Genomic DNA, 1,153,433 nt, shown 5'->3' on the forward strand with positions numbered 1-1,153,433 from the left:
AATGGCATTAATATAAGCACTGAAGGGCAGTTTGTATCTGGATTTCCAGTCAGATACAAACTGTAGACAATATCATTTTCTTCCAAGGGTACTTACGCAGTTTGTTATTATTGTGCTTTATCAAATTCCATGGTTTGCACTTTGGAAAGATTCACAACCTTACGTACTCTCTAGTTCTGTTTTGGAGTCCAAAAATCCCATACTTGCCAACCACATAGTTTTTTTTTTTTTTAATTCCTTCTTTTCCTACTGCATTATGTTCTTGGTCATTATATAACCTTGCAATACAGGATGTGTCGTCTGTTCAGAGCTCGTCTAAATTGTTAGAGTTATCAACTTGACACTGTACCCAAGTCTTTCATCATGCGCATCCCCCACCTATATTTGTCAAGGTCAAATGCAGCACTCACAAGACCAGTGTCATTATAATGTCCCACCTACCTGGCTGTCCCATCGACCTGGCCAGCTGGCAGATTATTTGTTTCCTGGCACCCCTGTGTTTTGTAATTATAAATTTAACATGAGTATTGAGACCTCAACCTCATTGTCTCTAGCAAATCCCACACCAAGACACTATGTAGTTTAATATGTCACAGGGAAAATGTTGATTGCTATATTCCACCACTTTGCAGTGGCTCCCATTGTGTTGTGCATTTCATGAGTTTGGTCACTCGCAGTGTTCTCACATCATACCTACCAGCCTGCTGCGTTCTTGTCTCAGCTGTGCATTCTTATATCTACCTCATAGCCTTGTAAACATCACACTATTACCAGGAACTTTATGTGATTGTTATAATGGTCTGTCAGTGCTGCAGTCAACTCCCTACAACTACAGAATGGCAACTGGTGCTCAATACCCACAGCAAACAACTCTGTAGCTATTCCCACACTGATATACTTAATACATTTCTGCCAGTACCCACAACAACCTTTCATTACTCCATTGTGTGACAGCTGCATATTTTCATTCCAGTAAGCAACCAACCACTTCCTCCAATTTTCTGATGACCAATATTCCTTCAGAAATTTATCACAAAACTCTTTTAAACTTGCACAAGTATTTGCAGTTTAATTTGCTCAGAAAAATGCATCCCCTTCTAGATGTCCTACCATAAAAGAAATTTGTTCCTGCACTGATCAAGATACTGGCAGCACATCCATATATTCCTGGATGAAAAATTTTGGGTGTTTGTGAATCAAAACAATTAAACTTGATATATCTAATAAAGGCTGCTTCTGTTGACATACCAGGCAAATGTTGTGTAACACTTTGAGACAACTTTAAATTGCTTGCTCAGTTGTGACAAATTTCTCGTCAACAATGTTATTATACTGTAATAGTCCCTGCTGAAATGACTGATGTGATTTTCACATAGTGCCCAGTGTGTGGTACATCTCTGTTACATAATTACTAAAATTATGGTGATCAAGCATTATAGTATCACTTATATTAGATAATTATTTACACACAGCCTCCTCATCTATAGTTTGCAGTAACTCTATCTATTCAATGAAAGTCCATAGATTGTTTTCATTTGCTTCTAACCTTTTTGTTACCTGTAGTTCAGATTCTTCTGCAAGTTTCACAGTTTTTGTGGACAGTACTGCATTTCACGGGGACCTTTAAAGCAGTTGTTATCAGCTATGAATCAAAATGGTCCTCCAACTGTACTCTGTATAAGGCAAACCATTTTTCATTGTCTTGCTTCAACATGGATTTCAATTTAAAAATTTATGTAGGGATGTGAGTTTGTACATTCCAATTTCAGATGCTAGACTGGAAATTACTTAATCAACATTGGAATTTACTCTGTTAGGAAAAGGACAGATCCACACTCACCATAAAGATGACCCACTGAGTTGCAAACAGACACAAAGCATTGGTACGATGATAGAGACAATAAAAAACACACAAACACACACACAGATTTCAAGCTTTCGCAACCCAAGGTTGCTTCATCAGGAAAAAGGGAAGGAGAGGGAAAGATGAAAGGATATGGGTTTTAAGGGAGAGGGTAAGGATCATTCCAATCCCGGGAGCGGAAAGACTTACCTTGGGGGAAAAAAGGACAGGTATACACTCACGCACACACACACATCCATCTGCACATATACAGACACAGGCAGACATATGTAAATGCAAAGAGGTTGGGCAGAGATGTCATTCAAGGTGGAAGTACAGAGGCAAAGATGTTGGTGAATGACAGGCGAGGTACAAGCGGCAGCAACTTGAAATTTGCGGAGGTTGAGGCCTGGTGGGTAATGGGAAGAGAGGATATATTGAAGAGCAAGTTCCCATCTCCGGAGTTCTGATAGGTTGGTACCAGTGGGAAGTACCCAGATAACCCGGACAGTGTAACACTGTGCCAAGATGTGCTGGCCATGCACCAAGGCATGTTTAGCCACAGGGTGTTCCTCATTACCAACAAACACTGTCTGCATGTGTCCATTCATGCAAATGGACAGTTTGTTGCTGGTCATTTCCACATAGAAAGCTTCACAGTGTAGGCAGGACAGTTGGTAAATCACGTGAGTGCTTTCACATGTGGCTTTGCCTTTGATCATGTACACCTACCACGTTACAGGACCATAGTAGGTGGTGATGGGAGAGTGCATGGGACAGGTCTTACACCGGGAGTGGTTACAATTGTAGGAGTCAGAGGGTAGGGAAGGTGGCTTGTGGATTTCATAGGGATGAACCAAGAGGTTACGAAGTTTAGGTGGACGGCGGAAAGACACTCTTGGTGGAGTGGAGAGGATTTCATGAAGGATGGATCTCATTTAAGGCCGGATTTGAGGAAGTCGTTTCCCTACTGGAGAGCCACATTCAGAGTCTGATCCAGTCCCGGAAAATATCCTGTCTCAATCCTGTCTCAAGTGGGGCACTTTTGGGGTCCTTCTGTGGGAGGTTCTGGGTTTGAGGGGATGAGGAAGTGGTACTAGCTATTTGCTTCTGTACCAGGTCGGGAGGGTAGTTGCGGGATGCAAAAGCTGTTTTCAGGTCATTGGTGTAATGGTTTAGGGATTCAGGACTGGAGTAGATTTGTTTGCCACGAAGACCTAAGCTGTAAGGAAGGGACCGTTTGATATGGAATGGGTGGCAGCTGTCAAAATGGAGGTACTGTTGCTTGTTAGTGGGTTTGATGTGGATGCATGTGTGAAGCTGGCCATTGGACAGATGGAGGTCAATGTCAAGGAAAGTGGCATGGGATTTGGAGTAGGACCAGGTGAATCTGATGGAACCTTAGTGGCACTTGTGATCTGGATGTAGGAACAAGTTATAATGCACCTAGTATATCCTCAGATATAACTTGTTCCTACATCCAAATCACAAGTGTCACTAATGTATCCTATGTATGATACTTCTGTTTTAGATACTTGAAAATGACCTAAGACCAAAATAAAGAAAATGGCAGCTGAAGGCTTCAAGAAATCTTTCAAAAAATAAAAAGACTGTTGTGACTGGTGAGCTTTTGGAGCCAGTGGCTCCTTCTTCAGGCAGAAGGGCTGAAGGAGAAGGAAGAGGGGTGACGGAAAAGGAAAGTCACCCAGAACTGTGGGTCAGGGGAGAGAGACTTACCATACATGATGAGAAGGAAAGACTGACTGTTGGGCACTGCATCGGATGAGATTTGGAAACCTGAGCTCATTCCGTATGGTAAGTCTCCCCTGACCCACGGTTCTGGGTGACTTTCCCAAAATCTGCCCCTTTTCCTAGACCTCTCCAGCCCTTTTCCTTCACCCTTCTCCCTTCCCCTTCAACCCATATACCTAAAGAAGGAACCACTGGCTTTGAAAGCTTGCCAGACACAACAGTCTTTTATGTGTATGTGTTCTGTCGCCCCTTGGTGAGTAGATTTTTTATCATCCAGTTAAATAATTTTATCAATAATTGTTTGTTTTCATTGTTATATTAGCCCAGTGGTAACAATTTGGAGCATGAGATGCTGCACCAACAATTTGTGTGGTCACATAACTGTGTGTTGTGCATAGATTGTTGATAAAGTGGTGCTCAGAAATCAGACCATGTGCAGTTCAAAAGCTGATGAAAAAACACAGAAAGGAAGATAAAGAAGGGACACTGAGGATAATAATGCTTTAGAGAATAGTAACAAAGGAAAACAATGCACGGACATAGATGGAAGAAAAGGCATTAAGCTAAATCAAACAGTTGAAACTTCTGGTTGGAATATAAAGTCTTGGAATCTTTGTTTTTAATATATTTTTCCCATGTGGAAGTTTCGTTCTATTTTATTTACATTATTGGGAAAAGGATAGATTGCTATTCACTGTAGAACTGACCTACTGAGTAGCAAACAGGCACAACAACAGGAATGTTATTCATTACAGCTTTCCAGCCAATTCCTTCTTCAGCAAAGAAAACACACACACACACACACACACACACACACACACACACACACATTCACACAAGGAAGCACACCTCATGTGAATAGCAATCTGGAGTGAGTGGGGAAGGGGGGGGGGGGGGGCAGCAGGATATGGGTGGGGGAGACAAGAGTGCTGTCTGTTGGCTCATGCACGAATCAGATGACAGCCTGATGAGACTGGCAGGCACAGCATTGGGAGGCGGAGTGTGGTAGAAAATATAGGGAGCGGAAATAGAACCATTGAAGGGGAAGGGATGGGTGTGTGCATTGGGAGAGGGCATCACTCTATGAGGGTGAGGGGCCATGAAAAGGGAGGAGCTGATAGAACAGATGGGGTGGAAACCGTTGGGTGGTGGATGTGGAGACAGCATGTTACCATAGGTTGTGGCTAGGATAATTTTGGGAGCAGAAAATGTGCTGTAAGGATAACTCGCATCTGTGCAAGTCAGAAAAGCTAGTGGTGATGATGGCGGGGGGATTCAGATGGCCTGCACTTTGAAGCAGCCTTTGAGATCAAGCATTTTATGGTCAGCTGCATACTGCTGTTGGCCACAGTTTGGTAGTGGCTGTTCATTCTGGTGGGCACCTGGTTGGTAGTCATACCAATATAAAAAGTTGTGCAATGGTTGCAACAGAGCTGGTATATGACATGGGTGCTTTCATGGGTGGCATGGCCTTTATGGGGTAAGATAACCCTGTGAAAGGACTGAATAGGAAGTGCTGTGTGGTTGGATTAGGCAGATCTTCCACCTGGGTCTTCCACAGGGGCTGATCCTTGCGGCAAGAGGTTGGAATTGGGAAAGGAATGTGGATAGACTTAGGATGTTGTGTAGGTTGCTTAGGCAATGAAACATCAATATAAGAGGGGTGCCAAGGATCCTGGGTAGGATCTCCCTCATTTCAGGGCATGATGATGGATAATCAAAGCCCTGACAAAGGATGTAGTTAAGTTTTTCCCATCTGGGATGGTATTCAGTGACAAAGGGGGCATTCTTTTGTAGCTAGCAGTTGGAGGTGGTGGCAAGTTTGGGGGTTTGTGGGGAAATGGTAGGGAAAAACTGTTTGCAGGCTAGATCCAGAGGATGGTGCCTGTCTGTGAAGACTTTGGTGAGACTTTCAGCATACCGGGAAAGGAAGTTCTTGTCATTGCAGATACAGTGTCCACAGGTAGCCAGGCTATATGGGAGGGAGATTTTGGTGTGGAAGGTACAGTAGCTGTCAAAATGCAGGTACAGTTGGTGGTTGATGGGTTTCATGTGGAGAGGAATGTGAATGGAGCCATCAGAGAGGAGGAGGTCAACATCAAGGAAGGTGATATGCTGGGTTGAGGAAGACCAGCGCAAGTGGACGGGAAAGAAGTTTCTGAGGTTGTGAAGGAATGATCATAGGCTGTCTTGGCCATGAGTCCAGATTATGAAGATATCGTCAATGAATCTGAAGCAGACCAGGGGTTTGGGGAGGCTAGTAAGATTTCCTCTAGGTGGCCCATAAACAAGTCTGTGCCATGGATTTGTTCTTATACCTTCACTTCAAATGAGAAACGGGATACAGTTAATTAGGTGAATGAGGAATGACTTAGTGGGTTTGGAGTATGAAGGATGTTGGGTAAGGTAGTGTTCAATGAAGCAAGACCATAGGCAGGAGGGATACTGGTGTATAGGGAAGATGTACTAACAGCGACTAGCAGGTAAAGGGGTGGAGGTGTTGGAGAGATGATGGAGGAAGCAGTTCTTATCTTTGACATGGGAGGCCAGATTATGGGCAGCTGGTTGGAGACATTGGTCAATGAAGGCCAAAATCCTTTCAGCGGGGGCACAATAACCAGCTACAATTGGGCATTCAGGATTGTTGGATTAGTGAATTTTAGGGAGCATGTAGAAGGTGGGTGCGTGGGTTGTCATAGTGATGATGACAGTAATGGAGGTTCTGGGAAGGGCCCAAGACTTTAGGCACAAATGGGAGGTTATGCTGGGCTCCTGGGTTGGATAACGCCTGCAGATTTTACAGGTGAACAAGTCAGACAACTGGCAGAGGCCTTCTGCCAGGCAGTCACTGACACTCATGACAACAGGATGATTAGATTAGGTTCTGTTTTAAGACTGTGTATGGTTGTCCTTTTCTTTGTTGAAAGTGTGTCGTTCTTAAGAAGTGACCTGGGATGAGGATGGTGAAGCCAAGCTGGAAGTAAGGAATTCCTGGAAGGTGACCAGGGGTTGGTTGGATAGGAGGGAAGGGGGGAGGGGGGCAACATCACAGTTGGATGGTGGTATGAACCGGGAGAGGAAGGGTTCAGTGTTGGGATGAAATTGGTTGAAGGGATTGGTGGCAAAGAAGTGTTTCCATTCCAGGGATCAGGAGAAGGAGAGTAGGCCTTTGACAATTCCAAAATGGTTAAATTTGGGTGTAGGGCTAAAAGCAAGGTCTTTGGATAGAACTGAAACTTCTGTAGAGCTGAGGGTTTTGGTGGAAAAGTTAGCAACAGTGTTCTGGGACTGTGTAGGCTCCGGGTTTGGATTTGGAGTGTTGGTAGGGAGTTTTGGGGGATGTGGTAAGTTGAGAAGGTCCACTAGGCAGGATGTGGTTGTTATGAGTGGTTGACATGGATGAACACTGTGGGTAGGATAAGGATTAGACAATGGTGCCCCGGAGTGGAAGTAGGATGTCAGCAGGTTGGATATCTTCCAGAGGTGGTGTCTGAAATGCTCTTCCAGGTGCTGGAGAGCAAGGGATTCAATATGAGTGATGAGTGTCATACGTAGTAGGGATTACACCGTAGTAGTATCTCACAGAGGGAGTGGGGATGCTACTGTGATGCCTGTGTCAGGCAGTATCAAATAGGTGAGGGACAGGGACTGGTGCAATCTAAGAAGGTGAAGGACACTGTGAAAGGATGAGTGGGATCTAGATAAAAGAATTTTATGGCTAGGACATTGGGGGCGAGGGTGGGGGAAGGGGTTTCATGCTTAGGCAGCATTTAAGGAACACTATGTGAGGCTGGGTTTTAGCCAGGGAAAGGGACAGTTTTTTTAACTGGTGCAAAAAATGGAGCAGGTGTCTGTTGTGGCAGGGATGGTGTTGGAAAACACGAAATAAAGTAGGAAATGGGCAAATGAAAGTCTTGGGTGATTGTGAGGAGAGTTGGATAACAGAAAAAGATGCATAAAAGTATCCACAGGCCCACAAAAACACACATAAATACACACAAAGAGGTGAAAAAACATAGAAACATGCACAAATATGTAAAAACCATACAAAAACGTGGGATCAAAAGAATATATGAGATATGGGAATTCATGTGGCGCAGGCAGGTGTGAAAATTAGAACTCTAAAATAAGCGATGATGAGGGAGGAAATATGATCAATACGAATAATTATAAATACTATTATTGGAGCATGAGATGCTGCACCAACAATTTGCAAAAAAGCACAACAAGAAGAATGTCACACATTACAACTTTTGGGCAATCCCTTCTTCAGCAAAGAAAACCCACACACACCTTCACACAAGGAAGCACACCTCATGCATGGAACTGTTACCACTGGCAGCTCCAATCAAAATGTGACTGTCATGTGAACAACAATTTGGGGTGGGTGGGAAAGAGGAGGGATAATAGGTTACAGTGGCGGGGGTAGGGGGGGCGGGGGATGCGGGAGAGAAGAACACTGTCTGGCAGGGTGTGCGGGGACTAGATAACAGCCTGACAAGAGTGCCAGGTGCAGCTTCAGGAGGTGGGGTGTGGGGGAAAAAATAGGGAGTGGAAATAGAGAAGAGCAGGGAAGGGTAAATTACTGGTAGGCATATTGGCAGAGAGCAGCACACAATGAGGGTGAGAGGTCTTGAAAAAGGAGTAGGTGACAGGTCACAGGGGGCAGAAACTGTTGGTGGTGGATGTGGGGAAAACAGGTTACTATAGATTGAGGCCAGGATAATTTAGTGAGTGGAGAATATCTCGTAAGGGTAATTCCCATCTGTGATGGAATGTAACAATATGAGAGATGGAAAGTTGCTACTCACCATATAGTGGAGATGCTGAGCTGCGATAGCACAATAAAAAGATTCACACAATCATAGCTTTCGGTGATTAAGGCTTTTGTCAGCAGTAGACAAACATGCAAACACACATACACACACACTCTCATGCAAGCGCAACTTACACACACATCTGCAGTCCCAGAGAGCTGAAACTAGACTGCGATCAGCAGCACTAGTGCATGATGGGAGTGGCGACTGGGCGGGGTTAGTTGGTGGCTGGGGCGGGGAGGGGGAGGGATACTATGGTGGGAGTGGCGGACAGTGAAGTGTTGCAGTTTAGATGGAGGGTAGGAGAGAAGGTGCAGAGAAGGGAGGGGGTAAGTAGTGGAAAGGAGAGAAATAAAAATAAAAATAAAAGAAATTAAAAGACTGGGTGTGGTGGTGAAATGACGGCTGTGTAGTGCTGGAATGGGAACAGGGAGGAGGCTGGATGGGTGAGGACAGTGACTAATAAAGATTGAGGCCAGGAGGGTTATGGGAATGTAGGATGTATTGTAGGGAAAGTTCCCACCTGTGCAATTCAGAAAAGCTGGTGTTGGTGGGAAGGATCCATATGGCACAGGCTGTGAAGCAGTCATTGAGATGAGGGGTGTTCAGCTACAGGGTGGTCCACTTGTTTTTTGAGGACAGTTTGTCGGTGGCCGTTCATGTGGACAGACAGCTTGTTGGTTGTCATGCCTACATAGAATGCAGCACATTAGTTGCAGCTTAGCTTGTAGATCACATGACTGGTTTCACAGGTAGCCCTGCCTTTGATGTGATAGGTAATGTTAGTGACCGGACTGGAGTAGGTGGCGGTAGGAGGATGTATGGGACAAGTCTTGCATCTAGGTATATTACCGGGGTATGAGCCATGAGGTAAGGGATTGGGAGCAGGGGTTGTGTAAGGATGGATGAGTATATTGTGTAGGTTCGGTGGACGGCGGAATACCATGGTAGGAGGGATGGAAAGGATAGTGGGTAGGACACTTCTAATTTCAGGGCACGACGTGAGGTAGTCGAAACCCTGGCGGAGAATGGAATTCAGTTGCTCCAGTCCCGGATGGTACTGAGTTATGAGGGGAATGCTTCTCTGTGGCTGGACTGCGGGACTTTGGGAGGTGGTGGGAGACTGGGAAGATAAGGTACGGGAGATTTGTCTTTGTGCAAGGATGGGAGGATAATTACGATCAGTGAAGGCTTCAGTGAGACCCTCGGTATATTTAGAGAGGGACTGCATGTCACTGCAGATGCGATGACCATGGGTAGCAAGGCTGTACGGAAGGGACTTCTCGGTACGAAATGGGTGGCAGCTGTCGAAGTGGAAGTATTGCTGTTGGTTATTAGGTTTGATATGGATCGAGGTACTGATGTAGCCAACTCTAAGGTGGGGGTCAACATCTAGAAAAGTGGCTTGTTGGGTTGAGTAGGACCAGGTGAAGCAAATGGGGGAGAAGTTGTTGAGGTTTTGGAGGAATGTGAATAAGGTGTCCTCACTTTCAATCCAGATAGCAAAGACATCATCAATGAATCTGAACCAGGTGAGGGGTTTAGGATTCTGGGTTTTTAGGAAGGATTCCTCTAGATGGCCCATGAATAGGTTAGCATAGGATCGTGCCATGTGGGTGCCCATACCCATAATGTGGATTTGTTTGTAGGTAATGCCTTCAAAGAAGTAATTGTGGGTGAGGATATAGTTGGTCATGGAGACTGGGAAGGAGATTATTGGTTTGGAATCCACAGGGCTTCTGGAAAGGTAGTATTCGATAGCAGTAAGGCCATGGGCTTTAGGAATGTTAGTGTACAGGGAGGTGGCATCGATAGTGACGAACAGGGCAGCGTGTGGTAAAGGGAGAGGAACTGTGGTGAGTCGATCGAGGAAATGGTTGGTATCTTTTATATAGGAGGATAGGTTCCAGGTAATAGGTTGAAGGTGTTGGTCTACAAGAGCAGAGTGGGGGCACAGTAACCGGCCACAATGGGGCGTCCCTAAATAATGAGGAGATACACTTTAGATAAATTGGTGGAAAGAAAAAAGAACAATGAGATTTTCTAAGTTTACTGCACCAAAATGTAAACCAACATACAGCTACAATTTGAATTTACAATTTTTTTGCGTTTTCTGGAATAATAATAATATGCACAGAAAAATAAAACCATTAATAGCAATGAAATGCAGCACAACAAATGAGCTTCTAACCTGTATAAATAGCCATCATCAATTTTAGCAGAGAAATACCTCTGCTAAAATTGACCATTATTTATATGAGGCCAGCTGTTGACTGAATTGTCAAGACGAAGTCTGTCACATTTGATGTTGGACACTATGCTACCTCTGTTATTTCAATTGACCATGTGATGGCTAAGACTTCTTCTGAGGTAGGACCTGATAAACTGATGATAAACACATCTTGGACCAATCTGTCTTGTATGAGGCTCTTCACATAAGACATAGCATAACCCTCTGCTGTGCAACGGAATGTACAGCATCTGATAATGCCTTGGAGTTTAGTGCCCCATTGTAAGCATGTCTGCCCTACAGTGGTAAAAAGTAGTTTGGACTTTTTTTGCCAGCCACAGAGAGTAACATTTTGTCTTAAACATCAATGTTACAATCTTTTAAAGACTTCAGTATTGACAATGAAACATCAATGTTTAAATCTAAGGCATCGATATTTTGTAAATATCGATGATCGTCGTACATTTCAAATACAAGCACATAATTTATATTAAAAACAAAGATTCCAAGACTTACCAAGCAGGAAAGTGCTGGTAGACAGGTACAATAAAATAACACACGAACACACACACAAAATTACGAGCTTTTGCAACCAGCAGTGGCTTCGTCAGGAAAGAGGGAAAGAAAAGGAAAGATAAAAGGATGTGGGTTTTAAGCGAGAGGGTAAGGAGTCATTCCAATCCCGGGAGCAGAAAGACTTACATTAGGGGGAAAAAAGGATAGGTATATACTCTCTCTCTCTCTCTCTCTCTCACACACACACACACATATATATATATATATATATATATATATATATATATATATATATATATATATATATATATATATATATATATATATATACAAATTAATGACGATGTAAATAAAACAGAAAGAAACTTCCACATGGGAAAAATATATTAAAAATAAAGATTCCAAGACTTACCAAGCGGGAAAGCGCCGGCAGACAGGCACATGAACAAAACACACAAACACACACACAGAATTACAAGCTTTCGCAACTGGCAGTTGCTTCGTCAGGAAGGAAGGAAGGAGAGGGAAAAATGAAAGGGTGTGGGTTTTAAGGGAGAGGGTAAGGAGTCATTCCAATCCCGGGAGCGGAAAGACTTCCCTTAGGGGAAAAAAAAGGACAGGTATACACTCGCACACACACACACACACATATCCATCCGCACTGTCTGTGTATGTGCGGATGGATATGTGTGTGTGTGTGTGTGCGAGTGTATACCTGTCCTTTTTTTTCCCCTAAGGGAAGTCTTTCCGCTCCCGGGATTGGAATGACTCCTTACCCTCTCCCTTAAAACCCACACCCTTTCATTTTTCCCTCTCCTTCCTTCCTTCCTGACGAAGCAACTGCCAGTTGCGAAAGCTTGTAATTCTGTGTGTGTGTTTGTGTGTTTTGTTCATGTGCCTGTCTGCCGGCGCTTTCCCGCTTGGTAAGTCTTGGAATCTTTATTTTTAATATATATATATATACACATATACAGACACAAGCAGACATCTGCAGTCAACTTCAAATGCCAGTTGCTTAAATTTTCTAAATAGTGTTCCTTAAAAAGAATGTCACCTTCCCTCCAGGGATTCCCGTTTGAGTTCCCGAAGCAGTTCTGTAACACTTGTATGTGGTTCGAATCTACCAGTAACAAATCTAGCAGCCTCTCCCTGAATTGTTTCAATGTCTTCCTTTAAACCAGCCTGTCCAAAGAACTCAGGCATAGGTCACACTAGCATCCTACACATAGTCTCTTTTACAGATGAACCACACTTTCTCAAAATTTTTCCAATAAACCAAAGTCAACTATTCCCTTTCTCTACCACGATCCTCATATGCTCTTTCCATTTCATATAGCTTTGCAAGATTTGTGCCCAGATATTTAAATGATGTGACTGTGTCAAGCAGGACACTACCAATGCTGTATCCGAATATTATGGGTTTGTTTTTCCTACTCATTTGCATTAACTTACATTTTTCTACATTTAGAACTAGCTGCCACTCATCACACCAACTAGAAATTTTGTCTAAGTCATCTTGTGTCCTCCTAGGGTCACTCAACTTAGACACCTTCCTGTACACCACAGCATCATCAGCGAATAACTGCAGATTGCTGCCAACCCTGTCTGCCAGATCATAGAGACAATAAAAAACACACAAACACACACACAAGTTTCAAGCTTTCCACTTGGAATGTTTCTATATATAATAGAGGGAGACATTTCACATGGGAAAAATATATATAAAAAACAAAGATGCTGTAACTTACCAAACCAGAAAGCACTGGTAGATAGACACAATAAAAAACACACAAACACACACACAAATTTCGCAACCCAAGATTTCGCAACCCAAGGTTGCTCCATCAGGAAAGACGAAAGGATGTGGGTTTTAAGGGAGAGGGTAAGGAGTCATTCCAATCCCTTACCCTCTCCCTTAAAACACACATCCTTTCGTCTTTCCCTCTCTTTCCCTTTTTCCTGATGAAGTAACCTTGGGTTGTGAAAGGTTGACATTTGTGTGTATGTTTGTGTGTTTTTTATTGTGTCTATCTACCAGCACTTTCTCGTTTGGTACGTTACAGCATCTTTGTTTTTTATTAGAGAGAAACATTCCATATGGTAAAAATATATATCAAAAACAAAGATGCTTTAACTTACCACACAAAAAAGTGTTGGTGTGTTGATAGACACAATAAAATAAAAAAACACACACACAAATATTAAAGCTTTTGCAACCCATGGTTGCTTCATCAGGAAAGAGGGAAGGAGAGGGAAAGATGAAAGGATGTGAGTCTTAAAGGAGAGGGTAAGGAGTCATTCGAATCCTGGGAGCGGAAAGACTTACCTTAGGGGGAAAAAAAAGACATGTATACACTCGCGCGCGCGCGCGCACACACACACACACACACACACACACACACACACACACACACACACACATATGTGGACACAGGCAAATGCAAATGCAAAGAGGTTGGGCAGAGATGTCAGCCAAGGTGGAAGTACAGAGGCAAAGATGATGTTGAATGACAGGTGAGGTACAAGGAGCGGCAACTTGAAATTAGCGAAGGTTGAGGCCTGGTGGGTAACGGGAAGAGAGAATATATTGAAGAGCAAGTTCCCATCTCCGGAGTTCTGATAGGTTGGTGTCAGTGGGAAGTATTCAGATAACCCGGATAGTGTAACACTGTGCCAAGATGTGCTGCCCACGCACCAAGGCATGTTTAGCCACAGGGTGATCCTAATTACCAACAAACACTGTCTGCCTGTGTCCATTCATGCAAATGGACAGTTTGTTGCTGGTCATTCCCACATAGAAGGCTTCACAGTGTAGGCATGTCAGTTGGTAAATCACATGGGCGCTTTCACATGTGGCTCTGCCTTTGATTGTGTACACCTTCCGGGTTAGAGGACTGGTGTAGGTGGTGGTGGGAGGGTGCATGGGACAGGTTTTACACCGGGGGCGGTTATATATATTTATTTTCATTTTAGCCTCGTGTTACACTTTCCACCTTCTAAATACCATGTCACCCTCACAACATCCCCACAATGTCCCCATAAAGATTTATTTCCGTTCCCTCCACAAACATGCCTTCACCCTAGCCAGATTACACTCCCATATTTTATTTACTCAGGCTTGTCTGACATTGGCATTACCCCCAAAGGCCTCATACTTACCGTTCCCATCTCTGACTGTAACCCTTCTTTCCATCAGTTCCTAAACCAGTTCCAAACTAAACTATCCATAGCCCTCACCCGCTTAATCCTTTACCTACACATCAACTCAGCCAATGAACACAACTGTCAACTCTTATCCCTAATGAAATTCATCAATCTTTCCTCTCCCACATCCATACCGGCTGTTCAGAGCATCCTCCTACAGGCCAACCGCAAATTAGAACAGCATGCCACACTCCACATCAAAAAACTATCCAATCTCCTGGTTTCCTGCCTCTGGAAAGGCAACTCACTCACCCTCCACAACCTTTCCAACAAACCACAACCTCCTCTCACTGCATACAGACCCAGTCTGTCCCATCTACTCAATCTCCCACTTGCAGCTCCACTCCCCCCAAAACCTCAAAATTCTAATCAACACAATCTGGAACCACAACACCCTAATTCAGTAGTTAATCTTTCCTCCAAACATCTCTTCCAATCCGAAACCTCTGTCCTATCCAAAGGCCTCACCTTCAGCCCTACTCCCAGATTCAACCAAACAGACCTCGCCACAGATTTACTGTCCTACACTCGTACTCTCTGCTGGAAATATCACTTTGCCATGAAGAAAAATAATTCTAATCCTACTCCTAATGATCCAACTCCCCAAGACACTATCCAAATTGAAACCTGCCTGGAACAGTTCCGTCCTCCACCACAGCCACCTCCTCTTCCTCAAAATCACCCTCTCCAAACCTTCCAGGAATTTCTCACTTCCAGCATTGCCTCACAATCTTTCTTGAAAAACCTTAATCCTACTCCCAACATCACCACAGCTGAAGCCCAGGCTATCCATGATCTGAAGGCTGACTGATCCTTCGTCATTCTTCCGGCTAACAAGCTTTCCATGACCATGGTACTTGATCGTCAGGAGTATGTGGCTGAGGGACTGTGTCAGCTTTCAGACAACACTACATACAAAATTTATCAAGGTAATCCCATTCCTGATATCCAGGCAGAGCTTCAAGGAATCCTCAGAAGATTAGACCCCTACAAAACCTTTCACCTGACTCCATCAACCTCCTGACCCCACCGACACCCTGCTCGCCTACCTTCTACCTACTTTCTAAAGTTCACAAACCCAAACATCCCAGCCGCCCCATTGTAGCTGGTTACCAAGCCCCCACAGAACATATCTCTGTCTACATAGATCAACACCTTCAACCCATACTATGCAGTCTCCCATCCGTCATCAAAGACACCAACCACTTTCTCGAACACCTGGTATCCTTACCCAATCTGTTACCCCCGGAAACCATCCTTGTAACCACTGATGCCACTTCATTATACACAACTATCCCACACGTCCAGGGCCTTGCTGCGATGGATCGCTTCCTTTCACGCCAATCACCTGGTACCCTACCTATAACCTCTTTCCTCATTACCTCAGCGAGCTTCATCCTAATCCACATCTTCTTCACTTTTGAAGACCAGACATACCAACAATTAAAGGGAACAGCCATGGGTACCAGGATGGCCCACTCGTATGCAAACCTATTTATGGGTCGCTTAGACGAAGCCTTCTTGGTTACCCAAGCCTGACAACCCAAAGTTTGGTATAGATTTATTGATGACATCTTCATGATCTGGACTCACAGTGAAGAGGAACTCCAGAATTTCCTCTCCAACCTCAACTCCTTTGGTCCCATCAGATTCACCTGGTCCTACTCCAAACCCCATGCCACTTTCCTTGACATTGACCTCCATCTGTCCAATGGCCAGCTTCACACATCCGTCCACATCAAACCCACTAACAAGCAACAGTACCTCCATTATTACAGCTGCCACCCATTCCATGTCAAACAGACCCTTCCCTTCAGCTTAGGCCTTCATGGCAAACAAATTTGCTCCAGTCCTGAATCCCTGAACCATTACACCAATAACCTAAAAACAGCTTTCGCATCCCGCAACTACCCTCCCGACCTGGTACAGAAGCAAATAGCTAGAACCACTTCCTCATACCCTCAAACCCAGAACCTCTCACAGGAGAATCCCAAAAGAGCCCCACTTGTGACAGAATAATTTCCGGGACTGGATCAGACTCTGAATGTGGCTCTCCAGCAGGGATACTACTTGCTCAAATCCTGCCCTGAAATGAGATCCATCCTTCATGAAATCCTCCCCACTCCACCAAGAGTCTCTTTCCCCCGTCCACCTAACCTTCGTACCCTCTTTGTTCACCCCTATGAAATCCCCAAACCACCTTCCCTACCCTCTGGCTCCTACCCTTGTAACCGCCCCCAGAGTCAAACCTGTCCCCTGCACCCTCCCACCACCACCTACCCCAGTCCTGTAACCCGGTAGGTGTACACAATCAAAGGCAGAGCCATGTGTGAAAGCACCCACGTGATTTGTCAACTGACATGCTTACACTGTGAAGCCTTCTATGTGGGAATGGCCAGCAACAAACTGTCCATTTGCATGAACAGACACAGGCAGACAGTGTTTGTTGGTAATGAGGACCATCCTGTGGCTCAACATGCCTTGGTGCATGGCCAGCGCATCTTGGCACAGTGTTACACCATCCGGGTTATCTGGATACTTCCCACTGACACCAACCTATCAGAACTTCAGAGATGGGAACTTGCTCTTCAATATATTCTCTCTTCCCGTTACCCACCAGATCTCAACCTTCACTAATTTCAAGTTGCCACCGCTCGTACCTCACCTGTCATTCAACAACATCTTTGCCTCTGTACTTCCACCTCGACTGACATCTCTGCTCAACCTCTTTGCATTTATATATGTCTGCCTGTGTCTGTATATGTGTGGATGGATGTGTGTGTGTGTGTGTGTGTGTACCTGTCCTTTTCCCCCCCTAAGGCCGTAAGGTAAGTCTTTCTGCTCCCAGGATTCGAATGACTCCTAACCCTCTCCCTTAAAACCCACATCTACATCTACATTCATACTCCGCAAGCCACCTGCAGGTGTGTGGCGGACGGTACCCTGAGTACCTCCATCGGTTCTCCCTTCTATTCCAGTCTCGTATTGTTCGTGGAAAGGATTGTCGGTATGCTTCTGTGTGGACTCTAATCTCTCTGATTTTATCCTCATGGTCTCTTCGCGAGATATACATAGGAGGGAGCAATATACTGCTTGACTCTTCGGTGAAAGTATGTTCTCGAAACTTTAACAAAAGCCCGTACCGAGCTACTGAGCGTCTCTCCTGCAGAGTCTTCCACTGGAGTTTATCTATCATCTCCGTAACGCTTTTGCGATTACTAAATGATCCTGTAACGAAGCACGCTGCTCTCTGTTGGATCTTCTCTATCTCTTCTATCAACCCTATCTGGTACAGATCCCACACTGTTGAGCAGTATTTAAGCAGTGGGCGAACAAGCATACTGTAGCCTACTTCCTTTGTTTTCGGATTGCATTTCCTTAGGATTCTTCCAATGAATCTCAGTCTGGCATCTGCTTTACTGAAGATCAACTTTATATGATCATTCCATTTTAAATCACTCCTAATGCGTACTCCCAGATAATTTATGAAATTAACTGCTTCCAGTTGCTGGCCTGCTATTTTGTAGCTAAATGATAAGGGATCTATTTTTCAATGTGTTCGCAGCACATTACACTTGTCTACATTGAGATTCAATTGCCATTCCCTGCACCATGCGTCAATTCGCCGCAGATCCTCCTGCATTTCAGTACAATTTTTCATTGTTGCAACCTCTCGATACACCACAGCATCATCTGCAAAAAGCCTCAGTGAACTTCCGATGTCATCCACCAGGTCATTTATGTATATTGTGAATAGCAACGGTCCTATGACACTCCCCTGCGGCACACCTGAAATCACTCTTACTTCGGAAGACTTCTCTCCATTGAGAATGACATGCCGCATTCTGTTATCTAGGAACTCCTCAATCCAATCACACAATTGGGCTGATAGTCCGTATGCTCTTACTTAGTTCATTAAACAACTGTGGGGATCTGTGTCAAACGCCTTGCGGAAGTCAAGAAACACGCCATCTACCTGTGAACCCGTGTCTATGGCCCTCTGAGTCTCGTGGATGAATAGTGCGAGCTGCGTTTCACACGACCATCTTTTTCAAAACCCATGCTGATTCCTGTAGAGTAGATTTTTAGTCTCCAGAAAAGTCATTATACTCGAACATAATACGTGTTCCAAAATTCTACAACTGATCGACGTTAGAGATATAGGTCTATAGTTCTGCACATCTGTTTGACGTCCTTTCGTCTTTCCCCCTCCTTCCCTCTTTCCTGATGAAGCAACCATGGGTTGCGAAAGTTTGAATATTTGTGTGTGTTTTTTATTTTATTGTATCTATCAACATACCAGCACTTTCCTGTTTGTTTGGTAAGTTAAAGCATCTTTGTTTTATATATATATATATATATATATATATATATATATATATATATATATATAGAGAGAGAGAGAGAGAGAGAGAGAGAGAGAGAGTAATAGCGGTCCTATCACACATCCCTGGGGTACTCCTTATGATACCCTTGTCTCTGATGAACACTTGCCTTTAAGGAGAACAAACTCAGTTGAAAGACTTTAGAAGTCTTTGAGATACTCGCACATCTAGGAACCTATTCCATATACTTGTACGTTCATTAATAGTTTTCAGTGGGGCACTATGTCAAATGCTTTCCAGAAATCTAGAAATATGGAATTTACCTGTTGCCCTTCATCCATAATTCACAGCATATCATGTGAGGAAAAGGCAAGGTGTGTTTTGAACAAGTGCTGCTTTCTAAAAGCATGCTGATTCATGGAATAAGCTTCTTGGTTTCAATAAAATTTATTACATTCAGACTGAGAATATGTTCCAGGATTCTACAGCAAACCAATGTTACAGATGTTGATATGTAATTTTGCAGATACATTCTTTTACCCTTCTTATATACAGGAGTCATGTCCACTTTTTTCCAGTCACTTGGGGACTTTGCAATGGGTGAGAGCTATGCGATAAATGTAAGCTAAGTAAGGCGTCAATGCTGTAGAGTACTCTCTGTAAAAATGACCTGGGATTCCTTTCGGACGTAGTGACTTTTTTATTTTCAACACTTTCACTTGTTTCTCTAAGCAAGGGATGCTTATTAATGTGTTTTCCATATGGTAGTCTGGTGGTCAAACAATGACACGTTTGTAAGATTCTCCTGAACAAATGATTTCTTAAATGTGAAATTCAAAACTTTGTCTTTTATTTTAGTAACTTCAATTGCCTCACCAAATTGGTCAGTGGGTCACTGGATAGAAGCCTTAGAACCCTCTTAGTGATTTTACATACGACCAGAATTTTTCCAGGTTTTCAGTCAAATGTGCTAAGGCATAATGGTAGTAGTTGCATCTCTCGTGCATAGATCTTTTCACAGATGCACAAATCTCTAATAGCCTTTTCTGTCATCATTTGCTTATTCTCTTTTGAGTCACTGGCCATTTGCTCGATATAAAAATATGGATTTCACGGGGCCCAGCAGACAGTTATGCCTGTTTACTGTGCCATTTAATTTACACCATACCTCAAGGACCACACCACCTTGGGAAAAAAATAAAAAAAATAAAAAATAAAAAAAATAGCATTATGTTCAACATGTGTGAAGAATTATTCACTAAACTGCCTTCTTCTGTCTTACTCATCCTTATTCAATGTGTGTAATAATTTCAGAACCTGAACTGTCCATTCTAGTCTGTGCAAAATACAACTTAAGCTTGTTTCATGTGTAAATCATTGTATTGATTTCTGTGGTGAGCATAAGAATACAGGTAACACCTGAGCAGAAAACTCTTCACCTGTTGCTGTGCATGGCTGGCCCAATCTTCCCTTATGCATATCCATAACTGTTCCAGCTGTTGTGAACTGATCATGAAGATGAGCAATGCCTATGCACATTGGTGGTTCGCTTCCGTAATCCTGCCTCCAATGTTGCTGCATTTCACTGATGTTCTTAAACCTCCAGTACCATTTGACAATCATGTTTGCTGCTTGAATATCAGTCATGTTTGTGCCATGTTGCTACTCACCATATAGAGGTGGTGTTTACTCCTTAACATATGTGCATACTTTCCTTAAAAATTAGCATCCAGGGGACAAGGTATAAAAGTGAAACTCCCTAGCAGAATAAAACTGTGTCCTGGACCAGGACTCAAACCCAGTATAGCTGTGAGAAAGGGTCATGGTCATGCTTGGGCAGCTGTCAGTAGAGTACTTGCCTAGGAAGAGTTATGGTCCTGGGTTTGAGTCACAGTCTGACATATAACTTTATTCTGCCAGTAAGTTTCATATCAGCACACACACCGCTGCAGAGTGAAAAATTCCTTCTGGATGGTGCAAAAGTCATCCCTGCACTAAGAGCTTCATTTATTTCACAAGTCCTGCTTGAATATCCTACAGGATTACAGTAGTAGTTTTTTGTCTATCTGATGTTCTGGAGGATTGTCCTTAATGAGGTTTTTGTTTTTTCTACACTCCTGTCTTTTCTTGGGAGAGAGAGAGTGGGTTGAAGTGAAGACACTCTGCTTCCATTTGATGCATACTCCTGGACAGATGTTCTTTTAACTGCCTTTGAACTGAGTAGCGGTGGTCTTTGAAATACATTACTTTTCAGGAATATTTGCTTATGTAGAAGGTATTTGCAGCAGTTATGCTTTGGGATGTGCCAAGTACTTATGTGACGGGTTTTCAAGGTTGAGGAAAAAACTGGGATCTGTATTGCTTTAAATTCCTTCCTTGCCTCACCACAATATTTTTGTTTACTGACCAACTCGCTTTTCAAAATTTGAAATAAATAAAAGATTGCTCTTATTCCACTCCAAGCGTCACGAGAAATTGATGCCAACAAGAGAAGATGGAACATGGTATCTCTGAGTCACGTTCAGCTGGTACAGATTGCTTTGCCTTTACATTAAATCATAATGTGTTCAAACTCCAAACAAATACAGCAACAGTTACGATTGCACCTTGACAGATACAACCCACTTTTAATGTAATCAGCCAATTTGGAGTGCCAAAGGTAAGAATGACACCGTTGTTCCTTCTTTTCATATTGTTGCATACGTTTTGGAAACACCCACTCCTTCCACTCTTCCTAGAGTTCTGATATTGAGATTTGCAACAGATCTTAACATATTACAATACCAGTCCTAAAATAAAAGAGAGTTGTGTAATCACACTACAATGAGCCTATCAGTTCTCATGATATCAAATATAACAGTGAATACTCATTTGTAGCTGTAAAAACAACAGTCCAATGCTTGGTGTCTTTTTTAACATGATTTCCATTCAAAACCATGTGCTATTGAACTGCCACAAGTTTTCAAAATACTTTATTTCTGGCTATTCTTTTTATATTGCAAGAACAAGAAACACAAAGGAAAACAAATCATATAATAACTGGGAAAAAACATGTGACGGAACTTATTAAGAATTAGGAAAAACTAATAGAAACTCTACAGTCATTACTTTCTGCAGCAGAAAATCCAGGCCTATGCGCAGGCTGTCGGCCTATAGCTAAAAGAAATATCAGATTTTGGACATTTTACGGCAGAGAAACTAATTTATTATGTGATATTTTAAACTAAGATGAGAAAGTTGACAGCATAGTCTTCAATAATTAACATAGCTTATATTACACTAATAACCTCACTGTTACTTTTATACAGGATTAGAAGTATTTAATTGTCTAAACAGTACTTTGTGGTGCCATTCATATCCAATGTACACATTACGCTGCAGCAATAAGAAGCACAACCTCAAGAACAGCATACTCAGTGAAAGAATTTGTTAATTTTAGACTGTACACAGAGATCTTTTCACATTGAGCAAAGGATTCACTTTTCAGAATGTGTTTTCCTTTGCTATATGTAGGGATCTTCAATAATTATTGGTGAAAGTATTAGAAAAGAAATTCCATGCTGTGTTTTAGATCTGGATGTTCTCCTCCAGCAGTCAAAACCCTTTACTAAATGTTATCTAGTCTTTCCTCTGAAGTAATGTCTGTTCCCACGTCACTGTTTTGCCTCACTGTTCCTAGAGTCACCAATGAATGAAATTGTTCAGTCAATTTCAGATAATTGCAAAAACTGTCACCATACAGTTCTTTTAATACCAAATGGTTTCAGAAACCATTTTATACCTTTCATCTATTCTTTTTTCTCATTACAAGTATGTACCATGCTACCAGAGTAATACTAGTTTTCTTCAGTTTTGAAAGAACAGGAAGCATAGGAAATTCATGCATATATTGTTGAAAGAATCCAAGAGTTAAATGATAAAATCAGGTGCCACCTCAGACTATCTAGATGCTGTAACTAACTCTCTCAGATTGGGCATTGGGTTGACAAAATCAAATCATCTGTTAGGAGCTTAAGCCCCAACGCATTGTATGTGTCATACATGACTGGGACATGAAGAACCAAAAAATAATCATCATGAAATGACTTAAATGCATGGAAATGAACGGAACGGATCGATGGGCATGAAACGATGTAAGTGTAAACTGTTCGGATGTGCTTTACTGTTTTACCTGCAATATAATGAGTGTATCATGACAATTAAAAATTTGTGCCAGCTTTGGGCCTTGAACCCAGATTTTCTGTTTTTCAAAAAACTGGGAGTATTACATTGTTCTTGAAGTTCGAGGCAGAGGCACCCACAGGTTTTCATGTCAGTAGGGCCAAAACATTTTCTCCATACATATGACTTAGAAACTTTACAGACATTGTCATCTGCACATAATTTTCTCCAGTTGGTTTGTACAGTTCACTTGAAGTACTTGGTCAATGTTATAAACATAAACAAGCTACCAGTGCAATTACAGTAAAGCCTGGTTTTACATTCTCAGATTTTACATTATTTTTGACTGACACCTTCGTAAGAGCTACTCTCACAATTAATTGTCTTCCTACCATTAAAAATTTTATTTGAATAGCATTTCCACACTTTTGCATTTTTTTAACCACTACCAGAATATTCAACATCGATTTTCAGATTGATTTGTGTGAAAACTACTTAGTGTTCCCTATAAGGCACAATCTATAAGACAAACTGTAGACTTTCATTCTGGGTCCAGAAAGAAGCAAAATTGGCATTTATGGAGGTATTTTCAAAATGTTTCCATAATGCTTCGTCACCTGACTGTACTCTAAACTGCAATACATCATCAAAAACAGCACCTCAGTTCGCTTTTGCCCTTAGAGGGCAGTCATGTAACTTCAACTTAACAAAATTAGTTTATACTAATTTCACACAATTCTCAAGGACAATTTCTTCTCCAGTCCTAGTCTGTTTTGTTATAATATTGTAATAACAAAAATATTTAGCTTTTCAATTTTTCTTTATGCTATTCAGAATTCATATACATTTTTGCAGATTGAGGAACGTTTTTGAAATTGGTGAATGGGCTCAAAAATATGCCTTGGCAACTGTCGTGCATTATTGTGACTGGCAGGCACAGTCAACTGCTTGAGAATAAACCATCCATGGACATAATGACAGTCAGTCCAATTTAAAGGTTCTCTTTATGTCATCTATGTCAATCCTAAAAATATCATTTTTTGTCATGTTGCTGCAGATTGAATAAAATTTTATATTTTAGGCATCATCAGTCTAATTTTTTTCAGCTTAATCAACAATGGAAGTACTAACCAGAAGACTACTTTTCTTATCATAAAAGCACTTGAAACCAGCTGTGGTACTGGCTAGGTCAATACAGAGAGTATTACAGAATTACTTTTTAAACATTTGGGAGATTGCAGAAGACAAAATTTAGAATATTTTGGAATGAGGATCCAACAGTTGGAAATGTGAAATAAGCTCTTTCTACGCATTCAGTAGGCTAAATGAATATTGTAGTTTGGAAAACGTTTATTGACATTAGAGTACAATCAAATATTCTAACATGAATCTGAGGCTTCACTGATGTGGCATACATGTTCAATGTGACGATCATCAATTTCATTACATGACGTGCAAAGATGAAATATGTTTGGTCTGATTCCCCACTCTCCTCTAACAATATTTGATGTTATAAAGATGCGCTCAGATACTGTTACTACTGATGCTGAGTACACAAGGAACTTGACATAACCGCAGAGCAAAAGGTCAAGAGGTGTGAGGTCAGGGGAGTGCACAGGCCAAGTGATTGGACATCCCCTTCCAATTACTCTCTGTCTGGAGTTGTCTGTGAGACATGTCCTCGCCCGACAATCTAAGTGCACTGGGCTACCATCATTCTGAAACCATGAACTAGCACACAATTGCACGGAAGATCCTCAATAAGTTCAGGCAAGGCACTTTCCAGAAATTTCAAATACCATGCACCATCAAACAATCGGTAAGATATGCAGTCCAGTAAGGTGATCTCTAGGAATTTCAGCCCAAATGTTCACTGAGAATCTCACCTGGTAACTTTTAGTACATGGATTTTCAGCAGCCCAGTGATGGATGTGGAAACTTCATTTCACATTTCCAGCTAAAGCTTCTGCATATCAAAAAGTTCCGTATTTCATCCTCTACAACCCCCCGAAATTTTTTAAATGCTGTAACGCCCTGTATATCCTCCATCAGTCCAACAGGATTTTTAATAGAGATATTCGATTTGGCTCACCATTTTCTTTTGATATTTCATCGTAAACAGCATATTCTGTTGTTCCCTCGCTTTTCATTCGTTTATGACGTAAAATAAACTTAAAGAATGTTGGTCATTTTTTCACTCTATTCATTATACTTTTACACCTCACAGCACACAAAATTCTAAGTGAACCACACTCATGCACCACTGCTCATTTACCACTCACTGTTGGCTGTGAAAAAATTGAGAGATAATGCCATCAACTGCCACCAACTCTCTCATATCATATCAGCGGCCAGTGCAAATGAACACCTATTCAACACATGAAAAGAAATATGATATGCTACTTTAAATTAGTACCTGACTGTGGTTAACTGTTATTTGAATTTTGCAGGAGTACACTTTTGTCAATTTTTTCCCCACCAATAGCCATATTTGAGGTTCACAAAAACGACTTTGTTCCCTAGAAATGAAACGTTTCTGAGACTGAACTTTCACCATGGATAACATTATTAATATGAGGAGAATGTGCCAAACAAGTGGTTTGAAGACAGATAAGACCCGCCATTGTTTAATAAGAAAATGTTGAGGAAACAGACTGTTGCATCCCCATTTCAAAGAACAACTCAGAAATGTCAACAGGCAAAAGTGAGTAGACATTTTTGCATTTATAAATAGATCAATGCAAGAACCTACAACCACTTCCACTGTATTCATATCTAGTTAGCAAAATATCTTGCTGAGAACTTGAGAAAACTCTGGTTCTACATAAAATAACTAAGCTACTCCATGACTTCTCTCTCACCGCTCATCAACTGGTGTGGTGTGGCAATAGAATACAAGGAAAGCTGATATCTGAATTTCACATTGAAAAATAATCGCTCATGCAGGAGGATCACGCATATGCACCATCTTTTGACAGTCACACAGATTCCTTATGGAGATCACAGAAGTGGGCATCTGCAGTGTAGAGAAACAACAGAAAGATGTGAAAACAAAAAAGTTCCCAATTCTGGATGGAACCCCAACATGGTTTTAAATACAATATGATTTGGCACTGGCCCCTAATTTACCTTGCACTTATCATGAATCTCTTGCCTAGCATGAAGTCCCAACTTACTGGGAAAAAAAGAGCAGGTGACTCCTGAATATGAGAAAGGTAAAAGAACATGTATCCTAAATGTCATTTGCTGCAGAATTCTTCAGCATTTTCTATGTTTGAGTAATATAAGAGGTTCATTCAAATGAAACCTGGTCAGTGTGTCTTCCTTTGCCTTACACGTAAGGTGGCACCAAGTAACTGCAGGTGTGGTGGTGCCATCTATGGTAGAGAGACTGATGCGTCTGCATCGTATGATGTTGCATAGCGCCAGTGTGGTTTCACACCGAAGAGAAAGTGAGCCCACCAGTTATCGCCCACTACTGAACATGCAGGCGAGTAAGCAGGAACAAAGAGGAGTGATTCGATAAAAGAAGACACATTAAGTTGCAGATAAGCACAATTAAAAGACATAAGGCTTTCGATCACAGCCTTCATCAGCAAAAGAGAAACACACACCATTCATACACACAAGCAAGCACACAAACCCCATGCACATATGACTTTCAACTCCAGTAGCTCAGCCCGAGTTGCCGTGAATGGTGTACGTTTTTCTTTTGCTCATGAAGGCTGTGACCGAAAGCTTTATCCAAGTGTCTTTTAGTTGTTCCTGTCTGGAACTTAATGAATCTTCTTTATGGTAAGTAGCACTCTATCTTTTTCAACATTTTTGGTATTCCTCATCTATTTGGTGAAATGTCTGGAAGCTTGCTCTAAATGTGGAAAAATGTAAGTTAATGCACCGATGAGTAAAACAATCCAGTAATGTTCAAATACAACGTTAGTAGTGCACTGTTTGACACAGTCATGTCGATTAAATATCTAAGCATAACACCGCAAAACAATATGAAATCGAAGGTGAATTATTGGTTTCAGTATATTTGAAAGTTTCCAGAAAGTGTAGTAAATCTATAGAGGAGACCACTTATAGGATGATAGTGCGACTTATACTTGATTACAGCTTGAGTGTTTGGGATTTGCATTATGTCAGATTAAAAGAAGACATCTAAGCAGTTCAGAGGTGGGCTGCAAGATTTGTTATTGGTGAGTTCAAACAACATGCAAATATTATGGAGATCTCTTGGGAACTTAAATGGGAATCCCTGGATGGATACTAGTAGTGATACGAGGTAACCTCCACCATGCACCATATGGTGGCTTTCGCAATATGCTATGTACATAGTTAGTAGTACATATTTAGTAATTTTATCAGTAAGTCAATTGGTAATTTAAATTCATTTTATTATAACTTACTAAAAGAACCATAGTTTGTTAACATGTAATCATTCTTCCCTTATGATCAATGCATTGTTCACAAAGTACTAAAGTCCTGAATATTCTTGCTATTGATATGTAAATTTAATTTTGCGTTTTTTACCATACAATTACTGCACTTAATTTTTCAAGGATGGTGTCATTTCTAAGATTTTTACAGGTCTGTGTTTAACGCTGATTTACAACAGAACAATTCATTCTTTTAATGTCGCAAGAACGAACAATGCTGCTTGTTCCTATAGGATAAACAGTATAATGTTGTCACGAATGTATTTGTACATGTCGGAAATAAATTGATAGTTCATCTGCTTATTGTCATTGTCAAATTGCTTGTTGTTGTTAACTTGGACCAACTATGGTATGAAAAAATAAAAATATCAGTACTGTACCAAACATAATGTCCATTTGTGAAATACTGAGGGCTGTCTGTCAATTTTTTAGATTTGTTTTTGAAAGTAAAGAAAAATATCTAAGTGCACACTCCCGTCATTTAAGTAAATGTTGAAAGATCTTCTAACTACAAGCTCATGTTGTTGTCAACAGATTTTCCCTCACTGTCGAAAACCTACGATAGCTCTAAGATGGTTATATAACCATTTTCATACATCTTGAATGGATGAATTTTTTTTTTTTTTGAGGAAAAACATAGTGATTTTAAATGAATTGCACTTTTTGTAATTCCAGTTCCAACATCCAATAAAGTTTTTCATCGTTACAGTTAATTTTATACCCTAATTTATGAGTGTTTTATATCATTTTTCTGTGTTTTACTGGAATTTTCAGGTTATTTTAGTGATAGTTCACCAGGTGTTTTAGCTCATAAAATACCAAGCCCTATGGTTAGACGCCTTTTTTCATATTCATAAACTAAATGAATTCTCACTAGGGATGCTGTCCCCATTGCCCCCCCCCCCCCCCCTCCCATGAGTGCCCCCCTGGTTTGAAGGTATTTCATCTGTCCCATATTCCTTACACACCAGGTAGAATAATTTCGCCATTGCTCTTTGACAGATAGTTACTATATACTTAAAATTTGACTAACGTGAAACAGAAAACAAATCATAAATTCTAATGGCAAACTGCAAAAAGCTAAATCTGTTAGCACAGGAGAGTCACTAATTTTCATCAGGAGCTGTTAACAATTGGGAGTTCCTGCTGGTATGCATGAATTAGGTATTACAGAACAATAAATATAACCAAAAAAAGAATATTCCTAATAATTACCATTAGATTCTTAAACATTAGAACTAGTTTTTGGTTAGATGATACATCCATTTCATTCATCCACTCATGCACTGTTCCATAGGTCCCACCACAAAAAGAGGAAAATACCTGCAGCAATGTGGTATGATCAAACGCTACTACTTTGAAAAAACTGCTGCCTCCTCAGTTTCACAATGTAAAAGCCATTCACCTGCTATTGACAGCTCAACATTATTTCATCACAACTGTATTTTCAAAGAAAATAAGTCTTATTATTATAGTACATTACTACTTGTCATGCAGTTTTACAACTAACACTGCTACTTGCCATTTAGCTAATAGTACTTTTCACTCTCTGTTCCTAGATATTCAGATAATTTGTAGAAAGAGCGGCTTTCTTGCTTTGCTTTAGATCGGAGTTTGTTGAATATTTTTTCACCATAGTACATAATTGGACTCAGAGCCCTGGAGCTGAAATATACATGACTATTATTTTTGTGTCCTGTATTGTGACTGCATACATCACAGTTCAGCTCAAACAGTTGCTTTATTACTACTCATCAGAAGCACAAAATAGCAATGTTCTACCAATTTTAATTTACTGCATTAACTAGTTTTCAACTTATAAGCCATCATCAAATTATAACTAATTTTCTTTGTCAAAGAGGTTTCAGTACTGGAGGATAACATTGAAAAAGATATTATGCTTGGGAGAAGAGGTGGAGGTGGAGGAGGAGGAGGAGGAGGAGGAAGTGTTTAATGTCCTGTTGACAGCGAGGTCATTAGATTAGATTAGGGAAGGATGAAGAATGAAAGCAACCGCAGGCTTCCTAAGCAATCATTACAGCATTTTCCTTAAGCAATTTAGGGAAACTATTGAAAACCTATATCTGTGTGCTCAGACATGGGTTTGAACTATCATCCTCCTGAATAAAAGTACAGTGCACTAACCACAGGGCCACCTAGCTCGATATTATCTGTGGAGAGTAAGATGCGAATAAAGTGTAAATGTCATCGTTGAATGAACAATGGTAAAAGGGTACAAACCAGAACACATTAAGACTAAACATTGTACAAGGTGTGTGTGTGTGTGTGTGTGTGTGTGTGTGTGTGTGAGAGAGAGAGAGAGAGAGAGAGAGAGAGAGAGAGAGAGAGAGAGAGATGAGGTGGAAACAAAGGATGATGAAATAAGCAAATAATTATGTTCTCTTCTGTTGAGTGTAGATCTTTGCTCATTGCCCCCCCCCCCCCCCCCCCCCCTCTCTCTCTCTCTCTCTCTCACACACACACACACACACACACACACACACACAGGTTGTAAGATGTTTATTTTTCATGTTTTTCTGGTTTGTACCCTTTGCATTTAAATAATGTTTAACTTTAATATTTTGGGCTACAGTACTATTGCTCCATCAAAGATGGCATTTACTCTGTGTTTGAGCCTGACTCCCCGTTGTGTAAAATCTTTATCAATATCTCTAATACCTTATTCTCTTGGACGACAATAGTCAGTTAATCTATAATACGGCCTTCTAAGCCAAAAATCAATTAACAAAACAAATTAGTACAGTAGAACACTGACAACTGTATGCTTTTTCTTTATAATAATTACAAAGTATAAAACTTTCAATAGTCAATATCACATAAATACATCTTTATTTTCAACAATTGGTTTTGACAGATTTTGCTGTCATCTTCTGGTCTGTAAAACTGTGCACATGCAGGGAAAAATCTCTCATCATGACCTACGAGATAATATTTGAGAAAAATGTTTTTTTTTTCTGACATGATAAGAAACAGAAATGGAAACTGTACATTTACATACGTTCAAAATTTTTTGACGTTACGTAAATGTTCTGCTTCTCGTAATATATATATATATATATGGCATAAATCATGATAGAAGATATTTTCCATGTATATGCACTATGTTACAGACCAGAAGGTGACAGCAAAATCTGTTAAAACTGGTAGCTGAAAATAGATAAATCTTTATGTGATCTTGGCTATAGAACATATTTGCTTAGTGAAACAGATCACTCCTCCTCATTTCTCAGCATGAGGAAATTCAATAACATGGTTATCATCTTTGTCATCCTTAAGGAGTTAATGTCCTGAAGAGTGAGTATAAGAATTCTAAGATCCTTAAAAATGCTTCTGCAAGATGTGTAGCTACCTGTTTCACATGGTATTTTCACTGCTCACACCTAGTGAATAAACATTTTATTCACTTTATGTGCACTGCACCGATGTAAGTTAACAAGGAGTGAAAATACACAAAATAAACAAACATTCTTGTCTTTAGGTGATCACAATGAGAGATGCTGAGCTCTTTGAGTAGAGTATCTAAATGTTGATTCCATTTTAACATTTAACCAATTGGACACAAAGGAATTTCACACACAGTTTTCCATTTAGTGTATGAACTTAATGTATGTTTCTGGCGCTGAGATGTCATTATCATTTGTCTGAAATTGCATTATATAAGTGTTTGTGTGCAAAGTTATCTTCACTCATATTTAACACAAGGAACTTATAAAATCACAGGTCAAGAGGAGGTTATTAATAATATTGCAAATTTTAAAAACTGTCAACCTGGTGATGATATAAAGTGTGATCACATCATGTTTACAAGGAGATGGGATGAAATGTTTAGGTGCAGATGAACTAAATAATAGTTTCCTAAATTCTGGGGAATTAGCTATAACAGATGAAAGAAATTTAGAGGACAATACAGTTAGTCTTTCCAATTTGTGGGAAACAGAGTTGCCAGTAGACTTGGCAAAATATGGATGGAGAACTATTTATCCTAAGGATATACTGAATTTAGTCAAATCACTGGGCAACTCCAGAACTGAGGACATCTATAGTTTTTCTAATTTTATCAGAAAGAAAATAATAGACACTATATACAGTCCACTGTCTAATCTAATCAATAGGATGTTTACAGAAGGAACATTTCCAGACTGCCTTAAACTGACAATTGTATGGTTCCACAAAATTTCTGGCAAACTGCCGGATGTTTGCAACTTCCTGACACAATATTTTGGCGCAGAGTCTTTTGGCCATCTTCAGGTGATACTGGCGAAAACTCCCTGATCTCTGGTATTTACGGCCCCTCCGGCACATGCGTGGTGGATTCACTTGCCATTACGCGTGCGCTATTTGAGCGCGTAAGATTCTGATGCGCTGCGTGCCCTCCGTGGTAAAAACTCGCTGCATCGATATCAATTTGATTGTCATCCTGCGATCAAATTGATATTAATGCGGTGAGTTGTCACCACGGAGGGCGTGCGTCACAGCAGAATCGAACACGCTCAAGTAGCACACACGCAACGCCAAGTGAATCCACCATGCATGTGCCGGAGGGGCCTTAAATACCAGAGATCAGAGAGTTTTCGCCAGTATCACCTGAAGATGGCCAGAAGACTCTGCGCCAAAACATTGTGGCAGGAATTGCAAACACCCGGCAGTTCGCCAGAAATTTTGTGGAACAATATGTACCCCGAGAAAGTTTTAAATCTCATGATAATTGTATTGCCTGAATTGAAAATAGGAGGCAGAAATTCACCCCAAAATTATGGTCCCATTGCAATAGTACCTATACTAGCCAAAATTATTGAAACATCAATGAAAGACCTTTTTTTTGTCAGTCTTACAACCTCTTAAATAGGGGCCAATATGGATTCTGAAGTAGGCCATCAACGATAAAGGCATTTCAGGAAGTTTTATGATCAATATTACATGGTTTTGAAAATAGGGAACACACCTATGCAACTTTAGTAGCTTTAACCAAAGCATTTGACACTGTCGCAGAGAGTATTTTAATTAAAAAAATTGAAAAACATGGAATAACTGGTAATGTATGCCGATGACACAACTTTTATCATGTCACATAGTGATGTGAATGTTGTCAAACAAATGAACAACTAAATCATGGAAAAGGACACTCAGTGGTTCCATGAAAATAGACTGTCATTACATAAAAACAAAACTGATCACATCCTCTTTTCCCTTAGAGAAATTAATAATGGACCAAATGAACTCAGACATTCAGTAAAATTGTTAGGCATATATCTAGATACTAAATTATGCTGGAATACCCACACAGAAGAGCTGTGCAGAAAGTTGGCATGGATTGTGTCACTAACAAGTGCGTGACCCTGGCATATTATGCCTTTTTTCATGCACATTTGCATTATGGAATGCTTCTTTGGGGTAACTCTGTTGGGACAAAATATGTCTTCTTCTGGCAGAAGAAGCCATAGATGTATTTTTGGTCTGAGCAAATTACCTTCTTGCGGACACTACTTTATTGAGCACAAAATACTTACAGTGCCCAGTCCATACATACTCAAAGCACTTATGCAAGCCAAACACGTATGAAAGCAGATCAGATGTGTACTCATATGAAACAAGAAACAGAAACTTATTAGACATTCGTTGGTCGCGTTTGAGTAAAGCCCAAAATTATTTTGTACATGCTGGCTAAACTTTTTTAACACTATATCACATGGCACAACGGAATAGCATGAAAATAAATTTAAAATGGTGGTAGAGATATGGCTGAAAGACAAAGCATTCTACAGTACAAGTGAATGCATACATAATGAAAAAATATGATGCTCTTTCATATAGTGAAAATATATTACTATTTTATATAATGAAAAATATGATGCTCCTTTATTATAAATGTGATTGTGAACTAACAAAATTGTAACTTATGACACACAACAAAATTTGTCTGTGCAACCAGTGTAACAAAACTAATTATGGATGAGCACAAGATATGCAATATTTATGTAATAATATCTATATACGTCAACCTTTTGTATAATCATTTGTATAACCATCTATAGAATTATGTATCTACCTTTTGTATAATTTGTGTAAGCAACTGTATAATTATGTAACAAATTACGATGCCTTATACAACACAACAATCGTCAACAGGCAAATAAATCCAATTCACTTCTGTTCAAGAATAGCACATCATCTATTAATAGGTACAAATTTATCCATAGCAATGTCTTGTATTGGTCGGGTGGTCTACTTTCATATTGAATGCTCTGAGATGACGGATCTTTGTACAGAAAATTATAATAATCAAGGTATATTATTGGTTCTCATAAACCAAAGTTAACAAGTTTTGAAATTTTTATGGCAGTTCAATAAAAAATTGAAAATAAAAACAAATCCAGATTTAAAAAAGTTGTCAGTACTACGCTAACAGTTTCACTGCTGACATCTCATTTCCAATCTTCTCTAGCACATTTCACAACTTCCTAAAAGTTATTGTAATCCTGAGTAAACTCTTGTTTTTAACTAAAAATTCAAACGATATTTTTTTCTGTTTAAAATTGAATAATATGTAACCAAAGCTAATTTCTGCCCTGTAAAGAGGAGATTTGATACTACAACATCAGATCTTTCATAAAACAATAGCACTGCAGGGGTGGAGCAGTGTTAATGTGGTAATAAAAAGAAGTACAACAATAAATATGAAACTGATTTTAGGTATTATAAATTCTATTATTAAAAATATATAAAACTGTACATGCAATATGAACAAAATAAATACAGTAATTGTATTTTTTATGAAATTTGAGTTGTTCAAATTAAACGTTAGGAACTACAGTCTTATAAGGACATCACATGCCAATTGGATTTTTGTAAATTTTTATATTTATAGTAGGTGAAGCTTGGAACTCAAATATCAATTGATCAAAGCAGTTCAAAAAAATAATTTGTAATGTCTTTTTTAAATCTAAACATTGCTGATTATCAATTTTTATAAAAGATTGGTAATAAGAATTTATGTTTGCTATAAAAACTGGATTTTTGAGTGATATGTCATTAGCAATAAGAAAAACATGCATTTTTCATAAAAATGATATATATATATATATATATAAACCAGCATATATCTGACAACTTTTGTATTTAAATGACATAGGTATTTGAACTAAATGGAAAAAAAAAAATGAAAAAGAATTACAAATGAGAGCCGATCAAGCAATTAATGTTATTGATTGTTTCCCTATCTTTATGTATTTTACACTTCATGGAAGTTTTTGAAGAACACACAACTTCGTTTAAAAATTTGAAACTGTTGGGAATCGAACCCAGGTCCCCTACACAGCAGGCAAGCACACTACCGTGCTTCCTGTAAAAAACTGACCTTAATTTAGCATATTAATGATGATCAGAAAACTTCAAAGTCAATTTTCTTGACCATTTTTGTGTGTGATTGTGTGAGTGTGGGGGGAGGGGGGAGGGGGAGGGGGAGGGGGGAGGGGAGGAGGGAGGGTTTGCACTGAACTGCTTTGGCAAATTGATATTTGAGTTCTGAACTTCATGTACCACAAATATAAAAAGTTATAAAAATCCGATTGGCATGAGGTCTCCTTGTCAGTGATTCTTCCAATAAATATTACACTCCAAGTAGACATTTTAACTCCACAACTAACTAATTAACTGATGTTGAGGGTAATAGCCACATCAATAAACTGGCAGTGTCTTTTATATTTTAATTAAAAATATGGTCTTGAGAGGTGGGAGGGGAATGGGGACTGCACAGGGCACTAGGCAAAAGTCCTGGTTCCTGAGTAGATAAATACTGAGCTAAACAGGACAGAAGAAATTTAAAGAAATGGAAAGCACATGGGAAAATTTGTCATTCAGTGTCACAGCAATTTGAATTTTGATTGTAATGTTTCACTAATTAAATCTATTTCATCCCATGTATCTTTTCCATAATGCGGAAGAAAGTATATTACTGAGTAGATTTTCTTTTTATTTTCATATATTTTTGTCTGCTCTCTGAACCATAAGAGGCAACCACTCACTTTGAAACCTTGATATTGTCAACTTTTCCATGTGGTGTCCATTCCAAACGACAAACAATTTATCTAAAGACTTTACACATCTTTTATGCGCTTTTTAGTTTCTTTTTTCACTTCAATATGTGTCTGAACAGAATTTAACTTATCCATTATCTTTCATCAAATACTGCACTATAAGTTGCATGTAATACAGGTAGGCCTAATTATAAAGTGGCTGTACCTTAACAGAAAATTTTAAAGTAACTTACTGTAACGTTTGTTCATGAGGATATATTTGTTAATGAACACATCCATTCAAAATAACGTACATGTCAGAGTCCAAGAATTTCATTCACACTTCATAATTACATAAAAGAAAAATATGAAACAACTGTTCTTCATGATCTTTTGATCAACTATGATACTTGAGGATCAATATCAATTAGTTACTAGAGTTACATGTACGATTTAACCTAATTTTCAACTTTTAAATTTTATTTATATTTGGCTTTAGTATAAGTTAGCAAATTAAGTATAAAAATTGTTGCCTGTTGTAATATACATATGTAAGTTCCATCTCTAGCTACTGAGTTTCAGATATATCAAGCCGCCAAAAATTATGGTAACAAAGACAAGTGAATGCAACAGTTTCATTATCACAGACTATAGATCAGTTTGCAAGGTCTGGTGACAGAGGTTCCATCCAAGTAAGCAACACTCTCAAGCTGCTTTCAGCATCTGTCAGACCACATCCAAACAATTACTTAAAGAGGTGAATATGGTAAAGACCTGTGAAAATAACAATAGTTTAGTTCACTTGAAAAGAGAAACAAAATACATATTTTGTAATAAATCAGTATAACAACTAAAGAAAAGAAAGTGTTGTTGTAAAGCTAAGAATCATCATATAGGTTAACTGTTAAACAGAAGATAACAGCAACCAACCACTTTTTATAATGCTATTTATTTATTTAAATAGCGCTGTTAGTGTTTTCAAACTGAAAGGTTCATCATCAGACGGCTTGTTCAGGTTAAGATACATTTTACATTAGTTTTCTCTTTTAGTTCTCCCAAATGATGAAATTTCCTTGGGGCAATGGTGCCTTACAACCAAAACAAGATATGAGAAAATGTCTATTTCACTGTAATTGTGCCTCACAACAATTTAAAATGATGTGAACATATTATTGAAGTGAAGATGTCTTGGCCACTCTCATTGAAAAATCTGCACCATTACATTCTAGTACTGATTGCTTGTGTTCATGCAGTGCAGACTGTATGAAGCACTTTCTTTATATATGGTGCTTCATGCAGGCTTTGCAGCTGTATGAACACAAGCAGTCAGCACTGGAATCTAATGGCACTGATTTCAACGTAAGTGACCAAAACATCTTCCCTTCGATAATTTGTTTGGATCATTTAAAATCATTCTTAGGCATAATTACAGTTAAATAGACACTGGCTCATATCTTGTTTTGGTTGTAGGGCACCACTACCCCCCAAAAAATTCATGTTTTAGGAGAACAAAAAGTGAAAACTAATGTAAAATGAATCTTAATGTGAACAGGTCGTCTGATGAGCCTGTCAGTTTGAAACCGGTAATGGCATTATTTAAATAAATAACATTAGAAAAAGTGATTGGTTGCAGTTATCTTCTCTGTAAGAGTCAACTTATATTTTTTACACAGCCACGGACTCAGGCTGTCAGTTTTCGACAAAATAGCCCAAAGAATCACCATTTTGGTAACTTTTACAAGTAGTCTTCATTGGTATAACTACTTGGGGTTTGTCACTGCAGTTGTATATGTGCCCTTTCTCTCCAGTTGTAACAAGGCAAAGCTGTGATATACAGCTGAATTATTTGTTATACCAAAATATCAACACACATTTAGTAAAGTTTTATAGAATCAAATGCTGATCACATTAGCTTAAGATCATATATTTTAAAACAAGACAACTGCCAATACAACAAATGTCAAAACATCAGATCTTGCTCTTGCAGAAATGGCAGATAAGGGAACATGAACAAATTTTGGGATCAGTAATTATGGAAAAACAAAATGGCTGACACCTACAGATGAAGAGTGTCACATGCAGTATGACAGCAACAGCTGAACTTCAAATCTTAGCTTACCAATAAGCTTGTACAAGCATCTGTTCGTACCTGAAATAGGTTGAGCTCACATGACGTATGTTCACATGATCGGTCCAAGATAGTGAATGATTTGCATAGAGGTGAAATTTTATGCACTTTGCATGCTGCACTGATAGAAAACAACGCGAATATTATTCCTACAGCTGCAATTTGGTCATTTTATTTTAAATACGAACCTGTCCACCCAATGTTTTTATGTACTTTCCACAGCGGATGCAAATTATGGATTCAATGGAATTGGTTTTAGTACAATGGCAGAATATCAGGTGGAGCTGTTCTTCAGCACATAAATTTTTTTTAGGAGATTTGCAAGTCACTGAATATTTGAGAGAGTCAAATGCCACAGCCAGTTTGCAAGAACTGCCTTATGTATTTATACAACATGACATGTTTTCCTTTGATGACTGATATGCTAAAACCATCTGGTGTATCCTCCTTCATCTTTGTCTACCCTCCCCCTCATTACAGGTGGATCTTTCTCATTCTGGAATCTGAGTAACCTTCCTTCTCAACTTTTCCCAACACACCCCTCTCTCCTCCCTGACAAAGGAACTACTAATTCCATTCCATTTTCCATTGGTAGTAATATATATTTCACTTCCTGAAAGGTAAGTTTATCTCATAATATATCCTGCCTGCAAAAAAAAAAAAAAAAAAAAAAAAAAAAAAAAAAAAAAAAAAAAAAAAAAAAAAAGCAACCAGAACATACGGTGGAAATAAAATGAAACCTCATGGGTTGAGAGGGTATATGGTGATTACAAAATTGAGTCAAATTTACAAAGAACTTGGCAATATGACTCCCACTTATCAGTATGATACTGCACCCTCTCTGTCTTGGACATATGCACTGATCTGGTTGAGAAGAGTTTAATTAAGCTGTTGTATCCTCCCATGAGGTGAGTTCATTCACAACAGTTGTAATTGGTCCTTGATATCCTAAATACTGGCACTGGTACAGAGCTGATGTCTGAGCTGGTCCATCACTTTTTAATGGGGGGCAGATCTGGAGATCTTACTGGCCATGGGAGTACTTCAACATCATGCAGATGTTTCGTAAACACATGTGCCATGTGTGGTCAAGTACTGTTCTGTTGACTAATGACACCATGATATTTCCAGATGGGAGGTAACACATAAGGACACAGGATGTCTGTCACGTACCACTGTGCCTTCAGAGTTCCCTCAATCACTACAAGCCATGACCTGAAGTCATGATCAATGGTTACCCACAACACAACACCAGGAGTAACACCACTATGTCTCTCCACAGCAAAGGAAGAATTGGACCACTCTCCGGGTCATCGCCATACTTGCTGATGATGTGGGGTAGTGCAGAGTCGCAATTCACCACTGAGCACAATGCGACATCATTCTTTCACTGTCCTTGCCTCCCAGTTTCAGCATCACCCCAAACACAGCCATTTCTGTTATGGCGATAACAACAACCTACACATGGGATGGTAATTCCCTAGTCTGACTGCTGCTAGTCTCCAACCAATGGTATGGGATGACTCAGAATGCTCAGGCAAGTTCATTACTTTTTCTCAGATGGCAGTCACAGACACGAGGGAGTTACAACGCGCTTGGTGCACAATATGGTGATCCTCCATTGTGGCAGTCAGACATGGCCGACCAGAACCTTGAAAACAAGTATGTCTGCCATCACACTCTTACACAGTCTAACACTGGCTGGGCCACAGTCTCACTGATTGCCCCACAAATCTGGGTATTGTAAGATTTGACCAACCACCAACAACGGGTCTCATTTCAGATTCTTTTAGGTGTCCCTAAATATGTCTCACAGGAGTATGTGGCACATCACTCATATACCACACCTAGCATGGCCTGCTGTAGTTCTGCAGCTTGACTGGGGTAAGGCATAGTGTCAGGTGTAGGAAGAAGGCAGGTGTGGTGGGGAATGTGGTTTTGGGGAAGGGCGAGGGTGGCTAACAGTTGATACATCTATGGAAACCAATTGAAAATGTTATGGCATCTTGAAACCATCAGTAAATGAATATAGTGAATGTGGTTCATATTCCATAAAATCTTCCTAATGAAAAATAATAAATTGGTTTTACAAAAAGATGACACTTACCTGTGGACTAAATAAACACCTGCTCACTGGCCAGACTATCAGCAAATGGTTTGACAATTTCTCGTGTTGTAAAATAAAAAACTAAACCAAATGTAATAGAAATTGGAAGAGCAGGCAATGCCTTCTTGAAAATTGCAAGCAGCAACAGTGTGAGACAGAGGCCCTGCAAAATGACAAAAAATGAGCACATTTAATCAAATAAGTTGATAAGTATGCAGTACACAATAAAAAGTTTTGTTTCTACCCATTTCACCTGCATAAGGAGCACAAGATGAATGACTGCTTAAATTTATCTGAGCATTAGTCTAATTTTACCTCTGCACTTCCCACTGATGCCTGTATGTAATCTATTACTAGAATCCTCACTTAAGATCATCCCTGTAAATCATTATATGAGATACTGAGTACATGAATTTGTTTGTGAAACTTCACATTTGTACATGTATGTTAAGTGAACTACTAGGTATCAAGCCATAAAATGGAAAACAGGCAACCGCTCATCTAAATAAATATGCCTCGAAAGCTACACACACACAACCTCTGGACTGCCAGAATCCTTGATCATAGGTCATTAAAGTTTGACATCTGACATTAAAGTTTGACTAACTTTGCTGTTTCAGAACCACAGTCTAAGGTTTCACACTTTCTCAGAAAGATAATTTTAATTGTAGTAATTGTGACTGATGCCTTTTGACACAGCCACCAACCACACAGCAGAGTGCTGCAGGTTGCTGTACTGCCAAAGGCACCTGCAACTTGACTGCAGCACATCACACCTGCAGCAGCTGTTGCGGTATATCTGGCTTGGGTGGCCGAGCAGTTCTAGGCGCTACAGTCTGGCACCGCGCGAGCGCTACGGTCGCAGGTTCGAATCCTGCCTCGGGCATGGATATGTGTGATGTCCTTAGGTTAGTTAGGTTTAAGTAGTTCTAAGTTCTAGGGGACTGATGACCTCAGAAGTTAAGTCCCACAGTGCTCAGAGCCATTTGTTACGGTATATGGTGGTGCCACATCTGCAGGGTACAGTGCTTTTATCACTGGCACTAGCTCACATCCGCAAGTCACTTGACATTATCTAAGTATCCTGGTATTCTTCTGCCACATGGATTCATAGCATGCAGCCCAACTGCTCACAAACAGTCAATGTCGGGAGTTCACAGCTAATGTTCTCTGGACAAGGAACTGACTGCGTAAGTGGCCCCACAATCCGAGTTCTATTCACCACAGCACAGCGCACACTACTCAGAGCCTACAGCCTCACATACACATCCGAACTGCTGAGTCTTTGCAAGTGCTTCAACCACAGACTACACTCACATGAGGGCATTTCTGAGCTATTTAATGCTACCCAATTTAGGATTGACAGTATACTTAACTCAGTGGCTACTTTAGCATAATGGTGCAACAGACATTCAAGAAACTGTCACTGTGTTTGGATGTGAACCTGTATCAGATCCAGACAATCTTTAGTGGTATTACTTTCACAGCTGTTAGCTGTTTTACATCTTAAGGTACTGTGCAATACAGCTCTATTGTTCTTTTGGCTACGTGGGCACATCTATTCAATGCATCATGCACATCCCACAATGGGATTCAATAGTGGGATGAGGATAAGCTTGTTTTCCGTAATGCTCTAAACAGTTGTGATGAGGGTACAGTTTTTAGTAACAACTGTTTTGGTTACGGAAATTCAATCTGTGTGTCTTCGTACTCAACTGGGTAGCCTTCCTCTCTGTTTTCATGCCTCCTCCATGTGATTTTTTGTGGTTCTGGTAGACCAGTTGCTGTTGGGTGTTTTCTTTGTCTTACTTGCTTTTTTGGTGTCCCTTTCTTAAATTCTGTGGCACTGCGTCCAGTTGATTTCACTATCGGTTGTTTTTGAGGTACACGTGAGCACTGCATCTTTTGTACTTTCCAGTCTTTTGTTAACACAGTTTTCTGTGAGAGACATTGCTATTTGTGAATTACCTGTTATTTAATAGTTTCTATTATGTCAGAAAGAACAGCTCTTCTTTAGGTGTGCCCAATTTTTACTCTATCATATTCCATGATTAAATGTCACATTATTACTTATTTTGCTTGTTCCTGTATCATGATGGTGTATATTATTTCCATTTCTTAAGGTGTTTTGTTCAGTTAGATGCTAGTACTGTTAACATGGGGATCATCATGCCCCTACACGCTCCCACAGGCAGCACATCATGTTCCCCTCCACTTCCAGCATCTTCCCCATGCCTATCATGCTATGCCTCCTCCTCCCCACCCCATGCGTCCTCCTTACCCCTATCACTCATCCCAACAGACTGATACCCACATCAGATACAGCCACAGAAGGGCCCGAGTGGCCAGAGACAGTGGCCATGTGTGCAAGAGTTGTTTTTGTGTGACTGTGACTGTGTATGTGTATGTGTATGTGTATGTTCTCTATTTCAGAAAAAGGACTTTGTCTGAAAGCTTATACACTGAGGGTGACAAAAGTCACAGGTTACATCCCAATATTGTGTTGGACTTCCTTTTGCCTAGTGTAGTGCAGCAACTCAATGTGGCATTGACTCAAGTCATTGGATGTCCCCTGCAGAAATATTGAGCCGTCCATAATTGCAAAAGTGTTGCTGGTGCAGGATTTTGTGGATGAACTGACATCTCAATTATGTGCCTTAAATGTTTGATGGGATTCATGTCAGGCAATTGGGTGGCTAAATCATTTGCTCGAATTGTCCAGAATGTTCTTCAAACCAATCGTGAACAATTGTGGGCTGCTGACATGGTGCATTGTCACTCATAAAAATTCCATCGCTGTTTGGCTGCAAATAGTCTCCAAGTAACCAAACATAGCCATTTCCACCCAGTGGTCAGTCCAGCTGGACCAGAGGACCCAGTCTGTTCCATGCAAACACAGCCCACATCATTATGAATCCACCACTAGTGTGCACAGTGCCTTGTTGACGAATTGGTTCCATGGCTTTGTGAGGTCTCGGCCACACTTGAGCCCTACCATCAGCTCTTATCAACAGAAATCAGGACTCATCTGACCAGGCCATGGCTAATCCACTCATCTAGGGTCCAACTGAAACAGTCACTAGCTGAGAAGAGGCACTGTAGGTGATGATGTGTCATCACAAAAGGCACTCGCATTGGTTGTCTGCTTCCAAAGTCCATTTAAGCCAAATTTCGCTACACTGCCCAAGGATACATTCATCATACAGCCCACATTGATTTATGCAGTTATTTCATGCAATGTTGCTTTTATGTAAGCACTAGCAACTCTATGCAAATGCCGCTGCTCTCATCATTGAGGGAAGGCTGTTGGCCACTGCACTGTCCATGGTGAGAGGTAATGCTTGAAATTTGGTATTCTCGGCACACTATTGGCACTGTAGATCTCAGAATATTGAATTCCCTAATGATCTCTGAAATGGAAAGTCCCTTGTGTCTAGCTCCAACTACCATTCCAAATCAAGTCTTACCCGTCATGCAGCCATAATCATGTCAGAAACCTTTTCACATGAATACCTGAGTATAAATGATAGCTCCACCAATCCACTGCCTTTTATACAGGGTGTTACAAAAAGGTACAGCCAAACTTCCAGGAAACATTCCTCACACACAAAGAAAGAAAATATGTTATGTGGACATGTGTCCGGAAACGCTTACTTTCCATGTTAGAGCTCATTTTGTTACTTCTCTTCAAATCACATTAATCATGGAATGGAAACACACAGCAACAGAATGTACCAGCGTGTCTTCAAACAATTTGTTACAGGAAATGTTCAAAATGTCCTCCATTAGCGAGGATACATGCATCCACCCTCCGTCGCATGGAATCCCTGATGAGCTGAGGCAGCCCTGGAGAATGGCGTATTGTATCACAGCCGTCCACAATACGAGCACGAACAGTCTCTACATTTGGTACCGGGGTTGCGTAGACAAGAGCTTTCAAATGCCCCCATAAATGAAAGTCAAGAGGGTTGAGGTCAGGAGAGTGTGGAGGCCATGGAATTGTTCCGCCTCTACCAACCCACTGGTCACCAAATCTGTTGTTGTGATGCGTACGAACACTTCAACTGAAATGTGCAGGAGCTCCAATGTGTATGAACCACATGTTGTGTCTTACTTGTAAAAGCACATGTTCTAGCAGTACAGGTAGAGTATCCCGTATGAAATCATGGCGGTGAATCGAGGAAGTACAGTACATACTGACGAAACTAGAAAGAGCTTTAACATGGAAATTAAGTGTTTCCGGACACATGTCCAGATAACATCTTTTCTTTATTTGTGTGTGAGGAATGTTTCCTGAAAGTTTGGCTGTACCTTTTTGTAACACCCTGTATATAGCGTATGCGATACCAACCCAATCTATATATGTGCATATTGATGTCCCATGACTTTTGTCATCTCAGTGTACATTTTAGCACTCTTCTCATTGTGCCTGTCAGCAACTCAATGCCTTCTCTATGTGGTGAGTAGCAATCTATCGTTTCCATACTCTTGTCAAATAATACACCCTGATATGGCAAATGAAAATAGAGGAATTATTGCCCAGGCTAAGAAAACAATAAGAACGTTCTTAAGCAGAAGGTAGTGGTACTGAAAGACTTTTTCAAAGTAATATCAAAACTGACCTCAGAATAAGTTACAACACATCTGAAAATAGAAATCTCTGCATAATCCAGTCACCTGGAGAAGTTAAAAAAACTACAGATGAGATGCATCAGTGACCACAGACCACGTACTGCAATTATGTTACAGAAACTTTAAATGAATGTATTAACAATCTGCAAAAAATTGTCGGAGTTCATAATAAAGAAATTACATATCTCAAGAAAGAAAATAAAGAGCTGCGATCAAAGAGTAGCACATGCGCACATGCGGAAATTTGTTAGCTACAAAAGGAAACATAGGCCTTGAAAGTAGATCAAAATTAAATGGAAATATGACCTTGCTAAACAATTCATTCCAAAAGCAGGGCAATAAGTGGAAACAACAAAGAAAGTTTAGTGAATTTTGCTTATCCAATCAAGTTTACACTGTTTTGTCCAACTGTGAACAATGAACATATTACAAAAGCAAACGAAATTTGTGAACAACGTAGAAAATGAGCAACATTCTCCGCAAAACAAAGTACCACTAAAAAGCCAAGAAATCTTCCAATCCTGTTGAAATAGATACAAAGTAGTGTGTAACTCAATAAATGTTATGCAAGAACATTAATGCTGCTATAATGAGTTACAGTCAATGACACATTCAAGTATTCTGAAAATAAATAAATAAATACCATGTGTGTAGGATATCTTACAGAATGTGGGTACCAGCCTCAGTACAATATCCAATTCAAATATTGTCATTATAATCACAGGAACGAATGACAGCTAAAAATAACAGCCAGAAAATAATAATTGATTTAAGAAGGATATTATCAGGCATTATGCCAAAGAAGGTGTTTACAGTTGACACACCAGTTACACATCACTTCTCAAATTGGTCATGTGTAAATCTAGAAGTAATGAAGGCAAATAAATGTCTGCACAACTTGTGCTCGAAATTAAAAATTCCACCATTATAAAAGCAACAGAATTTTGTAGGGAGTGTTATATTCACGTGAATAACTTCCGACGAACAAAACTATCAGAACTCATCTCCAATCCAACAAGAAGCGATGGTCAGTCTCCTAGTCTTACCTCTCAGATATAGCAAAAATTTCAATGTTACACCGTGTTTTGCTGCAGCCTCGAACAAAAATTCCACCATTTCATGAGCAGACCTAACACTGTTGAAAGTAAGGATAGCGTCAGTAGCAAGAGTCCCATTGCTAACAAAAACTATAGATCGAAGTGTAAAATTACAGCAACCATAAATGAAATCAGCTCCTTACCTGTCCTAGAAACTTCTAACTATCCACCAAACAGCTCTAAATCAAGAAATACCCTGGACTGTCATCTAACCAACTTCAACTATACACTAAGGAATTACAGACCTTTGATGCGAGCGGGCATTGATTGAAATCAATGCGGAAAGTTGAAAATTTGTGCTAGACCACTATTTGAAACTAGGTGTCTTGCTTACTAGGCAGATGCTCTCACCACTGAGCCATCCAGATACAGTGGTCATGGCAACTGCATTGACTACCCTAGTAAGCCTCCCGTCAGACCCAAATTCTCCATGTTGATTTAAGTGTTTGTAATGCTAAGTTGGCATATTTGGCAGTTTTGTCTTCATACTCACGTCCTACACAAACACGCAGTTTAAATGTTACACCACATTGACTGAAATCAATGCGGAAGGTTGAAAATTTGTGCTGGACCACTATTTGAAACTAGGTGTCTTGCTTACTAGGCAGATGCTCTCACCACTGAGCCATCCAGATACAGTGGTCATGGCAACTGCATTGACTACCCTAGTAAGCCTCCCGTCAGACCCAAATTCTCCATGTTGATTTAAGTGTTTGTAATGCTAAGTTGGCATATTTGGCAGTTTTGTCTTCATACTCATGTCCTACACAAACACGCAGTTTAAATGTTACACCACATTGACTGAAATCAATGCGGAAGGTTGAAAATTTGTGCTGGACCACTATTTGAAACTAGGTGTCTTGCTTACTAGGCAGATGCTCTCACCACTGAGCCATCCAGATACAGTGGTCATGGCAACTGCATTGACTACCCTAGTAAGCCTCCCGTTAGACCCAAATTCTCAACTTATCCACGCACTACAAATGTGGTCCCCCTTTGTCATTATCCTCATTACTCATTGTGTTCAACTATCATTAACATATTAGTGTGAAGCAGGACAATATGTAAAGCTTGCTGGACAATCTGACAGAGTGCTACAGCATCACTACTTGCAATTCACATCCAAGTGTTTGGCAGAGGGTTCACAGAACCAGTTTCAGACTATTTCTTGCCCATTCCACTCTCAAAAGAGCACACTGGAAAAATGAATACCTAAACCTTGCTCTTATTTTTCTATGATTCCCATTTCTTCCTACACAGGGGGGGAAGTGAATACAATATTTCTACATACAGAGGAGAAAGATGGTGACTGAAATTTTGTGAAATGATCTCGCCACAAGGAAAAATGTCTTTTTTTAGTGATTGCCACGTCAGCTCGCATATCATATGTATGACCCTTCTCTCCCCTATTTTGTAATAATAAAAAATGAGCTGTCCTTCTCTGAACTTTTTCAATGTATGTTATTGATTATGAGTTTTCGTGATAAAACACAGTCTTTGGTTCACCTTCTCCACATTTTCCATGTAATGGTTCCAATAAAAGTCTACAGAAACCATCCAACAATACCATTTCAGCTTTACGATTTTCCACCAAACTTTAGAAACCTATGAAATAAACACAATGATTTGGACACAACAATATGTATCAATAAACTGGATGTTTTAGTTATTACTGAAAATGGCATTCTGAAGAAAAAATTATCACTGCACACCCAATAACAATAAACCTTTGTTCTGTTGGTTAGTCTAACTATGATAATTTCAGAAACCTAAATATAACTTTAAGGCTAATGCTTCTACATACAGCACGTACTTCACCCCAACTGACAATGAAATGAAATGCGTAGTGAAGGCATTATGCAATTCTATGTCTTCAGGATGAGATGGGCTTAATAGAAACATTTTGAAGTCTTGCATTGAAAACATATCCGGGCCTCTTTCCATTACACTTCATCATTTGCATTGGGCCTTTGTCTCACTTCAACGCAAGGTCAGCCTTGTTACTATGGATTTGGCGATGTTAGTGTCAGAGGATGGCCGGATGCCCTTCCTGTTGCCACCCCATACCCTCTGGGACAGAATTAGTGTACCCCAGCTGTCTGCGTCCAGTGTAAGCCATGAAATAGTACGCACATGTTTCAAAGGTCTGCAAGTCGTGTAACTGAAGCAGGATGTGGGGACCAGCCCGGTATTCACCTAGTGGGATGTTGGAAACTGCACAAAAACCACATAAGAAGCATAAATATTATGATCAATTAGAAACATTATGCAGTCATATTAAAACTGAAATAATTCAATATTTCAATGAAACTCACTTTGTCTTCACAAAGAAAGCACTGAACACTCGGTTAAGATTTTGACACCAAAAGACAAAAAAATTCTGAAATACATTGGAACTGATATTGCCACTAAAGAGAACTATGTTAAATTCCTGGAAATAACAATACAAGACACACTTCAGTGGACAGGCTTGTTTATTCTGTGGCAGCAAGCAAATTGGCTGAAAATATATTTGCCATAAATACACTTAGCAAATGTGGCAATGATACCCCTGTACTAGAGACTGTTTATCATGTAGTAGTCTTGTCCAGTATAAAATACGGAATACAAGAACGAAGTGTCGCAACACAAGCAAACCTTAAAAAGTTTCTAAAGTTACAGAACAGGGCTGTAAGAATTATTTGCCGTGCAAAGCAAAGACACTCATGGTGTGGTTTATTCCCAAAAGCTGGAACATTAACGATCACAAATACGTATATTTTTAAATTGATCGTGCTGGCTCAAACAAATATTGAAAATGTGAATTCTGACCTGCTAAAACACAATACTAGAAACAAAGATCAGCCACAGGACCACACTGTATCAAAGAAATACACTGCATGCAGGACTGAGGCTTGCCAATGCCTTGTTGAGTTCAGTCACATCTCTCCCAACTGCAAAATTTAAACTCAGATCAAAAGGAATATTGACTGTAGACTCACACTGCTCATTATATGAGTAACTCAGCTTTGCACAGAATAAAGAAAATTTTATAGAGACTTTATACATGTATACGTTTCGGCGGAGTGGACGAAGACAGAGGCCATATGTGTATGAGTTGTGCTTGTGTGAATGTGTTTGTTGTCTTTTTGCAAAGAGAGACTTTTTTGTCTGAAAGTTTACATGTTTAGTAGTCTTTTCATTGTGTCTGTCTGTACCTCAATGTCTCCTCTATGTGGTTAGTAGCAATCTATCCTTTTCATAATAGTGTTGTTACATTTTTGAATTGTCTCTCTGAATAAAAAATAATCAACATATTACTGAAAACAAAAGAAGAAAGTAAGTTAAAATTTATTTATCATGATATACCATAGTGGAATATTTAACTTGAAAATGAAAGTTTGGAAAAAAATGTTTCCTGTACAGTATATCTTCTCTGTAGCCTTATGCACTGAAGGTAATAAAACTGATATTTTAATTAGAAAATGAAGAAATTTACTGTTGGAAATTTAACATGGTCAGCATAGCCTGCCACAGATGAATCAACTGGATGTTTGCAGTATTATAAATATGTAAGGTACATGTTTGCTGGTAGTCTTACCTTCAAACAGTTATGCACAATCGGCACTTTTGAAAGAATCAGAGGACTATAGCCTTGCAATAGAGTGCAATACAGCTACAAATGGATGTCACTGTTGCTATGAATAACAACTAACAATAGTATATCACTAGAAGTAGATAGCTTAAGGGCAGTAAAATTCAGGCAACCTAGAAGACTGGAACCAACCACTCAGTATTGCTGGGAAAATGAATATCACATGATAGTGGGAACTTACAATCTGTTGAAAACACTTATTTGTGTACAAACAATATTTATTTACATTCTGTAATGTTCATACTTGTACAATGCTAAATACTTACAATGAGAATTGCGACAAAACAAGCAAGTGTTGTATTCCAGTCTCCATATGATGAGGCTTTCCCAACAAGAACACTGTAGAAAATGAAGTCTCCTAAGCCCAGCTTAACACCTCCTGCAAACAGAAACCAGAACTTCCAACTTTGTCTCTCACTAAACATGTATACAAAAATGAACAATCATATAAGATAACTAGTAGGTAGTTAATATAGCAGCCCTTCCATAAGCAATAATGAGGAACTGGGAAGAGGGGCGAATTTCTTTGGCAGGAAGACATGGCTAAAAAATATTTAGTGGAACTGGAAAATTCGTCATCTTCCTTGCAGTGTCTTACAAGAAACTGTAATATTTATGAAAGCCCCTCCCTTTTATTTGAGGCTTTTTGTGGACTTCTTGTGGTAAATATGAAATCCAATGAATATACAGTTTCATGATAGAATGTGTGGGGAAATTTGTGGAAATGCCGAAACAGAGTTTCCATGGTGAATTGTTAGTTCTCTTTCATCTTCTTTTCCACAGGGTGAATATATTTCACCAAATACAAATGCCCTTTGTGTTTCTCATCTTGTAGTAGTTGTGTTCTTTGTTCAACTGCCAAATCCATGTTTTTCCCAGCAGGAAACAAACAAATATGATGGTGAACATCAGCAACTGTCATATTCTGTGCATTTAAGATAAATATGATTAGGTGCCCTTACCCAAAGCACTGCATATATATTTTTTGCATATGTGCAGAAATTCTTCAACATCATAATAAACCAATACCATGCATCATTACTGCTGTTGTCTCAAACAATGGCACCTTTGCTCTGCTAATGAGTAACACTAGTTTGAGCTAACTGACATCAACATTAGAAGAAATATCGAAAGAACTGCACCTCCAAGCTACCTGGAAAAACACAAACCATGACAGGTGGAGAGGGGAAATGATGATATGTGACAATGGGAGGAAGGGGAAAAAACTGTACCCCAGAGGGGGATAAAGAGCCTAAATGTTGATATAATTTTTAAAAAATGCTGTCACGCTTTTACTGCTGAATATACTCTTGGAAATGCGTGTGTTCATGGAAGGAAGAGAGGTGGCACCTGTGCTTGCATGTGGATGAATGTATGCACCTCAAACAAAGACTTTGAAATCATAAGACTAAGTGGCCTACTTGAAATATGATAATAATACTCCCGTAGTGGGGTGACGATGAAGACATACAAAATCTTGTATGCGCTGAAATTTTGCAAAGAATGTTAATGAAGACATTATTAATATTTATAAAGATAGATTAGGGGGAGAGGGGAAGGGGATCGGAAAGGGGGAGGAGAAATGGTACCACACAAAAAAGGAGTCAGAAATAAATAAAGACAAAAAACAAATGTTATGACTGAAACAGGAACACTGTGAAAGGAGTACTGTTAAATACCACTTTTATACTTTTCAAGGGACTTCAAAAACTGTGTAAAATGTGGGGAAACATGAAAGGTGGAAATTACTATTTAAGCAGCAACATTTTCATGTATAACTCCTCCTCCCCACGTTTTCTTATTTTATGCATCAAAGTACCCGTATGAGACTTGTTTATTGTTTAACAAACGTGTACCTAATTTGGTACTATGTTTAGCCACCAGCATGGCATTTCCTGATATTTTAGCACAACAACTCATGTTAATAATCACACACTATAAAATGTAATTTGCTGAAGATGCTGGACAAAAGCAATCGGATAAAAGGCACACTCACTGGCGGGACAGTCACTGCCCCCTTATTGCAAAGCTGATTACAGATTTATAGATTACAAAAGAAACAAGCATTTAATGTTAACGCTGTGAAGAACATATCAGATGTGTGCGACTGAGTCACACACAAAAATCAGCCATAGCAGAACACAGCATAAATGAAGAACACACCTTTAACTTCAAAAACACAAAGGTACTGTGCTGAGCATCTGGCTTCTGGGAAAGTGTTATCAAAGAATCCAAAGAAATAAGGGTTCACGACAATCTGGTCAACAGATATGAGAGATACCAACTCAGCACAGCATGGAACACTGCGAAAGCGGCAATCCGTCGGGAGGGCGCCCGTCAATGTCCTCTGCTGCGGACGCAGACAGAAGGCTTACACTGAGAACTGAATGCGGCCGCTGGGGGCAACCGCCATACCTACCACTGCGCGCATGCCGGTGGTCCACCGTAGCCACCAGAGGTCCAATGGAGGGGGGCGACCGCACATCTAAATAGCCCACTCTCCACGAATCTCGACACTTTGCCAGAAGATGGGTAGTATGACACTTCCCGAAACGTCGCAAGATATCAACACTATCACCCGGCAGGAGACCTGAGAAACCTTCATCAATATGACTCCTTACCCTTTCATTTTTCCTTCCTTCCTGACGAAGCAACTGCCAGTTGCGAAAGCTCGTAATTCTGTGTGTGTGTTTGTGTGTTTTGTTCATGTGCCTGTCTGCCGGCGCTTTCCCGCTTGGTAAGTCTTGGAATCTTTGTTTTTAATATATTTTTCCCATGTGGAAGATTCTTTCTGTTTTATTTACATTTTAGATTTTACAATGACAAGTGCATGAAGTATTGCAAAGTGCATTAAATATCATACACTAACATAAGAGACTGGGCTATGCTACGGATCAGTCTGTCACCTAGCCTTTATTTCACATTCATAGTCGGAGGCTTCACCAAATAGCAACCAAACTAACACTTTACAAACTGAAAATTAACTCTGACCTCTGGCTTTGCTACAGATCAATCTGTCACCATCATCAAGATTTTGGGGTAGGAGGTAGGGGGAGGCAGTTGTACATATCACAATGTAGCCTTTTAAGCACTTATTTTATACAACACCAATAAGGCATTAACAACTGGTACAGCCATTCATATGTTTTACAAAAAATACAAAATTGTTTATTGTTTTAAGTTTTTGTCATTTTTCAATATGGTTTTCCAGTTCATAAACACAATGGAGAGCTTAGACATCTATATCTGCAACACAATTGTACTTTTTACTGTCTTCGCTGCTGCATTTACATAGGCAACAGAGAGAATCCCACTGTCATCAACTCTATCTCTTATCATTTTACTGTATATGGAAGCCAGTTATATCTTAAAACAATACAAATGGTTTAGAAGTAAAGGAGGCAAGTTACCAGATGAAAGAAGCATTGAGTTATCAAAAGGCACAATGCACAATGACTACAGTTCATCAAGTAGACTGTTGCGAGATGTTGTGTCAGGCGGAGTGAATAGAGGGAGAAAGGATGCAGGAGGGAGGGTTGACAAGAGATGGCTGAAGGCTCAGAGGGAGGCAGCAGGTGTGTAGTATGGGAAGACAGGAGGGAGAGGCATCAGTTGTACAGGATAGGGGTATGACATACAGGCACGGGAGACGACGTTTTCGTGTGCAGCATAATGACACTGATGTGGCAGAGTGAACTGGAGGAGGGTGCAGGGCAGAGGATGGGGAGACTGTTGGATAGTGGGTGTGGGTGTGGTGGGTTGGTGGAGATGAGGCCAGGATGATTGTGGGAGTGAAGAATGTGTTGATGTGTTACAACTCCTACTCACATAGTTTGTAAAAGCAGGATTTTTTTTTTGAGGGGGAGGGGGGGGGGGGGGGGTTAAGTCTGCAGATGGCATAGTTTGTGAAGCAGCCACTGAACTCAAGCATATTGTGTTTAGCAGCATATTCCGCCACTGGGTGGTCAACTCTGGTCTTGGCCACAGTTTGCAGTGGCCATTCATTCTGATGTACAATTGTTTGGTGGCCATACCTACATAAAACGCTTTACAGAAATTGCAGCAGATCTGGTACATGACACACCTACTTTCGTAGGTGCTCTGATGGGATTAGATAAACCTGTGACAGGAAGCTAGCAAAGTAGGAGGTTGTCTCTTGCTCCTAAATTATCTCTATCTTCATCACATATATTTTCAACGGTGTAAACATTATCATCAGTATGTAGGAAATCTCACACTGGATGCTCTGGCGCCAGCTTTTCCCATAATGAACAATGGAGAGTTCCAGTGTCATCAATATTACTCAGTCTTGGTAAGTCAAATCAATTTGCTTCACCTGCCTGAAAGAACCCAGCTTTTCAGAAGCAGTTGGAGACCATAGACACTCTAACCTATGTCCATGCCTTGGCAATACAGTACAAAGCATCTAAAATTGATAGTTTAAAGGAGGCCAGATGTTTTCTAGCTTCCATCAAACTTGATGCCTTCTGCACTATGGCTTCCTTGTAATAAGTTTTGAAGGTATGGATAATATCAGCATCCAAGGGCTGCACCAATATGCAGTGCAGTTTGGTGACAGAAACTTTAACTGCACAATTTATATGTTTTGGATGAGCATGGCAACAATCCATAAACAGGAGAATTTTCATATTACAGATACCCATTTTTGAATCAACTGCTTCTTGAATAATTACAATGTCATCCACACCTTGCCATTGGCACTATGGTCCATAAGTAATGTTTTTACATTTTAAAACCAATGTACTTTTTAGCCATGAGCATTTGTACCTAGCATTACTGGATTTGCCTGTGTTCCCTTAATGGAAATTTCCTCCTATAAATGCAAGTGTTTTATTTAGAAGCATATTTAAAAAAAAAAGAGACCATTTTCATCTATGTTGAAGGTGGCTTTCAGTTTACATTGTTTTATAAGTTTTTGTAATCTACCACTCTGCCATTCACAAACAGTTTTCATGTTTATGTTCCTACAAGAATTCCAGATAAAATATATCACATGAAGGGTTCTCAGAACAAAGTTCCCAAAGCTTTACTAAGATTATCTTTGAGTATCAATTAAATGAAACGTACCAAGGGACCTGGTGTCATTGTTGTGATTAACTTTCTAACTATAAGTTACACCAATACGGAGCTTAACCTTAAAAATAAACAATGAATAAAGACTGGTGAATATTTAGCATTAAATTTCAGCAATGCGCACAGGCAAGATTGTCACCATTTGAAGAGAAATTATGGATAATTATTGATCATATTTTGTTCTGGAGACTAAACTATTGGGAAATTATAAGAGAGGGGTCAAAAAGTTTCTAGCCAAACAAATAAACAATTGTAAAATTTCAAAATACCAATTTATTTTTCAATATAATACCTGTGTACACAAATACATTTGTGGGCATACTCAGATAACTTCTGCAAAGCATTCAAATAAAACGTCTTCGATTTCGAGTCCAACCAAGCATTCGCAGCATCAATCACTGCATCATCACTGTCAAATAGCCCTCTTTTGAGGTCTTTTTTTAGGTTTGGGAAAAGAAAAAAAGTCTGATGGAGCCAAATCTGAAGAATATGCCAGACGATGTAACAATTCGAACCCACAGTCATGAAGAGTTTCCAGTGTTGCAAGGGTTTTGTGCAGCAGTGCGTTGTCCTGATGCAAGCAACTTTTTTGCTCCTTCTTTCTCTCTCTCTTCTCTCGAATGGCGCAGGAGGGTACAATAAAACAATGCATTGATAGTTACGCCCTTTTGCAAGTAATCTACCATAATTACCCCTTCCGCATCCCAGAAGACTGATGCCATCACCTTACTTGCTGATTTTTGCACCTGGAATTTATTCGGGGTAGGGGATGAAGTATGTTTCCATTGTTGTGACTGTTTTTTTGTCTCAGGATCAAAGTGGTGAACCCACGTTTCGTCCATTTTCACATACCTTGCAAGAAACCCATCTTCACTCACTTCAAATTGGCAAACAATTTCTTTACAACACTGCACATTTTCCCGTCTCTGATCTGCATGCAAGTCTTTCGGGATCCACTAAGATGAAACTTTCCGCATTCCCAAAATATCCACAACAATGTCATGAGCATGCCCATGGAAGATTCCATATATCATTTCAATGTGCAGCAATGTTGTTTGACGACCACAGAAAATTGTATCATAAATTGCAGTCACTGTTTTATCAGTGGCAATGGTGTCAGGTCTTCTGCTCCTTGGTGCATCTTCCACACTTGTTCTTCCACATTTGAAGTCAGACACTCAGTTTTTCACTGTTGCATGAGATGGAGTATTGTCCTTAAGTGTATTCCACATGTCTCCACAATTTCTTTGGGAATCCTTCCATTCAAATGAAAATATTCAATCACAGCACTGTTCTTAATTTTTTCGATATTCACCATTTTGATTACACAACAATATACAACGCATCCTAGTGACAGAACAAACAAAGCTGGAGCCGCGAAATTTGACTTGCATACCCACAAAGGGTCACTATAAAAGTTGGTGGTGGTGTTTGTGCGAGATATTATGGTACCTATCTTGGGGTAGAAACTTTTCAACCGTCCTTTGTACATAACTCAAAATGTGGAAAAAAGATATAATATGGTTTACCCATAATGGATAGAGACATTTTGGTTCTCATAAGTGTATTAGGCACATTAATAAATTTTATTACTTTAAAAACTTATGTAGGTAAATAATATAGCTATTAACATGTTGTGAAGTGTGGGAAGGCTAAAAATGAAAACCGTCACCTACAATATGAACTACAGTGGAACTTCGATTTTATATTTTCCGATTTAACGTTTTTTTGCAATTCTACACAATAAATTTGTAGCCCCTGTGTAAAACCCATAAGATCAATGCTAAGAATTCCCCAGTTTTACATTTACTCCTAGTAAGCTTTACCAAGATTCTGAGTTATCACTTGACTTCATCCCATTTTCTTCCTATTGAAATTTGATGTGACTGAACACTTAATAAGTGGCTTGGAAGACAGACGGTTTGTACCATGAGTAGTGGGGGAACTAAGAAAATATTTTAGGCCATTGGGGAGAGGAAATGCTGATGTAATCTACAATCACAACTTGCAACATTTACCTTTGTTGCACAATTATGATAGAACTACTGCAAGGTTGCAGTGGTAATGCAAAAACAAGACAGTTGACGTGAATTGTTCTGGACCAAGCCAATACGTGACGAAGTGGCCCAGCCACCACCTTTTCTAATAACACTTTTAACTCAGTCTCTTCTTTTTGCATGTATTTTAAATGTATAAGGGGCATTCAAATGAAACCCAGTCACTAGCAGAAACTAACAGTAATGATTTTATTAACTCAAAAATGTAGCTATACACAATACACATACTCAAAAAAAAGTCACCAAAACTGTTGGCATATTTATCCCACTGTGACACCAGCCAGTCAATTCCATCGTTGAAGAAGCTAGTAGCTGCTGGACACAGTCACACACTTTGTCGTCCATTGCAAATTGATGTTCACAAATAGCTTGTTTTGGAGGTCCAAACACATGACAGTCACACGGTGAAAGGTTGGGACTGAACGGTGGATATTCCAGTGTTTCCCACCGAAACTGCTGCAATGTTGCCTTCACTGCATAGGCCATGTGTGGACGGGCATTATCATGCAGGAGGATAATACCATTGGACAACATGCCTTGGCATTTCAACTTGATGGCTCATCTAAGGTTCTGTAAAGTGGCTTGATAATGCTGGGCATTGATGGAGTTCCCCATTCAAGAAACATGACAAGCAGTGAGCCCTTGTGTCAGAAAAGGAGGACATCATGACCTCACCAGAACTGGTGTGCACGGCCTTTGTTTTCTTTGCAAGTGGTGAAGTCACATGTTCCCATTGCTTGCACTGACACTTGCTTAACAATTCAAAATGGTAACAACTTTTCGTCACCTGTGACAATAAACGAAAGAAAGCCGTATTCCTCCGCATCATAATGTTGCAGATGACTCAAAGACAGCACCATTCAAGTATTGTGCTGTTCGGCAGTCAGTCGGTGGGCAGCTCACTGCGCACAGATTTTTCAAAAGTTCAAATGTTGATGCATTATGATGTGGCTGGTGCTTAAGCTAATACCCAGCAACCAATGGATCTCATCCATAATGATCTGCAGTTGTCCAAAACCAAAGCATTCACTTCCGCAACAATTTCTGGTGTGATTACATGATGAGCCTGTCCAGGATGAGCATCGTCTTCCAGTGACTCGTGCCCCTCAAGGAATCGTTTGTGCCATTACACATTGCTTGAATAACTCAGACTGTACTCACCATACACAGCCTTCACAACTCGATTCATTTCATGGCCTCCAACTCCCTCCGCCGCCAAAAATCGAATCACTTCTCATATGTTTGCTTACTCGCCTGCATGTTCGGTAGTGGAAGATTACTTGTGTGACCACCTTCTCTTCAGCATGAAACCACACTGGCGCTATGCAACATCAAACGGTGCGCACACGTCAGTCTCTACCAATAGATGGCGCAACCGTACCCACAGTTACATGGTGCTACCTTACATCTAACACAAAGGTAGATATAATGACCAGGTTTCATTTGAATGAAGCTCATACAATATTCAGCAACAATATCAATCATCAACCTTTTAAATCCAAACACTGAGTCTCAAAGAATATGCTTGGTTGTAATCGAGAAAACATTGCCCGTTTCCAGCTAGCGAGCTCTTATTGGTTGGTGATTTGTTAAGTAACCCAACAGCCAGCACAGCCATCACACCACACTAATAAACGTAAAATGAGCTCACCTATTGGATGTGTGGGGAGAGTGGGTTGGTTGGTTGTTTGGGGGAAGAGACCAAACAGCAAGGTCATTGTTCTCATTGGATTAGGGAAGGAAGTTGGCCATGCTCTTTCAAAGGAACCATCCCGGCATTTGCTTTGAGCAATTTAGGGAAATCACAGAAAACCTAAATCAGGGTGGCCGGACGTGGGATTGAGCCGTCGTCCTCCCGAATGCGAGTCCAGTGTGCTAACCACTGCGCCACCTCACTCGGTTGGGGAGAGTGGGAATGGCAGTTCAGCAGTGGGGTGCTGGTAGGGGTGAAATCATTTTGTGAAGTGCTAAAAATACACTTTTCATGCAGATTATGTGCTATGACAGAGATGTCACACAGAAATAGAACAAAGGTTTTTAGGTAATACATTTTAGAGGCTTTAGTATCCAATTCTGACATGATACAGTTGCAACAACTACATACATTACTCGTGTATATACTTTGCACACTGTAGATTGTAGAGATTGGTAGCAGTGACAGAGGACATGAATCGAAACTGAAGCACCTGAATTGTCTTTCAAACTTTCATTTTACACAGTGTACAGAAATTCACTGAGCCAACTTCTAATAAGCTTGCAACATAAATTGGGAAAGTAAACTCATTTTTTCACATCTCTGTTTCTCTCATTAAGCCTAAAATAACATTTTAACAGTGGTGAGCATATGAAGTGCAGCTCATAAGAAAAGTATTAAACAATAACAGCAAAGGTGACAAAAAATGTCATTAAGCAGATGTATGCAATTATGCTTATGGTTTAACCACTTAGCTACTGTGATGTTTTTGGTTTAATTCAACATGTTCATCAATTTTTGCTTTTTTTCTGGGAGAGTACAAATGATGGACTCTCAAAAACATGTGTTTTGAATGTATAATTTGTAGTCATAGCATGTTGGAAGGCAGCTTGATTGCTTTGTACTCAGATACTAGTTTTAATTTTTTGATGATAATGGTCGAAGTAGAGAGGATATAAAATGTAGAGTCAGGTACTCTTTTCGGAAAGTATTTGTATGGAGTGTAGCCTTGTATGGATGTAAAACATTGAAGATAAATAATTTAGACAAGAAGAGAACAGAAGCTTTTGACATGTGGTGCTACAGAAGAATGCTGAAGATTAGATAGGCAGATCACATAACTAATGAGGCGGTATTGAACAGGATTGGGGAGAAGAGAAATTTGTGGCACAACTCGACTAGGAGAAAGGATCGCTTTGTAGGACGTATTCTGAGGCATCAAGGGATCACCAATTTGGTATAGGAGGGCTGCGTGGAGGGTAGAAACCATAGAAGGAGACCAAGAGATGAATACACTAAACAGAGTCAGAAGGTTGTAGGGTGCAGTAGGTACTGGGATATGAAGAAGCATGCACAGGCTAGAGTAGCATGGAGAGCTGCATCAAACCAGTCTCTGGACTAAAGACCACAACAACCCAAAGGATTACACGATTTAACTGCAACCGTTTTTTTTTTTTTTTTAACAGCTACCTTCAAACAGAGGAGGGGTAACCACTATCTTAGTACTGATAGAATGTTGGTCAAAGTACACAAAATTTTATTCTTTTAAACAAGCTAATGTAGATACAGTAACGAAGTGTTTAAGAGACTGTTTTAAAGACATAGGTAAGCTTTGCAGGCTCCCACAGTTTACAAGTAATAACTTCAAAGAATTTTTAGCAAAAAATTATGATATCTGTAGCTATTTTGAAATGTCACCCACAATCCAATCCTTGTGGCTGGATTATGAAGAAGATTGAATGTTTGTGTAGAACATAATGATCTAACAGGCACTGGCTTAGTTAATCCTTGAATTTCATACCATCTCGAATGAACTACTCAATATGTTTACAGATTCATCACCAGTAAAAATAATCAATAAAACTGTTAATGGTGAACCACTGATACAGTTACACTTGTTTTGTAAATAAAACAGACTTTTCTTGGTGCAACTTTTCCCTGATGCATTTCGCCTTTTTCTTGCTTGAATGCATCTTCAGTAGGATAGTTTGATGTGATCTGCATTTCCTCTGATCTAGTCTGGAGGTTGCACTACCATTTTATTTTCAAAACATAAGCACACTTTTGTATTCCAAACTTTCTCATACTGTTCACCATGTTTCTCCTTGTTAGGGAAAAATAAAATAAGTTGCAGCAAGAAAAGGCGGTTTTATTTACAAAACAAGTATATGTGTGCTTCCTGTGAAGGGTGGCCATGCAAACAAACTTGTGCTGTTGATGTTGTTTAAGTGCTGCCTTCTGTGCCCACTAAATCTGAAGAACTACAAAATACAGTGAAGGATAATTTGCAAAAACAATTCAAAAGTAGAGTAAGGAAATATAACAAAAAAGCAATTGCATCAGCATTCTAGGTTGATGACTTAGTATTAGCCAAGGACTTCCATCCTAGTTCTAACTTAAAGAGAGAAACAAGTAATTCTTTCCGAAAATATAGGGGATCTTTAAAGATGCTTGGCCTTCCTCATTTAAAAGCAGTATACTTAGTAGACCCAGACACTACTCAAGAGAAGGGCTTAGATAACACTGATATGTTAAAGAAACTTAAACCCTTAGGACAATCTGCCATCTCTGCATATTTGGCAGAGTGATGACCGCCAGCTTTCACATTAGCTGCTTTACATTTTCATACTTCCATTTTCCCCAGAGCAGTTTCTTCTACTCTTACTACCCTGTGATTTTTGACTTGAATTTATCTTTCTCTGTCCTATATTAATTTTAGTCATAGAATGACCCGTCTTGTTACAGAGAGACTTATTACAGTTCTCTCATACGGAAAAGAAATAAATACAAAAAATACAAACAAAAACCATTACAGCTACAGTAAAAGATGTTGCAAAATAAAAACGATGTATTGTATACGTTCTGTATAGTAGGAGTTTCATACTTTTCCTATACAGCATATAGATAAAGAACCCATCAAGAAGGGATCCTGGAATGTGGGGGTGGTGTGGGATTCTTTCTATGGGACTCTTATCTTCTTTCTTTGATTGTAGCAAGCTTGTAATTAATTTTCATTTTCTTTCTTTTCTGAGAGGAATAGGCCGTACAAATTCTATCCTACCCCTTCCCACATTCATATATTTCTATTGTCACATAGAAGAAGGTGTAATTAGAAGAATGATGAACACTAACTTCACTTAACAAAGGTTTATTCAGCACTTGCACATACAAGAGAGCGGAGCGAACTGCCTCCGGCCAGAACACATACAGAATATATATACAGCTACAGAAAATTCCAGTACAATGTTTCTTGTCATTTGTGGATACTTCTAGAATGTACTCGAACCGAATATAAAAATTAAAACTGTTCAGTCTAGGTGAGTTTTGAACTCACGACCCTCTATCCATCAGTTTAGTATCATAACCACTACACCACAGCGCTACTCAGCTTCTTCTGCAACACTGCTCCCTCCTTAAGAGAAGAGCGTCTCCATGTTGCCTCCTCTTAGTCTGGGAACAAGTCATCAGTCCTGCATACTCCGACTCCCAATGACTGATGCTCACCCTGGGAGTGATATTCTTTGCACTTCTTTGGCCGCTACACTCTTCATCATCCTTTCACTTGTTGCCTGTCGCTGGAGCTTCGAATTTACCCTGGATGGCAGGATCCTTGTAGGGCTTCATTAGAAGGATGTGGACCGTATCTCTGATCTTTCGTTGTCTTGTGCCGTGGTCGAAATCTTCAACTTCATAAGTAACATCAGACAACTGTCTTACAACCTTATACGGTTCAAAGTAGCGCCTGAGGAGCTTCTCAGAAACACTGACCTTCAGAATAGGAGTGAAGATCCAGAAGAGGTCACCAGGCTGTTAGACAACAGGACGATGGCTCGGGTCATACCTTCGCAGATCGTTTTCTTCAGCCTGCAGCATGCGGAGTCAAGCTAACTGCCGAGCTTCCTCAGCTCTGGTTAACACCTGGCCGATGTAGTCTTCGTCCACGTCATCAGGATGTAACAGAAACACAGTGTCCATCGTCGTAGTTACCTCACGCCCATGCACCAGGAGAAATGGCATAAATCCTGTGGTGTCTTGTTTGGAGGTGTTGTAGGCAAATGTCATGAAAGGTTGCACCTCCTCCCAATTGCTCTGCTCAACATTGAAGAACATTGATAGCATGTCGGCCAAGGTCTTATTAAGGCGTTAAGTAAGCCCGTTGGTTTGTGGATGGTAGGCAGTCATCATGTGATGAGTAATGGTGCACCGACAGTTTATCTCTGTCACAAGAATCGATTGAAAAACTTTCCCGCGATCTGTAATTAACGACCTTGGGGCACCGTGTTTTAATACAATGTCTTCCACAATGAATTTGGCTACCTTGGATGCTTCAGCTGTTTTCACGGCTTTTGTAATGGCATAGCGTGTCAGATAATCAGTGCAAACAATAATCCATCTATTGCCACAAGCAGACGTTGGAAATCGTCTGAGGAGGTCAATCCCAACATGCAGGAAAGGAGTTACGGCTGGAGAAATTGGTATGAGTCGGCCAGATGGTTTCTGAGGAAATGCTTTTCTCCTCTGGCACACTCTACAGTGCGACACATAGTGACGGACACTCCTAAATAAACCTGGATGGAAGAATCTCTTGCAGATTCTATCGTTGGTCTTAATAAATCCAAAATGTCTAACCTCAGGTGTCTCATGGAATTTCTGTAGAACATCTAAGTGCATGTGTTTAGGGATCACTGGTAGCCACCTCTTTCCAAACAGATCAAAGTTTTTCTTGCAAAGTAATCCATTAACTACCTTAAAAAATTGTCCTTTCACATCCTCTGACCGATTTAAGGCAAGCATAATTTGAGATATCTTGGCGTCCTCCTTCTGCTCAGCAGAGAGACCCTGGAGTGCAGTGAGACAGTCACTATCTTTATCAGTCTTTATGGTTTTGCAAAGGGTTTCTTGAGAGGCAGTCGGCATCTTGGTGTTTTCTTCCACTTTTGTACACTATGGTAATGTCATACTCTTGAAGACATAGTGCCCAACTGGCGAGTCGTACTGTTGGGTCCTTAAGACCTGTCAGCCACCAAAGTAAACGATGGTCGTTCTGTCGGGTCCTTAAGACCTGTCAGCCAACAAAGTGAACGATGGTCTGTAACAACTGTGAATGGCCTTCCATAGAGATACTGTCGAAATTTGCACGTGGCCCAGATCACAGCAAGACATTCTCTTTCTGTAGTTGAGTAATTTATCTCGGCTTTTGTAAGTGTCGTAGAAGCATAGGCTATAACCTTCTCTTTTCCATCTTAAATTTGCATCTTGATCCCATACCCACTGGCATCTGTGTGTAGTTCTGTAGGTGCTCTCTCATCATACAGACCAAGTACAGGGTCAGTCAGCAGAGCTTTTTGCAGCACATCAAAAGAGTCTTGTTGAACACCACCCCAGATAAATTAGGCATCAGCTTTTAACAACTCTTGGAGTGGTCTAACTTTAATACAAAAGTCTTTTATAAAATGACGGTAATAGGAACATAATCTGAGGAAGCTTCTCACATCTCTAATACTTTTAGGAATAGCGAATTCCATTATAGATCTCACCTTATCTGTGTCTGGCCGCACACCTTCGCTTGACACAAGGTGTCCAAGTACTCTGATATCTTTTGCACCAAAGAGACACTTTCTTGGATTAAGTTTCAGTCCGCCTTGTTGGAGACACTCAAGAACGGCCCTCAGTCATTTTATATGTTCATCAAATGTCTCTGAGAACACTATAATGTAATCTAAATAACAAAGACACATCGTCCACTTCAGGTGACGTAGAAGATTATCCATCATCTGTTCAAAAGTTGCTGGTCCATTACACAAACCAAACGGCATTACCTTAAACTCAACAGGCCCTCAGGAGTGATGAATGGAGTTTTTTCACGATCAGCCTCATCTACTTCGATTTGCCAGTATCCCGAGTACATGTCCATGGTAGAGAAAATATTAGCCCCCTCCAGACAATCTAGTGTATCGTCAATGCGTGGAAGAGGACGAGTGCCAACTGCCATCCTTCTTCCTGACGAGGACCCCTGGTGACCACCGTGGGCTCTGCGAAGGCTGAATGATGTCATTCTTCATCATATAAGCTACATCGTCGCGAATTATTCGATGTACCGTTGCTGACACACAGTATGCTCTGTGCCTTATTGGTTGATCGTCTCCAGTGCTAATCTGTTGCTTCACTGTCAATTTGTCTAATTTGCTCTTCCTCTTGAAGAATGGCAAGTAGCTTCTTCTGTTGTTCCTTTGCGATATCTGGTGATAGTCGAGCTAGAAGATCTTGACTCGTAGGAGTAGCGCTAATTTTGCCCACAGACTCGGCATGGGAGGTTTCTCTGATGCTCAGCTGTTCTTCAAGTAATGGCTCTGTCGCGGACTGATGGGAGCCACTGTGTCGTCGATAATGTGCGCACCTGGCGTCACCACAAGAATAATGTCACGTAGAAGAAGGTGTAATTAGATGAATGATGAACACTAACTTCATTTAACAAAGGTTTATTCAGCACTTGTACATACAAGAGTGCGGAGCAAACTGCCTCCGGCCAGATCACAGACAGTATATACATATACAGCTACAGAACATTCCAGTACAATGATTCTTGCCATTTGTGGATACTTCTAGAATGAACTCGAACTGAATATAGAAATTAAAATTGGACAGTCCAGTTGAGTTTTGAACTCACAAACCCTCCATCCAACAGTTTTGTATCATAACCATTACACCACGGTGCTATTCAGCTCCTTCTGCGACATTATTACCGGAACACGTCTTTTGCAGACTACATTGTGTTGATCGCAACCTACTAGCATAGAGCAGTGAGACACATTCACCACTGACACAATTACACAGTTAATCAATGCAGACATTATGTTTGATGATAATATACATGTTATTCACACTACAAAAACTGGGGGAAGTGGACAGGAAAGGAAACCATTCCCTAAGGGAAATCAATTACTACATGCTAACATAAGCACTTTGGAGATTTCAAGTTATTAAGTATCTTATTATCGAGAAGACTAAACACAGTTTAGGAGAAAAGTAGAATTATTCTAATTAGAACTTGGGAACAGGCTTTTAATATAGTGCAAGCAAGCATTTCAAGAAGTGAAGAATGGAGTATGTTATCTGTCACTGCAAAATTCACTTTTGCATGATTTTTAGTGCGCGCAGAATGTGACCACTGTTATAGTTAAGAAAAATAAATCATATAATCGAGTAGTAGTGAATATAATCCAGGCAAATAGTAATTAACAAATGCTATTTATAGAAAGGTAATATATAACATTGCAAGAAGTACAGGTAGAAATTATAAAAGAATGAGTTATGAAACATCTGCCAGGGAAGCCAGGTAGAGTCACCAGCTTACATGGAAACTTAGCCTTTGGGAGGCATAAAGTGTCAGAGGCTCTGGAAGCTGTTTAAGTTTTAAGATGGGGTGTACCCAATTTTAGACAGATACTGGACTCGTAGAAGGTGTGGCATATGCCTAGATCAGGTGAGTCCATAGATGGAATTACCTGACTTACGTAGTGAATGTGTAAGAGAGTAAAGGATAAGCAGATCCATGGAAAGCATGGCATATTCCTAGGTTAGGTGAATCCACAGAAGTGAGATCAATAGAAGTACACTCACACTGAAAATATAAAAAGGTAATTGCACAGCATCTGCCAACAGAATAAGCTTTAACAGCAGCTCATATAGAGATAGGAAGCCATACAGTAACAGTCACACTGTTGAAATGTTCTCCAAAATAGAAGCTAATAGACTTAGATGAGCACTGATGATTCTTTGCATCCATATGCCTGCAAATGTTTGATTTACTACAAATATAAGATTTGTAGAGAGTCCAGAATGAGATTTTCACTCTGCAGTGGAGTGTGCACTGATATGAAACTTCCTGGCAGATTAAAACTGTGTGCCCGACCATGACTCGAACTCGGGACCTTTGCCCTTTGCGGGCAAGTGCTCTACCATCTGAGCTACCGAAGCACGACTCACGCCCGGTCCTCACAGCTTTACTTCTGCCAGTATCTCGTCTCCTACCTTCCAAACTTTACAGAAGTTCTTCTGCAAACCATGCAGAACTAGCACTCCTGAAAGAAAGGATATTGCGGGGACATGGCTTAGCCACAGCCTGGGGGATGTTTCCAGAATGAGATTTTCACTCTGCAGCAGAGTGTGCGCTAATATGAAACTTCCTGGCAGATTAAAACTGTGTGCCTGACCGAGACTCGAACTCGGGACCTTTGCCTTTTGCGGGCAAGTGCTCTACCAGTTTTAATCTGGCATGCCAGAGGGGAGTGTTATGGGACCATTGATTTTCACAATATATATAAATGACCTAGTAGATAGTGTCAGAAGTCCCATGCGGCTTTTCACGGATGATGCTGTAGTATACAGAGAAGTTGCAGCATTAGAAAATTGTAGCGAAATGCAGGAAGATCTGCAGCGGATAGGCACTTGGTGCAGGGAGTGGCAACTGACTCTTAACATAGACAAATGTAATGTACTGCGAATACAAAGAAAGAAGGATCCTTTATTGTATGATTATATGATAGTGGAACAAACACTGGTAGCAGTTACTTCTGTAAAATATCTGGGAGTATGCATGCGGAACGATTTGAAGTGGAATTATCATATAAAATTAATTATTGGTAAGGCGGGTACCAGGTTGAGATTTGGGAAAGTCCTTAGAAAATGTAGTCCATCAGCAAAGGAGGTGGCTTACAAAACACTTGTTCGACCTGTACTTGAGTATTGCTCATCAGTGTGGGATCCGTACCAAATCGGGTTGACGGAGGAGATAGAGAAGATCCAAAGAAGAGCGGCGCGTTTCATCACAGGGTTATTTGGTAACCGTGATAGCGTTACAGAGATGTTTAACAAACTCAAGTGGCAGTCTCTGCAAGAGAGACACTCTGCATCGCGGTGTAGCTTGCTCGCCAGGTTTCGAGAGGGTGCGTTTCTGGATGAGGTATCGAATATATTGCTTCCCCCTGCTTATACCTCCCGAGGAGATCACGAATGTAAAATTAGAGAGATTAGACCGCGCACGGAGGCTTTCAGACAGTCGTTCTTCCCGCGAACCATACAGGACTGGAACAGGAAAGGGAGGTAATGACAGTGGCACGTAAAGTGCCCTCCGCCACACACCGTTGGGTGGCTTGTGGAGTATAAATGTAGATGTAGATGTAGATGTAGAATGCCATCCACCGACTGATTGTCACCATATCAACAGCTTATTGGCAAGGCATTCGTCTTCATGGACAACAATTCGCACTGCCATCGTGCACATCTTGCGAATGACTTCCTTCAGGATAATGACATCACTTGACTAGAGTGGCCAGCATGTTCTCCAGACAGGAACCCTATCGAACATGCATGGGATAGATTGAACAGGGCTGTTTATGGACAATGTGACCCATCACCCAATCTGAGGGATCTACGCTGAATCACCATCGAGGAGTGGGACAATCTGGACTTGTGGATAGTATGCCATGTTGAACACATGCATGCATAAACACAAGAGAAAGTCTACTAGGTATTAGAGGTATTGGTGTGTACAGCAATCTGGACCACCACCTCCGAAGGTTCTCGCTGTATGGCGGTACAACATGCAATCTGTGGTTTTTATGGGCAATAACAAGTGCGGAAATGATGTTTATCTTGATCTCCATTCCAAGTTTCTGTACAGGGTACAGAACTCTCGGAACCGAGGTGATGAAAAACTTTTTTTTTTATGTGTGTACTTTTCATCTTAAAACTGCAACAGAAAACATTACAACTTGTACTTTAAAGAAACAGCTAACAAAGTAACATGATGATCACTTATGCAAGGCTGTGAACAACACTGGATGCTCAAGTAACTCATGGAATGGTGGGTGACAGGAGTAGATGAGTCAACTGAAATCAACTCGCCTCAGTCTGTGACAGCTTTACTGGTGCCATCAGCGTAGTCAACTTAAGATAGCAAACAATACTGTGTTCAATGCATATACAAGCCAAAAATGAAACTATATTCTTAGTTGCAAATACTGAAGAGTGGGTAACCTCTGCATATGATCATAATCAGAGGGTGAAGTTAACACTGAAGCAAAATCTCTTAAATAATGTCAGCATACCACTTTTGTAAAGCACACAATATTGGAAGCTAAGGTTGGTAGTGACAAGAAACAAGTGAATGTCACACATACTTCTATTGAAACAGTTACTCCCATCAGCCACCAAACCGAGAAGCACTTGGCAACAGCAGGAGGGAGAAATTCGTTGCACTCGACTCTTGCTGAGAATTGATGTCAAAATGACATGTCTTCCATAAAACTCAACTCAAGCATGAAACTGAACAGTAGTTGACAAATGAAGAATTTGGGAGACACCATATTGGATTTACATATTTCATTGTTTTCTTATTTTACTTTGCATGTCATGACAGTATGCCATTTCAATGCAATGGTGCATTGAAGGTTTATTGCAAGTTTGTCACTCTTAGTACAGTCTGTTACAATTAAATAGCAAATAATGACATCAGTGATATTAGCTTTCAGGATAACGTAAAACTAAAGATAATGTCAAAAGTTGAATCAGTTCACCATTGCGTAGTGAACAGAGGAGAGGTATGGAGTTATGAAGTAGAAGGTAGTAGGTTCGCACTGTGCTGTATTCTACTTTTTCCTTTCACTTTTGCACTAAATTGCTGTTAGTGAAATGAGCAACAATGGATCGCAATCAAAGTTCTGTAGCTGCTGGATGAAATGTACCCAATTCCATATGTTGGTTTTGGCATTTGCCTGCAAAGGGGCTGAGCATAACTATCAGATATTTTCTTAATTCATGTGTTGGTGCACCTATGTTGCTAACAACTGGGTGGAGTGGCATTTCTTCCTTGGGTATTTTAGGAAGCCCATAAAGTCTAGGCAGCGTGGCTGACTGCAGACGAACTCTCTTTACCATTTTCTTGTCTTGGAATTTGTGCTGGAGCAGTTTGGTGGCCATACTCTTCACACCTCATTGGTAGGATCATCATCTACCCTCCTATAGGTGTCATGCTCTAGTAGGTTGTACATGCTCTTTTTGTGGACACAATAGCAGTACTGGACAACTTCCTTTGTCAAGTTGGAGGATGACTGTCTCAGAAGCTTCTCAGAGGCATTTAAACACATTCCTCTCTTTGTTAGAGATGTTTGATTTCGATGGAACAGCTCTGGTACATGTACACCATGATTCATGTCTATACTCCACAGCATTCCATAGACGTGCAAGAGCAATTTGTTCCTCCATGCTGATAAATTCAACTGTTTCGAGGTCATCGGTGTTTGTGCAAAATTTTTCCCCTTTTCTAGTACAAATAAGGAAGCACTGTCAATTATTTTCTCTGTGCAGTTATTACAGCTCTCCGAGGTTGGTCTTGAGGTTGTTTAGTCACAAAGCTTTTGTATTCAATGGCTGACTGCCATTCTCTGTTGCCTTGAGACCAGATAACTGTGTCTATTGACTCCCATAAGTCAGGGGAGAGTGCTGAAGCCAACTGCCACCGAGGGCCCCAATTTGGTGCTCCAGTGAGACGCTTTCCCCACCACTGTGCCAGGTATGTGCCTGCAACCAGCTGGCCAGAGGCTGTGGGCAGGGTAGGGGATATTAAGACGACACCCAGTAGAAGGCAGTCAGTCATCAGGAATTCCCAATGATGGCAAGGAGTCAGCTTGCTGAAACATCGTGCCTTCTGGATAACACCATCTGGCTGAATACCCAAGAAATATTCTAATTCTTTCTACACAAGGAAAATTAAAATTCTCATTAATTAAAACCCATCTTTTGGATGAGGTATTTTGACCTTGTACATTAACTGTAATACAGCAATTGCTTCAAAGTAATTTAAAAATAAAGTGTCAGAAAGTAGGATGAGGACTGCTCTTGCACCATACTTTGCAAAATTAGTTCATGGGAACTATTCTCCACAAAACCTATTGTGTCCAGTGAATAACAGATGTTCTACATTCTAATAAATATTAGTAATGTGGGGGAAATTTCTACAAGAGGAATCATACACAAAAGCACCTATCACATGAGAAAACAGATAGACTAAATATAAGTAAAAACATCAATATGGAAAGAGAGTGATAGTTTCAAGCAATTTTACTTAGCAGCCAAAAGTTTCTTACGTTAAATCAGATCCGAATTTTATTATGCAAAAATTTAGATTATGTTAAACAAAGGGCCTTCCATCTGAAGCTTTCAATTAGTTATAGATCAAATGCTCACAATTAACCACTGATTTGCCGACACAGTGAAGAATTCAATAGAAATATATAACACAGTGTAGTACTGAATGATATTTTTAAGCAAAACTCGAACTACAGCTAGACAAAAGGTTCCCTTACACAAACTGCAGTTGGATGAAGTAAACAGACAAAAAAGTACTCACGCTCCTCCTCTTCCGCAGATTCTTGTTGAGTGTCTGCAGGTTGTGTTATGGCTTGGTAGTCTGGTATTCTCCCTCCTGACGTTTCTCTCATTTCACGTTGCCTTTGCTGGATTCGCTGCTCTCTCGTTTCAGCCCATTCTCTTGAAAAACCATCAGCTGAGTCATTTCCTGTATGGAAGTAGTTAGTGCAATGATTGTTTTTATTTTTCACAGAAGCTACAGTCTAACACTGTTTTCAGAGGAGTTTAATGAATAATCAGATACAAATGCGAAAAAAAGGAAGTAATTTAGTTTTGATAAGGACAGGGAAAGGAACTGATTGTAGCCTCATGAAAGAATCATCATCATTACAATTATCGATTTTATTAGTCAATTCTTAACTACTTAAATCACACACTCGGAGTCAAAACTAGAACCATACTCCTCCTAGAAATGCTTTATCATTGTATCAACTAATCCAGTAGTAAAGAGAGAGAGCAATAACCCCTTTAGGTTAAAATACAAACATTTTAAAAAAGGAGAAGAGGAGGAAGAGGAGGAGGAGGAGGAAGAAGAAGAAGCAGATAGAGATAGATAGATAGAGATAGAGATAGATAGATAGATAGAGAGAGAGAGAGAGAGAGAGAGAGAGAGAGAGAGAGCTACTATAGTGAATTGTTTTTAATTGTGTATTTCCAAGATGAATAAGCTTGTTTCCAACATAGGAAATGCAGGTAGAGCATAATACAGGCTATTCCAAGTCTGTCTGATTGGGCACGGGTCCCCGTGAGTGCCCATCAGCTCACTCGCAGGCAGGTACAGACAACAGGCTATACAAAGGCGAACATTTCACCCTGTTTGAACACTATTCTGTAGTGTGCCCAAAGCTGTAATTTTTTGGCACACACGATATTTGGTAACACTTCTGTTACTAAAGCATTGCATTTCGTAGCCAAGGTAGCTGTAATGATGACTTCCTGAAGACAGGCACGTCACTCAGACCCCAGGATAAAAGGGACCCATCTGTTTTGCTACAGACTGATCGCTGTCATCCTGGAACACGAGTAACCTGCCCTTAATTTCTGACCTTCCCCACTCCCACTCCCACCCCTCTGAGTAAGTAATTATTAGTTTTGAAAGCTAGGATAGTGTATAAATTTTTATATAAGTCTCTTGCCAATATTTAAATTTCAGCTCCTGAAAATAGGTACTGATCAACAATTCTGTCTCATTATTTCAACATTTATAAACATACAGTTCTGCAAAGCAGTTGCTGCTTGTAATTTTTTTTTCTTTTATAACACACAATAGCTAACCATAAATACCAGGAATATCATATATTTTTTTAGAGGTGAAATGCAAGACTGACAAAAAAATGTGAAAATTTAAGGGGTGCCTCTATGCTGTTACATCAAAATTGGCATTGTTTCTTACTGAAGTTTAAAATAAAGATGATTCAAAACATATCCACGTAACAAAGTTTCATATATTCCAAGGGAACACGTAAATACATTAGTTTTAAACATACAGTCTGTGTGAAAACTGTCATAACCAGAATAGCGAAGTGCAGCTTTCCAGACTAGAGAAAGTAAATCATGCACTTCCAATAATGAAAATGTGTTTTACCAGATGTAGATATTGTAAGTTGGCACTAAGCAATTAAGGAATGACAAATGTATAATATTGCTCCCAGTAACACTGGCCTCAAACTTACAACTTGTTTCTCATAACCAGGTGAAGTTTCACAAGTGAATGGAATATAAGAACAGCTTCATTCAAGTACCAAATGGAAAACTTCTCTCACAATATAGGATAAGCCAAATTAATTTATTGACTGTTTATTTTTGCATAATAATGGCACCACCATTGAAAACTGAATATTTAAAAGATATCTTGAACACAATGTCAATTCTCTCACCCTCAGGTGTTGCTTGTCTCCGTCTGTGTGGTAAACTAGACTTATCACTTGAAGATGTCCGCTGTTGCTGTTGCTGTTGCTGAGGCTGGTGAGTTGTAGGTTCCTGAGCATCTCCGCCATCAGCAACACCCACATAACTGTACAGTATGGTTGCTAATTTGGAAACAGCAAAAAATACAATCTGAAGTTAAGGTATAGACTAAAAGCATTTTTAAAAGTGATTGACTATACAATAAGCTACAGCATTCAATATAGAAACATTATAAGAGGAATAAATGCAGATATACAATTACTTTTTGAATAAATTTGTGTGTGTATTCAGATAATAACCTATACTGTGATAAGCATACACAGCACCAGGAGAACTGCTGGGGGAGGGGGTTGAGGAAAAAATGGCACAAGATTACTACATGTGGAAAAATTGTAGTGCTTAAATTTTACATGTAGTCCAACAACAGAACAAAAGCATACTGCTATGATGAAAGCAATGTGTGAAGGAAAGTCTACTTTCACCTGAAGCACAGTATGAATTTTATGTGATGAAACTGGAAAGCCTGTCTGTTTTCACTAATTGGTATTATACCTTGAAGCATCACAAGACAATAGCAAATTATGCAAAACAGAACACAATGTTCAAAATTTCATAACATTTCACAAAAAAGTTTACTCATGGATTTGACCATTTCATTAAAGACAGAGAGCAGGGGAAAGCTGGTTGTCAAAAAAATTAAAGAACTGGGATTAAAATAAATATTTACATTTGATTTCACAACGTTAGAGAAATGGTCAGTACTTAGTGACAAAGTATCAGCTGTAGCAGAATAAAATGTAAATGTACTCTAACACACTAAGGACTAGCACAAAAATGACATGAAAGAATGAGAGTCAATAAACAAAATGATTAAAAAGTAAAAGAAAGTAAGTTCGAATAGGAAAGTAATGCACAACAGAGAAATAATTATAAACATGAAGTAAATAAATAAATAGTAATGAGCCAGAAAACAATATAAATGTACATTAAGACTCAGCAATTCACTTGATGGTTTTCCCCTTCCCGTAATATATGGAACAGGAAAAGAATTACTGTTTTTATTACTATCTAAGAGCCATTACTATACTAATTTTATTGTTAATGTCTGTATAGGAAATGGTACATGGGAAGCAACAAAACTGAGAACCGAACTACAAGGGAAGTTCAAGAAGAAATGAGCCAGAGGCATAATTACAGAAACCAGTACCTGTATGTTGGAAGTATTGATCCTGGCTGTTGAGACACTTGTCCCACTGTGCCACAAGGCAGTGAATGGCTGTCTCATAAAATTCCCAGGGCTGCAATGTTAACCAGTTCCGCACGTACAGCTGGACACTGTCATCTGAGCTAAATTGGTTGCCCTCATCCGAGGTAAATTGTTTGCCCATCAGAGCCTTTTAAAGGGACAAAAAAATGGCGTAATCACAAGGAGAGAGGTCTGGACTGTATGGAGGGTGGCCGAGAACCTCCCATTTCAATTTCTGCAGGAGTGCCGCAACTCTGTTGGCCATATGAAGCTTTGCATTTTCGTGGAGCAGAATGACCCCACAGGTGAGATTGCCTGGTCGTTTTGATTTGATCACTTGGTGAAGAGTGGTCAAGCTTTGGCGAGTAATGTTGGGCGTTCACTGTTGTCACGTGCTGCAGGAACTGAATCAGAATAAGACCATCTTGGTTAAAGAAGAACGTCAGCATAACTTGCCCTGAAGGGTAAACAATTCACCTCGGATGATGACGTCCAACTGTATGAGCGGAACCGGTAAACATTGCAGCCCTGGGAATTTTATGAGACAGCCATTCACTGCCTTGTGGCAGTGGGACAAGTGTCTCAACAGCCAGTGTCAATACTTCTAACACACAGGTACTGTTTTCTGTAATTATGCCTCCAGCTCATTTCTTTTTGAACACCCCTTATAGAATTCTGCTATAGATAGACGTAACTGATGTAAAATGATAGTTTTACTGGACTATTTCGAGCTGCGCTCTCTTACCATAACTTGGAATAGTTTTCTGCTCAAGGGGTCAGAAGGAAGCAATGGCTGAGCATGAAGAAAACTTTCTTAGGAATCCAACATAAATCCCAAAAAGGGTTTCATTAGTTGACAGAATATTGTTGAGTTTAAGCAAATTCAAATTTTATACATTACCTTTATCACTGGGTCAGTATATTCATCTCTGCAGTGGTACAGAAACTGAATGAAAATGAAGTTTTCTCACTTTTTTCTTAGAGAAGAAGTGTTTGACTGCAGGATTTTCCATGTCAGATTTTGTTTTCCTGTTATGTATTTCATCCTCATCTTACCAACAGGAAGCGAGGTGGAATGAAGAGTGGAAGCATATTGACTTAGTGAGACATTAATAAAATGGCAGTGGAGAGACAATAATGACTGGATATTACTGCCACAGGGAATGTTGTGTAATAAGGCTGATGCAAAGGAAGATAAAGGTACTTTGAGGGGAAGCATTAAAATTGTGGGTGGCTTGGTGTTTTATCGGAGAAAATGTTAACTGTTTTTATGCAATTCTATGATTTAGTGATGCTTACAACTGTTCTTTTGTCTGAAACTAGTCTGCTCACTAAGTGTCCAGCTACTGAATCACCTATGCTTCCCATTCAACAGTAGAAGCACATACAGTTGGAGATGAGACATGAAAAATACTGGAAAAAGACATTTTCCTCTATGATAACCCACTGTAGGCGCCTTTCAGTTGCCTTGCCTAAAAACTGCAACCTTTCCAACACAGTAGTTTTACCAAAATAAAGTGATTAGATAGATAAAAAATCTACTTAACGACTGGTGGCAGAACACACACATAAAAGAAGGTTATAATTAGGCAAGTTTTTGGAGACAGTGGCTCTTTCTTCAGGTAGAAGAGTTCAGGGGGTCAGGGGTCAGAAGGGGGGGGGGGGGGGGTGAAGGAAAAGGATTGGAGGTGCCTAGGAAAAGGGGTAGATTTTGGAAAATTCATCCAGAAACATTGGTCAGGGGAGACTTCTGGATGCATCATTAAGATGTTCCTCCTCATCCTGCCTGACAAGGCACCTTTGAGCCTTTTTTGTGTGTTGACTTTTCTGAAATCTACTCCTTTTCCTAGACCTCCCCAGTCCTTTTCCTTCACCCCTCTTCCTACCCCCTCTACCCTTCTGCCTAAAGAAAGAGCCACTGGCTCTGAAAGCTTACCTAATTATAAGCTTCTTTTATGTGTGTGTTCTGCCACCTCTTTGAGAGTAGATTTTTTATATATCCAATTGCATTACATTGTCAAAAAATGATTGTTTTAATTGTTCTACCGAATATTCTAACACACTCCTTAACTTAGATGGGTTATATTCTTAAAATGATTCAGTCACATTCACAATGACCAGTCTTTAAAAATACGATAACTGGTTTAAAACTGATATAATACAAAAATTCTTCCTGGTGCTTGTCTTTCAGGACTCACTAATGTCACAGAACAAGTAACTTGGAAAAATTTCCACCCACAAATTTCTGTCATTACTGCCATTACAAACTCAATCAGTTCTTTGTATGTACATAATCCAATTTGTCATGTGACATTGAACACAGATGGCATTGTGAGTAACAGCTAACAGCAATTCAAACTACCTCACTTAACTGTTATAACATTGTTCAGGAATCAGTCTCACACTTCTCATAACAAAAATTTTACAAAGTTTAACATATACAGGGCAGAGTGTAGAGAGGATCAACCTGCAGACCCAACTCCTCCTCTAGCAGTCCAAAAGGAAAGATTTCAGTCATGGACGTGGCCTATCTATGGAACACCTCGATCACAACAGCTAGTGCCCACAGCTGCCTCCAGTAACCATACCTGTTCTGATTATTAAAATTGATCATTGCCTTCCAATTTGAGATGTTGAAGTTACATAATAATTTTATGCCATAAAGGATCTTTTCCTAAGTGAAATCCAGTAAAAAGTACCACCTTACCTTGCAAAATAAAATAAACAACATTTTTATACACAATAGCAAATGGCTGTGCACTCAAATGTGGATTGTGGCTAAAATATTTCAAGTACAATATGCAAAAGCCACATCACACCATTAAATGCTAAATTTTCAACATACTAGAATTTTAGATCTTTAAGTGACAAACCAAGACGTAGATAATTTACACAGTCTATGAAATTTTGATCATTGTTAGTTTTTACCAAAACCATTCATTCAATCCTGTAAATACAGAAAAACTGACCCAATAAATGTACACTGCACATAAAATTGCAAGTGTCTTCCAAATATAGATTTTCTAACTATCTTCATTTTTATTTCTTCTCCATGGATTTTAATACCTACTCCGAACTTTTCTTTTGTTTCCTTTATTGCTGGCTCAATATACAGATTGAATAACATCGGGGATAGGTTACAACCCTGTCCCACTCTCTTCCCAACCACTGGTTCCCTTTCATACCCCTCAACTCCTATAACTGCCATGTGCTTTCTGTACAAATTGTAAATAGCCTTTCGCTCCCTGTATTTTACCCCTGCCACCTTCAGAATTTGAAAGAGAGTATTCCAATCAACATTGTCGAAAGCTTTCTCTAAGTCTACTAATGCTAGAAATGTAGGTTTGCCTTTTCTTAATCTTTCTTCTAAGATAAGTCATAAGGTTAGTATTGCCTCACTTGTTCCAACATTTCTACGGAAGTCAAACTGATCTTCCCCGAGGTCCGCTTCTACCAGTTTTTCCATTCGTCTGTAAAGAATTCACGTTAGTATTTTGCAGCTGTGACTGATTGTTCGGTAATTTTCACATCTGTCAACACCTGCTTTATTTGGGATTGGAATTATTATATTCTTCTTGAAATCTGAGGGTATTTAGCCTGTTTCATACATCTTGCTCACCAGATGGTAGAGTTTTGTCAGGACTGGCTCTCCAAGGCTGACAGTAGTTCCAATTGAACGTTGTCTACTCCAGGGGCCTTGTTTCGACTTAGGTCTTTCAGTGGTCTGTCAAACTCTTCACACAGTATCATATCTCCCATTTCATCTTCATCTACATCCTCTTTCATTTCCATAATATTGTCCTCAAGTACATCACCCTTGTATAGACCATCTATATTCTCCTTCCACCTTTCTGCTTTCCCTTCTTTGCTAAGAACTGGGTTTCCATCTGAGCTCTTGATATTCATACAAGTGGTTCTCTTTTCTCCAAAGGCCTCTTTAATTTTCCTGTAGGCAGTATCTATCTTACCCCTAGTGAGAGCCTCTATGTCCTTACATTTGTCCTCTACACATCCCAGCTTAGCCATTTTGCAAATCCTGTCGATATCATTTTTGAGATGTTTGTATTCCTTTTTGCCTGCTTCATTTAGTGCATTTTTATATTTTCTCCTTTCATCAATTAAATTCAATATTTCTTCTGTTACCCAAGGATTTCTACTAGCCCTCGTCATTTTACCTATTTGATCCTCTGCTGCCTTCACTATTTTATCCCTCAAAGCTACCCATTCATCTTCTACTATATTTCTTTCCCCTATTCCTGTGAATTGTTCCCTTATGGTTTCCCTGGAACTCTGTACAACCGCTGGTTCTTTCGGTTTATCCAGGTCCCACCTCCTTAAATTCCTACCTTTTTGCAGTTTCTTCAGTTTTAATCTACAGTTCATAACCAATAGATTGTGGTCAGGGTCCACATCTGCACCTGGTAATGTCTTACAATTTAAAACCTGGTTCCTAAATCTCTGTCTTACCATTATATAATCTATCTGATATGTTTTAGTATCTTCAGGATTCTTCCATGTATACAACCTTCTTTCATGATACTTGAACCAAGTGTTAGCTATGATTAAGTTATGCTCTGTGCAAAATTCTACCAGGCGGCATCCTCTTTCATTTCTTAGCCCCAAACCATATTCACCTACTATGTTTCCTTCTTACCTTTTCCTACTCTCGATTTCCAGTCACCCATGACTATTAAATTTTCGTCCCCCTTCACTACCTGAATAATTTATTTTATCTCATCATACATTTCATCAATTTCTTCATCATCTGCAGAGCTAGTTGGCACATAAACTTGTACTACTGTAGTAGGCGTGGGCTTCATGTCTATCTTGGCCACAATAATGCGTTCACTATGCTGTTTGTAGTAGCTTACCCGTACTCCTATTTTTTTATTCATTATTAAACCTACTCCTGCATTACCCCTATTTGATTTTGTATTTATAACGCTGTATTCACCTGACCAAAAGTCTTGTTCCTCCTACCACCGAATTTCACTAATTCCCACTATATCTAACTTTAACCTATCCATTTCCCTTTTTAAATTTTCTAACCGACCTGCCCGATTAAGGGATCTGACATTCCACACTCCAATCTGTAGAACGCCAGTTTTCTTTCTCTTGATAACAACGTCCTCTTGAGTATTCCCCGCCTGGAGATCCGAATGGGGGACTATTTTACCTCGGGAATATTTTACCCAAGAGGACGCCATCATCATTTAATCATACAGTAAAGCTGCATGTCCTCGGGAAAAATTACGGCTGTAGTTTCCCCTTGCTTTCAGCAGTTCGCAGTACCAGAACAGCAAGGCCATTTTGGTTAGTGTTACAAGACCAGATCAGTCAATCATCCAGACTGTTGCCCCTGCTACTACTGAAAAGGCTGCTGCCCCTCTTCAGGAACCACACGTTTGACTGGCCTCTCAACAGATACCCCTCTGTTGTGGTTGCACCTACGGTATGGCTATCTGTATCATTGAGGCACGCAAGCCTCCCCACCAACAGCAAGGTCCATGGTTCATGGGGGGTGGTGTGGGTTGAGGGGGGGGGGGGGGGGAGGGGTGGCGATGAAAGTTAGTATACAACCAATCATTCAAAAATAATAATGAAAGTTAGTATATAAGCAATTATTTTGAATGATTAAGCAATGGATGTGATGTCGTACAAGAGTGCTGGGTGAGGATGTCATGAGGGCGTGCTTTTTTTTACAGAATCATGAAAACCACTCAGTGGCATAGACAGCACCTTACTATATTAGCATGTGAAGTAGGGAAGACTACACTTGCTTCCCCCAATTTGAATAAATTGAATAACCGAAAGCACAAAATGCCAATCTCCGTATCATTCATTACTCATAGTTGGCTACACACGTATAAAGAACTTTACTTTCACAACAACAGTTATTTTCTTTTCATTTTTTAAACCAATTTACTTCACAATGTGACATATGCAGTTATGTTCTGTATCTACAGCAATGAAAGAATTAAACTGGTTAAGGACTTGATTTACATAAGCCATTTCATCTTATGGGGACTGTGGTGTCACCGCCAGACACCAGACTTGCTAGGTGGTAGCCTTTAAATCGGCCGCGGTCCGGTAGTATACGTCGGACCCGCGTGTCGCCACTATCAGTGATTGCAGACCGAGCGCCACCACACGGCAGGTCTAGAGAGACTTCCAGGCACTCGCCCCAGTTGTACAGCCGACTTTGCTAGCGGTGGTTCACTGACTTCTATGCTCTCATTTGCCGAGAAGATAGGTAGCATAGCCTTCAGCTACGTTATTTGCTACGACCTAGCAAGGCGCCATGGTCAGTTTCTATTGATATTGTAAATCATGTACCATCAAGGGCGATGTTCATGATTAATGGATTAAAGTTAAGTATACCACCAGCTACGTCCGTTTTTCTCAATTCTAATTCCCTCGTCATGTTCCAGACCAAACGCCAGCCTGCGTGAGCTAAAACGCGTGCATTTCGGCCTCCTTTAGTAACCCTATGTTGGCTCTCCTGCAATCACAACAGGGACAATATAAGATTTTAAAGGATTTAGCTTCACACTCATTTTCTTGTACTCATTATTATTTTGACTACTTATCGTCTTCTTGAGATTCCTCCATAAATGAGAAGCTTCAGAGATACAGAATGAGTAAACATACATATTAACATCAATAAACAGCTGTCTGAAACTACACAGTCCAGTCACATTAATGTGGCAACCGCCAATGTTGGATATCGATGTGCAATAACTACTAACAGATGGTTGGTGGCAGCACTATAGTTCAATTCTTTTATCTTGGCAGTTTGCACATGCCCGCCCAGACGCGGGAGACTGCTGCGTTGCCAGTTGTACGCGCCAAGGAAAGCAACGCCATAGTAAAGTTCGCAAACTTACGTTTAGGGGGGAGCACGCAGTTTGTGAAGTAAAGCCACCACGGCTGCATTAACCCTTTCGCTGCTACAGAGATGTGCTCCCCGAATTCCGTGATGTGAGAGATTTTGTCATCATTGCACTGCTCACCTGTGCAGACACATGGTGTTTTGACTGCTTTGACACACTTTATCATTCGATTTCAGAAAAACTATTTGGCCCAGAAATTTGATTTTTACACATCATCTTGACTGATACCTTCCCCCCATAAATACACTAGTGGAAATGGAAAAAAGAACACATTGACACCGGTGTGTCAGACCCACCATACTTGCTCCGGACACTGCGAGAGGGCTGTACAAGCAATGATCACACGCACGCCACAGCGGACACACCAGGAACCGCGGTGTTGGCCGTCGAATGGCGCTAGCTGCGCAGCGTTTGTGCACCGCCGCCGTCAGTGTCAGCCAGTTTGCCGTGGCATACGGAGCTCCATCGCAGTCTTTAACACTGGTAGCATGCCGCGACAGCGTGGACGTGAATCGTATGTGCAGTTGACGGACTTTGAGCGAGGGCGTATAGTGGGCATGCGCGAGGCCGGGTGGCCGTACCGCCGAATTGCTCAACACGTGGGGCGTGAGGTCTCCACAGTACATTGATGTTGTCGCCAGTGGTCGGCGGAAGGTGCACGTGCCCGTCGACCTGGGACCGGACCGCAGCGACGCACGGATGCACGCCAAGACCGTAGGATCCTACGCAGTGCCGTAGGGGACCGCACCGCCACTTCCCAGCAAATTAGGGACACTGTTGCTCCTGGGGTATCGGCGAGGACCATTCGCAACCGTCTCCATGAAGCTGGGCTACGGTCCCGCACACCGTTAGGCCGTCTTCCACTCACGCCCCAACATCGTGCAGCCCGCCTCCAGTAGTGTCGCGACAGGCGTGAATGGAGGGACGAATGGAGACGTGTCGTCTTCAGTGATGAGAGTCGCTTCTGCCTTGGTGCCAATGATGGTCGTATGCGTGTTTGGCGCCGTGCAGGTGAGCGCCACAATCAGGACTGCATACGACCGAGGCACACAGGGCCAACACCCGGCATCACGGTGTGGGGAGCGATCTCCTACACTGGCCGTACACCTCTGGTGATCATCGAGGGGACACTGAATAGTGCACGGTACATCCAAACCATCATCGAACCCATCGTTCTACCATTCCTAGACCGGCAAGGAACTTGCTGTTCCAACAGGACAATGCACGTTCGCATGTATCCCGTGCCACCCAACGTGCTCTAGAAGTTGTAAGTCAACTACCCTGGCCAGCAAGATCTGAGGATCTGTCCCCCATTGAGCATGTTTGGGACTGGATGAAGCGTCGTCTCACGCGGTCTGCATGTCCAGCACGAACGCTGGTACAACTGAGGCGCCAGGTGGAAATGGCATGGCAAGCCGTTCCACAGGACTACATCCAGCATCTCTATGATCGTCTCCATAGGAGAATAGCAGCCTGCATTGCTGCGAAAGGTGGATATACACTGTACTAGTGCCGACATTGTGCATGCTCTGTTGCCTGTGTCTATGTGCCTATGGTTCTGTCAGTGTGATCATGTGATGTATCTGACCCCAGGAATGTGTCAATAAAGTTTCCCCTTCCTGGGACAATTAATTCACGGTGTTCTTATTTCAATTTCCAGGAGTGTAGCTGCATTGAACATCGAAACAAAATTGTCATTGTGCAGCATTAGATGTAGAAAACCATTTCGCGAAATTTTGGAGAGTTTGCAGAGGTAAAAGTCTATAACGTATACTTTACATATGGTCTATTTTAGTTGCTACTAGAAATTTCAAAAAATTACATTCAAACGAATAAAATTCATGAAATAAGACACTTCGATATTGTTTTTAAATAAAGAAAATTTTAAGCACTGAACAAGGTTTGAACTCGCAACTTTTTGCTTAGCAGCCATACACTTTACCCATTACGCTAACGTAACTCGTCATTTGATGTATCTCCCGGAGGTCTGTAAAATATCAAGCAAAATACCGACAAACACTGTTGGTATGATTATGAATTACTCACGTTTCGTCGAAGTACAATAGGAAAGAAACAATTGCCGCTGTTCTTTATTGCGAAAAAGCGGTTAGTGAGAATGATACAAACAGCTTTCCTTGCTATCTCCTGAATTAGGGGGCTTATTGCTTGTTTGATTTAATTAATTAATAGAATATGAAGCAATTGGTATAAAGAATGCTTTTTCCAAACTTTCTATAAAAGAAAGTCTGCTATCAAGACATTGCTTTTGTTCAATTACTTTATTTATTACTGAACGTTTCTAAAACTGAAGACACTCATCTGTGCTATGCAATGCACTGGAGCTCTGGCAACGTCGTTCCCTGTTCATTGGCTGACTGTGTTTTATGACGTCAGATGCGCAGAACGAACCTAAACATGGCCACCGTCATAAATGACGCACACTTAGCAATGGGCGGTATACAAAGTGTGTCATGGGAACACGGGAAACTGTACAAAAGTTGTTGTATTGTGGAAACAGAAAGATTTATCTAGGCATGATCTTTGGCATTTCTGAAATGGCAAGTGTGGTGTCTGGTGGTGACACCACAGTCCCCATAAGATGAAATGGATTATGTAAATTAAGTCCTTAACCAGTTTAATTCTTTCATTGCTGTAGATACAGAACTGCATCATGGTTGAAGTACACAGTGTATGGAAAAATAGTGCTATCCAAAACTGGTGCAGAGACAACTGTAGTGCATCATGGTCCATAGATGACAGCAGTGAACAACAGCTTTGGAGACATGTACGGGCAAATAAACATGCAACTGTTGAGTAAATGACAGCCAAGATGAACCTAGGGGCAACCAACAGTGTCTCCTCAATGACCGTTCAGCAAACATGGGATTGTATGTGGCATGTTGCAAAAGCCATTAGGTGCCGATGCCACACTGCAACGCATCACTGTCGGGTTGACTGCCAGCTCAGCACCTGCGACTACACAACATTTCAGCTCCGCCATTTGCAATGCAACCTGAAGAGGTCCTTTGTGAACACTGGACCAAAGCACAGGGGGAGTGTAAATCAGCAAGATAGGTCGCTCCTGCCACAAACTTTTTGCTGCACCTGCCAGTGTCACATACAGCCCATCAGGTGGACGTGTGGCTCTGCTGCGCAGGCATTTTGGACCGTGCCTATGCAGATTGTGGCAGCTACGACACAGCCAGACAAGAGAAGAAGCCTACCCGGATCCAGCGCTGCCTCGATTGCACACCCCCTTCACTGCCAAGGCACCCCAGCAACATGCTCACAGACCTGTTTGTATAGTCAGACTCATATGGCAAGATTGTAGAAACTGTTAACTCATACAGATTGTAAGTTATGTGTTAGTCTGTTCCAATGTGTTTGACTCAAGGAGAATGAAGACTTAAACAACTGATAATCAAACCAGTGCAGAATGAAACACTCATTGTAAAAGCTTTCATTGCATTGTTTCCTCAACCATGATTCACATTCAAAGTACTTGCATTTAATCATGAACCTATTTTCCTGTTAGGAACAAGTTACAAAGTTTGTTACTTGTTTGTGATGGTCAACGAAGACCCTTTTGTGTTGAATTAATTGTGTTCTTATATATAAAGGGTGAACTACATGCACATGTGTCTCTTAGCACAGCACAACTGGACGTCTCCATCTGCAACAGCTAGCTACTTTCACCACCTTCCCGGGAATTTGATCATAAGGTAGAACATTGGTCGTCAGTCACAAGTACCAGCAATGTCACTACTGATGGGCAAAAAATGAGCCGCTTGTGGTAATTCGGGCCACAAAGTGGAAGTCTGGCAGTCCTCCAAGGCGATGCAGGGGCACTGGATGCAGGTTGAGACACTCGACTTGGGGTGGACAGAAGATGCTGCTAACCCCATTGACATCTCTTTGGTACAGCTCATTATTACACCCTTCAAGAAGCTGATGTCTATTTCTGCCCTAATTGAGAGAGTACAAGTGGACCTGCAGATAGACACCTCCTCTACCACAATTATTGACTGGGCTACATATCAGAAGCTGGGAGTATCTCCCCCCCCCCCCCCCCTCCCTGTAAAATTTTTGATACCCCTTCCGTAGTTTCAGTAATGACCTTGTCTCTGTTATGGGAATGTTTTCAGCCCAGATCCAGTACGAATCCAAGACACTCATGGCTTGTATATTGGTCGTAGCCCACCCTGGCGCTTGCAACCTCCTGGGCTTGGACCTCTTTCGTGCCTTGGTCTTACAGACCTGCAACCCTATACCCACCATTAATGCTGTGGATGGTGGCCCTTACACGGAAGAGCTTTTTGACAAATATCTATTGGCATTCTCAAGACTTCCTCTTGAGTAAACAATTTAGAAGCACACATCACCTTTTTGCCGTCGGTGGTTCTGAAGTTCTAATGGCCAGTTCCATACTGTTTGCTCTATAAGACAGGTTCCACAAGGAACTGCAATGGCTTCAAGATGAGCGAATTTTAACGCCAGTTTCCAACAGCAGATCGGCTACTCTCTCAATAATTGTGGAAAAACCAAACGGTCTTTCATGATTTTAGTGCCACAGTTAATTCCTGAGCAGTGATAGATTCATACCCAATCCCCAAATTGGATGACATCCTAACTAAACTTGATGATGATAAAGTGCTTGCCAAGACTGAGCTACAGGAGGCCTACTACAGCTGCCACCAGATGCAGCTTCTCAGGAAGTGCTTATCATCAACATGCCTTTTGGGTTGTTTCAATAACATTGGCTGCCATTTGTCATTTTGAGATTGCCTGCCATTTTTTCAAAGATATCTTGAACAGTTAATCCATGACATCCCTGGTACAGCTAATTATCTGGATGATATCTTGGTCACTGGCATATTTATTGAGAACATCGCACGCAACTTTGATGCTCTTTTTTCCCCTTTTCAATAAAGTTCAGCTGCACTGTAACAATGACAAATGTACCCTCTTCATTCAACAAATGGAATACTTAGGACATGTGCTTCCTGCTACTGGGTCATCCTACCCCTAAGTATGCAGAGACAAAGGCTGCCTCTGTCCAAAGATAAACCTCAACTAAAGTCAGTGCGTGGACAACTCTTACAAGAGATTTATTCCAAATGCCACAGCACTAGCCAAACCTTTGCACCAGCTGCTCTGCAAAAATGTTCCATGAAACTGGTTGCCACAATGTGACAGAGCATTTTGTGCCCTATGGCTCACACTCCTGCAACTCTCTCACAAGTGATGGATGGGAGAGAATGGGCCAGTTGCTTTTGTTTTGAAGAGCTTGAATGCTGCACAGTGCCGCAACAGTCAGATTGAAAAGTAGATTCTAGTGATCGTCTTTGGAATTAAGAAGTTTCACAACACCCTCTACAGTCGACAGTTCATCCTTCTCACTGACCATAAGCTGCTGCTTCCACTGCTCCAGTCCACTGCCACCGTCCCCACGATGATGGCATGATGCTTACAACACTGGGCCTCTTTCTATCGAGCTACACATAAGAGATCAAGTTCTGCTCCACAGCACGCCATGCCAATGCTGACTTACTTTCCAGGCTGCCCATTGGACAAGACCTGGCCTTTGGTGCAGATCCAGATATTTGTTTCTGCATGGATGCAGTGGCAAAGGAGATGGTTGCCCAGCTTCCACCTGATGTAAACCTCGTCGGACAGCACACAACCAGTGACCCCATACTCTGAGAAGTTCTACACTATATCCACCAGGGCTGGGCTTCCAACTATAACATGTTGGCACATCCTGACCTGCAGTCATTCTGAGGGCACCAGCAGGAACTGTTTACACTGCAAGGCTTCACTACTCATGCAGGGTCAAAATGGCCAGACATGGAGGGTTATTCCGCGTGCCCTCGACCTTTTCCAAGAGTGCCATGGGGGCGGTCCCCACCAAGTGGCTGGCACAGTGACACGTCTACTAGAGGGACGTGGACACTGCAATAACCAACATGGTCGCTGCCTGCTCCAAGTGTCAAAGCAAGCAAGCTGACCCAGCTCGATGATACTCCCCTTGCCCACTACAACACCACCTTTGTCCCGCATCAATCTCGATTTTGTGGGTCTATTCCTTGGAGCATCCTAGCTTATCATTACTGATGCTGGTGTGGTGTTTCCATTTGCAATTAAGATGACATCTACCTCTGCAAGAAAGACGATCAAAGCCCTCACACATATTTTTGCCTTGGAACGTCTCCCTGAAATGGACCTCAGTTCACCTCTTCCTTTTATGCCATGAATGGAATCTCTCTCATTCATATGACACCGGTCCATCTGGCATCCAGTGGCATCACTGACCAGTTTGTCCACACAGCAAGACCCAAATGGCAAAACTGTGTCATCATCACTCCTTGGATGACGCATTCATTTGCTTTTTGGCATCATACCGGATCAATACGCAGGAGGGGATCTCTCCAGTGGGATGCTTACACAGTCAACCAAATCGCTCCTCTCTTTGCATACTTCACCCCAAGGAACAGCAGGGCCACCCACCCCATTCCAGACAGCACCACTTCTCCTTGCAGGACCCAGTGTGGGCAACAAACTGTGTATGAGGTCAATACCACTGGCTCCCTGCTACAGTGCTCCGCATCCTTGCCTGTGCAATGCTCGAAGTTATTGTACAAGATGACTCCTGTGGTCACAAACACATCAATCAGGTCTGACAACAGCATAGCTTTATTCCACTGACAGAAAATGTACCTCAATTTTCTGTTCCAGACACCCAGCACGACGATGGCCTTCCTCGGAGTGCCAACATCGGTGCGTCTCTCCAATGGGACAGGAGCTGTCTGATGACACAGCCTGACAACCCAATGGAAGTCGATCCCACTCCACCCTTATTCACCTCCCAGACTGAGCCAGCAGGACACGAGTAACCTTACCTCTGTCACTTTGAGAGAAATGGCATGTCACAAAAGAGGTCAGGAGCCAACAAGGGGGTGTAGATCGGCAAGATAGGTCGCTCCCCTCACGAACCCGTTGCTGCACCCGCCAATGTCACATACAGGCAATCAGGTGGCCGTGTATCTTTACCCTGCTAGTATTTAGGATGGTGCCCATGCTGATCACAGCAGTTACAACATAGCCAGACAAGAGAAGAAGTCTACTCTGGATTCAGCACTGCCTCAACCGCACTCTGCCTTTGCCACCAAGGGAGCTCGGCAACGTGCTCACGGGCCTTTCGGTATTCTATCAGATTCACTTGGCAAGACAATAGAAATTGTGAAGTCATACAGCTCGTAAGTTATGTATTAGTTTGTTCCAATGTTTTTGCTCAAGTAGAGTAGTCAACGTAGTGGAGGATGAATTCTGACTGTAGAAGATTTCATTGTTTTGTTTTCTCAACTATGACTTGTACTCCAAGTACTTACATTTAGCTGTGAACTTATTTTCCTGTTAGGAACTTATTACAAAGTTTGTTACTTGTTTATGATGGTCTACAAAGACCATATGGTTTAATTAATTGTGTTCTTAAACACAGAGGATGAACTAAATGCCAGTGTGTGTCTAGTGAAGTGTTCCAAGTCCTGGATACTTCAGTATGGGGTTTCGCAGCAGTTACCTGGTTCATACACTCAAACTGACAGCTGTTCATCAGCAATGAAGGCTGGAATTTGAACACAAATACTGCCACTGGACGTTTACTGAATGGTGGCATATGACCGATGAATCAAGTTTTACGCTCCATCAGACTGAAAGTAAACAACCCACAACAACTGTCAGAATGGTCCGGGGCAGAGAAGGAAGTATTATGGTCTGAGGAATGTTGGAAGCATTATAGTCCGAGGAGTGTTTTCATGGCATCCCTGGTAATCTCGTTATTCTGAAAGAGACAATAGATTAACAAAAGTATGCATCTATCCTTGCATACCATGTCCACCCCTCTACACAGTCTGTTTTTCCTTGGTACAATGGCCTCTACTAGCAGGACAGTGCTACGTATCGCACAGCTTTTGTGTACATGCATGGTTCAGAGAGCCCCAGGAAGAGTTTACTGTACTTTCCTGGGCAGCAAACTTCACTGATTTAAGCCATATTGAAAATTTGTGGGACTATCTTGATCAAGTTGTTCATGCCGTGGACTTCAAGTGAGAAATCTAGCACAACTGGCTACGGCACTGGAGTTGGCATGGTTCCACATCCCAGTCGGTATCTTCCAGAACCTCACTGACAATCTGCCTGCACATCTCACAGGCATTTGACAGGTGATCATGTCAATGTGACTGGACAGTGTAATTCTCTGGCATTTTCCACAGCATATGGCACCACATCTGTTTCAAAAGCTACCATCAATTCTTAGTTCCAAATGGTGTGTTACCAGACAGAGGGTAATGCCACATCTGACTGCAAGGAACAGTGCCATCACAGAGTCCAAAATTATCAGTCAGTCACCCAACATGAAAAATAACATGGCAGTTCACTAAATAACAAGCTTTCTGAGTTAACACTTCGCAGCTGAAAGACAGTGCCGTTCACCACAAACATCGCATGATATTTTCTGTACTATATGAGAGCTAGACATCTCCCACTTACTTCATCCATGAGGCCATGAGCAAAACCATCACTATGCGCCACTTTCCATGGCATCTAACCGGGCATCTTCCTGATTGCAGCAGTCACTAAAATTCCTGTAAACTTGGTTCTTGTGCCGCATCATCATATAGTGCTCAAACCTGGTCCACTAGGATTGTCAACAATATTCTATGTTCCATAAAAACACGGGAGAACTGCCGGATATCAGTAACTTCCTGCCATGATATTTCGGCGCAGAGTCTTCTGGCGTCATCCGAAGTTTTCTCTGTCAAATTAACAACAGATCGTAGAGTCTGTGCTAGCAAAAGGGCTGAATTTTGCTCCTACACCTGTTGCACTGCCACTAGTGGATTTCATCAGTGCCATCGAAGAAGCTGTACGCCGTCTTGATACAAATGAAGAGGAGGAAGTTCATAGAGAGTCTTGCCGTGTATTGACCAGGGGTGCACCAATGAAGAATAACATCTCCCCCATAGAGAGGATAGCCCTCCGTAACTTACGAGCAGATGTAGATACAGTAGTCTTAAAATCTGCCAAAGGAAATGCTACTGTCCTCATGCCAAGGGATGAATATATTAATAAGATCAATGTTTTATTATGTGATTCAACGTATCGCAAAATCGATAAGGATCCCATGAGCCGAGTAGTGCGAAAAACAGCAGAACTTTTATCAAATAGTTCTCTACCGAAGGAGGTCATCGAGAGACTGAAACCAAACAGTTCAGTTCCACCTAGGCTATATGGACTGCCCAAGATCCACAAGGAAAATGTGCCATTATGTCCAATTGTGAGTAACATTGGAGTAGCCACCTACGACCTAGCAAAATTCTTGGCATCTTAGCTCAAACCAATGATAGGAAAGTGTGCACATCACATAAAGAATTCTGGTGATTTTATCAGTTGACTTCAGTCACTACAACTGCAAAGTAGTGATTTATTGGTCAGTTTTGATGTGGTTTCACTGTTCACAAAGGTGCCTCTGGTGCACTCACTACACCTCATTGGCAATATGTTTGGTGCAGACATTACAGGGTTGTTTGAGCACAGTCTCTCCTCTACATATTTTATATTTAACAACGAATTTTACAAACAATCTGATGGTGTCACCATGGGGAGTCCTTTGTCTTCCCTGGTAGCCAATCTTTTTATGGAGGATTTTGAGGAGAGAGCACTCGACTCTGCCACTTTTAAACCGACAGTATTTTGGCGGTACGTTGATGACACTTTTTTAGTGTGGCCTCATGGTCTGCACTGTCTCCAAGAATTTTTACGTCACATGAACTCCATACATGAAAACAAAGTTTACCATGGAGATAGAGAGAGATGGTTGTCTGCCATTTTTAGACATCTTGGTGCGACGGAAGAGTGACGGCACACTTGGTCACTCGGTGTACAGAAAGCCCACTCATACAGACCTGTATCTACAAGCTACAAGTTGCCACCATCCAGCACAAACAATGGGCATTCTCAAAACCTTGGTCCACCGTGCCCATACTATCTCTGACGCTGACCGTCTTCAAGTGGAACTGGAACACCTGCAAAAAGTATTTTTGAAGAATGGCTTTTCACCTAAGCAAGTGAACAGAGTGATGAAGACCTACAAACGACGGAAAAAGGAAGAGGAAGAGGCTTTCAGGTCGACTGTTTATCTACCATTTATTGGGAATATTTCTTCACAGATAGGCAGAATATTGAGAAAGTATCAAGTGAGAGTCATCTTTCATCCTCCTTCCAAAATTTCATCACTGGTGGGATCTGTTAAAGACGATCTGGGCCACGTAAACCAGGTGTTTACAAAATTCCGTGTAAATGCGGCAAATCATATATAGGGCAAATAACACGAACTGTGCAGGAACGCACTGTGGAACACCAACGGCATTACGAAGACACAAAAATTTTGGCCCATACATCAAACTTTTGGAGCTCGATTATCAATGAATCTGTGGAAATAAGATTGTCTGACAACGAGACTCTCATCAATCGAGATAGCGGTTATCAGCTGAACTCTGCTTGGAATCCTGTTATAGAGAAACTTCGTAGTCGATGAACATCGACCTGACACTGATACGCAAGGCTTTCACAGTGGAGGGCGTGAGGTGCAGTGCACGGAGCCGTTATGAATGCGCACGCTGAGCAGCGCATGCACAGTGTCACCTCAGAAGGCTATATATAGCGGAGCTCAGTGCGTACTCGACGGTACTACTACAGGGCACTCACCTGAAGATGGCCAGAAGACTCTGCACCAAAATATCGTGGCAGGAAGTTACTGATATCCGGCACTTCTCCCGTGTTTTTATGGAACAATCAGTACGCCGGGAAAGCTTTAAACATCACAATATCCTATGTCTTTTGTCACAGCACTAAGGTCACTTAATTTTGGGAACCACAACATTACATATCTACCACCAGGCCTCACTGCTCGAGAATGCACCAGTTACCAAGTTTGTCAGGCCACACCACATCTATGAGGGTTGTTCAAAAAGTAAGGTGACTTTTCAAATTACGAGGGGCAATGTACATTCGATTAATCATCTTTTTTTTCTTATGTTGGTACACATGTCCTGAACATATGTTCACAGTTTCAAGTGTACAGCATACTTTGTTTGTTTTTTGACAGATAGAAAGGTTAGACGCATTTTAATGTGCTCGGTAAATTTTGATTATTATAAAAAAATGGAGCAAAGAATTTGCATCACATTTTGTATGAAAATTGGAAATGTTGACATTGGCATATGGTGAGTCTGCTCTAAGTAAAATAAATGTTTACAGGTGGTACAAGCTCTTCCAAGATGGCCGATAAGATGCCAATGATGAATCTCGCTTTGGACGCCCCAGCACACCAACAACAGATGATAACGTTGAAGCTGTGAAGAAAATTGTTTTGGAAAATCATCGAATTACCGTAAGGAAAGTTGCTGAGGACATTGGCATATCGTTTGGCTCATGTCATGCAATTTTTTCTGATGTTTTGGGCACGAGATATGTGTCACCTAAGTTTGTTCCAAAACTTCTCAATTTTGATCAGAAGAACCATCGCGAGTGCATAACTCAGGAGCTCTTGAATGACGTCAACGATGATCCTGATTTACTCAAAAGGGTCATCGTAATTGACAATGAAACATGGGTTTACAGTTCTGACGTCGAAACCACAGCCCGATAGTCCCAATGGAAGCATCCTGGAGAGCCAAGACCGAAAAAAGCAAGTCAAGTTGCTCACAATTTTTTTCAATTACTGTGACATAGTGCATCATGAATTTTTGCCTCATGGTCATACGCTCAATAAGGAGTCTCACCTTGAGATTATGCAGCATTTGTGAGAAGCAATACACAAAAAACATCTGGAATTGTGCAAAAACAATTCATGGCTTTTGTATCATGACAATGCACCTGCTCATTCGTCGTTGCCTGTGAGAGATTTTTTGGCTGAAAACAACACAACAATCATGCCTCAGCCACCATATTCACTGGATTTGCCCCCCTGCGATGTTTTCCTGTTCCCAAAAGTGAAGAGACCTATGAAAGGACGAAGATTTTCAATGACTGAGGAAATAAAAACTGCATCGCTGGAAGGACTCAAGGCTGCACCAAAAAGTGCTTACAAGAAGTACTTCAAGGATTGGAAGAAGTGTTGGCACAAGTGTATTGTATCTGAGGGGGATTACTATGAAGGGGACAACATGAATATTGATGAATAAATAAATATTTTTTCATAAAAATATAAAGTCACCTTACTTTTTTAACACATCCCGTATATAAAGCCATTTGCTTAGCAGAAACCTTTTCAGTGTTATTTACATGCCCAATGAATAGTGAAACAATAAATAGATTAATTTAGTCACACATTATTCTCATATAAACAGGAATGACAAAAAAAGTAAATTAGTGACAAGTTTTGTTAGGAGTTCAGGTGTTACAGGGCTCAGTTAGACAACATGAATTTAACTGTGTATAAGCTGCCAGCATGCATCAGATCCTACAGTGCAAGCAGCAGCATTATGATCCAACTTTTAGCAGCACACAAGGCATGAGACTAGCATTAGCAGTGTTACTTGTCTCTGCCGAAGGCACGACCAGAAATTTCACTAGAGGTTGTTCGACAACTTTGGCCAACATCTTTGTCACAGTATGCTCCTCTGGCAGTTTTTGGTGGGATCATGGAGGTTAGACTATTTCACTGAGGAGACTAGATAGAACCTATTCTAACATGTTGAGTACTGTACACTTTTAACTCAGTTATTGGAATAGCCAGACAACTTTTATGAATATGTGAGATGGTGAGAGAACTGTTCTTTTAAATACTTGAAATGATTTGTAGTGTCACTGAAAAGCTAGATACAAACATTCTGGACAACTTCAAATAAATTCATCGAAACAGAAAAACATTAATCTTCAATGACTATCATTTAGCATGTGAGTGAAAGATGAATACAAATTTTGGAATAAGATACTCGGAACACTTAAAGCACTGAAAAGGAGGAACACATACACCACTTTTGGAAATGATCTCACATTAAAGAATCACTATCCTACTTGCATAAATATGTTGGTAAGCTGTAAAGATAATCTGTAGACAGCCTCTGTCCAGCTACTGCAATCCAAAAAAGATCCACTACAGTAACTTTAAGCATAAAAATTAACATAAACCACCTTTCTCACTTGCACAGATAATTTTTGAGATTATAACCAAGGTTTAGAGTTTCCAATAACGATTTTGTCTGCATGAGATGCTGCATTTTAAGTACAAACATGAGATAGGAATGACTAGACAGCCACACAACATGTATAATGCAGTATACTTACTTACTATAAAACTCTTAAGTTGTTCAAAACCTTTAGTTTCCAATAGAGTAGCAATTTTAGACGATAGATTCTGAGATATATCAGTGTTGCTATATATCTTGCCTTCACGATGCTACTAACTCCTCCTTTCTTGTATTAAACTTAAAAATTTCTCATGCTCCACATTGTGTGTGTGCGAATGTTGTCCAGTTCCACAGAAGAAAACAAACTGAGATGAATTCCACTGACCATTATCTGAAGCCTGTAAGTAGGGCATTGAGATTGGGTGCACTGAGACTGAACATGTAATGGCATACTGATGTGAAAAGATTGGCCATACTCAGCCACTGCCAGTGGAATGCTCCAGTGTCAGGCCCACTGTGGCTGCAGCCTGCATATTAGCAAAACATTGTTCAGTATTTTTTGAAGAAATTTAATAATTTAATACTGTATTGCCTCATTTAGTTTTCCTTCTCAGACCACATAACTGCCAAAGTGGTAACATAAACAGCATGTCACTGAAATGCATAGTCTCATCAAATGGTACCAGCTCAAATGTAAAAAAGCAGACAGTGGTACTTCATATGTAAATACCTTGATACGACACATATTGATTCAGCATGTTCCACATGAAGTTGCCTATATGAAAGCATCAAACTTTGAAACCACCGCTGAAAGAAGTGTTGACTACAGCAAACACATTCAAAACCATTCTGTAGGTTGATGTTGAAATACAATGGATCCAGGCAGGAGGAAAAAAAACAAAGCAATGACAGGTTTCTTCAAGCACATGGCTCAGCAGAGTCCAAGTCACTCTTCAGATGTTTACATTGTGTTTATATTCAAAAATGGTATTAAATTATGCCAAAATTGCTATTCAGTGCACAGCTTCCAGACTACTTGTACACTTTGTGACAAATGGGGGCATTTGGAATCCATCTGCCTAGAGAACAGTGCAGACTGTTTCACTTGTGTAACATCAAACCAATGAAAGTGATTGTTATTCAGCTTGAAGCTAGATGCATTCACATGCTCCCTCTACTTTCAGAAAACAATTGGGACTTTTTAGCAAACATGGGAGTTGTAAGTCATACTGTCATACACCGAACATTAAGCATCTTTTAGATTTCTGTTACATGACCAAGTACATTTGGTATCATAGATCACACATTATGAGATTTAGTAAGCTTATGGCTAGCTCTTCTTCCATATGACCTGAGCTGCTAAAGCCATTTTCAGATTCATATTTTCCTGAAGGCAGATATAAAACTGATATATTACTGCACAATGCCCATTTGTTCCACCTTAAGTGACACTGCAATGTTAGGAATGGATCAGCTGGCAGACAAAATAATAATATTGCTGATAACTTCCACCCAATAAATTCCACTCTCATTACCACCAAGAAGAAGCAGTCACCACAGACCCTAATTGTTCCAACAATTAGGATCTGTGGTGACTGTAAGGCAGCAATCAGTGCCCAGCAGCAATCAGTGCCCAAAGTGAAACTGGTACGTACCCATTTCCACTGCGGACAAAAGGACTGTTGATTAAACTCACAGATGAATAATGTTTTTACTCAGTTGTCAGCTGTAAGCCAAATACATGAAATATTTCATGGACGGCGCCACCCCAGAACGAACCACATCATTAATCTATAAAGAAAATTACCTCAGCACAAAATGTGCAGGATTCCAGAAATTTCAGCTGCAAGCTCAACTATTACGTTAAGTTTACTCCAGATGCCATAAAATTATTTGCATCGCTATGCCACATCTGCCAGAGAGACGTCCCTTACTGTTGATTTTAGGATTGTAAATAGTTATCACTGTGAGCTGCATGCCTTGCGCATTTTGACTAGTAAATTGACATGTGATTGCCCTGAATGATTTCAAAATGATACTAGGTCCATCATCTTCCACTGGAAGGCAATGGTAAAATTTGACAATATCTCACTTGCCTCTCTGAGCACAATGTGATTATTTTCAGATCGAGAAACTGTTGGCCATATTGTTCACCTTCTCTTGGCATAATGCATGACTAACAAGTTCATGGGTGAATGGCTGGATATCAGTGTCCAATGGGCACAATATTTCCCAAAGTGACCAAACTGCCATCATCAGATGCAGTTTTTCACTAAACCTGATGACGACAACATGACCACCTGGCAAAAAATTGTACCCTTTAGACACTGACATCCAGCCATACACATGCGAACTATTTTGTCATATTGTTCATGTTAAGGAAATTTCAGTAATATCTATGCAGCATGATATTCCATCTAATTAAGGACCATATGCCACTGCCTGACATTTTAATCACACATGAGGCTGCTTAGCTTATACAGCTCTGCATCTGTAACAACGGGTGTGCACCCTGACAATTTACAAATATGAAACATTCCCCCACCCTCCCCTACAAAACATGTAAAAGCTGATGCCTTGTTCTGTCTATTCTAGTAGCATATTTTGTATTAAGGAAAATGGGTATTTTGCCTTGGACACAGCCAACTCTAACAGGACACCAGATTTTCTCATGTATGACTTCTACATTGCTCAAAAAGCAGAACACAACCCAATCTCATGGAATCTTCAAGTGTTCATACCTTCAAAGTGGCAGATGGTTGATGCAGCCATCAGAAAATATTATCATGTACAACATTCTCTAGTGGCACAACACAGTGTTATTCTCCTTCATACACCCACAGACATAACTGGAAAGGTCCTTTGCATATTACACTGCCATCACTGTGGTGTAACATGGATGAGTGAATATTGTTATTGCCCCTGCAACAATGAGGACATCAAGCACCTCAACAGGTTTGTAAAGTCTGTTTTAAGCCTTTGGTTGTACCCAAAACAGACTTCAGCCCCTGGCTGACACCATCAGAGCCACAAGTATTGATGTATGTTGTTTTTGTTGCTCCTTTCTACAATTCTGGAGGATCTCAACATTTCTTGAATTTTCCACATATGATACTCATTATTATGGATAACTTTCTGTGAGTTCTAAGAATAGTTCTCACATGCACATATAATAGTCACAGATGACAGACTCTCTTTTGATTAACATTGGTGATTTATCAGGAATTATCTGCTAGAAACTAGATTACAAATCTGAGTATGCCCCCCAAAACATTCACAGACAAATGGGGAAGTATGATGATGGTTCAGATTTTTCAGGTGCATGACTGTCCTGGTAAAGAAAAAGGATGATGCATTAACATTTTTTCTAAGCACATAGCGGACAATTCCAATAACAGCAAGAGACAGATTGAAATATTACGTGACCATCAACAGTGAACAGTACAACAACTATTCTATGCTTGGGACCATTGGCAGGTAATTCAGCATTAGCCTGAGTTCCATCCTAGGAAGACAGTAACTCACATCTTCAAAATCCAATGAAAATGGACACTGGGAATCACTATTCAGAGAGACAGTGTTTAAAGATGAACACCTACATGTCATCAAACATGGTCATCTGACACCAAACTCAAGTGATATAGTGACATTTCAGTTTATATGGTAAGATGCAGCCTGTCCCACTGACAACAGACTCTAGCTTGTCTCCTGTATATGAAACAACTTTCTATCTGTGTTTCTGCCAGAAATAAATTGGGCAGTTCTTACTATGAACACTTGGGGCCTCTTGCATTGCAACTCCTAGATGTCAAGATGCATGACTTTAGCACCCCAAAACCTTCACACATAATCTGCCATGACACGTAGTTGACCTTGCCTGGCACTACTCAACCAACAAGGGATGGTGTTTGAAGGGGGGTGGGATTTGGTAACAGTCAAAGTTTGCAAGTCTTCTATTTCCCATATTTCCGATAGTTTATACAGACTCTGAGTTCCAAATGGGATGTCAATAGGCAGACAACTATGCTATGACCAAGTGGAAGGAGTAGTATGATCCACAGAAGATAAGAATAGCAACCAACCATTATTAGGTTACACATCTCTGATGACAAAGCATTTACTCTTATAAGCTTTTTGGATAATTGTTTCGAAGCCTAAAGCTATTGCTGTTCACTGTAAGCACTGTGCAATTTCCATGTATCAAGTAGCACTGATACTGACAATTTTCATTGTCCCTTATTTCTGCATACTACCACTGCAATGTGATGAATTCCACGCCAGTTTGGCAGCCCTTTTCCTGTTAATTGCCAGCAGTCTTCATTCTGCCTGTGTGCTTGGTCCCACTGTCCCTGCACCATGTCTACATATGCATCTATCTTCTTCAAATCACCCCTATGGTGTATGGTAGAGGGTACTTCATGTACCAGTGTCACTTCTCTCCTTTCCTGTTCCAGTTGTGAATGGCATGGATAGGGAGAATAATTGTTGATAAGAGTTATGCCAACTTGAATCTTTCTAATTTTACCTTGGTGGACATTTTGTGAGACACACAATATTTAGTAGGAAGCAATAATTGGTCGCCTTTTCTATGAATGTACACTCTTGAAATTTTAAGAATAAACCACTCAGTGATACACATCGTCTCTCTTGGAGCATCTGCCAGAAGAGACGGAAGAACATCTCCAGGTCAGACTCAGGGAGTAGCTACAACGCCATGCGGGGTGCCATCCCACTATGCCAAGGTTGCTTACCTCTGAGTAAAGGCTCTGATATCTGCTAATGAGTCTCAATTTTCAGTAATCCAACATCTGCTGAGTTTCTAGTTTGCTGACACCACACCACTATCACGCCACCCGCACTGCAGCAGCCCTTCCCATGCTGCTATGCCAGCTATGTGGCCGGCATATGAATAAAGAAGTGAAGCCAACCTTGCATTCTTCCAGTAACATCAACGTATTCTGTAGACTGCATTAATAATCAACTACCACTAAAATGCTACAAAGAAAGTTACACCATATTTGTACCTGTATCTGTGAATGACAACTGATTATCTAGCTACTAAAGCTCTTTGTGAATATATCTTGATGTACTTTCACTAATGTTTTTTCAAGGTTTCACAATGTTCCACACACTTGAACAAACAGAAAACATTTATGTTAGGCAGTATTTTTGTCCAATATTTTTCCAGGTAGATTCCTTTCCTGAAGTGTGATTCTAAAAGGTCTGCAAAACACCCACCTATACTTCACATGGTCATAAGATTCAAACATTTTCAAGCCAAAAATTTCTTTGTATGTGAGCACAGGTGAATGCCAGAGGATGCAAAGTCTGGGGAGTATGATGTATATTCTAACACTTAGTACTCAAATCACAATGCCAAAACTCTTTTACAGTCAAAGACAAAAACAGGAAAATTTGGATTTAATGTCCCACCAACAATTCTGTTGAAGACAACGTGGAAGTTTGGTTACAGCAAGGATGGCATGTGATTTGGGCCATGTACTTTTCGAAGGATCCATTCTGTCACTCATTTTAATTAATTTAGAAAAAAACAAGGAAACCTAAAATACTGATGATGACAACGAAATCTGAAAACCAGTCCTCCTGCATGTGAGTCTAATGTGCTAACCACTTTATCGCCTCATTCAGTACCATTGTGGGCAGGTCCATTGTCCTGAAAAAGGTATTTATTTTTCTTTTACTACCCAGGCCTCTTCAAACATAATTTTTCATCCAGTGGGTCTTGAAGACTTGCCGAAAAACACTGCCCTCGAGCCTTCAAATGGCTGGAATCAACTTCACATTTTTAGTGCACGTCCACTGACTCCCACCCACTGCCTTGACTGTTCCTTGATTTCTAATGTAGACCTACATCTTATCTACAGCAAAAAATCAACATTAAAAAATGTTCTATTATATTTAAAGAGGCCAAACATTTTCAACAAATGCAGCATAATTACCATACAAAGCTTTTCTTCACATAAAATACAGGGTGTTTGGAAATTCCTGTTACGGGCTTCTAGGGCATGTAGAGGAGAGTGGGTAGATAATGTTTTGAATAGGAACCCATGTCTGGAAACTTTGTTTCCATGCTACACACATTTGAAAGCAGGTTTGCTAGATAGGTATGCAACAGGGTAGTCATGGTGGGGTGGGGGGTTACAGTGGATTGACTGATGTCATCTGACATCTATCCTACGTCTCTGACCAGGTTCGAGTCTCATTTACAGGTCTGTGAGTGTTAGAGCAACATAGCCGATTACACATTTGCAGAATACACTGATATGATCCTTCTGAATGGCGAAGCTCACAGTTGTTCTCCACACTGTCTGACTCCACTGCATACCCTTTATGCCACAATTACGCAATGGCTTAGAGATAGGATACCTTCACTATCAGCAGGCATGACTGTGATCCTCCAAGCAGATGCCACACACCCTAACTGGAAGAAGCCATACTGCATCATGTTGAAGAGAACTCAGTAAACTACCAATTTCTTTAATATTAATGAGTGGAATTGTAAAACAAATGACATACTCAGTCACACTTAATCAATTACTTGTAAAAGTGGTCACCTTACCAACGTGTTTTCAAATAATTGTAGCATGGAAACTGTATATTATCAGACAGGGGTTCCAAATCAAAATATTATCTGCTCACTTCCCTCTACAAGTCCTAGAAGTCTTAAAGGGAATTCCTGAACACACTGTATACCACATCCTTTTTTATGATATGCTTATGAAATCAATTACTTCAGACACCTTTGATTGCTCATTTTCAGTCATCAATTTTTTGATATTTTCGCTTGGTTGTTGGAGGTTTAGGACATCTTTCACGCACATTATTTTCAAAAGAAGTATGGTCATGTCTCAATTTGGTCATCAATTCTTTAACTGTTGAAAATGGAGAAGCAGACTCCTTACAAACCTTCATCAACTTTGGATAAATTTCTGTTCAGGATAAGTCACCTAGACCATCTAATTTCATAATGACATGTGAATTTACAGCTATCACCATAATGTACACATACACCAAATATATTTCACATGGTAAAATATACTTACAAGAGTAAATCAGTGCAGGAAAAATTTGCTCATTTCTCTCTTGTGCTGTTTCAACCAGTATGCGGAGTGGTCCTTTTGGGCTCAAAACTGCTATCAGATCTGTTAAGTAATAACATTAAGAAGAATAATTGAGAACAGTACAAAAAACTTAACACATCAATAAAATAAGTCAATACTATTCTGTAATATGAACTTGCATGTTTTCAAAGATAAAAGTTGTATTTCCAAATAAATGCCTCACTTTGCAAAAGTAGGAGCAGTAGAAGGGCTACATGCCCATAAGCTCCACCTCCCTCACTCAATGCTGCCACAATATTTATGCTACGCACTTCATGCATAACATTTACCCACACTGACTTCTCCTACCCAAGAAAGGGATATCATAAACTGCTTCATCACTTGTTCTAATATGAAGAGCCCAGATACAAAGCAAAGTGAAACATGACTGTCAAAAATGGTTATTACTGTGTTATGCACATGGTACTGATAGAGCACCAAGATTTTTCTCTGATTCAGTAATTGAGCCCAGTGTTCAAGGAAAATTTTACCAACCGTTTGTTTCCTTTTGCTAAGTGCTGAGCTGTGTGTTGAAATGGGAAGTGGACAGTGGCTGAAAAATTACAAAATAGTCCAGGACAGCATCAAAAAATGCATCCAGTAAAACATAACACCACTGACCATGATTCACATTTAAGTCAGCAAAAAGCATTTTAAAACAATTGGATGACCACACTCTTTCACAATGATTGAACTGTTTAGGTCTAAGGGAGACCATTCAAACTTGCTAGCTTTTGGATTTATCCTTTGACAAGCTAGAGTAAACACACACACACACACACACACACACACACACACACCTGTGCCCCCAATATGGTGACAGATAGTGCCAATGCTATTTTGTGGCAGATGGACTGGTTGTGATGGGGGTAGTGTCAGGTTGGATGGGGAGAGGGAGTTGGGAGTCAGGGAGAGAGACTGGGAATGGGTGGATAGCAGCTCAGAGAGAGGCAGCTGGCTTGCTGGCTAGGAATGTAGGCGGGAGGAGTGGCAGGTATATGGGCTGGCAAGACTGTAGTGACCCGTGGGAAGCAGCACATGCTGAGGGCGATGTGAGGTCATGAGCTGGGAGGAGTGACAGGACACAGGAAGGGGAAACTTTTGGGGACAGCAGATTACCTGCTCCACCAAACAGTTTCCCCTTCCGCCGTCCTGTTATCCCCTCGCACTTCCCGTCCTTGTTTTTTTTTTTTTATTACTCTAACTCGTCAAAGGATAAATCCAAAAGCTAGCTGGTTTTCTGTCTTTTGTTTGTTCCTATCAACAACTAAACACATCTGCTTGTCGGTGAGTGGTCTCCTTTAACCCTAAAGTATTTACAATCAAAAAGAACTTTTCTACAACATAGACCGAAGTCTGAGTGCCAACACACTTACCTATTAACTAAGTTGTCTTTGTCTTAGAGTTTTCTTATGTACAGAGACACTAGATTTTTCTAGTTAACCCTTAACATGATAGCAAAAAAATGACATTGGCAACAATGTAACACCAATTTCTAACTGCTGTATAACCACCCTCTTCACTGTCTAACAAAGTAACATGGACAGACTGCAGCAAAAAGCTATAAACAATGTAGGACATATGAGGTCTGTTCAAAAAATTATGGAACATTCATAATTTTGCATCAATGGTGTGTTGGAGCGAGATGTGGTTGACATCCCTGTACGTGCCTGTGTATAATGTGTAACTGCTGGAAGTTTCATTGTTATATGTCTGTTAATTATTGTTCAGTGCTACACTGAGTAGAGCATTGTGTCACACAGTTTGCAAATTTCGAGATGGCAGAGTTAGAGGAGCAATGCGTCTGCATTAAAATTTGTGTGAAACTCAAGGAAACCTTTAGACACACACCAAATTATGCAGGAAGTGTATGGTGATGAGTGCTTAAGCTGTATACGGTCTTACGAATGGTTCACGTGGTTTAAACATGGCTGGACGAAAGTTGATGATGACCCTCGTTCAAGATGCCTTTTGACATCTACTGACGACACTCATGTCAGGAATGTCAACAAAACTGTGCATGCCAATTGAAGACTGACTGTCCGAGAGATTGAAGAAGAATGTAATATTTCAGTTGGATTATGTCATGAAATCCTTACGGCATCTTGGAATGCAACATGTTGCTGCCAAGTTCGTCCCAAGGCTCATGAGTCAAGACCAGAAAATCCTTCACCTCGCAGTCTGTGAAGAGCTTTTGGATAGTGCACATGAGAGAAGTTCCTTAAGAGAATCATAATTGGTGTGTTACTATTGCACAAGAAACAAAATCACTGTGCGCCTCATCCTCCACCGAAAGATGAAAATCCTGTTGAAAGGACGAAGATTTGCAACAATAGCCAAGTAAAAGAAAATTCGCAGAAAGCGCTTCGCATGATCCAATAAGAGGCAAACCAAGAGTCCTTCTGGAAGTGGAGATGGTGTTGGGGGCAGTGTATAAATTGTGGAGGAGAGTATTTTGAAGGAGAGAATGCACAATGAGTAAAACATAAGTACAAAACAATTCTGTAAACAAAGTTCCGGAATTCTTTGAACAGATCTCTTATACAGCACTAGGCTTTCTTCAGATATTATCCTTTTCACTGATCCAACTAGTAGCTCCTAAGAGTGTTATTCTTGTTCACAGATAGTTACAGTTATAAGTTTAAACTATCCAATGTTACTAGAAATGTTTCACAGTTCATATATAAGGAGAAAGAGACAGGCAGATAATTATGAATGTTCCACTTTGATATTTGTTTCATAAGTGACCGACACTGAACTTGATTAACAAATCCTAAGTTTGGATCTTATGCGATGACTTTAACCAAAATATGAGAATAACGTAACAGATAAATAGAAAAATAAGATAAAAGTATTATTCGCAACTGTCAATACAAATATAGACAATTTGTGGTAAACTAACCTTATTCTTAATCACTAAAGGTTAACTAGCTTTGGTCTTGTAGGAAGCTTTTTTCAGCTGATATCAAGTACATGTTTGACTGGGAGAATAGTGTAGCAGGAATCACTTGTAAATGTCCTTGTATGCTTGAAACAAGGTTTTTTTAATTTTTTTTAAATAAAACTTCTTACAACCGAAGTTTCTGCTGTTGCCATAAGAAATGGAATGACCTATTATGTCTGTTCATGGATAAAGCAGGTGGTAGATGTCGGTTTACTGGTAGAATACTACAGATGTGCAATCGATCTACAAAGGAGATTGCTTACAAATCACTTGAGTGACTGGCTCTAGAATATTGCTCAAGAGTGTGGGACCCAAACCAGATATGATTAATGGGAGATATTGAACATATGCAGAGATGGACAGCATAAATGGAATATTTGTTTAATCCATGGGAGAATGTCACAGAGATATTGAAGGAACTGAACTGGCAGACTCTTCTACATCTACATCTACATCTACATCCATACTCCGCAAGCCACCTGACGGTGTGTGGCGGAGGGTACCCTGAGTACCTCTATCGGTTCTCCCTTCTATTCCAGTCTCGTATTGTACGTGGAAAGAAGGATTGTCGGTATGCTTCTGTGTGGGCTCTAATCTCTCTGATTTTATCCTCATGGTCTCTTCGCGAGATATACGTAGGAGGGAGCAATATACTGCTTGACTCTTCGGTGAAGGTATGTTCTCGAAACTTTAACAAAAGCCCGTACCGAGCTACTGAGTGTCTCTCCTGCAGAGTCTTCCACTGGAGTTTATCTATCATCTCCGTAACGCTTTCGCAATTACTAAATGATCCTGTAACGAAGCGCGCTGCTCTCCGTTGGATCTTCTCTATCTCTTCTATCTACCCTACCTGGTGCGGATCCCACACTGCTGAGCAGTATTCAAGCATTGGGCGAACAAGCGTACTGTAACCTACTTCCTTTGTTGTCGGATTGCATTTCCTTAGGATTCTTCCAATGAATCTCAGTCTGACATCTGCTTTACCGACAATCAACTTTATATGATTATTCCATTTTAAATCACTCCTAATGAGTACTCCCAGATAATTTATGGAATTAACTACTTCCAGTTGCTGACCTGCTATTTTGTAGCTAAATGATAAGGGACCTATCTTTCTATGTATTCGCATCACATTACACTTGTCTACATTGAGATTCAATTGCCATTCCGTGCACCATGCGTCAATTCGCTGCAGATCCTCCTGCATTTCAGTACAATTTTCCATTGTTGCAACCTCTCGATACACCACAGCATCATCTGCAAAAAGCCTCAGTGAACTTCCGATGTCATCCACCAGGTCATTTATGTATATTGTGAATAGCAACGGTCCTATGACACTCCCCTGCGGCACACCTGAAATCACTCTTACTTCGGAAGACTTCTCTTGAAGATAGATGTAAAATATCCCAAGAAAGTCTACTAGCAGACTTTCAAGAACCATCTTTAAATGATGACTCTAGGAATGTACTGCAATACCCTCTGTATCGCTCACATAGGGATTGTGATGATAAGATCACACTAATTACTGCACGCACAGAGACATTCAAACAATCATTCTTACTGCACTCCATATCTAAATAGAACATGAAGAAACCCTAATAAATGGTAAGTGGGGTGTACCCTCTGCTATACACCTCACAGTTGTTGTAGATGTAGGTGTAAATACTTACAATGCTTTGGAACAATGCTATGAAAATATAAGTAAGAAACACTAAGAGTTACATGAAATCTGTACCTACCCCAGATTGAAATTACTGCCAATACAACCCAAGTTGTCCACTCCGGTAGGTATTTGATGAACACCAGTGCCATAAGAGCAGCAACAAATATGAGATATGCTTGCTGAAGACGCAGAGGACCTCGCCAGTGGATGCATATCATCCCAACAACACCAAAGTTCCACATAAGGAAAACAAGAGTAATGTAATCCATTGGCACATTGAAAGCTCTAAGAACTTCCCTGAAATCATATTTAATACTAATCAAAAATCCAAACATACAAACAAAACTTTAAAATAATGTTACTCACATAGTTCAAAAGAATACAGAAAAAAAGTGGCTGAAAGCCTACCAAATATTCATTTTTTCACTGGAGTTTTCAAGATGACAATGAGTTCATTAGTAGCTAAAAATTTTACAGTTAACAGCAAGTTACTGAAAATGCATGTTCCCGAATAACAAATGCTTTTTCAAAATAAAGTGATTTTAAAGCCTTTTTCTCCTAGTATTTATTTTGTGACATGGAATATTGCTCTGAAAGAGATTAACAGGATGTATCATAACAGCAAAAACTGATACAGGTGAAAGCATAAAAGACAAAAATGTTCCAGTAAATATGGGTCTGCTTATGAGCTGTCTGCAAGATAGTTGCTAATGTGTGGTTACAAGCCACAACTGATTTCACAGTGAAATGTTGCCTACTTAATAAAATAAATGTGAAATGCATGTTTCTGGATATAGACGCCAACTAAGTTATCTCAAATTTCACCCGAAGACCATGGTCAACAAGAAATAGAGTAATCAGGTTACTTTCCATTTGGAAAGCATTTGCACTCATTGACTGTGTATATTGCAGCAATCAGTTGTCCTTTTTAAATTTTATTATGTAGGGCTAGATTTTGGCTAGAAGCTAGCCATTCTCAATGCTAAGAATACAAGAAGTACATACTCAGATGATGTCATAAAAAGTTACAAGTAATGGCTTAACGCATATTGTTTGTATATTACATACCATTATTATTTTCACTCAAAGCATTTAATTCCCTGTTGATCAGGCTTCACCCACAGTTCATTGCGGAAGGCAGGCTGTATGGAGAACACAAGGCACCATCTACATGAACTACATATATAAAATTGAAGGGAAGTAAACCACTTCAAATTTGCATAAGAATTACATAAAATGAAACATCTGTAAAATTCTTTACATTGTAGTCCTACTTATTTTGTAGTTGCCGGCAAGTAATAAAATTTCCATGTTAACTCCTTGTGAGTGTGTTGTTATTATTAAAACATCTAAATTATGTCAGATGGGTAAAACTTTTTAAATTAAAAAAAAATTATAAGAAACAAGAAGAGACATGCTGTATACACCTATTAGTTGATATGGCTTAAATATTTTTATCTTTATATTTTATCTCCCTTTATTAAAATATAATAAGTATATTGTTCATCATATTTACTAAATAGTTCATAGATGGCGCTAAATGTCAGTCAGATGCATGGTTGGTGCAATTTGGCCATTCCGCTATAGATATAGAGGGTACTAACTTCATTATACCTTAAAACCAATTTTCCTTGTAAATGCAAAATAACCAATATACTGAATTGCTGTTAATAATACTGTATATACATCTGAGCTATATCATGGAAGAAGTTCTGTTGGTTTAGAATTATAATCATCGTACTCGTATAGTATTATGAAAATGGCTGCTACATATTGGCAAGACAGCAAGTGTTAACTTGTTCCCCCTGGGTCAAACCCTACACTGTTTCCCAGCAACAAATCTTTGAATAATTCCCAGAACTGTGCATTTTTCATAACAACCTGATCATTAATCAGGTTGCTGTAGGTACTTTTGTGATGGCAGAAGATGTCGAGCTCTTCTAGGAGTTTGAGGAACCTGATCTTCTCGCACTTATGGAGCAACCTCATATTGGATGTCGAAGTTGGCACCTTATGTTTTGTTGTAAGCAAATGTGCAGCCATACTCGATTTCTCCATGATATCTTTTCTTCCCAATGCGACATGTTCCCCAAACCTGATTTCCAGCCTCCTTCCTGTTTGGCCAATGTAACAGGCCCTACAATCTGGGCAATCGATTGTATAACTCCAGAAGCATGAAATATGTTTTTTACATCTACAGAGTGTTGCAAAGTACATCCTAAGTTATTTTTAGTACCAAAAGACACTATCATATTGTACCTTCTAAGGATAGTTGCAATCCTAGTGCTCATTTTTCTGTGGTAAGGTAAGCTGACAAACTTAGTATGTTCTTTAGAAGCTGTATTTTTATTGTAAAGCATCATCCTATTTTTGTATTTATTAGCTATGTTCTTGTAGCATGCCGAAACAAGTGACAAGGGAAATGAATAACTATAAGCTTGATATCCTGGGATTGAGTGAAGTGAGATGGCCAGAGTTTGGTGAAATGCAGACATCATATGGAATTATGTTTTTATATTCAGAATGTGAAGAGGAACACCAGGATGGAGTTGGGCTATTGTTGACCAAGGCAGCAAAGGAGAGCCTTCTAGTATAGAGATCTGTGTCCAGTAGGATCATGACTGCCAGATTTACGACGAAGGTCCGAAACGTGACACTTATCCAATGCTATGCTCCCACAGAGACATCAGAGACTTAGAAGGAGGAGGAGTTCTATTACCTGCTACGAGAGATTGTAAGGAAACAAGCTGATAACGGACTTAGACAAAAAAGATATCCTCATTGCTATGGGAGACATAAATGCCAAGGTGGGAGATAACAATGAGGGTTTGGAACAGATAATGGGGGTACATGGCTTCTGTGAAATGAATGACAATGGGGAAAGATTTAGTGACTTCTGCGCAAGCCATGACTTTGTAATAAGAATGACCTTGTTTCCTCATCGGAGATGTTGTAAGATAACATGGGTATCCCAAGATTATAATACACAAAATCAAATTGACCACATCACAGAATCCAGGAAATTCAAGAGGAGCCTGGAAGATATGCGAATAGAAGAGGAGCAGACACAGGTAGCGGCCACCTTCTTATTACTGCCTGTTTCTGAATTAAGATTGTGGCTTCCAGAAAGAAATTCAAGCCATGGTATAGCAGATTTGATGTAGATAAACTGAAAGATCCACAGATAACTGAGGGGTTCCAACTGGAGCTCTGGAATAGATTCCAGGTGCTGGAACTGGAGAAGGCTGAGGATAAGGACATGGAGGAAATGTGGATAGAAGTTAAGAATACGTTTGTGCAAGTGAGTGAAAGACAACTTGGCTTTAAAAATTGCATGTAGAGAGATTGGATGTCCAGACATACCTGGAGGAAAATCACCCATAGAATGGAGGCCAAGGGAAGAGTAAATCAGAGCAGGACAAGGCAACAAAAAGCACAGGCACAAGCTGATTATAGAGCAGCAGATAAGGAAGTGAAAAGGAGTGTGAGAAGAAACCACAGAAGATGGATAGATGAACAGACTGATAGAGCAGAACAGGCAGCACAGAGAGGGGGTGTGAAAGAACTATATGACGTCACTAAATTGCTCTCCAAGAAAAGCTTCCAGAAGAACCGAACAGTAAGGAGAGATACTAATTACACATGAAGAACAATCATTTAGGTGGAAGGAACATTTTAAAGAATGTTCTAAATAGAGACCTCACAGTGGAGGTAGAAGAACAAGAACAAACGGAATACAATGATCCTAATCCCAGCATTGGTGTAAATGCACCCACAAAAGCAGAAATTCGGACGGCACTGAAGCAGATCAAGAATGGGAAGGCACCAGGACCAGATAATATAACATCTGAGATGTTGAAAACAGACTTGGACACCACTGTCGAGTTATTGTACATCCTCTTAGAGAAGATATGGAGAGAGCAGAAACTGCCAACAGATTGGAAACGAAGTATTATCGTGAAAATACTCAAAAAAGGAGATGTTACCAACTGCAACAACTGGCAGGCATTACCCTATTGTCAGTACCGAGTAAGGATCATTTTAAACCGCATTAAGAAAGGAACAACTGAGGAGAGAGCAGACAGGTTTTAGCTGTGCAGACCTTATCAATACACTCAGAATTATTCTGCAACAAAGTGTGGAGCGGCAACACACCCTCTACCTTACCTTCATTGACTTTGAAAAGTCAAAGAGCCGTGGGATACTCTTGCAAAATATGGCATTCCAACAAAAATCATCATCATCATCATCATCATCATCAAGGAAATGTATGAAGACTATGAATGCCAAGTACTACATAATGGAGAACTAACAGAGCCTTTCCAAGTTAATTCGGAGTACGGCAAGGGTGTATTCTTTCGCCAACACTATTTCTTTTGGTGCTGGACCATGTGGTGAAGAGAGTGATGGGGAGACAGAAGAGAGGTGTACAATGGGGCATGCAGGATAGGCTCAAAGATCTAGATTTCGCATACGACATTTGCTTAATGGCACAATGATATCGAGACATCGAAGAGAAACTGGCCAGGTTACAGAGAGAGGAGGAAGTTGTAGGCCTCAAGATATAAATATTCGCAGCACCAAAGAAATGCGGATAAATTCGACCATCAGGAATAGGCTGGCCATTAATGGAGAGGACGTAGAACAGGCCCAATCTTTCCTCTATCTCAGAAGTATAGTCACGACTACAGAAGGTGCTGAGGAGGACGTCCGTAGCTGCATCCACAAATCAAATGGTGCATTTGTACAACTGTAACCTGTCTGGAGAAATGGGCACATCTCAAAGAAGACCAAACTCTGGATTTTCAATAGCAATGTGAAGGCTAGTCTTTTGCATGGTTGTGAAACTTGGAAGGTGAATAACCACATAAAAAATCAGCTCCAAGTTTTTATCAACCACTGTCTCTGGCGTATTTTAAATGTAAGATGGCCAGATATAATGACAAATGAAGATCTTTGGAGGGAGACAAATCAGCAACCAATCAATTTACAAATCAAAGAAAGAAAATGGAACTGGATTGAGCATACATTGAGGAAACCAGAAGGAGCTGTTGGAAGGATGGCATTGGTTTGGAACCCTCAAGGAGTTAGAAAATGTGGGCATCCCAAATAGACGTGGAAAAGGACGATCGAGAGAGAAGCTGCACAGGATGGGAAAGCCTGGAGTGAAGTGAAGTACCAGGTGGAGGAACTTTGTCATGGCCCCTATGTTCCAGAGGGAATGAGAGAAACTAAGCAAGCTATGTTCTTATATATAGTACCTACAAAGTCAAATGGATAGTTCTTTACTTTTGAAATGTGAATTATTGTTGCCATTTCCTCATCTTGTTCGTCCTTTGACAGCGGAATTTTAAACAACCAATTGATATCAAAATTGAAAAATGTCTTTTTATGTTGAACAGGATGGTCTGAAGCAAAATCCAAAATGCCATTGGTTCAAGTCTCTTTACGAAATATACCAAATGTGTGCCTGCCATTTTCATTTCGAGTTGATAGATCTAGAAAAGTAACAGATTTATTTATTTCAGTTTCAGAAAAAAAGGTATTTTTCAATTTTGCTGTCAATCGATTGTTTAAAATTCTGCTGTCGAAAGACGAACATGATAAGGAAATGGCAACAATAAGGTAAAATTGGAAAAGTAAATAACTATCCATGTGACTTTGTAGATGCTATATATAAGAACATAGCTAATAAATACAAAAATAGGATGTTGCTTTACAATAATAATACGGCTTCTAAAGAACATACTAAGTTTGTCAGCTTACCTTACCACGGAAAAATGAGCACAAGGATTGCAACTATCCTTAGAAAGTACAATATGATAGTGTCTTTTGGTACTAAAAATAACTTAGGATGTATTTTGCAACACTCTGTAGACATAAAATACATATTTCATGCTTCTGGAGTTTATAAAATTGATTGCCCAGACTGTAGGGCCTGTTATGTTGGGCAAACAGGACGGAGGCTGGAAATCAGGTTTGGAGAACATGTCACATTGTGAAGAAAAGATAACATGGAGAAATCAAGTATGGCTGCACATTTACTTACAACAAAATATAACGTGCTGACTGCAACATCCAATGTGAGGTCATTCCATAAGTGCAAGAAGAGCAGGTTCCTTAACCTCCTAGAAGAGATCGACAACTTCTGCCATCACAAAAATACCGACAGCAACCTGATTAATGATCAGGTTGTTACGATGATTATAATTCTGAACCAACAGAACTTCTTCCATGATATGTTAGTTCATATGCATATACAGTATTATTAACAGCAATTCAGTTTACTGGTTGTTCTGCATTTACAAGGGAAATCGGTTATAAGGGATAATGAGGTTAGTACCCTCTATATCTATAGCAGAATAGCCAAATTGCACCAACCATGCATTTGACTGACATTTGGTAGCATCTATGAACTATTTAGTAAATATGATGAACAATATACTTATTATGTTTTAATAAAGGGAGATATAATATAAAGATAACAATATTTAAGCCATATCAACTAATAGGTGTGTACAGCATGTCACTTCTTGTATCTTATAATTTTTTTAAAAAATTTAAAAAGTTTTACCCATCTGACATAATTTAGATGTTTTAATAATAATAACAGATTCACAAGGAGTGAACATGGAAATTTTATTACTTGCCGGCAACTACAAAATAAGTAGGACTACAATGTACAGAATTTTACAGATGTTTCATTTTATGTAATTCTCATGCAAATGTGAAGTGGTTTACTTCCCTTGAATTTTATATATGTAGTTCATGTAGATGGCGCCAAGTTAGCAACGGATGTGTTCTCCATACAGCCTACCTTCTGCAAACAGTAGTATTCAATGAAATGTGGGTGAAGCCTGATCAACAGGGACTTAAATGCTTTGAGCAAAAATAATAGTGGTATGTAATATACAAACCATGTACATCAAGTCATTACTTGTAACTTTTCATGACTATGTACTTCTTGTATTCTTAGCATCGAGAATGGCTAGCATCTAGCCGAAATTTAGATCTGAATAATAAAATTTAAAAAGGGCGACTGATTGCTGCAATTTATAATTTACAATAAATACAATAGTAATTTAGCACCTTAAAATTTACTTCACTCTCAAAACCTGTTAAAGGTGTTCCACATGTTGCGATGGCTTTTAAATGCAATACTGCACCCATTTCTGAAGTGAGTTACAAATTCTTTCAACTACCAGCAGATCATCTCACCAATCTTGATAAGATTCGCTATTGCAGTCCTTCTACTGTATCATTGCAGTAAATTTCACTTCTGATACAACCCTAGACAGAAAAATCCATAGGACTGAGGTAGGCGATCTCAAAAGCCAAGGTACAGGCTGTACTTGACCTACTTATCTCAGACTTTCTTGGCACGTAAGATATCTTACATTAGTAGGAAAATGAGCTGGTGGAACATTACGCATTTATGGCATTCCTCAACCATGAGCAAAATTTGAGCCCAATTAGAGGGGGAGCTAATCGAAAAGGTTATATTTCAATAGCATTTTTATAAACTAGGACAATATTTCACACTGAAGTCAGTGATGGCTTGTAACCACAGATTTGCAATTATCTCACAAAATATATCATTTATGGACCCATGTCACTAGAATGTTTTTCTTCTGTCATCATACACTTTCACTATTTAGTGTTTTTCCAATGTGAAATTTTAGTTACATGTATTTGTGAAAAAGATGAGTTTACATTTATTGAAACCATGGACAAGTGTTGAACAAAACCAAGTTTAGTTTCAGGTGGTTGGCTGCTTTGGATTGATTTATGACTGTTATGAATCTGCTACTCATAACTGTGTGTTACGCAGTATGGTTTCCTCAGGGGCTTGTGCTTCTGTTGTATTTACATTAATTAACAACTGTACACAAATTCAATCTTACAGATAAATGACCTCGATGAGTGGTAGAAAGATTCATAACAATTATAAACGATTAAGGTGAATCCAAAGCAGCCAACCAGTTGCAACGAAAGGTGATTTTATTCAACCTGACCATGGTTTCAAAAGATGTAAACCTAACTTCTTGAGAAATACATGTAACTAAAATTTCACATTGGAAAAACACTAAATAATGAAGCACTCTGACATTTGTCCAATGAAAATCTGCCATCGGCACACATCATTATATAACTTATTAAATATGCTGGACCCTATAATCAGGGCTTGTCAAGTAAGAATAGTTAAAAATCCAGAAATAAAACGAATCAAATAAAATGTAAAGCCATCTTATGAACTGTGCACCAACTCAACTGGTTGGCTGCTTTGGATTCATTTATTAATCTCTAACCACAGCTGAAGTGCAGCCACGTTCAAAATGTTGAAGTCATAAATGAGATATTATTTGGCAAACAGCAAAACTGAACAGAATGTGTACTTAAAAAGGGCAACACGTGGACATGCTACATCATTTCGGGTATATTCACATTGAAGTAGTCCAACACCAAGAGTCACGGCAATCACGTTATTCAGATCTTTGCCACGAACTGCTCCATTCCACTGTGATTAAATCATTTCACTGAAACTCCACTTTTACACTCTGTTGACAAATAAGGAAACATACAAGAGCAACACAACTTCTATTTTGGGAAATATCACCTGCAAATATGGTAGTGCTACGTGATAACATATACAGTCACCAGCAAATGGTTAGGTTTTTGCCAAATAAAACATCATTTATGACTCTTGTGAATCTGCTGCAGGTTTTAATGGCTTCAATCACAATACAATATAATATCAACTAGACAATAACTGGTTTTGGTTGATTAGCAGCCATCCTCAGATCATGCTTACACTGTAACTGGCAACTATATACAGTATTAACCACCACAGCATCATTACTAACAAGTGCAACTTGCTGAAATATCTGCACTAGCAGAACAGAAATGTGGAAAACCCAAGTCCAAAAACAATTTATAGGACTCAGGGAAGAGATCACAATAAAACAGTTCTACAATGTCAAAATGTTCGTCAGCTATACCAAATCCATCTGGAAGAGATTGGCAAGCTAGAAGAGACATCTGGCCACGGTTGATGGGGTGACAGCTCTGTATACTTCCAAGCGGTACATCAAACTGCCCTCTGCCGGCAGTGCACTGCCCTATAAAGCCCATTTGGCAGATGTATCTGCTGGAACTATTTGCAATCACGTGCTTGGCATATCAAAGTAGTTCCTGGACTGGCTGCGATATCCGGTGAAGCTGTTCTGCAGACTCTGCGAACGAGTAGTGGCGGCCTTTGGTGGAGACAGGGAGCTGTGTTGTGTTGTGGCCGCCGGTAAATATTTGTGTTGACAACACAGATGACATAGTTGTTTCTGGTGAATATATGCCCTGCGATACAGGCATCCCGTTGGTTGGACATGAAGTGGGATGTCGATGCAGTAGGTGCTACAATGTACGCAGCGCGCAGCCACAGCACTTGCCAGTATCCCAAGGCATGTCAGAGAATTACTGTTATCATATAAAACCAGTAGGAGACTAATTGCTGCATGTGCTTGTCTGTAATCATCATACTTTGCCAATTAGAGCTGTATACGGCAACCAATGACTGCGTGAGCAGGATCAAACGATGGTTGTTAATCAACTGCAACCAGTTAGCATCTAGTTGATATTACATTATATTACGATCAAGACAGTCGAAATTTATAATAAATAATAAGACACTGCTGTGGCTCACAGAACTGCCAATGTCAGGAATTAAGAATCTTGTGAAACTGCTGGTCATAACTGCTTGTAACATGGTACTGTGTCTTGAGCTATTTGCACTTCTGTAATCTTGTTTATTAACCGTCAAACATTGATTGTACGGAAATGTAAAAGCTTACAGATGAATGACCTTGGTGAGCGGTAGAACAGTATTTTAAAATAATTTTTATTCAGTTTTAGCCATCTGAGTTGGAGTACTTCCCTTATAAGGAGTGGTAGTAGTTTAAAACAGTTCCCTGAACAGGCTTCAACACGAGTCCATAGCACACTAATTCATATTACACCATTCTGGACTCCTAAAAATTAGCCTGAGTTAACATGCTACTCATCCCAAAATATTATAGTATAGGACATTACGAAGTGAGAGAAACTGAAGGAGGTCAGATTTATTATCTTTTATCACCCATGTCTCACAACATGCAAATTGCACATAAAGATTTGTTTAGTGATTTTAACAGTTTTTTGGTATGCTTGCTTCAACTGGATTTATCACCAAGTCATAATATAATGAAATTAACATGGTTAACTGTTTCCATCTGCAGAGCCTCATATTTTATGCATGTGCCTCTTGTATTTTCTGAACTGCATATGAGTTTTCCACTCTTTAATGACAATGGGATGCCTAGAAATGTTCCAGCGATAAATTACAGATTATGTAAACAACTTAAAATCGGTAAATTAAGAGAAACACTGTTTTATGGAAATGTTTATTTTCTGCATAAGTGTAGGTTATCTTCAGTCTACAAATTTTACGATGGACATTACGTTGTTTGGTTTAGTGAAGTATATAAGAGGTGGAATCCAAAATTTTCGGGACTGGTGCTGCCATCTGAAAAGTAGAAGTAGTAGATCTTTGCACCGCCAGGTGGCGAGAGCTGCATATCTGATGAGTCAGTGTGCAGAGTGGTATTCAGCTGGAAGGATGTGTTGCATGTCCACAGTGATTTCTGTAATACTCTGTGTTTAGTGTGTGGCGATTTTACGATGGATTGGCGAACAGAACAGCGCATGTGTATCAAATTCTTTGCAGATCTCAGGAAAATTGCTACGGAGACCCTTGCAATGATTCAACAAGTATTTGGGGACAGAGCATGAGCCATCCGTGTGTGTGTGTCAGTTAAAGAGCCCGGGCTCTCCATGACCCAAAAAAGCGAGACAGGTGAAGAGCAAAGTGAAGAGCATGATCATTGTTTTCTTTGATACCAAGGGAATTGGGCACAAAGAACTCGTCCCAACCACCCAAACAGTGAATTCTGCATATTACTGTGATGTTTTGCGACGGCTCCATGAAAACATGTGGTGACGACAGCCCAAACTTTGGCATCAAAGGAACTGGCTGCTGCATCACAACAACGCGCCCTGTCGCACATCCTTGCTCACCAGGACCTTTTTGGAAAAAAACAACATGGCAGTTGTACCCCACCCACCATACTAGCCAGATTTGGCACCTTGTGACTTTGCGCTATTTCCAAAACTGAAACTCAAGTTCAAAGGCCATCAGTTTGACACTCTAGAGAGGATTCAAGAAGCATCGCTGGCTGTGATAAAAACACTCAAAGAACAGGATTTCCAGAAAATGTTTGGCCAGTGGCAGAAACGCTGGGACCACTGTGTACGTGCGGATGGGAGCTACTTAGTGGGTGATGGTGACCATTAGTCCAAAGGTAAGGTTTTCAACAGATGGCAGCACCAGTCCCAAAAATTTTGGATAGTACCTCGCATGCACATGACTGGAGTTACTTGGAAAGGATGACCTCAGTTATTCCAAGGTTGCACTTACTGAGCCTGATGACGCCAACTTTTCAGTAACAAATATTAAATGGGAACTTTTCAGTAACAAATATTAAATGAGAATTTAAGCTTTCTCAGTGAATTTCACTGATGAAATAATCTCAAATTGTCAGCTGAGTGTGGTGTCACATTATCACAACATTTCGACAAGTTTTCTATGCATAACCTTCAGATGAAGTGTTGCATTCGTGTCCAGTTCGTTCCTTTATAGTTGCTGGACCATAGACTTCTCTGTTGAGTGCTCAATGGGTTGCCTCCAGCAGAAATGTCACAGACAGTGGTGGGGGGAGGTACCCTGGAGGGGTGGAGGGGAATGAGAAGGTCCTGGCTTTGAACCCTGGTGCTGCCAGTCTGTTCTGCCCACTGCCTCTGTCATTTTCACATCAGAATGTTCCTGGCATATTTTTGCTAACAACCCAAGCACAGCTCAGCTGGAATCTGCTGCTGCAGTTGAGAAGATTGTCAATAAATCTTAATTTCACTGTCTCAAAGAGTTGGTTAAAAACAGACAAGGAAAGGTCCTCAGGGGTGGGATAGACTTTTTGAAATCATCTATGATGATGTAGGTTATGGTCTCCTCAGCTGATTTGAAACATTTTATTTTCAAATCTCTATCAAGATGACTTTGGTCATTATGTTTATTCAATTGGATTAAAGGTATTTTTTTTTAATTTCTAATCTTTGTCATATCATTTTAAATATCATATTAACTATTTCAACTACTCTTATTCTGTCTTCAAATCATTCTTGCTTTTCATTTGGAATCTCTGTGCATGAGATTTTATGTATTTTTGTGTATTAATTTCTACCCTGTTACCACTTTATATGTTTGTTCATGTTATTGCATTCGTTATTTCTATTTCTCAAGCTGCTTGAATTTCTGTTTTATTTATTGTACTTTCTTTTGTTTAAATCTTCATTTGCATTATTTTGTCCACAATTCAATAAGAATTTGTATTTTAAAGGTTTGTATAACTATTACCATCCAAAATGTGTACATCTTGTATTAAAAAATACATTTTTGACATCATTGCAAAGCCAACATACATATATTACTTTGTCTTTTGTTTTCTAAACAATAGAATAGTATTTTCAAATGATTAAATATTGTGATAGATAGTTAAACACAATTAATATCACATGGCACAAAGGTTCATACCTTTCTTTTTCAAGACAAAATTAGAAAAAATGAAATATTTAATACAATGATTAAAATATTGTAACAAAGGACTTGAAATTGAAAAAAAAATTACATTTAAATCAACGAATTGAATAAAAATAATGATCAAAGTCATTTTGATAAGGATTTCAAAATGAAAACTTTTGAAGCACATAATAAGATTTGAACCCACAATCTTCTGCATGTAAGGGACATACCATAATCCCAACATCACACCTCTGTGTACTATTAATATTTTTAAAGCTCTCTAATATAATGCAAAACTATGATTTTTTCCCCTGCAGCAATTAGTTGCTGACAAGGGTGACCAGGGTGAATGGCTGCAGAGTGTGATACCTGGGACTCTCACCTACGGCACCATATAGATGGACCTCTCCTTGTGAGCTCCACATGGGATGTGACGTTAGCAAAAATATATCAAGAATGCTCTGACTGACATGAAAGTGACAGAGGCAATTAGCAGAATCAATGGGCAGCACCACAACTTGATATCTGGACCCCTCTCCACCCTTTTAGGACAGGTCTCTAATCGACTACAACATCTCTTCCAAAGGCATATGACTGGCCCACTTTTAGGGTTCTGAATGGAGACGTCTGCAGTACAGTAACTATAAAGGAACAAACTTGTCATGAACCTGACACTTCGTCAGAAGATGATAAGCAGAATACTCATCAAAATGTTGTGACACTAAATGCTTGTTAAAAAGTTTTGCCACGCTACACAAATCTGATTCCAGTGTATAATTTAACCCTCAAAGCCATCTACTAGTTCCTATTTATGAGGCTACTAGTTTTCTTCTTTCCTATGTTTCATATTGTCTTTATTTTACACGATGCTGTGGCTATCCTCTTCACAAAATGGGTTTGATTAGATATTCTGATAGTATATTTGGAAAGGAAAGGACCAATTTCCTTCCCCAAATTAAGAAAATTCAATTTGTGAAAGCTAGCAAATAGTCATGTTTGGTTTGTATGTAATTCTACTACCAACAGATAAGTAGAAGAATTTTTTATGGTATCTGATTCCAATTTAAAATGTAAGAGTCAGATAAAAATATACTATTTGAAATCAATGTTACACATGATAATTAATACCTTTTGCGTATACTTACTCAAGATAAATGTATGAAAAAATGAACAGCAGCATTAATGAAGACACTATCAACCATCCATGTATGACCTGCAAACAGAATTAAGAATGAAGTGTAGAGATAATACATCAACAAAAATAATCAATTTTTGAAAATATAATGCAAATGGCTAGATAAAAAAATCTACTCACCAAGCCGCTGCAAAACAATAACACACAAATAGCACACACACCAATAGCTCTTTCTTCTGGAAGAAAAACTGGATGAGAAGGAAGAGGTATGAAGAAAAAGGACTGGTGAGTTTTAGGAAATGGGGGGAATTAGAAAAAGTTGCCCATAACCCCAGGTCAGGGGAGACTTATTAGACGAGATGAGAAGGAAAGACCATTTCCATCCCATCTGTTAAGTCTCCCCTGACCCAGGTTTCTGCTGAATTTTCCCAACTCTTCCCATCTCCTGAATCTCGTCAGTCCTTTCTCTTCATCCCTTTTCTTTCCCCTTCAATAGTTCTGCAAGAAGAGGGAGCCACTGGCTCCAAAATTCCTTAACATTTATACTGTGTGTTCTCCTGATGCCACGTGGCAAATAGATTTTTTATCTAACCAGTTAAACAAGGTAGAGAAGATTACAAAAAATTATTGTAATCACATTACTTTTTCCCATTAAAAGCAATGGTGCAACAGATTAGTGTCAAACGAAAGGGGGGAAAATAACACTGCCATGTAGTACTGAAATACCTCTCTACACTTATGAATGGAATTTTAAAGTTATTTATTGCATGACAGTGTGGAGTGGGGCAAACAATATAAATCCTCACCTTGTAACAACGATTCTTGTATAGAACAATCAGAAGAACTGTCATCACCACAATAACAGCCATCAATATTAAAGAGTTTGCAACAGCATTCCATGCTTTGGTACTCGCATGAGGACTATCTTCATGAAATGGGGTATAAAGCCTGAAAAGAAAATTATAGGTACATTAGTCAGTACCATTAATTTTAAACCACTACTTCTTATTACAATAAACCACACATAATTAAATTAATGCACTAAAGTCAAGATCAGGGCTAGCGTAAGTCATGGCAGTATTTCTCTACTGCTCATGGGTTGTCAAATTGTCAGTTTCGCATAGCCAATGGGATGACACTTCCACATAACCAATGAGAGGCGAGAAAAAAAACATTAGATATCTGGTGCCAAAATAGAAACCATTCTATTCTTCATTGTTGTCACAAATATTTTACTATTTTTTTTCTGAATATGTGATAAAATACAAGGTTAATGTTAGGTTTAGAACTGATAGAACAGCTTAAATTGCTGCAAGTGAAATGAGTAGTAATTACATTTATAATCTGTGTTGTCACAAACATCTGACCTTTTTTCAAGTGTGTCATGAATTACGACACAGTGGTTACGCTGGAATGTGAGAGTTTGGTTTGAGTTGGTGAAGCCAAAAAAAAGACCTGTTTGTGCAGTAAGATTGACCTGTAGCTTAGTCCGATGTTTAAGTTAGGTTGGAATGTGAGAGTTTGGTTGTGAGATGCCAAAGCCAGTCAATGTGAAAGTTAAAATACCGGCAGCTTAGCCCAAGGCCTTGGTTAGATTTAAATATGTCAGATTTATTCACAAATATTAAATTAATAATCTTTGTTGTCATATGTTTGTTTCTTCCAAATGCGTCAAGAGTTATGAGGTTGTGGTTAGATTGAGACCTAATAGCACAACATACATTAAATTCATAATCTTCAATGTCAAAACATTTGCCTTTTCCTTCCACATTTGTTGGCACTTTGGAGGTTGTGATGAACTAATGTTAGTATGTGACAATATTTCTTTGAAACATGTCATCTGCCTGTTGCTCTCTCACTGACTGTGTAGACCTAGCAGCTGATGCATCCTTTTTCCCACCCATCATACCATATAGTGTGTGGTGATAACACTGCTGTATGAAACACGTAAGTACACCACTGGCCCTGATGTAGACTTTTAAATATTTAATGAATAAAATATTTTTTCGCAGACCGCTCTACTTTTCACATCTTTCAGTCTGCCATTTTTTATTAATCCCTTATAAAACTACTGTGGATTGTTATACAGACCTCACTGTAATCAGAATGATTTTGTTCTAATATAGGACAATTTATGAAATTTCAATGGCAGATGTGTCTCCCTCGTAAAATTATAGTGAGAAAAAAATTACAAGTTTAGATATGATTTTATGAATGCTGCAAAGAACAACAAAATGCTAGAGTAGAACAAACAGGCATATTTTTAATAAATATTTGACTGAAGTAATATATAAGAAGCTCTGAACTCTTGTAAATATGGAAAATGTGTGAACTTTCAGCTTAGCATATGCTTCAACAAACAAATATTTCGTGTTACCAGGCATTTAAGATCGGTTAATTGGTAGCTCTCCCCAACCACCTCATGTGTTCATTCTTCTATTTACATGAAACACTAACTCCGTGAATTTGACATCTTAAACTCTAAAAAAGTTGACAGGACAAACAAAAGAATGTTTAAAAATAAACAAACATTGAAGACGTAGCAGAAAATAATCAGTTTGATTGCAGAGGAAGTGAAGGAGCCGAGCAAGCAATTTAGAAATAACAACAGAAGTTAGGTTTCACTGAAACCAGTTTTTTTTTTTTTTTTTTTTTTTTTTTTTTTTTTTTTTTTTTTTTTTTTTTTTTTTTTTTTTGCATAACAGATGTCAGTACATTTTCCCGTGTGGCAAATATTCATCTGAGAGAAAGCCAACCTCAATAGTTCCCAGTGAACTGTGATAGGACCACTCCTGTTCTACATGTATATTCACTTTCTGACAGACAGGGTGCACAGCACTTGCCCGGATAGCCTAGTATGTTAAAGTACATGCTTCCAGAACATGGGAACATGTGCTGCCCTGAATCAAATCAGCCTTATGGATTAATGATAAAAGCTGGTGAACTATCAAGTCTACATGTCACTTTTAGGCAGTTTTCCACATCCACCTAGGTAAATACAATGCCGGTTCCCATGCTCTGCCTCACACACACGGTGTATACACACTTTGAAGGAACAATGTGACATTTGACCATGCAATTGCAGTAGACACAGACATAAGGTGCTTGTAGCTTTAAAATACTTCTGGGAGTGGTGACCTCACCTTGACAACAGCCTATACAAGGATGTCAGTCCAAGCTGTCGGAGATGGTGGTCATGTGTGCATGAGGTGTGCTTGTTTGTGTGAATGTGAATTTGAGTGTGTGTGTGTGTGTGTGTGTGTGTGTGTGTGTGTGTGTGTGTGCGCGCGCGAGTGTGTGGGCGCGCGTGCAGTTATGCATGTGTGTGTTTTCTTTTCTGATAAAGGCTTTGGACGAAAGCTAAGTGTGTAACCGTCTTTTTGAGGTGCCTGTCTGAACTCAATGTGCCATCTTTACAATGAGTAGCATTTTACCTTTTCCTCATATTGTTGATATTCTAACCTGGAGTTTCCACTATTTGAAATATTTAGATGTAGTCTTCCAAAATGACATGATGTGGAATGAACATCCAGCATCAGATGTAAGGAAGGCAAATGGCTGACTGCTGTGTATTGGGAAGGTTGTGTGTAAGTACAGTTCATATACATGTACATATTCCTGTACAAAATGTTTGTTTGGCTGATTCTTGAGTACCTCTTGACTGTTTGGATTCTCCACCAGATGAAATTAAAAGAAGACATTGAATTAATTCAAAAGTGTGCTGCTAGATTTGTTACCAATTGGTTCCATCAATACAAGTATGTTACAGAAGTGATTCATGAACTTAGATAGAAAACTGTGAAGGGAAGAAGAAGAAGAATTTTTCTTGAGACACTACTGAAAAAGTATACAATTGTCTGAAGGGACTTCAATATAAACCTTGTGAACGAAACTGCATGACAGGAGCAATTTCTGAATGTATTGCATAACTGCAACGTGATTCCTCTTATAAATAAATAACAATTGGGACAGAAAGTCTTACAGACAATGTATTTTCAAATATGTGACAGCTCATACATAGAACTTATTAGTAATGATTTGGGAATATCTAATCATAATGCCATGTCTTTACAATTCCAGTTGTAACTGTGAAAGAGAGAGATTACAGCTGCCTACAGATGAAATTTCTATGTGGAAAACTGCAAATTTTGTAAATATTCTAAGTGAAGAACCCTGGTCAGAAGCACTTTCACAATCAGGTGTTAACAATGCTTATAATGTTTTCCCTTTGATATTCATGACAAATTTGGAAATGTGCTTTCCAATGAAACTGATCACATTTCATTCATGTAGAGACACTAAATCTAGTAACTGGATTACAATAGGCACTCAAAATTCTCTTAGCACCCTAAAAAAGCAGTTCTCAAATGAAGATTTCTGCTGATCCATAGTGTATGGAATATGTAAAGAGCCACAAGAAAATATAATGAAAGGTAATAGTAAAAGTAGAACTGCTGAGAGATGGTAGCTAGTAAGAATTACTACTAATAAATAAAAATCTGTGGTAAACTGTAAAAAGTAAAACAAAGAACAGGCATGAGAAACAGGAAACCACACTTGAAAACACTAGCAACATTAGTATTGGCACTAATGACCTGCTGAATTATATAAATGATTACTTTATAAATGCTTGAAAGCATGACACTACTTCCAATTAGTGAACATGAAGGAGTAAATGTGATTAAATGTATCTAACTATATCAGCAGACATAGATGAAGTACCAGGGTCACATATAATGCAAACTGCTTCAAGGAACGAAGATTAGTGTTTAATGTCCTGTCGACCATGAGGTCATCAGAGACAGAGCACATACTTGGATTAAAGAAGAATGGGGATGGTAATGACCCTGCTCTTTCAAAGGACCCATCCCAGCATTCACCTTATGTGACTTAGGCAAATCAGAGAAAATCCATGGGAAGCAGTGGTTGGGAAGGGAGTGAGACAGGGTTGTAGCCTCTCCCCGATACTATTGAATCTGTATATTGAGCAAACAGTAAAGGAAACAAAAGAAAAATTTTGAGTAGGTATTACAATCCATGGAGAAGAAATAAAAACTTTGAGGATAGCCGAGGACATTGTAATTATTTCAGAGACAGCAAAGGACCTGGAAGAGCAGCTGAACAGAATAGACAGTATCTTGAAAGGATGGTATAAGATGAACATCAACAAAAGCAAAACGAGGATAATGGAATGTAGTCTAATTAAGTCGGGTGATGCTGAGGGAATTAGATTAGGAAATGAGACACTTCAAGTAGTAAAGGAGTTTTGTTATTTGGGGAGCAAAATAACTGATGATGGTCGAAGTAGAGGGGATATAAAATGTAGACTGGCAATGGCAAGGAAAGCGTTTCTGAAGAAGAGAAATTTGTTAATATTGAGTATTGATTTAAGTGTCAGGAAGTCGTTTCTGAAAGTATTTGTATGGAGTGTAGCCATGTATGGAAATGAAACATGGACGATAAATAGTTTAGACAAGAAGAGAATAGAAGCTTTTGAAATGTGGTGCTACAGAAGAATGCTGAAGATGAGATGGGTAGATCACATTACTAATGAGGAGGTATTGAATAGAATTGGAGAGACGACGAGTTTGTGGCACAACTTGACTAGAAGAAGGGATCAAGGGATCACCAATTTAGTAGTGGAGGGCAGTGTGGAGGGTAAAAATCATAGAGGGAGACCAAGAGATGAATACACAAAGCAGATTCAGAAGGATGTAGGCCGCAGTAGGTACTGAGAGATGAAGAAGCTTGCACAGGATACAGTAGCATGGAGAGCTGCATCAAACCAGTCTTAGGACTGAAGACAACAACAACAACAACAACAACAACAACAACAACAAAGAAAATCCAAACTTCTTCACAAATAGATAATCTATCATTTATTGAGTGACTGTTACCAAAGAGATTACAAATATTGGAAGTGGCACGATTATTCAAAAGCAGTAACAGCTGTGAAGATTTTGGAAGTGATACCATTATTCAAAAGCGTAACAGCTCTGGAGTTGAAAATAATGGGTCTGTTTCACTTATCTCAGCAGTCTCTAAAGTATTCCACAGATTAATGAAATAATAAATCATCAAATACTGAAACACCACAAACTGCTGTATAGTAACCAAATGGCATTTGGACAGGTAGATTGGATTACACAGATGAAGTAATTAAAAACTTAGAAAACAAAATAATGTTGTTGGAATTAACTCAGCTCTTTCTAGAGCTTTTGCTACTCAAGTCATGAAATACTTTTACATAAGCTGAAAGCGATAGGAATGACAAGAGAAGAAAATAATCTGCATAATAGGACACAGATTGTGGAACACACATCATCTCATTCTAATCATAAAGTCAGTCAAAATTGGATTGAAAGAAAGGTAGTGTGTTAGTCTCCCTTCCATCCCTCATTTATGAAAATGACTCACAGCCTTCAGACACTGCTGCTAAGACATATAGTTTTCAGATGACACTAGTGTTATAGTGAGGAATGTCAAGAAATTTCAGTTCACAACAACTTATCAGTTTCTTAAGTCCATGTGTTCATGGCTCAGTATCAATAGCTTGATTCTTAATGTGAACAAAACAAGTTACATACAACACGGAAAAGTGACTCAAAAGCTATAATCTACATCTACATCCATACTCCGCAAGCCACCTGACGGTGTGTGGCGGAGGTGTGTGTGGAGATAATACATTGGTTTATACAAATACTAGGCCTCTGTTAATTGTTGAGTACTTTTATGACCAAATAACAAGTGTCCTATCTTTATTGTGTATGTCTCTCCAGAAATATGTTTGTGTTACTGGTTTCCCATTTTCTCTGTTCTTGTAAAACACCACCTCAGTTAAGGGAATCATTTAAGAGAGAGGTGGATAGGAAAAAGTGTTACCAGATGCTTGTGTGTTTAATATAACAAAGGTTCATGCTCGCTAAACCCCTCAGGTATTGAGCCAGGTGGTGTAATCCAGAAGATGGAATATTTAGGCTATCTTGAGGTGTTCCTCATGACCGACTTCTTCTGGGTTCCACCTTTTTCTGGTGTGCAGCTTTGTATGGAAGAGAAAAGCAGGTGATTAGCAATTCAGACAAGAGGAGAATAGAAGCTTTTGAAATGTGATGCTCAACAAGAATGCTGTAGATAAGACAGGTAAATCACATAGCTAATGAAAACGTACTGCATTGAACTGGAGAAAAAAGAAATCTGTAGGTATAACTTAACAAAAAGAAGGTATGGGTTGATAGTACACATCGTGGGGCATCAGAATAGTCCGTTTGTTAATGGGGGGGGGGGTTAGGGGGGGGGGGGAAGGGAGGGAGATTAGATTAGATTAGATTAATACTTGTTCCATAGATCATGAATACGACACTTCGTAATGATGTGGAACATGTCAGGTTAATAAAAGATGTCTGTTTAAGAAATTACATTACACAAAATATTGCATGACACTAATGATTAAGTTTTTTTTTTTTTTTAAGTTTATATCTAAAAATTCAGCCAATGAGTAGAAGGAGTTGTCATCTAGAAATTCTTTTAATTTATTTTTAAATGTTAGTTGGCTATCTGTCAGGCTTTTGATGCTGTTTGGTAGGTGCCCAAAGACTTTTGTGGCAGCATAATTTACCCATTTCTGTGCCAAAGTCAGATTTAACCCTGCATAGTGAAGATCATCCTTTCTCCTGGTGTTATAGGTATGCACACTGCTATTACTTTTGAATTGGGTTGGATTATTATCAACAAATTTCATAAGGGAATATATATACTGTGAGGTTACTGTGAGGATCCCTAGATCCTTAAATAGATGTCTGCAGGATGACCGTGGGTGGGCTCCAGCAATTATTCTAATTACACGTTTTTGTGCAATGAATACTTTTCTACTCAACGATGAATTACCCCAGAATATGATGCCATACGAAAGCAGTGAATGAAAGTAGGCATAGTAAGCTAATTTACTGAGATTCTTATCACCAAAATTTGCAATAACCCTAATAGCATACGTAGCTGAACTCAGACGTTTCAGCAGACCATCAATGTGTTGCTTCCAGTTTAACCTCTCATCAATGGACACACCTAAAAATTTTGAAAATTCTACCTTAGCTACAGACTTCTGTTCAAATTCTATATTTATTACTGGAGTTGTGCCATTTACTGTACGGAACTGTATATACTGTGTTTTATCAAAATTTAAAGAGAGTCCGTTTGCTGAGAACCACTTAATAATTTTGTGAAAAACATCATTTACAATTACATCACTTAGTTCTTGGTTCTTGGATGTTATTACTATACTTGTATCATCAGCAAAAAGAACTAACTTTGCATCTTCATCAATGTGGAATGGTAAGTCATTAATGTATATCAAGAACAGTAAAGGACCTAAGACCGAACCCTGTGGGACCCCGTGCTTGATAGCACCCCAGTTTGAGGAATCAGCTGTTGTTTTAACATTACACGAACCACTTATTTCAACTTTCTGCATTCTTCCAGTTAAGTATGAATTAAACCATTTGTGCACTGCCCAACTCAAACCATAATGATTTAGCTTATCTAAAAGAATTCCATGATTTACACAATCAAAGGCCTTTGAGAGATTACAAAAAATACCAATGGGTGATGTCCGGTTATTCAGAGCATTTAATATTTGATCAGTGAAAGCATATATAGCATTTTCTGTTGAAAAGCCTTTCTGAAAACCAAACTGACATTTTGTTAGTACTTTATTTTTACAAATATGGGAGGCTACTCTTGAATACATTACTTTCTCAAAAATTTTTGATAGTGCTGTCAGAAGAGAGATTGGGCGGCAGTTGTTGACATCCGACGTATCCCCCTTTTTATGCAATGGTTTTACAATGGCATATTTCAGTCTATCAGGGAAAACACCCTGCTCCAAAGAGCTATTACATACGTGGCTGAGAATCCTACTTATCTGTGGGGAACAAGCTTTAAGTACTTTGCTGGAAATGCCATCAATTCCGTAAGAGCTTTTACTTTTCAGTGAGTTTATTATTTTACTGATTTCAGAGGGAGAGGTTGGTGGAATTACAGTTGTTTCAAACTGCGCAGGTATGGCCTCTTCTATTAATAGCCTGGCCTCTTCTAGTGAAGATCTAGATCCTATTTTCTCCACAACATTTAAAAAATGATTATTCAAAATATTTTCAATTTCTGATTGTTTGTTAGTGCACTTGTCATTCAGTTTTATTGCACTAAAGTCTTCCTGTGCTCTTGGTTGCCCTGTTTCCCTTTCAATAATATTCCAAATTGCTTTAATTTTATTATCAGAGTTACTGATCTCAGACATGATACATATGCTTCTGGACTTTTTAATAACTTTTCTTAGTACCGCACAATAGTTTTTTATAATATTGAACAATTTCAGGGTCAGTACTCCCTCTTGCTGTTAGATACAGTTCTCTTTTACGGTTGCAAGATATTCTTATTCCTTTAGTTAGCCAAGGTTTTTTATATGTTTTCTTGGAATTATGTTTAACTATTTTCTTGGGAAAACAATTTTCAAATACCCTTAAAAATGTATTGTGAAATAAGTTATATTTCAAGTTTGCATCGGGTTCCTTATACACTTCATCCCAGTCTAGCTGCTGTAGGCTTTCCCTAAAGTTTCAATATTTATATTGTTAATTGAACGCACTGCTTTGAAAGTCTGATTTATTATACTGCATGGAGCTATGTCATGTACTGTAACAAGCTGTGCACTATGATCTGAAAGACCATTCTCAACAGGATAAGCATTTATGTCCTAAAGGGGGAAGGGAGGGAGGGAGGGAGGGAGGGAGGGAGGGAGACTGTGTGTGTGTGTGTGTGTGTGTGTGTGTGTGTGTGTGTGTGTGTGGTGTGGTGTGGTGTGGTGTGGTGTGTGTGTGTGTGTGTGTGTGTGTGTGTGTGTTTGGTTTGCGTGTGAGGGGGTAAAATTTATACATGGGGACCCAGGCAGGAATACAATAAGCAGTTTCAAATGGATATAGTTTGTGGTAGCCGTGCAGGCCTCAAGAGCATACACAGCAAAGAGTGACATGCACAGCTGCATCAAACCAGCCTTTGGATTGAAGACCAGAATAACAACAACTAAATAAATGAAAATAGACGATGTTTTGGGACACACACATGATCATATCTTCTCTTGCACCATTTGTGAGAGGAACAAGGAAGGGAATGGCTAGCAGTGGTACAAATTACTTTCTACCATACACTATACAGCAGTATGCAGAGTATGGAAATGTGTTACATGGGAGCTTCAAACAATGGACAATCCAGGATGGAATTTAACAATATAATGAAAAGGGTAGATGCTGAGTTGCAGATGGGCACAACCACAAGAATGTCAGAAAATGAGCTTTCAGCCAACAAGGCCTCCATAAAAAATAAACACACACACACATATATACACACACACACCAGTCTCCGGCAATGGAAGCCAGATTACTGTGTGTGTGTGTGTGTGTGTGTGTGTGTGTGTGTGTCTCGTCTATTTTTGACAAAGGCCTTGTTGGTCAAAAGCTTACTGTGTGTTGTCTGTATCTGCAACTCAGCATCTCCGCTATATGACGAGAAGCAACTATCCTTTTCATAATATTGTTATGTGGGAGCTTGTTGCACTTATTTGCACTATTGAATGTTAGTCCACTGTGAACCCAAGGCAAGGAAACAACGTTATTTTGGCGTCTCTTATTATGTTATTCTTGAAGAATCAAGTCTGCCAAAATCACTAGCAATTCTTTTTATTCTTATGACCAGTTTCAGCAGATCTATGCTGCGATCATTGGATCTATGTGTCTTTCAGTGATGTAACAAGCAAGTGCATCTAATAATGTTGGTTTGTTGGTTGGTTGGTTTGTTTAAAAGAGGGGCAAGGGACCAAACTGCTAGGTCATTGGCCCCTTGTTCTGATTAAGATAATTAAAATAATCAAGACATACAAAACACAGCTGGAAGAAAGGAGAACACCACAAGAATGACAGTAGGTCAACAAACACTTAAATGGACAGAATTGGACAAGAAAACCACAGAGAGATGCAAGAAACATGTAGAAGAGATCAAAACGAAAGAGCAGATTATCAAGGCTGGCTGACCATGAGAATAAAAAGGAGAAACCAGCCACTCTGCAACACATTAAAACCTCCACCCTATAAGCACTAGTGCGGAGGACACAGAGGGACAAAGGACATGCGCTAAAACTTAGATCAAATGATAAAACCCTCACGAATAAAACATAAAACTAAAGCTGCTTTTGAAGCATTGCCGCCCAACACCGAAGTTAGGGTGCTCGGAAAGTTAAAAGTATGCCGCAGAGCGGCTAAAGGTGGGCAGTCCAGCAAGAAATAGACAACCGTCATTTGTGAGCCACAGCGACACTGAGGTGGGTCCTCATGACAGAGGAGGCAACCAAGCGTTAGCCACGTATGGTCAATGCGGAACCAGCAGAGGACAACTGATTCCCTGCGAGAGAACCATGTGGAAGACTTCCACACATTCGTAGTCTCCTTCATGACATGCGGTTTGTTGTGCACACTGTTATGCCATTCCATCTCCCAAGCCGAAAGACCCTGCAGCGTAAGACAGAACGCAGGTCAGTTTCGGAGATGCCCATCTCCAGAAGTGGTTTCTGCATAGCCTGTTTGGCCAGCCTGTTGGCAAGTTCATTGCCTGCGATTCCGATATGTCCTGGGGTCCACACAAACACCACTGAATGACAGGACCATTGCAAGGCATAAATGGACTCCTGGATGGACACTACCAAAGGACGGCAAGGGTAGCATTGGTTGACAGCTTGTAGGCTGCTCAAGAAGTCAGTACACAGGAGAAATGACTCACCATGGCATGAGCAGATGTGTTCAAGAGCAAGAGATAGGGCCGCCAGCTCTGCAGTGAAAACACTGCAGCCTCTAGCAAGAAGTGCTGTTCAATATGTTCTCCATGAACATACGCAATGCCTACATGACTATCAGCCATGGAGCCGTCATTGTAAACCACTTCATGGCTACGGTACATGTCGAGAATCGAGAGGAAGTGACAGTGGAGAGCTGCAGAGTTAACGGAGACCGTAGGCCCATGCAAAAGGTCCAGAAGAATCTGCGGCCTAGGTGTCCACCTCGAAGGTGTATGTGAATGGACCTTGAGGGGAGTTGATAACAGGAAGGACTCCAGTTCAGACAAAAGGGATCAGATACAAACCACAATTGTAAGCCCTGACCTGGGCCACCGATGCAGAAGATGAACTGCCATGGTTGGGAAAAGAATTTGGATGCGGAGGAGAACTACGAACATGTGCAATGTAACTGGTGTGCAGTTGTGCACACCTAACCTTCAACAGAGGGACTCCGGCCTCCAACAGGACAGTGGTCAGTGGACTCATTCTAAAAGCTCCTGTCACTAGGCGAACACCACAGTGGTGCACTGGGTCGAGTAAATGCAACACTGAGGCTGCTGCCGAACTGTAAACCAGACTCCCATAGTCAAGGCGGGATTGAACAAGGACTCTGTAGAGCTGCAGCAAGGTAGAGCGACCTGCACCCCAGTTTGTGTTACTCAGGCAGCGGAAGGCATTGAGGTGCTGCCAGCACTTCCGCTTAAGCTGACAAAGGTGAGGTAGCCAAGTCAACTGGGTGTCGAAAACCAGTCCTAAGAATCAATAAGTCTCCACTAGAACAAGTGGATCGTCATTAAGGTAATGTTCTAGGTCTGGATGAATGGTGCAATGCCGACAGAAGTGCATGACACATGACTTCGCAGCCGAAAACTGGAAGCTGTGGGCTAGAGCCCATGACTGCACCTTGTGAATGACTCCCTGTAGGCACCACTCAGCAACACCAGTACTGGAGGAGCAGTATGAAATGCAGAAGTCATCTGCATACAGAGACGATGAGACCGATGGCCCTATGGCTGCTGCTAGACTGTTAATAGCCACTAAAAATAGACAGACACGCAAAACAATGAACCCCGCAGAATGCCATTCTCCTGAATTTGGGGGGGAACTATGAGAGGCACCAACTTGGGCATGGAAAGTACGGAGTGACAAAAAGTTTTGGATAAAAATCAGGAGCGGGCCTTGGAGACCCCACTTATACAATGTGGCAAGGATATGATGTCGCCAGGTCGTGTTGTATGCTTTACGTAAGTCAAAAAAAGACGGCAACCAAATGTTGGCATCTGGAAAAAGCTGTTCAGATGGTAGACTCAAGGAACACAAGATTATCAGTGGTAGAGCAACCCTGGCGGAAGCCGCCCTAACATGGAGCCAGTAGGCCACGTGACTCCAGGACCCAACCCAACCGCCAACACACCATACGTTCCAGCAGCTTACAAAGACAGTTGGTGAGGCTGATGGGCCAGTAGCTGTCCACATGAAGTGGGTTTTGACCAGGTTTTGGCACTGAAATGATGGTGCTCTCCCGTCATTACGATGGAAAGGCGCCATTGCACCACATCCAGCTGAAGATGATGAGGAGATTTCACTTGTAATCAGGCGAGAGATGTTTACTCATTTGACTGGATTTGATCCAGCCCAGGAGCTGTGTCAGCTCCCACTCAGTAAATGGGGTGTTATAAGGTTCACTGTGGCGTGTAGTGGAAGAGAAGTATTTCCTTTCCATGTGCTGTTTGAGGGTGCAAAAGGCTGGGGGAGGGGTAATTCTCTTACGCAGAGGCTCGAGCAAAGTGCTCAGGCAATCGTGTTTGCATCAGTAGATAACACGCCATTGATGTTAATGCCAGGGACACCTGTTGGGGTCTGGTACCCAAAAAGATGTCTGATCTTTGTCCAAACTTTGGGAAGGTGACGTAAAGCACCCAATGGTCGAAAAGTATCTCTTTCAACACTCCTGTTTCCATTGCTTTATAAGCTGGCGAATGCAGGCACGGAGCCACATAAAGGCTAAAAGGTGCTATAGGGAAGGGTGCCGCTTATGTCACTGTAGAGCTCGCCGATGCTCTTTAATTGCCTCAGCAACTTCTGGCGATCACCAAGGGACTGTCTTTCACCGGGGGCACCCTACAGAATGAGGGATTGCGTGTTCCACCACAGAAAAAATTGTCGTCGTGTCCTAGTCAATGACAACATCGACGGCACCATGTGGGGCTGATTGAATGGTGACTGCAGACGTAAAGGCTTCCCAGTCTGCCTTGTTTAAAGCTCGTCTCGGTAGACATCCATGAGCATGACGCTCGGGGAGTGACAGGAAGATGGGGAAGTGGCCACTACCGCACAGGTCAACATGTTCTATCCAGTGGATATATGGGAGAAGGCCAGGACTGCAAACCGAGAAATCAATAGCCGAATATGTGGTATGTGCCACACTGAAATGTGGGGGGGGGGGGGGGGGGGGGGGGGAGGGGGGGGGGGACCTGTATTTAAGAGGCAGAGGTCGAGTTGTCACAGTAAATTTTCGACCTCCCTACCTAGGCCAGTAAGCATGGTGCCATCCCACAAGGGGTTATGCACGTTAAAATCTCCCATAAATAGGAAAGGTTTAAGGAATTGATCAATCAGTGTAGCCAATATATTCAAGGGTACTGCACCATCTGGAGAAAGATATACATTGCAGACAATTATTTTCTGTGTCGTCCTTATGAATGGTTTGAAGGGGCATAGGTTCACTAGATATTGAGTCCAGGACATAGACGCAAACTCCACCTGACACTCTATTACAGTCGCTACAGTTCCTGTAATTTCCCTTACAGCAGCGGAGGGCAGGGATCTAAATTGCCGGGAACCAGGTTTCCTGGAGGGCAATGCAGAAAGTAGGTGTAAAGCTTACCAGTTGCAGTAGCTCAGCCAGGTGGTGGAAAAAACGGCCGCAATTCCACTGGAGGATTATGTGATCGTGAGACTGGGCAGGCATGAAACACTCAATGAGGCAATCTATGCCTCAGGGTCACCTGCGGCCACCAGATGAATACCCGGGCAATCAACATCCGTTGTGTCTGAGGGCCCAGAGAGATCTAGGCCCTCAGCGGATACCAGAATCTCCACCTCATCCTCAGACACAGAGCTTGTAGGTAGTGGTGGTGTGGGTGCCATTGTAGTGCCTCAGTTCTTGGGGGTTCTTTTTCTTTTTAGGTTTCTCTCACTGCTCCTTAGATTTGTACGGCTGGGAGGGCTTCACTGATTCAGTGTCACGGACTGAGGAGGAGTATGAAGCCCTATGACCAGCTATCTGTGGTTGCTTCAGCCCCTGGTGGGTGTCAGCTTTGTCACTGGTAGGAACCTGGGAAGGGAGTGATCCAAGGGATCCCTTCCTCGTGAGAGGAGCCGAAGAAGACTTACACTTCTCTGGCTGAGAAGTGGGGACTGACGTCATCAATGGTTGGAGGGGGAGGAGGGGGTGTTTCTCTTGAAGTAGGTTGTCCAGAAGCAACAGGGAGGGAAGTGCCCCCACCATCAAGGGAACAGGTAGCGTCTGACGGCTCTGAGAGCCAACTGTATGCAGCAGATGAAGACGGTAGAACCACTGTCATAGCGGCAGCGTAGGTTGACGTCATATGCACAGGATGTATTTAGCCTCAGTGTAGGTCAGTCAGTCCAGGGTCTTGTATTCCATTATTTTTCTTTCTTTCTGGTGAATCCTGCAGTCTGGAGAGCAAGGTGAATGGTGCTCTCTGCAGTTGACACTGATGGGAGGCAGGGCACAGAGAGTATTAGGATGTGAAGGACGTCCACAATCCCAAAAGGTAACACTGGAAGTACAGCGTGAAGACATATGGCCGAACTTCAAGCACTTAAAGCACCACATCAGGAGAGGGATATATGGCTTTACATCACAGCGATAGTCAATCAACTTGACCTCGGGTAATGTGTCACCCTCAAAGGCCAAGTTGAAGGAACCTGACTATCCCTCGGACCGCAGTGGATGCACTGGGCAAAATGGACACCTCACCGCTCTAAATTGGCATGCAACTCATCTTCAGACTACAAAATAAGATCCCTGTGAAATATGATACCCTGGACCATATTTAAGCTCTTATGAGGCATCATGGAAATAGGAACATCCCCCAGCTTCTCACAGGCAAATAGTACCCGTGGCTGGGCGGAGGATACTGTTTTAATCAAGAGTCACCCTGACCACATTTTGGACAAACCCTCCACCTCCCCAAACTTGTCCTCTAAATGCTCCACAAAAAATTGAGGTTTCATTGACAAGATATATTCCCAATCAACTCTCTTACATACAAGGTACCGGGGTGGATAAGCTTTGCTGCCATTCTTAGCCTGGCATTCCTCCCATGGTGTGGCCAGTCTTGACCACAGTAAAATCCAATGGGTGGTGGGAACATTCTAACTGTTCAAGTCACCTGGCCCAGATGGAATTTTTCCAGCACTCCTGCAACAAGCAGGAGTGAACTTCATTTATTCCTTCCTATGCAGTTTATGTAGGGTTAGCCTAGCAGCAGGAATCATTCCTAACATCTGGAGGGCAGAAGGTTGCCTTCATTCCAAATCCAGGGAGAATTCATCATACCAAGGTCAAAGATATGAGTTTGTGCTCCATTCTTCTTAAAACATTAGAAAAACTGGTCAACGTGCATGTTAAGGAGAGGAGGTTAACTAGGGTCCCTCTACACATAAACCAACATGCACACCAACCAGAAAAATCATGTGAAACTGCACTCCACCAACTTGTTGGGAAAATAGAGAAAGCACTACACTTTCAGGAAATAGCCCTCCACATTTTCTTGGACATCGAAGGGGCTTTTATCAACACCAACCTTTGAATCCATGGTTAAGGCAGCAGAGATGCATGGTTTGAAGACTACCATTTGCAGGTGGATTAGAGCCATGCTTAGTGCTAGAAAGGTAGAAGCCACAGTGATGGAAGAAAAAATGGTAATCAACACCACCAGAGGCTGTCCACAAGGATGGATCCTGTCCCTTCTACTGTGGAACCTTGTAGTGAATGAACTCATTATAGAATTAAACTCTAGACAGTACTTATGCCAGGGATATGCAGATGATCATGTCATAGTAATACTTGGCAAATTTTCAAGTACTGTCAGAGCTATGGCACAAGGAGCACTGAACATTGTGCAAAATTGGTGCATGAAGCAGGAACTATGGGTCATTCCTAAGAAAACTGTTGTAGTACCATTTACGAGGAAGCACATCCAACAAACATATTGGAATCTCAAGCTTCTCAATGAAACAGTACCAGTGAAGGGGATAGTGAAATACCTAGAGGTAACACTGAATGAGAAACTATCATGGACCTCTCACATAAGGAGCACCTGTCCCAAGGCAAAAGGTACTCTAATGAGTACCAGAAGAGCTTGTGGTAAAAACTGAGGCTTAAGCCCCAAGAGTATGTACTGGATATATACCACAGTAGTAAGACCTATGATCACTTATGGGGCTATAGTGCGGAGGAAAAAGTTAGAACAGGAGATAGCTGCTACGGAGCTTGCTAAGGTAAAGAGATTGGCCTGCTTAGCAATTGCAGGAGGAATTAGCAACACACCCAATGCTGGGATGGAAACCATGCGGTACATGCCCCCATTACACCTGTGGGTAAGGATGATTACACCTGTGGGTAAGGATGGGGGCAGCAGCTGGAGCACACAGGTTAAAGACTGGCAAAAACTCGAACTCATTGAGGTAACCAAGATCTCACAATAAAATACTGAGTGAGGTAACCATAGGTATGGTTGAGGAAATGCCAGCCAACTATTTAACAACTCCCAATTGCTTCAACAAGTCTTTCATTGTATTAATTGGAAGTAGAGAGCTCTAGGAGAACAAATTTTTACACCATACTGAGGATATAGTCTGCTTCACTGATGGTTCGAAAACAGACCAAGGTGTTGGGGCCGGGGTATACGGGGTGCAGCCAAGGCTGGAGGGCATCATCTCTCTTGGGAAGATGGCCACTGTGTTTCAAGCAGAAATACCTGTTATCAGGGAGAGCATGGAGGAGAATTTGCAGAGGTGCTACAGAGGTCGTAGCATTTTCATTTATTCAGACTGCCAAGCAGCCCTGAAAGCACTGGCAGCCTCTGCAACAAGATCAAAGATTGTGGCAGAATGTCAAAAAGTCCTTGTGGAGCTAGGGGAAAGCAATAGGGTAAACCTATTGTGGGTCCCTGGTCACTCAGAGATTAGTGGTAATGAGCAAACCGATAGGTTGGCCAGGATATGGGCAATGACACCATTTATTGGAGCAGAACCTGTGCTGACAATCTCCAAGGTGATGATCAAAATAAAACTTCAAGACTGGGGAAGGAGACAGCATGTAGAATATTGGGCTAAGGTCCAAAAGCAAAAACATGGCAAGGTATTAAGGCCAAAGCCAAGAATTCTCTCAATCCTGGATTTGAACAGGAGAGAAATGAAACTCATGGCTGGACTATTGACAGGCCACAGTAATTTCAGAATACACCTACATACAATGCGAATAATAGAAGACCCCAAATGTAGGATATGTGCTGCGGGCGAGGAAACCGCATCACATTCGATCTTCAAATGCGAGGCATTAGTGATTAAAAGACACAGAATATTCGGATCAACCTGACCTGAAGAAATTGTGTCTAGCAAAGCACTGGTAAAGTATATCCTTGTACTGTTCAAGGGCACTGGTTGGCTTTACTAGAGACAGACTTCCATGACACCATTCTGGGTGTTGGTGTCCTGGGGCCAGCTGTCAAGAAGCCAATCCAGTTTGACTGAAATCCACACTGTCAATGCACAATGCTGATTACGTCAGGGCCTGGCTCTTGCCATGTTCCAGATGATTCATGGTGACCCATAAACACACATCCCTTACACAGACTCATTACTAAGAACTAGCATTTACATCTGACCCAGCTGAGTACATGACATATGGCACGTCAAGGCCATCCACAGCACTTGCCACGTGTCAGCTGTAGCTACAATTGTGCTGATGCAGCCCTGGAGTCTTCACTATAAACTCTGCCGCTATCGGGCCACAGTCCACGAACTTCTGCCTGTCTGCCCAAACCAGAAGGCCCACCACTGCTTGTCAGCCGTTGGTCCAGACTTCCATACAGGGCAGCGCTATTGCCGCGGCACTGGGACGATATGTCCTATTGCTAAATATAAGATGTCGCTGCCTTGCTCCACACCGCAACCAAGCCACATATGGTGTCTGCACCATCACCATCAAGTCAGTGTGCTGTGTCAGGATTCCTCTGTGTAAGCAGCTCGCAATCCTGTACCTTTGCCCATTACCTTGCCTGCCGCTACAGCACCACAGTATTACAGGGAGGCCTCATGGCTGTCCACGGCCACTTCGGATCAGTTACATGGTGGAGTCCAGGCTATATAATTAGTAGAACAGTAATCAAGAAGTTATTGTACCCTCACCAGGACCACCTCCTGATGCTGCACATGTCCATCCCATCTTCGGCAGAGAACCACCATGCCAACACCCCATCAATGAACCAACTTTTTTCTTAGCAACAGTACTCAATAAACATGTTACTGTACAGCATTTGAACCAACAAGAAGAATTCATGAATATTTGAACATACAAAGGAACTATTCGCACGGCTTGCCACAACAGGAGTATATAACATACCTTGCACTTTCAGTCAAGTGTACATATGAATTACAAGAAGCATTAACATCTGCCTTAAGGAACACAAGAGCAATTGTTGCCTGTGCAATATGAATAAATTAGCAGTAGAAGATCATGCACTGGGACCAGGGAGAGACCATAGAAATTCTAAAGAACAAAAACGACTTTAATAGAAATGAATAAATACTTAAATTGGACAAGTTGTGGACCTTAGTAGCAAATAAAACAAACAACTTAGAATCTTCCCCACTACAACTTATGTAACATAAATCAGTGTGCCTCTGCAATCTTAGGCAGTGGTCTGACGACAACATGAACTGACTGTCACATCAATATATATAAACAGTTCAGCCTGCTCAGCTTGTTTGAGACTGTAATTGCTTTCTGAGCCATTAAAGCCTCTGATGATGTCTCCAGCATCAGAAGACAGAATATTAAGCAGAGACTTATGAGTTGGACCATGGCCTAGTGCCCATAAAACAAATATCACTAATAACCTTTACAGAGGTCTCTGCAAGTAATGGTTATCTACCTAACTTAGTATTTCTACTGCTTACTTTTGCTCAATACGCTACCTATTTTAGGTGTACTGCCCAACATAAGTATTCTGTAAGATGAAAAATTGCAAAATAATACAATATCATTATTTTCAGGACAACAAAGATATTTCTACCTATAAAACATAACAAACAGAACTCTGAGCCTCTACATCAGTTTTTCAGTCTGTGGACTCCACCTTCCTTGTTATTCAGCTAGACTCCAAAGAATTTTAGACACATGCGTTTCATTCAGTGTATGACCATTAATGTATATTTCTTACACCAGTAGACCAGTCTTTATTTATTTATTTATTCATTCATATACCATGATTTATAAATTATATCGTGAAGGAGAGTCTCAGGAGTAGCATGGAGAGCTGCATCAAACCAGTCTCAGGACTGAAGACAACAACAACAACATGAACAGGCAAAAACAGCTACCACAGAATGTATGTAATCATGAAAATGTTGAGCAAATATGGAAATCAGACAGCCTCTACAATGATGACAGACTAAGATTGATCTAAGAATGGCTACTTGGAATGTATTATTGACTTTTAATAGAGCAGGGGCACTCAGAAACATGACAAATGCCCAAAGCATTACACAATGTTTTGCAGCATTGGTGGCACAGCTAATCTTGGAACCGGTTTCCTGGTACGCACAGTTTGGCAATATCAAATTTTGAGTCAATATACAGTAGGCTATTTGGACTGAGAATGAAAATCTTCAATGTCACATTGATTTGCACCCATGTTCCAGCACAGTACATGAATGATGAAGCTAAAGACACCTTTTATGAACAGCTCAAAGGCACATCTGATGCTATAGTGGAAAATGATGTGAAAGTTATTATACGGGATATGAATGCCAAGGTTGGAAGGGAAACCATGTTTACACCAAATGCGAGCTGAAACTGTTGGATCCTGTGCACAATAATCATTATCATGTGGAATGGTTCTGCATGGCAAATTTTTTTTAAGAAAGCACACCCCTTACTGCTTCTTAACTTGTCAATTATCAGTGTCAGTTGTTGCTCTTACAGTGTAGGGGTATCGCCACGGGCCGAGCGGTTCCAGGCGCTTCAGTCTGAAACCGCGCAACCGCTACGGTCGCAGGTTCGAATCGTGCCTCAGGCATAGATGTGTGTGATGTCCTTAGGTTAGTTAGGAGGCATTTGAACCATTTGTATCGCCACGTCCGTTGCTATGGTCTAGTGGGATGTTAAATTACTCTTGGGCAATATGAAAACCTATTTAAACGAAATCAACATCATAACAGTATTTCTTACAAGTATAAATCCTTGATTGTGTAGAAGTTGACAAAACTGATGGTAGCAACGACAACCAACATGCATAGTGAAACCGGGACAAATAATTTAATGACATGTTTTGCCCCATATTTTAGCTCTTCTTCTTCTTCGCTAGGCCATTCGCCATTAGACGGACTCCCTGCTGAACTAGAGGCTATGACGACTTCGGGAATTGCACCATTCTCGTCCTGCAACAAAAAATGCTGGTGAAATAGCATATATTACGGCCACTTAGTGGGGTACTCATTGATGTGTAAATATCACTTCATTGGGTTTGAAACGGAAACCCGTAATTGCTTACTTCGTTAGCAGTCCGACGTTCTGTGCTCCGTCTTCTCTTTTGTCGTCTGCCAGGTCTTTCACCAGAAATCTCGCTTCTGCTCTGACCAACATGTGCATCCATTAAACCGGTGGTTTCTGTGGCTGATTCAAATTCGCTATCAGACATTCAAAAGAAAATTCACAGTACAGTTAAAGAACATGAACGTATTTACAAACACACACACACGAAAAGTCAAAACATATGATTTACTAACGATGTCCTACCGTCAAAGATGGTCGTTTAAATTTGTAGTTACAACTTTGGGTAAGCGATCGATGAATGATAAGCAGTGATAGATATCGTATCTATGATAAGACAATATACTTCATTCTATTTCTGGTTTGTAAGCTATTTTTCTTCTGCGCCATGCTGTGCCCTGACCTGGACGACTCTACGCTCCAAGTACAATTTCCCATACGTGCTTTATGGTGTCTGACAGTTTATTGCATCACATCGACTAACTGATAAGTGGGCTATTTCTTTCACACTGGTTCTCAGTTTTGAATAAGTTTGATTAGTTTTAGTGTTTTAGTTATGTGCTCCTCAGCACTTTCATAAATAACTTTGTTATTTTATGAAATTTTTTTGCATTGTGTTTTTATTGGACCTTTAGGTCATACTTCGTACTGAAAGAAGATCATGGTATCGTACAAATCAGAGTAGGTAATATGATGGTATATGACGGTTACATTTAAAACACAGAGTAGGTTGCTTCTTATAAGTATTTATCTGAGAGAGCATGTCTACTAAAGACATTAATTCATTTCTGTGTCCGGTCAGCATTTCCAAAAAATAGCTGTGATAGCTTTGTCATTTCCTTCATAATCATCTTCTATTGTGCACGGGTTGTCCAATAGGGGGCATAAAAGTAGCTGGCTTAGATCTTCTTCAGCCCCACAATCGCAAGAGGTGTCTGCGCTCGCTGGAAGGATTCCCCATTTCTTCAGGTTGGTCTTGCATTGGGGGGCGCCCACTCTTAGGCGGTTGTGGGACCTCTATACAGGTATAGTAGGTTTGTGCCAGGAGCTAGTTCTTTTTTGGGTGATACACCCAGAGGCAGTGAGCTCTTCCCTGGTGCAAAATGAATTGCCTTTGGTAGTCCCTCCAGTGGCACAGTCACAGCAAGGAAACTCTTGCGGGATTTAAGGCGGGATCTTGCTGTCTGGTGACCATACAGAGGATGTCGGCTATCATACTCCTGCTTTGTTCTCTCGTTGTCTGCAGCAGTGGGCTTTCAGATATTGGGTGTTGGCTTCAAGTATCCTGAGATGATCCTTGCAGTATCTTTGACCGCAATATCGACTTGCTTAGCATGAGCTGAAGCGTTCCACACAGGAGCAGCATACTCAGCGGCTGATACACAAAGTACAAGTGCAGAAATCCTTAGGAGGTGCGGGTTGGCTCCCCAGCTGTTGCCATTCATCCTCTCAAGTATGCCATTGCGAGCAATGACTTTCTGCTTCGCGTTTACACATTGCTGCCTATACGTTAGAAACCTGTCCAGTGTGACACCTAGGTAGACTGGTGTTAGGCAGGGTTTCAGTTGCTCTCCTCGCCATGTGATGTCCAGCTTTTGCTGAACTTCCCTGTTTCGTAAGTGGAAGGCGCTCACTTGAGTTTTACTGGGATTGAGCTTCAGGTGGTTGGCATCACAGTACTTGGAGAGTTCATCCATTGCTAGAGACAGTTTTCCTTCTACTTCTTTAAAGGTTGGGCCCTGAACAGCTACTGCTGTGTCATCTGCATAGATGAAGAGCCTAGTACTTGCTGGTATTGATTGATCATTTGTGTAGATATTGTACAGTGCTGGAGCAAGCACAGTGCTTTGGAGAAGATCATTTTTCTGCGTTCGCCACCTACTCCTCTTACTCTGTAATGAAACTTGGAATCTTCTGTTCTGAAGGAAGGTGCTAATAAGGGATGTTAGTTGGTAGTCCTTAGTAAGGTCATACATTTTCTTTAACAGTTTCCTATGATTCACAGTACCGTATGTTGCTGTTAGATCAACAAAAGTGACTCCAAGTAATCTCACCACGCTCAAAACCGTCCTTGATATGTTTGGTTATATTCAAGATCTGACTACAACACGATTAGACAGCACAAAAGCCTGCTTGTTGTGGGATGAACTTCATTTCGAGGGCGGCACTGATTCGGTTAAGTACCAGTCGTTCTAATATCTTGAAGGTGTGGTATAAAAGGGAGACAGGTCGACAACTTTTTGGATCACTTGGTTTCTTCCCAGGCTAAAGTATTGCAATGACTCGAGACTTCTGCCACATTTTGGGGATGTGTAGCTTGGCGACACGTGTGTTCATTAGGCTTAGTAGCCACTCCATCGTTTTACAGCCAAAGTTACTTATCTGTTCAACTCTAAAGTCATCGACACTTGGAGCCTTATGATCTTCAAAGTGGAGATGGCAGCTTTTAGTTCAGCCATGGAGAAGAAAATAATGCTCTGTTTCTGGGTCGCTCTGAAGAGCTTCTTTGGGCGTCCTTCCTTTTATTTTGCCGTTTTGCAGGAGCTGGGTTGCCACTTCGTCAGGAATCACACTCATAAAATTGTCTTCTGATTTTACAGGGTCACCACTCAGGTTTTTAAGCAGTTTCGAGGCTTGTCTACTGTTCAGCTTCATGTCAAGGTTCTCTATCAGGTTACTCCACTTGGCCTTGCAAGTTGGTGAAATGGCTTGCAGCACTATTTCACCAACTTGAATCGTTTCTTCAGCAAATGGATCCTCTTCATAGAGTGTTAGGTATCTTTCTAATAACAGCTTGTCGTCACTGGGCATGCCTGGAACATACTGAGTTCTGCATCCTCTCGGAATAGTTTTCCTCGAAACTTGTTGGCCGCATTTGATGAACGTTTCATACATTTCAGGTTGCAGTAGAATTGTTTATCACTTTTGAGTCAAGCTCTTCACTAAACGTCTGCCAGTTAGCTTTCTTGAAGTTAAACCTCTTATTGAATGGTACCTCTTCAGGGTCTACTATGGGATTCACAGTGCATGTGAAAGGTCTATGTTGGGTATGGAGGATGGACTCTCCTACAGTCTTCATACATTTTGCAGCTACCTTTGAAGAAACAAAGATGATGTCTGGGTTGTACCCTCTTTTCCACCTGCCACTGTTAAAAGAAGGTGGGAGCTTCGGATCATGGATCAGATGTAGGACATGAGCCTCAGCCCATGTTTCTAGACCCGTACTGTTTGTATCGGTATTTGGGTATCCCCATGAAGTGTTTCTGCAATTGAAATCGCCTATGACAAAGATCCTCATCATTGAAGGTGACTGGTGTTTTAAGACATCAAAAAACACATTAATGGTACATTGCTTAGTACAAAGGGTATTCATCTGATCTGTTATTTTGACCACTTAACATTTCTTTCCACAATATTGTGTTTAGAGTAGGTCAGTCCACGATGCAACAGAATAACACATGTTTTAAACATGAGAAAAATAGCAGGGAGATTCCACACTGAAGAATTACAGGGAGCGTACCGGATGTATTCCTTGTTCAGCATGTTCTGAGATCTTGAGATCTTGGGGGAACAATGCACTGGTTCGATGGCTGGGGTTTCTGCCTTGACAAAACAGCTGGATGGATGCCGAACCTCTCAAACGCATGTAGTACCATAGCAGACACAATGGCAAGCATGCTGTATACGGCAGTGGTGGTCTTCTAGCCAATCTGCCTGAAGTATACATCCAAACTTTAAATTTGTAGATCAGCAAGTAAACCGGAAAAGCGTCTACCATGTGGTGATAAAGGAAGTAATCGACATGTACATCACTACTTCCCAATCCACACGTCAGTGTTTGGCAGATTGTTTCTAGAACTGCTTTCAGATTACTTCTCAACCATTCCAGTCTCGAACACCATGTGGACAAATGAAAAAAAAAAGTTTCTGTGTGAGCTCGCATTTCTCTTATCTTGTCTCAATGGTCATTTCTCCCTAAGGATGTAGGAGTCAACTAAATATTTTCGCCTTCAGAGCCAAAAATTTATTATTGTAAATGCGCAAAAATATCTGTACACAAAGGAAAACACCTTTATTTTAAAGACTGGCACACCAACTCACCTATCGTATTCAATGTACTCTCTCCCTATTTCGCGATAAAACTAAACGCCCTGACCCGTCTTCGAATTTCTTCAATGTTTTCTCGCAGTTCTACCTAGTAAAGGTTCCATACCGCGCAGAAACCCTCCAAAAAAGAACAGACAAGTGTAGTATAGGCAAATTGTTGCTTCTTCAAAGCGTTCTGTCCATGAAATCCAGTGTCTGGTTTACCTTCTCTACAACATTATCTATGTGATGGTTTCAATTTAAGCTGGTCATAACTGTGATACTCAAGTATTTAGCTGGATCGATATCCTTTAAATCTAAGTGAATTATCAAATAACAGAAATATAACGGATTTAAATACGCATGAAGATGACATCGAGCCTTTTATTATTTAGGATCAGTTGCCTCTTTTTGCACCATATGGTTATCTTGTCTGAAATACTTTGACATTCTTTCTGATCTCTGAGGACTCTACCAGAAGGTAAACGACAGCATCATCTGTCATAATACGCTGTGCCAAGTGAAGCTGACAGTTGCAGTTTCTCTCATTTATAGCTGAAATCAAGCATCGAGTTTGACAATTCAGCGAACTATAGTACTACTCTTACACATGTAGAAGTGCAGTTAACCTAGTTTTTTCCGAAATTCCTGATAATAAAGCAGTGGTTATTATGTTTACATGTGGTCAAGTTGGAACGTATTGACAGTGCTTCTGACAAGCGACAGAATGACTGTTCTTTAGTGAATACTTGTTTTTTTTTTCTTTTTTGCTCTGTGAATTCTTGTAGTCCGCTGCTTCCACAGAAATGGAATACAAAATAACAATTTCGAACATACCATTAGTTTTCTCACTGTTTCAGAAGGATATGAGTAAAATGCTTTAGTAAGCTTTTGTAAGAAAGGAAATTCATATATATGCACAATGTCAAGCATTTACACAAAATAAGCACGTATATTTCTGACTTTTGCTTAATCCAGTACAGTTACCGAAACGATATCAAGACAGAAAGCGTAATACATTGCAAAATGTTGATTATACTGGTGTAGTGAGCTCGATATTAACGATATGTCGCCTTAAAATCTTAGTCATTCACGAAGTTTTAAATCCAAGGACCAACATCCATGCAACCTTTCAACTTATGGAAATACCTCTGCAAGCTTTTTAAAATAATTCATTTATACAACTGACATTTTCGTCACTTTATCTAATCTGTAGGATACAAAACAACTATCTAATGAGAGCATATGTGAAGGTCTCTACTTCTGCATCTAGTAGTAGTAGTAGTAGTAGTAGTAGTAGTAGACTATAGCTTTATTCATCCGTATATCTCTTTTTACAAGGATATAGGACTTATTTACAAGTTTAGACTAATTTAAAGTAAGCTAATTCGTGTACACATACATTTACAGACTTCTATTTAGAGACAATAATTAGATTTACTCCTGGTATACAATAATTTTTTCTTATACAAATAACATATTAAATAATGTAATGCCCCACTGTTCACTCATATCTCACTATCAGTCACTGCACACACTATACACACATTGTTTCATAACGCTTCACTCACTACAAACACAAACAGACACACTCCGGTGATCTCTGGGCCATTTTCTGTACTACAACTTCACATTTGCTATCCTGAAAAATTGAGTCAGCATCCCTCTATAATGAGAAAGATGTTGAGCTCAGAAAGAGGAAGAGGTGTATTGTACAATGCATGCAATGCATAGCTTGGAAGTAAGTTTTTCTAGAAAAGGAAAAAGAAGGATAAAACGTATTGTGAAGGTGTTATGTGGAAAAAGAAGGATAAAACGTATTGTGAAGGTGTTATGTGGAATGTTGGATGTTTCATAAGCATTATTATTATTTATTTGTGTAATTTTTTTTACCAAACCCCTACTTTGTTTTATGTAAGTAATCCTTCAATGTAAAAAATGTATTGCACAACAGGTTTTCTATTTGCCTTTTTTTATAAGTGTATTTTTGCAATTTCTTTTATCTCTTTTGGTAATTTATTGTACTGTTTTATTCCTTGGCAGAAAATACTGTTTTGAGTTTTATGTTTATTTTTTCTTGGCAAATTTAAGTTCTGTGGTCATGGACAGAACTGATTGTGCAGTAATTACCAATGTTATTTTCCATGTGTACAACTGACTGGTAAAAGTATTCACATGGAGTCGTTAAAATCCCCAGTGTTTTGAACAAATCTTTACTATGGGCTTGTCTACCATTTTGTTACGATCCCTATGGCTCTTTTCTGGAGTTTGAAAACTGTGTTCATATTTATTGCTTTGTTAGTCATAGCTAAGAACTAAGTTTACATATGAATAATATTTAACTAAAAGACACTGCATGTTACACACTGTTGATAGGATTCTAAAAGTGTAACATGCAGATGTCATTCTGTTTGCTATTACCTTTGTGTATTCACATCACTTAAACTGAGAATCAGTATTCATTCCTAGACATTTTGCATTTGTTACACAGTCTGTAGAGGTGCCATCTACATTTAATTTAACATTGTCATTTTCCACTTCAAACTGAAATTCATGACATTAGTTGTCTTTATGTTCAATGTCACTTTATTGCTTATTGACCATTCGTAAACTTCTTTGAGAGCTTCATTTGCTTTCTCTGCAAGGAATTCTCTTGTTTTCTCAGTGACTATAATATTGCTGTCATCAGCGAAGAAAATTTTTTCACCGTAAGTAACACTACTGCGAAAGTCATTGATGTATATGAGGAATAGTATTGGTCCTAATATGCTACCTTGTGGAACCCCTATATTAATGTATTTTGGTCCTGATAAGTATTTTAATAAATGTTCAGATATATTTGAAATATGTATTATCTCTACTACTTGTACCCTATCTGCTAGGTATGATCGAAACGAGTCATTAGCTACCCCTCTTATTCCTAATCCTTCTAATTTATTTAATAGAATCTTGTGGTGAACTGTATCAAAGGCCTTAGAAAGATCTAAAAATATGCTGTGACACGCTCATCTTTGTCAAGAGCATCAAGTACAACCTTTGCGAATTCTACTATGGCTGACTCCATATTTTTGCCACTTCGTAAACCAAACTGTGATTCACTTAAAAGATTGTATTTATTCAGGTAATGCATTAATCAGTCTTTCATAATTGCTTCTATTATTTTTGAGAATGGTGACAGCATAGAAATGGGCCAGTAATTTTCTATGTCTTCTGCAATATCTTTCTTAAGCAAAGATGCAACACTTGGCTGTTTTAACTGCTCTGGAAATGCCCCTGATGTGAGAGATTCATTTATTATATTTGCTAAGGGATATTGTATAATCTCTATGCATTGTTTCAGTACACACATTGGTACTTCATCTAAGCCCACTGACCTTTTATTTTTTAGTTTTTGAACAATTTTATTGACTTCATCCTCTGTGGTTGGAAGGAATATCATTGTATTTAGTGCATTATTTACAGGTGTTATATTTGTTTTGGGGACTTTTTGCTCTAATGTCTCTGCAATACCTGAAAAATGCCAATTTACATAGTTTGCTATGTGTTGTGGATCATTTATTACCTCATCCCCCTCCGTTATCGTTATGTTATTCTGCATTTCTTTACCTCTCCCCATATCCTTTTTTGTAACATACCAGACTGCTTTGCTTTTATTCTCTGCATTATTTATTGTTTTGTCACTAAATGACTTTTTTGCAGCAATCAGCACCTTCCTATAGATCTTTTTGTATCTATGATAGAAATTTAAGAATTCTGGATCATTAGAAATCTTTTTCTTGGAGCTTAGGTATTTAAGTGTTTGGGAGGACCTGCTGTTATCCATCTGTTTTGTGAGATGTTGATACAGGCATGCATACTTTTGGAAATGTCTTTTCAAAGTTCAGTTTAAATAATATGGAGAATTTAGGGAATTTCATATTTACATTGGTCATTGGTTTCCTTATACACTTCATCCCAGCTTTGTTTTGCTAGTCCCTTTGAAAAATCTTTCATTTTGATGTCTCATAGATGTCGTTTGTTGGCTTGTAGTTTAGGGAATGATTCGATGCCTGATTTTACTGTTGTTATTTGACAGAGATGGTCTGATAGTCAGAGATCTTTTACAGCTACATCACATCTTTACCTGTCTGTATTTGTGGTCATATGGTCAATTACTGATGCAATCATTGCAGCAACCGTTGTTGTACTATTGACTAATAACTACATGCCAAAAACTTTAAAAGATATTTATGAGGGTGCTGCTGGATTCATTTATGATATTAGTGTTGATGTTAATGCCCCCATAAAGAATTATGTTGACCTTTGTACTAGAGACTTTATCTAGAACTGCTGTTAATGTATTGAAAAAAGTGTTCAAACTACCGCTGGGAGACCTATAAAAACATAAAATAATTAATTTCTTGGGGATATCAAACCCTGTTAATTCAATAGCTGATATTTCAAAATGTTTGTCTTCACTTGCTGTACTGAGGTCATGTCTTGATTTGAACTATGTTCCTTTTCTGATAAAATACATGATCTTCCACCCCTTGAAGCAGTCTACAGTAAGAGTTCGCCCTTTCATGCTATGATAACACTGCATGTTGGATTTCTCTCTCTCAACAACAGTGCTCAGTAACACAAACTACTGTGCTGTTTAAAGATTGGAGCTCAACTTCTAATATTCTAATAGTTGTATTTTATTCTTTATTGATTGCATGTTTTGAAGGAGGATTGTTAAGTCTGTGAAATTCCCCATGTTTGTTTTTCCAATTCTTTGTTTCCCTTTGTGGCATTTGCTATGTGTGATATTCGAAGTGTTGAAAATATCCTTTAGGATGTCAAAAAACTGTGCGCTATAAATCCGTAATGATATGCTCGGCTTTGTGCACCGAGTGACGTGACTTAGCTATTGGTTTCAGTAAAATGACATCATGCACGGTCTATGTTGTCTGTGGTCTATGGGCGCGGGAAACAAAATATGTATAGCTGGTTTTGCACAGAGAGTTTTCTATCGAAGTAGAGTTTTGTCCATTATTCTTTGTTATGATTTAGTGTCTTATAAAGTTATGTATTGAGTAATCACCGTGTTTGCATTTTATAAGGGAATTATTTCTTGTCGACGAGTTAGCCATGTTGGTGACCTCATCGTGATACCTTGAAAAGGGCATTTGGAACTAAGATTTATCTTCTTTTTTGCGATAATGACACACATTACATCGCAGTCTCGCCAGAAGCTGAAGTCATTGTGGAACAAACCACATCATCTCCAGCTACATCACAATGTTCAGCCACCGACATAACTCAGCAAGACGTATATCCCACAACCCGCTTTGGTCATGTGAAACTTGTTCGCGCACATAGAATGAATCGTTCAGTAACACGGAGTGTGCACCAATGATGACAAGTGTGTGGTCGTAATTGCACATTTAGAAGGAGAAATGATAGAAGAAACAGAAGACGTTCTACAGGCTGCAAATCACTAGGCTAAGCGCAAACTGAGATGCGTATAGTACGCGTGACGTGATACGACACTGGCGCGACGCGCACGTTCCTCACGTGTTTCGCGGGTCCAACGCATAATGAGACGCGTATACTTATTTCGCGCGCGCGCCGGTTGGCGACGCTCTGCACTGATAGAAACTATTGATACGTAATCAGCATGGTTTCAGAAAACATCGTTCTTGTGCAATGCAGCTAGGTCTTTATTCGCACGAAGTAATGGCCGCTATCGACAGGGGATCTCAGGTTGATTCCATATTTCTGGACTTCCGGAAAGCTTTTGTCACCAGTCCTCACAAGCGACTTCTAATCAAGCTGCTGGCCTATGGGGTATTGTCTCAGTTGTGCGACTGGATTCGTGATTTCCTGTCAGGAAGGTCGCAGTTCGTACTAATAGACGGCAAATCATCGAGTAAAACTGAAGTGATATCACGTGTTCCCCAGGGAAGCGTCCTGGGACCACTGCTGTTCCTGATCTATATAAGTGACCTAGGTGACAATCTGAGCAGTTCTCTTACGTTGTTCGCAGATGATGCTGTAATGTACCGTCTAGTAAGGTCATCCGAAGACCAGTATCAGTTGCAAAGCGATTTAGAAAAGATTGCTGTATGGTGTGCCAGGTGGCAGTTGACGCTAAATAACGAAAAGTGTGAGGTGATCCACATGAGTTCCAAAAGAAATCCGTTGGAATTCGATTACTCGATAAATAGTACAATTCTCAGGGCTGTCAATTCAGCTAAGTACCTGGGTGTTAAAACTACGAAAAACTTTAGTTGGAAAGACCACATAGATAATATTGTAGGGAAGGCGAGCCAAAGGTTGCGTTTCATTGGCAGGACACTTAGAAAATGCAACAACTCCACTAAAGAGACAGCTTACACTACACTCGTTCGTCCTCTGTTAGAATATTGCTGCACTGTGTGGGATCCTTACCAGGTGGGATTGACGGAAGACATCGAAAGGGTGCAAAAAAGGGTAGCTCGTTTTGTATTATCACGTAATAGGGGAGAGAGTGTGGCAGATATGATACACAAGTTGGGATGGAAGTCATTAAAGCATAGACGTTTTTCGTCGCGGCGAGATCTATTTACGAAATTTCAGTCACCAACTTTCTCTTCCGAATGCGAAAATTTTTTGTTGAGCCCAACCCTCATAGGTAGGAATGATCATCAAAATAAAATAAGAGAAATCAGAGCTCGAACAGAAAGGTTTAGGTGTTCGTTTTTCCCGCGCGCTGTTCGGCAATGAAATGGTAGTGAGATAGTATGATTGTTGTTCGATGAACCCTCTGCCAAGCACTTAAATGTGAATTGCAGAGTAGTCATGTAGATGTAGATGTAGATCTCGCTAATGGTCATACTTACTGTGGAATGCACATTTTAGTAACAAGCTACGCAAAATTCGAAAAATCTGCAATGAAAACTAGGAAAACTTTAGCTAACATGTTGAATTTTTCTTTAGACTAGGGAGGGGGTCTCTATCTGCCTCCGATCTCGAGAAAATGGATCCTATGTAGCACGTTCACTACCGATCTCACGCCCGCAGAATGAAATATTCACAACTTCCCTCATATCTCCTAAACCGCTCGAGACGTCGAGAAGAGAGTTTGGCGAATGATAGCACACAAGGAAGAGAGTACTTTGCCAGTTCGTAAACACAGGGAACTTTCTTATGTTCGGCCATATATCAGTAGTTATACTTCCTTTTTATTTTTATGTTTTTTCACTCCACTAAGTGTAATGTTTTTAAGAGTTATCGACAGCTAATGAAGTAAGAGTTTCCTATTATGAAAGTAAACATGAAACTTCTTCTGTTATTTTACTGCGAGGAGACACTGTGAGGTTTTTCTTAAGCTATTGAGCTCTCTGATTGCCAATTACTTGTTTAATGAGGCACTCTGTTTCAGGATTCTGCCGCAATAGTTCTGTGAGATGAAATTGTGCAAACTACACAGTGTTTTGGCAGTTGAAGTGCAGTCAAACCTGTCAACAAAAAAATGTGGCCCTCCCTCATAAATGACGATGTTCCTTCGAATGAGGAAAGGTTAACAACTCACACAAAAATAAACTGCCAGTTCTGTTGGAATTTTGGTTGAATCCCTGTAATCCACCGTATTTTTAACACTGAACGACTGAAATGGAAACTTACCAAAAGATTTTATTCCTTCTCTTGATCTGAGCATTATTAAATAATGATGAGCATTTCCGACAGTCGGAATGATAGGCACATGCCAGATGCTGTTTAGTCAGCTACGGCCTGCCAAACTGACAATGTGTGATTCGCTAATAAAATAGTTGTTATTGAGAAAAATAAGCAATTGACCTGTCGCACAACACAATGGTCAGTGTGTCGTCAGCAGATGAGAATAATGGACGTGACAGAATGTGAACGATAACCACTTGTGCCTTGTGAGCAGGAGTTCGAAAAATATTGTCATGATAGCAGATCTGCCTCTCTCAGCAATATATTTCAACAAATCAAATATATAATCACCACATCGTTTCAGAATACTTCTACTTTCGTAATAATACCGACCACTTTTTCTCATTTGCAGAGCCTGTTGTATAATTAGATTATTAATGCTGAAATGTGTATGCAACAACTGAAATGCTTCTTCTCAACACCGTGAGCAATTAAAACATTGTTATGTGTGACTGCTTTTCGACTGTTTCTAGCTTGAAGTGGAAATGTGATGTCCACATGTACAAAGTAAAATGTCTCGTAATACATCCATATCCAAGTAACGATAGTGAAACTTATTAACTTCATTCCTTGACGCTTTTTACCAGATGCATGTTATTGTTGTTGTGGTCTTCAGTCCTGAGACTGGTTTGATGCAGCTCTCCATGCTACTCTATCCTGTGCAAGATTCTTCATCTCCCAGTACCTACTGCAACCTACATCCTTCTGAATCTGTTTAGTGTACTCATCTCTTGATCTCCCTCTACGACTTTTACCCTCCACGCTGCCCTCCAATACTAAATTAGTGATCCCTTGATGCTTCAGAATGTGCCCTACCAATCGATCCCTTCTTCTAGTCAAGTTGTGCCACAAATTTCTCTTCTCTTCAATTCTATTCAATACTTCCTCATTAGTTATGTGATCTACCCATCCCATCTTAAGCATTCTTCTGTAGCACCACATTTCGAAAGATTTTATTCTCTGCCTGTCTAAACTATTTATCGTCCATGTTTCACTTCCATACAAGGCTACACTCCATACAAATACTTTCAGAAATTACTTCCTGACACTTAAATCTATACTCGATGTTAACAATTTTCTCTTCTTCACAAACACCTTTGTTGCCATTGCCAGTCTACATATTATATCCTCTCTCCTTCGACCATCATCAGTTATTTTGCTCCCCAAGTAGCAAAACTCCTTTACTACTTTAAGTGTCTCATTTCCTAATCTAATGCCGGCAGCATCACCCGATTTAATTCGACTACATTCCATTATCCTCGTTTTGCTTTTGTTGATGTTCATCTTATATCCTCCTTTCAAGTCACTGTCCATTCCGTTCAACTGCTCTTCCAGGTCTTTCGAAGTCTCTGACAGAATTACAATGTCATCGGCGAACCTCAAAGTTTTTATTACTTCTCCATGGATTTTAATTCCTACTCCGAATTTTTCTTTTGTTTCCTTTACTGCTTGTTCAATATACAGATCGAATAACATCGGGGATAGGCTACAAGCGTGTCTCGCTCCCATCCTAACCACTGCTTCCCTTTCATGCCCCTCGACTCTTACAAATGCCATCTGGTTTCTGTACAAATTGGAAATAGCTTTTCACTCCCTGTATTTGACCTCTGCCACCTTCAGAATTTGAAAGAGAGTATTCCAGTCAACATTGCCAAAAGCTTTCTCTAAGTCTACAAATGCTAGAAATGTAGGTTTGATTTTCCTTAATCTATTTTCTCATATCTGTGGAAATTACGCCTTCTCGATTTTTTGCAAAAGATCATAGAGATGCGTCAGCATAACAGGCAGCAAGTAGATAAACTTGTTTTACTTTCCTGCCTTGCTTCTAAATCATGTGATTGTGTAATATTCCTTACTCCCTTATTCACTGCCTTCACGATGAATCGTCTATTTCTTCTTACGATCTGAAATCATTGTAGAGACAAAAGATATAATCCCAGTGGCTAATGGCTCACCAGTTATTGATGTGTGCATTGTTCTTGACAAAAGAATAAACAAACAAAAGAACTGTACAGATATATGTAACTGAAAACTATTATGTACTAACGAAAAGAGATGGAGAACTTAAATGGCGAAAAACTAAACACTACTCAGTGATAATAAAATTCAATATACAGTAAGGCCGTATTTTTCGGACGGGTAATACTTCCACTGCCCATATGCGCCATGCAGAAGTGAACATCTGGCAGGACTCCCTTCCCACTACCCGCCTCATCCCTCCCGCAGTACTCGTGTGGCGTGCGGCACTAGAAACTGTGTTACAACCACAACGCCGCGCGACCTGATGCAGGTGCCTGTCGCGTCCCAGTCGCATCGCGTCGCAATTTGCGCGGTCCCACTTGAACGTGAGAAGTTTCAAAAAAGCGCGCTGCGCTGTGCCGCACCACACGCGCTATACGCGACTCAAATTGCACATAGCCTAAAGAACGCACTTACGCGACGCTACACATTGTTCCAGAGCTTAGGCTGCAGAAGGTTTTTAAGGATTAGCAGCTAGGCGTCAAGTGCCCATTTCAAATGTTGCGAGCTTTACATACTTAATCTGGCGTTAATCTGCTGCCTGAACAGTAGCTATGTGTGCTGTGCCTCTGTAAGTTACCAATTGGTATTCGCAAGTCGTGGAAACATATCAAGATTTGCCATTGCAGGCGCTGGCAGGAATGGTTGATGCAGTAGTGAACATTGAGATCTTACGATAGTCACAGAACGAAAAGTGAAGTAGCAAGTGCCACCACTAGCACCAAAACACATAAATGCAGATGTGCCAATGCAGGGGAAAGAGTGGAGCAGTTTGAAGATCAAATTGCATGCCTGAACCTGAAGCTATCAGCAAAGCCGTGCAAATTACACACCGCTATCAGCATACTCCCGAGCAGCGTACAGTGCGCTGGAAAGATGATCATAGTAGATTGGATACGACTACTGACCAATGGCGCTGGTATTACAGGCGATTTGGAGATAAGGCTCACCAATGCACCTGGCTCTACTGTTATCCAAATGCTGTGGAAGGACGTTAGATGACTCTGACGTTCACCATGAACAATGTAGGCGTCTGCAATTGAAGGTAGAAAAGCAGCATGTAAATGCAACGCTGTTAGCACTGAACCAGTCACAGTGATTATTCATGCACGATGGAATCCTCAGAAAAAAAATTCTTTGTGTATTCCAGTTATGAAGTGAATGTTTACCCTAAACAGGGTGAGTGTTGTTCCTGCCCCACCGACACACATACAAGTTTACTCATCACAGTGAATGACTTGTGCATCGAAACACAGTGAACATAGAATGACATTCTATTTGGGTCTTCAGTATGAACAGACTTCGACATTTAATTATCACCATTGCCGTCAATCCTATACTTGGTACGGATTTTTTGTCTCATTTCCATCTGGTGCTGGATCTAGTGAACTGTCGTTTAACTATAGTCAGTAACAGTGCCAATCTGTCAAATGTGCCATCTATGGTGGTAAATGAGGAGTAGGTAGCGCCAGTTCAACAGCATGGAAAACATCTGAGAGTCTTACATGAGACTGACTATGGGGCAAAATGTTTTAAGGCCAATGGGAACCTTAATACAATAAATGCTGTCAATCGTTGGCTACATACTTCAAAAATTATTTTACAGTGTTCACACATCTGGCCACCACTCATGGGAAGTGTAGCCTCCTGACAATGCGCCATATCCACACCTCAACGGGTCAACCTGTTGCAGCTTATCCAAGGGGGTTTCCATCTCACAAGCTCTTGGCTGTTCAAGCAGTGCTCTAGGAACCGTTAAAAGCAGGTATTGTGAATAGCTCAGATAATACTTTAGCATCTCCACGATACATAGTGCGCAAAAAAGACGGCTCCTGGCGATAAGCAGTGATTGCAGAGCACTCAATGCCCACACAGTTCGCTATTGTTATCGTGTTCCTCGTGTGACTGACTTTAACAATGCCATTGCTTAAACTCAGGTGTTTAATGTGGTTCGTTGCACGAAGGTATTTTTGCAAATTCTGAGAGTGTTAGAGGATGTTCAAAAACTGTTGTATAACAACTTTTAGGCTTTTTTTATAGAAAAGATGCATGTCTTTTGGATTGTAAAACGACATGCAGATGTTGCAGCATTTTGTGTATGAAATGTTGTGTGAGTTACCATTCCCATTCTGTTACGTGGCAGATTTCATCATATTTTCATCTACAGCTGGAAGAATGTGACTCACCTGCGCCTATAGGAGCATGGCATATTACTAATACAACAAAGAGTGTTTTCAGCAAAAGAGAGGTGTAATTTTTGGGATATGTAGTCTCATCAGCCGGTCTGTCACCTATTCCTGGATGTGTGGCAGCAGTGCAAGATATGGCTTTGGCAACATGATTGCACAGATTTTTGGGAATGTTAAATTACTGCCAGCGACATGTTCCAGGGCTGGTAAAACAGCTGGAACCATTTACTATGCTGCTTTCAGGTAAGCATACAACTGGTAATTGGAAGATACCTTGGACCTAAGCGAGTGAAGCGGTATTTCATAAAGTCGAGCAAAGTCTGGCATAAGCAGCATGGCTGGCTCACCCACACATTAGTGCCCCATTGGCTCTATTGGTGGACGTGAACGAAAATGCAATAAGTGCAGCACCTGAACAGGGAATGGATGGTCAGTGGCAAACACTTGCCTTTTACTCACGGAACTTTACACCAAAGTAGAAGAAATAAAGTGTTATCGATCGTGAGTTTCTGGAAATCCAAACAGACATTAAACATTTTCGATTGTCTGTGGAACGAAGACTTTTAAAATTTTTACTGACCACAGACCACTAAATAATTTCATCCAACACACAATGTATCGTGCTTCTCTGCAACAGTGTAGACAATTGGACTATATAGTCAAATTTGCAACTGGTGGGCATGACGTTTCATGTAGAAACAAACTGTTGCTGATTGCCTATCATGAAATTATGCCGAGATAGCGGCCAAGCAACAAGAGGACACTGTGCTGCATGACTTGCTCCAAAGTGAACACACAACCCTGGTGCTGCGAAGCATTGCATGCTAAAGGTTGCATTAATGTGTTACTGATCAACGTGGATGGACACCTCGCTGCTAATATTGTTAGGCATGTGTACATCAGTTGATGAGTACCTGCAATGTTTGCCAGCCAAACTGGTCTACGGCAACCAGTTGTGTGCACCAAGTGAACAGGTGAGCAGTCGACCACTTCAGAAACAGTGACAGAGTTTGCATGACAGTTCAGCTCCCAGGTGAAACATCTGCATGCGGGCCCACCTCTCACGCATGGAGAGAGAAACGTTTTTGTCGACAAAGATCTGCTTGCAGCATCACATGTTTGACTCAGAGCTGATCATGCGTGCCCACCACTGCATCCAACATATAGTGGTCCTACAGGGTGCTTTCGAAAAAGAAAAACATATTCAAGATTGACCAGAATGGCAGGCATGTGACATACTACCAAACAGACTGTTTACCACTACCGACCTATTTAATTTCTTCAAAAACTTCTGCATCCTGAGATCACACTGAGTGTTCATGCAAAATACTTCACCTAAGACAATGTGGAAACCAGAATGTAAAATTGTTAATTTAGATCTTGAGGAAGGGTCAGGAACACGCTTGGTGGCACAAGTTTAAGAAAAACTGAAATAGCATCTACTACTTTGTTTCGTTTAGAGACCTATGACCGTCTGACTGTTTTGCCAACAACTATGTGTTCTACAATTTTCAAAACTTACAAAAATTCGATACATACATATGCAGACATTTGGGTCTCATTTTCATACTCCTAGAAAATGTGAAAAATGATCTCATTTACCAGAAGTGCTTTAGGTGTGATATCATACACATTGCTCATCAGTTCTACCTCCAATGTACTTTCTGCCTATTGGTTTAAGCAGAGGGGATTAGAGTGCAACACCATAGTGCTCATTACATCATCAAATTGTGAACTGGATCCAGCAGACAATAAAATTGTACAAATACGCGATGTTGCACGAAATATTGATGATTTAAATGATATTTAAAACAGTTGGTAGAGGGGATAAAGATACATTCAGCCATCAGTTAGTTTAAACTGAAATAAGAGCAACAAAAGAGATAGACTTTGAACAAGAATGTTCTATGGGATCACTGTTTAAGCTTAAGAAAGGTACAGCGTTTGAGATAAACATATTAGTGAGTTGGATCAGCCATTAGAGATTAAAAGGCTTTATTTGAGTTGAATACTGTCGACCACGATAGACATCTCATTGACTTTCACGGTGAAGAAATCGTAGTACACCTATATTTTATGTAACACTTGCAGAATTGAAGAGAAGTTTAAAACAGACTTATGAAGCCAAAAATGTGTCATTTGCAGCGAAAAAACATTGCACTAACACAGAAAAACTACAAGTTCTTAAATTGCTACTATTGAAACCACACAATAAATGGATTATACAACAAAGATAGGACTTGCACAAACCTTGTGCTTTGGCAGTATTTAATAACAATGATGAGGTCAGAATTCGCATTCAGCACCAGGATGCTTTAACAGTTCTGTGGAACAGTTTCCTCTTTCTGGAAGGAAAAATTTCGTGAAAATGCATTTGAATTCCTGTTTCATTTAATGTTGTTAAAATCACTCACATGAGAAATGTTGACCCCTTACTTAGCTTGCATTTATCGTGAATCTCTAGTACAGCACAATGTCACAAGCGACTGCAGAAAAAGCGCAGGTGTCTCCTGTGTGAAAGAAGGGCAACAGAACAGATCTGCAAAATTGCAGACCAATATCCCTAACGTCGGTTTGTTGCAGAATCCTTGGAACATATTCTCAGTTCATTATAACAAAATTTTCTTGAGGCTAAGAAGCTTATGTCCACGATTCAACAAGTCTTTAGAAAGCATCGCTTGTATAAAACTCAGCTTTTCTCAAAGATATTTGCAAACTATGGACGAAGGGCAACAGGCAGAGTCCGTATTTATAGATTTCCGGAAAGGTTTGACATGGTGCCCCATTAGAGGCTGTTAAAGATAGTACAAGCATATGGAACAGGTTTACAGATTTGTGAATGGCTCAAAGTCTTCTTAAGCTATAGAACACAGGTTGTTGTACTCGACGGCGAGTGCTCACCAGAAACGGGGCTATTGTCAGCAGTATCTCAGAGAAGTGTAACTGCACCACTATTCATCTTTATATACATACAGAAATGATTTGGTGGCTAGGGTGGCCAGCAATGTGTGGTTGTCTGCTAGACAAGGTGTAGAAATTAAGTGACTGTGGGAGGATACAAGTTAACTGAGACAAAATTTATGGTTGATGCGATGAATGGCAGCTAGTTCTAAATGTAGAAAAATGTAAGTTAATCGGGTGTGTAGGAAAAACAGACCCATAATATTCAGATTCATCGTTAGTAGTGTTCTGCTTTATACAGTCACGTCATTTAAATATCTGAGTGTAATGTTTCAATGCATTATGAGATGGGGAGATGGGGCGAGCATGTGATGATTGCAGTAGGAAAGAGAATGCATATAGGATGCTAGTGCAAGCAGTTCTTGAGTATTGTTTAACTGTTTGGGATCCGTACTAGGTCGGATAAAAAGAAGACATTGAGGCAGTTCAAAGGCCGATTTGCTAGACTCTTCACTGATATGTTCAAACAACACACAAGTGTTATGGAGTTGCTTCGAGAACTCAAATGGGAATCCGTGGGAGGAAAGCGACGTTATTTTCGAGGAACACTATTGAGAAAATTTAGAGAACTGGCATTTGAAGCTGGCTGCAGAACAATTCTGTTGCCTCCAACATACATTGTGCGTAAGGACTACGAAGAGAAGATATGAGAAATTAGGGCTCCTACAGAGGCACATAGACAGTAGTTTTTCTCTCGTTCCATTTGCGAGTGGAACAGGAACAGAAATCACTAGTAATGGTATAGGGTACCCTCCACCACACTCTGTAAGGTGGACTGCAGAGTATCGATGCAACTGTAGAATGTCGACAGACAAATGCCAAGGGATTGACACATGCATCCTGTTGAAACTGCTAATGGAATATTTTGAGGGCATGAAACACCTCTCATCAATGTAAAACAAGAACTTACGAGTATTTTAGTAGGAAATGCAACAGACATTACACTCAAGGATCGAGTAATGTGCAAGATAATAAGATTGTGATCGATAACCGTGTATGGAAGACACCTTACTTCTCATTATTTAATGGGAAGCAGTTAACATATTACATATAATGAGCATGTGCTTTCAATTGCCTCTAAGTTTCTGTTCAAGGGAACTGATTACATACGCTGTAGTTTATACTGCTCCACAACAAACATGGCTTATTAAAACAGCAGTTCAACTAAAAATGCCTTATTTCGTCATGCTCATGCTGCATACAGACAGAATCTCTCTCTCTCTCTCTCTCTCTCTCTCTCTCTCTCTCTCTCTCTGTATTCGTTTAGTCGGTTCCGAATCTCTGTACCCCATGAACCAAGGCACGCCAGTTTGTTCTGTCCTGCATTTTACTTCTGTACGTTTTCGAGGTTGAATCACATTACTTTTGTGAAGCCATCGATCCATCTCATCCTCTGACGTGCTTTTCTTCCAAAGCCTTCGATTTTCCCCAGCATTAGTGTTTTTTTCCAGTGAAACATGTCTTCTCATGATGTGTCGAAGGTGGGTCAGCTTTTGTTTTAGTATCAGACCTTCCAGGGAGCACTCTGGTTTTATATGCTCTAATATTGTCGTATTCGTTCTCTTGGAGTCCGTGGGACGCTAAGAACTTTCCTCCAACACTACAGTTCAAAGAAGTGTATTCTTCGCAATTCCGCCTTTCTAACGGTCCAGGTCTTACACCTATATATCACTACTGAAAAGGCCATAGCCTATACAATAAGAATCTTTGTTCTAATATTATATCTCTTCTCCTTAAAACCTTGTCATGGTTTGACATTGCCTTTCTACCTAGCAGCAAACGGCTCCTGATTTCGTGGCTGCAGTAACCATCAGCAGAAATCTGGGAACTGAGGTAACTGAATGTAGACACTACCTCTGTTGTTTCTCCTCCTGTATGCCATGAAATGAAAGGTGCAGTTCCCATAGGTTTCGTTTTCTGATCATTCAACCTAAGACCAGCTTTTTCACTTCGTCTTTCACCTTCAGCAAGAGTGTCTTTATCTCTTCTTCACTTTCTGCCAACAGTATAGTATCATCTGCGTATCTCAGGTTGTTTAATTATCCCAGTTGCTTTAATTCCAGTTTCCTCTTCATCTAGCCCAGCATTGCTCATAATGTGCTCTGCATACAGACTGAATAAGTAAGTTGATAATACGCAGCCTTGCCGTACACCTTTCTGAATCTTGATCCATTTAGTTGTTCCATACATGGTTCCCAGTGTGGCTTCTTGGTCAGAGTATAAGCTCCTTATTAGATGACTGGGGTGATTTGGCACTACCAGATTTTTTAGTACTCCCAGACTGACAGAATACCGAACCCAAAATGTTATTTGTCAATTTTTAACTAACACCAAAGTATACAAAAATTCGGATATCTCACCCTATCAAAATATGCAGCAGGATTGCAGTTATAACGTTTACAGTTTGCTGTTAGATATATGAGGACCATAAAAAAGATTCTGGATGCATGTGCACTGTTACACAGTTATTAATTTACTAGTTTTCAACGGTATCTCGTGCGGTTTGTGGCAAAATAACGGTTTAATAAATTTTTGGAAACATTCGTTCACTGTGTTTTTTAGAGTTTTCTGTCTGTGCATGTAAGTAAAATTGATCATTTTATTTCACATAATTTGTTACCAAATATACAGTTCGGCTTTATAATTCGTTTAACAACTGAAAATGCTATATCCTTTTCGCTCTGTGCGATACTGGATGGATTAAACAAAGGGTTTCGAACACCAGAAATATTTTTTGATTTAACTAAGGCCTTTGATTGTGTTTATCACAAAATACTGCTCTGAAAGTTGGACCGTTACAGAATTCGGGCAGTATCTCACAAATGGATCACCTCTCACTTTAACAACACACAGAAAAAAGGTAATTATTCGCAGTGTTGAGGATGACTGTGAATTGGGGGGTGAGTGGGGTACAGTCAAATTTGGGGGTGGGGCGAGGGGTGCCTCAGGGATCAGTGTTGGGACCACTCTGATCCTCATTTATATAAATGATATGCCCCCTAGTATTACAGGTAATTCTAAAATATTTCTGTTTGCTGATGACACTAGCTTGGTAGTGAAGGATGTTGTGTGTGACATTGACTTGGTTTAAAATATTGCAGTTTATGACTTAAGTTCATGGCTTGTAAGAACTAAAGTAATGGTAAATCACAGTAAGACTCAGTTTTTACAGTTTTTAATACACAATTCAACAAAATCAGACATTTTAATTTCACAGAATGGACATATGATAAGTAAAACTGATTGGTTAAATTTCTACATATTCAGATAGATAGTAATCTGTCATACAAAGACCACATTCAGGGTCTTGTTCAAAGACGTAATGCTGCCAATTTTACTATTTGAATGGTATCTGAAGTAAATGATCGTTTGACACAAAAATTAGTCTACTTTGCTTATTTTCATTGGCTTAAGTCATAAGGTATTATATTTTGGGATAACACTTTCCATTCTAAAAGAATATTTTTGACTCAGGAATGGGGAATTTGGGTGTAAGTTCGCGAACCTCTTGTCGACCTCTGTTCACTAGTATGGGTGTTCTGACACTGGCCTCTCAATATATATATTCTTTACTATCGTTTCTGGTTGACAGCATCAGCTTATTCCCAATAATTAGCAGATTTCACTCAGTTGATATTCGGCAGAAATCCAATCTGGATTTGGATCACACTTCCCTAACTCTTGTGCAAAAGCTGTGCAATATACTGCTGCATCCATTTTCAATAAGCTACCACAAAATTTCAAAAATGTTAGCAGTAACGCATGCGCTTTCAAATCGAAACAGAAAATTTTTCTCATAGGTCACTTCTTCTATTCTGTTGAGGAGTTCTAGAAAAACTAAGTTGATTCTTATGTTAGATTACTCATTGCGTTTACTTGAACTTATGGCTTGACTTTTTTGGGTTCATAAGCATTTTATTTTATCTGTTATTACTGTTACGTTGTAATTTCAAGTACTGACACGTTCTATGACTTTGGAGATTTGCTCCTCAAATTTTTTCCTGCTGAATGAGACTTGTAAATAAATAAATAAATGATCAGTCCACTGGAATTTAAAAAGTTTGCACCCATTGTTGTCATACGTTTGAAACAGAATGAACCTGCAAAATTTACATACGGAATTCAAAGCTGTGCAAAACTTCTCACAAAAACAACAGCTTATGATTTAATTCTGCATTCCTGCACAGTAATGTGTACACCACACACAAGAATTGCACAAAAAACTTTTAAGTGTGTGGCTAAAACTGCACCATCAAAGCTTTCAAGATGGCACTTCGCTGTGCAAACACAGGTATTATTATTCAAGATCTCCAGATGAAGATGGACAACCGACAGTGAAGGATACAGCGTCTACTGCATTCAGAAATAGCTGGTGAGTTAATACAACTTTCACAACTAACGCTACATTACAGAAACAGTCAGGTATACAAATCCGGCAAGACATGGAAAACGGTCTTTGGTTAATATGTAAGTAACACAAAATACATTAGAACAATTTGAGAATAATCTGTGTAGATACAGCAACAACATTCTGGACCATGGACCATAAGGATACAATTGTAATGCAAGAGGTTGCAAATTTGTGAACTGACGCTCTAACCCACCAACTGTGCAAAATATGACACGATAGCCGTCAGGAAGACATCCAACAAGTCTCTCAATCAATACCAAGCTGAATAACTGTTTGATAAGGCCCAGTAACAATGTGTTATTTACTTGTTCAATCTGTGAAGCGCTTTCGCTTGAGTAAATCACTCATTTTCTCTGAAACTGTAATCGTCAAAATTTGGCTTTGTTGGTAATTCAGGAATTAATATCGGCACGTTACAGCATAGTCTGGAAATGTGGCATTCAGTGTGAGCATTCAGTTACACAGGATTGATCTTCTGTCGTCAACCTAGATTGCCCAATATGGTTGCATGATCTAGGTGTATGATATAGGTTTGTTCATAATGCATCCTATAAGTTGTGAATGTCGTCATATCGTTAATACAGACAAATCCCCTTCATAGGTGTTGTAGATTTGGTATAGGCATTTTATAAACAGCATAACAATTTGCATTTGCTATCTGGAACAAGCTGGGCTCGTAGCTTTGATGAGTAAAATCAGCTTACATCATGACAAGGCACCATCGCCTTAGCATGTATTCTCACTGTCCATCATGTCATGTCACATCACATCCCTTAGCTCAGTACTGAAAGGCTAAAGTGAGGTTATGACCTATCATTTTTAATACTAAATATCACAGTATAGTACCAGAATTGAGGAACTAATAATGACAAATATTATTAATGGCCACATCCCAGGAAACTACTATGCTGTGACAGTAGGAGGAGAGGTGATTCTCCTACATGGCGCGTCCCAGGTGGCAGATTGGGAGGGGGGGTGGACCTATCTCGCTTACCAGCAGACTTTATTAAATAAAATAGCTCTCATGGACAAAGACACCCACTGCATTTAACAGTCTTATTTGTAAATTGGGGCTTGCTCCACCTAAGGTTGATTACCTATGAAAGTGAAATATGAAAAGGTCATTTGGGAAAAAGACACCACTGTCTTGTCCAAATCGGCAGGCAAATGCTGCATCAGGTTTGATGGATAGCGAACTGGATGGAGCAATGAATTGAAGCATTTGCAGTCACCAAAATGCGTACTGACACATAAAAATAAGATCCAAAGTAAGCAAATAAATCTTCTAGCAACATACAACATACACTCAATACTTAAGACTGCAAAACTCAATAATGTCTCAGATGCATTAAACAAACAAAAAATTTTAATATCGATGCTCCAAGAAATGAGAAACATGATAAAGGGTCCATTTGAATCACAAGGATATAATTTTTATAATAGGTCGCCAGGACAGAGGTTTATGTAGCAATGTTCCCAGTTTGTAACAAGATTTATAGTGATCATAAAAATAATACATTCAATAAGTCATTTTCAAACAGTATGGCCAAGAATTGCAACTCTGACTTTTAAAACAATGAATAAAACCTACACAATTAGAAATGCACATGCTCATATAAATGAAAAAAAAAGTTCTAAGAAAAATGAAGGAAAAAGGAGATTTGGGACCTTCTCGAACAAACTGTGGACAGAATAAATAAAAGGAATGCAAAACCTTACTGGGAGCCTTCAATGCCCAGCTGCGAAAAGAAAAGATATATAAAGGTATAATTGTAAAATGGAGTCCACATAAATTTACAAACAAGAATGGTCAAAGTCTTGTAGAAGTTTGCACAGAACACAACAGTATATATAATCAACATACTTGAAGAGGAAGCCAAATAAACTTAAAACTGGAAATATCCAGACTGAATGAAGGGTGAATGGTAGCTAGACCATACCTGTATAGACAAAAACTTTAATAAGGAAATACACAACATTAAAGAATTGAGAGGAGTAGAAACAGGCTCAGACCAGTACTTCGTTAACATGAAATCAAATTCACTCCATTAAAGAAGAAGAATGAAAAAGAAATAAAACAAGAAGGAGGTGTGTCCCACACCAGTTAATTAAAAATGACAAATACCAACAAATCATTAAAGTAACAGACAATGTAGAAGAATTGGTATCAAATCTCAAGAACCAAGCCATGACTCTAGCTCCCTTGAACCCACAAAGAAAACATGCAAGGTGGACTCCAGAATGTGAAAAATTCCTTAAAGAAAGATCCCAAGCATGGTTAAGGTTGCAAACAAACAAAACAGAAGTAAATGCCATCAACCTCAAAAATGTATGGGAAAATTCACAAAAAAGTCAGGAGAATTAAGAGAGGATTCCATAAAGAAATAATAACTCTACAGAAAATAATTAGCACAAAATCAAGGAACTACTACAATATCTTTGGGAAACAACTACAATGGTATGAGCCCCTGACGCTAATATTAAAAGGTGAAGAGAGAAGACTGGCACACAGCAACAAAGAAAATGCTGAAATCATGGCAAATGCATTTATTAAATTTTTGAATTGTGAAGAACCCAAAGAACTCTTACACATTGACTTAAATACCCCAATTAAAACCGAACCTAAAAATTAGAACCTCCAACTTTCCAAGAACAAAAAAAATATAAGGCATGTGGAGAAGATCACATTTTTTTGAAATGAAGAAACATTCAGGAGACACTGTCAAGACCTCCTTACACAAGTCTCTTAACAAAAATTTGGGTAATAGAATAATTCCCTGAACACTGGACCACAGTCACCATCCACCCACTACACAGGAAGGGGGATAAGAGCAATCCAGAGAACTACAAAGGAATCTATCTTAGACCACACATGCAAGATTTTATCCATGGTCCGATAAGGAAGAATCAAGGAACGAGTAGAACAGGAGTTAGGGGAATGCCAGGGAGGTTTCAGACCATAGAGAAGCTGTGCAGAGCAGAACATTAGTTTAAAATTGATTATGGCATACTACATGAAACAGAACAAACATTTGTAGATTTTAAGAAAGCATATGAGTACGTCCTTAGACAATCAATACTAAAAATTTTAAGGAATCTGGGACTTCATCTAAAACTAAGTAAATTAATAGGACTTACTCCAACCAACACCATACCGAAAGTGAAGTTTACAGGAGAAATTTCTGATCCATTCCTTATAACAATAGGCATAAGACAAGGTCACTGTCTATCAGCATTGCTGTTCAACTCTTCCCTGAAATACATATTAATAGAGTAGTACGAAGATAACCCAAAGACCATAAGAATTGAAACTGCTAAAAATAATATAACAGTAGAAAATCCGACATGGAATGTAACAATATTATGAAAAGGGAAGTTGCGGAGATGCTGGGTCACAGATAGGCACAATAAAAGATTGTCACTATATAAGCTTTCAGCGATCAAAGCCTTTGTCAAAAATAGATGACAGACACACAAACACACATACATGCAAACACAATGCACACACACATGACTGTAGCCTTTGGCAGCTGAGCGCTTCAGTCTGAAACCGCGCGACCGCTACGGTCGTAGGTTCGAATCGTGCCTTGGGCATGGTTATGTGTGATGTCCTTAGGTTAGTTATGTTTAAGTAGTTCTAAGTTCTAAGGGACTGATGAACTCAGATGTTAAATCCCATAGTGCTCAGAGTCATTTTTTTGGCTGTTGCAGCCGCACTGTGAGCAACAGCATGATGGGAGTGGCAACTGGGTGAGGGTAAGGAAGAGCCTGGGGTGGGGAGAGTGAGAGAGAGCATGGTAGGGGTGGGGTAGAATGAAGTGCTACTGGGGAGCGTGCAAGGATGAGGCTGAGAGAGGGTAGGGCAGCTAGGTGCAGTCAGGAGGTTAGATGGAGGGCAGGTGAGAAGTAGGAGTGAGGATGGTTCCAAAAAAGGAGAGAAGCAAAAAAAACAGGGTGCATTGGTAGAATGAGGGTTGTGTAGCGCTGGAATGGGAACAGGGAAAGGGATGGATGGGTGAGAAAAATGACTAAATAAGGTTGAGGCCAGGAGAGTGACAGGAGTGTAGGATATAGTGCAAGGAGAGTTCCTGCCTAAGCAATTCAGAAAAGCTGGTGTTGGTGGAAAGGATCCATATGGCAGTGGCTGTGAAAGAGCCATTGAAATGAAGAAAGTCATGTTGGGCAGAGTGCTCAGCAACAGGGTGGTCCAGCTGTTTCCTGGCCACAGTTTGTTGATGGCCATTCAAGCAGACATACAGTTTGTCGGTTGTCATGCCCACATAGAATGCAGCACAGTGGTTGCGGCTTAGGTTGTAAATTACATGACTGGTTTCACAGGTAACCCCACCTTTGATGGAAGGTGATGTTTGTGACCAGACTGGAGTAGGTGTTGGTGGGAGGATGAATGGGACAGGTCGATACTGAGTTACGAGGGGAATGCTCCTCTGTGGCCAGGCGGCGAGATTTTGGGAGGTTGTGGGAGACTGGAAAGATAAGGCATGGGCGATTTTTTTTGTGCAAGGTTGGGAGGATAATTACAATCTGCAAAGGCGTCAGAGAAACCCCCAGTATATTTCGAGAGGACCCGCTCATCACTGCAGATGCGAGAACCATGAGTGGATAGACAGTATAGAAGGAACTTCTTGGTATGGAACAGGTGGCAGTGGAGATATCGCATATGGTTGGTAGGTCTGATATGGGCAGAAGTACTGATCTACCATCTTTGAATTGTTCAGAATGACATCCAGAAAGAGAATTCCAATGTTCTCGAGTTGCACAGTAGTACAAGTTCACTGACAGACTCAGTTGTGGAACCACAGCGCGGCACTTGATCCAAACTCAATGCTCGAGACTCAAGGGAATAGGGATTACACAGTAAGTATAAACCTGCATGGGAACAGTGTCACCACAACTCGAATGCAGGTCCCAGAGCTGAAACGGACAAGCCTGGTGGCACGAAGGCGATGTCCAGAGCTTGATAGGAATGTGAGTATGAAAACCATCATTGGCGTCTATCTGGCCTCAACTTTTGATGTGGTGGAGGCACGAGTACACGACCCAGGTGCAGGAGCTATGACAGAAACGCAGCCATTGATAGGGGAGGTGGTGTCTGGATCTCGACTGGTGAGCTAGCTGCAGATGTGGCCAGCTGGAGATAGAGTCTCTACAGCAGATGCTGGCTGCAATGTGCTAGATTCTAATGATGCATGGTGGCTGGGGCATTGCTTGCTGCATTGTGTGACATGGCGTTTTGATGATGCAGCACAGGTGCTTGAAGAGTATGTCGTGGGTGGTACACATGAAGTACTCTGCTGGCAGCTGTGGTGGGGGTGACCCAGGTGCCTGTGTTGTACGCAGTCCAGGCGGCAGCGCCGGCTGCGTGGATGAGATGATGAGAGGCGCACATGGCAAGACAATGAAGCTGGCTTCAGCTTTGGATCACTGGCGGTTAAAGGTGCACGCTCTGTCTGACCGATGGTGGAGGGTGTGTCATCTGTAGTCAGATCTTCTGCTGCATTGAAGAAATGGGTGGCTGCTGGACGTAAGCCAGGCTGATGCGTTCCATTGACACTCTAGATGGCTTCCTATTGCACTCTATGTCCAGAATTTTTTCTTCGTGGGCAATCACATGGTGCCCTCTGGAGAAGGGTGGCTGAAGAGGTGCCATGATGGGCGTGCAACGCTGTGGGCTGGCGTCTATGAAAGCTTTCCTGCTGATGTGCTACATTGGTGCAACTGTTCAGAGGACAGCTATGTTAGTGTACAGATATTCTGCCACAGTGGGACTGTGGTGTCATGTGGGAGTGGTACTTTCTTTACAAAGCCACCTGGTGTTGCGAGGGATTGGCCGTAAATGAGGTCAGCAGGTGTCACATCGATCTCCTCCTTCAGCATTACGAGCCCTGAAACTCTTGCCCTCCAGGACCTCAACAGGAACAATGATACCTCAAAAAACCCTCCTCCCTGTTCACTTTGTACTCCCACTCAGGAGCACCACTGTCCACCACCTCAACAACAACCTCCAAACCTCCCCCACTTCCCCTCATAGCTGACAAACCCTGTTTTGCAAACCTACTACATCCACCCCACCCTCCAAAACTCCCTGACACCACCATGCAGAATCCAGAACCTAAACAGACCTGAAACACAGTCATGAACCATTCCTCCAGAAGCCTTAGCCCCACAGATATATCAGTCCCTTTCCAAAGGCCTCACCTTTTGCCACACACCCCACTGTTGTTAAAGACCTTCTCTCCCTCTCCCAGTCCCTACAGTGGAAAAACTTTTTCAGTACCAACCGTACCAGTGAGACTCAACCAAAGACCAATGTAGAACCCTGACTGACTCAGTTCACTCCTCCATCCAACCATGAGCCACCCCTACTGTAACCAAATCACCCCTATTCACTTTCCAGAATTTCTTAATCTTGGACCTTGCCTCACCATATTTCCCCAGATCCTTCAACAGGCAAACTAACCTTACATCTGCAGAACGAACTGCAGTCCCTCGTCTAAAAATTGATCCTGACATTATGATCTTACCTGCAGACAAAGGCTCCACCACTGTTGTTTTGAACTGCAAGGATTACCTGGCAGAAGAACTCTGCCAGCTGTCAGTTAAACCATATAAAAACCTCGCCACATTGACCCTATTCCAAAAATCCAGCAGGATCTCCAGTTTCCCTTCAAATCCTTAGGCCCATCCCACAACCTTTCCTCAGAGTCCATCTCTCTTCTCACCCCTACCACTCCCTGTACTCCCACCTACATGCTTCCTACAGTCCATAAACCCAACCACCCAAGATGGCCCATCCTGGCCGGTTATTGTGCCCCCACTGAGATAATCTCTGCTGTCATAGACCAACACCTTCTGCATATTACTTGGACCCTACCCTGCTACATAAAAGATACCAACTATTTCCTCCATTCCCCCCCCCCCCTAGTTCCTGTCCCTTTACCACACAGGGCCCTGCTCACCATTATTGACGACACCTCCATTTACACTAACATCCCTAATGCCCATGGCCTTATCACTTTTGAACACTACCTTTCCCAGCGCCTGATGGATTCCAAACCAACAATCTCCTTCATAGTCGCCATGACCAACTATATTCTGACCAAAAATTACTTCTCCTTTGAAGGCATTACCGACAAACAAATCCAGTGTACAGATACAGGCAACCACATGGCACCATCCTATGCCAACCTATTCATGGGCCATCTAGAGGAATCCTTCCTAAACACCCAGAATCCTAAACCCCTCCCTGGTTCAGATTCATTAATGAAAGCTTTGTGATCTGGATCAAGGTTGAGGACACCCTATCCACATTCCTCCAGAATCTCAACACCTTCTCCCATGTTTGATTCACCTGGTCCAAGTCAGCCCCACAAACCATGTACCTCAAAGACGGTAGATCAGTACCTCTGCCCATATCAGACCTACTAACCATATGCAATATATCCACTGCCACCTGTTCCATACCAAGAAGTCCCTTCTATACTGTCTATCCACTCATGGTTCTCGCATCTGCAGTGATGAGCGGGTCCTCTCGAAATATACTGGGAGTTTCTCTGACGCCTTTGCAGATTGTAATTATCCTCCCAACCTTGCACAAAAAAAAATCGCCCATGCCTTATCTTTCCAGTCTCCCACAACCACCCAAAATCTCGCCGCCTGGCCACAGAGGAGCATTCCCCTCGTAACTCAGTACCGACGTGTTTCATTCATCCTCCCACCAACACCTACTCCAGTCTGGTCACAAACATCACCTCCCATCAAAGGTGGGGTTACCTGTGAAACCACTCATGTAATCTACAACCTAAGCCGCAACCACTGTGCTGCATTCGACGTGTGGGCATGACAACTGACAAACTGTCTGTCTGCATGAATGGCCATCGACAAATTGTGGCCAGGAAACAGCTGGACCACCCTGTTGCTCAGCACGCTGCCCAACATCACTTCCTTCATTTCAATGACGCTTTCAGAGCCACTGTCATATGGATTCTTCCCACCAACACCAGCTTTTCTGAATTGCTTAGACAGGAACTCTCCTGCACTACATCCTACACTCCTGTCACTCTCCTGGCCTCAACCTTTGTTAGTCATTTTTCTCGTTCTATTGTACTGCATTAACTGTAGCACTAGTGAAAACTCTGTGTCGTTATTAAGCTACCAGTGCGTCGACCTTCGAGACATCTTTCCAAGTGACTCGCAGCTATGGAGCCTTCGCTACACATTGCTATGGAGATTTCGTAGCCAGCACTGACTGTTGCTACTGTCAGTAGGCGATCGCACAGGGACACACGCCCCTGCACTCTCGTCAAGTCCCTCGCACTGACGTCACGGGCCGTCGCCCTTCCACTGCTGACCGACCCACCCCCATCACGATAGTACTAAAGTCACCACGCACAGCACTAACTAAACACATCTACTCCACAGACTCATCGCCGCCCCTTTCTCGCGGCTGCGGAGCTCCGCCTTTTAAGGGGGGGATCCGTGAGGCGGCTGTACCACAGAAATGCGAGAACGAGAGAACTATGGTCACATCCGACACAGGCAAACTGTGCCTGGTATTTACTGGCCCGCGAGGGGAGGTTTACCGTTACACAAAATTTTTGCAACAGTGCTACACGTACTGGCCAACCCGCATGAGACAAAGCATGCAGTGAGTGTGAGCTGGACAATTCGACGTGACACACGTCTCCGATCTTCTTTGCCACGGGCCGTGTGGGTCGAGTTGATGCAACTCCACACAAGCACGTAGCAAAGTCTCGTTAACTAGGTCGTTTCACAGTGCTTGTCATCCATTCGCGAAAGACACGACGCTCCACGCGTCGCGCTGAAAACCGACCTTTCGGTGGCGCGACCTTTGTTTTGCACGGTTCGCACAGTCGCTCAACATGCTTTTCAAGGAGAGTGTACCATCCAGGATCAATTATGGAACCATACCACGAGTGCAAGGCACCAGTACGGACGTTAAAAGCCACGTGTTTGCTTGCTACATTTAGCGAGGTACAGCAAAATGAACGTATGTCACTGAAAAAACAACTCTTGTCAATTTCCTCGCTTCAGGAAAATGCCGGGATGGTTCCTTTGAAAGGGCAAGGCCGATTTCCTTCCCCATCCTTCCCTCACCCGAGCTTGCGCTCCGTCTCTAATGAGCTCGTTGTCGACGGGACGTTAAACACTAATCTCCTCCTTCTCCTTTTGTCAATTTCCGTCACGTTCCCGTCCCCAAGCCTCTTCCTTGGGCATTGTCGTGGGTTCTGACCTCCCAACCTACAGCTTTTCTGATAATTCAAATTCTTCATCAACACTTCAGCTAAATTTCATCTTTTCTATGCAGTGTCTGACTGTTTTAATTTGCTATCATTTTCTCACTACATCCATTCACTCTATCGTTAGATCTCCTATTGTAATCTGGATATGCCCAACTAATTTTCATTCCATCGCTCTGTCATCAAACCAGTACACATCAAATAATTCTGTGGTACATTCTTGAAAATATTTGTACCTCTCTGGAGCATATGCCTCTTTTCAATATTTTTTAAGCTAACACAAAACCTTCTCTACTTTTTATTTTCTGAGCTGTCAAATGTAGATTGAGTCCTAACAGTACTTGTGACAGAAACTGAATTCACATCTACACTGAGATCAACAGCTATGTTGTCAGCGTTATTACCACCCTGTACCTGCATTACTGAAGATGTCTGCAATACAATTTTGTCCCCAATGCTCTCTTCTAAGCCATCTACCTCATTCTCATTATTAGAAGTGGTCTCCCTAGTCTCTTCCACGTCTGTCTCATTCTTCCTACTAAATTCCTGGAAAATTTGATCATAGTCACTCTCTACTTCAGCTTTCTCTTGTTCATCCTCAACAACTTGGCCACAATGCTTTAGTCCAAGCATTCTACCTTTTCATTTCTAATACTTTGTGACTCATCTCTTTTTGTAAACATTGTACTTTTAACTTCTTTAAATGTCTGATCTATTGTTTTACCTAACTAATCTGACATTCTCTTTCATAGTTCATCTACCTTGTTGCTAAGAGTTTCTGTTTGCCTCCTCAGTTCTTTCTCCCCTTCTTCCACTTTTCTCCTGTGATCTGCTAACAGCTTTTATCTGGCCACTCAGTTCTTTGTGCCCTTCTTCCATTTTTGCTTATAGTAATGCAAACATCTTTACTGGTCCTCCCTTTCCATCTATTTCTCTGTTCATTCCTGGCTCAAATATAATGGATAATCCTTTTTCTACATTTGCCATAACAGGCCCTGTATCTTTATCTACCACTTGTTCACATCCCCATGTCAGAGAACTAGCTACTCTTTCATCTTCTTTATTTGTCATTTTGTATACTCAGTGAAAAGAATATGAAACAAAACAAGTCATTTCCTACCACATTTTAAACTGCAATCCTATGCTTAACAGGTTAGCCAGGACAGTATTAGTATTAGTATTAGTATTAGTATTAGTATTAGTAGTAGTAGTAGTAGTAGTAGTAGTAGTAGTAGTAGCTTAAATAACACTTTCCTGTAACGATCGCCACACGTGGGGAAAACGGTTTTCAGGGGTGCTTACCGGCCTTACCTTTACATGAAATTTTATTAGAAATAGTCTTCATTCCAGAAGAACTAATTTTACTTTAGAATTGTGTGGATGTGGAGAATATGTTTCAGTCCAGTCACTAAATTATGTAAATCACGCACAGTTCTGTTACTAATCCCAAAGATATGGCAAAACTGGTCGAATGTGACATGCCACTGTCATGAGCAACTACGGAAAGAGATGGGAGGACAGTGAAACTACCGCTAGGCGCTAAGTGACTGGAAGTCCACGACTCTTCACAGAACAAAGGACTCGGTGGCTTGTCTGCTGTGTAAAGTGGAAGAGATGGTGATCTGTGTTATCTGTGCCGGAAGAGCAAAATGCTAGTGAACACAAAAATGTTTCCAGAGCACACCGTTCATTGAACATTGTTGAACAGGGAGCCCTGCAGCAGACCACACCTACATGTTCATATGTTGACCTAACGGCATCAGCAGTTACGATTACAGTGGGCATGGGACCATCAGGTTTCGACCGTCGATCAATGGAAACGTGTCAGGTCTTCGGTTGAATCACATATCTGCTACAATAGATCGATGGTTTTCTCCACAAAACCCATCATGGAGGTGAACGGCGGCTCGAAACGAGCAGCGCACCATGGATGCAGCCTGGTGGGAGCAATACTACGCTATGAGAGACATTCTTCTGCGCTTGCATTGGACCTGTGATAATAATCGAAGACACGCTGACACATGCGAACCACGTGCATCCCTTCATGCTTGATGTCTTTTATGATGGTGATGTCATCTTTTACCAGTATAATTATCCGTGTCTCAGAGGCAGAACCTTGCTGCAGTGATCTGAGGAGAATGGTAGCGAACTCATGTTGACGTCTCGACGACGAAAGTCACCTGATGTATATCCTATGTGTCGCTATCGGCGCCATCACCGCGTATGCAAATCAACATCCCGTTATATACGCGAATTACATGATCAGGGCGTAGACATTTAATGCCACATACCTCTGTAAGCGTACCAACAAACTGTTGGATACCTCATAAGCAGAATTAGAGATGTATTTCGTTCGAAAAACGAACAAACAAGCTATTAAGCAGATGGTCAAATTGTTATTGCTCATCAGTGCAAATACATCAATCTCTTCAGAAACACACCCGTCAGTGAGTCAAAATGCCTACTATAGTCTCATTGTCAACAGAGTATAAATAATATCAGCTTTGGAAGTTATTCAGGATTATCTCAAATCGGTTCACTATGACGGAAGGTGACTGGAATGCTGAGGAGTCTCCAGGGTCTGGAAACTGTGATAATTACAGCTTTTTGGGCAGTGATATTGAAGAGATTAATTGCTACAAATAGATACAGAGTGTTGATACCGACATTAGGATTAACAAAGGTGTACGATCCTTTACTGGAATACTTTCGAGAGAATCGTTCCATGTACGCCACACATGAAGACGCTGGCATCGAAAAGAATAAGATAAATATGTACAACACAGCCACAAGAAAGGAAAAGTTAAGAAAATTGAAAGTGGACGAAACAGCCGAGCTTGATGCTACTTTTGAAGGAAAGGAAGATTTTCCTGTGAATATATTTCTGGTTATTATAAAGAGACTGATATCTGAACCAGCGAAAAGAAAAAAAATGTTGGCAGAGTTTTATAGTAATTTTGAGCTCCTGAGTAATTTTTCAAGATAGCAGTGAACTATTGAAATGTGCTAGAGAATTGTAACAGCATGCCAAAGACGACTTAGAGAAATTTTGAATGATGAGGTTATTCATTTTAAAGCATACGTAAGAGAAACGAAATAAAAACCTCCTCCCTTATATATATTGTATAAACTGTTGCATGCAAACGATGTTCAATTTGGAGATTTCATTACGGATATTTTTGTCATCCACTGCAACCAACTGTCCAGCTGATTGCTCTTTCTCGCACCTCAAAAGACTCCAGAATTATTAGAGGTCATCCATGTCGCAGGACTGAGTCAACAGTCTTGCTGTCCTCTCCATGAATTCTGCAATAACACAACAAATGTACTATGACGAAGTAATCGATGAATTTGGTCCCTCAGCAAGGCTAACCATAGCAACAGGGCACAATCTAAGAAATACTTCACTGCATACAAAAGAACTGCTAAAAAACTACAAAATGACATCATTCTGAAGTCTTCATATAATTAAAGGAAATGCATATGGCAATTAATCAATTCAGAAACAGGTAGAAAAAGGAAAAGTGAAAGTAACACTAAACTTAAATAAATTCAGCATTAATTACTGACCAAGAGGAAGTAACTCAAGAATTTAGCTCATACTTTATCGAAACTGTAGAAAAACTAACAGAATATATAAAAAGTAATTGTGTCTCTCAATCAGTCCTCAATACCTTCATTAACACAACTATCTACTTCAGGAGCAGAGAAGAAAATATAATCAGTAGTAAAATAAAGAAAGCCTCATGAGCAGGAGGAGACATGATCTCCTGCTTCCTTCTCCATAGATGATGTAAAGTTACTGGTAAGCCACAGTCTCACGTAATAAATGCCTCATTTTCCGACACAATATTTCCAAGGAAACTTAAAACAGTAAAAATCATACCCATATATAAAAAGGTTTCTAAAGAAAATCCTGGCAACTACCATCCAGTTGCAGTGCTCTCATTTATACAATATTTTGGTATGCAACGTCTCCCAGACTAAACTAATTTCTTAGAAAAAATAACATTCTGTCTTCTGCTCAGTATGCTGTCAAAGAAAATAAAACAACTATTGATGCAATACATGATTCTACCTAGACATAGTTGACAAGAAATGCCAACCTTTTTTGGTCTTTCTTGACATCGCAATGGCTTTTGACATGGTGACCCACAACATAGTTTTGCAAAAGTTGGATTTGTGTGGGATGAGGGAAACTGCCTGTGGCTGGATCAGTAGTTACATTAAAGACTGAATGCAGTATGTTCATATAAATAAAGTAAATCATGTATGTGTCCTAAATGTGGTGAACTCTTGTGCACAAATCATAAAATTTTACGTCTTTTGTTATTGCTTCTTTAGATTAGATTAGATTAGATTAATACTTGTTCCATAGATCATGAATACGACACTTCGTAATGATGTGGAACGTGTCAGGTTAATGAAAGATGTCTGTACAAGACATTACATTACACAAAATATTGCATGATACTAATGCTTAAGTTAGTTTTTATCCCTCCCTTAATTTATATCTAAAAATTCAGCAAATGAGTAGAAAGCGTTGTCATCTAGAAATTCTTTTAATTTATTTTTAAATGTTGGTTGACTATCTGTCAGGCTTTTGATGCTGTTTGGTAGGTGACCAAAGACTTTTGTGACAGCATAATTTACCCCCTTCTGTGCCAAAGTCAGATTTAACCCTGCATAGTGAAGATCATCCTTTCTCCTGGTGTTATAGCTATGCACACTGCTATTACTTTTGAACTGAGTTGGATTATTAACAACAAATTTCATAAGTGAATATATATACTGTGAGGTTACTGTGAGGATCCCTAGATCCTTAAATAGATGTCTGCAAGATGACTGTGGGTGGACTCCAGCAATTATTCTGATTACACGTTTTTGAGCAATGAATACTTTTCTACTCAACGATGAATTACCCCAGAATATGATACCATATGAAAGCAGTGAATGAAAGTAGGCATAGTAAGCTAATTTACTGAGATTCTTATCACCAAAATTTGCAATAACCCTAATAGCATACGTAGCCGAACTCAGACGTTTCAGCAGACCATCAATGTGTTGCTTCCAGTTTAACCTCTCATCAATGGACACACCTAAAAATTTTGAAAATTCTACCTTAGCTACAGACTTCTGTTCAAACTCTATATTTATTACTGGAGTTGTGCCATTTACTGTACGGAACTGTATATACTGTGTTTTATCAAAATTTAAAGAGAGTCCATTTGCTGAGAACCACTTAATAATTTTGTGAAAAACATCATTTACAATTACATCACTTAGTTCTTGGTTTTTGGATGTTATTACTATACTTGTATCGTCAGCAAAAAGAACTAACTTTGCATCTTCATCAATATGGAATGGTAAGTCATTAATGTATATCAAGAACAGTAAAGGACCTAAGACCGAACCCTGTGGGACCCCGTGCTTGATAGCCCCCCAGTTTGAGGAATCAGCTGTTGTATTAACATTACATGAACCACTTATTTTAACTTTCTGCATTCTTCCAGTTAAGTATGAATTAAACCATTTGTGCACTGCCCCCCTCAAACCATAATGATTTGGCTTATCTAAAAGAATTCCATTATTTACACAGTCAAAGGCCTTTGAGAGATCACAAAAAATACCAATGGGTGATGTCCGGTTATTCGAGCATTTAATATTTGATCAGTGAAAGCGTATATAGCATTTTCTGTTGAAAAGCCTTTCTGAAAACCAAACTGACATTTTGTTAGTACATTATTTTTACATATATGGGAGGCTACTCTTGAATACATTACTTTCTCAAAAATTTTTGATAGAGCTGTCAGAAGAGAGATTGGGCGATAGTTGTTGACATCCGACGTATCCCCCTTTTTATGCAATGGTTTTACAATGGCATATTTCAGTCTATTGGGGAAAACACCCTGCTCCAAAGAGGCTGAGAATCCTACTTATCTGTGGAGAACAAGCTTTAAGTATCTTGATGGAAATGCCATCAATTCCGTAAGAGCTTTTACTTTTCAGTGAGTTTATTATTTTACTGATTTCAGAGGGAGAGGTTCGTGGAAATACAGTTGTTTCAAACTGCACAGGTATGGCCTCTTCTATTAGTAGCCTTGCCTCTTCTAGTGAAGTTCAGTGGCACATACTTCCATATGTTGCTCTACACAAATTTTTTTAGTTTCTAAATGTTTTGCTCTGTGGAAGCTTTTGACATATATGGCAACTCCTCGTCTCATCATATTATCTCTACTTACATGTGCAGCTAATTTGTACCCATTGATGCTAACCTTTTGCATATCAGTGACAATGTGATGCTCAGACAGGCATAGTACATCTATTACATTCTCAGTTTCTATACCTTCTAAACAAGCAGAACCTCATCAATTTTATTCTTCAATACCCCAATATTTTGATGAAATATACTAACATTTTTCATTTTACTTTTGTGAGTATGTTGAACTTTTTTAACATCTTTAGTACTCGCCTGGCTGAGTTTCCTACTGGACACGGATCTTACACTAAAAAAGAGTTACCACCATGAGATGTAGTTTCTCCCCCCTTTAAATTTCCTGCTATCAGCCCAGCCAGTTTACCCTTCCCCTTCTTGTTTATATAAATGACCTCCCCACCCTACCAACCAGTAAGGCATTTTTCTTTGTCCATTATGCTAATGCCCTTACCTCCAATACAGCTGAATTTCTCGAGTCAGCAACAACAGAAATGCAGCTGAAACTGACTCAAGACTAGTGTCAAACAGAGGCTCCTCAATACAAAAAAGGCAGTATGTCTAACCTTTCACACCATTCAGAACTGAGGTCCCCAGCCTCCAACAGTAACATTATGTGACAGGAATACTAAATTTGCTTAGGAGGCAAAATTCTTAAAGATCCACATCATGGACACACTCATTGATACGATTAGTTGTAGGCTAAGCAAAGTCTGTTTTATGCTTCATTCAGTGAGGGATGAGCTAAATACTAGCACACTGACTTGTATGTATCATGTTCTTTTCCATTCACCAGTAAATTTTGGGATCATTTCTTGGGGTCGTAATATTGAATCAAACTGCAAAAAAAAAAGGAATTAGAACAATCATGCACAAGAATAAAATACAAACATGTAAACTACTCTTTAAAAAATTAAACATACTGCCTCTCCCTAATCAATACATTGTTGAACATCTATGCTTTGTTAAACAAAACATCAGTAGGCTGGTCTGGAACATGGATAGTCGCCACACAAGGCCGAAGAGGTTGTTAAGGTTAGTTCCACATTCAACTAAATTGTACAGTAACAAGTTTAGTGTATGTGAATCAACTTTATAACCATCTTCTGGAAGAAACAGAGATTCTTCAAGAAGTAACTAAATGAAAAATAAACTTTTAGAGCACTATGAACAAAGCATTGCTTCTAAGGTATACAAGACTTTATTCAGCGTGATCTATAAACCAATGTGGAGCAAACTAAGTGAACTAGTTTCATGTGTATTTATATTCTTTTTATGTTGCACATTACTGTACATTGAATGACAGAATAATAATACATGTGTAATATATCTCCCCCCCCTTCCATGAACCATGGACCTTGCCATTGGTGGGGAGGCTTGCGTGCCTCAGCAATACAGATAGCCGTACCACAGGTGCAACCCCAATGGAGGGGTATCTGCTGAGAGGCCAGACAAACATGTGGTTCCTGAGGAGGGGCAGGTGCCTTTTCAGTAGTTGCAGTGGCAAGAGTCTGGATGATTGACTCATCTGAAAGCAGGAAGGTGGACAGAGTATATAGAGGGTCTATACAAGAGTGATGTACTTGAAGACAATATTATGGAAATGGAAGAGATTGTAGATGAAGATGAAATGGGGATATGATACTGCATGAAGAGTTTGACAGACCACTGAAAGACCTGAGTCGAAACAAGGCCCCAGGAGTAGACAACATTCTATTAGAACTACTGACAGCCTTGGGAGAGCCAGTCCTGACATAACTCTACCATCTGGTGAGCAAAATGTATGAGACAGGCGAAATACCCTCAGACTTCAAGAAAAATATAATAATTCCAATCCCAAAGAAAGCAGGTGTTGACGGATGTGAAAATTACCGAACACCAGTTTAATAAGTCACAGCTGCAAAATACTAACGCGAATTGTTTACAGACGAATGAAAAAACTGATAGAAGCTGACCTCAGGGAAGATCAGTTTGGATACCGTAGACATATTGGAACATATGAGGCAATACTGGCCCTGCGACTTATCTTAGAAGAAAGATTAAGGAAAGGCAAACCTACATTTCAAGCATTTGTAGACATAGAGAAAGCTTTTGACAATGTTGACTGGAATACTCTCTTTCAAATTGTGAAGGTGGCAGGGGTAAAATACAGGGAGCAAAGGGCTATTTACAATTTCTACAGAAACCAGATGGCAGTTAAAAGAGTCGAGGGGTATGAAGGGGAAGCAGTGGTTGGGAAGGGAGTGAGACAGGGTTGTAGCCTATCCACGATGTTATTCAATCTGTATATTGAGCAAGCAGTAAAGAAAACAAAAGAAAAATTCGGAGTAGGTATTAAAATCCATGGAGAAGAAATAAAAACTTTGAGGTTCGCCGATGACATTGTAATTCTGGCAGACAGCAAAGGATTTGGAAGAACAGTTGAACGGAATGGACAGTGTCTTGAAAGGAGGGTATAAGATGAACATCAAAAAAAGCAAAACGAGGATAATGGAATGTAGTCGAATTAAGTTGGGTGATGCTGATGGAATTAGATTTGGAAATGAGACACCTAAAGTAGTAAAGGATGATGGTCGAAGTAGAGAGGATATAAAATGTAGACTGGCAATTGCGAGGAAGGCATTTCTGAAGAAGAAAAATTTGTTAACATCGAGTATAGATTTAAATGTCGGGAAGTCGTTTCTGAAAGTATTTGTATGGAGTGTAGCCTTGTATGGAAGTGAAACATAGACGATAATTAGTTTAGAACATAAGAGAATAGAAGGTTTCAAAATGTGGTGCTACAGAAGAATGCTGAAGATTAGTTGGGTAGACCACATAACTAATCAGGAGGTATTGAATAGAATTGGGGAGAAGAGGAGCTCGTGGCACAACTTGGCTAGAAGAAGGGATCGGTTGGTAGGACATGTTCTGAGACATCGAGGGATCACCAATTTAGTATTGGAGGGCAGCGTGGAGGGTAAAAATCGTAGAGGGAGACCAAGAGATGAATACACTAAGCAGATTCAGTAGGATGTAGGCTGCAGTAGGCACTGGGAGATGAAGAAGCTCGCACAGGATAGAGTAGCATGGAGAGCTGCATCAAACCAGTCTCAGGACTGAAGACCACCATGACAACAATATATTTTCTTTGTGATGTATGCTCTGTGTATCAATGTTGTATTTATATGCGTGTTTCATTATGTGCTTGATTTGTCCCATATCATGTAGTGCACTTAAGAACATTGAATGATTGCATTGATCAACAAAAAGATACAGTAAAATACAGAAAGCATGCCGTAAACAACTTTGGCTGATTGGAGTGGATTAAGTGTAACATGTATTTATTATTATAGTTGTTATTATTATCAGCAACAACAGCAGCAGTCATAGTTCTCAGTTACGTACAGGTGTAAGTTACTTGGTGGTACATTTATGTCAAAAATGAGGAGCGGAATTATTTTTCTCCGCCTGTGACAGCAGATAGGAAGTTCGACCCAGGCAGCTAATGTTGTAGATTCCAAGTGTCCATGGTCCTAGTTTTGTCTTTCATTAGGCCAACAAGCAGAAAACAGTTTTTAATTTTGTTCTTCTCCAATATACTTTCGATCTTGGCGGTGGGCAGCCCAGCATATGGAAGGAACAGTGGATGCTTTATGTCTTATTACAGATTATATTCTTCCTTTCTCCTTCTTACTCAGCTGAAGAACACATCTCATCTGTGCCTCTGAGTAACCGTTCTTCCTAAAGGTTTCCCTCAGATGCTGACATGTATGCAGTTTTTCTATGCCATGTGGCCAGGCATCAAATGTATTGTGTGCATATTGGTATAATTCCTTTAGTTTCAGATACATTGTTTTGAGCGCCACTCAGAATAAGTGAGAAGCATTTACCTTGGCCAAAAAGTCAAATTTGCAGTGGCAGAGTACAGCCTCAATGAAGGTCATATTATGTCATTATTTTGAACAGAGGTGTTGTGCTGGACGAATGGGTTCTGGGACTCGGTCATGAAAGACAAATCTTTGGTGACCCTTCCCTGAAGTGAGTGGATTGCCCAGGGGCTACAGATGAGTCAGAGGTGCTTACGGCCCAGCGTCTGTAAAGACACAAATCATACATGAATCCATCACTTTGTTTGAAGGTGACTTGTAGGAAACTTGTCGAGATGTTGCCCTAGATGTTGACTTATCTCGTAGTCTGAGAAGACTTCATAATAGAAATTCGCCGAGAAAGCCTGATTTCCCATATATCTTTTATACATTTCTCAACTACAGCTCTTGAAATAACATGTGATCCTGGCGAGAATTTCTTCTTTAACAAGCTAACTGTTTCTTAAACTTCATCTTATTTCATCCCTTGAAGTATGGAGTCCACTTCCTGTATGACACAACAGGGTATCTGTCGATATTACGATGTACCATGTGCTGCCCTGCTTGTTGGGGAGGTGAAATATTTCTTCAAAGAGTTACATATTGTGTTTATGGTCTTTCATGATTTTCCCTTCATATCTAATGCATGATGATTCAATGTCTCTGGTAACAAAAGATTGCTATACATACGAAATGCTTGTACTTTCCATCAAACATGGCTTATGATAGAAGATCATGCTGCTTCATTGCTATTAAGCTGTTTTTTTTTTTAATTCACAAGTTCTGTCTTTTCTGCTGACTTATTTATTCCTTGAGAAGCTGTATCTTTGCTGCCTTTACAGCACATTCAGATTGCAAATGGATCTTCAATATCAGTCTGGCGGTACTTCAATGTTCACTACAATTTAGTGCTCCCAAAGCCCCTTTAGCAACTAATGTCTGTAATTGTGTTTGGCAGAAAATTACAGAGTGAAATACTGTATATTGGAGAAAAAATAACTTATTGATCCATTCTTTATTGCAACTAACTATTACACCATAACTATAACAACAGAACAAAAAAAAACAAAGATATAATTTTATAATGTCAAGGAACACGGCTGCACACAGAATGAACATAAGTATCTGGAGCACTCACACCATGAAAACAGAAAATGAAGCCATAAATAAGCCAATACAACAAACTCATTGCTGTCAACACTCACACTCTTGTTTTATTGAGTTTGTTTGAGACCATTGACAGAGCTTTTCTGTTTGATATGAAATTGTCTCTAGTTAACCAACTGTTTATCAGAATTAACATAATAGACTTCAATCTCATTATTTTCAACATGTTCACGCATATAATGCTACAAATCTTTAATGTCAATGTGCCTGGTGTGGTTGTGATGTTCTGTGTTTTTAATCAGGCAAATAGCACATTGATTTTCAACATTAAGTGGTGTTGGTTTGTCTAACTGAAAACCAATTTCACTGAGAAAACCACACAACAAAAAAACTTCAGTTCCAGCATCTGACGCTGCTATGTACTCGGCCTTCATTGTTGATTACACGTTTCTGCCGACGTGAACACCGTGTCACAGGTCCACCTGCTAACAAGCTCATATAGACTGTTGTTGACCGACGAGTGTCATAGTCACCAGAGATGCCGGCATCTGAGTACACCACCAGCCCAGTAGAGTCATCTTTGTACCTTATGGTCATGTCCCTGGCCCCCTGTAGATACTTCATAATCCTTTTAACAGCTTGCCAATGATCGAGACCCGGATTATGTAAAAACCTACTCACCATACTCACAGTGAACATGATGTCTGACCATGAGACAGTTGCTGCAAACATTAAGCTGCCAACTGCCTGCTGATAAGGTTTGCTCTCCATCTCCTTTACCTCATGTTGGTTTGCAGGAGACTGCCCACTGTGCAACATGGTTCCAACATCAAACTGAGTGGAGTTCGGTTTTGAATCATCCATGTTGAACTTCTAAAGTAAACAATTGATATATCTTTGCTGGCCTATAGAGATTTATTTTGTTGAAGGGCAGTATTAGATTTACAATCCACAGAAGTATTTCCCATTGCCCACAGTAATTTCAAACATTGATTCCAGTGCTATTAAAACATTTTACTGTATTTTTGGAGACTTACAAATAAGCAAGCCATCGTCCACATAAAGTGTCAAGTAAACACCAGTGTCATCTGTTAAAGCACGGAAAGCACATTTGTCTGCATTCCGTTGCACAAGGCCAAACATTGTCAGAAAATGAACAAATTTTGGATTCCAACAATGTGGTGATTGTTTGTGTCCATATAGACTCTTCTTCAGTTTGCAAATATTGTTTGGGGCTTCTACAACAAAACCTTTTGGTTGCTCCATGTAAACTTCTTCTTTCAAATCCCCATTCAGAAATGCAGTCTTAACATCAAACTGCCTAATTTCCATATCTTGTGAAGCTGCTAAGGCTAATAAAACTCTGGTTGAATCATATCAGATCACAGGAGAGAATGTATCTTCATAATCAATGCCATTTCATTGTGAATAACCTTTCACACATAATCTGGCTTTAAACCGTTCAATTTTCCCTCAGAATTCTGATTCACATGATAAACCCACTTACATCCAGCTGCCTAGCGGTTGTATGGTAATGGTACTAGATCCCAAGTTTTGCTCTTCTTCAGGGATTTCATTTTCTCTTCCATTGCTTGTTTCCACTTTGATGACTCTTTCGATGCCGTTGCTTCTTCAAAAGTTTGAGGTTCAAAGATAATTTCAGGGCAAGCTATATCTTGGTACAAGCAGGTGCTCACAGATTAGATCGATCTCTCAGATTCATCCTTTGATTTTCTTTCATTTGTTCACCAGTATCATCCTCTTCAGATTGCTCTTGAAAGTCTTCTGCAGCATAGTCTCCCAGGTAAAATTCAGTATATCTTTGTTCTATGTTGAAGCTATGGGTTTGCCCTTCATTGAAAGAGACATTGCAGGAGATGGTAATTTTCTTTAACTCGGGATTGTAGACGCAAGAATTGGTGGCAGGGGTAAAATACAGGGAGCGAAAGGCTATTTACAATTTGTACAGAAACCAGATGGCAGTCACAAGAGTCGAAGGGCATGAAAGGGAAGCAGTGGTTGGGAAAGGAGTGAGACAGGGTTGTAGCCTCTCCCCGATGTTATTCAATCTGTACATTGAGCAAGCAGTAAAGGAAACAAAAGAAAAATTTGGAGTAGGTATTAAAATTCATGGAGAAGAAGTAAAAACTTTGAGGTTCGCCGATGACATTGTAATTCTGTCAGAGACGGCAAAGGACTTGGAAGAGCAGTTGAACGGAATGGACAGTGTCGTGAAAAGAGGATATAAGATGAACATCAACAAAAGCAAAACGAGGATAATGGAAAGTAGTCAAATTAAATCGGGTGATGCTGAGGGCATTAGATTAGGAAATAAGACACTTAAAGTAGTAAAGGAGTTTTGCTATTTAGGAAGTAAAATAACTGATGATGGTCGAAGTAGAGAGGATATAAAATGTAGACTGGCAATGGCAAGGAAAGTGTTTCTCAAGAAGAGAAATTTGTTAACATCGAATATAGATTTATGTATCAGGAACTCGTTTATGAAAGTATTTGTTTGGAGTGTAGCCATGTATGGAAGTGAAACATGGACGATAAATAGTTTGGAGAAGAAGAGAATAGAAGCTTTCGAAATGTGGTGCTACAGAAGAATGCTGAAGATTAGATGGGTAGATCACGTAACTAATGAGGAGGTATTGAATAGGATTGGGGAGAAGAGAAGTTTGTGGCACAACTTGACTAGAAGAAGGGATCGGTTGGTAGGACATGTTTTGAGGCATCAAGGGATCACCAATTTAGCATTGGAGGGCAGCGTGGAGGGTAAAAATCGTAGAGGGAGACCAAGAGATGAATACACTAAGCAGATTCAGAAGGATGTAGGTTGCAGTAGGTACTGGGAGATGAAGCAGCTTGCACAGGATAGAGTAGCATGGAGAGCTGCATCAAACCAGTCTCAGGACTGAAGACAACAACAACAACAACAATAATTGGTACTATACCCACCATAGCCAATGATAATCAATTTTTTTGATTTACTATCCCATTTTGACCTAAATTTATCAGGAACGTGAACATATGTCGCTGATCCAAACATCCTCGTGTGTTCTGAAGAAGGAGGTTTTCCAAACCATTTTTCATATGGCGTAACACTGTCGTTTGCTTTACACGGTCGGCGATTTAGGGTAATGTATGCAGCACAGTTGTGAGACAAATCAGCACTTAATAACATAGTGTGTGTACACTCAACAATGGATCTGTTTTCTCATTTAATTCGGCCGGTCTACTGTGGTGTATACGGACTTGTTTTCTCATGTATTATACCAATTTCCTTTAAATAATCTTCAAATTGCTTATTTATGAATTCGGTTCCATTGTCACTTCTCAGAACTTTGATTTTGTTTCCAGTTTGTGTTTCCAGAAACACAGGGAAAATATCATGCTTACTTTTAAGAAAATACACTAACCTGTATGAAGTGCAATCATCCTTGAAACCTATGTACAATTGTGCACCTGCAAGAGACGGTTTTCTCATCCATCCACTCAAATATACATGAATAAATTCGCCAGGAACTTTCGATGTTGATTCCAAATCTGAATTAAAAGATTTTATTTTGATATTGCCATACTAACGTGGTTTACAAGGAAGATTTTCAACTTTATACATATTGAAACCAGGTATTAAGTTCAGATCATCCATATTCTTGAGACCACTGAAATTAATGTGCTCAAGTCTCTCATGCTAGATCATGGTGGAATTTAGGGAAGCAGGATTTACCTGTAGTACGTCTGGATGTTTAAACAACATTTGATAACACTGATTGTCCACTTTAATTCCTGCTGCAATTAGACCTGAACTGAGAACTTCCATTCCCTTGTCGTCAAAAATAACTTTAATTCGTCTTTTTGTGACTGCTCCCATTGAAAATAAATTTTTCTTCAGCTTAAGAATATATACTGTGTTTTCAAAAAAATGGTTCAAATGGCTCTGAGCGCTATGGGACTTAACATCGGTGGTCATCAGTTCCATAGAACTTAGAACTACTTAAACCTAACTAACCTAAGGACATCACAAACATCCATGCCCGAGGCAAGATTCGAACCTGCGAACGTAGCGGTCACGCGGTTCCACACTGAAGCGCCTAGAACCGCACGGCCACACTGGCCAGCTTACTGTGTTTTCCAAAGTGCGCGGTTGCCATTTGCTCTCAACTAATGACTATACCGCAATTAATCCAATGCCTTCTGCTTTGACGATCGAGTTGACGTCAATTTGAACAAATGAGTCATCCGAACGAATTGGCTTGAATGTGTTGAACCGCTCTTTGTGTGACGTCATATGTTTACACATAGTACTCTCAGCTAACCAAATGTTGTCAAAACCTCGAGCGAAAAGATATGCATGTTTTGCACGCGAAGATTGGCGCTCAGATGTATCAGTTTTCGTATTAAGTTTTGTTAAAAGTTTTCTGCACCAAGATTTAAAATGTCCCTTTTTGTGACAGCTATAACATTCAGCGTCTTTTCTACTGACCATGATAAACGGACTGTTGTTACTGGTATTGGAACTGAACTTGCATGTTTTGTCCACATTAACTGCTGCGAAGGCTGTAGAGTTTCCGTCACATTATAAAAGTTTTTGTTCTTGTTTCAATAACCTTAAAGCCAAATCATAGAACGTTTTTTGGTCTTCAGCACACGAGTCTCGTACAGTTGAAAAAACTGCGAACTTTGCTGACAGACTTCCCAAAATTTTAGACATTTTGTCAGCTTCTGTAACAGCTTCTGCAACACCAGCTAATGCTCGTGCCAAGGACTCGACTTGACTGATGTGTTGTACAATTATGTCTGTTGGCGACATTCTGTAATCAAATACTTTCTGCTTCAAGGCCATTTTATTAACTGCAGTCGCTGTTCAGAATAGTCATTAATCTGGTCCACATTTCCGCTTCATTTGTGCACGTCATAACAGATAGCAACTTGGTCAAATTACATCACAGTAGATACAATGAGCATCGCCTTCACATTTAGGTCGTCCCAAGCGGTTTGACTCTCACCAGCTTCATTTGGCCTCGGTTTCCCCTCAACGATATCGAGCACTTTTTCATCAGGAAAAATAATTTGCAACTGATATTTTCACAGCTGGAAATTTTTACTGTCAAATTTCTAGGTGCTGTATGTTTTCATTTTATCCATCTTCGTGTAGGCTGAATGTAAGACAAATTTATAATACTCAGTTTAAAACGAAAACGAAGGTTTTCCACAATAGACCAATGGAATACGACGGTTGCAGAACTTGAGCGTCACAGTTCACGTGAATAAAAGTCCGATAAAAGCAATGAATTCACAGAACAGAAACAAATACTGTATGTATGCGTTTGCCTGGGCCCATAACAGGATGTCTTTAACTGTGTTTGTCAGAAAATTGCAGAGGGAAATACTGTATATTGGAGTAAAAATAACTTATTGCTCCTTTCTTTACTACAACCAACAATTACACCGCAACTGTAACAACAGAAAAAAAGAAACAAAGATATAATTCTATAATGTCACAGAATGAACATAGAACATAAATATGTAGTGCATTCACACCTCACAACAGCAGATGAAGAGACAAAAACAAAAAACTGTGCAACAAGCTCTCTGCTGTCAACAGCAACAATATTTCAAGTATGTCGTCACAGTTCTGCTTGTAAATCTACATTCATAAGATGCAAACTGATGTCAAGTTCTTGGCAGAGGATAGTTTCCTTCGGACAAGTTATTAGATCTACTTTCTGTTTCATTCATGTATGGAGTGGGGAAAGGGAGATTGCTTAAACTCCTCTGGGTACACTGTAATTAATTGATACGCAAACGTAGATATGAAAGTAACTTTAGCATCATGTGTGACAGCTAAGTAACAGAAATCGATGAAAACTGGATCACAATTAGAAATAACTACTACATTATAGTACAGAACTTTACTGAAGCAAGTGCACAGTGAGATGAATAGAAATGACACTTCTATTCAAATACAGTAATTACTGGTAACCTGAAGTCACCACGATTTATTATGGTCTCCTGAACATTACAAGAGGTGGGTTATGGTTTTTAATAGGGTGTGTGATCGCCATGGACAGCAATGTGCTCCCGTGTAGGCCACAAGTGCAGTAAGGAATTCTTCTGGTAGGGCGTTCAACTCTTCCACCAGAAGAGTTGAGAACAGCTGGATGGTTGTTGGCGAATGTGGACATGCCTGCAATATGTGCCCCCAACAAGTTCTTCGCGTCCTTGATGGGATTTAAGTCCGGGGAATGTGCAGGTCAGTCCATTCGCCAAATATCCTCTCACTCCATGTGCTCTTCCACCAGTGCTGTTCGATGTGGTCGCGCATTGTCATCCATGAAAATGAAGTGGGAGCCGATTGCACCCACATACAATGCGATGGAGTATAGTTTCACAATAACATTGAGTTTACCATGTTCAAATATTTGGAGGTCAGTACACCTGTGCAACAATATGGCTCATTAACATCTGGCCCATCAAATGATGATGTTCGACAGTGTTCCCGGTTAAGTTAGGTATTCTCATGTGGTGATAGGTGGCAACATGCTTTCAAGTATAATGGACAATGTATGGGGTGCACGTATGTAACACGTTTGTAGGGCGACTGAAAAATTTTATTTAATTAATAATACTACATATTCGCTATAAGTAACACATTTTTACTAATCTCTTACATCTACGCTATTTATCCTGTGTCTTCATGCTCTCATGATATTTCTTAATGTCGTTTCTGTAATAACAAATCAGGAAGATAACTCACTTTTACAGGGAGATCAGCGGTCTTTGGACTGCTGGGCAATCATTTTGCCACACTTTGCACATCTTACAACAATTAAAGGCAAGACGATCACAGCTCGTATTTTCCTCAATACAGTACTGCATCAGTAGTACACCACTTACACAAAGCTGCCATTGGTCATGACTCCGACTTACGTGAAGTGGGTCCTCTCTGCTGTCTATGTACATCTTTGGTAATTGGTGACGAGCTTCGGAGGCATGTAGAAATTCTTTGGGGTGTATCGACAGGTTTGAAAACAAGTGTATTGTACGCATGAAGACATAAACAGTCCACCGTTTTTAAATTTTCTTCAGGTTGTAAAACCGAAGTGGGACCATGGGAGTGCCAGCATTTTTTCGGTGGTTGAGCAGAAAATATGCATCAGTCATTGTGACATGTATTGAAGAGAAGGTAAATTCTTTTTCTGTCATTGTACAAATGTTTGTTTGGTGTGACTACTCAAGACATCACCTAATATGCATACATTTCTCTGTGAACAGGCTAAAGAAATAGACGGACTGAAAGTTGAAGCGGATTCGAGTCAGCCGAATCCAAATGGCGTTGAATTTGATAACCTTTATCTAGATATGAATGGAATTATTCATCCTTGTACGCATCCTGAAGACAAGTAAGTTGCCATTGACCGATTACATTCACTTACAGGACTTTGCTACAATACGTGTTATAGTAAACAGTCGTGTAATTAGTATGTTAAGTGCCGTCATATTCGTCAACTTAAAAATTTTGAAGGTGAGAAACAAATCAAAAACAGTTTTAAATGGTAGGATCATTGTGAAAAAGATAGCAAGTGTCGGAGATAAAGTGTTAAACTAATATGCCATTTTGTTACTGACAAGAAAAGAAAATTAATAGGGATCTGCCTTGAGAATTTACTGTCATCTAGATGCAACACACAAGAGGAACATGTCTCTTTCGATGTGATAGGGGTTTAATTCGTTGTTAGAAATGAAGCAGTTTTGTAATGTAACAATTAGTGGTTTGTACGTAGGGCTGTAGAAATAAAATATTGAAACTCTGCATCTTTATTTAGTGTGTCAATCCGTATATATTCGTCATGTACTAATAAATGGCAATAGAACAGTTTTACACAACATGTTACTAATTTTTTTGTTTCTGTGTCTTCATTATGTTTTGGAACGCAGGTTGTGGTGTGACGTATTGATCTGTAGTGTAGCTTGAGGCTTAGATTATGTTAAATAGATACAGTTTGATTGAGAGTAGGATAAGCAGTATCAAAGACTTTTAGTAATGTGTCTGCAGTTAAAACACATTTATTAGATTTCTTTTACTGCTCTTGTTGGGTTAATCATGGATTAATTCTATTTGGGTATGCTGTAACTTCAGTTTTAGACGCTTTTTCCAAGTTTATAATTCTGAGAATTATGGTAAATTGTTTTCAAATATATTATATATGAATATTGTACATACTAAATATTTTTAAAGTTTTATCAGTATCGGTAGTTTTCTAATCCTGAGGCTGTTCTGTATGAGGAAGCTTAACTATTTCAAAGTCAGCAGCAACACTTGCGGCTAGCTTGTTCATCTACAACTCTTGCAGAACAAGTGTTGAGTTAGATGTAGTGACTCCCTTTTTTTATTAAAAAAGAAATTACGTGTGTTCCATGTCAATCACTGTTTTTATTTTGTCTATTTCTGTGGACACTATGCATTTTGGAAGTGTGTATGTGTCAGACACCTTCTACAGCAAAAACTAAGCACTTTGTTTACTGTTCTTGCAGCTGTATACTCCTTCTTAAGAAGAAAACTTTTCGGGGGAGGTGGACACTGCACTTTTAATTGTGCATAAACAAAAAAAGGAAACAGAATTGGTGTTTTACATACTCGTTACACCTGGAAATAACTCCCATGATGCATATATATACTTGTAATGTAATGCCCAAGTGCTGCAGATACAGACTGATAAGTCAGATGTGACTCATGAGTTTTGAATTAGTTACACAGCAGTCGGGCTACATGTTATGAGTTGGAGGAAGTAACTTTTAATCATGCAATGATAAATGTATGAATTATAGTTGATGCATTTAGAGATTGTGCTTCTGAAGTGCCACAGTTGTCTTTGACATAGTTGAACTTAGTTATCAACTTTTTCATACAGAACTTCTTTAGTCTTTATAACTATTATAATTTCTTTGTATATTGTCTTTTTATCTCTTCCTGTCTGATGTGTATATGAATCACATTATCAGCAAAGTTACTACAATAATTCATGCTGATGTTATGTTATAACATGGATTTTTATTATGACTCGACTGTGACTACACAAAAATGAGGCAGCATGCTATTGTTTTCATATTGCTAGATAGTGTTTAATATTGCGGAATTGTTTATATATGTATAAATGTTGTTTTTCTTTTAATAGACCAGCACCAAAGGATGAGGATGAGATGATGGTTGCTATCTTTGAATGTATTGATCGATTATTCAACATTGTGCGCCCACGCAAACTGTTGTACATGGCCATTGATGGTGTGGTAAGTTTACCGGATGTTATTTACTGTGTGGTGCAAACATTGGGTTGAGAACTGGAATGCAGTCTTATAAATTAAAGTACTCTGTCAAGCAGACCATTATCAAATACCGAAATTTCGGACTGAAACTGAATTGATCTTACTATAATGCACTATGAAAAAAAAAAAAAAATTAAGCCCACAGTGTCTTATTTGCAGTAATGTTTCAGATACCTTAGGCATTTTGATGGTTATCAGTGATAATTAATATTAAAATCCCTACTGAAAAGAAATGGAGAAATAGTAGATGAAAGTATGAACTTGTTGGAAGTGAAATAAGAGTTGTGTAAGTGATACAGGGGGGGGGGGGGGGGGGGCAATCACAAGGAAATTGGAATTCCTCAGATATACCAGTGCTTCAGTAAATGGATTGAAAACCACTTACTTTTATGCTAATAAATGACGTGCAACGAACAACCAGTATCATGACTGAGGAACAGACATATTTGGGTGTGGAACAATAGAATGGCTTCTGTTCTATGTTTGTGGTAGGCCTTCTTAAAAATATTGAGTGTTTCTAAGTAGGTCAGTGGCAGTATGTATGTTTCACTTCCAGTAGATTTTATTTATTTCAATTAGGAATCCAGATTGAAAATGTACTGAGTTAAGAAATGATTCTGAAAGACATGTAGCTATTTTTCTGAAAGAGATGTCGCTATTTTACCATTTTTGTTGTTCATTTTGTGTCCCTCTTTTTTATTGATATGTTTAATTCTTCCTGCCTATTCCTCTGACCCATTTTCTTCATTCCTGTTTACTTCCCTTTGACAGGCAGACATATTGGATGTCAAGAGCCTTTGGATTAGTAATGAAATTGTTAAAAAAAAGAAATTACTATAGCCGTATCACCATAGTGACTAATAGTAAGGACGAGCTTAAAGACTTAGAATTCCAGCATAAAAGTTTTAAGGAATCAACAGAAGCATCCGATTCCACTCATCTGCTTTGACCCGTGACATTATGGTTTGTGACGTCACTATGAAGCAGAGTTTTTGAGTTGGTTGTGTTTAATGGTGCCTTCTGGTGGTTTATGTGCTGAGTGTAATGTGTTGTATAGGGTTCATTTGAGGTTTGGTTGTGGCAGTTGCAATGCTATTGAGAGTGTACGTAGTTGGTGGCATAATGTGGTTTGGAAGCGTTTCCCGTGAGTTAAGGTTTTTTGTGTTTATTAGTTTGGCATTTTTGTTAGGTCTTAGTCGTTTCATGTTTGTTGTGTGGGACGAAGTTTAATTTGTTGTATAGTTTCTGTTGTTAGGTATGGATGTGACAGTGGCATTCAATAGTGCATCATTGCATGCGGAGATGGGGAGGACATGATGTTTATTATTAAATTTATGCAGTTATGTGGGCTCATAATATGAGGCTTGTAAGAGTTTCAGCGTCTCAAACCAGGGACGCTTATATGTCGCAGTGTCAGCAGGATAACCTCTGGCGGTCGATAGGACTCGGTGCCTGGTTCGAGAAATGTAGGTTGACCATGAGGGCTTATTACTTTTGTTATAGGTCCTCTACCAGTTTTTGTGCACCCAAGACTGGTGCGAGCGAGAAAACAGTGTTGGGGGTGGTTTCCTTTTTGTCGAGAGGTTTGTTCTGAGTATAAGTATAGGGGGAAGTTGGGTTGGTGGGGGCTGGCTTTTGAGTTCAGTAAGGGTAAGTATTGGAGTGGTAATTCTTGGGTTGGTTTGTGGCTGGGGGGGGGGGGGGTTGTTATTTTGAGAGTTGGATATACTGATTGTGTTTTTAGGATTTTGGAGGGCCATACCAAGAGGGAATTGGTAGGTTTGATCGTAGAATATATTGAGGAGGGAAGCATTATAGTTTGATGGATTTTTGTCCTGTTAGGGCTTAGGGAAGAGAGGTTATGAGCAATTTGTTGGTAATCATAACATTGAGTATAAAGAGTATGAAACTGGGGACTGAACTAATACGATACAGGTTTTTTTGGGGGGAGGGGGCTATTAAATCAGTTATAGGGAGGGGGAAGAGGCACTCGTCCAACCTACAATGAGTACTGCTGGCGGAAGAGCGTCCCTGGGGATTATTGTAGCTTTTTTAAAGGGTTGTGGGTGAGATGTATAGGCCGAGGGTGATATGTTGAGGGGTTGGATTTGTTTGGGTGTTGGATGGGGTGGGGGGGGGGGGGGGGGTTGTGGGTATTGGTTGTAGAATTAATGGGGCAGGTTGTGGGTGGGGGGTTGCTTTATGATTATGTTGCAAAGGACCATTTTGGTTGCAGTTTTCGTTGTTTTGTAAGATGTGCTTCATTTTGGTTTATTTTGTGTTTATTTGTTGTTGGTGTGTAGGTGTGTGTGTGTGTGTGTTTATGGTGGCCATTCCAGATTCTGTTGTTGGTAAATAATTTTTGTTTTGGATTTAATCTGTAGTAATTGTGATGTTTTGTGTATTTATGGTGGGTTGATTGTGTTTTAATTCGTGTAGTGATGATGTCCGATTTTTAGGTTGTTGAGGTTTTGGGGTTTTGGTTCTTTTTTTCGTAGTTGTAGGTGTTGGGTTTTTGGTGTTCACAGCTGCGGTTGAGCTTTATAAGTCAATGGAATTGTCTGATTCCAGTTTTTGTAGTTGCAGGTGATGGTTTTTTTGGTATCTGCAGCTGCAGTTGAGCTATTTAGGTCAAGGGAAACGTCCGTTTCCATTTTCCGTGGTACAGCTATGGTTCGGCTATATAGGTCAATGGAGATATCCAATTCCTGTGGTTTTTGTTGGTGTTGCGGAATGCTGTAAATTTATTTGTTGGTATTTTCTATTTTGGGATCATGCAGTGTTTTTTTATTGCTTTGTTGTATATTATTTAGCTCGTCCCCCCCCCCCCCCCCCCCCTCGCTTTCTCCCCGTAAATCCCCAGCTTCCTGCAGTTGTCCCATTAGTTCCTTTTTATTTTTGGAGTGACACATTATTGTGTAATTTATGAGTGTTTTGCTTTTATTGCCAGTTGTATGTAGTGATGTCACAGTCGCCATATTGGATACAGTGAAAGGAATGGGTCATAAAAGGCAGGTCGAATCAGACGCTTCTATAATGCCATCTTAAGAACTATTTGACGCAAAAGTGCACTCATTTTCCATAAAGAAAAAGAGAACTGTAATACTTTAGAAGGGTGTGTCTATTATGTATCCACAATGTTGTTGTTGGTGACACTATCGTGAGCATTCATTGGAAGTTATGTTGGTGAAACAATTGGTTTGTATAGCCAGTGACATATTGTATTTTTTCTTTGGATTGCAGGAAAAATATTTTAAGTGTTTAATGTACTAAGAACTTTAAGAGGTTGGAGACTGTTCACTTAGAAAAATCCTGGGGCTAGAAAGCTGGCCATTTATGCCATTATTTAACCCTTTGGTGGGCACGCCTTTCATACTTCCATGAGTGGGTGCATTGTGGCTTTTACACCGCAATTAGTATTACATTTTTAACGTAAGGAAAGATAATCTTTATATAATCTCCAGTTTCATTTTATTGGAGAAAACATAATATTACGTGGCTCTATAAACATAATCTTTTATTTATTTGTTGCCTTCGCAATTGTCTATTATTGTCATTGCAATTTATAACAAACCGATATTTTTTATTGCCTTAAGGTTCTTTTAATTATATCACTTAATTGCACTGATTCATGTGAAAAGATAGCAACAAGGGAACACATTATGAAATGGAGCATTCATAAACTCCCTCTCTTCTTTATGATTGTGAATAAACTATTCAACTTCCATCTCCAGCTCACTTTCTCATTGCACATATTTTGTATGTATGACACTGTTTCTTGCATACATTTTCCTTGCATTTCTTATATACTGTTTTGGTTCTGTTGTTTTAAATACCTGCTACATATGTAATAAATTCCAGGTTTTGTTGGCTCCTTGGTCTTCTCTTCTTCGTGCCTATACTTGATCTAGAAGGCGTGAATATCCTTGGGAAGTGTCTCAAGTAACGCTCATCGATTCAAATGTTCTTCCATTAGATCCAGAGCAAGACGTTTCAAAAAAATTCGTCTTCTTTCTTTGTTATCAGGATTGTTGAATTGGAAAATAATGTTTGCATTTATCCCAGCAATATCTAGATGTCTGTAGAAAAGTGCAAGTAACCATCATCGCATTATTCTGTGAAGTACTGTAGGATGAGCACATCTGATCTACAGTCTACTCCGCCTTCGGTAGCATTGTAGTCCAAAGTCACTCTCAATTTATTAGTCTCTTGATACGTTTCATTTGTGCTGTACATTGGTGAGACCATACAAAAATCAGTTTTGAAAACTGAAGAGACATGACTGTACTTTTTCGGGTTTTATTTGCTTGGAATTCTTGAAGTATTTCCTTCTTGTTTTTTTCATGGTTCCCAAGGAAATCAAACCTTTGCCAAGGAGATTTTCAGCCAGAGGGTAGCTATTGTAGTAATTGTCAGTCTCCTTTGCCAAGGAGATTTTCAGCCAGAGGGTAGCTATTGTAGTAATTGTCAGTAGTAAGATTTCTGCTTGTTTCCTCAATTAGTGTCACTAATCTTTGCATAGTGTCATCAGGCTTGTTAACTTCAGATAGGGTCCTGGCATCTGCTTGCCACAGTAAATTTCGAAGTTCAGGGTGTAAAATGTTTTGGCATCACACGAGGCACAAATCTTGATCCCATATTTTGCAGGCTTATTAGGGATATACTGTACAAATCCGCAGCGTCCTCTGAAAGGATGCAACATCTCGTCAATAGTGACAGACTCTCTGACATTGTAGTGAGCAGGCAGTTGTTGACAAACTCTTGATGGAAGTCCCGAATAGGTGGTAGTTTGTCACTTTGTTTTCTTTTATTCCAGGTACCCAGGTCGTTCTAAGCAGAAAGCGAAAGCTCTTATAGCTGAAGAGTGTTTGTAAAATAATCATTCCTGTACCATCTGCATCCCACACATCACAGCAATTCATGTGTCCTCCTTTCTTAATACCTATTAGATACAATGCACGTAAAAGAGCCTTTATGTCTGGTTTTGTGATGTCTCTGCAGTCTCGTTCTCTTGAATATTGAACTTCAGCTCTTTTACTATTCTGGATGTATTGGTTTGTATTTTCTACAATGTTTTCAATCATCCCATCAGTAATAAATGGTTAAAATGTATTTTTCACTTATGCAAATAGTTTCTGTATCTTTTCCTACGTAAAATTGGTAATCATCTGTTTGTTGTCTCCCCTCTTGAACCATGTGGTCATCTGTTTCCTCTGTTGATTGTTCAGAGTCGCTGCTGTGGTTTTCTTCTTTGATAACTTCCTCTTCCGACTCAGATTCACTTGAACCTGACAATTCTTGTAATTCTTCTTCTGACAATTCTTGCAATTCTCTCTCATAGTCTTCTGGACATACAGTTAGACGGTGCCTGTCAAGTGCTGTCTTTTTCTCAATTTCCACACTTTTATGACACCTAATGAAACACGTTTTTAAATTCGTTATATACTAATATAAAAGAAAGAATGCCTTGAGGTGAAAGAAAAGCCCAAATATAGAAAATACTTACATCACAAGGCGCTTAGCGGCAAACACACTGCAAATGCAACACTCATGTTTCAAAGAACAATAGTAACCAAACTGCTGAAAGGATGAATTGCACAAATGTAGTAAGTGGTGACATCGTTGAGAATAACAAATACATATCTGGACATGGACACAACTGTAACACTATTTGTGATACCAACAGAAAACGAAATCTCGTGGCTAACTGCCACAGGCGCGCCCAGGGATGGGTTAAAGCATTACTGGCACATTTTTTGGACCATATTTTGATAAGTAATGAGTAGCTTCACTCATATCTGGTAATAAAGGGTAGCCAGTAGAATTGTGCTATAACACATCACTAGTTTTTTCTTCCTGTCCATAATTGAGGTAATCTGCTGATCTCTTGATGCTTAAGGTTGAATTGCAGAGTAGTCACGGAGATATGAGTATTGTACATGGCTGGCCATAAGGCCGTGGGGTGGCACAGTTTCTACTCAGTAGTTTAGGGGAATAAATCTGCAACTATCATCATCTTCAGAATTGTTGGTTCTCTGGTTTAAACCCCTTCCCCTCTCAGACTATAGTACTGTGTGAACTGTGATTGTTTCTGGGAATGATTCATGTTTCCACCCATCAAGCGAGGTTAGACTATCTAAAGTAACTCTGTATTACTTCCGAACTTGGGCAACAGTTGTCATTGGTGTTGACACTTTCTGCTGGCACATAGGATTCCAAAGCTTTTGCCCCAGACACCCAATTGCTCTTCGAGGGCAGTTGCTAAATGTAGAACCAAGGAAAGAAAATGAGCCATTGTGGCATTAAAACAGTGTTTAAACTGACAAAACAGTGACTGAAGCTGACGGCATGATAGAAAGTAAGCCATGAGCACATCTGCACTGCACACTGAGAAGCACCAAAGTTCCGGCGGTATGGTGCAGTTGGCACTGGAAATGATATGGTTACAGTTTATGCTGCACTGGCTGACTGTGGGAGGATATCTGTAACAGTGCTTAGAGATTATTCCAACACCCAGGGTATAAAACTGTATGGTCTGTCGTGCCCCAGCATGATGGAGTGTAATCCCTTGCTGACATCATACCTCATCCATTGTCTTTCACATGAGATCAGTGTCATAGCAATTTACCCCACAATATGTTGCAGTGTAATAATATAAGAAGTCTTATTCACAAATGCCTCTTCTCAAAGTATTTACTTGTCCAGATGATGATGATGACATTCAGTGTTGGTAAGGCACAGTGATCTCTACTGTTGGCAGTAGTAGGTAACATTCGGAGTTTCTCTACATCACTTTGTACTAAAAAAATGAGATTTGTAAGTGTAATAAAACTCTAGCAAAGAATAGTAATTTGTGAAAGTTTTGTTTTTGAATGTAATGTACATTGTGTTTGCCACAGTGAAGCAATTTTTTACTCCACCATAAATGAGCTATCATAAGAGCCATTTACAATGAAAGTAAATGCTTGATTTGATTTTGGTAGGGAAGCTAAAACAGCTTTGGTCTAACCCGTCACTGCATGTACCGAAACCGAGTTTATTGTGCAGTGTTGCTCCCTGTATATCTAGTAAAGCCAACCAATGCCCTTAGATAGTGCAAGGAGTCGCTTTACCAGTTTTTTGCTAGACAATTTCTTGAGGTCTAGTTGTCTGAAAAATTCTGTGTCTCTTGCTCTCCAATGTCATGCATTTGAAGATTAGGTGTGACACAGTTTCTTCACTCTCATCACAGATCCTACATTTCTTCCATTATACCCATTGTATGCAGGTGTTTTTTGAAATTCCCATGGCCAGTCATCAGTCCAACCGTGAGTTTAATCTCTTTCCTGTTCAAGCCCAGGATTACAGAGCTTCTTTTAAAACACAGCTTTGGTATCATTACCTTACCATGTTTTTGTTTATAGACCTTGGTCCAGTATTCTGCATGCAGTCTTCTAAGCCAGTTCTGTAGTTCTTGTTTGATCATTGGCAGGACAGGTTCTGGTCCAATGAATGGAGTCTTCTTCCCATCCTGATCAGTCTGTCAGCCTGTTCATTGCCACTGATCCCTGAGTGGCCAGGGACCCACACTAGGTATACCCTATTGCTCCCCCCCCCCCCCCCCAAGCTCCACCAGACCCCTGTGACATTCTGCAACAATCTGAGACCTTGTTGCAGGAGCTGCCAATGATTTCAGGGCTGTCAGGTTATCTGAATAGATGTAGATGCTACGGTCCTTGTAACACCTACACCCATTCTCCTCCACACACGCCCTGGTTGCAGTAATTTCAGCTTGGCATATCAAGGCCAGTTTTTGTAGAGAGCTGGTGCCCTAACTGTTTTTGTCCCCACTGCTCCCTGCTTCCAATTATTATATTGTAAGACTTGTTGAAGCAGTTGGGAGTTGTTATATAGTCGGCCTGCATTTCCCCATCCATTCCTATATTTACCTAACTCACTATTTTAGTGTGTGATTGTGGATATCCCAGTGACATTCAGTTATTACCAGTTTTGAGTGTGTATGTATGCACCAGCTGCTGCCTTCATCTTGATCCAAAGGTGTAGTGGAGGCATGTCCAGCATGGCATCCATCCCAGCAGTTGGTGTGCTGCTAATTCCGCTTGTTACGTCTAAGCAGGCCAGTCTCTGCACCTTAGCAAGCTCCTTATCTGCAGCTTGCTGTTCTACCTTCTTCCACCACACTAAGGCCTCATAGGAAATACCTGTTGGGGCTTAGGCCCCAGTTTTAGCCACAAGCCCTTTGGGTACTCACTAGAGTACCTTTCACCTTGGAGCAGATGCTCCTAATGTGAGGGGTCCATATTAGTTTCTTATCTAAGGTTACCCCTAGATATTTCTCTATCCCCTTAACTGGTAGAGTTTCATTGAAGAGCCTTAGATTCCAACTTGAGTGTTGGATATGCTTCTTCGTGAATGGTACCACAACAGTCTTATTAGGATTAACCCTTAGATCCTGTTTAGTGCACCAGCCTTGCACAGTGTCCAATGCACCTTGTGTCGTATTCCTAACAGTGTCAGTAAATTTGCCAAGTATTACTATGACAAGGTAGTCTGTGCATCCCTGGTAAAAGCATTGTTTGGAATTTAGTTCCTCAATGAGTTTGTTCACCACTAGATTCCATGATAAAGGGGACATAACTCCTCCTTGGGGACAACCTCTAGTGGTGTCAATTACCATCTTTTCATTCATCATGGTAGCCTCTACCTTCCTTCCACTAAGCATGGCCCTAGTCCACCTACATAACCTCTGCTGCCCTAACCATGGAATCGAAGTTTGTGTTACTAAAAGTGTATTCCCCGTCCTCCTTCCTCAACATACCTATTTGGCACTCTAGTGAGGATTTTGTGAAGTCTGGCTTGAGCAGCTATGCCTCCACTTCCTCAGAGAATGCCTTCCAGGATGCCTTCTTTGCTTGTCTAATTGCAGGGTTGCAGTTGACAAGGGCTTCATTATATTGTGCTCATCGTCCTTTACGTCTTGCAAGGTTAAACAGTCTTCGTACCTGTTTTCTTTGCATTTCCAAGTTATTGTTCCACCAAGGTACACTCTTGTTTGTACACTTCTTGGTGGTTGCGAAGTTGTACTGGTATGAGGTCACTGTGGCAGAGGTGACAGCCTCTGCTACTTCCTCAAACTCTACTGGATTCCTCATCGAGTTTTTAATTTCCGGTAAGCTTAAGTCAAGGTCCCTCCTATATGTCTCTGTCTGTTTTCTTGGGATTCCTATGGACTGTGGTATGTCAACCTTGAATTTAATATACATGTGGTCCAATGAGTATGGCTCTAACGCCACATGCCATTGTTTGGCATAGCTGCCCATCATCATGGAACTAGAGGTTAAGTCAGTTACTTCTTCCCTTCTGCTATTCCTGAATGTAGGTTCATGACTTCTGTTCAGGACCTCCAAGTTGTTAGAAAAGAGAAATTCAAGAAGGTACTCACCTCTACTGTTGGTGTCCTTGCTGCCCCACACTAGGCTGTGAGCGTTGGCATCACATCCAACCAACAGTTGGTTGCCTTGCTGATGGCAAGCTTCTGTCAGTCGCCTCACCTCCAAAGGAGGAAGAGAGCTGTCTTCTGAAGAAAGGTATGCTGAGGCCAAAACTGTTTCTCTCGTGATATCTTCCTCACTTTGCTGCATCCTGATAGTCACCAGGTCCCTGGAGCAGAAATCCATCAATGGCATGAAAGAAATTCCATTTTTCACATAGATGCATGTTCTTGAGTTTCTTAGATTTCTAGCGTAAATCAACTTACATGCAGTGCCACCGAGCCTCGATATGCCCCCTTTATATAAGTAGGGTTCTTGTATCAGTGCCATGTCCACTTCCTGTCTCCCCAGACAATGGCTCAGGTCAGCAGTGACACCTTTACTCTGCTGTAGATTAATCTGCAGTACCTCCCGTCTCCCTCTTGCTGTCATAATTGACTTTTAGATCTTTGATTACTCTGAAGCTGACATGTGAGAACCCTCAAAACAATTTCAGATCTTGCTCTCGCATTGCCTTCAGGGACTTCTCTCCGATCACCACCTTCCAGTACAGCCTTCTGGTTGATTACTCTCCAGCCCTCTGTTGAGACGTTTGGGTTCTGGACCCCTATTTTCTCGAACAAAGTCTTTGGAGAGACATCCTTAAGGATCTTTGGTACCTATATTGATACCTTTGCCATCTTAAGCAGCTCAGCTGCAATCTTGACCAGCAACTTCGCATCTCCCACGGGGATATTATAGACACTTTGTCCTTGAGCCATTCCACCGTATGCACCCCCTTACAGACAAAAATGAGGGCACTGCAATCTTGATAGACCCTCCTGAAATTGGGTCCTGGACCAGCACCACCCCCCTCCCCCCCACCCCCACCTAATCTTCTCAAAGATGCCCATCTGTATGAGCTCCTCCTGCTGCGAGGTGATGCCTACCAGTGGATAACCTTCCTGTATAATTGCCATCTTAAAAACCGAGACTGCAGTATATAGGTCTGTTTCCCTATTTCTTGCCTCGGCTTTTTCGGGGCTCGCGTATCCAGAGAGGAGGGAGTTTTGATTCCTCCCTTATCATCTTGTTACCTGTATTTGATGTTGTGGGGGGTCTGCTTATACCCTTCAAACTGAGACATTTTTTTGTTGGAGGTCTTGAGCTTGACAACTTTTAATTCCCCTCACTTATGTTTGGGAAGCCATTCTTTTCCTTTATTTTGTTTCTGTTCCCAAAGAAGTTTCCTCATCTGGGCCCCAGACAAGGCATTAATGTTGATTTGGTCCAACTTCTCAGTTACAGTTCCCACTTCTTGCTCAGGTCTAGACCCTGATTCAGTAGTGGGCGTGCATTCCATCGGCCCTGACCCCGATGTTTGGGTGTCTGAGGTCTCAGTTTGCCCCTACGTTTGCTTCAATTTATTTTCGTTTGTCGTACCCATCTTGGTCCCAAAAGATTTGGGGATCTACATGGTCCACACCATGTAAACCCCGCACAGTGTAAGGCTACTTACTCAGGGAGATCGCCTGGTATCCCTGAGGCTCCATTTGTGACACATCTTCTCATCTGCAATGCACCCCTCGGGACAGATTGCATTACACCTTGGGTTGGGGAAGGGAATTTGGTAAGGACTAGGAGTGGATAAGGAAGACAGGATGTTGTGGGTCACTCTTAGTCTGATCCATCAGCTAAGGCATTTCCAGCAGTAGGTCCTCTACCTTCGGCATTGCCCTCAGCTTCACACGAATACGCAAGCCTCTACGACCACACGGACAGTGCTTTGCCAATGTGGTGTCCCCTGGAGAGGAAGTAAATGCTTAATTTAACAAAGATTTCTTTCCTTTAAAGTCAATTTTTGAAGTTAGCAAATGGAAGAAGTGACATGAGGGTAAATTTAGAAAATTTTATTGTCATATGTGCCATGATGATACATAGCAGTAGATTCATATCTATTTAAGTATAAAAATTTGTTAAAGCATTATATTTTCGTATTTGTGTTGCTGTTATCTGACATCAGAATGCTATTTTCATGATTTGGCCAATTATAGTGGCATATTTTCTACTTTATCATTATTTTTATCTTTCCTGCTATGCCATATGGCTTTCAAAAATTGATACCCAGTGATTGTAAATGGACGCAGTTGTTAGTGACAAATTTGTCTGAAAACTGTAGTCATCATAGTAAATACAAAATATGTAACATCATTGTTTTGAAAATAGTGGATACAAAGTAGGGAAAGATACAGTGGTCATAAGTTTAATGGTCTTGTGTTATATTCGCCAGTTGCCTTTTCGGATTGATGTATTGTTGGATTTCTCTCAACTGTTGTCTTCTCAGAGTATTCATTCCTAACACTCATTTTATAGTCTCCTTCAGCACAGGGCTGAAAGGAAATGATCATAATACTGTCAATCCCAAATCTTAAGATGGGAAGCAGAATTACTGAAACTGTACTAAGAATAATGTTGAATATCTGCAAATTAAGAAAATAGTTTCCAAAACAAGAAAATTAGCTGTTGCAGTTCTTTGAGACAACTTGACAGCTAATCTGGATTTTTTGCACTCATGCTATTCTGATAATATACTTTAATGTTTTGGAAGCAGTGCAGTTGATATTTATGCTTTTATGCAAAGGTTTTTGTACTGCTGTTTTTCTAAGTCACAGGAATTTTATTGCTAACCTTGTAATAATCTGTTACTAAGTAGTTTCCCTGCAATTTAAATTTCAGGCACCCCGGGCTAAAATGAATCAACAACGGTCACGGCGTTTCAGAGCTTCTAAGGAAAGTGTTGAGAAAGTTCAAGAAATGGCTCGTATTCGATCAGAATTGGCAGCAAAGGGTTGTTTCCTGCCACCAGAGAAACCAAAGGAGAGCCACTTTGACAGCAATTGCATTACTCCTGTAAGTCACTTTGGAAATGTGTTTTTCATGTTGTAATGAATTTATTTCTAATGTTCAGGCTTATGCTTTTGGGAAAAAGGTACATTATTGTTAATCTAAAGCTCAAGAATCTTTGCTTACTGTTAGGTTGATGCGAAGAGAATTCACAATTTAGATGAAAAATTAAACCATTCTCTTCCACAGTTGTGTGAGGAAAAGTATGATTTCTCCTGGCTGCAGAATAATGTCATATGAAATTGGATTACTAAGAGAAACACAGCAATTATTTTGTGCAACATTGTTGTGGCTGGAACATTTAGCTTTTATAGAAATGGTGTCATGCAACAATTGCCATGTGTAAAGGCGTCTGGACATTAGAACAGAAATGTGAACTACTGAATAAACATGTTGCACTTGTTATTGTCACTTTTGAACAACAGAAAGATGTAGTTTATTTATTCTGTGTATAAGGGCAAATCCCAAGTGAGCTACCCCTGGATATGTCAGATATTTATAGAGAAGACTGTATCAATAGTAGCAACATCTCCAAGTGGTGCAAATTCTTTGAAGGCAGCATATGTCTGTGCCTTGGCGAAGAAGGAATGTTTGCCTTGCTGGTTTGCTGTGTTGTGTGTAACTAGTAACAGCTCTAACACCACTAAATGTCACTATCATTGTGCAGTTCTTCAGAATAATGAATAAATGTTCAATAATGATTAAGTAAATTTAGGATGTTTTATTCCAGTCTATTCCAACTTCTTTAATCACTGCTAAAAGTCTAGATCAGGCCCAGTGGTGTATTTGTGTTTCTGATGCAGCAGTGTTGTCAGTGCTTGCCATAAACTATAAAGGGAATGAAAAGAGGTGTGTCAGATGCTGGTTCTATGCAGTCAGTGAGAGAGAAGCAGACAGACAATATAGTTCAAAGTAAAGGTTGAAGGAATAGTGTCACAGTCTCCAGTCAGCATACTGTAGGCTCTGAAATCAAAATGCATTTGAAAGAAATGGGCAAAGATTTCTAGAGTCAAAACTATTGATTTAAGTTAAGCAATACTAGTAGGTCTCAAACTAACCACACCTCATAATCTGTGAGATATTTGGCAAAAATTAAACATTTGTTACAGTCACAATTATAAATTTAATTGCTGCTCAATTCACTCGTGGAAATTTAAGCTCTTGTGTTACGTCCTAGCCTCACCACAACATTGTAATTCATGACACTTTTTTAAAAAAAAGCTGTCAAATATTTGTGACAGCAGTGAAGAAGGTAATGGATTAAATTTCTGCCTCTAGTTGTTTAAGTGCAAATAATGTTTGGGTCAGGATGTAACCACAGGGCAGCAGAAAACGCTGCCATTCATAGGTCAGGGAAAGGTGCTACTTCCTTGCCGGGACATTGGGGGGGGGGGGGGGGGGGGGGGGGTGACACATGCTATTGGGTTTGGGCAGGCCATTAATGAAACATCCCTCTTTACAAAAGCTCTTTATCCATTTTAGTGCAGGTAGGACATTACAGCATGCAGGGCGTTGTTGTCCCTTGATGAAATTGGTGATACCGTGGGTGCCAAGTGCTGTAGTCAGCAACTACTAGTTCACGAGCGAGTACAGCGTGTGCTAGGGACGACAGGCAGTAGTGTCAGTGAAGCTGCCCCCGAAGCACAGCTCTTAGCAGGCAGACTCACTCATGGTCACCGCGTACCACACCTGGATAAGTGGTGCTCAAATTGTAATATTCAGCTCAGACATAGTCGAAGAGTATGCCGGCACTGGGCTGTGATCAGCAAAGATACAAGCCTTCAGAAATCTGTCTACAATAACGTAGTGACCAGGCCCATCCCAGCCCAGACTCAAATGTGCGTATTACTAGGGAAGTGGCCACAAGCAGGTGGTAGTCACTCAGCAGGTGATTCAGCATCAAGTTACCTGCTTATGGTCTCCAGCTCAGGCAGTTGCCTTTCCCTACTGGAGACAAGGTCTTTGGTAGGTGACTGGATACCTTATATGGCACTGCATGGTCTCCACCTCGAGCTCAGTACCTGATGGAGATGGCAGTGGTCAGTATCACATACACACCTTGATACGATCATGTACAGAGAACACTGACAAGCATTGGAAAATGTCTGAGAATGATGATCTGATTTGGGGGGAGGGAGGGTTATCTATGAGAGTTTACTCACCAGTATTACTCTAACAGCAGCATCCTCAGCCCCAAGGAGATAACATTGTAGCAGTTGGGTACCATCATTGTGTGGTGGTGACTTCATTCGTTCTACTATTCTTGTTTAGTCAGTTCCTGAACAAGCTCAGCCGGACCAGTAGTACTGTCGAACTTCACCCCTTCAGAGGTGCTAGTTAGCTTTTTCCATTTTATCAGCTTCCTCAATAAGCTTTCTTTGGTTCTGAATATATCATCCTGTGAAATGGTGTCTGGGCTTCAGAGCTCTGCATTTATGTTACAATAACATTTGCTTTCTGACAAATGTATTTATTCATACTGAGTATCCCATGTTATGTTTTGCTGTTTCTCATTTACTTGGGGTTGTCTTAACAGTTGGCTGTTTGATCTGTTCTAGAGTTTTTTTATGTTCTTTGTTCAGTGATGTAAACTCCTTTCCTAAGAACCCATCTTCAACCTCAGCATCATCTGTTTCAATGACGTAATAATGTGGCGAACTGCTTTTTTTCTTCACATCTATATCTGCATATGTTCATTATCCATATTGTATCACTTTCTTAACACTGGAAGATCTCTCAGCTGAGAACTTGTTTCATAATGATATTTTTTGCTTAATCTATTTTTTCTCATATATAAGAATTTTTTTGTGTCTGGCACTTTTGGTTCCAACTGATTCCTGTACCAGTTGTACCACTGAAAGTACCTGTGGAAGGCAAAGTTGCATTGTAAAATTCTGTAGTTATCAATATTTTTACGACTCAATTACTTTTATCCCAGCTTTGATGAAAGCATTGCTTTTCAAAAATTTTGGTCAAGTTGTTAAGATTGCATTCTTTCAAAAGCTGTGTAAGTAATGGTCTAAAATGAGTCGTATTGTAACTCACCACTTCGGCTGGTGGTTTATGACAATGTGGAAATGTAAACTTAAAATATTTGACAATGTTGGACATGTGTTAAATTACAGCAGCCCAAATTCTGGATGAGAACAGGAATCAGTTGTTAATAAATTCCATTTGTTGGTTTACTTGAATAAATCAGCTCTAACTTATGACCATGGTCATTTTGAAAATTCTGATGAGATGAAAGTCTCATGGAAATCCCTTGCCTCCATGATACACTGAGGGCATTGCTATCAGTTTTTCTGTAGGAGTTAAAATACTTGGCCATTATATTGACTGCTGTTTTAGTGTTCTGGATTTTGCAATTTCTGGGGGCAATGATGGATTCCTGTTTCCTCTCCATTTCTAATGGTCAAACGATTATAAAGCCACACTGCTTTCATAAGTAAATTGAGCTCTATTGAAATTTCAACTTTGTATAGTAAAGTAGACCTTCAGTTACGTGTAACAGGGTTTTGATAACTGATTTTGCCAATAATTAGTCTTTTATGAAATTATGTTGTACCAGTGTCCATAGGAATATGAAACAGACCAGCACTTAGTGATTGGCCGTTTCATAATCATCACCACATTTGAGCCACTCGTGAATATTTTCTTGATAACATTCTGCTGAAAATTCTTTAATGAATTTAGTCAGCTCAGATACAGATTGGCTGTTTCGTAGCTCTTCCACATCTACATTTATACTCCGCAAGCCACCCAACGGTGTGTGGCGGAGTGCACTTTACGTGCCACTGTCATTACCTCCCTTTTCTGTTGCAGTCGCGTATGGTTTGCGTGAAGAATGACTGCCGGAAAGCCTCCGTGCGCGCTCGAATATCTCTAATTTTACATTCGTGATCTCCTCGGGAGGTGTAAGTAGGGGGAAGCAATATATTCGATACCTTATCCAGAAATGCACCCTCTCGAAACCTGGACAGCAAGCTACACCGCGATTCAGAGCGCCTCTCTTGCAGAGTCTGCCACTTAACTGTGCCTAACATCTCTGCAATGCTATCACACTTAACAAATAACCCTGTGACGAAACACAGCGCTCTTCTTTGGATCTTTTCTATCTCCTCCGTCAACCCGACCTGGTACAGATCGAACACTGATGAGCAATACTAAACAATTAATATTGTATGATCATTCCACTTCAAATCGTTCTGTGCTCATACTCCCAGATATTTGACAGAAGTAACTGCTACCAGTTTTTGTTCTGCTATCATATAATCATACAATACATCCTTCTTTCTATGTATTTGCAATACATTACATTTGTCTATGTTAAGGGTCAGTTGCCACTCCCTGCACCAAGTGCCTATCCACTGCAGATCTTCCTGCATTTCGCTTCAATTTTCTAATGCTGCAACTTCTCTGTATACTATAGCATCATCCACAAAAAGCTGCATGGAACTTCCGTCACCATCTACTTGGTCATTTATATATATTGTGAAAAGCAATGTTCCCATAACACTTCCCTGTGGCACGTCAGAAGTTACTTTTAACGTCTGTAGACGTATCTCCATTGAGAACAACATGCTGTGTTCTGTTTGCTAAAAACTCTTCAATCCAGCCACATAGTTGGTCTGATATTCCGTAGGCTCTTACTTTATCAGGCGACAGTGCGGAACTGTATTGAAAGCCTTTCGGAAGTCAAGGAAAATGGCATCAATCTGGGAGCCTGTATCTAGTATTTTCTGGGTCTCATGAACAAATAAAGCGAGTTGGGCCTCACACGACTGTTGTTGCCGGAATCCATGTTGATTCCTACAGAGTAGATTCTGGGTTTCCAGAAATGATACGATACGCGAGCAAAAAACATGTTCCAAAATTCTACAATAGATTGATGTCAGAGATAGAGGCCTATAGTTTTGCGCATCTGCTCGACGACCCTTCTTGAAAACTGGGACTACCGGTGCTCTTTTCCAATCATTTGGAACCTTCCGTTCCTCTAGAGACTTGCGGTACACGGCTGTTAGAAGGGGGCAAGTTCTTTCGCGTACTCTGTGTAGAATCGAATTGGTATCCCTTCAGGCCCAGTGGACTTTCCTCTGTTGAGCGATTCCAGTTGCTTTTCTGTTCCTTGGACACTTATTTTGATGTCAGCCATTTTTTGGTTCGTGGGACGATTTAAAAAAGGAATTGCAGTATGGTATTCCTCTGTGAAACAGCTTTGGAAAAAGGTGTTTAGTATTTCAGCTTTACGCGTGTCATCCTCTGTTTCAATGCCATCATCATCCCAGAGAGTCTGATATGCTGTTTGGATCCACTTACTGATTTAACGTAAGACCAGAACTTCCTAGGATTTTCTGTCAAGTCGGTACATAGAATTTTACTTTCGAATTCACTGAACGCTTCATGCATAGCCCTCCTTACACTAACTTTGACATTGTTTAGCGTCTGTTTGTCTGAGAGGTTTTGGCTGCATTTAAACTTGGAGTGAAGCTCTCTTTGTTTTCACAATAGTTTCCTACCTTTGTTGTTGAACCACAGTGGGTTTTTGCTGTCCCTCACAGTTTTACTCGGCACGTAGCTGTCTAAAACGCATTTTACAATTGCCTTGCACTTTTCCCATAAACACTCAACATTGTCAGTGTCGGGACAGAAATTTTCGATTTGATCTGTTAGATAGTCTGAAATCTGCCTCCTATTACTCTTGCTAAACAGATAAACCTTCCTCCCTTTTTTTTATATTCCTATTTTCTTCCATATTCAGGGATGCTGCAATGGCCTTATGATCACTGATTCCCTGTTCTGCATTCACAGTGTCGAAAAGTTTGGGTCTGTTTGTTATTAATAGGTCCAAGATGTTATCTCCACGAGTTGGTTCTCTGTTTAATTGCTCAAGGTAATTTTCGGATAGTGCACTCAGTATAATGTCACTCAATGCTCTGTCCCTACCACCCATCCTAAACATCTGTGTGTACCAGTCTATATCTGGTAAATTGAAATCTCCACCTAAGACTATAACATGCTGAGGAAATTTATGTGAAATGTATTCCAGATTTTCTCTCAGTTGTTCTGCCACTAATGCTGCTGAGTCGAGAGGTTGGTAAAAGGAGCCAATTATTAACCTAGCTCGGTTGTTGAGTATAACCTCCACCCATAATAATTCACAGGAACTATCCACTTCTGTTTCACTACAGGATAAACTACTCTAACAGCGACAAACATGCCACCATCGCTTGCATGCAATCTATCCTTCCTAAACACAGTCTGTGCGTTTGTAAAAATTTTGGCAGAATTTGTGTCTGGCTTCAGCCAGCTTTCCGTACCTATAACGATATCAGCTTCAGTGCTTTCTATCAGTGCTGAAGTTCTGGTACTTTACCAATGCAGCTTCGACAGTTTACAATTACAAAACCGAATGCTGCTTGGTCGACGCATGCCCTGACTTTTCCCCACGCCCTTTGAGGCTGTTGCCCTTTCTGTATTTGCTCGAGGCCATCTAACCTAAAAAAACTGCACAGTCCACGCCACACAATCCCTGCTACCTGTGTAGCCGCCTGCTGGGTGTAGTGGACTCCTGACATATCCAACGGAACCCGAAACTCCATCACCCTATGGCGCAAGTCGAGAAATCTGCAGCCCACATGGTCGCACAACCGTCTCAGCCTGTGATTCAGACCCTCCACTCAGCTCTGTACCACAGGTCCGCAATTAGTCCTGTCGACGATGCTGCAGATGGTGAGCTCTGTTTTCATCCCGCTAGCGACACTGGCAGCCTTCACCAAATCAGATAGTTGCCGGAAGCCAGAGAGGATTTCCTCCAATCCGTAGCGACAAACATCAATGGTGCTGACATGAGCGACCACCTGCAGGTGGGTGCACCCTGTACCCTTCATGGCATCCGGAAGGACCCTTTCCACATCTGGAATGACCCCTCCCCCCCCCCCCCCCCTCTCCCTGGTATGTACCGGGAGTGCACAGTGGTTTTCTTCCCCTCCCTTGCAGCCATATCCCTATATCCCTAAGGGGCCCCATTACGCGCCTGACGTTGGAGCTCCCAATTACCAGTAAGCCCACCCACTGTGACTGCTCGGATCTTGCAGACTGAAGGGCAACCTCTGGAACAGGACAAGCAGCCAAGTCCAGCCGAAGATTAGTATCATCCGGAGACAGAGCCTGAAACCGGTTTGTCAGACAAACTGGAGAGGCCTTGTGTTCAGCCCTCCGGAATGTCTTTCGCCCCTTGCCACACCTCGAGACAATCTCCACTCCATCACGGGTGAGGGGTCAGCCTCAATGTAGGCAGTATCCTGGGCAGCCACAGCTGTAGCCCGATCGGGGGATGTGTGGGACAAGCTGGCCGGCCCCGACAAATCCCCATCTGGACCCCCACAGTGATGCCCATTGGCAACAGCCTCAAGCTGTGTGACCAAAGCCAACACTGCCTGAAGCTGGGAGCAAAGGAATGACAACTCAGCCCGCATCTGAACATAGCAGTCGCAGTCCCTATCCGTGCTAAATACTGTTGTGCAAAGAATTCTGAACTAATCTACAGAGAGTACAAACAATTCGACACAAAATTTAAACGGTTATTAAAATACAAGATTGCCTAGTAAATGCAGTAATGCTACTACTTGCATACTGCTGACACACTGCTCGGCAGCAGAAGGCTAACTGTACTGTCAGTAACGTACAAAGACTAATTGAAAGAAATAAACAAATGACAGACCACTATGCAACTTTATACATCACAGACACTAAAATGCAAATCTGCCCCTGCTAATTACGAGACTACACAATGATTTGACGGGTTTAACTAAACAAGTGCGCTAAGAACACTCAAAAAAATTCTCAACTTGACTACTACATTTATATGAATGCTAAATAAGCCACCTGCTGCTGTTGAGCACTGCTGACACACTATTCGACAGCAGAAGGAGACTACGTGATTTTACACTATTCAGATACTAAAATGCGATGTTACAACTCTCAAATACTATAATATGCTCGAAATTTGTGAATTAAACAATGCAAGTACCCAAAAACATGCAAAGAAATTAGAATTAAACTGTAAAAAATAAGTGAGCTAAGAGTATATGACTTGCTGCTGGCAGCTGCTTATCCAGCTGTGGCAGGGAGCACAGTCATGCTCTTTATGTGCAGTGATACATCCCTCAGAAGGAAGAAGCTTATTCCAAGCTATTGTTCATGTAGTGTACTTGATAGTATCTCAAGCTTCTGCAGCCATATATACAGCAATCTGTAGACTATTTCTTCAGACAGTTGCTGAACTATTTTCATATTCGCCCCTGACTAATACCGCACTAAACAATGCTTTTCTTTAATAATATTGGAATGTTCCAATGACATTTTTTTCCATCAGTTGGAGGAATGAAGTAATGTTAGAAAAAAGAAAAAAAAAAGCTTTCCATTTTCTTTTTTAAGTATATAGTTCTGAAGGATGACTGGAGTATTATCAGTCAACAGCAAAACATTTGTATAATTTCAACTTGCGAGTTATCACACCATTCTATAAAAGTTCCTGTCTGCATCCAGGAATTCTTTTGGTCCTTCTAGGTGACTGGCAGCTTTATATTCCATTAAAGCACCACAGATTAGTGGGCTTCTTCTGATCAGTAAAGATTGCCTGAACTTCATGTGCAAGTACCATAGCAATATTGCACGATTTATTTACCTTAAAACCAGGTACTGATATTCTTCAAAACTAGGAACATTGTTGATGTTTTGTTCCAGTATAAATCAATGTCCGTCTATTATGTGAACAAATTTCTTTCTAAAGCCTGGTAGAGTGAAAAAAAGTGATTGCATGATAAAAAAAAAAGTGTTCAATTATGTTAACACTAAACATGTGTACATATCCTGTAAACTTGACGTGTACCATATTTCGACAATAGAATTGTTCAAATGCTCTACGGAATGTGTAACTAATTAACTAATACATTTACTTGTAACTGGCATTGTGAATGGTACAACAGCACAATATGTCACAAGGGAAGTTTCAGATATCAACACAGAACAAAAACAATGATGTGTCATGGGAGGCTTTCCCGGCGTATGTGTTGTTTCCAGGACTATTGGGTGTCCAGCAAGATGTGATCGTTGAAGTCCTACGATATTTTGGTGAATAACCTTTCCGCCATCATCAGGTGGTTCTGATGGAATTCCATCAGAACCACCTGATGGTGGCGGAAAGGTTATTCGTCGAAATATCGTGGGACTTCAACAATCGCATCTGGCTGGACACAGGAGAGCCTTGGAAACAAAACAATGATTCCAGTATGAGATTTTCACTTGCAGCGGAGTGTGCGCTGATATGAAACTTCCTGGCAGATTAAAACTGTGTGCCGAACCGAGACTCGAACTTGGGACCTTTGCCTTTCGTGGGCAAGTGCTCTACGATCTGAGCTACCCAAGCACGACTCGCGCCCCGTCCTCACAGCTTTACTTCTGCCAGTACCTCGTCTCCTATCTTCCAAACTTTACAGAAGCTCTCCTGCGAACCTGTCTTGGGTAGCTCAGACGGTAGGGCACTTGCCCGTGAAAGGCAAAGGTCCCGAGTTCTAGTCTGTCTGGCACACAGTTTTAATCTGCCAGGAAGTTTTAAAAAACAATGATGTTTGTCTTTGAGGGGGAAACAGTTGAAGTGAAGTGGCCAGTGAATTTGCTGACTACAACTCTTTCAGCTACAGTTGCTTGTTATTTGGGTAGTAACACTTAGCGTATTTGTTCAAACTGCTCTGTGACTTTCTCTTTTCCAGAAACTTTTTTTGCTATAGTTTTGTAAATGCTTGTTGATTGGGTCTCTTAAAGTCTCCTATCCACTGCAGGAATGTTACTGATTATGAAGCCCTCATAAGCCATCATTATTTCCAAATCATCACTGTCTTCAGTTCTTTGTTATGGGCCAGCACCTCTGATGGGTGAAGTTGGGCAGCACTACAGTATATCAGTAATTCTGGGGGATATCGCCTATTCCAGTGTTGTGTTTCAACTTTGGTCTTTCAGTGCAGTGTGAAATTCATCTTGCGATATTGCATCCTGTATCCCATCTTCATCCACTTTTCTCTACCTGTAACAACTATTCTATATATTCTTTCCATCTTTTAGTTCACCTTAGTTCTGAGCAAGGTGGTACAGTGGTTAGCACACTGGACTCTCATTTGGGAGGAAGACGGTTCAAACACGGGTGCAGCCATCCTGATTTAGGTTTCCTGTGTTTTTTCTAAATTGCTTCAGGCAAATTCTGGGATGGTTCCTTTGAAAGAGCACAGCTGACTTCCTTCCCCATCCTTCACTAATCCAAAGGGCAAGGCTAATTTCCTCCTCCATTCTTCCCCAAACTGATGGGACCGATGACCTCGGTGTTTGGTCTCTTTCGCCGAATCAACCAGTCCTACTTAGTTTAAAAATTGGGTGTATGGGTTCTGCTTGCTGTAAGTCAAAATCATAAAAATCAGAGGGTTGCCATGTGTGCGTGACTGCTTGCTCGTCACCAATTGGCTCATGAATGACACCGACCAGTCCTATCCTGTATCGTCGCTAGTGGTGAGAAATGTGTCTTTATGCTAACATAAGGGGGAAAAAACGAATGGTTGAGCCCAAACAAAGCAGCAACTCTGTATAAAAATATCTGTGCGAATCCCCAAAAGATAATGCTATGCATTTGGTGGAACAGGGATGGTGCAGTGTACTACAAATTGCTTCTCTGAGGGGATTTAAAAGTGATTTCAATCCTGCTTTGTCAACAAAGTGGCTGTACAAAGTTCTCTTGCTTTCTCTCTTAGCCCTTCAGAAAAAACCATACAGGTAGGGTTAAAAATGTTAAGAGGAAAAGCCTTGTGAATCCCAAAAAGGTGTTACTTCCACCACTTCACACTAAAATGGGGCTGATGAAACAGTTTGTTAAGGCATTACAAAAAGAAGGAGTGTTTCAGATATCTTTGTGGACAGTTTCCTGGTTTATCCTAGGCAAAGCTAAAGGAAGGAATTTTTGTCGGACCAGACATTAGAAAACCAATAACAGGTCCCAACTTTGTGGACAAAATGGAAACAAAAGAAAAGGGAGCCTGGATATCTTTTAAATTAGTTGTTACCAATTTCCGAGGAAACAAAAGAGAGACAAACTACAAGACAATGATCACAGACATGCTCGACAATTTTAAGAAGATGGGCTGTAACATGAGCATTAAAGTTCATTTTCTCCACTAACATCGTGACTACTTCCTTGCAAACCTTAGTGATGTAAGTGAAGAGCAGGGCAAAAGATTCCACTAAGACATCAAAGAAATGGAGAGAATGAAAAGAAGATATCAGGGAAGATCAAACATAAACGTGATAGCAGACCACTGCTGGATGATAAAAAGAGGTGATCCTCAATGAGTCCACAGTTGGAAAAGCAATAAAAGATGCTTCGACAGAAAGCTAAAGCGTTATTATTAGAATTTATGAACTTGAAGAGAAATGGAGGTGTACTGGAAATGTAGTTTAGAACATGACTTATAAATAAGATAAAATTTTATGTTGTTGTTCTGGTCTTCAGTCCAGAGACTGGTTTGATGCAGCTCTCCATGCTACTCTATCCTTTGCAAGCTGCTTCATCTGTCAGTACCTACTGCAACCTTCTGAATCTGCTTAGTGTATTCAACTCTTGGTCTCCCTCTACGATTTGTACCCTCCACGCTGCCCTCCAGTACTAAATTGGTGATGCCTCAGAACATGTCCTACCAACCGATCCCTTCTTCTAGTAAAGTTGTGCCACAAATTTCTCTTCTCCTCAATTCTGTTCAATACCTCCTCATTAGTTGTATGATCTACCCATCTAATCGTCAGCGTTCTCCTGTAGCACCACATTTCGAAAGCTTCTATTCTCTTCTTGTCTAAACTATTTATCATCCACATTTCACTTTCATACGTGTCTACACTCCATACAAATACTTTCAGAAACAACTTCCTGACACTTAAATCTATACTTGATGTTAACAAATTTCTCTTCTTCAGAAATACTTTCCTTACCATTGCCAGTCTACATTTTATATCCTTTTTACTTCGACCATCATCAGTTATTTTGCTCCTCAAAGGCAAAACTCATTTACTGCTTTAAGTGCCTCATTTCCTTATCTAATTCCCTCAGCATCATCCAACTTAATTTGACTATATTCCATTATCCTCGTTTTGATTTTGTTGATGCTCATCTTATATTCTCCTTTCAAGACAGTGTCCATTCCGTTCAAACTGCTCTTCCAAGTCCTTTACTGAATCCGACAGAATTACAGTGTCATCGGCAAACCTCAAAGTTTTAATCTCTTCTCCATGGATTTTAATTCCTACTCTGTCAATTGTTCCCTTATGCTCTCCCTGAAACTATCTACAACCTATGGCTCTTTTAGTTTAACCAGGTCCCATCTCCTTCAATTCCCACCTTTTGCAGTTTCTTCGGTTTTAATCTACAGTTCATAACCAATAGATTTTGGTCAGAGTCCACATCTGCCCCTCGGAATGTCTTCCTAAATCTCTGTTTTACCATTATGTAATCTATCTGAAACCTTCCAGTATCACCAGACCTCTTCCATGTATATAACCTTCTTTCATGATTCTTGAGCGAAGTGTTAGCTATGATTAAGTTAAGCTCTGTGAAAAATTTTACCAGGCGGCTTCCTCTTTCATTCCTACCCCCCCCCCCCCCCCCCATTCCTTATTTACCTGCTACATTTCCTTCTCTTCCTTTTCCTACTATCGAATTCCAGTCACCCATGACTATTAAATTTTAATCTCCTTTCATTATCTGAATAATTTCTTTTATCTCATCATACATTTCACCAATCTCTTCTACTGTGGAGCTAGTTGGCATATAAACTTGTACTACTGTGGTAGGCATGGGCTTCGTATCTGTCTTGGTCACAATAATGCGTTCACGATGCTGTTTGTAGTAGCTTACCCGCATTCCTAGTTTTTATTCATTATTAAACCTACTCCTGCATTGCCCCTATTTGATTTTGTATTTATAACCCTGTATTCACCTGACCAAAAGTCTTGTTCCTCCTGCTACCGAACTTCACTAATCCCCACTATATCTAACTTTAATCTATTCATTTCCCTTTTTAAATTTTCTAACTTACCTGCCCGATTAAGGGATCTGACATTCCACGCTCTTATCCGTAGAATGCCAGTTTTCTTTCTCCTGATAATGACGTCCTCCTGAGTAGTCCCTGCTTGGAGATCCGATTGTGGGACTATTTTACCTCCGGAATATTTTACTCAAGAGGATGCCATCATCATTTGATCATACAGTAAAACTTCATACCCTCGAGAAAAATTACGGCTGTAGTTTCCCCTTGTTTTCAGCCGTTTGCAGTACCAGCACACCAAGGCCATTTTGGTTAGTGTTACAAGGCCGGATGAGTCAATCATCCAGACTCTTGCCCCTGCAACTACTGAAAAGGCTGCTGCCCCTCCTCAGGAACCACATGTTTGTCTGGCCTCTCAGCAGATACCCCTCCATTGTGGTTGCACCTGTGGTACGGCTATCTGTATTGCTGAGGCACGCAAGCCTCCCCACCAACGGCAAGGTCCATGGTTCATGGACGTTGAAAAAAAGTCATAAATTGCTTAAATGTTGTTAATATACCCAAAAATACTCCCTTTTTTGTGAGGAAAAAATGGATTGCATTTTTGAAATCAGCGCTGAAAAGTACATAAGTCATTTATCAAATTTCAAACAACTTTCAAAAAATACTTTTTTGCAGACCTGTGTTATTGTGAGCAACTGAGACATCTTGCAGATGCAGTCCAAGAATGACGACCAGGAATACTGTGTGAAGTGATGCTACTCTGCAATAACACCTGCTTGCTTGCTACTAGGCAGACAAAAAAAAAACATTATATGGAAGTTGGGTTGGGAAATCATTCCACACCCATCCTATTCACCTGATCTTGCATGCTCAGATTTTTACCTTTTCTTCTTGCTATTGAACAGCCTTGGTGGAACTTCCTTTCCAGATAAAATGTGCTCCGAATGCGGCTCGACAAGTTCTTCACCTCAAAATCATAGGATCTCTACAATTGCAGAATTGAAAAGTTCCCCAGTGGAGGCAGACTGTTATAAATAATGAAGGAGAATATATTATTGTTTACTAAAGCCTCTGTTGTGTGTTTTTGTTGTGTGTGTGTGAAACTTATGGAAAAACACTACAAGCTTATGCACCAACCCAATATTAACTTACCATTTTAGCTCAGGATGGTCATAAAAGCTCTTCCCTCTTCTCGAAAGGTTTCTTTAACTGTCATATGAGTAACATGAATTTCCCAAGTCGTGTGTGCTTCTGCAGCTTTGGATATCTCCACCAGCCATTCCAGATTTGACATTTTGCACATCATCAATCTCATTTTTGAGGCATCTGTATTTCCTTATGGCAGCTTTTTATTTTTCTTCTTTTGTAAATTATTCAATGTAATAAATAGTGGAAACTCCAGGTTGGAATATTAACAATGCTAGGAAAAGGATATATACTCACCATAAAGATGAGTCATTGAGTTGCAGACTGACTTCCTTCCCTAATCCAGTGGGACTGTTGACCTTGCTGTTTGGTCCTCTTCCCTAGATCAAAGTCTGTAGTCTACATATGAGGATTGTTCAAAAAGTAAGGTTACTTTTGAAATTGCGTGGGCAGCGTACATTCGATTATCGATCTGTTTTTTTTTTTTTTTCTTTTTCTTTTTTTCTTATGTTGGTACGCATGTCCCGGACATATGTTCACAGTTTCAAGTGTACAGCATACTTAGTTTGTTTTTGACAAATAGAAAGGTTAGATGTGTTTTAGTGTGCTTTGTAATATTTGATTGTTATAAAAAATGGAGCAAAGAATGTGCATCAAATTTTGTGTAAAAAATGGAATCAAGTGCTCTAAAGCACTTGAAATGTTGACAGTGGCATAAAGTGAATCTGCTCCGAGTAAAAAAAAAAAAAAAAAAAAGTTTAAAAGTGGTACAAGTTCCTCCTAAATGGCCGAGAAGATGCCAATGATGAACCTCGCTCTGGACGCTCTAGCACACCAACAACAGATGACAATGTCGAAGCTGTAAAGAAAATTGTGTTGAAAAATTGTTGAATTACCGTAAGAGAAGTTGCTGAGAACGTTGGCATATTGGTCGGCTCGTGCCATGCAATTTTTTCAGATGTGTTGGGCATGAGAGACATGTGTCAGCAAAGTTTGTTCCAAAACTTCTCAATTTTGATCGAAGCATTGCTCAGGAGCTCTTGAATGACGTCATTGGTGATCCTTATTTGCTCCAAATGGTCATAATTGGTGATGAAACATGAACATACAGTTATTATGTTGAAACCAAAGCCCAGTCATCCCAATGGAAGCATCTCTGAGAGCCAAGACTGAAAAAAGCACACTAAATTTGATCAGATGTCAAAGTTTTGCTCACTGTTTTTTTTTCTCCCCCCTCTTCAGTTACCGTGGTATAGTGCGTCATGAATTTTTGCCTCAAGGCCTTACGTTCAATAAGGAATATTACCTTGATGTTATGCGCCGTTTGCAAGAAGCAATACACGAAAAAGTCCAGAATTGTAAAATCCATAGCGTTTGCATCACGACAATGCACCTGCTCATTCATCATTGCTTGTGAGAAGGTGTTTGGCCAAAAAGAACACAGCAATCATGCCTCAGCCATCACATCCAACACATTTGGCAGCTCCGATCGCAATTTAAGTAGGAGCTGGTGGTGGTAACGGCCATGTGTGTGTTAGGTGTGCTTGCTTGTGTAAATGTTTGTGTGTTTTCTTTGCTGAAGAAGGCTTTGGCCAAAAGCTATAATGTGTAACAGTTTCTTCATTGTGACTGTCTGCAACTCGTTGGGCCATCTGTACAGTAGTAGCAATCTTTGATTTTCATAATATTGCTTTTATTCCAACCTGGAGTTTAAATTGTTTGATTTTGCTTCCAGAATACGGGATGAACATTAATAAAACTGACAAACTGCAGGGATGGATTCATAGTGAAGGGAAAAAAAAATTCCTATGAACATGTGTCTGGAAATGAACAGTGTGCATGCAACAACAAAAAATCATCCCAGAACCCAATATAGAGTTGTATTGAATCCACATCACAATAGATGTTCAAAATGGCCACCATGGAACTCAATAAGTGTGTTCACACATAATTGCACTTTGGATTACAGCATGTTGGTGAGCCACTTGCCCGGAGCTTGTAGTAGGGTTCGTCTCAATGTCCTGTACAACCTGGTCCTCCAAATCTGGTGTACACGCAGTCTGTTGCTTTCCTGCATGTTTGTCTTTCTGAAAGGACCCGTGATCACACAAATGCTCAAAAAGGGCTTGAAATTTTGTGTGATGTGCTTGGTCTCTGTGAGGGTACTTGCTTTGGCGTAGCTGTGCCGCCTCTCGACCATTTCCATGTGCTTGACCGGACATGAAAACTATCTTGGCTTGTCCTGAGATGAATGCCATACAGTAAAGCTGCTTGCCCTCAGGAAATATAATAGCTTTAGTTTCTCTTTTCTTCTAGCCATTTTTAGTCCCAGTGTAGGAAGGCCATGTTGGCTAAAGTTATTGTGCAAGTCAGTCAGTCATCCACTGTGCCCCTGCGTTATTGAAAAGGCTGCTGCTCCTGTTCAGCAACCATGTCTTACCTTTCTGAAAATGTACCTCTGATAGTGCTGCACAAAATTTACGTGTTTTGAACAGGTGACTTTTAGGTAGTCTATGTATGGAGTGTAGCCATGTACGGAAGTGAAACATGGACGATAAATAGTTTGGACAAGAAGAGAATAGAAACTTTCGAAATGTGGTGCTACAGAAGAATGCTGAAGATTACATGGGTAGATCACATAACTAATGAGGAACTATTGAATAGGATTGGGGAGAAGAGAAGTTTGTGGCACAACTTGACCAGAAGAAGGGATCGGTTGGTAGGACATGTCCTGAGGCATCAAGGATCACCAATTTAGTATTGGAGGGCAGCGTGGAGGGTAAAAATCGTAGAGGGAGACCAAGAGATGAATACACTAAGCAGATTCAGAAAGATGTAGGTTGCAGTAGGTACTGGGAGATGAAGAAACTTGCACAGGATAGAGTAGCTTGGAGAGCTGAATCAAACCAGTCTCTGGACTAAAGACCACAACAACCCAAAGGACCACAACAACAACATGTAAAACTATCATTTGTTGATCATTGCAGGCTATTGAGCATTGAAAAATTTGCAGATATACACTGAAAGCAATTTTATTGCTTCTTATTTGAGTGTGCTCTGTAACTTATCTCTCAAGAGTACCAACCCACCTACTCTGCATAAAGCTTTTTACATTTCCTGTGTAATTTTGTAGCCACCAGAGTATGTGGATTTTATTGTATTGGTTTAGTACCTTACCTTGAATCTTAAAAGGTTGTTTGTCTGATAACTAATCATTACATTTGTATTCTGGAAACATCAGCTGATCTGATTGGAAACTTTCTCTTCGTATGGCAGTAAGATATACAGTACTTAAAAGAATTAGGAGAACATGGCTTGGGGCACCTGCCATACTCCATTGAGCAATAATTGAGAACTGGATGTGTTACCAAATTATATATTTACCTTTCACAAATGAAGTACACAACAAAACGTAATTATGTCCTCCTTCATTTACATAACAAGAACTGAAATATCCAAACAGGTGTTGAAACCATACTGAAATCAATCATTCATCCCATCATCCTGGGAGCTTTTTATTGTACTTTCAGATCTTCAGTACTGTATATGGCTTCTATGGGCATTTATCTCCAGCTGTCATATACATGTCAAGCTCTGTATAAGTCTGTGAAGGCCATCCTGTGGTATCCATCATTATTCTTCAGTGAGAGCTCTTGGAAAGTCAGTAGTGTAAGAGGATGTCCACAACGCATACATTGAGCATGTTCCACACGTGGTCAATGGCGTTTAGGTCAAACTTACCTCTGGTATTTCCATTACTTCAGTGTACTGGCTTTGAAAAACTTTCACGGTGACACCTGCTGCATGGGCAATGGCATTATTGTGCATGAGGAGGAAATCAGTGCCATCACCATATGCATAAGTACCATGTATTCAAAAAGTCTGTTTGATGTACTACTACCATGAATGACAACAAGATACGTATGGCTGTGAAGACTAATGGTTCGCCACATCATCACAGGACCTTGGCCAAATCTGGACAACAAGATGTTGGGATACTGGAACAGGACATATGACTCGTAAGATCCTTTCTCGTAATCTGCCCGTTACAGTCCAATCTGACACAGTGGCTTCAGTGACCCTTCTGAGATCATCTTTCAGTGCTCTGGCATCAGCCGTACAATGCTGCAACAGAGATATTGCCAGATATTGGTCTTCACAAGGGGTCGTAATGCGTCAACAACTTCGTCCAACTCGCCTTGTGTACTGATCTGTCTACCCATAGTGTGTCCACAACCTGTGGATTACAGATGGAGAAACATTGGCATCTGCAGCAACATGACAGAAAAGTCCATCCTTCTTGGATCAAACTGACTGACCTTGCAACTTGTACTGCATTTTGATGTCTCATTTCATATGCTTGATTGAATACAATGTCCACAAATGACAACAGTCACCTATGCTCTTCATTAAAGTACACTGCAACACTGTTACTCATTTCCTTCTGACTGATCATTTGATACTGTAAGGCCCAACATCTGATAGATGGAGATGTGTTCAGGTGTTGTATACATTGAAAGTGAAGATCTCAAGATACATAGTAAGACCACAGGTAACACCAGTATCAAAACAGATGTAATATACCAAATGTTGATACATACACATGTTGCCCTAATTCTTTTGGCAGCGTATTTGTTTAATATTATGTTCGAAGCACTTCTTAATGTTTTGGTATTGTCACATGAAGAGGGCCTAAGAAACTGAAAGTCAATCCATGACCAAATAAATGTAATTTTGCAGAACATATATATATTTTTAAATTGCTGACGCCCAATAGGAATCTCAGCTCTGTTATATAGGAAACGGAAATGAGTATGGTTGAGCTGCTGCAGACAGCGTGATTTCTCATTGGTGCTAATATTTATACACATTCAGTCTCTCGTGGATCTGCCAGGTGTTGAAACTGAAGACGACAGTCCGAAAGCAGAAATATTGAATTCCAGATTTAAAAACTATTTAAAGCGAACAAGACCCCCACCAGTCGCTGATGATATTTTAGCTAGCTTTTATATTGAATATGTTGTGGTATGAGCTCCTCCATCTCTTATTTGTTGAGAAGCTCTTGTATAGTGAATATTAGTGTGAAGGAGAAAAGCCTGAATATTCCCATTTTGAAAAAAAGGTAAAAGATTGGATGCACAGAATCGTAGATAAATATGATTGATACCAGTCTGTTTTGTAGGATCCTAGAGCATATTCTTAACTAAAACATAATGAAGTTTCTGGAGGAAAAAGAGTCTCTTGAAAATTCTCATGGGTTCAGGAGAAAAAGCACTCTTCTGAATAACTGTTTGTTTTCAGAATGAGATTTTCACTCTGCAGCTGAGTGTGCGCTGATATGAAACTTCGACGCAGATTAAAACTGTGTGCCCGACTGAGACTCGAACTCGGGACCTTTGCCTTTCGCGGGCAAGTGCTCTACCATCTGAGCTACCGAAGCACGACTCACGCCCGGTACTCACAGTTTTACTTCTGCCAGTATCTTGTCTCCTACCTTCCAAACTTTACAGAAGCTCTCCTGCGAACCATGCAGAAATAGCACTCCTGAAAGAAAGGATATTGCGGAGACATGGCAAAGGTCCCGAGTTCGAGTCTCGGTCGGGCACACAGTTTTAATCTTCCGGGAAGTAACTATTTGTGTATTATGTCTTGCAAACAATGGACTCAAAGAACAGGTAGAAGACATTTTCCCAGATTTCCAAAAGGTGTTAGACGCTGTACCATAACATCAACCACTAACCAAGACACAATGATGTCAGGGTTGCCACAAGTTCTGGAAATCAGGGAATTTCAAATATGTCAGGGAAATTTTAAAAAACTGCTAAAAAAAAATTTGTTTTGTCAGATAAAATCGTTTGTTTACTGGGATGTCATGCATTGTTGCTGGCTGGGCACAGCTTACATGCGCCACTTCCCTACGCCCTCATTCTTACCGCTTCTCACATTCGTAACACTCCCCTTCGCTTGCAGTCAGTGCTGCCACCACTTCTTGCTGCTAGCCTAGCAATTGCCGATGAGAAACAGGGAGAAGTGAGGAGTGGTTTGTTTGGATGTGATCCTCAGATATTCTTGATGCAGTGGCTAGAGATGGTGGTCATGTGTGCATGAGTTGTGTCTTAGTGATTGTGTGAATGTGTGTGTGCTCTCGTTTTCTGACAAAGGTTATGGCTGAAAAGTTAGAAAAGACAAACACACCCTTACAACTATGTGCCTGTCTGCAGCTCAGTGATAATCTTTACTGTGAGTTGCTACGTATCCTCATCCACATGTGAGTAGCTGGCGACACTAATGGACTTACACGACAAGCCAAAACCGCAGGCCATTTCTATGGGTATATCTCTAACAGATCAGGGCTGCCGATCTGAAGCTCATTATTTCCACTAATGTGCAAGCCCTGCCCATTCTATCTAGTCTCACTGATCTGCCTGCAATCCAGGCTCGTTTATGTATGGCATAATGTGGTGGATTTTCCCGATGTGTCCGTGGGCCCAGGACTATATTGCTCCTCAGCAGGTCAGAGGCCACGGGCAATGGATTTCAGGAATTGCAACTTTCACTGCAAGTACATTGTACAATGTGGTGCTCTGTAGGCATTTTATTGATTGTAGTACATTTTGGCACTTCGAAAGTAAATTATATATTAGAAAGTATGGACGATAAGAAGGAGAAAATTGTGGCAGTCGCTGGCAGTTTGTATGCTATGTGCTCATTGATTGTAGTACATTTTGGCACTTTGAAAGTAAATTATATATTAGAAAGTATGGACGATAAGAAGAAGAAAATTGTGGCAATCGCTGGCAGTTTGTATGCTATGTGCTTATATATTTCTCAAGGAAAAAATCACACAATACCTGTAAAATAATAGACGTAACACAGTGGGTAAGAGCCGACAATAATGAACATAGTAGAACCAACATTTTATTGGTTGTCACCTATAGTGTTGGTTTACACAACTCTTACCTACCTTATACACGTCTTTCAAGAGGCTTACTTTTTTCGGAGGTTATTTGTGAAATTATTGAAGATATTTTAAATCTGTCTTGTGAATCCAAGGAAATGCATATTTTGTCACCAAATGTGTTTCATTTTATTGAAATAAAGTAACAACAATTGTTTTAATGAAACATGTGTATGATTTGGTGCGATCTAAATACAATTTATTACAAAAGATGTTGATGTTACTACTTAAGATTCTGCACTTAAATTTGTTTGTCTACAAATGTCTTTACTTATCCTTGAGATCTCAGAATTTGTCAGGGGAAAGTGTTAAAACTTGTCCGAAAATCAGGGAAATATCAGGGAATTTCACTTAGGGAAACTTGCAACCCTGGGTGTGACACACCTTTGCAAATACATGAAGGGGCTGATGAGATAATGAATATTTGACACTAGTACAATGTGTTAACTGTGTGTTGGCGATGGCCAAAGGAGGGGTTGCAGGCAGCAAATGAAGCCACATAGACCACCACAACCACAGGGTGTAGAGCTGTGCACGAAGAACAAGCTGCGCATACCTCCCACAGTGTGGGCACCTCAATTCGTGGTTCATGTTTTAGCAAAAGTGGAACTCGTGCACAAAGGTGAAGATCACATAAACATTGTTCATAACAAAAACTGAAATTGTCTTATCTTGGAGCAGATTGTGCTTGTTTTGTTAAATATTTAATTTATTTCACTTTTGTTCACTTTGAAGAGCATGACAGCATCTGTAATAGTAAGTGATCTCTCAATTTTTTTAGCTTCTAAATAGTTAATAAAAGTGTCTGCCGTTTAGTCAACAGAGCACTCTCCCATAACAAATCTTCCTTTTCAGGGCACACCATTTATGGCTAGACTATCCACATGCCTTCATTACTACATACATGATCGTCTTAACAATAATCCAGGCTGGAAGGGCATTAAAGTAATTTTGTCTGATGCTAATGTTCCTGGTGAAGGTGAACACAAAATCATGGATTATATAAGAAGACAAAGAGGTAAGCAAACTTGTGAGCCTCACATTTAGTATATCAGCAACAGTTAATAAATGTATTTACATGCACAAACTAATTCTCACAGATATTGTATTATGCAAGTTTTTATTTTGTGACTGCTGAATCAATTTTTGTGAACTGTTGGATGTATTTCAGCAAAGTTCAAAATACCTGCTCTTTCCTTCCTGGATTACTTTTGTTGTTGCCATAAACTTTACACTTCAATATCTGTATGTTACTCAGTTAATCATTTCATAGGTTTTGTCTGTAGTTTGTCTGTTCATAATTAACTCAGTACCTTTTGCAAATCAGTATTGCCTCCTTGTGGCAGTGTCTGGTAAATGTGTACTGCAAACATTTATCCTCACAATCTGCTTTATTTTCTTTTCAGAGGTTTTTAGATTTTCATCTGTCACTGGTACATACAGTAATTTTAACATGGAAATAAAATGTTGGATTTGTGATGTAGAAACCAGAAGTGTGTCTACATTATAAATCCAACATTTTACCTATATCCTTTAACAGAATCTTTTAAAAAACCCAAACTGAGTGGCAGTTAACAATACCTCTTTACAAATTATTTGACAATTATACCAATTACTTTGCTAAAATGATTTTAGTCATTTCAAAAATGTTAAGTAATGTTGAAAGAAAGTCTTTTAAACTGCCACTAAGTTTGGGGTAAGTAAAAGAGTCTTTACAGAGTATCTGCACAGCCATGGCAATGCTGCTGGACTACACTGTTGCCCTAAGCACTTCATGCACCAACCAACAGTGGCTCGAAAATGACTGAGGAACAGAACCCCGTTAGAGGAAAATCGAAACTCGTCATGTGAGTCAATCTTCGGGAAGCAAAACCTTGTAGACATATGAATGGGGATAAACTCCACATGCGGCTTATGCGGGTGGCTGTTGACTGAACATTCGGCATGTAGTGCAAAGTGAGGCCTGGGCTAGTCGAACTTAGCATAAGCGCTGACTCGCATGGCTTATTTCTGCACACAGGCAAACGTCTCTTTCAGCAAATCTGTTCATACTATGCGCCACATGCATTCTCCGTGGCAGTTTTCCACACAATTCTGCTGTGCTACCCATGCCAGCTCATCTGCCTCCATTGTGATGTCCGATGGTGGGGATACTAAATTCCTCCCAACTGAAAAGGCCACATATGGCCCAAGTGGCCAGGCTTCGGTCGCGACCTCTGGCACAGATTCTGAGGGTCTGCTGAAGAACCTGGCAGCAGATTGAGGATGAATGGAGGCGGCACTGATGCTGTCGGCTCTGCTGGAAGGGCATGGAGGTTGAGGCATCTGGGGGCCACCAGCAGCAATGAAGGTGAGACCACCTCTGTTGGTGACGGAGGGGGGGGACAAACCAGAGGAGGAAGAGTCCAGATCAGAATCCATGGGCCCTGCATCAGCAGGGGCAGGTGTGAGCCCCAGTGGGGCAAGAGGCTGCAAGTGACAAAAGGACAGTGCAGGGCATTAAGGGGGCGGCAATGGGGAAACATGCTGCTGCAAGTGTGGGACCTGCACTAAGAACCACATTGTGTCCAACCCTGCTGCCTAGCTGATCAGAAGGCAACGGTTTTGATATTTCAACACAGTACAGGCACAACTGTTTGGCATGTTCCATGGCGTGTGACCCCACGCAAAAACCCATGCAAATGTTCTGCCAGACTGCACTTGTTGACCGGTGTTGCCTGGTATGCAGCCAGAAAACTCGACAATGCATCATTGCGATAAGAGGCAGGTAATGGCTTCTTCATCTGAGTCATGAAGGTATGCAAAAAGCGCTTCACCTCTGAGTTATAAGCGGGGTGAAATGGGATGGTAGTGATATGCTGGGTACTGTTGTGAATGCAAAAGTTTACAAACTCCCACAACTCATGTTGCTTACTATTTTCGGACACAAGTGTCCCTCGGTGGCAAAAATAATGGAAAATGCGTGACCAGTGGCAGCTGATGACGGCTTGGTTATGTATGGAAAATTGGACAATGAGTCGACCATCAACAACCACATGCTGCTCAAAAACAGATCCTTGAAATTGACGTGCACAATATTGAATCAATGTTGTAGGACAAAAAATGTATGTTGCGCCAGATCTTCACTGAAAGAGCCGTGTCGTATAAGGGAGCAGTCTTGTGGCTAAGGCACCATGCCACAGTTCGCACAGCTCCCTTGGGCATGGACGTGTGTTGTCCTTAGTGTAAGTTAGTTTAAGATAGATTAAATAGTGTGTAAGCCTCGGATCCGATGACCTCAGCAGTTTGGTCCCACAGAACTTACCACAAATTTCCAATTTTCACTGAAAGACTTTCACCCTGGCCAAACCAGCTATACCGCTGAAATGAATTTCTGGAAAAGTGGATCAGTGACTGTGGCCATTTTGGCCTCTTGTTCCCTTAATGGAAAATCTGATAACAACACTAGAGTCTCATGCTAATCGAACTGTGAATCTGATCTCGCTGATACCTGCAAGAACCCAACAGCATTGGCATGTTGGGTGGTAGAGCAGTAATGAATGTCATACTGAGAAAAATGGTCCACTGCTGCAGTCGGTGGGCAGTGCTCTCGGTTAGTTTGTAACAAGGGCCAAATAAGGAAACCAGGAGCTTGTGGTCAGTGATGAGGAGGAATCTTGCTGCCGTACAATAAAATGTTGTAACCTTTCCGTATAAGTAAAAAAAATATAAAATAATGATGTGTAATCTTCCCAGACAGAAAAATAAAAAAATAAAAATAATTATATTTGGCTAGTTAAATTCTGATGTATGAAAACTGACAAATCTTAACTCCTGAAAAACTGATAAAATTTGGCGTAAGCAGCGCTACGCCATGGCCCTGTGAAATCAGTCTGAATCTGCCCATGAGAAATAAACTGAAAAATTCTTACCTTGTGATGGTGTCGCCAGATAACACTGTCTATATATTTGATCGTAAACGGCACAGCTTAGTGCAATGCTGGCCTATCTACCAACACTAGATAACACTCATCTGAGATCTGAATTACTAGAAAAACTGCCTTTACTTAGTGACAGCTGCACAGCTGGTCGTCTGATTACAAAAGAACACGTGACTGTGATCTGACAAAAATTCTGAAATATTTTAATTTAGATAAATGACTGGATTGAGACTGGCAATGACTCAAAGGAAATTTTACTTTTATAGTTGACTGGTGAAAACAATTATATTCTTAAAATTTTTTATGTTATTGATAAAGATCTACAATCCATTACGCGGGAAAATAGAATATATTAAAAATCCTGGTCAAGTGGTGGTGATGAATCACAAAATAAAGGTTGAAACAAATTCATATTAAAATCTCAGACAAGTGACTTAACTGTGTGCATGCCAATTAAAAAAAAAATTACCCTACAGTAGATGGTTGACTTAATTACACTGTTGATTTTTCATTATATTAACAACTATTCATTTGTTCATCATCATCTCATTCCATGGTATCGTTTAGCTCTGTGGCTGATTGCAATTATTATTCAGTTCCATATAATAAAATTTTACAATTTGTTTTGCACTGTGACTTTAACAACTACTAACTGTAAACTGTGCTGTACCAGCGACAGACTACAACTACACTGTAGCAGCGAGCGACTGCAACTGCGCCAAAGACTGCTTTGACCTGCGACTCTATTGCAGCTCTCTTTTAACAGGGGCAAAGATATTTTATGTCTCGGGCAGCACCTGTGAATTGTCGTTCTAGCAAGTGAGCCATACATCGAGATTACATTTGCTTCAGCAGGGTGGTGAATCCCTTACAATGTGAAACTTTTTAATCTTGAAAATAATAGGTAGCACTTCCTTTTCCACCTGTGAGTCATTATGCTGTGCACTGGGAAAGTATCTCCGTAGCATAACCAAAGGGCTGTTTGGTGTCGTCCAGGTTCTTATAGGACAGGACTGCAGCTCAGGGTTAAAGGTTTACCTGATGTAAAACAATCCAGACAGGAAGCAGAGCACAAACATTCTTTACGAGATCAAGATGCCTGTTGCCAATCTGTAGACCGGACAAGGCCAGTTCAGAGGATGGACTCGGCATAATACGAAACCTTATCTACAACAGACTGGAGCTCCTTTAGATACTTTTGTGCTGGAAAGTTGCTGATGGTTTTCATGTGTTCATCTGTCAGGATGAGGCCTTCTTTACTAAGCACAAGTCACAGAAAATGCATCTTTGGGGGGAAAAAACTGCACTGTCCCAGCTTGCAACAAAGGCCATTCTCCAGGAGGCATTGGAAAACCAACTGAACCAACAAGCATTTGCTCCTCACTTGTAGGGCCGATGATCCAGATGTCTTCAAGGTAACTGACACTACAGGGAATGACCAGAATTCACTATTCCAAATACCATTGATACATTCCTGGTGCAGATGAGATTCCTGAAGACAAGTGATTAAACTGGTAAAGGCCTAAGGGGGTTGAGGACTAAGAAAGTCCAAGAGACTTCGTACAGTGGTAATTGCAGATAGTAATCATGCATGTCGATGCATGAAAAATATGGCAATCTCCCCCCCCCCCCCCCTCCACTGCCGCCCCTCAACAACTTTGCAACAATTCTACTGGCTGTGGAATTGGATACGAATCTGTGACTGATTGCTTGTTGATAATCTGTCTGAAATTGTTGCAAAGGCACAAAGCGCTGTTGGGCTTCTGAGTCACCAACAAGACGTGATCCAGTGGCTCAACAAAATAGGAGAGACACTGCATAGATCCTGCCAATGCTGCAACTCAGCCCTTACCTTGTCATGTATGGAAGAGGGAATGGGGTGGTGGAAACAAAATTGAGGTACTGCTGACAGTGTGGTTTCAAAATTTTCTGCTTGACCCAAGATATTTTCAAACAGTGGGCTGTATGACTGCAGTAAAGAGTCCCGACTGTGAAAAAGAGCAGATTACTATAATAAATGCACTTCGTCAACTATCTGAAATCCAAAAAGAGGAAAGGTGTCTAGCCCAAAAAATTTTGCGCTAGTGGTGAATTGTCTACTAACAATGTAAGTTGCCATTCCACATTCTTATAACATGTGCAGACGGGAAATTGCCCCCCCCCCCCTTCCCCCACTTCCCCCCCCCTTCCCCCCCCCCCCCCCCCCTCCGCAAAGGAATGCACTGTTAACTATAAAACCCTACCTAATATACTGGACATTGGAACTCCGGGTATGCAAGAGCCTATATGTATCTAAATTAACGAGACGTACTGTCAATCCTATGTAACCTTGAAATTTGACCATCCATCCATAAACAACCAACATCAGCAAAAATATGATGGGGCTTATGTAAGGCATTCAGGATGGCCCCAGAGTCCAATGAAAACACAAGGGTATCCAACGACTGACTTGTGGGTTGCCTCGTCGAACATGCAACAAATGACAGTAAGGACAGGACCACTGGCTCGCCCAACAAGTGGGAGGAGAGTGAAACTGAGGACCCAAAAATCAGTGCATGCTGGAATTATGACATTGCGACTGATGTGAGCCCACTGAGATTGGTATGGGTGAAGATGGGCAGTGCGGTGACACTGGTGCACTGGAATTGTGAACAGTGCCAACCCACGGCCAATCGGTGGTGAGCGAGGCCACCTGGGTTACCCCATGGGGTACCGGGATCTGTTTAGCATGCACACCTAATTGAGCCACCTACCAATTATCAGTAGACACACCTTTTGCCACCACAGACAGCTCATGCTGGTCTGTGATCTGTGCAACAACGGCCAAAGAATGGTCGGACATCAGTGCCATAGTCTGAATGTTGGGCTCAGGCACTAACCAGCCAGTCACATCCCCAATTAATATGTCTCATTAAGTGGTAGCATATTTGGGACACTCAAAATGACACTTGTGCAATAGGACATGCAAGTAGATGATCAAAGCTGTATATGACTGCCCACGGCACTTGTGGCAAAACTGCAGCCATGTTGCCACCATATGGGTTTGATGTCCAAAATACTGCATCCGATACCGACAGAGCTGATCAAAGCGATTTTCTTGGGCTTAACCAAGAGCTTCAAATTTTAGATAATTTCATGTAAACCTACGCTGCTGAATAACTAGGTGGTCTTATCAACTATATTGATGATGCTCCTTACCTGGCAGTGCAACTAGGAACGTCACAGGTAATTCAGCCACCTCTCTGTAGACCCATTGAAACTGGTAAATGCATCAGCAGCAATGGAGAAGAAAATTGGACAATGGGTGCCTGGCCTGCTGACGGCGGGCAAGTGTGTGAAGAAACTCCGCAGTCTGGTTTATTAGCACCTGCACTTGCTGGTGCAGGTGCTGTTGTGTGATCCTTTTGGGGTGCAACTGTTCTTACCAGCACTGAATAAATGTCGGGCCCATAGTGATCCAAAATTAGCACTAGGAAAAGGGAAACAAAAAATAGATGTGTCACAAGTGTAAGAATGTTCTTTGGTGCCATTTTTGTGCCTGTACAGGCATGATAGTGCTGCTGCACTACACTATCGTCATCGTTTCTTCATGGGATATTGGTGGCTTGATAAAAGCCTGGGAACAGAACTCCATGAGAGGAAAATGAAAGCTCACCATATGAGTCAATCTACGGGAAGCAGGAAGTCTGAAACCTTGTAGCGACTCGTATGGAGGATGCGGGTGGCTTTTGGCTGAGTACTTGGCAACAACACTTGGCATGTAGTGCAATGGGAAGTTTCACTGGCCCGTCTTACCTAATACCAGTTGCAGTGAAACACCTCCACCACCAGGTCTGCCCCTAGGGTATGCGCCTTCCGTGGCAAATTTCCGCACAATTTCGCTGCGCTATACTTGTCAGCTTGTGTGCCTCCATCTTGAGGTTTGCTGGTGGTGGTACTAAAAAGCTGATTATGGTAATGCAAGTTAAGTCATGGAAAAGCTAAACAACAAAATCAGTGTGCTGGCCTATTGTGTGACATTGTCAAAGCTATTTGAAGTTGAAGAGCCTAACTTCGTCTTCACCAATTTTTGTCTTTGGCTGCAGGTACAGGTAAATGAATAAAACTTAATATAAAGTGATCATAAGAATACAATATGCTGTGGAAGAATACACAAAAATCACTTTAAAGTTGCATGCTTATGCTGAGGTTTTGATTGTTTTCTGAAGACAAATCCAGGCCACAGTGGAACAGCCATTGACATTGTGTTTTTAAACCTTAATAACTTCCTTGATATAGATATAAAAACATCAGTAAATGGTTTATTTGACTGTGAGGGTCAAATGTTTGCAATAACAGGACCAGAAAGGGACATAAGATACTACTGAGTATTCGAGGATGACAGGTTAAAGAGTGCTAGAAGGTAATAGGGTTTGTTTTTGGTGACCTTAAGAGATGTAGTTGCAGGCACAAAGAACAGAATACTTTTAAAGGAACAGTAAATGAGACAGAAAGTTGTAGTTTGGATTGGCACAGAGGAAACAGGAGGGGCAGATATTGGGAAGAGGAGTTAAAGAGAGCTGTTTGTCACTAAACTTTTTCAGTGTTTATTCTGGAGAACTGACAGACAAGGCATCAGAAAAAGCAAGAGGCATATTAGTAGGAGGAGAATGGATGGAGACAATTAAATATGCTGATGATCAAACAGTATTGGCTGAATCAGAGGAAGACCTACAATTAATGATGCCAAGGGTCATAGAAATGGGAAAGGTTTCATATGGAGGTTTATCGACAGTCATCATTCCCATGCACCATTTGTGAATGGAACACAAAAGGGGGAAAATTGTTTTGGTAAGCAAACTGTAATGTGGCTTGTGGATTATAGATGTAGATGTGCAGAATGACAGTAATTAAAGCAACAGCAAACATGGTTCTGTCAAAATATCATTGGAAGGAAAGCCTTCAGAAAAGTGAAATCTTCTGAATACTGGGGAAAGGACATAGCCAGGGTTTTGCTAAAAGGGAGGGGGGATCTGACTTGCTAAAAAGGAACACACTAAAAAGAAATTATCTGAATGGGACAGAAATTGTTTGATGTTTTATGTACATATACAGACAAACAAATTATTAAAATTTAAGAAAAATTGGATGATTTATTCAAGAGAAAGAGCTTCACAAATCGAGCATGTCAGTAATGCATTGATCCATATTTGGCCCTCAGGCAAGCTGTTATTTGGCTTGGCACTGTTGGATGTCCTCCTGAGGGATATTGCGCCAAATTCTGTTCAATTGGTGCATTAGATTGTCAAAATCTCAAGATAACTGGAAGGCCTTGCCCATGAAGCTCTGAACATTCTCAAGTGGGAAGTGTCCCAGCTACACTACTGGCCAAAGTAGTGTTGCCAAGCACAAAGGCAAGCAGTAGAAACCCTTCCCGTGTGCAGGCAGGCGGGCATTACGTTGCTGAAATTTAAGCAGTCAATACCTTCGCTGCGCAGTGCCAATGGTACTGTTATCGACGACTGTGCCGCTAAAGCGGAGTTATTGAACGCAGTTTTCCGAAATTCCTTCAGCAGGGAAGACGAATGGAATATTCCTGAATTTGAAACACGAACATCTGCTAGCATGAGTTTCTTAGAAGTAGATACCTTAGGGGTTGCGAAGCAACTCAAATCACTTGATGCGGGCAAGTCTTCAGGTCCAGATTGTATACCGATTAGGTTCCTTTCAGATTACGCTGATACTATAGCTCCCTACTTAGCACTCATATACAACCGCTCGCTCACCGATAGATCTGTACCTACAGATTGGAAAACTGCGCAGGTCGCACCAGTGTTCAAGAAGGGTAGTAGGAGTAATCCATTTAACTACAGACCTATATCATTGACATCGGTTTGCAGTAGGGTTTTGGAGCATATACTGTATTCAAACATTATGAATCACCTCGAAGGGAACGATCTATTGACACGTAATCAGCATGGCTTCAGAAAACATCGCTCTTGTGCAACGCAGCTAGCTCTTTATTCGCACGAAGTAATGGCCGCTATCGACAGGGGATCTCAAGTTGATTCCGCATTTCTAGATTTCCGGAAAGCTTTTGACACCGTTCCTCATAAGCGACTTCTAATCAAGCTGCGGAGCTATGGGGTATCGTCTCAGTTGTGCGACTGGATTCGTGATTTCCTGTCAGGAAGGTCGCAGTTCGTAGTAATAGACGGCAAATCATCGAGTAAAACTGAAGTGATATCAGGTGTTCCCCAGGGAAGAGTCCTGGGACCTCTACTGTTCCTGATCTATATAAATGACCTGGGTGACAATCTGAGCAGTTCTCTTAGACTGTTCGCAGATGATGCTGTAATTTACTGTCTAGTAAGGTCATCCGAAGACCAGTATCAGTTGCAAAGCGATTTAGAAAAGATTGCTGTATGGTGTGTCAGGTGGCAATTGACGCTAAATAACGAAAAGTGTGAGATGATCCACATGAGTTCCAAAAGAAATCCGTTGGAATTCGATTACTCGATAAATAGTACAATTCTCAGGGCTGTCAATTCAACTAAGTACCTGGGTGTTAAAATTACGTACAACTTCAGTTAGAAGGACCACATTGATAATATTGTCGGGAAGGCGAGCCAAAGGTTGTGTTTCATTGGCAGGACACTTAGAAGATGCAACAAGTCCACTAAAGAGACAGCTTACACTACACTCGTTCGTCCTCTGTTAGAATATTGCTGCGCGGTGTGGGATCCTTACTAGGTGGGATTGACGGAGGACATCGAAAGGGTGCAAAAAAGGGCAGCTCGTTTTGTATTATCGCGTTATAGGGGAGAGAGTGTAAGGGATTTGCCTAAATTGTGAAGTGAACCAGGGAAAACCATTTGCAAGGTTTCTGGTGGATGGATTCGAACTATCTGGCCTTCCGAATTCATAGACTGCTTGTTCAGCTGCTCAAGGAGCAGAGGTACCCCAATCGGTGGAGAATTTTGAAAAGCTGGTTGCTTCACAATAAAAGATTGATTTCTGATATTGTGTGTTTTTCCTTTAATTGTGCATGTTTCATTATTTGTTTGTGCAGGGAATGTGTGGCTTCAGTTACTGTAGTACTATAAAAGCATAATATGAAAATGGGGGGGGGGATACATGGCACAGTCAGCTCAGTCGAGTTCAAGTAGCCCGATGAAAAATCTTTAAGAAATGAGCAAACTACAGAATGTGCTGTCATCACATACCCCTTCTGCTCTCCACAAACCCTACCCATCTTTCCGTATTGGAATGGGTTTTTGTAATTGAGTACTTCTTTAATGACCAGGTTGAGAGGTATTTTAAATTTAGGCTACTAATGATAGAATTTGGAGCAAATTTTTAAAGAAATGCTATCATCACCATTTGGGCAGTAATTTTGGTCTCTAGTGCAAATTCTGGGTGATACAGGCAGTTCCAAATGTATTTTTATGCATTGATTTTAATTTCATGTGTTTGTAATGATGTTTACCACTCCACTGCCTTGTAAAATACTGAATTATTGCAACCCTTATGTTCTGACAGTCTTCAAAATGATGACTCCAGCGTTAACATTAAACTGTTATAGATAGACTATTATAATAGTGAATACATATTTTATTTTTAACTTACCATATTGCTAGTGAACGAATCAAAATACATCGCCCCCTTTTTCAAACTTATCCATAATTAGAAACTATCACTATGGTATAAATTTAAAATAAATAATAAATGGCAGCACTTAGTGGCTGCCTTGATCCAAGGTTTTCACGTGACGTACTCAAAGCTTTGACAGTGTGGTAGATACAGTATTTCATGATTTCCGAGAAGCACTTGACTCAGCACAACACACCTCTGCTGGTTGTCAAAAGTTCAGTCACGTGCAGTATCAAGTGAAAGTTGTGACTGGATTGGGGACTTTTTGACAGAGATCACACAGCATGTTATCTTGGCTGGAGAGTCATCTTCAGATATAGCAGTAACAACTTCAGGTGGGCCGCAGGGAAATGTATTGGGACTGTTGCTGTTGATGTTGTATATTAATGACCTTGCAGACAGTATTAATAGTAAGCTCAGATTGTTTGCAGACAATGCAGTTATATATAATGAAGCACTGCCTGAAAGAAGCTGCATAAATATTCAGTCAGATATTGATAAGATTTGAAAGTGGTGCAAATATTGGCAACTTGCTTTAAAAGTTCAGAAATGTAAAGTTGTGCCCTTCACAAAAAAATGTAATATCCTATGACTATAATATCAATGAATCAGCTAACTGGTACAAATAACTGAGTGTAGCACATTGTAGGCAATTCCAAATGTCTCAGTTATGGTAAAGCAGGTGGTAGACTTCAGTTTATTGGTAGAATACTGGGGAAGTGCAATCATTCTACAAAGGAGATTTCGAAAAAAATCACTCATGTGACCCATCCTAGAAAACTGCTCAATTGTGTGGGACTCCTACCAGATAGGACTAACAGTGGATATTGAACGTGTACATAGAAAGGCAGCAACGAATGGTCAGAGGTTTGTTTGACCGGTGGGAGAGTGTTACAGTGATGGTGAAGAAACTGAACTGGCAGACTCTTGAAGATAGAAGTAAACTATCCTGAGAAAGTCTACTAACAAAGTTTCAAGAACTGGCTGTTAATGATGACTCCAGAAATATACTACAGCCCCATACGTATTGCAGCAAACACATGGAGATTGTGGGGACAAGATTAGAATAATTACAACACACACAGACACATTCAAACGATAATTTTTCTTGTGCTCCATACATGAATGGAACGGGAAGAAACCCTAATAACTGGTACAATGGAATGTACCCTCTGCCCTGCACATCACGCGTGGTTTGTAGAGTATGGATGTAGATGTAGAAATTCAGCTGGAGTTGAGAATTGTACTGAGGAACAAAAAACTGAACTCAATTAAGGCCAACAATGTACGATAGCTGATCTAGACTAAAGTATGTGTAGGTGATAGCCGATGGTGCTATTGTGAGATGTTGATAATTTAATTCCTCATGACCTTGTTGACTATCGTGCTGTGTGAAGAAGTCTGTAACTGCCTCTGCGGCAGTTATCATGTAGCAGCAGCACTCCTTGTTGCACAGTTCCACTTTTGACAGGCATGCAGCTCGATACACACTCTTTATTCTCAGATGGATGGTTGTCTACCAGTGCTTGTCCTTCAGCAGCCAAGAAAAGAATAACAGCACACATTGGTCCTGTTCGGTCGCATTTGGTAATAAGGTCGCAATAGTTCACATTTCTGCGTTTACTGTAAGCACATCGGGAAGACACTAATGTCACCCCAATACCTTGCCCACATGTTGGTACTTACCCCCACCCCGACCCCCACCCCACCCCCTCCATGACTTGGTAAGTTTGGTGACAGAAAGAAGAAAAATATCAGAAGAAAGACAGAAAGAAGTAAAATATCTGTGTGTTTGAAAATGTGAAAGGTTTGTTGCATCAAAAAGAATGATCTGGTCTGCTTGTGTCTGTGTATGTGCGGATGGATATGTGTGCGTGTGTGTGTGTGTGCGCGAGTGTACACCTGTCCTTTTTTTCCCCCTAAGGGAAGTCGTTCCGCTCCCGGGATTGGAATGACTCCTTACCCTCTCCCTTAAAACCCACATCCTTTCGTCTTTCCCTCTCCTTCCTGAAGAAGCAACCATCGGTTGCGAAAGCTAGTAATTCTGTTTGTGTGTTTTGTTCTTGTGCCTGTCTGCCGGCGTTTTCCCGCTTGCTAAGTCTTGGAATCTTTGTTTTTAATATATTTTTCCCATGTGGAAGTTTGTTTCTATTTTATTTACAAAAAGAATTCTTATTAGAATTAAGAGTGTCAACGTGTGTTTGATCTCTACATCTACATGATTACTCTGCAATTCACATTTAAGTGCTTGGCAGAGCGTTCATCGAACCACAATCATATTATCTCTCTACCATTCCACTCCCGAACAGCGCGCGGGAAAAACGAACACCTAAACCTTTCTGTTCGAGCTCTGATTTCTCTTATTTTATTTTGATGATCGTTCCTACCTATGTAGGTTGGGCTCAACAAAATATTTTTGCATTCGGAAGAGAAAGTTGGTGACTGAAATTTCGTAAATAGATCTCGCTGCAACGAAAAAGTCTTTGCTTTAATGACTTCCATCCCAGCTTGCATATCATATCTGCCCCACTCTCTCCCCTATTACATGATAATACCAAACGAGCTGCCCTTTTTTGCACTCTTTCGATGTCCTCCATCAATCCCACACCGCGCAGCAATATTCTAACAGAGAACGAGCGAGTGTAGTGTAAGCTGTCTCTTTAGTGGACTTGTTGCATCTTCTAAGTGTCCTGCCAATGAAACGCAACCTTTTTAGCTCGCCTGCCCCACATTATTACCTATGTGGTCTTTCCAACTGAAGTTGTTTGTAATTTTAACACCCAGGTACTTAGCTGAATTGAGAGCCTTGAGAATTGTAGTATTTATTGAGTAATCGAACTACAACGGATTTCTTTTGGAACTCATGTGGATCACCTCACACTTTTCGTTATTTAGCGTCAACTGCCATCTGCCACACCATACAGCAATCTTTTTTAAATTGCTTTGCAACTGATACTGGTCTTCGGATGACCTTACTAGATGGTAAATTACAGCATCATCTGTGAACAACCTAAGAGAATTGCTCAGATTGTCACCCAGGTCATTTATATAGATGAGCAACAACAGAGGTCCCAGGACGCTTCACTGGGGAACACCTGATATCACTTCAGTTTTACTCGATGATTTGCTGTCTATTAGTACAAACGGTGACCTTCCTGACAGGAAATCACTAATCCAGTCGCACAACTGATTAGAAGCTTGATTAGAAGTCGCTTGTGAGAAACGGTGTCAAAAGTTTTCCGGAAATCTAGAAATACGGAATCAACTTGAGATCCCCTGTCGATATCGTGCGAATAAAGAGCTAGCTGCATTGCACAAGAACGATGTTTTCTGAAACCATGCTGATTACGTATCAATAGATCGTTCCCTTCAAGGTGATTCATAACGTTTGAATACAGTATATGCTCCAGAACCCTACTGCAAACCGACGTCAATGATATAGGTCTGTAGTTAAATGGATTACTCCTACTACCCTTCTTAAACACTGGTGCGACCTGCGCAATTTTCCAATCTGTAGGTACAGATCTATCGGTGAGCGAGCGTTTATATGATTGCTAAGTAGGGAGCTATTCTATCAGTGTAATCTGAAAGGAACCTAATTGGTATACAATTTGGACCTGAAGACTTGCCCGTATCAAGTGATTTGAGTTGCTTCGCAACCCCTAAGGTATCTACTTCTAAGAAAGCTGTTTGTGTTTCAGATTCTGAAATATTCCATTTGTCTTCCCTGGTGAAGGAATTTCGGAAAACTGCGTTGAATAACTCCGCTTTAGCGGCACAGTCGTCGGTAACAGTACCATCAGCACTGTGCAGCGAAGGTATTGACTGCGTCTTGCCGCTTGTGTACTTTACATACAACCAGAATTTCTTCATTTTTTCTACCAGTGTAGTGTTTTGGCAGCATATCATGGATAGCAAAAACAAAAAAAAGGATTATTTATGAAATGTGATTATGTAGAAAAATGCTAAAAGTGAAATGGACTGATGGACAAAAAGAATGAAATAGTATGTCTTAAGAAGAGGAGAGGAAATAATTAGAATGAGAAAATCATCTTGGCTAGGACATAAGAAATTGCCTGCAATGAAAAGTCACCAAAGAAAAAACTGCAGGGAATAGAGAGAGAGAGAGAGAGAGAGAGAGAGAGAGAGAGAGAGAGAGAGAGAGGTGGGGGGGGGGGGATGAAAACAACATGGAGTTCTTGATGACATTAAGAAATGACAGAGTTACAAGGAGAGTAAGGAAGAAGCACATAATGGAGGAAGGAGGGAGGGGGGTAGTGGAGAGCATACAGTCGACACCAAAGAAAAAATATATAATCTAGATACCCACTGTTAATTAACAATAGTTACTTATTAATGTACTTTTTAGAAACACCTATTCTTTTGTTGATGTTACCTTCACTCACTCCAAATTCCTGAAGTTTTATATCATGAAGAGTAATGGATTGATTTAGGGCTCAATGAAATAATTTTAAATTGAGCAGAGAGAAGCCGTGGTGTGACAGCTATCCTTTCTGACACTTCTAATGTCTGTATTTAATTTTTAGCTCATTCATTTCATTATTGACTCATCTCCTCTCTCTCTCTCTTGGCTGTGGAATCTAAGTGTCGTCCTCAATTAACTGCTGAATATTTCCATTTACTCAGACCTATTCCCTTCTTTGGGTTGATGAAGGGTGCTCCTCCATAAAAGAAAGCTAATGTGAATGTCACCATTTAGTTCTTTTTCTGTCAGTGCGTCATTTATTTGCACAGCTGTAGAGCTCTGTAATATTTTGTGGATACAGCTTGAAACAGTTTACTTCACATATGGGCTGTAAAATATCGTGAATTATTTTTCTCCTTTATTTTGTTGGGGAGGGCAGCAAATGGGGGGGGGGGGCATAGTTTTAATTATCACATAAAAAATAATGTACTTCTTTTTCTTTATTTCCAGTTACATATCCTAAATAAAAAAACATTAATTATGTAACTTCATTTTTTAAAAGTGATATAAACTTTGACTATCCTTTGTAAAGGATTGCAGGAAGTCTTCGGGAATTGTAGGAGCTGTATACATACTAGTCGGCTCCGAGTTTCTCTGTCATAAAAAATAGAAAAATATGTAATTTACTTGAATTATTTGATAAGTGCTACCTCTGTCATTCTCCTTCCCTCCTCCCTCCTCCCTTTTAATATGCTTGCTCATTGTTGAATCTGAGTCAATAGTAAGATATAAAAACAGTTTATTACAAAATCCACCAGAATTACTCTGCTCATTTACCTTAAGTGATCCATGGTTGCTGTGTTACTCAGTTAACATGTTGTTTATTAAATTTGAGTCAGAAACCCTGTAAATTAAAAAGTTGAATGCTTATTTTCTTTTATTACAGCTCAACCTGACCACGATCCAAACACTCAACATGTGCTATGTGGTGCAGATGCTGATCTTATCATGTTGGGATTAGCCACACATGAACCCAATTTTACAATCATCCGTGAAGAATTCAAACCTAATAAGCCTAAACCCTGTGATATATGCAGTCAGATGGGTGAGCAGATTAAAATTGTTTTTAGTTATCATTAGGACCACACAATTGGTCAAATGATTGTTTTGAAATCTTGTCTGTGTGAGTACAGTTACTTTTTTTAACTATTTAACAGAGTTCAGTAAAAACATTTACAGACCTGCAACTATACTCAAACTACACTCATTGCTTATATTTATGACTATATACCCAGAATTGTGGCAACAGTTATTTTGATGACTTAACATTTTTTTGCACGCCAGTTTGCCTGAGAGTCCTGCAAATGCTCAGTAGCATTGAATGTGTTTGTGACATGATGCTATAATGTACACTATAGCTTCTAAACTGAGGGTACCATCTCTTTAGTCCTAGGGTGCTTGGTTTTATGTACCTTGTAATATGAATACTGAAAATGACTTGTGAGATGGTAGGTAAGGAAGTTGGGAACCTCTGCAGAGAGTTTGAGTGAGGGTCCTATGGTAATGAAACTGAAAGACAGGTGGAAACTAGTTGTAATGATTATATTTCAGAAAATGCTGACACAACTGTGAGTATTTGTCTCTTGATAAGTAACACCACTGGCTGTTTCAAAATTCTTCCAGCATATCATTCAAAAGGCAACATTTAATGCAGCAGAGTAGGTGAGGGAGGAATAGGTAGGTGTCAATTAAAATTACCAATTTGTGTGTGCCATTCAGAATTCAGAAAAGACAGGATACAATGGGAGATTTTGCACTGTTTCTTGAATGAACCTGTAATACAACAAAAGCAAAATGTGTTGCACTGGACTACATGACCAGTGCCACATGCAAGGAAACATCAAAATTCACACTGTTGCTGGAATTGGTGATTGTTTGTAGGAGATACAAGGCTGGAACACACATAACTGTGCACAGAGACAGAAGCCCATAGGCAGCTTGAAAACAGCGGTTGGAGTGTTACTACTTTTGAGCAAGGCGCAGTTGTTGCAGTTTTGTGCTCACATGGTGATTTTGTCTCAGGGAATCAAACTCGATAGCCAGTTGCCAGAAACTTGGAGGACACAGTTCTTTCACCATGCAGTTTTAAAGACATTTTGAAAATTTTGTGCTTCGATATCAGAAAACGAAGGTCAACAAGACTCAGAACAGGCAAATTGGCTTTGGTGTCAGAAGTTTGCAATTATTTCATTGGAAATTGTTACATGCTTTACAGCCTGGATACAGAACATCCCAACTGAAGAACAGCTCTTTATAACTAAAGCAGATGCATATTTACACAATGCATGGCTATTAAGCTAAGTAAACTTACCATCAATTGTGGTTAGTGGATATAAATACTAAATATCTTCAAATAACTTACGGGTTTGCTGCCGGGTGACGTCATCGACCACCGCCGATATTTCGACAGGAGCACACCCTGCCATTCTCAAGGCACAAATGCAAAAACGAAGCAATGTGCAAGGAAATGTAATACCTCGGTTCACAGAGGAGAAACAAGGAAGATACCACACACAGTAACCGCAAAGTAAACAAATCAAAGATAACCAACATCAGAAATGTTGATAGTTACTATTGTTCAACAGGTGAGGTAGCCCTAATTCTGTCCCTCTGTTTTTTATGAGAGACAGAGCCGGATTCCAAGCAGCATTTAGACAAAATCCACTCTCTCTGTTTATGAGGTTGCTTGATAGTTTGATTTCAACTGTTTCCTTAGTAACACTATCCCAATAGCTGGACGTGCAAGCCAGAATCTCCGTGTTGTTGTATTCCATAGGATGACCGGTGTCGAGGCAATGTTCTGCAATAGCGGATTTGATCGGCTGTTGTAAGCGTGTGTGACGGTCTGAGATAACGTGGGCACTGTGAACCAAGGTACGACGTACCCCTTCACGCTGAGCTGGATGGTGACAACTATCAGCTCGCAGATACAAGTCAGTGTGGGTGGGCTTCCTATAAACAGAATGTCCAAACGCACCTTTCGTCAGAATGGTTCTAGTGAGAGGCAGATCAAACGTGCGTTGCGCTATCAGCCTTCTGTGCAACGGATGAGTGATGATAGCAACGAAGTGGCACATAAATCTATGGCCTTTTTGCCTTACGCAGGAAGCATTTCTAACAGGATTGGCCGTATTTTGTCGGAAATTTGATGTGAAATGTATTTTTCGACCACCTTTTAGATTAAGGCCCTGTTGGCGTCCGTAAAAGATGATCTTGGTTTGCGTAAGGCTGGTGTCTATCGGATTCCTTGCAGTTGTGGCATGTCATATATTGGTCAGACAATCAGGACTGTGTACTGAACATAAGCGTCACACACGCTTACAACAGCCGAGCAAATCCGCTATTGCAGAACATTGCCTCGACACCGGTCATCCTATGGAATACAACAACACGGAGATTCTGGCTTGCACGTCCAGCTATTGGGATAGTGTTATTAAGGAAGTGGTTGAAATCAAACTATCAAGCAACCTTACAAACAGAGATAGTGGATTTTGTCTAAATGCTGCTTGGAATCCGGCTCTGTCTCTCATCAAAAAACAGAGGGACAGAATTAGGGCTACCTCACCTATTGAACAATAGTAACTATCGACATTTCTGATGTTGGTTATCTTTGATTAGTTTACTTTGTAGTTACTGTGTGTGGCATCTTCCTTGTTTCTCCTCTGTGAACCGAGGTATTAAATTTCCTTGCACATTGCTTCCTTTTTGCATTTGTGCCTTGAGAATGGCAGGGTGTGCTCCTGTCGAAATATCGGCGGTGGTCGATGACATTACCCGGCAGCAAACCCTTAAGTTATTTGAGCATTCAATTCGCCGGGAAAAGTTAAGGTCTCACTGAATATCTTGTCAATAGGTGTCAATATTTGGGGAGGATGCACATCAGCCAGAGAGTCAAAGCCTTTTTGAATGCATTGCCTTGAAACTTTTGACACCATTTCTTAGATGCAGAAGACACGTATGAACAGGTAATTTTTCATATCAGTACCAAAAGAAGACAGTGGTGATGATGCATTACTGTACAAAAAGTATTAACTACTTAAAGCCAGTGCACAAAACTGAGATTAAGATGCTGAGAGGGATACATAGAATCACCAGAATGGACCAGATTTCAAATGAGAAAAACTGAGGAAGTTTAAACGTTATTGAAATTTCCGTCGGAGTGTAACAGAGAGAATGAGAGGAGCGCTACTTGCATGAACATGTCATGAGAAAAGGTTAAACTCACATTGCAAAAATAGTGATAGGGATGGCAGTAAAAGAATTCCAGGAGAGAGATGTCTTCCAAGGAAGAGATGGATCAGAAGCGTTCAAAATGACGGGAAAAGGAGAAACAACTGATGGAGTGCGACATACAGAACTGGCCTAAATGGAAAAAAAATTGCCGAAAATGTCACTCCTGTATAATGTAAGTGATAGCAGAAGATTGTTACAAAACCTAGCTTTCTGCAACAGATACTATTTTGTACTGCGTACAGTATTATTTGATTTATAAAGTTGGTAAAAGCTGGACAGAAAACAATTATAGTCTTCAGATTTGTACTTATTCAGTGTTACGGAACCCAGATACCAAGTAAAAGTGTGTGAATGCTACTACCTGCATTGAGGCACGGAGGACAAAAATGAAATTACTTGAAATGAAATGTGATGTTGGGTAGTAGTTGGTATTAGTTTCAGGTTTTATTTTCATCTTTCTGATAGTCAAGCATTAATTGCCTTGCAGAACAATGAAGTTATTTTTGTGTGTTTGCTAAAAGAGACTTGGCTTTCATTAATCTTTTGCGCTGAGGCAGTCAGTTTATTTGAAACGAAGTGTTTAATTTCACGCTGTTTGCTAGTTTCAAGTGTTCGCTGCATTTCAGTGCATGTTTTCCATCTTCTAGCCCATATGGCATTATGCCATAATAAAGAACCAAACATGAGATAATACAGTACTGGTACTCAAGAAAATTTACATCTGAATCTGGACATGCGAATGTGCACTTTAAGCTGAATTATGCATTTTAGTATGGTTCATGAAATTCTGATGTTCTTGAAGTATCCTCTGATGTCTTGTTTCTTTTATGACGTAATGCAAGATCTTTTAATGTTTTACACGTAGGATCATGTGGGCTTCCTGCATCATCAAAGCTGCGCCTGTTATCTGATGCTCTCTGGCAACTGCTGAAATGAACCAATTTCTTACAGGTCACGAGAAAATATTGTGGATGGTGGTTTGAAAAACGTTACTTTCAAAGTAAATTTCCTTTTACGCAAGATGAACTATGTGCGAGAATGTACGATGAATTTCGTAAATCACAGAGCATTTAACTCTCATTTAAAAATAAACTCTTTGAGGTCGACCATCTAGAAGAATTTTGAGCCCAAAAGATCAGATATTTACATCGTTATTAAAAACTTTTCTGGCACATTTGTGTGATGTCTTAAAGCGTAACACGCACAAAAAAGATCAACATTATATGTGGAAGCTTAGCTGCTATTGCAGCTTATTAATCTTAGAGACCAATATTATATGTGAAAGCTTTGTTTCTCTTGTAACAACACTATGTGTATTAATTTAATCCATTAACTTTTCTTATTTGTGTGTTCGCGCTACTTAAGAGTGATCTTGCTATAGGCTGACTTCACCACATGTCCTATGCTGTCATCAGCTGGAGAGATCACTTTACACAAGCTAAGACTGGCTTACAAAAGCGCGTCGCAATCTCAATTTCTATGCTTCGGAAAGTAACATGCGGTGTTTGGTGGAATTCGAAATTGTACATTGGTAACATGAAAATATGCAGTGTACATGTTGCTGCACATTAAAGATCTTTCCAAAGCGTGTTTTTTTCCCCTCCGAGTTTATTTCTCTAAAGTGGTGGGAAATTCTATGTCAATATAAAAACCAAAAACATTCAAAGGATTGATAAGTTTTACAGTGCCGAGGAAAAGTATACTGTTACTTAACATGGAAAAAGTGTATTTTTATCCGAGAGAAAGTGTTTTTTCAACCAATAAATCTCGTAGCTTTTTTTTCTTGTCAATGTGTACACCCTGTAATATAAACAGTAAAACAAATTGAACAATAGGTTTGTTTGTGACAGTTGAGGCCAGTTCTGATTCAGTGTTATTTTCTGTTGTTACAGTTACCACAAAAATCAGGTTTCATTAAATATTTTGGAATATATTTTAAAATACTTCACTTGTTTGAAAGAACACAGTTCCAATTCTCGTCAGGCCATCAAGTTTTCCATGGTTCCCCAAAGCCACAAATAGTACAATACTGAAGTTATATCTTCAACAGTTCATTGGCTGATCTATGTCTAATGTCTGCACTGTTGACAGAATCTTAATCCTTAAAAAAACCTGGTAAGGAGTTCCAGTGGTAAGTAGTATTCTTCCTCATGTCGGTTGGAGCTTGTAAACCAAATGCACATCCTGTCACCTCAATTAATTAAACACTTAATTTCAAAAAATCCTCTTTTTGTTATGATTGTGGTCAAGTAGCATAGCCTTGAAATGGTTATATTGAAGTGTGTACACAGAGCAGAACAGAAGATACTATAAAAATCCTCTACTGTACTCAATTCATCATACAAATATTCTACTTAGTTCTGCTCCAAATCTTTTAGCTTCCATCCCTTTTCAAAGGAAGGCGCTCTGTGGCCCTGTTGTTGTTGGCTGTTTCTATGCTTGGATGCTGCCTTCAACTTGCTTATGGCGGTTTTTGCAGTGTGTTTTTTTCCATAATAGCTAAAGAAACTATCGACAAATTGTCTGTGTTTCGATTAAAATAATTTTGTGATTGATATTCCAGTGAGTGAGTGGTAAGTGGCAGCTAATGTAGTTCTATCTTATGCTTGCTATATTGTCAGTTTTGTAGGTACAAGCAGTGGCTTATCAAACATGGCTGACTGCTTGTTGGGAACATAGCAATCTGTCCCTCATACATTTGCATTATTTGAGGTATAGAAGCAGAGTCAGGTTATTCTTGTTTTCCATGATTTATTTTCACTAATTGCACTGGCACCAGTACAGACTTAATCTTCTTCATTCCAGTAACAGAAAAAGAAAACGTAACATTGTTTTTGTTTTTGGCTGTATTCTGCAGTGCATGCTTCGAAATTCTTTGATCACCTCACCTAAATCGTTAGTGCCACAACTATCATGCACTACAGTGAACACAGCAGAAGTTGAACAACAATATGTAAATTTATTTGTGTTGCAAGTTATTGTTTACTGAATTTCACATTGTCTTACAAAAGTTTTTCAATAGAAAGAAAAATGTCAGGGGTATATGATAATGAAGGGTTTTTGGAAACATGAACCATTCAGAACGAAAGTGACATTAAGAACTTTGAGTTTTCCATCATGTGCGGTCGCATTGTGGTTAAGACATAAGGTTCGTGTTTGGGAGGATAGCAGTTGAAATTGGCATCTGACCTTCCAGATTTAGGTTTCCAGTGGTTTCTCGTAAATCACTTAAGGCAAATGCAAAAGTGCTTTCCTTAAAATTGACACAGCAGGTTAACCCCTGTCCTGAGCTCTTGTTCTATCTCTAATGGCAGTGGGATGTTAAATCCTAACCTTGTGTTTCTTTCGTAGGATTTCTGCTTTGTTGACATTTTTGATTTTAGATGTACAAAGGAGCCTGAAAACATATTTGTCACTGTCAAAAGAGGCAAGTGAAGAGATAAAAGGAATAATATGATATAAAGGAATAATAGAATATGTGCAGGGGAGTGGAAATAATGGTTGTGATGCCCTCCTTCTACAACCTTTCAACTGATCCTTTATCAGAATGATTTTTATGTAGAAAGTAAGACTTTTGAAGAAAAATTGTATCAAGTAAAGACTACAATGATTGTGAAAGATATTTATATTTTCAGAACACCTGAAACTTAGTTCAGGAATAGTGTAATTTTTAAGCAAATAATGTAATTTCATTCCACGTAGTCACCATAATGTAATTATTCATTACTGTAAATTTGATGTTGCAATCTTTGAATGTACTCCTAAATAGTACCTCTTTCAATGATTATGAAAACAATACTTCCTTTAAAATGAAGTTATTTTCCTCAGCATTTCTACTGCCCTTGTGAATTTAATTGTGTATCAGGTACAGAAGGTAAAACAGCTCAGTGAAGTACTAACACCAGTTTTCAATCATAATATTGACTGGAAACTTTGAGTTACATCAAATCTGTGTCCCCTATGAACCTGTGTGCGAATTCAAATATGAAACAATGACTTGTTGTGGGTGTCAAATCATGAAGATGTAGTGGTACGATTTTATATAAATGCAAACAGAGAATAAAGCAGTGGAAAATTTTGTACAGTTGACGACATTTATAAATCCTGTTTCAGAATACCTTACGTTAACACTGTCACTCGTGTTAGTAAGATTTTGTGCATGTGTGTGTGTTTTATTAATTAACAGACTAGTTGGTTTATCGAAATTTTATTGAAATTAAAAAGGCCAGGCACGACACCAGTATCATGTAAGGTTATCAGTACGCAAAAAAAAAAAAAAAATCATTTTATTCAACTTAAAACCTGAAAAGACCATCAAAATGATGGAAGCAGGTCTTCACTTGAAGTAACTGGAGCCTATATCAGATCTCCACCTTTTAAGAGAAAAAATTATTCAACCATTGATACACAATACAAGGACCATCACTATACTCAAGAAAATGCACAGAAGGCACACTTCAATATGCAAACCGATCTCCCTCCCCCCCCCCCCCCCCCCCTCCCTCCATTCTATATGATACATATTTCGCCCCGAGTCCATTAATAATATATCTAGCTTTATCTTATGAAACCAAAAGTTTCATATATTCTTTGCATTGTGAACATTGGTCTGTAGCCATCTGTATACTTTCAGATGTGAATATGGCCATTTAACTCATCAAAACAAGTAATCAATGTATTTTTCCTTGCAGTTTTGGCAGATAAAAAGTTTTCCTTAAGAACAACAAACAACTAAATTATTGCATGCTTAGGATGAGGTTTTGCGAACAAGGTGGATATGAAGTCTCATAATGTAAGCTGTATAGTTTTTACATTGATTGTTCTGACATATGGAGGTTTAATGTTGTGTATAGGTTCATCCACAGTGGTAAAGAGAAATGTTCTACTGAGTGGTGCAGCAGCTGTTGCCGTAGGAAACCTGGACAGGAGCTGAAATGCTAAGCTAACGTGTAAATATAGTTAAGAGAAGTTTTACTTATCTGGTAGCATTCTTCAAGTGTTGTGAAGAAACTTTACAAAAGAACAAACAACAATAAAGTCCACCTATTACAAAAAGCAAACTAAAGAGCATCATGCAGTGTGAAGTTCCTGCTATTAATGCATGAGTGAAATGTTGAAGGTTGACAAAGACTGAAGACTAGCAAAAACTGCAAATGAGACTGGGACGCGTAGCTGCCACCAGCCATTCTATATCGCGGTGGTAGAAGACGTTCTTAATCGGAGCTGCTGAAGGTGTGGCTTAACAGGGGCACGTAATTGGGTTCTCTGGCTTCCCACGGGACCACTATCAGCATCTGTCAGAAATGTTTGTTTCCTTTGCCGTCTTTGAGAAACCGGTGAGGGTGGTATGATATACAATACCACATCCCTCCCTCTCAAACCTTCTCACCATCGTGGTGTGGGAGGGGTGGATACAGGTGGCAACAAGGAGATGGGAGCTGAAATGAAGGCTCGTGCTGATCTCCTGCCGACACGCTGGTATATCTCCTGAATGCGCTCGTGAACACCAACCAAAAAACTGGGCAGACGGCATTCACCCACATCCGGAGGACAGAGACATCTCCACGTCTGCAGAGGGTTCTGAGGCAGCATGTGGAATAGCCACCAGGAAGAAGGGCCCACCCCCAGGTATTGGTGGCTGTTGAGACAGTGGCAACCGTTAAAGGGCGTTTATTTTCATTGGCTCCGGGACTGGTACAGACGGGGCGGGTCCCGTGGGACCTGGATGCAGTGAAAGCTGCTGTGTCCAGACAGGCACAGAATCTGACAGTACAGAGCCTGTGGCAGGATCATGCAATTCATACGGGCAAACTGATTTTGGGACGTCTCTGCACTCATTTTGGTCCTTGAATTAAAAACATAGTGTCCAAAGAGTCTTAGAACAGTCCCTCACTCTCAACACCTCTGCCTGGCCTCCAATCTGTTAGAAATTGAATAGTTGTGATTCTTAGCTTTACTGCTGTTGCTTAGAAGTTCATACAAAGAATTCAGTTTTGCTGTTGGATTGTCGGTGGACTGGTATTCTCATGTTGTGGTTGATGCTGGAAGTGATGCAAAACTGTTCAAACTCGGGGGCAACATATTGAGGTCCATTGTCAGTGTAAATTAATGCAGGCAACCCATCAAGGCAAAAGATCAATGACAAGGCCCGGATTGTGGAACGAGCCATAGTAGTGTGCCTAGGAACCATAAAGGTAAATTTGCTGATAGTGTCAACGACTGTTGGCCAACACATATTTCAATAAGGAGCCACAAATTGCAAGTGCAAACATTTTCAAGGTGTCAAGGTGCTTGATGCTTAGGTCATTCAGAGGACAGCTGAGGTGGGTGTGACTGATGTTCAACACAAGCTTGGCACTGAGAAGTCAGCTGTTCAGTTTGCGCGTCCAGACTGTGCCAAGTTCAATGATGTCACACCAACTGCTTGCTGCGAACAGTGTCCCAGTGACTGTGGTGTAGAAAATGAAGCTTGTCAGGCTGGAGGGCATGGGGAACCACAACACATGACAGGTCATCATCAGTGCAAAGCAAAATGAAATTTTGATGAACTGCAAGAATGTGCCAACAGAACACAAGGGTTTGCCGACGGACAAATTACTGGCGAACCACAGAGCTATGAATCTGAAAGTGGCCAGCCAATACGGATATAATGTACTAGAACCTGAGAATCAGAATCTGCTGTTGTTGCCTGGGCAGTTTTCTGCTGATTAAGTGGAAAGCTATCTTTGTCTTGTGCATCAGTGTAGCAACAAGAAGTAAGGGTCTCATTGAATGATGAATCTGGGCCAGCAGGGAGGTGAGAAAGAGCATCTATGTTGGCATTCTTAGGCATGGGCTGATACACAATTTCATATTGGAAATTTGACAGAAGAAGAGCCCCCTGCTTCTGTGCTGCACAAGTTGGGACTGGCTGATGTGCTAAACAAAAATTGAAGCAATTACTGTTCAGCCAGCAAGTAAAATTTTTTGCCATAGAGCTACTGGTGAAACTTAGTTGCACCATATACAATGGCAAGAGGCTCCTCTTCAGCTTGTGAATAATTACATTGAACCTACATTGAATTTTGGCCAACAACTTTTAAGCAAAGACAGTTGGTATATCAACAGAAACAAATTTATGCAGCAAAACTCCACCAGTGCCATACGAGGAAGCATCCATAGCCAAGACCACTAGTTTGGCTGGATCAAAAGGATCAAAGCATGAATCGCTAAGCAAAACATCTTTCAAGTTCTGGAAAGCAGACTGACACTCTTCTGACCAAGTGCAAGTGATACAAGGGGGCAGTGATGTGTGTGGCATTAGGAATGAATCAGATGTAGTACATGAGCTACCCTAACACAGATTGCAATTCCCACACATTGCATGGGTTGGAAGGTCACCGATAGTAAGCAAATGTGATTGCAGTGAGTGATCATCCTGGCTATTAATGTCATGGCTTAAGTACACACACACACACACACACACACACACACACACACACCCACACACACACACATGTTACATGTGACGACAATTTCATCTAAATAATTCTACTAAAAAGGAACTTTTGCAGTCAGCTGCTCCAAAACTGCTGAAATAAGGCCAGTGTGGAAGCACTTCCAAACAGCAATATCAAAAATTTGAAGAGACCCAGATGAGTATTAATGAAAAAGATCTTTTGTGGCTGCTCATCCACAGGTATGCAAGTAAGTGTCGTGCAAGTCAGTTTTGGAAAAGTAATGCCTTCCATCCAATTTGTCCATCAGTTCTTTTGGATGCAGCAAGGGATAACTCTCAGTGACTGTTAGAGGAAGCACAGTTTTCTTTAAATTGATGCACCACTGGAATCTGAGACAGCTTCTTCAGAATAACAAGAAGGGACACCCACTGACTAGCTGCACCAGGTGCTATGGCACCATTATCTTGCAAAGCAGTAAATTCCTGAGCCACCTGTTCATGAAGTGCATCAGATCAGGATGAACCTTAACAAAACTTGGCTTTGCCTCCTCCATTGCGACATGGGCAACAAAATTATTGGCTTCGTCTAAACCATTAGAAAGCAAATCCAGAAATTCTGCACACAACTTAGCAACACTGTCCTGAGGATCAAAGGAAGAAACAGAAAGTACATATTCCTGGAGATGCTTAATCCAAACAGATCAAAAGCATGTAGACTAAAAATGTTCCCGATTTATTGGGAGCAAAGTAATGTAAATATCAGTGTCTTTGTGTCAGATTTTGGAAAGTTTCAGGAAGGCTACAAGTGCTCAAACAGAAATGTTGTGGCTGTTATATGTCGCCAGTGTGTGGCATGATTTGCCAAGAAATTCATAAGTTCTACGGTTCAGCAAAGTCACTGAAACTCCAGTGTCAAGTTGCAAATGGACTGATTGACCAGTAATGGTAAGAGAAGCAGATAATTTCTTTTCCTCACGTAGCACTGCAGATGAGTCGGGAGCCTTTCTTGAATGGTCATTACACCATTATTTTGCACTGATGACACTGTGGGGCTTTGAAAGCACACTACACACAGTTTGTGGCTTAGATTTGCATGGAGGAGCAGCAGAAGGAGAGCCTTAAGTAAGCACACGGTCTGTATATGTCCCTGTTTGCCACCGTATATGATGCACTGTGATTTGGGCATTGAACTGTGTGGGCTATTTATGACAGTCTTCCTTTGTCTTGTCAAAACCTGACGGCACACACCCAGGACATGTGGGCGGTGGTGCTGCCATTGGTTCTGGAAGTTTCAGAAGCCATCTACGCTGTTATGAAGTGGTTCATCACTTCAAGCAGTTGTGCCATTTGTTTACTCTGATACTGAATAAACTGAGTTAGATCAACTGTAGGCAGCCCAGCATTCGATAGCAACATGGTAGTCATTTTGAAAAAAGCAATGTGCAAAGATGCAAAACTAATACAAAATACCACAGAAAAAAGGGGATGCAAAAGCAACAACCTCAGAACCTAAAACATAAGTAGCACAAGCAAAACAAACACAAGGGACACAGAGTACAAGCCCACAACAGAAAAAACATGTAAAAGAATGAAAGTGAAGTAAGAAGCAACTAGCCTTGAATATTGCCACGTGTGGAAATGAAAACATTGTGTAGCCAGTCTGGCCTATAAAAATATTGGCCGCACATTGTAAATATACCACTGGTTTTGAAGCTGAATATTTATGTACTGATTTATTATCAGATATTCTGTACATTAGCAAGCTAGCAGCCTGCTTATCCCCCTTACAGCAAGAATGGAAAGGAAAACAATACACATTGACACTAGGCAATAAGCACTTTGCTAACAATGGTAACTGTAAGTAAGTAGGACAATATGAAGTATTGGATGAGTTATTCATTCAGTTTCGTCACATCAGATTTGTCTGGAACATTTCATGTCGACATCTCTGTTTTTCCATTTCTGCTAAAGCCAGCGATGTAGCAGTTGTAGTATCAAGATTACATGATGAACATTGCAGTTTCTGTTAGTAGTGCCAAGCACCAATTACGTCAGCATTGTCCCACACAAATCTCTGTCTACTGCAAAGACCAGTCTTGTCATTCAGATTTTTGTTCATGTTTTCAGCAACAGGTTTTGAACGGTGACAATGTGAAGAAATAGCACACTAGTTGCTTTTAAAAATTGTTTTTTAATGCAGCTGGTGTGCTGTTTCCTCACATCTGAAATCTTGTTATTCCGTTAACCCCCCCCCCCCCCCTCCCTCCATCGGGCATGGGTGTGTGTGTGTGTGTGTCCTTAGGATAATTTAGGTTAAGTAGTGTGTAAGCTTAGGGACTGATGACCTTAGCTGTTAAGTCTCATAAGATTTCACACACATTTGAACATTTTTCAACATTCACCCCCCCCCCCCCACCCCCCCCAGTGCAATCAGACTTCTTCTTTGGGCCTCCTATACTTGCTTTACACAGTCAAAGCAATATTTTATCAACAGTCATAGTTCCCTCTACTAATGAGTGAATTGTTGAAGGTTGACTAAGACTTAAGACTATTGAAGACTGCGAGTGAGACTGGGATATGTTGCAGCCACCAACCATCCTATATTGTGGTGGTAGATGGCACTCATAGTTGGAGACACTGAAGGCATGGCTCGTTGGGCGCACATCATTGGATCTGCTGGGTCCCCATGCGACCATTATTGGCATCTGTCAGAATTTTTGCTTCTGTTGTCAACTGTGAGACGCTGTTGTGGGTTGTATCGACCTGTGATCCCTCATTTAAATTGTCATTGACTATTTAAAATCATTTTTATTGACCTATTGGGCTGTTTAAGTGCTGATTTTTGTGTGTTTAGTTCATCAGGCAGCAGTGCTTCTTGGCATAGATTCTCTCATCTCACTTCTAATTGAGAAGAACAGTGTTGAAACCCAAGTCTGCACTCCCAGTTGTATGTGTTTTACTTTTTCCATAAATCGTTTCATCTACATCTACACAGATATTCCGCAGTCCACCGTACAGTGTGTGATGGAGTACCACTATTAGTCATTTCCTTTTATGTTCCACTCACAAATAGAGCAAGGGAAAAATGACTGACTGTATGCCTCTGTTTTAGTCCTAATCTCTCTTATCTTTGTGGCCCTTACACCCAGTGTATGTTGGAGGCAGTAGAATTGTTCTGCTGTTAGCATCAAATGCTGGTTCTCTAATTTTCTCAGTAGTGTTCCTTGAAAAGTGTGTCCTTTCCCCTCCAGGTACCCCCATTGGAGTTCCCGAAGCATGTCTGTAACACTTGTGTGTTGTTTGAATCCACCAGTAAGAAATCTAGCACCTCACCTCTGAATTGATGCTTTGATATTTTCCTTTAATCCACCTGGTACAGATCCCAAACACTCGAGCAGACCTCAAGAACAAGTTGCACTGTATGTCCTGTATGTGGCCCTCTTTACAGACGAACCGCAATTTCCTTGACTTCCTCCAATAAGCCAAAGTTAACTGTTCACCTTCCCTACCAGAATCCTCACAGGCACATTCCATTTCATATCACTTTGCAACGTTACATCTATACATTTAAACAAAGTGATTGTGTCAAGCAGGACACTACTAATGCTGTATCTAAACATACATGTTCGTTTTTTTCGATTCGCCTGCATTAACTTACATTTTTTCTACATTCATCACACCAATTAGAAATCTTGTCTAAATCATCTTGTATCCTCCTACATTCACTCAACTTCGACACCTTACCATTCACCACAGCATCATTAGCAAATAACAGCAGATTGTTGCTTCCACCCATCAAATCATTTGTGTACATAGAGAATAATAGTGGTCCAATCACACTTTCCTGGGGCACTCCTGACGATACCCTTGTCTCTTATGAACATGCAACATACTGGGTTCTGTAACTTAAGAAGTCTTTGAGCCACTCACATATCTGTGAACCGATTCCATATGCTCGTGCCCGCATCTCGTAGTCGTGCGGTAGCGTTCTCGCTTCCCACGCCCGGGTTTCCGGGTTCGATTCGTGGCGGAGTCAGGGATTTTCTCTGCCTCGTGATGGCTGGGTGTTGTGTGATGTGCTTATGTTAGTTAGGTTTAAGTAGTACTAAGTTCTAGGGGACTGATGACGATAGATGTTAAGTCCCATAGTGCTCAGAGCCATTTGAACCATATGCTCGTACCTTAATTAACAGCCTGCATTGGGGCACCGTATAAAATGCTTTCTGGAAATCTAGAAATATGAAATCTACGTGTTGCCCTTCATCCATAGTCCACAGTATATAATGTAAGTAAAGGGCAAGTTGAGTTTCTCATGATCGATGCTTTCTAAAACCATGCTTGTTTGTGGACATAAGATTCTTGATCTTAAGAAGCTTTATTATATTTGAACTGAGAATGTGTTAAAGGATTTTGCAGCTGACCGATGTTAGGCATATTGGCCTGTAATTTTATGGGCCTGTTCTTTTGCCCTTCTTATGTATAAGAAGGACCTGTCCTTTTTTCCAGTTGCTTGGGACTACATTCTGGGCAAGAGATTTGTGTTAAATGCAAGCTAGGTTTCTGGGGAATGTTTGAATAGTTCCTTCAAAGTGCCCGCTGTCTTCTTCTTACTGTCCCTAATACCCTCAACATTGACGGAACATGTGAGCATCTTCCCTTTTTCAGTGATATATAGCCATCTTGAACCAAACGTAAACTCATGGTGACAGCCATTTTTCATTGAAAACGATTTGAATTTAATGTAGCAGCTTACTTAATGAAAACTGTGTGCTGGACTGAGACTTGAACTCAAGACCTGTGCCTTTCGCGGGCTAGTGCTCTACCAGCTGAGCTACCCAAGTACACAGTTCTCACAGCTTCAATTCTGCCAGTGCCTCATCTCCAGCCTTCCAAACTTCATAGAATCTCTTCCGCGGAACTTGCAGAACTAGCAGTGCTAGGTTCTGAGTTTGACTCTCAGTCTAGCCAGGAAGATTCATATCAGTGCACGCTCCACTGCAGAGTGAAAATCTGATTCTGGAAACATCCTCCAGGCTGTGGCTAAGCCATGTCTTTGCAATATCCTTTCTTCCAGGATTACTAGTTCTGCATGTTTCACAGAAGAGCTTGTGTGAAGTTTGGAAGGTAAGAGTTGAGTTACGGGCAGAATTGAAGCTGTGAGGATAGGTCGAGAGTCATGCTTGGGTAGCTCAGTTGTTAAAGCATTTATCTGCAAAAGGCAAAGGTCGCAAGATAGAGTCTTGGTCTAGCACACAGCTTTAATCTGCCAGGGAGTTTCATATCAGCTCATGCTACGCTGCAGAGTGAAATTCTCATTCTAGCTTACTTAATGTTGAAATACCACAATAAGTATGTCAGTCAGTATTGTGTGAAATCTTATTGGTGTTAACTGCTAAGGTCATCAGTTCCTAAGCTTACACAGTACTTAACCTAAATTATCCTAAGGACAAACATACACACCCATGTCCGAGGGAAGACTCGAACCTCCGCCGGGACCAGCCACACAGTCCACGACTGCAGCGCCCTAGACCGCTCAGCTAATCCCATGCGGCCAATAAGTATGACTTAAAAAAATGATAGGCAGTTCATCATGAAGCTGAATAATGAGACTGTAAAATGCAAGAAAATCAAATGTTATTATCAAATAGATTCTTTAAAATTGTATAAGAAAAATCACAGGCAGCCGCCATGCGCACATCTCAACTCCTGCAGTGTAGTGACTCGGCCACTGGCTGTGCCAAAGTAAGCACAGAATTTTTCTTGAAGAATGGATGAAGTGCATGGCTCAGTAGGTAGTAGCAAACTGAGATGGCCACGCCTTTGGAACAGTGTGTTGGGCTTGGCCCATGTGCAGAAACACATTATTGTTCTCAATGCTGGGCAAGTTCTGACAGATGTTATCAACAGCATAACAACAGTCAGCAGTATTTATATTGAATGATGTGTCAGTTATGCAGGGTGTCCCACCTAAACTTTTCACAGAAAACTTTCACGGGTATGATTGTAGGGTAGAGCCATAGGAAAGTAAATATCAAACATTGTAAACTGTATACAAACTTTGGTTTCAACACAAACTTATGTTTGTTTTAAATGGCCACCCCATGTTACTCCATAGGCAATCAACAAGATGAGAAACCACACTAATAATGGTGTTTATTGCTTCAAAATACATCAATTACAGCCCAAGAGATTGGAACGTAAAGTTGATGTTTGAAATGGATGAAATGTGGCGCTATTGCGTATCCTTAGATGCAAGCACGACCCGCACGTTGCTTGTAATCGCAATGTCGTTGACATACTATGATGCAAAAAACACTATACTTACATAGCAGTATGTAAGTACAGTGTTTACCGCATCGTAATGTGTCAATCACATCATGATTACAAGCAATGTGTGGGTCATGCTTGCATCACTGTATGTGCAATAGTGGCACATTTCATTCATTTCACTCGTTAACTTTGTTTTCAAATTTATCTGGATGTAATTGATGTATTATGATGCAACCAACACCATTATTATTATGATTTTTTATGCTACTGATGGCGTATGCAATAATATGGGGTGTAAAAAAAAAGTAAATTGTGTTTAAACCAATATTTACTCACAGTTTAACATCTGATAGTATTTACTTTCGTGAGCCTCTACTGTACATTCATATCCATACAACCCATTTGTCAATATCTATTGTGCTTCTGGAGAAATTGGCATGAAATGTTTAGGTGGACCTCCTGTGTATAGCAGAACAAAGCATGGATTCACGTAATGGGTGAAGTGTTGCTCTCCAGACTCTAAAAGTTAACATTTTGATTTTGTTCTGCTATGCCATATCCCATCTACTTATTATGAAGTGTTCATACTCAATACTTCCCTTGTCATTGTATGTGTTTGTTTATGTGGGAGGGAAAGGGAGTGCAGGTATATAAAATTCCGAAATGTTATTGATGTTGACTGAATCAGCATTATGAGTATCACACTATAGAAAGTCTTATAATGTGCAGTAAATGTTAATTCTGCTACAAATTGCAATTATAGTCTACCATATGGAATTAAGTTTTTTGTTTACAATAGAACTGTAACAACTTATGAAAATACTCTCCATGACCACTGATTTTCCAGTCTTTGAAACCACTCCAAAAATGCGTCTGCCCCAACTTCTTTAGCGAAGTTCACTAGAGCACAGTTGTATTCTACAGTAGCCTTTTCAACAGATGAAAACAGCTGCCCACATGAAAAAAACTACCCACAAATTCTTTGCTTTTTCTTTGGGGCTGGGAAGAAGTTACACAGACCCAGATCAGGTGAATATGATGAGTACAGGAACACTTGGACTACTTCCTTTCTCCAAGAAGTTCATTGTTCTGACACCTGTGTAAGCTGAGGTTTTATGGCTCATATTGGTTGAGAAAGATGGTTCCTCAACTGGAAAGCACCATACAGAAGACTGTCTCTTCATTTTGGGGTCATAATTGTGCATCCATGCTTCATCATCTGTGATGACATGCCTTTTTAATGCCCTTTGTCAAATTTTTTTAGCATAAAATGTCACCAACCCATTTTTGTAAGTTTTTGCACTTCTGTCACGGAATGTGACAACCAATGGACACATCTTTTGGTTAGCCTAATTGGTGGTGAACAAAGGTGTGCACCAGATTTGATCCAATATGCAGTGCATAAAATTTGAAACCAGGATAATCTTTGCTCATTTTCATCACAGCTTCAATGTTTTCTCGGGCCACACACATTGTTGGGTGACCGGATGAGGTTCATCTTCGAAAGGCTCCTGCCCACTTGAAAATTCATGAAACCATTTCTAACTGCTGCTCTAAAAGGGGCAGATAACCAAAAACATGTAGCGGAGAAGGCTTGCGTTTTTCATTCTTCTGCATTTAACTTCTTTTCTTATTCATATTATATTATCACACAAAAATTGCGACACGATAGATCTGTCTTGCACTGTGTTCGACTCGGCACTGCCATCACTATTCACAGCATGGTTTGAAATCCAGCAGTGGTGGAACTGTTGTGCACATGCTCTAAGGGTGAAAAAACAATGCTTGTTCAAAGTGAAATAATCTCATTGTGAGGCTTAAGAGCTGTTAAACTTTTGGCACAGCTCTGGTATGCAGTACATACGTCCTATACCTTCCACTCTTTGGACATGTGGCATACTCTAAACTGTTTGCTTTCACCTCACATAGATGGCAGTTACCTGTTTGTAAGCAGATTCAATATTTTTAAAGAAATATTGTGAAGTTGAAACCAATCAGTGTAAGAATTTACATTATTTCAATGGTGAATCATGTGCACAGTGAGAGAGCTGAAACAGAAATCACCGATGGTGCCTTTGCTGGACCCACAATCAACACAATATCATTCCTGTGTTTCTTACAGTTCAGCCAGGATTGTACGCAACTAATGTGTAGAATATGCATTGTAAACACTGTGTGTTCCATATTCATACGATTAACTTTTGGCGATTGTGTTGCAGGTTCAGAATTACGAGCTTTTTTGTGTGATTGGTTTCTTCTCAGTGTATGGTGCTAACGAAATCATCGTGTTTGTATTTTGTGTGTTATGTTTATGTGATTGTGTTAGATTCTTCAATTATGTGTTTAAAAAATGGACTGTTGTAGTTGTTTGCACTGAGGGGAGAAAAGTCATGGGTTATTGCCTAATATCCTGTCAGACCTGCATAGTGCAGCAACTCACCATAGCATGGACTGAACAAGTCATTGGTTGTCCCCTGCAGAAATACTGAGCCGTGCTGTCTTTGTAGCCACTCATAATTGTGATAGTGATGTCGGTGCAGGATTTTGTGCACGAACTGACTTTTTGATTATGTCCCATAAATGTTCGATGGGAGTCATGTTGGGCAATCTGGATGTACAGATCACATGCTTGAATTGTCCAGAATGTTATTCAAACCGATTGCTAACAATTGTGGCCTAGTGGTGACATGGTGCATTGTTATTCTAAAAATTCAGTTGTTGTTTGGGAACATGTAGTCCATGAAAGGCTGCAAATGGTCTCACAGTAGCTGTACATAACCATTTCCAGTCAATTATGAAACCAACACCATCTTGCACAGTACCTTGTTAACAGCTTGGCTTTGTGGGGTCTGTGCCACATTTGAGTCCTATCAGCTGTCACAAACTGAAAACAGAACTCATCTGACCAGGTCACGGTCTTCCAGTCATCTTCCAACACAAATGGTCATAAGCCCAGGAAAGGCACTGCAGGTGATGTAGTGCTGTAGGCAAAAGCTCTTACATTGGTCGGTTGTCTGCCGCTATAGCCCATTAACACCAAATTTCAGCCCACTGCCCTAATGGATACATTTGTTGTTCATCCCACATTGATTTATGGGGTTATTTCACACAGTGCTGCTTGTTTGTTGGCAGTGGCAACTCTACGCAAATGCCACTTCTCTCGGTCATTAAGTGAAGGCCGTTGGCTACTGCATTGTTCGTGATGAGAGATAATGCGTGAAATTTGGTATTCTCGGCACATTCTTGACACTGTGTTGTTGTCGTTGTTGTTGTGGTCTTCAGTTCTGAGACTGGTTTGATGCAGCTCTCCATGCTACCCTATCTAATGCAAGCTTCTTCATCTCCCAGTACCTGCTGCAACCTACATCCTTCTGAATCTGCTTAGTGTATTCATCTCTTGGTCTCCCTCTACGATTTTTACCCTCCACGCTGCCCTCCAGTACTAAATTGGTGATCCCTTGATGCCTCAGAACATGTCCTACCAACCAATCCCTTCTTCTGGTCAAGTTGTGCCACAAACTTCCTTCTCCCCAATCTTATTCAATACCTCCTCATTAGTTATGTGATCTACCCATCTATCTTCAGCATTCTTCTGTAGCACCACATTTCGAAAGCTTCTATTCTCTTCTTGTCCAAACTATTTATCGTCCATGTTTCACTTCCATACATGGCTACACTCCATACAAATACTTTCAGAAATGACTTCCTGACACTTAAATATATACTCGATGTTAACAAATTTCTCTTCTTCAGAAATGCTTTCCTTGCCATTGCTAGTCTACATTTTATATCGTCTCTACTTCGACCATCATCAGTTATTTTGCTCCCCAAATAGCAAAACTCCTTTACTACTTTAAGTGTCTCATTTCCTAATCTAATTCCCTCAGCATCACCTGACTTAATTAGACCACATTCCATTATCCTTGTTTTGCTTTTGTTGATGTTCATCTTATATCCTCCTTTCAAGACACTGTCCATTCTGTTCAACTGCTCCTCCAAGTCTTTTGCTGTCTCTGACAGAATTACAATGTCATCGGCGAACCTCAACATTTTTATTTCTTCTCCATGGATTTTAATAACTACTCTGAATTTTTCTTTTGTTTCTGTCACTGCTTGCTCAATATACAGATTGAATAACATCGGGGAGAGACTACAACCCTCTCACTCCCTTCCCAACCACTGCTTCCCTTTCATGTCCCTCGACTCTTATAACTGCCATCTGGTTTCTGTACAAATTGTAAATAGCATTTCGCTCCCCGTATTTTACTCCTGCTACCTTCAGAATTTGAAAGAGAGTATTCCAATCAACATTGTCAAAAGCTTTCTCTAAGTCTACAAATGCTAGAAATATAGGTTTGCTTTTCCTTAATCTTTCTTCTAAGATAAGTCGTAAGGTCAGTATTGCCTCACGTGTTCCAATATTTCTACGGATTCCAAACCGATCTTCCCCGAGGTCGGCTTCTACTAGTTTTTCCATTCGTCTGTAAAGAATTCATGTTTCATGTTAGTATTTTGCAGCTGTGACTAATTAAACTGATAGTCCGGTAATTTTCACATCTGTCAACATCTGTTTTCTTTATGATTGGAATTATTATATTCTTCTTGAAGTCTGAGGGTGTTTTGCCTGTCTCCTACATCTTGCTCACCAGATGGTAGAGTTTTGTCAGGATTGACTCTCCCAAGGTTGTCAGTAGTTTTAATGGAATGTTGTCTACTCCCGGGGCCTTGTTTCGACTCAGGTCTTTCAGTGCTCTGTCAAACTCTTCACGCAGTATCGTATCTCCCATTTCATCTTCATCTACATCCTCTTCTATTTCCATAATATTGTCCTCAAGTACATCGCCCTTGTATAGACCCTCTATATACTCCTTCCATCTTTCTGCTTTCCTTTCTTTGCTTAGAACCGGGGTTCCATCTTAGCTCTTGATATTCATACAAGTGGTTCTCTTATCTCCAAAGGTCTCTCTAATTTTCCTGTGGGCAGTATCTACCTTACCCCTAGTGAGATAAGCCTCTACATCCTTACATTTGTCCTCTAGCCATCCCTGTTTAGCCATTTTGCACTTCCTGTCGATCTAATTTTTGAGACGTCTGTATTCCTTTTTGCCTGCTTCATTTACTGCATTTTTATGTTTTGTCCTTTCATCAATTAAATACAATATTTCTTCTGTTACCCAAGGATTTCTACTAGCCCTCGTCTTTTTACCTACTTGATCCTCTGCTGCCTTCACTACATCTACATCTACATCTACATCTACATGACTACTCTGCAATTCACATTTAAGTGCTTGGCAGAGGGTTCATCGAACCACAATCATACTATCTCTCTACTATTCCACTCCCGAACAGCGAGCGGGAAAAACGAACACCTAAACCTTTCTGTTTGAGCTCTGATTTCTCTTATTTTATTTTGATGATCATTCCTACCTATGTAGGTTGGGCTCAACAAAATATTTTCGCATTCGGAAGAGAAAGTTGGTGACTGAAATTTCGTAAAAAGGTCTCGCCGCGACGAAAAACGTCTATGCTGTAATGACTTCCATCCCAACTCGTGTATCATATCTGCCACACTCTCTCCCCTATAACGCGATAATACAAAACGAGCTGCCCTTTTTTGCACCCTTTCGATGTCCTCCGTCAATCCCACCTGGTAAGGATCCCACACCTCGCAGCAATATTCTAACAGAGGACGAACGAGTGTAGTGTAAGCTGTCTCTTTAGTGGACTTGTTGCATCTTCTAAGTGTCCTGCCAATGAAACGCAACCTTTGGCTCGCCTTCCCGACAATATTATCTATGTGGTCCTTCCAACTGAAGTCATTCGTAATTTTAACACCCAGGTACTTAGTTGAATTGACAGCCTTGAGAAATGTACTATTTATCGAGTAATCAAATTCCAACGGATTTCTTTTGGAACTCATGTGGATCATCTCACACTTTTCGTTATTTAGCGTCAACTGCCACCTGACACACCATACAGCAATCTTTTCTAAATCGCTTTGCAGCTGATACTGGTCTTCGGATGACCTTACTAGACGGTAAATTACAGCATCATCTGCGAACAGTCTAAGAGAACTGCTCAGATTGTCACCCAGGTCATTTATATAGATCAGGAACAGTAGAAGTCCCAGGACGCTTCCCTGGGGAACACCTGATATCACTTCAGTTTTACTCGATGATTTGCCGTCTATTACTACGAACTGCGACCTTCCTGACAGGATTACGTATCAATAGATCGTTCCCTTCGAGGTGATTCATAATGTTTGAATACAGTATATGCTCCAAAACCCTACTGCAAACCGATGTCAATGATATAGGTCTGTAGTTAAATGGATTACTCCTACTACCCTTCTTGAACACTGGTGCGACCTGCGCAGTTTTCCAATCTGTAGGTACAGATCTATCGGTGAGCGAGCGGTTGTATATGAGTGCTAAGTAGGGAGCTATAGTATCAGCATAATCTGAAAGGAACCTAATCGGTATACAATCTGGACCTGAAGACTTGCCCGTATCAAGCGATTTGAGTTGCTTCGCAACCCCTAAGGTATCTACTTCTAAGAAACTCATGCTAGCAGATGTTCGTGTTTCAAATTCAGGAATATTCCATTCGTCTTCCCTGGTGAAGGAATTTCGGAAAACTGTGTTCAATAACTCCGCTTTAGCGGCACAGTCGTCGATAACAGTACCATCGGCACTGCGCAGCGAAGGTATTGACTGCGTCTTGCCGCTTGTGTACTTTACATACGACCAGAATTTCTTCGGATTTTCTACCAAATTTCGAGACAATGTTTCGTTGTGGAACCTATTAAAGGCATCTCGCATCGAAGTACATGCCAAATTTCGCGCGTCTGTAAATTTTAGCCCATCTTCAGGATTTCGCGTTCTTCTGAACTTCGCATGCTTTTTCCGTTGCCACTACTTCATCCCTCAAAGCTACCCATTCTTCTTCCACCATATTTCTTTCCCTCATTCCTGTCAATTGCTCCCTTATGCTCTCCCTGAAACTCTGTACAACCTCTGGTTCTTTTAGTTTATTCAGGTCCCATCTCCTTAAATTCCCACCTTTTTGCAGTTTCTTTAGTTTTAATCTATAGGTCATAACCAATAGATTGTGGTCTGAGTCCACATCTGCCCCTGGAAATGTCTTACAATTTAAAACCTGGTTCCTAATTTTACCATTATATAATTGACACTGTAGATCTCGTAATATTGAATTTCATAATGATTTCTGAAATGGAATGTCCCATGTGTCTAGCTCCAACTACCATTCCTCGTTCAAAGTATGTTAATTCCCATTGTGTGGCCTTAATCATGTTCAAAACTTTTTCACATGAATAACCTGAGTACAAATGACAGCTCTGCCAATGTACTGCCCTTTTATACCTCGTGTATGTGACACTACCACCATCTGTGAACGTGCATATTGGCCTCCTATGGCTCTTGTCACCTCAGTGTATTTTCTTTAGTGTCTTTATATGTTATCAGGAATTTGTACACATTCCATATTTTAATACTGTTTTTCACATCACCCCATAAAATTATACACTTCCTGCTGTTGTTTAGTGCAAGATAAACCACAGCACTACCTTTCATACTTTGTCTCATGTGCTATATACCAGATAAATTTCTGAAATAACCAACTACCAAATTCTTTATGCAGTACTGATGGTTTCAGCCACTGTATTATGCAAACATATCTGATTATTTAACAGTCACCTTTTATCATATTTACTTACCTGTAAATATGGAAAGGATAGTGGAGGTGTTGAGCTTTGTGAACAGTAGACAGCATAAATACATGCACACATGTAAATGCAAGTCTCACGCACATGACCACAGTCCGTGAGTGTGGTTAATCCCCCCCCCCCCCCCCCCCCCTCTGTTGCTTTTGATAAAGACCTTGATGGGCGAAAGCTAACTTTCTGATAGTCTTTTTGCTGTGTTCTGTGAGTCAGCATCTCTGCTATATGGTTAGTAGCAACTATCTTTTTCATTGTATTGTTATATTTTGTCCTGGATATTCCATTTTTTGATTTTGTAGTTACATATACCTGTCTTTTCCCTTTAAACTGTTCAGTTTTCAGTCTGCTTTGATTTCACATTCAGTATTAATAAAATGTTGATTATTTTTGTGTAAAATAGAAATAGAAAGGCTGGCCAGGACTTAAAATTATGAAGATGAAAGTCCAATTCTGCTGATAAATATTTAAAAATGAACAGACTATTTATAGCTTTTCAAACTATTGCTTAATTCCTAATGGAGGAAACATAGATAAATTGAGGAGATTGGGAAGGGAGAGGTAGATCACTCAGAGCTCGGGATGAGAGAGATGCACTTTTTTATATAATGCATTCTTATCACAGTTTATGCATCTCTGCACTTTTATTACATGCGATTTTAAATAATTAAACATTAGAACTCACTGTACATAATAACAAATATTTTAATGTTACATTGTAATGCCTCTTTTTGTAGGTCACGAGATGAAAGACTGTCAGGGACTGGAAAGGGAACTTGCAGATGGTGAAGTAGAGCCTGCATTTTCTGCTGAAGTGGAGTTCATATTTGTGCGTCTGAGCATCTTGCGGGAATACCTGCAACGCGAGCTGGAGATGCCTGGTCTTCCATTTCCATATGATTTTGAGCGTGCTGTAGATGATTGGGTCTTCATGTGTTTTTTTGTGGGAAATGATTTTCTTCCTCATTTACCTTCACTTGAGATCCGTGAGAATGCTATTGACCGTCTAGTTAATTTGTACAAGAAAGCAGTGTATAAAACTGGGGTAAGTATTTATCATGTATTTGTATAATGCGAGGAATGGTGTAGTAAAGGTTGACGATAGTTTATTTCAGCTTTGAAAGAATGCACTAATAATAAAGATATTTCTTACAAAAATTATAATGGTGGTGGTGGTGGTGGTGGTATGTGAACATTAGCCCTGTTGTAATATTGGACACAAGTGTTATTGCAAAACAGATTGTGAAGAGCCTACAGGGTCTAAAACTTCACACTGTTGGCAACTGTAGAAGGCAGTTGTCTGAAACACCTGCAGATCATTTTGTTGACTTCTTGAAGAACATAGTTAACTTGCTGATTACTTTTGATTTAAACTATTGTCAATAGTGTTTAAAATGAGAGAGCAAATAAATAATGTAAAGAGATACAGGACTTACCAATTTGAAGGGTCATTTGTAATTAGAATATTTTTTAGGCACAGTCCTATTGAAGGTGGTGTACTGTTGCATTCCTTCTTCATTTGAACTGACTTACTAATCTGATTATAAATGACGAAGTGATAGGTGACATCTAAAGATCCGAGGACTAATGGGGATCAATCCCAAGACCTGTGGATCCATATTCTGACACTTAATCACTCATTCACCAAGCCACACATTGAGGAAATGAGGATGAAGTAGTATAAATTTTCCACTCTACAGCAGAATATGTGATATAACTGAATGTAATAATGTGAAGACCTTGGCCATAACAGTGTTCAGGGACAAGTTTGTTGTTTGAGAAATAATGCATAAAGTTTCAACAAAATCTCATAAATAAAATATTTCAAGTACACAATTTGTTTTTTCTTTCAGATATGTCATTCCGTGAAGTTTTGGGATTGCAACTGCATGACGACTTCCTGCCAGGATATTTTAGCTGCCAACCATTCAGCCAACTTCAGGTGAATGTTTTGCACTGCAGGTTGCTGGTTCACATTGCTAACTTTATACCAGAAATTGGTGTGGAGGTGCATACAAAAGGCAGCTGCTGCATGAGCGACCTCTGTCGAGTTTTGCGCCCTCTTCATATACTGCTCTGTCTATGGTGTGCAGGAGAGTGCATAATGGTGATACTACTTGCACACACTCTCGGATTGCAGTTCATGGAGTTAAAATTCAGATGTAAAATTATTAGTCATGAAATTAACGCTTATTTTATTTTTTTTAGATATAAGCTACTGCCACAATTAGTAAGATTTTCCACCAAACGTATTTCCACCGATTCCTTAATAATTGAATCCCAGAAGTATTTCATGAAGGCCAAGATTTCTGTGGCAGAATAGTCCACGGCATGTCCTATGGAAATACAATGCTTGGCTGTGACTGACTGGGCTGTGTGTGATGATCATGTCGGTGCACCTTTCACACACTGTGCATGTTGTTCGAACAGTTCATATACTTTGTCTCTTTGGTACGGTATTCTATAGACTCTAGCTATCTACAGTCCCAGATCACCCTTTGCTGAACCAAGAAGAGCACAGATCTTTGCAGGTTTCCCTAGGAATCTGCCTAATTTGGCAAAATATTGTTTGCATATGGGAAGTTATGAAGATTTTAGGGCTCTGTTGTGCTAGAATTTTATGGTCTTCCAAAGATTCACAAAGAAGGTGTTGCATTACACCCTCTTGTGAGGAATATCAGTGTTCTGATGTATGACTTAGCTTGACATTTAGCATCTGCACCGAGACCTACTGTGGGGAATTGCTTTCACTGTATTTGTAACACTGATGAACTTTTAAATAGACCTAAATCACTTCGGACTCAGTAAGACGACTTATTAGTAAGCATCGACATTCTCCCCCTCTCTCCCCCTCTCTCCCCCTCTCTCCCCCTCTCTCCCCCTCTCTCCCCCTCTCTCCCCCTCTCTCCCCCTCTCTCCCCCTCTCTCCCCCTCTCTCCCCCTCTCTCCCCCTCTCTCCCCCTCTCTCCCCCTCTCTCCCCCTCTCTCCCCCTCTCTCCCCCTCTCTCCCCCTCTCTCCCCCTCTCTCCCCCTCTCTCCCCCTCTCTCCCCCTCTCTCCCCCTCTCTCCCCCTCTCTCCCCCTCTCTCCCCCTCTCTCCCCCTCTCTCCCCCTCTCTCCCCCTCTCTCCCCCTCTCTCCCCCTCTCTCCCCCCTCTCCCCCCCTCTCCCCCCTCTCCCCCCTCTCCCCCCTCTCCCCCCTCTCCCCCCCTCTCCCCCCCTCTCCCCCCTCTCTCCCCCTCTCCCCCCTCTCCCCCCTCTCCCCCCTCTCCCCCCTCTCTCCCCCCACTCTCCCCCTTCCCTCTCAAGCCTCCCCCCCCCCGCACCTCCACACCTCCACAAGGATCCCTGTCACAGTTCATTGCCACGTACCAGCAGTAAGTTCAAACCCAATAAAACAGCGCTATTTCATCATGCCCTTTCCTCAACCTACTTCTTATTCAGCAGTGAATTTTTTGAGCAAATTGACTGTGCCACGAGTAGTCCTCTCTCCCCTACAGAAGCAAACTTTATTGTGGAAGTGTGTAAGGAGAGGGCACTTGATATGACTGAATTTAAACCAAAAGTCTTCTGGCGATAATGTAGACCATCTACTTCTACATCTACATCATATGGTGTGTGGCAGATCCTCCCTACCCTGTTCCACTTACGAATGGCACAGGTGAAGAATGACTGCCAGTAAGCATCTATATTAGCTCTGATTTCTTGAAATGTTTATTGCACAAGATGTATGTGGGAGTATGTAATATGTTATCTGACTAATACCGGAAAGAGGTCTCTTGAAATTTCAATAGTAAACCTCTACATGATGCATATCACCTCTCCAGTAATGTCTGCCACAGGAGTTTGTTGAGCATCTTGATAATGCTCTCAGGCCAATTAAATGGTCCTGTGGTGAAATGCGCCACTATTCATTGGATCTTCCCCGCCCCCCCTCTCCCCCTCCCTCCTCCCCCTCGACCCCTCTTCCCTCCTCCCCCTCGACCCCTCTTCCCTCCCCTCTTGTATTAGTCCTATCTGGTTAGGATAACATAATGATGAGCAAAACACAAGAATTGGTCAAACAAGTGACTTATTATAAGCCATTCCCTTTGTGGATGAGTTGAATTTCCTTAAGACTCTTCCTATGACTCTTTATGGCATCTGCTTTTGCTAATTATTTGTGTGATCATTCTACTTAAGGTTGCTCTGGATAGTTATTTCTAGATATTTTACAACTGATGCTGTTTTGAGCAGTTCCTTATCAGTAGTGCAGCTGTACGTCTGTTTCAGTAGCTGAGTGGTCAGCGTGACAGACTGTCAATCCTAAAGGGCCTGGGTTTGATCCCTGGCTGGGTCGGAGATTTTCTCCGCTCGGGGACTGGGTGTTGTGTTGTCTTAATCATCATCGTCATTTCATCCCCATCAATGCGCAAGTCGCTGACGTGACGTAAAATCGAAAGACTTGCAGCCGGCGAACGGTCTACCCGACGGGAGGCCCTAGTCACACGACATTTATTTAGTTCAGTTGTACAGTAGTGGCTTTCTTTTCCCAAGCATGCTCAATATGTTAAATTTATTTATGTTTATGGCTAACTGCCAGAGCCTACACCATTTATCAATCCTTTGCAGGTCATTCTGCAATTGATACTATCTTCTGGCATTGCTGTTTTGTTACATAGAATTGTGTCATCTGCAAATAGTCTTAAGGAGCATCCAAAGTTTTCTGTTAGACCATTTACACACATTGTAAACAACAACAGTCCTATCACACTTCCTTACAGTGGTCTGGAAATTAGCTTTACATCTGTTGATTTTGTTCTCTTAAGAGTGACGTGTTGATTCTGTCAGCAAGGACTCCCCCGTCTCCCCCCTGTAACCCCCTCTGAATCTCACTTCCCCCCTCCTCAACCACTACCTCAGAGTGCTCACTGGCATTCATTCTTTCTCTGTGTACTATGTCTGTGAGGGGCTCCATGAGGGGCTCCATCACCTCTCTAACCCTCACCACTTGTTTGGACTGGGAAGGAGAATAGGCCAATGGCCCGATAGGAGAGATGAGCCATGTAATGCTGGCCCAGAACTATTATCAGCACTGGGTAGCATCTCATACCTGTTGCTACGGTGTAGGGATCCAGCTGGGCAGCCCTTTCCCTCTTTTGCTTTTTGGCCAATGACACGCCAACTGCCCACTATCTGCCACTCACTCTCATGTGAGGGCAGACTAGTCAGATGTTGTGTATCAGAAAACACAGTGACGACAAGGTCACTAGGGGATTCTATAGGTGCCCCAATGTCGCCAAGCCTTTGAGCGTTAGACAGAAGCCTGTTGATCATAGCCAACACAGCTTCCAGCTGTTTATTGGCAGCAGTCAGTTCCCCTTGTATGTTCACAAGAAGTACAGTTTCTAGCTATATCCTATACTCTATAAAAATGGATATTAGATTTCAAAAAATACCAAGAATGCTGCCAAGATTAACTTAGAAATTACTAGCAAAAGAGAAAATTGGGCAATTGTGGTATTTCTGAGTTTTCAATGTACACAAATTGAATGAGGAGAATAAAAAATAAACACTATAGCCTGAGACAGCAAGATCCATGAGTTCTTAAAAACAGATCCAAATTTCTGCACTGAAAATGGATGTATCAATAGTTACTTTTTACTAGTGACTTTGTTTATCCAAAAGCTACTGTAGGAAATAAATAAGCTAACTCCAGTGCACTGATCTAAACTACATGCTATGTATTAACACAAAATTTAGAAATAGAGATGTGATGTGGCACTTTTGATGGCAGAATCCAACTTGATAAACACTAGTCCACACAATAAAATACACTGATATAGTTCACTTCTTTGCAGAAATATGTGAAAAAATCACAAAGTAAACTTAATTACTCTCTTGTCAGACAACTGCTGCTGCTATTGCTACCACTATGGCTGCATTCACACACGTCTGCCTCTGCCACTGAACAATACTTTTGTAGTGTGAGCCCACAATGAAGAACAACTGTCGTGCTTTCTGCAGCACCTGAATTCAGTCCATGAGAATATCAAATTTATGATGATGGAAGGGGATAAGGATGTCTGTCTATCTGTGGTGGCTGTTGCTGTTTCTAGATGTATTGATCGTTCAGAAAGTAGATGGATCATTGGGGCATTGTGTTTATGGTAAACTCACAGACCTGTATTTGCAGGTGTCTTGCTGGCACCAACCATCATAATCTATGGGCTTCTTTCAAACATTGGTGCACAGGACACATGCTTTGTCTGATGGAGACAGCATTGCGAAGGACCTGGAACACCTACAATCTTTGTTCAAAGATAATGGATATTCCCCACATCAGACCAGCTCAGCTCTTAAGGAGGAAGAAACATGACCACCCGCAAGATCAAGAAGAAAAGATGCACTTCAAATACAGCTTGCTCCTCCCATATGCTGACAATATTTCGTTGAAATTAGGTAGAATACTAAGGAAACATTATGTCATAGCAATCCTTCCGCCCACCTTCAAAGACTTATGCTCATCTCGATTCAGCAAAGGGCAATCTGGGATTGTGTAGGACTTGAATCTACAGAATACCATGTGGCAAAGCCTGCATTGGTCAGGCAATGCGCAGAGTGCACGAAAGGTGCATTGAATGTGATCACAATACTCACTTTTCGCAGCCCAGTATGTCAGCCATGAGAATTGTATTTTCACAGGACATTCCATAATTATTCTTCCACGGAAATCGTGAGCTCAACAAGATTCTTCTGGGATTCAATTATCAAGGAATTATTTGGTGGAAGATCTTACTGTGGAACTGGGTGAATTCTTTGATGTCTTCAGAAAGAAACCATTTTATGACTAATTACACATCTAGCAGCAGTTAATTTTACATCTGAATTTGAACTTTGTGATCCACATTCTGACAGGGCGCGTATGGTACACCATTATACATGCACCTGCTCATTGTAGGGGGTAGATCAATATTCGGAGAGGGTGAGAACCTTGGGGTCACTCATGTAGCGACTGCCTTTGCACATGTTTCCACACCATTTTCTGATACAAAGTTAGTGATTTGAATAAGCAGTCTCCAGTACAAAACACGCACCTGAAGATGGCTGAATGGTGGTTAACGAAAATATCATGGCAAGAAGCTGACATCATCCAGTTGCAATCCCAAAACTTCATGAAATGCTCATTACAACTGAAAATTTTTAAGAATAATGGTATGTCATAGAAATGTCTCTACAGTGATGATGTATTTTTAAAATGGTAAATTGTAGCAAACATTTTATTCATAGACTTCTTCAGTGGGTATAGAATTCTTCAGTGGGTACTTGTTTCCTTGCAAACTGATTGAACTTAACAGTTTAGCATTGGCTTACCACTGCTTACTTGCTGGAAGAATAGACAAAACATTACTGTGAAATCCTCAAAAATCCAAACTTAAAAGGTCTGAATGGTTTGTTTGGATTTAGATTAACAAGTTTTGCAGTAATGAAGTATAACAGCCTAAGATATTAATATATGATTCACTACGGTATAAAATTAATTTTAGCTAGCACGTAAAAAATGTTAAGCACGGTTTGTAACACTATACCATCATCCTTTCATGTAAATTCATATAAATTATGGTGAGGGACACAACAATGTTTACTTACTTAAATAAATATTCACATTTACGTGATTAGCAACAACCTATGAAGCGCAGTTGCTTATGCACAAATCCCAATGAAGTTGCCATTAAAGAGAATATTAGAGCTGCCATCTCTCAGCTTATTGTGGAACTATGAACTAATATTATCCTTTTCACTGCACATTTTGTCCACACACACACACACACACACACACACACACACACACACACACACACACACCTGTGGCAATCTATCATTATTATTGAGATAAAATTAGGATGAAAAATATGGTATTATTGTGTTAAATTGTTTATATCTTTAATGTTTATAGAAAAATACCTATTTTTGAAAAGGTACTTCATTAGGAGAAAAATACACGTTATTAGATTAGTAAAACTTCAGAGAGTAGCACACTTTGAAACAAAAGTTCAAACATAAAAGTGCATAAAATTTTACACAAATATATCTAGTATAAGTTTGCCATGTTTTGCACATGCAAGCCGCCTTCTTTGATACTCCTAGGTTTAGCGAGATAAAGTGCCACTCTGGTCGGTGTAAGTGATTATCACCATCAGCCATTCTTCTTCCACAATGGCCCTCTGTTTGTGGTCGGTAGTGAATCTCTAGAAACTCCTTGATGAGTTTCTTCTGAAAATCGTATATTGGACTGATTCTTCCTCGTTGGGTTTTATACAATGCCTGTGTTTTCAGCAGAGACAGGCCCACTAAATGAAAATTACTTTTTTTTGTACATTTTTACAGTGTTTTGTACACATTCTAATGAAATTAGCATCATGTCGCTCCTGTTGTGGCTCCTGTACTTTCTGTGTAGCTTATGGTTTTATTTGTGCTTCTTTTAACTTTCTCAGTTGTTATAATTTGTGTTTTACAGAGAGTTGAAAAAATCTTCACTTCCTACTTTGTCCTGCCACTTGAGAGCAAGAATTTAATTTGTGGACATAAACTGGATCTCATCTGTTATTTATTTATTTTATTTTATGGTTTTTCCTTGCACTATCACAAGCATTAGTCACTCTGTCAATCAGATAAGACAATAATGTTGAGCTAGTGTATCAGTTGTCAGCTTATAGTGCACTAACATCAGTTCCTTTTGTTAAGTCCGTTGCTGGACACTAAAATTTTGTCAATGCACAAATTTTTAGAAGGATAGAAAGCATTTAGAAATACTTTTCTTAGGTGATCCACAATTCACCTTATTTTCCAGAATTAGTAACCTCCAGAGTCCTAATTGTTATCAACAAAGTGCCACATTCTTAGTAACAGAAGGTCCTATCTCTTGGAATAATTTGCAGAAACATTGGAGTAGACAAGAATGGATTGTTGATCTATTAACAGTTTCTTTCATTTTTTTCTCACTTGAGCCATCAGAAAACAGTAAATTTTAGTAGTGTTTGTGTTTTTCTATGGTTACAGTTATGATTTTTCACTGGAATCATTGCAAAGAGGCTCTTAATAAAGCACCATTTGAAAATTTCTTGGCCTGATGAGTTTAAATGACAATTTATGCTTTCAAAGAAGTTTTATTTTTCAATATCAATACAATTCGTCTAGCATTGTTTCAGTACCATTGTCTCCTCTCTGTAGTGTTCCTCCGAATGTGCTGCAAAGAACCCGTCTACAACTGAAATGGCTTCTTGATTGGACAAAAAGTGCTGACCAACAAGGAATTTCTTCAGTTTTGAGAATAGATGGAAGTCCGAGGGAGCCAAACCTGTGGAATAGGCTGTATGTTCCAGCACTTTATAGTTGAAATCCCTTGATTTCCCAGTAGCAAGACATTTTTGTAGGAAGATGTATTGTCCTGTTGGAAGATAATTTTCTTCTCTAAGCCACGTCTGTTTTCATGAATGTTTGCATCCAGTTTCATGAGAAGTTGAGAGTAATATTCTTCAGTTATGATTTTGTCTTTTTCAAGATAGTTAATCAATAACATTCCCTTTGCATCTCAAAACACTGATCTTTTCTGTTGATGGCACCATCCTGGTCTTCTTTGGAGCTGAAGAACCTACTGCTGTTTGATTTTGGATGTGTAATGGTAAATCCATGTTTCATCCACTGTCACATATCAACTCAAAAAGTCACTTCTGTTTTTCTTAAAATGCGTTGGGCACTTTTTGGGAAGTTTTTGTGAATGTGTTTGTGATCCACAGTGAGCATATGCGGCACACATCTTGTGCAAAGCTATCTCAAGTTCAATTCCTGGTGCAAAATGTTACCAACATGTTCCTTTGATATCCCTATAACTTTAGCAGTTTCATGCTCATTTATTGGCCAATCTTCAAAAATTCTATCATGCACTTTTTTGACAATTTCCAGTGTGCTTGCAGTTTTTGGATATCCTGTGCATGGTTCATCTTGGACACTTTCATGGCCATATTTAAACTCAGCCACCCATTTCTTCATGGTGTAAAATGAAGGTGAAGAGCTGCCATGCACATTTACAAGCCAAAAATGAATTTTGGTTGGTGTTAATTCTTTATTTATGAACAATTTAATCACTGCATGATAATCTCTTTTTTCCATTTTTTTGCACCATGCACACCACAACTGCTTCAAATGACTACCTACAGTCAGCTGCGACATGGAATGAATTGCAATAGCTTTTCAGACAGCTCTTGTGTAAATTATATTGTTCAGCTATATAATGTACAATTTATTGGGGGAGGGGGGGGGGGGGGGCCCTTGGAAGCAGTCACACACAGTAGGGGAATCATCTAAATTGACCATTGTGCAACTGGAATCACTGTCATTGAAAGTATACACTTTGGGTTCCAAATCACAGTCTTTCCATCTGAAGTCATTTGTTTTGTGTCTTTTAAGAGATTTGTCAGGTATATGCTCAGGCTCTTCTTCGGAGTCTGAGGAAGAAGCAGTGGCAACATCAAAATCTGGATCTGAATTTACTGGTTCAGTGTTTGCAGGTGCACTAATATTATGTATATTTGTGGTGTCCGATTCAACTATAGGCTCATAGGCATCACTACCTGTCCAACCATAATCAGCTGGATTGGACATGATGAAGTTCTTGTTGTCACTTTGATTTAGAAGACTCAGTAGCTCATCATCTGTAAACAGTCGCTAAAGTCATGTCATTTTATTCAATAAAATGGAAAGCACAGCACACAAAGTAGGTAATGTTATGGTACAAATGAACTCTAAAGAGAATTCAGCATTCCATAAGTCATTCAAGTTATTTCCAGTATTCCAGATATTAGACACATACTTGTGCAGTAATTATCTCGTGACTCGGTGCCTGGATGGTAGATGTTATACACATCTATATGATTGTAGCATGGAAACACTGTAAGTATTTTTCGTAGCAAGTAGTGTGGAACATTGAAACAGCTAGCATATATGTATACATGTGCAGCAGTGGAAGGGTTAATATTACGATGTTTTAAATGCAGTAACTCTGTTTCTTATGACTGCCCCTTACCATTGTTTACAGCTCAGGTCTTCATATATTGGAACAGTGGTAATATAACTTTAACCGCAGCATTGAGTCCACTGGTGTGTAAAAGATCTTCTGAAAATGACATAATGCACCATCTAAACCATTCACCACACGTGTCACCGTGGGTGCTAATTCAGTGAGAGAAGTGTCCATGGAATGAGAAAAAAGTGTGAAATGGGCAGTGGCAGAAGTTTCATAGAACAGAGAATATCTGCCTCGAAATATGAACTGTCTAGTTCATTAATTCCATAAGAATATGAAGGGCAAGTTATAATTGAAGGGAGTCAGACATGTAGCCTATCCTTGATGTTATTCAAGCTGTGCATTGATGAAGCTGTTGGGGAAACCAAGGAGAAATTCAGAAAGGGAATTAGTTCAGGGAAAAGAAATAAAAACTTTCCAGTTTGCTGATGATGTAATTCTGTCAGACTACCAAGTACTTGGGAAAGCATTTGAATGGAATGGACTGTGTCTTGAAAATAAATTGTGAGGTGAACATCTACAAAAGTAAACAAGGGTAACTGAATGTAGTTGAAATGAATCAGGTGATGCTGAGGGTACTAGATCAGGAAACCAGGTCCTAAACGTCTTAGATGAGTTCTGCTATTTGCACAGCAAAATAATTGATGGCCAAAGTAGGGAAGATGATAGAAGACAAGCTGGCAATAGCAAAAAAAGCACTTCTGAAAAACAGGAATTTGTTTACATCTAATGAAAATTTAAGGATTAGGAAGTCTGTTTTGAAGGTATTTGTCTGGAAGTGAAATGTGGATTATAGGCAATTCAGACTAGAAGAGAATAGAACAGTAGGCAGCTTCATATGGATGTAGGTTGCTGTATATATGCAGCAACAAAGAGGCTTGCACAGGAGAGATCAGTATGCAGTGTTGAATCATGCCAGTCTTTGGGGGAAAAAATTATGGTAACATGATAATAGGGAACAGCAAAAATGGCAGCTAGAGGGACGAGTAACAACATATTCATCTTTTTTTGTGCTTTCTTATTGTACTTGTGGTCTTGCATTCGTCCTCAGTTAGCAGCAATCTGCGGTCCTCAGGCCTGTATGTCTAGGTGCCATGCTGACGTATGATCACTTGCACACTATTGATTAATCCACAAACAAAACCTAAAGATCATATATATTTGAAAGGACATTGAAAGAAGAAAACTAAATCCAGCAACTACAGGAAAAATACATTTCTGTTGAATCTTCACAAAATCTGTACCTCAAAGTCAGGAATGAAAAGAAGAGACAAAGACTGAAGTTCTCTGGTAAATAATTATTTAATTTAACATCTGTCAAATTTTACCTTCAAATAGTATGATATTGAAATAACATCAACAGCTCAACTGTTGAATTTTTTTTCCTGTGAGAAGATAATAAAGATTGTAGCCAAAAGTACAGTTACTGTGCATGTGGCAGAGTGTAAAACAGTTGGTTTCAATTGAAGGAACAGTTAAACATTGAGCTATTCAACAAGAAGCATTTGCTGACAGTTTCCAAAGTGCTGTGTTCATGTGTTTCTTGGATGTCAGAATCATTACAGAAGATGAGACGTGGTTCTACCTTTATGATCGAAAGACCAGATAACAGTCAGTGGTATAGTGTCATCATCTTCCCCACCTCCCAAAAAAAGTCAGCTGGCAAAATCCAAGATTAGAATGATGTTGATTACCTTCTTTTACAACAAGAGCTTGATCCATCATGAATTACTGCCCGAGGGAGTCGGGGAAGAGGATGATCACCATGCCATTGACTGTCACTTGGTCTTCGGTTCACATGGTACCACCATTTCTCATGTTCTGTAATGGCGTGGATATCCAACAATGCATGGCCGTAGAGCTTTGAGCGGTTCCACAAGGTGTGTTTTCGGGCAGTTTCCAACAGATTTACAATTAATGTCAGAAGTGTGTTGTAACTAATGGTGATTAATTTGATGGGCAGTAAAGATATTTTGTTTCTGTTCACCAAACTTACCGGACATACTTCATACAACAGCATAATTTATTGATTTTGTAATTAAGTATTCAGGAGAACTGTGGTATGTACTTGAAAATTCATTATGAGACCATATGTTTGTAGCCTACAGTGCTGTCTCTGTAACTCACTCAAATGCCTTTCTTCTAAAACGCATCTTAGAAATTTTCATTTATTACTTTTGCAAACTTCTGCCATTTGGGATACTGATCATATTCTTAGAATTCCAAAGCCATGTTGAAATTGTCTAAATATGTTCATCATTACAGGTCTCCATTTGGTGTGCTACTGCACATTTACGTTGTACTGTTTGAAGTAAAACAATTTAGGCTTTTATTGTTACGACTATAAGTTCCTCTAGTATTTTGTTTCTTCTAGAAATGTCTATCTCACAAAAAAGTTATCATCTTTAAAAACTGAGCCTTTTTGTCTCTAAAACCAAGAAATCGCCACATAACAGGTAAATGTATGATGATTAATTACATTGCTGAAAACAAACATAACCTACAAGTGATGATTTCACAAACAATTTAATAAATCATAACAGTGACAAAGTTGTGTCAGTGACAGACATGCAATTTGAGAATCAAATGCAGTTTCGTCACAAAAACCATGACAACAATAGTTTCTATCCGGGAGGGGGGTGTACATGTTTGTATACGACTGTGAGGTTTGTTTACAGTCACCATAATTGCAGTTTAAGCTGCAAAGCCAATTTTGTGCTTAGGTGTGTATAAAAAAATATTGAGCAATCTCTGGCATGAACAAACATTTCATGGGGTAATATGAAATCATGATGATGATAGAAAATAATGCTAACTGTCAAGCGCAAAAATGTTGTCTTACCAAAAATAAAATAAAAAATTAAAAAAGATAATTTTTGGTAGTAATCGTTTTCTTTTGGTGCTTCTGTGAGGATGACCTCGATAGACATGACACTGTGACAACAGTGTGCATTTACCGTTGTTGGTTGAGCTAAAAACATATAATAGGCATACACAGAAGAAGGGACATGAAACCAGCTACCACTTTTTCCACTCACACAAAAGAACTTCTTTTGTGTTCTCATTTCATTTTTGCATAACTAATTCATAAACTGTGTCATTAGATGATGCAAATCACCTGCTGTAGTAATTCTAGATGGTAACGCAAGAAACTGCGGTTGCGTTAAACAAGGAACTTTGACACACTGTCAGTGGATAATGAGACCAAGTTATAGTAATAGGCTGATTGCGTTTCACTGTTTGGGGCTTATTGATGTTGCACAGGGTGATTGTGTTGTTTGCCACTAATGTCAAATGTGGTCTATTTCCATTACTGCCTCAAAGTAATTATGCCATTCAGTCTTTCTTTCTTTTTTATCTCTAATTTGGAACACACATGATCGCCCCTCAAGTGTTTCTCAGTGTACAGTAATTATATTTGCATTTTGGATTCATTTTCCTGAGATTGTTTCAGCCAGCTTTAAAAAATTGGACATATTTAATAATTAAATTTTATTAGTAGTTCATTTCCACTGAAAGCCAAAGCATATTCTGTCCTGTGACTTGGCTTTGCAAAAGCATGCTAAATCTAGAGAAATCATATTCAGAATACAGTTATAGGGTGAACAAAATTGTTGCCTTTCTTTGATTTTTAGTGATGCAATTTGCAATAAAAGGTGGATTACACTTTGTACACGTTGATAAAAGTGTGTTCTTTTACTAACATGTTTTTGCAGCATGTTGTTGATCATTTGCTAATATCATAAATCATACACAACAGAGTATACCACTGTATAGTAAGTAACTAAAGACAGATATATGTATTTCGTCCTACTGTGACACAAATATTAGCCCTTGCAATCAAACATTGTATTGTCTGAATGTATGTCTAAAGATAAAAATTATATTAGAGTGAAGTATGAGCATTGCGCCTCAGATGTCATGAAAATTGACTGGGTGACCATTTATTGAGATAATTGTATGGGCAATGCTATTGTTGACTGAAAATAAAATTAGCCTTGTGCCATAGCTTGTATGGTTAATTTGTTACAAGGCTTTTCCTTGTCAGTTCTGTATGCCTGTTTTCATGGGATTTATAAATTCATTTACAATGGAGTATCTTCTGTTTATTTGTATATGGCACATTTCTTCAACATTTTCCCAGTTTTTGTTAGGAGCTGTACAACCCTCACAAGATCGATGGTAATCTTTTTTCTCAATCCACAAATACTGGAGTCGTAGTGTAATTTTAATTTTATAGTTCATTTTGTTTTGAAAGCAAAATGTTTACAAATGCAGGATGTCATAAAAAATTATATCACATGCAGATATTGCATATTGAAGATTCTTGTTACAAAGTAAACTGGAAAACATAAAAATACCCAGGAAACGGAGACCATATTCATAAGCAGAATTATAATCTGTTAGTGTGCAGTCTCTGTTATGAAGTAAAAAGTTTGTTGTACTTTATATACTAAGATTGTCAGATGTAAGGCAACTGTGTGTATTTATGGATAGTTCTGTGATTGACATTGTGGAGGGCATAAATTATGAGGTGAGAGTTGTAATGTAAAAAGCTTACTGTCACATAAAAGTAGAAAATTATGTGGAGGGTGGTGGTGAATAGGAACTTGAACTGGAAGGTAGCAACTTCACTTTGCAAGGAAAGTAAAACACTACTTCTTTAATTGATTTGGAAATAAGAAACTATACAGAATAAGGAAGCTGAATAACTACAAAGTAATGCAGTCTCAACTTGCAGACAGGACAATAATAAAGAAAACATTCGTTTTATTAGTAACTTAGCACAGCACAATGAAATACTAGGTTCTGCCTCCATAAATTTACCAACTAGTAAAGTAAGAATCATATTGATTTGATGGTGTTTAACATTGTATGGGAATGTGGTTTTGATTGAAGGAAGCACCTGAAACAGCTATAGTTTCATGCTGATTTAACGACAATAATCATCTTTATATTTTTATTATATTCATTCTGTGACATGATATGATACAGCTGAAATCACTGTTACACTGCATTGCTAATTGATGCATGCCAATGATTGCATTGTTTTGTGGTATTCAAAAACAATTTCAATACAAAATAACTGGTACAACATATGTGAATTATGAAGTAATACGTTGTTTTTTTAAATAATATGTAGTTTTTACCAAGCATTATTGTACAAGTAGAGATGTAAACGTAAATGTAGTAATGATTTAGTTATTTTTAATGCTTTCTAGAAATCATTTTACAGCAATATAAAGACATTTGAATTTTACCATTTCCTCTCTTCATTTGTTATTTGTTGAACTGCTTTTTAATGTGTTTGCATTCTTCCAAATCATAAATTGTGTTAGCATTTTTTCATCAGTGCATTAACATACACAGTGTTTTTGTCTGTTTTGTGTTTATAAGAAATCTCAGTATATGATGTAAAACTTTGCAGGGTTTTCTGACTGACAGTGGTAATGTAAACCTTGATCGGGTGCAGCTGATCATGTCTGATCTTGGAGAAGTAGAAGATGAAATTTTCAAGAGCAGACAGGAAAAAGAAGTTAGATTTAAAGAACGAAACAAGGCACAAAGGAAGAGGCAGAAACTACTTAGAGATTTTAAACCAGCGTGGACACCTGTTGGACAGTATGCACCCACAGTAAGGCTAATTTCTTTTCTCTCTGTGTTGCTCTTTTATTAGAAAGTTCCAACTTTTATATACTTAATTGATGGGACTTGAATTCCAAGGAGATGGAATAGCTAAACAGTTCTGACGTGAAGAAGGAGAAAAAAGTCCTAAAATCTAAGATTGCAAAATTCTATTTTAAGTGTTTATAATGACAGTAAAAGGAATTTGACCTCCTGAAAGTAAGTACAGGGCCTCTGGTCTCCTTGTCTTAATTAGTTTTCTGAAATAAATTGCTCCATAGATGGGACATTTATGTTAATAGCAATGTAATAAGTTTGATTTTTTGGTAAAACAACAAACAGATGTTATTCCTCCATCTTTTCATGTAATCTGAGGTACTGGGTTGTATTTCAGTATATGTACCTGTATAAATCTGAAAGTATTTTGGAATATTGAACTGCACAGAACTGCCACATATAACAACATTGACATAAATGTAACAATTGCCCCTAAGTGTCCTCTTTTTCCTTCATTCAGGAGCTCTTTTCTTTCTCCCTGGAGACTAAAAAGTTCCACGAGATTTAGACAGCATCAGCAGAGTATTTAAAACTGGCAGTTTAATTTAATGAACTGTCTGCATCTTTGAAAATACTCAATAAGTTACAGTAAAATATATTATTTATGCTAAAAAGTGTAACGTCATTCAACAACACACATAATGCGACCCATTATTAAATAATTAGCGTTAGAGTCATCCTTTACCCACATAAATTAATAGTTTTATAGGCAATTAAATTAAAATTTTTGGCTGAATTTTTGAATCTTTGAATAAGTGTTCTTACTAGATTTATCTTTAATTTTACCACACTGGCCTACAGGGCAGTTCAGTTAAATCTTTGCGTAGTAGTGTTGTGAGAGTGCGTGTCTGGTGTGATGTTATTCTGCATCTGTGTTTATCTACTGGGGGAAACAGGCGTTGAAACTTAGATTGAAGAGCTAATATTTCCACAGTGGTGGTCTCACGTTTTAATGCATCCTGTTATCAAAATGTTGTAATATTGTCCAGATAGATGACAACATAAATGTCATAGATGATTTGTACATGAAGATAAGGTGTTTTGTTTCAAAGTGTGTCAGGCGATACAATAATATCCCGTACATACAACAAACAAGCACCAAAGTTCTCGAACACAAAATATGGAAAAATAAAAAGGTTTTCTATGTTTAAATACTTAGGGGAAATGATACAAGAAAACAGTCTCTGAAAATCTGCAAATGAAGTTCGCTGTCAAAAAATGACAACCACATTGAGATTAACCCAAAATATTTATAATAAAAAATCTCTAACTTCAGTAAACTTAGGCGTTAGAGCACTGTAATCAAACTTAGAATGTCTTTATGGAGCAGAAACTTTAATTTTAAATAGAAATAGTGGTATTGGAAGAAATTCAACAGAAAGAATGAAGGATAATTAGGAAAACATTAAGCCCCAACATTACTGATGGAGGAACTTACAGGTTGAGAAGTAATAAGGAAATAGAAGAATACAGACATACATGGTGACATGAGAAAACGAAGACTTAAATTTTAAGGGCGCATTAAAAGAATGGCACCCATTAGGTTGACAAAACTAGTAGAAGAATTCTATGAAAACAGAAGTAAGGTCAAAGCTGAGCCTATTGAATGGATCAGTGTTATTAATGAGGATCTCAAAGTAGTTGGTATAACTCAGACAGATGTTACAGATAGAAAAACATTCAGATAAAAAATATTTGATTGGAAAATTGGTCAGAGGGAAATTAGAAAACAGACTGGAACACCGTGGTCTGATGAGAAAAAGGAGACTTTATTCTGAAAGGATGAAACAAATTCGGGCGCAAAGGAAGGCCAACCATCAAGAGTGACATTGATTGATTGTACCTTGCGTGATCTTATTGGGCCATATGTGAATAATAGTAATAATAATAGTAGTAGTAATAATAATAATAATAATAATAATAATAATAATAATAATAATAATAATACATAAAAAACCTACATTATGGACAGGTAGAAAATTTAAGAAAATTCTTTATAGAAGGAGCAGAAACTAGCAAAATACACAAAGCAATCACTCATATAAATACGTCGGCTACTCCATTGCAATTTCATAACCACTTCTACAACCCTTTAGATCACCAAACATCAACAGATACAAAGAAAGTAAATTGGAAAAAGAAAACACTACATGGTAAGCACCCGTATCATCTAACACAGCCACACATCGGTCAAGTCACATCCAACGCATGGCTAAGAAAAGGCAATATATACAGTGAGACGGAAGGATTCATGATTGCAAAACAATAAACACTAGATATTACAGCAAGTATAATAATATACCCAATACCACAACAGATAAATGCAGACTTTGCAAACAACAAATAGAAACAGTAGACCACATCACAAGCAGATGTACAATACTAGCAAATACAGAATACCCCAGAAGACATGACAATGTAGCGAAAATAATACATCAACAGCTTGCCTTACAACATAAACTAATAAAACAACATGTTCCCACATACAAGTATGCACCACAAAATGTACTGGAGAATGATGAATACAAATTATACTGGAACAGAACCATTATAACAGATACACTCCTGGAAATGGAAAAAAGAACACATTGACACCGGTGTGTCAGACCCACCATACTTGCTCCGGACACTGCGAGAGGGCTGTACAAGCAATGATCACACGCACGCCACAGCGGACACACCAGGAACCGTGGTGTCGAATGGCGCTAGCTGCGCAGCATTTGTGCACCGCCGCCGTCAGTGTCAGCCAGTTTGCCGTGGCATACGGAGCTCCATCGCAGTCTTTAACACTGGTAGCATGCCGCGACAGTGTGGACGTGAACCGTATGTGCAGTTGACGGACTTTGAGCGAGGGCGTATAATGGGCATGCGGGAGGCCGGGTGGACGTACCGCCGAATTGCTCAACACGTGGGGCGTGAGGTCTCCACAGTACATCGATGTTGTCGCCAGTGGTCGGCGGAAGGTGCACGTGCCCGTCGACCTGGGACCGGACCGCAACGACGCACGGATGCACGCCAAGACCTTAGGATCCTACACAGTGCCGTAGGGGACCGCACCGCCACTTCCCAGCAAATTAGGGACACTGTTGCTCCTGGGGTATCGGCGAGGACCTTTCGCAACCGTCTCCATGAAGCTGGGCTACGGTCCCGCACACCGTTAGGCCGTCTTCCGCTCACGCCCCAACATCGTGCAGCCCGCCTCCAGTGGTGTCGCGACAGGCGTGAATGGAGGGACGAATGGAGACGTGTCGTCTTCAGCGATGAGAGTCGCTTCTGCCTTGGTGCCAATGATGGTCGTATGCGTGTTTGGCGCCGTGCAGGTGAGCGCCACAATCATGACTGCATACGACCGAGGCACACAGGGCCAACACCCGGCATCATGGTGTGGGGAGCGATCTCCTACACTTGCTGTACACCTCTGGTGATCGTCGAGGGGACACTGAATAGTGCATGGTACATCCAAACCGTCATCGAACCCATCGTTCTACCATTCCTAGACCGGCAAGGGAACTTGCTGTTCCAACAGGACAATGCACGTCCACATGTATCCCGTGCCACCCAACGTGCTCTAGAAGGTGTTAGTCAACTACCCTGGCCAGCAAGATCTCCGGATCTGTCCCCCATTGAGCATGTTTGGGACTGGATGAAGCGTCGTCTCACGCGGTCTGCACGTCCAGCACGAACGCTGGTCCAACTGAGGCGCCAGGTGTAAATGGCATGGCAAGCCGTTCCACAAGACAACATCCAGCATCTCTATGATCGTCTCCATGGGAGAATAGCAGCCTGCATTGCTGCGAAAGGTGGATATAAACTGTACTAGTGCCGACATTGTGCATGTTCTGTTGCCTGTGTCTATGTGCCTGTGGTTCTGTCAGTGTGATCATGTGATGTATCTGACCCCAGGAATGTGTCAATAAAGTTTCCCCTTCCTGGGACAATGAATTCACGGTGTTCTTATTTCAATTTCCAGGAGTGTAAAACACCACCACATAACAAACCTGACATCATACTCACCAATAAAAAAAGAAGAAATTAACACAACTAATCGAAATACCCATACCCAATACAACAAATATACATAAGAAAACAGGAGAAAAAATTGAAAAATACATCCAACTGGCTGAGGAAGTCAAGGACATGTGACATCAGGGTGAAGTTGACATTATACCAATTACACTATCAACTACAGGAGTCATACCACACAGTATCCACCAGTACATCTACGCAATACAGCTACATCCAAACATATATATACAATTACAGAAATCTGTAATTATTGATACATGTTCAATTACCCGAAAGTTCCTAAATGCAATGTAACATATATCGTACAGTTAAAAGGAAGTCACGCTTGATTAAGGTCCACATCACTTTCCATTTTTAACCAGTCATAACATCTGAGAAAGGAAAGAAATAATAATAATAATAATAATAATATCTCATCAGTATGCACCTGTCTGAAGTACTTTTCTTTGTAAAACTTTCATTAACTGCAACTTCACATAAAACTTCATTTCCACTGGTGGAAACCTGGGTCTGTAACTTATTAGGCAGATGCTCTGAACACTAAGACATGTGTACACAGTGATTATTGCAGCTGCACAGAGTACCCTAGCATGCCTCCTGTCAAGACCCTAATTCTCAGTTTATTCATACGGTACTAATGTAGTGCCCCTTCTCCATTATCCTCATTACTCATGGCATGTAGCCAATTCCCATAAGAATGTGTGTGTGTGTGTGTGTGTGTGTGTGTGTGTGTGTGTGTGTGTGTGTGTGTGTGTGTGTGTGTGTTTTTTGTATCACCGATGAAGGCCTTGTTGACTGAATGCTCATTTCCTGACAGGCTTTGTTGTGCCTATCTGTGACTCAGCATCTCCACTGTATGGTGAGTAGCAACTGTTCTTTTGTGTCTGTTCTGTCAGAAGTATCTTGGGTTGAACTTTTAGAGGAATTGGCAAAATGCCACAAGTAATGAGGATAAAGGGCATGGGACTTACGTTAGTGGTGTGTGGATAAGTTGAGAATTTGGGTCTGACGGGAGGTGTGCTAGGGTAATCCGTGCAACTAATGACCATTGTGTTCGGATGGCTTAGTGGTCAGAGAATTTGGCGAGCAAGCAGGAGACCTGGGTTCGAATTCCAGTCTGTCACAAATTTTCATCTTTCCCCATTGATCTCAATCAGTGCTGCCTCACTGCCAATGTCTGAAATTCCTTTGTGTCTTGTTTCATAATGGCTACTGTATCGAAATGGTGTCTGTTCTTTCGGTTGTGTCCAGACAGTATATAGTAAGAAAGCTCTTTCTATAGCCAAGAAATTGAAAATGATAGGAAACTGTGATGAAAACAATATACTTTCAGAAAAGGATTTGCGCAGTCTCTTGGGATGCCATGTTTAACTGTGCACCACATAGTTGGCAAATGGAAAGAATTTGAATAAATTGCAGGAGAAGGGCAACAAATTACCAGAATGCGAAGACTGGGGCATGTGCTGGGTTGTAAGATGTTTTACTGTAGTGGCTATACCAAGCTAGGGATGTGTCAGACCTTCTAAGTGGATCAATAATTGAAGCATAGGTTCTAGAAATTTGGAAGGAAGATGAAAATGGAAAATGTTACTGTGGCCATCGGTTGGCTTGATAGTTTAAGGGACGTGTAGAAAATGGTTGCCAAACAATTGGAGTGGCTGAATCTATGATTGGAGATAATGGTTCTGCCTGGAATATTGATATATGATATATGAAAAGTGTGATAGATTTAATGCATAAAAACTTTTGACTGTTTTCCAAACTGTTGCCGAAAAAGTCTTAAGTTGTACTGGGTGATGGTCCTCACTTGCATCAGTGTTGCAGAGAAATGGAAGTTGCTATAATTGGTAAAGCCGCATATCACTGTTGCTTTAGAAATGTTTGTAAACTGCAATGTTTGGTGACTAAGCTAGATGGCAACCTGCATGATTGTGCTTTTTATAGATAAATGTGCTGCCAACCTGAAAAATATTTTGCTGCAAAATATTGGACTTGCTTCCCTTCCTTCACTACAACCATTTATCAAAGACTAACAAAAGATAAGACAACGGTTCCACTGAGAGTGACTTATTCAACATTATCTACCACACAATGTACCAGACTCTGCAAAGCAAATCATTCTCCTGGATGTACACAGTTTTATTTCAGATGTGTGGAATACTGTGGAAGCTCATGTTGTCAGAAACAGTTTCCAGAAAGCCAGAATTTTTGGGGTGAGTTTATCAATCTCTTGAAATTATTGGGGAAATGTTTTTTGTAGTCTACGCAATTGACAGGATTAAATTTCTTGTAGACATGTGGAGGAGCAAATGTCAATGTTGACATTCCTGAAGACATCTCAGATGCTTGATGTACAGGAGATAATAAAAAGTTGAAGCAGGGTTGGAATACCAATAATATGTTGTCCCTTTAAAGCACAGAGTTCAGAAGACAATCTGACTTGCAGATACTTCTTTGCAGGAAATGGTGAATCACATGTTTTCACTGTTAGTTTGAATGTCTGTATATCAGCAGCCTAAAGGAACCTGTTTTATGACTCTTTGAAACTTAGTAATCCTCTATATTACAAACAGCTTCTGTGGTACAGTTTTTTTAAATTGTTTTTATCAGAATAGAATATTTTTATTAGCGTTTCAGTATTTTTCATACAGTTGGCTTTGTCAAAGTTTACAGAGGGTTTTAGCTTCCGTACGATATTCAAATTGTTACAGAAAGGGGAGAAAAGGAACTAAAGACCTTTTCTTCAGCATTATGTAAAACAATGTTTTATACAATAATTAAATACACACATAAGTAAAGAATCACAGTAAATAACTAGCTTATATAATATTAAAATATTTTCTTCATAACTTAGGTAAAACATATATTTTGATGATTAGTTTCTAAGAATTCTTCAGTTGTATAGAATTCGTTGTTTTTTAGCCAGGTTTGCAATGTCTTCTTATATTTATTTAGTGGTACTGTACGAGCTGAGCATGGTAACTTATTTAAAAATTTTATGCGTAAATACTTATAGTTATTATGGACTACAGCAAGTCTTGTGGAAGGCAAGTCCAGCAGGTGACTGTTTCTTGTACTGTGTGCATGCACATCACATCTCATGTTCAATTTTTTCAGATTTTCTCTGACATATATTAGACAGTTATATATGTACATGCTTGGCACTGTCATTACGCCAAGAGATTTAAAATAATTTCTGCAGAACTCTCTGGGTGTGAACCCCTCCATGCACCTGATTGCTTTCTTCTGCCATCTGAAAATACATTCAGCCCCTGGGGAGTTACCCCAAAGCGATATTCCATATTGCAGTTGGGAATGGAAAAAAAACATAGTATGAGTGGAGTAGCAATTGCTTGCTCGCACTGTTTCTTAATTTGTACAATAAGAAAAGTACTCATGCTAGTTTACTACATAGATAATTGGTGTGTCCTTCCCATGAGAGCTTTTGGTCTATGATTAGTCCAAGTAAAGTCACTGTTTTGTTTTTAGCCATTTGCATCATTTCTCTATTTTTGTCCAGTACACTCTGTAAGTTCTCTCCTGTACTTATTAATGTCATATTGTCAGCATATAGTATGTTCTTATGCGGTATGTAATTTGAGAAGTCATTAACATAGACAATGAACAGTAAAGGTTCAAGAACAGAGCCTTGGGGTATTCCTCTTTCTATAGGGAGTATTTCTGACCGCTGCTTATTTGCATATACAAGTTATAACCCATCTACTACCTGTATATCTGCTTATGCACACAATTTTCTACTAACTTGGATATGATTGGTACTATTGAAATAGGTCTGTAGTTATTTGGGAGGTTTCTTTCACCTTTTTTATACACAGGCAATGTAGCTGTGAGCTTAAGACAGTTGGGAAATATTCCTTCATCAAGTACTCTGTTTGATAGTGAGAGAAGTAGCATTTTAATTTCTTTTTTTATACATTTTATGATGAGATTACTGAGTCCATAATAGTCTTCTGTTTTGGAATTAATTAATTTGTTTATTGACTTATGAAGATCCTTTAATGTGATTCGGGTCCGAGTGAACTTCTCACTTCTTGTCTGTTTTGCACAAGTGAGCAATGCTTTTGCATCAGGGGCAGAGCTGATGGGTGGGGTGGTGACGCTATTTACAAAATATTCATTGAGAATATTGTTGTCAATAGGGATACTCCTTTCTTTATTGGTATTATTAATTTCCCTTTTCATGACAGTCCAGGCAGCTTTACATTTATTTTTAGAATTTAAAATATAGTCATCATTTGCACAGCACTCAGCATTTATTATTTCTAATCTGTAAAGGTTTCTCATTTTAGTGTAATTTTCCTTGTCCCTGTCACTGTTATGAGATTTGTCTTTCATAATCATCAGTAGTATTCTGAGTTTTAAGTTGTGGGGTGTACCACTTGTTAGTATTTTGTTGCTTATGAGTAATATTAATCTGGTACCTTTTGGTTGCCAAGGGGCATGTCATTTCTACTATATGCTTGATCTCTGTCAGGAAGATGGAAAAACATTTATTAATAGTTATCTTGTTATCCATTACATGAGTCCAATCCATTTCTTTTAACTCGTTTATCATTTTGTTTACATTGGATTCACCTAGAATTCTGTGTGTCACTTCTCTCTCTCTCTGTAGAACTGAAGGCTGACTTTTCTATTTGAAGCCATAGCCCTGCGTGAACTGATATTCCTAACTCTTATTACATCACATTGTGTGGAGTCTCTTTGGACATTGCTAATTATGTTATCAAGGCATGCATTCAGTCTAGTGGGTTTTTCATTGAGACAGTAATAGTTTAATGACTTCAGAGTGTTAATCATATTAATTACATTTTTTCTCTTTGCCCTTAGATCTATGTTAATATCACCTACAATTACAATTCTATGCTGTTTATATTTTGACAACAGCAATATTAAAGTATTAAATTTTTCTATAACTACTATCTCACCAGAGCCTGGGATTTGATAGATTGAGACAATTACAGTTTTCTGTTCATGCATTACCACACCAGCTATTTCTGTTGTAGCTTCAAGACATATTCTACTGAGATCTATAACTGAGTAATGCAATTCAAGGTTACTTTTGACATATATTGAGACCCCACTATGTGTAATACTTTTTCTGCAGTAGCTTGTAACTAACAAGTATCCAAAAGGAACACACAAGTATATTTCAGTGCCTTTCATCCAGTGTTCATTGATGCATAGAATACTGCAGTTGATTTTATCAAGCCAGTATTGTAATTCATTGATTTTACACCTAAGAGATTGTAGATTTATATGAAGGAGGAGGAAACTGTCACTGCTACGTAATGGTATTCTACTTTCACACAACCTTCTGTATTCATTTATTTTCGCTACATTATCTAGGGTTGCACCATTATCTGAATGAATTAGACTGCTGCAGTTACCACTTAATGTGGTTTCTAACTTTCCTTCATCTGTAATGTCGTTTTCTCTAAAAAAATGTGTACAGTCATGTTCTGTGGGACTGTCTTTCAAGACAAGGCTGCTGCGTGCTCGTATTTCATTTACTTTGTTTCTCTCCTGACACAAAAATATTTACCCATGGTAATTTAGATGCTCATCATGTTCAGTGTGCACATTTCTTTCAAGTCTGCTAATATCCACTACATTGCATTTAGCATAAACGGAACATAGTTGTTGATTTTAATATTTGTTTTACAAATCTCTTTGTTAACACAAGAATTATAGATCAAGTCATGTCTATGAGGTGTCGTCACAACAACAGTGTTTTCCACCTTACTTACATCTAAAAAAAATTTCAAACCTGTTATATACTATTTGGCTTCCTTATGGGCTACATCATTTGCAGAAACTGATGGCTCAAGAATCCCCCTGCACCTCAATTCATAGGATGTTAGAAAAAGGCCTGTGTGGAAAGCAATTACTCCGTCGGGTTCATACAGTCAATTTAATTTTGCAGAAAGCAGTTGTCAATGAGACATGTCTTTATTTTGATTATTTCTGTGAGGTGGTGGTGGTGGTGGTGGTGGTGGTGGTGTGATTTGCATTATAAATTATTGAAAATGCAACTACAAACACTGATGGTGCATGACACCACCTAAGGAAATACTGTTGATATTGGTAAAGCTTACACAGTTTATGGTGATGGAAGTATTGAAAGCCATTCTATATCTTCGAGAGTGTCGCGTTTGCAGTGTCTTGCCTCAAAGCAATGAACACTTCATATGAACTGTTGTTAATACTGTACATAAAAATTCCTGACGGTGTATGAATATTTGTTGGAATAAGTTACTGAAGTCACTTTTCTGAAAGTACCTGCATTTTTACAAGAAATGTGGAAAATATAAAAATATGGTTATAGTTACAAAAACTTATTTAGAGGAAGAGAAAGACAAAGGAAACCACTTATGCTACCCGTCATATGAGCTCAAAATGTTTCGCTTAATTGGCTGCAGATACAGAACCATCCCATTGACTTCATTCCTTTGTGGTAAAATATGCTGGTTATGTGACTCCTGTTCTTAACCTATGTAAGTGATCTTCTAATTATTTTAAAGGAGTTCTAAAACTTTAATGTTTATCTTTGTCACTAGGCTTATAATTAAGGTTCAAAGTCATCCTTACCAGATGGAGCTCAGATGATAACTGAAGAGACCTAAAATTGATCCACAGCAAACACTTTCCCTTAATCTCAAAGAGACTTGTGTTGTGATAGTTTGAAAAAAGTTTTTTCCTAGGTAGCATCTCGCTTTGTGTTGAGCTAAAGCAAGGTTCTTGGTTTAGAGTATTTTTACTTCCCGTTGTTTTATGGAATTACATTCTCAGGCAATTTGTCTAACAGAAAATAAAGTATTTGTTCATCAAAAGTGATTGGCAAAAATATTATCTAAAGTAAATTGCCACAAGTCTTGCAGAAGCTTGTGTGAGGATCTTGGAATTCTTACTCACTTTCCAATACATTTACTCCTTAACCCTTGAGCAGGCACTCCTGTGTATAGTGTGTGCCAACCACAAATAAAAATGTTTTGCACTGTTCCATTGTTATTTCACAGTATGAACCCATATCTGTTCCTTTATTATTGTTTTAGCTAACACAGTGATAAATTGTGTCATATGTCCAAGTAAGCAGTAGTAATATAAGATAAACAGTGAGTTAGGTGAGCAAACACTTGCAATCCTTGCAAGAAATTGACCCAGATTATGAGCTAACAGCACAATCCGAGAATGAGGGAATTGTCTGCGAGATAATTAGTAATCGAATAAGCGTTTGGTTGGAATCTGATACACTGCACTGTTTGATGCCTCAAGTGGGTCACTGGAGTGGGGTAACACCTGTCTGTGGTAACAGAGTGATATAATGAAAGTTTACTTCATTATTGTTTGACTAAAAAAGATTAAACTGTGGTTTTGCTCATACATTTTTACCTTGGTCTTACATATATACAAAGTAGGCCGCATGCACGCTTGTGTTATGAAAAATTACATAACTACTCATGGGTTAACAGTTTTTTTGCTGATAATAAAAATAAATTTCTTTGATTCCTACAATCACAATACCATATCCAAAAATGATAAACGTGTAGAACTCCTTGTAAGTTGTTCAGAGAAGAATTACAGACTCTTACACAAATCTATTAAACTTTCAATTTACATAAAGTAATAACTGGGAATCCCTGACAATTAACAATAAAAGTATGTACATACCTCATTGGAGATTAATCTTCCAAATTATCTGATTGGCTAAATATGATGAATTAAACATTCTATTAGCTACATGGTAAAGAGCGCTATTAATTGTAAACCTCCACGTCAAGTATTAGTGTACTGTAAGCAAAACTCGTTGCTTCAAATGTAGGTATCTTTTTTGAACATATTTTTCTAGTAAAGTAAGTATTAAGTTACTGAAAGAAAATAAAGAGAACCTATTTAATATACATTAACTGATAAAACTTCATTTTTTAAGTAGTAGCTTTTGTGATAATTTACATGGTTCCTGTTATCTGGCAGAAGTGGAAGTTGTATTGAATGTGAAGTCCTAATTTACTGATAATACAGTGTAAATATTAAGTTTCCAAGAGTTACTGCTTTATCTTATGGTAACATATTCAATAAAGTTATCCTTCCAGCTTACTGTTATTGCATAATCCACTCTGCTGTTGTATTGGTAATATTTAGTTCACATTATCAATTTCATAATTGTGCAGTGACAGACTTGCTTGTGGCAGTCCAACACAACTGAAACACGTAAAGTGATCTAAAACATAACTACATCAAAAATGTGATGTATGTGCTAATTCTTGTGTACAGAGAGTAACAGAAGTTTTATACCTCCCACCCCCAAATAACATGTAGTTTGTTTTCATATAGCAGGCATGAAATTTAGTAACTGTATCTTTGGTGGCCAAATTGGGTGCAGGCAGAACAGGCATATTTTATGCATACGGTAGCATTGACTCTCCATGTGATTGCAGTTTGGATCACTTTATGTACTCTAATGTCTTGGTTGAGTTGAAGTGCCACAAACAGGACTGAAGATGAAATGGTAAAGTGTTGAAATTGATCATGTAAGTTAAAGACCCTCAGTAAAACAGGTGAATAGGTTACCAGTAACAGTAGACTAATGAAATATAGGTGCACACATCCATGAGACTAAAGCACAATGAAGTATGATTATTGTGATTTAATTTAATTTCTCTTGCATATCTACCCAGCACAATTTGGTACTAAAGTTTTAAATATATGATGCTGAACTGTGTTCTAATTGATAACAACATATAAGATATTGTCACATTTGGATGGAAGTAAAAATCAAAACTGTTATGGCATCACGGCAAAACAGGTATTGTACAGAGATCAAATATATAATGTATAAATAGTAAAATGAGAACAGGAATTTTTTAATAAAGAGTGGATAATTTCTAAGTACTTAATTTCATAATTAAAACAGAGAGAATACAGAGGTAAAGAAACTATGGTGGAGGATAGAAGGATTAACAGACAATTATATACGAGCAATGTACCAACTTTTCAAAAATCTCAAGACAGAAATTTATATTAGATTTAAATCCATTGTATAAGTCATTATTGTCTTGTTCACTGCACTTATTCTAAAGAAATAACTTTCAAAGTTTTTGCCACATCTTGAATGATAGCCAAAAACTTCAAACAGTGAACCGCCAACTGTACAGTAAAAAGCTTGTTCCTCATTTGTTTCTGCCAGATAGATAATGTTATAATGGATAATTTATTTGTAATGATTGCTTTAGAATATCAATGGGGAAACTGTCAAGTGATTACGCTAAATGCGTGACCACTTTGTAAATTTTATGTAGCTATTGGGCTGTTCAGGGAAGTAGTTGTACCCAAGTTTTGAAGAAATTACTTATGGTGTGACATTATCGTGTTGGAAGATAGTTCCATGAAAAGTGCTGATGAAGATATATTGCATCATGAACAATAACAATGTATGTAGTTCCATGAAAATGCTGATGAAGAGATGTTGCATCATGAACAATAACAATGTATTTTACATAAAGTTGATGAGAATTTGGGCAAGGTATTTGTAGGTGAAACTTACGTTAGACTGAACTTGCAGTGATGATTAAGAAGACCGAGTGCAGCTGCTGTACTCATTATCAGTGAATCAGTGCAAAGGGAATCTCTGTGACTAGTGACATGGAGACATGATGCTAACGGGGCCTGATCATCCACTTGCATGCTCAACTCAAACTGAAGTGGTCAGAGTGTTTACTCAACTAGAACTGCTCTGGTGAACTACAGCAGTGTCAATTTCTTCTGTAAATGTTTGGAAATCTTTGGCTGCTTATAAATATCAATTTGAATGTCAGTTATTCCATGAATTTACAAGTTTACCAAATTTCTACGTACTTCAACAATAACAGTTATAGGATTTCCTCTCAGTCCTTGTTCCTCATTTGCAGTATTTTAAAATCTTTATTTAAAAAAATAGCTTACAGTCGGCCATATTCAGGACATATGTTCAGTTCTCTCTTGAAATCCATTTCCTTTCCCATGAGTAATCTGCATCTCAGAGGGAGCGTCTAACATAGTTCTGCCACCTAACCCAAAGAAAAACTTCTCCAATTTAATGTATCATTTATATCAAAGCACAAAAGTGCATTCATTAAGACCTGAAATGCCACAAGTTCCCATTCACAAATTATTTTTCAGACTGTAAGTTTTCAAATAAAAAAAATTCAGTTTGAGGAAAGATAAACTTTAATATATTAATCCATAAACCACCTCTCCATGATGTATTATTTCTTCTTGGCCATAAGTGAAAGAAATCACTTAGTGTGAATGTTTCATCTGCATAACAAGCTTATCATGTCACTGTAGAAACGAAGTAATAATTTCAACATAACAGATACTGAAACATCGCAACACTTTATAAACAACATTCCTTCATTTAATAACATTTATAAACCTCCACCTATTCTATGAACCAAATAATGTGGTCACTACCTCACTCTTCAACCAGCATAGAAGTTTTAACAGCCACCTTGGATGATGGAGAGTAGTGAGCCTGGATGAAGGAGAGGTTTCTAGCAAACTTGGCTGAAGAAGAAAAAATCTCATTTTGCTTTTCATGTCAAAGATCAAAACTCTTTTGTCAGTAGTTTTGAGAACTGAAAGCAATTCAGATACATCACTTCAAATGACAGTCTACCTCTGGTAACATTGTGTAAAATACTCTTTAATTTCCCTCTCTTTCAGTGTGCTCAGAAGTACTGGATTTGAGGATTGGTATTCTCCTTCCAACATCATGCCACCAGCTTGAATGGAATTTTGGCTAGGCTAACTGGTCTCTTTTTGCAGAAAGATTTGATAGGCAACTTGGTAGATTTCTCCAACCTACCAGAGCTACAATGGGTTTTCTGGTTTAGTAATAAGCTCTGTGGAAGACAGCATACCAAGGCACTTTACATGGGAATAAATCCCAGACTGGGATGAATATGATGAAGAAATGTATACCTGTAACCAGAATTTAAGAGACTAAAATCATAATCTGATGAGAACTCTCTAATTGCATTATTTTTACTGACAAAATTGCTGCCACCATGAAATAAAAAACGAAAATGAGAAAATCTCGCAGTTTCAGTAGTAGCTGCCCAGAGTTGTTGCTCAACTGGGGGGGGGGGAAACAAAAAAAAAAAAAAAAAAAAAAAAAAACACACACACACACACACACACACACACACACACACCAGGCAATTAAGTGACACTCGAGATGTATCATCAGTATAATGAGATCAGGAGCAACGCGCTACCTCTTTGTGAGAATAAAAATAGTTGCCAACCTTAAATCAGGTAGACTAAATAATATTACCTCATCACTCAGCAAGGTGTATAAAGTGCTGAAGGTTGTGATTTGTGATTGTATAATCTCTCTCATATTAAATAAAATCCCTGTTGAGTAATTAGATTTCTGACCGAAATAACACTGACCACCTACATAGGAGGTTTCCAGAAATAACTAAAAGCATTTGATGTGTTTATTGATCTGACTGTGGCATATCACACTCTCTGGAGGCAGGGCTTAAGCTGTAAGTTTCTTCAGTCATACCCTGTGCAAAAAAAGTTTGCCTACCAAATAAGACCTTTCAAAGTCACCATAAGTAATGAAAGGAGCAAACAAATGAAAATTAACAATGATCTCCCTCAGAGATCTGACGTAGTAGTATTAGTTTTTTTTTGGTATATTGCTGACATACCTAAACGAAAGTGTCCATAAAATTCACATACGCTGATGAATGGGCAGTAGCTGTTCAACATAAAGGCATAGAAACAGGAGAGGCAGTATTGTTAAAGTATTTAAAAACGTTTCCTCAGTAGTTTCACATTTTAAGGCTCCAGCCTGTTCCAACCAAAATTTATACAAGATACTGGTCAACTTACAGAACATTTTGAGAAAACTGTTCTTTTCTACAATGAAACACCCACATACCTAGGTATAGACCACCTTCTACAAAGCTCTGTAGTTCAGTATAGTTTTCCTCAACCTTTACTCAGTGTAATTCATCACCAAAGCTGCTGTATTCTACTGTGTGTCTCAATAGTGACCATGTTAAGATTGGAGTAGAGCTAAACTGCACCAAGTGGATAATATCTGGAACAACGTCTGTGCCCTTATATCGGATGCCAGTGCTCAGCCATGCCAGTTGTGGTGAAACAATACTGTTGTACAGGACACACTAAAATACAAAAGAATCCTTCATGAATTCAGAAAAAAAAAAACTGGCTGTGTTCTAGAGGTGCCCACCTCCCCCCTGAAAAAACTAATAGATAGTTCTTACCCCCTTATTCTGTGTTTCATAGGAAAAAATTGGGTAGGAATTGTCTTGGAAGTACCAGTGGAGCCTTAGTTCTATTATTTAAAATTTTCAACATAATATCTCTTAATTATTACCCTTATTTATTTATTTATGGAAATGGTCTTAAAAGTCATACCCATGTGTTTATTTGTCTCTATATTCAGACCATTAGTGGGTTCCAGTTTCAGTACACTTTTTCTATTTTCCTTGTCCATGTGGTAGCCTTTGATTGTTGACAAATGCCACTCCTGGCTACTCACTATCAGCAGCAACTTGTTATTGCTGTATCGGGTCATTAGTACCTCTGTGCTCCTATCTCTTTTACTACTGGGTACTGTAATGTTTTCCTGACGACTGGAGACTTTGTGGTACTGGGGTGAAAGACTCGCATATCTCTCTCTGGTGATTTACACCTCGTATGCGGTCAATCTTCTTCTCGGGACAAATGTTTGCGTCAGTCTTCACAATGCTCCTTCTCCGAAGACTTCGTGCTGGTTAGGGAAATATTATTGAACTACTTCTCTACCCTTGAAATGATTTCTTACTATCAGAATACTTGCATATCAACTCCACCATATTTTCTTTTGTACAATAAGACTATTACACAAGTTTCACATGCACTTACAAGTATCGTAAATCAACCTCGTCTGGAAAACATTAGTACTTAACATATATTATTAAAGTCTCTCTTGCTTTTAATAACCCTTGTCAAAACATTCAAGATAAGACACTACATCAGTTGCACATGAAGCAGTGGACAACTTTCCTCCTTCAGTGCTGGCATGCTGTTTGTGACATGCTGATAAGTTTCAGAAAGAAATCTTTGATAGAGAGATAAATATAGATATAAACCTTGAACTGATCATCCTGTATTTACAATCAGATGGTTTGGACATGGACTCAGATGGCAGTGGCACTGATATTATGATGTAGATTTTGGAACAAAGTAAAGTAGTAATATTTCTTGATTTTAAAAAATGTGTTTGTCAACATATCAGTTGCATACATAGAATAATGATAACTTCGTAGCCTTTATTGCTTAAGAATTTGTTTCGTATGAAGTATACAAACTATAGTTTTCTACATACTGCATCTTGTGCGATCTAATTACTCGCGAGAATGTGACTGGATAAATTTCCCCCAATCTCTGATAATTTGACATTTTCAAGGCATGAATTGGAAAATGGCTTAAAATGACAGGAAGGATTACCTGTCATGATATCCATGGTTTTCGACAGTATCAGTCAGCATTTTCTTGAGTTATACACAGAAGGCTGTTAATTGTTTGCTTGTTCAGTGGATCATAAATGCTGTCTCTAATGTAATGTGGAACAAGTTCGTTTACGCTCATAATACCCATTGACACCAAAAAATGTGATAACATTCTGACAATGTTTTATGATAGTCTTTTGCACTAGTCTTTGCCACCAGTAATACTTTCTGTGCACAGTGATTTACAATTAACTGCATGCAAACTCACCAACACACACATGCACTTAAAAAAGTGTGGAGTAATAGCAGTTGTAGAGCAACTATGTTTTTGGCTTAAGTATGAAGTTAATTTTGTTGTGTACTAAATTTCAACTTACAGTTCAAATTGCAATAAGTAACAATTATTTCAACCAGTCTGAGTGATCTTGTTGTTCGCCAATTGTCATTTTGAGAAAAATTGTTCTTGTTATTTTCGCAAAGCTATGTTAGCTGTTCTTGCCTTCAAACATCACAAGGACTGTAGCTGTGGAGCAGCGGACACAATGTTAAGACGTGAAGGAAGATCTCTCTCACATATTCGATTGATCAAAACCAGTTTTAAAATGTATTATTATCCTCATAGATTTGAATGTGTAATATGGTGTACTACAGGCAAATGAGCCTGATTGTTGTCCTCAGCAACCAAGTTCGGTAACATGGACTTTGTTTGCCTGCACTCTGCTTCCACACATGCACAGATCTCATCCCCTCCATGGTTCCACATCACTCTGCCTCTCTGTGCGGAAGCACCTTCCTACATGGTGTGGTCTATAGTGGACCATATACATCTTAAAACAATAAAATAGGCCTTAATGAAAAGTATTTTTGCGTAATAAATTTCAAGCTTTTCCAGCAAGTTGAGAGCATGCCATTTTTGCACCATGTGTGAGAACCAGCAAGTGTGCTCAAAGTGCAGAAAGATTTTGTACGGAAAGCCTACTTTGCTTCATTTGACAATGTTCCGCTTTAATCCTTGGATACCTCTCTTACACATGTTTGGTTGCTGTCTTTACCTAGTATAGAGTGGATTACATATTTTCTTTTACTTTCTTTCGTTGAACATATCTCTCTCTTGCTGACTTGTCCCTTCTCAGTTTTATAATACATTTCATTAACTACGCAAGACTGGTACAGTCTTGTAATGGCATGTTACACGGTATGAGAGACCCCTCTAGCGGTTAAAAACCTCCGACCATTTCTTGCCTTTGCGGCATTCAGGTAGCGATATCGACCAAGGGTGCTGATTCCTTACTACAGTTGTTTCTCAATTTGGCTTCTTTCTTTACTTATTTTATCATTTTTATGCTATTCTGTTAGCTCCGTAAGCTTGTTCTGATGCATGTCATTATGTTTTTGTCAAAATCATCACAGGAGTATCTCAGAATTACATATCATTACTTAAAGGTTTCCTTTTAACAATCTGAATTTAACTTAAATCGTTTTTTTTTAATTTATTGCAGTTTATCACTGTAATAACGTATAAAATTGGTAAGCCCACCATAGACTTTTACATGTTGCACACTTTTTTAAATGGATTTTGTGTATTATTATTATTATTATTATTATTATTATTATTGGTGAATTCTTACCAGAAATGGAAGATGTTTAGCAAATAACTCGATCAGTCTTTCTTTGAGTTGTTCTTTTTTTTCCCCCCCAATAGGCTTCCCTTCTTTCCAAAAAGGCTTGTTTATGTTCATCCAACCACTTAGGTCTGTACTGTTTTTCTTTTGGTAGCTCTGATGTAACTTCCCATTTGTCTACTTTGTGTCTGAAGGTGTGTTTTTCCAGGATGTCGGCTGGTCTTATGTTTGCATTATTTAGGTCCTTTCGAATTTCATGTAGCCAAGGTGTGGAATTCTTAAGCGAGGTTACATAATCTATTATTCTCTTTGTCAGTTGATTTTCTGGTAGTCGGCTGAGATGGCCAACAAAATTTCTTTCTCCTTTTCCTAACATTAGTTTTGATGTTTGAATACTTTTCTGTTGTTTTAATTGATTGTAGCCTATAACCGTCATGGGTATGTCTTCCTCCTATAATTTTCCTGATGATATTTCTTTCTTCTTTTTTTATATCTTTATGTTGTTGTTTTCTTTTAAGTGTTAGTGTTTCACTTATGTAGAGGATTGCTGGTTTTATGACACTATTGTAGTGTCGAATTTTTGCCCATCTTGACATTGATTTTTTCGTTGTAGAGGTTTTGCATTAACCCTAATCCTGTTTTAATTTTTTAGAGGCGGTGTTGCTGTAAGATTTTTTTAATACCTGTCAGTTCGATGAATTCTCCAAGATATTTAAAGTATGGGACCCTGTTAATTTTACCATATTTTGTTTTCAAGCTTGCAATTTCTGTTTTGGAACAAAAGAATTAAGTTTTCTCAAATGAAATTTGTAAACCTATATTTTCTGCACATTCTTAGAGTATTTCCAGCTGCTTGACTGCAGTCTGCTCATCCTCTGTTAGTATCAGCAGATTGTCCTGAAATGCAAGATATGCTATGTAGAGGTTGTTTTTGGCAACACCCAATCAGATTTTCTTCCAAACCCCACATTTCTTGAGTTCTTTCTCCCATTCTTGCATAACTTCATCTAGAACTACATTGAACAGAATAGGAGAGAGTCCATCACCTTGTTTCACACCTGTTTGAATGAGATCTTCCTCATAAATTTTACTTCAGATTTTGTGCCAGTTACTCTTTGTTTTATGATTTCTCGTGTTTTGGGATCTAATCCTCTCTCTTCTAAAATTTTGAATACTGTAGACCCATCTATTGAAACTTATGCTTTTCTGAAATCTACAAATGTGCATACTACAAGTTTTTGTCTGAGAGCTCGCATTTTGAGTATGATTTTGAGGTTGAAGATTGGCTTTGGACATGATCTGTTTGGTCTGAATCCTGCTTGATGTTCTGCTACTTTGAGTTCTAATTATTGTTGTGTTCTATTCAATGGACAAGCTCACAGAATTTTGTAGGTGACTGGCAGTAGAGAAATCTTAATTTATTACCTTTTTTATATAGTGGATGAATCATAGCAATCTTCCAGTCATCTGGGATTTTTTCGATTGGCCAGATGTTTTGGATTATTTCAGTAATTTCTTTGAGTGAATTTGGGCCTAAATTCTTCAAGAGTTCTGCTACAGTTCCGTCCTCCCCGATGCTTAATTACTTTTAAGTTCATTGATTTGCTTATAAATTTCTTCTCGTGTTGGTGGTGACGAGTTCTGTGGTGAGATTTCTGGTTGCACATTCAGGAATCTGTCTTTTGAGTTCTTGACAGTTTAAAAGCTGTGAAAAATATGTGGCTAGTACTTGGCAATTTTCTTTATTTGTCACGGCCAATTTACCATCTTGTTTTCGAAAGCAAATGTTTTGTGGTGCATACTCTTTGGTCTAGTTTGTGAAGCTCGTATAGAAATTGTGTGCATTGGAAGTGTGTTTGTGTATTTCGAAAAATTTCTTATGTCTTCCTTCTGATTTGCTACAATCGTAATTTTGAAATGCCTTTCGTTTTTCTAGTGCATTCTCGAATTCTTGTTCCACCAAGAGTGTTTTGGTGTTTTGTGAAGAGGCATCAGATCTTTTGATGATTTTGGTTTGAAATTTCTCCTAATCTTCTGCGTATTGTTCTTCCCATTTTTCAGTGATTTTGGAGTCTTTGATTTTGTATAATTCAAATTTTGGGATCAATAGTGTTTTTCTTTTGAATTTCCTCTTGGGTATGAATTTAATTTTTATTCTGGTTAAATAATGACCCGAATTGATATCTGCACCCCTGCATACTTTCACATCGTGAATTTGTTTTTGGTAGTCATATGATATTGCAACATGATTATGGAGTTCTCCCAAGTGGTGGATGGGTGATGCCATGTTTTTTTGTTTTTTTTTGGGATCTTTCTTTAGTAAGGTTGACTTTGTTTAGGTTTTTTGTTGGCATAATTCAATGAGTCATGCACCATTTCTAAGGTAAATTTGTGTGCTGGATAGTTTCCTATGGTCTTCTTGTATCTGTGTTCTCTGCCAATTTGTGCATTTAAGTCACAGAGTAGTATTTTCACATATCTTTTGGAATTTTGGCCATCACTGTTTCACGTTCTTCCCTGAATCTTTCTGTTTTTTCAGGCTCTTTTTTTATCACCACCATTTGTTGCATGTACATTAATAAAGGTGTAGTTTTTGTTTGTGTGTTTGATTCTTAGGGTCATTAGTTGATTGTTGATGTGTTTCCCATCTGTTACTGAGTCCAACACTGTTTTGTCTACAATAAAGGCTATTCCAAATAGTGCTGTTCCTTTGCCAATTTTCTTGTCTGTTACACTTTTGAAGATTCTGTGATTATTGTAGTCTCTCATTTCTAAATCTGTATAGTGTGTTTCTTGCAAGGCGAGAATTTGAATTTCTGCTTCCTGAGTTGCGAGATTTTGTAATTTTTCTGCTTCAATAAGTTGCGAGATTTTGTAATTTTTCTGCTTCAATAAGTTGAATATTGAAATTGCACATACATGTGTTTTTCTTGAAAGTTTAGCAGAGCACTCCGGTTCGCTTTCTCGTATAAGCCCAAGCTCCTCAGAGTCAGATTGCTTGGTTGCCACTTTGGAGTGGGTGGATTGTCCACCTGGGGTAAATTTGTCATTACTTGTGTATGAGTCATCAATTGTCTAGCTTTGCTAGTTGTGTAGAACAGGGATTGTGAGTCCCTGGAGCATGTTTGCAGCCTCACATACCAGTGAGGAGACCATACTGCCAGCTCCAAGTCAGACGCAGCATGGATCTTGGTTGTCATATTGGTCCATGGGTGGTACATTTTGTATAATTATATAATAGATGAATACATGTAGGCTTACAGCATACGACACAAACATGTGGCTGCTGGAGTGATTTTGTCCTAAACAGTAGCCCATCTAACAAGATGATTCTGATGACACTTTGACCTAGTTTATACCATATTTAAAATGTGTGATGATGCTACGTTGATTTTGTATGTATCTTTTGATGATGTCGCTGTGGATTTGTTACATTAGGCCATGTTTTAAAACTGATATGCCTTGTCATATTCAAGTGCATGTTTTCCACATATATGTTGGTAATACTTTTCATTATAGCTTATTTTGTTGTTTTAAAATGCAATCAGTCCACTAGTGTATTTGTTTTTCCCTTGTTTTGGTAGACAGAAATAAATTTATTGTAGTATGTCTGGTTTTCCTGGCCATTGTTCTAGACATAACTTTCTGTACAGCACTCTCTCTCTTCTCTTCAATATTTAGGCTGTTATGTTCCAAGAATGGGAACAATTTTTCTGTAGTATTCTGGGCTCAGCCAAGGTCATCAACTTACGAACAAAACTTCAGTTGACATGTGAGGAGACTCATGTGAAATACTCAGAAAATCTTTAATATAGATATTTCATATGCTGTCTTGCTTATTGCAGTGTGACTTACAGAACAGTTATAATTAAACTTTGAGAGGGACGCCATGAAAAATCAAGTGATCGTAGTACAATAAAAATTTGTGGAAATATTTGTGAAGCCATGCAGAAAAGAAATAATGAATAAACCAATGAAACGCATTTTAATTTCTGCATGAGAGGGGTAACATTTGTCATTTATGTACCATGTCTATGTTCCAGGTTATAAATATTGCTCAGTGTAACAACCATCTGCATCCGTGACAGCCTAGAACCACACTATAGACACCATTTCAAAATTGTTTGAAGCACTTTTTGAATGTTGAACCATGAAATGTTTAGCTGTCATGACAACTCGTGCACTGGTTAAAAATCACACATTGTGTCCAACATTCTCAGCATTGCATCAGTAACTTCTTCAACAATTTTTGGCATGATTGGCAGTCAGCCTCCCCCATGGGTATTTCCCAAATTGCCAGTTAATTTGAACTTTCCAATTGTGTTCTTCAGTCTCTGTGTGGGAAGAGGACTCTTCCGCATTCCTTTAATGTGTTAATACTCACAAAGAGCAGCAGCACTGCTGCTGTTGATTCAATAAAACGGCTTCATGAGTAAAGCTGTGTTCATATTGTTCAGACACCTGTCGACTCTGTGCAACTGTAATGCACGTTGATGCTTGAGTTTCAACCCTCTATTGCAGTGTCAGTAGTGGTGACTAATGGCAAGTCGTGACACTAACACTACTAATTACACAAATCCTGCTGTGGACAGTTTGAACATCTTTCTTATAAACTTGTGTACCCAAAATATGGTAAATAGTTTTCTGTCCACACTAGCTCAAGTAACATTGATGCCCCATTTCCTTCATTATTCTTTTGCCTGGGTTTGAAATGAGATGATATTGTAGATGTAGTTAGTTGTTCTAGTGCTTCCTCCCATTGCTTAACAAATATTGGGGCTAATTATCACTGTACACAGAAAAATTTCCTAATAACGCTTCTAATGTTAGGTGAATTAAAATTATTCCTATTTTATGATTATTTTTGCCTTAAAAATGAAGATAACTTCTTCCATAAAATTAATATTTTCATCCTTGTAATACTCCAAATAGTGATTCTTTTACGTCATCAAGAAGAAGGAAAAAATCTTTATGGATAAGTTGTTATACTTACAGAAAATAGAAACTGAAGGCGAATAAAAAGTTCTTGAATTACTATGAAAATGCATCGTAAGACACAAATGAATGAGCTTCATTAAATAATTCAAGAAATCATATGAAAGAGTGGCTAAAAGCATGCATATGACTTCCAGTTTGAGGAGCATTCTGGGACCCATTCGGAAAATTGTCAACAATCTCTGACCAGTTTGAAGTTGCTGTTCAAATAGGTCACTGTTAATCTGAAACACTGAAAATAGTTGTCACTGCTCGAATAATATTTTGGCATGTGATGGTTTTAGACTGCTGCTCGAACAAAGCCAGTAATAATATACCAGATGTCATGGAAAATAATATTGTGAAGGGCTACAGAAGAAAGTCAAGTTGTAGAACAATTGAAATTGATAGAGGCTAAAAGTTTTTGTTTGTGCACATTGTATATTAAATGTCTACATTGGATAATCAGTGGAAATACAGTGGTGATTTTTTCATGTAACATTCTTATTCTTACAGCCTGTGGGACAGCCTGTCAACCCTATCCAGAATCCACGTCAAGAAGCCTACAGAATGCGCATGCAAGCAATGAATGCCTCAAATACTGGGCTCAATGCCCTAATTGTGCCAGAGGTGAGCTTGCAAAGATAATTGCTATTATAATTTTTGCAGTAGTATCAATTAGTGAAATTCTGCTAGAAACTATGCACACCCTGAACTTCACAGTAAATATTTTGAATCAATCACAAGCACAAGCAGCACACTGATTTTTTAAATCTATATTAGTAAGCTTCTTCTTTAATTAATGTCATCTAGAACAAAAATGACACTGACTTGAATTCCACACATCTATTCTGAGCTGCATGATTGCTGAACTTTTTGTCTTGTTCAGAATTGCTTGTGTTGATTGTCTACTGCACTGTAGTTTCAGGCAGATCATAACTGCTGTATAGATAGATAACTGTTTCATCAAATAAAAATTGTTCTTCCCATCCATCTTTGAAATCCATTTGTGGTAACTAAATACACATTGATGTGCAAAACTTAAGGACAGAAGTAATTTTTAAATGCTGTGGCCAAGTAAAAGAGCTAGATGAAACTTGACTCATACATAAAAAGAACTGCTTCAGTATAGTACAGAAGTTTTGCACACCAGTCTATTTTTCTTAAAGGTTGTTGTTACTTTTCTTTTATCTCCATGGAAGCTTCTGCCTGTAGTATATAGGTTACAATTTCATAAAAAAGGAGGTTGCTACCCACCATATAGCAAAGATGTTGAGTTGCAGATAGGCACAACAAAAAGACTGTCACTGTCCCCCCCTCCCCCCCCCCCCCCTTTTTTAAAAATCTGTGACTCTGCATCTCCGCTATATGGTGAGTATCAACTTTTCTTTTCATAGTATTGTTACATTTCATCATGGATTCGGCATAGGTCACAATTTTGTATATAAAACAACAAAGTACTTGTGTCATTTAAATGTGTGTTATCAGAAGAAGACAGTGCTAAACTCGTGCTGTTTTAGGGTGCAAACCGTGGTGTTAAAAGGAAATCAAATGAAATCGAAGATAACTCAGACTCGGAGGAAGAAGAGGTTAATGATGAAGTTCGCTTGTGGGAAGATGGTTTCAAGGACCGCTATTATGAATCTAAATTTGATGTGGGACCTGATAACGTTGAATTCCGTGTCCGTGTGGCACATGAATATGTCCGTGGCCTCTGTTGGGTGTTGCGGTATTATTATCAGGTTTGTGATGACTCTACTAATGGCTATTAATTTATCTCTTGCGTACAGTATTTTTTGAATAGATATTAAAATTTTATAATGACACAAATCTTGTTGATCAGTGTTCTTGATGCTTGATTTTTACACTAAATAGGTCAATACTGCTTGGTAATTACTATTAATGAAAGTGCATTTTTATACCAGTGCTATTAAGAATTTATTGAAAACTCAACAATTAGTTGAGCTAATGGCTAACTTTAAACATCCTTTTGCTATGAAATAACAGATGTAGTAGTCCTCTGGACCAAATGAATGTATTACAAACTGCAATAATGGTCTATTCAACTGGGAAATGTATACCTCTAATAATTTATATTTTCAAGCTAGTGTCCTCATTGACTACTATAGAGGAGGTCAAACACTAATAAGAACATGTTAAATGACTTGTTAAAGTGTTTGTGTAAAGAGCTGTCGAAATTTTTTTAAATAATATTTTATGTAAGAAGTTCACAAATCAATTGTCATGATTTATAGCATCATTTACCCAATTCCCCACTTGTACCCAGGTGATGCTGCCCTTAGGGGCAGGGTTGCTGCAGTGGGAGCTGGTATGTGTCGCCAGTCCTCTTGTCACCTAAGCTCTGGCCATACATCAGTGACAAACGTATGGCACAACAGTAATCATTGTGTGTCACAGGAAATGATCATCATCGTGTGACCACCTGGATTGTAAGGATGTATTTAAAAAAAAAAAAAAAAAAAAAAAAAAAAAAAAAAAACTCAATTTCATGGTGTGATGCTCATTGATGAAATGCATGGCTATTGAGGTGGGACAGTTGTTAGCGGGCAACCTTTGGGGAACCTGTTGCACCTCAGTTTTATAAGGTGTACCTAGACACAGAGGGCTCTGTTTAGGTAGACTTTTATTTCCCTAGCTGATCGTGGGACCGAGATGCATTCTGCAAAATATTCTCTTCCACTTGCCAGCAGAATGGGTCAGCCACTGGTAGGTACCAACGTCCAATCAAATACAAGGGTTCGTGTATTTAGTCCACCAGACTTGGGTATGTTTCAGAATCTTAGTGTCTGTAGTAATGGAATGCATGCTGCCAGTCAGCGTGTTTTTTTATTAGTTAAAAGGAAAGAAGGAAGCTTTGAAAAATGGGTTAGAGGGAAATGCAGGTACGTTAAAATCTATTAAGTGATTGTGGAAAGAGATGCTTGTAGTCAAAACCTCAAGTTCCCAATATGTGACTAACCTGTAGAAGGGCTAAAATCCTTGGGGGTTATGCTATTGAGACTAAGCTCCATACCACCTTAAATTACAGTAAATATGTTGTAATTAGCAGGATCCTGGTAGACATCCCTAAAGATGATCTGAAGTTTGAGGGGGCCCAGAAAGGCATTGTAGGCAAGCAGAATATCATGAAAAGGGTGGAAGGTGATATGATCAAATCAAACTTGTTCATCTTCACTTTTAATAGTATGAAACTCCCTGTGCATATTAACGCGAGTTTTCTTCACTTAACCATACAGCCCTAAGACCCCGACCCAATGCACTGTTTTAAACGCCAGCTCTTTGGGCACATCACTCTTGGGTGTAAGAGATAAGCCACTTCTGGCAATTATTGTAAGGCTGCCTATGAAGGAGTTGGATGTTTATCTCCTCCAAAGAGTGTGAATTGTTCTGGCTATCACCTGTCTATAGTAGGGGCAGCTGTGTCTTCCTTGAAAAATGGAAGATACAAGAGATCAAAATGTTAAAAACGGATTTCCTATGGTGAGGCCAAGAAGATTTATAATGCCATGTAGGCCCCCACATTCATTACTGCCTTGGCATCAGTTGTCAAACAGCCTGCTGCACAAACAGAGCTTACTAGTGTCAGCACTAGAACCTGCCTTTGTCATTACACTTGTGCTGCTACAGTTACTTTGAAGCCTACATTTCACCCCAGAACATCATACAGGGCTGTGGTAGCCAACTTTGTGGGGCTATGTGCTCCTCCAAAGTTTCAGTCTGTTACATTGCCCAGAGCTACCACTACCAGTGCTGCAGTTGTGGCTCCGAAGCCTGCCCAGGGCAAAAAATCAAAGACAAATGTAAAGACTTAACCGCTGATGCAGACTGGAGGTAAGTATTCTCACAGTTTCGATATTGCTCTCTCCAACATTTTTCATGCTTTGTTTTTGGAACCGATGGAGCTTGATGTTGGCCTAGGGCATTCATCTCGCCTCAAGATTTAGCCTCCACCCACTATGGGTTCCTCTTCCCAGTGGAAAGGTAGAGTGAAATTGCTGCTGGGATAAAAGGCTCCCTTACTACAGGGGAACTTTAATGGGTTCAGGACACATGTGGTTGAATTGTGTCTGTGTTGACAAGAAACACCTTTTAAAGTCACTGATGCCCCTGTGCTATGGGGCAGCACCCATCACCTGGAGGATGAATTAACTGGGGACAGAGCCATGGGAGGGGTTGCTGTGTTTCTCAATGACACACATTTGTCCTCTCTCTATGGCTACTGACCTACAAGCAGTAGCCATTGCTGGTCATTTGGTTCAGATTATCACTATCCGCTCCCGGTATTTACCTCTGCAGGATGCGATACACTCGGAGGCTCTTGGAGGCCTTATTCCACAACTTGCTTACCCATTTCTCCTACTGGGTGACTTCAATGCCCATAATGCATTAAGGGGCTCGAGCTGTACTTGCCCCAGGGGTCGAGTCTTGTAGAACCACATGATCTCAGGAACTGTGTAACCTGAGCATCTCAGCTGTTACTGGGTCATTCCGAGCCTCTCTTTCTGCTCTGCAGCCCTTGCAGAAACATCACGGTGGAAAACAACTGATGACTTTTCACTCCAGTGATTACTTCTTTCCCACTGTGGATCCACATATTGAACAGAAGCCACCGGAATGTATTTTCAGCAAGGATAACTGGATGAGACTCAGACAGCTGGCTGTGTTTGAACACCACGACTGCATAAAAATTATTACTTTCCATCTTGGCATGGTGGTACTGCAACCTTCTGTTGCTGCTATATATATATATATATATATATATATATATATATATATATATATATATATATATATATATATATATATATATAAAAAACAGTCATAGGTTGCAGAATGTTATTTATTAACTTAAGAATGATGTCATTCAACTGGATAATCATTAGGTTCCGTTAAAGGATCAGAATTTTTCTGCCAAAAAGCATCTGTCTAGAAGGCATGATACTGCATAAAATGGTCTAAAAGGCAACCCCATGGGGGCAATGATAAGAATAACAGTACAGAACAGGAACTCGTGTGCAAAATGTAAACCAGCCATATAGTAAAATGGTGCGAGAGGCCCATCCGTATTCACATAGCGTATGTATTACCTCGTGTGCAAACTGTGAACACAGCTGTATACTACAATGCCAGAGGCTGTTGGTATTCACATAGTACATACATATGTATGCACTATACATATGTATGCACTATACATATGTATCCACTATTGAATACAGACGGCCTCTGGCACTGTTGTAGTATATGGCTGTATTTACAATTTGTGTGTGAGGTCCTGTTTTGCATTGCCATTCCTGTTGTCACCTCCATGAGGTTGCCTTTTAGTACGCTACATGCAGTATCATGTTTTTGGCAGAAAATTTATGATTTTTTAAAACATAAACTGATGATGCCCTGCTCAGGCAAAGCACACAGTTCTTAAGTTACTAAAGAACATTATGGAACTACAACTGTTTTTTAAATAGCACCATGACAGCATCCTGGAATGGGTGGACCACATCACACGAGCAATCCATCATGCTGCTGATTTATCCATTCCTGTGTCTTAGGTTATCTTAGGAGGCAACCTGTACTGTTGTGGACTTGCGGGTGCTGTTCAGCAATCTGGGACAAATGTGCAGATCTTTAACAGTTTAAATGTCAGCTTTTCAAGTTGGAAGAGCCGAGGCATGACATGCAATTAAGGAGAGCAAGAAAATGTCACGGCAAGCATTCCTGGACTCCATCAACTATTCCACTTGTTCTAAAAAAGTATGGGAAGTCATCTGGAGGACTTTCGGTAAACACAGTTGTTTACCAATAGCAGCAGTACTGAACCAGGGATGTCTCCAAAAAATGGCTGGAGATGTCGCTCACATAATGGCAGAGCATTTTTCAGTGACTTCTGCCAATGCCAGCCAGGATCTGGCATTTTGCCACTACTATGTGACTGCAGAGAGGGGCAAGTTGGAATTCAGATCCCAGAATTTTGAGCCTTACAACTTCCCTCTCTCCATGTGGAAGTTGGAATCAGCGCTGTCTGAGACTTGTGATACTGCATCTGGTGACTACCAGATCTGGTACTGGATACTTCAGCATTTTCTTATAACATCAAAAGAAATCCATCTCAAATGTTTAAATTGAATATGACAGACAGGTCACTTCCGCAACTTGCGGAGAGAGGCAATTTTGATACTTCTCCTCAAACCAGGAAAGGACAGCACTTGTCCCAGTAGTTACTGGAGTATCACCTTAATGAGCTTTGTAGGAAGGCTTCTGGAGCAAATGGTTAACCATTGTCTCATCTGGTTGTTAGAGACAGGCAACCCCTTAGTTGCTCTCAATGTGGGTACCAGAGATTCGATCCACTTTGATAAACTGACTCTACTAGAGGCGACTGTTCAGCAGACTTTCCTACGTAAACTTCACTGTCTTGGTATATTCATTGACATCCATAAGGCACAAAATACTACTTGGAGACATAGTATTATCGTGCAACTCCATGACTGGGACATTCGTGATCACCTCCCCATCTTCATCTGGTCTTTCCTGTCTTGGTGATTTTTTAGGTCAAGCCTTTTGACATTTGGTCAGCTTGTTTTGAGCAGTAGGATAATGTTCCTCAGAGCTGTGTTTTAAGTGTTACCCTCTTTACTGAAGCCATAAAAAGTATCACGTCTATGGTACGACATCCCATACAATGTTCCTTATTTGTGGACGATTTTGCAGTTTTCTATTCCTCCTCCAATGTTGCAACACTGAATTGTCAGTTGCAGCTTACAGTGCAAAGGTTAGAGGTGTGGTCTGCAAAGATGTTTTTTTCAGTTTTTGGCAGATAAGTGTGTGTACATTAATTTTATCATTCACATTGTGTTTTTAATTTACCTGACTTGAATATGAGGGATACCATTCTACATTTTAAAGACTCACTGGAGGAGACGAGATATTCAGGTGCTAAATTTCTTGTCTGTTTCGATTCTCTGAGTGCTCTTCTCTCTCTACAACACTGGTATCCAGCAGATAAAGTCGTCGAGAATATCCATCACACTGTCCTCCAACCACAATGTCTGGGGAAGGTGGTGTCATTCTGCTGGGTACCAGGGCACGTGGGTATTGTTGGGAACGGAAGGGCAGATGTAGAAGCGAAAGAGAGGGTCTCAATCCTCAGTTATTTCGCTGTGCCGCTCCCTTGCATGTTATCACCTTGTTGTTGAGATACATATTCTTGCATCCATGGGAGCAACAGTAGCGGGAAGTGACAGACAATAAGCTCCTTCTAGTAAAGTCCACAATGCGGCATGCACACACGCACGCTAAATCACAGTTGCCTCATGTTGGAAGTATTTAATTCTTTTTTGAAGCTTTTTTTCTGTCAATTGGTTTGATGCGGCCCACCAAGAATTTCTCTCCTATGCCAACCTCATCTCACAGAAGCTACGAGGGTTCAAACCTATCATACACTGTACAGAAACAAGTGAATAAGTGACCTGAACTTTTTACTGTGACCATATTCATTGTGTACAATTAGGTCAGTGGACATGCGGACTTCCTTGTTCCTGTGCACATACTGGCCCCTAGAGCAGTAACCCTGTGCATAAGCGTTCTAACTGATGCCATCACCATTTAGGAGGAAGTGCACAAATATTTCAGACGTTCAGCTAGAAAGATGTACTTACTCGCAGAAACCAGTCCATTATTCTTCCACAGCTGCCGAGTTATATTGCTCTGTACAATGCATACCTTGTTCAACAGATCTGTAATCCCCTACAGTTGATATCAAACACACATAGTGGAGTAAGATCTGTGAATTGTGAGATCAGCACATTTTTTTCTATTGTCAGCTTTTCATTGAGAGAGCCCTATTTACCTGGAAATATGCTGTTGTAGGAGACCTGTTTACATTGTGGATAAAAATGTCATCAACTGAAGAGACCTGTATGTGTCAACATACAGTACATTGTTACTGTAAATATTATGATTTGACAACAGTTGTATCATTGGGTCATTAGCTGCCTGGCACAGTTTCTGTCGGACTGACTGTGAGTCAGAGGAACTGTTGGCCTCAAAGGAGCCTGGGCAAGTGTCTGTTGCACTGTACTGTGAGTATCTTCTTAGAGGTCAACTCTGCCTCTGGGTAATGTGGAGTTCCATAATATGCCTCCCGTGGTGAGTGTTTGATGTGGTTGTGGCCTCTCTTGTTCATTGCCTTCTGTCAGAAACCTTTCAGGAATTTTCTCGTCTTCAAGTGCTTATGCAGCAGCACAGTTGTTAGTTGGTGGGCAGACCAATTTGCTGTGAGTGTCAGTGACAGAAAATGAGGTGCCCGCTGTTGACCAGCTGGCAGCTTGGCTGCTTTTGCAGCCATCTTCATAAAAGTGGTCATCTACTGTGGCATCTGCTTGAATATGCTGTCCAATTGCTCACACCCACTATCGACTCTTCCCATTTGTGGCAGCAATTCGTAACTTCCTGTGATGACATTAGTGTGATGCATTTTGATTGATAGTCTCAAATGTCCCAGAAGTGAATGCAGTGGCTCCAGTTTTCCGAGTAAATGAGCTTAATCAACATTGATAAATCCCACCGTATTCCTACTGAGCTCAGACACTCGATATCATTTTCTTTCTTTTTGGTTTTTGTGAGTTATATAGTGACTCATTCAGTGACTAGATATCTTAGACTCTGATGGCTCCATAAAATCCTTCAAATTAGATTAAATTAACCATTTGGCTCATTAGAATAAACTCATCATTTTTGGTTTGAGATTGTGTGAGCAGCACAATCTTCACCTGGCCCCAGAGTGGAGTTCACAGTTTTGATTAGATTGTTTGGTGAACACTCAATGCATACTCTGGTAAAAGGCTGTTATATAACTATATCAGTAATACTTATGGAATTTCTATGTACCTTATTGTAATTTGAAGTGTCAAATTTTACATCACAGTGTTAGGAAATAGTTTCAAATTTTTGTTATAGTAAATATGTATTTCTTCTTTTTAGGGTTGTGCTTCATGGAAGTGGTACTTTCCATATCATTATGCTCCTTTTGCATCAGATTTTATCAATATAGGTGTGTTATCAACAGAATTTGAAAAGGGAACAAAACCAGTGAGTATTAACCTATTTCTCAACCATGATGCATGTTAATAATCTTATTTTATCTGTTGTAAGCATTGCAAGGATTCTAACTGACTAGACTGTACAGAATAATTACCTAAGGATAAATTTTATTTGCGTGAAGTACTAAAGTGAACATTATATCCATTCTACTGTGTATGATTCTGGTTGTTTCTGTTTTCAGTTTCGTCCACTTGAACAATTGATGGGTGTGTTTCCTGCTGCTAGCAGTTCCCATGTCCCTGCACCATGGGCTAAACTTATGAGTGATCCTGTAAGTATCTGTTTAGTTCTCTTTTGAAGTATTATTTTGTAACAAATGTTTGTTATAAAAGCAACAAAAATTATCTCAGATTTTCAAATTACAATTAGAAGTGATAGTGGGACCACCTTCCTGTGTGTTGATGTGTTGACCACCCCCCGTTCCTATAGTTCCATACAAAACTCTTTACATACTAACCTTCTATACTGCATTAATTTTGATAGCTGTCTTCAACTGTACACCAAAAAGTTATTACCATACAGTGTGGCCACCCTTGAAGGGTGAATGTGCAGTAATGAGCAATCCGTACCCCAGTATGCTGAAGGTCTTACTAAGGCCTCCATCCCAGACTGGAACAGGTGAACTGTAGTCTTGCCCATTTCTATGCTGCACCAGCTGTAACACTGTGGAAGACCCAAGTGCAATATATGTCCAGTACAACTGCTAAACACATCCTACTCCAATTCTGCCACATGCTTACATTATCCCAACAGACGCAGGGCCACATTTGAAAGCAGTCGTGCCATACACAAGCTCTACTGTAATTTCTAAACAGCATTTTATATTAGCATGATCACCAACCAGCTCTCCACCCAAATGAATGGCACCGCCAAACTGTAGCCAAGACCAGAGTTGACCATTCAGTGGTAGAACACACTGTTGAGCACAATGCAGTCAGTTTTATTAGTCACTTCACAACCCAGGCCAATTGAATGCTTCTCAACACCAGCAGTTTTGACTTACATAAATGAGTGTTGTCCTTGCAACACATCCTTTGATCGTGTAATGCTCCTGGCCTCAGTCTCTGTGGGTCACTGCCCCACACCCATCTGTTTTTGCTCCATGACCCTAACTTTACTCATTCTGGATGCACATCATCTTGTCCATAGTATACCTCTTCCTTTGTTCTACCTCCACCTCCCAATCCACACCACATCATCATACACTACCCTGAATGCATGCGTCCAGAGTATGCTCATCAATGCCACATTCCTATCTTGTGCATCTGCTGCTGTTCCCTTATTCTCCCTGATCATGTCCTCAAGATCAGACAGTCTGGAGACTTTACTGTCTACAACACGGAATTGTATGTGATATTGCTTGCACTGGAGCAGATGAGACGTATTTTGAGTGCTAATTTCCTTGTCTGTTCCCTGTCCTCCAAGAGCAAAGTCTGGGGAAGGAGCTGTCTTTCTGCTGGATGCCAGGGAACGTGGGTATTTCGGAGAATGAAAGGGCAGATGTAGCAGCCTAGGAGCCATATCATGATCCTCAGTCACTTCGGTGTGCCATCTCTCTGTAGGCATCACCTTGCTGTTGAAATACAGGGTCATGGGTCAGTGAGATAATGAGTGACTGGAAGTGACAGACTATAAGCTCCATCTAGTAAACTTACAACGAGGCCATGGCATACCTCCTTTCAACCACATAGAAGAAATGAAGTCTTCCTTACTTGTATTCACATAGGCCACAACCCTATGATGCATGGCTACTTGCTGTGGTGACAGGACCCTTCAATGGGTGGTGTTTGGGGCATACAGATCACTGTGCACCACCTTTTATTAAGACTGTTTTTTATTTTCAGGCCAGAAGACTGTGGCAGATTTTCCAAAAGATCTGCCCTTCATTTTAAGTGACTTTCAAGTGAATGTGGTTAACTATAAAATTTTGTGAAAAGTCTGACATGTTTCCTTATATTTTAGGGAGACAGTCATCGGGTATTTACAGGGTGACTGGCCCACCCACGATTTTTGTAAGTGGTCAGTCAGTCACATTTTCCTGTGCTGTTGTTTTAGTTCCTCTGTTGTTTTTCTTATGTTTTAATTCCCAGTGTAGCACCTTTCACCGTTTCTACGTTGTATTAAGATGTGTGTGAAAGAGTAATTGTTTGGGTCCATCTGAGTTAGGAGGAACCAAGTGCACGAGTCATTTTATTGGCTTGATTCCCACTGTGTGTAACAATTTTAGTACACACTAATAACCTTTTTGTATTGAGTGCCAGTACGTACACACACACACACACACACACACACACACACACACACACTCTCTCTCTCTCTCTCTCTCTCTCTCTCTCTCTCTCCCTCTCTCTCTCCCTCTCTCCCCCTCCCCCCCTCCCCCCCTCTCCCTCCCCTCCTTCTCTCTCTCAGTAAAAAGTGAAACAGTGTTAACAAATAATGTAAAATTGTAAGTAACCTCTTTAGCATTGTGGTGTTTTAGTTTCTTTTACCAGCATCAGATGACAGGTTCCCTGTTCTCTCACAAATTTTTCACTTCATAGTGTTGAGATACACTACGGGAAACTTCTGTCTCATTATTTTAAAAACTCATATCTTTAAATCACACAAAACAATGTAATTTTGTAAGTTAGTGGTATCATCTTTTGACATCACAAGAAGAATAACTGTTTTGCACTTGTGCAACAGTTGCTTCAGTTTTTTTTTTCCCCTATTACTTCACCTGGGTTGACAGTACCTCATAGATCAGAAGAATATCATCTCATTATTTTTCGTTTATTAGTGCCTGACACTTGACATTATGCACTGTTATCATACAAACTGAACACACAAACATCAGTGGACATTCTTCAAAAGATGTACACTTATATAAAAGTATCATCACTGTTGAAAAGCATCATGTATGTACTGTGCACTGAATTCAAATGTAGGCATATTGCATGACAAATTATTCAATTGTAAGTGCTCCATTCCCCTAGTCAACAATGTGACTTGCTGTAATTTAACAATTCGGATCTTCGAAGAAGTAGTTATTAAGCCGATACGGTTTCAGTTCATATTTCAAGTTAATTTAATTGTCCATTAGATTATTCTCATCATATTATGAGGGTCACCTCTGTATGTATTCTTGTAAATTGCAATTTGTATGTGGACAGTACGGTCTGCCATTTATCTAGAAACTTGAATGGGAATATATTGTAACATTCCTAGATTATAGAGTTGATTGTTAGTGTAATGCAGATGTTACAGTTACTCATTTGTTCGATTTCATGTCAGTATATGACTAACATTTTGTCTTGAGAAATGAAAATGAAATAGAATAATTGTTTTATAAAATGTGTGTGAACTGAGTTGATCGATTTTTAATTTTTTTCTAGGATTCCAATATAATTGACTTCTACCCTGAAGATTTTAAAATTGACTTGAATGGCAAAAAATTTGCATGGCAAGGAGTAGCTCTTTTGCCATTTGTTGATGAGACAAGACTATTTGCTGCACTTGAACCATATTACAGTTGTTTGACTGCTGAAGAAAGTAAGATCATTTTCTTTGAGAAGTATCAAACATCTGCAGTCTTTCTGTTTGTGTGATGAATTACATTATTTTTTGACTTAGACATTGTTCTTCATTAAGCAGATGACTGAGTAATGTTATGATAACACACGATGCTCTCATCCAGAATACTGACCACTTGTCAAATTGTCTGTTGTGTAAATGAAAACCTTTTACAGCCACCATGAGTCACTGATAAGTTCAGTTATTTGTATATTACAAGAGCTTATAAATGTAAAGAAAGAATGAGAGAGTAGGGTGCTCGACTCGTATTTTTTCCTTCTATCACTGCCCAGCCTAATCACGTTGATAAAAATCATGCAAATGATTTTATGCCCCCCCCCCCCCTTTTCACTCCAGGATGTGAGCTGCGTATCATCTGTTGTGAAGGGTCTTCTTGATACCCCTGCTATCAAAACAGCAACTACAAAAATTAAAGTTCATGGTGTCCTTTTTTGAGATTTATCCAAATTTTTCTTGAGCAACAAATGTTGAAAATATTTACCTGCAACAATACTGAAGGAGTAGGTATAGGTTTGCAGTTGAGAAACAAAAATGGAACCACACAAAATAATTTTATTTTTGGTTGGTGCACTTTGTACATAGGTGTGCCAGCTCGAGAGTTAATTCCAGAGGTATGCATAAAACATCATCTGAAATTCTGCTAAACGCATTATCTGAAAATTATTTCGAGCAGTTAGTTCATGAGCCCATGCTAATTGTAAACGGTTGTGAAAACACACTTGACCTCGTGGCAACAAATAATCCTGAGCTAATAACAAGCGTCATATCAGATACAGGAATTAGTGAACACAAGGTTGTCTTAGTGAGACTGAATATTGTAAATAAATTAAAAAAAACAACGAAAAATATAACTACTCAAAAAAAGCAGATAAAATTCACTTGATGCCTTCCTGAGAGACAAGCTCCACTCTTTCCAAATTAACAATTTAAACTGATGCAAAATCTCCCAAGATTAGCAGTCTTTTACAGAAGCTCAAAATTTAGCGTGGACTTCAATGCGAGATGCTTATAATAGTTTTCACAATGAAACTTTGTCTCGAAACCTGACAGAAAATCCAAAGATATTTTGGTCATATGTGAAGTATGCTAGTGGCAAGACACAATCAGTGCCTTCTGTGCATGACAACAATGGAAATATTATAGCCGACAGTGCTGCCAAAGCGGAGTTACTAAACACAGCCTTCTGAAATTCCTTCACCAAAGAAGACATACTAAATATTCCAGAATTCAAAACAAGAACATTTACCAACATGAGTAACGTAGAAGTAGATATCCTTGATGTAGTGAAGCAGCTTAAATTGTTTAACAAAAAGTCTTGTGGTCCAAACTGTGTATCAGTTACATTCTTATCAAAGTATGCTGATGCAATAGCTCTGTACTTAACAATCGTATACAACTGTTCGCTTAATGAAAGATCTGTACCCAAAGACTGGAAAGTTGCGATGGCCGTACCAATATTCAGCAATGGTAGCAGGAGTAATCCACTAAATTACAGGCCCATATCATTAACGTCAATATTCAGCATGATTTTTGTACATATATTGTGTTCGAACATTATGAATTGCCTCAAAGAGAACAGCCTATTGACACACAGTCAACACGGATGTTGGAAAACATAACTTTTTTTTAAAAAAAACAACTAGCTCTTTACTCACGTGAAGTGTTGAGTGATACTGACAAGGGATTTTAAATTGATTCTATATTTCTAGATTTCTAGAAGGCATTTGATACTGTACAAGACAAGCGGCTTTTAGTGAAATTGTGTGCTTATGAAATATCATCTCAGTTATGTGATTGGATTTGTTATTTCCTATCAGGGAGGTCACAGTTCATAGTAATTGACAGAAAGTCATCAAGTAAAACAGAAATGAATTCTGGTGTTCCCCAAGGTAGTGTTATAGGTCCTTTGCAGTTCCTTGTCTATACAAATGAGCTAGGAGCCAATCTGAGTATCAGAACAAATTGCAAAACAGATTTAGAAAAGATATCTGTATGGTGCAAAAATTGGCAGTTGACCCTAAAGAATGAGAAGTGTGAGGTCATCCACATGAGTGCTAAAAGGAGTCCATTAAAAATCGGTTACACGATAAGCCAGTCAAATCTAAAGGCAATAAATTAAACTAAACACCTAGGAATTACAATTATGACCAACTTAAATTGGAAGGAACACTCAGAAAATGTTGAGGGGAAGGCTAATCAAAGACTGTGCTTTATGATGTAAAGGATCTACTAAAGAGCCTGCCTGCACTACAATTGGCTGTCCTCTTTTAGAATACTGCTGCACAGTATGAGATCTTTACCAGGTAGGATTGACACAGTATATTGAGAAAGTTCAAAGAAGGGCAGCCTGTTTTGTATTATCGCAAAATAGGGGAGAGAGTGTCACTGAAATAATACAGGATTTGGATGGAGATCATTAATATAAAGGTGGGTTTTTTTCCTGTGGCAGAATCTTCTCATGAAATTTTAATCACCAATTTTCCCCTCTGAATGCGAAAATATTTTCTTGACACCATTCTACTTAGGGAGAAACGATCATCATAAAAAGCTAAGGGAGATCAGAGCTCACACGAAAATGTATAGGTGTTGGTTTTTCTGTGCAGTGTATGATACTGGAATAGTAGAGGATTATTGTAAAGGTGGTTCGATGAATCCTCTGGCATTCACAAATGTGATTTGCTGAGTAGCATTGTAGATGTAGATACTGTACTGATTTGCCATCTCAGAACAACTGTTCCTATGTATAATCTTCAAATGTTCTGGTGTTGAAATTATCATCTGTGCCCTTTGCTCTGTGGCTTCCAAGGCACCACCAAGCCACTATGCCATTTCATTATTGGTCCTCCACAGCAGGTGGAGACACACTCTACCCATTGTGCTTTGTTGATGTTCTGAACTGACATTTTTAAAACCAAATCTGCACCTGTGACAAACCTAAAGAACTACCTAAATAATTTTTCTGATTTCCACATACATCTTTCTTCAACCTATTTGGTTAGAAGTAGAACATGTTATTCTGTAGAATAGAGATGTTACATCATGGAAGACACTTATTAATCATTCAGCCGCTGCTTACCAAATTACTGGAAAGTATTTTAAGGTCTAGTTTCACTTGATTTCCATGTAAATTTCAGACTTAACAGTTCATCATCATCATCGCCACCACCATCACATCTCATAACTTTTATTCATATTCACCCTCCTTCATTCTCTTCTGTAACTGCAGTTCAATCCTGCACATACATTCCATGTGACAGTAAAGTTATTGGCTTGACATTAACTTTACACGCTCCCTTTTGGAAGTGTTGAAAATACTATACTTCTAATTCCCATTGCCATGATTACACCATCTAGAAATTTTTGAGCGTACTTGTCTCAGTCAACATGGTTAGAAGGGCATGTATGGCATAATGGTGGCTCTTGGAACTTTGTAGCCTCAGTTTTCATATATTGTTCTTGTATTCACTTTATATGTCTGCAGGTCCCACGCAGGGCATCAAATGTTAAGTTTGCAAATCTGATATAAGGGCACATGGCAGCTAAGCCATCTTTCTTACTGACAGGCATATTCTGATTTAATAAAAAGCACATTGAGGTTTGAATGTTATACTGTTTGATTTCTATGGGTAGTTTAGCCTTAAAGGCTTTAAGTAATGCATTGAGCTGCATTTCAGGTTGGTTGCTACAAGCCAGTTAAAACATACTGCTGTGTGTGTACAATTCAGAAGGATGTATGCAAATATAAGGTATCAGACAGTGAAACATGTAACACTGCTAAACACATGTGTGGAACCATTAGAAATGAGCATTAAAAACATGATTAAATGTTCACAACTGAATGACTGACTGGGAGAAACAACCTGCTGCACATAGAGTAACATTTTCCTAGGGAATTTTTGTCTGGGTAACATTAGATGCACATCATCTGGGATTTTGAGTTCTTGGCTACATAAGGAATGAAGCTTAAGAAATGCCAAAGGTTACTACCTTCCAGGGCTGATTGACGGCATATTACAGGTAGCAGCGACACCTGGGCAGCTGAGAAAGCTCGCATTCCTTTCGTCATTGTTAAGGTCCGTGAATGAGGATGGGAAGATTCATGAAGCTTTCAGTTGTTAAAAATGACCAGGTGGTACGATTAGAAATTTATAAGGCTACTATCTCGATACAGCATTAGTTAGTGAAGCATATTGACTCCTTCAAGACTCCAATAGAACAGCACTGCTGCTGAATGTTCTTCTCCAAGGCCTAAGCAGAACAGCATTGTTGTGCAAAGTATTGGTCCTCTTTTTGTATGGCTTACTGTTGTCTGTTCGTCTGTTTATGTTCTCCCACCAGTGGGATGTGGCTTACTCTAAGTCTTTTAGTGCCGCTTGAGTCATCTGCCAAAAAAATTCTCCCAGAAATGTGATAGCAAAATGTGACAATTCTGATCCTGCCAGTTGCTATGGGCATGGCCATGTTGAAGTCCATTCCATAATGGTCAAGTTCCCATCTACTTGTTATTTTTTAGTTGCATCACTGATTTAATTGCTCTGCCGTGCTGCAGTCATTCTCCAGGCATGAATATTTCCTATTCCTAAGTGTATGACTTAGAGCTTAGAGGTAAGCCAAGCCATCTGCCAAGAAACAGTTAATGAGAAATTACCTTTCAGACTTCTTGTTGTTTACCACAAACTACAGTTGTGGATTGAATCATACGTGGTGTTTATACCAGTGTATGGAATCAAATTATAATTTTTCTGACTTAAAGTGTGAGTGTGAATCTGGGTTATTTTGGTTTATTCACCCAAACCACCTTCCACTTCTGTATGAGGTGACTTACTTGGAATTTGCAGCCACTCTTCTTTATTGGATAGCGAGCTGCTGAAAACAATCTTGACTTCTTCTCCATTGAATAACGCTAGATGCAGGAATTTTTTAGACTCTTTTTACTTATTAAATAAGTAGTTATTCAGAAGTTACTTTTCAGACTTCTTGTTGTTTACCACAAACTACAGTTGTGTTGCTTTTCGTCAATTAACAACGTATTTGACTTTCATACACAATAAAACTCTTACTTTCAACGTAAATATATAACTTCTGGTAACTCCCTCATTCAGTCGACCATCAGAAACAAATTAAATTACAGTTAAAAGAAAGTTGGCTTTGATACCATAACTTTTCTTAACGTAAATCAGAAAATAGGTCTTGCCTATTGGAAAGTTATATCGGGAGTTTTCAAGAGTTCTTTTCCAACTGTCTTTGTTTTAATAAAAGTAGTCAGTGACCCAATAAGCACAGAGCTGCATATAAACTCCATGGTTCTTCCTTACACACCCCGTAAAACATCTATGGATTTCCCGACAAGTACTTGTCGGTGTTGTTTGTCCGCTGTGTCTACATTCTTCCCGCGACTGATTTTAAACCTGCACACGCAGACATGTGAGGCACAGTAAGAAAGATTCTACCATCCCACACTTATATCCAGAATATCATGTGGTCGAGACGGTAGAAGGCTGAGTGGTTCTAGAATTTACATCGAAATTCTCGAGTCACTACAAAATCACAAGCCAAAAGAATTGAATCACTCACATTTAAATCAGTTTCCTCCAACGTTTGGTGGTACATATAGAAATTTCTGTGTGGTGAGTACAGAATTCCTACAACTTACACAAACTTGGTCATTTTGGGATTTTCATGTTCCGTTTCACATTCTTTCCACTTATTTATACCCATGAAAGGCTTTTACTTACTTTCATAAGATATTCAGATGTTACATGAATTTCTCAAAGCACTGAAATAAAATTCTCTTCTTCTAAAATTAACTTCCTGCCAGTGAAGGTGTTTATCAGATGAAGCTGCGTAAGCTTGACTTTGCTAGTTTATTTTACAATTTTCACAAGAATATGTATATTTTTGCTACAGAGGATTTGCTGTTTATCTGCATATGACACCACCATCTGCTGTTGCTGAAGCATAATTTATTTAAATATTAATAATTACTTTTATCTGCAAAATTGTGGGAAGAAATGCACTACCACAGTTGATTAAAAAATATGCCAAAAAAGCTTTGAATGGTGATATGCCTCACAAGAAAGAAACGAGATTGCTTTCATTATTAGTCTGATTAAACTAGTTGGCAATTGACATTTGAGGTCCAAAATTGAGGCATTGGCTCATCAAGTAATGCATGCAGGCAGTTGCCACAGTTCGTCATTCCCTGTGGTAACGCAGGATCCGGCAGGGAGGTAATATGTTTTAGAACTGCCATAACATATGTGGTGGGAGAACTAGCACATGTGCAATGGTTGATATATATTTGCTATTAGTAGCCATGGAACCATGATCAGTTGAACAACATGGCTTTGTTTAAAACACCTTTGTTGGAACCTGTCATTCTGTAGGGCTGACACAGGGAAACTTTCACAATGTGTTCAATGTTGGTGGACATGGTGCTGTCCCATCTCACCCAATAATAATAAAGTAGTTCAACAACTTCAGAATAAGAGGAACAGAGAGACCTGGAACATTTTGGCAGTTTGGGGAGATGTTCGGGCAGTTAGCACTGGAGAAAACAAAGAAAATTCGACAAGCTGTGGAGGCCAGCCCTCAGTGTTCAGTGATATGACATGCTCGCGTTTTGTGCATTTCAGACATGCTGTTTTGCCGCATTTTGCACTTTGACCTCCACATTCAGTCTTTTAAAATCATAGTGGTTCCACAACTGAAGCATAATAACTATGTGTAGCAGCATATATTTGCAGAAAGGATGAGAAACACCCCCCCCCCCCCCCCACACACACACACACACATATAGGGAGAAGCAGCAGTATGGTGTGAATTAGCCCAGTTTGGCATCATTGGACTCTTGAGAAAATGGATGCACTGTGACTGTCAACTCACTGTGCTAACTCACGATGTTGAGATATCTGATTGACCTCATGTTTGATTTCAACAGAATAGGACCACTTCCCATACCTCAAGACTACCCATAGCTTTTCTAAAGCAACATTTTCCATGTTGCCTCTTTACTTTTGTGGATGTGGCGTGACCTACTTGAACTCCAGATCTTTCTGTGTACGATTATGTCTTATGGGGTACATGAAATCTCAGGTTTACTTTCAAGAAACGCAAACCTTTGAAGCTCTTTCTGATGTCATTATTCAAGAAATTCCCCTTGTTGCGCCTTAAAGGTGTGTGGACTATTTTTTCACTCGCCTGCAGCGATGCCAAGACAACACAGCCACCATTTGGATGGTGTTACTATTTGCATCTGAATTGCAGTGCATTCTTGTTTGTGCTTTATGTTAAATGTCATTGTATTTGTAATCTCTGAGAAATATAAAAATTGAAATATAAAAATTGAAATTAAGTAAAAAAAATATGAGGGTTGTTCCGAAAGTAAGGAACGATTGCCTGTGAAATGGAAACCACAGTGTTGTTCGGAAAGTAAGGAATGATCGGCTGCTAAATGGAAACTACAGTGAAAATCAAAGCTGTTTTCTTTGCACATTTAGCTACACCTTCCAGGTACGTCTCTACATAGTTGCTGCTCTGACTTAGACATTTGACGGAGCGTTATACGGAATTTCCAACACAATCATGATAGAAGGCAGCCACCTGTACTTTCTGATAATTCTCTACACTGGTCTGTAGCGCGTAGCATGTGCCCAAGTGTTGTCTTCATATCCAGTGTTCCATGTGAACAGAGATGATACCCAGGACGAGCCAATTATGGCTGTGTTGTGGGTGATAGAACACTTCTCACCGATAAGGCTGCAGAAGCATCTTCACTACCCCTGCAGAGTGTGGCTGAGAATTGCCATGAAGAAGGAAGTGCATGGCAGTTGTGTTAGTGGGTTGCATTCATTAAGGCGAAGCATCTCAGTGGGCCCTCCTACGCCTCTATCTTCCCTATCTTCCACAACAGTCAAATAAAAAAATCTCAATTTCATGTACAGTATAGATCTCTGTGGTGTGTCTCACCATGTCAAAAAGTTCTTCTTAGTTTCAATTAGTACAGGATCTATGTGTTTCAAACTCATCACGTTGTACCTCAAACTGTTGATGTCACAGCAATATTTTATTCCTTCAAAATTTTTATATTGCATTGCATTTCCTGTGTATAAGCTTCTGAAAACTTTTTATGGAACTGGCCAATATTTAACTTGCAATAATTGTTAAGTTTAAACTCAACAACTCATACCAAAATATTGTAAAAATCTGACATTTAAGTATTGTATCATTCTCAGTAGTACCTCGAAGCTCATCAACAATCTTTTTTTATTTTTAATTAGGTCAATGTTACATTGTATATTGAAATGGGATAAATTTGTGTGTATGGAAAACTTTTCTTATTAAGATTGCATAGCTCAAAAACCATTACCCACATGAAATATATCTTGGTGTCCACACAAAATGAAATATATTTAAAATGCAGTGTAACTTACCATCAGAAGATACTTGAGGATTAAAGAAACCACTCACTGAAGAGCAGAAGCATAGGGTTGTTGATAGGCACATGCAAAAGAAAGAAAACTTTCTAGCCTTCAGAGCTATCCTTGATGAACTAGAGTAAAATACACACACACACACACACACACACACACACACACACACACACACACACACACACACACACACACATATGCCCGTACATGGTGTTGACTAGACCAGCAGTGCCAGTGCAATTTTTCTGTGGTGGACTGGTGTGATGGGGGTAGTGTTGGATGGGGTGAGTAGAGGGAGAGGGAGGCAGCAGGCAGGGAGGAGGACTGGGGATGAGTGACTAGTGGCTCTGAGGGAGGTAGCTGGTTTGCCAGCTAGGAATGTGGGAGGGGTGGCAGGTATTATGAGCTAGCACAATTGTGATGGTCGGTGAGAAACAGCACATGATGAAAGCGATATGGGAACGTGGATTGGGAGGGGGTGACAACTGTTGACATCCTACTCCCACCCTAGGGCACCACTATCCATCAACACCCATGCTTCTCACAGTGAAACCCCTCGTCAGTTCCTTATAAAGGAGATAAACAAAATAATGTGAACAGTGATATTAATGGGATGATTGTGTTTGTTGGTCAAAAATGCAGTTAAGGCACATATTGCACTGGACTGTGCATGTTCAGTATAGACTTCAGCATCAGTACAGGTTGTTTATGAGTAGTGCACACTTAGTGTTTGCATTCAGAGCTGAGATTGATGTGCAATGAAAGACCTGACAGACTTCCAAAGAGGGCAGAGTGTGGGGGCCCAATTAGCTGGAGCATCAGTAACCAAGGCAGCCAACTTATTGAATGTTTCAAGAGCAATTGTTTCAACAGCCATGACAGCCTACACAAAACGTGGAAAGACATCATCGTGTACATTTAATAGTGGTCGCAAATCAGTACTAGTTGACAGGGATTGTTGTATGCTAATACAAATTGTGTCAAACCACACAAAACTACGGCAGCTAAAATGACTGCAGAGCACAATAGCCATCTTGAAGACGTGTATCTATTGACACTGTCCACTGAGAACTCCATAAAGTGAATATTCATGAACAGCTGCTATACCGAAACCATTAGTGACTACAAACAACACAAAGAAGCATAAAACATAAGTGATAAGTGACGAGCATAAATCCTGGATGGCTGTTCAATGGAAACACACCATATGGTCCAATGAGTCAACTTTATTGTTATTCCCAACATCGGGCTGGATTTACATCTGGAGAATGCCAATAGAAGCCTACAATCCTGATTGCTTGATTCTAACAATTTAGCATGGAGGTGAAATGTGATGGTGTGGGCAACCATATTTACTAGTCCCACCATTACTCTCCAAGGCTGTGTTACAGCCAACAATTATGCGAACATTTTAGGTGATCAGGTGCTCCTCAGGATTCAAATGTTCCCCAACAATGATGCGATATTTAAGGATGACAATGCACCCATTCACAAAGCCAGGACAACAAAATCATAGTATGAGAAGCATGCAACTGAACTGCAGCGTCTTCCCTGTCCAGCATAGTCCCCGGATTTGAACATCATCGAAATCTTGTGGATGGTATTGGAGCAAAGACTCCACAGCAGATTTCCACCTCCCTCGTCACTACAGGAGTTAGAAGAGTTTCTGTTTGAAGAGTGGCATAACATTCCACTGGAGACTATAAAATTATTATATGCCAGTATTCCAAGAAGAATTGCAGCCATATTACAGGCAAATGGGGGTACAACCCCTTATTAATAAACCATTCCCAGGTAAGTAAAGGTGTTCAAAAAGTTTTGCCTATCCCCTGTAGCACCCAGACCATGCCTAGCTGACCTTTTCCATTTACCACAGTGTCCAAAACTCACTCCCAACACCTCACAAAACCCAGAGCCCAAACAAACCAAAACCATTGTTGTTAACCTCTTCACTGAAAATCTCACTCACCAGTTGTTTGTCATATCTGAAGCCCTAACCTTCTGCCTGTCCCCAAATTTAACCAAGTTGGACTTTCCAGAGACCTACTCTCCTTCTCCTGATCCTTACAACAGAAACACTTCTTTGCCACCAATCCCTCTAACCACAGCCAACATAATCCCAACATTGAACCTTGCGTCTATCAGTTCATACCACCATACAACTGTGACCCTCCCCCAACCCCCTAATCCCCACCTAGTCAACTTCCAGGAATTCCTTAATTCCAGCTTGGCCTTACCATCCTTTCCCAGGTCCCTTCCTAAGAATACTAACCTTTCAGCAGAAGAAAAGATAAACATACACAGTGTGAAAATGACCATACCTAATCATCCTCCCTGCAGACAAAGACTCCACCACTGTTACAGTGATTACCTGACAAAAGGCCTCCACAGCTGTGTGACTTGTTCACCTGCAAGATCTGCCAGAGTGATACATCTCAGAAGTCCAACATAACCTCCATAACCTGTTGAAATCCATAGGCACTCCGTCACACCCAAATTCTACATGCTCCTCAAAATCCACAAACCCAACAATCCTAGACACCCCATTGTATGAGGGTTGTACCAAAAGTAAGGTTCCCTTATTTTTTACAAATAGAAGACATTGTTTATTGTTATGTTATTTGTTATTAATTTATACATCATTGAAAAGCAAACACTTTTGTCTATTTTTCAATATAGTTTCCATTTTTTTGATCCACTTTTGAAGACGGTGCACCAGCTTTTGTATTCCTAAGTTGAAGAAGTATCCTTCCAACCCATTGAGGAAGTGTGTGACCTCTGATATGACTTCATCATCGCTCTTGAAGCATTTGTCACCTAAGCGTTCCTTTAACTTGGGGAAGAGGTGATAATCGATGGGGGCTGAGCCCGGGCTGTAAAGGGGATGGGTCATAACAGTCCTTCCAGATTTCTTCAAAAGCTCCTGTGTTTGATGAGCGATGTGGAGTCAAGCATTGTCATGAAGAAAGGATACCTCACTGTCAGTCATCCTCTCCAACGATTCTGGACTGCTCGCTGAAGTTTGGTCAGTTTTCACAATATCTGTCTGAGCTTATTGTCATCCCAGGTGGCATGAAATCGATGAGGAGTACCTCCTTCTGATCCCAAAACACAGTCGCCATAACCTTTCCAGCCGACTGTGTTTGTTTAAATCCTTTGGTGTCTATGAACTGAAGTGACACTACTGACGAGATTGTTTTTTTGTTTCGGCGGTATAATGAAACACCCACTTTTCATTTCCCATGATGATAGAGTCCAACAACTTCTCCTTGTTGCCTCCCCCTTCATATTGTTGAAGAAACTTGTGAGCACAGTCAAGGCGTTGCTCCTCGCATCCATCAGTCAGCTTCTGGGGGGGGGACCCAGCAAGCACACACCTTGTGATAATCTAACGTTTCTGTTAAAAGTTCTTTCAGAGTGGGAGAAGCACTGTGCATGGCACTGTTATTGGATTTAGCCTAGCACCTTCCCTTGAGGCTGTAACTCATAGGGAACCTTACATTTGGTACAACCCTCGTAGCTGACTATTGTGCTCTCACCAAAAGAATTTCCTCTCTTGCTGACCAACACCTACAACCAATTGCCCAAAACATAGCCTCTCACATCAAAGATACTAACTTCTTCCTTCAGTGACTTTCCACCATCCCCACCTCCTTACCTCCTGGATCTGTACTTTCACTGTTGATGCCACCTCCCTATACACCAACATCCCTCTTGCCCATAGCCTTGCCCAGCGTCCTTCAAACTCCAGAGCCACCATTCATCACTTACACACCTTACCAACTACATACTGAGCCACAACTAATTTTCCTTTGAAGGAAGGTGTACAAACAAATCTGTGACACAGCTATGGGCACTTACATGGCACCTTCCAGTGCCAACGTGTTCATGGGCCATGTAGAGGAAACCTTCCTAACACCCAATACCCCAACCTCTAGTCAGGTTCATTGATGATATCTTCATTATCTGGGCTGCGGGACACATTTTGGAAAGATCTGTGATGTGCAGCAACATGCACACTGCGTATTTTCATATTGCGAAAGCATGAATTCGAATTCCACCAAATATCGCTTGTTGCTTTCGGAAGCATTGAAATCGAGGTTTTGATGTACATATGTAAGCCGGTCATAGCTCAAGTCAACTGATCTCGCCAGCTGATGACAGCGGATATTCAGAGCATAGGACACATGATGTAGTCAGCCAATAGCAACATCACTGTTGACTAGCTTGAACTTACAAATAGGAAAAGTAAAAGGTTTAAATTAATATACATAGCATTGGTACATGAAAAGCAAAGGTTTCACATATAATATTGGTCTCTAATATTAATAAGCTGCAAGAGGAGCTAAGCTTTCACGTACAATGTTGATCTTTTTTGCACATGTTACAGCTTAAGATACATTACACAAATGTGCCAGTAAAATTTTTAATAACAACCTAAACGTCTTATCACCTGGGCTCGAAATTCTTCTAAATGGTCGTCCTCAAAGAGTTGAGATTTAAATGAGAGTCAAACACTCTGTTATTTAAGAAATTCATCGTACATTCTCGCGCACAGTTCATTTTGTATAAAAGGAAATTTGCTTTGAAAGTAATGCTATTCAAACCACCATTTGATATTGCTATGTCTAAGCCTCTTGATTTGGTTTCCACTCTGGGCTTGTTGTTCTATTATGTTGTCTTGTCATTCGTCCATCGCTGTTGTTCTCTTTCATGGTTTTTGCTGTCTTACCGTTGATGCTCTCAGCCAGTCAGCCAGCGTCTCCTTGTAGTGCCACAATTCCGGTTACTATAATTGGTGAGGAGGTGAAAAGTAAATGGTCTCTTACGTATGTGAAAATTGTGCAGCTTGTGAAACAATAACAGAATCAGCTGCTCTTGTGGCAGCAGGAGCAACAGCAGTTCCAGCAACAGTTACAATGGCAAACTGTCTTGCTAGGTCAGGAAATTCAGCTTTTGTCAGAATGCTCCCAGGTCGAGGGTTCACAGCCCATTTGGGCTGTGGTCCCTCCCAGGTGGAGCCCCACCCACCCGTGTTTCTGCCATTTAATGACACCAAGGAAGACTGGTACACATATATGCAGCAGCTGAAGCAGCACTTCACCACTTTTTGGGTTTTCGATGATGCTCTTCAACAGTCACCCTTCCTTTCTTGGACTTCCCACGAATCGTTTTTCTTACTAAACAAGTTGGCTGTCCAGTCACATCCTGTTGTCCTCAAATTTGAGGAGATGTGTTCATTGCTGTTGGAGTACGAGTGTCTTCCACAAAGTAAGTTCTGTTTCCATTTCTTTCCACGGCAGCATTACGATAGCAGTTGCGAGCATGCGTGGCAATTACTTTGATTCAAGGAGAAGACATGTATACCATTTTCTGATCGTTGCTGCCAACGTGTGCTTTGTAGTGCTTTTTTATAATGTTACACATAACTGAAAATGCCAGCGCGTGTGAAATCAGACCTGTGATTTGTTTTCTAAATGCAAAGAAATTTAAAACCAATGAAATTCATTGGCAAATCTCCGAGGTTTATGGACAAAACGCTAGAAGATGGGTCAGACTGTTCAATAAAGGACGTGATCAAGTGCACGATGAAGAACAAAGAGGATGTCCATCTCTGGTTACTGATGAACAGGTTCACAAAATTGTACAGCCTGGAACTCGCTCCTATCGACTTTCATCTCTTCTTACATCTAAAATCTGTCCTTGGTAGTAAACACTTCAGCGATGATGACGAGCTGAAAGAACATTTTACCACATGGTTGAATACACAGATGGCAACCTTCTATGAAGAATGCATACAAAAACTTGTGCCAAGCTATGACAAGTGGCTACAAAATTTTGGAAGCTTTGTAGAAAAGTAGTTCGACAGTTGTAGATTTTTGTACAATAAATATTTTTTCTGTCTCTGTACAAGTTTGTTTTATGTAACGAAATGGAACTTATTTTGTGGACATACATTATATTATTCGTAGCAATTGCATGTGGTTGTCTCCCATCCAGAGTTCCTTCAGTACAACAAGCAACCAAGTCAGCCTTACAGGTCGTGGAAGAAATATGCAAGGATTGAGTTGATGTTTGGATTTCACTTGTGCGAACCCCTCTTTCAAAACCTTGTATGTGGATTCTTGAATGTGGTGATTCAGTTGACTCCCAATCCGTAAGTACACACTGCTCTCAAGCTATACAGTCCTTCCTTGGACGATATTTTGAGAATCACACTCTCTTTTGAGATTGTGCAGGCAACAAGTGAATGTGTTATGGCTCGCCCCCAGGTAACAGTGGTTTACCCACCACCAAGGAGTTGAAATTCTTGTAAGTCCTTTTCCCTACCACAGCGTCATGGTTCATCACTTCAGGATGTGTCAATGGCCTCTGAGCTGACAGTCGCACCACATTGGCGTAAGCAGAAGGATCTCCCATCTTGTTTTGAGTGTTTTACTATGTACCATTGTGGATGGGATGGTCATCTCCAAACCATATGCCATCAAGCATCAGGGACAGTGCATGAATCCCAGGCCATTGTTCCCCAGGGCAGTCTTCTTGCTACCAAGTTGTTTATTGATCTCATGATTGCTTATCAGGACATTTGTTTCCACATGGTCATGAGAGCAATGGTTTCACTGCTGAAACTCCCAATGTAAACTTTTCTGGCCGTTGTGGCCGAGCGGTTCTAGGCGCTACAGTCTGGAACCACGCGACCGCTACGGTCGCAGGTTCGAATCCTGCCTTGGGCATGGATGTGTGTGATGTCCTTAGGTTGGTTAGGTTTAACTAGTTCTAAGTTGTAGGGGACTGATGACCACAGATGTTAAGTCCCATAGTGCTCAGAGCCATATGAACCATTTTTTTTTTTTTTTCCCCAGTGTTGGCCCAGCCCTCCTATGTGTTATGACAGCTCCATTCCCCTCAGAGGTCAATTCACAACTACTGCAGCTTACAAGAAGGTAACACAGCCAATGACGCTGTTGTTAATAGTCACTTGGCAAGCAACATTTTCTGCCTGGGTGCCTTCTCACTGTTTGAGCTTTCCGTCATGGATGAAGTTCTGGTTGTCACTGGCACAGACACTGTCCAGGAACTTGACAACCGTTGACTCTCTTTTGTGTCCCTGTCTGAACCTGGCATGGGCTGCAGCTCCAATTTCAGGCCACATATTTCTCTTATGTCCAGATTCAGTGCTCCATTGCTGTTGGCCACTTCTGCTTCTGGTCTCCCTATGGACTGCAGTTAAACTTGATTGTCTTCATGATGCTGGGGTATTTGAGCCTATCAGAACTAGTGCTTTGGCCACACACCTTGTAGTGATTAAGAAATCAAATGACTCCCTCTGGCTCAGTGGAGATTTTGAGTCAACAATCAGTGTCCAGGCACCATACCAAGTCCGGAGGGCACTAAGCTTGTTGAAGGTGAAAATTTTTTAAGACAGACCTTGCTGATGCTTATTGACAGATCCCATGGGATGAGGAGCCATAATACATTATGGTCATCAGTACGCCCTTTGAATTGTACAATACAAATGTTGCCCTTTGGGATCTCTTGTCTCCGGCAATCTTCCAGAGAAGTCATTTGTGCAACCTATGCACCCTCTTTACTATTTTGTGTGATGCATGGCTCTTACGCGAGTCAGGACTTAAGTGCTGCCTACGCAAATGCCACTTTTTTCATGAGCAAGTGGAATATCTTGGATACTTGCACATCAAAGACAGGATTCAGTCCACTCACTGCATTGTTTTGGGTGTTGACTCACTCCCACATCCACAAAACCTACAAAAGCTGCAGGTTTTTTTGGGTGAGGTAAATTATTTCTAAGTTCCTCCCTCGAACAGCGTGGGCATTCCATTCCAGTGGCCGGCTGCCTAGAGCATTCTTTCACCCAGCTGAGGCACTTGTTACATTTGACACCCTTTTCTCCACCGTGTCCCCATGTTTTGGCTGCTATCGTTTCTGCTATGGCATTGGTGCAGTGCTGGCACCTTATGCATCAAAGATGCTGATTCCTGCTCAGAAAAACTACTCACAGGTTAAGAAAGAGGCTTTAGTGATCATCTTTTCTGTTAAGAAATCCCTTGTGTGTCTCTTTACGACTAAGTTTTGTTCCTGACTACAGATCATTGGTAGCACTCTTTGGACCACGCTCTGGGCTTCCAGAGCAGATAGCTCAAAATCTCCAGCGTTGGGCTCTTTTATTTAGTTCTTACAATTACACAAGCCTACCTCACGACACACAAATTTGGATGCTCTCTCTTGTCTACCCTCAGGACCAGAGCCGTAGTTTGACCAGGAGATCTGTTTCGATATTGACATATAACATCAGGGCACCTTGGATGGGTTACCCATTACTGCTACTCACATTGTCGCAGATGTATGCTGTGACACTATCTTATGGCATGTCATGCACTTTGTAGTAAATGGGTGGCTCCCCCTTATTTTTTCAGATTGGCTCATCCATAGCTTCAGGCTTGGGCTCTCGTTTTTCATTGTTCGTCTGTTGTTTCTGATGTTCTCCTGCTGGATGCGGAAGTGGATACTCACCTGTCTGTCATCCCGACTACCTTATGCCCTCATATCTTGTAACTCCTCCATCATGGGCATTGGAGTGTGTTAGGGATGAAAGTCCTTGCTGGGCAACATTCTTATTTGCTATGACTGAACACAGACGTGGAGGCCATGGTGCACAGATGTTTGGCATGTGCCCAACAGCAGACAGCTGCTCCTTAGTCTTGTACCCCTGGCCCAGTCACTGTCACCCCTGGGACCACATTCATCTGAGTTACTATGTTGTTTGCACGATGTCCACCACTACGATTGTTGCGTCAAGGCCCTTACTCAAATTCTCGTCATAGAAGGGTTTTCTTGTGTGCTCGTGTCCGACAACGGGCCCCAATTCATGACAACGGGCCCCAGTTCATGGCAACGGCCTTTGAACAGTTCTGCAATGCCAATAGCATTAAACATCTGATTAGCCTGCCTTTTCATCCCTCTCACCAATGGCAAAACACAGCAGTGTATGTTTAAATAACAAATGTTGACAGCAGTGGGCACATCTACCACTACAGTAACGCCGCAGTGTTCCTGAGCACCTACAGGACTCCCCCCCAATCCATGACCACAGTCCAGCAGAGCTCCTAGCCACAGTGTCCACCGCTCCACCTCCTGGCACCACAGCCCTCAGAACCCCACATCTGATACACAGACATTTCCACCAGCTTCAGTGGTTTGTGCATGTTCCTATGGATAAAAACCTTCATGGATGATGTTTGTGTTGGTGGCCAACCCATGGGTGGTGGCTTATGACGTTTGATATTCCGCAGGATTTGGACTGTAGGCACACAAACCATCTCCATCGCCACCTACTACTGGTTGTGCCACCATTGGTTGGTCACTCAGAAGTGGAATACCCGCCTTTGCAAATCCATCAACCATACTGGTACAGTTTGTGCTTCTGGCCACTGTAGGCATTCATTATGGATACGAGTTTGGATGTTCAGACCTCACCACTGAATCCATTCCATCAACAGTCAGCTTCCACACTGGCATTCCCCATTGCATTGTCCAACATATTTCATTCCTTTTCCCAGTTGGCAGGCTCCTCTGCCAGGATACCAACCATGTTACCATTTCACCTCCCGAAATATTGTCCAGGGTGCTTCAGGCCCTACACACCCATTTCATGGAGGGAAGGATCTAGTATCCCAGCCCAACGAGTTTGAAAGACTTCCAGAATGTATGGACCTAGACGACGGCTGCTAGGTGGCGCTTCTGATATTTGCGAGTGCTACTGTTGCTGTCTGAGGGCTAGATGCGGCCCATGCCCCACACACCAGTCTATGGGCGCCCACAGATCCATTGTAAGGCTCACAGCACAGATGCCTTGACCTTAGCGGTGTTACAACTATGCTCTCACTTGTTCATTATAAGCAGCGTGGTTTGGTTATGGATATTGCTATGTCTAAGGCTCCCGATTTGGTTTCCACTCTGGGCTTCTCGTCCTGTCGTGTTGTTTTGTTGTTGGTACATTGCTGTTGTTGTTTTTCATGGTTTTCAGTGACTCATTGGTGACACATTCAGCTGGTTAGCAAATGTCTCGTGGTGGTGCCACAATTATGCTTACTGTAAAGCCGATAGTAAATGACCTATCAGGAGACCGAGGCAACATTGGCAAGATATCCTCCCTATAGTAGACCTCAAAATATTGAAGCTCCACTCTGACCAAAGCTGGAGCTGAAGACAGAGAACCAAAAAGTGAACCCTACTATGTTCTGGGAGAAATGCGGAGGAGGAGGAGGAAGAAGAAGAAGATAAAAAAAATCTGTTAACTCTCAATGATGTGCCGTGTTCACTACACACATCTGTACCACCAGGCTGCTCAGATATTGTGTGTATCCTTGTGTGCTATACGCTGTGTACCCAGTTCTGTGACGCTGTGGGTCCCACTTGACTGTTGTCCACATATTACTGGACTGCCCAATTTTAACCGCTCTGTGGCAGACTTTTAACCTTCGCACCACACTGTCAATGGTGTTGGGAGACGATGCCTCCTCACTCTTTCTTTGCTGTTTGTTTGCCTTGGTACTCGTTTTTTCATTATATGTGTTCCTCTAGACTTGTCTTTTAGGCTGGAGATTTCACCATCACATATGGGTAATACACAGCATGAATTTCACAGTTAAAGCCAACTGAGTTAAGGTTTTATGGTTGCAAAATCTGTATTATGGAATGGATGTTGTATTTTGTAGGATTTCCAGTTGCACTGTTCACTTTGAGTGCATACTGCAGGTGAATAAGACATAATGTAGCTTTCTCGCTATCATAGTTAAGAGCACATGGACGTATTATGTGACACAGTGTAGTGATTCCAATGCTACTTAAAACCAGAGGTAGCTTTCTGGATAGCCATTGTATGATAATTTTAGCCTACATAACCATAAATGGTTTATGACAATACTGTGATAATTAATTATTAGTGCAGTGTGTAGAATTAGTTTCTATCTACTGCTTCTCTTTCATTAAACGGGAAGCACAGCTTGTGGGAAATACCGATGGAATGTCTCACCAAAAAAGTCCTAGTTGTCTATGTATGATGAAAAAGTTTGGGCGTGCAGGAAGAAAAAGCGAGACATGGAGAATCATAAAAGCTTGGAAGATAAACCTGACTGTGCATTTATTCTCCCTCAGTTAAAACATGATCTTTTGTTGACATATCATGAAAGATTGGTGCAAAATAGCTTGAATATGATAAATCAGATACTTAGTTGGTGGACAGTGATGCATTAGATCACATGGCTTTTCAATGGGATTGGTTCTTCAGGTTTTGTCCATAGTGCCAGACCCATATCACTCAGTGATAACGAAGAATGCGAAGTTGTAAGTATGAGAACTGTCATTAGCAACAAAGAATTTGATGCAAATGGAGCTAGGCAAGTTTCGATAATGTTTTGTACGCACACAGCTGTCATAAAGAATTTTTTTAGTGTTGAAGGAAATGCTTTAAAGAAAATAATTGCATATTTCAAAGAGGATCGTGTTGTATTAGTGCACAGTAAAGAAACTGTGGCAGAAGCTGTAAAGCTAGAAAACTATTTATGGGGTGTTTTTCATGACTAAAGCCATTTGTGAATGATGAAGTAAACTTTGGAGTAAGTGACCTGAAGCAGTGATCTGAACAATGTTGGTATGTCAGTATTTAGATGATTCAGCAAATCGTGACAAAAGAGGTCATTGAAGGACTTGTTTTAATAAAACAAAAATTTTTTTGTGAACCCTGTCAGGCAAGAGGCACCAGCTACAACTCAACAACAAAGACAGAATTTGTCCCACAAACCAAGGTGAATTTATTTGATCGGATGTCTGTGATCCGGTGTTAGTTGAAATAATTGGTGGTCCAAAGCTTATTGGTTACACTGGAATATGATGCAGTTGAGTACTGAAATGTTTATTTTGTCAGACACAAAACTGATGTCATTGATAGATTTCATGAATTCAACACACTCGTATTGAATATGTTTGTTCAAAGTATCAAAACATTGTGTGAGGATAGTGGGCTGTGTATGTTAATTGTGACATGTAATAGCTTCTCAGAAACCTTGGAATACAGCTGAAAATGACCACTCCATACGCACCAGAATGTTCTACCCAAAAGAGAAAAAGTGTATACACATTGCTTAAAGCCAGGGCTTTCCCAAGGTTTTTATGGGCACTTACTACTGTTGCGTACATACTAAGTAGGATTCTGAAGGAACACAATTTGGAATAGCTCCATATGAGTAGTGGAACTGGTGAAAATCACATCTTGAACATGTGCATATCTGCCAAAACAGTTTTGCAACCAAGCTTGATGTGAAGGACCAAAAAGTTGTGTGCTTTGGGTACCAAGGTGAGTTCACACATTATTAACTTTTGAGCCTTAGCTAATGGGACGTTTTTGTATTCCAATATATCACATTAAGTGGGGCTAACTGCAGCACAATACCAGCATTATAGCAACCGTCAAGACGTACATCTAAAAATCCCGGATGACGAAGAATGTGAATTTGTGGATCATAACAAGCAAGCTCATGTAGCCCAGTACACGTACTGGAAGAGAGGGAGTCTGCCCAAAACAATATAAGAGTAGCACGACAGCTAACGAAAGACCAACCTAGTCAAGTCTAGTCAACATGACAATGAGAGTGCCCCCTTCATTCATAAGCCAGCAAGGTACAAATAGAATATCATCCAGTGTTATGCTCCTAATAGATTCAAGGAAGTAGTTTCCGGCCTTGACTTGAAACACTGGAAAAAGGTGATATCAGAGGAACTGGAAACTCACGAGGGGAACAAAACTTGGAGATTATTCCTAAAACCAGCAGTTGGGTAATTACGGACTCAGAGTGGGTCTTCATGGTCTTGTCTGTCAGATGTGGCAAAATCATTCAGTATAAACAACATCTTTGAGTGAGAGGCTTCAAAAAGGAATGCTGCATCAACTTTAATGAAATCTTCTCACCAGTCATGCAGTATAACTTATCAGAGTTTTCCTGGTGACTGCAATATATGAAGATCTAGAGATGATTACATATTCATACTTCATTTCTAAATGGCAACCTTTAAGAAGCAATGTATCTGGAAATACCTCTGAATCGTTTGTGATTGATGCAAAGAATCCTGTAGTCTGCAAGTTTGAGAAATAGCCTGCAAGCTTTAGAAATTGTTGTGTGGGCTCAAGCACATTTCTCAGCGCTGGAACAAGGAGTAGTTGTCCTGTCACTAGAAGAATCTTTTCATATACTATTGGAAATAGTCATTGCTTTGTGAGAGGAAATCAAACAAATTCGTGCAGAAAGAAAAATACTGTATTGTGAACAGTGTTCTTGTATTTTTGCCTGTTATCTCACAACCAGACATTTTGTTGAAATTATTGTAATAATGCTCATTGGAAAGTGGTCAAGAAAGTTAACCACTATTTTATTAAAACAAAAGATTAGGATATAGAGCATGGCAGCAGCATTAGTGAAATACAACTAGCAGGTTTTTCTGATGCAGATTATGCGGGTGACCTTGTATCATGAAATTATTTTTATATGCATTCACAACTTGTTTTATAAAAGGACAAACAGAAGCACTATAACAGTGAGTGTGTTGAAAAAGTTGGTTGCACTGGTGTTAAGTTTAAATTCCTTTAAGATAAAGCCCCTAGTTTTCAGTGATGTGTAGACATTTACTCTTCTTTTTCATCATTTTGTGTGTGTGTGTGTGTGTGTGTGTGTGTGTGTGTGTGTGTGTGGTTGGTTGGTTGGTTTTAAGTCAACCATTGTAAAACAAGGTAGATCAGTCAAAGCATAAGTCATTTAGCAATACGAGAGAACGAAAGTTGCTACTCACCATATAGCGGATGTGCTGAATCGTGATAGGCACAATAAAAAGATTCATACAATCATAGCTTTCGGCCATTAAGGTCTTTGTCAGCAGTACACACACACACACACACACACACACAAAATCACAACTTGCACACACATCTGCAGTCTCAGAGAGCTGTGTAGTTTCAGCTCTCTGAGACTGCAGATGTGTGTGCAAGTTGCGCGACAAAGGCCTTAATAGCCGAAAGCTATGATTGTATGAATCTTTTAATTGTGCCTATCACGATTCAGCACCTCCGCTATATGGTGAGTAGCAACTTTCCTTCTCTTGTATGGTTACATTCCACCCTGGATATTCTATTGTTTGAATAAGTCATTTAGGTGTCACAAAAATATTATTTCTCTCTGAAAGTCTTCAAATACCTCATCATAGGCATGGTATTGCTGCTGCCGCCCCCCCCCCCCCCCCCTCTCTCCCTTTTGATTCAGTATCTCTTCTTTAGTTATCTGATTAACCTATCTGATTTTTAGCATACTTGTGTACCACATTCCAAAAAATTCTACTATCTTCTTGACAGTACTGTTTATTGTCCACATTTCATTTCCATATAAGGCTCTATTCCAATCATTCATTTTAGAAGAGACATATCAACATTTAAATTTGTATTAGATGTTACCATATTTTTCTTTTTCAGGGAACCTTATATAACTGTTACCATTTTGACTGTTACCGTTTTGCATAACGTATCCTCTCTGAGTTTGGATTCTGTAGAAATATTGGAACACGTCAGGCAATACTGACCTTACAACTTATCTTAGAAGAAAGATTAAGGAAAGGCAAACCTACATTTCTAGCATTTGTAGACTTAGAGAAAGCTTTTGGCAATGTTGTCTGGAATACTGTCTTTCAAATTCTAAAGGTGGCAGGGATAAAATACAGGGAGCGAAATGCTATTTACAATTTGTACAGAAACCAGATGGCAGTTATAAGAGTCGAGGGGCATGAAAGGGAAGCAGTGGTTGGGAAGGGAGTGAGACAGGGTTGTAGCCTCTCCCCGATGTTATTCAATCTCTATATTGAGCAAGCAGTGAAGGAAACAAAAGAAAAATTCGGAGCAGGTATTAAAATCCATGGAGAAGAAATTAAAACCTTGAGGTTCGCCGATGACATTGTAATTCTGTCAGAGACAGCAAAGGACTTGGAAGAGCAGTTGAACGGAATGGATAGCATCTTGAAAGGAGGATATAAGATGAACATCAACAAAAGCTAAACGAGGATAATGGAATGTAGTCGAATTAAGTCAGGAGATGCTGAGGGAATTAGATTAGGAAATGAGACACTTAAAGTAGTAAAGGAGTTTTGCTATTTGGGGAGCAAAATAACTGATGATGATCGAAGTAGAGAAGATATAAAATGTAGACTGGCAATGGCAAGGAAAGCGTTTCTGAAGAAGGGAAATTTGTTTACATTGAGTATAGATTTAAGTGTCAGGAAGTCGTTTATGAAAGTATTTGTATGGAGTGTAGCCATGTATGGAAGTGAAACATGGACGATAAATAGTTTGGACAAGAAGAGAATAGAAGCTTTCGAAATGTGGTGCTACAGAAGAGTGCTGAAGATTAGATGGGTAGATCACATAACTAATGAGGAGGTATTGAAAAGAACTGGGGAGAAGAGCAGTATGCGGCACAACTTGACAAGAAGAAGGGACCGGTTGGTAGGACATGTTCTGAGGCATCAAGGGATCACAAATTTATCATGGAGGGCAGTGTGGAGGGTAAAAATTGTAGAGGGAGACCTAGAGGTGAATACACTAAACATATACAGAAGGATGTAGGTTGCAGTAGGTACTGAGAGATGAAGAAGCTTGCACAGGAGAGAGTAGCATGCAGAGCTGCATCAAACCAGTCTCAGGACTGTAGACCACAACAACAACAACAACAACAAGTAAATGATGGGTCATGTGCTAAACAATGAAAATTTGAGTTATAGTTGAAATTCTGCTGTAACTGCCAACACCAGTTATGTACATTCTGATACAAGCACCATAACAGCACAAAAAGTATTCACAGCTGTCACAAGATTGCACTCACATGTAACACCTACATCAATGTTCAAATAACGATTCATGTGCCCTCTGTTCTGTTATTGTCTTGACGCGTACTTGTGTGAATTGTTGACAGTTGAAGTAGCTCTGTGGCTTGTTTGCAACAATAGGACACTGCTGAAGTTATTATTACAGATGCATAATACACAATATTGAAAAATGGAAAGTAAAACTACTCCAAAACAGAGAAAGAGAAGTGAAGGTAGTGCTCAAAGTGAAAGGAAGAAATTACGCAGCGAAGGAAATGAATATAATCGAAAAGATAGCACTGTGGTTCCAGCTAAAGAGGCTCCCAAGCACCAGTTAGGCCTTTATTTCAGTTTCAATTTTATTACAAGGGTTGCAATCTGCAAAAGTTACGTTCTAGTGTTTTAATGCATTTAATTTGTTATTGAAACGAATTTCATATGGACAAAAATTATCGTTCTGATTATGAGGTTATAACTACCTGAATGAAATCGTGAATTTATTTACCTGCAAATACCTAGGCATGTTGACTTAAACATATTATATATACTGCTTCACTCAATCAGGTCTCCTGTAAATCTCAATTTAAATGCAGGCGCCTTTCATATGACGAGAAACTTAAGTTGTTTAAGGAATTCTCACTAAACAATACAGTGAAGCAAAGTAACTATGCAGTGTCACACATACGTGTTTGCAAAGTGAAGAGGTGAAGGTCGAAAGTATATAATGATAGTAACGAAACTGCTCAGCCGTCTATTGAGGAAGGCTCAGGACAACTGGTCATGCCCAAGAAGAAAAATGTAATGTTGCCTCACATTGAGGGAGATGTAATAAGAGTATGTAAAGGAATGTTTATTGAGGTTCTCTCTTTGATCAGAAGAAGAGTTCAGACATTAACATAGTTGAAGGAGAGTGGCGAGATTGTGTGTGAAGAAAAGCGAGGAAATAAGACAAAACACTGGAAATATTCAGAAGAAGAGAAGCTGGTTGTTGCTCATATTAACGCCATACGAAGACAAGAAAGCCACTATTCAAGGGAAAAATCGGATGACAAACAAGACTTAAGTGAAGACCTGACTATTTATCGTTTATTTAAGGAATTTCAGAGGCAACATGAAGACACTAACATCACTTAATGCTTCTATGCAAAAGTCTTTAAAGACAAATTCCCCAAGCTAAATTTTCAACATTTGTCAAGTGACACTTGTTCTACTTGTGACCTTCTTAAAGCCAAATTGAGGTGTGATTTTAGTAATGAAGACAATAAACTGAAGCTAGAATGCCATCATTGAAAAGCAAAGAAAGCTACAACTTCCATGAAAGCTGACTCAATAAAAAGTCAAGGGCCTAACTCTGAAGTATCTACAGCTGCAATGGATTTGCAAAAAGTGATTTGTCTTCCTTCGTTAAGGCACAGCGAAATGTACTTTTTACGACAGCTCTCAAATTACAACTTTTGCATTCATGTTGGTGATAAACTGATCACATGTTTCTCTGGCATAAGGCCGTATATGGCAGGGGTGGGAATGAAATTGCTTCCTGTGTGCACAAAGTTTTTACTTTGACATTTCATTGTAAAAAGAAATTAATAATGTGGAGTGACAACTGCTGTGGGCAGAACAAAAACAAGACGATGTTTCTATGGGTTTACGTTACAGCAAAGGATTACTTTACGGAAATAGAACAAAACTTTTTGGTGAAAGGACGCTCTTTTATGTCTTGTGTTCATGATTTTGCTCAGATTGAGAAATGAAAGAGGCTAACTGTGTGTGCAGTTCCAAAAGATTTAGTTCACCTCATCACTGAAGCTATGCGCACACCACCGTCCATAGTGACTGTTATGCAAGAAACAGATTTTTATGACTTTTAAGTCAGCTACTGAAAAATATATGAATGTCACCAGTGTGCATATTTAAAAAGCACAGTGGATCAGACTGACTGCTGAATGGCCTGGGCTAATGTAAGTTCGGTCAGCTCTTAGTGAAATTGAAGAGTTCAAGGAATATTACATCTTGAAGCGAAATGTGAAGCCTTCTGATTTTCAATATGTGCATTACACCGTGAATGTAGGCTGTCTGAAGGAAAGAGAAGGCATTTAGCTAAAGTGATACCATTTGTAAAAAGAGGAGAATAAGTGGTTTTTATGAGAAACTGATGAAATGAGCGAAAATTGACATGATGACACTTGTATAGTTATTTATGTTAAACCCATTGCACACAGAACGTTTCATTTTCTTCAAATTTGTATCATTTTGTTCTTAAACCCATCACCACAGAATAAAACCACATGCGTGGCAAGAAACCTGTATAGGTTTGTGTTTGTATAGTGACCCCCAACTTTTATACTGCTTTTGTTGAAGTGCTATATACATTTTGTTGATTATCTTTAAATCAGTTTTTTGGTGCTTGGCCCCTCATTTACTTACACGACACAATTATATAACACGATAAAGGATGATAGCCAAAACAGTTTATCGTGAAGAATTTCAACAGTTGCTGTTGCAGCCATGTTTAAAATCTTGACAATTATATAATATAATACAGTTGTGAACATTCTCAAAATGCATAGGTTAGATCATTTGCCATTCTTTGCTGGCAGTTGCCTTATAATAAGCTCATTTATTAACACATCTTAGTGCTAATATCCATTCTTAATTAACACATCTTAGTGTGCCTTACAAATTTTGCACCTTTGATTTTTCAGTTAAAAGAAATGTACGTGGAGACGACAGATTGTATGTTACTAAACAGAATTCTGGATTTAACTTCATCAGAGGATTGTATCAAGAGCAAGTGGATCCTAATGTGGAAGTCAGCATTAGCATAGATGGAATGAGGGGCACAGTGCTCTTAACTAGTGACTGTGTTCCACAGGGAGGGTGAGTTGCATGCTTCAGAAAATCTCCTTTGTTCTTTGACATCTTAACTTGGGAATTTAACATTACTCATACTATAAGCAAACTTCTCTAAATGAGACTTGAACTTTTGCACTGATTGGGTGTGAAATTTTCTTTTAACAAAAAAGGTTGTTAAAGAAATTGAAACAAACCAAGTGGTACTAAGGAGTTAGTGAATACTGGTTGTTCAAGAAAGACCTTCGGGACTACTACACAAAAATAACTTTTGTCACGCAACTGGTATGTTTCTGGCTGTTAAGGTGTAAGCACTCAATGCTAAAACTGTCGTGGTTTCTGTTTTTTATTGTAATGCATGCATGCATGCTACTGTATATTTACATAATATAGTGGTTTGTGTCATGATGCCATCAGACAGGCGTAAATTAAAAGTTTTTGAAGGGCTGATTTTTCCACCTGGGGAAAAATTACAAGGAATGATCACTTACAGAATAACATGCAAAAAATGTCATAGGGATGTATGGCTGGAAATGTACTACCACAAAAATTTTAAAAAACACAAATTTTGTTAATTATTTTTTTACTTTACTCAAAACATACATTTTAAAGAGAGACTGATGTGTAAGTAAGGTCCTGAACCAGAAAAATTGAATAGGGCTTTCATTGTGAAAAGTCAATCTACTACCGAGATATAAATTTACAAGTTAAGTTTAACTGGAAAATTTAAAGCATTTATGGAATCTGACAGAGCACTTAATTAAAAACAATAAATATTTATTTATCATTTAAAATTTAAAGTACCAGACTAGATTACAATATTTTCAAAGGGGACACAAAGTTCCACTCCCCCCTTCCCCCCCAGTATTGTGAGAGTTAAAGAGTTAACTGCTTCACTTCAAGCTTAATAGGCAGTATAATGAATTAGTCTGAGTGTCCACAATATGTTGAATGATTCCTAACTTGGTGTCCTAAATTATCCTGTGAAATTTGCACATTTTGTTTTTATTGTGTTAGCTTAAATTATTTTGATCAGATATGCACTCAGTAAAGTGCAGGTCATGGAAGGAATGAAAGTAACAAGTAATTGTATAATTGAGATTTTACGTTGACAGGCACCTAAACAGAATTAAGAGTGTCGGTAACTTTCAAATGATTCCTTCTATCTACATCTTCATCTGTATTCTGCCAACCACCATGAGGTTCATGGCAGAGGGTACGTCCCACTATACCAGTTATTAGAGTTTATTCCTGTATGGAGCCCAGGAAGAATGTTTGTTTGAATGCCTTTGTGTGTACAGCAATTATTCTAATCTTATACTCATGATCCCTATGTGAGTGATACATAGGGGTATATATTTCTAGACCATCATTAAAGCTGGTTCATGTAACTTATTACTAGACTTTCTCAGGATAGTTGGTGTCTATTTTCGACAGTCTTCCAGTTGAGTTCCATCAGTATCTCTGTGACACTCTGCCATGGATCAAACAAACTGGTGACCATTTGTGCTGCCCGTTTCTGTATACATTCAATATCCTCTCTTAGTCCCATTTGATATGGGTCCCATACACTTGAGCAGTGTTCTAAACCTGGTCACATGAGCGCTTTGCAAGCAATCTTCTTTGTACTCTACCAATAAACTGAAGTCTACCACCTGCTTTACCCACAACTGAGCCTATGTGATCATTTCATTTCATATTCCCATAAATAAAGTGTTACGCCAAGGTATTTGTATGAGGTAGCCAATTCCGATAGTGACTCATTGCTATTACAGTTATAGTACATTTTTTCATTTTGTAAGTGCATAGTTTTACATTTCTGAACACTTAAAACAAGTTTCCCATCTTTTCACCACTTTCAAATGTTATCAAGATCTGACTGAATATTTATACAGCTTCCTTCAGACAATACTTCGTCATAGATAACTGCACCATCTCCAAAAAGCCTGATTTTACTATGAATATTGTCTGCAAGCTCATTAATATACAATATGAACAGCAAGGATCCCAACACACTTCCCTGGGGCACACCCAAAGTTACTTCTATGTCAGAACATGACTCTCCATCCAAGATAACAAGCTGAATCCTCCCTACCAAAAAGTCCTCAATCCAGTCACAAATTTCATTTCATACCCTGAACTACCATACTTTTGCAATAAGTGTATGTACTATACTGAGTCAAATGCTTTTTGGAAATCAAGAAGTACCGCATCTGTCTGACTGCCTTGATCCAAAACTTTCAGTATATCATGTGAGAAAAATGCGAGTTGGGTTTTCTACTTCTTAGGAGTTAATGGAATACACATCCACCTGTGTGGCTAGTTTTTAAATGTACTATTTGTTTTGGTGATACTACTCCTGTTTTGCAACTGTATTTTTATTATGTAACAATGTTAAGAACATTGCCACTAGCCATATAGTGGAGATGCTGAGTAGCAGATAGGCACAACAAAAAGACTTCACAAATAAAGCTTTCGGCCCCTAATGCCTTCATCAAAAATATACAACAGAAACACACACACACACACACACACACACACACACACACACACACAAGGTGTCGGCTGCATGTACAGTACCAGTGCTGCATTTCTACAGTTGGGCTAGTTTGTGGTGAGGGGGGTGTCTGGTATGTGGTTAGAGGCAGTGATAGATAGAATGCAGAGAGGGGTGTTTGCAGTATGTATCTAGCAGCTAAAAGGGAGGCAGCCAGTTACCTGCCACTAGGAATATGGGAAATCAGGATGGCAAGTGCATGGACTAGGTATGGGATGCAGGATTGGTTGGAGCTGTGGGGAGCACCACATGCTGAAGGTGACATTGAGACATTCATCTAGGAGTTGGTGACAGGATGGAGGAAGGGGAAGTGTTGGGTAGATGGTGTGGGAACAGTGGGTTACCAGAGACTGAGACCAGGACAATTATGGGAGCAAAGGATGTGTTGCAAGTATAATTTTCATCTGGTAATGGAGGGAAGGATCTAGATGGTCTGGGTTGTGAAGCAGCCATTGAAATTGAGAATGTTACGCTCAGCAGCATGTTGCGCCATCGCGCGGTCAGCTTTGTTCTTGGCAGCAGTTTGGCAATGGCCATTCATCCTGGTGGATAACTGGTTGATAGTCATAACAGCATGGAAAGCTGAGCAGTGTTTGCAGCAGAGTTGGTATATGATGAGGCTGCTTTCACAAGTGGCTCAACTTCTGATGGGAAAGTGTAAATGTATGACAGAACAGGAGTGGGAAGTGCTGTGTGGGTGAATTCGACAAGTCTTAACACCTTGGTGTTCCACAGGGATATGTACCAAGAGTTTGGGATTGGTATAGAAATGGACTAGGATGTCGTGTAGGCTGGGCAGGTGATGGAATACCACTTTTGGAGGGGTGGAGAGGACATTGGGGAGGATGTTCCTCATTTTAGGACATGATGAGAGATAATCGAAGCCTTGAGTAAGGATAAGGTTCAGTTGATGCAGTCCAGGTTGATACTGGGTGACAAGGGAGGCCCTGGTTTGTAGCTGATTGTTAAATTGTTACACTTTTCATTTGAGGGGAAGGTATACAAATAAATCTGTGGCACAACCATGAGAACCTGTTTGGCACCCTCCTGTGCGACCTGTTTAAGGGCTATGGAGAGAAATCCTTGTTAGCCACACAAAACTTCCAGCCCCTAGTTCGGTTCAGATTCATTGGTGATATCTTCATGATCTGGACTCAGGGCCAAGGCAACCTATTCCCTTGCAACCTCAACACCTTCTCCCCCATCTTGTTCAGCTGGTCTTCCTCAACTCTATATGCCACCTTACTGGACATTGACCTCCATCTCTCTGATGGCTCTGTCCATATTTCTGTTCACATTAAACTTACTAACCATGAACAGTTTCTGCATTTTGACAGCTGGCCATCCCTTCCACACCAAAAAATCCCTCCCACACAGCCTACCCACCTGGGGACAAAGTATCTACAGTGACCAGAACTTCCTTGGTCAGTATGCTAATGCTTCACAAAGACCTTCACAGACAGGCACTACCTCAAAACCTAGTGTGCAAACAGATTTTTCCTGCCATATGCTCACACATCTCAAGCCTCTCATGCTGCCCACAAAACAGCTACAGAGGCGTGTGCCACTCATCACCCAATATCACTCTGGAACAACTGAAGCACATCTTTCATTAGGACTTTGTTTCTCACTATGCCCTGAAATGATCCTCCCCACCTTTCCAAAGCAATGTTCCATCACCCACCCAACCTACATAACATCCTAGTCCATTCCTATATCACTCCCACTCCCATCCCCTTGTGATATATCCCTGTGGAAGAGTAAGGTACAAAACCTGTCCAATCCATCCACACACCACTTCCTCATCATATACCAACTCTACTGCAAACACTGCACAGCTTTTCATGTTGGTTGCCAATCAGGATGAAAGGTGACTGAAAAACTGTCACCAAGAACAAAATTGGCCCACCTGGTGATACAACATGCAGCTGAGCATAACATGCTCAATTTCAATGGTTGCTCCACAAACTGGTCTGTCTGAATCCTTCCCTCCACCACCAGCATCTCTGAACTATGCAGATGAGAAATATCCTTCCAAAATATCCTTCATTCCCATAATTGCCCTATCCTCAATCTCTGGTAACCCATTGTCTCCACACTCTCCACCCATCAGTTTTGCCTTCCTCCATCCTGTCACACCATTCCAAGTTCATGTCCCAATGTCACATTCAGCTTGTGGCTCCGACAACTGTGCATTCCATTTACACGCATAGCACGACTTCATGCAATCATAGTGTTGGTGTGTGTGTTTATTTTTACTCTTGCTCAAAATGTTATTACTCTGAAAGCTAGTGAATTTTCTTCCTTTTTGTGTGTGCTGGATGATGACTCAGCACTTCTGCTTTTCGGCGAGTGGTCTCCGTTGATCCAAAAGTATATAATTTGTCAAATTAGAAACAAAAACCACGTGCAGCGAAACATGGACAAGAGGTTGCTGCAGTGTAACCTGTTGCCGTGGTACACTCCTTCAAATTTGTCCATCATTTCCAGGTATTGTAGTGCACTTTGGAAAATCAAACATATTTTCTGGTTGCTTGAAAACATGCTATTTCCAATTGTGATTAGTGTGAAATCAGTTATGGAAAACATATCTAAAAGTAGACTGATTGTGATCTACAATTGTGATTTTTATGACAATAAAGTTTGAACTTACTGTGTATAAATTTAGAAAACAGTAAGTGACTTATATTTTATATTGGAATACCATATGTTGCAAAGTTGTTGTGATCACAGTTTCATGTGTATCAAGCCTTTAATCAATGAGATATAAGAAGCCATAGTTAAAACTTTATTCACAGTGTGATTTTTATGGCTATTTTGCCTCTGTTTATGTAGCAAATTTAGCCCATGTTGGAAATTATGAGTGAGACTGCTTTTCAATTTAATAGAAAATGGTATTTGTAAAAGAAATGTTTAATATACGTTATTTTCACATAAACCATTCTCTTTTTCGGCAAATTTGTAGATGATTGGAAAATAGTTGCTGAATGAAATTTTGCATTCCACATCATTGTGCTATCAACCTGTTGCATACTGTATTAAGTTTCATGTCCAGCATTTGTTCACCCTGTGAGATGTAGGATTTTGAAGTTTATATATTTTATGTGCCATTATTTTTGGGTCCAACTCTTATTCAAAGTATCTAGCATTGTTAGCCTTAATTGGATGATCAATAAACTTGTTTTGAGGGTTAAAACATGGTCCTTCCATTGAGCCCCGTTTAGAAAGTTTCACAGAACATAATTTTCTGCAAAATGAGGTCAAAAATACTGCATTTTTGACCTTTTTACAAAATCTTCAGCTTCACACTTAATTTATTCAGTCTCGGAAAGTGGCACATGAAACTTAATATGTGAGAACCTTGATGTGTTAGGTTACTACAGACCAAGATTCATGTTCATCATACCTTCAGTCTCTGAGATACAAGTAGACCAACTTTTTTTTCAGGCACCGATTTTTCAGGCAATTTTGCCTAACGTTTTGTGGCTGAAGATTGCTTGTAAAAATTTTTTCATTCTTCTATTAAGGTAACACATACAGTTGTACAAGGTGGTCAGATTTTATTTCTGTCACAAAATATTGCCCAAGATATAACAGGTCCATCGTCAGAAATTCACACTCACTCTGTGCAGAATTGCACATGAATATCTTGGCCAGTATTGCTTCAAAGAACATGGAACTTAACCATTGTTCATTGGGGATGTGCAAATATTCGCATGAAATTTCAACAAAATCCCTGATGTTCAGGCAGGGAGGCTGAGGTGAGTTGACATGGAATTTCTTTCAAGATATCTAATGGAACAAGAAGACTGCCTTGTAAGAACATCACCTATGAAGCCTGCCCACAAAATGGAAAGGTCCGGAGTTCAAATCGTGGGGCATTGCGCACAGTTTTAATCTATCATGAAGTTTCATATCAGCACACACTCTGCTGCAGAATAAAAAATTCATTCTGACATCATCTACATGTTTATGCCAGTTGCCCATGTAATGTCACTAGTCACCACACTGGGATGTGCTTTATTCATTGATCTGTCCTTTATATGTATTTTTTTTTTAAAGCATATGGGATGTGTTTCGTAAATTTTGCCTGTGAAGACCAAAAGTTACTTTTGATGAACATACCTCAAACAAGATTATATTTGAGGGAGAGGATAGATACTCATAATTTTTTACATTTAGTTGGTGATTCAAGAGAGTTCTGGAGATATTTCAGTGTTGTGTGTGTAGAACCATCCAGTGCTTAGACAACATTGACTACTCAAACGCATGTACACTCTGTTTTTTGCTGATATCTACATATTTTTGCTGCAGTCGCACAATTAAATACTTAGTTCTTTAAATACTATTTGTGATTGGCTACACATGTCATTGACTCATGGTCAGCAATTCTCTCCTAGGTTGGCTTCTGACGAGCTCGACTGCAATGTTGCCATAGTTGTGACACAATAGTTGTTCATGTCTGGAGAACGAAAAATGCTAGATTCAAAGTGTTTACACATCAGGCTGGACAAGAATAAGAAAATTTAGAGGGGTAGTCATAAATGCCAAATAGTTAATGCAAATGTAAGAAGTTCATTTTAAAATACACCAAAAGAATGGGAGGAAAAATGATGACAATAATAAAATGCCTATTTAATATAATTTGCAGTGTTTAACACACAAGTATTGCATCCATATCTTAGATTAATTACTGATGATCTTGCATGCTGCACAAATTTGGCACTGGTTGTCCACATTTCCAGACAATAATCTAACCACAAAAATTATCTAATTGTTCCATGCAGCATTGTTCAGTGGTTAAGAGTACTCTCAATGAAAAAAAGTTTGTTTAGTGCAAAGATGTGATTATTTTGCTCTGGGCATTGTTCAAGTATCTGTCATCAATTTTACAGACAAGTATTTGCTTATCAAATGTTGTGTTTCTACAGGTCTCTAAATTCTCCTGTGGTGGGTCTAAGCACCATAAATGACAATGAAGTATATTGGTAAGTCACCACTCAGAATATTTTTTACAGTTTGTATTTAGTAGTTTTGTTTTGTTAATGAGACATTTGTTTTGATTTTAGTGTGAAATTCAGAGATCCGAAGTATGCTGATACTTTCATCTTCCCAGCCAAAAGATTGAAGGGTGCCAGGTAAGATTTATAATTAATATGCAAAATTTCCTGTTTTTCAAGGGAATATGTTAATTTGAAAATTCATAGAGAATTAATAGTAATGAGTGGATAATTGATGGAACCAAAATGAGTTTGTCTGCTTACGTAACATAATAGAACATTTAAATTACAGTTGTTACATTGCTACAGAATGGAGACTTGTAAAATTGTCCTTGATGTCTGGTGTTGATATATGCTGAGGATAAGAATACATTTGTATTTGGCATAAATATAGTAAGAAACATTCTGGCATAATATAAATAATTTAGAAGTAAAGGAGACTCATCACATGAGTTGTTGATAGGCAGACACAAAGAGGAATGGAAACTTTGGTAATTTTCAGAAGGACAATGCACCTGCATTATGCTGGCTGGGCACACATTGCTGGGATTGCAGTTTGGCAGGTGGAGTGGGGTGGTGGTTGTGTTGGATGGGGTGGTTAGAGGGAGGAAGAGGTGCAAAGCAGGAGAATCTATTGGGTATAAGTAGCTAGTGGCTCAGAGGTCAGATGGACATGTGCAGTGTAGGATTGCAAGATGGAGAAGTGGCAGCTGTATTTCCCAGGTATGTGATACATGGGTACCAGAGATGGTGAGCTGTGGCATACAATGAAAATGATGTGGACTGGAAGGGGGTGACAGGGATGACGAAGGGAAAACTGTTGTGCAGAACATGCGTGGACAGTGATTTAGTGGAGATTGAAGGTAGGTGGATTACGGGAGCAAGGAGTGGGTTGGAAGGATAAACCTCGTTTACTTCATTCAGAAAAGCTGGTTCAGGGGGACGGGGGGTGGGGGGCAGATAGCATGGGCTGTGAACTCTAGTACATTGTGCCACTGGGTATTCAGTTGTGTTCTAGTACACCGTTTGATGGTGGCCATCCATTCTGGTGGATAGCTGGTTGGTTGGCATGTCGACATGAAATTTGTGCAGCAGTTGTTCTAGTGTTGCTAGAAGGTGACTGATTTCACAGGTGATCATGCCTCTGAAGGGAAAAGGTAAGCCTGTGACAGCACTGGAGTAGGAATTGCTGGATGGCTGAATTGGGCAGGTCATGTGTCTGGGTCTTCCACAGGTATATAAGAATGAGAGTGGCATAGGGATGGTGTGTAGGTTGGATCAGTGACTGAATACTACTTTAGAAGGTGCGGGAAGGATATTCAGTAGGATGTTCCTCATTTTCAGACATGGTGATAGATAATTAATTATCTAGTGAAGGATATAGTGCATTTGCTTCAGTCTGCTGTGATGTTGGGTGACATAGGGTTGGGGGGGGGGGGGGGAGAGGAGTACTCCTTTGTAGCTGGTTGTTGTTGTTGTTGGTGGTGGTGGTGGTGGTGGTGGTGGTGGTGGTGGTGGTGGGAGGAGGATTAGGAGTGTGTGCGGATATGACAGGAAGAATGTGTTTGGAGACTGTGTCGGGGGTAGTGCTTGTCTTTGAAAGCCTTCATGAGACCTTCAACATACTGGGCAAGCGAATTCTTGTCACAGGAGATACACCATCCATGGATGACCAGGGTGCAGGTTGTATGGGAGGGCTTGTGTGTGTGTGTGCGTGTGTGTGTGTGTGTGTGTGTGTGTGTGTGTGTGTGTGTGTGAGAGAGAGAGAGAGAGAGAGAGAGAGAGAGAGAGAGAGAGAGAGAGAGGACAGTGGAAAGTGGAAAGTGGAATATTGAGTTGGGGAAGACAAGGTGAAGGGATTGGAGAGAAGGTGTTGAGGTTGTGGAAGAATAAGGATAGGGCTTTTCAGCCCTAAATCCAGATCATGGAGTTATGACCAGTGAACCGTTCAGACAAGTGATTTGTTGTTAGGGGAGGCAAGAAAGGTTTTCTCTAAAAGGGCCATAAACAGGCTGTGTAATGTTTCCTGGGTATCCCTATGACACTTTGCTGAGTAATGCAATATTTTAGCTGGAGGGTAGACATTCCCTAATGTCAAAACATCTTTTTCTCATCACTTGGTCTTGACTTGAAACTAACTCTCTCTCTCTCTCTCTCTCTCTCTCTCTCTCTCTCTCTCTCTCGAGATCAGCATCCAGCTATACCATATAAGAGTTTTATATAATTGATTTCTCCTTTTTGGCAGGCTGCTGAGTGCTGAAAACTTGACAATAGATTACATCTCTCCATACTACTAAACGAGAGAATTTTCTTCTTCTGTAAACCACATATAATATAACGAATTTTCGCACATAGAAAACATCACACAGTTTTCTGTCTGCTTGACAAGTGTACCCCAAATACCTTCGCAACGATCAGAGTTACAGTTCACAGCAGACACTACTAACTCAAACTCCTTTTGATCTGTGACCTTTTCATTGTCACAGCTGTCGTTTTTTCCATGGAGGATGGTTCAACTCCGAGGTGAGGGATTTTGCACAGAGAAAACACAAAGAGTAGCAAGTGTGGCCAAACGCGAGCTGGCGCTAGTGCTGCCCCATCAAGTAGCAATGCTGTCTCCATTGCCTTTCAGTTAACAAGCATATACAGAGAAACTGCACGCTTAATCCACACTACATTAAATAAATGTTTTTCAGCAGTAGATGTTCATCATTCGTTGATCCTAAATAAATTGTGCAACACAACACTTTGACAAAGTGATATGTTACACTATTTATGCCTAGTGCTAAATGAATGATGTAATTGTAAAATATACCGTATACCATGCACATGTCGGAATGACTGGATGAGCAATCAACACCAGGATCAAAGAGCATAAGCGACATTGAAGGTTGGGGCAGGTGGAGATATCGGCCGTGGCAGAGCACGCACTGTGAGAGACCGACTACTTAATAAAATTCACCGACACAGAAGTTCTGGCTGTAGAGAAGCACTATCACATGCGCTTGTTCAGAGAAGCTGTAGAAATACAAAAACACGTGAAGTTTCAACAAGAAAGAGGAAAGCCTTAAGGTAAACCGATTCTGGCTTCCCGTACTGCAGTGAACTATCATCACTGGTAGCAAGAGGAGAACTGCACTGGAAATGACCGCAGAGAAGCCTTTGGACATTGGCATGCCATGTACATATAGTCTGTGGCCACAAGCTCGGCTCCAGTTCACCACTGGCAATGGAGGGCGAAGCTTTTACAATGCCAGCCACTTGTGCTGGCGAAACTTCAGTAAAATCATTAGATGAACATCCGCCGAAGAACGTGAGACAGAAGCCTTAACAATTTTGTAAAATCTGCAAAACTACATAATCATTAAATGGAAAGATATTGTTGATAGTTCTTAAGTAAGCCATTACACCTAACAAGTTTATTTTGTATTAGTTGATGCATTCACATTTATAATATCTCTTTCTTTTCTGATATATGCTCAGCACCACGAGTTTCAGTTCTAGAGATTTATTTTTCAGTTTATATAGCATACCGTCACTTTTATGTCAGTACATAATCTCATCACCTTGTTATTATACACTTGCAAATCTATATCTGTTTCTACAGAAGACACCATCAGCTAGTAACATGTATATTTGATGTTCAGTCTCTTGCCGCATAAAAGGAGTAACATGTTTACACCTCTTATTTAATCTATCTTAGACTAAACTCCATTATGAAAGCATAATTTAAGAAGAAAAAGACCAAAAATTATAAATATCCCCCAGTACTTTTTTTTTTTTTTTTTTTAGGAGTACACTATATGGTACTTGACCAAATTCATATGAAAGCATACACAATGCTTGAAGGTAGATCCTTCTTAGTTTTCCCTCAAGTCAGCACCACCTATCAAGGAATTTGGGACACATCCTTATGCCATCATTTGGCTTCATTCCCTTTCTGACATTGGACACAAGGAGTTGCATACTTCTAACCAGCAGCAAACACACATTGTCCTACTTACTAAATTCCTCATCTTGGTATTATTGCTAGTATGCACAAAGCTCAGACACATCCCTTCATATCTTTCGTGTAGTATCTGCTCTTACAAGTGAACTACTAAAATTAGTAAAATGAATTATCCCTTGCAACTTAGCAGTCAGTCAAAGAGACTATTGGCATCTTAACTCTGTAGGCACTGACCATACACTACCTTCCACAGAAGACCAACTCCTATATCCACTGTGTGATCAAAAGTATCTGGACATGCCCAAAAACATATGTTTTTCAATCAAAATATCCACGGGTGTACTGCCGGTCTATAGTGTCCCAACGGGCACAATATTTCGGCTATCAAACATGTCGCCATCATCCGGTGAACTGGCGGACTGAGCTCCTGTGAACGTGCCGGCATGGAGATCCGTACGCTATGGCTGCTCAGGGGGAACTGGGTTCAGTCGCGGTGGCGGCCGATTTAAATACCCTCCGCCCGCGGCGCGCTCCCTCCGCCGTCCGCGCCCCGCGCCACGGTAGCGCGGTGGAACAGATTGCGACGGCGTCTGAGATGACGTCGGTGTGATGGCTCTGTCCGCCGTGGTCGTCACAACTATGCGTTTGCTCGATTTACTCTTGATTAACCCAATCGCTGGTTCCCAAGCCTTGCTAAGATTATAGCCACAGTCACGGTTTATGAGGTCGTCATTGGTGCGAATTTCGATGGCCTCTCTAACAACGCTGTCCCAGTATCTCGACGTCTGTACCAGAATCCTCGTGCGGTCATACTCCATAGCGTGATTTTCCGACAAACAATGTTCAGCGACCGCCGACTTGCTCGGATACATCAGTCGAGTGTGCCTCTGGTGTTCACGGCATCGATCCTCGACGGTACGCATCGTCTGACCAATATATGACTTGCCACATTGACACGGAATCTGGTACACGCCGGCCTTCCTCAAACCGAGGTCATCTTTGGCACTCCCCACCAGTGCAAGAGTTTTATTCGGAGGACAAAACACAGTTCCGACCCGGTGTTTCTTCAGAAAGCGGGCGATTCTCCCCGAGAGTGCGCCTGTGTATGGAATAAATGCAGTGCCTACCTCCTCCCTCGTGACTTCATCCATCTCAACAGGTTGTGATGCAGTGGTTGGGCGAAGAGCACCTTGGATCTGCCACTCTGAGTACCCATTTTTTCGAAATACAGTTCTCAGATGTTTAAATTCCTGGGGTAGACTCTCTGTGTCAGAGATAGTGCGCGTCCTATGTACTAGAGTTTTAAGTACCCCATTCCTCTGTGAAGGATGGTGGCAGCTGTCTGCGTGCAAATACAGATCAGTGTGTGTTGTCTTTCGATACACCCCATGACCTAGGGTGCCGTCAGCCCTTCTCCTGACCAGGAGACTGGAGTGAACTTGGGGGTGGGAGCGAAGTTGAGACCTTTCTGCAAAACTGAGACCGCATCATCACTCAACACCATGCCACTCAAATTGATGACAGTCTTGCACGGAACCTGCAGAGATGGTTTGTCAAGGAGACGTGAGAACTTTTCCTGGGATTGGATTGATGGTGTCACCTGGGTGTCAGCTGATTCCGCCCATAAGAAGGCTACGAGACGACAAACAGCTAAGTTCTCACCGCATAGACTATATGGACTCCCGAAGGTTCACAAAGAGGGGGTACCATTACGCCTCATTGTCAGCAACATCAGGGCACCTACATATTTGTTGGCCAAATACCTGACAGGAATATTAAGTCCTTATGTGGGTAAATGCCCTCATCACATCCGTAATTCTGTGGATTTTGTTAAACGCCTTGATAGCTTCAGGTTGGATGAGTCAGATATCATGGTGAGTTTTGACGTCGTTTCCTTGTTTACGAGGGTACCCCTGCGAGAGTCGCTAGAGTTGATTGGTCAGAGGTTTGACGAGAATACCACTGAACTTTTTAGGCATGTCTTGACTTCCACGTATTTTCTTTTTAATGGAGAATACTACGAACAAACGGAAGGAGTCGCCATGGGTAGCCCACTCTCACCGGTGGTAGCGAATTTGTACATGGAGAACTTCGAGGAGGAAGCCCTGTCGTCATCCGAATGGAAACCTACTTGCTTTTTCCGTTACGTGGACGACACGTTCGTCATCTGGCCACATGGTATGGATAAACTCCTTGACTTCCTTACACATCTAAACTCCATACACCCCAACATCAAATTCACTATGGAGACTGAAACGGAGGGTAAATTACCTTTCCTTGACGTCCTGGACAGGAGAAGGGCTGACGGCACCCTAGGTCATGGGGTGTATCGAAAGACAACACACACTGATCTGTATTTGCACGCAGACAGCTGCCACCATCCTTCACAGAGGAATGGGGTACTTAAAACTCTAGTACATAGGGCGCGCACGATCTCTGACACAGAGAGTCTACCACAGGAATTGGAACATCCGAGAACTGTATTTCGAAAAAATGGGTACTCAGAGTGGCAGATCCAAGGTGCTCTTCGCCCAACCACTGCATCACAACCTGTTGAGATGGATGAAGTCACGAGGGAGGAGGTAGGCACTGCATTTATTCCATACACAGGCGCACTCTCGGGGAGAATCGCCCGCTTTCTGAAGAAACACCGGGTCGGAACTGTGTTTTGTCCTCCGAATAAAACTCGTGCACTGGTGGGGAGTGCCAAAGATGACCTCGGTTTGAGGAAGGCCGGCGTGTACCAGATTCCGTGTCAATGTGGCAAGTCGTATATTGGTCAGACGATGCGTACCGTCGAGGATCGATGCCGTGAACACCAGAGGCACACTCGACTGATGTATCCGAGCAAGTCGGCGGTCGCTGAACATTGTTTGTCGGAAAATCACGCTATGGAGTATGACCGCACGAGGATTCCAGTACATATGTCGAGATACTGAGACAGCATTGTTAGAGAGGCCATCGAAATTTGCACCAATGACGACCTCATAAACCGTGACTGTGGCTATAATCTTAGCAAGGCTTGGGAACCAGCGATTGGGTTAATCAAGAGTAAATCGAGCAAACGCATAGTTGTGACGACCACGGCGGACAGATCTATCACACCAACGTCATCTCAGACGCCGTCGCAATCTGTTCCACCGCGCTACCGTGGCGCGGGGCGCGGACGGCGGAGGGAGCGCGCCGCAGGCGGAGGGTATTTAAATCGGCCGCCGCCGCGACCGAACCCAGTTCCCCCTGAGCAGCCATAGCGTACGGATCTCCGTGCCGGCGCGTTCACAGGAGCTCAGTCCGTCAGTTCACCTGATGATGGCGACATGTTTGATCACCGAAATATTGTGCCCGTTGGACACTATAGACCGGCAGTACACCCGTGGATATTTTGATTATCAAATACGCCGGGAGAAACTGAAGAATCACATATGTTTTTCATATTAGGTGCATTATGCTGCCACCTACTGCCAGGTAATCCTTATCAGCGACCTCAGTAGTCATTAAACATTGTGAGAGAGCAGAATGGTGTGCTCCACAGAACTCACAGACTTCAAACTTGGTCATGTGATTGGGTGTCACTTGTGCCATACATCTGTACGTGAGATTTCCACACTCCTAAACGTCCCTAGGTCCACAGTTTCCGATGTGGTAGTGAAGGGGAAACATGAAGGGACATGTACAGTACGAAAGCGTACAGGCTCTGTCGTCTGTTGACTGACAGAGACTGCCGACGGTTCAAGAGGGTCGTAATGGTAATAGGCTGACAATTATCCAAACCATCACACAGGAATTCCAAACTGTATCAGGATCCACTGCAAGCACTATGAAAGGCGTGAAGTGAGAAAACTTGGATTTTATGGTTGAGTGGCTGCTCACAAGTCACACATCACGCCGGTAAACTCCAAACAACGCCTTGGTTGGTGAAAGGAGCATAAACATTGGGCGACTGAACAGTGGAAAAACGTTGTGCGGAGTGACGAATCATGGCACTATCACAGCACAGGCCTACATTGATATTTTAAGTGCCTCCTTGCTTCCAGCTGTTGAAGTGCAATTTGGGGATGATGATTGCACCTTTCAACACAATCGAGCATCTGTTCATAATGCATGGCCTGTGGCGGAGTTGTAACACGACAGTAACATCCCTGTAATAGACTGGCCTGCACAGAGTCCTGACCTGAATGCTATACAACACCTTTGGGATGTTTTGGAACGCCAACTTTGTGCCAAGCCTCACCGACCGATATCAATACCTCTTCTCAGTACAGCACTCCGTGAAGAATGGGCTGCCATTCCTCAATAAACCTTTCAGCACCTGATTGAGCGTATGCCTGCGAGAGTGGAAGCTGTCATCAAGGCTAAGGGTGAGCCAACACCATATTGAATTCTAGCATTACCAATGGAGGGTGCCACGAGCTTTTAAGTCATTTTCAGCCAGGTGTCCGGATACTTTTGATCACATAGTGTACTTATCTAAACTCCTGTCCCAATATATCTTCTTTATACTCTCCTTTTAGTGTGGGTCATCCTTTCCTTCTGATTCACTCGTACACCCAGTCAGTTCCTTAATTTATATTTGGGTACACTGCCCTGCCTAATATTCTACCCTCCCTGCTACCTGAAGCTTAAAATAAAGTAAATTCCGTCGCACTCTTCTGTGATCCCAGTCACTCTATTTATTGTTCTTATTTACCCTGTTGCTGACGTAACTAATGTTACGAAACCAATCGTGCTTTTGAAATAAGATAACTATACAGCTGCAGCCTTGTTTTAATTCAACATGAAGTTTTTTAGCTGTGGATATCAGTTAAATAAATTTTGTTATTGTTGTAATACTTCAAGTGTAGTAATTCCAATGTCTGTTTCTCTTGGATACTGGAAGACCAATACTTCTTTTAAATTTCTCTTCAAATTCACTCCAGGAAGAGAATTCCTTCAAATGAGCTGTTCCATTCAGTGGCACTCCTGTCTAAATAGCTTAAAACAAAATCAATTCTTTTATTATCATCCCAGCATTTGTGTAACGATCTCGAAGATACTCATAAGAAATATGTGGGGTGAACGTCGCCTTCCAGCTTAAATGTAGGAAATTGTTCAGATGAATTCCTTCCTCCACCTGAATTTAATTCATCGAGTAGTTCAGGTGAAAGCCAATTACTTTAGTTAAATTTCTGTTCAGTTTTCCTCGTTGGTTTTATTAAGTTCCTCCTGAAGCTTATGTACTTCCCCTTCTGTTTTTTAAACCAACTGTGAACAATGGTGTACTGACTGTGATGAATGCATCATTTCTTGTATCTTTTGAGTAATTAATTAATGTATCCATTCCTCCAAAGTTGCGAAAGTCGAGCCCGGCAATGCTGTTATGTCCGTGTCTTTAACCTGCTCTAACATGTGTAACCATAACCGCAGGTCAAAGATCTGTCTGTTTACTTAAGTCACCTTTTTACAGTTAATTTTTTATTTGTTTTACATTCTGATGGACCCCCATAAGCTCTTCCAAAATGTAATTATTTACAAAATCACATCATTAGTTTATCTTGGATGTGCAACTCTTCTTGTAAAGTGGTTTACATTGTTTTAAAGTTAGTTGTTTTTGTATTTATCTTTTTCCTTAGGAAATTCCTGGATATACTGTTCGAGACTAGCAATTGTGGTATTTTCTGCATTTAGATCTGTAATCAGAGTGTCAAGCTTAGCACTGAGCTCTGTGTTTAAACTAGCCTTTGCAACATCTAGCTTAGTACTGATATGTATTTATAAACTTCTCAACATGATTTCGTTTATTTGTTAAATAATATGCTCTGTGAAAGATCTTTCCAATCAATAAGAGGTAACAGTAAGAGTAAGGTGAGACATTTAAATAATGAGCTGCCTCAAGGCTCAGTATTTGCTCCAGTCCTGTTCAACCTATACATTTTGAATATACCAAATATGACATTTACGTATATTGATGACCTTGCCCTTGCCTCTCACTGTAAGCTTAGAGAGGAAGACATCTACATCTTAATGGAAGAGCTCACAGAGCTGAGGACATACTTTTCTGACTGGAGACTAAGCCAAACTGCATCACAACTGAAGTGTTGTGCTTTAGCCTCAATAATAAACAAGCACGTCTAAAGCCCCAAGCATACTTCAACAATAACTCATTTCGCTGTAATCCTTTCCCAAACTATTTAGAGATAACAGTGGACCAAACACTATCTTTTAAAAAGCATCTAGAAAACCCCACAGCAAAACTCGACATGAGTGACAATTTAATCCATAAATTTCCCGGTACCACATGGGCGGCGAATGCACCCATCCTTGGAACATCAGCACTTAGACTTATGAACTTGGTTGCCAAATACTGGACTTCAGTCTGGTGAAACAGCCACCATGTGACGAAGATTGACACCAATCTGAATGAGACTAATTAGTGGCTGTATACAAAGCACTCCCCACCTTTGGGTACCTGTTTTTAGCCATATCGTCCCAATCCTTCCCCTCATGTTCACAGACAGAAAAGATTAGTTAAGTAAAACAAAAAATTTTAGCTAATCTGCATGTTCCACTGCACAGTGGCTTGGCTAGTGCTGCTCTGCAGAAGCTAAAATCTAGATCTTCCGCACTACCACTTGCAGAACTACTTTCGATGGACAGTTTCAAAATTAATGACATGTGGAGAGAATATTGGGAAGCTCCGAAACAGGGTCAAGCGTGACCACTATTGACCACGTTTCACCATAAATAGAAAAGGAACTGCCTCGCCATGCATGGAAAATGCACAACAGAAAAAAAATCACATGGCATCTGCCCTGACTCATTTTGGAAATGGTGAATAAACAAATCACTGAGCTGCGACTGAGGAGAATCTCATCAGACTGTTCATCACATTGTTACTGAATGCCAGCTTACAATATATCCAGGAGAAAAATGTGATTTCTTTGAAGCTTCAAACTCTGCACAGATTAATAATCTCAACTCTAAAATAAATTTATATATACACTATTGTTTCATTCTGCTTTACCTTTGGGGTTACATTGCAAAATTTTATCACATGGTTTTATACCTCTCATGTAAACCATACACAGAATAAATAAATAAATAAAATGATATCTGTACTTACAAGGAGAGGCCCCAGCAATGGGATTAACTTTTAAAAAACATCTATGGGCGCCTGTGTGCGTGTAATTAATGAAAAAACAATTTGGAATTTTGTGTGACACTTTATAGCATTAAAAAAAGTTGCATAACATAGTGTATTTGTGTGGTATAATCGACATGATGATAACCTTAGATGCAAGAGGTTGTGGGTTTGAATCCCATCAAGAGCAGTGAAATTTTCATTTCGTTTTTAAATCTTTATCCCTTGCAACTTTTTAAAATCTTTATCGAAATGACTTCAGTCATCATATTCTTTCAGTTACTTGATTTAAATATAGTTTTTTTATTTCCATTCCTTTGTCATATAATTTTTATCATAATATCAACTTCTTCATTTGCTCTCATTTTTTATTTCTATTATTCTTTTTCCTCTTGAAATCTCGGTTCAGGTGTTTTATGCACATCGGCTAATGAAAAATACATTTTTCACACCATTGCACATTCGGTGTAAATAGATTATTTCATCTTGGTTTTTGACTGATAGTTCAGATTTTTCTATTAATTGAAGATAATAACAGATAAATATACTTAACTTCATATTCACAAAAAATATGATTGAAAAAAGGATGATATAAAGAAAAAATGTAACAAATGAAAAGGTTCATACGGTGGTTAAAATGATGTGACAAAGGAATAGAAATAAAAAAAATTACATTTAAGCCAATTAACTGGATAAAAATAATAATGAAAGCCATTTTGATAAAAATTTAAAAATAAATAAATTTACTTCACTTGACAAGGTTTGATCTCTCCACCTCCTGCATGTGAGACGTTATCCTATCCATTACACCAGGCAAGCAGTCTAGCTCGAACAACTTTTCTAACGGTATTAACAATCATGCAGAATGAGGGCCCACCAGAGTGAATGGCTGCAGGTTGTAATACCTGGGGTCTTAACTTGCATCACCCTATATTTGGTTTTAAAAAGTTGATGACACTGTCGGGGACCTCTCCTTGTTAAATCAGTCTTTGCAACATCTAATTTAGTACTGAGCTCCGTAGTTACATCTTCCACCATTTTTTGCATGAAATTTATGCTCCATGCCTGGAAACACTCCGACATACTAATGTTCTTTCATCTTCAGGGTTGGGGGGGGGGGGGGGGGGGGGGGGGGGGTTATGATGAGTTGTCGAATTGTCTGCTGGCGCAGTATTCTAAACTCAACAATGCAGACTTCTTTTTGGCCAGCCACTCATTCCTAATTTCTCACAAAACACAGCACTGCCCAAAACACCTTATTTTGGTTCAAATAAAGCCCACTCAGGACTTGTAGCTGTGCTAGCCACGCTGAGTTGCCGGTGCTTAGCAGGGTGGTTGTGGTGGGAGGGCTGTGACAGAAGTTACGAGGTAGTGGCCGATGCTGCTGTTTGATGTGGAACGGATGACTAAAACAGCCACCTGTTACTAGAATTGTCAACCTTCCTCATTGTCGATTCATATTTTATTCTGCATTGTAATTGTTGTCGAGTAATTTAGTAGTGAATTTTTGACAGCTAAATTTCTTCCCTTTTCATATATCGCTAAAGAATTTAAAGTTCTCTTCTCAACAGCTCAACTCAGTGTAAACTTTTTTCAAATGCAATGTTATTGATGACTGCTGTATCAGTAATCTTTGCAGTTGACATTGTCAAGGACAACTCACTGGAACTTACCATGATGAAAATTACTAATTTATTTCAAGTATTGATCAATTTTATTCATTTTTGGGTGCCAAATTTTTGCAGATTCACCATTTTGTGACATAGTCACCACAATTGAAATGTTTCCTGGGTATCACTATGCAGTTTTGCTGAGTAACGAAATACGTTAGCTGAAGGGTAGGCTCCTAATGTCAAAACGCCTTTTTCTATTTACCTGCCTCTTTACTTGAAAATCCCCCTCTCCCCCTCTCCCCCTCTCCCCCTCTCCCCCTCTCCCCCTCTCCCCCTCTCCCCCTCTCCCCCTCTCCCCCGTCTCCCCCGTCTCCCCCGTCTCCCCCCTCTCCCCCTCTCCCCCGTCTCCCCCGTCTCCCCCGTCTCCCCCTCTCCCCCTCTCCCTTAAGTAGGCTGCATATGGATGTCCTTGGCTAGGATTACCTGAGCAGCATGCCTCACTCTGTGCTGAATATCTCCAGAGCGTTTTTAGCAAAATGTCTCCTTAAGTTGTCTATGATTTGTCTTTGCCGAGATGAACATTATTGCAGATATAAAAATTAATTTCTGTGTTTCAAGCTTCTATGTGACTTTACAACTGTTTCAGATCCTCAGAGATGTAAATACAGCATTTTATTTCATACTTTCTCATCGAATATTGGTAACCTATCATGTAAATTTGTATCCCATTCAGAGTGTTTGGATTCAGAAGAACTATCAATAAAATCTCTTGTTGACATACCACTGTTGCGTTACATCTGCTGATGTTGGTGGTTTGCTTTCAGAATCTGTGGACGAGTCATCTGCTACAAAAACATAAAATACTTCATACTCATTGTTGTTCTTTGCATTTTCATGATCTTGTCCACAGTGGAACCACAAAGCACTTTTCCACTGTGCAGCTACAATGCCTTGACATTTGAAAGTCGAATGTGGCAAAACAAGATCACAACAGACTAAGTATCTGAACACAACTTAGCAACCAGAAATGTGAAAAGTTGCTGAGATATGATGCAGAAATTTGGTTGTATAGCTCATCAACAACAGTCAGTTCTGAATACCAGAGTGAACTTTTCAATAGTGCTTAAGGATAGCCCAAGAGCCATACTTAAACTCATCAGTAGCATGTGGGGAGTAGCAGAGCATGATGCTTTAATTTATCAACAGCAGTCGAAGGGTTAAAAGATAAATGGAGAACATTTTGTTAAAAACTGGCAGATATAAAAGTATTTGTGATTAAGGCTCAAACACATTGTAAATCATGCCCTAAAATAATTGGCACTACATCAAATCTCCAACACTGCTGCGGCCGGAAAAAGATCCTGAAAGAACCCAGGACAAACGACGACTGAAGCGAATCATTCAACGTTACAGGAGTGCAACTCTTCCACAAATTGCTGCAGATTTCAGTGCTGGACCATCAACAAGTGTCTGTGTGCGAACCATTCAAAGAAATATCTATAAGGGCTTTCGGAACTGAAGGCCCACTTGTGTACTCTTGATGACTCGACAACACAAAGCCTCGCACCTCACCTGGGTCTGTCAGCACCAACATTGGACTTGTGATGACTGCAACATGTTGCCTGGTCGAATTGTATCGAGCGGATGGACATATATGGGTATGGAGACAACCTCATGATCCCATGGACCCTGCATGTCAGCAGGAGGACTGTTCAAGCTGGTGGAGGCTCTGTAATGGTGTGGGGTGGGTGTAGTTGGAGTGATACAGGCCCCCTGATACATCTAGATATGACTCTGACTGGTGACACGTATGTAAGCATCCTGTATGATCCACCTGCATCCATTCACTCTCCACTGTGCATTCCAACGGACCTGGCAAATTCCAGCAGGACAGTGCAACAGCCTACTCACCCAGAATTTCTACAGAGTGGCTCCAGGAACACTCTTCTGAGTTTAAACACTTCCGATGGCCAGCAGAGTCTACAGATGTGTACATTATTGAGCGTTTCTGGACAGATCTGCAGGATTCATGGCATCAGTTCCCTCCAGCACTACTTCAGACAATAGTAGAGTCCATGCCACATCCTGTTGCGACACTTCTGCATGCTCGCGGTGCCCATACACGATATTAGGTATGTGTACCAGTTTCTTTGGCTCTTTAGTGTATGTGAAGCCTACAATAATTTACAGTCAGGATCCTGGCAAAAAACATATCAGAAAATTCTAACATGTTTTTGTCATTGAAAGGATCCAAACCCTCCATCTGCTTTTAAGACAAAACTGAAGACAGCAAACAGGACAGCTAAATATTAAATTCTGCATTAGAAAATGGTCACAGATTATGGAACTGTTATACTTCTACACTAACTTCACTATGGCCCGGACTTGCTAGTGTTTCATTCACTTTGTGAATTAAGACTATTGGAGACGTATAGGAGCGTATGTTCATTTCCCTGTGGTTTGGTGTACCCATTGGAGCAAGTCAAGTTAAGCTGTCTGTCTACACCATGCAAGATAGAAATGGTGGGTTTGTGGGACAGATCTTGCACCAGTGTCGACCACGAGGGAATGATGCAAGGGGTGATCAGAGGAGTAGTGATCAGTGGTTGGTTATCAGGTTTGTTGGTTTCAGAGGAAGAGAGAGCACAGGGGGTGTGCTTATGGATGAGCTCAGTAGGATACTGTCTGTCATATTGCTGATTATATCACATGGTTACAATTAAACTGATGATGATTTGAGTGTTGCAGTGCGGGTTTCATACATCACAGGGTACTGAAAAATTGTAGGTATGTACATTAATCAGTGCAGTCTTGGAGTATGCTGGGAAAAAAAGAAGTTCCACTTTCTGCCAAGACATGAATAATGACACTGTCAGCAGTCAGAATGTGAAATATTTCTTGTTTTGATGTCAGTATGCTTTTTGTCCCTGGGTGAAATATGTTGATTTCCTTCTTGAAGTGACTGTTGGTGTAAAGGGTTATGGAAGTTCTTGTTTTCCACAGCAAAACATAATAGTTATTGAAAAGAAAGACTGTGCACTGCTGGAAAAGTTGTTTTATGAGAATGACAGAAATAGCAGTGCTGTATTGTGGGAATACTGCTGACAGAAACAGTACAAAGAGACTCCATTTCAATAAATGGCTTAAAGAATATGATCACAAAATTTGAAGAAACAGGTGAATTAGGTGGTGCAGCAGGAACAAGTTTTTGGCTCATTTCTTGGGCAGTTGTTGATTAAGTTGCTGTTGATACAGCCAACTGTGCAGCATATGCCTCAAATTCTGCAACCACTGTTCAGATTGTGTCATGGGAATTCTCTCTTGCCTGCTCAAAATTTCAGAAGATTTTGCACTGTATTTTATACAGGTACCCGTACAAGATTCAGAATGTACACCAAACAAAGCTCCAAGATAGGCTACAGTGCTGTGACTTTGCCCTTCATTTTTTGGCATGCATGGAAATGGGTGATACATGGCCAGAAAATAATTTTGGATGGAAAAGGCACATTTTACTCTGCACCTTGCTGTGAATGCACAGAACTGTCACATATGAAGTTCTACTGTGCCACACGTTGAGCTGAAACATCCACTGCACTCAGCTTGTGTGACTATTTGGTGTGGGTTCAAAAGCTCCTATATTTTTGGTCTGTTTTTCTTCAAGGAGTTGACACATCACAGGATTATTAGGTGTACAGTGTCTTTTGCATGTTATAAGGACCTCCCTGTGCAACGCGTGATTCCAGCTTTGCAAGAACGCAGCTGTGTCCACACCACTATTATGATGCAAGTTGTGACAGCATCACATGTTGTTTGCCACGTGAATGATTTGCTTCGAGAAACCTATGGTAACAACCACATCATGTCCAGGCAATTTAAAGATGTGTGGCCTTACACATAATCTGAACTAAATCCATTTGGCTTCTGGTTTGAGAATATCAAAAAGATTTTTCTATCAGAAATGACTCTGAAGTCTTTCTGGACTCTTCCTAATCTCAAGGATAGTATATGATGGCTCATCACTCTGATTAGATGGGATATGCTGCAAGCAATCATTGACCATGCTATGTTACGAATGCAACATGTTGCTGAGTCAAGAAACAATGTTAAACACATGTTGTAACTTGTGATTGTCTCCTAATAAACGTTCCGGAACCAGCGTTGTGTGTTTGATGGTTCTTGCCCTCTTCCTGCACCCACACCACATTCTGACTGCTTACAGCACCATGTTTTCACCTGGAGGTGGAACCACTGAATAATTAACATACATAAAGTGTTTGAGCATTCTATGATGTATAGCGCTGCATTGCAGCACTCGGAACACTGTCAGTTTATTTATAACCGCCCATTACAAGCCACCATATGTTGTATAATGGAGATTAATATTGTTTGGTTAATGATGTATTTGTGACATTATTTATAGTGCGGTAAATGAAGAGACAATTATTGGTTGTGCTTGAGCAGTCACTGAAAGTTTTTTAATTATTGGGTAGAAACTGAATTCATGTTACACCTATGCACTTGATATCATGCTGCATTTGGTGGAGGTGGACTAAAAGTGACCAGGCAGCAATTGTAGTCCTGTGACACTGTCATTAAATGCTAATCCCTCATTTGTTTTATAGCAAAAATATTGATAAGTTACTTTTATTGAGTTTTCTGCATGTATTGAACATGTGTGTTAATTGACTATTATTTCATTCCAACAGGGAACCACCAAGAGTGCTGAAACCACAGGACTTGAATGCTCACGACTCTCGAAACTGGCGGCCACAGATTGGAATGTCTCCTGCCACACAGAGAGCCTCATTAGGGGCAGCAGGGCACCGAATGCTTGGGTAAATATTTAGTTTTTACACACACACACACACACACACACACACACACACACACACACACATCTTTGTGGCAATTGAAAAATGTGTATGTATAGCTGCTGGAACAGGAACAATTGGAGTTGAGCTGACATACACAAAATTAAAAACATTACTGCTTTGTGCTTTTGAAACTGTGGTAAAAAAAAGAGGGCTAAAAGCCCATTTACTGAAGGGTCCTGTATTAGTAATCAGACAGCATGCAGGGAACTAATAACAAAATGTTTTCAAAGGTCATGAGTCTCAAGTATCAAATAATTTCCTTAAGCTGTAGTCTTTGTTTTAATTATGTTATGTAGTGTTCCACAATTAATACTTTTCTACCAATTTAATTGATATTTCAGTTTTTGGAATGAAAAACAACTGTCATTAACTGTATAGAATTGACAATCCAGTTTGCTTTTAAATCTCTTTCAAAATTTCCTTTCTTTTAATGATCGTCCAGAGATTCCTGAATCACTTTCATTTATATAATTTTGGGATAATACATATTAGGAGCAGAAACTAAGCAAGGAGGTGCAGTGATTAAGGCAATGGAGTTGCATTCAAATCTAGTCAGCCATGTGGGTTTAGGTTTTCGATGATTTCCCTAAATTGCGTAAGGAGGAAGCTGAGACGGTTACTTTGAAAAAGAGACAGACAGTTTCGTCCTGTACCACCCACTTTCTGATCTTGTGATTTGTCTCTAGTGATCTCATCATCAGTGAGTTGTAGACCTGAATATTCCTTTTTAACGATAGAATCACTGCATGCAGGAGTAAATGTATTCTCTCTGTGGCTCTACTGCCTGCCTATAAACTTTCATGACTATGTCATAAACTTCTTGAAACAATAGAACTTTTATTGTCCTTTCCACTGTATCTTATTTTATAAATGCACTCCATTTAATGTTCTTTGTTTCTCATAGCTCATTATTTATGTACCATGATATTAAGTCACACAAGGTAAAGAGTTTCATTCTGCAGCAGCTTCATGTTTTTCACATGTACTGTTTGAAAGAAATCAGGCCATTGACAAACTGTAAGATCTCACATATACACAGCTTTTATGTGGAGAGCAAATGTCCTACAAAATTTGTATATTAAGTGAACTATCACTAGATTAATCCTCTTCAATTAATCACTTAAGATATCCTTGTCTTTGCAAAGATTCATATTTGGAGAATAGGCTTTTATTCATTCCAAGGCACCCTGAATCCAAATGTTCCCAAGTACATACTTGTTATAATGATTGAAAATATCGTTACAGATTTTTCTTCTGCTTTTTACAGAAGCATAGTATCCATTTATTTCTATGTTTGAAGCAAAATTTGATAGCTGAGAGAAGCAACACGTGTAACTGTCCCATGCAGAATGATCTGGGGCATTGTCATGGAGCAAAAAATACCCCCTGGGACAGCTTCCTACAGTGCTTCATCTTAACATCCTGCTGTAAGCTTGTCAGGATATTTCTATAGTATGCATGTATGTCAGTTTGCATAGAACAAGTTAGCACCACACCATGTTAGTCCCAAAAACATTCAGCAACACCTTGTACTCGATGGTGATGGGATCTTCACTTTTTTGACGGTAGTTGATTCATATTTCCATTGCTTACTTTGTTCCTCAGACAAATAGTAATAGTGATACGCACAGCACTCATCCACAGTGACAGGCAAATAAAGGAGTTATCTGAATTTAGGTTGATACAGGCGCAACATTTTTGTTACTGCCTCAGTTTGGTAGGTTTTTTGAATAGATGTGAACAGTTGCAGAACTCGGTGAGCATCAACCTTTCTCATAGTAAGAATGACTTGTAAGATGTTATCAAAACTGGTCTGTGACTGATTTTTGTGTTCTCCACTTTTGTCTTGATTCTATATGCTGGTCTCTGAGCAACAGGGCCTTCACTTCTCCTGTGACTCCTTTCTCTCTCTCTCTCTCTCTCTCTCTCTCTCTCTCTCTCTCTCTCTCTGTGTGTGTGTGTGTGTGTGTGTGTGTGTGTGTGTGTGTGTGTGTGTGTGTGTGTGTGTGTGTGTGTGTGTGTACCTTTTTGTTCTTATCATTTACACTTGTTTGGCTGTACTGGAAGGGTCTCTGTCACCTAACCGTTATGTCATATGAGTTTGAATTGTTGCAGTAACCTCCTCCAGTCGAGCATGGATAGTTGCAGCATTGTTACTGTTCTAGTACAACACTTTAGTGTATTGGTGGGCTGTGCCATTTTCTTTTGGTTCTTCTGGTGGAGCGATACAGTACCATGGTGTGGGGATTTCAAAACGTGTCAGATCAGCAGACATGTACCTGAAGGCAAACAAAAAATTAATTAAAAACTTTGTTTTTTGAGGTGATAATTAAAACTTCATGGCTACTACTCATAAAAGTTCTATTCATAAAGTTCCCCATCCCCCAACCTCTACACCGTGGAGACCCAGCTTTAGTTAAGTCATCATGAGATCTTTGTTGCTCATCAGATCAGTGTTCAGAAGCATAATGAGAGTATCTCCTTATCTCTTTATTTTATTTTGCAAGTAAATTTTTACTCACTTTTCTTTTGTGACACTTTACAACTGTCGTGACGAAAAATACAACAGTCAGCACAAAAAACATAATTCAAAAGGTGAGTTTCATATGCAGGTATCCAAATGCATTGTTTTACATTCCAATGTCTTCAAAATCTTTCTGTATCTGTTTTGATTATGTGCAGATCTGCAAAATGAGGATGGCCTGTAACTATACTAATCCAGGCCGGTATGTTACATCTGTGATGAACAAGAACTGAATAGATCACTTGATTCCTCCCCCAGCATTGTTAATTCCACTAACAAAGTAATTAGAACTGTGGAGTGTTTAATGACTATGACTTAAAAGGCAGTAAAAAATTTGTAACTTTTGAACAGTTTCTTCATCCAAGGATTTGGAAAAAAAGGAAGAAAAGAAATATTAATCAGAAAGAGAGAACTCATTTGAAGCAGATGTTATGAAAAATTTCTCAGTTATGTGAGAAGGAATTCCAGCTTTGTTCACAGTAAAACTGTGGCTTGATCGACTGAACTAATAGTCGTGTGTTGATGAAATGTTTATTATAATTGTAATGGCATTGTTGTGGACAACATGCTAAAAACATTTGCATTCACTGAGGAATTATCACGCCTAGATGTAAGTTCTGGCACATTAAAATGGAGGCAAAGCCACTTACTCTTCTCTAAGATTCCTTATCCAGTGACTGTTCCTTTTTCATGTCCTTTCTTGAATTCTTCAGTATCCATGTGCATAATTTCTCTACATGACACCACACATTAAAATTAACATAGCTGTTTCGTACAAACCAAGCAAGCAGAAGCAATAGTTCAAGCACTTGGCTTATATTCAGGACGACTGGGTTACAAGCTCCCTTCTGGAAATCTAGATGTACATTTTCTGCAGTGTTCTTTTTAGTATCCCTACATCTAGACATTGTGATGGAGGCAGTTAAGCTAGTGTGATTATTGCAGCGGAATATTGCGGACAACTGCCATGGGGGATACATGTAATGTGTGATTCCAGATAGTTTGCAGAGTCCGTTTAGTGTCTTAATCAGTCCCTGTTTGAGATGTTGGAGTCCTTATTATGGTCATACAATCAACTGTTTGAATATGCCTTGGGCCAAGCAGAAAATATTGAGGCACACATTTCTCTTAAGCCGTCAGTGTTGCCTACATTGTTGCTTCTGCCCTGTCCCTTTTTCATGCGCAACATGGCAAATGCCAAGTTGCAGCATTGGCAGGCTCAGGACATCATTCCTCTTATTTCGTCGAGTCAGTGGGTCTCCCTTTTGGTGGGGATTCAGGAGCTCAGCGATGCCATGCAACTTTACAGTGAGTTTAAACAGTTGGTCAGCAGGGAATGTCATGGATTCTTATACTGTTCTGTGACCAGAGGAGTTGCTGGTGAAGTTGTCTGGTGGTTATTACTTTTCACACATCATCTTGCATCGTGCTTACCTGCAGTTGCTGTTATATGCAGTGCAGCTTCTCTCACTATCTCGGTACTCAGCACCCCCTTTGGACTTTACCAGTTTAATCAGTTGCGTTTTGGAATCTCACCCGTGCTGGAAATTTATCAGCGATAATTGGAGCAGGTGATTCAGAACATCGTCTGTTGTGTAAACTATCTTGAGATTATGTGGTTATGGGCTTTGCACAGGAGGAGCTTTTATGAAACCTACAGATGGTTTTCTAAAGCCCTCTAAAGGATGGCATTCATTGCAGTTTTTTCATTCCAAGGGTGCATTATTTGGGATATGTGCATGTCAAAGATGGGCTCATCCCTAAAGACAAACACATCAAAGCCATCGCCAACATGCTGGTGTCAAAGGATCTGAAGTCCAAAGGATTTGGACTAGATTTCATATTATGCTAAGTTCATTCCCCAGTCTATGCACATCTGTCATCCTCTTAAGCAGCTTTGTCAAAATGGCATTAAGTTTGTCTAGTCTGCAGAGGGTCAACAGGCTTTACAGTCCCTCAAACAGTGTTTGTGCTCTGCTCCCTGTTTGGCTTCTTATACACTGGGTGAACTTTAACTCTGGCCTGTGTTATGTCCCAGTGTGACATTGGTGTGATTCTGTCCCATCTGAAGCTGGATGGCACTGAACAGCCCATTGCGTATACATCAAAGATACTTTCTTGTAGTGCAGCGTAGTTATTCACAGGTGGAAAATGTGGTGTTGAGTATTTTTTATTGAATTAAATAGTTTCACTTTTCTTGTGTGGGGCAAGGTTCCTCCTAATCACCTTATTTGGTCCTTGCTCCATGTTACCGGATAGGATTGCACACGACTTCAGAGGTGGGCTCTCTTTGTCAGTAATTACCCTGTATGACACTCATTACCACTCCACCACCCAGCATGCAAATGCTGATGGGCTATAGTTGCTACTAGCATGGCCAAATTCAGAGTTTGATCAGCATAAGGCTCTCTTGTTCATTTTAGCAAACTGCGCTGGATTTTTGATTGAAAATGTGAGAGGTCTCTACCACCACAACCACATACATGTTTTCTGGGAAATCATTTTGGCTGTCCAGATTGGTTGGCCAGAGTACACCTTTTCAGTTGTGAATCTGGCCGGGAAAACATTTTTTCCTCACATGTGATTGACACAGCTTTGTCCATGGGGTCCTCATGCTTGCCACAGAGGAGCATTGCTGTAAAGTGGTGTAACCCCTCCCCCTCCCATTGTTGCATCCTGCATACTCCAGCTACTGAATGCATTGCTCTAGAGTATGACTTGTATGAAGGTATAGGTGTGGTGTCGTGTACACTGGCTGGTGATTGATTGTAACATTGAAATCTAGTGAGGGCTTGCGACACAAAACCAGGCTATGCCAACGTGCCAGTTATCATCTTGGGCAGTCCTGGAATACCGTTGTGACATGGTACATGTCAATTTTGTTTGTGCATTTTCGGGTATTACATGGTTATTGGCTGTCAATGCTTTGTCAGATTTCCCTTAAAAGCCAAACTGTCCTCCACATCATCGACTACAACTGTTGCTGCATTGTGTGTTACTTTTGTCAACGAGGAATCCCCCAGGACCCTCATATCCAAAACAGTCCCACAGGACACTCGTATCTGACGACAGCAACTTAAGTTGCAGCAGTACCTATCATCTGACTATGACTCAACTTCTAACTCAGAGGTGGAGTGCTTTTCGTGTACTTTTAAGATGCAGATGGAGAAGTCCATGTCTGACTCTTCCTGTGAAGATGCATTTTAAGTTTTCTGTCTATATTCCAGGCAACACAAGTCTATGGGTGCAGTCAGAACATTTACATAGGCGTCAGACACAGTCTGCTGGATTAGTTGCACCCTGAGTTGCATGCCCTGGACCACCATGGTCCACTGCATTGTCCCCATGGGATTGCTGCTTGGGGGCAGTCGTTCAGCTGGCAGCTGGGGTGGATAGTGGGTGTCATAGTGGGTCTGAAAGGTTGGCAGTTGTTTGGGGGGTATGACAGTTGGAAGCAGCTGACTTGTCATGCAAGTTGGTTGCATCCATGTCCTGTGTGATCATCATTGCTACGGTCTTCCAGTTAGTCAGGTGACAGGGTTGGTCATGATGTTTCAGGTGTGGGCTCCCACTTAAAGTGGTGTGCTTCCCCCTTGCTGGCCCCAGCAAGGTACACTTCCGCACTTCCGAGCCTCCTGATGTGGATTCCATGCCTTTGATCCTCCTCCTCCTCCTCCCCCTCCTCCCCCCTCTTCCACTTGCCATTGGATGTTACCTTGCATCTGCTGCAGCAGGTGGACTGACCATTACTTCTGTTTTCATACCCTTCTGCCCCTCCGGCTGAGTCATCAGTGTTGCCATTGTCTCCTTTGGTCGGTTAGCTGTCCGGGTCTCTGGTGCTCTCTCTGGTTCTGCACCAGCAGTTTTAGCCACAGCTTGACTGTTTTTGGTCTTATGTTACATTTTCAGGGGGAAGGATTAGATATCCCTGCCAGTGGACATTGTGATGGATGTAAATGAGATGGGTGGTTATTATGGTAGGCAACTGCCATGGAGGCTGCACACAATGTGCAGTATGCACAGTCCCACTGCCACTTAAAGTAAGCCAGACGGGGCAATTCTGACACTGATTTCAACCACTGTGGACCTTGCCTTGCAACTCAAACCACGTTCCGTTTCTGTTTGTTTGGTCATCAGTCGCTAGCACCTGTCATGTGTTTTGTTTATTCCCGGAGGGAATGTTTCTACATAGTTTCAGACTTTGTGCTTCCCTGTAGATTGACTTGCATGGCTAGTTTTTATTTCCCTTTGCAGGGTTTTGTTCCCTGTCTTATTATCAAGACACCATTGGCCCATACGGTATTGTGCCGATGGCGTTGTTTAGCGATGTTGTCATGCCTATGCAGATAGTAATCCTCAAATCCCTTAAGGCAAATGTTTCTTTAAGATTTAGATGCAGCCAGTTTCCTTATTTACCCTTATCCTGTTAGAGTTTGTTCTGCATTTTTAATGGCATTAACTAATACTGGATCCCCCAAGGGATTTGCTGTTACGAAGGGTGAATACTTGTCGTACTGTGGGTGTCTCAACCAAAATTGCTAATTGTGTCTATTGGCGAACCAGGTGTGCTTATGGTCAGTTGTAATGATACATGATCATAATGAAATATTGGTATCCTCAGAATTTTACCAATGGATGAAATTATTGCTAACTTCAAAGCTACCATCTTAACCTTTTCCTGTGGAAAAAGCAGAATGACTATACACAGCACTGTTGGGATTCAGCACCAAGTGAAAACTCCACCCTGCAATCTGCAAGGAAAGGAAGTTCATCTAACCAGGAGTCCTAATACTGACAAAAGTAGATTGGTTCAGCTTGCTGATAGGAGGGTGCAACTGTCTTCTTTGAAGACTGAAGATATGTGGCTTACTGTATCAAGCAACCTACACAAAACTAAATACAGGACCAACTTGGGGGATAAACAAGACAGAACTTTGATAAAAATATCTTCTTTCATTGAGAAGATAAAAAATAATGTGTACATCTCAGATGCTCTGCCGCCACTACTGCATGGCCGAAGATTATGGGACTATTTGTTCCAAGAAACATGATAAAAATGTCAGCAAGAAAAGGGAAATCCTTATGCTAAGCAGATATTATATTCCTGACTTACAGAGAACATTGACCACAAGCAGCAGTTGGGGAGGTAAGCTGGTAATCACCAAGGAAAGGACCTCACATGAATAAATAAGAAGTACGTATAAACTCTGCCCGCAAGTTCAAATTCAGAATGCCAGCCATCCATGTTGGCAATTTGTCAGATCATCAGTTACGCAGAAGTTACTCAAAGAACCAGTAGTGGAACACCATCAGGCTACATGTCAAGAAGTGGCTGTGAAATACTTGAAGATTACATGTTAATTATTTCGTTTTTAATTTAGGCTACCACCCATTTCACAAGACATATTAAATGAAAGGCAATGTGCTGAATGGCTTTCCTAGATGTCCTGCTAGTGATTTGTTCACTTGGTGCACTAACTTTGCACATTACATAATTAGGTAGTTAGTTAGTTAGTTTCGAGTTTCATGATCATTTTGCACAATAAATCATAATGATGCAGATTGAGTTGTTTTTCATGTACATCACAAATTAATTTGTAAATATGGCTTGATGCTGAACATTTATAGTTTTTTTAAATATTTACATATGTGAGTTAGAAATTCCTATCCCACTACCTTTTACACATAACAGTAATAGAAACTCTTCTATGGAATGTAAGGAGTTTCCAAGGAGAAACTTTTGCAGTTTGTTTTCAAATCTTACTTTGCTGTCTGTCAGACATTCCATATCAGTGAGTAAGTCTTAAAAAGTTTTTGTTGCAGCATCATGCACCTCTTTTTGTGCTAAAGACAACCATAATGTGGAGTAATGAATTTTTTTCTTCTGCTATTGTATTATGTACATCATTGTTCCTTTTGAACTATAGTGGATTATTTACAACAAACTTCATGAGGGAATAAACATACTGTGAGGCAGAAGACAGAATGCCCAACTCCTTAAACTGATGTCTACAGGGTGATTGCATATGAGCTTCTCATATTATTCTTACAGCATGTATTTGAGTAATGAAGACTTCCTTCAACTTGAGTTACCACAGAACATTATTCCAAATGACATTATGGAATGAAAATATACTAAACATGTCAGCTTACTGGTTTGTCTTTCTCCAAGATTTGCAATGATTTTAAGTTCAAATGTTATTGAACTAAGTTTTTTGGGAGATCCAAAAATGTGCTCTTTCCAGTGTAAATTCTCATCAGTATGGACACCTAACAAATTTGAAGTTTCCACCCAATTTATTATTTCCCCAGCATGTGTTAAATTTATCATCGGTGTAGTGGCCATAGAAGCGTCTTTTTTTTTTTTTTTTTAAAAAAAAAAAAACAGTCAATGATACTTTTAAGAATGTTGTTTACTGCTTCTTCTAAATTTTTATTTATGCTTGGATTGATTACAAAAGAACTAATTCTGCATGTTGCATATTAGACGAAAGATCGTATGCATGTATGAGTAGCAAAACTATGTACTGTCACTCAGTAATTCCTCATCCCAGCACAATGGCACCAGGTGGTGTAACAAGCACCTCTTACCTGATGCATTGGACAGTCATCTTCACTGTTACAGCCCTTGACAAGTGATGCCTGATGGGGCTGACTTTGTACCCTTACTCTGAATTATTGTCTTACATTTGTGAATACATGAATACATCATTGGTACAAATACAAATGTGGAGGTTCAGGCTTTGGTCCTCTTTTTATAAAGTTCAGTACAAAATAGTATTTGTGTGGACGTCATTGCAGTGACATGCTTGAGGTTAACATTGTTTATGTTGTTTGAAACTTAGTGCGCCATTGCTATCAAAGTCTTTTGTTTACCTTCCAGTGACAATGGTTTCAAGCATAGTACTGCAAGAATATCCTGTGTATTTGAGATTATCATACAATGACATGGCATATTATAAAATGCTGATGGACAATGCTGACAAAGAATTTCCAGTGGTGGCAAGAGATTATAAGTTACATAATAGTTGATAAAACTGTAAATTCTAGCTGAATTTGATGTAATTGGTATTAAATGACATGGCTACTCAATACATTCAGTTTCTGGCCATAAGATGGAGTAAAGTAAAACTTATTCTCACATACAACAAAAACTGATTCAGTGACATTTTGAATCTCAACCTGAGAAAACTTGAAAATCACAGAGAACTATTTTGATGAAACAAAGTCAAACTCTGTAACCCACTCTGAGACCACAACATGGGGCCGTTATGATTAATGATGTTTTCTGAAGCATGCCCAGAGCATATGATATTAGACAACTGACAGAAATGACCAGCACCCAGCTCAGGAAACCTAGGTGTGTCAGACCTATACTCATAAAGGTCTGGCTGACTGGCTGAGATCCCTGATGTGTGTGGGGTTTGGAGTGACATGGGAACACATGTATTTGCTTCCAGGTGTCATGACTGGGGCAGCCAGTACCCTCTTGTTATTATCTTTACCATGTGATACAAGGGAAAATTAATATTGTGATATTTCACTAATTGACTTATTGTTCTGTAATAAATTAATATTCCCAGTGAAATAGTCAGTTACATAACAGCTGAATTACATTCAATGGGAGAACCTGAAAGAAATTAAATTCCAGTTACATTTGGTTATGACAACACTTTCATTGCAGCCATACTGTGTTTAACACAAATTCTTATTGGTGCAAATGCCTGATGGTCATTTACCAGCTTCTGTTTGAGTGAAAATAAATGGGGTAAAAATGAGGAATATCACAGGAAAAGTACCACTGTTGGCAATGCTGTATTGTGGAGCATATGTTTGTAGCACCTTTTTTTCCATAACATGCTTTAATAATGTAATAACTTCTATTAATATCAACTACAAGGATTACCTGGGTAAATGCTTTTTTCTTCTTGGACATGTGAATTAAATCCTTAAATTAGTATTGATATTTTGTTACCGTGTAGTTCTTAGAGATACTCCTTCATTCCAGCAAATTAAATGTGATTTCTCTTCACACAGGCATTACAATCAAAATTCCCCACAACAGGCAACAGGACTGTACAACCAGTTTGTTGCTGGTGGAATATTACGGCTTTCTAATACCTTCCAAAACCAGGGGTCTGAAGGTGGTGGTAAGTATTTTGACAGCAAATGCATCATTTTCTTAGTATGGACCCCCCCTCTCCTCTCTATCTATCTCTGTCTGCCGAAAGACAGCAGCAAATTTGGCCAGCACCAGTAATATATGAACATGAGTATCTTAGAGTTTGAGACCACTGAAAGGAAACCCTCATTCAAGTGCTTCTGTGCCAGATCTAATAACAATTTGAAACACTTGAAAACAGCAAAATCCGGTTTTATTAATATGTGGGGTGTTAAAGAAAAGTAGTTCACATTTTTAGAGATGGTAGTATGGATCAAAATTCCAGAAAAAGATGTCCAGTTAACATATCCATGACTTAAGAACTATGAGCACTTGTTCAGTAGAAGAGATGTGTTTCAGAGTAGCAAAGATGGAGAAGTGTTCATAGCTGTGTAGGTATGCATTTTGAAGCCCATGTTTAGTGGACAGTTTTTCATGTTTGGTCTGACCTACCACCTCTCAAAAAATGGAAGGAAAGAGCTTGCAGTAAAAGAGCTGGGTGTTCCACAGTAGCAAAGACTCGTAGTTCTTGTGATATGCATTTTTACTGGACTTTTTTCCTTGTTTTGGCACCACACCTGAAGGTACTGCAGACTTTATTCAACACCCTGTATATGATTCTTTTGACAAAAACAGGAAAAAAGTATTCTAAAAACGTAATTAAAGTTGCAGGTGAATGGACAGAGTACAGTAAAATGTGGATCACTTAAAGAGACAGTAGAAAGCATCCTAATTAAGAGTACAACATAACTTTAATAGCTGAAATTTAGTTTTCTGTGTATACGAACAGGCACTGAAGGTGATTGATTGATTAGATTTGCTGCCTAGCGCAAGATAATATTATTAGAAGCCACAATATTACGAGTGATAGAATAGTTAAATGGAAACAAGTGTTGAACTTGAAAGAGTGAGAAAAATTGCAGTATATTGTGACAAAACTCAACTAGATGTGGTAGAAAATATTGGCAGTTTCTGAATAACATGAGATTGTTGTGAGATATAGTTATGTCAAATAAATAAGCCTGCACATCTCCTTTGTTACTTGTGTATTGTGCCATATGATGTTGCAAGTTCTTAATATAGATATGTATTTCTTGTAAGTTTTTTACCTGCTAGTGAATATTTGTGTAGATTGAAACAGCTACTGCTAACATACCATTCATCAACTATTTTTAAAGTGAATTTCTGTGGAGAAATAATAATGACTTTCTCACATAAAATATGTAGTTTTGCCGTGAAAACTGCAATTGTGTGAAGAAGCCTCAAAACTTTTCCTTGTGAGAATAGAACTACGTCTAAACCAGGGATTCCTTACTTGTGCAGAGGTCTTGCATGCATGCGGATGTATGTTGCCCAAGTCCACATTTTCCCTGCTACTGCACTGTGCTGTCCGAGCAAAAAGAGGGGAAAGGGTAGAGGAGTATGTGTATGTGGGAGGGGGTGTGGGGTGTGGGGGGAAGGACTGGAACACTTCACATGGCAGTTTAGTCACCAAGCACATTTTGCATGTGGCTTGGTTTCATATATCTCAAAAACGCAGATCAGAGATAGACAAATTATTCATCATTATTATTATTTTATTTTTATTTATTATAATAAAAGTTTATATCTCACACAAACTGTCACCATATGGACAGACACATACAATTTCGCAGATTTTTGGCACTCAGTTTGTCATTTAGTTGTGACTTATTTACTTTCTTATTTGAAAAACGCCTTTCACACATGCATCTTGATCAAAACAATATATCACATTTGCAACCTCATAATGGACAAGGTGACACTCTTCTAGAAGAAAACAACATAGAACTTCTGGATAGTTTTAACGTAAAAGAATCTTCTTTTTCATACAAGCATTACAAAGCAGATCAATCAGTTCCATCTACACATGCACAGGGGTGCTTTCAACTGAAATGGTGACTAATTTCGATAACAACACAAAAACAGAAGTAAGACTGACAGTTTCCTCAAAACATTTATAAAACTATCCTTTTATCTTTCAGTGCTACATGAATTCTTAAAAATTTGCATTTTCTAAATGGTTTGTGCGTGACTTCAGTATTTACTGTTTGTATCATATAATTTCATTATGTGTTGGGATGCCTGCAAATTCAGCATGCTGTGCATCTAGATGTACAAAACAATGAATCCCATACAAATTGTATGTAGGTTGTTGTAATTTTTTACTTGTTCATCATCAGCTAAATCTTATATTTCTTTCCGCATAGTGTTGTAATGCCATTCCGTAACAAATTTGTGGTACTTGTCAGTTTTGTCTGATTTTGAGAGTTCTCATCCTTCTTTTTTGTGATATTCATTAATTTTTGAAGGCTTGTGATGATAGATTGCTAGACTGTCTCTTTTTGTGCAAACAGTCATTGGACATGTGAACTTCCTTTATAATACAAACAAATAGCAAATGTCATCACCATTCTGCTGATCTGAAGAAAGTTACGCCAGCCAAAAAATGCTGCACCAAATGCAGGAAGAAATAGTGTCTCGCCCCATTGCAAAATGAGATATTGCTCTGTATTGAGGAGTTCTGAGAACGACTGAGCAAAGTCAAGGTGTACAAAGTACTGCCAAGACAGGCTCAGCCTCGGACTACCTGTGTGCACCAAATTGTGCACATGTGCAGTGTTACACACTGTGGCTGACCATGGTCTGAACTATGAGAATACAAGAATTAAATTATATATATTATAATTATACCTTTTATGTTTTGTTAAAACTGAACTCTGGGTACAAAATAATTTGCCCCATTGCTTACGGTAAAACTGCTAATTCTGCTCTACCAGAGCTCACCATCTGTATTCCTCAAAGAGTGCATCTCTTGAGAAAATTGATTGGTGCTTGTTGACAAATTTAGCTACTTGGTAAAACCTCTCAAATTCTACTGTGCAAATAATTCATTGTCGTGAAACTTTCCCAGGTCTCAGTGGCTTTTTTAACTCAGTTTCTTGCAAGTTTTACCCACAGTGATAAATTTCTTCCAATAAGGATAACATCTGTTTCGAAACTCGTCTCCATACCTTCATTCAATCTCCTTTAGCACTACATCCTGCTGCATCATGCATTATGTGCCTCTTTCTAAGTCCATGTAAAATCCTCAACAATTAGTTATGAACTGTAAACACTGATGTACTCCATTGTGCCCACATTACAGATGGCATTGTTTCGTTTTTCAATATAGCTCCACAAGTGACCTTTTGCCGGGCAGTTTATTTTATTTTATTTTAACCATAAACAGTTAAGAACGCGTGCTTCACTTACCTTGGACTGCCCAAAGTATTCATTTCCAAACCATTGGTTTTTTATTTACAAATACCAGTGTTGGATCTTCTACCATCTGTTCAATTTTGGCTCTGAAGTTTTGAGACAACCTGTACTTTTCTGGTGTTACACGTAGGTCTTCACATGAAAGTTATTCAGGAGAGCCAAAAAAGTTCAGAAAGATGGCACGTGTAGTGTATTTGTGGCCAAGTTATTGCCCTTGAAGACTGTGTAAAGGTTGTCACATGAATTTGCTGGCAGCAGCATCATTCACTTTATGCTTGACAGCCTGTGTATAATGTAATCAACTAAGGTTTTTGTTATGAAAAAACATTGGTTATTGAAATATTAAATAATTTCACAGACTTCACTCTGACTCAGCATAAGTAATTAGCACATTTATGCAGAGTTTGGATAATTTTCTTGTTTTGGGATGAGCAAAAAGATTTGAAGTTTTTTATAGATGAAGCTGAACTGTAAGAAGTTTGAAAATGGTAAAAGAAAAATGTCGCTCTCTTTAGGGGTTTCCAGCAGGGTAGATGTTCGTGCTGCAGGAGGAGGTGACTGTAGAAGCGGCATCGATGGCGGTTGCTGCAGGCCCTGGTGCAAACTGGGCCTGTAAACAAAAAGGGGGCAGCAGAGCTTGAGAAAGAACCAATTTTGGCTAGCTACTGATCCCTACCACTTGTCTTGCAGACACTTCAGTCAAGAAAGTTGTTTTGTTATAGGCGTACACAATAGAGGGGCATGGAAGGATATTGGTCATAATCATATCGAAGGAACTAACTTGGTATTTACATATAATTGTTCAGAAAAGTCAGAGATAATTTAAATATCAATGGCTGCTTCATAATTTTATAAGTATTAAGGAAAGAGTTTTCTCTGCCTGGATTGCAGTTCAGCAGGTAAGAGTTTTGCTGGGTGAAGTGGGTTAAGGGAGGAAGAAGCAAGATGCAGAAAGAGGGAATGGGTCTGGGTGGCTAGCAGCTTGGAGGGAGGCCACACGTGTATTGGCGAGGAATGTGGGAGGGAATGGCAGCAATTGCATGGGCTAGGCATATGAGACGTGCGTATCAGAGCCAGTGAGTTGTGGTGGTGTGTGATGAAGATGACATGGAGGTGTGGATTGGGAGGGGTTAACAGGGCAGAAGAAGGAGGAACTGTTGAACTGTTGGGTAGATGGTGTGGGTATGGTAGGTTAGGAGAGAGTGAGGCCAGAAGGATTTCAGGAGTGAAAAATGTGTTGGAAAATTGACTCCCATCTGTGTAGTTCATATAAGGTGGTACTGGAGGCAAGGATCTGGATGGCATAGGTTGTGAAGCCACCATTGAACTCTAGAATGTTGTGCTCAGCAGCATGTTTTGCTGCTGGGTGAACAAATTTATTCTTGGCCACAGTTTGGTGGTGTCTCCTGGCCACAGTTTTGTGGTGCCCATTCATTCTGGTGGGTAGCTGGTTGGTTGTTGTTGTCTGAACTGAGGAGAGAAATCGGAGTACTTTATTAATTGAGGAACAACTTAACTTTCATTTATCACCACAACAATGGCAGTTTAAAATAGTGAGTGATAGTGTTTGATGCTTTGGTGGCCGAATTGTTTTAAGTACAACCAATCACCATAGTCCACCTCATTGTGAGTAGGTACACTGTTCAGATTCAGTAACAACGAATACCTTGAAGAGAAGACAGTAACATACAAAAGTACAGTTTAATACTTCTGAGAACGGTATGTCCACTGCACAATAAAAACCTATACCACTCGTCAGCCTGACAACAGTACTCTGAAGCTGGCTCTATGATGGTAACTGACTAGTAACACTTGAGACACACTGTAGTGTAGGACCAGAGACACACTGTAGTGTAGGACCAGCCAACCACTCTGAGGGACCTGCACAAAAACGCCGTTGAGGTGTGGGACAGTCTGGACGAACAGTGCCTTGATGAACTTGTGGATAGTATGCCATGACGAATGCAGGCATGCATCAATGCAAGAGGACATGCTACAGGATATTAGAGGTACTGGTGTGTACAGCAGTCTTGACCACCATCTCTGAAGATCTCGCTGTATGGTGGCACAACATGCAATGCGTGGTTTTCATGAGCAATATAAAGAGCAGAAATGATGATTATGTTGATCTCTATTCCAGTTTTCTGTACAGATTCTGGAACACTCGGAACTGAGGTGATGCAAACCTTTTCTTGATGTGTGTTTTTAAATGAAGTTGGTTATAACAAATATTAATTACAGTCTGCATGTAGCCATTCTGCAGTATAATTTAGTGCTACAATATCCATGCTCTCTGAACACTAAGCAAAATAGATGAAAATAATTAAACTCACCATATAGTTTGTCTTATTGACATATCAGGATTGATGCAGTCTCACTGTTAACATTGTAACACAGTCAACAAAGTGACTGTGCAACAGTGTTTGGCAGTAATAGAAATGAACACAACAATCATATGGATCATAAATGATTCATTCTCTGTCCAAATTTGTGTGTGCTTATTATGATATCACAGAAACAGAAAGCATGTTCTCTGAATGATAAATAAATATTATTGAGCATGCGATAAATGGTGAAGCTAAAGGAATGTTATCAGGCGAATGTGGTGCACATGAGGGAACGATTTGGGGATGATTGGAAGAAGAGAATGAACTCGGAAGTTTTATAAGCACATTTGAAAGTTGTGTGGGAATGGACAGAAAAAGCACTAAACTAGGAAAACAGGTGAACTCGGCAAATGCCTTTATAGGTTAAAAAAGAGAAGCGAAAATGTGTCACTTTCTGGGCCAATTATTAAGCCCAAGATAAAAATGTCACTTTGACTTAAATGACAACAAAGATTTTATAGCTTTCAGTGGATGGTTTTTGAGATGGAACTGTCACCATGGAATTTGCGAAATGACCATAGAAGAAGAAGCAAGGGCTTGCAACAGTGAATCTGCTTCACAGTCTCCTGAAATTCTGCACAAAATAATGCTAGATGAAAATTTAATGAGCATCAAATGTATAATTGTGATGAAACAACACTTTATTATCAAATGCTTCCAACCAGTACTCTGGGGTGGGGGGGGGGGGGGGGGGGGGGGGGAGAATCAGAAAATAAGAAGCGTCCTGGGACCTCTACTGTTCCTGATCTATATAAGTGACCTGGGTGACAATCTGAGCAGTTCTCTTAGACTGTTCACAGTTGATGCTGTAATTTACCGTCTAGTAAGGTCATCCGAAGACCAGTATCAGTTGCAAAGCGATTTAGAAAGATTGCTGTATGGTGTGTCAGGTGGCAGTTGACGCTAAATAACGAAAAATGTGAGATGATCCACGAGAGTTCCAGAAGAAATCCGTTGGAATTCGATTACTCGATAAATAGTACAATTCTCAAGGCTGTCAGTTCAACTAAGTACCTGGGTGTTAAAATTACGAACAACTTCAGTTGGAAGGACCACATAGATAATATTGTCGGGAAGGCGAGCCAAAGGTTGTGTTTCATTGGCAGGACACTTAGAAGATGCAACAAGTCCACTAAAGAGACAGCTTACACTACACTCGTTCGTCCTCTGTTAGAATATTGCTGCGCCGTGTGGGATCCTTACCAGGTGGGATTGATGGAGGACATCGAAAGGGTGCAAAAAAGGGCAGCTCGTTTTGTATTATCACGTTATAGGGGAGAGAGTGTGGCAGATATGATACACGAGTTGGGATGGAAGTCATTACAGCATAGACGTTTTTCGTCGCGGCGAGACCTTTTTACGAAATTTCAGTCACCAACTTTCTCTTCCGAATGCGAAAATATTTTGTTGAGCCCAACCTACATAGGTAGGAATGATCATCAAAATAAAATAAGAGAAATCAGAGCTCGAACAGAAAGGTTTAGGTGTTCGTTTTTCCCGCTCGCTGTTCGGGAGTGGAATAGTAGAGAGATAGTATGATTGTGGTTCAATGAACCCTCTGCCAAGCACTTAAATGTGAATTGCAGAGTAGTCATGTAGATGTAGAACATGGAATAACTCTTCTCTTTACCACAAATAAATTGGGCAGCCATAAACAGTAACATCTTTGTATAAGTAAAAGTAAAAGACTGAATGTTTGAAGCCTATAAACATATCATCATTACAATTCACTTACAGGCGTTCAGATAATGCTTGGATGACGTCTGACATTTTCATCAGTTGGTTTCAAGAAGTGTGTTCCATCAGTGAGGAAACACAGTATGTCACTTAAACTGAGATAGGAAGCTCTAGCAGTCCTTGATCACTGTCCAGCTCATGCATTTACTAATGTGTTGGAGTGAGAAGATAAAAGAATAAAAACTTTGTTTTTGCCAAAAAACATGATGGCATTAATTCAGCTGTTGGAGCAGGGGATTGTACGAGCATTTAAGGCTGGTTATTGCTGTGAACTGCTCACTTCAGTTGTAAATTCAAATGAGGAAATGGAAATGTCCTGAAATCTGTAAATCTTAAGGGTGTTGCATATTCAGTTTGTCTGACATGGCAAAGCATCGGTTTGATCACTGTTAGGGATTGCTGGAACAAGTGTTCCAAAGACGAAAATGCAACAGATAAATGATTTAGTGACATAGATTTCAACAGCAAAGGTTAACAGTCTACATGTGATGGTTTACAGTGCAATATTGGTCTTGAACACTTTAATCGTTGGGCAGTCGTCGACAACAACTAAGGATCAATTTCAGAGTTCATAGACAACAATGACGTAATTGATGCTGTTCAAAATGGAAGTATTTGAACAATTGATGGACAATATAAATAAAGTGATTACGTAGATGGAGTGATAAAGCGAACCAAACCAAATTGAGTTGTTTCACCTGATGAGTCAAAAACAGTACACACCAAAGAAACTGCGCGAAATGATTTCCCAAAGAAAACTAACTGTCTTCTTTAAAGGAGTAGAATGATGATGTATTGTACCCAGCAAAGTATGATATTGTATTTCATAGTGTACTTTACGTAACGTTTTGAAATTCCTGTTTCTGTTTGGTCAACATTTGAGTAAAGTTTGTTGAATTGCTGTACCGTATGTCATAAATCTCTGAAATGTTTTACTTCTAATGTTATTTAAATTAAAATACTATAATACTGCATTATGTGTTGTTCCTAACTTTCCATGTGTTGTTTGTCATTACATGGCTTACTGTGGATACACTGCGACATGGGAGTAAAGCGTGTCACTCGACAACCACATTATATCGGGCTTCTACTGTGTTTGAACACTGCAAAGGACATAGCGCCACGACTTGCCGCAGCAGAAATATATATATAATCTCTTCTACTTGTGGTCAAGTGTACATAGAAACTACGAAAAGAAGCATTAACACGCACCTTAAGGAAACAAACACTTGTTGCCTGGGCAAGACAGATAAATCAGCAGTAGCAGATATTGCTCTGGGGACAGGGAACCACCAAATTCATTTCTGTGGCACTGTGGTGTTAGCAAGATCTAATCAATGCTGTGCTAGGATTTACAGAGAGGCCATAGAACTTCAAAAGCACAAAAACAACTTTAACAGAAAAGGAGAAGGATTGGAACACCCAAGTTGTGTGGCTCAGTGCTAAATGAAACAAATAGTGCCAACTCTTCCCCATTACAACGTCCGTAACATATGTCAGCGCAACTCTGCGATCGTAGGCAGCAGTCTGGTGATGTCACAAACTGAACAGACCGTTGCACGGATACACATAAACAGTTCAGCTTGCAGAACTGTAACTGCTTTGACTCGTTAAAACCTCTGATGACGTCTCCAGTACTGGAAGACGAAATGTTGACCGAAGAACTATACCTTAGAGTACAGCCTTGTGCCCATAGAACAAGTATCAGTAATTTCTCAACAGCTGTTCATGAAAAGAAACCAGTACCAAGTCCAGCAACACACTTCTGAATTGCTTCAATCTGTTCTTTTAATCCAACCTGTTGGGGTCCCAGACAGTTGAACAGTACTCAAGAATGGGTCACACAAGTGTTCTGTAAGTTACTTTCTTTGTATATGAGCTACACTTCCCTTAAACTTTCCCTATAAACCAAAGTCGATCATTGCCTTCCCTACTACTGTCCTTACGTGCTCATTCCGTTTCATGTCTCTCTGCGTGGTTATGTCTAGGTATCTAATTGACATGAATGTGTCGAACAGCACACTATGAGTACTGTATTCGAGCATTAGAGGATTGTTTTTCCTACTCATATGCATCAACTTACTTTTTTTTTTAAGAGTAAGCTGCATTCATCACCCCAAATAGAAATTTTGTCTAAGTCATCCTGTATCATTCTACAGTCATTCAACGATGACTTTTCCCACATGCTACAGTGTCAGCAGCAAATAGTCACAGATGGCTGTTCACCTTATTTGTCAGATCATTTATGTGGATAGAGAACAATAATGGTCCTATCACACTTCCCTGTATCATTCCTGACATTACTGTTGTCTCTGATGAACACTCACTGTTGAGGACATCTTGAGTTTTGTTCTCTGAAGTCTTTAGCCACTCACACATCTGAGAACCTAATTTGTATGCTTGTAGCATCATTAAGTGTCTGCAGTGGAGCACCATGCGAAACGCTTTCCGTAAATACAGGAGTATTGAATCTTGTTGTTGCACTTAATCTGTGGGTTGCAGGATACTGTGATAAACAGCAAGTTGAGTTTCACGAACAGTGCTTTCTGAATTTGTCCTGATTTGTATTCAGAAACTTTTCTGCCTGATATGAAGAATCCCTTGCAGGATCTTGAAAGTTATTACTGATACATGTTGAGAATACTGTTAGGTGTAGTGAGTATCATTTTCAATCGTCCTCTGAATACCAAACTGCTCTTCTTTTGGTCATAGCTGTGGGAGAGTGGCTGTATTGACTTTCCTCTGTGAAAGGGTGTCTTTCTTGCAAGACTGTTTGTGAATCAGTTAAATATAACAACTGTGAAACAAGAATAATTTCCAAATACAGTTAGTCAGGGCACTGATTCGTGTTTTAACTCACTTTAAAGTGACTGAATTGAGGATTTTGTGGTAGGGAGGATGCAGCATGCTATCTCGGATGAAGAGTCATTAACAGATGTGGCAGTAACTTCAGGTGTATCCCAGTGAAGTGTGGTGGGACCCTTGTTGTTCATATTGTATATTAATGACTTTGCAGACAACATTAATAGTAACCTCAGACCTCTAGCCGGTGATGCGGTTATCTGTAGTGAAATACTGTCTGAAAAAAGATGCACAAATGATAAGTTAGATCCTGACAAGATTTCAAAATGGTGCAAAGATTGCCAATTAGCCTTGAAAGTTCAGAAACGTAAAATTGTACACTACATAAAATAAAAAAGAGTAGTATCCTATGACTACAATATCAAGAAGTCACATTTGGAAACCGTCAACTGACACACTTGTTGTGGTGGTCTTCAGTCGTGAGACTGGTTTGATGCAGCTCTCCATGCTACTCTATCCTGTGCAAGCTTCTTCATCTCCCAGTACCTACTGCAACCTACATCCTTCTGAATCTGCTTAGTGTATTCATCTCTTGGTCTCCTTCTACGATGTTTACCCTCCACGCCGCCCTCCAATGCTAAATTTGTGATCTCTTGATGCCTCAGAACATGTCCTACCAATCGATCCCTTCTTCTTGTCAAATTGTGCCACAAATTTCTCTTCTCCATGATTCTATTCAATACCTCCTCATTAGTTATGTGATCTACTCATCTAATCTTCAGCATTCTTCTGTAGCACCACATTTCGAAAGCTTCTATTCTCTTCTTGTCCAAACTATTTATCATCCATGTTTCACTTCCATACATGACTACACTCCATACAAATACTTTCAGAAATGACTTCCTGACACTTGAATCTATACTCGATGTTAACAAATTTCTCTTCTTTAGAAATGTTTTCCTTGCCATTGCCAGTCTACATTTTATATCCTCTCTACTTCGACCATCATCAGTTATTATGCTCCCCAAATAGCAAAACTCCTTTACTACTTTAAGTGTCTCATTTCCTAATCTAATATCCTCAGCATCTCCTGACTTAATTAGACTACATTCCATTATCTTCGTTTTGCTTTTGTTTAAGTTCATCTTATATCCTCCTTTCAAGACACTGTCCATTCTGTTCAACTGCTCCTCCAAGTCTTTTGCTGTCTCTGACAGAATTACAATGTCATCAGCGAACCTCAACATTTTAATTTCTTCTCCATGGACTTTGATACCTACTCCGAACTTTTCTTTTGTTTCCTTTACTGCTTGCTCAATATACAGATTGAATAGCATCGGGGAGAGGCTACAACCCTGTGTCACTCCCTTCCCAACCACTGCTTCCCTTTCATATCCCTCGACTCTTATAACTGCCATCTGGTTTCTGTACAAATTGTAAATAGCCTTTCGCTCCCTGTATTTTACCCCTGCCACCTCTAGTCAACATTGTCAAAAGCTTTCTCTAAGTCTACAAATGCTAGAAATATAGGTTTGCCTTTCTTTAATCTTTCTTCTAAGATAAGTTGTAAGGTCAGTATTGCCTCACGTGTTCCAATATTTCTACGGAATCCAAACTGATCTTCCCCGAGGTCGGCTTCTACTAGTTTTTCCATTCGTCTGTAAAGAATTCATGTTTCATGTTAGTATTTTGCAGCTGTGACTAATTAAACTGATAGTCCGGTAATTTTTACATCTGTCAACACCTGTTTTCTTTAGGATTGGAATTATTATATTCTTCTTGAAGTCTGAGGGTGTTTTGCCTGTCTCCTACATCTTGCTCACCAGATGGTAGAGTTTTGTCAGGATTGACTCTCCCAAGGTTGTCAGTAGTTCTAATGGAATGTTGTCTACTCCGGGGGCCTTGTTTCGACTCAGGTCTTTCAGTGCTCTGTCAAACTCTTCATGCAGTATCGTACCTCCCATTTCATCTTCATCTAATCCTCTTACATCTCCAAGAACATCGCCCTTGTATAGACCCTCTATATACTACTTCCACCTTTCTGCTTTCCCTTCTTTGCTTAGAACTAGGTTTCCTTCTGAACTTTTGATATTCATGCAAGTGGTTCTCTTATCTCCAAAAGTCTCTTTAATTTTCCTGTAGGCAGTATCTATCTTACCCCTAGTGAGAAGCCTCTACATCCTTACATTTGTCCTCTAGCCATCCCTGCTTAGCCATTTTGCACTTCCTGTCGATCTAATTTTTGAGACACCTGTATTCCTTTTTGCCTGCTTGATTTACTGCATTTTTATATTTTCTCCTTTCATAAATTAAATTCAGTATTTCTTCTGTTACCCAAGGATTTCTATTAATCCTTGTCTTTTGACCTACTTGATCCTCTGCTGCCTTCACTACTTCATCTCTCAAAGCTACCAATTCTTCTTCTACTGTATTTCTTTCCTCCATTCCTGTCAATTGTTCCCTTATGCTCTCCCTGAAACTCTGTACAATGTCTGGTTTAGTCCGTTTATCCAGTTCCCATCTCCTTAAATTCCCACCTTTTTGCAGTTTCTTCAGTTTTAATCTACAGTTCATAACCAATAGATTGTGGTCAGAGTCCACATCTGCATACACTTACTGGGGTGTAATCATTTGTAGGAATGTTAAATGGAATGAGAGAGATCCTCAGATGTAAGTAAAACAGGTGGCAAACCTCAGTTCATTGATAGACTACTAGGAAAATGCAATTCGTTTGCAAAAGAGATTGCTCATGTGCACTATCCTAGAATGTTGCCCAAATCTGTAGGAACCATACCAAATAGGACCAACAGGGCATATTCAGTATAAATAGAAAGGTTAGCATGAATGGTCATGGCTTTGTTTGGCCCATAGGACACAAACTATCTTGATAGAAAACCTGCTTTACTATGTTTCAAGAATTTGTTTTAAATGATGAGTCTAGAAATACAGTAAAACCTCCTATGTATTAGTCGCACATAGTTCCCGAAGACAAGATTAAACTAATTACAGTAGGCATGGAGGCATTTAAACTGTCATTCTTTTCATACTCTATAAGCGAATGGAACAGCAAGAAATGGGAAATACCATCTGCCATGTGGTTCACAGTGGTTTGCAGAGTAAGGATGTAGAGGTAGATGCGAGGATTCGTCTGGTTTCGAGCGCATCTGTCTAGTCTGCCTCTGCTATAGGAAGCTGTAGAAGCTGGAAACCTGTCCAGTAAAGATACTAGTAGAGCAGTTGAAGCATCAGGCACTTTAAGCTGACTGTCGCTGGCCTACAACTTGTTTCGTAGCTTCTCCTAAGTGGAAAGGAGGAGGACAATTGAAGCAAGTGTACCAAATTATCTCGAAGTTAGGTTCTATGAGGACTGTGTGGAAAGTAACCTCCATTAGCATATCATAGTAAGTTGTGGGGAGAGCACAGCATTTGCTACACTCACTGATTCAGCAGTAGACTGTGATAGCGAGCACGCCATATTGCTTCTCATTGCCTACTGTAGCTCTTTCGAAGTGGATGTGAAATCCACCGTGTAATACTGTTTTTGCAGCAAAAAAATCTCAAAGCAGTCGACATTCAGTTCGAAACTTGTACTGTTCGCAAACAGAATGCGGTGAGTGAAGGCATTTTCGTCAGTGGTGTCTTTTGCTTAAGAGGAGGAGGACGAATTTTCATGAAGGTATCAGTGAACGTCCGTCTGCAGTCAACGACGAACTCACCGCGCGAGGTGGGGCAGTCCTTAGTACACTGGACTCACTTTCGCGAGGACGACGATTCGAACCCGCGTCCGGCTATCCAGATTCAGGTTTTCCCTCATTTCCCTCAATCGCTCCTGGCAAATGCCACGATAGTTACTTTAGAAGGCCACAGCCGATTTCCTTCCCCGTCCTTGACACAAGCAGACCTTATGCTCTGGCTCTAATGAATTCGATGTCGACGGAACATTAAACCCATCCTTCAACAATGAAATCGTCCGGAAAGTTGAGGTAAAATCCTGAAAACTGGCGCTTCTTGATTCTCCAGGTTTCTCGGTGCTTTGCATGAGATTGAGAACAAATATTTAATTAGGGTGCTGCAAGTTGCGTTCTCGTCGAGTTTCAAAATTCCTTTCAGAGGATCACAAAACGGATGACTGCTTATTTGGACCTTCTTCTTCACATTGCGGAAGGAGAAGCACTGTAGCACACAATTCGTGAGCAGTGGCGAGTCGTAGGTTTCCTGTGCGAATGTGTAGACAAAACAAGTCGATGGTATAGAGTCGTACTGCCTCGCCAAACACACCTATAAAATCACGCCAAACTGCAGCCACCAGTTTTTAGATCGTTAAAATGAGTATTGTGTGTGGATTTTATGGAACGTGGACGTTGTAGCGTTAACTTCGGTAGCGATGTCGCATATCCACACGGTGCGACGACGGAGAGCTCAGCGGATGCGGCCCCGGAGAGATCACCGCCCTCGCCTTCGTCTGCCTTTGTAGCGCCGAACAATAGGTGCCAAACGAGGCAATCTGGCTGCTCCTGGATTGCCTGTATTTGTTTCTGCTACAGTCACCGTCCGTTTCGCGTCTTCGTCGAAGTCGCCCAGGAGACTCATCTCTCTCTCTCTCTCTCTCTCTCTCTCTCTCTCTCTCTCTCTCTCCCCACCCCCTCTCCCTCCCTCTCTCCCTTTCCCTCCCCCACCCCCACTCCCTTCCTGTGCTTTTTAATGTTCAATATTTCTGTTGTCGCCCACACCATACTTGTTTCTCTGGTAGCGAGGCGGGAGACGGGGTTTCATGTGTTTAGGGTCAACAGATACATTATTCTGTTTAGTGCAAAGGAACTACGCAGGCGACTACATTTGCGAATGGAACAAGGGAACAGGAAACGCCTGACTGTTCGCTCCATAACCTCCTCCTTGTCGCCGAGTATGGTGGATCAGTCGCAAACGGTGAGAGTGGAGTTCATACGGTGGGAGTTTAGCCTTTGCGCTGTTTCCCTTCTGCTTAAGGCGAATGCTGGAACCTTTCTTTTAAAAAAACGTGGCGACCTGTTTTCTTTCCCAGCCTGTATCTGAGCCTGCAATATGACGTTCCCTGAGTATCTTCATAATACTATATTGTTGTCTAATAAAGCAAACTAATAAAACAATACTGAAAGCAGTCGGTCACAGAATTCTTTCTTTTAAGATATTGCAGTGCTTCGGTAATATGAAAATAGCCAGTTTGCATCTTGTTTCAGGATCCACGTTGAACTGTTGGTCCCCGTATAACTGACTGGGGTAAGTCCGTTAATGGCCGTTAGAAGGCGCAACGATCATGCCTAATGAAGAACGCGTTGCGGCGTTCAAAAACTCTGCAGGTTGACGGTGGTTTCGCATTGCTTTTCCTACAGAACAGTCGGAACAATGCCGAAAATAGTGCTGGAGTTTTCACTTTTTCCATAAATCTGCTACGCTTTCCCGAAATTTTGCGGAGGAACCGAATTCATTCTCTCTCTCCCGATCCAGCTGATTTAATTTTTTCTTCTTCAGTCATTTCACCGCACAGTGCTGCTGTTGGAGACTTGATAATGTGAATGATTCTTTTAGGATTGTTACGCTACAATTTATTAATCTTCTGTTCATAGATGATTGGGTGCGCAGAGACCTACCTGTTAACACTTAATGATTCGAAATTTAGCGCGAATTTAAACAAAGGCAGTATATAAATTTGCTCTGTCTAATTAACTAGTAAAGCAACTAAGGAGTTTTGCATCACGCCTGTGTTTCAGTTTCCGTCGCCTTTGCTCAGTCGGCGCAATATAAGAAATGTTCCAAGATAGCGCTACAAAGCTGTTGAAGGAAGGAAGACCAGTGCTTGAGGTCCCGTCGACAGCGTCGTTATAGATGGTGCGCAAGCCCGGATTAGGGAAGTTTCAGGAAGGAAATCGGCTGTGCCCTTTATAAGGAAATCACAGAAAACCACAATCTGGATGATCAGATGATCATGCGAATCCAGTGTGCTAACCACTGTGCCACCTCGCTCGCTAAAAAGCAGTTTAAGTGCATTGCACTCACCAGTATGGCACGAGAATTTTCTCGTCCGTATTCGTGTGCAACTCGACAGTTCTTAACCCTTCGTCCACACGTTGGTGCCAACGTTAGAAACAACATTCGCCAATATTTGGGGCAGTACCCACACATTCGAGCCAACATTCAGTTGAATTCATATAATGCCAGCGTAAACGTGTCTGACGCACAGACTGCGGCCAGTGCATTTGTGGTCTTGAAAGTGGGTGTTTTTTTTTATAATTTTTTGTCATTGCAAAACAACAAAAGGAAAACAAGTAAACGATGGTGGACTGTAACATTTCACTCATTTCTAAATCAGGAAATTTGAAAGAAGATATAAGTTTTCAGTTACCATTATTGAAATTTCATGAACACGACTTGTGATTTTGTTTGTGATTATTGTTGCAAGTTATGGCGGACACGAGTTATTAGTCAATTTTATGCATAAACTCCCAGGACAGTTTAATAACATTTGTTGTAATGTCAGAAACAGATTGTGAGCTACTTCTTCAAATGATTGAACTCGAAATAAAAGGCAATTTGAATACACTTCCTTCTTTTTTTTTTAATTCCGGTACGGTACGATGGGTACGATCCATGCTTAAGTTTTGCTGGATGCATTGCCTTGCATCCGCAGCGGCACTGCGATTTGTGTGGTTCCACGTATACAATTCGTGATTTTAAAATTCCAAAAAAATCAAGAACTTGCATGTTTCTCAACTGCTCCTGAGACAGTGTGATTTAAAAAATCTGACCTGGAAGTACAAGCGACAAACAAACCTCTGGTTTTGAAACGACAATCAAAACAAACAACGCTGACGGCAGTGTGCTCTCTGACGTATATTGGTCCCAATGCCTCTTGATGTTTCGAAATACCTACAAGCTACGGAATCTTGCCAACTTTGCGACAAATGTTCCAGTGCTAATTCATGGACCCACACATTAGACCAAAACTGTGGCGTCAGTCCTGGCCTCTGGACGTGGCTTTAAAATTTTCTCTTTATAACCTGCTTTTGAGCCACTGTTTTGTTTTCTTCCGTGTAGCTACAGGTCATTCTAATTCATGACAAAAAGTTCATAACCAAAGAGAAGAGATGTAAGTGAAATCTTGTGGAAGATGTTGCTGCACTTCATTTGGAGACATAGTAGTAGAGAAGTCAGAAGTAGGAAACAAATCAAAATGGTAGGCCCTAAGATAATGAAAATGAAATTTTTATCTGTCCCCCGTGTGTAGCGCTGTTGTGCCAACCTGCCGATCAAAGAGCGTCTTGTGTCACTATCACGGAAATAACCATTGTTCAAATGTGACCAAACTTGACTAAGAAACTCAGATGACAAGAGTTTCTGGAAAAGTTTAAAGTCTGCAGATTTTTGTGATACACATCGTGCAAAGAGTTCAACAACAAATATACAAAAAAATGAAGCACTTATTTCATTTTCTAACGCATCGATAACGGTTTCATGTGACACATTAAAGGGTATATTTTATGAGTAAAAGTCCGTATTTAGACTGTAATGTTTTGTTACAGATACTTATCAGATATGAGATCTAAAAACAGAAATACACGACGGAATAGATGTTAGATTTCATTTCCGATCCATATCGGAAATAAAATCTAAAACCGAAATATGTTACGGAAGATATAACGCATCGCCACGCTTCCTGTTACAAAGGGCAAACCTTGGAACTGTTTTTACAGTCACAGAATTTGCCGAATCCTTCAGTTCTTGCGTAAGTGTTGCTGTATTTACTATATGGTGTGCGACAGCACCATTTGCAATCTCTCTGCGTCTCATTTGAAATGAGTTTTTTTTATACTTGTTGGAGACAAGTTGTATGCTACATACGTAAATAAATGCATAAAGTTTGTGTTCTTTTTTCTCATTTTGACATGATGTATTTTCTTGGCATACTTAATTACTTTGCAAGTTTCATACATTTACATAATAACTGTAGAGATACATCTGCACCGAATTAGAGTCTTCATAACGTCTGCAGTGAGTTGAAAACCTTAACATAGCTGCACCTTAACATAGCTAAGAGCCTCACCTGAAGAAGACGTGTGTGAGTGTGTGTGAGTGTGTGTGAGTGTGTGTGAGTGTGTGTGAGTGTGTGTGAGTGTGTGTGAGTGTGTGTGAGTGTGTGTGTGAGTGTGTGTGAGTGTGTGTGTGAGTGTGTGTGAGTGTGTGTGAGTGTGTGAGTGTGTGAGCGAGTGTGCGAGTGTGCGAGTGTGCGAGCGAGTGTGCGAGCGAGTGTGCGAGTGTGTGACTGAGTGAGAGAGAAAGAGAGAGAGAGAGAGAGAGATATTAAGTAGTGACCTCAGCAGTTTGGTCCCATAGGAACTTACCACCATCCACCAAACTGCAGTGGTAGACGCTACTAGAAACGCGTTGTGCTTCTCAAAAAGCCTTGCTCAAGAAATTGCAAAAGTCTCATGTTCCAAAACGAGACACGAAACATATATCTTCCAGCGTTCATCTCCATAAAGACAGCAATGAAAAACTAAAAGAAATTGAGGCGTTTAAAGAGGGGTACAGATAATCCTCCTCAAACACCATTTGCCTGTGGATCAGGAGGGTGCAAGAAATGTGGCAAAGTGTGTATCCTCCGCCATTCATGAGTGATGCAGATGTAGATATAAACATTAAGATCCATTTGTCGTCAAGTATAACTCCAGGTACCATTCCAAAAGTGCGTAGAGCAGTCTGAGTGGAGACGACATGACTATTACACCATTTCATTGCCATAGACGTCAACGCAGTTTATCGGATGAATTAAAGATGCGACGAGTTGCAGTGAAGCACTTTTTTGTTCTTCGAACAACGAAGCTGTCGGCTTCAGGTGTGCACTGAGCTGCAACCAAAAGTTTTGAGATAATATATGTATATTCTGTACTGTCGCAATTGTCAAATAGTTAGTAGTGTACGGTTATGAACCTAAAGCAAAGCAGTGATATTCACAATGTTGAATGTTATGCTCTCCACTGCCGAAAATTAAGTTCTCGGCAGCATTAAATTTGCTTTGACAATTTTTCTTTTCGTATTCATGGAACTGTTGCAGTGCTTGATCAGATTATCACGGAGAAATTTTTTTTCTGGCACAGTTTGGGGGGATTGAGGAAACTGTTATGCAGTAAAAGCGGAAGACTTAAGTGTGGTCTCTTCTTCATGAGAAAGTCTGTACACAATTCATATGTTGCAGGGACTTTCTCTCTGATCACTGCTCCGCATCCAGGAAATCAAATACCACCTAAAAGAGCAATAGCTCTGTAACTAGCGAATTGACAGAAAAGCTCATTGCAGGGGCGTGTCGAGAGTGGTTGAAAGGAGGGTTTGGGTTGTTCTCTATCTAGACTGGAATGGTTGCATGCGAATGGATTTCAGATGTGACAACTAAGATCGAGAGCTTACGTTGTACTGCCAGGAGATGCGGTGCAGAGAGAGTAAGATCCGATTATCATACGTATTATGTACTTTAATGAAAAGTTGCTCCACAACTTACTGACACACAAATGTTTCATGTATTCAAAGGTGTAACTTCTGATTGATAAAGTGATACAACGTCTGGAACATGTTCCACAAAAAAATATGGAAATTAAATGATGGATGGTTGAAAAGTGGCTCTGTGAGACGTACTGGATCTCCTACTATTACGAATGAAGAAGCCCAACGCAGTCGTTCACAGGAACAATTGCAGTAGACAAGAAACTCAAATCCACTGAGTAGAAATTAAAGCTGTGTGCGAGATCGTTTGGGCAACACACAGACCAGGGGCGGGCATTAAATAATTATTGGATATTTCTATCACCCACCAGACTCCCTTATGCTCTCCCTGAAACTGTGTATAACCTCTGGTTTAATCAGTTTGTCCAGATCCCATCTCCTTAAATTCCCACCTTTTTGCAGTTTCTTCAGTTTTAATCTACAGCTCATAACCAATAGATTGTGGCCAGAGTCCACATATTCCCCTGGAAATGTCTTAAATTTAATACCTGGTTCCTAAATCTCTGTCTTACCATTATGTAATCTACCGGATACCTTCTAGTATTTCCAGGATTCTTCCATGTGTACAACCTTCTTTCATGTTTCTTGAAACAAGTGTTAGCTATGATTAAGTTATGCTCTGTGCAAAACTCTACCAGGCAGCTTCCTCCTTCATTTCTTAGCCCCAATCCATATTCACCTACTATGTTTCCTTCTCTACCTTTTCCTACTCTCGAATTCCAGTCACCCATGACTATTAAATTTTCGTCTCCTTTCACTACCTGAATAATTTCTTTTATCTTATCATAAATTTTATCAATTTCTTCATCGTCTGCAGAGCTAGTTGGCATATAAACTTGTACTATTGTAGTAGGTGGGGGCTTTGTGTCTATCTTAGCCACAATAATGCGTTCACTAAGCTGTTTGTAGTAGCTTACCCGGACGCCTATTTTTTTTATTCATCATTAAACCTACTCCTGCATTACCCCTATTTGATTTTGTATTTATAACCCTGTATTCACCTGACGAAAAGTCTTGTTCCTCCTGCCACTGAACTTCACTAATTCCCACTATATCTAATTTTAACCTATCTGTTTCCCTTTTTAAGTTTTGTAACCTACCTGGTGAGCAAGATGTATGAGACAAGTGAAATACCCTCAGACTTCAAGAAGAATATAATAATTCCAATCCCAAAGAAAGCAGGTGTTGACAGATGTGAAAATTACCGAACAATCAGTTTAATAAGCCACAGCTGCAAAATACTAACGCGAATTCTTTCCAGACGAATAGAGAAACTAGTAGAAGCCAACCTTGGGGAAGATCAGTGTGGATTCCGTAGAAATATTGGAACATGTGATGCAGTACTGACCTTACAACTTATCTTAGAAGAAAGAGTAAGGAAAGGCAAACCTATATTTCTAGCATTTGTAGACTTAGAGAAAGCTTTTCACAATGTTGACTGGAATACTCTCTTTCAAATTCTAAAGGTGGCAGGGGTAAAATACAGGGAGCGAAAGGCTATTTACAATTTGTACAGAAAGCAGATGGCAGTTATAAGAGTCGAGGGGCATGAAAGGGAAGCAGGGGTTGGGAAGAGAGTGAGGCAGGGTTGTAGCCTCTCCCCGATGCTATTCAATCTGTATATTGAGCAAGCAGTAAAGGAAACAAAAGAAAAGTTCGGAGTAGGTATTAAAGTCCATGGAGAAGAAATAAAAACTTTGAGGTTCGCCGATGACGTAATTCTGTCAGAGACAGCAATGGATCTGGAAGAGCAGTTGAACAGAATGGACAGTGTCTTGAAAGGAGGATATAAGATGAACATCAACAAAAGCAAAACGAAGATAATGGAATGTAGTCGAATTAACTCGGGTGATGCTGAGGATATTAGATTAGGAAATGAGACACTTAAAGTAGTAAAGGAGTTTTGCTATTTGGGGAGCATAATAACTGATGATGGTCGAAGTAGAGAGGATATAAAATGTAGACTGGCAATGGCAACGAAAGCGTTTCTGAAGAAGAGAAATTTGTTACCATCAAGTATAGATTTAAGTGTCAGGAAGTCGTTTCTGAAAGTATTTGTATGGAGTGTAGTCATGTATGGAAGTGAAACATGGGCGATAAATAGTTTGGACAAGAAGAGAATAGAAGCTTTCGAAATGTGGTGCTACAGAAGAATGCTGAACATTAGATGGGCAGATCACATAACTAATGAGGAAGTATTGAATAGAATTGGGGAGAAGAGGAGTTTGTGGCACAACTTGACAAGAAGAAGGGACTGGTTGGTAGGACATGTTCTGAGGCCTCAAGGGATCACCAATTTAGTATTGGAGGGCAGTGTGGAGGGTAAAAATCGTAGAGGGAGACCAAGATATGAATACACTAAGCAGATTCAGAAGGATGTAGGTTGCAGTATGTACTGGGAGATGAAGAAGCTTGCACAGGATAGAGTAGCATGGAGAGCTGCATCAAACCAGTCTCACGACTGAAGACCACAACAACAGCAGCAACACCAGACTCCTCTCTTGATGTAACCGAAAACTTTAGAGAAAACCTCAGTTCACTCGTACGTAAGTTCGCCAATCATACTGTATTCATTGGTGGAGAATTTAATCGTCCCAACAATTAATTGGGAAAATTACTGTTTAATTAGTGGTGGGCATGATAAAACATCCTGTGAAACTTTACCAATGCCGTCTCTGAAAACTACCTAGAACAGGTAGTTAGTACATGTTGGAAATATATTCAGTGTAATGGCAACAAATAGATTTGACCTCTTTGAGAATGTCCACATCAAAAAAGGTATCAGTGACCATGACACGGTTGTGGAAACAATGATTACAAAAGTACAAAGGACAACTAAAATAAGCAGGAAGATATATGCATGTTCAGTAAACTACACTCCTGGAAATGGAAAAAAGAACACATTGACACCGGTGTGTCAGACCCACCATACTTGCTCCGGACACTGCGAGAGGCAATGATCACACGCACGGCACAGCGGACACACCAGGAACCGCGGTGTTGGACGTCGAATGGCGCTAGCTGCGCAGCATTTGTGCACCGCCGCCGTCAGTGTCAGCCAGTTTGCCGTGGCATACGGAGCTCCATCGCAGTCTTTAACACTGGTAGCATGCCGCGACAGCGTGGACGTGAACCGTATGTGCAGTTGACGGACTTTGAGCGAGGGCGTATAGTGGGCATGCGGGAGGCCGGGTGGACGTACCGCCGAATTGCTCAACACGTGGGGCGTGAGGTCTCCACAGTACATCGATGTTGTCGCCAGTGGTCGGCGGAAGGTGCACGTGCCCGTCGACCTGGGACCGGACCGCAGCGACGCACGGACGCACGTCAAGACCGTAGGATCCTACGCAGTGCCGTAGGGGACCGCACCGCCACTTCCCAGCAAATTAGGAACACTGTTGCTCCTGGGGTATCGGCGAGGACCATTCGCAACCGTCTCCATGAAGCTGGGGTACGGTCCCGCACACCGTTAGGCCGTCTTCCGCTCACGCCCCAACATCGTGCAGCCCGCCTCCAGTGGTGTCGCGACAGGCGTGAATGGAGGGACGAATGGAGACGTGTCGTCTTCAGCGATGAGAGTCGCCCTGCCTTGGTGCCAATGATGGTCGTATGCGTGTTTGGCGCCGTGCAGGTGAGCGCCACAATCAGGACTGCATACGACTGAGGCACACAGGGCCAACACCCGGCATCATGGTGTGGGGAGCGATCTCCTACACTGGCCGTACACCTCTGGTGATCGTCGAGGGGACACTGAATAGTGCACGGTACATCCAAACCGTCATCGAACCCATCGTTCTACCATTCCTAGACCGGCAAGGAAACTTGCTGCTCCAACAGGACAATCAACGCCCGCATGTATCCCGTGCCACCCAACGTGCTCTAGAAGGTGTAAATCAACTACCCTGGCCAGCAAGATCTCCGGATCTGTCCCCCATTGAGCATGTTTGGGACTGGATGAAGCGTCGTCTCACGCGGTCTGCACGTCCAGCACGAACGCTGGTCCAACTGAGGCGCCAGGTGGAAATGGCATGGCAAGCCGTTCCACAGGACTACATCCAGCATCTCTACGATCGTCTCCATGGGATAATAGCAGCCTGCATTGCTGCGAGAGGTGGATATACACTGTACTAGTGCCGACATTGTGCATGCTCTGTTGCCTGTGTCTATGTGCCTGTGGTTCTGTCAGTGTGATCATGTGATGTATCTGACCCCAGGAATGTGTCAATAAAGTTTCCCCTTCCTGGGACAATGAATTCACGGTGTTCTTATTTCAATTTCCAGGAGTGTAGATAAAAAATCAGTACTATCATATCTCAGTGAGAAACTTGAAACTTTCAGCACAGGGCAGGAGCAAGTAGAGGAACTCTGGCTCAAGGTTAAAAGAATAGTTGACCTTCTACTGGATAGATATGTATCCAATAGAACAGTTCATAATGGTAGGGAGCCTCCGAGATATACAGTCACTGTTAAGAAACTTCTAAAGAAGCAGAGATTACTGCATAATAGGTGTAAAACAAAGGGTAGTGCTATAAATAGAGATGTTGAATGAATGCACTTGACAGTGTTTGAAGCATTCAATGAGAACTGTAGCGGAATATGCCACGTGATCTTTCACAGAAAGCAAAGAAATTCAGGTCATTTGTAAAGGCTATGAGTGACACTAAAGTTAATGTCCAGTCCATAGCCAGTGAGTCTGGAACTGAAATTAAGGGTAGTAAAGCAAAAGCTGAAATGCTTAACTCCATTTTCAAATGTTCCTTTACAAAGGAAAACCCTGGGGAATTGCCCCAATTTAGTCTTTGTACCCCTGAAAAGAGGAATTAAATAAGCATTCGTGTCAGTGGTGTTGAGAAACAGATGAAATCGTCGAAGCCACACGAAGCTCTAGGTCCCAATGGAATCCCCGACAGGTTCTAGATTGAATTGGCGGTTGCTTTAGCCCCTCTTCTAACTATAATCTATCATAGATCCCTCGAACAAAAAGAACCGTGCACATTTCTTGAAAAAAGGCATAGGTCACATCCGTCTACGAGAAGGTTGGTAGAAGTGATCCACAAAATTACCGTCCAATATCCTTGAGATCGATTTGTTGTAAAGTATTAGAACATATTCTGAGCTCAAATATAATGGGGTATCTTGAACAGAATAACCTTCTGAATGCCAACCAGCGTGGATTCCGAAAACATCGATTATGTGAAACCCAACTCGCACTATCCTCACATGACACACTGAAAACTTTGGATCAAGGGAACCAGGTAGATGCAGTATTTCTTTATTTCCGAAAAGCATTTCGCTTGGTAGCATACCTATGCGTAATGTCAAAAGTACGATCACGTGAGATATCAACTGAAATTTTTGACTGGATTGAGGACATTTTGGTAGGGAGGACACAGCATATTATCTTGGATGGAGAGTCATCGTTAGATGTATAAGTAACTTCGGGTGTGCGCCAGGGAGATGTGTTGGGACCCTTGCTGTTGATCTTGTTTATTAATGATCTTTCAGGCAATATTAATTGTAAAATCAGGCTTTTTGCAGATGATGCAGTAATCTGAGATGAAGTACCATCTGAAAGAATTGCATAAATATTCAGTCACATCTTGATAAGATTTCAAAGTGGTGCAGAGATTGGCAACTTGCTCTAAATGTTCAGAAATTTGAAATTGTGCACTTCACTAAACGAAAAAACGTAGCATCCTATATGACCATGATATCAGTGAGTCATTGCTGGAATCGGCCATCTCATACAACTATCTGGGTGTAACACTTTGTAGGCATAATAATTGCAATAATTACTGCGTGTACAGAGGCATTCAATCATTCTTTCCGCGCTCCATGCGTGAATGGAACAGGAAGAAGCCCTAATAACTGGTATAATGAGACGTACCCTCTTCGATGCACCTCACTATGGTTTGCAGAGTATAAATGTAGATGTAGAACAAAATGCTTTATTCACCAAGCGACTTGCTTTGATTTCAAGTAGTGTTGTACATTCTTTACGAATACAGCGGAAAAAACGAAATCTGCGCCCGCACAAATGTAAACAGTTTGCGCTTCACAATTCTAATTGTCTGTAGTTACGAACACGCGCTTATGCAGTGATTTTCCAGGCTCTGAATACGCAATACACGTGAAACTATTTTTTGGATTATAATATTTCGGTTTCCCAACTTTCGAGTGGAATGTGTGTAATTAATTCGGAAATTTTTCAACATGAGTGCTGCCTTCGGCTTTTCTAGTAAGCCGGTTTATCTCAACACGAGTTTTCATTGTGTCTTTTTAGAATGTTATTCTTTCCATTCGTAAATTTATTTTACTAATTACGATCCTAACTCTATTTATTATAACATTGCTGTACTTATTTGTAAAAAGATGAAAACTCATCGGTAATATTATAAAACAATTTTGCCAGTTGAATTTCTGTATTATGGAATTCCTTTTCACTATAATCAGAAGGAACTTCTGTGGTGTAAACGAAGTGATCCAACGTCTCATACACAACAGTTTGCTGCATGCACGTTCTCGTTTGTCTTCCTGCAGTTGAGAACTAAGAGGCTATCACATGAAGTAAAAGTGCACGCGGACTGTACTCAGCGATGTCAGCACAGTTGCTGACTAGTCCGTAGACGAACATAGCAGTGCGCCGTTTTCGAAGCGTAGGCGTGAGAAGGAAGAGGGTTTGCTGTCGAAGTACTTGCAGGAAATGCTTTGAGTTTTGTGTCGTTAACAATGTCCATACCGATTATGTGGGAAACTGTGGGGAAGACAGCCGTAGGTAATCCGCAGGTGGATGGCCGATGCCCTGAAGCATGGCCAACACTTGCGTAAGCTGTCGAGTGCTTGGTGGAGGGTGCCCTTTGTGTCTGGGGTGTGAAATAGGCGCAGCGGTCGCCTGTAATCCGGCGCCGCCGAGGCTTTTGTCGGTTGGGTAGTCGCAGGTCCAGGTCTTTCATCCCCTGTCACAGCAGCTCTCCTCGCTTCCGCGGACATAGGTTGCATCGTCGGGCTTAATCTAAAGCGACGACCAAGTGCTTCAAACCAAATTTTTGTTGGATAAAATTCGCCGTCATAGTTTGATGCATTAAACTCATTCAAGTCTGCGTATGACTTCGTAAATTTATTCATTGCACATCCTGAACGGCACGGATCAAGTCAGTCAGTCAGATGCACTATTTCGTTACTTTGGAAAAGCATTTGACTCAGTATCACCCCTTCGCTTATTAATGAAATATGTAATAAGATTGGAGATTATTTGGGAGGACGCTGCATGTTATCCTGGATGGAGTCATCTATACAAGAAGTAGTATCTTCAGGTGTGCGCATCAGGGAAATGTATTGGGATCCTTGCTATTCACGTCGTGTATTAATGACATGGTAGACAATGTGAATCGGATGCAGTTAACTCTAATAAAGTTAAGTCAGAAAATGCTGCACAGATATTGTCAGATCTTGATATGGCTTCAGAGTGGTACAAAGATTGACAACTCGTTCTAAATGTTCACAACTATAAAACTTTGCGCTTCGTAAAACAAAAATCTGACAGGAAACTGGCAAAAAACAGTCGTTCTACAGAGGATATTGGTTACGAATACTCCTGCGACCCATCTTATAATTTTACTCAATACGAAATAAAACAACCAAGGGTATTGAACGTATACAAAAAGGCAGCGCGTATGGTCCTAGATTTGTTTGGCGCATTAGAGTACCTCACGGAGATGCTGAAGAGCCTAAACTGACAGACATTTGAAGACAACTACCCTGCGAAAGAACCAGCAATAAGAAGTCTCTGGGAAAATATTACAATCTCACGAGTATTGCGGTCGTTGAGATAAGGCTTACTACAGTGCGCACAGTGGCATTTAAGCAATCATTCTCCGGACGCTCCAAGGAATGGAACGAGAAGAATCAGAGATATGTGATACGGTGCGAACTACCCTCAGCCTTGATCCCATAATGGTTCCCAGAGTGTGGGTGTAGGTGTAGATATATATGTCCACGTCCCAGCTATTCGTTTCCAACTCCGTTACAACTATCAGCAAAATGACAATACTAGAGGGAGAAATTAGAACTTTAGAGCAATGTTTGTTAATGTTTTCAAACGATAGAATTAGGGGAAAACGAACCAATATAAATATCATTACTGCATTTAGATTACAAGCATAATCAATTGTTAAACTAGTTGCGGTTTAATTACTGATAGCTAAGTGCACGGGATAGTGGAATGGGACAATAAAATCAGCTTCCAGACTTGCCTGAAAATTGGCAACACAAAAATCTTAATCGACTTTTTTGCCTTAGAAAAAGTGTAAAAATTTAAAAATTAGAGGAAGGATCATATAGTTACAAAACAATGTTACTGGTGTCAGCGAGAATGATTCTTGAATCACATAACCAAACTGTTAATGTCAGATTGCTATCCTGGCAGTTGTGTACCGCGCTCATATTTAACTTCTATTGAATCTATTCGTTTATTTTTTCTCATAACAAACCCACAAATCCTTGTGTCGCACATTGCCAGTGATGAATTGTCATTGCTGTCTGGTTATCCATATTTAGAGTTCCCAGTTGTTTCCATAATTGTCGATTTGCTTTTGCTTTTTCATCCGTCCCCATTCCGAGTTTCTGCTCCGTCTCTAATCATCTCATCGTCGACGGGGTGTTAAATCCTAATATTCTTTCATTTTAAGTAGGATATCTAGGAATTAAAATTCGTTCAAAGCTCCCTCTTAAGATTAATCCATCACCCAGTGTCCAACGAAAGTCAAATCTCGCGCTTCACTCTCATCGACAGAAATGAATCGTTAATCCAACCTATATTCGAATCCGATTCTAGAAAATATCCGCAAAAATTTTTGAAATAAATCGTGTATATGGTGTGAAAGGTGTCCAGTAACGTGATTGGATGATATTGTTGTTTCCATAGATGCAGATGTATTCTGCAGATTGAAAATGTTTTTAAAAACACCCTCCCTACGGTTCTTAAATCTTTAACATAGTATAGTCTTCTACTGGCCGAAGTTTCCAGTGCAGCCACAGGCCTTCAATTTAAGTGCCACGTTTCTGCTTCGGCTTGTCAAACCACACTTTCGATCAGTTTCTCAAGTGTTCGTTTCGTGAGCTTTGTTCGGAAAATTTGGGGAAAAAAATCTCCGAAACGTCGACAAAGACAAACTAGTAACATTTCCTCCATCAAGTATTACAAGTGTTACACTGATCTTCAACCGGCTTCAGTAGTAACCAAGTATTTGGATACATTAGCTCAGACAGTGTGAATCCAGCAGAAGAGCAATATGACAATATTTCTATTTAAAGTTTAGGTATTTGTGTTACGTCATCAGTGAGAAATTTCGTACCGCTGTGACGCGGAAAGGCCGAAGGGAAGTTAGGTAGCTTCTTTTGGAGAGTTATTGTATTGCAATCTAGTACGTAACAAAGCGCTCTAAGAGTTCATTTCCTTCTCCAACATAACAATTCTGAATTTTGTTAATGCGGTTACAGTCTTATTTGCAACGAGGTTCCTTCTTATTCTGCTACCCTTGTTTACACGAAATCAGTTGATAATCAGTTGACTGTGAATGCAAGGTATGGCCTATCCGCGAATGATGAACATTGAGTTGATGGTACTCATACTTGAGGAACCTCATTATTGGACACCATTAAAAAATTCAATTCCACTTTTGCAGTAAACTATACACGCATGCTATATAAAATTTCAGCCAATCTACCTTCACGAAGTAAGACCTTAACAACTTTGTGGGTTACTCCATTCAGAGACGAAACCATAAGCCGTCGGCAGAGCTGCGACAACACTGAGGCGTACACAAAATCACGTTACGTGATTGAGAGGTAAACTCGTGGAGTAGTCGCGTCTAACCCACTGCAACTGTAGAGTTTTTTCGCCGACTGCTTCACTGTGGTACACGGATGAGTGCAGAAATCGTGCCCTGGGTAAAAGCCTAACGGAACTAAACCTCCGGTGCTTTGGTGATACACGGAACACTCATACTTGGGAACACTTGAAATACCAGGTAATTAACTGTTTTCAGCATAAAAACAAATATTCTACTATAATTTATGGTAAATTGTACATCATTTTCTGTGTGGAATGATAAGAAAAGCCTAATAATAGTATGTGGAGTGTACCAGACGTCCAGCGTGACATTTAAAATGGAATAAGAAATACCTTGGTTATTATCAGCAAAACATTTTGCTATGTGTAATGTAGTGTAGTGATGATGGTGGTGGTGATGATGAGGAGCAGGAGGAGATTAGTGTTGAACCTTCCGTCGACGACGATGCTATTAGAGGGAAAGATGGGGGAGGAAATGGGTCGTGCCCTTTCAAAGAAACCATCCCGGCATTGCTTGAAGCGTTTTAGGGAAAATACAGAAAACCTCAATGAAGATGGCCTCCCGAGTGCGAGTCCAGTGTGCTAACCACTGCACCACCTCGCTCGGTGTGTGAAAACTGAAATCACCCTGCAAGCAATTTTTTTAATACAATTAATTTTTTCTCGCTATTTTAATGTGTGGTGTATATTGACGAACATGTTTGCTTGCAATAATATTATCCGCATGTTCGTACGTTTAAACTACACGGGAAAAGCCTCGGCTATCGAATTATGCAGACTGTAATGCGACGGGTGATTTTTTAAATTGCGTTAATCGATTAGTGATGCAGCAGTACAGGCTTTGAAAATAAAAGTTCTTTGCATTGATGTGCTTGTTAATGTACGCTATTTATGAAACGTAACGTCGTAATCGGTTTTGCCGTGTTATAAGTGAATATTATCATATTTGTGTCGCTAATCAGGATTTATACCTCTATTAGGTGCCCACGTTACGTGCACCGGATAAATGCTAGGTAGAAGTTTTTCAGAGGCAATTGCCATTTTAATCTATTTAGAACGACATTAACATTTGCCAGCTGATGAGTTCCATTGTGCAGGCTGTGGGCTGTTTGAGGCACTCATCCGTCGCTGAATCGATTCATTCGGCCGTAGGCCGCATGTTGTTCGGCACGCCCTTTTGTTGGCGGGAAATTGGTTGGGGCAGGCGGGCGGTGTGGGGCGGCAGCAGCAGCAGCAGCAGCAGCGCTGAGCTTCTCGCCGTGTTTCCGCGCCGTCTTATACTTCCCGACAGTCCTCCGTGTACACGGGAAGCTATTTGATGCTATGGCTTTGCTACAGGTCAATCAATAATTTATTTACCGTTTTAAATTATCCTCTTTATTGTGATGCCCGAGTACTCTTCTGTCCTACAGTAGTGGAAATCAGTATAAAGGCAGAGTTCCTACGAAAGTAATAGTACAGTGTCTGAAGCAAACATTTATCAAATTTATTATGGAAGTAGATACATACAAGAAATAAACATTCAACCACTGGATTTGCAGCTCTTATATTTTTTCCATGTTCACAGTTAAAATTATTGGGTATAGGTTCCACCTTTTATGTAAAAATAACCTGCCTTTCCTTGATACTGAATCATGTTTCATCATCTCTGTGCCCTCATCAGTGGGTTTCGTTTATTGACAAACTTTGTGTGGATGCTTTCTTCTATTATTGGTTTGTGGTGAAAGTGTGACCAGATTTCTGTATTTTTAAATCTGTTGCTATTGTAGTTGAGTGGTGGTTATGGACTATTGGGTGGTCAGCAAAAGTGCTGTGGGTGCTGTTACTTTTTATGACTTTGAGGTGTTCTGAGTATCCTGTTTTAAAGTTCTTGCATGCTTGTCCTATGTATACTGATAGGCACGTGTTGCAATGAGTTCATATATTCCCGATCTGTTAATTTATCTGCTTGCGTAATTTTGTTTGCTTGTGGGTTTGTGTTCAGTCTGTGGAGCATTAATCTGAAACTTGCATGCTTTTGTGCCACCAGGTGGTTCAATAGATTGTGAACAGTGGTGCTTGTGGTTGTTGGTTTCCTGAATATTGTGAAGTCATGGATGTTGGTTGTTATTCGTATGGTGAGATCCAGAAAATTTAGTGTGTTGTCTCTTTCTGTTTCTAATACATGAATTTTTGGATGTAAGTTGTTTATTTCATTGTTTAGCTTTGCTTGTGCACGTGTGTGTGTGTGTGTGTGTGTGTGTGTGTGTGTGTGTGTGTGTGTGTGTGTGTGTTTCATCAGTCAGGCATATTATGTCACCAACATAATGGTACCAATATATAACTTCATACATTTTATTATGTTTGTGAACAACTTGTTCTCGAAGTTGTTTATGAATATGTTGGCTAAGAGACCACTAATTGGTGATCCAATTGTCTGCCCTTCATGTTGGGAATAAAATTCCTTGTTAAACATAAAATAATTTTGTGCTGTTATGGTCTTGAGTATGATTGCTGTTTCACTAATGTGTGTGTCGGGTGTGTTGCCTTATTGGTGTTGTCTTTGTCTGATGCTTATGTTTCATTTATTGGAGTGCAAGTGTATATTGATGAGACATCACAAATGTCTATGTTGTTGATTCTCGCCATTGAGTTGTCTTGGTTCCTGTTGTTTTCAAAGATGTGTATTTTCTTTAGGAATATGTGCTTATCTTGGGCTAGGTGATATGATGGAGCATTTCTGAACCTGATACATTCCTTGTGCACTTTTGGTAGGAATATTAAAGTGGGTATCTTAGGATTTTTTTTGTTTCTTTTTGTCTGGCTTTATGAGAATGTTTGTTTGACGCATTTCAGTGTTTCCTTGTACACATTTACGTCTGGTTTTTCATCATATGATGTCTATTTTCCACATGGCTGCCTCACAGCCATGGTTTATGTACACAACATGCACTGCCACCGATGGTGTCTCTTACACACACACACACACACACACACACACACACACACACACACTGACATCGCACAGAGCCAACTACATTTATACAGAGCTCCCCCTTCTACCAGCCAAATCATTGAAGTCTTGTTATATATTGTATTACAGACATTGAATGTGATACAATTTAACTGCATTTGTCAGTATAATGGATCCCATATTATTGCGTATACACTGTGCATACCTATTCCGAATGACACTGTTCATTTTACTGCAAATAGCCAGGCCTTAATACTGATTTCCACTACTGTATTGGCATCATCACGTAAATACTGTGACACCATCCAATGAGGTCCTAATTGAAATTCTTAATGATACACAAGACTACAGTGGTTCACCAGCACTTATTTTCTTTCCTCAGGCAGCAGAAATAATGGAATAATGGATATCCAGTGAGGATTTTGTCAAGGATGAAGCATCTCCACCCCCTTCCACCATTTTTTTCTGAAATAGCCATTAATCGCATCCAGAAAGAGAGATGCATACTAAGACACTGATTACTGTTATATCTTCATAAATTTAAGGAAATTCCAGACGACACCTCTGTAATGCATCGAACACTGAAATCGCTGTATTTGTAAAAAGGAAAAAAAGCTTTATCCAGAACACGTGTATACTGCTGGGGAAGTGTAAATCACCCAATGCACTTCCTGGGAATGTCAAACGGAGTGCACAGTGTGAAAGTTCCCATAGCTGTACAAGACACGGACACACTGACACAATGAACCATTCAAACTTAACATTTGGCTGCCTGTAGTGCATTGTACTCCATGCTGGGTCTCATGTGTAGTGGAACGTATACAAAATATTTTTATCTGTCAATAGTTTGGCGATTTCACAGGTTATGTAATGCTTTTAACAACATCATTTGGTGTGGAGAACATTGTGAACTTAAGCGTTATTGTGATCCCTAATGGTGTTGTGCTTAAGAGCAAAAAATGGCAGAAAGGGAGCAGAAAAAGCTGCCTGACATACCGATGTGATGTCTGTGGTATTGCAAATAACACACAACACCAAATTTTGTTGAAGAGTTGAATGCCACATGTTGCAACTCTTCTCTTAGCTCAAGAGAACAGCTACCATTCTCGACTTTACAGGGGCATTTTTCATCTTCAATAACCTGCATCTCGTTTCACAACTTTGTAACAGTGTTGTTAAAAATGGGTGTTTGTTTTTTTATGTGTCTTGTCCTCATAGGGATGTATGCTCCACTTCTTGCTGTCAAGACTCAGATGTGTCATCTGTCATATTCTGGATTGTAATACCTGCAGTAAGTAACATGATACCGACAGGGACCTAACCTTAATTTTAATGTGGCCTATCAGAATGGCTGATTGGCAGAGGGAAATACACGCTTTATTTGGTGATAGAACAAATGCCGATGTACTCCCACCAATCTCCCATCTGCCGCAATATTGTCTTTAATAATTTCAGTTTGAATAACCTTTAGTGGCTGAAAAGCCCATGAATACCGTAGAGCGATGGTAACAATCTCCTCCCATAATGGAAACAGTTCTTTGAAACCTTAATCCTTTACACGTGTAGGAAACTTGTGCTACAGATTACTTGTATCTGTTCTTCCTTCCACTGCGAAATATGACCGATTAATAGCAATCGCAAAACTGCTAAACAAGTTCGGAGCCTTGGCTACTGTGCGTCTAGGTATATATCTGAACATGTACAGAAGCAGATTTGATGTGTCTACCTGAAGCAGAGTGAAAAATTTAGTAGTCGAATATGATGAACGTCAGCATTTTCTGCGATCAGCTCAATCTTTTGCTTTCGATATTATTGACCGACTGTTGTCCATTTCAAAAAATATTCTAAAAAACAGAGTCTTACTTCTCTCTCCTCACTGCTGCACCCAAGCGTAGCACCATAGATAGCGAGATACGAAGTTGTTATAATTCTAGTCTAATCACCGAGCAAGGTGCAGCAGTGGTTGTACACTGGACTCGCATTCAGGACGACGACGATTCAATCAGATTCAGGTTTTTCGTGAGTTTCCTAAACCGGTCCAGGCAATTGTCAGGAAGATTCCTTTGAAAGTGCACCATGGCCGATTTTCTTTCCCACCCTTTTGTAACCTGAGCTTGTGCTCCGTCTAATGAGCGCGCCGTCGATGTGACGTTAAACTCTGATCTTCCTTCCTTCCTTTGGTCTATTCAGTGCGCATATAAATTTTCGCCAGAGATGAATGTTCTGTAATAGAGGTACTCCAGCACATTACGGATAAAGAAATTCATCTTATGAATCATCAGAACGGGTTAAAATTGTGCACCTGAATTGCAACTGGAACCCCGAAATAGTTGGCCGACCACCGTGGATTAGGGTTTCCAGGATTTCCCAAAATAACTTCCGTGAATGGGAATGGTTCCCGCCATAATACCACGGCTGAGGCGTCTCCTCATCCTTGTCCTTTACACATTAGGCTGTAACTCTAATGCCTTCGGTGCAGACGACAAATAAAAAGCCAACCGTTCTTTCGAATTCAGATCTCCCAATCTATAACATTGGCCTAACCACCTGACCTAGCCGAGCACGCCCCACTGACTAAATCACCGAGCGGTGTTTTGCAGTGCTAACAACAAAAAACATGTTGTCAGAACATTCTTCTCCTCTGCAGTTCCATATTACCGCTAAAGCTGGACACTGTTTACAAGAAAAAGCACGTAGAAGCGATGTAAATGTGGCTTTGAAGATTAACGAAGAATAACTGTACTGCAAGACAAACCAGTAATGTTTAAAAAGAAATGAAACACCAAAGTAGCTTCGTAGCAACTTCTCAAAGGAGGAAATCCCTTCTTTCTGCAGACTTATGTTGATAGAATAAGCTTTTAGCAAATCTACTGGAAGATAAAGAATATAAAGTTAAGACCGAGAAAGAAAATATTGCAAGATTTATTTATTCGAGGTAATAAAACGTCACACGTATAAAAAAGTTCTTCATTCGTGTGGCCATATTGTCCGTAGGTGCTTTAAAATGCCTGAGGGTATTTTATTCCGTCGTTACAACTACAAGAAAAGCATGCGTTAATGAAGTAAAGCGTTATATCTAGTCTGTAATTAAAGATATTTACAATTCATTACCAAATTTTTCGTTTTATTTGCGGTAATTTTTGCTTTGTTTTTCGCACCAAAGACGTGACAGAAGGCGGCATTTCCTGATGTTGGCGACAAACCAAACGAAAATTACCGTAAGTAAAAAGCCAACAATTTATTAACGAACTGGTTTTCGATGTAAAAAATAAATTAAGCTGTAGATATCTTTAATTATATCCCACTAATGAAGCTTTACTTCAATATAGTGAAACGCATCTGGTGAGCAAAAAACACACCTTCTTGTATTTGTAACGATGGAAAAAATACCATCAGGGATTATTTAAAAGTGAAGAGGCCAGCATGAAGTAGTGGGGCGGGGGTTGCAGCCCGGACGCATAGCCGTTAAAAACTGTTGGGCAGAGATTAATTCCCGAAACCGTTGAGATGGTTGTAAAAGCTATGTAAATTTTATCAATCTTTTTTTGTTTCTCACGGCAGCATATGAAAGATTCCGACGAGAAAACGGTGATGGCAGGACAGATAAGTAGTGCAACAGAAGATGCGCATTGAAAAAAATCAATCTGTGTCACTTCGTGTGAAAAGGAGAAATAAGAAGAAGAAGAAGATAATGAAGAATGAGAAGATAGAGGAGGTGAAGAAGAACGAGGAGGAAGGGAAAAAGCAGAATTTAACGTAAGAGAAATTGTGAAATATCTGTATGCGGTTTCTGTTTGTTGTATCATATTCGTTGCAGTCATTGTTTTCGTCGATTGTGTTTATATGGAAGCCGATAGAGGCGATAAGGCACAGTCTTGGCTTTGCTGTGACGAAGTGACCTGTGAAGTGACAGTCGCAAGTGTTCCAAGGGCGAGTGTCTGGCGCGCCTGCATTGGGGCAACCGGAGGTCGTGGCGCTGCGGGTAGTTTATTACGACTCGTTTCGGCATTAATGCGAGGGCGGGTCTGACTGCGAGGCAGCGGAGGGCGGGCAGTTTTTGTGAGTGATGGCCCGCGCCCGAGCAGCCGTGTCCAGTTTTAATTAATCGGTAAGCGGCGCTGACATCTAGCGGCGATAAAGGACACTCACGGCCGGGCCCGGCGGCGGAGAGTGGGGTGGACAGTGCCCAATTATAAATATTCGCCTGTGTACCGAGGCCGGCGAACACAGGCCGGCGATATTGCAGTCGCAGATCAGGTCAAGTGTTCTCAATGCGCGGGCTTCGTCTCTTTCATTTCAGGGCTTGTTCGTCCGGGCCCTCATTGCTCCAGAGTAGGCTTTCGACGCAGATATTCTCGTCCTCGCACTAGGTCTCTTCCAATTACGGCACCTATGTCGTGAATGCTGTCAGTCTTTCCTAATTAAATATGCGTCTTTTAACGTCTGTGTGCTTAGAGTGGATGCGCTGTGATGCTTCAACTCACAGACGGACTGTTAGAACAGATGAATATTTTGCGCTCTTTTGTTTTACATTTTCTCCTATGCGTCTATGCTATTTGCAGTTTTTACATTTATCGAAAGTTCAAAGTTCTCAATGGTGTCTTGAAGCTGGGTGAGCAATTAGGTTTCTACCGGTCGTAAAATTCAGCCTCTCTCTCTCTCTCTCTCTCTCTCTCTCTCTCTCTCTCTCTCTCTGTGTGTGTGTGTGTGTGTGTGTGTGTGTGTGTGTGTGTGTGTGTGTGTGTGTGTGTGTGTGTTTGTACTTTTATCCCTATATCTAGCTAGCTAGCTAGCTAGCTAGCTATGGTACACAGGGCTTATGCAGATATTTGCTGTAGAGAGAGAGAGGGCGAAAAAGGCTTATGCAAAAGCACTATTCCTCAGCTCTCTCGTTATGTTGTGTTCAATGCATTACTGTTTGCCGTTGCATTCTTATTCCACATCAGTGGAAAATTATGTAAAAGGGTAACAAGACGACAGCTGACACTACCTCACTTTCGTCGACGAAAGGCGCTGCGTTTCTTATACCAGTAAACAGCTACTGTAAGCGCGCGGTGCTTTATTGGAGCGTCAACGACATTAACCACTGTATCTCGAGCAGCCGGAAATCATACATTTGTCTGTTTAAGGCTGTCTGTATCCATTTGACTTCCTGCCAAATGCGGAGCAGTACGTGCAATAACAAGCCACCAATCCGGATTACCTACGATGTATGTTGCGGCTGTTATTACCATTTGTTAATTAGCCTTTCGATTACCCTGAATTGCGTAATGTTGCCCAGCGACAGATGTTGATTTTATTTCTAAACTTTGTTACACGTATCCTTTGCAGTGTTCATGACCTCGATTAGTATTAGTGTGGTTCAAAATCATTCTCATGGCACTGAATCCACGTGGGGAAATATGTACGGCCAAATTTTCATCTAAGCTAATGTGCCGCCTCATTTAACTTTCTTGTCTAATCGTTTTTCAGCACCTTTTTTTCTTTCGTGTGTCTTTTTTTCTCATGAACATTTCAAATTAATAATAAATGCTTTATTTTCCAATCTAGTTTATCTTGTTTGTTTTGTGTCCCGACGAATTTATTATACCCGGGAAGTGTGTTCCTGGACTGCACTTTGGACAGCTACAGACGTATTCTTTGTTTCTGTTCTCAAATACTTCAAACATTATGGGACATAAATGACTAGTGCATGTATACACATCCCTCATAACATTTTTCTAGCATATTATAGCGAACATTTTCCGCCATCGCTTTGTATCTATCAAGGTCCTTTCCTTTGAACCTTGCCGGTTGGAGTGGCCATGTGCAAGCGCTACGGTAGCGTGCTGACGGGAAACGGACATTGCGCCGACGACTTCCAAGACCGTTTGATGAAGAGGTTGTGGTCGGCGGCCAATCGCCCACTTCCTGGGTTGGGTAATGCGTGGTGTGACTGCTCGGAAGTCACGTCAACACGCCATCATCGTTCATCTCCGCGCCTCAAGGGCAGGACGAGCCGGCCCACGAGCAACGTAGATGCCACGACAACCGCAAGGCGACCGCCCGGCTTAGCAAATGTTTCATAAGGGCTAGCTGAGATAGAAGCACTTCACTTGCGTAACCAATGCAGCCCTCTGTGCAATAAGGCAAAGAAGAGTTAAGTTTGTGTCTTCAATTGTGGTGTCTTGTGCGCCTTACGTGAACACTCGACAAAAGTGCTGGCAGCTTCTGACGAACTGGTTGCGCATGTAGTTTTGTTAACTGCATTGTAATGCCACTGACACTCTGGATCTTCAGAGCCTTACACACGGCCAGTTGTGTCTCGAGTAAGGCTCTCTGACAAGTTGAACCTCTCTTCGACTTATTTTTCCGCATTTATTTAAGCTTAGGACGATCTAGTTTTCGCGGAGACTAACCCATTACTGTTCTCGTAGAGGAGTCTGTTGGTCACTAGTAAATGTCAACAGAACTAGCCCCTTTGCTCTCCCCCCCCCCCCCCCCCCCCCGAAAGAAGACTTAATTTAGTTTTACTCGCATGTCAGATTTCACACTCTAATTACAACAGACGCAAAAGAGAAAGAAATTAATAAATACGTGCTGAATGTTTGAGTAAGAATACAGTCTGAATACCAGACTGTGAGGGTTATAGTTCTACTTTGTTGTATTTCGTGTGGCCGACGTAAGCGACATATTGCCAAACGTGTTAGTAGATGCACTGGTTATGATTGTGCTCCACGAGGCTGTAGCGGATGGGAAAGACACATAGCGGAAAGATGAGAACGAGAGCGAGCCCGAGCACCACTTCCAATATAGAAAGTAAACAGTACGCTTTACCACAAACAAAAATCAAAAGAAATGTAAAAGCTTGTTAGAACAGGTGTTCGAGAAAAATTCACTTCCTACCTATCGAATTATTGGTAAATATGAGGAAACTCCGATATTAATTCATTTTTAGGATCTCCTAAAGCTATTAGGTTCAGCAACTTTTGCGATCAGAATAATTGCCAATTTTAGGGACATAGAAATTAGTAAGCTAACATACTTTGCATAATGTCGCTCTGACGTCACACGGAATAATATTTTGGGGTAACTCAACATTTAGACAAAAATTATTCACTGCCCAAAAAAGGTGCTTAGAATAATGTGTGGGGTTCATAGTTGCACATCCTGTAGACATCTTTTTAAAAGATTGGGAATTTTTACAACTGCCTCACAATACGTCTACTCACTAATGAAATTTGTTCTCAACAACATGGACCAGTTTAAAAACAGTGACATTCATGACCATTATACCAGAAAAAAGAGAGACTTACACTATCCTTTGCTCAACCTATCTTTGGCACAGAAAGGGGTAAAATATGTTTCTATAAAAATTTTCGACAAATTACCAGATGAAATAAGGTGTCTGACAGACAGCAGTCATAGCTTCAAAAATAAATTGAAATCATATCTCTTTGACAACTCCTTCTATAGCATAGATGAATCTTTGAATAGGAATAAACAAATCTATAAATATAGCAAACCTACGTTTCTAGCATTTGTAGACTTAGAGAAAGCTTTTGACAATGTTGACTGGAATACTCTTTTTCAAATTCTAAAGGTGGCAGGGGTAAAATACAGGGAGCGAAAGGCTATTTATAATTTGTACAGAAACCAGATGGCAGTCATAAGAGTCGAGGGGCATGAAAGGGAAGCAGTGGTTGGGAAAGGAGTGAGACAGGGTTGTAGCCTCTCCCCGATGTTATTCAATCTGTATATTGAGCAAGCAGTAAAGGAAACAAAAGAAAAATTTGGAGTAGGTATTAAAGTTCATGGAGACGAAGTAAAAACTTTGAGGTTCGCCGATGACATTGTAATTCTGTCAGAGACGGCAAAGGACTTGGAAGAGCAGTTGAACGGAATGGACAGTGTCTTGAAAGGAGGATATAAGATGAACATCAACAAAAGCAAAACGAGGATAATGGAATGTAGTCAAATTAAATCGAGTGATGCTGAGGGAATTAGATTAGGAAATGAGACACTTAAAGTAGTAAAGGAGTTTTGCTATTTGGGGAGCAAAATAACTGATGATGGTCGAAGTAGAGAGGATATAAAATGTAGACCGGCAATGGCAAGGAAAGCGTTTTTGAAGAAGACTAATTTATTACCATCTAGTATAGATTTAAGTGTCAGGAAGTCATTTCTGAAAGTATTTGTTTGGAGTGTAGCCATGTATGGAAGTGAAACATGGATTATAAATAGTTTGGACAAGAAGAGAATAGAAGCTTTCGAAATGTGGTGCTACAGAAGAATGTTAAAGATTAGATGGGTAGATCACATAACTAATGAGGAAGTATTGAATAGGATTGGGGAGAAGAGAAGTTTGTGGCACAACTTGACCAGAAGAAGGGATCGGTTGGTAGGACATGTTTTGAGGCATCAAGGGATCACAAATTTAGCATTGGAGGGCAGCGTGGAGGGTAAAAATCGTAGAGGGAGACCGAGAGATGAGTACACTAAGCAGATTCAGAAAGATGTAGGTTGCAGTAGGTACTGGGAGATGAAGCAGCTTGCACAGGATAGAGTAGCATGCAGAGCTGCATCAAACCAGTCTCAGGACTGAAGACAACAACAACAACAACAACAACAACAACATAAATATAGTATATGCATTTTGTGCCATTTAAGGGAATAGGGTAAATAATAGAAATATTAATCTTTAACTTAAAAAATTTTGTTTCATATGTACATTTCTTGTGCACTTAACACGTTCCACATCATAACGGCCACCTTACCGTGGGATTGATCAATGTAACACGCAACCAACCAACTAACTAACTTACGTATCCAGTTATCAAACCAGTCTATGCTGCTACCAACCACGCACGCATAAAACGTTTGAACCTTTCGTCTATTCAGTGATATGTGCTGTGTGTTGCCATCTTTCATAGTTTGTAATGAATAATTATACTCTGCTCGTCATAAGAATAAATCTGATGTAAACATTACACCATCTGTTCTTCCGCTTCTGCTGGGATCTCATTGGATTTCGTTTCTAGTGGAGCGGAAGCCAAGCTGAGTCCAGTACAGTCAAGTACGATCTTAACGATACGTTTTACACTGTGTAACGTGCACATAGAGTGGGCGATAATGAGGAACAACAGTTTTACCGGCGCATTGAACTTGGACAGTACTTGCCAGCCAGGTAGTCCAACTAACGTGCAATGATGTGAGCAGTTGCAGTAAAAAAAAGACGAACATAGAATAGCTTCGAAAGTAATTTGATTTTTAAAGAGAATGAAATAACATTCGGCAAAACGCCAGCACTACCGCACCTTTCTTACGTGACCAGGCGGAAAGCATAAAATGCCCTCGTTCTTACTTAACTTAGTATTCCAATAACAAACAAGAATGTTGAAAATTCCTATCTCATTTAAACACATGGCAGTTTTTCTGAGAGAGCTGTGTGTGATACATACTCCAGGGATTTCACCGTATTGTTGAATACTGAGCCACAGAAGGTATTAATTACAGTCAGTCGTCTAATAATCTCTTAGCTCCTTCCTTATCCGAATCCGAGAAATACATTTCAGTTCTGGAAATGTCATCTGCTACGTTGATAACGAGTCGATCAACAACAGAATCCACGAAGCCACTTAGGCGCCGCATTTTCTGTTCTTCGTTTATACGTGCCGTTCTTCATCCCGCCAGCATTCGCCAGGGACATGTGAAATAGCTGCGTGCCTTAGTCCCAGTACGTCTGGCAGCTTAGCACTCGTGTTGTTTCTCGCGACAAATCCCGTAACTTGGCTCCAGATCAGTTCTGTTGGCTTCACATTGTAACGGTACAGTGGCACATGTAAAAATTCAGCATTTGTATGGTGTGCTCTTTGTTTTCAAAATGATTGTTTTTCATGTTTCACTCTGGTTCGTTAGAGATCACATGTATGCTATAAAACAGTGGACAGAGTCCAAATAAAGAGTATGTAAAAAAGTTGTACACAACTGCAACCAGTCACTTTTTGGAATAATAATGCTTTATTCCATAAACCGGGTTTCAAACCTTTTCAGGTTCATCTTCAGATGGTTTCGGGAGGATCCGGGAAGTTACACCATTACTGGTAGTAGCATAATGCTGGGTGCTGGTTCTATGGCAGAAAGATGGGTTATACTTTAATGTATCGACATGAGTATAGCTTATCTGTCGATATGGATGTAAATTTAGTTTTTACTTTTTGTGACAGTATAGGCGGCTTTTTCCGGATATGTCTGCGTCCATTTTGATGTTCAGAACACTTTCACACGAACTGTTGTGTATAACTTATTTACATTCAATATACAGTCACGGTTCTAAAATATTCGTAATAAAGAGTATGTGGTTTATCATTTTTGTCCTAAAAATTAAATTATGTTTGCTTAATCTATATTTGAAATGAAAACAGGAATTTCGTGTGCAATATGTAATTAGAAACAAGAAGACGTGAATTATTCACAAAAAATGATTATCAATCTTACAATTACGAGATGTAGGTATCTAAGACTTGAACCAGCGGTCTACAAACTGCACAGCATTATCTATCTACTACGCTAGCGATTCCGCTATATATCCAGTGTGTATCTGTACCTCAACACTGTATGTAGTACAGTTCCTCGGAAAACTTCAAAGCTGATTTTTTTCCGTAAATTTATGAAAAACATTAAGAAGAGCCTATTTCTCGGCACTTTTTAACCATGTTCCTCACGCGTTTCCCACTACGGAGCACGAAGCAGTCTCGTCCATTTTCATACTGCGTATTAACAGCGCGACAACCAAAGCACAACAGTACAGAGACTGCGACTGTACGCCATATTTTAAATAAAATCGACATAGCTCAAGCGTGATTAAGAAAAACATTGATGGCTGTTAATACATTAGAATATCATAAAGTCTCATTTAAGGTAACTTAGTAACAAGGTATCTAATATAAAAGTAGCACCTACTTCCAAGAGCATAACACTACCAGTGTACGTGTGCTAAGACTTCTGACCAGTCATCGCTTTTGTGTTTGTTTACATCACATTTGTTCTTATGATGAACAGAGTATAGTTTGGAAGATATACGATGTTCGAGCCTTGAGAAACACTTCGAAGAAAGCTATCTGTTGACACGCAGCACTGATTCAGAAAATATCGTTCTTGTGAAAGGCAACTGTCACTTTATTCATACGAACTAATGAGAACTATCGACAGGGAATCTCAATATTTTCGTAATTACAGAAAGCTTTTGACGCCATTTGTCATAAGCGGCTTCTAATCAGATCGTGCGGCTGGAGTCGTGATTTCCTGTCAGAGAGGACACAATTCGTAGTTATTGACGGGAAATCTTCAGAAGTTCAATGCGAATTATAAAATGGCGAAAAGTGGCAATTAAGTCTGAGCAACAACAAGTTTTAAGTCCCCAACATGAGTACTAAAAATAATCCGTTATTTTTAGGTTATACGATAAAAAAAAACAGAACTCTCGGAACGACTGGAGATACGACATCCATATTCACAAAACATGTACATTCGTATGTTCTGCAGAAATGGTTAACATTTCAATCATCTCGGTTCAGCATATGTCATGTTGCCTAGTAGGCACAGGGTCGGCTATGGGCCCTGATAACTTGTTCCATGCGTGATGGCATCCACCCGAAAAAGGCGCGAATGGGATCTTTTGGTATTGCCATCCATGCTGCATTCACCTGGTTCTTAAGTTCATCTGTGGTGGTTGGCGTTGGATCACAGCGCTGCACCTGTCATTTCACCATATCACACAAATTTTCGATTTGCGACAACTCTGGCGATCTGGCGGGCCATGGAAAAGGCTGACATCCTATGACACCAAGAAGGCACGTGTTCACGCAGCAGCATATGGTCGTGCATTGTCTTGCTGAAAAATGGCGTCTGCATTGTTGGCAGAAAGGGTATGGTGACGGGTCGCAGGATGCCATTCACGTAGGTTATAATGGTCACAGTGCCCTGGACACGTATAAACTATGATTTGAAGTTGTACCCAGTAGTGCCCCACACTATGAACCATTGAGTTGGCTCTGTACGTCTTGTGTAATCACTGTGATGCCGCTTCCCTTGTCTGCGGCGGAGCAAAATGGGGCCGTCATTTTCAAATAAACAGAACCTGGATTCGTCCGAAAACGTCTGATGCCATTCCTATCCCCAGTGACGTCGTTCCATACACCATTGCTGTCTAGCATGTTTCTGCACATTCGTCAAAGGTGAGCGGAGAAGTGGACGACGCGCACGTAACCTACGCCGTAATAAACGGTGACTGACTGTCAGCCCTAATAGTGTACGCTGTGTTAACACTGTACCACTGTTGTGTCAGAGCCGAGGACGACGCAGCTCTGTCCTGCAACGTCATTCGGATGAGGCGTTGATCTTCTCGGGGGTGGTGTGGGTGATGCATCGTGACCCATCTCGTCGTGTTCTGCGACCTTCCGTGAACCATTCTGCACACACCCGTTGCACTGGGGAAACACTTCGTCCCACACGAGCAGCAATTTTCCAGATGGATGAATCATATTTTCTCGTGTCAATAATGAGCCCTCCTTTAAACTCATCAACGCATATGTCTGAGAGACATCCTGAATGTCCGCTCAAGTCACACTGATCCATCACCTTCGCTGTATAGTGATAACGTGAGCCGTAGGCACATTTTACCGGTAGGTGGTGTTGCGCCGCCATATCGATATTGTCCTTGAACCCGAGGGGCAGACATGGTTCTAATGTTAACCATTTCTGCAGAACATACTAATGTACATGTCCTGCGAATATAAACATCCTGTCTATAGTCGTTCAAGGTGTGGTGTGTTTTTTTCTGAACATGTAAAAGTTTAAATGTTGGGATTCAGCTAAATTCGTAGGAATTAAATTTACGAACACCTTGAATTAGAGCAATCACATAGAAAATGGTGTGGAGGTTGGCGAACCAAAGACTGTGTTTTATGGGCAGAACACTTGGAAGGTGCAACAAACTTATCAGATTGTCTACACTACGCTCATCCGTCGTCTGTTATAGTATTGTTCAGATAGAATCAGCTCGTTTCGTATTGCTTCGAAATAGACGAGAGAGTGTCATGAATATGATATGCGAGCTAGGGTGGCAATCAATTAAACAAAGGCGTTTTTCGTCGCAGCTAGATCTTTTCACAAAATTTCAATCACCAACTTTCTCCTCTGAATGCGAAAATGTTTTGTTGCCTCGAATCTACATAGGGAGAAATGACCATCGTAACAAAATAAGAGAAGTTAGAGGTCGCACGGAAAGATTAAGGTATTCATTTTTTCCACGTGCTGTACGAGAATGTACGGTCAAGAAATACTCAGAAAGTGGTTCTTTGAACCCTATGCCAAGCACTTAATTGTGAACATCTGAGAATGAGCTTCAGCCTCGTGTGTGTGCACCATTCATCATGTTTAGTATCTGTTTTGGACTGACAGAATGTATTCTGTCATATGCTTATAAGAGTTGAAACCATGGACATTCTGTGTTTAGAGTTGACAATGTGATACCCACAGTCGGAAAAACAGACTGCAATATCCTAAAAGAATGCACTGGATGTTTTTATTACGCGCACCAGACATTCTCTCCCAGTGTTTTGCGAACAGCGCTGGTTCTCCGAACATGAGCTGTTTGTAGAGGGAAATCCCAGATTGGACATCTCCGTAACGCTCTCGCGCCGGCTGAACGATCTCGTAGCGGAACGCGCCGTTCTTCGTTGGTTCTTCTCTACCTCTTGTATCAGTCATACCTGGTAGGGATCCAAAACATATGAACGATACTCAAGAATCAGTCGAACAAGCGCCTTTTAAGCCACTTCCTTCGTGGATGAATTACATTTCCATAAGATTCTTCATATGAATCTTAGTCTGGCATCTGCTTTTCCCACTATTTGTGTTATGTGGTCGCTCTGGGTAGTTACTCAAAGATATTTTGCGGTTATCAATAATGTAGTTGAACAGTAGTGTATTTCTTTTCCTATGTATGTATAATGTGTTACATTTATTTACGTTGCCAGAGGCTGCACCATTAATAAATTCTCTGGAGGTCATTCTACAAATCGCTACTATCTTCTGGCGTTGCTACTTTGTTCTAGACAAACGAATCATCTGCGAACAGCCTTAGAGAACATACGACGTTTTCTAGGGAATTATTTATATATATTGCATACAGTAATGGTCCTGTCACACTTCCTTGAGCTACTCTAGAAATTACCTTTGCATCTATAGATTTTGTTCCCTTAAGAGCGAAATGTTTACTTGTATCTGCAAGGAAGTCTTGAATCCAGTCGCAGATCCGATACTCTATATATGCATATGTTCTACGCCCCTTGTTGAAAAAGGGAATGGCCTGCAGTTTTTTCCAGTCGCTAGATACCCTTCCTTGCTTAGGCGATCTACGATAAATTACTGCTAGGGAGCAAGTTCTTTCGCATAATCTTTGTAGACTCTTATAGGTATCTCATCTAGTCCTGAAGACTTTCCACTACAAAGCGATTTAAGTTGTTTTTTTCTATTCTTCGATCGGTTATCTCAATACCTGCCATTTTGACTTTCGTACGACGATTGAAAGGAGAGACCGTGTTACGATCTTCTGCGGTGAAGCAATTTCGGAAGATCGAATTCGGTATTGCGACCTCCTCTCCGTTATCTTGCGTTTCGGTCCCAATATGGTCATAGAGTGCGTGAATAGATGATTTTAACACACTTATCAATTTTACATACAACCAAAACCTCTTAGGGTTTTTACGGAGATCGGTTGACGAAGTTTTACTTTCGAAGCCATTGAATGCTCCCCTCACTGCTATCCTTGCGGTCATTTTCGCTTCGTTCAGCTTTTGTCTGTCAGGTAGGATTTTACTTCTCTTGAATCTGAGACATTCTCGTTGTTTACGTAGCAGTTTTCTAACAAGGCTGTTAAACCATTGTGGGTCTTTCTCATACCTTAAGACCTTACTCGGAACATGCTTGTCGAGGGGATATTGCACGTGCCTTTGAATTTTTTTTCGTTTGTTCTCCTCATCTTCATCCTCATCACCGAATATTTGATGCTGACTGTCCAGGTACTCTGAAATCTGTACCCCGTGGCTCTTGCTAATCAAAAAATCTTTCTACCTTTCTTAACATTCTTTGTCAGACGCGTTGTCATAGATGCTATGACAGTCTTGTGATCACTGACGACTTCCTCTACGTTAACTGATTCGATAAGTTCTGGTCTGTGTGTTGCCAGGAGGTCTGAGACGTTACCCTCACAAGTTGGTTCCCTAACTATCTACTCAAAGTAATTTTCGGACAAGACATTCAGAATACTGTTACATGAATCCCTGTCTCTAACACCAGTTTTGATAGCATGGCACTCCCAATCTATACCTAGCGAATTGAAGTCACCAACTATAACAATGACATGATCAGGAAAATTATTGACGATATTTTGCATGTTCTGTCTGAGCCGCTCTACCACTAGAGTTCCTGACCCAGGCGGTCAATAAAAATATCCAATTACCAAATCTGAGCGATCTTTGATACTTGTCTTCACCCAGATTAACTCACAATCGGAATCCGTGATAATCTCGCTAGATTTTATCGAATTCTTTATAGCAATAAACACGCTGCCACCATTGGCAACTAATCTATGCTTACGACAAATATTCGTTTCTGAACGTAGGATTCCGTTGTCACTAACCTCCGGTTTCAACCAAATCCCTTGTCTGTGCTTTATAACCGTCAGTAACCGATACTAATTGTGGGACCTTTCCTTGGATGCTCTTGCAGTTTACTAAAATCATATTAACCTTTTCTATCACTAATCTGCGACGATGAACATTGTTTTACGACATTTATCAGGCAAATCCTGTAATATCCGAAGGGAGGGTTCCTCTAACCTAAAAAAGCCGCATGTGCAAGCCACACGTACTTCGCTATTCTAGTAGCCACTTTTGGCCTATAGTGCAGTAAGGGGAACACTACAATTCTGTACCCTACAGCGGAGATCGAGAAATTCGCATCTGATACCGTCTCAGAGTTGTGTGAGCATCTGGTTTAGACCTTCCGCTCTGTTCCAAATCAGAGGACCGCGATCAATCATTGGTACGATCCTACAAATAGACAGCTTAGCCTGCACCCCGCATGCGATGCTAGTTGCCTTCCCCACATCAGCCAGCTGCCGAAAGGAGCCGACTATGGCCTCAGAACCCAAGCGGCAGGCGTCATTCGTGGCGGCGTATGCCACTATATGCAGACAGTTGCACCCAGTGCGCTCGATAGCCGCCGGCAAGGGTTCCTCCACATAACGGACGAGACCCCCGGTAAACATACCGACTGCGCACTGGCATTCTTACCCACCTAACATTGCAGCTCCCAGTGACAAGCACACCCATCCTCTGCACCTGTCGCACAGGAAAGGAAAATTGGCCACTGGCCCAACATGAGAGGGGCATCCCGTGCTGGCTCAGAGTTTCCAACAAGGCTGGGTGACACCTCGTATCCGTTGCTAAGACGTAGGGAGCCAGCCGTGCGACCTGCTGCCTCTTTCGCTTTCCGCCCAGTGGCATGCAGACTTACCACTGGTTGCCACCCACTCTCGAGTGGGGACGGACCGATCATATGTTGCGTATTAGAATATGCATAGATACCTATGTCGTTAGGGGATTGCGTCGGCACCAAAGGTGTCGCAGATCTCGCCACCAGCTCCTCGGTGTTGCCGCAACTTTGAGCATTAACGAGAAGCATGTCGACGGCAGCCAACGCAGCTTCCAACTGTTTACGGACAGCAGCCAATTCTCCCTGCGTCCTCTCACAACAAGCACAGTCCCTAGCCGTATCGTAGTGTGTAAAAACAGATATGAGTATGGAATGTACGCAAATATAACGAGGAGAATAAAGAAACACTAAAAAATGCTCTGCAGATTTCTCGCTATATCCTGAGGCGGCAAGCCCTTAAACAGAAATAAATTTCTCTACTGGAGTAGATGTACCTACAGTTACCTGTTACTAGAAACTCTGCTTATACAGAAGCTACTGCGCGAGATACCTATGCAAATTAGAATGCACTGATCTAAACTACATGCTGTCTACCAGGACGAGATTTAAACTTAGTGTCGTGACGTGGAGCTTGTGGCGGCGGGATAATTACACTAGGAAGCCTCCTTATACTAGGATATGCACCAACTTTTACGCGAAAACAAAAACAGAGAGTAATTTGCTAACTACAAGCGTACACAGTTAAACACACAGGTATAGTTCACTTCTTTGCAGAAGAACGTGGAAGAAAAGAAAAAAAAACTTAAAAGGATTGTGTACCGCTGCCGTTGCTACCGCTGCTGGCTCGCTGCTTTGGGTCTGCAGCAGCTTGTGAGATATTTGTTTAGATTTAGGATATTCACAGCTTAAGTGTGAAAGTGTGTTTAAAATATTGCCCAAGTGCAGAATATGAAGGATTATAGAGAAGCAGTTGGTGTATCGGCCCTGTGGCGCAGTGGTCAAGCGCATCGATTGGTAATTCGTCAGCACGGATTCCATTCCTGCTGCTACCATCATTATTTTATTTTATTCCTCGCAGTGTTAAACTATTGTTTATAAAATTTAAATATTTTTAAACGGTTCCATTTATATATGCAAAATCTGTTCAATTTAGTCACGATTATTACCCTTTTAAGTCCAAAGCCTGTAGGTGGTAGTAAAACAGTGAGTATAGAAGGAAATTTAGTATGAAAGTGTATGAAGAGAGATGGATGTGCGAGTGCGATGCTCGCAATACGCTTTTTTGCTTTCCTTGTTTGTTATTCAGGAACAGTGATGCCTGGGATGCAGGGGGAGTGAAGATCTGATAAAAAAAATAGCAGAAATCATAAACGTATAAACAGCATACTTGGTCTTAGGGCATTAGGTAAAGCTAATATCACAACAATGTTAATCCGCCCATATCGATGACATAGTGAAATACAGTCTTTATTTTAGTAATATTGTAGCATGTTGCTAAAATTTTGCACGAGGTAACACTGGAGATGTAAATGCTATGTACAATTCCACAGTATTGCCATGGTGTCAGAGTCGTCTTAGGCAGCCTGATAGCAAGGTCCTTGTTTTTTAACACACTAATATTGCATAGATAAGTTCCTGTAAGTGAAACGTAGATTTGGCACGTAGCAAAAGCGCATTTGTCGTTAAATAATGCATTGCGGAAATTGTTTGATGCGGGATATCCATTCAATTTGTTAAATTATACCACTGTGGTAATTGCCATTTACAGCCCTTATTTTATAGGTGAGTCCTCTTCAAAAGTGGACGTTTGTGGAATACTGGGAAAAATCGTCAAAATTGCAACGAATTGTACAAAAAATGGTTCAAATGGCTCTGAGCACTATGGGACTTAATTGCTGAGGTCATCAGGCCCGCTAGAACTTAGAACTACTTAAACCTAACTAACCTAAGGGCGTCACACACATCCATGCCCGAGGCAGGATTCGAACCTGCGACCGTGGCGGTAGCGCGATTCCAGACTGTAGGTCCTAGAACCGCTCGACCACCGCGGTCGGCGGAATTGTACAAAAACTGTAAACAGCGTCATATGTTGGTGTGGTTGCGGTACATACATGGTGGTGCTAACTGATAAACATTTGAAATACCACAATTATGTGCGTATTCTTAAAAACTGCGAGAAAATCAGCAAAACAGCTCCAAGACTGTGAGTAGCATTTTACGTTACATAAAATATCTTTGGATGCGATATTCTGCCGGAAATTGCAAATATCAGCTGAATTTGCTCCTGTTGCTGACTGCTGTTGGTCGACCAAGATGCTGAGCACGAATGCTAAGTTACGTCTCGGGATGCTGGATACCGTAAGGTTGGGGATGGTGGAGGACCAATAGGAACACACTGCACCAGTGGGGTAGGGACGGCCTTCATTTTAGAGTCATAAATTATGGTCATTAAGATTAAAGGTAAATTAAATGACAGTTATCATTTTAGATTAAAAGCGTTGGGGTACCTAGATAAACACGAGCACAAATGCACTCCTCGCCTGCCCTCTTATGACACACAAATTATGGTAATTATAAGGACAGTTATGGACCATTAATTACACCCTAAATGAATCAAATAATAGTCGAAGTGAGCCGGCTTGTTTATACACTGAGGTGACAAAAGTTATGGGATACCTTCTAACATAGTGTCGAACCTCCTTTTTCCCGGCTTAGTGCAGCAACGCGATGTAGTATGGACTCGTCGAGTCGTTATAAGTCCTTTGCACAAATACTGAGCCATGCTGCCTGTATAGCCATTCATAATTGCGGAACTGGTACTGGTGCAGGAGTTCGTGCACAATCCCAACTCTCTGTTGTGTCCCATAATGTTCGATGGGATTTGTATCGGATGGTCTGGGCGGCCAGATCATTCACTCGAATTGTTCAGAATGTTCTTCAAACCATAGCGAACAATTGTGGCACGGTGACATGGCGCATTGCCATCCATAAAAATTCCATCGTTGTTTTGAAACATGAAGTCTTCGATTGGCTGCAAATGGTCTCCAAGTAATCGAACATAATCATTTCCAGTCAGTGATCGATTCAGTTGATCCAGAGGATCCAGTCCATTCCATATAAACACACCCCACATCATTGTCGAGCCGCCACCAGCTTGAACAGTGCTTTGTTGAATACTTAGGTTCATGACTTTGTGAGGTCTGCGCCACACTCGAACCTTACCGTCAGCTCTTACCAACTGAAATCGAGACTCATCTAACTAGGCCTCGGTTTTCCAGTCGTCTAGGATCCAACCTATCGGTTGGAGAGCCCAGGAGAGGCGCTGCAGGCGTTGTCGTGCTGTTAGCGAAGGCGCTAGCGTCGGTCGTCTTCTGCCGTAAGCCATTAACGACAAATTACGCCGCGCAGCCCTAACGGACACGTTCGTCGTGCACATATCCCTCGTTGATTTTTGCGGTTATTTCACGCAGTGGTACGTATCTTTTAACACTGACAACTCATCGCAAACGCCGCTGCTCTCGGTCGTTAAGTGAAGACCGTCAGCTGATGTGTTGTCCGTGGTGAGAGATAATACCTGAAATGCGGTTTTCTCGGCGCACTCTTGACACTGTAGATCTCTGTACATTGAATTCCCTAGCTGTTTCCGAAATTGAATGTCCCGCGCGTCTAGCTCCAACTACCATTCCGCGTTCAAAGTCTGTTAATTCCCTGGAATGGAATAGGAAACTTGTCCGCATGATTCGCCTGAGCACAAATGACAGTTTGACCATTGCGCTGCCCTTTTATACCTTGTGAAAACGATACTATTGCCGTCATATGTGCAATCACTATCTCATGAGTTTTGTCACCTCACCTGTGATATATAAGGAGAACAATGAGCCCAGCATACCTCCACTACTTACACTTTCAGAATTTTATCTGTGTGTCTTTACAAGTACGTGATTATTCAGTGTCAAATACATGCTTTTACAGGCATACTGGTGCAGTATTGACAGAATAGCCGAATAGTTCCATTGCAGCACGTACGTGAAGAGGACCATAGGAAATTGCCACTGAGGATGCTTAGAAAATAGAGAAGCGAAAAGCGTCTGCTAACCAAACGAACATTCTTTGGTCGCTGAGATGGAAATTAAACCATAAGAAGATACCAATAGCAATTAATCTGTACGAAATTTTTTACTTGACGCATTTTTAGAAGGGTGGTTGTGCACATTTACAGTGGATCTTTACAATTACTTGAGGTTGTGATTGCATCAGGGAAAATCACTCCGTTTCTTGATACCTACGTAACGAAGTGTTATGGGCAAGCATCGGGCAAATATGCGGCATGAGTAGATTGAGTAGAGCGGCACTGGGCTCTTTCTGTGATGGACAGAGGCTTGTCATTCTTTACCCTTCACATGCTGCAATAAGAACCAAGCCTTATTCTACACATCTTTGATAGACAACAGGTCAGATGACATGCAGGATAGGGAATCACTTTGGGCTTTCTAAGACGGACGAAAGCTTTTCATGCTTCACAATATTTGCCGCGTATTGTCCTGCTGGAATATTGCATGTGGTGTTGCATGAAGGAGTGTCAGTAACTCGCGCTCTGAAATTTCCGGATGCAGTTCAGATTGTCCATAATACGGATGAGTCGAGATCGCAAGTTGCATTTAAAGTCGTTTATCTACTATGCCACTCAACAGTGCAAGTTGCACACATTGCAGTCACCACTGTAGTGTCCAACACGCATGTGGCTATCACTGCATGTTGATTGCAGCAGATTTCACCTGAAAAACACTATGCCTCGTTGCCATTTGTGGTATTTTAAGTTTCTAGGCATTAGAAACCGGCGCAATGGCATTTCCAGTCTGCAGCGGATGGCACTAAACTATCGACGCAGCAAATGGGTCCACATTTGGAGCAGTTCTGTTGCATTACGTCAACGCAGGACGAAGCTGTGTGATTCTTTACGGTCAGGCGGAAGAGATGGCGTTTGATGTCGTGATGTCCGCACATTATGTTGGACGGTACCAGCACGTATCTAGGTATGATCTCTTCTAATGTGCTCCATACACTCATCATTGTAATTACGGTGTCCTGTACATGGCAAGAATCATAGTCTCGTAGACCGAGGATTCTGCTGCTTAGATGGAAATTAACCACGCGCTACTATCGCACTCTTTGGTACCTTCGAGGCATACTGGCACTTAAATCCAAGCTTCCTCTTTGCCAGATTTCACTGACTTTGCATAACATCGACCTTTCCGATCACGCGCCTACTGCCGTACTCGGCTAATGTGTACATTGCATGTCTGCAATTTAATCAGTTATTGCTACACATTTTCGAATTCTCTTTCAGTCAGGAAATTGTTTTTTGGTTTCGAAATTTTCGAGAATTTGTGTACATCTGAAGTAGAAATAGGTTGTGAAGGGAGCAAACATGCTTTAGATTATTGAAACACAAGGAGACGAACTTCGTTAATTACCTAACTAATAGTTAAGGGGTAAAAGTGGTTCACTCGCAGCTGTCGTAATGGGAACAATGATATGTAAGGGGGTGCGGTTGGGGTAGCGGTTGTTGGATAGTTGTTGGGAATGAATCAGTTTTGGAATGAAATTGCACAGTGTATCCTATTCTTCGTGATTGTTCGCCTTGCCTTTTGTGATCTGTCGTATACTATATGAGCTGCTGGAGTACATTCTCAATACGATTCAGTTGTAGCATACCGTTTTCCTCTGAAGTCAGTTGCGAAGTTGCAAGGTACGCTATATGATAAGGGATGGTGTAACGCTGCCGGGGGAAAAAGAGCTCAGGCTTCAGTCACATTCCAATACGACCTTAAATTGTGACGAAATTACATGCTTCCTTTGTGGCATAATGATCCGTGTACGATGCTAGGATTTCCTTTCCTTGGACGTATGCAGCCGTCTCGGAGTTTACTGTACAAAAAATATTTACCAGACTAGAATGATATTCAAATGAAATACGTCTGTTCCAAAAATTTCGGAATTTTGTCCACTAAATTTTTCTGTGTGTACCTTTTACTTCCTGTGCATGGTCTCCTTCGAAATATTCTCCTCCACAATTGATGCACTGTCTCCAACGCCTTTTCCACTTCCGGTAGAATTCTGGGTACGCATCTTGTTAGATCGTGCGAAGCTCCATCTGAGAATTTTCTTTATGTAGTCTACCGTTACAAAACTTCGTCATTTCAAAGGGGTTTTCAACTTTTGGAAATAAAAAAACCCGCACGGGCCTGGTCTGGAGAGTTGTGCAATAGTCACGCACCAACAGGAATGAATGTGTGAGTGCGGTATCGTGGTGCAAGAGCCGTGAATTGTCTCGGCACATTTCAAGCCGTTTCCATCTTACGTTTCTCGCAGGCGTCGCAGCACGCCCAGCGAGTACCATTGATTAAGAGTTTGTCCCTGAACATAGCTTTGACAGTTGACATGACCTGAGGAGCTTTTTTTGCCGTTGGAGAACCTTTCCCGATCCACTGTAAAGATTGAACCGTGGTCTCAACATCATAACCGTAGACTCACGTATCGTCACCAGTCATGATTCTCTTCAGGAACATCCCGTTCTCATTTGCGTGATCCAAAAGCTCTCCACAGATTGCGAGTCGCAGGTCTTTCTGGTCTTGACTGATGAGCCGTGGGGCGAACTTGGTGGCAACACGATGCACTCCAAAATGCTGTCATCGTTTCATGACATGATCCAACTGAAATATTACATTATTGTGCAATCTCTCGGACAGTCAGTCTTCCATTGATACGTATAATTTCGTTAACGTTCCTGACATGAGCGTCGGTAGACGACGTCGAAGGGCTTCCTGAACGACGGTCACATTTAACGTCCGTCTGGCCATTTTTAAACCGTGTGAACCATTCTAAGTATGGTTTAAGCACTTATCACCGTAGGCTTCCTGCATCGATTGGCGTGTCTCTATAAAGGTCTCCTTGAGTTTCACGTAATGTTTAATGCAGACGCGTTGGTCCTCTAACTCTGCCATCTCGAAGTTCGCAGGCTGTATGACGCAACGTTCAACTCAATACAGCATAACTAAAACATAAAACAATGAAACTTCTGGCAGTTACACATCAAACACAGGCGTATACAGGGATTCCAATCGCATTTCACTTCATCACACCCTTGGCACGAAATTACTAATGTTTCGGAATTTGTGAACAGACCTCGTGTAAAACGCTATAGAACACGGGAAGTCAGGTACGTAATATAAAAGTACATGTCAGGCTTCTGCAGCTTCCTCTGAACGACTGTGTAATTATATTTAAAAATCTTTGTTCAGGACATGCAGAACAGATCGCATTCAGAGAGTTATGAGCAGTTTTATCGAACTTAATGGGCCTAGTCCAAGTCTGAATGTCCCATATGTAAATTGGTAGGTTCGAAAGCGTACTTGTTGTAATCATTTGCCTGAAGATAAGCTCATTATACGACGTTCATGTTTTTAACATTGATTACTTGTCCCTAATGCTATGTTGTTGTGGAAACGAAGCCTTGAAGGAACCAGGCAAACAAAAAGTGTCTTCAGTGAGCGCGAAGTGTAACGAAAGTATGAGGTGACAGACAACTCGCCATCACGTTAACGGACCTTCACTGTCGCTATAATGAATATCCTACAGGTGAGAAATTTCCCAGAAAACGCTGTATATTCATTCTTGACGAAGCATTCCCTAGGCATGAATCATTGACGCACAGTGGACCGTGGATGTATAAACCAGACAGTGATTTCTCGATGAGCGAAGATATTATCGCAAGTCGCATTGCTTTAGATGTTTTTATGCCCAGCGCCCTATGCCTGCGGACCGTTAGGAACGCATGTAGACACCGAGACTATTTCGGCTCTTTCTAAAATCGTGATTTGCACTTGCCCTGTAGCGCTGTTGACAGTAGAGATCAAACATGTGCTGACCTTTCACGGCTATACGTTTACCATATCCGTTGAATATAAATCTGCCGTCAGCTTTGCACTGCAGCAGATATCGCGTCTATCGTATTTGAGAGGAGCTCAAATCCCATCCCCTGGTATTCTAGGTAAAGTTTGTCAAGGTCTCACTAAAGAGAAAATTCCAGGTTGGTTCATTGAACTGCCCGCATCTCGTGGTCGTGCGGTAGCGTTCTCGCTTCCCACGCCCGGGTTCCCGGGTTCGATTCCCGGCGGGGTCAGGGATTTTCTCTGCCTCGTGATGGCTGGGTGTTGTGTGATGTCCTTAGGTTAGTTAGGTTTAAACAGTTCTAAGTTCTAGGGGACTGATGACCACAGATGTTAAGTCCCATAGTGCTCAGAGCCATTTGAACCATTTTTTTCATTGAACTGTAACAAATGATTCGATGACCCTAACTTCGTTTGACGTTCAGCGTACTTTTCCAATCGGTAACAGTGAGCAGCAAAAGTGGACTGAGACAGAGTGAGACGTATTCTCACAGGATAATTCTTCTTTGAAAATTATGTAATACGCGAGCTTTTACTTAAGGTCGTATGGTTTATCTGTAATGGAGTCAGTAAAATGGAATTAATTGCTAGAAACGTTATCATTCATATTGCTTTTGGTTAAAATCGTGTTTTACAGACGTTTACTTATTGCACCATTGATTCCATGAAACGGTCAGCAGAGATGATGGTGCTCCGTCCTAGTATTTCCAGTCTTGAACAGCGAACTCTAACGTATTCATTGGGTTTAACACAGCCGAGCTCCTGCACTAGGAGAGTGCGGACCGCAGCAGCTGATTAACAATTAGGTCCACCTTTTACTGAACGCGGTGTAGTAAACTGGCGGTGTTTTACCGCGTGAAGCTAAATGGCTCGATGGTGAGGAAGCGAGAGTCGAGTTACCCCTCGGCGGCGGCTGAGTGCCGCGCAAAGAGGCTGTTCGCCTCCGCTCCGTGGCGGCAATAAGCGCGCAGCCGCGTAGCGCCGAGGCAATTACTCTGCAGCGCCGCCAACAAGCACTCGGGACGCTCCTGGAACAATCGCCGCTCCGCTCTGGCCGCCATGCACCTAGGCGGGGATCTCTGGCCAGCGCAACCCTTCCTGACGTTTCCCGTCCGTGAAACCACCGAGAAGTCGCTGGGTCTCCTTGTGTCGCGAGGCTAAGCGTAATTCTGGGTAGTAATATATTTTTATTACGTCTAAAGAATAAAGTAACGTAATAAATGTCTAGTTTGTTTGCAGGTGTATACCCGTAGACCTGAATACACATTGAAACCCTGCGTTGGCTAGCACTCAGTTGAAGGAGCTAAAACAAAGTGGAACAGCCCATTGGTAAACTCGAAGTCGCAGACCGTCTCTCTGAGACGAACCTGGAATCGCAAGAGAAATGGAAGGACTGGTGCTCGATGATCGGTGTATCGTAATCGAGACGAAAACGAGAAAACTGAAAAGCAGTCCTGCACATGTTTTCAACATCTTGTACGACGATTTGAACACGCACAATGTCGTTGTTCGTTGGCTTCACACCCTTCCAAAAACGCCATCCAGCCGAGGGAGGAAGCAGCGAAAATGGTGCAGCTGAATTATTCCAGTCCAGATAACTTCCTTAACCTTAAATCCCATGAGATCGATACAAAAGGAGCAAGGCAAGCGGTGAAAACATGTGGAATCACCGCAGCCCCGAAAAAGGCAATTCCAACATAATAGTAATTCTGAGTGTTTTTGGGGACTATCATTGTGTGATGCTAACGGACTATAATCTCATAAATTATACTCGTAAAGGGCAAAACGTACCTTGAGCGTACTCCTGCAATCTCTTGACGAGGCTGCGGGAAGCTATCAAAACAAATATTCGCGGGAGGATGTCGAGGGCGAGCTTTTGCTCTACGACAACGACCCAGCTCATTCTGTTCGGGGCACAGTCACACATGCTGCTTCTCTGGGTTATCAACCGCTCGTATACTTCTGACATGGCCGCCAGTGGGTTATTCCGCTTTCTTTGGGGGAAGAAACCATTAGCGTGGCAAGAAATTCCAGATTCAATTGCCAAGGTTATCACCATGGCATAAATCGTAGGAAAAAAAGTGTCGTGTTGAATGGTGGAATATGTAAAAAGGGAATTGCACCACACCATTTTACGGCTGCAACTCGATTTTGTCGAGGTGTTATTTAAACTTTGACTATCCATCATACGCTTTACATACATGATGAACTTTTCACTCTGTGGCGGAGTGTGCGCTGTTTTTAATCTTCACGGCATAGTAAAACTAAATACCACGTTGGGACCAGAATTCCTAACGATACCTTTAGCAGGCACTGCTTTTACTGGCACGACTCAGCATCGACCGTCTCAAGTTCACTTTCGCCAATACATCTCTTTTACTATCCAAACTTGATATACGTTTTGCTTCATGCCTTGCTATACTAGTACTTCTGATGAAGTAAAATGTACATTCTGCACAAACAGTCTCTTAGGCTCCGGTTGAGCCGTTTCTTCACAGTATCCATTATTGCTGCTGTGTTAGTCCAGTGAACGTAAAAGCTTATTTCAAGTTTGAAGTGAAGCTGTGAGTGAGGGTCGTGAGTCGTGCTGGGATAGCTGAGCCAGCAAGAACATTGTCCACGTATAACAGACAGTTTGGTGCCCACAATTTTTTTAAATCTGCCATGTTCGATCACGATGCCACTGAGAGGTTTTAACGGTTTTGTACATTGTCCGTACATAGAGCATATTACATTTTCCTTTTCATTACACTTTCATACTAGTTGCGTTAAACCCTCACCCAACCACACTGTCCTCGCTTTAGGAGTCTTTAGCCTGCAGTTCGTATATCGGTTACAGTATGTGCAACATCTAGTTCCGTCGTTTCCAGAGAATATTACTCACAAGGAGAACACGGCAAGCGACATAACCCGATTTCGCAGAAACTCACTCAGTGTAAGATGGGTCAAAATAAGCGAACACGTGTCTCGGCTTAGCCATAGATACTCGACTGTTACTGAGAAAACAAATTTCTAAGTTTTCGAGGTACTGTGTGTACCTATTAGCGAGTAAACATTTCAGCTCAAGCGGTGTCATACTTTTTCTCCCCGTGTTCTAAACCCGATTTTTATTTTTGCTTTTCATTTATCTACCCATGTTTGTAGAAGTTTACTGCACGAATGTTTTCCTTTGTGTATTGTAATAACGTTTTCCTTATTCGTCTACTAAATGTATGGATGCTGAATGAATAAAAAACACAATAAATGTGGGGATAAATATTTTGAAATTGTTTTCAATGAAATTGCTGTTGCGTATCTTGATTCATAATCAGTTGCAAGCGCCAGTTGTCGGAAAAACGATTCGTTGAGTGTGGTTGGCAGTGAAATTATTGCCAGCGCATGAAATCTTAAGCAGTGTTCACGAGTTTGTTTCGCAAATGAGATTCACACGAAGAAAAGTCGCTATGAGAAACCTGCCTTTGCCCGATGCAGGTGCTATTCGAAATTTGTAGGTTTCGAATGTTGCGACGGTCGGTATCATCCAAAGGAAAGCACCGAGTCTTCTTGAAAAATAAACACAAGAATAAAGTATGTAAATTAAGAACTGGCATAAGAGTGAAATACAAGAATACGAGAATTTAAAAAGATTTTGAATCCATAAAATGCCACACACATTTGTAATAAATGTATGACACACGTAGTGAATCTTAATTTTACAATTAATATAACGCCCTTGTAGCTCCCAACTTGATAAGAAACATTCGTGTAGTAACCTTCTGCAGACATGAGTCGATAAATGAAAAAATTGAAACAGTAATCAGGTTTCGAACACGGGACGCAAAAATGACAGGCCCCGACGCTAGCCACTATGCTACCAGTTGGACTGAGCTTGCCGCACGTTGCAAGGACATCTAAATTACATCGAAAACTCTGGCGGCCGTTTTCTTAGAAACGGTCGAGTATCTACGGATAAGCTGAGATACGTTGACCTTATTTGATTCCTCAGCTGAGATAAAGATTTCTAGGAAATCGAGCTATGGCACTTGTCTTGTTCTCTTCACTTGTCTTGTTCTCTCATTGTTGACTGGATATCTGTTCTTGTTTTGCAATTTACATAGTTTATATGCACGCACCGTGTTGACTGTGTCTTCACTTGCGACAGCCCTCCTAGGGCGTTCATTTTTTGATTATAGTTCCGCACAACGTTCGGACTGACGTCCCGTGACTAACTCGAAGACAAAATTGCGATGTAGAGTATAAATGTCGATTAAGCCACAAAAGTAGTTTTCCGTTTGTGTAAACTGAGACAAGCCGCTGTCAGGTAGTAACATCACATTGTTAATACAGTGTGAAAGTCTCAGCAGCCTTGAATGTGCCTGACCAGGCTCATGTGAGAAAAACGTATCGTAGGTCTGCATCACGATACCTTGACTATTTATACAAAACTGTTGTCATCCAACAGGTCCAAGATTTTGGATCAGAAGAGATTTTATATGGTTTCGAGCGGCTAACAGAAGTGGGAAAGGCTGCCAGCCTTGCTTGCAAGATAATAGCAGAGCTGACCATTTGCAGCATAGTCGACAGGACCGATTGCGGACGTCTGGTACAGAGCCGGGTGGAGGGTCTGAATCAGAGGCTCAGACGGTTCTGCGATCGTTTAGGCTTCAGATTCCTCGACTTACGCCAAAGGGTGGTTAGGTTTCGGGTTCTGCTGAATAGGTCAGGTGTCCACTATACGCAGGAGGTGGCTACACGGGCTTCAAACACAAAGGGTGCAGGCCGAACACTGGAAGAACGTAGATACAGGAACCATCGGTATAACAGTTCTAAATTGCCGTAGCTGTGTTGGGAAAGTACCAGAGCTCCAAGCGCTAATTGAAAGCACTGATGCTCAAATCGTTATAGGCACTGAAAGCTGGCTAAATCCGAAACTTTGCGAAGAACCTAACGGTGTTCCGAAAGGATAGTCTAAACACGGTTGTCGGTGGCGTGTTTGTTGCTGTTAGAAGCAGTTTATCTTTTCGCGAAATTGAAGTAGATAGTTCCTGTGAGTTAGTATGGGCAGAGGTCATTCTCGGCAATCTAAATAAAATAACAATTGGATCTAGAATGAGTTTTTCACTCTGCAGCGGAGTGTGCGCTGATATGAAACTTCCTGGCAGATTAAAACTGTGTGCCCGACCGAGACTCGAACTCGGGACCTTTGCCTTTCGCGGGCAAGTGCTCTACCATCTGAGCTACCGAAGCACGACTCACGCCCGGTACTCACAGCTTCTGTAAAGTTTGGAAGGTAGGAGACGAGGTACTGGCAGAAGTAAAGCTGTGAGTACCGGGCGTGAGTCGTGCTTCGGTAGCTCAGATGGTAGAGCACTTGCCCGCGAAAGGCAAAGGTCCCGAGTTCGAGTCTCTGTCGGGCACACAGTTTTAATCTGCCAGGAAGTTTCACAATTGGATCTTTTTACCGACCTAATTCAGATGATACAGTAGCTGAAAGGTTCGAAGAAAACTTGAGTTTGATTTAAACACGTACTCGACTCATACGATTGTAGTTGGTGGTGGTATATTTTGGCGAAAATACATGATTAATTCCGGAGGTAAGTGTAATACATCATTCGAAAATGTGCTAAACGCATTCTCTGATAATTATTTCGAGCAGTTAGTTCATGAGTCGATGCGAATAGTAAACTGTAGAGAAAACACACTTGACCTCTTACCAACAAATAATCCTGAGTTAATAACGAGCATCGAAACGGATGCAGGGATTAGTGAACACAGCATTGTCGTAGCGTGATTGAATAGTGTAACCTCCAAATATTAACGAAAAATATACCTATTCAAAAAAGCAGATAAAAATTCACTTGACTTAATAATATAAGCGTAGACCAGATGTGGGTTGAATTCAAAGAAATAGTATCAGCAGCAATTGAGATTTTTTATGCCAGACAAATGAACGACCCAGCGGAACCTCCTTAGTACAGAAAACGGGTGAGAACACTGTTGCAGAAACAACGAAACAAACACGCCAAATTTAAACAGGCGCAAAATCCCCAAGATTAGCGGTCTTTTACAAAAGCTCGAAATTTAGCGCGGATTTCAATGCGAGATGCTTATAACAGTTTCAACAACGAATCTTTGTCTCGAAACCTGGCAGAAAATCCAAAGAAATTCTGGTCGTATTTGAAGTATGTTAACGGCAAGCGAAAGGCTATTTACAATTTGTACAGAAACCAGATGGCAGTCATAGGGGTCGAGGGGCATGAAAGGGAAGCAGTGGTTGGGAAGGGAGTAAGACAAGGTTGTAGCCTCTCCCCGATGTTATTCAATCTGTATATTGAGCAAGCAGTAAAGGAAACAAAAGAAAAATTCGGAACAGGTATTAAAATCCATGGAGAAGAAATAAAAACTTTGAGGTTCGCCGATGACATTGTAATTCTGTCAGAGACAGCAAAGGACTTGGAAGAGCAGTTGAATGGAATAGACAGTGTCTTGAAAGGAGGATATAAGATGAACATCAACAAAAGCAAAACGAGGATAATGGAATGTAGTCGAATTAAATCGGGCGATGCTGAGGGAATTAGATTAGCAAATGAGACACTTAAAGTAGTAAAGGAGTTTTGCTATTTGGGGAGCAAAATAACTGATGATGGTCGAAGTAGAGAGGATATAAAATGTAGACCGGCAATGGCAAGGAAAGCGTTTTTGAAGAAGACTAATTTATTACCATCTAGTATAGATTTAAGTGTCAGGAAGTCATTTCTGAAAGTATTTGTTTGGAGTGTAGCCATGTATGGAAGTGAAACATGGATTATAAATAGTTTGGACAAGAAGAGAATAGAAGCTTTCGAAATGTGGTGCTACAGAAGAATGTTAAAGATTAGATGGGTAGATCACATAACTAATGAGGAAGTATTGAATAGGATTGGGGAGAAGAGAAGTTTGTGGCATAACTTGACCAGAAGAAGGTATCGGTTGGTAGGACATGTTCTGACGCATCAAGAGATCATCAATTTAGTATTGGAGGGCAGCGTGGAGGGTAAAAATCGTAGAGGGAGACCAAGAGATGAATACACTAAGCAGATTCAGAAGGATGTAGGTTGCAGTAGGTACTGGGAGATGAAGCAGCTTGCACAGGATAGAGTAGCATGGAGAGCTGCATCAAACCAGTCTCAGGACTGAAGACCACAACGAACAACAACGGCAAGAAACAATCAATGCCTCCGCTGCGCGAAAGCAATAGAGAACTATCGAAGACAGTGCTGCCAAAGCAGAGTTACTAAACACAGTCTTCCGAAATGCCGTCACAAAAGAAGACGAAGTAAATATTCCAGAATTCGAATCAAGAACAGCTGCCAACATGAGTAACGTAGAAGTAAATATCCTCGGAGTAGTGAAGCAACTTAATCACTTAATAAAAGCAAGTCTTCTCGTCCAGGCTGTATACCAGTTAGGTTCCTTTCAGAGTGTGCTGATGCATTAGCTCCATACTTACCATATTTGACCTTTCGCTTGGCGAAAGATCCGTACCCAAAGACTGGAAAGTTACACAGGTCACACCAATGTTCAAGAAAGGTAGTGAGACTAATCCACTTAAGTATAGGCCCATATCATTAACGTCGATATGCAGCAGGATTTTGGAACATATATTGTGCTCGAACATTATGAATTACCTCGAAGGAAACGGTCTATTGACACACAGTCAACATGGACGCAGAAAACATCGTTCTTATGAAACTTAACTAGCACTTTGTTCGTATGAAGTGTTGAGTGTTATTGACAAGGGATTTCAGATCGCTTCCGTATTTCCGAATTTCCGGAAGGCTTTTTACACTGTGCCACACAAGCGGCTTGTAGTGAAATTGCGTGCTAATGGAATATCGTCTCAGTTATGTGACTGGATTTGTGATTTTCTGTCAGAGGAGTCACAGTTCATAGTAATTGACGGAAACTCATCGAGTAAAGCAGAAGTGATTTCTGGCGATCCCCAAGGTAGTGTTATAGGACGTTTGCTTTTCCTTACCGCTATAAACGATTTGGGAGACAATCTGAGCAACTGTCTTAGGTTGTTTACAAAAGACGATGACGTTTATCGACCAATAAAGTCATCAGAAGATCAAAACAAATTGCAAAACGATTTAGAAAAAATATATGAACGGTGCGAAAATAGGCAGTTGACCCTAAATAACGAAAAGTATGAGACCATCCACATGAGTGCTAAAAGTAATTCGTTGAACTTCGGTTACACGATGAATCAGTCACATCTAAAGGCCGTAAATTCAATTAAATACCTAGGAATTACAATTACGAACAATGTAAATTGGAAGGAACAGAGAAAATGTTGTGGGGAAGGCTAACCAAAGAGAGCGTTTTATTGGTAGAACACTTAGAAAATGTGACAGATCTACAAAGAAGACTTCCTAAACTACGCTTGTCCGTCCTCTTTTAGAATACTGCTGCGCGATGTGGGATCCTTACCAGATAGGACTGACGGAGTATGTAAAAAACGTTAAAAGAAGTGCAGCACGTTTGTATTATCGCGAAATATGGGAGAGAGTGTCACTGAAATGATACAGGATTTGGGCTGGACATCATTAAAAGAAAGGCGTTTTTCGTTGCGACGGAATCTTCTCACGAAATTCCAATCAACAACATTCTCCTCCGAATGCGAAAATATTTTGTTGACACGGACCTGCATAGGGGAAAACGATCACCACGATAAAATAAGGCAAATCAGAGCCCCTACGGAAAGATATACACTCCTGGAAATGGAAAAAAGAACACATTGACACCGGTGTGTCAGACCCACCATACTTGCTCCGGACACTGCGAGAGGGCTGGAAATGGAAAAAAGAACAGATTGACACCGGTGTGTCAGACCCACCATACTTGCTCCGGACACTGCGAGAGGGCTGGAAATGGAAAAAAGAACACATTGACACCGGTGTGTCAGACCCACCATACTTGCTCCGGACACTGCGAGAGGGCTGTACAAGCAATGACCACACGCACGGCACAGCGGACACACCAGGAACCGCGGTGTGGCCTTCGAATGGCGCTAGCTGCGCAGCTTTTGTGCACCGCCGCCGTCAGTGTCAGCCAGTTTGCCGTGGCATACGGAGCTCCATCGCAGTCTTTAACACTGGTAGCATGCCGCGACAGCGTGGACGTGAACCGTATGTGCAGTTGACGGACTTTGAGCGAGGGCGTATAGTGGGCATGCGGGAGGCCGGGTGGACGTACCGCCGAATTGCTCAACACGTGGGGCGTGAGGTCTCCACAGTACATCGATGTTGTCGCCAGTGGTCGGCGGAAGGTGCACGTGCCCGTCGACCTGGGACCGGACCGCAGCGACGCACGGATGCACGCCAAGACCGTAGGATCCTACGCAGTGCCGTAGGGGACCGCACCGCCACTTCCCAGCAAATTAGGGACACTGTTGCTCCTGGGGTATCGGCGAGGACCATTCGCAACCGTCTCCATGAAGCTGGGCTAAGGTCCCGCACACCGTTAGGCCGTCTTCCGCTCACGCCCCAACATCGTGCAATCTGCCTCCAGTGGTGTCGCGACAGGCGTGAATGGAGGGACGAATGGAGTCGCTTCTGCCTTGGTGCCAATGATGGTCGTATGCGTGTTTGGCGCCGTGCAGTTGAGCGCCACAATCAGGACTGCATACGACCGAGGCACCCGGCATCATGGTGTGGGGAGCGATCTCCTACACTGGCCGTACACCTCTGGTGATCGTCGAGGGGACACTGAATAGTGCACGGTACATCCAAACCGTCTTCGAACCCATCGTTCTACCATTCCTAGACCGGCAAGGGAACTTGCTGTTCCAACAGGACAATGCACGTCCGCATGTATCCCGTGCCACCCAACGTGCTCTAGAAGGTGTAAGTCAACTACCCTGGCCAGCAAGATCTCCGGATCTGTCCCCCATTGAGCATGTTTGTGACTGGATGAAGCGTCGTCTCACGCGGTCTGCACGTCGAGCACGAACGCTGGTCCAACTGAGGTGCCAGGTGGAAATGGCATGGCAAGCCGTTCCACAGGACTACATCCAGCATCTCTACGATCGTCTCCATGGCAGAATAGCAGCCTGCATTGCTGCGAGAGGTGGATATACACTGTACTAGTGCCGACATTGTGCATGCTCTGTTGCCTGTGTCTATGTGCCTGTGGTTCTGTCAGTGTGATCATGTGATGTATCTGACTCCAGGAATGTGTCAATGAAGTTTCCCCTTCCTGGGACAATGAATTCACGGTGTTCTTATTTCAATTTCCAGGAGTGTAGTTGTTCGTAGTTTCCGCACGCTATAAGAGATTGGAATAATAGATAATTGTGAAGGTGGTTCGATGAACCCTCTGCCAGGCACTTAAATGTGATTCGCAGAGTATCCACGTGGATGTATTTTCTCGGTACTATATCGACAGCAAACTACGCTCACTTGAAATGGAGTACTGAAATAAGGAAACAATTTTCTCTGCACAGGTCAAACTATATTCAGTCTGCAAAATAATTCCTGTAGCATTTTCTTCTGGATGGTGAATATCCCTGTTTTAGGTACAGAATTTCTGTGAGAAAAAGAGGACATTGCAATACAAGATACAATAATAGATGATGTTTGGTTTGTGGGGTGCTCAACTGCGCCGGTCATCAGTACCCATACAGAGTCCCAATTTTTTACACAGTCCTATCTAGCCTCTGTCACAAATGGTGGTGGTGATGAAATGATGAGGACAACACAAACACCCAGTTCCCGGGCAGAGTAAATCCCCAATCCGGTCCGGACCTCCTGCCGTAAAGACGAGAAACGAAAGTAAAGAATTAAAATATTTAATAAACTAAGCGTTAACGTCGTTGAAACTTTTGGGAAAGTAGAACTTGTAATGATTTCTTGTGTGTTTAATTAAAACGATGTAGCAAGAAGTTCATCTTTGGTGAAAGTACTGCTTTTGCCGAGATGTGTGAAAAGAAGGTACTCCAGAGAACTCTTCGAACTTTCAGAAGTGCAATTTTTACGAGCTTAGATTGCCTCGAATAAATCACATCCACATCGACTGATCTTAGTGCGGATGAGGTGGCAAAGGGAGGCTGTAGCTCGGGATCGGCCATGGCGTGCCAAACTGCACGCGAACACGATCTGCTGGCAGCGTGAGGGCCGAGGCTTGGTCTGTCTTGGATTTGCTCGGGGCTTCTCGAAGAACTCGGTACGTCGCGGCATTTTATTTAGCATTGTAGCGCGACATTTTTCGTTCGGCACGACTTTCTTCAGTTCGGCAGAATCGTGGTGTCAGCGTTGTATATACTTCGCTGTTTTTTTCGTGGTATAAAAGAAGCCCATAGGTCCAGTGGCTGTTTGCACACAAAAAGAGGCCGTCTGGCAATCTGTCGTCGCAAGCCTGAAAAGTGAGTGGGAATGGTGGAATAGAAGAAAAAGAATTTTTAACATCTATCATACGACATAAGTCGCTTGATCCACGGCTACCGCAAATTTGCTATGGAACGACATCAGAACACTATGCAGAAATAATTTAAAGATTAAGTTGACAACAAAAGAGCAAAGGAGTTACAACGATTGACACATGGGTTTCATTCTTCTGTAGTACACCAAGGAGCACACTGTGCTAAATTCGCAGGCAGGGAGCAGGTGACGAAATTGGGAATACGAATTGTAAATTTTCTGATGTTGCACACATTTTGCCACTGCCAGTTGCTACAGTTTTCGATGGAACTGAACAAAGAATAGGAAGACTTTACATATTACTACGAAGTACGTTGGTTAAGTGAAGGCCAAGAAGCATTCCTGGAACGAATTTCCCGTTCAAAAGCTGGTATTGATCAACTTGTGAATTACAAAGGAGAGCAGGAACAAAAATCAGAACATCGGAAATAGACTGCGGACCTCGCATGTCAAGTTGACTTGGCTGCACACTGCTCAAAACAAGACACTGCAAGGTGAGAACAAACTTATTCTGATTTGAAGAAGATGCGTTTGAAAAGGAAATCATATTCAGGAAGGACAAATTCTGACAAAAACAGTCCATTTTCCTAAGCTCAGTGACGTTAAAGAAAATGCGAAGTTTGAAGAATTCACTGTGGGTTGAAAGAATTACAGGGGTATTTTTCTAAGCGTTTTGAGGACGCTGCCAATCTTACATTAGTTCTCAAGCTGTTGTCGAGGCCGTTTGGCGTTTAAATTGAAAGTGTCCCTGTGCATATGCATATGTAACTGATTTTTCAGGAAAAGTTTTCATGTCTCCATTATGATGTTGCAAACATGACAAAGGATTTCGATCACCTTACGTGTGTACAAGACTTTTTCGATTATGCAACCATTAAGTCACACTTATATGGCAAACCGAGAGCGAAAATCTGTGAAATTGTCTGTCATTGTGTCAATTTTGTACCAGATAAAAATTACTTCCTCAGCGCGCCAGAAATAATTAAATAATAAAGAACATTTGTTTTGTTCGTGATCTAAGTTGTTGGGAAATATGAAATAAAGTCGTATGAATACGACTGCATTGCCATTTAAATGCGACACTTTTGCAGTTTTCTCTTCTTCACCCTCCTTGCACTGAGAGCATGGCGCCGGGGGAAGTGTGCAGCCAGGCGACAGAGATATACCCGCGAGCAAGAGCACCGCCCTCGTGCCGAATTCTGGCCGTCCTAGTTGTAGCTGGTAGTATCCAACAAGGGCAGTCCCTGAACTCCGCACATTATTTATCTCTTAGTGTTCACGATTGAAGCCACAGATGCTACGTACGGTCTCCACACTCCATATAAACTACTTCGTTTCGAGGACAATCTACAGAATTTGTTAATTTTTGCTTCTTTGTTTCTACAGTAAAAACCAGTGTGTTATTACGTTTATTCTGCTCTGCTCTGCTCTGCACCATATCAGCTTTCTGTTACAGTTCGCTGTGTTTTAATGGGTGTGATACTTGGTAAAGAATGACTTCCCTTATCATATTTATCTTTAGTTTAATACTTAAATAACTATTGGTACACTCTGCGAACCTGGAACGTGCTGCTTTGTCACTATAATGTCGATCATGTAATAATGAAAGCTGAAGTTTCTCATATTGGGCAACAAGAAGTGGCCCTTGTTTTGTTGGGAAACAACTTTCAATAGCCAAATCACATAAATTTGTCTTTATTATTGACAATGGGTTCGATAGTTGTCACTGTCATCTTCTGATCTTCAGAAAATTTTGTTAGACAACGTGTTTCATTGTGAGTTAGTACCTTATACCATATGGTCGTTGTGGTGGGTAAAATGCAGCACGTAATACATAGGTTTGTAAAAAATAAAACTGTTTACAGTTAAGTAGCACTTTCTGCACACGGGAATGTTCACAAACGTAGCACTCGCAGACGCTATTATGACTTAAATCGCACGGTATTCCGTAAAATGTACATTTATAATCTGTTTACGTTTGCGTAATATGTTACATGCATCGTGGACCCATCTTAGGCGAAGTATACTGTGCAGACCGCCTCCACGTTTGTTTTTCAGTTGCACCATATAGTTTGGCTAAATTGGGTCCACGATGTATGTAACATGCTACCCAAACGTAAACAGATGTACAAATGTACATTTTACCGAATACCGTGCGTTTTAAAATTAATAAGCCTTTATGGATGCTACATTTGCGAACGTGCCCATGTGCACAAGGTGCTTTCTAACAATACATATTTATAAAACCGCCAGAGTTGCGAAATTCAGTTGTTTTTATTTAATTGAGGACCGGTTTCGGGTGTCAGAATCCATTCTCAAATCACACAAACAGAGAAATTGGTGTATTCCGCATTAGAAGGTAAATCATGTCAATATTATACATACTTGTGTCTAAGTAAAGGCTTTCAATGACCATGAGCGTGGGAAACGTACATACAAAATCTGAGTTATATGCTTGTCGCGCCCATGGTCACTTAAGAACTTTACGTAGACACACGTATGTACAATATTAACATGATTTGCGTGCTATCACGAAATACACCATTTTTTTCTGTTTGGATTGTTTGAGAATTGGTTCTGATACTCGAAACCATTCATCAATTAAATAAAAAGAACTGAATTTTGCAACGTTGACTGTTTTCTACTTCAAGCTGATTAACCCAAGTTACTGACCTGTAAACCCAGAATGCTGGAAACCTGTAAAAGCTTTTATTTTTGACAAACACATGTATTATGTGCTGCATTTTATCAGCCCTAAAGATAACGTGGTATGAGGTACTAATTCACAATGAAACACGTTTTAAAACGTTTTTAAGACCAGAGGATGACACAACTGCCGAAACCGGTTGTCAACAATACAGACTTACTTATGGGATCGTGGCTATTGAAAGTTTTTTCACAGCTAAAGAAAGCTGTTTTCCAAAGTTTTGTGTTTCTGTTTGGTTAAAATTCTCTGTTACAAAGCGTAACACCTTATGTGTTACTGAAATTCCAATATTTGACAAGTTAATTTTTCTTAACTTTGGCGCTATTGACAGAAATCTCACCATTCAGAGCTATTTTACGACCGATATTTGCACACTTTGTAAATTATGTTTTATGGGCATGAGGCTGACTCCTAGTCTGCCTAACGTTTCGTCTCCTAATTTTGTAGACAACATGAGATGATTGGACCGCGGCCTAACGCCCATCAAGCGAATTTCACCAGGCACAGAAATCTCATCATTCCGAAGGGCTCGTGGAAGCGTTGTCAGTAATACGTGATACTGTAAGAAACAAGTTCAAGGAACTGTAAATTTCATTTCTACGGATGTCATCCCTCACAAATTAGTCTCAAGTCAACACTTTTAGTTTTTCCTTCTCGTTAACAAGTTATAACGGTATCATGCAGGAATGCATAGTACAACATATAGGGAACTTCCACTGGCACCAGAACAGATGTTTGATTCATGTTTTATGTCGTGAATCACAATTAGGCCCACGAGTGAAAAAATGTTTTTTTCCCTCGTTATTTGATCGTTTAGGTATTGTTCCAGTTTGTATCTATTAAACGATGAGGGTTATGGCTTGTTATGAAGACGATGCTGACTTTTGTCTAAAGAAAAATGCCCCTTGTAAAGATGATTGTTTGCCCCTTTTTTTTATATAGAACTACTATTTCTGTTTTTTAATTTAAATACATATGCGTATTATGAAATAGGAAATTAATTTTAAGTCCAATAATTACTGTTGTAATTAGGAAAGAAAACGAGTTCCGTATTTGCATAAGGACTTAACACCATTCATTATCCCAAAGGAACTCCTAAAACGTTCGAAATCTCATTGCCAGGCTTCTATTAATTACTGGGAGTGGTTATAGTGAACTCATGTTAATGCGCCAATATTCTCTGGAATGATCTACAGTACAGAAGCATGTTCTTGGTGACAATGAAGAAACGTCAAAAATTCAGTGCCTTGAAAACTAACATATAATGTAAGAAAGGCACGTGATAATTGAAAATTATTGGATACAAAAGTCATTGATTTTATTTAATTCCTTCGCTGATTGTTTTAACTGTATCCGATTATTGCGATATGCCAGTGAAAACCTTCCACAGAGTTATTCCACTATTCCAATATACCAAGCGTACGTGAATTGCTCTTTCCCATTCACTGTCCCATCGCTCCCTAAATTATGTAAAAAAAAAAAAAATCTGGTATATGGGTGATCAAAGTGCGAGGTACTTGATCGAAAAGGCTCCGTGCATAAGACGCCTTTGCAAGGCTGAGGGAGGTGGCGCATTGGTGCACATCCCTCCTCGAATGAACACCACTATTAAGAAATTTAAAAGCGGAAATAAATATACGCACAAAATGTTGGCTTTCGTTAAACTGTTTGTGTTAAGTATGCAGATTTCACATCTTCATGCTGTGTTAAATGTGAATGAGACGAGTAAGTCGATTAATAAGGAAGCTTGTTTTTAGATCTGCATTATTGTCAAGGGTTGAAGATTGATGACCAACGATCTAAATCATTTGATAGGTAGTAACAGTATTTGTGACTGATCCGTCATTAGACGTGTCATACACAGCCCATTGTACGTGCCTTTTGTCATTTTTTGTTCTCTGCGTTGTTTTGATGCCCACACATGGTCGGTATAAGAAGGTTCTGAAGGAGGACAGGTAGACGGCACATTGAACTGGCCCCAGAGGAAATGACTGCTTTGTACCTGCGACCAGAACGAAGGAGCGAGTGCAAACGGGCGTACGTAATACACTGGACCAAACCGCAGTTGTTATCGACCACTGCGGTTTCCTCGCAAACTGGCCGAAAGCATTACGCATAATTTAACCTGTGGATGTGTTGCGCCGTTCTAGGCCTCTCGAACTTGGACAGACAAGACGTGAGCTTATTCGTTGCAACATTTGTTACTACTGGTCAAGAAGCAACATTTACGAATATTTTATTCTGTGACTGACTGGGGCCATGACATATTACATATTTTTGAGATTCGGCTCACACGAGCAGTAAGGATCTTATTTTGGATGATACATCCAAAATAACTAGCCACCATTAATCAGCCTACATCTAAGTTTAAAGCTATTGGCAGAAAGCGGATCCTGCGTTTCCACAATCACTGTCCGAGCACTTGAACCATTAACACGATTTACTTTTCATCGAATCCATGATCTATTTCTTCTCTCGGCCGATAGTACATTCAGATGATAACGCAGTTCTATAAGATTATAGTGTATATTATTGTAACTGGCATATCGACGTTGTTCTCCAGATTTGTGTCGATCTAGGGCACTGGAAGTGTAAGTCTAAGTTGAGATAGAGTTTCACATCACCACTCCCATGGCTACCACTACCAGTGACCACAGCCCCGAAGTTTGTTGGTCAAGTTAATTCAACTCTGTTTATTCCTAGTTTTATTCGTGTAGGTACACTTGCTCCCCGTTGGTAACTGCGTGTAGCCTGCAGTGTCACACTATTTTGTCAAGAAGATGGAATAAAATGCCCAAATAATTTTCTGCGCTGACGAAACTCAATTCTCGAAGTTAGTGCAGCACATTCTGAACATTTGCTTCGCATTTTCAACATGTCGGCACCGAATCCAGATTTTCACTCCGTTTAGGTTAGACATGTTGCTAAATTCACAATGACATTTATTATAACAGAGCTAAAGTTTATCAGAATGTGACACAAGCTGAGGCTTGTTTTCAACGAATTTGGGTATGTTCTGAATTGCGTCTGGCCGTTGAAGGTATGTACCCGTTGTTGATGACTCATTTCTTCGCAGACTTTATGCAAAAAAGCCAATATACCATAGGAATTTAAACGCCCGAAGATAATCATTATATTGAACCTTGGCAACCCGGCTATAGACTAACGTCCCTGCCATCTAATGACGGCTTTTTCGTAATAGAATCAGTACAAAATTACTTGCAACAATCCCAGTCGAACAAGCAGGCTTCCGGCCAAAACGAAGCTGCACAAATAAAGTTCTGTTAGTCACCACCTATATCGAGACAGGATTTCGATAAAAACTTAATACTGCAGCTGCATTCATTGAGTTAACAGCGGCCTGTTACAGTGTGCTAAACGATCGAATGTTTCAAGTAGTCATGGGATAGAACATCAGCTCTCCAAGAAAATTAAAAAAACGATCTACCGCAGGGATCAATCTTTGCTCCACGTCTCAACAACTGATACACTACAGATATGTCAGAAACAAAATCAATAAAGTTTGGTTACGCATGTACAAGGTACAGCTGAATTGAACTGTCGGAAGAAATCCTTACGGACGACATAGTTGCAGAGTAAAGTACTTTCGCAAATGGAGATTTCGACCAAACTGCAGCAAAACTGAGGTTTCTTGCTTCTCCCTGGAAGAAAACTCAACATACAGTTTTGAAAACACTGCACTTACAATAAATACCAAAATACCTGACATAACCCTTGGGAGAACTCTTATCTTTGAGAGAGTGGCTAACAAAAGAAAAAAAAGAAAAAGAAAACGAGAAACATCGTAATTCAAAGCTTGTATAGTAGAACTTCGGGAGCATTAGCGTCCTTCCGACGTTCTTATGCTGAAAGTATTTTCTTGTCAACCACTGAATATTGTGCTCCAGTTTTGGTTAAAAAATCTTTATGCACAAAAGAAGGAAGGGAAGAAAGAAAGAATCTGACAATCCATCAAGATGCCTGTGATGCAAAACATAACCACTCTGCTCTAGGTGAACAACACCAAGAAGAACAGCAAGGGTCGCCGCGGAAGATGAGTTAACCGTATTAATTCATGGCCTCAAGAATGGACTGAACACCAAAATAATATACCATGTATCACTCAAAACCATCGTGATTTGTCTTTGCGCGCAGAACATAGTCAGTGCTCTAGAATTAAAACCTAACGTGGCAGATGAGTTTTTTTTTTTTTTTTTTTTTTTTTTTTTTTTTTTTACTCAAATGGGGTAAGCAACCGCTCTCACTTTGTGTTTGCGGGGAACTACAGACCATCAGACACATCACTGAAGAATGCGCCGCAAGACCACAAGATGGCGGGCTAGAAGACTTTCTGCTGTCGACTCGCTTCTGTTCTTATATAGAAACTCTAGTTTATGGAAATATCAATGAGATCGTCGGGTCTTCTATATATCCATGGAAATTATTTATGACTGCTATAATTCATTTTTAAGAAGTCGGCATACGTTATTAAACTCTTGCGACATGCGTAGTGAGAATGATCGAAGGTAGAGTTTGCTGTCCAGAACTTCGCTTGACACTCTTCAGCCACACAACCGCAAAACACACTCTGCATGTTAAACGGTGCTGATGTTTCTCAAAGTATTTTGTTGTGCTGATTATCGTTCACTCATTCTCCTTTGTCATAAATGTATTGCAGCTTCTGAATTAATAATGCAAATCTGCAGCGCACACACAGTTATGTTGCAGTTGGTCTTTTGACCAAGTTCTGAACCCTTGAGTAGTGAAAGTGTGAGCAGTATTTAACAGTCACAGAGCGAAGTATAACGTTCTACGAGACATAGTGAAAAATTCCAGGTGTGGTGGGAAAGGCAGATAATTGTGGCATGTGTGTAGGCGTCTACGGTCGGAATTAGTTTCAGTGAAATTTTTGGTGGTATTTTACCGCGTCAGGATGTAAGTTACTCCTCAGCTCAATGAGGCCCACTTGCAAAAGTTGCCGAAATGTGACATTCCTACATCAGCTGTACACTATGAAGATTACAAAGTATATAGCCGGCTGCGGTGGTCTCGCGGTTCTAGGCGCGCAGTCCGGAACTGTGCGACTGCTACGGTCGCAGGTTCGAATCCTGCCTCGGGCATGGATGTGTGTGATGTCCTTAGGTTAGTTAGGTTTCAGTAGTTCTAAGTTCTAGGGGAGTAATGACCACAGCAGTTGAGTCCCATAGTACTCAGAGCCATTTTAACAAAGTATATAGCGGAGGGAACATAAATTGTAACGAGATTTCTTTAATAAAATGCACTCGGTTCTCTTTCGACGTCAGATTTTAGTGATTTCTGCAGCCCTCTAAATCCTTTCGCATCGCCACTGTAAAGAGTTGATTGTCGTAAATGATTGTTGTATTTCACATCGAACCTGAAGAGGCAACAAATCCGGGAATAGAAATAACATTTGTCATTTGGAGCAAGTATGGTAAGTAGGAAGAAAGATTACTTACATGTCTCTGTGGAAGAAATAGTTACACAGAGTTAAGATTTAGTAATTTCTGAACCAAGAACTTGTGTTAAAGTGTCTATCAATTAAAATTTTTAAGTAGTTTCGTTACAGTCTCTCGACAGTCAAGTACATCTGACCGTTTTGCGTATTCCTTTGTGTATTCTCGTTGTCCCCTTTTTTGTCCCATCTCAAAGAAGTAGCATGGACTTGAATAACACATTTTGTAAACCTTTCTTTAAGGTTTTATTATGGAACTTAACTGCTCAGGTCATCAGTCCCTAAGTTTACATACTACTTAACCTAAATTATCCTAAGGATAAATCCACACACCCATGCCAGGAGGACTCGAACCTCCGCCGGGACCAGCCGCACAGTCCATGACTGCAGCGCCTTAGACCGCTCGGCTGATCCCGTGCGTCTTTCTTTAAGTGATTCATTTCGTAGACAAGCAACAGTTTTCCAGTAATGGTGTTACACTTAAATATTTCGTGAAGTGCGCGGCTAAACGTTTCTCTATTTTAGTAGTTGTCAACTGTTTTGGTTTTCAATTAATTCAATTATTATCGGATAACAGCAGTATCTACGGAAAGCCTGAGAATGCAGCGAATAATGTCCGTCAATTCATAATTACTGACGGTGTTACTAGTATATTTCATTCGACATGCTGGACGTTTCGTAGCTCTTGCAACACTCTTGGAAAATATGCAGGACGTGCCACCTGATAGAACTTCGCGTTCCCCTCTCAGTGGAAGACTCAGGCTCGAGCCTAGCAAGACTAAAGATCGTTTCCTCCTTCACTCAGGTCGGCAGCGAATCACGTTTTCCCGTGGTGCTGGCGGACGTCTTGCGGGTCGGATTTCACGACACCTCGCGGCTAGACCTCGGCTTTTGCCTTATATCCGTCCACTGAGATTCGTATCGGCGCCAGAGTGCTTGTAGACCGTCGCCTTTTGCATCACAAATATATCACGGCGGCAGTCGCGACGGCTTCTCGACATGCTCGCCTCTAAAACCGTCCTCCACTAAGTACGCGCCACTGCCATTTGTACACAGATTTTTCCCCCCTTCCTCCTCCGACTCTCTTGGCCCTTCTTCCCCTCTCACCCCACGCCGCCACCTCCGCGTTTGCACCCACGCCTCCCCGCCCCCGCCGCAGCCGCTATTCCCTCCCCAGTTCTTTTTTCGCCTTTGTTCCTTTCAAGCTATTCATGTAAAACTGGCGTTTCCTTTGGCCGCGCTGCCGTTGCGGTGGAGCGCGCAAGAAGCAGTCTCACTCGGTCCTCGATTTGGCGGCGAATTCCACGGCTGCAGCACTGGCTTGCCCCCCCCCCCCCCTCCCCTGCCCCGCGGCGCGGCGCGGGGTATTATCCCGTGCTGTTTGATCTCAAGATGGCCGCCCGCCCCGCGCCGCCCGGCCGCTGCTGGCTGCTGGCTGTGGAGTGGCCATTGTTCTGCCGGGGACCACTTGAGCCCACCAGCGCCCGCGCCGCGCCAGCGCCGTCCCCCCAGGCCGCGCCGCACCGCGCCACGCAACTGCCGGGACGCCTCAGACGCACAGCTGCCCTCGCACCGCGTCCAAATCACTGCCTCTGCCTAAGTTTGAAAACCCAAAGTCTTTGATTTACTCTCTCTCACTGATCTGCTTGTCATCCAGACACCTGTTCTGCTTCTGTAAAATGGTCGCTACTAGGCCGTCAGCATGGGCAAATGCCCAACTTCACTGCCTAGGTTGCTGGTTCGATTCCCAATGCCACTGACCTTTTTTTGTGTTGAAAGGTCTGTAACGGAGTTTTACATGCTTGTTAGGGTGAATAAGAAGCTCGACAAAGCCGGACAAACCGTGTCGAGTCTAAAGCTTTATTAAGCCCCCAAGCTGTATCTGGAGTACATGCAGGCGTGCCTTTAGCGTCTCCAGATGTAGTGGCATCAATACGTGCTTGCTAGTATAATTTCGCAGGTAAAAAGGTAATTCTGTTCCTGTCCTTTGACGACGGAAAACATTACATTGTCAGCCAAGTCTAGAGCTGTTTGTACTGCATCAATAAGATCTTAAAGAAATGTGGAAAGTGGTGCGTTAATATATTTAGATAGCCTGCTAAGTATTTCAGTGCACACCGTGTTATTGTTTATAAAAACCATTGAAAAGACAAAGGAAGATGCAGATACTAATTTTATGCTTTATCTCGTAACAGAAGTGCTTGGATACCCACGGTTAGAGACAGCGATGTAGGAATCTATTTTGAAGGTTATAATACACCGAAGCTTCACTTCATATGGTGTTGTATACTCTGAACATAATTAGGGCCAGTTGTTAACAATTCCTAGAAATTTCTTAACTTTCTACAGATAATTGTTGCAATGTAGTTGAGTCGGCGTAATCCGATTCCTAAGAGGTGCAGTGGACTGGGCGCAGCAGCATCTTCGCACATCCACCTCAACCAATCACTAACCCGATTTTGTAAAGTCTCAATGGCAACGCCTCATTTTTGTCACAGCTTTATTGTCGGCTACTGGTTTCGCTTGCAGCCGTTTACGCTTCACAGTTGAAATTTGGCCACAGAGAGCGCTCTTAACTGTGTCAGCAATTATCGTAATCCGACTCGACTATAGAGCCATGTGAATAAAAAATAGACTGGTTTCGTGTACCTGCCTGACGCGTAAACTATTGCAAGTAGTCAAAGCTGTGTAGCTGTCAGCAGTCATCTTAATCCGACTCGACGATAGAGCCATTTAAATAAATAAATTGGTTTATTGTACCTGCCTGGTGCGTAAACGGGCGCAAGTAGCCAAGGCACGAACTCGGAAGCTACTGGCTTGAAGGTTTAATGAGCCGTACAATAGATGATGTCTTAAGTGTCGAGAAATAGTTCAGAACTTCCTACAGGGCTGCCTCTGCGAATTAGTTAATCGTCGCCCGTCAGGGGCTTCCTTCAGCTTCCGGACTAAGAAATATTTGGTATTTTGGGATTACATAAATTCATCACTACCAAAAGTGACATGTGGAGGAAACACATTAGTGCTGACATATCTTCGCTGGTAAAGCCTGTGACCTTACAAACACAACCGATATAACGCAAGAATCAATAACGAGGGAGATACTCATATTTGGAAAGAACTGCTCATAAGTCCCCCTTAAGCCATATCAGTTTAGTTTCCTCAGGATTCCCGTAAATCACTTAGGGACACCCTCAAAAGGATCGGAAGATTTTGTCTGCGTCCTTGCCCAAATGAGTTAGTGTTGCGTCTGTTATGGCATTGGTGTAGACGAGACTCTGAAACGTAAGCTTCCTCCCATTTATTTTCTTCGAATGCTCGTGCTTTTATTTTCCGCCCAATTTGTAGATTTCATAAAACATGAGCAGGGTCTTCGGAAACTAGAAGAATAATGGGGAATAAATCATTTGCATTTACGTAACTACGCAATAACCGATCGTTACAAGTATTATGGAAGCCAATGGAAATTTAAGCAACAAACACAAATTACTTGTTACTCGTTAGCTTGTCAAATAAACCTTGGTCCTTAAAAGCTTCACAGGCAATTACGTTCATTTGCTTCTGCATCTTTTAAACTTTTTTAAACCTTTTAAGTATGTTTATTAATGCTACCTTATATCTTTGGTCTTTCCCACTTTGGCTCGACGGTTATTTAATCTATTTTCAGTAATGTTGTGAGCATGGACATTGATGCCATTTTATTGCGCGTCTCAGTTCGCTCACCAATGGAAAACCGGTATTATTGTAACTTTAAACTGAAGCTTTTAAAAACCGTGTCCTCAGTGATAGTTTCACATGTGTTTCGTGCAAATTTTGTAGACGATTTACACCTAAAGTTATGTGTCAAACTTATAAATGCGTTTTATAATTTCAGTCAACTATATTGTCTCTCATTCCGTATTGAACATGTTGTTTCTATGATATGAGACATGTTAGATTAAATTTAATGGGTAGATCATCCTCACATTTTCTGTCCCAAGATTGAGAGTTTCTTGTAATTCTTATGTTTTTATTCCATTCATTTATTTCAGTTGTCTTTTATCTTGAAAATATACTATTTCTTGATGCTATAAAGAGCTTCTATAGTCTGTTTCTTTTTCGACGAGAAATCGGAAACTGGCATCTCAAAAAATTCAATTTTTGCAGAGTGCTCTGACAGCACATGTCCCTTTTACTGACAAAACAAATCTTTGTGTGAAATGGTTGTCAACTACTTTTTGTTTCTATGTCGATGTGATTTGTATTATCAACCATCAAAATTTAGAACTACGAGCACTGTTGGGAGTATGCCACTCCAAAGGATATAATTTTCTCAGTCGGTACTGCTTACGCAGTTGATGACAAAAATATTGAAGGATCATCTCGCACGTACACTCTCCCTCTGCAAGAAATATCAGTGTATGAATATTTGTTGCACTAAGTCACTGAAGTGCAACTTCCTGAAATTATTTGCATGTATTACACTATCGTTGTCGAGGTATACGTTATGCGTATAAGACACACTGGAAAATGGAAGGGGGTGTTAATAACTAATAAACAATCTTTTAAAGAAAGGGAAAGGGAACTACATGTGTGCTGTATAATTCACAGTTAATTAAGTGCGTATTTTCCAACATTTAAATTATAGTTTAAATCCAAGACGTTACCAACATAGAGCAAAATTCGTATCGTAAATTGTATTATTTCCAACATGACATGTGGGATCCCACAATAACCGATACTCCTGTTTTAACGTATATAAATGATCTCCCGGTGATCAGTGAACGATTGAAAAACCATAGTATCTGTTGAAGGCGAAATCGTGCCCACCAGAGGTCCAGAATCTGCCTTACCGTACAGAGTTCAGATAATAACTGAAGAGGGCAGTTAGTGGTTTACGGCAAACAGTTCAAGTCTTAATCTCAGAAACAAACAAAACCGACTTGTTAGCACCAGAAGTACACATTAATGGCCATACAATAAGTGAAACGCTGTGTAAAATTGCTTGTAATCCAACTGGATAAATAGTTATATGCAATTAACACAAAGGTGAATTAATCGAGAAGCTTCCCCCTGCATGTTTTTGTCTTAAGTAGTCTGTTTCATGGTATAGACATAAAGACAAGGTTATTTCGCATATTTTCACTCCCTGTTGTTTTCTGGAATTACCGTCTGGAGTAGTGCACGTAAAGTAAATATTTATTCAGCAGAAGCGAGCAGTAAAAATATTGTTGTTGTTGTCTTCAGTCCTGAGACTGGTTTGATGCAGCTCTCCATGCTACTCTATCCTGTGCAAGCTGCTTCATCTCCCAGTACCTACTGCAACCTACATCCTTCTGAATCTGCTTAGTGTACTCATCTCTCGGTCTCCCTCTACGATTTTTACCCTCCACGCTGCACTCCAATGCTAAATTTGTGATCCCATGATGCCTCAAAACATGTCCTACCAACCGATCCCTTCTTCTAGTCAAGTTGTGCCACAAACTTCTCTTCTCCCCAATCCTATTCAATACCTCCTCATTAGTTACGTGATCTATCCACCTTATCTTCAGTATTCTTCTGTAGCACCACATTTCGAAAGCTTCTATTCTCTTCTTGTCCAAACTAGTTATCGTCCATGTTTCACTTCCATACATGGCTACACTCCAAACAAATACTTTCAGAAACGACTTCCTGATACATAAATCTATATTCGATGTTAACAAATTTCTCTTCTTCAGAAACGCTTTCCTTGCCATTGCCAGTCTACATTTTATATCCTCTCTACTTCGACCATCATCAGTTATTTTACTTCCTAAATAGCAAAACTCATTTACTACTTTAAGTGTCTCATTTCCTAATCTAATTCCCTCAGCATCACCCGATTTAATTTGACTACATTCCATTATCCTCGTTTTGCTTTTGTTAATGTTCATCTTATATCCTCCTTTCAAGACACTGTCCATTCCGTTCAACTGCTCTTCCAAGTCCTTTGCTGTCTCTGACAGAATTACAATGTCATCGGCGAACCTCAAAGTTTTTACTTCGTCTCCATGAATTTTAATACCTACTCCAAATTTTTCTTTTGTTTCCTTTACTGCTTGCTCAATATACAGATTGAATAACATCGGGGAGAGGCTACAACCCTGTCTCACTCCTTTCCCAACCACTGCTTCCCTTTCATGCCCCTCGACTCTTATTACTGCCATCTGGTTTCTGTACAAATTGTAAATAGCCTTTCGCTCCCTGTATTTTACCCCTGCCACCTTTAGAATTTGAAAAAGAGTATTCCAGTCAACATTGTCAAAAGCTTTCTCTAAGTCTACAAATGCTAGAAACGTAGGTTTGCCTTTTCTTAATCTTTCTTCTAAGATAAGTCGTAAGGTCAGTATTGCCGCACGTGTTCCAACATTTCTACGGAATCCAAACTGATCCTCCCCGAGGTCTGCATCTACCAGTTTTTCCATTCGTCTGTAAAGAATTCGCGTTAGTATTTTGCAGCCGTGGCTTATTAAACTGATAGTTCGGTAATTTTCACATCTGTCAGCACCTGCTTTCTTTGGGATTGGAATTATTATATTCTTCTTGAAGTCTGAGGGTATTTCGCCTGTCTCATACATCTTGCTCACCAGCTGGTAGAGTTTATGTAAAGTATATAACTGCACATCTCGCAAAGGCCAAAAGGATGCTGGAGTACATGCGCTCATTTTCCCCTACATTTACTGCTTGATGTTTTCTACTGTGATAGTAAAAGTATCTTTCAATTGAAGAATGATGCGCACAATCTCAGTACGAGGAACAAAAATGATTTACATGTAGTGTTAGAATCCTTGTCTAGGGCGCAGAGTAAAATCATATACTCTAATTCGAAGTCACTGAATGAGGTCTCATGTAAATCAAGAAATTGCGACCCTCCGTAAATTCAAAGAAAATTAAAAAATATACTTAGACGCTTCTACAAATCACCTGGTTATCTTAATTCGAGGAATGAAAATTCCTGTTCGTTGCATGGTAAGCAGTGGTAGTCATTGTAAAGCTGCATGAGAAGTTGTGGAAAATACTTATGTATGAATGTGATCAATAGGAGATAAATGTTATTTAATACAACTAAGGAAAAAGAAGCTTTCAGAGTAATGGATATCCTGCTAATTTAGTTGGTTGCGTTTAGCTGGCGTAAGCACAATTAGTGTTAAGCGGTATACCGGTAGCTTATCGTGAATGAAGTGTATAGATTAAGTTTCTAAGAACTGTTTCTCTGTTGCTGAATATATTCCTCGACTTATTTCGCATGCTTTAAGGGTCTCCACCTTGATAGGAATAACCTTATGAATGAATGAATGAATGAATATTAATGAAACATGTGTTCGTTAATGTGTAGAACGGTCGCGAATACCCTCATGAAAAGCACAGCGAGGCGTACAGTGTTATGCGGGTTGCATTACCGGGGGGCAAGTAAGATACTCGCGTCCCTACTCTAGCCCTCCCAACATATGCACCCCAGCTTATAAATTACTGACTCGCTACAAAATATTACCTGAAGACGTGGTTCCATAAATTAACACGAATATGCTCCCTGCAGAGGTATAGCATTTGTTCAGTTATTCGCAGCAGTACCCCACTTATATAATATTTTTTGCTGTGTTGTACGAAAAACATCTTTCCATTGATGTCTTTCTTTTTTCAAAACTTTCTACACACAGAACAAATCTTGAAGATAAATACCGTCATAAGTAAATTTGCATAGTCTTGGACGGAGGTGCAACTGTTGTTATACGCCATGATATAATGAGCTCTATTTTTCTTTTTTGTACTGGGCGTTAAATTATTGTTCTACCATTTACGGGACACATGTACGATACGTTAGCTAATCCGTTTCGATTATCAGTACACTGGTGCACAATGCAAAAGTCCTTTTCGTAAACTTTTATTAGCCGTCCGCTTACGTACAATCTCTCTCTCTCTTTCTCTCTCTCCCGGTTTATTGTAACACAATGCCGAAGCACTGTTGTACGATTCGATGTATGCAGCTGTCATGCGTGTCTGCAGATGTTTCAGTCAGTTAAGTTTGCGCAAAATCTGAGATGAACGTTAGAATCCTTCACTTTTATGGGAAATCCGATCTAAAGCCACCGTTACATTTGCCACAGCTAGTGAAGTGTGATAACCGCCCCTTCACATTTTTCTTACATCCTTCCTCTAACAGGACACTCATTCCTGATTCAGTATGAACGCTGTTTCAAGATCAGCTTTCGATCATCATTCGCTACAATTCTATTGGGGCTAACTGTAAAATTATCGCAATCATTCGGTGCCGCTGATGAATGTTGAAGCATGGTTTCTGTTATATACTCATAATAATGATCCAATGAATGGCCCGCATTGATATAACGTCGACCCATATATAGAAAAGTGTGCAAGCAATAAAGAACTAACGTTACAGGATAAGGCCCTTACGTAGACTCGGCAACGTCCTAACACGATTACAATGGTGAGTTATGTTAAACGTGGTGAAAACTTGGAATTTGGTGACAGTACGCCTAATCGACGGCACAGGACACAGTGTCTACTGGTGTAGTGAGACTGGATAGTGGTAGTTCTGTGGGAAGTGGGTTCACGACACTTTTAAATTTCGCCTCGTACGTGGCGTTGGTGCGAAAATGATTCGCTTTTACATTAATACTTAATTATATGTTTAGAAATTAACTTTCAGGTAAAACATGAAAGGTATAGAGTATTCATAATTGTCACCTTTGCAGTGTGCTATGAAAAATATGTAATTTCGCTAAATAAATAAGTGAAAGTTGCAAAAAAAGGGTTTTTTCATCTTTCAGAGCACTATTTATGAAATTTCGTTATTTGCGTGCCGCTGTGATGAAAGTCAGTGGACGAGTAAATCCATTGTGTTTAATTATCGTTGAAACTTTAAGATTTAAAGAGCCATTGATGCCCCAAATGAACATAGAATACGATGGTTGGGCAAAGCTGATAGACATGCTACAGTGGAACAACTCACCGTTCATATAAACCAAGATTCAAACAACTGCACGTCAATAATTGTAGCGCCGATGCAGTCGGATGATACCTACAGCAATGTTAACGTCGATGACTCGATGGTAGAGACGAATTTGCTTAGTATTATCGAAGAGATTTTGAGAGTAGCGACAGGTATCGTTTGTCAGTGGGTTATATTCTCGCCATTACATAGACGATTGGCGATACGTCTGGCGAGGAACATCGAAGTACAAACACATTACAACCCATGTTCGAAGAACACTGGCCGGCGGTGGTGTGCTACAGTCTGAAAAACGTTTTCGTAGCAACTCCATGGAAAGCCCCCTCGATCGATGGATTTGATTCTGAAAACGTTCTTAGAAATTATCATCACTGTTACATGATGTTTGAATGAATTAGGACTTATCAACGAAGTCATACATCGTGGCAAAATTCTTGAATTGATCTTAGAATGCTCCAAGAGAACGATCAAGATATCAGATTATCTGATCATCAAACTCCTGGAATCTAAGACCATTTAAACATGTGAGAGACGACCTCGATCGTCCTTCAACGCGGGAATCCGCCCCCGTCCCCTTTGACCAGTAGGAAGTACTGCAGAAATGATGGGTCCGGATACTCTTGGATGCTTCCCAGAGGCTGCTTGAGCCTGGCAAGAGCGCCCCCGTTGGCATTGTTCAAAGCGCAGCACCTTATTTCGGCCGCAATCTTTCATTTTTAGCTTATTTCTCAGATGTATTTTGCGAAAGCTCCAACGCTAAAGTAAACAAGCGTTATATGACGGTACTCGTCCTTTTAAGAGCTTTTAACTGCCATTAAAAACCGTCTAAAAGCCATACTCTCTCCAATATGTCGGGTGATACAGGAGTGTGGATTACACGTGCAACGAAGTTATGTGAACTGTACGTAGTATGATATGCCTGAAACATTGTTCCAGTATATTGAACGAGGAGAGCAAGTTTTAGATAATTCGCCCTGCATACGGACTCACTCTCCCCCCCCCCCCCCCCCCGTCTCTCTCTCTCTCTCTCTCTCTCTCTCTCTCTCTCTCTCCCTCTCCCCTCTCCCCCTCTCCCTCTCCCCCTCATCTTTCTCCGCCCCTCTCTCACTCCCCCTCTCTCCCACTTCCCTCCCCCACTCTCCCCCTCTCTCTCTACTCCTCCCTCCCTCTCTCTCCCTTCCCTCCCCTCCCCCCTCTCTTTCTCCCTCCCCCGCCCCTCTCTCTATCCCCTAAAAGTCCTCAGGCGCGTTTTTTCTTTTCTTTTTTTGTGTTTCGGCAGATACTTGCAATTTCGATTTTACCTTTGCCTTTTTGCAGTTAGCCCAAAGATAATTGCTCGTCATGTCTTTCATGCGACGCCCAGTGACAACATCAACCGTCGGTTTGTTGCCCGCTACAAACAAAATTATTTTTAAATCGGATTTTTCGCGCCCATTCAATAGAGCACTCCCAAATTACTCTTTTTCGGTATTCGTTTGATCGATATGTATCAACAGGAACCGTAAACCACGAAGAATAAAGTGACTCAGCAACACTTGACCTTTCGCGGTAGCAGTCAAAACGGGCCAGAGCCGTGCTGTCGCTGCTGGAGTTTCTAGTTATTTCACGTGTTTTACTGTCCTTGTTAATACATACCGATAAAAATATCGGACTAGACTAATCTGGGACCGCTCTATCGAACTGACACGTAAAATTCCGCTTTTAAAAAATAAATTTGTTTGTAACGAGGAACAAACCGACGCTGGGCGCCGCGTGATGGACGTGATGAGGACTATTTGCCTGGGATGACTCCAGCAACACAGTGCAAAAACGAAATTGGAAATATGTGTTGAAACACCAGAGAAAATGCGCCTGATGACTCTTGCGAGATACACGCCGTATAATGATAAACTTAGTCGTTCTGTCACACTTCTCTGAAATACTGAGAACACTATTTGGCAGAGTCTCCCAATTGAAAACACACTATTTTGTACTGATCGCACGCTTTTACTTCGCCGTCTCTAGTCGTTGGAGTCGGTTGACTTTGTGTCGCCCCGTAATGCTCACCCTCGTTGCCAACTTTAGGTACGTTACACGGTAAATGCTGTTGTGAATATAGTGTTGACCCGTGTGCATCGTTGCGCGTGGTAATTATTGATATTATTTACAAAAATTAGCGAAGAGGTTGTATCTGGTCCTTCTAGCGACTCACCAGAAACTTCCGGTCACTTCAGGAATGCATTACATGCTTAATTCTTTTATAGGCTATAACCTGGCAGCTCTGGAAAAAGGAGGCAGGGCTTGACTCAGCCAGTGTGCTACGAGCCGGTCACAAGCTTCCACTCTCAGCATCCGCCGCTGAGGGGCGAAGTAAATGCGTGCGATCAGTGTGTTGGGAACTCATCACTGCAGTTGCATGTCTGTTCACATATTCAGCAAGTACTCTAATTTTTTGGCAGACTTCGTCGCGAGTCTTTCGAAAAGGTATTAGCAGAGTTGAAAAAGAAAAAAAAGATGAGCATAAATCCCGGCTTTCTAGATATCGTGAACGAATAAGTGCAGGCATGGAGTGGTGTCAGACATAATTGGTAAAGAGTCGTTAGGTCCCGGTGAAAATTTTTCAGTACAGTCCCATGCGTGCCAGTAGCCGTATTTTTCTTTGTTGTTATCGAGTCGGGCAATGTGTTGGCGAGTTTTGGTGAGACAGCAACAACGGTACAGAGGAGGACGAGGCACGTGGAGATGGCAGTGGCGCTGGGCCGCCGCGGCTTGTTAGCGGCCCGGCTCGGTGGCATCCGCGCAGCCGGCCTCTAATGAGGCGGTGGGGCTAATGAATTGATCAAGCCCGGCCGCCGCCGCCGCCGTGACGCCGGCGCCGTCCCAGTCTGCGGACCGCCCGCCCCGCCCCCGGCCCGGCCCGCTCGTGCTCAAGTCCCGCGGACGTGCCTAACGACGGTGCGCCTCTAATTGTGCCCGAGACAAAAGCCGACGCCTTAATGAGAGCGTGGGACGGGCGGCTGTGCGGTGGTGGCCGCCGCGACGCCGCGCGGCGCCGCAGCACGCCGTGACGCCGGGCCACGCTGGCGCCGTCGCCGCCGCCTCCGCCTCCGGCTGGCCGCGAGACGCCGCGGTCAGTAATTAGCCGCCGCGGCGCGCGTGCGTGCCGAGTGGCCGTCGCTCGCGGCGCCGCTGCTGCCGCCACTCGGCTCCGATATCACTGAGCCACAATAAAGCTCCAAACAATCGACCACATCGCTTCCCTTCGCTTCGCAGTACTTGAGTACGGAATTCATTCGCGTGTTCCGACGATACCACTGACAATTTAAACAGAGGTCACAAAAGTCGTAGGATACCTGCTAATATCGTGTCTGACTCCTTTTGCCTGGCGAAGTGCAACACCTCGACGTGGCATGGGCTCAACAAGTCGGTGGAAGTCGCCAGCAGAAATATTGTCCCACGCTGCCTCTATAGCGGTCCATAAGTGGGGAAGTGTTGCTGGTACAGGAGATTGTGCACTAATAGCCCTGTCGATTATGTCACATAAAAGTTCGATGGAATTCATGTCGGCAGAACTGGGTGGCTAAATCATTCACTCGAATTGTCCAGAATGTTCTTTATACCAGTGGCGGACAGTTGTGGCCTAATGTCATCGCATTGTCATCCATATAAGTTCCATCGTTGATTGAGAACATGATGTCCATGAAGGTCTGCAAATGATTTCCAAGTAGCCGAACATAACAATTTTCCTATCAATGATCGGTTCAGTTGGACCAGAGCATCCAGTCTATTCCATGTAAACACAGCCCACACCATTATGAAGCCACCACATGTTGTTGACAACCTGGATCTGTGGCTTCGTGGGGCCTGCGCCACACTCGAATCCCATCATCGGCGCTTACCAACTGAAACTGGGGATAATCTGACCAGGCTACGGTTTTCCCTTCGTCTAGGATCCAACCGATATGGACAAGAACCCAGGAGAGGCGTTTCATCCGAAGTCGTGCTAGTAGCGTAGGTCGTTTGGAGCCATAGCCCATTAAGCCAAATTTTGTCGCACTGTCGTAATATATACGTACGTCGTACGTCACACAATGATTTCTGCGGTTATTTCATATAGTGTTGCGTGTCTGTTAACACTTGATAACTCTACACAAACGCCGTTGCTCTCGGTAGTTACGTGAAGGCTATCGGCCACTGCGTTATCCGTGGTGAGAGTAATTGCCTGAAATGTGTATCCTCGGTGTACTCTTAACACTGTGGATCTCGGACTATTGTATTTCGTAACCGTTTCCAAAATGGAATATCCCATGCGTCTATCTCCAACAACATTCCGCGTTCAAAGTATGTTAATTCCCATCGTGCGGTCATACTCACGTCGGAAACGTTTTCACGTGAATCACCTAAGTACAAATGACAGCTCCGCCGATCTACTGTCGTTTTATACCTTGTGTACGCGATACTGCCGCCATCTGTATATGCGCATATTGCTTTCCCGTGACTTGGGCCACCTCAGTGTGTAGGGTGTATCGCAATTTACAGCGAAAACTGATACGGATTGAATTATCCAAATGATAAAAAACTTTCCATATTTGTCCTAGCCAGTACAGATGTATCTAAAATGTAATATTTTCTTTGATGTCACCATCTTTTTGGATTAAAATTTGACGTAAACCTACACGCTGTTCATAACCTCAACAACGTTTCTCATTGAATGTATCGCTGGGGGTCGTAGGTGGTAGTGTAATTAGACCACACTTTCTTCCAAGAATACTTGTTGGACGATGGTACTTAAGATTTCTGCGGCGGGATCTTCCAGGATTGGGCGCTGATGACCACGCTGTTTAGCGCCCGTAAACCTCAAACACACACACACACACACACACACACACACACACACACACTTCCAGAATTGCTAGGAGATGCTATCTTTTCGAAGCATTAGCGATTGTGGTAACATCCGTGAGGGGGTACTAACATCACATTTAGCTACTGCTATCTGAAATAGTACAATTGTATTTCAGATATAAACTTTCTAGGCCTCATGTAAAGCTAAAATTCATGTATTCCTTGTAGCAAATGCTCAATCAGTATTTAATCAGTATAATACCAGGTGTTCTGTATAATACCAGGTGTATGCGTCTATGGTATCTCATAGAATATACTAGAACTACCAACAGTAGGACAAGCAAACAGCTGCTGAATATCATGTAATGTCTTGACTTGCAACACTCCCGGTAATATACTAATATACCCAAACACAGTAAACATACAATAGTACGAACCATTTAATATGAGAATGGCTCGAGGTTCTACTGAGACCTTTGCACCTGAAATAGATAGGAATAGGCCATTATCAATCAACATGCTCCTTAGACTACATTATGCATCCAGATACAGTATATGACTTCCCCCTACCTATTGCAAATTATTTTCACCACACTAATTGTATTACATTTTTCTTTCTATTTTTCTTTGACCTATGCATTATATAAGTTATATTCTCGTCAACTTCGCTGGAACCGTAGAAAAATTTTTATATTATGTTCCTTACATTATTTAAAAAAGCATTAACAACTATATACCAATAATAATGTAATAATGGAAAGCCTTTGCTGTAGATTTAGAAGCATCCGACCCACTTTACATTTCAAGGTGGTAGGTTACTCTGTACTATTAATGAAATAAATAAATAAATTTCTAGGCGTATTAAAGTGTCCATCTATTTAGGCTCAAATATCGTTTACGCCCTATCTCAACCAGAAATGCAGTATTCTTAGCCAAGTTACGTGTAACAATTTGCCGTGCTCTCGTACCTGTGAAAACACGGCGTTCCGCCTGTCGTCCTAGCATTTGAATGCAGCTCTGGACTCGCCTCTGCAGTGAGAGACAAATTATGTCAAGCAACTTCGCATCATATCGTTAATCTTGACGTGACTGTGACGAGATCGTCGCTAAAGCTCCTCGGCCCTGTTGTACTCTTAACTTACGAGATGAAACCACAGTAATAAATCCAGAAAATTAAAGTAGATGTCTTGGTGACCAGTGTAAAGGATTTGCTTAAACAGTCCATCTCTGACCATGTTGCAGCGTTACGATCCTTCTTACATGTGCAGAAAAATGTGCCGGTGTCCCATAAACCGTGTAGCACATTTCCCAACCAAGAACCGTGATTGAAATTTGAGCTCAGTTTGATGTGAACTTTGCCAAATACTTTACTTTTCAAATTGTATTAACTTGAACAAAACTTCATGCTGAAGCCTGTCTTGTTATCGGTGATGAGTATAAATACTATGGTCTGCGACTTCATTTCATTTTGTGACATAAACATGCCTAGGATTTGTGTATTGCAGCTGGTGATATAAGTACCCTAGTGCACTTCACACAGCACATAAATAGTATTCTCCTTGTTTCAGAAGTTACAGAATTGTTCGAACAAGCTGACAGTGCCACCACTTCTTCTTATCCCTCTGTAAGACAACCCAGGCACCCCGATTTATGTATATTTATTCATATCGGCGGCAGGAGCGGCTCGCGCTCTTCCCCCTTTGCTTGGCTTAGATCATTACGTGCGCTCATGTCCGCAAGATGTGGGATCTTCGACAACTGCGAAACAACATCAAGCACAGCGATAATTTGTGCACCAATATGCAAACATTGTGACTCGTGGTACGGCGATAATGGTACACGATAAACAGAAAACTGGCTGTGAGTTGTCTTTGGCACTTGACGTAAGTGGTGTCGTTTCGCATACTAGTAGCACAGTATGGAATATGATACTATCGAACTGCGAGAGAGCAGTTTGTGGGTCAGACTTCCGGAGCCCATGAGTGATCGGTCTTGATGATGCCAAGGCTGCCGCCCTTTTGCCAAACGCGTTACATCCGTGTTCAAATAAGTCCATTGACTTAGTTGGCTGCCTGGATACCTGATTTCATGTTGTAGATACTGCACCTCGCCAGCTCTGTGTGGCTGGGAACTGCCGTCCTTCACATGGAACCCAGATACATGGGCACATTGAAAAGGGCGTAGATACGCTTGCCGATTGCCGTCCGTATCATCTGCAGTAATCAAAGTATCCTAGGATACACATACAGTGAAGTATTCCTTATAACATGATGGTGCAACAGAGCAATATCGCCGTAATGTTTTTACATTCCACCTTTCTGATGTGTCCAGTTGAGTTCCAGATAAACAGGCAATAAGAATCACTTTCGAAGCTACACCGCGACTCATTCTTAGGACACTGGTCGATTGTTCATAGGTTGTCTCACGATGGGAGAGAGGCCACATTTGCCGGGCAACGTGTAGCTTACGAGGTTTGGACTGTCCAGGCGTTGGGTTGTAGTTCGTAATCGACCCTGCTCAAGCGGCCGTCCCTGCCTTCTGGCCGTGAAATTCTGCTGCAAGGTAACATTGAACTCCTAGCTTACCACTGTTGATGTGGTCGTCCACTGGTCTTGCTAATGACCCCACACACCTTAATGTCCTGCCGACACGAATGATACAGACACACTAAGTGCTCTTGTAGCATGTATCCGTGTTTCCATGTTGTTCCACCGTGGCGAATTGTTCTCTCGTGTTTTTGTAAGTACAGCTTAGCTTATGGACGTATGTGTGGTAGGTAGCCTTGAGAGTTGCAAAGGAGCGAGTTTATACAGTGCACATCTTATCCATCTCGTACACTTGAAACTGAAGCGAAATGTGATCATGGTTGCATTATGAACAGATAATCCATGTTATTTTATACATCACAAAAGGGAGACCTTTTGCAGCTTGCCACTCAGATTGCAAATCGGGCGTAACATATAGATTTTCTTTGTCCGTACTATTTTTGATGCCATTCTTTACATTGAATGATTTTTTTGTGTGTGTGACATCACCCTAATAGCAGTAAATACATTCGAAAGCCCGCGGCAAACGTTACCCAAATCAACCACAGATTGCGACCGCATGCGAGGTTGGCTTGGCACCAGCACCTGAAATATTCAGCGTGAGATTGGCTGGGCCGTGCTACAAGGTAGATTCTCCTCACTCACCCTACTAACCCTCCATTCGACTTTGACTACACCTCTACAATTGAGGAAACCATTACTTGAGAGGCGCTTTGCAAATACGGCGATTGTCCTTTCATTTCCGCGACAGATGACACACATTGATGGCAATGCCAATGCCAGTGGCATTCGACGCCTTCCCCATAGGTGGCAACGCTGTGTGTATGCAGTGGGCAGACTACTTTGAAGCACGATTGTTGAATTCGATTCATTCTTGTTCCTTGTGTACTCGTGCACAATAAACTTTCCCAGAATTCCAATGCGTTTCATTTTAACCTTTGCCATGATCTCTTGTACTGGAACCCTATTTTGTGTTTGCTTTCAGATACACTCCGCCGTGCCTGTTCAGTGCACATCTTGGAATTCCCATGTTGAGCCATTATCGTGGGATAGACTGTAGTTACCATGATCTATGGAGTGACCCACGTATATTCGTTGATGTCTTAAGTTGCAGCATATTTGGTGGACGTCATATGATTTGCAATCGTGTGATTTAAACTGGAACGTAGATTACATTTCAGATAGGTCTTTGGATCGCCTTTCATTGGTGCTAAATTGTAGTCCTCAAAGCTTCAATGTATTACGCGTCACGACTGCAGGAACTCATTGTTAGTTACCAAGAGAGTACAGATACCCTTCGGTGTAGCCATCTCATTTGGCACGCTTTAATGACGTCCGTGTCGCTGAATGTAATAAGACCAGTTAGTTTGCCAGAATCGGAGCGCCTTGTATCCACTTGTACCGACCTACGTCGTTTGCACGTGGTCCCCGGCTGACGCGGCACTGCAGTTCATTTCTGGCAGCTTCCGCGGCCGCGTCTGCGCCTACGGGCGACCTAATGCATTATGTATGGCGCGGAGCTGCCATTTTATGCATACCGGGTGGCGCCAGCGCGGCCGTGTATATTCATTACTTTAAATGCTGGCCGGTGTCGGGGGAGGCGGGCCATTAGGTATGCACCGTTCCCGCGCCACGCGCAACGTCTGTTTGCGCGCGCTCTTCAGTCAGCGGGCCTCTCCCGCCCGCCGCCAACTGGCCGGCGCTGACACGACGCTGCTTGTCCACGCCTTCCGCTGAGAGTGTCCGGGGCTCCGGCGCAGCTACTCCTACCACTTAATCGCTTCCTTCCAGGCTGTTACTTTCTAAACCGAAAAAATGTCAATGAAATATACCATTTCAGAACATACGAATACCTAATACGGTGTGAACACTAACTCCACCGATAAAATTTAGGAGTTAATGTCCCGAAAACGGCTACGATGTGCTTTATTATTTGATTTATTTTGACCGGTTTCGCCCGTCGGATGCTACACTTTCAGTTGACGGTGGTGCCGAACAGCGCTTGTCATTTAAAGTGTTGCCACTATGTCCACGAATGTCTGAGAATGTTCGTGTATGACGCGCGAAACTGATCAAAATAAATCAAATGATTCGCGACCTCTGGCAGTCTTCTATCCATTAATTACAACCGTCGCTATGCCCCTGGCAGGCAGTGTCAGTGTTTGGCAAAATTTCGAAGACTGTCCACGAACATTTTCTGATTTGTACAAGGGCCCCGTGGTGGTATCCGATGACAGATTACAGTGTACTAATGTAATTATGATTTAATCGCTGTTATTACCACCATTCACATTATTTCTGTAAACCTCCATAACAGTGAAAATTGGTGTAACATACAATCATTCTAATGCGGAAGGATCCTGTTTCTCGTCGTTTGTGTGCAGATGCCAAACTACTGTGATGTGGTTGCTGTCGGTGAGGGAATAACTTAAAAACGCGCCGTTGTGCCGATCTTCCATTGCATTCATTGAAGCACAGAAAGACCAATTCTTCATCAGTAAACCTGTCCGTACTGTTGTGTGTCACTTTAAACGTATAACTAACACTGACGAAAAAGCAAAGCCGAGACATAGCAGAGCAGCATAGAATGCAAGCATAGGGGCGAAGAGTAAAGCGGGAATTACTATAGTCAACGGCAAGTAACACTAGTAAATAACCGAATTTTAAGACCACCGTTCCCTTATATCAAATTATCTGCGAGACGTCTCCGAACAGCCACTGAAATTTTGTCGGTGGATTTCGGGTTAACCCCCTATTTGTGAGCAAATATATTTAGTCGATTACATTTCGAAATAAATAAATTACGCAGCAGCTGCACAGAGTGACTGGACGTATCCCCAGGGTGGAGGAGATGGGACAAATCAGCTTTTTATATCCAACCATGTCTCTGTTAACATAAGTGGTATATAAAATATCTTTCATTAAATGTAAATAATCGGTATAGGTGATATATGGTATTTTTAATTCCGTGTATGTACTTGGCGTCTTTTGTAAGAGCTGTCATCTGCCTTTTTTATGGTGTTTCCTCAGATATTTGTAATTTGGTCTTTGTAATGCGCTTGAAGGTCAGTTGGAACAAAACTGGACTTCCCTTATTTCCTGATGCGCCCAGTGTCAAGGGAAAACTTTGGTTTGTAAAGATGTGTTAATCTTTACAAACAAATTGTTTGTTGAAATGTAGTCATTTATTTGTACGTTCGACAGAATGGTTCCAAATTACTCTGTTGCGATATGAGTCGGTTTAACAGCGACATTAAAACACGAAGCATAACTAGAATCTGGCAACGACTGAATAAGCGCTGCTGCCCGGGAGTGACTGACAGGTAGTGCTGCGCTAGCTGTCACACGACATGAGACAAATAAGGCAAGAAAGACGTGGCCAACAAGTGTTTACCAATCTTTAGGCCTCAGTTGTTTGTATCGATTGCATTAGAGTCATCCTGAGAGCCACTCATCGGACGAGTAAAGTCAGACACAGTTCAAAAAATTTTCTCATAACGGCCTGGTGCTCCCGTTTCTACATGTCTACCACAATAGTGTGTACCGTGTTTTGCTATGTTGTAGGATTAGAAAACCAGTCAGCTCCAGTGCCCTCATATGAGACATGCGAAAAACCAGCACTCTACAAGAAGATTATAATTATTGCATTTCCAGAGGACTGTATTACACTTTCAAAGATGTTTGATATAATTTTTGCAGAGTTCGGACGACATATGATAAAAATATTTAACAAAGCTCTTTGATACGTTAACACTCAACAAAGAAGGCAGATACTGACGTGTGTGAATATCACTTAGTATTGTTTAAGCAGTGTCAGATATCTAAAAATATAGGGGATATAGAAGAAGATGACTTGTACGTATCCAGATAGTAGAATTTAAATATTTTAATTACACTGTGAAACATGAGCTGATTATGTATTTACATTCGGCGTGGTATCTCGTTGTCACGAGCATATGTATGGTGCATACTTGAGATTGAACACGTAAGTGTCGGTGTAGTTACACGATTCAAATGGAAGCCAACGAAGTCGTTAGAGGATGTTGTAATATGACAGTTGCCTCAGTTTTTATATCTACTGCAATATAGATAAATATAAGAGAGGGCAGCGCAGAAGGGAACTTGTTACACAAGAAAATTAGGTACCTCCATGATCAGAGCCTTCCTTCGACTATTAGCCAGACCGATTTGAAACAGGTTAAGGAACATAAATGAAATTGAAAACACAAAGTTACTAGTTTTACTTAGGCGACGATCGTAGACTTCCCAGACGGAAACTTGCAATTTGAGAAATCAGCTATTTAGACTGTTCCGATACCAATTATGAAGAGTGGTAACATTAAAATATTAACTGAAACGTACATAGCAAAGTCCCAGAACTTTCATCTCTCTTAGAAACTAATGTCTCAGGGATTTGATAGAAACTCGAAATACAAATAACGAAAATTTTAGGCACCTCTTGGAACGGAAATCTTAATGATGAATTCTTGAGGAGGTGGAAAGTTGTAAAAAGTAGAAACTTTGTAGTATAATGAAGTACAAAATGAATTCCAAGCTGCTTCAAGTGTACAAAAGCAACTTGCATTGAGAGACTTGGTTGTAATAATATCACCGAGCACGATAGATCGTGGCACATCTATCGTCAAGTCACGCAAAGATAACCTACATTCGACAGAACGTAATAACTTAGACCGTACGGCAGTAGTAAGGCTGACTTCAGTATACTTATTATCTACTGGAAATCACTGCTCGTACGTTACATCTTGTGAAATAATACCGAATCTGTCATCACATAATCGCCTCATTCAACAACCCTGGCAGCGACCACGCAAGATAAATACTTGAGACGTCGTGATTCGAGCAAACCCAATCTTTTCTGAAAAGGTGTGCGTGAGGCGAGGATTAGTGATCATGGTGCTATTTACAGCGGCTGTAATCACTAAAGGCAAAACTCTCTCGAGAAGTTTAGAATATATGCACTTGGTAGAACTGTCCCAAACGTCTTAGGCAAATGATGAATTGAAAACATTTAGTTCAAATGTGACCAACGTAGTATCGTGCTGAAAGCCCCCAAACACTTTGTACACAACGTAAAAGAGTACTAAGTCCGGGCCATACGCGAATGAAGCGGGGCAGTGTCGCTAATATTAGATCTAAAATCGTCAGCTCTGGTCTGCGGAGTATCTGTGTGTATGTCACTGGTTTATTCAGAGCTTGCTCCCAAACGATAAGTCCCGGAGTTCCACCATAGAAAAAACTAATGTGACAGTGTGGTGTCTGTAAACGCACTAGTGTCGCGGTGAATTTGCCAAAAGCATTCCAACATTTATGAGAGCATAACTGCTACTTGAGCATATTTTGTCGCGAGACAGTCACTTTTTTCAACAATAATTGCGTGGGAGTATTGGTACATTTACACAGCGACTCAAATTTGAGTCCACTTAATATCTCTTCTTATTTACGGCAAGTCCCGTAGTTCCGCCATAGAAAAAATTGTCACAGTGTGGTGTCTTCAAATGCAGCAACATCTCAGTGTTTCGAGTATTATTACGGGTTATTATTTTTTTTAAATTTCTCAGTATTAGAATTTTAATCTTTTACCTGCTGAGACGGTTTGCTGACTTGGTACACAGCGTGTGATGGCTTCTTTCCAATCCATTAGATTGTGGAGCGCAAGAATAATTAATCTAATCTTGTTTTCGTGGGAACGATTCGTAAGGGGTTGTAGTACATTCGTAGAGTCCTCACTTCAAGCGCTTGCGAGTTCAATTTTTTCAACATAGCCCTATTCTTGACGTCTCGCAGAGACGAACCATTCGTGCTGAGCCCGTCTTTGTGTGAGTTCAATGTTACCTGTTAGTCCAATCCGATACGGGACCTATACACTAGAGCAATAGCCTAAGATGGCCCTTACAAATGTGTTTTGTGAGTAATATCTTCTGTGAACTGATTGAGTTTTCCCAGTGTCCTGCTAACGAACGACGTATTCCACCTGATTTACCCACCTATGCCATCTCTCTCTCTCTTTCTCTCTCTCTCTCTCGACCCTACAAATTGTCATTCCCAAATATCTGAATGAATTGACTATTATCACCAATTGTGATTCAATGATATTGTAGTCGTAGGATAATATAATTTTTCGTTTTATGAAGTGCACAATTTCATTTTTCTGAATGTTTGAAACAAGTTGCTGATCTGTGCATCCCTTTGAAACTTTATCAACCTCTGACTGTATACATGTATGTAATTATAGATAACGCCATCAGCTGCGAAAAGTCGGAGGTTAATATTAATATTGTCTTCCGTGTCATTAATATACAACATGAACCGCAAGAGTCTCAACACACTTCCCTGGTGCTATCTGAAGTTACTTCTACATCTCTCCATCCAAGTTAACATTCTGCGTTCTCCATACTCAGAAATCGTCAGCCCACACACAAATTTCGTCTGGTACTCATTACCATCATGCTTTCAATAGTAAGCGTAGGTGTGGTGGCGAGTCAAATGTTTTTCGGACGTCCAGAAATACTGCATCTACCTGGCAGTCATCGATTTCAGAATGAGAGAGATGTGCTCTGAACGTTCATTTCGCAACAAAAAAAGACTATTCAGTGTTTTGCGCAGACATAGCAGGGTTGTTGAACACTTCAACAGCGACGTCGTTATATTGCCTGGCCAGCAGTGGCGTTTCTGCGGTCGCATTGCATCGAAGACATTCTCCAGAACCAATAATGGTGCTCCAAGGTAGTGCAGGCTGGAAGTAGTCCAAGCACCCTCCGCGCCAAGCACCCTCGGCCTCTTGACTTGGAATCGTGGAGTCGCTCCCAGATGTCTCTTGCTGCGCGAGTACCCAACTGCTTATCCCGGCCCTCCGGCAGGTGCTCGGCATCCACTGAAATGGCTCTGACGGAGATTTCCGCCCACTGTGTACCAGCAAGGGTTCTTCTTTGCGGATTTACAAGGAATCTACTTCATTACCTTGCCATTTTCGTCCAGTCCACCACAATCCCCTGACGTGACTACTAACGCTAAATATTGAGCGAAGACGTTTGCGGTAAGATAGCCATTTGACTTTCAAATGGACGGATTTCAAATCCCGCCCCGGGCATTCTGTTTTTTATTCATTTAGTTGAAGTACGTACCTTTTTTTGTTACCTCATAGCACGATGAGGGAAAATTAGTAATGTTATTATTGGATTTAACTTCAACCGGCAACTGTTACAAATTAAATGACAAAATACAAAGCATATAGTCGCTACCATGCACGACGCGTTTAGTGTGTTTTTTCCTTACTTTTTTCTAATTGTCAGGTGAAGAGGCTTGTTACATTTGTCAAATGTATGTGGCGGTGATTTTGTGACATTTCCACGAAATGTAACTTTTTTGTGTAATGTAGTAACTCTTGTTGACCATGCATGCTCCACATTAGCTACAGTAGTACTAATTATTGTGTACTTGCATTGCTGTTCACGGCCACATCAGCATACAGGTAGATGGTAAACTATTTTTGTGCATATTAGTGTTTTTATGCGGAGTGTTTTATTCTTTATCGTAGGGAAATATTGCAACTAACTAATGAAACTGTGCTTCACTATTGATTATTTTTATCAGGGTTGGCTTTCGAATTGCAAGTAGTATTTTTAAAACGTTAAATAACAACGGTAAAAGAAAGCAACAGAGCGGGCAAAATTATATTTCTAGATAGATCCCGTAAGGAAAATTAAACAGAACTTGTGTTTTGAAGCGAGTATATCTGAAAATTAAAACTGTAAATCTGTTCGCTTGACCAGTGATCGAAATCTTTCATTAGTATTTCTTTGCGGAAAATAATTTATATTACTGACATCTTTGTGGTTTAAGCAATGAGCATAAAATCTTTCAGAATATGCACATCTGGGTACCTCTGGAGCATGGACATCATTGAGAAATAACGATAAGGAATTAGAAGACCACTCACACTATATGTAAAACAAGACTCCGAGGACATGCATTGTGCTCTCGTACATACGTTAGTTCAAATACATCACTTGAAAGATATTCAGATAAAATTTAGATTTTTTAAAATATAGGATCGTTTGTAACAAAGATACTTAGATTGGAAGAGTGACTGCATGTTGTTTTCATTTGAAGAATAGGATTTTTCGCGCAGATATTCCCAGAGTGATCTAATTTCGAAATTTTGCTGTTAGTACGCTGTAAACATATATAGTTAAATTATGCCATTACCAGATGCGTTACCTTCCCGATTATTACTTATATTTAACGATAATTTTCACGTGCTGAAAACTCCGTCGCTCCCCTCCCCCCTTCCCCACCCGCAAACACGCACACACACACACACACACACACACACACACACACACACACACACACACACACGATAATCTGGTGCGACGTGCCGTGTTCGTTAAAGAGAACACAATTCAGTACGTAATACATAGTAGATATACTGGAATTGCATATATTATTATTATTATTATTATTATTATTATTATTATTATTCTCGATGATAATCATCGCTCACGTTTCTCAGCGAGTAAATATGTTGTGGACGACAGACTTAATGACGAAGTAATCGCAGTCTGACTCTTTTTTATGCAAAATTGGAAAGCAAAGACGAAGTTATGTCTTTGTTGTTTGAAACAGCAATAGTGCTATTTCATGAAGTTTCTCGCAGGAAGTAATTTGTTATTGTTCATTATGTTTCGTCGACCTTTATAAATCAACTGCGGTTTTTACAGCAGTCCGCCGAAGGAAACTTGTGCCGACTGACATTTTACATTGGCGAGTTTCATATCATTGCCGAGGTTTTACTTTGTCTTCAACATACGCGTGCTCTTGCCAGGCGTATTGCGACTCGCTCTTTGTATTCAAACTTAGTTCAAGTGGTACATGGATTTTCTCTCCGTGCGCGGAGCGAGTAGATGAGAAAGAGGGCGGTGCGAGCGCTTGCTGGAGACGAGGTATTTTGGCGGCACTTGGCTATGGACGTCGTTAACTTTTCGTTACGAGACTCGAGTGTCCGGCAGAGGGACCCTCCGCGGTCAAGCGCTTGCTGATTGCCTACCCTGTCGCATGCGCCGGAGCAGATTAACCTCTGCGCTTCCCGTCCAAGAAATTAAATTGTCAAGCCGTAGCCTAATAAGACAGACTCGTTTAATAATAGGATGGCCACAATTAAGGCTGCCTTTGCCATACCTCTGACTGCTCGCTGCCACGTCCCTTATCGTTCTCCTCGCTGACAACCCCGCGCGATCAACAGCTCACAACCACGTAGTTTTTCTGCGTTCCTCGTGGTGACAGCATTTTGTCTTCCCCGGCAGATGGTAGGCGTGAGTGGAAGTACGGCTACCGTCTTCTTCAGTCTGAGAGACAATAGAAAAGCATCGCGACCTGTCCTTCCTTCAGTAATGATAACGATGATGCAGATGATAGAGTATGGGGGAGGGAGGAGGGGGGGGGAGATGGCGGCGTTAAGGGCACTTTCAGCAGATAGTGAAAATGGAAGGTTCAAGCTCATCGTATTTGGAACATAACAAGGAAGTCGGTGAAGTAGTTGTTCCTCAGAGGCATTTATAAACATTGTCAGCAATTAATTGACGTATATGGTTCAAACTTCACTTAGATTTGCACAAGAATCACTCTTGCCAAGAAACATGCTGTTCTCCTGAATTCCCGAATATTTCCTACTTCTCCAGCGACACTCCACTAACTGGGGCGTGGAAGAAGGGTTCTTCAGAACTTTGTTCCTTTATTTCATTTTAGTGTCACTCGCGAACAGATCTTGGAAAAAATGAAGACCTGTACATTTCAGTACTGTCTGAAATCTTTTACATCTTGTTCTTATGGTTCTTCCACAACGTGTGCGATGGAGTCAGTAGACTAGGTTTTTTCACTTTGCCCCAAATGTTATTTTTCTGAAATAGCCTGACAGCGTTTCCCGGAAAGAAAGTAACTGTTCTCCCAAAGGTTACTCGAGAATAGTTGTCAAGAGAGTTTTTACGTGATTTCATTTGTAGGGGCACTTTACTTTTCTATTGCTGGTCTAATAAATCTTTGTCGCCTGTTTAGCTGCGCGGGGTAGCCACGTGGTCGTTGGCTTCATGTCACGGTTCGCGCGGCTCCTACCGTCGGAGGTTCGAGTCCTCCCTCGGGAGTGGGCGCGCGCGCGCGCGCAAGTGTGTGTGTGTGTGTGTGTGTGTGTGTGTGTGTGTGTGTTTTGTCCATAGCGTAAGTTAGTTAAAGTTAGAGTAAGTAGCGTGTAAGCCTAGGAACCGATGACCTCAGAAGTTTGGTCACACAAGATCTTACCACAAATTTCCGGAATTTCGGCTGTTTACCGTCCTGATAATTGATTTCATGTTTTCTTCCCGTTTCACATCGCTTCACGTCACCCAAAAATATTTAACCGAACCAACGGTGTTCCAGAGATATTTAATCAATCCGACTGAATCCAGGGCTGTATCGCTATTTTAATTTCGAAAGACACCGAATTTGTTTTTCGCACGCGCACAAAATCGAAATTTATTCACCTTTTAATTAAACTATCAGACAGTACACCAACTGTATTTATAAAGTGGTCGAATATAGAAAGATACAGAAGTACATTTCCTTTTTAAGGTCAAGAGTTTTTTTTAATGTTCTTATGGAAGCAGGAGAGAACTTTAAAGCGGAATAATGAACAAGGAAAGGAGGTGGTAGGAGACAAATGAAGGGGTCGGCAGAAGAGTGTGCTACATGCGTTCTGTATGTTTTGTTAAATTTAAAGACAAAAACGTAGGGCCTAAATACGATAAGACAAAACACTTTATATTGCAAACAGTATTTTCTTGCAGTACATAGGGAACTACTTATTATCAGGTGGTGCATGCAAAAGCACAACAGATGATGTGATCATACTATCTTTACTAAATTGATTGTTATCACTTCCTTTTGCCTCCAGTGATAGAAAAGCGGTCCCTTGTTAAGTAGACAGCAATATCGATACCTACGCGAAAAATGCATGTAAGTTCGGTGTACAGCTGTAGAGATATTATACAACCTTCCGATCACGGCTTTTTTTTCCACCTACGGAGCACGCTGGGTGTCAGAGGAGTACTAAAAGTAGATTTTCCGCGTGCGCGTAGGTGAGAAGGATAGAAGGCACGTCCGGCGGTCGGTCGCACGAACATGCACGCGCGTGCGTGCTGTCGCGCTCGCTCACTCGTGCACTCTCTCTGGCGCGCAGGGGTTCTTCATCATTTAAAAAACGGGGAGGCCAGGCCGCCTTTTTGTACCACCTCGTGCTGAGCCATATTTCAAGGGTTGGATGGGAACAGCGCTCAAGTGCTCTACAAAAATATAAGGGAAGGGTGGGAGAGGTATAAAAGGGAGGAAGTTAACAAGAATACTGGGGCGGCGAGGAACGGCGTGGGGGGAAGGGATCTTTCCACGCATATAGGGGTTGTTCGCTGCTATTATATTCCTCCCTCTACGATACAACGCGCTCCACGCCCACCACTACTATGCAAAATCCCCTTTTCCCTTTATAATATTGCGTGTATGCGATAGAGGTTTGTGTAATGGTCTTTTTTATCTTTACCTTTGGCCTTTGTGCGTTAATATGTAACTTTGCGTGAAAGAAAGGAATGCAGGAAAAAACATGTGCAAACCTGTTACCAGCACGTTTCTTTTTCTTGTGTCTCGGAATCGGCTGCAACACGAGGAAGCGACCTGTCGTAACTGCTCACACGAAACATAAAATCGCCCATTTTCTGCCGCTTGCCTCCTTGGTTACTTTTTATATTTTCAAGTAACATAGCTGTGCTCGTAAACAGACTAAAGGACGACAGTACACTTACCTCAAGGTTGTTAGTATCCCCCCCCCCTCCTCTCTCTCTCTCTCTCTCTCTCTCTCTCTCTCTCTCTCTCTCTCTCTCTCTCTGTGTGTGTGTGTGTGTGTGTGTGTGAGAGAGAGAGAGAGAGAGAGAGAGAGAGAGAGAGGATGGGGCAGAGGGACGACGACGACGACGGAGTCGAGGGTTAAGATCAAATGCTCTCGTGGATGACAGGTCCGCTGAAGAATGCAGCAATAGGAAGAAGTTACGAGTGCGAATTACAGCGTGCAGCCACCCGCTAAAGAGCGCTGGGTAAACTGCAGTGAGCCAGTGCACGCGTAGCTTGTGTAACGGGCAAAGCCACTTCCCGACTCGCTGCTGTTTCTCCTCATTTTCCAGAGAATTACGACTGTAGCTTCGGAGTGTGGACTTAGTCTGTCTCGTTAGACTGCTCTTCAATTTACAATTTTGCGTAGACCTCACAGGTGAAATTAGACAGCGACGCTCATTTGAGAAACGATACGTAATTTTGTACTTACTTCTGAAATTTTAAGTGGCATCACAACATGACAGATACTGAGTCATCTGCTGAAATTGTAAAAAAAAAATTGTCTCATTTATAGTCGCAACTTTGTTTGTTCGAAAGCCAGTGTGTTTCATATTGAAATACGACTTTTCGTATCTGTTAGTGATAATTTGCAGCACGAGTTGAAAGGTTTTTGAGGCAAAGGCCTTCAAGGACCACGGTGACATTGTCTTCTTTTTTATAATGTGTAGTGTAGGAGATGAGTTCAAAAAGTAAAGAAAATTATATAATTTCTCGTGTTTTGCTTGTCCGATTCCCCGCGATATCTTCGTTGTTGTGTTGGTAAACATATCCGAAAAGAATCTTACAGTGTTAATTATATGGGGTATATAGAGTATCGTTAGCCGCCAAAAAGATTACATGTGTTTTGGCATTGTAACGGATTATTTATTTTTTTACAGAAATGGATCACATAATTTGTATTAAATTTTGCAATAAGAACGAAATAAAGTGGAAAAGTTTTAGAAACGCTAAATATCGCTTTTGGTGAGTCCGTTACGAACAGCGATTTATTAGGGGTATCGACGTTACGAAGATGGCCATGAGGAGCGCCCAGGAAGTCCCAGTGCATCATCAACGCATGAAATTGTAAAAAATTTGCAAGAAAAGATTATGAACGAGTGTCGAGTCACAATAAGACAAGTCACTAATCTTGACATATCAGTTTTCCCATGCCGTGAATCTTTTTCGAATGTTTGCGGTGTGAAATGTGTGGCAGCAGCATTTGTTTCAAAATTGTAGGATTACGAACGAAAATAGCGGCGAATGCAAATTGCTCAAAAGAAGCTATACAGAACTGCTGAAAGGTGCCATAAGTGGTGATGCCACATGAGTTTACGGATATGACGTCGACACTAAGTCTCAGTCGCCTTAGTCGAAGCTGTCTTGGACGCCAAAACGGAAAAAGCTCGACATTTGCGGTCAAATGTGTGTTCTTCGCTTTCAACAGCCTAGTACACCATGAATTCTCGCTCTAAAATCGAACCATCAGTAAGTACTACTACTTGTACGACCATCGCCCTTAGGTGATGCATTTTAAAATCAAAACAGAAAGGCAGTATGGCTTTGCTTGTTCGTGAATTTTTAACAAAACGCAATAATGTAATGATGACCAGCCTCCATATCCACCACACACAGCCCGACGTGGCCTCTGTTCTCAAAAATAAGACTGTTCCCAAAAATAAGAAAACTCTGAAAGGCCATCATATTACAAGCATAGATGATATAAGATAATGCATCGCCTAGGAAGCTAAGGCCATCTCAAAGCTCGATTATCAGAAATGAGTTGAGGATCGGAAACAGCGCCGTTGTAAGTGTATAACAAGTGTATAACATGTAATGGGCACTGTTTTGAAAGGATAATGTTGATGTTGACGAACAAATAAAAATCTTTCTACAAAACAATAATTCCCATTATTTTTTGAACACTTCTAGTATTGGTGGACAGCTGCCACTTTGACTGAAATTTCCACTTAGTCAAATAGGAGAATATTAAACGACCATCAGTAGAAATTTGCTGATTAAGTAGTCTGTTACTAAGTTATCTACATTTAATGAATCATCGCTCAATTGCTAATAGCTTTTTTATCTATCTACAGCTATCTTCACCCCCGCAAGTCATATTACGGTATGGGGCGGAACGTATTTTGCGTACCACTGTCACCCCCTCCCCAATCCCCACCTTTGCTGTTCTAGTCGCGAATGTCGCATAGGAAGAATAATTGTTAAGGCTTGCAGCGAGCGCGAATCTCTAATTTTACCTAAACGTTCCTTTCAGGAGATACGAGGACTATGCAGAAAGTAAGTTCCGATCGGTCGCGAAATGAAAACCACTACGAAAATCCGACGAAACTTTGCTCAGGTGTGTTGCGCAATGTCTCTATTACGCCCGTCGAACGCATCAGGTCGCTCTTCAGTTCTGAGCGCACAGTGAGTACGTAAAGATGTCTAGAAAATAGTGTCTGCCGCCAAGTACCACAGCCTGGTGAGAATTTCGCCTGAAGCTATACTGCCCACATAACATAACTGACATGCGTTTCCTCCTTCAAGACAAACCTCAGCCGCATTCTGCAGGAGGATGAAGATGCTCCTGCAGCGTTTTCGATGCGAAGTGTCTGTTCATCCACAAGACAGCCCGTAATTGGCTCCCTCTGAGTTTCTCTGTGCACATGAACCGCTGCCTATGAAGACAACATTTTAGCCCATACAACGAACATTAGATCAGCGTATAGAACTGGTAGAAAGCACTGGCGGCTGTCATCCTCGACGGCGGTATTGGAAGGTTGAAATAGCGCATCGGCAAGTGTCTAAATCGGAGCGACGACTATGTAGATAGGTAGCTGGAAATTGTAGCTAACTGCTGCAAATAAAAATTTGTTTATTTTCACGGTGGTTACCATTTCGCGGCTCCTCGGAACTTAGTTTCAGAACACCCCTCGTATACGTAGGAAGAAGCGATGGGTTGGTTGATACCTCTAGGAACAGACGCTTGTGGAATATTAACAGTGAACCACAATTTGATACACGATGCATCAGTTGTAGCGTCTGTCATTGTATTTGGATGAGCATCTTCTACATGTTGTAGAGCTTACAAAAGAAAAGTGTGTAAATTTGGTCCAAGGTAGCGCCTTTGACAAATAATTAAAATGTCCTGGATCCCGAGTTATAACCTAGTCTTTAATTTAATGTTGAATAAAAATCATCGACATTGTCTGCCGGAAACTCCCGGTATAAGGAGTTAACTTCGTCCTGCCAATGGCCTTGTTAAAAAGGGCAGAGGAATGGACAGAATTTCAAAGCAATCTCTTACTCTTTGGTTTGTGAAACTGCCCCTAAAAATCAGAAGAAACAGCTGTGAGCAACGACATGTGATGCCGAAAACAGTGGAAGCCACTTCACTTCATTAAAGACACAAATGTGTGCCCACAGCTCATGTGTGACAGGTAACTGAAACTTTCAAGTTTGAACATGTTACGGAAGCTAGAAATCTGAAGGGGGAAATGAAGATACTCAGTGAAGAAATAGTCTGGCTCTCAGTGAAGTGAAATGGAAAAAAATAACACTTTTTGCTCCGACAAATATAAGGTACCATCAACAGCAACAGAAAATTATATAACCTTAATAGGATTCGTTATGAATAGGAATGTAGGACAGAGTTAGTTACTGCGAACAGTCCAGTGACAGGGTTGTTCTCCTCAGAATCGGTAGCAAATCAACGGCAACAATAGTAGTTCAGGTATGCATACCGAACTCACAAGTTGAAGATGAGAATATAGAAAGCATAAGAGGATATTGAACGGATAATTCAGTGTGTAAAAAGAGATGAAAATCTAATAATCATGGGAGATGGGACCATGTAGTAGGGGAAGGAATGAAATACGGAGTTACGGAAGAATACCGGCTTGGTATTAGGAATAAGAGACAATAAAGATTGAATTGTGCATTAAATTTTAGCCAGCATAACGAATACCCTGTTAAAACATCGTAGGAAGAGGACATATACTTGGAAAAGGCCTGAAGACACTGGACAATTCCATCTAGATTACGTCATGGTCAGACAGAGGTTTCGAAATCAATTTGGATTGTAAGGCGTACTCAGCAGCAAATAGAGAAGAGTAGACTGAAGTTTATGAGAATCTTACGAAAGAACCAGTGTGGAAAAAATGTGTGATACTGAAGTTCTGAAGAATAATGAGGTGCGTTTGAAATTCTCTACGACTGCAGATGGTACTATAGTGAACACCACATTAGGCAGTTTTGTTGAAGAGGAATGGACATATCTAAATAGGCCAGTCAGGACAAACGCAGGTACAAGGAAGTAGCGGGGAAGAACTCGTCGGTAAGAGAAGAAATACTACAGTTGCTCGACGTTCAAAAATGTTCAGGGAAATACAGGAAAACGGAAATAGAATTCACTTAAAAATGAATAAATTATGAAGAGCAAGGAAACAAATGCGAAATGGCTACAGGAAAAACGAGAAGAAATAGAAAGAGAAATGGTCATCTGAAGAACTGATTCATCATGTATAAAAGTCAAAACAGCCTTCGATGGAATTAAAAGCTAAGGCATCGGCATGACAAGTGCAAAAGGAATTCGAGTGATAACGCGGAGTAAAGAACCGATAGGTGGAAAGAAAACGTTAAAAGGCCTCTACGAGGGGAAGAATTTGTTTAATTACATGATTGGGGAAGAAACAGGAAACGATGTGAAAGACAGGGGGATCAGTGCTTAGTAGGACAATGGAAGACGTCCGATCAGATAAGGCAGAAGGGATCGAAATGTCTGAAATCATTGAGGGAGGTGACAACCAAACCACTGTTCAAGTTGGTGTGTTGAATGTAAAAGTCTGGACACATGCCATCATATCATATCCACACAGTTCGAAGGAGAGCAAGGGCAGATACATGCGCTTGTTATATATTTTTATGAGCTTCAAACAGGAGTGGCTGCAGTAATGGTTAGGAACTGTGATTGTTGTGTACAGATGTGAGCTGAGTTGGTGACCCTTCGCTCACAGCTCCAGGTTGCTTTGGCTTCCGTCTCACAGCTTGAGGCTGCTGCCAAGGGGCGTCACTGTGGGGGATCGAACGCGGGGATTTGAGGGACGGCGAGCACGTCCCACGTGTCTTCCAATCGGTCCACTGTTGTGTCCGCCCCGGGTACTGCCTGCGCTGAGATTGACCTCTCACCCGTGGTCGAGTGGGAGATCATTCCAAAGTCTGGCAGGCACCGAAAAACTTTACGAGGGGCCGATCGTAGAGCCTCCCCGGTTCGTTTGACGAACAAGTTTCGGGCGTTATCTGTGGTTGACGGTGTCTCTGCGCCGGATGCAGTCGTCCACACTGTTCCAGATGAAGCTTCTCGGCCCTCAAGGTCTGGACATTCACAGAGGGTGTGTTTGCTGGTAGTTGGGTGCTCCAACGTTAGGCGCGTAATGGGGCCCCTTAGGAACATGGCTGCCAAAGAGGGGAAGGAAGCCAGTGTGCACTCCGTGTGCATTCCTGGGGGGAGTCATTCCGGATGTGCAAAGTGTGCTTCCGTATGCCATGAAGAGTACAGGGTGCAGGCAATTGCAGGTGGTGGCTCATGTCGATACCAATGACGCGTGTCGCTTTGGATCGGAGCAGATTCTGTCTGGTTTCGGGCGGCTACTGGAAAAGGTAAAGACTGCCAGTCTTACTTCCGAGGTTAAGGCGGAGCTTTTCATCTGCAGCATCGTCAGTAGAACCGACTGTGGTCCTTTGGTGCAGAGCCGAGTGGAGGGTCTGAATCAGAGGCTCAGGCGGTTCTGTAACCGTGTAGGCTGCAGATTTATTGAATTGCGCCATCAGGTGGTGGATTTCTGGGTTCCGCTTAATAGATGAGTCCACTACGCACAGGAGGCGGCTACACGGGTAGCGGGGGCTCTGTGGAAGGGACTGGGCGGTTTTTTAGGTTAGAGGGTCTCAAGGAGCCTCAGAAGGGACGTCCGTCTAAAAGTGGGCAGGTAAAACACAGTAAGGTAGTTGTAGAAACGATTGGTATTGTAGTTGTAAATTGTCGTAGCTGTGTTGGGAAAGAACCAGAGCTCCAAGCCCTAATAGAAAGCACTGAAGCTCAAATAGTTGTAGGTACAGAGAGCTGGCTAAAGCCGGAAATAAGTTCAGCCGAAATTTTTTCAAACCATCTAACAGTGTTCAGAAAGGATAGATTAAATACAGTTGGTGGAGGAGTATTTATTGCTGTCAGAGGTAGTTTGCCTTGTAGCGAAATTGAAGTAGGTAGTTCCTGTGAAATAGTATAGGTAGAGGTTATACGTGACAATCGAACTAAACTATTAATTGGATCGTTTTACCGGACAACCCCCCCCCCCTCCTCCCCCCCCCCCCCCCCCCCGACTCAGAAGATATAGTTGCTGAACAGTTCAAAGAAAACTTGAGTCTCATTTGAAATAAGTACCCCGCTCATACAATTATAATCGGTGGTGAATTTAATCTACCCTCGATATGCTGGAAAAATTATACGTTTAAAGCCGGCGGCAGTCATATATGTCATCCGAAATTGTAGTTAATGCTTTCCCAGAAAATTATTTTGAACAATTAGTTCATGAGCCCACTCGAAGCGTAAATGGTTGCGAAATCATATTTGACCTTTTAGCAACAAATAATCCTGGACAAATAGTGAGTATTGTGACGAATACAGGGATTAGCGACCGCAAGGCAGTTGCTGCGAGCCTGAATACCGTAACACATGCAACCATCAAAAAGAAACGCAAAGTATATCTATTGGAAAAAAAGCTGAAAAAATGCTCTTAACGCCTTTTTAAGGGACAGTCTTCACTTCTTCCGATCTGATCATGGAAGTGTAGAAAAGTTGTGGAATGTTTTCAAAGAGATAGTATCGACAGCAATTGAGAGATATATACTAAAAACGGTTCTAGGCGCTACAGTCTGGAACCGCGCAACCACTTCTGTCGCAGGTTCGAATCGTGCCTCGGGCATGGATGTGTGTGACGTCCTTAGGTTAGTTAGGTTTAAGTAGTTCTAAGTTCTAGAGGACTGATGACCTCAGCGGTTAAGTCCCGTAATGCTCAGCGCCATTTGAACCATATTTTTATACCACATAAATTAATAAGTGATGGTACTGATTCCCTATGGTACACAAAACGGGCCAGATCGTTGTTGCAGAAGCAACGAGAAAAGCATGCCAAATTTAAAAGAACGCAAAATCCCCAAGATTGGGAAAGTTTAACAGAAGTTCGAAACAAGGCGCGTACTACAATGTGAGATGCTTTTAATAATTTCCACAAGAAATTCTGTCTCGAAATGTTGCAGAAAACACAAAGAGATTCTGGTCATACATAAAGCACACCAGTGGTAAGACGCATTAATACTTCCACTGCACGATAACAACAGTGTAGTCACTGATGACAGCGCCACTAAAGCAGAGTTATTAAACACGGTTTTCCGAAACTCCTTCACCAAAGAACACGAAGTAAGTATTCCTGAATTCCAATCAAGAACAACTGCACCATGTGGAACTCCAGCAGTGCCGATGAAGGGCGCCACGAACTTACAAGTCATTTTCAGCAAGGTGTCAGGATACTTTTGATCACATAGTGTAGCTTCATTGATGAATCTCCCCGAAGATAAAGGGATTGATGGCCAAAAAGTTTAGTCTGTTAAGTCCATTAATTATGTTGTCAAAGAAACTTCCAGGAAAGGAATCTACACAATTTATTTTTTCAAAATGTCAGATTATACAAGTTGTTACACGTGAACGACGAAACAAATGGATTTAATAAACAAAACAAACCAAAAGAAACGTATCTATACGCTAAATGTGCCGAACATCTATCCGTATGTTTCGCGTCTCTTATTTTATAAAATAATCATTGCATATGCCGTTTTGATTCTCCCTTACGGACATTACTGGGTAGGTAACTATATTTTTTAAAATAAATTTTGTTCGGCAATATATTAACCTTGCGGCTTTTTTGGGTCAGAATCTATAACTGGCCTGTGGTGGTTCTTATATCACATACATTTACGTTACAATGTGACTTCGTTGCGAAGTAGGAAATTTGCAAAACACACATAATTGAAATGAAAAATAGTTTTCAGTAGAATAAACGCTTCATCGAAATATAAACATGGTCATACCTTTTAAGGATGGTCAGAAACAGTCTTGATTGCTTCTAAGGGCGTTGCATGATAGGGTTTGCTGAGAAATAATTGTTAAGAAAAATATTCGATACGTTTCGCCGTTTCCTTGTTACATGGCATTGGAATTAGCCAATTAGGCCTTTGAGCGCGCAAATTCAAGCGGCCTTCCAGATATAGTTAGTGTCAGCTGCCCTCGTAACGTAGATGATAGCGCACGAGATTGCTCAGGCTTTGGCTGTGGTTCGATGTCCCACGTCCAATTTTTGTTTCACTCTCTTGTTCGATTTAGCAAGCCAAAAGAAGACAATGTTAGGCGACACTTTCTCTGGAGGCCCACTCGCATTTGTGCGTGCAGCTGCCTGATTGACCATCTTCAATGCCATTTAACTTGGAATCGGCGCAAAGTATCGATTTTTTTTCGTAACAGTTGTTTCTCAGCACGACCTATTCTGCAACAACCTTACAAGCTTTCCAGCTTGTTTCTGACCACCCTGTGTTTCCGTTCTCTCTTCTCCTTACAGTATCCTAATATGCAGTCAGTTCCCGATTTATCTGGGTGTGGTTTATCCGTGCATACTGTTGCGATTTTTGCACAAACAGGAAACGATACCTGAAATAAACTTTTAGGTTCTGGAGTCGTGGTTAAATAGCGATGGCAATGAAGCAGAATTTTAGTAGCTTCGTGACACGGATATAGTGCACAAAAGTGTGTTCAGCAGAGGAAGAAAGCGAAGACGAGGTGATAGAGCACCCCGGTACTTGCACGTCGTGGCGCTGAAATGTGTTGATCTGCTATTGGAAAATGTCACACCAAGGTGCTAGACAAGGGTGTGGAGTACCTTATACCCGTTTTAATATTTACATTGCCTTCATTCCTCACAAATGGAAGTGTGAAGCAAACGAAAGAATTTAGATAACGAATAAGGAATACCTGAATGTACTTTTGTTTGTTGATGATATCGTTATTATTCAAAAGAATGAAGATGACCTCCAGAGATCAGTAGCCCAGCTGATTGATATATGCAGGAATTAGAATTTTAAATTTTTAGTAATATAAAGAAAGTAATGGTATACCCAGGAAATTATCCAGTCAGATCAAAAGTTGTTGTGGATGATACAGTTGTAGAAGTAGTCTCTCAAATCTCTTATTTTGGGCTGACCATAAATTTTGATTTTTTTATTCTGATATTGAAAATAAAATCACGAATTCCAAGTTGTCTATGGTACTATTAGCAGAACATTAGGCTATGAAGTACAAAAAGACACTATCATGAAATTCCATAAAGAGGTGGCGGTTCCTGTGTTATCCTACGGAAGCGAAAGCTGGGTTACCACAAAAGACCCAAGAAGATGTAATTCAAACACCAGAAGTGCTGTTCTTAAGGAAGACGAAGAGCTGCACAAGAATAGACATGATTTAGAAATGAAGATATTATAATAGAATTATATATTTTTAACATGAATGAAAAAATTCAGCAGCACCGTGAAGACTGGAGACAACACTTTTGGAAGACGTCGAAGCAAGTAGGGATGATTTTGTTAGTGAGTTCGGAACAGGCAACAACCTTCTTGGAATGAAGTTATTGTTCTTGGTGGTGGTGGTGGTAGTGGTGATGATGGAGGAGAAAGTAATTTGACAGTTCCAATTTTTGACTCTCCAGGAAATATGAATGGTTGTCAGGAAAAGGTAGATGAAAAACAGAGACATAAGAAAAATTGGACGATTATTTCCGTACAGTGAGCTAAAAGTAAGTGTTAAGAAATAGTATGTGTTTTACCTGTAATTCTGTAAATAATTTGTCATTTCTGGTATTTTTGGATTTTCCGTGTTCTCTTGTTTCGCTATGCAGTCTCGTGTCCGCACTAATCCAGATAACGAGAACCTTTCTGTAACTGTAATTGCCTGGTGTATGCCTCGATGAAGTGACCACCAGTGGAGTACCGTCGTACGGGCATCCCAGCGGTCCTGATAGCCAACACCCAAATTTGTATGGAGAAAATCAAGGTGGCTCTTGAGAAAAAGTGAATCTTCTGGCCAATCAAAACCCCTAACTCCGTGAACTTTCGCCGATGTTGTCTGAACTCCACATAATGTAGGTCGTCGTTGACGACTTCCTTGAATGATACGAAAGCTTCTCTGTCACTCAGTCATTTTTTATTCAAAGCTGGAATCGAGCATTATTTTTCTCACCACAGGTACAACACAAACGCATCTTTTGATCTTGCTTCCGACGGATGCAGGAACTTCTTGGAGTGTTATTTAAAACATTCTTCATGTTCAGTAAAGCTTTTGCAGACGGTTGCTTTAGGCCCAACTTATTTTGTAGAGGTAGTAATAGAATTTTTTCGTCCGTGATACTCTTTCTTCTCTCCAAACGTCATTTTTTTTTAATTTTTAGACCGCTTTAGTCTGGCCAGTACTGACCGCTTTCCCTAGCATCCCATTCTCGTAAAAAGCAGTGTCACTTGTTAAAGCCCAGTTGCTGATCAAAGGACATACATAACACTTTAAAGTTACCCCATTACGACGAGATGATAAATCGTTGGCTTTATAAAGAAAAATGCTGTTATGGATTTGAAAAATGTATTTACTGAGTATATGCCCCCCTCATCTCAGCACATTTATGGCATCTTTATTTCAGCCCCATAAACCGATGTTTTAAAAATAACCGATTGTGCCTCAAACCACTCATCCTCAGTCTATCTGTCTTCTTCAGTGTTCAGCAGTAGTCTTCCCTTGAGATGTCTCCTGAGGTTTAGAAACAGATAATAGTCTGAGGGGACTAAGTCGGGTGAGAAGGGCGTTGTCTGAGGATTTCAAAGGGAAGACTTACCATTTTTTATTGCGTGGTGGCCGCCTTGTGAGGAGAGGCATTGTCTTGTAGGAAGAAAATTCCTTTTCTCAGCTTTCGTCGACGTTTGAAGACCAATTGTTGCATTTGTTCGTCAAGAAGCCCAATATAGTGCTTTGCCGTCATGGTTTCACCTTGTTGTAGATAAATAGGATTTCATCTGTATCGAAAAAGACGGATGCAAGCAACTTGTTTGCTGATCTTCTTGTTTTGAACGTTTTTGGACGTGGAGAAACACCGTGTCTCCATTATTTGGACAGTACTTTGATCACTGGATCACCAGTGTATAGCCGCGTTTCATACAGTAATTATCTGTACTAAATGCAGCAACTCAATTATTGATAATGGCGTAGGGATGATAGCTATAACCCAATGTGCCAGACGTATCATCAGGAATTTGAGTGGCCGTGTTCCCTTTAAAAAAAGATTATCACAGCACGACTTCCTTTTCGCGTGAATTATCTATTTTCTTGTGCCATGTTCACTTGAAAGCTGCACAGAAAAAAGAAAACCTATGTTGCTGTTATGCAGTTACTACCACATGAGATGTAAAGAACAGGGCTTAATGCTAAAATGTCAGACTTAATCTACATAAGTTTTAACTAGGAAACACCAGGACCTTATGGGCACCCCATCGTATTCGAACCATGCAAATCCCTAATCAAATCACTTAGCTCGGCTTGTTTAAAGAGCCTTTCTTTTCTGAATTGTGTAACGTACAGTGAAACTCTTCGTCAACTTGTTCGTGTGTTTCAGACTGAATGTCACTACAAATATCCAGGTTAACGTCATCAAAAACTTCTTTTGGTTTATGAACAGTAAGATGTGGACCAAAGCCCTTCGGTCGAAAGCCGGACGGAGTTTTATGGTACCTTACTATTAACTTTTAATTTTTGAATTATAACCAGTAACATTATCACTATCACTTCTTCGCCTCTGGCACTGTTTATGTGAATAATGTTAAGTTGCGTCGTGTTTCGGAAACGACGTCAAGCTGAAGGACTCAAAACTGTCTGGGTAAGTCGGATAAAGATCGGAGGAAGGCAAGGGAATACCAACTCCACTAGAACCATGCTTAATAAAGCACTGTAGTTCAAACCATCTTTCGGTTTGATAGGAGCTTTATGTTACTAATTTGTCCACTAAACAGGCGATGAGTTGACTAGTTATTATGCAACGTATTCAGTTCACATTATGACGACATGAAAATAAGTTGGGTAATGATACCGAGGGAGTGACGTCAGTCTGGAATACATATTAAGACATTTTATCTTATATATGTATCAGTTAATTGTAAAGATATTCTTGAAAATTCTATGTGAAAACATTGTCATCGTTGAAGTTTGCAAATTTTGTGTTCTTTTCACGGGATCTTCTTACCGTGCTACAAATATTGAATGACTACGCTATGCAATGACTACGTGCAAACAACAACAACAATATTTGCCACCAGTTTTTGCTTTCAAAAGTTTCGTGCGCTGTGAAAAATTATTCTTAAGCGTACGTCTTTTAGACCTGTCACCCATTTCTTGCATCGCATTATTTTTTGCAACATGGGTTCTGTGGTCGAACAGGTTTCACAAATGTAGGAATCCTTGCAGAGTAACTGAAAATGCCGTGAAGGAACTCCCTATTCCTGATTTATCTTTCCTTGGTGCGATCAGACTTGGTCAACCAGAATTAGTTACCGTCAAAGTTCCCATTCAGTCCACCATCGGGTCACTCTCATATCTGAACGCCGCAATGCTTTTAATTCCACGTTTCGACCAATCGGACACGCACGCCACAGTGACGCTCCTTTCATCGGCAATGCGCCACACGAGTAAATTCGGCATTCTCCGTGGTCCTTCTCAGTGTTCACTGTCTGGCTCTGTCTGATAAGCATGGTCGACAGTGACAATATTAATGAACTCTGTTGGCTCTTTTTGTAACTCCAGTCATTTACATACACGCTGAGAGAAAGCATTTCTATGAAACTGAGTCTGCATCGCCCCATTCCTTCTAGCGGCAATTTTTTTCAAGTCATTGTATGTATTTGGAAGCACAGAAGTAGAGTTGATGTTTTACCACATTGGAAAGTCGGGTGTAGACTGAATCGTGCATCTTTCTTTTATGCTGTGGGTTCCGCTCTCTCTCTCTCTCTCTCTCTCTCTCTCTCTCTCTCTCTCTCTCTCTAGGCTTGTGATGTAACTTCCTAGTTACGATTACTAAAGGCATCCGTCTATGAGTTTCCTCGTTCTCCGATAAAGTTTTTTTTAAATTTTATAGCGATATAATTTTTCGCAATTTTCTAATAGAGAGAAACAGATTCCCCATTGTTCCTTCGTATTTCTTCTGTGCTGTAATTTTTAATGTAGTATGGAAGCATAGTAAAAAGAAGTATGGCGCATGGGAACCTTTTTTGTGTAGTGGAAGTAAAAGAAGTTAGTGATGTCTGTGTGTTTTGTATGTGTATTGACACAGTTTTTGACGGAACGATGTAGTATGTTATCAATTTGGTGTCGTCCAGGTAGTTACATATTTTAACAGCGATGGCATCGTTGTAACGGCATGTGAACGACGAAACGAAGCTAGGTTGACTTCAAGGAGTCACGTAGATCGCTCGGAGAGGAGAGGAGAGATAGCATCGCATCGCATCATGGGCAGGAAATATGTACTCTGACTCTGTTGATGCAAGACGATTCGTATATACATTAGGAGGAGACTGTACAAATAACGGCGTCGCAACAAGACTATCTCCTCCGTAGGGAAGACGGGTCTGTGGTACTGATGACTTACTCTTGTACCTGTCCGCAGAAGAAACTGCCAGACCGTACTTTTTAATAATATGCGATTGTCTACATTCTCCACTAATCTGATGGCGTTACTTCATTCATTCCAACCTCAAGAACACCTTGAAGAAACGCGTTGATATATGAAGATCGTGAACTGTGTACTGTTTCTAAAACCTTTCTTCGGCGTGTTGAACAACAATCGTAAAGGATATTGGCAGATACGAAAAAAATTAAGTACTCTAACTTATTTCTCTCGCTTTTTGGTGTCCTTTTAAAACTCAGTGTCCGGAGCTGAGTGGTCAGCGTAGACAGCTGCCGTGCGGAGGACGCGGGTTCGATTTCCGGTACTGCCAAGCATTTTTTCCTAATGGGAGGACCGGGGTGCACTCAGCCTCGTGATGCCAATTGAGGAGCTGTGTGACCGAGTAGTAGCGGCTTCATGGCCTAGAAAGTATGCGAAACGGTCGGGAGTGCGATGTGCTGACCACATTCCATCTCCATACCTCATCCGCATGATGTCGCCGCCAGACATCCCTTGGACCTTCACAGCCTGTCAACAAGCTTTTAAAAACCCTATATGCTACAGCATTTTGTTGCAAACAGCAGTAATACGCATGTTAAGCAAAAATGTTTATATTCTGGATGCAATCGTGATTGAAGTACATTTTGTCTTCCACAACCGAAGTAAATGTTTGTCTGCATCCTTACGCAAAGTAATTAACTCTTTTGTCAAGTTTCAATGTCAGTTATCTGTTCCTGCCATGAGGCCTTGAAATTTTGTTTGCCTGTAGAGACAAAGAAAATGGAAGAATCATTGCTGTCTCGTTCCATAATCTTTATACGACGTGTTAATTACAGATTGGCACCCTAAAAAGTGATTATTGCAGAAATTCCCTCTACGAGTTTTCTTCAGAAACAAATTACTTGTACCCAGATTTTGTCCTGCCGTGATCATGTTTTTTTATTCAGCGAGCATTTCGCTTATTTCTGTCCCTCTTTTTTTTCGCCCGTGTTTGTCAATGGCGGCGTTGAGGCGGCTCGGATGCTGCTTGGAGCTCCTCTGCGAGTAGAGTCAATATTTTTGCAAACGAAAAGCGTTGTTAAGCCGCAGGCAGGAGGACTGATAACTGAGATGAAATACGTGCCGCGCTGCGCCAGATCTGAGGGAAATGCCAGATTGCTTCAAGTGATGAGACGATCAGTTTGCGCTCCCTGTAAGAAGCCGAGATGCGGTGAAGTACTGGAGGGCAGCTTAACAGCGTGCACAAGAGTACGGAACAAGGCTGCTCGAGTTCTTTTTCATCTTCTTGTTCCACAGTGAGCACTCCAGCAGAATGTACTATGTAGCGATCTATTACATTTGTAAAGTGTCAGCAGTTGTAGTATAAGTGATGGGTAATTTCGCATAAATGTCTCTCATCCAGTATATTTATTGCCGAATACTGTGACATTTAGAAAATTCTTTGACAGTAAAATAACAGAATTCAACAAGGATTAGATATCACCGTTTCTTTTTAATTTCTAAAATCGATACAAAAACGAAGCCTTAGTTTTACCACCTAGTCGAGGACTGTGTCATTAGACCACACACATTGACTAGACAAAGATGAGACGAAAATGAACTGTGTTCGTGTCCTACTCAGACCCTAACGAACCAGTTTTGCGAGACAAACACGGAATCCAAACCACGGTGCATCTTGACAGTGTTGACGCATGCAAAGCATTTTTTGAAGTGAAACGATATATTTGGTAGAACAAGTCACAAGACCGTAGTTACTGTTTTTATTAAGCTACTTTTTAAGTGGTAGCGTTGCTTGATGCGAGGAAAATTTCACTATCGCCAGATGCCAATTACGCCTGATATATTCAGAATATTGCCTCCATTTACTGCGCTCATCATATAATATTAATTCCGAAGTAGACGAATTGCTCAATTATTTCTTAGCTATTTACTGAGATGTCTCTTGCCATATTTAGTTTCTTCCCTAACAAAATCTGGGTCAATGTTTTGTTTATCTGTTGAATCTGCTACGTACAGAATCAAAAATCAAGAACGCCCCGCCCCCCGGCCAGTAATTTTTTCGAAGACTGAGTATCGAAATTAACATGCAGCCTCAGCGGAACCAACCTCTTTTGTCCCCAATAGTATTCCGCTACTTTGGTAAAGACTAGACGGAATAACAGTTAAACAAGCTAAGAGAACAGAAAATATGTTGTCTTCTACCTCAGTAATGTAGAGCACCCCTGCACGCTTTGTTAACAGCTGCGACACGATGTGGCCTCGAATATACAAGGTTCTCCGTGTGCGAGGTATCAGTATTCGACCATTCCCGCACAACTCGCGCGACTCGCCTATATTCTGAGGCTATCGGTCCTGACGTGTGTATTGTCTCAAACAGTGCTACAGATTTTCAGTGGGGTTTCAAATCCGTACACTTAAGGATCAGACTAGCGTTCAGACTGCTTCTGAATGTTCCTCTTGACTTAGTCATATTTTTTTATCTTCATGAACGCTAATATTATCGTGGTATACAGAGTCAGTAATATTACAGTCTTCGCTAAGACGGAGCGCAAACGTCAAAATCTGGTTTTCATTTCTTTGGTGTAATCATTCAGGTTCAGGTTAACCTCACATCAGTTGAAGAATGCACAACTAAGTATGATTACAGTCCTCTAAGGAGGTTTTCTAATGGTTATAATGAATACAACGCTACCCGTCATTCACTTACAAGCTTTCGGTTCTTTTTACCTTGTAGCATACAGTGTTTACGTTTCTCCACAGTACACGCTGCTGGAGTTCACTGAAATCTGCCGAGTTTTCCTCCCAGTGAACCGAGAGGATAATTCTCGGCGCTATACCTAAGGAATTTGGGACCTACTTTAGTGGATAACCTTAAGTCACCCAAAAGAATCTTGATTTTTTGTCTCTCCATCTCATAGGTATTGCATTCCATGTTACGCATTGGGAATGACACAAACATTAATCGGCACAATCTCCTTGGGAACTCCTAACACAGTCTGATATTAAATTCGCAGGCTCCATCAGGCCAATCTCGTTCCACGCCACAGGCAGAGGACAAACATTGATGTTACACATCTGTGATACATTACCGGGCGTGCACTTTAGAGTCTGTCCTTCATTACAACAATATGACTTCATCACAGAACAGCTGAAAATATTTTCTAAACATTGGTGTTACTAATGAAATCTCCGCCCGAATAAAGCTCTGTCGCACAAAATGTCCAAAGTGGTTCACAGAACTGTTTTCTAGAGAAGACCCAAAGTTACAGCCTCTGGTATCGTGGGGAAAATTGGAAACGATATAATGGTCACGGGAAAAAATAGTTGGTTGTTCTTTACGAGGTTCATATATATTTGATGGATACCTTACTAGCCGCTGGTGTGGTCGTGCGGTTCTAGGCGCTTCAGTCTGGAACCGCGTGACCGCTACGGTCGCAGGTTCCAATCCTGCCTCGGGCATGGATCTGTGTGATGTCCTTAGGTTAGGTTTAATTAGTTCTAGGCGACTGATGACCTCAGAAGTTAAGTCGCATAGTGCTCAGAGCCATTTGAACCATTTTTGATTCCTTACTGGGCTGCCCTGATGACACGGAGGAAGGACTAAAGGATTTAAAACAATGTTGCGCTTTGCGTGAGCTATCATAAATGAGTGATAGCATCACAAAAATGGGTGATTATAATGTATTTTAAGTACATTTAAGAGTTTACTTAAAATTTAAGTGTTGTGCCTACATGACTTCAAGCCTAAATTATTTGTGTCTACGTCCGATGACTTTAAATAAAATTCAGTTCATTTGGTAGCTATAAAATTACAGCATTTCAAAATTAATCGGCGCAATGTTTATGTCGGATAATGCCACCAAAATTGACAGCTATCCCATTCGAATTCCAGTCCAGTACGTAGTTTGTCGTATGTTATCATCATCTGAAGGGGTTATTTAAAATGCGCCTAATACTTCTTCACTGACTAACGAATCATCGACAGGATACACGACTAACTTCAGGGAGGTGCTGCTGGTTATTCTTTAACTACCCGTCTAACCGTCATCGGCCCTATTTTAAAAGATGTAGTCCAAGTACTGATTTATGGCTGTAGAATCTTTAGGCGCATCGAAAATATTCAGAGGCGACCTTAACTGCCTTAAAAAAGCTACACATTTGTTGCTGACGGTACCATTGTTAATTGGCGACATTTTCATTAACGGTTATTATGGCGGGGAGAGAGGAAGAGATTTGAATTTAATATCCCATCATGGACGAAGCCGTTAGAAACAATTTGGAATTGTGCAGGAATGAGGAAGGTTATAGCTGTATCATTTGTGAAATTACCAGTGCGGCATCCGGTCGTCCGTAGAGGATTTGAACAATACTCATTCCGTAAGCGAATCCAGTATCTCAACCTAGGTGCCACATCGTTCGGTCACTGTCTGCAGGTGGTCACTGTAGTGAAAACAAAACACGGAAATTGTCGTAAAGTAAGTCATTGGCGTCGCGACTGCTGCCGAGTTTTTGCCCAGTGTACACGGGTAAATTTCCCGTCCCAGCTTCCGAGAGAAATTGAGCACCTCCGGTGAAGCGTCGCTGCGGCAACAATGGGCCGTCGCCGAGGGCATTGCATGTCTCGCTCGAACCTCGACGTTAAGAATTCATCCCACTCGGGAGCGCGGTGCAAATTGGGCCCACGGGGGGGGAGAGAGGACATGCTGCGAGCGAGCAGAGCGGGGCCGCCCCATTGTGGACCGTTTCTGCGCTCTTCTTTATTTTTGTTAACATCGAGACAGAACGGAACGGCCGCCCGAGCCGGCCTGGATACGTGCTCGGAGCAGCCGCTACTGCGGATTGCTTGTTATCATTCCACTCCAATTACTGCGTCTCAGGCTCCGTCCACTCGCTGAAAGGCTAGCGAATTAGCGAGTTATTAATAACTAATGTCGCCGGCGCGGCCGCGCAGGCCTCTGCGAACGCTGACGCACGCAGATACGCGTGCACGCACAAGTACTGCGCAGGCGGCGCGCAGATGGCCCGCCCTGCGAGAAATTACACTGTTGCTTTCGCGTCACCTGCTGGCTGGCTCTCGTTCTCTCTCAGTCGCTACCTCTCCTGCCCACAAAAAAGCGAGCTAAAGAAGACTCCGAGAATGTTTTTGATATTCATTAAATTTCCTGCATTGCCAAGTATGCCCGTGGCGGCGTGGCGTGTGCGCGCGCGCGCAAATTAAGTTTTAATTACTATACGTCACAAAAGACCACTCGGCACAGTTGGCATGGGGTGTATTCGTTTCTAGAAAGAGCAAAATAAGTATGCCACGCTTAACCAATTTCATTTTTAATCTCCAGGAGACTAAAGAGAGAAAAAAGGGAAAGAAAGAGACCAAGAAAGGAAAGAAAAAAAGAGTTGTGCCAGTTTTTGAAACGTAGCGCCGCCGCAGCTGTGTCGAGTGACTGTTTAGAGCCGGTGCGCACTGCAGTGCTCAGAGGCATGCCTGCAAGCTGCGTTATTCCGCTTGGAATTCCTCAGAAATGGTTTGCGCGGAGAATAGAAGCGCTGCGTGTTGCAGATTGTAGTACACAGCGTCTTACTGCGGCGCAATCCGTTGTTGGCGATTCCCTAACGAAACCTCCGTGCCGAGAACAGAACACCTCATTTATCAGGTAACACACGTAATTTTGTTACACTCCACTCGTGCGCACGAATAGGTACTTCTGAAGCATAAATTGTGTGTGTGTGTGTGTGTGTGTGTGTGTGTGTGTGTGTGTGTGTGTGTGATGAATATCCGTCGTTATACCTTTTTCGTTTACCAGCTGAATGATCTTCTACTTTGAAATTCGTGCCACGACAATATTCTTACAAAGCAAGCGCCACTTGTTGAGTATATGACTCCACCTACGGATACACAGTTGGTTAGTAAACTCCTCCACAGTTTGTCCCGATCGAGAACTAGTGCTGGAAAAGTTCCGCATTACTCGGAGCTGAAGAACCGAATACAATATTTATACGACATTATTGGAAGCAAAGAGGTAATATCATTACCGTTGTCCCCTTGAGGCAATGCCTTGTTAACGCAGCCCGTTTTTCTTTATTGTTGCCATCTCTACCATGAGGCCGAATGAAATGTCTACTCAGTTCGGTTTTTCATATTTGCGGTCTGTTAACTCGCTGTATTTTGTTGTTTCAGCCTCTGCCTCGTTAGTTGTCTTTCTATCCATAATGTTTGATGTTTCTCTTATAATATCAGTAAAGGTAGAGCTGTCAGCAACCCAAGGTTAGTCTGAATACCACTGTTCGTAAGTGACATGGTCCTATTGGATATTGTATGCTGTTGCCATCCCCTGACCTTTGAACAGACATGCCCAGCCATTAATGCGGTTACCGTAAGTTTATTGTGAACTCTGAACCACGGTGCAGCTCGATAGTTCTCACATTAACAAGTCTGTCAGGTGTGGAAGGAGTGGTACATGAGGTATAAAAATCCTACGACTGACGGGGGATCAAACGCTATACTTCTGGATCCGTAATCTTGCAGGAGAAGGCCTCACCACGGTCAACAGATTCTGGTCATATTGTCATCTTGCTTGTGTACTATATAAAATGAAAGGCTATAAGATAGTTTGGTTCAACAACCCTATGGTTTTCAGAAAACCGCACCTAAACCCTCCAAATGCGCGGGATCGCTAGATAATTGAAAACTGATCACTTTTCGACAACATGTATGGGCTCTGCAAATATATATTGGCGTAGTGACCAAGGCATCTCGCTGGAGAGCAGAGATCCTATGTTTCGTTTCTCAAATGCATTCTGCAGTTTTTATTTGTATTCTTTCGCGTATCGAAATTGCTAGCAGTAGGAGAGCAAATAAGGTATCGGCAAGAAATATTGAGCTAGGTAAATAAATTTCTCAAATGACTTGAATTAGTAAAGAATGAAAATTTTAAGCCTCTTGCATGAAAAAATTCGGAGTAAAACTGCTACGAAATTGTCACGAGGGACCACAGACAGCTATGCTTGTATACAGCTAGGCGCTGCGCAAAACTATATCTGGAGGTTTCAGAATTGCACTGTGCCTCTGGAAACGCAAGGAGATTTGAACATCCACGCGTAAGCAACGACTCTTCATGCCATAATTCACTACCAGCTTTCACGACCGATTTTTCAGGCGACGTTGTCGTATGTGTTGTATGCATTAGAATTACTTCCCGAAAAAGAAATGTTTTAAAATGCAATCGAGTCTCTCTTCCGGCCAATCTTCGAAGGAGCGATGTAGTTGCACAAATACTGCCTTGATTGGATGTTTTTTGTGCCTTGAATATATTTGCATCGTATGTTTGTATGAGAAGCGACCATTCATGTAATTGGAAAGAAAGTAACGACATGTAACAGGGTGAGTGAAAAGACCATTGTAAGACAACAAGCATTAAAATTTTAATTCCTTTCTAATCAAAGTGGTTTGGGAAATTTATTTGTCGTTCTTGTTATTTTTCCTAACTGAATGCCTTATTAACCCTCCTATTTCTACCAGTTTATATACGGAAAATACATACACATGAAAAAACTACAGAATACATTTGGGAATGAAACACAGGTTGCCTGCTTCCCAGCTAGACGCTGTGGCCACTACACCAGTGGCGCATTTGTTGAACAGCGCTTGCCTTATGGGTGCATAAGCAGCAGTCGTAACAGTTACGTCACTCGTCTTCTAAGAGAATACACGTTTCTGGACCCCCCCCCCTCATATGATGATGAAAAAGGCTCAGTTTTCATTTATCTATCGATCCCATCAATTTGTGTCGATTATTGATTAGGCGTCATGAATTTTACGAGTAGTTTTCTCAAATATGGGGCTTGAGCTAAAATATATTAGTCTTTCACTTTAGGTTTTACACAAGCAAACTTGTCAAATTTTAGCCGAATCTGTTGGCCGTATCTTACGCCTTATCCATGTGTGCCCCTGTATCACACTGACAAGCATTATTTACTGTACAGCCGAAATAGCAGACTTCCTTCAAGTGCTATTTTTTATGTTCCCTAATTTGATGTTGTTTGGTCCTCTCTCAACTTGGAATTTGTGTAATTTTTATGCATATTCAGCTAATGGTTGGCTAGGACAATCACTGAAATCTTTAAAATTTGATTCAGGAGAACTAACAACATTTCACAAAGAGTGCTCTACAACATTGACCCCTACTTAGCTTGTGTATATCGCGAATCTCTTACCCGGCAACTGGAAAAAAGCGCGGGTAACTCCTGTATAAAAGAACGGACCTACAAAATTACAGACCAATATCCTTAACATTGGTTTGCTGCAGAATTCTAGAACATATTCGGAGTTCGAATATAATTCAATTCCTAGAGACTGAACAGCGTACGTCCACGAATCAGCGCGGTTTTAGAAATCATAGCTTGTACTTTTCTAACATGATACAGTGCGAACCATGGATAAAGGGCAACAGCCAGATTCAATTTTCCTAGATTTCCGAAAAGCATTTCACACGGTATCCCATTGCAGACTGTTAGCAAAAATTCGAGAATACGGAATAGGTTCCCAGATGTGTGAGTGGCTCGAAGAATTTTTAAGTAACAGAACCTAGTGTGTAGTCTTCAACGGCGAGTATTCACCAGGGACAAGGGTATCGTCGCGAGTGCCCCAGGGACGTGTGATAGGACCACTATTCTCCCCCCCCCCCCCCCCACACACACACACACATATACGTAAATGACCTGGCGGACAGGGTGGTCAGCAATCTACGGTTGTTCGTTGGTGATGCTGTATGTACGGTAAGATGCCGAAGACGAGTGACTGCAGGAATATACAAGATGACTTACACAAAATTTCTAGTTGGTGTGGTGACATTTTGCGTAAGGATAGGATGATAAGACACGTAACGAGAAATTAGGGCTCATTCGGAGGCGCATAGATAGTCGTTTTTCCCTCGCGAGTGGAAAAGAAATGGAAACGACTAGTAGCGGTGCAGGCTACCCTCCACCACGTACCGTAATGTTCATTGCGGAGTATATGTGTAGGTGTAGACGTTAATATAGATATATATCTGTTAATCCGTTAATTTTTATGCTTATTGTGTTTTCAACTTTTTATTGTATTTAGAAACCAATAACACACCTTAATTTATCTCTCTTTACGCCACTAGTATCTTCTTCTGTATAATTGCCTTTTTTATTGGGGGATAGTCTTATCAATCTATTCCAGTTCATTTCTCAATGTAGAAGCTCCCACTCTACTGTTCGAATGCCTTCTGTAGATAGACGTACCATAAAGTTTTTGCATACGGCAGTGTCTGTTGCAAAATAACAGAACAGGAACCGGAGCTCTGATAACAGCTTTAGTTTTCGACAAGTGTTGTACCCTACGCTTTATAGCAGCAGCGCCAACGGCGTGAGTAACGAGAGCGTAAATCCGGACGTGAGCCCGGCGCCACCGCCTCAGGGGGCGACATGACGACAATCCCTTATGAAGGCGGGTGCAACGCGCACGCGATCGCCCGCGGCTGCAACAAGTAGCGTGGCGTTGGCGCTGGCGCCGGCCGGTGTTTGCCCACATTGGCAATTAGTAGCCACAAAGCGCTCCGCACGTGCCGCCGATCACACCGCCTCATTGTGTTCCGGAGGGGCACGCAGCACTGAGTTCTGAGCCGCGCCACAGAACCGACACAGGTAGCACTGTTCCTAAAAAGTTGGGCGCAGCTGTTTTTGACATCGCTTCTCTGGGGTGTGCGCGCGAGTGTATTAGATTATAGGGAGGTGATTATTAGAAGACATCTTGCGTCATGAAAAACACTCATAACTGCTGAGATAGCTTTCGCGACTAGGTTCGTACATCACGTACGTATTTTCCACTTACTACTAAACGAAAAAAAACTACACACACACACCCCATAAAAATTGATAGCTGTCACACACGAGCGATCTACAAAGTGATCGCACGCCCAAGCGACGCAACGCTAGAATCCGTCGTGGGGCGTTTCAACGGGCAGGAAGGCCAGAATATAAATAATTTGCGGAGCGAAATCGAGGAGTCGGCCGACACCCGTCTTAGAGTTAAGGTGAGATGTCACTGGCCCTGTAGATCCGAGTTAGTGTTTTAAAGTGTTTTAACTGAAGTCTGGAGCTAGCAATCGTACGTGATCAGCAAAGCTACTTTTTTAATTCGGTAGGACGACAAGAATGTGCAGTACGTTCCCTTGCACGGTTGTGGAATTCTGTTTTTTTCTTTTCCTGTATTGTAGGCTAGCTGGGATCATCAGCTACGTGGACATCATGTTCGCCGAGCGGAGAGGGCTTGGCAAAGTTTAATTGATGCAAATAAATTCCACTTGTTTCTGTATAAATTTGAGTGTGTGTACTTTGACCTACAGACTTTCAGCCGGACAAGGCACATTCAGAAAGTAAGTGTACTATATTTTTATATTTTTTTATAAACAGTGTATTTGAAAAAAGTTATTGTTTTTGATACACTTGTTGACTATTTTCCCATATAATTGCCATCCCATTCAGTGCATCTGGTGAGCTTTGCTACACTCTTCTTTATGGGCTCCTCAAAGAATTTGCTCGTTATCGGTAGAAAATTTGATTCCACTCGTGTCTTCAGGGAAGTGAAAAAACTATAATCTAAGGACGCCAAGTTAGGGAAATACAAGGATAGCTCATAACATCCAAACCAAATGAGTCCAAGAGCGTCTCGGGGCCTAAGGCTGTGTGAGAGCAGGCATTGTCGTGCAACAAGCACACTTGCCCTTTGCATTCCCCTTATTTTGTTTGTAATGCTGCTTTTGACTTTTTATAGTCTCACAGTACCTTTGTCATTGATGCTCTCCTCCCTGAGGCTGAAATTCGGCCAAACCTATGCCTTTTCGACCCAAAACACTGAAGCCATATCTTGTTTACCGGATATTGTGGTTCTGAATTTTTTTTCGCAGTTGGGGAATAGGTGTGACGCGAGACTGTGGCAACTGTCGTTTTGTCTCAGGCGTATAATGAGCCACCCACGTTTCCCAGTCACAATAGAGCGCAGAAAATACCTTCCAACTCAGGTCGCTCAAGAAACATGTGGGCTCTATTGACCCGATTTCTCTTGTGTTGCTCTATTAGCAGTTTTGGGACCCATCTTACGAACAGTTTCCGGTGTCGCAGCGTTTGTGTGTTTTCATATAATAATTGCGGAGGCATCGCAGAAGTTTCATCAACTGTTAATCGGGGCTCTTCACGAACTGTTTTCTCTATTTCTTGCACCAACTCATCAGTCAAACGGAAGGTCTTCCACTCCTCTGTTCGTCATGAACATTTGTTGTGCATCCACTAAAGTCCCTCGCCGTATTCCATTTTGGTTCGCGAATAAAATTCGGTTGCTGTTATTCCTCCCGCAAGTAGGATGCGGATCACAGCAATTGACTCAGACTTGGCGGGATTTCTTTCCGACGTTTTTCGCGCAACTAGACAGTACAGCGTGAGTTTACGTATTATCGTGTTCTTGTTATGTCTCCCCCCCCCCCCCCCCCCTATCTCCCCGCGGTTCAGTCACTCGCCCTACCAATTCTCAAGGGAAAAAAAAGCAGCCTGTTATGGTCACAGTACACTTACTTTCTGAACATGCTTCGTGTTCTTATTTTGTTGTTTTAGAAATTATCGGCGGAAATTGCTGGGCGTCAGTTGGAGGAAATGTATGCACTGTTGTCGGTGTTATATTCCATTTCAGTTGTATATCGGAATCTTCTTAGTAGTTAGTTACAGGACTTAGAGATACTGAGTTCAACCACGTCACGCAGGTCAAAGCGAAGTTGCCGACACTACTTAGACAGATGCGCTATTGCTCCAATGTGGAGGGTTAATCCGGGTCCACCAATAAACTTTCTCGAATAAATCTACGGAAAAGAACATTATGTGGCTAGCCGACATAGTTGCGGCCGCGGGGAGGACTCCACGATTCCAAGGAAACCCCGAGGACGGGTGCTAGGAACGTTCCACCCTTTCCTCTGTCCGCATTTTGTAATGGAGCTGAAGAAATACCAACCAGGCAGTTTAATACAGCTTCATTATGCTAAGAGTCAGTTTTGGGTTTTCAATTGGCCACTTATACTCTAGGTTGCAGATCCAATCTTACTATTTTCGTGCATAGTATGCACATTTTTAGTTTTACTGGTGGAGTAAAATGCACGCTCGAGAAGTGAAATTGGGACACAAATGCTGATACAGATTGCATATGGAAATTGCCTCTTGCGTTAAGTATTTGTCTGCCTTGGACTTACGGAAAAAGTATTCAACTTGCCTTTGTTTACGTCGCGGTAGCCTTGCTGTCCTCACGAGATGAAAATTTATTAGTTTTCCTGTACTATTAAAAATACTGTAATTAAAGCGGTAATTGTAATCGATAATGACCCGAATGCCCCGTTTCTGCATCATTTCTGAATGTTCCTAGGCAGCTATAATGGTGAAATGATTATCGGATATTGGAATGGTCAGCCTTAAAGGAAAGACAGGATACATGTATAGTGTGAATACAGATAGTGTGCATGACGCCATACGTTCAAAATAAAATATCTCACCTAGTCACAGTTATCTGAGTTCGCCAGTATCCCACGTTTCCTGAATATTCAAGTTTTATGAGCTTTTTTGGTAGATTTTCTTGGAGGAAACTGTAATAGCCATAAACAGTATTATTTCCGTTCGTATGTGTGTGATGTTTCCAGAGATCTAGAAAAACAGACATCTGTGTTAAAACAAGAAAGCAGCGCTTTTCCAAGGGTATTTGTGTAGTTTACGAGACGGCTTGAAAACACAGATACTTAATAATGGAATCAGTATTGGATGTAATGCTGGTGGATTACTTGTATAAATTTTAATTCTATATGACAAATGAAAAATGAAAAGCACTTGGAAAATGATGGTGCCATTGAAATAATTGAAATTGGAGAAACAGTTATCCAGAAAAATTTAAGAATATTTTCAGAATATATGCGGAGGAAGACGTTTCACCACAACTGAAGCCATGGTACTCCGGGAAAGAGAGTAGGCGTGCAAGACACTGAAAAACTATAGACATTTCAACATCTAACCCATGATGTTCAAGGTAGAGCGACCCATAACATGCAAAAAAGGAATGAGAAATGGGGTATTAATTCAACTAAAGTTAGCGTACTGGAGAATATAAAAGTCTGTGTTGCAACTTCCATTATACTATTAGACTTCGTAAGAAGAGTGGGAAATTTGAGACTTGAAAAGCCGTGTCGGGCAAGTAGACCCAATATATTCATAATAAGAGCTGTTCACAACAGCCCTGGAGGAGATTTTCAGATCTCTAAACTAGGAAAAAGAAGGGAAGTGTGTTAATGGAGAATACCTGAACCACCTTCGTCTTAGTAAGAACATTGTACTGTTAGCCACTACCCCAGATAGACGACAGCTGCAAAAATAGAACTTAATACAGCATTCTTGAAAATTGGCATGAAAATTAGTATCGTAATATTAAAAATGTAAAGTGTCTAAACTAAACAGTTTTGAAAAACCAAAGATTCCAGTACAAAATTATAAATTACAAAAAAAGAATATTGTAGCGATTTTAAAAAGAAATTTTTAAAGTCTATGGTGGATGTCACATGTACCATTACACTTACAATGGCGTGACAGTCCTGGGGCAGGACATTTTATTTTACTTTATTTTCGGAATATTTAGTACATGTAACGTAGAGGACTTGACCTTACGCAAGAGGGAAGGAACGTACCACACGAAATACGGCCACTCAGTTCGTATAGGTCTTTTTTGTGCGCTACGGTTTGGACATCTTTTTGTATTGTTCTTGTGGTTGGTGTGCTAACGGTTTGATTTTCACACTTATAGGCACACGTGGATTCTTTTGTTTAACTTAGAATGGATTGCTGAGACGCTTTGCTTTCTCTCGTAGAGAGACCAGTGTCCAGCCTTCAAATCTCGTGGAAACTTCACTCTAAACGTTCAATGCTGTTATTATGTGTAGCTCCAGTCAAATATGAAATGCGAAAATATACTATATGGTGCATGAAGTACCAGAAGATGCGAAGCCAACTTTTCCGACTCCCCCTGTCTGTTTCACATGTCGGCTTTCTTTTACCATAGTTATGCACATCATTCATATTTCCTACATAGTCAGTCATCATGCGAAGGTAAGACAGATTTGTTACCGTTAAAGTTCGTGGAGGTTTGACAACAAATGATCACTTCTTTTGTACTTACAATTCAGAATCCACAACCCAGTCCTTTATATTTCTTTTCAACTGTTTTTACTTTACGTTATGAACTGAAATGAAGATTAATGGTTCGAATTAAAAACATTGGGTCTCAAGAAACAAGACTGAAAGGTGTAAAGCATCTTTATTGAGGTTAATGGTTCGAATTAAAACAATTTGATATCAAGAAACAGTGCTGAAAGATGTAAAGCATCTTTATTGATGACGCTGTATCTAGGAGGAGGAGGAGATTAATGTTTAACGTCCTGTCGACAACGAGGTCAGTAGAGACGGAGCACAAGCTTGGATTATGGAAGCATTGGGAAGGAAATCGGCCGTGCCCTTTGAAACGAACCATCCCGGCATTTGCCTGAAACGATTTAGGGAATCACGGAAAACTTAAATCAGTATGGCCGGAGACGGATTTGAACCTCCGTCCTACCGAATGCGAGTCCAGTGTGGTAACCACTGCGCGACCTCGCTCGGTGACGCTGTATTGGGCGTTAATACATGGAGGTACATTTTTTAATTATGAATGGAAAAAGCACTGTTTCTCTAGATTATATTTGGCAATAATGAAATCTAAGGTATTTCAGAATGTAAATAAATTATCTTATCTGTTAAAAAGAGTTACATTAGAATACCCAGTCTAAAGACGTAAAAAATTGCATATCCAGCCTGTCCACTGCTGGCAAAAATAACCGATACTGACAACGTGGATGGAGAAATGCAGCTCCTGAGCCTCTTTGCCTCTATTGGAACTATTGCTGAAACCACTATATACAGAAGCTAATGTTTTTTTGTGTGTGTGTGTGTGTGTCGTGATTACCCCACGGTACGGCTACTGCCCCGGAACATGTCACCGAAATAAAATAACATATTGTTACTCACAGCGGCTTTTACAAAATGTGTTTGTTAACATTATTTTCGCTGCTTGTAGCAGCATTGCCGGCCTGTGTGGCCGTGCGGTTCTAGGCGCTTCAGTCTGGAACCGCGTGACCGCTACGGTCGCAGGTTCGGATCCTGCCTCGGGCATGGATGTGTGTGATGTCCTTAGGTTAGTTAGGTATAATTAGTTCAGAGTTCTAGGCGACTGATGACCTCAGAAGTCAAGTCGCATAGTGCTCAGAGCCATTTGAACCATTTGTAGCAGCATTCGGTTGCTAACACCACGCTGTTGTGCTGTAGTGATAGCTAGCAGGCAGCGAATTACTGTCCCCTATTTGCCATTGATGTGCTTTGTACGATGCACACATGGACTGGTCAGCCATCTTAAGACCAAGCGCACCGTGGAGAGGTTTTGGCACACTTGGTTCTGCGGTACTTCGACACAATGCCTAGTGGCGTGTAACGGGATTACGGCCACGGTGTAGTGGCGCGGTCTGGCGGATGCCCCGGTATATTGCGGATTCGAGTGGCAGGGCAGGACAGGGCGGCGACTAATATCGTAATTCCAGGCGCGCGCTGACAAAGCCGCGGCCGGCTCGAGAGCCCAGATGTCACGGCAGCGCGCCGCGCCGCACCCCACAGCTCCCTCTGCACAGCTTAGCGCCGGCAAGCCGCGCGGACTACCTGCCCAACCTTTGGCCAAAACTGCGGCGAAATTTCCGAAACGCGTCATTTTCATTGACAGCACGTACGCTGGTGTTTCTCTATTATTCTTGTTTCATCTTCATCTCTGACTGTACCTAGATTGGACTGCGTAAAAAAAAAGGACTGTTAAAAAAATGGGCTGTTTAAAAACTTGGGACTTGGTACGGGAGGTGATGACAGTGCAGTTGATCGTCCCCCAAACTAGTCATCATCATCATCATCATCATTATTCTTTTCATTCATTTTTTAAATTTGAAAGTTGTGCCCAACGTTTTTCCACGCAGTGGCCATCCGTAATTGTAGTGAGTTTTTAACTGACATCTGTGGAAGGCCCATACAACGTTTTTTTCATCATTAAGGCAGAGAAATTTCGTTTACCTACGCGTTTATTTTACAGTAGTTCGTTATAATCGTTAATTGTAGTCTCCCTGCCTTTCAGTGACAAAAGGTCCAACTGTAGGAAAGTTTTAATATATACCTAGTCACACGAGGGGACGTTGCAGATTACAGACAACTGTTTCTCGTGCACCGACATAGTTACGTTTCACACCGCCATTTTACAATTCGAAGCCGTCTAGCGGCAGAGGGCTGTAAATATGTAGTTATTAAGAGTATAGATGAAGAATGCTAATAAAGTTTGCTTATTCAAATTCTTTTCGCGTTTTCGCGTAAATATTCGGAGGCGTTACTTTTTAGCACGTCCTTGAGATAAAAAAAATTGTGAAACGGCTCCTCTGCTATTCAGTGGTGACGTTTTGTTTTCTTCCGTAAGATAAGAATTTGGTTTCGGATCTCTGTCAACTTAATAGTTCTGATCAAACAGGAAGACTACCTCACAGAGCCGAAGTTTCATTTTGGCAAGGAGGTATGTGGTTCAACGCCAGGATTGCCTAACGTTAATTTTAAGTTTTATTTGTTATACTGGGAATGAATCTCGTATCACTCCCAGTCTGGTGCAGTCCTTTCGCTGTATCAGTTTCGTAAACGTCTTTCACAGGCTCGAGCCAAAGAAATGGCGAAAGTGAAAGTTGCTGGGTTATATAACAATTTACAGAATTTGTTGGATAAACTGAGCTTGTGAGAAAAGACCTTCAAACATTTACAACTGTGACGAATCCGGTTTACAGCTCATTTACAAACCAAAGGAAAGTTATATTACAGCATGGTAAGAGAGACATTGTTAGCCAACCAATTTTGAAAAAGGGGAAACAGTTTAATGGAATGTGTTTCTGCTACAGGTCAGTATGTTCTTCCTTTCTTTTTTGTGATGAAAGTACGATACAATGACAATTATGAACTAGGTATGCCTCCTGGTGCAAAAGTAGTCCTGTCAGAGAGTGGCTGCGTGAAATGGGAACAGTTCTCTCAGTTCTTAGACCTTATTATTAATGTGAAGCCTACTGGACCTGTCGTTTTAATTTTGTATGGTTATAGCTCACATTATTCAGATCCTCACACAGTGCTCACAGGCTGCAGCCGCTCGTCGTCTCTTTCTTCCCTCCGCTAAAGACATTTTACAGTGGTGTCTGCAGGGTGTACGCCAGAAGTAGTCTAGGTAAAGGAGTTAATAAAGTGACATTTAAATCAATTTTTGCTGAAGCATGGAACCGTGCGGTTATAGTTGGGAACACTGTAAATGGCTTCACTGCTTGTGGGATTCATCCATTCAATTCGAACCGCGTGCCTGAGGAAGTGTTTGCTCCCGCAACAATGCATGAAGACGCCACTAATTTCACAGCACCAAATCCTGAGACTCAAACGGCAGGCCCAGAAGTGACAATTGTACCAGGAAATAATCAAGTGGAGGAACAGCAGGCACAGCCAATAACAGTGGTTACCAAAGACGCTAAGAATGGGAGTAGTAGTTTCAAGGACCTCAGTTCTGAGCCATCGGATTCAGGATCTGCGAAAAACAAACGGAAGATGGGAACATCGTTCATTTTGACAGAGCCTGCTTTTATTACTGGTCCAAAACAGAAAAAAATTCAGGGCGGCAGACAAATGTGGTACCCATAAGAATGATGTATGGAATGTGTGTAAAAAAAAAAAAAAAAAAAAAACTATACCAACACGTTGAAATTTGGGTGCAGTGTCTAGATTGTTCTGTCTGGTTTCATGTTTTATGTGTTTCATATCGAATTGATCCTTACTTTGTTTGCCAGACCTATTCCAGCGATGAGAGTGATTAAAAAGTTAGGTGTCCGTTTGCCCCAATGGAATGTCCGTTTGCTCCTATAGCTGGGGGTAAACGGACATTAGTGCACCATCGATTTATTTGAATTCTCGTGGACTGAAACCAAATTTAAAAAAATTAAACTTCGACCTAAGGTATAAGCTTTTTCGTGATGAACAATAAAAATTTTGATTTTTAAAAGTTATTTTCAAATATCCCTCAGGGTGTCCGTTTGCCTCAAATTACCATAATAATTATTCCTGAAAAATAGAAAGACCTTAACATTGAATGTAAATTTAATTTGTTAGAAAGTCTTTTCTGAAGATGTGTGTCTGGAGAGTAGCTTTGTGCGGTAGTGAGACTTGAACAAATGAACAGCTGAGACAAGAAGAGTGTAGCAACTTTTGAAAAGTGGTGTATAGAATAATGCTGAAGATGGGTGGATTGGATAAAGAATGGTGAGGTACTGATTAGAATTGAAGAGAAAACAAGTTTATTTTACTACAGCATGACTAAAGGGGGGGATCGGTTAATAAGATTCATCCGGAGGCATCAAGGAGACCTCAGTTTCTAATGGAGGAAAGTGTAGGGACAAAATTGTAGAGACAGACCAATGCTTGAATGCAGTAAGCAGTTTCATATTGTATAGTGCAGTAGCTATTAGAGATGAAGAGTGTTTCACAGGATAGACTGGTGTGTAGAACTGAATCAAACCAGTCTTCGCACTGAAGAACACAAGAACAACAGATGAACTCTACACAGTCGACTCACTACAGTGCTGAAGTGTGGTGTATTCTATACAATAGGGTATTTAAACACTGTCAGTTTATGTGAATGTATGCTTTCCCGGCGTCTACAGCTGGCGAAGAGTTCTCGGGCTTCCAGCCGGTGGCGGTGTCTTCGTTTCGACGAGTGACATACTCATCATCTTCTGGCCTCCCGCGGCCAGGTGGTGGGGGGCACACCGCAGGTATAAAGGGACCGGCATCCGCAAAGTCTCGGCACTTCGCCAGAAGACGATGAGTATGTCATTCGTCGAAACGTCGCAGTTTGAAGACACCTTCAACCTGCTGGAAGCCCGAGAACTCTTCGCAAACTGTCAGTTTACTTGATAATATTCTTGTAATACCACTTTTTTAATCGTGTAAGCACTTTCTACTCTCTTTTACAACATGGTTCGTTGTTAAATTATAGCTCGTGAATATCTGTTCTTTAAAATCTTAGATAGTTTGGTGATTAGTTGGTAAATAGAGCGACAAGACCTATTGTGTTTTGATCGGGAAGGATAGTGTTTTACTCGGGAAGGAATGCGCAGTTCCGGATCCATTGTAAGCGTTCTTGTGCGGACTACGGCGATTAAATGCAGAGGCTAGAGCCGTCAGCGGGAGCTGCGACCGTTTGGTGGCGGTGCGGCCCGGGAGGAGGTCCCCGATAACTAAACCAATTTGGACGACAGACTCACAATTTGCGATCCGTGGCGACGGCAGCGGCAGCAAGTCCGTGATTTGCGATGCGGCGGAGATTAATTTGTCCGACCCCGGCCGGCGAATTTAGTGTGGGCCATGGGCTGGCCGACGCCCCATTAGGCGCCCCCACAGCAGCTGAGCGCCACAGCCGCCACTGGCCACGTCCAACTAATTCCGCGTATTGATTGGCGTTTTGACCGTTGTATTCGCTCAGCTTTGTGATGTCTGACACATTTATTAGTGAGCTCGACCACATCGTCATGTAATCCAAAACCTAGAGGAATGTGATATTTTATCTCTGCAGACCTCAAGTCACTATCAAGTTAAATATAATTCTAACTTTTATCGTTATTTCTTCAAGTTTTGTTTACGCCCATACTAATAGTAGTACAATTGCAGTTGAATGGCGTTTTCATCGGTAGCTCAAGACACACAGGAGACGTGTTGACAGAATTTTCAAAACAGCTGAAATGAGCTCGAATGACAGCACTTCATACTCTGTCGGTGACTGCTGGAGATGAACATACTCGCCTAGATGGCGTCGAAACTGACTTTTCCGCGTTTGATAAAGGTTGCTAATGTACAAGGCCTTGTATGTTAACTCAGTCTCTAGTAATTTATGATTTGATGAAAATCAGTCCAGTGTTGTTGAAAAAACCTCTTTTCCACGAATGGATGTCAAGGTTGTACTTCCGTTGTAATGTCCGCTTTACGCCATTATCAAGCATAAACAATTGGTGCCACATCACCCCACAAATGTAAGTTATAAGTAGTTGTAACATTGTTGGGCTATACTCCACGCAACGTTTTCATGACTTACAACTCAAACCCTTGCCGTGACATGGCACCAACTACTCATGCTTGATAATAGCGGAATGCCGAAATCGCAAAAGCAAAATAAAACCTTCACAGCCATAAACAGAACATAGCGTCCTTTCAACATTAGTACGAACTGTAAACCTAATCCACTGGAAGTCAATTCACTATTCATCGTCTTCGGTACCTTAGCCTTTGAAAGGATTGCGCCTGTCAACAATTACAGGGTGGCAGTTATTGAACTACATGAAATAAAATCATCATAACTTCTGAACGGATTACGTTACGACGTTCAAACTGCACGATTGGCCGCGGGGCATAATGGGAATAAGTATGCACATGTATTTAGCGACGAAGCCCACTTTCATTTAGATAGGTTCGTCAATAAGCAGAAGTGTCGCATTTGCGGGACTGAGAATCCGCATTTCGCGATCGAGCGCGGTCGAGAGGTCTCTTCACCCTTAACAGGTGACTCTCTGTTTCGACACTTCAGCGGGTCATGCAGAATTTCGCTATTCGCCTACGCCACATCATCGACAATGATGGCAGGCATATCGAACATGTTATAACCTATATCCGAAAATCTGTAGTGACGTTTACGTGATGAATGAAGAGTGTAGTCGCCGGAGTCGTAACTAATTTACATTTTTTTCATATAGTCAATTATTGTCACCCTGTACGTACATATAGTTCCGTTCTCTTCCATCCGCTATCTACATTTTGATTAGGTCCATCAACACACTGTCGAGCCATCTTGCTCTTGGTTGACATTTCCTTCTGGCGGAATACAATTTTTATGTCATTATTCTCTTAGACATTTTGTCAACTGCCACCATTTCCGCATTCTCTAACCAGCGCGTTGTCTAAGCTTTAATACATTGGCGATATCTTTCCCTCTTATAAACTGTAGTAATTCATGGTTGTTTCTTACTCTCCAAGCCTTTGTCGCTCTCCCCGACCCAAAGGATTTTTCTCAGAATTTTTCTCACAAATGTCCTTCGGTTTTTATATATAACAACCGACTGTATACGAGAGTAGTACTCGTATAGTCTTAACGTTGTTGTCATTGTAGTAAGCGAATTCTTATATGCTTTTGGAACTTGAGAAAGTAAGTTACACAACTCGTCCCATGCTCAGGCCATTGCGCGACAAGGCTGGCGCATTTCGTGAAGACAATACGTGTTCCGGGTGCCCTGCACAGACAGTTCAGTTGCTGTACGGATTACAGGTGCGTCACAGTGTGGTACTAAATAGGCGCGGCAATTGGAAACGTGTTCCAGCGCGATTCTTGTGAAAGCACAATGTCGCGTCTTGCCGTAGACCACGGCGGCACGGACGTGGGTGATGCTGGTCGGGAAGTCAAGATATTTGCACCGCGGGATTTCCATCTTCTCGTGAAGCTGAAAGAACATCAGTAGGAAAGAGTTCTTGCAACGGTAGGACGTTCGTACAGCGCTTGTCTGACAGTTCCGCGATCAAGTAGCGGATTTTTGCCGTCGAGGGATTGAGCGACTGGTACAGAGACTTAGTAACTACGTTCAAATATAGTATCATCTGCCTATGCCAGTTTGAAGTGTAGTGCATCATTCAGTAAAAGTTTCTTGGCCTGCCTCAATAATTTGTAACTTACTTTTGAAGTATTCTCGTAGCTATAAGTTCACTTAATAGGCTCTTTTTCGTGCCTCTGTCCTTTCTCTATAATACATTATCTCATATTATTATTATTATTAATATTATTGTTATTATTGTTATTGTTACTGGTTAAAAGGACTTCTGGATAATTGAATCATCTGAGACATTTAAAACATTTTTGAGGTGTCTTCAGGTCATGAGCCATTTTATAGCCTTACAATTGTATATTGTAATGTACATTGTCTTATTTGTCCTTTTAGTGCAATAGATCGAAAGTATTTTCTTTCTCGTCCTTTCTCCGACGTACGCTCGACTCACAGATGTTCCGCTTTGACCAGTCCCGTTTTTGCTCGCTCCAGCGAGGGTCAGCGGGCAGTTGGCCGTTTACATTTGGAAGCACTCACACACTCGCGAAGGTGGCGCCTCGGCCACTCCTTGGCGCCCTGGAGAAGGCTCCGGTTTGAGAGCGGAGGCGGCAGAGTGTTGTAATGTGGCGAGAGTCATCTGTAACAGGTGGTCTCTCGGCCGTCAGCCAGGAGGGCTATCGCTAAATGTTGTAAGTAACACTCGTGCGAGGAGGGCCCTCGGCAAAGTGCTTGCTCGCGCGCCCGCCGCCCTGTTCCCGGCAGCCGGCCACCGCCACGGCCGCCTCTAGCACTTTTGCTCGGCTGGACCGCGAAGGACACAGAGGCAGCCAGTGACACTGCTACATGCTAGCGGCCCGTTGCCGTCAGTTCAGTTTAAAGCACTATAGATCAGATGGGCCCAGCAAACTGAGACCGTAATACAGTGATAAAATCTCATTCCAGTTTTATTTTCCGTTCACAAACATACTTCGAGGATTTGCAGGTCAATCTTCGAACATGGGGTTCCTAAAGCAGTACTTACAAAAACCCTAAAAAATCGATTTTCAAGCTCTGAAGCATTCCAAGCGCTGTCGAGTACAAAACAAGTCTAGCATTTGAGCGGTACCGCCGATTGCTAAGTTGCGTAGTTCATAAGATTTTTAAGTCTGTGGTTTTATTCTCGCTGTTAGTGACTCCTTTAATTTGAACTCTATATTTATTGTCTGTTGGAAAATAATTAAAAATATTTAATCATAATTTTTTTTAAATAATATACGTTTTCAATTTCTAATCGTATGAAACTGCGAATATTCCAAGTCAGTGAAAATTTGTTGCGGAAGTTCGAAACATAAAGTAGAAAATAAAGTACTTTATTTCAAGAGATTCGCAAAGAGAGTCCGTGTTCCGGATTTTCTGCACAGAAGCATTAAAATAGCCGTATCAGATTTGATTTTCATGCAATTAGTAGTTAAAAATAAAATATTTTTATTTAAAAATTATCGGTAAATAGTTAAATTTATTCATTCAATAAGAAGAATAGAATTCAAATCTTGGAGGGGAAAAAAAGGGCTGCTAGCGATAGTCGAACCAGGGTCTTTTCGATTATGTAATACTTACACGCGACACATCAGCTACCGACCGCTTTGTTGAAATGAACGCACTGATTTATGCTTAAGAGTACTCGGGAAACTTCAAAGGCGATATTAGAGAAATGGGTCGTGCTGCTTCACTGGCCTTCAATTTGAGGAAATCTGAAGCTAGCAGCCGCTGGGTCAGATAATCAGATAAAAGTGTATCCTTTTCACGCCATATCTTTTCTTTCGTTTGTAGAGCATATAAGTAAAATAAAAGAATCTTGACATCGCATCGTTCACAAAATTTTTAAGGTTAAAATAAGTTCGTACCGTCTGCATACATATCTTCTATGCAACACCGAGTTTCTAAAAGTTAAACTTGTTACTGCTACAAATAGGGATCATGATCGTGTTTTCTCATTGATTAACAGGTTGTTATGAATTAAATCAGTTGTATCAATTGAAAAAGTGTGCAGAATACATTGCAGTTTTTAAAAACTATAGCATCATAAACAAATGCCTCGAAGGAAGTCAGACTTGGATTTTTAGTAGCATTAAGCGATGAAAGTTAGAGAACTGACGTTTAGGTAGACCAGACGAAGACGTCTCTTACACCAACGGCACACCTGCCTTCTGCAGTCGAGCAAATCCATCGTGGCTAATTAACAGCATGTTCACTAGCCATTCGATAAATCACAACATTGATATACTAACCACAGCGTCATATTTTTGGAATTCTGTAGTCAAATGAGCAATGCAAGGACGTTTAACAAACGATTTGATCTACCGGCAAGAGGTCCTCCACCTGCATTAACTGAAGCAGTCGTATCTTTTAAGTCTCCGTTTTCAGAAGGATTTATTCTGAGTTTCCGCTGCCTGCCAATTAGCTATCTGTCACTAGTTTGTATGATGAGCCACCTGATTCATTATCATTGTGTATTTGCGGCTTCTCGAGCGTCTCTGAATTTGTTTTTACTCGTCGTTTGTAAGATTTCATATTTGATCATACAATGCAACCTTCCACAACCGGTATTTGCGCCCCTGATGATTTTTGTTTTATGGGCATTAGGCCGTTGTCCAAGACATTGCTGTGCGTATGTTCTTTCTTACGCATGCACATTAAACCCGCCGGCCGGAGTGGCCGAGCGGTTCTAGGCGCTACAGTCTGGCACCGCGCGACCGCTACGGTTGCAGGTTCGAATCCTGCCTCGGGCATGGATGTGTGTGATGTCCTTAGGCTAGTTAGGTTTAAGTAGTTCTTAGTTATACGGGACTAATGACCTCAGAAGTTAAGTCACATAGTGCTCAGAGCCATTTGAACCATTTTGAACATTAAATCCTTACACTTCGACAGTATTTTCTTCGCGTATTCACTTTTTTTTCGTTTATTGAAATATGCGGAAACGTCTCGAAACCTTCATGAAAATGACCAGAGTAAAAAATAAGTGTGTTGCTAATCTCGCACAAGCAGTGTTGCGGTAGTTAGGTGCTCGGTGCTGTGCTGAGAATCTATTGTCTAAACTGTATATGAAAGTAAAATAGACAACTTTGATGCTCTGTTCAACAGTGAACCATGCCGCCTATGGACAAAATATTGTAGTCTGAAAAAGAAACTAGGATCAGTTCCTGACAGCAAGTTATTGATAATTATCGAATGTTTCACGCAGACAAGGTATAAGCTATTTCTTACTCCTTTTTTTATTGTTCAAATAAACAGACAACAGATAATGGTACGTGCCAGAAAGCTACATTGTTTGCACGATTTTGTTATTGCATCAGTTTTTTTAATTTTCTTGTAGTATGGGTCCACAGCTTCTATAAATGTTTAAAAAAAATTTCATCTTGCTTTCAGCTTTTAATTTTATTTTGCGATTTCAGTTTCGGCATTAAGCCTTTTTGAAGCATCTAGAAATCATTATGCAACGTAATTATAACAATTTAGAGTAGGACTAACAGTAGGTACAAGGTTTTTTAGATTTTTGGTAACCATACACCGTATTTAACACGATTATGTACAGATAACGTCGTGTATTGTAATTGCACATTTGTAGTATATGTGTATTAAAAAAACATAAAACTGCTCGTACCGACTGTAAATCCCACTGTAAATTGTTCTCATCACCTTGTATTGTGTTTTGTAAATACCTAAGAATGCTTTATTGCCGAAACTGCAATCGCTAAATAATATTCGAACAGCTGAAAGGAAGATGAAATTTTTTAAAACCATTTTTTCCCTTGTTGTTGTTGTTGTTGTTGCCTGTTCACATCCTTTCAGAGCGAACACATCTGGGTTCCACAACGGGGACTCATGTGGAAAAGTGATGAAAAAAGCGTAGAAGATTGTTGTGAATTTTATAAAATAGCACCAGAGAGGCTTTATTTGTCCAGATGGTTTAATGGCATTGTACTGGTGCAATATGTTACAGAAGCAATTTCGCAGTACCAGTATGTGCATAGTTTTGAGAAGAAGTCACCGACTGGTCGAAAGCGTCAACACACACAAATTTGACACTCTTGTTGATAAAATGATGCGTCGTGAAAATCCTTTTCAGCAATATCATTGCGTGTTTCAGTAGGGTTTGGAATAGGATATGTATGCTTTTGCTGTCACAAAGTTAATGACTCATTTATCGAGATTGAAGATTTTTTCTGGCATTTCATTCTCCAGCCTTTTGTACGATTTTTTTCGTATTGCAAAACGCGCTTAAATTAAAAAAAATTGTTTCGCTGTTGGTAAGGAGCTGATATATAAGTAATAAAAGTTGTTACTAAATCTGCTCTGAGCTATTATGCAATTCACTGGAAATGCCAAGGAACTGCAGCATATAAAATTGCTGTGGAAATTTGCAAGGGGAGCGGTTATTAGAAATATAAATTTCAGATCACATCACGAAATCGTTCGTGTAACATGTTCTGTAGTTTTACGTTCGTAAAATCACTTATGCATACCCAACGCACATTCTGCTGTGGATTATGCCTGAAGTTTATCCACATTGACAAAATATGTCGCCAACGCCGCCATCATCATCATCATCCAGATTTTTTTGTGTGTTAACGGTCTTCAGTAAAACACCCATATTTCAGCCATGTTTTCTAATTTAATGTACCTATCTTCCAACATGCTGTCGCCTCGCTCTTTCCTTGTTGTTCGTGATTATTCGGTATACAACATACATTACATCAGTGCTGTTTATACAGATCTAGCTTAAATTGAGTCAAAAGCTTTTTGAAAATCTACGATACTCGGACAAAGTGGTAATTTAGAGTCACTTGCAAGTTCTATATTTTCGAGCATGGCTTGCAAACGGTCAGTTGTGCTATATTCAACTATGTCCGCTCGTTCCTTTACATCATTAAGTTCGGTGTCTTCCAGTGCTTGTTCGGTGACGGTACCTTTTCATTGGAAAACGATCTAATTTTCCCGGTTTTTCGGTGACGCCAGTTTTTTCGTAATCTACGATCGCGCAGTACCAGGTGTGGATATTAAGTATTTAGCAATAATGTAAAGTGTTTTTCTCCTCCGTCACACAAATAAAGATTTCATTAATACAGGCAATGGTTCACCAGATACAAAGATGATGTACAGAAACGCAGGCCAAGTAATTACGTTTCTTCTTTGATTTTTCGCCTTTTGATTATTTCACATGGAGAATAATTTCGAACTTTCCACGCAAGGAAATGCCGTATGTTTTTATTACACTAACGGTACGCGTTTTCCTAAAGATCAGACAATACTTACGAGAAATGGCACAGGTTAGCGACGGAGTGTTCGTGTCAATGATAGCCAGCTGAACTTGAGGGGAAAGGATGGCAATACTGGTGCGGTGACCCCCTCTGCATGTCCAGCGGGTCGCCATGGCGACCTCAAGTGCCGTTGCTAGGCAACGTCCCGCGACTGCTTCTGTCGCTCGCTGTCGCTTTATTGCGAAGAATGTGCTATTACGGCTTTCTTCAGCTGCTTTACCCGATGTCTGGGCACAGTGACTTCAGTCTAACATTTCAGTTTATACTTATTTTATTGAGAGGAAGGACGCTGAAGAATTTTACTTAGGAAGGATAATGGAAGCGAAAAAAAAAATAATCGCGTAGTAGTTTTCTTCTAAATTCATTCACGAGTTTTCATATCTGCTGATATTCATTTCCTTGGATGTACATATGTATTCAGTGGCCCTCGCATAATAGTCTTCATGCGAAGGCCTCACTGTTCAGTGTCTGGAAAGAATGTCTAGGCTGCAGAAGACTCTAGAATGCTATCGTTTGTGAGAATTCATTCTTTAACTGTCTTGGTTCTTCGTAGTCTCCCATCGCTGTGTGTTGTTACATGACATTAACGGATTTCATCGTAACCTACTCGTACAAAAAAAGCGTCATATCTGCAGTTTGGAATGTCCACGGAAGTACAAAATTCCTTAAGGCAGTGGTAAAGCAGTTGTATTACGCATGGTCCGCGAAATGTAATTTAACACATTTTGTTCGCTGCGTTGCAAAACAACTGGTTCGGGTGGATTGTGAGATCTATGTTCTTTAGCGTTGCGTCAAATGCATCAGTCACATATTTAGGAAACATAAAAAAAATTTCTGGAGCTGCCGAAGTTTATAATGTAAGTATGCGGATATAAACTACCACTGCCGAACTTTATAACGTAGGTATGCGGATATAACTGCCGCCTTCAGCCACAAACAAATTTTTTCCATCACATCAGTACATTCCGTATCCTGCGTTCTATTTTCTGCTGCATGGAATTTTTTGCTACTTTTCATTGTTATGGTATTGTCTTTGTATCAAGCAAATAAATTAACAGTAGAAAATAATAACAGAAACTTAATTTGAACTGGTATTTTGTAAGCTATCACGATATTGCAGAACATCTGATGATTAAAACACATGTCATGGCATGTTATTTAAATAGTCGTCTGATAATGAGGCGCACGGGCTAGTGGGGGAGTATTTGATATCCGGCTGCGGAAATGGCTGGGGCAGTTCCTGCGTTCGAAGCGGATTCTTACGTTAGACGTTAGGTGTCGTCTACAGCATGTCCAATTTATAAATACGGTATTATGGATGAATAGGTTGGAGGTGATATACTGACTCGCCCTGTGTCGCTGTCTTTCGCTCCAGGCGTTGTTGCGTTTTTTCCGAGGAGGTTGGGTTTCTTCGTATGCTGGTATCCAAAGTAGGATCGCCGAAGATCCATATGACTGTAGATCATCTACTTTCAGCATTATGTTCATAGGAAAGTAGTTATTGTCCCTCCGTAATTGTTGGGTTGCTGGGGTTCAACACTTGACGAGCCACATAACAATCAGGTTCTCGATTAGTCGAAACTGTTTGAGGAACTGGAATGCTTGCAGGATGACCACTGCCTCCGCCGCAAATACTGACCAGTTCTGGGGGAATTAATACGTCTATATTGGAATCCCAAACCCGGTTTTCGTAAACTAAGTTTCGAATACCGTTTTGGTCGTGTAGATACTTAAATATCGACGCAGTTCAAGCTGCTGAGGTTCCCCTTCCACAAACGCTTGTATTTTCTGTTTTAATGCTCAACCTTTTTTATAATGTGCTTGTACTGTCAATATTCCATTTATTTTAAAATTGTTGGTTAATATGTACAATGAAATGTGAAATGAAGGAAAAGAGTATACGACCGAGTAGGAATTATGATTTCCTTTATTTAATTCGAAAGAATTGCATTCGATCTTCATTAGATGGAAGAGATACATAAATGATGATATATTTGCTGTATTACAAAAATCACATTGTTTGACAACTACCTGATTTCTACATGTCTGGCAATCTCGCAAACTTCTATATCCATCCTCTTTTTCAGTGGCAAGAGCTCCAGTACGCAGTCAGTGGCTCTTGACAGAATGTTTGTTAACTAATAATTTCCAAGTTTTTTCAACCATTCCAAGTTACCAAAAAGTTGAAGTATAATAATCTTCCGCTTATGAGCACTTCACTGACAACCGTAACGAAATCTTAAAATTATTACGAAATGCTAATAACGTCGCTTTATAGTTCAGACGAATTCGAATAATTGATTTATAGATACCATCGTGTAAAACAACTAACGCTCGGAACACTTTGTTTGAATGGCCAACAAAATCGATTCTTACGCCTAATTAATGTATAAACACGACAACGAAAAATAGTTTCCGAAATCCGGTTTTCGTCTTCCCGAAATCGTGTATCTTGTAAAAGTAGTGATTGAATATGATTGTTTTGTTTGGATCAGGGCGAAATAAGTCACTAACCACAATTGTTTCAACCCACCATTGAATCGCATCTGGTCACTGCATTTGCACGATTGTGAATATATTGTTTAATGTTTCAGTTTTGGGGAGCAGGTGGCAGTAACGAGAAGAGAATAACTAAGAAAAAGAAAAACTAAGAAAAAGAAATCGGGAAACGCTGCGTCCGTCGGCTGAATGATTTCATGGGAAACGCTGCGTCCGTCGGCTGAATGATTTCATGTTAATTAGAAGTAGGAACGATTCCTGGTCTGAGAAAGCTCCCGTGGGTCGGTGAACAATGCACACTCGACCACCTTTCGAATTAACCCATTAAATCAGAACTGACAGAACAGTAAACTTCGTTAGCAGCATCTGCAGTACGGCTATTATTGACCCTTGATATCGCAGGCTTCACCTGATGACCTAAGCTAAATAAAGTATTGTGACGAAGAATGAAATCAGAATCAAACACGTCTTATATTTTCATTCTATATGTTGGAAATCATCTGGTTTACTTTTTATCCAAAACTGTTTCTCGAATGGTGGGATGAACTTACTACACCCGTGGACAATGAGGAGGACTGCAGCAGTTAAGCTATAGCGGTTAGGATTCGCGAAAACAGGTTTTTATCACCTTCATTTGTCTTCTAGCGCGCGTATTTCGTAGCGCTAGATCTTATACTTTTCTTGTTAGGTATTGTGTTAAAGGCTTTTCAGAATGCTGGAATGGAAATTCGAAATGGTAACTTAAAATGTTACAGGCACTGACACACTGCGAGAATAATCCACAATGAAGAAAAATGTCGACAAATGCCTAGATCACATCTGAATTTGCTCATTCTTCCGCAGGCGAGATTTCAAGGTTACATAAAGAGCAGCGATCTGTGGTTTGAATTTCAAGGTGTGCACCTCGAAGGTTTGCTCGCCCGGCTGAGCGCCGGTAACTGTCATCGTGTCGACCCCTCCTGATCGTCGAGAGCCACACGGCGATCGATGGAGCGCCGAGCGCCGACTGCCTTCACCTGACGTAGCTGTATCGGCATACTCCGGCTGTTCCGGACAGCGCTGCTTTGTTCTTGCTGAACACTTCTTATGGATGTTAACATAGGCGCCGTCGTTAATTACAGCATTATTTTATTATTTGGGAAAATGAACTTTTCACGTGCTGCTGAGTACAAGAATTAATCCTTTCCCATATTAAATTCGAGTCAGCACAACTTTCTTGCTCTGGTTCGTGCCATCGTCGTCGTTGGAATCTGTCGAATTGCTTAATCGGACGTTTTTCACACTTAAAGTATCGTAATATCCGTATTAATATCCCTGTATCTCACAATACACGAACATACGAATTTCAGTGCCATTTACTTCCTGTATGGGAACTGTTTAATTTCTAACACTGGATGTACCATACATGCTGCAGGCACCAATCGTTTTTAGTATAATCCCTTGCAGTCGGTCTGAAAAAATGAAGATTAATTATTGGTTGGATAAGAGAACTACAGATGCATCGTAGACATGTGCATTACATCCAGAAAGCACTTAAGAGTCTGGGTCGGAATTCTGGCAACAGACGCTAAATACTATTAAAACAGAGTGAAATTATTTTGAAACCGTTCGCTGGCCTCTTTGTCGTTTATGCGCAGAAAAAGTAACTTTCGCATTTGGCGTTCTGTGTGTTGATCGCATGACAGAGCACCAGAAGATAACAGGGAAATATAAATGATGTGTGAATTTCTTCTAGACAATGACTGTGAAGTTATGCCGTAAGAAATGCAAGATTTCCGAATAGACTTTTCGGCCGTGAAGTAAACGGCACTTTATTACATTTACTATTTATTGTATTTGTGTTTTTCCTCATTTGTCATTTTTTTCTGCCTTTCTCGGTAAGTTCATTGTGCTCATTTTCAGCTTCTCTGTTAAACTAATATTTAAGTTGCTATACACGAATAGAATTTTTAGCATGCTTATCCTCTACATGCCGCCGAAATGTTTTAGATAAGGAAACAATTGCATGTACGCCAGCATATTAAAATACTGGACGTTTATCACGTGATCATCTTAAAGAGTAGCCGCCCAGTATACTGCTCCTTGCCGCGGTTCGCGCAGCTTCCACCGTCGGAGGTTCGAGTCCTCTCTCGGGCATGGGTGTGTGTGTGTTGTCCTTAGCGTAAGTTAAATTAAGTAATGTGTAATCCTAGGGACCGATGATCTCAGCAATTTGGTCCCACAGGACTGCAATAACTGCTGAAAGTTAAGAATGACTACTGAAACTGTGTTTCGACGTCGTTGGACGTTAAACACTAGTCCTCCTTTCTTTTAAGTCACTACATTCACCAGTGGTGTCCTAGAAAAACAATTATTGGTACACTTCTGTATAATTCCTGATTTCTCCAAATATCTTGTCACGAGCATTACCCAAAATGTGTACCAAAGAAGGAAATAGGTTCCTCGATTCGCCTTCGGACAACCACTGGATAAATTTAAAAAGTAAAGGCCGCTTCACACACACCAATGACCCGACCGTGCGATGACCGGCCAATTACATCGCCGACGTGTTTTAAGGCGGTGATCTAGGAATTTAAAGAGGGCAGCGTCCGCACTTGCCCATGGCGTGATCGTAACAATGAAAACTATGCTTCCGGCGACGCCGTACCGTGATCGCCGTATTTCTTGAGACCGATATTTACTCACTTGACGGCCACGCCAGGGTATGTCAAAAAACTTATTGAATTAATCCTCAACAATCCTGTGATGTGTGACCTCTCCAGTCTCAAATACATGGACACAGAGCTGAGCCGGCCGTTGTGGCAGAGCGGTTCTAGGCCGTTGTGGCAGAGCGGTTCTAGGCGCTTCAGTTTGGAACTGCGTGACCGCTTCGAATTCTGCGTCGGGCATGGATGTGTCTGATGTCCTTAGGTTAGGTAGGCTTACGTAGTTCTAAGTCTAGGGGACTTATGACCTCCGATGTTAAGTCCCATAGTGCTCAGAGCCATCTGAACCACAATTCACACTACCACTACCACTAGTCTTGCGGAAAATTGAATTACGCGACCCGTTCTTGATGTTCGTGATTTGTTATCTTCAGGTTGTTTGTCCTGGGGTGGTGGTGAATCTGGAGCATCTTCCGGAAATTTAACGTCTTCGTTTAGCTAATATGCAGGTTTCAGTCGGTCGATGGAAATGTTTTTTACTTGGTCTTTCATTTTGAGTCCAAAAACTTTGGACAGGTTTCAGCCGGTTCATATATTGTCGTGTTTTCTCTGATTGAGCAACGAAGACAAAGGAGGATTACAGGAATTGTTTGAGTCCATTTCATAGTTGAATGTGAACTTATTGCTGCTTTAAGTGTATGATGAAATCTATTTTTCCATTGAATTGATGATGATATGCAGTAGTTTGAGTTACTAACACACACCAGAACACCTTATGGCAGAGCAACCTGCTCTGACATCTAATCTACGCCCTTTCTTCTCAGTGTGCAAAATGTTGATATCGTGAACAACTTTAGGCGCGAGACATGTAATCAGAAGGTAGATAGCAAAAGACGAATTTTGGGTGTTAGTATCATTTTTTCTTAAAAGATGTTCTTTGTATCGGATTGTTAAGGCATGTCCTGTTTGTCTTATGTAGTAAGAAGAGCACATGTTGCAAAGAATCGTATAGACACCAGAGTTTTTCTAAGGGGAACGGGTCGATTTTAAATTATGAATAAATTTTTTTTCATATTATTATTGGTTGAAAATACGACATTACAGTTGTATTTATTACGAAGAAGGCGTTGGATCTGATGGGAGATGGGCCCAAGAAAGAAATAGAAAAAAAAAAATACTTCTTTAGTCTGGACTTAATGACTGAGGTGCCGAATGTAGTAACTCTTTTTACAGTTTTCTTTTTGAGGATTTTATCCACTATGGCAGGTTTGTTAGCGTATAGCTTTTTAACATGATCAGAAATGAGATTTTTAACTACATCTCTAAAAAGACTAGGGATGTTTTTTACAATTTGTGAAATTAATATAGGCTTTCCCATAATTAGGGATTTAGCCCCATTTTATCACATTGCTTATTAAATTCAATGGCCATACCTGTACTTAGCAGTTTCTTCCTTAGATCTTTATAACTAAATTAATTGTTTCAATTTTGCCTTGTGACTGTCGTTGATAACGCAGCCATGTTTAAAGCTTTAAAGATTTCTGCCTGCCTAAGCATCCAAGGCTGCCTATAAATATGTAAAGAAGAAACTGCTAAGTACAGGTGTGGCCATTCAGTTTAATAGGCAATGTGATAACAGGGGGCTAGTCCCTAATTATGTGAAAGCCTATAGTAATTTCGCAAATTGTAAAAAAGATCCTAAGTTTTTTAGTCATGTAGTTAAAAATCTCATTTCTTATCATGTTAAAAAGCTGTACGCTAAAAAAATGTTCTCAATGAAGAGGCATACTATATGTATTTAGAGCTCACAAGTATCTTCCGTATTAATTGTAATTTTAACGTTGACGATTTCTGGATACAAATTAACGAACATTTAGAAATTTGTAAACAAGGTATATTCCGTAAGCACGAAAAGAAACTTAGTAAACTTTTCTGTCCGTTTCCTGTTTAAAAAAATCCTCAAAATACTTTTAAGAAAAGCAGCCTTGTATTTTATAAACGAATTTTAAATGAGACTAACATTACTTTTACATAGCATGATAATTACCCGAAAAATGCCTAAAGTACAATGTCATGCGCAACTTGACAGACAAAAATATAATAGAAAATATACTTGTCGACCTAAAAACTGGTCTTGATTGTATAAAAAAGGATAATTCATGTCAAACGGCCTGTTTTCGAAATGTTGCGCGTAACGATAGGAAATTGGTTAAATCTGTCAATAAACGTAAAGTAGCCGATACTTTAATAACTAAGTCTGACATAGGTTGCTCTTTAGTTATTGCGCACAATTCTGAAAAATTTCTAAAACACTAGATTTTTTTAACGAAAATAATATTTCGGAACTGCATGAGGATCCGACTCCGGAATTGCAAAAAGAAGTCAGCTCAGCTATCAGTAACGCAAAATTTTTAATCAAACCTTTCCGTAAGAAAATGCTCATCAACATGAACCCTCACCCCCCAAAGCTTCGTTTTCAATTCAAAATTCACAAACCTAATCATCCAATACCCCGATTTCTAATAGCATGACTAGCGGGGACCATGATTTAGCTAAATTTCTTCATGAAACTCTGAAAAAATCGTTCGTTTTCGAGAACAATTATTCCATCCCCAATAGTCACGCCAGAGTCCATAAAATAAAAGTTTTAGAATGCAGCCCAGATACCAAGTTGTTTTCACTAGACATAAAAAATCTTTATACAAACGTTCCCGTACAAGAAGCGCTTACAGTCGTGGAAAAAAGTTTACGTCTTTTTAAAAAAGAACTTTCAGACAAACAAATCACTGACTTTATGAATCTAATTACAGTCGTAGTCAAATAAAACTATTTTGAATTTAATTATCAATAGCATCAGCAACCCGAAGGTCTCGCTATGGGAAATCCGTTAGCTGGTATCCTTGCTGACATTTTCATTAACTCTCTAGAAAAAAAGTCCTACTGTTTCTCGGCTACGGCACTGGGCATTCTCTCCAATTTCAGATATGTCGATGATATTCTAGTCATCTGCAAAATACCTGTTGACAGCATTGACCGTATTTTCAATCTCTTCAATGAACTTCACGAGAAAATATCCTTCACCAGCGAACTCGAAAACGAGGCCCGTCAATTGAATTTTCTTTATTTGACGCTTACAGTTGAATAAAATAAAATCCCCTTTAATCTTTTCGTAAAGAAAGGCACACCGATCAGCTCGTACCTACGTCTTCTATGCAGCCACAATCTCATAAGAACGTTTCTTGCACTCTGCTATTCACAGAGCTACTTCTATTCCACTCTCGAAAGAAAAAATTGAGGAAGAAATTAATATAATCAAAACGATAGCAATTAATAACGAATACGAACCTGCTATAGTGGATAACATCCTTAAAAGAAAACTGTAAAAAAAAGAGGTTCCTACATTCGGCACCTCTATCATTGAGTCCAACCTAAAGAAGAAGTTTTTTTCAGTTTCTTTCTTGCGGTCCATCTCCTATCAGACCCAACGCCATCTTCGTAATAAATACAACTATCATTGAGTCTAGCCTAAAGATGTTTTTTTTTGTTCCGTTCTTGGGACCCATCTCCTATCAGATCCAACGCCTTCTTCGTAATAAATACAATTGTAATGTCGCCTTTTCAACCAATAATAGTTTGAAAAAAAAATTGTATTCATAATTTAAAATCGACCAGTTCCCCTTTGTAAAACATTGGTGTCTGTAAGATTCTTTAAGACACCTGCACTTCTTACTACATAGAACAAACAGGACGTGCCTTCACAGTCAAATACAAAGACCATCTTTTCAGAAAAAATGGTACTAACACCCAACATTCGTCTTTTGCTGACCGCCTTCTGATTACTTGTCACGCACCTAAAATTGTTCACGATATTAATATTTTGCACACTGAGAAGAAAGGGCGTAGATTAGATGTTCTCGAAGAATTAGAAATTTTTAAACATATTTCTCAAAATGATGGCCTCGTTTTGAATGAGCAGCCACAATTACGTAATAAAAGCTACTTCAACGGTATAAAGCCGTTATTTGATACTTGATTTCGTGTTCCCTCCTGCAGTTGCCGAAATATTTCTTCGAAGTCAATTCATAACTGTTTGTTCATTAAATCGTTTATATTAACTACATTTCACCGCCTTTCTATTAGCTGAGTTATTCAGCTCCTTTTGTAAATTCTGTAATGGCGTTTTTCAGCCATTAAACTGTACTTCTAAGCTGTTACGTGGAAAACTGTTATCATGCCTGCTGCTGTCAGATAAAATATTGCCACTTACTTCATGTATTACATATTTCACCTGTCAATATTTGGAATGTTACGTAGCCGGTTTGTATTTGCAGCTACTAAATGGTACTTTTGGTATAACGTTCACCTGCCCCCAATTGCTAACGCGGGCGCCTCAGTCTTAGGCTACCGCAGTATGACATGTGGTGCAGCCCTTAGTGGCCTGCCTCTGTGTTTCCTATTGTAATATTTTGTGACTTAAGCGTTAGCTCCTCATATTTATTTTATACGTGACAAGCCAATTTCAAAAGTTTTACTTCTGATGAAGGCACTGTTAGAAGTGGCCGAAACCTAGGTCATAGAGACTTCATTTTCGCGACCGAGTGCTCCGTAACACTTAGCGTTGTTCGAACCTACTGGCAACAAATCTAGCAGCCCGCCTCTGAATTGCTTCAATGTCTTCCTTTAATCTGACTTGATATGGATCCCAAACATCCGAGCAATACTCAAGAATAGGTACTTCCGTACTTTGCAGATGAACCACGCTTTCCCGAAATTCTCCTAATAAACCGAAGTAGACCATTTGCACTTCCTACTATCACAATCCTCAAATGCTCGTTCCATTTCATATCGCTTTGTAACATTATGCCCAGATACTTAAACAATTGGCTGCGCTGATTAGCCGAGTGGTCTGGGGCGCCTTGTCACGGATCGCGCGGCTCCCCCTGTCAAGGTTCGAGTCCCTCCTCGGGCATGGGTGTGTGTTGTCCTTAGCGTAAGTTAGTTGAAGTTAGATTAAGTAGCGTGTAAGCTTAGGGACCGATGACCCCAGAAATTTGGTCCCGTAAGACCTTACCACAAATTAAAAACCACTTAAACGATTTGACTGTGTTAAGGAGGACACTACTAATGCTGTGTCCAAACATGGCGGGTTTGTTTTCCCTACTCATATGCACTAAATTACACTTTTCTACATTTACAGCTAGCTGCCATTCATCACACCAACTAGAAATTTTGTCTACGTCATCTTGTATCCTCCTACAGTCATTCAACTTCGACAGCTTCCTGTGCTCCACATCATCAGCAAACAACCGCAGATTGCTGCTCGCCCTGTCCGCCATATCATTTATATGTACAAAAAAATATAGCTGTCCCATCACGCTTCCCTGGGACACTCGTAACGATACCCTTGTCTTTGATGAATACTTGCCTTTGAGGACAACATACTGGGTTCCTTTTCTTAAGAACTCTTAGAATCATTCAGACATCTGGGAACCTATTCCGTATACTAGTACCATTGTCAAGTCTGCAGTGGGGTACCGTGTCAAATGCTTTTCGGAAATCTAGGAAATGGAATCTTCCTGTTATCCTTCATCCATAGTTCGTAGTATATCATCTGAGCGAGTCTAGCGGAATGCGGGCGGGCGTTTTCATGGAGTAGCATCACTTAGCGCATTCTTCCTGGTCGCTGTTCTTCGGTTGAGTCTGCAAGACGCCTCAGTTGTCGATAGTAAATGTCAGTATTGATGGTTACACTTCGGGGAAGCAATTTGTAGTACACCACACCGTCGCTATTCCACCAGGTGCATAACATTATCTTTCGTGAGAGCATGCAGGTCTTTGTACGGCGAGTTGCTGCTTTGTTTGAGCTTAACCATACCCGTCTTTTCCTTACATTAGCACAAAAGACACTATTTTTCGTCACCAGTAACGATACAGGATAGGACTGGTCGGTGTTCGAGCCAGCTGATGACGAGCAAGCAGACATACACATATGGCCAACCTCTAATTTTTGTGTTTTTGGCTTAGAGCATGCGTTAAGCATGCACCCGATTTTTGAACCTTCGCTGTTTGATGTAAATGTCGCTCTACGGTTGAATATAGTTCATTACGTGTCAGTTCTCGACTATACTGACGTGGATCATTGTAGATTAATGCGTTTAAACTATCTTCATCCAACTCCGAAGGCCTTCCAGAACTTGGGTAATCACTAACGTCAGAAACGAGTGAACCATTTTCTTGCAGCTCTCTGTCCAGTAACATTACCCCACACATGGCGCTAGTGTTGCTGGCTCGTTCTCGTGCTGCCACCTCTCTCTTCAACTCAGATGGAGGAATACGTCAGAAATGTTCCGATTTCTCCACTGGCCCTCCATTTTCTAGCATTCACATTCCACTCACTATCCCAAATGACAAAATAACAATATGTAAACTAAATAGTAGCACTGAACTACAAATGAAAAATGATAATCGTAAATAAATCCCTAGCAACCGGAATAGCAATGCTACGAATTTATGCATCAACCACATACAATTGCCCGGCGATTTTATTGTCAAATAGTACAGAATCTTTCGTGTGATGCTATGAACTTAGTTTTGTGGTGGGTAAACTGCTAGTCCTGGAACTAAGCATATGTTATAGATGTTGCCATTGAGGAGTAAGTTTCATTGTGAGTAGAGTTCATTGACTGTGGAAGTCGAGAGCTCGAGTTAAAGACAGTTATTTTGCGACCTTTCCACATCGTAGATGACGCGCAAGAGGAGTTTCGTTGCAAACAGTACTCAACTGGCGCATGTGTACAAATGCGAACGTACCTGCCGCGCGGCTTTACACTCGCAACTCGGCGTGGAGTACGCTTAGGGTGGAGAGACGCTTCTAAAGGTACAGCTTTTGGCCGCGGCTTTGGCGCCCGTTAAAGGAAGGGAGAAACGGCTGATTGGAGAGCGCGAGTGTTATTTGAAGAGGCGCGACTCAGGCGCGGAGCAGCTGGCCTCGCGGAGGATTCCGCCGCCGCCGCTGGCGCGCCGGGCGGTCCGGCGGTCCGGCTCTCGAGCGATCCACGGCGCGGAAGTCATCGAGTGGCCGGCAGGCCGGCAGCCCCGCGGCGTCAGCGCTAACTAGAGGACTGCCCCCCGCGCCCCATTGTGCGCGGCGCCGCCTTCTAGACAAAGGCCCGCCAAAGCGACGTCGTTATCACTGCACCGGCCGGCGCGGATAATTAGATCAGATGGCGGCCAGATTTTGTCACATGAGTCTGTGCTGCTGCGCTTGATGTGCATAACAAGTTGTTCAGAGTCAGCTTCATAACAAGTTATTGTTCATCATTGCCGTTAGTACTCCTCAAAGTATTGGGTTATAGTACTTGAGCGTGTCTCGTACATTCGCAAATGGAAAACCCTGTGACGTTCACGCCTATCTAGAAACTCCAGTCTCGTTGGTGAGGGTGTGCTAGCTACGTAATCTCCCCTGCTAGTTTCCAACAGAGAAGATATTTCTTGCCTACGTGTCAAAGTGATTTGTATATCACAAAAACTATTCTCAGTGGCTAGAAATTACACCGATATTATGCGCTGTCTTCAGTTTGGAACCTGGTTTTACGCAGCTCGCTACACAAGGCTACCGAGTGGAAGCTGCTGCTTCCCCCAGTAACTATTGCTAATTAATCATCTTGAATTTTTTGGTCTTCCTCTATAACACAGGATGTGTCAAAAAGGACTTTACAGCTTTGGAATGATATAGCAATTTATTGAGGTAACTTACAGAATCGATTGATATGCCATTTTCTAGCTAACAACCTAAAGTTTGAGTCACGTAGTGCATCAGTACCCCACTCCGCCACCAGGAGCGCCAGCGTAATTCACTGTTAAAGTGGCTGCTTTCACTGGTGCGGATCGTGCTCGGTGTGTGTTTTGGTTTACACCACTGGATTTCTTTCTCTGGGATCTCATTAAAGACCGTGTGTATTTTCCTCCCTTACCAAATAGTTTAGCCAACCGGAAAAATCGAATCCACGCTGCAGTTGCACAAATTATGGCCGATTTGCTGCAACGAGTGTGAGAAGAAATTGACTACGTATGGGATGTTTGCCGCATCGCAAATGCTAGTCATATCGAACCACAATGACACTTGATGTTTTTATTTCAAACTTGAGTTTGTTTGTAACAAAATGACACTTGTACCGATTCTGTAAAGCATGTCAATAAATTTGTATATCATTCCAAAGTTGTAAGGTCCTTTTTGACTCACTCTGTAGTTACCCCCCCCCCCTCTCTCTCTCTCTCTCTCTCTCTCTCTCTCTCTCTCTCTCTCTCTCTCTCCCCCCCCCCTCCCTCCCACTCTCCCCCCAAATTGACGATTCCCGAATGCCTCTGGATTGTTTTCTAGCAGCTATACCTCCTTGTAGTGGAGTTGTGCCATGAACTTCTTCGTCCCTATTACAATCAGTACCTACCCTTACTGTGTATAAAGCGATTCATTGAATTAAAGTCCATGTTAGATGAGTAGATGTTACTGACAGTTCCGATGCGACGCGTTGCATGACGTTTTCTTCACGCTCAGGTTTAGCTCTGGGGTATAAATATCTACAGGATGTCGCAGGAGCGATGACAAATATTCAGGGATATAAGAGCAAGAACAGTCTAGTAAACATGTGCTCTAACATGCATCTCCGCTACTGTGAGACAACAAATCTCTTCGTTTTCCATATTTTGAGAGATGATAGTATGGACCAAAAAAAGAAAATAAGTCCACTAAATGTGGACTGTAAACTGTATACATTAGGAGCTATGAACACTTGTTCATTTGCGCTACTTTGAATCATACCTCTTCTACTGAACAAGTGCTCATAGCTTTTAAGGTATGTTTTTAATCACCAGTGTTTACTAGACGTTTCTGCTTCGAATGATCATTCCTGTCCAGTCGCTCAATATTGAACATTCTTCTTGGGATACCCTGTATATTTGAACGGGATATTTCGTAAGTGCTAAAAATTCAAGGTAGGTGTAAATTTAACTGGTAAGTCACTCCCAGCTGCTATTGGTCACACTCCCAACTGTTATTGGTTAGGTCATACTGATGTCATTGAGAGTACACAAGTAGCATAAAATACTCTTTTGCAATAAGTCTCGACTGCGAATGTGGTACTGAAAATTGTAACTCTTTATTACAACTGCAGTTTTAACACTTCAGTAAAAAGGATTGTTATCTATAGGCTTCACACCGCTTTCTGGCACATAGTGACGTCGTTACCTACTGCCATATGACCACAGGCCATATTTACAAAATTGTCGACGTTAAGGCCAACATCGAAGTTTCATTTTGCCAGCATGTTGCGTTGAATTCCTTGTCGAAGAGGAAAAACATGCTGTGAAAATAATTCCAAACTTCACCGTGCATATGAAATTGCGTGCACGAATGCCAGGAATTTAAATATGTGTGAACCACTTCAAAGATGCCAATACGAACATGTGATATGAACCTCGTAGCGGTCGCGTTAGAATTGCATCCACTTTACAAAACAAGGCTAAACTTGATACGTACATTAGAGAAAACAGACACGTATTACTGCGAATGAAACTGCAACTTTCATTAGGACTTTGTGCAGTGCAGACAATCATTCAAAATTTGGATTATCCAAACGTTTGAGTGCATTGGGTCGTACATTTGTCGACCAAGTCTACAAAGTTTTGAAAGGAACCATCACGCAAAGCCTTCTTGAGAGATTTCGAAATGAAACTGACGAATTGTTATATATGTGTTGTACAATCAATCAAAACTGGTTTCATTATTATGAATCCGACGAAAGACAAAAGTATTAAAAACCACCATTCGGACCCACCATTAAAGAAAGGAAGCAATGACAGTGCCATCTGCTGGGGAACGCACGGGCACTGTCTTGCGGGACACAGGAGGTTGCGTTCTGGTTGATTTTCCTGAACAAGTACAGACCATAAATGCTTTCTACGACATCCAACAACTTCTGAAGCATCGTAATGCGATGCACGGGAAACAACCTGGCAAGATGATTAACATCCTGTAGTGCAATAACTGTTCGTTTCGCTTCGAGACGCTGAAAGACACTCAGAAATCGGTACGCCATGGCGATATCAGCCAACTTCTGCGTCGAGGGAACTGTCAGACTACAGGTCACTGAGAAAACGTAGTGAAAAGAAATGGAAACTATATTACAGAGTCATAGAAAAGTTTTCAAATTACGGTGTTTACATGATTTATTTAAAAAAGTAAAGATTGATGTTCATAACCATGGTTTGCTCATGTCTTAATTACTCCATCGTATATTTATCTCACTGACACGTAGAATGTTGTTTAGCTCCCGTTAATTTTTAAATAACCATTGTTCTTACTTAAGATATAAGTAGTAGACAGTAACATGGCATGTCAGGTAGTAAGACGCTATACATGCACGAGTATGTTTACCACGTTTATTACTTAAAATAAATCGTATTTCTTTGCGTCAGCAACGTTATGGAAGAAAAATTAATAGCATAAATGTTGGGTTGGAACGTTAGAGCGTGTGTTCATTCCGACAGTATTAAAGATGACGGTCTGACTTACGATATTTCCCTTCGTTGTATGGTTTTAGTTACTTTGGGAAGACGTTACACATTCTTTAGACTCGATTTTCTTCATACCTGAAGTTTTTTTTGCAGAACAACATTTGTCTTTCTTATTGTCACCAGCTGTTTTATATGGCCTCGAATTTCGTTATTAAGAAAGCTCGGTGCGAAATGATTCCATCTAGTAAGTGGTAAAATGTTTTTTTCTTGAAGGTAATGAATGTGATATTATCACGGTACATTGCCACACACATTCTCAAGCAATCGAGAAATGAAGGCAAGGTCATGGTTGTGGATTCCGAGTAATTTATTTTGAATGACAAGTACTAAAATTTCGCATCGAAGTTTCACGACGTACACGTATTTTTTACAAAAATCTCGTATGCAGCTTAAAAAATAGTTGTTATGCCTCTAAATATCTTCAAAATTACGATATTCAAAAATTTTGCATTGCTATAATCTACTATAAAACTTTGAGTTTTATCTTCTAGGCAATTAGGTATTTTATGCGAAATAACAATGTAAGGATTCAATATGGTGGTTAGAGGCGAACTTCAGATTTATTTTTTTCAAACCAGATATGTAATCATCTTCGGGGGGAGTAGGCGGGAGGGAGGTCTCAGTATGTGGTTACTTAACTATTAAATATTTTATCTACTCAGTTGCACCAAGATAAACACATATATTTAACTTCTACGTTTATGTGGCCATATTGTCCGTAGTTGCTTGACCCTCCAGGTTAGTCGAGAGCGCTGATGCGACGAGGGCCGGTGTGCCGGCCAGTCTGGATGTGGTTTTTAGGCAGTTTTCCATATCCCACTAGGTGATTACCTGGCTGGTCCCCACGTCCCACCACAGTTACACTACTCGCAGACGTTTGAAACACATTCACACTATTTCATGATTTACGCTAGACGCAGGCAGTTGGGGTACACTGATTCTGTCCCAGGGCGTGCGGGATGGCGGCAGGAAGGGAATTCAGCCACCCCCTCAAATTAACAATGCCAAAGCCGATTGTATCCATGCCGACCCTGCGAAAACTGCGGGACAAAGGCAAAGGCGGAGGAGGAGGAAGAAGAAGAAGAAGAAGAAGATTGTCCGTAGTTACTTTACAATTGGTGAGGATAGTTTTGTTTGTCATTACAACTATAAGGAATTTCGAGTTCTTCTCACCACACACGTTTCGCTTTATTGAAGTAAAGCATCATCAGTAGCGGTTATTTCTACATGGTTTTTCGCCTAAATCAAGGAATGCTATCTGACAGGACGTTTTTAATCCATTTCCCCATTGGGCACTGATAACTGTAGTATTAATTTACGCTACTTTGCAGAACTGCATTTTTGACGTTTAATACAGTACTACAGGTTCGTACACCACTGTTCACTTTTTTAGGAGTTTACAAAAAGCAAGATACCTCTTAAAAGTTCTGCAAAACAGCGTAAAATAAGACTACAATTATCAGTACCTAACGCAGAAATGAACCAAAAACGCCCAGGCAGACATTTCCATTTGCCGGCGTAAAACCAAGCAGAAATTACCACCACTGATGATGCTTTATTTCAATAAAGCGAAATGCGTCTTGTAAGAAAAACACACAATTCTTGTAATTGTAACGACGGAACATACAGACCCTCAGAAAACGTGTATTTAAGGATAGCGTTTTTCGAGAAAGTATGGTTAATTATCATCCCAATAACGTGGCCATGTTGTTGTGCTAAAGAAGTATGGTCGGTCGTATTTAATTACTAATCTTTTCAGTTTAGTTACTAATTGAACTTCGAAACGATTGTTAAACATATTGTAGAAAACGGCAAGCCCAGTGCAAACTAACACTATTTGGTGATTGTAGCTCGTGGCTAGTTTACTCTTGCTTGTTTTCTGTCCGTGACGTCACAACTTGAGGCTCCGACTGACCAAGTTTTGTTTGGAATGTAGGAGTGCGCCTCTATGGCAAAACTATTCGAAATGCGGTTGCTAAAATGTAACAGGTCTGACTCGGTTGCAACCTTCTTTTAAGGAATTTTGTGTGGCGTTCTCTTTATTGCAGACTGTAAAAGATGTAAGTAACGTATCATTAAGACACGGCGGGATTGGGAGCCGGGGCGTATTATTTCCGAAACGACGCCATTAGGGACTTCTCCTAGCGACGTAGGAGCGGCGCCTCCGCGGGCGAGGCCGGTGGCGCCTGTCGGTCGCGCCGCTAATTGCGAGCTCGTGTAATTAAGGCGGCCGCGAGCACAGGCGGCGGCGGCGGGCTCGTCGCGGCTCGGACGCCGTGGGCCGGCGAGTCAGCACAGGCCAGGCCCGACTGCTGCTGTCGCCACAGCCGCGGCCCGCCCCGCGCCGCTGGCTGGCTGGCTCGGGTTGCCACTAATGAGCGGGCCGCGCAGAGCTGTTTGCCGCGCGGCTCAGCCCGGCTTAGCGCCGGCCGTCACGCGAGGCGCCCCAGCGCAAACAGATGCCTAATAGACCGGCCACCGCCTCGCCTGCCTGCCTGACTGACTGACTCGCGTGGAAACCTGCAGCTGCCGAATCGCGTCGCATTTCCGTCCGCCGCTCTCCCGTCTTACCGCCGGTTCTGTCGACCCGGGAAGCGCGTCTGCCCTGCTGAGTCATCTGCATCCGTAACTGTTTAATAGAGAGAAATATTTTGGCTTCAGAAGATAAGAATTGTTGCCAGGCTATACCCGTTCACGCAGTCCTCGGATAAACGTTGACGGAATGTTTGCTGCAGACCGGAGTCGTCACTTTGAATATTTTTACAACAAAAAATTATTGTGCGTCTAGAAGGTAAAGCAACAATTGTTCATACGAAGGGCGATCAATAAGTATTGCAACACTTTTTTTTCTCGACCAATTTCCATTGAAAAAATGAAAGATCTGTTGTGGAACAGTGGAATATTCCTACTTCACCCCCTATAGGTTCATGCATTACTGACAGGTGGCGGGGATATATGTAGCCATCAAAATAGTCTGTAACTGGATGTGTACCAAGCAGAGAGCTGTCATTGAGTTTCTTTTAGCGGAGAACCACAGCATTGCAGATATTTATAGTCGCTTGGAGAACGTTTGCGAAGACATGGCAGTCAACAAAAACACGTCGAGTTGCTACGCGGGTGTTGGCATCATCGCAACAAGGTCACGTAAACCTGTCCGTGCCGGCCAGCCGCACATAGCTGTCACTTCAGCAGTACTGGAATGTGCGGACAGTTTCATTCTAGGTGATCGACAGATCACAAACACATCGCCGCACAAGTGGACGTCTCTGTTGGTATTGTATTGCTGACACACTCATCCACCAGTTCGGATTCTCAGATGTGTGCTTGCTGAGTTCCTCGCCGCATAACAGAAGACCATAAAGAGCAACGAAGGATCATCTGTGCGCAGTTACCTTCGCGTTACGAAGGTGGTCGTCACAAATTTTTTGTTGAACGGCGTCACAGGCTATGAAACCTGGGCTCATCACTTCGAAACGAAAACAAAACAGCAGTCTAGGGAGTGGCGCCACACCACCTCTCCGTTGAAGAAAAAGTTCAAAGCCGCACCGTCGGCCGGTAAAGTCATGGCGACGGTATTTTTGGAACACTGAAGGACTTAACTGTGTATGATGCCCTCGCTCGTGGTGCAACGATCAACTCTGAAGTGTATTCTGTTACTTTCAGGAAATTGAAGAAACGACTTCAGCGTGTTCGTCGGCGCCTCACACAAGTCTGCGCGTCCGAGAGGAGCTCACAAAACTCCATTGTAGTATTCCTCCCCAACCATCCTCCAGCACGGATCTCACACTTTCCGACTTCCAACCGTTTGGGCAAATTAAGGATGCATTTCGCGGGAAGCAGTACCTGGATGATGGGAGGTTTTTGATGCAGCAAGATGTTGACTCCGACGTCGTCCAACACAGTGGTACCATGCAGGCATACAGGCTTTCGCAGTAAGGTGGCGTAACGGAGATTGTGTTGAAAAATAGGTTTTTGTAGCCAGAGGAGTGAGGAATAATACGGTGTGTAGGAATCCTGACTGAAACCAACCTGCTTTGAGAAAAAAGTGTTGTATTACTTACGGAAAGCCCCTCGTATATTTAGCGTAGGTGGTGCCCCACAGCTGGCAACTATTTGAAAAAGTCATAATCCAATCTCCAAGAACTGCTGGTAAATAGGCCTAATAATTTATTGAAAATTACTTTCTATCTACAGATCTTCAGCCTTTGCATCGACATCCAAATAGAAAGCAACTGTATGCTCGTCAGTGTATACAGTGCCTCAACACGAAAAAATAAACGCCAGTAGTAACAAATAGAGGAAGGTTAATATGTTGAAGAATTGCTTTCATGTTGTTAGACGACGCAGTTATAAATAACTTTTAAGATATTTGAAGATTAAAACCAGTCGTGGATAAAGGATTATTTATAAATAGCTCTTGGCGGTTGGAATATAACTGTTTTCCAACATTTCTCAATTCCTAAGTCTTCTAGTTTCAAATTCATTGGTTAGGTACGTGATATGTTAAGTATCTACGTTTAACAATATAATACTTGATCAATTCTAAAACACACCGTGAAACATTCAGATATTTGGCACGGTGACGTTAAGATCTGATTATGGCTATTTACAGGAGAAAACATTGAGCGAGGTGGCACAGTGGCAAGACAGTGGACTCCTGATCTGGAGGATCGTTCAAATCCCTATGCAGCCATCTAGGTTCAGATTTTGCGCATTTTCCGTAAATGATGGCGAGATAGTTTCTTTCAAGTGGACATGGCCTACTTCCTTCTCCAGTCCGAGCATGTTTCGTGTCCCTAATGATTTCATCGTCGATGGGACGTTAAAACTTAATCTCCCAATCTTATAGGCGAAACCAGTCACAAAACAATTTAAAATAGCTGTCTAGAAGAACCAGAACTTAAATGTAAACATAAGTCGTGCCTCCCGTGTACTTTGTGCTGTTAATTATGCTCGAGTACAATCGGAAATGAATCCGACGTGCATCCCAAAAGGAAGGGTCTTTTAGCTATAAAATATAAACTTTCTGTAGTTGTCAAGTTACAGAGTAGCAAACACAGTGCGCATGAACTTAGTTACTAACGTTGTTGCTTTTCGTTGTCTGATAGCATATAAAGTTGTTGTGAAAAAACAATCCCGTTGTGTTTTCATTTGCCTTCAGCGCGATTCCAGTGCCACAGGGATACGATTTTCTTTTTTTCTTTCCGAAAAGCATTTGACGCAGTACAACAGCAATGCTAATTAATTAAACTTCTATCACCTGGGTATCAAACGAGCTTTGTGTCTCGATTGAGGATTTCGTAGTATGAAATACGCAGCATGTTATCTTAGATGTACAGTCATCGACAGAAGTAGAAATAACTCCTCGAGTGCTCCAAAAAAGTGTGTTGGGGTCTTACTGTTCCTGTTATGCAATAGTACCAAAATGTATTGGCACCGTTACATTTTAGTGGTTGTAGGTTAAACGAAACATATATTTCAGAACAGAACCCAGACACGTGCCACCTTACATTACATAGGTTACAAATATGTCTAAATCACGTGTCCGTAAAGTAACATACAGTGTTATGAAAATAAACATCGCTATTCTGCACCCAAAAAAGTATTGGCACACGCGTATGAATCGGACAGTGTGTTCGTTTTCTTCATTGATGATCACCTTCTAATAGATAGTGTGCATCCCTTTAGCATCTATAACAGCACGTAAACACCTAGGAATGCTTTGTATTAAATTCCAGGTGATATCAGGCGTAATTTTCGACCATTCCTCCAGGTGCACTTTCTCCAGGTAGTTTTTATCGGACGGACGCCTTTTTCTGACTTGTGTGTCAAGATGAGCCCACAGGTTCTCAATGGGGTTCAAATCAGGGCTCTGAGGTGGAGTTAGAACCCTTCTGGGGGCATTGTGCAGTAACCATTCCCGGGTTTTCATGGCGGTATGTTTTAGGTCGTTGTCTTGCTGGAAATGAAACACCCCAGTAAGGCCCAATGTCTGTGCACTAGCTTGTAAATTACCTCGCAACACGTCGATGTATCTCATATGATCCATAGTACCGTGGCTTACAACTAGATTTCCAACGCCGGACGCCGCCATACAGCCCCAGAACATGATACCGCACCCACTATGTTTGACATTGTGCCACGCATTGCTTTTCTCCTTGGTCCTCCTTATTAACTATACATCCACCCATGTCATCTTCAACATTCTTCTGTAGCACCGCATTTCAAAAGCTTCTCTTCTCTTGGGTCCAAGTGTTTGATGTCGAGGTGCGTGGTCGGCTTGCACCAAACTTACTTTCTTGCATCAAATCCGAACACATTGAACTTCGATTCGTCTCTAAATATCACAGTATTCCAAAACTCCATCGGCTTGCTGATGTAGTCCTTGGCAAACTGCATGCGTTTCTGCCGGTTAATTTCCGATATATATATATATATATATATATATATATATATATATATATATATATATATATATATATATATATATCGGAAATTAACCGGCAGAAACGCATGCATATATATATATATGGCTTTTTCCTGGGAGAACGTCCATGCATGTGAGCCTCATTCGACACATTTAGTGTAGTTTGAACACTAACCGTCTTGTCGGACATTGTCTGAACAACCTCATCAATAGTTGCTGCACTTGTAGCAGGTTCCTTCCGAGCAAGTGCGATGATACGGCGACGCTCTCGGGTTGTAAGCACTTTTGGACTTCCACGACGACACTTATTCACTTTTGTTCCAGTCTCATTATATTTATGAATGATGGCTCGTAGCGTGTTGTAGCTAGACACCTCTGCTCCGATTTGTCGATAGTTTCTCCCTTGTGAATGGAGCAATACCACTCTCTAACGCAACGCCACTGAATGTTACTTCTTCTTCGGCCCCATGCTGACCACAATACAGCAACATACTAGCGACAGGGCCATCAACAACACACAGTGTCTATTGCGTTAGCGGATGTCGTTCCGGTACCTGAAAACCCAGCAATATACTGAGAAGCCACGCACTGTGCCAGTACATTTTGTGTGCAGAGGAGATACATGTTTGCCCTTAACACCACATTTCTTTGCTAATGGTAGGCACTGTGGGCAGAATTGTAATGTCTGGTATGTGAGGTAGCACGTACATGTGCTGTGTACCGGAAGGTGTAGCGTTTGTAACCAGCGACGATAAATACGCACGAGTGCCAATACTGTTTGGTGCGATTGTATGTTATTTTTTGTTGGTGATAACGTTTTCTATAATGAAGTACAGTATAAAAATAGCTGCACAAATATACAGTAAATCTTAATAAGATTTCAAAGTTTCGAAAAAAAAAGGCAACTACCTTTAAATATTCAGAACAGTAAACTTGGATAGATAATGAAATACAAAAACGTACGACCATATGACAAGTTTTAGGTAGTATCAGTAAACTAATGCGAATATCTGGGTGTAGGGATATGAAATAGAACGATCACATAATTTCAGACGTAGGTAAAGCAGGTGGCAGACTACGGTTCATTGTAGGATACAAGGAAAATAGAATCAGTCAGCAAAGGAGACTGCATACAAAACACTCGTGTTACCCATCCTAGAATACTGCTCAAGCATGTGGCACTCATACTAGATATGACTGACAGGAGATACTGAATATACACAAAGAAAGACAGCACGAACGACGGCCGGCCACTGGTGGCCGAGCGGTTGTAGGCGCTTCAGTCTGGAACCGCACGACCGCTACGGTCACAGGGTCGAATCCTGCCTCGGGCATGGATGTGTGTGATGTCCTTAGGTTAGTTAGGTTTAAGAAGTTCTAAGTTCTAGGCGACTGATGACCTCAGAAGTTAAGTCCCATAGTGCTCCGAGCCATTTTAACCATTTTGAAGCACGAATGACTGTTTTCGTGTGTGCACTGAGTTTGCCCAATGCAAATCTGTGTTTCCGGGTGTGCACTGAGTTTGCCCAATGCAAATCTTTACACGATACTTCGACGACTTGAATAGTAGTCTTCGTCAGTTGCTGTGAGCGATGGTCTTGCACGTGATCACTGCTTGGTCTTCGACCAGATTGAGACCTTTTTTTTTAGTATAGCAAGCATGATTTATTGTTTCCTCTCGTGGAGCCGCTGCTCCTTTGACCATTTTTGTTTCTTTTATTTGTTTACAGTCCACTCCGTTGTTACTGTTTTCAATCCGAAGACTGGTTTGACGCAGCTGTTCACGCTATTCATCCTATGCAAGCCGCTTCCTTTCCGTATAACTACGCAACCACATACATTTTAACTTGCTTAATGCATTCATCTCTTGGTCTTACTCTTTCCTCTACAACTTTTGTCCCTCCCGCCAACGCTTCCCTCCAGTTCTAAACCGATGATTCCTTGATGTTCATAATGTCTCTTATAAACTGACCCCTTGTTTTGTCAAATTGTGCCACGCATTGCTTTTCTCTTTGGTCCTCCTTATTAATTATACATCCACCCATGTCATCTTCAGCATTCTTCTGTAACACCGCATTTCAAAAGCTTCTCTTCTCTTCTCTTCTCTGGGCTGCTTATCGTCCACCTGTAACTTCAGTACAAATACACTCCTGACAAATATCTTTAGAAAAGATTTTGTAACACTTAAATTTATATGCGATGTTAGCAAATTTTCTCTTCTTCAGAAACGCTTTTCTTGCTATTGCCAGTGTGCATTTTATATCTTCTATGCATCGATCATCATTAGTTATTTTACTGCCAAATAGCAAAACTCGTCTGCTACTTTTAATATCTGATTTCCTAATCTAATTCCCATCAGAATCGCCAGTCTGAATCTCCCTCCTCCGTTTTCCAGATGTTACATGGGAAGAAACTCCCGGTACCCTTTCAAATGAGCTCGAATTTCTCTGTCTGATGCTATCACGGGAATTAAATAAATCAGTGACCGATCTTATAGTTCGTGTTTCAATCTTTCGTGTCTTTTCCGTTAATCCAGCATGCTCAGACTCTCAGACTAACTACCAATACTGAAGAATCATTCAAATTACGGATCTCTAAGTGACGTCTTTCTTTCAGGGATTACACTTCCTTAGGATTCGTACAAAGAATGTCTGGTGTCTGCATTCCTCACGGCTAGATGTGTGGTCGTTCTACCTTAAACCGCACTTGACTGGAATACCAACACATTCGAATTTTGTAACAGATTCCATCACACAACTAAATGATATAAAATGTTTGCGTCTATGCATGGTGACACTGCGGATGTCACGTTATCAGATGGTGATGCTCTTGACGTAAAGTCAGATTGGTATGAAGGCTGGAATTAGTGACGTTCTCTGTTTATAACCATTGAGACGGGTGCTTATTTTGCCACTAAGCACACATCCGAATGCTTGTAGCATCTGAGACTGTTAGAAAACAGATTATGGTGTCCTGCTTTTAGCCCTTTTTAGGCTCTGCTTTCATCGAGGCATTGAAGTATTCTCATCTTCGATGCTTTTGTGGCTAAAGCGCGTTCCATAAGAGCCAAATTGTCCGCTGTACAGAACCTGATGCTACTCTCCAGACATTGAACAGCTCGAAGATTTGAGCAGTCGAGATCACGGACTGTTCCAGAATTGTTGAAATACACGGCTGAGATGTTTCTGCGCGGAGGAAGGCACGCCGAGCACGCAGCGTGTGTTGCGCAAGTGGCCGTGGGCTCTGTTGAAGTGACACGGCATTCAGGGTCGCGCAGCGGCAGCTGGCTTTGTTTGCACGCGGGCGGAGAAGTAGCGGCGCGGACAAGAGGAGCGCGGATCCGGAGGCCGAAGACAAGCGTCGGGAGCCTTTTGCGGCGCCGCCGGCCGCACCTGGGAAACGCCGGCCGGGCAAAACGACTCGCGAGCCCGCGTCCCAAAACACTTGCTTTTATGTTGCACCTTTGCCGTGCTGCGACCCGAACCTAATTAACACAAAGCGCACTAGTGTAGTAGCTAATTAATGTAAACGTTCCTCTAGCTAATTAGCCAAATATCCCGGTGGCAGGCATAAAGGGTTTTTGCGCGAAGGAGCGCGGGGCGGCGGGAGCTGTGAGCGCGGTTGTAGGGCCGGGTCCGCCCACCGCCGCCAGCCCTGCGTCAAAGCGCGGCCCGCCCACCTGCCAGACGAGACGCGTAATTCTGTTTGCTCGCCGCGCTGCGCCGGCGCCGGCACCGGCAGCGGCGCGCAATTCACTGCCGTAATGAGGGGCTGGGCTGGCGGCCTCCCTCCCTCCGCCTCTCGCGCCTGTCCTCCGCCTCCCGTCCCGCTTTTTTAATCGATCGCCTCCTTGCGTGTCTGTCGTCTTCATTCTGCTCCGTGTCGAAAACTTCCGAGCCAGTTCAGTGTTACACATTTTTCAAAAGTGAGGTAGCGGTTGTTACGCAAAAAAGAATGACCTGATTCCAAAACTCCATATTTACTGATAAAAACGTACTACAAACATGGGATGAAGTGCAAAACACTCACAAAATCTTGAAATTTTAGTTGTGATATTACAAGTTCTGTGTGTGCCCACTATCGGCGGCACGAACAGCATCGACGATAGCAAAATTCGTCATAAAGTTTACACAATGTGTCTCATATTGCAGAAGTCATGGCGGCTGTTAGTCTGTTCTTCACTTCTTTTATGTCAGGAGGTAAAGGGAAGATGAACACACTTTTCTTCGCATATCACAACAAGAAAAAATCGTATAGGGTGATGCCTGGCGATCTTCAAAGCTAAGAATGCAGGGCTGCCTCTGAGGCAGTGTGTCATTGGGGAACTGACGTAGGGTGTTGTACCAGTAGCAGTGTGGTGGAACTCCATCATGTTGGAAATTGAAGTCACCGGAGTACTCCTGAACTTGTAGAAAAGGTCAGTTCCGCAGAATTAGAAGGTAGCTCATTCCAGTCACTGTCTTTTCGTCAATAAATATGGATTTTTGAAATCAGGACGTTCTTTTTGAAATACGTACTTGGTAGACTTACACTGTGGGCCACGGATTTAGCAATTTATGTGAAAGGGAAGAAAGTGAAACGTGGCGAAGTGGCAAAACAGGCTTAATGTAAACGGGAGAAAAAGACATCTGTGACTGAAAAATGAGGAAAGAATGACGAGTAGAGGTAACGTGAGCTTTGCTTCCATCTTGGACTCGGAGAAATAGTCACGTGTGTAATGTCCGCGTTTTTTAAAAAAGCGAAATGTCTATGTTTCAGATATCTCAAATGCGACTGAGTAATGAATTGCGCGTTAAGTGCAGGGTACCGTGTACCAAAGGATGAGGGCAACAGTAGAGGAGGAGTTAGAGAACAATCATCTTTTGGATGATGAAGCTCTTCTAACTTTCCCTGATGGCTAAGACAAAACTGGAAAAATTTTTATCCTATGCAAGACACCATTTGACCAGTTCTCTTTATCCAAACGTGTTTCACGCTTTCTGTGCTGTTTTCAGTGGGTTTTAATTATTTTCTTCTGAATTATATTATTACATGTTAGCATCTCGTGGATGTTATATGAATATCATCTTATAACTACGAGGGCTGATCAACGAAGACAGAGACTGTTTTTTCCCCACATTTGTTTATTACTCCATTTCACTGTTTACAGGATCCTTTTTTAAAGTAGCCCCCTCCTACATGCATGCACTTTTCACAGCGTCTTTGCCAGTCCCCAATACATGGTGCAGGCCATTCTTGTCAAGTCCTTGAGCACTGCTTCAGAGTGCTCAAATCGAATATCCCGAAGCTTTTCCTTTAGTGGTAAGAATAAAAAAAGAATGTCACAGGGTGCAAGATCGGGGTTATAGGGTGGATGCGGTACACAGGTAATGTTGGGTTGAGCCAGTGACTTGATTTGCGATGTGAGGCCGCGCGTTGTCATGATGGAGTCGCTACCCAATCTGAGTAAGTTTTGGTCGTTTCCTTGCAATCAATATGCTTCCTCAGTTCAGCCAATACTGACTTGTAGTATGCTGCTGTAACAGTATTGGTAGGGGGAACTGCATGCTCGAAAATCATTCCATGAGAGTAAAGAAACGTGATCATCATGATTTTACCCGCAGATGGAACAGCTTGCGCCTTTCTTGGTGTTGGATAACCTGGCTACTTCCACACTGTGCAGGCTCGTTTTCCTTGAGGATCGTAATGATGCAGCCGTGACTCGTCACCGGCGATAATGGATTCAAGAAAAGCATCCCCTCCATCGCCTAAGAGACGCAGCACCTCACTGCTTGTCTTTATTCGCACAGCCTTTTTTTTCCCTCCGGGAGTCAACAGATGTACCACCTAACTGGCACAAACACGAGTCATGTGGAGATGATCATGCATAATCCTAAAGACAGTGCCACATGAAATTCTCAACACTTTACAAAGGTTACGTAATGTTATCTGCGGATCCTCACAGCCGTGTTGATGTTGATTTCAGTCATAGTAGAGACCGAAACACCAGGCACATCTTGATTAATATAGACAAGTCAGCCTTCTTGGAAGTCCTTGAACCACGAGGTAGTGCGTCTTCAGCCTCCTACGGTTGCTGCAGCTTTTCGAAGTTTCAGCGGCTATATGGTTACACAGTATTTTATTGCGCCGTATTGCTCCTCTCGCGTCACCTCCATTGCTTGATATGCGAAATGCAAAGAGCGTCTACAAAATACAGCGTTACTACCAAACTGCTCCTATGAACATTATACGTTAAACCTAACTAACCTAAGGACATCACACATCAATGCCCGAGGTAGGATTCGACCCTGTGACCGTAGAGGTCGCGCGGTTCCAGACTGAAGCGCCTAGAACCGTTCGGCCACAACAGCCGGCCCCGCTTTTTTCAAATATTCATCGTGCAGGTAGAAATCTATCACAGAAGTTATGGGAAAAAATCGGTCTGTCTTTGTTGACCAGCCCTCGTATTAACATACTCAAAGGAATGAGCGTAGGCACTAAATTTTACGTTAGTTTACACATACAGCTAAAGACATCGAGCTAGGTTATTAAACATGGTACGTTAATGCTATGCTGAAAATTGGGCCTAGGGTACTATTTTGGAAAATAAGATAGGTGCACATTTGTTCACATATCTCTCAACATCAGTTATTAATTTTGGTAGTTTTATATCTACCAGGCGTTTTACAACTTTTCATCCGCAAAGAACTAAACATTTTTTAATTTTCCTGTTTTTCGCTACTCAGCTTTGCACTTGATTGTAAGCAGCTGTTGGTATTAGAATAATATCAAAGCATGTTTGCTATCAGAGTAAATTAAAAAAGCACTCTTTTAAACATTTCGCTGTGTTTCATTTTGTGTTAACCCAAGTATTTTCACTTGTCCTGAACTAATTTAGCGACACGAATCGTGCATCTTTTTCTTAAAAGTACCCTTCGTCCAAAACCCCTCTCCGCCCTCTCTCCCCCCTCTCCCTCCCTCCCTCTCTCTCTCCCTCCCTCCCTCTCTCCCTCCCTCCCTCTCTCTCTCCCTCCCTCTCTCTCTCCCTCCCTCTCTCCCTCCCTCCCTCCCTCCCTCCCTCCCTCCCTCTCTCTCCCCCTCTCTCTCCCCCCTCCCCCTCTCTCTCCCTCCCTCTCTCTCTCCCTCCCTCTCTCTCTCCCTCCCTCTCTCTCTCCCTCCCTCTCTCTCTCCCTCCCTCTCTCTCTCCCTCCCTCTCTCTCTCCCTCCCTCTCTCTCTCTCCCTCCCTCTCTCTCTCTCCCTCCCCCTCTCTCTCCCTCCCCCTCTCTCTCCCTCCCTCTCTCTCTCCCTCCCTCTCTCTCTCCCTCCCTCTCGCTCTCCCTCCCTCTCTCTCTCCCTCCCTCTCTCTCTCCCTCCCTCTCTCTCCCTCCCTCTCTCTCTCCCTCCCTCCCTCTCTCCCTCCCTCCCTCTCTCCCTCCCTCCCTCTCTCCCTCCCTCCCTCTCCTCCCTCCCTCCCTCTCTCCCTCCCTCCCTCTCTCCCTCCCTCCCTCTCTCCCTCCCTCCCTCTCTCTCTCCCTCTCTCTCTCTCCCTCCCTCTCTCCCTCCCTCTCCCTCCCTCCCTCCCTCCCTCCCTCCCTCCCTCCCTCCCTCCCTCCCTCCCTCCCTCCCTCCCTCCCTCTCTCTCTTTCCCTCCCTCTCTCCCCCTCCCTCCCTCCCTCCCTCCCTCCCTCCCTCCCTCCCTCCCTCCCTCTCTCCCTCTCTCCCTCTCCCCCCTCCCTCTCTCTCCCTCCCTCCCTCTCCCTCCCTCCCTCTCTCCCTCCCTCACCCTCTCTCCCCCCTCTGTCTCCCTCCCTCTCCCTCTCTCCCCCCTCTGGCTCCCCCCCTCTGTCTCCCCCCCCTCTGTCTCCCACCCTCTGTCTCCCCCCCCTCTCTCTCTCCCCCCTCCCGCTCCCCCCTCTCAACCCCTCTCCCCCACTCTCTGGTGTCCAGCTGAAATACTTGTACCATATATATATATATATATATATATATATATATATATATATATATATATATATATATATATATATTAGTCTTTCAGTTGGACACCACTTCGGCGACTTGGGTTCCCTGAGTCAACAGCGCCTGGTGTTCCGAGGCTGTCGCCCATCCAAGCTCATGTTACGATAACCATGCAGGTGAAAATATTTTTGAAGGAGTCGTCGAACAATTTTACAAGGAATATCTGATCTGTCATACATAAATTGTACAGTCTCAGAATGGAATAAATAATAGTTCAACTTGTCATTTGTTTTGCCGACTTCACCAGTAAAATGCCCAACACCCACTTGCACGGTTTTTTTTTTTTTTTTTTTTTTTTTTAGTGCAGGGTTATGTACAGTACGTGTTTATTGTCGCTTGGATGGGAGAGTCATTGAGGTGAAAGTATCAAATCAGTACTCTCGCTCAGCTGTATGCCAAACTGAATACTGTTATACTGCTCACGATTTAGCGCATATACCTTGGCAACAGGTCTTGCTTGCACTGTCATGTTACGTGATACACGGAGGTGACGGAACTTACGGACAGCGATACGTATGTATACAGACGCCGGTAGTATCGCGTACTCAAGATATTAAAAGGGCAGTGCATTGGAGGAGCTGTCATTTGTACTCAAGTGATGCATGTTAAGAGGTTTTCGACGTGATTATGGCCGCAAGACGGTAATTAACAGACTTTGAACGCAGAATGGTAGTTGGAGCTAGACGCATGGGACTTTCCATTTCGAAAATCGTTAGGGAAATCAATGTTCCGTTATCTAATGTGTCAAGAGAACTGATGATAGGGATCGAATGTGGCGCAGCCTCCACGAAGCCATCGACGCAATTTGTGACGAAGGCACTGTGCAAGCTGATGGTGGTTCAATAGTGGTGTTGGCTTTGTTTACATGGAATGAACCGATCATTGACTGGAACGGCCGACTTCATTTCCTAAGCGAATGGTACCGATGACCTCGCTGTTTAGTCCCGTCCCCCAGACCAACCGACCGAAAACAACGATGGATTTTTTTATGGATCACAATACACCGTGTCGGCGGGCCACAGTTGTTCGTGATTGGTTTGCAGAACATTCTGGAGAATTCGAAAGAATGATTTGTTCACCCCAATAGCCCGCATCACTCCTATCGAACGTTCATGGGACGTAATAGAGAGGTCATTCATGCACAAAATCCTGCACCGGCAACACTTCCACATTGTATATATTTATTACTTTCAGAAATATAAACGTGCCAAATCGGATGATTCTTTTTTTTTTTACATCCTGTATATTGCTGATAGGAAGTTTTACGTAGAAATTGAAGAGACAAGCTAGTGAGTTTGCAGCTTCATCTTCCTATTCCAAAAATCGCCAGACTTGTATGAGTTACTGCAGCGGAATTCCTAGGCAACACCATGCAGTCAAATTTATTAATTCGTTTTCAAATAGGTTATTACAGAAATATCTATTCTTGTGCTGGACACGTTGTGGAATCGTTTCGGTCCTCTGTAATCACGCCTTGAACTCGTGAGCGGTCTCCGGCGCTGCGTGTTTGGGCCCTTTGCTGAATTCCCCGCCGTAAATCAGTGTACGAGGCAGTTTAAGTGGAGCGAAATAATGACACTGGTGGCTGGGGCTGGCTGGTAGCTGCGCGCGCGCTCACCGCTGTATATCATTAAGGCTATAAGGCGGCGGTGGCGTGTCTTTTTCCGTGGCTGCGACTACTCGAGGCCGGTCGAGCTCCGTGATTTGCCATAATAATTTGCGGAGAGCGGCGTTTGTCGCGGCTAACGAGGAGGAGGTGGAGCGGGTGGGGTCTCGAGCAGCGCTTGTAATGATACGGCCGCCTCCTGCCGCTGCCGCCCCCGCGTCGCTCGCGGAGAACCGGAAAATTAACCGCTCAACGCAGCGCGCACCTGCTGCTGTTCACGCGTCTCTAGCTCCTCACCTCCAGCTCGGCTGAGAGCCCGTGTGCCAGAATAAAAGCAACATGCTTCTCGTACACATAACCGCGCCAAGCCCCTGTAATCTCGTAACTAGGTACACCGAGAAAGACGGAAGACAAGATAAACGATTGATTGGAGTTAAAACAAATATGCCTTGCCTTGTCACCCCACCTTCTACCTATACTATTATTTCGGTTTTCGTTTCGATTCACTGTTCTGAAATATACACCTAAACTTGTTTTCACGGTAGCATTTCTCACACTTTGTTCCTCGGAACCGTAGTTGATCGTGAAAGCTCAGTACAGGTTTTCTGAAGAGATAATCGAAAAGAAAAGGTTTCATCAGGAGAAATTAGAACAGTAAAATATGGTTTCTTTCCTTTTATTTTCATTTGTTGTATGTCTTCTGCTGACCTGGAACTAATTTTTTGCATGTTTGTCGGACGCTAGACTAATATTCAAAAACCTTCCATTTGTGAATGTAGAGGGTTGTGCCTGTCTTTTCAGTGTGGTTGTGAAAGTGTGAGATTTGTGCAGTAGGAAATTCCGAAGGATCTTCTATCAATAAAAGTTAAGGAATGGCTTTCTTGTTCCCCTTACGCAAATATACGTCGAAGTCATCGAACTTAGTTCTGATACAAATTGTAGAAATGTTTGTGGACTTTCTCTAAAGGAATGATACCTCTCGCAGCGTTCCCGCGTAAGATAATAGCCATCTGGCGTGCTGCGCTCCCACTAAGTAAACGGATTAATCACTAATATAGAAGCTTACTATTAAATTCTTTAAGTTTCTTCTTCATGTTCGAGGAATACTGTGTACTGCAAGAGTTACGAACCGTAACTGTGATTTCCTTCGTTGGTTAGTAATCTCCCAGAATCTTTTCTACAGACAGGGATCCGCCGGCCGCGTTGGCCGGTTCTAGGCGCTTCAGTCTGGAACCGCGCGACTGCTACGGTCGCAATTTCGAATCCTGCCTGGGCACGGGTGTGTGTGATGTTCTTAGGTTAGTTAGGTTTAAGTGGTTTTAAGTTCTAGGGTACTGATGACCTCGGATGTTAAGTCTCATAGTGCTCAGAGACATTTGAACCATACAGGGATCTGGTGACGCTCTCCCTCCAATAAGTTAGTCTGTTCTACCTCATATCATTTTGCGCGGTATTCCGTTAACTTGTGTAACTGCATTGTTCGTGGTGATAAAGTTTGCCGTAATGAAAGGAAACCTTGCTCTCTCTTCTACATACGACCTTGTATTTACCCACATTTAGGACGAGTTACTATTCAAAACGTGAGAGCAGTACCACGCATCACTCTTATGACTTCATGCTGCGAACTAGTAAATTAGTTTTTGAGCGAGACTGACCTGAAACACGGCCCTTGGCCCTTACACACTGTACGAACAAAGCACGAAAGTTCGAACCAACGAAAATTTAGTTACTATCAGTGTGACATTTTGGTTGGTTACAAATAAGCGAAGTGAAAAAAGAGTTCGTGCATGCCGATATTAACTTCATTTAACAAGCTACTATCAGTTCACGCATATTCTTGTAACGAGAAGAAACTTTTACCATTATGTTACTGCGGAATTTTTATTTTAACTTTCCTGTCGTGTATACAGGAGCCACCAGTGGTGGCCTAGTTTCCACGATTAAGCTTTAGTTTCTATTTGTAGTTCTTCTTCGTGGAACATGGCTATGACTAAACTTTAAGGTTGTAATCAAAGTGTCTCTAGCGTTATTTGGATCCACGGACAGTATTGCTACTTCCTGGTTCAAGTATATTAATGTGATCGGTTATAGGCAGAACGAATCAGCGTTGTCGCAGTTAATTGGTAAATAATACTATTTGCCACTGAACTTCAAAGCAAGCTATCAGCTCCGGCTGTAAAACTACTACTGACAGTGAAGTTGGTATCCAGGCGGAAAGTGTACAAATATTATGATACCACAGATTAACTAGTGCGTTATTGGACAAGCTGTTTTGTGTGCAAGTTCGGCAGTTTTCAACGTTGATGTGGACGAAGGGGAATCAACACATTGAGACCATTTTAAAATGACCCGCAAAAGTAATTAGCATGACAGTAAACTTTTAAAGACCAAGTTTACTATTCTGACCTAGTCGCCATAATCGTTTGTTACGATCTGTGTCTGCGCTATTGAACAAAGCGTAACGCCCTGCGAGCAATAGTCGCTGTTTCGCCCTTTAGCTGCACTGGACTCGCATTCGGGAGGGCGACGGTTCAATCCCGCGTCGGGCCACCCTGATTTAGGTTTTCCGTGATTTCCCTATATCGCTCCAGGCGAATGCCGGGATGGTTCCTATGAAAGGGCACGGCCGACTTCCTTCCCTAATCCGATGAGACCGATGACCTCGCTGTCTGGTCTCCTTCCCAACCAACCCTCGCCCTTTAGCTGAAAGTGGAATCTCTCTCCAGTCCAGATTGGATTTAATTCTTTTATTGTTGTTGAATGCTAACACAGCAAGATGTTAATTCGAATTCTTTCCAGTGACGATTAGTGAATAGAAATACCAGTCAAATTTTGTCGGATTTGAGTTACGGCTGATACTCATCAGCCCCATGCGGTAATTGGCGTATGGAATCACGATAGTAGTATTTGGTACTTACCACCAGTTGAAGGCAGCAGTGAAGCGAACAATTGGCGTAGCCAGGTGGCGAGCAGGGAGGGTCTTAAGCTGTGGCAGGGTGAGCGGAAGCTTCGTGAGGGCGTGAGTCACGCTGGTGGGGCCGCTGGCTGCGATGCAGCACGTGGGAATGAGGCGCAGCGACACGTGGCGGGCGCACGCATGCCGACCACCCCGTCGCGATGCGCGGCGCCGCTTACCGTGCGGGTTGTCTTCATCACGCACTGGCGCGGCTTTCTAGCAGGCGGCAGTCGTCCTCGTGCAGAAATTATATATAGCAGAAACAACACTCACTGCTGGAAACAATCAGCTATCAGTGGGAGTACTGCCCCTGCACGCCGTTGCATATCTGCAAAAAGTGTGATCCAAACAGCTCTGCACTACGATCGCGACGGTTTGCTATATTATACGCACTGAGACGACAAAAGTCTTTGGATATCTCCCAATATCGTGTCGGATCTACTTTTGCCCGGCGTAGTACTGCAACTCGACATAGCATGAACTCAACGAGTCGGTGGAAGTCCCTTGGAGAAGTATAGAGCCATGCTGCCTCTGTAGCCGTCCACAATTGCGGAAGTGTTGCCGGTACAGGACCTCTCAATTATGTCCCATAAAACATCAATGGGATTCACATCGGGCGATCTGGGTGGCCAAGTCATTCGCTCGAATTGTCCAGAATATTCCTCAAATCAGTCGCCAACAGTTGTGGTCCGGTGACATCCATATTGTCTTCCATAACAATTCCACGTTGTTTAGCCGTATGAAATCCGTGAATGGCTGCAAATGGTCTCCAAGTAGCCGAACATAATCGAGGACCCATTCCATTCCACGTGAACACAGTCCACACCATTATGGAGCCGCCGCCAGCTTGCGCAGTGCCTTGTGCACAACTTTGTTTCCATGGCTTCGTGCGGTCGCACCAGAGCCGGACCCCGCCATCAGCTCTTCCATCTGACATCGGTATCCGTTTGACCAGGCCAGCTTTCCAGCCGTCCGTGGTCCAACCGATATGGTCACGAGCCCAGGAAAGGCGCTGCATGCGATGTCGTGTTGTTAACAAAGACACTCGCGTAGTTCGTTTGCTGCCGTGGCCCATTAACGCCAAAGTTCGCGGCACCGTCCTGACGGATAAGTTCATCGTTCGTCCCACAATGGTTTTAGCGGTTGTTTCAAGCATTGTTACTTGTCTGACAACCCTACGCAAACGCTGCTGCTCTAGGTCGTTAAGCGAGGCTGTCGGCCACTGCGTTGCCCGCGGTGGGAGGTACTGCCTGAAATGTGCAATATAACGTCACAGGCTCTTCCTACTCACGGAACTCCAAGAAGACGACAAAGAAATTAATGTCCGGTCATTACTATTTATACTTGTAACATATTCTAATCTTTGTTTGATATTTAATAAGTATCGTCTGTGGCGGTTTCAGTACTCGCCGACACAGATATTATCTTTAAAAAAATCAATACATAATTTTACACAAGAACAAAACATGACACATAATGCATTCTCTTTATTACATAAAGTTCATACAATCGTTGTCCACGCAATTACAATCATCCAGTTCAATTATTCTTTTCTCTTTTTTTTCACCACATATAATATGTGTTTTGCTAAGAGACGTTACAGTTGCTAAGAGACGTTACAGTTTGATCAATACAACATGTTTAGCGAGCTCTCTGAGGAGCTACTAACCGTCGTGAATGAGGTCACGACGCTCAGCTATCTACATCCATACTCCGCAAGCCACCTGACGGTGTATGGCTACGAGCACGATTGGTGATGATGGTGGTACCTCGCCCTACAGTACCACCATTAATAAGGGCCTTGACGCCAAATGCGATTTGACACAATTAGCGCGTGTTGACTTCATTCCATCCCCAAAGTATGTCTGACCAATTGAGACTTCCAGAAAGTAGTGAGGGGTGCATCAGATATCACTGCAAAAGATGGCTTCTTAAAACATGTACTAAGTCTGTTCCGAAGGCAGAGAATGGATATATGAATTCTTTTATGTGCTCTTTTTTTTAACCTTTATCGTAAAATTCAGTAGTTTCGGTGTGTACATGTTTTACGTTGTGTTCTGGCAGTCCTCAGTGATAAATATTTTATTTCCTCCATTGCTCATGCATATTCGTCTTGCGTTTATCGTCTGATATAGAAAGCGAAGAAGTGATAATAAATATCACAATATGTGTGGAAAAATGTTACATTTCCGAGAAGGTCAAATGATAATTTTACTTATCGGAAATTGCTGGTCTGACTTGTGCAATTCAAAACCTACGTTGTTTCTGAATTTTCCGTTTGTTTTATAGTAATGTAAAGAACGCAATACACTGTAGTATATAGAACACCCACGATGACAGTTTTTATGTCTTTGCAGTGTTTTCTGGACGAGTCTGCGGATTTCCATTTACATCCGCGTTTATACTCATCAAGACAGTTCGCCCTACGTTCCTGAGGATGTATAGCATACTCGGCTCATTACCTACTCTTTCTTCCCCATTTATATTTTTTCCAGTTGATACACAGAAAGAACAATTCTCTTATAGGAAATGATATGTTTCTTAACTCTTATTGGAACGAAGATTCGGAAAATTGCAAGAGCTAAGCTCTCCACTATGCAGAACGCATTTCTTTGACGCCTTCGTGCTGATGAAACTCTCTGGGCATCGTTCAAGTTCTGCTCTCTGTTTTCTTTCTTTCTTGCATGAGACCAACTTGGTAAAACTCCTAGACTGCCGAATAATAAAAAGAATTGGTAAAACGAGGATTTAGCAAACTGCTTGATTCGTGGTCCAATTTCAATGATTTCTCTCTGGCATCTGCGTACTCCACTGTCTGTTCTATTGGGCAGTTCTACCCTACATCACTCCGGACGGTTACTTGCAGGTACTAGGAGCTTTTTGATTTTCAAGTGCGAATATCATTTGTGATACAATTAGCTCGATTTAGGGGTAGTCAAAGGTCGAAAGCAATTCGTTTTATTTTATTTAAACATCAAGTTCCGTAGGACCGAATTGAGGAGCAAATCTCCAGGGTCATGAAACATGTCAGTACATGAAATTTCAACATAAAAATAATAACAGATAAAAGTAAAATGTTTATGAAACCAGAAGTCAGGCCATAAGTTTAAGTAAAAACAATCAACAATACAACAAGAATCAGCAAAATTTTCAAGGAACTCCTCGACAGAATATAAGGAGTGAGCCATGAGGAAACTCTTCAGTTTCGATTTGATAGCGCGTGGATTACTGCTAAGATTTTTTAATTCGAGCGATAACTTATTGAAAATGGATGCAACAGCATACTGCACACATTTTTGCGCAAGAGTTAAGGAAGTCCGATCCAAATGCAAGTTTGATTTCTGCCTAGTATTAACTGATTGAAAGCTGCTTATTCTTGGGAATAAACTAATATTGTTAACAAGAAATGACAGCAATATATATGAACTGGGGTCGACAAGAGGTTCGTGAACTTACACCACTTATTGCCCGAGCAGCACATTTCTGAGGAAGATTATCGAATGGGAAGAGTTACCCCAAAATATAATACTGTACGACATAAGAGAATGAAAATAAGCAAAGTAGACTAGTGTTTTCGTGTCGAACGATCACTCACTGCAGATACCGTTCGAATAGTAAAAATGGCAACATTAAGTCTTTGAACAAGGTCCTGAACGTGAGCTTTTCACGACAGTCTGTATGAACAACTAGAAATTTGAACTGTTCAGTTTCATTAATCATATGCCCATTCTGTGAAATTAAAAAGGTTTTCTTGAATTGTGTGTTGAAACTGTAAAGATAAGTCTTATTTGATTTAGCGTTAGTTTATTTTCTACAAGCCATGAACTGCACTATTTTAAACTGGGCCAATGTTGCACACGACATCCTCTACCACCAAGCTAGTGTCGTCATCGAACAGAAATATTTTAGAGTTACCCATAATACTAGAGGGCATATCATTTATATAAATAAGGAATAGGAGTGGCCCCAACAGTGATCCCTGGGGCACCCGCCACTTGACTGTACCCCACTCAGACCCAACATCACAGCCATTCTCAACATTGTGTAATGACCTTTTGCTGTCTGCTGCTAAAGTAATTGGTGAACCAATTGTGAGCCACTCCCCGTATTCCGTAATGGTCCAAATTCTGGAGTAATATTTTGTAATCAACACAATCAGACGCTTTAGTTATCAAAAAAACGCCTAGCGATCGAAACTTTTTGTTTAACCCATCCAGTACCTCACAGAGAGAAGAAAATGTAGCATTTTCAGTTGTTAAACGACTTCTAAAGCCGAACTGTACATTTGATAGTAAATCGTGTGATATAATATGATCAATTATCCTTAAATACACAGCTTTTTCAATAACTTTAGCGAACACTGATGACATACAAAAAGGTATAAATTATCTACATTATGCTTTTCTCCCTTTTTATAAAGCGGCTTTACTACTGAGTACTTTAATCCTTCAGGAAATTGACCATTCCTAAAGGGAAAATTACAAATATGGCTAAATAGAGGGCTAACATGTGCACCACAGTACTTATATATTCCGCTAGGCACTCCATCATATCCATGAGAGTCCTTAGTCTTCAGTGATTTAATTATTGACTGAATCTCTCCCTCGTCTGTATCACAAAGGAGTATTTCAGACGTCATTCTCGGAAAGGCATTTGCCAAGAAAGTTATATGATTCCCTGTAGAAACTAAATTTTTATTTAATTTACCAGCAGTGCTCAGAAATTGATTGTTAAATACTGTACGTATATCTGATTTATCAGTAACAAATATCTTTACTACGGACTGACTTTATATAGTCGACCTTGTGCTGCTGACCAGACACTTCCTTCACAACTAACCATACAGTTTTAATTTTATCCTAGCTATTCTGTTCGCATACCACATACTATAGACCTTCCTAATAATATTTTTAAACACCTTAAAATACTGTTTGTAATTGGCTTGATTGTGATTACTTCTTACCTTAAATATGATTCCCGCTTTGTTCTACATGATATCCTTATCCCACTAGTCAGCCACCTTGGCTGCCTATTACTGCTAATACCGCGTTTAGAACGTTCCAGTGGAAAGCAACTCTCAAAGAACATGAGAAATGTGTTACGGAAAGCATTATATTTGTCATCCATGTTATCGGCACTGGAAACGTCCTGCCACTCTTGTTCCTTGATGCGGTTTAAAAACGTCTATTGATGTTGAATTAACTTTCGTACATAGTTTGTAATTGTATGCGACATTTGTTTGAGTGCAAAAGCCTTTTAGTGTTAAAATTTGTGCATCATGGTCTGAAAGGCCATTCACCGTTTTAATAACAGAATGCCTATGTAGTAATGAAGAATGAATAAAAATACTGTCCATGGCTGAGCCACTGTTGCCCTGCACCTTAGTTGGAAAAAATAGTCTGCATCAGATCATATGAACTTAGGAGATCTAGCAACATCCTTTTTCTTGTACCATCATATACATAATTTATATTGAAATCACCACATATAACTAACTTCTGGTACTTCCTACAAGTGAATGGCCGACCGCGGGGGGCCGAGCGGTACTAGGCGCCCAGTCCGGAACCGCGCGACTGCTACAGTCGCTGGTTCGAATCCAGCCTCGGGCATAGATGTGTGTGATGTCCTTAGGTTAGTTAGGTTTAAGTAGTTCAAAGTTCTAGGGGACTGATGACCACAGATGTTAAGCCTCATAGTGCTCAGAGCCATTTGTACAAAGTGAATGAGGAACCCCGTCTAGCTTGAGCAGAAATGCTCTGAAGTCAGACTTAGGGGACCTATAAATAACTACAATTAAAACTTTAGTTTCACTAAATTCAGGTGCCCCTGCACAACGTTTAAATATCTTTTCAGTGCAGTGCAGTGTACGTCTATTGACTCAAATGGAACTCTCTCTGATACGTACATAGCCACTCCCCCACCCTGCAAGGAACTCCTTGAGAAACAGCCAGCTAATCTGTATCCTAGTAAAGGAAGCCTCTGAATTGTCAAAGTATTTAAGTGGTGCTCCGATATACCAATAATTTTAGAGTCAACATCTATAAGCAGTTCATTAACTTTATCTCTAATACCCCTTATATGTTGATGAAATATGCTAATTCCTTCTCTACTTGGAAACATGACATCCTATGAATGGGAGCCCTTAGAAGGGCTTCCTTTAAGCAGGTATACTTATCAGCTGACTTCACTCTAAAAAAGGTGTACCTCTAACACCAACTACTAAAGGAACATTTCCATGAGTGATCCCACCACCACCTACTACACTGTCACCTATAAGCTTTACCAGCCTCCCCTTCCAATACCTATTGAGGTGCAGGACATGCCTAGTGAAACCTGATTTACTGATAGAGGTGACCCATGGCCTCTGCTATCAGCGCCTCCTCTATCCTCATGTTAAAGCGCGTAACAGACGCATTAAGATGGGGCCGATCATGACGCTAAAACAGTTGCACGAATTGCACATCAGTACCACCAGCTTGAGTAGCTATCTTTACCAAGTCACCATCTATATCATATTCCCTGTCCCTAACAATACTGTTCACTGCTCCACCTACTATCACTACCTAATCCTCCTTTGTAAAATTCCTACGTAACTCTCTCATGCTGTCAGTCACCAGAGCCAATCCTGCACTAGGCTTCGCAGTGCTGGTGACCTGGTACTCACTTTCCAACACTTCCTGCAGCTGCTGGCCCACACCTCTACCGTACGAACTACCTAGCAGCAGAACCTTCTTCTTTTTGTTATACTTTGCAACTGACTTAGGCCTCCTAACTACTGAGGACTGCTCGCAAAGCGTAACTGTCTGAATACCACGTCCTGCCAACTGCCAGTTCCCATTCCCCAGTATCCTTCGTCCTCCTCAACCTATCTAGTTCATCCTTTCCGTGTTGTAACTGCACCTGAGGGCCACATCTTACGCTCCTGCTCCTCTATTAACTTATTTCTGTACTACAGATTCTGTATTCCCAGTAGATGATCTCTCTAGAATGCCCACTGTCTTCCCCACTGCATTCCTCAATGAAAATACTTCGAACAAATCCCACATCATAAGTCACTGCTCACAAACCTACGACAAAGCCCACACTTCTCACTCATGATAAAATTTTACAGTTACGGAAAAAAACTATACATCTGCGTTACCTATGGTCGTTCTCACCAGTAGAACTATTTATTGAACTAACAAAAGCGGTCTCTAAACTCTCTCTACTAAGAAAGCAAGTTCTTGTATTAATACTACTCAACCACAACTAATACCAGTACCAACAAAACTTCACAAAATTATTAGCTAAAACCAAAAATTCAAGCGGCCACTGGAACACGCAACGAAATTTACTAAACGACTTCAACGCACAGAAAACTCTAAAAAATACAGCGAGCGAACGTTTCCAAAAGTTTATTAAATCGCCACAAACAGCACGAAACACCGCTGAAAACTATTAAATTTAATAACTGTATAGCAGTGTACAAGTAACTTTGTGAGTACTTAGCTTTATACGCGCTGCAGCTGCAACTGCACATCGCAGAATGTAAACACACTACTGAGGCGTGAGGTTTGGACGAACTACGTAAGCACACTCACGAATAACAGACCACTCGAGTCAATAACACACAAAGAAAGAGAGAGAGAAGGTGTGTAATGTACTCTCAGGCCGACCAGTCCTCTCACGGCACAACGCTACCGACCCACCTCTGCGTCATTCTCAGCTCATAGGCGTCACTGGATGCACTGGTTGCGGATACGGAGGGTCATGCGGTCAGCACACCGCTCTCCCCGCCACTGTCAGTTTTCGTGACCAGACCGCTACTTCTCTGTCAAGTAGCTCCTCATTTGGCCTCACAAGGGCTGAGTACACCTCACTTGCCAACCGCGTTTAACTTCGGTAATCTGAAACGAACTGGTGTTACCACTGCGGCACGGTAATCTGAAAGGAACTGGTGCTACCACTGCGGCAAAGCCGTTGGCTCATGTGTAATGTAGTGCGTATTAAATTGGTCTTCGCCAGTCGTTTGCGGTCTGAGAAAATTAATTGTCGATGAATACCGTGCTGCTGCTATAGATTGTGTATAGTGTTCGCATCGATTTAAAACCTTCCGGGAAATGGTCTCGAATCGGAGTCGTGATTTTTCCGCCAGCAGCGGGAGGGCGCGGCCTGCCACTGGTGACGCGTGCGGCCGGCATTGTCTCAGCGGCACGAGGCGCCCTAATAGCCGCCTCCCCCGCGCCAGCCGCCAATTAGCAGCACCGCTAGTTGCCTTCGTTGACTTCTCCGGCTGACTGGCTCCCAGTTGTGCCCATGGCGTGACTGCGCCGACGGTTGCCAAGCACACAAATAAAACACATGTCCTGTTTTGCGTGAGCTGCAGTGATTATTCCGTGCAGCTGTCATGGAGACAAGAATATTTGAAACTGCGTGTACTAGTAGATCAGCGAAAAACACAGTGATTTTTTTCCTCCTCATCTGTTGATTATATGGCTCGGCAGTAGCATTTTTGGTCTCCCGTGTCGAAGGTACAATGTGTCCCACATAAAACCGGTAAGCCTCACGCCCGAGATTCAAGTAACAATGAACTAACTAAAAAAGAGTAGATAATAGCAGCATCAAAAAAACATGTGGTTGCCTATAAATAAGAGCTGCTGAAAGTGCTGGTCATGGGCATCCATGCATCGCTGGATGCGTGTGGTGACGTCACCAGCAACACGCTATAATTCTGCAGGTGTGATGTTTTTAATTTCTCTATCAATGTTTCTTCATTCAGATTATATGGGTTGTCCTGTGACCAGTACCTACAATTTTGGGAGTTTACATAATCTGACAAATGAAACCAGGCCGTACCTGACATGAAAGGGTTCAAGTAACCGTTAGGAATTGCTGTTAACTGTCATTCACAATAATGAACTTTTTTTATCCTGATCCTCAAGTTTCAACTCTTGCACCACACTCACACAATAGACTTTTAATTTAATTTCTTTTAGAACACGATGAGACGATGTACGAGATACACCAAACTGCTGCGATAACCTCCTTACCAACTTGGGGGACTTGGTCGTAATGTCCATGCGAATTCTCTGTAGCTTCAGGGGTCCTCACTGTCGTTCGACTATTCCTGTGCACCTTCTGAACGTGTCCTACAGCACTTCATTTCTTATTCAGATATTGAATAGTGTTGGTCATGAGGATTTTTCTACCATAATGCTTCGCTTGAAACATTTCTTTATATTCCATGATAGAGCCTGTCTTTACATAACACTCCACGATATCAATTCGCTTTTATAATGCAAACTGCCGCATTTTTGTAACACCTCAGCAATACGACCTACAGACAGCAATTTACGCAAGAACTCATAGCTGCACTCACCTTTCTGATAAAATACAGTGTAGCCGTCTTTCGAGACACCGTTGCCACTTCATAATCAATTCGACTTGAACAGATTAACCGGTGCGTGAGGCATACCGGTTTTATGTGCGACACCCTGTATCTTCTGATGTGATTTCTAGATCGCGGTGTGCCTTGGATGGCTATCCTCATGTTGGCATTTCCACTTCGTATAGGGGACATCGTTGGCGTTTCCGGAAGAAAGCAGAGGATAAGAAACACTGTAGATACGACAGGAAGATCAGAACCGGTGGTTGCCTGACTAACTTTGTAATGAAAAGGAAGGAAAATGAGGGTTTCAACATTCCGTCGAAGACTACTTCGTTAGAGACTGCACAAGGACGGGTATGTCAAGAACGATGGATCCTTTTCGAACGAATCACCCAAGCATTAACGAAAAAGATTTAGGGACACCTTGCAACAGGTGTATCGAATATGGGTCCACTGCTCACTGCCACCGAGATCTGTCAAACATTTTCTGGCAGTCGCTTGAATTACCCATCATCGTACAGTGTACAAACGTCGCACAGGAATCCATTTCTGCAACCTTGCTACGGAGATGCTGAGGGTATTAGATTAGGAAATGAGACACTGAAAGTAGTAAAGGAGTTTTGCTATTTGGGGAGCAAAATAACTGATGATGGTCGAAGTAGAGAGGATATAAAATGTAGACTGGCAATGGCAAGGAAAGCGTTTTTTGAAGAAGAGAAATTTGTTAACATCGAGTATAGATTTAAGTGTCAGGAAGTCATTTCTGAAAGTATTTGTATGGAGTGTAGCCATGTATGGAAGTGAAACATGGACGATAAATAGTTTGGACAAGAAGAGAATAGAAGCTTTCGAAATGTGGTGCTACAGAAGAATGTTGAAGATTAGATGGGTAGATCACAACGAATGAGGAGGTATTGAATAGGATTGGGGAGAAGAGAAGTTTGTGGCACAACTTGACTAGAAGAAGGGATCGGTTGGTAGGACATGTCCTGAGGCATCAAGGGATCACAAATTTAGCATTGGAGGGCAGCGTGGAGGGTAAAAATCGTAGAGGGAGACCAAGAGATGAATACACTAAGCAGATTCAGAAGGATGTAGGCTGCAGTAGGTACTGGAAGATGAAGAAGCTTGCACAGGATAGAGTAGCATGGAGAGCTGCATCAAACCAGTCTAGGGACTGAAGACCACAACAACAACAACAACTACTACTACTACTACTACTACTACTACTACCCGATCCTGTTTTCTGGGGCGGACAAAGCCTTCCAGTGAAACGAACAGCCACAAGGTTAGAAATATTCGATAGTAGTTCGAAGAGTACCCGCGTGAGTCCCTAGTTCTTAGATCGCCCCGGATGACTGAATCGAGCAGAGCGTCTGTGGAACTTACTCGGGTGTTATTTTATGGCTGATTCTGACATGCAGAATTAGCTCATAACTGCACGATTTCACATCTTTGTAAATATACCACCATGCTTCCTAGTCATTTGCAACGCTTCTAATTGGTATCCGCGTTACATGCCGATGTTCTGCATGTTATTGGTTATTGGCAGGCAATGTCTCGCGAGTGAAGCCTATTGGACTGAAATCATGGTTGAGATACTGTGCTGGTACTGGGGAGGAGAGCGCTTCAAATTCCATATCTGGCTTCTTGCCGTAGGTTTCCCTTAATTTCTCTCTGTCGTTCACTTTGCAGTTCCAAGGGGACGTAGTATTTCCTGCACGAACCTGTGCCATCGTCAGCTATGATACGTTTACTCGCTTCGCTATCGACCTGACCATAAACGGAGGCAGTCGTCCTATTCTTCCAGGACAATGCCATACTCTAGGGGTGACACTTCGCGGACGATGCTGTCAGTTACAGGAAACTGCTCTCTGGGAAGAGGAAGACATGCAGAGGATCGACATAAGGTGCAGGTCCTAGCAGTCGATCCTCACGTAAATATAAATTTATAAGTATTGCACATAAATAGGTAGAAAGTGACTCACTGTTCGATTACCAGAAAATGTAACAAACGTAAAGTAAATAAAATAATCGATCAGAGCGACATAGGCCGGCCGCTGTGGCCAAGCGCGTGTAGGCGCTTTAATCTGGAACCGCGCAACTGCCACGGTCGCAGCTTCGAATCCTGCCTCGGGCGTGGATGTGTGTGATGTCCTTAGGTTAGTTAGGTATAAGTAGTTCTAAGTCTAGGGGACTGATGACCACAGATTTTAAGTCCCATAGTGCTCAGAGCGATTTGAATTTTTGAACTGATGACGTCAGATGTTAAGTCAAATAGTGCTCAGAGCCATTTCAACCATTTTAGAGCGACATAAAAATATTTGTAGGAAAAGCAGATGCATGGATGAGATGAATTGGAAGAATGTTGCCTAAATGTAACTAAGCCATGGATGAGATGCCTTGCAAAAGGTTTGTTCGACCTATACTCGAGAATTGATGCGATAATAGTCTAGAGCAATACATTTGACGTTACATTTCAACAGAGAAACATATGTTTTCTCTTGTCTGTAACAGAAAAGCGATACAGAAACTTACAAATGAACTGATAATATGTTTTCAGACGAGTTATCGATTCTATTTTGGCCCACATTATTTCTACGAGCGACCTGATCATCTTCAGGTTCATTGAACAGTGGTGTTATGTGTAGTTTTTGCATGGACTACATCCATACTGTGAGATTTTATCGGTGTGGTGCCTCAATTACAGTAGAGCTATGCTGCTGGTGTCCGCTACGCTGCTTGCTATTCTTTTATGTTCCCGTACCCTTACTTCATCTTCCAGATTTAACGAATGATTTTACTGGAAGTATTTTAATAAATCAGATATACAGTGGTTATTCGATAACAGGTGATACCAGGGACTTTTCCTCCCATCTTAGGATGAATAACGATGTGGTAATAGGGAATGGAGCAGGTCACAGAAAATTGTAATTGGTTAATTCAAAACGCTTAGAGTGTAGATGCCGACAACCAGAAAAGAATGAGGAGGGCGAATTGTGTGGGCTACGTTTGGAATCCAGAAATACCAGGTGTACCGGTATGAAATGAGCGTTTTTTTTTGTTGTTGTTGTAAAAATGAAACACTAATTTTGAATTGAAAAGTAAAAACATTTTATTCAAAGTACTGACCATTGCTTTCTGTTCATTTTGACTACCTTTCTGGCAATTTGTGGACACCACGCCAATAGAAATGTTCGTCTTTTGAAGCAAACTAATCAGATACACAATTTTGGACGTCTTCGTAGGATTCGAAGTGTTCCTCAGCCAATGCGAGTCCCATTGATGAAATCAAATGTTAGTCGGAAGGGGCCAAGTCTGGTGAATACGGCGAGTAGGGTAGCAGCTCCCAGCCAAGTGTTTTGATTGTATCCTGAGCCAGTTTTGCTTTGTGTGCAGGTACATTGTCGTGTAAAAAAATTACTTTACCATGCCTTCTGGCCCATTCTGGTCTTTTTTCGATCAATGCATAGTTCAAATTGATCATTTGTTGTCTGTAGCGATTAGTATTCCCAGTTTCACCGGGTTTTAGAAGCTCATGATACACCAACCCTTTCTGATCCCACCAAACACAAAGCATTGTCTTCATGCCGAATCGATCTGGTTTTGCAGTCGATGTTGATGGTTGTCCCGGATTAACCCATGATTTTTCCCGTTTAGGATTCTTAAAATAAATCCCTTTTTTATCGGCAGTAACAATTCGATTCAAAATTGATTTTCTTGCATGCCTTTGAAGCAAAATTTGACAAATGGGTTTTCGGTTTTCCATCTGTCTTTCATTCAGTTCATGTGACACCCATTTTCCACACTTTTGGATCTTACCCATAGCTTTTAAACGGTCAGAAATTGTTTGTTGTGCAACATTTAGCATTGCTGCCATTTACTTCTGACTCAAAATATCATCTTCCTCCAATATCGCTTGCAATTCGGCGTCTTCGAACTTTTTTGGTGGTGTTCCACGTTTTTCATTTCTTACATCAAAATCATTATTTCTGAACCGTTGAAACCATCTTTTGCATGTTGCTTGTGATAGAGCATGATCACCATACGCCTCGACAAGCATTCGATGCGACTCTGCAGCTTTTTTTTTTTTTTTTTCAAATGAAAACAAAAAATTAATGCTTTTCGCAAATCACTTTCTGGTACAAAATTCGACATTGTTAACACGATGAAAACATATGTTCCATGACTTGATGTATACTAAATATCTTTGACAGATGTCATATCAATCAAACAAAAAAAAAAAGGATTGTTCACAACAAATGTTCCCTATCGACACATTTGTATCTTAACGCTCATTTGATACCGGTACATCTGGTAGTCAATTGAGTTGAGTGTTGAAGAAAGCATTTTAACAATGGCACTTAAATGTGCCAAACTTAATGATAATTTCTCTTCAAAATTTTACGTGAACATTGAGTAAATAAACTGCACAGTAAGGTTTTCTATGTCAGTAATTATTTCCTCTTTCCCTCGTTATAATGAGTGTGAGTGCGTGTCAACAGTTAGTAATCTTCTGGGCCTGCTGCGTAATAAGTGTCTTTCAAGAACATAATAAATTTGTATAAACAGTTACGCTGCTATGAGTATTATTTTTATTTGACCTATAGGCCTTTTCAGCCGTACAGCCATCTTCATGTTATCTGTAATAGAGCTTTTTATAAATTGTTGTACATTTGTTGTAGTATATGTGAGTTACTTACGAATGATATGATTTTACATACATATTCAAGTCCTGACTTATATGCAGCATCGTTTTTTTGTTTCTGTATTGTTGTTAATTATTATATTTTACGTTAATGTAGCAATAATAATCAGTTTTGTAATATGTTCTGCCGGTTCTTTTCGTAGTAGTTAGCTGTAAATCTTAGCCTCTAACTGACATTTGGTAACAGAAGTTGTGACAACATATAGTGGATTTTGTTATTTCTGTTGCTGTATATTTGTTTACTGATTACGTTCTTTCGGTATTATTATATTAGCAATTAGTTGTGTGTCATGTTCTGACATTTCATGAATAATGACCCAGTAATTGACCTAAAATATAAACAGTTTATCGAAAACTGGATAAACCATAATACAACCAGAAAAAAATTTACTTAAAAAACACAACACTATAGATAACCATTTAATATAACCAAGTATGATAGAATTGTCAACAAGCAGGTGTAAGCACATAATACAGTAGATAATCTGACATAATTACAGTTACGAAATTTCAATTGGAAATCAAATTTATTTCCGACCATTATTAACAAAATGTCAGAATATAACACACAAGTGAGTATTATTAGAATAACAAAGAAAGAATATAATCAATAAAGGAATGGACAGCAACAGAAATAACAAAATCGCTGATCGTTTCTCATAATTGTTGTCGCTAAATGTCAACTACAGACTAATATTTATATCTGACTACTATTAAAAGTCAGAACATACTACAAAACTGATTATTATTGCTACATTAACGTATAATCAGTAACAAATAGACAGAAAAACAGAAACAGCGATACTGCATGGAAGCCAGGACTTGAAAATGTACGTAAAATCGTATTATTTATAAGTAACTCTCATGTAATACAATGAATGTACAAAAATTTACAAGATGTTCTATTGTAGATAATCTGATAATGGCTGTGTAGCTGAAATAGGCCTATAGTTTAAATAAAATAATACTCGTAGCAGCGTAACCTGATATAAAAATTTATTATGTCCTTGAAATAGTATGAATGAGTTAATAAATGTATGTTAACGAAAAAAATTTTTGCATGATATGAGACGCCGTTGCTACTAGTTTGTTGTATTAATGTTAGGGAACAGTGTTACCGACGTACACACAAAAAAAAAGTTTTGCATCACCTCGGTTCCGAGAGTTCTGTAACCTGTACGGAAAATTGGAATAGAAATTAACATAAACATCATTTCCGTTCTTTTTATTGCTCATGAAAACCACACATTGCGTGTTGTACCACCATACATTGCAGTACACACCGGTACCTCTAATACCCAGTAGCACGTCCTCTTGCATTAATGCATGCCTGTATTAGTCGTGGCATACTATCCACAAGTTCATGAAGGCGCTGTTGGTCCAGATGTCCCAACGGCGATTCGGCGTGGATCCCTCAGAGTGGTTGGTGGGTCACGTTGTCCATAAACAGTCCTTTTCAATCCACCCAGGCATGTGCGATAGGGTTCATGTCTGGTGAATATGCTGGCCACTCTAGTCGAGCGATGTCGTTATCCTCAAGGAAGTCATTCACAAGATGTACACGATGCGAGCGCTAATTGGCATCCATGAAGACGAACGCCTCCCCAATATGCTGCTGATATCGTTGCACTATCGATCGGAGTATGGCATTCATGTATCGTACATCCGTTACAGCGCCTTCCATGACCACCAACGGCGTACGTCGTCCCCACGTAATGCCAACCCTAAACAGCAGAGAACCTCCACCTTGCTGCACTCGCTGGACAATGTGTCTACGACGTTCAGCGTGACCGGGTTGCCTCCAAACACGTCCTGACGATTGTCTGGTTGAAGGCGTATGCGACACTCATCGGTGAAGAGAACGTGATGCCAATTCTCAGCGGTCCATTCGGCATGTTGTTGGGTCCATCTGTACCGCGCTGCATGGTGTCGTGGTTGCAAGGATGGTCCTCGCCATAGGCGTCGGGAGTGAAGTTGTGGCGTTGCTGTCAGAGTTCCTCTGAGTCATAATCCGTAGGTAGCGGTCATCCAATCTAATAATAGCCCTTGGGCGGCCTGAGCGAGGCATGTCATCGACAGTTCCTGTCTCTCTGTATCTCCTCCATCTCTGAACATTGCTTTGGTTCACTCCGAGACGCCAGGACGCGATCGAACCGCGGCAGTGACCATCTAGGCATGGTTGAACTACAGACAACATGAGCCGTGTACGTTCTTCCTGGTGGAATAGCTGGAACTGTCGGACCCCCTCCGTTTAATAGGCGCCTCTCATGCGTGGTGGTTGTTTTCATCTTTGGGCGGGTTTAGTGACATCTCTGGACAGTCAAAGGGACTGTGCCTATGATACAATATCCACAGTCAACGTCTATCTTCCCGAGTTCTGCGAACCGGGGTGATGCAAAACTTTTTTTTTGATGTGTGTATGTGTAATGGCTGTATAGCTGAAATAGGCCTACAGTTCAAATGCAGTAGTACTCATAACAGCGTAACTGATCATAAAAATTTATTATGCCCTTCATAGTGTATGAGCGAGTTAATAAATGTATGTCACCGAAAAAAATTTCTCCTTAATATGAGCCGCCGTTTTTAGGCATTTGTTGTATTAGCGTTTGTTGAGCAGCGTAACGACGTGGTTTAAAAATTGCAGGTTTCGGAGGAGGGCGTGGTCGCCGTGATCAGCAACAGGACCGGCGCGGATTCCACAGCACAAACAGCAGCAACACATCCAGTAGCGGCTACGGGTCCGGAGATAGTAACAGGTACGGCGCAGTCAACTTCGACTACAGCAGCAGGCGGGGTGGCCGCGGTGGCAGCGGCGGTTACGGAAGCAGCGGCGGCGGCGGCCGCACCTTCCGCGACGACGGCTCAGACGCCGGCCGCAGCTTCCGCGGCGGCTCACGCGACGCCAACAGCTTCAGCGGCCGTGACTACCGCGGCGGTGACGCGGGCTACAGCAGCCAGGGCGGCGGCCGCGCACACAGCAACAGCTTCAGCAGCGCCAGTGGGGGACGCAGCTACAATAGCAGTAGCCACGCGACGGGTTCGGGCGGCGGCGGCCCCATGCGTAGGCGCGAGGCAGCCGCCGTGCGCAGCTATACCACGGGCGCTGGCGGATCCAGCAGCACGTACAGGACCACCGGCGGACCGTCATCAAACTTCGGGGCTGCTGGCGCTGGGTAAGCACCTACACCGCATTCTTCAGTGCTTTTCTTGTAGTTGGTGTTCTCACGGCAAGTAAGAGAGGAGCAACGTGCACTACTTGCCGTATTTGTAATTCATTACATTCCCAGTGAAAAGGCATATCGATGGTAGGCAATGAAAACTTCATAATTCCAGTAAACTAATTCCATTACCAAACGGAAATTTAAAAGTGCATCAATTTCTTTAACCAGTTAATAAGTAGGCTTCTACTGCACAGGGCGATTAAAGAAACGTTCACCAACTGACCTGGCACATAGAGCATACAACAAGGATCAGTAATCACTTAGGAACTGGGGATCGCAAAGGCCATTCGAGGTTACCTTATGGCGTTGCAGTTATTTAGTCACATGCTACATATGGACTCCCACTACAGAAGATGCGCAAAGTTTTGCCCAGATGCACCGAGACACGCCTGACATCGACGCTGCATTGAGCGGCGCACCCTCTTTGATATATCTGGTGTATCTAAAAAGTATACTGCTGCCACGGCATTCCTACTCACTAGGTCCTCCTGCGACACAAGGTCCTTCAGATACCCCGATAGGAAAAGATCGATTGGGGTTAAACCATCTGACCGTGGTGGCTATGCAGCTGGCTCTCCGCCATCACTCCAGCGGCCAGGAAAGGTTGCATGCTTACTTGCCCTCCTTTGTGTCCTGAAATGCCCAGGGTCTCCGTCGTGCTGAAATCGAATGCGGAGACGAGTAGGTATGGAAACGTAATTCAGCATGTCCGGCCCCACCTCTCGCAAGAATACGAGATACGTGCCACCATCAAGTCGGTCCGGGAGAAGGTACGGCCCAGTTAAACAGTGTCCGACGATGCCAGCCCACACGTGGCTGTAGCGCCCTCTCGTGTCGTTTTGCGGCCCTCCGGTTCCTGTGAGATAACTGATCCTTGTTGTATGCCTGATGTACCATGTCAATTCCTAAACTTTTTTTTTTTTTACTCACCCGGCATCAGTGCTATCTGTACCGCTTTATATGTTTTCCAAGAAACCGTTGTTACTTTCTCTGTAATATTTAACAAAATGGAGTTACGAGGTTTTCAGTGCCTACCATCGGTACGTTAGTTTGTCTGCTTCCAGGGAAGACTGCTTGTGGTATCCCGCTTCCTTCCAGCGGAGACTAATTACGGTAGAGAAACTTAAATAAATCTGAAGGAGAAGGGAGCAATCATACTGACACCTGGAGACTAGTTATGGCAGAGAAACTGTAACTAAATATGAAGGGGAAGGAAGCAGTCATACTAGGACGTAATACTCTGCATCGTATGCTACACTGTGTGTTCAGAAAATAGCTTTTTGTGAAAGACTTTTATTTATTCTTCAACAAGGGGTGGAAAAAATATGGGAACACCAAAAAACGCAACATACTACCGTGAATAATACAATGTAGGGAAACCGTTGTCGTTTAAAACGGCTTACAGTCGTCTTGGAGTGAATAAATACAAGGGAATCTTGTACCGTTCTTCCTGCAATATAGGGGCAACGTTGATGCAGATGGATAGCTATCCGCAGTCATCCCACAAAAGTAGACGACATAGGCACAAGAACATTGAGATCTGGTGACAGTGGTGACCAAGGAAGATGCGACAATTCATTCTTGTGCTCAAAAAAACACGTTCTGGTCGATGCGAACTGCTTGGACATAGAACCCTATCGTCTTGGAACACGAATCACCGTAGGGAAACAAACGTTGTACCATGGGATGGCCCTAATCATCGAAAGTGTTCACATAATCCTACGTAGTAACGCGACCTTTCAGACTAACCGTGGGTATCACGTATAACCATGATATGGCTGCCCAGGTTATCACAGAGCCCCCGCCATGTTTCACTCTTGGGACGTAAACTCGACGAGGAGTTGGTAACAGAGTGAAACAAAACTTGTCCAGCCAAATGTCTTTCTTCCATTGCTCCGTAGTCCATGTTTTACGACTCCGGCGCAAGGTTTTCCTTAAGGGCATTTGCATCTCTGATGTTCGGTTTCGGAATTCCACCTAGCCGTGCAATTCCCTGCTCCATGTTGTTTTGTTGCTGACAGCGTTCGAGAGTGCAGCACTCCGTTCTGCACTGACTTTTGCAGCTGGTGTCCCCTCTTTACACACTATCACACAACACCAACTTTCGTTCGTTTTGTGACTTAGCGGATGATGTTTTCCACTTTCACTGTGTGTTGTGTGAATCTTCGTTGCGGTACCTCTTAAAACACCAAACAGTTTTGGTTGCCGTAGATACGTAAGTATCTATCACACGAGCACCAAAAATTTGGCCGATGTAAGACTTCACTTAGCTCCGACATTGTTCTGACGAAGGCTGACAGTTGCACGAATTGAGGACATTGCAGTGCCACTCGTGGTTAGACAGAACAGTTCAACCTGCAAACTCGGCTAGCAGCTGCATTTTTTGTTCAAGCATCATTTTCTTGCGGTGTCTCCATTCTTTGATCGACCTTAAATATTGTTATCCTCTTCACAATAATAGTCCTCAATTACATATAATAAGTTAGGGCTTTTTTCCAGTCTCCGAAACACGTCTGAACTCGAGCTTAGGGGTGGATTTCCGCTTCATCAGCGATGTGTTCGTAATATAGCCTGTGCTTGCAAAACTACGGCCATATATGATTTTCTTTCTTTTCGGGGGCAGCGGAAGGCCGAATAGGACGTACATATCTGGAGAATATAAAGAGTGGAATATCATAATAGTATTGTTTTGCGCCGAAATTTCACAAACAAGCAACGAATTTTGAGCAAATGCATTATCATGGTGCAGAAACCATTTCTTCTTTCGACACGAATCCTGGCGGTTTTTCGGATTGCTTCACTCAACGTCATTGAATTTGTTACTACTACTCCTTCTCGATCGTTGGATCTTTGGGTAAAGCTCGACGTGAACTGTAGCATTAAAACCGAAGGGCACAATGAACACAATTTTCAAATCTGGCCGCACTTGTCGAGCGTAAGGTCTTGGCGACCCATCATCCACAATGATAATTGAGCCATAGATTCGGCGTCTTTCTGTAAACCCGTGTCTCATCATCAGTTTTGACACCTTTCAGTAGTTCTCCATCGCCGTTGACTTCAGCTAGCGAGTCCTGAGCGACTTGCATTCGATGTGTTTTGTTTTTTCCCCGAAATTCGAAAATTTATGAACATATTTTACTGTCATAGGATTCATACCCGAAACATCAGAAAATATTTCCTGACTAGAGCCACTTCATATTCAAGAATTATCAGTGACTTTTTCGATGTGATTCGGCGACCTCTCTTAATAATTTCCTTCATTTTTTCACAAAGGCCGGCCGCGTTGGTCTCGCGGTTCTAGGCGCGCAGTCCGGAACCGTGGGACTGCTACGGTCGCAGGTTCGAATCCTGCCTCGGGCATGGATGTGTGTGATGTCGTTAGGTTAGTTAGGTTTAAGTAGTTCTAAGCTCTAGGGGACTAATGACCACAGCAGTTGAGTCCCATAGTGCTCAGAGCCATTTGAACCATTTTTTTTTTTTTTTCATTTTTCACAAATTCATCGGTTGATGATGTGCTGGGGCGTCCAAGTAGCTCATCGTCTTCAACGTCTTTACGGCGTTTTGCGAAACGTTTCTACAACTAGCAGACCCATGTTTCACTCATATCAGACCCACCAAATTCAGTATTTAATTTCAGTAAAATTTTGTTTCTCTTTACTCCGTTCTTCTAGCAAGATTTCATATATATTCTCATATCCATTTTTATATAGTGTAAATAATCCCCGCTACTACCAAAATACATCAAACCTTTCTGATAGCTGACAACACACTAGGTTCCGATGTGGCTAAAGCTGGTGATATAGTCTACTTTTCATATGTGTGTACCAACAGAACAATGAAAAAAGGGCGCCAATCGGTCTAATGCAACAAGCGAAATGGCAAAATTACTGCTACTTTTTAACACATCCTGTTCGTGACTTTCGAAGCCTTCAATTACTGTGTGATAGTAGTAGTGAAAACAAGCAGTTTTTGTGTGAACGAGCACTATTACACTGAAGGCACAATCTTTTGACATAGACAAATACGTCGTGGTTGTAGTCAGCGATAAGTGCAAAAACTCCCAAGTCAAGAAGTACTGAATAACAGGACAGCAGGATTTAAAGCAATATCAGCTAAAAGTGTATCAGACAAAACAGCGGAGAGCCCATTAGTTTGCATAACAAATGGGGGCTTGTTGTTGTTGTTGTTGTTGTTGTGGTCTTCAGTCCGGACACTGGTTTGATGCAGTTCTCCATGCTACTCTAACCTGTGCCAGTTTTTTTTTCATTTCCAAGTAACTACTGCACCCTACATCCTTCTGAATATGCTTAGTGTATTCATCTCTTGGTCTCCCTCTACGATTTTTCCCCTCCACGCTGCCCTCCAATACTAAATTGGTGATCACTTGATGCCTCAGAATGTGTCCTACCAACCAATCCCTTCTTCGAGACAAGTTGTGCCACGAATTTCTCTTCTCCCCAATTGTACTCAGTACCTCCTCTTTAGTTACACGCTCTACTCATCTAATCTTAAACATTCAATGGGGGCATATGTCTCACCATTGTGAGAACCGGAGCCAGCGTACACCTTGCCTACCTCTCAGTCACACATCGCGTCATCAGAGGCGCTACAGTACTCCCTTTTCTTCAGTTGCTGGACCGGCGGAAGTGTGATACACTACTGGCCATTAAAATTGCTACACCAAGAAGAAATGCAGATTAGAAACGGGTATTCATTGTGCAAATATATTATACTAGAACTGACATGTGATTACATTTTCACGCAATTAGGGTGCATAGATCCTGAGAAATCAGTAACCAGAACAACCACCTCTGGCCCTAATAATGGCGTTGATACGCCTGGGCATTGAGTCACACAGAGCTTGGATGGCGTGTACAGGTACAGCTGCCCATGCAGCTTCAACATGATACCACAGCTCATCAAGATTAGTGACTGGCGTATTGTGACGAGCCATTTGCTCGGCCACCATTGATCAGATGTTTTCAGTTGGTGAGAGATCTGGAGAATGTGCTGGCCAGGGCAGCAGTCGAACATTTTCTGTATCCAGAAAGGCCCGTACAGGACCTGCCACATGCGGTCGTGCATTATCGTGCTGAAATGTAGGGTTTCGCAGGGATCGAATGAAGGGTAGAGCCACGGGTCGTAACACATCTGAAACGTAACATCCACTGTTCAAAGTGCCGTCAATGCGCACAAGAGGTGACAGAGACGTGTAAGCAATGGCACCCCATACCATCACGCCGGGTGATACGCCAGAATGGCGATGACGAATACACGCTTCCAATGTGCGTTCACCGCGATGTCGCCAAACACGGATGCGACCATCATGATTCTGCAAACAGAACCTGGATTCATCCGAAAAATGACGTTTTGCCATTCGTGCACCCAGGTTCGTCGTTGAGTACACCATCGTAGATGCAGCGTCAAGGGTAACCGCAGCCATGGTCTCCGAGCTGATAGTCCATGCTGCTGCAAACGTCGTCGAACTGTTCGTGCAGATGGTTGTTGTCTTGCAAACGTCCCCATCTGTTGACTCAGGGATCGAGACGTGGCTGCACGATCCGTTACAGCCATGCGGATAAGATGCCTTTCATCTCGACTGCTATTGATACGAGGCCGTCGGGATCCAGCACGGCGTTCTGTATTACCCTCCTGAACCCACCGATTCCATATTCTGCTGACAGTCATTGGGTCTCGACCAACGCGAGCAGCAATGTTGCGATACGATAAACCGCAGTCGCGATAGGCTACAATCCGACCTTTATCAAAGTCGGAAACGTGATGGTACGCATTTCTCCTCCTTACACGAGGCATCACAACAACGTTTCACCAGGCAATGCCGGTCAACTGCTGTTTGTGTATGAGAAATCGGTTGGAAACTTTCCTCATGCCAGCACGCTGTAGGTGTCGCCACCGGCGCCAACCTTGTATGAATGCTCCGAAAAGCTAATCATTTGCATATCAATCACACCATCTTGTTCCTGTCGGTTTGTAGCACGTCATCTTCGTGGTGTAGCAATTTTAATGGCCAGTAGTGTAGAAACCATGTGAAGCCAGGGATTCTGGCTGTCAAGGACACCGGGAAAGCAGTTGCTTCTTCTGTGGTTGTATGTCGTATCGCCCTGCTGCACGCCTCTTTCCACGTAGCCAATTAATAATAGCTATAATATAGCTATAGGGCCATTTACATCCTTTGGCGTTGGATACTGAAATTGGACCTAATCGTTGTGGAGGCTTAACATGCAGTGGCAGATGTTGCGACCTTTCCAGTCACATCGATTATTTTTGCGAATTTAGTTAATTTTTCGGTAAAAAATAAGGTCATTATAACAATCCGCTTATGGTGATGACTGTGGCCGTTCCTACGGCGTAGGAGCAGCAGCAGTTAGCTGACAAAGAGTTGATTTGTCAATTTCAAGACAGTGGAACAAAGCCAGTAGTGCATAGCAGGTAGTGCAATCGACTCACATTGTGGAGGGCTGAGTTCCTTAAACCGTTGTGGCTTATTGCCAGCCCCAGACGTATCCAATTTGAGCTCCGATGACAAAAGCCGTGGACTGAACGCTACATTCAATACAGGGTTGGACAAAAATCTGGAAACAGCACGAGAATTGGATGCTTGAACTTACAAAGTGTGTGAGAAAAATAACGAGAGAACGAACATTGTGAGCAATCTGGCAACGCTGTGTTCTAATTGTGTAGATCGGTGCGTTCATCCTTTCCAGATGCTCATTCCAGCTCCGTACAGCAATCACATGATTTTTGAGAGCACCGTCAGTGAAGTTGTTTTTGTTCTTTGTTTCGAAAATGGAACAACAGAATTTAGAGCAACTTATGCCATCAAGTTTTGGGTTGAAATTTGGAAATACGCGACTGTGACCTTGGAAAAGTTGAAACAAGCCTATGGAGAACATACACAAGAGCACAAATTTTTCGTTGCCACAAATAATTTTTAGAAGGCCGAGAACACGTTGCAGACGAACCTCGCTCATGGTAATCTTCAAAAACCGATGAAAATGTCAAACGTGTGCGTGCTCTTATGAGATCAGTCCTGCAGTTAAGAATATGCGTACCTCAAATTTGGACAGAAGATTTGTGCATTGCAGTCAAGTGGATGCTGCATTATGGCAACGCCGGTCTGTGTAGCCCCCGAGGGGAACTACTTTGAAGGGGACAACATTTTTGTTTGGAAAAAAAATGAAAGTAATAAAAACTTTGGTAGACAGAAAATCAGTCTCACTACTTTTCACACACACCTCATAAATGCAGGTGCTAGCCGAGTCTGCAGGTTGCGTTGTTATATTTGACCAAGAGCGGCACCTCTGCAATGTCGTCAATGCGATGCAAGTGTCAGTCGTTGACTTCTGTAGTTGTGAGTGCCATATGTCGGAGCTAAATCACTTCGAGCGTGGGCAAATTGTTCGTGCTCCGTGGACTCTCTCATAACCAAGGTAGCCGAAGTGTGCGGAGGTTCAAGAGGCACCGTAACGAAGATTTATACCGTATATAGGGAAAGCAGAAAATCAACATCCGGTAAGACACAAGGCGGACTAAAGTGTGTGCTGAGCGATCATGAGAGGCGGTATTTGAAAAGGATTGTGATAAAATATAACAGAACGACAGATGCATAACTCACTGTAGAACAGAATCTCGGACTCGCGAACACTGTCTGCGCCTTAAGCAACGCGAGGCGAGCTGGAATTCCAAAACCACACACCAGTGATGCAAATGCCCATTACAGGAACACCAAGTGCAGAAGTCATAAAACTGAACTGTGGAACAACGGAAGAACGTCATTTGGTCGGATGAGTCTTGTTTCACACTGTTTCCAACTTGTGACCAAGTTTATACCCCAGTGTAAAACATGACTGGAGTTCGGTGATGATTTGGGCAGACATATCGTGGTATCCCGTGTGCCCCATGGGTACTCTGAAAAGTTGCATTACTACCGAGGTTACTCAGATCCATCCCATGGTAGAATATTTGTTCGCGAGTGGCGATGCTATGCGCCAAGACGACGGACCTCCTGTTGACACAGCTCACATCGTCCAGGATTGGTTTTGTGAGCACGAGAATGAATTATCGCATCTCCCCTGGCCACAGCAAGGCATTAGATCACAGTATTATTGAGCTTGCGTGGTCTACTTTCGAGGGAAGAGTGCATGATCGCTATCCATCATCGTTACCTGAACTCGCCACTATTTCGCAGGAAGAATGATATCAGACCCCATTATATTTTTTAATTCCAATATGAGTAGAAGCTGTTTTGAACGCCAACGTTTTCCTTCACCGAATTGCACATAATAATGTGTGTGTTTTTTATTTTTTTTGTGTGTTTCCATATGTTGGTCCACCCCCTATACTTCCAGAGTTTTTCCTGTTCGGCGCCTCTTTATCTGAGTCACTGGCGCTCGTTCCTTGCTTGCCTCAAATCGATCCTGTCTTGTGTAGGTGCAATGTAATATTTTGCCCTAGAAGGTTTTACCCTACCCTTTCCTTGTCTTCCTATTTAACGTTTAAAAAATTTCTCTTACAATTGATCCGCACAGCACAGACCATCCCAGAGCAAACTTTATTATTAATGTGTATGGTCGAAAGTGACAGATCCCTAACTGCACATGGTAGTACTGAACCCTCGACACGTTACAGGTAGCCTAGCAGGAGCGTGACGGTTATTTTACTTGCAAATAGCAGATACACGTCCTGGCAAGCAACCAAAGCCAAGGAGATTGCGGGCCAGGGACTGTCGCTGGGGTAATTACGTGTGGCGCGCCTGAGTTGGCGACATGGAAACGGGATTTGGCCGATTTGCATGGCGTCGCCTGGCGTGTTTAGCCGGCGGCTGGAGGGCGCTCCGAGCCACTCTACCTTCTGGGTAGCGGGCGCTACGAGGGGTTGCCCAACGGCACGTGCTAGCCCCCCCTTCCTTCCAGCTGGCGCTACCTAACCAGGCTTGTTCCTGTCCGCTGTCTCCCGACTAACAGGTGCATTATTAATGCTGCGCGCCTTCTTCTCAAACATTCACTACCATCTTTTGACAGATACTTCTGCAGCTCCTTCTCTGTTCAATCATCAGTCGCTCCACTGGTGTTTCACCGCTGTGTATATGTACAGTATAACGATATGCCTCCAAACACGACAGATGACTAAAAAAAATTTCTTTTTGGAGATCGCAAAAGTTTTGTTATGAAAGGTGTGGAATGTAGTGTGAATGATGTGGCTAATAGCGTGTCGGTAACATCAGAACTTGGCTTTTAGGGAACACACTAACGTTTAACTGCAACAAAATCCAATCCATACAATTTCTGAGATGGAACTCCTGAAAAAGTGAAATTCTGTTGTCCCAGAGTGGTCAGTCAGTGAAGTGGAATATTTTAAATTCTTAGGACGGAATTAAGATAAGTTTTCTTGGAAGTACGACGTTCAAAATGTTGTGCAGCAACAGATTCCTGCTATCTGCAGCATAAGGGAAATCACCACTAACAGTGAAACGAAGACTATTTTACTTTTATTACATTAACTCTACTATCTAGTACGGTTATATCTTTTGGGGCAACTTTGTACCCTCACCAAGAATATTCCTAGCTTAGCAAAGGATGATCAGACTGATCTGAGGTGTTAGTTCAGGAACTTCATGTAGGCCATTATTAAGGTGTCTCGGAATATGCTGTCATCCTTGTACACACATTCCACCATGGGTATTGTTGTTGTCGCCAGTATTGACTCTTTCATAAAAAAAAACACAACAATAATTCAGCGAACGCTAGTAGGAAAACTATATTCTCTTGGAAAAATGGTTCAAATGGTTCTGAGCACTATGGGACTTAACATCTGTGGTCATCAGTCCCCTAGAACTTAGAACTACTTAAACCTAACTAACCTAAGGACATCACACACATCCATGCCCGAGGCAGGATTCGAACCTGCGACCGTAGCGGTCACGCGGTTCCAGACTGAAGCGCCTAGAACCGCACGGCCACACCGGGCGGCTATTCCCTTGGATAACACATCCTTAGGCATTGTGCAAAAATGCAGCAGGTTTAATTTTCAACAGGCTTTCAGTAGAACTAACAAAATTGAGTGATAAACCACATGTATTGAAATCCGAGTTGAATGGTGTACTTGTGGTACGCAACTTCCGTGGAAGAGTTCTCCCAATGTTTCACAACATTTTTGTGTAATGTGTTATTTATTCATATACTGACATCTTTTTTAGTGTTTTGTTAATTCTTTAATTTGTCTTAAATTTTCTAATAGCATTCTGTAAACGATGACCAAACAGCGTTTGCTTGCATGATACCGTGGAACATGATAAAAATAAATAAAATCATTGACGACCAGCCTCACTGTTCAGCACGAGCAATAAATCCAGTTCTTTCTTACTCGCGTTTTACTACTAGACAACGTTTCGTAATCATCTTATGGGATCGGAATTTCGTAAATGGGAGCAGAACCTATACCCCGCACTCGCATCTATTTTTCAGAAGAAAGGTATCTCATGAAATTTAAAAATGTCGAAATAAAGCACGGAGGCCCAAGTACCCTATTCGAGTATTGTTCATTTGGCTGGAATGCACAGTGTGCATATTGAAGCAAGGAGAAAATAAAAGGTAGACATGCACAGGCGAAGAGGGGCGTTCGTGATCGGAAGTATTCTAATAAAGAATCAAACATCGACCTTACTGTAACGAAGAAATTTCTGACAATGTACGTCGTAGCACAGTATTGTATGGAAGTGAATCTTGGACTGTGGGAAATGGTGTAAGGCGAGAAAGGAAGCGTTTGAGACGTCTTGCTTTAGAAAGATGTAGGAAATTAGATTGACTGATGAGGGAAGAAATGAAGTTGTTCTCCGCAGAATCAGTGAGGAGAGAAACACTTGATAAGTAGCCACTAAAAGAATAGACACTATGATAGGACATCAATGGTTCTAGAAGGAGCTGTAACTGCGTAGAGGAAGACGGAGATTGGAAAATATCCGATAAGCAATTGGGACATGTACTACTCTGAGATAAAGAGGCGGACCAAAAGAAAATTCGCTGCAGGTCCCATCTTACCAGGCAGGAGACTGATGACAAATAAAAAAGGACAAATGGAATTTGACGGAGACGACCGATACTACTTCTCCTAATGACAGCGGCGCGTGGGCGGCTAGTGCGGCCATTGGCCATGCGGATCTCACTCGCTTGCGTGTTGCAGAGTTTGCAGGCTCGAGGTGTTTCATTTTACTCATTACTGAGCATCATTCTGCGTTGTAACTATCCCTAGTCGACTATGCTTGTTTACCTACTTCTAAAACCTCCTCTTTGATAAACAGGTTTCTGCTGACTCAAAGCGTTAACTTCGACTTATTTCCAGTTCACACCGCAAAGCATCTAACTTGCATTCCCCCCAGAATGTTCAATTACGAGGTGATCCCTTAAGACGCTGATACCGAAATCCATAGCCACCATAAGACATAGCACCTCATTTCGAACTTTTCACGCTAAATTTCCGTTGCTGTCTAATTCCTACAAGATCCCCGTGACCTGAGGAACCAGGACATACGGTATAGACTCTGGAGTTCAAAATGAGTTTTCTCTGGTGTTCTCAGCCCTGGAGCAAGGTTATCCTATTTTCAAAGTAGCCTTCTGGCGTATCTTCCGAATTATAATAAATATTTGCTTACTATCTCTTCGCACGCCTTGCGCTAGAAAATACTATCCTGTGAGGAGAGCTACCGAAACACAGACTAGTCAAGTCTCCATTGATGCCTCGGAGAATTCGGTCATGTTATGTTATGCAAACGATCGTTAAGGCCGCCATCCGTTTCGCTCTCGTGTGCCAAATATGCAGATACGTTCCACAATCACTCTTAACATTATACCCCACATCTCCACCACACTACTTCCAAGTAAATTTGCATTTTTGTGTCACTGAATTTTCTCAAGTAAGTAGAGGTGTTTTCATTGCGGCTTCAAACTGTAACACGTTGCTTGACAAATTAAATTATGACTTTGAAGCACACAACTTGTATGTACAATAGTATGTATTATACTTGCTGACGGTGGTCAGCACCTATGTGTAGGTAAAAAGAATTCCAATACAAGATACAGCTTTTGCCATGTGAAAAATAGATTCGATCCTTCAATCCTGCATGTTCGTCAAGTCATGCGGAATCTATCGTCATGCAATTTTTCTCATGCCCAGACGTTCCTTCAGGATGCGAAACACAGTGCTAATCCGGTTTCGTGGGCGAACTCACGAATCGTATGGCGTCGATCACTGTCCACTAACGCAGCTATAGCATGCACTTCTTCTTCTTCAGAGACGCTAGGACGACCTGCCCGATGCATGTCTGTCACAATTTTCGGCCTTCGTTAAAGGCTTTTACCCAACGTGCCACTGTTATGTACGGCAATGCCGATTAGACCTTGATGACAGTGTCGTGCTGTACGACCTCTGGCACATTCACATTTGATCCAACTCCATTGTTCCTGTTTCGAAAACATAGAGACACCGTTACGTTAGATCGCTCGCTCACAAGTGACTAGTGACTGTGTTTCCCTCGATTGTGCGCACGCCGGTGACCTGGGACGGGGAGTCCATTTGCTCGGAGGTAAGGTAGGTATGTCAACAACGTGTGCTATCAGCGACAGCAGTAGATTCCACTCCACAGCAGTGTTGCCACTATTTAAGTTCCAACCTATGTAGTTTAACTGAGGTGGAATAAGGGTAACCAGCCCGCATTCGTCGAGACAGATGGTAAACCGCTTAAAAAAATGTTTAAATGTGATCGGGACTGCTTAGATGATGAGTGCCACTACCCCAGAAATTATTGCATAAGTGCATAAAATGGTTATGGACGATCGCCGATTGGAAGTGCGAGAAATTGCCGAAGCTGTAGGAGTGTCATCTGAGCGGTCATAAGACATTTTAACAGTGGAATCAGATGTGAGAAGATTTTCTACTAGATGGATGCCATGACTCTTAGCGCAGAAGCTTCAACGAATCTGAACAATGGTTGAACCGTTCTCAGAGCAACAAGAAGATATTTTGCGCAACTTTGGATCCACTCCCATTAGCCAGCCGTCGATCTGCTCACACTTCTCTTTGGCTAAAACATTATTGTTTTTGTTCTTTTACAGAGGTGGACGACGTGGTGGTGGAAATCAAGGCTACACCTCATCACAACGTGGTGCCGATAGAGTAAGTGAATACTCAGCTCCTCATTAGTGACAAGTTCCACTGCTTTAGTTCTACATACTAATGCTTCTTTTCTTTGCAGGGCTCCAGACGCAATTTCCCATACTGACGCAGATAGCATTTTACGGCTGTCTCAGCATAAAACGTCAGTGATCAAGTGACCTGAAATCACCAAAGGATCTCTGTTGTCACGTGATGAATTTATATTTTATGAAAAAAAGCTAGAATTTAAGTTAATTAGATATAAACTTTTTGTAGAAACGAACACAATTATTTCAGCTGCACTTCTCAATATTTCATTGTCACTTTCTCAAGCAGAGTGCAGTCTGAATGTTAAGTGACATAATTCATGCACATGACGAAACCTAGTTCACGAACTGCATTCTAGTTTTGATTAGCTTCTGATGATGAGGCTCAGTGCTCCCCATCTGGAGGGACCAGGTTTTAATTTTTTCTTATGTCCTCATAATATTTGTCATCTTTTATTGTCCTAGAAAGGTCTGTGTTCTGTTACTGTCAGTGTGGCAGAAATTGACTGCCATAACCATTCCTCATTGTCATGAGTGTGTACTATGTGCTTACACAGGAAGTTTCTATTATTAGATACTGTTCATTGGTGATAGATTATCATCATGGTAGAGTAAACTGTGTGTTACTTTTTTTTTAATTACTGTAACAATTTCTACCATGCCTCATTAAATTACAGGTTTTAGTAGAATATCTTTACTTTTAGGTGATAAATTATTTCCTACTCTCCTCCCCCTGTCATCGTCACATTTGATATTCTTAGCCTGCAAGTGAAAGAGTACCTTCATTTTATATGTAACTAGTCACAGAACATTTGGAAACACTTTCATTTGCCTGATTTGTCCTGTTCCCCACACCTTTCACACTATTAATTTGTTCAAAAAATCATAAATTACTTGTGTGTGTTACTAATTCCACCGAAAACTGTACACCATGTAATATATGGTTTTCAAGAACTTACTGGACCTCTTTGAATTTGAAGACCATTATAAAGAGATCTTCTCAAATGTTTGCAAGAGAATCTTGTTACAGATCGTAACTCAAAAGGAAAATATGAGGTAACCATTGCAGGCTGGTCCTGGACGTGTGGCTGAATTGTTCAGAACATATACTACTAGCTTATGGAAATTATGTATAAGTGGTTGGTATGTGTAAATGATACAGACATTTTAGTTTCAACAGTTGAATAGAATATCATAAATCAGTATTTCTTGTGTAAAAACTAAACAACAGTTTAGACATTCAGTAGAATGAATGTGTAAGGTACAAACAGCTTTTCCTGTGTTATAGAGTGACAGGTGCGTGCGGAAACATCACGTGCCGAAACACAAACCTGTTGCAACTGAAAATTCCTGTTCCATTGTTTTGTTTGTAAGCTAATGATAAGTGGCAAAGCTTTTGTTTGTAGAAACAACTTTTTGAAAACAACTGAGACTGGAGCAGGCATCCCTGTGTGGATGTTGGAGAATGCATGATGAAAGGGTGCATACAAGAAACATACTGCTGCTGCCAAGCCCATAGCCAGTACAGGGTTTCTTAAGTTCTTGCCCTCTTTCCCTTGGTTTACAACTGAAATTTTACTACATTTTGCGACCAGCTAGCTTGTTCTATATGATGTTGCTCCTTGTTCAATTTTGTTTAACAAGACTGTTTTGCATATGAATTAGTTTTATGGCCCTCCTACTAATTGGATGTGAGGGATGTGACCTACAGAAAAGTAGCAAAGGCTTGTGTGTGTGTGTGTGTGTGTGTGTGTGTGTGTGTGTGTGTGTGTGTGTGTGTGTGTGTGAGATATCAATGTTTTGAATGATCATACATCGCCGATGCATTGACAACAAAAAAGCATTCAATAATGGATCATTCATTCTGCTCATGGGTGCTCAGCCGTCCTCACCTGTAATCTGGAAATTCATGCAGTGTTACATTTGTTGCTGTCTTCTTGATTTTTGTAATTTTGAAATAATAGGTAAGTAAAATATGTTGTAATTTTGAAATAGTGGGTAAGGAAAGTATGAAGTATACAATATTATCATTTACTTCAAATAGTTTGACTTGAATTGTGTCCTGCAGTAACTGGGTTTAATGTACCATAGATTGGTTCAAATTGTCAATTGCCGTGTCTGTGCTTGTGCTTGTGCATGTGCACCGTAACATTTGATGGTTTTACAATATTCATTACATGTCCATTCCGTATATGTCAGTTCAGTAAATAGAGATACCAGTAACAGAAATTATACCAATCAGTGGTAGAAAAATTAATGTGTGTATCAGATTTTAGTAGTGTTCTATGTGATGGTAATTTTTAGGTTATGGGACATAGATAAAATTTGGAGTAGGTTGGTAGAGTTTTAACATATGAGCATCTTAAAAAAAATGGACTTCTGATAGATCACATAACAGCACTTAATAAAAGGAAAACTGGATGCTGCAGATAAAAGTTTTCACAAACATGACATGAGAGAATTCTACAAGACTATCACAAGGAAAGTCTGCTGCCATAAGCCACAAGACTTATGCATCAGAAAACAAGATGGAAAACTCATTTTAACTAATCACAAGAACTGTTAGGACCTGACATCGTTCCCCGATTTCCTTAACTGCCCATAACCTAAAACAAGATTTCCAAAACTGGTTCCCAACACTGGACTGCACCTCCACTCACTGGGAATCACTTGTATCAACATGAAGAGATAAAGTCAGGGGAGCACCCAGTGAAGGTGGCATCATTGCAGAACTACTAAAGAATCTTAGACCAAAGACTTTACTGGAAGTTACACAAATAACAACCACCATCTGGGAAACAGAAAAACTTCCTGAGGACCAGAAATGTACACTTATCCATCTGCTGCACAAGAAAGGAGATAGGATGAATGTGAATAACTATAGAGGAATTTCCCTGCTACATGTCACCTACAGAATTTTGTCAGCATGTTTACTCCAGAGAACATAAGAACAATTAGAATACAAAACTCAATAGTATTAAGCAAGCTTCCATCCCAGTTGTTCATGCGCAGATCAAATCTTCAATCTGAAAACAATTCTGAATTACAAGGCTATCAAGAATACTACAACAATTTGCACATTCATAACTTTCAAGAAAGAATGTGATTCTGTTTATCAATAATCCATGTTCAACTTCTTAGAAGAATGAGGACTTGATTAAAAAAAAACCACGAGTAATCAGACAGACACTGGCTGGCTGGCTGGCATAACATCGAAACTTAAATTCATGGGTGAAATCTCTGATCCCTTCATAAACAATACTGGAGTTTGTCAAGGCGACAGGTTATTACCACTATTGTTCAACCTAGTCCTGGACAGAGTAATGAGGGAATAGGAAAAAGAACTGAAAATCCAAGGACACTGGAAACCAACAGGGCTAAGTTGATCCCAGGACAAGATACATTTCTTAAACCTAGCTTTTGTAGACGACCTGGCCATACTCTCGGATAAGGAAGCAACAGCGACTGAACAAGTAGAAATAATAAAAGAATGTGCAAAAAAGTTGATCTGCAGATCTCTTTCCAGAAGTCTGAATTCTTCTGCTCAAAATTAAACGTACAAAAATTAGATACAGAATATGGCTAGATGAACGGAGTTACCCATTTGCAATATCTAGATGAAATCCTTGAACCGACAGGAGGCGAAAAGGTTTCACGGAAGAGTCAACTACAAAAAATGAAGAGAGCTTATGATAAAACACAAGATGTATATAAGAAGAAATGCATGTCCATTCAAAAAGAGATCAGACTCTACAGCACAGTAATCAAGCCTGAAATACTTTATGCAAGTGAGACACTGACACTCCACATGGAATGCTACATGTAAAGCATACTGAAGGAAGAACACAAAATCATGAGAAAAATTCTCGGCCCAAAGCTGACAGGAGGAGGACACAGATTTCCAACATAGCATCAGTTGTCAGAAAAAGAAGTTTAAAGTTCTATGAGGACATCAGCAGGCCACCACCAATAAGGCTCACAAACAGAATACTGACATACGTCAAAAGGGCAAGTCAACAATGCCATGGAGCACAAAGTCAATCTTGATCTAGAAAAAGCACAAATAGAGTCAATAGAGATCGAATACCGAGAAGTATAGAGACAAGATACACATGTGAATTGTGAGATCAGGGACTGAAGTCCCAAAGAAACTGGGGAAACAGTGGACTGAAAAATAGAGACTCCATGGAGAAAAAATGAATCATGGAAAATTAGAAAGAATAGTAGAATTGCAGTTGAAATGGCAAGATACTATACCACCTAGCAAGAGGTCAAGAGATAGTAGCATTACTTGCTATTTAGAAATAAATGCCACAGTGCCTGATAATAGTCACTTAAGGAAAACCGAAATAATAGTCACTTAAGGAAAACCGATCTTCCAACACTATGATGCTGCTCGCAGCATTGGCGGTGACATGCCAGTTGACAAGGTGCCAGTTTCTCTTTTGTCAGACAAATCAGTTGCCAACACATCATCAGCCATTTTCGTTCGTTGTTCTTATGAAACCAAGCAGCCAAATGTTGTTGACTTCGTAAACAACATAAAAAGCAAAGCAACAAAGTTTGGAGCAAAATAAAAGAAAGTCACTGTAGCTATTGTTAATTTTATAATCATCGATAATGAACAGTTTTCAACTGTAGAAGGAGAAGGTTTTTTACTATACGAAAGAGGTGAGTCCATTGTACAAGGTGCCAAGCCGAGAAACAATAAAACCATAATTGACAATAAATATTAGGCAATAAGTGGTCTTTTCAAAACATACATAAAGAATGCTGAAAACTATTGCATTACCAACAATGTTTGGGCAGAAATAATGCAAAATAAATCATTTGTGGGCATTACTAGTGACATTCCAGACTAGTCTCAACACTTCAGCAGAACATTAGGTGTTTTTGACCTGACAGAACACCATATATCATTTTACATAAAAACTGACATTTTTTCTCCAAGAGGAATATTTCAACTGAAAAATTTCAGCTATAGTCACAAATAATAACAGCACTGTTATGAAAGTTGGTTGGGACATCCTTGGGAAGTGATAAGTAAGGTCCATGATATTGTCAAATATGTAAAAGGGAGCGTCGGTGCAAGTTCCGAGTTATGGAAGACACAGGTAGAGACGGGAATGAAAGAAGGCCAAATTAAAAATGAACTCATACTCAAAGTTTGCAGGCAATGGAATTTGTGCCTATGTACGTCATAATTATTCCTGGAGTTAGTGTCTGTTGTGGGTGCAATACTTTCAACTAGACGCGAGGCTATCCCATAGTTTCTACCAGTGAGTTAGCATGTAAGATAAATGGTGGAACTGCTACAACTGTTAAAAAAATTAACAAAAGAAATTCCAGGGACATATTTTAATAAGCAAATTGATCTCATTAATTGTGTTTGGGGTGCAGTCGAAAAAATGGAAACTTAAAAATGAAATGTTTGTTCAGTTTGAAAACTAAATAACTAAATAAAGAAACAATTGGCAACAAGGTTCGACAACTCAGGACTTTCCGCCTTTCTGGCAGTTTCAATAAATTTGACCCTAGTTCATCCACTTCAAAGATGCCATTGCTAAAACAAAGGTAATTAGCTCCTTAAGTATGTAAAGGAGTTTAACGTACTAATGCCTCGTGCAATGTGTGTGATAAAGAAGGTATACTATTTGACATCTGAAAATACAATGAGCAGTTGGCACACAAACATGGAAAATGTAATGAACGTCTGTTGTCAGCATTAGTGAAACTTACGTTCCGATGTACCTGTTAAACCAATAAAGAGATGCAAATGGAATCTGGAAGGGCATGAAGTCACTTTCCCAAAACTTGCAAATGTGTTTCTATCGTCGTCACATCTGCCAACCAAGCGCTCGCTCTCAGAGACTGGGGCAACCATCAGTAAGGAATGAAGCAGACTTTGAAGGACTGTATTATCTAAGCTTTTTTTTTTTGTACATTCTGTATCAAAATTGTTAAATTCAAAGAAATAAATTATTTCAATGATGAAAAATGAATTTTCTTTACAAGATCCATTTAATTTAGTTTCGTAATCAGATTGATACGAAGACTGTTAATCATTGCATCAGTCAAGATACTTGTGCCAAATACAAGTTAACATTGAAAAAGGTACGTAGATGTAGCTAGGTTTGTGAATAAATAGATATGTGCTGTGTTTTAAAATATCTCTGGTCATCCAGCTTACATTCTCTTATTGTATTACATAAAAAAATAATTTTGGCTTACTTTTTATAATATTTCTAAAATATATGGAAACATCGATGCTTTTCCATGTGAACATTGATGTCTCACCATTGATATTTTTAAGAGCGATGTTGCAACCCGAAGAATGTCCTTACCACATGTTGTAGAGATGAACCAGGAAGTCACCTGTGAGCTTGGTTGTTCCGACACTCGCGCCTGAATGCCACATAGACTGGTGTTCAAATCCCATTGTTACAAATGAAACAGTTTAACATAAATTATTCATTAAACCATTCGCCAAACAAAACAGTGAAGAATGAATTTTCGCAAGCAGGTGATCTGCACTCTCTGCAGGTTACGTTTCCATACTCCATTTATCTCATTCAGCAGGACTTGCGGCTTTGATTGAAAGTACAGGCACAAGCGCTTTTTGTTTTGATATTATGTTAGTATAGACAGTTATATTTTCTTCATTTACTATAAGTTAAAGAATTTTTTAAAAGTATATAATTATAAACTGAATACAAGCAGAAGATCAGTGTCACATTAAATTTGGTTAATAGACTAAACCACTCTTTTTTTCAATACAGTTAGTGAACTACTTCAGAAGGTGCAACTTGGTGGCAGGTAATTTATTTTAAACTGAACACCAGATGTCATGTGTTTGGACAGTCAATGACCAAAATTGGGCAGTAGATGTAATTGTGAACATTAAGCATTAATTTATGGAAAAAAGTAGTATTTCTTTGTGCTTTTAGCTCAGATGTGTGACATTATTGGCTGGTGGTAGTGATCTGCTTATAACTTCAGTATCATGGTGTTCTAAAACTTTAGATCCTCCAGGTCCAGTAGTTTCGTGTTCGCTGTACGCCATTGCTGTGGAAGTACCCTTTCGATGTGCCACATTTGATGCACAATTAACCAGTGCTGTAATGAAATGTGATTCAACAGTTTTCCATGCCATTTGGCAAATTCTTCTTGTGCTATAGTATTAAATAAAATAATAGATCTACACAAGGAAAGTAACATTACATATCCAAGTATATGAATCCATGGTGTCTATTCTTTCGGACATACCCAAAAGAACAGACACCACGCGAAATCTGTAGCTGTGATACATCGTCTATAAATTGAAGGAGGAGGGGGAGAAAGGAAAGGCAGGAAAAGTGAAGGAACTAGTAATATCAGCTGCATTAGAACTTTAAGGAGAATCAGTGGCGATGAATGAAAATGTGTGCTGGACTGGGACTCGAACTCAGGATCTCCTGCTTTCTAGGGAATTGCATTAACCACAGCGCCACTCAGATACAGTGTTCAGCACAAATGTACATACTATTTCAGCATGCTCTCTGGCTGACTCACATTCCCACATAGCGCCATCTATCTACAGTCCCTGTCCTTATCCTCCATTTTCGCTAATTTTAGATTTCCACTGGAGGTCGAATGTAAATCTGCATTCACAATGAAGACAAGAGGATTCATTGCTCATCGAGGTGAATCAATGGCATAAATGCGTTCTGCGTGTTCTTTTGGACAGACTGTCTCACTGTTGGAAGAACAGGTCAATCGGGGATCTACTCGATCTGTGTAGCTGGATTCTGCTATGCAAGGCATTTCTGGTGACACCGAGAGCCCAGCGCATCCAAAAGTCAGAAATTACTCGCATATTGAACTCAAGTCTGCCAGACCTTGATGGACACTCTCAGAAGTATTATGCATCCAGAAGTGGTAATAATAAGTGTTACTAAATGTTAATGCCTTTTTAATTACAATAAAGTTACCTATGTTTCATTTGTGTTGCATTGTTTCTTAACACAATCGACTGCCTATTTTGGTTCACCTATTTCAGTTAATAATAATACACTCCTGGAAATTGAAATAAGAACACCGTGAATTCATTGTCCCAGGAAGGGGAAACTTTATTGACACATTCCTGGGGTCAGATACATCACATGATCACACTGACAGAACCACAGGCACATAGACACAGGCAACAGAGCATGCACAATGCCGGCACTAGTACAGTGTATATCCACCTTTCGCAGCAATGCAGGCTGCTATTCTCCCATGGAGACGATCGTAGAGATGCTGGATGTAGTCCTGTGGAACGGCTTGCCATGCCATTTCCACCTGGCGCCTCAGTTGGACCAGCGTTCGTGCTGGACGTGCAGACCGCATGAGACGACGCTTCATCCAGTCCCAAGCATGCTCAATGGGGGACAGATCCGGAGATCTTGCTGGCCAGGGTAGTTGACTTACACCTTCTAGAGCACGTTGGGTGGCACGGGATACATGCGGACGTGCATTGTCCTGTTGGAACAGCAAGTTCCCTTGCCGGTCTAGGATTGGTAGAACGATGGGTTCAATGACGGTTTGGATGTACCGTGCACTATTCAGTGTCCCCTCGACGATCACCAGAGGTGTACGGCCAGTGTAGGAGATCGCTCCCCACACCATGATGCCGGGTGTTGGCCCTGTGTGCCTCGGTCGTATGCAGTCCTGATTGTGGGGTTCACCTGCACGGCGCCAAACACGCATACGACCATCATTGGCACCAAGGCAGAAGCGACTCCATTCGTCCCTCCATTCACACCTGTCACGACACCACTGGAGGCGGGCTGCACGATGTTGGGGCATGAGCGGAAGACGGCCTAACGGTGTGCGGGACCGTAGCCCAGCTTCATGGAGACGGTTGCGAATGGTCCTCGCCGATATCCCAGGAGCAACAGTGTCCCTAATTTGCTGGGAAGTGGCGGTGCGGTCCCCTATGGCACTGCGTAGGATCCTACGGTCTTGGCGTGCATCCGTGCGTCGCTGCGGTGCGGTCCCAGGTCGATGGGCACGTGCACCTTCCGCCGTCCACTGGTGACAACATCGATGTACTGTGGAGACCTCACGCCCCACGTGTTGAGCAATTCGGCGGTACGTCCACCCAGCCTCCCGCATGCCCACTATACGCCCTCGCTCAAAGTCCGTCAACTGCACATACGGTTCACGTCCACGCTGTCGCGGCATGCTACCAGTGTTAAAGACTGCGATGGAGCTCTGTATTCCACGGCAAACTGGCTGACACTGACGGCGGCGGTGCACAAATGCTGCGCAGCTAGCGCCATTCGACGGCCAACACCGCGGTTCCTGGTGTGTCCGCTGTGCTGTGCGTGTGATCATTGCTTGTACAGCCCTCTCGCAGTGTCCGGAGCAAGTATGGTGGGTCTGACACACCGGTGTCAATGTGTTCTTTTTTCCATTTCCAGGAGTGTAGTTCAGTTTTCTGCCGCTGGTTATTTAATGTATATGATATAATGAGTAAGTAATGGAGTTTTATAAATATGGATCAGTCAGAGCTTAAATGCCTGTCACTTGGCATGCTAGACTCGCATTTGGGAGCACAACAGTTCAAAGCCAGGATAGGCTATCCAGATTTAGGTTTCCTGTTATTTAGCTAAATCACTCCAGGCAAATGCTGGGATAGTTCCTTTGAAAAGGGACGGCCGATTTCCTTCCCCATCCCTGACACAATACGAGTTTGTGGTCTGACTCTAATGTCAAAACAGCCTTTAATTAAATGAAAAGCAAGAGTGGTAACGTGAAGAGTACAATGGGAATTCCACTGTTAAATGCAGAGGAGAGAGCGAATAGATGGAAAGAGTACACTGAAGGCCTCTTCCAGGGGCGAATAGGGCATAAGGGATAAATGAAATTGGCAATATAACATCGGACTTTCAGAAAAACATCATCCACACAGTTCTGAAGACAGCAAAATCCGACAAATGTAAGAATTAACACACAATCAGCTTAACAGCTCAAGCTTCCAAGTTGCTGACAAGAATAATGGAAAAGAAAATTGAGGTTCTGTTAGATGACAATCAATGTGGCTTTAGGAAAGGTAAAGGCATCAGAGAGACAGTTCTGATGCTGCACTTGATAATGGAAGCAAGCCTGAAGAAAAATAGAGACATGTTCACAGGATATTTCGACCTGGAAAAAGCGTTTGACAATGTAAAATGGTTCAAGATGTTCGAAATTTTGAGAAAAATAGGGGTAAACTACAGGGAAATATGGATAATACGCACTATATACAAGACTCAAGATGGAAAAACAGGACTGGAAGACCAAGTACGTAGTGCTCGGATTAAAAAGAGTATAAGGCAGGGATATAGTTTTTCGCCCTTACTGTTCAGTGTAGACATCGAAGAAGAAATGAGGACAATAAAAGAATGGTTCAAGTGTAGCATTAAAACTCAGGGTGAGACAACATCAATGATAAGATTCACGAATGACATTGCTATCTTGAGTGAAAGTGAATAAATATTACAGGATCTGCTGGATGGAATGTACTGTCTACTGAGTACAGAATGTGGATTAAGGGGAAATCGAAGAAAGATATAAGTAATGAGAAGTAGCAGAAATGAAAATAGCGAGAAACTTAACATCAGGATTGGTGATCACGAAGTAGATGAAGTTGAGTTCTGCTACCTAGGGAGCAAAGTAACCTCTGATGGACAGAGTAATGAGGACATAAAAAGCAGACTAGCACTGCCAAGAAGGGAATTCCTGGTACAGAGGGCTCTACTAATATCAAACATAGATCTTAATTCGAGGAACAAATTTCTGAGATTGTACATTTGGAGCACAGCATTGCACAGTAGTGAAACACGGAATATGGGAAAATCAGAAGAGAAGAGAATCGAATCTTTTGAAATTCAGTGCTACAGGAGAATTGAAAATTAGGCGGACTGGTAAGGCAAGGAATGAGGAGATTCTCCACAGAATCGACAAGGAAAGGAACATCTGGAAAACACTGACAAGAAAAAGGGACAGTATGATAGGATATCTATTAAGACATCAAGGAATAATTTCTATGGTATTAGAGGGAGCTATAGAGGGTAAAATCTGGTCAGCTGCAGATTAAATCGGTGACAGTGCTGCAGGGAGGATTGGTCAAGAATTTTCAATCCCTTAACTTAATCCTAAAAATGCGAGGTTGCTCTGTGACCTCCATCCACATAGGGAAAGATTGTAAATTATAAACTATGATCGAAGCGCTAGAAATATGTAGATCGCTGTCTGGTTTACTTTGGTGTATATGTTCGAGAATTAACAGTAAATGGATGTACTGCACAGTCATCTGTCTACGTTCACAATCAAGTATATGGTCCTTGCAATTCAGTGGAGGAGTGGTTTAGCGATGATACAGAAACTAGAAAGCGTGCTACTGCATCATTGGTCGGTGTTGAAATTGCAGTAAAGCTGATCAATTGTGATGCTTATTATTACAGTGCATTGACGGTGTCTTTTTCCATCTCATCCATCCACCGGTACACTGTTGATTAGCACATCACTTGTTTGAGATGGAGAAAGAGTCTTGGTAGAGGGCCAACACCATCTGGGGCTTGCTAGCACCAAACAGCCATCACATAACATGACTGCAGTATGAGGAATAAATCTAAATGGAACACTGAGCCATTAGCTACCCTGTCACTGTGAAAGATGAGTTTAATTGTAGAGGCCATCAGTCACCTTCGATCAGACGTTTGGAAACGGCCAACAACACAACAAAACTCTTCCAGTTTCCTTATGTTGTGACTGTCTTTATTTAAAATCATCCAGTGTGTATTTTGTGGGGGAGAAAGCTTCATTTGGCGTTGGTTTTAGACATCGTGCACTATTGGTGGAGCTACAACAACGTATTGCCATTTGCACCAAATGGTCAAAACACGGCCCTGTCACACAAACTCAGTTCACTATGTTTGTATACGATTTGCAGAAGTTGGTAGACATAGCACCCTCCGACTTCTGATCACTTCTGACTTAAATTGGAACAATCACATGCCTAAACCTGCACAGACTGAGGAACAGTTAGAAGATGCATAGGGAGTGCCTAAAACACCATTTTAGAGTTTTACTGTAGCAGACAGGCTCGAAAAAGGTGAGTAGTTTCGAGATATGAGAGAGCCACGAATAAAATTCACTAATGGTTGTAATCATTAATAGACATGTCCATGGGTATGTGGTTGAATGGAAAGAGTTAATTCCAAATCACAGACAGCATTTTTACTGGAAAGCAAAACAAAATAGATCTGAGAAGTTAGTGTACTGGTCATAGAATTTTGTACATTTCTTATGAACACAAAGTAACGTTGCATTTTTAAAGTGATTCGTCGCTTAGCACACCATCTACTGTATGTGATCGTTCTCAATAAACCACCATCTCCAACCCAGTGGATATATCGGAGAACCTGTGACCTGGCATTAGGATAGAGTGCATTAACATATACTGGAGAAATATCTAGCGGTGGCATGAGGGAGTTGCAAATACCGGCTTCATACGACATTCCTTAGCCAAATCACTTTCTAGATTCGGTGATTTTATTACTAGCTTACACTGCCGGCGATGTGTACAGTGTGTAAGCTTTTAGATGGCAGACCTCTTCCTAGTCCTGAATCGGTAGAAGTCGGGAGGCTTCGGTAGGCACGCAGTTTCGACTGCTGCCAACATTACGTAGCTGACTGTGTTGTACAAGGTAGCCATTGTCGTCTGCTTCGTTATTGTTGCCGCTGTACTGTTCTGCGTGTTTTTATTGTGCATTTGTGCTAAACTTTATCAAAATGAGTGGAGAGGCAGTTGCTGGCCCATCTCGGGAGGCGCCAACAACCCCTACCGGTAGGCCTACGGTTAGAAGGAAACCCGTATTACGTAGCGATGCTCGCAAAATTATATTGCGTGTGATTGAATGCTGCGAAAGAGAAAGGGAGCAGAAAAAATTGCTTCACCCCATTTACAAATCTTCACTGAGAGTTGCTACATACACAGGACAAAGCATGCGTAGCATTGGAAGATTCAAACAGCTTTCCAAGAATCATCCTGGCGTATCACCACAAACGCCTAGCAAGAAAAGGTGAGTTTTCATTTCAGATATTTTGTTCGCGATCACTTTGAAGGAGCCCCATATTTCGTCCGAATTACCTTACATTTCATTTTTCCTTGCTACCATATTCCTTTGTATGGAAACACCACTGGTTACTGTATTATTTCGAAACACATTCATATTACAGTAAATTTCCAAATTCAAAACGCACAGTGGGCAGACATACATACATTCATTTGTATATATAGAGATTGACAGTTACATTATACCGTATGACCTGTTTAAGTACATTTAAATTTCATAGTTAATAGTTTAACATTGTGGGGAATGAAATAAAAAATTGCGAGCAGTGGTAATCAAACCCAGGTCCGCTGCATGCAACAGTAACCTAACTGTTGAAACATTGCCTATTACTCTTTTCGGACGTTCGGAGACCAATTCACCAAAGTTTCATTGTAATAGGATGAATGGTTTGTGAGCGCATAGGAGAGAGAGAGAGAGAGAGAGAGAGAGAGAGATTGATTTCAATGTACATGACGATTTCAGTTTCGTTTACGAACAACATTTAAAGCGAGTTTTACTTCCAAGCCTTTCGTCTGCTTTCGAGTAAGCATGACGCGCAATTTGTAGTGCCAGCACTGCAATTGGTAGGCGTGCCTTGTCCCCCCTCCCGACGGCTCCTCTCCCCTCGCCATCCAATGCTTGCTTCCTCTTCTCCCCGCACTCCCCACACAAATATGCCGTCTTACAGTTAACACACCGTCTATATTCAATGTCGTGGTGTTTGTGTGGAAAACCACTTCATTTGGAAGCAGTACATATCTCGATTTATAAACCTTGTATAGTTTTTAACACGGGTATCGTTAGTGATACTTGTGCATGCCTGTAAAACCAATACCACTTGTGACAGTAATATAGGTGTTGCAATCGTGTTTTTAATATCTGGAGGCTTATAAGACGATTACGTCTCTATTTCTAAGACACACTGGTAGCAATCGCAAGAAAAACTAGTGAGACATGTCCATCCATAGCGTATTTTCTCTCAGTTTTGTTTCATATCACAACCATTCAGTTATTGTGAAGTTTTATACCTAGTGTTAGGGGATGCTTGATAGATTTGCTGTATCAGCAAGCTTATAAACCATGTGTATTGTGATCAGTTTTTTGACAAGAGCAAAGAAAATGACTTTCTCCTGTTTTAAGGAAGGTATGGATTTGAAGTGTAAAACTGCGATGGACGTAAGGTAAACGAAAGTTTTTTTTTTTTTTTGCGTGGAAAGTCATAAGAATGTTACGTATTTTGATATTTCTAGAGCTACCATCGTCAGTAGGCGGTATTTCCGATACTTCGCTTACTGTCAAATGTTGTTAGATTGAGGCTGCGGTCGTAATATTTAATTGTAAGTACAGTGGTATAATATATACATGGCTGGTTTCCTAGGACGATTCTGTCCTGGGTGCGTGGTGCGCGGCGGCAGAGGCCTTTCGCCGGAATGACTGCCGTTTCCGGCTTACGGTTAGAGCCGTCCACATTGGAGCGCCTGGCTGGGGTACAGTAATGTAGTTGACCTAACCCTGTCGCCATCTGGGTGGGTGAATAGTAAACTGATTCTTAGCATGTCTTGGGCAGCTTTCTTGACCACTGGTGTACTCTGTGGACACTTGAGAAAATCCAGTATGGGCGTTTCTTTGTGCTGGACAGTAATTCCCTCCCATGTAAATTGTCCGGTTGACTGCTTCTACATATTACCCGCCGTTGACAGAACATCGCTTGTAGTGTGTGCTGTGTGCACCTAAATGGTGAAAGACAGCTGGAAGAGACGTTTGTTTGTTCTCTAGACATGAGACCTTAGCTGACTTTGTAAATTAGAAGGATGATTTCGAATCTCTTATATCACTGACATCGGTATTCCCAAATGGAACTACCTGTTTCCAAATTTTTTTTTAGATTTTTCACGTAAAGATTTTCGCAGATAAGTTTCGAGTTACTTGGTGGTTTATAGCACATTTCACTTCGCTGCAATTCGTTAAACTTTTGGGTTTCTAGAGAAATAATTTCCACTCTTTATCTTCAGAATTATACTGTACAAGCGATACTGCTATGCACTTGATATGGAGAACTGTCTCGTAAATGGTATGATATTCTGGCAAACCACATGGAAATACATTCGTACTTGTAGTCCCAGAGTATAGAGATGGGTGTGGAAACCATGGCAGTAAGCAAGCAAGCAGGTCAGGGCTGAAAATAGCAACCTTTTTGTGCCAAAGAGAACCAGCCCAGTCTTTGTACAACATTTTGGAGAGTGACTGTGGTCCGCTGAGGGCACTCTGTATGCATGTCGGGCCAGCAGGCAGTTGTCTCGTGACCACTGGCCACACTGTATCACCGACCAACCTCGTGGAAAATATCTAGTGCAACAAGGACTACATACAGTGCATGTGGTAATGTATGGTTTTTTTTATTTTATTATATTTTTTTTGTTAGATCTGTCTGTCTTTGCAGTATACGTACGTGATTCTGGTGGTCAATAGCTATATGCAGGATGCAGAAGTGATAATTTTGTGTGGTACAGGATAGGAAATGTGTGTTTGCCACATCAATATGGCAAATGGTGATATAGGCCAGGTGAGGATCGGTTTCACCCTGAAATATTCAAGCTTTCCTTGACAGTAGCAGAGCAGTGTAATTCAGGAAGTGTCCTCGGCGGTAGTCTCCGCATTTCATGATCTGTAGATCTATTGCTGGGTTTAATTGTCAGTGCAATATGACATCTGTATCCTTTTTTATCTGTACAAAGTAGTTTTGCCGCTGAAAGTCTCGTAATTGGTTCGTCTGCAGAAAAAACATGGCGGACAGTGCTTCCACACCGGCAGCAGCAGTTTGGCGTGTTTCACACCGAAAAATTCAAACTTTCCTCGACAGTAGCAGAGCAGTGTAATTGAGGAAGTGTCTTTTGCGATAATTTCCGTATTTTATGAATTGTATAGCACTTTTACCGGGTTGAACTACCAGTGCACTATGACTGCTGGGTGTTTTTTTTTTTTTCGACCTGTGCAAAGTAAATTTTCCATGGAAAGTCTCATCTGCAGAAAATGGCGGACAGTCGTCCCACACCAGCAGCAGCAGCAGTTGGGTAGGAAAAATAAGTAAGAACCAATCAGAATGCTCCAGTCACAAGACATCCTTTATGTGGGGCGTAAGAGCCTCCATAGACTGGTTCGAACAAAATGAGGCACAGTATCCACGGAAAAGTTGTGGGAGTCGTGTGATGTCTTCTTTGGTCCAGTGTTCAGAGACATGTCCAAGCAGACCATCCACCCCTGGCAGGATGCAGTCCCTCACCCACCATTGTGGGTTTAGACCATCTCCAGACCAGCAGCTGTAGGACATCGAAAATTCCAGCCATTTTTTCTCGTCTGTAGGACAGTGCTTCGAATTCCATTTGCGTAATTGTTCCGCTTTTCCCGTCTGTGCTTAGACAGCATGAGCCTCTTGTAAGAGGTCCATAATTAAAAAATTTGTTGCGCAATACATCGAAATTACATCAGCTCGATTGCGCTAGCAACAAATTCTTTAATTATGGACCTCTTACACTCTGTATCCACATCTGGTCACGCCTGAGGATGAAAAGGGGGGGGAGTCGGTATTGTTGGACCTTCAAGGGCTGTTCGGATGGTGTTTGTTTGGTTTAGAGAGAGAGAGCGCTGAGCAAGACTAGGCACAAGTGGGGCTTCAGCGCACTAGAAGCTGCCCACCATACACCTGGCCAGGGCTATGCCACCAGGGCACCAAATTCTTCTCGAGATAAGAGGGCAGCTGTGTACATTTAAAATTTTGAATGTGTGACTATTTCTCTTTTAACATTCACTAAAGAGCCAAAGAAACTGGTACAGGTGCCTAATATCATGTAGGACCCCCGTGAGCATGCAGAAGTGCCCCAACACGAGGTGGCATGGACTTGACTAATATCTGAAGTAGTGCTGGAAGGAAATGACACCATTAATCCTGCAAGGCTGTCCATAAATAAGAATACGAGGGGGTGGAGATCTCTTCTAAGCAACACGCTGCAAGACATCCCAGATATGCTAAAAAATGTTCATGTCAGACGAGTTTTGTGGCCAGTGGAAATCTTTAAACTCAAAAGAGTGTTTCTGGAGCCACTCTGTAGCAATTTTGGACGTGTGGAGTATCGCATTGTCCAGCTGGAATTACCCGTCCGTCGGAATGCACAATGGACATGAATAGATGTAGGGGATCAGACAGAATACTTTCGTACATGTCACCTTTCAGAGTCGTATCTAAACGTATCAGGAGACCCAAATCACTCCAACTGCATACGCTCCACACCATTACAGAGCCTCTACCAGCCTGAACAATCCCCTACAGACACACAGGCTCCATGGATTCATGAGGTTGCCACCATACCAGTACACGTCCATCTTCTGAATACAATCTGAAACGAAACTCGTCCGACAAGGCAACATGTTCCCAGTCATCAACAGTCCAGTGTGCGTGTGGCGGGCCCAGGTGAGGCGTGAAGCTTTGTGTCGTGCAGTCATCAAGGGTAGAAGAGTGGACCTTCGGCAGCGAAAGCCTCTATCGATGATATTTTGTAGAGTGGTTCACGTGCTGACACTTGTTGATGGCCCAGCATTGAAATCAGAAACAAAATGCGGAAGGGTTGCACTCCTGTCACGTTGAACTCATAAGGTGGCAGAATACGGTCAGTTTCGCAACTTACATGAGAGTTGTATACATGATAATGGGAAGAGGAATATAACACCTAACTTATTTCGGCAGCAATGAGCAGATTTGCCTGTAAGTATGTAATGTAAAAGGGATCTCAATCGACAGTAATAACACACTGCTCCTATGTAACGCATGTCAATGAGCAGAAGGCGAAACAAGCGGCAAGAGGAAACATTTTGTGTGGAAGCAAGCTCGGGCAGAAGCAGAGGCCACACCATGGGAGACACCACGAAAAGCCCTAAGGGGGCGTCGCGCAGTGGGAGTCAGCGACCAGACAGGTGACACATACTGGAGAGCCAGTAACGGACCATCAGAAGTAGGACACAAAGAAGCTTTAGAAAACTGCATTTCAGAATTCCAAATGGATACAAACAAAACCGGTGACACAGTTGATCACATGAACAACGAATGGTACACATGTGACGTACGCATGTAACTTTTAGGCGTCCGGAGCGCGCACAAAACGTCCGATTGGCGGAAACGAACTGGGAAGGCGTAAAGTGCTGAGATTTCGACACAGTTTAATGGTAGAACCTTGCGATTGACAGAAAGAGTTTCCACAAAAATTAGAGGAACGCTTCTATTGGTCGAAAAAAGCCATGATGTGGAGAACGAAAGAACACATGTGGGGAAACAGTTCGGCTTCGAGAAAGACGAGCGAAAGTTTGGGGACTCTTCTCTGAACTGACGTCAAGTGCCGAATGGAGCGCATAACACTCTGTACGATGCAGAGGAGAAATTTGTGTGAAAACTGCGTTCACTGCGGCTGACATTCAGCTAGGTATTAGCTGTAGAGTCATTGAGCTCCAACTGTGGAGAATCGAACCAGCCAGTTAGTTAATTGTTCTTGCAAGGACTGAGAGGGCATTTTAATATGCACGCTGCTCCATCCATGCGCGTGCATATCGCCATATTCCAAGACTAGGGATGAGTTCATGTTTTCTCGCATAACGAGAAACATGGGAGTGTTTCTGCTGGAAAATTCAGCAAAGGTTTAATTCGTTTTTGTAGGAATTTCAGAGGACGAGAGCAGCCATGCCGACGACAGCTCATCGCAGCTAAGGTAAATACTGCGAGCAGAGGCACAAATGTGTTAGTTCACCAGCTTGCGTCCACTGTAAACTCGAGCGACCTTGGGTAATCATTTGCTCAACTTATCACAAAACTAACCCTCCTCCGTCGACTTGATCGTCAACCTAAATAGTATTGAATTTTGAACCGGAATCGGATTATTTATCGTAGTACTAGCAAAAACCATGACGTAGTCGTAAGAATGATTTTGTAAATAAACTTGTAGTTAAAATTTACCATTGTCGTGTTTAGGATTATTTCACTTTCTGAGGTCGAGATGCGTTCGTTTGACAACTGTCGTAACATTGTCACATTGTAAATTGTGCAAATGCGTGTATTTCTGTGATAAGATTGCAACATTAAACCAAAAAAATTACAGCTTACACAGTTGTTGTTCTGACCTAAAAACCTTACAAACTATTCTCTTCAGTCGTCGTTGTTCCCTTTCTTGCTGCATCTTTTTTCCAGCCGCTGCGATGTCGGAGATTTGATGTTTTACCGGATTCCTGATATTCATGGTAGACTCGCGAAACAGTGACTTCATTGCTACCTTGGAGATACCGCGTCCCATCGCTCGTGCGTCGGCTATACCACCTCGTTCAGACTCACTTAAATCTTGATAACTTGCCATTGTAGCAGCAGTTATGAACTATCAACTGCGACAGACACTTGTGCTATGTAGGCGTTGCCGCCCGCAGTGCCGTATTCTGCCTGTTTACATATCTCTGTATTTGAACACGCATGCGTATACCAGTTTCTTTGTCGCTTCAGTATATATTTCTTCTTTCTAACTATGGAAGCAAGTTCACTACTCATATGTTAATCTGTTAACTAATTTAATCTTATTCTCAGGCTTGTTGGCTCTTCCCCATTTTTTAAAATTAGTGATTAGTCAGTTACTTGCACCAATAAATTCTTGCGCAAACCCTCTCTTTGTTTAATATTTCTTATCATGGCTACAAGATGGGTTCATTAAAAAGTGTATAAATGTGCATGTATGCATGTTTTCATTATGGATTTTAATACACTGATGAACCAAAACATTATAATCACCTGGATCGTAGTTGTGGTTCGGGATCTGGCTCCCAAAGGTGGCCCAGATGTACAGGGTGTACATAAAGTCCGGGAACACTTTCAATTATTTTTTGCACAAGAACCATATATTCTACAGATATCATACATATGTCATTTTGAAGAGACACCCCTTTTTTCATGTATACTGCCACAGTGTAGTTTGATAATTCACCAATAGTCAGCGTTAGTCGCAAACATGGCGAGTTCAGGTGCGAAGCGAAATTTTTGTGTTTTGAAGTTCGACAAAAACAAGTGTGCTACAGCTGTTCAATGGATGCTGGGGACCAAGTACGGTAAGAAGCCAGCAACGAGGAAGGCCATTTACCACTGGCACAACAAATTAGTTACGACGGGTTGTTTGTGCCCGGCAAAGGGCAGTGGACGTCCCAGTGTGAGTCAAGTGAATGTGAAGGGCTTACGAGAGACATTCATAAGGAGTCCAAAGAAATCGGCGTGTCGCGCATCCCGTGCACTCGAAATGGCTCGAATGACAGTGTGGAAAGTCCTGCGACAAAGCTGTCTATGGAAACCATTCAAATTGGAGCTAGTGCAGAACCTCAACGACTACAACAAAGACAAGCGTTTTAAGTTTTGTTCGCATTTGCAACAATTGCTTGATTTTTAGCGACGAAGCCACTTTTCACACTAATGGGAAAGTTAACAGGCATAATCGTCGAATCTGGGGTACAAAGCATCCACACGAATGCATTGAATTTGAGCGCGATTCCCCAAAGGTAAATGTTTTTTTGTGCCTTGTCACGTCAAAAACTGTACGGGCCATTCTTCTTCGCCGAGAGCACTGTCACTGGATATTCCTACTTGGACATGTTGCAGCAGTGGCCGACGCCTGAAATGCAATCGGACTCTCCGTTCACCTTTCAGCAGCATGGGGCTCCACCCCATTTTCATCCTGAAGTTCGTGGGTATCTGAACATGGAGCTGCTGCATCGATGGATCGGCCGTGCTACAGAAGGGAACAGCCGTTTCATGGAATGGCCTCCCCGATCACCAGATCTCACTCCGTGTGACTTTTTTCTATAGCGACAAGTTAAAGATGTGGTGCATGTACCGCCTCTACCACGTGATGTATCAGAGTTCCGGGAGAGAATACGGGAAGCGCTGCCACAGTCGACGATGCCTTCCTCGGATGAGTATGGCAAGAATAGAATTCGATTATTGTGTTGAAATGTGCTGGGTCACTCATGGTTCGCATACCGAATGTCTGTAAAAACAACTTTCAGAGTTTCATTTCAAAATTATGTATGACATCTGTACAATGTCCAATTCTTGTGCAATAAATACTTGAAAGTGTTCCTGGACTTTACTACGTACACCCTGTATTCCGTTGGGTTCAAATCAAGCAAATTTGGTGCCGAGATCACTTTCATACGCTTGAAACATCCGCAGCATTATTCTGCCTTTGTGACATGGACTGTTTTTATGTTGGAAGATTCCATTGCTGTCTGGGTGGACATCAAGCATGAAAGGCGTAACTTCGCATGGACACGTTAGAAGCTTGTCATGCTCTGGCCCTCCTGCGTCGCAGGTGTATTTCATCTGCGGTCAGTAAATCTACATACTCGTAGTGAGATTGACCAAGTCTGTGAAGCTGTCAAACAGCTGGAACCCCCCAGCAGAACGAATCCATATCTGTGGCACTAATTCGTACTTCCTAAGAAGTTAGCTCACATGGTGTAAAACAGTTTTACATCGAAGATATCGCAGATAGCCTTGTAGGCCCCGGTGGCTAAGATCCGTTATATAAAATGAAATAAAATGAACGTAACTCTTATCTCTTACACGTAAGCCGGCCGTTGTGGCCGAGCTGTTCTAGGCGCTACAGTCTAGAGCCGCGCGACCGCTACGGTCGCAGGTTCCAATCCTGCCTCGGGCATGGATGTGTGTGCTGTCCTTAGGTTAGTTAGGTTTAAGTAGTTCTAAATTCTAGGTGATTGATGACCTTAGATGTTAAGTCCCATAGTGCTCAGAGCCATTTGAACCATCTTACACGTAATGAAGAAGTGAAGACCCCCTAGAGGGGATGGGACTTCAAACACACTCAGAGAGAAAGTACTACTACTACTACTACTACTACTACTACTAATAATAATAATAATAATAATAATAATAGTGGGGAATCATCCTAGTGATGATACGTGCCGCAAAAAGGGGAAAACCACTGACATAAGGGACTTTCAAAAAGAGCAAATTGGTTTGGTCTGGCGCTTAGTGATGAGATTCCTGGAAACGCCGAAAATGGCCGGTTGTTTGCCTTTTACCGGCGTGAGAATCTATGCAGTTGGAGGACGGCGAAAACCGAACAAAGCCAAAATTAGCATAAAAAGAGCCATGCGTGAAATGTTCAATCAATTAGAAAGTAAAATGCTGTCTATAGTTTTGACAAAAATCTCAATAAGTTTTGTCGCCGTATATTAAAATCAGTAAACGGATCAAAGCCATCTGTCCAGACACTTGTAATATATTTAAAAAGTGAAAATAATAAATATAACTATACTGAATATGAGAAATGTAATTGCTTGTGTAAATGTCTGTCTTGTGCTTAACTTAAATTTCGTTTCGGACTTTGCTGACCTAGTTGAAGATGCAGGCAGCAGAGGACTCCTTGGGCGCTGGCACTTCTAGTAATTACAAAACAATTCACTTCACATACTTCAATAAATAGAAATGCTTAATACTGCTCTTCAAAATTGTATTATTCAGTCATACAATAGAATACATCGCTATCACAGTAATTCGTCTTGCTACATACTTGAAAGTCTGATTCTCTCTCTTAAAATAAATAAATAAATAAATAAAATAACTGTATAAAAATTGAATAATAAAATGTTTTCTTTTGTCTGCGCCTTACCGCCCATTCTTAATTAATGTCTTTGCTAATGCATTGGCTGGTCCTGGCGGAGGTTCGTGTCCTCCCTCGGGCATGGTTGTGTGTGTTTGTCCTTAGGATAATTCAGGTTAAGCTTAGCTACACACTTCGTGTGTAAGCTTAGAACTGATGAGCTTATCAGTCAAGTTCCATATGATTTCACTCACATTTGAACATTTTTTTGCTAATGCGTCTGTTCCATCCGTATTTCATTTCTGCGTTGTTCTTAAATAAATGTTAAGTTAGCAGCATCCTGGGGGGGGGGGGGGTTGCTGTTCAGTGATCGATGTCCTTTATTGTCGGCTTCATTTTTTTGGAATATGGAAGCTTCATTTTTTTTATTGGATGGACATCTCAGCTAGTCCTATGTACAAGAAATTAAAATATTACATACGTAATATGTGAGTCCATACATATTTAAATTTAGCGCGTTAACAATAATGTCCGGTTTGTTTCATTGTCGCTGCCGCGTTGGTGCTGGGCGGCGAGAACTAGTTGCCACCAAGTCACCGTGCTACATGCTACCGTTGCACGTGCGTGCATTCGTTTTCTTGGTGTTGATGTCACATTGAGTGTTTCACTTTCACCTTAGTGCCACGTATCGAAGAATTGCGGTGGCGTTTGTCTGTATGCTGGGTGCAGTGAGTATATGCTTATTGTTCAAAAGCCGACGCTGTGGCATAAGATCTCTATTTTTACGGCCCGGGCGTCACTACTACTCGTCGTACTCGCATTTTCAGCGGAGAGAACCCTGACCAACAGCATCCGTCGATGAGGCAGGCACCTGCTCGGACAACTGTCGTTCACTTATCCATGTAACAAGCGTTGTGAGCTGCGATACTTATTTCGTTGCATACGCATGTTCATGTCACTACACTTGACCGTGCACATATTGAAAGACACATACAGCTGTCCAAAATATTGTATAAATTGCTTATCTTTGATGTTCATATATAGAGTATGGTTTCCAACAAAATTCATACAAAGTTACAACAATATATACAATATGATAACTTATACCTATGGCTGACATGCCATCCACTGGTTATATTACGAACATAAATTTCTTAAGTTTTAACACATCATACAAAATATTTCAGTAACTGCGTTCTAACACTACAATTTGTTTGTTAGTTTTCGACTCATCTTCGTTCACATCACACATACAAATTAATTACATATCACATTTTTATGACACAATACAAGCACATGGTACATTTTTGCTTAATCTTATAGTTAGACTTTTACCACTTATGGGAGTTCATTTCTTTCTTAGTTGGAGGAGGAAGGAAGATGATTGGAAATAGGACTAAAAACATCGCCCATTGCTGGCCTAACTACGCTTGGCGCCGCCTCCTTTGTTTGGAAGGGAGGAAAGGAAATACTCATCTACTGGTTCAAGGATTTATGACGAAATGTTACTCGTACAATCTTGGACTGGTTGTCAAGGAACTTTGTTTCATTGAAATAATGTGTACCACCTAATCATTTACAAAGTGTCATGTTGTTTCTTTCCGTTTTAATGCTGCGTACTTTAATTCACGTGTAGTTTAATGTGAAATGTAATGTTTCACCATCATAGATTTATGTTTCTTAAATACCTGGAATTATCATTATTCAAGCTTTCCTGTGACACGATAAAAATTAATTGGGTTTTGTAAGACCTCCTGCTTAAATCATTGTGTGTACTCGGAAGTGAGTAGGTAGTTTCAAATGTCACGTAAACACACTGCGACGATACACATTACATTTTTTTCATTTGCCTTATGACCTTTGTATTGTAAATATCCTGATAACTAAACTGTTTACCCGAGGTGCGGCCCGTTTCTTCATTTGGCCTCTGCTACTCGCGACGTAACTCTCTTCTTATGCGTCGTGACGATGCACTGGTCGCTGAAACAAAATAACTTCAATCTAATAGCATTTCGTAGCTCGATGGCCACTGATATATTTGGTCATTACATACGTCCTTAGATATTTCCATACTTTGCTTCATTTCACAGACTTTCGTTTATTCTTTTACCCATTACGATTATTTACTCTGAAATGAAAATTATTTGACATTTCTCACGGTATTTTGTTGTTAGTCCTTATCTTACACGTTTCGTATAATTTTTTCTTAACGTTTGCTTTTGGTTGTAAATATTGTTGTACGTAGCTTAGTATTTAGTTAGACCTCTGTGTACGTAGAGTAATAGGTTCCATAGTTCTTGGACCGTAGATGTATTTCCGGTTACTTTATATTTAGGTTAAGAGCACAGTGAAATGGGTACAGGTCAATGTCTCCTACTACTGACTTCAGCGCGTATTGTTGAGCGCTGATCGCTGAGCTATAAGCTAACTTTGTTTATTTTCGCTTCACATGAAGTGGCATTTTACTTCTTATTGCAGATAATTTTTATGCCTACGTGTACAAATCAAAAAAATTACTTATACGCATTACTTTATCCTAAAATACACTCTAGAAGAAAAATTAGACTTAGAATTATGTACACTATGCACAATTGTCTTGTAATAGAAAAAATGCCGCCTAGCTTCATTACTCTATAAAGGCTTTTATATCTTTGTGAGGGTAAAGACCCTTGTCTCTTCCTGTTTTTTCTTAGGCTAATTTGTACGTCCCTGGGTATGGTATTCTCGAAATTACATATGGTCCTGAATAGAGTAATTGCAACTTCTTATTTAGTCTACCAATTCTTGTCGATTTAGGGTGCGTCCGTAAGAGGACGTTGCCCTTCAAAAAACTGTGTAACACGTTTCAGTTTCTTGTTATAAATTTGCCTTCTATACTCGGCCCTGTTGTCTAGAGTAAATATGGCTTGTTTGATTTTATCTTGTAGTGTCATTTCTTTGGTGGGTACCTTTGGTACGGGCGACTTTCAGTCTTTTGTTTGTTTTGTTTGGAACATCAGTTGATTAGGTGCGAAACCTGTTGAAGAATGTGGAATGTTATTGACAACTTGCATGAAAGGAGTTACGTATTCTACTCATCGGGTGTGTTAGTTAGGCGTGTATGTCATAATAAACCGGTTAAATTCTTTAAAGACTCGTTCAACTGGGCCTGCTTCTGGGTGGAAAAAGCTTACTAATACGTGCTTTATGCCCTGTGAGGTCATAAATTGTTTCCACTTTTGCCCAATGAAATATGAAGCATTATTAGTTGGTAGTACCTTTGGTTTACCTACTCTTCTCAGATAGTCTCCCTCAACTCTTCTTCTGATATTTGTGGCTGTTGCATTTTTAATGGCATTTTTTTGACATGTTTCGAGAAAATGTCGTATAGTGCTACTACGTATTTTACTCCTCCTTTACTTCTCAGATATGGACCAGCTATGTCCAGGGATACTGTATCTAGAGGTTTTTTTGTGAGTATCGGGTGTAGCTCAGTATATATTGACACACTGGACTGTTTTAACTTTTGACATATTGCACACTTTCTTATTACGTGTAGGAATCGCCTTCTCAAATTTGGAAAATACAAAGTGGTGCAATTTTTGCAGTACATTTGTTCGCTCCATAACGTCCCCATACTTCATGTGTGTGTCTTAAAAATTCGTCGATATAATCTTCCAGGATGCACAATATTGATCAGATGTTTCATGTTTCCTCCGAAAAAAAAAAAACGCCCTTTTACTCCTGATACCAGGTACTTACCTTTCCACCTTCATCTTGCTTCAGGTTTTGCATGACTTTACTCCATCAGCGATCTTGCTGTTGTTTTATTTTCATCTGCTTACAAAACGTATTGGAATCAGATTGTTGTGTTGTACCTTGCATTAATATCGTTTTGATTTCTACATCTTGCTCTATTAATTCACTAAATTCCTCTAAACCAAGTGGTAGACTATACAAGGCATCTGCAATCACATTCTGACTTCCCTTGATATAAATGATCTCAAAATTGAATTCTTGTAAATATAGACACCACCTTGCTAATCTACGGTGCAATAGTTTACATGTTAAAAGAAATGACAGTGTCCTGTGGTCATAGTACACTTTGGTATTGTTGCCCCCAAAAATATTCAAACTCTTTAAAAGCTCATATTACCGCTAAACTTTCCAATTCTGAAACAAAAAAATGGCTCTGAGCACTATGGGACTTAACATCTTAGGTCATCAGTCCCCTAGAACTTAGAACTAGTTAAACCTAACTAACCTAAGGACGTCACACACATCCATGCCCGAGGCAGGATTCGAACCTGCGACCGTAACAGTCGCGCGGTCCCGGACTGCGCGCATAGAACCGCGAGACCACCGCGGCCGGCTCCAATTCTGAAACAGAGTAAGACCTTTCTGCTTCTGATAACGTGTGACTAGCAAAACTGATGACCTTGGCTACTTCCTTACGTTCTTCCTCTCGCATCTGAAATAAATATGTCCCAAGCCCTTGAGATGAGGCATCCGTGTATAGACAAAAATCCGTGGACCTGTCAGGGTGGCTAAAAATGTTTGCATTTACCAATGCCTGCTTGATGTTATTGAAGTCCTCTTCATACTTGTCATTCCATAACCAAAGACTCTTTTTTCATAACAATGAATCACTGTTCATTAGTTGTTGTGGTACAAATTTACGAAAAATCGAAGCGCGTCCTAAAAGGCTTTTAGTTGTTTTTTATTCCTTGGAGCTAGACAGTTGCGTGTGGCATCAAGTTTTTTCGGCTCAGGTAATATACCGTGGGAAATGTCAAATAATTTTCTTTGCAGAGCGAATAATCATAATGGGTAAAAGAATAAACGAAATTCTATAAAATGAAGCAAAGTGTGGAAATATACCTTCTTCTGACACAACATGTCCTAAAAATTTGACTTGCTCCTTACCAAAACTAGGCTTTTTTAAGTTGGAGGCTACTCCGTAATCTGAAAATTGTTGAAGCACCTGTTCAATGAGCCAAATGTGTTCTAACCAAGTGAGTGTGGCTATCAGCAGGTCATCTATATATACAGTGACCTTGCTAAGCAATTCTGGTCCTAAGGCCGTTTCCAATGGTGATATAAACACTCCTGCGCTAATGTTCAGTCCAAAAGGTAGAACACAAAATTCGTAACTTCTGCCCCCACGAAAAGATGCAGTTGATTTTCGACTTTCTTCTTGGAGCTTTATTTGCCAGAAGGACATTTTGAGATCGAGTATACAGAAATATTTTGTATTGTAAAACTTTAGAACCTATTCGTCCAAATTGTCTGGTCTTACGCGTACTGGTACTATAATCTTATTGACACCTCTAGCATCGAGAAATAATCTTACAGAACCATCTGGTTTACTTACTGGTAATATTGGACTACAATATGGTTAAAATGAAGTTGTATAATTACCCATTTAATCAGACGATTGATCTCTTCCTTTACTACCTCTCGTTTTGCCCATGGAACAGGGTATGACATTTCACAAAGTGTTTCAAGTGGATAGATTTCAAATTTACATTCGTAGCCTTTGATTACTCCTGGCTCCTTACTGAAAACATTGGCACACTTAAATAACAAGTTAGAAAGTTCTTGTCGTTGCAGCTCATTTAGTACCTGTGATTCACTTAGTTTCTGCTTTATCATTTCATAACTTACCCCAGTGTTCGCTTCTTGTTCAGTACCAAATTTGTTTGTGAAATACACAGATGGAAAGGAATATTGCACTACGGCATTTGACTCTGGTTTGTTTTTGGTACTTTCATCAGGTGTTTTGACTAAATCAATAGAAAAGATCTGATCCATCACATGAAAGTAGCATTTACTATTACCTATGTCAGTCTGTGTTTTGTACGTTCTAAATGTGTCCATGTCAATAAGACAATTAACTATAAGTTTGTCAATTACAAGAAAATTGCACTTTACTGTGAAATGTTCAGTTTGTACTGGAATAAGTGCTTGATGCTTAACCAATTTAGTCTGGCTGTAGCAGTTTGAACCTTGCAATTTTGTACAGGAAATGTTGGGAACTTGCCTCTCTTCTTCTTTATTTTAAATCGTTTGTTTTTTCCACTCCCTTTACCGTAGTCCTTAGCTCTGGGTAGATAATTCTGCTGTTAGGTGTACCAATATTGCTGTTTGTTTAAATCACGTTTTACTGACTGATTTACATAATTATGTTGTTGTGCCTGATCTTCTATTGCTCTATGGGGAACAGGTCTTTCCTCGTAGATTAAGTCGATCGAATCGAGCACTGACAGAAAATATTCAGTGTCGTGGTCGGGCGTTGTAACTAATTTATCTCTAATGTGCGAAGGTAAGCGAATTTTCAAAATTTTAACACATCTACCTACGATATTGGGTTCGTCCAGTAGCGTGTCTTATTCAGGTATTTTTCAAAGTGACCCCGTAGACTACCGTATTTGCCATTGAATGATGCGGGACTGAAAACCTCGCATCTGAGTCTCTCTTGCACTGCCTCAGACCAGTATTTGTCAAGGAAAGTTCTTTCAAATTGGATATAAGTGCTGCAACGTTCGGCCACTTCAGTTGCCCATAAGAGCATATCACCTTGCTTATATCCTACAACAAATCTGATTTTCTGTGCTTCCGTCCAGTTCCGTGGAAACACAGACGAAAAGCACTGATAAATACTACGGGATTCATTCTTTTACCTTCGTTAGTGAATCTAGAAAACGGCCGATGTGTAAGCAAACTTTCATCTGCAAAAATAGTTGATAAACAAATGGCAGTTTCGATCGTATTTATGTTGTTATTACAGTTCCTTGTAATTTCGGCTGGTAATTGTTCAGGTATTGGTGTTGTGGGCATGTTTACACTTTGCAATCTACAACTGTCATGGTACTTGCTGTGGGACTCGTAATAATTTGTGAATAAATACCAACAGGTTGTGGTTTGTTCACTGTAGCCTGTGTATTATTTGCACTCATATTTAGAGATCCGGTAATGTTTTCTTCTAAAAGATTGCGGATCCTATTTTCCGCGGCTTGTAGATTAATGTTTACCTTGTTCACGATTTCATTTTCTTTCTTCTGGACAGCCTTTTCTACTACGTCTGTGTATAACTTACAATCAGTTACTAACTTCTTTGCAATGGTGTTACCCTTTTCTAGAGTACCTGCTTCAGCTTGACTAATGATATCACTTAGATTTTCATTAATCTTCTCTCTCTCCTTCTTAGCACATGCTGATTCAACTTCTAATGTTGGTACCCTTAAAGAAAACTTTTCTATAGCTAGAGATACACCTTCATAGTCTTTATTTAATTTATTAACGACAGTGGTTACATTTTTGTCTGTCGAAATCAACTGGTTTTGTGTGGCTTCATTGTTTGTGTTTGTGTCTGCAATTTTCTTTGTCAGTTGTTCTACGAGATCGTGGTGGCCGTTAAAAGAATCTACCTTCTGTTTTAACTCCGTAATGTTACCGTTCACTTCAGAAAGTACTTCATGCTTTACCCGGGTCGTCATATCACTCAATTTTTCGTCTATTTCAGTGCGAAAATTTTTGGCTGAGTCATCGAATTTTTGTGAGATCGTATCTTGTAAGTCCCTGAATACTTGGTTTTGTTCCTTCTCCATTGCATTTAGATCTTGTGTAACAGTGTTTTGTTGTCGTTTTACCATTTTCATGTCTTGTGTCAAATTACTGAAATTGGTGTTTTGCTGCTGTCTTACCAAGTTAGTATCTTGTGTAACAGTGTTTCGCTGCTGTTTTATATCATCTAATTTCGCATTTATGTTAGATAGTAGCTGCCATAGCAGTGCTTCAGTTGCACTGCTGTGGTTGCTGTCAGCTATACTTTCCAACTTAATGTTGGTGCTGTGACCAAAAAATAAAAATAATAAATATAAATATAAATGAATATGAAAAATGTAATTGATTGCATTAATGCCTGTCTTGTGCTTAACTTAATTTCATTTCGGTCTTCGCTGACCTAGTTGAAGATGCAGGCACTGGCACTTCTCGTAATTACAAAACAATTCACTTCACATACTTCAATAAATAGAAATGTTTAATACTGCTCTTCAAAATTGTATTATTCAATCATGCATTAGAATACATCGCTAACACAGTACGTCGTCCTGCTACATACTCAAAAGTCTGAGTCTCTCTCTTAAAAACAAAAAAAAAAAAAAAAAAAAAACCAACAATCGTACAAAAAATTAAATGATAAAATGTTTTCTTTTGTCTGCACCTTAATGAGCATTCCTAATTAATGTCTTTGCTAATGCGTCTGTTCGATCGATATTTTATTTTTGCTTTGTTCTTAAATAAATATTAAGTTAGCAGCATCCTGGGGTCTTTCATCATGTTCGTGTACACACTCTGTGAGATAATGACACTGAAATGGAGGATGACAGAGAAGGTCGAAATACTAAACTAGTTTTACCGAAGCTATGTCATTGAAGAAGATTGTACTATGGTTCCTCTTTTAAATCGTCACACGAACATAAAAATAACAAATATCGAAATAAGTAACCACAAGACAGAAAATCAACTGAAATCGCACAGCAGAGGATAGGCCATTGGACATTATGGGGTTGCACAACGAGTCTTTAAAGAATATGCGAACATGCTCTTCTAGCAGCAGTGTACTATATAGATTACTGGAACAACGAAGCGTTCCTAGTTACTGGAAAACAGCGCAGGTTATTCCCTATATCAAGAAGGGCTGTTGAACAAAGGCACAAAACTATAAGCCTATATCGTTGACATCGGTCTGTTGTAGAATTCTGAAATATGTTTTATGCTCACTTATTGTAGAGTTTCTGCATACTTTTTTGGGTATCAACATGGATTCCAGAAATACGGTCGTGTAAATCCCAGCATGCTCTGTTCGTCGATGAGACCCCGAAAACGGTAAATAGCAGTGCTAGGTTGATGCCTTGCTCCTTGACTTCGAGATGGCGCCCAACGAACAAATAAGAGCCTATGGAATATCATACTGGTGGATAACGTAAAGCTACCTGATGCTTTTCGTGGTGATACTTAACAAAATTGTTGTGGGATGCAGGAAGTCCTGCAGAAGAACGGCGTTTGGTGCAGAAATTGGCAGTCGACGTTCTGCATAAACGAATGTAACTTCAAAGACAGGAAGACCGTTTATTGTGTGATTGCAGAACAATCACTGGAAATAATCACATCCATTAAATACGTAAGAGTATGCGTACGGAACGATTTAGAGTGGAACCAGAGTGAAACTAGTCGCAGGTAGGGCAGAAGCCAGATTGATATTCATTGTGAGAATCCCATGGAAATGTGGCGCACGTACAAAGGAGGCAGCTTTCAAAACGGTAGTTCGGTGAATACTTCAATATTGCTTGTCAGTCTGGAATTCGTACTGGGTAGAAATGATAGAGGGAATACAAAACATTAAATGAAAAACACCACATTTCTCTGCACCAGGAATTGCTTGGCGACGACATTGAACGTCGTGTACAGTTCTGCCAATGGGCACAAGAGAAATTACGAGACGATGACAGATTTTTTGCACGCGTTCTATTTAGCGACGAAGCGTCATTCACCGGTAACGTAAACCATCATAATATACACTATTGGGCAACGGAAAATCCACGATGGCTACGACAAGTGGAACATCGACAACCTTGGCGGGTTAACGTATGGTGGGGCATTATGGGAGGAAGGATAATTGGCCATGGCAATCTAAATGGTGCAATTTATGCTGATTTCCCACGTAATATTCTACCGATGTTACTACAAGATGTTTCACTGCATGACAGAATGGCAATGTACTTCCAACATGTTGGATGTCCGGCACATAGCTCGCGTGCGGTTGAAGCGATATTGAACAGCGTATTTCATGACAGGTGGATTGTTCGTCGAAGCATTTTGAGCATTTATTGCATTAATGTGGTATTTACAGGTAATCACGCTGTAACAGCATGCGTTCTCAGAAATGATAAGTTCACAAAGGTACATGTATCACATTGGAACAACCGAAATGAAATGTTCAAACGTACCTACATTGTGTATTTTAATTTAAAAAACCTACCTGTTACCAACTGTTCGTCTAAAATTGTGAGCCATGTGTTTGTGACTATTACATTGCCATCTATCGCAAAGCGAAAAAAGTGATCCAACTAAAACATTCATATTTCTCTACATACTACACGAATATGTAATAAAAAATGGGGGTTCCTATTTTAAAAAAAAAAAACGCAGTTGATATCCGTTTGACCTATGGCAGCGGGCCAACCATAGCGCCATCTGGTTTCTCCCTTCAAGCTAGACAAGTTTCGTTCTTTGTAGTTTTTTCGTTTGACGCTTATTTCGTGAGATATTTGGCCCAGTACGATCAATGGACCACCCTGTATATGACAAGCCCGGAAAGCGTTACTGCGATGCTCATCCAGTTCCAGTGGCAGGCGCTACAAGAGACCCGTTGTGCATCACGATTGGGTTTACTTAATATTCTGAGAGCGAACGTTGGTAGAAGTCAACCAATACGTTTGCTTCCCCCTATGTATATCTCACAAATAGACCATGAAGGTAAAATTACATAGAATTTTGCTTACGTGTAGACTGACCAGCAAATCATTCCTCCTGCGAACCATTTGCGAATGGGAGGGGAAAGGCAAGAGGGGAACTGACAGTGGGTACATGGAGTACGGTCTATCACACACCATAAGGTAGATTACGGAGTATACGCGTGACGTAGAAACCACGAATAGGCGACTAAGCTCGCGTCGGCCACATGTCTGCCCTGTAAAGCACGATACGTGCTAATCTGTGGGATATCTGACATGCTGGTCTAGGCACAAGTGTTTCAGAACTCACTGTTCAGAGTACACTGTTGAAAATAGGGCTCTGGTGCAAACCGGTATTATGTATGTGTTACCATATTGGTCCATATTGCAATGGGCATGGGATCATCGACACTGGACTGCTTATCGGTGGAAGCGTGTCGCCTGGTCAGATGAATCACGTTCCTTGTTACGCCGGACTGGTGGTCGTGTCTGGATACAACCATCATCCAGGTGGACGGCTACTCCAAACATGCTCAGGGCGCGGAGGCACGCCGGTGGGGTCAGTATTATGATATGGGGGAAATTCACCTGGTATTGTACAGGACTTTGGGTACGAGGGGATTTCAAAGGTAAGTTACATATGTCACCCTTACGCTATTAAATAACACAGTAGCGCATTGTCAGAAGATCAGACGTGTTGAGTTTCCTGTCAACACGGTTCTGCTGTGGTACGTGGTAACAGGTGCTCCACATTGTGGCTGTGAAACGGTGTGGCAGCTGGAAATTTACTGCAAAGTACGTGGAATAGTAGGATTGTTGTGGGCAAAATATCTAAATTGTACACAGATTCACCGTGTAATTCTGGCACTGTATGGACTAAATGCAGTGTCCGGTACAGCCGTAGTAAACGTTGCCACGAATTTGAGTAAGGTCGCACAGAAGTGGGTGATGCTGATCGAGAAAGAAGGCCACCGATATCGACCACACACGACAATTCCAGTCAATTGAGGAGCTGCTTCGCGACAGTTGTAGATTTTCCCGGATGAGGATGTTCACACAGCACTTCTCGAATGGCTTCCCAGAGAGCAGATTTCTGTCATAGAGGAATGGAATGATTGGCAGAATATTCCGACCGTTGTTTACAGAGACTTGGTGACGGTTGAAAAACCATATCATGTATCTATGTCACTTTGAAGCATCGTGCAGCATTCAGTAAAAATTACTTGCTGTTCAATAATAATGTATAGCGTACTTTTTGAAGTCCCATCGTAGTAACAGAAGCATCTTGACAGCCGTAGACTGCATGAAGATAATTGCGGACCACCTGTAACCCTTCATGCTTGATGGCTTCTCCGACGGTGATGGCGTGTTCCAGCAGAATGACCATGGTACAAGGCCAGAATCGTCATACAGTGGCCTAATAAATGCGACAGTAAACTTATGTTGTCGCCTTAGCCACCAAATTCACATTATCTGAACCTGATGGAACATACAGGGCGAAGAAAGAAGTCCTCATCCCACTTCTAAACAAAAGATTATCTAACAAAAGCGATTTTAAAAAAACGAAGCTCTGGCAACGCTGTAAGGGCGTGTAGCGTGGCCAAGAACAGGTAGCGTGAATTCTGCGCTGTGCCGGACCTATCCCATTAGCTCAATGAGACTAGCTTTTTTCCCAGTTAAAACAACAAATTGTATCCAATTTACACCTCCAAAATGTAGTATATTACGTATTTCTTTCTGTTACTGTTACTTTTACTTACACATTATAACATGACATGAACTTCTTACAGATGTAAACGAGCACATTGTTTCGTCCATTACACAAATAAAGCCAATAGAAAATAATAGTGATACAGTAATATTGTCTGTATTCAATGAGGTACAAAAAACACAATAGGTAAGTTGCATATTATGCTACACACAATAATTCCATTGACGTCATAGCATATTTTCTCAGAGTCAGTACGTACACATGCGAGCAACGTTCACTTTCAAAGCGGCCACCTTTCATTTCCAAACACTTCGCTACTCGTTGGATCGTACTTAGTTGGACTCTATGCAGTACACCTTCTAATATGATAAAAGAAAAAAAAGTTAAATGTATTTCAATTTTTTTCAATTTTAATCTGATAATTATTAGAATGTCGTGTTCCCAGTTTGGCACAGCTTTGCCACAGGAAACACGAAAGCGGTCTAAGACGTCCGTCTTCTGGTCGGCTCCTGATCGTTGTCAGAAGGAGGCTGGTTTTTATTGCGCAAAGGTTTCTATTATTCGGAAAAGAACAACCCGGATTTCTTTATGTAGTCAGTATGAATTTTATAATTACCTAAGGGACTTTTAACAATGTACAATAAAAAATTGCATTTGTAAATGAAATCATTAATAAAAGGGGCAGCTATGAGTTGTATAGAAGACAAGGAGCGGCCTTCTGTCTACGACCAGGATGCCGCAGTATTCTCTGCTGTAGTAAAGGCTGTTTGACATTTGGAAAAAAAAAAGACTTGGAGGTAAAAAAAGGAAAATAATAGAATAAGAAATATTCAAACTATTCTCACAAGCAATTAGGGCTTATTTATAAACAGTATAACTTACATAAGTAATTTTCTAACTGTATGGCGCGATCTGATTTCAGCCTGTACTGTGCTAGCTTCTTGGTTAATGTTTTTGTCACAAATTACAGTCATTACTTTTCTCCTTCATTCGCGACAATTCTTGCACCGTTCAACACCTTCATAACAATAACTTACCGGTTTACAGTATCGAACATAAATTACTTGAATTTTATTAATTAATAACTGTTGTCTGCACGCTGGCAAGACCGCTCACTTTTATGGCTTATAGACGACCTTCTTTACGCTTTCACATTACAAGTACGATAAAATCTGAAGATCTACAAAGGTTTTTACTGTTATCTTTTATTTAGATCGATGCGGAACGTTCAGTTCAGCTTCTGTTAAAATGTTTCTTTGTCTTCGCAATCGAAGTATTAGCGTCCACGCTAGATGCGCATCCATCTTTACAGTTACGTAAATTATATAAAACAAATGTCTTTCAAAGAATAGGTCTCGTCTCATAAGTTGATCATTTAATATACAGCTAGGTGAATGCATTTCCAAGGGTACTCACAGCTTTCATACGACGGAAATCCCAATAATATTACAACCTGCAGCCATCATTTCCGAAGTGGCCTGCACGAGAGCTATTAGTTCGTAAACATCCTTGGGCGGAGTACTGTAAAACTGTTCCTTCAAGTGTCCCCACAAATAGAAATCTAGTGGATTAAGGCGCAGGGAACGTGGAGGCCAGAACACTGGTCCTCCATGACCAATCCATTTCCCTGGAAATTCTTCATTTGAGTAGGTAAGCACATTCATTCCAATGTGTGGCGGTGCAAGATCATGCTGAAACCAAAGCTTTCGCCGAACACCAAATGGAACGTTTCTAATGCGTCAGGCAAAGTATTGCAAAGATACGTACGCTACAGGGGCGCAGTTAACTTGTCCGGCAATAGGTAAGGGCCTAAAAGTTCTCCTCCCCTGATTCCAGTCCACAGGTCTATGCCCAAGGGTGCCTGAAAGCCACATTAGTGGGTAACATGTGGGTTGTGCTCTGACCAACAGTGGCTGTCGTGGAGGTTGAAAATACCTTCACGAGTGAAGCTAGACTCATCAGACCGTATCATGTTATTTATAAAATGCTCGTTGTCTTCCACTTGGTGGAAACGCCATTCACAAAATTTACTCTTCGAATGGGGTCTTCTGGCCGCTAGTGTTGAGTTGTCGTACAATGATATCTATGCAGTTCTTCCTCGTCCAAATCTTCAGCAACCAGTCCTGGAGATGTCTGGAATTATCTTGCAGCATCAAGGGTACTTCGCTGAGGTGATTGGTGAACGGTTTCAAGAATCGCACCCTCTGTTTGTGGAGAGCGTCTATTCGTAGGACGACCTCTGTCCACTACTTGTGGACGGAAATTACCGGTTTCCAGAAGGCGTTGCTCCAGGTGACGAAAGCCATTCTTATCGGGATGGCGCCTTTGAGGGTAGGCCTACCGTGCAGCAGTTTGGTTATCAGATGAACCCAGCGCCTAAAGCACATCGATGTATTCCTCGTTTGTATACGCCATCGGGAAGACGCACTACATGAACTTCACAGGACGAGTTACGATTGTGGACTGCGTGGTTAGTAGACACATGCGTGCAGTTGAATGGATCGCTCTGTCATGCGATAGGCTACTGTGATGTGTCAAAATGTTGTTCTGCTTATAAACGACAACTAGGGAACGGACGTCTAAAATAAAAAACGAACCTGACGAGGAATCAAATCATAGCTCCAGTGGTGGATGTGGTTGTGATGTCCCAGCAATTTACTCAGAGAGCTATGACGGCTGGTACGGTAAAGTGCGGTGATACACTTTCTTCTGTACATTCTGATGCGATGCGTGATGTGACAGTGGTACCAGCTCCTCGTTTCCATACACTTGTTTTCAAAATGCAACCGATCTGATTTTTCTAGATAAACTTTTGTCTTGAATCTGGATGAGAAATCACATGCCGACCTCCAGGTGCGACATTTTTTTTTCTTTACGCTATATATCGGACGCTTTAGGACATTACCTCCTCATTTTCAAACCACCGGCCCGTAATTTACAGGAATTGGGTGACTTGTGCGAACACATCGAGTGCTACATACTTCCGGAAACCTATTAAGGACTTATCCATGTCACGCAGAATCGCATTCGAAAGGTGAACCGACACTCTATTAAGCAGATGGTCATAATATTTTGGCTCATCGACGTATGTTCTCGCTCGTTTTCTGGAATCGAGACTATTGTTCCGTTCCTTGTTTGCATGAGACCATTACCTCGTACTTTAGCAGGAGGCTTGTGCTAAAATGACAGTTACTTGAAGACTCGCTCTTTAATTTATGTGACTATGTAACTATGTGACCAAAAGTGTTGTTGCAGTCGGTTTATTTCCAGTTTCTGACATAAGTTCTCCGCTGTATCTGTGCAGAGGATGTGATTCCCTTCGTGCAAGTCAGTATTGCAGGTGGTAAGTAAGGCACACGTTCATATAGACTAGCAGTTATTGTGATATGACGCTCATTACTGGACGTAAATATAGGGGAGCCATGCACCTGTGACTGTCATTATAGAAGAAGATAAGGACACTTGATTGACTGCAGGACCTGTTTTTTCTCCATACACTCGTTGCAGCCCAATACCTCCATAGCCTGCCATGAGGAATATTATGCTTGTCAACATTAATTTAAAAAATGAAAACTAAGGGACTACGGTCGTACCATACTCCTCTGGTAATCTAAAAGATATTCCTTAAAACTGTCACCAACCGCATAAAAGAAATAAAGGATTTTTATGAATCGAAGAAAAAAAGCTGGGCATTGAAGTTGAATACAGCCTAATTTACCATTTGGAAGTAGCAGTATAATGAAATTCATCGCAACTGTGTACCTGAACAGAAAGCGTAAAAGTGAGAAACAGGGGAAACGGAAAAAGCTGGTATTAAAGTACGTGTTGTAGGTAAATTACGAAACGCTGAACTTCAAACATGTCATCGTGAAATAAAATTAAATACTACTTCACTAAATACGTTTACCGCGTTGTGGAAGGATAGAAAACAAGGAAAAATGAAAGTTAATGCCATTAGAAAGAGAAAAGACAAACGGAAACAAGGTGCGCACGTGCTGAGGTATCGAATTTGGAAAATGTTGATGTTGATCACTTATTCCATTTCTTGGGAACATCTTCGTTTACAGAGATTCATCTTCATATGAAGACTTCTGAGAACTAAATGGTACCAAAGAAAATTTTGGAAATTTGTGGTAAGAGACTATGGGACCAAACTGCTGAGGTCATCGGTCCCTAAGCTTACACACAACTCAATCCAACTTAAACTAACTTACGCTAAGGACAAAACACACACAGACAAGCGGGAACCTTCGACGGCGGAGGGACCGCGCGGCCCGTGACAAGGCGCCCGGGACCGCGCGACAGTACCAGAGAAAGAAAGAAAGAGAGAGAGAGAGAGAGAGCGCAACATTTTCACCAGCAAGGTTCGACAAATGTCCCACGTGAGAAGCTTGTTCTTCTGTGTATAGGAAACCACAATATGTGAACACGTCGTAGGTCATTCACTGAACTCTTTAGAGCTTATCAGCAGTGCTGCAATGAAGTTGCATGAAGCGCCGACGTTGTAAAGCGAACTCGGAGTCAAGAGGAGTCCATTGCAGTAGAAATCTCATTTTATCGTCACTTAAGCAACGGAAAGTCGTCTGGCAACCAAACAAGTCCAATACAGCGTGCGTTTCAGTGGAAGGAAACAGCGAATGCGTTACGTAGCAGCTGTTTCAACAGATAGGCCCGACGGAGGCGGGTCAGAGCGTTCGCGAGCGAGAATAGCGCGGCTTCCGCCACTCTTCGGCATGCTTTACACCGTCACATGCAAGGCGGGCGCATTGTTTCCCACTGAGGCGAGCCAGCTCGACAAACTGTATCCAGACTGGGAACCAGGTCTCAGCTCCGGCCGCACTGCAGTTCGAGAGGGCTGGAATCTCGAGTTGACTGAGCTAGAGACAAAGGTACAATTACTGGTCGGCTCCCACGGTCCACGAGCACCGCTACCTTACAGTTGCTAGGCAGTGGGGGCCCGCTTTGTAGCACCCCGGAGTGTGGAGTGGTCCACCGGCGGCACTCGCTTCACAAGCGCTTTGCACAGACGTTAACACACTACGCATGCCGATGCATCGACCCCAAGTTGCTGATGTGTACCGTTCCACTCGTTCCATGCGACGGAAAGAAATTGTATGCTCGACTAACAGTGTGAAGCAGTTCGATAGCCAAGAATCGTCGAGGACATTTCCGGTCACCAGTTCTAATGGTAATTTAGCGTCACGTTTATTGCTAGTAATATCACTCAAGAAGTCAGACACGTGCAGAGATTCATAAGCTATCGTGGCAGCACTAACCTTCCGTCATAGAGTAGGAATCTCGGATACAAGTCGAACACTAACCATACACAATTATTATTTGAATTACAAATCAAATACAGATTAAGTCAAATGTTCCGAAAATCATAAAACCGTGCACGATTTGAATGAGCCACAACTGCACCCACTACGACGCTTTATCAAAAATGGTTCAAATGGCTCTGAGCACTATGGGACTTAACATCTGAGGTCATCAGTCCCCTATAACTTAGAACTATTTAAACCTAACTTACCTAAGGACATCGCATACATTCATGCCCGAGGCAGGATTCGAACCTGCGACCGTAGCGGTCACGCGGTTCCAGACTGAAGCGCCTAGAACCGCTCTGCCACAACGGTCGGTGATGCTTTATCACTCAAGCCAAGAGGTCCAACAGTTTAACCCTTGGCATTGCAAACTTGAAAACGATCCTTAAGAGCCGCTGTTTCCCTAAAAGTCTCATCACTTTATAATTCTCAATAATAAGCCGGACCGAAAATTTGTCGACCAATGAAAGAAACTTTTCGGAACGAGTTCAGTTTCGTGACAAAAGATGGCAGATCTTTACTATCGCCACATTTCATGTACTGCACATGACACGTACGTTATGTTCCAAAAGCCACTTTTTGGCGTGACTTGATCTCTGTATTCTGCTTTATAGCAAAGTGCAGATCTCAAAGCAGTGTCTCGGGTAACTCTGCATCTCTGATGGATATTTCTTAATCCCCGCTAAGTGTGGAGAACCACAGCTATGTTTCGCCTTCTCCCCCCTGCACCCCTTCAATAAGTCCGTCCGATACTATACGAAAGGAACTGATTACCTATTCTAGTCACAGAGAACAACTATGCTTTTAAATGCAGAAAGTCCAGCTATTGTGATAGTTAACTGCAAGAGAGAGCCCACTGAATTAGTTCCATTTTTTAATTGTAATTACTCCGATTGAGGTGGCACAGCGATAAGACACTGGAATATAATCACACACTAAACCCTGACAGCATATATGAATTATCGAACCATCATGTGTGTATCTATAAATCTCAATAGGCCATTTTCTTTTAGCCACCGTAATTGTTTGGCATTGCACGCTAAGTAGATGAACTGAAATAACTATCTGTCCCAAGCGATGGCTTCACTTCTTGCCTCCAGGCACATATTTTAAACACCGCAAAATATGACACTTGCTGTAGACATAATAATTAAGTAGGAAGTAGGAACATTGATTAGTGGTTACTTAGTTAGTTAGTTGCATGTTGCATTGATCAATCCCACTGTACGGTGGCTGTTATGATGTGGAACGTGCACAAGAAATGCACATACGAAACAAATTTTTATATGTTACAATACAGAGTTAAAGATTAATATTTCTATTATTTACCCCATTCCCTTAAATGGCACAAAATGCATATACTATATTTATAGATTTATTTATTCCTATTCAAGAATTCTTCTATGGTATAGAAGGAGTTGTCAAGGAGATATAATTTCAATTTATTTTTGAAGCTATTACCGCTGTCTGTCAGACACCTTATTTCATCGGGTAATTTGTCGAAAATTTTTATAGCGGTATATTTTACCCCTCTCTGTGGCAAAGATAGGTTGAGCAAAGGGTAGTGCAAGTCTTTCTTTGTTCTGGTATTATAATCATGAATGTCACTGTTGTTTTTAAACTGGTCAATGTTGTTGAGAACAAATGTCATTAGTGATTAGATGTATTGTGAGAATTCCCAATCTTTAAAAAGATGCCTACAAGATGTGCGACTATGAACCCCACACATTATTCTAACCACTTTCTTTTGAGGACTGAATCCTTCTTGTCTAAATGTTGAGTTACCCCAAAATATTATTCCGTATGACATCAGAGAGTGAAAGTATGTTAGCTTACTAATTTCTATATCCTCAAAATTGGCAATTATTCTGATCGCAAGAATTACTGAACCTAGTCGCTTTAGGAGATCAAAAATATGGATTTTGCAATTAAGATTCTCATCTATATGTTCACCCAAAAACTTAGTATGCTCTACCCCGTCTACTGACTTCTGTTGATGTGGTATATTTATTGAAGGACCTGTACTTTTTCCAGCAGAAAAGTTTAGAGCAAGCCCATTTGCAGAAAACCAAATAATAACTTTTCCAAAGACCTTATTTGTATCATTTTCAATTGGACTTTCTTTTACTGGATTAATAATGATGTTTGTATTATCAGCAAACAGTGTCAGTTCAGCTTCCTGTTTCAGATAGGAAGGGAGGTCGTTCACATATATCAAGAACAAGAGGGGACCCGTGATTGATACCTGTGGAACACCTAATGTAATTTTACCCCACTTAGGTGAAGTGGCAAACTTATTTAAGTCACTTGACCCATATAAGGAAACTTCTTGCTTCCTGTTCTGTAGGTACGACTTAAACCACTCATATCCTATTCCAATTATACCATAGAATTGTAATTTCTGTAACATAATGTCATGGTTCACACAATCAAATGCTTTGGAAAATCACAGAAAATTCCTATTGGTGACATTTTACTATTTAAAGACTCTATTATGTGGAAGTGAAATTGAATATTGCTGCCTCAGTGGAACAGCATTTTTGAAATCCGAACTGTCATTTACTAAATATCCCATTACTGTTGAGATGGCTAACCACTCTTGAGAACATTACTTACTCGAATATTTTTGAGAATGCTTTAAGCAAGGATACTGGCCTATAATTATTGACATCTGTGGTGTCCCCCTTTTTGTAGAGAGGCCTGACAATGGCATATTTTAACCTGTCTGGGAAAATACCTTGAGTTAGAGATGCATTACATATGTGACTCAGAACATCAGGTGTAATTGCTCCACATTGTTTTAATATCTTATTAGAGACGTCATCTAGTCCAATATAACATTTATTTTTCAGAGATTTAATAATTTTACTTATTTCACAAGAGGTGTTTAGGTGAAACTTAATCCGACTATTTTTTTTTCGAAACAGACTCTTCCATGTACTGCCTAGCTTTTTCTTTTAATCTGTTCTCACCAATTTTTTCTCCTACACTTAAGAAATGGTTGTTGAATACATTAGCTACTTGTGCACTATTGGTTAGGATGGTCTCGTTCTCTTTAACAGTAATACTACCTACCCCAGTGGTTACTTTTTCTGTCTCCCTTCTAACAACATGCCATATTGATTTGATTTTATTGCCAGCGTTGTTAATTTCTTCTCTAACATACATATTTCTTTATTTTTCTTACAACTTTTCTCAGTATGTTACAATAATTTTTATAGTGTAAAACAACTTAAATTAGTTAGGAGAGGATTAAGTCGGTTTCTAGAATGTTGTCGATTGAATGTTGAAAGAAAAATATTGTGTTGGACCCATTAAGACGTTCAAAGGAACAAACAATAATAATAATAATAATTTCCGATTCATAGTTCCGTCCCCTAAGGACATGACAGATGGGCTCATGGTGCTTCACTGCTACTTTTTCGACATTATTTCAGGCCGCAGTTGGCCGCTTTACACGTCAGGTGCACTAACCATTAGCAATCTAGTTGGCAGAGCACTCATACGTTCGTCGTATAGTACGGATTCCAAGGAACTTAGGAATGATCTCGAGATTTAAGACATATATGTGTTTCCCTACAGATGTGACGGAAATATGATCTTGTGATAATGTGGACCACTCAAATTTAGATTTTTCTTAGATGCTATAAATCGATGTAGGCGAATGTCATGATGTTACACAGACCATTACTCACTCTGCGAACTCATTTTTCGTGTCTCTAATGAGCTCTTCGTAATGGGACTTTTAAGTCTGATCGTGTTTCCTTAAAACGATAATAGGTGAGGACTTGCAAGTCTTATAGCCCAGCGGAATGATAAAGTGCATGAAACGAATCCTGGATTTAAAAGAAAAAAAAAAACTGCAGTATTCCCCAGGACAATAATCCGAAGTTTCGGTACGTCCATTTTATTCAGGAGAGTTCAACATTTTCCTATTTCCAACTAATATCAGTGTTACTGTTGTTGTTGCCGTCGTCGTCGTCGTCGTTTTCAGTCCGATGAATGACTGATGCAGCTCTTCACGCTAGTCTATGCTGTGCAAGCCTCGTAATCTCCGAATAAGTACTGAAAACTACATACATCTGCTTAATGTATTCGTCCCGTCGTCTCCCTCTATATAGTTTTTACTCCCCTCCCCTTCCCCCATTACCAAACTCATTTTCCCACTTCGTCTGGTTACGACATGATCGAACATGGTTAGGTGTAAGTCATTTGTCGGAACGTCTTCGATACCAAAGAAAACTAACCAAGACGATTTGGAAAAATATACGAGTAATCACCAGTATGGCAAATGAATACTGTGTCTTAATAAAGATGAATGCAAGAGAGTATAAAGAATAGTTGAATTTATTATTAATTAAAAAATAGTTTTTGTGGAATTCCAATAATGGGGTGAAATAATCTGGACAAATATTTAGTTGAGCCAAATTTCTTGATCATAACTTTAGAATTCGTTAAAACAGTATTAAATAAAATGAAAATTGAATGCGTTTATAACAGTGCACCCCGTGGTAATAGCGACGCAGCGTTACCTCACAATAATCTTTACTAATTTTGAATGACTAACTTTCCCATAGATTTCAAATTCACACTCTGTATAATTTCAATGAAACACTGATCACTGCAAGGCAACAGTACAACACCATGGCAACGCTGGAATGCGATAGCCGTGACATTGATAAACAAAATTACCAAAATCAAAGAAAGTAAATTATATAGTTCATTAAAAAGTAAAATATACTACGCTTGTGCCAGATTCAGGTCTTTCAAATGTCCTTTTCACCACTGATTCCAAAAGTTAGTCGTTACTGTTGTAGCTTAAAAATACAGGGTGGTTATAATTATAGTTAAACTTTCAAAACGTTGAAGAAATAACAACACTGGTCAAAATGACGTCAAATTGCAACGGAATATTATCGGAGAAGGCGGAAAACGTATCGCAGAGAAAAGTGTGAAAATTGATCATCAGATGGCGCTGTATGTTTCAGAATACGTAAATGGAAACACCTGTCATGCACATGACCCACTGAAGTTGGTATAAACATGCAGAGTACATGGCTTTTCCTCCTTTGCGTCTGTCTCAATGCAGGATCGCGCTCTGCTTGTAAAGCTGTATTACAAGAATGATGACTGTGCACACGTTGCTCTGCAGAAGTTCTGGACACTAAAACGGTTTGAAAAAGGTGTTGGTCCGATGACTGCCCCGGGTCTAGAGAAAGTGATTCGGAAATTCGAAAAGACGAGTTCTTTTGGTGTGCAACCTGGTAAAGGGAGGAAACGAATTGATCCGACGTCAGCGGAAGCAGTGACCACAGCAATACGGGAGGAGATCAGTGGTGCTGTGCAAACGTGTAGTGCACGGAGAATTGGCCGAACACTGAATATACCCGTGAGCTCGGTGCGTAAAATCCTACGAAACATCCTTTTTTGCTAACCATTCAAAATTACCCTTGTGCACGAGTTGCTTCCTATTGACCTGCCAGGAAGCACTGGGAAGCGCTATGAGTGTCTTTGGTGCAACAACGTCATTCCAGCGCTGCAACAGCGTGGTTGGGATCATTTTTATGCAAGATGGTGCACCTCCGCACATTGTAAATCCAGTTAAGCAGCTGCTGAAGCGCCATTTCGGAAATTATAGTATTATCATCCTCTATTTCCCTACAGCCTGGCAGTCCCGATCACCTGATCTTAATCCGTGTGACTTCTGGCTGTGGGGCTATCTGAACGATGTTGCGTTCAGTGTTCCCATTGCAAACTTAGCTGCATTGAAGGCACGCGTTGCGCAACTCATTCTGAGTGTGACCCCAGAAACACTTCGATCAGTTGTGGAACACGCTGTTTCTCGATTTCAACTTGTTGTAGAAAACGATGGACAGTATGTTGAACATGTTTTTCACCAGTCACACGGGAATTACTGATCCGATTTGATTTTGATTGATGCTTTTTACGCTGTTTTTGGCCTCAGGACAATAAAAAACGATGTGATTGATGCTTTTTATGCGGTTTTTGGCCTCAGGACAATTAAAAATCGACTTTTCCCATCCGATGTGATATGACCTTGCCGTGGTGGATGGGCATTAGTAACTAACAGTATCACACTTGTACAACCATGCACACTGAGTAGTAGACTTTGTTTAGGAATTGTTGTATAGTTCATTTGTCATTTGTAGCCGACAACTTTATAATTATGATGCTACATTTTGTAACTATTTATTTTTCTTCTGCCATACGTTTCCCCTTTCTCCAAGAATATTCCGTTGCAATTTGACGTCATTCTGACAAGTGGTGTTATTTCTACAGCGGTTTGAAAGTTTAACTTTAATTATAATTTCCCTGTACTTAAAATTAATTTCTTCTTGGGAAATAATTTAGTTTTACTTTCTGGTAATGTCATTGTTATCAACGTTAATCAAATTTTCTGTATAATAATGTGACACTTTGGACATAGGATAATAGGAGGTGAATCCTGTCCCAAGCAATAATGACGAATACGAAACCATAATTTAAGGTGTCCAAATCACTCAACGCATTGGCAAGCCCTTTACAAGGCTAGAAGTCTGAAGTGGTTCGATCTCACATTTTTGGACGCTGCTGGCGCGAAGTAATAGCTTGGGGTCAACAGTTATAATAATTATTGTAACTTCTCGCTTTCAGAAGCAAATATTTGTTATACCTCGTAGGGCCAAACAGCCCTCATTATTTTATTCCTCTTGAGGGTTGAGTTCGGTTGTTTAAGGGAGGAGACGAAACAGCGAGGTCATCTGTCTCATCGGATTAGGGAAGGACAGGGAAGGAAGTCGGCCGTGTCCTTTCGAAGGAACCATCCCAACATTTGCCTGGAGCGATTTAGGGAAATAACGGAAAACCTAAATCAGAATGGCCGACTGTCCTCCCGAATGCGAGTCCAGTATGGTAGCCACTGCGCCACCTCGCTCTTTATTCCTCCTGAAGCGTTATTGTAGGTCATCAGTGTGTTGTGCCCCTTGGAACTTCTTGTGCCTCTTGCAACCATAAGAACTCGCCACACACATATTCCCTGCGCCAGAGCCAAAAACACTTGCGTCCTTCGCCGTCGCGTGTACACATCTTCTCCTTATGGCTTGCTGCTGTTGTCAGAAAGCTTTCGCACAGCAAAGAACTTCTTGGAACCACTCAGACATTTTCAGTGAATCGATATTACACATAGTCTCTGACAGTGCCAGCGTATCTACTGATGTTACGAAGTTATTTAAGATAATATCTCATTTGAACCAAATTTATGTTATCAGTTCGCACAATAACGAAACTGACCAATCATAGTAGAGACTTTAAAAAATCACATTTATGAAAACGATAAAATTAAGAATTTTAATAGTAATGTTGTGTTGCAATGTCACAACCCGATTCCTGCTTTTACTCAAGTTGTGCCATGAATTCCTGTCGTTCCCGAATTTCAGTCAACATCTCGTAATTTGTTGTTCGTTCTACCTATCTGATCGTCAGCATTTTTCTGTGGCAGAAAATTTGAAAAGCTTCTATTCTCTTCTTGTGTGAATTGCTTACGGTCCACATTCCTTTTCCTTACAAGGCTACGCTCCGTATAGAATACACTACTGGCCATTAAAATTACTACACCAAGAAGAAATGCAGATGATAAACGGGTATTCATTGGACAAATATATTATACTAGAACTGACATGTGATTACACTTTCACGCAGTTTGGTTGCATAGATCCTGAGAAATCAGTACCCGGAACAACCACCTTTCGCCGCAATAACGGCCTTGATACGCCTGGGCATTGACTCAAACAGAGCTTGGATGGCGTGTACAGGTACAGCTGCCCATGCAGCTTCAACCCGATACCACAGTTCATCAAGAGCAGTGACTGGCGTATTGTGACGAGCCACTTGCTCGGCCACCATTGACCAGACGTTTTCAGTTGGTGAGAGATCTGAAGAATGTGCTGGCCAGGGCAGCAGTCGAACATTTTCTGTATCCAGAAAGGCCCGTACACGACCTGCCACATACGGTCGTGCATTATCCTGCTGAAATGTAGGGTTTCGCAGGGATCGAATGAAGGATAGAGCCACGGGTCGTAATGCATCTGAAATGTAACTTCCACTGTTCAAAGTGCCGTCAATGCGAACAAGAGGTGACCGAGACGTGTAACCAATGGCAACCCATACGATCACGCCGGGTGATACGCCAGTATGGCGATGACGAATACACGCTTCCAACGCTTCCAATGTGCGTTCACCGCGATGACGCCGATCACGGATGCGATCATCATGATGCTGTAAACAGAATCTGGATTCATCCGGAAAAAAATGACGTTTTGCCATTCGCAACCCAGGTTCGTCGTTGAGTACACCATCGCAGGCGCTCCTGTCTGTGATGCAGCGTCAAGGGTAACCGCAGACATGGTTTCCGAGCTGATAGTCCATGTTGCTGTAAACGTCGTCGAACTATTCGTGCAGATGTTTATTGTCTTTCAAACGTCCCCATCTGTTGCCTCTGGGATCGAGACGTGGCTGCACGATCCGTTACAGACATGCGGATAAGATGCCTGTCATCTCGACTGTTAGTGATGAGGCCATTGGGATCCAGCACGGCGTTCCGTATTACCCTCCTGAATCCACCGATTCCATATTCTGCTAACAGTCATTGGATCTCGACCAACAGTCGGTAACGTAATGGTACGCTTTTCTGCTCCTTACACTAGGTATTATAACAACCTTTCAGCAGGCAACGCCGGTCAACTGCTGTTTGTGCATGAGGAATCGGTTGGAAACTTTCTTCATGTGAGCACGTTGTAGGTGTCGCCACCGTCGCCAACCTTGTGTGAATGGTCTACAAAGCGAATCATTTGCATATCGCAGCATCTTCTTCATGTCGGTTAAATTTCGAGTCTTCGTGGTGTAGCAGTTTTAATGGCCACTAGTGTACGTTCAGAAAAGACTTCCTAAGACTTATATTAAAACTAAACTGCGTCTGAACGGGCACCTAAAGGCCCACGGATATTGACCGAACGCCGTGTCATCTTCAGCCGGCAGGCGTCGCTGTATGCGTGTATGGTGAGCACACCGTTCTCCCGGCCGTTGTCAGTTTTCGTGACCGGAGCCGCCACTTCTCGGTCAAGTAGTTCCTCAGTTCGTCTGACAAGGGTTGAGTGCACCCCACTTGCGAACTGCGCTTGGTATACTCGGACGGTCACACAACCAAGTGCTAGTCAAGCGCCACAGCGCTTACCGTCGTTGGTGTGACGTGAACCCGCTGTTACCACTGCGGCAACGCGTTTGGGTAACACTTATTTTAAGTATTAACAAATCTGATTTTCTTGCCGTAACCAGTCTCCATTTTACACCTTCTCTCCTTCTATCACCACGAATTATTTTTCTGCCCATAGAGAAAAACTCCTTTACTACTTATAGTGTCTCATTTCGTATCTAATTCTATCTGCATTACCCGATTTAATTCCACTAAATTTCATTACCATTGTTTTGCTTCTGTTGATGTTTCATGACTCTATTCATTCCATTCAACTGATCTGCCAAGTCCTTTGATGTCTGTCATAAAACTGTAATGTCATCAAGAGACGTCAAATCGTTTCTTGTCCTCAAACTTCATTATCTTTCCAAGTCTCTCCTCGTTCCCCTTTATGGTTTTTCAACTATTAGTGACTGGTTTTGAGTCCAGTGAAGAGGTTATGGCTATCATGGATAGGTATTTCTCAGATCTTTCAGAGTCACACTGTAGGGATTGAATTTGCTCATTAGGGAAAACGTTAGACAAACGCACTGACTTAAAAAGGGACTATACAGGGTGTTACAAAAAGGTACGGCCAAACTTTCAGGAAACATTCCTCACACACAAATAAAGAAAAGATGTTATGTGGACATGTGTCCGGAAGCGCTTAGTTTCCATGTTAGAACTCATTTTAGTTTCGTCAGTATGTACTGTACTTCCTCGATTCACCGCCAATTGGCCCAATTGAAGGAAGGTAAAGTTGACTTCGGTGCTTGTGTTGACATGCGACTCGTTGCTCTACGGTACTAGCATCAAGCACATCAGTACGTAGCATCAACAGGTTAGTGTTCATCACGAACGTCGTTTTGCCGTCAGTGCAATGTTTACAAATGCGCAGTTGTGCAGATGCCCATTTGATGTATGGATTAGCACGGGGCAATAGCCTTTGCGCGGTACGTTTGTATCGAGACAGATTTCCATAACGAAGGTGTCCCGACAGGAAGACGTTCGAAGCAATTGATCGGCATCTTAGGGAGCACGGAACATTCCAGCCTATGACTCGCGACTGGAGAAGACCTAGAACGACGAGCGAGGACACCTGCAATGGACGAGGCAATTCTTTGTGCAGTTGACGATAACCCTAATGTCAGCGTCAGAGAAGTTGCTGTTGTACAGGGTAACGTTGACCATGTCACTGTATGGAGAGTGCTACGGGAGAACCAGTTGTTTCCGTACCATGTACAGCGTGTGCAGGCACTATCAGCAGCTGATTGGCCTCCACGGGTACACTTCTGGGAATGGTCCATCCAACAATGTGTCAATCCTCATTTCAGTGCAAATGTTCTCTTTACGGAAGAGACTTCATTCCAACGTGATCAAATTGTAAATTTTCACAATCTACATGTGCGGGCTGACGAGAATCCGCACACAATTGTGCAATCACGTCATCAACACAAATTTTCTGTGAACTTTTGGGCAGGCATTGTTGGTGATGTCTTGTTTGGGTCTCATGTTCTTCCACCTACACTCAATGGAGCACGTTATCATGATTTCATACAGGATACTCTAACTGTGCTACTTTACAAGTACGACACAACATGTGGTTCATGCACGATGGAGCTCTTGCACATTTCAGTCGGAGTGTTCGTACGCTTCTCAACAACAGATTAGGTGACCGATGGATTGGTAGAGGCGGACCAATTCCATGGCCTCCACGCTCTCCTGACCTCAACCCTCTTGACTTTCATTTATAGGGGCATTTGAAAGCTCTTGTCTACGCAACCCTGGTACCAAATGTAGAGACTCTTCGTGCTCGTATTGTGGACGGCTGTGATACAATACGCCATTCTGCAGGGGCTACATCAGCGCATTAGGGATTCCATGCGACGGAGGGCGGATGCATGTATCCTCGCTAACGTGGGGCATTTTGAACATTTCCTGTAACAAAGTGTTTGAAGTCACGCTGGTACGTTCTGTTGCTGTGTGTTTCCATTCCATGATTAATGTGATTTGAAGAGAAGTAATAAAATGAGCTCTAACATCAAAAGTAAGCGTTTCCGGACACATGTCCACATGACATATTTTCTTTCTTTGTGTGTGAGGAACGTTTCCTGAAAGTTTGGCCGTACCTTTTTGTAACACCCTGTATATAAGAACTATAAATTTTTGTCATAAATACTGGTATATTATCCGTCTGTCTCAATACTTTATGCTCTTTCTGTTCAAGATATTCACGCTATTTTTTTTTGTAAAAAGAAAAATAATAGGAAATTTGAATTAAAATCGATTGATCTGTGCCATCGACACTGCCTCGAGACAGTTTTCCTGACTGGCCGTTGGTGGAAGTCACTGGAACCGTTGGTGGCGAATGATTGCTGCGAGGGATACGGCATTCCCTGACATGTAGTAAGACAAGTTGGTGATCGGTTGACGGCTTCAGCTCAAGTCGATTGAATGGACTTTGGGAGAGCGGCAGAGCGAGACTGAGAAGGGAGTCAGTGGAGTGGACAGTATGCGTGCGGCCACCCCCGGCGCCGTCCCGTGAGACTGCAGGGCGGTCCTTCCAGGCGAGCGCAGCGCGCTGTGTGGGAACCTCACCTGCTGCACGGGCCATGCCGCCACCGGCACTTCACTCCGCGGTGGCCCTCCGTCTGGGCGCGCTCCGCTCTGCTCTGTCAAACGCTACGCTACTCACACGTCATTTTCGAAAGTCTTTTGTACACCTATGCAAATTGCATCCATACCCCAAGTCTTTAACGCTCGGTGAGGCAATGGACCCGACCCAGAGGCGACTGTTTCGAAATCTCGTAGTGCAAGAAGTTTTTAAGAACACTTTTTGGTCAGTAAGTGAGTGGCGTATAGTATCTGATTCGTAGACTGTGCACAAGTGTCCCAAACATGTATATCTGAATTACCAGTACAGCCACTAGCGCATAGAGCGAGGGTAAAATTGCTGCGGCTTTCGTGGCCAATCGTTGACCGGTTGCCACTTGACTTCCGTCTCGTCATGTTCGGCCGACGTCTCTTTAGAAATTTTTCAGACGTTTCGCCAATACGTGGTGGTCGGTATTGTGAAAGATTCAAACTCCATTACTGGTGACTGACAGTTCGCCATGAGCAATGTAGGGCGAATCTTTGGCAATACCAGCTTCTGGTGTTAGCGAAAATTCAAAAAAATCGTTAAACAAACATAGCCTAAGATAGAAAGACGAAAGCCAACAGGCAAAATAACAAATCACTGACGCGGCCTTACCTCTGTTACCTCTTTCTCGTCATTCCTTCGCGAGACTGCGGGTGGAAATAGCAGAATTTTTATTTCAGATGGTCCTGAATACCGGGGCTACAAATTTACTCAAAATGATTTGAAGAGAACAACAGTCTCTTTCTTCCGACGATTGACACTTCAGTTGGCCGAGCAGCTCTTTTTGCACTTTATTTTGGCGATTTTGATCTGTTATGATCCTAGCAGGACGTCTCAGAATGCCTCCGATGCGTTGGTCAGGTCCATCCGGTAGGGACGCTGAACATGGAGCATTATTTTAGAAATGGAGACACTAGGGTCTTGCATGCGGTTTCTATAACGAATGCATTTCACGTTTCTTGCATCTTTTCAATACATCTAAATCTTGCACTTCAAAACGGTTCATAGTATTAGTCTAGCTATTGAAACGATGATACTCTTGTTCCTTTCTCAAGAGATGTGTTGTGGAGAGGCGTTTCACATTCTTAATAGCCGTCTGTCTGACTAGATAGCATATAGTCGGTGAACCTCTTGAAGTAAACCAAAAATCATTATATTCATCCGCAATATGTACATTAATACACTGCAATAACTACTCCATGGCAAGAACAAACTTTTTCTGTGTACATCAGTACGTCCCAAGAACACCCATAGAACGGGATCAGAACGCTCCGGTAATCGACAAGTTGCTGGCAAGCAGCTTGTGCTTAGGTACGAGAGAAAACGCCCCTAAGATAATGGAGGGGTCTCATGAACCAGTGCCTGGTGGTTGCGGCCTACAAATAGTTTAGGTCGCTTGTTTTCTTCCGACGAAGTGGAGGCGGGTCCTCTCATGAGCTCTCTCGATTGACAACTCGTGTCATATTTCAGGCAATAAAGACGTCTTCACGTCTGGTAATGGCGTCAAGACGATTTCCACTGTAATCGCAAAACGGACTCTGTTGCCATTGTCGACAGCTTCTTTTATCCCGTCTTTATCCCTCATTCACTATTTTCTCATATAGGTTCACACCCATGTACATGACATAAGATAATCTGGTTGACAATGTGTGCTCCTTTTTTGTTCGTTGTGAGTACGTTTGCCGTTTCTGTGGTCCACTGCAGCTGAATTGCATTCTGCTGTCTATAATAATGTGTCGTGAGCGACGGTAGCATTTATCTCCGACTACAGTTGGTCACGAATAAACACGATGTGATTTTTTAATACCTATAATTCTTTAGACGTGGATCTATGTTTGTCAAATTACACTTTAGGACAATCCAGTGCATTTTATATGTCATGTGGAGACTGATCAGCTTCTATTCTAACACTTGCTCATCGTGCCATAGGTTCCAGAAAATTATTCCAGCACACACATACACACACACACAAAGAGTGAGCAAGCTTCTTGCTTCTAGACAAGCTGAATGGTTCAGTGTTTCACTGCATGATAGGAATGTCGTCAGACAGTGAACCGGTTGTCGACGTGATATTCAAGAGCAGGATGGGTAACATGCAGAGTTCAAAAATGGCTCTGAGCACTATGGGACTTAACATCTATGGTCACCAGTCCCCTAGAACTTAGAACTACTTAAACCTAACTAACCTAAGGACATCACACAACACCCAACCATCACGAGGCAGAGAAAATCCCTGACCCCGCCGGGAATCGAACCCGGGAACCCGGGCGTGGGAAGCGAGAACGCTATCGCACGACCACGAGATGCGGGCAACGTGCAGAGTTTCAGAACATTTCAACGCGAAAAGCCCAACGCATGAGACACACTATTCCCGAGTTCATGCATCACTGCCATTTGACTGTGTCAAGGCTGTAACGTTAGATCTTTGACTTGAGAAAAACCAGTGCCATTAGATTCAACATCCATGGGTAAAACGTGTTGATGGCAGTGGCTTCCGTTAGCTATTGGGTGTTGCAGTGACAGATAGTCTGGCTATAGTGCAGAAAATCACCCGTCTATTCAATTCTGCACATCATAAACTGATGAGAAACCATACGATACAGAACCAACTACTCGCTATGTTGGACCTTTCCTCACCTTCTGTGCCACGAGATATGGATTAACATGATTGCTTTAACCATCGTACAAAGTGTCCTGGATTGATGCACACTACTGCACGAGTACGAATAGATCGACGGCGACATGTGGTGCCTGCTTCCACAATGATATACGTTTCAGTCAGATGGTAAGATATACTCGTTTGGCGGATGATTACATGGGATGACACTGAACAGCAGATACAGCTGCCATTGTCTCTCACTGGAGTTCGATACAGGCATCTCTTACTTTCTAGTAAATGTGAATTTACTGTGTCAATTAAAAAAACACATAATATTAAATAAAACAAAGTATTGTATTACATACAATACTTGCGTCTCACACACAAGGCAGTTGCGCTAGGAATGTTCTAATTTACAGATTATAGACAAGCATTTTATTCATAGTAAAACAACTGAAAATTCTTATTTCATCAATTGCATCCCATTTGGAAATCAATTAAAATAAGAAGTAAAAATCAATTTCAGCTAAGAAATGTCGAATTGGAAATTTGTGGTAAGGTCTTATGGGACCAAACTGCAGAGGTCATCGGTCCCTAAGCCTACACACTACTTAATCAAACTTAAACTAACTTACACTATGGACAACACACACACACCCATGCGCGAGGGAGGACCCATACCTCCGACGGGGGGAGCCGCAAGGACCGTGACAAGGCGCCCATAGACCGCGCGGCTACCCTGCGCGGCAATGTTGAGTTGTTTTGTATTTGTGTGTAGAGAAAGTCACAGTTATTTATATCTTATTAGACGCTACGTACGAGGTCGATATAACCTTTTGGGGCACAGTACTAGAGAAGAAACAAAAGTGTTGTCAGCTTATATTCGGAATGAACGGCGAATCAAAGCTGGAGCAGCTGTTACACAAGGTTACACTGCATTCTCCTGCAGTATTTTTTCTATCGGCTGAAACAACTGTTCAAAGTGGCAACCCTATCTCTGTCAAAGAACCCCGTCTTTCATAAACTTTCAGAAAATGGTTGAAAAAGTCCAATTCGGTGGTAAAATATGCAGAAGCAGTTTCTCGGTAAAGCTGGGTGATCTGATGATTCTCATACGCTTGGTCATATGTAATTGCCATCTGAAGAAAATCGCCAATAGTGGTACAACGTACTGAAATCGTTTCTTTTGTATTATTTGATTAAATTTCCTGTTCATATGTATCATGAGGTCGCAAACAAAGTGAGCCACTTCAAAGTAGGGATGGCAGTTATTGCTGAAACAACCGATTTTCGGTTATATCTTTTTTCCACTCCAGTTTAACCGGACTGTTAAAACTGTTCACAATAACTGGTACCTCAAATAACCAGTTTTCGGTCTTTTTATTCTACTATTTCCTGTAATAAACGTAGAAATCGAACAAACACTTCAAAATTTTGACTCTCTCAGTTTCAAGATACATGGAATCAGAATATTAAACAGGCAAATAAAAGAAAACTTTGTCTGTTCCCTGCTTTTCTCGAAAAGTGATAAGTGGTTGAATACTACAAAAAATCACCAATATTCTCCTATTGATTCTAATTTTTTGAAACACTGCTCAAAAATCATGTTGTAATCGGAGATCATACCACCACTTGAGCATTAAAAATACGCAGTGCTAAAGGGCGAAAACTGGGGTCGAATAACTCTGTTTTTCATGTTACTTTTAAGGACTACAAGCAGAGACATATTAGGTATACACACTGAGCAGATCAGCTACTTCCTGTTTTTATTGTATACTGTAAATGAATTGTCGTTAATTTTTAGTTTATTACGCAGCATGTACATGCTTCTTCAAGCCAAGACACATGGTTACAGAGACAGTGAGAGCAATGTCTTGTGATATGTGTTTGTTGCTCGTTTCTGTCGGCATTGTTAATGAAATAGCACTGATCGCTTTTCCCATTTTCTATAATAATGTAATATTTCAAACAAATGTAAATTTTACGAATAAAACTTACTTCTTTTCAAAAAACATTTATGTATAAACGAAAAATTTTGGCACTGCTAGATTAAAACTGAAGAAACTGCAAAAAGGTGGGAATTTAAGGAGATGGGACAGAGTTTCAGGGAGAGGATAAGGGAACAATTGACAGGAATGGGGGAAAGAAATGCAGTAAAAGAAGAATGGGTAGCTTTGAGGGATGAAAGAGTGAAGGCAGCAGAGGATCAAATACGTAAAAAGACGAGGGCTAGTAGAAACCCTTGGGTAACAGAAGAAATATTGAATTTAATTGATGAAAGGAGAAAATATAAAAATGCAGTAAATGAAACAGGCAAAAAGGAATACAAACGTCTCAAAAACGATATTGACAGGAAGTGCAAAATGGCTAAGCAAGCATGGCTAGAGGACAAATGTAAGGATGTAGAGGCTTATCTCACTAGGGGTAAGATAGATACTGCCTACAGGAAAATAAAAAAGAGACCTTTGGAGAAAGGAGAACCACTTGCATGAATATCAAGAGCTTTGATGGAAACCCAGTTCTAAGCAAAGAAGGGAAAGCAGAAAGGTGGAAGGAGTATATAGAGGGCCTGTACAAGGGCGATGTACTTGAGGACAATATTATGGAAATGGAAGAGGATGTAGATGAAAATGAAATGGGAGATATGATATTGAGTTAAGAGTTTGACAGAGCACTGAAAGACCTGAGTCGAAACAAGGCCCCCGGAGTAGACAACATTCCATTAGAACTACTGACAACCTTGGGAGAGTCAATCCTGACAAAACTCTACCATCTGGTGAGCAAGATGTATGAGACAGGCGAAATACCCTTAGACTTCAAGAAGAATATAATAATCCCAATCCCAAAGAAAGCAGGTGTTGACAGATGTGAAAATTACCGAACTATCAGTTTAATAAGTCACAGCTGCAAAATACTAACGCGAATTATTTACAGACGAATGGAAAAACTGATAGAAGCCGACCTCGGGGAGGATCAGTTTGGATTCCGTAGAAATGTTGGAACACGTGAGGCAATACTGACCCTACGACTGATCTTAGAAGAAAGATTAAGGAAAGGAAAACCTACGTTTCTAGCATTTGTAGACTTAGAGAAAGCTTTTGACAATGTTGAATGGAATACTCTCTTTCAAATTCTGAAGGTGGCAGGGGTAAAATACAGGGAGCGAAAGGCTATTTACAATTTGTACAGAAACCAGATGGCAGTTATAAGAGTCGAGGGGCATGAAAGGGAAGAAGTGGTTCAGAAGGGAGTGAGACAGGGTTGTAGCCTATCTCCAATGTTATTCAATCTGTATATTGAGCAAGCAGTAAAGGAAACGAAAAAAAAATTCGGAGTAGGTATTAAAATCCATGGAGAAGAAATAAAAACTTTGAGGTTCATCGATGACATTGTAATTCTGTCAGAGACAGCAAAGGACTTGGAAGAGCAGTTGAACGGAATGGACAGTGTGTTGAAAGGAGGGTATAAGATGAACATCAACAAAAGCAAAACGAGGATAATGGAATGTAGTAGAATTAAGTCGGGTGATGCTGAGGGAATTAGATTAGGAAATGAGACACTTAAAGTAGTAAAGGAGTTTTGCTATTTGGGGAGCAAAATAACTGATGATGGTCGAAGTAGATAGGATATAAAATGTAGACTGGCAATGGCAAGGAAAGCGTTTCTTAAGAAGTGAAATTTGTTAACATCGAATATTGATTCAAGTGTCAGGAAGTCGTTTCTCAAAGTATTTGTATGGAGTGTAGCCATGTATGGGAATGAAACGTGGACGATAAATAGCTTAGACAAGAAGAGAATAGAAGTTCTGAAATGTGGTGCTACAGAAGAATGCTGAAGATTAGATGGGTTGATCACATAACTAATGAGGAGATATTGAATAGAATTGGGGAGAAGAGGAGCTTGTGGCACAACTTGACTAGAAGAAGGAATCGCTTGGTAGGACATGTTCTGAGACATCGAGGGATCACCAATTTAGTATTGCAGGGCAGCGTGGAGGGTAAAAATCGTAGAGGGAGACCAAGAGATGAATACACTAAGCAGATTCAGAAGGATGTAGGTTGCAGTAAGTACTGGGAGATGAAGAAGCTTGCACAGGAGAGCTGCATCAAACCAGTCTCAGGACTGAAGCCACAACAACAACAACTATGATTAATCGTTATTTCGGTATTTTGTTCGGTTATTAGTAAAAATTAAAAAGATGTCATAACCGAGACCAAGTAAATACCGAAAAACAACGGTTATTCAGAACTAAAATACCGGTACTGGTTTTCGGGAGGACGACGGTTCCATCCCGTCTCCGGCCATCCTGATTAAGGTTTTCCGTGATTTCCCTAAAACGCTTCAGGCAAATGCCGGGATGGTTCCTTTGAAAGGGCACGGCCGATTTCCTTCCCTCACCCGAGCTTGCTCTCTAATGACCTAGTTGTCGACGGGACGTTAAACACCAATCTCCTCCTCCGGTACCGGTTTTAACCGGTCGGTTTTTCCGATCCCTACTTCATACACTGTAAAATTGGGGGAGAGGGGGAAATTACTGTCATTTGCAGTTGAAATTGTGGTAAATACAAATAACTTTTACTTTAAATAAAATGAAAATTAAATTCAGGCGAAAATGGTCATTGCTGGTTGGGGGTGCGCTTGACGACAAATGACCGAGTACGTAGTTAATGACAAAACTCATTACAAAGTCATACAGAAGAGATTACTGCACTTTGTAAAAACTTGATCGCACTTCGTATTAAGATGAAAGTTCGTCTTTCTGATAATGAACGCTTTTGGGGCCCGATCGTTGGATCAGCAAGCAAGTCGCTTCCAACTTAATTTAAAACCTCCAGAAATGACTTGCATCATATAATTAAAAAGTTAGAAGTGACAGGTTGGTCGTTTTACAGAATAAGACCAAGTTTGAAATATAATGGTCCAGTTATTATTAGCAAAATGTTACAATGAAGACACTTACATCCCTGTCGTGCCACACCCAGAAAGAGAAGAAGGAAACGCTCTAATGTTCGCTTTTTCGTAGATAAAATGATTTCAGTTTCGCAGAACAAAGATTAGCATCACTTATGGGGTTTACAGTTGTTAATTTTCCGAAAGCTTTTTTTGTAAGTACAATTAAAAGAAATAAATTTTCACTCTTCGTTAATTTTAGTTGCCGTAATATTGAAAACATTTTAGCCGAAATAGCATTAGGATCTATTAGACAGGAGTGCATAAGCATGAATATAACCTGACGTTATTATCATCACCATCATCGCCAGGTCCCGTAAGAACTGATAACTGTGACATAATATTTCATCTCTGTCGTTTTTTCAAAAAATATGTTGTAGTACCCTTCACTACAAACCTTAAGGCGGTTTGCGGAGTATACAGTACAGTGCATCCGTAAAATCAAGGTGCAGCTATGAACGCTTATTGTGAAAGGTTGAAACTTGGGCTACACTGGACAGTATCGCAAAGACAGTCTGTAGTACACTATGTGATCAAAAGTATCCAGACACCCCTAAAAACACACGTTTTTCATCTTAGGTGCATTGTGCTGCCACCTACTGCCAGGTACCCCATATCAGCGATCTCAGTAATCATTAGACACCGTGAGAGAGCAGAATGGGGCGCTCCGCGGAACACACGGGCTTTGGACGTGGTCAGGTAACTGGGTGTCACTTGTGTCATACGTCTGTACGCGAGATATCCACACTCCTAAACATCCCTATCTCCACTGTTTCCGATGTGATAGTGAAGTGGAAACCTGAAGGGACACCTACAGCACAAAAGCGTACAGTCAGACATCTGTTGACTGACAGAGACCGCCGACGTATCCAGACCATCACACAGGAATTCCAAACTGCATCAGGATCCACTGCAAGTACTATGAGAGTTAGTCGGGAAGCGAGAGAACTTGGATTTCATGGTTGAATGGCTGCTCATAAGCCACACGTCACGCTGCTAAATGCCAAACGACGCCTCGCTTGGTGTAAGGAGCGTAAACATTGGACGATTGAACAGTGGAAGAACGTTGTGTGGAGTGACGAATCACGGTACACAATTTGGCGATCCGATGGCAGAGTCTGAGTATGGTGAATGTCGGGTCAACGTCATCTGCCAGCGTTTGTAGTAGTAACAGTAAAATCCGGAGACGGTGGTGTTTTGGTGTGGTCGTGTTTTTCATGAAGGGGGCTTGCACCCCTTGTTGTTTTGAGTGGCACTATCACAGCACAGGCCTACACTGATGTTTTAAGCACCTTCTTGCTTCCCACTGTTGAAGAGCAATACGAGTATGACGTTTGCATCTTTCAACACGATCGAGCACCTGTTCGTAATGCACGGGTCGTGGCGCTGTGGTTACACTACGATAACATCCCTGTGATGCACTAGCCTGCACAGAATCCTGATTGTGCCAGGCCTCACCAACCGACATCGAGACCTCTCCTCAGTGCAGCACTCCGTGAAGAATGGGCTGCTATTCCCCAAGACACATTCCAGCACCTGATTCAACCTATGCCTGCGAGAGTGGAAGTTGTCATCAAGGCTAAGGGTGGGCCAACACCATATTGAATTCTAGCATTACCGATGGAGGGCGTCGCTATCTTGTAAGTCATTTTCAGCCACTTGTCCGGATACTTTTGATCACATAGTGTATGTACTAGTGTTCAATGAGGTGCACGCGCAGGTGATAATGAAACACAAAGAACGTGTAGTAGCAGCGGATCGGGCTACGTCAGTCGAGACATGAACAGTACAGGGGAAAGTTCAATGTATTCTGAGAGTTTCTAAATTCGAGTCCGTGACCAACGTTCAACGCGAATATCATCGCACGTACAACGAATAGCCACAACATAGAAAAAAAAATTTACCCGTGGAATAAGCACTAAAATGATGTCGGCAGATCGTAGGACAAACGCCGTTCTGGTAGGGCTTTGGTAAGTGAAGAGTCTCTGGAAGTTACACGGGATAGCTGCCTAAAGAGCTCCAATATATGGATGCGCGCGTGTGGTCGAAAGCTAAGCTTAAAAAGGAGTAGAAATGAGATAAAATGTGACGAACAATTTATGAACAAGGAAATTTGGAAATTTGTGGTAAGGTCTTATGGGACCAAACTACTGGGGTCATCGCTCCCTAAGCTGACACACTAATTAATCTATATTACGCTATAGACGATATTCCATTTCTATGGTTCAAAATGGTCCAAATGGCTCTGAGCACTATGGGACTTAACTTCTGAGGTCATCAGTCCCCTAGAACTTAGAACTACTTAAACCTAACTAACCTAAGAACATCACACACATCCATGCCTGAGGCAGGGTTCGAACCTGCGACCGTAGCGGTCGCGCGGTTCCAGATTGAAGCGCCTAGAATCACTCGGCCACTACGGCCGGCTCCATTTCTGTGGCCATGTTCATCGCTATAACGTTAGAATATGGGCTTCTGAAATCGTTGTGCTAACACTAAATACGAACGTAAGACGCTTAGCGTGAACGTGTGGTTAGACTTTTACTTTTGGGGTTTTGTGGAGCAAAGTGTGTACCGCGAACACATCAACAACGTCAATCATTTGAACCATAGAATGACAGACGGTATGCGCTCTGTTACGCCAGATGTCCTTTAGCGTGTGTGAGAAGAATTAGAATATCGTTTAGATGTGTGTAGGGGAACGAAAGAAAGCCACATGGATCTGCGCTGAAGAGATATGCAAACTTGGAGATTGCCTCTTTCATTTCCATCCTGTTTCATATTTCTTTGTTTCATCGATTTTCTGTGACCGATTAAAACTGCACCATGACTTTACGGACGCGTTGTATTTGTAGAGTTGGAGGTTGGGCATTTGAGGATAACCTTCTTTCGCACAATAGTGACTCATTGACCGAGGTGGGTTATCAAGAGATTTATTCTTGAGAAGACTGGTTCTTTACTCTTCCCACGGTTTTCTTATTCACTGAGAAGGTATTGCAATGATTATTCACCGGAGACAACGAATGATTGCTCCCAGTAACAAAATCCAAAGTCCTCGGAAAGTACGGTATTTAAACGCATAATACTGAGGGACAGCTTGTTGAGAACTTCTCAATGACTGACGGTACAGAAAGACTTTTCTCGCGCAATTTCTTGCCCTGTGGAATAAGAGGAAGGGAAATGCCACAGAAGCGTCTACGGTGCTCCTATTTAATCATCGCTTCGAGTGCGCCGAGGCAAGTCGCTTTTCTCAGAAGCCGTCGAAAGTCTGTCGAGTCTGCGGGCGCCGAGCGTCGCTATTACGGAAATTGTGTGAATCGGGAGGTGCTTTCGGACCGAGCGAAATAAATCTAAATTGGAAATAACGGTTTCGTCATCTCCGAGCAAGCGCCTTTGCCAGCACTCGAATGAAAGAAAAAGAGCGACGGCGGAGGCAAGTTTTCATTAGTGCAGGTATTCTGAACACGTGTAGTGCGGTGCCGCGGAAAATGTGAGAACGGCGGCGGCGGCGGCAGGCGGGCTGCGGGCTGCGTTAGCGCGCCCTTTGCGGCGCCGCGGAGCGTGAAGCGCGCGTGTGGCGGCGCGGAAGTAATTGCCGCCGCGGGCCACCGTGGCGTCGCGGCCGGGGGCAGCGCCGCCTCCGGTGGCCCGCGCCACGCCGAGCTCTCACATCCCCGCCCCGCGGAGACAATGACGCCTGCCCACACCGCCTTCCCGCTGCTTCACAACTAGCTCCTTCACTGCTCGCGGAGTCCGCAGGCCGACAGAATCGCCCGCGATTCTGCTGCGTGTGCCTAAAACAAGCACTGGCAAACAATTAGTCAGCGGAAGTGGATAATTGAGCGAAAATCGGCCGGAGGACGTCCCGAGATTGTCTCTAGCACGAATATTTCTGCACACTCAGTAATACACTACTGGCCACTAAAATTGCTGCACCACGAAGATGACGTGCTACAGGCGCGAAATTTAACAGACAGGAAGAAGATGCTGTGCTATGCAAATGATTAGCTTTTCAGAACATTCACACAAGATTGGTGGCGGTGGCGACAACTACAACGTGCTGACATAAGGAAAGTTTCCAACCGATTTCTCATACACAAACAGCAGTTGACCGGCGTTGCCTGGTGAAACGTTGTTGTGATACTTCGTGTAAGGAGGAGAAATGCGTACCATCACGTTTCCGGCTTTGATAAGGTCGGATTGTAACCTATGGCGACTGCGGCTTATCGTATCGCGACATTGCTGCCCGCGTTGGTTGAGATTCAATGACTGTTAGCAGAATATGAAATGATGGGTTCAGGAGGGTAATATGGAACGCCAACCTGGATCCCAACGGCCTCGTGTCACTAGCACTCGAGATGAAAGGCATATTATCCGCAAGGCTGTAACGGATCGTGCAGCCACGTCTCGATCCCTGAGTCAACAGATGGGGACGTTTGCAAGACAACAACCATATGCACGAACAGTTCGACGACGTTTGCAGCAACGTGGACTATCAGCTCGGAGACCATGTCTGCGGTTACCCTTGACGCTGCATCACAGACAGGAGCGTCTCCGATGGTGTACTCAACGACGAACCTGGGTGCACGAATGGCAAAACGTCATTTTTCGGATGAATCCAGGTTCTGTTTACAGAATCATGATGGTCTCATCCGTGTTTGGTGACATCGCGGTGAACGCACATTGAAGCGTGTATTCGTCATCGCCATACTGGCGTATCACCCGGCGTGATGATATGGGTTGCCATTGCTTACACGTCTCGGTCACCTTTTGTTCACACTGAGGCACTTTGAACAGTGGACGCTACATTTCAGATGTATTACGACCCGTGGTTCTACCCTTCATTCGATCCCTGCGAAACCCTACATTTCAGTAGGATAATGCACGACCGCATGTTGCAGGTCCTGTACGGGCCTTTTTGGATACAAAAAATATTGGATTGCGGCCCTGGCCAGCACATTCTCCAGATCTGTCAACAATTGGAAACGTCTGGTCAATGGTGGCCGAGCAACTGGCTTGTCATAACACGCCAGTCACTACTCTTGATGAACTGTGGTACCGTGTTGAAGCTGCATGGGCAGCTGTACCTGTACACGCCATCCAAGCTCTGTTTGAGTCAATGCCCAGGCGTATCAAGGCCGTTATTATGGCCAGTGGTGGTTGTTCTGGGTACTGATTTCTCAGGATCTATGCACCCAAAGTGAGTGAAAATGTAATCTCATGTCAGTTCTAGTGTAATATATTTGTCCAATGAATACCCGTTTAATATCTGCATTTCTTCTTGGTGTAGCAATTTTAATGGCCAGTAGTGTAGATTGGTTCAGCGTCAGCGTAACAAACACTGACGGAAAAAAGTCACAACTCCAGAACGAGTTGTGAGACATACACGAAAGTTAGTAGGCGTGTTTCTGCATACGAAAGTTGACGTCTCTTCAGATTTCGCATCTGTCGGATAATAGTGTTGCTGTTAGCGCATCTTTCACCATGCAATTCAGATTTGATTTAAATACTCGCTGTAATGGTCGGGAGCTTTAGGACCTATGGGATTAATCGTGATGAGCTGATGTTAGTCAGGAATGCCTTTCGGGCGACTAAGAAGTCATTATCTGCATCTCACTGCCTTTAAACGAGATCGTGTAATAGGGCTAAGAGAAGGTGGACGTCCCTTCTGCGATACTGTAGAAAGATTTGGCAGCAATGTAGCATCTGTACATCATCTCTGGGAGCGGTGGTTATGAAAATGTACCGCCGCTAGAGGATCAGACTCGGGACGTCCACGCGGCACTACCGAGAGGGGAGAGCAACCTGTTCGGTGTATGGCTCTGAGGCATCGTACTGAATCTGCACCAGTAATTTGACCATCAGTTGGCACCACTGTGACACAAAGAACTGTCACATATCAGTTACTTCAAGGCCCTGTACTGTGCATTCTACTGACCCCAAACCACGGCCGTTTGTGAATCCAGTGGTGTCAAGCGAGAGCTCGTTGGAGGGCTGGGTGGAGGTCTGTTGTGTTTTCTCATGAGAGCTGGTTCTGCCTCGGTGCCAGTGATGGCCGTGTTGGTTAGAAGGAGGCCAGTTGAGGGCCTGCAACCAAACTGTCTGCGTGCCAGATAAGGTTGATGTACAGCTGGAGTTATGGTCTGGGCTGCGATTTCATATGACACCAGGATCACTCTGGTGGTTATGTCACGCACCCTCACTGCAAATTTGTACGTCAATCTGCGATTCCACCTGTTGTGATGCCCTTCATGAATAGAATTCCAGGAGATGTTCTCCAACAGGATAACAGTCGTGCACATACTGCTGTTGTAACCCAGCATGTTCTATAGAGTATAGAGTGTCGACAGGTTGTCTTGGTCTGATCGGTCACCATAGCCGTCTCCAGTCGAGTGCATATGGGACATCATTTGACGACATCTCCAGCGCCATTCGCAGAGAGCATTAGCGATTCCTGTGTTGACCGCCCAAGTGCAGCAGGCATGGAAATGTTTCCCACAAACTGATATCCAACACCTGTACGACACAATGCATGCGCGTTTGCATCTTTGTTTTCGACATTCTGGTGGTCACACCGGTTATGAGTGCTGTTGCGGCTTCTTGCCGTCAGTGTATTAAAGATGCGGACTCCCAACCGTCTGTGAACCTCCTGTTAACTTCTTCATATCATTTTATGCTCTTGTTTCCATCCCAACTCATATCTGAGGTAGAACTCTTTCTCCAAGGTACACATTTACATTTTTCGCATTAAATATGTTTTAGTTGACACCTTCTTTTGGCCACAAAAGGTTCATCTTCTGCATCGGAGGAAAACTTCCACATTTACACTTACACTTCAAAATAAACTCACAAAAAATGCGAGGTATATAGAATAAGTAATACAGCACATTTTTTTGTGAAAGCAGGTTGGTTTTATTTGGATTACAATACACCATGTTATTCCTCGCTCTTCTGGCTACAAAACCCTATTTTTCAACATAATCTCAGTTCAATGCGACGGCCTTACGCCGCCGTACTGGGAGGGTCCGAACGCCTGCGCGGTACCCCTTCACTGGTCGACATTAGCGTCAACGACTTGTTGAATCAATAACCTCCGCATCATTCATGTACTGACTCCCACGGAGTGCTTCCTTCCTTGCGCAAAAAAAAAAAAAAAAAAAAAAAAAAAAAAAAAAAAAAAAAAAAGGAAGTCAGAAGGTGCAAGATCCGGGCTGTAGGGTGGATGAGGAAGAACTGGCCAAGTAAGTTTTGTGAACTCCTCTCGGGTGCACAGACGTGTGTGAGGCGTTGCATTGTCGTGGAGAAGGAGAAGTTCGTTTGCATTTTTGTGGTAATATACATGTTGAAGTCGTTTCTTCAGTTTCCTGAGCGTAGCACAATATAGGTTGAAGTTGATCGTTGAACCATGAGGGAGGACCGAAACAGGATAACCGCTTCAGGGTCCAAAAAGACCGTCGGCATGACTTTACCGGCTGAGGGTGCGGCTTTTATCTTCTTCTTCAGAGGAAAGGTAGTATCGCGCCACTCCATGGATTGTCGTTGTTTTTCTGGTGCGAAATGAGGAAGGTATGTCCCATCGTTTGTGATGATATTCGACAAAAAGTTGGTACGATCAGCCTCGTAATGCGCAAGCAATTCCTCACAGGTGGTCTACGTTGCTCTTTATCGTCTTCTGCTAGGCTGCGAGAAATCAAGCGAGCACACACTTTTGAGTACCGCGACTGCTGACCGAGTGTGTCAGTGCTACACACACAGACGTCCGGTTGAGGAGCGAGTTGTTTGATTGTGATCCGTCGATCACCTGGAATGAGAGTGTCCGCACATTCCAACACTGTCGGAGTCACAGCTGTGTGCGGTCGGCCGGCACGCGAGGTCTGCGCGACTTGAGGACAGACGCGTCGCCCAACACTTCACCGTGCTGTTGTTCACTGCCAGGTCTCCGTAGACAATCTGCAAGCGCCTATGAATATCTGCGATGCTCTCGTTGTCAACCAAAAGAAACTTGTTGACGGCTGTCTGCTTGGAATGCACCTCCGTTACAGACGCCATTTTGAGGGCTACGTATAGCGCCACCATCTGTCAGAACTTCATGAAGCGGAATATTCCAACATGTCCCACAACAAACCCCGCAGTTTTTCAACCGAAACTGGTCGAGAAAAAATGTGTTGCGTTACTTATTGAACGTCCCTCACATTAGCCAGCCCCTTTACAAAAAAATGCTGGTGACATTGGAGCGCTATTGATGGAGAAGAACTGGCACCGGGCGGTCATGTGTCTCCATCGCTGGCGAAAGCCATGGCAGTTAAGTGGAAAGTATGCGCCAGTCGGTTGTATGGAATCAAAGCAGTAAGCTGTGAAGACATGAGAATGGCAGGAAGGTGCTTCGTATTTAGACGTGCCCATGTCCATCCCGTGAATGTAACTGCCCAATTTGTTGATCTATCAGTGCGGATTGTCTAAAGTACGAATATTTGCATGGCTCTCATCACGTAACTTGACACAGTAACAGTGATAGTAAAAAGATCCCAACCGGCAAGAACCGGAGAAGAGTGTCATGTCTTATCAGTAACAAACAGTTTCAAGGCACACAGGGTTTGTTGTTGTCAGTGAATGGGTGTCCAACTTTATCAGTTTGCAGTTCGAATTAGGAGTCGGACAGCTTGCAAAAGGCTAATGCTGGTAGGAGCAGCACATAAAGCTGCACGTCTTACCCCAGACACATGTCTGCTAACCTCTGTCGCCAAACTCTTTACTCTTCGCTGCTAGGTGGTCATCGAGCCTTCATAGTTATGGAGTTCCCACGCCGAATTGTTTTGCTGTCTGTTTAGTATCACCTTTTCTTGACTAATCTGACAGTTCAGTGTGTCTGTGTCAAACCAATGATTCTGGTTGTTACGTATATAGGCAGTTCGCCACTGACTGACCAATAATTATATGTGTATCATATCATAAATGTAATATCCGCTCTGTGCACAAATTATTCTTTGGTAGAAAGTATTGTGAGATATCCGTGTATGGAATAATGAGTTTTTGGCTTTGTATCTGTCCACCACGAAAAAGTCAGGAGGAACGTTGTTAACGAGATATAAGAAAGTCAGTTGAAATATATGCTAATTTAAGTGTCAAGAGGAAGGAGTCAAATAAAAGATCGTTTGTAACTCAAATCAAATAACGACCGTATCGACTACTTATTTTATTAATCTTTCACTTAGGTTTCAGTTACAACGATATGGGCTTACTAGGAATGTTGGATGTTACAGACGACTATGCTACATGGTCAACACTATTTTGCGTCTGTGATATGAGAGCTTCAAGCTTCACAATTCGGGTCCACTTTGCACCTTGTGAATCTGACAGACGACTAACATTCTTTCACAGAAGCTGCCACCTTACCTGGACCTTGTGTTTGGACTTTTGAACTAAATCAGAAATTATATATACAAACTTAACATCAATATGTTCGATGTTTTCTATATTTTTGTAAACTGTTGTGCGACGGCTAGCGCCTAGAACCGATCGGCCACAACGGCCGGCTCACAGCTGATGACCCGTACATGTTCTCATAATGGTGCAATGACTTTGTCGGTTAGGACTGCAGTGGGCATTAGTCGTCGAAATTGGATGATGGATTAATGGAACCGTGTCGCGCAATCAGATGAATCACGTTTCTTGTTACTTCAGGTAAAAGCTCGTGTCAGTATATGCACACATCCATGCGAATGGCTGTTGGAAACGAGCACCACACCACGGATGAAGGGCAGTATTGTGCTATGGGGGACATCACATGGGCTTATTGGGACCTGCATTAGTAATCTAAGACGCCATGACTACTGTATACTTCATGAAGATTATTGCGGACCACTTGCATCCTTTTGCGACTGACGTCGTCCTCAATGGCAAATGAATATAGCAGCAGGATAACTGTTCATATAACAAGGTCAGAATTGTGTCGCAGCGGTTTGAGGAGCACTGTAGTAAACTCGCGTTCATTTCTTGGCCATCGTATTTGTCTGACCTGGACCTGATCGAAGACAACTGGGATGGTATCGGGCGCCAGCTCCCTGTGCACAAACCACTAGCAGGTAATTTCTGTCATTCTATCACATCGTCGCGTTGAGACATCTTGCTGTGTTGTTTCCATATAACCGATGGGAGCCGTTAGCGCCCCCCCCCCCCCTCTTTTTCCCACGCGTATACAAACACACACTTACGTCAACAGTGGAAAGACACAAGACCGCCTGGTACCAGTTGTATGCCACCTACAGTGCACTAAAGTGACCACTGTGCTCTTTTAATGGACTAACCAGCATTTTGTATTAACGGGCGTAAATATGTTGCTAGATCAATATCTATAACGTACTGTATCTACCAGTGTCATTAGCATCTTGTGACAAACTTTGTTGAATGTAGTGTTTAGGTTACAGAAACGTAGCGTTGTCTTTACATTGAATATGACGTGTGACACGTCAGCCGTCCGGAAGTGAGGTACAAAACTAGGCATTAGCGAGACGGGACTGGTGTAGCCGTAGCGGCGGCGGCAGCGGTGGCGCGCTGCAGTGTGGCGGCGCCGGCGGCCGCAGGCGTTCCGCATAACGAGAGCCACGGCTGGGCCCGCCCCACTCACGGCGCGGCGGCATGAGGAGCGGCGCACGCATATCCGCCTCTGCTGTGCCCGCGGCCACGCGTCTCCCTGTCCTTGCCACTGCTCCACTACACTTTTGCTCTTTGAAGCAAAGGCAACTGCAGGGGACAATAATGCCGACGGATGCCACCGTCGGCAACGTCCACGAGAAACACCGCGACACTTGTAGCACGCAGTGTTCTGACAAGGGAAAGGGACTGATAAATGAATTTTTTTCTGGTAAGCAACCGTTTGGTATTACTAAATGGTCGCCCAAATAATTTTGTGATCTCGTGAACTGTTTCGAGAGAACTCGATCATCACACTTATGGCATGAAACATTGAACATAAGACAAGATAATGGAAAGAGAACATCACAACAACATAGTAAATATGAGAACATACCTTTTAAACTCAATACGTAGTATTTTATCACTCTCTACCAGTGCTTAGTTACTAAACTCTTAGATGCCAGAACTCACCTCTTTCACTATACAACTTCCCTCCACCCAGTCAGCCATAAAAATCACAAATTTCGATTCTGAAAATTAGTGATAAAATATACAATGAGAAATAATTGTTTACAGAATACTGTTCTGAAAATGAGGTTTGTAAAACATAATTGCTTATAATCAAAACAATTCCACAATAAAACCACAAGTTTAATATAAAAAAAGGTGCTACCTTCCATAGTATCTCCCGCCGTAGCAGCGTCACCTTGCTCTCTAGTTCTGCTCGAGACATATCGGTACAAGTCGGTGGTCTTGGACTTTCAACTACTGCCAGAAGTAACATTGAAACAGTTGCGCCGGCCGCTGAGCAGAGCGGTTCTAGCGCTTCAGTCCGGAACCGCGCTGCTGCTACGGTCGCAGGTTCGAATCCTGACTCGGGCATGGATGTGTGTGGTGTCCTTAGGTTAGTTAGGTTTAAGTAGTTCTAAGTTCTAGGGGACTGATGACATCAGATGTTAAGTCCCATAGTGCTCAGAGCCATTTGACCCATTTGAAACAGTTACATTTTAGCTGCTCGGTGTAAGTGTGTCCAGTTCCTAGGCGTCTGCAATGGGTGTGGGGGCAGAGGGCCTGAGGGGAAGAGTCGCAAGAGGGTGCACTTGGCACTCCTGAAACCTGGGAACGCGCTTTTTATTTAATATAGACTTCTATACTTTCTAGCAATGGTTATCAGCAACTGTACTCAACTGTATGTAGGTTTAGCATTACTAGCCCCACGGGGTATACTGTGACATTAGCAATCACTATATGTATGTGTTTGCAACTTTACGAGATGAATAAATTCGAGAAATTAGAGCTGATGCAGATGCTTACCTACAATCATTCTTCTAGCGCGCCGTTCGCAAGGTGAACAGGGAAGGGGGGATCAGTTAGTGGTACCAGAAGTACCCTCCAACATGTACCGTCAACTAACTTGACAAGTACTGAAGCAGATGTAGGTGTCCACTGGAAATCATGACAATCATAGACGTCCGCAGTGGGAGGGAGGGGGTCGACAGGGCCCTGACAGCCCCTCTTCCCCGTCAGAATTTGGAATACATTTTATTCATCAAAGAATTCTAATGAACTTCTAGAATTAATTTCCGTAAATGCGTCAAATTTTACCCATGTTAGACGGCTTGGCGGGCACCTTGGTTGGAGAAGTCTGCATTTGGCTGTTTAGGAAGCAATCCACTCCAAAAATCACGTCGTTCACTTTCTGGAAATAGCTGACACGCATGTGTCTTCCTGTGAGCAAAGAGTACGAAGTCACTAGGCGCGTTGTTAGAATATGAGGATGAGGCAAAATTTGATAGCCTGAAATAGCAGCATATGTGATTGGTTTCTGTGCAGAAAGAGCTGGGGAGCTGTGTGTGAATCCACTTGTTTCCACCTCTAGCTTTGGGCCTTGTCTCGGGGTCACCCAGCACTGTCGATTATGTGGCTGAAGAAATCATCTGCACTGCTATAGAGTAACTGTAACATTTCCTTTGGTACTTCCGTTCGGGTGACATTTTGAATGCGTATTGAGTACCTGCGTAATCCAGCGGGTGTCTATTGTTCAAAACGTCGTGTAAGATGTTCAAACTGATCCATGACAGATAGTCACTTTTATCATTATAGACTCTATTGCCACATGTCGGTCTCCGAGAACCAGATCTTCCAGTTCTCTTGCGATGCCCTGTGCTTTTCAGAGAGATAGTCCTTCTCAGTCATTCTGGTTTGTTTTATTACACGGTGAGCGTCTCCACCGCCTAGTCACTGTGTCATACGGGCCCGTACACCTCTACCGATGCCGTATGTACTGTTGCAGCGATGTACACCTTCAAAGGCAGGAAACGAATTACCGCACGGTATTTCACATTAATAAAGGAGCCACACCATTTTATTTTTCCTTCTTTAGTGGTGTGCGTTGTACCCCAAAACCTCAGAGGTTACTTCCAAACAACCGAACAAACAAAATTAACTACCTAACTTTAAAATTTGATGGCCATCATTCGTAGCTAACTGTAATGACAATGTGTTTAACACTTCATCGTGGTTTTCGTGGGAACAACTTACAACATGCATTTGTAGGAGGTCGAACTGCTACACGTAAAATGGTTGCCATAAATATTGGTCAATCACTCAAAAATTATTTAGGCAAGAAAAAAAACTGATTCAAAATATTAAAGTAGTAGTTGCTCACATAATTACTCCATGTAAATAAGCGGCGCTGCAGTCAACCTTAGTCATATATATATCTAACAGGCAGCTGCCTGTTTTAGATGTTGAAAACTGATTCATGCCTGATTTTTGCCTTTTTCCTCGATTCAACGGACGTTAGGCAGTCCACTTCTCTTGCGATTCGAAGTTTTTCGCTGAAAGATAGCTTGCCACTTTGTTCTTCGTGATTCACAATCGTTTGACCACACTCTAAGTACCTGTGGCACTTACCCATTTCTCATATGGCGGTTCACTGTTGCCGTACACTTCCACGAACTTAGCATGTACTGTTGCGGCGTTGTTTCCCTTGCATGCACAAAACAAATTACAGCACAATACTCCACTCATTCTTATTCTGTTAAACGCGTTAAAGGAGTTGGAAGATGTTGAATGGAATGGGTTAAGTCTTCGAAAGAGGTTAAAAGAAGACCCTTAACAAGAGTAAAATAAAGAAAATTGAGTGCATTCAAACGAAATATCGAGATGCAGTGGGAATTTGATGAGGAAATGAGACACTAAAATTGGTAGGAGAGTTTTCTTATTTGAGCATCAAAATAAGGGATGATGGCCGAAGTAAAAAGAATTTGAAATGGGGGATGACAACAACAAGAAAAATATTTCAGTAAAAGAGAAAATTGTTATCAAATGTAATTTTCTCTGTTGTAAAGTCCTTTTTGAAAGTACTTGGAGTGTAGCTTAACATGGAAGTTAAACGTGGACTATAAACACTAGACAAACTTTTGAAATACCGTGTTATACCAGAATTCTGAGGATTAGTTGAGTATATTGAATAATGAATGTAGAGGTACTGAATATAACTGAGGAGAAAAGAGCTTTGTTGCACTACTTGACTGAAAGGTCGATGGGACACGCCCTAAGGTATCAGGATCAGGTGTTGACGATTTGGTAATAGAGGGGAGGGAGAAATCTCTTTCTCCCTCCCCTCTATTACAAAGAGACAGAAAGAGAGAGGGAGAGAGAGAGAGAGAGAGAGAGAGAGAGAGAGAGAGAGGGAGGGAGGGTGGGAGGGAGAGAGTGTCTGTATGAGAAAGAATGTGTGTGTGTGTGTGTGTGTGTGTGTGTGAGAGAGAGAGAGAGAGAGAGCGAGAGGGAGAGAGCGGGGGGGGGGGGGTGGAGGGGAGTTGAAGGAGACAAGATGTACATATACGGAACAGATTTTTTTCACCGATATTATGGGTTTTGGGCAACATCACTCATCGTCAGGGCTGTTAAACAACAAATCACGTTGCAGTTGGGTTCTGATGCTATCTTTACAAAGCTCAAAAATTTTTGTTATGTAACTACAATACAAAAAAACAGTGAAATGTGCGTGTGTTATTTTGGCTGGGAGAGGCTTTTGGGGAGTTTGGCCACCTGATGCAAGTGTTTTTTATTTGACGCCACTTCGACGACTTGTACGTCTTCAATGATGATGATGAAATGATCATAAAGACAACACGCACACCACACACACACACACACACACACACACACACACACACACACACCGTCCCGAGCTGCGCAAATCCCCGATCCGTCCGTGAAGCGATCCCGGTTGGGGTGCTAACCACTAAAGTAGTTGTATAACATACTATATATCGTAGTTACAGAGTAACCTGTTGTAATGGAACTGTCAATTCAGTGTCATATGCAAATATCATACTTGCTCGCTGTCACTTATATTAGAACTTGTAGAAGAAAATTGACTGGTGCAAACGCCTGTAGCCTACTACAGTACCACACAGAACTCCGAAAAGTTTTTATTTGAATGTGTTGCAGCAATTTGAAATTCACGCCCACCAGATAAAATACCGGGAAAGCTTCTGAACGAAGAAATTGATTTTGCACGTAGTAACCGAGCTGGGTAGACGTTGTGGTCTAAGGCGCCTTGCCGCGGTTCGAGCGGCTACCCCCGTCGGAGGTTCGAGTCTTCCGTCGGGCATGGGTGTGTGTTGTCCTTAGCCTAGGTTAGTTTAAGTCAGATTAAGTAGAGTGTAAGCGTAGGGACCGCTGACCGTAGCAGTTTGGTTCCGTAGGAACTTATCACAAATTTCCAAATTTTTGTACGTTGTAGCTATTAGCAAATTTTTAGCGACATGTTTTATGCTTACGAGCTTTGGGATGAGATGGGACGCACCAAAAAACTTGTCCAGTGGCGGCCCGCCGCGCACTGGGCGCGGCGGAAGAAATGGTTCAAATGGCTCTGAGCACTACGGGGCTTAACATCTGTGGTCATCAGTCCCCAAGAACTTAGAACTACCTAAACCTAACTAACCTAAGGACATCACACACATCCATGCCCGAGGCAGGATTCGAACCTGCGACTGTAGCAGCAGCGCGGTTCCAAACTGAAGCGCCTAGAACCGCACGGTCACATCGGCCGGCGCGGCGGAAGAGAAACGTGGAACGTACGCAGCTTCTTCCACGATGGTCGATGGAAAGAAGAGAAGGCATTTTTTAAAAAGTTGTTTAAGCTTTCCCTGTACTTCAATAGGTTTGTGAAGCTAAAAAATTCTCATTGATGTTTCTTGTGTAATGTCCTGGAATGTTTTATGTATAAGTTATCTCAAAATGTATTTTAATCAGTTGGTACACGTAGTATTGTGTAACACTACAACCGTCATGCACCAATCAAATTGTTTACAATTTTAATATAACTTTTCTTTAAATTTTAAAAAATTGAAATGTTAAGAAAGTCTCGTCGATTTTTTATGTATAATGCTTATAAATGGTTTATACTACATGTCAGTTATTTCAGTACTGTACTACATCCGTTAGTACGGATCGAGGCCACTGTTCAGCGCTGCACGCGTTTGCATCAAATAAATTTCTTTTAAAAATGTCAATAAAAAGCGACAGCATGGCTTTTGCGTATGACAATGAACTGATTGTTTCATTACATGTTACCTTGTAACTATGGCGTAAGGTACTTTAGAAAACTTCTGAGTTGTAGTTAGATTATAAATTTTTAAGCTTTGTAAACTAAGAACCTAATAGTAGTTTATTTTGTTGTTTAACCGATCTGTAGGGCGACATTGCCCGAAACTAGTCATTTTGAAGTAAAAGCAGCGATTGACAGATAGAAAATAAATCTATTTTTCACCCGATTGTATCGGTTAAAAGAGTGACCTGTCCAAATTGTCAGCAAAATTTACAGCAACGTCACCGGGTAAAACAGTGATTTGCTGGAAACCATGTTGTTCACATAACCTACAAGGCATCTGTTAACATCCCACACAGAGCTCAGAAGGGCTGCTTCCCCAACGTCTTAGAGGAACTCGAAACTGAAAGTCGCAGAAAGCAATATCCCAATGTAATCTTGAATGAACAGGTCGAATTCAATGAAACCGATTTTAAAATTTATGACGAGTTGCTGATGGATGGTTTTTGGTTATGGATGTCCAAGGCGGTATGGGCAGCTCGAACACGTGTGCAATACCTGGAATCGTCGCAGGCATCCTCTGCCCACGATGACTGCTGAGCAGGCGACTGGTCGGCCCATGGGAGGGAGCATCCCCAGCGACGAGGACACGCCTGCAGCAACGCCCGCCATTCGAATAACAGCTTTTTGTGACGTTTCAATAATTGTTTTACTCTTGGCAAATCGTGGTCGTAATAAAGTGTTTCCCAGAACAGTATTCTCAACAATAACAAAAAGTAATTAATTCAGTGCAGGTACTTATTATTCATACATATGCGACATATGTACCAGACGCCACCTGTTGGCAGCTGCTTCATGGCTTGTGTGACGAACGTAGACGCTACCAAACTACTAATTTGTCCTGTGACGCCGGCCGCAGAGGTCTCGCGGTTCTAGGCGCTCAGTCCGGAACCGCGCGACTGCTACGGCGCAGGTTCGAATCCTGCCTCGGGCATGGATGTGTGTGATGTCCTTAGGTTAGTTAGGTTTAATTAGTTCTAAGTTCTAGGCGACTGATGACCACAGATGTTAAGTCGCATAGTGCTCAGAGCCATTTGAACCATTTTTTGTCCTGTGACACAACATGGTGTTCGGGAACCACTCCATCATCAGCAAGCTGGCAGTGGCACTAATCACATCTCAGTAGGCAATATGTACACAGCTTAGGAACTTTTAACGAAGCATTTCTCACACGAAAACTGAGAAATAATGACGTTAGTACACTACGTGATCAAAAAAATCCGGACACCCCCAAAAGCATACGTGTTTCATATGAGATGCATTGTGCTGTCACCTACTGCCAGGTACTGCATATCAGCGACCTCTGTAGTCATTAGACATCGTGAGAAAGCAGAATGAGGCACTCCGCGGAACTCACGGACTTCCAACGTGGTCGGGCAATATAGGCAGACATCTATCCAGACCATCACACAGGCATTCCACACTGCATCAGGATCCACTGCAAGTACTATGACAGTTAGCTGGAAGGTGAGAAAACTTGGATTTCACGGTCGAGCGGCTGCTCATAAGCCTCACATCGCGCCGGAAATGCCAAATGATGGCTCGCTTGGTGTAAAGAGCGTAAAAGTTAGACGATTGAACCGTAGAAAAACGTTGTGTGGAGTGACAAATCACGGTACACAATGTGGCGATACGATGGCAGGGTATGGATATGGCTAAGGCCCGCTGAACGTCATCTGACAAAGTGTATAGTGCCAACAAAATGTACTTTACAAAATGCATGACTGTCAAACCTTTTCTCCATGGCTAAAATACAGTTTTTGGACTCGCTGTACCGTAGGCTGTAGGTTCAGATGTTGCTCTGAGAAGGCGACATCAATTATCTGGCACATGTTAGATGACCCATGGATTGTTACTTGTGAAGAGTGAAATGAGACATCAGGACGACAGTATATTTGTTTAATTAATTTCTTTATTCCAGGCTTTGGCTGTCATACATCAGAAATAGCTTGCCTCTCATTCAAAACAATACATGTCCAGCATTGCTGCCTAGTTGACTGTAGCGTCACTCGAATGCCACCGTCAGCAATGTCTTTGGCTGTGACTGTGATGACAGCATGGCAGCACATCTGGCGATAGCGCAGAGGTGGCCCTGACCTCCCTCCAGCAAGCAGGTGGCTCTGTGTTCCAGTTGCCCATCCCGTTATCGAATAGCGGACCCTGTACTGTATTCCAGGATATCGCTCCAGGTGTCACAGGCTCGTGGTGTAGACTGTGATAGTGAAATAAGAAGATTTTAATAGACTAATGGCTGAGTACTCATACGCTACAGACTATATTCGTTTAAGGATTAAAGAACTTACTCTAAGCACATCTGTGCTGACAACGGAGGAAAGATTTCCGTGAAGGGGTGAAAGACGCCGTTGAAGAGGTTAAGCAGTGAGCAAACGGGAACAAAGCCCTGAGTGATTGCACACTATGCAGATTGACAGTTTAGAGAAGGACGTATTCAATAATACACGAGCACTACGACAGCCGGCTGGAGAAGTAATGCGGTACGTCAGAGCTACGGAAGAGACAGTTAATCAGAATATCAGGTAACTACAAACTGAAGTAGAAGTCTTAGGCAGAGAAATAGTAATGACCATATGGTCACAGTCCATAGAAGATAGTGTTTGGAAAGCACAAGGGAAAGAAACAGAACTACAGGAAGCCATGTAGCAGGCTGTAAGAGGTCACCTAGGGGTAAACTTGTCTCCAGAGCAGTATTTATAGGGCCTAGGAAAAGTATAGAAGGAACTACCACCGGAGTTGAGGTTGGTTTTGGAACACGAGAACAAAAACATGATTTTATTTCAAGGTAGCCACAGTATCTACGAGAACTGATGGAACGAAAGTTTACATTTTAGTTTACATACCAGTAGCAAGGAAACAAGTGACGTTACGAGTGCTACATAGCTCATGCGTATCCTATCAAGTGGGGGATACTGAAGAAATTTGTAAGAGTAATAACGCAGCAACAATTCATAATTGTAAAAGACAAGGGAAGAGATGTAGAAATGGAGGAAGTAAAGTTACAAAAATTCCACTGACGGGAAATCACAGTCTGTCCGAATAAGAGACAGACAGGATTTCTGTGCAGTGAAATTGTTAATGGGAGAAATGGAGGTAAGAGAATACAATAAAGAAGGGATCGAGCTGGAACTGTACTTTCAGCAGGTCGAGGCAAGGTAGTCGTAGTGGCCAGTTGTTTCGAGCAGGGGAATGTTACGCCAGCAAACACGCTAGAAGTAAACGGAAGTGGCTCGTTATTAAGTGGAACAGTGTGCGAGACAATGGGGCCCATTTTCCATCTGCCCGCCTCGATTTCAGGGATCACTAACCTGAACATTTCGAAGCCTCATTTTTATTGGCCAGAGGAGCCCGTGGATGTGCTACCTACCGCAAATCTTACCAGCTTACATCAAACTCTAGTGCTGGCGTTAATGCAGTCTATCAACAAGTTTCTGAACCAGCAGGAGGGACGACTCTCCACGGAAACATTGTTACAGCATGTAAATTTATATCGGAAAAAACAGCACCGGAAAGAGATTACATTGACTATTGTCATACCTTCCACTGCAGCAACACTTGTTCTGCTGAGCATAGTCTTTGTTTTGGTATGTAGAAGACGAAGCACAAGACTGAGTTCAGACCCAGTCGCCATTCAGATAAATGATTTATTTTAGCTTGTAAGTTTGGAACAGAAAGTCAGAAGTTATTGTGCAAGAAGCTTAGTAATGAAATAAGTTCCATGGTGTTCAAGCAGAGCAAGGTGCCCTCTAGAAATGTGTAAGAGTAATTGATAGGGTTAAGGACACCAGTTGTTAGAGAGGTTGTTAAGAGGCAAAACGGGATCAGAAGAACCGGCCGCTAGGAACTCTAGTGTAAAGCATAATTTAGTTTGGTTGACCCGAGGGACTGCGTTTTTATAAAAATGAGGGTAAAGTAGCATATTGACCGCATTCGGTCAAAAAGTACGGCAGAGGGTAAGTGAGTTGCAACAGAGCCGGTCACATGCAGCCAAATGTTATGGATTGCAAAGCAAAACACGACCGACAGGCATTGTGAAGCAAAGCCAGTTGGGCACGATATAGCAACAGCCAATACAGCAATACCCTAGCAGAACGACGGAAGCGTTCCTCTTTTGCCACCATGGAGGTGTTTAGAGTAAGTGTCTTAAGCCCTAAACTCAACCATTCGTGTACGAAAATATTCTCATTTCAGTATCACCTGACCATGGGTCTGTGGCACCCGGAGCAACATCACAGAATGCAAAGCGGGGTCCGCCGTTCTACACGGGAGGGGCAATCTGCTCTGAGTCATGGGAGCAGCCGCCACCAGGCCAGCGATCCACTCGCTCGCTGGAGAGGGGTCACAGCCACTTCCGTGACATCGTCAACTGCGCTGCCATGCTGTCGTCACAGTCGCAGCCAGAGACATCGCTGACATTGGCATTTGACAGACGCACTCTTTGTGCTCTCAGCAATGCTCGGCGTCTATTGTTCAGAGTGAGAGGCAACTGAGCGCCTCTACCAAGCTGTTCCTGATGTTCTACGACCAAGGGGTAAAATAAAAAAGGTAATTAAATAAATCTACTGTCATCATAATGTCTCGTTTCACTCTCCACAGGTCACAATCAATGGGTCATCTAACAACATGAAACTAGGTGGTTGCAAAAGGTAATATACAATCAAAAGCTCATGTCGCCTTCCAGTAAAAGATCAAGTGTACAGAAACATCGTTCAACCAGTTTCCAGGATACTCTAGTGTCTCTGTCGTTAGGCGATGCCCATGTCTGTGAGATGATTGCGGGAACTGTGATGACACTCTTGGAGCTCTAGAGCACACGTTCGCGAATAGTTGTTCGTCTTCTATAGGTGACAGATTTTGCTCCATCTTGTGCAACTAACAGATATCGTGAGTTTATCTGGTTACTTCCAAGTCCCTTCTGATAAACGCTATGTGAAAAGTACTAAGCAATGTACATTCTGCCTGCTGGAGTGTGATAGACGTCATTGTAAGCTCAGGGATTATTGATTTATTCCCGAGTACCAGATGAAAAAAATATTTAATATGAAGATAACAGTTGTTTTATTAAAAGTAAATTGGAATCCATAGGATTCAAAAATAAATATAGAAGGCAGTTGCACGAATCCATGAGTTGGGAACGTGGCGATAACATACCATTACAAGAAGAATCATACAGGGATAAATATGCGACAGTTGATGCTAGCCTTTACAAGGCGGAAACAAAACTGAAACTGTTGCTTACAAATAGCGCAGACAGCGAGAACATGCATTATCGAGGACCTGTAGTGACATGTACCTGAGTATATACTGACCAGCCAGAACTTTATGATCCGCTACCTAATAGCCGGTATGTCCACCATTGGCACGGATAACAGCGGCGATGCATCGTGGCATGGAAACAATGAGGCCTTCGTAGATCGCTGGAGGGAATTGGCACCACATGTGGACACACAAATCACCTAATTTCCTGGGGAGGGGGAGGGGGGGGGGGGAGATGACGGCCTCTGAGCCCAGGTCTATCACATCCCAGATGTGTTCGATCGAGTTCAGGTCTGGCGCCAGAACATCAGATGTTTTGCTCGAACCATTTCTGGCCTTGTGACATGGCGCATTATCGTACTGAAAAATGCTACTGCCTTCGTGAAATATGATTGTCATGAAGGGATGAATGTGGTCTGAAACCAGCGTACGATACTCCTCATGGTACCTTGCACAGGCTCCACTGGACCCATAGATGCCCATGTGGATGTTCCCCAGAGCATAATGGAGCCCCCGCCAGTTTGTCTCCGTCCCTCAGTACAGGTGTCAAGGAGATGTTCCCCTGGAAGACAATGGATTCACTCCCTCCCATCGGCATCGTGAAGAAAGTATCAGGATTGAACAGACCATGCAATGTTCTGAAACTGTACCAACGTCCAATGCCGATGGTCATGTGCCCGTTTCAATGGTAGTTGCCGACGTCATGGTGTTAACATTTCCACATGCCTGGATCATAGGCTGTGGACGCCTATTGTTAGGAGTGTTAAGGTGCGCTGTATGTTCCGACACACTTGTACTCCGCATTAAAGTCTGATGTTAGTTGCGCCACAATTCGCTGCCCGTCCTTTCACCAGTCTGCCCAGCCAGCGACATTCAACATCTGTAGTGAGGGTGGCCGCTCAACCCGACATCTGGACATGGTTTCACCTTGATTTCGCCACGTGTTGAAGACATTCGCTACCAGGCAAATCGCGCAGTTCCGGAATGCTTGTGCCGAGCGTCCGGTCCATCACACTCTGCCGTCTGTCAAACTCATCTGACTGCGCGCCTTCCCCATTCTACTGATGGACAGCACACTCACTCATGTGTGTCTGATTAGCAGTCACTCCTCGTCAGGTGACGCTGCTATCGCTCGGAGGATTTATATCGATATTAGTTCGGTGGCACAATGTTCTGCCTGATCAGTGTACATCCGAAAAGCCATTGCTCAGTTTTATTGCCGGTCGGAGTGGCCGAGCGGTTCTAGGGGCTACAGTCTGGAACCGCGCGACCGCTACGGTCGCAGGTTCGAATCCTGCCTCGGGCATGGATGTGTGTGATGTTCTTAGGTTAGTTAGGTTTAAGTAGTTCTAAGTTCTAGGGGACTGATGACCTCAGCAGTTAAGTCTCATAGAGCTCAGAGCCACGTGAACCATGTTTTATTAAAGACCTAACCGCTAAATCAGACTTAAACACAATATATCTGTGATACGCAAATTACATATTGAATATATACAAATGCAAAAAAAACTAACATCATCGCTTAAATGCAAATAGTCTCATAAAAAAAGAGAAGGTGTTCCCTTGATATTGTGTTGCGACGCAACCATGTCCTATTTTATATAAGCCTAATGAGCTGAAAATTCATTTACAAAAGCTTATACATCATATTTCATTAATACGTCTCAAAAGGTGAATAACACCTGAAAAATCTGCAGTAATACACAATAACATAAAATAGTGCCACAGGAGGCATGAGGCAACCTACTTGTGAGTACATTTGAGACAGATAATAGTCTAAAAATACTTTATGTTAAATAACCCAATGTTTGAATAAATTTGCGTCTACACACTTCCATAGTTATGTCTATTACATAGCTATAGGCCCGCCCGGTTGCCCTTGCGGTCTAAAGCACGGTTTTCCGGGCGGGAAGGAGCGCCGGTCCCCGGCACATTTCCGCCTGGCGGATTTGTGTCGAGGTCCGGTGAGCCGGCCAGTCTGTGGATGGTTTTTAGGCGGTTTTCCATCTGCCTCGGCAAATGCGGGCTGGTTCCCCTTATTACGCCTCAGCTACACTATGTCGGCGATTGCTGCGCAAACAAGTTCTCCATGTACGCGTACACCACCATTACTCTGCCACGCAAACATAGGGGTTACACTCGTCTGGTGTGAGACGTTCCCTGGGGGGTCCACCGGGGGCCGAACCCCACGATAACCCTGGGTTCAGTGTGGGACGGCGGATGGGTGAAGTGGCTGCGGTAGTCGTCGTGGAGTTGTGGACCACTGCGGCTGCAGCCTCTCCGTCGTTTCTAGGTCCCCGGTTAACATAACATAACATAGCTATAAAGGTGTTGCTAGTAGATACATCAAATCTCTGCTTCATAATGAAGGCAATTCACATCCTACACTTGAAATTATATTAGGAACTAGATTTACACGTCACGTAAGAGAATTTTACAAAAAGAGCCATAACAAACTTTTAAGAAATTGAAGAAGAGAGTTGTGGTAAAAGAAGAAAGAAACCAATGACAAAAACAGCTGAGAAATTATTTGCCATCTTCGACAGTAAAGCTCCTCACTGGTGGCTTAATATCAAGTCATGTACTAAGATGTTAAATCGGAACCATTGAGTCAAATATAAAGAGGAGGTTACATTATCATGCCAGCTGTCATTAAAACTAGTAATGAGTATGGGGATTATGACGTGGGAGACATAACCAAAACTGAAATGAATACAAAAGGCGCACTCGTACAGTTAATTGCGTCTGTTGTATAAGAGAAGGCCAGCTGTTGTAGGACATGTCCTGTACGGGTCGAGGTACCTTTCCTTTTTGATAAGGTAGCCCTCAAACGCCTCCCAAAACTGGGTATTTTTTGCTAACACCTGCTCATTAAGCAGCGGGACACCCGAAGATCAATGCTGACGAATATCTTGATCTCCTCCAAAAGATCCACATTTCTATTTGATCATATATTTTGTGACAAGTTACTTGGAATTTCTCTTTTTTCATAAATGTGTGTTATGTATTCTTGTTTTAAAACATATTTCACATGCTTAAGGATTTTCTCGCTGTGGATCTATGGAACAAAAATTATATGTATTTAAAAGAAACTTATCTGTCGTAGTGTATTATTGTGTACAGCAGATCTATCTAAACTTTGTACTCACTCTGCGAAAAGTTTTGCTTTGGTCAGTGAAATCAGTCACAGTGGGCAAGCAGTTAACAATAGACATTTTCTAGCAAGCCACCAGAAGACAAAATACCATCAGGGGAATGAGCGAACAGAAATGGTTTGAGTCGTGGAAGGTTGTATGGGGACTTGGCTGTGGACTCAAGTAAGTCCACCTTTGAATGCGAACACCACTTAATGAACACAAGAGGTAAGTGCATCAATCTTTACCATCTTTTCTTTTGCATCAGCCCTCGTATGCAACATTTTCCTTTAGAATGCAGGAACAGGCCTGTAGTAAATTGCTCGTCCATTACCACTGAGTTGAAATTTGTCACAGTGGAACAACATACAGAACCTGACAAAAAAGTGAATCAATCAAAATACATTACCGATATCAATGTAACTTGGCACACACCATAGGGATATGTAAATGATAAGTGCTGCATTTGCGTGTGGCAGGAAGAATGGTAACCAAAATACATTAGCGTCGTTCGTGTTTGGTGTTGTTAACAGGTTTGTTAGGGTATGTAACGGGCGTGGTCAGCGTCAGATGTTGGGTGATCACTGTGGAGGATACGGAGATATCGTGTACTCGTGTGAAACAGCATTATCAGCACCTGACAATTTGAAAGTAATCTCATTGTGAGCCTTCATTTGGTCAGCTGGTGGAATCGGCTGTATCGAGATTTGTGGCTCATTCAGATGTGACAGTAGCCCGATGGTGGACTACAAGGGAACTTGAGAGCAGGCATGCTCGTCGTCAAGGTTCTGATCGATCACGTCTCACCACCACAAGGCAAGATCACCGTGTTGTTTACCATTAACATTTGTGACTGGCATCCGAAAGCAAATAATGGGCCTCCTGCAATATTCTGTGTGGTCTCACACCACTGATAGGAGAAAAGCAGCAGCTGTCCTAGGGAACTACCGTCTTATGCGTAGGTTGCCGTTAATGGCACAACGTAGACTGCTGTGTTTAGTTGTATCTTGACTGGGAAAAATGGCATGCTGCTTAATGACGTCGCACTGTATTCAGTGATGAATGACGGTTCTGCACTATCCCAGATTGCCATTGTCGGAGAGTATGGCTGCGACCTGGGGCGAGGCTCCAATCTTCCAATATTTGGCGAGGCACAGCGGTGTTATTGCTGTTTTATTGGTGTAGGATGGTAGTGATTAAGGGAACTCCGGTGCCACAGCTGCATGTCACGGGGCTCCTGCATCCTCCTGTGTTACCTCTCGTGTGACTGTATCGTTTTCCCATATTTCAACAACACAATGCTAGTCGACAACTGGCACGTGTCTGTAAGAACAGTCTGTGTAATGTTGAAATACGTCTGTTGTGGCCAGAAAGATCTCCATACCTGTCCCCGACGATACAAGTGAGGTAACAGCTCGGACATCAGCTCCATCACATATGCTAGTATCCAAGATATGAAGGACTGGTTACAAGATGAGTAGACCAGTTTGCCTCAGTAAAAGCACGTTAAAATAAATTTATAATAGGCGTTGAAAACGTCTTCACTGCGTCACATTATGTGCTTGATACCATCGCATACAAGACTGTCTCTCTTTGTGGAGTGTAGCAGCATTGCCAGCCAGTGTGGCCGAGCGGTTCTAGGCGTTTCAGTCTGGAACCGCGCGACCGCTACGGTCGCAGGCTCGAATCCTGCCTCGGGCATGGATGCGTGTGATGTCCTTACACTAGTTAGGTTTAAGTAGTTCTAAGTTTTAAGGGACTGATGACCACAGATGTTAAGTCCCATAGTGCTCAGAGCCTTTTGAACCATTTTTTGTAGCAGTATTCTGTTTCACGATATAACAAATGTGGGCGATGAGTTCGGCTCTGTTGGCAATTGGGCTAATGTAGATCATACTCTTTATTCTCCCTCTTTCCTAGCGGAAAAAATTCAAGGAGTATTAAACCAGGGATTCGGGTTGACAATGTAACAAGTCACTATGAATGTATCAAATCTTCCGAAGTCGACAGTTAAGTTTGTTAGTGGAACAACCCTGGCTGTTGAAGCTACATTGTGGAAGCAGAGGGCGATGTGCAAGGCAGCCAGTAGTGGATCCAGCAGTTCCGTACACGTGGGTCTGGAACCTGCTGGTGATATGCCCAGTTGAGTTTACTGGCCGAAGCACAAGCGCAGAAGATAATTACGAACTATTCCAACACGGTTGTTCACGGAATCCTTTGGCTTGTGAGATCTAAATGTAGTCATGGGCCCTCATAACCCCAGATTCCGACTATTACGGTAGCAGTCATGCATAAAATAGTGCTTACCTGTGAATGAAAAGTGTGCCAGGAAACATTGTCAGTATTTTTCTGAAGAAACAATTGCACAAATGCTATACAAAGAGAAAAAGGCAGTGGTAGTACTGTGTGTGCTTTGTTACGTTGGAACACGTCCAGGACGTGCTGTTACAAGACCTTCCAATCGATTACGTTATTTGTGGCCATAGCTCACAACACACCAGTCGTACAGGTTGCAGATAGATTATTACACATCCCTACCATGGCATCAACACAATTCAGTATTCGTACGTCATCACATCCATCGCCGAGACACTCAGAGCCTAGATAGGTGGCACTAAGCCCTTCTCCGGACTTAGTGCCATGGCGCAGCTGGCCACACCAGGTCCACTCCAACAGAACAGTCGGCGGGGCAGCAGACAGCACCCCATGCACGTCAGCCCAGCCACCATCTGCAATTGAAAGACGGGGATCTCCGCGTTGGAGCATTGCCCGTGGGTTGCCACGCCCTTAGCAGAAATATCATTGGTGAGAACGTGCCACTGGTGTGTGGACCGCTTGGCCAAGTTAGGCAACGAGCCTACCGGCGAGGTGGCAGAGTCATGGTAACATGATGAGGCATTGCAGGCTGTCAGCCGGCCACTGACCTGGTGTATCAAGCAGTGCAGGTGTGTCAATAGAAGAACTTGTTACATTTGCAGCTGCTTTTCTCTGGAGCCTCCTGAGCTCCCATCTCACGTCCACCACCCACTCACAACTTTCTGGCACACATCCGCTACACTCTACACGAGAGGACGCTGTAGCTTGTTGTCAGAATTTTTGGCTTTGTCTCCACGCAGCACAACGTCTGGGCCACAGCCTTTTAGGTCAACGTGGTGCGCTGAGTGATGAACCATTTGTTGGGTATAATAGACATGACTGTCATCGTTAACTTGAAGGTCACATTGTTTAAGCCTGAAAACCGATCGACCTATACGAGTTTAAGGATAATTGTAGGGAGCAATATTTGGTGTTTGCAATTTGTACGCAGTGTAACGTACTGGACCATACTGCGCCATGCATGAAACCAGAATCTCTAACCCGTTATATATCTACGCGAAGTGGCAGTGTACAGAGTCTAGGTGGCTCTTGATACGACTTAAAGACTAAGTTAGTAATGATATTTTAGAGCTGTAATTTATTTTTGTATCATTGTATGTAATAGAGAATAAGAGCGTCACAACGGCAGTCAGAGACGATAGGTGTGTCGGAGCCGGAAGCAGTACGACTATTATTGAAAAGGGTTGCGCATCGAACACAGAGCCACTTGCGCAGCTGACAGCTAAGGACGAACAGCTACCATTGCTCCAGGTATCGCAGTATAAGGTAGACCCAGCTGAATCAGGATTATTGTTCCCTTTTCTGGAAGTCATCTGACTATGTACGCTCATCCTTCGAGAACCTCGAAACATCAGCGGCGATGGGTGATTGATTGGTCTAATAGCAAATTATTGAGCGGAGCAAAATTGCTGTTAGCGGAAGAAACAAATATGTACGTGAGGTGTACAATGGCATTAAACAACGCAGAAAGGTTTGACCAGTTGGAGAAAGGGCTTTTGCCAATATATAAAAAATAGTTTCGGGAGCAGTTGAGCGCTATTGTGATGGGGCTTGGGGGAACTATTGAAAATTTCACAGACCGCATAAGAATTTGATGATGGGCGTAGGGGCAGGCAAGGAGGTGTTAAGCAGCTGTTAAATACAAGAGAAAACCTGCAGGCCACCAAAGGTTTTCCCGTTAAAATTAGATGCAATTTGCACACATGAAGAGCTGGAGTTTGCGGTAATAGGTGTTGTAAAATGTAAAGAGTTCAAATTTTTGGACACATGGGCACATGTTTCAGTTGCGAAGAGAGACTTAGTGGGTCAAGGCAATGGAACCTGCACGCTATGGGTTACGAGGAATCGGGGATAATGATATGGGACTGTTCGAATCGGTGGACGTAGATTTTCGCATAGGGGCTATTCATTATGCACAGTTTGTACATGTTAGGCAAGAACGCCTTTACAAAGGCGAAGACAGCATTATCAATACCTCAGCGAGTGTGAACGAGGTCACGTAATAGGGCGCGATAAACTGGATGTTCCTTCCGCGATACTGCAGGAAGACTTGATATATGGCAGCGGTGATCACAGTTACGTTCACAAAAAGACCGGAGTCCGGTGGCACTACTGAGAGGGGAGACCGCCGTGTTCGGTGTATAGTCGTGGCGCATCGTACTGCGTCTGCAGCAGCAACTTGAGCATCAATGGCACAATGAACTGTTAGAAGTCGGTTACTTCAAAGACAGCTCCGAGCCCACCGAGCGAGGTGGCACAGTGGCTGGCACACTGGACTCGCATTCGGGAGGACGACGGTTCAATCCAGTCTCCGGCCATCCTGATTTAGGTTTTCCGTGATTTCCCTAAATCACTCCAGGCAAATGCTGGTATGGTTCCTTTGAACGGGCACGACCGAATTCCTTCCCCGTCCTTGCCTAATCCGATGAGACCGACGACCTTGCTGTCTGGTCTCCTCCCCCAAACAACCCAACCCATCTCCGAGACAGACGCCCTGTCGCGTGCATTCCACTGTCCCCAAACCACCGCCGTTTGTGACTTCAGTGGTGTCAAGCGAGAGCTCATTGGAGGCCAGAATGGAGATCTCTTGTGTTTCTGATGAAGTCTGGTTCTGCCATGCGTCAGTTAGAAGGAGGCTAGGTGAGCGCCAGTAACGACCATGTCTGCGGCCGAGAGCCATTGGACCTACATCTGGAGTTATGTCAGGAGTACAATTTCGTATGAGAGCAGGAGCACTCTGGCGGTTATCGCATTCACCGTGATCTCAAATCTGTACATCAGTCTTGTGATTCGACTTGTAGTGGTGCCATTCATGAACAGTATTCCCGGGGGTGTTTTCCAAAGGGACAACTCTCGCACACATACCGCTGTTGTAAGCTAATACCCTCTACATAGTCTCGACATGTTGGCTTGGTCTGCTCGATGACCAGATCTGTCTCCAATCGTGCACGTATGGGACATTCTCGGACGACAACTCTAGCATCATCCACAACCAGCATCAACAGTTTCTGTACTGACCGACCAATGCAACATCACGGAACCCCATCCCACAAACCGACATCTAGCGTCGGTGCGACATTCTGGCGGTTACACTGATTACTAATGTACCAGTAATTAACATCTGGGATGACTTTTCTCGCGCTTAAATTAACCTGTGAACTTGGAACGTTAATCACTTGAATATGTTACCTAGACAAATTCCCGAAATTTCGTTACGCTACACTATTTATCGCTTGGTGTTGCGGTTTTTTTTCCCGGTGTACATCCTCTTACATATACCTGGAGCAGAGACCAAAGGTAAAACTCACAGAAATTAGAGCTTGTGTGGAGGTTTACGGACAGTTGTTTTGCCGTGCACCAATCTCGTATTGAATGGTTAAGTAGGGGGTGAAGGGCGGATGGCGGCACCCGAAGTATCTCCACTACACACCGTTAAGTAAATTGTGGAGTATAGATGAGGCCATGTTTTCACTCAGGCTATAACTTCATACGGTACTTTAGTTTCCTAATACCCAATGGCCATTATGGTCATTGTCAAGGATCTACCTATTAGTACAAAACGGACAAAAATTAATTAAATACGTAACTTTAAATAAAAAAGATAGATTCTACTTACAAAGCCTCAGACTATTATCTGAATAATAAACTTAAAAACATGATAATTACATGAAAGTTATCATACGTCTACAGTTTTTAGACCATACAGGAAGCCAAAAAATGAGATATTACAAGAATTGCCGAGACATGATCCAGTCAGTGCTGTCGAAGTTGTAAATAAGGCAGTCATGATCAATATTATGACTAGTATGAACTATCTGCTCGTTTAACTGTATCACTGAATTTTGTCATTATAATATACAGTTTAACGTGCAAACAGGCTAGACAACTCTGACTGGAGCATACCTCTGCATTCTTTCTAAAATTTTATTTTTTCACTTATGTATGTTATGTAAACAGCAGACGTATGACCACACACGTTTTTAATGTTATACGCAATAGCCACTGCTTGACAAAACGAAGTGATGCACCCAGAAGACATGCTCAGATGTCAATGTAACTTTGTGCACGAACGCACCATTGGCTGGTATGAAAATAACTAGAGCTGCATTTCTTTGTGGCAGGTGGAACGGCCACCAGAGTGCGTTAGTGTTGTTCATGTACCAGGCCTGGTACGGTATATAAGGACCTAACGGCATCGTGTTTCGAGTGATCATTGCGTAGGTCACGGAGATGGCACATGCTCGTGTGAGAAGGCGTTATTAGCTCCCGCAAGAGTCTGAAGGGACTTTACAGTATCTCCATTTGTCTGGCTGGTCGAATCATGCAATATCCATATTTGTGGGACGTTCGAATGCGAGAGTGGCCCAATTCTGGATCGCTTGGGAACGTGTGGTCGGGCATAACGGTCATCTAGGTTCTAGTTTACCATGTCTCACCCAACAAGGGTCGCTCGTGGTATTATGCACCGTGCACATCGTAATCCCTTCCATATTTGTGCCTGTCATCCGGGAACAAGTGATGGGCGTCATATGTCGTCCCGCACCATTGCCCATAGGCTAGCAGCAGCTGTACTAGGGAATTACCATCCCATGCTTAGTCTACCGTTAACCTCACAGCAAAAATAGCTACATTTGGAGAAGCGCTGTTACTTGGAAACATGGACTGCTCATATTCAGCGATTAATTGTGGTTCTGCATTATTTGGGATGACCATTATCGGAGAGTACAGTGGTGACCAGGGGAGAGAGGCCATTCATCCAACGTCTGGATGAGGGACAGTGGTGTTAATCTTGTGGTGCTCACGGACACTGTGAGTCCTCATGTGCTGCCTCTCATGCGACACTATCGTGGTGCCATTTCTCAACAGGACAGTTCTAGTCCACATATGGCACACGTCTCTCTGAACTGTCTGCATCACGCTAAGATACTCCCATGCCCCAGCGAGATCCCCAGACCTGTCCCTGACAGAACACGTGTTGGATCAGGTCGACGCCGACTCCATCCCACCGCCAGTATCGAGGATGTCAGTGACCAGTTACAACAGTTGCGGGCCAGCTTGCCTCAGGAGGGAGTACTACATTTTATGACTCCACCCGCAACCGAATCCAAGCCAGAGAGGGTACAATGTCATTCTGATAAGTGGGCCCATATTGCCAAGTTCTCTGCAATTTATTTGACACTGTAGTCAATGAAATAACATCACTACCCTCTGAACTCGTGAAGTTCAATTCCTTTTTCTCCACCTGTTCGGGGCGCTTCACTTTACCTGGAGCTCTGTAACTAGAATTTATCTTCATATTCTAAGTTATGTGTTAAATACGTGTTTGTCATTTTTGTATTAACAGGCGAATGATCGAGGAAAACGATTAGACTCATTGACTAGCAACGACTAAAGTAGTACATAAAAAATTAAAGCTCGGTGTAGACATTTAGCCAGTATTTGATGTTTGTGGACCCAGTTATGAAAGCCGGCCGGAGTGGCCGTGCGGCTCTAGGCGCTACAGTCTGGAGCCGAGCGTCAGCTACGGTCACAGGTTCGAATCCTGCCTCGGGCATGGATGTGTGTGATGTTCTTAGGTTAGTTAGGTTTAAGTAGTTCTAAGTTCTAGGTGACTGATGATCTCAGAAGTCGCATAGTGCTCAGATCCATTTGAACAATTTGAGCCAGTTATGAAGAAAATGTTTGTGGGGTACAGATACAGATGTCGACTTATCGCACAAAGAGATCTGTTGCTCGGGTCGTGGATCAACTTCTTTGTTTTTGTGTCATCAGTCTTGTGAACGGTTTGCCACGGCTTCGTCTTCTGTGGCAGCCTTCTCATCTGAGAGTAGCACTTGCACCCAACGACTTGAATTATTTGTTGGATATAACAGTCTCTGTCTTCCCTTAGGCTCCCTCTAGTACCACAGAATCTGTTCCCTGATGTCTCCACACACACCCTATCACATTTTCCTTCTTCTTATCGCTGTTTTCGACACATACTTTTCCACATTGATTCGGCAGAGTACCAACTCACTTTTCATCTTATCGGTCCACCTAATTTTCAACATCCTTCTATAAAACTATCTCTCAAAAGCTCGACTCTCTTCCACCCATGTTTTCCCTCGGTCTGTTGTTCACTTTCAAACGTACATTTTCAAAAATTTCTTCGCTAAATGGAGATCTACGTCTACATTTACATTTATACTCCGCAAGCCACCCAACGGTGTGTGGCGGAGGGCACTTTACGTGCCACTGTCCTTACCTCCCTTTTCTGTTCCAGTCGCGTATGGTTCGCGGGAAGAACGATTGCCGGAAAGCCTCCTTGCGCGCTCGAATCTCTCAATTTTACGTTCGTGATCTCCTCGGGATGTATAAGTAGGGGGAAGCAATATATTCGATACCTCATCCAGAAAAGCACCCTCTTGAAACCTGGCGAGCAAGCTACACCGCGATGCAGAGCGCCTCTCTTGCAGAGTCTGCCACTTGAGTTTGCTAAACTTCTCCGTAACGCTATCACGGTTACCAAATAACCCTGTGACGAAACGCGCCGCTCTTCTTTGGATCTTCTCTAGCTCCTCTGTCAACCCGACCTGGTACGGATCCCACACTGATGAGCAATACTCGAGTATAGGTCGAACGGGTGTTTTGTAAGCCACCTTCTATGTTGATGGACTACATTTTCTAAGGACTCTCCCAATGAATCTCAACCTGGCAACCGCCTTACCAACAATTAATTTTATCTGATTATTCCACTTCAAATCATTCCGTACGGATACTCCGATATTTTACAGAAGTAACTGCTATCAGTGTTTGCTCCGCTATCATATAATCATACAATAAAGGATCCTTATTTCTATGTATTCGCAATACATTATATTTATCTATGTTAAGGGTCAGTTGCCACTCCCTCCACCAAGTGCCTATCCGCTGCAGACCTTCCTGCTTTTAGCTGCAATTTTCTAATGCTGCAACTACTGTGTATACTACAGCATCATCCGCGAAAAGTCGCATGGAACTTCCGACACTATCTACTAGGTCATCTACATATATTGTGAAAAGCAATGGTCCCATAACACTCCCCTGTGGCACTCCAGAGGTTACCTTAACGTCTGTAGAAGTCTTTCCATTGAGAACAACATGCTGTGTTCTGTTTGCTAAAAACTCTTCAATTCAGCCATACAGCTGGTCTGATATTCTGTAGGGTCTTACTTTGTTTATCAGGCTACAGTGCGGAACTGTATCGAACGCCTTCCGGAAGTCAAGGAAAATAGCATCTACCTGGGAGCCTGTATCTAATATTTTCTGGGTTTCATGAACAAATAAAGCGAGTTGAGTCTCGCACGATCGCTGTTTCCGGAATCCATGTTGATTCCTACAGAGTAGATTCTGAGTTTCCAGAAATGACATGATACGCGAGCAAAAAACATGTTCTAAAATTCTACAACAGATCGGTGTCAGAGATATAGGTGTATAGTTTTGAGCATCTGCTCGACGACCCTTCATGAAGACTAGGACTACCTGTGCTCTTTTCCAATCACTTGTAACCTTCCGTTCCTCTAGTGACTTGCGGTACACGGCTGTTAGAAGGGGGGCAAGTCTGACATCAGTAGACTTCTTTCGCAGAGGAATCCCCTCTTTGCCTCTTTGGCTGGTCTACTCGTCATGAGTTATTTTGCTTGAGAAGCAGTTGAATCCTCCACTTCGTCTGCCTCAGCCGCTATATACAGGGCGTTCAGAAACAATCTGGAGATCTTGTAAGCGTGTTGCAGCGAAGATTGTGCCGAGAATTAACTGTCAAGAAAAAGTTCAATACGTTGCGCCATTTCCGAATCAATTAGCATTGAAGTTAGCCAGTCAGGTTGTTGCGCGCGCAAATTCGAGCGTCCCGTCAGATACAATTAGTGTCAACTGTTCTCACAACTTTGATGATAGAGCACGGCATGGCTCAGCCTTTGGCTCGAGTTCGATCCTTATTATCTCCAATTTTTGTATAGCTCTCTTGTTTGGTTTTATGAAACCAAAGGAAGAAGACATTTGACGACACTAACTCTGTCCACTTGGATTCGCGCCCGCAGCGGTATGACTGGCTAACTTCGATACTAATTAACTCGGGAACGGCGCAACGTACCGAATTTACTTGTTAATAACTAAATTAAGCTGTAACAACCTTGCAAGCTTTTCAGACCGTTTCTCACCACCCAGTATGTATAGCGTAGACGGCTGACGAATATTGTGCATCGCCATGTTATGCTAGTGAGTGCCCTCGAGTAGCTCAGTGGATGGAGAAGAGCTTCTGCTGTGTACACGCCCTTGAGCTCTAGATACAGCGTGGAGAAGCACAAGATTATACCGACAACACGGAGGGATAGTCTGGTGTAAAAAACTACGTTGCCAACTCTCCTCTCTTCGTCTCGCTTGCCAGTGAACAGGGACGAAAATTTCTTGCACCACCGATTTTGAAGTATTAACACGAGTCGACGAGCTCGGCAACTGTGACGGGTTCCGTATACGTAAATGCTGCACAGCACACAAAAATGCCAATAGAAAACAATTTAATTTGTAGTAGCGAGCGGTCTGATGTGGAGAATGCCCAGCAGTGGCATTTTGGCGCGGATAATTTCGCGTCTGGTTCGGCATTAATCAGTGGCGCTCCGTGCTGCGGTCAGAGGCGCACGCGGCACGCTTTTTCTCTTTGCCACGGCCGCACGCACCCCATCGATTGCTACAGCGACCAGCTCTGGCGCTGCGCCGCGCTGTGTCAACGTTGTCCTGTGCAGTCCGCCGGTCGCCGTTTGTTATCGATCGACCGCACGTGCGTGTCCAGCCAGCCCAGCGCGTACCCGACCACATGGGTTTCGCGAAACTTCGGCCGGACGCTTCTCCGGTGAGAATCGCAGTCCTGTCACATCAAAAACCACATTATAATCAGTACCTCCCATTCGTATCTCCAAGAGGGGACTTCCAACGGGGACGCGACTAACAGGGAAAAAAACTGAATTATCAACGGAAGGGTACACTCTACGAGAGGGTGCATTTGAACACGATTGGGAAGCTAGAAAATATGAAAATCCAAAAGCTAAGTTTGGATACAATGGGAGTAAGTGAAATTAAATGGAAACGAGATAAAGGTTTCCCGACAGATGAATATAGGATCACCAGCAGAGAAACCTGGCGTCATCCAGGTATTTATAATGATAAGTGTGAAGTCAACCACATGAGTACTAAACGAAATTTCGGTTACAGGATAAAACGCACAAATCTAAAGGCTGTAATATCAAGTAAATACTTACAGATTGCAATTATGAATAACTTAAACAGATAATAAATATTGTGGGGAAATCAAACCAAAGACTGCGATTTATTGGCAGAATGCTTAGAAAACGCAACGGGTCTACTAAAGAGACTGTGTATATCAAGCTGGTCCCCCCTCTTCTGGAGTACTATTGTGCGGTGTGGGACCCGTGTAAACTGAAATCAGGAGGACATCGAAAAAGTTCAAAGAAGAGCAGCTCGTTTTTTATTATCGTGAAACAGGGGAGAGAATGCCACGGATATGATACGCGAATTGGAGTGGCAATCATCGGAACAAAGGAACAAATTCAAGTTTTGAGGCTGCCAGTGGAAAACAAATCAGTGAAACAAACGACTGCAGCAGCGTATCTGAAATTTAAACGTGTAGTGAGAAATGTGCTACGCCACAACAACGTAGTAAGATTCACAATTTACCAATGAGCACTCGAAACCGTAAGTAAACCCTATTAAAAATTGCAGCACAATCTGTCAATAGCAAATCAAACTAAACAGTTTCCAAACCAAAACCTCAAGAAATTTTGCCGAGGTACACAGGTCATTTTTAACCTAAAACCAACAACAACAACACATTTAGTAAGGAAATAAAAACCAAATACAGTTGATGAGACATCAACTCCAGCAATTTTAAGCGTTAAAAAAATAAGGCATACGTCATTATTTACCGGAATATATAGTTTAACCGTTATATTCTAAACAAAAATTCATTACAGACGTTGTTCTAACATGCCTGTGTTGCAGATGACATGCTGTATTAACTTAGATTTGAGTTTGATTCCTGTTGGCAGCCACATGGCACACGTAATTTAAGAAAGTGCGGTGCATATATGATCAACATAACAACAAAATCTAATGACAACATTTTCCTAATCCACAGAAAATTCGTATGTACGTATTTCAGTAGCAGTATAAGAAAAAACCACTGAAGATGCCACAACTCTGCTGAAATATGATTGGGGATTAAACAAAATAAAAATTGTGCAGTTCATTACCATTTTACAGCCTTACATCCCCACGATACTTGCCGATGATGAGGAAATGGAGTGATTGTATGAGGAAATCGGTAAAATGTATTGACGTTTATGAAAATCTGATAGAGGTCGGTGAGTAGATCCACTAACGCATTGGACAGAATGGAAGGTAGGGTTGCTGCGGGACACTGCCTGAGGGAAAGGAATTAGACGGAAGAAAGGCTTTTCACTGTTCTGCCTTAGGTTTCAGTTGGGCGTAGCGAACACCTTCTTCCAGTATCGCAAGGGAAGAAGGAAAATCCCAGGAGACATGGAGAAATATCAAATATTTAGAAATGATATTCTGGACAACAATGCATAACCAGTTGCAGACATAGATGAGTGATGTACAGCAGGTACAGCAGGTTAAATTCAAGAAGATAAAATAAATAAAACATATGATAAAACAGAATTCTGAAAATGTTCAAAATGGCTCTGAGCACTATGGAACTTAACAGCTGAGGTCATCAGTCCCCCAGAACTTAGAACTACTTAAACCTAACTAACCTAAGGACATCACACACATCCATGTCCGAGGCAGGATTCGAACCTGCGACCGTAGCAGCAGCGCGAATCCGAACTGAAGCGTCTAGAGCCGCTCTGAAAATCTGATAAAGAACTAGGCAAAGTGAAAATTGTCTAACACAATGACCAATACCCACAAATAAAAGCGTTAGTAGAAGATCAATCCAGTTCAGTAAAGAAATAAATAAACAAGACAGCACAGTTCACGGCAGGTATACAGAAAACAGAAAATTCTTGAGCTTATGGATGGAAAAAAATATAAAAATATTAAAAATGTGACTTGAGGGCAGGCATATAGGTTTGCTTAGAAATGAAATTAACGGGAAGTGCAAACAGATAGAATGGATGAGAGAAATATGTAAAGATATTGAGAACGAGATGATTACAGGAAAAATCGACTGGCATAAGCGAAGAGTAAGCATACCTTAGAAGTAAAATGGAAAGGTGTTAGCCTACAAGTTGCAGATGGGAAACGTCTATTAAATGCAGAAAAATGACGGACGGATACATTGAATAGCTGTACGATAGGGATGGACTGTCCGAAGTTTGACATAATAACAAGAGGAAACTGATGTAGAAAAATAGGTGATCCACTAATGTGGTCGGAGTTTGACAGAATACCGAATGATTTGAGCTCGAACAAGACAGCAGGAATCGGCAACATACCTTCGGCGTTGCTGCAGTCTGTTGGTCTTGTAGGAACTTCATGGTTATTTGAGTTTTTGAAAACAGATGAAGAGTTCCAGAAAAGCTTTATTTTCATAAGCTGCGACATGGCTGCGAAGTTGAACAGTGACCCGAAAATAGAATATACTTCCTTTACTTCACTTCTATGGTCACAAATTTTTGTCATCAGAATACCGGTTTCGGTCTATGATGACCATCTTCAGACCTGTTTTATAAAAACATGTCCTCATATATTGGAGCGTTATTTTCACGTTACAAAATCCCTTGCACTCCACCCTCCCCCCCCTCCCCCCTCCCCCCCCCCCCCCCCCCCCGGCCGGCGCTGCGACACTTCCCCCTCCTGCCTTCCCCCGCCTGTCGCAGATGCTCGTTTATGACTGTCGTGACAGAGAACAGAGCTTATATATTTACTGAATAAATTCCAGACTACGGCTGGTCGATTTCTAATAATACTATACCAGTAGCCGTTATTTAGGCTTTATTTTTAGGCTACCAGTTTCAACTTTACATTAAGTCATCTTCAGGCCTGCTTAAATCGAGTAACTTTCGTGTTACGAAACTCAGCAGCATAGTAACTGATCTCGGGAAATTTTTTTTCACACGGGCATGCGTGCTCCCTGGACAGCTCTCAGCCACTGTCAAACCATCCACTCAAATCTGAGTGGATGGTTGGAACGAGCATGTAAATATAGTGAGGGAGAGGCGAGTGCTTGGTTTCGGTTTACTGGGAGAATTTTAGGAAAGTGTGTTTCGCGTGTAAAGGAGGCCGCATACAGGACACTAGTGCGAAACGTCGTTGAATACTGTTCGAGTGTTTGCAATCCGCAACAGGCCGGATTAAAGGAAGATACCAAGCAAAATGCTCAAATGTGTCTGAATACCTAAAGGACCAAACTTCTGAGGTCATCGGTTCCTGGACCTAGACACTACTTAAACTAACTTAACCTAATGTATGCTAAGAACAACACACATACACCCATGCGGCCGCGCAGTCCGTGACAAAGCGCCTTAAACAGCACGGCCACTCCGATACCAAGCAGTTCAGAGGCAGGTTACGAAATTTGTTACCCGAAAGGTTCGAAAAACGATCAAGTATTACAGAGAGGCGTCGGGGGTTCAAAGCGGCAAACCCTTCGGGGAAGGCTCCTTTCATTTGTAGGAACATTACTGAGAACATTAAGAGAACCGATATTTGAAGCTTATTGCAAAACGATTCTACTGCCTCCAACGTAATTTTCGCGTACGGACCTGAAGATATGAGGAATTAAGACTCGTATGGATTCATATAAACTGAGGTTGCAAAAGTCATGGGACGTCTTCTAGTATGGTGTCGGACTTCCTTTTACCTGGCATAGTGTAGCAAATCGACGTATGGACTCAACACGTCGTTGGAAGTCCCCTGCAGAAATATTGAGCCTTGCTGCCTCTATAGCCATCCATAACTGCGAAAACGTTGCCGGTGCAGGATTTTGAGCGCCAACTGACCTGTCGATTACGTCCCATATTCGATGGGATTCTTGTCAGGCGATCTGTGTGGCCGAATCATTCACTCGAATAGTCCAGAATGTTCTTCAAACCTATCACGAACATATGTGGCCCAGTGACTTGGCACATTGTCATCCACGAAAATTCCATCTCAGATGGCTGCAAATGGTATTCAAGTAGCCGAATATAACCATTTCCAGTCAATGATCAATTCAGTTGGAGCAGAAGACCCAGTGTAAACACAGCCCACACCGTTACTTGCACAGTGCTGTGTTGACAATCAGGGTCCATGGTTTCATAGGGTGTGAACCACACTCGAACGCTACCATCAGCTCTTACCATCTGAAGTCGGGACTCATCTGACAAGGCCGCAGTTTTCCAGCCGTCTAGAGTTCAACAGACATGGTTGCGAGCGCAGGCGAAGCGATGCAGGCGGCGTCGTGCTGCTAGCAAAGGCACTCACGTCGCTCGTCTGTTGCCATAGTCCATTAACGCCAAATTTGACCGCATTGTCCTAACGGATACGTTTCGTCGTACGTACCACATTGATTTCTGCGGTTATTTTAAGCAGTGTTACTTATCTCTTAGCATTGACAACTCTGCGCAAACACCACTACTCTCGGCCATTAAGTGAAGGCCGTCAGCCACTGCACTGTCCGTGGTGAGAGGTAATGGCTGAAATGTGGTATTCTCGGCACGCTGTGGATCGCGGAATATAGAATTCCGTAACGATTTCTGAAATGGAATGTCCCATGCGTTTAGCTCCAAGTACCATTGCGCGCTCGAAGTCTGCGGCCATAACCACGTCGGAAACCTATTCACATGACTCAACTGAGTACAAATGATAGCTCCGCCAATGCACTGCTCTTTTATGTCTTGTGTACATGATATTGTCGCTATCTGTATGTACTCTTATCGCTATCCCATGACTTTCGTCACCTCAGTGTAAACAGTCATTTTTATCTCGTTCTATTAGCGAGAGGAACAGGAAAGGAAGTGGCTAGTAGCGGTACAGGTTACCGTCTGATGCGCACCGAGCGGTGGCTTGCGGAGTACATAAGTGGGAGTGAAGGTAGATGAATGCATCTTTTCCACAACTGGAACGAACTCTGTTCAGTAATGTTTACGCCTCCAGCGGAGAAGAGATTTCGTTTTCCTTCCTGACTTGGTTCTTTTATTTATAAAATTACGTAGCTGTTTTTGCGAAAATCTTATTGAAAGTTGCAAATTTTGTACACTGCTGTATTTTTTGTAAGAGATTTTGAATGCCATTGATAAAGTAAATCGTCATACTAAAAATATAACTGTTTCAGTATATTGGAAATAAAAAGTTAGAAGTGTCACCGATACATCGAATACTTGTCCCTTTAGGTAATATCATTTTACAGTAACCGTTAGGATACCTATAACAATTTATGAAATAAACTGTGTGACGCCGGCCGCGGTGGTCTCCCGGTTCTAGGCGCTGAGTCCGGAACCGCGCGACTGCTATGGTCGCAGGTTCGAATCCTGCCTCGGGCATGAATGTGTGTGATGTCTTTAGGTTAGTTAGGTTTAAGTAGTTCTAAGTTCTAGGAGACTGATGACCAGAGATGTTAAGTCTCGTAGTGCTCAGAGCCATTTGTACCATTTTTTTTAAACTGTCTGTCCAAACTAAGTGGTTAACAGTATATAAATAAATCATCCACCATTTATATATCACTACGCCTGTAACATATCGTTTCCTGGTAGAGCGTCTGTGCTCGTCCTGCGGATGTTGTACATCCTTGGTGGTGGTGTTCTCCAGCCTTACTAAATGGGTTGTGACCGGAGCCTATATGGTTTATGGCTTCCTTAAAGGCTTTTGATCTCAGGACGGCAGCTGCTTCCCAGCAGATGTTGGAAGAAAGCCTTTGAGTGGTTGGATTATTTCGGGGAGGTGACCAACCAGCGAAGTCATTGGACCCATCGGGTTAGGGATGGATGCGGAAGGAAGTCGGCCGTGCCCTTTCAAAGCAACCATACCAGCCTTTTCCTGAAGCGATTTAGGGAAATCACGGATGGCCGGACGCGGATTTGTATCGTCGTCCTCCCAAATGCGAGTCCAGTGTGCTAACCACAGCACCACCTCGTTCGGTAAAAGCCCTTGGAGCAAGCAGCATTTTACAGTAGTGTGTTAGTAGCACGAACGGGAAATGGACAGTGAAACTGCCTGCATTCAGCTACTGAGTCTGACAGGCCGAAAGATCCTGATATGGAAACAAATTTTGCTGAGTAGTTTGGAGCTCACCACTCAGGAGTTGTCCTGGGCGATGGATTGGGGGCATCCTGGAGGGAAGTGTTACTGATGTCTGGTTCGACTATTTAGTGATCCACGGAGGAATTCTTCCAGTATGGAAAGCAGAGAGAAGTGGGAAATGCGTTCCGGTGTTCGTGCAGGGAATTTTGTTTCGTTCTCTTTGCTTTTTCTAGGCGAGGCTTGTGTGTCGGCTGAAGGTGAAAATGTTAACAAGGAGAAGACCTTATAGCAGATTGCGGAAGCAGTAGCTAGCTGCAGGTGGCGTTCAATAAACTAAACTGACTTGGTGAGGTCCAATCAAAGCCAACAAATTTGTTCGTTTCTGTGGTGTTTTTTAATGTTTTGCGTCATTCTTTCTTTGTTGAGTTTGAGCTGTATTCCAGTTTTGTTTGGTCTTGAGATTATTGTCGGAAATAGCTATGAACCAGCTGGAGGAAGTATATGAACTTTTAGGGTTGTGCATTTTCTAGTCATGGACGGATTTCGGAAACTCTATGAAAATGGATAGCTACAGGGGTTTAATTATTAACCTGATACTTTTTCGAAGAGTCGGGAATCTCAACAGAAGTGGAGTACATGCATCAGTTCTCAGCGTCTTGGACAACATTGTGAACAAGAGAAAGGCTGCAGCCTGCTGCATTCTGCAACTGCTCACGTCCACTGAAAAAGCATGCCGAAGCAATGTAGCAGCAAAAATGTTGCTGCTTTGTCGCCATGGAAGAGTATTAGATATGTCTCTGTGACCATGAGACAAAAGAGTAAACATGCGAATGAACCGCTGTTGAAGAAGGCCAACCACTCATCGGGCTAGGTGATGCTGAGCATTTTTAGGAGTGACCATGGTGTGGTCCTAACAGATTTTGTTCGTAGTTGGCAAATGGCCACAGGAACATACTACTGAAGTGTCCTGATTAGCTTATGGGTGTCTGTCAACACAAAGCGGCGCAAGAAGCTGTCGAAGAGGATGAATTTACTCCACAACTCATTCTGCATAGATCACAACCACACATGCTGCTGTCTTGGGCTATCAAATTTTGCCTCACCTCCACATTCTGCTGACGTAGGACTCAGTGACTTCTTTTCCTGGATGAAGAAACCACTGTGAGGCAGATATTTTAAGAACGACGCCGTGGTGGAATGCTTGCTGAAAAGGCGACATGCAAACTTCTGTAAGCAAGATCTCCGCCAAGTCATTCAGAGTTGTGGAAAATACACTGCTTGGCAGAAACGTGAAGCACCAAGCAGAGAAACAGGAACTTCATGGGTTGAGAGGATGTTTTACGTTACTTCAGTGATTACAAAATCTTCTCAAATATACACTGAAGCGCCAAAGAAACTAGTATAGGCATACGTATTTAAATACATATATATGTAAACAAGCATAATATGGCGCTGCGGTCGGCAAACGCTTATATCAGGCAACAAGCGTCAGGCGCAGTTGTTAGATCGGTTACTGCTGCTACAACGACAGGTTATCAAGATTTAACTGAGTCTGCAAGTGGTGTTATTGTCGGCGCATGAACGATGGGACGCAGTATCTCCGAGGTAGCGATGAGTGGGGATTTTCTCGTGCGACAACTTCATATCAGGAATCCGTTAAAAGACCAAATCTCCGACAACACTGCGGCCGGAAAAACATCCTGCAAGAACGGGACGAACGACGACTAGAGAGAATCGTTCAACGTGACAGAAGTGCAACACCTCCGCAAATTGTTGCATATTTAAGTGCTGGGCCATCAACAAGTGTCAGTCTGCGAACCATTCTACGAAACATCAACGATATGGGCTTTCGTAGCCTTGATACTGCACGACACAATGGTTTACGCCTCTCCTGGGCCCATCAAACCGACATTGGACTGTTGATGACTGGAAACATGTTGCCTGGTCGGACGAGTCTCGCTTCAAATTGTACCGAGAGGAAGGACGTGTACTGGTATGGAGACAATCTCATGAACCCATGGAACCTGCATGTCAGCAGGGGACTGTTCAAGCTGATGGCGGCTCTGTAATGGTGTGGGGCGTGTGCAGTGTGGGATGCCTGATACGTGTAGATACGGCTCTCGACAGGTGAGGCATACTTATGCACCCTGTCTGGTCAGCTGCATTCATTCATGTCCATTGTGCATTCCGATGGACTTGGGCAATTCCAGCAGGACAATGCGACACTCTGTACGTCCAGAATTTCTACAGAGTGGTTCCAGGAGCACTCTTCTGAGTTTAAACACTTCCGCTGGCCCTCATACTTCCCAGACATGAACATTATTGGGGATATATGTGATGCCTTGCATCATGCTGTTGAGAAGAGGTATCCACCCCCTCGTACTCTTACGGTTTTATGGACAGCCCTGCAGGATTCATGGTCTCAGATCGCTCCAGCACTACTTCAGGCATTAGCCCAGTCCATGCCACGTCGTGTTGAGGTAGTTTTACATGCTAGCAGGTACCCTACACGATATTAGGCAGGTATACCAGTTTCTTTACCAGTTTCTTTGAGTCTTCAGTGTATAAAGAAGTTGGCAGCATGAGCCGAGTTATCATTGTGACGTTTCATATCCTCTGGCCTGTATGCATGCACTGATTCTTTTGGGAAGGGTGTCACAACAATGTTCGAAAGACTTCGTTCTCATAAAACAATGTTCTACTTTCCTCTGGGGCAAGCTAGCCTACAACTGTTGTAACTGGTCTTTGACAGCCCGGAAACTGGCACTGGGTCAGGGTTGACGTCCGGCTGGCGCCGCACATGTTTTATCTGGGGAGATATGTACAATTTGCTAGCTACGGGAGCGCCTCTGCATCACCAGAAGGTTTGTAGGGACGCTTGACATCGGTCTCTGAGCATTCTGCTATCGAAAAATGGCACTAGAGTAACATCGCATGAGAGATAATACACGAGGACGCAGATGGACCATGACCCACAATTGTGACCTCAAGCGAAGTCATACTCGATGGCTCCCGACACCATAACGCCAGGACCGCTGTTCCTCTCCGAAACACTGGAAGAATGGGACCTTTCCATCTCGACCCCATACTCGGTGACGGTGTCGTCCAGGGCTGTACGGAAGCGTTCAAATGGTTCAAATGGCTCTAAGCACTATGCTACTTAACTTCTGAGGTCATCAGTCGCCTAGAACTTAGAACTACTTAAACCTAACTAACCTAAGGACATCACACACATCCATGCCCGAGGCAGGATTCGAACCTGCGACCGTAACGGTCACGCGGTTCCAGACTGAAGCGCCTAGAACCGCACGGCCACACCGGTACGGAAGCTTGATTCATTGCTAAACACAATGCGACGCCATTCTTCGGCAGTCCATGCTTCCCGATCAGGGCAGCACTCCAAACGCTGTCGCTTGTTTGTGTTGTGGTGTAAACGGCAGCCTACTCGCAGGACCGTAATTACATATTGCAGCCGCTTCTACTCTCCTGCCAGTGGTATGGGATAACACGGAATGTTGCACGGAGTCCACTACTTCGGATGGCAGTCGCAAATGTGGCTGGGTTAGGTGTGCTGTGGCCGCAGTAGGGCGATCCTCCCTTGTGGAGGTCAGACGCAGTTGACCCGAACCTGGACGACGAGTGTGCCTGCGACCTCCTTTCAATGCAGTCCTTCACCGGCTCACTGTCACATCCCGATGCCCCACAAATCTGAATATTGCACCTTTCGACCAGTCGGGCAAATCGAGACTATTTTCAAACTGTGTCAGCTGCTGATAATGCTACCTCACAGGAGTAGGTGGCGTCTCCGTCTCCTTCACAGTGATCGTCCAAGATTTAATGCTATTAATGCCCCTTATAGGTCCTATGCTCTACTAGGCCTGGTAACAAAACTAAACACAAACGACAGTAATGAACTCTGGTGGCCGTTCTACCTACCACAGAGAATTGCAACTCTAATCGTGTACTTTCCAGTCGCTGGTGTGTGCGTGCACGAAGTTACATTAATATCCGACCACGTCTTCCGTGTGCTTCACATTTTTGTAAGGCTGAAGCGGGAATCTGCAACGAAGAACTAACCCGTCACGTAGTTCGACGGGCGCAGTTTTATTTGCTCGAGGTGATAATTGCTACTGCCCCTGATAGTAGCTGCGGGATGCGGCTAACGCGGCGACCAGCGATAGCTGTGTTCTCGCAGGCAGCAGGCAGAGTGCGGGCCCCGCTTCTGCCAATTTTTCATGTACTGCTATTTGCTTTTTGTATGGCGCGCAGTAAATTAAAACCAAAACATTCACCGCGACAAATAAAATAATATAAAATAAATTCGTAAATAGCCATTTGTTTTTTGTGCGCTTACAAGTACTCCGCCAGTTACAAAATATATTCAGACAACCGATTTTATGGGTCCTGAATATTGTCTGCGAACAAACTGAATTGGACCACTCACTAAAGCTATGCTAAAGAACAGACTTTTATGTCTGAACTCTGAGTGCTGATGGAAAACGACGGTAATACTAAATTACAGGTAAAACAGAAGTTCCACATGATAATTTCATAACGTAAGGAGCTACAAAAAAACATTGCGTCAGTTACCAGGAGACGCCAGTTATTACCGGTTGTCTGTTTCTCTTGCTGGGAAAGAAACTGCTAACGGGAGAAGAAGCGATTTATGTATGAATCGGTGACCCTGCATTACACTCTAGTAGTTACTTTGACAACTTGACAGAGACGAGGGCGGTCTCTTATTCTCTCATTGACTAAACGACTCACTCCATCTACTCGTCTAGGACAATGGTTCCCAACCTGGCGGTAATTACACCTGAGGGGTAAAATGAAATTATGTGAATTGTGAAAACAAAATGGCTCGCATGTATCTCGATCGGGAAACTAATTTTTTTTTAAAAGATATTATTATATCACTATTCCGTAAGACTGTAACGTGATTACATAAAGTACGAATAATTATTTTTTTCAAATACTTGCATTAACGCGTAATTGTGCAGGTTACAGCTTGTTAAACGAATGTGTGAAAATCTTCCTCACACAGTCCACCCACTAGTACATACTTCATACCATGCATCCATGACAGTAAAATTGAAATTCAAATATGGTGTAACGAGTATAAGTGTACATACTTCTACTAGTCACTGAGGATGATGTAGCGAATAACATCACATCAGTATATACTAAATTTGCAGATTAATAATTGTAGCTATTACAGGTCGAATGTTTTATGGTTGGAAAGTATCGCAAAGTGCTTGTGACAAGTGCGAGTCATTAACGCTTGTTTTCCCCTGGGCAGCAGATCAGATGATGAACTGTGGACACTTGGAAGCATAATAGTTAGTCTTTACTAACACGTGTAGTTCACTTTGTGGTGCAGATATGCTTAAATATTTCATGGAACGCCTTCTCCAAGTTCTACATAGTACCTTCAATAGATTACCTAGCAACAACAAACGGACAACTGGAGAGTTCAACACAACAGGCACTGCGCAATGGCTACAACTTTGGTGTATCTCATACATATTATTTCTATTGTTATCAGTAATAGTGGCAAGGCGCAAAGCATTGACAACCAGAAGTCTTTCAATTTCTGACATTTCAGAAATAAGTAGTCGAGCAATCGACTGACTTGCAAATAGAATGTCAGGTACACACATTGTAACTTGGTTGATTTTGAATGAGGTTACAGGGTGGCGGTGAAGTAAGTTTCATTAGAGATATGAGTGGTGAAAAAAGGAAGCATATTGTATGACAGGTGTTTGCCCTCGATGTGGATAGACAGCTTTCTTTTCAGAGGAGTTGTAGGTACCACTCGCGATTCAATGAGAATTTCTTCATCATTTTATAAAATATGGCTGTCGGAAATAATCTGTACTTATTGTCTCAATTGTCTCATTGATTCATGCGTTCGTGGTTTAATAAAACACCTACAAAAACTACATATCATTTAGATTTCGTCGTTCTAAAAATAAAAGCGTGCAAAGAAAGTTCTTTAATATTTTTTGGTTTAGTTCGGTGCTTATGTTAATGATTGTGGGGGCAGAGGAGGTATGGGGGTACTAGCTGATTTATTTATTTATTTATTTACATGCCGAGTTCCGTAGGACCAAATGGAGGAGCAAATCTCCAAGGCCATGGAACGTGTCAGTACATGAACTTACAACATAAAAGTAATAACAGATAAAAATAAATGTTCATGAACCTGAAAGAAAATCAGTCCATAAGTTTAAGGAAACGCTATCAGCAATACAATGAGAATCAGCTTGATTTTTCAAGGAACTCTTCGACAGAATAGAAGGAGTGACCCATGAGGAAACTCTTCAGTTTCGATTTGAAAGCGCGTGGATTACTGCTAAAATTTTTGAATTCGAGTGGCAGCTTATTGAAAATGGATGCAGCAGTATACTGCACACCTTTTTGCACAAGAGTTAAGGAAGTCCGACCCAAATGGAGGTTTGATTTCTGCCGAGTATTAACCGAGTGAAAGCTGCTTATTGTTGGAAATAAACTAATATTGGTAACAAGAAACGACAATAAGGAATTAATGTCAAAATACCCAGACTCATGAACAGAGGTCGGCAAGAGGTTCTTGAACTCACACCACTTATTGCCCGAACCGCCCGTTTTTTAGCCAAACATATCCTTCTAGAATGGGAAGAGTTACCCCAAAACATAATACGATACGACATAACTGAATGAAAATAAATAAAGTAGACTATTTTACGTGTCGAAGTATCACTAATGTTCGATACCGTTCGAATAGTGAAAAATGCAGTATTAAGTCTTTGAACAAGATCCTGAACGTGGGCTTTCCACGACAGCTTACTATCTATCTGAACACCTAGGAATTTCAACTGTTCAGTTTCACTAATCATATGCCCGATCTGTGAGATTAAAACATCAGGTTTTGTTCAATTGTGTGTAAGAAACTGTTGAAACTGAGTCTTACTGTGATTTAACGTTAGTTTATTTTCTACAAGCCATGAACTGAGGTCATGTACAGCAATACTTGAAACCGAGTCAATGTCGCACACAACATCCTTTACTATCAAGCTAGCATCGTCAGCAAACAGAAATATTTTAGAACTACCCATAATACTAGAGGGCATATCATTTATATAAATAAGCAACAGGAGTGGCCCCAACACTGACCCCTGGGGCACCCGCCACTTGACTGTACCCCACTCAGATCCCACATCACAGCCGTTATCAACATTGTGAATAATGACCTTTTGCTGCCTGTCGCTAAAGTAAGAGGTGAACCAGTTGTGAGCTACTCCCATTATTCTGTAATGGTCCAACTTCTGGAGCAATATTGTGAGATCAACACAGTCAAATGCCTTTGTTAAATCAAAAAATATGCCAAGCGTTCGAAACTTTTTGTTTAGCGCATCCAGTACCTCACAGAGAAAAGAGACTATAGCATTTTCAGTTGTCAAACGACTTCTAAAGCCGAACTGTTCATTTGATACAAATCGTGTGATATAAAATGATCAATTAACCTTACATACACAGCCTTTTCGATAACTTTTGCAAACACTGATGGCATAAAAATAGGTCTGAAATTATCTACATTATCCCTTTCTCCCTTTTTATAAAGCGCGGCTTTACTACTGAGTACTTTAATCGCTCAGGAAACTGACCATTCCTAAAGGAAAAATTACAAATATGGCTAAATACAGGGCTAACATGTGCAGCACAGTTCTTTAATATTCTACTAGACACTCCATCATAACCATGAGAGTCCTTAGTCTTCAGTGATTTAATTATTGACTGAATCTCCCTCTTGTCTGCATCACAGAGGAGTATTTCAGACGTCAATCTTGGAAAGGCGTTTGCTAAGAAATTTATGTGATTTCCTGTAAAAACTAAATTTTTATTTAATTCACCAGCAATGCTCATAAAATGATTGTTAAATACTGTACATATGTCTGGTTTATCAGTAACAGAAATATTATTACTGCGAACTAACTTTATATGCCGGCTGCGGTGGCCGGGCGGTTCTGGCGCTACAGTCCGGAACCGCGGGACTGCTATGGTCGCAGGTTCGAATCCTGCCTCGGGCATGGGTGTGTGTGATGTCCTTAGGTTAGTTAGGTTTAAGTAGTTCTAAGTTCTAGGGGACGTATGACCTAAGATGTTGAGTCCCATAGTGCTCAGAGCCATTTGAACCACTTTTTTTTTTTTTTTTTTTTTTTTTTTTTTTTTTTTTTTACTTTATATCATCAACCTTATGGTGCTGACCAGACACTTCCTTCACAACTGACTATATGGCTTTAATTTTATCCTGTGAATTAGCTATTCTATTTGCATACCACATACTTTTTGCCTTGCTAACAACATTTTAAGCACCTTACAACACTGTTTGTAATGGGCTACTGTAGCTTGATTGCGACTACTTCTAGCATTTTGATATAATTCCCGCTTTGTTCTACATGATGTCCTTATCCCATTAGTCAGCTAACCGGGCTGTCCATTAGTGCTAGTACCCCGTTTAGAATGTTCCAATGGAAAGCTACTCTCAAAGAGCATGAGAAATGTGTTATGCAAAGCATTGTATTTATCATCTATATTATCGGCACTATAAACATCTTGCCACTCTTGTTCCTTGGCAAGTTTTGAAAAACTCTCAATTGCTGTTGGATTAACTTTCCTACGTAGTTTGTAATTAAATACGGCATTGGTTTGAGTACAAAAACCTTTTAGTGTTAAAATTTGTTCATCATGGTCTGAAAGGCCATTCACCCTTTTACTAACAGAATGCCCATCAAGTAATGAAGAACGAATAAAAATATTGTCTATGACTGTGCTACTGTTCCCCTGCACCCTAGTTGGAAAAAACACAGTTTGCATCAGATCATATGAATTTAGGAGATCTACCAACATCCTTTTTCTTGCTCAATCATGTACAAAATTAATATTGAAGTCACCACTTTCTGGTACTTCCTACAAAGTGAATCAAGAACCCTCTCTAGCTTAAGCAAAAATGCTCTGAAGTCGGAGTTAGGGGACCTATAAACAACAGCAATTACAAGTTTAGTTTCAATAAATTCAACTAATGCTGCACAACTTTCAAATATCTGTTCAGTGCGGTGTCGTGATACGTCTATGGACTCAAATGAAATACTGTTTTTTTACGTACAGAGCCACTCCCCCACGCCGCAAGGAACTCCTTGAGAAACAGCCAGCTAATCTGCAGCCTGGTAAAGGAAGCCTCTGAATTATCAAATTATTTAAGTGGTGCTCCGATATACCAGTAATTTCAGAGTTAACATCTATTAGCAGTTCACTAACTTTATCTCTGACACCTCTTATATTTTGATGAAATATGCTAATTCCTTCTCTACTTGGAAACATTACATCCTCTGGAGGTGAGCCCTTAGTTAGAGGCACTTCCTTTAAGCAGGTATACCTATCAGCTGACTTCAGTCTAAAAAAAGGTGCAGCTCTAACACGAACTACTACAGGAATTTTTCCATGAGTGATACCACTAACACCACCCACTACACTGTCACTTATAAGCTTAGCCAGCCTCCCCTTCCCATACCTATTGATATCTGAGTGCAATCAGGGGTAAGGTCTCAGAGAGGTTGGGAACCACTGAGATAGGGTGAAAGCAAAATAAAATTAAAGAGCCCAGCGTTACACAATTTCCGAGAGTGTCGCTACAAATCAAAGAACATTCATCTCCCATCCGAAACAAAATGGGCGTGCTCAGCATCCAAAGAAAGGAAAATAAAATATAACATAATTACAGGGCTTACTTGGCTTATGTTATTAAATGGTACACCTACTGCTACTCATCGTTGTCGTTCTGTAAAACATTTATGAAAGCTGTATGTATTTTTATTTGATTTTCTGTGTTTACGTTGCTTTTTTGGATTATAATGATTTTGTTCAGATGTTCAAATGTGTGAATTCCTAAGGGACCAGCTTGCTGAGGTCATCTGTCCCTAGCCTTACATACTACTTATTTAACTTATGCTAAGAAAGACACACACACACACACACACACACACACACACACACACACACACACACATACCCGAGGGAGGAGTCGAACCTCCAGCGGTAGGGGCCGCGCAATTCGTGATATGGCGCCCCTAAACGCGCGACCACTCCGCGCGGCAATGACTTTATATGCACATGTGCAACGCTATGTATTATGTAGAATCAGTATTGTTACTTATGGCGTAATGTTGTTCTCATGTATTCTGTAATATCGCTGTAATTCGAGGAGCTTGGCCCGTTAGAAAAATTAATATCTGTGGAGAGTGCTGAAAAGGGACAGTTGAGGAGCGATACTGAACTATCTCATGTCGCAATTACGAGTAAAGCTGGACACTGCGAGTGAGTCGGACTGTCAGAATTTCAGACAGTGTATTGTATTTGATCAGGTTTTGTATGCTCAGAACTGTATCTGAAATTTATGTGAGGGCTGAGTTCCTAAATAATTTAATTCTGGATCGGCCTGTCCCGTTCATCTGAAAAGGCGAAAGTGCAGGGCGGAGTCACGAGACAACTGATCGTCGATACAAGATGAAGCACAGCAAACGTCTCAGGTAGTAAGTTATTCACGCTCGTCTCTGCAAACACATTGCCGATTGTCATCCCACATTACGTTGCTGCGAATCATCAATACGAATTCCCATCGATAAACATTATTAAAGCGCAGTAGTAAATTCAAGTCAGTTTTCAATTAACCGTGCTACAGTTCTCCGGTAAAACCTCATATTAAATTTACGTTGTGTGCTGTAAAAGGCTATTTCAAACTCCAGGACTTTAAGAAGTTGTCTCATAACGAAGTGTGTTGAAATGACCGTTACGCTGAGGCTTTTACAAGCAGTCAAATACGACTTGAAATCAAAACTCGTTACAGACACATTGTTCAAATCCAGATCATCACTCATTCTCTACTGCTGACGTTAACTTTATTCCGATCAGGAATTATTTATTTGTTTGGTGATTACTTTGCTTAGTAATTATAGTTTACAACCAAGGACGTTCTGAATTCTAACAGATCTAAATTTGCTAACATTCATAAGCCAATAAGCATCAAATTAACTATCTTTGTGAAAGAACTTTTCCGTATAACAAATCTGCATTGCCTACTCACACTTCCAGAATTATTTGCTGCTGCAGTAGCTCTTGCTAGATAGTATTTTATCTGTTTATGTGTATCGCTTATATGTATTTATTTTGTATATGATTTAAGTGTTCTTGTCACCAATATCTGTGATCTCAATCAATCAATCTTAGAGACAGATATTATCTAACAGTTGATTAGACATGTCAGTTCAGGATACAAGTAGTCTCTTTAGGAGTTGGATTAAATCGACAGGTATGTGACGTTTTAGTCTCAACAATTCATGAGGTGTTTCGTGAGCGTCTTGCTACAGAACCTTGACGTGTTACGTGCAGTAAGGGTCTTCCAAAGGTTACAAGTTGATTTACTTGTTGTGGGAAAGTATCAGCTGAGTATTTTCTTGTGGGACACTTTGAATGTGAATGTCCAACACGCAGGCTAGTGGCAGTGCCTACAACTTTTCATAAGTAGACTTAACCGAACAGCAGTACTAAGAAGAAGTTAGGATCATTTTAGTGCAGAGCCTCATAAATTCATGTACAATCGGATCAAAAGTACCCGAACACCTATTAGTGGACATTAATATGAGTTGTGTACACCATTCGCTTTTATGGTGGCTTGAATTGTGTTGAGTTCACTTTCATTAAGGTGTCTAAATGTGTGTGAAGGAATGGCAGTCCATCCTTCATCAGGAGTCGAAACCAGAGCAGGTAGTGACATTGGGCCCAGGGATCTGTTCTAACTCATCCATAGTTGTTCAGGACAGGCCAATCCATATTAAGAATGTTTCTGTCCACAGACCACTGCCGCTCAGATGTTTCTTTATGAGAGGGGACATTGTCGTGCTGGTACGGTCATCGTCTGATAACTGTTCCCCTACTGTATGTAGTAAAAATAAAGTAAAATGTGTTCATACCCTTCCACACTTAACATTTCCTTAAGCTAACAAACTCATACCCTAACCACAAAAAGATGCCCTATACTGTACACCATCTTCTCCGCGCTTCACTGTTGCCATCGCACACGACGGCTGGTAACGTTCTCCAGCCTTCTTCCACACCCAAACCGTTCCAACGATTTTTCCTTCGTGATGAATCACAGTCATGTAAATTTTTTGAAAGACATTTTCGCCCTTTGTAAATTACTATTAATTTACTTTGTGAGAAATTAATGAATAGTAATTTACAGTCAATTGGCGGATGCTTCTTTCAAAAGATCAAACCGTTCCATCGGATTGCTACAAGGTATAGCGTGACGCATCACTCCCCATCACTCTTTTCTAGAATCCACAGTTCAGCGGCGTGGCTCTTCACAGCACCTCAACCGTCGCTTAGAATTAAATGCAGTAATGTGTGGCTTACGAGGAACTGCTCGACCATTGTGGCCCTTAACTTCCTGTGCACAGCCATTCTACTAGCTGGACCGTTTGGATTTCACGAGTGTTCCTTTCCGCTGATTTCATGCGATCTTTTACAGCTACCCTCTGGAATGCCTGATCGTCCCTTACAACAGTACATACGTTCAGGCTGTACTTGGTTTAAATGACGTCGTTCTTCACGTTCCCATTTCACAATCACATCGCCAACAGTGGACTACCTTTAGAACGATAGAAACGTTACTGATGGATTTGTTACTCTGAAAACATCCGGTGACTAGTCCACGTTTGAGGTCACTGAGGCCTTCTCACCGACCTATTCTGCTGTTACTGTTTCTCTACTGGCAGCTCAATGCCCCTCGCCTCCTTTTAAACTGCCTCTCGTAAGCTCTGTATGTCGACTAAGGATTACATAGGCGTGCCCAGATACTTGTGGTCAGGTAGTATATGCAGTGAAGCGCCAAAGAAACTCGTATAGGCATGCATATGTAAACAGGCTGAACACAGCTCTGCGGTCGGCAACGCCTCTATAAGGTAACAAACGTCTGGCGCAGTTATTAGATCTATTACTGTTGCTACAATGACAGGTTATCAAGATTTAAGTGAGTTTGAAAGCGGTTTTATCATCAGTGCAAGAGCTATGGGACACGGCAACTTCGAGGTAGCGATGAAGTTCGGATGTTCCTTTACGATCGTTTCACGAGTGTACCGTGAATATCAGGAATCCGGTAAAACATCAAATCTCCGACATCGCCGTCGGCGGCAAAATATCCTGCAAGAACGGGACCAACGACAATTGAAGAGAATCGTTCAAAGTGGCAGAAGTACAACACTTCCGCAAATTGCTGCATATTTCAATGCTGGGCCACCAACAAGTTTCAGCATGCGAACCATTCAAAGAATCATCACCGATATGGGCTTTCGGAGTCGAAGGCCAACTCGTGTACCCTTGATGACTGCATGCCACAAGGCTTTACCCCTCGCCTAGGCCTATCAACACCGACAATGGGCTGTTGATGACTGGAAATATGTTGCCTGGTCGGACGAGTCTCGCTTAAAATTGTATCGAGCAGATGGATGTATACGGGTATGGAGACAACCTCATGAATCCATGGACCCTGCATGTCATCAGGGGACTGTTCAAGCTGATGGAGGCTCAGTAAGGGTATCGGGCGTTTGAAGTTGGAGCGATATGGGACCCTGACATGTCTAGATACGACTCTGACAGGTCACACGTACATAAGCATCCTGTCTTGTCACCTGCATCCATTCATGTCCATTGTGCATTCCAACGGACGTGGGCAATTCCAGCAGGACAATGCTACACCCCAAATTTCCAGAATTGCTACAGAGTGGCTCTAGGATCACTCTCCTGAGATTAACCACTTCCGCTGGCCACCAAACTCCCCAGACATGAACGTTACTGAGAATATCTGGGATGGCTTGCAACGTGCTGTTCTGAAGAGATCTTCACCCCCTTGTACTCTTATGGGTTTATGGACAGCCCTGCAGGATTCCTGGTGTCGATTCCCTTCAGCACTACTTCAAACATTAGTCAAGTCCATGCCACGTCGTTTTGCGGCACTTCTGCGTGCTCGTCGGGGCTCTACACGAAATTAGGCAGATGTATCAGTTTCTTTGGCTCTTCAGTCTATATGACAAAGAACAGCTCGAAGTCGTATTAGTTGGGTACAGATGCTGAAAATATAACTCCAGCACTCAGATGGTTCTTTTATCTTCCTTCAGAGCTTTCAGAGCAAAGCACGAAAGGGCAGCCGTGGTTGTTCTCAGTATCCACACACTCTTTGGGATGCGCAGTGCATGGTGTATTGCTCTGGAAGCATTTACAGGCGGAATGCTACGGATATAAAATGCGCCTTTAAATGTTTCCTTGCTGTGCAATACGACACATAATGTGTGTTGCACGCTGTCCACCCCAATAGTACATGGACTCTTGTCTGTGGCTGTGAGTGAGAAATCATGTGATGTCACTACACCAATGAGGAGGAGATGGAGGGACTCTTCAAGATGAATTGTGTTTTATGTTGTGGCATTACTGTCACATACTACTACGCGATATCAAATCATTCTTCGACACTATTTTTCAAAAATGGTTCAAATGGCTCTGAGCACTATGGGACTTAACTTCTTAGGTCATCAGTCCCCTAGAACCTAGAACTACTTAAACCTAACTAACCTAAGGACATCACACACATCGATGCCCGAGGCAGGATTCGAACCTGCGACCGTAGCGGTCGTGCGGTTACAGACTGTAGCACCTAGAATCGCTCGGCCACCCCAGCCGGCACTATTTTTCAGTCACAGTTGCGGCCACTGGAAATTTGTACTTGAAGAGGGAGCCACGCACCTTCCTAGCGGTTGAGGAGGGCCCTGGTACAGTCTCGGGTCTGCTTTGTTGGCAGACGGCAGCCTGTCTATCTCATTACGTCAACTTCGCCTCCCTAGTGTACTGAGAGACTTTTGTGGAAGCCAGGCGGTGGCTCGCTCCGCTGCCATTCTGTGAACACGGCCAATGCCCATCTACGGGCTGGACAATGATTCCTGCACTCACCTTTCCACCTCTTAGAGATAAAATAATTCAAATGGCTCTAAGCACTATGGGACTCAACATCTGATGTCATCTGTCCCCTAGACTTAGAACTACTTAAACCTAGGTAATCTAAGGACAACACACACCTCCATGCCCGAGCCAGGATTCGAACCTACGACCGTAGCAGCAGCGCGACTCCGGACTGAAGAGTCTAGAACCGCTCGGCCACAGCGGCCGGCTCTTAGGGATAAAATGAGCACGATATTTTAGTTTTTCTGTGCTAACCAGGGTGACGCATGGTTATCATGAAGACATCGTTTGCATTTTGTTCAAAAAATTTTATTTACCCCATAAGATTCTATTGTGCCACTGAGTACATGGTACACACGAGCCGACCAACTCTGTTTCAGTTCCAATCTCGCTACGGTAAAATGCGAGTCTTGTAAGCAAAATGTGGGAAGTTTGATGTTCTTTCCTCAATTCTTCATAAATTTTGTTACTTTTCTCGCTCACCACATTGGCAGTAGTTTGGAGTCGAGCCCTCTGTGTTGAATCTTTGAGAGGTTGGAATTTGGGCGGGAGGGAGGAACCCTTAGGGGATTCGATGACGAATGGCGGAGGAGACAAGAGAGATTCGGGGACGAACGTTCGCCGAGGAGTCAGGGAGAGTGATTCAGGGAGGAACGGCCGATGAGTTGGGGAGAGATTTGGGGATGGAGCGTCGGAGGAGGTGGGAGCTAACAGCCATTTGGGGCTGCTTCGCACACTTTTCCGAGGAGGTGTAAGTTTTCTCTATCCGCGGTAGCGCGATCTGTTATCTGAGCAGATCACTTCTCTTAAATTTCTGGTATGCAGCTTCTGTCGCTGATTTAATCCGAATTTGTATTTCGTTTCGATAATCTCGCATCCACAAACTGCAGAATGAGGATATCTTGGAGCTTCAAAATCAACACGGCCTCCCCTTCATTTGGAACCCTTCACAGACTTAGCATCATTTGTTGCCAACGTAATTCATAGTTCAATTAATCATGTTTTCTTGATAGTGTTTGATTAACCCTTCTGCAGTTTAAAAGTAAATAAAGTTCTTTTAAAGGCGGACTTAACTTCTATTTCTAGATCCTGAAGTTGTCCTGCAACTTTGTTAGGTGAACCATTTATAAATAAATAGAAGCGGTTGTACTAGCAAGTTGTGCATTGCTGTTGTCCTTGCTTGCAGCGGTCAAGTACAAGGACAACTGATCTCTTATTTTGAGAAAGAAACGAGCATTACACACGCTTGGATTATGTATCACGACCTTGGTAGAACCCATAAGACTAAGAAACTTTCAACGTATCGTGTAACGTCTTCCTTGCCTCTTTTACCAACAGCACCAGGAAAACATTTTTTACAGGGATTCTGCAGGATAGTATTTGATACATTTAGAACTAATATTTAATTGTCCCGTGGAGTGAACAAATGAATACGCGTGACACAGACGACAACCGTTGCAGACTGATAGGAAAATAGCTGTCCCATCTAGCGTCAGTCATCTGTTTGATGGGACCTGTGTCATACACTCTGCTGGACCAAGGATTAATTTCTTTGACAGAATGACTGGAAAAGGCCAGTTGACCTCAATACTGGCAACTAAGATACCTGAAGGAAAGAAGCGCCTGTGATTTCGAATGTCAAGACTGACAACCATGAGAGCAATATGCAAGCCACCTGCTCCTCCAATGGACCTATCGAATGACGCTTGCAAAAGAAAAAGCAGCTGCCGATCTGCTACTGAATTTAATCTAGTTCAATTTTGTTTTATGCAATAAGAAATCACAGAAATGCTTGTATCCTGCATAAGGTACTATTTTTAATGGAATTAAACTTCTGTGTTGTGCATCCACTAGATTACTGGGGTAATAAATATCATTCATTGTAATGAATTAGTGAAGTTTAAGGAATGTAGTCAGCAATCAGTCCCGAAACATTTCGTAGCCAGAGTGTTAAGAAAAGAAAGGAACTGGTTTTGGCTGCATTTCCGAAACTTCGTTGATCAAATCTGTTTATTACTGTTCATTACTACAAAGATTCGCCAGAATAACTGCTTATAGCAACTAATCTTTATTAGCGACACCCTGTTTCGGAATTTATCGCCTTTGTCAATTATGTCTAGAATGATGTGACGTCGTCCATACTACGTCGTTATTGAAGTTTCTTATAACTGTCACTGTTTTTAATAGACGGTAAATGACGTTTATATGTTGAAAATAATACATTAATACATTGGTTTGATCTTACTTTGACAGTCCTGCTCTTACGACGTTATATGCCAAACTACTGTCAAATCGTAGTTAGGTCATTTACCATCTAATCAAAACAGTCATGTTTACAAGACAGTTCATTAACGACGTAGTGTGGAAGACACATCATTCTAGACGTTCTTGACAATGACGATAAGTACTGAAACAGTCTGTCGTTAACAAAGATTGGTTGTTATAAGCAGTTATTCTGGTGCTTCTTTCTAAAAAGGATGTCATTATTTGAGTATATTACGCTGCTGGCTCTAAATAAGAAAAATTTTACTGTTCTATACAGAAGCAATAATATACTGTAAAATGAACAGGTCATTAGCTTTATGGAGCGCATGCATGCAGTGTAAAATCTATGGTTCTTGCAGCAACTCCAGAAGCCATCCATTTAGTCCCTGTGAAGATCCCAATAACAAGCCAAGATACGAAGCATAAAATGAAATGCTTGCTTACCCACGAAGTAACCGCCTTTGTTTTATATTCATTTACGTCAGGCTTTTTTATGATGGAGATAAACGTTATATTTTCAAGAGATCTGAACTGAGGATGTGCGGGAAATATATTCCAGAAACTTCTAAAAAAATTTAGAAGAGAACAGGGTGTAGAATGACTAATGAAGATTTTATTCTATCGCTCATAGAAACTAGGAAAGTAAAAGGCACAGGTTTCATATTTCCCAATCAGTCTTGGGTTGTCTTTCAGGTTTGTGTCGTATCTGCTAGCTGCGCGGGCAAATGGAGAGATGTGTCATTCAACAAGGCCAGTCCTCTTCCCATTAAAACATGCTACGTAAAAAGATGTCCCTTACATTTAGGCCCGTACCCCACGTTATGCACTGAAAACTTCTTTTGAACCATCTGTGTATGTGGGACTGAGTCTAGGAATGGAATCGCGCTTCACGGAACGGAACGTCAAATAGTCCACAATGGATTTCGTGGCTCTGATAGATGGGTGCGGAAGAAGGGGGGGGGGGCTAGGCAAAGGGCGGTGGCGTTGTCTCCTAGCATCGGAATTTTAACCTACTCTCACCATGATCAGTCACGTTCTGCTTTTGTATCTTCTTGGCATCTATTTTGTGATTTACTTTGTTTTCGCGATAATTTTGCAAATTTTCTGTGACGACGCGCATCTTTGTTTCTCAAAGAGTTATCTTCCTTGAAAGATAACAGACATCTGAAAACACAAAATGACTTAGATTTTACCTTGCCCACACAAAGCAAAAGCCTACATTATACATTAATGAATCGATTTTCACTAAATGAAAAAGTCAGCTCTATTGAAGGAGAAAAAACTCAGTTGTTTTGGACATCATTTGGAATTTACACAGAAATAAAAGCACAAAGGATAAGGTAAAAATGCTCTATGTGTCGTCCTATGAACGTTGTTGACATGACGAAAGAAACAGCTGAGATTTAGCTAGAGTGGGCCATTGAGTGAACACGGCAGCGACAGATGAAAATTCCTGCTGTGTGTGAGCGGTTGCCCGAACCAGTTACTCTGAATCGCATTCGGGAGGACGACGGTTCAATCCTGCGTCCGGCCATCCTGATTTAGGTATCCGTGATTTCCCTAAATCGTTCCAGGAGAAAGCCGGGATGGTTCCATTGAAAGGGCACGGCCGATTTCTTTTCCTGTCCTTCCCTAATGCGATGAAACCGATGCCCTCGCTGTTTGGTCTCTTCCCCGAAACAACCCAACCCAACGTAACGATGCGGCTAACCGAGCACGTCTCAGATCTGACACAAATATTCATATGCCGCACGTACAGAGTAGTGCTCTATATCCACTAATACACTTGCTCGCAACCTAACTGTATTCACCACAAGGTGTGACGCCATCTGGCATGTATATACACTACTGACCATTAAAATTGCTGCACCAAGAAGAAATGCACATGATAAACGGGTATGAATTGAACAAATATACTATGCTAGAACTGACATGTGATTACATTTTCACACAATTTGGGTATATACATCCTGAGAAATCATTACCCAGAACAACCACCTCTGGCCGTAATAACGGTCTTGCTCGCCTGGGCATCTCAGTCAGACAGAGCTTGAATGGCGTGAACAGGCACAGCTGCCCATGCAGCTTCAACACGATACCACAGTTCATCAAGAGTAGTGACTGGCGTATTGTGACGAGCCACTTGCTCGGCCACCATTGACCAGACGTTTTCAGTTGTTGAGAGATCTGGAGAATGTGCTGGCCAGGGCAGCAGTCCAACATTGTCTGTATCCAGAAAGACCGTACAGGATCTGCAACATGCGGTCGTGCATTATCCTGCTGAAATGTAGGGTTTCGCAGGGATCGAATGAAGGGTAGAGCCACGGGTCGTAACACATCTAAAATGTAACGTCCACTGTTCAAAGTGCCGTCAATGCGAACAAGAGGTGACCAAGACGTGTATCCAGTGGCACCCCATACCATCACGCCGGGTGATACGACAGTATGGCGATGACGAATACACGCTTCCAATGTGCGTTCACCGCGATGTCACCAAACACGGATGCGACCATCATAATGCTGTAAACAGAACCTTGGTTCATCCGAAAAAATGACCTTTTGCCATTCGTGCACCAAGGTTCGTGGTTGAGTACACCATCACAGGCGCTCCTGTCTGTGATGCAGCGTCAAGGCGTAACCGCAGCCATGGTCTCCGAGCTGATAGTCCATGCTGCTCCAAACGTCGTCGAACCGTTCGTGCAGATGGTAGTTGTCTTGCAAACGTCCCCATCTGTTGACTCAGGGATCGAGACTGGCTACACGATCCGTTACAGCCATTCGGATTAGATGCCTGTCATCTCGACTGCTAGTGATACGAGGTCGTTGGGATCCAGCATGGCGTTCCGTATTACCCTCCTGAACCCACCGATTCCATATTCTGCTAACAGTCATTGGATCTCGACCAACGCGAACAGCAATGTCGCGATACGATAAACCGGAATCGCGATAGGCTACAATCCGACCTTTATCAAAGTCGGAAACGTCATGGTACGCATTTCTCCTCCTTACACGAGGCATCACAACGACGTTTCACCAGGCAACGCCGATCAACTACTGTTTGTGTATGAAAATCGGTTGGAATATTTCCTCATGTCAGTACGTTTTAGGTGTCGCCACCGGCGCCAACCTTGTGTGAATGCTCTGAAAAGCTAATCATTTGCATATCACAGCATCTTCATCCTGTGGGTTAAATTTCGTGTCTGTAGCACGTCATCTTCGTGGTGTAGCAATTTTAATGGCCAGTAGTGTACATTATTCTGTAAACGTCAGTACGTTACAAGAGAATCATATATAAACTTTCTGTAATGTACCGTTTCGTATCTCCCAAAGTCATTAGACAACTAAATAATCCCAAATACTGTGTAATTTTTCAGTTATTGTCGATTTTTATGGCACTACATATACAACCTATTGTAAAAAACAATGCTACAAATCAATATAACCGCTGGTATCCTCACACATGCGATATGTTAATCAGAAGTGTCACTTGCTGGCCGATATCTCTGGGGGTAACAAAAACGAGGCGGAGCGTCGTGACTGTAGCCTATAGTCAGCGCGTCCGCCTACTAAACAGGAGACCCGGGTTTGGAGCCCTGTCCAGCATAAATTTTCAACTTTCCCCGTTGATTTAAATCAGTGCCCATTGGCCGGTAATGTCTTTAATTCCTCTGTGCCTTGTGTCACAGTGACTGCAGGTTCAAAATGGTGTCTGTTCTTTTGGACATGTCTGAAAGAACGTACACGACATATACAGTCCTGGAAATGGAAAAAAAAACAGACCCACCATACTTGCTCCGGACACTGCGAGAGGGCTGTACAAGCAATGATCACACGCACGGCACAGCGAACACACCAGGAACCGCGGTGTTGGCCGTCGAATGGCGCTAGCTGCGCAGCATTTGTGCACCGCCGCCGTCAGTGTCAGCCAGTTTGCCGTGGCATACGGAGCTCCATCGCAGTCTTTAACACTGGTAGCATGCCGCGACAGCGTGGACGTGAACCGTATGTGCAGTTGACGGACTTTGAGCGAGGGCGTATAGTGGGCATGCGGGAGGCCGGGTGGACGTACCGCCGAATTGCTCAACATGTGGGGCGTGAGGTCTCCACAGTACATCGATGTTGTCGCCAGTGGTCGGCGGAAGGTGCACGTGCCCGTCGACCTGGGACCGGACCGCAGCGACGCACGGATGCCCGCCAAGACCGTAGGATCCTACGCAGTGCCGTAGGGGACCGCACCGCCACTTCCCAGCAAATTAGGGACACTGTTGCTCCTGGGGTATCGGCGAGGACCATTCGCAACCGTCTCCGCATGTATCCCGTGCCACCCAACGTGCTCTAGAAGGTGTAAGTCAACTACCCTGGCCAGCAAGATTTCCGGATCTGTCCCCCATTGAGCATGTTTGGGACTGGATGAAGCGTCGTCTCACGCGGTCTGCACGTCCAGCACGAACGCTGGTCCAACTGAGGCGCCAGGCGGAAATGGTATGGCAAGTCGTTCCACAGGACTACATCCAGCATCTCTACGATCGTCTCCATGGGAGAATAGCTGCCTGCATTGCTGCGAAAGGTGGATATACACTGTACTAGTGCCGACATTGTGCATGCTCTGTTGCCTGTGTCTATGTGCCTGTGGTTCTGTCAGTGTGATCATGTGATGTATCTGACCCCAGGAATGTGTCAATAAAGTTTCCCCTTCCTGGGACAATGAATTCACGGTGTTCTTATTTCAATTTCCAGGAGTGTACATACATGATTAAGGAGAGGACGGGTCAATCATCCCTTCAGAGCATATGCATACCAAGCTCGAACTATTACAGAAATCGGCGAAATGTCGCAAGGCACGTATTCAGTAGTGTGCGGGTAAGCTGAGAATTTGGGAGTGACGGGAGGCGTGCTAGGGTAGTCTGATCAGCTGCGCCGGCTACTGTGTCCGGATGGTGCAGCCTCTGCCTAGTAAGCAGGAGACCTGAGTTCCAATCCCAGTCTGGCTCAAATTTTCTCATTGGTTTACATCGATGTTAAGTGGCAGCTAATGTCTTTAGTTCATTTCTGTCTAGATCTAAATACTCCTTACCCGGATAGTGAAAATCGTGGAGCAGAAGAATCAAGTAACCTGTAGGAGCATTGGCTGGCTGGTTATTGTTCACGTAGTTTCGCTTCTGTTGAACAGTCATCTCCCACTAAGCTACTGGATTCTATTTGGTAATAAAACATGGAAATAAACGTATCTTTGAAGATACTCTGTCTGATGATATCTTGATTATTTGTCGACTATGTGATACAGTGCAATTCTCTTTCGAAAAATCCAGAACTACATAATCTTCCAGTTCGATGGCGTCTATTGTTTACAAGATACTGTATACAAATAAAACAAGCAGTGTTTCACATAAGAGATTCACCTTACATCTGTGCCGTTTCTCTGAGAGAAGTGTTCGTTTAGGAACGTCGTAATGTATGGAGTATTCTGTAGGATCCTGCGAAAGATCGACGTCAAAGATTTTAAACTATGATTATCTGCGTCCGTTCCATTACCAGTTTTGTTTACAGGAGTGACATGCACTCTTCATCAGTCACGCGGTACTATTCGGTTCACAGCAGATTTTTTATAAATTTGAGGAAAGAAAGGGGAAAATTCTACAGCGTGTTCAGTGTAAAATCTAAAGTTCGTTTTGTTTTCTGCACAGCTTGGTATCTTTTTCGCTTTGCGTCTTAATTGTTTTTCAGTACTAGGGTGCTTATGTTGACGTCTTTCATTTGTGAGTCTGGTCGACGGTCAAAGATAGGTACGGTAATATTCTCATACGTAAATATATATCTAAATGCCGAATTTAATAACTTCAGGTTTCTGTTTTCTGTCTTCGGTTTCAACACGAGACGGATCCGCCAGAGATTCACTGGTAGGCTTGGATCTGTTCATTGACTAAATGCTCCCATCATCAGAACTTCCCATAATTTTCTGCTAGATCTGTCTGTGCAAATTATTATAGCCCCCACTTGCAACCGTTCTTTTGGATGCACGAGTTGCTATTAAGCTTTTTCTTATTAGTTTCCCTGTCGCCTCTGTTGTAGCGATAGTTTAGTAATCTTTGCTTTCACAACATTCTCCGAGTGCTACCAGTAAACCAAAGTAGGTCTTTGTCGTCAATAAACAATTGTTTGCCAGATGTTATCATCTGTCTTTGAAGTAGGTTACTGGTGGCCAATGACAAATACTATCTTTCTTGGTGGACTTTTTGTTCTCGGTGTTGAGCAACTGCTAGAGAAGCCAAGGCTCAGAAACACAAGTATTTGTACCGATGTTATGTTTTATTTGTTTCTCCTTTATTTTTCGTCACCGGTAATAATTTCTTCAGAATTTCGGAAGTTAATTCTAAATTTTATGTCTTACCAGAAGGATAATCTGAAATTATATGACCTAACAGAGGAGTGTTGTGTCGCATCATTTAACGTTTCTAACAGAGGAGATTTAGCTAAGACTTGTAAAATAGTTTAGAGTTCTAAACAGTTAAGACTTTTTGCGACATAGTTTCAGTTTCCGTTACTTACTGACTTTAAAATGACTCCACGAATCTTAGCAAGTCAACAGTGAACAGCTTATAATAACTGCGCTAGACGATCTGACACGAACTTACCTGTGTCATCTTGATTTGCATCGCATACTTCCTCTCCCTCCCCCCCCCCCCCTCCCCCCCTCCCCTCCAAAGAATATGTCTTCAGTAAAAGTGTTGTTGTGACAGAAGTAAAGCACTACAGTATTTAAAAGTTAAAGTGTATCGCTGATTTCCGAAATCTTTTGACAAATAGTTTAATATAAATTGGAGTCAGTCGTTACAAATGTACGCCAGAAATGTTCAGTCAGATTTTAATAAACTTAATCAGTTCTCAAGGAACAACAGTAGAACATCTTCTAGAAATGAAATTCTCATCAGAAGTTAATTTGCGTTAGTTTGAAAATAGCGTTACAACACATAAAATGAATTTAACCCTAGTGATTAAGCATGAATTCTTCAGCTAAGATAATTGCTCTATCTACTTAAGAAAGTAATTTCTATAAGCAGGGCGGAATTTGCGGTAATTGTTACTGACGCTTTCTCTAAAAGATTGCAGAATGCAGGATATTCTAAACCTTTTGACGCGAAACGATAAGGAAGAGAATCCTAAACTGAGAATCCTTGGACGGGAAACCAGTGATCAGAAAGAAATGGTTCAAATGGCTCTGAGCACTATGGGACTTAACATCTATGGTCATCAGTCCCCTAGAACTTAGAACTACTTGAACCTAACTAACCTAGGGACATCACACAACACCCAGTCGTCACGAGGCAGAGGAAATCCCTGACCCAGCCGGGAATCGAACCCGGGAAACCGGGCGCGGGAAGCGAGAACTCTACCGCACGACCACAGGCTGCGGACCAGTGATCAGAAACGATCATTTCAGGTGGTACGAGATTTCGAATAAGTAATGTGTGTGAGGCATGTGTATGTAAACTGCTAATACGTCTGCATCGATTTTGATTCGTCTGCCTTGAAAAATAATACTAACTGTGATGTGTCCACGGGGGATTTTTTGCCTAAGGTACGTGATGTCGTGGGTGTAAGAAACTGGATGGTACGATGTAAGCAGGACATTGTGCAACAGGCAACAGCGGTGTTTATGAGTGTGACGAAATTTTATGCGTCTTTGTAACGCATTTATTGAGATTGCCGACTGACGCTATGAACAGATGCTATGAGCGTTAAGTTATTGACGTAAGGGCTAAGTTCATTTTTTTTTTTTTCCTGTCGAAATTGGCATGGCGCGACCGTGATTGTGGGAAAATTCAAGTTCATTTTTGCAATAAAGTGAAAACAGCAACCAACCGTTGTTAATAATGCTTTTCATTAAGAACAAGTGACGCCGTTATCTAACACAGAAGTAATTCATTTCTTACCTTGTAAAGTTGTTTCCTAGACTCCAGTTACAGTAAAACAGTCAATTTATCTTACATTTTATTTTGCTGTAGGGCACCGCCATCCCAAGGAACAGCATATGTACAGCATAAATTGTACGTAATTTTAAATGTGAACAGCTGTCTGATGGTAGACCAGTCGGTTTGATAGAGGTAATGGTGTTACGGTATAGCGTTGTTAATATTGCCTGGTTGCTTTGTGTACTTTATTGTAAGAAAACATTAAATCTTCATTTATGATTATTAGTTCCTTTTCTCAATACATTACTTTAGGATCCTCCATCATCCCGAGGGGCTTAGTACAGCTTGCATATCTCGCAAAATGGTCGAATATGGGATAAAATGTTTGTGGTTCTCAAAGTATGTTACTCGATGTACTATCCGTCAATCTCCATAAAGCTGGCCTTTGCTTCTGTGGCTATAGAGCATAATGAAGTGGAGGCAGCTGGTACTAAACCCACGTTTGACATGGCACTGGGAGGTTATCTCTTTCCAATTGGTGCCCCTATCTAAGTTTTCAATAAATGCAAAAAAAGAAACGCATTACGTATATTACACGGTTTTGATTGTATTGATGTTGTTATGGCTACAAATCATGCACTATTTTTCACAATTTCTTTTTCTAAACATGATCAATTTAGCACTGTAGTGTTACGGAGAGAAATATGAGTTTTATTTCAACAGGAAACCATGTTTATTCGATCGTCTCCCAAATTTTGTTAATCGAAGTCAGCTTGTTATTAGCTACTTCGTCGAAAGAGGCTTCATCTCAATATACGTGCTGTGCGTCGTTTTTGGATTTAAGTAGTGGGTCACTGGAGATGCAGTCATATCGGCAGATCTTTCGCATGTTATTAGTGGTCTTTGACAATCTGTAGCACTTATATGTGCTGTTACATTGGTATACTAAACATCTGATTACTGTGTCGGATAATAAAAGCTAGAACCTCGTTCTCGAGATACGAGCAGCCTAATAAACATTTTAAAAAATCCTGAAACTGGGAACCGCATTACTTTGAGCTGTGAATGAAGAAGGCGCTGACGACGAGCAGCATCAGGAGCGTAGGTCGGCGTGTAAACGCCAGCAGACACTGTCCAAATACTCTGCGCGTGCAGCAGTTGGCTGTTTTTGGCCAGCTGCTGCGCGGACGCCTGTTTAATTGCTCCTGCCAAGACATGTCCGCCGCTCTGCTAATTGTGCCGACGTCTTTCGCGCTCTCCCATTGGCCCGTCCTTTCCCTCAGCGGCGCCCATCCATTGGGCGCAGGCTGTGGTGGTGGGGGAACAATGCCATGCGTGCGCACGCACCTAGCCGCGTTCGTGCTGCCAGCTGGCGACGAAGTATGTAAACAGTAGCAGGACACCAGGGTCTCCCGCTGAGTCGTCGTTACTGCACGTTACGTGCGCTCACTTAGCCGTTAACGATAGACTGTTGAAGAAAGACAGCTGCAGCATTTCAGTCGCTTTAAATATCACTATTCCATAACTTTGAGCTTGTAATGAAGCTGATAGGATTTACATGCATTCAGTTCGCAGTAGCACTGCAAATTTTCTTGTCGTAGATGAAAAAAAAATCGTTTACTCATCGTTATTCGCATCTCTATCGACACATAATATTCGGAATTGTAGTACTAAACGAAATTGTTACTATGATATATATAATACTTAACCAGTGCCAATAATTTTTCTTGCTTCCTGCTTCCGTATGTACAGAAACAGTTTACACAGAATGGTAGGACATCGAATGATTGTTCCTACATTTTCAGCTGGATATTTCCAGCCCTCCATGTGAAGGTGATCTCTCCAACTCGATACTTGTGTTCCTTACTGAGATAGTGTGAAACAAATTTCATCAGATTTTTTAAAAGTATATCTCTAAAAACACCCCGGCCGGAGTGGCCGAGCGGTTCTAGGCGCTACAGTCTGGAACCGCGTGACCGCTACGGTCGCAGGTTCAAATCCTACCTCGGGCATGAATGTGTGTGATGTCCTTAGGTTAGTTAGGTTTACGTAGTTCTAAGTTCTAGCGGACTGATGATCTCAGATGCTAAGTCCCATAGTCCTCAGAGCCATTTGAACCACTGACGCTACTTGATAGCGCTCCTTTCAAAAATGAGTTGTCATAGGACATCGAAAGTTTGTGGAAACGTTTATAAGGACGAGCAGAAGAAAATAAACCATTGAAAGAACACACTCTTTAATTTCCACATGAGAGGATAACATGTGTTAATTGCGTACCATGTTTACGTTCCAGGTTACAAACGTTACTCATTGTGATGACCATCTGCATCTGGAACCGCACCAGAGGTTGCTCCAGTGCTGCTCGAAACAACATTTTTTATGTAAATCCACAGCTGAAAATCACACGGGTTCAAATCTGGTGAACTTGGTCGCCACGCAGTTCCCAAATCACCAGCTGATTCTAATTTCCTCATTATGTTCTTCAATCCCAGTGCGTAAAGAGGATCTCTCCGTATTTCTTTAATACGTCGATACTCGCGGAGAGTAGCAGCACTGTTGCTGTCGTTGTGATAAAGCAGCTTTATGAGTGACGCCCTGCTCATCTTGTCCAGCCCGATGTTCGCTGTCTGCAACTATAATGTACACGGATGCTTCTGTTTCAGTCCCGCGTCGCCGTACCAGTACCGGCGTCTAACGGCAAGTCATAACATTAACATTACTAAGAACTCAACTCCTGCAGCGCTCAGTCTGAACATTACTAAAGCTGGGAAGCTACACGTTATATAGTTTTACGTCTACACTGGCTCAAGTACCGAAAGTTTAATCATAGCCACCCTGTACGGTAAGTAATTATGTGCAGAGCAGATTAGTATACAATACAATACAGATCTACAGAAGGAGACCCGTACCTACAACCACGGTCTGGGGAAGTGAGAGACGGCAGCGTAAAGTAAATATTACTACATACCAGTGAAAAAACAAAAAAAAAAAAAAGAAAACGCAGACAGACTCCCACTGTTTATCTCCCACACGAGAAACCTTTACTGAAGTGGCAGATGGCCGAAAATGTGCGACTTTACTGCACATTCCTCGAATGATTCGCAATCGCTTCAGTGGTACGAAGGTCTTGAGCAGCAACGACAAGACAGGCTAGAACGAATAAAACTGTTGTTAGACCGCCAATGTGAAACGGCGCAGTGCATTAATAATGTAGAGATGGATTGCGACTTGTTGGTTTGGCTCCCCAAGCGGTTCACTGCAGTACGGGTGAGGAGAATGTGTATCAGGACTGCATACATGTATCTGCGAGCAAACAAAACATCAGTTGCTTCACTTTTTTCGAGGTGAAGATTCCACCTCTGTATGAGACCGAACCTCACCACTGCTCTGACGTATCTACATCTACATCTACGTGATTAGTCTGCTATTCACAATAAAGCGCCTGGCAGAGGGTTCAATGAGCCTCCTTCATGTTCTCTACCATTGCACTCCAGCACGCCACGCGGGAAAAATGAACACTTAAATTTTTCTCTTCGAGCCTTGATTTCTCTTAATTTATCGTGATGATCATTTCTCCCTATGTAGGTGGGTGCCAACAGAATGTTTTCGCAATCGGAGGAGAAAACTAGTGATTGAAATTTCATGAGAAGATCGCGTCGCAACGGAAAACTCCTTTGATTTAATGATTGCCACTCCAACTCACGTATCATGTCTGGGACACTATCTCCCCTATTTCACGATAATACACAACGAGCTGCCCTTCTTTGTACTTTTTCGATGTTATTCTTCAGTCCCACCTGATGTGGATCCCACACCGCACAGCAGTACTCCAGAATAGGGCGGATAAGCGTAGTGTAAGCAGTCTCTTTGGGAGACCTGTAGGACCTTCTAAGTGTTCTGACAATGAATCGCAGTCTTTGGTTTGCTCTACCCACAATATTATCTATGTGATCGTTCTAATTTAGGTTATTTGTAATTGTAATCCCTAAGTATTTAGTAGAATTTACAGCCCTCAGATTTGAGTGACTTATCGCGTAATCGAAATTTAGCTGACTTCTTTTAGTACTCATGTGAATAACATCACACTTTTCTTTATTCAGGGTAAACTGCCACTTTTCTCACCATGCAGCTACCTTATCTAAATAATTTTGCAAGTCGTTTTGATCGTCTGATGACTTTTCAAGACGGTAAATGACAGCATCATCTGCAAATAGTGTAAGACGGCTACCCAGATTGTCTCCTATGTCGTTAATATAGATCAGGAACAATAAAGTGCCTATAACACTTCCTTGGAGAACGCCGGATATTACTTCTGTTTTACTCGATGACTTTCCGTCTATTACTACGAACTGTGTGACCTTTCTGACAGGAAATCACGAATCCAGTCGCACAACTGAGGCGAACCCCGTAAGCACGCAGTTTGGTTAGAAGCCGATTGTGAGGAACGGTGTCGAAAGTCTTCTGGAAATATAAAAATATGGAATCAATTTGACACCCCATGCCGATAGCATTTATTACTTCATGAGTATAAAGAGCTAGTTGTTTCACAAGAACGATATTTTCTGAATCCGTGCTGACTACGTGTCAATAAATCGTTTTCAAAATGTTCAAATGTGTGTGAAATCTTATGGGACTTAACTGCTAAGGTCATCAGTCCCTAAGCTTACACACTACTTAACCTAAATTATCCTAAGGACAAACACACACACCCATGCCCGAGGGAGGACTCGAACCTCCGCCGGGACCATAAATCGTTTTCTTCGAGGTATTTCATAATCTTCGAATACAGTAGATGTTCTAAAACCCTACTACGTATCAGTATAACAAAGATGTGATGCCTGGACGGTAGCCTACTGACCAAATTTGATCCTGTAGTAGCCAACAATTAACGAGTAAAATCAAATTTAAATGTAAGTACTCGTTACCATTATAACAGGTGATTGCCACTGCAATTGAATCCACTTAAAAAGTTAATATTGTTATTAGATAACAACTACCGCTAAGTGACATGGCTCCTTTAAAGAGTAACATCTCAATGAGAACTGAATGTGCCTGAAATGGTTATTCAAAAGAGGCAGATTACAACAAGTCATTTCTTTTGTAAGCTTGTTAAATTTATCATATTTACTCAAGTACATCATACTTCTTCTACAGTTCGAAACATTAGCATAAAGATCTTGGATCTGCGAAACTAATCCACAAGAATCAAAATACTCTCGGATCTCCTAGCGTGACCTTCTAATGCGGAGGAAATAGAAGACGTCTAAAATAGAGTGGGTGTTATAGTGAACGAAAAGTTTGTCAGACAGTCGTACGTATCTGGAAGTCAATACAGTTTTTCGTCGTGACTTCCTCTCAACGTGCTTCATAGCTCTGTCAGTTTATCAGAAAGGCCTTATTCACCAATAACCACGTTAAGTGGGAAGGCCGAATATTTTCTCTGTGTACGCCATTTGATTAGCTCAGTATATTCCATAATCGATTGTCTGGACTGTCAACGAATGTCTGAAAATGGAGTTATGTAACAATGAGAACGATAACAAATTATATATACGAGTACAGAAAGCTAAAATAAAGACAGCTGATTGGAACAGGTAAACACATTATTGACAGAAAACACTTTGGATAAATGATAAATATAACAAGGTTGAAGTGCTGTGATTAAAGAATAAGGAAAGAGTAAAAAATAGAGGGATAAAACAAGTACTATCACAGCGTAGAGACGCGAAAGTGTAGTTTACTCTGGAAAGTAGAAACGCAAATGCTTGCAATCTGTAACAGCTGACAATACAGTATTTTCTAAAACTAAAGGATTATCTCTCTCCTCTTACTGGAGCCACGTACTCTTACATTGGAGGGTTCGTGCGCGTATAATTGCATCCCCTGTCATTCGGTGACAGTGAGTAACTCTATCCATCGCCTCCGGGCAGTCAGCGAAACTACTAAGGAGACGAATGAATTTATACGCTATCTGATCAAACGTATTCTGAGCCCCTATGTAATGCGGAATCGGTCAGTAGATATTACGAGGCTCTGATCCGCTAGTATGAAAGGAGCGGGGAATACTGTGTGGTCAGCAGAGAAGCAGCAACAGCAGAATGGGTGAGTCAAGAGAGCTCGTTGACTTCCGAAGTGGACTGCTCATTGGGTGTCAGATGAGTAACAAATCCATCAGGGACATTTCAGCCCTTCTGAGCTGCCCAACTAGACTGTTGGTGACGCGATCGTTAAGTGGAAACGTGAAGGAAAAACCAAGACCAGGCAGACCTCTTGCGTTGACGGACAGGGACCGTCCAGCGTTATGGAGGGTGCTTGTAAAAGTCGCACGAAATCAGCGGAAGGAATCACTCGTGAGCTTCAAAGTGCTGCCAGCAGCCCAGCTAGTAGAATGGTTGTGAGTACACAGTTACAAAGAATGGATTACAATGATGCACCAGCTCATCAAAAGCCATACGTTTCTGTGGTCAATGCTGAGCGATTCTTGATGTGGTGTAAAGAACGATACCACTAGAGAGTTGGCGACGAAAGGAGTGGTGTGGTTTGGAGTGTTGATTCGCGCTATACCTATTGCCAACCCGATGGAAGGTTTTGGATTTGGCGACTGGAGAACGTTACATAGTATATTGCGTGATGCGAACAATGAAGTACTGAGGAGGTGGTGTTATCGTAATGGGGTGTTCTTCGTGGTTAGTTTGTTTTCCCCTTATTGCACTAAGAAAACACTAAATGCAGAATGGTGTGAGCACATTTTGCAGCATAGTACACTGCATACAGTACAGGCACGCTTTGGAGACGGGGGCTGTATCAGCGCGGCAATACGCCCTTTCGTAAACAGCATCTGTGAGGCAATGGTACGTGCACAGGCGTTATCAGAGTTCCAACGTGATCCCAGTGGAGCACGTTTCAGATGAGTTGTAGAACTGGCCCCAGTCTAGACTTGGCTTGGCTTCGCTGACTTCTCTACTTTCAGTTCTTGAGGAATAAATCTCTGGGATTCGTCCACAGACATTAGAACACTTCATTGAAAGTGTCCCCAGCAGAGTTCAAGGAGAAATAGAGACGAACTGTGGCCACACGCCGTATTAGTGTCCGGATACGTTTGTTTAGACAATGAACAGTTTTACGAGCCTTAATAATGTAGCAGTACCTCGCACCAACTTACAGACCCGCAACAAGGGTCGCACCTAATAGAAGACGCATGTACAGTAGTGATGTGTGGGGTTAGCAAGTGGAGACGGGCCGACGCGTGCGGCTGTCGGCGCGTGTCGGAAGCGTGGATGCTGCGGCGCGTTTACTACGGGCGGCGCGCCCCGAGGGCCACCCAATCGAAGTCGGCGGCGGGCCCTCCAGGGCGTCGTTTGCGCCCTGCGCCCTGCTCGTTACTGCCTGCCACAATGGCCCGCCGTGTCCGGCCACCGAACACACATCTCACTTCCTGCCTCCCAGACTCCTCGTCTTCCAGGGCTACAGTTTCGCCACAGGGCTCCTGTCTCTGAGAAACTCATACGACTGGGTGGAGCCGTATCAGTCGTCGACGCCATCATCATCATCATCATCATCATCTAAGGGGACCCTTTGAAGAGCATTATAGCGAGATATGCAGAGGTCCTGTTCTGTGGGACATCTGAAAATTGCACCCTATGAAATTTGGGCCCAGTATTTCTGGAAACCACGTGCACACCACCTACCTAACCCTTGAGAGTCCTCGTCCGTTGGAAACGGCCCTTACGGCCTCACTGAGGTGCTGTGGTGCCCACTAAGAACCACGTCAACGCCGCAATGCAAATAACCAGCAACGTAAACATCCTGCTGCTGGAAGAACAGCAAAAGCCCCACCAATGGATGACGTAATGTTCTGCGATATGCCCACATATATCCTCATATTTCACTGGTCCTACTTAGTCGTTGTAACGTTTCAGTTGTCCTTTTATTATGACCTACTCTGTAACCTAATATGAAAAATCATGCCATGAATAGTACAAACAGTACAATATACTCTTGTCTACGAATCTGGCACCCTAATATATAAAATATGCAGTGGGACGGATATGTGCAAAAACTATATGTATCAAGGATCAAGAGATAACTACCGCCTATCATGAGCTGTCGGGGTCGTTATAAAGTCAGTTTACTGAAAGTGAGTTATTGAAGAAATGTCTTCATGCTGGTATACAGGATCACGAAAAGAGTGTGAAGAAATTTATTTGGATCGGAATACTGGTCCTTAGATCCTTGAAGTTTCTTTGCTATGAGTGTCGGGGTTGATGTCTTCTCATACTCAACCTCACCACTGCCAATAGAATTACCACAAGAAACTATCATTATTCTGTTACTTATCTGTCTTCTTGGAGGTTACGTCTTTTTAAAACTCGGATTCTGAATCGTGCCATCTCTGCACTGTTATAAAGATATACGACTCGTAGAGCAACGACAGTGTATTACATTATTCTCGACACTCGCCGTCTGAACGTAAAGATTCTCTGCAGAATTACTAAAACGTACCAATGACTGACTTTTTCAGAGAACATTTTGCGACAAACCTGTGTCACTACATTTTTTGGAAAATAAAGTAAAAATATTTAGAATTAGGCCAGATACAAAGTTATCATTTACTTTAGTATAAAAAAAACGAAATATTGGTCATCATCATAACAGCTTCAGTTTCTCGGGTGCTGTAGTACAAGCTTCCTCCGTATCTTTCTTTCAAGATAAATCCTATTGTTGATGACACCGTCGAATGTTTCTTCTCTTACTGCAATGTCCATCTCTACAATACCCATTCAGCGTGGTCTTGGTCTTCCTATCCGTCGAGTACCTTCAACATCTCTCTCCAGATTTACTGCAGCTGGTTCAATCCTTAACGTGTACCCAAACCATTAGAGTCCAAACGCTCTGCCTTGCTCTATTAGTGCTATTTTAAAACTAGACATTTCTCTCTCTTTCTTAATTTTTGTGTTTTTTACGTATCGTGAACCAAGAACTTCATCTCCGATGTCTGTAGTCACGATGAGTTTTATGTAAATGTAGCAAAGCTTTACTGATTTTTCAAGTTACATTTTCAGTATTACATTTGTATAAAAATAAATGCCGCTTTAGGAATAGCGTGTCTTCTTTGCCAGACAGTCTTTCTTATGCGGTTTAAAGGAAAATAGTCGGTTGAAAAGATTGAGTATTTCGCTTATTATACTTTAAATAGAAGAGACGCGGATTATTATTTGAAACGTGGAGCGTTAGATACAATAACAAATCTTTATGAACATTTGATGACGTCACGTTTTAACGAAGCCCCTCCTCCCCTTTCGTCAATGCATCAAATTAGGAGCTTCACTCCGTCCTCTCCGACTAACTACGACGTAACTTATACGCGGCCTCACTTCAAGTAATGTTTTTCACAGTTAATGCTAATTTCAAATTTACAATTACGTTCATCTTTACCTTTAACGACTTCTTCTTCTGGAGCATGTAGAGAACTTAATTCGCAACACTCCTGTTCGATAGCCACACGGAGCTGGATGTCAGGATTCTTGCAGCCGCCAGGGTAGTACGCCGGTCTCCTGGGATCCTTGAACGTGTAAGACTGTCGACCGTGCGTCGTTTACACCCTGCCGTGATCATGGCGGTGAACATCTTGGACATCTGTAAGAAAATAGTTATTTATTTGTTACGTGATATGCTGTACTAAGAAAGAATAAATCGAATAAACTATGGTAAATGAATGCGTGTTTCAAACCAGAAATAGATTAACACACCAGTTGTAACTTTATTTTCTGGCACTTGTCTGGCTCTGTGAACCTCCGCGTCTTTAGGCTACTAAAATGGTCTGGTGGCTGAAAGCAGTCGTGGTGTTACACAATAAAACACCAACTCTTAATTAGTTTACAGTTAATTACCACAGTTGTGGATACCCCATGTTCAACATTCTAGACAAAAACGTACTTGTTTCGTCTGAGGACTGTAATATTACTGTGTGTTTTGTGCTGTACGCTTTCGTGATTGGATTTTACTGGCTGCTTCTCTGCTGTGAAATAATTTGCTGAGGAGCAAAGGTAACTGGGGTAACAAACCGAATAAGTCGTCATTAAGTTACTAGCCTGTAACGAGCCATTAGAGTCCAACGGTTTATTGTACTAAAATAAAAAAAAGCTGTGCACAACCTCCGCATTTTGTCGCTGGAGCTCCGCTGCAACCTGTAGGAAACTATTGGGGCATCGACTTTGCTTGTCGCCGGCCGGGGTGGCCTAGCGGTTCTAGGCGCTACAGTCTGGAACCGCGCTACCGCTACGGTCGCAGGTTCGAATCCTGCCTCGGGCATGGTTGTGTGTGATGTCCTTAGGTTAGTTAGGTTTAAGTAGTTCTAAGTTCTAGAGGACTGATGACCTCAGAAGTTAAGTCCCATAGTGCTCAGAGCCATTTGAACCATTTTTGAACTTTGCTTGTCAATATCTGGCGTGAAGCGAAAATGTATTAGAGGGGACAGTATGACACTTTAGTTGTCCAAATGTGATAATGTTTCGGATAAAAAACAACAAAAAATGTGTACCCTTTCAAGACATAGTTCGAAGTTAATTACTTGAAGGAACAGGTTTAGAATATGAGGGGTACGTCGCATGTAACGTAAAGTTGCAGACGATCATATCAATGCGCAGTGTCATCCCCTTAAATCCAAATTGTAATAAGTGATGGAAAATAGTTTCTGCTCTCCCTACATCAAAAATATATTAAGTAAAAAAGAGGTGATATTTTAAAACTACATTTGTGATAAAAATACCTAGACCAAACTTTAAATTTCTCACACATGAATCAATAATTCGTCATTTGATAATGGAGTGTACTCTTTCTATAATGTGCTTTCTTAGATCACACAAAAAAGTGTAGTTAATTCCATGGATGGCTTTTTTCATAGCAAATCTGGCATAAAGCTGAAAGATCGATTACTACGGTACAGATTTTTTCTATAAATAAATCGATTTTTGCTTATTTAGTGTCCAACTGAAGTAGAAACTGAAAGAAAAACACAGATTATCCCTGCTCAACCAGTTGTTAAGAAACAGACGAAATAACTACCAATTAAATCCTAGCGTGTCACACACCTCTTCGAGCACGGATGTAATATTTATGACTACCCTGTAATTTATGCGAATGTGCTTGGCAGAGGGTCCAGAGTTTCACTTTAAGACTGTGTCACGACCGTTATATTGCGATGGTCATTCGTCACTATGCAGGTAGGAGTCCACAAAACATTTTCGCATTTGGAGTAGAAAGAAAAAAAGCGTCTTATAAAATGTCTGCTCTTAAATGCCGCTGTCATTACTGACAAAATCGTAACAGTTTGAGTGTTTTTATTGTTTGATATGAAGCGCAAGAAAGAAGACTCAAAAGGTGTGATCCTAATAATGTCTACACTTGGAGATGTGTTTGGAGACCTTCCCCTGATTTCTATTGACGACCTGTCGTGAACTCGAGAATCTAGTACGAGGACTGAAGCGCCTGCGAAACGACGGGCAGACAGGTTCGCATGGCTGTGTTTGCAGAGAACAGGTAGCGGGTCTGTGACGCAGAATCCGTTAAGGTGTCGCCACGAAACGCTCTCGAGTGCAGCCGGATGCTGCCTGCGACATAGCGGTCCCTGCCCTGGGAACCGCGTGCTACCTGCGCACTGCAGTCTGCTGTAGGCTGAGCGACGGCTCACAACTAAGCGTCATCTACCCGCCCATCAGTCTTTCTAAATTACGGTGAACGAAGGGAGCTGGGGAAGAGAGACAACGACGGAACGTAAACAAACTCTCAACTAAGGGGGCTGAGTGTCGTGTTATCCTTACGTTCGTATCGTCATTCCTCTATAGAGATGGCTGCGTCGGCACGTCCCCAAAGCCAATACATAAAAAAAGAACAAAAATAAGACTTAGGGTATAGCGCCGGAATGAAGCATAGGATCAGCTCTTAGACCCACTATAGAAACAGATGAAATACCATTACTATGCCGAAAGTATCGCAGAGGAGATCATAATTTAATTATTAAATGGCGCAGACTGAACCACAAGGATAGACCAAAACAGTAATAGCATCTTGTAGGGAAAGTTGAAAAAAAGAGGGAGAGCGAGAGAGAGGGAGATAAATGCGTGAGTATGAGAGACCCCTTCCCTCGAAAATTTCTCTGCTTCATACCTCCTCTGTGTTACTACGTATAAGGTGTCACTCGTCTCATTTGTACTAAGATTGCAGTACCTCGCGAAGTGGCTATTTGCTTCCACCGCTCTGAATCTAATGCGTAAGTTCTAATTAATGTTCACCAACCTGCAGTCTTCTATAGTTCTTGTCCTCTGCGCAGAAAACAGCTCGTAAGTCGTGTATCCGTTATCTTGATGCTGTAATAAACTCTTAGCGACGAACTCATATAAATAGTGAAATTTTCAATCAGTATATGTAGACGGGATGACGCTTTTTATTAGCAGATTACGAAAAACTGCACAATTATATCTCACTTCATGAATCACAAAACATTTACAATCTTCACTCCTTAATAAAAAATAATCACATCGCTGAACTGCACATTTGTGCAATCACAATCGAATTGTTCTCAATTACACATTCAGACAAACAGAGATTGCTGAGAAAGTTCTTGACCACTACCGACTAAGGCAGACAACATGACTGTCCTCCGAGAGTGCCAAACAAGCTCTGAATTTACAGCCGAACCACTTCGTCCGACATCCAAGTTAAGCGCGATCCAAAGAACACCGAAGTGCTTCGTCAGCCTTTTCGTTTAGCAGTTGTTTATTACTCTGCTGGTTATTAATATTTTTGAAATAATAGGATCATAGCCTGCTGCTCAGAGATGCTTCTCTAATATTAATAACAGAAGATTATCATATTGGCGCGCTATGTCCGAACGCAGCAGCCAACCGCCGAGAAGGACCAAAATTTAGACGGTCTTTCTCACGATACCCGTGCCGAACAAAGCATCTGACATCGGTACCTCAAACCACATTACCTCATCTCCCCAGTGCTGCCTTCTCAGTTGCCTTAAGAAGAGCTTCCAGTAGCTGAATATGATGGCTCCAAAGCCAGAAATATTACAGTTGTCCACCTCTGCAACGAAATACAGCAGCGATTCTGCGTAGCATGGATTCTACAGGCTCTTAATACGTTGTTGGAGGTATATGACACAAAGTTTCTCCATATCTAAGCATAGATCACGCCATTCCCCCAAATTGAGGGCCGATTGTTTGCGGAAGCGTCGGAGATGTGTTCCATCGGGTTCTGATTAGGCGAATTTGGTGGTCAAGGTATCAACGTGAGTTCATTATCATGCTCCTGAAAGGACTGTAACACGATTCTGGCTTTGTCACAAGGACAGTTATCGAAGATGCAGTCGCTGTGGTGCAGTAGTGTTCACGAAACCCACAGCTGTGAATGACGCCTTTGAATACAACCACAGGACCCACGAGAGCCTTGGTGACCGTTTCCCATAGAACAGTACCTCCCTACCTCCCTTACGGGCCTGCGTTCATGGCACTGTGCGTATTTTCAAGCAGCCGTTCGCCTGGATGACGGCACATCAGCACAGGACCATCATTCTGGTGTAACAAGAACTGTGATTCATGCGAGCAGGTGACACGTTTCCATGGATTCACTGTCCAGTTTCAGTGATCTCGTGCTCACTGCAATCGTAGTTGACGCTGTCGTTGGATGAACATTGGAACACGTAGGACCATGTGTCCCTGCTGCTGGACCCTAAGTTCTGCAATGTGCGCTGAGTGGTGTGCTCCGAAACAGTTGGTGCCTTCGCCAGTACTGGACTCGGTCGTCAGCTGTGGCACATAGCACCACGTATCCTACTTTACTGAGAGCGCAAGCTCCCGATCATCAAGTCGTGTGATGAGGCGTGAATGTCGAACAACTTGTCGCCTGCTCGTGGTTTTAACTTTCTATACATGCTCACGATGATAGCACACGAACAGTCAACCATATCCCCATTTCAGAAATATTCGTTCTCAGGCGCCGGTCTGTAATAAAGTCCCTTATGGCAGTGCATTTCCACATTTACGGACCGTACCGCTGCTAGAATGATTCCCTACTGGTCTCTGTTCCGCTTGTAGTATGAGCTCCAACGTTAGGTGCGCAATGGGGTCCCTTAGGAACAAGGCTACCAAGGAGGGGAATGAAGCCAGTGTGCACTCCATGTACATACCGGAGGGATTCATTCCGGGTGTGGAAAGGGTGCTTTCGGATGCCATGAAGAGTACAGGATGCAGCCAACTGCAGGTGGAGGCCCATGTCGGTACCAATGACGTGTGTTGCGTTGTATCGGAGGAGACTCTCTGGTTTCAGGCGGCTAATAGTAAATACTGCCAGTCTTGCTTGCGAGATTAAGGCGGAGCTTACCATCTCCAAAATCGTCGACAGAACCGACTGTGGTCCTTTGATGCAGAGCCTAGTGGAGGGTCTGAATAAGAGGCTCATGCGGCAATGTGACCATGTAGGCTGCGATTCCTTGACTTGCGCCATCGAGTGTGGGTTTCCGCGCTCAGCTTAATAGGTCAGGAATCCACTACACACAGGAAGCGGCTACACGGGTAGAGGGGCTATGTGGAAGGGATTGGGCTGTTTTTTAGGTTAGAGGGTCTAAGGAAACCACACAAAGGGTGTCCTTCTAAATGGAGGCAGGCAAATGCAGTAAGGTAGTTGTAGAAACGATAGGTATTCTAGTTGTAAATTATCGTAGCTGTGTTGGGAAAGAACCAGAGCGCCAAGCGCTAATAGAAAGCACTGAAGCTCAAATAGTCATAGATACGGAAAGCTGGCTAGAGCCGGATATAAGTTCAGCCGAACATTTTCAAACGGCCTTACAATGTTCAGAAAGGACCGACTGAATACAGTTGATGGTGGAGTACTTATTGCTATCAGAAATAGTTTACCTTGTTTTGAAATTGAAGTAGATAGTTCCTGTGGAATACTATGGGTAGAAGTTATACCTGACAATCGGACTAACCAATTAATTGGATCGTTTTGCCGAACCCCCGACTCAGAAGATATAGTTGCTGAACAGTACAAAGAAAATCTGAGTATAATTTCAGATAGGTACCACATTCATACAATTAAAGTCGGTGGTGACTTCAATCTACCCTCGATATGCTGGAAAAATTATACGTTTAAATACGGGCAGCAGGCATAAAACGTCATCCGTAATTATACTGAATGCTTTCTCAGAAAATTATTTTGAAAAATTAGGTCATGAGCCCACTCGAAGCGTAAATGGTTGCGAAAGCATACTTGACCTTTTAGGAACTAATAATCCTGGACTAATAAGGAGTATCGTGACAAATGCAGGGATTAGCGACCACAAGGCAGTCGCTGCGAGATTGAATACCGAGACACCCATGGAACCATAAAAAAGAAACGCAAAGTACATATGTTTAAAAAAGCTGATAAAAATGCTCTTAACGCCTTTTTAAGAGACAGTCTCAGTCTCTTCCGATATGATCACGTAAGCGTAGAAAAGATGTAGAATGATTTCAGAGATAGTATCGATGGCAATTGAGAGATAGATACCACATAAATTAATAAGTCATGGTACTGATCCCCCATGGTACACCTAATGGGTCAAATCGCTGTTGGAGAAGCAACGATACAAGCATGCCAAATTTAAAAGAAAGAACGCAAAATCTCCAAGACTGGCAACGTTTTACAGAAGTTCGAAATGCGAAATGCTTTTAATAATTTCCACAACGAAACTCTATCTCGTAATCTGGCAAAAAACCCAAAGAGATTATCGTCAAATATAAAGCACACCAGTGGCAAGACACTATCAGTACCTTCACTGCGCGATAACAACGGTGAAGTCACTGATGACATTGCCACTGAAGCAGAGGTATTAAACACAGTTTTCTGAAGCCCCTTCACCAAAGGAGACGAAGTAAATATTCCTGAATTCCAATCAAGAACAACTGCCAAGGTGAGAAACATAGAAGTAGATATCCGCGGTGCAGTAAGGCATCTTAAATCACTTAATAAAGGAAGGCTTCTGGTCCAGATTTATGCCAGTCAGGTTCCTTTCAGAGTATGCAGATGCAATAGCTCCATATTTAACAACTATATACAACCGCTCGCTCACAGAAAGTTCTGTACCTAAAGACTGGAAAACTGTTCAAGTCACACCAATACCCAAAAAGGGAAACAGGAATAATCCGTTGAATTACACGCCCATATCACCAACGTCGATTTGCAGTAGGGGTTTGGAACATATACTGTGTTCGAACATTATGAATTACCTCGAAGAAAACGATTTATTGATACATTGTAAGCACGGATTCAAAAAACACCGTTCTTGTGAAACACAATTAGCTCTTTATACTCATGAAGTAATGAGTGCTATCGACAGGGGATGTCAAATTGATTCGATGTTTTTAGATTTCCAGAAGGTTTTCGACACCGTTCCTCACAAGCGTCTTCTAACCAAACTGCGTGCCTATGGGATATCGCCTCCGTTGTGCGACTGGATTTGTGATTTCCTGTCAGAAAGTTCACAGTTCGTAGTAAGAGACGGAGAGTCATCGAGTAAAACTGAAGTAATATCGGGCGTTCATCAAGGAGGTGTTATAGGCCCTCTATTGTTCCTATCTATATTAACCACATAGGAGAGAATCTGAGCAATCGTCTTAGATTGTTTGCAGATGATGCTGTCATTTGCCGTCTTGTAAAGTCATCAGATGACCAAAACGAATTGAAAAATGATTTAGATAAGATATCTGTATGGTGCGAAAATTGGCAATTGAACCTGAATAAAGAAGAATGCGAAGTTATTCAGACGAGTACTAAAAGAAATCCGCTAAATTTCGATTACGTGATAAGTCAGGCAAATCTTAATGCTGTAAATTCAACTGAATACTTAGGGATTACAATTACAAATAACATAGATAATATTGTGAGTAGAGCAAACTAAAGACTGCGATTCATTAGCCGTTCACTTAGAAGGTGCAGCAGATCTTCTAAAGAGTGTGCTGTACACCACGCATGTCCGGCCTATTCTGGAGTATTGTTGTGCGGTGTGGGACCTGCGTCAGGTGGGACTGACGGATGACATCGAAAAAGTACAAAGAAGGGCAGCTCGTTTTGTATTATCGTGAAATAGGGGAGATAGTGTCACTGACATGATACGTGAATTGGAGTGGCAATGATTAAAACAAAGGCATTATTCGTTGAGCGGGATCTTCTCATGAAATTTCAGTCACTAGTCTTCTTCTCCGATCGCGAAAACAATCTGTTGGCACACACCTACATAGGAAGAAATGATCATCACGATAAAATAAGAGAAATCAGGTCTAGCACAGAAAAATTTAAATGTTCGTTTTTCCCGCCCGCCGTTCGAGAGTTGAACGGTAGAGAGACAGCTTGACGGTCGTTGATTGAAACTCTGCCAGGCACTTTATTGTGAATAGCTGAGTATTCACGTAGATGTAGGTATGAATTTCTTACCGCGTCACGTGCTCACATCGCCATCAGGCGATATTCAGTCTTGCGGTGGGAAGTGGGCATAATGTTTTCGCTCTTCAGTACACGTAGACACGCACTCTCAGCTCGTAATCATCATTATTAGTCGTTCTTCACTCCACTCATGTACTACGAGATTGACGTTATGCGTCCACACATGTTCTTCCTCCTATCTGAGATTTATCCACTCTCCATTTGCTTTTCCCCAAGAAATCCAGCAACGGTTTTCGTAGATCTTCAGTACCAATCTATCTGTATGCCCCAGCCATCTACATTTTAGTATTGTGATAGTCACCATGTCGTGCTCGTCTTGCCTTTCTCGTTTGTTTTTCAATTACTGTCACTTTTCGGTATTGTCGACATGTTCTTTTGTATTCGTCGTTGGACAGAGGAAGTATTGTATAATTTTGCATATTTAAATCCCGTATTTTACTGCTACAGAACAGGACTGGTAATAGGATTGGTACTGGCTGATTATATACTTCCATTATCAGCCACACTGCAAGTTTTCTTTTAATAAGGCATCCATTGTCTTGCATACATAAAAAATGTATGTCCGCTCGTCGTTTGCCGTTAGCCTCCACATACATGATTCGTCTGTTGGCTGAATAACGTTATTGTTCATATTCACTGCGTTCCTTTCAGCTTTGGATTGTACATTGCTTTAGGCTAACAGTAATTGGTTGTCACTCCCCCCCCCCCCCCCCCTTCAGTCGTTTGTTGACTATCGTTTGCGCTAAGCAAACAAAATACTCTGACATAAATGTTGTTCATCAAGATTCTATAGTAGCATTTTATCCTTCAATCGTATTTAAAAGAAATACAGTATGTGCTTACTATCTTAGAACTTGAGAGAACCATGTCGTGGATTCGTACAGTGAATCCAGAAAAGAAACATTGGATTCAATCACTACGAAATGTCCCTAGTTATAAATGCAATCAACTGGTGATCGACTTATGAGGCCCCCAGTAACGGTTGTAAAAAAAAAAAAAATAACACATCTCAACAGAACACATTTTTGTATTGTTCATCCATAGCCTTAAACGAAGTGAGTGCAAAGTTTCTACTAGTAGGAAGAACCACTGGCTGAATTTTTTATGCCATTTGGAGCAGTAAAAATGTTAACTGTATACGAGTTGCTGCAAGCTTCAACATTGTGGAGGTCGTGAATGTAATTTTTCAAAACTTGTAGTTGTGTCTAAGGAGAGAAATTTTGTGACATTACGCACATAATAATGAATGTGACGAGTATGTTATTACGGACGGTAATGAAAATTTGCCAAATTACGTACAGTAGGATGTACCTTGATATAAAAATGACTTCCCCACAAAATCCACTTCTTTTTCCACTCCATAAGTGGATAATATGTAAAGATAAAGTGAAATTGTGCAGAAGCTGAACATAGCAAAGGAAAGTAAACGGCTTGTCATTGCGCAGGAGAAAGGCTGTAGCTTCATTACTGTCTATAAGTGTTCTTCCCATTCTGGAGCATTAATTCCAACTGCTGTTGCTTTTCTTTCTTGATTCGCTGCTGAGCAAAACAAAGTTCTTTTGAGACATTAATTAGTGAAGTTTCTATTGTCTCAAAACTGCGGAACTTTTCGTTACTTCTAAAAACACGTCTCATTTTGACAATAATTCTTTCGCGCTAACGCACACAATACGCTGCGTTGAAGACTCTGCTACTGGGTCTTCGAAAGCGTGTTTCTGTAGCACTCGTTGGGGTTTCCTTTTAGAGAATTAGTTTTCTTCCCTCTCTCATAAACACAGAGACGCTACCTTTAGCCTTGATGAAATCCCGTGAGGACAAACGTTGTCTTTTGTCGCGCGCTGCTGTTTTCATCATGTAACTCACCAGATAAAAAAGAAGAGAGAAACAGAAGCTAAAATGTTTTACAAATTTTTTTAGGAACTGAGAAAATTGCTGGTGTAGCTTTCTTCCGAATCTTAACTGTTCGGAAGTCTGCATGAGTAACAGTGGCCACCGCAGGTATTAAATATGAAAATCATAACTGAGCCAAGTAATATTACATCTTCTATCGCGACAGTATCTGCTTTGCAGGTCGTCAGGCGCCGTATCGTTGTTGGTGAGTAAGTAAATTTGATGACAGCGGACGTTGTGTGTATTAAAGGCAATGCAACAAATGATATTACATTACGCTGCATAATGTAAATCAGACTTGGTATAATAAATTTAGATTACAAAGGTTCGACTTTTCTGTAGTGTGCAAATCTGCAATAATGGCGCGTGGTTGGCGTGCAAATCGACACGTCACCAAACTGGTCTTCCTCCACCTTTAAACACAGTGAGAAACTTACTATATCATTAGTGACAAAAGGTAACAACAGCGATCCACAAGTGAAACATGGAAAAAATCTGTTAGGCGTAGTTACAAGGATGCTTATGTGCAAAGCCGCTGCAAGAAACAGAATGAGAAGAGATGTGACAAAAGATAAAAAGAGAATCATGCCTCTCTTATTCACAAAAGACTGCTACAGGAATGTAACATCAATGTTTTAGGCAAAACAGTTATCGAAATATTTACTTGCAGCCACGACTTCTGTGGACTAACACATATTAAACTTTCATACGCAGGTATGGTGTACTTGTGGAATTCTAAAGCGTCGTAAAAAGTGCTCTCTTTTTGTACACAAACTTACGCTATCAGCTCAGACCGGTTTTAGCGCACTTGTGGAGTGGTCATTATAGCGTAAGTAGCAGAAATTTCGTAAAACTGTTGTCCATTGTATTAGACTCATTGTTACGCGTCTGAAGTAGGCAAAATGCGAATCTTATAACTGTAAATTATTTGGTAGTATCTTAATTTCTGCCTGTACAGATCTTTGCCTACATACCGCGTCAGTACAAAATGTTTCGAGACTGGATTACTAAAAAAAAAAAAGAGAAAAGTTAAGATGTTTTAAAGCTTGAGGTGTTCTACATAGTCTCTCCCCCTCCACCATGTCTCCCCTCCCAACTTCAGTGCAACGTAAAGAACTGTCAGAAAATGATTATAAAGAATCCGCCTCGGTTGTACCTTCTACGGTCTTTGCGAACCGTCAGAGACCCATTCTGCACTTCGTCGTTTTGTGGTAGGTGCGTATGAGTTTCTCCAGAAAAGAACTGTCAGCGATTTCCTTTTGAATCAAGTAGCGGCAGGCGTTCGAGCGTCGAGCAATTCTTACACAACAACATTGACGTACTACGGTCGCGCGTCCAGTACTTAAGACTGCCAGCTCGCGTCTGATGGATCCTACGCACATCTATTGTTTACAGATATTAGTTCAAGCTTCCGCCCTAGTTGCTGCGGTGACGTCGCTTATGCAACCAGGGATCAAATCATCTTCGAGACCTTTTCAACGGATGGAGTATTCCATCCATTTAAAACGTAATTATTGGAAACAGTTGGAAAGTTTACGTAAAAAAGAAAACTGTACTAAATTAAGAATAATGAACTCCAAAAAACGTGTCACATATCATGGTAATAGGTGGAAATCAAGCAGCCTTTTCATACAGCTTAACTCGCAACACACTACCTTGGTAGACGCGGCGTGGAGTCATACGAATGCGAGCAGTGGATTGATGACTATAGGGCCGGTACGTTGGCCAGGTTCACTGTGGTTTTTATGTGGTTTTCCCCGTTCGCTTAGGAAAAAGATAAGATGGTGACGAACCTCTGCCTGAGAAAATACGATACACAAACTGTTAAAATACACTGGTGAGCAAATGTTAAGGACACACGTGACTTTCACATTATGTATCACTGCCAAGGAACATAGATCTAGAGAACTTGAACCATACATAGAAAAACTGCAACAGTATAGTAGTACAAAACGTAACTGAAAGAAATGCTCGATGAGACGAACGAAAGTGACACTTTCGTTCAAAGACAACAACTACATTGATGCTCCTCTAGACAATACAAAAGGTGGGAAATGGTTCTTAATACGATGTATGATCATCACGGATGGCAAAGCATTCTTTCGAACGTGCTCATGTGTTGGCCACAAGCTTGGTAAACAGTTTTCGTGGTAGGGCGTTCCATTCCTCCTCAGTGTGGTTGACAACTGACGGATAGTCGTTGGTGCATATGCACGTATTGCAATGCGTTTCTCCAACGCACCCCGAACGTGCTCGGTGGGATTTAAGTCTGGGGAACGGTCTGGCCAACCCATCCGCCGAATATCCTCTCGTTACAAGAGCTCCTCCACATGCACTGTTCGGTACGATCGCTCATCGTTATCGATAAAACTTGGTCAAGTGTGGACACGACTGGCGCACTGAGGGTTCCGTACAAACTTAATTATGTATACTTGTAGTTCATCCATCGTGGGAATCGAGAATCTCAACGACTTTTGTCTCTTAACGATATCGATACTGGCAAGATGTTTGGCTCGGGAATTCCAAGGCCTAATCGAAATATCTGCAGTAATCCGGACATACAAAAACAAGCGAACAGGGGAGTTCAGTTTATGTATGTATAGAGAAAAGATTCAATAAAATATTTTTACTTACTTACTAAAACATGACTACAACTTATTTTTATGTTTGCGTGCAGTAATGTTCTTTTATTATGTTTCTGACGGATGACGAATGCATATATGTTCTGATATCAAAAACATACACTGAAGCGCCAAAGAAACTGGTATAGGCATGCGTATTCAAATACAGAGATATGTAAACAGGCAAAATACAACGCCTCGCTTGGTAACGCCTACAAAGGACAACAAATGTCTGGCGCAGTTGTTAGATCTATTACTGCTGCTACAATGACAGGTTATCAAGATTTAAGTGGGTTTGGACGTGGTTCTATAATCGGTGCAAGAGCGATGGGACACAGAATCTCTGAGGTTGCGATGAAATGGGGATTTTCCAGTACGACCATTTCACGAGTATATTGTGAACATCAGGAATTCCGTAAAACGTCAAATCTCTGACATCGCTGCGGCCGGAAAAAGATCCTGCTAGGACGGGACCAACGACGACTGGATGAGTATCGTTTAAGAAGTGCATCCCCTCCGCAAACTGCTCCTGATTTCATTACTGGGCCACCAACAAGTGTCAGCGTGTGAACGAATCAACGAAACATCATCGATATGGGCTTTCGGAGGCGAGAGCCCACTCGTGTACGCTTGATGGCTGCACGACACAAAGCTCTACGGCTCACCTAGTCCCGTCAACACCGACAATGGACTGTTGATGACTGAAAACGTGTTGCTTCATCGGACGAGTCTTGTTTCCAATTGTACCGAACGGATGGATGTGTACGGGTATGAACAGAACGTATGAATCCATACAGCCCAGATGTCATCAGGGACTGTTCAGGCAAGAGGAGGCTCTGTGATGGTGTGGGGGGCGTGTGCACTGGAGTAACATGAAACCGCTGATACATCTACATACGACTCTGACAGGTGCCGCGTATGTAAGCACCCTGTCTGATCACCTGCATCAATTCATGTCCATTCTGCATTCCAGCAGGACAATGATACACTCCACACGTCCAGAGTGGCTCCAGGCTCTTCTGAGTTTAAACACTTCCAATGGCCACTAAACTCTGCAGACGTGAACATCATTCAGCACGTCTGGGATGTCTTGCAAGGTGATTTTCAGAAGAGATCTCCACCCCCTCGTACTCTTATGGATTTATGGACAGTCTTGCAGGATTCATGATGTCAATTCTCTCCAGCACTACTTCAGACGGGGGCTACGCGATATTAGGCAGTTGTAGCAGTTTCTTTGCCTCTTCAGTGTATTTTATGTGATATAATTTTAATTTAACAATTTTCAGATATTTTTACTTTATTTGTACTGTGAAACCTTGCTTCTTGCAGAATTTCATTATTCTAGATCTACAGGTCCTACATGTTGCGACGAATAACTTTGCAAGTTTCAAAATATGTTATATAAATGTTGTTGTTGTTGTTGTGATCTTCAGTCCTAAGACTGGTTTGGTGCAGCTCTCCATGCTACTCTATCCTGTGCAAAGCTTCTTCATCTCCCGGTATCTACTGCTGCCTACATTCTTCTGAATCTGTTTAGTGTATTTATCTCTTGGTCTCCCTCTACGATTTTTACCCTCCACGCTGCCCTCCAATACTAAATTGGTGAACACTTGATGCCTCAGAATATGTCCTGCCAAGCGATCTCATCTTCGAGTCAAGTTGTGCCACAAACTCCTCTTCTCCCCAATCCTATTCAATACCTCCTCATTACGTCTAACCATTTATCCTTAAGCATTCTTCTATAACACCACATTTCGAAAGCTTCTATTCTCTTCTTCTCTAAACTATTTATTGTACACGCTTCGCTTCCATACATGGCTACACTCCATACAAATACCTTCCGAAACGACTTCCTGACACTTAAATCTATACTCGATGTTAACAAATTTCTCTTCTTCAGAAACGCTTTCCTTGCCATTGTCAGTCTACATTTTGTATCCTCTCTACTTCGACCATCATCAGTTATTTTGCTCCCCAAATAGCAGAACTCCTTTACTGCTTTAAGTGTCTCATTTCCTAACCTAATTCCCTCAGCATCACCCGAGTTAACTCGACTACATTCCATTATCCTCGTTTTGCTTTTGTTGATGTTCATCTTATATCCTCCTTTCAAGACACTGTCCATTCCGTTCAACTGCTCTTCCAAGTCCTTTGCTGTCTCTGACAGAATTACAATGCCATCGGCAAACCTCAAAGTTTTTATTTCTTCTCCATAATGACCGAATCTTTTTATCGCATTGACTTGAAAGGTTAATTTTTGTACATCGCCAAGGGATCGTAGGCCTTAATATGCGATATGAATTCTAACTTGATACGCCAACCCGTTTTAGAGAAAAAGGCTTCTTAACAGACGGACAAATAGACAAATTAACTATTTTCGGATTTTTTTCTTTACTTGCTTACTGTAAAATTTTGTGATTCTAGGTCAACGGGAAGTTTCCTATGGTTTTTGGTGAATGAGTTTTCAAATATCAAAATATGTGACATAAATAACCGTATCTTTTATCTGAAGTGACTCAGAAGCTTAAAATTTTTATATCGTGAAGAGATATATGACATAATGAGGCTTGATATATGACATAAATTTGAACGTGATACATTTATCTATTTATCCTGAGAAAAATGGTTCTCAACAGTCGGACAGACAGACGGACAACAAAGCGATCCTATTGGGTTCCGTTTTCTCAGATTGAGGCACGGAACCCCAAAAAATAAGTCAGACCGGAATGTACTCTTAAAAGAAGCAAGGAGTACAGCGTCGCAGTAACGTTGATCGTTCAGTGTTCAAAGACTGGGAGGTGAGTACCCACACGCAAAGCTATGCCTCCAAACAGCATACCATTTGCCAGCCAGAACGATAATACCATGTGCATGAGAAAAGTCAAGGGACTGATTTCTATCTACGAAAGATTTTATTTTATTTTTTTCAAACAATAATAGTGTCCCTTACAAAGCAGATCCCTTCAGCAGCTCTACACCAGCGGATTCGTTGTTCCCATTCTTGGTAACGGTGCTGAAAGGCTTCATCTGGTAGGATTTTAACGTGCCAGTCACATTCGTTTGAATGTTTTCCAGATTCCGAAAATGACGTCATTTTAAGACTTTTTCAATTTCGGGAAAATAAAAACGTCACAAGGGCTCAGATCAGGTGAATAGGGGGATTGTGGAACAACAAGAATGCCTTGTTCTGGAGGAATAAATTCATTATGCACGATACCCCTACCGTTAAAAAAGCTCATTCGAGCATTTTTGACGGAGGAGATGTCTCAGTGGGCCACTCCTCAGTTTGTCGCTTTGTCTCGGGATCGTACTCGAAAATCCAAGACTCATTACTTGTGATTACACTACTGAACCATTCGCGTTCATTGGCAGTCCTCCCAAAAAGATCAACGTACGCGTTTCTTCGATTGTGCTTTTGCTCAGCTATGAGGCTTTTCGGCACCATTTTGGCAAAAACCGTTCGCATGTGCAAATCTTGGGTTAAAATTTTATGTAAGGCGAGAAGGGTTACGTTTAACAGGTCACCCGCCATCCTTTTGTTACACCTCGGTCTTATCTCACAAGAGTACGCACACATTCGATGTTTTGGTCGGTCTTTGAAGTTGAAGATCTCGCTGGGCTAGGTTCATCTTCAACGTGTTCTCGACCATCCAAAGATGATTTGTGCCAACGAAAAGCTTGTGATCGTGACAAGGAATGTTCCACATATGCTTGTTTCCACTTTTCAGTGGTCACACGCGCGGATTCCCCAAGTTTAACACAAAACTTGACGGTATGAAGTTGCTCTAAATTCCGATGTTCCAGTTTCGTAACACGCGACAAAAACACACTTCACTGATGGCGCTCTCAAAAATCGCCTGACGGCTGTACGAAGGTGAAACTCGGACTGAACAACTAAAAGGAATTAACACATCAGTTGCCACAAGTAGAACAACAGAGCGTTGCTAGATTGCTCGCTGTGTTGTCAGTTCATTACTTTTTTCACAAAAACCTCGTATCGACAATGTTCCTGGGTGAACTAAGTGTTCCCATATCTCGACATATGTGTGTGCTTACAGCATTGTCGATCATGATCATTTTGGTAGCCCAGTTCTCTAGCAAATATAGTCCATTATACAAGGTTATTTCCTGACGATGGTACAAACTTTCAGGGATAATGTAGAAGGATAAATCTGAGGTGAGGCATCCTAGCCCGGAAACAACTGAATCGAAGGGTGTAAACGACAGTCTATTGAAGTTACGCCCTAGCCTCGCGCAGTGCTCAAGCTAAGGGCCCCAACTCTCGAATCCCTACCATGGCGTACAGAATTCCTGCGGAATACTCCCCAACACCCTCAGATATCACAGGCCAACGAACAAAAATTTTTTGAAAGACTTTTTTTACTTTGGCAACGGCCTTGCCGCAGTGGATACACCGGTCACCGTCAGATCACCGAAGTTAAGCGCTGTCGGGCGTGGTCGGCACTTGAATGGGTGACCATCCATGCCACCATGCGCTGTTGCAATTTTTCGGTGTGCACTCAGCCTCGTGATGCCAATTGAGGAGCTACTCGACAGACTAGTAGCGACTCCGGTCAAAGAAAACCATCGTAACGACCGGAAGAGCAGTGTGTTGACCACACGCCCCTCCTATCCGCATTCTTATCTGAGGATAACACGGCGGGCGGATGGTTCCGATCGGCCACTTGTAGCCTGATGACGAAGTGCTTTCTTTTTTAATTTGACAGCTGATATTTATAGATTTTTATGAGCTGAATCCAAATCTAGCCTTAGTTTTTTGTATTTTCGAACAATATGCTTTTTTACGTAGTATAAAAATCCTATGCTATACGGTAAAAGGGAAAATTAATGAAACGCTTTGTTACAACATATGCATGGTTTGTATTTACAGTAAGCCACTTGAAACAATGATATGTGTTAATAGAGGTTTCACTTGTCAGCTGGAGTTGGTTTGTATTTTCTTTCTCTTTTTTCTTTGAAGCTTCTTGCGTAGCTTTTTCTACGATGTGTCGCTTGCTGAACTTCTCGGTGAAGTCACCAACAGTAGTACCCCATCATTTTGTTGTTCCAGCGGCCTTGGTAGCGTTTTTCCATCATTAGTTTTGGATGAATCAATAAATAGCCTCCAGTCTTCCTTTTTGTATTCAATACCAAACTCATTCATCAGACCGGGAAAGTCTGAGCAGTACACTAAATCATCTTCTCGTTGAAAAAAACTTGGAAAATTGCTGCTCTTTCTTGCTATACTTGTATATGCTGGTTCCGACTGCCAATAAGTTCTTTTATTTTAATCTAGAGCCAGGCAATTCAGCTTTTTCTTTCGTTACACCCAGATCCCTGACCGAATCGTTAAGCTCGGTCTGATTAAACAGTTTGGGCTCTAGACATTCTGTATTACAAAGTAATTCATCATCATCTGGTTCATCTAAATCAGACTGTACATCAGAAAATACTTCTGTTGGAATAGAATTTAAATCATCTGGTGGTTCAGGAACCGGCATATCTACACCATGCCCTACTGGTAGGATGTCGGACGAAAGGTTAGGGTAGCTTATTACCTTCTTGTTTTTCGAATTATGACCAGTAATATCAACACTGCAAAAGTAGTAATCATCGGAATGATTTCTTGGTTCCCTCCATATCATAGGAACAACAAATCTAAAGGCTTTTTTCTTATTTTTGGACCATTTTCTTAGATCTTCAACACACACATAACATACCTTATGCGGCGCCCAAGATTTATCTTCATCACCAAGTTTAGATCCAAAGTATGATAGATAAACCTTTTTCACAAAATCTGTAATGTTTCTTTGGTGTTTTTTAATCACAAATTCACCACAAATACAACAAAAACAGTCAGCAGAGTTTTTACAACCACTATTAGACAGTGTACTGAGCACATGTACAGGAAACGGGAAAGTGAGGTTAGGTTGACAGTAAACAAAACACCATCTATTAACACAAAAATAGAATCGACCTTTTCTTGCTAGCAAATGTTTTTCAGCAGCGTTACCAATGTCATCTACGTTCATTACACATACTTTTAAAATTATTTTAACTATATAAAAGATGTTAAATTCTTTAAAAAATCACTTCATTTAATAAATTTAACTGTAAAATGTGAAGAAATGATGGGTGATACAGTTTAAGTATCATATTTGGATTTATAGCCCTGAAAAACATAGGAATAAGGTATTTTGAGCAAAAAAGTTTTTCCATCGTTGGCCTATCTAATTTTCCTTGTTGATGGACTAGTAACGGCGCACACAGATTGACTTCAGAAAGATAGAAAATCCTGTGTCTACGTTACACCAATAACGAATTCCATTTGCCTATATAAGTTCCTCCCTCCATGAACCACGGACCTTGCCATTGGTGTGGAGGCTTGCTTGTTTCAGCGATACAGATAGCCGTGCCGTAGGTGCAACCACAACGGAAGGATATCTGTTGAGATGCCAAACAAACGTGTCGTTCCTGAAGAGGGGCAGCAGCCTTTTTAGTAGTTGTAGAGGCAACAATCTTGATGATTGACTGATGTGGCCTTGTATGAGTAACATTAAACAAAACGGTCTTGCTGTGCTGGTACTGCGAACAGCTGAAAGCAAGGGTAAACTACAGCCGCAATTTTTCCCGTGGGCATGCAGCTTTACTGTATGGTTAAATGATGATGGCGTGCTCTTCGGTAAAATATTCTGGAGGTAAAATAGTCTCCCATTCGGATCCCTGGGTGGGGACTACTCAGGAGGACGTCGTTATCAGGAGAAAGAAAACTGGCGTCCTACAGATCAGAGCGTGGCATGCCAGATCCCTTAATCGGGCAGGTAGGTTAGAAAATTTGAGAAGGGAAATGGATAGTTAAAACTAGCTGTAGTGAAGTGCAGTGGCAGGAGGAACAAGACTTCTGGTCAGGTGAATACGGGGTTATAAATAAAAAATCAAATTACGGTCACACCCCCTAGTCCATCGCTGTAAGTCACTCTGATTATTTCTTTGTGTCTCTCTCTGCCACTGTCTCGCACCTCACAGCCAGTCTACTTCGATCTGTCCTATTACTTTTCATATCGTTCGGAGATCGCGATGCCACACCAAATCGACAACACATATCGGTACCACAGATATTAGCAAGGTCTCGCCACAAACTGCAACGACATATGGGAGGCACTGCTGAAGACGACTCCTCTGTCCCAGCACCGCAGGAGCATCACACTGAGGTCAATAAAAGCTCTGACCACTTCGTGACCTCAGTGCAGCAGTTAACATCATCGTGTAGGAAATGATGAAATGTATTTTCGTAAATGTGTAATTTTGTACTGCAAGATAAAAGTTAGTTAAACTGTGCATCAAGAGATGTTTTCATAAGAAATGATAAGACCCCACACCTATGGCTGGACGAAAGTGTAGTTTCTTCTAGTCACAACACTATTACTATCTCCTCTCATTGTTTCTCCCTCTTGCTCTCTTTTACTGCTACCACATGTTCATTCCTTCCCACTGCTGCTGTCTCTTTTCACTGTCGTTATCTCTCTCTTCCTCACTGTCATTGTCACAGACTCTCTCTCTCTCACTCTCTCGGACTCTCACCCACTTCCATTGTCTCCTTCTCTTCATTCCTCTTTCACTGGCACTGCCTCATTCACTTATTTCCCAGCGCTGTTCTGTCACTGACAGCTTTGCTGCAATTGTCTCCCTCTCTTTCTCTCACACTGCCAGTATCTCCTTCACTCTTTCTACACCACAGCCAGTGTCTACCGTCTTCCAGAAATTAATTCTCTTCCGTCTCTTTCCCACAGCTACTGTCTCCTTCTCTTTCAGCATAAAAAAGCGCGGTTATATTCCCACGCCAATATTTTTAGGACAGTTTTTAAAGGTTGTCAGGAAGGTAGAATGAAGAAGCTGGTACCTCTTTCAAACACGAACATATTCGCCTGTTTTGTGCACCGATAGACACATTTTTTCCGCTGGTTCCCTTCTTTTCTGTCCCACAACAAGATATGTCAATCATATGAAAAGAACTTTATGGGCCAGTAAAATTTTGATACTTTACTTGTGTGAAATTGAAACACCACAACACTAATGTTACATCTCAGATCGTATTTTGCATGCACTAAAATTTTGCATGTGCTTCAGTACTACAACATGGGTTAAGTACCTGCAAAATTATATCATTGTATGGTACATAGTCGTACAGTAAGTGCTGTGCCCAATAGACTGAACAAACTTGGAAATTTATGGTTAGGTCTTAAGGGAGCAAACTGCTGAGGTCATCGGTTCCTAAGCTAACACACCATTTATTGTAACTGGTTTCTTACGCTAATGACTACACAAAAATCCATGCCCGAGGGAGGCCGAACGGTTCTAGGCACTTCTGTCTGGAACCGCGCGACCGCTACGGTCGCAGGTTCGGATCCTGCTTCGGGCATGGATGTGTGTGATGTACTTAGGTTAGTTAGGTTTAAGTAGTTCTAAGTTATAGGGGACTGATGACCTCAGATTTTAAGTCCCTTAGTGCTCAGAGCCATTTGAACCATGCCCGAGGGAGGACTCGAACCTCCGAAGAGGGGAGCCGCGTGGACCGTGATAAGACGCCCAAGACCGCGCGGCTACCCCGCGTGGCCCAATAGACCGAGCAAGCTGAAACTCCAGGCGTAGGACCAATGTGCGTTTACACATACAGGTTGGTTGTGGGCCCTGAACTGGATCTCTTCTAACTAAAACATGGCTATCACTGGGGGCACCAAGACAGATTCAAATTTCATCAGAAAAACAGCAGACCTCCATCCTACCCTACAATGAGCTCTCGCTTGATACCACTGAAGTCGCAAATGGTGCTGGTATGGGGTCAACGGAATTCACGGTACATGGCGTCTGGCTTGGAGCTGTCCTCGAAGCAACCGATTTGAAACAGTTAGTTGTGTCACTGTGGTGCCAACTGCTGCTCAAATTGCTGCTTCAGATGGAGTACGATGCGCCAGAGCCATACACCGAACACGAGAGTCTTCCCTCTCGGTAGTGCCACGTGGCCGTCCGGAGTCCGGTCCTCTTGCGACCGTACATTATAGTGCCCCTGCCAGCAACCATGTACAGTGGCTACATTCCTGCCAAGTCGTTCTGCAGTATCCCAGAAGGAGCATCCAACCTCTCGTAGCCCTATTACATGACCTCGTTCAAACTCAGTAAGGTGTTGATAATGGCGTCTTTCTCGTCTTAAAGGCATTCTTGACTAACATCAACTCATCACGTCCAATATCAAAGGTAAGCAACGATAATAATAGGATGTAGGCTTTCACGGCCGGCGTCTTCATTAATTAAAACTTCCGGGCTAAGAGGTCGTAGTCGAACAGTAGAAATTCTTCTTCCTGACATTTCGGTCACTCACCTCGGAAGATGTTACCCGCACTTGGCATCGAAAAGTCAGGAGGAACAGTTGTTCGACCACGGCCTCTTAGCGCGGAAGTTTTAATTAATGTAACTAACGATCACGATCGTTACAGCGTACATTTAAAGAAAATCTAATTTGCATTCTCGTAATGGTGCTGCTAGCGCCACTCCTTTACGAATGGCGCAAAATCTGAGTAGACATCTCGTTACAGACATAGAAACACGGCCAACAACGTCCGTGTATGTTACACAACTCATTCTTCATAGTTGATAGTGACAGACAAGTGCTGGGAAAAGAGCGAAGGAGACGTGTCAGTGGGAGAGGAATAAATGGAATGAGAAAGTGGAAGTGGGTGAAAGCCATAGATGTGAGAGACAGAGTCCATGGCGATGACAACGAGGAGGAGACAGTGACAGTGAGAAGAGGCAGCAGCAGTAGGGAGGAATCAGTTAGGTAGTAGCAATAAGAGAGAGCGAGTGGGAGACAGTGACAGAGGGGGGAGACAGTACTAGGAGGATAGAAGGAAGGAGAATATTGTTGTGAGACAGTAGACAGTGACAGAGGGGCACAAAGACATAATGACAGTGAGCTGGGCTGAATGGGTGAGTGAGAATGGGCAAGTGCGAGTGGATGGGAACGAGCTACTTAACAGCGGCGGACTAGTGCGTATGAGTTTGTTACAGTTAGAGAAGTTTGAGGTGAGTTTCACGTTAAAAAGACAGCGAATATGTTAGTTGACCACTTTTCAGTCGCAATTTAAACAGTAGCATATTCGCCTACTTAGTGCTAAGTTGAGAACACTAATTAATTAATAATTAAAATTAATATTAATTAATATTAATTATATGAAATACTAAAAATTCAGTTTTATTTCACCATGGAATCCATTCCATAGGGAATCTGCAACCGAGATCGCGCGCTATGAACCGGTTTAGCCGTTACCAATACAGGTTTCTTCGGGTAATTTCGTTTCATCGTTGAACACTGACAACGGCGTACACTGAGGCATTCGTGGCGGGACTTTCCCCTGGGGGCACAGATATGCGTTATCGAGGAATCTCGTCGGCCGTTCCCAAATGACACGATTCGGCCGGGGCGCGGTGCAGCCACCTAGAAATGGCAGCTCTTGAGGAAATAATGGACCAGCCAGAGGGGAATGGGCGCCGTTTCTTTCAGCGGAGTCAAGAACGGTGCGCGGGCCACCTAGGCGCGGGCAGCGTGCCGGAAGGCGACGCTGTAGCGAGCCGCGCATTGTGGCGGACAATGGCCCCCCGCGGGCCGCTGCTAATGATCGACATCTGTGGCCGCGCCGTGGGAATCGACTGCCGACCAAGTCGATCTTTATCGTCCCACGGCCGTCCAATTAATGAAGCCGGAGCGGGACCAGCTACTAGCCGTCCGCCACCTCGCCTTCCACCTCGGCAGGTACATTAACCTCGCAATTGTATTCTGCGGTGTAGACGCGGCGATACAGTATCAGCCTATTGTAGTCCACTCACTCGACGCATTGCATTCGGTCGTATTTTGTCATTGCAACCGTTGCTGCCTGCAGTTCGGCAGGTCACTCGGTAAAAAGGAGATGGCCCACTGAATGCACTGTAACGGTAATATCGTGTAGCACTTGGTCTCAACAAAATGTGATATTCACCTAAATACGAGCGTCGGCCCTAGCTGTGTAGTCCATATAAATAAAATTCCTCACTGTATGTAACCGCGTCATACTGAAACATTCCTTTCGGCCATCCTCGACCAGAATCCTTGCCCCCTGGATGATGTGAGCGCGTGAGAAAATTACGCGATTTAATCGGAAAAGTTTATTGCCGGTCTAGTTCTCTGCACTCCTACTCTTATGAAATCTCGTCAAATAATGGTCGCCAACATGACTTTGAGAGCGAGAGTAAAACTTCTCACTACTAAAAATCAAAATTAAATACCCTGTAGACGGCCGCTGTGGCCGAGCGGTTCTAGGTGCTTCAGTCCGGAACCGCGCTGCTGCTACGGTCGCAGGTTCGAATCCTGCCTCGGGCATGGATGTGTGTGAAGTCCTTAGGTTAGTTAGGTTTAAGTAGTTCTAAGTTCTAGGGGACTGATGACCATAGCTGTTGAGTCCCATAGTGCTCAGACCCATTTGAACCATTTGAACCGTCGGGTAGTTCCGAGGATAGTTAAAAAGAAATCGCATGAAATCAGCAGAAGGAATCACCCGTGATTTTCAAAGTGCTACCTGCTGGTCTTGACTCTTGCTAGCACAATGACTGTGCCTTGGGAGCTAAAAAGAATGGGATACAATGAACAAACTACGTTTGTTACAATAGGCAGAATTAATTTGTTGTCTTGACATTTCCATACGTTTAGACAGAATATAATAACATGAAACGTATGTTTGCGGTCTGTTTATCTTTTTATGTGGTGCTGTTATGGTTCTTGAGCCCTGAAATATATACATACTTGTACCGTATTTGCGTTTCTCATGTGGGTGGCGCTGTAGTTGGAGAGGAGGAGAGGGATACATAATAATTAAAAAATATATGATGGATAGGACCTCAACGAAATGTCAGTATGGCAATTGAGGAAAGTGTGAGGATTAGCATTGTCGAGGGAGAGCACGGCCTGACTATAACAAGCAAGTTCAACCGGATTCAGATTGCAACAGTTACGCAGAGATGAAGAGCCTTACAAGGGATAGAATAAGTAGGACGGAGACATCAAATCTGTAGACTGAAAGCACCACTGCCACAGTATCAACATACTGGGGTGCTTGGAGTCTACCCAAGTAACAAGTATTCCATGATGTTCTGGCTTGCAGCTGGACATCTTGTCACAATATTTCCAGTGAGAACCATTCAGTCATCTTCAGATGAAATTTACACTGGAGACTGCCCATTCATTCACTCACTCACTCACTCATTCACGCTTTCTGTGGGCTTTCGTAGCGCCAGAGTAGTCTTTATTATCGGCTTTTGACTTTTCCTGCTGTTGACGGATTCCCAGTTCGTTTTTCTTTTCTTCTCGACGTTTTTAGTTGTCTTGGCTTTTGGGGTAGTTTCTCTGTATTTCATTGGATGGGTTTCGTCATATAGTGACCTCATGGGGTGAACTGGACATTGCTGATGCACATCACTGACTGAAAGCCAAAAATGAGCGCAGAGAAGCACGTGCAGAGTTTACTGCCGCATGAGCGCCTTCTGCCTTTTTTAGCGACGTCTGAAGAATAGCGCATATGCGCATGCGTAACAGTGATATGACATATACGTCTATATGGAATTGCGAGCCTGCGGAGTTAACATCCAGTGGTCAAAAAATAAAACTAACTGTTTCTAGAGTTTCATTAGGCATAACGTTTCGTCTTTTTGAAGAAATTAATAAGTCTCACATGTTATCAAATTGAAAGTCGTCATCACGATTAACGATATTTTCAAACAAACGTATTTTTACAGATAACAACATACTGGATAGCTGGGGCACGCTATAAGGATAGTAAATGGTTGCAAGGCACGGTGGCAGTTACTCAGTGTACAAATTTAATCGTCTTATTTCAAGTTATACATAAATCCCTCGTGGATGAAACGTAATCAGGGAAAACACATGAAAATTACATGTGTCCATATAGAAGGATTAAAAGACGTGAGCACCGCAATTTTATATAGTTCAAGCAAAAATATCTGCTGCAGAAAGCTTAGTCGGAAACATGGAGATATAACAGTTGCTAAAAAAAATACGAGGGTTGCCCAGAAAGTAATGCATCGCATTATTTTTTCTCAGCCGGAAACAATGCTACGAATGCGAAACGATACGTACGTATTATTTGAAGTCTCCTCGGTGAGCGCGCCAAGTTTTCGTCACTTCTGACAGGTAGCCTAGCTGCCGGACAGTTTCAAAATGGCGTCTGCAAGTGATGAACGTTACAAGCAACGTGTCGTCATCGAATTTTTCACTGCAGAGAAAGAAACAATGGGGAATACTCACAAACACTTCTGCAAAACGTATGGAGCATCTGCTGTCAACAGAAGTACACTTAGTCGCTGGGCACGGAGGGTGAGTTGAGCAGCAGGCGGTTCGGCGGAGCTCCACGATTTGCAGCGGTCGGGGAGGCCATCCACAGTTGTTACACCTGACACGTTGCAGCGAGCTTCCACTTGCTTGGGCCATTAAAGGATGCCATTCGTGGAAGACATTTTGAGGACGATGAGGGGGTGATTCACACAATAAAGCACTGGCTCCGCCACCAGGCCAAGGATTGGTACCGACAGGGCATACAAGCCCTTGTTTCGTGCTGGAAGAAGACTATAGAACAGGATGGAGATTACGTGGAAAAACAAGGTGTGTAGATAAATACCATTTTTTGTGTGTATAATTCTCAATATTTTCAATAAATAATAGTTGAAGAAAGCCGGCCGGAGTGGCCGAGCGGTTCTAGGCGCTACGGTCGCAGGTTCGAATCCTGCCTCGGGCATGGATGTGTGTGATGTCCTTAGGTTAGTTAGGTTTAAGTAGTTCTAAGTTCTAGGGGACTGATGACCTCAGAAGTTAAGTCCCATAGTGCTCAGACCCATTTGAACCATTATTAGTTGAAGAAAAACCGAAATGCTGTAAGCGTCTACGGGTTTCGCGCAGCCGTACAGTACGTTACGCGCTCGCCAGCGAACCTGTCTGGAATGCTGACATTTTGCCTGGTCAGTAGACGCGCGTCCGGCCGCACTGCGTCGGGGAGTACACGAGTGGCCGCCGTCTGCGGGACGCGGTATTAACTAGCGCGGCTTCTGGCGCGAATATGTCTCTTTTCTTAGCTCACCAATGAGCCTTTCGATACGACCGCAATTATCCGGTGTTAGTATGTCAGACACAGTGATGATGGGTGCGTCTAGCGTGAGTGTTTTATAATCCGCCTTAACTGTTTAAACTTACTTCTCGCGTTCGAGTATTGCCGCACCTCAAGGACCCACTGCTTACAAATCCTGACAAAATATTCGTGTAATCATCATCCGTGGAAACAATTCAAACTATGCTCTTATTACTTTCTGGGCAACCCTCGTACGTTAACGGAAAAAATCTACATATGAAAGATGATGTCCAAATTTGGCGCCAATCGCATACGAGTGGCCTTAGTAGCGCCACTACGAGGATGCAAATCAGGTTAGTTTCAAATACACGGTGTAACCGTCGTGAGAGTTAGTTACCTTTGAGATTGTACATGGTGAGTTTATGTTAGTCAACAATGCCTGTAAGGCGACAAAGACGCTATTATCAACACCTCGCTGAGTTTCCGTGAGGTCATGTAGTAGGGCTACTAAAAGTTGGATGTTCTTTCTGCGATACTGCAGAAGGACTTCGCTGGAATGTAGCCACTGTACGTGATTACTGGCAGCAGTGGTTACGAGAATGTACGATCACAAGATGACAGGGCTCCGGACGGCCACATGGCACTACCGAGAGGTGAGACTATCGTGTTCGACGTATGGCTCTGGCGCACTGTAGCGCTTCTACAGCAGCAATTTGAACAGTAGTTGCCACTGCAGTGACACTACTAACTGTTACAAATTAGTTACTTCAACGACAACTCCGAGCCAGACGCCCTGTAACGTGCATTCCAGTGACCCCAAACCACCACCGTCTTCGACTTCAGTTGTCCAAGCGAGAGGTCACTGGAGTGCATTGCAGGGTGGAGGTCTTCTTGAAAGCTGGTTCTGTCTTCGTCTAGCCGAATGTTGGTTAGGAGGGGGCCAGTTTAGACGCTGCAAGCAATCTGTCTGTGTGCTAGACAAACTGGACCTACACCTGGAGTTATGGTCTGGGGTGCGACTTCCTATGACACCAGGAACCTCTCGTCCTTATCTCACGCACCCTGACTGCAGAACTGTACACCAGTTTGGTGCACTGTTGTGCTGCCATTCATGGACAACATTTCAGTGGGTGTTTCCGAACAGGATAACGCTCGCTCACAGAAGGCTGTTGTAACTCAACATGTTAACATATTCCACGGAGTGTCGAAATATTGCCTCTGTCCGCTCGATCACCAGATCTGTTTCCAGTCGAGCACATATGGGACGACGACTCCAGCGTCATCCATAACCAGCTTTAACCGTCTCTGTATTGACGGACCAAGTGCAATAGCCATGGACCTCTGTCCTACAAACTGACATCCGGTAACTGTACAACAGAATGCATGAACGTCTGCATGGTTGCATTCAACAGTCTGGCGTGTACACCGTTTGTTAATGTACCATCATTCCACATTTGCAACGGCTTGTCTCGCGCTTTCGTTAACCTGTGATCTTGCAACGTTAATACACTCCTGGAAATTGAAATAAGAACACTTTGAATTCATTGTCCAAGGAAGGGGAAACTATATTGACACATTCCTGGGGTCAGATACATCACATAATCACACTGACAGAACCATAGGCACATAGACACAGGCAACAGAGCATGCACAATGTCGGCACTCGTACAGTGTATATCCACCTTTCGCAGCAATGCAGGCTGCTATTCTCCCACGGAAACGATCGTAGAGATGCTGGATGTAGTCCTGTGGAACGGCTTGCCATGCCATTTCCACCTGGCGCCTCAGTTGGACCAGCGTTCGTGCTGGACGTGCAGACCGCGTGAGACGACGCTTCATCCAGTCCCAAACATGCTCAATGGGCGACAGATCCGGAGATCTTGCTGGCCAGGGTAGTTGACTTACACCTTCTAGAGCACGTTGGGTGGCACCCGCATACATGCGGACGTGCATTGTCCTGTTGGAACAGCAAGTTCCCTTGCCGGTCTAGGAATGGTAGAACGATGGGTTCGATGACGGTTTGGATGTACCGTGCACTATTAAGAGTCCCCTCGACGATCACCAGAGGTGTACGGCGTAGGAGATCGCTCCCCACACCATGATGCCGGGTGTTGGCCCTGTGTGCCTCTGTCGTATGCAGTCCTGATTGTGGCGCTCACCTGCACGGCGCCAAACACGCATACGACCATCATTGGCACCAAGGCAGAAGCGACTCTCATCGCTGAAGACGACAGGTCTCCATTCGTCCCTCCATTCACGCCTGTCGCGACACCACTGGAGGCGGGCTGCACGATGTTTGGGCGTGAGTGGAAGACGGCCTAACGGTGTGCGGGACCGTAGCCCAGCTTCATAGAGACGGTTGCGAATGGTCCTCGCCGATACCCCAGGAGCAACAGTGTCCCTAATTTGCTGGGAAGTGGCGGTGCGGTCCCCTACGGCACTGCGTAGGATCCTACGGTCTTGGCGTGCATCCGTGCGTCGCTGCCGTCCGGTCCCAGGTCGACGGGCACGTGCACCTTCCGCCGACCACTGGCGACAACATCGATGTACTGTGGAGACCTCACGCCCCACGTGTTGAGCAATTCGGCGGTACGTCCACCCGGCCTCCCGCATGCCCACTATATGCCCTCGCTCAAAGTCCGTCAACTGCACTTACGGTTCACGTCCACGCTGTCGCGGCATGCTACCAGTGTTAAAGACTGCGATGGAGCTCCGTATGCCAAGGCAAACTGGCTGACACTGACGGCGGCGGTGCACAAATGCTGCGCAGCTAGCGCCATTCGACGGCCAACACCGCGGTTCCTGGTGAGTCCGCTGTGTCGTGCGTGTGATCATTGCTTGTACAGCCCTCTCGCAGTGTCCGGAGCAAGTATGGTGGGTCTGACACACCGGTGTCAATGTGTTCTTTTTTCCATTTCCAGGAGTGTAGATTACACGTAATACCTAGACAAATGTATTCCAGAAATTTCATTACTCTACATTATCTATATTGCGGTGTTGCGACTTCTTTTCGTCAGTGTAATTCCCCCTGCTCTTTATTTACAATGTTCAGGTTGCAGAGACCGCATCTGAATTTTTTTCGCAACTACGCTTTAGACTGGAAATCTGATTACAGAAAGGGGGATTGCCTGAGTGGCACGAAGCGTTGCAGCGCATTTGGAGTGTGAACTTCCCAAGTGTGGGCCAGCTCAAAAAACGTATCGGCTATGGAATCCTATTCTTCCTGCTACTGGTGTAATACATTTAACGAATATGTGATCATTAACTTACTTCCTGGAATGGGGTGGAGTTGTCCTTCTAAATTTGTTTGATTTTTTTAATTGTCATTTTCATTAAATAAACTGAATAACCCTTGTTTAAAGTATAATATTGTGTTATGAAACTTGATTTTGATTCTTGGAAGGCCCGTCCACATAAAAGCTACAACAAGTTTGATGCTTAGAATTGAGAATTATCTGCATCATCAGTTGCAACAGCAATGAAAGTAGAGTGGAAGAAAGCGGGGCGGATCTCAAAGGAAACAACCAAAGCATGACAAGGGCAAAATATATGGTACCTCGGACAGGATAAAAATAGGAACTTGGTATGTAGGAGAACTGGGACAAAAAGAACAGCGGTTACGAGTCAACAACCAGCTAAAGGCCAGAATCATCAATACGGCAGTAATAACCGAAAAAAACTGAAAGGGGCAAAGGTTTAGGGTGGTTTTATAATGGTTTACGGTGGAGTGACTCCAACAATTACATCGAAATGTGGAGTAGCAATCTTAACTGACAACAAATGGAAGAACAAGATGCACGGCTATGCCTTTATGAACGAAAGAATCGTGTGAGTAAGGCTAAAAATACAGAAAAGCTATCCCACATTAATAGGCTTATATGCCACTGATGAAAGAAGGAGAGAAGAAGCTGAAATGTCCTATGAAGACTTTCAAAACCAAGTAGTCCAAAACAAGCAAGATTATCTGACCATACGTGGAGACCTTAATGCATGTGTAAGGAATTTGCTGGAACAATAGGAACTCCTGCAGAGCAGATCGTAAATAAATGGACGTCACATATAATGAAATGAAAATTACCAACAGTTTTTTCAGAAGAAAGGATATTCATAAATTTACACCGAGTGCAAGGGCCTGTAGATTTGTTATTGATTATGTCATACTAAACAGAAAGTTCTAAAGACCTGTACAAGATGCAAGAATATACACAGAGGTAGCGACATAAAGTCACATCATTTCCTGGTGATCGCCAAGGTGAAACTGATTTCTAGATGGAAGAAACAAACTATTTCAAAAAATAAACTTTCATTGTGTACCTTCTGCATCAAGACAGTATAAGAGGTCTATTTCAACATCCACTAATGTATTATTTACAAAATATTATAAACACACAAAATAATATAAATACAGAATGGCAAAATGTAAAACCATGTGTGATCCAAGCGGCGATGGAGGCAACAGAGTAGAAACAGATATTTAGGAAGAGAAAAAGCATCAAAATATGGTATGACAATATATCAGTTGTAATTAAAGAGAAACAAAAAGCTTACATTACAAATCTACAACACAATACAGAAGTAACGGAAGCGCATTGTAAATTAAAATGTAATTATGCTGGGAAAATAGGGGGTGACGCTAACAAAGAATCCTGGAATAAAATACACTCCTGGAAATGGAAAAAAAACACATTGACACCGGTGTGTCAGACCCACCATACTTGCTCCGGACACTGCGAGAGGGCTGTACAAGCAATGATCACACGCACGGCACAGCAGACACACCAGGAACCGCGGTGTTGGCCGTCGAATGGCGCTAGCTGCGCAGCATTTGTGCACCGCCGCCGTCAGTGTCAGCCAGTTTGCCGTGGCATACGGAGCTCCATCGCAGTCTTTAACACTGGTAGCATGCCGCGACAGCGCGGACGTGAACCGTATGTGCAGTTGACGGACTTTGAGCGAGGGCGTATAGTGGGCATGCGGGAGGCCGGGTGGACGTACCGCCGAATTGCTCAAAACGTGGGGCGTGAGGTCTCCACAGTACATCGATGTTGCCGCCAGTGGTCGGCGGAAGGTGCACGTGCCCGTCGACCTGGGACCGGACCGCAGCGACGCACGGATGCACGCCAAGACCGTAGGATCCTACGCAGCGCCGCAGGGGACCGCACCGCCACTTCCCAGCTAATTAGGGACACTGTTGCTCCTGGGGTATCGGCGAGGACCATTCGCAACCGTCTCCATGAAGCTGGGCTACGGTCCCGCACACCGTTAGGCCGTCTTCCGCTCACGCCCCAACATCGTGCAACCCGCCTCCAGTGGTGTCGCGACAGGCGTGAATGGAGGGACGAATGGAGACGTGTCGTCTTCAGCGATGAGAGTCGCTTCTGCCTTGGTGGCAATGATGGTCGTATGCGTGTTTGGCGCCGTGCAGGTGAGCGCCACAATCAGGACTGCATACGACAGAGGCACACAGGGCCAACACCCGGCATCATGGTGTGGGGAGCGATCTCCTACACTGGCCGTACACCTCTGGTGATCGTCGAGGGGACACTGAATAGTGCACGGTACATCCAAACCGTCATCGAACCCATCGTTCTACCATTCCTAGACCGGCAAGGGAACTTGCTGTTCCAACAGGACAATGCACGTCCGCATGTATGCGGGTGCCACCCAACGTGCTCTAGAAGGTGTAAGTCAACTACCCTGGCCAGCAAGATCTCCGGATCTGTCCCCCATTGAGCATGTTTGGGACTGGATGAAGCGTCGTCTCACGCGGTCTGCACGTCCAGCACGAACGCTGGTCCAACTGAGGCGCCAGGTGGAAATGGCATGGCAAGCCGTTCCACAGGACTACATCCAGCATCTCTACGATCGTCTCCATGGGAGAATAGCAGCCTGCATTGCTGCGAAAGGTGGATATACACTGTACTAGTGCCGACATTGTGCATGCTCTGTTGCCTGTGTCTATGTGCCTTTGGTTCTGTCAGTGTGATCATGTGATGTATCTGACCCCAGGAATGTGTCAATAAAGTTTCCCCTTCCTGGGACAATGAATTCACGGTGTTCTTATTTCAATTTCCAGGAGTGTATTATCAAATACTGAAGATGCTCTACGTGGTAAAAGAGAGATGGCTTATAAACCCTTAAGTCACTTAACAAACAGGAGAAAGTTTTTTCACGATTGTGTTAATGGGCAAACAAGTTTGGATAAAGTACTTTCAAGGATTATGGGCATAAAACAATAATAAATTTCTAGTAACAAAAATAGTCCAGGACAAAGACTAACGTGATGAAATCTGCGAAAGAGACAATGGGCATTATAGCAGACGAAGAATAGAAAAGCAGGAGGACCCGATAATATTAATGCAGAATTTATCAAATAAGGTGGTTTAATGTTAGAACTAAGGCTGCTCCATTTGTTAAATGAATGTTGGATACTGAAGACGATACCTATCTCTTGGAGAGTGGCGGTAGTAATATCGCTCTATAAAAAAGGAACTTGAAATGCCTTTGAAAACTACAGAGGAAAAAGTCTATTTAACAGTGACTGCAAATTATATACTCTAATAATTAATAACAAACTGAAAAGAATAGCTGGAACAAAATGGTTTTAGGAAAGAACAATCATGCAGCGACAATATTACAATAGTGCTGCAGATAACCGAAAAGAGACGAGAACGTAACCTGGAGACTCATAACGCATTTGCAGATTATGAAAAATCCTTCGGCAGAGTGAATAAGTATATGCTGTGGAGTATAATGGAAGGTTGAGGTTATCCAAAACGTTCAGTACAAGTGATGAAAAGTTTGTATTTAAAAAACGAAATTTTAATTTTTACAGGCAAAGAGAGAAAAGGACCATTAGCAATCAACATTGTTAGTAAATGAAAATAAGAAGTTAACCTAGAAATGAAATTAATTCCTGGAAAAAGGCATTTAAATGCTATGTCTTTGCTGATGATCTACTAATTTTACAAAAGACGAGGGGTGATTTACAGTTTGCTCTAACTCCTTTGGGCTCAATACGTAAACTCTGTAACTTGAAAGTATCAGAAAATAAAATCGGAATGCTGCTTTTAAAGGAAAATACCCGATACCTTCTAAGACAATTCTAAATGGAAAATATGCTGAAAAGGCGTCTCACTTTTAGGAACTGGGATGTGACATAGCTTATGAGTATGATAATGACATCTCCAATAAGACGAATAAGTTTCAAGTGATATATGGTACTAGACACAGAACATGCCAATAAAACCAAGAAAGTCAGAAGACAAAACTCTACAAAGTAATAACAACACCTAAGACCACATAAGAAAGTGAGACCTGGGCAGTAACTAAGAAAGACCAAAGAATGATACAGTCAGCTGAAATGAAATTTTTAAGGAAAATAAAAGAATATATTCTGAGAGATCAAATAAAGAATTCTGAAATAATGAAAGAATTAAGTAAATTTTACCTGAATGAAAACTAGAAAACAAGATAACAAAATGGAAGAAAGACCTTAAAACAATGGAGACAGAAAGGATAGTCAGACACGTAACAGTCTATAGAGTTGGAGGAAAGAGAGATATGAGAAAACCAAGGAAAAGGGGTTTTTGTGAAGACGGAAGAGGCTATAAGTCTACTCCCTGAAGTGAAGAAGAAGAAGAAGAAGAAGAAGTTGTCCTTTAATCCGAATTAGTGAGGATCCGAAACACTCGAGCATTACTAAAGAAGGCGTCGCACAAGTGTTCTATATAAGATCTGCTTTGTAGGTAAGTTCTTAAAACTCTCCGAATAAACAGAAATCGACCGTTCGTCTTCCATGTGCCACATCAAGTTCATCTGTGTTTTCGAATTTCATTATCATTTTCTTTAACCCATTTAATGACATCGAGCCTTTCCTCAGACCCTTCAGTTGGCGATACTCTCTCAATGCATCACTGTGATCGTTGCCGTTCACATAAAACAGTTTCTCTGATGGAGCACGGCCTCTCTTCTAGATAGCCAAACTGTTCTCAGAGGTGACGGCTTCTCAAATGACAGAGTGGATGTTATTACCGTCATAGAAACGGTGTACAGGGTCAGATTTGCAAATGGTGACCAATTTTTTCCGGCTTAAATCGTTTCCGCATCAACACATTAGCATATCTACCAAGTTTCGCTGCCATACGATAATTACAGCCCATACCGTTTGCAACGATACATCGAAATATTTCATCGATGTGACTGTGTCAAGCTGAGCACCACTAATACTCTATTCTAACGTTACAGAATTACTTTTAGCAGTCATCTGCATTAACTTTCTTTTTTTCTTTACATTTAGATGAAACTGCCATCCATCACACCAAATAGAAATGCTGTCTGAGGTACCCTGTATCCTTCTAAAGTAACTCAACGACGATATCTTCCCGTATATTACAGTGTCATTATCAAACAGTCGCCTTCAAATAAAATCTCCTATTCACAAAAAACTATTACTGAACGATTTATACGATAGAACTACGAGAAATAGTTGTTTCAGGTGCTAATGAGAGAGGTAAAGATTTTGAAATGTCACTTATTGTAATAAATTTTTGAGGAGTTTTAAGATCTGGCTCATCTCTAATAAAGTGCTTCTTGGTATTTCCAGTTTGTGGTATTAACATATATCTGGACTTACTGCTATATAGAGCGATGATTTCTAGTGGTCTCTTGTGGTAACCATATCTTACAGTCACACGATCTTACGGAAAACCTGATGACTTGCAAGAAAGCTACGTTATGTGGACTGCATGCAAATCAGGTGGAACACAATTCAGGTCGTTTGGATACTTTGGATCAAGACAGTGCATACTTGCTTGTACCGGATGGTTATAATCAAAGTGCCCAAGGAGGACCCCTTCCTCTTCCATGTGCCACATCAAGTTCATCTGTGTTTTCGAATTTCGTTATCATTTTCTTTAACCCATTTAATGACATCGAGCCTTTCCTCAGACCCTTCAGTTGGCGATACTCTCTCAATGCATCACTGTGATCGTTGCCGTTCACATAAAACAGTTTCTCTGATGGAGCACGGCCTCTCTTCTAGATAGCCAAACTGTTCTCAGAGGTGACGGCTTCTCAAATGACAGAGTGGATGTAATCGTCATAGAAACGGTGTACAGGGTCAGATTTGCAAATGGTGACCAATTTTTTCCGGCTTAAATCGTTTCCGCATCAACACATTAGCATATCTACCAAGTTTCGCTGCCATACGATAATTACAGCCCACACCGGTATGCACTTTAATTATAAACACCCGGTGTGTAGAATGAGATTTTCACTCTGCAACGGAGTGTGCCCTGTTATGAAACTTCCTGGCAGATTAAAACTGTACGACGAACTGACGGAAGTAAAGCTGTGAGGACGGGGCGTGAGTCGTGCTTGGGTAGCTCAGTTGGTAGAGCACTTGCCCGCGAAAGGCAAAGGTCCCGAGTTCGAGTCTGGGTCCGGCACACAGTTTTAACCCGGTGTCAGCTGCTGACAAGCGTTTCAGTGGAACAGCTCAAAGTAACAAGCAGTGATTCCGAGACTGTCATGCGAATATGGTCTACTGGGCAAGGTGGCGCAGCACACTGGACTCGAATTGGGGAGGATGACGGTTTAAACCCGCATCTGGAAATCCAGATTTAGGTTTTCCGCTCAGAATGGTTCAAATGGCTCTGGGCACTACGCGACTTAACTTCGAAGGTCATCAGCTCCCTAGAACTTAGAACTACTTAAACCTAACTAACCTAAATAAACCACTCACATCCATGCCCGAGGCAGGATTCGAACCTGCGACCGTAGCGGTCTCGCGGTTCCAGACTGTAGCGCCTAGAACCTCTAGGCCAACCCGGCTGGCGTAGGTTTTCCGTGATTTTCCTAAATCACTTCAGGCAATTTCCGGTATAGTTCCTTTGAAAAGGCACGGCTGACTTCCTTCCTCATCCTTCCCTAATCCGATGGAACCGATGATCTCGCTGTTTGGTCCCCTCCTCCCAAACCAATCAACCAACCAACCGAATGTGGACTCGATGGGATCAGGTGTGTCAGGAAATGGTCTTGTATTTAGAAAGACAAGTATTTACACGGTAAATGCGATGACCTTTGGAGCACCATATGGCGACCATTATTGTGGCTTTTCTTGACGCGGCAACAGAGAATGCTCGCCGAAAGTGGTGCGCTCAAAACAATACTGCTCACAGAAGTGGCATCTGGTCATCTTCTACGAGGGTTGACTATAAAGTAATGCCTCCACCTTCGTAACTCTTCAACAGTCGGCAGCATTAGTACGCGGCAGCTACTGGCTTGTTCCGTAGCGCCTTCTCTACAGCTCCAGTTGGCGGGAAGCAAAATGAAATGAAATGTGTGTGAAATCTTATGGGACTTAACTGCTAAGGTTATCAGTCCCTAAGCTTACACACTATTTAACCTAAATTATCCTAAGGACAAACATATACACCCATTCCCGAGGGAGGACTCGAACCTCCGCCGGGACCAGCCGCACAGTCCGTGACTGCAGCGCCTAAGACCGCTCGACTAATCCCGCGCGGCGTTGGCGGGAAGCCTTAGCATTGAACGGTTGTGTTGTGACAGTGTCAAGTATGGAACCCTGCGGAGACGGTCGGTCAATGCGATTTAAGCAACGTGCAGTCATTGAATTCTTGACAGCAGAAGGTGTCATCCCAAAGGAGATTCATCAGAGAATGAAAGCAGTTTATGGTGATTGTGTTGATGTGAGTATTGTGCGTCGTTGAGCGAGTAAGTCTAAAGATGTTGAGGCTGGAACATCTGACCTGCGTGACAAACAAGAAGTTGGACGTCCTGTCACAGAAACCACCGAGTTTCGCAAGCAAAATGTTGACAGATTGATTCAGGACGATCGTCGTATCACACAGAGAGAAATTGAAAGCACAGCTAACAAAGACCCGAAAGGAAAATGGAAATGTTTTCCTGCAGCATGCCAAACCACACACTTCACGTGCCACCACAGCAGAACTTCAGAGACTGAAATTTCACCACAGTACGGCACCCTCCATACAGTCCACATTTAGCACAGTCTGACTTCCATCTGTTCCCAGCAATGAAAGACGATCTGCGGAGACATGATTATGTTTCTGATGAAGACGTTGAGAGAACTGTGAGACTGTGGTTGCGGAAACAGAGTGTCGACTTCTTCCGTGACGGCTTCAGAAAACTTGTTCATCGTTGGCAGAAATGTACCCAATTGGCTGGTGATTGTGTGGAAAAGTGAATATTGGTAATTAAAGATCACATTCTAAGTATTATTTCTGCGCTTGATTTGTTAAAATATTCCCATCCAAACCCAGTTAACAAAGGCGGAGGCATTATTTTTCATTCAACCCTCGTAAAATAGCCCCGATTCGTTGTACGACATAACAATGGACGTATCCTTGAATGGAGGCTCTTAAGAGTTCGAAAGATCCCACCCATTGCGAGAGACTAACAAATTATTGCGAGTCGTCATCTTGCATTGAAAGCGTAGCTTATCGTGGAGCCGGGAATCTGAAGAAGTACTGTTAAATATTAATCGATCTTTTCATACTTGGTGTACCAAATTCTATGGACAACAGAACCATGCTGCTAAAATTTCAAATCAATAACTTCAGTATTTTCGGAGATATAAATTTTTACCTAAAACACCAAATAACTATACTGGCATTGTGAAACCGAGTTAGGCACTAAAATGTATTCATCTATAGTATCAATTAAAACAACCAACAGTACAGGTTCACATAATCTAATTTTCTGGAATTTTCTTTAGTTTCATTGCCACAGATTCCTGACGTAATTAACAATACATTGGAAAATTATTATTTCATTGTGTGAGTGTTTTGGATAGACTGCGAGAGTGAATGGAGGGCATACCCAAAGTGAGATTGTGATATTTCATTAAAACTATGCAAATGTAAGTGAGAAAGTAGTTGTGTAATAGTGGAATTTGTGACGTACGTCCGAGTGAGCTTGACTTTGTAGAAGGCAGCCACAAGGGGCGTTGAGTATTAAATTTATTAGCAGTTTATTTTGTGGAAAAGAATCGCATTTCGTTTTCATTATTTTTTTTTAAATTTCGGAATTAAGAGATTTCTAATCCAATTTCTTGTGGTAACCTGATTGGCTGACATTAGAAATACCGCGAGTATCTAAGTGCTTGAGATGATCTGATTGGCTGCTTAGCATACTAGCCAATAGTAATTCAACTTTTCCCCCTCGTTTTAGTAGGTCTTTGTGCCTCAGATCTGTGAGTCGAGATAGCTGCTAGGGAGCCGTCTTCTGGTTAACATCTATGTTAAATGGCGCTGATCATATTTGCACCAAAATAAAGAAATCTGCGCGTTTGATCGGTTCTCGTGTAGTTGATGAAAAGCGAAAACAGTGTTGAGGATTTTGAGATAGTTTTGAGCTTTGTGAGTGATTTATTTTAGGAGATTTCGCATGTAAGCATTTCTAGTCGAACATAAATTCCGCGTGGCGTGTTTTGTGCGAAGTACGAGACATTATGGCGAACACTTCTGTACAAGAAGCCTACCGAACGACTGAATGTGTAAACTTACAAGTAGTCTTGGGTCAGTGACTGTATGACGTTTAAAATATTGGGTCGGACTAAATATCTTCTGGCTGCTTTTGGGTGTGAACTCATTACAGAGACAGTCAGTAACATTGAATAATTAGTGTCATGATATTAAACACGGACTTGATAGTCGTTTTCATTATTTTAAAAACAATAAACCAAGTAAATTTTAGACATTTTTTTCAAACGAGTCATTCAAGAATCTTGAACACTCGATAGTTTAACTAACAATCAGCTGCTGCCAATGGACTGGAGTTATGTAGACTTTGCGTGGTAGATATTAGTCGATTTTTCGTCAACGCTGCTTTTGTCTGCTAAACCAGTATCTACCATCGGAAAGTGGAGGCACAGACAACCTGAAGCCTATCCGGGAAGATGGACAGATTGTTTAAAGGATAGTGAGAGTGCAACCCGTCCCACCGCAAGATGCCGAGCGCCTGACCTAATGGTATCAGATGCCACAGGGTACACGCATAGCCAGTAATTTGGACGGCAGCAGTTACATTTCTGCGCTGTTAACGCCGGTGACTGTGTCCTGGCTTCGAGGTCCTTGTGAAACGTATCAAGCAAGATCGCATGTTGTCTGTGATGTCATGACCTACCTCGATGCAGTGTGTTCCACTGCTAACCGGGGAGAACGTCTGTTACTCATTGGAAGCATTTGGTTTTGCGTTGCCTAGATGCTGGCGCGCCATCACTCGTCAACCACTAAGATTAACGAACTCGGACATAGAATTTAAAGGCATGGAATGACGTACTAGTGTCTGCTATCCAAGCTCAGTTCGACTTGTGCATCTGTGTAAGAGCCGCTGTTGTTGCCAGATGTGGCAGCTGATGGCTAAATTTCGCAGTCTTTATACTTCCAGGTCACTTGCAGCGTTACACTTGTACTCATATTCTTCCTACTAGATTGTATCAGACACTACGTAAAATTTCGCTATTTGCTAGACTTCTTGATGTTGCAGTTTTAATGACGAGCAGTTTACTTGCCACAAGCTCGGAGTAATTTACACTGCAGGAAAAGGTGCGACACTTTCAAGGACAACGTCATGATATTGACGAGTGATATAGGCAGTTCATCATTGTAGGCGTATATAATAACAATTTCAGATCGAATAACCTCATATATCACAGCAAAGGGTGCCCAAACAGACACTCCAGTACACAGTATGCTCCGGTGAGACAGCAACGCACGCACTTCTTCTCGCATGGAAACGAAGGTGCCGAATGGCTTCATGCGACACATTTTCCAAGCATCTTATGCATTGTTTGCGATTCGGCAGTCCATTGCGCAAGCCTTAGAAAACGAGTAAGTTCCCGCTTCGTGCGGGATCCGATGGTATTTGTGGCCAGAGCAGTTGTTGTACACCACGAAGAGCACGTTGCTTCGCCGCAGCAGTATGTGCACACGCATTGTCCTGCTGAAAAAGCACATCACCTACCTGTCAAAGGAAAGACAGTAGCACGGGGATAGCAGCCTGTGCATTGTACCGGACACTGGATACTTTTTCGTGAAGAAGCAGCAAATATGACCGCGAATGGTAACTGATGGCCTCCGTCACCATGAAGCCTAGGATGGGCAAATGAACTCTAGAACTGGCAGCTCACCAGGTCTACGTCATAAGGATCTACGTCCATCGCTCGCATTGAGGCAGAACCTACTCTCATCACTGACGACAATGGATCGCCATTTCACTCTCCATTCAAATTTTTCACGAGACCAGAGCAGCCATTCTTGGCGGCGGCGTGGTGTCAGCAGTAGTCTGGCCGGAGGCACACGTGATCTTAAACCTAGTATAGGCAGACGGTTCCAGTGGTCCCTGATGAAATAACATGTGCAACATATGCCTGGATTTCATCCCTAGGTGACGTACGGTCGGCCACCCCTTCTGGCACAGTGCGTCGATCTCGACGTGCGTCTGTACTTCGCGGATCTCCAGAATTTGCTCTGCAGGGGTGGGAATGTTCCACCGACCTCTGTCGAAAGCAGCGACACACCACTGATACATGTGCGGCAATTCGTCGATATGTCCATCCAGATCCCCGCAGGCCCACAATGCGACCGCATTCAAAAGGATAAAGCTGTTCAACAGGAGTACGTATTAGTCGACGAGGCGTGGTTGTACCCTAGAATGAATGTTGCAAAATCTGTTCACCTCTAAACTCAGCATAGTTACTGCCTACAGAGTCAGAACAGACCTCCTGAGCTCCATCTTATCGTCGATGACGGCAAATGAATCGCTAACACTACAAACCCTCAGTGTGCACGTATTATATCCTGGTGCCAATGAACGCAGTCCTTGAGTCCTTTTCCTGACAGCGTATAAAGCTACAGTTATGTGCATGATTGAAGCTTGTGACAGATAAGGAAAAAACTTATTTCAAACCTCCCAAATAGTTGGTTCAACACCTAGCAATGTCATGCGGTGCAATTCATTGAGGTCCATTGCGACTATTGAATGTTAATATTATGAATGAACTTGTCACAGATTTTTCGAAGATTTGTTGATGCCTACTCCAGATCACAAACAGATCATTTGCATGAGGCCCTTCGTCTGCCGTTGTCGATTTGCTAGAGCAACGGAACTACAAAGCCGATAGTGGCTCATGAACGCAAAGTTCTATTCTGGTGCACTCCCTCAGAAAAAATCTTCAACAGTTACACCACTTGTAACTCGACATCCGTGTGTGATTCACAAGTTTTGAGTGTCAGATGCTGAATATACATCTTCAAGTTCTCTTTTCAATCGAGCGAGTTGGTGCAATGTTTAAGATTATAAATTCGTATTCTGTTGTAGCTGAGCCCAGGTTCCTATGCGACTGTGTCTTTGCCATAGCCGGCCGAAGTGGCGAGCGGTTTCAGGTGCTTCAGTCCGGAACCGCGCTGCTGCTACGGTCGCAGGTTCGAATCCTGCCTCGGGCATGGGTGTGTGTGATGTCCTTAGGTTAGTTAGGTTTAAGTTGTTCTAAGTCTAGGGGACGGATGACCTCAGATTTTTAAGTCTCATAGTGCTCAGAGCCATTTGAACAATTTTTTTTGCTTTGCCATACATGCACCAAAGTACCTTTCTTCTAAAAATCTATTGTAATACAGTCTATGGGAAGACGAAAACAGATGTGCTCTGTCTTCCTTCCTACATTTGGTAAATTTTACGAACTGTTGTCAACCGAAAGAAAGCGAAAAATAAACGCGCGGCGTACACGAAAATTCATAACTGAGACTGTTTAGCTACGCTGTCGTAATACCAATTTTCTTCTAGAATTACGTTGGTGAATAGTACTGACTGAAATGAAGGAGTTATTCGGGAGGTATGTGAAGGTGAGCGTCGTAAGAGGCGCCGCGTTAGCTGCTGGAGGAAATTATTGCTCGACGGTGGAGAGATGAAGCTGCAATTTAAATTCCTGGTTTTTTATCTGTGCGAAGGGTTCTTATTGCAGTAAAGCAAATTACACCATTCCTCTTGTACTTGACACCACTTCAGTTGCTCCTCTGTACCCCCCCCCCTCCCACTTACGCCAGAACTTCCCCATTCGCTAGGAATGTTGTTCTTGCCGCTGCCTCCCACGGACTTGGTAAAGGTTTCCTTTCCATACCGAACGAATTTTTCTATGGTTTCCTAATACTAACCAATGCAAAACTTCATGCAAAGTACCAGCTAACGTTGTTCTTTTGACTGACGATAGTACTTAATTCAGAGAGCAACGTGGTATGTTGACAGTCATAAACATACCAACGAAGCTGGTAATGCCGCTGAAGGAAAGACAGAGTCAAGTATTAACAGGTAATTTTAGTACAGAATGCTCCACTCGCTTTTCAGTCCCAGGCAGAGCGCAATAAATCCAACGCGAATGGAAAAAAAAACAACATACTAAATATTTGGGGATTGACAATATGAAAATTGCTAGACCGTAAAATACACATTTGCTTATATACAACTTTTGGCAGTTCATCACTTACAGTCGGGCATCAAAGCCTCAAGGACATCATATCCGCAAAGACTGTTTCGCTTTGTCCTAACTAACAAAGTGTTATGGCATTTGCAACATTGTCAGGTACATCTACGACATAATGACGAACTCAAACAGGACTCACTTTAAACAAATAAAAAAATCCGTGCAGCTAGCATGGCTGTAGCGTCACAGTATGATGCAGTCTGGGACCATATGTATTTACTTGTATGAATTAGAAAATGGTTACACTAGATGGGCGTTAGGTGTCAAATCATTTAGTCTGTGTGCAACGTAGAATAGAACATATACAAAATGGGAAGTATGAGCACTATATATAGTATATATGTGTGATTAAAACCCAAAAATAATAACAAATAGCGAGGAAAGACTCGAATCTTTTAGGATTAAATACTTTTCAATTATTGACTTTATATATTCCTAAAGGTGAAAACCGTCATGACATGGAAAAGGACTTTGTCTTTCTGTCAAGTTTTCAGGAAATGGTTCGAGAAGTTAATGAGTTGACGTTAATGAGCTGAAGTTATATAGGGGAGAGTGCTGTATGTTGCAACACTTTTCAGACTCTCTGTTGTGGTTGGCAGGAGAGCCAACACCGTATTACTAAAGGAGGCCGAAATGCACGCGTTTTAGCTCACGCAGGCTGGCGTGAGGTCTGGAACATGGCAAGGGAAGTAGAATTGAGATAAACGGACGTAGCTGGTGGAATACTTAACTTTAATCCATTAATGACGAACGTCGCTCTTGACATTACATGATTTACAATATCAATAGAAACTGATCATGGCGCCTTGCTAGGTCGTAGCAAATAACGTAGCTGAAGGCTATGCTGACTATCGTCCCGGCAAATGAGAGCATAATTTGTCAGTAAATCATCGCTAGCAAAGTCGGCTGTACAGCTGGGGCGAGTGCTAGGAAGTCTCTCTAGACCTGTCGTGTGGCGGCGCTCGGTCTGCAACCACTGATAGTGGCGACACGCGGGTCCGACGTGTACTACCGAACCGCGGCCGTTTTAAAGGCTACCACCTAGCAAGTATGGCGTCTGGCGGTGGCACTACACTCTCGCTTCTAGCCAACCCAGTAATAGAAGTTTAATACACACAGTCTAGCCGAACTAATGTAGCCACCAGCTACGTTTGACGTCAACGTACAATAATCACTCGCAGGGGGCAGCTGACAGCACAAGCAGTGGAGGCCATATAAAACTTGTCGGGGGACACAGAAAACAGTGCAGTAGTTGTCGAATTTTGGCAAGACAATAGTGGTTCACCATGGGCCATAGATGATAGGGGTGAACGACGGATGCGGAGATGTATACGGGCGAAATGACGTGCAACTGTTGAGGAACGGAGTACCCAGATGAACCAAGTGGCTACCAACGGTGCCTCCTCAACCAACGTTCTCCGAAAATTTCTGCGTATGGACCTCTGCAGCAAGCGCCTGTTTTAATACACCCATGTTGAATGCTGCTCATCGGCGGCGACAGCTGGAATTCACATGCCAATATCGCAACTGGACGTCTACTGGGTGACGACAGGTGACTTTTTGAGATGAATCGTGTTTTATGCTCCGTCACACAGATGACCATTGGATCGTCTGAAGGATCCAGGTCAGAGGAGAGAGCGCCATGGAAGAATGTTGTCGTGGCACTACCTGGATAATCTTGTCGTTCTGCAAGGCACAATGAATTAACACAAGTATGCGTCTATCCTTGGAGATCAAGTCTACCCCTACATGCAGATTGTTTTTCCTTGGCACAATGGCATCTACCAGCAGGACAATGCAACGTCTCACCCAGCTTGTAGTATATGTGCGTGGTTTGAGTAGGACCAGGACGTGTTTACTGTACTTCCTTGGCTACCAGACTTACCAGATTTAAACCCAATGGAGAATCTGTGGGACTGCATCGATTGGGCTATTAGAACCATGGATCCTCAATCGAGAAACCTGGGGCAGTAGTGGGGCAAAGTTCGTGTCACCCACTCTGCATTTTTGCCAAATTTATTCAAGATGGCTGATCCAAGATGGCGGCTGTAGATATGGCAACATCGCAATGACTTCACAGTAGGAAGTTCAAATTTTGGTGGGGAAAAAGGTCAACTGGACTACCTCCACTAACTTCACCCCCCCCCCCCCCGCCACCCTCCTCCCCTCCCCCAGAAAATGGTGGGAAGTTCAAAATTTGGCGGAAAAAGGTCACTTGGACTAACCTAAGAAAACGGCAGGGATAAGGTCACTTGGGTTACCTCGACTAACCTGTCATCCGACCGCCACCTCTTCCTAGGTATTGGTGGGGAAAGGACTCAGCCTGTGCTGCGCTGCTGAATAGGATGGACATAAGTCTTTATTTTGCATGCATTGTTTATTTAAACAGTTCGAGGCAGTTGCTCCATCCAGTATGTTCACAATGTGGTCTGGAGTCCAACTGACCTAGTACACAGTACCGTGACCAGAGGGCACTGTCATAACTTCCTTGACATAATCCAAGAAGGCTGTCTGGAGGGGAAAATGATAGGAAAAGGATTCAGCCTGTGCTGGGCTGATAGAGAGAGGAGCACTTTATTTAGGGCTGGATTTCACATACTTCATGTCTTACACTGATACGAAATACTTGCCCTGACGTGCTTGAGGTCACGCTCCATAGCCTACAGACCTGAAAACTAGTCATAAATTATCGAAATAATGCAGTATACTGATGTACAGACACTCAAACAACTTGTAGATAACCGAAATAATGCATGCAAAACGCTCTGCGGACACGCTCACTGTCGAAATAATGCATTGCACAGTCTACGAACAAGAAAAAAACTTGAAAATTGTCAAAATAATACTTGTAAAACGCTCTGCAGACTCGCTTGCTAATTGGTAACTGTTGAAATAATGCATTAAATAGCCTACACAACTGCAAACTACTCGTAAATCACCGAAATAATGCAGTATACTGATGTACAGACATGCAAACAACTTATAAATTGTTAAAAAATAATGCATGTAAAAGGCTCCGCAAACACGCTCACAGCAGTTAAACAGCCGAAAATAATTCAGTGCACAAACTCTCATTTCTTGTCAAAAACGCTTTCCAAGTATCGTTTATTGCATTGTATCAGAGGCTCTTACTCACAGATGAGTCCCACCAGACAGACGAATGCAGGGGCGCGACTATTGCTCGCAGGCTGCTACCATATGCAGCCAGTAGGTGAAAGTCGCATCTATTTTCGGCTATACAGTTAGAAATCTTCGAGTGTCATATTGATGTCACATGTCTATGTAAATAAGAGCTAAGTCACCCTCTGGACGTGCACTTTTTACTGTTGCCGGCGTGATGCCTCTCTACCTGCGAAGACCTAATTACTGAGCAACTCACCCTTGCAGATGCAACTAAAAGGTTCTCATTGCTATACTGACGTCACAGGTCGCGCTATAGACAACTGTTGCAATGCTTCCCAGAAGAGCACAGGGTGCATTGTTCCTAGCAATCCTGGTGGGACATGCAAGATGCCTCCAGCTGCATACGTGATTACTGTGACTTACGCCTGCCTGCAAGTCCAGCATCAGGCGAGAAATGTCTGCATAGTGGCTCATCCGCAAAGGAGCAGCTAAAAGATTCTCAATGTTATACTGACGTCACATCACATGTCTATGTAAATAAAAGCCAAGTCTACCTCTCGGAAATACACTCCTGGAAATGGAAAAAAGAACACATTGACACCGGTGTGTCAGACTCACCATACTTGCTCCGGACACTGCGAGAGGGCTGTACAAGCAATGATCACACGCACGGCACAGCGGACACACCAGGAACCGCGGTGTTGGCCGTCGAATGGCGCTAGCTGCGCAGCATTTGTGCACCGCCGCCGTCAGTGTCAGCCAGTTTGCCGTGGCATACGGAGCTCCATCGCAGTCTTTAACACTGGTAGCATGCCGCGACAGTGTGGACGTGAACCGTATGTGCAGTTGACGGACTTTGAGCGAGGGCGTATAGTGGGCATGCGGGAGGCCGGGTGGACGTACCGCCGAATTGCTCAACACGTGGGGCGTGAGGTCTCCACAGTACACCGATGTTGTCGCCAGTGGTCGGCGGAAGGTGCACGTGCCCGTCGACCTGGGACCGGACCGCTGCGACGCACGGATGCACGCCAAGACCGTAGGATCCTACGCAGTGCCGTAGGGGACCGCACCGCCACTTCCCAGCAAATTAGGGACACTGTTGCTCCTGGGGTATCGGCGAGGACCATTCGCAACCGTCTCCATGAAGCTGGGCTACGGTCCCGCACACCGTTAGGCCGTCTTCCGCTCACGCCCCAACATCGTGCAGCCCGCCTCCAGTGGTGTCGCGACAGGCGTGAATGGAGAGACGAATGGAGACGTGTCGTCTTCAGCGATATGAGTCGCTTCTGCCTTGGTGCCAATGATGGTCGTATGCGTGTTTGGCGCCGTGCAGGTGAGCGACACAATCAGGACTGCATACGACCGAGGCACACAGGGCCAACACCCGGCATCATGGTGTGGGGAGCGATCTCCTACACTGGCCGTACACCTCTGGTGATCGTCGGGGGGACACTGAATAGTGCACGGTACATCCAAACCGTCATCGAACCCATCGTTCTACCATTCCTAGACCGGCAAGGGAACTTGCTGTTCCAACAGGACAATGCACGTCCGCACGTATCCCGTGCCACCCAACGTGCTCTAGAAGGTGTAAATCAACTACCCTGGCCAGCTAGATCTCCGGATCTGTCCCCCATTGAGCATCTTTGGGACTGGATGAAGCGTCGTCTCACGCGGTCTGCACGTCCAGCACGAACGCTGGTCCAACTGAGGCGCCAGGTGGAAATGGCATGGCAAGCCGTTCCACAGGACTACATCCAGCATCTCTACGATCGTCTCCATGAGAGAATAGCAGCCTGCATTGCTGCGAAAGGTGGATATACACTGTACTAGTGCCGACATTGTGAATGCTCTGTTGCCTGTGTCTATGTGCCTGTGGTTCTGTCAGTGTGATCATGTGATGTATCTGACCCCAGGAATGTGTCAATAAAGTTTCCCCTTCCTGGGACAATGAATTCACGGTGTTCTTATTTCAATTTCCAGGAGTGTAGTAAAGTGCTCCAGAAATAGTTAATGGTCGCTTTTGTAGGAGCTTTTGTGATCTTTCAGTTTATCTGTATGTAAATTCTTGTCCTAACAGGAGCTGTTTACGAAAATAGCCCAGAATAACACTGATTGCATTCTTCCTGATGACCCTACGAGGCACCCTGTCCATCATATTTTACCCTTCCTGGAAATCGCGACGTCCTGCTTTCAACATACTTCTCAGAAATGGTAAACATTCTTGCTGCTCTGTAGAGGCTCCTACTTCCTAGCACAAAGGATGTCTTGAGAATGAATGGAGCATTCTCATCGGATATTACTGAATTTGCCAACCAAATTACGATGCTGTCAGTGTGGAAGCACTGCCTCCTTTTTTCTTTCTTTCTGTAGGCAAGACTTTCAGCCACAATACTATTTTGTATAGGTCACCATATTGCACTGACAGTCAAACCTTGCAAACCTACAGATCGTCAAATACTGATCATCAAATGCGGAAGGTCACTTACTCAATTACGCTGCTCTGCCACTGAGAATGGAAGCTTGAATATTAGAGCGTGAAACCGATCTCCTACCCGGCAATATATCACCGCATATCATGTCAATGTAATAAACATACAATTCGTATCCTGCGCCATAAAAATCGCCCCTTTTGCATCATGTATATAGGTATCGACCATCTGTGAAGACAGACAGCATAAGCACATGCACCGTAGCTATAATCCTCGCTGCACTAGATATTTCCTGCTTGGTCGGGCGGTCATCCACAGCAGCCAACGGTCACCTGTCATCTGCTCCCGGCGCATGACCAGAGCACCCGCAGTCAACCGAAGTCACTCTCAGAACTGTTGTACCAAGTTGGGGTCGGTTTCCCTCAGCACAAAGGCGTTACTGTTTTTGGCCCTGACCTGCTTGCTTTCTACACCCAGCTCTAGACTCTGGGATTACAAGAACATAATGTAATTTCATATGGTTTGCCACAATATCATGCCATTTTCGCAAGACACTCGTACATCTACCACGAAGACTGTTGTACAAAGGCTGGGTTAGTTGCCCTCGGCACAAAGGCGTCACTATCTCTGGTCCTGACCAGCTTGCTTGCTTGTTTTCTACACCAATCTCCAGACTCAGTGATTTCAAGAACACATGTATTTTCACATAGTTTGCCAGAATATTATACCATTTACGCGATACTTCTCGATATCAACCATGTAGCAGTACCACTTGCATAGCAGTATCATTTGCACAATATAATTCCAAAGATACAGACTGGAAATTATTTCTCCAAAAACCCGAAACTTTAGCGAGATGGAGCGTGCTGTAAGCCACTGAGTAACTAGAAACTTATCCTGTCTGCAAAGACCTTTATGTGAAATCGAAAAAAATAGAGGATACTGATATTTCCACATGAAAATACAGATGTCAGTGATGTAACAGATTCCATATCATCCGTATAATTTACAAAGTCAAGTAAGGTGTACCTCATGTCTAGAGAACCAGCAAACTCGTCTTCCACCCGTCTTTCACCTGCTAGAAGTGCACACCACAATCGATGTTCTCTCAACTAAATAAAGATGGGAAAAGTCAAGAAGCAGTCAGTTGGGCAATTTATATGGGAGGGAATAATGGTCCAGTGAAAATCCATGTCCATATGGATCTTCTCAAATTTCTACACAGTCATGAAAGCTGTCCAACATATATTAAGTATTAGTTCGCTATTCGGTCGTCTAGAAAACGACACGTTAAGTCAGCTACATTCCTGCATCTCAACAGACCTCTCCTTTCAGACAGCTCCTACTGTTCATCGGAAACGTGAATCATTGCCTCCACAGGCGACCACTGGCACACCATGCACCCCTAGACAGAATTATCCTAGGAAATCATTCAGTAATATATTTGATCACTATACTTGCAATTAAATGTCACAAGTCTTGAACTTATGCCATGAACTTTACTTGCTACACTTAGCATCCTTTACTACCAAGCTCGTGTCATCAGCAAACAAAAATATTTTAGAGTTACCCATAATACTAGAGGGCATATCATTTATATAAATAAGGAACAGGAGTGGACCCAACACTGATCCCTGGTGCACCCCCCTCCCCCCGCCCCCACCACCACCACCACTTGACCGTACCCCACTCAGAACCCACATCACAGCCATTCTCAACACTGTGAATAACGGCCTTTTGCTGTCTGTTGCTAAAGTAAGATGTGAACCAATTGTGAGCTACTCCCCGTATTCCGTAATTGTCCAACTTCTCGAACAATATTTCTACTTGTTTTAAGTACTCTTTATACTTTGGTGATAATTATTGCTAGACCCGCCTCATGCTCACAGGCTATCACATTAGGAAAGTTATTTATTGCTCACTGTATATGACAATTATAATGCACGTGGATTATAGAGTGTTGATCACACGACGCCGTTGATCACACGACTTAATGATTTTGGTTTTGTTGTTTTGACTAACGCCAATGTGAATAAAATAACTGGAATCCCTCGTGAAATTTCGATTACATAACTTAACAGTAAGCCTGAATAACAATCACATAGACTGTATGATCAGATGTATCCTGACACGTATTAATGGACATTAATATGAAGCGTGTCCTCACGTCGCCTTTATGACAATTTGAGCTCTGCTGGGGACACTTCCAGTGAGTTGGCTCAATGTACTTGGAGGAACAGTAGGCTATTTTTTCTCAAGAACCGAAACTAGAAAAGGTAATGCCTTAGAATGTTGGAGTTTGAAGCAAAGCGGAGGTTGTAACTCAAATGGTTCAAATGACTCTGAGCACTTCGGGACCATGTGAAGTCATGTGTCCCCTAGAACTTAGAACTATTTAAACCTAACTAACCTAAGGACATCACACACATCCATGCCCATGGCAGGATTCGAACCTGCGGCCGTAGCGGTCGCACGGTTCCAGACTGAAGCGCCTAGAACTGCTCGGTCACAGAGGCCGGCGGAGGTTGTAACTCATCCCAGTGTGTTCCAGTGGTTTCGGGTCAGGGTTCTGGCCAGAGCAGACCATTTCAGGAATGCTATCGCACACAAACCATTATCTCACATATACTGCTTTGTGACAGGCTGAGTTATAATACTGATACAATCATCGTCTTTAAACTGTTCGTCTACTGCATACAATAACTTACACAATGCTGTGAAACTTGTTCATATAATTCCGAATTTATCATTTTATCAACCGCAATAAGAGAAACACACCATAATCACGAGAAACACCCCCCCCCCCCCCAAAAAAAGTAACACAGTAGGTACTACCCGTCAAGGCACGTAGCGTTCTCCAGGCATTCCACTGGATTGCCCCAGCGTAAAGAGTGATTCATTACTTCAAATCTCTCGTTTACAGTCTTGCACTGTCCAGTGGTGGCGCTCCTTAGCAATGGTTACAGAGATGAGTGACTTATGAGGAAAGGCTCGATCCTTGTGCCCCCTTCTTTTCAACTCCCGACACGTATTCTTTGTGTTAGCTGGGCTGCAGGTAGCACTGTGGACCTCACAAATGATTCCTTCCGCTAATTTCATGCAATTTTTATAACCACCCTCTGCAGTTCTCGACTGTTCCCGCCCGTAAGTCTCGACTATGCCCGTCCATAAGTACATGAGGCCTGCCTGGTCCTGGTTTTCCTCTTCACAGTGACATCACCAACGGTCCACTTGGACAGTTTTCGAAGGATCGAATTTCCCTGATGGGTTTGCTAATCAAGTGACATTGAATGACCAGTCTACGTTCGAAGTCACTAAGCCCTCCTGCCTCACCTGTTTTAATGTCTATTGAAAAACGAATACTCTCTGCCTTCTTTTATATTGGCGGTTCTGTCTCCCGTGACGCCTAGTGATCAGTTCCGCATTATATAGCGGTACCTTCGTATTTTTGTCCTGAGATTGTATAGCAGCAGTCCTTTTCAGCCAATAGTATGTGATCAAGAACCGACTACTCGCCCATCACTGTGCTGGGAAAAACTACTTGGAGTGAAGATGTGAGGTCAGTATAATGTACGGAACTTGAGGATCTTTACCGATGTTAAAATCGAACAGCAATCCTTACACGGACTGCAGTCCCAGTAAGAGTGCCGTGGGCACATCGGTAAGTCCCGTTGCGGGAGTGTTTCTTACGAACTGTAGAAAAGAGTAAAGGAAACCTGTATATCAATGTCCGGTATGTTAAATATATTCTGATACAGGCGCTACCTATGGTCTTATCGCACGGCTTGAGGTCTGCGCTCTCAATTTAGTTAAAAAATGAAAATCATTTACCATCTATAGGCTGTGACTTGCGTTACATTGTCAGGTGACAACCTCAGAGGACAGTGAGTACCAGTGTCTCAGTGTTTTCAAGTGAGGTACGCACATGATAGTTGTCATTTGCGGACGTTGCATTCAACCAAGCACATGCAATGCTACATGTTAATGAAGTGCAGGTTACAAGGGTGGTCTGTTTGATCCAGAAAGGATAGACTTCCGCTCGTGGTGCTGCAGATGTCAGTGCTTCTTCGTGTGTCATCCATAGCTACAGGGAGACAGCTCAGTACACAAGACGAGTTGGGTATCCCCACGTGAAGATCGATATTCAGTCTTATCTGCGTTGCGGAGTCGCAAGGATACGGCCAGAGCGCTGAAAGATGATCAGAGAAAGGCCGCTGGAGCCGCTGTGGCCGATCAGAGTGTAATGAACAGTTTACGAGAAAGGACACCCCCCACCCCCCCTGTTCGGATACCCCTGTAGACACGACAACATCTTGCTGTTCGCCTTCAGTTCTGCCGTTACCATGTCAACTGGCAATTTCGTCACTAGTGAAACGTGTCGTCACTCACGCAAGGTGAAGGCCGTGTTCATGTGCTGAGACCCGAGGTCAGCGGTGCCTGAAAATACCCTGGAAATCTACAGATTTCCGAGGTTATTGATATTGTGGGGAGGCTCCGGTATTGACAGACATGTACCTTATCGTTGTCCGTAGTCGCCTTGCCGTCAGGCAGTACGTCGAACAGATCCTATTGGACTATGTGGTGGCTGGTTCAGACGGCGGTGGCCCTGAGTTCCCGCTAGCGCCAGTACCCATGTGGCAGGCTTCAGCAGGGAAGCCTGGACATTCAAGTAATGGAACGTCCATTAGTGAGTCGCGACCTAAACCCCATCCTGCAAATGTGGGACATGCTCAATAGATGTGTACGTGATCGTCCTCTTCCATCACAGACTCAACGAGAACATTCACGGGCTCTCATTGAAAAATGGGAAATGATACCACAGGCTGACATCTGTAGACTTGTAGGTGTCAGGCAATGACGAACGCTGACGGAGAGCATACGTATTAAGAGAGCACTGTCGGATATTTTAGTTCTTTTTATGTAAACGATCGAAGGTGTAATGATGTTTAGTACTTAATTTGTAAAAGATAAAGGTATAATTTGGTAACATACCCAGACATCAATTATTGCTCAATGGAGTATGACAACACCCAAATTCATGTTACCCTAATTCTTTGGAACAGTGTGCAATCGTAGTAAATGTCATCTCTTCGCACAACGACGGGGAAGGAAACTGGCCATCGACTTTTTGAAAGAAACCGTATCGACAGCCCTCTAAAGTGAGAAAATAAGGGGTTGTCGAGGAAATGAAGGCCGCACCTCAGTAGTACGAGTGCAGTGTGTTAATCAGATCGCCGATCGGCGAGCGAGAGCCCTGCGGAGAAGGGCGTGGAGGGGAACAGGTGGGTCGCGTGAGGCCAGAGGGCGGGCGAGCCGCCGAGCGCTGTGGGTCGTTTAGCGGCGATAGGTTCTCTGCCGGCGAGAGGAGAGTCTCTACAGTGGAGGGCGCTCAGCGCCGCAGCCCGCGCCGCGCCGCGCCGCGCCGGCTCCACAGCCGCGTCACTCGTCACCACCACTTGCTGGCCCGGCCCATCTCCCGCGCCGCGCGCCGCACACCGCGCGCTGCTAGGGTGCCGGCAAAGCGCTCTGACCACTGTCTCCTAACGCGGCGGCGCCTCTGCTGCTGTTTTTTAAAGAACGCCTCCTCCGTCACAAATGGTGCGTTTCAGATCACGTACAGTTTTGTTGTGTGCCCTCTCTCGCAGTGAAATTATAGCCACCGTTCCAGCGTCACTCACGGACGTCACCGGTTCTACATTTACGTACACACTTCGCAAGCCACTGCCCGGTGCTCAGTGGAGAGTACAACGTAACAATATTATCGATTTTCTGTACTATTCCACTCGTGTAGGGAACAATGGGAAAAATTACTATGTATACGTTCTAATCTCTCTCATATTTTTTTCATGAAGCCTACACGAGGTACACTAAGGCGGCGACGTAGTTTATTTTATTTATTTATTTTGTCTTGTGTCTCAAGAGCTAATCTCCTGGGTTTTGGATCAAGTCTGTATATTACTAAAGCTCAAAATTAAGCGCGGGCTTAAATACGAGATGATTTTCATATTTTCTCAGTATTGTTACGACTTCTGCACCACTTGTTAGCAGCAAACACAGTGGCTGCGCCAAAGACTGAGACGGCGTGGAGTTTCACAATTATTTATTGAACTTTCTTTACAATTTCTCCCTCGTCGTTGCTGCCCAGCCCTACGGATCCCTCCGCCTGGCTGCTGCTGTGTAGATTCTCTGACAATGCGTGCCGCTGATCGCACTCGGGAGCCTCAGGCCACCAGTGCTCCACTGAAGCTAGGATGCCCTATGGTTGAGATGAACTCGTCCCGCCCCAGTACGGCACGCCCACGGAGCCGACTCGGCGTGAGGTCAGCTTCCAACGCCTGCTGCACCGGCGGCTGGGAAGCTGTCAGTTGCGGTGCCCGCGAGGTCCCGTCATGGACGGACCACGCGCCGTGGGATGGGTTGCCGTGAGGTCCGGGCGCCAGTCCCCGGCGGCGCCTGTGACGAAGACCGCGCTGCGACCGGTCCTGCTGGAAGTTCTCGCTGTAGTTAGTCAGTCATGGTGCCTGCTATCAGCATGGCTATCTGTGCCTACCTACTTCGCAACGCCTCGGTCGCCGGCATGCCTCTGGTTTGCCATTCTCCACGGTGTGAAGCAACACTTACTACATGTAGCCGCAACAGTATGCTGATGCTATATCTCGATATTTAGCAATCATATACAATCGCTCGCTCGTCGAAAGATGCTTACCTGAAGATCAGAAAGTTAAACAGGTCACATCAATAACCACGAAAGGAAATAGGAGTAATCCGCTGAATTACAGACACATATCGCTAATGTCGATTTGTAGTAGGATTTTGGAACATAAACTGTGTTCGAACATTATGAACTGCCTCAAAGATAATTATTTACTGTGAAGCATCCAAAGCGGATTCAGAAAATATCTTTCTTGGGAAACAACTACCTCTTTATTCTCACGAAGTAATGACTGCTATTGATAGGGGATCTCAAATTTAGAAAATATTTTTAGATTTCCAGAGGGCCTTTGACCCTGTTCCCTACAAGCGACTTATAATGAAATTGTGTGCCTACGGAGTATCGTCTGAGTTAGGCTAATAGAATTGTGGTTTTTTGTCAAAAAGGCCACAGATCATAGTCACTGACGGGAAGTGCTCGAGAAAAACTGAAGTGATGGTTCAAATGGCTCTGACCACTATAGGACTCAACATCTTAGGTCATAAGTCCCCTAGAACTTAGAACTACTTAAACCTAACTAACCTAAGAACATCACACACATCTATGCCCGAGGCAGGATTCGAACCTGCGACCGTAGCAGTCCCGCGGTTCCGGACTGCAGCGCCAGAACCGCACGGCCACCGCGGCCGGCAAACTGAAGTGACATCTGGTGCTTCCCAAGGAAGTGTTGTAGGCCCTCTGCTTTCCTAATTTGTATGAAATTTTAGGAAATAATCTGAGCAGCCCTTTTAACTTGTTTGCAGGAGAGGCTGTCACTTATACCCATATAAAATCATCAGATAATCAAAACCAAGTGCAAAATGATTTAGACATGATATTTGTATCGTGCGACAAGTAGCAGTTAACCCCACATAATAAAAACTGTGAAATAGTCCACTTGAATACCAGAAGGAATCCGCTGAATGTCGGTTACACGATAAATCGCACAAATCAAAAGGCTTTGAATTCAACTAAAAACTTAGGGTTTACAATTGTGAATAACATAAACTCGAATGATCACTTAGATAATGTTGTGGGGAAAGCAAACCACAGACTGCGATTTATTAGCGGAACACTTAGAAGATGCAGTAGGTCTACTAAAAAAAAACTGCCTACATTGCGCTTGTCCGTCCTCTGCCTGAGTACTGCTGTGCGGTATGGGATCTGCGTCATATAGAATTCACGGAGAACATCAAAAAAGTTCAAAGAAGGACAGCTCGTTTTGTATTATCGCGAAATAGGCGAGAGAGTGCCACGTATATAATACGGGGGTTGGTGTGGCAATCATTAAAACAAAGGCGAAACCTTTTCTCGAAATTTCAATCGCCAACTTTCTCCTCCGAAAGTGAAAGAATTTTGTTGGCGCCCACGTACATGGGGAGAAATTATTGTTATAACAAAATAAGATAAATCAGGCCTCGAACGGAAAGATTTAAATGTTTGTTTTTCGAGCACGCTGTTCGAGAGCGGAGAAATAGCTGGAAGGTGACCCGATGAATGCTCTGCCAGGCACTTAATTGTGCATTGCAGAGTAGTCACATGGACATAGATGTAGATTTACTTGAAATATATATCAGGAAATTTGACAATAAAACAAAGTTAGTACGAATCCTATGCAGACGACAACCAGCTGAGTATATATTAGCATAATCAACGATACTCTTGTAACACAGGAATTTGCGTACTTTTTTCCCGGGAACTTCTCGACAGAATAGAAAGACTGAGCTACGAGGAAATTATTCTGTTTGGACTTAAAAGTGCGGGGACTACTGCTAAGATTTTTTTTAAATTCTTGTGGTAGCTTATTGAATATGGATGCAGCAGAATACTGAACACCTTTCAGCACAAGAATCAAGGAGGTGAGATCCGAATGAAGACTGGTTTTCTGCCTAGTATTAACTAAGCGAAAGCTGCAAATTCTTGGGAAGAAGGTAATACCGTTAACAACAAACAACATTAAAGAAAGTATATATTGAGAGGCCAATGTCAGAATTCCCGTACTCCTGAACAGGGTGAGCCGTGCTGGCTCACCCCGGTTCCTCTTTCGGCCTGGTGTCGCGATCTTTCGCGCTTGCACTCTGCGAAGTGGGTGGCGCTTCGGCTCCTGGCGAGCGACCGTGGCGGCAGGGAGACAGTTGAGCTGAAGCTGGGCAGCCATCCGCGCCGGAGATGGGAGTGTGGCGGTGCGCGACTGCCGTGCAGCATGTGTTGTGTTCTGTGTCTTGGCGTGCTTGCTGTTTCCTGTTTAGGGACAACTGGTGGGTTAATCGGCTGCGTGCCTTTAGCGCGATATTCGCGAGTTGCTTATGTGACCTGTTATTGCTGGCTTCCTTGCATCATAGATGCAGGACCTCGGTCAATAAACTTTGTGGTTGTTGGTTCTGTGGGCCTTCCTACGCCTCCATTGCTCTGAAGTGGCTGACTGCCTTGTTAGCGGCTTACTGTGTAATTATGCTGGTGTCTCATTAATCAAATTCAAATGGCTCCAAGCACTATGGCTCTTAACATGTGAGGTCATAAGTCCCCTAGAACTTAGAACTACTTAAACCTAACTAACCTAAGGACATCACACACATCCATGCCCGAGGCAGGATTCGAACCTGCGACCGTAGCAGAAGCGCGGTTCCGGACTGACGCGCCTGGAACCGCTCGGCCACAGCAGCCGACGTCTCATTAATGTGTTGTTGATATCTGTAAAAGGTTTTTGAGCGCAGCCTAACTTTCAGGGTGTGTTGGAAGGGCTTGCTGATCTTACGTATTGCTTTAAGTACCTTATTAGTTTAAACTATTCTTCTTGATACGTTATCTTTTTACGTTACTACAGGTTACCTTCTTTAAATTCTGTGTTCATAATGGTCATTGCCTGTTTTCAATCAAGTATGTTATTATGCTTTAGATGTCCTGGTGCGCACCAGCTATGCACATTTGTTCACGTGTCAATAAGGTCACTGTACTTGTATTATTTAAGATAAGCTCGATGGTGTGGACTTTCTGCCCGCGCTTCTGTCCTTTCAGTTCTGTGTTTAAGTAGTCATATTCGAGTTCACTCCTTTCAGGTATTCTTTATTAAATTTGGCTATTTATTGTATAGTCTGTCATTTCCCCACAGAAGCTCTGATAATTTGACGCTACTAGGGGTTGGAGAGAAATATTCATGGTTGTTTCATAAGGTTATTTGGGTCGCACCCTTCTGCTATTGAATGTCGATATTTTTGGGTCAAGTGATTTTAGTTATGTACCTTTGACATTTACATGTATTCTTGATGCGGAACGCATTGTGGCCTGCTGTCTCTTGTGGCGGTGCTGGCCGTTGTGTACTTGTGGGAGGCGGGCGCTGGGAGCGAGCTGTAGTCAGGTGCAGCCTGTGTTGGCTCGCTGCGGCATGGCTCCGATAAGTATTATAGTCGCCAGTGTGGCGGTCTGATTTGAGCCTCCCTTCCTGTGTCCTGGCCAGTTTTTGGAAATTTGTGGTAAGGTCTTACGGGACCAAACTGCCTAGGTCAACGGTCCCTAAGCTTACACACTATTTAATCTAACTTACGCTAAGGACGACACCCACGCCCGATGGAGGACTCAAACCTCCGGTGTGTGTGGGGGGGGGGGGGGGGGGGGGACGCGGATCTTGACAAGACGCTGCAAACCGCGGCTACCCCGCGCGGCTTTTCTGGCCTGTGTTCCGCTGACATGTTTGAGTTGAGTTTCAGGCCTTGTTCCAGCCTACATTGGTGAGTGTTAAATTATTTTGGGGTACGATCCCTTCTTCAGTTAACCTTGTTTACAGTTAATTCGTGGTCGCAGAGAGCCTCTTCTCCTCTGAGCAATTGTGTAACTGCCATCAAGGGGTACGCCGGCCGAAGTGGCCGTGCGGTTCTAGGCGCTGCAGTCTGGAACCGCGTGACCACTATGGTCGCAGGTTCGAATCCTGCCTCGGGCATGGATGTGTGTGATGTCCTTACGATAGTGAGGTTTAACTAGTTCTAAGTTATAGGGAACTGATGACCTGAGATGTTAAGTCCCATAGTGCTGAGAGCCATTTGAACCATTTGTTGTTGAAGGAATGGATGATATATAATTCGGGCCCAGCCGTTTCTCGCTTATCCTTCTGGTTGCATACCTTGCGGCGTTTTACAGGGTTCGACAAGACGTTCCCGAACTTATACCACGTTCCCGATTCTGAGCCAAAAGTAACCTTTGCGAATGGGAAGACTTACCGATAATAAAACGAATAAGTGAATGAAAGTAAGCAAAGTACACTAATCTTCGTGTTGGATTATAATTTACTGCGATGCTATGTTAATGGTAAATGTAATAGCATCAGTTTTTGAACAACATCATGAACATGGGCTTTCCGTGAGAGCTTTCCGCCTATCTGAACACCTAGGAATTTGGATTCTCAGACTCACTAATCATATGTCGATTCGGTGTAGTTAGAATGTCAGTTTTAGTTGAATTGAGTGTAGAAACTGTAAAAATTAATCTTACTACCATTTGGCATCAAATTATTTTCTGCAGGCTATGAACTTACGTAATGAACAGCACTATTTGATAAAGTGCCTAAATTACACTCAGCATCCTTCACAACCTAGCTAGTGTCATCATTAGTCATAAATATTTAAGAATCTCCTGAGCTATTAGAAGGCATATCAACTACATAAACAAGAAACAGCAGTGGTCCCACCACAGCCCTGTAAGTACCCTCCCCCCCCCCCCCCCCCCCCACACACACACTGCGTCCCCCCCCCCCCCCCCACTTTGTACGATCTTAAAACAAGCTCAAGTTTTCGCGAGAACTACTTTGTACTTCATTCATGGATTCTGATCTAAGCTCCCAGAGCATTTCTGTTACAATTCTGTATGGGCTATAGTAACCTGTTACGCTCCTAGCAGTTCTAATCTGAATTCGATATACTTGGGAAAAATAATAGCGAAGGACCATAAAGGAATTATCCAAATGGGACGAAATCAATACAGACATGTACAGACAACAGAATAACGCGTTGGTTCATCTGTGGTCCTTATGTGAGCTGTTATTTCCCTTGGCACTGACTGACAGTTGTTGGGTGTCATCCCAAATTCTGTCCAATTGGCGCGTTAGATCGTGAAAATCCCGAGCTAGTTGGGGGGTCCTGCCCATAATACTCCAAATGTTTTCAATCGGCGAGAGATCCGGCGACCTTTCTGGCGAGGTAGGGTCTGGCAACCACGAAGACAACCAATAAAACTCTCATCGTATGCGGGAGGGTCTTACCTTGCTGAACTGTAAGCCCAGGATGCCTTGCCGTGAAGGGCAAAAAAACAGTGAGCAGGATATTATCATTGACGTACCGCTGTGCTGTAAGGGTGCCGCGAATGATAACCAAATAGGCCTTGTTGTAAAATGAAATCGTAGCCCAAACCATCAGTCCTCGCTGTCGGGCCGTATGCCGGGCAGAAGTGTGCTTGGTAATCCAGCACTGCCTGGAGCGTCTCCAGACACGTCTTTGGCCTGGAATGTCATTGACTGGAGCAGAATTGTCTTCAGTGATGAGTCCTGCTTCGAACTGAGTCTTGATGACCTCTGGTGGCGCCCCAGACAGCGGTGGGATACCAACCTGTATATCGCTCCCAATGCGGCACGATAACCAGGAATGATGGTCTGTGGCGACAGTTCTTCCCAAGCAGAGCCCTTTTGGTTGTCATTCGCACACCCTTACAGCACAGCGGAACGTCGACGATATTCTAAGATCCGTTTCCTTGGCTTTCATGGCAAGCCGTCCTGGGCTTACATTTCAGCAAGATAAAAGGCGAGAGTTTTTACCTCTTTTCTTCGTGCTTGCTAAACCCTACCTCGGTCACTGAAGCCTCTAGATCACTCCTCAAAAGAGAATGTTTGCAGGTTTATGGGCAGGGCCCTTCAACCAAATCGGGGTATTGGCGACCTGACACGCCAATTGGATAGAATTTAGCACGATATCCCTCAAGAGGATCTTCAACGACTCAGTCGTCAATGCCAAGCCGAACAACTGCTTGCGTAACGGCCAGGCCACTTTACTGGCTTGCTCGATTTGTGAAGCTTCTTCTCTTGAATCAGTCATCCAGTTGTTCTGAACTTGTATTTATTTGTTTGTCTGTACATGAACATCACAATTATCGACTTACATCCTATCCATTTATTTGTTTGTCTTTACACGCACATCATATCTACCGACTTAAATCCTATTCGGATAATTTCTAAGTGGTGCGTCTTTTTTTCCATCTTAGGGTGTGTGTTGTCATGTTTACTTAATGACCAAAAACACTGGAAAAACGTTGTATAATTGCTCGCACCAGAGTTTTGCACGCGATTTCCTTTATTTGATTTTTTATTTATTCATCGAAACCTGTGGGACCAGATGGCCCACAGGTACTTGATCGTGGAACGTGTTCTCAATTACGTTGAGTATCTCCTCTACAGAACAGAAATAAAACTGGCAGAAGTAGAGCTGTGAGGACCGGGCGTCAGTCGTGCTTCGGTAGCTCAGATGGTAGAGCACTTGCCCGTGACAGGCAAAGGTCCCGAGTTCGAGTCTCGGTCGGGCACACAGTTTTAATCTGCCAGGAAGTTTCATATCAAATGGTTCAAACGGCTCTGAGCACTATGGGACTCAACTGCTGCGGTCATTAGTCCGCTAGAACTTAGAACTACTTAAACGTAACTAACCTAAGGACATCACACACATCCATGGCCGGCCGCGGTGGTCTCGCGGTTCTAGGCGCGCAGTCCGGAACAGTGCGACTGCTACGGTCGCAGGTTCGAATCCTGCCTCGGGCATGGATGTGTGTGATGTCCTTAGGTTAGTTAGGTTTAAGTAGTTCTAAGTTCTAGGGGACTGATAACCACAGCAGTTGAGTCCCATAGTGCTCAGAGCCATTTTTGAACACATCCATGCCCGAGGCAGGATTCGAACCTGCGACCGTAGCAGTCGCACGGTTCCGGACTGCGCGCCTAGAACCGCGAGACCACCGCGGCCGACAAGTTTCATATCAGCGCACACTCCGCTGCAGTGTGAAAATCTCTTTCTGAGAACAGAAATAGTGTGCCACAGGATAATCGTTCAACTCTTTTTTGAATTCTTTTGATTTGTCAGTAATTTTTTTCAGTTTTTCTGGAAGCCTACTGAAAATGGACCCTGATAAATAGTCTACATCTCTCTGAACAATACTTGAGGAAGTATTATGCAGGTGCGTACCGTTTTGCGGTCTAATGTTCAGCGAATGATCCTTGCAGTTTTTTCTTAATCAGACAATATTAGCAAATAACATATCCCATGATGGAATGTATGAACGGAGACGACAGGGGAGGAATTTCGAGGAACCTGAACAGCGGCCTACATAAAGTTCGCGAACTGACACCGCAGATCAGTCTGACAGCGGCTGTGAATATTCTTGGTGAGTGGACACAGTTGCACTATAGGACACAATATAGTCAAGGAAAGCAATGTCAGTAAGCCTCTGTGTTTCATTGTCATAGACAGTGCAGATCATTCTTATAGTGAAGATGGCAGCATTCATTTCCTGCACAACTGCCATGTGATGTTTCCAACAAAGTATTCCATCCATCTCAGTCCTGAAAATTTAAAATGATTCGCTTCACTGACTCTTTGACCAATTTAGGACAGTAAAATATCGCTCCTGTCTGGAGCCCTAAGCACAGTTCCATTAGGAGTGTCGTCCTAACCGCCGTCTGCTTCACGTCTGCTGTGCAGCGAGCTACCTTAATTTAAGTATTAACTGTATTTTTCTTACTTGTCACTTCTTCCGTGTGTTTTTGCTTTTAGGAAACTTTAATTGTCGAGTGCTATTAATAGTGTTCCATATATTTCGTGTTTGTTTTGAATACAGTCAGAGAGAGTCCCTCTAGTCAACCATAGTGCCAGTAGTGCTAGTGTTTTTCAATACAGTCCAGAGACAGGTAGTGCAATTTTCATTGTTTTCTACAAGAAGTGGCTAGCAATCACAGTTTAGTCAATAATCAGCCGCCTTTAGTGAATTAGCAGTCTAGTTAAAAGTTGATTAAGTCTCTTCAGTAAATTGATTCCTTAGGATGGATACGATGTGTGACTGCTGTGTACGGACGCAGGAGGAGCTGGCCACTCTTCGCGAACAGCTGAGCGTGTTGATGGCCGCGGTCAGCCGTCTTCAGGCTGCTGCCTCGGAGTGTAGCGGCAGTGGGGAGTCTGGTGCGTCGCAAGGTACACCCCAGGTGTTACATGCTTCACCCACTGTCCCTGCTGTCGAGACATCTTCGCGGGTACCGGGCGCGGTTGGGACACCCTCTCCCCAAGTGGAGTGGCGGGTTCAGCGGCGTTCGCGGCGCACGAGGCGGAGGGTCAATGTGGAGGCTGGCCGTGTGGCATCGCCCGCTCTGCCTGTGAGTGGACATGTGGCTGCTCCTTCAGTAAGGTCCGAGCACGCACATGGGGGGAGGGTTTTATTAGTTATTGGGAGCTCCAACGTTAGGCGGGTGATGGAGCCCCTTAGGGAAATAGCGGAAAGGTCGGGGAAGAAGGCCAGTGTTCACTCTGTCTGCTTGCCGGGGGGTCTCATCCGAGATGTGGAGGAGGCCCTACCGGCGGCGATAGAGAGCACTGGGTGCACCCGACTGCAAATTGTTGCTCAAGTCGGCACCAGTGACTCCTGCCGTCTGGGTTCAGAGGTCATCCTCAGTTCGTACAGGCGGTTGGCGGAATTGGTGAGAGCGGAAAGCCTCGCTCGCGGGGTGGAATCAGAGCTAACTATTTGTAGTATCGTTCCCAGAACCGATCGCGGTCCTCTGGTTTGGAGCCGAGTGGAAGGCTTAAACCAGAGGCTCAGACGATTCTGCGGAGAGCTGGGGTGCAAATTTCTCGACCTCCGCTATCGGGTGGAGAAATGTAGAGTCCCCCTGAATAGGTCAGGCGTGCACTACACGCCGAAAGCAGCTACAAGGGTAGCGGAGTACGTGTGGAGTGCACATGAGGGTTTTTTAGGTTAGAGAATTCCCTCCCTAGGCCCGACAAGACGCCTCCTGAGAAGCGGCAAGGTAGGAGTAGGCAAAATGCAACAGGGAATAACAATATTAATGTGCTAATAGTTAACTGCAGGAGCGTCTATAGAAAGGTCCCAGAACTGCTCTCATTAATAAACGGTCACAACGCCCATATAGTACTAGGGACAGAAAGTTGGCTGAAACCAGTCGTAAACAGTAATGAAATTCTAAACTCAGATTGGATTGCATACCGCAGAGACAGGCTGGACAGTGAAGGGGGAGGCTTGTTTATAGCGATAAGAAGTGCAATAGTATCGAAGGAAATTGACGGAGATCTGAAATGTGAAATGATTTGGGTGAAGGTCACGGTTAAAGCAAGCTCAGACATGGTAATTGGATGTCTCCATAGGCCTCCGGGCTCCGCAGCTGTTGTGGCTGAGCACCTGAAGAATAATTTGGAAAATATTTCGTGTAGATTTCCCCACCATGTTATAGTTCTGGGTGGAGATTTTAATTTGCCGGATACAGACTGGAAGACTCAAACGTTCATAACGGGTGGCAGGGACAAAGAATCCAGTTAAATTTTTTTAAGTGCTTTATGTGAAAACTATCTTGAGCAGTTAAACAGAGAACCGACTCGTGGCGATAACATATTAGACCTTCTGGTGACAATCAGACCCGAACTATTTGAAACAGTTAATGCAAAACAGGGAATCAGCGATCATAAAGCGGTTACTGCATCGATGATTTCAGCCGTAAATAGAAATATTAAAAAAGGTAGGAAGAATTTTCTGTTTAGCAAGAGTGACAAAAAGCAGATTTCAGAGTACCTGACCGATCAACACAAAAGTTTTGTCTCAATCAAGTACAGATAGTGTTGAGGATCAGTGGACAAAGTTCAAAACCATCGTACAATATGCGTTAGATGAGTATGTGCCAAGCAAGATCGTAAGAGATGGAAAAGAGTCACCGTGGTACAACAACCGAGTTAGAAAACTGCTGCGGAAGCAAAGGGAACTTCACAGCAAACATAAACATAGCCAAAGCTTTGCAAACAAACAAAAATTACGCGAAGCGAAATGTAGTGTGAGGAGGGCTACGCGAGAGGCGTTCAATGAATTCGAAAGTAAAGTACTATGTACTAACTTGGCAGAAAATCCTAAGAAATTTTGGTCTTATGTCAAAGCGGTTGGTGGCTCAAAACAAAATGTCCACACACTCTGTGACGAAAATGGTACTGAAACAGAGGATGACAGACTAAAGGCCGAAACACTAAATGTCTTTTTCCAAAGCTGTTTCACAGAGGAAGACTGCACTATAGTTCCTTCTGTAGACTGTCGCACAGATGACAAAATGGTAGATATAAACAGACGACAGAGGGATAGAGAAACAATTAAAATCGCTCTAAGAGGAAAGGCCGCTGTACCTGATGGGATACCAGAGTATGCGAAGGAACTTGCCGTCCCCCCCCCCCCCCCCCCCCTTTCTTGCAGCGGTGTACCGTAGAACTATAGACCTATATCGCTAACGTCGATCAGTTGTAGAATTTTGGAACACGTATTATGTTCGAGTATAATGACTTTTCTGGAGACTAGAAATCTACTCTACAGGAATCAATATGGGTTTCGAAAAAGACGGTCGTGTGAAACCCACCTCGAGCTATTCGTCCACGAGACTCAGAGGGCCATAGACACGGGTTCACAGGTAGATGCCGTGTTTCTTGACTTCCGCAAGGCGTTCGATACAGTTCCCCACAGTCGTTTAATGAACAAAGTAAGAGCATATGGACTGTCAGACCAATTGTGTGATTGGATTGAGGAGTTCCTAGATAACAGAACGCAGCATGTCATTCTCAATAGAGAGAAGTCTTCCGAAGTAAGAGTGATTTCAGGTGTGCCGCAGGGGAGTGTCATAGGACCGTTGCTATTCACAATATACATAAATGACCTGGTGGATGACATCGGAAGTTCACTGAGGCTTTTTGCAGATGATGCTGTGGTGTATCTAGAGGTTGTAACAATGGAAAATTGTACTGAAATGCAGGAGGATCTGCAGCGAGTTGACGCATGGTGCAAGGAATGGCAATTGAATCTCAATGTAGAAAAGTGTAATGTGCTGCGAATACATAGAAAGATAGATCCCTTATCATTTAGCTACAAAATAGCAGGTCAGCAACTGGAAGCAGTTAATTCCATAAATTATCTGGGAGTATGCATTAGGAGTGATTTAAAATGGAATGATCATATAAAGTTGATCGTCGGTAAAGCAGATGCCAGACTGAGATTCATTGGAAGAATCCTAAGGAAACGCAAACCAAAAACAAAGGAAGTAGGTTACAGTACGCTTGTTCGCCCACTGCTTGAATACTGCTCAGCAGTGTGGGATCCGCACCAGATAGGGTTGATAGAAGAGATAGAGAAGATCCAACGGAGAGCAGCGCGCTTCGTTACAGGATCATTTAGTAATCGCGAAAGCGTTTTCGTATCGCGACATTGCTGCTCGCGTTGGTCGAGATCCAATGACTGTTGGCAGAATATGGAATCGGTGGGTTCAGGAGGGTAATACGAAACGCAGTTCTGGATCCCAACGGCCTCGTATCACTAGCAGTCGAGATGACAGGCGTCTTATTCGCATGGCTGTAACGGATTGTGCAGCAACGTCTCGATTCCCGAGTCAGCAGATGGGGACGTTTGCAAGACAACAACCATCTGCACGAACAGTTCGACGACGTTTGCAGCAGCATAGACTATCAGCTCGGAGACCGTGGCTGCGGTTACCCTTGACGCTACATCACAGACAGGAGCGCCTGCGATGGTGTACACAACGACGAAACTGGGTGCACGAATGGCAAAACGTCATTTTTCGGATGAATCAAGGTTCTGTTCACAGCATCACGATGGTCGCATCCGTGTTTGGCGACATCGCGGTGAACGCACATTGGAAGCGTGTATTCGTCGTCGCCATACTGGCGTATCACCCGGTGTGATGGTATGGGGTGCCATTGGTTACATCTCGGTCACCTCTTGTTCGCATTGACGGCACTTTGAACAGTGGACGTTACATTTCAGATGTGTTACGACCCGTGGCTCTACCCTTCATTCCATCCCTGCGAAACTCTACATTTCAGCAGGATAATACACGACCCCATGTTGCAGGTCCTGTACGGGCCTTTCTGGATACAGAAAATATTCGATTGCTGCCCTGGGTAGCACATTCTGCAGATCTCCCACCAACTGAAAACGTCTGGTTCAAAAATGGTTCAAATGGCTCTGAGCACTATGGGACTTAACTGCTGTGGTTATCAGTCCCCTAGAACTTAGAACTACTTAAACCTAACTAACCTAAGGACATCACAAACGCCCATGCCCGAGGCAGGATTCGAACCTGCGACCGTAACGGTCTCGCGGTTCCAGACTGGAGCGCCTAGAACCGCTCGGCCACTTCGGCCGGCAAAACGTCTGGTCATTGGTGGCCGAGCAACTGGCTCGTCACAATACGCCAGTCACTATTCTTGATGAACTGTGGTATCGCGTTGAAGCTGCATGGGCAGCTGTACCTGTACACGCTATCCAAGCTCTGTTTGACTCAATGCCCAGGCGTATCAAGGCCTTTATCACGGCCAGAGGTGGTTGTTCTGGGTGCTGATTTCTTAGGATCTATGCACCCGAACTGCGTGCAAATGTAATCACATCTCAGTTCTAGTATAATATATTTATCCAATGAATACCCGTTTATCATCTGCATTTCTTCTTGGTGTAGCAATTTTAATGGCCAGTAGTGTACTATAGTTTCAACATCAACGGAGCAAACTTATACACTATACCCGGGCCGCTGAAATATTGCTCTTGACGTTTTGCGTATGAAGTTGGCAGCGTAACAAAGAACAAGTGAAGAACGATAGGCGCTAGGCGTTCAGCGTGGACCGCCAACCAATCACAGCGCAGTGAGCACTGCTGTTACTCACGTGCTGTGACGTCAAAGTTCCCGCGTTGCCGGCTTTGTTTAGTGAATGTGTATACAACGTGAGTTGTATGTTGTTTACCGCGTGTTTTCGTTGTACTGTGTGCTATATCGTTGTGACTTTTGTTACGTTGTGAGTTTACGTACTTTGATAACGCCACCGAAAAGACTTCGTTCACCTAGTGACAATCCTTTGCGTCGAGGGGTGCCGCCAAACAGCCAGGCACTGGAGTTGCTACGAGAAAAACTACGTAAGCATTCATGGACAGCCATCAATTCCTGCCGACAAAGTGGTGGAACGTACGTCGAAAACTCTTGGTATTAGTGCAAAAACGGTAATAAGTAAGGGAGTATTACTACAAAACTTGGAAGGTACTGAAGTGAGCCGTAATGATTCCGAGCTGTCTGGATCAAATAATACATTTTTGTCAACCCCGGGAAAGAAGAAAAAGCGGCCTAGTCCTATCACAGATTTAGATTCTTCCCAGACTGATGCAGTTCGTAGGCATGTTTATGCTTACTACAGCAGAAAAGAGTATCCGACTGTAGCTAAGTTATTAATCTCTTTAAAAGAAAGTGAACTCTTCAGGGGTGGTGAAACATCACTAAAAATTGTGCTAAAAATATGGGTTTCCGTTACGAAACGCTAGACGGACGCAAAGTACTGTTAGAGAGGACACATATTGTTACCGCTCGCAGCATTTTCTTGCACAAAATTGTGGGCAGAGACATTCATTCCATAATTTGGCTAGACGAAACGTGGGTTAATGCCGGGGAAGCTGTCAGTAAATGTTGGACGGATAACACACCCAGCAGTAGCGGCCATCAGCCGACGGGAAGAGGAGCTAGATTAATTGTGGTCCATGCAGGCTCCTCCAGTGGTTTTGTCCCTGACGCACTTTTAGTTTTTAGATCAATAAAGATTGGTGATTACCATGAAGATATGGATCACACACGATTTGTTGAGTGGTTCAGGAACCTTTTAAAACCATTTCCTGTCCCTACAACAATTGTAATGGACAATGCTCCATATCATTCGGTGATACAGAACAAAGCCCCAACCACAAATGATCGGAATGAAGTTATGGTGCAGTGGTTACAGACTCGAAATATTGCAGCAGATATGAGTATGACAAAGGTTCTGTTATATTCTCTTGTTAAAGAAAGTAAGCCTACGACACCTACATACGTAGCAGACGAAATTGCCAAGGGGCAGGATCATACTGTAATAAGGCTGCCACCATATCACTGCCATTTCAACCCTATTGAGTTAGTATGGAGTGACGTAAAAATGTATGTAAGGAACAAGTCCTTTACAATAACAGAGGTGGAAAAGCTGTTGCGTGAAGCTCTTATGACTGTGGATGCAGCCTCATGGAGAAAAAAAAGTAGAGGACGTCGAGAAGCTTATACGAGCAGCACGGACAATAGAAGGCATTATCAGTGGCCATGAACAATTAATGATTTGTCTTGCCGATGACGACGATGAAGACGGTTTTAGCGACGAATCGGACAACAGTGACGATGGCGAGCTGGATGGAATTGCGCCATCATCGCTGTAAATCTGAGTGAAAAATTACTAATATTGGTTATTTATTGTTATCTCGGTTATTATTTATTTTGTAAACTACGTACATTATTGATTTTAAAGTACCAGTCGTCAGATGCTTGTTTTTTGTATTTCTTTGCTCCGTTATCGAAAGGGTGCGCATTGTTATGCCTTTACATGCATTATTATACGGTTGTTTACTTCCTGTCATTGTAGTACAACTAAAAACGAGTTTTTATATACATGGTAATTGCTCTATCGCTTGCATTTACGAGACGGGACGGGAAACTGTATCGTCTGTTTTGTGTATAGAGGCTGCTGTTGCAACGTCACTATTACACTATAGCCAACCTAACTAGACAAAAAGCGAACTGTCAAGTGCAATGTTTCGCCTGCAGGGGTATAGTATGTCAGCAACTGAGACATCGAAGTGTTACGGATATGATGAACACCTGATGTGCGTAGCAAACCGTAACTCTATAATATGTAAAATTATCTATGTAAAAATTTGAAATATTGTACTAAACTACGTACTTTTCACAAATAACACGAAGATGGCAATCATGGTTCAAATGTCTCTGAGCACTATGCCACTTAACTTGTGAGGTCATCAGTCGCCTAGAACTTAGAACTAATTAAACCTAACTAACCTAAGGACATCACACACATCCATGCCCGAGGCAGGATTCGAAACTGCGACCGTAGCGGTCGCTCGGTTCCAGACTATAGCGCCTGGCAATCATGCCGAATAGGCATGTAGCAATAAACAATATAGTCAAACACAGGAGCGTCTTGGTCTCATAATATAATATGTAATGTCCTGATATGACACATACGAGGCAGCCGGCCCAGATGAGAAGGCTGCAGAAAGACAACTGGGAACACTCTAGTGCTGTCGAAGGCATGCAGTTGCCACCACCCAGCCTGCAGTTCCTCATAAACTTTGCTACACACCGTACGGTGGTCTTCGGAGTACGGATGTAGACGTAAATACAGAAAGCTCCGATTTCAAACAATGGTGTTCATTCGGTGAGAGAGTGGTAGTGGAAAGGTGGTGACAAGAGTGGAGCGAACAGCCCGTCTCGTTTGTCGTGTCCCGATACCCGGGAGGTGGCGTCGCGGCTGCGCCGGAGGCGCGCAGACAGACAGCCCTTCGTTAGCACCCGCGGTGCACTGTGGAGTGTTTCTTAGCGCAGAGTGAGAGACGGGAGGGGAGGCGCCCTCTGGTCGCGGCTGATGACGCGCCGCGCTGCCTTTGTGAGGCCGAGCGGCAAAGGTGCGCCCTTTGGCGGACGCGGGCCACGACTCAATTTGCCAGGAACAACGGCGCAGTCCGCCCCCAGCCCGCCCTTTGAGCGCGCCGCTATTGACTTGTTATTCCACGTGAAGCGCGCGGTGCGGCACGCGGCCATCTGGCGGTCAGCGGGCGCGGCTCAAAGCGCTACTCGGCTGATTGCCGGCCACCGCAGCGGCAGCCGCCGGTGCCGTCCCCCTCCCCTCCGCCCCCCCTCCCCGCCCTTCCCCCCTTCGCCCTCTAGAGTGCTCGGCCGCTCGAGTCGAGCATTACTTGTCGGCTACTTATTCCGGTTTCTCGAAAGAAAATCTATCTCCTCGGATAAATTGGGGAGAACAAACGATTCTTGAGGAGATGGCCTCTTCAGCTTTCTGCCGTCGGCTAAACGTGCTCCACCGGCACTCGACGCCAAGATTGCTATTAGTGATGGTTAGGGTTTCTTCAGACGTCCTCGTAAGCGAATAGCAAAGTGCAACCAGCAGCACAATAAGCGAGGCCGACGGCTTACAGGTCTTCTGTTTCCTGGTCCGCTTGTCGGGAATATACAGCAAAGCGATCGTTTCAGGGACATGCGCGAAGCAATACTATCCCTACGACTTGTCTTAGAAAACGGATTGAGGAAAGGCACATCTAAGTTTGTAGCAGATGTATATTCAGAGAAAGCATTTGACAACGCTGACTCGAATACACTCTTAGGTATTGTAGATGTAATAGGGATAAAATTAAGGAGCGAAAGGTTTTCTCCAACTTGTTCAGCAAGAAGCCGGACGCAAAGCGAAGCAGTAGTTGAGAAGGGAGTGAAACAGGTTTTATTCAGTCTCTACACTGAGCAAGCAGAAAAGTAAACCAAGGAGATGGAAAAGGAAGTACAGTTCATCGAGAAGAAATAGTAGCCTTGATGTTCGCCAATGCCATTCTAATTCTGTCAGGGACTACCAAGAACTTGGAAGAACAATGTCTTGAAAAGAGGATACTAATTTAACAAAAACAAAAATAAAAGAAAGCTAATGAGATGTACTCGAATTAAAGGCTAATGATAAGGGAATTAAACTAAGAAATGAGACACTAAAGTCACATACGAGTGTTACTATCTGGACAACAAAATAAATGAGTATTGCCGAAGAACAAAATATATAAAGTAAACACTAGCAACAGCAAGAATTGCGTTTCTGAAAACGAGAGATTTTTAACATCCAATATAAATTTAGCTGTAAGAAGACTTTTTGAAGGCATTTCTCTGGAGTGCACTCTTGTGCAGATGTGAAATGTAGACAATGAACGGTTCAGACGACAATACAATAGAAATTCTTGAAATGTGGTGTTAATGAAGAATATATTTCATGGACAGATCAGGTAGGTAATTAGGGGTATTGCATGGAACTGGAGATCATATAAATTTATGGTAGAACTTGACTAAAAGAAGGAATGAGTTGATAGGTTACATCTTGAGGCATCGAGGAATTGTCAGTTTGGTAGCGAACGAAATGTGTGTATGTGTATAGGGGGGGGGGGGGGGGGGGAGGGGGGGGTTGTCGAGAGTAGTAGGGAGATGCTAATGCTAGGAGACTTTTGACATCAAAATGATTTCAATACGATACGCAAAGTAAATAAAATGATCAATTAAATACCCGCCTCCAACTCCCCATTCCCACCCACACTCGCCCCACGCCCTGATTACATTGTACGTTTCATTCAGCCTGATGTGCGTCCCTACTGCCTCCTCTCCATCCCTGCCCCTCCCCCTCACCCACCTGCCCTACTGGTGGGAATTTTGAACATAGTAATTTCGAATTTTGACAAGAATTTCATAAATGATCGGAATTTAAAAAATACTTGGACCTGCTCTATCTTGCCGCTGAAGGTCCACAAAGAGATCTTTCTGGTGGCATTGATATACTATCTCCAGACAGTGGAAATAAGTCACAGATAGGCAAAAGACAAGAACACAGTGCTTCTTGCAATCTGTTAAACGCATTTCTTGGAAAGACTGGACTCCTCTGAAACAACAACGAAATTCCAGAGATCTCTCCAGATCGCTTTTTCAAACGTCCACTACTTGGAGAACAGGCAGCTACCTCCGCCACCTCTGCCCACCATAGCCCCCACTTGATCATATCTGGAACCAAAGTCTTCAGTCAATGCAGCCAACCTTCCTTCCCTGGCGAACGAGCGGCGCCCAGCCTGCCTTCAGGCAATGCTCCAAGTATCAGCCTTCACCAATACAAATGGATATAAAGCCCACAAAACAATGAGACTACTGAGAACCCCTCCAAGTACAACTTGTTTGTACGACTAAAATGTAGGTGACACCGCAACGTGCCACACGCCAAACCCTGACCGAAGCACAACTGCCTCCACACACACACACACACACACACACTGGACTGCCCCTCATACTGTCCCCACCAGCGCTAGCCATTCTTAATGTGAAAACACTTCAGTGTAACAATTGTATTTAACATAACACACCTCCTATAAGCGAGCATCTATTAAAAAGGAAAACACGATCATGATGATAATATTTTCTGTTAGTTGTTCATCAAAAGCAGTATAGTGCTTACATTCAACTGCAGGACACAATGTACTTAAGTGTAAATACCGGCTAGGTGCCTATATTCGACTTTTTGCTCCATAGCTCCCCCCTGTCGACCTCTATGTATAGTGCATATCATACATCAGACAACCAACTCCAATAGCAGCAGATTCTTCTGGTCTAATCTTCAAACCCTGTTTTATGCAATCTATTAACATGTTGGGAAAAACACTATCATTTCGAGGTTCCTCAACGAGCTATAATTCAACTGGTGTCTGCTTTATAATTAGAGGTTATGAAGTATGAAATAACGTAGGAATTGTGGTAACACCTATTTTTAAACATACAGTCTTGACGATAATGATAAGAACAGTCATGGTTCCATGAGAATAGATACAGCTGATTTCTGTTAGTTGTATGAGCAAAATCGATGAAGTTTTGCGAAAACTACATGCACTCAAACTTTCATCAGATACACCACTCATTGTGATAAAACTTGCCATACGATTTTATTATGTCTCTTCCGATATGTAGAAAAACAAATACCATCTCTATGTTGACATCGAGCATTTTACATATATACATATCACTGCATTGGAACAGGTGGCCAATGCTTCAAGTTGCTTGCAAAGACCTATATAAAGTTTTGTCGACTGTCCTGGAGAAAGACTGAATCCAACAGGCATCAATCACAAGAGAAGGTTCCTATATTGTTCCTTCGTAAACAGTTTAAAACGTTGTTTTTCTGCTGTAATGCATCCAGGCAGTGTATGGCTAAGATTTGTACACCGCCATATACCTTGTTTTTCTACCCTGACTTCCAGATCTGTGTCAGGTGCTAAACTGACATTAACAAATTTCGGTGTATTGGCTCTCACAGAAAGCTGAACATCGCATGGTGTAAACTGTACAGGTCGGTCAACATACAGGTTGGTAGAAATAAAACACAGAGACGATATTTATCGTTGACAAAAACGTGGAAAACATCGCAACATATGGAAACTGGGAGTCTGCAGCATTGTAGAGCATTTCCAACAGTTATCCGAAGGTGATGACCTGTACACTTACGTGTTGGCTGAGGGAAGTACGTGACTTCATCTGGGAGTGGGGGTGGATGGGTGTGGGGGCGGGGGTGGGGGTGGGAGGGTAATTAATTGATCAATTTAATTAATTTGCATTTCAATTGGATATCAAAAGTGTCCTAGCACCGTCATTTGCCTACTACTCTCTAGGGGGAGGGGGGGGGGCGAAATTTGTAGAGGGGGAGGGGACACTGAGGTTCGACTACAGTAACAAGGCTGAAATGTGAAACCTTCTCCCACGTATAAAACGTTCAAACAACTTATGGACATGCAGCATAAGGACCTGAAAATTTTGACAGGCGAACACACTATAATTTTCAAAGCACAGATGAAAGCGTTATGCAAAAAACTAAAACATTGGTACGTGGGGAAGCGAGCTTATGCATGACGTACGCTCACAACCACTGACAAATCTGCTACTGCAAAACACTGCTTTGGCAGCGATCACCTAAAGAATATAACAATACGGAGATTCTGGAATGCACTTCCAGCTATTAGGATAACTGAGGTTAAAGTGGTAACTGACCTTATAAATTGAGTTTTTCTTACATTTTACTTGGAATCTTGAACAGAGGCAATGCTACCTCACCCGTTGGTCACTAATATGCACCATCAATGGCTTCTGACGTTGGTCATCTTTGATAGTGTGTCTGCGCTAGTATCTACAGGGCGCGCGCACGTGTGTATCGTGTGTCGTGTGTGTGTGTGTGTGTGTGTGTGTGTGTGTGTGTGTGTGTAAATAATGGCTCTAAGCACTTTGGGACTTAACATCTGAGTTCATCAGTTCCCTAGACTTAGAAGTACTTAAATCTAACTAACCTAAGGACATCACACACATCCAAGGCCGAGGCAAATTTGCGACCGCAGCAGCAGCGCGGTTCCGGACTCTAGCGCCTAGAACCGCTCGGCCACAGCGGCCGGCTGTGTGTGTGTGTGTGTGTGTGTGTGTGTGTGTGTGTGTTTGTGTTGTCTTAAAGGGTATGCACCTGTTGCAGTATCGGAGGTTGGCTAACACGTCACCCAGCTGCACTTCCGTAAGTTGTTCAGAGGTTGAAATGTATGTATGTCGCATTAGTTATGCGGAGAGGTCCATCAAACCGGTCTTCTGACTGAAGAACACAGCGACGCCCAGGAAATGTATCTGCTGTCTTCAGGAACATGTTGTGGCAGCTACATTAAATAACTGCTTGACAGTTACTCGTTTTCGAGACGTTGTAGTCGCATCTTCCAAACATAAATTTCAAGCTGGTATGCAAATACGGAAGGTAGATTTTGGAACGCACGCCGTCGTGTGTGTGTGTGTGTGTGTGTGTGTGTGTGTGTCTTTAGGGTGCTGAACAGCCAAGGTTATTAATGACACCATATCATCGCATCTATATGACACATCGCAAGTGCGAACGTAGGTAGTTTTTGACACTTGTCACAAAGAACACTTTGAAGATGCAATAAAAGTGCTGGACTGTCTACACCAGCGATTCGTAAAGTGGACTCCGCGGGATCTAGGGGTTCCGTGGAAAAGTCATTAGGGTTCCCGAGAATTTGGTCCCGATGTTGGCGCGGGTTCAGCGCGGTAGTGGGTTGCGGGGAACGAGCAGTGGGCGTTTCCCGTATCCCTCCCACCCTCTTCTAGACATTCAGTTGTTTCACTGCATTCGTTTGACGGCAACAGTTTATGCATCGCTTGACTATGACGCAAAAGATTTGGTGCTTAAATCACACTGAAAGTAAGATTAATAATTAAACAATGAACGTACGGCTATGTGTACACTGCTAGTGTTATCAAAATATGCTATGGATTAAAATAACGTTTAACTACTAATACTAATTCAAAGTGATGTAAAGTTATTTCCGTGTTGGCAGGGACATACCTAAAATCGAATTTATTTTCTAGTGTATCAGGGATAAATGGCTAACGACTGGACTGCTGTAACGCGACATTTCAAGATCAAACGCAGGGCTGATAGTGAAAATGGAATAAAGCCCCAAGAACATTTTCCGAGAATGTTCTTGCTAGTTGTTTTTTAAGATTTATTTATTTTTATTGCATTTGTTTACGTTGGTATAGTATGGTGAAACTTATGATGTAACGGTTCTAGGTTAGGATAACGTAATTATTTAAAACGTTTGTTCTGTAATTGGTATGTTTACACATTTTCATTAGCTTGACCATTTATGTACGGAGGCATGCATCTTTGTAACGGAATATTTCAAATGAATGTTCACCCACTTCCAGACGTTTGAATAATTTGAAATTTTGCCCACATTTTAAGAATCGATTACAGTACAATAATTTCTTAACTTTAATCTGCTGTCCTATCCAGGATCATCACGACAAATGACGACTTCTTAGTTGAAATGTCTCGGTTATGGCAATCAGGACATGTAGGCTATGCCACGGGAAATACTTGAAAAACACTAGAATTTTTCATTTGGGAAAAATCGTGGAAAACCCGAGAATTTTTTAGAATTCCAGCAGTTATTCACTGTTTTAATTTTCGTTAAAATTTTTGCACGTTTGACTGGTAAGAACTGACACTCTAACAAAGAATTTTACTTCAGCTAGATAATAGAGACTAATACTGCAACAATAAAACATAAATAAGAGAATAAATAAAACTATTTGAAAAGAAAATGGCCAGTTACAACAACAAAACACAACGTACACACAAGCGCCTGGCCAACAGCACCATGTGTCAGTGGCTTCAGGACGAAGACTGTGCAATACTTCATAACAACAAACAGCTTTCGCAGACTGTGACGTCAGAACTGTTTTTAGTGCGTTGTATTTCTAAAGCCACGTACACACTGCCACCGGAAACATGTTTCTGCTGGAAAACGTATCCTGAATTGTTTTGCAATATATTACCAACTTTATTTCCCGTCTCTGTTTCTGTTTATAATAGCGGCAAATGTTTCTCGTTGTGCATTCACATCGCAACACTATTTGTCGTTTTGTTTTCGTATAGTCAGCTATTTTATGTCTAGAGACGAGGAAATTGTAATGATGTATGCTCGAAGGTTTACACTAACAAAATGAAAGGAGTCGTCGTCGTTGGTCGACTGAAAGGTACTATAGAACTGGCGCGAATAATTTGCTTCGGTAGCTGAACATGGAAGACAGCTCTGGTTTCCGCAATTTCACTCGGATGTCGTAAGCCGATTTTGAGTTTCTGCCAAATGTGGTAGCACAATTTGTTTCAAGAAAAGACACAAATTTCAGGAAAGCAATTACATTCAACCAGAAACATGGTTACTCTTGCTTTTTTGACAACAGTAAATTGATTTCAGAGCCTTGCCCATTTGTGTCACATTTCGAAGAAAGCTATGACAAGCAACCTTATTTTATTTCTACACAGTTTATGTCAATATTCCACCAAAAGTAACAGCAGAACGTCTTGTTATTTCTTTGCTGCCCTTGTGTTGTTTGCTTCGTATATTCTACAAGCAGACCTCAACCTGTTACAGCGGTATCAGCTCGACTGTTTGCTAATTCTTTTCATTTGTTCCAGAAAAAAATACAGCTAGTGAAAATGCAGTGCCGAACAACTCTATAGAGTAGGGGACACAACGCGTCTTTTACCAACACCGTGCAGCGATGACATGTCGTAGGTAGCCTGATACATTGTTTCCTTTGATCTGTGCCGACGTTGGTAAGGATAGATGTTTCTGTGTTGCGAAAGATGTTTCGAGACGGTGTCCACAACAAGCAGCCGGAATCATGTTCGAAAACACATTTCAAGCTCATTGTGCATGCGAGTTAATAAAATGGTTCAAATGGCTCTGAGCCTATGGGACTTAATATCTGTGGTCATCAGCCCCCTAGAACTTAGAAGTACTTAAACCTAACTAACCTAAGGACATGCTCGAGGCAGGATTCGAACCTGCGACCGTACCGGTCACGCGGTTCCAGACTGAAGCGCCTAGAACCGCACGGCCACACCGGCCGGCTATGCGAGCTAATAGAACGTGGCAAAATATTGCGAATAGTGGTTTGAAAAGCGTTATTTTCAAAGTAAATTGCTTGCCTTTTACCGCAAGACGAATTGTGTTACGTCTGTGCATGTGCGATAAATTTCTTACATCACGGAGCGGAGCGTGACTCTCATTCGGAACTTCACGCTTTAAGAGCAAATCACTTGAAAAATGTAGGGCTCGTGAGACCAGCAATTTATGCCAGTATTAAAAATTTTACTGGCACATTTGTGTTTGATATATTTTCAAGGGTAACCCACACTAAAGATCAAACTTCAAGGTTGGTTTTTCATATTTATTTTAGTTTTTTCATGCAGGGTGAGAGTTATTGAACTATATGAAAAACACGTAAATTAGTCAAAAACTGCGGCGTGCACACATTTCATTCAACATGTAAACGTCACTACAGATATTCGGATTTAGGTTATGATATGCTCGATATGCAGATGAGTAGCGAAATTCTGCTTGACCTGCTGGGGAGTCGGAACATCGGTGTTGTCGATGACCTCCTGAACTCCTGTTTTCAGCTCAACAATAATTTTGGGATAATTGCTGTACACATTGTCTTTAATATAGCCCCACAAACAGGAGTCGCATGTGTTCAGGTCCGGAGAATATGGCGGCCAATCGAGGCCCATGCCAGTGGCCTCTGGGTACCCCAGAGACAGAATGCGGTCTAAAAAGTGCTTCTCCAGGACATCAAACACTCTCCTGCTTCGATGGGGTTGATCCTCGTCTTGCATGAACCACTTCTTGTCGAAATCAGGGTTTCTTTGGAAAATGGGGATGAAATAATCGTCCAAAACCTTCACGTACCGTTCGATAGTCAGCGTGCCATCAAGGCATATCGCACCGATTATTCCGTGACCGGATGTTGCACACCATGCAGTCCCCCGTTGAGCGTGAAGAGACTCGTTCATCGCGAAATGCGGCTTCTCAGCTCTCCTGACGCGCCAATTTTGCTTATTGACGAACCCATCCAAATGAAAGTGGGTCTTCGTCCCTAACCAAAACCATGCTTGCACATACTAATTTCCATCATGCCCCGCGACCAACCGCGCAGTTTGACCGTCCTAACGCAAACCGCTCAGAAGTTATGATGATTTTATTTCATACAGGTCAATAATTGTCACCCTGTAGATTACAAATTACGCAGTAACAATCGAAAAAAATAATTCCTAAAATACCGGGAAGTTCTACACAGGTGTATAAAATTTTTGCCATTCAATGGATTGATAAATCTTACGTCTCCGAGGGAAGGTATGTGATCACTTAATACGGAAAAAAAGTATTTTCACCGGGGAAAAATTGTATATTCTCACGCGAAAAAGTGTATTTTTAACCGGGAAATCGGGGATTTTTTTTCTTGTCTGTGCATACTCCCCGGAAATGACGAACTAAATAGTTTTGTATTTATTATCGCAAGTAAAATGCTAAACTCTGAGTGTCTCATTACTTTCACAAAACAAAAGTTTAAAAAACTAAAAAATTATGTCATTTTGTGACGATGTGAACAAAAAATAAATTTCAGATATAAAGCTTTTATTCAACAGTAGTAAGAAGTCCATCAACTTGATATATTTTTTAAAATAAAGTTACAAATTGTTATTTGCGATGTGTGAATGTGTGTGAATATTATTATTAATTTGTCTTTTACAATTAGTTGTCATTAATTAACTGTGGACTACTGAGTTAATGGAATTCTTACTGCTGCTGCACATAATCTTTATATTCAAAATTTGTTTTTTACTTCTTACAAGGGAAAGTCGACATCGTACCCCCTCAGATTCAGTGGTAAAATAGCCCATTGGATAGCCCGTTAAAAACTGAACACAACTCAAGCATCAAAATAAGAGGAAGGTTTACTGAACTGTGAAAAGAGAAGCAAAATAGAAAGTGGACGGTCCAAGCCCAAGATGTACAACATCGAGCGACTTGTAACAGCCGCACTATCGCGGCTGCGTGGTCACGGCTTTGGACTGCAACGCAGGGGATCTGTATTCTAACCTCCTTCGTGCTCTGCTCTTTTTTTTTCCTGCTTCACAATCTTATGTAGTGTCTGACCGGTCATTGACGTGCCTGTTCTCCTCCTATAGTCTTCGAAATTGTCATACTGTTGTGCTAGGAATACACTACCGCCGCAAGTAATAGCAGGCGGGATGGCGCATAGACCTCTCACAGAAATGGAAACAAGACATAAGCTGGTGTGAACTATGTTACAACGAAGGAATTAAAGAGTCAAAACTTCGAGAACGGAACGGAATACGCATAACATGTGGGATTGTGTAGAACGAATAGGTGGTATGTACGTCTGGAGGTCCCTTCGTTACACGTCGCTGTTGCAAACGGACGTTACACAACGATACATACACTACTTTGAATACAGCGAACTGACACGTCAAAGACCGTACTGACAGTTCATAATTTCGTTGGAAAAAAGTTGTGGCAGAGCTAGATTTGAACCTTGATCTCTCCCTTCGCAGTCCAACACCTTGACCACGACGCTATTGTCATCCAAATTTGGTCGATCTTGTACATATTGATCTTGAACCGTTCACTGTTACTATTTTGCTTCTTTTTTCCACAGTTCAGTACACTTCGTTTCTGTTGTCATGCTTGATCTGTGTAGTTTTTGACGGGCTATCCAATGGGCCATCTTACCATTAAATCTGAGGGGGATTCGATGGGGAGTTTCCCTCTTTAGCTTTTATCAATGCAAAAGCGTGCTTTTTTTGAGTATTATTCATCTACTTTTTTATTTTTTCAGTTAATATCCCATTTTTCGTGGAGAATGTTTAACCAATTTCTTACTTCGTTAATTTTAGGATGCGCCATATGTGGCAGCAAATCAACAACAGATTGAAGAGAAGATAAGGAGAAAATCGCCAAAAAATACCTGTTAGGAGTGCTAAAGAACCCGATGGATTATACCTTACTTGTAAAAAAAAAAAAAAAAAAAAAAAAAAAAAAGCAGTAGTAAATAGTAATCTGGCGCCAGCAAAGCTATAACGTCAATTTGATACAAACCACGAAAATCTCAAGGGAAAAGATATCAGATTTTTCCAGGATCAAAAAGAGACGAGTGAATCTGCAGTGGATAGATTGCATAAATTTTCATCGTTCCTCCTAAGTTAGGGGATAGCTCGATCTGTAAAACCACCTACAACTGTAGGGAACTTAATTAAACCATGCATGTTAAAAATAGTTAGCTGCATACTTGGAGAAGACGCGGCAAAGAAAGTTGCAGCAGCACAGTGTTCAGAAACACTGTTTCTGATCACATTCAAAATATACCCGATTACAATGAAGATGAATTGATTGAAGAATAAATATGAACTGCACGCTTCTGATAAGTTTGCAATGGAACTTGATTAAAACACTGATGGGTTTAACGTCCCGTCGACATCGAATCATTAGAGACGGAATTCAAACTAGGATTGTGTGAAGGATGGGGCAGGAAATCGGCCACACCCCTTCAAAGGAACCAACCCGGCATTTGCCTGGAGCGATTTAGGGAAATGACGGGAAACCTAAATCTGGTTGGCCGGACGCGGATTTCATCTCTCGACCTCACGAATGAGAATCAGCTGTTCAACCAGTACACTGAGGAGTTTGATTATCCTCTTTTTCTTTCGCTAATAATACGTAATACGTCTCTCGAAAAGGTATTCAAGAACTGATATAACGAATGTTTAGCGGGAGAAGTGTGTATCAATAGGTTTTTTTCGATAAATCTGGGTTTGCCACCGGTCTCCTAGACTGCTACTTTTTGCGCTCGTTCAAGAATGAACTGCTCTGGACAGATTCTAGTCGCCGATCAGCGATCATACAAACTATGTCGTGTAATTACGTCTACTAACGCCCTTGACATTACATTTCTTTATGTTGAAGAGCAGCAGCTAGTATTTCCAGTAAATGCTGATCACCTGCAATAATCCTGCCGTTAATAACAATTTTTCGACAACACGAGTTCCACGTACTCAACTGCATCGTCTTCGAAGAGCTTCAAGTAGCCGGGTCGTTGTACGGATGAAGTACGGAGAGAAGACCGGCGCGTTATCCAAGTGGAGAAGCGGTCCATGTCAGGCTTTCGCGCACACGGTGCATCAGTCCTTGCTGGCGCCTCAAACAGCCACGTTTTACCCGGAACCATTTCAGGACAGCTGCTCACTATCGGCGTGCGGGCACTAAATGTCGAGAACGGACCAACGGAAACGCCCGTGAGTGATATCAGACGCATACCAGTTCAGTGTAAAGAGAAAATATTCTAAAGCTCACACGGAGTAGCGGTAACCACCATACTCGAAATACATTTGAAAGTGGTTTTCCGGCTTCCGTGAAGATGCAGGACAGGTTGTTACCATGATAAATGTAAGAACAACCTCGCACAGTTTCTTGGAAGCGTCGAGAACAACGTACAGATGAAAAGTTCTGCTTTTGAGCACTGGAAACACCACTATGCCCATCGCTTATGACAACTCGTATTGGTGCTATCGCGCGAACGGAGGAGACTGCGCACGCGGGCCCTGAATTTCACGGAGAATCTCCCGGAAGTACTGTGCATCCGATAACACACGGGGATTTGAATTCCATCCTCTCGAATGCGAGGCCAGTGCCTTACTACCGCACTAGCTCGCCCAGGCAGTCATTCTTCGCGGAATGTCAACTCCAATCGTCAGACAACATATTTTTTTTTCCTTTTTCTTCCTGCGTTCATCTTTCGCTGGGAATTTCTACAATGTCGTGTATAGGGGGAGGTCCATTGATAGCCGGGCCAAATATCTCACGAAATAAGCATCAAACGAAAAAACTGCAAAGAACGAAACTCGTCTAGCTTGAAGGGGGAAACCAGATGGCGCTATGGTTGCCCCGCTAGATGGCGCTGCCACAGGTCAAATGGATATCAACTACGCTTTTTAAATAGTAACCCCCATTTTATTACATATCGTGTAGTACGTAAGGAAATATGAATGTTTTAGTTGGACCACTTTTTTCGCTTTGTGATAGATGGCACTGTAATAGTCATAAACGTATAAGTACGTGGTTTCACGTAACATTCCGCCAGTGCGGTCAGTATTTGCTTCGTGATACATTACCCCTGTTAAAATGGACCTTTTACCAATTGCGGAAAAGGTCGATATTGTGTTGACGTAAGGCTATTGTGATCAAAATGCCCAACGGGCGTGTGCTATGTATCCTGCTCGGTATCCTGGACGACATCATCCAAGCGTCCGGACCGTTCACCGGATAGTTACATTATTTAAGGAAACAGGAAGTCTTCAGCCACATGTGAAACGTCAACCGCGACCTGCAACAAATGATGGTGCCCAATGAGGTGTTTTAGCTGCTGTCGCGGCTAATCCGCACATCAGTAGTAGACAAACTGCGCGAGAATCGGAAATCTCAAAAACGTCGGTGTTGAGAATGCTACACAACATCGATTGCACCCGCACGATATTTCTGTGCACCAGGAATTGCATGGCGGCGACTTTGAACGTCGTGTACAGTTCTGCCACTGGGCACAAGAGAAATTACGGGACGATGACAGATTTTTTGCACGCGTTCTATCTAGCGACGAAGTGTCATTCACCAACAGCCGTAACGTAAACCGGCATAATATGCGCTTATCGGGAACGGAAAATCCACGATGGCTGCGACAAGTGGAACATCAGCGACCTTGGCGGGTTAATATATGGTGCGGCATTATGGGAGGAAAGATAATTCGCCCCTATTTTATCGATGGCAATCTAAATGGTGCAATGTATGCTGATTTCCTACGTAATGTTCTACCGATGTTGCTACAAGATATTTCACTGCATGACAGAATGGCGATGTACTTCCAACATGATGGATGTCCAGCACATAGCTCGTTTGCGGTTGAAGCGGTATTGAATGGCATATTTCATGACAGCTGGGTTGGTCGTCGAAGCACCATACCATGGCCTGCACGTTCACCGGATCTGACGTCCCCGGACTTCTTTCTGTGGGGAAAGTTGAAGGATATTTGCTATCGTGATCCACCGACAACGCCTGACAACATGCGTCAGCGCATTGTCAATACATGTGCGAACATTATGGAAGGCGAACTACTCGCTGTTGAGAGGAATGTCGTTACACGTATTGCCAAGTGCATTGAAGTTGACGGACATCATTTTGAGCATTTATTGCATTAATGTGGTACTTACAGGTAATCAAAAAAATGGTTCAAATGGCTCTGAGCACTATGGGACTCAACTGCTGTGGTCATTAGTCCCCTAGAACTTAGAACTACTTAAACCTAACTAACCTAAGGACATCACACACATCCATGCCCGAGGCAGGATTCGAACCTGCGACCGTAGCAGTCGCACGGTTCCGGACTGCGCGCCTAGAACCGCGAGACCACCGCGGCCGGCTTACAGGTAATCACGTTGTAATGGCATACGTTCTCAGACATGACAACTTCACAAAGATACATGTATCACATTGGAACAACCGAAATAAAATGTTCAAACGTACCTACGTTTTGTATTTTAATTTAAAAAACCTATCTGTTACCAAATGTTCGTCTAAAATTGTGATCCATATGTTTGTGACTATTACAGCGCCATCTATCACAAAGCGAAAAAAGTGGTCCAATTAAAACATTCATATTTCTTTACGTACTACACGAACATGTAATAAAAAAATGGAGGTTCCTATTTTAAAAAACGCAGTTGATATCCGTTAAAAAAGGCAGCGCCATCTAACGGGCCAACCCTAGCGCCATCTGGTTTCCCCCTTCAAGCTAGACAAGTTTCGTTCTTTGTAGTTTTTTCGTTTGACGCTTATTCCGTGAGATATGTGGCCCGGTCACGACCAATGGACCACCCTGTATAACGTCGACGCATTCTGCAAGTGTTAAGACAACATAACCAGCGAAAGCTACTCCGACGAAAGTGGGAAGTCTTACACGATAAACACCTTTCTCGAACACTATCAAACTAATACTCCTGCATTTCCACGCACGTGTGATGTTTTGTTTGAAATGTAATTCTTACGCGCACTTACTTTCGATATATTCGGTGTATAAAAAAGTCATTGCTACAGTGAAGGATGGTGAGAGTACATAATGGGTATTCCGTGTCTCTAAATTTACTGGAACTTCTCGGATGAAGATTGCGTCACAGTATGCCCAGAGCACGTGCGTGTGCACGTTTGACTTTTGGGAGTGTCATACCGACAGACTTGGCTATAGTGAAATGACTATGTAAGGTGCTGGTTGAGAATTCAATGTATCCCTGAGATGCTACAAGTTAGGGGCCTCGTGAACTATACCACACGAGATCATGTGAAATGAAAAAGCACACACACACAACGGATGACTAATTGGCTATCTGAATGAAACAGAATTGGCCAAATTGAACATGAAACATAGCTACCACAATCACGTAGAAATATTTATAAGGCTTTTCATTGAGTTACTAAATGAAAGTAAAGGTCCCTATAACAATCCGATTTAATGCTTCAGGCATTTGTCTCATTCTGATCACTGTATGAACAATACAAATGATGGTCAGAGAGCTGCAAAGATATGTATGAAAGACCTTGACACAGGTGGGATACTGTGAGACAGAATGATACAAAAACCGAGGCACCGAACATCACCAGTGATTGCTGAGGAAGCTGATAGCCTAACGAAATGTCGCAGAAAAGTACAAACTATCACTCTTTTCTCGCCTAAGTGCATATTGAGTGCAGCTAGCTGACTATGCATTAGTTCAGTAGAACAAAACTTTGACTAGAAACAAATAACTTCGCGATCCCCTCGTGATGACGTATGAAAATGCAGCTTAAGCTTACCTTTCTGCCGACGCTGGGGTGCAGTGGACAGCTGTAGCCGTGGCTGAGAATTCTACGTACAGCCCCGCTACCTGTAATCAGCTCTAAAATAATGACGTCTCTGATCTCTATCTGACGCCCTGCGATGAAAAAGTGTCCTGTCATGCTCTGACGTGTCTTTTCTCCTCTTCCACAAAACCTAGATGTTCTGCCAGAACTTGGTAGCTCCTGACTAACATGCTTCTAAAGTAGCGCATTCTTCCTTTACTAACTATTTTAAGACCCTTTCATATTTTCCATTGCACTATGAAAGTATGCTTAGTATATAATATTTCAGTAACAGTACTCAGATAGAAATGTTTTTCATTCATGGGTAAAATGTATACACAAGGGGAATATTTTCAGGACGTTAGTACAGACTCATAATTGTTATGTGCTCGGGTTAAATTCCAACAGGTTGTGAGGTGCGTTCAGTCTGTAAAGTAAACCGCGTTCTTGTGCGTCCAATTCCTGCGTACTGCCCGAGTGTCTATGATCCCTATTAGGTCAGATTGAAGGAAGGCATCGAAGCAGTTCAGAGGTTAGTTTGTTACCGACAGGCTTCATCAAAACGCGAGTATTACGCTAATACTCCGCGAAAAATGGCAATCTCTGGAGGGAAGACGTTCTTTTGACGAAACACTATTGAGAAAATTAACATTTCACGCTAGGGGTTCACAGCTATGATGATTTTTTTTAAAGAACATTGTATTCGCCGTTGACTATAGAGATTGTTTATTCCACAATCGAATTCCACAATCGAAGTTTCGGTTTTAAAGCCTTTAGTAAGTCGCATTGCAGAAGATATTGCTTCAGCACATGTCATACTTTCAGATCTTTCGACATGTATGTATGTCGTCGTCAGACTAAGCCTTTTCACTGTAAAAATACAGCAGCATTGACCGAGCGCAAAGCTCCGTGCAGCACCAAATGAGAAAGTTTAGAGAACGGATATTTGAGTCAGAATGAGGAAGGATTCTTCTGCCACTAGTGTAAATCACGCGTGAGAACCGCGAAGGCAGGATAAGAGAAATCAGGGCTCGTACGGAAGCACATAGCCAGTAGTTTATCCCTCACTCCATTTGCGAGTAGAACAAGAAGGGAAATGAGTGTCAGTGGTACGAGGTAACCGCCACCACGCACCGTATGGTGGAATGCAAAGTATGTATATACACTACTGGCCATTGAAATTGCTACACCAAGAATAAAATGCAGATGATAAACGGGTATTCATTGGACAAATATATTATACTACAACTGACATGTGATTACATTTTCACGCAATTTGGGTGCATTGACCCTGAGAAATCAGTACCCAGAACAACCACCTCTGGCCGTAATAACGGCTTTGATATGCCTGGGCATTGAGTCAAATAGAGCTTGGATGGTGTGTACAGGTACAGCTGCCCATGCTGCTTCAGACGAAACCACAGTTCATCAAGAGTAGTTGGCAAATGGTTCAAATGGCTCTAAGCACTATGCGACTTAACTTCTGAGGTCATCAGTCGCCTAGAACTTAGAACTAATTAAACCTAACTAACCTAAGGACATAACACACATCCATGCCCGAGGCAGGATGCGAACCTGCGACCGTAGCGGTCACGCGGATCCAGACTGAAGCGCCTAGAACCGCACGGCCACACCGGCCATCTCATCAAGAGTGGCGTATTGTGACGAACCAGTTGCTCGGCCACCATTGATCAGACGTTTTCAATTGGTGAGAGATCTGGAGAATGTGCTGGCCAGCGCAGTAGTCGAACATTTCCTGTATCCAGAAAGGCCCGTACAGGACCTGCAACATGCGGTCGTGCATTATCCTGCTGAAATGTAGGGTTTCGCAGGGATCGAATGAAAGGTAGAGCCACGGGTCGTAACACATCTAAAATGTAACGTCCACTGTTCAAAGTGCCGTCAATGCGAACAAGAGGTGACCGAGCCGTGTAACCAATGGCACGCCATACCATCACGCCGAGTGATACGCCAGTATGGCGATGACGAATACACGCTTCCAATGTGCGTTCACCGCGATGTCGCCAAACACGGATGCGACCATCGTGATGCTGTAAACGGAACCTGGATTCATCCAAAAAAATGACGTTTTGCCATTCGTGCACCCAGGTTTGTCGTTGAGTACACCATCGCAGGCGCTCCTGTCTGTGATGCAACGTCAAGGGTAACCGCAGCCATGGTCTCTGAGCTGATAGTCCATGCTGCTGCAAACGTCGTCGAACTGTTAGTGCAGATGGTTGTTGCCTTGCATCTGTTGACTCAGGGATCGAGACGTGGCTGCACGATCCGTTACAGCCATGCGGATAGGCCGCCTGTCATCTCGACTGCTAGTGATACGAGGCCGTTGGGATGCAGCACGGCGTTCCGTATTACCCTCCTGAACCCACCGATTCCATATTCTGCTAACAGTCATTGGATCTCGACCAACGCGAGCAGCAATGTCGCGATACGATAAACCGCAATCGCGATAGGCTACAATTCGACCTTTATCAAAGTCGGAAACGTGATGGTACGCATTTCTCCTCCTTACCCTGTAAGATGGCAAGAACTATGCCCCTTACATGAAGTCATTAAAGATCACTTAACTCACGCTGAGCGAACAGACGGCTGAACAAAAATGACTGACAAGGCATAATGCATCTTGTAGATGGTATAGTATGGATGTATTGGAATAATTGTCGGGTGATGGTTTTAAAGTAATTCACACGACATGAAAACTTTGTGGAAATGCGTTGATTTACTGGTGGCTGGTTTGTCCCAGGGAAGTATTCAGAGTTGACCGTGGCCGTCTGGGGAGCGGCGAAGGGAAGCGAGAATAGGCAGCTTAGGGTGGCTCAAGCTCTGAAAAAGCAGTAACGGGGCACGGCCTCTAGCTGCCTTAAGATGAGTGACAGTGAGTGGGTGGTTGACCCCATGCTGGTGTATTGGGAAGCAGACGGAGAATTTTTACGCCTATTGATAAATGTCCGTCGTCCCGTTCTCAGTGAAACATGCGAGTAAGCCGCGCAAAGCTATGGTGGAGCGGTCAACAGAGGCCAAAATATGCATGTTCGTGACTATAGGAACTTCACGCTGAATTCACGGTTTGCAGAGTCTGAAGTAAATCAGGTGAAGAGTGACAGAATGAAATACGCTGGCCTCCGATGGGAACATAGGACCAAGGAATTTGAAGTACTCTCCTGGGAGTCAGAATTCCGGAAAAATTGGTATTTTGTGCAGACGCTAACCTTGATGGGTAGCCTGGGATGAGCTAAATAGCAGAAGTTGAGAGGAAGGGAAATTTTGTGGGAATTTGTTCACTTCCCAGAGCAGGCATTGGTCGGCACTGGGAAGCGATGCATAATTACCGCGACTTGCGCTGCAATTGGCATAAGTGATTTTGCTGGAGGGGAAGCCGAGGCGAAGAGCGGACTTCGAGAAGTCCCCATAGTGGTCTTCCGTTCCCAGCTTGCCTAGAGTACGGACGTGGCGTTCTTTACTCAGCTTGCCTGAGAGAGAGTGAGCATCTCTGCAGTTTAGGAGCTAGCAAACGGAACGATTGAGCTTGGAGATAGAAAGTTTTCGTTCAGCTATGTACTGAGCAAGATAGCTAGGAGTGAATAGACGAGTGCAGCCTTGCAGCACCACGAGGTCGGCCGACGTCCGCATAACGACGCCACGCCGCCACGCTGAATTCGGTGATATTGCGCCCGCTCCGGCCACTGATTAATTTGTTGGATCACGTTGGCAAAGTTTCCTCGAGGGTTTCAGGGGCCGTGTATTGGGGAATTCTTCTCGCACTTCGCATTACGCCTGGGTCAGTCGATAAGAATTTCTTTTGATTTATCGCGCTATACTCCACGCAAACGCAATTTGTTACCACTGCCTGATAAAAGATTCATGTAACGTGATGATTGAAGGTCGTGAGTTAAAACAAATCTGTGCTAATCGCCTGCATCTGTTTTCAATCAAGTAGTTGAAATCCCAAGTCACTTTCTTAATTAATTTTATGTTCAACATTTGCATCTGGTGTTCAATAGCTGAATATAACATAAATGTGCACCCATTTTTAATTAAAAGTGATCAGTTCTGAATCAATTAATGTCAAAACTGCCACCGCAGTTGAATCGGGAGTGACAGGGCCTTATTACTTTCTTTGCGTTATCCGATATTGCGGCAATTTTGCACTCTCTGTTGATCTGTTAGTCAATTACCTAGGGTGAACACCAGATAAGTGACGGGTGGGGTGTTACAACACGAGGCATCACAACAACGTTTCACCAGGCAACGCCGGTGAACTGCAGTTTGTATATGAGAAATCGGTTGGAAACTGTCTCCATGTCAGCACGTTGTAGGTGTCACCACCAGCGCCAACCTTGTGTGAATGCTCTGAGAAGTTAATCATTAGCATATCACAGCATCTTCTTCCTGTCGGGTAAATTTCGCGTCTGTAGCACGTTATCTTCGTGGTGTAGCAATTTTAATGGCCAGTAGTGTAAATGTAGCTGCACTTACGTACCGCACAGACCTTAACCCCTCTTCACCTGCAGCTAGAGTCCGCTTTAATAGCGCAGAGACTGGTGTAGCTGTTCGTGAGAGCCGGTAGGTTGCGGCTTGACTGTTGACGTTCCTTCGCCTCGGTCTCCCGACTGAGTATCACATGGAGGGCACAGGTGGGGCACAGAGAGGTGAGGCGGTGCGCGGATGACGGCCAGATATCTGGGCGCAGGGCAGGGCAGGGCAGTGTTTGAGCAGAGTTTAGGGCGCAAGGGCGCTCCGCGTGAGAGTCGCCTGAGGGCCTCGTGGCGCTCCAGTCGAGGGTGCTCCGCGGACCAGCCGAGCAGCCGGCAGCCGCCCACGCCGCCGCCGCACCGCCCTGCCCTGCCCAGCGGTCTCAATTGCCACCTACCCCCCTCCCCCACCACGCGCGACCCGTTTATCTGCCACACACTCGCTCTGCCGGCGACAACCCTCCACTACCCTTCCCTAGCAGCGAGAGCTCAGCTGACACCGAGCGCTGCCTTTTACACTTCTTTTTCAGCTCCGATAAGGTACCACATATTGAGCGAGGCCGAAGACTGGTCGAGGCAGTGAAGTGTAATGCCAGACAAAAGTCACATCCTGGTAGAATTTTCTCATTTTGCGAATACCGAAGAAGCGATCAGCTTTACTTGCCAGAAACAGTCAACAGCCTAGAACGCATAAGTATTTCTTATTTAAGACAACCCGTTTCGATAGACTTTGCTGTCATCTTCAGGTCTTAGAAATCTTGTTGTTGACAAACGCGACCATTTCACGTTGGACCTCGCGACAAATCGTCATGTGGATAAAAATCATCACATTATAAACGGTTTGTCATAACTACACAAGCCGAGCGGTCTGAGGCGTCTTGTTAGGGTCCGCGCGGCTTTCCCCGTCTGAGGTTCGAATGCTCCATCGGGCACGGGTGTGCGTGTCCTCCTTAGCATAAGTTAGTTTACGTTAGATTAAGTAGGGACCGATGACCTCAGCAGTTTGGTCCCATAAGACCTTACCATAAATTCCCAAAATAACTAAACACAGTACACAGAAGCACATTGGTTTAAACAAGTTGCACATATTCTAAACGGTGAAAATCCACTGTAAACGGCGTGTAAGGTAGCGATCAGCTTTACTTGCCAAAAACATTCAACAGCCTAGATCGCATAAGTGTTTCTTATGTAAGACAGCAGGTTTTGACCGATTTGCTGTCATTTTATGTGTTCATTTTAAAAATGGCTCTGAGCACTATGGGACTTAACTTCTAAGGTCATCAGTCCCCTAGAACTTAGAAATACTTAAGCCTAACTAACCTAAGGACATCACACACATCCATGCCCGAGGCAGGATTCGAACGTGCGGCCGTAGCGGTCGCGCGGTTCCAGACTGTAGCGCCTAGAACCGCTCGGCCACCCTGGGCAGCTGTTCATTTTAAGTTGAATCTCTCGCCAAGCTGTACGTACATACGAATATAAGGTATCTTATAAGTCGTTTGAAGTGTATATTTACTGTTTATAATATGTGAAACTTATGTAAAAAGATGTGCTACTGTTTCTGTGCTTTATTTGCGGAAGGTGCTTTATGTTTTTAAAAGTTTTTCTAAAAATATTTTAGTTAATGACAGAACTTTTATTATTTGCTGATTTTTATCCATATGACAATTTATCGTGAGGCCCAACGTAAAATGAACACGTTTCACAACAAGAAGATTTTAAGATCTAAAGATGACGGCAAAGTCTGTCGAAACCGGTTGACTTAAATAAAGAAATATTTATGCTATCTAGGCTGATGAATGTTTTTAGTAATGAGTCATACTCCTCTATTACATTCAGTTTTTTCCTTCGTCTGTAACAGTTCACTTCCACTTCGATGCAAGCCTGCACCCTTTCGTGACTGTGTCATTTCCTGGTTATGCCTGGATGTTGATAATGTCCACTATTGTGGTGGCAAGGACCAGTCTTCAATTTCAGAGTAAGAGGGCTTGTGTTCGGCCTGCATATGGTCGACCGAAGTTTGCCTAACCCTCCTAAACTGGTGGTGGTGTGAGCCCACCAGGGTGACCTCAAGCTGAAGTATTTTTCCTACACCTGTCTCGGAGCAAACAGCAGCACATTGCAGGAGCACTATTAGCGGCAGCAGGACATGGCCTTCACTTTGCTTCTGATTTTGATTGGCTGGAGATTCTGAATCCGTACTAATATCATAAACGTGAAAGTAACTCTGTTTGCTACGTTTTCTCGATTGAACTGCTGAAACTAAAGAACGTAGGCTGCTTTACGAGAAAAAAAATTATAATCGACCACCAAGGTGATGAAGTAGAGAATAGAACATCTTGTTTTACATCAGTGAACATAAACAATGGTAAACAATTATTAAATTTTTTTGTACAATGCATACGTTGTACTAGGTAGTTATAATTAAAATGCAGTTATTAAATTTTGTAAATATGTGGTAACTTTCTATGGGACCAAACTGCTGAGATCATCGGTCCCTAGGCTTACACACTACTTAACCTAACTTAAATTGACTTACGTTAAGGACAAAACACACACAGGCACATGCCCGAAGGAGGACTCGAACCTCCGACGGGGGAGCTGTGCGAACCACGGGAAGACGCCGCTAGACCGTACGGCTAACCCGCGCGAAAAAAAATGCAGCTACTCACACAGGTCCAATGTGGGATGTAATTGTCATAGGGCAGCGAAACTTAGTAGATATTCTAATGCATTAATGTGGAACAGATTTACGCTGCAAAAAAATTTGTTTCTAGTTTCAGTTTTGGCCACCTGGTGTAAATATGGCGCTGTGATTGCAAGAAAGACGTATAAAAATATTTCTTTATGTAATGGATGACTAACGGAACGTGGGGGAAAAGGTCAGACATGTGAGAAAGACATATTTTTGATTTTATTATTAACCGCAGTTTGCAAAATTTGCTCAATATGAGTACCAGAAACGCCGACAATGACGTGATCAACTTTCTTTTTGGAAGAACACACCGCCATTTGACTGTGTATTACTGTGTTTCTCTTCTATACAATCTAGATTTTGGCCTCTGTCAAGTAAAATGTTAAAAGTTCTTAGGTCATTAACACGTCATGTCTAGTAAAGTCAGCCCAAAGCAGGTTTTGTTTACTTGCTTTGGGCTGACTTTACCAGACATGGCGTGTTAATGGTCTAACAACTTTTAGCGCTATTTTCGATAATCGCGTAAAAGCTGAAATCTAGATTGTACAGAAGAAAAGTACAGTAACATGCCGTCAAATGGTGATGTATTCTTTCAAAAAATAGTGTGTGACTTTGTCTCAGCACCATGGAAAACTTTTTATCGATCAACAGTTGCTTGCAGCACGATGTTCCTGTATACTGGCCTTCAAATCAGATAGAGGACGAATGTGTCCCTGGTAAACGCGTTCTCTAAAGTATGCCCAGATCCAAAAGTGACGTCGATTCAGATCAGGTAATGTTGCAGGCCATGCATCTGGAAAACTTCTGTAGGTAACACGTTGCTGAAGAGTGCAGTAAGCTCATCTTTCAGTAGGTGAGCGATTTGAGGTTGTTGCCCGTCTTCCATGAAAACAGTGATTTCCAGACTAGTGCACTCTTCCAAACCAGGAATCATATGCTGTACGAGGAGGCCTCTATAAGATGCAGACGTCGCGGTACTCCTGACGGGCTTTCTGGGTGTATTCTCTTCAAAGAAGGAAGGACAGAAAATAAGAGTGCTTGTGAATACATACCACAGAGTCACATAAGGCGAGTGCAATGGCTCATCCCGTACAACACGCTGCTCTGTTTATTCACTGCACTCTGTACTGTTAAAGTGCCTCGTCACTCCACAAAATATTTCCCGACCGCAAGTCAGCGATCCGAGCCAGAGACCGAAGAGCAAATTCATGGGACAATTCTCGTGTTACTGCACGACCACTAACAGTACTCGGGCACGTGCGTATGGTCGGTTATAGCAACAGCAACTTAGTCAATAACTTCCACCGGATAGGAGGCTTCGCTGTTCCAGATGCCACACCAACTTCACCCGTTATTTCGAATTCCGTTATCTTCTTCTTTAAACTCTTTAATGACATCGGACCTCTTCTCAGACCTTTCAGGAGGCGATAACCTGTCAATGCAACACTGTAATTGCTGCCGGCCGGAGTGGTCGTGCGGTTCTAGGCGCTACAGTCTGGAACCGAACGACCGCTACGGTGGCAGGTTCGAATCCTGCTTCGGGCATGGATGTGTGTGATGTCCTTAGGTTAGTTAGGTTTAATTAGTTCTAAGTTCTAGGCGACTGATGACCTCAGAAGTTAGGTCGCATAGTGCTCAGAGCCATTTTGAACTGTAATTGCTACCGTTTACATACAACAGTTTCACTAGCAGCTCTCGATCTCTCTTCTCTATAACCATACTCTTTACTCACGTCATGGCTTGCCAAATGACAACGTGGATGTCATACCGTCGTACAAACAGTGTACAGCGCCCGATTTGCACCTGGTGGCCAATCTGTAACAATTTTTCCCTATAAGTCGAACTTTTTACAAGATGAAAAATTAAAAACGTCTTCAGCCTCTTATATTTCGAAAGTAATTTATTTATGCGTCCAGTTCCGGTGTTTCACTACGCCATCGTCAGGCCGCGTCACGAACGTATAGGAAGAATCCAGCGTCATGTGCGATCGAAATAGGAGACTTCTGGTTTCAACGACACGATCTCTTCGTTCATCAATTGAAGACTCGTGGAGATAGCTTAATGAAACGCCGAAATTGGTTGCATAAATAAATTACATTCAAAATATTGACGACTGAAGGAGTTACATTACAACTTTTTTTCAGCGTAAATCGGTTCCTCACTCAAGCATTGGCACATTTGCCAAGTTTCGCTACCATGCGATAAGTGCAGCCCACAATGGACCTACGTGAGTTGCTGCACGTTAGTTATAAAAAAAATGGTTCAAATGCCTCTGAGCACTATGGGACTCAACATCTGAGGTCATCAGTCCCCTAGAATTTAGAACTACTTAAACCTAACCAACCAAGGACATCACACACATCCATGCCCGAGGCAGGATTCGAACCTGCGACCGTAGCGGTCGCGTGGTTCCAGGATGAAGTGCCTAGAACCGCTCGGTCACACCGGCCGGCTACGTTAATTATAACCACCCGGTATAATGTATAGCTACTTCAGTAGCACTGTGCATAGACGCGCGTTCCTGCTCACACGCCTTCGCACACACGACTCGGCACCGACGGTGTCGTCGTACTTTGGGGCAGTGGAAGGCAATACCGTACAACATCTGTCTGTCGACAATTTTGTGGACACTTGTAAGTAGTCTGTTTTGGTTTTTATGTAGGTAACTCCATGTAGCGCTATATATGAAAATCACTCACTGTGCTGTGTGCAGTCTGTGGCTGGTTTGCGTTGCTGGAATCTGCTATTGTAGTGTTGGGCAGTTGGCTGTTAACAGCGCGTAGCATTGCGCACTTGGAGGTGAGCCGCCAGCAGTGGTGGATGTGGGGAGTGAGATGTTAGAATCTTTTATTTAGCTGGCAGTATTGGCGCTCGCTGTGTTGCAGTAGTTCGAGTAACGAAGATTTTTGTGAGGTAAGTGATTCATAAAAGGTATAGGTTATTGTTAGTCCAGGCCATTCTTTTGTAGGGAGTTTTGAAAGTCAGATTGCGTTGCGCTAAAAATATTGTGTGTCACTATAGTGCTGATCAGAATAAGTAAAGAGCGAAATGTCTGAGTACATTCAGTTCTGCTCAGCTGTTTGAAAATCAAATAACGTAAGGGGTTTACCAGCACAGTCATTCATAAATTTTTCTAAGGGGCGTTTCACACTGAACAAGTCACCTCATATCGTACAGAGTTTCTTTAGAATTATGAGAAGTGCCTTCTCATAAACACAAGTAAAAGGTTGGTGTCCCGGGTCTTCTTCATACGAAACCTTGAGGCGACCAGATTGTGTAGCGGTATAAGCTCAGAAATTACATATCGAGGCCGAATATTATTAGAGATATTGTAATTAGAGGCACAGCTACAGACGAAAGTGTTTTGATTCCACAAGTCTTACTTATATCGACAAATTTGCCTTTTCTATTTGAAACATTGCGAATACCACTAAAATTTAATTTTGGAATGGTCATAAATAAAGCACAGGGGCAAACACTCAAAGGTAGCGGGTGTGAATTTAGAAAAACCGTGTTTTTCCCAGTGGACAACTCAGTGTGGCGTGCTCACGTGCTAAAAAACTCCAAAATCTTCGTCTCCTTGCAAATGGAGGCAAGGTTGAAAACGTTATTTATAGAATAGTGTTAAAATCATGCAATTTATAACTGGTAAGTAATAATTTATTCGTATTTTTAATATTTGCTAACGAAGCTTCGTCATATGGCAAAGTAATAGAAACACATTCAATATGTACCTATGTATTACACGCGCAAACAAAGTTAACACTTGGTGCGTTGGTTGATGGGAGCGACTGTAAAAGCATTTCCCATTTACCGTAGCTCCCGTCAGCCAACGCGCCGAGTGTCACCTTTTTTTTGCCCGAGTAACATCGGCATTAAATACATTTATACATACACACACGCATATCTAGAGCACTATATATCCAGGTATATGACTTACCAGCTGACTTACTGGCTCAGTTCCTCACGATCACTGTTGATAAACGAGCGGAGCCGTTCCGACACCCTGCTCGAGTGTAACCGTCTGCCAACTTCACAGGCGCTCCTTAGAGAATTCAAATTAAGTTGCTGAGTGAAGTGCCTAATGTTCGGTGGCGTTTAGTGAACGAAATGGACTTGGAAAGGTTTTGCATTGAAATCAGTAAATTATATTTTATTCCATGTAAATCTGAATGTGATGTTTTTGGGTCAGTTGTTCCCTATTGACTTTGACACAGGCTCCTGTTTTGTTATTGCCGAGATTACCGGCGGGTCCTACACAGAGCCACCTGAAAACTGTGCTTAACTGTTAGCGGTGAATATTTTCCAGTCTCACGGTCGGAACTCGAAATCTTTCTGAAGCTGGCTGGATTGTTATAGGATTTTTAATCGTTGACTTTGGAAGGATGAGAAGTTTAACCCTATCTCGCGGATCAAAGCTGGGCTGGCGATTTTTATACCTGGTGTTTCAAAAAATGCTTGTACAGACTTTGAGATGGATCCAAGGTTAGGAAGAAACTAAGAAAATTATTCTGTCAGTCTAAAGTTGCACACAGGACTACATAGTTTCAAAAAACACGTGGGTATAAACCCCTGCGTCGTCTCGGCAGGTAGCTCCAGAGATAAGAAAATGAGGTAAGTCTGTTTTTTACTACTTACATGTAACTTTCCTGATGTTTCTCTTGAATGTTATACACAATCAAAAAAAGTTTTGCATCACCTCGGTTCCGGAACCTGTACAGAAAACTGGAATAGAGATCAACATAAACATCATTTCCGCCTATTTATTGCTCATGAAAACCACACATTACATGTTGTACCACCATACAGCGGGACCTTCAGAGGTTGTGGTCCAACTTGCTGTACACACCAGTACCTCTAATTCCCAGTAGCATGTCCTCTTCATAACTGATGCATGCCTGTTTTCGTCGTGGCATACTGTCCACTTGTCCATCAAGACACTGTTGGTCCAGATTGACCCAGTCCTCAACGACGATTTGGCTTAGATCCCTCAGAGTGGTCGGTGGGTCATGTCGTCCATAAACAGCCCTTTTTAATCTATCCAGGTATGTTCGACGGGGTTTATGTCTGGAGAACATGCTGGAGACTCTATTCGAGCGATGTCGTTATCCTAAAGGAAGTCATTCACAAGATGTGCACGATGGGGTCGCGAATGGTCGTCCATGAAGACGAATGCCTCGCCAATATGCTGCCGATATGGTTGCACTATCTGTCGGAGGATGGCATTCACGTATTGTAGAGCTGTTACGGCGCCTTCCATCACCACCAGCGGCATACGTCGGCCCCACATAATGCCACCCCAAAACAGCAGGGCACCTCCACCTTGCTGCACTCACTGAACAGTGTCTCTAAGGCGTTCAGCCTGACCGGGTTGCCTGCAAACACGTCTCCGACGATTGTCTGGTTGAACGCATATGCCACACTAATCGGTGAAGAGAACGTCATGCCAATCCTGGGCGGACATCTGGAGTGAAGCTGCGCATCATGCAGACTACTGGGCACAGTTTTGAGTCGTAACACGATGTTCTGTGGCTACACGAAAAGCATTATTCAATATGGTGACTTTGCTGTCAGGGTTCCTTCGAGCCATAATCCGTAGGTAGCGGTCAGAGACTGCAGTAGTAGCCCTCGGGCGGCCTGAGCGAGGGATGTCATTGACAGTTCTTGTCTCTCTGTATCTCCTGCATGTCGAACAACATCGCTCTGGTCCACTCCGAGACGCCTGGACACTTACCTTGTTGAGGGCTCTTCCTGGCACAAAGTAACAATGCGGACGCGATCCAACCGCAGTATTGACCGTCTAGGCATGGTTGACTAAAGACAACACGTGCCGTGTACCTCCTTCCCAGTGGAATGACTGGAACAGATCGGCTGTCGGACCCCCTCCGTCTAATAGGCGGTGCTCATGAATGGTTGTTTACATCTTTGGGCGGGTTTAGTGACATCTCTGAACGGTCAAACGGACTGTGTCTGGGAACCGGGGTGATGCAAAACTTTTTTGATGTGTGTATAATGAAGGTTTTGAAAACGATAATCAACGAATTACTCACTGACACTACAGCATTATAACTGTACTTTTGCTTCACAATAATTCTTCGACTTGGTCCCAAAAGCAACATGACGCATTTATGAGGAAGTGGCGGAATGGGGCAAATCCCTGAGGGCGTTCTGCGGTAAATCCCCGCAGCTACAACAATGTGACGACAATTCAGGGGTCTAAAAATTTCTTGAGACACAGGAAGAGTCATTCATTGGCACTGACGATGTGAAAGTAAAACTGTCGATACCCACAGGGATGAACACAGCCCGATTCCATCTGCAATAACTTTTTTCCGAGGACCTGACAAAGTACACTGTTTACTTAGGTAGCTTAGCCTTATTCACCGAACTCTTTCAGATCATTCTACAATTCGCCTTTCGTGGAGAAGAAAGTTTCTTTTTGGGCAAGTGTTTCTTAAGCATTATGTTCAGATTTATGAGACATTTAAGATCAATATGGTCTTGGGTAGCTTGCTACAAGACAACAATGTTACGCAGGGTTATTTCAAGTGTTTTTATTCTGTAGTCAGCCTTTTTTATCCATGTTGACCTCAAATGGGGCAAAAACCCGCACTGCGGGGCTTTGTTCCATTTTTGGGGTAAAACCCGCAGTTTTGCTAAATTGTGAATTTTTCTGTAATTATTTATCAGACAGAGTTGTAATTTGCAGTGGTTAGTTCAAATGGCTCTGAGCACTATGGGACTTAACTTCTAAGGTCATCAGTCCCCTACAACTTAGAACTACTTAAACCTAACTAACCTAAGGACATCACACACATCCATGCCCGAGGCAGAATTCGATCCTGAAGCGCCTACAACCGCTCCTTCACTGCGGCCGGCTTGGAGTGGTTATAGGTACCAACCACAGTATACGACTTCAGTTTGAAATCACCTGACAATATATCCCTCATTGACCACTATCTTGTAAAAACTGAAAATTGTGTGGCTTTACCCCCATGCTGTTGTTGTGGTCTTCAGTCTGAAAACTGCTTTGACAAAGTGTAAGGCGCTATTGCGCCGTCCATACGCCCGCAAATGAAGTCAAGTGTATGTCTAAGTAGCTAATGTTCTGGTAAACTGATCTGGAACTGATTCATAAACGTGCGTGGGTGTAAGCCGTTCCCGCTTTCTTTGTAATGCTGGAATTTTCTGACTGTTGAAAAGTGATCATTGTCAAATTTTTCCTTTCCACCATACAGCGTTTATGTTTTCTCAACATTATCCGTCCCCTTCAGCTGTGTCGTGTTTTCTCGTGTTCGTTCTACCATATTTCGGTGCTGAAATGACGTATTTACGTCCCATCTAACATCGTATCTACGCAATGGTGTGCAATTATTTAAACCGTACCGTTCCTCGTGTATCAGACTAAAGACTCTGTTAAATTCCCGTTACTGGCTCAGTTTTTTGCCTTCCTGTTTGATTCATATTGACTTTCGGTCTACAACCTGTTATACTATCACTTAGAAATTGAGAAATTGGTACATGTGTCGCCGTAACTTGCTCTGTTCTCGCGTCACTCGCTTACGTTCGGAGGGTCGGTTGCCGCTCTGTTGGAATGTGCACATTTACCGTTTCTCGCTCCATTGTCTGTTGTGACCGCACTTTACTTGCTCGCTCTGCTGTGTTAACTGTTTTTTTCTTCCTATTTGCTTTTGTTTTGTTTCGGTAATCATTGTCGCAACTTCTTGTGGTTATACGACTAGAATCTCATGCGTTTCCGCTACTGCTATGGAAGATTGCACAACTGCTTGTTTACTTTTGGATTTCTGTCCATCATTATGTCGGATGATACTACCGATTCCGTTGCCTCACTACTAATTTATGTACGGCTCTCGATGCACTGTTTCAATTCTGTAAGAAGCTGTTCATACTGTTTCTGATTTTTTGAGACTATGTTTTCAATGCGTGTATCGAATCTTTTTAATGCGGCTAGCGTGACACATTTTCTGATATCGAGCTCTTCCACGATTTGTTTCGCCTTACCAGACGTCTTACGTGCTAAGTTGTTAACTTTTTGGTTAATATTAGACACTGCATCCTGCACCTGGCCAACATCAGAACGCATCTTTTTCTGGTCAGTCATTAACGATTATATAAGCTCGCACGAGCCTCTCGTCTCTACCCAGATTTCAGTGAACTGTTCATTGACTTCTGTTCGTAGTTTTTGTTGATCTTCGCAGACTTTTTCGAATCCAGCGTACGTTTCACATTTGAGATCTTTTAAGGCAGCATTTGTCTCTGTTTTTAACTTCGATGTTTCTGTTTTCAAGTCTGCTAACCCTGCATTTGTTTCAAGTTATAAGTCTGATAGTCTTGCATTTGTCTGCTTTACGACAATAGTGAGTTGCTTCACCATTGCAAACACATTATCTGACACTTCGCCATCGTCACCTGACACCATATGGTGTAGATTTTGCCGTTCACGTCTTTCATGTAGCGTCTCACCGACTCCCGTACATAGTGCAGACGCACTTACACACATTCTTTCTGTTGGCAACTGTCCCGTATGGTCTAGCCCAGGGGTCTCCAAACTTTGTAGTCCGCGGGCCACACTGACTCCTCCACGAAGTCATAAGGGCCAAGATCTAGCTAGTGGGATTAAAGCACCCTAGCACTCCATGATCACCGTAATGTAAGGCTAAAGGAAAGATGAAATCGCAAAAATCTAAGGTTGTGGGAATAACTAGCACTGAAACGTACTACGATTTTTATTTAATTACATAATTTTGGTTGGTGGACGTACCTGACCGAAATTCTGGAGTATTTTATTCTGGCGAATTTCACCGACAGAAAAGTATGTCACTGCACATTCTTCACGAAAGCGTCCTGCAAAGTTAACGAAATCTCAAAATCATTGTTAGCAACACTATTACTGGAAGACGTAACAGAGGAGAGTATGTCAACGCATTGTTATTTCAAGCGGCGCAACAATAAGTTTAGTTATGTAGTCTTGTAGCGAGTAGCAGAGCCAATGTCGCGGTGTATTGGTCACGATAGGCCTCGAAACTCAGTTGTAGGCAGTATAAGTACCACCTGAAATATTTGGCGGGCCGGATACCGGGGATGTCCCTTGCGGGCCGGTTTCGGCCCGCGCGCCGTAGTTTGGAGACCCCTGATTAAGAATCACATTATTTGGTTCAACGTACTGAAGTTGTTCGTCCTCTGATTCTGCTTCTGCCCCACTAGCTCCGTCATTTGTTTGTTTTTGTGGTTTCTCAGACTGTGATACTAATCGTGAAACTACCACTATTCCCTCTACACTATCACTACGTTCCGTTCCATGACTCGCACTTGCACCTTTTTGTTGTGCATCAATCTCTGCCTTGTCAAGATCTTCCGTTTGCCCTGTCTGCAATGATATCCGTTCTTCCTCCATCTCCGACCGTCTTAACTAACCTCTGCCTTTCTCGAATTGCGCGAGCTTGCGCTCTCTTCAACATCACGTTACATGATCTTACACGTTCCCAAAAAATCATAGAAGATTTCTTAGACTATGTACACATCATTATCACCCAACTCAACAATGCCGTGAATAACCTAGCGCGCGACAGCACAGTCATGCAAAAGCTACTTTTACACCAAAATACACCTTATGTCATTTATTAATGCAACTTTTCTACACTTTGGAGCAAACATTTACTGTACTCTGGCCACTATATATTCACACACATTGGGTAACCTCGTAATAAAAACAACAACACAATTTTTTCATTTCAAGATTTTAATTTCTCATTGTAATTTGTGTAAATGCCATCCAGGCAGACCAATTGCCATCCTGGCAGGGTCGCCATTTGTAAGGTTATGGTTAGTTGGTTTCTTATTCTACGACTGAACACAACTGTGTAAGCTGTAATGACACTGTTTAATATTGCAATTTTGTCACAGAAGTACACGCTTTTACACAGTTTACAATGTGACAATGCTAAGGCAGTTGTAAAAATGACGCATCTTGGCCTCTGAAAGTGAACTAATCCTAAACACAACAGTATTAAATTGTAACTCTTAGAAAGTAAAATAATCCTAAACACAACAACATTAAATTTTAACTAGAAGTTCCTTTACAAAATTATTCTTAGGATTATGTTATGATGTTGGTAAGTACTACGATAAATCATCGGATTCGGGTTCAAAGTTCAGTACTACTTTTAGGATGACAATCAAGTATCCAGAAGATGGTTAGTTTTGTGACAAGTCGAGCAAAAGATTACCCAAGGTCGCTCGAGTTTACAGTGGACACAAGCTGGTGAACCAACAAGTTTACGCCTCTGCACACAGTATTTACCTTAGCTGCGATGAGTTGTCGTCTGCCTGGCTGCTCTCGCCCTCTGCACCATCCATAACGACCATTTACGTTTGGATTAATGAATTTAAATGTCGTCGGACAAACACTGAAGATGAAAATCGCTCTGGCCGTCTAATTGAAACCATTGACATAATCTACGATACAGTAATGCAAAACCGCCGAATAAAAATTAGTGAGATTACTGAGACTGTGGGCATCTCAACTGAGTGAGTGCATAATATCCTGCACGGAGAATCGACTATGAAGAAGCTGTGTGTGAGGTGGATGCCGCAGTTACTGACAGTCGAGCAAAAGCGCATCCAGCATGACATCTCATCACAACGTCTGGCAATGTTAAATCATAATCCACAAGACTTTTTTCGTCGATTTGAGACTGATGGTGAACCCTGGACCCATCATTACACACCAGAGTCAAAAAACGGCAGTCAAAACCGTGGGCAAAGGCTGGTGAAAGTGCACTGAAGAAGGCAAAGACCATTTGTCAGCTGGCAAGGCGATGGCTACGTTTTTAGGGATTCCCTAGCAATAACAGTCACATATGATTTGGAGAAGGCAGCTCCATAACTGAACCCTATTATGCTACTTTGTTGAGTCGATTGAAACTTGCAATGGGTTAGTAAAAGACCAAGGTTGGCACGCAAAATAGTATTTTTTCACCAGTATAATGCAGCATCCCACATGTCAGAGATAAGAATGGCGAAAGTAGATGAATTGGACTTTGAATTGATTCCTCATCCTCCGTACTCACCAGACATATCCCAGATGACTCGTTTCTGTTCCGTGACTTGAAACTTTGACTTCCTGGGAACAAATTTTCATCAAATGAGGAAGTCAACGCCTTTTTTGCAGAATTAGACAGATCTCATTTTTCCGATGGGATGAAAAATCTGGAGGATCGCTGGATCAAGTATATTTCCCTCAAAGGGGACTATGTCGAGAAGTAAGGTATGTTGTTAACGAAACAAATATTTTTTTCTTGCTGTTTTTACCACACTTATCAAGTCACCCTCGTATTTTTCCTTGTGGCAAAGTCGATAGCAATCCCTGCGAATGTCGATGTTGCGTGGGACGTTAGAATGACGTCACCTTTTGCAGAAAATCTCGTGATATGAGTGTTCTCCAGCTGTTCACGCCAGCACCAGCGAATAGCGGCGAAGAATAATAACTCGATTTTAACGGTGGACTAGAACGCTGTTCATTTGCTGGGAAACATGGTTTCGATTAAAATTAACATGAAGCAGATAGGCAGTAGCCTTTTGATTCGAATGGAGATCAGAATCGTTTGGATTCCAGCTGAAGTCAGTTCAGTCTTGACTCAATGGAAGAGAATACAGTAGTCGTGGGCATCGGGACTGGCTGCTACAACTGTGCGTATGCGAACGATTTTTTGCAAATTACAGCCTGTCAATATAGGAAGTATAATGATTTTCTCCGTGAGGCTATTTACGTGGTTGTGTGTCGGGAGTTTGAGTGTTGGGATCCGAAAATCCGAAAGCTAATGTAAAAGTAATTTCATGAGAATTTTTTATGTAGTGACACTGTAGGCACTGCACCTGCTGTTGACCTTGTTTGTCTAAGAAGAGGCTAATTTGCATAGTTTGGCGACGCTTGGTTGGAATCAGAGATCCGACTGTTCTGCGGTTTATTAAAGTAGTATGACTGTCGTGCTCGCTGAAGGATAGTTGAGACATAGCGTTTGTAGATGGTTGTGGACTTTTAGGAAGTGTGGGGAAGAGAAGCGTCATTATGTGGTTAGAAGATTTTTGGCAGACACAACATACGTGTGGGTGAAACTTTATATTATAGCAGCAGTGAAGTATTTGATTTTATGATTTGGATTCACAAGTTTAATTTTGGTCCTTATTGGAGTGAACCGTTTAAGCATGGAATCATTTGACCAAGCAAATAAAGCTGTTTCACCTACTGGAAACAGGGTAAGTTATGAGTTGCAGGTTAATATCTTTAGTTCATGCGGTATATCGGCCCAACACCTGAAGCAAACCTGTAGCTTAATATTTTTACATGTCAGTGGTTAAGTGACGGTTGCCCTTGGTGATTTTTGTTTGATTTATTTTTATCAGTATTCAGCTCACTCAGTAGGGACATCCCATACCATCGATTAACTACAAAAGAGAAATAATGTATTATTCTGCTCAAAGTGAAAAATAAAGTGTGCCAACTTATCAATAAATAGAATCCCACTTACTGATAGCCAAAAGAAAGAAAAAACGAAAAATAATTAAATAAAAAAATAAACAGGTTCAAGAAAAGGAATTATATAAAGTAATCCAGAGAAATTTAAAACATAGATAGAATCTTTTACGTTTGGATAAATGACAAAGATATTTAAAGCGTATTATTGATTCCAAAAAAAGTAATTAAATTGCCAATGAGGTTTAGATGGTGATATTAAATATTTTGTGAAGGAAAAGTTCCAAAATGTGGTAATTTTCAAGAATGTTTGCCTATCGAAACCGCGAGCGCGAAACGATAAATATCGAAGGTGCGATTGTAAATCGATCACACGACTGTGGTGTCGGGAGTTACAATAAATTGTTTGTGCGTTGCTACAGAAACCTATAAGATTTGTGTCGGTAGTGAGTTGGAATGTTTGGTGTCGCAGACGTTTCTGTTACGTAAGAGTCTGGAACGACAGTGGACCAAATAGCGTTGGTGTAGTGGACGAGTCGCTCATAGCAACAAGGAAAAAACCGAGAGGACGACCTTTAGAGAATGAAATCGAACACATTTGGGTATTCGGTGGTATAGAACGAGGGTCACGGAAGTGTTTTGTGATTAAGTGTGTCCTCCAGGGACAAGATAATATTAGTCCGTTTGATAAAGCTTGTTGTATTGCCCGATAGCAAAGTGGTTACAGACGGCTTTCAGTCCTACAAGACACTGAAAGCAGAAGGAGTCAACCATTGTGTAGAGTTCGTATCTTCCGATGCTCCCAGTGTGCACATGCACTACATCGAGCGGCTGTGTAAATCCATCAAAAGGAAGGGCGTCCGGGAGAAAGAGACCAACTTTACTTGTTTCAATATTTGTATTTCCATAACTTGCGATTGCAAGGAAAAGTTGGCCGATGTGACACTACCAACATTTCTACGTGACATGGCAGAGTCTAACCAGGTTACGGCCAAAACGGAACGCTACCCGTGGCATACACATCAAACGGACTTTTTGACAACAACGTCGATGACGAGTGAGGTAAGTCATTTCCTTTGTAATTAAAAGTATTTTAGTCAACTATTTTTTTTAGTTGCTGTAGTGACCACTGTAAGCAATCCTCATAACTTCTGCCACCATAGTCACGTAGTCGAATAAATTCTAGTATCCGATTCCACTCGTCGGCTTTGAATAACGACGTCATACGTAAGGCAAAGACGCTACGTATCAGAGATCTATGAAAGGAACGGATCATACTCGTAAACAAAAGAATGTAGAATGCCATAAAATTACAATCGCACTCACGCAGTTATTTACCTAGTCATGAATTATAACTAAACGAACTGAAGATAACGAGAATGAATAAGAACAAGAATTAAAAACAAATTTTCATGGCTGATAAGAAGTATTCTCGTAATTTACGTGAGTAGAAAAGCACAGAGAACCTTTAAATTGCATTACTGTAAAGCACATTGTGAAGCATATTGTTATAAAACAGTATTAATTTTACTATTGATTATGGAATCTAACGGGAGAATCTAAGGAAAGTTGGGGTTTTGGGCGGGGAGAAACTAAAACGTAATAGCAAAACGGCCAAATGAAATGCATGAAACAAATACGAAACAGTAGCATGAAATGTGGAGAAACCGACACACTAAATTCGAAAATAAAAGCCAGTACATGACTAACGAATATCTACAAAAAATAAAGAATATTGGGATAGATAACTAGAATTAACCTATGTAGGTAAAATCCAGTTACAGATTCCAACCGCTCCATGATACATATGTAAATTATTTTTGCAGTTGTATGCACTGAAACTTAATAGCATTTCTACATTTGTAATTGCTCCCTGAAACTACTGCGGTGTATAACAAAAATTGGAATCGCTAACCTTCTTTATAGGTCACTTCTAGTTGCCGATTCCAAAATTAATAAGTTTGTTGCAGTAGTTCAGAGAGAAATTACAAGTACAGAAACCATATTAGCCTACATTCTAGTACACATGCGTGCTGAAAAAACGATATGATTAATGAATCGTCGAATGACTATAACCGGTAAATAGAATTGACCTATATAGGAAGGTAATTCTAATTACTGATTCCAACTATTCGATTATTCATAATTTTGGACATATTTGCAGTAAATCTGTGGACTGTGTTTTTGTAGGATTTCTAGATTTATTATTGATCTCAGAACTATTACGAAAAACTAATAAATATTGTAGGTACAGCTTCCAGATTTTTCTCTTTTTCGTACTAGTGAAGAGAGTAATAGCACATGTACATATCCTGTAACACATTACAGCACACACTTTTTGTTAAATCGGTCCAAATAACGAACGGTGAAATGGTTGGAATCGGTAACTAGAATTAACCTATGTACGTCAATTTCAGTTACCGATTCCAGTATTTGTTAGACCCTACTGTTTGTCAATTTTCGTTATTTGTGTACAAGTCCCGTTATATTTAACAAAAAGTACTAAAATTTAACGCTCTTTCACAATATTATGACTTCATGATGCGCTATACTGTACTGGGTTTAAAGGGTCTCTGTGCTTTTCTTACTCATATAAATTACGATAATAATTTACTTCAGACATGTACACTTCTCTTTTTCTGTTCTTATTTATTTTCGTTACCTTCAATTCTTCTCGGAATACTTTGTGGCTAAGAAATTAATCACGTGAACTGTGTTTGTAGTTTTATCGTATACTACATTCGTTTGCTTACGAATATGATCATTTGCTTTCAAAGACTGCCTCTATGTAGTGTCTCCGCCTTAGGTATGGCGTCATTGGTCAAAGCCGACGAGTGGAATCGGACACTAGAATTGACCCCACAGAACAAACAAGTGAGCTAGTATGTTGGAAGTGGTACTTTGATAGAAAGTGGTTGGTACAGGTGAGGAATTCATGGCGGACCGCATCAAAATAGTCAAAAGACTGGTGACTTTCCCTGGAGTTGGGGATGGGGGTGGGGTTGCAACGACAGTGACGTCATAATATCTCTGTAACGCCTGAAAGAATTTCATCAAAACTAGAACACATACCACTTGGTCTGTATAAAATTACCATGACAGTAAGACACCCACAGCACACCTATTGATAAGGGTTCGGATAAAAAACGTGGCATAAAAGTGAAACTCAGGAACGTCGGGAGTGATTTCGACCAAACCTGATATAAACATGACCCATTATTTGTATAAAAATTCTATGTCACTTACTATCCCTACTATCGCTGTGAGCGGAAGTGATGATGAAAAGAGGCGTCATGTAGAAACGTCTGAAAAAGACCTGTTTGTATTTCCCTCCTGTAAGTAGTTGGCGTGCTTTAAAACTGCAAAGCGCGATCTGTCTGTTATTTTCATTGATGAATGCATCAACCACATGACAAGAATGAGCACTGTAGCGAGTCAATAAATTTACTAACATGTTTCAGACTCAAGGATTATGCCATGCGGCTCAATGCCGTTGAGACGTGTAACGACATCTCTAGAGTCGTACCGTGTAAAACAGAAGAGAATCAGGCGGGTGCTAGCGGCATTTCATTTTCTCGAAACGATAATTAGTTTTTGGCAGAATTACAAGTTGCCTCAGAATTCAGATGAATAGCTAGAGATACGGGTGAAATATGTATACAGGTAAGTTTGAAATATGTTGAATGTATGTGGAACATACATTTGTGTGAAATATATGTGACATTCGAGTATGTTTCGTCGACAGGGCCGCAGTCAAAAAGCTAGTACGTAATTTTAATTAAAGAAAAAGAAAGAAAGTAATTACACTGACGAAAAAAATCGCAACACCAGAAAATATTGTAATTAATGTAGAGAAATGAACTATTGGGACTACATTTCTCTAGGTAACATATCCGACTGATTAACATTGCAAGACCACAGTCTGACGTATGCGCAAGATAAGCCACTGCAAATGTGAAATGCTGGTACATTAATAACCAGTGTAACCGTCACTGATGAATGCAAGCGTGCACACGTGCATGCGTTGTGTTGCACAGGTGCAAAATGTCAATTTGTAGGATGCAGTTAGATTCCTCTCGCACTTGCTCGCTCAATACATGCATTGTGTCGTACAGATGCCAAATGTCAATTTGTGGGATGGAGTTCCATGCCTCTCGCACTTGGTCGCTAATGCCGTTTGTGGATTACGCTAGGGTTGTCATCCGATGATGTCCGATATGTACTAGATTGGAGACAGATCTGGTGATCGAACAGGCCAAGCAACGTGTTGAAACACTGTATAGCGTGTTGGGTTACAACAGCGGTATGTGAGTGGGTGTTATCCTATTGGAAAACACCTCCTGAAATGCTGTTCATAAATGGCAGCACAACAGGCCGATTACAACCAGACTGACATACAGATGTTTTGCCGTCAGGAGGCGTGGGATAACCACGAAAGTGCTCCTGCTGTCATACTAAATCGCACTTTAGGTGCAGGTCCAGAGTGTATAGCACGCAGACAGGTTGGGTGCAGGTTCTCAATGGCCTGCTTCTAACCAAAATGTGGCCATCACTGGCACCCAGCCAGAACCAACTTTCATCAGAAAACACAGCATAGCTTCATTCTGCCTTCCAGTGAGCTCTCGCTTGACACCACTGAAGTCGCAAATGACGGTGGTTTCGCATCGGCACGCTACAGGGCCTCTCCTTGAAGTAACAGGATTGTAAGAGTTCGTTATTTCTCTGTGGTACGAACTGCTGCTCAAATTAGTGCGAAGCGCCCGACACACGTCGAACACGTTGGTCTTCCCTCTTGGTAGCGCCACGTGACTGTTCGGAGCTCGGTTTTCTTGGGACTATAGATTCTGGCGACAACCGTTGCCAGCTGTCACGTACAGTGGCTACTTTACTGCCGAATCTTCGTGCAGTATCGCAGAAGGAACATCCAGCTTGTCGTAGCCCTATTACACGATCTCGTTCAAACACAGTGAGGTGTTAATAATGGCGTCTTTGTCGCCTAAAAGACACTCTTGACTAATATCAACTCACCACTAAGTTAACTAAGGCTCACGACCGTTACAGCACGTATTTAAGGCAAACCAGATTTGTATCCTCTTAGTGACACTACTAGCGCCACTCTTATGCAACTGGCGCCAAATACGAATAGACTTCACGTATCAGATGAAGAAACACGGCTTCCAACTTTCGTTTATGTCACGCATCTTCCTCCTGGTGTTATATTTTTCCGAAATTGTATTTAAATAAAAATAAATTTTTAATATAGCACGTTTTTATATCGAAGTATAAAATAATTACTTCTTGCCCCATAGAGACTACCAGCCTCATACAGATAGTCCTAAAAATTTGTGCTAGCGAAGTTTTAACATCTATGACAATAATTGTACGATTTGTAACCAAAAACGTGGGTCACTTGCATTCATTATTGATGCACGCATGGTTCACCTTCTAGCTGTTATCTACTGCACACTTTTCGTTAAAAATCTTACAAGTATTGTCACAGCTATTAAAAATTGAAAAGCGCAAATTTTCATAACTATCTGTATTGGGTTAGGAATCTTTATGCGTTTCGGACAAATTATATGATACTTTTTAGTCCAGTTTAAAAACTTGTTACATTAAAAATATATTTTCATTTATATAATTATTTTCTGCTTTTTAGCAGTATCTGTGTGAAATTTTTCAATGGATTTTAAAATTTTTGTTGAGATTATATTTTTATTTAAATAATTAATTATATATATGCAGAGTGGTCAGGAACAGTCTGAAAAGCTTGTAAGGATGTTTCTGGAGAGGTTGTTCTGTGAAATAAATTGTTAAGCAAAAATTGGTTCGTTGCACCGTTTCCGAGTTATTTAGCACTGAAATTAGCCAGTTAGATAATAGCGCATGCAAAATTCATGTGGCGTGCGAGACGCGGTCCTGCCAAGAATGTTCTTCCTTTAGTTCCCTAAAACCGAACAAAAGAGCAACACAAAAACTGGTCATGGGAGGAAAGTAAGAAGCTAACCCTCTGTTAGCGGTTGAGCACTCTCGTACGCTATCATCTGCGTTATGAGAAGAAGCGACACTAACTGTATGTCGTAGGCTGCTTGAATTTGTGCGCTCAACGACCTGATTGGCTAACTTCAGTGCTAAATAGCTCAGAAACGGTGCATCGTATTGGAGTTTCTTCTCAATAATTGTTTCGCACACAACCCCTTACAAGGTTTTCAGGCTTTATGACGACCCTGTGCATACTAGCTTTTCACCGGCAGCTTTTCCCTTGAATGTATTTGCCACATTAATTTGCACGCGTCTCCTCCTCTGCCTCTCTCTATTTGTTCTACCCTGTCTCTCCCCTCAGTCGTGCCCGCCCACTCTCATATTGCCTGGAACAATTCCAATACTACGTGGATGCACTACACATCGGTGCTGCACGGCAGCTGAGATGAGGTCTCAGATGTTACTGAACTTTTTCACACCAGTCCCCCCTCCCCTCCGAATAGACAGACAGAAAAAAATGAGTTAATATTGCATTGTGCTCTGTTCTGAGCTATGTATGAAATTTGAAATCTCAGGCAGCTAGTTTAAAATCAACTGCAGAATTTGTTTCAGCCAAACAGGCAGATAGAAAAGAAAGTGACATTCTAAAAACGTGTTAAAGTCCGTACATCTTATAAAAACATATATATGTATGTGTGTGCATGTGTGTGTGTATATATGTACGAGGTGCGACAATAAAGTAATGAGACTGATTTTCTTTGCAAGATGTGGCAACCCTGCAGGCTTGCGCTAGGCACAAGGTCTTTGACCTTGGTCTATAAGCTGCTTCTAGTTCAAGCGGCACATCGATGCAACTGCTCAGTCGTGAGTTGTGCTGTAATAAGTTAACACGTGTTTGTGTCTCTCGTCACGGAACTGGAACCGCATAATATTGCGCAACGGTATGCTATTTCTTTTTGCGTTAAATTGGGTGAAAACGCGACGACAATTTACGGTAAGCTTCAGAAGGCTTTTGGTGAGGAGGTTATGTCAACAGCTCAAGTTTTTCGATGGCATAAAATGTTTAGTGAAGGCAGAACGAATGATGAAGATGACGATCGCAGTGGACTACCATCAACCTCACGGACGGATGTCAACTTGGCCAGGGCGCGTGAACTCGTACTATCTGACCGAAAATTATTCGTGAAAATGATTGCAGAAGAACTGAACATCAATCGAGAAACGGTTCGTCTAATAATAACAGAAGATCTTGGTATGAGAAAGATTTGTGCAAAAATGGTCCCCAAAAATCTCACATCACAACAGCGAGAAACACGGAAAAATGTGGCAGCCGATCTGTTAGAGCAAACGGAAATCAATCCAGAATTGTTGAGCCGCATCATCACTGGTGATGAAAGTTGGTTTTTTGAGTACGATACAGAGACAAAACGCCACAGTTCGCAATGGTGGTCAAATAGATCACCCAGACCTAAAAAAAGCTCGCATGTCAAAGTCAAAAGTGAAATGCATGCTTGTGTGTTTCTTTGATTCCAAGGGAATTGTTCATAAACAGTAGGTGCCTCATGGACAAAAAGTTAACTAATATTAGTACAAAGAAAGTTTAGAAAGACTTCGTAAAAGACTTCTTTGTGTCCGTGCCAGCATTGCTGATAATTGGATTCTGCATCACGAGAATGCGGTATCCCATACTGTTCTGTCAGTACAGCAATTTTTAACCTCAAAACAAATTTCAGTACCACCACAGTCACCTTATTTACCAGATATCGCTCCGTGCGACTTTTTTTTCTATTTCCAAGAGTCAAAGCGGAGGTCAAGGGATACCATTTTCAAACAACACAAGATGTCCAAAAAGCTGAGACGAGGGTCTTGGAGGACATTACAGAAAATGAGTTCCAGAAATGTTACCAACAATGGCAGAAGCGTTGGAAAAAGTGTGTGCAATAGGAAGGGAACTATTTTGAAGGAGAAGAGACTAAACTTGACTAAAGCGGCAAGCAACATTTTTTTCCACACCAGTCTCATTACTTTATTGTCGCACCTCGTATGTTTCACATCTCCTCTTAAAGCAAACTTGGTACACTTGTCCCTTCTGTCAGGCAACAAGTGGCGTGCGGGTGAGAAACACCTAAGCATACTTCAGGAGGCATGACGTCATGAACAACTAGATGCGCGAAAAACTGCCGCATTCTGCACGGCACTCAAACGTCTTAGTTCTGAGCTACTAATTTTACTCGCAATAGATTTAGCAGGCAGTATCGATATAGGCCGCTAAATGCACCTACAAAAGTATATCGTGGTACCTTACATAGTTCAGGAGATACGACGTCATAAACATTGAAATACGTGAAAAAAGTTTGATGCATCAAATTTTATTCTTTATTGCTAAGACACTCCTACAATGGAATCAACTTAAGGTAATCCCTGACACCTGGAAGCGCTTTTGATAGCTTTGCCAACGGCTGTAGGCGAAAACGGTAACCTTCTGTAGAGCTATGAAGTGTTTTAGACACACGAAGCAACTGCGCCCAGCGTACACAAAGTGTTCGGGGTCATGTTTCATAGTTTGGATACGGTACCGACACATTTGTACAACTGTTTCATAATATCAAGGGTGTTTTCACGAATAGATGTAAGTGTTCTTTTTCAGTGCTTCACTACAAACCCAGTTAATTTTTTTGTTTTCGGTTTTAATAGAAATTGGCGAACTGAACAGCCAGACAATGTCGGGTTTGTCGACTACTATACAGGGTGTCCCCCCCCCCCCCCACACACACACACATGAACCATGGGCCTTGCCGTTGGTGGGGAGGCTTGCGTGCCTCAGCGATACAGATAGCCGTACCGTAGGTACAACCACAACGGAGGGGTATCTGTTGAGAGGCCAGACAAACGTGTGGTTCCTGAAGAGGGGCAGCAGCCTTTTCAGTAGTTGCAAGGGCAACAGTCTGGTGATTAACTGATCTGGCCTTGTAACAATAACCAAAACGGCCTTGCTGTGCTGGTACTGCGAACGACTGAAAGCAAGGGGAAACTACGGCCGTAATTTTTCCAGAGGGCATGCAGCTTTGCTGTATGATTAAATGATGATGGCGTCCTCTTGGGTAAAATATTCCGGAGGTAAAATAGTCCCCCATTCGGATCTCCGGGCGAGGACTACTCAAGAGGATGTCGTTAACAGGAGAAAGAAAACTTGTGTTCTACGGATCGGAGCGTGGAATGTCAGATCCCTTAATCGGGCAGATAGGTTAGAAAATTTAAAAACGGAAATGGACAGGTTAAAGTTAGATATAGTGGGAATTAGTGAAGTTCGGTGGCAGGAGGAACAAGACCTCTGGTCAGGTGACTACAGGGTTATAAACACAAAATCAAATAGGGGTAATGCAGGAGTAGGTTTAATAATGAATAGGAAAATAGGAATGCGGGTAAGCTACTACAAACAGCATAGTGAACGCGTTATTGTGGCCAAGATAGATACGAAGCCCACACCTACTACAGTAGTACAAGTTTATATGCCAACTAGCTCTGCAGATGACGAAGCAATAAAAGAAATGTATGATGAAATAAAAGAAATTATTCAGATAGTGAAGGGAGATGAAAATTTAATAGTCATGGGTGACTGGAATTCGAGTATAGGAAAAGGGAGAGAAGGAAACATAGTAGGTGGATATGGATTGGGGCTAATAAATGAAAGAGGAAGCCGCCTGGTAGAATTTTGCACAGAGCACAACTTAGTCATAGCTAACACTTGGTTTAAGAATCATGAAAGAAGGTTGTATACATGGAAGAAACCTTGAGATACTAAAAGGTATCAGATAGATTATATAATGGTAAGGCAGAGATTTAGGAACCAGGTTTTAAATTGTAAGACATTTCCAGGGGCTGATGTGGACTCTGACCACAATCTATTGGTTATGACCTGTAGATTAAACCTGAAGAAATTGCAAAAAGGAAATTCCTGTAGGCAGTATCTATCTTACCCCTAGTGAGATAAGCCTCTACAGCCTTACATTTGTCCTGTAGCCATCCCTGCTTAGCCATGCAATGTTTACAAGTGCGGAGGTGGCAGATGCCCATTTGATGTATGGATTAGCACGGGGCAGTAGCCGTGGCGCGGTACATTTGTATCGAGACAGATTTCCAGAACGAAGGTGTCCCGACAGGAAGACGTTCGAAGCAATTGATCGGCGTCCTAGGGAGCACGGAACATTCCAGCCTATGACTCGCGACTGGGGAACACCTAGAACGACGAGGACACCTGCAATGGACGAGGCAATTCTTCGTGCAGTTGACGATAACCCTAATGTCAGCGTCAGGTAACAAGGTAATGTTGACCACGTCACTGTATGGAGAGTGTTACGGGAGAACCAGTTGTTTCCGTACCATGTACAGCGTGTGCAGGCACTATCAGCAGCTGATTGGCCTCCACGGGTACACTTCTGCGAATGGTTCATCCAACAACGTGTTAATCCTCATTTCAGTGCAAATGTTCTCTTTACGGATGAGTCTTCATTCCAACGGGATCAAATTTGAAATTTTCGCAATCAACATCTGTGGGCTGATGAGAATCCGCACGCAGTTGTGCAATCACGTCGTCAACACAGATTTTCTGTGAACGTTTGGGCAGGCATTGTTGGTGATGTCCTGATTGGGCCCCATGTTCTTCCACCTACGCTCAATGGAGCACGTTATCATGATTTCATACAGGATACTCTACCTGTGCTGCTAGAACTTGTGCCTTTACAAGTACGACACAACATGTGGTTCATGCACTATGGAGCTCCTGCACATTTCAGTCGAAGTGTTCGTACGCTTCTCAACAACAAATTCGGTGACCGATGGATTGGTAGAGGCGGACCAATTCCATGGCCTCCACGCTCTCCTGACCTCAACCCTCTTGACTTTCATAAATGGGGGCATTTGAAAGCTCTTGTCTACGCAACCCCGGTACCAAATGTAGAGACTCTTCGTGTTCGTATTGTGGACGGCTGTGATACAATACGCCATTCTCCAGGGCTGCATCAGCGCATCAAGGATTCCATGCGACGGAGGGTGGATGCGTGTATCGTCGCTAACGGAGGACATTTTGAAAGTTTCCTGTAACAAAGTGTTTGAAGTCAAGCTGGTACGTTCTGTTGCTGTGTGTTTCCATTCTATGATTAATGTGACGAAGAGAAGTAATAAGATGAGCTCTAACATGGAAAGTGCGTTTCCGGACACTTGTCCATGTAACATATTTTCTTTCATTGTGTTTGAGGAACGTTTCCTGAAAGTTTGGCCGTACCTTTTTGTAACACCCTGTATAAATCACCACGCCACGAAAATTGCGTCACAGGTGTAGGTTTTAACCCGCAAAGGAGGCATTGCAGTAGATATTGGCGGATACAGCTGACTCCTTCACGTGCATTTACTCTCAGCAGGGCGGGAGGGGACGGGACGGGACGGGCGATATCGGCCTGAACGGCCGGCCGCATCTGCATAGCGGTCGATTGTGGCGCCGGCTCCGGGCTGGCTGTGGCTACTGTGTCCGGCGCGCCGTTTTTGCCACCCGCTGCGCCGCGCCGCGCCGTATCGACCGCGCCGCACCGCACCCCACCCCGCCTAGCCTATCGCCGCGACGCCGTCGCCGTCGTCGCCCACGCCACCAAATGCTGCTGCTGCTCGCGATCTCAGCCCGCGCACGCTGCAGTCCGGGAAACGATGATGCACAGACCACCTCTAAACGGAACAGCGGAAATGTCCGTATGGCAGTGTGGGCACGTGATTACGTTACTTGAGCACAAACAAGAGAACCATCAGACCTGTTAATCATGGACTTTGACGAGTCTAAGAAATGTTGCGGGCAAGGTCGGTTCAAAAATGGTTCACATGGCTCTGAGCACTATGGGGCTTAACAAACGAGGTCATTAGTCCACTAGCACTTAGAACTACCTAAACCTAACTAACCTAAGGACAGCACACACATCCAAGCCCGAGGCAGGATTCGAATCTGCGACCGTAGCGGTTGCGCGGTTCCAGGCTGAAGCGCCTAGAACCGCTTGGCCACACCGGCCGGCGGCAAGGTCGGTTCGAGACATTTCTGCATTCAAGCGACTTATCACTCTGCAACCCCGACCCCCAACTCTCCCCCTCCTCCACCGGCGTGCTCTCGTTTTCCCTGGAACACTCTCACCTACGTCAGTTTACGCTGCTAATTGTGATGCACGCTGTATACAAATCTCGCAATGCGGTGGCCCCCTAGCTTGGCGCCCCAAGCGACTGCTACTTGTCGTGTTACGTCCTGGTTCATATGGCTCTGAGCACTATGGAACTTAACATCTGAGGTCATCAGTCCCCTAGAACTTAGAACTACTTAAACCTAACTAACCTAAGGACGCCACACACATTCATGCCCGAGGCAGGATTCGAACCTGCGACTGTAGCGGTCGCACAGTTCCAGTCTGAAGAGTTACGTCCTGTACAGAAATCTTAAAATTTTGGCGCCTCTGACACACCTCTCGGATTAGGCTTGGGTCGCTTGAACCTTAAACCGGCCCTGTGCTGAGTATCCCGCCAGCGGCTTTTCCGAGAAAATCGATGCTGAAATTTTTTGCGTACTTCTTACATCCATAACGTTACCCGTGTATTTATTTCGAGCAAGTGAAAACAGTGCAAAGGCTATAATTTTCCCAGCTGTCAAGTCGGCAGCACGGGTTCGAATCCTGTCCGTATACACCCTTGTTTACTTTTTAATTTCACCGTACAGGATATTATTAAATATTATATTCCACGCAAAATTATTCAAGGATAGTAATTTTCATTGTTTTCATTTCCTTATTAAATCAGTAATTAGAGCAAACTTTCTTTAAATGTGTATTCCGATTATGGTTCGTAGTTAAAATCCCGTCAATGGTCTTGCCGCAGCGGTAACACCGGCTCCTGTCAGATCACCAAAGTTAAACGCTGTCGAGCTGGGCTAGGACTGAGATGGGTGACCCTCTGGTCTGCCGAGCGCTGTTGGCAAGCGGGGTGCACTCAGCCCTTGTGACGCAAACTGAGGAGCTACTTGATGAGAAGTTGTGACTCCGGTCTCGTAAACTGACATACGCCCGGGGGAGCGGTGTGCTGACCACATGGCCCTCCATATCAGCATCCAGTGAGGCTTGTGGGCTGAGGATGACACGACAGCCGGTGGGTACGGTTGGGCCTTCTAAGGCTTGTTCGGACGGAGTTTAGTTGTAGCTTTGTAGTTAAAATTCCAGTTATTTGGACAACGTTCTCTTGGTTCGTGGGAAGGGCAGACTGATCAAAAACTTGTACGATTAGTTCTTTGTAAATGAAAGAAAAGAGCATCCACGTGGACCGTAAAAATTATTTCACCGAAAGGTACTCTACTTTTTTAAACCTGTGTTTACTTTCGCCAGCAGATTAAAATTTTCTCGAAAAAAATTCAAAATGCTTCCAAGTTGCTACAGACTAATAAAGAAGACGCGTCGACTGATGACTCCATAAAAATAATATCTTTAATTCTGTTTCTATTTAGCTCATCTACTTTCAAAGGAATTATGAAATAAGCACGGTTCACATGAAAGTTGATCAAAGAAAGAAAAATTTTTTTAAATGCAATCAAACTGATTTTCCCGATATCACTTCTGAAAAATCAGCATGCGTGCGAGACAATAGCTTTCATTAAATATCCAAGATGCTCTACGAAATTATATTTTGGTAAGTTCTGCCACAAACACCATTCGGAATTCCGTTCTAGCACAGCACGCAATGAGAGCGAGTAGGGCGAGTCTGTAACCTAATGCGTAACAATCGCAGTACACATCTGAAAAAGCGTTGTTGTAATGATTATTATATTAATGAAATTACTACGCCGAAAATAACAATTTTTCAATAATTTTGCATGTCACGTACTGTTTGATGATAATCTGTACGATGTAAAAAAAAAGAAAAAAAAAAAGAAAGGCACACAGGCAGTATTTGAACCTGTACTATCACCCAGACAGCCGGGAACTCTAGGCGCTGTGCTACCATGACTTGGTCGAAACACTGAAACTCTTATGGGTAAATCATTTTAAAGGATCCACGGAAACATGTGTGTGATGTTCAGCCACTAGTATATTGATAGAAAAGAAACAGAAATATTAATTAATTTCTCTTCCCAAGAATTATAAACAAATCAATTCTTAACCATCTGACTGCGAGTTTTAAAATATCGTCTAACGTCTCCTAATAACTGTTCTGCCAAGCTTCTGTACGCAACAAACAACTTAATTTCGTCTTTCGGCTGCAACTGCGTGATTGGCAACAGGCTAAAATATTTCAAAAATAAATACTGCGACCTGTGCAGAGTGCAATGCATGAACTAATTTCAACAATTATTGCCATACATTTGTACTTATAAATTGAATGGAATATTTCGAAATTTGTGGCAAGTTCGTATGGGACCATCGGTCCCTAGGCTTACACACTACTCAATCTAACTTAAACTAAGTTACACTAAAGTAAACACACACACACACACACACACACACAGGTGCGCGCACACGCACGCACAAACTGCCAGTACACAGCACAAGGAAAAACAATGTTTCATTCAAGATTTATATATATGAAGATAAATTGTTGACCACGAGAGCAATGAAAATAAAATGTTGCAAACACTGTTCACCTCTTAAACTCAGTGCAGTTACTGCCTGCAAAGTCAAAACAGAAACTGTACAGACAAGACTCCTGACCGCCATTTGGTCGCCTATGACCGCGACTTATGAATCACTAACTCTAAATCCTCTCAATATGCACATATTTTACCATGGTGACACTGAATACACTCCTTGATGCTGTTGTATTTTTTCCGTCAGGTTTTATATATATAATATTATAATAATATATTTTTTCAATATGACATTTAATAAACTTTGGGGTGCAAAACTTAGGGGCGTAAGTAACTTTGGCATGATGTGTCACTGCCAACTAACATAGTTCGATGAAACCTGGACCATACGTAGAAAGAACTGCTACAGTAGAGTACGGAAGGTAACTGAAATAAATGCGTATTGAGACGAAAAGAAATCACACTTTTATCTTGCTGTGTACAATCTAAGGAAAGAAATCAGTACACAGTCAACTCAAGTGTAACACATATACTTCATTAGTTAATGAATAAGTAAACTTCCATAGATCGCCCCGGCTGCGACAGTTTATAATAGTGCGTCGCTGGGCGATACTTGGTGGCCGCATTGATTCGAGTATGAAACAGCCAAATAATGACTATGCTGCGAGGTAACGGTGGCGTGACAAGCCCACACTTCTGGTACAGACGAATAGTCACTGTTCACAATCAGTAACTTTGAAGACAGCACTATAACGTACGGTATACTAGAGAACTTCCTGCCTCCTACGGTCATTCTTATAAGAAGGCCGCGTGGCGGTGGCGTCTGGGAACTCGGAGATGTGTGGCCAGACGCCTGTTCCAACTGACAGTGCCACAGGCACTTCGCTGGCTTGCAGCATGTTTGCTGTGGTCGACCTCTTGCTTTGAGTTTCGACAGTCAACGATACCACATTCCTCCCCCTCCCCCCCCCCCCCCACCCCAAATCATACGCACCGTATCTAGTAAAAAAAAGGAGAAATAACGTAGTTTTTAAATGTAGTAGGACTGGAAAGTAATATGTTCATTAATGTTATAGCTAATCGTGCATACGTATCCCGCAAACTGACTAGGCCCACATCACATGGACAAAAAAAAAACAATCGTTCAAATGGTCTTTCTTAAGTGATTTAGGACTGTCAAACGGCTCTGAGCTTTATGGGACTTAAATTCTGTGGTCATCAGTCCCCTAGAACTTAGAACTACTTAAACCTAACCAACTTAAGGACGTCACACACATCCATGCCCGAGGCAGGATTTGAACCTGTGACCGTAGTAGGACTGTCAAATGTTCGAAACAACAAGGTGAGTTTTATTTTTAATTCCATTTGGCTCTTGCTAATTCCATTTTCTGTTTGTATTCTTCTGTAATAGTGAGCTAAGAACAAATAATTTGTTCTTCTCTGCAAATGCTGCCGCTGTCAATTACGATATAAAGTCCAAATCCAGATGAAAAATTGTTATTTAATATTTATTTTCCATTATCATGTCTCTACGAGAAACAAATGAAGAAGCAGAATAAATGCGAGGGCGTGTGTTTCAAGATGCTGTACTTTAATTTCTCTGTTTGATGTAATGTCCAGATGTTGTAAGATGACCACACACTCCTGTTCGACAACCATCGTCGTTTTGTATGACTAGTCAAGCAATGAAGAAATGAGTTTACCACTATTAACTTATTCCGTATGTTGGAATAAAAGATAAGGGACAACAAACAACCATTTCTCACCAGGGTTGTGCATCTACAGTGACACATTGATAATGTGTTTCAGCAGCAGGCTCTTACCTGATTGTGTCATTTTGGATGTATTCAATCGCGGACCCCGTGAACAGTGACGCGATTTTCGGAATTCTTACTTAGGCCTGGAGACCATGTGCAAGTCGACGTTCCGCAGTGTCATCATCAGTCATTCATCACAGGTATAGTCTGGAAGGTCATGTGGTCAGCACATAGCACTCCTGGCCGTTCTAGACGTTTCGACCTAGGAGCCGCCACCTCACAATTAGACAGCTCTTCAGTTAGCCTCACGAGGCTGACTGCAGCACGGTCTAGTCCTCTCATCAAGGAAATATCCCTCGTACAACCGGGAATCGAACCCGGGTCCCCCGAATGAGGATCTGATATGTTGATCTCTCGGCTACGGAGGAGAGCCGGCCGAAGTGGCCAAGCGGTTCTAGGCGCTACAGTATGGAACTGCGCGACCGCTAAGGTCGCAGGTTCGAATCCTGCCTCGGGCATGGATGTGTGTGATGTCCTTAGGTTAGATAGGTTTAAGTAGTTCTAAGTTCTAGGGGACTGAAGACTTAAGAAGTTAAGTCCCATAGTGCTCAGAGCCATTTTTTTACGGAGGGGAACCGTGTTTATACTTATCTCCCATATTGTGTGCTACGTATATCACATTGCCCCAAGTCTTTCAGCTACAGTTCCCACTGTACACCGACAATTTACCACGGTATCTTATACATTTCTTTCTCCACCAGGTGGTGAAAATCATTCCACAACGCCGAAATACGGCAGATGCACTTGCCGCAACCCTCTGGAGTGCTGTCGACACAATGGGTTTTAGCATCGCATCGCATTGCTCTGGGTCTTTTTCCAGTTGGAATTAATTGCAATATTCCAGAGAAGCATGTACTAATAAAGAGTATTTTGTGATTTAATTTATCGTAATTTTTACTGAAATGACATGCAGAGTTTTAACATTCCAATATTCGAGTGTTTTTACACATTATCCCTTTCAACAGCACTCGTGTGTGAGCATTTTTCACGAATAAGCGACATACCATTCAAATATATTTCGCCTGCTACCGGACACTTTGGGTGACAGCATCGGTTTCGTTCGTGGGCTATATAATATGGAAGCTGAGCACTGTTTTCCAAGTATTTCCCACAGATGACCTCTGTTTTCGAGTGTGACAAAGAATCTAATTTCCTTCTGCGAAAACATCCATTCATATTAAAAAATGTATGTATGTATGAATGTTCCCATCGCCTCCTAAACTACTGGATAGATTTGAATCACACTTAGTACTGTCTATAAAGGAGCGCCGTGGGGGTAAGAAGAACCTACCTGTCGAAGTGGAAAGGTGCAGGTAAAACAGAATTGTAGCCCACGACGCACAAATTCCCAAAATTTATTCATTCAGTATTTGACTTAGTCACTTGCAACAAGCTTTCCACATAATTTCAAAACTTTACTAAACTACTTTCTCGCTGAGACCCCTCACAAAATGATGAAAAGAAAAAAGTTTATTGTTTGCTACATTTCCAATGTTCGAGCAGTAAAACTGCTGCATCTGGCATGAAGTTTTAATTTATTGCTTCTTTGCTTCTAACCCTATTTGTGACAGATTTTGCAGACAGTATCACATATACCACTGAATTTATCTGCAAAATTATAACATTGTAAGACACATAGTTCAGGAGATAACGCGTCAGAAACATGGAGCTGCGTGAAAACGCAATGGCAAGGCAAAATTATCTGGAGACGCAGTAGAAATATGTGTACAAATATGTGTGAAATATGTTAAATAAATGTGCCATACCCATGTTCAGCCTCAGACACACAATTTTTTTTTATTTGTCGTCAGTCCACTGACTGGTTTGATGCGGCCCGCCACGAATTTCTTTCCTGTGCTAACCTCTTCATCTCATAGTAGCACTTGCAACCTACGTCCTCAATTATTTGCTTGGCGTATTCCAATCTCTGTCTTGCTCTACAGTTTCTGCCCTCTACAGTTTCTGCCCTCTACAGTTCCCTCTAGTACCATGGAAGTCATTCCCTCATGTCTTAGCAAATGTCCTATCATCCTGTCCCTTCTCCTTATCAGTGTTTTCCACATATTCCTTTCCTCTCCGATTCTGCGTAGAACATCCTCATTCCTTATCTTATCAGTCCACCTAATTTTCAACATTCTTCTATAGCACCACATCTCAAATGCTTCGATTCTTTTCTGTTCCGGTTTCCCCACAGTCCATGTTTCACTACCATACAATGCTGTACTCCAGACGTACATCCTCAGAAATTTCTTTCTCAAATTAAGTCCGGTATTTGATATTAGTAGACTTCTCTTGGCCAGAAATGCCTTTTTTGCCATAGCGAGTCTGCTTTTGATGTCCTCCTTGCTCCGTCCGTCATTGGTTATTTTACTGCCTAGGTACAGAATTCCTTAACTTCATTGACTTCGTGACCATTAATCCTGATGTTAACTTTCTCGCTGTTCTCATTTCTACTACTTCTCATTACCTTCGTCTTTCTCCGATTTACTCTCAAACCATACTGTGTACTCATTAGACTGTTCATTCCGTTCAGCAGATTATTTAATTCTTCTTCACTTTCACTCAGGATAGCAATGTCATCAGCGGATCGGGACACACATTACGCAAACAATTAGAACACTCTCTCACACTTGCACACAGAACTTACTCTATACACAGACAGACTGAGTACACTGCATCTGTCCTCGGTGGTGAGTAGGAGGCTGATGACCTTCGGTGTGTCAGCTTATTAAACACTTACTCAGCAGTAGTAGCCAAGAGAAACTAGATATGCTGCTTCTTTAAAGAAGAAGCAACGCAAAGGAAACAGATGAGCTGTACGGACGAAGGTATCCCATCAGACGGTGTCCAACAAGAATGACAATTCAGCGAACATGCAAAAAACCGTAATTGAAAAGGCACTGGAATACAATACAGAAGGCAAGGAGAAATCAAACCAACAACTAGCGGCGCGAACGAAATTAATATTGAGGCAACTGTGGCTCGTAAACACCACGACAGATCCAGAGCACTCGCGATTGTCTCTGCAATAAGTCAGCCCAGCGTTGTTCGCATTTTGCCTGCAAACAGCTACCAGCCGTTATCAAGTATCATGTCCCCAATCAGCGGAATTGTAGAAGACGCATGGAATTTTGTCGCTACATTTTGATACGACATCAAGACAATAGGTTCTTTCCTTAAATAATTTTCTTTACCGATACAGCTACCTTTAAAAATAATGGAAAGCCAAATGTAAGAAAGCTACATTGTTGGGCCGCTAAGGACACACACTGGCCGAAGCAGGCTGAACATTGAACGCAGTGGTGTGCGACGCTGGGTCGGGGTTATTGCAGACTGCGTGCTAGGTCCGTATTTCAGTGAAGAGCTCTAACAGGTAACAATATGCATAATTTGGTACCGAAGCACTACCGTCCCTCCTTTGTAATACGTCGACGTATGTGGTACCAACACGTTGGGAGCCCGGCCCACGATTAGCTAGAAACGCGCTCATCCATCTCGCTGGTTAGGACTGTTGATATTTTAAAAAATATCTCGAATACAATATATCGATTTTTAAAAACTATCATTATCAGTTCTCTATACTTCTGAAAAATGTATCGATATATCTTTATATTGACGAAAAAATGTCGACGTACCGACCTATAAAAATATCGGGAGCACATTGTAAATATACTGCACCTTTTAGAGCTGTATATTTAAGGAATGATTTAGCAGCCTACGTATCCCTCTTAGAGCAAGGATTGAAAGGAAAATGATGCATGTTCACGCTTGGCGATAACCACTTAGCTAACAATGGTAACTGCATGTAAGTGGCACAATAAAAGGTGTCCGTCAGGTTTCGTCACATATCCGATTTGATTCACACCGCCACCAACGCCGCCCCCCCCCCCCCCCCCCTCCCCAGTGCAATCGGATTTCTCCTTTTGTGCCACATGTACTTGCTTCACACATAAAAAATGAAGATTGGACGTGATGAAAGCTCAAAAAGTAGTAATTCCCCTTCACACAGTAAAAGCAAAATTATGTTCTACTATAATTCCAAAAGAACAACTTCAAATATTTACCGAAAATTGTGCAAAATATAACATAAAATAAAAATAACGTCACTCGATGTCGCTGATACATATAGATACTTTTGGGGATAATGTCGATACATCCGTATTTGATCAACTGCCCTAATGTGAAGGTGTTATGAGATATGAGGTGGCCCGCACGTCCACCTGATTAGTCCGCCACTGAACATCTTTTTCTGGGGTAAGCCCAAAATGGAGTCTATGCACAACCTCCGACGACACAAGGTGATTTAAAACACCACGTTGTTGCAGCATGTGCAATTATATCGCAGGAATGTCTTCACTCTGTCCTGAAATCTATGCACCAGCGACTGCAAAATTAGAGAAAAATTAACACGGTGATTTTAATGTTTCAGATGTGCTACAGAGCCACCCCCCGCCCTTCCTACTTGAGAACAATTCACAGAACGTTCAATCATGTGAAACTGTCACATTCATTTGAATGTCGCCAAAGCACTAATCCTTCTTTTGCCATTCTGCACTTTGCCATTTTGTCGTAAGTTCGTACTGGTGACACCAAGTCTCGTCATCTATTACGATTTTTTCAGAAAAGAATTGTCCGCGTTTTGTATTTCAGTCGATTCGCTGCAGGTGTCCACGAGTCGTTGCTTTTGTTCGAGAATTGAGGTGTGTGGGACTTTGCACACGCTTTCCTCTTCTTCGACGGATTGTGGAGAAGGTGTTGAGATGTTGCTACACTGTCACACAAAGCTGCCCACTGGCCCCAAGCCTTTTTAATGTTTACATTGGAGGTCTCATTCGTAAATGGTTAACTTTATTAAATGACACATTAAGAAATGATAAGTTTAATTTTACAACGATGTCATTTGCTGCTGATTAGATTGTAATAAGACCATCTGAAAAAGGTTCAGTTTTCAGTACACAAATTGAGTCAAACCGCTGCTAAATACTGAATGGCATTTCGAGAACTGGAACCCATAAGAGCCAAAATTCTTATAGATGGACAAATAGTTGGACAAGTAAGAGAGGGAGCAATTTTCAATTTGTCATGTCAGATGATGTACAGCTAAAATTGGCCGGAATCAGACGTTTCTGTGGAAGTACACAACGTACATTAAACACAATGTACGGAAAGAAACATTAATTAAGCACTACAAAGTAATAGCGTTACCTCTGCTGTTGTATGGTAGCAAATGTTAAATCTTATCATCTGATCAATTACGACGAATTGAATCATCAAGGCTGAAGTTACCGATGTTAGAAAAGAAGTAAATGTTGAACTAATTACAAATGTAATTGAAGAATACCGACTGGAAAAACCATGTCCAACGTATGTCTAATGATAAAATAGCTAAATCGACAGTGCAGTATCACTTTGGACGCTCCTTAAAGAGATAGCGTGAACAATTCTGAGGTGAAACAGGTCAAGGGGCTTAACTAATCCTTGAAAACAGTGATGGTGATGATGCTCCACCTCGATTTTGTCACAACAACTTCAACGCACTATAGCTGCGAGTTCCGTACATAACCCTGCCTGCTGACTTGTCAAATGCACATCTGTTGTTAGTTCAATCTGCCACCGTTGTTACTGCGCCAAATCGTTGAAGCGCCAGGACGTTTTTGGATGGACAGTATATATTTCAGTAAAATTTCCTTGTTTTCGAGTGTTTCAAATGTTCCACCCGGTCCGAAACGGACCTGGATTTTACGATTTTGAACATGGCTGCGCTTCAGTAACTCTACATGCAAGATCTTCAGTGGATTGGAAGTAACAGCCAACCAGTTGCGAAATACAGGTTTATTAAACCTTGACCATGGTTTTGACAGTTTTAAAACTGTCTTGTTCAGAAGGCATTGTACATAGAATCACATTATCTGTATCCAAAGTGGGAGTAGTTGAGTCTGTCTAGTACATGTGCATATCATCAAATTAAAAACCATTTAAAATACATGATTTAAAAATAGTTGCTCTCTACAGTAGAGAACTACTATTTTTAAATCATGTACAGGATGTATAAAAAAATCATCCGATTTGGCACGTCTATATTTCTGGAACTAATAAACACATGCCGTACGATGAATTTTGTTTTCTGATGAACAGGAAACTCAGAAGGTTTTTTTTTCATACCTTTTCATAGGTATTCTATATGACCCCCTTGAGATGCTCGGCATATGTCAATGCGGTATTCAAATTGTTCCCAGACTGCAGCGAGCATGCCTTAAGTTACACCTTCCACAGCCACTGTTATGCGGTGTCTCAGTTCATTCATTGTTGTTAGTAACGGAAGCAAATAAACAGTCTTTTATAAACCCTCACAAGAAATAATCACATACAGTCACGTCCGGTGACCCTGGAGGCCAGTAATTTAAGGCTGAATCATTTGGTCCAGTGCGACCGATCCATCGTTCAGTAATGGTTTGATTTAAAAATCCCCGCACTTCCAGATGCGAGTGTGGCGGTGCCCCATCCTATTGTTAAATGAACTCGTTCCAATCGGTCTCCAACTGTGGGAAAAGAAAGTTCTCAGGTATAACGAGGTGTGTGCTTCCAGTACCAGTGTTCTCGGCAAAGAAAAATGGACCATACACCTTTTCTCGTGAAACTGCACAGAACGCATTAAATTTTGGAGTCCCTCTCATGTAAAACTTCACTTTCTGACTGTTCACCTTTCCATTTAAATGGAATGTTGCCTCGCCACTAAATATTAAGTGTGGAAGGAAACTGTCATCCTCCGTCTAGGCAAGAACGAAATTACAGGTTATTGTTTGTCACTTTCAGGAAGAGCTTGCGGTAGCTGAGTTTTGTATGGTTTCATGTGTAAAAGTCGAGGCATCATACGTCAGACGGACATGAAGGGGCATGTTGAGCTGTCGCACTGCACGGCGAACGGATTTCTGAGGACTCCTTGTAAAACTACGGCGGATGCGTTCGATGTCTGTGGCAGACACTCGAGGACAGCCTTGTGATCTGCCTTTACACAACCAAATTGTTTCTCGGAATTGTTCTTGCCATCGTCTAATGCTCTGTGCTGTAGGAGGATCCACACCATATCTAGTACGAAAGTCACGCTAAACAGTAGTTTGACCCGCAATGCGCAAAACGTAGAACACAAAACGCTTTCTGTTGTCCCGGCACCATTTTTACTAGAACTGAAGTGGGACTGCAGCTACCTAGTGGGAACCATGTAAACCTCGAGAGTTTGCTCTTTCCAACAGTACGTTGTTCACAAACACATCTCAAATAGCATAATAGTTACGATTTTTTTCACACCAGATGATTCTATTTGATACACCCTGTATTTTAAATGGTGATTAGATGATTGACATGCACATGTATTAGACAGAATCAACAACTGCCACACTGCATATAGATAGTGTGATTCTACATACAATGTCGTCTGAAGAAGTCAGTTTTAAAAGTGTCGAAACCATGGTCAAGGGTTTAATAAATCTGTATTTTGCAACTGGTTGTCTGTTACTTCCAATCTACTAACGGACCTGAATTTTTTCGTAATTTTTAGTTAATAATCTAAACCCTTTCACATGAGTACCTTTCGAAAGACCTAAGGTAAGTACGTCAAAACTTGCCTATATCCGTGGGTCACAGGTATGCCTCTCCTCGTTATTTGAAGGACAGCAGAATTTTCCTAAGACAGTTTTCCTCGGTCTATTTACGTGCTAAGATTGGTTTACACTAGTGAGTTGCCAGAGAAAGCACACTGGACTTCAGGGGGCGAGCCCCATTTTGGGTACAAGTGCGCTATATAATCAAAAATAGCCAGACATCCGTTAGTGGACGACGATGTGGGTATGTCTGCCCTTCGCCTTTATCACGGCTTGAACGCTCCTAGGGATACTCTATGAAGTGTCTGAATGCCTGTGAAGAAAGGTTACCCATTCTTTTTCAGTACCCGAAACCAGAGATGATAGTGATGTTGGACGCTGCAGTCTGGAGCGAAGTCAACAGTGGAACTCATTGCAAAGGTGTTCCTTCGGTTCAGATAGGGACTGTGATTAGGCCAAATAATTTCAGAAATGTAGTTTTCTACAAACCATTGCCTCATAGATGGTACTCAATGACAAGATACATTGTTATGTTGATGCAAAGAACCATCGTCTTCAAAGTATTTCTCTACTGTATGCAGTACACGATGCTGTAAAATTTGTTCATATCCTTCCGCATTCAGTTATCTGAAGCACAATGAGGGATCCTAATCCCCGAAAAACACGCCTACAGCATAACACTCGCACCTCCCACTTCACTGTTGGCACTACTTTTTATAGAAGGTGACGTTATTCAGGCATTCGCTAAACCCGCACCCTTTCATCGGGTTTCCACAGGGAACTGGGTAATTCATCAGTGCAAATCACTAGTTTTCACTATCCAGGGGCATTCCTCTTTACACAACCTCGAGTGCTGCTTAGCGATCACTGCAAAAATGCGTGGTTTGCGAGGATCTCCTCGACCATTGCACCGCATTCTTTTTAACTCCCTACGCACAGTCTTTGTGCTAGCTGAACTGGTGGCAGCACTGATTTCATTCCATTTTCGACGACCACCATCCGCAAAGCTCGCGTCTCCACTTCGCTATCATATCACCAATAGTCGACTTGGGTAGCTTCAGTTGGGTTGAAATGTCCTTGAAACATTTGTTAATGAGTGCCTAGTCCACATTCGAAGTCACTGAGATCCTCTAACCGACCCATTCTGCTGCTGCTGTTTCTTCTGTACTGTCAACAAGATTTTCCCCGCCTTCTTTTGTACTGGTGGATTCACCTCTCCTTACATCTAGGTACCAATTCCGCACTACACAGGCGTGCCCGAATACTTTTGATCATATCGTGTATTTGGTAAATAGAAATACGTTTACCAGTAATGAATTGTCATTTTCAAGTAATGAATGTGGGTCGTGGGACCAGCGGTAAAACAGTGAGCCGTGGAGCTGAGAGGGGGAAATGTCTCGCCGGCGCTGGGGCCGCAGAAGAAGGGAGGGGCGGTGCGGTGTCAGGCGCACTCGCGCGCCACCCAACCGTATCATCGCCGCTGCTGACCTCCAGTCCTCCCCTCTCCGCGAGCTTCGCCACGCCACCCCTCCCCAGTCCTCATCTCGCCAGCGGAGCCCACACTTCATTTTAATGCATTTAGATCTCTGATTGCCTGCGTCGACGACACCCTCCGATCGCTGAGGGAGGCCTGGCGTGACCTCTGACGGTCGACTGCCGACCTTTTTCCTTTGACTCCGGAACGGGAGCAACTTACGGAGTATCTCTGCAGCTAAACTCCGCAAGCTCCCTTACGGTGTGTGGCGGAGGGTACTTCGTGTACCGTTGCCACTTCTCCCTTTCCTGTTATAAAGACGCGAGTGGTACATAGGGAAGAGGACTGTTGGCAAGCCTCTGTATGAGCTCGAATCTCTCTAGTTTTACTTTTATTATCTTTTCGTATAAGGTAAGCAGGAGGAAGCAATACGCTTTTTGTCTCTTCTAGTAGCGTACGCTCTCAGAATTTTATCAATTAACAACACTTCTCTTGTAGCGTCTGTCACAGGGCATGAACGGTTTCGAGCTTACGAAGCAAACCCGTGACTAAATGCGCAGCTCTTCTTTTTTTCCTCAAGATCTCCTACAAGGTTAGGGCCCCAGACTGAGGAGCATTTCTGAGGTATCGGTAGAACAACGATTTTGTTATAATGCTATCGATTTCACACACTAAAAGAACCGAACTCAATTTCCCACAGGAACGGGTGTAACAAATTAAACCACGCCTAGTCCATCACTTCTATCAGACACCGTCTCTCACTTTTAATCGCTATCTCCGCGATCTGATATGTAAGAGCTGTGCCCACTGAATGCGTCAACACTTGCAAAACCGAGGCACTCGCCTAGGTAACCGGAAAGTGCATCGGCGGAATTCCACACCCACTGACGGGAACGCAGTTTAGAATACTTGCACCCTTTCCGTACTGGAAAAGGAATCTCGTCGACCACGAACGATCAGAAGTCCCTACTTCCGAAATGATAACCAATTTATGATCAGAAGTCCCGACGTCCGAAATAATAACCAATTTACAGCACTGAGTCTTCTTCAGAGAGCAAACGACTTGCCTCGCAGCCCCCTGAGGACCACTGGCCGACCCCTCTAGCTCCAGACCGCTCCACGACATTAGTTACCTTTTAGCCGTTTCAGCCTAGCAGCATCAGGAACAGAACAAAGGCAATTTCACTGGACACTTTTTGTTTTCAGTAACAGCACATTACCTGCAATGTGCAAGTTGGTGCCACGACTTTCAAAAGTTCGCATCGAACGGATGCCGCTAAACACCTGCCGCAATGGAAGCTCACCAACTTGAAGGCCAAATCGTTTACAAGGATTTTGGACAGACAGACCCGTCAATTACAGACTGAATAGAAACCTCGCACCTCTGGAATTCGGGGAATCAGCTCTGGCGTCTACAATAGCGAACAACCCGCCGACACGGCTAGAAAATGATATGCTACAGTTAAAGAAAGGATTTTAAGTTGCAGCTCCTTACCAGAAATTTAGCTGTTTTCACACAGACAGGTCATTAAGTTCATTTGGGGACATGAAATGAAGCTAAATAAGCATTGGTTGTTGCACCTGTTTGTATCCATTTGCACTTTTTTATAAGATTACTACATTTTGCACATTTTCCCTCCTCCTGCATGCTTAAGCACATTTTCGCCCATTTTTATATGCTTTTCTAAAAAATTATAATTTTTTTGTCTTCTTCAACAGGATTTTAAGATATTGATTAATCACAAGTCGACAATGGTCAATAAATATTAAAACATAATTTATGGAAAGCGCTAGTAACTATTCAAATCAACAGCAACAACGGACAACATCAGTAACAATTTTCATCCTGCAGCTGTGAAATCAAACAAAATTTAAACCATGACGAGACATCGGTTGAAACCTAAATTCAGTTAGAGCTGACATGAATTTAAGAGTTCCTATATATCGACTGTGTACTGTCTTGTTGACCATGTTAATGTTTTATCAGTTCGAATTTTTCACAACAAAATCATGCTGAAAGTTAAAAGGAGAAGTTTTGTGCACTTTCAGAAGAATTCAGGACTTAGTTTATCGAAACTGAAGGCATCATTCTGTGACATGCCGTCTCCGAAGTAAATATTGAGCAGGGAGGAGTTTGACCGTGATCCGTCAATCACCTCGCATTAGTGTCTGCGCGATCCAACGTTGCAGCACTCACAGTCGTGTGCGGCCGGCCGGCACGCGGGAGATCGGCCAAGTGTGCGCGAACTTGTTGTGATGATGACAGACCCCTCGCCCAACGACTCACCGTGCTTTTGTTCACTGCCAGCTCTCCGTAGTCTTGCTTCCGTTCTTGAATGGAAACAAGACTAAAGAAAAATCAAAACACATATGTAGGATTTGTCGACCTGGAAAAAGCGTTCGGCAATGTATAATGGTGCAAGATGTTAAATTCTGAAAAAAAAAAGATTCAAGCTATAGGGAGAGACGGGTAAAATAGAATACGTGCAAGAATAATAAGAGTAGAAGAATAAGTACGAAGTACTCGGATTAAAAAGGGTGTAAGACAGGAACGTAATCTCTCGCCCTCGGTGTTCAATTTATACATCGAAGATGAAAAAAATAAAAACCTGGTTTCACTTTTGCTGATGTTCATTTTTTAACGGTTTATTCATGACACTGACCATTCTGTTGAACTGTTTTTCCAAGTCCTTTGCCGTCTGTGACAGAATCACAATGTCATTAGGAAACTTCAAAGTTTTTATTCCTCCTCCTTGAAATTCAGTTCCTTCAAAGTTTTTATTCCTCCTCCTTGAAATTCAGTTCCCTGTTGCTAATTTTTCCTAGCCGTCCTTTACTGCTTCCTCAATGGAAGTCAGTTCCCATGTCGGAACGGAATATATTATCTCCACCAATTTTTGTGGTGCGTATATAAATTGGGTTGATGCATAAGTTCGTATCGTTTGCCCATAAGTTTAATAAACACAACACATACACATAACAGAAACTTTAGCCACCAATAATATATTGTTTTTCCCTATTTGCAACGGTCGGCAAACGCTGGGATAACTTTTCGATTCTGCTACTGCAGAAATCACATTGTTATGAGTGGAAGAACTCTTCGAGTCATGTTGCGAGCGCATTTTCATCGAGAAAGGAAGTTCCTTAAAGTAGTTCGACAGAGAGCGAATAAGGTTGTATAGTTTTTTTTGTCAGTATAGCAGAATGCGGGTGGGCGTAGTCGCGGAGTAGGATCATTTCATGCAGTCTTCCTGGTCGTTGATCTGGGAGTGCGTCTGCAAGACGTTTTAGTTATTGACAATAATGTCAGCAGTGATGGCTACGACTAGGGGAAGCAATTCATAGTACAGCACACCGTCGCTGTTTGACATTTGTGAATGCGTGCAGCTCTTTGTACGGGAAGTTGCTGCTTTGTTTGGGCTTAGCCATTCTTTTAGTTTCCTTATGTTAGCATAACGACACCATTTCTCGTCACCACTAACGGCACAGGATAAAAATGGTAGGCGTTTTTCATGAGCCAATTGATGACGAGCAAGCAGAGATGCGAGTAAGGCATACTGCTGATTTTTGTGATTTTGGCTGATAGCATGCTGTCCCCATACACCCGATTCTCTGAATCCTCTCCATAGCATGCAAATGTCGCAGTATGGTGGAATGATTACAGTTCGTCACATCTCCCAGCTCTAGAGTACAATGAGGCGGATCATTGGGAATTTCAGTGTTTAGATGATCTTCATCAAAAGCCGAACGTCTTCCTGAACCTGGAGCACGCTAATGTCAAAACATTCCTTCTTAAAACGAGAAAACCACTTTTTTTGCCGTGCTCTTTTTTGCTGCGTCCGCTGCTGTCACCCTTTACTGAAATCAAACAGAAAAGTATATCGGAAAGGTTCCGATTTCTCCTCTTGGCTCTCCATTTTCTAGCACCCACAGCTCCACTCACTTTCACCAAACAACAAAATGACAATAAGTAGCGACAAAGGCCCACAAATAAAAATGACAAGCCCAATAAAGAAAGCCATAGCAATCGGAATTTTTTTTTCATTTGACTTAACAGAGAAACCCACCGTCTAGTAGGTATAGTGGATTGTACTGCTACTACAATATGTAGCGTTAGTGGCACTCATGGTCTCTTAGCCGGTGTGAGAACTTTTAGATGGTCATAAGAGTTCTCACACCGTTGCCCGGAGGAGGCGGACCAGATTTCTTGCACGGTGTGACACTAACCTTCCTCTGTTTATTATTCTTTTTTGTATATATTGTTAATATAAAGAAACTCTAAAAACAATTTAGAATGTTTGAAATTTAAGAAATATATATAAAATCAAAGAAGAATAAAATTTACATAACATAGTTTGTAAACTTAAGATCTACTTCCTTAGCAGATGGACAAAATAAGAATGACTAAAAACTGGAAGCTCTGATTCCACGGTAAGCCACACCCACATGAGGGCTCGGCAAATCCTCGAGCCTGTCATATACCTCTATATATGTTCGTTACTGTATTGCAAACGAGAAGCATAAGCATTAGTAATTATACAAGAAAACAAGAATACTATATACTACCGTGTTCATGAGAAGTGTATATTAATTTTTGATCTTAGAAGTACATTAAAATTTGTTACCAAAACATTGCACATAAATACCAATACAGTTCACATTAACATTAGTTGCCAAAAGAGGAACAATTTAAAGCAACATATTGTGGTTATACGATTATATGAATGACTAATACACAACTACTTGTATGCCTGCACACCCAAGCGCGAGGGCTCGGAATTGGCTTCGAGCCAGTCGCTCTCGGGATGCCAGTACCTTCCTACCGTGTCCTCGTCCACAACTGAATCTGAGTCTGAGTCTCAATTTGAGTGTCGCTCCATTGATGCAATCGGAATACCGACACGAAAACAAAAGTGCTACGAACTAGTGAACCAACCTAATAGAAAAATATTGTGTACGTGTGTAATATAATTTCTGAGAGCCAGTGTAAGTAGATGTAGGTTATTTGGGAGTCAGTTTACAAGGCATAAGAAGCAAAGGTGAGAGGCGCGGAGACGGGGGCGGTTGCGCGCCGAGGCGCTGCTCGCGTGGCTAAGTGGTGGCGGGCGGGCGGGCCGGGCATTAGCATTCAGCTAAGCTCTAATCAGAGCGCCAGCCGCCGCCCGCCACGTGTCTCGAGGGGAGCGCAAACACCGGCCGCACACCGCGCGCCGCCCGTATTTTCCATCGGGTCAGCGGGAATTTATAACAAACCTCGTCAGCAGCGCAGCGCGCCGCCTGATTCATAATTCATGACGACATTGAAATTCTGCATCCCGCCCCGGCGCGGCCGCAGCCGGTCTCCTTGTACGTTATAAATTCAGATTGCGGCGGCGGCGGCGGCGGCGGCGGCGGCGGTCAGGGAGGTGTCGGCTGTCTCGGCCCGCGTCCAGCACAAAAAGGCCCCGGCAGCGCTGGCGCCAGTGCCGGTAATTACCAACTTTGCATGCAAATAGCGCGCCAGCAGACGCCTGGCCGTGACGGCGCGCCCGCCGACCAGCACGCCCCAAATTAAAACTCGCCCGCCGCCAGGGCGCACGTGACACCCAGCAAGTGATGCCAAGTCAACGCTCTACGCGCCGCTGCTGGTTTACGCACGCTAGTGCCACGGCGCTGTATTCGGAGGTATCCAATGCGAGTTTATCGTCATCAGTACCTAGGTTACCCAGAAGAAGGAAGAAAGTTGAGAGTGTTTACTCATCATCATCTCATCACCATCATCTTTTTCTTCTCCGTCACCAAATCTACAGGTAATCTTCACACTCATCGACACAAATACAAAAAAACATAATATACATTGATGAGTAAAACCAATGTGACCACCTGCCAAAAGAGCCACATCTGGAACGCGCCACAGCAAAGATAGTCTACTACAAAGCACGGATTTGACAAGTATTTAGGAGGTACGTGCATCCAGATGTCTAGGCACTGATTTCCCAATTCCCGTGACTTATGAGCTAGTGTTTTGTGGACATTCCCGTAAATTATGGGTAAGTGTTTTGTGGACCCAGAGCTGTCGCTCTATAGCCTCCCAGAGGTTCAAATGAGACGTATTTTGTGGCCAAGGCGTCACTGTGTTCACTCTCATTCTCTGCACGATATTGCAGTACGATTCTGAGCTTGAGACCCGACAAGTTGTCCTGCTGGAAGATACTATCATTATCGGTGAAAACGTGAAGCATGAAGGGACGCAGCGGTCCTCAGTAATGCTGGTATACGGATGTCATGCTACCTCTGATTAGTACCACTGGTTGCACGGAAACTCAGATATATCTCCTCCATCCCTACTACCCTATCGACCTGCGTCCTTGATGAAGATGCATCCGGACACAACCAGCGACCTGGTGTAACAGGAAGCGTGATTCAAACTGGTTCAAATGGCTTTGAGCACTATGGGACTTAACATCTGAGGTCATCAGTCCCCTAGACTTGGAACTACTTAAACCTAACGAACCTAAGGACATCACACACATACCGAGTTGTCTGCTGGGAGCTCCATGTTTAACAGTAAGCGCTGAACGTGCTCTGAAATACTCTTGCCTGCGCCATCATTGTCCTCTGTCGTTCGATGTACTGCAGACCACCATATATACTGCCTAGTAGAGAGAGAGAGAGCGAAGACCCGTGGTCTAGAGGTAGTATCTTTCAATAATCAAAATCTTCTCGGTCCTGGGTTCCAACCCCCCCCCCCCTACTGATGAAATTATAAAAAAGAAGCATCAGCAATGACGGCCGAAGATATCCATCATATTAAGTCACTCTCATTCTTCCAACGCCTTGTCAAGGACGATGGAGGAGCGGCCAGAGGTCCAGAGCAGTCTCTTGATCTTGGGATGGGAAACCGCCCCTAAAGGAAAAAGAACCAGCAGTGATCATCCCGGCTTTATCAGCCTAGCAGAGCGGACACGCTGTATGTTTCCGCAAGAAGCTCGCCTTCCTTCAGCCGGCTCGTAACGTGACGCCGTAGCGCGACGAGATCATGGTGAATCAATACCGAAAATCAATACTCAAATTCGCTTTTAAAACGACTTTGCTAGATCAAAAACAACTTAATGTCGAGCTCTTTTCAAAGCAAGAGGCCAAGATCCCGACTGCCGACATCGTCTGCATCCGCTTTTCGATCGTAAGTAACAGGGTAATGTGAAATTTATAACGACGTTCCATGCGACAGGGTTCTTCGAGACATGAAACAAGGACTCCGATTCTGCCATGCACTCGGAAATGTCGGTAACGTTGAAGTTGACCATGGAACTGCGGACTATATGCGTATTCGAACTACCCTTCGAACTCCCGGCGACAGAAGTGACGGCGCCTCGCCCGTATGGTACGCTACAAGAACATGTGGCTGGAAAGGGGATCCAGTTTAAGACGTGTCCAGTTGCCAATGGTATAAGCCAGCTGCGGCTGGATCTCCGACAGCACGTACCTTCATACCTACAAATAGGAGGCTGCCTAACCACTTTTGACACCAACCTGAAATGTGTTCCTGATGTGGCAAGGAAGGTCACCTATGTTTCGAGTGCCTTCAACGTTGGATCGCACAACTTCCACTGCAGGACGTGGCACCTCCACCGACGCCGACAGTGCTCCCAGTAACTTACACGGCGGCGCCCACGACGTCTCCGTATATTTAGACGCAACAGTACCGGAACCAGCCTCTGCAGACCGGCGCCAGGCCCATGAGCCAGCCTGTCAATCGATACACTGTCGGTGCCATCGTCCGACACGGAAGGCCACAAATGAAAACAGCGTTCACCGTTACGCCAAAAGGGACACCGTAGGAGCATGTAGGAACACGGCAGCACCCACTCGCAGGAGGACGCCGACCGTGAGGTTGACACCATTGCTACTGAATCCACCCCTGCAGAACGGACGGTGAGTCGGACGGAGTCCGTCTGCCTGTCGGGGCAACAGTGATCAGCAGGGAGATTCCAGTGCAGGCTGCGAAGCCACTCAGGCCCTTCCTATCAATCACCATGACCTTAAGGAATATGGACAGACTTTCACGCCCACATGGTGGGTGGAGGACGTCGAGACTGGGCAGAACTCCGAATCTAGTTCTGAACCAGGAAGACCGCGGTCTGCAAGGTGGGACACCACTTGCGACGTCTAGTTATATCCAGAATCACCATAGGTAACCCTTCTCAACAACCGCGCTGCCATGCTTACTACCTGGACGCGATGAATATTAACATGGTTAGCTCTCCTGCCAAAGTCCAACTTCTGGCAGAAATAATGCGATTCGTAGGAGTCGACTTTGTATCCTGCAAGAAGTGCGAAGGAACGCACTCCCGAACTTTTCCGGCTACGCAGTGTACTTGACGCCTGTTGGTACCACAGACGCTGGCGTGGTGACTTTAGTGCGTGACGGTATCGAAGCCACTGACATCGTGTATCACACGTTGCGACATGGTCGCGATTTGAACATCGACCCGGAAATAAAATAAACCGAAACCGTAGTCCGCTAACATAAAAATTTGTGACCGTAGACGTGAAGTAAAAGAAATTTATGATGTTGTGTATCTCCACACCCCACGAGGGTTAGCAGTAACGGTACTCGACACTCGCTTCATTAATATTTATGCTCAGTCGGGCACCACCAAACTTCACGGCTGGGCTATGTTCTACTCCGCTGACATTGGTTCATTTTACCTAGGACGGTACGAACACAGAGACTTCGGTGGCGATTTTAATTGGGTCCTTTGTCCCAAGGACCAAATCCCGGACTACACGCCTTGTCCAGAGCTGGGTGTGGTCATTCACTGTCTTCACTTGTGCGACACGTGGGAAAAGATACATGGCGACAGCTTTGGACACACACGTCTTAGCAGTCATTTGGCGAGCCGACTGGATCGCACATAGGCGAGCCGATTGGAGAACATATATGTCACAAGGTCTTAGCGAGTGGTGGTCGCCGAAATATGGCTTCTGGCCTTCTCTTATCACAGTGGCTGTATCTGCACGATGCATCTCCACCTTCAACAAGTCTGGCACGATTGAGACTGAAGTCGGTAAATCGCCGCAGCGTGGGCCAGTTCTGAACGACATCACTCCCGATACCAATCGACTTTGGCGCGGTGCCTCCTTTGCGCCAAATCGGCAACCTGTAAGATACTTAGGCTGTTTGGCAACGACACGGCTGCGTGGCTGCGGAAGACCCTGAATTTTTACCATATCGGCGCTCAGGAACCACGTTGCGCAATCCCCATCACCGGACACAGAAAAATAACGATATCCAATCGAAGCTCACATAGCATCGTTGAAGAGGCACCGATTAGAAGGAGCCGTAGTCCGCTTGCGACGACACTACTGAACGGCTGACACTGTCGACGGTTAATCATACTCCTTACGACGCAAGAAAGTCGCTCCTGTGAGACCCAAGCAACCATGGTGAAAGCTATGCTGGATCATTATCATCATATTTACCAGGAAAGAACCGCAGATAATGAGCCACTGCGGAAGCATTACAACAGGTGGCACACACAGTCGGTACACGGTGGTTATGGCGGAAGTCTGGTTTCAGGAGATGGGGGCGACTTGGGCAATAGTGCGCTCAGTATGTCTCCAGGGCCAGATGGATTACCAGTAGAGGTTTTTTGGACCATCTGTGACATGATGCGCACCTGTTCCGAGGACTCATGTCCCGGACTGCACAGTAACGCCTGCTTTCAGGGAAGGACTTTTCATACTCTAACACAAGCCAGTGGGGGGACAATCGGTCAATGACTATCGGCCACTTACAAGATGTTCGCTTTTTAGGTAGGCCACTTTAAGAAGACTTTGCCAGTGATTGTTGCCCCAGAACAGACGTCGTAGGGGGGAGATGTGAATATACAAATGACCACCTACGACTGCAGGGACTTAACAGCTTTCACCTCGGTGTGCCGCCAGCGAGCAGCGATCGTCTCCATAGATTTCAATCGCGTCGGTAGAGTGCACCATAACTTCTTTCTACAGGTGGTGGGCTGTATGGGATTTCCCTCGAGGCTCATCGACACCCTGTGGCACCTTCTGCCAGCAGCCAGCTCACAGATCTAGGTCAACGACTGGACGATGGGCCCAATAGCCAAGTCCTTCTATGAGATTTCTCCCTTTCTACCTACATGCAACCGCACTAAAGCCACTCCTCAGGGGTCCTAACTCACGGCCATCTGGCATCACTCTGCCAGCAACCAGCTCACAGATCTAGGTCAACGACTGGACGATGGGCCCAATAGCCAAGTCCTTCTATGAGATTTCTCCCTTTCTACCTACATGCAACCGCACTAAAGCCACTCCTCAGGGGTCCTAACTCACGGCCATCTGGCATCACTCTGCCAGCAACCAGCTCACAGATCTAGGTCAACGACTGGACGATGGGCCCAATAGCCAAGTCCTTCTATGAGATTTCTCCCTTTCTACCTACATGCAACCGCACTAAAGCCACTCCTCAGGGGTCCTAACTCACGGCCATCTGGCATCACTCTGCCAGCAACCAGCTCACAGATCTAGGTCAACGACTGGACGATGGGCCCAATAGCCAAGTCCTTCTATGAGATTTCTCCCTTTCTACCTACATGCAACCGCACTAAAGCCACTCCTCAGGGGTCCTAACTCACGGCCATCTGGCATCACTCTGCCAGCAACCAGCTCACAGATCTAGGTCAACGACTGGACGATGGGCCCAATAGCCAAGTCCTTCTATGAGATTTCTCCCTTTCTACCTACATGCAACCGCACTAAAGCCACTCCTCAGGGGTCCTAACTCACGGCTATCTGGCATCACTCTGCGGACCAGCACCTTCCGCTGTAGGACAATAGCTGACGCCGATCTCTCACGTGCCGCCGGTGTCAGTAGCGCAGGTTGCGGCACAGGGCCTCCGTGAGAAGGAGGACTTATCCGATGAGATGACAGAAGAAGCAACAGGAGTCGATGTGGTAGTGCTAGGGGAGCCAGTATTAGAATCAGAATTTAGAGGAGCTTTTAAAGACTTAAAATCAAATAAAGGAGAAGGGATAGGTAACATTCCATCGGAGTTTCTAAAATAATTGGGAAATGTGGCAACAAAACGATTATTCAAGTTGGTATGCAGAATGTATGACAGTGACGATATACGATCAGACTCTCGGAAAAACATCATCCACACAATTCCGAAGATAGCAACAGCTGACAAGTGCAAGAATTATCGCACAGTCAGCTTAGCAGCTGATGCATCCAAGTTGCTGACAAGAATAATATACAGAAGAAAGGAAAAAAGAGATTTATGCTCTGATAGTTGACGATCAGTTTGGTTATTTGAAAGATAAAGGCAGCAGACAGGCAGTTCTGCTGTCGCAGTTGATAATGGAAGCAAGGTTGAAGAACAATATAGACACGTTCGTAGGATTTGTCAACTCGAAAAAAGCTTTTGACAGTGTCAGATGGTGAAAAGTGTTCGACATTCTAAGAAAAAATGAGTGGCCATATGGAAAGGCGGGTAGTATACAATATGTACAAAAAACTAGAGAGAACAATGACTCTGGAAGACCGTGAAAGAAGTCCTCGGATTAAAAAGGGTATAAGCCAGGGATGTAATCTTCCGTTCCTAATGCTCAATCTACATTCAATCGGCACATCGAAGAAGCAATGACAGAAATAAAATAAAGGCTCAAGAGTGGGATTCAAATTCAAGAGGAAGGGATATCGATAATAAGATTCGTTGATGATATTGCTATCCTCCGTGAAACTGAATAAGAATTACAGGATCTGCTGTATAGCACGAACAGTCTAACGGGTACAGAATATGGATTGAGAGTAAACCTAAGAAAGTCGAAAGAAATGAAAAGTAGCAGAAATGAGAACAGCGAGAAACTTAACATCAGAATCGATGAGCACGAAGCAGATGAAGGTAAGACATTCTGCTAGCTAGGCAGCAAAATAACCCATGACGGACGGAGCAAGGAGGACATAAAAAGTAGACTAGTACTGGCAAAAACAGAATTCGTGGACAAGACAAGTCTGTGGCATAAAACATAGGTCTTAATTTGGGGATGAAATGTCTGAGAATGTGCTGCGTTTGGAGCACAACATTTAGTGAGAAATGGACTATGGGAAAACTGGAACAGAAGAGAACAGAAGAATCTGAGATTTGATGCTACAGAAGAATGTTGGAAATTAGGTGGATTGACAAGGTAAGCAATGATGATGCTCCCCGTAGAATCGTCGAGAAAATAATGTATGGAAAATACTTTCAGGAACAAGGGACAGGATGATAGGTCACCTGTTAAGACAACAGGGAGTATCTTCAATGGTAATAGAGGGAGCTGCAAGGGTAAGAACTGTAAAGGAAGATAGAGAGTGGGATACATCCAGAAAGTAACTGAGGACGTATGTTTCAAGTGCTACTCTGAGATGAAAAGCTTGGCACAGGAGAGGATTTCGTGGCGAGCCGCATAAACGAACAGAAGAATCTGAGATTTGATGCTACAGAAGAATGTTGGAAATTAGGTGGATTGATAAGGTAAGTAATGATGATGCTCCCCGTAGAATCGTCGAGAAAATAATGTATGGAAAATACTTTCAGGAACAAGGGACAGGATGATAGGTCACCTGTTAAGACAACAGGGAGTATCTTCAATGGTAATAGAGGGAGCTGCAAGGGTAAGAAATGTAAAGGAAGATAGAGAGTGGGATACATCCAGAAAGTAACTGAGGACGTATGTTTCATGTGCTACTCTGAGATGAAAAGCTTGGCACAGGAGAGGATTTCGTGGCGAGCCGCATAAACCAATCAGACGACTGACGACTCAATAAATAAATAAATAAAAAAGAACATTCCACGTTCTTCGATGAGGTGTGGGCGTCCAACATCTCGTTGCCTACTTGAGGCTTGTCCGTCCTTGAGCCACCTTCTATAAATGGTTACAACAGTAGCCATGACACAGCCGACGAGCGTTGTCGTTCCTGAATTAGTCACTTCCAAGAGCCGTGCCATGAACGTCTGCCCCTCCCCTTCGCGCCTCCCCCCCCATTTGCCGCCCGAATCGTCAGTAGATACACTATTCATCTCTGCTTTGTTTGTATACTTTCGTTACTCCCCTACTGTTCGCAAATGGCCAGGCGAAATAGGGTCTCGCTGTGGGTAATGATCGTAATGCTTTAGCTCCTCAGTGTACGTAACATTGACTGGTGCAACTGGAGATGGTACGCCGTTGCCACATTTGGTCATGTGAACAGATTAGTGATTAGCACTGCAAGTTTTGTGGAACTTGCATGTTAACATGAAATCGAAACCTCACGCCAACACTGTGCTATTTCATACTGAAAAAACAATGAAAGCAGTGGAACAACACAGAACTGACAGATAGGAAATAATAGGGCCCACTGGGGACCGAAACCCGGACTATCAGTTACCAAGCGAACAACATCCAGTGCCAACGTAGAAGTAGTCACCTGATGTTGGAAACACATGCTGCCGATATGTTCTACCATTGACACTCAGTGGGACACACGAACTTTAAACAGTGTGTCACGAATTTTAAATTCTTGTCACGTCTGTCTTCCTGCCCCATCCAATGGGTGACGGCAGCTCTGATCTAGCGCCAGCATTTGGCTAGAAGGCGAGTTTGTGCCACAGTTACCACCGCTGGGGCGACGAGAACGGAAGGAAGCCAGTCGCCTGCTCCATTCTGAACGACTAACATCCCCTAGACGTCGCTGTCGTGGCTGTGGAGCCTGTGGTGCACGTGGGGCGTGATCGAGATTTGGGTGGCGGCTTGAGCTGTAGGTGGAAGCAGGCTCGGCCTGCAGTTGTTGGCCAGAGGACCAGAAGACGCGGCAGCGACAACTTCAGCCTCCACCGGGGGCCATGTTGCGAACGTCTTACGATTTTGTGGGTGCAGCAGTACCTGACATGGGGTGACGGCTCAACTCGTTTTCGACGAGGCGCAGCATGCCTAGTTGTCGCAGTGGGCCACATCAGTAATTGATTCGCTTGAGAGTCAACAGCCAAGGAAGTCAACTGCCTTGAGGCCGGGCTATTGCAATCACTAACGATCGATGCGGGACTCGGTCTAGCGGTGTGAACACAACAGACCAAGAGGGCGGTCTTTTTAAGAAGATATGCAGGCAAAGACTTTAGTTAGTATAAGAAAAAGGAGCACTAGCAGTGTGCTTGAACGTCCTGCAGTGATTTTCTGTCGGCTGGTCAAAGCCACATTTGTGTGAAGTACAGTGTACAGTGCACAGAAAAAGCGTTGTGCTGTGAGTGTAACGGTTCTTATCAGTCATATGCTGCATGGCGGAACCGTGAACAGAGAATCGTGTGTTTTAACAATTATTTTTCTTACTCTGTGTGCGAGCTTGTGATTGTATGTATCGAGAAGAGAGACCTGTGAAATTTGGCACAGTGATTATTACGCTCCGATCGTAGTTACGACCGTATATATGTATTGGTACAGAGATTTGTGAACTTTACTCTTATTTAGCATTTGTAGAATTCTAGGTCTTTGACAGCAGTATTCGTAGCAACAAGTAGTTAACTGTGGGGCTGCTTAGTAGAGGTAGAGGTATACTTCATTCCATATCAATGAGTGACCTATTGTTAAGTCTGAGGGTGAGTTTTATTTTACTTTTTGTATTATTATTTTTATTTTGATTGGGAGATAGTTTTGATCCTGTCTTTAATTGTGATTTTGTGGACCAAGAGGCTGAATACTGTGATTTATAAATTGTTCTTACTCTTCCCCCGTCTGGTATCACTTGATGCAGTATTTAACACTGATTTATTTTACGATTGTGCTGAAAGGAATTTTAATTTACTTTCGTAAATCTATTGCTTAATTTCTCTAGAATTGGGCAAAATCCTTGAATCGTCTTTGATTAATTTTCTGTTCTCGTAATTTGTCGGGTAAATCACTGTGTTTAAGAATTTTTTTACCCGTAATGCTACGCTGTGTGCCGTGAATTAACGACTCACTGTAGGCGTATTGCCGCGGGGTCTCGCAGTTGGCGCCAGCGCTGGTGATGCCTTCGTGATGCCGAGAGAGTGGGGAGCGGTTCACAGTTAGGTCCTTAGTCGATGATGTTTGGCAGGGACGTCGGCTAAAACCCAACCATCTAGGTACTGCGTGAATACGGGGCGGAGCGTGCGGTCACAGCGTGGAAGAAACACATTATCTCTCCAGCTCAGGAAACACAAGTGGCTCACACAGGTTAAGATATCCCCTTAACAAACAACCAAGGCCAGTATCAACCCAAGAAAAGCAAACAACAGGCACAATTTAAAGAAATAACGAATGGTGAAATAGATCAACTAAGAAATTGCAATGATCTCAACACACCTATAGGTATCGATAAGAAAATAACAGTTAAGTCCTCAAAATACAAAACTTAGCTGAAGTTCACGAATCGAAGCTGAAGCTTGCTAGTTCCAAAGGGAGCCCAGAATTCAGCACAGCAGAACTGGCTTCAATTCTCTCATCGGTATGCCACGTCCCACAGCTGAAGTTCACGAATCGAAGCTGAAGCTTGCTAGTTCCAAAGGTAGCCCAGAATTCAGCACAGCGGAATAGCTTCAATTCTCTCATCGGTGTGCCACGTCCCATAGCTGGCTATCCATGCTACACACAAAGACAACGCTCGAAGTCAGCTACGGATTCAAGTCGGCCACAAATATGCTCAGCAATCACTCGCCGGACTCTGTACCCAAGAAGCTTGCGCAAGTTCAAATTCAGATGGATCTGAGCACTATGGGACTTACCATCTGAGGTCATCAGTCCCCTTGACTTAAAACTACTTTAACCTAACTAACCTAGGGACATCACACACATCCATGCCTGAGGCAGGATTCGAACCTACGACCGTAGCAGCACCGCGGTTCCAGACTGAAGCGCCTAGAACAGCTCGGCCACAGCAGCGAGCGGTCCTTAGTCCAAGGTCGCTCTGTTCTACAGATGTTGCACAGTCTCCGATTCTGCCCTCGTCGAATAAAGTGCTGCTTCGATCATAATATTTCAAGAAATTAAAGAATCTGGAAACCCTTCATACATGAACACCAAAACAACATGCTTATGAGAAATAAAATAAAGTACAAAGCGCAAAATAATTAAGAAACCCCATCATTTTCCCTCATTACGATGCAGAAGTTTTAAATTTGGCTCGAAGGTGATGACTCCCCTGTGTGCTGTGCATACCAACGCAAATGGCGCGGCACACATTATCGATTCCGCTATGGTCGTGGGCTTATCTTCAGCAGAACCACGGGGTCTGCTGAGGGCAGGAAAGCCATTGGGGAAGCATGGTTCAAATGGCTCTGAGCACTATGGGACTTAACATCTATGGTCATCAGTCCCCTAGAACTTCGAACTACTTAAACCTAACTAACCTAAGAACATCACACAATACCCAGCCATCACGAGGCAGAGAAAATCCCTGACCCCTCCGGGAATCGAACCCGGGAACCCGGGCGTGGGAAGCGAGAACGCTACCGCACGACCACGAGATGCGGGCGGGGAAGCATGTTAAGAAGTTAGTGCGTTAGTGCGCTTGCGTAGACGGGGTTGTTGTTCCCGTGCGAGCGAAGAGGTGGTGCCTCGAGAACGTCTGTACGCGCCCGGTATCTTTGGGCAAGATGCCACTGTGCTACAGAAGGTTGAATATTGCCATTGGCGGCAACCATTGGAACAGGGCATCGAAGCAGCTAATGCCGTGTGGCTACATGCACCGGAGTTACCAGGAAAAGATGGACTTGTTGTTTTTTCATCGGACTAACCACTTCATTTTCGGTGAGATATTCTGTTTTGGCCTGTTGTTAGAAAGCGCTACATCTTGGTCATTTCTTGAATTTTTGCTGATTCTTTGTGGCCCGAATGTACTTTCTGAAGTAGCTCGTCAGTGTCACATATCTGTTTAATAGGTGATTCTGCTGTATCTTTTTCATATTTGTTCGCTGTCGTGTACCTTGAGTAAATTGTATGTTAAGTCATAATACTGTTTCGGATACCTCCTTTGTACTCGTGAGTGTTCGAAGTTAAACAACGAATGACTGTGTACTTGTTTTCGCATACTTTACTGGACTGGCAAGTGATTCTATAGTAACTTGTGTCAGCATCTTATTTAAAGCTGTTTACGGTCGTATGTCTAGGGTAATTGTTTGGCAAGTGTAGTGTAACGACGTAATTTTTGAATAAATGATTTTCTTTTGACATATGACCATGTGCAGACTTCGTCACCTACGTCAGTTACAAAACACTTCAAAATTATTTAAATTCTTTTTAAAGTTGTCTCTGAATGCTTCTGGAACGAAACTAATTAAAACATCATCATTTGAGTCGTATGCGCAGAATTACGTCACTCAGTCGGATTGGTTTGCGCAAACCTTTTTCAATTTAGATGTCGTTTCTTTCTTCTCAGAAATTATATTAATGCAAGTTATCTGCTTTAATAAATATTAAAACCACATTGAATAAACTTTTAAGACTCAAACTCGCGATGAACGTTCTCAAAAATTAATAATCTTGTCAAATAAGTCAGCAATACTTCTTCCTTAATATAATTCTTCATAAATAATCTCAGAACACGTATTTAAACTTTTGTAGTACACACTAGTTTATTATCTTCATATATACTACATATGCCTTGACAAGATAGGACTGAACATTTACAACATGATTAAACTTTCTGTGACGTCATTGTTGTAGAAACATTACAAATTCTTATTTTTTCAGTTTTCAGAAGCACCACGAAAACTCGGTTTCAGGATATTCTGTTGCTGTTTGGCTGTCGACCCGCGACGTATAGTGGCCAGCAATTTTCTCTCTGGTCCCGGCAGTGAAGATGCTGTCTCCGTTCGTTGCGCCGCCCTCTCTGTACATGAAACATAAAAATAAATACAAAACTCTAGATAATTCACAAACATTACAAATATTAAAAAATACATAAACAAAACACTAAATTAAACTTATATTCGCCTGCAAACTGGGCTGACACTGGTGGATGGGTGACGCTTCAATTTCGCGTCCCACTAGACAAGTCATACTGCGGCCATAACACTTTTATTCTCCTCAGTGTTCGGAACTGAACAGCGAGTGCCTGTGTCCCTTTATCTCTTGTTTGTTAACCGGCTTTACGCATAAGTGTTGCATTTGTTTTACTGTAGGATTGTCAGAAAGCTCATGTGTGTGTGAGGTTGGCGTCTTCTGTTTAAAGGACACGGCCGACCGTGCGGCTGCTACGGTCGCAGGTTCGAATCCTGCCTCGGGAATGGATGTGTGTGATGTCCTTAGGTTAGTTAGGTTTAAGTAGTTCTAAGTTCTAGGGGACTAGTGACCACAGCAGTTGAGTCCCATAGTGCTCAGAGCCATTTTTTTGTCACTGCCAAAGCACATTATTGGCTATAGAATTTTAGAAACTGTGTTGAGTGAGGACAGCTACTGTGCGCTATATATTTTCCGTTTGAAATTATATTGCTGATCCTGTTGCGTTTTAGTTGTCCACTCGAGACTAAGGGTTTTTCTGCTAAGTGTTTGGTGCTGCCAGATTTGTGTTGTAGGTTGTGATTTACCGTTGTGCAACTTGATTTTGTTTATGTTTCACTTTCTTCAATTATATGTGTAATAATGTTACTAACGCTGGAGTCTTGCACTTAGAAACTGTATATGTCTTAAGGCAACGTAACTGAATGCACGTAAATGCCTAGATTAAATTTATCTAGTATTTGAGAACGAGAGCACAAAGTTTACACATAATTTCAAACTTTTACGAATGTTTTTCTCCTTCATACCCTCCACAAAATGATCACAGTAAAAACTTTCAACGCTTACTACACTTCGCTGTTATTACAGTAAACCTACAGTGTCATGCATAGTGTCTTACTTCTTTACTACTAACTCTGTTTATGACACATTTTGAATACAGTATCCACACGTACCACTGAATGTACATGCCACATAATAGTATCGTATGAGGCATAGGTCAGCAGACATGGCCATGCGATTCTAGGTGCTGCAGTCTGGAACCGCGTGACCGCTACGGTCGCAGGTTCGAATCCTGCCTCGGGCATGAATGTATGTGATGTCCTTAGGTAAGTTAGGTTTAAATAGTTCTAAGTTCTAGGGGACTGATGACCTCAGACGTTAAGTCCCACAGTGCTCAGAGCCATTTGAACCAAAACACTTCGACTTTAAAACATTGTAAACCTAATTGCAAACCCCTTGTATACTTTTCCTCCCTTACATGTTTAACGTCAAATTTAACACATTAACTCATCTGTAAAGTAATCAGAATTTTGAACATGTCTGATACACAGGGTTCTACTGGTTACTTGTATACAGTCGACGTCACCAGGCACATTATTTCCTGGACTTCATATTATTGCACGAGCCATACAGGGAACTAGCCGAAGGGTTAGTACCTCGTTTAAATCCTCTCCGAAATTTGTGTCTCGAATTAGGACTGTGCGCAGTATAACGCGTTAGGACTCTGCGCAAAACGTCGAAGGTAACGACGAGAGGACATGTGGAACGATATGCTCTGCCTCTCAATGGCTGGAAATGAAGATGGCGCTGTGTTGACAATTTAGTACTGCCCGGAGAGTTGTGCGGCAGAGAGTGCACGGGCAGTGAGCGCGGCGTCCGCCACAGCAAGACGGGGCGAGAAGAGAGCGGGGCGGGTGGACGCGTGGCCGCTCTCGTGGCTGGAGACGGACCGGCGCTTTGTCGATTAGCGACGGGACGGCCGGCGCGGCGCCCGCTTCACGAGTGGGCCGCGTCTAATACAGCGAAACTTGCGACACACGCGCCCGCTAATCTGCTCTAATGAAATTCCGAACGTAATATGCCGGGGCAGGGCCGCGCCGGGCCGGCGTCGGGTGACTGTGGAGGCAGAGGCGGCGGGCGCGCGTCTACCTGCCGGGCCAGCCAGAGGCAGGCGGCCCTCTCACGGGCCTTAATCGCGCGGCGCGCGGGTCGCAATATGCAGGCACAGAGACAGCGCGGATAATGGCCAGGAATCCAATAGCACGGCCCGCTTGATTGACGACCTGCCGCCCCCGTTCCGCCCCCGCCGACTCCCCTTGCGGCGCGCTATCCGCCCCTCGACCGCTTCGGCGAACAGCCGCGAGCCGCGCTGTCCTGCCCTGCAGACGTCCCCCACCTCCGCTTCCCAGCGCAGCACCGCGAGAGCTGAACACAGCTACCGGATAGCTTGCGCCACAGATTGACATGCTGCGGCTTCGCGCATCCCAATACGCTGGGAACTCGATGGATATCATTGAAATTTCGTAACTTTCAAATACCGGCTAGATAAAATTCCCTCAGGACTTCTAAAACAATTAATTGAGGGACCACCCAACTACCGAAGTTGGTTTGAGGAACTTACTGGTAAGAGTAATATTCAGAAGAATGGAAAAATCTGAGGATATGTTAGATGACGATCCGTTTGGGTTTAGGAACACTAAAGGTACCAGAGACGCAATTCTTACGTTGCGATAATGGAAGCAAGACTGAAGAAAAATTAAGTCGCTCTCATAGGATTTGTCGATCGAGAAAAAAACGTTGGACAGTGTTAACTTGGTCAATTTTGGTTAAAAATAAATGCAGAATTTCATGTGCTACATTGTGGAATATTCGCGATTCAGCCCCTACAGTTTTATGAAGTTCCGGTAGGTGGCGCCGTTATACACAGCCTTTCAGAATGGCGTGTGTAACGGAGGTGCTGCCATCCAGAGAGCTGTAGTAGAGTTTCTTTTGGCACAAAATCAGAACATCGCAGATATTCCTAGGCGCTTGCGGAATGTCTAGGGAGACCTGGCAGTGAACAAAAGCACGGTGAGTCGTTTGTCGAGGAGTCTGTCATCATCGCAACAATGTCTCGCAAACGTATCATATATAACGCGTGGCGGCCGGCCGCACACAGCTGTGAACCGTGCAATGTTAAAACGTGAGGAAATCCTCATTCGAGGTCATTGACGGATCACAATCAAATACTTAGCTGCACAAATGGACGTTTCTGTTTGTCTCTGTAACACACGGCCACCACTTGGGCTATTCGAAGGTGCGTACCCGCTGAGTTCTTCGTCGCCTTAACAGAAAACCATAAAGAGCAACGACGGACCATCTACGCGGAAATACTTGCGAGTTTCGTGGCTGATAGTGATAGTTTGTTGTCGAACATCGTCTTAGGCAATGAAACATGTGCTCATCACTTCGGAACCGCAGGCAAAACAGCGATCCATGTAGTGGCGGCACTCCTCGTCTCCTCCGAAGAAAGAGTTCAAAGCCGCACCCTCCGCCGGTAAAGTTACGCGGGCTGTCTTCTGGGACTCTGAAGAAGGCGTTACTCTGTTTGATGTCTTCCTTCATGGTGCAGCTATCAACGCGGAAGTGTATTGTGCTACCCTCAGGAACTGGAAAAAAAACTCTAGCCTGTTCGTCGCCACAAAAAGGCAAAGGAACTTCTTCTTCTCCATGACAACGCAATGCCTCACGCAATCCTGCGCACCCTAGAGGAGCTCTCAAAATTTCATTGGACTATTTTTCCTCATCCATCCTAAAACTCGGATCTCGCACCTTCCGATTTCTATCCGTTTCGCCCAATGAAGGATGCACTTCACGGGAAGCAGCATGTACAGTAGATGATGGGGAGGTCATTGATGCAGCAAGATGTAAACTCCAATGTCGACCAATAGAGTGATACCATGAGGGCAAACAGGTCAGCCCAGTAAGATGGCGTGAAGCTGTCACGCTGAACGGAGATTATGTTGAAAAATAGGATTTTGCAGCTGAAAGAGTGGGGTATAATTTGATGTATTGGAATCTTGAATAAAACCAACGCGCTTTCAGAAAAAATATTGTTGCCTGACTTATTGAACACCCCTCTTAAAGAGCCACGAGACAACAACAACAATGAAAGACTAAGAACTAAGTGCTACGATTAAAAAGAATGGAAGACACAGATGCAATCTTCCGCCCATACTGTTCAATCTATATGTCGAGGAACCAATGACATGAATAAAAGAAACGTTAAAGAGTCGGATTAAAATTCTGAGTAAAACGACGTCAGTGATAAGAGCCGCCGATGACATTGCTATCCTCATTTCAAATGAAGAAGAAATACGAGACATGTCGAATGGAATGAACAGCAAAATGAATAAAAGATATCGTTCGGGTACACCGAAGAAAGAGAAATGCAATGGTGCAATGAGGAGTACCAGTAAGGAGCGTAGCGATAAACTTAGTATAATAAGCGATAAACTTAGTATAATAATCGCTGTCTACAAAGTACACGAAGTGGAGGAAACAAGGTAACACACGTCATATGAAGCAGGAGGCCATAAAAAGCAGACGCGTAGGCAAAGAAGGCATTCCTGGTCGAGTGAAGTCTTGCAACTATCGAACATGCGTCTTCATGTGAGAAAGAAATTTCTAATAATGTGCATTTGGAGCACTGTATTGTATTGGAGTCTGTTATGAACTGAGAGAAAACCTGAAAAGAAAGAAGTCGCTACATTTGAGACGAGCTGCCTTAAAAGAATGTTCGCTATTAGGTGGACTGATGAAAAATGAGGTCATTCTCCGCACATTCGGCGAAGAAGGTAACATATGGAAGACAATGAGAAGAAGGAGCAAGGTGGTAGATGTCAACACATCAGGGAATGACTTCCATGGCACTTGAGGCAGCTATAGAGGTCTAAAGCTATAGCGGAAAACAAATTGGAATACATCGAACCAATAACTGGGTACTTCGGATGCAAAGGTGACTATATACGATAACAAATTGTCCCCACTTTGCTCTTATTACTGCAGCATGCATTAAACTTCTGATTATTATACTCTGAAGTCGATCAGGAAATGTGATGTCATATTCCCCCTGCAGGAAACGCACGCAAGTAAACGCTTTTGGGGGCAGCATGTAACCTCCTCCCAGTATCGCACCGAACTATATTATTCGCATACGCTGTAGGTGAAGTTATATTTTAATTATTTTAGCATAATATATATCTTTCCTCCTTGTCATGAGACTCATTGTTGTCCACTTCCGTTATTGTGAAAACTACTAATGATAACTTCTTATTTCTTAAATGCTGGAATTTATTAATTAAATCACTCAATTTATAAACATTTATGAACATCAAACACTGTGTGCCATTCTGCTACTCATCTCCGGCCTCGCTACCGAACAACCTCTCTCTATCGCCCCTCGCAACCGACTTCCACCCACAGACTCCAACACTCGACTACAGCTTACCCACTCGCACATTGTTGAGTGCACTGCAGTCTGTGTTTAGACCATGTATGATCTCTGCATAGTGCATAATCGATACTACGTAAGGGTACTGTACGCTTACAAGCAGTAAACAGAATAGCTGTTCAGAGTGCGTTACATGAGTGCCTTTGTAATCCGTGGAGCAGAAATCTTTGTTATTCATTACATGCGTTACGAAACGTCTTCAGCCTAACTATCGTTTAATAGCAGGGTATAAGTGTTGCATATTCTTGCTATACAACGCTCATTCGACAAAGACTTCCTCAAGTCGCTTCACAGCAAGTGCTTGAGACTATATTGTGCAACTAATACTAGTTTCGTGGGTTCACTATCTGTAACTATCTTCAGTTATGTGTTAATGTGAATGTGTGTGAAATCTTATGGGACTTAACTGCTAAGGTCATCAGTCCATAAGCTTACACACTACGTAACCTAAATTATCCTAAGGAAGAACACACACACCCATGCCCGAGGGAGGACTCGAACCTCCGCCGGAACCAGCCGCACAGTCCATAACTGCAGCGCCTTAGACCGCTCGGCTATGTGTTGATCACCAATTAAAATGAAAGACACAATTTGCCATGTCAAGGCAGCGGGATCGCAATTAGTTGGCATTTGCGCGTCATGTACTTGAATCGTATCTTATTTGACGGCCTACTAGTAATTAAACGCATGTTCAAGCCCTTATGGACATGCCTGTTTCTCGAGTTCTTTGCTTATAATATCCTCCACTTGCTCTCCATGGGTTTTTACGGTACTTTTGTAACGATGAATGACGGAAAACTCTGTATGGTTTGTACCGCGTTAACGATTATTACACATTGTGTGCCCTTACCAATTGGCCACATATTACAAATTAAGACAAAAAGAAAGGCACACTACGAAGGAATTATCAGAATTGGACGGAAATCGATAGATGTGATGTACTTGTGGAGATCAACAAATTATTACAATGAGAACGAAGTCTTTGGCGACGACACTTATATGTAACACATTCTCGGTTTTCTTGCCGCGTCAATCCAGGAAAAAATATCAAGCTTTCGACGATAGCCTTCATCGCCATCATGAGGAGCAACTGACTGTCTTCACTGCTGCTGTGGTAGCCTTTATATAGGCCGTGGACGGCTTCTGATTGGTCTGCTTGTGATTGGTCGGCGATTACGTACTGTTGTCGCAAACGGTGTCAATGTGTACGCTGGTGACGCCACAGCATCCGTTGGAACGTAAACCTTGGAAGGAATGTCTCTGCTGCTTCTCTGCATGGGGCGATCGTTTCCATGCACCGCTCATATAGTGTCCGCAATCACGGTTACAGTTCTTCTGCCTCATTCTTATTTCAACAGCCTCCTTAATAACAACATCCCAGTATGTGGAGGCATGGGACAGAATTTTTGTTTCACCCAACAATATCGTATGTTTGTTCTTGAGGCTGTGCTCTGCAATTTCCGATTTCTCCAGTTCTCTATTTTTAATATGGCGTTGGGTGTTCTGTATAGCGGTCGAAAAGGGTACGAATGGTCTGACCTATATAATTGCTTCCACACTAACAGGGGATATTATAAATTCCAGGGACCTTGAGGCCGAGACTGTCCTTAACAGGGCACATCATCTCCTTAATTTTCCTAGGAGGACGAAAAATCGGTCTTATACCCCGTCTAACCAGGACTCTCCCAATTTTTCTGGAAATAGCGCCACAAAAAGGAAGAACCGCAATCGGTGTTTCATCCTGTGAGTGTGCAGCATTTTCTCGTTTCCTTTCTTTGGAGAACGCTGCTTTTATATCGCGTGCTTACAAGCTGGCCAAATACCTAACAAAGCTGATCACTCCTGTAGTCGGCCGGTGTGAACATCACATAGAGGTCTGCAGCACCATTCCCCCTTTTAACTATCTGGCAAACGAAAGGGTGGCTAACATAGTGTTTTGTGTATCTGGATTGTAAAACAGTTAAGATCCTTAGACGCCAGAAAAGCATCTGGCCCAGACAGTATCCCCGTAAGATTTTATGTTGACTATGCTACAAATATAGCACCATTCTTATCCATCATGTATTAGAGATCATTGGAACGACGGAAAGTTACACGGGACTGGAAGAAAGCCCAGGTCACAGCAATCTATAAAAAGGATAGAAAATCGGATGCACATAATTACCGGCCAATTTCACTGACATCGATTTGTTGTAGAATCATGGAACATATTTTGTGTTCAGACATAATGAGCTTTCTAGACTCTGAGAAACTCATCTGCAGAAACCAGCGCGGTTTTAGGGAACAGCGGTCATGCGAGACACAGCTGGCCCTCTTTGTGCATGATATACAACAGGCTCTAGATACCGGATCCCAGGTTGATGCCATATTTCTCGACTTTCGAAAGGCGTTCGACTCAATTCCGCTTGCTACAAAAAGTGCTCGCTTACGGTCTATCCAATGACACATGCGGTTGGATAGAAAGTTTTCTAACAGACAGGGAGCAGTATGTCGTCCTGAACCAGGTAACTTCAACAGAAACAAGCGTAAAATCAGGTGTGCCCCAGAGCAGCGTAATAGGTCCTCCGATTTTTACGATTTACATAAACGATGATGCTGTAGTCTACAGGAAAGCAGTATAACACGAAAGTTGTGAACAAATCAATGAGGATTTGCAGAAAATAAATGCGTTATGTAATGACTGCCAGTTATCTCTCAATATTAGTAAGTGTAACCTACTGCGTATAACAAGGCGAAAATCCCCATTAATGTATGAGTACAAAATAAATGATGAGTCTTTGGAAGCGGTAACATAAGTGAGGTATCTGGGTGTGACTATTCGAAATGATCTCAAATGGAATGATCACATTACACAAGTAACGGGTAAGGCGAACTCTAGATTGCGGTTTATTGGTAGAATCCTGAAGCGACGTAGTCCTTCAACAAAGAAAATAGCTTACAATACGTTAGTTCGTCCAATCTTAGAGTATTGTTCGTCTGTATGGGACCCTTTCCAGTTGGATCTGATTCAAGAGATTGAGAAGTCCAAAGAAGAGCGGCAAGATTCGCGACTGGTACATTTAGCCATCGCGAGAGCGTTACAAATCTAATAGAAAGTTTGAAGTTTGCAAATAGACGGCGCGCTAAACAGAAGGGGGTGCTCACTAAATTCCGAAATCCAATCTTCACCGAGGATGTATAGCATATATTATTACCACCAACTTTCAAATCGCGTAATGATCATCATTCAAAGATAGGGGAAATAAGAGCTCGTACTGAGGCGTTCAGACAGTCGTTTTTCCCTCGCGCGATCCATGAGTGGAACAGAAGGGGGGAAATATGACTTTGGCGCGAATTGTGCCCTCCGCCACACACCGCTTGGTGGCTAGCGGAGTATATATGCAGATTTAGATGTAGATAGTCAGTAGTGATGATCCCGCTTCGAATTGAGCTAAGGTGACCAGCGAAGACGTGTCTCGAGACGCCCAGGACAGCGGTGGGATACTTACCTGGCTGTCACCCCCATACAGTCCGGTCTCGGGCGCCATCTCTTTTCATAACCCTTACAGTACAGCAGTGTGTCTACGACATTCTAAGTCCCGTTTTGTTGCCCTTCAAGGCACGCTATTCTGGGCTTATATTTCAGCAGGATAGTACCTTTCCGCATATGGCGAGAGTTTCTACTGCTTTTCTTCGTGCTTGCCAAACTCTAAATTGGCCAGCAAGGTCGCCGGATCTCACCCCAGTTGAGAAAATCTGGAGCAGTATAGGCAGGGCCTACAGCCATCTCACGATTCTGACGATCTACGGCGTCAGTTGGACAGTATTTGGCACGGTATTATTCTGGAGGATATTCAACAGACGTTTCATTTGCAAGTCAAATAACTTCTCGCATAAGGACCTGAGATGGACCAAGCCGTTATTGACCTACTTAATTTGTGAAACTGTTTTTCTTGAATAAATCATCCATTTTTTCTGTACTTACATATATTTGCATGCATGTCACAACCACCAATACAAATGAATTTACTTTCAGCTTAAACTTTAATTGATCGATGTGCAAATCTATGAGATACGGACATATGCACTAATACTTTTTGCTGATAGTAATACTTCAAATTCAGAAGTTGTCTGTTTCAAGGAATAATTATCAGTCATCAAATTCACATTAAACCTGTATTCTTTTCAACAAACAAGCTCAGTGCATGCAAATGCGTCTAGTTCAAGTTAGATGGCGTTCTAACTCACAAGCATTCTTTTCAATTCAGTTCGAACACAAAACTTTTAAAATCATATATTTCCCATTCGTTTGCATATTTAAATAGTCAGTGATGTAATGTAAGCTCTCCGATTAGTATACGCATCTCGCGATTCAAAGAGAGTATCATCATTATTAAGAAGACTGTGAGTAAAATTGATTATGTTGTTCTTCTGTGCACATTATGTGATATGGGAGTCGACCACTGATGCATAAGCTTGGCTGTTTATGAAATTATGATCGAAGCTCAGTGTATGACATTAAGGTACTGTAACATTACAGGACATATTGGGACATATTGAAGTATTCGATACTGTAGACTTTTAGGGGATGTCGATACAGATATGCAAAATGTAAAGGGAAACTTTGGTGATGTTTAAATATTGTACTGTGTCAATATTAGGACATTTTGCACAGAAAGAACAAAAATAGAATTAATGTAAATATATATTAGTGTTAGTAACCTATTTTCATTCAATTTTGTAATTATATTTCATTTTGTAAAAGAAAGACTCACTGTTTGCTGTAGCTCTGATTAATTGTATAAATTATCAGTTTTGAGCTAAATTATTTCGTATAATATGGACAAGATACTTTTAAAAACTCACCAGCTAAAGAGAAAGTCTGTGAATGATCGTTTAATGCACACTTCTGGAACTTTCTATGGAGAAATTCTATATTATGATCGCAAAAATACGAAAACTTGTGAAAACTGTTTCATAATCTAATTTCGAAAGACGATTTGTATCAAGAAATATTGCTAAAAAGATTTGTTTGCGTTTTGAAACACGATTTAAATATATTTTACATATAGATAGTTGTTCTAAATCACTCAAGAAATATCCAGAATCAAATGCCAAGATATTTCTGGAAACATCGGTACAAATCTGGTGAAGGTTATCCAGAAGCTGGTAGAAAAATGTTATAAAATCTATTTGGAAATTATGCTTGTAAGAATTTATATGTACTGATCCTTTTACTTACTTTAATCTGTACTAAAATTCTGTAATGTCTAATTTAGTTTTAAGTCGTGAATTGCTATCGTATTGTAAACAAAACATTGTCAAAGACTCTCATTGTTTGGAAAGATATTAATACACCTAGGAGTTGTCAGTTGCCAGTTCAGTTCGGATATGCAGTGCGGTTAGCTCGGAGAGTCAGTTGTTGAGTCTGTGAAGTCTGTCAGTTCTGTTTGTAAATAAAAGTCTGTAATGAAGAATTACTTGTTGTCGTCAATATGAACTCAAGACCTTTTGCACGAAGCAGACACCTCCTAATGCAACGTTTTAATTTGGTGTTGAGGAGCTGAAATGTTATAATTTGGTGCAGAAAGTCCTGGGACGTTATAATTTGGTTGAGGGAGCTGGGATGTTATAGTACATAGAACCAAGTCCTTTCATCATACTGAATGAATGCGGGAGTTTTTTGTCCTTTGGCTGTTATTTACTTAACCTTTCTTTCTTTTCACAGTCGGATTCAGCTTGTGAAGAAATTTACTAGTAATTTTCTGTGTGAAAAAGAACAGTATGTGCTACCAGTAGAAATGGGAACAATGATGTGAAGGTTCGCGCAAAAATAATTTGCTTTAAATTTATCAAGCGTCTAAACTGGCAACAGCTTCCCAATTTTTGTCCCCATTCGTAATGGTTTCCAAATGCAATTATACTTTATGTTTTGGCAGTTCTGACATTTGGTATGCCCACGAAGGGATGGAAATGGGTAAAGATATACTTTATTTATTTGTTTTTACTTGATCAAATAATAAAAGAGTGGGTGTCCAATAGTCTCACTGTTTACATAGAGAAAGGAATTAATAAAATAAAGGATTTTCGAAAACTTAAATTTCATTTAGTATCTAAGAACAATTCAGTGTGGAAATTATGTATGACTAATCTTATCTATTAGTGTGGGAATCGCTATTTTGATAATGGTTAGTCGTAAGTGGAATGCCAGCAAAAGTGTCAAGATATCTTTTGTTTTTCATTTCAGTTTGTTCGTTGATAAGTTTACCTCGATGATTTTTAAAATGACAAAAAACTTCGATTTCTTCCAGAATATCCTATTTCTTCCCTTTCTTTGTCTGATGAAGGATTTCGCATTCAGTGAAAATGTTTCGAGGTGGGTGTTGTTATACGATGCATGCAAAATGCACATGGCTTATTTTCGTTCCATTTCGTATGTTCCTTTAATCTGATCCGAAAATTCCTACTGGTTTGGCCAATTTGTATCATGTCACAGTTATAATTTCTAATTTTGTATATGCCTGTTCTATTTAATGGTTCCGTTTTATGGGTAGTTTGTCTTTTAATATTTTTAATGCTTTTTACTGTGAGAAATCCAATTTTGACTTAAAAGTTCTTGCTGTTTTGTCTGAAATAGACCATAATATAGGAGGACTGCAAAATTATTCTGTTGGTAGTTCTCTTTCTAGAGTAATATCGTTGGTGGCTGACATCTGTGCAACTTTCAACTTCGGCTAGTACATTTTTAAAATCAGTTCTGGATCAAAATCGTTCACTTTAGCTAAATTTTCTTTTTTAATTTCGTCTTCATCCAGCTGAAAATTTATTATTCTCCATAACATTGCGCGGAAGTATGCTTTTTTGTGGGCTGCTGGGCGGCATGATATATTACAGGTTAATGTGTTAATAGTTGTTGCTTTTCGAAAAATTCCAAATTTGTCATTGAGCATCTGGCTAACGCAAGGTTAGTATTTTTAATTTTAATTGAATTTTCTGTCAGAACATGATATTAAATACGAAACATTTTCAAAGGTTCTGGAAAATAATATTTATTTAACAACTTTGGAATTTTTAGGTCATCTTCACGTGAGAACTGAGTGTCGCAAGCAAAGGTAAAATGACGTGTAACTTACATAGGTGTGATTTATACAGACCCGAACATGCCTCGACGGAGACATTTTCTAAAAACCACGTGATTTCTTGAGTCGCAGAATCGAAAAGTTACTCCAGCGTTGGCAGACTGTTGTAAATAGTGCAGGGGAATATATTAGTGATGATTAAAGTCGCTGCTAGACGTATCTGTTGTGTATGTTAAAGTTATGGAAAAAACATTACGAACTTATTCAACAACCTAATACATCGGTGGAACTTCTACCATGCGGTATTCCCCTTTCCGGGATCATCGACCCCATTATGAAATCATATCTGGAGAAGCACACTGGAAAGTTTGATCCCAAGAGAGTACTATAAGAAAGTTGTACATTCATTCTTTATAGGACAGAAAAATATCACAAAACAAACGGTTATCAGCTGGCCATTCAGTGTATTTTATTCTAGATGAATCCACTGACAGGTGGAACAGATATGTAATCAATATTTTATTGGAGCCCCAAAATGAAGACCCTTTTGTCTACTTGCTTTCTTGAGAAGACAGATGCCACCGTGATGCAAAGTTTCGTCAATGTATGTTTTGTTTTGTGCCCTGATGGAGTAACATATGATCAAGCTTCTTACATGTTGCTAGGGCTCTCCAGTCTTTAAGTCTATGTGTAACATCTCCATAGAAAAATTTATATATGACAGTGCTGGAAAACCTCTACGTTATTTGATTTTCAAACAGCTGAGCAAAACTGAACGTACTCAGACATTTCTCTCTTTACATATTCTGATCAACACTAAACTGACACAATATTTTTTTTTAGCGGAACGCAATCTAACTTTCAATAATCCCTTCCATAGAATGGCCCTGACTAACCTATACCTTTCATGAATCACTTACCTCACAAAAATCTTCGTTACTCGAACTACTGCAATACAGTGAGCGCCAATACTCCCAGCTAAATAAAAGATTCTAACTACTGAAGGCACTAACTACTGATAGGCATAGTTAGCAAATGAAAGATATATATATATATATATATATATATATATATATATATATATATATATATATATATATATTGCACTGACCACGATGGAGACCACGTCTGACATGCTTCACGTTAATAATCAAGCTCCGCGAGAGAACTGCGTAAGAGTAAAGCTATTATGTATCGCATGGACTGCTAGGTTATCAAAAATGTGTTTAGAATTTCGTATTTGTGGGGGTGCACAGACTCCAGATCCTTAATAGATGTAAACATGGTTTGCAGTAGGCTGTTCAAAATGATTAAAATGGCTCTGAGCACTATGGGACTTATCATCTGAAATCATGTCCCCTAAAACTTAGAACAACTTAAACGTAACTAACCTAAGGACATCACACACATCCATGCCCGAGACAGGATTCGAACTTGCAACCGTAGCGGTCGCGCGGTTGCGGACTGAAGCGCCTAGAACCACTCGGTCCCAGCGGCCGGCCAGTAGGCTGTAATGCGATGTTTATTTAATCGTGCGAGTAGCTAATTTCGACTAAGCGTCATTGCCAAGCATATTTGTAACATCTGTATGTCATGTCATTTTCAAATCATTCTTACAAGTAAAAAGTTATTATATCCCGTCACTGTACGAAAGGAGCCACGCTACACTGACACCTTTTAAGACTGTATTCTGAACATTGCCTTATGTACAACAACATAGTATTGTACATAAAGGTGTCACTATATTGTGAGACTTTTCGTGAAATGACAGAATATGAATACTTGTTACTTGTAATTAAGAGTGATTTGAAAATGACATGAAATAAAGATGTTACAAATGTGCTTGACAATGACGTTTATTCAAAATTAGCTAATCGCGCGATTAAATAAATATAGCGTTGCAGCATATTACGGATGATGTTCACGTTTATTAGAAATGGTTGAAATGGCTCTGAGCACTATGGGACGTAACTTAGGTCATCAGTCCTCTAGAACTTAGAACTACTTAAACATATCTAACCTAAGGACATCACACACACCCATGCCCGAGGTAGGACTCGAACCTGCGACCGTAGCGGTCGCGTGGTTTCAGACTGTAGCGCCTAGAACCGCTCGGCCACCTCGGCCGGCCGTTTATTAAAAAATATATTTGTGTGCAATGGGCACATCAGTAATCACATGCAATAACAAAAGTAACACGGTACAAAATTTAGGCGTTACTTTTGCAACTGTACTTAAGGTATGTTTATAAGGACCATCAAAATTGCATTTGCCGACAGCATATTCCGACTACGTTGTCCAAAAACATTGCAACCACACGAACTGCAGCCACATACAACAACATTACTGGCCACTGACTCCCGACAACATTTCCGGCCACAGTATTGCCGCAAAGAGGACGAACTCGAGCTAGTGGAAGTGAGAGAGGAATAAAGCTGGGAAGCACAAGAGGAATCGGGCTTTGTGGATGGATTCTATTTCAAGTGAATGCGTTGCTTAAGAAAATTTAACTCGTGAGCTAATGTTAGGTACAAGCCGATTTCAGAATTTTACCAGAATTTCGGTACATGAATATCTCGTACAAGCAACAGATTGGAGGACTACCCTGAAACGGATACAAATATGAGAGAGTGTGTAGGAATCACAACTGCCGATCACTCTTCGGTTTTAGCTACTGCTCATTAGCACAGAAGTTGAATCTACCTCTTGCTACCATACATATGAAATGTTTCGGTAGAAGCATTGAAGGATTACATCAAGATAAGTTTTAAATATGAATACAAGTTTTATTTGTACTTTATTACTGTTTACCAGCAGACTATCAATCCCTGTCTTAGGCACGTCTAGATATAGTATGAAAATGCAAACTATGTGGGTGAAGTGCCACCTGCAATCCACTTCTTGACCTCACATTTGGCATAGGTTCGATGATTTCGGAACTGTTTATATGCTTTGTCAAGCGTGATTCGATCTCATCTGTAGTAGTCAACTCTCCTTTTTCATGTCGCGATATTTGTGTAGGCTACACTACTTTCTACGTCCTGTAGCACTGGATGTAGATGAGTCGTATTTATGAAGTTTACAGTTTTCTCGTTTGTCCACTTTACATTGCCGTAAACGACAACAAACTAACAAAACCGATGGCTATGTGGCAGTGTGTACACCTGCAAACTTTCCAACAAAAGCGAAACGATATTGCTTTCGCTCAGATACGTAACTACAGCTCTGTCGGTGAATAGAAGTAAGACACAAAAGTGAGCGAGAGAGGGAGGAATTTACAGAGAAGGACAGAGATCGATATAGTCCGGCAATACAAAATATTCTCCAGCCTTTGTGGTCAACACTGACAACTTCTAGGTAATATGTAGACGACTGCCGAAACGAGTTTGTGACACTTGCATGGCATGTGTTGACATTTACATTGAGCCCAGGAGAACAGGATACACAAACCTGTACGCCTCTACCTGCAACCTATTCAGGAGCAGGCAAAGCCCATTTCCGGCACAACGTTCCATGTTCCCGGATCAGTTTCTAGTGTGGGTGGCTTTCTCCCAGAGTTCAGAAGTTCTGTTGACCCCTGACTGGCAAGTAGTGTTCTGGTTTTTAGTGCTGAGGTAGCTGAGTTCACAGAGACCAACGAAAGGAAGACTTTACTGATTTACAACGGGCATTGTATGTAGTAGACTATACAAACCAGCAAGAAGTGTCTTAATGGCACTGTGTATACTTTAAAAAGAATAAATGCAAAGGAAGACCATCCACAAAAGATAGCACTGTTTTAGGGGAAGGTAATCAAGTATGTACTCCAGATTAAGCAGCAGATAAAGTGCGAAAACATTTTGTCAGCCCAAAGAAGTGGAAAAAAAACAGACGCCACAGTTTAATCAGTTTACACTGAAGAAGTACAGCAGCTGTTCGATCGAGGCTGCGGCTTAATAACATTGTTAGCATCACGTGGAAGTGTGAAACAATCATTACACTGCATTAGGCGAAAATATATGGGAGCTACTTTAGATCCAACCGATACTGGAGGAACATACTTCCAAGAAAGTAATTTACTGATGAATGACGGAAGCAACCCATACTTTCTTCCTACGTCAGAATATGAGCAAACCAACATGAAACTGGTAAAGACAAAATAAGAGGGAACCGTATGACAGAATATTGGTGCTTCCCAGCGAAAAGTGAAAAGTGTGTTTATCAAAATGTGAATCGTTCTTCCCGAACGGGCCGTTCAGGAGTCGCTAGCAAGTAGTTTGGGCAGTTGTTTATACTCCTCGTCAACCGTAATACTTCTTCGGACGAAAAAAACACCATTCCGGTTGTGTAATGAGACATTCCGACGCAGAGACATACAATACCTTAAACGCTGCGCCAAAGACTAAATTGAGAGGCATGTAGGTTATAATCTTTGTAATGTTCACATTGGATTCTCTTTTGTTTCATACTCCAAGAAGGAGCTAAGAGACACTTTCGATTGTTGCCTTGTGGAGGATGGACGTAATTTTTGGAGTGCGCGGAAAGGCAGCCATCTTGAAGGTGTTTATGGTTTGTGAGGCGAGCAGAGCAAGTCTTATTGTGTTGTGAATAAAAAATAGTGAGAAGTATCTAAGTTTTACGAGAATTATTTAAAGCGACGTAGCATTGTATTCCTTGGTTTCCACTTTCTCCGTGAAGTGAACCGATGCCGACTCAGGAAGGTACACACGGACAACAAAGAGAAGAACATCGATGGCGATTAATGAATTAATATTGTGGCAGAAGGACTAATTCTACGTCTAAGGTGAGAACTGAATAAATCAACAGTGACGTAGAATTCAAAAATGTAATTAATCGGAATGGTAAATTATATTACAGGCAAATTTCACACAGCAATGAATTTGTCCGCATTCAATACGGTCAATACAGTCCGTTAAAAAGCCTTTAAAAAATTCTAAAGTTACAGTTCCATGTCCGTAATTTTTCCTCTTTTCAAAAAACAATAAATTTTATTTTTTGATCTATATCACCACAGTTGTCAACGCTTTGCTGCAAAGTAAAAAGTGAAAAACATATGAACATTTTTAAGGTATTTAAACTAACGTGCCTGGATGGAACCCTACATCTCTGATGGTGGACTTTGAAATTGCCATCGCACAAGGTGCTAAAGTTTGTTTTCTGTAACAGAGATTACTGACTGCAATTACCATTTTATCCAATGTTTGTGGAAAAAGGTTCAGTGTTGCGACCTCGTTTCAGCCTGTAAGGAAAACGAGGAAATACGTTGTCACGTAAGAGTGTGTACTGTTCTAGCACATCTTCTCCGGAATGTTGGACGATAGTTGGCTACGTTTTTAAGAGAGCTCGCCTGAAAACCAAGAGCTTCGGGATCTTTATTTTTTGGACCAATAGCTCATAATAAACATATAGTAACGGAGATGCGAAATTGTAGTAGAAGACGCCATCGCACAAATAACATCTCAGAAGGATGCAACCGAAAAATAAACACATAAATATCAAAATGTTTACTCATTAGCGAAAAATCTTCGACAAGAAGCAGAGTACCATGGCCGCCAGTTCTACCGACTAATTTTAAGCTTTGATGGGACAAAAGTCAGTAATGAAGACTTACGAAACTGTTGCAACGGCTTTAAAGAGAGTACAAACTGATGGAAATTTAAAATCATTTCTGACTTGTGTGGCCTATGCACAGAAGATACAATAACGAAGAAAACGTCAGATTCATCCAAAACTTGTAAATCTTGAAAAGTAGTTTAATTTAATCATCGGAAATTCTGTAAATATTGTGAATAAATTTAATAGGGGACAGAAAGAGACTGCCTCTTCCTGGTGTACCCAGAAAGTCGGCTAAATGGCATTTGAAATTTGTAAAATATGAATGTAGACTACAAATGAAGACTAACTATACTGTCTCAAAGGCCAAGCCTTTTCTAGGGAATATTCGGAGCATTTGCCTTGAAAGGTTCTTAAAATCAAGATCTGTATGGCGGGCACATACTTTCTCCCTACTTCAGAAAATGAGCAAACTGTACTACTGGCCATTAAAACTGCTACACCACGAAGATTACGTGCTACAGACGCGAAATTTAACCGACAGGAAGAAGACGCTGTGATAAGCAAATGATTAGTTTTTCAGAGCATTCACACAAGGTTGACGCCGGTGTCGACACCTACAACGTGCTGACATGAGGAAACTTACCAACCGACTTCTTATACACAAACAGCAGCTGACCGGCGTTGCCTGGTGAAACGTTGTTGTGATGCCTCGTGTAAGGAGGAGAAATGCGTACCATCACGTTTCCGACTTTGATAAAGGTTGGATTGTAGCCTATCGTGATTGGGGCTTATCGTATCGAGACATTGCTGCTCGCGTTGGTTGAGATCCAGTGACTGTTAGCAGAATATGGAATCAGCGGGGTTCAGGAGGGTAATACGGAATGCCGTGCTGGATCCCAACGGCCTAGTATCATTAGCAGTCGAGATGACAGGCATCTTATCCGCATGGCTGTAATGGATCGTGCAGCCACGTCTCGATCCCCGAGTCAACAGATGGAGACGTTTGCAAGACAACAACCATCTGCACGAACAGTTGACGACGTTTGCAGCAGCATGGGCTGTCAGGACTGAGACCATAGTTGCGGTTACCCTTGACGCTGCATCACAGACAGGAACGCCTGCGATGGTGTACTCAACGACGAACCTGGGTGCACGAATGGCAAAACGTCATTTTTTCGGGTGAATCCAGGTTATGTTTATCTCATCATGATGGTCGCATCCGTGTTAGGCGGCATCGCCGGTGAACGCACATTGGAAGCGTGTATTCGTCATCGCCATACTGGCGTATCACCCCGCATGGTGGTATGGGGTGCCATTGGTTACACATTTCGATCACCTCTTGTTCTCATTGACGGCACTTTGAACAGTGGACGTTACATTTCAGATGTGTTACGACCCGTGACTCTACCCTTCAAAAAAATGGTTCAAATGGCTCTGAGCACTAAGGGACTTAACAGCTGAGGTCATCAGTCCCCTAGCACGTAGAACTACTTAAACCTAACTAACCTAAGGACGTCACACACATCCATGCCCGAGGCAGGATTCGAACCTGCGACCGTAGCGGCCGCGCGGTTCCAGACTGAAGCGCCTAGTACCGCTCGGCCACTCCGGCCGGCCCTCTTCCCTTCATTCGATCCCTGCGAAACCCTACGTTTCAGCAGGATAATGCACGACCGCACGTTGCAGGTCCTGTACGGGCCTTTCTGGATACAGAAAATGTTCGACTGCTGCCCTGGCCAGCACATTCTCCAGATGTCTCACCAATTGAAAACGTCTGGTCAATGGTGGCCGAGCAACTGGCTCGTCACAATACGCCAGTCACTACTCTTGATGAACTGTGGTATCGTGTTGAAGCTGCATGGGCAGCTGTACATGTACACGCCATCCAAGCTCTTTTTGACTCAATGCCCAGGCGTATCAAGGCCGTTATTACGGCCAGAGGTGGTTGTTCTGGGTACTGATTTCTCAGGATCTATGGACCAAAATTTGTTGAAAATGTAATCACATGTCAGTTCTAGTTTAATATATTTGTCCAATGAATACCCGTTTGCCATCTTCGTTTTTTCTTGGAGTAGCAATTTTAATGGCTAGTAGTGTAGCACGAAACTGATAAATGCAAAATAAATTATCATAAAAAAGTGACTGGTCGTACTTTTGCAACCTCTCAACATATGTTAAAAGTAATTTGTAGTAACACACGTCGAAGACTCCAGCAGGCCTGCTGAGGAAGCGGCTCGCGGCCTGGTTGTGAGCGCTCACGACAAAGTGGAACGGTCAGAGTCGTTACGTACCGCAGCACGGCCGACTGGTAGCTGAGGAGCACTGCAAACAATGTGCTGCCTTCAGAGGAACGACCACACAGTATATGCGATGCAGTGCTTAATGGGAGACTCCACGAAAAGATTTAACTTTTCTTCTACTTTGCGGATAGCGACGAAATTTTAAAACCGTTCCTATTATGTAAAGCTGTAGCAATACCCAAGTTTTGAAGTCCTTAACTTTATTCACAAGAAGTGGTTCAACTATTCTGTGCATTCATTTTACGAGAAATATTAATAATTTGTTTTCAGCGTTTATTTAAAACTTCAGCCTTAAATTTTCTTCAGTTATCGTTACATAAACGTGCCGATAAAATAAAGAAATTACATTTTCGAGAATATTAAAGAACAGTCAAGACTACTTCCTGCAAAAATTTCATACTGGTTGATACTTATGATAAAAAAGTTGGCAGTGACCTTAGAAAAACAAACTTATGATAAAAGGGATTTTAACATTTTATCAAAAAATGGATGTTACTACAAGACACACAGCCATTATATTTCACAGACATCATAACATTTTCCCTTCCTGCTTATATAAGACTGCTTCAAGATCGGGGTAGCCTTTTTCTTGAATTTTCTAAATAAAAATCTACTCTCAGTCATCTTGAGGAGGTGTGATGGGCGTGATGTCTGATTGTAAGCCAGTACATGTTTCCTTGGAGTTTGTTGATTGTACTGAACAATACTTCAGTGTATTTCCTAAATTTATTTTTACAGAGTCAACAGACAAAGCAATTGATTTCTAACGACTGGCTCCAATTGTTTCGTTTTAGTTTTCTTGGAAATCTTGCAACTTAATTTTCTCAGTTTGAGTTTACGCCAAGTTCGGAGCAAAAATGGTTATCTTTAATGGCGATAGAAATCAACAGTTGTCTTTGGCATCTTTCGGTGTGGTAGTCCCGTACGCAGTCATTATTTCAAATATTTTTAAACGTACTTTTAATTCGAATACAGCCAAATCCTTTTGGGATCTAACAGTAAAACGCTCTAAAGATTTTAACTAGCCATTAATCCGTTTTTGAAAAAAAGACAGAAGTTTTAGCTTGAATTCTCCCTTTAAAATGGAGTGTAGATGTTTTGAAAGGCATGAAAAGTAACATGATGGTCGGGTTAGGAACTTCAAAGACGTCACACTCATCAACGGTGCAGAAAAATTAACGTGTCAATAATTTTGCCAACATTTTCACTATGAAAATACATTTTTGTTTTCAGGAAGAGCATTAAACAATGAATCTGCACCTAGCTCAAGTTCCCATTCTGCTTTTCAGCTTGCAAAGGGTTTCGCAGTTTCACTGATTTCCAGGTTATGTTGACAGTGTGGAAACTCAGCTACAGTTAGAACTTATGCACCTACTGTGTGACGTTTGCTTGATTAGTTTCACAGCAAAATTAGTCCCGGAGACTTCTGTTTCCTCAATGTTAATTTTCCCGACTTTGGAGGTCCACAGCTCCGATTATGTCGATGTTTAGACCTACATGCACATGCTGCTTTTTCCGCAATGAAGGGAACCAAATCCACCCAAAGAAGCCTTCTGACAGGCTCGAACTTACGAGCTTGTCTTTGAATCAGTATTAATCGAAAAGTGGTACCAGACATTGATTCTTTAGTGAAAAGCATAATTAATATTCAATGACATTCTGTGTTTTTTAAGTTTAACGTTTAAATAAAATGGTAACGAAATATAAATTTGCCTATTTAAATTTCGTCCTGGAGCTGCAGTTGTCATAAGGGTGCGACAGTGGCAAGAAATATCGTTTCTTACGTCCTCCTCCCTCCCCCGTTACTTACACCATCAAAATATTAAAAGAGAATTGAATTTCATTGTCAATTCTCGTTATTATGAATTTCATTGTCAGTTCTCATTAATACAACAGTCTTAAAAATAAATTGGCCACGAAACGCGTTAATGAGCCACCCTGAAGCGATACGTGTTTGCTCACTGTTACGGTAAGAGTGCAAGCCAGCTCGCACTGTCAGCTGTGCTAAACTGCTGGCCTTCTTGGCGCGCCTGTCTGTACCTGTGGAAAGCCGTTAGCCCGGCAAGCGCCCCAGGCTCCATGCAAGTGCCACTCCGTGCAAGTGTTCTAACACCACCTGCTGCAGTCTCAACGTGAGCAATATTGTCTCGCCATACCTTAAAATTGCTGTGTATTACAACTACACTGCAGCAATGTCGATGGCAGAGCTATTTCGGCCAAATATTGCCGTAAAATCTGGTCCATGTAAGCGCACATTAAGAATGAGTGGTAACAATATTGACCATCTGTAGTGTCAACAGGCAGACGTCTGTCATACGACAGAATGGCTCATATCTCGACAAGTGAACAAGATGATTCCGTGATGATGTTACAAACTCTCAGGGATGATGGAGAAGGGTACATGTATAAATTTGAGGTGAGGAATCCTGGTCCGGAAAGACGGAGTCGAAAGCTATAAATGGAATTTTTTGTGGTACCTCTGACAGTGCTAGTACTGTTGTTGCTGAGAGGTGCTAATTAATAAAAAAAAAAAGTTTGGTATACATTGACTTCAGAATGCATATCTTAAGAGTTACTGGCATTTGTTCAGTAGTTCCACAGTAGCGAAGGTGAACTCGTGCTCATAACTCCAAAGGTATCCATATTAGAGTCAATATTTATTGCACATTTTTTCCAGTTTCGGTCTGTACCACCTGCTCCAATAATAGGGCGAACAAAGAGCTTAAGTAGAAGAGATTTGTTAGACATATCGAATATGGGCAAATGCCTAAAACTCTTAAGGCGTGCATTTTAAAGACATGTTTACTGAACTTTTTTTTTTCAATTATTTTGGTCTATACTACCACCTCTGAAAGTTGCTTAACCTACAGTCTTAGCAACAGCAGTACCGGTGCATGAATTCCACTGTCACAGGTATCAGAACAATTTCAGCTTATAACTTTCGGCTTGGTCGTTTCCGAAGCAGGAGTCCTTACGTCAGATTTGTAGATTTACCCTCTTCCATTATCCCTGAAAGCTTATAACATTTTACGGTGTCGCCCTGTACGTTTATAGGAACCTTTTTTCAAGTTTTGCCTAGTACTGCCTCCTGTGAGAATATGGGACAGTTTTTCTGTTTTAAAATAGGGGCTGTTAGCGACAGTTGGCTGGCTGGCCGGTGCGGGCAGAGGGCGCGTTCCCAGGCGTGCTCTATCTGCATCGCGTCGGCCGGTGGCCGGCTCGCCCCCTTCTGCGCACGCACTGCCTCCTCCTGCCTACCCTTCCTGTGGGACGAGCGGCCGCAGCGTTTTCCCGTCACTGTATAGCAGAGGCGCTGCACTACGGAGCACAGTCTCAACGAAATGCGACTGCTGTCGTAAGACACGCCGTGGGATTTTACGGGCAATTGTACTTTTACAGTAGGGCGGCGAACTTGATAGCTTAATGAACTGAAGAATCCGCTGACTTGGTCGCATTTTGAATTACTGAAACCCATGATCGGTGTCGATTTTACATTCGTCATAGGACCTTAAAAACAACTTATGTCGGCTGCACAGCTGAAACTTTAGTTTACTGTGATAATACACCTCCCCCATCAGCCACAGTAGTCTTTCCGGTTAGTTTCGGAGAAAACCGAGTCTCGTGATGGTAATTTTCGAATACAGTGCTATCTTTGAGCATCGTACCACTGCTGCCATTTTCTTCTTTTGTTTGGCGAAGACGAGACAGTCGTCTTTCGCCTCCTGGACGCCGTACATGTGGAGGCGCTATTACGCCGTATTCTATAGCTTTAACTCTGAATAAATGACTGAGTTGTTAATGTATACATCACTTTCCACATTCTTAATTTGTACTGATCAAGTCCCGCGTATTTTATTGTTTTAGAAAAATCAACAGATGAATATCTAGCATTTCCTTGACAACGTCCGAATTTTCCTAGAGAAAAGCAAACATAATCTGGCGAAGCCATTTTGTAAAGAAAAGATGTGTTACAATCCGAAACACAGGCAAGATAGGTGCAGGCGTAGATAATCAAAGTAAGATAAATACAGTGACGCAAAAAAAAAATCGTAAAACCAAAAAGAAATTAATGTAGGGTAATGAAATTTCGGGAATACATTTGTCTAGGTAACATATTGAAGCGATCCACATTGCAAACTCACAGGTTAATGGAAACGACATAAGCCACTGCAAATGTGAAATGGTGGTGCATTAATAACCGGTGTAACTGCCAAAATTTTGAATGCAAGAATGTAAACGTTCTTGCACTGCATCGTACAATACAGGCGCCGGATGTCAGTTTGTAGGAAGGCTTTCCATGCCAGTTTTAATTGGTCGGTGAATAATGGAACGGTTAATGCTGTTTGTAGATGACACTGGAGTTGTCGTCCGATGTCGTCCCATACATGCTCGACTGGAGACAGATCTGGTGATCGAGCAGGCCAAGGCAACATAGAGCATAACGGTGGTATGTGGGCGAGCCTTATCCTGTTGCAAAATGCCCCCTGGAATGCTGTTCATGAATGGCAAAACAACAGGTCGAATCATCAGACTCACGTACAGTCTTGTAGCCATGGTGCCTGGGATAACGACGAAAATGCTCTTGCTGTCATACGACAGCCCAGACCATAACTCCAGGTGTAGTTCCAGAGTGTCCAGCACGCAGACAGATTGGTTGCGGGTCCTCAACTGGTCTCCTTCTAACCAACACACGGCCATCACTGGAACCGAGACAGAACCAGCTTTCATCAGGAAAGAAGTCCGCCCCCGGTAGCTGATTGGTCAGCGCGGCAGACGGTCAATCCTAAGGGGCCGGGTTCGATTCCCGGCTGGGTCGGAGATTTTCTCCGCTCGGGGACGGGGTGTTGTGTTGTCCTAATCATCATTTCACCCCCATCGACGTGCAAGTCGCCGAAGTGGCGTCAAATCGAAAGACTTGTACCCGCCGAACGGTGTACCCGACTGGAGGCCCTACTCACACGACATTTACATCCGGAAACACAAGAAACCTCCAACCTGCTCTCCACTGAGCTCTCGCTTGACACCTCTGGAGTCGCAAATTGCTGTGTTTTGGGGTCTTGGAATGCACTCTACATGGTGTCTGGTTCGGAGTTGTCCTTGTAGTAACCGATCTGTAACAGTTCTTTGTGTCACTTCAATGCCAACTACTGCTCAAATTGCTGATGCAGATGGAGTACGATGTGCCAGACCCCATACGCCGAACACGTCGGTCTTCCCTCTCGGTAGTACCACGTGGGCGTCCACAGCCGGTCTTCTTGCGACCTTACATTCTTGTGGCCAACTCTGCCAGCAGTTATGTACACTGGCTATATTCCTGCCAAGTCTTTCTGCAATATCGCAGAAGAAACATCCAGCTTCTCGTGGCTGTTTTACACAACCTCGTCCAAACTCAATGAGTTGTTGATAATGACGTCTTTGAGCTTTTAAAGACATCCTTCACCAACATCAACTGGAAACTCAAATGTAAAAAACCCTCACGACCGTTACAGCGTGTGTTTAAATTATCCCTCATAGTTACACACTAGCGCCACTCTTACGCTATTGGCGCGAAATCTGAATAGACATTATCTGTTTTTCAGATGTAGAAAGACGCCTGCCAGCTTTATGTCGCACGACAACACGTGCTGAGTGCCGCTGCTTATTTTTAAGATCTGATGATGGCTATGAAGCTGAAAACCTCTTTTTAAATAAATGAATAGGTAACAAGACTGTGAATTCTTCACAGTAATTGACTTCCTGTACAATTACAATAATCACCGTAGTGAACGGTGTGTTGGTTTCAGATTTCTATTTCAGCCACTTTTACACGAAACACACAGAGTAAAACTTAGGTTTAATCAATATTTTGTGGTTTTCCAAAGTAATCCTACTATTTCTTTCTCTTGTACTTGAGCTTTACACTCGCAGCCAGAACGTTACGCAGTCCATAGATTGGAAGCTCTTATATTAGCTTTTGGTTGTTATCTATTTTGCAACTAAAGGCTATCAGTGACACTGTTACTAACCGCCTATAACTCGTATAATACTTTAATATATACTGTAAGTCTTCGAAAACCACTGAATCACCTGTAGTTATACACATTTTTTCCTCTATTGTATCGCATATGTCTTTCCTACGATTAGTTTTGTGTGTTCGTTTCACTTTAAATCGTTCCGTGGGCGTATTCCCAAACATGGCTGTGACTGTTTCGAGTTATTGCTCAGTAACTGTGTAATGAGGCAATAACAGGTCATTCCGCCTATTTATATGCAATACGTTACTTTTCTTCATGTTGAGGTTCAGCTGACACTCCCAGCGCTAAGCTTCGGTCCTCTGAGGCCTTCCTGCTCTCTGCTACAGTTTTCTAGCGTTTCGACTAGTTTCTATACAACAGATTCATCTACGGGAACCCTCACTGAGCTTTCGACGTTATACACCAGGCAATGGTTTGGGATCATGCCTTATATAGAGGTGAAATCCGAACGGCAAGCAACAGAGGCAATAAGGGTATTGAATCATTGAAACGCCGTATTACAGAACAGTGCTAAATAAAATATAGGTAGACGGGTTCTGTACTGATTCAGGGAGAGAAGATCTGTATTGAACGACTAGAATAAAACAAGCTATACTTACCAAGTAGGCATGACTACAGACTTGGACTGTATTTAGATATTCATTGGTAGGATTCGAAACGTCATTGTACCCATTACGAAAGTGGAACAGAAATACTCAGATAATTTAAACGGGAATATTTCTATGAAAGAAGAAAACCTGTTGGGTAAATTTAAAGAATGTATATTTGAAGAATATCTTAGCAACATGGTGCCGCAACGAACATTTTGCGTAGGGATCGTGAGAATCAGATAACAGAGACGGAGGCACTCTCGATACACGAATGAAATAGAACAGAAAATCGATTATACTGGTACGACACACTCCCCACCATGCACTGTACGTTGACGTTTTAAGCATAAATGCAGATGTAGATTGACGGGTTGATGGACGAAACAAGGAGGGCATAAAAAGTAATTAACACAGACCAAGAGGGTATTTCTGTCGAAGAGAAATCTGCTAGTAGCCTTAATCTGAGGAAGAAATTACTGAGAATGTACGTCTGGAGCGCAGCGTTGCATGACAGTGATCGTGGACTGTGGGTAAACCAGAAAAGAAGAGAGTCGAAAAAAATGGTTCAAATGGCTCTGAGCACTATGGGACTTAACTTCTAAGGTCATCAGTCCCCTAGATCTTAGCACTACTTAAACCTAACTAACCTAAGGACATCACACACATCCATGCCCGAGGCAGGATTCGAACCTGCGACCGTAGCGGTCGCGCGGTACCGGACTGTAGCGCATAGAACCGCTGTGCCACTCCGGCCGGCGAAGAGAGTCGAAGCTCTTGAGATGTGGTGCTACAGAAGAATGTTGACAATTAAATTCGTTGATAAGTTGGAATGAGGAGGTCAGAAGTTCTTCGCAGAACTGCAGAAGAAAGAAACATACGGAAAACACTGACAAGAAGAGACATCATGATAGGAAGTCTTAAGGCATAGTGGAATAACTGCCAAGCTATTAGAGGAAGGTGTCGAGGGTAAAACCTGTGAGGGAAGGCAAAGACGAGCCTTATCAAACTAATGAGAACATAGATGACTCAAATAAAAAATAATAATAAAAAAATGTTTTAAAGATGTGTCGGTATTCGACAATAAATTTTCATCTGTCTGTTTTTATTACTTCAGACTGCATTAGACTTGTGCTTTTCCTCTGTGAAGTCTCTCGCAGGAAACGCAAGTGCGCCCTTTTGGTGGGAAGTAGTTAAATTGGTTTTGGAGGGAAGTGCTGGGATGAAAATTTTACTAGGGTCGACTATAAGATAGTTTGTCTGCAAACTGAACAGCGAGCAGGTGAGTGACCATTCTTCCTACCCAACTACGTCACAAGCAGCAACTAAAGGCTGTTCAACGGGCCCTACCGCAGCGCGCCCTTGAAACCACTGGGCGATACAGTGCTCAGGTGAACTCGAGGAGAGTTTCACTTCGCTAAGGGCATTAATACTATACGAAATACAGAAATTAGTTACTAATAGAACTGACGGAAGAGACGAACACGATCAGAATCTGCATAAATCGCGACACGGTGCACTATTCAGCAGGGCGGGTATCTGAATCTTTGCTTGTACAGCAGTTATGGGGTTCATTGAGGAAGGGCCGCTTCTCCCGCCACGAACGCTGCGAGCCGAAACTGGTAGCCAAATAAAATAACAGTTCGGAAATTAGAGGGCTGAAAGGTGTTTGATTTGACATTCTAGACTATAAGCAAGTTGAATATGTTACACAAAGGTTAAAAAACGTGTGTGGGACAGGGTAGCGTGGCGAGCTGCACCAGACCACTTTTCGGGCTAAGGGCCTCAACAGCAGTAACAATGTTGCTATAGCACTCCCTTCTGGCAGACCACTTTAACGTCTGAAGATTTTTCTCCATTGAGAAGCAAATGATGCGTTCAATTTGCTAGGAATTCTTCTAATCATTCACGTAGTTGCTCTGAAGCACCGTTATTCATTAAGGTGACAGCCTGCAAAACCTCCACCCCTTATTCTTTAAAGAAGCGAACTCTCATGTATAAAACAGCTTCAAACATCTGATTGCTCTTCAAATGAGATGATATGTTAAACATTCGAGGTTAACCACGTAAGTTAAACCAAGTTTGGAAAAAAAGTTATGCTAAAAGTTTCTTGGAAGTCGTTAATTGCTCTCATTGTAAAAAAGTGGATAAGTATTTCGGGTAATTTTCGCTCCGTTTTAAGCAAAATCTGGTTTCTCAGGTAGGTCAAAGTTTATGACCTCATATCTCCCGAACTACAGGACTAGCACTCGAGAGGACGATGGTTCAAACTCGCGTCCGCCCATCCAGATTTAGGTTTGCCGTGATTTCCAAAAATCGCTCCAGGTAAATGCTGAGATGTTTTCTTTGAAAGGGAACGGCCAAGTTTTCTTCCCCATCCTTGCCACAATCCGAGCTTGTGCTCCATCTCAAGCGACCTCGATGTCGACGGGACATTAATCCCACTCTTCCTTCTTTCCGAACTACAGAATATTGAAACACGGCAAGAAATGCAGAAACACAGATGATGGTCAAGCTTGCAGGTTGTGCTGCTCTGTTTGACGACTAACGGCACCTTTGCAGTGTCCTTTACGATGCCAAGTGTCTGTCGTGGACAGAACAGCGTTTTGTGTAGTTTAGCGTGCATTATGTCGGAGGTAAGTGACTTCGGAAGTCGGATAATTGTTGGAGTTCGTGTGGTGGGTGCTTCCGTAACCGATGGAGCCGAAATGTTGTGTGTTTCAAGTGGCATCGTATCGAAGATTTATGCAGCATACAGGGAAAGCGGAGAAACATCGTCCGCTAAGTAATAAAGCAGGCGAAACGGTTTTGTTGAGTGATCTTGACGAACAGTCATTGAAGAGGATTTTGACGAAAGATAAACGACAGTTTCAAAATTCATTGTTGAACTGATTGTCGCCCTCGAAAAGCCTGTCCGCACCAGAACAACACGAAGGGAGTTCAATAAGTTGGGAATTGCTGGGGAAGTGGACTATGGAAAAATAGAGGACTGCAATTTGGTCGGATGAGTCCTGTTTGACAATGTTTGCTACTTCAGGCCCAGAGTGAAACGCGGTGGGGGTTCGGTTATGATTTGGGATGCCATATCATGGTATTCCATGAGTCCCGTGTGTGTCTTGCAAGGTCGCATTACTGGCAAGGATTATGTGACCATTTGGCTAATCGGGTCCATCCCATGGTACAATGTATGTTCCCGGATGGCAATGTTGTCTTCTAGTGATGCGACGGAAGTGAGATAACAGAGGCATAAGTGAAATAGATTTCAAAATCCAGTTTTAGCGGAAGTGGAAACGGACGCGGAAGCGAAAGTGTATATATTAAAATATGTAACACATCTTTATCAAAAACTATTTTTTATTATATTAGCACTCGAAATTTATCAGTGGCAGGTTATATGTAACAAAAAGTAATTTTGCCGCCTTTTCATCCTGCAGACTATTTCGACGTTTGTAAGGTGTCAGGCAAATCCAACACCTTCCATGAAAACCCTGACATGATAAGCAAATCCAGTAGTATGTCACATAGCTCCGAATAAATCGTGACATTAAATTAACCAAAGTAATACGAGTAACGAGCAAATGGAATACGACAGACTAACACAAGAATGCCTAAATGCATGTCATACCTTCCCACCATGAGACAGACGCAGTTCCGAGGGGAGAAACCAGAGCAGAAGCCGAGAGCAGAACCGTGTTAAGCTAGAAGGCCTTACGATAAGGGAAGGACACCCACGTCGCCAGCTAACCACCCCCACCCCCCCCCCCCAGCCCATGTTAAAAGCTAGAGCCCTCCAGAAGAACAGTATAGATCTTACGATAACACAATAACACAAAAGGGCTACCCCAGCCGCAAGTTTTAGCGTGAGACTTTTTCGCGTCTCTGTTGCGTTGCAAACTTTAAAAACATTGCCCCACCACGAAAAGTATAACGTTTCTCATTGGATAGACAAATTTTTGTAGGTAGAGTTTAAGGTTAACATTGAGACCCTGATTGGTCAGATGAAAACACAGCCAGATAGTTTTTTAAATCAATTTCGATAAATTGTAGTAAGGAGAGTTAGGAGAGAATTGCTTCCGAGACGGCGAGGTGAGCGGAGCTGTGCTGCCTGCCGCCCTCTGACGAACACCGACAACGTAATGAACGCACGCGATGCTGCATAACAGCGCATAAAGCTTCACTCAGAACTGCAGAAGTCTCATCTGTTACACCCCCTTTTTTGCGTAATACTAGTGTCGATCGTCAATTAAAGCTCATCTTGTTCACATTAGATTTTTCTGTTATATAGTTATTGAGAAGCCACATCAGCCACTGTAATTTACGACAAGTTAGATAAGTAATTAAAGATAATTGAGTGTCACTGAAGACCATTTTGATAGTTTTCTCTCTTGTGAAACCTAATTTAAACCTAGATTATAGATGTGATATGGCATAGGTCATCCTTCGATCCATTGTAGAACTTGGAAACCCACTCAGGGAATATTCGTTCACATTTTTGTTGAACGCAGTTGGTTTTTATCATCCTGTATTAAAACATTTCCTTTTATCAATAGTGCAATTTATAAACAATGTTTTGTGAGTAGAATAAAATTTCCAATGGTAAACTTAACTGCTTTTTCGACGTTATTTTACCAGCTAACTAAAAATAGGAAAGCCTTGAACCCCTTCCACTAAATTTTGTTAGTATTAAGATTCTTTTACAGGGAGTGCAGTGGAGCTGACGCTGAAATCATTAAGTATTTGGTTATATCATCGCTAGTCTCACTGAACTCTTCTGAACTCTACATGTCATGTGTGGTCTGGCGTCTCCTTACCAGCAACAGGTCCCGCGTTCAAACTAGTCAATTCCCTTTTTTTTTTTTTAAAAAAAGAAAAAAAAAACGCTCAGAGCGTCGTTGCGTTGCGCGAAAGTGGTAGGGAGACACGATATAGAACAAACAGACACCAAGCAGAATGTTATACGTTCTTCACATATAATTGTTCACTGGCTACGCTGCTGTGAGGAACTGACAAATACTGGCGAGATAGTGGATTAGATAGTGATACTTGTGTCCATTTGATTTCCGCCAGCTTAGCGGGTCGTCTTTTAGAGGAAAACTTTTTTCCTTTTTGTGCTCCAGTAGGTTTGACTGTAGCATCAAAAGCAGATTGTCGTTTTCGTTAGTAGTAGTCGGGTCTTACTGAATTTCATTCACACTTAACGTGAATACTGACATTTGTAACGATGTTTCTAATAGAGTTCTGTGATTAAGCCACAGCTTGTTGAAGGCTGATGTTCAGTTGCCAATTAGCACCGTTTAGAGCTAGTAGGTTTGCACTCATCTTGAGATGAGTTTGGATATCTGGCTTTCATCGTCATCAAATGAAGTATTTGGGATTCAACGTGCTCTGTGAAGATGCCATTGAAAAATTTTGACTTGTATCGCAGGGCAAAATATATCGTAATTGTGTACTTATCATTTTTAGTTAGTTCTCCAAATCTCGTGCTTGAATTGAGTTCATCACGTAATTTCCTTGTACAATTTGGAATTGTTCTGAAGTGTCAGTCTTTGTTACTTCTTGCTGTAAAGTGGTCACAAAAACTTGAATCGGCGGTACAACTAGTGACATATTCGGTTGAGAACTGCTTAGGTTTCTAGTAATTTCTTCGAATAGTTTTATTATTTCCAAAAATTTCTGAACATTTATCTTGTATCCAGTGGAGATCGTCGTGATTGGATTTGAAAATAGGTACAAAATTAGAGTATCCTTGAGATTTGAAAATCGTTCTACCGTACAGAAGTTGTTGTTTCAGATGAAAATAGTGGAAATTAAATTAACAGATAGGATTTTCAAAGAAACAAAATACCCAATACTTACACTAAAGACATACCATAAAATTAAAATTCATTTATATACATTTAACAATATTTACCGTGTTGGGCAGTACTGATTGACAGATGAAGCAGCGTGATTAATGCGTTCCCTTTGAACTTTTTTCAGCTTGGTTTTTGCGACCAAGGAATTACTGAAATGGATGGTAACATTTTTTTTTCAATGTAGCAGTAGGTTGAAGGAGCCACACTTATGATTCCACAGCAGCTGGACTACAAAGTCGTGTCTGGTGTATTGCACAACTCACATCAGCAAATCCAGACAACTGCAATGTTTTCATTATGTTAGATCCACGATCAAGAACAATGCAATGCACTGATTGGCGATTTACGTCCCATTCTCGAAGTATTGTTTCATATTTTGTCAATGTTACGTCATCTGTATGACGTCCAGGTATGACTTCACATTTCAGAATTAAGAACATCTTGTGAAAATCCTTTGAAATACTATGGGAACTCAAAATAAGAAGGGGACACCACGGCTTTGGGATCACGGATTTACTTCAAACTTTGTACACTTTTAGTAGGCAATTGAAACAACTTAATGCCCACGTAGTAAGTAATTCTGAGAAAATCGCAATAGAAATTTCAAGCGTTTATTATGTAACTGATGTATCTGTATGTGGCGGGCGTTAACAGTTCAGAGTGGTCAAGTGGGTAGCTTCCGAGCTAGGTAAGACGGAAGTGTATGAGGCGACGGTTCGATTCCCGCTCAAACCTTCATTTTGGCAGTAAAAGCGTAAATTCTGTGATATTCCAAAAGTGTGCACCTACACTATTCGTTCTTGCTACGTTAGCAACGTCTCGCCGCTACGAAGGTTGATTGCCAAACGGTGCCTGCCTCTGTGTCTGCAGCCCGAAGCGTCGAGGTGCAAGGTCGTTCCAGGTGCCTTAACAGATTGCATGCAAATGGGATTTCGGAAATCACGACAGGCATACATTTTCAGGAAAAATCTATGCGTTTCTTCATTTAGCCCTTGGTGGTTATAAATATGTTTGTTGTAATCACTAAATTTAATTAAAAATAGTAAGTAGTCAAATAACAAGAAATTCACTAACACTTCATGCAAATATACATGGTTTTCTAAAATTATATTACCTCTCAAATGTCATATAAACTAAATAATATGACCAGCGATGAAACAAATATAGTTTAAAACATAAGTTTGAGCACGAGTCGAACCGTCGCCTCAAACACTTTCCTCTTAGATAGCTCAAACGCTAACCACTTGACCACTATGAACCGTAAGGTCCGGCACCAATGCACGGATACATCAGTTACATAATAAACGTGCAAATCATTTCTTGTGATTTTCTCGGAATTGTCAGAGTAGTGCGCCTTACTACTTCCTAATTATATTGTTTTAATGGTCTACTGAAAGTATACAAAGTTCGAAGAAAATCTGTGGTTCCAACGTCGTGACCTCCACTTGAAAGTAATGACTTTCCAGAATGTAGATCAGACCATATGTCAGTTGTGAAAGATGTTTTTATCAAATTGTCTAAATAATTTTTTGATTTTTCTTGCTGCTTATTGTACAAGTTATCGAACAAATACAAAGAAAAAAAATCACAACCTTTCAACTTATACCTTGGAAGAGCACATTCATTACTCTGCGAAAGACAGTACCCTCGACAAAATTAAACGATAAGTTCTGGAGGGCAATCATTACAGCCATCACACGATCCATTTGTTGAGACTTCAGATGTGAGGAATCTCAATAATCATTTACTTGCAGACTTTGTTGTAATGTAAATTGTTCTTTAGCAAGTCAAAGTAACTTTTCTGAACCAATTTATAAATCACACTGCAGTTATTCAGTATGGTGTTAATTTATAAATATTGGATTTTATTCGTCTATTACATGCTAGGTTTCAATAACTTATTTAGCATCATTAATGTTTATTTTAGAACTGATTATGGTAAAGAAGTTACTGACACCTGGTATACAATACGGACAATAAAATGTAATAAATAAATTAGCATTCTATTGAATAAATGCATCGTGTTTGGTATTGGTTCAAATTATAAACAGTTAACTGAATACCTTCACTTTTCTATAAATAAATGGAAGATAAAATTCTTATAAAAGTTTTTATATAGAATGCGATACTTTTTTTGAAGCGCTCACCTCAGATTCGATGAGAGTCATGGATATAAAACCAGTTTAGTTTTGCCAACATACACTCGTGTGCAGCTCACGTACTACAGTGGTGTATTTATTCCGTGCCGCAGACTGTTATATACGTCGTTAACTGCCGGCAGCTACGAGGAAATGCGCATTATCTATCGATTTGTACCAACATGACGCGACCAGAACCAAGGGTGGAGTGAACGCCTTAAAATTTTATCTATCGTATTGTGAATCATTCGGATAAACAGCTTTGTACCAGCAGTGGATACAGTTCACCATATAACAAATGAACTATATTATTAGTACCGACTACATTATAGTGTAAATATTGACTAATCTTTGCTTTTTCGCCTCCACTAAAAGTTTGATTGTTTCATCTAACTTCTCAAACTCGACATGTAATGATTTAAGATGACTCTTCAATGCGGCGGTCGTGCACCCTTTTCGCGAGTACACTTTGTCACAGACTTTGAATTTGTCACTCAAATTATTAATCTGAAGGAAATAATTCCAAATAAGACTTGTTTTTGGTTTCATTATTGCACTATTAACGTTGCACCACGAAACTGACGACTAGAAAACACTTTACGATATAGTAATATTATACAGAAACACAAAGTAGACTGTTGAGCGGGAAAACGCTATACTTTCGCAGCGATGAACAGATGAAAGGTCTCTGTTGGATTCCTTTCATATTAATTTCTTAAATCTGTTGTCATTTAAGGCATAAATTCCTCTTCTAAATTTACTGTGGCGTTTCTGACTATCTGGGAGGAGACTGAGTAGTGGAACGTGTTATTTTTACACATAAACAAGAACGATCTGTCACACTACTACAATTTAAAACACAGTTTATATGTAATTCATGTCACACAGTCTCATACGGAACCTACATCCGCTTTCTTTTATATACTGTATATGATAAGATACTGTCATCCCCCTTCCCTTCTGTGTGAGAAGATGAATGAGCAAATGTATTTCTAGTTGCATGCTGGATGGTAGCAGACAAGCCCGTCTGCTAGAGAACAGTAGGACCAACGTCGGAACAGGTAGCTACGCTTTCTAAAACCAAAGAGGTTTCTGTCCTTACGATGGTCCTGTCCGTCCCTTGTCATGCTGGTATAGGGAGCTGCCTCCTGGTCACTTCCGTTTGTATTTGGGAAGCACGCTCGGTAGGAGCGCAGGTCAGTCTGTCCGTGGCGAGCGTCTGAAGTGGTAAGATCTCCGGCTAAGCGCGTGCCTGCTAAGTCCGTAGGACAATGGATTTCTTAAGTTCAGCCCAACTAAAAATTTAATCACCACGTGGGGTGTACTTTGTGAGACCAGTACCACGTACTTATACAATTGTTTCACCCATCAGGTTAATAATAAGACGATAGTAACCAGTTCGAGGTTTTTCTTTTGTAAATTGCTTTTCGATCTAATTTATTTTCATTATCAAAATTATTGTGGAGTTACGCTCTTTGTGTAAACCAAGTTGACCACGTGAAGCATGTGGTGTAATCATCAAAGTAGCCTCAGCTATTCTTTTCGGGAAGATTTAGAGAGTTAGTATGAATTTAGTACACCATTGTGTGGTAATTACACGACGGACAGGATTGCGCTACGAACGTTACTTCTTTGGGTGAAAATTGAATCGGTTGGTTGTGGTTAATTTCCTCTTGGGTATGTTTCAACGTTCTTCGTGTGTTATTTTATGAATGCAGTGTTGTATGCAGTCTCCCAATCTTGGCTCCATATTTGATGTGTTCCGTAAGATTACAAATTCACATTTTCACTATCCTAAATAAGGCGCAAGTTTAGTTATGAATCAAGTTTAATATGCTGAAATTTCAATGATCAATCTTAAAATAAATTTTCAAATATTAACTGATTTATTTCTTTTTATTTAAATTCTCTTATATATATATACCGGTTGTCGTATGACTATTAAAAGATTATAATTAATGTTGGTCTGGTTGGGAATTTGGTAAGCTAGACTAGTACCTGGTGAAACAGTTGCTCAGTAATGCAAGTTTAACTTCCCCAGACAGCTCACAGCTTTTAACCCACTTTTATGGTCTTGAATAGCAGCACCGCTTACACCTCAAATTAATGCAACAACATTACACAGAGACCACTCCGTAAAAACACAATAAATGCGACAATCGGTACGAGCACGTGTCGGGTTGCTACTCGCCCCATCCAGCAACCGTCAGCGTAGTAGCTGGCTCGTTGGGCCAATAAGCGCGCACATGGACAATCTCGCCATTGTTGAAAGTTCCGATAAACTTCTAATGCAAGAATACGGAAGTAGACGTGAAAAAATGTGCGAAATCGGAAGCAGAGGTCTTTCGCATCACTAATGTCTTCCAAGACCACAGAATCCCTGTTCACTCAGCTCGCATAATTCAGAACCGTTTTTGTGAGCACGAGGATGAATTGTCGTATCTCCCTTGGCCACCACAGTAATTAGTTCTCATTGTTATTGCGCCTTTGTGGTCTACTTTGGAGAGAAGGGTGTGTGAACGCCATCCACCTGCGTCACCGTTATCTGAACTTGCTATCCTTTTTCGGGAAGGTCAGATTACCTTGAAAGCATATTCGAACTGTATTCATCCGTTCCGAGACGACGGGAAGTTGCTTTGAATGCCAACGGGGTTTCCTGTACCGTATTAGACATGGTAATGTGTTGTGCTTTTGGTGTGTCCATATTTTTCTCTAACCATTGTATGCCTCGTACGATGTTACAATAATTTAGGTGCATTCAGTAGTATATGTGGACACTACCTGCAAAATGCGTAGCGAATAGTTGGTAGCAGAAACGTAATAAATTAAGAAATCATGTCAGATGCTGAGGTTTTACCACATCAACAGTGAAAATGTAGTAAGAGATAGACTTTATTACTTTCGCCATTTTGTGAGAGGGGCGATGGGGTTCGAGACGAAGGGTGTGGGGGGGTGGGGGTGGAGGAGTAGCATCAGCGAGAGACGTTTTGCAAAGCTATGACATTGTTTTTTGGAAGCAGCTAAGTGCTGTCAGTCTCAAATACTGGAAATGCAAGCTGAATGAATGAATATAGTCTGGGTAACTTGCACGCTGTGGATTACGCTGCCTCAACTTATATACACAGTTTCTGATTGTAATACTCGTCTTATTGTGCTAAAACCACTAACGTAAGTCTATACTCTTAATGAGTAGATCGTGACAGCATTTTGTTGTTGCTGTTGTTGTTGTTGTTATTGTTGTGGTCTTCAGTCCGAAGACTGGTTTGATGCAACTCTCCACATGCATGCCTCTTCATCTCCGAATAACTACTGCAACATATTCTTCTGAATCTGATTATTGTGTACATCTCTTGGTCTCCCTCTACGATTTTTACCCACCAATGTTTCCTCCAGTATTAAATTGGTAATCCGTTGATGTCTCAAAATGTTTCCTATCAACTAATCGATTCTTCTAATTGGGTTGACCCACAAATTTCTTTTCTCGCCAATTCTATTCGGTATCTGACCTACCCATCTAATTTTCAATATTGTTCTGCAGCCGTATATCTCAAAAGCTTCTATTTTCTTCTTGTGTAAACTGTTTGTCGTCCACGTTTAACTTCCAAATGAGGCTACACTCCAGACAAATAACTTAACAAAAGACTTCCTAAGACTTAAATCGATGTTAACAAATTCCTCTTCTTCAGAAACGCTTTTCTGGCCATAGCCATTATGCATTTTGTATTCTCTCTACTTCGGCCACCATCAGTTATTTTGCTAACCAAATAGCAAAAGTCATCTACTACTTTAAGTCTCTCGTTTCCTGATCTGTTTCCACTCTGCATCGCCTGATTTACTTCGACTGCATTCCATTATCCTTGTTTTGGTTTAGTTGATGGTCATCTTATACCCTCCTCTCAAGACACTGAGCATTCCGTTTAACTGATCTTCCAAGTCCTTTGCTGTCTCTGAGATAATATGGTCTCCAAATCTCAAAGTTTTTATTTCTTCTCCCCGAACTTTAATCCTTATCCAAATTTTTCTTTGGTTTCCTTTACTGCTTGCTCAGTACACATACTGAATAACATCATCGATAGGCTACAACCTCGTCCCACTCCCTTCTCAACCACTACTTCCCTTTCATGTCTCTAGACTCTGGTTTCTGTACAAGTTGTAAATAGCCTTCCGTCCCTGTATTTCACCCTTGCTACATTCAGAATTTGAAAGAGAGTATGCTAGTCAATATTATCAAAAGCTTTTTTTTAAGCCCACATATGACATAAATGAAGATTCGGCTTTCCTTAATCTATCTTCTGAAAGAAGTTGTAGCGTCAGTATTGCCTCGCGTGTTCCCACTTACCTTCCCCGAGGTCGGCCAACCGCGACTTATTAAGCTGATAGTTCGGTAATATTCACACCTGCCAGCACGTGCTTTCTTTGGAATTGGAATTATTATATTCTTCTTGAAGTCTGAGGGTATTTCTTCTGTGTCGCACAGCTTGTCGCATATGATGGAAAAGCTTTGTCATGGCTGGCTCTCCCAAGATTGCTAGCTGTTATGACGGAACGTCGTCTACTGCCGAGGTCTTGTTCGACTTAGATTCTTCTCTGTCAAATTATTCTGACAGTATCGTATCTTCCATTTCATCTTCATGTACGTGTTCTCCCACTTCCATAATATTGCCCTCAAGTACATCTTTCTTGTATAGACCCTGTATATACTCCTTCCACCTCTCAGCTTTCTCTTCCTCGCTTGGGACTGGCTTGCCATCTGAGCTCTTGATATTCATGCATGTGCTTCTCTTTTCTCCTAAAATTTCTTTAATTTTTGCTGAAGGCAGTATACATATTCCCCCTAATGATATATACTTCTAAAACCTTACATTTGTCCTGTAGCGCCAGCCGGAGTGGCCGAGCGGTTCTAGGCGCTACATTCTGGAAGCGCGCGACCGCTACGGTCGCAGGTTCCAATCCTGCCTCGGGCATGGATGTGTGTGATGTCCTTAGGTTGGTTATGTTTAAGTAGTTCTAAGTTCTAGGGCACTGATGACCTCAGAAGTTTCGTCCCATATTGCTCAGAGCCATTTGAACCACTTTTTTTGTGTCCTCTGGCGATTCCTGCTTACCCAATTTGCAATGACAGTTTTTAAACGTTTGTATTCCCTTTCGCCTGTTTCATTTTCTGCACTTTTATATTTTATTTTTTCATCAATTAAATTAAATATTTCCTATGTTATCCTAGAATTTCTACTAGGTCTTGCGTTTTTTACCTATTTGATTCACTGCTGCGTTCACTGTTTCATTTCTCAAAGCTTCCCATTCGCCTTGTAATGTAATCCTTTATCCTGTCCTAGTCAATCGTTGCCTAATACTTCCTCTAAAACTCTCAACAATCTCGGGTTCTTTCAACTTATACATATCCACTCTCCTTACTTTTTCCAACCTTTTTGAACTTTTTTCAGTTTTAATCTACAGTTGATAACCAATAAATTGTTATCAGAGTTCACATCTGCCCCTGAAAGTGTCTTACAATTTAGAGTCCGGTTCCGAAATCTCTGGGTTACGATTACGTAATCAACCTGAAACCCTCCGGCGTCTCCAGGTTTCTTCGACGTATACAAACTTCTTCATAGGCTCAAATGTTGGCGATGATTAAATTGTGCTCTGTGCAAAACTCTACCTGGTGGTTTCCCCTTTCATTCGTTTTCCCCAGTCCATATTGACCTATTTTTAAACTGGGTTAGTAGTTGTACGAAATACTGAAACTCAGACTTATTGTCCATCGAAGCTGTTACGTACGCAACCATACATTGGACTGCACCATGAACTGTGTAGGCCGTTTGGGGATATACAGTACTGGCCATTAAAACCGTTGCACAAGAAGAAAGGCAGATGATAAATGTGTATTCATCGGACAGATATATTGTACTAGAACTGACGTGATTACATTATCATGAGACATCAGTACCCAGAACAACCACCTCTGGCCGTAAAAACGGCCTTGATGCGCCTGGCCATTGAGTCAAACAGAGCTCGAATGGCGTATACAGGTACAGCTGCCCATGCAGATTCAACACGATACCACAGTTCATCAAGAGTAGTGACTGGAGTATTGTGACGAGCCAGTTGCTCGTCCACCATTGACCAGACGTTTCCAATTGGTGAAGAGATCTGGAGAATGTGCTGGCCAGGGCAGCAGTCGAACATTTTCTGTATCCAGAAAGGCCTGTGCAGGATCTGCAACATGCGGTCGTGCATTATCCTGCTGAAATGTAGGGTTTCGCAGGGATGGAATGAAGGGTAGAGCCACGGGTCGTAACACATCTGAAATGTAACGTCCAGTCTTCAAAGAGCCGTCAATGCGAACAAGAGGTTACCGAGACGTGTAACCTATGGCACGCCATACCATCACGCCGTGATACGCTAGTATGACGATGCCGAATAGACGTTACCAATGTGCGTTCACTTTGATGTCGCCAAACACGGATGCGACCATCATGATGTTGTAAACAGAACTTGGATTCATCCGATAAAATGACGTTTTGCCATTCGTGCACCCAGGTTCGTCGTTGAGAACACCATCGCAGGCGCTCCTGTCTGTGATGCAGCGTCAAGGGTAACCGCAGCCATGGTCACCGAGCTGATAGTCCATGCTGCTGCAAACGTCGTCGAACTGTTCGTGCCGATGAATGTTGTCTTGCAAACGTCCCCATCTGTTGACTCAGGGATCGAGACTTGGCTGCACGATCCGTTAAAGCCATGCGGATAAGATGCCTGTCATCTCGACAGCTAGTGATACGAGGCCGTTGGGATCCAGCACGGCGTTCCGTATTGCCCTCCAGAATCCACCGATTCCATATTCTGCTAACAGTCATTGGATCTCGACCAATGCAAGCAGCAATGTCGCGATACGATAAAGCGCAATCGCGATAGCCTACAATCCGACGTTTATCAAAGTCGGAAACGTGATTGTACGCATTCCTCCTTCTTACACGAGACATCGCAACAACGTTTCACCAGGCAACGCCGGTCAACTGTTGTTTGTATATGAGGAATCGGTTGGAAACTTTCCTCATGTCATCACGTTGTAGGTGTCGCCACCAGTGCCAGCCTTGTGTGAATGCTCTGAAAAGGTAATCATTTGCATATCACAGCATCTTCTTCCAGTCAGTTAAATTTCGCGTCTGTAGGACGTCCGCTTCGTGGTGTAGCAATTTTAATGGCCAGTAGTGTAGATGCGGAACTGTATGGAACACCTTCCGAATGCCATGGTACGCAGAACCAACTTGTGCGCAATACTTGTTGTGTGCGCCGTGGAGCAAGTAGGAACACGACGGCAGGTATGTTCCGGCAGAGACGAGGACGTGACGGAGGGCAGCAGGCGGCAGGCGGCGCGGCGGCGGGCACGCGACCGCGGGGCGGCCGTGGGACCCAGCAGACAGGCAGGAGCCAGGCAGTCTGCGCCCTGCGCTGCGGGGCCCCCTTTGTGCTCGGCACAAAGGCGCGCGGCTCGCCATTATCGAGTCACGTCTCGCCGTTATTTAATCCTAATCAAGGGCCGCGGAGGCGCCACGGCGCTCCGGTTACCCGAGGAAGGAAGGAAGAGCGCCGCCGCCCGGAAACGCCTCCGGAAGGAAGCGCCGGACGCCCTCATGAGCCACAGCTTCCGCCACCAGGTACACGGTCGCCTCCGTGTTTCTCCCCTCTGCCGTCCCACCACCTCCTGGCTTGTCTGCTTCTACATTTCGAGAGCAAATCACTTAGAAACACGCAATTACGGGGGTAATCCCAAAACTAAGGTCTCCAAAGCTCTGGGCCCGCAGGAAACCTCGTTTGTTTAGCTGTTGATTACACTGTTTTTTTTTTTCCTTGTTCCCTTCACTCTCTGCAAAAATTCTACACTACTGGCCATTAAAACTGCTACACCACGAAGATGACGTGCTACAGAAGCGAAATTTAACTGACAGGAAGAAGATACTGTGATATGCAAATGATTAGCTTTTAAGAGTATTCACACAAGGTTGACGCCGGTGGCGACACCTACAACGTGGTGACATGAGGAAAGTTTCCAACCGATTTGTCATACACAAACAGCAGTTGACCGGCGTTGCCTGGTGAAACGTTGTTGGGAGACCTCGAGCTACGAGGAGAAATGCGTACCATCACGTTTCCGACTCTGATAAAGGTCGGATTGTAGCCTATCTCGATTGCGGTTTATGCTATCGCGACATTGCTGCTCGCGTTGGTCGAGATACAATGACTGTTAGCACAATATGGAACCGGTGGGTGCGGGAGGGTAATACGGAACGCCGCACTGGTTCCCAACGGCCTCGTATCACTAGCTGTCGAGATGGCAGGCATCTTATCCGCATGACTGTAACGGATCGTGTAGCCAGTCTCGATCCTTGAGTCAACAGATGGGGACGTTTGCAAGACAACAACCATGCGCACGAACAGTCCGTCGACGTTTACAGCAGCATGGACTATCAGCTCGGAAACCATGGCTGCCGTTACCCTTGACACTGCATCACAGACAGGACCGCCTGCGATGGTGTACTCTACGAGGAACCCGGGTGCAGAATGGCAAAATGTCATTTTTTCTGATGAATCCAGGTTCTGTTACAGCATCATGATGGTCGCATCCGTGTCTGGCGTCATCAAGATGAACGCACGTTGGAAGCGTGTATTCGTCATTGCCATACTTTCGTATCACCCGGCTTGATGGTATGGGGGCCATTGGTTACACGTCTCGGTCACCTAGTTCGCATTGACGGCACTTTGAACCAGTGGACGTTACATTTCAGATGCGTTACGACCCGTGGCCCTACCCTTCGTTCGATCCCTGCGAAACCCTACATTTCAGCAGGATACTGCACTACTGCATTTTGCAGGTCCTGTACGGTCTTCTCTGGATACAGAAAATGTCCGACTGCTGCCATGGCCAGGAAATTCTCCAGATCTCTCACCAACTGAAAACGTCTTTGTAATGGTGGCCGAGCAAGTGGCTCGTCACAGTACGCCAGGCACAACTCTTGATGAACTGTGGTGTCGTGTTGAAGCTGCATGGGCAGCTGTACCAGTACACGCCATCCTATCTCTGTTTGACGCAATGGCCAGGCGGAAAATGTAATCCCATGTCAGTTCTAGTATAATACACTCCTGGAAATTGAAATAAGAACACCGTGAATTCATAGTCCCAGGAGGGGGAAACTTTATTGACACATTCCTGGGGTCAGATACATCACATGATCACACTGACAGAACCACAGGCACATAGACACAGGCAACAGAGCATGCACAATGTCGGCACTAATACAGTGTATATCCACCTTTCGCAGCAATGCAGGCTGCTATTCTCCCATGGAGACAATCGTAGAGATGCTGGATGTAGTCCTGTGGAACGGCTTGCCATGCCATTTCCACCTGGCGCCTCAGTTGGACCAGCGTTCGTGCTGGACGTGCAGACCGCGTGAGACGACGCTTCATCCAGTCCCAAACATGCTCAATGGGGGACAGATCCGGAGATCTTGCTGGCCAGGGTAGTTGACTTACACCTTCTAGAGCACGTTGGGTGGCATGGGATACATGCGGACATGCATTGTCCTGTTGGAACAGCAAGTTCCCTTGCCGGTCTAGGAATGGTAGAACGATGGGTTCGATGACGGTTTGGATGTACCGTGCACTATTCAGTGTCCCTTCGACGATCACCAGAGGTGTACGGCCAGTGTAGGAGATCGCTCCCCACACCATGATGCTGGGTGTTGGCGCTTTGTGGCTCGGTCGTATGCAGTCCTGATTGTGGCGCTCACCTGCACGGCGCCAAACACGCATACGACCGTCATTGGCACCAAGGCAGAAGCGACTCTCATCGCTGAAGACGACACGTCTCCATTCGTCCCTCCATTCACGCCTGTCGCGACACCACTGGAGGCATGCTGCACGATGTTGGGGCGTGAGCGGAAGACGGCCTAACGGTGTGCGGGACCGTAGCCCAGCTTCAAAGAGACGGTTGCGAATGGTCCTCGCCGATACCCCAGGAGCAACAGTGTCCCTAATTTGCTGGGAAGTGGCGGTGCGGTCCCCTACGGCACTGCGTAGGATCCTACGGTCTTGGCGTGCATCCGTGCGTCGCTGCGGTCCGGTCCCAGGTCGACGGGCACGTGCACCTTCCGCCGACCACTGGCGACAACATCGATGTACTGTGGAGATCTCACGAACCACGTGTTGAGCAATTCGGCGGTACGTCCACCCGGCCTCCCGCATGCCCACTATACGCCCTCGCTCAAAGTCCGTCAACTGCACATACGGTTCACGTCCACGCTGTCTCGGCATGCTACCAGTGTTAAAGACTGCGATGGAGCTCCGTATGCCACGGCAAACTGGCTGACACTGACGGCGGCGGTGCACAAATGCTGCGCAGCTAGCGCCATTCGACGGCCAACACCGCGGTTCCTGGTGTGTATGCTGTGCCGTGCGTGTGATCATTGCTTGTACAGCCCTCTCGCAGTGTCTGGAGCAAGTATGGTGGGTCTGACACACCGGTGTCAATGTGTTCTTTTTTCCATTTCCAGGAGTGTATATTTGTCCAATGAATACCCGTTTATCATCTGCATTTCTTCTTGGTGTAGCAATTTTAATGGCCAGTAGTGTAAATATCATAGTTTTCTTTGCTTATTAGTCAGATCATTACGACAATATGGCAGCGAGGTGCCTTCAGTTTGATAGTGGAAATTCTAGATGCACGTACCTTTCGAGGGACACCAAGAGCAGAAGCTGGATTGTAGACTACAGGGCTTCATATCCAAGAATAATCTCTACAAATCTTTCAGTGTCTAATTGTCACGTCCAGTCAGTAAATACCTTCAGTTTCGAAAATAAATGGGATTACGAGTGGAGCATCAAGCACCTCTGCCGTGACATCGGAAAGGAAAATAGAATACTGCACTCCGGGATTTGACCTCTTCCGTCCGCAGTGGGTACAACTACGAGTACTATATCTCTTCAGCAAGGCAGGGTGTACAAAACCAGCTGCCTGTTACTGTGGAATTGAAAAATCAGGAAGTCGACCGCTTCGTCTTTCAGTGTCCACTCAGGAGGTGTCCAGGTAAGAAGGAAGATTTCACCCATTTCACACATTTTTTTCTTGACAGATTAAAGTATTTATGTTGTAAACTATAGTAAAAGTCCACTCTGTAGAGAGGGAGAACATTCCGTGGTTTCGAGAATATGATTCGCCATCTGCGGTTATGAGAGAGGGGAGCCGAGCTTTGCTCGGAAGCCAGCGGTGGACAGAAAGAGGTTTTCCGTTTTGAGCGCCTGTGTCTGACAGTCGCTCAGTATCAGCTTTGTTGCTACAGACGGACTTGCTGTTCTTGTTCTCAGGAGATTGTATAGTTAGAACAGTTATGCACTGTGCTGTTGCGAACTTATACGCTTGGAGACTTCGTCCCGGGTAGAAAGTCGTCGTTGAAAATGTAGCATTCAGTGACTGATTGCACTACTTCTGTCCATACTCATGTTGAGACGTTGTCTGAATTCTGCTCTTGTGGCTGGGAGTTCGCGTTTCTTGTCTGTAGACCGCAGAGAGGAGAAGGCAGTATTAGATTATACTAGAGGACCGATTTCTGCCGTCCTAGTGTTTGAAAGTGTTTTTATTTTGTGGCTGGAGTTCTTCCATCGTCGCAGACATGTACGAGAACCATCACTCAGACACACCGGACGCAGTACACAAGGTGATATTGCTAATTGCTTCGGTATATTATGGCTAGAAAGCTAAACAGCTGTGATCAAATGATTCAAATGGCTCTGAGCACTGTGGGATTTTACTTCTGAGGTCATCAGTCCCTTAGAACTTAGAACTACTGAAACCTAACACCCATGTCCGAGGCAGGATTCGAACCTGCGACCGTAGCGGTTGCGCGGTTCCAGACTGTAGCGCCTAGAACCGCTCGGCCACCCCGGCTGGCAGCTGTGATCACGTAAGTTGTGTTTCCACTGATGTTGCACACCACTGTGGATCATCTTTGAAAGTATTGTCTTCTAGTGTCTGCTTCATAGATGATGTCAGCATCTTGCGTTATTTATATTAGATCGCGTAGCCATAGAAGGGGGCAGATTTGGGCAATTTGACCCATCATACTAGTTAGGGAATTCATTTATATCTCTTTATGTCCATTGGACATTGATATATAAATATTTGTAATATATAAAAGTGTTTTTAATCTACAGTAAATGTGTAAGTAGAAACTACATTTATCATTTTGTAGTTACTAGTTCCCTTAACAATTTGTTCATGTTTATGTTGTAATTTATATGTTAAAGAGCAAGAAGGGGGAAATAATATCACTATCAAGAGATCCTAAGATCTGCTTCCGGGGGTAGTCAGACAGGGCCAAATCTTGATTTCACGTTCAGTATTTTCCGTTTCGCACATTCATTATTTGACCAGCCAGGAGTAGCATCTTGGAAATCATATTTTGTAAATATTTTGTTTTGGATTGTTTCCAAGCTTATGTAATAAGTGATCTAAAGATATCAATCGAAATAAATAGACAGAATATGCTACAACTTTTCTGATCACTACAATTTTTTTCTAAATTGCAAGTCGAAGTTCAGTTACAGTATTTTGATCTTCTATTATCGCTTTCTCACTCGTTACAATATCTTGTAATTGCCTTCTTCTTGAAAGTTCTTGGTAGAAAGGAATTTTTTCAATTTGGATCAGATACACCTTGCTACATTTGTCTTCGGAGATTCTCACTTACTTTTAATACCACGTGTTGTAAACCAGTTCTCACAACTGGGCTACTCATTTGACTGAAGAGTCATCGTGCTACTGGTAAAATATTGGGGATATTATTGATTTATTGCTTACCTCTTACTTTATGGTTTATCTTATGCACGAATGACATGAGAGACTGTGGTGGTAAACATTGTCATACACAATTTTTCCAGCAAGCGGCTTGTCTTAGCCTCTGATTTGGCTGTAAGCTACTCTTCGCAAACCGTAATACATATAACAGAAGACAGAAGGCCGATATTGTACACTTGGTAGTAATACTGCCCGCAAGAGAGCGAAGGAAAATAGCTTCTTGTTCTAGAAACCAGATACCCGTCAATTAAACTGTGAACTGTCCGCATAAGTTCATTATACAGTGATGTCCTTCATCATCGATTTAGAAATAAACCCACACAGATCGATGAACAACACGCTGTAAAAAAGAAGTCGGGTTAATAAGCTGTAGAAAACGAGAAAGACATGTAATCGGAGCTGTTTGCGACGTAAAGAAGATATAATACAGAAATCCAGCTGTAAAATTCTGCTGTTTCAAATAGTTGTGTACATTTACTGGTTTCCCCTTTTGACTACGGAAAAAGCAGGGAAACATGAACTGACACCAAAGCCAGTTGCGGTTTTGTTACTGCAGGCAGTAGACATCTTACACCTTAATCTAAGAGAAGACATGACTTGTACGCCATTTATCTGCCATTTGTGTAAACTGTTGTAAGATGTTACTTCCGGATCGCAAGTGTGTGTTAGTTTCTGTGGCTATTGTGTACACCAGAGAAAGAATTTTTGTCCAACCTGGAATTAATGGGTCAATCTTTTCCTAATCCTCATGAGTGGACGGTGACCGGAGCCGCCTTGGCTGATTTCAATGGCGAGTAATTTCCCCATGATGGCCGATGTTTTCCGAAAATCATTTCAGAGGAAGTTCTAAAATGTCCTTCCAGGTAGCAGCATCTAACAGGAGAGCTGTAAGTGGATCAGGTAATTGCCAATGAATATGCCTACATTCTACTCCTGATTTTGCTTAGCTGGAAGACATAAATGTTAAATAATTTAGGGGAAGCGGTTTGGGAGGCCGATAAGTCATGAAGTCGGCCTTCAGCCCTTGCCAGTGTAGCTGGTGTCGTGTGCTCGCTGTTGTGGAGGTAGCGTGTATTTCAGAAGTAAGTAGTTGCTGACGCTGAGTGATCAACAGAATTATTTTTTCAGTTCGGGAATCCTACAAGATTGGGAAGTGCGTTCTCATGAGCCAGCGTGGAATTGTGCTTAGGGACTTGACGGCTCTCTAGGAGAGTGTTGCCATTAACTGACCTTACACACGCCCGTTTGCCAAATGCCTTTACTCAGACCGCGGCGCCAGTAGCTAGCGGGACGGCGATTTTTCTCTGAACGCAGAGGACTTCGCGAGGTTTAATTGAAGCGAAAAGTTCCGTTTGTTTCCGTGGAAATGTGAGTGTTGTGTTTTGTTAGACATTTTCCGTTATTGGCATTGAACCGTATTTCTGTTTTGTTATGGGAAATTTGTTGGCGGAATTTGTTAGGAGTCAGCTGCAGACAGAGTAGGGACTGTAAGTGGTGCTCAGTAGTCTAGTATCGGAATCTTTATGAACGTGATTGGGTTGCTACAGGGCTCTGATAGCTAACAGTGAGAAGCTTACCCTGTCTTGTAGGTCAAAGCGAGGTAGGCGACCCCTATATTCGACAGTGTCGAACTACAGAGAATTAATCCTTGTCTGTAATTGCTTCCAATTAAATCCGTGGAGCAGTTCGTCGAGTAATTTGACTAGCGCGTCAGACATCGCTGAAGGGTGTTATCCGACCACGATATTAATGCACTTGGTCTCCCGTGGCAGTTATTCGAAACACGCAGTAAGCAAGTAGAGTGATGATTCAAGAAAATGCTTCGCACTGTGAATGATCTCAAGATAGTTGTGAATATACTATCAAGTGTTTCAGCGTGTCCTCGTGAAACATCACGATAAAAACTAACGAGGAGCCGACCGAAGTGCCCTTGTCCCAGGTGCAATAATATTGTGGGTGACTAATACGTGGATTCAGGCTGTGACCGCGAGTACTGGGACGCTACGAAAGCGTCGAGGTACATACGAAAGGAGCGTTTTACTCTGTGCGTTTCCCTGTTCCGCCTTTGAAGTGTCTTATTTCCAAGACAGAGGTTGGAAGTCAGCTTGGTATTACAGTGCAATACACAGTCTCCCTCGAACAGGAAAAAAAATATTATATGACCGGTTTCGGATGTCAGACATCCAATCTCAAGTTTTCTAAAACAGAATAAAATGTAGCCAGGATGGCTATAATTAGCGGTGAACCCACTACTTTGTGAGCATTCTGCCAGTTGGATTAGCTACCAAGAGTTTGTAGGTTAATGTCAGTAGCTATAGCTGTTATCTGGTTGTCGGGCACTTTAAACCGGATACGTGACATCTGAATAATTATCACTGTGTAATAACACTTTGTTTTTTACGGAATAAACTGTGTCAGATACTGTGCTGCAGTTAAGAATCAAAGAGGTTACTCATTGCATTATCTCTGATTTTTATGATCGCTGTTGTTGAATGTAATGTTATTGATTCCGCTTTTGTTCTTGCTCTAATAAAGACGACGGAAATTTATAATTGTGAATATTACGTATTATAACTCGATCGTAAAAGTTGTATTCAAGAAAGAAATAAACGAATGCTCATCTCCGATAAATAATTAGGTGAGACTCAAAAGTAAAGATTACGCTTTCTAGTAATTCTAATTGCCTTAGAGAGTTTGAGCTACATTACGTCGACATGTAGTTGGAGAGACGCTGGGGCGATTTGTGAAGGAATCTGCAAACAAACACGGAGACTTTCAATGGACTCAAGAGCACGGAACAAGAAATCTGCCACAGCTCTTTATCAACAAGGAGAGTTTCAACGGACATTCAATATACTATTTGAAAACAGAGATTGCCTGCGTAAAACCATAAAACATGACGAAAATAATAATATAACCTGTCTACCATTGACAGGATTAACCTTGAGTCTGTAAATACAAAAAATGGTTCAAATGGCTCTGAGCACTATGCGACTTAACTTCTGAGGTCAATCAGTCGCCTATAACTTAGAACTAATTAAATATAACTACCCTAAGGACATCACACACATCCATGCCCGAGGCAGGATTCGAACCTGCGACCGTAGCGGTCTCTCGGTTCCAGACTGTAGCGCACGGCCACTCCGGCCGGCCTGGAAATACACGTATCATACATAACAACATATTGTTTTCCTTATAAATATTGCTTGTGTTACTATTGTGAGGTGCTAACATTGTATTTCTATTGGATGTACGACTGCTGGAGTGTTGCAGTGAAGATGTACTTATGAACATGAGCAAAAATTAAAATCGCAAGAACTGTCACATCGGACGACTACATGGCAGTCTACAGAAAATAGGTGTGTAGTTATTTCCATCTCTGATGACTCTTCTAATTGGCGCGGAAGGGATTTATTAGTAGTTGATAGGCACTTTCTTTTTGTGTGTTAGGTCAAAATGAGTAAATGGTTGCGAAAGCATACTTGACCTCTTAGCAACAAATAATTCTGGAAAAATAGTGAGAATCGTGACGTATACAGGGATTAGCGACCACAAGGCAATTACTGCTAGGCTGAATACCCTAACACTTACAACCATCAAAAAGAAAAGAAAAGTATATGTTTAAAAAAACTGATTAAATTGCTGTTAACGCCTTTTTAAGAGACACTCTTCACTCCTTCCGACCTGATCATGTAAGTGTAGAAAGTTGTAGAATTATTTCAAAGCGATAGTATCGACAGCAATTGAGAGATATACCACTCGTATACCACAAAGTAGTAAGTGATGGTATTGATCCTCCATGGTACACAAAACGGGTCAGATGGCTGTTGCAGAAACAGCGAAAAAAGCATGCCAAATTTAAAAGAACACAAAATCCCCAAGACTGGCGAAGTTTTGCAGAAGTTCGAAATATAGCGCGTACTTCAATGCGAGATGCTTTTAATAGTTTTCACAACGAAACTCTGTCTCGAAATGTAGCAGAAAATCCAAAGAAATTCTGGTCATACATAAAGCAGACTAGTGGCAAGACGCAGTCAATACCTCCAATGCGCGATAACAACGGTGAAGTCACTTATGACAGTGCCACTAAAGCAGAGTTATTAAACACGGTATTCCGAAACTCCTTCACCAAAGAAGACGAAGTAGATATTCCTGAACAACTGCCAAGATGAAAAACATCGGAGTAGATATCCTCGGTGTAACAGAGCAGTTTAAATCACTTAATAAAGCTAAGGCCTCTGGTCCAGATTACATACCAGTCAGGTTCCTCTCAGAATATGCTGATACAATAGCTCCATATTTAGCAATTACATACAATCGCTCGCTCAGAGGAAGATCCGTATCTAAAGACTGGAAAATTGCTCAGTCACTCCAATACCCAAAAAGGGAAGTAGGAGTACTCCGCTGTCTTTTTTAGATTTCCAGAAGCCTTCGACACCATTCCTCACAAGCATCTTATAGACAAACTACGTACCTTTGGAATATCGCCTCAGTTGTGCGACTGGATTTGTGATTTCCTGTCAGAAAGTTCACAGTTCGTAGTAATAGACGGAAAAGTCATCGAGTAAAACGGAAGTAATATCCGGCGTTCTCAAAGGTAGCGTTATAGGCCCTCTATTTTTCCTGATCTATATTAACGACATAGGAGACAATCTCAGTGGCCGTCTTAGATTGTTTGCAGATGATGTTGTCATTTACCATCTTGTAAAGTCATCAGATGACCAAAACGGATTGCCGTCTGCGGTGGTCTAGCGGTTCTAGGGGCTCAGTCCGGAGCCGCGCCACTGCTACGGTCGCAGGTTCGAATCCTGCGTCGGGCATGTATGTGTGTGATGTCCTTAGGTTAGTTAGGTTTAAGTAGTTCTAAGTTCTAGGGGACTTATGACCTCAGCAAATGAGTCCCATAGTGCTCAGAGCCATTTGAACCAAAACGAATTGCAAAATGATTTTGATAAGATATCTGTATAGTGCGAAAAGTGGCAATTAAACTTAAATAAAGAAAACCGTGAAGTTATTCACATGAGTACTACAAGAAATCTGCTAAGTTTCGATTACGCGATAAGTCACACAAAACTTAAGGCTGTAAATTCAACTAAATACTTAGGGATTACAACTACAAATAACCTAAAATGGAACGATCACATAGATAATGCTGTGGGCAAACAAACCAAACATTGCGATTCATTGGCTGAACACTCAGAAGGTGCAACAGGTCTACTAAAGAGACTGCTTCCACCACGCTTGTCCGCCCTAGTCTGGAATATTACTGTGCGGTGTGGGATCCGCATCAGGTGGGACTGACGGATGATATCGAAAAAGTACAAAGAAAGGCAGCTCGTTTTGTATAATTGTGAAGTAGGGGGAGGTAGTGCCACAGACATGATACGTGAATTGGAGTGACAATCATTAAAACAAAGGCGTTTTTCGTTGCGATGGGATCTTCTCATGAAATTTCAATCGCCAGTTTTCTCCTCTGATTGCGAAAACATTCTGTTGGCACCTACCAACATAGGGAGAAATGATCATTACAATAAAACAAGAGAAATATGGGCTCGCACAGAAAAATTTAAGTGCTCGTTTTCCCGCGCGCCGTTCGAGAGATGAACGGTAGAGGGAGAGTTTGAAGGTAGTTCATTGAACCCTCTGCCAGGCACTTTATTGTGTACAGCAGAGTAATCACGTAGATGTAGAACTATATGTGCGACGTTACTGCTCCACATTCCACGTTAAGATTGTTTCTGGCGTGCTGATTCAACGTCACAATCAAGCACGTTATTACGGGTAGAGACTGTTTTCGACTGAAATGTAATTGGTTTAATCATTCTGAACGGCTTACGACAATCTGAGCAGGAGACTAAAATTTTCATGGTTAAAACAAGCGAGCTGATTAGAAAGGCCCTGCAGACGGAACAAAACGTACAGCGGGCGGTGAACGTAGAGGAGGTTGCGCATCCGTTTACATTAATGTTGGCGCATATTGGACAGATGTCGACCGCACTGAAAACCGAATTCCTGGATAGTCAGGCGGCATTGCACACAGAATTATAGGGCGCTGAGGTAGCATTACAAAATCAAGTCATAGACTCACAAACGGTTCTTAACAGTGCCATCCTATAGATTTCAAGTACACAGAAAATTTTAACTGACGAATTCGATCAAAGAGACTGTTTTCGACTCAAATGTAATTAGTTTAATCATTTTGAACGGCTTACGATAATATGAGCAGGAGACTAAAATTTGCATGGTTAAAACAAGCGAGCGGATTAGAAAGGCCCTGCAGACGGAAATATTTGCCAAATGTTTTTGATACCTTAAAATTGGAATTCGACAATGTAAAGCTAGAGCAAGACGAGTTAAAAAACACTGTTGCCGAGCTGTCACAAACACTAGGAAACATTACTCGTGGACAATGTGATATTAGCAACGCGCAACTCACACTATAAAGAGAACAGTGTACGGAGGTTTTCCACCAGTGGTTAGAAACAAAGATACCCAACTGACAACTGCTGTTGAACAGAAAGTTCAGACATCGATAAACCAAGTCATGTTTTTGCTAACCAAGAATTTTTCAGGGGTTTCCAAGAAGATCGAACTCAATTGAGCTAACTTTTTTCTGAATGGTGTGTAACTACAGACAAATGAATGGTGTGTAACTACAGACAAACGGATGAAAGATGTCAGTCAGCAAATGAAAAATCTAGACACCAACGTCGCCATACGAGAATCTAATGTCAGATCATGAAAGTGATTATGCAGTATTACACATGAAAGAAAAGAAATTATCTATAGAAAATGTCCATCTTTTAATCTGGGGAAGAGGACTGTACACCAGTCGTTTTCATCATGTCGTTTAAAGGTTCTTTACCTAAAATATGGATGGAAAGACGGAAGATAAGTTACTTGAATGGAAATAGCTTAGGTGAAGGAACACTTTGGGCACTTGAAGCTGCTGAAACTTGCAGTACATACGCTGAATTCGGGAATGCATTTATTGCAAAGTATTGGACTGCTTCGATACAAGAGAGAATCCATAAGCAGACTTACATCCAGAACCATACAATTCACAGACTCTATGCCGATACTTTGAGCGGTACGATAGTTAGTCGAAACTGATCTATGACGCAGTTGTTGGTATCGCCTTTCGAATTCCTGGCGCCACTAGCTAGATCTCTCGTGTGATGTCCCTCTGGTTTGAGGCCACTAAGGTCTTTGCTGGAGGTCGCTAATAGGGGAGGGGGGTGGGGGAGGGGGGTTGTGCCGTGGCAAGTTGGGGAGTGGTAGCAGAGCATGGCTGCTATCCACGGACGGACCTCTGGGTTATGGGTCCAGCACGCTTCCACTTTTTTTCTTTTTAAGAGCGATGACGTCTGCAATGCCTGAAGGTATCTCGAAAAAGGCACCCGGCCACATTACAAGGGACAGATACTTATCTGATGTACGATGATGTTTGGCAGCGACGTCGGCTAAAACCCAACCATCTAAATACTGCGTGAATACGGGGCGTAGGGGTCCGTTCACAGCGCAGAAGAAACATTATCTCTCCAGCTCAGCAATCACCATTGGCTGACACAGTTTAAGATATCCCCTTAATAAGCAACCAAGGCCAGTATCAACTCAGGACAAGAAAACAATAGCCACAGTTTAAAGAATTTACTAGTGGTGAAATAGATTAACTAAGAAATTGGAATGATTGCAACACCTATAGGTACCGAAAAGAAAATAACAGTTAAGTCATCAAAATACAAAACTCAGCTGAAGTTCACGAATCGAAGTTGAAGGTTGCTAGTTCCGAAGGGAGCCCAGAATTCAGCACAGCAGAACTGGCTTCAATTCTGTCATCGGTGTGCCACGTCCCAGAGCTGTCTAGCCATGCCACACACAAAGGCAACGCTCCGAGTCAGCTACGGATTCAAATCGGCCCACAAATATACCCAGCAATCACTCGCCGGACTCAGTGCCCAAGATGATTGCGCAAGTGCTCGCCTTAGTCGCTGGTCGGACCTCTCACACTTACATTGTGTTAACGTGTTTCTTCTATGCGGCCCCTTCGCCCCCCCCCCCCCCCTCCCCGTCGTGACCCAGTACCTAGACGGTTGGGTTTTAACCGACCTCCGTGCCAAACGTCCACTCCCCAACTTGCCACGCTGTAACACTCCCTGTCCCCCTCAACAACCTCGAGCAAAGATTTTAGTGGCCTCAACCAGAGGGACTTCACACAACAGATCAAGCTAGTGGCCCCGGGAATTCGAAAGGAGACGCCAGAAACCCTACCATGGCTCAGAATTATTTCTCGGAATGAGTATCTGCCAAAGATCTTATTAGAACATTAAAAGCGAAGCTACCATTTGACACTGAAAATAAATTATTGCATGTCAGTGATATCAGTTTTGACGAATTTTTGTCTGCACTGGATGCAGCAGACATTTTGATGGAAGATATCAAAGCGAGAGGTAACAATGGCAATAGCCAAAACAGTTCTAGCAGAAAGTACACTCCTGGAAATGGAAAAAAAGAACACATTGACACCGGTGTGTCAGACCCACCATACTTGCCCCGGATACTGCGAGAGGGCTGTACAAGCAATGATCACACGCACGGCACAGCGGACACACCAGGAACCGCAGTGTTGGCCGTCGAATGGCGCTAGCTGCGCAGCATTTGGGCACCGCCGACGTCGGTGTCAGCCAGTTTGCCGTGGCAATCGGAGCTCCACTGCAGTCTTTAACACTGGTAGCATGCCGCGACAGCGTGAACGTGAACCGTATGTGCAGTTGACGGACTTTGAGCGAGGGCGTATAGTGGGCATGCGGGAGGCCGGGTGGTCGTACCGCCGAATTGCTCAACACGTGGGGCGTGAGGTCTCCACAGTACATCGATGTTGTCGCCAGTGGTCGGCGGAAGGTGCACGTGCCCGTCGACCTGGGACCGGACCGCAGCGAAACACGGATGCACGCCAAGACCGTAGGATCCTACGCAGTGCCGTAGGGGACCGCACCGCCACTTCCCAGCAAATTAGGGACACTGTTGCTCCTGGGGTATCGGCGAGGACCATTCGCAACCGTCTCCATGAAGCTGGGCTACGGTCCCGCACACCGTTAGGCCGTCTTCCGCTCACGCCCCAACATCGTGCAGTCCGCCTCCAGTGGTGTCGCGACAGGCGTGAATGGAGGGACGAATGGAGACGTGTCGTCTTCAGCGATGAGAGTCGCTTCTGCCTTGGTGCCAATGATGGTCGTATGCGTGTTTGGCGCCATGCAGGTGAGCGCCACAATCAGGACTGCATACGACCGAGGCACACAGGGCCAACACCCGGCATCGTGGTGTGGGGAGCGATCTCCTACACTGGCCGTACACCTCTGGTGATCGTCGAGGGGACACTGAATAGTGCACGGTACATCCAAACCGTCATCGAACCCATCTTTCTACCATTCCTAGACTGGCAAGGGAACTTGCTGTTCCAACAGGACAATGCACGTCCGCATGTATCCCGTGCCACCCAACGTGCTCTAGAAGGTGTAAGTCAACTACCCTGGCCAGCAAGATCTCCGGATCTGTCCCCCATTGAGCATGTTTGGGACTGGATGAAGCGTCGTCTCACGCGGTCTGCACGTCCAGCACGAACGCTGGTCCAACTGAGGCACCAGGTCGAAATGGCATGGCAAGCCGTTCCACAGGACTACATCCAGCATCTCTACGATCGTCTCCATGGGAGAATAGTGGCCTGCATAGCTGCGAAAGGTGGATATACACTGTACTAGTGCCGACATTGTGCATGCTCTTTTGCCTGTGTCTATGTGCCTGTGGTTCTGTCAGTGTGATCATGTGATGTATCTGACTCCAGGAATGAGTCAATAAAGTTTCCCCTTCCTGGGACAATGAATTCACGGTGTTCTTATTTCAATTTCCAGGAGTGTATTACTCAAATAGGGATATGAATTACTTACAACAGCAATCGAATGCAGAGGTGACTCAACAAGGCGAAGCTTTCAGTACTATGTGCCATAATATGGCTAGCTCAAGAAATGGAAATGGGAATAACCATTGCAGTAAATACAGGAATAAGAGACATGATAGGTGCTACAATCCTGCCTGTCAACAAAATCCAGCAAAATCACATTGGAATGCGAATTCTAACAATCAACAAAATTATATTGAGGCAAGTAATGATTACAGAAAACATTTGCCTATTATTACTGAATTTACTGATGAATAAGCTATACCTACCAATCAACTTTGGGAAAACTAAACGCAACCAACTTTAGCCTCAAAAGGCTGGCCGGAATCGGCGAATGGCGTTGTGACACTAATATTAGGATGATACGGTATAACCATCGAGCTGACATAAGGAATGAATTATTGCTTGTGAGCAGTTCTATAACTTTAAACCGAAAAGCATACCACAAGCGGCTAATAATGTTAGTATTGTGTGATTCAATGTTTTGGCAAAAATGGCGCAAGTGTGAATGCTGTCTCCTCGCCTCTTATGAGGCGATTACAAGAACGAGCTAGTTTCCCGATCTTACACCTGACTAACTTCAAGATACCTGATAGGGTAGGAGGACGCTCTCGTTCAATTAAAATAGAAATCAGATTTAAATGGACCTCTGTAAAGAAGCTATTGATTGATTGTACCTAGTATCTAATCTTGTGTGAGCTTCATTTTGGGGCATGAAGCACTGAGAGCGATGAATGCAATAACAGACTTCGCCTCCAGTAAACTCATGTTAACTAAAGACGAGTTCCTCTAACAGTCAATTTCTGCAGAAACAAGAATTATATGGACGATTTTGTCGAGGAGTTACAATAAAAATAATTACTCGGACGCTAACAGAAGGATCGCCAACAGATTGACCAATTCTTCTAGTTTAAGAATAGCAGAATAAAATAACCAAAAGGTAACTGAATCTAATATCCTGATGCCACAAAACATTTACTACAAGAATATTCTATGGTATTTGACGAGAAACCAGTCATAATAAAAGGAAATCTATGTCATCTAAATGTGAAATCTCATACCATTTACCGTGAACTGACCTTCATTGGAATCATCTCACCCACCAGATTCAAGCAGGAAGTTGACCAAAGATAAGAGAGCGTTATCAGTTATACGATAATGTTTTATATCAGACGAGACATTCTCAATCAAACAACTGGTGTGTTTGCATTCCACAAGACAGCGTAGAAAAATTAATCTGCCATACACAGGTAGTATGGGGTCACTGTGGAATCTGTAGGTACTCAGAAAAGATTGGAAGATATTGTCACGTTCCTAATCTAAGAAGAAGAGTTCAGCAAATAATAATGACCGGGAAGTATGTCAAAATGCTAAACTTTAAAACCACAGCGCCCGAGGAATTTTACATCCGATAGTGTTAGAACAACCACTATTTGTTGTGAATGTTGATGTAATGGGACCACAACCTTATGTGAGACGAAATGTTAAATACACTGTACGATTTTACGACCTAATATTATATTATATCCTATCAAGACGTGTACCATGCAGCCTATCATTAACAGACTCCCAAATAATTACATTCCGCCTGGCGGTAAGCCAAGCATGTTATTGTCAGGCAATACTGCCAACTCTATGGGCTACAGGCGGAGAAGATATTTACGAAGCAACGGGATTAGGCAAATTTTGATCTCCGAGTTCCATCTGGAAGCCAATCAATAGGGAGGTTGTTTTGTGAATTGAACAGATTTATCCACACATATTGTCACCATAAACAAATATTTTGGATGGACCATTTAAAGCCATTTGATGACATGTAGAATAATTTGACTCACTCATAACTGAAGTTACGCCAACAGAACTTCTATTGCATTAAAGGGAAACAGTGAATGGACCAATTGTTTACCGAAGATGATGGATACAGAAGATCTAAGGATGCCAAGATTCGTCGAGCACTAGATGCGATGAAGGCAAAAGCACAACAAAGGAAGAAGTACTGTGACTCGCGGTTGAAGAGGACCCAACTATAGCCAGTGGGAACGAAGGGCGTCACTACAGTGTCACCCAAACAACTCAGGACCATATCCTATTATATCAAACCGAATCCTAGTGCGTATTTCTGATGTTACCCACTAGTAACAAGTTGAAGCGATGTACACTCACCATGATCTAAAACCACACTATTCTAATGGCTTATGTAATCAGCGAGAAAAATATTTTCTTATAATATTTAGTGATAGGTTTCGGTTTTGTGTTTGTTCTCAACTACATTCCTGTATCATTGACAAACAAAACTGAGATATGTCATTAGTTGAAATATAATTTTGCCATTATACAGGGTGGTCCATTGATCGTGGCCGGGCCAAATATCTCACGAAATAAGCGTCAAACGAAAAAACTACAATGAACGAAACTTATCTAGCTTGAAGGGGGAACCAGATGGCGTTATGGTTGGCCCGCTAGATGGCTCTGCCATGGGTCAAACGGATATCAACGACTTTTTTAAAAAAAATAGGAACCCTCATTTTTATTACATATTCGTGTAGTACGTCAAGAAATATGAATGTTTTAGTTGGACCACTTTTTTCGCTTTGTGACAGATGGAGCTGTAATAGCCACAAACATGTAGCTCACAATTTTAGACGAAAAGTTGGTAACAGGTAGGTTTTTTAAATTAAAATACAGAAGTACGTACGTTTGAACATTTTATTTTGGTTGTTCCAATGTGATACATGTACCTTTGTGAACTTATTTCTGAGAACGCATGCTGTTACAGAGTGATTACCTGTAAATACCACATTAATTCAATAAATGCTCAAAATGATGTCCGTCAACCTCAATCCATTTGGAAATACGTGTAACGACATTCCTCTCAACAGCGCGTAGTTCGCCTTCCGTAATGTTCACATGTGCATTGACAATGCGCTGACGCATGTTGTCAGGCGTTGTCGGTGGATCACGATAGCAAATATCCTTCAACTTTCCCCACGGAAAGAAATCCGGAGCGTCAGATCCGGTGAACGTGCGGGCCATGGTATGGTGCTTCGACGACCAATTCATCTGTCATGTAATATGCTATTTAGTACTGCTTCAACCGCACGCGAGTTATGTGCCGGACATCCATCGTGTTGCAAGTACAACGCCATTTTGTCATGCACTGAAACATCTTGTTGTAACATCGGTAGAACATTACGTAGGAAATCAGCATACATTGCACCATTTAGATTGCCATCGATAAAATGAGGGCCAATTATCCTTCCTCCCTTAATGCTGTACCATACATTAACCCGCCAAGGTCGCTGATGTTCCACTTGTCGCAGCCATCGTGGATTTTCCGTTGCCCAATAGTGCATATTACGCCGGTTTACGTTACCGCTATTGGTGAATGACGCTTCGTCGCTAAATAGAACGCGTGCAAAACATCTGTCATCGTCCCGTAATTTCTCTTGTGCCCAGTGGCAGAACTGTACACGACGTTCATAGTCGTCGCCATGCAATTCCTGGTTCATAGAAATATGGTACGGGTGCAATCGATGTTGATGTAGCATTCTCAACACCGACGTTTTTGAGATTTCCGATTCACGCGCAAATTGTCTGCTACTGATGTGCGGATTAGCCGTGACAGCAGCTAAAACACCTGCTTGGGCACAATCATTTGTTGCAGGTCGTGGTTGATGTTTCACACGTGGCTAAACACTTCCTTTTTCCTTAAATAACGTAAGTATCCGGCGAACGGTCCGGACACTTGGATGATGTCCAGAATACCGAACAGCATACATAGCACACGCCCGTTGGGCATTTTGATCACAGTAGCCATACATCAACACGATATCGATCTTTTCCGCAGTTGGTAAGCGGTCCATTTTAACACGGGTAATGTATCACTAAGCAAATACCGTCCGCACTGGTGGAATGTTACGTGATACCACGTACTTATACGTTTATGACTATTACAGAGCCATCTATAACAATGCGAAAAAAGTGGTCCAACTAAAACATTCATATTTCCTTACGTACTACACGAATATGTAATAAAAATGGGGATTCCTATTTTTTTAAATAACGCTGTTGATATTCGTTTGATCTATGGCAGCGCCATTTAGCGGGCCAACCATAGCGCCATCTGGCTTCCCTCTTCAAGCTAGACGAGTTTCGTTCTTTGTAGTTTTTTCGTTTGGCGCTTATTTCGTGAGTATTTGGCCCGGTCACTATCAATGGACCACTCTGTATATAATATGTTATTTGTGTTCCGTGCATGTTAGTATTACATGTATGTGATATTGTTACAGCAAATGTATTATGCAATTTTGTTATTTTTTGTAATATTACTTTAAGTTTTATTTCACTGAAGTGAATGCAAGTGACCTGTTACTTCATTTTACACTCACAGTAAACATACTCCACCTCGCCTCCACGTGCATTAATCTTAGTTGTTTCTCTCCGTTGCTAATATCCGGGCGATATCCATTCGACTCCTTTGGGCATTTGTCAGCCTTTAGTCATTTTTTCGCGGTTAGGATACCCGTTCCTGTGAGATGCGATGAGTCAGTAAGTATGGATATGAAAACTAACTTACTACGGTGCAGTCACAATCCATACAAGTATATATTGAAATTTTGCGTACTTTTACTTATAATAAAGAATGAAAGACATGTGTATACATAAGTGACTGTTGGACTATGTTTTCTAAAGACGTTCGGACACAGTGTTTCCATAGAACAGTTTAGTGATGTGATCTCCGGTGTAATGACTTTCAAGATACATAATCATATGTATAAACTTTGTGCCGTGATTAAAATGAACTTTATCTTTAAACTGGTGTTTCAACAAGAAAAATCGAATTGTAATTTTGTCATAAGTTATGCTACCACGTGATGTAATGTGATCCGTCAGGAACGCTAAATCAGTCTCATAGATTGTGATCATGTCAATTTGCATGATCTGCAATGAACTGTCGTGTCGCAATAGATTATTACACTTCCACGAGTGATGTGTTACAATTATTAAATGAAGCGGTCACTAAAGAGATTTTATGTTCTTTTGATAATCAGAAGAACATTGTGCCCTGAAGTTTTCGCTAATTTATGCGAACCAGAGGCTACATATTAGTTTCGTTAAAAATTCATAAGATTCACGGGGGGAAACCTGAATCCAAATCTCTAAGGAACGCAGATTCGTCGTGTGAGAATCGCTTACATATAAGATCTCATCCATTTCATCGGCCACAGTTTACAGAAATTTCGTGTCGAAATTCTAATACCCCATTACGATGATTGGTCCATGTCCCATCATATAGCTGCTTCCTGTACCAACCCGACGGAAGGTTACGGCCTATATTCAACGCCTATCCTGGACGCTTCTTCCTTCGATTCAGACTTTGGGCCGCGTGTCCTGTCAAAATCATCATCATGTATCACCGACGCGACGACAGAAGACAACAACTGTATATTAAGAAGAATGTAAAGTTCAATGTTCAATGGTTATGATGCCAGACATGACTGAGCAGCTTGACTAAGAGTAGAACAGTGAAAAGTTTATGGAACGTTATTCACGAAACGCAATTAGTTCTATCAATATACATTAAGACAAACACTGCAGTTCTCAGTGATGAAAGTCTCGATGTGGTTTTTCCTGGTTTCCTCGTTCATGTATGCTCGAATGGGGGCGCAAGTTATAATCCAGGATAGTTTTTCCGGTGTTGAGAACTGTAATGAACATAGTGAACATCATAAACATTTAAACCTACATCACTAACCCGGCTTGTTTCGTCAATCGATTCCGTAACTGGGGCGAAAATCCTGAAGAATATTGAATTGCTAAAAACGTCTTATACGAAGGGAGCAAGCCGACTAAGGAACGCGAGTTCCGGCGCACACAAGAAAGGACATTGAAATACTTTAGGCAGTGTGGCGAAATGGCGAACAAGACTAACGTTCCTGTCTGAGATTATATGCTTAAAGAAAAGGCTGAATTATTCGCTGTTACTCTCGGTACTGAAGAGTTCGCCACTCATACAGAAATCAAATAATTCTTTTTGCGTTCCACCAGGAACAAATTCACGCCCAGAAATTTTCTCTCCGAGATAAACTTTTTTAGCTGTTACATGTATGCACTACAGCCGTGTGATACTATATATTGTTCAATATAGCTAGCGAATCATCTGAATTTTGGGCGCAGAATCAGGAATTTGAGCCTGTAAGGTGCAAGATGCAGAAATGCAACGCCTTCGAGCTGAGAACTCGCTGCGCTGGGAATGTAGCGCTAACTCATGAAAAATCACAAATATGTCACGATGTTTTAAGTGTCTGAAATTGCCATTGTTGTTTTTGTTGTGGCCTTCAGTACTGAGACTGGTGTGATGCAGATCTCCATGCTACTCTATCCTGTGCAAGCTTCTGCATCTCCCAGTACCTCCTGTAACCTACATCCTTCTGAATCTGCTTAGTGTATTCATCTCTTGGTCTCCCTCTACGATTTTTACCCTCCACGCTGCCTTCCAATACTAAATTGGTGATCCCTCGATGTCTCAGAACATGTCCTACCAACCGATCCCTTCTTCTAGCCAAGTTGTGCCACAAGCTCTTCTTCTCCCCATTTCTGTTCAGTAACTCCTGATTAGTTACGCGATCTACCCATCTAATCTTCAGCATTTTTCTTTAGCACCACATTTCGGAAGCTTCTATTCTCTTCCTGTCCAAACTATTTATCGTCCACGTGTCACTTCCATACACAGCTACACTCCATACAAATACTTTCAGAAACCACTTCCTGACATTTAAATTTATACTCGATGTTGACAAATTTCTCTTATTCAGAAACGCTTTCCTTGTCATTGCCAGTCTACATTTTATATCCTCTCTACTTCGACCATCATCAGTTATTTTACTACCTAAATAGCAAAACTCCTTTACTACTTTAAGTGTCTCATTTGCTATTCTAATTCCCTCAGCATCGCCCGATTTAATTCGACAACATTCCATTATCCTCGTTTTGCTTTTGTTGATGTTCATCTTATATCCTCCTTTCAAGACACTGTCCATTCCGTTCAACTGCTCTTCCAAGTCCTTTGCTGTCTCTGACGGAATTACAATGTCATCGGCGAACCTCAAAGTTTTTATTTCCTCTCCATGGATTTTAATGCCTACTCCGAATTTTTCTTTTGTTTCCTTCACTGCTTGCTCAATATACAGATTGCATAACATTGGAGAAAGGCTACAACCCTGTCTCACTCCCTTCACAACCACTGCTTCCCTTTCATGCCCCTCGGCTCTTGTAACTGCCATCTGGTTTCTGTACAAATTGCAAATAGCCTTTGGCTCCCTGTATTTTACCCCTGCCAGTTTCAGAATTTGAAAGAGTATTCCAGTCAACATTGTCAAAAGCTTTCTCTAAGTCTACAAATGCTAGAAACGTAGATTTGCGTTTCCTTAATCGTTCTTCTAAGATAAGTCGTAAGGCCAGTATTGCCTCATCGTGTTCCCATATTTCTACGGAATCCAAACGGATCTTCCCCGAGGTCGGCTTCTAGCAGGTTTTCCATTCGTCTGTAAAGAATTCGCGTTAGAATTTTGCAGCTGTCACTTATTAAACTGATAGTTCCGTAATTTTCACATCTGCCAACACCTGCTTTCTTTGGGATTGGAAGTCATAAAAGTCAAAAAAGCTAATTCCCTTGTTTTACGTCCCTAACCCGGACCATGACATTGTCCTTTTTGTGATATGATAGGAGAATTTTTTATTCTTGTTTATTTCTAAATTCCAGGTGCGGGAAGTAATTAAAAACTTTTTCTACGGATAACTGACATTTGACTATCGTGCGCCACAACGTACACCTGAATGAGACAGTGCAGTCGGCGTATCTACGCTTCGCTCCTCAAGCCTGCGTTTGATACAGCGACGCATAGGTGCGACTTGCCATTCATTCTGGTTCCCAACTTTACTCTACCATAATTCTGACATTAGACCATCACAGCTTGGCAACCGACTAGGGAAGAGGTTGATCCGGTACAGGTTTTCTCATTTCTTTCGAATAGTGTTGCTTATATGGATAAAAGCTTTCACAAAGAAATAGGACGGCCATTAATTACTTGCATTTGTCTACCTTCATACAAAATTTGAACCAATTCTAACAAATTGGAAGGACAAAAATGGGGCGTGTAAAAAAATTCACAAAACGTGTTTTTGCACGTAAAACCCGGCGCGCTTAAAAACTCACAGAAACGTTTTTTGCACGGAAAATGGGAATGAAACTAGATTTCAATTTATTGTAATAATGCGTTTTTTTAATTATATGATTATATGAATTCTGCGTGATAAAAAATTTCGTTTTGGCTTTATCCATTTATCTATCTTGAGCACAGTCTGAACCGATTTATAGATTAAAGCATAGAAGAGGCACGCTTCAAAAGCCTCTCAGGAAAACGTGTTTTTTCTTGTATTTGCACTTAAAATCAACGGTGCACACACAAATGGCGCCATTAGCTGAGCATTAATTTCAACCCACTTAAAATCTTTTGGAAAATAATTAATGAATTCGCGCAATTTACCGGTTCGTCGTTCAAACCTTGCTTAATATACTGTAACGTAGCTACGCTAACACAGATGTTCGAATGGCTATAGAAGTGGCCGCTGGTTCTGACAAAACAAAAACAAAAAAACCCCATTTTCCCAGCTCAAATAGCTCCCGCGCACCAAGGCCACAGCTCCCCCCACCCCCCCTCCCCGATTCTGCACACGGTCTGCTGTAACGATACCGCCGGTAATGCGCAACTTCATTTCTTTGCTGCGTACATCACTTGGGAATTACAACCGCTTGATCAGGCTTTCCACCTTGATCAGTCATGCACCAACTGAGGTGGTTTGTCAATGAATGGAACATGTCCAAGCTAACGTAAACAGCTGTGCTACTGTAATTTCAGTGTACATTGTGTTTTTAAAGACTTCACAATAATCTGTGAGCGCCTTGTATACGGCCATGGCAATGTTCACATGGTGCTTTTTGATTGTAAACGTATATCTGAAAACCCTTTTATTTTACCAACTGATAAGACAGCTTGGCAATTCTCAATTAAACGTTTTGTAACAAAAAATTTTGAAGACCAAAAGATGACAACAAAGCCTCTTGAAACCGACTGCCAAAAATAAGTAAGTGTTTTTTGTATAGAACAAAATTTATCAGGAATAAATGTAACCTGTATACCTTATTCATTTTGTATTTTTCCTTACGTAACTAATAACGTAATACACAGCTGTATTTTTCTCCTTCATTACAGCTCACTTTTGCACTTAAATTGTTATTTAATGAAAAATGTTTCATCAAAGAATGTTCTTCATTACACACAACGTAGGTGGCAGCTCTATTCTGTTATTACAATATTTTTTGCTTTCAGATGTCTCACCTCGCTTATGGCAGACATTCAATGCAAAAAAATGTCGAAGTCGTCATAGGACATTCGGAATTTGCCATATAAACAAAGCAAAATAAATAAAGCTTAAGAATAAATAAAAAACACGAAATCCATTACTATAACATGAGATCTCTTCTCTTTCAAATTCTAAAGGTGGCAGGGGTAAAATACGGCGAGCGAAAGGCTATTTACAATTTCTACAGAAACCAGATGGCAGTCATAAGAGTTGAGGAACATAAAAGGGAAGCAGTGGTTGGGAAGGGAGAGAGACAGGGTTGTAGCCTCTCCCCGATGTTATTCAATCTGTATATTGAGCAAGCAGTAAAGGAAACAGAAGAAAAATTCGGAGTAAGTATTAAAATCCATGGAGAAGAAATAAAAACTTTGAGGTTCGCGGATGACATTGTAATTCTATCGGGGACAGCAAAGGACTCTGAAGAGCAGCTGAACGGAATGGACAGTGTCTTGAAAGGAGGATATAAGATGAACATCAACAAAAGCAAAACGAGGATAATGGAATGTAGTCGAATTAAATCGGGTGATGCTGAGGGAATCTGATTAGCAAATGAGACACTTAAAGTAGTAAAGGAGTTTTGCTATTTGGGGAGCGAAATAACTGATGATGGTCGAAGTAGAGAGGATATAAAATGTAGACTGCCAATGGCAAGGAAAGCGGTTCTGAAGAAGAGAAATTTGTTAACATCGAGTATAGAGTTAAGTGTCAGGAAGTCTTTTCTGAAAGTATTTGTATGGAGTGTAGCCATGTATGGAAGTGAAACATGGACGATAAATAGTTTGGACAAGAAGAGAATAGAAGCTTTCGAAATGTGGTGCTACAGAAGAATGCTGAACGCTAGATTGGTAGATCACATAACTAATAAAGAAGTATTGAATAGGATTGGGGAGAAGAGTAGTTTGTGGCACAACTTGACCACAAGAAGGGATCGGTTAGTAGGCCATGTTCTGAGGCATCAAGAGATCACCAATTTAGTATTGGAGGGCAGCGTGGAGGGTAAAAATCGTAGAGGGAAACCAAGAGGTGAATACACTAAGCAGATTCAGAAGGTTGTAGGTTGCAATAGTTACTGGGAGATGAAGAAGTTTGCACGGGATAGAGTAGCATGGAGAGCTGCATCAAACAGTCTCAGGACTGAAGACCACAACAACAACAATAATAACATCAGAAGTTAGGACGACGGAAACGTGTTCGATGTTAGCACACGACGACAAACTCAAAACTTTTTTACCAGGTGATCTTAACGGCGACTTGACGCTACATGTCGTGACTTGACGGATCGTTGACGCACTGCGTAAATGCTGCCATTAGAAATGCATTGTAGAATGTTTTGACGTAACGTGACGGCGAGGACGAATTGGCCATAAAGCGAGCTGTACGGTTGGGGATGGGAGCGGACGTCACGCCGGCTGGGAGTCCGGTGTTTGCCGGTGTGTGGGCCGGCTGTGAGTAGTGCGCAGTCACGCATTCCGTGGCTGCGGCGGCCACCCAGCGCGCTATTAGCGGCCGCCGCTGTCAACACGCTGCGCTGGCACCTGTCAGCCGCGCACACTGGCACCAGGTAGCCGGCTGTCCGCCGCTCGACGAGCCGCCCGCCACAAAAGGCCACCCCGGGCTCGCCAAAAGCCGTCAACTCGCGCTGTCACACCTACGGCCGAGACAATGCCACCAAAATCTCCCCGGCCGTCCTCTTTTTGTGGGCGTGAAACGCCGGAACGACTTAATGCCGCGCTGTACAAATGTTATGGGCCGGCAGGCGATTGGGTCCCGCTCGGCGTTCACTTTTACTCAGTGATGATATTAAGTACGGGCACGAATGTGCTTTCTCCTGTGTGGGATTTCTGTTTCGTTGTCTGGCACTAGATGAGTTAGACTCGTACTTCACGTGAGTTGCCGTCATTTCAGAAGGCTATCCAGGCTTCTGGCAATGTTTGCTATGTTTTCAGAAATTACCACAGTTAGATGTATTTTTAAATGGAAGTATTACAGTAAACCGTGACCGGTTTCGAACTGCCTGACAGCTCATCAGATGGTACATAGATACATTCAATGCTTTTTCCTTGTAGCTTTGTTAGGCTTGTGTATCTCTGGCAGGATAGAAAACGACAGCAAATCAGGGCTACATGTGGTACAGTCTCACGCAATATTTACAAGGTAAGTCCTACTTAAAGGTGTTACTATCATTCAACAGATTCTGCAGATTTTTTTACGTGTAGCACTTTGGAAAGCATCATTCACGTTTCCCAATTGCTTTCACTCACGGTAATTAACAGACTTTGCCACGAACGCCAATTTCCACGTTTCATAAATTGTAAACAAACCAAAGAGTGTTATTAAACTACATGCTCAAAGATTTCCTGATGAACCAAAGATGTTAATGGTCAACACTCATATTGATATGGTTTCACTTTATTTACAGGGAATATAAATGCCAAATTAACTTAAATTCTTAAAATTGTTTCTTTCTTACAGAAAATATAAACGCAAAATTAGCTTAAATTATTAAAAACTAAGCTGGCTGCAAATTAATATGAGCAATTTGCAAGGTGTATGGAAGTAGCTTTTTAGCTGATATTTCTAGTACAATTACGAGTACTGGTGTTAGAATTTTTTAACAGCTATTTTCTTGCTTGATATATTGGCTGAACTGGGCATACGAAATTTGAGATTAGCAGGTTAAAGGTTAATTTAAAATTAATAGCTAATGTGGTTATTTGTTAGGGAGTAGTAAGGGGCTGGGGGTTTGGGGGGAATGAGAAGGAAGACGGAGAGAGATCTTAGAGCGAGAGTGAAGTGGCGTTGGGGGAGGGAAAGCGCGAGAGAGATGGTAGAGAGAGAAAAGGGCACGTGAGGGAGGGGAGACAGAGAGTGCGTGGGGGTGTACGTGCGTGTGTGTGTGTTTTGTTTCTGAATGGCAAGTTAGTTATTCAAGTTTAAGAGTCAGTAAAATTCTGAAAGGAGTTATTTCCTAATTCTATCTGTTCATTGGAAATGGTGTGGGGTGATTTATGTTTATGGGTAAAAATCTCCAATTGTTCAAGAAGGTCCATCTTTATTCCTTTGTTTACAGTGTGAAGGATATGGAGTTAGGTTTTTACATCTGTAATGGAATGCTTATTTTCTGCGAGATGGGTAGCAAACGTGGATCTATTCAAGTTGCTTAGATGCAGTGTGTCAGTGTACTCTTTGTATTGTGTTTGAAAGCTTATTTCCGTTTGCACTGATGCACTCTGTCTAAGCAACTTAAACAGATCCACGCAGAAAATAAGCATTCAATAACAGATGTAAAAACCTAGCTCCAGATCTTTCACACTGTAGACAAAGGAATAAAGTTGACCTCCTTGAACAATTACTTTCTCCCACACCATTTTAAGTGACTAGACAGAATTAGCGAATAACTCCTTATTTCAAAATTTTACAGACTCTTTAAACTTGAATAACTAAATTGTCATTCAGAAACAAAATACACAAGATACGCATGCGCGCCCGCACACACACACACACACACACACACACACACACACACACACACACCTCCCCTCTCTGCAAATCTCTCTCTCTACCATCTCTCTCTCTCTCTCTCTCTCTCTCTCTCTCTCTCTCCCTCCCTCCCTCCCTCCCTTCCTCCCTCACTCACTCACTCACTCACTCACTCTCGACCTCCGTCCCCCTCCCCCCGCTGCCATTTCAATCTCACTTCAATAGTCTCTTTTCCTATTTCCCTCTTCTTTCTCACCCCCCCCCCCCCCCACTTCGTTAACACACTATACCAAATGCCCACATTACTTTTTAATTTTAAATTAACCAACCTACTATTTTCAAATGTCGTACGCGCAGTTCAGCAAAAACATATCAAGCCAGAAAATAGCTGTTAAAAAAAATCCAAAGACTGTACTCTTAATTGTAATAGAAATATTATCTAAAAAGCTAGTTTCATACTCCTTGCAAATTGCACATATTAATCTGCAGCTGGCTCAGTTTTTACTAATTTAAGTTAATTTCGCATTTATATTCCCTGTAAATAAGATACAACTATCATCAATATGAGTGTTGACCATCAACATCTTTGGTTCAACAGAAAATCTTTGAGCGTGTAGTTTAATAACTCCTTCGTTTGTTCACAATTTATGAAACGTGGAAGTCTGTTAATTATAGTGTGTCGAAGCAATTCGGAAACATGAACAATGTTTTCCAAAGCGCTACACATAAAAAAATCTGCAGAATCTGTTAATTGTAAGTAAAATCTCTCAGTAGAACTTACCTTGTAAATATTTCGTGAAACTATACCACATGTAGCTCTTATTTGCTGTCCTTTTTATGTTTTGTCAGAAACACACAACAAAACCTCACAAAGCTACAACAAAAAAAGTGCTCAATGAATATACGTACCATCTGATGATGAGGTGCTAGGCAGCTCGAAACCAATTATGGTTTGCTCAAATACATCTATTTAAAAAGGCGACTGGTTGTGATTTCTGAAAACGTTCTCATATTACAATCGCACTGTTCCACATCCAGAATGGATAAAAGTTTTCTATATTTACTTGAGCTCTCTTCAAGTGGACGGTAGTTTGATTTCTTCTACACTACCATGGCCGATTACTATAGTGGTTGGTGCGCGAAGATGCGTTTATAAGGGCCTTATTCAACGGGACTGAGTAGCCGCAATAGTGTATTACTGCAATGTGGCTACAATACACGACAGCATTTCCGAATGGCCCAACTTAAGGAGCAAGCTGTTGCATATTGTTCCTGAGGTGTGGCCTGTTTGTTGCCACTATTGTCCACCACGATTGAAGAATATCTCGTATGTATCCATCTCTACCATGTGCATAAAGGAATCACTATAACCTATCCTTGCTTCCTCTTTCCCTAGCGACAACGCTGCAGAAACGTCACTTAATCTCAGTAACAGAACGATAAGGGGTGGGCTAAACTGCCTGCCTCCGATTACAGTGATTGCTGCTAACGTTACTTTTCGGTAACTGCTATTTTTAGTTGTGATATCTAACAGTTTTAAATAACATTTCACGAATTCACAACCTTCATTTCTCCGCACTCCACCAACGCTAAGACGTTCCTTTTCTTATTCATCACTGTAGAGGCGTTGCTTTTGCACTGTGATTAGTGGTAAGTAACACTAACAGTCACTGGCAAGAACTGGGGTTAGGCAAGAGTATGGGAACGCGCGATAAATGCTTAAATGTAAATGCAGATGCCGGCCGAGCCTGTAGGCTACGCTGTTGTATTTGACCATTAACGGCACCTATGCAATGTCCTCAACACGGCGCAAGTGTCAGATGTGGCCAGAACAGTGTGCTGTGTAGTTTTGAGGACACGATGTCGGAGCTAAGTGGATTCGAACGTGGGCGAATAGCTGGTGTTCGCATGGCGGGTGCTTCCGTAACCAGTGTAGCTGAAGTGTTGCGCGTTTCAAGAGGCCGCATACAGGGAAAGCGGAAAAACATCATCAACTAGCTAGGTCACAAGGCGGACCGTGTGGTGCGAGACCGCTACGAACGGGCACTGAAGAGGGTTTGACGACAACTGCAAAAGTCATCGTAGAACTGAATGCCGCACTCGTGAATCCTCTCAGCACCAGAACAACACAAAGGGAGCTTCACAATCTGGCAGTTACAGAGCGAGCTGCAATTCCAGAACCACTCATAAAGATAAGTGACGCAAATGTCCGTAACAGAAAAATGTGGTTCCGAAGCATAAAACCTGTACTATGGAGCAATGGATGAAAGGCATTTGGTCGGAAGAGCCTTGTTACGCACTTTTTTCCAACTCCTGGCCAAATTTACAGGCCGAGCGGTTCTAGGCGCTTCAATCCCGAACCGCGCTGCTGCTACGGTCGCAGGTTCGAATCCTGCCTCGGGCATGGATGTGTGTGATGTCCTTAGGTTAGTTAGGTTTAAGCAGTTCTATGGGACAGATGACTTCAGATGTTAAGTCCCATAGTGCTCAGAGCCATTTTGAACCAAATTTACGGTCCTAGAGTAAAACTTGGTGGGTGTTCGTTGATGATTTGGGCAGCTGTATAGCTATGGGTTCCATAGTTACTCTGCAAGCTCACATTGTTGCCAAGGATCGTGTCACTGTTTAGGCTGATCAAGCCCATCCTATAGTACGACATTTGTTCCCCAGTGGTGATGCTGTGTTCCAAGACAGCAGGACCACTGTTCACATAGGACTGCTTTTGTGTGCACGAGAGTGAATGTCGCATCTTCCCTGGCCATTACTGTCATCGGATGTTAATATTATTAAGCTTTTGTGGTCTGCTTTGTAGAAAAAGGTGCTTGATCGCTGTGCACCTACATCATGGTTAGCTGAACTTGTCAATATTTTGCAGGAAGAATGGTATAAGATATCCTCGAAAATCATGCAGTACTTTTATTTATCCATTCCGAGACGAATGGAACCTGTTTTGAATGCCAACGCTTTTCCTGCACCGTGTTAAGCTGATAACGTGTTGTGTTTGTGGTGTCTCCATATTTTTTTCCACCCTATGTGTGTATATATATACAAGCTGTCATACCTGGCCAACGTCAATACAACTGAAGGGTTATAGGGTGTCCAACGAAGCAGTTCCGTACTTCAAAATTAAATGTCTCGAAAACTAAGGTTGATACACGATTGAAACAAAACGTATATTTATTGTGAAAGTTGTAAGAATTTTATACAGAAGTTGTACACTGGGTTCGAAATGCAGCTAACAGATAGCACTGTACACTGTGCATTAGTACAGAATCAGCTTATATAACTAAACTCGTTCTCTGCAAGCAGTCTTTGCAATAATATCACAATCTTTCCGAAACGTCCATCACTCAAAGTTCATTGAAAATTGTCATCTCATTCTGTAATGTCTCAACTGGAGTGGACTCAGATGAGACACAGATCATCGATTAAATTTCGTTCAGCGTAGGGGCGGAGGTTCTGGTGGACAGTGTCTGTCAATGTGCATCACAAAAAATAGCCACAAGGAATCAAGGCGGGCGAATGTGGAGGCCAATCCATCCATGCGCCAGTAAATTAGCAATAATTCAACGGTGTGGCTCTTTGCCCAAAGCATTCCTTAAAAAAAAAAAAAAGGCGAAACATCTGGTAGGTGCGATGTGGCATGGCCCCATCTCTAGAACTACTCGGTGTCTGGTCGATCCTCCAACGCTACATCTACATCTACATCTACATGACTTCTCTGCAATTCACATTTAAGTGCTTGGCAGAGGGTTCATCGAACCACAATCATACTATCTCTCTACTATTCCACTCTCGAACAGCGAGCGGGAAAAACGAACACCTAAACCTTTCTGTTCGAGCTCTGATTTCTCTTATTTTATTTTAATGATCATTCCTACCTATGTAGGTTGGGCTCAACAAAATATTTTCGCATTCGGAAGAGAAAGTTGGTGACTGAAATTTCGTAAAAAGGTCTCGCCGCGACGAAAAACATCTATGCTTTAATGACTTCCATCCCAACTCGTGTATCATATCTGCCACACTCTCCCCCGTATAACGTGATAATACAAAACGAGCTGCCCTTTTTTGCACCCTTTCGATGTCCTCCGTCAATCCCACCTGGTAAGGATCCCACACCGCGCAGCAATATTCTAACAGACTGTACCAAAATTTTGCGACGTAACGTTCACTAGTGATAGTTTTCCGCATGAATAAAGGGCTAATAATGCCTCTGCTGCTTACCGCAGCACTAGCAGTGACTTCTGCTTACCGCAGCCCAAATAGTGACTTTGAGTGAATACAGTGATTTCAGAATCTCAATATTTGTCGAGACGTTGCATCGCCTTGTCACAACGATTCGACGAGTTTCCTACTTAACGACCTAAGATGAAGTATGAGGTTCATGTGCAGTTCGTTTCTTTATAGCCGCTGGACAGTACACCCCTACGCCGAAGGGCCAATGGGTGGGGCAGCCGCTCGCGCCTCCGCGCCTCCAGAAGAGACGTCGTCAGTGGGAGAGGGATCGGGTGGCACGGATCGGAGGGGGGGGGGGGAGGGGGGAGAAGGGGAGGGGAGGAGATACGGGCATTGATTCCTGGTCCTGACTGCCTATTCCATCCGCTGCCTCCGACTCATTCACGTTTGAACGTTCTTGAAGTATTTTTGCTAACAACACATGCCACGAGGAACTCAGTTGGAAATTGCCGTCCTGGGTGAGGAGATATGTCCTTCATCAAAGCTGTACTGTGCCGCTACAGACTTGTCGATCTGGCCGAAGCGAATGCTCCTCACATGTTCTGAACAGCATTGTGGTCTGTATCGCTGCATGTAGCCCTATTTAGTCTTTGATTGACCCTAAGACGTTCTCGATTTTAACAGTTGAGCGGGAAATTGTTTTTTATGCTGTGCTTCTCCTTTATCCCGCAGTGTTGGCTGTGGGCGGTCTGGTGTACGGAAAGAACGCTAGGCATTCGGTATGCTCTTTTGGATTGTATTCTTCCTTTTCTTTGCTCGGCTGGAGAGCACATCTTACGTGGTGTCTCGGTTATTCCTATTTGTGTTGAGCTGTCACCATCCAGCGCAACTCAAATCTGTGGTCACCATCCTGGTACACAGGATGCGAACCATATGCGACAAGGAAAGTCTGCCTAACGAGTTAACAGTTTCTGCGCGAAGCCTGTCGCAAGAACTGCTACTCGGAGACACAAACACGACGTACTTTCCAGCCGAGCAAGAAGGAGAACGAAAACGATCCAGAAGAAGAAAACAAGCGCTTTACGTTCCCCCCGTACTCAGGGCCACCCTTAGCAAAGATTTCCAGGATAATAGAGAAGCATAGCACAAAAACCATTTTCCTCTCAACGATTAAAATCAAGAACATGCTTGGGTGGCTCAGAGATCAGCTAGGGCTACGGTTATGTGGCACTGCAGCATCAGTTGTGACAGGCAGCACATTGGTCAAATGCAGCGATTCATCTCGCAGCACTGTTGGAGCACGTGGGGAGAGTTCGCATCATCCAAAGCGACAAATCTGCAGTGGCAGAGCACAGCTTTAACGAAAGTATATGATAGCTTTCGAATATACAAATGTCTATGTCCCAAAAAAGTTATGCCATAAGTTTAAGTAAACACCATCAACATTATAACATAAGAATCAGGCTAATTTTTCAAGGAACTCATCAGCAGAATAGAAGGAGTGACCCATGAGGAAACTCCTCAGTTTTGATTTGAAAGCGCGTGGATTACTGCTAAGATTTTTGAATTCTCGTGGTTGCTTATTGAAAATGGATGCAGCAGTGTACTGCACACCTTTCTACATAAGAGTTAAGGAAGTGCGATCGAAATATATATATTGAGAGGGCAATGTCAAAATAACCAGACTAGTCAACAAGAGTCGACAAGAGGTTCGAGAACTTACATCACTTATTGCCCTAACAGCCCGTTTCTGAGTCAAAAATATCCTTATAGAATGGGAAGATTTACTCCAAAATTTAATACCATGCAACATAAGCGAATGAAAACAAGCAAAGTCGAACGATACTTTTCGAATAGTAAAAATGGAGCATTAAGTCTTTGAACAAGATCCTGAACGTGGGCTTTCCACGACAGTTTACTATCTATCTGAACACCTAGAAATTTGAACTGTTCAGTTTCACTAATCATTTGCCCATTCTTTCAAATTGAAACGTCGGGTTTCGTTGAATTTTGTGTTAGAAACTGTAAAAAACTGAGTCTTACTATGACTTAGCTTTAGTTTCTTTTCTGCAAGCCATGAACGTAAGTCATTAACAGCACTATTTGAAACCGAATCAATGTCGCACACAACATCCTTTACTATCAAGCTAGCCTCGTCAGCAAACAGAAATATTTTAGAGTTACCCATAATACTAGAGGGCGTATCATTTATATAAATAAGGAACAGGAGTGGCCCAACACTTATTCCTGAGGCACCCCCAGTTGATCGGACCCCGCTCAGATCCCACATCACAGCCATTCTCAACACTGTGATGTTTGTTGTTAAAATAGGAGATGAACCAATTGTGACCTACTCTCCGTATTCCGTAATGGTCCAACTTCTGGAACAATATTTTGTTATCAACACAATCAATTATTTAAATAAAAAAATATGCTTAGCTTTCGAAACCTTTTGTTTAATCCATTCAGTACCGCATAGAGAAAAGAGAAAATAGCATTTTCAATTGTTAAACGACTTCTAAAGCCGAACTGTACATTTGATTCCGCCTCCCCCCCCCCCCCCCCCCCCCATTCTACTTCTAACCGATGGTGGCGAAGTCTAAAAAAATGGTTCAGATGGCTCTGAGCACTATGGGACTTAACATCCGAGGTCATCAGTCCCCTAGAACTTAGAACCACTTAAACCTAACTAACCTAAGGCCATCACACACATCCATGCCCGAGGCAGGATTCAAACCTGCGACCGTAGCAGTCGCGCGGTTCCGGACTGAAGCGCCTAGAACCGCTCGGCCACCGCGACCGGCTGGCGAAGTCTCTTCGAGAAGCTCGTGACTGGTCCACCCGTTGGCCCATCGACATAGAAGCCGTCTATGAAGGAACGAATCGGACTTGAAACCGACATTTCGCCTGAAGATAAAGAATAGGAAACTGATCGAAACGTTGTGTGAAGACGACACCACCACTCGGTTGGTAAGCAGAGATGATGTCATCAATGAAATTTGTCAAGAAAGCCTGAATTCCCATTGAAATTGTTGTTCAAGGCCTCTGTGTTTGTGATCACATGCAGTTACAACGTAACTGTTATGTTATTCAATGATTAGCGAACTATGGCTTAGACATAAGGGTGTCGACCTTCCAAAATACCCGATAAAGGTGTTCGTATATAACATAACGGTTCTCTGTAGGCCGAGCGGGTTACGAAATACACGAGTACGAGTTGTGTTACTAATCCTGGACACTATCAAAATATATGAACACTTCACATCAATTCATTCAGCATTATTGAAATTTAAAGAACAGTACCATTACCAAAATAGGCCCACAGGCCATTATATTATGCATCACATTGTTGGAGAGGACATTTTGCTAGAGTCACATATTACAGATAATTGCACAGCGCTGTCGTTATACTGCGATTAACCAAAACATTATGACCACCGCCTATCTCAAGATTGAATCTGTCTGGTGGCACTGCAGGCACGCGAATCTACGAACGATTAGGATCACAAATGGGGAAATTCAGTGACATAAGCGACTTTAACAAACGGCAAATTGTTATGGCTAGAGCCTGAGAACTAACTACCGGAAACGGCGACGGTTGCTGGGTGCACGCGAGCTGCTGTCGAGAGCATCTATGGAAAGTGATTGAAGGATGTTGAAATCACAAATATCCCACAAGGTGTTGGACGTCCAAGCCTCACCACAGAAAGTAGAGGTCGGATGCCTGCTGTAAAGCTAACTATAGTCCTTTTAAAATTACTTGATAGTTGAATGTCTGTTACTTGGCGTTACCATGTTGCCTCATCGGCCGCTGATTACCTCTCGGTTGTAGGTAAAACATAAAACACGACAAGCCACTTCACAAATGCTGTGAATGTGTAACACGGTGCAGTATTAGAAGTGGACGCCGCACGGTATGTCGCAAATGAGGAATTCTCATCGACAGCTGATTTTAAGTGACCAAGGACTCAACGGCGCCAGGAGACGCTTCTGTAGCGGTGGATTTAAACTCATCTCCTGAGCTAACCACAACCTCGTGATTTGTAATGTATCCGAGAAAAAGGTGTCAACAGACTGCGGCAGAACTAAAATCACGATCTTTCTGTTCTCGGATATTAAAGCTAACCTCCACGAGCAAACTCAAGACGGAAAAAGTTCAGTTTCAGCGCTAAAAGTAAACTATTCTAATTACCTGAAATTATCTTTGACTGCCTAAACGAGTTATCGAATTACCACAACAGACAAGCAGTCCACATTGGCAGTTGGTTGCAGATTATAGATGACAAAGGCAGATTCCAGACAAAAAAAGAATGATAGGAAAAAATAGAAGAGCAAATAAAAAAGTCAAAACGATGATGAAAATGACGTGGCAAAGAATCAGAAATATAAAATTACATGTAAACCAATTAACTGAATTACAATGATAATCAAACTCTTTTGATTAGATTTAGAAATAAAAGAATTTCGAGTTAGTTGCCGAGATTATAACCTGCGGTTTTTGTTAAGGTATAGTAGATCAGGGGCAGAGTGGTCAGAGCTTGGTGGCCTGGCCACGGTGTCCCCCTCTCCTGACAGGATACGGGAGAGGCAGCGGGGAGGAAACATTGTACATGTATGTGATTTTTTAAATTATTTTTTGTTTATTTATTTAATTTTAATGTCCTAGAAGAAAAATCATATATGAAAAAGAAAGGAAAGGAATATAGGGACGAAGTGACATCCTCGTCACTTCATTGGGAGTAATATCCTATCCCTCGAAACTACGTAAGCCTGGGACTCCCCACCGCTTTGGGGGGTTATGAAACATGCTGCCTAGAAAGTTCGCAAAGTGCGTTTTATGTTTAGAGTGGCGTCGGATGATTTCGTGTTGTTCTAGTAGATAATGTCAATAGTCCATGCCCGATATCAAAGTCCGTGAGACCACCTAGTCCGATGCGTGTCCTCCAATACAGCGGATGCCGATGTTTTCTGTGGGTGGGAAAAAGCGCCAGAGAAAAATAAAGCGTCCGTCGTGATCGTGGATTCGTCGGCGCGTCGGACGAGTGCCATGATGCGTTGCGTCAGGCGCCAAACATCTTTTGCCTCACGGCACTGCAGAGAATGTTCGTCGATGTCCTGCATGCCACATATAAGGCAAAGCGGGGAATCTACCATGCGAATGTCGTATAATAGTTGGCGGTTGACTGTCTTGCGGTTGATTAATGTATACCAAGACGATCTAGCTGACGTGGTGAGGGGAGGCTTACGGACAGCTCGCCAAATCTGTCGCCTATCCTGCGTTGGGTATTTGAGTTCGACAACATTGTTGCCATGAGGACACATCAAGTACCGATATATCTCACGGGTAGTGGGGATTCTTGTAGAAGGTATTTGTAACTGAACATAACTAAAATCAACAAAGAATGGCGCGACATGAGAAAAAGAAGGCGGTATTGTGCCTACCGCCACCGGCGGTTCAAAGGACGGGGGAAGAAGCATGATCGCTGACGTGATGCCGTATTGCCGTTGGTTCCACGTTCGTAGCGTCGCTCGCAGGTATAGAGCTAGAGCCTTGTTCCGCACATTAGTGAGATTAAGCCCTCTATAATGGTGTGGGACCTTAAACAACATCCCTTGGCTGACACAGTATCCAAAGGCCGCCATTAATCTGTCAGCAATACCATGTGGCATTGGCAGTACCTGTACCAGGTGCGGCAGTCGCGAGGCCAGATGAACATTAGTGTATTCTACCCATTGGAGCAGGTCGTGGGTTCGGAGTGAATTGTTGCGTATGTGCAGTCGGACGTGCTGGAGGAGACTTCGGTAGCTCGTCGCCGCTGATTGCCGTATCGATCGGGTGAACAATACACCTAAGCAACGCAAGATGTCCACCGTCGCAAACGGACTGTGCAGATAGTCCAGCCTCCGTCCGATGTGCGTAATCTTGGTTTTATTCATGTTGACCGTGCTTCCCGCAGCTACTCCGTACGTAGTCAGAAGGGTAACCTCCTTACGTACTTCGTTCTCCGACCGGACGAGTATCATCAGGTCGTCGGCATATGCACGACACGTGAAGGAACTCGCACGGAGTTGGACCCCTGTAAGAGTCCGTCTAAGAGTCTGCGTCAATGGTTCGAGCGCTATTGCAAACAGCATCATCGACAAACGACATCCTTGTATAACTGAGCTGCAAACAGGAATCGTTCCTACCTCCCTGCCATTGACTCTCACCGTCGAAGAAGCGCCGCGAAATAGGCGCATGAGGACGGTAAACGGTCTAAATTGATGGGCGCTGACACTCGCTGTCGATTTCGGTATTGGTATAAGCAGTCCCGCCATGAACTGCGACGAAACGTCCATGTCAGGGCTCAATAACTCATTATACATCAACACCAACTGGGACATCATTAAATCCGTAAATGCGCCATAAAATTCGAGTGTCAACCCATCTGGCCCAGGAGATTTATGCACCGCACCCTTGGCGAGTGCCCTCCGTATGTCATCTTCCGCTAGGGGTTCCAATAGCGCTTCTGCATCCGGACCATCCACCTCCGTTTGCATCTGTCGCAAAATTTCTTCTCCTATCCGATTGTCCGTCGGCGTCCCAGTGAAAAGGAAGTGTTAATGTTCCAGAAACTCAGGAGCAATGTCCTGTTGTGACCTCGAGGGCCGACCATCATCATCATGGAGCACTGTGATCAAGGACAGGCGATTACGCGCATGTCCCTTGGACACATGATTCATGCTAATACGTTCTCCATCGACGTTGTCCAAGCAGAAAGCACGGATCGAAAGTCCCGCCAGTCGACGTCTCGTGATCGATAAAATGCACTCCTGAATGCGATGGATTTCCGCTTGACGCTCGGACGATCGGGCATCGGTCCCTGGAGGACAGGTCATGGAGCACCATGTAGTAATAATCAAGTGTATCTCGGAGCCATTTCTCTTTTTCCTCGCCATACGATATGAGAACTCATTGTACCGCCGGTTTTGCACATTGCAGCCACCATGAAAGAACCGTACGGTGCATGGCAGACGGCGAGTGCATGTCTGTCATGTTTCTTCGATCCGCTGGCAACATTCGAGATCCCCCATTAAGGATGAATTAAGTTTCCATGAACTACGGCTCCACCAGACCAGCTGCCGTGGGAGGCTTAACGTGCATAAATATGCATGGTGATCCGTAAAAGCTGTGGGCCAACATTCAGCAGCCAACACGTGATCCCTTAATCCGTCAGAAACATAAATCCGATCCAGCCTGCTCGCCGAGTGTCTAGTAAAAAAGCCCTCTCGCTGCCCATAGATCTTTTCCCATGTGTCCATTAGTGCCATATCCCGGCAGATCGTGCGCCAGGCTTGGCAGGAGCTTGGTTTGATCCTTCGGTGTGAGAACACAGTACAATCCCCTCCTACCAAGATGTGATCATACTCCCATGGAATAGGGGGCAATCTTATCCGAGTAGAATTGTGCTCGCGCCCATCATTTGTCAGATCTGGAGGGTGCATAGATGTTGACAATACCAATGCCGTTCACGGTCATAGCCAAACCCCGAACCGAAGGGAGGTAATCGAGGTCACACATCTGAATCCCTTCCCGGACTAATATCGATGTGCCACGTCCTCCGTCTGGACTCGGCGCTAGGTAAGTGTTGCAACCACGCACGTCGGGAAAAGCAGCATTGCAGGTTTCCTGCACCAACAGAATATCCACGTCAATGGTGTAAATCATGTCCCGTAAAAGTTGCATCTTCGCAAGCGAACGTGCGGTGTTGATGTTCACTGTTCCAACCTTATATGCTTGGTCCGTTGTCGTTGTCATGTTCGTGTCATGTCATTGCGAACTCTAAGGGCTTTAGTCCGCTATTCGTGCTCAGAGGGGTGCCTACCAACGGGTTGCCCTCCGTTGTTTTTGTTCCTTGGTGTGCATCCTGTAAGTGTTTTGTCATCAGTTGGGGGTGCCAATTCCTGTATCTCTTCGACTGGTTCCACCCCGTCGCAGTGGTCATCAATCCCATAAACATCCTCTGATGTATTTCTATGTGGCTGCCAGGACATTGTCCCTGGAGCCGGCCGTTGTGGCCGAGCGGTTGTAGGCCCTTCAGTCCGCAACTAAGCTCCTGCTGCGGTCGCAGGTTCGAATCCTGTCTCGGGCATGGATGTGTGTGATGTCCTTAGGTTAGTTAGGTTTAAGTAGGTCTAAGTTCTAGGGGACGGATGACCTCAGATGTTGAGTCCCATAGTGCTCAGAGCCATTTGACATTGTCCCTGACTCCTCCGTCGGCAGTGCTGGGTCGGTTGGTGTCAATGAAGAGGGACCGTCTGAAAGGCAGGACATCCGGTCAACATCTGAAGTAATCCTGTCAGCGTACTCTAAAGGCACGTGTTCTGTGTCAGACAGTTCTTCGGCTAGAATAACTTCCGTGTCTCCTAGGCTTGGGGGGGGGGAGTGTCACCCCAACTATGGCGACGCTTTTTGTGACATTTCGGCGATCTCTTTTTGCGCGCCCTGCCCTCTGCTGCCGTAGGCGACGCCTCACTGTGTTCGTCGATCGTTCGTTGGTCCGTTGCTGGTGCCACTGTCTCGACCTCTACTTCCACGCCGCGTACTACATGTGAGAGTGGGAAATGTCCCTCCCCCATCTGACGTGACGTGGGGTTAGGGGCAATGTCACCTCCATGCTCCCCGAACTCGGTCTGCTCGTGCATCAACACGTCCTTGTGACCCTTCGAATTTGGCAACACCTTTCGGCGGACCACCGATACATACATCATCGACAGCAGTGTGGGAACTTTTCGCTGTGACGCTTCTCCATGTGGCAGCTGCATGACGCGGCGTTGGATGCACTCCGAGCAGATATGTCCTTCTCCACCACAGCCAGAAAATGTGTGTGGCTGGGCATCGTAAATCACAATAGCTCGACATCCTCCAATGTATGCATAAGAAGGGATATGTTTGTTACGGACGATCCACACCAGTCGGACACCGTTTAACGTGTAAAAGGATAAAGTACTGTAAAGAAATGACGAAGAGTAAACATACGTTTTAGATATTCATAAGGTTATGTCTAGCTTTCAAACGGGACTCGCCACCAGTAGCGCATTTGAATGGGTCATTCTATTCCCCTGGCTACGAGTGATGTGGCACTCCCTCGCTATGTGATTCACATTTTGTTGGCGTCTGCTGCAGATGAAAGAATTTGAACGAAGCCCCAGTTGTGAAGAACGGCAAATCTTCCGTAACAAGTTGGAATTTTGTTTAATACAACCGAGATGACTGGTTGATTTTCTTTTTATTTTTTTGGGGGGGGGGGGACAAACAGTGAGGTCATCGGTCTCATCGGATTAGGGAAGTATGGGGAAAGAAGTCGGCCGTGCCCTTCAAAGGAACCAACATGGCATTCGCCTGAAGCGATTTAGGGATATCACGGAAAACCTAAATCAGGATGGCCGGACGCAGGTTTGAACCGTCTTTCTCCCGAATGTGAGTCTAGTGTGCCAACCACTGCGCCACCTCACTCGGTACAACCTAGACCTTTCGCGGTAGTTCCTTCTATAAATGAACCTTCTACATCAAGTTTTGCAGGCATATTCCTCCGGTTGCGACATCGTTTTAACGACTCGTCGTTGTATACAAAGATTTTTTTCTGCTTCCCTGATAGGAGGCTGTCTAGCTTTAAATCTGTCTCTGCTTTTTGGTATTCGGGCTTGATGGATCGGATAGCTTACCTATTTTACAGTTAGTTGGACTCCATAGCTGTGGATTATGTTATTTTAAGAAATACAACAAGCAACCAATTTTTTATAGATTTTTATTTATGCCAGTATGCGATTCGGGTTTTCACCCATCTTCATTTCGCTTAATAGATAGTCTTCAGTTAGTACATCGTTGAAAAGAGCAACTCCAATTTGAATGTTGCAGTTGGCCTGTGCAAATAACGACTTTGTTAAGCTACTACATTTGCTAATTGTATATTTACGAAATATTACTCTTTATATGAACTGACCTTCTACTATGATTGCTGTTGTTCCGATTTACACATTTGAAATCGTGGCATAAACACTTTTTCATTTGTATCTTGATCTAAAACAGCGCACTATCCGCCACGTTGCCGACTGACATCCTTAAAAAAAAGAGAGAGAGAGAGAGAAGATTCAGATGGCTCTGAGCACTATGCGACTTAACTTCTGAGGTCATAAGTCCCCTAGAACTTAGAACTGCTTAAACCTAACTAACCTAAGGATATCACACACATCTATACCCGAGGCAAGATTCGAAATGCGGCCGCAGCGGTCGCGCGGTTCCAGACTGTAGCGCCTAGAACCCATCCCTTGAAACTTCTAACTTTTTACTTAAACTGCTGAGTGCAACTGATCCTTCTATAACTGGAGAGTGAAATTGCTTAATGCAACTGAACCATCTAACACTGCTGAGTGAAACTTAAATACTGTCTCTTTACTTGTTTTCAACTTTTCAATACTGACCTACAGAATTTGTCCTGGCAAACGCTACTCAAACTTCTGATCATTAATTACCCACAATTTTCGAATATAACGCGATGTGACTGCTATAAAATTAACTCAAAAGCATGGCCCTGAATTAGAAGAAATCCTAACAATAACCCATACATTTCATAAGTCACTTATCTCACAGAAATTCTTCATTACACGAACTACAGCAATACAGCAAGCACCAATACAGCCAACTAAATAAAAAGATCCTGACTACTGTAGGCTTTAACTACTAATAGGCATGTGGTTAACAGAGGAAAGATTTTGTTGCAGAGCAAACAATGTATTTAGCAAATTTTACTTCAATAATGGGGCATCCAGTTCAAAAAATAATGTAGTCATCCGTGACATCCAGTTCGAAAAAAATTATATAATTGTCAATAATATTAAATTTCCATGACGGACACGTCCAGCCGGCCGCTGTGGTGGAGCGGTTCTGGGCGCTTCAGTCCGGAACCGCGCGACCGCTGCGTCCGCAGGTTCGAATCCTGCCTCGGGTATGGACGTGTGTGATGTTCTTAGGTTAGTTAGATTTAAGTCGTTCTAGGTCCTAGGGGACTGATGACCTCAGATGTTAAATCCCATAGTGCTCGGAGCCATTTGAACCATTTGGACACGTCCAGACCGTCCGCTCGCGCTAACACTTCAAACCTCTAACCTCCATCACTGCTAACTATAAACTTCCAACCTCCATCACTGCTGGCTATTCACTCCCAACTACGAGTCCGACCAGACACAGAGAGTCTCTTACAGAGGGCGCACAGCGCTGTCAGTGATATTAATGCAGAGCGCTGCATAGCGCTGCCAACATACAAACACATAAACAGCCTACTTGCACCTTATATACGTTAGAAAATTACGTGTAAGCTCATAGTTACATTTTGGTTACAGTTTCTGAAATTACAGCTGAAGCCAGTGGGTGTATAATTTAACTATTTCTGTTTTAAAGAGTCTGTGTGGCTAAAAAACTGGAATGACTTAGCATGAGTGTACTGAGTGCACAAGCGACTCGTTAAGCAAACTACATAGAATATTACAAAAGTAATATGGTACCTTTTATGTAAGAGAATTAATATTATATAATTTACTCGTGATTTCCCTAAATCGCTCAAGGCAAATTCCGGTATGGTTCCTTTGAAAGGTTGAAAGGGCACGGCCGACTTCCTTCCCCATCCTTCGTTGAATCGACGGCACCGATGACCTCTCTGTTTGGTCCCCTCCCCCAAATCAACGAATCATAATTCATTCATAACTGGAGTGTTATTTACGGAGGATACATTTTATTGGTTAACTCTGTCATTTGGGGATGAACATTTGTGAGAAATAAATTTCAGATTCTTTAGGTAACTTCATTCTTTTTCCTTTGTTGGTCAGCTGAAGTATTTGTAGTTCGTGTGCTATGTCTGTCACTTGATGTCCATCTTCAACAGCATGGTGTGCAAATGTGAAATTGCTGAAGTTTTTCAAAGGAAGAGCATCCATATGTTGCCCGGAAACGTATGTTCAAATTTCTTCTCCTTGGCCAATGTAAAACTTCGAACATGAATTACAATTAAAACTGCATATTCCTGATCGATTGTATCGCTTGCTGTTGTTTTTAATAGTATGCATGGCTTTGCCTTTTAGGTTAACAAGCGGGCTGGCGCAGTGGTTAGCACAGTGGACTCGCGTTCGGGAGGATGACGGTTCAAACCTGGGTCCGGCCATCGTGATTTAGATTTTCCGTCATTTCCCTAGATCGCTTCGAGCAAATGCCAGGATGGTTCGTCTGACAAAGGGCACAGCCTATTTCCTTCCCCTATCCTTCCCTACTCCGAGCTGTGTCTCTAGAATGTTAAAAACTAATCTACTCGCCTTGTCCTTCATTTTATTTGTGTAAGAACTGATTCTGACATTTGTGCCTCGGAGAATGTTTGCTACTTTATATGACGGGCTTGCTAAATATGGCATGCTCATAAATTTTTGTGTTAGGTTTGATGTGGCGTTATTTAGTGTTGATTTATCTTTGTGGTTGGTTATGTGGGAATTTATTTTTCTATTTAGCGCATCTATTAATTATGAGCTTAGCCGTTATTGCAAGCAGTATCTTTAATGGTGTTTAGTTCATCAGTTTCGTCAACTGATTGCAATACTATTTTATGCATTCTCTTGAACATTGCTTGATTAAATTCGGGAATTTTCTCACTTTAAGTCAGAAGTGCGAAGTGTTCCGTACCCTTGTAGTTTTATGTAAATGAATACTCGTGAAGTTTATTAATCCTGTATTAGCGCATAGGTCCACATGCATATGGAATTATGTATTAGCACATGCATTACATATACATTAATATATATGAATTGATACATGTATTTGTGTTTTGTTGTTATTCTGCTTGAGATATTCCTTGGGTGGCGTGGAGGTGGGATCTCCAGCAGGCGCCTTTACGTCACAACGGGTACGCCAAGGCGCTTTCATCATCGTACGGATGCTGAAGGAGGATCTCGGAGAACATAAAATTGAAATTCTCAATAATTTCTAGGAATGAGATGTGCAGAAAAGCTGCTAGTTTGTCTGAATATTGAGTCTTATTGAGATATACACGCAAACTACTTATTCGTACAAGCTCGTGTAGCCTAATAAATGTTAGTAGTTGTGTAAATTACTTGAAAGTTATTTCAAAAACAAGAAGGAATAACAAAAGATTGATATATGAAAATTAAAGTTACTTCAGTAATTCTTTACACTCCCACAGGGCATTTAGGCATTATTTTGGGGGGGGGGAGAGGGGGGGGGGGGAGGAAGAGGCCGGAGAGATGATAAGACGCGATTCCCCAAGGTGTGGGAAACGACCCAACTCCTAGCAGTTTTGAACGTTCCCGCAACCCTCATTGTCTCGTTAAGCTGGATGGGAATTAACCACAAGGAAGTACAGTAGTCAGCATAGTAGCAGCCAAGGGCGAACAAGCATATTCTCAGATTGCGGGCAGTGGTTACCGATCAAGTCGCGCAGTTTCTAAACCGAGTGAACCCGAATTGCACTATTGCATTTCGGATGTTGTTCACGGGAATTTCACGAGTATATTGGTAAAACGGATGGAGGATCTCTGGTTCCTTGTTACCGAGGAATAGCATTTCGCTCGATTCCTTATGTTTGTGTATGTATTTTACTGAAAATATCTGTGCAGCGGTGCTAACGTCGATGGTGTGCAATGTATTTCTCATCTGGAAATAAGCTTCGTCTGTGCGCACATGGTACTTGTTGTTCACACGCGATTAGGTTTGCATTTAGTACCGCACACTTCCGGCAGTGTTCGTTGTACATTAACAGTGGTACAGAACGGTATGGGTAGGTCTGCTGATGAAGAATTGGCTGATGTGCACCTCGTGTGTGAGTTCACTGAACAATAGAAAACCAGCACCTCGATGCTTTGCCGAGTTGTTCCCGCAGCGACAACAACCGTATCACAGTACTTTTGCGTTCCCCTCTAGCGTTTTGGTGATTGCATACTACAGTTATTTTTACTATTGCGAAAATATTTACACCGAAACGTAGATAATGGGGATAACATTCCAAGATGCTAATCCAGGCGGTTGTAAAAATGAATGTGCGCAATGGAAAATACTGATCGCAAAAAATGAAGATTTGGCCTTGTCTGACTACCCCCTGAAGCAGATCTTAGGATCTCTTAATGGTGATATTATTTCCTCCTTCTTGCTCTTTAACATATAAATTGCAACATAAACATAAATGAATGATTAAGGGAACTAGTAACTACTATATGATAAATGTTGTTGCTGCTTATACATTTATTGTAGATTGAAACCCCTTTTGTATATTAAAAATGTTTCTATATCAGTACCCAATGGACATAAAGAGGTACAAATGCATTTCCTAACTAATATTACTGATCAACTGCCCAAACACTAGAAGACACTACTTTCAAAGATGCCCTACAGCGGTTTGCACCCTCAGCGGAGATAAACCTTACGTGATCACAGCTGTTGAGCTTTGTAGCCCTAATAAGCCGAAGCAATTAGCAATATCACCGTATGTACTGTGTCAGGTGCGTCGGAGTCATGGAAGAACTCCAGCCACAAAATAAAAACTCCTTCAAACACTAGGACGGCAGAAGGTGGTTCTCTGACTAGTATAATCTAATACTGTCTTCTCCTCTCTGTGTTCTACAGAAAGGAAACGCGAACTCCCAGCCAAGAGGACGGAATTCGGATAATGTCTCAACGTGAGTATAGACAGAAGAAGTGCTCTCAATCACTGAACGCCGCGTATTCAACTACGACTCCCTACCCGGAAGCGACGTCCAGAATCGAATAAGTTCGCAACAGTGCAGTGCTATCCGTTCTAACTACAAAATCTCCTGAGAGTAAAGACAGCAAGTTCGTTTGTACCAACAAAAGCTGATACTGAGCGACTGTCAAACACGGTGCTCAAAACGGAAGACCTCTTTCTCTCCACCGCTGACTTCCCAGCAAAGCTAAGCTTCCCTCCCTCGTAATTGCGGAAGGCGAGTCGTATTCTCGAAACCACTGAATATTCTCACTCTCTACAGTTTCTTCCGAACGCCGACCAACCATATTTTAGAGTTTTGTCGTCCAGTGCCGAAAGTTTGCGAGGAAATACCTATAGCTGTTTATTAGGAATTCATAAAATGGTACGTTTCTCAGAGTAAAGATCCTTGGAAATAACCCGTCCTGCGTGATTTCCGAGGTAACGCTTCCTTGTTCCTCTCTGTGGTGTCCAAGATTTTCAGAGTTTCCGAAGTATTGTCCGGTTATCCTTCTGGCCCCGCTACACAATCGGCCGGCCAGCACTGTATTATGCTTCGGAATTCAGGTGCCCCGACTGTCAGTCTTGGGATACTTCCTGTGTCAAGCAGACCAGCACACCTATGCAGGCTTTTCCACCCAACCTGAGTTACGCCTGCCCTTTCATTTCCACCGACGTTCCAACTTCTGCTAATATAGGCAATCATTCATTACGCCGTTTTGATAATAAAGACAATCCATCATCTTTCATGCAGTAAGCGTCAACAGCTATTTACAAGGTGTACGTGACAATGCCAGTATTCTTTAAATATTTATGCACAACCTATCAAATGATACCTAATTCCGGTTTCAAATCACGGCAAAGTATGTAGATGAGTGCTTATAAGGTACGAAATCATCGCCACCTTACAACATTTCGAAAAAATCGTAGTTATACAATTACAAAGTAAGGAGGCATCAAAGACAACGTTTCCTTTTTATCAAAGTACTCAGAAAATATCCCAGAACGAGTTCTGATGTTTTGCCGGTGATATTCAGATTCACACTGTAATTTTTCTAGATCTGAGTTTTCCCTGAGTATTGGTCAGGCGTTCTTGAATGAAAGAGAGCGATTTAGAGAAACTCCAAAGTACACTATCTGATCCAAAGTATCCAGATGTTTATAGGCAGAAATCAATAGGGCTGTGTTCACCCCGTGCTTAGCTTGAACTCTGCTGGGAACACTTTCACCGAGGTGTGAATAACATTTTCTGTCGTGCTGGCCGCACTGCCAATATAAAATGTCGTCAGTAGTATAGAAAATTTTTATTGACAGTGACAACGGTCGCGGAAGCCTACACTTACACTTTCAATGTAATATCCTGTGTGTAGGGTCTCTCGTCGGGCAGACAGTTCACCGGGTGCAAGTCTTTCGATTTGACGCCACTTCGGCGACTTGCACGTCGATGGGGATGAAATGATGATGATTAGGACAACACAACACCCAGTCCCTGAGCGGAGATAATCTCCGATCCAGCCGGGAATTGAACCTAGGCCCTTAGGATTGACATTCTGTCGCGCTGACTACTCAGCTACCGAGGACGAAATTACGCTTTCAGTAAGGTGTATGAATGCCTGTGGAGGGCTGACATTCTTACTCAACAGTCGAAACCAGAGAAGGTAGTGGTGTTGGACACCTGGGTCTGGAGACGTGTCGACGCTCTAACTCATTCTAAAGGTGTTCCAGTGGGTTTAGGTCGGGGCTATTGGCAGTTTACTCTGTTTCAGGAATGTTATTGTCCACAAGACATTACCTCACAGGTGCTTCTTTGTAGTGCTGGTTGCCGGCCGCGGTGGCCGTGCGGTTCTAGGCGCTGCAGTCCGGAATCTCGGGACTGCTACTGTCGCAGGTTCGAATCCTGCCTCGGTCATGGATGTGTGTGATGTCCTTAGGTTGGTTAGGTTTAAGTAGTTCTAAGTTCCGGGGGACTAATGACCTAAGATGTTAAGTCCCATAGTGCTCAGAGTCATTTGAACCATTTCTTGTAGTGCTGGTCCAACTAAACATAGCCTCCGAACTGCTTCCGTGCTGTACGCAGTACACGAGCCTATAGAATGTGTTAATATCCTTCCGGATTTAGCGGTTTCGTAAGCGTAATAAGGGGATCATAGCCCAACCACGTAATACACCTTAATACCGCAGCACCAATTTCTTCATACTTCATTGTTGAAGATGCTGTAAATTGGAGTGAAAAGGAAGGTGGAAAGATTTTTCTGTTTAGCAATAGTGTCAAGAAACAGCTTTAAGATTACTTGACAGTTCAACATAAAAATTTCATCTGCAACACTGACAATGTGGAGCGTCAGTGGACAAAGCTCAAGCACAGTACGCTTTAGAGAGGTATGTAGCAGTAAATATGTGACGTATGGAAAAGACCCACTGGTGTTCGACAACCGTATTAGAAAGCTCCAACGAAAATAAAAGAAATCTTCACTGGAGATTGAAATGTAGCTAAAGTCTCACAGACAAATAAAAACTAAACGAAAGGCTAAATTAGCATGGCCAAGCATCAATCAATCGTTCAGTGAATTAGATAGTGAAATTCTGTCTACCGACGTGACAGAAAATAGCCTAACAAGAAGTTTTGGTCTTATTTTAAATCAGTAAACGGATCGAAGCCATCTGCCCAGACATTATGTTACCATAAAGTCTTTGAACTGGAAGATGAAATAACATAGGACGACGTTCCAAACGTGTTCTCCCAAAAGTGTTTCACAGAAGAAGATAGTCTGTTAGTCCTACTTCAAATCGTCGCACGAACGACAGAATGACAGATATCGAAATAAGTGACCATAGGATAGAAAAGCGACATAAATTGCTCAAAAGAGGAAAGGCGTGTGTACCTGACGGAATAGCACTTCGATTCAAGATGAAGTACACGAAAGAGCTTACCCCTCTTCTGGTAGCAGTGTGCTGTGAGTCTCTGGAGGAGTGAAGCGCTCCTAATTTTTGGAAAAAAGCACCGGCTATTTCCGTTTTCGAAAAGGGTCACCGAACAAGCGTGCAGAACCATAGGCTTATATATCTCACGTTGATTTATCGTAGAATTTTGGAACATGTTTTATGCTCTCGGATTATGGAGATCGAAATCGGCTCTACATAGAAAGACAATGTAAAATGCAAATCGATGTATTTGTAGGCATTATATTATAGGTGCCACGTTCCTTGACTTTCTGAAGGCGTTTGATACAGTTTCGCACTGGCTTAGATACGAGGGTACGGAACGTGAGATCAGCTGTGTGGCTGGACTGAAGAGTTTCTAGCAAACGGAATACAGCACGTCATTCGTAACGGAAAAAAGTGTTCAGACGTAAAAACAAACGCGGGCGTGCCCCAAGAGAGTGGTACAGGACCATTAATTTTCAGTTTCAGTACATGTCGTCGAAAGTTTCACGAGACTTTTTGTGGATGACGCTGTTGTATACAGAGATGTGACAATGCTAGAAAATTGTAGCGAAATGCAGGAAGACCTGCAGAGAATCGAAGCTTGAACTAGGGAGTGGGAATTGACCCTAAGCATAAACAAATCTAAGGTACTGTGTACACATAGACAGAAAGACTCTTTATTGTACGATTACACATGAAGACAGGTAAGGTTCTTCAGGTGTTCACCAAACTCAATCGTTCCATCTGTTACCACAGGGTATAGGTGGTTCAAATGACGCTGAGTACTATGAGACTTAACATCTGAGGTCATCAGTCCCCTATACTCAGAACTACTTAAACCTAACTAACTTAAGGACATCACACACATCCATGCCCGAGGCAGGATTCGAACCTGCGACCATACCAGTCGCGTGATTCCTGACTGAAGCGCCTAGAACCACTCGACCACAGCGGCCGGCCAGTGTATAGAGTAATTCGTCACCCCAAATCACTCGTTTCCAGTAATTTATTGTCCAGGGTCATCACTCTATACACTTAGTGTTTTAGTGTTGACTACAGAAATGTGTGGCTTATGAGGAGCTGCTCGTTTATTGTATCCAATTCTTATTAGCTCCCAAGGAACAGTCATTGTGCTAGATTGTGCTAGCAGGAGTCAAGACTAGCAGGTAGCTCTCTGCAAATCACAGGTGATTCCTTCTACTGATTTCGTGCGATTTTTTTTTTTTTTTAACTATCCTCTGCATTGCCCGACGGTTCAAATGGCTCTGAGCACTATGGGACTTAACATCTGAGGTCATCAGTCCCCTAGGACTTAGAACTACTTAAACCTAACTAACCTAAGAACATCACATACATTTATGCCCGAGGCAGGATACGAACCTGCAACCGTAGCGGTCGTGCAGTTCCAGACTGAAGCGCCCGACGGCCCCTGTTTGTCATTACAATAGATGTGCTTGATCTTGGTTTAGCTGTCGTTGTTCCTTCGCGTTTCCGCTGCCCAATCATACCTCCATTATTCCACTGGTGCAGCTATAGAAGGGTTGAAACGTCGCTGATAAATTTGTTATTCCGGTGACATGTAATGACAGCTCCACGTTCGAAGTCATGAGGTCTCCTAAACCACCCAGTCTGCTGTTACTGCTCCTCTACTGATCACATAGTATTTCCTGCCGCCTGCCGGTGTGGCTGAGCGGTTCTAGGTGCTTCAGTCTGGAACCGCGCTGCTGCTACGGTTGCAGGTTCGAATCTTGCCACGGGCATGGATGTGTGTGATGTCCTTAGGTTAGTGAGGTTTAAGTAGTTCTAAGTTCAAGGGGCCTGATGACCTCAGATGTTAAGTCCCATAGTGCTCAGAGCCATTTGGACCTTTTGGGTCATTTCCTGCCTGCCTCCTTGTATGCTGACGGATCCGCATCTCTCCTGAGATCCAGTGGTCAGTTCCGCGTTACAGCCCGGGTAGTTTTGATCAGATAGCGTATTTTGGAAAATGGTGATGTCACAGTAGCAGAATAGTGCTCAAACTGTTATACTCGTATTTTGCTGTACTGCGTAATAAACGCCATTTTTTGACATCATTAACGAGAGAGTACGGTAGCTTTTGGTAGCGAGCTGAGTCAGTGAGCCGCAGATGTAGGTGGAACGAGTGCAGAGCGCGAGAGGAGCGGCTTTCACGGGCTGCGCTGATGCGGGACGCACTTAATGCGGCGCAGGCAGGCCGGAAGCAGGGGTGCGTCCGCGTCTGCGTCACGGGCTCGGAAGCGGCTTTGGGGCGGGGATTATGGCGAGGCCCGCAGACCGGCAGCGGGCTGGCAAGGGTTGGCGGCGGCGGCGGCGGCAGCGGCGCTAATGGCGGAATGATATTGCTGCTCAAACAGCGCGCTGCGCCGTCAATATTTGCGCCCGCCAATATTTATGTATGTCAGTGTAGCAATATTGCGCCGTGTGGACACATCCGGCGCGCCGGCCCGGCAGATATTGTCCCGTGTGCATACAGAGCCGGCCGGGCCAGCGACCGAGCCGCGGCGCGCAGCCGCCGCTCGCCGTCCGTCCCAGGACGACGCGCCGCCGCCGTAACAGTCGCTGCGCCGCGAAATTGCACCGTCGTGACGCAAGAGCGTACAACACACTAGTGGAGTCAATGGAAAAATACAGAGTGATTCCCTAACGATGTTACAAGCTTTCAGGGGCGATGGAGAAGGGTAAATCTATCAATTTGAGATACGCGTCCCTGCTCCAGAAATGACCGAGTCAAAGTTATTAGCGAAAATCGTTCTGATGCCTATTTCAGTGGACCAGTGTACACAGTGTTTATCAGAGACACACTACCCACGTTCTTGGACATATTCAACTTGTGCTAGTCGTCAACGGATGTGGTTCCAGTATGATGGAGCCGTACCTCACTATAGACTGACGGTTCGTGAACACCCGTAGCAGATATTCACTAAAAAGCCTATAGGCAGAAGAGGTCCAATTTCGTGGCCGGTACGTTCATCTGATGTCACCCCACTTGATTTCTTTTTGTGGGGCCATATGAAAAGTCTTGCATACGAGACGCCTATCGAGACTGAAGAGGATCTCCCAGACAGAGTTCTCACTGTCTGCGGCAATGTTCGAACGACGCTGCGGATATTAGAATGGGCACTACAGAACTCTGTGGGAAGGCGCCATCTCCGCATTAACGCTGGGGAACGCCGTTTTCAGCAACTGTTATAAATGTAGCAGCTTACGAAATTTGTGGCGTAAATGGAATCCATCATTACTGTACCATAGATTTATGAGTTTTGGTGTCTCTGACATCAAGTTAAGTGCGACTTTACTGATCCATCAACAGGGAAATTATCTCAGAGTATTGGGGAGTGTTTAGCGGGAATTCTGTAACACATGATCAGGGTTCGGAAGTTGGGATTGCCCGCAGCTCGTGGTCGTGCGGTAGCGTTCTCGCTTCCCACGCCCGGGTTCCCGAATTCGATTCCCGGCGGGGTCAGGTATTTTCTCTGCCTCGTGATGGCTGGGTGTTGTGTGATGCCCTTAGGTTACTTAGATTTACTACGTTCTAGGGGACTGATGTCCATAGATGTTAAGTCCCATAGTGCTCAGAGCCATTTGAACCATTTTTTGAAGTTGGGATCCTTATTACGAGCGCTGCGCGGCCCAAGGAGATTGTACCTTTAGATTCAGTCTTTCCGTACTAGGACTCCGTAACTCAAACTGATATATTTACCCTTCTCCATTATCTCTGAAAGTTTGGGAATCCATCACGGAATCACCACATACAGCTCCTCCAACAACTTTCGCAAATCAATAACACTAGAATTGACGAGTTGCAAAGTAGCAAGCATTTGTCATCAGAAAGAATCTTACAGATATCATGAAAATAGAAAAATAAAGAAAAACATTAAAATTCTTAGTAATAAAATAAATCGGCGTATGTGGTCCGTCAGCTTACACTGTGTGATCAAAAGAGTACGGACACCTGGCTGATAATGGCTTACAAGTTCGTGGCGCCCTCCATCGGTAATGCTGGAATTCAACAAGGTGTTGGCCCACACGTAGCCTTGATGACAGCTTCCACTCTCGCAGGCATACGTTCAATCAGGTGCTGGAAGGTTTCTTGTGGAATGGCAGCCCATTCTTAACGGAGTGCTGCACTGACGAGAGATATCGATGTCGGTCGGTGAGGCCTCGCACGAAGTCGGCGTTCCAAAACATCCCAAAGGTGTTCTATAGGATTCCGTTCAGTCCATTACAGCGATAACCTCAGAAGTGAAGTCCCATAGTGCTCAGAGCCATTCCAGCGATGTTATTGACGTGTAACCACTCCGAAACAGGCCGTACATTATAAACAGGTGCTCGATCGTGTTGAAAGATGCAATCGCCATCCCTGAATTGGTCTTTAACAGTGGGAAGGAAGAAGCTGCTTAAAACATCAATGTAGGCCTGTGCTGTGGTAGTGCCACTCAAAACAACAAGGGGTGCAAGCTCCCTCCATGAAAAACAAGACCACAACCAGAACACCACCGCCTCTGAATTTTACTGTTGGCACTACACACGCTGGAAGATGGTATTCACCAGACATTCGCCCTACCCACGCCTTGGCATCGGATCACAACACTGTGTACCGTGATTCGTCACTCCACGCAACGTCTTTCCACTGTTCAGTCGTTCAATGTCTACACGCCTTACACCAAGCGAGGCGTCGTTTGGCATTTACCGGCGTGATGTGTGGCTTATAAGCAGCGGCTCGACCATTAAATCCAAGTTTTCTCACGGCTCGTCTAACTGTCATAGTACTTGCAGTGGAACCTGATGCAGTTTGGAATTCTTGTATGATGGTCTGGATAGATGTCTGCCTGTTACACATTACGAACCTCTTCAACTGTAGGCGGTCAACAGACGAGGTTAGCCTGTACGCTTTTGTGCTGTACGTGTCCCTTGAAGTTTCCACTTCACTATCACATCGGAACAGTGGACCTAGGGATGTTTAGGAGTGTAGAAATCTCGCGTACAGACCGTTAATACAAGTGACTCCCAATCACCTGACCACACTCGAAGTCCGTGAGTTCCACGGAGCGCCCCATTCTGCTCTATCACGATGCCTAATGACTACTGAGGTCGCTGATATGGAGTACCTTGCAATATATGTCAGCACAATGCACCTAATATGAAAAACGTACATTTTTGGGGATGTCCGGATACTTTTCATCACATAGTGCAGGTAGTGTGAGAGACGCTTTTTGGCTTACCAATTTTGAAAAGTCTGCCCTAGCCATGCAAATTCATCAAACTGGCGTCATTTGTTGGGAACTGAGGAAGATAAAATTTTGCACATACCTGTACATCTACAACTGTAGAGCAAGCCAGCTTACGGTGCGTGGTGGAACGTACTTTACGTCTCAGTGCCACTTCCACATTCTCCTGTTCTGGTCGCGAATCTCTCCTATCTTCATGGCCTTTTCGTGAGATATACGTAGGAGGAATCAATTCATTAGTTGGCTTCTAGGAATGTACGGCCCAAGATAGTTAACAGTTGAACACACCTTGAAGTAGAACGCGTCTTCAGCAGCCACTTCCACTGTAGTTGATTGATCATCTCCGTGACGGTTTCGCACTTGCTAAATATAGCAGTAACGAAACTTGCTGCCCTTTTGTGGATCCTCCGTGGTTTCTCTATCAATCCTATCTGCTGCGGACCACAGACTAACGAGCAATATTCAAGTATTAGTCGAACGAGTGTTTCATAAGTTACCTCCTTTGTTGATGTATTAAATTACCCAAGGATTCTTCCAGTGAATCTCAGTCTGGCATCTGCCTTACCCGCGATTAATTTTGTGTGGTCGTTCCACTTCATATCGCTCCGGACGAGTACTCCTAGGTTTTTTATTGAAGTAACTGCTTCCAGTGATTGTTCTACATTTCTGTAATTATACAGTGAAGGGTCTTTCTGTCTACGTATACGCAATCATTATCTTTGTATATGTTGAGGTTCAGTTGCCACTGCGTGGTTGGAGCGTCGATCCTCTTCAGGTCTTCCTGCATTTCACTGTAGTTGTCTAGTGTTGCGAATTCTCTGTATACGTCAGCATCATCCGTGCAAAACCTCATATAACTTCCGATGTTATCTAATTCGTCATTTATATACAGTATATACTGAAAAGCAATGGTTCTATAACACTCCCTATGGGGTACTCCCGAAGTTACTTTTATGTCTGAAGACTTCTCTCCGTTAAGAATGACATGCTGTGTTTTGTTCTCCAGAAACTCTTCAGCCCAGTCACACAGTTGGTCCCACATTTCATAAGCTCGTATTTTGTTTCTCAGACGGCAGTGGGGATTCTGGCGGAGGTTCGAGTCCTCCCTCGGGCATGGGTATGTGTGTTTGTCCTTAGGATAATTTCGATTAAGTATTGTGTAAGCTTAGGGACTGATGACTTTAGCAGTTAATACCCATACGATTTCACACACATTTGAACATTTTTTTGTCAGTGGGAAGCTGTAGCGAACGCCTTCGGGAAGTCAATGAACACGGCATTTACCTGGGCGTCTGTTATCTAAAGCTTTCGGCGTCTCGTGGGCGAACAAAGCGACTTGAATTCCGCACGATCGTTATATTCTGATGCGATTTTTTATCTCCAGGAATATCATAATACGCGAACACAAAACATGTTTCAAAACTCTACAAAAAACCGACGTCAGACATACAAGCCTATAGTTTTGTGCGTCTGTTCGGCGACCCTTCTTAAATGAGGGATTACATGTGCTTTTTCCAGTAATTAGAAACCCTTCACTCTTACGGTGACCTATGGTACATAGCTGCTAAAATAGGGGCAAGTTCTTTCGCATACTCTTCCATGAATCGGACAGGTATACCATCAGCTCCATTGGCATTTCTTCTGTTGAGCGATTTCATTTGCATTTCCATCCTATGGTAACTCATTTCGATATATGTGATTTTGTCGTTTACAATATGCTGTGAGACAGTTTTGGAAAAACAGGTGTAGTATTGCGGCCTTTTCTGTGTCATCGTCAGTTTCAAATTCATTAAAATAACAGAGTGTGTGGACTAATGGTATCGATCTGTTTAATGATTTAACGTAAGTCCAAAACTTCTTAAGATTTTCTGTTACGTCGGTAGATAGAAATTTGCTGCCTAATTCATTGAATGCTAATTTTAGCTTCGTTTAGTTTTTGCTTGTCTGTGACGCTTTGGCTGCGATTCAATTTGCAGTGAAGTCCTCTTTTGCTTTCGTAACAGCGTTCTAACACCGTTGCCGAAGCACAGCGGGTCTTTTCCATAGCTGGCAACTTTGCTGCCGTATTGTTCAATGATCTTGAACTTTGTCCATTGACGCTCAACACTGTCAGTGCTGGAGACGAAATTTTTGTGCTGATCTGTCAGACAATTTTAAATCTGTTTCTCGTGGCTCTTGCTAAACAGAAATATCTTCCTACCTCCCTTTGTGCCTCTATTTACAGCAGTATTCAGTGACACTCAGCGACAGTATGCTCACTGATTCCCTGTTCTACGCTGAGTTGAAAAGTTTGGGCTTCTTTGGCACCAGCAGGTCTAAGTTGTTAATCTCATGAGTCAGTTCCTAGATTAACTGTTCAGGGTAATTTTCCGATAAGGCGCTTACGGAGGATAGGGTTTGGGAATCAAATCTACTGGGGCAGTTAGAGGATGCGATAAATAGTGGGAAAAACAGATTAAAGAGGAGGCAAACAACATTTTTACATCTTTTGTGGAAAGTAATCCCATATTCAGGGAATGAGCGTAAGGGAGCATATGCAGGAACCCAACTTCGACGGTCCAGGCAAGGTCCTACCGGAAGTGGTTTACCGGTGTCTTCCTTCAACCTGTTACGCAGTGCAAGTGATCTGCGTAATGTGGTTGACAGTGATGAGTGCTTTTACAGTGTAGGGAAGGGAGAGGATGCAGGGAAGGGAGAGGGTGAAACCTGGTGCCTACTCCTTGCAAATAGCATCACGAGGACCTCCCGCCAAGCTTAACATCATCCAGCGGTCCGATTGTCATCAACAGTGTCGCGTGCCCTCACTTCACGAGACACTGCTGAGAGGTTTGGAATTTAATACATGACATTGGCGCAAAAACTGGTAATCATAAATCTTACGCCTCCACCTCACCTCCACATGCCAGCTAAATACAGCCAATGAAAATTTTCCTCCACCAGAATTCCAACTAGCTTGGATTAAGACCTTTGTACATGTGTTATAACGCCACAGTCTGTGATTAGATATTTTACAGTGATACTATTCGCATTCAGTGCACCTTTGATTCTTTGATTATGCAAACCAAGTACTCAGCCGCGCTACAAGCGTGTTTTTTTCAGACTGTATTCCGTGCACGCGACAATCTGTTGCTGTGTCGTTTCCTACGTTCTCGTACAGCAGAAGCTGACTAATTTTATTTTACTGACGATGTGAATGATGATAAAGTATATTTTAGGAAGATACGGATGTAAGGAAAGTGGCGATGATGGCTTTTGTAAGGCTTTTTAGAATAATTCTCAGCAGCTCCCCCCGTCGGATATTGGAATCCTCCCTCGGGCATGGGTATGTTTGTTGTCCATAGCGTAAGCTAATTTAAGTTAGATTAAGTAGTGTGTAAGGTTACGGACCGGTGATCTAAGCAGTTGGTTCCATAAGATCTTACCACAAATTTACAATTTACAATATTTCTGATGATAAAGGTGTGCTCCTTTGATATGCGTCATTTATAAAGGTTGTGATTTGTCAAAGGTGCTTGACCCTACATTTCAACACTGAATTTTACAATCACGACCTCGTAGCCATTACGGATAGATGTAAAGCAGTAGCCGAAAATGGACGACAGAACGTCTTGAAGCAATAGTTATGCAAAAACATTTATGTGTGTTTTCTACCGATTTATAATGGGTGTCGAAGTAATTTTTAGTCACACACCTATGATCAATGTTTAGGTGATCTGGACCTACCGACAATGGACCTAGGTTTGACCCGTGTTGTAATGATGATGTCAGAGCGCACAGATTGAAAAGAAAAACATAATAAACGAAATTCTGATTGCTCAATGCACAAATTGTATTCCCTCGACTCCTATCGCTGCCACATGATTTCTGTACAACTTGAAAACAACCTTTCACCCTCTTGTATTTCATCCCTGCTACATTCAGAATTTCAAGGAGTATAGCCTAATTAACATCCTCAAAAGCATTTCTAAATACACAAATGTTATAAACGTATATTTTCCATGCTTCAGCTAATCCTATACATTGAAGCGCCAAAGAAACTGTCATAGGCATGTGTATTCAAATGCAGAGATACATTGTAAACAGGCAGAATACGGCTCTGCGGTCGGCAACGCCTGTATAAGACAAGTCTCTGGCGCATTGTTAGAACGGTTACTGCTGTTACAATGGCAGGTTATCAAGATTTAAGTGAGTTTGAACGTGGTGTTGTAATCGGTGCACGAGCAATGGGACACAGCATCTACGAGGTAGCGATGAAGTGGGGATTTTCTCGTACGACCATTTCACGAGTATACCGTGAATATCAGGAATCCGGTAAAACATCAAATCTCCGACATCGCTGCGGCCGGGAGAAGATACTGCAAAGCCCCGACCAACGACGACTGAAGAGAATCGTTCAACGTGATTGAAGTGTAACCCCTCCGCAAAGTGATGCAGATTTCATTGCTGGGCCATCAGCAAGTGTCAGTGTGCGAATCATTCAACGAAAAATCATCGGTATGGGCTTTCGGAGCCGAAGGCCCACTCGTGTAGCCTTGATGACTGCACGACACAAAACTTTACGAATCGCGTGGGCCCATCAACACCGACATTGGACTGGTGCTAACTGGAAATATGTTGCCTGGTCGAACGAGTCTCGTTTCAGATTCTATCGAGAGGATGGACGTGTACGGGTATGGTGACAACCTCATGAAGCCATTTACCTTGGATGTCTGCAGAGGAGTATTCAAGCTGTTGGATGCTCTGTAATGGTGTGGGGCGTATACAGTTGGAGTGATATGGGACCCCTAATAGGTCTAGACACGACTCTGATATGTGACACGTACGTTAGTATCCTGTCACATCATCTGCATCCATTCACGTCCATTGTACATTCCGACGGACTTGACAATTCAAGCAGGACAATGCGACACCCCACATATCCAGAATTGCTAAAGAGTGGCTCCGGGAACGCTCTTCAGAGTTTAAACACCTTCTCTGGCCACCAAACTCCTCAGAGATGAACATTTTGAGCACATCTGGGATGGCTTGCAACGTGCTGTTCAGGAGAGACCTCCACCCACTCGAACTCTTACATATTTATGGACAGAGCTGCAGGATTCATGGTATCAGTTGCCTCCAGCGCTATTGCAGACATTAGTCGAGTCCATGCCACGTCGTGCTGCGGCACTTCTGCGAGCTCAGGGGAACGTACACGATTTTACGCAGGTGCACCAGTATCTTTGAGTCTTCAGTGTAAAATAAGACGTGAGGACAGTATTGTCGCACGTGTTTCTACATTTCTCCGGAGGCCAAACCGATCTTGCATGTGTTCGGTTTCTACCAGTTTTTTTTACTCATCTGTGAATAATTCGTGTCAGTACTTTGCAACTATGAGTTAATAAATTGATTTTTAGGAAAATAAACATCAGTCTGCACCTGAGTTTTTTGGAATTGGAATTATTACATTATTCTTGAAGTCTGAAGGTACCTTGTCTATCTTGTACACTGATCAGACAGAACATTATGACCACTTACCTTATGTCCGGCCTGTCCATCTCTGGCCCGGATAACAACGGCGACGCGTCGTGGCGTGGAAGCAATGAGATGTTGCTAGGTCGCTGGAGGGAGCTGGCACCATATCTGCGCACACGAGTCACCCAATTCCCATTAAGTTCGAGAGTGGGGTGATGAGCTCTGAAGCAGCGTTCAATCAGATTCCAGATGTGTTCGATCGGGTTGATATCTGAAGAGCGGGGGGGGGGGGGGGGGGGGGGGTGCAGCAGATCAACTGTAACTCGCAACTGTGTTCCTCTAACAATTCCACTGCACTCATGGGCTTGTAATATGGCACATTTATCTTTTTGAAAAATGCCACTGCCGTCGAAAAGCATGATCGTCATGAAGGGGTGTACGTGGTCTGCAACCAATGTAGGATACTCCTTGGCCATAATGGTGGCTTGTACGAGCTCCACTGGAACCATGGATGCCCACGTAAATGTCCTCCAGAGTATAATGGAGAAGCCGCCCGCAGTGCAGGTGTCAAGGAGCTGTTCCCCTGAAAGACGACGGATTCGCGTCGTCCCATCAGCATGATGAATAAAGTATCGGGATTTATCAGACCATGCAAATCCCTGTCATTGTACCAACCTCCACTCCGAGGGCTTGGTGCCGATGTCGTGGTGTTAACATTGGCACATGCATGGGTCGTCGGCTGCAGAGGCCAACCGTTAGAGTGCTCGATGCACTCACTATCTGTTCAGACACACTTGTACACTTTCTATAGGCGGCATCTATTTTTCCCCTAGCCAAGCACGTTTCTACAGCCTTGCTTTTGTACTGTAACCATTCCTGCTTAGCCATTTTGCATTTCCTCTTACATCTTATTTTTAGACATCTGCATTCTCGCTCACTATTTCATCTCTCCGAGCTACCCATTCGTCCTCCACTATAGCCCTTTCTCCTGTTGCAGTCCAGCGTTGTCTAATGATCCCTATGAAAATCTCAACGACTGGGTGTTTTAGTTCATCCGCAGCCCATCTCCTTAAATGCCTACTTTTTTTCCCAAGTTCTTTCGTTTTAATATGCAGTTCGTAACCAACAAATTACGATATGAGTCCACATCTGTCCCTGGAAACGTCTTCCAGTGTAAAATCTGCTTTAGAAATCTCTGTCTTACCTTTATACTAAACAATCCGAAACCTTCCAGTGTCCCCAGACAACCTTCTTTCATGATTCTTAAATGAAGTGTTATCTGTGATTAAAGTATACTTTGTGCGAATTTCTACCAGGCGGCTTCCTCTGTCATTCCGTTTCCCAGGCCATGTTATTCTACTATTTTTCGTTCTCCTGCTTTTGTTATTATAGAATTTCAGTCCCCCAACATAATTAAATTTTCGTCCCCCTTAATTTTACCTCACAGTACATTGTTTTAATATCTTAATTATCTGCGGAGCTAATTGGCATATAAATTTGTATTACTGCGATGTCTATCTTGGTTACGATAATGTGTTCAGTATGCTGTTCTTGCAGCTTACCCCGATCCTTAATTTCTTATTCATCAGTAGACCCACTCCTACGTTACCCCTATCTGATTTTGTGTTTGATAATCTTCTACTGATCTGCCTAGAAGTCCTGTCTAGCCTGAGCCGCACTCCACTTATTCCCAGTATATCTAACTTCACCCTATGGTTCAAATGGTTCAGATGGCTCTGAGCACTATGGGACTCAACATCTTAGGTCATAAGTCCCCTAGAACTTAGAACTACTTAAACCTAACTAACTTAAGCACATCACACACACCCATGCCCGAGGCAGGATTCGAACCTGCGACCATAGCAGTCCCGCGGTTCCAGACTGCAGCGCCAGAACCGCACGGCCACCGCGGCCGGCTAACTTCACCCTATCCATCTCCATTTTTAAATTTTTTTGATCTACCCGAGTAAGGGATCTAATGGTCCGCACTCCGATCCACAGAATGCCAGTTTCGTTATTCCTGATGACAACATACTTCTTAGTAGTCCCAGCGTAGTAAACAGCATGGGGAACTGTTTCACCTCCGGAGTATTTTACGCAAATAGGTTCCATCAACATTAAGCCATCAGTAGAGCTGTATGCACTCGGGGGGGCAGGATAAGGGCTTCAGTTTCCCCCTTCTTTCAGCCGCTCGTAGTACGAGCATGGTACCAGCACAACAAGGCCACGCCACCTGATGTGACAAGGCCAGATCAGTCAGTTATCCAGACTGTTGCTCCTGCAACTACTGGAAACACTGGTGGCCCTCTTCAGGAGCCGGAGGTTAGTCTGGGCTCTCCACAAATAGCAGTCGTTGTATGGTTACTAGCTCAATTTTTTGGTATTCACTGAAAGTGATATGAACTCACTTGTTATTCAATGTGTATGCTTCACATTTGTACACTGGATATTTTTTCAGACAGAAGTCTTAAGTAGTCAGTATGTTAGGCTGTAGAGGTTCTGAGTACAAGTAATGAGACCTTTGGTTGTCAGTAGCATTTTCGTTGCTGTAGAACAGAGTAAGGTAGCCGAGCGTGGATTACCCTGCTGTGCGCTCTGGGAATAACTAGCAGAACATAGAGATGCGAACGCAGAGCACGTTACTACTTGGAAATATGATTTGGTAAAGACATATTTGAAAAGTGGGAAGATTTTCACTGTCTCTGGATTGCTTGCTCGCACATAATTGATCATGAGTTTGAGAAAGACAAGTACTTAGTAATTTTTGCGTTATTGGGTCGGATTAGTTATTTTGATTGCCCAGACGGGACTAAACAAACTTATCTGTTCACATGGTTTACACTCAGTGTTATAGTTCCACCACTGCTTTACCATTTGAGTAACGTATTATATGGCAGAGTAATATTTTTTATAAGAAGTATTTGTTGTAATGATGGTTGTAATCGTTAGTATTCGCAATACAGTTTTTGAATGCTAGTTTCTTTTCAGTCATTTAGTAAGTCCAGTTTCTACCACCGTCTCGTCACGCAAATTTTGTTTTGTAACTGGGTGTCGCCACATTGCAGTGAACGGAACGCGGTCATCCAAAGTAAAGCGTATTTTCCTTGTATTGCACTGGGGCTAGGTTTCTTTTCTTTAGCTGGTTTGCTGCTGCCCTACATTTTTGTTTTCCCCACTTTCGAGCAGCACAGAGTGTTCATTGGTAGCTTAGGTAAAATTCAATTCCGATCTCATTTCTTATGTAGACAGTTTCGTTCTCACAGTGCAGTATTACATACTAGTGTGGGTCATTTGAAGTTTGTAATTTTATTTAATCAATTTGCGTAAATTAATCTACAGGGTATTTTACAGAAGCATTTTGGACAGTTATTCTTTCAAAATTCGATTTTTAATTTTGTGTTGACTTTTATTTTATTAGGTTTGGGTGTTTGAACTGCAAGTCACGCAATGTGATGTGACGCGCAGTAGCACTGTTCACTGCAGTGCGAAATGCAGAATTTCACAGGATAGATTTTTTAGCGTACAAAAAATAGTTATGCAATTTCAGACCTTTGGCGACTCTTTTTACTATAAATCGTTTAAGTACTGACATCACTTACATTGTTCAGGATCATATTAAATGCAGACATACATGAAAGCTTAAGAATAGGAAACCAATTTAGTTTACAACAACAACATAAAACATGCCAGTTACAACACACAGTACGGTTATCTGCAACACTGAAGCTGGGAATACACCGTACGTCGGCAAGATCCATTGCTGAAATCGAGGGAGTGGGGGGAGGAGGAGCGGGGGGGGGGGGGGGTGGTAGGGGGGAAGACTTGGGGCTAATCTATTAATACTATGTAAAAATTCCGTTTTCCCGATTTGCCATGACGAATTCTCTGCAATTTATGCGGTTAATATTCTTCCCCCTTTGAAATCAGAACATAGGTCGTCGGGCCTGTGGAGGAATTTCTCTATCCTAAAAATAAAAATAGAACAAACAATAAAAAAAATCTGCAAGCCGTATATCCTTCGCTACGTAATGGAGGTTAAACCTAACTTTCCCTCCGGGCGCACACAACTTCGCTTCTTGGGCAGAATATTAGCAGCGGCAGACAGCGGGTCGTACCAGAGATGGGTTTCCGCCTTTGCGGCCCGCCTGCAGGCAATATCGCTCCGAGAGGTCGAACGCGGAGAACACCTCGGCAAGTAGCATTTCACTTGAGCGCAGTCGCCGATACCGGCTCGAGTGGCGAACAACGCCAGCGCACTTCATTGGAGTGGAGAGGCCGATATTTTACTGAGCGAACAGCCAAGTATTTTAATCAAGTTCCCCGGGTTTGAGAGAACTAACAAAGCTGTACTTGATTTAAGTATTCTTACTGTCGAGCGACCGAGCAACATGAAGCCCAAGTGCGGTCTGCCTGCGGGAAATACACAAGAGTACCGGCGCGGCGGCCGCGGTAATCACCTCAGGCGAGCTTTGCCATTCCGGAGCAGTGCACCAGTAGTGCTGCCGGACTTATACCAGCCAAACACGTTTCTTTTCGCTTTTCGGGTGCTACAGAACAACCGAGACGACCAGACTTGTGAAATGTATCCTGAGAAGAGATAGTCGCGACAAATGTCAGACGACAGAAGGGTTCGTCGTTTAAACATAGTCCTCTGACTGGTTGGACGCGGCCCTTCACTAAATTCTCTCCTGTACTAAACTCTTTAGTTCGTTGCAGCATTTTCACTCAAAGTCGTCAGTTAATTGTTAGATATAGTCTAGTCTCTGTTTTTCCTTGCACTTTTTACCATCTACGCGCCGGCCGGCGTGGCCGAGCCGCCGGGGTGGCCGAGCGTTTATAGGCGCTACAGTCTGGAACCGCGCGACCGCTACGGTCGTAAGTTCGAAGTCTGCCTCGGGCATGGGTGTGTGTGATGTCCTTAGGTTAGTTAGGTTTAAGTAGTTCTGAGTTCTAGGGGACTGACGGCCTCAGACGTTAAGTCCCATAGTGCTCAGAGAGCCATTTTTTTTTTACCATCTACACCTCCTAAAGTACCAAGGACAATATTCCTTGGTATCTTAACCTCAAGCCTGTGGCAGCCTCTTCCTCTGACAGTACGACGAGAAACGGAATTACTGCACGTAGAATATGGAACGTGATCTACTTTATTCATATGAGTTGATAGTTCCACGATAAACAGACAAATGACAGCTCCACCTCTAATTTCAAACTCTCACTAGTGACAAATTTGGCAATATGTGTGATTGTGAACAGTAGTAAGCGTCAAAAACATGGCTGCCAGTAGAAGTAACGTTTGCAGTGTTCGTGTCAGAAAATGTCTTTCGGGGATGATTTGTAGAAATACGAGGATGCGGGGTATAATTGCGGCTCAGATAAAGAATGTAAAGAACGTTGTGAACCTTACCACGGTTTACGTGGATTTGACATTGTGATGGCAGTAGTGGATTACATTTTGAGATTGTTGTAACTCATTAATTCAAAACTAAATAACTCAAAATATTAGTGTCGTAAACAGAAACAATTAGGGCTTTTTAAATTTGTATTTTTGAGAGGTTTCACAGTAACGTTTTGTTAACTCGCTCTACAAGTAAACAATGGTAAGACAATGATAACTGATCTTAAGTGCAGTCAGTTTGCAAATAAGTCAACTAACGTATTTCCAAGAATGTTGGATGGGATTTACGATATTATAAATATGTCGTTCCTCTAGAAATATTTTAAGACGATGAATTATATGATAAAAAAATCACGAAATGGATGTACCGTGCTTGAAATATTTATGTCATTTTATTGAAATTTTACTCTGCAATTGCCCGCATCTCGTGGTCGTGCGGTAACGTTCTCGCTTCCCACGCCCGTGTTCCCGGGTTCGATTCCCGGCGGGGTCAGGGATTTTCTCTGTCTCGTGATGGCTGGGTGTTGTGTGATGTCCTTACGTTAGTTAGGTTTAAGTAGTTCTAAGTTCTTGGGGACTGATGACCATAGATGTTAAGTCCCATAGTGGTCAGAGCCATTTGTAGCATTTTTGAACTCTGCAATGTCTTCTGCTACGGTTCTTACCATCTTCAGATCTTTCAGGTACTGTGAAAGTCATCCTTCATGCCTTAAAACATGCCATATTGTCATGTATCTCATTCTTGTAAGTGTTTTCCAGACGTTCGTCTCCTTGACGATTCTGCGGAGAACTCCAGCAATTCTTCTCATTCCGCCTAATTTTCTATATACTTCTATAGCACTGCACTCTAACGCATCGAAAATAAGCGATTCACGAACATTGTGCTAATACTTTGCAGCTGGCACGTCGAGTGATGCAACAGCCTTTCCCTAATGTCAGCCTATCTCTATTATTTCTTCGTAACGTTCAGTTTATGGAATATAGGTTGTGGTCTTGGCCACTATTTTTTGTGGTAATATGCAGAGAGACGCTTAAATTCTCCAATTTCAATAACTTGGAATAAAATGTACAAGTCAATTGGGATACGAGGAGTACTTGAGTATTAGTACGCAATACGTTATACTGAACTGCGAACGTTCAGCAGAGACATGGACAAAATCGGGTGAGCTCCAAGGAGGCGTAATAAAGACTTTTAATGTTTTCCATACACACAAACGGCTTATGAGATACGATCAACTGGACTTCAAGATTATTCGCTGATGATGCTTTTATTTACAGGAAAGTATCGTCTATGGACGACCTAATGAATTGCTGGAAGGGTAGAAGTTGTCCTTTTTATTCATTACAATGAATGGTAACCCTGTAAATGAGAATAAATGTGAAATAATGGCTGCAGTGCCTCAGACCGCTCGGCTAATCCCGCGCTGCACTCATCTGCAAAGTAAGGAAATGTTCAACGACATTTAATGTGCATAATATACCAATAAAAGGTCAGTCTTTAGGGATCCATCAAAAGGGATAATATGGTTTTTGTGGAGTCTTCCTGCCCGTCTGTTTCTGTTTGCCTGTCCGTCTGAGTACTACTCAGGACAGGTATGTTTAAAATGTTAATAACGCTGCTTAACACGCTTTCTAAATAAAACATAGTGTTATTAAAGTTTCATATCAGTATTTGAAACAAATAAAAACATTTTCATTTCTACGTACTATTAACCGATTATGTTATGGGCTAAACCTCACGTGGGGGGTAAGGGGGTCCCACCAGATCTCACCAAATCTCACCGAGGGGTGGGGAGGGGGGGGGGGGAAGATAGTACAAATTTTAAAGAAACCATTCACGTAATTAATGGACATCCCTAAGGCAGTTTTTGACATCGTCTGAACTAATAGAGGAAATTTCCCGTTGGAGCTTTTGGCTTTGATTGCTTGGGCATTCTGGTTAAATTACACTCCTGGAAATGGAAAAAGGAACACATTGACACCGGTGTGTCAGACCCACCATACTTGCTCCGGACACTGCGAGAGGGCTGTACAAGCAATGATCACACGCACGGCACAGCGGACACACCAGGAACCGCGGTGTTGGCCGTCGAATGGCGCTAGTTGAGCAGCATTTGTGCACCGCCGCCGTCAGTGTCAGCCAGTTTGCCGTGGCATACGGAGCTCCATCGCAGTCTTTAACACTGGTAGCATGCCGCGACAGCGTGGACGTGAACCGTATGTGCAGTTGACGGACTTTGAGCGAGGGCATATAGTGGGCATGCGGGAGGCCGGCTGGACGTACCGCCGAATTGCTCAACAAGTGGGGCGTGAGGTCTCCACAGTACATCGATGTCGTCGCCAGTGGTCGGCGGAAGGTGCACGTGCCCGTCGACCTGGGACCGGACCGCAGCGACGCACGGATGCACGCCAAGACCGTAGGATCCTACGCAGTACCGTAGGGGACCGCATCGCCACTTCCCAGCAAATTAGGGACACTATTGCTCCTGGGGTATCGGCGAGGACCATTCGCAACCGTCTCCATGAAGCTGGGCTATGGTCCCTCACACCGTTAGGCCGTCTTCCGCTCACGCCCCAACATCGTGCAGCCCGCCTCCAGTGGTGTCGCGACAGGCGTGACTGGAGGGACGAATGGACACGTGTCGTCTTCAGCGATGAGTGTCGCTTCTGCCTTGGTGCCAATGATGGTCGTATGCGTGTTTGGCGCCGTGCATGTGAGCGCCACAATCAGGACTGCATACGACCGAGGCACACAGGGCCAACACCCGGCATCATGGTGTGGGGAGCGATCTCCTACACTGGCCGTACACCTCTGGTGATCGTCGAGGGGACACTGAATGGTGCACGGTACATCCAAACCGTCATCGAACCCATCGTTCTACCATTCCTAGACCGGCAAGGGAACTTGCTGTTCCAACAGGACAATGCACGTCCGCATGTATCCCGTGTCACCCAACGTGCTCTAGAAGGTGTAAGTCAACTACCCTGGCCAGCAAGATCTCCGGATCTGTCCCCCATTGAGCATGTTTGGGACTGGATGAAGCGTCGTCTCACGCGGTCTGCACGTCCAGCACGAAAGCTGGTCCAACTGAGGCGCCAGGTGGAAATGGCATATCATGCCGTTCCACGGGACTACATCCAGCATGTCTACGATCGTCTCCATGGGAGAATAGCAGCCTGCATTGCTGCGAAAGGTGGATATACACTGTACTAGTGCCGACATTGTGCATGCTCTGTTGCCTGTGTCTATGTGCCTGTGGTTCTGTCAGTGTGATCATGTGATGTATCTGACCCCAGGAATGTGTCAATAAAGTTTCCCCTTCCTGGGACAATGAATTCGCGATGTTCTTATTTCAATTTCCAGGAGTGTACTATAATTATAATCTATTGAAAGAAAAGAAAAAAGTAAAACCGCACCATGATGGAATTATTCGCAGGGTCGGAAAGTGGTAGATATGATGTGCATTGGTACATGTAAAGACATACAGATTATTACGATTTCAGAGAAATTGGATGAATTATTCAAGAGAAAGAGCTTCGCGAATTGTGCAAGTCAATAACGCGTTGGTGCACCTGTGGGCCTTATACATGTTGTTATTCGGTTTGGCGTTGACTTATACTGTTGTTAAGTGACCTCCTGAGGGATATCGTGCTAAATTCTGTCCAACTGGCGTGTTAAATCGCCATATTCTCGAGATGGTTGGAGGGCCCTGCCCATAATGCTCCAAACGTGCTCAGTCGGGCGACCTTGCTGGCCGAGGTAGGATTTCGCAAGGAGGAAGACAAGCAGTAGAAACTGCCGATTTCCCCCCAATTCGGATAATTCCTTCGTGGTGCGCCGGTTTTTTTCTTTTTTTTGTCAGGGTGTATTCACGGGTAATACTAACAAGTCAGATGAAATCGCTGTTAGGGTAGACAAATAGAAGACTTAGATTTGTTAAAATGTTTTGAGGAAAATGCAGTACGCTTATAAAGGATTATAAAGGATATCGCATACTGGACGCTAGTACAAACACTTCCACAGTATTTTTCCAGTATCTGGAGTCTTTATCAAGTAGGCTTGATAACTATACAAGGAATGAATTGAGACATGCTGCTGTAGTGGTAAAAGGTTGGTAAGCTCGTAAGAAAGCGTAACAGAAATGCTCGGGACACTTAACTAGGAATAGTTGAAATAAAGACGAGGTAGTTCATGCGAAACTCAGGTGGATAAATTTAGGAAACCTGTATTTGAAGAAGACTGTGCGATTATTATGTTGTCACTAACGTAGGAAACACTTGTCTAAAGTGTATCGCTTTTGAGATTTTGTTTAGTATAGCCCAAACAGTAAATTACAAAATTATTTAAACGATGCCACCCTCATCTGTAGGACCTGTTCTCGGAATCTAATTTAAGGACTGGAAATTCTGAGAAGAATAAAGACACTACACTTAATTTTCTAAACGTCTGCAGCTGGTACAGATTAGGAATCAGATTTCCTAATTTGCATCAGACGGTACAAAAATTCTACCACCCAAAATAATTTATGTCCTTGTGTTGAAAGGAAGGTACTAATGGAACTTTAACGAAAGATTCCATATTTCAGTTCTTACAGTGCTATCTGGAGGCGTTTCAATATAATCTTTTTCCTTCTTTTTCCATCCCTGCACACTTTGCGTGAATCCACATTTTGCATTTCATGCATCTATTCATTACCTTCATACAACTTCGTTGGAAAACACTGTAGTGCGATCAAAAATTTCTATAACCCTGCTTGCATTTTCATTTCTGTTTCCAGCCTAGCTCTTAACTGATGGTTAAGACACACGTTACATGCGTGCTCATTCAGTATAGCCGGCCGGGGTGACCGAGCGGTTCTAGGCGCTAAAAGCTGGAACCGCGGCACCGCTACGGTCGCAGGTTCGAATCCTGCCTCGGGCATGGATTTGTGTGATGTCCTCAGGCTACTTAGGTTTAAGTAGTTCTAAGTTCTAGAGCACTGATGACCTTAGAAGTTAAGTCCCATAGTGCTCAGATCCATTTGTACCACTTGTTTGAACCATTTCGGTATAGTGTTCCAGCTGAATACGATTCATCTGTGCTCCATTCTCGATAACGCCATAGTGTAGTACGAAATAATAGTCAGTAAATGACTTAGGATAAAGAACTTTTTTATTCAACATCGTAGTTTCAGCAATGTAATACAAATCATTATCACTCCTGTCATTCTCACTGTAATGTGCAGACTGCTACGGTCGTAGGTTCGAATGCTGCCTTGGGCATGGATGTGTGTGATGTCCTTAGGTTAGTTAGGTTTAAATAATTCTAAGTTCTAGGGGACTAATGACCACAGCAGTTGAGTCCCATAGTGCTCAGAGCCTTTTGAACCATTTTTTTGTAATGTGCAGGTTTGAGAGCCGTGTTATGTTCACCGAGTACCACGCACCCAGGGTACTGGATTCTAACAGAAGCAGCTGCCCAAGTTGTCGGCACTAGCCCGTCGTTCCATGGAGCAAGTCGTAATACGTGTATCCTGGTAAGGCAGAACATTACGATCTCATCATTCCGCCGTTCCGTCACACATGTTGTGATACGAATATCCTGACGAGCGAAAACATTACGCGTACATGCTTAGTAGCGTTTTGGCACAACTTTGGAACACGATTCTGTAGCGATTCTGGATATCATAGATGCGACAAGTCCTTAGTTTGTTTCCGAAGGTCAGTGGCACCTGCTCATTTAATGCCCGTAAGTTACTGGCCGATACTTTGTAAATTCGGATTTGGAGCCCGACAGCATTCTAGAAGAGTTCCTTCGGGTCCAGATCAGGCAGATTTGGTGGCCAACATATCGACGTGAGTACAGTATCATGCTCTTCAAAACACGACCGAATGCATCCCTTGAATTGAATAAACAGATATGCGAAGAAACACTGTTTCGGTTTCTGTGTGCTGCTGACAGGGAATAAATCAAGTATGGAGGGATGCAAGTCGTTCGAAATAATGATCATATTAATCATCTTGGTACTGAAGCTCTTTTTTCCGTGTTTGCTTTAACAATATATATGTTTTTGGATAGGGTCCGCCTTTAGCAAAACACAGTTTCGTTTTTTAACCCAAACATGTTTCACTGCAGTTGCAGCATCCTCAGTGGGCTTTTATTTTCCATCTTTTTACCACATGGTGTGGTTTTTCTGACGTCTTGTGTTTCTACAATGACCGACAGTTTGTCATCTGCAACCACTTATACTCTTTTTTCGTCTTCATCTCTGTCAAACACTGAATATTGAGTTGCCACTGCCACTGTCACTGTCACTCACTGTTTCACTGTTTATCAGCTATAAAAGCAAAACATGGCTGATAAACAGTGAAACAGTGAGTGACAGTGACAGTGGCAGTGGCAACTCAATATTCAGTGTTTGACAGAGATGAAGACGAAAAAAGAGTATAAGTGGTTGCAGATGACAAACTGTCGGTCATTGTAGAAACACAAGACGTCAGAAAAACCACACCATGTGGTAAAAAGATGGAAAATAAAAGCCCACTGAGGATGCTGCAACTGCAGTGAAACATGTTTGGGTTAAAAAACAAAACTGTGTTTTGCTAAAGGCGGACCCTATCCAAAAACATATATAATGATCATATTGTTCCCAGGTGTCATGGTACCTTCGATTACTACTACATGCATGTAACGGCACGGGTATGTAGGTGAGCTAATCGGCCGCCAGTAACTGGTGAGGTGAGTTTGCTTGTGAAGCTATACGGCCCCAGGGCGTAGCGTGGCCGGCTCAGCCAAAGTGGTGAGGCCGAGCCAGCCGCAGTGACCGCTGCTGGCGAGCCAAGGTGGGTGTACAAAGGCTTGGCAGGAACTGGGCGACTCCCGGTACGGGAAATTTGGACAGCAGCCGCACGCTTCAAAGAAGAGACATACACCAGCAGTCTGAAAGATAGCTTCTTACAGTGCTTTGAAATTCGACTGTACATCACTGAAAATCTGAATACATCAGCGATCTGAGATGAATGAGGTACATCCAGGATCCATCTTAGGGCCATTGCTTTTTCTTGTGTACGTTAATGATCTCTCATCAGTTACATTGCCAGAAGCAGAGTTCGTTTTGTTTGCAGATGACACAAGTATTGCAATAACCAGTATCTCGAGTGTAGTTCTAGAAAGATCTGCAAATAATATTTTCATGGATATTAATAAATGGTTTAAAGCCAACTCACTGACATTAAATTTCGAAAAGACTCACTATATGCAATTCAGAACCTGTAAGAGGTTTCCACCCAGCATATGCATAAAGTATGAAGAAGAGCAGATAGAAGAGGTTGACAGTCTTAAATTCCTGGGATTACAACTTGATAATAAATTCAGTTGGGAGGAGCACACCACAAAACTGCAGAAACGCCTTAACAAATCTGTATTCGCAATTCGAGTGTTAGCTGACATAGGCGGCATAAAAATGAAAAAGCTTGCATACTTTGCCTACTCTCATTCCATGATGTCATATGGTATAATATTTTGGGGTAACTCTTCAAATCAAACAAAAGTTTTCAGAGTGCAAAATTGTGTAATACGTATTATTTGTGGAGTAAATTCACGGACGTCCTGTAGAAACCTCTTCAAAGAACTGGGTATACTAACTACTGCCTCTCAGTATATTTACTCTTTAATGAAATTTGTCCTAAATAATATATCTCTTTTTCCAACAAACAGCTCAGTTCATACATACAGTACCAGGAACAAAAATGATCTACACAAGGACTTAAAAGCACTTACTTTAGTTCAAAAAGGGGTCCACTACTCAGGAATACTCATCTTCAATAGTTTTCCAACAAACATAAAAAATTTAGTTACAAATAAACATCAGTTTAAAAGGGGCCTGAAAGACTTACTAGTGGCCAACACCTTCTACTCCACTGACGAATTTTTAAATAGAAACAAATGATGGATATATTCATACTATTAGTATTGTTATTTCAGCTTTAAAAAAAATTGACATGTTCCACATCTACGAGGATCTCCTCAGTACCGATCTATGGAACTAAAAACTAATCTAATCTAATCCAGTGACACAATAATTTCAATATCTTTAAAGCTACAGAAGTTAATATTTCACAGTGAGCAAACATTTTCACACTGAACCTCTGAATAAGCAACTCTAAAACACTTTCTGCGATTTCAAAACACGATATCTCAGATGACAGCATTGCACAATAGCTCTCGCCCCAGAAAGCTTCATATCTGTATGTATTTTATTTATTGATGTATGGACTTCTTTTATATCTTTTTTATTACGCGAATGTCTGTCAGAACATCGTATTCTCCGCACTAAGACAGCAAGTGGATGCAGAATAAATGCTTCACGCTTTGTCATACTTGTGTATTTGCTTAATGAATAAGTTACAATTTTTTCCAAATATTTAACTATTGATTACAATTGCTAATATGAAATCATAGTAACTTAGGAATTGATCAATCACATATGTTAGCTGACACCCCTATTGTAACGAGTCCAAAGGTCGCTTCTGTCAAGCAGGCCTAAATAACTATTTAAACGATATTTAATGACAACCTGTTGTCGTCTAACGTGAGCGCGCTTGTGCAACAACGCTGGTTTATTTATTTATGAACCAACTATTATTTATATTTATTGTACATTATCTGAGTGTGACCAAATGTTTATAACATTTCTTTATTTGAATATTTTTGTAATATATTAGTTTAGAGCAGAAAGTCGTCAAATTGAGTCAAATCATCTATGTAGAACTTAAGAAAGATCTGATTTTGGTGGGGATGGCTTTCGGCCAATGGAAAAGCACTCAGTGGCGGAATACCACTAGAGTCAAGTTGAGACAGACTTTTTTTTCCGGGCGGTGCGCTCAAGCAAGCTAACCTGGACACTTGTACGCGAGTTGGTGAAGAAGGCCGACCTGCCTGTGGTAACTACTGCTATGTGATCGTGTGCGTGATACATTCTGGGCGGTGAACAGCCGCTACGATATCTGTTAACTGTTTTCCGATTGCGTTACAGAATTGCGAATAGGGTTTCTACTCGTTATCTCACGTGTGTTAATTAGTAAATCATGTTGAACTCTGAACTATTTTGAGCTGGTGAATATTTCGTGTATTGTGATCTCTAAATGGAAATGACTAATTAGTTCGAGGATTCAGCTACCATTGTTGGAACGTCCTCAAAAAACTTTACTGCATTTGAATGGTTATTTTATGTCTACTTTAACTGGACATTGCAGGACCATTTTCCGTTCAAAAAATTCTCTGCCGTCTACAGCAACTACAGACGTTAGAACAGAAATTATTCTTCTATCTTTTATTTTATATTCCTGTGTATTTTATAAATTCGCAATTGTAGCCAATGCATAGGCTATTTGACTACAGGATCACAGCTACAGGTTATTATTTTCAGCTGGTCATGAAAGCAGATGTGTGCAGTTACACCCTAAAACTACACTACTGGCCATTAAAATTGCTACACCACGAAATTGACGCGCTACAGACGCGAAATTTAACGGACAGGAAGAAGATGCTGTGATAGGCAAATGATTAGAGCATTCACACAACATTGCCGCCGGTGGCGACACCTACAACGTGCTGACATAAGGAAAGTTTCCAACCGATTCTCATACACAAACAGCAGTTGACCGGCGTTGCCTGGTGAAACGTTGTCGTGATGCCTCGCGTAAGGAAGAGAAATGCGTACCATCACGTTTCCGACTTTGATAAAGGTAAGATTGTAGCCTATTGCGATTGTGCTTTATCGCATCGCGACATTGCTGCTCGCGTTGGTCGAGATCCAATGACTGTTAGCAGAATATGGAATCGGTGGGTTCTGTAGAGTAATGCGGAATGCCGTGCTGGATCCCAATGGCCTCGTATTGCTAGCAGTCGAGATGACAGGCACCTTATCCGCATGGCTGTAACGGTTCGTGCAGCCACGTCTCAGTCCCTGAGTCAGACGAGGACGTTTGCAAGACAACAACCATCTACACCAACAGTTCGACGACGTTTGGAGCAGCGTGGACTATCAGCTCTGAGACCATGGCTGCGGTTACCCTTGACACTGCATCACAGACAGGGGCGCCTGCGATGGTGTACTCAACGACGAACCTGGGTGCATGAATGGCAAAACGTCATTTTTTCGGATGACTCCAGGTTCTGTTTACAGCGTCATGAAGTTCTCATCTGTATTTGGCGACATCTCGGTGAAAGCACATTGGAAGCGTGTATTCGTCATCTCCATACTGGCGTATCACCCGGCGTGATGGTATGGGGTGCCATTGGTTACGCATCTCGGTCACCTCTTGTTCGCATTGGCGGCACTTTGAACAGCGGACGTTACATTCCAGATGTGTTACGACCCGTGGCTCTACCCTTCATTCGATGCCTGCGAAACACTACATTTCAGCAGGATAATGCACCACCGCATGTTGCAGGTCCTGTACGGGCCTTTGTGGATACAGAAAATGTCCGACTGCTGCCCTGGCGAGCACATTCTCCAGACCCTCTCACCAACTGAAAACGTCTGGTCAATGGTGGCCGAGCAACTGGCTCGTCACAATACGCCAGTCACTACTCTTGATGAACTGTGGTATCGCGTTGAAGCTGCATGGGCAGCTGTACCTGTCCAAGTTCTGTTTGACTCATTGCCCAGGCGTATCAATGCCGTTATTATGGACAGAGCTGGTTGTTCTGGGTGCTCAGGATCTATGCACCCAAATTGCGTGAAAATGTAATCACATGTCAGTTCTAGTATAATATATTTGTCCAATGAATACCCGTTTTTCATCTGCATTTCATTTTGGTGTAGCAATTTTAATGGCCAAGTGTGTATCGAGCCATTTCTTTTAAAAAGAGCCGAGCATAACCCATTTACCTAAGGTACGAGCAATACCAGGTAAAGTGACAATTGGTTTCCTCATGTACCATGCAATTTAGAGAGCAACTACTTAGCAGAAAACCGTTATGAAACGTCGCAGACCCGTTGGAATGCCAGATGAATGTGTGCCGCCGCTCCACCCCCCCCCCCCCCCCCCCCACCACACCCCGTCAGGGTAATACTATCACCACCAATCTGTCAGTGCCACGATGCATGTTTCGAGCAGCCGTTTTTCTGGATGACAGCGTACCCAGACACTACCATGGAGCTGACGTAACAAGGAACGTGATTTCACAGACCAGGCGCGGCATTTCCATTTATGCATGGTCCAATGTCGATGACACCGTGTCCACTCCAATCGCACTTGACGACGTCCTTATGTCAACAATGGAACATGTATATGTGGGTCGACTGATGCGGAGTCACCTCTTCGACAAAGTGCGCTGAACCGTGTTCTTCGAGACTCTCGTGCCTGCACGAGCATTATACTCGGTCCCTAGAGCTGCCACAGGTCGCAGCCTGTCCTGCTCTACACAGCTTGCGGCCTACTTGACGCTTCACCGTCGTACAACCACTTTCCATAGGTGCTTACAATAGTAGCACGCAAACAACACGCTTGCTCTAGGCTCCAGAAAAAAAAATGGTTCAAATGGCTCCGAGCACTATGGGACTTAACATCTGAGGTCATCCGTCCCCTAGCCTTGAGCTACTTAAACCTAACCTAACCTAAAGACATCACACGCATCAATTCCCGAGGCAGGATTCGAACCTGCGACCGTAGCGGAAGCGCGGTTCTTGATTGAAGCGCGTAGAACCGCTCGGCCAAAGCGGCCGGCCTCGTCGGTAACAACCTGACCTTTGTCAGTGTAACTTACGAGGTGTGGCTAGAAAATAACGGGACTGCTGCTGTCACAGAGTAAGTAAGTATAAACCAAAGATGAACGACCAATAGCTGTTGTGAAGCGTCAAGCCTTCTCATTCAAATGCGGCGTCTCTGGTGTCTGTGGACAAATAAGTGTGGCCGTAGCCTTTCTGTGTGAATAGCTGCTATTTTATTTTGCCGAAAAGTACGTGTTGCAATTGAGCAGCGAGTTGTTGTAAAGTTTCGCAAGCAACTTGGAAAAACTGCAACTGAAACATATCTTTTACGAAAAGAACTGAATAGGTAAGACCGTTTATCACGTTTGGAATTTTTGGTGGTTCAGGTTTACAAAAATGGTTGAAATGGCTCTGAGCACTATGGGACTCAACTGCTGTGGTCATTAGTCCCCTAGAACTTAGAACTACTTAAATCTAACTAACCTAAGGACATCACACACATCCATGCCCGAGGCAGGATTCGAACCTGCGACAGTAGCAGTCCCACGGTTCCGGACTGCGCGCCTAGAACCGCGAGACCACCGCAGCCGGCCTCAGGTTTACAAGATGGCCGAGAAAATGGCTCTGAGCACTATGGGAATTAACTTCTGAGGTCATCAGTCCCCTAGAACTTAGAACTACTTAAACCTAACTAACCTAAGGACATCACATAACATCCATGCCCGAGGCAGGAATCGAACCTGCGACCGTAGCGGTCGCGCGGTTCCAGACTGTAGCGCCTAGATGGTGGTGGTTAGTGTTTAACGTCCCATCGACAACGAGGTCATTAGAGACGGAGAGCAAACTCGGGTTATGGAAGAATTGGGAAGGAAATCGGCCGTGCCCTTTCAAAGGAACCATCCCGGCATTTGCCTGAAACGATTTAGGGAACTCACGTAGCGCCTAGAATCGCTGGGCCACCCCGGCCGGCCGATTGCCGAGAAGATACTGAAAATGACTCACACCCAGAACTTCCTTCAACATCGAAAACGGATGAAAATATCGAAAAAGTAGGTAATTGGATTTGAGATGACCGCCGAATAAGTATTCTATCGATTCTTGAAACTATACGAATTGACAAAGAATGAGCAAGGAAAATTTTACATAACCAGTTTAACATGAGAAAACAGTGTGTATCTCACAATGGAACAAAAAGAAACTCGTAAAAATGTTCACAGTGACATTTTGAATGCCACTGAAAACGATCCCGATTTCTTGAAAAGCTTACTTTGTTTTATTTTACTTATGGTCTAGATACTAAGTGCCAATCCATGCACTGGAAGGTCCCAACTTTACCTAGAACGAAAAAATCTCGAACGAGCAAAACAGGACTCAATATATACATGGAATTGTGTTTCTTCCTAACTTTCAGAAGGTCAGAATATTAATCAACGTTACTATCTTGAGGGTCTCGCTCAATTCAGTGAGAAAATAAGAAAAAACCACCCGCATTGTGGAAGAAGAAAACAATACGCCGGCTCGTACCACCTTGTCTGTTAAGAGGTTTCTTGCGAAGTACATCGTCCCAGTGTTAGGTCACCCACCTTATTCGTCCGACGCATCACGTTACTTTTATCCGTTGTCCAATTTTAAATCTGGATTGAATGAAGTGAGATTCCAGTCCGCTGAAGCAGTGAAAGACAAAGCGGGACGCGTCATGAATGAGCTCAAGTGTAAGTAGCCGGTTTGGGTTTTTACGTTGGTAATGCCACGTAGCGCTCTGTATGAAAATCACTGACTGGTGTGTGCAGTCTGTGGCTGGTTGGCATTGTTGGAATATTAGCTATTGTAGCGTTCTGCAGTTGGATGTGAACAGCGCGTAGCATTGCGCAGTTGGAGGTGAGGCGCCAGCAGTGGTGGATGTGGGGAGATAGATGGCAGAATTTTAAGAGCGGACGATCTGGACGTGTGTCAGCCAGAAAGAGTAAATTTGTAGTACTGGATATCATGAGCATATATATATATATATATATATATATATATATATATATATATATATACTTTTGAACATTATTAAGGTAAATACATTGTTTGTTCTCTATCATTTGCTGACTATGTCTATCAGTAGTTAGTGCCTTCAGTAGTTAGAACCTTTTAGCTGGCAGTATTGGCGCTCGCTGTATTGCAGTAGTTCGAGTAACGAAGATTTTTGTGAGGTAAGTGATTCATGAAAGGTATAGATTATTGTTAGTCAGGGCCATCCTTTTGTAGGGATTTTTGAAAGTCAGATTGCGTTGATCAGAATAAGTAAAGTGAGTAATGTCTGAGTACGTTCAGTTTTGTTTAGCTGTTTGAAAATCAAATAACGTAGAGGTTTATCAGCACAGTAATTCATAAATATTTCAAAGAGGATGTTTCAAGAGGAAGACTTCCGCCACTGTTTCTGTCATTTGTATGGAACGCTGTAGGGACGTGGGAGGAGAGCACATTGAGGGTGTGAAGAAGTAAAGGTGTGTGTGTTTTTAAATAAAATGATGTACAGAGGTAGTCCCATTATTTTATAGCCGCCTCTCGTATGCCAGTGTATTTCCCCTCTAGTGCCGCGTATCGTTCCACTTCTATATTTTTCCTATCGCGCCACGTGCCCGGAACGCCTTCAGGTGACTTTCAGTCACGCGGTGGGCTACGGTCATAATGCTTGGCTCATCTGGTGTTGGCAGAAAGCGTGCACACAGGTACAAGATGACAGGTATTGAGAAGCGCAGGCAGTGAGCCAGCAGCCCGTGGGCGGTGGGCGGCGGGGGCGGCAGGCAGGAGGCGGCCATCGATTGGCGGCGCAGCCCGGGCGGGCCGGCACGGCTTGGCGTATTGACTGAGGGCTCCCAGGTGCCGCGGGCCCTTCCCGCCTGTCTCGCACCGCCGCACTCGTCTCCCGCCCTTCCCTCGCCTAACAGTGCCGAAGGCAACGGCAGTGAAATTAGCCGTCACAACCTGCAACTTTACGTGCGAATCTGCACTCGATTCAGAACAATTTACAACGAGACTGAGGGTGAAGTGCCTGAAGGCACTGAGCAGAGTCGCAAACTTCTACACGAAACACAAGCAAAACCTTTTATTTGATTCACCTTGCTGAAATCCACATACTTTTAGTATACGAAGTGTTGCTACCAGAAGGTCTGTACATCACGCTTGAGCGTTGCGAAAGATCAGCACCTGGGTGCCCGCTGAAAATTGAAGTGGCTGTGTGTTCTGTACTGGTCTTGGCCATTTGAATAAACCGTCGAGAAAGAAAAGGAAATTCCTAGGAACCAACTCTGAAGTTCAGAAGTAATATTTACCGGGTGATCAAAAAGTCAGTATAAAGTTGAAAACTGAGTAAATCACCGAATAATGTAGATAGAGAGGTACAAATTGACACACATGCTTGGAATGACATGGGGTTTTACTAGAACAAAAAAAAAGTTCAAAAAATGTCCGACAGATCATCTGATCAGAATAGCAATAATTAGCATAATAAAGCAAGACGAAGTAAAGCTGACGTTCTTTCCAGGAAATGCTCAATATGTCCACCATCATTCATCAACAATAGCTGTAGTCGAGGAATAATGTTGTGAACAGCACTGTAAAGCATGTCCGGAGTTATGGTGAGGCATTGGCGTCGGATATGGTCTTTCAGCATCCTTAGACATGTCGGTGGATCACGATACACTTGCGACTTACAGGTAACCCCAAAGCCAATAATCGCACGGACTGTGGTCAGGGGACTTGGGGAGGTCAAGCATGACGGAAGTGGCGGCTGATCACGCGATCGTCACCAAACGACGCGCGCAAGAGATCTTTCACGCGTCTAGCAATATGAGGTGGAACGCCATCCTGCATAAACATCGTACGTTCTAGCAGGTGTTTATCAGCCATCATGCCGATGGATTTTGTACGAATAGCATCGGAGGGTACGCCTCAGTGCCAACCACACAGTAGTGTATGGAATGCCCGTGCGACTGCACGAGCGCTGACTTCCCCGTGCGTAGACGAACCCGCTACAGTCTCCATTTCTTCCTGAACTGTCTCAGCAGCATTACGCCTTGTGCTCGGTCAGCCACTACGGGGTCTATCGTCTAAACAAGCCGTGGCTTCGAACTTCGAAATCATTCTCGCCACAGCTGCATTTGTCAACGGACGTTCGTTCGAATCCCCTTCCTATGGTGATAGGATCGTAACGCTGAACTAGCACATTCCCCATTCTGATAATACAGCTTCACTAAAAGCGCCTTTTCAGGTAACGTCAACATGCTGCGACTGCTGGCGCGTCTGATTCTCTCTCTCATTACAGTTCCTTTTATACACGATTATCATGCGCAGTCATTGGCGTTTTGCAGTCCAGCGCCATCTGTCGGACATTTTGTGAACTTTTTTTTTAAATTCTAATAAAACCCCATGTCGTTCCAATTATGTATGTCAATTTTTACCTCTCTATCTACATTATTCCATGGTTTATTAAGTTTTCAAATTTGTACTGACTTTTTGATCATCCGGTATTTTCTGTTCTCGAGTATAAGCAACTTTACAAGAACTACAAAGATGGTGCAGAAGAATTGCACAAAAATTCGAGTCGTTGTAGAGGTAAAGTACTGCCTGTGCTTACTGCGGAGAGGTGAGACGCGAAAAATAAATGTTCTACATCACCGGTTTGAAATCGGCCGTCACAAGTTCGGCACACCTATGACTGACGCCGAGGGAATTGTCTGTCGAAACAACATGAGATGGCGACAGGCAGTCCCGCGTGTCGGATTTCCCGTAGAATCACGGGACGCCCGAAATTTGCTCGTCTCCCTTCGTGCGTCGCCCCGAAGGAGGGTTCCTTGTCCTTTATGGTACAAGTAATACACTGTATGGAATGCTACGGAAATCGCTAGACGTGGTTTACGTTTACAGACAAACAAAAGACTACAATTTCAGAAAAGTTAGACAATTTATTCAACAGAAAGAGCTTCACGAATTGAGCCATTCAGTAAAGCGTTAGTCCACCTCTGGATCCTTGGGAAACAGTTATTCGGCTTGGCATTCACTGATAGAGTTGGTGGATGTCCTCCTGAGGGATAACGTGCCAAATTCTGTCCAACTGGCGCATTAGACGCATTGGATCGTCAAGATCACGAGCAAGTTGGAGGATCATGCCCGTAATGCTCCAAAAGTTCTCAACTGGGAGAAGTCCTGCTACCTTACTGTCCAACATAGAGTTTGGCAAGCACGAGGACACGCAGTAGAAATCTCGCCGCGTGCGGGCGGGCATTATCTTGCTGAAAAGTAAGCCGACGACGTCTTGCCATGAAGGGCAACAAATCGGCGCGTAGAATATTGTCAGCTTAAGGTGTTGTAAGGTTGCCACGGAAAGGTTTCTGCTATGAAAAGAAATGCCACACCAGACCATCACGCATGGTATCGGGCCGCATCGCGGGCGACAGTCAGGTTGGTATCCCATCGTTGCTCGGGATGTCTCCAAGTATGTCTTCCCTTGTCATCGGGGCTCTATTCGTAGCGGAACTCCAGGCAATGAGATTCGAGGCGGAAGACTTCTTGCTGCGTCGTGTTTCTTATTCTTTCGTCTTGCAGCATATTCACAGTTACTTCTGGTGATCTCTCACTTGAATGCATTTGCTTCGATTTGCCAAAACCTAGAAGACTGCTAGGTTATCACTTCGCGCGAGTGGAAGCTAGCATCCACGTTCTTACAGTAGATTTGATATATCTGCTGCGTCACTGTAAACCTCGACATGACCAACAGAGGCCCATCGTTTAAGCTGACAGCTGTCTTCCGAGGCACATAGGGGCGACCCAGCAGGGCAGATCCTGGGATGGAACTGTAGAAGATGTGACCCGCAGAAAGAGCGACTGATTTCTGCTGTTTGTTCATCAGTATTAAGTCACGCTTCTGGTTTCGTGTATCGGCCTTTCCACCTTAACACAGATGACTATAGTTGTGTAACACAGCAAAAGACGGAACTGGCATCAGTGTGCTCTCATTCGGCTATGCTTCTTTCTTTGTAAAAATGAAAAAAACTCTGCTAACATTACTGTCCTAGCTGTCACAGATCGTTGAAGTGACACTGTCACTGGTGTTTCTTAATGCGTGACTGATTGCTCCACTGAATTTTCCAAAAGAGCGTCATTCTGCCATGCATTTTTCTATGATGCACTACTATGATTGGTGGCTTTTTTCCAGGCTTCAAACGTGATACTCCTAACAGCTTTGTTGGTGGGAGCTTCAACTACAGAAAGCGTTTTTCTATTACTCCTCACAACGTAACCCCTAAGTTGAGACCATATCCATACTTTTGGCATCGTCATCCAGCTCGAACAATTAACCCTCAGGCAGATGGTGTCATCACCGGGGAAGATATGAAGCATGGAAGGATGCAGGTCTTGTGCAATGATGTTCACGTAGTCCACACCTGTCCATTACTACCACAGCTGGTGAACATCCCTCATAGCGCAACAAACGAAAATTTTTCCTTTCGGAACACATAAAATGCAAATATGTGCCTGTTTATTTAGAAGACTTTGAGTGAGAAGTAGGATATCAGCTGCCTCACTCTATCTTACTCAGCGCCTTTGAAAATGTTCCCAAAAATGTTGGCATGCGAACATATTCGCGCTTGTTTTAACATGCAACTCATCTCGAATTCCCACAAGCTCCTCTAACTGTAAGTCTATCTGTACATCTTCGAAATCTCGAGCTATTTGGAGGGCCCTGCCCTTAATGCTCCAAACATTCTCAACTGCTGTACGTCGCTCATACGCATCCACTCCCAGTTGTCCTTCTTCACTCACTCATTCAGCCCAACTCATTGTCATTGGCTCTTTGTGTCTGTCACTGTCTCCTGTGCCACAACCACAGTTCACTTCCTTCTGTCCTACTACTACAGTCTTCTACCACGGTCACTACCTCTATCTTGCTCTCCCTTAGCGCTTATAACTCATCTCTTCCTTCCTACCACTGCTGTCTTTCCTCACTGTCATTACCTCTTCTTCCTCTATGCCATTGTCATACACTCTGTCTCTCGATATCACTGAGAAAGTGGAAGTGAGTGACAGCACCTCGGACTATCGCATTCACTCTATTCCTAGCACTGTTCTGTCGCTGTCAACTATGTTCCACTGCTACTACGCTCCTCTCTTTCTCTCGTACTGCCAATGTTTCTTTCGCTCAAACACGACAAATGTCTACTATCTTCCAGTATTTATCACCTTTCTGTCTCTTTGGCACCGCCACTTTCTTTTCTCTCTCAGCATTAAAAAGCACGAATGTGTTCGGACTCTAAAATTTTAGGGAAAGTTTTTAAGAGGGCTCAGAAATGTACAGAGAGTCAAGGCTTTTTAAATGAACAGGAACGTAGGACCATTTCCCCGCTGCAGCAGGACACGTAAGTCGTATGAAAAATGTATTGATCTGTAAAATTTAGATAGATTACTTATGTGAAAATGAAATAGCGCGAAACCAATTTTACACTTCAGAGCGGATTTTACGTGAAAAACAGTTTTGCATGTGCTTCAGTACTACAGCATAGGGTTGCCACGGAGACATTTAAAAGTATATTTCTCCGTACTACACCACTTCGTAAAGTACGTTTTGGCCTCACACCGAATTTTACGTACTTGTTTTACGTGTACAAGTAGGGTGACCTGGAATCTCTGTACGTCGGAAACGGATAAAAATTTTAAGGTTGTTCGCGATCGGAATCTTAGGAATGCATCGTAAAAATTACAGCCATTTGCTATGCATAGCCGTCTCGGAATCTGCGGGTGGGTTTTGGTAGCCAAAAGTGGAGTGTTTCCCGATAACGGATAAAGGTTTTTGAAAAAGGAGAAATGCCTAGAGAATGTGCCATTAAAATTTGAGCAATTTGCTGCTGTACTTTATTATTTAGGTTTCACTATCTATCGGAGTTTACGTGTAGAAGTAGGGTAACTTTGAACCTCTGAAACTTGGAAACGCATGAAGATTTCAAGAACATTTTCAAGGCTGTTCGAGATCGGCATCTTAGGAATATATCGTGAATATTTCAGTCATTCGCTGTGCATAGCCGTCTTGGAATCCTCAGTTGGGTTTCGACCCACTGGTGACGGCGAAAATGTATTAAAAAGCTAATGATGCCTCCATAAGTCTCATCAAGCCCACAGTAGACCACATCAAATGCAGTAAGACCTACCGATTTGGTCCATTTGCCTAAACAGGAAGAAGTGTTTAATATTCATAATTTGCCGCTACACCGCAGAATAGTGACGCTAGGACGTTCCAACTGTTGGGTGTGCAAATGGTCCCTAGCCCAAGGGCTATCCAGAACACTCGAACCTACCTTTTTATCACCAAAAGAACCGGAGATGGAGCACTGGAAAACCCCGTTTTGATGCGCGGCGTTTTGGAACATACTATGTAGGCATGGTGTCGCATGCATACCAACAATGACCAACCGGCCTGCATCCATGGCACTGTGCATGCTTCGAGCAGCCTCACGCTTGGATGACTGCGTATCTGGACACGACTTGCTACCCACCATAACAAGAAAAGTGATTAATCCGACCAGGCTACACTTCTCCATTGTTGGTAGAGGTCGTCTGCTGCAGACAGTGTGCGCTGAACGGCGTGCTTTCAGAGCACGAGCATTGAAATCCCTCGCCAGATCTACCACAGGTCGACACCTGTCCTGCTTTACAGAGTGAGCAAGCGTCCACAGTCTACGAAGAGTCGTGGTCGTCCGCTACCTTGTCACCTAACCGTGGTATCTCCATCTGTCATGGCAGTAGCGCGCAAACAGCTGACCAGTCTCGCCGTTTCCGAGATGTTCGGCAAGGGCCATAACGATTTTCTCTTTGTCAATGTCGCTTATGTCAATGGATTTCCCCCGTAGCTAAAATTATTCGCCATTCGTCTCTGTTCCATATATACTTTCCGTATCGCAACGGCACCAAGCGGCATTCAATATCGCTGTAGACAGTAGTCATACCGTTTTCGCTCATCAGTATATTTATTTTAGTAATGTGATGCTAGGTTTAGGCTCCGTGACAGGATAATAGAAAACACTTTAATGTATCGCAATGAGTGGTAAATATATCCTACGTTGTGCGGGAAAATCAGTTTATTTTTATCGCACAACTGAGGCTTTTTCGTCCTTTTGCAATGCGCAGCTGACTTCACGACCTGACCGATGAGCGGTTAGATATAAACAGTGCAGCCTGCCGAGCATGTTTCAGTTGGAAAAAGCCAAGTTTTATAACCCACCTTGAAGTGTCCAGCATTATGAGAGGAAACGCTAGGTACAGTAACATGCTTTAGACCATGACCCACAGAGCGAGGTGGTGCAGTGGTTAGGACACTGGTCGGGAGGACAACGGTTCAAACCCGTGTTCGGCTATCCTGATTTAGATTGTCCGTGATTTCTCTAATCGCTTCAGGCAAATGCCGAGATTGTTCCTTCGAAAGGGCACGGCCGACCTCGCTCCCCATCATTCCCCAATCAGATAAGGCTGATGACCTCGCTGTTTGGTACCCTCCCCCAAATCAGCCAATCAATCATGACCAAATGCCCTTGTAAATGAAAACACGTAACAACTTTCAATGCGATGGGGTCCGCAGCTGCGATGAATTTTTTGAAAGATTTCTTGATACCTTCAGCTGCCATTCTCTTTATTTTATGTACTATTGTACAATTTCGGCCTTACGCAATTTTCAAGTATTTTATGGATGATTTTTTAGTAGTAGATTATGTCATGTACGTCGTTGCTCCTATGACATCATGTTATGCTCATGAAATTAATAATTTCCTTTCGGCCCTTCTTGGAACACAGCTGTCACTCACTGCGATACATTGAGATGTTGCCTTTCTACTTGTGTCGGAGCCCAGGCTACAAAAATAAATGTGACTTCTGCTCGTACCACATGACGATCTACATCTGCGTGACATTTCCGCAATTCACACTTAAATGGCTGACAGAGGGATCATCGAACCACTTTTACAAAATTTGCTACCGTTTCACTCCGGAAAAGCGCGCCAGAAAAACGAACACAAATCTTTCCTTGCGAGCTCATATTTATCTTATTTTATTACGATCATATTTTCTCCCTATGTAACTGAGCGTCAACAGAATATTTTCGTATCCGGATGACAAAGTTGGTGACTGGAGTTGCTTGAAAACATCTCGCCGCGACGAGAAACGCCCTTTGTCTTAATGATTGCCTCTATTTCGCGACAGTATGAAACGAGTTGCTCCTTCTTTGGTCTTTTTCGACGTCCTCCGTCAATGCTATCTGATAAGTGTACCTAATCACGCAGCAACACTTTAGCAGAGGACAGACGAAGGTAGTTCAGGCAGTCTCTTCAGCAGGCCTTTAGCAGAAGTCACATCATGTAAGCACATGACACCATCTGTTTTATCGTCCTAGTCTCAGTTGATCGTAATAGTAATACACAGGTGTTTAGATGAATTTACAGCTTTTAGGTTTGTATTATGCATCGTGTAATCGAAATTCAACGCATTCTTTTTAGTACTCATGTGGAGGACCTCAAAATTTTAATTATGTGGGGTCAATTTCCAAAGTTCTCCAAAATATTAGTTAATAAAATTCAAGCACAGCAATACTAAGCCATACTTCAGCAGTAGTATACCATTTACCAATATGTTTTGATCTTCTGACGACTTTACTACACGGTAAATGACAACATCAATGATACCATTATCTGCAAACAATCTAAAAAAATTTCTTCTGGTTTTCTCCTAAACCAATGATAGATTAGTAACAACAGAAGGCCTATAACACTTCCATGGGGAACGCCAGATGAGTCTGAAAAGGCTCGAAAACTAATTCTTAGAAAAAGAAATGCATAACTGTAAACAAATATTTGATAACTGAATGCTCGTAGTTATCTAAATTTATATCCATATAAAGCATAGGCGCGTGTCCTACAGTATCTTTAATGGATAAGCTTGGAGTCATTGTTATTGTTTAATGCCTTCACCCAAAAATTTGACTGAGTTTAACCGACAATGCGTATAAAAGTTCTGTGAAATATCCCCGCAATTTCCAGTCGCATGATGTCTACCTCACCTTCTGCAACTGTCCTATCCGATTGACTAACACGCTAATATACCTCTGATCGTAAACAAACTGAAAACACCATCTACCAATCATCCAGTGAAAACCTCACCGTAGATTAAAACTACTAACCAACCGAAAATTCACCAAACTCCACTCAACTAACCATTAATCTTTACTTATGTCATAATCGCCTGAATTTGCGTTCCTCGAAAGTTCTTCCACACCCTCCAAATCTTCCAATGCCATGCACTCTGTCTCGCCTTCCGAATCCGTTTACAATGCTTCACTAGGATTCTGTAAGAACTTATCAATAGCCCGTCTCTCCTTGCGCCGTCCCTCCAATAAACTACTTTCAAGTTTCGTACACTTCCCGGAAACAAAACAGCAACCATCCTATCGTTTCATTCCTGATTATTAGCTGGTGTTGTTCTCTGCTGCTTACCAACAGATCCTCCCAACATTACATCTCGTCTCTTTCGACATACTGTCCCAAAGAAACTTTGTCTGATAACGAAATCCAGCCCTCCAATTCTGACACAACACTCTTCTTCGCCACCACCGCCTTCCTCTAGCGCTTTTCAAACGCTTGCTTCGGGGTTCTGCTCGATCTCTTTCATCTCATCTCATTTCCAAAACAAGCTCCCTCCGACTATCATACTCACATACTATTTACACTAGGGTGACAAATGTTATCGGATACCACTTAATATCATGTCGGATCTCGTTTTGCTTAGCACAATGCGGCAGTGCTCCAACAAGTCGTTGGAAGTCCTCTGCAGAAATATTGAACCTATTGAGCCCTACTGCCTCTTCAGTCGTGCATAATTGCGAAAGTGTTGCCGGTGCAGGATTTTGTGCACGAATTAACACCTACATCCATATCAGGCGATATGGATGGCCAAATCATTCCCTCGAATTGTCCAGAATGTTCTTCAAACCAATCGTCAATAATTGTGGCCCGCAGACATGGCTCATTGTCGTCCATAAAAATTCCATCGATGTTTGGGAACATGAACACCATGAATGGCTGCAAATATTCTCCACGTGGCCGAACATAACCATTTGCAGCCAATGATCAGTTGCATTGGACCAGCGAACCAAATCCATTCTATGTAAACACAGTCCACACCATTGTGGAGCCACCAGCGACTTGCACAGTGCCTTGTTGACAACTTGGGTCCATCTCTTTGTGGGGTCTGCGCCAAACTCGAATCCTACCATCAGCACTTACCAACTGAAAAATGGTTCAAATGGCTCTGAGCACCATGGGACTTAACATCTGAAGTCATCAGTCCCCTACAACTTGGAACTACTTAAACCTAACTAACCTAAAGACATCACACGGTCCCGGCGGAGGTTCGAGTCCTCCCTCGGGCATGGGTGTGTGTGTTTGTCCTTAGAATAATTTAGGTTAAGTAGTGTACAAGCTTAGGGACTGATGACCTTATCAGTTAAGTACCATAAGACTTCACACACATTTGAACTTTTTTTCTTTGTTTGACATCACACACATCCATATCAGAGGCAGGATTCGAAGCGCCTAGAACCACTCGGCCACAGCGGACGGCTCACCAACTGAAATCGAGACTCATCTGACTAGGCCACGGTTTTCTAGCCGTCCAGGATCCAACCGATATGGTCACGAGAGCCGCTGCGAGCGATGCCGTGCTGTTAGCAAAGCCTCTCGACTTGGTCGTCTGTTGTCTTAATCCATAAACGCCAAATTTCACCCTATGTCCAACACTGATTTCTGTGCTTATTTCATGTAGTGTTGGTTGTCTGTTAGCACTGACAACTGTAAGCAACCGTCGCTGCTCTCGATCAATATGTGAAGGTCGTCGGCCACTGTGTTATTCGTGGTGTGAGTTAAAGCCTGAAATTTGGTGTTCTCAGCTCAATCTTGGCACTGTGGATCTCGAAATATTGAATTCTCTAACAGTTTCCCGAATGTCCCATGTATTTAGCTCCAACTACTACTCCATGTTCAAAGTCTGTTAACTGCCGTCGTGCGGCGATAATCACGTCGGAAACCTTTTCACGCGAATCACCTGAGTACAAATGGCTGCTCCGCCGATGCACTGCCGTTTTATATCTTGTATGCGCAATACTATTGCTATCTGTACGTCTGCACACCGCTATCCCATGACTATTCCCACATCAGTGTATATCCTACAGTTTCAATAAAGTGAAGTACTCCGCCGGCCGCTGTGGGCGGACGGTTCTAGGCGCTTCATTCTGGAACCGCGCGATTGCTACGGTCGCAGGTTCGAATTCTGCCTCGGGCATGGATGTGTGTGATGTCCTTAGGTTAGTTACACTACTGGCCATTAAAATTGCTACATCACGAAGATGACGTGCTACAGACGCGAAATTTAACCGACAGCAAGAAGATGCTGTGATATGCAAATGATTAGCTTTTCAGAGCATTCACACAAGGTTGGCGCCGGTGGCGACACCTACAACGTGGTCACATGAGGAAAGTTTCCAACCGATTTCTCATACAAAAAACAGTAGTTGACCGGCGTTGCCTGGTGAAACGCTGTTGTGATGCCTCGTGTAAAGAGGAGAAATGGGTACCATCACGTTTCCGACTTTGATAAAGGTCGGATTGTAGCCTATCGCGATTGCGGTTTGTCATATCGCGACATTGCTGCTCTCGTTGGTCGAGATCCAATGACAGAATATGGAATCGGTGGCTTCAGGAGCGTAATACGGAACGCCGTGCTGGATCCCAACGGCCTCGCTTCACTAGCAGTCGAAATGACAGGCATCTTATCCGCACGGCTGTAACGGATCGTGCAGCCACGTCTCAATCCCTGAGTCAGACGAGGACTTTTGTAAGGCAACAACCTACTACACCAACAGTTCGACGACGTTTGGAGCAGCGTGGATTATCAGCTCTGAGACCATGGCTGCGGTTACCCTTGACGCTGCATCACAGACAGGAGCGCCTGCGATGGTGTACGTAACGACGAAACTGGGTACACGAATGGCAAAACGTCATTTTTTCGGTCGAATCCAGGTTGTGTTTACAGCATCATGATGGTCGCACCCGTGTTTGGCGACATCGCGGTGAACGCATATTGGAAGCGTGTATTCGTCATCTCCATACTGGCGTATCACCCGGCGTGATGGTATGGGGTGCCATTGGTTACACGTCTCGGTCACCTCTTGTTCGCATTGACGGCACTTTGAACAGTGGACGTTACATTCCAGATGTGTTACGACCCGTGGCTCTACCCTTCATTCGATCCCTGCGAAACCCTACATTTCAGCAGGATAATGCACCAACGCATGTTGCAGGTTCTGTACGGGCCTTTCTGGATACATAAAATGTTCGACTGCTGCCCTGGCTAGCACATTCTCAAGAACTCTCACCAACTGAAAACGTATGGTCAGTGGTGGCCGAGCAACTGACTTGTCACAATACACCTGTCACCACTCTTGATGAACTGTGGTATCGTGTTAAAGCTGCGTGGGCAGCTGTACCTGTACACGCCATCCAAGCTCTGTTTGACTCATTTCCCAGGCGTATCAAGGCAGTTTTTACGGCAAGAGTTGGTTGTTCTTGGTACTGATTTCTCAGGATCTCTGCACCCAAATTGCGTGAAAATGTAATCACATGTCAGTTCTAGTATAATATATTTATTCAATGAATACCTGTTTATCATCTTGATTTCTACTTGTTCTAGCAATTTTAATGGCCAGTAGTGTAGTTTTAATTAGTTTTAAGTTCTAGGGGACTGATGACTTCAGATGTTATGTCCCAAAGTGCTCAGAGCCATTTGAAACATTTGAAGTACTCCGTTTTACATAATTAATCGTATGCAAGAAAAAAGAAAAAGAGAGACACAACTATATTTCAAGCAACATCTTCGATGTGCCAACGCCTGTGTTAAACGTGTACATCCGTACATTTTTAAGATTTAGAAACCAATTCTTTGTGTTCTACAAATGCTGTTGGGTAAAGAACGGTAATAGCCGCCGTGCCACACTCAAGTGTGGGAATGAAGTAACAACGAAGGGAAAAAAATCTGTGGACACACTTTAAGAGTACAGCAGCACTTCGTTAGCTCCGGTCAGCGCCAGGAGCCTCCCCCTGACTTGCCACACCCACTGTCAGTCGCCGGCCGTGGTCCGGGAGGGCGCAGGTATACGGGACATCGGCAGCCGCACGTGGCAGCGACAGCCGAGCAGGTCACTTCTGGCCGCTGCCTCCTGTCCAAACAACAATGGCGACAAGGAAGTGGCTGTCCGAAAGCCCCAAATCCAGATAAGCTGATTTTCAGCTCACAATAGAGCCAGAGGAAGGAGTTAGGGGCGTCAAGTTTCACCTCACAGCTCGAACCCGGCAGGATGATTAGCGGCCAGCTTCGCAACGGCAAAGTTCGAGTAAGGACATACTTGAAGGGACTAAGTGGTTGTGCGCCGTTTCGATGAAGCTATAGTTCCGATACGAATGCGTATTACGAACGGTGTAACAGGTCGATTCTCGGGTTTTTCGTCCAAATATTTTGTAATTTATTTCAACAATTGTTGCCGTCAGTATTCTGATTGTCAGCTGGAGCGCATAAAACCCGATTCACATTGGACATCAGCGTAATGGAAGGGAGTGGAACTAAAGCAGCTTGTGAAACGTCCCCTTAAAACAATTATACACGACTGTGCTTAAACTGACACACAATAGTTTTTAGCGCAACGCAATCTGACTTTCAAAAATCCCTACGAAAGAATGGCCCTGACTAACATTAACCTATACGTTTCACAAATCACTTACCTCACAAAAATCTTCGTTACTCAAGCTACTGCAATACAGCGAGCGCCACTACTGCCAGCTAAATAAAAGATTCAAACTACTGAAGGCACTAACTACTGATAGGCATAGTTAGCAAATGAAAGATTTTAATAGAGAACAAACAATGTATTTACCTCACTAGTCACAATATATATAGCAGTTCATGACACCAATTCTTACAAATTTCAAAACTCCGCCATCTCTCTCCCCACGTCCACCAATGCTGGCGGCTCACCTCCAACTGCGCAACGCTATGCGCTGTTAGCATCCAGCTGCCGCTGCTCAACACTACAATGGCAGACAACAATGCAAACTAAACAAAGACTGCACACGGCACAGCCAGTGATTTTTATACAGAGCGCTACGTGGCGGCGGCGTTACCATTACACTTGTAAGACTCGTGCCTCCTACGCCTCACTTTATTGCCAATTACCCTTCTCCTTGCTGATAATGGATAGTTTCATCACTATCGAGCCCAGAGATGTCTATCCGTGTGTTGTCGCACCTCTCAGAGGTTGCATTTGTTTTCGTATCACACATTCACATTAGACGGAACGTTAGCCCAGTGCCGAACGATAAAGTGATGTTATGAGACATCTTCCTCAATACAAAAATTTGAAATACAGTATCATAATTCCTTCTAGCAATGGAAGAGTTTATTTATGGAGCGACCACGCTTCAGGACGGATGTTTTTGACAAAATTTGTATAGAGAATTGCTGAGGATTGCAACAGTAGGAAAATGGCAACAATAATTTATCCATTTTATTCGTTGCTGAGCGTCGTGGTTGCGTATTATATTATTTTAAGGAATACAGCGACCAGCCACATTTTTATTTATGACAATACGCGTTTCGGGCTTTCACCTATCTTCAGCTGGCGTAACAAATATTTGAAACTTCAGTAAGTAGGTCTACATCGTTAAAACATCGAAGCAGTCTGAATGCTCCAGATGGCCTGTGCAAAATGACAATTTTGTTTTGCTACTACAATTCGCCAGTTGCTATTTACCATATATAACTGATTAGGAGTACTTACTTTGCCGCGCGGGATTAGCCGAGCGGTCGTGGGCGCTACAGTCATGGACTGTGCGGCTGGTCCCGGCGGAGGTTCGAATCCTCCCTCGGGCATGGTTGTGTGTGTTTGTTCTCAGGATAATTTAGGTTAAATTGTGTGTAAGCTTAGGGACTGATGACCTTAGCAGTTAAAAGTGGTTCAAATGGCTCTGAGCACCGTGGGACTTAACATCTGAGGTCATCAGTCCCCTAGAACTTAGAACTACTTAAACCTAACTAACCTAAGGACAGCACACACATCCATGCCCGAGGCAGGATTCGAACCTGCGACCGCAGCGGTCACAGACTGAAGCGCCTAGAACCGCACGGCCACATCGGTCGGCCCTTAGCAGTTAAGCAGCATAAGATTTCACACACACACACACACACACACACATGTACTGACTTTCTAGTCTGCTTTTTGTTTTTTCGATTTTCCCTTTTATAGATGTCGTACAAACACATTTTCACTTGTATCTTAGACAGCGCAATACCCACCATGTTTCCGACACCTTTGTTTACATCCAAAAACCACGTTTACAGTCAAAATTATATTCTACTTACAAGTTTTGAAGGTACTATTTCTAGATTAAACTTTTGTATGACTGAAATGAAACGAATTTGTTTAGTACGGATCTGCTGACTACTCTGTATAGTTATTAAATAACTGCAGTACCGACTGTTTAACCAGACTATACAGAGTATCATAAACATAATACAGTAAATTTCATGTAAAAATTAATATTACATATTTTACTCACATAATGCACAAAATCCCATTACAAACAACTGACTAAACAGATGAAGTAACACCGTTAAAGCAGTTGCTTACAATTATTACTACAGCCCAAAAGTAATAGAATAAAACAAAAATAGTAAAACAAATTCCCACAAAACTAACTACAAAGACAAACCAACACTAAATAACACCACACCACAGCTAACAGAAACATGTCTGAGCAAGCAGTTTTTAGGAACCTTGTCATTTAAAGAGGCAAATATTTTACAGGAAAAATGTCAGAACCAGATTTTCCATGTATAACAAAATAAAAGACAAAGCCGTCCATAATATTAAAAATACAGGCCCCACAATCGACCGGGAATATACAAATATACCGGCAACTCATTTAGAGGATGTACATTGTCGAAAAACAAAGAAATTTCAATATAAGTTTCACATGTGCTCTTCGTTTAATAATCTTAAGCAAATCCACATTCTTCAGTAGTTAGCTAAAAGAGAACGTTATGTTGCAGATTTATCTCGCAACTTGAAGTACTCCACCTGAGCACAAAGGAAAGGGAATAAACATACTTAAAGAAATTGAAATACATTCTCGCAGATGTACATCTTCGAATAAAAGTCTAAAGTACCAAGCAGACATACTCAACAAATTTTTTCTAAGGTATATCCATAATTAGCACTTACTACCACACACTGAGTACAGTCATGAAAAACCACACACTGAGTACAGAAATGAAAAAGCATAATCTAGTGTGAGGCCATCCAACGCATATAGTAGTTCTACGTCATGCAAGCCTGTTTTTATGCATTTATTGTTTATGAATGTCACTCCAACTGTGGGTAAAATATGTTACATCAGTTGTTGTACATAAAATATAAAATTTAGTACGTAATTTTTATAATACTCTATATAGGCTAACCAACAGTCACTATCTCTCTGATTTAATAACTATACAGATAACTCAGACATTAGAGATAAAAAATTTAAATTCATTTTAGACATACAGAAGCTTAAACTATAAACAGAAGGCTATTTTCAGAACCCATGAGTAAAACATAACTTTGAACATAGATGTAATTTTCGTAAGTAAACAATGATGTCAGTCTACAATATGGCGGATACTGTACTGTTTTGTGCAAGATACAAGCGGAACAGTGTTTGTGCCACATGTGTAAAAGCGAAAATAGGAAATAACAACCACCAGAATAGAGGGTAAGCAGTCCTAACCAGTAATGTGTCGTAAATATACAATCCGTGAAGTGTAGTAGCCAAACAAAATTATTATTTTCCAAATACCAACAGCTATATTCAGATTGCTGTCGATGTTTTACTGTACTTAATGAAACTTCAGAAGCCAACACGAAGTTTGTCAACAAATGCCCACGAAAGCGTTAACAATTTTGTACTTATTTAACTTTGAAATATGTATTACGCCAATTGAAGAAGGTTGGAAGCCGGAAATGCGTATTGGCATAAATAAAAATATATAAAAAAGTGACTGGTTGCTGTATTCCTTAAAACAATGATAAAATTATTATTTTCCAAATACCAACAGCTATATTCAGATTGCTGTCGATGTTTTACTGTACTTAATGAAACGTCAGAAGCCAACACGCAGTTTGTCAACAAATGCCCACGAAAGCGTTAACAATTTTGTACTTATTTAACTTTGAAATATGTATTACGCTAATTGAAGAAGGGTGGAAGCCGGAAATGCGTATTGGCATAAATAAAAATATATAAAAAAGTGACTGGTTGCTGTATTCCTTAAAATAATGATAAAATGTTGTCCAGTGTTTTCAAAATATACATATTTAGTAGCTAGAGAAATTATGTACATACAGGGTGGTTAGAAACAGTCTGAAAAGCTTGGAAGGGTGTTTCAGGATAGGTTGCCCTGAGAAGTAATAGTTAAAAAAATCCGAATTAATTAGCATTGAAGTTAGCCAATCAGGCAGTTACGCCCGCATACTCAAGCGGCCTGCCAGAGCCTCAGTTGCCAAACGTGTTCTTCCTTTGGTTTCCTAAAACTGAACAAGAGAGCGATACAAAAAATTAGACATCTCTCGGTAGTAACTGAGTAGTCTCGTGCTCTCTTAAAATCAGGAAAACTTAAAACTATAATAAACTTTTAAAAGGAAAACAATATACTGATAATAGGTCTGCAACAAACAAGATTTACTGTAGAACATCATTTCAATCCCGAAGGATTCAGTGTATTTAAGGGAAAACCAAAAAAGCCTTATGAAAAACGTACCCCAATTTGGAAAGGTTTCATTGTAAACCGAAATATTGTAAATTCAATAACACAGTTTAAATCAATTAACGAAAGACTTTCCGCACTAGTATTTAAATTACCAAACGAAGTTTACACAAATTTAACTGCATATGCACCATCAAATGAGGAAAACAGAAAACAGATTTTTTTTAGTTAAGTATTAAGAGACAACGAGCTGCGAATAACAGGAACGTAAATAAATATGATAAGAACAGGAAAATATTTATAGAAGCAAGGAAACGTGCATCGAAAGGTCTTCAAAAGATCAGAGTTCACCATATAAAACGTCAATTGAGACAATTTAAGGACAACAACACATTCACAAACAGGTTAAAGAAGTCTACACCATCAAGTTTACATTTCTAGATCTAAAAACATGTTGCTGTTGTTGTTGTGGCCTTCAGCCCAGAAACTGGTTTGATGCAGCTCTCCATGCTACTATATCCTGTGCAAGCTTCTTCATTTCTAAGTAAACACTAGACCCTACGTCCTTCTGAATCTCCTTAGTGTATCCATCTCGTGGTCTTCCTCTACGATTTACACCCTCCACGCTGCCCTCCAATACTAAATTGGTGATCCCTTGATGCCTCAGAACACGTCCTACCAATCGATCACTTCTTCTAGTCAAGTTGTGCCACAAATTCCTCTTCTCCCCATTTCTATTCAGTACCTCCTCATCAGTTGCATGATCTACCCATCTAATCTTCAGCATTCTTCTGTAGCAACACATTTCGAAAGCTTCTATTCTCTTCCTGTATAAACTAGTTATCGGCCACATTTCACATCCATACACTCCATACAAATACTTTGAGAAAAGGCTTCCTGACACATAAATCTACACTCGATATTAACAAATTTCTCTTCTTCAGAAACGCTTTCCTTGCCACTGTCGGTGTTCATTTTATATCCTCCGTTGTTCGACCGTCATCCGTTATTTTGCTTCCCAAATAGCAAAACTCATCTACTACTTTAAGTGTTTCATTTCCTAATCTAATTTCCTCAGCATCACCTGATTTAGGTAGATTACATTCCATTATCCTCGTTTTGCTTTTATTGATGTTCATCTTATAGCCTCCTTTCAAGACACTGTTCATCCCGTTCAGCTGCTCTTCCAGGCCCTTTGCTGTCTCTCACAGAATTACAATGTCATCGGCAAACCTCAAAGTTTTTGTTTCTTCTCCACGGGTTTAATTCCTACTCCAAATTTTTCTTTTGTTTAATTTACTGTTTACTCAATGTATAGATTGAATAACATCGGAGATAGGCTACAACCCTGTCTCAGCCCCTTCCCAACCACTGCTTCCCTTTCATGCCCCTCGACTCTTATAACCGCCATCCGATTTCTGTACAAATTTTGTACAGCCTTTCGCTTCCTATATTTGACCCCTGCCACCTTCAGAATTTGAGAGAGTATTCCAGTCAACATTGTCAAAAGCTTTCTCTAAGTCTAGAAATGCTAGAAACGTAGGTTTGTCTTTCCTGAATCTATCTCCTAAGGTGAGTCGTAGGGTCAGTATTGCCTCACGTGTTTCAATATTTCTACGGAATCCAAATTGATCTTTCCCAATGCCGGCTTCTACCAGTTTTTTCCATTCGTCTGTAAAGAATTCGTGTCAGTATTTTGTAGCCGTGACTTATTAAACTGATAGATCTGTAATTTTCACACCTGTCAACACCCGCTTTCTTTGAGATTGGAATTATTATATTCTTCTTGAAGTCAAATGGCATTTCGTCTGTGTCATTCATCTTGCTGAGCAGACGGTAGAATTTTGGCAGGACTGTCTCTCCCAAGGCTATCAGTAGTTCTAATGGAATGGTGTCGACTCCCGGGGCCTTGTTTCGACTCAGGTCTTTCAGTGCTCTTTCAAGTTGTCCACGCAGTATCATATCTCCCATTTCATCTTCACCTACGACCGCTTCCATTCTCGCAATATTGCCCTCAAGTACATCAACCTTGTATAGACCCTCTATATACTCCTTCCATCTTTATGCTTTCTCTTCTTTGCTTCAAACTGGTTTTCCATCTGAGCTCTTGATATTCATACAAGTGGTTCCCTTGTCTCCAAAGGTCTCTCTAATTTTCCTGTAGGCAGTATGTATCATACCCCTGGTGATCCCATATGTCTCTGCATCCTTACATTTGTCCTCTAGCCATCCCTGCTTAGCCATTTTGCTCTTGCTGTCGATCTCGTTTTTGAAACGTTTATATTCCTTTTTGTATGCTTCATTTACTGCATTTTTATATTTTCTCCTTTCATCAGTTAAATTGAATATCTCTTCTGTTACCCAAGGATATCTATTAGCCCTCGTCTTTTTACCTACTCGATCCTCTGCTGCCTCCACTAATTCATCTCTCAAATCTACCCATTCTTCTTCTACTGTATTTGTTTCCCCCGTTCTTTTCAATCGTTCCTTAATGCTCTCTCTTAAACTCTCTACACCCTCTTGTTCTTTCAGTTTATCCAGGTCAAATCTCCTTAAATTCCCACCTTTTTGCAGTTTTAATCTACAGTTCGTAACCAATAGATTGTGACCAGAATACACATCTGCCTCTGGACATGTGTTTACCAATGTATAATCTATCTTAAACCTTCCAGTGTCTCCAGGCCTCTTCCACGTATATAACCTTCAATCATGATTCTTAAACCAAGCTATGATTAATTTATGCTCTGTGCAAAATTCTACCAGGCGGCTTCCTCTTTCATTCGTTACCCATGATTATTAAATTTTCGTCTTCCTTCACTACCTCAATAACTTCTTTTACCTCATCATATATTTCTTCAATCTCTTCGTCATCTGCGGATCTAGATGACATATGAACTTGTACTACTGTGGTAGGCGTGGGCTTCGTGTCAATCTTGGTTACAATATGCGATCACTATGCTATTCGTAGTAGCTTACCCGCGCTCCTATTTTTTTATTCATTATTAAACATACTACTGAATTACCCCTATTTGATTTTGTATTTACAACCCTGTATTCACCTGGCCAGAAGTCTTGTTCCTTCTGCCACCGACCTTCACTAATTCCCACTATATCTAACTTAAACCTATCCATTGCCCTTTTTAAATTTTCTAACCTACCTGCCCAGTTTAGGGACCTGACACTGGACGCTCTGATCCGTAGAACGCTAGTTTTCTTTCTCCTGATAACGATGTCCTTCAGCCGTTCGCAGTACCAGCACAGCATGACCGTTTTGGTTAATATTACAAGGCCAGATCAGTCCATCATCCAGACTGTTGTCCCTGCAACTACTGAAAAGCCTGCTGCCCCTCTTCAGGATCCACACGTTTGTCTGGCCTCTCAACAGATACCCCTCCGTTGTGGTTGCACGTACGGTACGGCTATCTGTATCGCTGAGTCACGCAAGCCTCCCCACCAATGGCAAGGTCCATCGTTCATGAGGTGCTATAAACATAAAAGGCTGAATAATAACACAGAGAACTACAGAATACTTGCGGCCTACTTCAAAGAACTACGCAATTGCGATCGACCATAAGAGGAATTTCATTTTGATAATGTAATCTAAATAGAGCCAGAGTCAAAGCCACTAGCAACAGAAGAAATCAAAGGAATCATATAACAATTTAAAAATAACATCAGGAGAAGATAAGATAGTTGCTGAATTGTGGAAACACTCTAGTGATAACATTATTCTGTGTCTAACAGTAACCATTAATGAATTTTGGACAACAAACAGCTTACCATCAGAATGGACACCGGCATTAACACGTCCAATACATAAAAAAGGAAAAAATTTATATAAACAATTATAGAGCGTTTCGCATCTTATCAATTACATCTAACATCTTGTTAATGGCACATTTAAAGCAGGCTGAAGAAATACTCGACTCACAACTAGGAAAGTATCAAGCAGGATTTAGGAAGGGAAAGTCTTATTCAGAGGCAGTGCTAAATCTAAAAAAAAAAGAAAAACATAATAGAAATGAGGAAAATCAGGAACCTGAAATACGTGATAACTGCCGTAGATTGAAAAGAAAATCGTATGACGCAATTGATAGAAACACATTGATCAACATTTTAAAGAAATCTGGACTCGACAATAAAACAACAGAAGTAACTAAAGAAACTTTAACAAACACAACATCAAAAGTATAATTTATGACGGAAGTGTCAAAACTATCTGAGAGAAAAGAGGATTAAGACAAGGAGATGGTTTATCACCCCTACTTTTTAGATGCTCATTAGAGAGGGTAATGAGAGAATGGAGAAAATCCGTGAATGTTAAGAATGTCCAACGACGAAGAAACCCAAAGAAAATCACCCTAGACTGTCTGGCTTTTGAAGATGTTGTTTTTGTTGTGGTCTTCAACCCGAAGACTGGTCTGATGCAGCTCTCACGCTGCTCTGTTTTGTGCAAGCCTCTTCATCTCCGAATAACTACTGTAACCTACATATTCCTGAACCTGCTTACTGTACTCATCTCTTGGTCTTCCTATACGATTTTTACCAGCCACGCTTCCCTCCAGTACAAAATAGGTGACCCATTGGTGTCTCAGAATATGTCCTATTATCCGATCCCTACTTTTGGTCAAGTTTGCCACAAATTCTTTTTGCCACATATTTCAGAACTTTGTCGAATTCTTCTTGCAGTATCATACCTCCCATCTCATCTTGATCTAAGTCCACTTCCCTTTCTATTATACTGCTTTCAAGTTATCTCCCTTGTATAGACTCTCCTTATACTCCTTCCTACTTTCAGCTTTCCCTTCTTTGCTTAGTACTGGTTTACCATCAGAGCTTTTGGTATTCATACAGATGCTTCTTTTGTCCCCGAAGACTTACTTAAGATTCCTGTAGGAGGTATCTATCTTTCGTCTAGTTAAATATGCTTTAAATCATTACATTTGACCTCTAGTCTTTCCTAATTAGCAATTTTGCGTTTCCTGTCTGTCTAATTTTTTAAACGTTTCTATTCGCTTTCGCCTGCTTCATTTGCTGCATTTTTAAATGTTCTCCTTTCATCAATTAAATTCAATATCTCTTGTGTTATACAAGGATTCCTACTAGGTCTTGTATTTTTACCTATTTTATCCTCTGCTGCCTTCACTATGTATCTTTTCAAGCTACCCACTCGTGCTGTATTCCTTTCCCCTCCTGTTCTAGTCAGCCGTCGTATAATGGTCCCTCTGAAGCTCTCACCAATCTCTGGTTCTTTCAACTGGTCCAGGCCCATCTCCTTAATTTCCTATATTTTCCCATGTTGTCATTTTTAATCTACGGCTCATAACCAAAACTTGTGATCAAAGTCCACATCTGCCCCTGGGAATGTCTTACACTTTAAAATCTGGTTCCTAATTCTCTGTCTACCCAGTATATGAAACCTTCCGGTGCCTCCAGGTCCCTTCCACGATTACAGCCTTCTTTTATGATTCTTAAATCAGGTGTTAGCTATGATTAAGTTATGTACTTTCAATATTCTACGCGGCTTCCTCTTTCATTTCTTTCCCCCAGTCCATATTCACCTACAATTTTTCCTTCTCTTCCTTTTCCTGCTATCGAATTCGAATCCCCCATCACGATTAAGTTTTTGTCTCCTTTAACTATTTGAATAATTTCTTTTATCTCATCATTCATTTATGCGATACTCACCAAAAGTTTTACAATTTCATAGTTTTCCCCCGATACGCGGGATCGGTAGACCGAAGTAATTCATTCTACGAAACCAGTTACAATATCTAGAACCGAGACACCATCATACACAACGAGTGAGGCAGAACGTAGTTGTCCTGTGCACTGCGCCCAGTGGAATTTGCCTCACCTGAAGTAGGGAAGGCTCAGAAAAGGTCGAGGAAAGGTCCAGTAACCCTCTGTTCAAACTCGGCAACTTGCCCGGCAGGTAGAAAAGCAGAGGACTCTTGCGTGACGCTTTACTTTACAACAGCTAGAGAAAAAGACTAAAGATGCTCAAAAAATAAAACTTTTTACTGTCGGAAGTATTTTATTTTTTGTCTCACGTAATCACAAAAAATTTCCCTACGATCGTGTCTTCAGAAGGCGGTGCCCCACTGCAGACCGTTAACAAAGGTACGGACATATGGAGTAGGTTCTCAGATATGTTGGTGGCTCGAAGACTTCGTACGTTATAGAAACCAATACGCTGTCGCCGACGGCGGGTGTTCATCAGAGGCAAGGAGTGCCCCAGGGAAGTGTGTTCGGAACGCTATTACTTTCTGACTGGGTGGGCTCCCTCCTTCGTCAGTGTAGATCTCCTTCTAAAACGTCGAGTCGTCTGCCTCTTTGTGTTTTTAGCATCATTTCTCTTTGCCAAATGTCTCTGAGCACTATGGGACTTAACATCTATGGTCATCAGTCCCCTAGAACTTAGAACTACTTAAACCTAACTAACCTAAGGACATCACACAACACCCAGCCATCACGAGGCAGAGAAAATCTCTGACCCCGCCGGGAATCGAACCCGGGAACCCGGGCGTGGGAAGCGAGAACGCTACCGCACGACCACGAGATGCGGGCTTCTCTTTGCCCTTAAGTGTTATTTGTGTCAAGTTTCTTCTTAACAAAATATAACCCTAAGGCCGTTTTGTTGCTGCAGTGGGCACGGTAGACCGGGACTCATAGGGAGTGTCCCCGGTGGACGAAGACTTCTTGTGCAGGTAGGCCGTTTCCAGGAAGACTGGTCGCAAAATTTCACAGATTTGTGCGTCGGTGTGAAGTCCACTGGCCACAGCTTTCATATATCCAGAGCATATGGTTTGTCTGTGAGATAGGTAACCTGTGGATGGCTGCAGCATTGTGCGAACAGTAGCTAGGAAATCCTGAGACAGCGAGGGATTCTTCGGCGCCTACCCCCGCCTTCTCGGAAGGTCGACAAGCTGTTCTCAGCCGACACCTGCCGGAGCTGGGCCCGACGGCTGAGTGTGGGCCTCTCCGGGATTCGGGCGTCGAGTTCACTGTGACACCGCAAACTGGTAACCCAGACATGTATTAAAACCTCATGCATCACAATGTTTCGCCTGCACTCGATGTTCAGCTGCCTTCGACGGCAGTCCGTGCATTCCACAGAATCTACTTGCCCGCTCTCTTGCGCACTCGCGGTGTGACTGCAGATGATGTACCTGTCCTGCACGCAGTACACCACGACAACAAGCACAGAACCACACATGAAATGATAAGTTAACATAAAATAATAAGAGAATACATTTTAAGAAAATTGATATACTGAAAGGGCAACATCAAATGTCAGTTCAAAGGTCAGGAACAAACACCTGATATTTACTCGCTGTCTACACTTCTGGAAATTGAAATAAGAACACCGTGAATTCATTGTCCCAGGAAGGGGAAACTTTATTGACACATTCCTGGGGTCAGATACATCACATGATCACACTGACAGAACCACAGGCACATAGACACAGGCAACAGAGCATGCACAATGTCGGCACTAGTACAGTGTATATCCAACTTTCGCAGCAATGCAGGCTGCTATTCTCCCATGTAGTCCTGTGGAACGGCTTGCCATACCATTTCTACCTGGCGCCACAGTTGGACCAGCATTCGTGCTGGACGTGCAGACCGCGTGAGACGACGCTTCAGCCAGTCCCAAACATGCTCAATGGGGGACAGATCCGGAGATCTTGCTGGCCAGGGTAGTTGACTTACACCTTCTAGAGGACGTTAGGTGGCACGGGATACATGCGAACGTGCATTGTCCTGTTGGAACAGCAAGTTCCCTTGCCGGTCTAGGAATGGTAGAACGATGAGTTCGATGACGATTTGGATGTACCGTGCACTATTCAGTGTCCCCTCGACGATCACCAGAGGTGTACGGCCAGTGTAGGAGATCGCTCCCCACACCATGATGCCGAGTGTTGGCCCTGTGTGCCTCGGTCGTATGCAGTCCTGATTGTGGCGCTCACCTGCACGGCGCCAAACACGCATACGACCATCATTGGCACCAAGGCAGAAGCGACTCTCATCGCTGAAGACGACACGTCTCCATTCGTCCCTCCATTCACGCCTGTCGCGACACCTCTGGAGGCGGGCTGCACGATGTTGGGGCGTGAGCGGAAGACGGCCTAACGGTGTGCGGGACCGTTGCCCAGCTTCATGGAGACGGTTGCGAATGGTCCTCGCCGATACCCCAGGAGCAACAGTGTCCCTAATTTGCTGGGAAGTGGCGGTGCGGTCCCCTACGGCACTGCGTAAGATCCTACGGTCTTGGCGTGCATCCGTGCGTCGCTGCGGTCCAGTCCCAGGTCGACGGGCTCGTGCACCTTCCGCCGACCACTGGCGACAACATCGATGTACTGTGGAGACCTCACGCCCCACGTGTTGAGCAATTCGGCGGTACGTCCACCCGGCCTCCCGCATGCCCACTATACGCCCTCGCTCAAAGTCCGTCAACTGCACATACAGTTCACGCCCACGCTGTCGCGGCATGCTACCATTGTTAAAGACTGCGATGGAGCTCCGTATGCCACGGCAAACTGGCTGACACTGACGGCGGCGGTGCACAAATGCTGCGCAGCTAGCGCCATTCGACGGCCAACACCGCGGTTCCTGGTGCGTCCGCTGTGCCGTGCGTGTGATCATTGCTTGTACAGCCCTCTCGCAGTGTTCGGAGCAAGTATGGTGGGTCTGACACACCGGTGTCAATGTGTTCTCTTTTCTATTCCCAGGAGTGTATATTTGAGTAGTGTCTATTCTGTATGATATGTCACTCAAAGATATGTCACTCAAAGATACACGTTTCTGCAAGAACACGACGGCCGCTTGTTTGTTTCAGTGAGGATGCACTAACATCTTCCGAATTCCTAGGGCATTTGTGACTTATTGTTTATCCTAGGGCGACTCACAGGAAACCAATGTATAATTTGTTTTTATGAAAGCATGAAGAACCGTGGAAAATTCGAAACCGGTAAGGCTCCTCTTTAAATAAAGTAGCTTAAAACAAATTTGTGGCTTACTGCTGTACATCATCAACAATTTATTTCATGTAACAGCCACGGTCTCCAGTCATGTCCTAATCTGACAAAATTGCATAGAATAAACACAGTTTTTGGACAACCCTCTGCCACTGCTTTCGGTTGACGACAGCTTCTTCATACACTTCTGGCCATTAAAATGGCTACACCAAGAAGAAATGTAGATGATGAACGGGTATTCATTGAACAAATATATTATACTAGAACTGACATGTGATTACATTGTCACGCAATTTGGGTGCATAGATCCTGAGAAATCAGTACCATGAACAACCACCTCTGGCCGTGATAAAGGCCTTGATACGCCTGGGCATGGAATCAGACAGAGCTTGGATGGCGTGTACAGGTACAGCTGCCATGCAGCTTCAACACGATACCACAGTTCAAGAGTAGTGACTGGCGTATTGTGACGAGCCAGTTGCTCGGCCACCACTGACCAGACGTTAACAATTGGTTAGAGATCTGGAGAATGTGCTGGCCAGGGCAGCAGTCGAACATTTTCTGAATCCAGAAAGGCCCCTACGTGACCTGCAACATGCGGTCGTGCATTATAGTACTGAAATGTAGGGTTTTGCAGGGATCGAATGAAGGGTAGAGCCACGGGTCGTAACACATCTGAAATGTAACGTACACTGTTCAAAGTGTCGTCAATGCGAACAAGATGTGACCGAGACGTGTACCAATGCCACGCCATACCATCACGCCGGATGATACGCCAGTATGGCGATGACGAATACACGCTTCCAATGTGCGTTCACCGCGATGTCGCCAAACACGGATGCGACCATCGTGATGCTGTAAACAGAACCTGGATTCATCCGAAAAAATGACGTTTTGCCATTCGTGCACCCAGGTTCGTCGTTGAGTACACCATCGCAGCCGCTCCTGCCTGTGATGCAGCGTCAAGGGTAAATGCAGCCATGGTCACCCAGCTGATAGTCCATGGTGCTGCAAACGTCGTCGAACTGTTCGTGCAGATGGTTGTTGTCTTGCAAACGTCCCCATCTGTTGACTCAGGGATCGAGACGTGGTTGCACGAACCGTTACAGCCATGCGGATAAGGTGCCTGTCATCTCGACTGCTAGCGATACGAGGCCATTGGGATCCAGCACGGCATTCCGTATTACCCTGTCGAACCCACCGATTTCATATTCTAACAGTCATTGGATCTCTAACAGTCATTGGATCTCGACCAACGCGAGCAGCAATGTCGCAATACAATAAACCGCAATCGCGATTGGCTACAATGCGACCTTTGTCAAAGTCGGAAACGTGATCGTACGTATTTCTCTTCCTTACGCAGGGCTTCACAACAACGTTTCACCAGGCAACGCCGGTAACTGCTGTTTGTGTATGAGAAATCGGTTGGAAACTTTCCTTATGTCAGCACGTTGTAGGTGTCGCCACCGGCGGCAATGTTGTGTGAATGCTCTAAAAAGGTAATCATTTGCATATCACAGCATCTTCTTCGTGTCGGTTAAATTTCGCGTCTGTAGCACGTCATCTTCGAAGTGTAGCAATTTTAATGGCCAGTAGTGTATATTTATAAAGGAAAAATAACTGCAACACCCCACGTTATCAAGGGGTTATTTTATATACGGTTGAAGTATCTTTAGTTGCAGCAGAATCAGTATTTCTTTATTCCGTGTGAACTTTTCTTTAGCATTATAACCATAGATTTAGACCTATCATTCCTGCGTCAGTAGCCTAATCTACGGTGTGAAAGCTCCGAATGCCAATAGACGGTGATAGTAGGTCAGGAATGAGGTGCCCTCAGGTGCGATCGGTGAGCAAAGGGCTCCTGGGTGGCGCCCTGGAATGGGGTGTAGCCAGCCTACAGTAGGCCTTCATCTGAAAGGCATACGGTCAACACCTAGCAACACCAGGACTAGATGCAACACAGAGAGTTGTGTCTAGCGAAGGCACCATCTAGTAGTAGCTGAGGCTTAATGATCTTCAAGGTCGACGACTGGATGGAGTACTTCTCAGGGTAGTGTGCAGTTGACGTCAGATACTGCATGGCAGGAGTAATCGGTATTGCCCTCTCGACCCACTCCTGTCGTGATGGGACGTCACTTTTGATCAACTAAGACCAGCCGTTCAAAGAGAGGGGGCGCGCCCAGCCATCTGGATGGGGCTGTGGAGGGGGGCGCAGAGTAACAGACGGGGCGCCGGCTTTACTGGAATATCTGAATTTCATATTATGTAAGCAAAAGATTTCCGGAGTACAAATACTGCTAGTGTCAGATTCTCATTTCCATGAATCAAATTAGGAACCTCCCCGTCGTTAATTTGTTGTCTTATTTCATAAGAACTGACCAGCAGATCCTGCCAGCAGAAAAGCTGAGCAACCATCACCGATCACACTCAGAGTTAGCTACTTACCAACCATTTAACAATCACTAATGGCAATAAGACGCTTAGCTATGTGACCGCAACACCTTCGCAACGTTGACTACAATAATAGATCGTTAATCAGAGCCATCGTGACTCTCCACTCGATTTCAGCCAGGCTTCCGAAGTCTGTTTGAAGGTGGTGTGTTAGCTAGAAATTGAATTCTAGTGCGTGCTCAGTGGAAGCAGTTAAGCGGATTTAAAATTAAGTGATAAAAGTTCCGCCATTCCCATGGTTGAGTGGCATTGGTAACCGGAGGTCTCATGGTCGTGATTCATCGATTGTCTCTCCTCCTGCTAAAGTATATATTTCCAATAAAGAAAATTATTCGAATTTAATGAAAGTACATTCTTCTTTCGCATCTCCTCTGTTTGTATCAGCAACGTTAGTTCTAAACGCAAGACCGAAGTGCGTAAATGTCAAGTTCGCTATCTGACATAAGCTTTACCAGCGTTCTTTTTAATAACAAGAAACACCACAGTATGTTCTTGATTTTAGTCAGTGATAGTTGAAGAGTATATAACTAAACAGGCGCCTGGCATCAAAATATCCAGACCATGTAAGCAAACACATCGAATTTTTTTAGCACCATGAGCAACAACTAAAAGGAAACGTCCGTCGTGAGTCTGTTTTCAAAATTTTAAAGGAACAAGAGCTAGATAATAAAAACTCTAACACTGATTAAGGAAACGTTAACTGACACTAGCTATACAGTTAAATTAATGGGAGAAATTTCTGGAACATTTTATGAAAAGACTGGTGTTAGACAGGGAGATGGACTCTCCCCAGTACTGCTTAATTGTGTTTTGGAAAAGGTAATTACAGAATGGCGAAATCAAAAGTTGAGTCAAAATATAGATCAATCTATCAAGTTAGGTAGAAGTAATATTAGAGTAGATTGCACCACCTTTGCAGGTGATCTGGCAGTTTTAACTAGGGATATTACCACAGCTCAAAAACAAATAGAAATTCTTAAAGAAGTTGCGGGAAGAGTAGGACTACAAACATCATTCGAAAAAACGGAATGTATGACACGCAACAAACAAACATCAAAGTTTCTGAACACAAAATATGGAAAAATAAAAAGGGTTTCTCAGTTTAAATACTTGGGGCAAATCATACAAGAATATGGTCTGGAAAAAGCAGCAAACGAAGCGAAGCGAAGAAATATGGCAACCGCATTCAGATTAACACAACATATTTATAATAAAAAATCACTTTCTAAATGCTGTAAACTTAGGCATTACAGTATTGTAATCAAATCTGAATGTCTTTATGGAGCAGAAATTTTAATTTTAAATAGAAATAGGGATGTTGAAGAAATTCAAAAGAAAGAAAGCAGCAACGAACACACAGTGTGTGGCGGGGCCATCACTCTGTTGTAGTAATAATTCAAAAGCCAAGATCGCTTAAATACTATTTACAAGATGACCGGTTTCAACATACTAAAGGTGCCATCATCCGATCTGACTGTAGCTTAACATGTATAAATCATTTGGATATAACGATACATGAGGCAGACCAGCTGATATAAAATCACTGTCGCAAAAATAAAACTTAAAAGAATAACTGCTCTCATGGTCATTATATTCCATCAGATATATAAAACTGACAGAAAACCGAGCAACAGGTTGCGAATAAGACATGGTTAAGGAGTTCTGCTAACTCAGAAGCAAAGAAAACATGCTGTAAGAAGCACTGACATAAACTGCAGAATAACAAGGCAAATAGGCAAATAGAAGTCTACTAACACGAAACATTGATTCAAAAAATAAATAAATAAATAAATAAATAAATCTGATAATGGAAGTTTGGAGCGTAGCACAGTAAGTAGTGAATCCTGGACTGGGAAAATCGGAAAAAATAATAATCGAAGCTTTTCAGATATGGTGCTGTAGAAGGATGTTCTCAGTTTGGTGAACTTATGAAAAGGAACGAGGAGGTTCACCTTAGAAACAGCGAAGGGAGAAACATTTAGAACACAATAAAAAGAAAAAGGGAGAGGTTAACAGTACAAGTGATAAGACAGCACGAAATTAGGTCCTTGATAGTGGAAGCAGTTGTGGAGAGTAAAAATTGTAGAAGAAAGTGACTGGAATACACTCAGCAAATAGTTGAAGACGGAGTGTGGAAGTACTACTGTGAAATGAGGAGATTGGCGCAGCGAGAAGAATTCATGGCGGGTCGCAGTAACCAATCAGATGACAGTTTGCAACGTGGCAGAGAATTCTGCTCGCCGTTTACGTCAACATTTGAGTGTGATTTTGTAATTCAGAGACTGACAAGAGGGTAAATCCGCATGAGAACGTTCACAGATGAGACGGAATCACGGCCACTGGGAGTACAGTTCTGCTCCTTTATTAACAGTGATGGGGTCACTGGGTTGTGAAGGTTTCCGGTGTGCGTGTGGGTAAACAGAGTGTTGAATATGAAGCGGCGAACAGGAAACACGATGGCCAAACGGGACAGACCTGTGGCCGAGTAGCCACAAGCTTCCCGGGAGGTGAATTCTTAGAACAGAGATCGTAACACCCACCCCGTGGAATAGCAAACGATTGTCTATATGTACGACTGCACAGGTTAATGTCCGTGGCGTCGAATGCAGGAGGCGGGGGCGCCTTTCCGTGTTTTGTGGACCTCCTTTGAAGACAGCCACCTACCGAGTGCAGAAATCGTGGGCTGCGGGAAACAAATTCAAGCTTTGTAGCGACTCTTGCTATATTTCTCGAGCTTTGAGATGTGAGGCTAACAGCTTAGGCGGGAGAATATTAGTGTGTGATGTCAAGAGCACAGCACTGAAGGCCATGTTTTTTGCTAGTAGGGCAGATGTTCTTGTCGTAATTGGAGGCTGAAGGAGATGTGCTATTTAGGTGGGAATCTCTAGTCCGAGGGAATCCTCGCGATTGGGGAGCAGTGCTTCTTAATTTTGCCATTGACAACCAGCACTGTTATGGTGGAAAGGAGAGAGAGAGAGAATGAACTAGGCGTTTGGTGGCAGGGGTGTCTGGATTGTCTTGCGCTTTGGTTGCGGAGGTGTCTGGATCGAAACCGTGGACAGTAGCTACGGAGGGCAGATAGATTTGGCGTTGCATCGCGGTTGGACCTCTAATGTCTTCGTGTTGCGAAAGGGTGCTGACGACTGCGTCTTCATAAAGTGTACAGCTCGGGGCGACAGCGCCGTATTCACGGTGAGTATAATTCGCAGGAGTGGCTGAATAGTTCAGTTCGATTTTACACTGGTGAAATCCAGGACGATCGCCTGTCTCAGGTTCATCACACGAGTAAGAATATAACCACCAACTGCCAGTCGCTGTTTCAGCCAGGAATTTGCAGGGTCATTTAGAGTAGAATTATCGTTGTAATTTGAGTGCAAATTCTCAAGTTGGCAAGTGGTATAACTACAGATGAGCAAGGAATACTACTATCCACTTAAACTTACACTGAATTTGAAAACAGAACTGTCACGATTTTCGTAGTTGAATTTATACGTCGTTAATTGAGGCGTTTATGAATAAATTTGAATATGTAGTATTTAAGGAGTCAGTATTTCTGTTTGGTATCTTCACTATTTCTAGCTAGATGCAATTAATCAGTATTCAAGGTAGGTACTTTCAATCACAGTAAATCATATGCAAATAAGTTATTCCAGTCATATAGCGCAATCACATTCAGATTTAAAGGTTTATGTCGACGGCCATAATTCCGCTTTATCCAGTTAACTTTGCGCTCAATTGAAATTTAAAGGGTAGACTTAAGGGGGTGGCCTGCCCGCAATTAGTTTCGAGTGGTTGGGGTAATTCATGAATGATTGTGCTGATAAACCCCTTGTGTTATTTGATTTTCAAACAGATGAGCAAAACTGAACGTACTCAGACATTTCTCTCTTTTTTTATTCTGATCATCACTAAACTGACACACAATTTTTTTTAGCGCAACGCAATCTGACTTTCAATAATCCCAACAAAAGAATGACCCTGAGTAACAATAACCTATACCTTTCATGAATCACTTACCTCACAAAAACCTTCGTTACTCGAACAACTGCAATACAGCCAGCGCCAATACTGCCAGCTAAATAAAAGATTCTAACTACTGAAGGCAATCTCAATATATCTCTGGAACAATAACAGCTATTGGAAAACGACTTTCACCGGTATCAATGTTGAGCTGGGGCCCATGAATGTACAAATTTGGAAACATTCTAAAACGAAAGCATATGTGTTTTTAACACAAACTTATGTTTTTTTAAATGGACCTCCTATTCTTTTTCAGAAATTCATAGCATGACAAAGCACATACACAATGGCGTTGATTGCATCGCAATATTCCCATTACATTCCGAGATATTAAGACGGGAAGTTGACGCTTGAAACACCCGACATGCGCTGCTAGCGCACGTCCTGAGGCTCAGGCGTGAACCCCATGCTGCCCGTAATCGCAATGTGATTGGCATGCGTAACCACACTTCCATACTTATCAAGAGGTCCGAAACGAATAATACGGTCTGGTGCCATCCAGCTGCGATTACGGGCAGCATGGGGTTCACGCCTGAGCCTCAGGACGTGCGCTAGCAGCGCATGTCGGGTGAAAGTCGTTTTCCAATAGCTGTTGTTGTTCCAGAGATATTTTGGGTGGACAAGATAGCTGGGACCCCTACATATATATATATATATATATATATATATATATATATATATATATATATATATATATATATATATATATCAGTTCATGACATCCAGTCTTATAAATTTACTCTCTCTGAGTAAACTGACGTCCAGATCATCCGCTCTCAAAACTACGCCATCTCACTCCCCACATCCACCACTGCTGGCAGCTCACCTCCAACTGCGCAACGCTACGCGCTGTTCACATCCAACTGCCCAACATTAAAATAGCGAATATTCCAACAATGCCAACCAGCCACAGACTCCACACAGCACAGTAAGTGATTTTCATATAGAGCGCTAAGTGGCGTAACCAACATAAAAACCTAAACATCCTACTTACAGCACTACCAGAGTTTTACAAGCTGACTAAAAAAATAGGGGGTTTAGAACTCTAAATAGACGGCCATATGATTCTCCACCGGTGACGTAAGTCATGCCAGAGAAGTTATGTGAATGAGGGAGACGGCTGTAAGCAATCTGCTCAGTAAGATAGGTCGATGTGGAGATGTGACTGAATGGCAAAAAGGAGCGATGCTGTTGAGATGTGCCCGTGACCACATCGTGAAAGAGGTTTTCGATTTGTTTATGTATGAATGCGGACTGTTCAACGTGCTTACAAGGAATAATGTAGCACTGGCAGCCATGTAACACGGCGTAAGAAGTGGTCGCAGAGAGAACCTAACCGGCGGGGGCCTGAATCGAATGCCACTCCACATCGCTCACAGTCGGTTTCAAACCTGACAGGAATTTCTGCAACCAGTGACTGAAGGTTCATCTCTACCAGGCTATGAAGGAACACTATGAAGGAAACTGTGTGCAATGGAATTTTTTTAAAAAATGGGAATTTGGAGCTGCGGTGTTGGAGTTGTTTCGGGGAAGGAGAGCATACAGCGAGGTCACCGGTCTCATCGGATTAGGGAAGGACAGGGACGGAAGTTGGCCGTGCCCTTTCAAAGGAACCATCCTGGCGTTTGCCTGGAGCGATTTTGGGAAATCACGGAAAATCTAAATCAGGATGGCCGGACGCGGGATTGAACCGTCGTCCTCCCGAATGCGAGTCCAGTGTGCTAGCCACTGCACCACCTCGCTCGGTGGACATTTTGAGTAGTTTACTTTGCAAAAGGCCATTGGTCAAAGCGGCACATAAAGCTGTCCATCCTCAGTTTGCCAACTGGCCAAAGAACTCCGAACATGGGCTGTTTCTGACTGGAGGCGTGTAGTGTGTGACCAGGCGAATGATTCTGGTCGGTCGTGTGCACCCACTGAGGCTTTTAACCCACAATATGCAGCGTATGTAGACCAGACCGGCGGTGGCTCTGTGGTGGTTTTAGACTATTTTTAGTTTTGGACTTTCTTCCATTGCGGTTAGTGTAAACATGAATAATAATGTTTATTTCACACTGTTGCTGACCAAATGCACTTCCTTCTACATCTTCATAATTAATGTGCTGTGGACACTCCCGTCTTTCAAAATGACAGCAGTCACATTCTACAGATTGTAGACGTGGTTTGACGAAGACTCAGGCACCTTGACTTACCTCGACTAACCCGCTAAGAAATCCTATCTTAATGCCGCAAAAAACATCTGGGAGTATCTGAAACAGCGGGTGAAACGTAGCTGTCAACATCCCCATAATTTGATAGTTCTGATTTTCTTTCTTATGAGAGAGTCTTCTGGCTGGTTTAATGCAGGCTCACGAATTACTTTCTTGTACTAACCTCTTCATCTCAGTGTATAAGTTGCACCTTCGTCCTATTAAGGGGATGTGTTCAAACTCTTTCTTCCGCTACAGCTTTTATTCTCCATAGTTCCCTTCGCACCATGGAAGTTATTCCCTGACGTCACAACTTGTGTCCTTTCATCGTGTCGCTTCTCTATGGCAGTGTTTTCATATGTTCCTTTCTTCGCCAATTGTACGGAAAATCTATTTATTCCTTATCAGTTCATCTAATTACCGACATTGTTCTGTTACACAACGTCTCAAACTTTTCGATTTCCTTCTTTTCCACCTTCCGCACAGTCCATGATTCGTTACCATACGATACTGTGCTCCAGATGTACATTCTTAGAAATCTTTTCCTTAAATTAAGGTGTATACATGATACTAGTAGACTTCCTGTGGCCCGTGCTTCTCTTTTTTTATGTCATACTTTCTTCTTCTGTCATATTTTATTTTGCATCTAAGACAGCAGAAATCGTTAAATTTGTCTACTTCGTTCTCATCAGGTTAGATGTTAAGTTTATCCTTAATCTTATTACAGCTACTCCTCATTACATTCCTCTTTCTTTGCTTTACTTCCAATCAATATTCTGTATTCATTCAATTGTTTATTTCGTTCAATAGGTCCTTAATTATTTTTCACTTCCATTGAGGTTAGCAATGTTATCAGGGAATCTTATCGCTGAGACCCTTTCACCCTGAATTTTAATTTCAGTCTTGAGACTTTTGTTATTTCCATCAGGCTTCTTCAATGTATAGACTGAACAGTACGGAGAGAAACTACAAGCCTTACATCATTTTTATCTGAGTACCTCGTCCTTTGTCTTCCTCATTCATTGTCTTCCATTTTTATCGTTCCCACATGGGTCTTGTAGATATTGTACGCTAGTCTTTTCCCCATGGTTTCATCCAGGTACGCATTTAACACATACACTGAAGAGCCAAAAAAACTGGTGCATCTGCCTAACATCGTATAGGGCCCTCGCGAACACGCAGAAGTGCTGCAAAACGACGTGGCACGGGCTCGGCTAATGTATGAAGGAACTGACACCAGGAATCCTGCAGGGTTGTCCATAAATCCGTAACAGTACGGGGGCGTAGAGATCTCTTCTGAAGAGCACATTGCAAGGCATTCCAGATATGCTCAATAATGTTCATGTCTGAGGAATCTGGTGGCCAGCGGAAGTGTTTAATCTCATTAGAGTGATCAAAATGGTTCAAATGGCTCTGAGCACTATGGGACTAAACTTCTAAGGTTATCAGTCCCCTAGAACTTAGAACTACTTAAACCTAACTAACCTAAGGACATCATACAGACCCATGCCTGAGGCAGGATTCGAACCTGCGACCGTAGCGGTCTCGCGGTTTCAGACTGTAGCGCCTAGAACCGCTCGGCCACACCGGCCGGCAGAGGAGTGTTCCTGGAGCCACTCTTTAGCAATTTCGGATATGTGGGGTGTCACATTGTCCTGCTGGAATTGCCAGCTCCGTCGGAATGCACAGTGAACGTGAATAGATGCGTGATGGGTGGTGCGTGGTGAGACAGGATGCTTACGTACTTGTCACCTATCAGAGTTGTGTCTAGACGTATTAGGGGTCCCACATAATTCCAACTATATACGCCTCACACCATTACAGAGCCTCCAACAGCTTGAACACTCCTCTGCAGACATCCAAGGTAAATGGATTCATGAGGTTGTCTCCATACCCGTACACGTCCATTATCTCGATAGAATTTGAAACGAGACTCGTCCGACCAGGCAACGTATTTCCAGTCATCAACAGTTCAATGTCGGTGTTGACGGGTCCATGCGAGGCGTAAAGCTTCGTGTCGTGCAGCCAGCAAGGGTACAACAGTGATCCTTCGGCTCCGAAAGCCCATATCGATGATGATTCGCACACTGACACTTGTTGATGGCCCAGCAATGAAATCTGCAGCGATATGCGGAAGGGTTACACTTCTGTCGCGTTGAACTAATCTCTTCAGTCGTCGTTGCTCGTTTTTGCAGTATCTTTTCCACGCCGCAGCGATGTCGGATATTTGACGTTTTATCGGATTGCTGATATTCACGATATACCAGTGAAATGGTCGTACTGGAAAATCCCCACTTCATCGCCACCCCAGAGATTCTGTGTCCCATTGCTCTGTGCGTCAACTATAACACCAGGTACAAACTCACTGAAATCTTGATAACCTGCCGTTGTAGCAGCAGTAACCGATCTAACAACTGCGCCAGACATTTGTCTAAGGCGTTACCGACCTCAGCACCGTATTCTGTTTACGAATCTCTGTCTTTGAATTCGCATGCCTATACGCTTCAGTGTATATTGAACACACCTCTTCCTTGTCCTCCCCGCCTCTGTCCGTCTTTACCTCCCTCTATCTGTCCTCCTGACCAAGACACTCTGCCATCTCTTCCTCTCCACTCTCTGCATCCCCTCCTTGTGTTCTCTTTGTCCAATTCCCCCGACCCCTCTCTCTGACCATACTTTCCTTCCCTTCCCTCTGTCCATATCCTCATTCCCCTCTCTCTTTCTACCATCCTCTACAACTTACACCTGTCTCATGCATCTCCCCGTCCTCCCTCTCTGTGTACATTTCCTTCTCTCTCTCAATATGTCCTCCGCGTCCTCTGTCTATCAAAACTTGCCCACAGCCATGCTCATTAGCATATGTAGGCCCTGCAATAAAACTCAATAAAGTAGGCCTGTACTACTCCCACAACAAACCTGTTATGCGGGGCAGGGTACACATCAGAGGTTTGAAAATAATTTATTTGCCCTTGGAGAACAAACTGGCGTGCAAAGCAGGTCGACAAAGCAGACCAATACTACCCCAACACAACGCACCTGTCATGCACGCCAACCTACACTTTACGACCACGAAAACCATTTCTTGCCACTGGCATGTAGGGTCCAAGGCAAAGCAGGTTGATTTGGCAGGCCGATACTATTCCCACACAATATGTCTGTTGCGTAGGGCAGCCAGTACGCCTGGGATTGAAGAAAAAAACCACGTTTTTGTCCGTATCTCCGCTCGTATTGAAGCTAGAAGTTTACAAACTGCACAGTGCTGGTACCCATCAGACCTGCTGTTTCTGTGCCAAATTTGGTTGGGATCCAATGGTGTGGGAGAAGATACTGAAACTTCTATATTTAAATGTGTGTGGCTGTACTTAAATTGCTGAATGACTTTGGCAAATGGTTCAAATGGCTTTGAGCAGTATTGAACTTAAAATCTGAGGTCATCAGTCCCCTAGAACTTAGAACTACTTAAACGTAACTAACCTAAGGACATCACATACATCCATGCTCGAAGCAGGATTCGAACCTGCTACCGTAGCGGTCGCGCGGTTCCAGACTGAAAAGATTTTGGGAGAAGATACTGAAACTTCGTTATTTAAATGTGAGTGGCTATACTTAAATCGCCGAATGAATGAGACCCACAATATCATAGCGCAACGCAATCTGACTGCTCAAAAAAAAGGTAACCTGACTTCTTATAATTAATGCAAAAGAATGGCCCTGACTAAAAAGAAATCTTAATAACAACCTTTACATTTCATTAAGCACTTACCTCATTAAATTCTTCATTACGCGAACTACTGCAATACAGTGAGCATCAATACTGCCAGCTAAATAAAAGATTTTAACTACTAAAGCCACTAACTACTAATAGGCATGTGGTTAGCAAAGGAAAGATTTTGTTGCAAACCAAATAATGTATTTTTTACGTTAATAATGTGACATCCAGTTCAAACACGAATATAAATCGTCATTGACATCTAGTTCAAAGGTATATAGTCATGAATAATATTCGATCTCCAAGTCGAACATGTCCAGATCGTTAGCCTACGCTAACACTTCAGACCTCTACCCTCCATCAATGCTAACTTCCCACATTTAACATCCATCACTGCTGGATGTTCACCTCCAACTGCCCATTAGTACTTCCATCACTGCTGGCGACTAACTTCCAACTGCCCAACACTACTGGCGATTAACCTCCAACAACGAGTCCGACCCGCCGCAGAGTCTCTTACAAAGGAAGCACAGTCAGAGATCCAATGCAAAGAGCTACACAGATCCCACTTACAATACCGAACATTCACACATACAGTCAGCTTTACATATATAACAGACTATCCATCTTTCCACTCCTCAGAGAAATTTGACCATCTTGCACTGTTTTACATTGTCGAGTACATTTTTAGGTCAACAAATCCTATGAGTGTGTGTTGAATTTTCTTAAGTTTATGTTTAAATGAACTACTCATAAGGGCAGAATGATATTCATACTTATTTGAAAACACTGCCAACTTATGTTTTTGTGTTGGTCTAATAACGTCACTTCACTGGAATCGCCTTCAGAAACATAGAAGCAATCATTCAAGTTGTAATCTGGATCTCAATCACCACTAGGAATATCTGAATAATCATTGTCAGAAACCTCGAAAGTACTTCAGATTCATTCACTTCATTCAGTTTTCTGAATAGGGCAACTCAAAAAGCAGCAAGAACTTCAGGACGAAAATAGTATCTATTTGAAATATTAAAATACAATCAGAACGCTAACTAAACGAAATGTACGTGAAGGCAATCAAGTTTAATACCTGTTACCACCGCCAATCAAATTTGACCACTGGTGTAAACACATAAATAGATGCAATAGTTAAAATATATTACAATAGATGTCATCTGCAGACAGCGTGCAGAAAACACGAATTAATTCCAATTCCATCAGAACTGGATGGCGTGTGGAACACGAGTAAATCAGGGATCCGTCTAGAATGTGTTAAGTCTAGCTTCCATTATCAAGTGTGAGGTCACATCTGCCTCTGTGCTGCCTTTACCTTTCCTTAACCCAGGCTGACGGTCATTTTACAGGCCCTGAATTTTATATGGGATCTAAAAATGCTTCAGTCGGATACAGTATAAGTGAAGGAAGCTGTGGTCTCTTTTCCTCGCTGAACTGAATCCAGACGCGTTATTAAAAAGCACTGAAGTGATACCTGCTGGGGCGAGTAATATTTCTTTTGCATTGTAATTAAATCGTAAGCTTCCGAGTTTGAAGTCAGTTAACATAACATAAGAGGCGAATATGTTGTAAAATAACTGTCGCTACAAGGGTAAGACAGAGGACTGCTAGAAAGACAGGGGCAGCGCTTACATCACGTGATGCTGCAAGTCTTACGAGTGCCAGCAGCCATCTCCAACGGGGAGCGAGTAACTATTTCAGACAAGTTTAATAGTTCTTAACCAAACGTCTAAATGCATGGAAGCTCTCGATAGCACATGACAAAGTTATGACCTTTTGTGGGTACCTTTGCATTGATATACTGATGTTTTCTGCACTCTGGGCCCTGCACGCAGCCGAGCGTCCGTGAAGTATAGAGAGCAAGGCGATTAGTATGACGTCACAAGTTCGATGTGGGGCCCGTGTTTCCAAAATCTTCTAGAGTAACTGAGTTCTGTAACAAGTTTCAGCTAGTGATAGCGAATATTCTATTCAAGAATCACAAGAGGAGGAGGTATACTTGGAAAAGGCCGGGTGATACGGGAAGATTTCAGTTAGATTACATCATGGTCGGCCAGCCGGTGTGGCCGTGCGGTTCTAGGCGCTTCAGTCTGGAACCGCGTGACCGCTACGGTCGCAGGTTCGAATCCTGCCTCGGGCATGGATGTGTGTGATGTCCTTAGGTTAGTTAGGTTTAATTAGTTCTAAGTTCTAGGCGACTGATGACCTCCGAAGTTAAGTCGCATAGTGCTCAGAGTCATTTGAACCATTTGAACATCATGGTCAGACAGAGATTCCGAAATCAGATACTGAATTGCAAGGTGTACCAAGGAGCAGATATAGGTTCAGATCACAATATAGTAGTGATGAAGAGTGGGTTGAAGTTTAAGACATTAGCCAGAAAGAATCAATACGCAAAGAAATGGGATACGGAAGTACTAAGGAATAACGAGATACAGTTGAACTTCTATAAGGCTATAGATACAGCAATATGGAATAGCTCAGTAGGCAGTACAGTTGAAGTGGAATGGACATCTCTAAAAAGGGCCATCATAGAAGTTGGGAAAGATGGATACAAAGAAGGTAGCTGCGAAGAAACCACGGGTGACAGAAGAAATACTTCAATTGATCGATGAAAGGAGGAAGTACAAAAACGTCCCGGGAAACTGAGGAATATGGAAATACAAGTCGCTGAGAAATGAAATAAATAGGAAGAACAGAGAAGCTAATGCCTGCAGGAAAAATGTGAAGAAATCTAAAAAAGAATTGATTGTCGGAAGGACAGACTCAGCATACAGGAAAGTCAAAGAAAGGGTGGTAACATTAAGGGTGCAACTGGAATACCACTGTTAAATGCAGAGGAGAGAGTGGATATGTGGAAAAAATACATTGAAAGCCTGTATGAGGGGGAAGATTTATCTGATGACATTCCATCATAATTTCTAAAGTCATTGTGGGGAAGTGACAACAAAACGACTATTCACGGTGGTGTGTAGAATGTATGAGTCTGTCGACATACCATTTGACCTTCGGAAAAGCATCATCGATCACACGATTCCGAAGACGGCAAGAGCTGACAAGAGTGAGAATTATCGCACAATCTGCTTGACAGCTCATGCATCCAAGTTGCTTACAAGAATGATATACAGAAAAATGAAAAAGAAAATTGAGGATGCCCTAGATGACGATCAGTTTGGCTTTAGGAAAGATAAAGGCACGAGAAAGGCAATTCTGACGTTGCGGTTAATAATGGAAGCAATACTAAAGAAAAATCAAGACACGTTGATAGGATTTGTCGACCTGGAAAAAGCGTTAGACAATGTAAAATGGTGCAATATGTTCGAAATTCTGAAAAAAAGTAGGGGTAAGCTATAGGGAGAGATGGGTCATTTAGAATACGTTCAACAAGTGGTTCAAATGACTTAGAACTACTTAAACCTAACTAACCTAAGGTCAGCACACACATCCATGCCCGAGGCAGGATTCGAACCTGAGACCGTGGCGGTCGCGCGGCTCCATACTGAAGCGCCTAGAACCGCCCGGCCACACCGACCGGCAATACGTTCAACAGCCATGAAGGAATAATATGAGTGGACGGCCAAGAACGTAGTGCTCGTATTAAAAAGGGTGTAAGATAGGGCTGTAGCCTTTCGCCCCTACTGTTCAATTTGTACATCGAGGAAGCAATGATGGAAATAAAAGAAAGGTTCAGAAGTGGACTTAAAATTCAAAGTGAAAGGTTATCAATGATACTATTGTCTGTTGACATTACTACCTTCAGTGAATGTGAGGTAGAATTGCATGATGTGCTGAACGGAATGAACAGTCTAATGAGTACAGAGTATGGACTGAGAGTAAATCGAAGAAAGACGAAGGTAATGAGAAGTGGTAGAAATGAGAACAGCGAGGAACTTAACATCGGGATTGATGGTCACGAAGTAGATGAAGTTAAGGAATTGTGCTACCTAGGCACTAAAATAACCAATAACGGACGGAGCCAGGAGGACATCAAAAGCAGACTAGCAACGGCCAAAAGGACATTCCTGACCAAGAGAAGTCTAGTAATATCAAATATCGGCCTTAAATCGAGGAAGAAATTTCTGAGAATGCACGTCTGGAGTACAGCACTGTATGGTAGGGAAACATGGACTGTAGGAAAACCGGAACAGAAGAAAATCGAAGCATTTGATACGTGGTGCTACAGGCGAATGTTGGAAATTAAGTGGACTGATAAGGTAAGGACTGAGGAGAATCAGAGAGGAAAGAAACATGGGGAAAACACTGACAAGGAGAAGGGCCAGGACGATAGGTCATCTGTTAAGACATGAGGGAATGACTTCCATGGTACTAGAGGGAGCTGTAGAGGGCAAAACTGTAGAGGAAGACAGAGATTGGAATACGTCAAGCAAATAATTGAGGACGTAGGTTGCAAGTGCTACTCTGAGATGAAGAGGTTAGCACAGGAAAGGAATTCATGGCAGGCAGCATCAAACCAGTTAGGAGGCAGAAGGCAGATGAAAAAAATAAAATAAAGCGAGATTTTCCAGTAGCACGTTAATGCATGCCTGTATTCGTCGTGGCATGCTATCCACAAGTTCTTCAAGCACATTGTCCCACTTCTCCACATTGTCCCACTTCTCAACGGTGATTCGGCGTAGATGCCTCAAAGTTGTTGGTGGGTCACGTCGTCCATACACAACCTTTTTCAATCTACGCCAAGCATGTTAGACAGGGATCATGTCTGGAGAACATGCTGGCCACCCTAGTGAAGCGATGTTATCATGAAGGAAGTCATTCACAAGATGTGCACGATGGGGGTGCGAATTGTCGTCCATGAAGACGAATGCCTCACCGATATCCTGCTGATATGGTTGCACTATTAGTCGTAGGGTGGCATTCACGTATCGTACAGCCGTTACGGGGCCGCCTTCCATGACCACCAGCGGCGTACGTCGACCCCACATAATGTCATCCCAAAACAGCAAGGAACATCCACCTTGCTGCACTCGCTGGACAGTTGTATAAGGCGTTCAGCATGACCGGGTTACCTCCAAACACGTTTCCGGCCGGCCCAGGTGGCCGTGCGGTTCTAGGCGCTACAGTCTGGAACCGCGCTACCGCGACGGTCGCAGGTTCGAATCTTGTGTGTGATGTCCTTAGGTTAGTTAGGTTTAAGTAGTTCTAAGTTCTAGGGGACTGATGACCTCAGAAGTTGAGTCCCATAGTGCTCAGAGCCATTTGTACCATTTGAACACGTCTCCGACAGTTGTATGGTTGAAGGCGTATGTGACACTCGTCGTTTAAGAGAACGAGATGCCATTCCTGAGCGGTCCATTCGGCGCCCTGCGTGGTATCGTGGTTGCAAAGACGGACCTCGCCATGGACGTCTGGAGTGAAGCTGCGCATCATGCAGCCTATTGCGCACAGTTTGAGTCGTAACACAACGTCCTGTGGCAGCACAAAAACGCATTATTCCTCATCGTGGCGTTGCTGTCATAGTTCCTCCGAGGCATAATCCCTATGTAGCTGTCATCCACTGCAGTAGCAGCCCTTGGGCAGCCTGAGCGAGGCATGTCATCGACGGTTCCTGTCTCTCTGTACCTCTTCCATGTCCGAACAAAATCGCTTTGGCTCATTCCGAATTACCTGGGTACTTCCCTTGTTGAGAGCTGTTTCTGGCACAAAGTAGCAATACGGACGCGATCGAACCGCGGTATTAACCGTCTAGGCATGGTTGAACTACAGACAACACGAGCCGAGTACCTCCTTCCTGGTGGATTGACTGAAAGTGATCGGCTGTCGGACCCCCTCCGTCCAATAGGTGCTGTTCATGAATGGTTGTTTATATCTTTGGGCGGGTTTAGTGACATCTGTGTCCAGTCACAGGGACTGTGTCTTTGATACGATATCCACAGTCAACGTCTATCTTCAGGAGTTCTGAGAACTGGGGTGATGGAATTTTTTTTCGATGTGTGTATTTTCGACTACACGCATTTTACAAAATACCGTTTCAACGACGCCATATTTTGGGTTTCGGTTTGTGGCTCAGAGACTCGGCAAAACGTAGCAGCTATTTGACAAGCGATGCCGCAAAGTAGGAAATGAATCCCACTCGCGAGTGAATAATATCGAAAGGCAAGAGACCGAAACAATTTTCTGTTGACGTTTCGAGCCACCACCGAGACGATATTCGATGCGTCGAGTGTCGAATAAGCGTCCGTGACGAGAGATTCGAGGGAAAGCGTGAGTATTTTGAGAGGGCGTCGGGTTCGCGGAAGCGACGTGTGTAGCAGATGGGATCGGACAGGGCCGCGCCGGTCCAATTAGCGCTGCGCCCACGCCCGCCCCCGCCGGCGCTGCCGTGGAGAGACCGCAGCGCAGCGCAGAGCAGAGCAGAGCCAGCCGGCGGCAGCGGTGCTATCGACCGCGGCGCCGCCTCCGCCTGCGCTACGCCGCCCCGCGCCTCGCCGAATTATCCAATTACCGGCCGGATCGCAGGATCGCCGCTCCGATTACCGGCCGTAATTGCGCGCCGCGTTTTGGCGGACGAGGTCGCCTGTCCCCGCGCTGTGTGAAATAGCTGCGCAGCCCGGGACAATCGAGTCGTTTCCGTAGGGCAGCTCTTTCCATTCTCCGAGCGAGAGCAGCGTGGGGAGACAATATGGATGTTAATATTCCCGTCATATTGGCTGCCTCTCGACAGTGACGGTTTCTATCAACAGGTTTTGCATAGACCGCTACCTCATCCGTATTGAAGTATTCGAAGCTTGAACGACATGAATACACAATCACAGTTCAAGCGAAATAATTCTAACCTGTTCGTGCTAAGTATAAGTCTACTAGGGCCCAAAGCAGAGAAAGATACACTCCTGGAAATTGAAATAAGAACACCGTGAATTCATTGTCCCAGGAAGGGGAAACTTTATTGACACATTCCTGGGGTCAGATACATCACATGATCACACTGACAGAACCACAGGCACATAGACACAGGCAACAGAGCATGCACAATGTCGGCACTAGTACAGTGTATATCCACCTTTCGCAGCAATGCAGGCTGCTATTCTCCCATGGAGACGATCGTAGAGATGCTGGATGTAGTCCTGTGGAACGGCTTGCCATGCCATTTCCACCTGGCGCCTCAGTTCGTGCTCGACTTGCAGACCGCGTGAGACGACGCTTCATCCAGTCCCAAACATGCTCAATGGGGGACAGATCCGGAGATCTTGCTGGCCAGGGTAGTTGACTTACACCTTCTAGAGCACGTTGGGTGGCACGGGATACATGCGGACGTGCATTGTTCTGTTGGAACAGCAAGTTCCCTTGCCGGTCTAGGAATGGTAGAACGATGGGTTCGATGACCGTTTGGATGTACGGTGCACTATTCAGTGTCCCCTCGACGATCACCAGAGGTGTACGGTCAGTGTAGGAGATCGCTCCCCACACCATGATGCCGGGTGTTGGCCCTGTGTGCCTCGGTCGTATGCAGTCCTGATTGTGGCGCTCACCTGCACGGCGCCAAACACGCATACGACCATCATTGGCACCAAGGCAGAAGCGACTCTCATCGCTGAAGACGACACGTCTCCATTCGTCCCTCCATTCACGCCTGTCGCGACACCTCTGGAGGCGGGCTGCACGATGTTGGGGCGTGAGCGGAAGACGGCCTAACGGTGTGCGGGACCGTAGCCCAGCTTCATGGAGACGGTTGCGAATGGTCCTCGCCGATATCCCAGGAGCAACAGTGTCCCTAATTTGCTGGGAAGTGGAGGTGCGGTCCCCTACGGCACTGCGTAGGATCCTACGGTCTTGGCGTGCATCCGTGCGTCGCTGCGGTCCGGTCCCAGGTCGACGGGCACGTGCACCTTCCGCCGACCACTGGCGACAACATCGATATACTGTGGAGACCTCACGCCCCACGTGTTGAGCAATTCGGCGGTACGTCCACCCGGCCTCCCGCATGCCCACTATGCGCCCTCGCTCAAAGTCCGTCAACTGCACATACGGTTCATGTCCACGCAATCGCGGCATGTTACCAGTGTTAAAGACTGCGATGGAGCTCCGTATGCCACGGCAAACTGGCTTACATTGACGGCGGAGGTGCACAAATGCTGCGCAGCTAGCGCCATTCGACAGCCAACACCGCGGTTCCTGGTGTGTCCGCTGTGCTGTGCGTGTGATCATTGCTTGTACAGCCCTCTCGCAGTGTCCGGAGCAAGTATGGTGGGTCTGACACACCGGTGTCAATGTGTTCTTTTTTCCATTTCCAGGAGTGTAATTTAACCAGAATGCCCAAGCAATCAAAGCCAAAAGCTCCAACGGGAAATTTCCTCTATTAGTTCAGACGATGTCAAAAACTGCCTTAGGGATGTCCATTAATTACGTGAATGGTTTCTTTAAAATTTGTACTCTCTTCCCCCCCCCCCCCTCCCCACCCCTCAGTGAGATTTGATGAGATCTAGTGGGACCCCCTTACCCCCCACGTGAGGTTTAGCCCATAACATAATCGGTTAATAGTACGTAGGAATGCAAATGTTTTTTATTTGTTTCAAATACTGATATGAAACTTTAATAACACTATGTTTTATTTAGAAAACGTGTTAAGCAGCGTTATTAACATTTTAAACATACCTGTCCTGAGTAGTACTCAGACGGACAGGCAGACAGAAACAGACGGGCAGGAAGACTCCACAAAAACCGTATTATCCCTTTTGATGGATCCTTAAGGACTGACCTTTTATTGGTATATTATGCACATTAAATGTCGTTGAACATTTCCTTACTTTGCAGATGAGTGCAGCGCGGGATTAGCCGAGCGGTCTGAGGCACTGGAGTCATGGACTGTGCCGCTGGTCCCGGTGGAGGTTCGAGTCCTCCCTCGGGCATGGGGGTGTGTGTTTGTCGTTTGGATAATTAAGGTTAAGAATGTGTAAGCTTAGGGACTGATAACCTTAGCAGTTAAGACCCATAAGATTTCACACACATTTGTTTTTGCAGATGAATGACATTGTTTCTACGATATGTGTACGTAGCTTTTCAGTCTCTAGATTTATATGAACTCTAATGTAATTCTTGTCCACGGACTTCAGCTTAGCTCCCTTCCACAAACGATTAACTTCTTGCTCCTACATATGTTCCGACTTGTTAAAAAAGCTTAACGTACGCACGGTAAAAGCTTTGAACAATTTCATGTTGAACACGGTAACATTGGCTTCATATGCGTTGCAGAATATCACTACTGAGTTACTGACTGGCACACAATGATTCCGACCAGCGTGGCGCCGACACTCGTGCGGCACTTATTTCACGTCGCGGGGGGGGGGGAGGGGGGGGGGGAGGGGGGGGGGAGAGGATGATTCCGGGCATGCACATACGTAACGCATTCAGTTCAGGTCAGAGAGGCCATGAAGATTGGTGGGCACTTTAATATTTTCTATGCTCGGGATTAATTTTATAAAACAAAATTTTATCCGTCTTAATAATGTATATTCTCTGAATTAAAAAGTTGACGTGAGATATTCTTTGCCTCTCCACCCCCCCCCCCCCCCCCAACCCCGCCTTTAAGTGAGAATTGGTGATATTTTGATGGAAATCGCCCCCACCCCCATTATGAGCTCAAGTTATTAATGGATGTCCCCTTATGATCCGAAATGCACGTGTACAGCTGATGAATGTCTATGTATACTGGCCACAGACCGTTGTTGAGGGCAGAACTTGAAATGCTGCGAGCTCCTCCTAGTGCTGGCCGCAGTGTATCTCACCGATTGCGCTGTCTTGACACCGGTATCTGTATTACAAACACAGCTACCAAGAGGCTAGGATACAAAATGAAGGTTTATTTGTTCATTTATGCATTTACTACTCCCAACTATATTTAACGGATTTTTATTAGTGGGACAACATTACAGCCTGTATAATAGTTGAGCACTATATATTAATAACAATAATAATAATAATAATTAGTAATAAATATATGGAATTTGGGAAATGTAAGTCTTATTAATATTCTGGCAGAGCATGTGTTAGAACCGATTTCTGTCGCTCGTGAAACTTGTCTGTTCGTGGTTTCCTAGCGGCGGCTTTGTGAGAGTCTCACGAGAGGACATTGAGTCGCAATGTGTGCTCCTCCATAGCGGAATATTTGTCTGACGTTTTTCTTACTAACTTGCGAAGCTCACTGAGGACGGAGGTACTGGAAATAGTTACTGTGGAAATAGTGTTCACACGATGGTTAAAGAGTTATTATTGTCTCTATCTCTGCCTTCATGGCTACGGGTTATTCACTCGTGATTCTTTGACTATGGATCACGTGCGGTCGGTATTTACTTATACAGGGTGTTCGGAAATGTCCGATATAAACTTATAGGACTTGTAGAGGGGAGTGAGTACATGACATTTTGAATCGGAACCCATGTCTCGAAATGTACCGTTTCCGTTCTACCTCGGTTTCAGTTCAGCTGTTTAACTCGCCCACTTTTGCCTGAGGAATTGAATTAGGGGTGACACAGTATCATTATTATATAACAATTCGAAAGGAAACATAACGCAACATCTACTTACCACTTAAGCATGTTTGTTTGTATTAATGCTTAAACTGTACGTACAGTATGCTGGGCTCTTTTTTGTTTTCGAATAGTGTAAACACGAAATGCTTAAGTGTTAATACAACCAAATGTACGGTACCTAAGTGATAAATGGATGTTTCATTGTGATTCCTTTCGAATTCGTACCTAATAATTGTCTGCGTCACGGCTAATTAAATTGCTCAAGCAGAAGTGGTTGAGTTAAACATCTGACCGTGGTAGAACGGGAACGGTATGTTTCAGGACACCGGTTCCTGTTCAAAATATTATGCACTCATTCCCCAATACGAGTCCTAGGAATTTGTAACTAGGATTTCCCAACACGCTGCAATCAAACACATGCATGTAAACAAACCTGTGAGCATCTTTGCTACGCATAACTAAAGGGCATACAGAACTGTTTCATTCGCGAAATCCCTTACTCATTGAGCAAATTTCTGTATAATGCTGCTTAGCTTTCATTAGAGACAGATATTTGTCTTAGACTTCTATATGCATCAGCATTCCGTGTTAGTAGCTAATCTATGACCGATGTCTGAGCAAACTCATGTTTGTAGCTTAACGATAACACACCATTTATAATCAAATGCACTTTTTTGAGCTCCTTTTTATTTATTGTTTGAAATTCATAAACTTGCTAACGTTGCATTATTTTACTGTTTATCATATCTGAAAGTCATGTGCACAAACTTAAATGTTTTTGCTACATGTTTCCATATTCATTGTTGTAATTATTACTTATAGTGGCTGTTATAAAACCTGTTTTCACTTGTTTATTTTGTCAATGTTAAAATGACTTTTAGAGAAATTTTTTTATAATAAGCTATTTTTAATCTTTGGTCAGCATCTTACCCTCACAGATCATAGCCCCCTGTCATTTCAATTCTGGAAAGTAATTTCCTCATTATGTTCTTATCGAATGTGAATAATGACATACACACATCAAAAAAAGTTTTGCATCAACTCGGTTCCGAGAGTTGCGGAGCCTGTACAGAAAATTGGAATAGAGATAAACATAAACATCATTTCCGCCCTTTTTATTGCTCATGAAAACAAAAAACCTCGCATGTTGCACCACCACACAGCGAGATCTTCAGAGGTGGTGGTCCAGATTGCTGTAAACACCGGTACCTCTAATACCCACTAGCACGTCCTCTTGCAGACGCACGCTGCATTCGTCGTGGCATACTATCCACAAGTTCATCAAGGCACTGTTGATCCAGATTGCCCCACTCCTCAACGGCGATTCGGCGTTGCAGAGTGATTGATGGGTCACGTCGTCCATAAACAGCCTGTTTCAATCTATCCCAGGCATGTTCGATTGGGGTTCATGTCTGGAGAGCATGCTGGCCACTCTCGTGGAGTGATGTTATCCTGAAAAATGTCATTCACAAGATGTGCACGATGAGGGCGCGAATTGTCGCCCTTGAAGACGAATGCCTCGCCAAAAAGCCGCCGATATGGTTGTACTATAGGTCGGAGGACGGCAGTCACGTATCGCAAAGCCGTTACGGCGCCTTCCATGACCACAAGCGGCGTACGTCGGCCCCACATAATGCCACCCCAAAACAGCAGAGAACCTTCACCTTCCTGCACTGGAGAGTGTGTCTAAGGCGTTCAGCCTGACCGGGTTGCCTCCAAACACGTCTCCCACGATTGTCTGGTTGAAGACATATGCGACACTCATCGGTGAAGAGAACGTGCTGCCTGTCCTGAGCGGCACATTCGGCATGTTGTTGGGCCCATCTGCACCGCGCTGCATGGTGTCGTTGTTGCAAAGATGGACCTCGCCGTGGACGTCGGGAGTGAATTTGCGCATCATGAAGCCTATTGCGCCCAGTTTGAGTCGTAACACGACGCCCTGTAGCTGCACGAAAAGCATTATTCAACATGATGTTGTTACTGTCAGGATTCCTCTGAGCCCTATTCCTTAGGTAGAGGTCATCCACTGCAACAGTAGCCCTTTGGCAGCCAGAGCGAGGCATGTCGTCAACAGTTCTTGTTTCTCTGTATCTCCTCCATGTCCGAACAACATCGCTTTGGTTCACTCTGAGACGCCGGGACACTTCCCTTGTTGAGAGCCCTTCCCAATACTTAGTAACAATGCGGATGCGATCGAACCATGGTACTTACCGTCTAGGCATGGTTGAACTACAGACAACACGAGACTTGTACCTCTGTCTCGTGGAGTGACTGGACCTGATCGGCTGGCGGACCCCCTTCTTCTAATAGGCGCTGCTCATGCATGATTGTTTTACATCTTTGGGTGGGTTTAGTGACATCTCAGATCAGTCAAAGGGACTATGTCTGTGATACAATATACACAGTCAACGTTTAACTTCAGAAGTTCTGGGAATCGGGCTGATGAAAAACTTTTAGTCTGTGTATAAGAAAAATATGTGCCAGCGGTACAGTATAAATTGATATGGAGAAGAAGCTCACTTTTCAGAAGTTCTTATCTATAAGCTCGTTCCGCAGCTAATTTGTTGAGCAAAGCGAGCTCCTGTCATTTGTCACAGTCAATATTAAATGCCTTCACATCGCGCTTGACACAGTCGCTAAAGCGCAATGAAGATCTTTCAGGAGGTCTTCGTGGCAAGTGCTATCTTACGAAGTAGTGTGCGTCGGGGAAGGCGAGGGCGGTCCATACGATGTAACTGTCCTCGCCACCTAAGGCGAAGTTCTTAGAAAGTGACGCTGATAACTGTGTAGATTTATAGTATTCAGAACAAACTCATTTGTTACGTGCTATGCCTAGAATGTTTCGTAAGTACAGTTTATGAAAGTTGTTCAGCTGACGTTCTTGTTTAGGGTGCGATGTACATGTCTGAGCATCATACAATATTGTGTTCAGCGCACGTTCTTGACAGACTAGCGTTATTGTGGTCACCCTATGGCGTTTGTATAAGGCTCCAGTTTGTATAAGGCTCCAGTTTGTATAAGGCTCCAGTTTATGCCATTCAAAATAAGAGTGAAAGTAGGTCTCAGCATGCTGGGTATTCAATGGTTAAACCTTCATTCCATTCGGGACTTACGCCATCATTAACCTCGGTGTGAGCTGTGACTCCAACCGGCCCGATTATACTTCTATTTACATTGTGACCAAACAACCAGCCTCCGAATGTCATTTTGAGGGATTTCTGATCATGCTTGAAACTCATGCTGTTAGCTGATGAAGCTTGCTGGCTGGCGACAGGTATAAAAGCGTAGGTCTTCCCACAATATCCCATAAATGGTTTATGGATGACAAACCAGTGGGAAAGGTAGACCAGTCAAGTATCCGTACAGTCCTCAAGCTGTTTGTGGTGTGAACTGCCGTGTTATTCCTTACATTACTTTGCTGGAATTGCGTTTGTTACCCCGGTCATCAAGAGTATAAAACAGGGTTTACCACGCTTGACACATATTGGTGAGCATTTAGCCGCCCTTCAACAATTACTAAATCAGTCCTTTAATCACATCTAAAGGATCCCCACATCATCATTCCAGGAGCTGGAGAAATGTGGATCTCGGGAATCGCTGCTTCGTGTGACCCTACACCAGGTCGTGTACAGACACTTTGGCGTCGATCTGTCCGCCACAAACAGAAGCGAGGGTGACCGCTGAACACGAAAGAATGTCGCTCAGTATCTTAGTTGACGCTGGATCTCTGCACCATTCGAGTCTCTGTTGTCTGTGGTGCGGTGCCAGCAATAAAAGACGCATGAAAACTCGAGACGTTAACCGAATTTCCAATAATCTGTCCCCGACGGTTCATTGTGACATTCTGCATCTAACCTTGGCCCGGAGTCCAGCTTTTGTCATCTGTCTATTCGTAAGAGCTAGTCGACCAACCATCTTCTCGTGGTGTAGGCTTCTGGAAGGACCCGTCCATGCTTTTATTGCCACATTATTGTCCTGAGTCCATCTCGTCACTACACGTTCTGCTGTCACAACACGACATTCGAGTGTCTGTACAGTCTGTTGGTGTGTTGCACCGCTGTGCCTCATGCCAATGATTCGAACTTTCTCAAAGTATGAAATATGGCGGTGAGCTGTATGTGCACGTCCTCTGGATATGCTGTGTTGTGATCTGCACCTGAAAACTTCCAGCGACGTTAGATGTATCCCATCTGTATCACGTCTTCCGGTCATCCTACATTTGTAGGGCCCACTTTATCTGTAGTACCGAAAATAAGCTCCCGTAACAGTGTAATTTTAATCAGTTTATCCCAGGCTGCCGTCCAGTGGTGATCGGCGTGCACTAGCAGTGGTATCAGTTTGATAGGGTTTGGGCTAGATGTTCATGGTGTAACGTTTTCAATTTTCATCAGTGTATACAAACCTGCATACCACTCCCACTCTCCCCTCCACTACGTATTCAGTTTCCTTTACAGTATCTGCTACTCCGGCTTTTGGCGCAATTCTACTTCGGTCACGAAGCATGACTACATCAGCGTCATATACGACACCAATACAAGGACAATCACTTGGCTGGCGTTTGACATCCATTGACCAAGAGCATCTTCATCTCCACCAACAGAAACGCCAACATTTTCTCCGGCTCTATCACGAGCGACATCACTATCAGCGTTGCCATATGAAAGATGGCCTGCAGCTGCTTTGAGTCCAAAGAGATATACGGGCCCTGTGGTGTGCACCACAGCACGTGACACTGCAGGTCTTACGAGTTGTAGCGACCGTCTCCGGCGGGGCAGCGCGTTATTATTTGACTAGTTTAATATTTCGTAGCTTTACGTTTAAAATACAGTTAAGCTCTCTATAATACATGAAAAACTTTAGTTGGCATCATTTCATTCATATACTGATTTCCCTCCTGGCCGTATAACAGTAGGCTATATATATTTTGGTATCCAGGTCGAATTATCAGTCATGTGTTCAGAATCTTAATCATTATTTGTCACCCACCACTTTCAGTTTAAAGAATTTTATCTGAAAATTGAAGAGTACATTTTACGTATCTTAAATATTGTTCGTCGGAATTAGTTTTCATGGTATAACAATGATAAGGAAAGATCATAGTTTCATGTTAATACGACTCACTTCTGAGATATTGAAGATGTCGGAATGTCACTTCAATTTCAACTAGCCTTTTAGTCATACGCAAATACACTGCTCAAAAGAATTAGGTGAACATGTATTTGGGCGTTTGCCATATTCCTTGAGGATTGGGGATGTTCCAAACTATACCTTTCACAAATTAAGTACATAACAGAACATCATTACATTTTCTATCATTTACATAAAAAGAACTGAAATATCCGACAGGTGTCGCAAACACTGTGGAGGCAATCATTCATCCTGTCGCCGTGTGTGCTTTTCATTGGACTTTGAGAGCGTCAATAATGTGTATGCCCTCCGTGAGTGTTTGTCACTGCCTAACACCTAGGTGGCATGCTCCGTATGAGTCTACGGAGGTCACCACGTGCTATCTGTTCCTGTGCTATCTGTACATGTCCTATCTGCTCCCACTCTTCATGAGAGAGCCCATGAGAGTTGTTGCAGTGTGTATAATGGAACAGAACGACCACGAACACGCCTGTCAAGCATGTCCCATATATAGACGATGGGGTTTAGGTCGAGACTGCCAATCGGCCACTCCATTATTTCAGTGTCCATGCTTCGCAAGACATCCCTGCTGACGCTCGCCACATAGGCCGTGGCACTGGAAGGAATTCAGCGCCACCACCGTACGCAGCGGCCACCACCTGGCCCGATACGATCTGTTCGATGTTCTGCCTCGCGGTAAGGCGACCATGGACAACGAGAAGGTCCGTATAGCTGTCAACACAGAGTCATCCACACAGCATCAGAGAACCTAGTCAATCTTTCGATTTCCTGGACAACAATTGTAAGGTACCGCCCACCACGTATCTCTGCACACGAACACGCCCATTACTTCGCGCCAGAGGATACCTGGATTAGACTGTGGATAAAGCTTTTTGACAGTGACGAGGTTGCCAGTTGACACGGGAACAGCAGAACTGAAGGCGAGATGTCGTGTGAAGTGGAGTACTGGAATAAGAGGTTTGAGTCGTAAGGTACTTTATCGAAACCTGTCCCGTACAGTCTGATAAGTCACAGCTGCTTCAGTAGCCCCTCTGAGATAGTCTTGCAGTGCTCTGGCGGTATTAGTACGACGCCACAACGCTGAGATTGCCAGATATCGGTCTTCACGTGGGGTTGTAATGCGACCTTGTCCAAAGCGCCTTGTGTACTGACCTGTTTCCCAGTAGCGTGTTTACAACCTATGGATGGTATATTGAGCGGCTTGGCATCTGTAGCAATACAACGGAAAGTTCATCCTTTCCTGATGAAACAGGCCGACCTTGCAACTTGCAATGGATTAAGAAGTAGCATAGCATATGATTGGTAGAATACAACGTCCAAAAATGACAACTGCCATCTGTGTGCCTCAACAGAAAACAATGGGACGTCGGTACTCAATTCCTTCTGACGCTGTAATGCTGTAAGATGGCTATAATTTCGCACCTTGCAAGAACTCATTCACATACTTTGCCGTGATCTACAAACACAATTAGGTATCATGTGACAGGCTGTACGTAGTATGTATGAATATATAAAGGAGACTGACATTGTCACGTACGTGTTGTAAATAGTTGTTAACGGTTGTTGCATGAAAGGTGACAGAGTGGCTTTATTATAAAAACGGCGTAATGAATAATTGCCTGTACTAGTAGAGGTTGGAACGCCAGTGGCAGGCAGAACTCAAGCTCTCAGTGGAAGGCCCGCACAGGTGTTGGCCCTGCTTAAACATAGGAAGTAGCTAGACAGACGTCGTGGCACCTGAGCTCTGGAGCACAATAGGGTGACGGCCGGCCGCTATTGTAGTAGGGGACGGAAGGATAACCGGTTAATACTTCCGAACGCTGAAAATCTTGGACGCACTAGAGAGGAACGAAGAAGCGGCACCTCAGAAATCACGCAGGCTGGGTTATTTCCAAGGATTTTTACTGAGAAGCGTACCATTGTACGAGTATAGGTTTTTCCTCGCAAACTTTCCACAGTGGACGACAAAAGACTAAAATATGGTTGGTCGGTATTCGGAAGAATCTGTAGAGAGGAAGAATATTCCGTGGATTCAGGAATATGATTCGTTTTCGGAATTACGATGATGGGGAGACAAGTCTTGCTGGGAAGGCAACGCTGGAGAGAGGTGGTTTTCCGTTGTGAGCGCCTGTGTTTGACGATCGCTTGATATCAGCTTTTGTTGGTACAGACGGACTTGATGTCTTTGCTCTCAGTAGAGTTGATAGTTAGAGCAGTTAGGAAATGTACTGTTGGAAGTCGTCGTTGAATTCGCAGCGTTCAGTAATGGAGAGTACTTCCTCTGCCTATACTTACGTTGAAACGTTACCTGAACTTCGTCTTTGTGGTTGGGAGTTCGTGTTTCGCGTCTGTAGAACACAGAGAGGAGACGACGGTGTTAGAGTATATTAGTCAGAGGACCGTCTTCTACCGTCCTAGTGCTTGAAAGAGTTTAATTGTGGCTGTAGTTCTTCCATCGTCGCAGACGAGTACGAGAACCATCACTTCGACGCACGGGACGCGGTACATAGGGTGATATCGCAAACTGCTTCGGCTTATTCGGGCTATAAAAGCTAAATAGCTGAGACCACGTTAGTTTATTTCCAGTGAGGTTCCACACCACCGTAGATCATCTTCCAGTGTTTGGTACGTAGATGATGTCAGTCATTTCGTGTTATTGATATTAGACCCTACATTCATAATAAGGGGAAGAGTTGGGCAATTGATTAGTAATTTCACTTAGGAAATGTAAACTTTGTAATAAAAATGTTCCTTTTTTTAATGTACAATAAATACATAAGCAGGAACAATGTTTATCATTTAGTAGGATTAGTTGCTTTCATCATTCATTTATGCTTAGATTGTAATTTATAAAATTAAGAGATCCTAAAATCTGCATCAGGGAGTAGTCGGAAAGCGCCAAATCTTCATTTTAGCGTTTATTATTTTCCGTTGCGCACATTCATTTTACACCCGCCTGGAGTAGCATCTTGGATTGCATAGCACACCCAGTAGATGATGAATGATTTTAGTCGTTGCCTGCATTGAAAGCGAAGATCTTAAGCCATGCAGTAACACCAGATACCGCATGTACCAAAATAAAAATTTAACACAGCGGACGGTGATACACATGTGCCCCTCCTTCCCCCCTCCCCCCCCCAATTCTTTTGAAAAGTGTATTTCACTGAAACTTATCTTCAAAGCTTGAATGAAAATCGTAATATTACTGCACTGTTACGCCCTTTCACTATTGCGTTGAGCTGTACTTTAGGAAACATGACGATATTCTCATTTGGCAAAGCAGCCTAAAGCAAAAGATAAGGCAATTAGCCATACTGTGATTTATTCCAGGATTCTGCAATTCTGTATTTCATTTCCTTACGACTTAACGAGACAGAGGAGAGCTGAGTTGTCCATTGGAAAGGTAAGAACTAATAGTATGGCCTAAACGGCCTTTCTCTTTTGAAATTAGGTACGATATTCATTTGAAAAATTTTACGACGACGAATACTTAGTCTGGCAAGCTCAGGTTCACTAGTCGTGTCGGTAAGGGAAAGGTTGTGAGGGGTATACCACCGTGAAGTGTTGCGTCAAAGCAATCTTCTGACTGATGGCTACAATAACAAGTGTTGACGGCAGTTTGCGCGGGAGGTGTTATACCCGGCCGGCCGCGGCCCGCAGCCAGACATTAGACGCAGGCAGGCGGCGGCCTAAACGCTGGAGGCCGACGCGGCGGCCGGCGGCAGATAATAAATGTGGTGAGCCCCCGGGGCGGTGTCAGCGCCAGCCCGGCGCCCCGGCGTGCGGCTGACGCCCGCACAAAGGCGCCTCCCGCCCCCGCCGCCGCCGCCGCCGCCCTCTCACGCCCCCGGCACAGTAGCCGCACTGCCCGCGTCTGGTCCGGTCAGCCAGCCAGCGACGACCCCACCCTCCCGCCGGCGTCTACGTTTCCAGAATGCCGTCGTCCCAACTGACACAAGGCGTGAACCACGAATAAACACTTCTCTGTCACCATTGTACGACGATTTCAACAGCCATTATTAAACTCGTCTTCATTCAGAGCTGCTTCGCCATTAGTAGATGTCCGACACTGAAACTTCCTGGCAGATTCAAACTGTGCGCCCGACCGAGACTCCAACTGGGGAACTTTGCCTTTCGCGGGCAAGTGCTCTACCATCCTTTCTTTCAGGAATGCTAGTTCTGCAAGGTTCGCAGGAGAACTTCTGTAAAAGTTTGGAAGGTAGGAGACGAGATAATGGCAGAAGTAAAGCTGTGAGTACCGGGTGTGACTCGTGCTTCGGTAGCTCAGATGGTAGAGCTCTTGCCCGCGAAAGGCAAAGGTCCCGAGTTCAAGTCTCGGTCGGGCACACAGTTTTAATCTGTCAGGAAGTTTCATATCAGCGCACACTCCGCTGCAGAGTGAAAATCTCGTTCTGGAGTATACACTGAGGTGACAAAAGTCATGGGATAGCCTACGCACATGTACAGATGGCGGCAGTATCGCGTACACAAGGTATAAAGTGCAGTGCATTGGTGGAGCTGTCATTTGTACTCAGGTGATTCGTGTGAAAAGGTTTCCGACGTGATTGTGACCGCACAACGGGAATAAACGGACTTCGAGCGAGGAATGGTTGTTGGAGTTAGGCGCTTGGGACATTTCATTTTGGAAATCATTAGGGAATTCAATTTTCTGACACCAACAGCGTGCCAAGCATACTACATTTCAAACCTTACCGCTCACCATGGACAACGCAGGACGAATTCACCTGCAGCGCCTCTTCTGGACTCGTCAACATATCGATTGGACCCTAGACGAATTGAAAACTGTGGCCTGTTCACATGAGTCGCGATCTCCGTTGGTAAGAGCTGATGGTAAGGTTCGAGTGTGGCGCAGACCCCACAAAGCCATGGACCGAAGTTGTCGACAAGGCACTGTTTAAGCTGATGGTGGGTCCATTATGCTGTGGGCTGTGTTTACATGGAATGGACTGCATCCTCCGGTCCAACTGAACCGGTAATTGGCTAGAAGTGGTTACGTTCGGCTACTTGGACACAATTTGCAGCTATTCATCAACTTCATGTTCCAAAACGACGATGGGCTATCTCACCAGGCCACAATTGTTCGCAATTGGTTTGAAGAACATTCTGGACAATTAGAACGAATGACATGGCCAACCAGAAAGCCCAATATGAATTCCATTGAACATTTGTGGGACATAATCGAGATGTCAGTTCATACACAAATCCTGCACCAGCAACACTTACACAATTATGGACGATATTAAGGGCAAAGCTCAATATTTCAGGACGGGACTTCCAACGACTTGCTGAGTCCATACCACGTCGAGTTACTGCACTATGCCAGGAAAATGGAGGCCCGGCATTATATTAGGAGGGGAATGAAATGATCGTACGGCGTCAGTGGCCGCGAGTTCCCAGGTGGGAAGTTTGGCCGCCAAATGCAACTCTTATTGAGTGCGACGCCACATTGGGCGACTTGCGCGTCGACAATGGAGATGAAATGATGATGAGGACAGCACAACACCCAGTCCCTGAGGGGAGAAAATCTCCCACCCCTAGCCAGGAACCGAACCCGTGCCCCCGTGCATGGCATTATACTATGAGGTATCTCATAGCTTCTGTCACCTCCGTATCCACCGTCAGCCCCAAAAGTTGCGACACTGATAACATTGCTGGCGTACAAGCTTGAACTAACAGCTGTACGCAAATGATGTGTTTTCGACCAACCTGTTGTGAGCAGACTGCGTTAGCTGGTGGACACGCGGCCGTAGTGTGTCAGAGTTATTTTATCACTAATTGCAATGGACCAACATCTCTAAAGTGTTCAAGACATTCTCCAGATTTTTTAAGTCCACAGGGGGTTAATGCCACCAGTGGTGATGGTCACGCAGTGTCTGAAATTTGCAACAGAAACAAAGATTTCTACTTCAATGACCAATGCTGATGCTCCTTTTCTTAATCTCCATGATATTTTGAACAAGAGAAAAGTGTGTACGAAGTCTGACTCCCAAACGAAACGACACGTGGACGCCTGCTGCGACATGATTGAAATGCAAAACATAGACAGTTACTTTCTGGAGAAAATATCAGACGTAAAGGGACTTGGGGCTATCGTATGAACCTGTCACAAAACGACAAAGTGCAGAAATTTACGTGAAGGTTCAATGCTCAGATGACATAGCCGACATGCGATCCAATTTGACGTGCGAGTTGAACAATATTCAAAAGTAGGACCTTCCTGACAGTTGCACATGGCCGTATCAATGCTCTGTATGTTGTTGAACACCTCAAGCATTAAAACCGTTTTATTACTTTTCCTGTATTTTTTATTAATCCAGTATCGGAGTGGAAACAAGGGAAGGGCAGTGAGTCCTGTTGTACCATATATATGGCTCTGAGCACTATGGGACTTAACATCTGAGGTCATCAGTCCCCTAGACTCAGAACTACTTAAACCTAACCAACCTAAGGGCATCACACATATCCATGCCCGAGGCAGGATTCGAACCTGTGACCGTAGCAGCAGCGTTGTGCCGTACATCCAGACTTAATGTATTAGTGCGAGACCAGAGGCCCGCATGTGAACTTCGTACAAATATATTCGTGAATATCAGTCAGGAATATATGGAATTTAAGGGATTTCAATGTTTCTAACATTGTACTAAGCAAGTATCTCAATACGTTCTTGTCGAATAAGCATAACAATATCTAACAGGAATGTCTGACAGCGGTACACAAGGAATTAACGTGAAGCTGACTGGTCAGAGGAAGAGCGAGAAATAGAGTAAGATTAGCAGACGAGATCGAAGAAAGAAAATATAGATCAAAAGGGATAAAAGAAATCGTGGGTAGTTTACATGACAGAGATGTAGAGGCCGACCTCGGGGAAGATCAGTGTGCGTGTCGGAAAAGTGTAGGAACACGTGAGACAGTAATGATTCTACCCCTTATCTGAGATGACAGCTTAAAGAGAGGCAAACTTACGTTTATAGCAATTGTAAATTTGAAGAAAGTTTTTGGCATTTTTGAATGAAATGGAGTCTCACAAATTTTGAAGGTAGCCGGCATAAAATACAGGGAGAGAAATGTTGTATACAACTCGCGCAAAAACCAGACTACAGTTATAAGAACCGGAGAACATGACAGAAAAGAAGTAATTGAGTGGGGAGTGAGACAGGGTGGTAGTCTATTGTCGATGTTACTCGCTATGTCCCTTGTGCAAGCCGAGAAGGAAGTCAACGACAAATTTGGAAAGGGGATTAAAGTTTGGCAAAAAAAGATTAGAAGTTCGAGGTTTGCTGATGACATTGTAATTCTCCGAGAGAGAATTCAAATGACTTAAAGAACTGTTGTACGGAGTGAATTGTGTCTTGAAAAGACGTTACAAAATGAACACCAGCAAAACAAGGCCAATAGCGTGAGTTCGAATAAAACTAGACGACGCTGAAGGAATTAAATAACGAAATGTGACACTGAAAGTGTCAATTGCTTTGTTGAAATCTATAGCCAGGCAAAAGGTATCATGATTGTGCTCCCAGTTCTTATCTAACATTTGTCTTAGTGTGAATATTTGGTCGATTGTTGATTTACCTTTTCTGAGCCCTGCTTGTGCTGTGTCTAACATTTCCTCAATGTATGGGTTGAGCCTGTTCAGTATAATTCTTGATATAACTTTATAGCATCTGCATTGGAGAGATATCCCTCTGTAGTTCTATGTCGGCATTTTGGCTCCTTTCTTGTATATGGGACTTTTAGCAGCAATATTCCATTCCTCCAGCATTACTTGTTTTTTCCATACGTCTTTTATCAGTTCGGATAACCGTTCGTGTATCTTCACTCCCCCTTCTTTGTTGAACTCTGCTAATATCATGTTTATTCCAGGGGCTTTCCCATTATTTAGTCTTTTTATTGCCTCCTTCACCTCTATCAGAGTTGCTTCTTCGGCTAATGGTTGTGCGTTCTGATTGTTTTCTGCCTTTTTTCCATTGTTGTAGGTATCTACCGGGTTGTTCAGCAGTTCTTCGAAGTATTTCCTGCAGTCCCCTAAATTTCCTTCATTCGCAGTGATCAATATTCTATTCTCGTCCTTCAACATCACAGCCTTAGGCTCTGTACGTCATATCTCTCGTGGCTTTCTTGTGTGTTGTTTGGTTTTCATTGTTGTTATTGTTCATAACTGTCTGTCTGGCTCTCTTACTGTACTGTACTGCTTTTCTGTATGTTTCATTGAACCATGATTTGCGTTTTATATTGCTATTATTATTATCTCCTGGTAGTTCATGCCAGGCTCCCTCATAACTGTTGTCATCTTCTTCCATTTTGTGTTGATATACTTACCCTCTTTTCTATTGTTGCCATTCTCTAATTCAGCGACTCTATTTTTAAGCTTAATCTTAAGCTGTTTATTCACCTCCTCCTCATTTAGCCTACTCACATCTACTCTTTGGGTTCTTTTACCACTGTTGTTCTTACTTGGTGGTTTTTGTAATGACTGTTTCATCTTTATTAGCACAAGAGAATGGTCTGATCATATCTCAGCCCCTCTCATTGTCTTAACATCTGTTATTGCCTTTTTAAGTGTTTTCTCTATTAAAACATGGTCTATTTAGTTCCTAGTTAATCCATCCACTGAGGTACATGTTGCTTTATGTATGGTTTTATGGGGGAATGATGTAGTTGCTATTTTCATGTTTCTAGCTGTGGCGAAGTTGACAAGCCTTATACCATTATCATTTGACTTAGTGTGGAGGCTGAACATGCCGTTGCTGTTCTTGCCCTATTTTGGCATTTAAGCCTCCCAGCACAATTTTGATGTCATACTGTGGTAATCCGGAGTACATTTGGTGTCTAAGGTGTCATAGAATTCGTCTTTTATGTCTTCCTCCTTGTGTTCAGTTGGAGCATGGCCACTTATTAATGAGATATTTCTAGGTTTGCCCTTGATTCTGATGTAGCATATTCTTTCATTGAAATTTTCTAATGTCATCACATTGGCCATTAGTTTATTATGAACCGCAAATCCTGTCCCAAATATGTGGTGACCATGCTTGTTTCCACTGTATTTGATCGTGTAGTTTTTCTCTCTGTGCATACCTTGTGCAGGCCATCTTATCTCCTGCAGCGCTGTAATATCCATATTGTAATCTGTTAGTTCTTTATCAAGTATCTTTGCCTGCCCTGCAACGTACAGTGTTTTTCATTTCCATGTACCTATTCGTAATCCTTTATTCGTAAGCTTGGGTCGTTTTCCGTTAGATCCATTCCAATACGAGGCTGGGTGTGAGTGCAAGCTAAGCAAAAATATTTTCCTACCTTTCTTATAGTTCCTTGTAATATCCACAGACACAGATGCTATCATAGCCCTATGACCACTGATTATTCTCCTCTGCGTTAATTAATTCATGGAGGTCTGTTAGGTGCTAGGAGATCTAAGACGTTACATTCACGATTTAGTTCTCTGTGTGTTCAACGTAACTTTCGCACTAGTTATTCAGACTAATGTCCCATGAATCCCTGTCTCTGCCACCAGTGTTTACAGCGTAATTCTCCCAGTCTATATCTGACAAGTTGAAGTCATCCCTTTTACAATGGCATTATCAAGAAAATTATTAACGATATTCTGGAAGATCTGCCTGAAGCGCTCTTCTACTAGAGCTTCTGACCCAGGCGGGTATAAAAGCATTCGATTACAAGTTTTGATCTATCTTTGAAGCATAACTTCAGCCAAATTAATGTACATTCTGAATTCATGATAACCTCGCTAGCTATTATCGAATCTTTAACTGCCACCATTGGCGACTAACCTATCTTTGCGATAAATTTTCTAATCTGAATTTAAGATTTCATTGCTATTCATTTCCGGTTTCTGCAGACTTCCTGTTCCTAATACTACCTGGGCATCATAACCTTCAATAAACAATATTAATTGCGGGATCTTACTGTGGATAATCCTGCAATTTATTATTCCCCATATTAATCTTTTTTATTTTGAATTCTCTGGGAATAATGTGGCTAATGTATCTCTGATTTACGCAGGCAATTCATCTCTGATCCGAAGAAGGGGTTCTTCTAACCTAAAAAGCCCCCTTGTGCACGCCATATTTTCTGTAGTTTATTTATCTGCGTGTTTCTGTTTTTATAATTCGAGTCGTTTATTGTTTATGTTGAATATTATTTTTTCTCGCTATTATAAGTTAGTTTGTTGGAGTGCTCGTGCTGCATTTTTCTAATTGCAGGTCTAAATACTGTAAGTAGGCTGTTTACGTTTGTATGTTGGTAACGCGCTGTGTATGAAAATCACTGACTGTGCTATGTGCAGTCTGTGGCTGGTTGGCATTGTTGATATATTCGCTACTGTAGTGTTGGGCAGTTGGTTGTGAATAGCGCGTAGCGTTGCGCAGTTGGAGGTGAGCCGCCAGCAGTGGTGGATGAAGGGAGAGAGATGGCGGAGTTTTGAGAGCGGATGATCTTGACGTGTGTCCATCAGAGACAGTAAATTTGCAAGACTGGATGTCATGAACTGATATATATAATGACTTTTGAATACTATTAAGGAAAATACATTGTTTGTTCTCTATCAATTTCTTTCATTTGCTAACTATGCCTATCAGTAGACAATTTTGTGGACACTTGTAAGTAGGCTATTTAGGTTTTTATGTAGGTAACGCCATGTAGCGCTCTATATGAAAATCACTCACTGTGCTGTGTGCAGACTGTGGCTGGTTTGCATTGCTGGAATCTGCTACTGTAGTGTTGGGCAGTTGGCTGTTAACAGCGCGTAGCATTGCGCACTTGGAGGTGAGCCGCCAGCAGTGGTGGATGTGGGGAGTGAGATGTTAGAATCTTTTATTTAGCTGGCAGTATTGGCGCTCGCTGTATTGCAGTAGTGCGAGTAACGAAGATTTTTGTGAGGTAAGTGATTCATGAAAGGTATAGGTCATGAAAGGTATAGGTTATTGTTAGTCAAGGCCATTCTTTTGTAGGGATTATTGAAAGTCAGATTGCGTTGTGCTAAAAATATAGTGTGTCAGTTTATTGATGATCTGAATAAGTAAAGAGCGAAATGTCTGAGTACGTTCAGTTCTGCTCAGCTGTTTGAAAATCAAATAACGTATGGGGTTTAGCAGCACAATCATTCATAAATTTTTCTGAGGGGGGGTTTCAATATATGCTACTGAAAATTAGAAATACTGGAAGCAGGAGAGCAGCTTCGGAACAAGGGAAGGAAACACACGTGTAGAGCAACACCCCAAAAGCTTGTAACTAAGGATGCCTTTCGTAAATAAAGTCGAGACACGTATGACATGACAGTGATTCCATGTTTGTCCAAGTTGGAACGTCAGATGTCCGCCGTGCCGCAGCATCCCGTTCCCGCGTCTCGCCATGTTCGGTGGCACGGTTTTCTTCTTCCAGCATCACTTAATCCCAAATCCTCTTGCTACACTCGGACATCTTCGTGCCTCCTTGTCTCGACAGCGGATTTTTCAGCGTCGTACTCCCCGGGAGCACATCACGTTTGTTTAACCGAGCCCGCCGCTTCTGCTGTGTGAGGCGGAGGGAGAATGTGTTTCAGGGGTATCCAAATCCAAATGCTGCGCGGCGAATAGGAAAGCCACGCACGCCCCGAAGAGGCAAGAGCTCTCCTCAGCTAAAAGCAGTCTGCGCTTCTTAAGTTCCCGGAATAGACGATTGAGTGCTGCTCGAGCACTCGCGTCGAAAGCTGGCTTCAGCTCCCACAAGGAGATACCGATATAACGTTACGTTACGTTCTGTACTACTCTTTAAGGGTGGTTTTATTAGCATCATCTTTACGTGGAATACAGGCTTGCATGGGATTTTTTGATAATTAACAATAGGGCATATCGCAAAATCTAATAGATTAACACTTATTAAAATATTCCACGTTACTACGTCGATGTAGAATGAATATCTTGTTCAAATCCAATATTTGTTCCCTGTATACGGACATCTTCTAGAGGGGTGTCCCGATACGCATCCTGGTTGGTCGGTCGTTGCTAGCCGAGGTTGTCGAGAAAAATAGTGACTTCAAAAAAGGCAAAAAATTATCAAAAGTGAATGTGCAACCAAGTTTTTCTCTTCCTCGGGGTAAAAGAAACCAAGAGGCAAAACGCCTGTCTTGTGTACATCAGAAATTTAACTGAAATGTTAGGTAAATGTAAGTTATAAGCAAAATGTTTGCCCTCTACTGGAGTCAATCAGTTATTGCAATGGATCTTTTAAGCATGGAAGTCCGTAGGAAAACGGGTGTACCACAAGTCTGGGCGCCATGTTAACAGGTTTACTCGTATCCGGCAACAAAAGTGAAACGCAACACGGAGACGAAGTTTACAGAACTAGGTATGCGTCGCTATTTTGCATGTGCTGACTCGGACCCCGACTGAGAGCTTTAACGGTGGCGCGGGCAGAGCCGGCAGGGAGGAGCGGACAGCTCGAGGGCGGCGACCAGCTCAGCAGACGCGAGCCCGGCTCCACCCCCGCCCGTCCGTCGGGTTCGGCGGCTCAGTGTCTGCGGCAGCCGCCGGAACAAACACACATTTTGCACGTCTTATCCCTGCTGGCGAGGGGAGGGGGGCGCTGATTCACGCTGGGACGCCGCCAGCTGACGGGCTGGACGCTCACACACCTCCCTCTGGACCGGCCGCGTCACACTCATCTGCAGCTTTAGTTTTTCACCTACAACTTGCCTCTATTTCTCTCATTTCCTCACCTTCCTCCTGTACTTTCTGCCCTCCCCCCTCACCTACCACCTCCCTTCTCCTGTCCTCTCAGCTCTCCTACCTCTCCTCTCCTGCTATCTCCCCTCTCCTTCCCCCTCCCTCCCCTCTCCACCCTCCCCAGCTCCTCTCCCATCACAACCCTCTCCTCTCCTCACCTCTCCTGCAGTTTTAGTATGTCCGTCCTTCTGGTTGATAGTTTGCAATCAGTTTCAGTGACTCAGTGCCCCATCTTCAGGCTTCAGCTGACGCTGAGAGATGATCTTATCAGTCGCCATCAACTATGAACTGGCCTCCGTGGAATACTGCATACCGAGCGAGGTGGCGCAGTGATTAGCACACTGGACTCGCATTCGGCAGAACGACGGTTCAATCCCGCGTCCGCTCATCCTGATTTAGGTTTTCCGTGATTTCCTTAAATCGCTTCAGGCAAATGCCGAGATGGTTCCTTTGACAGGGCACGGCCGACTTCCTTCTGCATCCTTCCCTAATCCGATGAAACCGATGATCTCGCTGTTTGGTCTCTTTCCCCCTAATCAACCCAACCTGAATAATGTATCAGCGGTGTTGTGTCTGCATCCATCAGCTATCACCAGACTCCTGGAGTAGTAAGTCACCTGCTGTAAACAGAACCGGAAACATATTTTAAGGGCCAGCACCATTGCCGCGGTAGAAACGGCGAATAAGCAATGCGGTGCGACCCAGGGCCCGGTTCGGGCTCTGGAGGCTGGACTTGATGGAGCGATAGTCTCTGCTCAGAGGCAAACTGGTGAGTTCTGGACACAGAGCCAAGACCGAGGGCCTCGAGAAGCTTGTGTGCTGTGTTACTACCAGTTTGTTATCAGTACGATCAGTGCAGTATTCAAATGTTCAAATGTGTGTGAAATCTTATGGGACTTAACTGCTGAGGTCATCAGTCCCTAAGCTTACACACTACTTAACCGAAATTATCCTAAAGACAAACACACACACCCATGCCCGAGGGTAGGACTCGAACCTCCGTCGGGACCAGCCGCACAGTCCATGGCTGCAGCGCTGAAACCGCTCGGCTAATCCCGCGCGGCTCAGAGCAGTGTGCGGACACTCTGTGGAGTAATTGGTGTCTTTACTCTTCCAAAAGGACAGTACTTCCAGTTTTGTCGGAGAAAGGGGTTCCTATATGTCAATACGAGCACTCGGCTCTCAGCACAACAGGACAACATCTAAGGTCATCAGTCCCCTAGAACTTAGAACTACTTAAACCTAACTAACCTAAGGTCATCACACACATCCAGGCCCGAGGCAGGATTCGAACCTCCGACTGTAGCAACAGCGCGGATCGGGACTGCAGCGCCTATAACCGCTCGGTCACAGCGGCCGGAAATACGAGCACTACCTCGGTGCTTTTGCAGACGACTGTTGCACCATGGTGATTTTGCGGTTGGTACAGTGGACTGTGAGGTGTAGGAGAGGTGCATTGGGTGGATTCACTAACAGACAACATTCTGCACGGAGGTCCACGTTTGTTGTGATTGCTTATTGATGGCGCACGGGGCGTGCGGTTGTGGATTCTGTGTGAGAGAGCAGTTAAATTTGTTAAACAACATGCTGTGAATGTAAGTAATTGTATTAAATCAAAAGTGATTCTCTTTGAATTTCACTGTAAGCGAAACTCACCTGTTGATACAGTTGATACTAAGCATTCATACTGTTATTTGTTCTACAGCAGTGATCAATTGTATGTGTTTTTGTATAAGAATTTATTAAGGTACACGTGCAAAAGTGATAGAGAGTTGTGGATAGCTCGTTGTGGTAGCTATCTTGGGGTGGTAGTAGTAGTAGAAGGCCAAGGCGTAGTTGTGTGTTACCTAACTGATCCCAGTTAACTCCAATAGTTGTTTTGGCCCTTTATGTTTAATTGCGAAAGTTTTCTCAGTTGTTACTACTATGTCCGAGCCCCATGCACTCTTACTTGTTAATATTGTTGCACCGTTACGCATTTTAGGACAAAGGCTGGATTTTAATTCTGTTTTTTGTCTGTAACATTTTGGTTCTGTTGATTGCTTTGAGCCCTGCCTAAGGGTATTTACGTGCTACAGAAAGATGCATTGCAGTACTGAAACGGTGTTACGATTCTGCTGTCAAGAAGGGTTTTTCTGCGTACAATAAACCAGTAGTTAAATCGAGCCCCATATCTGCACAATCCCCAACCCGAAACCTGCTCGACCTCAATTCTACGAACAGTATCACTGAGGCGCTGCAAAGTACAAAAAAGAGGCTCATTTATTAACAAAACGCTTTCAGTTTTATGAGTTCTTTTCAATGGGAAAAAGTTTTTCAACATTCTGATTTTAAATACTGAATTTGAGTTTGTTTTTCCCCATGCTGCAGTGTCTTACAAGCAAGGTAAAGTTAACGACTCTGTTCGTCCTCCTAGACTGAACCACAATGCATTTTACCCAAATAAAATACACGCACCATTTCCGAGAAGAAGTGGCTGTACGTGCGTTCTGAAGCAACTTGAGTCGCAAAATGCACTCCTACGTAAGATTTCTGTATATACGTGAATCGTATTGTACGTTAAACTAGCACGAAACATGACTACGTAAACACAAGATGGCCGCCGTGCATTTTTCAGTTCAATAAGGAGTTATTGCATCCGTTGCAGGACCACAAGTGCATTGACCTCAAGTTGATGGTGGAAGCCGTTGAGAAGAGGGTTCCCAAGAGGTGTACTTAACTACATTACTGAAGCTAAGAAAAAATTAAAAAACAAAGTGGTTTCATGTTTGGTTGTTTGACTGCGATCGGAGGAGAATCTCAAGGACTCACGGAATCATTTGTAGTGTTATGTTGCTGTGTAAATGCAATAGTCCACATAGAAATCACCTACAACGTACCTTCGAAGCTGTTACGAAGAATAGAGGATAGGTTTTGAGTTTAAGGTGAGTCCATACCTCATAACCCTCTCGAATTCGAGACGTTGTGAATCGCCATGTTGTGCCTTGTGGCTACATTAAGTGAGTTTCACAAATTAAATTAATTTCAGGAAATTGATGGATCGTTCTGGTTGTCAAAATCCAAGATGCTACTCCAGGTGGGAGTAAAATAAATGTGCGCAACGGAAAATACTGAACACTAAAATGAAGATTTGGCCGTGTCTCACTATCCCCTGGAGCAGATCATAGGATCTCTTAATTGTGTTATTATTTCCTCCTCCTTCCTCTTTAACGTATAAATTACAACATAAACATAAATGAATGATTAAGGGAACTAGTAGCTACAAAATGATAAATGCTGTGTCTGCTTATACATTTATTTAGATTAAGATCCCTTTTATATATTACAAATGTTTATATATCAATGTCCAATGGACATAAAGAGATACAAATCAATTCCCTAACTCGTATGATTGATCAAATTGCACAAATCTGCCCCTTTTTATGGATACGCGGCCTAATATAAATAACGCGAGCTGACTGACATCATCTACGTACCAAACACTAGAAAACATTACTTTCAAAGACGATCTACAGCGGTGTGCCAGGTCAGTGCACGTAAAATTTATGTGATCACAGCTGTGTAGCTTTATAGCCCGAATAAGCCAAAGCAGTAAGCAATATCTCTGTATGTACTACGTCCGGTGCGTCGGAGTGATGATTCTTGTACACGTCAGCGACGACGGAAGAACTCCAGCCTCAAAGTGTAAAAACACCTCATTCAAACACTAGTATGGGAGAAGACGGTCCTCTGACTAGTATGATCTAATACTGTTCTTCTCTCTGTGTCCTACAGATGAGAAACGCGAACTCCCAGCCACAAGGACGGAGTTCAGATAACGTCTCAACGTGAGTATAGGCAGAGGAAGTACTCTCAATCACTGAACGCTGCGCACTCAACGACGACTCCATACCCAGATGCGAAGTACACAATCGTATAATTTCGCAACAGTACAGTGTCTAAACGTACTAACTACAAAATCTCCTGAGAGCAAAGACAGCAAATCCGTCTGTACCAACAAAAGCTGATACTGAGCACCCGTCAAACACAGGCGCTCAAAACGGAAGACCCCATTCTTTCCACCGCTGGCTTCCCAGCAAAGCTTGGCTCCCCTCCCTCGTAACTGCAGAAGGCGAATCATGTGCTCGGTATATTCTCCTCTCTACAGATTCTTTCGAACGCCGAAGAGCCGACCAACCATATTTTAGTCTTTTGTCGTCCATCGCGGAAAGTTTGCGAGCAAATACCTATCTCCGTTAATTAGGAATTCATACAATGGCACACTTCTCAGAATAAAAATCCTCGGAAATAACCCAGACTGCGTGATTTCCGAAGTAACGCTTCCTTGTTCCTCTCTGCTGCGTCCAAGATTTTCAGAGTTTCCAGTTATCCTTCCGGCCTAGCTACAACACTGGCCAGCCGCCACTCTGTTGTGCTTCAACGCCGAGGTGCCCCAACCGTCCGGCTAGGGCTACTTCCTCTGTTAAGAAGGAACAACACACCTGTGCGGGCTTTTCCACCCACGGCCTGTGTTACGCCTGCATTTTCATTTCCACTGGCGTTCCAACCTGTGCTATCCTTCATTACGCCGTTTTGATAATAAAGACACTCTACCACCTTTCATGCAATAAGCGTTAACAACTACAAGGTGTACGTGACAATGTCAGTCTTCTTTAAATATTCATATATACAATGTACAACCTATCAAATGATACCTAATTCCTGTTGTAAATCACGGCAAAGTATGTAGATGATTGCTTGTAAGGTGCGAAGTTACAGCCACCTTACAAAAGAAGATGCAAAGGCGAGCCCGTACGAGTACTGAAACCTCGGAGGTCCTGCTTTTGAGTAATGCGCCATTGTAGGAGCAATCACAAGGTCGAATTAAAAGACAACGTTTCAGAACCTACGCTGCAGTTACGTAAAGATGATACGTACATTCTATGCAAGGAGAGGTACTGAGAACTAAGAAACCGATGAAAAATGCGGGTCGTGTTAAAATCACGTTGCTTGGCTGATAACGTCTATTTCATACATCATTAGAAGAACTAAGTCAAATAAGGTAACGTTATATATAGAAGACCTAAGAACTGTTCTTGCAAGCCGCAATACCGCACCGCCAACTATAACGCTTAGTGTGTAACGATTCGTTGAGGGCTAGGGCATCGTGGGTGGAGCATTAAAATTAGATGGGGGCATTCAGCTGAAGGTTTTTAAGGTCGTACTGGGATTTGATGTAAATACTGTAATTTGATGTTTGATAACAAAACCTTCAGCACAATCTAGGATTGAGCTTGACCACCAGCCAAACATTGGATATCTCTGCTCTCTCCAAACCCTTTCTTTCTGACAAGTTTTATTCGGTGGCAGCAATTCTGTATCGCTAAATTCGTCCTTTGGCGACGAAGCCAAACCACAACGCTATTATGGTCTTCCTACCCAGTCCTCATCCCCCAGAGGGCGCATGACACTTCGTGTCAACGCCATGAGATTTCCGGCTGATTCCTCGATTTCGTGAGCTCCAGCCTGCTACTCCAAATCATTTAACGTTCAGGCATTCCTACCAGTTAGAATGAGGAGAGCCGTATGCAGGCCCTCACTGTCCATTTCCTGCTCCCGCTTATAGAGCTTCTGCAAGCTGCCGTTCTCTGGAATGTCCTTTAGAAATTACTCTGCGTAGAGTGTTGGAGACACTGGCGTTGTTGGGGAATTACTTGCCTTTAAAGGTCGCCTAGTCGGCTTAGACCACCACACATTCAGGAGGGTTAATGAAAAACATACTTGCCCTCGCAGCTGGAAACTGGCTGAGGCGACTACAAATGCGAACAGGGCTAGCACACGTGGGTGGCCAGGAAACAGAAAACTACAATGTGATCCCTTGTTCAGACACAAAAAACGGCAGTGAAGTGCGCACATGCCAGTCAGTTGCACGGAACGAACACAGTAAGATGAGTGGGCACGGAGACGTGGAAAAATGGCAGAAGTTGTCCGATTTAATGGTGTATCAACCCGGACTGCTCAATATGTCCGCAAGGAATGGTGCACCACCGTCATCCAAGTTCCAAGGAAGGGAAAATGGGAATGAGCGTTTGGCGTCATTGGCCGGGAGGCACCTTGCGGGGCATGTCCGACCGCCTTGGTGGAGGTCTCATTACATTCGACGCCACAGTGGGCGACCTGCGTACCGGATGGGGATGAAATGATGATGAAGAAAACACAACACCCAGTCCCCGAGCGGAGAAAATCTCTGACCCAGCCGGGAATCAAACCCGGGCTTGCAGGACGGCAATCCGTCACGCTGAACACTCAGCTACCTGGGAGGACAGTTCCAAAGAATAAGAACCGCAGTCGTAAAACGATTGTGACCGACAGGGACCAAACACGAGCGGAACGCCACGTCAATGACAGTCAATTTTAAACCCGAAAGAAATTGCCGAAGTCAGTTAACGCGAGTCCACATGAACCATTTTCCGAGCGAATATTTCGAACATAACTGCGTTTAATTGACGCTAAACGTCTTTTGGTCACAGCCTCACATAGTAGTGTATTCTTCACTACACGAAGCAACACAGAAACTAGACCGTAGCTGACTCGAGACGTGTAGTGTGGCCAGGTAAGTCGCAGCTTTGCTTCATTTCAAGTGATGTGTCGAGCACACCGAAGGCCCAGTGCGGTGTTTAATCCGTAGTCTGTAGAGGCTGAAGTCGGAGGTGGTTTTGTGATGTTTTGGGAAGGTTCGGAGGTTTCGTATTATTAATTGGACCACATGTTTCAGGTTGCCGTCAACATGAAGCAAGACGTTTATTTCAACAGCTTCGAGAAGCAGGTATGGACAGTTCCACCTTCCAGCAACGGTTGTGTTTACGTGGCTACACGCAGACGCTACTGGTCTGATGAAAATTAGTAGATAAAAGTTTATAAGTCTAAGAAAAAAACATAGCAAGCGGCGAATCTGCAAATGCTTCCGAATTAAGTGTTTAATTTTAAAAGGGATGCCAGTGTAGGAACTGCAGGCAGCAAAGACACGAAAAAAGATTCCTCTAAAGCGCAGACGTGAGATGGGTGGTTTCCATGATTTGTCGACGTGCAAAGCCTCGTGTCGGTTCATCAAGTTGTCTGCCAATTTCTAAAACTTCTCTGACCACTGAATCACAATAGGGTGGAGCTCTGGCCAGTATGTTGACTTTCTTTTAATCCATCGAGTAGCCCGTGGAAATACAAAGTTCAGGCATCGCAGACTAGTTGGGCGGTAGAAGTCGAGCTTTCCACTGGGGTTCAGTGCACCGTTCTTGTACTATGCCTATTGTCTTGCCCTTGTAGCTTCACAAATACCCACCTTCCGTAAAAGCAGCCGGCCGAGGTGGCCGAGCGGTTCTAGGCGCTTCAGTCTAGAATCGCGTGACCGCTACTGCCTCGGGCATGGATGTGTGTGTGATGTCCTTAGGTTAGTTAGCTTTAAGTAGTTCTAAGTTCTAGGGGACTGATGACCTCAGATGTTAAGTCCCATAGTGCTCAAAGGAATTTGAACCATTTTTGAACCGTAAAAGCAATCTTTTTTCACAGATCTCAGAAGGGGTGCCGTCTTGGCCGGTGAGTGGGAAATCACATCCACTTTACGCTTCTTCTGGATTCTGTAAAAAACGACCTGTTTTTGCGAAAGTTGCTAGCTTTTAAAATGGCTACGGTCAAAAGCTGAAATATCGGCAGAAATATTAGTGGGTCCATAACACACCTTATCCGCCGGGAAAATTCGAAGAAAAACGGCTGAAACATAGGAATCATGGCCCCCGCAATTTGGCAGCGCTACGGGAGCTACTCGTCAATTAGTACAGCATATCTGTTGAAACCTTCGGGTTGTAGAAATGAGGCCATTATAAATGCTAAAGATAGTGTAGCGTGTTATTAATGTGACGTCTGCCGGTGGTTAATTTTTCATACGGTGTGCTTACTAAATACAGTGTCCCGATGAACGATACTAGCAACAGCGGCCGAAACACTCTCTTGTGTAACGAGTTGACGCGGCCCGACGTCTGGGAGTGTTTTCTTGGAGGTGTCAACGGCTACGGAAGCGAGCGCTTCAGATGTCTGTGCTCGGCCGAGAAGTTTTCCCGTGCCTCATCTGACGGCGCAGTGCTGACCGTTTTCTGGGCCAGTATTCCGCCAGCTTCTCCCCGTCCCGTTGTTCTCGCGAGCGATCCAGGTGAAGTGAGCACGCAGCCCCCTGCTTCCCTAGCCCTCGCTAAACCCCCGGGCGAGCCGAATCTAATCTGGCGGAGTCCGCGGGTCGCTCGTAATCCCGATAGCGGCAGCGGCGCGCGGGCCCGGCTGGGCTGCCCCTTGTAAAAACTGCCCGGCCGATCCGTCATTAAAAGCGGCTGACGCGAGACAAAGGGCGACGCATTAGCAGGCGGGTAATTGCCGGCATTAGCCGCCACAATGGCGCAAGGAGCAGCGCGCAACAAAGGCGCAGCACTTTCTGCCGCCGCAAAGAGCAAAGGCGGTCCAGGGCGCGGGCGGCGCCGGCAGGCAGCGCGTGGTCAAGGCGGCGCACGCTTCTGGCAGAATAGCCTCCATTTAGGTCTTACATTGTTTTAGTTATTTTCTGTATATGAAAATACGACGGGCAAAACAACCGAGTGTGTACTCTGTCAAGTCCATATACATAGGGTGTTACAAAAAGGTACGACCAAACTTTCAGGAAACATTCCTCACACACAAATAAGGAATAGATGTTATGTGAACATGTGTCCGGAAACGCTTAATTTCCATGTTAGGGCCCATTTTGGTTTTGTCAGTATGTACTGTGCTTCCACGATTCACCGCCGGTTGGTCCAATTGGCTCTGAGCACTATGGGACTTAACATCTGTGGTCATCAGTCCCCTAGAACTTAGAACTACTTAAACCTAACTAACCTAAGGACATCACACACACCCATGCCCGAGGCAGGATTCGACCCTGCGACCGTAGCAGTCGCGCGGTTCCGGACTGAGTGCATAGAACCGCTAGACCACCGCGGCCGGCTTGGCCCAATTGAAGGAAGGTAATGTTGACTTCGGTGCAATCACGTCATCAACACAGATTTTCTGTGAACGTTTGGGCAGGCATTATTGGTGATATCGTGATTGGGCCACATGTTCTTCCACCTACGCTCAATGGAGGACGTTATCATGATTTCATACCGGATACTCTACCTGTCCTGCTAGAACATGCGCCTTTACAAGTACTACACAACATGTGGTTCATGCACGATGGAGCTCCTGCACATTTCAGTCGAAGTGTTCGTACGCGTCTCAACAACAGATTCGGTGACCGATGGATTGGTAGAGGCGGACCAATTCCATGGCCTCCACGCTCTCCTGACCTCAACCCTCTTGACTTTCATTTATGGGGCCATTGGAAAGCTCTTGTCTACGCAACCCCGGTACCAAATTTAAAGACTCTTCGTGCTCGTATTGTGGACGGCTGTGATACAATACGCCATTCTCGAGGGCTGCATCAGCGCACCAGGGATTCCATGCGACGGAGGGAGGATGCATGTATCCTCGCTAACGGAGGACATTTTGAACATTTCCTGTATCAAAGTGTTTGAAGTCATGCTGGTACGTTCTGTTGCCGTGTGTTTCCATTCCATGATTAATGTGAAAGTAATAAAATGAGCTCTAACGTGGAAAGTCAGCGTTTCCGGACACATGTCCACATAACATATTTTATTTCTTTGAGTGTGAGGAATGTTTCCTGAAAGTTTGGCCGTACCTTTTTGTAATACCCTGTATAAATGATCCCACATTTTCTGAAAGATTTTGGGAACTACTTTCGATTCTATAGATAGCAATCCAGTGATACCAATACCGAAGTCTGTAAATTTTATCTCAACAATAAGTTAGCCAATAGAGATACCAAGATTTGCTTTGAGAATAAATCGCTGTTCCACAATGGAATTTCTAAATATTTAGGTTCCATCCTGGATAGATCACCCTGTCTCGTCAGTCAGTGTCAGACACAGTTGCCGAACTTAGATCTCGCAACAACATTTTGCAGAAAATAGCGCGTCATGGGGATCTTCAGGCGCTATGAACTGCAGCTTGGTCTTCTCCCTAGTCACCCGACAGCGGAGTATTGGGCACTTGTTTGACCCAACTAGTCCCATCGATGTCCAGCTAAAGCAAACTATGCACCTCACACTGAAGCGACGAAAGTCAAATGGCTCTGAGCACTATGGGACTCAACTGCTGTGGTCATCAGTCCCCTAGAACTTAGAACTACTTAAACCTAACTAACCTAAGGACATCACACACATCCATGCCCGAGGCAGGATTCGACCCTGCGACCGTAGCAGTGGCGCGGTTCCGAACTGCGCGCCTAGAACCGCTAGACCACCGCGGCCCGACGAAAGTCATGGGACAGTGTTGTGCGCATATACAGACGGTCGTACTATCGCGTACACCAGGGCTTCCCAACCTTTTCAGCTGGCGGACCCCTTCTTCATCGAAAATCCATAGCGGACCCCCGGTAACTTTAAATTTCAGAGCGGAACCCATGGGAACTGAAAGTTTCTTAATTTAATACAAGTGCCATGTTCCCAATGATCCCTTTCCCCGAAGTATCAATAGTCTTTGATTTAGAGATGAATGAAAACAATTTGAAATTAACGATCCAATTTTAATTCCCACTGTGTCCAGACACTTACTATTCGATTCACTCCCTTTCTTCAACACACTATATCCTGAATAAAATTATTTGGTAATTGACATTTCACACGTTGGAGCTGCCTTCCTTTAAGAGCAATCAATGTCACGTCCAAACTGTTCGCTGTTGACAAGCTGCCGCTTGTGGTCTGTTCACTTCCACTGTTTGGCTACTGTTGTATAAGGAGCATGCATGTATCGCAACAGTCGTGTGCGTGTGTGTGTGTGGTTTTTCGCTAAATCCGAAGAAAAATGTTCAAATGTATGTAAAGTCTATGGGACTTATCTGCAGAGGTCATCAGTCCCTAGTCTTACACACTATTAACCTAAGTTCAACTTCCGCTAAGGACAAACACACACACACAACATACACACACACACACACACACACAGACACACACACACACACACACACACACACACACACACACACACACATGCCCTAGGGAAGACTCGAATCTCCGGTGGGAGCGGCCGCGCAATCCACGACTGCGCGGCCATTCCGCGCGGCTGTGACGAAAAGAGGCAGACCCATGATTCAGGATACGAACACATCACGAAAGAAAAGAGGCCAAGAAATTGCCTTTAAAGGACTATTGTGGGGTCTGTTGTGCAATGTGTATGGGAATGTATTCACCCAGTTTACATACGTTCCCAAAACCGGATTTCGTAAGCTGATGTCCCGATTCCGCTTTTGGTTGGTCAGCTAAAAACTGCAAAATCGATTCTGGAAATATGCTTTTATAAAGCCATTTTTCAGTTCCACAATAGATTTTCGTGCCCATGTAAGAAGCTCGGAAAGTCTAGTTATTTTTACGTATCTTTGCGTATCTACTGAATGGGAGCTGTCAGTCCATAGCCGGCAGCTAGCAGGTGTCGTTGCAACGGTATACCGTCAGTTGGTAGCTGGCAACTGGCACACGGCGTGGCAACAGTTTAGCCATAGCTAACAACTTTAACTACTACTTGGATACTATATCGTGGCAGTCAGCCTCGACTGTAAACAAATTAGGAAAACAAACAAACAGACTCCCTTATTTCGATATAAGAAGACAAAGCATTTCACAGAACGTAAGACTTTTTTTCTCAAAGGAAACAGTTCTGGCAGAGGAGGTTTACCTTTTACAAGGCGGCATGTGAAAAGTCCTCATTTGTCTACTTTCGCAGCCAGTTGCCACAATATAGTGTCAGAGCAATAAAAAATGGCTCTGAGCACTAGGGGACTTAATATCTGTGGTCATCAGTCCCCTAGAACTTAGAACTACTTAAACCTAACTAACATAAGGACATCACACACATCCATGCCCGAGGCAGGACTCGAACCTGCGACGGTAGCAGTCGCGCGGTTCCGGACTGAGCGCCTGAACCGCTAGACCACCGCGGCCGGCTCAGAGCAATAGCAAGTAATTGTAATTGAAGTGTAGGCAGGCCATGTTTTTAGTTGAGAGTACAGAATATATTATAAAGAAAAGAAATTAGATTTAGAGATCATTTTAATTTTCGTAACAAAAATATCAATGCCAACAGAAATGAGTTAATAATTATTTTGTAAATCATAGAAGACAGAAACAAAATTGCTACAGAGCTATTGTTCAGGTACGTTCACTGAGCATCTACGAAGAAAAATGCTTTCTTCTTTACTATAGATGAGTCTGTAGGAATAATAATGGAATCCTAATGTGATGGTTGAGGGTGCTTCTCCTGACACAATTTTGAAAAGTTGGGTTCAGTTCTTGAGAACTGGAGACCGTTGTCTGGTTCCGCATATCGACAGCTTCGGTACTTAGTTTTGTGGGCAGCACAGATCGAGAATCCAGATTCACACATGTATGTTGTAGCAAACAGAAGAAGTACACGTTCTGCCTTTTCAAAATGGCTCTGAGAACTATGGGATTTAACTTCTGATGTCATCAGTCCCCTAGAACTTGGAACTAGTTAAATCTAACGAACCTAAGGACATCACACACATCCATGCCCGAGGCAGGATTCGAACCTGCGACCGTAGCGGTCGCGCGCTTCCAGACTATAGCGCCTAGAACCGCACGGCCACTCCGGCCGACTTTTGCCTTTTTAAAAGGGGGGGGGGGGTAGTATTTCTTGCTATCCAAACGGATCCAAAAGTGTGAGTAGCCGTCAATCTCAAAACTTGATTTCATGTAGGGTCTGTGGCTATTTCTATCAACAACTCATATTCATTTGATGATAGAATGCTCGGCTTTTTGGATACAGTGAATGGGTTAACTACCCATTCGTATTTCTGTAGCTCCTCATCTTCAGCTATTGGGAATTAATGCTCCAACAATGACATCAAGCTTCGGAGATATTCCAGGATTTAATGAAACAAATTCTTCCCAAGAGCCAATGTTTTGTTTTTCAAAACTCCTTGAGAAGAGGAAAACACTTGACCTCCCCCTCCTCGACACTCTCTGCCCAAAAATTTTTTTTTGCTCTGGAATTCTCGAACTTTGTCGATAGCAGTGACCTTTGTTTCACTTTGCCCTTGGAGTGAAATATTCATTTCGTTCATTTTGGAGAAAATATCTGACAAATAGCAAAGTATACACTGCCAATTTCCGTCATTAATAAGGTCTGCTAATTTGGTGGTATGCTCCAAAAGGAAAGTTAAGACTTCCAATCTTAATTCGTACAGCCGAGAGAGTGCATTCCCACGTGAGAGCCACGTCACTTCTGTGTGGAGAAGCAGGAAACGATGAAGGCTTCCCATATCTTCACACAGTATTGTGAAACGTCTTGACTTCAACGACCTTGGTTTTATGTAGTTAATGATTTGACTGGATTGGTCTAAAACTTTCTTGAACGAAACAGGCATCTTTCTCGTAGCTAAAGCGTATTTGTGGAGAGCACAATGACTACTGCTGCAATTCTTGGCGTTTTCTTTTATTTTCGTTATTGCTCCGAATGTAGGACCCGTCATAGCTGTTGCACCATCTGTGCACACATCTATGCAGTTAGACCACGAAACGTTGTTAGTCCTTAAAACATCATCCAATAGACAGAATGTTTCAGCACCTGTCGTGTTGGTAGGTAGTGGTCTGCACAATAAGAGGTCCTCCTCAAAACATTCAGAATATTCATAACGGACAAAAACCAATAAAATTGCTAATCCTGCAACATCAGTTGATTGATCTATCTGCAGAGAAAATGAATTGTGTTGGATGCGAGAAACAAGAGTCTTTCACATCATTTGATATGTCAACAATGTGTTTCTTGACAGTATTGTTTGATAAATGGCATCGAAGATACAAGCTTTACTGCCTTTTCGTCTAGTATGCAAGAAAAAATATCATTAACACACGGATTTATGAGATTTTCTGCAATGGTATGAGCTTTGCCTGTTTTTGCCACTCGATAACTAACCAAGAAAGAATCTTTTAATGAATTTTCGTTAACTGTTTTTGCATGAGTTTTCATGCAGTGCTGAGAAGCAGCTAGTTCTGCACTCTTCCTTTTGAAAAAATCGATGTCTTTAGCCTGGAAATACGCCTTCAAAATGACCGCGCAATTTGACTGGAATCATTGAACTGTTCGGAAGGGCTCGCGCACAAATTACACACTGAGATTTCCCCTCCTTTGTCTCCATAAAGCCCATTTCTAAATAGCTTTCATTGTACTTACGGTTCTTGGTTGTTCCACTACCACAGGATATTGCAACCTTACAGTGTTTTCACATAATAAATCCGGCAGTGGAGCTTCTTGTGATTGTTCGGTCGTCCTCCCTCCTCATTCATTTCAACTGGCAACTTCCCTTGTTGTGAAGGCGATGGAGAAACTGCACCCTTCTTCAATGATTTTGACTTCAGCCACCGATCCATGTTAGAAGTAAGAAACTGGTCAAAAATCGACTTGTGAAATAGGTAGTGCACTGACAAAGCAAGTTTAACATTTAACGACGCCTGGGGCCGCATATGTGCCAGCGAGCGCTGCGATTGGTCGACATGGCTCGCTCCGCGCATGCGTAAAAGGTTTCAACGCATCTAACGCCGTGAGCCGGCGCACAAACGATACCCGTATTATTGCGAAACAGTCGATCAGAGAAGCTGCATTCTCCGGCGCTAAACTGTGTATGCGTTCTCACTTAGGAACCGCAAAGGCTGCTTGGAAATACGACATGCAGTAAAAAATGTGATGAATTTGATTTTCACATTTTTATTCAAAAATTTTACTCATTACTTTACATGATTGGTGAAAGGTGGCGGCGGACCCACTAGAGAGAGCCGGCGGACCCCTAAGGGGTCCGCGGACCACACGTTGGGAAACCCTGGCGCACACGAAGTATAAAAGGGCACTACATTGGTGGAGCTGTCATTTGTACTCAGGTGATCCATGTGAAAAGGTTTTCGAAGTGATTACGGCCGCACGACTAACATATTTTGAATGCGGGGTGGTAGCTGGATCTAGACACACAGGATATTCCATTTCGGAAATCTTTAGTAAATTCAATACTCCGAGATCCACAGTGTCGGAGTATGCTAAGGATACCAAAGTTCAAGCATTACCTTTTACCACGGACAACGCAGAGCCTTCTGGCTTTCAATTTCCTACCGAGAGCAGCGGTGTTGGCTTAAGGTTGTCGGTGCTACTGTCGGTGCTAACAGACAAGCAACACTGCGTGGAATAACCGCAAGACGTCAATGTGGGATGTACGGCGAACGTATCCGTTAGGACAGCGCGGCGAAATCTGGCGTTAATGGGCGACGGCAGCAGACGACCGTCGCGAGTGCCTTTGCTAACAGCGCAGCATCGCCTGGCGCGCCTCTCCTCGGCTCGTGACCGACGATATCGACTGCACCTTAGACTACTGGAAAACCGTGGACTGGTCAGATGTGTGCCGAGTTCAGCTGGGAAGAGCTGATGGTGGGGCTCGAGTGAGGCCCAGGTCCCACGAAGCCATGGACCCAGGTTTTTAACAAGGCACTGTGCAAGATGGTGGTGGCACCATAATGGTCTGGGCTATATTTAGTTTGAATGGGCTGGGTCCTTTGGTCCAAATCGACCAATCATCGACTGGAAATCGTTATGTTCGGCTACCTGGAGACCATTTGCAGCCATTCATGGACTTAATGTTGCCAGACAACGATGCAATTTTTATGGATAACGATATGCAATGTCATAGGGCAATAACGGTTCACGATCGGTTTGAGAAATCTTTTGGACGATTCGAATGAATGGTTTGGCCACCCAGACCGTCCGACATGAATCCCCTTGAATATTTGTGGGACATAATTGAGAGGTCAGCTCGTGCACAAAATCCTGCACCGGCGATACTTTCACAATTATGGACGGCTATAGGGGCAGCTTGGCTCAATATTTCTGCAGGGCACTTCCAACGACTTGAGTCCATGCCACGTCGAGGTGCTGTAGTACGCAGGGCAAAAGGAGCTCTACACTATATTTGGAGGTATCCCCTGACTTGTGCCACCTTAGTCTATAACAGGCACAACAAAGACGACTGCAACCTAATGGCTACCTGCACTAAGCAGTACAGCTTCTCCCATATGAAACGAGAGAAATCACTCCTTAAACGAGGGATGGAACTTAAATGGTGGCAGCTATTTATTCACTATCATTACAAAAGAGTTACATGCTTGCATCTGTTACTGTCTTTCAAAATAGTCACCAGCGATGTGTACAGCCCGTTGCCAGCGACGTGGAAGGCGTAGTATGCCGTTCTGTTATTGGAGCGAATGGAGAGGTCTAAAGTTATGGTGATTCTCGCTTACTATGATGGTAGAATACTGAAGATAAGGTGGATAGAGCACTTAACTAATGAGGAGGTATTGAATAGGATTGGGGAGAAGAGAAGTTTGTGGCACAACTTGACTAGAAGAAGGGATCGGTTGGTAGGACATGTTTTGAGGCATCAAGGGATCACAAATTTAGCATTGGAGGGCAGCGTGGAGGGTAAAAATCGTAGAGGGAGACCGAGAGATGAGTACACTAAGCAGATTCAGAAGGATGTAGGTTGCAGTAGGTACTGGGAGATGAAGCAGCTTGCACAGGATAGAGTAGCATGGAGAGCTGCATCAAACCAGTCTCAGGACTGAAGACAACAACAACATGATGGTGTTATCCTAACGCATTACTTTCCTCCACGGTAGACCGTCAATGTACAGTACTGCTGTTCGTTTTTTGTGCATCACATGCGACCAGCTTTGCGAAGAAGAGGCGACACTTTCTGCGCAACCCAGCATCATTTTGCACGACAATGCGCGGGAGCACACAGCGCAAGCTGTGGCTGCTCTGTTCGGTCGATGGGACTGTGAAGTACTGTACCATCCACCATACTCCTTGTGACTTTGATTTGATTCCGAAGACGAAGGAACCACTTCGTGGCATTCGCTTCAGAACTTTTCCAGAGATTCGGCAGGCAGTAGACCGCTCCATTCGCACCATCAAGGCTCTGCTAACGGTATAGTACGCCTTCCACATCGCTAGCAACGGGTTCTACACAACGCTGGTGGCTACTCTGAAGGACAGTAACAGATGCAAATATGTAACTCTTTTGTGTCGGTTGTGAATAAATACTGGCCACTATTTAAGTTCCAACACTTGTATAACTCAAAAGGTCAACAAGAACCTCCTACACATCCATCAAGACAGCCTCGACGGTGGAGAGACAGACTGTCTCACACATCGACGCCTCAACAGTGTAAAAATTTAGGATGGAAATGGATTCAGTCTAAGTAATCTCTAGAAGAAGTAGTGGACCAAACATAATAAGCTTTGCCTCACCACCACACCACCTGGTTTCGACAAGACTCGAAACTCTGGGCTGCTCTAAATAGATTACGAACAATGGGGAGAAACTGGTTCTCCCAAATGTAAGCTTGGTGCTCCTCGGTAAACAGCAAAACGTTTAGTTGAAGATTGCTCATTGACAGCCTGCGCTTCGTTCCGAATTCTTGCACGCTACCGAAATGGCGGTAGAATTCATCAGCAACATGTGAATTTGGGTGTGTTGTGTTCCCATATATGTTGTGGTTGTATACTTTTTATGAATTTCTACCGCTATTTTTTTCCTTTCTATATGACCTGCATGTCTTATACGCTTTCTTAATGTCTGTGTTGTAGACTACATGTAATTAATTTATGTGATGCACTATGCCATATGCTAAATAAATAAATAAATGTCACAGTTAAAAAAGACTTAGCAGCACTACAGCCTCAAAGTGTAAATCATCTCAGAGTGGCCAGAGCATGGTTTGAATCAATGAACCTCCTGTAAATCATGGAAAAAACTGTAAATATTCGTGCTGTTTTGCTAATAGATGACATTATGAGCGTTCCATGGATGTTTCACAAGGTGTTTTATACAGATAGATAATCAACCACTAATTTAATGACATTTTTCTTTAACGCACTTTACTGTTTTTTATCATTACCAATTTTTAACGTTTTATTTACCACCAGGACGAACTATCAGTCAGCTGTTAAATGCGTTGACTGCTATAATGCCCTACACTGATATCAGTCCAAAACTGACAAATTTGGGAAAATGATCGAAAATCGATGATAAATTCAATTTGGAATTATATGAGAAACGTTTAGTACTTGTACTAACAGCGAATATATCCTAGTTGCTTTGAAAGTTTGCATTTTTTCTGTAGCCTAAAGTATTGTACCATGGTGCAAAGGCTGCTTCAACTGCATGACAAATCTTTGTTAATGATCCAACTAGTTTCGCCCTCTCCAGAGCCACATCTTCAGGGCTGCATATTCATTTCGTAATTTATTTTAAGCGGTAATCAGAAGATGATCCAATGTTCTTTGTCCAGTTATGATAAAAATATTCAACCGTCAAGAAGTCGGTAGTACAATTTGCAATAGCGCAGAAGGCAGGGAAATCATCCTTATACGGGGTGGTAAAATTAAAAGCAAGGGTTCTAACATTAAGAGTGCGATGGGAGGCCTTCTATGAGAGGGACACCTGTTTGATGAGGTGATAGAAGAAGAAACAGGAGTCGATGTAGAAGAGATAGGGGACCCAGAATTTAAAATAGCTTCGAAAGACTTAATAAGGCAGAAGGTGAAGATAAAAGAGTTTCTGACCCATTGGGGAAGGTGGCAACAAAACGAGTGTTCACCATCTGTCTTCCGGAAAAACATCGATTACACAGTTCCGATGATTACAAGAGCCGACAGCACAAAAATTATGGCACAATCAGCTTAATAGCTCATGCATCGAAGTTGCTGACAAGAATAATACACAGAAGAATGAGAAAGAAAACTAAGGATATGTTAGCCGCGCGGTCTGGGGCATCTTGTAACGGTCCGCACGGCTCTCCCCGTCGGAGGTTCGGGTCCTCTCTCGGGCATGGGTGTGTGTCGTCCTTAGTGTAACTTAGTTTAAGTTATATTATGTAGTATGATGTAGTATGTAAGCTTAGGGACCGATGGCCTCGGCAGTTTGGTCCCATAAGATCTTAACACAAATTTACAAAAAATTCAGGATATGTTAGATGATGATCAATATGGCGTTAGAAAAGGTAAAGGCACCAGAGAGGCAATTCTGACGTTACAGTTGATAATGGAAGCAAGAATAAAGAAAAAATGACACATTCATAGGATTTGTCGACCTGGAAAAAGCGTTCGACAATGTAGAACAGGGCAAAATGTTCAAAATTCTGTGAAAAATAGGGGGAAGCTGTAGGGAAAGACGGATAATATGTAATAATTACAAGAACCAAGAGTGGACAATTAGAGTGGAAGGCCAAGAACGAATTTCTCGGATTCAAAAGAGTGTAAGACAGGGATGTAGTGTTTAATCCCTATTGCTCAATCTATACATAGAAGAAGCAATGACCGAGATAAAAGGAAGGTCCAAGAGTCGTATTAAAATTCAAGATGAAAGGATATCAATGATAAGATTCGCTGATGACATTGCTGTTCTAGGGGTAAATGAAGAAGAATTATAGGATCTGCAGAATGAAATGAGCCGTCTAATGAGAATAGAATATGGGTTGAGAATAAATCGAAGAAAGATGAGAGTAATGAGATGTAGCGGGAACGAGAACAACCAAGAACTTAACATCCGGCCTGGTGATCGCAAAGTAAATTAAGTTAAGGAAGCAAAATAACCCTTAACGGACGGAGCAAGGACGACATCAAAAACAGACTAGCACTGACAATAAGGCATTCCTGGACGAGAGGAGTCTACTAGTATCAAACACATGTTTTAATTTGAGGAAGAAATTTCTGAGAATGCACGTTCGTAGCACAGCATTGTATGTAAGTGAAACATGGGCTGTGACAAAACAGGAAATGAAGTGAATGGAAGCATTTGAGATGTAGTGCTACAGGAGAATGTTGAAAATTAAGTGGACTAATGAGGTAAGGAATGGGGACGTTCTCTAGAGAATCTGTGAGGAAATCAGTATACGGAAAACACTGACAAGAAGAAGGGAAAGGAAGATAGGACATCTGTTAAGACATCAGGGAATAGCTTGCATGGTACTAGAGAGAGCCGTAAACGTCAAAACTGTAAAGGAAGACAGAGACTGGAGCACATCCAGCAAATAATTCAGTAAGTAGGTTGCAATTGTTACTCTGACATAATATGGTTGGCACAAGAGAAGAATTAGAGGCGGGCCGCATCATACCAGTCAGGAGACTGGTGCCTGATAAAAAGGTTGCAGTAGCTATACGGAAGTTTGCAAGGATAGGCTAGCGTGGACATTTGAACCAATCCAGTCGCTGGTCTGCACACCACAAGAGCAACAAAGCATATTGTGAACATGTATCTTTTTTCGTGATTTTTTGTGATAAGAGCGCTTTACATCCCATGAACCATAGACCTCCCCGATGGTGGGAGGGCTTGAGTGCCTCAGAGATACAGATAGCCGTACCGTAAGTGCAACTACAACGGATAGGTATCTGTTGAGAGACCAGACAAACGTGGCGTCCCTGAAGAGGGGCAGCAGACTTATCAGTAGTTGCAGGGGCAACAGTCTGGATGATTGACTGATTTGGCCTTGTAACACTAACCAAAATGGCCTTGCTGTGCTGGTACTGCGAACGGCTGAAAGCAAGGGGAAACTTCAGCCGTAATTTTTCCCGAGGGCATGCAGCTTTACTGTATTGTTAAATGAAGATGGCGTCCTCTTGGGTAAAATATTCCGGAGGTAAAATAGTCCTCTATTCGGATCTCCGGGCGGGGACTACTCAGGAGGACGTTGTTATCAGGATAAAGAAAACTGCCGTTCTACGGATCGGAGAGTGAAATGTCAGATCCCTTAATCGGCTAGGTAGGTTATAAAATTTAAAAAGGGAAATGGATAGGTTAAAGTTAGATATAGTGGGGAATTAGTGAATTTCGGTGGCAGGAGGAACAAGACTCCTGGTAAGGTGAATATAGGGTTATAAATACAAAATCAAATGGGGGTAATGCAGGAGTAGATTTAATAATGAATAGGAAAATAGGAATGCGGGTATGCTACTACAAACAGCATAGTGAAAGCATTATTATGGCCAAGATAGAAAAAATGGTTCAAATGGCTCTGAGTACTATGGGACTTAACACCTGAGGTCAGCAGTCCCCTAGAACTTAGAACTACTTAAACCTAACTAACCCAAGGACATCACACATATCCATGCCCGAGGCAGGATTCGAACCTGTCACTGATGCGCCTAGAACCGCTCGGCCACACTGGCCGGCGGTCAAGATAGACACGAACCCCACACCTACCACAGTCGTACAAGTTTATACGTCAACTAACTCCGCAGATGATGCAGATATTGAAGAAATGCATGATGAGACAGAATAAATTACTTGAATAGTTAAGGAAGACGAATATTTAATAATCATGGGTGACTGGAACTCGATATTAAGAAAAGGAAGAGAAGGAAACGTAGTAGGTGAATATGGAATGGGAGTAAGGAATGAAAGAGGAAGCCGCCTGGTAGAATTTTGCACAGACTATAACTTAATCATAGCTAACACTTGGTTCAAGAATCATGGAAGAAGGTTGTATACATGGAACAAGCCTGCAGATACTGGAAGGTTTCAGATAGATTATATAATGGTAAGACAGAGATTCAGGAACCAGGTTTTAAATTGTAAGACATTTCCAGGGGCAGATGTGGACTCTGACCACAATCTATTGGTTATGAACTATAAATGAAAACTGAAGAAACTGAAAAAGGTGGGAATTTGAGGAGATGGGACCTGGATAAAATGAAAGAACCAGAGGCGGTAAAGACCTTCAGGGAGAGCATTAGGTAACGATTGTCAAGAATGGGGGAAAGAAATACAGTAGGAGAAAAATGGGTAGGTTTGAGAGTTGAAATTGTGAAAGCACCAGAGGATCAAGTAGGTATAAAGACGAGGGCTAATAGAAATACTTGGGTAACAGAAGAATTATTGAATTTAATTGATGAAAGGAGAAAATATAAAAATGCAGTAAGTGAAGCAGGCAAAAAGGAATACAAATGTCTCAAACATGAGATCAACAGGAAGTGCAAAATGGCTAAGCAGGGATGGCTAGCGGACAAATCTAAGAATATAGAGACTCATATCACTAGGGGTAACATAGAGACTGCCTACAGGAAAATTAAAGAGACCTTTGAAGGAAAGAGAACCACTTCCATGAATATCAAGAGCTCAGATTGAAACCCAGTTCTAAGCAAAGAAGGGAAAGCAGAAAAGTGGAAGGAGTATATAGAGGGTCTATACAATGGCGATGTTCTTGAGGACAATATTATACAAATGGAAGAGAATGTAGATGAAGATGAAATAGGAGATATGTACTGTGTGAAGAGTTTGACAGAGCACTGAAAGACCTAAGTCGAAATAAGGCCCCAGGAGTAGACAACATTCCATCAGAACTACTGAAAGCCTTGGGAGAGCCAGGCATAACAAAACTCTACCGTTTAGTGAGCAAGATGTTTGAGACAGGCGAAATACCCTCAGACTTCAAGAAGAATATAATAATTCCAATCCCAAAGAAAGCAGGTGTTGATAGATGTGATAATTACCGAACTATCAGTTTAATAAGCCACGGCTGCAAAATACTTACGCGCATTCTTTACAGACGAATGAAAAAACTGATGAAGCTGACCTCGGGGAAGATCAGTTTGGATTCCTTAGAAATATTAGAACACGTGAGGCAATACTGACCCTGCGAATATCTTAGAAAATAGATTAAGGAAAGACAAAGCTACGTTTCTAGCATTTGTAGACATAGAGAAAGCTTTTGACAATGTTGACTGGAATACTCTCTTTCAAATTCTGAAGGTGGCAGGGGTAAAATACAGGCAGCGAAAGACTATTTGCAATTTGTACAGAAACCAGATGGCAGTTATAAGAGTCGAGGGACATGAAAGGGAAGCAGCGGTTGGGAAGGGAGTGAGACAGGGTTGTAGCCTGTCCCCGATGTTATTTAATCTGTATATTCAGCAAGCAGTAAAGGAAGCAAAAGAAAAATTCTGAGTAGGATTTAAAATCTATGGAGAAGAAATAAAACTTTAAGACTCGTCGATGACACTGTAGTTGTGTTAGAGACAGCAAAGGACCTGGAAGAGCAGCTGAACCGAATGGACAGTGTCTTGAAAGGAGGATATAAGATGAACATCAACAAAAGCAAAACGAGGATAATGGAATTTAGACGAATTAAATCGGATGATGCTGTGGGAATTAGATTAGGAAATGAGACACTTAAAGTAGTAAATGAGTTTTGCTATTTGGGGAGCAAAATAACTGATGATGGTCGAAGTGGAGAGGATACAAAATGTAGACTGGGAATGGAAAGGAAAGCGAAGAAGAGAAATTTGTTTACATCGAGTATAGATTTAAGTGTCAGGAAGTCGTTTCTGAAAGTATTTGTATGGAGTGTAGCCGTGTATGGAAGTGAAACGTGAGCGATAAATAGTTTAGACAAGAAGAGAATATAAGCTTTCGAAATGTGGTGCTACAGAAGAATGCTAAGAGTAGATGGGTAGATCACATAACAAATGAGGAGGTATTGAATAGAATTGGAGAGAAGAGAAAATTGTGGCATTACTTGACTAGAAGAAGGGATCTGTTGGTAGGGCGTATTCTGAGGGGTCAAGGGATCACCAATTTAGTATTGGAGGGCAGCGTGAAGGGTAAAAATCGTAGAGGGATACCAACAGATGAATACACTAAACAGATTCAGAAGGATGTAGGCTGCAGTAGGTACTGGGAGATGAAGCAGCTTGCACAGGACAGAGTAGCATGGAGAGCTGCATCAAACCAGTCTCTCGACTGAAGACCACAACAACAGTGTCGAACATTATTATAGTAACGTTGAAGCAGTACCTCATATGCGCATTCATTTCATGCAATGCTGTGAGAAGATCCTGGTGCATGTGCTTTCTCTGTGCGACGAGACGACGAGCTACAAGGTCATCAGCTTTGGGGTGCGCCTGCTTAACGCTACCCTCTGGCACTTGGGGAGCTAGAAGAGTTGTTGTGCGCTCACAAGCGAGACCCACTCAACACCACATCGTAGTTACAGAGTGCATGTGTTACTTCAGTTATTTATCGTGTGGTGGATAAGTAGAGATGTCACAACAATTCCAGGTGAGTGCTACTTTTACATTTCAGAACTGGAGGCCCTAATATCAAACTACACGAAAATTTTGTATACTACATAAGTAAATATGAAGTTTTAGTGACTACCATGATCATGGAGCAAGAGTTAAAGTAAACCTATATTTACGAAGAATAAAGAAACAGAAATGACAAAATGCCATGTTTTGCTAGGGAATCGGAGGTGTTATAGGTAATCGTTTCTCCCTCGGTCTGTGTGCGAGTGGAACAGGGAAGGAAATGACTAATGGTAATACAGGGTACCTTCCGCCACCTACCATACGGTGGCTTGTGGAATATCTATGTAATTGTGAATGTAGAAGGTAATAAAACAGTACTACCAATTGCCTTATGAAATTAAAGAGAAAGCTAAAATCTAAATATTTAAAAATTCAGTTAAGGTATTCCTTTTAGGTAATTCTTATTATAGTCGACGACTATTTAGATAGCAAAGGTATTCCTTTTAGGTAATTCTTATTATAGTCGACGACTATTTAGATAGCACAGAGTCAGCAATAGTAAATAATTTATATTATTTAGTAATAACAACGGGCATTCTGCAGTATATTCTCATGATATAATAGCTCTTGCTGTAAAATCCTATTCTCACGATTTACGAGTGACCACTTCCTTGAGCTCAAAGTCTCATTCTCTGCGGTGAGGATCCGACAAGTTTTTCAAGTGGTGCAAGAGGACATCGTAAAGAATTCGATAAAACGACAGAAGTATCGCGAAAGTCCTCTGATGCCACCCGAAAGAGTGTGTGTGTGTGGTGTGTGTGTGTGTGTGTATTTTTCGGTAATATGATATTACTATATGCACGATATTTAGAAAAAAGTGTTTCTTTTTTCTGTTAAGATGACTTGTTTAATATCATTTTGTAAGTGATGTATGGTTGAATAAAAAACTCATGACGTTTATGCTACTTCCTATTACCATTTTGTTTCAGAACTGGCGAGAATGATACATACTTTGCTCCAGCACGATGAACGTCAGATACAGGAGCTAGAAGGATGGGAACAAGTCTTTCGAGTCGAGACTGAGATCCTGTGATGAAACGTATTTTTAAAAAAATCGCCTGTAAAATGGTGGAAAGTTGGATAAAGTAATTAATATTTAACACACAGAAATTATAAGCTGTTCTTTCTGGAAGCTATAGTCGTACTGAATTTGTAACCATTTTAATAAGATAATCCAGTTCAGAACGTAGTGTGATGACTAGAGTAACGTGAAGAGCATTACAGTAATAGCCGAGCGCTGACGGACTACAATGTACTTTGCGCGGGCAGAGCTGCCCGCCGTAGTCTTCAGGCAGGGAGACTGCCGCAGCCATAAGTCGCAGGAGAGAGGCAGTAGTGTTTGTTGCTTATAATTCGTCCACTATAATGCGTATTTGCTGTTAAAAGTGTATCGGACTGTGTGTGAGTAACAAAGAAAAATTTAGTATGAGGACTGAGATTATTATTTAATTTGAGCCGCGCGGGGTTAGCCGAGTGGTCTCAGCGCTGCAGTCATGGACTGTGCGGCTGATCCCGGCAGAGGTTCGAGTCCTATCTCGGGCGTGGGCTGTGTGTCTGTCCTTAGGATAATTTACGTTAAGCAGTGTGTAAGCTTAGGGACTGATGACCTTAGCAGTTAAGTCCCATAAGATTTCACACACATTTGAACATTTAATTTGATTCCGTGCTCGGAGCCGTAAATAGACATCGCCGTCATGAGTTTATTGACACTCGATCGGCAATAAGTTGGCGTGTCAATTGCGTTTTCTCATTACACCGAAAAAAGGGAAACAAAATGTGATGGTATACTTCCTATTACATCTTGGAGTTCATCTATCAAAATAAAAGTAGTGATCGCCATTACCTGTATCATCCTAGATCTAGATTTTTATTGTTTATTTATTAACCAAGCATCTGTGACCAATAGAGGAGATAACGAATAGGACATCTGTAGAAGAGAAGACATGAGATAGACAGATCTCTTAGGATTTTCTCTTGCAGTTCATTCGCCGCAGCCCCCCCCCCCCTGCCCTTACGGTATTTGCGGGAGGAACTTCGCTTGCAATGAAAATTACTAAGGGAGACGCTACATACTCCTATCGCTACGGCCGTTACTTTTGAGCAACAGCAGCGATTACATATATATTAATTGGGAGATGTATCAGTGAATGGGAGTGGAGAACATGTGGTTATCAGTGTCAGGTACGAATTCCGGAAGGTCTGAATGCTAACTACACCGAGAGGAGTCCTCTAATGAAGCCGCTAGCGAGACCAAATCGAACGACTGGTGACCGCGGCGCGTCGCGAATTGTGGACCGATAGAGGGCGCGCATTGTCCGGCGTTGTGGTTGGGACAGCGGTATTTGTCCCGAAGGAAATGAACTGCAACAGCGGCAGTGGTAGGGGGGATGTGGGGGGGGGGGGGGGGGGGGAGGCTCATATGGCACCGCGCGGCGCCCGCCGTGCAAACAGAGCGGGGCGGCACGATTCGGGCCGGGGCGCACGGCAGGCCGCGCACAGGCAAATAGCGGGCGCGCGCTGCCAGCGCAAACACCGCCGGCAGCGGCACTGCTGCGCTTACTCACGACCAGCGCTGCTCTGCTCTCGCTTTGGAATGCTGGCCAATGCATGCCGCCGTGCCGACAGCTCAGTCTCGTCAGGGAGGCCACGTCCGCCACACCTGCGTAAAATATCGCTCCTGCGAAACGCAACTCCCCTTTTTTCACATGATATCTTGCGAACCATGGATGAAGGGTATCAGACGGATGCCATATTCCTTGACTTCCGGAAAGCGTTTGACTCGGTGCCCCACTGCAGACTCCTAACTAAGGTACGAGCATATGGGATTGGTTCCCAGATATGTGAGTGGCTCGAAGACTTCTTAAGTAATAGAACCCAGCACGTTGTCCTCGATGGTGAGTTTTCATCGGAGGCGAGGATATCATCTGGAGAGCCGCAGGGAAGTGTGGTAGGTCCGCTGTTATTTTCTATCTACATATATGATCTTTTGAGTAGGGTGGGTAGTAACGTGCGGCTGTTTGCTGATGATGCTGTGGTGTACGGGAAGGTGTCGTCGTTGAGTGACTGTAGGAGGCTACAAGATGAGTTGGACAGGATTTGTGACTGGTGTAAAGAATGGCAGCTCACTGTTAATATAGATAATAGGAAAAAGAATCCCGTAATGTTTGAATACTCCATTAGTAGTGTAGCGCTTGATACAGTCACGTCGATTAAATATTTGGGCGTAACATTGCAGAGCCATAAGAAGTGGAACAAGCATGTCATGACAGGTGTGGGGAAGGCAGATGGTCGTCTTCGGTTCATTGGTAGAATTTTGGGAAGATGTGGTTCATCTGTAAAGGAGACCGCTTATAAAACACTAATACGACCTATTCTTGAGTAATGCTCGAACGTTTCGGATCTCTATCAGGTCGGATTGAGGGAGGACATAGAAACAATTCAGAGGCGGGCTGCTAGATTTGTTACTGATAGGTTTGATCATCACGCGAGTGTTACGGAAATGCTTCAGAAACTCGGGTGGGAGTCTTTAGAGGAAAGGAGGCGTTCTTTTCGTGAATCGCTACTGAGGAAATTTAGAAAACCAGCATTTGAGGCTGACTGCAGCACAATTTTACTGCCGCCAACTTACATTTCGCGGAGAGACCATAAAAATAAGATAAGAGAGATTAGGACTCGTACAGGGGCATATGGGCAGTCATTTTTCCCTAGTTCTGTTTGGGAGTGGAACAGGGAGAGAAGATCCTAGTTGCGGTACAAGGTACCCTCCACCTCGCACCGTATGGTGGAATGTGGAGTATGTATGTAGATGTAGAATACCCTTCTGACCTTTGAAATTACAACACAAGGAAGGATAGCTAATAATGAAATTATTGTGCTTATACACTGTACCAGGAAGAACAGAAGGTTGTCTTGGGTGTGTCTGAGGTGTACGGTGTGAGGAGACATGCTGCACACGGAATTGCCATCTCTGGCAGCAACAATGCCTCTGACCTGGATGGCAAGCGATGCCGCGCGTCTCTCAGCAACCTATGACCAGCGTGAGGACGTGTTGGCTAGGTCGACAGTAGAACACGCTCTCTATCGAAGCAGGCTCAGGGCAGCACGGGAAAACGTTCTGTATTCCGTTATCTGGTTGAAACATAGCAGCATGTAGACCATGAAGATGAGGCACAGCGATGAGACATCAAATGTTCACATGTGTGTGAAATCTTCTGGGACTTAACTGCTAAGGTCATCAGTCTCTAAGCTTACACACTACTTAACCTAAATTATCCTAAGGACAAACACACACACCCATGCCCGAGGGAGGACTCGAAGCTCCGCCGGGCCAGCAGCACAGTCCATGACTGCAGTGCCTAGACCGCTCGGCTAACCGCGCGCGGCGATGAGACATCATCATCATGATCATCTTCTTCTTCTTTGTCTTTTCCCATTTCGTCATGAGTTCGGAACTTTTACATCGGGTTCGGCAGCGAAGACAATGGCCGGACGGCCTCCTTGTTGAATCTGTAATTGTCGGTAAGGCTGGTGCCAGGTTCAGATTCATTGGGAGAGTCCATAGAAAATGCAGTCCATCAACAAAGGAGGTGGCTTACAAAACACTCGTTCGACCTATACTTTGAGTATTGCTCATCAGTGCGCGATCCGTACCAGGTCGGGTTGACAGAGGAGATAGAGAAGATCCAAAGAAGAGCGGTGCGTTTCGTCACAGGGTTATTTGGTAAGCGTGATAGCGTTACGGAGATGTTTACCAAACTCAAGTGGCAGACTCTGCAAGAGAGGCGCTCTGCATCGCGGTGTAGCTTGCTGTTGACGTTTCGAGAGGGTGCGTTTCTGGATGAGGTACAGAATATATCGCTTCCCCCTACTTATACCTCCCGAGCAGATCACGAATGTAAAATTATAGAGATTCGATGACGCACGGAGGCTATCCGGCATTCGTTCTTCCCGCGAACGATAGGCGACTGGAACAGGAGAGGGAGGTAATGACAGTCGCACTTAAAGTGCCCTCCGCCACACACCGTTGGGTGGCTTGCAGAGTGTAAATGTAGATGTAGACGTACTCACCCACGTCTGGTGTAGATCACCTGTTCACGTTTCGTAACGTTTTCTGAATGCTTAAAGTGTAATAGCCCAGCATTTTCCTAACTGGATGCGGAAATCACCTGAAAATCACATCCAGGCTGCCTGGCTGGCCAACTGTTGTTGTTGTGGTCTTCAGTCCAGAGACTGGTTTGATGCAGCTCTCCATGCTACTCTATTCTGGGCAAGCTTCTTCATCTCCCAGTACCTACTGCAACCTACATCCTTCTGAATCTGCTTAGTGTATTTATCTCTTGGTTTCCCTCTTCGACTTTTACCCTCTACGCTGCCCTCCAATACTATATTGGTGATCCCTTGATGCCTCAGAACATGTCCTACCAACCGATCCCTTCTTCTGGTCAAGTTGTGCCACAAACTTCTCTTCTCCCCAACCCTATTCAATACTTCATTAGTTATGTGATCTACCCATCTAATCTTCAGCATTCTTCTGTAGCACCACATTTCTCTTCTTCAGAAATGCTTTCCTTGCCATTGCCAGTCTACATTTTATATCCTGTTTACTTCGACCATCATCAGTTATTTTGCTCCCCAAATAGCAAAACTCCTTTACTACTTTAAGTGTCTCATTTCCTAATCTAATTCCCTCAGCATCACCCGATTTAATTCGACTACATTCCATTATCCTCATTTTGCTTTTGTTGATGTTCATCTTATATCCTCTTTTCAAGACACTGTCCATTCCGTTCAACTGCTCTTCCAAGTCCTTTGCTGTCTCTGACAGAATTACAATGTCATCAGCGAACCTCAAAGTTTTTATTTCTTCTCCATGGATTTTAATACCTACTCCTAATTTTTTTTTGTTTCCTTTACTGCTTGCTCAATACACAGATTGAATAACATCGGGGACAGGCTACAACCCTGTCCCACTCCCTTCCCAACCGCTGCTTCCCTTTCATATCCCTCAACTCTGATAACTGTCATCTGGGTTCTGTGCAAATTGTAAATAGCCTTTCGCTTCCTGTATTTTACCCCTGCCACCTTTAAAATTTGAAAGAGAGTATTCCAGTCAACATTGTCAAAAGCTTTCTCTAAGTCTACAAATGCTAGAAACGTTTTTTTTTCCTTTCCTTAATCTATTTTGTAAGATAAGTCGTAAGGTCAGTATTGCCTCACGTGTTCCAGTATTTCTACGGCATCCAAACTGATCTTCTCCGAGGTCGGCTCCTACCAGTTTTTCCATTCTGGCTGGCTAACTATCCTTCACGTTAATCTGGGAGGCGGATTCAGTCTGGAGCTGCCTCGCCTTCTCGTGCCCCAGAAATTGCGCGCTGCTCTGCTCGGTTGGCCAGGTAGGTGAGCACAACCATCAGCCCAAACATATCAGAAATGGCTGCTGATCAGTTTACAAGCTGTGTGAAACAAAGTTGAGCCGGCCGGAGTGGGCGAGCTGTTCTAGGCGCTACAGTCTGGAACCGCGCCACAGCTACGGTCGCCGGTTCGAATCCCGCCTCGGACATGAATGCATGTGATGTCCTTAGGTTAGTTATATTTAAGTAATTCTACGCTCTAGGGGACTGATGACCTCAGAAGTTAAGTCCCATAGTGCTCAGAGCAATTTGAACAATTCTTTTGAAACAAAGTTGATTGTGTGTGTACCCACTGGCATTGTATACCAACAAGACAGATGCTGGACTCTCACGACATGACAAACGCTATCTGATCTTCTACTAGGACCATCCATAGATGGATACATCCACTGTGATGCTGTATGTAGAACTGATACTTGTCTGAAAAGACGACGTGGTACCGCTCTTGTGACCAAAGATGTAGTTTGGTTTACCATTGTCAGCGTGCGTTTCTCCACTGAAGTACCGAGGGACACCACTGCACTAGTCCTCGCGCTGACAGTTCATACTCCTCCAAACGCCATCGTGTGGATACTTGTTTTACAGAAATTCCGATTTCCTGACTCAAGTTACGTATGTGTACACATTCGTTAAACTGTACCTGACACGATGGACTTGATGCGACGCACTGCCAGGATAGTTTTGCAAACGCTAGCATTTGCGAAACGAACACAAAATGAGACTGAATTCCTTCCGTGTCACCAGCGACACTAATTACACAACTCTGAGACAGCACATAGCGGTACAGCAAAGATAACCAACTTGCTTACTTGCATTGTGGCAATGGCGTCGCGACTACCGAAGCTTTGCGCATTGTCTGACATCGTGGACGGGCCTGAGAACGCCGCCAAACCAAACAAATTCACTTCCTACGCTCCTTTCCACAACTTTAATTTAGTAATATATGCAAAGACAAAGCTTATTCTTCTTAGTGCGGAGCCGCCTCGCAATACCTTGCTCCCTTCAGACCACAGCCACATCCTCCTGAATAATGGGTCATGCTAATACCTTTAAGAATTCTGAAAGTTTTCTATTGAAATACCTTCCATCGATACCTGCAAGTGAGGCCTTTGCAGAACATATGCCATGAGTTTATCTTTCTGCTCACGAAGAACCCGTAACACTAGCTGGCCCTACTGTTTCTCTAATTTTTTATGTTACTCTGTATTAGTCCAAAGAAAGGGTGCCCGCTGCTACAAATTGCACACTATTTTTGGTTTAGGAGACTTTTGTATCCATCTACCAATCTTCAAACTTTCCAGATGCTGCGGCTGCGACCGTGCACCGATGATTTGTGGCACTCGTGAATTAAAATCGATCAGGAGAATTCAAACGTAAATATTTCGTGAGCCTTCACTCATCTAACATCTACATGGATACTCTGCAACACAATTCTCTATTATTCCAATCTCGTATAGCCCACTGAAAGAATTAACACCTATATCTTTGCATACGAGCTCTAATTTCCCTTATTTCATCGTGGTGATTGTTTCTACCTATGTAGATCGGTGTCAACAAAATATTTTCGCATTCGGAGGAGAAAGTTGGTGACGAGAATTTCGTGAGAAGTTTCCGCCGCAACGAAAAACGCCTTTCTTTTAATGATTTGCAGCCCAAATCCTGTATCATTTCTGTGACACTCTTTCCCATATTTCGCGATATTACAAAACGTGCTGCCTTTCTTTGAACTATTTCGATATACTCCGTCAGTCCTACCTGGTAAGGATACCACACCGCGCAGCAGTATTCTAAAAGAGGACGGACAAGCGTAGTGTAGGCAGTCTCCTTAGTAGACCTGTTACATTTTCTAAGTGTCCTGACAATAAAACGCAGCCTTTGGTTAGCCTTCCCCACAACATTTTCTATGTGTTCTTTCCAAACTCGGATCACGTTGCGATTTTCACCTCCATTAATCTAACAAAATTCTCCAAGCAAATGGATATGCTATTCCTTTCATAAGATTTCTTTAATTATTTTAAGTTACACAATTGTGAACGAGGGGTACGATGAGAGTGGACAGTGGAGAGAAATTCCATTTTGACGGCTCAACTCGAAGACTGGCAAAGACCTCTAGTCAAAGCTGGAGGGGGTCAGACTGCATACTTCTGTTAAGAAATGAGGAGTATTTATACGGGCTCGGTTCGTTCCTGCTTTGTCAAGGCATCGATTGCTGGCATTTAAGCCACAACAGAGCCACTGCTTGGACGTGTAGCAGTAGCTGTGCCTTTCCACTGTGTCGATGATATTTTGATTGTAGTCTCCTCGCTGGGCCAGTAAATATGATAACTACCCCAGTACGTGTTGACAGTACCGGTACTTCTTGAATCAACAGGTCGCTCCCGATGTAACTTCAACTCAGCAGCCCCATTGTGACCTGCTTCCACAAGTGTCTAGCATTAACTGTGGCAGCATCTTCATTTTATTCGGCCATACCAAGTAAAGTAGTTGTGGCAAAACACCTCAAAAGGTTTTTAATTACACATTCTAACTGTATTGTTAAGTAAACAATCCTGTAGCAAGTTGTGAAACTTGTATGTGAAACTTACCACCTGGTTAATACACTAAAGAACCAAAGAAACTGGTACACCTGCATAATATCGTTCAGGGCCCTCTCGAGTACGCACAAGTGCCGCAACAAGATATGGCATGGACTGGACTAATGTCTGAAGTAGTGCTGGAGGGAACTGACAGCACGAATCCTGCAGGGCTGTCCATAAATCCGTAAAATTGTTGTGAACGGCTAGTGTCGGTTGGCCAGTCAGTGTGCTCCCTGCCGCCGTTGGATAAGCAGCTGCAGCAGCAAGTCGTATAACCCTAGCTTACTTATTTGTTAGTTTAATTAATTTCTTTGCGTGTTTTTGGGTACTTGCATTGTTTAATTCATATATTTCGGGCGTATTATAGTATTTGACAGTTGTAGCATCGCGCTTTAGTATTTACTTCGTAGATTCTTATTTAAATTGCGTGTGAGTTTCGTATAGGAGGTGCAATTTCGAGTTTTAGTTACTGTAATCGTAAATTCAGCAGATTGTAGCGCAGTCGTTAGGCATTTGTACAGGTTAGTTGATACATTCTTTGCGTGTTCCGCTTGCGTTATCTAGGCACGGACTCGTGTTTCGGTAACTGTTGTTAAACATCGATTAGAATGGACAGGGACTGCGATTGCTGTGTTCGGATGAGGGCTGACTTGGCATCCCTTCGCTCACAGCTGCAATCGGCACTGACTTCGGTCGCGCAGCTTGACGCTGTTGCCAATGGGCACCACTGTGGGGAGCCGGACTCGGGTACCACGGGGATGTCAACCTCGTCCCGTATGTCCCCAGATCGGTCTGCCGCTGTGGTTGCCCCGGTTGCTGCCCGCAGTGGGGCTGAGCCCTCGCCTGTGGTTGATTGGGAGGTCGTTCCAAGGCGTGGCAGGCAGCGAAAGGCGTCCCCGGAGGCTGATCAGAAAGCCTCCCCGGTGCGTCTGACAAACCGGTTTCAGGCACTGTCTCTGGCTGAGCCAGATGCAGCTGCCTGCCCTGTTTCAGAGGATCATTCTCAGCCTTCAAGGTCCGGGCAATCGCAGAGGGTGGGCTTACTGGTAGTTGGGAGCTCCAATGTTAGGCGCGTAATGGGGCCCCTTAGGGATACGGCGGCTAAGGAGGGGAAGAAATCCAGTATGCACTCCGTGTGCATTCCGGGAGGAGTCATTCCTGATGTGGAAAGGGTCCTTCCGGATGCCATGAAGAGCACAGGGTGCAGCCAGCTGCAGGTGGTGGCACATGTCGGCACTAATGACGTGTGTCGCTTTGGATCTGAGGAAATTCTCTCTGGATTCCAGCGGCTATCTGATTTGGTGAAGGCTGCCGGTCTTGCTTACGAGATGAAGGCAGAGCTCACCATCTGCAGCATCGTTGACAGAACCGACTGCGGACCTTTGGTGCAGAGCCGGGTGGAGGGTCTGAATCTGAGGCTCAGACGGTTTTGCGACCGTATTGGCTGCAGTTTCCTTGACTTGCGCCATAGGGTGGTGGGGTTTCGGGTTCCGCTAAATAGGTCAGGAGTTCACTACACTCAGCTGGCGGCTACACGGGTAGCGGAGGCTGTGTGGCGTGGACTGGGCGGTTTTTTAGGTTAGAAGGCCTCGGGAAAGTGCGGGATGGGCTGCAATGTCAAAGGGTGCTTGGCAATTACAGGACGTGCTTGGATCAAGGAACAGTCGAAATTATAGTTGTAAATTGTTGTAGTTGCGCTGGAAAAGTCCCTGAGCTTCAAGCGCTAATAGAAAGCACAGAAGCTGATATCGTTATAGGTACAGAAAGCTGGCTAAAGCCTGAAATAAGTTCTGCAGAAATTTTTATGAAGTCTCAGACGGTGTTCAGGAAAGATAGATTAGGCAGAATTGGTGGTGGAGTGTTTGTGTCTGTCAGTAGTGGTTTATCTTGTAGTGAAGTCGAAGTAGATACTCTGTGCGAATTGGTGTGGGTGGAGGTTATACTTAACAGCCAAATTAAGTTAATAATTGGCTCCTTCTACCGACCCCCAGACTCCGATGATACAGTTGCGGAACAGTTCAGAGAAAGTTTGAGTCTCGTAACAAATAAATACCCCACTCATACGATTATAGTTGGTGGGGACTTCAACCTACCCTCGGTATGTTGGCAAAAATACTTGTTCAAAACCGGTGGTAGGCAGAAAACGTCTTCCGAGATTGTCCTAAATGCATTCTCCGAAAATTATTTTGAGCAGTTAGTCCACAAACCCACGCGAATTGTAAATGGTTGCGAAAACACACTTGACCTCTTGGCCACAAACAATCCAGAGCTGATAGAGAGCATCATGACTGATACAGGGATTAGTGATCACAAGGTCATTGTAGCTAGGCTCAATACCATTTCTTCCAAATCCATCAGAAACAAACGCAAAATAATTTTATTTAAAAAAGCGGATAAAGTGCCGCTAGAAGCCTTCCAAAAAGACAATTTCCATTCCTTCCGAACTGACTATGCGAATGTAGACGAGATGTGGCTCAAATTCAAAGATATAGTAGCAACAGCAATTGAGATATTCATACCTCATAAATTGGTAAGAGATGGAACGGATCCCCCGTGGTACACAAAAAAGGTCCGAACGCTGTTGCAGAGGCAACGGAAAAAGCATGCGAAGTTCAGAAGAACGCGAAATCCCGAAGATGGGCTAAAATTTACAGACGCGCGAAATTTGGCACGTACTTCGATGTGAGATGCCTTTAATAGGTTCCACAACGAAACATTGTCTCGAAATTTGGTAGAAAATCCGAAGAAATTCTGGTCGTATGTAAAGTACACAAGCGGCAAGACGCAGTCAATACCTTCGCTGCGCAGTGCCGATGGTACTGTTATCGACGACTGTGCCGCTAAAGCGGAGTTATTGAACGCAGTTTTCCGAAATTCCTTCACCAGGGAAGACGAATGGAATATTCCAGAATTTGAAACACGAACATCTGCTAGCATGAGTTTCTTAGAAGTAGATACCTTAGGGGTTGCGAAGCACCTCAAATCGCTTGATATGGGCAAGTCTTCAGGTCCAGATTGTATACTGATTAGGTTCCTTTCAGATTACGCTGATACTATAGCTCCCTACTTAGCACTCATATACAACCGCTCGCTCACCGATAGATCTGTACCTACAGATTGGAAAATTGCGCAGGTCGCACCAGTGTTCAAGAAGGGTAGTAGGAGTAATCCATTTAACTACAGACCTATATCATTGACGTCGGTTTGCAGTAGGGTTTTGGAGCATATACTGTATTCAAACATTATGAATGACCTCGAAGGGAACGATCTATTGACACGTCATCAGCATGGCTTCAGAAAACATCGCTCTTGTGCAACGCAGCTAGCTCTTTATTCGCACGAAGTAATGGCAGCTATCGACATGGGATCTCAAGTTGATTCCGTATTTCTAGATTTCCGGAAAGCTTTTGACACCGTTCCTCACAAGCGACTTCTAATCAAGCTGCGGAGCTATGGGGTATCGTCTCAGTTGTGCGACTGAATTCGTGATTTCCTGTCAGGAAGGTCGCAGTTCGTAGTAATAGACGGCAAATCATCGAGTAAAACTGAAGTGATATCAGGTGTTCCCCAGGGAAGCGTCCTGGGACCTCTACTGTTCCTGATCTATATAAATGACCTGGGTGACAATCTGAGCAGTTCTCTTAGACTGTTCGCAGATGATGCTGTAATTTACCGTCTAGTAAGGTCATCCGAAGACCAGTATCAGCTGCAAAGCGATTTAGAAAAGATTGTTGTATGGTGTGTCAGGTGGCAGTTGACGCTAAATAACGAAAAGTGTGAGATGATCCACATGAGTTCCAAAAGAAATCCGTTGGAATTCGATTACTCGATAAATAGTACAATTCTCAAGGCTGTCAATTCAACTAAGTACCTGGGTGTTAAAATTACGAACAACTTCAGTTGGAAGAACCACATAGATAATATTGTCGGGAAGGCGAGCCAAAGGTTGCGTTTCATTGGCAGGATACTTAGAAGATGCAACAAGTCCACTAAAGAGACAGCTTACACTACACTCGTTCGTCCTCTGTTAGAATATTGCTGCGCGGTGTGGGATCCTTACCAGGTGGGATTGACGGAGGACATCGAGAGGGTGCAAAGAAGGGCAGCTCGTTTTGTATTATCGCGTTATAGGGGAGAGAGTGTGGCAGATATGATACACGAGTTGGGATGGAAGTCATTACAGCATAGACGTTTTTCGTCGCGGCGAGACCTTTTTACGAAATTTCAGTCACCAACTTTCTCTTCCGAATGCGAAAATATTTTGTTGAGCCCAACCTACATAGGTAGGAATGATCATCAAAATAAAATAAGAGAAATCAGAGCTCGAACAGAAAGGTTTAGGTGTTCGTTTTTCCCGCTCGCTGTTCGGGAGTGGAATAGTAGAGAGATAGTATGATTGTGGTTCGATGAACCCTCTACCAAGCACTTAAATGTGAATTGCAGAGTAGTCATGTAGATGTAGATGTAGATGTAGAAGAGTACGTGGGAGTCGAGATCTCTTCTGAACAGCACGTTGCAAGAAATCCAAGATATGCTCAATAATGTTCATGCCTGCGGAATTTGGTGGCCAGCGGGAGTGTTTAAGCTCAGAAGAGCGTACCTGGAGCCACTCTGTAGGAATTCTGAACGTGTGGGGTGTCGCCTTGCCCTGCTGGAATTGCCTACGTCCGTCGGAATCCACAATGGACATGAATGGATGCAGGTGATCAGACGGGATGCTTGGTGTACATGTCACCTGTCAGAATCGTATCTAGATTCATCAAGGGTCCCATATCACTCCAGCTACACACGTCAAAAATCATTACAGAGCCTCCATCCGCTCAATACAATTTGAAATGAGACTCGTCCGACCAGGCAACATGTTTCCAGCCATCAACGGTCCAATGTCGGTGTCAACTGGCCCAGGCTAGGCGTAAAGCTTTGTGTCGTGCAGTCATCAAGGGTACGAGAATGGGCCTTCGGCTCTGAAAGCCCACACTGATGATGTTTCGCACGCTGACTCTTGTTGAAGGTCTAGTACTGAAATCGGCAGCAATTTGCAGAAGGGTTACACTTACATCACGTTGAACGATTCTCTTCAGTCGTCGTTTGTCCCGTTTTTGCAGTATCTTTTCCCGCCCGCATTGATGTCGAAGATTTGATGGTTTACCGGGTTCCTGATATTCACGACATACTCGTAAATGGGCGTACGGGAAAGTCCTCACTTCACCGCTACCTCGGAGATGCTGCGTCCCATCGCTCATGCGCCGACTATAACACCCCGTTCAAACTCACTTAAATCTTGATAACTTGCCATTTTAGCAGCGGTAACTGATCTAACGCCTGCGCCAGATAGTAGTTGTATCATATAGGCGTTGCCGATCGCACTGCCATATTCTGTCTGTTTACGTATCTCTGTATTCGAATATGCATGCCTATACCAGTTTCTTTGGCGCTTCAGTGTATATTTAATTGGCCTTGCAGTAAAGAAAGTGGAGACTGAACAGAATAATCAACTGAAAATCTGGAAATATGTATACTTCAGTGGAGACATATTATTCCTTGTACAGGCAACCTATACAAGAGAAATGTTTGGGTATCTGTGTAAGTGCATAAACCATTAATTTAAAAAAGTGTACAAGCATTTGACTATGAGGATAATAAGAACTCCACTTCTTTCTTTATAAGGTCACAGGAAAGTTGAAGTACTGACGAATGAGAAAATGCATTTACGCATCTGGCTATGATGTCTCAACTGCTTTGTCAACAAGCTAAAGAAAAAGTGGAAGCGCAGAAGTACTTTTAACTGTCTCGACAGCCCTCCACACTACACACAAAGAACTTGTTCTAGACATGGTCACAACACACCGAACTTACCTCGATGAAGCTAAAATCACAAGCCACACAGACATTGCTTTGCTTATGCAGTAGGTTGTACAATGAAAAGGATTGGAAAAAAAATTAATAAATCAATTAAAGAATAATACGGGCTTCCATAGGTTTACAATGTTCTCTATCAATGGATAGTGAGAAGATGTTACCCTGCTTCCATGAAAATCACACATGTCACAACTATTTATTTAGTCAGTAGTTATAGATGTCAGCACTGACGATACTCGTCAATCAGTAATAACATGTAAAATCAGAATTGTTACGAAAATTGATGTGTAAACATACTCAGGCAAAGCTACTGAAATAGAGGAACTAATTAGGCATAATACCAAAATTAGCTGGTACAACACGTATCACACGCATTTTTTACATAGGTAGATCACTAAAGAAAATCTCAAATGGGGCGATGAGGTCCGCGTCCTTCGTCTGCAGATACTGCAACCGAACTCATACACATTCGTGGGTCGCCCTTCATGACGGCTTGCAAAGAGTTCCGAAGAAAGTACCACTGTCTCCCACTTCCGTGTTGGCTCAAAGGGCATCGACAGATTGGGATCAACTATGCTACACGCCAGTAATTGCGCGTGTTCAATAAATGTACGATCACAATGCAAATCTGAAAAGGGAAATTCTAAGGCTCAGTCTAGATATGGTGGGGACAATGAAGTGAAATGGAAAGATAACAAGGATTTCTTGTCAGATGAGTATAGGATAATAACAGTAGCAGAAAATGGTGTAACGGAAGTAGGGTTCGTTACGAAGAGGAAGGCAGAGCACAGAGTGAGTTACTGTGGACTGTTCAGAAATAAGGTTGATCTCATAAGGATCGATAGTAAACTAACACTGACAACGATAGTTCGGGTATACTCGTACAAGCCGATGTTGTAAGCAGAAGGTGAAGAAATAGGGAAATTATATGAGGGTACTGAACTGGTAATTTAGTACGTAAAGGGAGATGAAAATCTAGTAGTCATGGGGGACTGGAATGCAGTTGAACGGAAAAGTCTAGAAAAAAGGGTTACGGGAGGATATGGGCTTGGTACTAGGAATGAGAGAGGAGAATGACTAACTGAGTTTTGCAATATATTTCAGCTCGTAATAGCCAATACTCTGTTCAAGAATCACAAGAGGTGGAGGTATACGTGGAAATGGTAGGGATATACGGGGAGATTTCAGTTATCTTACATCGTGGTGAGGCAGATTTCGAAATCAGATACTGGATTGTAAGGAGTACCCAGAAGCGAATTTAGACTGAGATCACAATTTACTAATGATGAAGAGTCGGCTCATGTTAAGAGACTAGTCAGGAAGAATCAATGCGCAAAGATGTGACACAAGGAAGCACGAAGGACTGAAGAGACACGGTTGAAGTTCTCGCTATGGACACTGCGATAATGAATAGCTCAGGAGGCAATATAGTTGAAGAGGAATGAACGTCTTTCCAGAGGGTAGTCAGAGAAAATTGAAAAAAAAAAAAAAAAAACATAGGTACAAGGAAGACAATTGCAAAAAAAAAAAAAACATCGATAACAGATTAAATACTGCAGCTTATCGATAAAAGAAGTAGGTACAAATATGAGCAGCGAATGAAAGAAAGTTGAGGATGCGTTAGATGACGAATTCACCAGAGAGGCAAATATGACGTTGCGGTCGATAAAGGAAGCAACACTAATGAAACATCAAAACATGTTCGCGGGATATGTCGACATGGATGAAGCGTTCGACAATGTCAAATGGTGTAAGATGTCCGAAATTCTGCGAAAAATGCGAGTAAGCTATAGGGTAAGACGGGTAACATATAACATGTGCAAGAGCCAAGAGGGAACCATAAGAGTGGAAGACCAAGAGCATATTACTCGCATTAGAAAGGGTATAAGACAGGAATGTAATCTTTCGCCCCTACTGTTCAATCTATACATTGAAAAGCAACGAGGGAAATAAAAGAAAGGTTCAAGTGTGGAATTAAAATTCATGAAGAAAGGCTATCAATGATAAGATTCGCTGATGCCAATGCTGTCCTCAGGGTCAGTGAAGAAGATTTACATGATATGCTGAATAGAATGAACAATCTAATAAATATATAAAATGGATTGAGAGTAGCAGAAATGATAACAGAGGAAAACTTAACATCAGAAATGTTGATCACTAAGTAGAGGAAATTAAGGAACTCTGATACCTAGGCAGCAAATGATGGACGGAGTAAAGAGTGCTCAGAAAGCAGACTAGTAACGGCAAAAATCATTGCTGGACAAGAGAAGTCTACTATCATCATACGGGTGTTAATTTAAGGAAGAAATTTTGGAGACTGTACGTCACGACCACAACATTGAATGGTAGTGACACATGGGCTATGGGAAAACTGGAAAAGAAGAGACTCCAAACATTTGAGATGCGGTGATACAGAAGAATGTAGAAAATTAGGTGTACTGTTGAGGTAAGGAACTGGGAGTTTCTCTACAGAATCGGCGAGGGAAGGAATATATGGAAAATACGGACAAGAAGACGGGCCACGATGGGGGGACATATGATAAGGCATCAGGGGATAACTTTCATGATACTACAAGGAGCTGTAAAGGCTAAAAATTGAAGAGGAAAACAGACATTCGAATACATGCGGCAAATAATTGAGGACTTAAGTTGCAAATGCTACTCTGAGACGAAGAGGTTGGCAGAGGAGAGGATATCGTGGCTGGCAAAAAACCATGTTTCAACTCCGCAAAACATCGCGGTGTAAATTTCTCCCAACCTTCCAAAACTAATTGTGCTGAGGCCACCTCTTTAAGAAGTAATCTCCAAATTTTTTGTGCGCCTAGTTAAATGGATAACGTAAAATTTATGGCCATAGGCAGAGCTCTTAAAGAGGGGAATTAGCGCAAAATTCCACTCTCTCTAACGCTATCTTACTGGAATAGTATGCTGGTTATGATTTTGACCTGATCGCTAGTATCGTCCTGGAGACCGATTAAAAGCCTGCAACTTGATGTAAGTCAAGGATTCCAACAGAAATAACGATTAAATTCAATACTCATTCATAAACACATTGATGGGATCAACTTATAAAATGAGTAATCAAAAGCCTGCGATAGTTGTATCTATCCAGATTTACACAAAGATTAAATGGAAAGCAGTTTCACTCCCCTATCGGTTGTTTCCTGCCCTCTGAAGAATTTACTATCTGCTGGAGTTCAACAATCCTACAATTCTCTGTTGAAGCAATGACTTGAAGTTGGTGACTAAAACCCAAAAGTCCAGACATTCATTAACAGTGCAAGTCAAACTGAACTATTCTGCTAGTCTACGAATATGCTCGCCGTAAGTATGACAGTGATGCCGAGTTGTGCGCTGTAGATGTGCTAGCCGCTTCATGATGACGGAGTCATCAGCAGCACCCAGACCGCGGTCCCATACACCTGTCACTCACTTGTTTGGCCGAAGTCTTTTTCTGTTGCCCTGTCTCAAGACCAATGCGTTGTACATTCGCTCGCTCAGATAGGAATGTGGTGTTCAATTAGTACAAATAGAATTTCTGATTATTGGAACATTACATGTACACCAAATTATAGCTTGTGGTACGTATGTGAACTATACACTGCAGTCTGTATTCAGGAAAACAACTAAAGCATACTTTGTATTTCATATAGGGCATTGCAAAAGCACATACCTCCAACGTCTCTATGACATCCAGCTCATATGTGAACTATACACTGCAGTCTTTATTCAGGAAAACAACTAAGGCATACTTTGTATTTCATATAGGGCATTGCAAAAGCACATACCTCCAACGTCTCTACGACATCCAGCTCAGCTAAAACAGATACGCATAGCCTTTCAGAGTCTGGGGAATAGACCTCATCGTATGCAGCAATCGAAGCCTGCCTCTCTGTTGCAGGTTACCACACAGTCCCCGGGACGGCACTCAACAAAGGTGTGGCGGTCACTCGACACACACTTTCGTCCTCATTGTGAGCTAACGGATGACGTGCGTCCACTTCCTCTATATGCAGTATAAATCTTCGATACGATGCCAGTTGAAACACCAACCACTTTCGCTACCTTGCTTACGGAATCCCGAACCGGCGCCACCAATTTTCCCAAAATCGAATTATGCACTCAAAACTACGCAGTACATTGTTCTGATCACAACTGACACCTTCAACAGCTGCCGTTAGCGGTCAAATACAACACCACAGCCTGCAGGCATCGCTAGCGTCTGCATATCTGTTCAGGCATGCTTTTCTCGCGGTATTTTCATATTTTTGTCCAACCCTTGTACGTACGGTTCAACTAAACCCTCTTTTCAAAGAAAGCTCCCTTCCTCAGGTTTGATATGCAGCAACTCGCTATTCTTCTTGCCAGCACCCTTCATTACTTTCGTCTTCTCTTTGTTTATTGCTTTATTTTTTTTTCGAATTCTGTGCCATTACTGGGCAAAGGGAAGTGTAGTTCCAGCCCTTGATGTGACGAGATGCAAAGTGGCGTGCGCTATTACTTTGTCGCTTAAGTGCAGCAAGAGAGAACAGAAAACTCGCTCATGGACATCTACGGCGGCCTGATGTTAACTTTATTATGTTAACTGACTGCCAGAAGGAGAGACGAGAGAGCGTCGATGAAAACGGGGCCGGATTGTGCTTCCAGGGTGCTAAAGCATTATGAGACAGCTGTTTGTAAAATAAAAGTACTATTTGCTACGAGTGGAATTTCTGTATCGTCAGCCAGTAGGAAAAACGAGACAAAAAGGGTTTCATTTAAGTACTCTGTGGACGACTTGCACAAAGGTGCTGCGAGGGAGCTGTTTCTACGCTCTGTAAACGGTCCAAATACCACCTCCGAGCTGCTATGGTCATACTCTGGAGGAATGGAAGGATTATACATTTATTTCCGTGCATCACATTCAGGTCTTTAGCGTTCTTTACTAAAGTTCAAGAAAACAAAAGTAGATAAAAAGAGTAAGAATTGTAGAATCATATAAAATATTTCCTAATCATCTCTTGTGACACACAGACACACACAGACACACACACACACACACACACACACACACACACGCACACACACACACAGGTATAGGAAGATAGGAACACGAGCGCAATTTTGATATCAAATTGATATGCAAATTAATGAAATTGATCAATTAATTACCCCCGTCAACCACGCCAACCTCCACCCCCGTATGATGTCATGTGTTTTTCTCAGCCTGCATATGGGTCCCAGCCCCCTCTCCCCCCCCCTCTCCCTCTCCCCCACCTACCCTATTGGCGGGAATTTCGAATTGCGGCGGGAATTTGCGGGAATTTCGAATTTCGCCGCGCATTTCTTTGTTCCAGGGTTGTGCTGGCGTCCCCCTCCCCCCCCCCCCCCCCCCCACACACACACCCGGGAATTGGCGGGAAGTTAAAAATGGCAGTGCCCTTTCTGGGAATCGAACCCTGGTCCTCTGGACAAAAAGCCCAAGGAATGGGCGGTTAGTTTGGTGTATCTTATTTATATTGGTTGGGAAAATGAAGTAGAGATCGGTTTTAATTACGAAATTAATCATATAGTGTCCCAATTACACAACTATATTCATAGTGGTACACAAGGACTGCCTAGAATCGCAATACACCTCAAAAATTGATGACGCCATACAACAGGTGTTATTCTGCTGGGAAATTATTACGCAGTACTACTCAAGACTAGTGGCAGATGCGCTGAAACTCTACCCTACACCTATAACATGACGACAGTAAATGTCGTCTTTCCACGAAAATAGGCGCAGTCCAATTTCTTTTAGTTTCTGAGCAAAATCGGTATACTTTTTACGTTCAACAGCAGGATACAATTCACATCTCATTATTTTGCGACATCCAATGAAGTGCGTCATCACCGATAACAAATCATTAGGCTATCGACCTCCTATACACGTACACCTTGATAAAACCGGGAAAAAACTTCCACTGTTTTGCTTCGAAAATAACCGATCACCACAGAATGTCATCATTATTTCGAAATCGTCATTGGATCAAAGAAAAAGCGAGAATTTAAACTCTGCAGAAAAAATATCTATGTTAAAGAATGTCTTTCAGCTTGAAGGACAAATTACATGACCTGAACAGCCTTGGGATAAAGAAATTTCCAGCAAAATTCGAAATTCCCGCCAAAATTCGGGATTCCCGAAAAAATTCGAACTTCCCGACAATAGGGTAGGTGGGGGAGAGGGAGGGGGGATGGGGCTGGGACCCACGCGCAGGCTGAGAAAAAACACAAGACATCAACTGTGGGTGGATTGGTGGAGGTTGGGGTAATGAATTGATTAATTTAATTAATTAGCGTATCAATCTGATACCAAAATTGAGCTCGTTCTCCCATCACCCTAGTACTCTCTCTCTCTCTCTCTCTCTCTCTCTCTCTCTCTCTCTCTCTCTCTCTCTCACACACACACACACACACACACACACACGCACACACACACACACACACACACTAACACAAAGAGACACACACACACACGCGCGCGCGCGCGCGCGCGGGCGAGTGTTGGAACTTAAATAGTGGCAACTATTTATTCACAACCGATACAAAAGAGTTACATGTTTCCATCTGTTGCTGTCCTTCAAAGTAGTCACCAGCGTTGTGTAGAACCCGTTGCCAGTGAATTGGAAGGCGAAGTATACCGTTAGCAGAGCCTGTTCTGCTGATGGTGTGAATGGGCTATGGTGATTCTCGTGTACGACTGTGATGAGGTTATCCTAACGCATTACGTTCCTCCACGGCAGACCGTCAATGCACAGTATTACTGTTCGTTTTTGGAGCATCACCTGCGACCAGCTTTGCGAAAGAAGCGGCGACACTTTCTGCAAACCCACCGATCATTTTGCATGACAATGCGCGGGCGCATACAGCGCAAGCTGCGGCTGCTCTATTAGGTCGACGGGACTGGGATGTTCTATACCATCCACCATACTCCCCGGATTTAAGTCCTTGAGATTTGATTTGATTTCGAAGATGAAGGGACCACTTCGTGGCATTCGCTTCAGAACTGTTCCAGAGATTCGACAGGCACTTGACCGCTCCATTCGAACCATCAACAGAACAGGCTCTGCTAACGGTATAGTACGCCTTCCACATCGCTGGCAACGGGTTCTACACAATGCTGGTGACTGCTCTGAAGGACAGTAACAGGTGCAAACATGTAACTCTTTTGTATCGGTGGTGAATAAATAGTTGCCATTATTTAAGTTCCAACCCTCGTATTTCCTTCTTGTGCTGAAATGCTCTGTGCCATGGATATTGTTGACTTTTCATACGTTCCATCTACACGATGGAACTAATAACTAGATACAGGCATGTATCTAGCTAGTTTCGTGACATATATACTATTTAAAGGCGCCAAGCGCATCAGGATTGTATCAGACAGCTTCAGAGTGCGATTAGCATTTGTAGACCTTGGTACGCGTTGATCTCAGACCAGTGATCAATGACCAATAATCGGGATCGCATCATAACTTTACGGTCTTGTCAACTACAAAGTTGCTCGACGTGTGCACCGATGTCAAAGCAACGTATTGAGGCATGGGATCGGTTCGAATTTACAGGTAGTGGTCAGTACTTACGCCGCATGGGGCCTCCACGTTCGAAAGGTGCACAGGGTGAGCGATATCTACGACTTTTGAGTGAATGGAACCGTGGGGTGGTTGCTCCAGAAATGTATCCAGCGTTCGAAGAAACTACAGAGCGCCATGTTTCGCATCAAACTGTTGGGCGACGATTGCATGATGTGAATCTTTATTTTCCAGCACCACAACACCAAGGACTCCGTTACAAATGGGCAAGTCATCACGCTCACTGAACTCCCTAGGATTGGCATCTGCTGTTGTTTACGGACGAAACTCTGACCTGTTTGTACCCTGATACTCACAGAAAACGTCTCTGGAGAGAGCCCGGTAATATCGGGCGCCTCCAGCACTGTGTTCTACATGTGCGACAAGGGAGTGACGAAGTGATTTCAGGGATGGTGCTACACTTCTGGTGGTTGCGAGGGCAACCTCTCTACTCTACGGTAAAGGGAAGAGATTCTGGAGCCAGTACTGTGACAATATCTCCAACATTTTGGTGAAAGTTTCTTCTGTAAAGCAGAACAGAAATAATTTCTTTATTTTGAAAACTTCGGCAGTAGTTAAGTGCCATATCTCGGGTGCAATGGCCACGGTTTCGGTCCCTGGTACGTCCTATGATTTTTATGTGTCACTTTCCCCTTCTTTCACGTCTGGCAGTGATTGATGACATGAAAACTGATCAGCTGAACCAAGGTTCGAAATCCATGTCAAACTGTAGGCTTCGTTAACCAGCTGGGTAAAACTCAGAGGTTGGAAGAAGGCGAGGATCATGCCCAGAAATCACTGTGGACGCTGCGGTTGAGGTCAGCTTTAGCTACCTATCCAATCATTTCAAAACGGCTACACAGCCGAAACTGCGCAGTAGTAGTGGTAGTTATTGCAAAATAAGAGGAAAATTTCGTGATATAAATTAGGAGACTCGCTTGTTTTAGAGAAAATGAAAGTTAAATACCACAATTGCAATTTTCGGAACTGGCTTCATTTCCGCGAGTTATAAATCACACACACTCTGTAGAGGTATTTCTGTACCGAGCAATTGATTATTAGTACACTGCGTAAAGTAAAGTATTTCTATCCTTCACTCGTTGGATTCCTTTAAGAAATTTCAGTCAGACCTCTCCATCATATCATTTCATGGTCCAAAGTTTATATAGAAGAGGGTATTTTTATTTAGGGCACTTTTGTTTCAGAAGGCATATTTGCATGTATCCCGAATTTAAAACAGAGCACTTGGCATACAAAGAGGGGCAATGTTCCTGTCAGAAGACAAGCAGTGTTTGTTTTAAAAGAGGACCAATGTTTGTTGTAAAGAGGAATCTTATTTGCCTTAAGAGTTTTCATTTTTTGTTTTTGTTTTGAAAGAGATGTCATATTTGCCTTTTGTAAAGGACTAGAAGGCATTATCAGAGACGGATTGAATGGGCTGAAAGAGAAGATGCGAGGCCCAAAGAATTAATAAGTGTAAAAGTAATAAATGTGATTGAGTGTGAAATCATGCGTTCGGGAATCGGGTTCGATCCCAGGTACGTCCTAGGATTTTGTCTGTCACCTTTACCTTCTTTCACTTCTGGCAATGTTTGCTAATGTGAAAACTGCCGAGCTGCACTGTGTTTGGGATCCACTTTGAACAGTAGGTCCCCCTCTAATTGGCTGGCTAAGTCAGTGCAAAGGCCCGATGAAGGTAAGGATATACCACGTCCCAATAGGACCATCGTGTCCGAATCTACTACGTTCGTGGTGATGACAGCTTTACTTTACATTACTTACAGCGCGGCAGATCATTTTCATGCGAACCGGGAGTCAGTTTCACACCCTGTAAAACTACAACTTGGGCAGGTTCAGATGATACTCATAAAGGTCCTGTAGGCTGAGGTTCGCAGGAGCCACGCATTACGCTTCAGACTACCTACATCTGGAGCTCTGCACGGATAAGATAGATGCTGTGCATACTGCTTCAAGTCCATTATGCCTACACGCGTCCACTACCGCTGATACTAAAATTTTGTAAACCATGAGCCTTTACGGCAGCAGCTTCCGATAGGAACGCTGGTCAGCAATTTTGAAGCTCAGACTACAGTGTGTGAAGACTTAGAAGATACTGATGTTATATGTTATTAATAAAAGGCACCCTTATCATCTGGCCAGAGGTTACTTACGAAAAAAAATTACACAGACAAGGGCGAATAGGACTGGCGCTCTGAGTCAGGGTTCCGTGCAAACTTAATTATGTATATAGACAGTTCATGTTTAGGTTTTGAAGAGTGAGTTTGCGAGCATCAAAATATGCGACATAGTAGAATGTTTTGATTGCATTCACTTAGGGGATTAAGTTTCTTACACCGCCACAGAAACATAGACCTTAGTATTTGACCTAGATTTTAACTTGATACTTCTACCCATTACTGACATGGGAGGTCTTAATAGACGGACAGGGAGACGGACAACAAAGTGACAGTATGAGGGTCCCGTTTCTGTTAACTGACGTACATAACCCTGAAAAGAACTGTTTTTTTATATACATTGTATATAGAGCAATTAGATAACAGTTACTCGATAACTAGTTGCTGTTGATGAAATGAATCAGATTCAGATCTGAAAACAATAGGTAAACAGAAAATTGTTATGAGTGATAAGATTCTTACATTGATGGTATTCCAGAAAAAAAATGTTGTCTGTAATTTGAAAAACACTGAATAGGAAGCGGCAAGTTGATAGGAGATGTGTAAAGACGTCAAGGAATAACTTCAAAGTCGTACTTGAGTGAGCAGTAGAGAATAAAAACTGTAGTGGAAGCCAGATATTGAAAAACATGCAACAAATAATTGAGGAAGTTGGGTGTAAGTTCTGTCTTCAGGATGTCTCGTCGGGCAACGTCAAAACAGTCAGTGGGCTGGTGAGAAAAAATGTGGAGGACTCGTATAAATGTACAAGCTGGAGTGTGTGTCCGTCACTGACACATCTTCTTCTATTATCGGCCGTACAGGCTGAGAATTATTGAATTATATGAAATAAAATCGTCATAACTTCTGAACGGTTTGCGTCAGGACGTTCCAACTGCACGGTCGGCTAGGGGGTAAAATGGTAATTAGTATGTACATGATGGTTAGATTTAGCTAGGAAGACTATTTCCATTTGGACGGGTTCGTCAATTAGCAAAATTGGTGCATTTGGTGTACTAAGAATCCGCATTTTCGATCGAGAAGTCTCTTCAACCTCAACGACTGACACTGTGGTGTGCAATGTCCAGCCACGGAATAATCGGTGCGATATTCCCTGATGTTGCGGTGATAACCGTACGGCACAGGAAGGTTTTGGAAGATGGTTTCATCTCTGTTATCCAAAGTGACTCTGATTTCGACAAGATATGGTTCATGCAAGACGGAGCTCGATCGCATGAGAGTTTCTGGTGTCTTGGAGGAGCACTTTGGGAACCGCATTCTGGCTCAGAGGCCACTGCCGTGGACCTCGATTGGTCGCCATATTCTCCGGATCTGAACACATGCGACTCCTTTTTCTGGAACTACACTCCTGGAAATGGAAAAAAGAACACATTGACACCGGTGTGTCAGACCCACCATACTTGCTCCAGACACTGCGAGAGGGCTGTACAAGCAATGATCACACGCACGGCACAGCGGACACACCAGGAACCGCGGTGTTGGCCGTCGAATGGCGCTAGCTGCGCAGCATTTGTGCACCGCCGCCGTCAGTGTCAGCCAGTTTGCCGTGGCATACGGAGTTCCATCGCAGTCTTTAACACTGGTAGCATGCCGAGACAGCGTGGACGTGAACCGTATGTGCAGTTGACGGACTTTGAGCGAGGGCGTATAGTGGGCATGCGGGAGGCCGGGTGGACGTACCGCCGAATTGCTCAACACATGGGGCGTGAGGTCTCCACAGTACATCGATGTTGTCGCCAGTTTTCGGCGGAAGGCGCACGTGCCCGTCGACCTGGGACCGGACCGCAGCGACGCACGGATGCACGCCAAGACCGTAGGATCCTACGCAGTGCCGTAGGGGACCGCACCGCCACTTCCCAGCAAATTAGGACTGGATGAAGCGTCGTCTCACGCGGTCTGCACGTCCAGCACGAACGCTGGTCCAACTGTGGCGCCAGGTGGAAATGGTATGGCAAGCCGTTCCACAGGACTACATCCAGCATCTCTACGATCGTCTCCATGGGAGAATAGCAGCCTGCATTGCTGCGAAAGGTGGATATAGACTGTACTAGTGGCGACATTGTGCATGCTCTGTTGCCTGTGTCTATGTGCCTGTGATTCTGTCAGTGTGATCATGTGATGTATCTGACCCCAGGAATGTGTCAATAAAGTTTCCCCTTCCTGGGACAATGAATTCACGGTGTTCTTATTTCAATTTCCAGGAGTGTATATTAAAGACAGTGTGCACAGAAATAACCCCAAAACCATCTCTGAGCTAAAAATAACCATTCAGGAGGTCATCGACACCATCGATGTCCCAACACTTGAGCGGGTGATGCAGAATTTCGCTGTTCGTGTGCGCCACATCATCGCCAATGATAGCAGGCGGATACGCGTCATAAACTCAAGTTAACTGAAGTTAAAATCTTCTGGGTTATCAGGCCGAGTCATATTTATACTAAAATGATCGACGTTTCGACCCCTCTGCTGGGATATTCCTCAGGATCTTATGGCGTCCACTACTGCTAGAACACTGTCAGAGACGAGTGTCGCGTCCTCTTATGAAGGGGAGTTTTCTCGCGTTCGTACTGGAGAAGTGATACTATTAGCTAAAATTCATATGGCTACTGTTGGTGCGTCATAGTCATAGGTTAAAATTCCCGCTCTCATGCAGAAGAAGGGGCGTTGTTGGTTAGTCTCCTGTGGATACCATTGGCGGCCCATCACCATTGGATAGGAAGGCACTATTCCACACTTACACTGGAAAAGGGGGATTGGTTGAAATTCCTGCTACTGCTATTGGTTGGTCGTTATCACTGGCTAGATTCTAAACGGACAGTGAAAGAGAGGGGGAAGTTTACCCAAACTATTATTGTCCGCCGAGGTGACTTGCAGCGCGTTGTTTATGTCGCTCCCACACCGCGCTTCCTTGATGGCGGGGAGCCACGAAGTAATTACATGATAGCATACGTACGTTATTAAAATCGATGTCAGAGCCACAGTTCTCATGATGTTACGCTACTGCCGATTTTTCACTTTGTTTTAGCCGCATGTGCCGTTCGTGTTCCTTAATGCGTTCCTTAACACTTCTTCCCGTTTCGCGTATATACACTCTGCTGGAGCTACATGTCACTGCATTGTGGAGGCAATCAGTTGCATCCGTTTTCTGTCGGAAAAAATGTTTTATTTTCTTTTGACTAAACAGAAATGTCTGAATATCATTTTTCTTCAGAATTCTGCTTGTGCGGTCAGTGACCCCAGAAACGAACGGTAACTAACGGAGTGAGAAGGTGGTTCCTTGTCATTCTTATTAGCGTTATAAATATTTCGCCTAAAAGTCCTGTCGTTTGAATAAGTATCATACCCATTAACCTTCAATGTCGTCTTTAAAAAATCAATTCCGATTGCAAGTTGTCGTCATCGCTTATACGGAAATCACGTGAAGACAGTGTTTTGAGTACTACTTGTTTCTGGGCTGGGTGGTGGTCGAAGTGGCATCTAAGTATCTGTTTCTGTTAGTCGGCTTTCTGTACACTCTTTGACCTAGAGTGTTATCAGATCTTCTGTGCTTGCCGGAGTGGCTCAGCGGTTCTAGGCGCTACAGTCTGGAGCCGCGCGACCGCTACTGTCGCAGGTTCGAATCGTGCCTTGGGCATGGATGTGTGTGATGTCCTTAGATTAGTTAGGTTTAAGTAGTTCTAAGTTCTAGGCGATTGATGACCACAGAACTTAAGTCCCATACTGCTCAGAGCTATTTGAACCAGATCTTTTGTATACCAAAACATCTAGGAACGGGAGACCGACCTCACTCTCAACCTCCAAAGTAAATTTGATTTTGGGATGAATTCCATTCAAGAAATTGTGGAACGCATGAAGTACTTATTCGCTGTGTGGCCATATAACAAATGTATCGTCTACATAGCGGAGCCAGCAAGAAGGCTTCGAAGGAGCACTACTTAATGCCTGTTGCTCAAAATGTTCCATAAAAACGTCAGCTGCAACTGGGGAAATGGGTGATCCCATAGCAAGGCCGTCAGCCTGTTCATAGAATTCATCATTGTACTTAAAATAGCTCGAACGAAGACATAATTCAGTTAAGTCGCAGACTAAATGCTATTATCTGTAGTGACATTTACATGTGTGTGCACGCCGTAGTTTGTAATTAATTTACATTTTTTATATAGTTCAATAATTGTCACCCTTTATGTAAATAAAGGCACAACTCTTTAAGACTGAAGAAGAAAATAATCATTATTTCAGATATCCAAAGATATGGACGAGGAGATTCGCCTCGGTGTTGGCTTTAATCCGGAAAGTAATCATTCCTGCGGATATGCGCGCCCCTGCTTGACTGCAGCCCGCGCTGGAGCCCGCGCAGGTCCCTGGCGGAGCGGGAAGCGTGCAGCCAGCAGCAGCAGCGGAGGGCAGGGCGCCTTTGCTCCCGCAGCAGGCTGGCAGACCCGCGCTCCCCGCGGGGCGCCCCTTCCGCGTTTGCGCACCAAACACGGCGCGCGATCGCATTACTTTATGATTTTTGCTCCCTCTGGCGGGTCCCTCGCTCGCATTGTTTGCGCTGCGGTAGTCGCGCAGCGGGGCCGAGCGCAGCGGCAATGCAATTACGCTTTACTGCTGTTTCATATTAATTACGCGCGCGCGGCGGGGGCGGAGCGGGGACGGCGGTCCGCGGAGGGTCTGCGGGGGGAGGCGGAGGCGGAGGCGGCGGGGGCGGTAATCCCCGGCGCGCCCGATCAGCGATTTGCGCGCCGCGCCGGGTAACGCCGGTAATGACTGGCAAAACGTTATTAAAGCCGGCCTCCTAATCGCCACTTTATTGCTGCTGCAGGTCGCCCCCGTCCCGGCTGACACGCGACCCGGCACCCCGCCTGCGGGCACCCACGCCGCTCCTCCCACCGGCCGCGCTCGCTAATCTGCCGTTTATGAGCCTACGGGAACGGCTTTTCGTAGTGCACTGTGCCCAGTAAAACTGCAACTTCTTCGAGGTTGCGATGTCCCACAAATGTCAAAGAACGCACCATGAAAATGGTCTCTGTTATTTTAGCTGTAACTTTTAAGGTGGTACGTCCCGAGATACTACTGGGAGTATAATACGTATTGTAGTGTCGCGGAATAGCAAAGAGTTGGAAACGTGGAATATTGTCAAAGTTTTGTTGCCTATGCCGAGAGCCAGAAGCAGTAGGTTAGCCAAGAGGTAAGAGGATTGCACATATATGGAATGTGTCGCCACGCAGGGGCAATGGCCTGGTTACACACAACAGGCGAGAGAGAATTGCTTAGCACGCGGTTTTGTGTTAGACGGAGACTTTCGTAGAGGGCAAGACAGAGGTATAGCGTCAGCTGTAATGCATTTCACAACTTCCGCGTACGTCTGCCGTAACAACACGTAACTCTGTCGCAAGAACACCTAAGGGGAGAGAACGAAAGGTGAATCAGCAGTATAAGTGGAACGAATGCGTTCATTACAAACTAGCATGACGTCAGGACTTCGCTCCTGCTTCCTTTAAATACGCCAGTTTTGATAGCAACAAGGCACCCGCAGCTAGACTTGCAGTTAGATGTGTACTGGGTCACTGCGTAGCGCCCAGCTCGGTGATCGACATGTTAATCTTTATTAAGGACATGTAGGGCGGCCCATCCAGCAGCAGACGTGAGGGGACAGTACCAGCTCTGGTCCTCTCTGCTGCCTCTGTCAATCATCAACCCAGGATTAGCAGACATCGCGGCAGACTCGCTCGCCGCCAGTGCTGACCACATCAGTGTGCCGTGGTTGACATCGTACGGGGCCTACCTAGGCCCTGTGCGTCCGCCGTCACAACCGGGTGAGCCGACGACGCTGGGGGACTGCAGCCCGTTCCGCCCATCCACCGTGGACGAGCCACCAGCAGGAGCAGGGAAGAAGACGGGGTGGGATAGAGTACACTCCGCACTACACGAACGCTTCTCGTGCTGACAGCGCCAGGACTCCAACCCGGAGCCTCTACGCGCAACAGCCTGCTGTCCGCCGCCGAGCCGGCCGGCCAGCCGGGCGCCGCCAGCCACGCGCGGTCGAAGTAAGGGCATTCCTCCGCTGCTACACAGCACTCGCCGCTGCGCTAGCAAGACTGTGCGGCCCGGAGCTGGTGTCATCGCTACGAGTCAGCGAGGACTCGGGAAAGGTCGTTGATACCGCCAAGACACATTATACTCGACAGGAATAAAGGTGTTGTGAATTAATAATGTTTCTTTGGCGTTTCTGATTCGTCCACAGTCATTTCCTAGCATCCTGACAACTGGAGAGGTCACCGCCCGGCCACCCAGTCCACCATAGGCGACCGGGACCACCGGGGCGCCTACAGTATTTTGACAAGCTGTACCATATGGCCGGAAAGATGTTTGCCGTAGGGAGGAAAGCTTCAGTACGTCTGCGTTGGACTATGTCAGAAAGATCGCTTTTCTAATTCGCCGGTTATATCAACCAGACGTTGAGGTTGAAACTTCCCCTTTGAATGTAAAGAATGACTATGTTGGTAAAACTTCTGCGTTAATCGATTTTCAAACTCCAGAGTGAAACTGAACGTACTGAGACTGTTTTCCCTTTACTTATTCTGATCATTTCTAAACTGACAAACAATATTTTAGCGCAACGTTATCTGACTTTTAATAATCCCTACAAAATAATAGCCTTGACTAATAATAACCTATACCTTTCATGAATCACTTACCTCACAAAAATCTTCGTTACTCGAACTACTGCAATACAGCGAGCGCCAATACTGCCAGCTCAATAAAAGATTCTGACTACTTAAGTCACTAACTACTAACAGGCATATAGTTAGCAAGTGAACGATTTTAATAGAGAACGAACAATGTATTTACCTTAATAGTGTTCAAAAGTCATATATATATATATATATATATATATATATATATATATATATATATATATATTTCTTGACAACTAATTTAACAGATTTCCTTTTTCTGATGGACACACGTCCAGATCGTCAGCTCATATTAACATCCCAAAACTTTGGGATTTCTCTCCCCACATCCATCTCACCTGGCGGCTCACCTAAGGTGTACAACAGACATCACCAAGAACATAAACCCAGGACAGTGAATGTACATACCAAGCGAATGAGAAGCACCCCCACTGCAATTATAATAGAAACGGCAACACTGAAGGATTGTTGAAAAATAATAGGAAAAAATAAACAAAAGACCTACAAACCATTGTCTGAACGGCCTCGAAAACGCAAACCTCTAGTGACAGCATATCACGTGCCCGAATCACTTATCGAAGACGAATTTCTAGAAAGCTTTTATGAGCAGATACCACGAAAGAAGCCTTCAAGAGAGAAATCAAAAGAGAGTTTAAAATAGAGCTTATGGGAAGGGGTTTTCAATTGTCAGGCACTGGACGTCGGACATAGTCCTAACACAAAGACAGAGAGTCCACATAGACTTCGAATCACTGTCTGTGTAGACAGTAATACCGTACATCAGTGTTTTAAGTGTTCTGACTTTGGACATTCGACTTAAACCAGCAGAAAGGCCAAATGTGTCAACCGAAGACACAAGCACAGTCATACCTATACTCAACTGCGTGACCGACTCCTGGACAATACAGACTATGACAACTAAAATCAGCCCATACACACAACAAACATGAACATCCAAAGCTAATCGCCTAGAACACATAAATACAAATCGCCATCAACAATACAGAGAAGTTACCGAAGAGCAGTTTACTGGAGAAGACGAATGAGTCTTTTGCCAGAGAATTACGACGAAAATGAACTCATCTCGCTCCTAGCACACTCAATGACGTTACAGGATAACTATATCAATAAGACAGAATATATATATGACAGCCGGTGACTCCATCCACTACGAGGTAGCAAAGCAAATCAAAAGACAATTACCCCACTTGACAAACTTCCACATAACATTAACGCAGAGGATAGATGAACGGGAAGGTGAACTTACATATATTGAACACAACAAAATGTACAAACAAAACCCACACACTCATACACAATTTCATCCAACCGAAGAACATCACATAACACATACACAAGACGCACACAAACCAGAACCACGATCCCATGGAAAACCCTGCGACACAATTAAATTTGAACAATACTTAAAACCAGTCAAATTTGTTTCTGGAGACACCCTCTACCGCGACAAGAAACAGGTAATAGACATATCCATAGAGCCTGAATCAAGAGCCACCGAAACAATCAGGCCACAAACGAGTACACAACCAAATGACTACCGAACCCAGACTTATGAAAGTAGACAAGTTTGAGGGAGGCATGTGACATTTGTACCGACGACAACGTGCACCTAGAAACGAAACCACCTCAAACACCAACAAAGACACCATAGCACATATAGTCAGTCCACCATCGCTGACAACAAACTAGCAAGCACCACCAACATCAGTGGAAACGTGTGCACGCAAAAAGCATTGAAGAAACGTGTGACAAAATGAAGTGTAACCTTGTGACATGCCAGAGATCTTAAAATGTCTCCCAATCGCAAGAAAAAGTTTCGCTAGCCATCTCAGAGCTCAAAAACAAGAAAGCACCTGGACCAGATAGTGTATCCACTCGGAAGCACTGAAAAACTAGCACCTCATATCATCCCGTTCCTAACAACGTTCTTGAACGTTGTTTTACGACTGGGTGACTACAGACTGGAAAACCTCGAAAGCAGTCATTATTAAAACAGCAGACCAGTATCATTCAGATCCAAAGACAAAAGATTGAGGAGAAGCTATTGTGTAAGCGCTTACAAACCAACAGAGCTGTCAGGGGCATGAGCCAGGGCCAATTCGGTTTCAGAACCGGCAAATCAGTAGATGATCCCATCAACCATGCCCAACAAATAGTTAATACAAAAACGCGAAAATACGCCATGGCAAAAATGATTGACGTTGCCCGGCATTCGATAGCCTCTGGTGGCCTGCAGTGTTTTAAAGGTTAAGATCTGGAGGTTCCGCAATCACTGTATGACAGTTCCCAGTACTTCTGTAAAGACCGAGTAGTCGAACGGCAGCTGGACAGCCGGAAAGAAAAGAATCAGCAAGGGCTGTCCTCAACAATCGATCTGCTGCCCCATCTTCGGGGACATAACAATCGAACCCCTCCTGTAACTTTTAGATGGCGATGACAGGTCAGACAGAATTGTTGCCTACGCAGGTGACCTACTAATTGTGCTCACTGCAGACAAAAAATCTTGAGAAGAGAAAGCCAGTGAAATGCTACATACAATTACACAATAGTGTCACAATAACAAACTCAGTATTGCTGAAAGGAAAATACACTACTGGCCATTAAAATTGCTACACCACGAAGATGACGTGCTACAGACGCGAAATTTAACCGACAGCAAGAAGATGCTTTGATATGCAAATGATTAGCTTTTCAGAGCATTCACACAAGGTTGGCGCCGGTGGTGACACCTACAACGTGCTGACATGAGGGAAGTTTCCAACAGAATTCTCATACACAAACAGTAGTTGACCGGCGTTGCCAGGTGGAACGTTGTTGTGATGCCTCGTGTAAGGAGGAGAAATGCGTTCCATCACGTTTCCGACTTTGATAAAGGTCGGATTGTAGCCTACCGCGATTGCGGTTTATCGTATCGCGACATTGCTGCTCGGATTGGTCGAGATCCAATGACTGTTAGAGTAATATAGAATCGATGGGTTCGGGAGGGTAATATGGAACGCCGTGCTGGATCCCAACGGCCTCGTATCACTATAAAGCGGTCGAGATGACAGCCATCTCATCCGCATGGCTGTAACGCATCTTGCAGCCACGTCTCGATCCCTGAGTCAACACATGGAGACGTCTGCAAGACCACAACCATCTGCACGAACAGTTCGACGACGTTTGCAGCAGCATGGACTATCTATCAGCTCGGAGACCATGGCTGCAGTTACCCTTGACGCTGCATCACAGACAGGAGCGTCTGCGATGGTGTATTCAACGACGAACCTGTTTGCAGGAATGGCATTTTTTCGGATGAATCCAGGTTGTGTTTACAGCATCATGATAGCCGCATCCGTGTTTGGCGACATCGCGGTGAACGCACATTGGAAGCATGTATTCGTCATCGTCATACTGGCGTATCACCCGGCGTGATGGTATTGGGTGCCATTGGTTACACGTCTCGGTCACCTCTTGTTCTCATTGACGCCACTTTGAACAGTGGACGTTACATTCCAGATGTATTACAACCCGTGGCTCTACCCCTCATTCGATCCCTGCGAAACCCTATATTTCAGCAGGATAATGCACGACCGCATGTTGCAAGTCGTGTACGGGCCTTTCTGGATACAGAAAACGTTCGACTGCTGCCTTGGCCAGCACATTCTCCAGATCTCTCACCAATTGAAAACGTCTGGTCAATGGTGGCCGAGCAACTAACTCGTCACAATACGACAGTCACTACTATTGATGAACTGTGGTATCGTGTTGAAGCTGCATGGGCAGATGTTCCTGTACACGCCGTCTAAGCTCTGTTTGACTCAATGCCCAGGCGTATCAGGGTCGTTATTACAGCCAGAGGTGGTTGCTCTGGGTACTGATTTCTCAGAATCTGTTGTTGTTGTTGTTGTTGTCTTCAGTCCTGAAACTGGTTTGATGCAGCTCTCCATGCTACTCTATCCTGTGCAAGCTTCTTCATCTCCCAGTACCTACTGCAACCTACATCCTTCTGAATCTGCTTAGTGTAGTCATCTCTTGGTCTCCCTCTACGATTTTTACCCTCCACGCTGCCCTCCAATACTAAATTGGTGATCCCTTGATGCCTCAGAACATGTCCTACCAACCGATCCCTTCAGCTCGTCAAGTTGTGCCACAAACTTCTCTTCTCCCCAATTCTATTCAATACTTCCTCATTAGTTATGTGATCTACCCATCTAATCTTCAGCATTCTTCTGTAGCACCACATTTCGAAAGCTTCTATTCTCTTCTTGTCCAAACTATTTATCGTCCATGATTCACTTCCATACATGGCTACACTCCATACAAATACTTTCAGAAATGACTTCCTGACACTTAAATCTATACTCGATGTTAACAAACTTCTCTTCTTCAGAAACGCTTTCCTTGCCATTGCCAGTCTACATTTTATATTCTCTCTACTTCGACCATCATCAGTTATTTTGCTCCCCAAATATCAAAACTCCTTTACTACTTTAAGTGTCTCACTTCCTAATCTAATTCCCTCAGCATCACCCGACTTAATTCGACTACATTCCATTATCCTCGTTTTGCTTTTGTTGATGGTCATCTTATATCCTCCTTTCAAGACACTATCCATTCCGTTCAACTGCTCTTCCAAGTCCTTTGCTGTCTCTGACAGAATTACGATGTCATCGGCGAACCTCAAAGTTTTTATTTCTTCTCCATGGACTTTAATACCTACTCGGAATTTTTCTTTTGTTTCCTTCACTACTTGCTCAATATACAGATTGAATAACATCGGGGATAGACTACAGCCCTGTCTCACTCCTTTCCCAACCACTGCTTCCCTTTCATGTCCCTCGACTCTTATAACTACCATCTGGTTTCTGTACAATCTCAGAATCTATGCACCAGAATCTATGCACCCAAATTACCTGAAAATGTAATCACATGTCAGTTCTAGTATAATATATTTTTCCAATGAATACCAGTTTATCATCTGCATTTCTTCTTGGTGTGGCAATTTTAATGGCCAGTAGTGTAACATACACATTACTGAAAGGACCAATCCAAAGAAATCCTTCAGTTAAAACTTGAGACACAAACATCAAACGAGCATATGGTACGCGCTATCTTGGAGTACACACAGATGAGAAATTGAATTTCCACGAACACAAAAGGCTAAAAACAAAGCTGAAAAATATTGCATAGATTGGTGAGTCTAAATTCAAAACAGTGCAGACTACCTCTACCAACCATACGGACATACCACTGTGCGCTCTTCGAGTCAGTACTCTAGCTTCACAGGCAGCACTTGGGTACAGAGACTAAACCTGGTCACCAACAAATCATCATTCGGACGAGGGCAGAGAAATGTCCTACTTAGGCTATGTGGAGCCTTCGGCAACACCTCAGTGGACGCATTGTGTGTGCTGTGTTCAGCTCGAAATTTGCCTCATAGATATCACGATCATATACAGAGGTGCAAAGTACTGCTTAAAGATGGGGAGACTAGATAAGGTACACACAACAACCGGTGCACCTTTACAGACGGTATGTCACCTTAAAAGTTGGCGTTTCAATACATGGCAAGATGAGAGGGATGTAAGTGATAAGGGACGTAGATTTCCTCCCTGACATACGGGAGCGGTTGAGAATGAAACATATCGATCCCAGACGCAATATGGTACATTTCTTAACTGGATATGGACCTTATAACATGCTCTTAAGTCGCGTGAGTGTGAGACAGACACCTACAAGCACATGCGGGAGAGAAGGTTCTCCACACTACACTGTCTTCTTCTGCGGGCAGTAGGCGAACAACAGACACACACTATACTTAGACCACACAGAAATAAACACACATATATACACAGCAATAATAGACGAAGAAAATGGGCACAACTAACGCTTTAACAAATAGTATTTCAAAAACAACATATACAAATGAAGATGATGATGATTTTGGTTTGTGGGGCGCTCAAAGGCGTGGTTTTCAGGGCTCGTACAAATTGCCAATCTTTCCTCTGTCCAATTCCTGACTGACGATGAAATGATGAGGACAACACAAACATACGAAGAGTTCTTGCGAACACGACATAGCAGACATGCCTATAAGCAATGTAACAAGACCTTCCAGAGGGTGTACAGCAATACTACCAGTGTCATCGAAAACAGTGACCCTCAAGAGGAACAGGAGGAGGAGAACGAGATGTAACAGTAATTAGGCGTAAGGTGCAGGCGATCTAGCCAAGAAAGCACGAAATGTACACAGATCAGCAGCTAATGTTAATGTATAATATTAGCAATAGTATTTCTCTACTAATAACAAACCTTTTAACAGCTTGAAGAAACCATTCTATGGTATTCACAACCAGTCGAAATCGGCGATGACACTAACAAACCTCTCCTCTATCCTATCACCTTTTTACATTCTTCTTAAAATAACAAAATTTTATTTATATTTTAACCTTAAATTACTGTTTTTTTAAGTATTGTTCCTTATCATATTTTGTAGATAAAAACGAAACAAAAAAACTACCAAAAATATGACAAACGAAAACTGTAAGATATACGACATACATGTTTTAAAATATTAGGCCTTTAATTTTGCAATAAATAAATAAATAATATATCAACTAGAATACAAAACCAGAGTACAAAACAGTTTAGCGTAGATTGATCTGCGTCAATCGTCTTTTCAGAGTGAAATGAGAAAAACTGCCTTAACGTTCCAAGAGCAACATACATTCCCGGAAGAGTCAGAAAGCATGTTACTTCCTCCCGCGTATCTCTTGCGAAAAGACTGTGAACATAAAATCAGAGAGATTGAAGCCCACATGAGGGCTTACCAGCAATCGTTCTCCTTGCGAACCGTACGTGACTGGAACAGGAAAACGGCAGAGCGACAGTGGCACCAGAAGAAGAAAAGGGTATTCTGTAACGTGTAGTACTGTAGTTGCTTCACGACAATGCACGAGTTGATGAAAATGGCAATCCAGAATTTAGTTGCTCTTTGATTCTTCTGTGTGCGCCATACTCACTACATCTCTTTTGAACCCGCTGCTAACTTGTAATTACATGGGCTATTCTTTGGTCAAAAGAACAGTTAAGAAAGGCTTTGAAGATTTATGTCAATATAGAAGATGTTACAGGTCACCTTTTGTGTCTATAGACTGTGATTCAGAGAACCAAGAGGCAAGTAACGTGACACAGAGCTCGCGGAGTTGCTAAAGTTGGAAAACACCTTAAAACTGTCGACTTAGAGACACTACTAGTTATTTGTGAGATGAGATGACAGAATAACCTTCCTTCGTAACCGTCTATATCTATAACAAAATCTTGTTGAGGAGATTTGTCGAGATCGTTTGCAAAGTGAGCCAACATATTGTCTTTCAAAGAGAGCAGGACACTACGGAAGAGCGCTTGCTCGTAACTTAAATCTCTCTAATTTTACCTTCGTGGTTATTTCGCGAGATATACGCAGAAGGAAGTAACATTCATTACGGTGATCTCACACCACTACCTACAGCATTTGAGGTGACATTAATAACATATGTCCTAAGGTATATTTGGGAAAAGTAAGTCAGGCTAGAGCTTCCGCATAAACTATATATAATATCCCATTTGCTTAGTGAAGAGTAAATCCTATTAGTGTCCATGTAAGTTAGGAAGAGGGTTGAGATTAGCTCTTGGAACGGGGGCCTGATTAAATCCGTTGCAATGGCGATACTATTTGTTTAACGATAAGAGAACCACTAATACGTTTCAAACAACAGGTCATTGAATCCGGGTAGTGTTATCCGTTGGCTGACTATAGGTGGAGTGAATAGACTGTGTATTTGAATCCGGGTAGTGTTATCCGTTGGCTGACTATAGGTGGAGTGAATAGACTGTATCTATGATGAAATAGTCAAACTGCACAAATAATACAAAGACTAGAATAAATAGATCTCAAAACAAAGCTGAGTGGGTTGAAAATAAGTACATTGCCAGGTCCTAATGGGAATCCAATTCGGTTTTGGAGAGAGTACTCTACTGCATTGGCTCCTTACTTAACTTGCATTTATCGCGAATCTCTTGCCCAATGTAAATTCCAGAGTGACTGGAAAAAAGCGCAGGTGACGCCTGTATATAAGAAGGGTAGAAGGACGGATCCTCAAAATTACAGACCAATATCCTTAACATCGGTTTGTTGCAGGATTCTCGAACATATTCTCAGTTAGAATATAATGAATTTCCTTGGGACAGAGAAGTTGCTGTCCATGCATCAGCACGGCTTTAGAAAGCATCATTCCTGCGAAACGCAACTCGCCCTTTTTTCACATGACATCTTGCGAACCATGGATGAAGGGTATCAGACGGGTGCCATATTCCTTGACTTCCGGAAACCGTTTGACTCGGTGCCCCACTGCAGACTCCTAACTAAGGTACGAGCATATGGGATTGGTTCCCAAATATGTGAGTGGCTCGAAGACTTCTTAAGTAATAGAACCCAGTACGTTGACCTCGATGGTGAGTGTTCATCGGAGGTGAGGGTATCATCTGGAGTGCCCCTGTTCAGTGTGGTAGGTCCGCTGTTGTTTTCTATCTACATAAATGATCTTTTGAATAGGGTGGGTAGTAATGTGCGGCTGTTTGCTGATGATGCTGTGGTGTACGGGAAGGTGTCGTCGTTGAGTGACTGTAGGAGGATACAAGATGACTTGGACAGGGTTTGTGATTGATGTAAAGAATGGCAGCTAACTCTAAATATAGATACATGTAAATTAATGCAGATGAATGTTTGAATACTCCATTAGTAGTGTAGTGCTTGACACGGTCACGTCGATTAAATATTTGGGCGTAACATTGTAGAGCGATATGAAGTGGGACAAGCATGTAATGGCAGGTGTAGGGAAGGCGGATAGTCGTCTTCGGTTCATTGGTAGAATTTTGGGAAGATGTGTTTCATCTGTAAAGGAGACTGCTTATAAAACACTAATACGACCTATTCTTGAGTACTGCTCGAACGTTTCGGATCCCTATCAGGTCGGATTGAGGGAAGACATAGAAGCAATTCAGAGGCGGGCTGCTAGATTTGTTACTGGTAGGTTGGATCATCACACGCATATTACGGAAATGCTTCAGGAACTCGGGTGGGAGTCTCTAGAGGAAAGAAGGGATTCTTTTCGTGAATCACTACTGAGGAAATTTAGAGAACCAGCATTTGAGGCTGACTGCAGTACAATTCTACTGCCGCCAACTTACATTTCGGGGAAAGACCACAAAAGATAAGATAAGAGGGAATAGGGCTCGTACAGAGGCAAATAGGCAGTTATTTTGCCTCGTTGTGTTTTGGGACTGGGACAGGGAGAGAAGAAGCTAGTTTTGGTACGAGGTATCCTCCGCCAGGCACCGTATGGTGGATTGCGGAGTATGTATGTAGACGTAGATGTAGATGAAAGGAGTTAGAAGAACTCTCAAGGTGCAACTGCTGAAGTGATTCAATAATTTCGCACAGCGTGGCGTCGCTTCCTACACTTGTAATCTGAAGTGTTACAGATCTGCACCGTATGGCATCTAAGATAAGATGCTTCTTGCTATATGTATACAACAGCGCATGGCATGCTTTGCATATTTGTTTGGCTCGTCCATGGAAGCCTACGTCAAGTGTGTAGGTCTCAATGATATCTAGTTCGGTTAAGTTAGATTAACTTCTGCTGCTTTTGTCGTCGCCCTACTGGCAAATACGCCTCATGAAGAGCACCAACCGAACGCCATGAATGGAGACGACGCTGGCCCGGTAGCGCGGCCAGTGTGGGCTTATCGAGCGGCTGCCGCCGTCTCCGTCTCCGCCTGTCCCCGTTCTGTGTCGCTGTCCAGGCCGCCGGCCTCAGAGGCGCATTAATTACTCCGTGTAGGGACGAGTGTCCCGCATTCTAATTACACGCCGTTCCGTTCCGCGGCGCGCCCGCGAATGCGTGAGTAGCACGCCGCGCAAAGAGGATAGCGCCGAGAGCCCTCCTCGCGTAATCGCAGTTTCTTTAGCAATTAGTAATGTCGCCTGAGGGCCCTCCATACGTTTAAATGCGTTCTGACAAGCGGGCATCGTGCAGTGCGCCGCGAATTCGCCGCTCCGCTCCGAGCGGAAGAGAAAGCGCCGAGCCCGCGGCGGGACGCACCGCTTTGCTGCCCCGCCGTCTTGCGTCGCTAGTCTCTGTCCAACGAGACCCGCAAGCTACAGAGATACGTACAGCGTTATGAATTCAGGTCTCTCTCTGTAAGGTCAAAATTTTCTTGTCGGCATGCGATATTAACCCTAGGGGTAGCTTCATGCATCTAATCGGAAAGGCTTTTCTTCCTCCCCGCTTTTCCACGCAGTGTACGAGGGTTATGTCTTAAATGTGAAGGTGATTGAGGTCAACTGCACCTACTGACACCGGATGTATGCTTCGTCCCTTGACGCAACGGTGTTGTAGCATGTAATAGAACATGTACGCAAATAGAACGGAAAACAGTGAATACTTTTTGTTATTTTTTGGAGGGTTGGTTGTGGTGACGGACTTACGTAGCGTAACATGACGTATATATTAGGCTGGAGAGTGATATAGATGAACATAGTAACTGTTCAGGGAAGAACACATACCATTGATGAACGTGCAGCTTCTTTAGTGTAAATGACAATTAATTGAAACCCTCAGCTGCCGACAGGTGTTGTTGCTACACCTTGACGGGGACAGCTGAAAATGTGTGCTCCGACCGGGACTCGAAACCGGGATCTCCTGCTTACATGGCAGACGCTCTATCCATCTGAGCCACCGAGGACTTAGCCCTCGCACGCTTCCCGTCAGACCCACATTCCCAACTGTCCACAATCTACATACGTAATATAGCTAATAGATATTTGCCCATCTACTCATTACTCGCGCACACTAAGGTGACGATTCCTGTAAGGGATGCTTTCGAGAACAGTTACTATCTTCATATATACAGTTAAAGGCTACCCAGCCATTCACCTTCGTCTGTGCAAATGCGCTCAGGTTGTCCGAACTCTTACGGGAACCGTCGCCTTAGTATGCGCGAGTAATGAACGGATGGGCAAATATCTATTAGGTATATTACGTATGTAGGTTGTGGGCAGTTGGAAACATGGGTCTCACGGGAAGCGTGCAAGGTATAAGTCTCTGCAATCGCGCTTTTCATCTGTGTCCTTAGTGGCTCAGATGGATAGAGCATCTGCTATGTAAGCAGGAGATCCCGGTCGGAGCGCACATTTTCAGCTGTCCCCATCGAGGTATACCAACATCACCTGTCGCCAGCTGACGGTTTCAATTAATTATCGTTTATTGAAGGGTGATAAATTGACTGCGAGTTGGTGAAGTCACCGAATGTGAAGATAAATATATTCCACTGTGCATGTACACTGAGTTGACAAAAGTCCTGTGATTCCTGCTAACATCGTGTCAGACTTTCTTCTTCCCGGCGTAGTAAAGCAATTCGACGTGGCATGGGCTCAAGAATTCGTTGTAAGTACCCTGCAGAAATACTGAACTGTGCTCCTCTACAGCCGTCCACAACAGTGAAAGTCTTCCCGCTTCTGGATTTTGTACACTAACTGATCTCTCGATTATGTTCCACAAATGTTCCATACGTGACCAAATCGTTCGTTCGAATTGACTAGTTTTTCAAACCAATCGTGAACAATTCTGATGCAGACATGGCTCAGTGTCATCCATAAAAATTCCGTTGTTGATTTGGAACATGAAGAGCAAGGATGGCTGTAAATCGCCACCAAGTAGCAGATATATAAGCATTTCCTGGCAATGATCTAGTCTATTCCAGGTAAACACACCCGACAGCACTATGGAACCACCAGCACCTTACACAGTGGCATGTTGACAACTTGTATGCAAGGCTTTTTGGAGTCTGTGCCACTTACGAACCTTACCATCAGCTGCTTTATGTCGCCACTGTCCTAACGGATACTTTCGTCGCACGTCCCACATTGCTTTCTGCAGTTACTTCACGTAGACCTGCTTGTCTGTTAGCACCGACAAATCTACGCAAACGCCTCTGCTCTCGGTCGTTAAGAAGGCCGTCTGCCACCCACTGAACTTGGGTATTCTCAATACACTCTTGATACTGTGGTCTCGGAATACTGAATTCCCTGACGATTTTTGGAATGGAATGTCCCATGCGTCTAACTCCAACTACCACTCTGCTTCTAATTCCCGTAGTACGTCCAGAATCACGTCTGAAACTTTTTTACATGAATCGCGTGAGTTCAATCGACAGCTCCGCCAATGCACTGCCCTTTTATACCTTGTGTACGAGATACCACTGCCATCTTTATATCTGCGTATCGCTATCTCATGACTTCTGTCACTTCATGGTATCTATGTTGTTGATAATTGTAATTAACAATTATAGTAAAGCAGAAAACTCACGAAATGAATGTTTCGACAAAACTTCCTCTTACATTCAGCACTCTATAAATAAATGAGGAAAGAGTGATGTGATGCTTTCGTGAGTTGATGCATATTCTGAAATGCATAAACCGACAATGTTGTAATATTTACGTAAGGGTATAACCGCCAGTTTATTGTTTTCCACGCAAGTCAGACGATTTTTGACATTTGTTTGGTTGGCTGATTTACGGGAGGGGACCACGCAGCAGTCATGGGTCCTATCGGACTAGGGAAGGACGGGGAAGGAAGTCGGCCGTGCCCTTTGCCTGAAGCCATCTAGGGAAATCACGGAATACCTAAATCAAGATGGCCGGACGCAGGTTTGAACCGTCGTCCTCCCGAATGCAAGTCCAGTGTGCTAAACACTGCGCCACCTCCCTGGGTACTTTCTTTATTGGCGGCTACATTTTCGGTGGTTTCATATGACTGTGGCTCCACATGAAGGAAAAGTCATCAAATATTCTAATAATCAACCATTGAACGAAACTTGCACTGTAAACGCTCCCTAACACGACAACACGTCCGATTCTACTAGCGATCGACAAAGAACTGCCAGCCAGCGTGACTGATTACGCGACAGCAATATAAACTTTGGTATCCAAACAGTCTCCTCTATACATGTACTCAGGGAATACGCTCTCAGCCGTCCGTGGTGGCCGAGCGGTTCTAGGCGCTACAGTCTGCAACCGCGCTGCTGCTACGGTCGCAGGTTCGAATCCTGCCTCGGGCATGGGTGTGTGTGATGTCCTTCGGTTAGTTAGGTTTAAGTAGTTCTAAGTTCTAGGGCACTAATAACCTTAGAAGTTAAGTCCCATAGTGCTCAGAGCCATATGAACCATTTTGAATACGCTCTCTGCTTCAAATGTTACAAACTGCCACCTCTTGTAATATAGAAACCACACGAGTTTAAGAATCGATAACAGGGGCTTCAATTAGTGTGCAACGAGTGTTCGTAAAGTGTGATGTCATGATTACTCTGCAGTTTACAGGTAAGTGGTCGGCAAAGGCGATTGAAAGGACTGAGACTTGAAAGCAGGTGCAACCACATCGTCGACTTCTAACGAAGATAGGGTCATACGGAGGGTTTTCCCAAAAGTATGGTTTGTTCGAGAAATCCACATCTACATCTACACGATTACTCCGCAGTTTACAATTACGTGGTTGACAAAGGCTCAATCGAACACATTCAAGCTATTTATTTACCGTTCCACTCTAGAACTGCGCGCAGGAAAATCGAGCACTTAAATCTTTCTGTGCGAACTCTGATATGTCTTATTTTATTACAATGTTAATTTCTATGAAGGTAGGCGCGAAAAAAGTATTGTCGCAGTTGGAGGAGAAATCTCGGCGATTGAAATTTCACGAGAAGATAGATCCTGCCACGGCGAAAGACGCCTTTGTTTTAATGATTTCTATCCCAATTCAAGTGTCTTGTCCCTTACACTCTCTCCCCTACTTCCCAATAATACAAAACGAGCTGCCTTTCTTTGATTTTTTTTCTGTGTCGTCCGTCTGTCCCTCTGATGCGGTTCCCACAACGCATAGCAATACCATACACTAGAAGGGATCGGACAAGACCTGTTGCACTTCATAACTGTTCTGCCAATAAATCGCATTGGTTGGTTCGCTTTCCCCGCAGCATTACCTATGTGATCTTTCCAGTTCAGGTTATTCGCAACTGTAAACCCTAAGGATTTAGATGAGTTTATGTAGATTTTGGATTTGTGCGATTTATCGTGCAATCGAAATTTAGTACGCGGCATGCGGATCACTTCACACAACTACACCTGTACAAATAGCTACATCTACACTCCACAGGTTATCTTACGTTGGGTGGCAGAGGGTACTTCGTTTACCACACTCACTTCAAATGGTTCAAATGGCTCTGAGCACTATGGGACTTAACATCTTTGGTCATCAGTCCCCTAGAACTTAGAACTACTTAAACCTAACTAACCTAAGGACATCACACAACACCCAGCATCACGAGGCAGAGAAAATCCCTGACCCCGTCGGGAATCGAAACAGGGAACCCGGGCGTGGGAAGCGAGAACGCTACCGCATGACCACGAGAAGCGGACACAGTCACTTCCTCCTTTTCCTGTTCCCACTGTCACTTCCTCCTTTTCCTGTTCCAGTCGCTAATGGTTCGCGGGAAAAAGCATTGCTGCTGGTAAGCCTCCATGTGGCCTCGAATCTCTCTAGTTTTATCTTCATAGTCTTTTCGCTAAACATACTTTGGAGGAAGCAGTATAGAGGTTGATTCTTCCAGGAACGTACGCGTTCGGAACTTTAACAGTAGATCACACCGTGATGCAGAACGCCTCTTGCAGCTTCTGCCACTGGAGTGCACACTAAATGAACCTGTAACGAAGCACACTGCTCTTCTTTGCCTCTTCTCTATTGTCTCTATCAGTCCTATCCCGTATGGATCCCATACTGATGAACAGTCCTCAAATGTAGACCGAAATCGTGTTTTCTAATCTACCTCCTTTGTTGACGCAGTACATTTCCCGAGAATTCTTTCAGTGAACCTCTGCCTGGCGTGTGTCTTACCTGCCATTAGTTTACGTGGTAGTGTATCTTTGACTTATAGAACCCAACATACTATACGGGGAATGTTCTACAGAAGCGAAAGTAACATCGAGAGTACCGCAAGAAATCGTAGTACATACATGCTTTATCAGTTAGTATTAGCAGCGCTATAATATTGTTCACTGACAATGTTGTGTACAAGCAAGTATCGCTCTTAGACAGTTGTAAGGAACTGCGGAAAGACTTGGACAAAATTTCCAGTTGGTATAATGGATGGCAGCTCTTTTGAAGTGCAGATAATATAAGACACTGTCTATAACTAAGAGAAAAGACCGGATAGTATTTGATTCCAAGATTAGTGATTATCATCATGAGCACCTCAGATCGTATAAATATTTATAGTGGTATGAATTGAACCATCACGTAAAATTGATATTAGGGAAGCCGAATACAAGACATAGATTTCTGGCAAGGATTCTGGGAAACTGTATTTCGTCTGTATGGTGGTTCTGTGCTTTTGGTTTTTATGTGTTATCGATGTGCTCGTCAGAGGTAGAGCAAGTTACGTAACTGTTAAACAATCTTTGGTCTTGTCGTGGCACCGCATTTGCCTGTGCGAAGTCTGATACATTCTAAGTTGAAGTGTGGTAGGTGGTGCTCGTATTTAGCAGAGCTGTATCACTTGTGATGGTGTCTGTTTGATGAAGAGAAAATGATTGTAAAGGACAGCAAGGATGAATATGACGCATATAATGAAAGGTGAAAGGGATATAACTTTGGAATAATGTTATTAGTTTTTGAAGAGGTAATACTGTAAGTTTGGCGTAATACTGTTGCTTTGCGCAGCTGGTTTGTCAGAATGACTGTTGTCAGCTAGTTAACTTCTCAGAGCTGAAAGAAAGACCATCCCACTTCCTTGAGTCATGCATTAACATATTAATTAATTAATCTGTTTGATTTTTATAGAAATTCTCTGTTAACATTGTACCCTCTTTAAATCATTGTTCACTTTGTTAGGCATGGTATTTTTCACGCCTATGTTATGTGTGAAGATAACGCGAAGTTTTACTCTGTCTTTTTCAATATATACACTCCTGGAAATTGAAATAAGAACACCGTGAATTCATTGTCCCAGGAAGGGGAAACTTTATTGACACATTCCTGGGGTCAGATACATCACATGATCACACTGATGTTTTCTTTATTCTACAATCGTTGACTTGTAATATCATTTCTTAGGAATAGTTGATTACCATGTGTGGTATGTAACAATTGGAAATATATTTAGGAATAGAAATCTAGCTTAGATGCTGCCTGCCTGCTGTTTGCTGTTCTGCTTTTGAGAAATATGCAACAATGTTGCCAAGACGTGAGGTAAGTGGAAATTTTGATTTGGGCCACATGATTGTTTTACTTCAGTTGCTCATTTAATTTAAAGACAAATTACATTCAGATCAGTTTCAGTTCAGTTCAAATTAGGTTCTGTTTAGTCAAAGATTAGCATACGAGTTTAAGTTGTATAACAGTTTGTGGGGATATGGTTTTGGTAATACGTAAGTTTTATAGAGTGGGAAGCAAATTTGAGGGAAATTTCAATAGAAACAAATTAGCGGTGGTCGTGGCGGACGAGGGGGGGGGGGGGGGGGGGTGCTTACACATCTCTAAATGAAATCTCAACAAACGTTAAACGAATTCAGAAACGCGCGCTGCTAGGATCGTAGTAGGCCGGTAAAGTTCATATGAAAGTGTAAAAGAAATGCTCGGGCTATTTAAGTGGGAATCCTTTCAAGAAATACGTTGTAGTTCTCGCAAAAGCCTGACAGGTAAATTTACAAAAAGTGTATTCGAAGTAGATTATATAACCACCATGCTGCCGCCGCCGTCAGGAGCATGAGAATAAGGTAGATTAAGTTGTATACTGAGACATAGAGACAGTCATTTGCTGTCACTCAGTAAGCGAATGGAAAACGAAAGCAAATGGAGAGTATTGGTACGATGTCCCTCTGCCATCCGTTGTTCAGAGGACTGCCGTGTATATACACTGACGGAAAAATAGCAACAAGTAGTTGTGCAACATAAAGGAAAGTTGGTAGGCGTGTTATTACATCTGAAAGACGATGTCTCTTAAAATTTTGCTCCGTTCGCATAATATTTGCATTAGTAGCGCCACTACGAGAACGTAAATCAGGTTTACTGTAAATATACACTTTGGAGGCAGTGATCGTTCATTATCTTTGAGATTGGACGTGGTGAGTTGATGTTAGTCAAGAACGCCTTTAAGGCGACAAAGATGTCATTATCAACACCTCACTGAGTTTGAAAGAGGTCGTGTAATAGGCTTACGAGAAAGACTTGGCAGGAATGTAGCCACAGTACATGATTGCTGGCAGTAGTGGTCACGGGAATGTACGGTCGCAACAAGATCGGGTTCCGGACAGCCACGTCGCACTACTGAGTGTTCAGCGTGTAGTACTTATCGTACTGCAGTAATTTCAGCTGCATTTGGCACCACAGTGACACAACGAACTGTTGCAAGTCGGTTACTTCAAGGACAGCTCCGCGCCACACGCCCTGTAGCGAGCATTCCACTGACCCCAAACCACCACCATTTGCGACTTCAGTGATGTCAAGCGAGAGGTGTTTGGGGTGCAGGTTGTAGTTCTGTTGTGTTTTCCGATGACAGCTGTTTCTGCCTCGGTGCCAGTGATGGCCGTGTGTTGGTAGGAGGGAGGTCGGTTATGAGCCTGCAACCAACATGTCTGCGTGTTAGACACACCGGACCTATACCTGGAGTTATGGTCTGGGGTGCGATTTCGTGACAGCAGAAACACTCTCGTTGGTTATCCCACGCACCCCTACTGCAAATCTGTACGCCAGTCTGGTGATTCGTTCTGTTGTGTTGCCATTCGTGAACAACATTCCAAGGGGAGTTTTCCAACAGGATAACGCTCGCCCAAATACCGGTGTTGTAACGCAACATGCTCTACAGACTGTCGACATTTGCCTTGGCCTGCTACATCGCCAGATCTGTCTCCAATTGATCACGTATGGAACATCATTGGACGACAACCTCAGTGTCATCCACAAACAGCATTAACCATCCCTGTACTGGCCGACCAAGTGTGACAGGCATGGAACCCCATGCCACAAACTGACATCCGGCACCTATACAACAAAATGCATTCACGTCTGCATGCTTGCATTCAGAATGCTCGCGGTTACACCGATTATTAATGTGCAGCATTTTATACTTTCAATGGCTTATCTCGCTCTTACATTAATCTGTTATCTTGCAATGTTAATCACTTACATGTGTTACCTAGGCAAATTTATTCCCGAAATATCATTACTCTATATTAATTATCTTTTTTGTTTTATTTTTTGCTATCAGTTTGTGTAGATGTAGACGCCTCTCGAATAACACCTCGGGGGCAGGGTTTAACATCCTAATGCAACTGACGGACCGTCATTGACAATGTCACATGCCTCCACCTTATGAGTCGCTGTGGAGAACTTTGGTTTTTAAACCAGAACATTGCGTTAAATTCTTGTGATAACGAACTCCCGTTGGTGGCAAAATACTGGCGAATATTTCTTCCACTGCCCGACTACCTGTGCAGGCGTTCCTTTGCGACCTCAGTTACGGAAGTAGCTCAAGGAAGATCGGAAGAAAGGCAGTTTAGTCAACATCCAGAATCTAACATACAACGAACTGTCTCTGGTGGAGAAGGATGAGAGCGGACGTGGTTTCAAGGAATCCAGACATTCAGCGACACTGGTTTAGGAAGGTAACGGAAACGTAAATCAAGAACTCTGAATAGGGGTTTGAACCCCAGCGCGAGCCTCGTGTGGTCCTTTGTGTTGTGCCGACATGTAGATCTACCTAATCTCAAGACTTAACTGTACTCCGTGCACTAAGGGTAAGTCGTATTGATCTTACTATTACGCATCATGAAGTTTCCTAATTTATTGGAGCGTGCTTTCCGACATAACGAAGCTTGGGAAGAGGTAGTACGTCATTACAAATTACAGTCTAGTAGGTGATGTACTGGACGCCATAGTAAGATAACCCGCACATGACAGTGTGTGCACAAAGCAGGGCAATTATTTCAGAAACTCATAACTTGGAAACTATTTAGAGATAGAGCATCCTGATTCAACGTGAAACGTTTAGTAGCTCTGAGACTTTTATGCCAGAACTTTAGTGTGTGCCACAATCGTCAATCGTAGAAAATCAAGACGATATGAGAGTTCTGCCCATGCACCGTTCAGTATTGCAGGATTGACAGTACCCATTGCTTCGGTGATTCGGAAACAAGGGTAATAGTGTCACTGGCTAGTATTACGTACAAGCCCTCCTTGACTTAATCGCACAAAAAGAAGTCTGTTGGTGTGACATTGGGACACGGGCGTCATGCGATGAGCCTATCACTATCCACCCACGCGCTTCTCAGGATCAGGAAATGTGTCCATCAGCACTTCCCACTCCTTCAAACTTCAATGTGATGTTGCACCGTCTTGCTGGAATATGGTGGACGGCTGCAGCTCTTCGATCTGTAATAGCACGAACTATTCGAGAATGTCTTAGTACACATTTCTTCGAAGAAAACTTGGTCTGTTATCTTATCGTGGATCAGGCCACATCAAACTTTAAACTAGGGGGTATCAAGGATGTATCACATGTGTTGTGAGGATTTTCCGAGCCTCAGATTCTAATGTTGTGGCGATTCACATGTCCAGAAATGTGGAACGTAGCTTCATGTCAAATGTAACACATTATGGACAGTTGATATTGCTTCCTGCAGTTTACGTGATGCACGACGTACCACATGGGGATGCCACTTCAAGGAATGTCTTTGATAGTATCCGTTTAAAGATTCTGAACCTCCTCATTATGCTTGTTTTTGCCTGTGGTGTCCTCCCATGTTGACGTCGGTACTCCCGCAGGACCGTTACCTGCGTACCAGATGCCACAAGGCGACTTCTCCTGGCCCGTCGTCATTTTGATGCGCTCACAGTCAAATCCTCAACAAAGGACAATGAAAAAATACCTTGAGAGTTGCTAACCCTTTAACAACAAACCAATATTCTCTGCCTCTAATAATCTCAAAGTTATCATTTTCCGAAATGACAGCGAGACTTCAAGGACACCCAAAATTTTATCTATAGGTAAGAAAAAATAATTAGTTTTGCATCCAGAATAGAGGAAGACGCGAGTAAATGTGGGAAACAACCAAACAGGTAAAAGAAGGAATCCACTTCACATTTCAAACACTGTGCAGTAACTGCCTTTGCACGCGTGTAACAGGGTAGGAGACTGGTACTAAGTAAAGAAGAGAGAAAGAAACTGAATTAGCGACCTGTAAGGCCCGCGCTCATTGCAGTCTTTGTAGTCTGCAATGACACAGAGTGGGCGAAGCAAAGGTGTCACCTTGCCGTTATTGACCACTGTGTTGAACGCTAATTTCGCGTCCATAGCCGCGCCCGACTAAGTCTCTAGTAGCGATATGTCAGGCCTCTCGTGTTAGCGCCAGTTGCACTGAGCACTGCCAGTTGCCAAAGTTCGCTGCATAGCAGTACGATAGTTGAAGATACGACTAGAGAAGGGAACTAGCCTAACTCAGCTTTAGTTGCTAAAAGCGAATAAAACCGGTTTCAAAATACGGAGATTCTCCTCCCATTAAGGGCATTTGCCTGTTTTCGCGTAATCGATGTTTGAAAGTTAACGAGTCTAAAGACTACAACAGCACATGTAGATGAAACAAAAATACCATATAAGAGGTAATTGTGACCAGCAGAGTTCTAAATTTCGAAAAAGGCTGTAGAGTATTCTTTTCCGAGATGGAAGTTGCTGCGTTGTCACAAGTTCTTTCTTTTTTCGCCATCGAAGGATAAATATGGAGTTTCAATGAACCGGTGGAAAGACAGCGGCGTGGAACAGTGTGTATCCTTGACAAGGCATACTCCACAGAACTCGAATATAAGAAGATAAGCTTACCATATAGGCCTTTCAACGAGGTTTTTAAAAAGGTCACATATGGGCAAAAATCGTGTGGGAGAACTTTTAAAGGTCACTTTTCTATGTTTACCTTGAATGACTCGGAAACTAGTGCCTCGTGCAAAAATAAATAACTTCCTCCCCGCCTTCTCTGTTCTTGCGTTCCGCATCTTCCTTCCATCGCTTGTGGTTACGCCAGAACACTTTCCACGGCGGAAGCTGTTTTGCCGGGATAACTGGCGACCTTATGTTGGGACCAGTCTTCCTTCCACGTCGCCTAACAGGCCGGAACTCTCGGATTTTTTTGCGGGCGGCTTTGCCATCTGTGCTGGAAGAAGTGGCGTAGATGATTCGAGGCGCTATGCAGTTGCTACATGGTGCTGCAGCCTATTTCGCCGTGAACGTCAGGACGCGTCTCAATCGTGTCTTCTCTGGTGGATGGATCGGACTCGGGGGTCCAGCTGCATGGCCTTCTCGTTCACCAGATCTCAACCCGTGCGATTTCTGGTTATGGGGCCATCTCAAAAGTACCGTGTATGCTAGCCCATTCTGGATGTGGAGACACTGGAGCAGAGTAGTCATGCTGCCTTTGACACTGTTCGGATGCAGCCTGGCCGATGTAAACGTGTGAGGCAAAACTTATTACATCGCGTATACGCTTGCGTTGAGGCACATGGAAGCCATTTTCAACACATACTGTAACTGTGGCTACATGGTACAGCGCTTATTAGACCGCAGTCTCTGTAACAATGTATGGTTGAATAAATGGTCTACAGCATGGAAACCATGCATTTTCGGACATAAGTTCGTTAGATCTTTTGTGTTCCGTACCCTCTTATCGATCAATCCCTAGAATTTGTATACAGAGGAAAAAATCACCCTGTATTACTAAGCGGCCAACGATAGCCTTCAGCTAGAACAATCAGAACGCCGTACATTATCTGACCAAAAGTATCCCAAGACTAATTAATGAACATTAATAAGTGATGTGTCCATCCGTTGAACTCTGCTGGGGACACTTCCAATCATGTGTCTGAATGTCTGTCAGTCCATTCTTCCTCCAGAGCCAAAACCAGAGGATGTAGTAATGTTGGACGCAGGTTCTGGACCAAAGTCGACGTACTAAACCGTTCCAAAGCCGTTCCATGGGGTTCAGGTCGGGTCTCTGGGCAGGCCAGTCGCTAGCATTGACTAAATGCGTAGCTTATGAGGAGCTGCTCAGTCTTTGTACCCCATTATTTTTGACTCCCCACCCACAGTCACTGTAACATCTGGACTGTTGGTAGTACTTTGCAGCTCACGAGTGACTCCTACCGCAGATTTCACGCCATTTTTTACAACCACTGTCCGCAGTGTTCGATGGTCGCAATCCGTCAGAACACGAGGTCTGCCTGCTATGAATGGAGCCACTTCGGTTCCTTCGCGTTTGTACTTCAGTCACTCACCAACAGCCGCCTTGGGCAGCTTTAGAAGTAATGGCGTGACCATCAGATTTATTACTCAGGTGACATCCAGTGACTATTCCATGATCGAAGTCACTAATGTCTGCTTCTATACTGACAACCCTGTACTCCCCACCTCCTTTGGTACTGGCTGATCCGCAGTGGTGACATCTAGTGACAAATCTCGTATTCCACATGGCTGCCCTGATACTTCTTACCAGGTATTGTATGTTTATACAGGATGAATCACCTAAAACTTGCACCACAAATATTGCGGAAATCGAAAGTGCTATGAATGTGCGGTTTTTACAGAATGGATTGCTAGTCAAGGGATCGCATTATTAGCCAATCAACAGATTGTAGTAATACTTAGAAAGCGTTTCTTTTTTCTACAAACCTATACATTTTGTAATGAAACAAAGCCTACTGATACTGACACACAAATAGTAAGGTAAATTAGATTGTCAGTGGTGTTTGTTGCAGGATTCTATCGCGAGTCGTTTACGAGATATCGTATTTTGGTAAGTTCCACATCGGCACTTCTACGTCTACATGGATACTCCGCAAATCACCCTCAGGTGCTTGGCAGAGGGTTCGTCGAACCACCTTCATAATATGAGTAATTCTCTATTACTCCAGTCTCAAACAGCGCGCGGAAGAAAAGGAACACCTATATCTCTCCGTGCCAGTTCTGACTACTCTTATTTTATTATGATGATCTTTTCTCCCTATGCAGGTCAGCATCAACAAATATTTTCGCATTCGGTGCAGAAAGTTGGTGATTGAAATTTCGTGAGAATATTCCGCCACGGAGAAAAACACCTTTGTTTAATGATGTCCATTCCAAATCCTGTATTATGTCAGTGACGCTCTCTCCCTTATTTCGCGATAATACAAAACGTACTGCTCTTCTTTGAGCTTTCTCCATGTAGTGTGTTAATCCTATATCGTAAAGGTCACAGACCGCGCAGCAGTACTCCAAAAGAGGACGGACAAGCGTAACGCAAGCAGTCTTTTTAGTGGATCTGTTACATTTTCTAAGTTTTCTGTCAATAAAACGCAGTCTTTGGCTTGGCTTTTCCACAACATTTTCTTTGTGGTCTTTCTAATTTAAGTTGTTCATAATTGTAATTCCTAGGTATTTGTTCAAAAATGTGTGTGAAATCTTATGGGACTTACCTGCTAAGGTCATCAGTCCCTAAGCTTGCACACTATTTAACATAAATTATCCTAAGGACAAACACTCACACCCATGCCCGAGGGAGGACTCGAACCTCCGCCGGAACCAGCCACACAGTCCATGACTGTAGGTATTTGTGCCGTTCAACCTGCTTAGTTGCTTGGTCGATGTTGCTAAGTTTACTTACAGTGTTCTTGTTTATTATTTGAGTTCACCGCGACTTTCTACTCAGTTAATGTGTGTCAGTCCAAGCAGTAGCTCGTAAGTGTACAATGTGGGTTTACCAATGGAGAAAAATTCGACGTGCTCATGGTATGGAAAGTGTAGGAATAATGCAGTTCGTTCTTGTACGGTGCTTGCGGAAAGATATCCCAATAGACGTCAACCATGTCGGCAGTTATTTATCAACACCTAGACAACGTAACAGAAGAAAACAAGTATCGACAAAAGAGGGAGAAATTAATTTTCCTGGTGCTGTTGCAGTTGATCAACACATTAGCTCCCGCACAATCGCACGAGGAAGTGTCATGAGTGAGGCAAGTTACCCACGGATTCTCTATCGACACAGGTTCCATTCCTTTCACATCTCTCTCCATGAAGAGATGCATGAAAGCGATTATGAGAATCTTGTTAACTTCTGTATGTGGACATTAAGACAGGATTCTCCAGATGTATCACATATTTTGTTTAGTGACGACGCCACATTTACCAATCATGGTCAAGTAAACTGCTGAAATATGCACTACTGGTCTGTTGACAATCCTCGTTGGCTTCTTCAGGTGGAACGTCACCACCCATCCAGTGTAAATGTGTGGTGTGGAATACTGAACCATCACCTTATAGACCCGTTTTTTTTAGATGGAACACTGAAAAGTCACGAGTGACGCAGCCACGTTACAAATCATCTTTCACGGATGTTAAAAGATGAATAGCGCAACTGTAGGGACTTATCCCTTACTCGCTGCCAGTGCCCTCGGTGGCTCACATGGATAGAGCGTCTGCCATGTAAGCAGGAGATCCCAGGTTCGAGTCCCAGTTGGGGCACACATTTTCAGCTGTCCCCATCAAGGTATGTCAACAACACTTGTCGGCAGCTGAGGGCTTCAGTTACTTATCATTTAAGTTACGGTTTAATAATTTCAAGGCCCTATGATAATACAAAATAGTTAATTTGTTTTCTAATTTAGTTTCGTAGTATTTTACTATCTCCCATTTCTTTTTTTCTAGACAAATGGTCTGATGATAACTTTGTAATAAGACGAAGGCAGTAATACTACTATTTGTGGGATCTAAGGCTGAAATACTGCTAGGTACAATCGGAAAGAACAATGAGAGTAATCTGATTTTCTGTAATAGCGCGCCAGTGAAATGTCAAACTTGTAACAACGCAAAAAGATACAATCGGGAACTTCCGGGTGGCATGTTATTCCAATCACTCATGCGAACGACGCTTCGTCTCACTTATTGGCCACGAAGCTCGCCCGTTGGGGTTTGTCCGAATTAGGTTTCTTCTCTCCAAACGCGAAGCGGAAAATGGCTTTAGCGCTGTTCCCCTCTGGTCGTTCACACAGACTAGTAACGAACGATAAAT

The 1,153,433-nt window shown here is 42.2% G+C and overlaps 2 protein-coding genes across 5 annotated transcripts; one reads left to right on the forward strand and one right to left on the reverse strand.

Moving 5' to 3' along the window:
- Positions 1 to 35,581: 35,581 nt before the first annotated feature.
- LOC126359950 (presenilin homolog) lies at positions 35,582 to 191,385 on the reverse strand. Of its 4 annotated transcripts, XM_050007669.1 has the most exons (13): positions 191,201 to 191,385; positions 180,049 to 180,321; positions 140,643 to 140,778; positions 140,321 to 140,529; positions 119,765 to 119,906; positions 118,969 to 119,036; positions 105,236 to 105,456; positions 100,496 to 100,594; positions 72,069 to 72,221; positions 70,172 to 70,339; positions 49,185 to 49,297; positions 39,556 to 39,718; positions 35,582 to 36,094 (listed from the first exon to the last, which is right to left on the reverse strand). In XM_050007669.1, the coding sequence occupies exons 2-12, from the start codon at positions 180,093 to 180,095 to the stop codon at positions 39,563 to 39,565; spliced, it is 1,512 nt and encodes a 503-aa protein (XP_049863626.1). In that variant the 5' UTR covers positions 180,096 to 180,321; positions 191,201 to 191,385; the 3' UTR covers positions 35,582 to 36,094; positions 39,556 to 39,562. The 4 variants fall into 4 exon arrangements, with proteins under 4 accessions (XP_049863626.1, XP_049863628.1, XP_049863629.1 ...); XM_050007671.1 differs by lacking the exons at positions 180,049 to 180,321; positions 191,201 to 191,385 and adding an exon at positions 140,888 to 141,076; XM_050007672.1 differs by lacking the exons at positions 180,049 to 180,321; positions 191,201 to 191,385 and adding an exon at positions 140,878 to 140,891.
- Positions 190,023 to 597,191, forward strand: LOC126359934 (5'-3' exoribonuclease 2 homolog). The gene is made up of 22 exons (XM_050007668.1): positions 190,023 to 190,062; positions 191,209 to 191,629; positions 191,719 to 191,846; positions 193,620 to 193,731; positions 205,974 to 206,147; positions 228,180 to 228,342; positions 244,249 to 244,407; positions 269,779 to 270,086; positions 285,530 to 285,736; positions 310,454 to 310,567; positions 311,458 to 311,679; positions 318,935 to 319,042; positions 319,236 to 319,325; positions 322,429 to 322,585; positions 349,677 to 349,851; positions 357,313 to 357,369; positions 357,451 to 357,519; positions 374,767 to 374,895; positions 385,496 to 385,608; positions 582,712 to 583,240; positions 596,416 to 596,476; positions 596,556 to 597,191. Exons 2-22 carry the CDS (start codon positions 191,555 to 191,557, stop codon positions 596,580 to 596,582), a joined length of 3,177 nt encoding a protein of 1,058 aa, XP_049863625.1. The 5' UTR covers positions 190,023 to 190,062; positions 191,209 to 191,554; the 3' UTR covers positions 596,583 to 597,191.
- The last annotated feature ends 556,242 nt before the right edge of the window (positions 597,192 to 1,153,433 follow it).

Source organism: Schistocerca gregaria, chromosome 1 (assembly GCF_023897955.1).
Source record: "Schistocerca gregaria isolate iqSchGreg1 chromosome 1, iqSchGreg1.2, whole genome shotgun sequence".
Taxonomy (NCBI): domain Eukaryota; kingdom Metazoa; phylum Arthropoda; class Insecta; order Orthoptera; family Acrididae; genus Schistocerca; species Schistocerca gregaria.

What these genes read in the sequence shown, in the direction of transcription:
- LOC126359950 (XM_050007669.1), bottom strand. Translation starts at nt 180,095, where the DNA reads ATGTTACTGTTGGAGGCTGGGGACCTCAGTTCTGAATGGTGTGAAAG. An exon ending in AGTTCTGAATGGTGTGAAAG is followed by an intron (nt 140,779 to 180,048) that starts GTTAGACATACT and finishes AATGTCTGATAG; the next exon opens with CGAATTTGAATCAGCCACAG. An exon ending in GTTTTGTCGCAATTCTCATT is followed by an intron (nt 39,719 to 49,184) that starts GTAAGTATTTAG and finishes GTCATTTTGCAG; the next exon opens with GGCCTCTGTCTCACACTGTT.
- LOC126359934 (XM_050007668.1), top strand. Translation starts at nt 191,555, where the DNA reads ATGGGAGTGCCAGCATTTTTTCGGTGGTTGAGCAGAAAATATGCATCA. An exon ending in ACATGGCCATTGATGGTGTG is followed by an intron (nt 193,732 to 205,973) that starts GTAAGTTTACCG and finishes TTTAAATTTCAG; the next exon opens with GCACCCCGGGCTAAAATGAA. An exon ending in CCAGGGGTCTGAAGGTGGTG is followed by an intron (nt 385,609 to 582,711) that starts GTAAGTATTTTG and finishes TAAAAATTGCAG; the next exon opens with GTTTCGGAGGAGGGCGTGGT.